This window comes from Thermobia domestica, chromosome 13 (assembly GCF_964235325.1).
Source record: "Thermobia domestica chromosome 13, izTheDome1.hap1.1, whole genome shotgun sequence".
Classification (NCBI taxonomy): domain Eukaryota; kingdom Metazoa; phylum Arthropoda; class Insecta; order Zygentoma; family Lepismatidae; genus Thermobia; species Thermobia domestica.
This window is the reverse complement of record NC_137466.1, coordinates 202,226,888-203,317,270: the sequence shown is the minus strand read 5'-3', so window position 1 is coordinate 203,317,270 and position 1,090,383 is coordinate 202,226,888. Positions and strand designations below refer to the sequence as shown.

General features: G+C 36.2%; 7 protein-coding genes across 10 annotated transcripts; 5 read left to right on the top strand and 2 right to left on the bottom strand.

Moving 5' to 3' along the window:
- Positions 1 to 6,371: 6,371 nt before the first annotated feature.
- Positions 6,372 to 7,860, bottom strand: Vhl (von Hippel-Lindau protein). Its single transcript, XM_081737254.1, has one exon. It carries the CDS (start codon positions 7,593 to 7,595, stop codon positions 7,056 to 7,058), a length of 540 nt encoding a protein of 179 aa, XP_081593380.1. The 5' UTR covers positions 7,596 to 7,860; the 3' UTR covers positions 6,372 to 7,055.
- Positions 7,861 to 45,330: 37,470 nt separating this feature from the next.
- Positions 45,331 to 94,188, top strand: LOC145668960 (DNA-directed RNA polymerase II subunit Rpb4-like). 2 transcript variants are annotated; one of them, XM_081737253.1, is made up of 4 exons: positions 45,331 to 45,478; positions 74,734 to 74,914; positions 87,286 to 87,381; positions 94,011 to 94,188. In XM_081737253.1, the coding sequence occupies exons 1-4, from the start codon at positions 45,418 to 45,420 to the stop codon at positions 94,087 to 94,089; spliced, it is 417 nt and encodes a 138-aa protein (XP_081593379.1). In that variant the 5' UTR covers positions 45,331 to 45,417; the 3' UTR covers positions 94,090 to 94,188. The 2 variants fall into 2 exon arrangements, with proteins under 2 accessions (XP_081593379.1, XP_081593378.1); XM_081737252.1 differs by lacking the exons at positions 74,734 to 74,914; positions 87,286 to 87,381; positions 94,011 to 94,188 and adding an exon at positions 61,472 to 63,027.
- Positions 94,189 to 147,920: 53,732 nt separating this feature from the next.
- On the top strand, positions 147,921 to 738,018 carry LOC145668959 (uncharacterized). Of its 2 annotated transcripts, none has more exons than XM_081737250.1 (12): positions 147,921 to 149,565; positions 443,575 to 443,724; positions 538,636 to 538,785; positions 558,947 to 558,995; positions 612,714 to 612,841; positions 618,304 to 618,454; positions 628,154 to 628,391; positions 651,086 to 651,208; positions 655,325 to 655,588; positions 699,019 to 699,108; positions 723,963 to 724,124; positions 734,838 to 738,018. In XM_081737250.1, the coding sequence occupies exons 2-12, from the start codon at positions 443,625 to 443,627 to the stop codon at positions 736,566 to 736,568; spliced, it is 3,186 nt and encodes a 1,061-aa protein (XP_081593376.1). In that variant the 5' UTR covers positions 147,921 to 149,565; positions 443,575 to 443,624; the 3' UTR covers positions 736,569 to 738,018. The 2 variants fall into 2 exon arrangements, with proteins under 2 accessions (XP_081593376.1, XP_081593377.1); XM_081737251.1 differs by having other exon boundaries at positions 147,925 to 149,565; positions 618,328 to 618,454.
- A 26,793-nt stretch (positions 738,019 to 764,811) lies between these two features.
- On the top strand, positions 764,812 to 790,248 carry LOC145668958 (proteasome subunit beta type-6-like). The gene is made up of 6 exons (XM_081737249.1): positions 764,812 to 765,029; positions 768,684 to 768,751; positions 776,630 to 776,761; positions 778,982 to 779,111; positions 783,448 to 783,592; positions 789,937 to 790,248. Exons 1-6 carry the CDS (start codon positions 764,952 to 764,954, stop codon positions 790,062 to 790,064), a joined length of 681 nt encoding a protein of 226 aa, XP_081593375.1. The 5' UTR covers positions 764,812 to 764,951; the 3' UTR covers positions 790,065 to 790,248.
- A 7,674-nt stretch (positions 790,249 to 797,922) lies between these two features.
- On the bottom strand, positions 797,923 to 822,232 carry LOC145668956 (xyloside xylosyltransferase 1-like). Of its 2 annotated transcripts, XR_014128120.1 has the most exons (3): positions 821,606 to 822,232; positions 803,806 to 812,331; positions 797,923 to 803,701 (listed from the first exon to the last, which is right to left on the bottom strand). XR_014128120.1 is itself a non-coding variant. In XM_081737247.1 (2 exons), the coding sequence occupies exons 1-2, from the start codon at positions 822,074 to 822,076 to the stop codon at positions 811,657 to 811,659; spliced, it is 1,146 nt and encodes a 381-aa protein (XP_081593373.1). In that variant the 5' UTR covers positions 822,077 to 822,232; the 3' UTR covers positions 797,923 to 811,656. The 2 variants fall into 2 exon arrangements, 1 of the variants encoding a protein (XP_081593373.1); XM_081737247.1 differs by having other exon boundaries at positions 797,923 to 812,331.
- Positions 822,233 to 833,755: 11,523 nt separating this feature from the next.
- Positions 833,756 to 885,442, top strand: LOC145668955 (cation-dependent mannose-6-phosphate receptor-like). Its single transcript, XM_081737246.1, has 6 exons — positions 833,756 to 834,101; positions 842,389 to 842,552; positions 859,505 to 859,614; positions 868,926 to 869,053; positions 871,712 to 871,838; positions 884,105 to 885,442. Exons 1-6 carry the CDS (start codon positions 833,938 to 833,940, stop codon positions 884,213 to 884,215), a joined length of 804 nt encoding a protein of 267 aa, XP_081593372.1. The 5' UTR covers positions 833,756 to 833,937; the 3' UTR covers positions 884,216 to 885,442.
- Positions 885,443 to 912,128: 26,686 nt separating this feature from the next.
- Positions 912,129 to 912,695, top strand: LOC145667940 (protein CFDP2-like). Its single transcript, XM_081735365.1, has one exon. It carries the CDS (start codon positions 912,129 to 912,131, stop codon positions 912,693 to 912,695), a length of 567 nt encoding a protein of 188 aa, XP_081591491.1.
- Positions 912,696 to 1,090,383: the final 177,688 nt, after the last annotated feature.

Here is a 1,090,383-nt window from a genome sequence, read left to right as displayed (position 1 = left end):
ATTGTCAACTCGAAGCCAACCAAGGCTTATTTTGGACTTACGCAGCATCCACAGTGTCACTTTTCATCTTTGCATATGAATTCGACACTATACAAATTTCGTTCGTATTTGACTACTTTTACATGTCACCTTCATCTCTTGGTAGGGATTTTTTCAGTATCTCGCCCCCACAACTATGGAGAAATTTCAACCAACTAAGTATAATTATAAATTATCATCTGAAACACAACAGTACGGGTGATCTTTTTCGCAGAGGAATTCGTTAACTACTGTTTCAATATCAATGTATTGGCTTTTTTTCCTGTCCATGCTGAAGATTGCCAAAGGGCTAAACTTCATCTGCACTATTGTGCAATGAATATAGGTTTTAGTGGTTTAATTTACTGAATACTCGCTTAGATGTTGCTCTCGTCACAGAAAAAGTGATATACAGTTATAAAAGAAAAATGAAATGAAATATCTAATTTTTACGTCCCACGTTATGCCGACTACGCTAATGGAGAGAAATAAATGAAATTGTTTAATGAAAAAAGTGGGAGGAAACGGGAGAAACCCGAGGACACTCATGCACACGGTGTTTGTCCATAATAAAGTTCATTCGGCGTGAGCTGGGATCGAACCAAGGACCCCATGCACCATAGGTAAAGTTATAAAAGAATAGGCGTCTAAACAAATACGGAACAGGTACCGATTGACGTTTGCATGCAATGTTAAGGTAGAGGACACACTTTTCATCCCCTGTCATTCTATCTAGAAATAGCCCAACAGGGAACGGGTGAAAAGGTAATTGCACAAGTCCACTCGCTGCTGCTTTTATTGAGGCGTTCACGCATGGGGTACTCATTTAACGAGTTTCGATACAGCCAAAGTCCTGCAGATGCCGATAAATGGTCCAATAAGACACATAGGGCCTTATGCAGAGTCGTTCTGACACGTGATTAGTGCCATACTAAAGGGGTTGGACTAACATGTGTTTCCTGTAGTACTCAGGCCTTTACTATGAAGCTAATCATACATTAAAACGACTCTGCATAAGGCCCATTGAGTTCGTTGGCCAGTTTTTCAACAGTTTGCATTAGATTTCGCTGCTCGCAGGGCATTGTTGTCCAAGCTGCACAAGTCTCCCTTCTCGTATCTTAACTGTAAGGCTGGTTTCCGCAGACTAGGATGTTGAAATTTTCTTCAGTCAAAAGATCTCTACCTTTTTTTTTTTTTTCCGTATAACTCACGATGAACCCGATGAAACAAAACAAAAACGAAATAAACCGTCTCTATAAATATACTTCAAAATTTGGAAATCTTGAAAATACAATATTTCAGTTTTAACATCTCATGTTTAATCGATACCGTAGACTTTTGATGTTTTTTTTCGAAAATTGATAATGGAAGAATTGGTGGAATGAGATGTAAGAGGAAAGGGGAGTACCCCGAGAAAACCCACAGAAACGATGTTGTCCACCACAAACTTACTTGGCCAGGGATCGAATTAGGAACCCTACTAACCAGAGGCAAATGCTCTACCACTGAGCAACCGTGGCCCCTTCAACACTTGGATTGAAACAATAACCTTAATGTGACTATACTACTTTCTTCAACCGTGTTCTCAGTACACGCTTCGTTTCGGAATTGGCTTAAAATATATTATTTATCAAGAGATCATCACCGGAACAGAATACCATTGAAAAAAAAAAAAAAAAATGTTCGAGAATCCTTTATAACGAATTTTATTTACGTTCGATCAAATTCGCTGTAACGGTGTTCAACTATAATCTGCAATTAAAAAAAAAGCAATGCGACTACGTTCCCTTTTGCTTTTGTCGTAGATACTCGCATATTAGTCTAAACAAATAACAAAGTATCTTTGTCCATGTGTCAATTAATTACAAATCAAAAACGCTTCACTTAAAAAAAGGAACTTACTAAAGCTATACCTCTTCGTCTTAACAGTATGGGCAATCAGATTGGGGAACTTCCGAATTCTTCTTGCATATCTGGTGGAGTATGTGGTACTCTTCAGGCAAGAGCATAAAAAAAAAAAAAACCTTAGTGGGTGGTACAGAAAATTGACTTATTAGCCTTCTCCTCCCACCACATGGTAGTGAAACAGATATTTTCTCCGAAATTCGATATTGCCAACAAAATTCGGACGGCAGCTCTCGGCGAAAATAGGGTGAGTAAAAGCTGATCTTCTCCGTCACATGAGTAAGAAATGGAATGTCTTAAATTTTTTGGCGAAAAAACAAAGTAGTCTGGAAACCGCGAGTGCTTCGTGTTGTTTTGTTATTTCACACTTTCAATCTGCTTTTAACAGAAAATTTCTTCTATTGAAAAGGAACGACCCATACAGGGTGGCCCAAAAGTAGGTATACAGAGAAGCATCGATCAAGTATGACATTTTAATTTATTAAGATAATGAACTTATTTGCTGTTTGTTCCGAGCTTAAGGTATAATTAAAAATAAATTAAGAAGAGATAAAGAAGAAACTAACTTAATATGATACCTGTATGGATAACAATAAATGATATAAACTGTCATGACCGATCAGTACGGGACTGTATACCTACTTTTGGGCCACTCTATCTATGCAGGCAAGTTGGTCAATGTTTCTTCATTTCTCCCATCTCCATATAGAAAGAACCCACATGTATAAGTCGTTAATCACAGTGTAACGGGGACCAAATCTATGGCAACGTCGTTGGACTCACATTAAGTTACAATGTCACTAGTAAGAGAATACGAACAGTTCCGATTACCACCCACTAAACTAAGGCTTTTAAGCTCTTGCCTAAAGAATATTGTATGTTACAAAAGCAAATTGGCAACTGGAAATATGAGAATTGAAAAAAAAAAACTTCAATATTTCAGTTCTCCCCGTCCCCCCCCCCAAAAAGCCTACTTTTTATTTTAAAATAGAACATTCATTCAATAAAACCGTTCATCATCTGTGGCTTCTGAACCTGATATATTACCTGAATCTGGCATGTTTCGACGAAAACTGAAAGAATCTTCGGTCACGACGACTGGCCCAGAGCTTTAAATCCTCACATGAGCGTATTTTACTCTATTCTATATTATATAGAATTACCCACCTCTTTGTTATTCTATAAAATTGTATGCTTTCTTATTTCTCGAAATCGAAATATAAGGGAGTGTCAATGGTGCAAAGTGTGCCCAACAAAACGCGGATGGCACTTCACGGATTTTCTTTGTGCGACTTTTTATCTTGTTACTTTTAACTTTAGTTCAATATCTTACGATCATGCATTAAGGCTAAGGACGACGGTGATATGATGATAATAATAATAGTGGGGTGACCACATTGGGAGGAAACAGAAGAATCCGAGAAAAACAATGTACACAGTGGGGGCTGAAATCGAACCAGTGGAACCCACTTGGGGAGCTGGAATCGAACCAGGGACCCCACGGGACAGAGATGAGCGTTTTATCTCAGCACTAAAGCACCGCGGCCTCAAAGAGAATTCCATAGGTTCATTGTGTACAATAGAACTTGACTGCTTAAATGATATTTCATAGCGCTTTCCAAATAATAAGTTACATGGCCTTGAGTGGACTGTCTACTTTCTCCAATTGCAGTTAAGAAGTGTTGTCAATTTCTAGCAGCTGACAGTATACAGTAATTTCTCGTATCACTGTGAATGTTGAGTTGAGTTGATCTTGATTTTAACGTCCCTTTCAGCAGCTAGGCTATATGAGACGTGGACCTACTGATTAACGTGGTATCCGAACCACATGAACACCCACCGGGAATCGAACCCGGGTCTCCCACGCCAAAGGCGCGTACGCTAACCGCTTAACCACGAAGGAGATCCACTGTGAATGTTGTCAATAACAGACGCTGTACCTAGGAATATTGTATATTATATTAATTGTTGTCATAAGCAAGGAGGAAAATGAATCAAGAACACAGACGTGCAAACGGCATGTTTCTATGTAACTGGTTGTCATGACACAAACCTTTATATGTTTCCACATCAAACAACTGTGAAAATCTTTAGAATACGTTGTCTCGTATAACTCCTAGTAGACTTTGATTCAAACTTTTGTTCAAGATTTTCCCTCTTATATGTTATCGAACCTGTATCTTATCATAGAACAGTACATAAAATAACTTACTAACACAACTTGGGCTTCGCCCTTAGAATGTGAAACGCCCCATATATAATTCCCATTTGGAAGCAAACAAGGCATCTAGTCAAAATGAATAAAAGAAATTGTCAAAAGTTTTCACGATGAAACATGTGGGTTAACTTTACATTACACGCTCCAGCTGGTATCTTTACACAAACACGAAAAGTAACTAGATTATACACGTTTCGAGACATTAGCTTCACAAATAGGGCATGCACGATGCAATTGTACAAAAAAACACCCACCAACTTGTGTTAGATGCTCAGTATTGCATTTAATTTATGCCACCACAAGAGAAAGTAGGATGGCTCATGAGGGGATGCATCCGTAGGAAGCAGGAGGTTACCAAAAGTGGGTTACGCACAAAAGAAGACATATTTGCTACAATATTTCATAGAGTGATTGCTTGCTCACATGGTTGAAAACCTATGGGGGGATCTGTGTTCTAGAACCTTCCCGTTTAACAGTTGGATTTCTACACACTCTCGTTTAACTGCCGCTGAACTTATTGACATGCTCCTGAGAATGAAATACAGAAGTCACGCAATATTTCTTGACGATTAATAACAGAGTATTTTGCACTAATTCGAAATGAGTGATGATATTATTGAGTTCACTCGAGCAGACGTTTCTACCAAATAGAAAATTTATAGGTAAAATGAGATGTGAAAGATTTATCGTGAAGGAATGAAAGTGTGAATATAAGTATCTACTGTCAATTCACAGCATATTAAATGAATTTCGAGTGATAACGAAAGTATTATATCTAGGGTTGACTGGTTTAAATTAGCTGGTTAAAAAAAAAAAAAAAAAAAAAAAAAAAAAAAAAAGCTTTAAACAAAAGTAAAAAGAACGAAAAATGCTTTAAATCGTGTGAACTTCATGGTGACGTTTCCACATATCAAACCATCCGCATTACGTTTATCTACTTTTCACCTTCTAATCAAGGGGTCCCGTATTCAATTCTCGGTCGAACCACAAACCATCTTTCAAGTGTAAACCAAGTAGCGATTCGAGGTGTCCCTCTAAGCGAAAATCTTCTCCGTGATAACCTTGGTATTTCATAAGGATGTTAAGCCTAAACATATGAAAAGAAACCAAATTATGTGCTTCTACTTGAATGAATGCTTGTTGTTTTATAAAGAAGCCAAGCTTTCCTCTTATTGATAGAAATTGGCAAAATTTATCATCTGCCTACGTAGCTTCCAACATCAGCTTGGATTTGACATGGTTTTTATTTTATTGAATGATATCTACATACCAAGTTTGTAATTTAATACCTCAGTTTTAGCGTAGTGATTATAATACGTCGACCTTAAAATTTTGCATACAAATACATTTAAAGTAATAACAGGATTTTCCCAATTGTTAAGGCGGGAGTTTCCCGATTTGTATATAATTCTGTATAATGTTTTTACTTGTGTAACTGTCTATCTTCTTGTCCTTCTGAAATGGCTATTGACAATTATACTAACAAGTAGGCCTATGTAAAGATCAGTACAACGTATTTTTATCAGGAGTCCTTCGAGAGTGAGTCGGCAATCTCATTTGTGACCAATTAGTCCCAGTTTCGTGCCCAAATGGACAACTTCTCTTGGATGTAGGCCGAGAAACGATTTGGATTCCGCTTTAAGCTTATGTGACCCCTTCCAGCATAACCTTGTTGCATAATAACACCACAGCGAAAATACATAGAGTAAATTATTTAAACAAAAAAAAAAAAAAATACTGTTTTTTTCAATAAAAACCATAGTTTTTGCCAACCCTGATTATGTATAAGTGTGCTCTTCAACTAACCTCTTTTATGCATATACCCACCGTCGCTGACTTGCCTGCTCCCTATAAACACGCCCCCTCGCTACTGCTCAGGCCTTCCTGCTGCGCTCCTGCCCTGACTCGGTCTGATAGCATTCATGTTTTTTAATGACCACCTTGCCCAAGCTGGTTCGTATTTTATGCACTGTAGTTTTTATGCCATACGTCCACAATGTATTTAACAGAACTCTCTTGAAGTTAATCTGCAAGTAGTAATGGAGCTCCTCATTTAATGCATGCTCTGCAAAAAGAAATACAGAGCTCTAACCTAACCTAAAAATGTAAGACATCCCAAAATTTTTATAAAATCGTCTCCTCGAGTAATGCCGTAATAAGTTCATTACGAATAGCAAAACTCGCCCTCCAATATTATCATTGATTGCAGACGCAGGAATTACACTTAAACTGAAGATTAATAATACATCTTATTTACCGTTCATTACCATACATATATATCAAAAGAATATAAATACAGTATTTGTAACATATCACAGTCAATTTTTATATACAAGGTCCGAGATTCTATACAAATCTATACACAGATGAGCAGGTACTTCCATATATTAATATAAACTCATATATTTTATAACAAACCGTATGGAAATATTAGTGTAAATGCTTCAAAATCAAACTTGTATATCATTAAATCAACAGCCAGTTACGTATCGTATAGAGATTAAATATACCTCCGGTACAAATCTCAAATGAAAAGCATAAGAGCTGAATATAGAGCAGCAATTCAAAATACACGAAATGCTTACTCATATAAAGATAACTTTTGCCTGAAAAATCACAAAATAAAACTTTTATATGGTTTCTTGACGTAAACCATAATTCAGATTTGATCTGATACTAAAATCTATCCAGTTTGCACCTTTGTTCATAATCACAACTGCTGATATTATTTTCGAACACATCATGCTTTATGAAATCATGACAAGTTATTCACAGACGTCAACTGTGAATAGAAAGAAGTGGAAAAACAATTCCGCAACAGTTACTCTATAAACATTCATTACTTTTAACGGGGCTTCCAATCGGAATGAAATCAGCTGGCATGGAATATCACACAGAAAAATGGTTCTGAACTTCACTCGCCGCGGTTTTTTATAACAAGTGTTCCGTAACGATTCCTTTCGGTCCACACCATATCGTCATGAATTTCTTTTTGAAGGCAACGAGGAATATCACCCAATAAAAAAGCGTCACTTGGTTCTTTTATGATCTTCATCACTGTGCGCATTGCTAGCTCTCTCAAACTAAGCATAGGGAACGTAATTGGAACTATGGGCCTCATAGGTTGGTACAAGGCAAAATTTGGATTTCTGAACACTGTACACGGTTCATCTGTCCACGGGCGAGCTGAGTACAAAAACGAACCACCAATCAACAACTGGCCTAGTGTGTTGGAATCACGAGCAATCCAAGGATGACCACTAAATGTATTGGCATCTACAAATTCACCTGGTCGCAACGTTCGAAAATACACAAGCCGTCCTTCAAAGTCCACCCATATCAGATCAACCAGATGTTCAGTTTTATTTACGAACTTTACGAAGGCACGATTTTGTGACTGCAGTGAACGAATTTTGCTGAAATCAATGGTCAAGTCTCCAGGAACAATTGCCATTATTTGATTTTATCACAGTACTTGGAACACTTATTAAACGATGGAGTTTGCATCAATTCCTGACTCTTTTATCATCAGTGTAACTTGTTGCTCACATAACAACGTAAACTTATGACCGTACCACTTGCCACAAGACTAGGGCTACTATTTATTTCCAGCAAACAATAATATCGTACTATCCTTCTCTTGAGAGATACGTGACAATCTTCACATAAACACGTACACAATTCCCATTTTTGACCCAGCTGATCTTATCAGTGTTGACAGATCAATTTATTTTGAAAACATTGAACTTTTCTTGGTAAAGTGAGGTACTCAAGTTTGAGGGAAATTTTTGGTGAAAATGTTCGTGTTGGAATAGGGAGTGAGAAACAAATAAACAAATTTCGTGCAAATTGAGAATACTTCAGCATACATATTATAATTACAAGTAGAGTGCATGAATACCTACAAAACTAGGTCCAAACGACTTAATAATTCATAATGTAATTGTTGCTTTCAATTTAAGCCGTGATCGAAAGACACAAGTGCGCATTCAAAGTACGCTTTGGAATAATTTAGTTTCCGGGAGTGGGGTATAATCAGCAACGAAACATATACAATCTATATATCAATCGATTCAGCTTGACAAAACAAATCGATCGATACCAAATTTAACTATTTCCGGTTAACCACTTCCGGTTTAATGAGCCTAATTTAGTTTCCGGGGGTGGGGTATAATCAGCAACAAAACATATACAATCTACATATCAATCGATTCACCTTGACAAAACAAATCGATTGATACCAAATTTTACTACTTCCGGTTAACCACTTCCGGTTTAATGAGCCTAATTTACTTTCCGGGGGTGGGGTATAATCAGAGACGAAACATCTATATATCAATCGATTCAGCTTGACAAAACAAATCGATCGATATCAAATTTAACTCCTTCCGGTTAACCACTTCCGGTTTAATGACCCTAATTTAGTTTCCGGGGGTGGGGTATAATCAGCAACGAAACATATACAATCTATATATCAATCGATTCAGCTTGACAAAACAAATCGATCGATATCAAATTTAACTACTTCCGGTTAACCACTTCCGGTTTAATGACCCTAATTTAGTTTCCGGGGGTGGGGTATAATCAGCAACGAAACATATACAATCTATATATCAATCGATTCAGCTTGACAAAACAAATCGATCGATATCAAATTTAACTCCTTTTGGTTAACCACTTCCGGTTTAATGACCCTAATTTAGTTTCCGGGGGTGGGGTATAATCAGCAACGATACATATACAATCTATATATCAATCGATTCAGCTTGACAAAACAAATCGATCGATACCAAATTTAACTACTTCCGGTTAACCACTTCCGGTTTACTGAGCCAAATTTAGTTTTTGGGAGTAGGGTATAATCAGCAACGAAACATATACAATCTATATATCAATCGATTCAGCTTGACAAAACAAATCGATCGATACCAAATTTAACTATTTCCGGTTAACCACTTCCGGTTTAATGAGCCTAATTTAGTTTCCGGGGGTGGGGTATAATCAGCAACAAAACATATACAATCTACATATCAATCGATTCACCTTGACAAAACAAATCGATCGATACCAAATTTTACTACTTCCGGTTAACCACTTCCGGTTTAATGAGCCTAATTTACTTTCCGGGGGTGGGGTATAATCAGAGACGAAACATATACAATCTATATATCAATCGATTCAGCTTGACAAAACAAATCGATCGATATCAAATTTAACTCCTTCCGGTTAACCACTTCCGGTTTAATGACCCTAATTTAGTTTCCGGGGCTGGGGTATAATCAGCAACGAAACATATACAATCTATATATCAATCGATTCAGCTTGACAAAACAAATCGATCGATATCAAATTTAACTACTTCCGGTTAACCACTTCCGGTTTAATGAGCCTAATTTACTTTCCGGGGGTGGGGTATAATCAGAGACGAAACATATACAATCTATATATCAATCGATTCAGCTTGACAAAACAAATCGATCGATATCAAATTTAACTCCTTTTGGTTAACCACTTCCGGTTTAATTACCCTAATTTAGTTTCCGGGGGTGGGGTATAATCAGCAACGATACATATACAATCTATATATCAATCGATTCAGCTTGACAAAACAAATCGATCGATACCAAATTTAACTACTTCCGGTTAACCACTTCCGGTTTACTGAGCCTAATTAGTTTCCGGGGGTGGGGTATAATCAGCAAGGAAACATATACAATCTATATATCAATCGATTCAGCTTGACAAAACAAATCGATCGATACCAAATTTAACTACTTCTGGTTAACCACTTCCGGTTTAATGAGCCTAATTTACTTTCCGGGGGTGGGGTATAATCAGCAACGAAACATATACAATCTATATATCAATTGATTCAGCTTGACAAAACAAATCGATCGATACCAAATTTAACTACTTCCGGTTATCCGCTTCCGGTTTACTGAGCCAAATTTAGTTTTTGGGAGTAGGGTATAATCAGCAACGAAACATACAATCTATATATCAATCGATTTAGCTTGAAAAAACAAATCCATCGATACCAAATTTAACTACTTACGGTTAACCACTTCCGGTTTACTGAGCCTAATTTAGTTTCCGGGAGTAGGGTATAATCATCAACGAAATATATACAATCTATGTATCAATCGATTCAGCTTGACAAAGAAAATCGATTGATACCAATTTTAACTACTTCCAGACAACCAACTCCGGTTTACTGAGTCTAATTTAGTTTCCGGGGCTGGGGTATAATCAGCAACGAACAATCTGTACATCAATTGACTCAGCTTGACCAAGCAAATCGATCAATACAGATTTATTTTATAGTCCTATCATATTCACTTTCAAATGATCGGCGCCAGTTGCCATCTAATAAAGTTGATGCGTTTGTTGCTTCTAGTACACAATCGCTTAGAAAAAGAAACAATAAATGCATCAAATGTGGGAGATGAATTTAGAACACCTAAATAACACATGTCTATCACATCTTGTGCTGTTAGAGTTTTTTTTTAGAAACATTACGTAAAACAATTGAAAACACATCGCGCGGTTTGCATTTTGAAATTTTGCGTATACCTGGATTTGTTTAAGTATTTCTTTCTATTGTGTTTGTCTGTAGCTTCAATTCATAAGCTTTTATAATTACATGCCCAACATATTTGGCAATCACGCAGAAAACAACACCGAAGATTCTACACTTGTGTTAATTTAACACACAGGCTGTGTGTCATTTCAACTACCGGCATTTGACACACAACTCCAAATGGAGAGTGAGTTATTCTAACCACTAGTTTGTGTTATATTTTAACACAATCGTGTTAACACATAGGCATGTCGTTGAAATAACACAACGATTTTTTACAGTGTGAAGTTTCATCACCCATTTCTTTTGTAAACACTTTATGTTTTTCGAAAACTGTTTTTTCTTCAAAATAATGAACAATCGCACATCAAACAATTGATTTTGGTTTTCAATCGAAATTTGTAAGTATAGGGACCTGGCTATATTTGGCCACATCTCAACTTTATTTTGTAAATATCTTCTTACTATTTTCGAAACAAGCTTTTTTTCCTTCAAATCAATTAATACGAAACAGAAAACAAATGATTGGCTTTACTTTTAAAGCAAAATTTGAAAGTATTGGAGAGGCCAGTGTGCAGTTGCCTCTGAACTCCCTCAATTATTGGATAAATATCTCATTACGTTTTTCGAAACAAACGATTTTTACTTCAAAACCATCAATAACAAACGAAAAACAAACTCTTGACTTCGTTTTCGAATCAAAATTTGAAAGTAAGAGGGGCCTGAGTGAAGTTGCTTCCCCAACTGTATTTTGTAACCCTTACGTTTTTTGTTTTTTAGAAACATTTTTCTTCTTCAAAACAATCAATATCAAACGAAACACAAATGATTGGCTTCGATTTCGAATCGATATTTGAAAGCACAGGACCAGTGTAAAGGTATCCTTCACCCTCAACTTTATTTTGTAAATATCTCTTTATTTCTTCGAAACAAACGAGTTTTTCTTTAAAACAATCAATAACAAAAGATTTTGGAATCGAATCGAAATTTGAATGCAAGGGATAACTTCACGTAGATGTAACTACATAACCTAAATAAAAACATCAAAATTCTTAATGTTCTCTGTTCATGTAATGCTTTTTCATGTTTCTGTTTTGTTCTTAAGCAAAAAAGCCTGCTAACTAACTCTATTGAATATAGAGGCTGAAAGTTGAATGCTGCATTCACAAAAACTCTCCATTCACTTCTCTCCTTAGGCAACAGGATCCAGTTTCTACTTTATACTACAATTTTGCGAGATCCGTCCTCCTATTGTCCTCTTATCTTCACCTAGGATCTACCTATTGGTCTTTCTCCAATTAGATTTCCAGTTAAAACTTTCAAACCACTCCTACATTCTTCCATTCTGGCTACATGACCTGCCCACTTGAGCTACCTAGATTTCATAACCTTAACAATGTTTGGTAAACAATATAAGTTATGCAGTTCCTCGTTATGAAATTTCCGCCATTTCCCATTCCTGTCGTTCTTGGGACCGAATATTCACCTAGAGATTTTATTCTCCAATACTCTCAGTCTGTGTTCTTCTCTCAGAGTAAGCGACCAGTTTCAAAACCATACAGTACAACAGGGATGATTATCGTTTTGTAGATGTTAAGCTTCAAAATCTACGACGGAATTCTTGAAGATAAAAGATTCTGATCTGAATAATCCCTGCTTTCAGTCGAGATCTTATTTCTTCGTAGATATCGTTTTGGTCTGTTAATATTGATCTTACCCTAACAGCACAATAATATAGCAGGCATATGCCTATCATGTTTCCTCAGGTACATGGAAATGTGGCCAGTATGTGCCTTATGTACCTGTGAGAGAGAAACCACATGGATGGCAAGTGATAATCACAGTCTATGTCCACCCCTAAGCACATGCCTCATACGTACCTGGGAAACTTACCTAGTATGTACCAAGTAGGTTCCCCTTTCCGCAAGCATCAATGAACCACATAATTATTCACCCAAAATATGTTAAATCGCCTATATGCGTAATATGTTTACATTAAGGTGAGTCTAAAAAACACTTTAACCAAGTAAAAAAAAATGTGCCTTAGGGTGGGCGTGAACCACCAACCATTTGATTACTAGGCGCATTCTCTTCCGACATGGCCACGAAGTCGAGGGCGAAAATGTTGCTTGTAGAGGGATAAATCCTTGAGGTCTTTTTAATTTGGCTGTTGTAACCCTGTATATTTGACAATAACCATTTGGGATCAGATAAAATCGGCTCGCCATGTAATTTTATAACAAAATGACGAGCTTCTCTTTACTTTATTTCATGGTTCTTCCATTTTCACTTTCAAATGATCGGCGACAATTGGCATCTAAAAAATACAATTCTTTATCCCTAACTACGTAAATAATTAACTGTTCACATATGTAGGAAAGATTCATCTTAATTTTTATTCAACAGTTATGTCATTTCTTTATTCTACATTTATCTCCCAAATTTCATGCACTTGTTGCTACTTTTTTCTAAGCGATTGTGTACTAGGACAGAAAGTGAAGCAAAAAGAGCGAGAAACCGTTGCATGTTACTGCGCATGACCAAATGCAAAGAGCTGACTGTCATTCCTGTGTCGCTGCAGATATCAATTATGTCATAAGTATCTGAAAAAGTATGCACCTAAAGTAAGTACCTCGAACATGAAAGATATATATCCCAGACGACATAAAAACAGTGCTAAACTGAACCAGGTATATAAATGCTATATTTGTGGTACATAGTCGCAAATATCAATTAGGTGTAACTAGCACCTAAAACTTTAGCTAGCTGACGTACATACTTAACACATGAATACCATATGTACCAAGTGTCGGGTACCTAAAAAGTAGCTGAGACACCTAAATGACACATGCCTTGCAAATTTTGTGCTGTTATGGTAGTTCTTTGAAAGTATCCACTTTATTGAAAGCATTCTTTAAATTTTGACATTTCCATAACCCAACCCCGGAAACTAAATTAGGCTTAGTAAACGGGAACTGGTTAGCCGGAAGTAATTAAAATTGGTATCGATCGATTTGTTTTGTCAAGCTGAATCGATTGATACATAGATTGTATATGTTTCGTTGCTGATTATATCCCACCACGGAAATTAAATTAGGCTCAGTAAACCGGAAGTAGTTAAAATTGGTATCCATCGATTTGTTTTGTCAAGCTGAATCGATTGATATATAGATTGTATATGTTTCATTGCTGATTATACCCCACCCCCGGAAACTAAATTAGGCTCATTAAACCGGAAGTGGTTAACCGGAAGTAGTTAAATTTGGTATCGATCGATTTGTTTTGTCAAGCTGAATCGATTGATATATAGATTGTATATGTTTCGTTGCTGATTACATCCCACCCCCGGAAACTAAATTATTCCGGTACGCTTACTTTCGGGAACAGACGTCATCTATAAGTGTGTGATAAAATCTCCAAGTTCATAAGCCTGCGACATATGAAAATTTGAACGCTACAACCCAACAGAATTATTTTGAAACAATTTTAAAACTTTTGAGATATATTTTACGTAATGGCGATTTCCATTTGACGTCAGGACAGCATCGCCACTTATTTTTTATTAACATTCTGATTATTGTAAGAAAAATTAGAAATCTCAGTAGCACAATCCACCAAACTAGTTAAACGTAATTGAAAATATATTTGGAGATATTTTGATTGGTGGTGATTTTCACTTAACTGTCGATTCATCATCGCCACTTTGTTTTAATTACTGTTTATTCCAGTTCATAGCTCAAACGAAAATCTCAACGGTGTATCAAGCGCAAACGATTCAGTCTGTTTTTGATAATGGTCATCGTTAGACTGGCTATTTTCACTTGACAGGTGTTCTTCACTTTAGTATCTCCGTCAAATGAAGTATACTTTCATTCTTTCCTCTGGAAAACAGGAAAACCGAAAGGTTTCGGGGTTCAATCAAGTAGTTGGAGACAAACTTCTACACCCGAAAGGAAGAATGTTAACGGTACTTTACGTAATAATGATGTTCTAACATGGTTCTTTAAGGCCCTTTTTAGACGTTATGATAAATCATCAAGGGTAGAGATTTTTTTATCATATGCAGGTGAGATATTTTCTATTTACACACAGCGATATTTTCCGTAGATATCTCTAGCACATGGTCAATAGGGTCTGACATCTTTCGGAGATTATGCGAACTACTTCAGAAACTTTGAGTGTCTCCTAGACAAACAAAAGATGACCACGCTGTTTGTGAGTGTGTGTGTGTGTATGTGTGAGCACCGTGTCAGTTAGAAAAGGACAATTCCTGTTTCTCGCTAATTTGTTCCCGCCGTAGTGAGATAAAGACCTTGGAATGGAAGACAGGGATGCTGCAACTTTCAGCTTTATCACGTCTGTGGCAATGGTATCATTGTATTTATGTTTAAAAAAGAAAAGAAATCGAAAAGTCTGGGTAAAAGATTGGATTAGAAGACGATACGGACATGGGATTCATGCTAACCTCGTACAGGTAATCAGGACTGAAGACAGTATAATGTACACGAACTATTTTAGAATGCCGGATAAATTATTTGAAGAATTACTTGAAATGATAAAGCCAAAAATTGAAAAGAGAAACACGGTTATAAGAACCATGTGTCCGTAGTATACGATTTCCTGACGTGCTTACAAGTGCAGTATACGAGTAAGCTACTGCGTGGAAAGCGGGATCATAAGTTATTGTGGAAGAAGTAGGGAAAATATATGCTTTTTTTATGAATAAAGAAAACATTATTGAAACTTAAAGGTCACCTATTACAATTTTAACTTTTAAAATATTACTTCTCATTAAGATTTTTTCGTTCGTGATACCCGCAGCATTTTCCATTGTCATTTTGTGTTCGAGTTGGTTTGCTGAAGTGGGCAGAAAATATACAGGTAACTTGTATGTGTGATTTTATGCTATAAAAAGAGTCCAATTTATTTTATAAAAACGCAAAAATCTTTGATTATATTCCGGTGATGACAAAACAACAAAGTTATATCCTCAATCTGGTACACTGACAGACGATATTCATTTACACTAGATTCAAGATTTAAAAAAAAAAATCAAAACATTCTTCTACAATAATGACAAATTCCACATTAATTGTAAAGCATATTTACCTTCTTCCCGTACGTCCCTGCGAAGAATATTTATCGTAAATTACATGAATTTTGAAAGGGTGGCTGTAGCCCAATATCAGTCACTGGTACATGCAAAAAGCATCGGAATATTAATTTTGTATCATTTGTGATTAATCTAACGCTTCCTGAAATTTCCAAAATAAAATTTGAAATTTTTATAAAGATCCACCAAATTATGCTTCGCCCCCTCTGCCCCCCTAAGATGGTGCGTTATCAAAATAACATTCCAGATTTCATAAACACATACTTTTTTGCTAAAATGCCGCCAAATTTTTGATTAATTAACAAAGAAATGCCTTCTTCTCGTATGTCCCTACTAAGGATATTTATGGTGATTTTTTATTTTTAAAGGGGGGCTATAGCCCCATATAAGGAGCATTGGAATATTAATTCTGTGACATTTGTGAATAATCTGACGCTTACTGGCATTTCCGGAACAAACTTTTGAATTGTTATAAAGATCCATCATCTGTTGATTCACCCCCTGTGCCCCCCTAAGACCTGCGAAGAATATTTATCGTAAATTACATGAATTTTGAAAGGGTGGCTGTAGCCCAATATCAGTCACTGGTACATGCAAAAAGCATCGGAATATTAATTTTGTATCATTTGTGATTAATCTAACGCTTCCTGAAATTTCCAAAATAAAATTTGAAATTTTTATAAAGATCCACCAAATTATGCTTCGCCCCCTCTGCCCCCCTAAGATGGTGCTTTACCAAAATATCATTCCAGATTTGAAAAACGCATACTCTTTTGCTACAGTGACGCCAAATTTCACATCAATTAACAAAAAATACCTTCTTGTTGTATGTCCCTACTAAGGATATTTATGGAGTTTTTTTTTATATTTTTGAGAGGGGGCTATAGCCCCATATAAGTCCCTGGCACATGCAAGGAGCATTGGAGCATTAATTATGTGTCATTCGTGATTAACCTGACGCTTACTGGCACACCGAAAATAAATTTTGGGATTTTGGTAACACATCACCCATTACCTTTTTACGCCCCTTGCCCCCAAAAGGGGGGCCTTCCCAAAATAATGTTTGAGACAGCTTTATTAACTTTGTTAATGAGTGTTTTTGCATTTTGTAACAAATACAATTCATTTGCCCCAAAATCTTTACGAATAATTATTGGAGAAAACTGCTTCCAAAATTTAACATTGAATCTCCCATAAGGAAAATGAACTTTTGTGTTTACACCCCCAAAAGGGGGGCTAAACAGAAATTTTCTCTTATTTCCTTTAGAAATTCAAAAATTTAAGATATTTCTCAATAAGAGTGCCAAATTTTACATTAATAGTGTGAAAACTTCATATTCTCCCAGTGCTGTAGAAAATTGCATGAATTATGGAACAGTATATTATATATATATATATATATATATATATATATATATATATATATATATATATATATATTGCAAAATTTTTTTCCCGACCTTAATTTTCAAGATACAGGATTGAAATATTGACACGTATTGTCTACATAACTACATTTAAAGAAAAGAAAAAACATATCCCTACCTGAACCCAAGCCCGGGCCAGAAGGACGCAATAATTTCGAAAAAATCGAAAAATCTCCCGGTTTTCCTCGATTTTTTACAGTTTCTGGTGTATAATACGAACAAATGAGTGGTACTGTTGAAAATGATGCTCTATCAGTGGCGGATCCAGGATATGATAAAGAAAGGGACTAAATCGTAGTTTGTAGCTTTATCCAGTGTAAATCAGAATTGAACCCCATTTTATCTAGTGTATACCTGAGCGTCAAGGCTGGGCTAGAGCCCCTATAGCTCCTCCTTCCAGTGTGCGAATTAAATAATCTATATTCGGGGGAGATAAAATTAGGCCAAAGGACATAGTCTGAAGGTTCAAATTTCAAAATGAGACAATAAATGCCCTACCCCCCATATATATATATATATATATATATATATATATATATATATATATATATATATATATATATATATATATATATCAGTGTGTGTGTGTGTGAGTGAGTGACATCTGTAATAAATAACAGATTTATTAATTTAATAAATCTACCGACAATAACAATGCACATATATATTGTCTGACATACACACACCCCACTAAACCTTTCTGAACGTGTTTTAATGTTGTACTCACTCTTGTCCCCGTAGCTCTCTAAGGTTTATTTAGTTAATAATTCGGCTCGAGCGATAGCCATGATCACAAGCATATGTTAATTTTTCCACTCATATTGAAAGCTTCCACTTTGCATTAATACATACAGGTTGCGAAAAGAAATCTACTTCAGTCTTGTGAAAACCACTAAAATTATCAGTTAAACCGGACATTTTTTTTTTAAGAAAATCTAGATATTAGCCTTTCAAATAAATGGATTGTTGCTGGTCCCGATTTCTCACATCAAGGTCAAATCGAAGGCCAAATATTTAAAATCTCTCAATTCAAATTTCGAGCTTGTGCTTCTACTTCCAGCTAAAGCTGTGCTCATCACGACTTTTTTTTTCCTCCAAATATCGATTCCGTGAGGGGCACAGAAAGTCAACACTTAAAAATTACTTTACTGTTAGGTTGAAGATGAGTTGATTCACTATGGGCTACGTTACTCAAATAAAGTAAAACATTGAAGTTTTTCAGATAACATTATTAGCGTGGACAGCAAAATGTACAGCGAAAAGATGGAAAAATGAAGGGTTAACTTTAAAAAAAAAAAAAAAACCCGCTCCAGTTGAAATGCTTATACAGACACGGACAATGACACGGAGAACCAGTCGTATTAACAAATGCTGAAACAAATCTTGAATTATTCGCTTATTCACCTAAAAATCACCTTCATTAACATGTCTGCTCACTACGAGCGTATCCCCCAGCGTGTACGTTAACATATACTTACGAGAGAATACCTATATCTCAGATTTTGAGTACAGTTTCAAAAGTTCATTTCCGTAAACTGTAAAAGCAGTGATTATTATGCTAATTATCACAAATTAAATGCAACTTTTGAGTTGCATACACACAACCTACTAGGGAATGAAGACCATGTGCTAACAAAGAGTACACTGGAAAATGAAATAACATGTTATAACAAAAATTAAAATAAGATGATAATCGATACAAATATAGAGGATGAATATGACATATCCGAACTTCGCCAAGTATGGTAGAAGAAGCTATTTGTTTACTTCTTCTTGGCCAACAGCTAAGAACATTTATAAATCTATATGTGGCTTTGTTATACGCAATTAGTACATTCAAATTCACAAACGATGACGAACTGAAGAGTACGAAGGTACATTTGCAACTAACAACCGTAGTCATAATAATATAGTTCAACTAAACAACATTGAAAATAGTGGGTAATTAGGTGGTAAGTAGAAATGACCAAAACTGAACAGTTTACATCGATCATTTCGAAATACAGCTAGAAGATTAAATTTACAAGAAATAACAAAAATCAGTGAAATTTGGAGTTATACTAAGCATAGTTTGAGGGGGAAAGCGAGCATCCCCGGTGGGGATACTTCAGCTGACTTCTTTGGGGGGGGGGACAAAATGTGATTGAGGGGGAAAATCCCCCTCACCCCCCGGTAATTCGCACCCTGCCTCCTTCGATCCGCCACTGTGCTGAAGAAAATGAAGTATAAACTATGATCCTACGATAAATAATCCCATGATCTTAACATATTTCAGATTCTATCGAGAATCAAATTCATGGTGTATATTTCAAGGCGAAGTTTCCCTGTCTGATCAAGAAACTGGTATTTCAGCATATAGGGGCAAACATTTTTGTTAACTTCATATCACCTGCATTTCATTGCAGTTTTATTTTATTATAAATTTTTGCTTAATTCCATTATAGAATTGTTCATAATATTTGTCTAATTATCTTCGACATTTTCAAGGATAAATGTACTTTTTTTTTCATTTCTTTATATAACGAAATGTAATGCCATAGTGACCTTTTGCACTATGCTCTCTGTTTCGTTCAGAGCTACAGGTGACTATTTTATTTCTAAACGAAAAATAAAATTAGTTATATTTAGTTCCAGAATTAAAGATGATGGATGCCAATGTGCGGACCACACACAAAACAACTTAAATCCATCTTCTTGACCATAGCTAATTATGGACTATAATTGAAGAGCATTCAATTTATTTTTGAGCTGTAAACTTATTAATAGTAAAATCTAGAACAGTTTTACGCTTGTAAAATTCTACTTCATTTTGTTCGCTTGACAATAAATATATAAATAAATACTAGCAGAATATCGAATCACACCTTTAACTGTAACAATATTTTCCTCTTTACTGGAGTCCTATCTGATCGATGAAAAAATAAAAATAAAAAAGTAGTAAAACGAAAACTCGAACACTGGTCGCGGGAATGAGAATTTGCACGGACCCAATGAGCTACGGAATAAGACACAAATCATACTATATATATGGCAATAACCCTAAGCTTCACGCTGTGAAAGAACGTTGTCACTTTTTTTTTTTTTTTTTTTGTAAAGAAGGAATTCAAACCTTATAAAACGTTATGACAAGTGCCTCAATTTGAATGGTGAATATGTTGAAAAGTAATGTAATGTGATATTTTTCCCATGTGTATAATAAACATTTTGTATCTGCGAGTGTGTGCCATTGATATCAAACGGCAGTCCTTTTCCGAATTGACCTCATAGTATTTAGTACATTGATCTTAATTTCAATGTGATTGATTACTCAAGCGACTCTCCAAAACCAGAACTGGAAGTCAAATTTATCTTGACATAAATTTGATTTCTGCAGCCACACAAACAAATGGCACAACCGAACAGTGGCGTCTAAAAGCTTGGGCTCTCCCGTAGACAGCGTGGAGTGGGATCCCTTCTCTACGTCCCACTTCACAATTTTGAGCTCCCTGATGGTGTGGGCCCCCCACAATGCGGGGTCCGCGAACCCCTTATTTACGCCCCTGCAACCGAATACTGGAGCTACGATAAGCGCATTAATTAGATTAATAATGCTGTGAGTTATAATGTAGATAGATATAGATATAATCTATTTAAAACAAAACATTTTACTTGATTTTTCATTTCCGAAGTTTAGAATTTTGCAGTATTAGTTTCTCAATGAATAACTGCAAATTAGAACATTAACTTTGAGCATAGAAATGAACTATGACTCTTCATTTCTATGAACTATGAACTATGTAAAGCTCTTCAAGCGTTGTGAGATAAAGTTGTAAAATAACCACCAGCAGTGTTTTGTCTAATTCTGTTAATTTTGAGGAGAATCTAACACTCTAGGGGATATTCATGACTTTTTAACTTTTGTTGCAGGTATTTTCAAAAATCTTTAGAGGAATTCTACAACTTGGGGGGGGGGGTCGTTTAGAAGACACTGCACTGTAATATATTTGCAAATTGGGTAGGCTATAAGCAATGGCAATAAATTTTTATTTATAAGTTATTTTATACTAGATGGAAAATCAATCTAACAACTCTGTTTAATTTGGATTATCTGTATTATCTGGGGAATCAAAAATATTATATAAAATCATGATAATTATTATTTACAACCGTTGTCAATCCAATGTTTGATAAAGATCTTTCAACATTTCTCCACAACATTCCATCTTGGGCAACCCTCTTTCAAATCATTCCTCAGTGCTTCTTAATTTGACCATACCATACGGTATCAGGGCCTCTTCTAGGTCACTTCTTATCATTTACACAGAAAATAACAGAAGAACATATTATTGAGAGTGGTCAAAAGAGCAGGAAATATTTCAGCCCAAATTAATGGAGGAAGTGGCCAGTGGACATCTTGACAGAGGACGAAATGGCAGGTGGATATAATGATGGTTTATAATTACAAGTACATTGTTATTTAATTGAATTTTACATTATAAAATTTCTAATTTACTGTATGCGCTCATTTAATCATTGTACATATATCTACATCTATATCTATCTATCTATCTATCTATCTATCTATCTATCTATCTATCTATATATATATATATATATATATATATATATATATATATATATATATATATATATATATTATGACATGAAATTGCATGAATTATGGAACAGTATATTATATAATGTTATTACATATAATCTTAGAAGTTCTAGGGAGAAGATTAACCCGACTAACATAATGGTTAACGCGGTGACTTTTGGTTCAAATATTTTAATACGATATTTAAAATAAAATACAATTTATATAGAAGTAAAGTAAGTATGAAATAACTATACATAAATTCAAAATTCGAAATTTTAATTATGAAGTATCTATATACAATTTTGGAATTCGAAATTGATTATAATAACATGAGATAAGCACTAAAGCGCTTGATTGACAAACCAGAGTAAGAACCGAAAATAAACAATATTGAATAGGTTTACAACAGGAGTGGCTAGGCTTTCTAAGGTTTGAGGGCTACTTCTCATTTCCGAATTCTCTAGTGATCTACTAATCAAAATATAGATTAATAATGAGGACGTGATGGACAGTAAAGAAGTAAATACGAACAATAAAATTAAGATTAAATATTTTTTTAGAAACCTAATTAATTCGTTTTTATTTTCTCAGAAACGTTCATTTGTTATCAGAAACTAGAAATCAGTCCATCGAGACTGATTGATACAGATAGTGTGACACAGACCACCGCGGGCTACCTCTCACGATTGCCAGTAGGCTAGAGACCATGGTTGATGTGTTGGCCATCTCTGGTTGGTTATAATGACTTGTTTCGAAGACATGAAAAGGGTTTCAATCAAGGACGTGTCGCTTCTGATGTATGTGGTCCAGGTTTCAATTCCCGGTGCTAGTCGGTCTTATCTCATTTTAAACTATGGATCTATCTTTGCTTTAGCCGAGGTTAAACTTCAGATATCAAAGCAAACCAAATTGAAGCGGTTAATTTGTTGTAGCTTTCGTAGTTTGGAAGTCTCCCCGCATTTCATAAACAGAAACCGGGGAAAAGATATTTCTTTCCTTTTTGTCAACAGAACAAACCACTGGACGACAGGTATAAGCAAATTCTTAACAAAACCTGTTTTTAACCAGATATTTCCCGCTTTCCTTCCAAGAAGCTGGCAGCCAAGGAGGGTTGGAAGCGGTGACCTATTCATTCCTTTGTTTCTCTACGGGGGGCTATACCTGGCTTGCATGCGATAAGTTGAACATGTCGAACTTATCGCATCGTATCATATGCAGGAGAGATATCATGAGATAAACTAATTTAGACGTAATGATTTCTGAAATTTATCTCTACCCTTGATGATTTATCATAACGTCTAAACGGCCTCTAATGGATGTTGCCAGAGGGGTGGCGTGTATGTCATTATGGGTTGATGACCTGCTTACGTGTATTGGAAAGTTGTTATATTTCTGTTTTTAGTTGTGCTGACATGGAAAGGTCATGTGGTCTTTTTTGAGTTTGTATGCGTGTCTCTCTATTCTGGGTATTTTTAATAATAATGGAAATTTGAATTAAATCTGTTGATACGTCATTTTGAGAGAATAAAAAGATTACACGAACAATATGTGAGAGAGAATAAAAGATTACACGAACAATATGTGAGAGAGAATAAAAGATTACACGAACAATATGTGGGAGAGAATAAAAAAAAAGATTACACGAACAATATGTGAGAGAGAATAAAAGATTACACGAACAATATGTGAGAGAGAATAAAAAGATATTTTCCTAATATATTTTATGGATTGATTTCTATTTTTATTGGTGGAAACCATTTTATTAGAAGGTGAGAACACTTATAATGTGTGATACGCACTGGGATCGAACCTGGGGCCCTTAGCACCAGAGATGAACAATGTATGATGGGAGGGAAATATTTATTCATGCGGGACTTTTTAATTTGTTGGATCGTATTTTTTATTCTCTTGTAATTATTACTCGAAAACTGTGAGCATACTCGGTGAGCGTGGTAAAACCTCGTGTACGGTATGATACACTATGATGGTACATATACAGAGCGTGGTTTCTGTACGTCTGTTGCTGATGAACTTAAGACATGAACTGAACTTTTCCCGCGCTTTTGGAAACCCGGTTGGGTAGGAGTGATGATGTGTGCTTGCTAAAACTTGAATTTTAATACAAAGGAAGATTGCTGACACGGTTGGTAAACATTACAGAATACCGCCAGACTGATAGAAATAACTTTGGCGCCGCGGTAGGTGAACAAAAGGAAGATTGCGGACGTGGGAGATAAGCATCACAAATTGGGGACAAACTAATAAAAATAACTTTAATGTTGGGAATGCCGAATACGTGATTACCTTGCGGTTATGAAAATACTTTAAATACAGGTTATAAGAGACAAAATATATAAAGATACATCATGCAGTCGTATGAGAAGAAGGATCTTTGCAATAGCAATATTGAAGCAATATCTGATGCTGAAACAGAAATATACGAATCATCGTCAGATGAAGAATTTGATTTTGATGCAATAGATTCACCAGCGCTAACAGTTTCACCAACACCGCCATCATCTCCAATTGTATTATCAAGAACATCACGATTTTGGGCTTTAGATTGTTCTTGTAATAGTGAAAAAGTGGATCGCGAATGTATAAAGAAGGCTATTGAAAAATGGAATTTTAATGAAACACTAATATGTGATGGGTGTACGACAGGATCTAATCATGATTTTGATCATGATTGTATGACGACGCGTCCAGAATTATTGGAAATCCGTGCTTGGAGTATTATAGCAAGTCCTAGTGTTGAAGATGATGTGTTTTATTTGTACGCAAACACACATATTATCGGAATATTAACAAGAGAAAAATTTTATGACGCCTATGTGGAATTATTAAGTGATACAGACTATTTACCGGAATTACTAGAGATCTTCATAAGAAAAGACAAACGGAAAGCGAATATTTCAGATTGAAAAAATGTATTCGAATAGTGCTAGTGTTTCATGTGTGTTATGTAATGGTGAAAACATTAATGTGAACTGTGTAATAAAAACTATAAAAGTATACTTACACAACAATAATCCAATGGAATGCGTGAAATGCAAGTTACATCTTCCTCATGAATGTAGACATTTTTATAATACTGGATCATTTGCAGTGAAGTATTTATCTCTTGACAAAACTCTTAGTGAACTCTTTGAAGTGTTTGAACAAGAACATAGTGAAATCTCATTTCGATGCTTTATGCAAAAAACTTGTGATCTTTTACAAAATACAGAATTTGTTGGACAGATAATTCCGTTTTTTATTTTTCATACAAATGAAATTTCATCATGTGTAAATCAGTATATTATCGATATTCAAGGTTTTAAAATGTCTGATAACGAATTTATTATTCGTGAGTTTTGTTTAACTGCATGCGATGATACAGTAAATTTCCATTGCTTGGTAAAATCACCAGTTGAATATAATTTATTATCACTAGGATGTCAAAAACAAATTGACTGGTTAACATTAAATTTGCATGGATTGAAATGGAATAGCAAAACTGGATATACTGTATCATGCATACGAAACCTTGTATATCAATTATGCGCAAAGAATTCAACCTTTTATTGTAAAGGTTTAGAGAAATCTCTTTGGATTAAAAGAATATTTGCATTAGATAATGTCATTGATTTAGAAACAAAACATTGTCCTTCATTAAATGAATTATGTGGAAATACATTTAATGAATATTGTTCTTTTCACACAAGTATTGTAAAGAAATCAGGATGTGCATATCGTAATGCACAACAGTTGAATTATTGGTGGAAATATGAAAGATCAACAGCATTAACTAATGCATTATCAAGATTGTAATGAGGAATTGTAAATAAAATGCATGGGTGTAAGTTTAAAAAAAAATTTTATTGTAAATTAAAAAGGTAAATTTAAAAAAAAATAAAAAAAATTTTAAAAAAAATTATTTGTGTTTTCTTTTTAAAAATTTGTTTACATGTTTATAAACAATAGTATCATTCTTTTTCAAAATTTTCTTGTTAAACAATTTTAAACACTTTTCAAATGATTGAGTGCGAATAATATGATGCAGAAAATATAAGACAAAATAACCACATAACACAGAATTATCATGTTGATATTGTTGAGTATTTGTAAAGTACATTTTAGTATTTTTCGACAAAAAGTTTTTTATTTCCTTGGGAATGTCCATAGCAAGACTATCAAAGTAGTACCCATGTTTTTTCTTATTGATGTACACTGCAACCCATTGGGAACCAGCAGAATCAGATGTATCAAGATTAATTACAAGTGCTGCAGGAGGTTTTACCGTTACAGGAAGTTTGTCAATAGGGTAAATTCCAGTAACACTTGCACCAGTCACTTTATCAGTTAGTAACACTTTTAATAATTCATCACTATACATGATAAAGATTATTTTTAATTGTAGTAGGTATGTAATTATCACTGTTATTCACATGTAACACATAATCATACACTTTCACATATTCACTATACAGTAATGCTTCATGAACAGTACATCTATATTGTCCGAAACGATGCTTATTATGTGCACACCGATGAACGTGAAAACTTAATGCAGTATACTTTGGACAGTTTATTTCTTCCAAATTTGTAACTTCTCTTTGAAGAATTTCTTGAAGAAAACACTTTCTATTTATTCCGTATGTGTATATGGTTGTAGTATTTGAACAATATGTTTGAAGAATTTCCTTAAGATGTGAATATTCTACATCCCCTTCGTGCCAGGTAATGCCATACACATTCTCACCTAGATATTTGTTTGTGCTTATGATTGGCTCAGATAAGTTATTTAAAGGAAATGGTGGTTTAAAAATCCAATTTTGAAAAAAGGGAACGTCAGGATTTACAATGGCTAGCTCTTTTATAATAAACTCATCTTCGTTATCATGATACGCCGAGAAGTGAACAACAACCCGCATTGTACTCAACTAAATAAATTAGAAGGTGTTATCAGTATAAATATTTCTGTCTTTGTCTATTTGTGCTAAAGAATCGAATTGTGCGTACACAATGCATGTAACAGGTTCAGTTAAAGTTTCTGAAAATGATACTTTTAAATTTACAGGGGAATCGCGTACTACATCCCACGTGTTATCATCTAAAGTTCCTGTTGGAGATAGAATAAATGCATACAGAGCATATCCGTTTGGATACTCATCAAGAGTAACAGTATGTGAATAATTTTGATAATATATACCAGTACCTGAAATCAAAGTATAGTAACTTAGAAGGTATAAATTATTATTAAAATCAGGTGTGAGGGGGTTGGGAGGAAATGATTTTGAACCGACTTGTAATTGCAGTTTGTTAACGTTAAAGTTTCGAAATTCAAAGGGATTAAGATGTAATTTCCCATTGAAGGCTGTGTTGGAGATGAAACCAATAATCAGGCCTTTAGGAACATTACCCAGGAAAAGATTATCAAGGCTGTAAGACTTTACTTGTGCAGATATAGTATAAGATCTTGTTTCCACTCTTGTCAGAGGTAACTTGGCTGTTTCCGAACCCATTCGTGTATTTAATTGCATAGCTAAATCTGCAGCTACATCAATACGACGTACATGAAGAATAATTTCCTCAAGTGCAACTTTATAACTTGTATTTTCAGCAGACATTAAGCAAAAATTATGTTTACTACGATGTAGTTTTACACGCAAACTTACTTTGTTAGGAAGCATACGATCTAAACTTACAATATCCGTATGAAGGCGTCCATACATTTCAAAAGATTTACTATTTTTCACCATATTAGCACGTTTTTGAAAACCAGCATTAGTATTATCTAATTTATTAAAATTTTTTGCAGTATCTTTATGCCACATGGCACATGCTAAATGTGTTTGAGAAGCATCATGAGAATAATTTAATAATGTTTCAATGTATGCACGATAAGGATAAGATCCTGATGAAGAACTAATTAATTTATCATTTAACGAAATATCAATTTGACTAAATAAAGAATGTAAGAAATTATTTACGGGTGCGACAACATCATCGTTAGCTAAAGTTGTACCATCAGCTTTAGTAATTTTACAACGTACATAAAGATACAGATATGCAGGATGAATAAATTCACCTGTTTCTCCCGGAATAACAAATTCAATAGGTCCTTCTGAGGTTAATGTGGAAATAGGACGATATTCAGCATTTGTAGTTGCTTCAATAGCTGTTTGTGTCATTGGTATAGAAAAGAAATCAAATTCATTGGTACAACACTCAAAACTATTTGAATTTAGGAACGCCATTATGAAAAGATGTCCTGTATATGTTTACGTTTTGTTGGTGGTCCAAACTTTACAATTGCAGGAGCTTTCCTCTTGCGTGACCGTCTCTTGCCGTTACCAGTTAGCAACTGCCCAACTTTATTAATTGCTTTTGTCTTTAAACTATTACCAGCTTCTTTTACACGTGCACGAACCGATTCTTTAAATGGTCGATTTTCTAATACATCACCCGCAACTTGCATACCGGTTTGTAATGCTTGACGTCCTACAGTTTTTGCACCTTGTTTAAGAAATGGTAAAGCAAAACGAAATAATCCTTTAAAGAAACTACCTATACCATGTCCCCTTTGATATACAGGTCCTGAAAAATATGGTATTCCGCGCCCACGATGATAAGTAACACGTCTTGCTCTCATTTTTATTATTATTATTATTATTATTATTTAGAAGATGCCGGAGAGCGTTTAAAATGTAGTGTTACGGTCAGTGTCCCAGAACGAAATGGCAAATTTCGCCCTGCATGATCTTTTAATAGTATTTCAATTGTATTAAAACAAAATTTTGCAAGTGGCATATAATGAATATCTTCAAATGTAATTGTTTGAACTTTTCCATATTTAATATCAGAGATTGTTGCTATACGTAATAATGGTGCTTTTGTATCACCTAAAAATTGATATTGTATAATATCTGTATAAATAAAAATTTGATGTGGATATCCGATATCTATGTATGGTTGTTTGAATCCATGAGATTCTTTTACAAGATCTGATTTTTCAGAAAAACCTAATTGTAAAGCTAATCTAGGCGACAATATAACTGATTCTACATGTTCATCACATTCAACATGTACAACATTTGAAAAACTAAATCTTATAAAACTCGATATTGCGTTTAATTCTTCTAGTAAATGATAAATGGATGGATAATATCCAACAAGAATTTTACTTTTCATAGGTTCTGCATTTTTAAATTTGTACCATATAACGTTTTCACCCGCGGTAACATTATAACATGTTAATGGAATATGTACTTCACTTAATCCTACATACCAATCGGATTCTGATAAACGAATATTATTTTTTAATTGATTAATAAAATGTGTTGGACTATTTGTAGGATATACATCAGCACTAGCATTTGAAACTAATGTAATGTAAAAACTATCATCAATACTTTCAGAAATCATTTTCGTTTAAAGTGAAGTGTTAGGTTTGAAGTTCCAAAACGAAATGGTAATTTTAACCCGTGTTCATCTTTTAAGTTTACTTCTATTGTATCAAAATATTTCTTTTCAACTTTAACATAATGTGGTGTGTGAAATACAAAAGATTTTACATGACCGTGTTGTACATTATATACACTAAGTTTTCGAACTAATGGACCTATATTTTGTTGTTGTTTTACAATATCAATGCAAACATTAATTGTATTGGGAATATTATAATCTAAATCACATGGAAATTTTCCACGTGCTAATATTAAATCAACATTTTTAACTTTTGTGTATATAACATTTTTAACATCAAGCGTATTTTCATTAATAAATCCAAAAATCTGTTGTAAAACCGGTGTAACACCAATCATACATTGATCTTCTAATTTTAAAGAATGTTTAATAACAACTTGATTTTTATTTTGTAAATAGTGTAACATACGAACATTTTCAGGAATTAATTGTAGAATTGATTCAATTGATGAATAATATCCCGGTGTTATTGGAACATGGTAGCGTTCAACTTTATCATCGATAACACTAGTAATTATAATTTCTTCATTTTCACCAACATTGTAAAAACTCCACGGAATATTAATTTGTGTTAATGCAACACCCCATTCCCCATCACTTAAATCAATAGGTTGTGCCAATTTAACTCGAAATGATGATGTAGTATTATTCTCAAAAAGATTGCTACTTGCATTTGAAGGAAGAGTAACGTAAAAGTCGTGTGTAAAGTTCGAATTCATTTTGCAGACTGAATAGAATCTGATCTAATCCACGAATTCATACTTGATGGATATCCTAACCATTTTACATACATCCACCCTTTTTTACGTTTTAATACTTTTTCAATGAGATATGTTTTCTTTGAATTTATAATTACTTTTTGTAATTCTTGTGCATAAAATATTCCTTTAATTTCTTCACCGTTCCAATCTTTTAATTTGTAAGTGACAGGATCTGACTTAATACATTTGTCAACAATAAATATTTCTTGTGACCATTTAGGTAAATATCCTTTTTCTAATACATGTTTATACTTACTAACACGTACATAATCACCCTCATTAAATTTACATGTTATATTCTTTTTATTATTTTTATTTCTGTATAATGTTTCCCACACTTGATTCACATTGGAATCATTTACTTGTGCAGGTGCCATTTTAATACTTGAATGGTATGAATGATTATAATTTTTTACAATTTGATCTAATACATTAATATAACGATAAGTATTCTTTGCAGTAAAATAACGATACAATCTTTCTTTTAATGTACGTATAAAACGTTCTGCTAACGCGCATTTAATTTCGGAATGAACACTATAATGATTAATTTCATATTCTTTAAACAATTGTTTTACATGACGATTATAAAATTCACCGCCTAAATCTGTTTGTACGTTAAACACGAGTAACTTGAAATTTTTAAAAATTTTTGTTATTGCTTTTACCATTTCAGGACCTTTCTTTGTTTTTAACGGAACACAATATGCGTAACGTGAAAAAATATCAATACAACATAATATATATTTATAATTATTATTATACTTTGCAATATTTTGCATATCTGCTAAATCCATTTGTAATGTTTCATTTGGTGCACTAACATAATACTTTTTACGTTCAAAAACTTTACGAGCTGGTGCATGTAATGTATAAGCATCTTGAGAAGCTAACCAATTTTTAATTTTCTTTTTAGATAACTTTGTTTTGCGTTGTAATGTTTGTATACTTGATAAAGAATCAGGATTTGAATAATCATAATATATTTTTGATAATTTTGTCATTTTTACATACTATATTCTTTCCACTGTTTAAATAAATTAGCAACTACTGCAGGACTAGTAGATTTTCTTACTTTACGAATACGTTGTCTACTACTACTACTACTACTACTATTCACTTTTGATGCTGGTGTGCTAATAGGTGTACCAATAAATTCTTTAGGAACATTAAGATCTTCTAATAAATTTTTAAATTCATGAATACCTAAAGGATTTCTTGAATATTTTCTTGTACGAACAACATCATTTACTAAATCTATAATATTTGAACCTGGTATTGTTTTTCCTTGAATACGTACAATGCCAGACTTATCCCACTGAATTTTATCAGAACTTGTCAACTGTTTTAATAATAGATCTGTTTTCCTACGAAGTGTTTTCGGTACTGATTGTAAAATGTCTGATACAAATGGTAAAATAGAAGTATTGCTATCTTGTTTGGAACTTGATGATAATTTTTCTTTTTCTTCTTCTTGAATGATAGGTAAAGTAATAGGCTTATGTGAAGAAGAAGAAGATGTATACTGTAAATAACGATGCAAAGCTTGTTGATATAATTTCCACTTTTGTTGTACACTAAGATCACGGCGTTTTAAGATATTATTCATTTCTTCATCTAAACGTGACTGATGTGAATCTATGGATTTAAGATTTGATTGAATTTCATGTACAGCATTTTCAGGAACTAAAATCATTTTACGTAACTCTGACATATTTAACGACTGAAAATACTACTTCCTACTGCTGCAAGAAGTGGTCCCAAGATTAACGGTAAAAGCGCACCACCTTTTTGTAATAACAACTTCTTCTTTTTATTCAATGCAGTACGCTGCTGAGATAGAGCACGTAAGATCTTTTTATGTCTACGTAAACGTTGCTTCTGACGAGAATTTAAAGGAATGTTTCCTTTTATTGTGTTTTTAGCTACTTGAGATATTGTTCTTATTAAATCCCCTGAAGCATTTTGTAAAATTTGTTTTCGTTTTGCATTTTTGCATTTGCACAGAGCACGGAGCGTGCTGTAGTGTTGTTTCACCTTCAACATCTTGATGCCGACTAAACAAAAATTTCTGTATGCATGTCTTTTACGTTAGCGTACACATGCATGATTTCATTCGGAAAAATATTTGTACGTATTCGCAATGCATCGTTTGTTTTTTGTGTCAAGTCAAATAATAAATAAGTGTGAGGCTCCCGTGTTACTTCTTCGAACACACTCACGACTTCTTTACTATACCGAGGCATAATTTGCCTTGCTAAATATTGTATTTGTAATTTATCACGTGGATTTTTAAATACTATAATATAATGTGCATTTAAACTAATATCACGTGCATGTTTTCCTTTTGGAAATAAATTTTGAATAATAAATATTACAGTTAACTTTTTATGATGTGCATACTTTGTAAATAAATTAGCAACATCGCCATTAGTTTCCGACATTAAATCATCAAGTATTAATAATGAATTTTCTTTAATTTCAAAATTATTCATGTCAGGTATTCCCTCTACAAAACGTATTTTTGCATTTGCATCTAATTTTGGTATTACTGCACCATAACACCAAACAATATCATTAAATTTTATACTAAACATTTGATCACATTCATTAAGTAAACGATTTACAAAACAAGTTTTACCAGCCCTTGAAGGACCAGCAATTAAAATAGTAGAGGGATGTTGAAACTTTAACATCTTGTAATCAAATGAATGCATACAATAGAGACTCTGCTTTATATACGAGCTCCTTCGTGGCTAAGCGGTTAGCGTACGCGTCTTTGGCGTGGGAGACCCGGGTTCGATTCCCGGCGGGAGCTCATGTGGTTCGGATTCCACGTTAATCAGTAGGTCCACGTCTCGTATAGCCTCGCTGCTCAAAGGGACGCTAAACTAAAATCAAATCAAAAAATCAAAATCTGCTTTATATACACACTCACACTCATACATTCACATATTTTCAAACATGTGAATTTTAATATTTTCACAATCGTTGATTGTTCGGAGTATACATACTAATGAAACGGATAAAAAATCTCTGGGATATAAGATTAAAGCTTGAATTTCAAAACGAAAATTTAAATAAAATCACAACGTAGCTGCTCTTACGACTTTCTATAAGAAAGGAGAATATAAAAAAAATAAGAAGCGTACCAACTAAAATTGCACAGCAAACGAATTATTTACAAGTTTACACCGTAGCTGCTCTGGCATACGAACCATTAAAAAAAATCACTGGGATATGAAATTTAAGCTTGAAATGAAAAAAAAATAAATTATGAATAAATTAAAATAAATTAGGAATAAATTAAAAATAAATATTTTTACAAGCGATTTTAAGAACGAGTATACGAGCCGGTTTAAAAAGAGACATTCATACAACTCACATTCATTCATTTGTGGGTCTATAACCGTAAGGTACACTTGCACGTTTTTGTACTGGTTCATCGTCAGTTACGTCAGGTTCGTCAATACGTTTTCGTTTTTTGTTGACCTCACGGTGTGTCTTTGTCTCCCTACAGCTAAAGATACGGAACCCCGGTCTACGAACGATACTGTTTGGGTTTTCTATTACTGTGGACTCTAATTGTCCAGACACTAATTTATAGAAACTCTCAAAGTTAATTTTTTGAGAGGTTCTATCGTTTAGTGTTATCCCCCTAATTTTGAATATATCGCGAACATCCCCTTGGGCATTTGTTAGCCGCATTGCGTAGTTTTTACAGCCAAGACCTATAAAGGTTGTAAACTCCCAACCTTCAGGAATTTCATTTGTAAGATCTCCCAAATAGTTTCCGAGCGGTAACAAGGGTTCCTCATCTTTTTTCTGTAGATACATGATACTGTCAGTGTCACAGTAAATTGCTCTGTCAGGTCCTACAGTCGTCAGTAGTTCGTAAAGTCTAAGTCTAGCCCACGAAGTAATAAATGCGGCTAGTATCACATTAGAAAACGCTAACGGAACGTTTTCGTTTTCAATGTCTCTGTATGTGACAATGAGATGGTCATCATCAATTGGTACGACACTTTGAATGTCATACCTCGCCGTAGTTAAATACCTAAGAAACGTGACCTCATCACTAACAATTATACTCTGTGACATATCTGTGCGCTGCCCCCACTTTCCATACAATGAATTGAGATATAGTTTCGCACATTGCCTCAATCCAGGGTTCGTCCTAATATTATCATAATTTAATCGTATGCCTTCATGGGCATAATATTCTTCGATATATTTATGTTTGTCTTCTTCAGTGGTACAGTAAGCAGGAAAACCAGAGGCTTCCTGCTTCATCTGAAGGAAGGAATTCACATAGCTCCCGAACAGTCCACCTGAATTCCCCTCTTCAGGATCTAAGAGTTCAAATTCCCATATCTCATGTATATCGATTATTTTGTAACCTTTTTTAAGAGCAAGGTGTAACTCTGGAGTGCAAACTGTTCCTGTGAGAGCACACTCAGCATCACTATGAGTACATTCATTAGTGTTTTCTTCTTCCATACATGTGCGGCAAAGGCCGAAAAGTAATCGACCTCCCGCAACGTATGGTAAGATCGGAAAATAGAGGTCCTTTGCAGGGACAATTGTGCATTTGACTACACCGTGAATACTTTCCACATCTGGAAAGTCCGGTCCCGTGTGAATCTTAGGTGATTTAACCGGCATAGGTTTACGCGCCATTACCCATGGGTAAAGGCTAGTTACATCGGCATAAGATATACGCTCATCACTCGTACAATTGACGTAAGAACGAAAGACCTCCGTGCGACCACCATTGTAACAGTTCTTAGGAATAAGAAAATCAGGTAGATTAGTACAACGTTCTTGAACAAACTTTTGCACTTCCTTGTCCGTCTTTATCTTATTATCCCAAGAACATTCCCATATTTCATATAGGTTTACACCTATACTTTTCAGGTACTTACGGCGGCGCATGGTTTGCTCATAGCGTTTTTCCATCGTACTGTACGAGTCTTGTGCATCGTGCAAAACCGCGTCACGGTTAAAGGGAAAACAATGGCGGCAGGCATGGAAAAAACATCCGTAATACTCGAAGGCAGCGTTGAGTCCTTCGTGCCATCCATCGACCTTGTACCTACCAATATACTTTTCCCCACCTCTCCTAGCATGCTGGATTTCTATCCCTAATTGGTCTTCCATATACATAAGCCATTGCATAGCTTTTGTACTATACTTGGTCTTATGATGAAATCCCAACGCGGGAATGATAGGAATAGTATTTTCCGGTAAGTGCAAGGTACGATATGTACGCATTGCAAGACTTGCAATGGTTGATGATGTTATGAAACATTGCAAACCCTCCGTTTTCTCTTCAATAATATCGCTAAATTTGATGACCGCTTCTGTTAGAATTCTAACATCATTTTTACAATAAGCCAACATATCCTTCTGCAGGTTAAACTCCTCGCCACTTTCCGCACGTTCTTGGTGCCAGGCTTCCAATTGTTTTCTTTCTTCTGTGCTTCGTCCCTCAGGGTCATAGTACTTAAGCGGAGGGTAGGGACCGACATAATTTTGATTTTCTTCAGTATTAAACAAATATGGGAAATCTCCCTTCTTTAAATTTTGACTAAGGCCTAACGTTTTCGGTAATTTGGATAATTTAGCACCAATATAGAGGAAAAAGTCGCGAAAAAAGATACGGTTACCTATGTTAATATTAAAAATCTTTTGACCCTGAATAAGAACACTAGGTACAATATGCTAGTCTTCTATTAGAGTTCTAAGACAGAAGAGACCATCATATCTGGATGCATTATGAGCGATCGCCAGGATTTTCTGAAAGACAGGACGTTCTACTAACACGTGGTTAATAAAATCCGTCATTGTCTTAAAAGAAAACGAACGATTTCCAATATTGTCACCGCACGTTTGACAAGGCTCATCGATACCTTTTCGTATACAGACGTGACATACATGATGACAACACACCAGTACAACTTCATGTTCCCTTTCACCGCGCTCATTCGGCGCCTTCAACATCGTCTCTACATCATAGGTGATGTACATAAACCTTTTCGTATGAACAGGTTGCTGTCTCTGAACAAAACATGTATGATTTGTATCAACATACGCGCGGCATGTTGAACAAAAATGTTCACCACACATGTGTTCAGATTTTCGCCCCCTCTTATCAAAGATGATACCACAATCGATGCAGAGCTTTACATTATCACATACGGATTTAGCCGCTTTATTATGTACCAGATGGCTGTCAAAACAAATACCCTCAGCAAACTCTCTATTGCATGCATTACATTTAATTCTGTTTGCAGTATCGTCCCGTTCGTGAGTATGTTCGCAAAAAGTACAACGAGTTTTACACTTGTGTGCACGATATCTTTCATCATAACCTTCCAAACAATAATAACAATACTTCCGTTTGCTAAGAAAACTTGTAATATTACGAATGGGTTCGAAATGACCAATAGTGTTACCTCTTTGATATAGGATAAAAATCTTATTTTCTGCGTGTTCTCCCGGGTAAAGTACTATATATTCCCGATTATTCTTTTCAACCTCCTCATAAACAACGATTTGATATTCCCCTTTCAAATATGCTTGAAAGAGATCCAAATCAGAGATGTCACAACCTTGCTTACTTTTAACGTTAACTCCTGCCATCTCGCAGAGAACTTCTGCTTTAAAAAAGCCACTTATTATAATCTTTTGTTTTTAAATTATATAAAACTTGACTACTTGCGGTATGTTTTGTTATTCCATATATTATGGCCATGGGGAGGCAGTACATATTCTTATTTTCAATGCGAATTAATCGCTTTTCCAAATAATCTTGGTATTTGCAGTATTTTTGGACAGCACTCATTGCATTAGGTCTTCCTTGTCCGTGCAAATTCTCTGCTATATGGAATCGAAACAATACTTCTTCCCCTAAAAGGAACACTTCATTCGAATTTAGTACTCGTTCGATTGAAGTGAGGACTGTTCTAGCAGTGAAATTGTCCTTTCTTCTAAACGGGACATACACTGGTTTGTTATTAGTACTATTACTACTTTCAACGTATAAACCAATGTAGTCCATGGGGCGTGCATTGGAGATCACATGTTCCAACGCAAAATCGATTAAACTCTCGATATAGGCCTCTGGGTTATTAATATTCCTTTCATCACCCACAGGTCTGACGACAATTTCATGGCCCGTAAGATGAAACTTACGAAACCTTTGTCTGCTTTGTCTTACAACTTCGAAATTACTATTGCTTTGATTATCCCCGCCATTATTATTATCACTACTACTACCACTTGTACTACCACTATTATGACTACCAGTAGTACTACTTGTACTATTCTTATTTATGTTGCCATGTCCAACCAATGGTGGGACACTAGCAGATGACGGTCCAGGCTGAGGAGAAATAATCAATTGGTTCCCATAGTCATGATTATCCTGTACACAATATTGAGTTGTATTGTATACAGGATTTTCTCCCTGGACCTGTTGCGTGGGTATAACCACAGCATTGTCCTCATTTTCAACCAATCTCCTCATTTCTTCTTCAATTGGTAATTCAACGGAATTTAAATTGCCAATCCCATCTGCTTTATCATTTAGGAAGGCTAAATCTTCATTTGATAACAAATATAAATTATTAGGACTCAAGTTATGAGTTTCTTGAGGGGTCATGACTATGGCATTATTATTATTTTCAGATGGGATTAAGCATGGTTCCAAAACAAATCGCGAGCCAAAATCAAAAAACTCAGATAACTCTGTATCATTTATCCTATCTACCTGACCTTCCCCACAAGCTAATAAATACATAACTTTATCTAGAGCCAATTCATATGATTCTTTACTACGGAAAAAACCGTACACAAACAAATCCAGTACGTCAGCACTGCTTACACAGTGCTGGAGAATTAGTGTATCATTACCTTCAAAGACACGAAGGGTCCGCAATAAGGCTTCACATCTCACCGATCCCCTATGGCCAAGTCTGCTTAATTCCATGATGGCTTTCCACGTACTAAAAACCCTAGGGTACTCGTTGAGACCGCGCAAAACCTCTTGCAGGTAGATCTCATCAATCATGTTAAATTCTTCAGTCGGACAGAAGAAATCCATCTAAAAAATAAAACAAAGAAAAACTATTTTGAGTAATCAACACCACTTTAATAAAAAAAAGATCAAATAAATACATCTTTTAAGCAACGCTCACATGATAATATCATATAAAAGAAAAAATTAATCACCTTTAGTTAATTAGTAATATGTAAATAGAAATCAATCAAGTTACTTTATGAAAAATCAGTAAATATATTCACCTATATTCAATTATAAACTATTCTATTAAAAATATCCACACACACACACACACACACACACACACAGAGAGAGAGAGAGAGAGAGAGAGAGAGAGAGACAGAGAGTCTCTCTTTGTTCATTAATATTGGTTAAATACAAATCAAGTACAATTAAAAACTATATAATTTCTTTCTTTTTTTTTAAATCATAATAATAACCATAAGAAATACATACCTTTCAAGGCTTAGTTCTCCGTTCACAATCCACAAAAAAAAGAAGAAATCTCAGCTGGGATAGTCGGTACTTTTAATTAATTGCTAGCACCACAACGCTTAGCACAGCTTCAATATCTGTAATAAAACAGGTCTTAATAAATATAGTGGTAATCCTGTATACTTTATTTAATACTATTAAAATAGGTTTAATAATCAGGAAACCTTTCTCTGTGATCTTTAACGCACGCCGACGTAAGAAAAAATGATAATCGTACACATCAAATACATGTTATATCATGTTCTATCAAGTGTTCTCCCCCTCCCACCACTAACAGTGACATCTGTCGGAGAACTTTTAAATTAACTTTAGTTTAGTTTAAGCCGTGCATCGTGTTGACGTATTTGTTATTAGTCCTAAATATATATTTATATTTTAAAAGGTAAAATATGATATATATTTCTTTTTAGCCATTAAATACTACTGATAGCATTAAATAAGTACCCTTCTCGCAGTTGTGTTCTGTTAATAAAACATAATTTGTGAGGGCATAATTGATTCTTCTTCTATCAGTAAACCACCAATCGTTCATTATATTACAAATCCCTAAGGGGGACCCACCAACACATATGGACCTTCAGTTGAACATAATTATCATCATTATGTTATTACCTATTCAGAAAAACCCGTAATTGTAAGAACTAACTAACTAATGGGGAACTTTAACACATGTCAATGTATATGGTAAAAACACATAATTCTCTTTTTTGCTATAATATAATACTGCTAAAATCTCGAGTCGCCTATAACTAATGGGCCCCGCCAGTTATAGCTACGTAATTTTCCTTTTGCTATAATGTAATATACTGTTAAAATCTAAGTAAGCCTGGGGGCCGCGGTGGCTCGGTGGTAAAGCGTTCACCTTTGGTGTTTGGGGATCCCGGGTTCACACCAAATATTTCAACATTTTCATGACAAACATTGTTTGGATTTTTTTTATAAATTGTGGTGGACAAATATCGTACATATGAAAATTTCTCGGGGTTCTCCCGTTTCCTCCCACTTCCTATATACTTTTAAGAGCTTATTTTAGCTCCCATATTTAGTTCAAACACCTTATTTTTAACAACGAGTTTGCACAGCAAACGATTTATTTTGCAAGTTCGCAATTTTTAAAATATTTTCGAAATTATTTGTAGGTTCACACTATAAGTGTTCGAGTAATTCATTACGAGAGGTTAAATTAATAGAAATCGATCCGTAAAATAAGTTGCTCCGACTAATTTATTAGGAGAATATCTTTTTATTCTCTCACATATTGTTCGAACATCTTATTTTTAACAAATAAAATAATCATCGTCTCCTTTAGCCTAGCCGGCATAACCGTGGGACTCAAAAATTTCTAAGTAATCCTGTGACTGGGACCCGCCAGTTATACTGCAAATAGGACTACATAATTTCCTTGTAATACAATACTGTTTAAATCTAGAGGAACCCATAACTAAGGGGGGACGGGCCCCCGTTACTTGTAAAAATATACTACAAATAGTCGTACGTAATTCTCTTTTGCTATAATACTGGTAAATTTAGGCAATCTATCTGACAGGCAAAAACCACTTAGTTGGAGGGATATAGTACAAATAGGACTACATAATTTCCTTGTAATACAATAGTGTTTAAATCTAGAGGAACCCATAACTAAGGGGGGACGGGCCCCCGTTACTTGTAAAAATATACTACAAATAGACGTACATAATTCTCTTTTTGCTATAAGATAATACTGTTAAAATCTAGAATCGCCTATAACTAATGGGCCCCGCCAGTTATAGCTACGTAATTTTCCTTTTGCTTTGCGGATATACAACAGGTTTTCAAGTCAAAAGACAGTGTTCAATAACCAATGTATTTAGGGGTTTGCGTAAAATTTTCTTTCTTAACATTAAAGCTATTGTATGGGTTATGTGGCTAACATTCAGTAATATTTACTATTAAAACACGATAATGTTGGGGGAAAAGCGCTCCCCCCCAAAACTAAAACATTTCTTTCTGCAAATACTAGTCTTAGTTCAAACATTTGCGTTCCTAAAAAGATTATCAGTTGTGTTACCAAAGCGTAGTAGTAGTATGTCATCTATTAGCAAATGAGCTTACTTAAACAGTTCAAGTCCCATCTGTACAACGTACATATATATATATTAGGTATAACTGATTTAAAGTGCTCGGTATAACAGTTAAAAAAAATCGTAACAAATGAATCAAACATATTGTAATTAAGCATCCTATAATTAAGCAAATAAAACTCTACAAGTAAATGGTCCGTCTTTTATTTGTAGGTTCACACTACAAGTGTTCTGAGCTTGTACACCAAGCGATCCGTAAAATAATCACACTGCAAGTGTTCTGAGCTTCTTATTTTAAAACGAGTGTTATTTTAAATAACACGAACCAATAAAATAAAATAACACAAACGAATAAAATAATCACAAATAAATTTGTTCAGAGTATAACATACGATCCGTAATAATAATAATAATAATAATAATAATAATAATAATAATAATAATAATAATAACTTTAGTAATCGAAAATCGCAATTACATTTCAAGCGTTTTCAGTATATCGCAAAGCTTATCCTCTTGCATGATTACAAAAAATGGTCGTAGGTTTATTTCCCGGATAATGTTTCTCAGAAGCAACTCGTGTAGTTTTTCAATAATTATTCAAAAAACTCATTATTATAATTAAGTGAATAATACATGGTATTTAAAAAGTTCTCACCTTAAAAAAAATCAGAGTTCGTTCTGTTAAATCACTCACAAAAAAGTTCAACACACAAAAAATCAACACACACACACACTATGAAACGGTGTAAAAACAATAATAACAAACTTTATTTCAATACTGTATATATATATAAGGATTTCATTATGTCCCTCCCCCAAGCATCATGTTTTCAACCCGATTTCATTAATTATAAATAAATAAATAAGGTCATCATATCCGCTAACATCGTTTATTCAGTGTTACGGTAAGACATCTAAAATTTCTTATTTTCAAGTTCGTCAACCGCTGGAGAAATCTCATTCAGACAGGGTATCGACATTCAGGACAGGCTATATACGGTTTTCATCTAATTAAGGAAAAATGCTTACATGTTCATCAGATATTAGATATTCTGCCAAAATCAGATATTGCCACAAAAATACATCTTCTAAAGGGGGAAGAAACATAAAATTTCTATCTGTCTTCTTCATCACTGCCGATAAGTATCGTAGTAACAATCATCGTTAATGGAAAAATATTTCAGTATGTCATCAGTCAAAGTTCCAACAAACAAGGGAGAAAGTGTCTAAGGTTATTCCAGTACAAGCGGAAATAAAATTAGAAAGTGCATTGACACTCTATACATGCGTGTCACAAGTCATAGTTCTAACGGAAACAAGGAAAAAGCGTGTAAGGCAACGACCCGGAAGTAATGACATTCTAAGCTAGTCTTCTGTAAGAGACGGAACAACAATCATTCGCTCCGTATTTCAAACTTGGCTGTAAACACGGAGTTAACTATAAGGAATAAAAAACGATGAATATTAAATAAATAAATAACCCATTCAAAAATCACACATCGTATTTTCCATATGTTTTTTTTCTCGCCAATTTACATGTGAGAATTGCAATAATTCTCAGTACGATACAGCGTTCACCTCTGGTGCTAAGGGCCACGGGTTCAATTCCAATACAATGCAACGTTCACCAATAATGTTAAGGGTCCCGGGTTTAATCCCCGTACAATGCAACGTTCACCTCTGGTGCTAAGGACCACTGGTTCAATTCCAGTACAATGCACCGTTCACCAATAATGTTAAGGGTAGCAGGTTCATTTTCAGTACAATACAACAATCACCTCTGGTGCTTGGGGGTCCCAAGTTCATTTTCAGTACAATACAACAATCACCTCTGGTGCTTGGGGGTCCCAAGTTCATTTTCAGTACAATGCAGCGTTCATCACTAGTGTTAAGGGTTCCGGGTTTAATCCCCGTACAATGCACCATTCACCTCTGGTGCTAAGGTTACCAGGGTCATTTTCAGTACAATGCAGCGTTCATCTCTGGTGCTTGGGGGTTCCAGGCTCATTCTCAATACAATGCATTGTTCACCTCTGTTGCTAAGGACCAGGGGTTCAATTCCAGTACAATACAGCATTCATCTCTGGTGCTAAGGGCCCGAGGTTCGATCCCAGTGCGTATCACACATTATAAGTGTTCTCACCTTCTAATAAAATGGTTTCCACCAATAAAAATAGAAATCAATCCATAAAATATATTAGGAAAATATCTTTTTATTCTCTCTCACATATTGTTCGTGTAATCTTTTATTCTCTCTCACATATTGTTCGTGTAATCTTTTTATTCTCTCTCACATATTGTTCGTGTAATCTTTTTATTCTCTCAAAATGACGTATCAACAGATTTAATTCAAATTTCCATTATTATTAAAAATACCCAGAATAGAGAGACACGCATACAAACTCAAAAAAGACCACATGACCTTTCCATGTCAGCACAACTAAAAACAGAAATATAACAACTTTCCAATACACGTAAGCAGGTCATCAACCCATAATGACATACACGCCACCCCTCTGGCAACATCCATTAAAGAACCATGTTAGAACATCATTATTACGTAAAGTACCGTTAACATTCTTCCTTTCGGGTGTAGAAGTTTGTCTCCAACTACTCAATCATCGTCAGTAACTATATATATATATATATATATATATATATATATATATATATATATATATATATATATATATATATGGATGATAGCCAGGAAAGTAGTAATAAATTCAATCCATATTTCCATTGTGTTGTGTCGTTGAATTTACAGAAATGTTTAAAAATAAATTCAAGACGTAAAGCGTGACTCTTCAAAAGACACTAACCCATTAATTTTATTATTGTCAAATGAAACCTGAGTGCGAGATCATGGATGTTTCTACCCCTTATCACTTTATAGCGTGAGGAATGAGAAAGGAGGGTCAGGATAGACGCAGTTCAAAACTGTGTCCGAAGTGGCACGTATTGTGTATATATATTGCTTCTCTTTTGGATGAGTGACTTCAAAGTATTTTCAAAGGTTCAAGGTATTTTCCTTCCTTTTCTTCGGAAGTTTGGTTCCTGAAAAAAAATAGTGAAAAAAATGTACTGCTTTTTTATTTTAAAACGGTAACATTTTGATAAGCATCTTGTCGTGACGTAGCAAACAAATCACTGGAGAAGAGAATAATTATGATTCCGAAACTAAAGCGTGAGGTATCTAAAGCTATGGTGATTGTAACAACAGTTCTCGCCGGTCATATTAAACATCGAAAATCACAAAGATGTATGTGGGCAAAGAGCAATCCCTACTCCAACTCGTTTTTCTTTACTACAATTCAATTTCTCACACAAACCCAAGAGCATGGATATTTGGCACAAGATCTTTCGCTTCCTTTTAACACGCCACGGCGCTGCAATCGGGCCAGAAATGCTGGGGAAAATGCTACGAAATAGAGCAAGCTCTATCGACAAGAAATGCCATAGGATATGCCATGGCACGGGGAATGCTATAGCATTTGCTACTTTACACGGTAGAACAGGCCCGTAACCAGCCGTAGAGGTTTGGCGAGGCCATGACTATGTTAGGGCGGGCAAGTCATCAAAAATTCTCTTACAAATAAATAAATTGTGTTTTTGAATTAATACAAGAATTAATAGAATATTGTATTGAGGTCTGAAGGGGTCATGAAAAGCTTAATGTCCAGGCCCCCTAGCCCCCTCTGGTTGCGGTCCTGCGGAAGGATATCGATTAATTTGATTTTTGCTATGATAAATGCTTCCGTCTAAAACTAGCCTTATACTATGGATCCGTGTAGTAAAACTGCACTTTCAGACTTCGTTTCGGGGGGGGAGGGGCAAGAGAACCATCGACATAGGACTTTCACGTTTTGTACTAGTATATTAGTAGACAATTGATTAAGGTATATATATTCCTCAAATTCTTGTGAGGGGCAATTGCCTTCTCCTGCTCCCCTAAATTTCGCCCCTGAAGATATTTCGGGTTGAGTTTAAAATTAATACCGAATAAACATTTGAAAATCTGACATAATTTGCAAAAATCTAGTGCTGTGTTTGGCATCATTGCGAATCACAGTCTGAGAACAGTGTTGTCAGATGGCGGGAAATTTCCCGCAAAACGGGAAATTCTTAGCATTGGTGGGAATACGGGAAATTCTGGTTGAAAATGGGAAATTCTGTCAACTTTACTTGCTTTACATATCGTCTCTTTTTCACCCATTATCTTCATCTCTTTGTACATGAAATAATACATGGATTGGAAGCTTCTTCGAAGGTCAAAAGAACCAGAACAGCAAGACAGGTTTATAAACCGAACCAAATGGAACTGATTGTTAATCGCGCCAATATATATATTTCTCCCTATACCAAATAAACTACAGATAGAAAATAGAAGGATAGCCCTACAATAGATTTGTCTTCCCGTAGGAAAATATGTACTTCTGACTGATTGTTCATAGTTATTTGATTTTAATTTCAAGTTATTAATATAATGATTAATTAATTAATCATTAATTAGTAATTAATTAATTAATTATTGATATTCCTTCTTCGCGGGAAATTTTGCAACCGATCGGGAAATTTCAGGGCTTTGAGCGGGAAGTCTGTTATTCTGAATCTGACAACACTGTCTGAGAAAAAAAGGAAGAAAAAGAAGAAGAAGAAGATTTTGTTCGTAGCCGTAGCGGTGCCCGTGATTGTTGATCTTGCTCCTGAAAGAGCAAGTAAAATGGCTTTGGTAGTAACTGATCAACCTGAAGAAGACGCAGCTGATTTACAATTTCCAAAAGGTATGAAGTATTTACTAACTAATATCTATAAATCGTTACGATTATGAATCTAGTTGCCACTAGGTTATAATGCATTACCGTAAATTCAGTTCATTGAGTTTTCTGCAAATGCATTGAAAACACTTTTGGTAATAGTATACATGAGAACCCCCTTATCTGCGTTTCTTCTGTGTTCTATTACCACTTCTACATGAAATACCATAAATTTTCTACGTAGTGCAATAGTAAGAAGTATCCATGTGCACAAGACATGCGATATGCGTTAAATTCCCCCCACACACATACTCATAGATAAAGTACAAGGGCACTACACATGCAGATATAAAGTACAGGTACGTTCTTTTTTATTTTCGTATTAGTCGATAAGTAAATAAAAGTCGCTTTGTTACCCCCTTTGTAAGTTCGTACATACTCAATGAATAATCCCTTAAAGTATGAGCGTCCTGCCCCTTCGGGAACTGATGCAGCTTCATGTATACTATATCCACACTTTTATACATTGCTTTTGCCTGCTTATCGTGTTTTTCTTAATGTACAATATATAGGAAGGCTTGTGTATAGCCCGCTCCCCCCAGTTCTTTGTCACCGGAACTTGGAGTCACAGATCGGAACATGCACTATATACCATTTCAACCACACCTGCTGCTGCTACTACTACTACTGCTACTGCTACTACTACTACTATTATTACTACTACTACTACTACTATTACTACTGCTACTGCTACTACTATTACTGCTACTGCTACTACTTATGTCGAAAACACAACCCAACCAACCTTGTGGGGCTTCTAACCCGTTCCTACTAGTACTACTACTTTGGTACTGCTACTACTACTACTACACCCAACCCCTGCGGGGCTTCTAACCCGTTCCTACGGGAAGGTTCTAGATTACTGGTCTCCCGTGTAGGTTAGTAGCTGGGTGATTTATTTCTGTACTAAAGTTTATACATTTAATTTTCACAGTATTGCCGAGCGAGCGTCAGCGAGTTAAGGCGTGTTAAGAGTCCCGCAGGGCACGTTGTTTTCTGTCTTTATTACTGCTCAATGGGAAGGGGGACCAGTAATCTAGAACCTTGCCCGTTCCTACTACTACTACGACTATCCAATTCATTATGAACTATTATGAATCGTTAGAATCACTATGATTCATTAAAAATCACTGGCGGGAGCGGGCTATACTCAATAGGGAAACGTAGAATGACAATAAATCGCATAAAAAGTATCACTCCTGGTCGTAGCTGGTCGTTTGTTTCGTGACTCACCGGGAAATGTAAGAAATGTGGAGCGGCGAAAGCGCGTGAATGCGCGCTATGCAATAATGGCTCATGTCAAAACCTATTCATTATATACTCCGGGTTAACTTTAGAAACATAACCCGAATTCGTGTGGGTTTACTTTTGGCACCCATTCGATATAATTGTTTTTAAAAAATGATTCTTTCTCTAATTTCCTTCACATCGTCTTCTAATGAATTGGGCAAATTTTTACTTTGACTCCAACTGTGACTTCAACCGATTCATGTGATCCGGTTCCCGGAACTGACTGCTGCCGGACTGATCATTCCTAAACTGCTCCCGGAACCGGATTACATGAATCGATTACAATTACTAACACAGTGAAAGTAATATACGATGTTAAGAATTATACTATAAGTACAAGGGCCACAATGTTACTATACGAAGATAAGAATTATACTATAAGTACAAGGGCCACAATGTTACTAAACATCAATTCAGGTGAAGCGGTGACTATGAATTTTGAGATCTAAATGGGGGGCTACCACCCCCCAAACCTCCCGCTCAAGTACCATAAAAACATCAAAAATAATAATAAATAATCACACCACTACTATAAAGCTAAGATAAGAAGGGAAAAATTAAAAAAAAAAAAACACTCGTCTCTAATCATAAATCAGTGCATGACAAATAAAAAAAAATTACATCTCAATAGGACAAGCAGCAGCAAACCAAATACTTTGCCTAATACTCAAATGCAAAACAAATCAAGAATAAAAATAATATGAATTAAAAAAAGAAAACACTCACCATTTCACCATAGAACAACACTCATGAATAATGAACTCATAACTGCTGATTCCACACACGAAAAAATAAGATACCAAGAACACATGCGCAATACTCAACATTACTGAAAAATGTTCCTTTCCGCACACACGTCGTTTTATTAAACCGAGCACACTTGCTATTATTACAAACAAGAAAAACCAATAAACGTCCACTTTTACCATACGTCGAAAATATCTTCAGCTTTAGACCACAACCATGATAGGTTTTCTCTAACTCAATTCAACCAATTCAATTACGCGCATCTCGCATGCCACAAACAGCAGTACACACATACATGCACACAGAACATGTGACATCACACTAACAAACTACCATATGACTACACCGACACCTAGTGGGAAAAATATGAACTAAGACCTCACACCAAAGGCACGAACAGTTCCAACAAGTGACTCACGCACAAACACTTGCAGGAAGTGACAACCTATAAGAACCGATTAAAGTCACAGTTGGAGTCAAAGTAAAGACTTGCCATGAATTGTACTGAGCAACATGAAAATTTCTCACTGGCCATGGATAAAATTCCAGGGGACTATCATAAATAATTGTTGAAAAATTACAGTTCTTCTACCATTTTCGTATAAATACGTCGTCCAAATGTATGGTTTAAAAAAAAAAAAAAAAAAAAAAGGCAAGAGTGCACTTTATGCCGAACATTCATTGGAACCGATTCCTCGGAACAGTTCAGAGATCAGTTCCTAATAATAATCTCATAAATCGAAGCAATCGAAAAGTAAATTCTGGACAAGCTTTGCAGACAACCTAATAAGTAATCGTAATCTAACTTCACACCAGCAAACTAAGATATATCATAACAATGATAATAGATTACGATTGCCAACCAAATGATCTACCACGCTCACCAAGAATTTACTCTTCAATTACTACGTACAAGGGCAATATCCTTGAGAACTGACGCTGAACTCTTCCAAGAAATCAATGCAGATGAAACAGTGACTATCAATTTTGAGATCTAAATGGGGGCTACCGCCCCCCAAATCCCCCGCTCAAGTACCAAAAAAACATCCGAAACAACAATAAATAATCAAACCACTACTATAAATCGGAGTATGTTTAGTACAAGGGGTCCAGAAGCACGTAAAAAACACAAAATTTACAGGAGAAATGAATGATGCAAGTACTTAGACGTAACATAACGTAACCAAATCTAACCTAACCTAACATAAACTAACCTGAACTAACCTAATATTAGTACAAATAAGCTGAATTATATCATTTTTTGAAAAATTAAGCTGGACCCCTACATTAATATAACATAAACTAAGCTAAGCTAACCTAACCTAAACTAAACTAACCTAACCTAACCTAAACTAAATGAATGTGAACAGAAATTACCAAAATTGTATCATTTTTTAAAAGCGCTGGACCCCTTCTGTTAACATAGGCCTATAAATCTAACGTAGTAAGGAAAAATATTACTGTAAAAAAATAAATTAACACTTTCCACTAATTATAAATCAAACCAGCATGCCAAAAAAAAAAATAAAAAATAAAAAAAATGAGGTACATTTCACCAACCAGCCGGAACAAGTACGGAATCGGTGTTTCTTGTTTCTCCTGATGTGAAAGTTGTTTTGGTGTTTTAGCGGTTGATGGCACTGATGTCTCCTGTTCCGTGGTTGGCTGGTTGTGTTGAAGTCGCTGATTGGTTGTTATGTAGGGGGCGCGGTGGCTCAGTGGTAGAGCGTTCACCTCCGATGCTTGGGGTCCCTGGTTCGATCCCAGCTCGCGCCGGTGTGGACTTTGTGGTGGACAAACACCGTGCTCGTGGGTTTTCTCGGGGTTCTCCCGTTTCCTCCCACTTTCTTCCTTCCACCATTTCACTCATTTCTCATTATCACCGTCTCCATTGGCATAGCCGTGGGACGTTAAACTTAAAGATTTCATTTCATTTTTGATTGTTATGTATTCCTGACTGATGATGCTCTATTTTCGAATGTACGTTGAACATGTCTCGCTTTGATGTCGTTTCGTTTGTGATATTGTGAAGTGAGTTTCGGTGTTCGGATATTAATTATTACTACTTTTTTATTTTATTTATTTATTTTTGTTCTAATAGGTTTGTGATACTGAAGTGAATTCTTATCGTTTCGCGACTTTGTGTCGATTGATTAATATTAAGAATTGTAGTAAGAGTTTAGGTGGACGAGAGTTTGTTCGGTAGACGCAAATTTAATGTCGGTCGAATGCGCCGCAGTCAAAAGTGAATACTCGGTGGTACGCAGTCTCTCGAGAATACGTGGTTGAATTTAAAAAGGAATTTAAATTTAACTTATCGTTGTGATAATTTGATGCTTCATTTCACTTATATAAAAGGAAGAGAAGGTTTGCTGCTGGTTGTTCCATTCTCTTGGTGAGATGTAATTTATTCTTCTTCGTTATGCTGCACTGATTTATAAGTGGTGATTTTTTTTTTTTTAAATTTTTTCCCTTCTTACGTTAGCTTTATATTAGTGGTTTGATTATTTATTTATTTATTTTTCGATTTTTTATGGTACCTGAGCGGGGGGTTTGGGAAAATTGGTAGTCACCGTTTCACCTGAATTGATTTCTCGGAAGGCTTTAGCGTCAGTTCTCAAGGATATTGCCCTTGTACGTAGCAATTGAAGAGTAAATTTTTGGTGACTCTGCGGGAAGATCATATACTGAAAGTATTTGAGAACAAGATCCTGAGACGAATATTCGGACCCAAGAGGAACGGGAATGGGGAATGGCGGAAACTTCATAACGAGGAACTACATAATTTATACGGTTTATTTAACATTGTTAGGGTCGTCAAGTCTAGGAAGCTTGGATGGGCAGGTCATGTAGCTAGAATGGAAGAAAGTAGAAACGCTTTCAAAGTCTTGACTGGAAGACCAATCGGAAAACGACCATTAGGAAGACCTAGGCGCAGATGGGAGGACAATATGAAGATGGATCTCGCAGAGATAGGAATACAAAGTAGAAACTGGATGCAGTTAGCTAAGGATAGAAGTCAGTGGAGAGCTTTTGTGAACGCGACATTGAACCTCCGGGTTCCATAGGCCATAGAGTTAGTTAGTTAGTTAGAGTGTGGTAGATCATTTGGTTAGTAATCGTAATTTATTATCATTGTCATGATATATATATCTTAGTTTGCTGGTGTGAAGTTAGGTTACCATTGCTTACTAGGTGGTCTGCAAAACATATTCAGAATTTACTTTTCGATGAATCGGTTCCAATGAATGTTCGGCATAAAGTGCACTCTTACCCCAGCAGCAAACTATCCACTTCTGACTACGGCGCATTTGACCCATATTAAACTTACGTCTACCGAACAAACTTTTGTCCACTTCAATTCCCATTCCAGGACCTCCGATAAGGTCACTAGAATTTTTAACGATTGTTTGAAGACACTTCTCCACAGAAACACAACCAATCCGAAACAGTGTGCCTACTACGTTTCGAGGAAATTCCAAAACATTCGCTGATAATGGAATCATAATTAGTAACATTACAAACAAAAAAATGTGGTAAAAATTTTTCTCAATGTTAATCAATCCACACAATATAATGAAACGATAGGAATTCACTTCAGTATCAGAAACAAAACGACATCCAAACTGATTTAACATCACACTTCACCAACGCAACACACACGTTCAACTGTACAACATTCGAACATCAGTTACGAATACATAACAACTAATCAGCGACTTCGCACAACCAACCAACCACAGCACAGGAGGCAACATCAGTGTCACCAACCGCTACAACACCGATTCTGTACCTGTTACAAATAACAGTGATTCCATTCCTCCAATGCCACAACCTGTGACAAAATCGGCATAAAGTGCATAAATTTGTTCGGCATAAAGTGCACTCTAGCTCCCCCCCCCCCCCAAAAAAAAAAGAAAACTACAGTGCAAAAAAATCACAAAACGAGGACTAGGTGGACGTCAAAAAATACGATTGTTATCTAACCGATTCTGGGCAGGGGAACTAGTTCGAAGGAAGCAGGCACGTCAGCGAGGGTAGTGAAAACAAGTAGGTTTTGACAATGATACGAGTTTCAGTAGCACTTGTTATTTCATGCTAGTAGCGTTCCACTTGTACGTAAGTATAAAATACAGCTTCTGTACACTTTGCAGAAATGTGATCTTTATGTCACCGTTAAGGTTTAGCCTAGCCGAAACTAATCTAATCGAACTACAACAAAACTAACTTAACCTATTCTATTCCAGGCTAACGTAAGCCTTAACAGGTTGGACCTACTCTGCGGTACAAAGACCCAAAATGTTTGTATTGAGCAACGGCAATGCGAGGCACTGGAAAAGGTGCTATCCAAGAGTAGGCACCCATACATTTTTAAAAGAATTAAGTTCCGTTAAGTCTCGCCACGATAACTGGACATTTGCACAAATTACTAGAAAGACTTTGTGAGTTTGATTATTATAGGGTATGATAGAAGAAAACAAGAGCAAAAATTGAGGTTTTTGTACGGGTGTTGGTGATAATGAAAACGTATTTATTTTGCTATGGCGGACGTTGCGGTGGAAGGTTATTCTATTGCGGAGGGAATGTGTGGAAGGAAGGTGAATATCTATGGTGCTGTGACTTAAGAATGTTTACTTATGTGCAGTTTTATACAAACTAAGAGAAACATGCTGAAATTACGGGAAAAATACGGATTCAATGTAACGGCATGTTGTTGGAAGTGTTGGAAAGATGTTAAGATAAGGGAGTTACAAGAAACGATTGTACACGGTGTCTTAGTCCAAATACCAGAAGTACATAAACCAAAGTACTAACATAATGGAAACCTAACCTATCAGCCAAAACAGACAATGCTTTCGGCGTACGAATCCTCTTGTATGGCATCCTAGTACAGGTAAACAGTGATTTCCTAGGCGATTTGTAATTTTTGGTCAGCTATTTCTGTTCATTAAAAGCTGGCTGGCAGGGCTTACCGAAATAAACGCTTTATAAAATTTAAATATCGAATAAAATATTGGGTGCTATTTAAAAAAAAAAATTAAAAATAAAGAATAAAGATATGTATAAGTAATTAAAATATATGAAAATCTTACCTCAGTCATTACTAGTACTGTTAAAAAACGTAATTCAAACTGTATGCTTTTAAGCACGTACGAGGGTCACTACGAAAGTTTTGAGATACATTGTTGTGGCACAGTATTTGAATTCCAACAATTGCATTCGGTAGTGGTATCCAGAGCAAAGAAGCGAAGCAAGTTTCAACTCGCCTCGCTTATCGGCGTGGCCGTGTCGCCTTCACTTGTTTGTTGATGTGAGCAGTATTCGGCTGTCTAGAATGGAGCTCGAAAGGGAACATTTTCGGGCAATGATCCTTTACGATTTCAAAGTCGTTTGAACGCGACACAAAGCCTTGACCTTTTGCAGGGGGCATTTGGGGACCTTGCTCCTTCCCGTGCTACAATTTTTCGGTGGTTTGGTGAGTTCAGGAGAGGCAGGACATCGCTTAAAGATGAAGAGAGAGCTGGACGTCCGGCAACAGCTGTGTCAGATGAAAACATTGCCGCTGTGGAACAAATGATTCGAGAAATTTTTCGAACGACTTTCAAGGACATTGAATCTACAGTGAACATTGGTTCACCAGCAGTAACAAAAATTCTTCATGATCATCTTCGGCTCAGGAAGGTTTCATCTCGTTCGATGCCTCACACTTTGACTGAACAGCAGAAGCGCATGCGTGTGGAATGGTGTGAATAAAAGCTTGCAAGATTTGATGGAGGCAATTCTCGACGCGTCTCTGACATTGTTACTGGTGATGAGACTTGGATCTATCAATATGACCCTGAAAATAAACGCCAGTCTAAAGTTTGGATCTTTGTAGACGAAAATCCACCCACGAAAGTGAAGCGACCGCGAAGTGTGGGGAAGAATATGGTCGCAACTTTCTTCTCCAAATCTGGCCATGTTGCAACTGTTCCACTTGAAGAACAAAGGACTGTTACTGCTCAGTAGTACACCACTGTTTGCCTAATAAAAGTGTTCCAGAAGCTTCGGGAACGGCGTCCAAGAACTGGATTGCGTGGGATCGTGCTTCATCATGACAACGCGTCCGCACACACGACCAACATTACAATTCAGTTTTTAGAATCTGCAGAGGTCAAACTTATGACTTATCCGCCATATAGCCCTGACCTGGCCCAGTGGGATTTTTTTCTGTTCCCCAGGATCAAAGATCGGATGCGTGGGAAGAGATTTTGCAGCCCTGAAGAAGCTGTAGTGACTTACGAGAATGAACTTTCAACACTTGAAGAAAAAGACTGGCAACACTGCTTCCAAAAGTGGTTTTCGAGGATGCAAAAGTGTGTACAGTGTAATGGTGGATACTTTGAGAAAATGTAAGTGTTATGTTAATTTTAAGTATGTAAGTTATTTCACATCTCAAAACTTTCGTAGTGACCCTCGTAATAGTTCGTAAAGAAACCATGGTGAACTGCTTCGTATGTCAGTGCAGTGTGTTAAGTCATGATCCGTACTATAAAGTTGTCTGACGCGTAAGGCATCTAGTAACATGATCATTTTTTTTTTTTTTTTTCTGTTCTTGCTCCGCACCGTCAATGATGCACCTGCGTCCTACGGAGGACGTATCAACGCGCTATTGCGCGGGCATATCACTTTCATACTGCTGTAACTCTGTTAACATTTGTGCTTTTTAGTAGCCTCCTGGCACAGGTTGATTCATGTTTTGGATTAAGTACCGCAGATGGCGGTCCCACTGTACAGGATTTACTGAAAGATTTGTAGAATCAGACGAGATGTAAACATTGAGCCAACAAGTTATATTTATTTCTTTTTTGCAAAAGCTGTCCAATAAGTCTATCATATTCAGGTAATATTTCTGTTTTCTATTATTACCGACCCCCAAGCCCATTTATCGCATTTAAGCAAATGGAAAAGATAATGTTAATTTTGAACTTAATTGACCAAGCCTCGTATATGAAAGAAAGATCCCGAAGCCTTCTCTCATCACTTTGGTATGTTTTTGTATATGTGTTTGTGTGCATAGCTCCAATCCTACGGCCATATATGGTTAAAAAAAAGCGGACCTTGATCACGTGATCACTGCATTTGTGGTGACTGTTTCTTTGTGTCTGATTTTCGGAACTCTCACCTTCTACCCACTCTGCGCTGTATCTAAAAAAAAGCCATAGTTAGCTAAGGGAATCTCCAGTGGTGTTTCTGCTCGCGTTGATGCACGATCCGTGTTGATCGTCGCTCTGTAGGCCGCCCCTGAACATAAATTGGGTGTGCCGTTCCAAGGTATTCGCGCGCTTGTGTTGCTTGAAGCCAGACCCTTGAACAGTCCGTGCTGTGGGAAAGTGCTTTCTTCGTAAGAGTGTATCAAACGGGCTCCCCTTGTTTGGGTCGAGCGTTAAAGTTGGAATATTGTCCGAGATTCAGCAGTGAAGTAATAAACAGAACATCATAGGAAGTGTGCTAATTGATATTTGTTGGCACCTCAATATTCATTTGCATTCTCAGTTTCGAGTGATAAAATTCGACTCAGTATCTTCACAAGCTGACTCCAGGTTGTCGAACGGAAGGTGTACTTGCGACAGTTCGGACGACCGTCAATCACTGCTAACGTAGTACTACAGTGGACCCTTGGGATCGTTCAACGTGGGACATTTGAGATTATTATGATCACAACAACCCTGGAGTTGACCGGTCGAAGATCATTGTGAGTAAATTATAACTTAATTTATTAATTACGCCACACAGCCACCTCCAGAGATAAATTAAAACGGCCGTAAATGTATGAAGTAGAACGTTTGTTTCTTTGTATGTAATCCTTTGATGTTATTTCTAATGTAATGTAAATTGTGTTTAATGTTATTACATTCTCCATACATTTTAGTCAGGTTTTGTGATTTGCTCCTAAAGTTAATTTTGACCTATCGTAATTTGTCTAGTTTAGTTGCATGCACATATTTTCATTTTTACTGTACTTGCAGTATATTCTTGTCCCCGGCCTCCCAGCTCCGGGTTCGACGTGGGTATAAGTATTGGTGAATCCGTACTTCGCCGTGACGCCGCTGGGATAAAAACGAGAGAGAGAGAAAAACGCAAACCATGTAGAGAGAAAGAATAAACAAAAATAAATGTTACGTCCATGTTCACGGGAACTTCTAAGCACAACTAAGACCACGGTATTACTATAGACGTTGGTATTCAACACTTCATCGTGTACAGGCACATGCACATATATGAGCTATTCTGTGGAAAGAAAATTGAGTTCTATTCTTTCCACTCTTCGATATTGCGTCTCGAAATCAAAAATATTCTATTTCTGAATCACTCAGGGTTTGTTGTTAATTGTTTGTAGCTTTAATAGCGAATGTTTCTGAATAGACGATACCCTGGACCAGGTCTATAATCCTCTCTGTTGCTTGAAGGCTATTCAGTATTTACATCCGTTGTTTGGCGCTCTCATTGTTCTTATTACGTGTTGACAGTATATTTCACACCAACAGGTGGGTACAGAACAATTTCTGCTACGGGTTGGACCAGTGTTTGAAAAATCAGGATATTTTTGAAAAAAAAAAAAACTTAGGCCCATGTGGGTTTTTTCGGGTATTTTCGGGTTTAATTAGGCTTTTTCAAAATATTTCATTGTCTTTGGAGTAAAAAATGTTAAAATATGAATTACATTTCAAGATTGTCATTGTCACAACTTGCAACAATTTTCTATTCACTGATGTTTTGAAAAAATGGCCGCAATTTGGAAATTTTATATTAGATTGTCTAAAACATCTATACGTCAAATTTAGAATGTCCTGTGCTTCTACCCTCAAAATTAAACTTAAAAAGTCCGAAATTGCACCCTGTAGCATGGATACCCACTATTTTTGAAAAATGACCGCCATTTTGAAATTTTATGCCGCCATAATGTATACAGTTAATTTAGTCTGTCTACATTTTAACTTGAAAGACCCAAAATTGCGATTTGTAGCGTGGATATCCGCTATTTTGAAAATAAAGAAAAAAGGGCGCCATTTTGTAATTTTACGTTGGTATACCGTCAAAATCTATACAGGAAATTTAGTGTGTCTCCGGCTTGTATTCTAAAAATTAATGTAGATCGAGTCATCCGAGGAGCCTCAGTGACATTCGCCAAATCTGAATACCAAATAGCTACATTAATTTAAACAAAGACATAATTCATCAAAATGTCTTGTATAAATATTTTTCAACGTAAAATAAATGGTTTTATTGTTGAAGTTTACTTTCGATGCTTTGTGCGTTCAGTTACGGAATTTCCGGAGCACTTGTTGCAAGACGGTTTTTTTACAAAATTACGAGTGATTTAAAACAGTTAGGACCTATAATTCATATTTTGTAAAATAAACTAGCTGAACCTGCGCTCTCTACACAGCGCATCATTCGCATATGAGCATAAATCTCCTTCTCATTCCTCACAACATATGTACACTCATGTCCAAAATGATTGTCGCATATCTATAACAGTCTTCTTGCAAGAATATAATTTGATAATGATTTTACAGGGCACTTTTAATACTGATACTAAGTGTATAATTGGGAAATGTATATTTGTGGTAAATTTCATAGGAAAAGAACTATAAATACGAAAATTAGAATGAGTAAAACAAAATGTTGCTAAATAGACAAGAAAGTTTTATTTTCGTTTTATTGTTCTTATTTACTGCTCTTTCAACATGAAATTTGCCATATACATGTCTTTGTCGATTATACACATACTAACATTATAAGAAATGCCGGGCGAATTCGGTATCAAATTATATTCCTACAACAACATATTTATAGACATGCTACTATAAATTTGGACATGAGTGTACATGTCGCTTTACAGACACAAGTGAAAGACGTCTTGATTAAAAAAAAAAAAAAATCGGCAAGGGGTATCATAAAGGGGAGATTTTTTCGATTATTTTTTCTTAATATCTCGCACCGTTTGCAAGATTTGAGCCTACTTCCGGATGGAGTTTCTAATTCATGTATGACCAGTGTTTTTTTTCTTCTTGCATGCAGTGTGTAATAAGCAAATACATCTCATATACAATTAATTATGTCAGTTATATATGGTGTTCATTGGGCAAAACACTCAAAAAATAAAGATTTATCTTAGACTCGAGAAATGCTTATCCTTTTTCATTATTATTTGGTCATGAAACATACGCCTGAGACATATACAAACCCAATATACAACAATGTGGTGTTGGAATGTAAAACGCGTAGGATATGATGCTTTAGTTAGTTAGTTTTTTTTTTTTTTTTTTTTTTTTTTATAAATTTCAACGCTTCCAGTATACCCTAAAAATGTAATAAAGAAATAATGTCCATGTCTTTTTTAAATATTCAATTAGAACTGGACAATCTACGCAAAATTTGCAATCGATCAGTGAAAACGTCATCTTTCTAGACGTAGTTTCCGAGATCTCATTGTCGAAAGGGTTGGCCACAAACATATAAATTTCCAGAAACATATAGTTTAAAAGAACTCCAAAGATGGCAGTATAGTTCATTTGCATTCATTTTGGAGAAGGCTTATTAAAATACAAAGGTTTTGAACACTAATTTCATATCATAAACTTTATGAAAAATATATAGTTGACTAATTTAGACTATTTAAAGTACAAATACTTAATCTGTTTGTCTCTGTTAAACGTGAAATCACACACAACCGTAAATGAAAGATTTGATAGCTAAAGTTATAGGTTGGAACTCGGGCACTTTTAGTTGCTATTGTAGCATTTTAATAAATAGATGTTTCAAAATGTCTTAAATGAAATTAAATATCTTCCAGCGTAAAATAAATAGTTTTATTGTTGAAGTATTCACTTCCGATACTTTGTGGGTTCAAATTGGGGGAATTTCCCGAACACTTCTTTCACGACGGGTTTTCCCTGAAAATGCAGCTTCCTTTACTGTACATCCAAACTTCCATTAGTACTAAAGTTTGAATTCAGCACTTAAAATAGTAAGCGTTACGTAGTCTTCGGCGCTCCGAGCATTAAGCTTCTTAAGTTTGACAAGAGTTTTTACGCTATTGCTGGTGTTGATTCTACAGAATGCTTATTTGAAGAGTAGCAACGAATGACTAAACTAAACTGTTGTTGTTGGAAAACCAAATTTTACTGAATACTTTTGTTACCATCAAAGGTATGAAATAATACTAATAGTTTTACTAATGTATTTACATATTTACTGTTAGTACTGGCACGTATGACTGATAAAGTCCATCCCTCGGCGGCGCCGAGTCAGTAAGCACACTATTCACTTGAAGTATTTTCTAAAATATAAAATTGCTTATTTTACTTCAAATAGGCTATAAGTATAATCCATACATTAACTTGTTCTATAATTATCTCAAGCTAAGGTGATTTTTTTTATTCATTCATTCAATGCATTCAGAACTTCGTAAAGGTCTTACGTTGAATGTTGTTCTATACCTTAACGTGAAAGCATATAATTCGCCCAAAGAAAGTTCAAAAACTGATAAAAATAACTTTCAATGTGATCACCTTAGTTGTACCAATAATATACTAGCAAAAAAAAAAAAAAAAAGTCAAAAACTCAGGTGGGTTTTTTCGGGCTGGGCCCACTTGGGCAAACCCTGGGTTGGACCAGGTTAGTTTATAAAAGTTTAAAATGAAAATTCTAAAGATGATTCCAGATGTGGTTAAGTGCATTTTTAATAATTGCTGGCTTCGAACTTAGGAACTTACCTGTCTTTTCCACTAATGATGTGTCAGAAACTTTTAAACTGTAGCTGTAGATTCTGTAGTTGTGCGCATTATCTTTTCCTCTCGTTTGTACAGTGGAATATCACATTGGTGAACCATCCACAGAATGCACTTGGATCAACGATCTAATGGTAAATTCTCGATGCACGCGTAATTCCAACATTTTTCCATTTTCGTTTCCACTACTTTTGATTTTATCGGAATTCCCCGTCCTGCATTAAGTAAAGGTAGCTAATGACGCAAGTGAAAGGATTTTGGAGTTTGGTTGCTCGTATCTTAGGTCCTGTGTTTTCATTGTTGTGTATTTTAATTCGCAAAGAGGTTTTATTTCGTAAGTGCTTATGAATTTACGAATACTCCTGATAAAATTGTACATCAGCATATGCATTCGGGCAATACTTAGTGAATAACTGGACTAATTTAATCGGACTCTTGATCTTTATATATGGGATACATCTATAGGTACCAAATTGTACTTTAAATGCAACATTTATTAATTGCTGTACATTTATAGGTACATATTTAGTAGTTTTCCATCAATAATTATACATTTGTAATTATATATTAAAGATGACGTGTCTCAAAGGTTTAATGAAAATATTGTTTATTCTCTTTTTGAAAATATTCTGATATAAAAAATAATTTTCTAACGCACATTATTATTATTAGTAGTAGTAATTCTGTATGTTAAGTCTATGCGTCTTCTCAATTAAAGAACCCTTCCAGGGAAGAATTGTGTATAGGAATCTATTGTTTAGTCTCGACTATCGCTGTGACTTAACACATTTCTTGTACCTAATTTGATACCGTAACGAGGGATGACTTTTCACAAAAATTGAGGAAATGTTAGGGTTCAATATTTGACGCAGATTAACCTGTTACAAGAAAACAAAAATTACTAGTGCACAGGGTTGGAAAAAACCATGTTTTTTTAAAAAAAACAAAAAAAATTTTTTTGGTTAAAACCAGTTCTTTTTTGGATTAAATAATTTGCTCTATGTATTTATATCACATATGGACAGAAATAAGTTTGTTTCACCTTGGTGTTATTATACAACAACGGGTTATGCTGGAAGGGGTCACATAAGCTTAAAGCGGAGTACAGACTGTTTCTCGACTTACATCCGAAGAAAATTGTCCTCCATTTCAACTCGAAACCGGACTAATTGGTCACAAATGCTATACGTCTGCCGACTCACTCACGAAGGACTCCTGATACGTTGTACTGATCTTTACATACTTTTAATATAATTACAAGAGTCATTTGAGAAGGACAAAAAGATAAACAGTTGCACAAGTGAAACCATTATACAGAATTACATATGAACAATTTCAAAATACTGCAGAGTACAGAAGGACTATTTAAGTCTAAGTTAGTTCACTACGATTTTTATTAGTCCAAGTTAAAGAAATACAACGACTTAATTTGCATATCAGTAAGAAAAGTGAATAGAGTCCACTTTCGCTCTGACCCATTTATACATAAATAGATACCAAAGATACTTCTGATTTCAGTAAATGCCTCGTACGGTATTTCAATGTATATTATCAATAGTAAACATTATTAAAACTAAACAATATTTAGAATTTTTCTTTGATTGCAATTGCTTAGCAATAATAAACTATAAAAAAATCACAGAAGAATGCTTTTGTAGTATAATCTCTTTGAGTAATGGATGGGGAATTTAGGTCTGAATATAATACGAATAATATGCAGGAGTGACATGAGGTAACTCACAAATGTGTATTCATGAGGATTTTACGAACATTTTTCGTATTTTGGTTTAAACCAGTTGGTTTAAAAAAACAGCCTGTTTAAACCACTTTGGTTTAAACTAGCCAACCCTGCTAGAGCATTTTGTGTTTAGTAAAAAATGCACCAGTAATTTTTCTTTTCTTGTAACAGGTTAATCTCTGTCAGATACTGAACCCTGACATTTTCTCAATTTTTGTTGAGTTGCCCCCTACTACGGTATTTGTGTACGACTCGATGTATGCCGCTCCGTCTGTTCTGACCATAAACAAGCAGTGTTAAACCATGTAGTTCAATATTTAGAAATTGTTTTTGATACTTTGAGAAAGTAATATTTTGAATCATGTAAGTAAAGTAGGAAATTGAGACAGATATTAATCTTCATTCCAGAGAACCTGACGGTAGTCGGAGAGACAGACGGAGCGGCATGTTCTGGGTGTGCGATGGTTTTACAAGAGCCGTACATCCGATGTGCTGAGTGCATCCCCACAATACATCTGTGTCTACCGTGCTTTGCGAGAGGCTTGGAATTTGGATGGCACGAAAACAGTCATAGCTACATAATCGTGAAGAACGATTTCCCGTTGTTGACAGACTCATGGCAAGCCCGGGAAGAGTTGGAATTAACTGACTCGATTTTGGAGTGTGGGTTCGGTAATTGGAGCGATATTGCAAGACGAATTCAGACTAAAACGGCCCAAGAATGTGAAACACATTATGTTCAAATGTACATTGAAAACCCGATTGCGGAATTCCCAAAGTTTCGAGAGAGTCCAAATGTATCCCGACCCCCACCGAATACATTTCAGTTAGGTATCGAAGATCCACCTCGTTTCTTACCTGATAGTTACGGATACAAGGCAATGGCTGGGTATAATGCTGCTAGATCAGATTTTGAAATTGAGTATGATAACAGTGCGGAACTGGAATTGGTTGATTTAGATCTAGATTTATGTGATAAAAATGACGAAGATTATGAACTTGTTACAGCGCTCCAAGTGGCGGTGGTGCAAAGTTATAACAGACGACTGAAAGAACGGGCTCGACGATACAAAATTTTGCGTGAACACGGGCTTATTTTTATGAGAAAAACGTTGTCGTGGCTTCATACTTATTATAGGACAATAACGAAACCAGTTTGTGATCGATTAATTCCGTTCATGCAGCTGATGAGCGGGATGGAGTTTGACATGCTAATGGAAAGCCTCCATTATGAAAACGAGTTGAAACATATTATTCTTCAGTTACAAGAATATAGAGAAAACGGTATTACTCATTTCCATAGTTGTAAATTGTATCATAAACTGAAACAACAACGGGAGGAACGAAGAAAGGACCGGAAGTCGTATTTTCTGCATCATGCTATGTCTTGGAGAAATTTACCGGTTGTGGTTACAGGGAAAGAAGGAGGCAGTGTCGTAACAACTACTTACAGAAGACCTGCACCTCCTTTAAAAATTATTGGTTTGCCGGGCTACGAAAAGTTAAATCCTCAAGAACGCGAACTGTGTTCCCTAGTGCGCCTTGTTCCCGAATCCTATTTAGAATTTAAATCCCTACTGATTAATGAGTGTAAGAAATGTGATGGCCTGAAGTTGGCACAGGCAAGACCATTGATCAAGATAGACGTCAACAAGACGCGCAAACTGTATGACTTTTTACTTAAAGAAGAGCTTATTTATCAGCCGTCTTAAAAAAAAAAAAAATGTGATCAAGTGTAGTATGAAAGACACGTTCGAACAAGTTTTGACTCGCCTCGTATTAAAAAGTTATTTTTTTAAGTTTTTTTGTGTAGTTGCCTTAAAACATAAAACTAAGTGAATTTATTTAACTATGGAAGCCGCATTTTGCTCAAAGAAAAATATATTTTAAGTTATCCAAAAGTCGTGAACTGGTTCCTAAAAACTTATTCAGTACTTTTTTATTTCCCTTAAAGTGGAAGTTTTGTTTGTGATAGTACTTAGCAAAGTTATTACTCTGTTCTCCGTTTGATGCAACGAAACATTCCCAGGACGTTGCAGAAATATTGCAGGTGAGTAGAAGAAGATAGGTAAAAAATAGTGCAGATTTGCTATTCGAATTCGTAGATTTGTAAAATTTACAAAAGAAATTTCTAATAATATTTTAATAGAGTAGTGTGTAAATAATGGAAATATGGTGAGCACTTACCTCTGAGATGCGTATTTACGTGGAAAATATAAAAAATGAGTCAAAGGTGGTGTCCATGTATTCTCTCATAAGGTAATTACAGATAAATGTGTGATTTGTGAAATGCTTATGATAAATTACAACTAATATTGCGTAAGATAAATTACAACTAATATTGCGTAAGATAAATTACAACTTTTAAGCAATCGAAGTAGTTTGTGGCTTTACGTCCGACACGGATTGCTACCTTAAAAAAAGTGAAAATGAAGTGTAACATTTTACGCAAACATTCACGCTCAGGCAGCCATTATGCACAGTGTATAAACTGATTGAAGGTGAATCAGAGTATACGAATGTGAAGAATTAAGAAGCGGGACCCTTGAAATCTTGGTGATGTAGTACGTTTACACTGGAAGATTATTAATTATGTCCATTTCCGGAATTGTGAGTAATGCCTTGATAAAAAAGAAAAGTGATGTATGCATAAGTATCTGTGCAGGGAAAAATCGAAACTTCGTGATATTGGGAGAGATGAAAGGTTGTCTAAATTGAGATAAAGGTAGGAAACAACCAAGTCCTGCTGGACTTCTAACTCCCATCGCTCGCTCGGCTATGTTTTGTGAAGGTGGCATTCGTGCTTTTTAGTGGCCACCTTGTTTTTGTGTAAATTGTGGTAAAGGTAGGAAAGAACGACCCCTGCAGGACTTCTAACTCTCCTTGCTCGCTTGATTATGTTTTGTTAAAATACCATTCGTGCTTTTAGTGGCCCCCTAGCACAGGTTCGTTCGTGTATTTGCAGAAGACCTCTTAAAGTGAATCTGCAGCAGAGAATGTAAGTGCATACCTCAAAAGTGATTCCTTAAGGTACAGAATGTAAATACAGAGAGAAGATGCATGTCTTTCATGCATTTGTGTGTGGATCCGTATAGTAAATCTGCACGAAAAAAATAAGAGTAATAAGGTAGTATATTTGAAAACATATAAAAGATTGTACCCTTGTCAATCATCCTAGGACGTCATGGTCTTAACAACTTATAAGCAGACGCGTTATGAATTTTGTTGTACATTACCTCATTAAAATAATAAAAATCAGAGATTGAAACTTGTATAACGATAATATTGGGCGCATATGGGTCAATCTGCATCAAGTGGTTCAACATTGGTCACTCGATTGTTAAAGTGACCTTAATATGTTAGTAGTTGAAAATGAACATTATTTAAATTTTATTACTTTTGTGTAATATTGTTTAGTCTATGATTTTTTTTTTTTTTTTTTTTTTTTTTTTTTTTTTTTAATGTATAAATTTTAAATGTAAGACATGTTTGCCATTTTGGATCGTGTATCTGAAATGTTTATTTACGAATAACAGGATAGTTTCTAATTTTAAAATGGTTTTAGGTTAAGAAAAGAAAGGCAAACTAGAAACAGAAAAAACAAACTAGTTCTGTCTTAGAAATCAAGAATGTAAAAGTGAAAGAAAGGGCCTATATAAGTTTTCAAATGAGGTATTGAAAAGAGGATTTTCGGAGATTTACGGCTGATTCATATTGACTGTTGGCTATGCTGCTCTTAGTTATAGTCTCGATTATTGTATTCAGAAGGGACAGGATGGCGAAGATACTCCTATTTTAAGTTTACCTTTCATTGTTGTCAGTAACATCTAACCCATCAAATAAAAATAAAAACTCACATCTAAACAGAATGGCAGGTTTCCTGCTAATTAACATTATTGAAATGATAAAATAGATTATATTATAAATTATTTCATGGCAAAGGTTATATATAGGCCTATTTGATTTTCAATAGCTTAATAAATCTCATTTTGGTGATGGAAGTCATACATTTTCATAAACGGCTCCCCTGAATTTGTACAAGAATTAAGAAAAGTAAAAGTAGTTCATGTAAAATATTACTTTAAATTATGGGACACACTATACTATCTTGGAATTCGTCTCCTTTCTACTTTTAAACAAGGACTGCATACATTCGAACAAAGAAATAGTTACTAAATTAATTAAGAGAAACAAATAACGTTTTTAAAGAAGGATATACATAAAATCTTTTAAGAGGGTTAAATCAATAAAATATTTTAAGAGGGACGAAACATCTGGTTCTCACACGGCAGCCATTTTTGTTTTACAGTGCACGCTGATTCTAGCATTTATAAGGGTTTGTGTTAACTTATATTACTCAGAATTGGATAACCATAGCTTAGTGAAACAAAAACCATTTTCTTCCAGAAAGAAACATCCTAAGTATTATGGCTAGTACAATTAATGAAATGGGAATCCTAAAGGGTCCTAAGATCAGTAAACATTTGACATCGAAAATGGCAAATTTTCAGTTGTGAAAGGCTTATCAAACCCAAGAAGGAATGAATCTCAAGTCTTAATTTTTTAAGGGTTTGTAGTTACCGAAATGTGCTTTATTGGAAACAGATTTCAACCCTGAGATTTGCTCGCTTCTCAAATTGCGGTTTTTGAAAAATTTAACATTCGATGCCAATTATTTTTTTCTGCATCACTTGAAATGAATTGATCCATATTAAATATCATGCAATTTGGGTTGGTGTTACTAAATTTTAGAATTTAAAAATAAGGAAGCATTTAATAATTCATTACAATCAGCTTTGAGCCAGACTTTCGCAGTCAACGTTTTCACTGACAACAAGGTTCAGTACTACACAATCACTATTTCATAGAAGCACATAGTCTTCAACTACGATAATGTATGTTAATAAAAAAGTTATTATTTAAGTTACAAGTTAGTATATTGCAATGTCATGGATTTTCAGTAAAATCAACCCAAAAATGGTGGAAACCACAGCGTATTGTGCTTTATTTAATCGTCGATCGTGTCGATGCCATACTGACATTTTTTTTTTCTTTCTTTCTTCTTCAGACGCACACCTTGAATTACTTGTTGAGTTGCTGGGATCGTACATTTTTGATCTTGTGTGTTTTCCTTTCGCACATACACACACAAGATCAAAAATGTAAGATTCAGCATCTCAACTAGTAGGATCAAATGGAAACCTTAAAAATGCTATCAAATGCCGTAAAGTTGCACGATTGCTTCGATATGTGTCAGTGGTATGCCTTGAGTTGCACTTAATGACCGACAGGTGGCAAAGTGTTGCTGAAGAAACGACGAAGGCGGCAACATCAATATCCAAATGGCTGCCCCAATGTCCACATGCACCGCGTTAGAAAAGCGTTCGATAATCCGGTTTTTGAGCAGTGAAAATGTGAAACCAAATTGAAACTCATCGTAGGATGGTAGCAAAGTATGGTGATTCATATTTGTTCCTGCTGCAAGTATACGAGTGATGTAGGAAGTTTAAAAGTGGCATAACATCTGTAGAGGATGCTTCTCGCCCGGGACAGGTTCACCGCGTAGTGACCGACGAAACCATTACGTTAGCGAAACAGCTTGTAAAGGAAAACAGGCGTGTTACGCTGAAAAAAATCACACTCATTAATATTAACTTTGGTTCAGCTCAACACATTGTGCATAGTATTCTGCATTTCAATAAGGTGTCTGCAAGATGGGTCCCACGTCAGTTGAGTGCTGAATTGAAAAGTCATCGCGTCGACGCCTGTGAGAACTTGCGTCGTTTCAACGCTGACGGTGATGTATTTCTGCGCAGGATTGATACAGGCAATGAGACCTGGGTTCAGCGTCATCAACCAGAAACAAAAAGGCAAGGAAGAAATGGAGGCATAGCTCTTCGCTGAAATTTAAAAAAAAAAAAAAAAAAAAAAAAAAAAAAAAAAAAAAAAAAAAAAAAAAAAACATTCATCCATCAGCAAGAAAGGTCATGCTCACTCTCTTCTGGGATGCGAAGGGAGTAATTTTGGAATAGTACATGGAAAAAGAAGTGACAGTAACCAGTGCCTCGTATTCAAACCTGCTGAAAAGTCAACTTCGCCTTGCAATCAGACGTAAACAACGAAGACTTGTCCTCATGTGTCCTCCTACTGCATACTGCCCGTTTGACCATTGAGACTATCGATGACATCAAATTTGAGTGTCCCATTCATCCATCCTATTCACCAGTTCCTTGCCCGCCAATGACACATGTATTTGGACCACTCAAAGAAGCAATGGGAGGCAAGCATTTCAGTAGTGATGAAGAGGTAAAAAATGCGGTGCACGAGTAGTTACAATCTGGATCAAAAGAATTCTTCCAGCGTGGTATCCATGCACTTCCGAAACGGTGGAATACTTCCATTCACCGCCAAGGGGACTACGTTCAAAAATAAGAGGTAAGATTTCCATTTTATTTGATCCTTCCTCGTAATTCAAGAGGCGCATCTGGATAAAAGGTGTTAGTATGGCATCGAAATGATCGACGATTAAGTAAAATACAAATACGCTAAAGTACGTGATTTTATTATTAGTACTTTACATAAATTAATATTACAGACTGTTTCGACGAATCCCCTTCATCAGCAGTGCGATATGAACAAATTTAGAAGCATTTCGCTTTCAACATTCTTGTGTTAATCTTAAAACAGATGGTTTCAAGGCTTCCTGAACCCTTTTTCAGTGACTAGTATTCCGCTACTCTGCAAAATTAATCGCACGGTGAATAGACTTTTCACTCGTTAGAATTGCATAACTCAAATAAAATGAAACATCCTACCATTACGTTGCTCAGTTCTAAGTTTTGTAGGACAAATTTGATTAAATTTTCAGCTTGAAAAGCCGAACAAATTAAAATATGCAGTTTCAATTAATTCGTTTATTTAAGAAGTTGAAAACATAAACTACAACGGTCAGTATCTTTCAACAGTAATGAAAGCAGGAATTCGCTGCTTTGTTTGTTTCTACAGCAGTCTATTGTGATATGAAAATAGAGAGAGAGAGAGAATGTAAATATACATTATTAATGTTACCGACTGCAGTGACCAAATTTTCTACCAGTGCTAGTTCCGTTTGTTTTACTAAATCGTGAACATAGTGTAGTATGCCGTTATTAGTAAGATAATCTCAGTTGTGGTTTGTGAAATACGAAGTTAAGAAGGAACACTTTCTCACAACGCATAGTGCTTCAAGAGCAGAAATCCTTTTCAACCCTTGCGCTTATCTGTACAATATTCTACAGAGGGAAGTTCACGATGTAATCTAATTAAGTAGCATAGTGTGCTCATATCACACCGCTGATGATAAAGGGTATTAATGTAAACCATATGAAGTACAGTGGCTTATTTCGTGGACTACCGGGCCTATCCGCGGTAGCCCTAGAATATTACAAAGTAAAGTTATTATAATATAAACAATTATATTGATAATTTTATGCTTTAGTGTCTTCTTTCAATGATACAAGATTCTGAGAACTTTATGTATTTAGAAACAGCCACTAACTTCTTTTTGTAGTCTGTCTCGCTTCCTTAAGATCTTCGATAAAATAACATAGAAGATACCACTTGTCAAGTGAGAATCGTGTAGTTATATGGGCATTCTCCTTCGCTCCACTCCATCCACAACATACGAACGGGTTGCCAGATAACACCAGTTTCCTCTAGAGTAATCAGTTTCTTGAGGAGCGAAGGTTAAAGGGAAATTACACGAGTAAAGACAGTGCGTTTTGGGGTCCCTGGGATTTGTCTCGGACATCTTGTGAGCCTCTTTATGTAGCGATTTGCGTCAACGCAACGAAAATTTGTGTTTTACAGTGTTTTTGGATAGTTGGCATACCTCTTATAAAAACTTGTTTCTTTATTATGTTGCGAAGGCTCTTACAAACTGAGGCTCCTTTTTTTTTTTTTTTTTTTTGGCTAATCGCCTATTTCCACTTCCTTTATTACTCGAACAGCTTCCATTTATTCTGGTGAGTGGGGTTACCACCTATCCAAAACAAAACGTATGGATACTTCATGTAGCAAATGAAGGTAGAAATTACGATCGTTTTTCCGTAATACTAATAAGACAGTGTAAGTCTTGCTAATGAAGAGAAAATATTTATTTACTTGAGAAAAGGAAGGTTTACATTATTAATTATAAAATCTGACATTGAATAAACATAGATTACAAATTAAATTTAGAAATTGAATAAGTTAAGTCTATCGAGGAGGAGAGACGTCCATGCATCATGAACTTCTTGTGTAATGTGTTTTCCATATAACTGATAAGTAGGGCTCGGAAGTTGAAGACCTAAAAATTCCCTAAAAAGGACCTATAAAAAGACCTAAAAATATCAATATAAAAAAAGGACCTAAAAATTGGGGGGGGGAAGGACGTAAAAATAAGACAGTTTAATCAGAATTACATATTTAATGAATATAATGCTCAAGAAATACAAGCTTCTGGTAGGTTAAGGTCTGTCCTTCTTCCACAAACTGAAGTGCAAACTAAAATAAGAAAACTTACCCCTCTCACCTCTCCCTTGCTGGAGGACATTCTTACGCCTCCTTATCTGACTTGAGATTGCAGACCTGGTCTTATCAGTCCAGTTGTTGAAGAATGTTTTATCTTTTAATTCTCTTTACTAAAGAAAAGATGTTTAAGAGGTGGTGGTGACTCGAGTTAATGGTCAGTAAATTTACTGTCGAAAGATAAAGTAAAAAAAAAAAAAAAAAAAAAAGACCAATAAACAAAACAAAACAAAAAAAAAACGCCGAAAAAGGCAAAAAAGGACAAATAAAATCCAGCATTTTCTGGCCTACAATCACCCAAAATGAACGTATATTATGTTAAGCCTTGTCTTGGGCACTCGTAAAAAAGATTTTTCCTCAACTTCCGGGACCTACTGATAAGTAAAGGTTTGACTTAGAGTACAAAAGATAAGGTGGTTGGTACGATGTTAACCATGATAACTTGGCACTTCTTGAATTAAAGATAGATAGACTAGCTATTCCTGTCGCTTCCGAAGATTAATCCAGTGTGACTGTTTACATTTTTGTCAGTTTATATATTTTCTAGTTCTTGTCCTTTCACCTGTATGTTTATCTATTTATTTCTACTTTGATGTTTTCACTTTCATATCCTGTCTTTCACTCTCTTGAAAGTGAATTTGTTTACTTTTCGGTCGACAAAGCCTCTTGCTTTATTTTTACAATAATCTAAAAGAAAATTGACATCTACAACGATATATCTAGGTACAACCATACATAACGCAGAGGAGGTCAAAGTTTTGAAGAAAACGTCATTAGCAGTTGGAAGAAACGTGTTCGAGTAATTTTACATAACATAACTCCCAGCGTTATATTTTGACCAAGGCAATCTCGATAAGAATTGAGATTTAGTGTATAAATAGATTCATTGAATTCTGTGACTTCAGATTGTAACACAATTTTCAGATACGTGTATAGGCAGAATTGTATTAGTTGATATAATGTGTCAGTGGGTTAAATAAAAAGGAAAAAAAAAAGAAAACAAATGAAGTTGTGTGAAACGCATGTTAAAGGTAACATCATAGATTATTTTATAAGGAGTGCGATTTAAGTTAAGATTACTGGCAAAAAGCATGCATAAAGCGAAAACGACTCATTCGATCTCAATGAAAGTTTCACCCTTTGCTTGTCATAGTATCTGACGAGTGTACATTAAGTGTAAGTGCATAAACATGAATGGGAAGCGAATCACAGCCGAACAGGCCAAGGTTGTCCGCGAGCGTCTTACCCAATTCTACAAGAACCAGTGCCCGCGTAACTTTAAACCTTTTAAGTGTGAATATCCTTATAGTACAGTGCATAGAATATTGGACAATTATGTGGAGACTGGTGAAGCATCAAGAAAGAAGAAATCTGGTCGCCTAATTTCAAAATATACAAAAATAAAATAAAATAAAAAATAAAAAAATAAAATAAAAAGGGCGATGGGACAATCAACGGTGACCGATATTTAGAGTACATTGAAAAGGTTTTGATTCTATGGATACAAAAGAATTCATCGGACATAACATTGTGTTTTGGTCCGATATGCCATCCTTGCATTATGTGAAAAAAGTGCGCGGCGCGCTTACTGACGCTGGTATGGAGTTTAGCAGCAAAAACGAGAAGGCGCCAAAAGTTCCTCTGGCTAGACCAATTGAGCATTTTTTGGGCTCTAGTTAAACGCGAAATGGCTAAGAACATACTTTCATCAAGAATATGCACAATATGCAAATAAAAGTAATCGGAAATATTAAAAGAAGTGGCAAAAAGTAGTGGACAAGCGCTTTTCCGGAAGTTCCGGTTCAAGCTTCGAGAAATCGTCCACAAGGGTACATATAGCATCAAATAGTAAACTACTTCTTTTTTCAGATATCATTTGTTTGTTATATTAAAATGTGTTGTGATTTGTCAAGAAATAAAAAAGTTATTACAAAAATTCGAAGTTCTCTTAACTTTTACATATAAATGCCATATAAAGTTTTAAATTAGTGTAGTGATCATCTGGATTTCAATAACTTGTTTTCTTGTGAAAAAGGGACTAAGTTGAATAAAAAGTAGAAATATATGTGTGTGAAGGTCTTCATTGTTGTTTGGCAGTCAAAGGCAACAGGTTAGGTTACCGAGAACCGTAGTAACGTAATAATACAATTGCTGCTCCCAGATCACATAGTAGGTGATTGTTAGTTAATAGTGTTCATGAGTTTCCTGGGAGTCTGTTTCCCCTCATTATCTTTGTGTCCCTATTTTCCTAATTCTTTCATTATCACTCCAGTTAATCATACATTTCCTTTAGCCAAATTAACATAAATGTGGGAAGTTAATGATTACAAGGTGTGATCAAGAAGTACGGTGAATTAATTGCACAGTGCCGTCTATCGATGTATCCAGTTCAACTAGTAAGCCCGGTAGTGTAAACCTTTGGTACAATCAGTGTCGATTTTGAACAAGTTGTGACATGTTAGTTGCCTTCCAGAGGTAGAAGAGTGAGGACGTGTTAAGAGTGTCGCGCGCCAACATTGTTTTGTTCTAAGCTGAAGAAAAAAAAAATGGCAAAGAAGCTGTGTCATTGAAGACTGTTTACAAGTTATATGAGCGATTCAAAAGCGGCAAGTAGTCGGTTGAAAACAAGCAACGATCAAGATGTCCTTTGACGTCAAAAACTTATGAAGACGTACAAAAAGTGGCAAAAATGATTTGTTCAAACAGACGAATGGCTATTCGAGAGCTTTCCGAAGAACTAAACAATCTCGTATGGGCCCGCGAAAAGCATTTTAACCACCGATTAAATGGGCAAAATGGGTTCCTTCTTCACCACGAAAAAGCGCCGTGCCACACCTTCCTTTTGATTTGCAAGTTTTGGGTGGAAAAAGTGTTCCACGCGTCTGTCCACATCCGCCTTACTCACTAGATTTAGTACCATGCGACTTCCTTCTCTTCCCAAAAATTAAAATCGTGCTTAAAGGAAAACGTTTTTACTCCATTCCTGACATTGAGAAGGCCACGACAGCAACTGAATGCCTTTCCAAAAGAAGCCTTGCAGTCATGAATTCAACGTTTAAGTTCATTTCTAGCCAAGGACAGTACTTTGAAGGAGATTAAATCAAATTCCATGTAAGCTTATTACTTTGTTTCTAATAAAATCCTTCACTGTATCCTTTGATCACACCTCGTATTATTAACTACTTGGACAATGACAGCGTCTGTTTAGTTTGTGTACTGCTTGCAAGTCACCGTAATGTATGCCAGTGTAAGTGTGATGATTTAATGTCCAATGAAACCAGGACTTCATGTAGCCTCATGGTTAGTATACTGCACCGCGTCCCATACTATTCACTATCATCCAACACAATATTAACACAAGACTGTCGCAGTGCATATACCTTGAGTATTACTAACTCGGATGTTACATAGTACATGGGAGTTTTAATTATTTTGATGACTGTAAATCAAAATATATGTACACGTCGTTTCTGTTCACTTCTTCTTTTTAGCGATTTTTTTTTTTTCTTGGAAAGAGTATTGGGCCCTTTTGGCGTATCGAGAATTTTCGAGATTATTTATTACTGACTAATTTGTCATCTATTCAATCGTGAGGTCAGCGGCTTATATAATTTTTCCCAATAATAATAATAATAATGAATGTTTACAATTGCACGCATATAAGCATGAGTCATAAATTTTGCAATATTGACGTAGTACATAGTTTACGTACTGTAATCATGCAATCAAAGCAATTTAAGCCGTCACACGCGCTCTTTAGCACGATATAGATAATAGTACCTTGTAACCTGAAAAGTTGTCTAGTGCTGCTTTCCGTGTGTAATTTGACATCTACAAGATCAATGTGCAACTAAAGTAAGATCTAATTCCGAAAATTTTGCCATACAAATTCCATCTGGACCGTAATGTCGCGATAGCAACCCAAAACAATTGTTGTGTGAAAGGTTAAGGGTGGTTGATCATATAGCAACCAGGTAGTTGAAGAAGTTCTCTGTGGTTTCAAGAACCTCGCTGATCAGCAAAGCTCAGATAGGCTGTAAACTATTGACTGCAATGTTTGCGAGATAGAATTTCGACAACTGGCACACGGAGGTTATGAGATTAAGTTAAGTATTATACAGTCCATGTGATTTGTCATCTTCACGACTCAGGGAAAAGCTTACGTAGGTGTCGAATTGATGTTCCTCACGAAATGACCACAGCTTGGGCACAGACCGAGTGACTTGCGTTTCCTGAAAATAACAATAACGTGTAAACAGAGTCAAGTAAAGGCCAGTTGACGGAATGTGTCGCCAATCACGACGTTTCGAACACGAAGTGATGCTTTGCGTCTGATGGAATTATTATTGTGTAATTCACTACAAGTTTGTTTCGGCCCGGTGGGGAGCACTCGGTCGAAAAAGTGTAAAAAGCTTTTTCAGACCAGCCATCCTGAATGGGGTTTTCCTCATTCACACCAAGCAAATGCCGGGATGGTACCTAATTTATAGGTCCCAGGCCGCTTCCTTCCTTACCCTTTCCCCGGATAGTGTGCTCACCGAAATCCCTAAGTTTGTTCCGTGTACTCGAACTGCCAGTGTAAACCTGTACTCCGAACAGTTGGAGTAAATTTATGCCATCGTGAATAAGAAACCGAAACCCTTAAGACCACATAAAACTTCTTATCTCTGGAACGACCCGGAATAAACCCCAGAAGCTTGAAGGAATTGAATTGATGCCACGCTCAGCATCCGTAGTTCGCATTATTACTTGTTCCAGTCCATGGCTCAAAGTGAGAATCAGAGTTCGGAGATCAGAAGAATGCAGATTTTACAAATTTGAACAGTACTGACGCTTGACACGATAGACCGGAGAGCAGGGTTTGACTTAGTCCAGTTACGTAGTTTTTACTACTTAAATATTTTCATAATGTTTTACACATTTTTCGCCCTTTAAATTATCTTAGCGCTACTGTTCATTCCAGATAATGTTCAGCTTCAAGAGCGATACAACGTTGTCTTAATTTATTATTATTATTATTAGTAACACCAGAAATCATAATTAAATTTATATGTTACATAGCAACTCGGATACAGCTTTTCCACTATTTGTTCTTAAAATATAAAATCCATTTACTTTTCCAGAGTTTGAGAATGCAGAAACTCTTCTTATCTCTGAAGTTCACATGTTGTTAGAGCACAGGAAGGCCCAAAATGAAAGTGCTGAAGAAGAACAGGAGTTGTCGGAAGTCTTCATGAAAACATTAACCTATACCAATCGATGCAGAAAGTTCAAAAACAGGGAAACCATAGCAGCTGTCAGAAGGTAAAAATCAGTAACGATTAATAGTAGTTCCTACTTTGAACCACAGTGCACATTTATTATTATTATTATTATTATTATTATTATTATTATTATTATTATTATTATTATTATTATTATTATTATTATTATTATTATTATTTGTAAATAATGGTCAGATATTGAAGTATTAAGGCAGTTGAAAACTTGCAACATCTTCCTTTCTGAGTCGATTGATTTCTGAGAAATCTTAGGAGTGCCTGTACTATCTTGGTTTCCAGTTCATTGATTTCTGAGAAGCAGAGCATGGGATACAAACCATTCATAAACTTCCTGCCATACTCAGGGCCTTGCTTACATCCAGTTAAAGGTGATTTAGGCCTCAGAACACGGGAGTATAATGTATTCCATGTGAATTGCGGCAAATCTATATTGGATAAATTATCCACACGATTGGAATTCACCGTAAAGAACACTCCAGTTATATTAAACGTCTCCAAGCAGAAAAATCGAGACTGGCAAAGCATAATATAGCAAAAATACGCAATGATGTGCTTGGTAATGATTCGGTGTAAAAGAAAGAAGATGGAAAAGATGGACATTTTGCTAGTCTGTAGCCAAAGTTGGCCTTTTTCAATATCCAAACGTAAATGTTACCCCGATGGAGCAAGCCTTTATGACTTATAAGCATACCGTGAAGAAAATGATAGGGGAACATTTCGTACTCCGGGTACAAATACTCAAGGCATAGTGAGCAATGAGACCTTTTTGGTGAATTGTGTAGATAATTTTGATAGTATTAGCTACGTCATTATTAGAGAACAACAGTTCTACGAAACCTCATGTAATGTTCCCGTAAATACTCGTAATGGTAATGATCTTATGAAACCTGTGGAACATTATTCAGGTATTAATTTAAACACCTATATTGATGTAATTAGAACCAATAATACTGTATATATAATCAGGCGTTTGGGAAATATTTCCTTCCTTCCGAGGGAAGCTTTATAACAAGTAAGTTAGTTCTACTAATAACAGTCTTTCTGGTTTTAGAAGTGGCAGAACAAATAAGTATGATCGTGTCCGTGCAGATCATAATCAAAGTGGCTTCCAAAATGTCCCAGGTAAATTACGTAACCGAATCACATAATCTGAATGATCGAATCACGGTCGAATATATTCATTTTGTGAGAGGTACCGGGATGGGTACCCGGCGCCTCTACCGTTTTTTGGTAGGGTAGAGGAAAATACAGTATACCTGGATTTGGACTTTAGCACCATCTTTTATTAAAAGTTCCTCTTTAATGCAAGTATTTTACAATAAGTAAAATTTTCTCTAAATATGTAGGTAAGGAAGTAAAAGGAACCCTATGACCAAGCATCTTAGGGCGTTTAGGTTTAGGTTACTCTCAATAACAGGCGTCTTAGAGAGGAAATGAGAATTTGTTGATTAGGTGCCTCTCAATGACTGGGCGTCTTAGGGAGGAAAAGGAGCTAAATGACCAGGCGTCTTAGAGCGTGTAGGAAAGGAACTTTCAATGACCAGGCGTCTTAGAGCGTGTAGGAAAGGTACTCTCAATGACCATTCGTCTTAGAGCGTGTAGGAAAGATACTCTCAATGACCAGGCGTCTTAGAGCGTGTAGGAAAGGCACTGTCAATGACCAAGCGTCTTAGAGCGTGTAGGAAAGGTACTATCAGTGACCAGGCGTCTTAGAGCGTGTAGGAAAGGTACTGTCAATGACCAGGCGTCTTAGAGCGTGTAGGAAAGGTACTGTCAATGACCAGGCGTCTTAGAGCGTGTAGGAAAGGTACTCTCAATGACCAGGCGTCTTAGAGAATGTAGGAAGGAACTTCTCAATGACCAGGCTTCTTAGAGAGTTGATAGTTCGATCAACCGGGCGAAATTGATACTTCCTAAGGTGTGCTCTCCTCTTTTATACCAAATGTTGCTGACAGCTGGCCACTGCGTCATTGTCGAATGTTGGCGATGATGGACAAGGTCCTCCTTGTTACTGTTGTGAAGACATGTGGGAATCTTACAATATGATATCTTTCAGTCTAGGACACACCTTGTTCAAAAGAGTTCACTTGTTGTCGTTCGACTGGGTTAACTCTCAAACCGAAAATTAACTTGATCGTGCTGTATTAGAAAGAAAAAAAAAAAAATTAACTCTAGACAGCAGTGGCACTAATTATAACAACCCAAATGTTTATTATAGCTCCAGGTGCACCATTTACACAATATATGAACGGTGCACTTAAGTCACATTTGATTGTTTAGAATCAAGTGAACTAAGAGCTATTGCAATAAATATAACTATAATGTCTATGTTTGTTCGAAGTGTTTATTAGGTTTTCTCATATCTTTTCTTCTAATTTTGAGTTTAAATATCTAATGTTGTTTGTTTTATGGAAGGTATATACTGGTTAGGTCTTTGATTGTTAATCTTAATAACTTTTGCTTTTACCGCCTTCAATACATTATTTCTTATAACTTTTATTAATTCTGTATGGTATTATAAATGGAAGTTCAGTAACCAATTCTAGATAAGGTTGCAATGTTTATTTTAACAGTACAGTTGCTCTAAGTTAAATATTCATTGTATTACCTTATATAATTTTTGGCAAATGTTGCTTCTAAGTATTCAGTAGTACTTATTTATTTTAACGAATTCAATGTTTTCTTTACTGATGTTATGTTTAATTCTTTTAACGTATGTGGTGTAGTGTTAAGTTTACAGTTTTGTGTTCTTTATTCATTCCTTTGAATAATTCTAAAATAGTGCGTCCGAATATTGCAGTTACCTTCCATTATCTTCCTTCTGTTACTGGCATCCAGAGATGTAAAAAAGCCGGCTTTTTTGAATCTATGTTGTTTTTTCATATAAAAAGCCGGCTTTTTTTTGGGAAAGAAACGAGAATTTTGGAAATTTTGGCTTTTTTCATTTTCATGATTTTTCTATCTAAATAGCTTTCTTATATTCTATAGTTAGATAAAAATTCCATGACCTAAATGCCATATTTCGCTCTAAAATTCACCATCAAGATGGATGGAGCACATGTTTTACGAATTAAAGCTAACATGAAGAATGTAGTATTTGAGGGCAATTTTAAAGGCTATTTAACTTTATTTTAACTTTTGAATTATCGACATTTTTTTCTTCTAGGGATCATTTCAGTTTGTCATCTGTGTTTCATTTATAAGAGCTTAATACTCTAGCTTCTAGCGCAAAAGTTAAACTTACGTTTTTCTATATATCCGTCAAAGCGTACGTTTTTCAATATATCCGTCTAACCGTACTTCCACATTTCTGTTATACTTTAGCTGTGCAACGATTTAGCAATAATTTCCAGAATACAACCTTGAATACTAATTTATACAAATAATCAGTAGCGGATTTAGAAACGTACTTTGGGACAGGTTTCTCTGATTGTTTCGTTTTCTAAAATGTCCTAATTTTATTTGGGAGGAGCTTGAAGCTTATGAGTACAGGCATAACTAATACTGTATTTCGTTTCGTTTATATATTTAGCGATAATCTTCCGGATACAACCGTGAAGATCATTTTATACTGAGAATCAGTGTCGGATTTAGAAAAGTATTTTGGGAGGGTTTTTTTCTGACTAATGTTTAGTTTTTCTAAACATTCGTAATTTTTATTTGACGGCAGCTTAAAGTTTATGAGTAAAGGCATAACTAATAGATATTTCGTTTGTTTTAGACATTCCGTAATTTTGGGGAACAGGCTTCAGTCCGAAAGACCGTCCCCCCTAACCCTCGCAAAACCGTCACTGCTGGTAATTAGTAATAATAACGATTTAAAAACAATAAGAAATGAAGTCAGCCAACTCACAGTACACGCACTATTTCTACTTCATAGATGGAATGAAGAAAAGTTTTGTCAGAATGGTCGAATGCTGAGTTGAATTCCGGACTTCTCGATAGAAGCGCAAAAGCTCCAGTCAATCATGTTTGTTGTGCAGTTGTATTTATCTTAACTTAAATATATTCCGTAGTCCTTTTTTTGTGTGTGTGTTGGTGGGGTGGGGAGAGTTCCATAATGATATGAAGGGTGTGAGCCAAGAACATGGTAACTAACAAATTTTCAATTGTTGAGTTACGCAGCATCAGATAGGCAGCAACGCATACCGCTTCGTTTAATCCCTCATGTATAGACTTATGTGAAAAATCAGCTTTCCGACTTTCAAAATGGATTGTGCAGCAGAAAATTTCTAATTTCTTAAAATAGTAAAATTATGGGTTACCATGTTCTTATCTCACATCCTTCATGTTCAATCCCTCTTGTTAAAAATACAGAAAACTTGAGGACTGAATAAACCGTGATGGTGCTTATATAAAACTGTAGAATTTCAAGAATATACAAAACCAAAAGCTCTAGGTGTGCAGCCTTTAAGTGTATCATATAAATCTAAGTATTTTTCTTATGTTTTATTTTAATTTTATTTTGTTCCAAAAAGAGGGTATGGAATATTTTGAAGTAAAAATACTACATAGAATTTTGCTACTTATTTGAGTATTTTTTTTAAAACTAGTATTTACTTTTAGGGTTGGCTGGTTTACACCAGCTGTTTTTCTTCTTTTTTTTAAATAAACAACTGGTTTAAACCGAAAAAAAAAAAATAAAAGGTACGAAAAATGCGAATCGTGTGAACTTCATGGTGACGTTTCCATACATCAAACCATCTGCATTAGTTTTATTTCCTCTTCACCTTTTAACCAAGGTGTCCCATGTTTAATTCTCGGTCGAACCACAACCCTTCTTTCATGCGTAAACCAAGTAGCGGTTCGGATGTAACTTTAAGCGAAAGTCTTCTCCTTGATAATCTCGGTATTACGTAAGGATGTTAAGCCTGAACATACGAAACGAAACTAAATTGTGTATTTCTGCATGCCTGAATGCCTGTTATTTTATAAAGAAGCCAAAGTTGCTTAAATATATTGATATAAATTGGCAAAATTTATTGATTGCCTACGTAGCTTCCAACATTAGCTTGGATTGCACTTTCAATGATATGTACGTACTAAATTTGTAATTTAATACCTCAGTTTTAGCGTACTGATTATGATACGTTGACCTTTAAATTTTACATGCAAAGCAATAACAGGATTTTTCCGTTATTGTTTTACATTTAGAGCAGTGACGGGATTTTCCCGATGGCTAGGGCGGGAGTTTCTCAATTTAAGAAATTTACTGACCGGACTTCTTTAAGCTTATGTGACCTCTTCCAACATAACTCCGTTGTTACATAATAACACCAAGGCGAAACAAACTTATTTCTATCAATATGTAATATAAATACATAAAACAAAATATATAAATCAAAAAAGCCTGGATTAAACCAAAAAAGCCTGGTTAAACATCCCCCCCAAAACTGGTTTTTGGCATTTTCAAAAACAACCATGGTTCTTGCCAACCCTGCTTACTTTTGTATGTAGGAAGTTAAAAAAAAATCTTATTATATACATTGGTTAATCCTTTGGAATTCATAATGTAAATATGTTGAGAAGTAAAACTGTTTGAAATATCTTTTCGAAATTCATGGTTTATTTTCGAGGTTTTATATTATTATCGGCATCAACCACTAATTAAATGACTTTTTGTGTTATAGAGAAGCGAAACAAAATCTGGTTTATCAATTTAAAGCAGAATTTTCAAAAAAGCCCAAAATTTCCCAAGCAAAAAAGCAAAGCAGAAAAAACCGAGTTTTTTTTTTCTTTCAAAAAAGCCGTTTTTTTTTCCGAGCCCTTGCATCTCTACTGGCATCCAAACAAAAGTTTTCAATCTTTTCAGGTGTATATCTTGATTCGGTCTATGGCTCCAAATTTTATTGTTTGCACCTGTGATCTTGATAAAATAATTCATGTATAGTTTATAAATAATATAGAAATAGCCCTACATTATTTTTGAATGTATATGTGAATCTTTTCACTTACACTTAAGATGCTTGTGAAAGTCGATAAAGAATATAATAAAATATGAAGAAATGGAATTCATAGTTATGTATTATGTTAATTAGTAAGAAAAAGCCAAGGAAAGGCAATTAAAAGAACCAGAACGAACATATCTTTTCAAGTATTATTTAATTACTAATTTTAAAGTGCCCTCAGAGAGAAACTACTTTCTCCTTATCACCTTGATTTCAACTGTCAAAGACATTCACGCGTATTAGATACGTTCGGTGACTGGAAATACATATTTGCAGTGCAGAGAGATGTGTAAATGAAAAGAACTTTCATTCTGGTGTTCACAATAGCTTTCTTGTATACACGCAGTAACCCATATATGTAGTTGGAACAAAGCAGGATTGGCAAACCCATGGTTTTTATTGAAAGAATTTTTTTTTTTTTTAAATAATAATTTGCTTTATGTATCCATATTACATGTGGACAGAAATAAGTTTTTTCGCCTTGGTGTTATTATGCAATAACAGGATTATGCTGGAAGGGGTCACATAAGCTTAAAGCGGAATCCAAACTGCTTCTCGGCTTACATTCAAGAGAAATTGTACTTCACTTGGACACAAAAACCGGGACTAATTAGCCACAAATGCGATGAGTCTGCCGACTCAACATATGCCTACTTGTTAATATAGTTGTCAAGAATCATTTCAGAATTAGAAAAAGATAAACAGTTACAAAGTAAAAATATTATACAGAATTGTAAATAAATCCGGAAACTCCCGCCTTAGCCATTGGGAAAATCCGGTTATTACTTTAAATGCATTTGCATGGACAATTTTAAGGTCAGCGTATCATAATCAGTACGCTAAAATTGAGGTATTACATTACAGATTTAGTATGTAGATATCATTAATAAAATTAAAACAAAGTCCAATCCAAGCTAATGTTGAAAGCTACGTAGACAATCGATAAATTTTGCCAATTTCTATCAATATCATTTAAGCAACCTTGGCTTATTTATAAAAGAAAAGGCATTCAAGCAAGCAGAATTACACAATTTGGTTTCGTTTCGTATGTTTAGGCTTAACGTCCTTATGAAATACCGAGGTTATCAAGAAGACTTTCGCTTAAAAGACATCCGAACCACTATTTGGTTTACACTTGAAAGAAGGAGTGTGGTTCGACCGAAAACTGAACACGGTATGCCTTGATTAAAAGGTGAAAAGGAGAATAAAACTAATGCAGATGGTTTGATATGTGGAAATGGCACCATGAAGTTCACACGATTTAAAGCTTTTTTTTTAATTACCAGTTTTTTTTTAAGCTGGTTTAAACCAAGGTTTAAGCCACCTTGGTTTAAATCAGCCAACCCAGGAACAAAGTAATAGAAAATGAATTACCTGTAAACAATCACGACACTAAATAAAGTACACTATAAGATCTTTCGCTAATATACTTCGTCAGGTAGAAAGGAAAAAAAAAAAACAGCAAAAGCTGACAGGCTTTCAGGTGGGTGCCGTGTTGGAATCCAAAATCATGTGATCACGTGATATTATCAGGCTGTAAGTAGATAAGAATTTAGTGGATGAATATATAACCATACCAATAGGACGAGAAAGTCGGTAGGAATGCAGGAGAGAGAAAGATTAAGAAATAGAAAAATAAATAAAAATTAATGAAGGAATTAACAACAAACAATAAGTAGATACATGGGTAACATACAAAGAGGGAAAAGGTTAATGACTGAACCGTGACTCGAACCCGGGATCTCCAGCATACAGTGCTAATCGCTACGTCACCCAATCCGCTCCTCATAGCAGCCATACATATTCCCGCGCTTGAAGTCGTTTTTTTTTCCCTCCTTTCATTAATAAATACGTGGGTAGTCCTAGAAGTATCCGACCTAACGTATAGATAGAGGTGGTTGTTTGAAAAACATTACTATAGTCGAAAGTACCAGTCTTATAAAGCTTAGGTTTGAAGTTTGAAAACGCTTCGTTGTTTAGTATTTGTTTTAGCAGTCATCAATAGTGAACGCTCTCAGTAAATTTGTAAACATGGATAAAAAATGGGTCATTGTTATGTAGTACAATACTTCCATTTGAAAGGTTTCAGTCCAACCAATATCAGCCTGAGGGGAATCTGCTCCTTCCGGTTACAACAGTAAAATATTGGCTGCCAGAGTTTAAACGAGACTGTACTAGCTACAAAGACGAACATCACAATGGTTTACCACAGCAAATATGCTGAAAAAAATCCATAGAATAGTATTGGGTGGCCGTCAACTGAAACTGCGCGAGCTAGCAGACATGATAGGTATTTTTAAAAAGTGCTGTACATCGCATATCGACTGAAAATTTGGACGTGAGAAAGGTATTCGCGAGATGGTGCCGCGTTTGCTCACAATAGAACAAAAACAGCGTCGTGAGGATGTTCCAATCGAGTGTTTGGCAATGCTTCAAAGCAGTAAAGCGGAGCTTTTGCGTCAATCATAACCATGGAGGAAAAAATGGATCTATCACTTCACACCTGAGACGAAGTAACAATTGAAACAATGGACTGGAAGGAAAGAATCGGCTCCAAAGAAGGCGAAGACAGTTCCATCTGCTGGCAAGGTTATTGCATGTTTTTTTTTGGGGGGGGGGGGGGATGCTCGTGGAATAATTTTCATTGCTTAATCATCAGAAAAGAAAGCAATCAACGGCGAGCATTTTGCAAGCTTATTGCAGCGTTTGAGTGATGAAATCAAGAAAAAAAGGCAGCATTTGCCGAAAAAGAAAGTGTTGTTTCATGAAATCAGTGCACCAGTTCACACATCCGTTATTACGATGGTCAAAATCAATGGGTTAAAGTTCGAATTGCTTCCTCACGCAGCCTATTCGCCAGCGGCTTCGAGTTATTTTCTTTCCAAACGTAAAAAATGGCTTAATGGTAAATAATTTGCCGACTATGAAGAAGTGTCGTAGCGAAAGTGCTCCTAGTATACATTTTTAATGTTACGATTATGTTTCCGCTATTTTCTAATTAATTCATTTTATATTTGACTTCACGGATACTTTATTCCAATCATATACAGGGTGTTTCAAAGCAACACCGACAACGTTTGAGAGGTCATTCCTGACACCATGATAAGACAAAAAGTATAGACCAACCTGGGTGCACAAATGCTTCCTTTCAGAGTTACAGGTCTCCGAAAACATGAAAAAATTAACTTTAAAGGTCAATAGCTCCAAAAATATGGGACCTACCTTAGTCGGGTCAAGACTTCACTTAGGAACTAGTATCTGCCCTATCCATATCCAAGTTTTACAATCCTGCGGTACTTCCACAACACTTTTTGTAGAGGTAGTTTGTGAGTACTTCAAATTATATGCCTGTAGCCAAACTTCCTCTTTAAAAATTGTTGCGTGAGTACCTGAGGATTCTGAATTATGAATTTTGGATAGCACACATATTAATTCCTAAGTGAAGTCCTGATCCAACTACAGTAGGTGCTATAGTTTTGGAGCTATTTACCTTCAAAGTTCAATTTTTCATGTTTTCGGCAGCCTATAACTCCGAAAAGAAGCATTTTTGCACCCAGATTGGTCTATACTTTTTGTCTTATCTTAATGTTAGGAATCACCTCTGAAACGTTTGTCGGTGTTGTGAAACAACCCTGTATACTGAATGTCTGGGGAGTGACACATCTACTGTTGTCAGCAGTAATGCGTCTGAAGTTTTAGGTGAGAAAGTGTCGTCAAATTTTACCTTTGCTGGGAAGGCTAGTCATGGCCCTTTTCGAGCTCATTTTTCGTATATACTCATAATGAAACAATGTCGAGAGAATGATTCCACATTTGTGGTGACTACTGCTGAAGTTATTGTGTCCCGTCACTGAAACTAGGAGCCCATGGCGAAATATTTTTCTACGAAACGACCAGGAAGGAGACTGTAAGAAAATGATACCCACAGTCCTATAGAGGATCCGTCGATTGGCGTGCTAGGAAAATCCACCCAACGTATGATGGACCAGCAATTCAATTTGTTACCTTCTAACGCGAATGCAACTATTCGTAAGCGTCTCCGGCTAAAATGCGCGTGCACCACCTGCTCCCGCCCACATTGCAGAACAAAAAATGACAACAGGAAAGTATATGAAAAGGACTTGGCATGGTCCAAATGGCAGACAGTCGTCATAATAGATAAAGTATACATCCATCTCACTGCTGAGGTCACATTTGGGCGCTGACATTCCTAGTCAGTGTTGCCAAGGACCTGCAGCTTCCTTAATTTGCGTTGGAAGTTACCTTTCTGGCTGAGCATAGTTGCGTAATTTTACTGCATTTATCCCTATTCTTCTTAACATGCATTAATGCAGATTGTAGGTATATATAATTTTAAAGTTTTATATATATAATGTATTTAGTCCATAATTATTGGGCAGAAAGCATTACTAATTAATGGAAGATAGAACTTCATTCTTCATGGTTGCTTGTTTCATACTAAACTTTGAAAATGCAGTAATGCGAGAGATTCAGCTTTCTTGAACACGAGCGAGGTGGCCAATAGATAGACATCGGAAACATCTTTTAGTCTTTGCAGAGCAGACTTTATCAGAATGTGATCTACATCTTTTACGAACATAAGAGTTGTATCAACGTTATGTTCTGTTCTAGTTTGGTTGGGCAGCAAAATTTTTCTTGCGTTTTACTTTGAAGTCAACAAGAGTGTTGATACTCGGAATATCATTCCAGAATTCTTTACCTGGCATTTGTGTTGAGAGACACAACATGTAGGTTTCGTCATCGATTATGATGAATTTTTGACCACCTGATTTCACTAGCTGCTTGTACGGCCATTTTTCAATGACGTTTTGCGCGTGTAGTCTGATCCTTTTCATACAATAGAACAGGTTGTTTAGTCTATTATGATGCCAAAACCTTTCTTTATGTGATATATACTAGTCTCTGGTACACGTAGTTTCTTTACAACCTCACGATTACTCAGTAGAGACCTGCACGGGCCGAATTTTTCGGCCCGAGCCCAATCCAGCCCTAACGTACCTAGGCCCAGCCCAGCCCGGGCCCGAAAAGTATTGGAGATTTTCGGCCCGAGCCCGGCCCGGCCCGATAAGTTTTTTAAAATTCTTAGCCCGGCCCGGGCCCGATAAATTTTAAAAGTTTTTGGCCCGACCCCGGCCCGATAATTTTTTTAAAGTACTAAATTAATTAATAGTACTAAATTTGACCTAACCTCAGAAACCTTTTCTAAACTCTGGTTTACAACCTGACGCTTGCCTTCGAATGGTACCATTGCCTCCTAGAACTTTGCCTGTCATCGAGAGAACAAAAACTTCATTCCCTGTAACAAAAATCTAACTTAATTGATTTTTAGCATAAAGTGAAGATGGCAATATTGTTTAGCGACAGGCAAAACATTCCTACCCCTTCTTTTTATATTTTGAGTTCAGTGAAGGTCAAGGTCAGAGCTCAATTTACCGCATAATGCCTGCAATCCTCTATAGTGAAAGTGGAGCTGCTAAGAAACACAAACTGTAAATAGTTATTCATTCTTTGTAACATTTTTCACGGACACACTTCTTCAACGTTTGGCTTTATTCCAATTATCGTTTAACGAAAGTCAATAATTATTAAAGAATTGCAATTGATCGGCCCGAGCCCAGCCCGACCTGAAGAGAAATCAGTGTCGGCCAGCCCAAGCCCGGCCCGGCCCAAAGAAATAACAGTGTCGGCCCGCCCAAGCCCGGCCCGGCCCAAAGAAATAACAGAGTTGGCCCGCCCAAGCCCGGCCCGCGGGCCGGGCTGGGCCCGTGCAGGTCTCTATTACTCAGTGACGGATTCTAAATGAGCAACCACTTCAACTTTGCCGCCCTTATGATTACTTTTACGTGGCGTCTTAAACCTCACGATATTGCTGCAACATTCTGTGGATGGTCTGAACATTCATTCCTTACTGTTAAAAATGATGAACAGTCAATTTAGTCATGCCCATTGGACAGGAAAAACTTAGTGATTTCCTGCTGTCTAGTTTGGTTTGCCACTGGTTTCAGTTTGGCAGAACACAAATACTTTGCTCACGTGCGATCGTTTTGGATGTTTCTTTACAAATACCCGAAAAACTACATCTGTACTAGCAGCTGCTTGACTTCCTGCGCACTCATTAGAGTACAAATTTTACTTAAGTGTGACCATAAATTTCGCTAACTCATATTTTGTAAGGCATTGGAATTAGTTGCTAATTGAACATGATTTACGTAGGTACTAATTTTTATAATTTTGACTGTCAGATTAGAATTACGAGTTTCCAAATTACAGTTTTGCTTCTAAGTGTAGTTTTATTTTATTTAATTTTTTATACTGTACTTAAGATATGGTTAAAGTTTGCTTTTTTGATGAGTGTAAATCTAAAAATTTTCCCATTACATAAAAGCGATCAAAATAATAACATTACGATTTTTATTGTTTACAGTTTACTGATGCAGAAGAAACTTCATAAGTTTGAACTGGCTTCTTTGGCTAATTTATGTCCGGAAACTCCAGAAGAGGCTAAATCTTTGATTCCAAGGTACGTGAAAATAAGTAAGTTAAATGTCTTGTGGCTGTGTGTTGGATGCTAAAGGAAATAGATATGCCCTAATGTGGCCTCGTAGTTAGCATGCGTGCTTTTCGTGCGTGTGGTTGAGGGTTCAGATCCCTTTCCTTTAGACAGTTGGTTGCTTCTCATTTAGTCTCAGGCAGAAAAGGGACACTACACACCAACTATTAAAGCTAAAGGAAACGCGTGATAAATTCAAGTCAATGATAATGGAAAAATAAGTGGAATCAGAAGGTGGGAGAAAGTGTTAAAAATACGATAAAACTCACCAACATAGTTGACTACTGCAAATCACAATCCCTGGAATCATGCTTACCTTCGTCCGTCAGGGCTCACCATCGACGCAATTAGGCTAGTTGTCGCACTGGGGCAAGAACCTGAATTAGCGCCTCACCTGACCAACCAAACCAAAACGCTCCCCGACACTACACCTGATATTGGCATCACACAGTAATTCTCCTATTCCATTTTTCTTCAAGTGGTAAAGTTTGATTTCAAAATTGCAGTACATAATTTAATTTTTAGTACAAGATAAAACACCCTTTCAAATTTCATTTCATTTCATTTATTTGCCTGCTTCATTAGCTTACAAAGCACGAGAAATTCTCATGTAAGCATTACAGTTGTCAAAAAAAAAAAAAAAAAAAAAAAAAAAAAAAAAAAAAAAAATCTGACAAGGGAGGGTCACGAAGTGGCTTCACTGAGATCCGAACGAGACAATTGTGTTTGCATTTGATATATTATAACTAAACGAATCCCAAATTTATACGTGCCACCGGGCGGAATAACGTGAGTTACAATATATTTTGTAATGTAAAAGCTACAAAGCTGGCAGAATAGTTTGAACCGAGTCATTTGTTCGGAAACGGTTGGGTAAATGAAAATCTCAGTGAACCTGTATCCCATCATTTTCAAGGACATACTTTTTGGGATAGAAACGTTTGCCTCAGGGTCCCAGATGGGATCCATCTCAAAATTTTCAAATGGCAAGGGGGGTTAAGTAGCACATCGTTTGAAAGCTGTTGCAAAATGAAAAAAAAAATGGAGCAAGTCTCGACTTTCTACGACAATCCTGTGCAAAATGGCAGCGGGTCAAAGTGTACACAAAAACTTAATTGAAAAGTCCGTGGGTACCCCTATAAATAGGAAACGGTGAGACAAATGTGACGACAGGGAAGGAAGTGTGACACTATTTTCATAGTACAACGATTTAAGCTAAAACATCTTGTCCCAGTTCCCGCACAGAGTTCCAGTCCCAGGTGAGGTCCAACTAAAAAGTTTCAAATGGCAAGAGGGGTTAACTAGCACATCGTTTGAAATCTGTTGTTAAATGAAAGAAGATGGAGCAAGTCTCGACTTTCTACGACAACCTTGTGCAAAATGGCGGCATGTCAAAGTGTAAGCACAAACTTAATCGAAAAGTATATGGCCACTTTGAATCCAAGATGGATAACCTATGTCATTCTATTGTGTATTTAGAAACAGTAGGAAGACTAAAGAACACTTGAATTTCGATTCACTTCAACTATTATTTCATTCCGTAACAACACACATATGTTTTGTTCCTAATGCACGTTCGTCACGGTTCTCTCGATATCATTTACGTAAATATAACGAATATGCGACGAACATACAACTCTGACTTCCTGTTCATACTACTAAACAAAAGTTGAATACCTTCGGGTAGTTTTCTAATTTTGTCATACGTAGTTCATACATAAAGGACTTGCTGCACCATACAGGGGGGGGGGGGGGGGGCTGTTGTAACGTATTCGTGATGGTTACATTTGTATGCCATTCGTTGGTTTGATCGCAATATTTCAAGAAATACCAAATATACAAAAAAGAAAAAAAATCATTTACAAGATTGGCAGCACTACCAAACCACGTGTAAATTATTTCAGTGCATCGAGCTGCACAAACGTTGTTGGTTTGTCATAATATTCCAAGAAATAGCATATTTATATACAAATTCATTTTTCACGCTGGCGGCCATATTGGATTGTAACTGATACTCTTTGATAATTTGTGAATATCTGCTATTAACCATAAACATTAATACCGCATTTTGCTTCTCCAACAGCAGTGGTTTTAGCTGGACATGCGTTCGATACATACTGCGGCATTTTGAACTCAAGATGTCGCGTTTTTGAACATTTCGCATCTTTTCGTCACCTGCTAATTAACATTCATGTCAAATTTGGCTTTCCTAGCTTCAGCAGTTTGGTATGCCTGTCCTTTCGATATAGGTTTTTAGCGGTCATCTTTTATTCAATGTGGCCATAGATTTTCAATTAAGCTTTTGTTTACATTTTGACCCGCCGCCATTTTGTACAATGTTGTTGTAGAAAGTCGAGACTTGCTTTATCTTCTTTCATTTAACAACAGTTTTCAAACGATGTTCTAGTTAACCCCTCTTGCCATTTGAAACTTTTTAGCTGGACCCCATCTGGGACCCTATAGGGGCACTGGGACAAGATGTTTTAACTTAAATCGTTGTACTTTGAAAATAATGCCACACTTTCTTTCCTGTTTTCACATTTATCTCACCGTTTCCGATTTATAGGGGTGGCCGTGGACTTTTCAATTAAGTTTTTTTACATTTTGACCCACCGCCATTTTGCACAGGGTTGTTGTAGAGAGTCGAGACTTGCTCCATTTTCTTTCATTTAACAACAGTTTTCAAACGATGTGCTAGTTAACCCCTCTTGCCATTTGAAACTTTTTAGTTGGACCTCACCTGGGACTGGAACTCTGTGCGGGAACTGGGACAAGATGTTTTAGCTTAAATCGTTGTACTATGAAAATAGTGTCACACTTCCTTCCCTGTCGTCACATTTGTCTCACCGTTTCCTATTTATAGGGGTACCCACGGACTTTTCAATTAAGTTTTTGTGTACACTTTGACCCGCTGCCATTTTGCACAGGATTGTCGTAGAAAGTCGAGACTTGCTCCATTTTTTTTTTTCATTTTGCAACAGCTTTCAAACGATGTGCTACTTAACCCCCCTTGAAAATATGTATGTACGTATGTTTGTTTTTGAAAATGATGGGATACGTGTTCGCCGAGTTTTCCATTTACTCAACCGTTTCCGAACAAATGAATCGGTTCAAACTATTCTGCCAGGTAATTTTTTGTAGCTTTTACATTACAAAATACGTTGTAACTCACGATATCCCGCCCGGTGGCATGTATAACTTTGGGATTCGTCTAGTTATAACATATCAAATGCAACCACAATTGTCTCGTTCGGATCTCAGCGGAGCAACTTCGTGACCCTCCCTTGCGAGAGTAGCATGCTTGACATATTCTTAGTCTTATCATAATAACTACAAATCACAATGTTTTGAAATTTTATCGGGATATTCATATGTGTAAATGAATCAACAGTCTGTTGCTTTAGAATAGAATATTTAATTATAACAGTCAAGCTGTTGTCTCGAGTATTATACTCGGACATTTTGCAGATCTCTTAAATCGATGTAAGTTAAATGAAAACACAATAAACCGGAACTAAAATTTAACTTTGCGGGCTCTTTTGGCTGCAAAGGTTTTTACAATGTCCTCGAAAAGATAGCTCAAGCTAACTTATGCTCTATGGATATGATCTTAAGGTTGGTGAGTCGTTGTTGTCCTGTTAAGTTTCTGAGATAATTTTGTATTGTGTGTAGTTTGCTAAAACTCCTTTCCTTGCTTTATAGCAAAAATAAATATTTAACCAGTTTTGCGCTCCCCAATCCGGTGCCCGGGGCACAAGCCCCCCTCCCTTTCCTCAGTTATGTCACTTGAACTCTCATTCCCGCAAATCTTCATGTCCATCGCATCAAAGAGGAGCTCTCTGCAATCGAGTCATTGTGCTCCTTCCAGTCTAAAATGGATGTCACATAACAAATATTTGAATATTACCAACGGAAAGAAGCATCAAAAGAAGAAGAAAAAGCGTTTATGAGTTACATCGAATAAAGTTAGAAAACAGTGAAACAAGAAATTGATCTCATTTCCATAAATAAACAATTAAATTGTTCTATGTTTAATCTTTCACATTTAAGGGGTGACCTGTTAAGGCGTTTTTCTTCTCATGACTTGCTTTAAATTTAAATATTTATAATAGCATTATAATTGTTTCACTAAAAAAAAGTTCATTTAATTTATATATATATAAGATAATTCTGCATGATTATATAAGAATTAAGCTCAAGCATAAAAACCGTTCGTATTTTTGCGAAATAGTAAAATTTTATTTGTCTCCCCAAGAAACTGTACGTTAACGTGTTAAGCTTATCTTTTAGCAGACTATAATATTTATGTATATATTGTACATGATGCTATTTCAGGGTTCTTATTGGTCAGGGAAAACGCAGGGTAAATGTTGCAGGTCAGGAAAACTCAGGGAAAAAGATTCGAAATTAGGGAAAGTCAGGGAAATTTATAAACATTCATTTTTCTAACATTACTTGTCCGCCAGTTTCAGCTTAGCCAGCCATAAATGATCACAGTATGGTACGTTGCTCAGATTTTTGTGGGAGGTAAGTGGAATGTACGTATGAGCAATTGCTTACTATTTGTCTCTATGGAATAAATGTTGTCCATTATTTATTCCTTATTTATATATCGTCATTCGACACCTGTCATTAAAGTCAGGGAATTTCTTGCCAAAGGTCAGGGAAGGTCAAGGAAAAGTCAGGGAAATAGATTTCTCCAGATCAATAGAAACCCTGTATTTAAGATATGGTGGGGATAAATGTTACAATTATGAAGTAAATACTAGTCAAAAAGAATGAAGATCATCTGGAAGAGTTTACAAGTATGGAAATTTTATACAAAATATATATGTTCTTGTTGGGACGCAGGGAAACAACAAAATTATGGATACCCTTTGTAACGGCTCTTTCAAAATAAAAAATATTCTATCTTTATGACTTTCGTAAAATCAGGATATGCTGTTCGCAAATCTATCGTTTAGGTAATCCCAAAGAAAAGTCCCAGGAATTTAGATAAGGCAACAGGGATGATCTTACTGTTCTTTTACCATGTATTTTAACGTAGCTAGTTGACAATAAACGTTTACATAAGTTTCCCCCCAGGTATTTCAGGACGACTTCACTATATTGTTAGTATCAATACAGATCTATGACTATGGGTATATCAAACAATTAGGGTATCCGGACATCTATCCTTGCGACGTTTCCATTTAAAAAAAAAAAAAAAAGTTTTAAAAGCTTCATATGCAGGCATCGCACACTAGTCATTTTTTCTCTGTATGTAATAGTTAACATCAGCAGCTTGTATTCTCGTAAGCCACATACTGCATTGTGATTGTTCAAATGTCCATCTAAATTGAAATACAATCATGAAACAATATTCTAAGTATGACATTGTTCTCCAGTACGGTACTGAATGTTTCCACTAAAACGCATCTGTTTCTTAGAGTTTGAGATAAGGTCGGCTGGGCTGAATTTTGTGTGAATAAGCCGATCATCATTCATTTCGGTGGATTTTCCTTACTCTACGTTACGACATGCCAGTCCTCTGTGACCGTTGGTGTAAAAATTTCTATCAACTTTGAAGCAGCACCGCGTTTCTTTCTTGCGTTCGCATTTATAGTCATCCACTATCTTACGTGCTCATGTGGTTTCGATTCCTCGTTATTACGTCTTATATAGCCTCGCTGCTGATCTAATCCATCCATCTACTATTTGGACCTGGGCACCCAGAATGTCAGTCCACTCAAAATCATCTCTCTTTGCCGCAGTAATGTTAACATACTAAAATCTTCTTTTACAATTACAGTTAATGACACAAATGAAAATACAGTTGAGTAGAAATGGACTGAGTTTTTTAAGTATTAAAATTCATTGCCTTCGGAACTTTATCACAAGGCTTGGTATACTGCCAACGTCATGACGAAGATACTACGTAAGAAAACAATTATGTGCCGCTAACAGAAATTTTCTGATTACATTCTTGAATTAGGCTATTTAAAGAAGATAACTGAAACTTTACGTTAGAGAACAGGACGTTCAAAAATAACTCATTGACCACTTAATAGACCCCCCCCCCCACTAAGCACTGGAAGTAAAGTGCTAAATATAAATTGCCTGTCGTGAAAGATATGGTGGGGATGAGATACGATTTATAGCACAGACAGTCGCCAAAATATAAATTGATATAGCTTCACACGTGATGTCTGCACACGTAAAATAATGTATTTGTCTGTATTAGCATTTCTGTAAGTCACAATGAATAGAATTAAAATCTACTTTAATATTTCCAGACGTGAAATAATATATTTGTTGTGATTAGTGTTTGTACAGTCAACGCCAAAAGTTCTTTCCGTTTGATGAAATAAGTTTCGTAAATAATTTCAGAACGTGCGGACAATTTGAGTACAGTTTTCAGTAAATTAAAAAGAATGTAACTGTCTATACGTTCCAGCCACACCATCGTTGTACGTACCAGCCCCACCACTGAAATATTCCCAAAATAAATTGTAGCAAACGGAAAGCACTTTTGACGCTGATTGTACAAATCATAAGGGATATGTGCTGTTAATTTGTATTAAATGTCCTAATAAGTTTGGTATTTTTTCTGTTTTTAGCTTGGAGGGTCGATTTGAGGATGAAGAACTAAGGCAAATTTTAGACGATATTCAGACCAAAAGAAGTCTCCAGTATTAAGGCGCTGTGTCTATATTCATTGATATTTTTTTTTAATTGTACCGGGATAACAGATGCATTTTTTTTCTTTTGTAAATAAAGTTTTGTATTGAAGTCTAAGTTTTAGGTCAGTTATTTAACACTATGCATCGTTTCAACTGACATTTTTGATGCAATAATAGAGAAGCTTTGCTAGAATTCAAATGGTAAGCAGTATATTAAGAGGATTGTTCAGAAACTAAAAGACGTTTTGAAATAATAATAATAATAATAATAATAATAATAATAATAATAATAATAATAATAATAATAAAAGTAACAGAATGAACAAACCAAATTGTATTACACTCTGTAAAGAAAAAATAGCGACACTTGCTCGGATATGGTTTTCGCAACATACTTTAATCAATATGATTTTTTACATGAATTCCTGATAATATTACAATGCATATTCCTAATGAGCAGTTCATTCTTAATACTTGCCCCAGAGTTTCAGGCTTTTGACATGAATTTAATGATTTTATATGCATATATAAGTAGCTGTGTGTGTTTTGAGCAAAATCGTTTATAGGATGAGTTATACATAAAACTGAAAAAGATCAACAACAACAGCAGAAAACAAGAAATGGAATTTCTTGAGGGTAAGACATATTATGTGCAAACATCGGGAAGTACCATACACCAAACTAGTATTTTGTATGTGCACCATGGGCTTTCTGCAGTGCAGCGAATCATCGGAGCCCTTTGGTAACAAGGCTATTGCAAAATGCAACCTCGATTTCACGGAATAACACCCGGATTATCTGTTCCTTGAATTCCGTTCTGTTTGAGATAGTTGTCTATTTAATCTTCTACTCATACTAATCCACAAATTTTCAACTGGATTCATGTCAGGTGAGTTTGTAGGCCACATGAGTTTCTAAATAGTCATATTCTTGAACCACGTATTAACGATTTTCGCTCGGCGACATGAAGCATTATCGTCCTGGAAAAGGAAGTAGTCCAAATTTTCTTCAGAAAAGTCGTCTTTAGCTGTTTTAAGAACTTTACGTACCAGAATTTGAAGATATTTTCGTGCATCAAACGATCCTTCACATATATCCGTTGTTCTGACGTCTTTAACGATGAACCAAGCCCATACTATCACTCAGTAACTGAATATTTGCATCTCTTAAACAAAATCCTTGTCAAGTTCCTTGCTTGTTCGTATCCACAACTTCACACCACCATCGTTTCCCTCTATTCTAAACTTCTTTTCAACGAAGAAAACGACGTGCTTCCAGTTGTCATAAGTCCAAGTTGCATATCAACTCACAACACTACATGTTGAAATCTTCTGTGTTTTCTCAGTTTGGACTTTCTACGCGGTTTCTTCTTTGTAATATCCTCTTCATACAGTCAAGACAATACAGTTGTACGAGTAACTGCAGTTCCAAAATCATGTCAAACTACAGAAGCGATTTTTGGGGAAATCACTCCTGAAATCGGCAGTGCTATTGATTTCATTTAGCAATCTGCTCTGGATGATGCTTTCTTTTTTCTTGCACACTGTTGACGAAGGGACGATTGTTATGCTGTTTCCACTTGTGGATTACTCTTCCTGCCGTAGAATCATGGATTTTCAGTATTCCATCTATTCCCTTAGAGATTTGCCTTAGCTGCGCAAAGCAAAAATTATGTCTTGTTCACATGGCAACAAGTCACATTTCTTACCCATCTTATTTGTTTACAGTCCACATGTAGCAACAATATCACATACAAGCAACGCTGCACAACAACAATTTTGTCACTTGACACTGTTCAAACAATGAGAAAGCAAAGAACAATCATAAAACGCTATTTACCTTAGCCTATACATCACAAATGAAATACAAAATTCTCACTACAATAATTTACGAGACGCACTCAGTGCCATCTAGCGAAAATATTACTGATACACAAACAATTGGCAAGCGGTGTCGAACACCACAGGTGTCACAAATAACGCAAATGAACTATCCCACACTTCATTTCCTTCTATTCCTCTTCTAACGGGCTGCAACTATTGTTTTCTGTGTAAGTTAGCTTGAGAATTGAGGTGTCGCTATTTTTTCTTTACAGAGTGTATATGCATTTGAAAGGTACACTGTTAGCTATTTTTCCTTATAATCGCCATACAAATTAAGGCATTTATCATATCGTGGCACAGGTTTTCAATATCGTTGCGGTAAAAATCTGCCGCTTGCGATTTTAAGCACTGGCTTACACCGGTTTGCAATTCGGCGTCAGTAACGAAGCGTTGTGTAGCGACCCATGTCTTCATCGCTGAGAAGAAGTGGTAGTCGCTCGCCGCCAAATCCGGGCTGTATGGTGAGTGATCGAACACATCCCATCCAAGAACTCTCGGGGTACGCTTGGCCGTGTGCACCATTTCCTCACTCGGCCGTCACTCATTATTCCATGCCCATACACTTCACTCAGTTGGCGATGGATTTCAATTGGCTTTTGGCTTTTTTGCCGACAAAAACCTAATCATAGAACGCACTTCACAAGAGGCGGGATTTTCTATTGCACAGGAAGCACAAGAGCGTCACAGTCCTCACGCTACTACAGCTGGATGCGCATTGAGTGTAGCAACGTTCTGACACTAAGATGATGACTATCACCGTCCACTGTTGCGATAGACTAAAACGTCTTTTACTTTCTGATCAGCCCTCGTATAACTTGCATCCATAGGACATGACAATTAGAATACAAGTATCTCCACTAAATGTAACGATAAGCATGAATATGCACTTCAGAATAGGTTTTCATATTTTCCTTGTAGTGAAACAATTCAGGTTAATATAATTTTCACTGTTATATAATAATAATAAGCATAAGGATTGTGACACCTACTGGTAAAATAGTTACTGTAAGTTAAGAAGCTTCTATACACTGCAGCCTGTCGTCGGGTGATTTTTCGTCTTGATACTAGAGATTGTCACACTTAACTCTTTTAGAAAATTGATCACTAAGAGATAGTCACACCTATCCCCTTTTAAAAAAATCCACTAAAAAATCCTAGCCAACACCTTAAAAAAAAAAAACAACCGAGAGATAGTCATGACTAATTTCTTCAGAAAATATCACAAAGATAATCATACCTCACTCTTTTTTTTTTTTTTTTTTTTTTTTCAATGTCGATTGAAAGATAGTCATACCAAAAACCTTCGAAAAGAATTTTCACTAACAGATAGTCGTACCTAACTCTTTAAAAAAGAAAAATGTCCACTACACACAATAGTTCCACGTTATTGCCTCCAGGGAGCATGGTGACTTAGTTGTAGTGTGTTTATCTCTAATGCTCACTATTCGGACAGTGCGAATTAACTAAAATACTTGAATCAACACTTTATTAACACGGCCTCGAAAACAAATCACGGTTAAGTAAGAAGTACGAAATTCATCTAATATATTCTTATAGTAGTTTCTTCTGGCAGAGAAGTAATATAAACATATAAACATAAAGAGTTAATAAAATATTTCGTGTGCTCCAGTCACATTAGATTTACTATCTTTTTAGTCTGTGTGCTTACTTTGATCAAAGCTATCGAAATGATTTTAAAAATATTAGCCGCTGTCTGTGGCTACGCAACGGGATCCCAGTCATCCGTGTTTTGTGATTTATTTAACTCTTGTACATTTACAGGGCTGTTATAAAGTCCTTGCTATAAAACAAATGCTTATAACTTTTTTTTAAAAAAAATACGATATTGTAGTAAAATACATTTTAAATTGTGCTATGATATGTAAATTTTTGAAACGCACGAAAGTGAATGTGTAGTGTTGTATATCAATGGACCACCTCATAGGCTCGTTTTTCTTCAACGAAAACACTGTGACAGGGCAGACATACTTTCAAATGCTTGCAAATTTCCTGATGCCCGAATTAGTTAGGTTGAGAATCAAGAATCGCATCCACTACTAGCGAGACGGAGCCCTCCCATATTTCGCACAAGTCTTCAGGGATTACCTTGACCATGAGCTATCTGGCAGGTGGATTGGGCGCAGAAGCCCCACCTCGTGGCTCCCCAGATCCTGACCCTGACAGTTTAACACCCTATGATTTTTGGCAATGGGGTCACTTTAAGACACAGGTGTATGCGAAGAAACCAAAGGACTTGCATGATCTGAAGGCTAAGATTAATGAAGTATGACATTTTTGACGACGCCAGACGGAATAGCATTCACGGATTTCGCCGGAGGTGACAAGAATATATGGATGTCAAGAGAGCTCAGCTGTAGGTATGGCGATGATGGCGGCGGTGTATCAATGGATGACACAAAATGTAAGTCTCAACAAAGATCTTAGCATTTATTTCACTGTAATATCATTATTTTAAAAAAGAAGTTATGAGCATTTGCTTTGTGGTGAGGACTTTATAACAGCCCTATATGTAAGTAAGCACATTAGTAGCTCAGAATCTGCTCAATTCAAACACTAACCATTAAGTTGCCTGGTGAAATAGAGTGTTTTATTTTATTTTTTTAAAATTTATTTTGAATTTTTTTATTAACAATGAAAAAAAATAGCTTCGACATTGAAATAGAAATGTATTGTTGTGAGCAAACGAAAAGAAAAACAGAGCTAAAGGAACAGAAAATGCTGAAGTCGGTGCTTGAGTTCATTATCACGCAAGGTTGTCAGTTATATTAGCGTCCTACGCTATAAAACTAGATACGCTGAAAAAAAAAAAAAAATCGTAGAGAATTTGTACATGCACTTTTCCACATTACGATACTCGTCCAAAAAGAAAACTGTTTGATCTAGAACATGCAAAACAAGTGAAATACGAAAAAAAAAAAGATTTATTGCACACTTCCTACAAACCTTGAACCTACTTTTTCAGATAGGTTTTATTTCCTACTTTCTCTATACAGTCGTACTCTTGTTCTCACCAAATATTCAACCAGCAGCAGATTCAACTGCTACTACTCAGTATGTACCAAGGGACGAAATGATGACCTTACTTTTGTTCTGGAGTTCTAATTAGCCTAATCGCCTAATCTCTCTATAACTTACACACCATGAAGCGGAAATACCAAGATTTCAGGACAGTGGTCGAAGTGAGACGGTATGCGGTGGTATGCCATACCGTCTCTGGTTTCTCAGTGATCAAAACATACCGTCACTGGAGAGTGTATGCTAAATACCCTTAATAAATCAATTTTTATACAAAGTAATTGACGAATAGCTTGCCAAATAAAAAGATTGTATTTCTTACGTAGAAATAATTTCTCAAGTTCACAGCACCAACCTTTCTGGTATCTTTTCCCTACCTTTTGCTTTTAAAATAAGATCTAGTTTATATTTTGATGTGCCATATTGAGTTGTTTTTTTCTTATGTATGTGTGTGTCTTCTTGCCTGAATACATATAAATGTCGTGTTTTGAGCATGGGCGGATTTAGGGGTTGTCTGCTAAGAGGGACGGATTTTCCGGGGATTTGGGATACCCCTCAGTCAAGTGAAGAGTCCGGGAGTTTTCCCGCAGAAAACTGTTAATATAAAAACTCGGTTTTTGAGCATTTTCGTGTATAATTCTCTATAATACAACATAAGGGGATTTTTTTTTTTCAGAAAGTTATTGGTGGGAAGTCCAAGTCTCTCCATGCTCTCCCTCCCCCCCCCCCCTACTCGTAACTACAGAGTCGCTCTCCAATAGTTTCCAGTCATTATGAAATAGAAATGCAATCTTTCAGGCAACATACCCTCACTGTATTTCAACATTTAGGTAGCCGGTATGTCGAGTCAAAATCGTAATAAAACATACCGCCTCTGCTTCTTTTCCACTTCGAAAACTGTTTCAGGAACATATTTTTCCTTTAGCCTTACAGAAATGTATTCGCTCCTGTAAAGTAAAATGAAAATTGTCTGTGGGGTGATCAACTTCCCCTAGTTTACTGATATTGCTATAATGTATGACTATAATGTAATGCTATAAATATGACTGTTCATACTTTGTATAAGGAAAAAGGTTTACATTCAAAAGAGAGGGAAAAGCCTTGTGTGTTAGTACAACTGAAGAAACGAGAACTTTGCATTTATAGATTTCCATATCCGACCTCTATTTCCTCCACCCACTCTATGAATTTAAGTCGTCGTGACATCAAATTCTGTGGATTTTTTTTTTTTTTTTTCACCGAGGATTTCATTCACTGGCCCAGAATTGGTAGGAAAATGAGTAAGTGTGCGTTTTTCGTGCATGAATGATTTCGTGGTTCGGGTGGAGACGTCGTTTGCGGGGATAATTTACGGTTCCGAAACCGCAGACAAGAGGGAAACTGTTACGCCCGTAACCACAAAAATCAGACTCACATACACATTCAACATTCAGGAAAGAGAAGATCTGTTAAATATGTATGTATGTGTGTGTGTTTATATGTATTTCTGATGTTTGGACCACACACATAGAATCTTATCTGAAGTACTAATTGTTCCCACACATGTATGTATAAAAAAAAGAAGTGGTTGAATTTGTACAATGCAATATTTACAACATGACATCACTGTTCTTAATGGGAAATATGAAATGTATGGAGCATACGAGTGTTTCAAGAAGGTCAAGAGAAACTTATTTTCTAAATTTAAAAATATTGTGTTACAATGCTACACTGCGGAAGAAATTTCTTTTGATGCTGGCAGTTTACCTTTCATGTGGTTAAGACAAGATGAAATATAACTTTAGTTTTATCCATATAAATATTTTTTGACTAGTGCAACAAGTGTGTTTCCGTTCCATAATTAAATGACATATACAGTATATACTTTGTTATTATGATTGTCATGGAACTATTAGTAACGAAGTATTAGTATTTAGTAACGAAGAGATTCCTCATCCAGTGTAGTAGTTTTGTGAAGTCTTTTAACAGCGTTTGATTCTCTATGGCAGCGTTTCCCAACCGGTGTGCCGCGGCACACTGGTGTGCCGCGAATGGGCCGCTGGTGTGCCGCGAGGAAATCGAAACAAATTATTAATTCTATAGGAATCAAATTGCAAGACATAGGGGAAAATGTATATTTGTATTTCACATTACTATGAACCTCTACTATAAATCTACAATTTTAAGTTTCATATTGTGTTACTTTTCTGTACGTTTTTAATGTTGGAAAACGTATTTATCATTGTCATGACCGTTATTGCTTCTTTATTGTTGCAGACTATTTCGTAACTTGAAATTTTAACCTATCATTCAATAAATTCAACAAAGCAAATATGCATACAAATTACCTACATTTGTGTTTTAAAAGTATAGGAAATTTGTTTATTTATTCGTTATTTAGTGATCTTCCCTTTTAGTTAAAGGTTAGATACAGTTTTCCAAAGAGAAAGTGTATTTTTAAAAACACGAGTCCTATATTTCATTGCAATTGTTTTCTATTTTAAAATTAAAATGAAAAATAAGCATAATGTTTTACCACGGGGGAAAATCAGTGATCGAGCTTTCTTCTCTGTAAGGAGATCAGTAATCGCTTAAAAATACCATGGTATTTTATATTTATGAATAATAATAGTAATTTTATATATATATATATATATATATATATATATATATATATATATATATATATATATATATATATATATATATATATAGGTGTGCCGCGAGAATTCAAGTTACACCTATAGTGTGCCGCAAGTTGGAAAAGGTTGGGAAACGCTGCTCTATGGGATCACGACATTTTTGGTGTTGGGGCACAGCCTCGTGAGGCAGTAAAAAAGTCTTAAACTAAAAGGCAGTGAACTCAATCTAAAAAGCCTAAAACTACGATAATGTGAACATACGTAATGCCCTCACAATACTCAATTAAAAGCCATTATATAGTGCAATTATGTGGTGGTGTTTTTTTTTTTTTAACTCAGGTTTGATTTCTATTTTTTATGTTATTTGTTTATTTATTTATTTTTATTTTTTATTTTTATTTTTATTTTTTTGAAGATGGACCCTAGTTTGTTGTTAGGTTTTAAAGCCAACATCTAATCTCATAAAGCAGCGTTTCTCAAACTTTTTTTCAAATGATGACCACTTTTATTAGTATGTTCTATGGACATAGCTTTTGTTCCCTTTTGAAAGCAATCGTCTAGGCCTATATTCGTATTAACAGAAGACATATGTTTAATTTATTATCAACAATATTTTATAGGGTGGATACGGAAATAAACTAGGGTGGTTGTGCCAGTCTTCGACCACCCCCTAGTTGCCGACCTCTTTTCACTTTAAAACCATATATTAGGCTTATTTTCCGATAAAAAAGCATGCTTTTCCGTTATAATTGAATTGCAGCTTATTCTGAAGAAATCACAAAGATACTGTCAAAATATATTACACATGCATTCGGTAATACCCAATCAAATGTGTGCCTACGGAAGACGCACTGAGTTTTCGACAACTTTAATCTGTTGCAAATGGGAACGACAGCGCCCTGTTTTTCGTGCTTTTCCATAGTTTTATCTCACCCGGTAAGAAATGCACATATTATTCTGTTACATGGAACTGTAGAGCACATTTTAGTAATTAAATTTTAGTGATAACTGTAAGGTACGAAGAATAAATCAATAAAATGTAGTGGTCGGACAATGACTTATGAAATATTCTTTGTTAACTAGTGTTCGACCACAGGGTGGTCGAGCACTGAAAAATTGCAGAAATATCAATAACGACTAACTTTCGATTCATCTGCATGAAATGAGTACCTAGTTACCAATTCTGAAGTTATAATGGAATACGAAAACATTTACTAGTGTTCGACCACTACTTTTCGTAATACATTTGTACTGGTCTAAGATTAGCTTTTCTTTTCTCAGTGTCCAACCATGCTTTGCGTTTGTATTTTCTCGCAGAATTTCTTGATTCAAACACTAATTCCGTGATCAATTTACATTTGTATAATCATCTGCTGAGTCTTACCGTTAATACATGAATATTCACCAAATGGCCGTGGCTCAGTGGTAATGGTGAAGAGGCAATCCACTGAGGGTTCGAATCCCTCTCAAGAGCAAGGTTATTTTTAATTGTCCTCGATATTTCTGTGTTCGTGTCCCTGTCAGGATTGGATTACCTCCAATTGGCTCGAGGAGCACTCAGGCTTAATGTCTCGGCTGAGACGAACTTTGAAAAAACAGTAAAGCGTTGGCTTAGCATTCGGAAGGTCCTCGGTTCGATCCCAGCGGTAGATTATCTTGACAGTTCTTTCGGGTTTTTCCTCAGTCACACCAGGCAAATGCTGGGATGGTATCTTCAAAATAGGCCCTGGCCGTCTAACTTCCAACATCCTCTTCCCCACCCTATCCCGGTCGGAATCGTAGATGCCTAAAGGCCATAAAATAAATTCAAATTCAAGTAACTGAATATTCATGTAGTTTCCCAACATTTTCAGGGAAAATTAACGGCACTGTTAGGATATGACATCGTGGTGGAATGCATTCAATATTGTTAGCGGAATAGCTACTATCAGCTTACGTCTGGAATACATCTGTTTTCCTTGCATGTCCTTAAGAATTTTTATTTCTTTCAGAGATAATGAGTGAGCAGGCCTAAGCTTAAACTGCCAGCTTATTCGAACGAGGATCTACAAAAAGCTCTGGAGGCTTGTTGAAAAAAAAGCGCTCCATACGAAAGGCATCAGTAATCTATGGAATTCCTCGGGTAACGCTGATGGATAAATTTCATGGTCACAGTCCCAAAAAACGAAAAATAGATCCAGAACCATACCTAATACAGAAAGAAGAAGAAGGATTAGCAAACTGGCTCCTTAATGTGAGCAAAAGGGCTTTCTACAGAAGAAATACGATCTTCTGAACAGTGTTAAAAAATTGTCGATTCAGAAAAACGCAAAACGCCGTTCAAAGACAATCAAGCTGGTGAAACCTGGCACTACACTTACTTGAGGAGAAACCCACACATTGTGTCCCTAAACTTTGAACAAGGCGCGGTACGCTCTAACCGAGGAAAACATTCGCTTGTGGTTTTAAGACCTTGAGAAATACTTGAAACAAACGGGACAATCTGATGTTCTAAATGATTCTGAGCGAATATTTAATGCTGAGTAATCCAGCTTTCAACTGTGTTACAAATCAGGAAAGGCGTTGGAGTCCAAAGCGTGGAAAAATATGTACGAGGTGAAGGGCAACGAGAAAGAAACATTAACACTGATTTGCACTTTTTCCGCAGCAGGAGAAATTGTATCCCCGATGGCCGTATATCTGTATATAAGACATCTTCAAAAGGACGTCATCAGTGCAGTTTCTTCATAGATTTTCATAGGCAGGTCAGGTCAGATAGCGGCTGGATGGGATGTGAAACACTACGAATGGATAGCAAACGGCTTCCTAAAATGGGTGAATAATCCCTCTATTAAGAAACCAGTCCTTCTGCTAATCGACGGCCACAAGACACTTGGCAATGGAAGTCAGCGAATTTTGTTCCAGCCATGCTATAGTACTCTACTGCCTTCCACCAAACAGCACACATATTCTTCAACCCTGCGACGTATCAGTGTTCAAATCGGTTTCGAGAGTTCTACATGGAAACTGAGTAAAATGTTACACGTGTCATTTCTGCACCACTAATTAAAAGAGTGATATACAAGGTAACAACACAATTAGTAATTAAAAACGAATTTAGAAGATGGGGTTTATACCCTTTCAACGCAGAGAAGACGAAGTATGTTTGGTGCTGCATTCCACTGAACCTTAAATGAATTTGGTGGTCCCTTTCTTGACAAAACTATCACATAATTAATTAATCTCAGCGACTACTGTGCGAAACTGCGAAGTCATACCTGAAAAACTAGTGATGTAACATCTACAGATGCTATTAGTTTGGTAAAGTTATGCTTTAGCCTTCATACTGTAATTAAAAACACATTAACCGAGTAGTGGTCGATGACTAAACAGTAGGCGGTCGAACATTAACGAAAAATGGTCGAACACTAAAAAAAATCAGTTACTGGTGTTTCTCCGACTAATATTACATAAATGGAATAAGTTATCTCAGTTTTTGATAAAGTATAGATAAAATATAGTTTTAGGAACACGTGTGAGCTACTTGCATCCTCCTCAGTTGTTCCATTGAGTGAAAAACGATTAAGGACCATAAGAAAATGAGTTAGGTGGTCGAGGACTGGCACATTTACCCTACATAAAGACGCTTATGTAAAGTCCAAATTCTGTTTAAGATTCTTAGCTATAATTCACGTGAATTTTTTTCTGTTCCTTTTCACTAACGTTCAATGTTAAGAAGAACGAAAGGGCAGACCTCGAGGACTACAGTTTGGGAAACACTGATGTAAGGCACGAATCGAGCTAAGATGTTACGAACGAAGAAGCTGTTCTATGCGGCCAACCAATCGCTTAATAATAATATGTATAATTACAGAACGTTTGATGCCAAATGAAAAGAATTTCTTGACATGGAAGTTTTGAGTTCTATTGGTAAGAGATAGCTCCGATATTCCTGAATAATGTCCAGTGACCATATCATTTGTTCCAATGATCCAAGACGAATCGTTCACAGTGGCAAAGCATATATTATTATTATTATTATTATTATTATTATTATTATTATTATTATTATTATTATTATTATTATTATTATTATTATTATTATTCAGCAAATATTTACATGAGGAAAACACGCAATATGCATTAATGGAATGCATTTAGATCCACTACAAACATTTTGAAGTGCAGTTCATATTTTCTTCTGTTTGGGATTTTTGGGGAACATAAGGAAATTTTCCTCCTTACTTGCTGTTTTCATTTCCTGCATATTTGAAAATGGAGGGAAAGAAAAAGAAAGTACATTCTTACTGTCTTCAGTTGTCAAATTTCTTGGACAAGCGTTTGTTACTTGCATTTCCCACTTTAAAGTACGTACAATATTGCATTTAATTAATGCATCACGTGATAATGACTTAACGTGATTGTTAATGCTTAGAAGTAACTTCATTTGAATCAACGCAAGATATTGTATTCTATGCAGTGACATATTTAAGGGAGTGGCTTCCAGGCTTAAGCACTCACCGAAATTTTATCGCAACTTTTTATTGTTTTATATATATTACAGAATTTTCAGGAATAAAGTTAGCAAAGCCAATCCCGAAACAAGCAACGTCCCCCAAAACAAAATCGTAAACACACCACTGATTCTATGAAACGGAAAACTCAACTAAAATTACACAGGAATATTATTTTATCCTTACGGTAGTGTTTGGTAAATTTATACGTATATATGTATAATGTATCAAACTTCTGTTCTACAAGCTATTATGGTTCAGGCCCCATGCAGGAAAAAAAGCTACTCTGAATAACTCCTGAGAGTATATACCTAAATTAAACAAATTATCACTAGTAGAAACATATAATTGTACACAGAAACTTCTTACTTTGTGTTAAGGAAATCATTTTATAACATATTAGCATTGAAAGATGCCTTCAACGCTAAAACTAAACTTCCAGAGGCGAGCCTTCGCACCTTCCCAACAATGCGTGCAATCCCAGCGATAATAGCTTCGCTCCCTGAGCAGCATAGCCCGTAAGCCTGTCTAGCAAGCTGGTGAGGCTCAAACGGAAGGGACTCCAAGTATTTCCAACCTACTATTTTGTTACCGAAAAAAAAACGAAATGTTGAAGTATTGACTTGATTTTATAAGAAACCAAACAGAAAGAGAATATATAGTAGAAAACAGGGTAGGCCCGGCCTCAGAGCCTCATAGTACGCTTCGCCACTGATCGTTCTCATCTGGCGTGTTCTCCAAAACAGTACTTGCTTTCAAACTGACACATAGGGCACGATGACCCAATGGTAGAGCGCTTACCTCTGGTGCATGACGTCTCTGGTCCGATCCCTGGCCAAGTAAGTTTGTGGTGGACAATATCGTGTCCGTGGGTTTTCTCGGGGTACTCCCGTTTACTCCCACATTGTGGTTCCACCAATTCTCCCGTCATAGTTCCCTTGCCTTAAACATCCGTCTCCCTTAGCTTAAAGGACATAAACGTGGGACGTTAAATTGCTAAACTGACTCAGTGGTAGTGATTATGACTTCAACAACTTCCCACTTTATGAGACATATTTTCTTGCCCTATTGATAAATATAAATGATTTGCAATTAGTATTTTTGTTTCTAATTTTAATTTTTAGGCTTTAATGAAATAAAAAATCCACGTAGAATGACAGCAGAAGTGAAAGATAAAGTCACAGACCTTTTGTTTAGTGTAGATGTAGTACAAAACTATTTTTATAAAAATAATATTTGTTTGTTAATGATGAATATTCGTAGTATCGGATTTGTGTACCGTAATACTTATCAGTATAGCATATCCTTTGTATTTTTTTAAAAAAGCTACGGTTTTATTACAGATTCCACAAGTAATAAATAAATAAATAAATAAATAAATAGCTTTGACATTGCCGCCTCAGTATCCATTCCTCCCCCCACTTTAAGAAATGGGGTTGGCTACGGGCCTGTTTCCACAACTCAGGAGCGGATCCAGGGGGAAAATCAGGGCGATCGCCCCCCCCCAGAAGAGGAAACTTTCTTATTATATATATTATAAATAAAACCCATCCTAAAGTTTGGAACCCTTAAAAGTAGCAGTATGATAACCCTCGGCCCCCCCTCAGAAGTCGGTCCTGGATCCGCCCCTGCCCCCACTGCCACTATGCTGGTCAAAGTAGACAGTGATTGACTTTTGTTATGTCACAAGGAGCGGAAATGAAACTAAATGTGACTCGACACTGGCTTGTATCCCCTCTCTCTCTTATCTACACCTTTGCATATAGCGGTCATAAAATTTTTAAATCATATTATTATTATTATTATTATTTTACGATTACAAGATTTTCTTTAATGTTGTCGCTTGAAAGTGAATCGAAAAAAAAAAAAGTCCGTAGTAAATCATTGGAGAAAAATATCCAAGATACCACTGATATAACTTACCCCAAGCAAGTACTTACTGATTTCACCGTTAGAGCGCGTATTTAGTTATATACTATTATAGACCAAAAGAGAATATCCACAGTCTGTAAATAGCTTCCATTGCATTTTCCTTTCTTTGTATTGTAAACAACTGGAAAGGTAACTGTTTATTTAACCTCACAGCCTTCATCCAAGTACAGATGCTCAAGCACACAAGATAAGATATTCCTTTTTTACGTAACACATCAAACACTACCGTTCACTCTATAGTCAGTCGCTGAAGAAATTTCTTAACGTCAGGCTGTTAAGTATTATGAGAAATGTCCTTAGTATTTTTCAATTATGACTGATAATAGTTCTATTTTATTCGCTAAATAATATACAGGGTGTTTCAAAACAATAACAACAACGTTTGGGAGACGATTTCTCATACCAAGGTAAGACAAAAAGTATAGACCAATCTGGGTGTACAAATGCTTCCTTTCGGAGTTATAGGCTGCCGAAAACATGAAAAAAATTAACTTTAAAGGTCCATAGCTCCAAAACTATGGGTCCTACCGTAGTTGGGTCAAGACTTCACTTAGGAACTAATATGTGCGCTGTCCAAAAATATATGTTTCAGAATCCTAAGGTACTCACGCAATAGTTTTTATAGAGGAAGTTTGGCTACGGGCATGCAATTTAAAGTACTCACCAACCTCTATAGAGATTGTTGCGGAAGTACCACAGGATTCTGAAACTTGCATATTTTGATAGAGCTTATACTAGTTCTTAAGTGGAGTCTTGACCCAACTACGGTAGGTCCCATAGTTTTGGAGCTATGGACCTTTAAAGTTCATGTTTTCGGCAGCCTATAACAACGAAAGGAAGCATTTGTGCACCCAGGTTGGTCTATACTTTTTGTCTTATCGTGGTGTCAGGAATCACTTCCCAAACGTAGGCATTGTGTTGAAACACCTTGTACACTTATTCTCAAAAGCAACCAAAATTTCCTAAGGAAAAGCATGGTCATATACTTTTTTAAAATACAACTTTATTTCAAATGCAACTTTAATCACTCTCAAAGTTCTCTAAATGTCCAAATAAAATCACGAGTTTTTTTTAAATTTTTATTTATTTTATTTTATTTATTCTTTACGAGGGAATTCAGGTGACTTCTATTGACTTGGCTGTTGTTTACTTTCGGGATCGTACTCATAGCACCATGAGTCGTCACCTGTGATGATTTTGTTGAAAAAATCTGGATCGTCTGTGACTACATCCTTCATTGCATGACAGGCTTCCATGTGACGAACCCTTTGCTCTTCGGTGAGAAGTCTGGGCACAAACTTAGCAGTCACTTGTCGTATTCCCAAGTCGTCGTGCAAAATGCGCTGAATGGAGCTCCAGGATAATCCCGATAAGTCATTGACCAACTTCGTAGATAAAATCGTCGATTGTTCTGCATCCATCTTCCTAATGAGATCACGGATTTTGGCGATGTTACCCTCGGTTCGTGCACAATGAAGGACCGGAACGGAGCTGATCTTCAATGATCATTTCCCTCCTTGTAAACCGAGTAAAGCATTCGGACGGTTACGTTTTACTGAGAGCGAGTTCTTTGTAAACTGTTTATCATCACAACAGTCTCTGCTGCGTTCTTGCCGAGTAAATACAGAATTTCACGTTACTCGTGAAAATCTGCCATTTCTTCGTGTCACTAATGCACTACACACACACACACAGAGAGAGAGAGAGAGAATTGCCAGAGAAACCACACGCGTCCTTGTCGGTTGACGCCACTTAGCATACCATACTGTCTCAGGAGAGGTATTCCCACAACACCCTAGTGCGTAACCTCGTACTACAAGTATATGATGTGCAGTAGTACGATTTACTATCCCGCTTATATTTGGGTCCCCCTCGTATATATATATATATATATATATATATATATATATATATATATATATATATATATATATATATATATATATATATATATATATATATATATATATATATATATATATATATATCGTAAGACGGGGTTACTTTGCACAAGATTTAAGTCATTTTAAAGAAAATCGCATGTAACTTACAAACGTAATGATTTAGAACACTGTATTTTAAACATATAATAGATATATAAGAAAAACATTATTGCAAGTTCATTAGTAAACATTCAGTATGACCGTAGTTATTGAAATATAAACTTTGGTGCAAAGTAACCCCATACCTGGGGTTACTTTGCACAACATACAAAAAAGTATGTTCAGGATACGAATATAACGTTTCTGTGCAATGTTTTCCCTTCAGTATTTATACATTTCACTTCCTACACAAAACTGTATGCAGTCTACAAATATTGATATTAGAATGATGGTACCGGTATCAGTACTTAGTTTGAATTATCGATATTTGTAAAGAAAATTATGCATTTTCTGTTACCGGCACAGGAGCCATTCTAATAGTTTAGCATATGTCCCACAAAAGTGCCAACTCAAGAACAGAAAAGTAATCCCCGTGAACTGATTTGCCTTGGTTATTCCTTATGTCCAAGAATATCATCCCAGCCGTAATTAGTGGAAGATTTACGGGATTTGAAACTTTCAGGCTGAAACTCACCCAAATTGCATGATTTCTTTCTTTCTTTTCTTTTTTTTTTAATCTAATGTTAGTCATTCCTATGCGTATAAGCTGCAACCCCCCTCCCAAAAAGGCTAGTAATTTCTAAAGAGAAAAAAACGAAGTCTTTTTCAGTGAAACCTCTCTCAAACTATTTTTCTGGATCCGCCACTGTTTATAATTTATTTTCCAACAAGAAATTCATTCCAACCTCTTCCTAAATAGGAAATTTACCTAAATTTAGAATGCAGGAGGTTCCAGTAATAATAATTTCCTAAGGGCTATTTTGAACCGGTGCAAAGTAACTCCGAGTAGAGGCTGAAAACGCCTACTCCCAGTTTTACTTTTTTATAACTTTAAAACGTTTCACATTTCAATTTTAATTATTGCATCAAAGTCCTATTATACACAGTAGTATCCTACGAAACTGACTTAACTTTGACAGAAAATCTTGTACCGTACGTGATATCTTTCAAATTTTGGTGGCCTTTACAGTGACTGCTTTCCATACCTCTACAACAATGAACCCTCCCGGTAATTAGAACTGATGTTAACCGCCAACATTATAGCCAAAATACAGTTAGACGTTCTATCTTACGATGCCAGTTGAAACTTCCTCTTTTCTGTTCATGGTTTTGCCGACAGAGGACTCTGTTTATTTCAAGAGTGAAATAACTCAAAACTCCTAATTATTTGGAAGAAGCATTTGAAAGTTATAAATGTGGTGAAAATAACTTGGCGCAAGAATGACACGAGTGCTCTCAAGCGTTCAGTTTTGGAAGCACATTGTGAAATTTTTGCTAGAGGTAGACATTAAGATTAGCTTTCATTTTCTGCCCATAAGTCGATAAGGGCGGTTTTTGAGTTATGTCACTCTTCAAATAAAAGGCAATACATACACACACACACACACTTATATATATATATATATATATATATATATATATATATATATATATATATATATATATATATATACCATTAAATAACTTCAGAAATCCTATTTTTGAAAGAGAAACGTCAATGTGTCACGATAATTCATAATAGTAAACATTTACGTTAACAGGTATCGTTGCCTGAAGCAATAGATGTCAGTAGTGCGCAGATAATTTGCAGATTTAAAAGTATTGTGAAGATTTAATTGCATTTTAAACTGTATTGTTTCAATTTAATTATTTGGAAATAGATAATAATGGTGCTGAACAGTGAACATAAACATTATTATCAACACAAGGATTGGGGTAACTATATGTAGATCTGGACTTTTTTTTAATGTAATTGCATGTTTATTTTTTGAGGAAATTAGAAAGAAAGTTAAGCGTAAAAAATTTGTAAGAATAAGTATACGTATTTATATGGATTGAGATTTGATTAACCCTCGTATGTATAGTGTGGATCTAATTTAACTCTAAGGCTCGTTTCAACTTTTTTTTTTTTTAATCGCTTTCACTAAGAGCTTCTGGAATTTTCTTTTTGTAAATATATTGCTTGAAGTTCCTTACCGGGAATAGAACCTGGGATATTGTGCACAAAAGACAGTCGCTCTAAGACCAAAGAATAACGTTGCCTGGAAAGAATCCTTAATATCAGAATATCATAGGTAAACACTAGCATTAATTCGAAGGATGTTATAAAATAGAGGATCTGCCCATAGTATCTTCATCCTATTAACACAATGAAGTCAAGAAAAAAAAAACCGAGCAGCTGCACGTCGGATTGGTTACTCTCGTTTCCGCCATTGTCTGATTGGCTACTTTCGTTCCCAACATGAATGTTGGTTCAAAACATTGCGTTCTTATTGGGTGGAGTGGGCAGAGTCAGGGTGGCGAAACTGTGCTGTATGGCTTCAAGATTTTGTCGTATAGGCACGTCATCTATTCTATAACATCCTTGATTGATCCGCACTCTTCCCCCAAAATGATTCCTATGGCATTAATCATTTGCTTTGGAAAGTAGAAGTGGAGATACCTGACTTGAAATCCCAAGAACAATAAAGACAATACTGTAAAACAGATTGGTCATCGTGAGTAGTAAATATTAGTTATCTTGGAAGAAAATAGAAACATAGTCATTGAGGTCTTGAGGATCTGTTTAGCCTTGAAATAGCAAATCTGTGAGCCAAGTAAGAAATTAAAACTTCACATTATAAGTAGCAGTGTGCTTTATTGGATTAGTTCACGGAGAAACATAGCTAGCGATAACTATCTCAATATTTATGAAAACAGAGAAATGGAAACACACTGTCAATCGCTCCAACGCAGGGGATAGGACACTGATGATATGCATGCACAAACGTACTATACGGTACAGGGTGAGTCAAAATGATGTTCCTGATTTCAAGAATTATATTTTTGCTTTCAATAACAGAGATACATTGTTATTAGTGTATGTATACAGAAATTACATCCACTAATTGATCAATTCAAAAACTTTTTGTCTAACATATTTTAAATGTTCAATATGCAATCCACGAGTTACACGACACACATCTAGTCTATAATCAAGTTCCTGCCAAATTCTTCCGAGCGTGTCAGGTTCGATATCGGCCATAGTTGCAGTGATGCGCTCACGCAATTCAACCATAGTTGTAGCAAGTGGCGGCACAAATGTGCGATCTTTGATTAAACCCTAGAGGAAGAAATCGCATAAGGTGAGGTCTGGGGATCTTCGTAGCCATTTCAAGCTCACTGAACGCTTTCTGCTCTCCTGTAGAAGCCATATTGCTCAATTCGACTAAACTGCCTCCTGGTTGACGTCTACGTAACTACGCCTATGCAACAGAAAGAGAAAAAACTTTTTGAGATTATAGTCCAGGAAAAATATGTTGGCAAGAAAAGCTCATTACTGTTCGAATAATAAATTAACGGAATCGAGAAAATCGTTTTCACTCACCCGATATACTCGTTGATTACGTAGATCATTACTTATAATAATGAAGGATCTTTATGTTGAAATCTCTATATCGATAGGAGTAAAGGATTGTGTGTATAGAGTTTATAGAGAGCATAACTCTTACTGCGGTATCTAAGAAAAATAATAACAGACTGCTGAAAAAAAATATGAAGAATAAAATATGTTACAAAGCAAAAGCATTGACAATTGGAACAAGTAAATTTACAAACTAAAAAATAGAGGAGAAATTGTAGAACTATTAGTGAAAATGAGATATCTTGACGAGAAGTGAAGGAATCACTGTAAAGAATTCTTTAGGAAGAAAGAAAAAAACGTGAATTTCGTGGATTCTTCTATTCTAATTAAACTATTCTAATTAAATTATTAACGTATAACGGAAAAGAAATAGAAAACATCGTCCAAATATTCGCCTCAAATTATTCAAATGTTCGTGCTTGGCTTAAAGCTTAGTCACTAAAAGCCTCCTTCAGCATTCAGTAAGTTTCAGCTTTAGTTTTCTTCAGTTTGAAACAAAACTTAATGCAGACCATTTTCTCTAACTGATTTGAAGTTCGCAACACAGCAGAATACGGTATATAATGAAACCAGCACAACAGTATGAACCAAACAGAAACTAGCAGGAGAAGTATATACAGCTATTGGTTTTAGCGAAATATTAAAGTTCCCTGGAATTTTGACCATCACCTCGTATATGTATAATTTCACTTGGTGTCCTCCATTCTTCTTCACGTACACATTTCGAAAGCTCTAAACGTTTTCCATTGCTTTCAAAAAATATCTATTTCTGCTGTAATATTGGTATCATATTGCTGTTTTTGATTCGAACTTTGTTTTTCAGAAACAGGTACTCTTGATAGCACACAAGCAAGCAATGACTAATTCTTATGTTATTTTTTGTACCTTCTTTTGTAGTGCTACTCTTAGTGCTTTTATGAACTACTGTCAGTCCTATGAATATATTCCTGGCGTAAGTACTTCCTCGTGGATATATGATTGACATTTGGCACGAGAGACTTACTACGATTCGTGGTGGATGGTCATGTGGTTCGAATTCTACGTTAAACTGTAGATCCTTGTCTCAATTACTCTCGCTGCTGAACGGTACGCTAAACTCAAATCCAACCCCAATACCAATTTCCAGTGTAATATTTTAACCCAATTTTAACGTGTTTCACCACAGTTGAGCTAATAGTATTGCTCAACTGCTGACGTCGTCGCACGAGCGTCCCCCATCCCTTTGTGGATTACATATAGACCTATTCACCAAAAAGAACCGGATTTAATGGTAAATCACTAAAATTGGCTCTTCCATTCAGATAAAAGAACTGACACCATAATGAAGAATGGCTCTGTATTTTAAATGGTGGAAATTCAAGTTTGGAAGACAAAATTCGTAAATCTTTCTTTTGTTATTACTATTATTATTGCTTTGTGTTTGTTTCTTTGTAGACACGGAGTCTCTCTCTCTCTCTCTCTTTGTGGGATAGCAACTTGATGCCTTCGATCCAGGGTTCATTCCCTCCTACATCAACATGACGAACGCATCCTTTTTCGGAAACGGTTATGGAAACCTGTTTCTTTCTTCTGTTTCATGAATAATGATATTACTTCATCTTCTGCGATCTTTTTGCTCTCTATATATACACACACATGCATATGAACTATATTCAAACAATACAAACATACATGTATATGTAAAATAAACGTTTACATAGCATAGCTGGGCACTTACAAGAAAAGGCAAATACCTAGGTATACTTTATTGGCCACTTGTTTGTCCCAGTGGCTGTCAATATTGAAGTTATTCTTAGAGATACTGTATTCTTCAAATAAAATTGTAACAGAGCCTGATGGTGTAGTATGGTCGCTAAGAACTCTGCCTACAAACTCCTTCCATCGGGTTCAATCTCCGGTGAGGGCGGGATTTATTCTCTTGTTCTACCCTAGTCTGTATACAATTTAGTTCATTCAGTTTCTGTGGTCTCTGCCAAAGGTGGACATTGTACCCAACCCATTATAGCCCTCACTTTAAGTTGTACTCTCGCCTACGCACTCACTCGCCCTCAAAATGTAATCTCGTCCTTAATATTATATAGTCACCCTCACCGTCACCCTCAAAAGATAACTACCCTGATCATAGCTTTCAATAACCCTCGTCCTCAAAATGTATACTAGCACTCATCCTCTCCCTAAAAATATGTATCCGCTCTCTCTCTCAATAGCCCTCAAAATGTGTTCATTCTCATCTTCAATATGTGCATCTGTTCGCCCTCATTAGCCTTCAAAATGTTTTACTCTCGCTCTCAAAATATGTGTCCGTCCTCATCGTCACTGGCCTTCAAAGTGTTTATACTCTCGCTCTCAAAATATGTGTCCGTCCTCGCCGTCACTGACCTTCAATTATACTCTCGCTCTCAAAATATGTGTCCGTCCTCGCCGTCACTAGTCTTCAAAATGTTTTTACTCTCGCTCTCAAAATATGTGTCCGTCCTCGCCGTCACTGGCCTTCAAAGTGTTTATACTCTCGCTCTCAAAATATGTGTCCGCCCTCGCCGTCACTAGTCTTCAAAATGTTTTCACTCTCGCTCTCAAAATATGTGTCCGTCCTCGCCGTCACTGGTCTTCAAACTGTTTATACTCTCGCTCTCAAAATATGCGTCCGTCCTCGCCGTCACTGGCTTTCAAAGTGTTTATACTCTCGCTCTCAAAATATATGCCCGCTCTCGCCGTCACTAGTCTTCAAAATGTTTTTACTCTCGCTCTCAAAATATGTGTCCGTCCTCGCCGTCACTAGTCTTCAAAATGTTTTTACTCTCGCTCTCAAAATATGTGTCCGCCCTCGCCGTCACTGGCCTTCAAAGTGTTTGTACTCTCGGTCTCAAAATATGTGTCCGCCCTCGCCGTCACTGGTCTTCAAAGTGTTTATACTCTCGCTCTCAAAATATGTGTCCGTCCTCGCCGTCACTGGCCTTCAAAGTGTTTATACTCTCGCTCTCAAAATATGTGTCCGCCCTCGCCGTCACTAGTCTTCAAAATGTTTTTACTCTCGCTCTCAAAATATGTGTCCGTCCTCGCCGTCACTGGTCTTCAAAGTGTTTATACTCTCGCTCACAAAATATGTGTCCGTCCTCGCCGTCACTGGCTTTCAAAGTGTTTATACTCTCGCTCTCAAAATATATGCCCGCTCTCGCCGTCACTAGTCTTCAAAATGTTTTTACTCTCGCTCTCAAAATATGTGTCCGTCCTCGCCGTCACTAGTCTTCAAAATGTTTTTACTCTCGCTCTCAAAATATGTGTCCGCCCTCGCCGTCACTGGCCTTCAAAGTGTTTGTACTCTCGGTCTCAAAATATGTGTCCGTCCTCGCCGTCACTAGTCTTCAAAATGTTTTTACTCTCGCTCTCAAAATATGTGTCCGTCCTCGCCGTCACTGGCCTTCAAAGTGTTTATACTCTCGCTCTCAAAATATGTGTCCGCCCTCGCCGTCACTAGTCTTCAAAATGTTTTTACTCTCGCTCTCAAAATATGTGTCCGTCCTCGCCGTCACTGGTCTTCAAAGTGTTTATACTCTCGCTCTCAAAATATGTGTCCGTCCTCGCCGTCACTGGCTTTTAAAGTGTTTATACTCTCGCTCTCAAAATATATGCCCGCTCTCGCCGTCACTAGTCTTCAAAATGTTTTTACTCTCGCTCTCAAAATATGTGTCCGCCCTCGCCGTCACTGGCCTTCAAAGTGTTTGTACTCTCGGTCTCAAAATATGTGTCCGTCCTCGCCGTCACTGGTCTTCAAACTGTTTATACTCTTGCTCTCAAAATATGTGTCCGCCCTCGTTGTCACCAGCCTTCAAAATGTTTTTACTCTCGCTCTCAAAATATGTGTCCGTCCTCGCCGTCACTGGCCTTCAAAATGTTTTTACTCCCGCTCTCAAAATATCTCTGCCCTCGCCGTCACTAGTCTTCAAAATGTTTTTACTCTCGCTCTCAAAATATGTGTCCGCCTTCGCCGTCACTAGCCTTCAAAATGTTTTTACTCTCGCTCTCAAAATGTGTCCAGCCTTACCATCATCCTCAAAATATGTATTTAAAGTTTAGTTCTAGATTCAATGATGTCTCACTGCTAGATCGCTCACATCTAGTGCGAGAGATCCCTAGTTCAATTCCCAGCCATGTAAGTTTATAATGAATCTCATCTTATCCATGAGTTTTCTGGGGTTTCTCTCATTTCCTTCCACCAATTATTTCTCGAACATTCGCTTTCATTAAGCGCCCATCTCCTTTAGCTTACAAGTTATAATCGTGGGACGTGAAACTCAAAGATTTCATTTCATTTCAAAATATGCATCCATCCTCGATCTATCACTCGCCCTCAAAATATGTGTCTCCCGTCACTCTTAAAATGTGTTTTCGTTCTCGGTCGCACTTACCCTTAAAATGCATTATCGCATTCGGCCTAATCTTCACTTACTAAATGAGAGGGAATGAGGCTAAGAACAGCCCTCATGAAGGCTTTCACTCATTTTTCATCATCACCGTCTCCTTTAGCCTATCCGGGATAAACGTGGGACGTAAAACTCAAAGAGTTCATTTCATTTTCCAAATGTTCCGGTGTCCGGTGTGTTAATAACATTTGTGCGATAATTGTTTTTAAAATTCCGCTGTTACTAGTCATAGATACTTGCCTGATAGGAATAATCTATTCTGTCACATTTGTGGTGGATGTTGACCTATTATACAGGGTGTTTCAAAACAACACCGACAACGCTTGAGAGGTGATTCCTGACACCAAAATAAGACGAAAAGTATAGACTAACCTGGGTGGAAAATGTTTTCTTTTGTAGTTATAGGCCGCCGAAAACATGAAAAAATAAAGTTTAAAGTTCCACAGCTCCAAAACTATGGAACCTAATGTAGTCGGGTCAAGACTTTATTTAGGAACTAGTATGTGCCCTATTCAAATATCCTTTTTTTCAGAATCCTGCGCAATAATTTTTATAGAGGTAGTTGATGAGTACTTCAAATTATATGGCCGTAGCCAAACTACCTCTATAAAAATTGTTGCGTGAGTACCTTAAAATTCTGAAATATGTATTTTTGGATAGTGCACATATTATACCCTGGCCGGTGAACGATGATTTCTGACAGCTTTGCACAAGGCCACGGCGAGCGAGCAGATGACAGCAGGTCAACCAACCTAAGGCTCAGAATCTGTCGCGTCTCCATGGTAACCACTGCACATTGCCAAACTTTCACTAACCCCTTCCCAACCTCAACGAGGAAGCAGACGATTCTCCCCTTGCGCAAGAAGCACATGGCAATACCGCACTCTCCAGTCGTCCTCGCGAGCTGAGCTGTCAGAAATCATCGTTCGTCGGCCAGGTTATAGTTCCTAAGTGAAGTCTAGACCCAACTACGGTAAGTCCCATAGTTTTGAAGCTATGAACCTTTAAAGTTCATCTTTTTTTCATGTTATTGACAGCCTATAACTCATAAATGAAGCATTTGTGTACCCAGGTTGGTCTATACTTTTTGTTTTTTCTTGGTGTCAGGAATCACCTTCCAAGCTTTGACGGTGTTGTTTTGAAACACCCTGTATATTTATTTATTTGACGTTTAAGCAAGAAGCAAATCTATATATATAAAAGAGAACGTACAAAATTTTGTCCGCTCATCACGCTAATACGGCTGAACCAATTTCTTTCATTTTTGGGGGGTTATTAGGATTTGGACCCTAGATGGTTTTTATCATATCACTTTAATTTTTAATTACCAGTGTCTTGAGATAATTGACCATTCAAGTGTCCATAACGTACAAATCCTTTGTTATTAGTTCATCATAGGTAAAAATAAACGTATTTATATGCAACCCGCATGACCGTGTCACTCGGCGGGTTAACATAAATGACAGGCGATATACAGCGGAAAATAGCTTGAATCTTCTGTTTAAAATTTTTTAATTGATTTGCTTATTTTTACAGACACTTTTACAATATGCCAGCACCGGGATGACCGCAGCGAAGCGGGGCGGGTTAACATAAATGACAGGCGATATAATGTTAAGATTTACTGCAATCTTCTATGGTTTTTATCATATCACTTGAAAGCGAAAAAGTAAAAATTATCTAAGTAACAAAGTTTATTGCGTTCCGGGGTGACCGCAGCGAAGCGGGGTGAACGCTGCTAGTACATAACTATACATTTTCGTAAACTATACATTTTTTTTTTTTTTTTGGTTCAGAAAGATGGGAGCCCTAGCCAGGTTGTATTTGCAAAATATTTGTCCATGAACTGATAATCGTTTTCAACTCGTTTTCTATAATGTTTAAATTTGAAAGCCTAACACTATGACGTCATAAACTGAGCATGATAGCCACGCTGCGTACGAAATTTCTAGTCTATAAGAGAAATTTGGAAAAAAGCAGTTATTATTTTTTTAAAGTTATTATTTGGTTTATTTGCTATTTTTTTAAAATAATCTTCATTGTCTTGAAGTATTATTTACTAAAATTCAAAAAAGGAGATGAGCTTAGACGTTCCAAAAAGATATGTTTTGAGAAAATAAAACATAATTTTGTTACGTACGTACCTTGGTATACTGAACTAAATTGTATTTTACGCCATAATTGGAGAAATGATTTAATAACACGATAAGTTGATTTTTTTTTCTTTGAAATCGTATAGATAATTTCAGTTTGAATGTTGAAAAAGTATTCTTCGAATGTTGAAAAAGTAGAAGAACTGTGCTCCGTTTAAAAGCCTAGTCAGTGAGTGATCTGATAAAGAGAATTACAGTATATGACGCATGCAAAGATTAATATCCTTGTTGGTAACTATAAAGTATTTGTTAGACCTTGAAACACATACAAAAGTATACGTCCTGCTATTGTGTAGGTCAATGTTCTATCAGAAGTATAGCGCTACATCAACGTTTATAATCTGTGACCAAGATAACAAGATGGATGTGAGCAAAAGGGGTTTTATTGCATTCAAAGACTTCTGTTTCTTCAGTTGTGTTTTTTTGTTCTCAAAGCAACAAACAATTTGCTGACGCTATTTCTGCACAAAAAAAAAAAAAACTTGGAAATCTTAACGGTATTTTTTGTTTTACTAATTCCCAAAGTAATTAAGTATTATTTACTCATATGCCTTTTTTCATTAAAAGTCACTCAATTCCCGTTATTACAATCATTAGTGTTCCCTAGGAGACGAGACATTTCTCGTCTCATTTTGAAAACGAGTCAAGAAATACGTTCTAAAATTCGAAACGAGATAAAATGAGATATTTCAGTTTGAGCTTCACAAAATTTCGTTACTGAGTAAAGTTCTCAAAAATAACTTCAGATTCGTATTTCTGATGAAATTCTAGCCTAAAATCATGTGTCACACGTTTCCTATCCCATTTGAAATATTTGGACCTGAATTCAAATGGCGGAGTTTAAGATGGCGGCCATGACGCTATATGGCACTATCTGGTGCACCCCCTCTTTGGTTACCCACATCCAAAGTTTCGTTATCTTTGCTCAAGCCATTTCACAAATAAAAGGGTGGTGCTAGACTTTTGCCACACCCTGTATTACCCACTGGAATAGAACGTATGTGACTTCTCTCCTCCTGCACACAGAAAAATCCGTTCTTCGAACAATGGTATATTGTACAAATATACGGTATTCTCTTGCTTACTATAGAAATCAGTACGGAGCATACGTTATCCGCATGCTACATTGGCACTGCCCTTAGGTATTACGTCATGCCGTTGCAGGATGTCTGACATCTGACAGTTTTTCCGTATATCACATGCATATACTTATGTTACCTTCGTCAGCTATATGTTATATACGTCCATTTCTATGTGAGATCCTGACCGCCTACATTGTTTCATACGGAAAGTACGTATAGATGGAACTCTTATACAGAAAATATTGTAAAACATGCGTTTTCAGTTATATGTCTGCTGTACGTTGTCCAAAAACTACAGGAATTACGCATGTAACCTATCTTTTTAAGTACACCACCTACATTTTTTTTCTCAGTCTGTGTCCAGGGACGTATGCAGGAATTTATTTCGAGAGGTTCAAAACATTTTGCGGGGTCCAAATTCGATATTACGATAAATTATATTAAAATTTGTAAAATTACCCCTAATATTTTTTTAAAGTTAGAAAAAAATCAGGATTTCGGGGGTCTGGGTCTCCAGGACCCAGCTTTTGCATACATTCGTGCCTACTTCAATACCCTATTGCAGTAGTTCTCAACCGATGTGTCGCGACACACTGGTGTGTCACGCAGTCCCCTAAGGTGTGTCGCGAAATTTTAGGATATAAAAATCATGAAGAATTTACTAACAATTAATTAAAATCGAGACAGTCTGTACCAATCAACACCTCTAGCGGTGGCAATAATGCTCAGTGTTATATAGATTTATTATAAAAACTAATTGGTTTCACTATTATAATTTATATTATTAATATTATTATTATTATTATTATTATTATTATTATTATTATTATTATTATTATTAAGAAGAAGAAGAAGAAGAAGAAGAAGAAGTGTGTCGCGACGTCTGACGTTCATAAAGTATGTCGTCAGTCAAAAAAGGTTGAGAACCACTGCCGTATTTGGTATTATAATAGAAACATAGTTTGTACGCAAATAAAATCAACTTTTCCCATCGAAAGTCAAGTTCTACGGGCAACATTGTTCAAGGGGAAAATATAGATCCCTGGTGGCAAAGGGCAGTTGGCTAACCTTCTGTAACGGAGGCAATATTTAACTCGTTGACTGTCCGCAAATGTCCGCTGATTCTCTTTCATCAGTTTTATTTTTAGACAAGAAAAGTTGATTTAGGTTGTAATTCCAAGCAACACAACAGTCTAAAGACTCTGTAATTTTAACATTCACAATAAATTACAAAGTTACAGAACAAAGCGCTACCTCATTTGGTGCCGCACTTATCGTCACACCAATGGTTCAATCTGCCAATGCCAGCCAATGGGCCGGACTCGGCCCGACAAAGCAAATATCACTTCGGGCTCGGGCTGTAAATTTTTAAATATACAACAATATTTCTCGGGTCTTTTCGGGCCTAACTTTCTAAATATATTGTACAACGATATACATATAGCACCGTTCTTTCTGGAGAACTTTTAAAGCACAGCTGCAAAATTAAATCTCTAATGGTTGTAAACAAAAATACAATTTTGCGTTAATTATTAAGTTTCCGGTATTCGAGCTTATTTCGGGCTCATTTGGTTATCACATGAGCTCGGGCCGGGCTCGGGCTTAAGTGCTAAAACATATTTCGGACTCGGGTCAGGCCTCACTTTGTAAACTTACGGGCCAGGCCTCGGCTAAAAATTCCGGCCCGTGCAGACCTCTAGCCAGTGGTCTAAATCAGTGCTATTCAACCTTTTTTCTCGTATACCCCTGGATACAGTTCGCTATCCAATTGTGTACCCCTGAAGCTGTTTAAAAGAAATTAAATCGAAATGAATTTATAAAACTTAATATACATGGTTTGTTTGTTAAAAGGGGGACAAATAGATATCCAACAAAAGGACAATCAGTGTGCCAATTAAAATACTATTTACAGGGGATAGACGGCACATCCGAAAAAATTAACGTGAGAAATTTCAAAATTTTCTTCAACTATGATCATTCAATAAATATTGGAAATAATGCTTATTTTAGGATTACGTACCCCCCAGAAACATCGCGTACCCCCGGTTGAATAGCACTGGTCTAAATCAGTCATCTCCCAACTGGTTAATGCATGACGTAGCAGCACACGCTTTACGATTGGGAGAGAGGCAGAGCGAACAGGTAGAGTAAGTGAGGGGGAAATAACAGGGTAGCGAGAGGGAATAAAGCAACCGTTGGCAGTGTACTAGTAGTTGTCCATCCACGAATAGCGTATCTAAAAAAAAAAAAAAAAAACATCGACGTCCTTGTTTGCTGGTCACCACATACCGTGTTTTACCAACCCCAGGTATTCTCTCTCTCTCTCTCTCTCTGCTCCTTGCTCTCTGTCTGTGGTTTGCTGAGAATAATTGCAGCAAATGGTGATATCTTAGAGAATCTAATTGGAAATGGCTGGACTAAGTGGAGTCGTAAGACCAGAAGTATCCTGGGAGAAGGTATCAGCGTTTCCAGACATCCAAGTTGGCTAAATTCATAATGATTGATGTAGGAACTTTAATATTAGTCCCAAGCACTGTCAGAGTGACTTTAACGCACGGCGAGAAACAACGGGAAACTACCACACTGTTTTACTTAGTTTGACAACAAAAAGAAGCAAACTCAATATATACACAGAATGGTCTTTGGTAGGTTAAAAAAATAGTTTAAAAGATAAAATACCCTCTCATTTGGACATCCGGGATGGAGGTGTCTAGGGAAATACTATCTCACAAGAGAGTTTCGATGTGGAGAAGGTAGGTGCAAAATTCATTCTCAATCGCTTCATTACAGACATTTTAGTAAGGTTTCTAGTTCTCATTACGCAGTAACAAAAAAAAAAATCTCAATTCAACACAACGGCTCTGTTAACCCGAGTTTTTTTTTTTTTTTTTTTTTTGACAGAAACCTATGCTATTTGCACTCCATCGTGGGGGTTAACTAAGATAGGAAAATACATTTTGTATTTTAGTCGTGACGTTAACAAATTACCATGTTGTCGACGTAATCTCGCCAATCAATCAATCAATCAATCAATCAATATTTTATTCAGATGATGGAGCAGCAGGTGTATCTTAATTATTTTCAGTTGTTTTGGAAATGTTTTGGTGATCTATTCCATGCCTCACTAATTAAGTGAAGGATATGATATTTGGCAGATCTCAAAGTCTTAAGAAATATTCTATATTATTTATGAGGGACAAATGTTTTAACTTCATTTCTGAGTTTTGTTTATAAATATAAAGGTAACCAAGAAAGTTCTGTCGCTTTTTGTGGAGGTCTGTGTTCATTCGCCCTCACACCGTGAGTTGAATGCGAATGGTGATAAGGCGAAGGTGAGTTGTTGGTGTGGGTACATCCAACATACTACTTGGTTGTGGCAGTTTAGTTACACTGTGAACTTGCGTAAGGACAGAGTGAACATGGGACCTCCACAGAGCGTCATAAGGGCATGTGTGCTGTACGAGCTCAAGCTGGTGTCAAATGCCGCTGCAGAGGGGCGGAAGATATGCCAGGTCTTTGGTGAGGGGTTGTAACTACGTGGACAGTGCAGTGATGGTTTAACAAGTTTAAGGACGGTGACGAAACACTCCAAGACACACTACGTGCCAGAAGGGCAACGCGAGCAAACACCTGTGTTTCTTTGTTGTCTCGTTTGAGGAAGGAGCCATTTCAGGATAGAGTGTTGACATGTAATGACAAGTGGATCCTGTAAGAAGCTCTACGGCGCCGTCATCATTGGTTAGCATCCCATTGTCGTGGCTAAAATTTCGACCAAACTTTTTGCGGTGTTTTTGCAAACACCCTGTACTCCACGACAAATTTCTCCCTTGTATAACCTATAAGAAATTGTGTAAATCAATTGTTATGTGAATATCGTCCAGATCTATTCCCAAACTTCTTCACTTACTAACCTAGAGGAACAACTTTATTTCTTAAAAACTCTTGTAAGCCGATAGGTATTCAGAGCTGTCTGTCGCATCTCCGCTCCAGACACCCTTCCCAATTCTAGCAACCAACTACGAGACGATAAGATTATTCTTTTTTTTTTCTCTCTCTCTCTTTTCCCCTTTAAAACAACTTCGCTGTTTTCCGGTGAATCATCAGTCTGATATTAATGTTACCAAACCCTCTTAGAGTCTTAGTTCTGATATGACTCCTTATTCTATATTTAGCGCTGACTTCATACTTTCGCAGCTGCTAGATTGACCCTTGAACCGATTATTAGTAAGGGACTTGTGTCACCCTTTCCTTGTATAATGTTGTGTAATTTTAACTGGTTTTAGTTGGAACCCATATCTGTATTTTTTTTCTTTTTTTTTGTGAAGGTGTGTGCGTTCTGGAAACTCTATACGATATCAGAAATGTCGCGCGCTTATCATAAGTAGTATGATATCACCTCTAGCCAATCAGAATTCACCAAGTGTTCCGAACCATTACATCATTTACATCCAACCAGATTCTAAAGAATTTTTTCTAAACGATTGCACAATCTGTCGTAACATTGAGTCATCCTAGATACACACATAAAACCTCGAGGATGATCTTTCGGTTGGTCAATTACCACCAAGCAGTCGAAGAGCACATAGTCCGTGCTTCTCTCTCTCTCCCCTCGTGGGGGGGGCCGTCCTCTGCACTCTTCGCAGAGAGAGACTGTCACTAATTTATTGGTAACCTAGTTTAATTTTCCTAGTGCAGTATAGTGAAATTCATTTCTAGTGAAGTTATAAAACGCCAACCAGTGCTGTGTTTAGTATCCGGCGTGATGACCGTTTCCACGCCAAGTCTTGTGAGTAAGTACTGTCTCTTTACTAGCTCTCCCAGAGAGCCATCGTACCCTTACTCCGTACTTAAATTCTTCTGTAGACTAAGTTAATTACTTCGCCCTAATTTCGTGGAATTGTTTCCTGGACGTAACACCTGTACCTCCTAATTATGGATCTTTGGAAACCTGTAACTGAATCTTGATTAGTAATTCATAGTGATCCTATTTACTGTTTGATATTAAGGTCTGTAAATAAACTGAACTCTTTAATAATAAATAACTCGCAACATAATCCTACTGCTTCCACATTATTATTACTATACAGACCTAATGACATTCCCAATCTCTCTCTCTTAACTATCGAGAGACGCCTCCGCTAAGATCACGCACTGCGATTAAGTGGTAAGTCACCTTACAGTGGATCGTCGTGAGAGTAAATCTACCAATATTCTAGATCCCTTTTCTGTCAGTTCTTGGGGACTCCTGTCCCCCTCTCAAGGGACTACCATTGGACCTGGTAAGTCAAGATCCTGTCTCGACAGAGATATCAGATGCCGACCTCCTCTCTGAAGCCATCCACAGGTAAGAGTAACATCTTTTCAGCCAATCCGCTCGGGCTATCAACTACCGCTACTAGTTTGCCAACTCCAAGAGATTAATGTAGTGAAGGAGTTAATTGCGTCATCTGTGATTAAATTGTGTAATCTGATTTGCAGTAGTGTTGTGTGTCGCCAGTGCATAGTGTAAGAGGGCTTTGGTAGGAAAGTGCCTCTTAGTGTAATTCATGTGTTCCTTACTCGTTTGTTCATCTCAACGAACCGACTTCCCATCCTTGCGGCTTTTCAATATGTTAATTGTAATGTATTAATTCATTTAACCAAGGGGAGTCGCTTCCTCAATCGGCTTAATATTTAGTATATAAATGAATATTCTTAAGCCCTAGTAAATTACTTGATTGAATTAAAATGATCTTTGGTTCTAGTCGTTTGGTCGTTCAACTAATCTAATTGCTGTAACTGCCCATTTGCTTGAACCCTGTCAATACTAACGAGGCGCACTTTTACTTTATGGTTTAGTCCGCCCCTCGTGATGTCATCACTGATATCGGGATGTGTTTGACCTCCCTCTCTCTTTTGATGTACAAACCTAGAAGTGTTTCTATTAGTCCCTTGTGTGCCCAATACTTAAATTATAGATATTATTATGTATTTCATTAACTATTAATGTGTCTAAGTAGACATCACGGCGGACAGTTCAATACTAAATATCTTTCTGTAAAATTGTAATATAACCCCTGCCGGGTTAATGAGTTATTGCGCCTCCCTCTCTCTGTTTGATGTACAAATCTGTAAGTGATTCTATTAGTCACTTGTGTTGCCAGACCTTAATTATAGATGTTCTTCTATGTATTTCATTAACTATTAATGTGACTAAGTAAACATCACGACGGACAGTTAAGTACTAAGTATCTTTTTTGTGATATTGTAATATAACCTCTGTCGGATTAATGATTTATTGTGCCACTCTTGGGTTGAACGACCCCTTCTCGTGCTGAGACCGTCGTCTCAGACTTAATATCACAAATCACACAGCTCCCTGTCCAGACCACTGCTATCGGTGTGATCCAGAGAACCATTATTTATTCGTATTAATCGTGTTTATTGCTTTGACACTGTTCCGGGAACCTCGTAAGATGTTGTGAAATTGAGGAAGCGACTATTTGACGAGCTTTTGTCTTTTCGCAAGGATAGGAGTAGCTTTATTAACATCAGAACTTTATCAGAAAAGTCCTACCGGTGGTTTCGCTTGAACTCGAACCCCTGACGAGTTCTCGCGGCACTACATAAATGGTGCTCAGCAGTGAGATTCGATTATTAGCTCGTCATCTAATAATGTGTTAATTGGTATTGTTTTATATAATCCTATGTTGCGTTTGTAAATGACAAAGCAGGAGTTATTTATATTATTACTTTCATTGTGTTATATTGTTTGCTTAAAGTCACATCTATATTCTAGATGAGTAACGTATAATTTAATGTTTAAATTGTGTTAATTGAAATGACAGGTTTCCTATTAAGTTGCTCGAAATTTAAATCTAAATGTAAACATTTTGTGTTGATGTGTTGCGTTGGGCAAATGCCCCCTTCTACCCTGAAAGTTTAGCTATCATTTTGCTTGTTCTAGAGAAGTCAATGAGGGAAGGAAAAAGAAACAGTCCATATATCAAAAGAATAGTTCGTTCCTTTTTCTTCAACACAGAGAGAAAACATCTGTTCTCTGTTAGTTTCCCCAGCTGGGCAAAACAAAAAAAATATATATATCTATATATTTTGTGAAAAGAAAAAGCGAGAAAAAGGAAATGTGTTGGTTAGCATTCCTCGGTTGTGTACTGCCTTAGTATTCAAAAAAAACTGTAGGGAAAAATATCAACACAATACCTTGAGAAGGTTTAAGGCGCCAAATACGGAACAGATACTTTCTTCTTCACCTATCGAGATGAAAGCTATTCCGTTCTGTATTCAAAGCTTCTCAACGTATTCTGAGTTCGATTCTTGCAATGGATTTTCGCGAGGTTCATTTCAAGAATCATCAGTCGTAAGGCTGGTGTAGGAACTCCAAGTATTCAAATTCTGCTTGTGTAATTAATGTACAAGTCAGTCAAAACAAACATCATTGAAATTTTGAAATTTATTTTGAAATTTTCATTCTGTGAGTCCTTATACTCACGCGTTGTTAGTTCTTTGATTGTGGGTAAATTCTTGATCTTTCCCCGACTGGCTTCTCAGCGTTAGTGGTAAATTAAATATTATGTTAGGTGCTAAAGAGATTCCTTACACGAACTATACGAACTAAAGCCTTAATATGTTTCGTTTCTCAGTAAAAGTTCATAATGAGATTCATTATTGTGATTTTGAAGTTTTCAAATTATTTTAAATTCTCTTGGAGGCCAATTTAATTTTATTGTTTATGAATGGACGCGCTTTTTGTTAATTATGAGAGGATTAAGTATACCAAGATTGAAAGTTTAAAAGGGCAATAAATTCAGTTAGTAATTTGTTTTAAGTAGAGACCATTCTTAATAAGTTGTTGTAATATTAATCCTAACTCGTTATTTTATTATTTTAAGTCGTGTTTGAATAAAGACAACACTAATGTGGGACACCCCTGAAGTATAGTACCCTGTATTCAAAAACCGCGAGATCCCTTGTATTTTGATTAAATGATAAGAGCGTAAAGTATTAGGATATGCGTTATTGCTTTTGAAGTCCCTGGCATCAAAGTTTTGTAATTTGAATAAAGCTCTTGTAAATTTTAATTGCCAGTGTAAGGCTGTTTTATTAAGGAAGAAATATGTGAACTTAATGTAGTAGAAAGATTAATCCTAATAATTCCGTTTGTGCTTAGCTATTGTTATTAATTAAGGAGACGTTTAAATAATTTATTAGTAGACATTATTAATCAATGAATCTTTTCTTATTCATTATGTTAGAAGTTGAATTATCTATAAATTTATCACTTTCCGGTCACGATAAATTCGACCGTAGTCATTGTGTTAATAATTTCATTTGTTCAGGACGTAAAACCGTGCTCTGTAGTATTGTTATTAATTTTGCTATTCCTTGCCGAGCGCTAATGCCTCGAGTTGTGTAATTATTTTGTAAATTTTAGCGAGCTATCTAATTTTGGAACGTGTCGTTGGGAGACACCCTGTCGGAAAATATTGAGACAGTGATCATACCTCTCCCTTGTTCCAGTAATAATTCATGGAGTATAGATTAGGTTAGGATGTGTCAATTCCCTTTCCTAAAAGGAGTACCAATTCCATCAAACGTGATAATTAACTATAATTATCAGCCCCAAAGCGTACATTGGTCGTCCAGAGAATTGCCGCCTGTTTCTATCGCTTGTATTAGCTGAGAACCGCGCAATCTCTGATGATTATACTCCGTTGAATCGATCTTATTGTACCAATTCCATCAAACGTGATAATTAACTATAATTATCAGCCCCAAAGCGTAAATTGGTCGTTTCAGAAAATTGCCGCTTGTTTCTATCGCTTGTATTAGCTGAGAATCGCGCAATCTCTGATGTGGATCCTCTGTTATATCGACCTTATTGTATAATGGTGCGTCCGCGTAATTGTAAGGATGTTAAGCCGGATCTTTGAGAAGGCTTACCCCCTTAAAGGTACGGGACCCTCCTATTACATCCCAGGTCGACATGGATCCCCTAGGTCCCGAAGCTGTTTATTATCGTTCTGTTTACTAACGAACGACCAGAGAATGTTTGGTTCTTTCGGAAGGAAGCCCAGTGTTTCGTTCGAAAGACACCCTATGGTGTTAAAGTTTTAATTATGTGCTTTTCGAGATGGTAATGATATGTATGGAAGCTAATGTTGTATTTAAATGGTCATAAATGTTCTTGCTCGCGAGTGCCTAATCTAATCAAAGGTGCGTTTGTGTAAGACCTAATCCTTTTGAGCACTCTTGCTCCCTAATGAGTCCAAGCACGAGTCCTTAAGAAAACCTAAGGTTGTCCGAAGAGATAATTAAATTCGCTTGTTCAATGTATCAAGTATTGTTATGTTTTCTAGCTTCCGAGTAAATTAGTGATGTTATAATATCATGAGTAAAAGAAATGCTTTTGCAAGTCCAGGAATCGAGTTATTTTCTAGAATGAAATCCTTATCGGGCCTAAATGTCAGATACAGCCGCCCTGTTTAGTAAATAAGTGCATTATTGATCATTTTGTAATTGTGTAATTGCATATAAACTCTTTCTTGTCTCCTATTTGAAATGATAAATCGTTCTTTTGTGCATCTAGATATCCCAAAAGGTCTCTAAAATGTAAATATGCGGTTAAATTCCTCAAAGTTAAAGTTATGAATAAATGCGAAGTAAATGTAAGTCCCAGGGTCATATGAGTTAATATTAGAAGATAGACTAAAAGTAATCCTTATTATACCTCTCTTGCCTCCTGCCGTCCGAGTGCCAACTTAATTTATATCTAAGAGTCGACATCATGTCTCCTGTAAGGAATTCTCGTTGAATTGTATTAATTGTTCTTAAATGTATTTACGTAATTATAGTCTATTCCCGTTCGATTGTATTTCTATAAGGTTGTGGCACATTCTATTTTTATCATTTGGATATATTGATTATTGTATTTACTAGGAATAGACATGTTAAGCTGTAATTCTAATAATATTCTAACGTGAATATACATTATAATAAATATGATAATGGCATTTGATATATTATGCGTTATAATACATATGATAATTGTATTTTGATATCTATTATATGTTATAATTAATATGAATTTTTGGTGAATATCCAGGTTGAAATTAAGACCTACCAATTGAATGATATCAATATTTTGCTGTAAAAGGTAGTTGTTATCATAGTAAGGCAACAAGATAATTGCCTGAAGTTATATTTAAATTCATTGTTAACTTCTAAACGTCAGTACTTCAGTTATATTGGTTCCTTTGTTAATAAAATGACGTAAAAGTGAAGTACCTCTGTGCGAACAGTACAATTAAATATATGTTGATTTAAAATTGTATATTGTAACTCTACCTCTCTTATCGATTAATTATTTGTAGCAGTTCATTTTATAAATTGAGACGATTTATTTGATTAAGTTTATTAAGCGTCTGTTCAACTGCGTTGATTAATTATTTGTGGTAGTTCATTCTATAAATTGAGATGATTTAATTGATTAAGTTTATTAAGCGTCTGTTCAACTGCGTGACAATAGTCACTAAACAATAATATTGAACCACGCATTAATTGGCATATTGCTAAATGAAAATGTTGAAAGTTTAGAGAATAATTGATCTTGTATATTGGTCGTTTGCGTCATATTGTAATTTAGGTATTTTTTAGACGTAACTGTAGAATTGCCGTCTAGTTTATGAACACCCTGTATTGAGTCGTGTTCCATATAAATGCTATTTAAAAAGGGTTCATTTCGAAACATTCATACGCTGTTCCGTACTGAATTCAAATTGTTTAAAAGGATGAATGTTATAAAGTGTTTAAAGAATATATATGTTCTAGCTTATCCCTTCCGCGCTAAAAGAAATCCGCCTTCATTTCATTCGAAAGCTTGCAGGAAAACATAGAAAGTCTTCTTTTGGCCGTTCTCTGTTTAAAGAAAAACCAGACCCTTACCAGACAGGGCTGTAGTATAATTTCTTTTTTTTTACACCACCCTGACCTCAGCGTGGAGTGTAGTAGTAGTAAAAAAAAAAAAAAAAGAAGGAGAAAACATCTGAGTGTCAACTCCCAACTACCCTCCGGTAGTGGATAACCTTCGACCTCAGGGAGTTCCAGTGACCCAATTTTGGTAAAGACTAGAAGAACATAAAAAACAAACTGGCTCCCTTTCTTATCGTATATTTAATGGTTTGTTTTGGCAATTTTAGAGCTTGTGATAATGTGTAAATTTTTAAATTAATGTATCCAAAAACAAAACGTAGAGCAAAGGAAAATTTACATATAATAATAATGGAAAAAAAAATGAATTAAATCCTTCATTAACTAATGTAGTTATCTTCTGTATACGGTAGTCTTGAGATTCTATGTAGTGATTATTATCTCTAGAAATTTTTATGTAATTGATTCTTGTACTTTTAATCATACAGAAGTCACTCAAATCTTTTGTGAAAATTTAGTAATTCTATATATACCTAGTGGAAATTCCGTTTAGGAAATGTGCAGTTCCTTGAATGTCCAGATAGGTTAAAAATACAACTATCGTGAATGATTGTAGAGTTAGTAAAAAAATATATACGTGTAAATATTTATTATCTATATATATTCCATATGTAGTTATAATTGAATTGTATAGCATAATCGCGTGTTCCTTGGGTTTAATATCTGATTATATTAATTTAGTATGGGTCATCCATTTTCTTTACATACATGTATATCATTTGTATATATAGGAACTCGTATCATAATAATAACTATAAAAACTGTGTAAAAAAAAACTATTTTTACATGTGTACTGTACAATTGAGGTCTTTTGTGTTATCCCTCGCTATAGTGTTGCAATAGGTATAATGTAGTTATATGAAATCATGTTGTATTGGCCTTGTTAATCTTTGTATATCTTTATAGACAAGGCTTAGTTTGTAAATATGTAGGAACAACTCGTACCAACTAGGGAATTCTTTGTATTATACGTATATAACCATTTGTAGAGCCATGTAGTAATTTCTCAAATTTGTGATTCCCTCACAATCGAGATTGTATATCTAAATAATTGTCGTAGATAGTGAGTGTATATAATAATAGTAACCGATATTAATCTTGTAAAATTGCTATATTAGTACTATATTATTGTAGTCAATTTTAATATATATATATATAATTGTCAATTGAGGTATTTACTAATGATAAATTTTACTGTGTATGTGTTTTGTAATTGATGGGTCCAACTACACGCATATATCTATATACATATAGTTTAAATTTTTGTTGATATTGATAATATGTGTATCGTCAGTGTGATATTATGAGTTCACTCTGACCCTTTTACATCTTTTACTTAGTATAAATTTGTATATAGACTTTAGCTTAGATAAGTGTTTTAAAAGTTATTCATATCATCATATCTATCTATGTATTAGTTACGTAAGTGTTTTACTCGAAGTTGTAATCATGATCTTAATTTTATGTAATTTTGTATTTAGCAGTGTTGCAAACCCCTTTCAACAATTTCTTACTATTTTTACATTACTGATTATTTCAAGGTAGTGTTGCCAACCCTGCAGATAGTTTAATAGTACTTACCAGTGTTTCCAACTCACTTAAAAAAATTTTTTTTCTTTTCCATTCCAATCCAAATATGACTCTGTAACGAAATTTTGTTAACTTCACTCTAACATTTAAGTACAAAATTTCTTTCCCAAGGGGCGTCGAATGTCGTGGCTAAAATTTCGACCAAACTTTTTGCGGTGTTTTTGCAAACACCCTGTACTCCACGACAAATTTCTCCCTTGTATAACCTATAAGAAATTGTGTAAATCAATTGTTATGTGAATATCGTCCAGATCTATTCCCAAACTTCTTCACTTACTAACCTAGAGGAACAACTTTATTTCTTAAAAACTCTTGTAAGCCGATAGGTATTCAGAGCTGTCTGTCGCATCTCCGCTCCAGACACCCTTCCCAATTCTAGCAACCAACTACGAGACGATAAGATTATTCTTTTTTTTTTCTCTCTCTCTCTTTTCCCCTTTAAAACAACTTCGCTGTTTTCCGGTGAATCATCAGTCTGATATTAATGTTACCAAACCCTCTTAGAGTCTTAGTTCTGATATGACTCCTTATTCTATATTTAGCGCTGACTTCATACTTTCGCAGCTGCTAGATTGACCCTTGAACCGATTATTAGTAAGGGACTTGTGTCACCCTTTCCTTGTATAATGTTGTGTAATTTTAACTGGTTTTAGTTGGAACCCATATCTGTATTTTTTTTCTTTTTTTTTGTGAAGGTGTGTGCGTTCTGGAAACTCTATACGATATCAGAAATGTCGCGCGCTTATCATAAGTAGTATGATATCACCTCTAGCCAATCAGAATTCACCAAGTGTTCCGAACCATTACATCATTTACATCCAACCAGATTCTAAAGAATTTTTTCTAAACGATTGCACAATCTGTCGTAACATTGAGTCATCCTAGATACACACATAAAACCTCGAGGATGATCTTTCGGTTGGTCAATTACCACCAAGCAGTCGAAGAGCACATAGTCCGTGCTTCTCTCTCTCTCCCCTCGTGGGGGGGGGCCGTCCTCTGCACTCTTCGCAGAGAGAGACTGTCACTAATTTATTGGTAACCTAGTTTAATTTTCCTAGTGCAGTATAGTGAAATTCATTTCTAGTGAAGTTATAAAACGCCAACCAGTGCTGTGTTTAGTATCCGGCGTGATGACCGTTTCCACGCCAAGTCTTGTGAGTAAGTACTGTCTCTTTACTAGCTCTCCCAGAGAGCCATCGTACCCTTACTCCGTACTTAAATTCTTCTGTAGACTAAGTTAATTACTTCGCCCTAATTTCGTGGAATTGTTTCCTGGACGTAACACCTGTACCTCCTAATTATGGATCTTTGGAAACCTGTAACTGAATCTTGATTAGTAATTCATAGTGATCCTATTTACTGTTTGATATTAAGGTCTGTAAATAAACTGAACTCTTTAATAATAAATAACTCGCAACATAATCCTACTGCTTCCACATTATTATTACTATACAGACCTAATGACATTCCCAATCTCTCTCTCTTAACTATCGAGAGACGCCTCCGCTAAGATCACGCACTGCGATTAAGTGGTAAGTCACCTTACAGTGGATCGTCGTGAGAGTAAATCTACCAATATTCTAGATCCCTTTTCTGTCAGTTCTTGGGGACTCCTGTCCCCCTCTCAAGGGACTACCATTGGACCTGGTAAGTCAAGATCCTGTCTCGACAGAGATATCAGATGCCGACCTCCTCTCTGAAGCCATCCACAGGTAAGAGTAACATCTTTTCAGCCAATCCGCTCGGGCTATCAACTACCGCTACTAGTTTGCCAACTCCAAGAGATTAATGTAGTGAAGGAGTTAATTGCGTCATCTGTGATTAAATTGTGTAATCTGATTTGCAGTAGTGTTGTGTGTCGCCAGTGCATAGTGTAAGAGGGCTTTGGTAGGAAAGTGCCTCTTAGTGTAATTCATGTGTTCCTTACTCGTTTGTTCATCTCAACGAACCGACTTCCCATCCTTGCGGCTTTTCAATATGTTAATTGTAATGTATTAATTCATTTAACCAAGGGGAGTCGCTTCCTCAATCGGCTTAATATTTAGTATATAAATGAATATTCTTAAGCCCTAGTAAATTACTTGATTGAATTAAAATGATCTTTGGTTCTAGTCGTTTGGTCGTTCAACTAATCTAATTGCTGTAACTGCCCATTTGCTTGAACCCTGTCAATACTAACGAGGCGCACTTTTACTTTATGGTTTAGTCCGCCCCTCGTGATGTCATCACTGATATCGGGATGTGTTTGACCTCCCTCTCTCTTTTGATGTACAAACCTAGAAGTGTTTCTATTAGTCCCTTGTGTGCCCAATACTTAAATTATAGATATTATTATGTATTTCATTAACTATTAATGTGTCTAAGTAGACATCACGGCGGACAGTTCAATACTAAATATCTTTCTGTAAAATTGTAATATAACCCCTGCCGGGTTAATGAGTTATTGCGCCTCCCTCTCTCTGTTTGATGTACAAATCTGTAAGTGATTCTATTAGTCACTTGTGTTGCCAGACCTTAATTATAGATGTTCTTCTATGTATTTCATTAACTATTAATGTGACTAAGTAAACATCACGACGGACAGTTAAGTACTAAGTATCTTTTTTGTGATATTGTAATATAACCTCTGTCGGATTAATGATTTATTGTGCCACTCTTGGGTTGAACGACCCCTTCTCGTGCTGAGACCGTCGTCTCAGACTTAATATCACAAATCACACAGCTCCCTGTCCAGACCACTGCTATCGGTGTGATCCAGAGAACCATTATTTATTCGTATTAATCGTGTTTATTGCTTTGACACTGTTCCGGGAACCTCGTAAGATGTTGTGAAATTGAGGAAGCGACTATTTGACGAGCTTTTGTCTTTTCGCAAGGATAGGAGTAGCTTTATTAACATCAGAACTTTATCAGAAAAGTCCTACCGGTGGTTTCGCTTGAACTCGAACCCCTGACGAGTTCTCGCGGCACTACACCATGAACCGGTTCCAAAACAGCCGAAACCAGCACTACACCAGAAGAAGGTCCTCCTCTGTGTTGAGTGGATTGCATCGTGCATCGTACATTGTCCCGCGGCATCGTGCATCGGGAACTGCTACCAGCTGGTCAGAGCATCAATGCAACTAACTGTGTACTGTCAGCAGTTGAACCGTGTTCAAGAAAAACTCAAAACTCTGGTGCCAGCACTTCTGAAAAGAAAGGAGTATTCTGTTATACGACAACACTATGCCTCACATGGCTAGGAGGACCCGGGAATCATTCTACGCCTTGGATGGGAAACACTATTGCATCCTCTATACTTCCCAGACATTGCACTGTCCGATTATCTCTTGTTCCATTCTTTGGACAATCACCTTAGAGGACACCAGTTCAAATACCTAGTATAGGTGCAAACTGCACTTGATACCTTCTTCGCTTCAAGGCCCACGGCCAAGTTCTACCGCGATGGAATCCGTGGCCTTCCAGAACGTTGGCAGAAGATCGTCGATGCTAATGGGGACTATTTTTGATTTTCCAGGTACGTCGTAGGTGGCATATCGGTGTTCGAAAGTGGTGAGTGGAAAAGCGACAGAACTTGGTTGCCTTCGTATATGTGGTGAATCTATCCTTCATTTACACAATCATGTTCGTATCGTAGCATATGGAATAAGAATGGGACACATGGTAGCTCAGTGGTAAAGCACTTACCTCTGAACCGTGAGGTCCCTGGTTCGATTCCCAGCCAAGTAAGTTTGTTGTGGACAACGTCGTGTCCATGGGTTTTCACGGGGTATTCTTGTTTCCTCCCACCTTCTCACTCCACCAATTCTTCTATCGTCGTTCACTTGCTTTAATCATCTTCCTTAGCCTAAAGGGCGTAATCATGGTTCTTTAAGCTGAAGTGGACTCCCTCGAACTTCAAAGAGCTTAAATGGGAGGGCAGTTGCGCCTCTGCCTCTCCCTCCCCCTCAAGTTACGGCATTGCATGATTCCTTGCGGATCCATTATTTTCTAACTTTTCTGTTAGAGGAGCTAAATAAATGCTTCGAATCGAGACGAGCTAAATATACGCCTCGAATCGAGAGGAGCTAAATAAACACCTTGAATCGAGAGGAGCTAAACAAACGCCTCGAAGTGAGAGAAGCTAAATAAACACCTCGAATCGAGAGGAGTTAAATAAACGCCTCGAATTGAGAGGAGCTAAATAAACACCTCGAATCGAGAGGAGCTAAATAAATACTTCGAATCGAGAGGAGCTAAATAAACGCCATGAATCAAGAGGCGCTAAATAAATACTTCGAATCGAGAGGAGCTAAATAAACACCATGAATCGAGAGACGCTAAATAAATACTTCGAATTGAGAGGAGCTAAATAAACGCCATGAATCGAGAGACGCTAAATAAATACTTCGAATCGGGAGGAGCTAATTAAACGCCTCAAATCGAGAGAAGCTAAATAAACGTCTCGAATTAAGAAGAGCTAATCAAACGCCTCGAATCGAGAGAACCTAAACAAACGCCTCGAGCCGAGAGGAGCTAAATAAACACCATGAATCGAGAGACGCTAAATAAATACTTCGAATCGAGAAGAGTTAAATAAACGCCTCGAATCGAGAGGAGCTAATTAAACGCCTCAAATCAAGAGAAGCTAAATAAACGTCTCAAATCGAGAGGAGCTAATTAAACACCTAAAATCAAGAGGAGCTAAATAAACGCCTCGAATCAAGAGGAGCTAATTAAACGCCTCAAATCGAGAGGAGCTAAATAAACACCCCGAATCGAGAGGAGCTAAATAAATACTTCGAATCGAGAGGAGCTAAATAAACGCCATGAATCAAGAGGCGCTAAATAAATACTTCGAATCAAGAGGAGCTAAATAAACGCGTGGAATTGAGAGGAGCTAAACAAACGCCTCGAATTGAGAAGAGCTAAATAAACATCTCGAATCGAGAGGAGCTAAATAAACGCCATGAATCGAGAGGCGCTAAATAAATATTTCGAATCGAGAGAAGTTAAATAAACGCCTGGAATCGAGAGGAGTTAAATAAACACCATGAATCGAGAGACGCTAAATAAATACTTCGAATTGAGAGGAGCTAAATAAACGCAATGAATCGAGAGAGCTAAATAAATACTTCGAATCGAGAGGAGCTAATTAAACGCCTCAAATCGAGAGGAGCTAATAAACGCCATGAATCAAGAGGCACTAAATAAATACTTCGAATCGAGAGGAGCTAAATAAACGCCATGAATCAAGAGGCACTAAATAAATACTTCGAATCGCGAGGAGTTAAATAAACGCGTGGAATTGAGAGGAGCTAAACAAACGCCTCGAATTGAGAAGAGCTAAATAAACATCTCGAATCGAGAGGAGCTAAATAAACGCCATGAATCGAGAGGCGCTAAATAAATATTTCGAATCGAGAGAAGTTAAATAAACGCCTGGAATCGAGAGGAGTTAAATAAACACCATGAATCGAGAGACGCTAAATAAATACTTCGAATTGAGAGGAGCTAAATAAACGCAATGAATCGAGAGAGCTAAATAAATACTTCGAATCGAGAGGAGCTAATTAAACGCCTCAAATCGAGAGGAGCTAAATAAACGTCTCGAATTAAGAAGAGCTAATCAAACGCCTCGAATCGAGAGAACCTAAACAAACGCCTCGAGCCGAGAGGAGCTAAATAAACACATCGAATCGAGAGGAGCTAAATAAACACCATGAATCGAGAGACGCTAAATAAATACTTCGAATCGAGAAGAGTTAAATAAACGTCTCGAATCGAGAGGAACTAATTAAATGCCTCAAATCAAGAGAAGCTAAATAAACGCCTCAAATCGAGAGGAGCTAATTAAACGCCTCAAATCAAGAGGAGCTAAATAAACGCCTCGAATCGAGAGGAGTTAATTAAAAGCCTCAAATCGAGCGGAGCTAAATAAACGTCTCTAATTAAGAAGAGCTAATCATACGCCTCGAATCGAGAGAACCTAAACAAACGCCTCGAATCGAGAGGAGCTAATCAAACGCCTCTAATTAACACTGAACTTCTTTGCCATCTATTGAACTAATGCTTAATTAACTGACCTTGCCTACGCATATACGCAAACTAAGTACATTTGTAACATTTTGAATTAACTTTTCAGTAAAACGATAAGCTAAAGAAAAAAACTTACACGAAAATACTTTATTGTCGTCGGAGTTTACTTATAAATCTGTATATCATTTCAGAGCTATACATACAGAGATATGCACGAAACAAAAATTGAGGCTGTCTCGTGTGGAAAATGTGTTGGCGAAAGTGATATTTCGTCTTGAAAAATGTACCTTTTCTTATTGTCTCGTCTCGAATCTCTTCAGTAAAATGCTGTTTCGTCTCGTGTCGTGGGCAACAATATCTTAATCTAATAGAGCGTGGAATTACGTTGCGAGATGTGACTCTAATAGACAAGGGCAAAAGTAACTTGTTTTTTAAAAAAAAAAGTATTAAATGGAGTAAACGTTGTGAAAACCCTTAATTTTGAAGACTAGTTTGGACGGCAACCGAATTAACGTTTGACCTGGGAAACTTACTTTCGCGTGAACAAACCAGAATTATAAATAAAGTAACCAACGCTGTGATGTCGAAGTCTGGTTAGGTAGGCACGTTTTTAGATGTTCTTATAGTTAGAATAGAGACTTATCAACACGGCTGAAAATTCGCCCAATTAAAGCTAATTTATCACTAGAAATTTGGCAACAGCGCATCATTGGTTCACGCTAGATATCAATTCAGCTATTGCACAGAAAAGTTGCATTGATATTATACCAGTTTGAGAGGGAAGTAGAAGCGGGGCTTCACTTGGAATTGTTTTTAGATGTCTCTAGATGTTTCTAGAATTGATGGTGTGTGGGTAGATGAATGGAACGAAAGCTGTGGGACGATGTTCTCATGTGGTCAGGTCAGATACATCTCATTCTCTGCTATAACAAAGTAGACAAAGACATCGCAACACCGCAGCCCCCTGATTTGCTAACAGAGTTTAAAGATAATTTGGGACTCCGCCTTCAAATACCATAAATATTGGTCCTTAGTATAGTTTTACCAAAGATTGAATGAGTCAGTGGGTCGTGGGTCAAGTAGGTCAACATTTGTAAGTGGGCCAGTGGATCGTTAGTCGACAGGACTGACCCACTGCGACCCAACAACTACCGTCACCCACTCTGACTCACTGACCCACTCTGCTCAGTGCATTGTAGACAGTAGGCCTGCATTTCTTCCTTTCTCAATTGTTTCTATTTACTTACCTGAGATGAGTATACGCGAGTGAAAAAAAAGAACTTCAAACACTTTTGAATATTGATATTTGTAACTGTAATAATAGCAATAGAACTTACTACTTGGCTTTCGAAACACAGTTTTGACTTTTACAGTTTTTTCCCACTTTACGTTGGTCTACTTTACCTTGATTTGAGTCTTCGAAATTTCATTCAATTTTCCACTGAAAAGTATCTGTAATTCAACAAGGAAATAATCATATATGATAATTAAATTGAAATTAATCGTAATATGGCCCATGTGACAAACACTTTAACTTTTTATATCGTAAAGGTCAGATCTACTGGTATTGTAACAGAGCGGTGCTTCAAATTGACCGTAGAAATTCAAATTCCGATTATTTATAATTTCACAGCTTTGTTTTATTACAAGTGTAAACCAGGGGCGTCATTTAGGGGGAGGCAGGGAGGGGCATTCCCCCCTGAGTTTGAGATATATATAGATTTTATCAATAGAATAGTAGTAAATCAGAGAAAAATGCAAAATTTTTACTTATATCAAGGGGTCTTGCCCCCCCCCCCCAAGCAAAATCTGAAATGACGCTCCTGGTGTAAACTTTTAGATCAGTGGAGAGAAGGGCGCGGATCATGGGTTAGAGTTGATGATGATGAGTTGTTGGTGGTAAGTGGGTCAGAGTGAGTAACGGTGGGTGCTGGGTCAGTAAGCCATGGATCAAGTTTTCGTTGACCCACGCCATCTTTGAGTGTTACGTCTTTAGTTTGGTATATGTAGGTATTATTATTAGTTTTTTAAGAAATAATACCTTCCCTCCTATCCTCGCAATAAGTACGAAAGTTATTTGCGATACTACTTATCTGAGGAGAAAATATTGAAATTTTAAAGTACCTTTCCCTCCCCCTCCTCCATAAAAAAAGGAAACAAAAATGTTACGACTCTCAATTCTAAAATGTTGATTGGTAAACAGATAAACTTATTCAGCCCGATTGCAGGTGGGAAGACGGTGGGTCAGTGGTAGAGCAGTTACCTCTGGTGCGTAGGGTCCCTGGTTTGATCCCCGAACTAGTAAGTTTGTGGTGGACAACATCGTGTTCGTAAGTTTTCTCGTTTCCTTCTACATTCTCATTCCACCAATTCTTCCATCATCATTCACTTGCCTTAATCATCATCTCCCTTAGCCTAACAGGTATAATTGTAGCACCTTAAACTGGAAGGTCTCATTTGATTTTTTTAGTGAAAGGGATGGCACTTTTTGTATTCCTATATGCATGGGCGCCGATCCTGAGGAGAATGGGGAAGGGGGCGAAGGGGGCCGTGGCCTTCCAAAGTTTTGCTTAGGGCTCCCAGGATCTAGATATGTTTGCTTGGTATAGTGGCATTAAAACACAAACACAAGTTATACAGAAATGAGCTTCCCTGAATGCATGGAAATCATTTCTATTCAGAGGGTAATTGCCTCGTTAGTCCTGGGGCCTATTTCTCAAAATTACTAGTCTTGTAGTAGGGCTAATACTATTGTAAAAAATTTTCAAAATAAAATATTTTGTGCAATTGTATATATATATATATATATATATATATATATATATATATATATATATATATATATATATATATAAAGATATAAAATTCATAACAAAGAATTTCAGCTTCACAATGTTTTACGATTTGCAAAAAAAAACATATTACGAAACTTGTTGCTTTCAGAAAAAAGTCTTCGAATCTTCGAGTTGAGGGTGGGGACTTGAAGCATGTTTGCAACGGCTTAAATCTCTCTAAAAAGGTCTGAAAACGATACTAGTTTGTATCTTTTACATCTAATCCGGAGTCTCTGATTAAACACAAGCGCTATTTTTTTAAGCAAACAATATGGACTACATCTGATGACAATTTCATACATAATTCAACGATATTATAGTTGTCGGGACACGTGACAGTATCCGATAATAGATCCAGATTTGGGCGTCCGCTGTGCTGATGCTGTGGTGCGTAGGTGAGAAGGGTACGACAAGAAAAACGTTGGTAAATCCTCTTTCGTTACCTGTCACGCTTCATTAGTTATTCATGTGTGCAGATGGCAACAATGAAGTGGTGCTTCGAACGAATAGTATGTGTCACGTGAATGTATGTTGTACGTCAGAACCGGCCGGCACCATGTTGGCGCCAAAGTCCATGAACGACCTCTAAACATACGCACAGCTGACGTCTCGAGGTCGTAGAGCGAAAGGGGCCTGCAACACTAGATTTTTTTTGTTATTATTATTATTTTCTTTCGTTTTTTTCTCCTTTTAAACTGTTCTTCGTTCGAAAGGCATACACAACAAACATCATTCCAGGAGCTAGTGGACTCCTAAAAAAAAAAAAAAAAAAAAAAATCAACGGCGCCCGCACGCTCTTACGTCTGGGCAAGTTTGAGAAGTGCCTCTGGAAGCTACTAAAAAAAAAAAAAAGGAAAAGAAAAAAGCTGCAAATCGGGAATTCTATCATGATTCATTTAGTTCAGATGGATAGAAGCAGTGTATTACATACCCAGAACAAAAAAAAAAAAAAAAAAAAAACGAAATTATGAGAGAGATGGTAACACTGAAACACGATATTATGTTGCCCAAAGGCATATGACTACAAAAGTATTTATTATCTTTCTCTAGAAATTCTTCTCTGGAATACAACAGTATATTCAAAAGGAGGAGGGATGGTTGAAATCTTATATATCTTACAAAGAGATATAATGCATAGTTTAGTTGGTACATTGTTGGTCGTAAATCAATTTTGTAGCCAGAAAACATTTCAAAATGTTTAGTTTTTGTTTATTTTTCCTTTTCTGTTTTAATTTATTTATTACCTCCCTGTAATACGCGGAAATAATTGTCCATTTCCGATTTCTTTATTACATATCTTTTAGAAATTGTTTGGGTCTCTGTGGATCGGATATATATATTTTTTTTATCTGTAACTTCGGAAATATTGTAACGGGATAAGCAAAATATATCACATTTTGATTTCATTTTTGGCAGTTTATTACAACAAAGCCTGTTAAATTGAGCCCCTTTCTATTATAACTTGACAGAGAGCCGCTCTCATGAGGGGTCACTAGGTCCAAACCCCCTCTCAAACTTCTTAAATTTATTATTTTAATACGTTTTTTTAAATAAAATTATACTTTTTATTAAAGAAATTGTTGATTTACGTAGTTTAAATATTTGATATTACACTTCATCTGTATTCATTCTTATAACAGCAATTTAGTTCTACTAGCTAAGCCTGCGTAGGAAGTACACAATTCTAATATGAGCGTGAATCTTCTTCCCACTTCTCACTATATCTGTGGAAGTCCCTTTACGAACACAAGTAAAGGACACGAAGATTCTCAAAGGGAGTGAATTGCTATAGAACATATATAAATGTGATATTTTAATAGATAGAATGTTGGGGGAAGTTTGTGGCAAACTTGGATAAGTAATACATTATACCAAATGCAATCCTTATAATTCCATATTCGAGTACGCCTCATTATGGGTCCACAAGCCTTCGAAGTTGCCAGCTTGTAATATGTTTTATCATTCAGATTTAAGCAAAGCGCCTGAAATTACGTCAACCCGCTACACTTAGCTGCTCTACTGGTTGCCTTTTACAAGGTATCAACCTTAAAACACTAGAAGGACCGGATGGGTCAAAATGACCCATCACCATATTTTAAAATTCCACTGTAAACGTACTTGAAATACTAAGTGAATAATATTTTATGAATTTGTTAAGGCCAATAGCATTAACAAATTCATAAAATATTATTCACTTAGTATTTGAAGTACGTTTACAGTGGAATATTAAAATATGGTGATGGGTCATTTTGACCCATCCGGTCCTTCTAGTGTTAACATCCTAGTGGCAATATTAAATGGGCCAACGCGACGCCTAAAATGTGGAATAGAGAACTAAAGACAAGTTTTCTTTTGAAAATTTGAATGAGAACTGGTAAATCTATACAAAATTTGGAATCGACCAGAGAAAACGCCACGTTTCTAGTACTTGTGGTTTTCGAGATCTCATTGTCGAAAGGATTGGCCACAAACAAACTTTTCAGATATAAAACTAGCATTTTAATATATAAACTAGCTGAACCTACGTTCTCTACACAGCGAATCATTCGCATATGAGCATGAATCTCCTTGTTATTCCTCACAACATCTGTATATGTCCCTTTACAAAAGTTAAAGACGTCGTGATAAAAATCGGCAAAGGATACTATAAAAGGGAGTTTTTTCGATTATTTTTTCAATATCTCGGACTGTTTGCAAGATTTGAGCCTACTTCGGGTTGAAGTTTCTAATTCATGTATGATCAGTGTTTTCTTTCTTCTTGCATGCAGTATGTAATAAGTAAATACATTACATACACAATTAATTATAATGTCAGTGATATATGGTGTCCATTGGGCAAAACACTCCAAACAAGAAAGATTCGCCTTAGACTGGAGAAATGTTTATCCTTCCTTTTTCATTATTATTTGGCTATGATACAAACGCCTGGGACATATACAACCCCAATATACAACTATGTGGTGTTGGAATGTATAATGCGTAGGATATGATGCTTTAGTTTTCTTTTTTTCTAATTTCAACACTTCCAATGTATCCGTAAAAATGTAATAAAGAAATAATGGCCGTGTTTTTTTTTAAATATTCAATTAGAGCTGGACAATCTACGCAAAATTTGCAATCGATCAGTGAACACGTCATCTTTGTAGAGCCTGTGGTTTCCGAGATTTCATTGTCGAAAGGATTGACCACAAACATATAAATGTCCACAACATATAGTCTAAAAAAGTCCAAAGATGGCAGCACAGTTCATTTGCATTGATTTTGGAGAAGGCTTATTAAAATACAAAGGCTTTGAACAATAATTTTAAAACATAAACTTTATGGAAAAGATGTATTTAAGTAATTTATTTGAAGTACACACACTTAAAATGTTTGTCTCTGTTAAACGTGAAATCACATATAACCGTAAATGAAAGATTTGAAAGCCGAAGTTATAGGTTGGAGCTGAGGCGCTTTTATTGTAATTATAGCATTTTAATAGATAGATCATTTTCTTCTGAGGATATAGGTGCCAGTACTTAACAATTACTTATCGATTTTTTTAGTGCAGAATAACCCCGGTTCAATATACATAAACATATATGAACACCTCAACAAAATTTGTACCCCTCCTAACAAAAATTTCTGGGTGCGTACCTGACTTGGAACTTGCTTAGTTTGGAAGCATTAGCTATAGAGCTATAGATATAAAACAATATCTCTGTCTCTCAGATCTCGAAAACCACAAGTGCTAGACACGTGTCGTTTTCGATGATCGATTCCAAATTTTGGGTAGATTTGCCAGTCATTCAAATTTTCAAAAAAAAAAAGTCTATATTTTTCTATTCCACATTTTAGGCCTCGTTTTGGCCCTATTAGTTTAAAATATTGTCACTAGGACGTTAAGGTTGATACCCTTGTGAAAGGCAACCAGTAGAGGAGCTACGTATAGCGGGTTGACGGACATTTCAGGCGCTGTGCTTTAATCTGAATAATAAAACATATTGCAAGCTGGCAACTTCAAAGCCTTGGGGACCCACAATGAGGCGTACTCGGATATGGAATTATGAGAAAAAGGTATTTGCATTTGGTATCGTTTATCACTTACCCAAGTTTGCCACAAACTCACCTCAACATTCTGCATATTAAAATACTGTACTATATTTATATGTTTGTCTATAGCAATTCACTCCCTTTGAGAGTCTTCCTGTCTTTTACGTGTGTTCGTAAAGGGACTTGCACAGATATAGTGAGAAGCGGGAAGGAGATTCACGCTCATATTAGAACTATGGGCTGCGAAAATAGCGCAGATTCAGCTAGTTGTTATGTTAATATAGTGTGCTCGCCGAGGGACATCATTCCTGAAGCGTGACAGGCTAAATTTCCTTAGATGCCGAAAGCCCAGAAATCTAAATCCTAAATCCCTTGTTTTAGGGTAAAAATAATGTATATGAGCATAGGTGGATAATATATCCATCATTTTGGATTTTTTAAATACAGGGAAACAGGGTTTTGTAATATATACTGTCAGTGGCGTATTTACGATTTTATTTTGGGAGGGGCTTTGCTAACTTTCGGGGGGGGCTTTGTCTGAAAATGTGAAAATTCTGCAAGATATTTCATATACTTTACTATAGTAAGTAAGATTTCGGGGGGGGGCTTAAGCCCGGAAGCCCCCCCCCTAAATACGCCACTGTATACTGTATATATATATAATTAGAGCTTGTAAGTGCATTAATGAAATCAGTTTTATAAAAAAATATGTTAGAGATAACACGTTATTTCCCGCTACATAGTGCTCCGTAAGTAATAACAGATCTTGCAAATATAGCTTCGCCTATAGTTTTCTTTGCAAATTATGTCCCGGTTCTGTTTCTGTTTAACATTTTTGAAGCGGTTAGAAAATAGCGTGGTGTTGAGTATGAGTATGTTGAAATATATATTTTTATATTATTTGCCCTACGTTATAATACATGTCTGGGGGAGGGTAGTCACTGCCCCCTTCCCTCTGAGATCGAAGCTGTTGCACATACAATATATAGAAACAAGATCTTCGTTAAGCTAGACAAACTTCGGGATAGAATCTTAATTCCTACGACACTCCGCTCCCACCAAGCGGAAGATAGGGTTATACACAGCTCACTATCTGACTGACTACGTACTATTTGTAATAGCAACATCCGACGGCCAGCCAGTCAGACTATAATAGCTCTCAAAGAGATTGCAGTACGCGACGCGAGAGCGGGAGCAAAGTTTGAGTCGAAATTTTTCATCCGATAGGTGCGGTGGCGTCTGACAGCAAGCAGCCTCCAACGAAACAGCCCGAACTAAACACTCTCTCGGCAAAGAGCAAGAAACGAGAGAGCGAGAAAGAGACTAATGTGTGTAGTGTTGTGAGTATGTGCGTCCGTATGTGTTTGTGTCTGAGGCAGGCAGAGAGCGCAGCAGAGAGTGTTTCCGACCAGTTTAACATCGGAGGCGAAACGGGAAACGTCAGGTCGGGTGGGCGCGCGCTTGGGCACCGAGACCGACCGGCAGTGTACATATCCACACACACTGTAATATCTTCTACAAGTCTTGCCGTGACGAATTCGTCCCTCCCCTCACCTCTGGCGCTGTGAATTCCACACCCCGGCACACCTACTTAGGCAATTGCCTGTTGCCACGTCTGGTTGTACTTTTTTTAAAAAAATATTTCTTTAAAAAAAATCTTATTCAGCATACTGTAATCTTCCCCCGTGTGTTTTTTAACCAATGAATCGGGTAGGGTTGAAACAAAGCACGTGCTTCGTTTTGTTCCAACATGTAAAGGGAGACTGAAGAAAGAAAAAAAAAAAAGTGGTTTTAGTGCCCTTTTAAGGAAGGAACTTACCACAAGATAGAAGACACTGAAAAAACAAAATGTATATACACACATGAGCTAATCTGTGTTATTTCGTTGAGAAGATTTTTAGACGACTAATATTCAGTGACAGAAGTGATAGTTCTAACATACTGTGTTCTACATTTAGATACTTTTCTTTTTTCTAAAAAAAAAAGAAAGAAAAAAAAATATAATTGCAACAGAACCAACTTCTATAAATTCGAAGAACATGTGTGAGTGACAAAAGAGAGTGTATTCTTATTCTTCTTCTTATTATTATTATTTGTTCCTTAAGTTTTGTTTTATTTTGCTTTTTTTTTTCAAGTGGAAAAAAACATTTTGTTTAAAAAACAACATTACGCCGGGTGGTCAGTGCTTTTAGAACGTCACAGCCTCGGAATTGCTTTATATCAAGAGTTCTTTTTCGTAATGAACTTTTTCTGAAATAAACAAATTTAAAGAATAATGTAAATTATTTTGGCATGTATAAACAGAAAGTATTCCTTAGCATTGTTCGTCATAGTTAAGCTGCTTTATTTAGCTGTGCATCAAGACCAAAACAAAACACTTCTGCCAGTCCAATAGCTATTTTATCACATGCTGTGTGGTTTGTGTTATCTTCACGAAGACGTGTTGATTGTATTTTCCCCTGGTAATTAATCGAAATTAAAATATACAACATATTGTGAAACTATTGTCAATATATTGACCGTATTTGGGGACTTGATGAGTGAATCTTGTAATAAATCATGCGACTGCATATAATCCTTAAGTGCGTTTGCATAACGAGTTCGACGCGGTCTTGTTTTATATAAATACATACAGATAATTTTTACTTTTAAATAAGAGTTGTGTAAGTTAAAGTACTAGTGCTGTATTTTGTAGTAAACATCGAGAAGTGTTTTTTTCCCCGTGTATTTTTTCTTGTGGATTGGCTTCGATAAGTTATTTGTGTTTTCGTGAAAGAAATAAAAGTTTGATTATAAGTTCATATTAAAATAAAAATCTTCTGGATTTTTCGTTTGAATTTGAAGATGGAAATATATTGGATTCTCCCTGAACGTAACGTGTCAAGCAGTGAAGCAACAGGCTGGTAAGTACAACTTTATTCTTCTTCTTCTTCTTCTTTTTTTTCATTTTCGCGTGTATCATCAAACAGCGGTTGAGTGATGTGCTGGTATCACCTGTTGAATGCTGTTAAATTTTGTATGACTTTCTGTTGTGTCGGTTTTTACTATTATTTATTTATTTATGTATTTATTGAGCGTAGGGGCTGCAGTGGCTCAGTGGAAGAGCATTCACCTCTGATGCGTCGGGTCCCTGGTTCGATCCCAAGTGAACTTTGTAATGAACAAACACCATGTGCGTGGGTTTTCGTTCTTCATTCATTTCTCATCATCACCGTCTCCTTTGGCCTAGCCGGCATAAACGTGGGACGTCCGACTGAAATATTTAATTCCATTTTATTGAGCGTAAAAATAAAAATACACGCCCATTTCAACTGAAATGAAATAATATTTCCAGTTTTCTCCAGGTTAACCCTAAAGGTTAAAGGAGACGAAGTAATTGGTTCATTGACAATATGGCAGGAAACGGAAGAAAATCAATAGACACGTTGTTGTATGTCACGAACTCACATTGCTTGGGATCGAACCAGGGACCCTTCAAACGAGAGGTAAACGCTCTACCACTGAGCCACCATGCATTATTTCACTCCTTCGAGAAATAACAATATAAAGAAAGTGTTAGTGAATTAAATAAATATATTTTGCTGGATAGAGTTTTTTATAAGTTTTATGATATCCTACGAACCCTGTCTACAGAAAAAAATAGTATTTATTTAAGTTTTAAACAAACTTCTAAATATAAAGTATACGACATTTCACACAACCTGCAAGTCTACAACAGTAACATAACAATGGGGGAAAAGTTAGCCAAGGTACCATGCCAGTATTTGTCTTGTCGCAGCTTTGTGGTATAGAGACTTGGGTTTGATTCCCAGTGGGGGCTTATGTGGTTCGAGTTGAGTTGATTTTGAGTTTAACGTCCTTTTCAGCAGTGAGGTTATATGAGACTGATTAACGTGGAATCCGAACCACATGAGCTCCCGCCGGGCATTGAACGCGGGTCTCCCATGCCAAAGACGCGTACGCTAACCGCTTAGCCACGAAGGAACTCTCTCATGTGGTTCGAATCGCACGATAAGCTGTGAGTTTGCGTCCCATTTAGCCTTGATGCTTAAAGGAACGCTAAATGCCAAACCAATCAATCAAGACTGGAGAAATTGAGGATTTTTTTAAAAAAGAAAATTAGTCTAGATGATCGGTCACCGTATTCGAACCCGGTACTTTCCGATCCCTAATCAAGAACATGAAGAGTCAGTTCATGCCCGCTCTGTTAGCATGTTAAAGAATATCTGGGAACAGCTAATACGAGACTATTTACCACACTGTAACTATTATCTATGTTAGATAAGAGGGCAACAGAAGTTGTACTATTTCATTATTTATCCAATAAGATTGAAGAAGTAAAAAAACTTGAGAGCTTGTAAACAGAAAGATCGACTACGGAATTCCAAATCAAATCTCTGTATTAGTCTTTTACCCTCAGTGGATTTCCTAGGAATTATCCCGTTTCTTGCTACTTTATCATGTCATCATTTATTTCTTAACCATTAATTTGCATTTATCATTCTTTGATAGTTCTGCAGAACATGAAACCCAGACGTTAAAGTAAATATTTGAACAAGATTCCACTCTTTTCTAAGTAACTATGACTTGGTATGAAATGTATCAGATTTTCTTTTCTTGTTGCCTTCACCTGAACAGTATATACAGTTTCTTCATTATTTTTCGTTTCTTACGTACTTTAAAATTAAGAAATAATATAGTGAACCCAAAGGGCAAGAAGTATACCATTCACGTGTACAGTGTGGCCAACTTCAGGTTTTAAAAACATCTATGTCTCTAGTTCTTTGTAATTCTTTCTGACATTGCTTTCTATGAAGGGCTATAGCATGATAAGCATGATACAGACACGTGTTCAACTAGATGTTGCGTTGTTAGCATCCAGTGTGGTCGGTCGTCTATAAGTGCCATTGCTTCTGGCTTTCTAGACCACAGTTCGATACCTCTTAATTAAGTAGGTCCCTAAGTGTTTTTCGATATTGGACAGTGGCGGATCTTGCCTGGGGTCGGTGGGGGCCTAACCTCCAGTTTTTGATTACATAATTTAAGTTATTATTTATATATTTTTGAAAGTTTATAATAAACTCATGATATGCCTATCTATCATAGTCTGGTTTTCGGTTGATCTCCCCAGTTTTTACCTTCTGGATTCGCCACTGATCCTGGCCAAAAACTTCAATTGAATTGAGGCATCTGGAAATCGAACTGGGAGGCACGTGCGCACAATTGTTCATTTGCATACGGTACTAGTGGCCATTAAATGAGAAAATTCTTGTCTCGTCTCTAAAACGAGATGAGAAGGACGTTCTTAAATTCGAGACGAGACAAGAAACACGACAAATCTCGTCTCGTTTTAGAGACTAGAATCGAGACGAGATGATAATTTTCTCGAGTCCCATGAATAACAGAACACTAGTTCACCCAAGTCTTAGATCTCCAAAACACTATTTTAGTATTGCATGATTCGTAGCTTAAACACTACGAATTTCACAAATTGATTACAGAAACACAATGATGAGCTTTTGTGTCCATTTAAAGATACCCAAGTCATTATACAATATATATACAGGGGCGAATCAAGGATATGATCAAGGGAGGGGCTAAACCATATTTTGCCGTTTTATCCAGTGTAAAGCAGGATTTTCCAGTGTACCATTTTCTTCAGCGTATACCTGAGCGTCAAAGGGGGGCTATAGCCCCTATAGCTCCCCCTTGGATCCGCCTATATATATATATAAATGAAAGTAACTGTAGTTGTGATTTAATAACTTTTGAACCCCCCGACCGATGTCGATCAAATTTTTAACATAGATGAGGTTCGCACCTGGGGTGGTTTTTATCATTTCACTTTGACGGTGCAACTTAGGAGAGGGGAAGGGGCAGATATATAAATATAGGCACGGATCCAAGGGACTATAGAGCCCCCCCCCACTTGACGCACAGGTATACACTGGATAAAATGAGTTTCAATATTGCTTTACACTGCATAAAGCTGCAGACCATAGTTTAGCCCCTCCCTTGATCATATCCTGGATCCGCCACTGTTCTCCGCCCAGCAACTTGGGGGAGGCGGAGATATTAAAAATAATCGGAAATGACCGATATCCGAGAACGCTTCAGTCATGCGTGCCGACTACGTGGGTGCTCCGGGGCTCCGGCACCCACAAGACTTCTAGTTTGGAGCCGGGTTTGAACCCGTTTCTCTAACGTTTAAATCAACCGTATTACCGACTGAGCTAGAGCAGCCCTAACTTATCTTTACAGTACCAGTATATTTTACTTTATCACAGCCTCTTATGACAGTGTTCATAAAAGATTTTAACTAAAAATAAATCAATCAAATTTCAAGACTTCCCTGAAAACATATAGGCTAACACATCCCGCCATTGATATGCACCCACATAAATTTTAGAAAGTCGGCGCCGTTGGCTTCAGTAAAAATAATAGTCAGTGACTGACTAACGAAACATTTTACTAATTTTTCTTCTTTTAACCCAGCGAAGCGAGTAATTGACGCTAGTTTTAAATCTGGATTAAATGTTGTTATATCACACACGCACACTCTTTGTGAAACTATTGTGACGCGGAAGGATTCTCACAACTTTCAGATTAAATTAAGAAAATAATCAGGTCATATAATTTTTTTTAAAGATAGTATTATAAAATGAGACGATAACATTTTCAAGAATCGAAACGAGACGAGAAAGAATTCTTTGAGAATCGAGACGAAACGAGACGAGAAAAATTCTTTGAAAATCGAGACGAGAAAGAATTCTTTGAGAATCGAGACAAAACGAGACGGGAAAGAATTCTTTGAAAATCGAGACGAGAAAGAATTCTTTGAGAATCGACACGAAAGGAGACGAGAAAAATTCTTTGGGAATCGAGACGAAATGAGACGAGAAAAAATCTTTCAAAATCGAGACGAGAAAGAATTCTTTGAGAATTGAGACAAAACGAGACGGGAGAGAATTCTTTGAGAGTCGAGACGAAACGAGACGAGAAAGAATTCTTTGAAAATCGAGACGAAACGTAACGAGAAAGTATTCTTTGAGAATCGAGACGAATGGAAACGAGAAAGAATTCTTTGAGAATCGAGACAAAAGGAGATGAGAAAGAATTCTTTGCAAATCGAGACGAAACGTAACGAGAAAGAATTCTTTGAGAATCGAGACGAAAGGAGATGAGAAAGAATTCTTTGAAAATCGAGACAAAATGTAACGAGAAAGAATTCTTTGAGAATCGAGACGAAAGGAGACGAGAAAGAATTCTTTGAGAATCGAGACAAAACGAGACGGGAAAGAATTCTTTGAGAATCTAGACGAGAAAGAATTCTTTGAGAATCGAAACGAAACGTGAAGAGAAAGAATTCTTTGAGAATCGAGACGAAAGGAGATGAGAAAGAATTCTTTGAAAATCGAGACGAAACATAACGAGAAAGAATTCTTTGAGAATCGAGACGAAAGGAGATGAGAAAGAATTCTTTGAAAATCGAGACAAAATGTAACGAGAAAGAATTCTTTGAGAATCGAGACGAAAGGAGACGAGAAATAATTCTTTGAGAATCGAGACAAAACGAGACGGGAAAGAATTCTTTGAGAATCTAGACGAGAAAGAATTCTTTGAGAATCGAGACGAGAAAGAATTCTTTGAGAATCTAGACGACAAAGAATTCTTTGAGAAACGAAACGAAACTTCTACAAAAATTTACAAGACGATACGTAAAAGCCTTTGTATCTCGACTTGTCTCTTCTCGTGAGCAATATTACACGCTACTGTTTCATACAATTTGTTATTACTATTAACAATAATACTACCATTATTATCACTATTTTGAAGTTATTTTCGTTCATTGTTTTCATACTAGTTGATTGAAGTTCAACATTGCCTTTCGGCGCCAGTGTGCGAGACGGAATCTACGTTTCTGGTGGAACATTAACCACTACTCGGGAATCAAATATCAGAAGCGTCGAATTTAAAAAATCAGTGTGGCTGTTCTTAAGTTTCAGTTTACAATCGTTGGGTCTGGGGATATGGATGAAATGCTTCCAAGATAACGGGGAGTTTGAAGTTCGTCCATAGGAAAATTTGAAAATTGTCGTTCCTAAAAATGTAGTTCTAGGTATCATTTAATGAAACGGTGGGATTTTTTTCTTCCTTTTTTTTTTGAGTCGGAGCATGGTAGCGTAATCGGGAAGGTTCGACTGTTCTAGTCCCTTATTTTAGTTCCCCTCACGCCAATCTAATTCTCCGCGAGGCAATTCCGTAATTTTATGTATTTTCACCCCTGATAAAGTATTTTCCCAAACTTAATATCCTCCTCTCTCCTCTCTATGAAAAAGTCAAGCCCTATTATCATTAAGAAATACGGCGAGGGATTAGAATTTCTATTCTTTCTTTTTGTATGGATGGTGGCACTCTCACAAAAATTTTCGGGGTGATCGTGCACCGGAGCACCTATACAATTACCGCCCCTGACGCGCGCTAGCCGCTTGACCGCAAAAAGGCACACACACGCACTTTTCTATAGTAGACTCATTTATACTTTACATGATGCCGATTTTGATCGTGGTGGCGTGGTTGCTAGGGCTTCTGCCTATCTAGTGAGAGGTCCGGTGGGGCCGGAATTTTTACTGTTTTACCGTTGTTCCAATGCAGTTGAGGACACAACATCTGTAAAATGTGTACCTGGGAAAACCTGAGAATAAAATGTTGTATAAAAGTAATGTCTGGTCTTGGAAAATGTATCTATCTCGTCTCGTCGTGGGCAATTCTAATTGAATGCAATATTAATAAATTCTGATAAAGATATTAAAAGAGGATCTCGCGTGAAACGTATATTTATGAACAAGTGGCCTTGCTTGTATATATATAAGGATTAGGAATGTATAAAGTTTTGCCTAGATATTTATGCAACCTGCAACTCCTTGGTGTTTGGAGGTTTGCCTATTAGCGTTACGCGAAACTAACTTCTATGAATGAATGGGATATGGATATCCACATTTAAAGTCACCGTTACCTTTGAACATGTTCACAGATTGACTCCATTAACGAACTAGACCGAAAGAATCGCTCTATCTGTCTATCGGAGAAAACAGAATTCAAAAATTAGTTTTTTTCGAGAGTTGGCATGTGGAATAACTGACGTACGTACATTACGATCTTATATGGCTCACTAGCGTGGTCTTAATAATGAGATTCCAGATATCGAAGAGGGGACATGACACTACGATCACATATAAATTACATGCGGTATGCATAACACTGTAGTCATTTAAGGGCGAGCAGGATGGTAAGTGCAATGGCGCCGATACGGGGGGCTAAGTGGGCCCGGGCCCCTCCACAGCTCATGTGGGCCCCCTTATTGTATTTAAGAATATACCATATTTGGCATAATTTGAATGCAATTTGTCGTAAAATCCTCATATATGCCTTCTGCATCTGAATGGGCCTCCCAAATTTACAGAGAAATCGGTGCCCTTGGGCAAGTGTCCCCCTTTTGTTTAATGTATATATATTGATTAGTAATTATACATGTTTATGGGCTTCCATCATCTATGACCATTTTAGCCCTTCATGTATCCTCCCTCAGCGATCACCCTATTCGGGGAAGGGGAGGGGAGAAGGAAGGAGAATGCGGAAGCGCCCTTGGACCTTTATGTTAGATAATATCCCAGCATTTGCCTAGTGGGAATGAGAAAAACTTTACTGGTTTCGCTGGTCTAGAAAGGCTTTTATACCCGAAACCGTTAGCGACTACACTACGCGAAGTCACAATATGTTTTAATGTATTATGTAGTAATATAACAATGCAAACGTACAGCTCTACTTATATTGGTGAACAATTTTGCTACCTCCCCCCCCCCAGTCTAAAAAAAAACCTGAGATGACTCTCCTAATGTGATGAACTTTAGTCGAGAAATTGTGTAAGAGATGAGTTTTAGGTTAAAATGGAATCGAATATTTCAGTGTAACGTCCCACGATTATGTTCTTGTGGGCTAAGGGGGGACGATGATAAAGGCAAGTGAATGATGATGGAAGTATTGGTGGAATAAGAGTGTGGGAGGAAACGGAAGTACCCCGAGAAAACCCACGGACACGATGTTGTCTACCACAAACTGACTTGGCCGGGGGATCGGACCAGGACCTCAAGTATTTAGGGAAGGTTAAAATTGGGATTATGCAAAGTGGGTTTCAAAGATTTTTAATCCTCATTTGAGTAGTGTATGCAAAAGTAATCATTTTGCATACTTTAAGATATATATGCAAACACTTGAAATTATATTAACTTGTGAGGCTGAACATCCCCCCTCCTTTCTTTATGAAATTCTGTGTACGCTACTGCCAGAGAGACTCTTCGAAAGGTTGATACTAATGCTGTCAAATTTTTGTAACATTTTCGGTTTTTGAGAAGACCGGTTTTCTAAAAACCGAAAACAGCAAATGCGGTTTTGGAAACCGAAACCGCAAAAACGGTTTTCAAAACCGAGACCGCAAATGCGGTTTTCAAAACCGAGACCGCGATAGCTGTTTTCAAAACCGACATTTCGGTTGTATGAAATTTTACTAAAAACCGGTTTTCGTTTTTTTTTTCAAAAACCGATTTCGACAGCACTAGTTGATATCAAAATTCATAATGGATTAATTTCTGATAGGATAGTACCGAAAACCAGTTTTCTCTATTCGGCGATAAAGTTTCAGGTTCCCTAACTCTTAGAATAAGTTAATATTTGATCTGATTTAGGTATATGCCGTATTAGAGTACCGAAAACTGGGTACTCGATAACCCGACAGTCCGGATAAGTCGGTCACACCCTGGCAGGGCGAAAAAAAAAACACGCGCAGAGACGTTCAAGGTCATTGCCCGCGTGCGTGCAAGAAAGTAGCTATAGTGCTACCAAAATGTCTTGATCCGCTGTAAAAAAATGCGAACTAAACTTACACCCTCGACACACCCACGCATTGAGCCAATAAAGGTTCAGATGTTGCTAAGCGAGCGAGCCTTGCAGCCATGGAAGTGGAATTCCATGAGCCGATAGCAGCGCTCAGAACGGAAGGCTAGGTGTCAAGTCAAGTCAATATGGTTTATCTATAGTTTTTGCAAAGTTGGCTAGTTAATTTTCATTATAGACAGCTTTATGCCTTCATAAATTATTTTTCTCAGGTCTGTCTTATCAGGTAAGTTACTGTAAAGTATGTATTCATTAATTTTCATTTTTATGTATAGTAAAGGCTCTATGCCTTCATGAAGTACGTACCTTTCCTTTGTTTAAGGGTAATTGGGTAGTTTATTCTCTGTTGTATTCTCAAGCTACCAATACATACAAGTACAGTACTGTATTTTTAGAGGAAACACTCGTACTTATTCTTTTTAAGCCCAATTCCCGATAACTGGGCACTTTCACTAACTTAGCCACCCTTCGGTCTACATTAGGCCGAGTTTTGGGGACTCTATTGTATTAGCCAATGATCACAGACTATGAAAATTCGAAATTTAACGGATTATCTCAATATCGAAAATAATTGGTGAAAAATAATTACAATGGGATTATATTATATAGCTATAACTATATAATCATCTAGTTTGAACAAAGTGTGATGAATCAGTGGTTACTGTGTGTTTTCAAAGCTTTTCTTATCACAAAGGCAGTTTGTACTTCCCGTTTAATGACATCATATAATTGACAGGAATATACATCACTCCAACGATAAAATAATATTATCTCAAGAAACAATAATCATAGCGGTTCATAGTATCCTGGAAGTAGTGGCGGATCTAGAAAGTAAAGACCGTGGGGGAAGGGGCAGTTAGAAGCCAGACTGTATGATAGGTATGTCTTGAGTTTACAATATTTCATAAGTCCTGCAGAAGTTTCCAACTTGACTTTCTCGTATTTCTCGTGAGATATTTTCTTTTTTCTTTTATTTTCTTTCTTTTTTCTTTCTTTTTTAAAGGAAGAACTAGTAAAAAAAAATGATGCAACCAGTGTCGGACAGACCAAGTTAGCGCCCTTGGCGCGGGTCCTTATAGGTCCCCCAGCCATATAATATATATATATAAACTTAACATGTCAGTTGCAAAACATGACAAGTGACAAAATCATATTTTCTGTATTGAATAAATATGTAGTACAAAACAGATTGCAGAAAAAAAATTACAATAATACTGAAACAATCACACGTAATCGTGAAGTTACTTCACTTATTTTGACAGTTTTTACGTAGTTCTTCACTTGATAAGGCAATCAAATTAATTACCTTTGTCTTTCTGTAAACATAAAAAAAGTAAAGGAGACAAATGGTTTTGAGTTATCGTAGATCTTAGTTTAGTTTTAATAATTTTCAATTTACACAATGTCCTCTCACATGTGGGAGGGTAAGAACAAATTTAAAAACAGTGTACAATTTATTAAACAAATCACTCTGTTGCAAAAGCTGGAACAGAAGAGAAAATGTACACTGATGTCCAAAATTATTGTCGCATATATATATAAATATGTTGTTGTAGGAATATAATTTGATAACGAATTCGCTCAGTATTTCTTACAATGTTAGCATGTATACAATCGGCAAAAGTATGTATTTGCCAAATTTCATGTCAAAAGAGCAGTAAATACGAACAATAAAACAAAAATAAAATTTTCTTGTCCACTTAGCAACATTTTGTTTTACTCATTCTAATTTTCGTATTTATAATTCATTTCCTATGAAATTTACCACAAATATACATTTCCCGATTATACATAAAGTATCAGTATTAATAGTATTCTGCAAAATCATTATCAAATTATATTCTTACAAGAAGACAGTTAAAGACATGCGACAATAATTTTGGACATGAGTGTACATGATAGACATACAAAGCACATTTGATTGTTCACATTTTCATTTTTTTTTTTTTCATACTCAGTTTGTGTGTCGGATTCATTTCCGTTTCCAGACTCAGGTTCGCTATCACTCTGGTTTTCCTTAGGTTTTGGCTTTGGTGAAATGCTCTCTTCACGTCATTTGGAAGTTATCATATTGAGTAGCAAACAGCTTCAATTCGAGAAGTAGATAATTCCCATCAATACCGACGAGTTCAATAATTTTTACAAAAAAAACATCACAAGGGATTTTAGCAACATCAATACTAGAAATTTCGCGGTATCTTTGGGGATCTATCCAAGAACAACCAAGAAATAAACCTTACGGACTAGACGGGACCTTTGCTAAGTACGAAGTTTTAGCCTGCTGACTCACGGGGCCGTACTGATATGAGCAAAGGGGCCTCGGAAGACTTCTTTCGGAAAAGCGAACTTAGATTTCCACAATCATTTTGGTAGGAAGACTCAAGAAAGCATTTGCGATCGCGAAAATTCGACCAAGGCCTACAAGTTCTGTGTCTCGTGATCCCTGCGGGTGGGGACTCTCGGGCCTCGGGCCCTTGACGATCGCCAAGTAGCCAACATGGCCAGTCCGGGACTGGATGCTAACCCCTTCCATATCATAATGTATGATAGTGGAACTAAACCACAGTGTTTCGCTATCATCATGATACTTTGACGTTCCGTTCGCCCTGTTGCTTGTGGCTATTTCAAATCATCACAACGTTACCTCATATTGATTTTCCTCATTTCTACGTGTTAGTCCTATAAACAATTTTATTTATTTGTTTCTTTTACATGGATAATTGTTAGATTCTAAACTATCCGTGATCACTTTCCTTGAGAAAAACAAACCAGTGGGAGAAAGCATTTTCTTTCCTTTCCTGATTTAAAAAAAAAAAATAAAAAAACTTTCTAGTAATTCTAAATAAACTGTCAAATTGGTTACATAATACAACAACAAATGTTAATTGCAAATTGATCTGCAATGTACATGTTTCAGGGAGTCACGGTGGCTGAGCGGTAGAGCATTCATCTCTGGTGCATGAAGTCCTTGGTTCAATCCCAGTTCGCACCAAGTAAACTTTGTGGTGGACAAGCACCGTGTGGCTGGGTTCTCGGGGTTCTCCCGTTTCATCCCACTTTCTTCATTCCATCATTTTCATTCATTTCTCACCATCACCGTCTCCTTTAGCCTAACTGGTATAACCGTAGGACGTAAAACTTAGATTTCATCATTTCATTATTTTTGTACATGTTTCACTTTAATACACTTTAGCGCATATATGCAGTACATTTATGTTCTTAGAGGTAAAATTGGTTCCATTTATGTCATGGGCTCCCGAAGGGGAGCAGGGACCCTCCCTCTGGCTCACGATAACAACTTAATTTTTTAAAGATTTTCTTAATACAAATGAAAAATACCAAACATAATATAGGAAACAGGGATATGCCCCCCAAGAAATTTTTTTTCGATCACCCATGATGTATGTTGTTTCTATGGATATTTATACTAATAAAATCCTTAAAAAAGAATCATAAAATTATTTCGTATAAAAATGTATATCGTACAGGGCAACCACATGAGCAGGACTAAAAATGCAACGAAGATGGGCCTTCAAAATAGTATTGAGGTCATTGAGGTCAATTGAGAGTACTGGCATTAGCTGCATGCAAGGGAGAAATCTTTGAGGAAGTGTTAAAATAATAGTTAAGAAAAGAACGATAGTATTGATAATTAAAGAAAGAAATTAAAGAAACACATTATGTAAATAAAAAAATAAAAGGAAACAAAGAAATAAAATAAATCTTCTATCTATATATTAAAATGCTAGGTTTATTTGTTTGTTTCCAAAAAAAAAAAAAAGTTTGTAACTTGTCGCAATCCTTTCCACAATGAGATCTCGAAAATCACAAGATCTAGAAATGTGCTGTTTTCGCTGCTCAACTCCAAATTTTATGTAGATTTGCCACTTCTAACACAAATTTTCAAAAATCTTGTCTCTATTTTTCTGTTCCACATTTTAGGAATCGTTTTTGACACTATTAGTTTAATATTGCCACTAGGATGTTAAGATTGATACCCTTGTGAAAAGAGGGGGCGCGGTGGCTCAATGGTAGAGCGTTCACCTCCGGTGCTTGGGGTCACTGGTTCGATCCCAGCTCGCGCCGTGTGGACTTTGTGGTGGACAAACACCGTGCTCGTGGGTTTTCTCGGGGTTCTCCCGTTTCCTCCCACTTTCTTCATTCCACCACTTCACTCATTTCTCATTATCACCGTCTCCTTTAGCCTAACCGGCATAACCGTGGGACGTTAAAGATTTCATTTCATTTCCTTGTGAAAAGCAACCAGTAGAGGAGCTACGTATAGCGGGTTGATGGATATTTCAGGCGCTTTGCTTTAATCTGAATGGCAAAATCTATTGCAAGCTGTAAATTTCGAAGACTTGCGAACCCACGATGAGACGTATTCGTTTATGGAATTAAGAAAAAAATATTTGCAATTTGTATAATCTATTACTTATCCAAGTTTGCTACAAACTCACTGCAACATTCTATAAATTAAAATATCACATTTATATATGTTCTATAGCAATTCACTCCCTTTGAGAGTCTTCCTGTCTTTTATTTGTGTCTGTAAATTTACTTCTAGAGATATAGTGAGAACCGCGACGGAGATTCACATTCGTATTAGAATGGTACGTTTTGTAAACAAAGCAGGTTCAGCTAGTACATATAAAAATGAAAGTGACTTCACAACTCTTGAACCACCCGACCGATCTCGATCAAATTTTCAACATAGATGAGGTTCGGACCTGGGATCGTTTTTATCATTTCAGTTTGACGGTACAACGTAGAGGAGGGGAAGGTGGATGTATATATAAAAAATGATCAAAAATACCGATATTAGTGTCGAATCCATAGTTCTCGGGGTCGCTGAGATGAACATTGACACTTCCGATGCCGTTTAATCCAAATTTATCTCCATTGTGAGTTCTAAAGGGGAATGATGACATGTAAAAATAATTTAATATGACCAATATTAGTGTCAAATTCATAGTTTTCGGGGTCGCTGAGATGAACATTGACACTTCCGATGCCGTTTAAATCCAAATTTATCCGCATTAGGAGTTCTAAAGGAGGATGGTGACATGTAAAAATAATTGAAAATAGCCAATATTAGTGTCTAATTCATAGTTTTTGGTGTTCCTAAGTTGATTTATGACAGTTTCGGTGTCCTTTATGTCCAAAATGACATGTATTCTCCTCGTATGAAGAACGATCATTCTGCTAGTAAGAAATAAATACAAGAAATAATAAATGAATAATTTCCAAAAAAATAATTAAATAAAGGAAACAAAACAAATAAAATAAATAAGACATAAATTAATTAAAGAAATAACAGGAAAGAAACAATTTAGGATAGTGTTTAAGAGCCCCATCACGGCGAGATTAAAATACAGCTAATTTTACAGTAATTATGTGATATATTCAAACAGATAAGAGATAATCAAAATGTGGAACAAGAGTTCACTAGACAATATTATTTTTTAGGAGATACCGTTATCACGACTCACTTATCTGCTTTCGATTTTCAGCCATTTAGAAAATCGGCATTTATTTTCGCGTTTCTAAATGGCTGCAAACGGAAATCTATTAGGTGACTCATGATAACGGTACCAAATAATATTGTCTAATACGCTCTTGTTCCACATTTCGATTATCTTTTACTGTATCTGTTTGAGGATATCACATAATTACTGTAAAATTAGCGGTATTTTAATTTCGCAGTTATTAGACCTCTGAGAAGCGTAGTAGAGGGTACGATAGGAGGAGAGTGAAGGATAGGAAGAAAACAAGGTTTAAGAGAGCAATCCTTAAGTCTAAACGAAGAGGCAAGACAATGACCTTAGTATAATGGAAGCTTCTATAGTTTATGACACGTGACCTTCCAGTAATGACAGAAAAGAATATGATAAAAACGATGATATTTTAAAATGTTAAGAAAATCCAGATGTAACTGAGGCCTTCAGCAAAATAGAACGTAAAGCTTACATTTTCCGAGTTTCAACATTTGTTTATTTAGTGAATTGGAAATTAAGAAAAGAAAAAAAAAATAGGTTCGCAATGATATTATTTTTAGACTTAAAAGACTGATGGAAAATTTCGGAGCATTCTACCCGAGTTATGCAAACACACATTTGGTTTTAAATACGGAACGATATATACATGTGAAGATTAAGAAAATGTTTTTCCGTCCACCCACTGTCTCAAAATATAGAAATCACGAGAACAGAAGGATTTAAAAAAGTCATTCAGAGTTTTCTTTTAAGATATCTTCGTCGCCACCTCATTTCAGATTGAGTGACAGTCTAGCTACATCGTATATCTCCCCTCAACTGTGTTTCTGGAGTGAAAATGTAGCCAAGTGAAACAGATATAACCTTAGCGCTGGCCATGAGATGACAGTTGGAGCATACATTGTTGCCAACTCTAGATTTTCTTTCACAGGACTTTGTTTTGCGTAATTTATATTTTGCAATAAATATTTCCTTCCTATATTCTTTCTTTTCCCTAATTTCTTCTTCAAAATCTTGCAAAATTTGAGAATGGTATTAACACGGTTATTATCTTGTTCCTTACAGAGTAGATATAATAGGTATTCAATTTACTCTATCCTTCGTCACTCTCACTCTCAGCTGCAGTCATTTTCCAACTTTTGTCAAGCCCTTAGCTTTCTCTCGCTTTTATAACCATACTCTCAACAGGTTTCTTATCTCATGCTTCAACTCCAAGCTAACCAGGGACCCTTTTCTTGTCCTTACATTCCAACTTGAAGCTAGCTCTCACCTTTACATTCCAATTCTGAGGAAACCCTCGCCTTCTACTCGATTTTACATTCCAACTTTAAGTTACTCCTAGCTTCCTACTCGCTTTTGCATTCCTGCTTCAAGCTAGCTCCCGCACTTTGTTCGCTCTTGCGTTCCAACTTGAAGTTAGCTCTCACACTTCGTTCGCCTTTGCATTCTAACTTGAAGCTAGCTCTTGCACTTCGTTCACCCTTGCATTCCAACTTGAAGCTAGCTCTCGTACTTCGTTCGCCCTTGCATTCCAACTTGAAGCTAGCTCCCGCACTTCGTTCGCCCTTGCGTTCCAACTTGAACCTATCTCTCACACTTCGTCCGCCTTTGCATTCCAACTTGAAGCTAGCTTTTGCACTTCGTTCGCCCTTACATTCTAACTTGAAGCTAGCTTTCGTACTTCGTTCGCCCTTGCATTCCAACTTGAAGCTAGCTCCCGCACTTCGTTTGCCTTTGCATTCCAACTTGAACCTAGCTCTCCCACTTCGTTCGCCTTTGCATTCCAACTTGATGCTAGCCTTTGCCCTTTTAGTACAGACCAAAGCTAGCCTTCGCCTTTGTATTCCAACTCTGAACTAACGCTTATCGTACACTCGTCCTTACATCTGTCGGTCTTCGTGAGCCCTTATTACAACTCTAAGTTATCTCTTTCCCTCCAATTCCCCTTACATTCCAACTCTAACCTTAGCTTTGTTTGCTTCGCGATAAAAAGGTCTCAACGCACTTATGTAAATTCACCAAACATACGTGTGTGGGCTCTATACTCTGAAAAGTCAGCGCCCGTCTATAACAAAAACGTTAAAAATAAGCTTTATCACAATTATGTCGTACTGGCAATGAGGACAAACTGTGGACTCCTCATGTGATATACACACTGATGCACTGGAAACTGTTTGTAAGGGGTAAAGTCAGAAACTAAAATAACGAAGTTTCCAGAATAAAATCCTCTCTTAGCGAATTTCCATTGCCCATGCGCTTAGAAAAATAAATCTATAACATCTATAGTATATACTCCCTATCAGCTTCTAAGTAGTTTTATATTTGTACATAGGTTGAAAGCAGGGACGTACGTAGGGGGTGGATCCTGGGGTCCTGACCCCCCGAAATTTTGGCTTGTGTGTAAATTTAGCTTAATTTTAGTTTTTTTTTCAGGAATTTTAATATAAAATACCCTCATATTAAGTTTGGACCCCCTCCCGAAATAAATTCCTGCGTATGCTACTGGTTGAAGGCTTTTTTTTTTTTTTAGTTACTTACGGAATGACATGTTTAAGGTATAAAAGAGAAAAACTTGCACAACGTTTCTTGTACAGCGTTTGTGTCCTAAAAACATTTATCTTCTTCATCTTTGTCATATTCTAATATATTATATATAGATATAGATACACATAGAGCAGAAAGTAGTGTTTCCATCTGTGATATAATATTTCAAAACAAAAGGATTTTTCCTTTTTTTCCTTGAATATATTTTATCTTCTGACTTATTCATTTAAAGTTTATGAAACTTTCCAGATGTATTGATCATCAAATAGAATATTTTTATAAGCTAATGTAAAATCCGTGGATACTGCGCTTTCAAAGCAAAAGGGAATTGAAATCCCCAAAAAGGGAATTTTGGTGGGAAATTTCACAAATTTCTCTCAATTTCTGCTAAACTAGATAACTTATTTAGAAAGTCAGTTGAAAGTTCCCTTGAGTCAAGTATAACAAATAAAACAAGGTAATATTCATTATAATTCCATAATCGTGATACCAAATAGATATAGTCAATTAGAGGGAAAATACATGCACTTTTCTGCAAGAAATTACTCAGTTTGAAATAAATTTTAGTGATTTACAACAAAATGATGGAATATTTTATGTTCACATTCGTCAGTACCGCATAAAATCAGAGATGGGAAATTAACCGGTTCTTCTGAAAACGCTCCGGACGGTTCCTGAACCGGTTCTGTGTTCTGACTGCTGTTCAGGAACCGTTTTGTGTTTTCAGGAAGTGGTTTTCAAACCAGTTGTGAGATGTTAATGACAGAGAAGAGCGGTTCTGGAACCGGTTCTGAGACATCCAGAAAATGAAGAACCGGTTTTGAAAGCGGTTCTTAAATGTAGGAGGTAGGTTGAACCGTTCTGGGAGCAGTTCTTAAAGTTCAGAAACCAAGGGAACTGGTTTCTAAAATTAACAAAAGAATAGAACCGGTTCTGAGAGCGGTTCTTAAATTCAACGAAACAATGACACCGGTTTTGGAACCGCTCCTAACTTTATCATGGGTTCTCGGTTCCTGAACCGGTTCTGGAACAAACACAGCGATTCTTTTTTCACCCCTGCATAAAATTGGTTAAATTCTGCCTATTTTTATCCTTACTTTGTTAACTAGTATAATTAAAAAAATTAAATTAATTAATTGCTGAATACAGTGTTGAGTGATATTTTTAAACTTTAGTTTGTGTTGTTGCATAGTATTGTGAGGAGTAGGTTTTTATTTAATTATTCATTAATATAATTACATACTCACCTTGACATGTTTCTGAGCGATCTTTCTTGTTGATTTTATGCAGATGCACGCGTCATTTCTATCGAGCTTCAACTAAAATGAATAATCGTCTCAGTTTAACACACGGAAATGTATCGTATGACGCATATCAATGCATCAAATCTTCATGCGAAGTACTTTGCGTTCTTTCTGTCTCTGTAACTGTGCATGTATGTGTGTTATGTAGTAGAAAGGACTGGCAACATTGTTTATGAGCCTTGAAGGGCGAAATGTATATTAAATTCGTGGTTAGTTGCCATCTGTGTGTGTTGCGACTTGTCAAAACATTGATTATCCGAGAGCATAGCATGCATTGAGTGAGCCAATGGGCAGTTCTACATATCATATATATATATATATATATATATATATATATATATATATATATATATATATATATATATATATATATATATATATATATATATATATATATATATATATATAAGCTGCACATATGGATATATATTGTTGTATTTCTTAGTTATCACAGTAAATTGAAAGTAAATATTATATAAATCCGAAGTACAGACGACATGGGTTTTCTTCCTCAGAAGTTAACGATCCGTCTACCGGATATATACATAGCCTATATTTGGAACATGGATCAACAGCTGGAAGTGGAATCCCAAATCACATGTACCAAGAATCAAATTATCTATCACATATATCAATATTTCGTGTTGTGCAACTTCGTACATTCATCTTTATTTGTACTTACAAGGGACGTATGCGAACTGTGACAGCTAGATATTTATGAAAATTGGTACCTTGACTAAGTGTGAATAGCTAATCATCGTAGTGATAGTCACTCGTTGCGAAAATGCCTTGTTTACCCGCTACATGTAATACATATACCAAGCAGTTACCCAATGCGACTGTGTCGAATTATACCCCAAAAATGTCGAAAAAAGGCAGAAAATGAAAAATGTATGCAGGTAACCTGATACCTACGGCTAGGGGACAAGTGACCAAGAACACTAGTACTGTCACACAAGCAGTGTTGCCATCTCAACACAAAATTATAGTTTTTCAAATAGACCGATATGGCATTAAAACAATTGGCAAGAAACGTGAAAGAAAATAAGAAAAGGTGGTTTATCAGTGTTGCTAAATAAGGGAGATATGAGACTCTAAAGTTGAGAAATTATGGGGTCCGTACAGAGAAACGAACAAATGTACAACAACAAGAAGACTGCAGAAGGAATAAATGTACAGTAGGAGTGAACCACAGTATGCTAATCATCCAGTGACTAAGGGGTTGATCGAGTCATATCGAGTGTGGGGCTAGGGCGAGAAATATAGTATTTTGCCATACTATTTATGTTTTTTGTATTAGTGTATTATGTTAAAATATTTTGCACCTGTATATTACTGGTAACCAGAATGCAGTTGTTTTATCTTCATCGTTGTCTCACATGCTAACGTTTCCTATATTTTCGACTGACACTTATCACAGATCATTAATCTTTGCGAATCGATTCTAACGTACTTTCTTGTCACAGATTTGTTACCTTTCATGCTACAGCTTTTCTGTACTCTTTTCAGGCGCTATACCGTTGTTTTTGTGGTTTGAAATGCATGCAGGATGTTATGTAGTGTTGCAACCCTAAAACAATTTATCTTCATAGCTCTCGGGAACAGTCTGAGATATCGATTCCACGCAAACGCCATTGGAATTCCTGCGTTACAGGAAAACTTGTTGTTCATATTTCCATATAATGTCATATGGAACTTCTTTCTACGGCTACTCTAACATATGCCTTGTTTTGGGTGAATCCTATATCAAGCCCATTAGCCACTGGATGATGTGTGTGCTGTAGTTTACTTCCTACTGTACATTTTTTTTCTGCAGTCTTGTTGTTCGTCTCTGTACGGACCCCATAACTTCTCTTTGGAGCCTCATATCTCCCTTATTTGGCAACACTGATAAACCACCTTTTGCTTATTTCCTTTCACGTTTTATGCCAATTGTTTTAATGCCATAAAATGGTATACGTTCTATTTGAAAAAAACTATAAGATTGTATTGGGATGGCAACACTGTTTGTGTGAAACTACTGCCGTGTTGTTGGCCACGTACCTCCCTCCCGTACGTATCACGTTGCCTGCATACATTTTCTGTCCTTTTCCCGCGTTTTTGAAATAAAACTCGTCACAGCCTTACGAGTCACTGATTGGTATATATATTATACATAGCGGGAAAACAAGCGATTTCCGCAACAAGTAACTATCACCACGATACTTAGCCATTCTCAGTTAGTCAGGGTACCAACTTTCACAAATTTCTAGTTGTCAAGGTAGTCCCTTGGTAGTGGCGGCTTTAGCGGGTAGGCCGGGTAGTCACGAGCCTAGCCCAAAATTTTGAAAAATATATAAATCCTAAAAGACACAATAAAGAGTAAATATATTTTCCATTATTTATAGTAATGGTAGGTAATTATTTAACAAATAGCATCAACCATTACTGCAAAAGTAATTTGCTACTGTCATTAGGATGTGTATATGTATCCATAAACGAGGGAGCGGGTCTACCCAAAATTAAAATCCTAAAGCCGCCCCTGCATGTACTTCTATTTATCCTTCGATACAGCATACATTCCGCACAAAAAAGCAGGATTATATTCACTTTTGATTTCTCCAATGTAGTGCCGATATGCATGTGGACCGCCATTGATCTACTTATCCCGAACCCGTTATCTCTTACAAATGGCGTCATTTTCGGCCTTCATTAAAATACAGAGCTATTATAAATTATTCATTTGTTTTTAAAAGACTAAATTTTCAAAAGTATTACACGTTACAAACACGAGAGATACAATATATGAAAATAACTGTAAAGTTACCCACCAAGTTTTCTGCACCCTCCACGAATGTTCTATATGTGTCCTTGCTATAACCTGTTTGCTATGAGACGAACATCTCGCACACTCTAACTCTTTTCTTGCTTTCCCTCCATTTTGAATTGGTATTAAACTCGTGCTGCCACCTGGTGCCACTTGGAATACACAATATAAACTTGATAAGTGTACGGTTATTTTCATATATCTCTAATGCTTGTATGTGTAAAACTTTTGAAAATAAACTAATCATTTATAGTAGCCAGTGGCGTATTTAGAATTTTGTTTCGGGGGGGGGGCTATGCACATTCTCCTGAGTGGGTGTATATATACTGGGTCTATGTAGGTAAACAGTTGTTATATATACTATATACAAATTTATTTATTTCGGAGGGGGGCTTGAGCCCGATAGCGACCCTTCTAAATACGCCACTGACAGTAGATATTCATGAAAACAATAATCCTCCTAAGGCAGCTGAGGAAAAAGTCTTGGATGACGTCAGGTCGGTGACAGGCAATCAGATTAACTGAAGATCTGATTGGACAAAAGGAATGGTAACAGTTAACTAGGCTTATTATTATTATTATTATTATTATTATTATTATTATTATTATTATTAATAATAATAATAATATTTATTGTCTATTACTTAATTGTAACATAAAGATTAATAAATTTCAAACTCGTGAATTCTTTTGATATGAAATTATTTCCATTGTCCTGTCTCTGTTGCTTCTTCTGTCTGTAGAATGAATCATCACTGTTGTTCCCTTGTATGGATGATTCTAAAGAATTCCAAGAAGAAGCAGGAAAGAAGGATAGAACCTTGGTCACTTGTTTAACAAAGAAAGGTTTTCATGTTGGATCATCTCTGTTAATGCGTTAGAAACATATCTTCTTCCTCTGATTTCTCAGAAAATGGCCTATAGTTCTCTTCTACCTGTAGCGAAGAGAAATATTTTACGCTGTTTTCCTTTTAAGAATGTTGTTCATTTGCTTTATTTCTTTTTTCTGAGGCATTGGGTTAAGTAGGCTCATGGACAAGTTAGGCTAATTTACTCATAGCTGACAATTATAGCCCACTACTTACGTAGCCAATTATTCGGATTTGACATACCAAAACTCCTTCATGTATTTACTGTCTGTCCGGCCGGAGACAAAAAATCTCAAAAACTAATTGATGGATTCACAATTAAGTTTGCCAGAATGCCTCGTCTCGAACTAAAAAAAAATACTCCTCGTCTCTGAAGGGCAACACCAGAATTGATATGAAAGTAAGATTACGAAAGTAGAAGAAAACGGGAGAATCTAGAGAAATCCACCACCACCACCACACGATGCTTACCACCACAAGGAACACCTGGCAGAAACTGGGATCGAATCACGAAGACCACGCGCCAAAGGTGAGAACTTTACCACTAAGGTACCATCGCCCCATACCTTTTTCTTGCCTGTCACTTTGAATTTAGGCAACCTGTAAATCAGGTATGATATGATTTATAAATTACAGGCACTGGATCCGGTGCTTAGCCAACCAAACTGACATCGTGGATATGCTGGGTTGCATAATTTAAACTTCCTGGCAACTGAAGAAATCCCAGTTTGAAAATAACCAACATAGGCAGCCCTTATGTTGTAAAGGCACTTTCTTTTATTGTAGAATCCACTACAGGAAAATAAAGGTGATACTTCATTAACACGGTAACAAAAAATCAAAAGTTTCCTGTCTTCCCCCGAAAATCCAGCTTTTGATGAGAAAGAGCCTTCATTCCAAAAAAGCCGGGTTTCTTGCGTCTCTATTTTGCGGATCTTTGAATAAAGGGTTTTAAAACTATTCATAAGAATAGCGTTGCGGACGAGACAATAAATGCCTTGTCTCTCCTTGTCTTGAAAACTGGACAAGAATCGAGAATTAGAGGTACATTTTCAAATTCAAGACGAGATAGCAAGAGAAGTTTCTGGAGTATCATGGACAACATTAGTTCATCCAGGTCTTATGTTAGATCTCAAATACACCTTCGGTGTTACATGATTCACAGTATACAATCTACAAATTGATAAAGTAATTGTACGAAAGTAATGAATAGCATTTATCAACGTTTAAAGATACGCATACAAATTGATAAAGTAATTGTACGATTTAAAGATACGCATACAAATTGATAAAGTAATTGTACGAAAGTAATGAATAGCATTTATCAACGTTTAATGATACACATACAAATTGATAAAGTAATTGTATGAAAGTAATGAATAGCATTTATCAACGTTTAAAGATACACATACAAATTGATAAAGAAATTGTACGAAAGTAATGAATAGCATTTATCAACGTTTAATGATACACATACAAATTGATAAAGTAATTGTATGAAAGTAATGAATAGCATTTATCAACGTTTAAAGATACGCATACAAATTGATAAAGTAATTGTACGAAAGTAATGAATAGCATTTATCAACGTTTAATGATACACATACAAATTGATAAAGTAATTGTATGAAAGTAATGAATAGCATTTATCAACGTTTAAAGATACGCATACAAATTGATAAAGTAACTGTACGAAAGTAATGAATAGCATTTATCAACGTTTAAAGATACGCATACAAGTTGATAAAGTAATTGTACGAAAGTAATGAATAGCATTTATCAACGTTTAATGATACACATACACAATATACTTCAATAATAAATAAACACGATTTAAATGTTATTATACCATACCTTTCATTGACCTCTCGTGACGCAGAAGGATTCTTGTTACTTCCAGATGAAATTAAGAAAAATATGAAGGTATACATTTTGTATATAAATTCACGAAACGAGACGAGACGAGAAAGAATTCTTTAAGAATCAAGAGAGACGAGACTTTTTTACAAAATTTACGAGACGAGCCAAGAAAACTTTTTATTTCTCATTCCTTGTCGTCTTGTAGGCATTCATAAGAGGAAGAGGTTCAAAAGCAACCCTCGTAGCTAAAGGAGTAGGAGAGGTCAGCGCTTTCGCGATGGTTATCTTCAACCTCTCTCAAACATTTACTTGTTTGTATACATAAACATGTGTTGAAGAAATGGAAATCAACATCGAAAAAATTGGTCATGAGAAAATCAACATCGAAAAAATTGGTCATGAGAATATCCCGTCGCAACACGCCCTTACGGTCAGAGTAGAACAAAGATAATAGTCCATGAGCCAGACCCCTAAAATTTGGTCAACGATACCATTCATATTTCAAAATGGCGGCAAAAATTGGAAAAGTTTTGATGTTAAAATGTAGGCTTGGAGTATATTCTTGACAATGGAAAAGTTTTGGTGTTAAAATGTAGGCTTGGAGTATATTCTCGACAATAAACCAAGAATTAAGTTTCTATCTTGAAGGATAGTGCAATTGTAATCGTTTAAAATTGCTATGGTGAAATCAGTAGGCAACTATATTGATGGCGTCATATTTTGCATAAAGCTATGCCGGACGGAAGTCCACCAAGGAGTTTTGAAGTCCTAGACCGCGTATCTGTTCAAAAAGTACTGGGGGATTTTAACCCCAGAATGGTCTCAAAATGTTGTCTGGCTTATGGACTATAACTTGAAGAAGTCGAAAATTTAAAATATCTGTTAAATATTTTTGACAAGAGACGCTTACAGCATCAAAAGAGATAAGGTCAAGAATTGTCGTAGCCAAAGAAGTATTCAACAAGAAAAGATCACTCTTAACTAGCAGGCTTAATATTGGACTAGGAAAAACTTTGGTCAGGTCCTATATATGGAGTATTGGGCTGTATGGCTCAGAATCTTGGACATAACGGAAGTTAGAGAAGAAATATTTAGAGAGCTTCAAAATGTGGTGTTGAAGGAAGATGGTAAAGATAAAATGGACAGAGACAGTAACAGAACCGAAGTTGTTTTAAAAGGGATAGGAGAGAAGAGGACACTTTTAGTCGGTATCCTTCGTAGGATGGTCAATTGGATTGGACACATCTTACAAAGAAATTGTCTTCTTCATACCGCCATAAAAGGAAAGATGGAAGGAAAGTGACGAATAGGAAGAACACAACTGATCGATGATTTGAAGAAAAGAAGGAAATATTGGGAGTTAAAAGAGGAAACTGAAGATCGAGAAACGTGGAAGAAACATTTCCAGGCCCAAATCTAAAATAATAATAATAATAATAATAATAATAATAATAATAATAATAATAATAATAATAATAATAATAATAATAATAATAATAATAATAATAATGTTGAAACAATATGCAGCTAAGAATTTGAGCTAAACTCTAGTTTGCTCCCATCAAGATCTTCCCCCTCTACACACACATACCTTTCTTAGTGTTCTTGCTACGGGACTTTGTGTCCGTAATATTAAAAAAGAGGCAGCAATATTAAAACAGAAATCTGATGCATCAAAAGAAAGGTATTACCATATTTTACATACTATAAGACGCATTTTTTTTCTTCGAAAAATTGTCTCCAAAATTCAGGTGCGTCTTATTAATATAATAAAATAAATATAAGTATGTCCAGTGTTTGATTTAAAATTCCCGCCAGTCTGAAAAAAATGGCCGTATATTCGATGCCGCTGGAAACCTATCTCTATCTGGCAACAGTGGATTGAACTTGCAGCAGCAGTGTACCGATGCGATGAGTTGCGGGGATCACAAGGTTGCTAACACTTGCTAATAAAAATGGTTAAAATGTTACAGTATTTTTTTTTAATTGCTTAAAAAGTAAGGTGAGTGTTATAGTCCGTAGCGTCTTATGGTCCGTAAAATACGGTAGGTCAGAACCGTGGTACCTCGAAACTTCTCAGTTTACCTGAATATTTATCATAATAATTAATATGTGTTCATTTGTTACAAAAAAAAATCTAGGTTTTAACCTATTTCTACAAACCTTGAAAGAAAACCACCTGATACGACCTAATTTCTTATGAACAACCTATACACTATAAAGTCTGCACTGTATGCGTTTCGTTTTTTCTTTTTTTTTTTCCTTTTTTTCAGTTTTCAACACGTTCTTTTAATACAGTCACTTGATAAATCTTTTGATTATAATGAAAATACGGTAAAAAAAAAAAAAGTAACAAAGATGTGTGATTTATTCGTTTCTACTTTCTAACTTAACTGTAACGAGTTCACTATATTCTGTTTCCATACTATGACTCACCTGTTGTTCTTATATGGAAACAGAAAGCAATCGCCCGTTAATAACATTGGTTTGTCGTATTTTTTAAAAAAAAATTGCAGTTGGAAAATGTATGTGTATTAGTTTAAAAAAAGTATTATCCATTTGTTTTATTTTTGTTTTATTTTAATTTTTAGTTTTTTTTGTTTGTTTTTATTTTATTTTACGTTTGGTTTGTTTTTATTTGGAAATATTTTTCTCATTGGCTGAAGGCAATGCAGGTTTTTAAAACCATCTGCATAAGGTCTCTTGTCTACTACAACTCTTTTAATCGCACGTTGACATTGCGGCACTTGTTCGTCTTTTGTTTTTTTTTATTTGTTCATGTTTCGTTTTTCGTTTTGTTTTATCTTATTGTATTTTAAAACTTAAGTGTTCTTGTTTTTCGTATTTTTCCTAAGCTATTCCACATGTTATGCACCATTCTTAGCAGGATTAGTATTTTACAAATGGAAGTTTTTGTTTTTGTTTTTGTTTTTGTTGCTGTGTTTACTCCTTTTGAAGGAATTCCGTAGAAAATTCCGATCATTTTAACAAATGTTTACACGTTTCATGACCCCTGCTGATGTGAAAAGTAGTTTTACAATATTCATGTGTCTGACCCTAAGTACCTTTGAATACTGTTGAAATATACTAAAACCAAATTAAGATCTTTTGAAATGAAATGAAATTGTTCAGTTTAACGTCCCACGATTATGCCCTTTTTTTAAAGCTAAGGGAGACGTTATTTAAGGCAAGATAATGATGATAGGAGAATTTGTGGAATTAGAATGTGGGAGGAAACGGGAATACTTACTTGGCCGAGAATCAAACCAAGAACCCCGTGCACCAGAGGTAAGCGATCTACCATCGTGCTTCCCCTCTTAAGATCTTGTGAGCTTCATCTATGCTTTTTATTCGGTTAGTGTTGCCCAATAGACGAGATGAGAAATATAATTTTCGTCTCATCTCGGAAATTGTGTAAGAGCAGTGGCGTATTTAGGGGGAGGAGCTTCCGGGCTTAAGCACCCCCCGAAATCTTACTTACTATAGTAAAGTATATGAAATATCTTGCTGAATTTTCACATTTTCAGGCAAAGCCCCCCCCCCCCTTGAAAGTTAGCAAAGCCCCCTCCCAAACAAAGTAGTAAATACGCCACTGTGTAAGGGTTTCGGATCAATCCCGAAGAATTATTTCTCACCTCATCTCAATTTTCAAAAGGCTTTTCCTGTCGCGTTTCACAATTTTCTAATATTATTTTGTAAATATGTGTCCTGTTTTTTATTATTATTATTATTTAATTTCATATTGAATTTATCAGAATAATTTCGCTTTACTAGAGGCCCATGAAGGGTGTGGTAGAACAACATTTAAACAGTATTTATTACTGCGGTATATTGTATAATGACTTCTGTATCTTTAAACGTAGATAAATACTATTCATTGTGTTCGTACATTTACTTTATCAATATATAGTTTTTATGCTACGAATCTTATAACACTAAAGCAGTGTTTTTGGATCTAAGACATGGGTGCATTGGTGTTATCCAGGAAATTCGAGAAATTTCACGTCTTGTCTCGAAAACGAGACGAGAATCTTGTCTCATCTCGAATTTTGAAAAAGATACTTGTCTCCTCTCGTGGGGACTAATAGATTGAAGTGCGGTTTAAAGGATGTAACATATTCATGACTTTTACTTTCTTGAATATGCTCACGGAAACCACGAACGCATTCTCTTCCGGTTAAAAACAGGAATTTCCGTATATTAAGTTTCAAATTATGACTTCGCTAAGTTGCCAATCCATGTTTTTCTGATCTATACTTGGAATCTAAGAAGCTTAGCGTACAGAAGTAAATCAGTTGCTTGCCCTGTAAGCATACTATTTCTATCATCTTCTTTCAGACTTGTATGACAAAAGCAAAAACTTAAAGAAACCGCATTAAAAAAAGAAGAAGAAGAAGAGTTCAGTGTTGTGACGCATTTCCTCACTATAATTCTGAATTGTTTCTTTGCGTAGGCATCCCAAATATTATTATTATTATTATTATTATTATTATTATTATTATTATTATTATTATTATTATTATTATTATTATTATTATTATTATTATTTAGAAACATAGTAATCAAACGAAGCGGTGGTTCAGTGGTAGAGCGTTCACCTCATGTGCTTGGGGTCCCGGGTTCAATCCCAGCCTCCGCCAAGTGAACTTTGTGGTGGACAAACACCGTGTGCGTGGGTTTCCTCGGGATTTTCCCGTTTCCTCCCACTTTCTTCATTCCACCATTTCATTAATGACTCATCATCACCGTCTCCTTTAGCCTAATCGGCATAACCGTGGAACTTAATACTCAGATTTCATTTCATTTCATAAAATGTCTGATTATAAATAATTATTTATTGCTCCCATGTTTTCTGCACCCACTCCATCTGTCATACTTTCACTACATCTCTGATACCATAACTAAATTTTTCATCACTGACAGAGAATCTTCCCCTTTCTGATAATTGTTCAAATGTCAATGTTATTAGCATCATTTGATTTGTGTTTTTTCATCCGTCACCACATTCGTCAACTTCATTTATTTCCTTTAAATCTTCCTGTACATCTTCTGTCTACAGTAGCACTACGATTTACAAGTGTCTCATCTTGCGAGTAACACAATTTCAAGTGAAGTATATTTGTTGTGCTCTAAATTTGCGAGCGAACACTCGAGTAACAACCAATAGAAGATTTCGTAATGAAGGCATTCAAACACTGGTACGCACCTAGAAGTGTGTATAGTATGAAACCGGTGTTATTTCCCCCTTTCCCCCCGAAAAGACGATAACTAATTCTTAAGTACTGTCACCTGTATTCTCAGAAGAAAAACAATATTGAACTAATGAAGCGTAAGATCAAATTCTAGGCTACATCAGCCATTTCTCTGCTAAACAGATAGAGAAAATAAAAATGTCCACGATTATGCCGACTAGGCTAAAGGAGAAGGTGCCGTTCTGTTATTAGCAGTGTAATTGATTGCTTCAGTTGCAAGAAAGCCATTTGATATTGTAACTGAAACCAACATAAAACAAACTTACTTCGATCTAATATCAAGTTATTTCACAACAAAATTTTATTCAGTTTTCCAATAGTTCATCTCCAACATGCTAAGGCTCTCAATATGTAAAAGGTGCCACAGTTCACATCCTCAAGACATGTTTGGCTATATATTAAATACCCAAAAAACAGCCTTTATTTTCTACATCACAACTCCTTTTTCGGCATCACCTGATCAGGTGATTTGTCTTTCATATAAGATTCTATACTACATACAATATGTCATATATACTTATATTGTCAATGTAAACACCAGCAATATCGTCAATATATAGCCAATACAATTTAAAACAAGATCTCTTCACTGTTCTAAATGTAAACAGTATACAACCCCATCTACGTAAGCCATCAAGTCTATTGCATCTAATGTCATCCTTCCACTTTCAAAAGTACCAAACTGAAACAAAATCTTATAAGTCCCTTTCCCTTCCCGATTATCTGACCTTTCTTCTTGATTAAAATTCTACAAAAACATACAAGTATTTCAATATGTGATATTGATATTTTGTATTGCTGCTTTTTACAGAAGACAAATCAGCTGATAAAGTGATGCCGAAAAATGAGTTGTGATGTGAGAATATCAAGACTCTTTCTTAAGGGCCGCCTTATGCATTCTCTTGCATTGTTTGTTTAATTAATATATGACCACATATATCTTGAGGATGTGAACTGTAGTACCTTTTGAATATTGCGAGCCTTAGCATACTGGAAATCCGAATGAATTTTCGTTGTGAAGTGACTTGATATTAAGATCGAAGTAAGTTTGTTTTGTGTTCGTTTCAGTTACAAGTTAAACGGCTTTCTTATAACTGAGTTTTCCGTTTCCCTGCAGGTACTAAAAAATACATTTATTTTTACAAAAGTAGGTGTGAATAACACTGCTAATAATAGAATTGTATCCTAGTCATCTTTCCGAGAAGAACAAGTAGAATAACATATAAATTTATGATGAAATTTCAAGCTATAGTTATCCTTCTTACACAATCTGTTAGAACTACTAAACAGATTATTAGGAATGCAGGACAAAATCCAAGTGGACAAAACCCAAAGAAAATTCTGACAAAATGGACAAAATTCGAGGGACAAAAACATAGGCTCAACTTAATAAAAGGATTATTAATTTTTTCTTCAATTGTCATGAATCTAAAATGTTATCTGTAATTTTTCACTTTATTGAAATAACATTTTTTTGTAAATAGTGAAAACCCAATAAACGTGTAAGACTGTTATAATAAGTATATATTTCACATTTTGATCTTTGCTAAAAAAAAAAAAAAAAAAGTCTTAATCAGTATTTCACAATTAAAATAAATAAATATAAATATAAAAACACTCAAAATAAAAGACTGCTATATGCTACCTCATAAGGATGAAAATTAAAAAAAAAAAATCCAATAACATCACAATTACTGTTCATAATTAAAATGAATGGTCTTACAGTAATGTGCTAAATGTATTAAAATATATTAAATGTATAATAAATAGGAGAACTCAGAACTTTTCATATTTGGGTGGGTGGGTGAAAGTAATTAAAGTCAAACTACACTTTTATTATAACAGTTTTTTTTTTCGTTTTTTATTGGGTTTTCAGTATTTAAAAATGAAAAAAGTTATTTCAGTAAATTGTAAAATTACAGATAACATTTTAGAATATATAACAATTGATGGAAAAAATAATCCTACAAGGTGGACACTGGTGCACATTCACTTATCCCTATGATTCGGTCCCTTGGATTTTTTTGTAGGAACTATCTCGTCAAAATTTTCGTTGGATTTTGGCCGTTTCGATTTCGTCCCCGCCTTCGTTATTATAGACATTATATGGATGAGTTCCGATCTGCATAAAAGCACGTTAGGAGTCAAGCATTTTCAGTGTTGCATTTTCCTTTTAAAAAAAAATCCCTCCCCGCATAAAATTTCCTGTCTCCAAAGATTAGTCAGAACGGGAATTCCCGTTCTGCCTAAAGATAAAATCATTGAAAATATTTTTTACAAAGTGCTGGAGGGCCTTTAGGCAGAACAGGAATGAATCCCGAAAATGCTCTGAAGATTCTATCAGTAAACAGAAAAAACAATCTATATGCTTTCTATAGCACGGCCAACAAGAGATGGTCTCTGTCGTTTCTTACCACATGCGGTGGGACATTGCAGCCCCTACTTTGATACCAGTGTTACCAACCACGATCACTCTGTTTTAAAGCATTAATTAAATAGCCACTACATTTGCACCGAAAAAAACTTGACACGCGAGTAGTGGCAATGTCACTGCGAGCTGTCAGTGACGTTCTCTTAATGGACGCACTATAACAGTGATTGATAGGAACTGCCCTAAATGTGTTCAAAATGTGTCTGAACTTCTGATAGGTTCAACGAGTACACAGGAACAGAAACAACTTTCAAACAGTGTTAGAACACTTTACACATTACTTTTAATGCTTCAAATGGATCAAATGATACATATTAATGCTTCAATGCATATTAGTGCTTCGATTTCACAACATCTTTGGTCTGTACCTCGTACAAAAGAAATTTATTTCTATTTAAATAGTAGTATTTTTAACGAAATCCTTTGCTTATTTTTATTTTTCATTTTTTTAAATTGTTGCTCATATACAAAAGATTTTGTGAAATCATCGGCTTGTTGAGTTTTTTTTTTTTCTTTTTACTCATCCTGCACAATACTCGCTTCGCACATTAGTGGTTTTAAATAATTAATGACAGTGGTCAGGAATTAATCATCTGTATTGTTAACTTCAAGTACAGAAGTGTAAAATGTAATAATGTATTAACCACCATGGTTTTCCTATGTGTGTGTTTCATGTTTTTATCACACCGCATGTCAGGTTTTTATCACACCGGGAAGAAGGTAGATACAGTTCATTAAATCGTTCAATAAATGTCTGTTGAAGATGCACGGCTTTCCAATTAATGTAAAACAACAATCAAGCTGACCACAACAAAGTTAACATCAGGGAACGAAAAATGTTGCTGTTGCGGTATTACGGGGGAGGTGCGTAATTAGGAACAACACTACAGTAAGCATTATTATTATTATTATTATTATTATTATTATTATTATTATTATTATTATTATTATTATTATTATTATTATTATTATTATTATGTTGGTTGATGGATTGAATTGGAATATAGCGGGGCTTTCGTCACCGAGGCTCTATGAGACATAGACCTACAATTTAGCGTAGGATCAGGCCCGTATCCAGGGGGGTCTAGGGGGCTGCCCCCTAAATTTTTGCTGTCCTCCTAGAATGTTCACGATAGGTTTGCAAATGAAGGATAATATGGTTGGATGTAGCCCCCCTAACTTCAGCCGGCCCACCCTACATTTTTGAGCTGGCTACCGGCCTTCGTAGGATCCGAACAAAAGCTCTCACTCAAAATAGATAATGCACTGAAAGTATCCCCTAACCATAGAGAGGGCATGGTGACTCAGTGGTAGAGCTGTTCTTCGAAAATTCTGACCACATGTCAAGAAAGCTGGAGACAATCTTGTTCAGATTCTAAACAGTGATCGCATTATCATCCTGTTGAAGGATAAATCCATTTTATCTTGGAAATTATTGTTGATCGGATTTGGCGCGTACATTTCGTCGTAGAAGCTTTTAGTTTAGGCTAAAAATTAAAGTATGCATCTGTTGTGTGGAAGACTGTAGCACATCTGAATAAGATATAACAGACACAAAAAGAGATTCATTGCATAGTTATTATGTCTTTAAAAATTGGACGATTTTTCTACTTTGAAACATGAATGAACAAAGGGCAATAATTTTAATAGTGAAAAATAGATGCGTGTTAAATGACCAAATACTGAAATTAAAAGTTTGTAACCAGCAAATTGTCCAACACATATCTACTTCACAACATTTGGCTTCTAGAGGTTTTCAGCTTCTGAACAAGACAATATGTCTATTAACTGTATTACTTATTACCTGTAGTTATTAACTGTAATACGTCTATTTCTATTCTACATAGGTTGTTAAGAAACTATGAATAAGAAAGAAGGAAAATAGACATAAAAACAAATTCATTAATTATTAGTAATAAAATTTTTAAAAAACTAATTTTAGTTATATTGAAGAATTTTTCCCTTCCCCTTATAAGCAAGAGAGCACGGTGGCTCAATGGCAGAGCGCTTACCTCTGGTGCATGGGATTCCTGGTTCAAGCCCCGGCCAAGTAAGTTTTTTTGTGAACAACATCGTGTCCGTGGGTTTTCTTAAAGTACTCCCGTTTCCTTTCACAATCTTAATCCACCAAGTCATCCATCGTGATTCACTTGTATAATCATCGTCTCCCTTAGCCTAAAGGATATATCGTGGGACTTTAAACTGAAATATTTCATTTTTCCCCTTACAAGGGAAATCTGAAATGACCCCTGATTACATCTTCAAATATTTTAATTCTACATGTTACTAGCAATTTAACGGGAGGAAACTGACCAAAAATGGGACATTGCCAATCAATATCTCATTCAGCTGAACAATATGTGATTATAATAAGGTTTCGATAAAATCGATGACGCAACAATTTATGTCGTTCATTGCCAATCTGAGGCATTTGATAGTTATCAATCTGAGGCAGTTGATAGTTGTCAATCTGAGGCATTTGATAGCTACAGATCTGAGGTAAATGAGGCAGTTGATAGTTACAAATATAAGGCAGTTGATAGTTGCCAATATGAGGTAGTTAATAAATGTCAATCTAAGACAGTTGATAGTTGCAAATCTGAAGCAGTGGATAGTTGTCAACTTAAGGCAGTTGATAGTTGCCAGTCTGAGGCAGTTGATAGTTGCCAATCTGAGGCATTTGATAGTTGCCAATCTGAGATAGTCTATACTTACCAATCTAAAGTAATTTAATGTTGCCAATCTGAGATAGATAATAGGTGCCAATCTGAAGCAGTTAATAGTTGTCAGTCTGAGGTAGTTGATAGTTACCAATCTGAAGCAGATGATAGGTGCCAATCTGAAGCAGTTCATAGTTGCCAATCTGAGGCAGTTAATAGTTGCCAATCTGATACAGTTGATAGTTGCCAATTTGAGGTAGCCATTTATCTATTTTTGTATTGTGTATGAAAAACATGTGCTATTAACTAGCGAATTGTAAAAAAAAAAAAAATGAAATGAAATCTTTAAGTTTACATCCCACGGATATACCGATTAGGCTAAAATAGACGGTGATGATGAGAGATGAGTGAAATGATGGAATGAAGAAAGTGGGAGGAAACGGGAGAACCCCGAGAAAACCCACGAGAACGGCGTTTGTCCACCACCAAGTCCAAAAGTCCAAACGGCGCGAGCTGGGATCGAACCAGGGACTCCAAGCAGCGGAGGTGAACGCTCTACCACTGAGCCACCGCGCTCTCTCAACTAGCGAATTATATCTGTTGTTATTTGATTTCCCCCACTAATGATGCGCATACTTCTTGTATAATATTCACTTTTTGACACACTGCATACCACCACTACGTTATAGTTAATTAATGATGTACGCACCGGTAGACTCAAAAAGCATATAGAAATATAGATATTGAACGTCTGAATTGGTCAGTTCAGGATCCGGGTCTCATTTCCTTTGACCTTCCTTAAAAGCAATCTAAGGTATCCTAGGGCGTCAGATTTTTGAAAATCAGTGGCGCGCTCTTAAAGTTCACGACCGGGGGATCTCAGGATATTTAATACCATTTAAGCCTAGTGGCGGGTCTGGGGGGCCCCTCCCCGAAAAAAAATTGAAAACTAACTTTCGTGAAAGTGCAATTAGGTATTTTCTGAATGAAAATGGATTTTTCTTATTTGCTTTCCACTTTCCTTTATTTCTCTTTCTTTTCGTTTCTATCTTTTTTCCATTCTTGAATGAGAGGTTCTAAGATTCTGACCCCTGATCTAAGTTTTTGTCACACGATTCTGAACGTCACGCCGATTATTTGTGATATAAGTGTGAAAAATTGTTAGCTGAAAATATTACGGAGAAACAAACACTTGTTCAATAATCGCATTTAAAAGATCCTCAGCCCTACAGTTTCGGAATTTTACGTGTTTTTATCCTTGGTAAAGTCTCTCCAAACTTTGTATTATTCTCTCTTTCCGCTATGATACTATCGAACCCTACCAGGCCCGTATACACGTGGGGGCAGCCCCCTAAATTTTTACTGGCCTCCTAAACTTTTCACGATAGGCTTGTAAACGAACTATAGTATGGTGATGAACTATAATATGGTTGGATCGGGTCCCCCTAACTTCTCTGCCTCCCATTACATTTTTGGGCTGGCTACAGGCTTGGACCCAACATCATTTAAGAAATGCTATGAAATATAATTTTGCCTCTTTTTTTTCTTTATTCTACTTTTTTTTCTTGGAGGGCATGCTGGGTGTGTGGTAGAGAGTTTATCTCTGTTTCTTTTCGATCTCCGGCCAAGTAAGTTTGTGCTGGACATCATGTCCGTGGGTTTTCTCGTGGTAGTCCTGTTTCCTCCCACTTTCTCATTCCACAGATCCTACCATCAAAATTCACTTGTTTAAATCATTGTCTCCCTTAGCCTAAAGGACATAAGCGTGCGACGTTAAACTGTGATATATATATATATATATATATATATATATATATATATATATATATATATATATATATATATATATATATATATATATATATATATATATATATACAGTGGCGGATCCAGGATATGATCAAGGGAGGGGCTAAACCTTTGCCGTTTTATAGAGTGTAAAGCCCATTTTATCCGGTGTATACCTGATCGTCAAGGGAAGTGGGGGTATATATTCTTTTATTCTTGTTTTCTGTTCTCTTTTTTTTATTTTTGTTTTCTCCTTTTTTGTATTGGTACTGAGCACCCACCCTCGAGCACCCCTGGAGTCGGCGCTCTTGAAAGTCATTTAAAAAAAAAAAAATAGAAATTATAATTCTTGCAACATACAGATTCCTTTAGACGAAGACATCTTCACTGCACACGAACTTCACAAAACCATCTTTAAAAAGTAAATTATCCTGGCGGATGGTATTTTCAGTGTATACAAACTGTTTGAAAGTTGTTAAAAGTATATCTGGGTTATATTTGAGATAGCTTATGTAAACAAGGCCTCTGAGGAAACGTTACCTCATGTATCGTAGATAAAGATAGAAGAAGTATGTGTACAACGTGTGTTCAAGTGATAGCGATAACTTGCTTTATGGGTACCGTGAACAAACACATAACAACAAGACGAAACTTAGTACTAATTAATTACAAAAAAGTTTCGTGTCACATGGTGAAACTACAGTAGATTTTACAAACTATGTAAATTGAATACCAAAACCGGATGTACTATATCTATGACTTCCGGTTGCAATAGAGGGAATTGGGACCGGCTCTTCAGACGCTCAGTTGGCAATAAATAAGTTGTTCTTGCTGCCTCTTAAAATCTATATAGGGGAAGCACGATGGCTCAATGGTAAAGCGCTTATCTCTGGTGCATGGGGTCCCTGGTTCGATCTCCGTCCAAGTAAGTTTGTGATGCACAACATCGTGCCCGTGGTTTTTCTCGGGGCACTCCTGTTTCCTCCCACATTGTCATTTCACAAATTCTTCCGTCATTCTTTTTTGCCTAAATTATAATGTCGTTTAGCCTAAAAAGGCATAATCGCTTAGCCTAAAAAGGCATAATCGTTTAGCCTAAAAAGGCATAATCGTTTAGCCTAAAAAGGCATAATCGTTTAGCCTAAAAAGGCATAATCGTTTAGCCTAAAAGGCATAATCGTTTACCCTAATAAGGCATAATCGTTTAGCCTAAAAAGGCATAATCGGTTAGCCTAAAAGGCATAATCGTTTACCCTAAAAAGGCATAATCGTTTAGCCTAAAAAGGCATAATCGTTTAGCCTAAAAAGGCATACTCCGTGGGACATTAAACGGAAACATTTCATCTCATTATATTTTCTGTTACAGTTTCAGCTCTGATACCTCCCGCCAGACTATAAACAGGGTGTTTCGAAACAACACCGAAAACGTTTGGGAGATGATTGCTGGCACCAAGATAAGATAAAAAGTATAGACTAACCAGGTTGCAAAAAAGCATCCTTTCGGAGTTATAGGCTGCCGAAAACATGAAAAAAAAAAGAAATTTAAAGGTCCATAGCTCCAAAACTATGGGACTAACCGCAGTCGGGTCAAGACTTCACTTAGGAACTAGCATGTACACTATCCAAACATCTCAGTTTCAGAATCCTGTGGTACTTCCGTAACAATTTTTGTAGAGGTAGTTGTTGAGAACTTCAAATTATATGCCCATAGCCAAACTCATTTTATAAAACTCGTTGCGTGAGTACCTTAGGATTCTGAAACATGTATTTTAGGATAGCGCACGTACCTAGTTCCTAAGTGAAGTCTTTACCCGACTACGATAGGTCCCATAGTTTTGAAGCTATGGACTTTTAAAATTCATTTTCTCATGTTTTCGGCAGCCTATAACTCCGAAAGAAATCATTTGTGCGCCCAGGTTGCTCTATACTTTTTGTGTTATCTTGGTGTCAGGAATCACCTCCCAAGAGTTGCCGGTGTTGTTTTGAAACACCCTATATATATAGACGATCTTTTCAGATTTCTCGTACTTGTGCACTGTAGTGTTTGGAAGCCTAAGAAACGAAAAGAAAAAACTCTTCTTGCATACGCATTTGTGTGCTAGTTTCATTGTGCAATCCGTTGCTCTGCTTTATATCTGTACGAATAACAAAACAATTGTGGTGCACTTCGACTACTATCGTATATATTGCGCACAACATTGCTTCACGGTTAATAACGTTTACAACAATGCTTCCTAAAACACGCTCATTGGCAAGGAATACAAACAGAGTGAACTACTGCACAAGGTCTTTGAGTATATTAAATGCATTGGTATCTGTCCACTTCCTATATGCCAGTTAATAACAGTCCTATAGCTTAAATTAACATGCAAGTGCAATGCCAAAGAAACAAAAACCCTAGAAGATACTGGTTTGTCCCAATTTAATGATTTTTCCCCAAATATATCTTCTCCTGGGCCTTTTCTTTCACAGATTTTCTCAGTAGATTTAGTCAGCTCAGGGGCACTCCACAGGGGAGTCCACCGGGTCCAGACCCCCTCCCCAAGGGGGCCCATCAGGGGGGAGCAAGGTGGGGCGCTCGCCCCCTAGAGGAAATTGTACTTCGGAACATCGAAAACCCAATATAATATTTAGAATAGTTACAATAGCAAAATTTGAAACTATATTTGAAATGTCGCTTTTTCTTGCCCCCCTTGGAAACCACAACATAGTCGCCCTTGCCCCTCCCCCCAAATTTCCTAACTCAACATACATTTCTACAGTTTCTCAATAAAACTGTACTTGTGTAATAGGTAAATGATTGATGTAGCATGAAAATTTGATCTTGCACTTTATCTGTACTCTTTCTCTTATTAAAAACAATCTAATTCTATGATATTTTTTTCCTTAAAATATAGGTGGAAGTATTTTACAATTACTTATAATCTTTTCGGTTGCAGAATAAGAGGTTCGGGACCCAAAGACAACGGGAATAGGGAATGGCGGAAATTTCATAACGAGGAACTTCATAATTTATACCGTTTACCAAACATTGTTAGGGTCATCAAGTCTGGAAGGCTCAGGTGAGTAAGTCATGTAGCCAGATCATGTGTCATATGGGCAGGTCAGAATGGAAGAAAGTAGGAACGCTTTCGAAGTCTTACCTGGAAGTCCAATCGGAAAACGACCATTAGGAAGACTTAGGGGCAGATGGGAGGACAATATTAAGATGGATCTCGCAGAAATAGGAATACAAAGTAGAAATTTGATCCAGTTGGCTAAGGACAGAAGTCAGTTGAGAGCTTTTGTGAACGCGGTATCGAACCTCCGGTTTCCATAAGCCATACAGTTAGTTAGTTAATAATAATAATAATAATAATAATAATAATAATAATAATAATAATAATAATAATAATAATAATAATAATAATAATAGTGATCGACGGAAGTTGAAAGTCAGCGAAGAACTAAAGAAGTGTACTACGATTGTTGCTACGCAAACTACAATCTATGTTGTTCTTCTAGTTTACTTTTTCATTATTATTATTATTTGTGGAAGACGGGTCTTACTCCGTGTACGTCAGTGTAATAAGACTGACTCTTGCATGTATCATATTCCGAGGCCTTGTAATTCCTTAGCAGGAGAAGCATTTTATATGAAGATGTCACTCTGTCCTGTTTTCTATCATATTTATTGCTCTTGTTCTTCTGTATAAGCTTCGTACCGCCTGCTGTGAAATATAGACTTCTGCTGGTATTCATCCTTTCCTGTATGCCAAAGATCTCTTACCCCCCCCCCCCAAAAAAAAAAAAACTTTCCATTCTACCTATGATCCAGTTTGGAAATCGTCCAAACGTACATACAATACAATCAGTTTTAATACATAACTATTCCTGTAAGCTACAGGGTGGCGCGAAAGTCACTTTGTTCAAGTTTAATTGCAAAAGTCAGTTTACCCACACACAAAATTCAAGTTTAATTGCAAAAACTAGTTTTCCCTCACACAAAATTCAAGTTTAATTGCAAAAACTAGTTTTCCCTCACACAAAATTCAAGTTTAATTGCAAAAACTAGTTTTCCCTCACACAAAATTCAAGATTAATTGCAAGAAATCAGTTTATCCACACTCAATATTCAAATTCAACTGCAAAAGTCATATGGCATTCTCCACACACTTCGACGGTTTATTTGAATAACTTTACTGCTTATCTTGTCGATTTTACGGAAGCCTTTTACAAATGCTTCGGCGTTTTTATTATCCATTTTCTTCCGTACAAACACTTCTTGGCCATCCAGATTCCGATGCACCTACAGCATTTTCCGGAGACTGAAATTTTCTTGTTCACTTTCCACAGCTGTTATCATGCTAAAGAAGGCACACTGGAAATTTTGATACGAAAACCTATCTGCACGTTAGTTGTATCTTTATATTGTTCCTAATACAATTGAGGCATATTTTTATATATATTACATGCAGTTATGTTGTGTACTTATGTGTCATTACAGTTTTAAACACGCCATAGAACAGGACTTGAACACAACCTACTCACCACACTTAAACAAAAAACCTCAAGTGGCGACAAAAGAATAACGAGTGCACTGTTGTCAAGGTCTCACAACAATATCACCAACCTTATACATAGCACTACTCATGAACTGTAATTATATACCGGTAATAATACATGTCATTTTGGGGGGTAAATTGACATTTGAGCCATCCTCTATATACTAATCGGCTATGCACTGAGAATGTTGCTGTCGATTTGTTACTTTCATATTTCAAAAACTATTTTTGAGGTTAAAAATATATGTGGTTGCATACAACCGTGAAACTTAAGGCAGCAGCCGCACCTGTATCTATAACAAAATATCTTAAGTAGCTATAAGCTCCTAATCACTGGCAGAAATGCAGGTTAGCATAAAGTTCTTAGCCCTGTCACTGATGTAATTAACTAAAGTGTATATTTTCATTGATTTCGAATAATAGGGAAACATAAACAACAACGTTTGTCTGAGCAGAAGATCGTTGGGTGGTTAAAAGTTGATTGGTTACTTTGGAATTTAATGTGTCTTTTCAACATTGGCGATATATGAAACGTGGATCTATAGCTTAGCGCAGAATCCGAACCATACGATCTCCCACCGGGAATTGAACTGGGCTCTGCTGTGACGAAGTTGTTATGCTGCTAACCATGTAGCCACAAGAAAACTCTTGGCAGTTGAAGATCTTCGTATGAAGAAACACGAATGGTTTGTGTCTAAGCGAAAAATCATGCTCTGCTCGTGATAAACTACATGTTATGCTTAATTAAAAGAAACTCGCATCTTCTTTCGGTCAAAGTTCCTTGTATTCTTGGCGGCTAAATAATCTTAATGTGTTGTTTGATTACCAGCCCCCGACGGCGCGGAAGCAAGTCCTTGAGGAGGTCTTTGGTCCCTCTGTTGACATTCCTGTCTAGCTTCTCATCTCCTTACTAGCGTTGCTTCGAAAGGGAAGCCAGCACTTTCTTTCTGCGAGATTAATATTAGAACCAATATGAAGTTTATTTCCTTACGTAGACTCCATCATACGTAAGTGATTAGCAAAACCTCATTAAGTGTGGATATCCGAATTCGATTCTCGATGGCAGTTTACGTGATTCGGATTCCACAGAGAGAGAAACGTTTCTTCAAAAAATGTTATTTCTCATTGCTCTCATTCAAGGTATTCAAATTTATTAGTAAAAACACTGTTTCATTAGCATTATTATTACCTCTGTTATATTAGTCTCTTATTATATGACAGGTTGGATGGTCAGGGGCAGTGGCGTATTTAGTGGGGGGGGGGAATCCGGGCTTAAGTCTTCCTCCGAAATTTTATTTACTATATTAACCAAAATGAAATATCTTGCAAAATTTTCATATTTTCAGGAATAAAGTTAGCAAAGCCTCTCCCGAAACAAAATCGTAAATACACCACTGGCCAGGGGTTTGGAATTTAACATTACTTTTATCATTGAGGGTATGAGTCTCGTCTGACCAGACTTAGAGAATTAAAAAAAAAAAAAAAAAAAAACAAAGAAAGAAAGAAAGAAAGAAAAAAAGAACGGAATACTGGCGTAAGTTGGCAATTCATCTAGGTATAGTCATTGCTATATTATTATTCATCACAGTGAAGAAGTCTACCTTTTCACAATACCCATGTTATATTTATTTATTTATTTACCAACGTTTGTTTTCATTGTTGAAAGTTTAATACTCTCTTATATCAAAACCTGCAAATCATAATAATTGTCATAGGTATCAGTGGCGTCTCGTGACATAATTTTTTGGTAGTTCACAGCCATTCGAAAATGCTAATCCTAGAATTCTTTCAGAATTCTAAATAAGAAAAACTATAAAAATCAATGAAAGTAGCTTTATATATATATATATATATATATATATATATATATATATATATATATATATATATATATATATATATATATATATATATATATATATACATATATACATAATATTCATTCATAATCAAATGCTCCATTTAATTCGTATGTGAAATCACTTCTGATGTTCTTCTGGGCAATGAAATTGTCAATAACTCTTCTGAAATTTAGTTTTTACAATTTTTTCTTTGTTGAAACTATAGTCTAATGCACTGACTATTTTGAGCACTCTTTTAAATGTTTTTATGTATTTAATAGGTAAAGACAACTTTCACTTTCTGATTATTTACTATGATTTTCATTAATTTTGTTGTATGCCATTCTCTTTCTACAAATTCACCGCCAATTTAATGACAATACTAAATGGAATCTCCATTAGACTGCAAACGTCTCCTATCTCGTATATTTGAATTGCCAGGCATGCTGTTTTGTGAACTGTTAACAGTATACATGAAACATGCAATGTATCAAATTATTATCATAGTTGCAGAGGCACCTTTAATTACAAACACTTTGTCCAAGTACTTTTGCGTTGTTGTCTCAAGACACTTCATGACTGTTTATTTCCAATTTACATTCTCTGTTTTGGGCTATATGAGATTAGCAGTTTAAAAAGGAGATTACTGTAATGTGTTTTATGGTCTCCCACCTGAAATTGAGCCCGGGGTCAGTCTACCAAAAACATACACTAGACCCTATAGAAATGAGGAAGACAGGACACTTCATGAAATCAACCAAACCACGGAAAACACAAGAGCTACTAAAATCTTCGGACTCCTAATGGAGACATACAGCGTATTCAAACACTCTAAAATCTGTCGCAATCAATCAAAAGTGGGCGAATGTGACTTCTTTTTCAACAAAATGTTATGAGTCTTAATACAAATGACCGTGTTAATATAGTCCTAATAGAAATCAATAAGTATACCACCACACAAAACGTTTTCACTTTTGCTACTTTGAGATACACTGAGAGAATAATGTTTCTGCGCATAAAGTACAATCTCCAAAGTAATCCCCCCCCCCCCCGAAGTAAGAAATAAAAAAAATCAGTTCCAAAATTTCCTTCAGGTTCCCACAATACAGAAACCATTGTAGCAATGTAGCATTGAGATTTTACCATTGTAGCAATGTTACCAAGTACAGTATGTTTTGATAAGCTATTCGCTTTTCTTGCAAACATTTAGTTTATTTAAGCAGGAAAAGCGTATCCTAAAGAAAAATCAGTGATTATACGTATTTGAAAAGAAGTCTTGAAACTAAATTATAATTAAAATTTAATTTGGTTCTGCGTTAACTTAAGAATCTCTGCGGAAGGGTCCTAAATCTCCCATTCCCCTCGGTATATCCTCAGAAAGCTGTAATTTTGTTCGTTACATTAGTTTTATTTTCATTACAAGAAATTATGATAAAAAGAAATGTAGATAACTGATTGAAAGAATGAGTTATTATATGCTACTATATTCTTTTATTTTAAATTGCAGTTCAGTCTTTGATTCTGTTTAAAGAGCCACAACACTGGAAATTGCTCAACAACAGCTGTCAACGCTATTCGTTGAAATCTTGATTTGCAAGGCAGGAGACCGCATTTCCTCCTCTTAGTTGACTGCGCTTCCTTTTGTACTACACACACACAGCAGTCTATCACGCTCTCTGCTCTGTTGCGAAAGTGGTGTGATGATGGAATGCATATTCCCAAGGAGTACGACAATATAATAATATTCTAAATATTATTAAATATCTTAAGGACCAACAAACAGCTCACAATATTTGATGGTTCACGTGCTCCCTCGAACTGCACAAGGCGACGCCACTGATAGGTATATTCCTATTATTGGTAGGTCATTTCCTACAACTGAGAAAGAAGCTTCAATGCTCCACGATCTTCCGTTAATTTCTTCGTCTTCATGTATGATTATTCTGTTTTGATATCGTCCATTAATTAAAGTCTTCTTCGCACTCTCCTTCTTTTTCCTGCCATTATACTCTAGAGCTCGTCCCTCGTGATACAGTTCCTCCTTAGCCAATGTCCCAACCAGTTTCCTTTCTTATTCTCAATAATATCTAAAATTGTCCTTTTTTCCCATACCATTTCTAATACGCCAATAATAAGAATAACTAGAGAACACAACCTAACTAACTAACTAACTAACTCTATGGCCTATGGAACCCGGAGGTTCAGTGCCGCGTTCACAAAAGCTCTCCACTGACTTCTATCCTTAGCTAATTGCATCCAGTTTCTACTTTGTATTCCTATCTCTGCGAGATCCATCTTAATATTGTCCTCCCATCTGCGCCTAGGTCTTCCTAATGGTCGTTTTCCTATGGGTCTACCAGTCAAGACTTTGAAAGCGTTTTTACTTTCTTCCATTCTGGCTACATGACCCGCCCACCTAAGCCTCCTAGACTTGACGACCCTAACAATGTTGGGTAAACCGTATAAACTATGTAGTTCCTCGTTATGAAGTTTCCGCAATTCCCCATTCTCGTTCCTCTTGGGTCCGAATATTCTTCTCAGGATCCTGTTCTCAAATACTTTCAGTCTATGTTCTTCCCTCAGAGTAAGCGACCATGTTTCACAACCATACAGAACAACAGGCATGATTATCGTTTTATATATTTTAAGCTTCAAATTCCTCGACAGAATTCGCGACGACAAGAGATTTTGAACCGAATAGTAACACGAATTCCCTGCTTTTAGTCGACATTTAATTTCTTCGTGAATATGATTTTCGTCTGTTAATATTGATCCTAAATATTTGAAAGTATCCACTCTTTCAAAAGCATTATTTAATATTTTAACGCCTCCACAATTTGCCGTATTACGGTCCCGACGAACACAACCTATTAGTAAGAAACTATTGTGAGGTCGATTTTACAATGAATATGGGACATTACATAACTATACTATAAGAATACATTAAAAAATAAAACAGTACTTTTGTAACTAATGATGTGTTATTAAATTGCAATGTGATCTGGACCATGCAAGTTTACAAATTTATAATTTACAAAACGAATACTAAAAAAATGTGAAGTGTTATATAAGAATAACTACAGTTTGCAGTTTATTCGTGCATTCATATATTATACCACTATAGCGAAACGATGTGTTTATTTTGCCTAAGTGTTTATTTTGCGATCCAAACTAAATGAGACCACAGGTAGTTCGGATTTTCAAATTGTTCGGATTTTCAAATTGTTCGGATTTTCGAAAATGACCAAGAAAATGCCATTTAGGCTTAAATATACTGTACGGTATGCTCTTTTATCGATACAGTGGTTATATAGTACATATAGTAATTACAATACCATACGTAAAGCTGCTTACATTTAATGTTTCTGAAAAACCTGCTCATACACTAAATTACACTGTTCTTGTAACTCACACTTAAAACTTAACTTATACAGGCCTAAGGGAAAATAAAAATAAAAATTTGTATGGCAAATAATTACATATGAATGAGCTTTTGTAAAAACACTGACTTCACACAATGCCGATGGACAATCCTATTGTTTGTTTATCGCTAGCGCTAAGACAAAATGTAAAAAGCTTCTAGGGACCACGTTCGGATTATCGACGTCTTACTGTACATGCTTCTTATTTTCATTTTCTTTCTGTTTTTTCTTTTGTAATGTCTGTTTTTCTTTCTTCTTTCTCTTTATTTATTGTATGACTGTGTATCATTAAGAATAATGTAAAATATACCTGTAATACCTATTGTAAAGGGAGCAATAATGTCTGTGATAGGCAATAATGATAAATAAATAATTCTAGATACAGTTGAAGCCCAGTTTACACTGGAATATAAAATAAATCTATGGGGTAATTTATTTAACTTTATTCCAGTTTTGCTTTTTACATTATCTTCTTCTTTAACATTTAAGAGAAACCATAATATTGGCCACCGATTGTCATTTGAATGTCTTATTGTTTTTTATGACTCAATTTCTTGTAGAAGGGTTGACCTTTCGTTTTTTAAAAAAGTCTTATGTCAAAGAAAATTAAGAACAATAGGTATTCATTACCTTAGACAAGTGAATGCAATAAGTGTTTCTATCTCAATATGTGTACTGTGTCTATGTTCACTCATAACTTCAACACAGGAGCACAGATTTTGTTTACTTAGTTTTTGTTTCAAAGGGTATGCTGTTGTGGTAGTTTAATATAAATTTTATTTGGATCTGATGAAATTCTGACTGATTTCTGACTTCTATTAACACGTTGACTTATCTAGTTTCTCTGTTTTTAGATTTTTTTAAATGACTTACACCACTGCAATTTTAATCCGTCCATATGTGTGAGCACTTGGTTATAATGGACGGATCCTCCCTATATTCGATCAAATATCTTCTTTTATATCATTTCCACAGAGACACTATCATTTGAGTCTTCGAAACCAATTATTTTATTAAGTATTTATGTGATGGAATTGGTTTGTGTCATTTACCCTTCCTTCCTAGTTTGCTACTTTATAAAGACTTTTTTTTCGCCTTATAAACCTCTCCTTTAACTCTAAACTTTCAATGTATTCAGAGCAATTCCGTAAAAAGCCTCTTTGGTTGTATGCTTTAAAAACTTGTTCCACTCAGAAGTTGAACACGTATCTTTTAGTATTTCCGATCGAAGGGTTTCCAATTCACCTGAGAGTAGACGGGAGTCCTTTATTTTTCCCTTTCGTTATTCGCTTTCCCGTAGAGGATCATTCCTCACTGTCGCCAAAAAGGAAATTACATATATTTGTTTTGGTCTTTCGCTTAGGGGTTATGTAAACCTATTTTCGTACTTAATACCTCAAAAAAGTCATGATTCCCAAACAGTTAATTCTTGGACTCTGAATGACGTCAAAATGAAAATTAATTTCTATAGTGTAAAAGTAATTATGCATAGTTGTCCAACATTTTTACATATTTTGTGTCAAAGCTTAACCACTGATATTTCTGCACAACAAACAGGATTTCCTACGAGAGGAGTGAAGACTTACAGTAACTCAAAAAAGTATTCGTACAGTCCCAAGTTTTGTATAAATTTCAATGGTACTATTCATATCAAGGATGTGAAGTGGGTGATAAAATTACGTGTGTTAGTGTATACATCTACAAATATATTAACGAAGTGATTTTCAAATAGAAAGCTATTTTCTCTCTATGAAAAAATAATATCAAAATAATTCTCTAAAATTGTACGTGGAAAAAAGTATTCTTACAGCTGACATATTCATGAAAATAATGGTAGGCATCAGTTTTCAATTGATTAATACTTTGTAGGGTTCCTTTTAGCAGCTGTAATTGTCTGAAGTCTTCTGTAAGAGAACGACTAAATTCGCTGTTTTTTTTTTTTTTTTTTTTTGTGAAATATTATCATATTCTTTTAATAAAGTATTTTATAGAACTACCTTATTAGAAATAACCATATATCTTACTTTTTGGTCAAAAACTTACCATAAATGCCCTATGGGATTGACGTCTGGTCACTATGTGTGTGTGAACTTTTTGAGTATATTATTAGTACCCACACCCTAGTATTATGTGTGGTATGTTTTGGATCCTTATCGTGCAAAAGTCATTATTGTTACCCATTTAAGCAGTTCTTTGCTATTTAACTTATTGATACAGTTCGTTTGGTTCCCGTTACTTCTACAAAACACAAATTCCCGACACTAACAGCATTCGTTGACCGCTAAACAAATATATATCCTCCAGCATGTTTCACTATCGGTGTATGATTTTTGGGATCGACCTCTTTTCTCTTCATTCTTCGCATAGCTTTTCTCTCATTTGACAAATACAAGTTATACTTAACTCTCGTCTATGAAAATAACTTTGTTTCAAATGTCAAAAGGTTTATTTACGCCCTTCAGAGCAAATTCTAAGTGCTTCTTGCGTAACTGTTAATGCCCCAAGTTTTGTTTCTTGAGATATGGCAATTATTAGCATGCTGTTTTCAACATACTCCTCACTGTACCCAATTGCATGTGTTGTATATACATATGATAGAGTCAGCCCTGGCAATCTTATAAATTTACTTCCAAGGATAGTTTGTTGGGCAACGACGCTTGTTATTTGGTGGAAGCTTATTGCTTATTTCTTTCATTTACTACTAATGCAGGAAGGAAGGACGGAGGAAGAAGTTCCTCCGGAAGTGGTTAGCCTGTGACACAGGTCTATCTGCAAAAATTCAGATAACTAAACAAAATTGCTAGTTTCTCGCACATGATAATGAAATAAATAAGTAAAGTAATGATAATCTTATATATGATTAATTCCATTAATGTGGTTTTATACAAAAATGGAGGATACTGAACTCACTTGTTCTGTAATATTGATTTACTGATTACTGGTATTTTATAATAAGACAGAGAATCATTTTGGATACCGCTTAAGCGAAGGAGATGCTGTTTTTTTGAAAACGCTATTCTTCTTTGGCAAAGCGATTCCCCTTTGGTCAAAAGAGATTTCTTCTTTTAGCATAGCCCATGCTTCTTATGACAAAGGCGAATGCTTTTGTGGAAAAGTGAGTCTTCTTTGCTCAAGAGCGGTTACTTCCTTGGCAAAGGCAATTATTTTTCTCTTCACAAAGGTGAGTACTCTTGTGGAAAAGCGATTCTTCTTTGCCCAAGAGCGATTACTTCCTTGGCAAAGGCAGTTATTTTTCTCTTAACAAAGGCGAGTGATCTTGTAGAAAAGTAATTCTTCTTTGCCCAAAAGCGGTTACTTATTTGGCAAAAACAGTTATTTTTCCCTTACAAAGTCGATTGCTCTTTTGGAAAAACGATTCTTTTTTGCCCGAGAGCGGTTACTTCTTGGCAAAAGCAGTTATTCTTCTCTTAACAAAGGCGAGTGATCTTGTAGAAAAGCGATTCTTCTTTGCCCGAGAGCGGTTACTTCTTGGCAAAAGCAGTTATTCTTCTCTTAACAAAGTCGAGTGATCTTGTAGAGAAGCGATTCTTCTTTGCCCAAGAACGGTTCCTTATTTGGCAAAGTCAGTTATTTGTCTCTTAACAAAGACGAGTATTCTTATGGAAAAGCGATTCTTCTTTGCTAAAAGCAGTTTTTTTTTTTTAAACAAAGGCGATCCTTCCTTTTGGCAAAGACGATTCTCCTCTTGCCAAAGACAGTCCGTTTGGCTGAAGGGGAGGGCCTAGTTTGAAAAAAACTGTTCTTATATATATATATATATATATATAAAAGCAATTGCTTATTTAGTAAACACAGTTCTTGTGACAAAACTAATTCTTCGTATGGTAAAGTTGATTCTTCTTTGGTCAAGAGCGATTCTTCTTTTTGACAAAGACGATTCGCCCTTGAGTAACAGTTGGAAACAGATGAAAATAAGACGACTTTGAAATATTTTCATTGTTATTTAAGTTGTAAACTAATCATAGAATAAGTAATTATTGCTATTCTTACCTGGGTGTGCTTTATTCCTTAAGATAAAATTTAAAAAAAAAATAAGTTATCTGCATTGTTGAACACGAAAAAAAAAAAACTGAAAGTGTATGTATGCTTGCAATAACTTCCAACTATAAGTTCTGGAATAATTTCCTATTCAGAAGGAGGTATGTATATCATAATCATCATCATCATAGGTATTCTGGTATTATTGACAGGTCACTTGCCGCAACTGAGAATCTTCCATGCTCCACTTTGTTCCGATAACCTCTTCGTCTTCACGTACAATTTTTCTGTTTTGATATTGTCCATTAATTGTGATCTCCTTCGCGTCCTCCCTCTCTTTCCTGCCACCAGACCCTCTAGCACTTTGCTCATGATACAGTTCCCTCTTAGCCAATGTCCCAACCAGTTTCTCTTGTTCTTAACACTATCTAAAATTGTTCTTTCTTCCCCCACAACTTTCCTATTCGTTTTCTGCTCGACCGAGCTAATTCTTTCAATTCTTCTCCACACCTACATTTCGAAAGCTTCCAGTAGTTTTTCATCATTTTTGCCTAATGCCCATGTTTCTGACCAATACAGTACAATACTTCACACGAAGCATTTTGAGATTCTTTTTCTCCTCTTTTTTTTTTTTTTTTTTTTAATCCCACAAAATAGTATTTTCTTTTTCTTGTCGAGAAAATACTGGAAAATTAGTATGTAATTCCTCAGTTGTTTGAGAATTCTATTTCAATATTTGCTTAAGCATAGCCAATAGCAATGTGAGGCAATGCTTCAACACCAATCTAGGGAGGTAAAGATTAAGGCTTGACGCAAATGAAATCTTCTGTCATTTTAATTAAGCAAAAGACACAATAAATTATTGTTTTTTTGCATATGTGATTACTCTGTCTACCTCCGAAAAGTTAATGCTTACGTTTTTTCTCTCTTTCTTTCTTTTGATCCATCAAACGTCGAGACGCCCAGTACTGCAGCCTATTCTTTTTTTGTTACGTAAATGACATACGCATGGGTACCTGATTTGTGGATGAGAAATGTCATGATGGGGAGAAATTTGTTGCCATGACAACGCATGGTCCCATTACAGGAGCAATTAAGGGTCCACAGGAACGTGTTTTCCTTCAACCGTTCTTGTTCAAACCCCTCAAAAACTAGTCTGCTTCGATACATTGTTTCCAACTACAGAATCATTTATCTAAGTTTTAAATATCTATTTTATTTTTCTTAAGATTACATTTTGTTTGTCAAGTAATTAATTGCCAACGCACTGAAGGCATAAAGTGTAAAGGAAAGATTTGTGGTTACGTTTACGTCGATGGTTCCAATCTTTTTCACCGACGATTCACTGTATTGAATAGTTACCATGTTTTCTTTTTCAATATTTTATTCTTCTTCTTTACTTCTAGTGCGTGAGGTGTCCCTGGTTCAATCCCCGGACAAGTAAGTTTGTGGTGGACAACATAGTGTCCGTGGATTTTCTCGGGGGTCCTCCCGTTTCCTCCCACTTTCTCATTCCACCAATTCTTCCATTATCATTCACTTGCCTTAATCATCGTCTCCCTTAGCCTAAAGGACATAATTGTGGGGCGTTAAACTGAAAGATTTCATTTCGATCTTCAGTTTTTAGCACATTAATTGTGTAATTTAAAATTTTACAGCAAGCCTACACAAATTTAACTTTTTTTTGCATAATTAAGTCCAAGTTACTTTTTATTTTTGATCACAAAGAAACGTTGCCTACGGAGCTTCAACTTGTTATCGACCAAATAACGAAAGTACACCTAAAAAAATGATGTCTGATAACGCCTTCAGTTATTAAGATGTGCTACACTTGCAGTTTTATTTTTCGTGTGTATGTTCAACAATACAGATAACTTATTATTTTTTTTTTAATATTTTATCTTAAAGAATAAAGCACATCCAGGTGTAACAGATACTGAAGTACCCTCATATTTCAACCTCTTTACTGTAACAAGGTAGGAAGACGACGACACATAGTATGATTGATGAGGTACAGAACAAAATCGTTCTTAACTCTCAAACAAAACTTTAATTTGTATTGAAACATAAATATGGTCCAAAGCTGAGATAGTCTAGAAGCAGCATATACCACGTACGTACCCAGGAATTTATTTCAGGAAACGTCCGAAGTTTTTTCGGAGGGGAGTCCAACTTCAATATGAGAATAAGCTATATTAAAAATTTGTTTTCAAAACATCCATAAAATTAGACTAAATATACAGAAAAATCACGGTTTCGGGGGGGGGGGGTAGTTCCCAGGACCCACCCCCTGTGTATGTTCCTGAATACAAGTACGTATCATATCAGTTAATATATCACATGGAGCAGAACAAAATTGTGTGCTTGGGGTTAGTGTTGTAAAGGGTCATGAGAACCACAACTGATGGATCTTCTACTTCCGGTTTCAATGTATGTTTCTTCCCCTTTCCTTTGTGAAACTTATGTGAAACAATGACTTACTTATTTTAAACACGAAACCGGGAACCAAAAGTAAGTAGTGATATCAGCAAACAGTTGTTTATCTTTCATGTTTATTATTTGTAAACACTATCTGTCAAAGTATGTATACTGTTAAGTCCTGATAATTTACTATGTTGCCAGATGGGCTGTATTTCAAAAATTGAAAAACAGTCTGTTGTTATTCCAAAACATTTCTCCTTTATCTTCCAACAATTTTGAGAGAAAAACGAACGTTTGTCTATTTGCGTTTCATTTTTCAGAATATCTACATCTTGAAAACTTTATAGCCTTTCATAATCGTGGTGCATGCAGTTTTTGCAATGGTACTATTGATTAATGACTTAATGCGCAATAATTTTGTACTAAAAAACAGTAATATCAACTGAAACAATATACTAGCTATATCTCAGATTTTTTGATTGTTCTGTGTTATTTAGTCAATAAATTAAAATTGATAACATTAATTATTACTTCAGTATTTCAGAACTTGATTAAAACGAAACATATTGTGGTTTTTACTAGTAATTCTGCTGATATATAGCAAAGAATTTGTTGATTAAACATTGAAACAAATTGTCATTAAAAGTTAATAACTACCATTTTATGCACTGTTTTTTTTTATTTTAATTATTACATTTTCAACATTTGAGTAATACTATTTACGTAGAAATACGTATATAATCATACACAATTCTCACTGTTGCAAGGTCAAAATCAATGTTACCAAATCAATGCTTAGTGAAGACAGGTAACTGAGCGTAAAAACACCATTAAATTAACATTATTCAAGCGTGTTTGGAAGAATCCAGAGTATGAAATCGGATAATTTCTGTTGTCATAAAATCCAGACAAACAACTTTACTTAGTTGGCGAGCAATTTAATTTTAACTGTGTCGACAAAAATCTTGCATCGCGTTAGAAATTTGTTTTATCAATTTATTTATTTATTTATTTATTTATTTGAAATACTTTTCTTCTGTACAATTACATCGCTTCTGTGCAACATACCTGTATATACTGTGTTTCTTTCTTTCTTTGATTTGACAATATGAACAACTCAATGCAAATTATTCGTAGGTACCAGGGCCGGATTAACCCATCTAGAAAGAATATGTGACCCCTGCTGACTTCGTCTTAGAGTCCACACAGGTTCGGGCAGGACCCGCTGGCTTAGGCCCAACCAGGGCCACGGGCCGGACTCGAGCCTACGAAGCACATATCACTTCGGGCCCGGGCCGTAAATATACAACCATATTTCTCGGGCCTTTTTGGGTCTAACTTTGTAAAATACTGTACAACGGTACATTGCCATTCTTTCTGGGCCGTTCTTTCTAGAGAACTTTCAAAGCACAACTGCAAAATTAAACCGCTAAGTGCTGTAAATAAAAATATAATGTTGCGTTAATGATTAAGTTTCTGTAATTCGGGCTTACTTCCGGCTCATTTGATTATCATATGAGCTCGGCCTAAATCCTAAAACATATTTTGGTCTCGGTCGGGCCTCACATTATAAACTCACGGGCCGAGCTAAAATCCGGCCCGTGCAGATCTCTACTTCGTCTAATACAGGGTTTGTATGATAAGTAATGAGACCAGGTCTGGAAACATTGTTTTATTGATCTGATCTGTACAGGGACTTAAAAGCTTTCGAAGTACTCTCCTCTTGCGTCGATGCACTTCTGCAATCGATGTTTCCACGCTGCAAACGCCCCCTGGAAGTCAGCAGCCGGCATGTCCTTTAGAAATGTGGTCACGGCTGCTTGGATGGCTGTGACGTCTGCAAAACGGGTTCCTTTCAAGCGTGGCTTCAGCTTCGGGAAGAGGAAGAAGTCGGCCGGGCTCACATCTGGGCTGTAGGGTGGTTGTGGAAGGACTTCCACCCCAATCCGGGTCAAAAAGGAGGTCACTAAGAAGGCGGTGTGGGCAGGGGCATTGTCGTGATGCAACTTCCACCGGCTAGCGATCGCCGGTCTTTTCCGCTTGACGCTCCTGTGCAGTCTCTCAAGGACTTGTTTGTAGAAGGCGGCGTTGACGGCTTGTCCTTGGGGTACAAACTCCTTGTGGACCACCCCCACATTGTCAAAAAAAAACAATCAACATTGTTTTCACCTTTGACTTCGACATTCTGGCCTTCTTGGGGCGCGGGGACGCAGGAGTGTGCCACTCCGCGCTTTGACGTTTCGTTTCAGGGTCGTACTGGAACACCCACGACTCGTCACCTGTTATGACGTCATCTTCAAAGTTAGGGTCACTGTTCATGAGGTTCAACAGTTCCTGACAACAATCAACACGTCGTTGCTTTTGTTCGTCAGTCAACACTCGCGGCACCAGTTTCGCACAGATTTTTCTCATTCCCAATTGTTCCGTCACAATCTTGTGCACTGTTGTGTGGTTCATATCGAGTTCATCAGCAATCAATCTCAACGATAATCGACGGTCTGAGTTCAGGAGATCCCTCACTTTTGCCACAGTTTCGTCCGTAGTCACTGTTGTCGGGCGTCCAGCCCTCTCCAGATCCTCAACGCTTTCCCGGCCGTTCCGGAACGCACTGTGCCAACGAAACACCTGGGCTTTGGATAGGGCTTCCTCTTTGTAGGCCTCCGTGATGAGAGAAAGCGTCTGAGTAGCCGTTTTCCCCAGGCGAACGCAAAATTTGATCGCATAACGCTGTTCGATGGAACCCTCCATGTTTGTTGATTTTCCGCCGTGACAAGAATGTTCACAAGGGCTTTGTCCAAGGCTTGTCCGCGCTCCACTAAGGCTCGGAGCCAACTGACGCGCGGTGCGTTGCTTTGCTCGGACCCCCCCCTACATCCTCCATCACCGACAAACCCGCTCCAGCGACACGCGCGCCGCGGCGCGGCGAGTCTCATTACTTATCATACAGACCTTGTACATTCCTGAGAAAGTACATTAGAAAACTTAAGAGAATACACGTAGTTTTACATCAACCATGCCATGCATTAGATTATATTAAACGTAATGGAACTTTCCAGATAAAAAAATCTTATTATGTTAATGTAATAAATAAAAATAAATGAGTACCTTAAATATTTCTTTTCCTACTTTTCGTCCTAGCGAAGTCGTCTATCACATCCTGGAAGTCAAGAGAACTAGTCGCTGCACAAATGTGTTTGAAGTATAAACCGCCTATTATTGTGGTCAAAAATTCTACACGACTTTACGCATACAGAGTTTATAAACAGATGGAACTTGTTGACATAAAAGGAACATAACCTATTGAAACATCTACGCAGTGACTTTAATTTTTCTGCCGGATTGGGACTGGATACTCTATAATTACATGAGACTGCAGAACAATTCTATTCAATTCGACAAAATATGAATCACGATTCTTATACACTATATTGGATCTTTTTAAAAATTGATTATTAAGACGGCGGATGTAACAAATGAATAAATTTGCTTCTTATTTTTGGTCATATTTTATCTTATGGTGATGATTGTATCTTGTTTGAATCTTTTTAGACAGCCAGTTAAGATTTTGATCACAGTAGAGGCCCTCGTCCAGCCGAAGACCCGGGTTCTACAGCTCCCTTAAGCCCCCCTTAATCCGGCTTTGGTAGTTACCATTAAATTTTACTGATATAAATTGGAGCAGTAATTAGGCTACAATATTTTTAAATTTTCCAGTTTCAAAATGTTAGTTAATACATTATTTTCGTTCAATAGGGGCTATAAGCATAAAAAACATATGAGTAGAAAATACTCCCTAAACGGCATACTTGGTTCTTTAGCTTCACTTAACCAATCTTGACATTAGTTCTTAGTTGATAGGTCCGAAGAGACTAATTTCATCTACGTATAATAATTTGCAAAGAGTTCGTATCCAATCAAGAAGATCATTACGCACCCTTGCTACAAAAGTGCCATAATTCAAAAATTGTCAATTTTAGGCTATGCATATATTCGGATTTGTGAGCCTGCCCATCTATTTGTATTTATTTTGTAATAAAGAGTACAAAATAAATATATTTTTTTTATTATCAGTAGAATTAAAATACAAATATTATTTAAAAGGTAATTAATAAGGTACACAGACAGTATGATAAGTCATCAATTGCCGTTAAGTTCATTTTTCTAGTCACTGCCATAACCTAGATTTTTGGGTAATTCAAATTCTGGTCACACTATAATTTCTATGGATGGCAATACTGAAAATTCTTCCGATTCGTATTTTCGGGTGTAGAGTAACATTATCTATTACTGAGGTAAGTTACATTTCATTATCTCTTTTCACTTACGAAAAACTGGCAAAAGAAAAATTGTTAGCTTTTGAAAAATATTTAGTAGTCTGCCCCCTTAATTATGAAGAATCTTTGAAGCCAAAATAAGGGTTCAGTTTATGGTAATGCTCAGGATTTATTAATCAACAAGGAGATTAAAAACAAGTTAAATCACTGATGAAATAAGGGGCGCTTTTTCACTTAAGATATTTTCCCACATTGTTTTATTTAATTGATTTTTCCAGCAAATTCAGTTCAATTGTTACTTTTTTGAGCTTTATTAATCTATAGTTCAGTTGCCAAACACACCTTACTTCTGATGAAATTAGCAAACGTGCTAAATATGTTCCAGAAAGGATCTTAAACACAACACTAGCTTCCATTTGCAATCACTATCAACGAACTAATCTCAACCCCAGACGTCCTTCAAATCAGGGGTTTACACTCCTATTTCCACGAGAACGTTTACATTTCAATATATGGAAATTTAAGCATATACAAGACTATGAACATAATCCGTCTATTTTTAATAATCATCGAATTTTCTGAGTGAATAATTTGGGGTGAAAAATCATCTGAAGTAGAGAAAACGAATATTTACAATACGAAATTACTGAAATTACACAAATTTATATCATTCAGAAGAATTTCCCTAAATATATGTGTTTGAATGAGTAATAACATTGATCATTACTATCCCTAGACCTATAAGCTAGTCAAATCAAAATATGACTATCTAATTGAAATAAACGAAAAATGGAAAAATTGAATAAACATTATTAATACACGAAATTTGCAACAAATTTTGACAATATTATAAAAAATTAACACTTGAGAAAAAAGTTTTAAAAATGAGGTTCATTCAGTCTTTATTGGACAATTTTTACCAGGTGCAATATTCTTCTTCTTTAGGTTTATCAAATAGAAAATCAATCATTTTCATTTTAGCGTTGTATTCCACGGACAGATTAATTTTTTGCATCCTGAGAATTATACTAACCCACTAATCTCAACAGCGCTGCAGGGTAGTGTATCAAGTAAGGAGAATATTCATAATTACGCCGATAGGAATACATACGGAACCGATTTCTGATTGCCCATATCTTGGGACCAACTGAATGGATCACTTCCATCAACTAAATCTACACTGAGAAAAAAATGTAGGTGGCATACTTAAAAACATAGGTTCATACGTAATTCCTGTAGGTTTGAACTTAACGTACAGCAGACGTATAACTGAAAACGCGTTGAGTTGAGTTGAGTTTTGGGTTTAACGTCCCGTTCAGCAGCTAGGCTATATGAGACGTGGACCTACTGATTAACGTGGAATCCGAACCACATGAGCTCCCGCCGGGAATCGAACCCGGGTTTCCCACGCCAAAGGCGCATACGCTAACCGCTTAGCAACGGAAAACGTGTGTTTTATAATACTTTCTGTATAAGTGTTCCATCTATACGTACTTTCTGTATGAAACAATGTAGGCGGTCAGGATCTCATATACAAATGGACGTATATAACATATAGCTGACGAAGGTAACATACGTATATGTATGTAATATACGGAAAACTGTTAGATGTCAAACACCCTGCAACGGCATGATGTAACATCTAAGGGCAGTGCCTATGTAGCATACGGATAATGTATGCTCCGTAATGATTTCTATAGTAAGCAAGAGGATACCGTATATTTGCATAATATACCGCTGCCCGGAGAACAGTTTTTTTTTCTGTGTATTCCTAACGTCTCACCCTCTACAATGTGGCTAAATTCATGATGATCCATTAAGTAGCTCTTGGAAATATTATTTCCCCAGCTGGACACACAGACAGACAGAAAAATATATAACTCGCTTCTGGGAAGCCGAACTCCCTGAAAAGACATCTCAAGAGTAAATTATTCCTTATGCGTAAGGTTAATTTATTTTACTTCAATAATAATAATAATAATAATAATAATAATAATAATAATAATAATAATAATAATAATAATAATAATAATAATAATAATAATAATAATAATAATAATAATTTTAATATCTATTTCAGTGCAGCAATCAGCTTGTTGGCAATAATACAGCACACTGTGTGATATCAGATATTTATAATCTTATTACTAATAATAATAATACTAATAGTAATAGTAATAATAATAAATAAGAAAACAATAAAAAGAGAAGCACTAATATAAAACACAATGTAGATACAAGCCAATTAAGCAGAAATAATTCTTTGTCAACGCTGTAAAACTTGTCAAGCTCTGTATCTATCTAAAACAATGAAAAGCTAAAAACAGCAGTCTTAAAATTACATTTCAGCTTAATGTTTCAAAACGTAATTGCTTTAAAATTATCAGTCAAATTTCAGAAAAAAAGTTTCACTTGCTTAATACAGTAATTAAGTCTAAATTTAAGTACTTAAAGAATCTGTCAATCTCTTTTAAAAATTTCAATTTAGAGGAACTTAAAATCGTGCCATTTCTCATGCTATGATTTCGTACTTTAAAACTTACAGTTTCGTAAACAGTATTCAGTGATGTATACATTATCTAGCATTTTTTTGCATGCATACTTTGTCAAAATCGTTTCTTCTATTCGTAAGACTCTTCAAACCCCAATAATCTTTCCAATATTGAGTTGAGTTGATTTTGAGTCTAACGTTCCCTTCAGCAGCGAGGCTATATGAGACGTGGACCTACTGATTAACGTGGAATCCGAACCACATGAGTTTCCGCCGGGAATCGAACCCGAATCTCCCACACCAAAGGTGTGTACGCTAACCGCTTAGCCACGGAGGAGCTCCATTCCAATATTCATAGTTAATGTGAATAGTAGCTCATTTTTATCTTAAAACATGGCAGTCGAATAATAATAATAACTAAACTAACTAACTAACTCTATGGCCTATGGAACCCGGAGGTTCAGTGCGGCGTTCACAAAAGCTCTCCACTGACTTCTATCCTTAGCTAATTGGATCCAGTTTCTACTTTGTATTCCTATCTCTGCGAATTCCATCTTAATATTATCCTCCTATCTGCGCCTAGGTCTTCCTAATGGTCGTTTTCCTATGGGTCTACCAGTCAAGACTTTGAAAGCGTTTCTACTTTCTTCCATTCTAGCTACATGACCTGCCCACATAAGCCTCCTAGACTTGACGACCCTAACAATGTTGGGTAAACCGTATAAACTATGTAGTTCCTCGTTATGAAGTTTCCGCCATTCCCCATTCTCGTTCCTCTTGGGTCCGAATATTCTTCTCAGAATCCTGTTCTCAAATACTTTCAGTCTATGTTCTTCCCTCAGAGTAAGCGACCATGTTTCGCAACCATACAGAACAACAGGCATAATTATCGTTTTATATATTTTAAGCTTCAAATTCCTCGACAGAATTCGCGACGACAAGAGATTTTGAACCGAATAATAATAATAATAATAATAATAATAATAATAATAATAATAATAATAATAATAATAATAATAATAATAATAATAATAATAATAATGTTATACTAATTTATCGTTTCCTTCAGCATCAGAGGCTCTGTGAGGTGCGTATCAAGTACTTAACACAGGATTAAGATCACATGACCTCCTGCCAGGAAAGAAATCATTATGTTGATAGGTCTGTTTTTTGCATTTCGATCGCGTCTTAATTTCTGATCTGAACATTTCTGAAGCTTTAGCTGCTTCCATTTTGAAAAGTGGTATTATATTGTACATTACACGTATTTATTATTATTATTATTATTATTATTATTATTATTATTATTATTATTATTATTATTATTATTATTATTATTATTATTATTATTATTATTATTATTATTATTAGTTCACATTCATCATTCTTTTGAAATTGAGTCAGAAAACGAATTTTAAACTTTTGCGTAAACAAAAACAGAACATTTTGCTGTTTAAACTCTGTTTTCTTCCCTCCACGTTTGATGGGTTAATTGAGGTTATGCTGGCAATTCAGTTCAATTTGTTTAGGACTGAATTAGGCTTCATGCCTTTCTTTCACTCGGTGTGAAGTAGCTCAAGTGGTAGAGCGTTGGCTTCGCATTCGGGAGGTCGTGGGTTCGAATCCCGCTGCCGACCATCCTGACTGAGGTTTTCCAGGGTTTCCCTCAGTCCTACCAGGCAAATGCCCTGATGGTACCTACTAAACAGGCCCTGGCCGATACCTTCCCAAATCCTTTCCATTGTTATTGTTGTTGTTGGATATCCAGTGTAAAATGGCCTCTGAGCTGTATCTGGTGATTGTTAAATAAATAAATAAATAAATAGTTACATCGTTTACCATAACAAACCAAAAAAAAAAAAAAAAAAAAAAAGAGGAGAAAATAATAATACCAAAGCAAGGGTAAAAGTGAGGGGAGCACGCCGTTATCCCAGTTCCAAAAAAATCTATGGCATCCCTCCACTTCCAAAAAAAATGCAATAGGCAAAGATAGCCACAGGGGACGGCGTGACGTCATATACCTTTTCAGATCGACTTTTACCCTTGTACAGATGTATGATAGAACATTGAAAATAAAATTCAAATTAAAGAACATATTAATAAGCGTAAAAAACCATGTCTTAAATAGAATGCATACTGAAATAAGCATTTATTTATTTAAGTGTAGAATTATTTGTTTCTTTTTCCTGGAGTAGACTGACTACATTTTACCATAAATGACATAATTTTAGAATAGAAAACAGGGTGCGGTAACTTTGTGAAGAATGTTGACTTTACGCACAACGCACACTAAAACAAATACGAAATTTATAACAACATGCGACGGGATTACCAGACACACTCACGTCAATCAATAATTATCTAGCTCCAACCATACTTACTTTTTGGTTCATGTCGACACTAACATCTGACAACATTGTAATCGTAATTGTGCTCGATTGGCTATCGTGAATATTCGTTTGAGTTTTGTGTTTAGCATACAGTAAGTAGTTTACATAAAAGCTAATGCGATGTTCAATTTTTACGTTGCCTGGTTAGTCAGAAATAAATTTATTCTGTCATTAGAAAGCGAATTTATGCCAAAAGACATTCGCTTTTTTTTTCTAATTGTCGCTTTTAGTGGCTAAAGGGAGCAAATTTCGATTAACACCGAATACGAGGGTTATTTCTTAAGTTAAGGCAACTGTGCTACAATTGTCAAGAAAGTTGCAGTGATGGAAACTCACTATATGCGTTTCAAGACCACAGGAAGTACTTTTCAATACAAACAGATGACGTGAATGTGGAGGATCCAATGGCAAGAACAATCGAAAGATACATACATACGACTTCATTCATTGATCATGTATGAATATGCAAAAATCAATACAAAAGTACAACGGTACTAAAGAAAAGTACTGTACGTATGTAGAAAACAGCACGCATTCCTCAAGTAATCTACCATAGCGAACACATATCTGTGCAAATGAGGAGGAACGCGTTGAATTTTGTCTGTACTATCCGTTAGTGTGTACTACCTGCCAAACCTTACCGTATTTTGCTTGTATCATTGTACTTTGTGTTCATTTGTACTGATTGTCCTCTGCTATTTTCTCCTCTACATGTACGTCATCTGTTGGTTGCGTTGAAAACGACCTTCCTGTGACCTTCAAACTCATACGTATATTCTCTATTCCAACTTACTTTTAAGTTACTATAAACAAAACCATGTCTAAGTAAAGCACGCTGATTTGTTGCTGCATTACTGATGCATGTACTCTAATGTAAAGTCATAACCATATGTGTGACGTAATTTATCCATCCCTGTGTAAGCGTGAGAGTATAGTATCGCTAGCCAATAAGATTTATAAACAGTAGAAGGTTACAAATAGCTTTGTTTACATCCGTTTAGAAGTAAGAGGGAACACAGAGTAGTGCATTTTTGTTTCTATTGCTTTTCTGTCAGGTGCAGTGCAGTTTCCATTACTTATGAAATTACCCTCGTATTATTAAAACATACATTCTATATGGTAAACATCGAACCTAGCATTTAGGTAACCAGAAAGGTTTCAAATAGTTAACGGTTGCAAAGAACTTTCCATATTTTTCTTTTTTTTTTTCCAAATAAAAGTTAATTTATAAAAGGTTTTCTAAACAGAAAAAAGGAAATAGTAATCAAACATCAATGATAAAGTTGGCAACACTGTTACCACAGGCTGTCACTTAGTAACAAGCTCTTCACAACTCAAATAAAGAAGAAGAAGAAGCAATGGACCTATGACGTCAAACTTTTATCAATTAATATTAGAAATAGAGCTGCTTGTAGTAGTGGTAAAAGAAGAAAATGAAAAAGACGCAGGAACCGAGACTTTGAGAACGGGAGCTCAAGAATCTATAAAAAGTGATGGATGTTCTGTTTGTCTTCCTCGAGTGCAACAATGCAAACAATAGGCTATTGAACTCTTTAACATTGTTCTTGTGACGTAGAGTTCCTTGTAAGAGGAATGCCTAAAAGTGATTCCAATTAAATGTTTAAATTAATTCATGGTACCCTCTGCATTCGTAAGGGTAACTTAAAGGTGTGGTTCCTTACATAAATTACACAAAGTACTTAGGGGAAAAAACACATATGTACGTGTTCAGCTGGACAATATGGAGTCCAGTGCATGATTAAGTTCAAATTTAGGTCTATTGTTTCTTTTACAGAAGTCGTCTCTTATTGCCTTAAAATGGCTCTCCTATTAGCGACTTCGCATTTTTGCTATCATGTAGGCACAAGTAAAGGATCTGGGCGCTATACTGTTTCTGTACTGTACACTTATTATCCCCTAATGTCCAACAAAATTTTCTTCGTGTCCAACTGAAAAGTGTGAGAGCTGGAGGGAACGGAGGCAATGTAGTAGCAGAAGACCAGGGCTCGGAAGGCGCAGGGACTGGAGCTACTTGTTGCCAGTACCACTTAAAATGCCTTGAGTAAAAGCACATATGGTATTGGAATTAGGATTTAGAATTTTAGATTTCTGGGCTTTCGGCATCTAAGGCCATTTAGCCCACACGTTTTTGAGAGATGACGTCCCTCGGCAAGCACATTATCCGGGGAAAGGGAAGGAAGAAAGGATTGGGAAAGGAAGGAAGCGGCCTGGGACCTATAAGTTAGGTACCACCCCAGCATTTGCCTGGTGTGAATGAGGAAAACCCAGGAAAACCTCATTCAGGGTGGCTGGCCTGGAAGAGCGTTGTACACTTTTTCAACCGAGTGGCCCCACCGGGAATCGAACCCGGGACATATGGTATTGGAGTGTGCACACTATGTGCAATGATTCCCTTACGGAGGTTTGCATGATCGTAAAGTATGAAAACTCGAAAGATCAGAGGCAGGAGAACAGCACAGGGTTAGGGCTCTGAACGCCCATCATCGGGCACTAGTTGCTTTCCTGTATATGAGATTTTTAAAGTGATAGTGACAGAAACTAGCTTATGTCCCTCTGCGTTCAAACTCGAACTCTGCTTTTGCACTCCTCAGTTTGTCACGAAGGGAGAGTGAAGACTTTGTTGCCACGAGACGAGACATTTCTCGTGTCCAGTCTCGTCTCGTCTCGTAAACGAGACGAGACAGAACCTTTTTAGACGAGACACGAGACGAGACAGACTACTTATCCCGTCTTGAAAACGAGACGAGACGGGACGTCTCGTGAAATGTCTCGTCTCGTCTCGTGTCTCGAAAATGAAAACGTTGGCGGGAATGGCCAAGATTGAAATTGCTAGTGGTCATATAGATTGCAAAAGGAAAATCCCCTTTGTGAGAAAACATGTTGAAAAGCCTTCATAGAAAAGTGTCCTCTGTCTATTGAATGAAACAATCGTGATACATGAGCTTCCAGACATATCATACAGCTACAAGGCTTTCCCCTTATTTACTAGAACCAAGGACATTATGCCTTAGATAAAGTTTCTGAATGAGCGAACTACGGAATTTTCATGGGAGAACTAAAGGAAGTTTCTAAACAGTGGAAAGATCAAGATTCATAAGATCTGTTTTGATCTATATTTTTCTGGTTTCTTTTGTCAGTTTGTAATTATTTTTATTTCAGGAGCGTGATTTGGTACTTCAAGGGAACAATTGTCCACCTCCCTGAGTTTGAATTAGGTATACTTTTTAATCATACTCTAATAATATATTAAGAGGTGGCTCTGTGGTAGAGCGTGAGGTCCCTGGTGGGTGGAGACATTGGTTCAATCCTCGCCCAAGTAAGTTTGTGGCGGAGAACATCGTATCCATAAGCTTTCTTTGGGTACTCCCGTTTCCTCCCTTATTCTCATTCCACCAGGTCTTCCGTCATCATTCGGCTTGTCTTAATCATCCTCTCCCTTAGGCTGAAGGCCTCAATCGTGGGACGTTAAAGTTAGGAATGCGCACGAGACAAGATTTGTGGCTGTCTCGTCTCGAAATTGTGCTGTAAAAGTGATATCTTGACTCTAAAAATGTATACTTTTCTATTGGAAGAGCCGTGTCTCGACTCGAAATTTGTCAGGAAAATCCTGTCTCTACTCGTCTCGTGCGCATCCCTAGTTAAAGTGAAAGATTTTCTAGTAATATACTAATGAAAAAACGTGAAGTTTTGGATTAGAGTCTTCCCCCGGCCCCCTTTCCTTCAGCCAAGCTTGACATGACACTTCGGCTTTTCTTGACGCTGAGTTTTCCTAGATGGCTCGAATTACCGTCTTCATATTTGGTGCTCATGGTTCTGGATTCAAATCTTGTTTGGAGACTTCCCCTTATTAGTCAAGAAGGCAATAAAATAAAATAGGACTTTAGGACTTCAGATTTCTGGGCTTTCGGTATCTATGGCCATTTAGCTCCTCACGTATGAGGAATGACGTCCCTCGGCGAGCACATTATCCGGGGAAAGGGAAGGAAGAAAGCGGCCTGGAACCCATAAGTTAGAGGACCATCCCGGTATTTGCCTGGTGTGAATGTGGAAAACCTCATCCAGGGTGGCTGGCCTGAAAAAAAAGCTTTTAAAACCTTTCTTGACCGAGTGCCTCCACCGGAAATCGAACCCGAGACCAATAAAATAAACAAGTGAACGAACAGCCATGTTGAATGATTGAAGGAAAAATCAATGAGAGGGCTATTACGTACTTTGATTTGATTGAGTTGATTTTGAGTTTAATGTCCCCTTCAGCAGCGAGGCTATATGAGACGTGGACCTACTGATTAACGTGGAATCCGAACCACATGAGCTCCCGCCGGGAATATTACATACTTTGTGGGTATGTAAAGCCGGTAGGTGAAGTTCTTGGGGAAACTCTTTTCTGCACTGCAACTGGTTTCGTGGAGTACATTTAGTTCTCGTGAATATTTACCAAACATGTTCTTGAAGGAAAACTTGTTTACAACTTCTCAGCTACGTTTCAAAGCATCATAATAAGAATAACGTGGCCTTTCTTGTTCGACAGAAACTCAATTCATATGCAGAATGATTATTCTAACGTGTGATTTTTACTAACCTACGGCACATTGTCTCACCTTGGTGTACACAACATAAGCAGATGCACGAACGTACTCTAATTCAGTTTCTCAACTCATCGATGAGCACCAAGTGACTGTCTTAGGCCGTCCTCGACTTTCAGTTGTGTAATGTGTGGTAAGCATGTCGCTTTACATCGCAGAAATTTCGTTCATTTTAAACTGCAACTGGTTCAATGCCGCCTTTGGTACACGTGGTTCCGGGAACGATTCCTGATGGAAGACTGTTGACCACCTTCTGTGGTTCGGATTCCAGCTTACATTGTTAAGTCCACCAAGGATGTTATAAAATAGAGGATCTGCCTATATAACAAAATCATGGTGCCATACGTCACGGTTTCGCCACTCCCACTCTGCACGCTCCGCCCACTTGAGCCAACATTAATGGCGGCAATGAAAGTAGCCAATTAGACGATAGCAGAAACGATTGCACCTCGCCATCTCTCAATGTAAAGTAGGACCAAATTGCTTCAGAAATATACCAACCAATTCAGTTAAGTTGAAATACGTGCACGGAAAACAGTATTGTTTTAGTGAAATATGAAATGAAATGAAATGAAATCTTTAAATTTTACGTCCCACGATTATGCCGGTTAGGCTAAAGGAGACGGCGATTATGAGAAATGAAGGAAAATGGTAAAATGAAAGTGGGAGGAAATGGGAGAAGCCCGCGAAAACCCACCCACTATAGTTGACTCCAACTATAGTTGACAGCAGCGCTGCTACGTTAAAGCGAATGTAAAGATTCTTCTATTCCAAATAGATGGCAGCACTTTTTTCCTATCTTTTCAATGTATTTTGTATGAAATGACAATATTCAAAAATAATTCAATCAACTCCAAGAGTGCAATATTCAATCTTCGGCTCAAAGCAAACTGAATAATTATATCAGACAATAATCCGTGCAGTTTTAAATATTTCGTTTTACTCGTGCTTAAAAGCACCTCATTTTCTCTTTAGAAAAATACAATAATGAGATTCTTTCTACAAAGAAAGGAAAAAAATATATAAAAAGTGCACAGAATATTCCCGTACTCCAGGGTTTCTCAACTTGGTGGTCGCGAAGATAAGCGGAAGAAATGAAACGAAATGAAATCTTTGAGTTTTACGTCCTACGTTTATGCCGGTTGGGCTAAAGGAGACGGTGATGATGAGAAATGAGTAAAATGGTGGAATGAAGAAAGTGGGAGGAAACGGGAGAACCCCGAGGAATCTCACGCACATGGTGTTTGTCCACAGTTTACTTGGCGCGAGCTGGAATCGAATCAGGTACTCCAAGCACCAGAGGTGAACGGTCTACCACTGAGCCACCGCGGCCCCAAATATTATTTTTTGATCTTTTTTTAATCTTTTAAAATCTTTTTTTTTTTTTTAATCATATGATCCAAAATTAAGAAAGTTGCGAAATTTTGAAATTTTCAAACGTCCTCCATTTTGAAACAGTATGACGGATCGGATTCGATATTTGTAATATGAATGAACTGACCAAATTTGGTTTCAATCCATTTGCTTTTAAGGAAGTTACTGTATCCACTACATACAAATAATGGATTTTACTGTGAAAGGTCTAAAGAGATAAATGGATATCATGAAATATCCGCAATAGGTCAGATAGGTGCAGGTAAATACGACATGTTAAGGGTATTGTATTTTTTATGGCCTTAATTTTCATGAAAAACAAAGAACAAGACGTGCTTTGCAGAGTAGACGTGGCAGTCTCAGCGCTGTCTCCCGGAGTATTAGTCAAATCGGACTTGTCCAAGACCATGGCACATATTGGAGGCGCATTTCAGCGGATTTTGTCGGAAACGTCCCAGCACGGAACACTTGGCGTATTTAGCTGCACTGGCGTATATACCTGCAGTTACCTTGCATTAAAAATCCGACACAAGCTTATTACAAACCAGAAATTACAAGAGGTCGCTAGTTAGAGGATGTGATAAAATGTTGGTCGTGATAATAATTAGGTTGAAATCCACTGGTTTAAATACTTCAACTATTTTTTCCTTGCCTCCTCCCCGCCCTCTAGAATGTTAATAACGCACATTGCATTATAAGACTTCCCTTTCGGGCATCCTTTCGCCAATCAATCAATTAATCAACTCTGGAAAGAAGGAATATGAAGGAATCATTGTTATGTTACATCATTTTTTTTTAAAGTAGCTTCTGAAGATATGCTGGAATTACTGAATATTAAATGTTAGAAGCTTAAGCTACTTCTCGATTCTTCTTCGCTTAAATCGTGAAGTCAAGCAAACAAAACGATGGAGAAGAAACCGACCAACATCCAATTGCAATTACACTATGCTGATGATGATACGTTACACTAGAGAAGCTCTCGGATCGCTGTTGCCAAAGCGAGTGAGAGAGAGATATATATACACAATGTTGCCAAACCTTACTATATAATAAGTTGAACGTGCGCGTGTGGTGAAACAAAACCAAAACAAACGGATAAGGGAAAAAAGAAAAGAAAAGACAAAAAACAAAACAAAAGAAAAGAGAGAAATGAAGTAAAACGAAGAAAAGAAGAGAAACTGGAAGTAACATTCCGCAACTAGTTCTTCCAAACCGTTATAATGAGTGGCGTTGTGAGACACTGTCGCCATAGATGCATTGAACGTATATCATTATATTCACATGTCTCTAACTTAAAGTTTGTCGTCTCGGCTCATTTAGTTCCAATTTTGGTTGTTTTTATTTCTTTTGTAATCTCTCTTCAAAGCAGAGTCATTCGAATGAAGACAATGTTTTATTTTTTTTTTTACCAAATATTTTTCGTAGGGGTGTCATCATCTTTCCCCCTTCCTTCCCTGTTGTTATTTTGCTATTAATCTTCTTCTATGTATATCTTACTAACGTCTTCAAAATTTTTCGCCACTACTGTCACGGGCGCCGATTTTGGGGGAACAAGGGACCCGTGTCACCAGAATCTTTGATAACTTTGCTGGACCTTTCTTCGACTAGCCTATGTGACAAAGTAATACATATACCTGAACGGGCCCCCGAAAGTTCTTAAAACATCAGCTAATTACTACTATTAGTAGTAGTAGTAGTAAAATTACTATTACTACTACTAGTAGCTAATATTACTACTACTACTACTACTATTACTAGTAATTTTACTATTATTAGTAATATTACTACTACTATTACTACTTTTATGAGTGATATCACTACTATTACTAGCAGGGGCGGATTCAGGATTTTCTGAGGGGGAGCACCAGCAACTACCAATCACACTGAGACTCTTCAAAGTGACATGTGACGATATTCTTTGCCCCTGACAACACTGGTACATAGAACGGGGGCAAGTATTTTAAAAAGGGCAAGTATTTTAAAATTTCCCCTTTTATCTTGATCCTTGTCTCGAAAACGAGACGAGAGGTACATTGTTAAAATAAAGATGAGTCGAGAAATCTGACAACTTTTTCGACTCGCGTGGGCAACACTATTTCACTCTTAGATCTCAAGCACAGTTTTAGAGATACCTAATTCATAGTATAAAAACTACAAATTGATAAAATGATTGCGTGAACATAATGAGCAGCATTTATTAACGTTTATCTTAAACGCCGAAGGACGTAACTGCTGCCTAGGTTTTAAACTTTAATAACTCTGCCCCTAATTATGTTATGAAAATAATTTTGGTATCAATGTGTTCCTGAAGGATGAAGCTTGCCGCCGATTGCATCTTATGTATGTAGGGGTACCACGGAAGAGAGGGGGAGGGTAAAGTTCGTGTTTTTTTTGCATCAGGTTTTTTGGGAACCATTCTCCCCCTTGAGAGTACAGTCATGAAAATTGGTATGTGAAGCAATGAAGTCGGCCTAGTCTACTACGAGCTGCAAAAATACTTGTTCCTTATATGGGGGAGTAGCGGAGGCGGAGGGGTAAAAGTGGCCAATTTCTTGAGTCTTAATTTTTGACGTACATTTATTTTTTGGACGGTTCCTTATAAGACGAGATATCTTTTCACTGGATTAGTCTAGAAGCGTAATTCTTGTTTCTCTATTTTCTACGGACAATAAGGAAAAAAAATGGTATGCATATAACGTGGTACTTGGAGAGGTCACCAGAGCCGACAATGTGAAGGTCTATAACAGCCCTTCAAAAATGATATATAGGGTGTTTTTTTGTAAGAATTTCGTTCTGAATTTTTATCTCACTTTGTATTGCAGCAATGGCCACCATTTTGTTATATTATTGTCATAGGTGTATTGTCTCCACATTAGCTTCATTTTTTAAGCTTAGAGTGACTATAAGGGTTACCAGGGCCCCAAATTCATGTTTTTTTTTAATTTATAGAATGATTTTCTTTCTTTCTTTCTTTCTTTCTTTCTTTCTTTCTTTCTTTCTTTCTTTCTTTCTTTCTTTCTTTCTTCTTGTATGGGCAAGCGAGAATTGCACAAATATTACCTCCTTAGAATCAGTATTCTATTAGTTTTCCAACGAGATATCAGTCATTACCTTGTGAGAATTAGAGGGCTCACCAGGGCCCCCAACGTGAGAGTCTATGATTTCGATCAAATCCCTGTCTGGTGTATAAAGGTTAAAGACACGCAAATTATTACACAATATAGGCCTACTCCAACAATAAATATGGTATATCAATTAAGGATGGACCAGGGCATAAATTTTCGTTATACACAAATTTACAAAAACGGAAGGAGGAAAAATTGAAACGAGAGAAGAAAAGTATTTGAGAACGGAAACGAAACGAGGTTTATACAAATTTTATACTAACTTCTTGTCTCGTCTCGTAAAGTTTATACAAAATTTAGGAGACGAGACGAGAAAACCTTATTTTTTGTCTCATAACACACAGCAACTTTAGAAAAAAAAAGAACTGAAACTATATTAAAGAAATCACGCGCCAAAGGACAACTTTATTACTTCAATTAGACATCCATCGCTTTCTACTTCTCGTTTTGACTTGACTTTTTTTCTTTTCTGCCATAACTTTTCAATAAGAGGCCTAATCACTGCGAAATTAAAATACAGCTAATTTTACAGTAATTATATGATATCTTCAAATAGATAAAAGATTATCGAAATATGGAACAAGAACGCGCTAGACAATATTATTTTGCATGAGGTACTGTCATCACGAGTCACCTAGTAGCTTTCCGTTTGCAGCCGCTTAGAAATGCGAAAATAAATGCCGATTTTCTAAATGGCTGGAAATCGAAAGCAGATAAGTGAGTCCTGATAACGGTATCTCATGTAAAATAATATTGTCTAGCGAGTTCTTGTTCCGCTTTTCGATTATATTTTATCTATTTGAAGATATCACATAATTACTGTAAAATTAGCGGAATTTTAATTTCGCACTGATAGGTCCTCTTAAAATTGCTTGGGTCCTATATGTCTCGTTTCAGAATGCAATATATATGTTACTTATTTTTTCTATGTCATTTAAATGATTTTCCAACACTACGCCTCGTTACAGATATAGTAGTTAATAATTAGAGTCTCGTTATAATTGCTTTCGAAAGCATTTTAATCATAAATTTTATTCTCAGGGTATTGGTACTACTGGTTTTAATTTTCACATTTAATAGCCTAAACGAAACCTTCAGTTTAAATATCATTATGCCTTTTTATAGACGTGTACTAATAAGATACTTTGGCTGTCGTAAGATCTGTGCGGGAGGTAATTAAAAAGAGAACAGAAAGCTTGTTAATCTCATTCCCAGATCTACTTCCAAACATAGCTAATGAGAGCGTACGATCTTCTACAGGTTTCTCATTTTTTTCCCCCGTTCATTTTCATTACAACATCAACATGAGATAAGCTACCGTTCATGCTGGTATCTACAGAGTCACAACAACAAAAAGTTGCATCATCGAATACTGTGAAAGGTGTCTGGTTCGATTCTAATTGAAGGCGTCTGAGAATTATTAATGTAACTATAAAACTACTATTGACATCATGCATAGAAATTAGGGATGCATGAAGCATACCGTCCTTTCACATATAAAATCTTACAACCAAAACTAATCTAGAGAGCTCCCTCGTGGCTAAGCGGTTAGCGTACGCGCCTTAGGCGTGGCAGACCCGGGTTCGATTCCCGGCGGGAGCTCATGTGGTTCGGATTCCACGTTAATCAGTAGGTCCACGTCTCACATAGCCTCGCTGCTGAACGGGACGCTAAACTAAAATCAACTCAACTCAACTAATCTAGAGAGAAGTTATTATACAACTTACTACTGTCAATCGTATAGACATTCCGTTTTCGTAAAATTACATCGATGCATGGAATACCGTTTTTCATGAGGTCAGTGGTCCGAGAAAAACGCGTGACCCTTCGTACTGACCAGACGATGTTGGCATTGAAGTATCGTGAGGACAATTGGGAGCTACTTGAAAGAAAGAAATGGCGAACTCTTATCTAGAACCCCCGCCAAGTGAACTTTGTGGTGGACAAACACCGTGTGTGTGGGTTTTCTCGGGGTTCTCCCGTTTTCTCCCACTTTCTTCATTCCAGCATTTCATTCATTTCTCATCACCGTCTCCTTTAGCCTAACTGGCACAACCGTGGGACGTAAAACTTAAAGATTTCATTTCTTATCTGCAAAGCCAGCATTAACATCGAGGGAAACCGATGTGTTGACCATACATACATCAGTCCAAATATACGAGTGCCACAAGCCGGCTGGTAGACCCAGGCTGTTGAGGAGGTTGGTTTTATGAAGAGTATGATCAGTGATACTAAGGTCAGAGCTCAGGGGGCAAATGCGGTCTCAGTATCCCTTAAACGATTTCCGGGAACCCCTAAGTTGAGTTTGATTGTTACATGTTTGTTATACTTGATTAACACTTACAGCAAATAATGCTTATAATAGATGTCATTTTTTGAAAATAATGCTTGTAATAGAATGTGAAATGGTCATGTTTTAAAAATAATTCTTGTAATAGAATGTGATATGATAATGTTTTAAAATCATGCTTATAATAGAATGTGAAATAATAATGTTTTAAAAATAATTCTTGTAATAGAATGTGAAATGATAATGTTTTAAAATCATGCTTATAATAGAATGTGAAATAATAATGTTTTAAAAATAATTCTTGTAATAGAATGTGAAATGATAATGTTTTAAAATCATGCTTATAATAGAATGTGAAATAATAATGTTTTAAAAATAGAATGTGAGATGATAATGTTTTAAAATAATGCTTATAATAGAATGTGGAAAAAATATTTTTTTTTAAAAAAAAATAAAGCAGATCAACATGCTAAAATGATTTACCCCTTACACTGAAATGACGAGTCTAGCTCGTCCTGTCTTGCCAGTGCCAAATCGCACAATGACGAGCTACACTCGTCATAAAACTTAAACTATTGTAACTTATACTTCAATTATCAGAATTCAGAAAATAAATCGTAGTGAAGGGGTTAAAACAATTGAAAAGAATAATTCGTTTTCTTATTCTCCTTTGCCTATTATACTATTTCGTAACAGTTTCTCAGTTTGATCTTATTTTTACTTCATCTGTTTTCCTTAATTCCATTTATACCCATATAAATAGGAAGTTAAAAAATGGATTTCCATAAGCAATTTTTGTTTCCTAATTAATAATTTATTGACACATTTATTTTCCTACAACTTGCGATTCTAACTTCACGCACTGTCAAAACTCATCTTTCAATAAAGTATCAAACTGAAAATAATAGTAAGAATGATAATAATAATTGGTTATTAATAATTATTATAATTATTATAATAATAATAATTATTATAATAATTATTATTATAATTATTATAATTATAATTTTATATCTGAAAGAAGGCTCTTGTAGTATGTAAGCTCTTTGCTTTTAGTATGTTAAAAGCCCAGCTGCTGAAAATATTATGACTCTGATAGAACAAATTGCTAACCACACCACTGAGTACCTTGTAATCATTATTTTCATATCACCCATATTGTTACATTGTGCTTCTAATTTTACTATGATAGTGACATCAGCTTTGACAATAATTCAATGTAATTTTACAGCGTAGATGATTTACAAATCTATAAAACATGAATGCAATGAATGAAGTGGTAAACTTGACAGTATAATAGCCACGTACAAAACTTTCCCCATTCTCTTTCTCAAATCGGTGCCACCCTATTGATTTCATCTATGATATTGTAATCACATGTTTTTTTTCTATTCTCCCCTCCCCTCCATTAACTTGTTTCTCCAGGCAATAAATTGATCGTTGTCTATTGGTGGCACGTGTAGTAATGGTAATAGTTCTCTCCGCTATTTTCTAAAACTAACGTCTAACCTTGCCAACTGGAAACTTTATGAGCGTATTTAGCAGTGTTGCCATTTGGTAACAAAATTTCTCGCCAGATCTGGGCTCAAAACCAGTAGCAGTGAAACTGGGTTTGGGGAGTCCTGCAGAAAACGGAAATATGGATCGAGTCTCCTGACTTGAGAGGGCTCCTAAGGTTTGTGGGGGAAGACCTCTTCTCTCGGCGCAGAGTCTGCGGGATCATTATCACCACCACAGATCAAAATCGATAGCAAGCGCATTTCGTGAAGATTCAGGCGTGTGTGTCATATTCTTGTTAAAAAGAAATAACCCGTTTATTTACAGCTTCATTCCTTTTTTTTTTTTTGTATTAGCATCACGCTGTGGGACTTATAAGATTGTACTGTCAGTAGATCTGTCCGTCCGTTACTCCACTAGATAAATCTTGAATGAAAGCGAATTTTTTGAATTCTACCTTTTAGAGTAGACAGTTCGCTAATAGAGTCAATCTGCTACCATTTTCACGGGTAACGATGGTTATCCATATCGCGCTAAAAAAAATGTTCGTTTCCTACTTTATATGCAACCCGCAGAGTAACAATGAAATGTTGGTTGCCTATGATAAAAGGATATGCAGAAAAGTTATTCATATCACGTTTACAATCTATACAATTCTCTAGCTTCTATGCAACCTGCACAGTAGCAAAGAAATGTTGGTTGCCTATGATAAAAGGATGTATCGAAAACTGGCTATACATTATCACGATTAATATCTATAGAATTCTCTAGCTTATATGCAACCTGCACACTAACAAAGAAATGTTGGTTGCTTATGATAAAGGGGATATGTAGAAAAGCGACCATCCATATCTCATATATGGGATCGCTTATCCTCTATGTAGTGTTTAACAAAGTTTATTCCAATTTATATTGAGATTATTTATCGGTGCTGGAATAATAATTCATTACTGTGATTGCCCAAAAGAAACGTAAGTAAAACCACTAGTTTCAGATAAGTAAAAACGTCTTCATACTGATTGTGCACAGTGTTTATTTCAGAGAAAATTTTCCGGGGGGGCACTCTTAGTATTTCGGGGTCCACACTGCTGGTACTGTCTTATTTATTATTATATTATAGAGGTATTACTTTGGTCTCCCCCAGGGGGCACTTTCAAAGCTCGAGGGGGAGGGGGCAGTACCCCTCCCAATAAAATATGTGTGGAAGAAACACTGATTTTGCATAGGATGAAAATAGCTACCGCCACGTATATTTTTTTAGCACAGAAAATTCCCCAACATGTTTGCTACTGCATTTTCCGCAGAGAAGATAAAAGTTTACACTGCATATTCCTTAAATGGATATGTACGTTCAACACTCACGGTTTTACTAGTTCAGAAGGAGCAAGGTACGTACGTGCTGCTGCGAAATGGAGAATAAAACAACACACATGATTGAAGAAAACTATTGTAGGGTAACAACAGGTAGTCAACCGGAGATAATTAGAAAAAAGAAAACAAAACAACATCATTTGCTCTTTTAACAAATGGGAAGATCATCAGCAAATTAAAGAAAGAAAAAAAAAAAGATGGAACGTGTCGACAAAGAAATCAAGACATTAGGAAAAGTAAAATAAAAAAAGCAGTATAATTTTATACTACTTACCTGAACAGTAAAAACAAATAAAAGTAGTACGAACTTAAAACAAAAAGAGAGACAGAGAAAGGAAGAAAAGAAAAAAAAAGCAGACATGAACAAACATAAACATTACAAGAAAACGCTCACAAAAATTAGTCCATATATGGTCATGGTAAGATACTCGTAATAAACACGATGAAAAATTTTACCTCTCCACGTGTTGGAACGGTAATAACGATCTCACATGTGCATCAAGTTAATAAGAGTTACAAAAAGAGTTTGTGAGGTATTGGAACAGTGGCGGCTTTAGCGGATAGCCCGGGTAGGCAAGGGATTACCCAAAAATTTTGACAAATGTATAAACGCTAAAAGATGCAAAAAAAAAAGAGTACATATGGCCTATTTTGCACTATTAATATTAATGGTAGACAATTATTTAACAAATAGCATCAACTATTACTTTTTAAAAGTAATTTCCTACTGTCATTAATCAATCAAATGTGTGTATGTATCTATAAGCGAGGGAGCGGGCCTAAACAAAATTAAAATCCTAAAGCCACCCCTGGTTGGAACGGTAAGGACGATTTTTTTTCAATATTATTAGATAAGCATCAAGTTAATTACAGCTGTAAAAAGAGTTTGTGAGACAAAGTTTGAGACTGTACACTTTAATTTGTTTGTTACGTCTACCTCACCGTAGGCCCGTATCCATATTCATATTCATATTCATATCGTCTTTATTGCAGAAACTTCAGAGGACATCCAAAGAATTACAATCGTCAGATCTTAAAGTTACAGATTAAAATGCATACAGAATATTTGCTAATATGGATATAGAAAACAAAGAAAGAATATATATATATATATATATATATATATATATATATATATATATATATATATATATATATATATATATATATATATATATATAAAGATATAACTGTAATACATAATCTAATATATATAAATTTTCGATTGTAATTCCAATACAATACGAAGAATAACGATTACAACACAATACAATAGATAACTACTTGTACTATACATGTCTATTCATTTTTCTCATAGTTCTTCAATGCTATGTTATTTTTCACTTTAACTGCTTTGTAATTTCGTAAAACTTTTCTATATCATATATTGGATTATCTAATAAGAGTGATTTGAGTTTACTTTTAAAAGTACCCACATCGGCATCTCTCAGTGCTTTCGGGAGAGAGTTGAATAATTTTGCGGACGTGCCAATAAACCTTTTTTGTGTTTTGATATAATTGTAATACACTGTCATTATATTATTTTTGTATCTTGTGTTATATGAATGATACCTGGAATGTTCAGGGAAGTTATCTCTATTCTCTTTTACATACATTAAACATTGAAAAACAAAAATAGCAGGAAGAGTCATTATTTTGAGTAGCTTAAAGCTAGGTTTGCAGTGACTGCGAGGAGAAAAACTACATAACAATCTGACAGCTTTCTTTTGTAGCTTTGAAAGCTTATAAGTGTTACTAGATCCACCCCAAAGAATAGTATCATATGATAGAAAGCTGTGGATTTGGGGAAAGTAAACAATTTTTAAAATTTTCAAACTAACGCAACTTCTTAATTTCCTCAACATGTATATACCCTTTGTTTCATTAGCTGCCGTGATTTCAATGTGATTATACCAGTTTAATTTTGAATCAAGTTCAAATCCCAAAAGTTTAACTTTAGAATCTTTTTCTGTGTAATCTAGATTGTTATATGTAACATTAAGACCTTGTATTTTACTCAAGTTTAAACACAAAATGTTTGCAGTACACCAATCCTCCATTAAAGTTGTTATATCTTGGGTTAATTATTCTCTTTCGACAATTGATTTAGAACTTACACAGACTCCAAAGTCATCAGCGAATAGTCAGGGGGTGGTCAGGGAGAGTTCAGCCCCTGCCTCGCGACATTCTTCAACCTCTCTGAATCTTTCAGCTGTTTGTTTAGTGGAAATATATGTTTAAACAAAAATTTTAGAAATAGTAAAAAATGGCAAAAGATTGCGATCTTAACCAAGAATTTTAGGAATGATCCAAAAAAATGCATCAAAAGATTGCGATCTTAACAAAGAATTTTAAGAATGATCCAAAAAAATGGCAAAAGATTGCGATCTTACCAAGAATTTTAGGAAAGGTCCAAAAAAATGGCAAAAGAATGCGATCTTACCAAGAATTTTAGGAATGATCCAAAAAATGGCAAAATATTGCGATCTTAACCAAGAATTTTAGGAATGATCAAAAAATGGCAAAAGATTGCGATCTTTACCAAGAATTTTAGGAATGATCAAAAATGGCAAAAGATTGCGATCTTACCAAGAATTTTAGGAATGATCCAAAAAAAATGGCAAAAGATTGCGATCTTAACCAAGAATTTTAGGAATGATCAAAAATGGCAAAATATTGCGATCTTAACCAAGAATTTTAGGAATGATCAAAAATGGCAAAATATTGCGATCTTAACCAAGAATTTTAGGATTGATCAAAAAAAAAAAAGGCAAAAGATTGCGATCTTAACCAACAATTTTAGGAATGATCCAAAAAAATGCATCAAAAGATTGCGATCTTGGCTAATAATTAGTTTTTGGATCAGTGGCCACAAAATTTTTGAACGATCCCTAAATAGAGTTTTGAATTATCTACGGAATAAGCACATCTTATTGAGTTAAATGATAATTTGGGTTTGGCTACATTATATATAGTTCTCCAGATACAAGGCAAGAAAATTTTTCATTGAAATATATTGGGTCTTAGATCAGGGGCCACAAAATTTTTGAATGGCCCGTAAATCGAGTTGTTGTATTTTCTACGAAATAAGCACATCATACTGAGTTAAGTGATAGTTTTGGGTTTGGCTACACTCTATGTAGCTCTCCAGATATAAGGCCTACAAAGAAAATTTTTGATTGAAATCTATTGGAACTTTTGATCTGATCCAAGAAAAAAAAAATATTCAGTCCAGAATATAAAGTGAACTCAGGTTAGTTCCACACTATCCTAAAATTCTATCGGCTCCTTGTGTGTTAGGAGGGATTAGGAATTAAATTTCTGAGCTTCCGGCAACTTTGGTCATGTTAGTTCGTCACACATAATTTGAGGGATGACACCCCTTAGCAAATCACACTGCCTGGGGAATTGGAGAGGAAGAAAGAAAGAGGAAGGAAGGAAGCGATCTGGGACTATTGTGTTAGGTATCATCTTGGCATTTACGTCACTCAGGATGACTGGCCTGAAAACGTCTGTTACACATTATCGACTGAGTGTCTCTACCAGGAATCGAGCCCAGGACCGCTCGCACCAAAAGCGAAAGCACTAGCGACTACGTTACGCGGAGTCACGGCTTCTTTGTGTTGTAATTATACAAGTCTGCCTCATTTCGTTCTTCATTACAAGGGAGCGTGCAAGCGACAGAAATTGTTAAAAGATGAAAAGTGATGTATGAAAATGAGGTGAGTGTACGAGAAAACGTTACAGGAATATGCACATCTCAGAATGCAATACACTCATCGCTCGGTTTTATGGACCTTGATTTAACGGATATCGGAAGGAACTGATAAGAACTGGAGTATCCGATTAAATTTGAAAGTTCAAATTTTAAACAAAAAAATATAGGATTTATTGTAAGAGCGGCTAAGCGGTTAACGTCCGCCCCTTTAGTGTGGGAGACCGAGGTTCGATTCCCGGTGGGAGCTCATGTGGTTCAGATTCCACGTTAATCAGTAGGTCCTGTCTCATATAGCCTCGCAGCTGAAAGGGACGTTAAAGTTAAAATCAACTCAACTCAGAATTTACTGTAATATAGTGTATATTTACAGTGTATTGATCAGAGATGACGTGCGTCAATGAAAACTTGACCCATAACTCACTGACCCACCACCTACCATGACCTACTCTGACCCAACACTCAGCAAAACCCATTCGTCATCAACTCTGGCCTATGATCCACGCCCTTCTCTCCACTGAATAAATAGTTTACACTTGTAATAAAACAAAGCTGTGAAATTATCACTAATCGAAGTTTGAATTTCTACGGTGAATCGCTCTGTTACAATACCGGTGGATCTGACTTTTACGATATAAAATGGTAAATTGTTTGTCATACGATGAATTTCAATTTAATTATCATAGGCCCTATATAATTATTTCCTTTTCGAATTACAGCTACTTCTCGGTGGAAAATAGGATAAATTTGAAAGTCTCAAATCAAGGTAAAGTAATCAAAGTAAAGGAAAATAAGTGTAAAATTCGACTGTGTCTCAAAAGCCAAGTAGTAAGTTATATTGCTATTATTACAATTACAAATATCAATAACCAAAAGTGTCTAATGTTCTTTTTTTCACTTAAATATATTCATATAGGAGCAAATGAAAAAGGAAGAAAAATCGGGGCCTTGAAAGTAAAACGTAGACAAATTCACTAGTGTTCAGAAGATGCTGTTTACAATGGACTGAGCACGGTGGGTGGTAGGTCGCAGTGGGTCACGTCCTGTTGACCCATTACCCAAGCACAATATCACCTTGATCAACTTGACCCGCGACCCACTACATCTTTGGTACTGGTATTTTGCACTGTCAGATTGCGTAGTGAATTAAATTAAAAGCGCAATACTATATCACTCCTCTTTCTTTCGTAAGGTGTGTAATTTTTAATTGTAGAGATTACCAATTGTAATTGCCGGTGGTGTAATTGTAGATATTACCAACTGTAAACTTACTGTCGGAATTTACGAAAAATCGATAATATCGAACCTCTATTGCCCCACCCTGTTTCAGTCTGGTAAAACGAGACATGACTGTAATTTGAACACTCGGGAAAACAACCTTGAAAAATAATTTGTTGTTGTCTAATTGAGAGATAATTAACCTTGTTTTTTTTCCTTCTTTCTTAAAATCATAAAATGTCAATAGTCTGTTGTGTATTTTGCAAAGAAGAGATAACGCGAATATAAAACATAGTCACACAGAATGCTTTTCTTCCTCCTTATCCCATAGACCCACTTGACCTTACAACTTAAGTAGAAATATAATGGGCTCTTCTTATCAGCAATATTAAATGGTTTTAATGATAATTTGTATCACAAATTAATCACGCATAGAAAAATACACAAAGATTTTACAGCGGAATTTTACATCATCAGTAGCAATAACAAACCTGTAAAAAGCACATAAAAAATAATGCAGAACATGAGAAAACAATGGAACATCAAAAATATTAAAATAGTTCCAATTGTACCTAGTCTTACCATAGATACTATCCCAGAGTTTTAAGTACAGTGACACAAACAGTTAGAGATATTTTAATATCATAATAACATGAGTTACATGGTTTACATTATGAACCAAAATCACAAATACAAATTATTCAAAATTGCCACCATTAGCATGCACACAGTCCTGAAGTCTTTGTGGTCACTCATCAATTGCATGACACAAAATATTAACTGGAAAATCTGCAGCTGCCTTCCTTAGAAACAGCTTTAAACTTTCAATATTATGATGTCTCTTCTTGCAAACCATCTGTTGAAGCTTAGACCACAATTTGTAGTCCAAAGGCTTTAGGTCCGGACTTGCAGAAGACCAATCTGAAGTGAAAAGGAAGTCCGGAACATTTGCCTCCAGCCATTTCTGGATTGTTCGTGCCTTATATGCTTGGGTTGAGTCCTACTGGAACCTCTAGTTCTGTCCATGGAAGAGGAATTGACTAGCCTCTCAAGCTCTGTCTCCAAGTACACTTTGGATGATTTTTTGGCTCCCTTTTTACTGAAATGGAGCGCCGTTGTGCCCCATAGCTTATACCCCACTATACCATGATGCTGAGGCAGAATGCTGACCCCTCTGGATCCTTGGAGCCTTTTCACCAACTTCTTTAGACGGTATGGCATATATATCCTATTTTTGGGGGCATTGAAAATCTCCTCAATACTGAAAATCTTCATCAGTGAAAAGGATACGACGGTACCCATTTGCTGCGTAACACTTAAGTAAAAACATGGCTTTTTAGGAGCATCTGGCGCTTCAATTCATTTGTTAGACGTCCTTTGCGTTGTCAGTAAACATGGGATCCCAGGACACTGTGTAACATGTGAGACCTAGACATTCTCGATATTTTTTAGCTCACGAGCTATAATTGACTGTTCCCTAACTGAATTTCGTCGGTTAAGCGCAGCCATTGCTTTCACAAGTTCCGGTATTCGTACTGTACGTGGTCTTCCTTGCCACGGGTGATCTTTCACAGTTCTAGTTTCAACAAAGCGCTGGCTAGTGCCGGTAAACGAATTTTCTTTACTAATTTGCGCAGCTTCTCCCTTGGTGATTTGTCCTGCTTTTGAAAATCTACCCTGATGATTTGCCAACCTTGTGCAACACCATCACGATCACACGATTTTCATACTCGTCCCATTCCATCACGAACACTAACGACTGATATTTTTACACTTCTTCAACTCATCCAGCAATCACTCACCATTTATGATACCGCTCTTGACGTCACTCGCTTGTGCTAGTGGAAATACAGCCACTCTCAGAAGTTGGGAGAGTATTTATGGTAAAACTAGATAATATCGAATACCGGGGCGGTCGACAAGGTGTTGGCAAAGACACTTGAAGCAATTAGAATTGAAGAGAAAAACATAAAAAGCGTAATAGTAGACACACATACAGAGGTGTAAGAAACTTTGCGCAACAAACCCTAGAATAAAGATAAAACATAGAAAAAGAAACATATATTTGGATAGTTCGATTGTTACTATATCAGAGAGAATTAGATAATAATAATAATAATAATAATAATAATAATAATAATAATAATAATAATAATAATAATAATAATAATAATAATAATAATAATAATAACGATGGCGCTGTTGCATACAATCAGAATATCCCGGGTTCGAATTATATTTTTCTCAGTTATACTATGGGAATATCGGGATGATACATTTACACATAAGTCCTTCGTTAACTTCGTACTTCTTTTTTGTCCATTGATATTGTTCTTTAAAGGCATCCAGAATAAGGTTTTCCTGGGTTTTCCTCATTCACACCTGGCAAATACCGGGGTGGTATCTAACTTACAGGCCCCAGGCCACTTGCTTCCTCCTCCTCCCCTTTCCTCAGATAGTGCGATCGCCGAGGGACTTCATCCCTCATACGTGGCAAGCTAAATTTCCATAGACGTTGAAAGTCAAGAAATCTAATTCCAACTTCCTAAAAAGATATTATTCTTTGACTGTCATTCAACCCAGTGTACATTAAGATGGGTTGCCACGTTAGAAGAACTTGTAGCTGTCATTAAAAAAAAAAAAAATCTTGAAACCCTACCATATTTCACCATGTAGGCCTACACGTAGTCTTGAAATGGTCATAAAACATTTTTTCCATCTTGCAAGGAGTTGAACAGTGTGCAACATTCTGGGACGTCTTGCTTGCTACCTGCTATCGCCCTCCCGCTGACATAAAAGGAAAAAACAGTTTCGTCGCTTCCGAAACAACGAATTCTTTTGGACAGGGAGGGGGTAGTGAGCCAAAACACACGTTTTTAATGAGGAGGTTCACTGTTTGTCCACTAGAGTGCAGTGCTGCATGTGTGGAGACACCTTTCTTGCTTTCAAGAAGTTGTAACATCTAAATAGTAAATAGATAGATCGGGTTGCAAGTTTTTTTTTTTTTTTTTTTATGACAGCTACAAGATTCATTTAACGTGACAATGTGGCCTTAACCTTCCAGGCTGCATCTGCAAGTTTGTTAAAAGATTTTTTTTTTTTAAAAAAAGCTTCCTTCCATTCCAGTTAACAAAACCAATGTCGAATCAAATAGTTTTTAGTCCAGGGTTGTGTGAAGAGTACATTGCTTCTTATTGCTGTTATTTCTGACTCTGCAGGCCCCAGTTATTAGAACCAAGGAAAAAGATTACTCACTGGACCGTATTACTTTCTTCTAATCATTGATGGTTCATGCTTTATGTTCTTGCTAGCACATTGTTTTGGTGCTGGCGCATTGGTGAAGGTGAGAAGTTGTTTCAAAATCACAACCCCACTGCAGACGTTCAGGGGAAGAAGCTCAACTCGGTGTGTGTTGATAGGAAGACTTCGTTCCAGATAGCGACTGAGTTCTATAGTCAGTTGTACCACTACAGTTCTTCATTTCCAGCGTCCATCCTTACAATAGGCCGATACCATCCTTAGCTTGTGCACTTGTTGCTCTCGATATATAGTCTTGTTCAAAAAAAAAAAAAAAAAAATCCTGGCCACTTATCTTGCTTTAAAAGATCATATTCTACATTCACACATAGAAGGTTATAATACTTTGGCTCTAAACAAAATCCTTAATTGCGCAAACAAAATCAATATTTGCTTGATTTAATTTCAAACTCGGTGGGTTAGAAAATGAAAATGAAATCTTTTAGTTTTACGTCTCACGCTTACGCCGGTTTGGCTAAAGGAGACGGTGATTATGAATAATGAATGAAATGGTGGAATGAAGAAAGTGGGAGGAAACGGAAGAACCCCGAGAAAACCCACGCACACGGTGTTTGTCCACCACAAAGTTCACTTGGCACAGTGGGTTAAAGTAGAGGGTTTTCTTTTTCAAAGAAAGGTAGGTATCTATTGTTAAAATAAAAACAAGATTGTACAGTCAGCGACAGAAGTTCTTTCCGTTTGGTAAAATGTATTTTGAAAATAACGATGCTACGATTGGAACGTTCAAGGTAATATGGCTGAAACGTACAGAAAATTGCATTTTTTTTAAAAAAAATTACTGAAATCTATACTCAAATTGTCCTTCCATTCTTATGTTATTTACGAAACTAATTTCATCAAACGGAAAGAACTTTTGTCGCTGACTGTATCTAACACACTGGTGATTTTTGATTAACTTGCCTTAACTAACTACACCTTTTCCATTATTGAAAATTGGAGAGATCTCTCACCATCAGTACAGTAGCTCAGAATAAAATTTTCTTTTTACGTTCCACAATTTACTTAAGAAAAAAAAGCATGAGCTATATAATATAAACTCTTAAGAGTCTTCATCCCGGCGAAATTAAAATACGGCTAATTTTACAGTAATTATGTGATATATTCAAATAGACAAAAGATAATTGAAATATGGAACAAGAGCGCCCTAGACAATATTATTTTGCGTGAGGTACCGTTATCACAAGGCACCTAGTGGCTTTCCGTTTTCCGCTGTTTAAAAACGCGAAAATAAATGCCGATTTTCAAAATGGCTCGAAATCGAAAGCAGATAAGTGAGTCTTGATAACGGTTTCTTATGTAAAATAATATTGTCTAGGGCGCTCTTGTTCCACATTTCGATTATCTTTTATCTATTTGAAGATATCACATAATTATTGTAAAATTAACGGTATTTTAATTTCGCCGGGATGAAGACTCTTAAGGTTGGACGGGGATATGAGCCCTCTTGTGCTTCCTGGCTATCTCCCGCTTCGTATTTTCGTGCATTACCATCAGTGGCGGATCTAGGCCAGGGCCGGGGGCCTAGGCCCCCAGTTCCTTCAATGACAAAATAATTTAAGCTATTATTTATATATTTTTGAAAGTTTATATATACCTATCATAGTCTGGGTACTAACTGCCCCCCCCCCTTAGTTTTTACCTTCTAGATCCACCACTGATTACCATTACACCAGAAACCTTTCATGTAAAGCTAACAAATTTAAACTGTTAATTAGAGAAGGTACGTTTCTGAATCATTTTTTTTAAAACTTTAAAGTATCTCGAAACATAGCTAATATTCCTACATGTGTTGATATAATTCAAGAAATTCAAAAAAATATCATATATGTTATGTTTCTCCTTCGAAAGTAGAAGTTACGCTGTGGGACGAACTTGAAAACCGGTGAGTCAGCCTCAACTTGAGGAAGTTTCGAGATATTTTCCTCATTGACAAAGGTCTGTCTATGTAACCTGTTTCTGACTTGAATGAAGAAATGAATAATTCACCGATTACCTCACTAAGGAATGTCTATTTATAAGGGTCTTACTGTCTCGTTAAAAAGAAAATATGAAACTAGCTAAGAGTTTTTGTGGAACATAAAGTGAATGACTGCGGTAGGTAAGTGGTTAGCACTGATTTTCCACTCAGAAAGCTCGGGTTCGAATTGCATAAGGTCCTAACTTTTTAACATGCTTGAATTTCAATTTGCTTCCATAGCTCCCTCGTGGCTAAGCGGTTAGCATTCGCACCTTTGGCGTGGGTTCAATTCCTGGTGGAGAGCACATGTGGTTCCGATCCTAAGTTAAGCTATAGGTCTACGTCTGATACAACGTCGTTGTTGAAAGGGACGCCACAATCAAATGAACTCAATTTGAAAATCCATTCTGAGTGTGATAAGCAAGATCTTTCTCCTATGAAGAAGAGAAGAGACAATCGAATAACGAGAATGAAAGGGAATTGGAATAAAACAATGAATTGGAGACAAACATTTACAAACTAATTTATTTTAATTGTTCTATATTTAATATTTTTAGTTTATTTCAGTGTTTTCCTTTCTTCTCATTTGCAGTATATAATGAAACAATATATTATAGACATAGCAGTTTATAAATGTCATCAATATATAGTATTCGTTGGAGAACACACTGAAAACAATAAAGATTCATCTTAGAACTGGTTAGTGCATCATCCCTCTACAGGAAAAGACCTTTGCAGAGTTACAAATTGCTTTCTTTACGGGTAACTGTTCCCGTATTTTGGGTTGCATATCTGTAAGGTTTGGAACAAAAATAAAATGGACGTTAGTTAATTAATGTAATTTACGCAATAAGGTTTTCATATAGTTCAAGAGTGGGTACTGGATAGTATTATCCTTTCATTCTTCATTTCGTATTCTTTATTCTGACATTCATTCTCATTCGCCTCTTTTTGCCTCAAGGACAGATCAGAGTAGGGTGTGAAACTCAAAAATAAATAAAGAAAATACAAGCAAACTACCCTAAGCTAAACCAATAAAGGGAATTTGCATAAAGCCGTTACAGTTTGCATTAAACTTCCCCCGAAGTATATGGTCACCCAGATTGTTTTCAGTTAAGTGATGTGTGGTGAAAGTTAGCATTCAATGAATATTGTGAGGACTATTGGAGAACATGGAAGAAAGAAGTTATGAACTCTGAACAAAAAAGCCAGCAACAACGGGGATTTAAAAAAAAAAATCACTTGGGCAATGTTACCCACGTGACAGGAAGAAATTAGAAATAAAGATTTTTCGATGGGTAAACGACCGTGCTGGCACGTCCAACCAGAGTCGTGAGTATTGTTAGGGAGCTACATGAAATAAACAATTAGCGAAGTCCGGTCTAGAAAGACAGTATTAACGGTGATGGGGTCCGATGTGCTGACCACACATTGACCTAAGAAATGAATGCCACAATCTGGCTAATAGGTCCTGACCCAAGAGGCAGATCCGCCGAGAGTTTCTTTTTAAAAGGAATACTTAATAGAAAATTAGCCAAATTATATTCGAATTTAGCTTTCAGATGCGCATTTTTTTTTCATTCAAGATCGTTGCGTGTTTATCAAAGATTGCGATATCTAATCTTTACTCGTGCTCTATCTACATACACACTTAACCTTACATGACCATTGAGATAATTAAGTTTGTAGATCTTGTTAATAAGGATGTTCAAATAATGAATCAATCGAGAAAATAAAAGTCGGAAAACCCAGTCGAATCAGGCTTAGTAAGCACTTGAAATGATGCAAGTCTCCTTCCTTCCTCCAGAAATTCCTTTCCTTTGATTTGTAATGCTCGTCGTCGGGACATTCCAGTGATTGTGCAGCGGCTGGAATCTAGCATCACAAGATTTAGCGATATCTGAACTTAATGTATGCAGTGTACTAGTGGTCTTCCTGTGAATAAACTGTGTGCAGGTGTTCAAAATGACACTTGTATAGGGAAGTGATCCTGAACTTTCAGTTTGTGAAAAAAAAAAAAAAAAAAACTGTTTTTCCCATTAGACTATAGAAAAAGAGATTAAAGATGGCCAAGATACCCGGATAACAAATTAGACGGTATCCGTTTTTGAAGAAACGGATAATATTCGGATAACGGATAATATTCGGATAACGAATAACATCCGGATGACAGAAACGGATAATATCCGAATAACAGATAACATCCGGATAACGCATGATATCCAGATGACGGATAACGGATAATAACCAGATAAAGGATAATGATCAGTTAATGGATATCCAAATAACGGATTAGGGTCTATATCCGGATGTCGGGTCTATTCGAAAAACGGATAATATCCAGGTGACAGATAACAAGTTATATCCAGATAACGAATTATATCTCAATTACAGATAACGGATAATATGCGCGTGACGAATAAGAGACAATATGTGGAAGATCGATACGAGACTATTTTCATGATTAGAAACGAGATGAGACATTGCTTTCTCAATGAAACTGATTAACTTTTCGAGCCGAGACATCATTTTCACAATACATTTTCAGAGACGAGACAGCCTTAAAAATATTTCTTTCATAGGCACCCACAGAAACGATGGAAAATAAATGAAGCTAACGAATTAAATGCTGAAAAAAACATTGATGCACTGAGCGAGATTCGAACCTGCAATAGTTGGTATTGTGCTGTGCTGATCTCAGAAGATTTTTTTCCTGGGGGACTTTCAATTTAAAATGTTGGAAGTAGCATTAAGATAATACTATGGTAAGTCATGTTGAAGAATATCGGAAATATGCTCCGGGAGGAATTTTGTAGCTCCAGAGGGGAGTCCACCCCTTAAAATCATCACTGGATGTTGGAATCGCGATTTTAATTGCTTATATTGCTATACTATGCCACGTGGTACATGGATCAGTGGTAGAGCGCTCACTTGCGGTGGACAACATCATGATGATGGGTTTTCTCGGGGCACTCCCGTTTCCTTCGACATTCTCATTCCACCAATTCTTGCATCATCATCATCATCATCATCATCTAACAGGCATAATCATGGGACGTTAAATTGAAACATTTCGACTATGACAGCTGGTGAAGAAGCCTACTGTATAATTCGAAGAGTGTAATCAAATTTATCTGTTGCCGCTTGAAGAACAAACTTACTGTAAAATTCTTACAAATCTACTACAGTGAAACATATGAATAACGAACACTTCATAGGACATTGTTATTTCCCCGTAAAAGAGAAGTGTCCGTTACAGAAAGTTTACACAAATTTAGATTACTCTCAACTCACGTGGTAATTCTATGCAGTAAATGTATTAGTTAAATGTTACTTCACCTCCATACAATATCACACTCCATATATATATATACTGTACTATATATCTTTATATATATATACTGTAAAATTATTTCCTTTAGGATAGAGCTAGAAATGATACACGGAAATATTGGATTTTCCCAATCACCTTCTATTACATAAAGTTTCTCTTATTTATTGTAATAAGTAATTAAACTACAAATATTAAGTTTCTGTTAGATATTTGATGGCTTGTTGGTGATATTTTAGAAACCCAGAGACCAAGCGTCCTACGGTGACAGGATTCAAGGATCTTATGGCCAAGAAGTGTGTATAATTATTCAATCCTTGATGTAATTAAAATTTCACCAACTATTTCTCTATTTAAAAGGAAATTAAAACGTCATTTTCTTGTGGAAACTATTAGTAATCAGTACCACTAAAATTACTCCGTTGCGTATTTTCTTCTCCATTTTTAAGATTTATCTTTTTTTATATACTGTTTATATTTTCTTTAGTTATAATGATCTATGTACTGTGTATATTGATTGTAATGTTCCATGTGTTTGTGTTTACAAACGCCTAACATGTGCTCGTATTTATGCACAACAAGTACATGCTCCTTATTATGGAGTACTGCAGTTACAGACGACGGAGACAACAGTCACACCACCAATCACATGACGATGAGTGAACAACAGCGCCACCACCTTACCTGGAGTGCCTTTATAACCGAGAGGTTTCCACGGACAGCTATCAGTCTCGGCTGGCCAATTCCTCCTTTAGCTTGCTTCGGAGCTCTAGGAGATACCGAACCCAAAGCCTCTAGTTTACTTCCGAACTCTAGGCTTTCCTTCTTTCTGCTTAGATTGTTTCGGAGCTCTGCCGGGATTCCTTACCTCAGTTACTTAACTTGCTTCGGAGTTCTCTGTCTTTTCAAACCCCCTCTCTGCTTGCTTTGGAGCATTGGGAAGTCCTAATCCACTTCACCTAGCTTGCTTCGGAGCTCTGTGAAAATCCTACCGTAGGTTGCTCAGGCCTTGGATCACCTTTCTCTACCTTGTTATTACAGAAATTACATCATTATAGTATTTTTGTAAAATACTGTTTATAGAGATTTTTTATATAATAAAAAGCGTTAGCGGGAGATGATTCCGGATTATAATCTACCAAGCTCTTCCTACCCTTACACGAAGAGAATTGTACAATATCTTGAGTTACATTTGGTATTCCCCATGGTTAAGTGTAAAGGAAAGCAAAGTCTCTTAATTGCCCATTGAAAATTAGAAAAAAAAGTTAATAAATAAACAATAAGAATGGATTATATTTCTGCCTCTCCCGTATTTAAACTGAAAGTAATCTGGATTCCTACAATTTGATACTTTATGCTAGTTTCGCAATGTGAAACAAAATTCCCTTGCTCCTTGCAATCTTTATTCTGACTACCTAAAATAATAATAATAATAATAATAATAATAATAATAATAATAATAATAATAATAATAATAATAATAATAATAATAATAATAGTCTTTCAAGACTCAAAATATGTTGAAATGCCTGGGGAAATAACGAAACAGCAAACTCTGAAATTTTGAGATTTGAAATCAGTCAACAGGGTCCGGCAAAATGACCTCCGGTATTTGGAGAGGTCGTTGTGTAAGTTGTGATTGTGATACGACAGCGGTGTAAATGCCATTTTCAGTAGTCGCAATGGTGTGACGCGGTGAGCATCAAGCGTTTGCTGCTGAGGAGTATATTCGTAATGTTGATTCTGTGATTACTACTCAGCGGACATTTCGCATTCGGTTCGGACTTGACCGACGTGACTCTGTTCCCGATAGAAAATCTATGCAAGTTTGGATATCAAACTGTAGAGCGACAGGTTCTGTACTGAGAAAAAAAAATCACCTGAACGACCTCGGACGGTAATAACGCCGTAAAATGTGGCGCGTGTGAGAGCGTCCATTCAGTAATCTTTGAAGCCGTCATAGCGCCCTCTCCAAATACGGGAGGTCTTTTTGCCGGTCCCTGTACATATAAGATGTGACCAGACCAAAATACCCGTACTGAAACAATTCGTATTCTCATGCTAGATCTCAAATTCTAAATTCATGGTACGTAGAGACCTCCATTTAAAGTGTTCTGTAGTAAGTAACATAGAGACGCATAAGTTAAAGGTTAGAAATAACTTTTCTATCCAGACCAAGTGATCTGAGGAATAAACTTGTAAGAGGATATTGCGTAACAATTTCCGCAGTAGCTGTTCTCGTAATGAGGAAGCACGTAGATAAAACGTTTTGCTGTTGACGTATTATTGTATAAACACTATATGTTGTCGTCTCAAGCTTTTCTTCTAACCAGCTTCCAGAATGCATAGTGCTAAAAACAAGAAAATTGTACTCTATGAGTGAATACTTCGGAAGTTTTAAATGTATTTGTATTTATAGCTCGAATTGTATATTTAGATATAGGTATTCAAATATATATATTAGTAAATTCATTTGTAATCTCTAGTGCGAGGTCTTAAATATTTTCTAAACAACGAGAAAGTTGCTTAACAGACAAGCAAAATATTTATCCAATAGCAAGAAAACATTTCAAAACTAAACAAAATAAATGTCGAAAAACAAGAAAAAGGTGGTTATTATCAAACTACAATATTTATTCAATCTAAGCAAAACACAGTAGAACTCCTCTAATCCGTCACCTTTGGGACTGGGGGGTATGGTCGGAACGAGAAAAAAAAGTCGGATTATCAGAAAATACAGAAAAATACGTATTTACAACAAAATAAACAATCTCTGAACTGAAAAATAACTGTATTGCTCTCTGCCGTAAAAACAAACAAACTGTAAACAGTAAAAACTGCACAGTACAGTACAGAAAACACACACATCGAAAGAAACGATACAAGAGATGAGGGATCACTTAAGCGGATATGCGGTAACAGCAAGTAAACAACAATGCCGCGATGGCAGTAAATGACAATGGGGCTCGTGAGTTACCGCTGAGTTGGGACGAGTTCGGCTCGTGCACGGTTGGATCAATCGGAGTGGCGAACCAGTCGAATGCGAACATCAGGGGTTCTACTGTACAGTATTTATTGAGAAACGAAAATAGTTGCTTAATACCCGAGCCTTGAATTTTGAACACGTTATAATAGTTCGGATTCAAGCTTAAACTATATGCCCATGTGTCATAGTGATGAGTGCAAGAGTCTTGGTCGTGCAGTTTTTGTAAGAGCCTTGCATGCAAGACCAAGACCAAGACCAAGACTGGGTGTGAAAGACCAAGACCAAGGGTTCCAGTGCAAGACCAAGACCAAGACTCGATGTGCAAGACCAAGACCAAGACCAAGACCACCCCGGTCTTGGTCTTGGTCTTGGTCTTGCATTTGCTCATCACTAATCTCATACGATGGCCTTGGTGTTGAAAGGAGCACTAAATTCCAATCCAATCAACCAATCATGTCAGTCAATCAATCAATGATCATAAATTTACATGACTTGGGGCCAGAGACCACTCACGGGAGAAGCCACACTGGTAAGAAATTAACACCTTATAGCTTGGAACTAAGTGAATAAAGAGTTATCTAATAGGGGAAAGTCGGACAAAACCGGGACTCAAAATGTTTTTGCTGGTTCCTCAGCATCTACATGGATAGTATAGCTTGAATTAGTTTTCAAATGCTAAATAGAGTTGTTATTGACATAAAAATGTTTATTTCAGTGGAAAAAAGCTGGTAAATTTCGAAAGCAAAAACATTTTTTAAAGGTTATGCAGAAACCCGGTTTTGTCCGAACAAGTCGGATAAAACCGGTTACCTATAAAATAATTATAAAAAAACTTTTCTTTTACAAGAAAAATATGTAATTGCTCCAAGAATTAGTACAGTAAGAATCAATAGAACCGAAAAAAATATGTGAGCTTAAAAAGTACGGAAAATATGCAGGGCCAAGGGTGGATCCAAGGGGGGGGGCTAACGGGCTATAGCCCCCCTTGACGCTCAGGTTTACACTGGATAAAATGGGCTTCAATTCTGCTTTACACTGTATAAAACGGCAAATTATGATTTAGCCCCTCCCTTGATCATATCCTGGATCCGCCACTGTGCAGGGCTATACTATATTAGACCAATAACATAGAAAAAACAACTTTAGGTCACGATTTTGTTAAATCTAAGAACAAAAATCACAAATAAAAGTTTCATCATATTCGCCCACATTGCTGCAAGCTTTGTGTGCCCATCCTTTACAGTTAAGACATTGTATCTAACCTTCTCAAATTTACATTGTACTACCGGGTTCCGTCCGACTGTTGATGTACCGGTTTCATCCTATTACGCCATTATTCAGTACTACAGGCCTAGCACCTCTCAAAGAGCACAAAACTCCTGATTCAAGACATGAAATAACAGTAGGGAGAGTTATTATTTTATGTTGTATACTTACATAAGTCAATCTTCCAGTGGTTAGGAACAGCAGTATATTATCTATGGGAGACAAATCAAAATATTTCTACACAAATTCTTCAACACATCGCCAACGACAAAGGAGCCACTTACTCAGCTTTCTCTTAAACTAAGAATGACATGGCAGCTCTTTGCAACTAATTCCATGCGTTGGCCGACAGATAGTGGCTCTAATATAGCCAGAAAACCCCGGTCCCGGTTTTATCCGACTTTCCCCTACATTGTATTAATTGTTGTATATAGTACGTTCACTCAACAGGTGTGTAGTTCGGCAAGTTTCTTTCAAATTCCTATGCTAATTTATACAACAACATTTCTTTCTCCCTCTATCCCTTCTTTTGGCCGCATTTGCGAGGTTGCAGTGTGTTAATACCCACTTTTCTTAATAATTTCTTCCCAATACTGTGGCTAATATGAAATAGATGTCAGGCAGTGTAAGAACAGGGAAGATAATCTTGAAAACACGAAATTAAGTATTATATATCAAAACTATGGCAACTTAGACTCCACATGGAGTTGATAATCGACTGTCAATTGCTTGAAATGAAGGTTCTGATTGGCTGTTTAGTTATCGGGGGTGTTTTCAAGAAGTTCCCTTTCGCTATGATCGGACGATGACTTACTTATGGCACGAGCTATCATACGTAGAAGGCAGTATTCTTTATCTACGGACTCCACTTCTTTTGAAGAAACGAATTGCGGAGAAGAAACTTATTTTAACTTGTGTCTTCCCTCATGAGGCGCTTCTGCTTTGGACCGAATCAGCGACTCATCGTTTCAGAAGTGAAGGTTGAGCCACTGAATCAACATGACCGCGTTATATGCTCCCCTGTTGAATATCATCTCACTTAACAACCATGTAACAATGCCATTGAATGTTACTATGTGTCAGTGGCGGATCTAGAATATAAAAAACTTGGGGGGGAATTCGAATCTACACCATGATAGGTAGCCTATATCATGAGTTTACTATGACTTATATATATATATATATATATATATATATATATATATATATATATATATATATATATATATATAAAAGAGAACGCACAAAATCCTTTGTCCGCTCATCACGCTAATACGGCTGAACCGATTTCTTTCATTTTTGGGGGGTTGTTAGGATTTGGACCCTAGATGGTTTTTATCATATCACTTTAATTTTCAATTACCAGTGTCTTGAGATAATTGACCAATCAGGTGTCAATACGTACAAAAAATCCTTTGTCCGCTCATCACGCTATTACGGCTGAACCGATTTCTTTCATTTTTGGGGGGTTGTTAGGATGTGGACCCTAGATGGTTTTTATCATATCACTTTAATTTTCAATTACCAGTGTCTTGAGATAATTGACCATTCAGGTGTCCATACGTACAAATCCTTTGTTATTAGTTCATCATAGGTATAAAAATAAACGTATTTATATGCAACCCGCATGACCCTGTGACTCGGCGGGTTAACATAACTGACAGGCGCTATAAATCACTTGAAAGCGAAAAAGTAAAAATTATCTAAGTAACAAAGTTTATTGCGTTCCGGGATGACCGCAGCGAAGCGGGGCGGGTTGGGGTGACCGCAGCGAAGCGGGGCGGGTTAACATAAATGACAGGCGATATAATGTTAACATTAGTGCAATCTTCTATGGTTTTTATCATATCACTTGAAAGCGAAAAAGTAAAAATTATCTAAGTAACAAAGTTTATTGCGTTCCGGGGTGACCGCAGCGAAGCGGGGTGAACGCTGCTAGTATATATATATATATGTACCGTGTTATGCAAAAGTGAACTAAGCGCCAAATTTTGAAAATCCACGTAAATGCGACGATTGGTTCCTGATAAGCATTAAAACGTTTTGCACAATCGAAAAGAGAGGAAACTGAACACCTTTCCAAGAAAAGAAACATAATTTCACTTTTGATTACGGCTACACTAATGCTGGACATCAACCTTTAAACGTAATTTTCTCAAAAGTATGAAAGTGGCGCTTAGTTCGCTTTCGCAGGACACGGTACACACATATATATATATATATATATATATATATATATATATATATATATATATATATATATATATTAGCTTCAATTATTTTTGTCACTCAAAAAATGAGGGAGGCGGGATAGATCCGCCACTGCTATGTTTTAACAAAAGAGACACTGACCAAAGCTTAAAACTTTACTTTCTTTTAAATTATAATTTGTAATGTCTGTATTTTCATTAATTTCGATCGTGTCTGAAGAAGGATATGCTAGATATCCGAAACAGTTACAAATTATAATTTAAAATAAAGTAAAGTTTTAAGCTTTGGTCAGTGTCTCTTTTGTTAAAACAATTAATCCAAAGCCATGAATAGTCTTACTATCACTGCTATGTGTTTGTAAAACTTTTTTTTTTTTTTTTTTTTTGCTTGGAAATACTGATTGGAAAGTATGATACGAAACAGTTCTGACATGAAGTTCTTTAATGATGTCTATGGAAGTTTAAAAATAAGAGTATTTTTTTTTAAAAAAAAAGAGAAAAAGCTAACGTTCTCTAATTAGGTTACTTGTTAGCAATAAATAAAAGACGGCAAAAACAAAAGAAAGACAGTAATTTGTCAGAAATTGAATTTCTGTAGATACTTGTCTAACTTCCTCTTGTCCGTCCTTTAAAATGTGACAAAATAATCAAACAAAACAATCATAGACCTTTTTAAGATATGTTTAATACTACTACTACTACTACTACTACTACTACTACTACTACTACTACTAATAATAATAATAATAATAATAATAATAATAATAATAATAATAATAACCCTATAATCATAGAATCATACATGCGTAGTTTCAGCGGGGGACGCTTCAGTAGTCCTAAACGGCAGAAGTCCTAAAAGGCACAAGACCTAAACGGCATTAGACCTAAAATGCACAAGTCCTAAAAATTATTTCGCGGCACAAGTCCTAAATGGCAGAAGTTCTAAAAGGCAGAAGTCCTAAAAGGCAGAAGTCCTAAAAATCTTTTGTGGCGCTACCATCGCGTCCGTAAGAAGAATACTGTCAATCTGTTAGTCAAAGTTTTAGATATACTGTTTCATATTACAGAGCCTTAGTTCTTACAAGTTATTTGTATAAATACATATTCTAGCGTTCTGAAATAATAAATAAATAAATAAATAAAGCCTATTGTCCTTTCTTGCTCTTATCATTATTAATAATAATTTTAGTGTTACTAATATAGTTGCAGGCACGTAGCCAGGATTTCGTGAAGGGGGGGGGGGTCCGTGACATGAAATACTGTGGTCATCACAAAAGGTGCTCGATCACTCTAAACTATTTTACTGAAACATATATTGGTTCGTTTAGCCAGGATTTCGTAACGGGGGGGGGGGGGCATGAAATTGTGAGGGCCCAGGAGCTCGATCAATCTAAACTACTTTACTATCAACATATATTGGTTTGTTAGGACAATAAAATGAGGATATGTTGGCAAGTATTTTAATAAACTATGAAGAAATTTCGAGCAAAATAATAAAAAAAGCATTGAAAAAGATTTTGCAATATTTACGTCCTTCTGTTTATTCAAATATAACAATTTTCCTTTCGTTATGACCTCAATTATTATAAAAAGTACATACTGAATACTGTCTTGTAAACTATCTTCTAATATAAATAAAATAAAGAGTTAGTTTGTGTGTTTGTCTGTCTGTCTGTGTGCGGCCTGGGGACCAGACGAGTGGACCGATAGTTACAAAATTTTGGTCACAGGTACCTTGGCCCAGGCCCCAGATCAAGACCAAGAGTTTTTTTTTAATTTCGAAAAAGTGGGGTCTCAGGGGGCGTTTACGGGAACCGGATTGGGAACCAGACAAATCGACAGAGAGTTACCAAATTTTAGTCAGGAATACCTTGGTCCAGGCTCCAGACCAGAGTTGTAGAAATTCGAACCAGGGGAGTCTCAAGGAGGGCGTTTACCGGGACATGTAATAGTAGTAGAAAATGACCGATATTTATTTGTTTAACAATCATCAGATACAGCTCAGAGGCCATTTTACATTGAATATCAAACAACATTAACAATGGAAAGGATTTGGGAAGGTATCGGCCAGGGCTGTTTAGTAGGTGCCATCCCGGCATTTGCCTGGTAGGACTGAGGGAAACCCTGGAAAACCTCAGTCAGGATGGTAGGCAGCGTGATTCGAAGCCACGACCTCCCGAATGCGAAGCCAACGCTCTACCACTTGAGCTATTAGTGTCGAATCCATATTTATGCGGTCGCTGAAATCAATGGTGACACTTCCATTAGCGATGACTTGCAAGAATGCGGGCCGGGAGTCAGCGGGGGGTGGATACCGAGCCATGTAAAAAATAGCCCAAAATGACCGGTATTAGTATCAAATCCATAGTTTTCGCGGTTGCTGAGATCAATGGTGATACTCCCACAGGCGTTGACTTCCAAATACAGCCCCTGTGCGAAGCATGTGTATATTCAACTAGTTTTACAATATATGCGTTCCTTTCTCTGTTGAATCAAATGCTAACAGAACTTTCTTTCAACATAATTTTTTGTTTTTATTATTCCGTCAACTACTGTCGGTTCCAAATGACAGGTTAAAGGAGCAACCGAAAATTGTCCTTGAAATAACATGTTTGATACTGCAAGGATGCGATGACGAAAAGTTATGATTTAAAATGTCCACGCTGTTACACAACGGCACTTATGCTTTCGAAAGCTTGAAATCTCCCTGACTAGTAGCAGGATTTCTAAGAATTCCATAACTTTTCTTGAAATTCCAAATTCCCTGACTCTTCCAGAATACCCGCTTACCTCGCCACCATATTGCAAGTAATACAATTCCGCATAAGAAAGAGTAAGCAAAAGCTTCATGTAGTTTTCTTTTTAATTTTTAATTCAGATCCTTCTTTTTGTCATTTCATTTTGTTTTATCCTTCCTTAATTTTTTTCATTTCTGGTCTCGAAGGGGGGGTCCGGACCCCCTGGACCCCCCGGACCCCTTCCTTGGCTACGTGCCTGATAGTTGTTACCGTTGGAATGAAATACGTTCATATTGGTATTGTGCAACTACTTACTACTGAAATGCTTTATCGAATATTTAAGTCTGTAGTTTGTAGCATGGTGGCCATAGAAGTTAATGGCTTATAGCCCATAGTACGTCACTGAAATTTTAGAGGATCTTCGAAAAGCAACTTAATTGAAATTAATGAGAAAGATATATTTAAAATAAATTTATTTAATACAAGAACATTACGTTTAATCAATTCCGCAACCATTGTTGAGGAAGAAATGTATTAAAGAACGAACCATTGAAATAGTGCAGAAGCAATAGCTGAGTTTTTTTATAAATATATATATAAATGAAAGTATACTAGAATGTAACTAACTAGACTAGAAATGAAAGAATGTAACTATATATATATAAATGAAAGTAACTATATTGTTAACTTAACAACACTTGAACCACCAGACTGATCTCGACAAAAACTTTCAACATAGATGAGGTTCGGGCCTGAAATGGTTTTATGATTTCACTTTGAAGGTGCAATTTGGAGGAAGGAAGTGCGGATATATATTAAAAATTATCGATCTTAGTGTCGAACCCATAGTTTTCGGGGCTGCTGAGATGAACACTGACATTTCCGATGAAGCTTAAATTCTAATTCAGCACTGCAGCTTGGGGGAAGGAGAGGAAGATGTATAAAATGATCGAAAATGACCGCTATAAGTGTCGAATCCATAGTTTTTGCGGTCGCTGAGATGAACAGTTACACTTTCGATGCCGTTTAAATTCAAATTTACTCCCGCAAATTGAGGGAGGTATATAAAAATGATGAAAAATAATCGATATTAGTAAGGATCCATAGTTTTCGAGGTCGCTAAGGTGAACAGTGACACTTTCGATACCGTTTAAAAAAATGTAAATTTATCCCCGCAAATTGAGGGAGGGGGAGGTATATTAAAATGATTCAAAATAATCGATATCAGTGCGAATCCATAGTTTTCAAAAATTCTTTCTTATTTCCAAAATACTTATTTCCAAAAATTCTTTTTTATGTCCTGCTTTCATAAGAAAATTATATTTTATAATTAAAATTTAACGACTCTACTTGTAGTAGTATGCTCAAAAAATCACTCATCTTTACTCTTTTATATAAGAGTACAGAAGATAAATACAGTCAAGCAAATGGACTTCCATGAACAGTTTCCGATTTCTTATAACTAACTTATTCATACATTTCCCACAAGCTGTGGTTTTAAATTTACACTCTGTCAAGGTCCAGGTTTCAAAGAGGAACTAACTGGAAATATAATAATATTATGTATTTATGTACATGTGTAATATGTATAAATTTATTGTCTTATTGAAGCTTTCGTAATCTGGAAATAAACTTTTGATTTGCTTTTAATATATAAAAAGCCTGCTCCCCTAGAAAAATTTGCAGGCCACACCCCTAAATGACTATGTAGTAATTTCTGCAAAAATGACACAGGACCTAAAATTTAGGTCTAGTGCCTATATTTTTAGAACTTGTGCCGTTTAGGACTTATGAATGTCACCCACTGTATTGCATAATAAATGTTCTTTGTTCAATTTTAAATTTACTGCGTTCATTATGTATACAGTTGGTATTTAATGTTCACTCGTGAAATGTCTAGTGAGCTTTTGTCCTAATTAAGTAAACTTTGGTGGATTTTTGACCTACTCTTAATAAAATACGGTCCGCATAGTATATATTGCAATTCTGAATGTTTGCTGGGCTTCAGAAGTCTGGTAAAATATGCTTTTTAAACATTTTTTATTTTTTATTTATTTATTTCTGTTTTAGGAATTTGTCTTGGGATTCTCGTATCTCCATTCGAAAGAAACTAATTTCTTAACTAATTATATAATTAATTCTTAGAATGGAATAGGTTGTATTATGTAACTCGTGTATAAGTGCAGAACAGATAGTGATAATAATCTTAGTAGTACAAATATAGCTGTTACTGTTGGAATTAGCTAGGTTCGTAACATTATTGCCAACTAGTTGCTGCATCGTCCCAATTTCGTGTGGTGGTGACGAATTTCAGAACTAAAGTAAGTGAATGAAAAAGGCACAAGTCCTAAACGGCACAAGTCCTAAAAGGCAGAAGTCCTAAACGCCAGAAGTCCTAAAAATCATATCGCGGCACAAGTCCTAAACGGCAGAAGTCCTAAACTGCAGAAGTCCTAAAATTTAGGTCTAGTGCCTATATTTTTAGGACTTCTGCCGTTTAGGACTTCTGCCTTTTAGGACTTCTGGATGTTACCCCATCTCAACTAGCAACTATTTTCAAAACCAAATAAAAAAAAAGAGTCCCTGATTTTCTAGGACTTTATCCTCTTGACACATAACGCAGTATGGTATCATGTGCAGGGTGATCAATAAGTCATGCAACCCATGAAGGTATTACAACAGTTGTTGAAAATACACTTGTGCTCTCCATTGGCGTCTCTGGCATGTAAAATTTTTGGGGGAGACATCAAAGGAAATGATCTAACTGCTAGTATCTCAGCGGAATTTTAGATTATGTCACTTCAAAAAATTGGAGGGACGCGTCCCCCCGTCTCCCCCGCCAGAGACGCCCATGGTGCTCTCTGCTGACAATGTTCCTGAACATCCATTTTAGCGTTGTGCGTGAAATGTTCTCTACAGTTCATTGAATGTTGATCTGCACTGCGGTTCTTCAAGAGTATACTTATGGTTTGTGTATACAGCAGACTTCAGAATTGCCATAAGTAAAACCCTGATGGAGTAAGGCCAGGAGACCGAGGTGGACCGGCATTACTATACAGTACACTATACTGCATTTTCCCTCTCTGAACCTGATCTCTCTACACAGCGCATCATTCACATATGAGCATGAATCTCCTTGTCATTAATCACAACATGTGTACATCTCTCTTTACAGACAGAAGTGAAATACGTCTTGGTAAAAATCGGAAAGGGATACCATAAAGTTATTTTTTTCGATTACTTTTTTCAATATCTCTCACCGTTCGCAAGATTTGAGCCTACTTCCGGTTGGAGTTTCTAATTCATGTGTGATAGTGTTTTTCTTTCTTCTTGCATGTAGTATGTAATATGCAAATGCATTATACACACAATTAATTATAATGTCAGTGATATATGGTGTTCATTGGGCAAAACACTCCAAACAAGAAAGATTCACCTTGGACTGGAAAAATAATTATTCTTCGTTTTTCGTTATCCATGAAATAAACACCTGAGAGATATGCAACTCCTATATATAAATATGTTGTGTTGGAATGTATAACTCAAAGGATATGATGTTTTTCTTTCCTAAAATTTCAGAACACTTCCAGTGTACCCCTAAAAATATGTAATAAAGAAATAACAGTCCTGTTTTTCTAATATTCAATTAGAACTGGACAATCTACACAAAATTTAGAATCGACCAGTGAAAACGGCACGTTTCTAGCAATTGTCGTTTTCGAGATCTCATTGTCGAAAAGATTTGAGACAAACATATAAACCTAGCATTTTAATATATGGATAATTTTACTGTATAACAACAATTTCACGTCAGAATAGTTGTCCGCAAGTCTTCGTAACTTAAAGATAATCTTACATAATTAGAAAGCTAACATTTTCGAGACATGGGAGAACAATTAATTGATAATATAAAATGATGGATGCAGGTGCCCTGTGAAAGAAAGTAACTACAGATTGTTTCTTTCTTCTTTCTCTTTTGAATGATCTTAAGCAGGAAACTGGAGGCAAGTGTTGGGAAGGGTTACGTTCAAACCTTCATTGATGTGTGAAATCTTAAGCAAGTTTTAAACACCCTTACCTACGTCACTTCCGTTTTTACGTCTTCTCATCACATGTCCAGATGGGATAGTGGTCGTTATATAACCACAGCTGGGTAGCAGATGTATACCGACCGACATGTTTGTTCTGATGTTAAAAAGATATATATTTGCCTTATCCTTCAACTCAAAGACATTGCCATTGCGAACGGGCTGCACTAAATTAAGATTGTGTTCATTGACTTATAATGGGAGAAAGGTTTAGAAGAACTCGTATGCAAATGCATCTGCGGTGCTTTCTCTTCTCAGGGTTGAAGTTCCTAAAAGATAAAAAAAAGTTCAGATTACATGGAGCAGTTCCTACACAATTTAACCAAAGAATTAACTCAGGTGTGCACCTAGAAATTTTTGTTGGGGGGGGGGTCCAAAGTTTGAGTGGGGATCCAATACCGCAAGACACTACATATACCGGGTGTTATTCTGCGCCCAAAAGGACGAATAGTAATTGTTATGAGCCTGACTTACTAAAAATAATACAAAATTTACCATATTTCTTTTGCTTGTTTGTCATAAGTGAAAGGAAATACTGAAACGAAACTTACCACACTCATAGATAATGGAATTCTACAACAGAAAATATGAATCTGAAGAATTTTCAGTGTTACCACCTATGGAAATTACAGTGTTACCAGAATACAATTCCCCCAAAATCTGAGTTAAGTCAACGACCAGAGGAACGAATTCAACGGTATTTGATTACGTATCCTGTTGTTTTGATATCCAGTGAACTACTTTTTAACTAACATTACTATTTAATTTTAATAGCTATGTGTTAAAACTATTTTGTTTGTTACAAACTAAATAAAACTATTATTTAAAATAGTAGTTTAGAGAATTCCAAGGCAATATGATATGTTAATCAAATGCAGCTGAGTTCGTTCCTCTAGTCGCTGCCTTAGTTTATAGTTTGGGGAAAATGTTATTGTGGTAACAGTATAATTTCTATGGATGGCAACACTGGAAATTATTCAGGTTTATATTTTCTGTTGTAGAATAACATTATCGATGATTGTGGTAAGTTGTATTTCATTATCTCCTTTCACTTATGAAAAACAAGCAAAAGAAAAATTCTAAATTTTGTATCATTTTTAGTATGAAATTAAGGTCAAATCTTTATGCTAAATCCATCATTCCTCTGCTAAACAAGTATAGTTTTGTTAAGGGTCTTCACTACAGCGAAATTAAATTACCGCTAATTTTAAAGTTGTTCTGTAATATCTTCAAAACAAATAGAAATGTTCAAAAAGTAGAAACGTAGTGAACTAGACAACACGATTTTGCATATGATACCGTTATTACAATTCATCTATCTGCTTTCGATTTGCAACCGTAGATAGATTTAGCACTTTTTTTTTTTTTTTTTTTTTTGCGGATTCTGTAAATAGCGGTAGGGATGCACGCGAGACACGAGAGGAGAGTGAAAATTTTATGCGAGACGCGAGACGAGACTAAACCATGCGAGACGAGACGCTAGACGAGAGTCGGTTAAGTCTCGCACGAGAAGTCTCGCGACACTTCTCGCAGTCTCGCAACATTTATGAATTACATTTTATTGTATATTTAGTGATTTTATATTTATTGAGTTTTCTAAGTTGAGCGTTAATGCCTCCGGGAACAAAAAAGTGATTGGGGCAATAGATATTTTATGAGATTTATTATTATTCAAGGTTGATTTTCAGAATTAAAGCCTTCTTTAGTTTCTAAAAAGAAAAGCTTTGTAAATTAAAAATTTATTATAGCATCGATTTAGGACTTTATTTTGCGACACAAACACATACACGCGGGCGCGCACGAATACATGAACTTCTGTTTTTGGTCTGAAAAGCGAATAAGACTCCCTATTGCTGCGAAATGTGATATTTCTGTTGTTTCTGTCTTTTTCACATTACTACTAGCGATTAATGTTGGGGGATGGCGGGGAAATCCCCTCTCGTCAAAGTTTATCCCCGGCCCGGCTCGCAGAAATAACATGATATTTTTACATGGAATATGCATTTTCTTTCTATATATTTATCAAAAGACATCCCCCTTTAGTTCGGAAGTTTAATTCAAACACTGGTTTGGTAGGATGGCCCTATAGGTTTGGTGGGAGATGGTAGGAATGGCCCTATATCTGTCAGTAATTTTATTTTCTAGATCTGGCAACACTATATAAGTTGAAAGCGAAAGTTGATAAAATGCGATAATGCAACATTGCTACAAGCACGATCGAACCGAAAGAATTTGGTCGTATTGGGTTGTGAGGAGTTCTTTTGTTGTCTACAAGCGCTTTTGGTGGTATAAAAACATCTTTATAATGGAAAATCACCCTTCAAGGAAACGACCAAAACGTGTAAATGTTGATAGTGGCGACGATATTTTAGAAGAGCCAAATATTGCTGGAGACCTCCAAGCTGGAAAACAATATTGGATCCAGGAACAATTTATGCTGGTTTTGCTGTAAAGTATGCTATTAATTTGATGAAAATTAATGGTCCAGCAATCAAATTCCAGCACAACCTTTCTTTCAATTTGGAGCGGAGGGAACACAAGTTCGGATACCACGTTGAACTCTAGGTTCCGTCTCCTTAGGATGTTATGAACATTCATTCCATGAAAAGCAATGGCAAACCACCATGGATTCACCTTGCCAAGGGACTCTTAGGTCAAATACCTGCCTTCGGATAGAATATCACATCATCATTCATTAACAGCCATAGAATAACACATTGCAAAATTTTAACCCAGAATATATGCGAGACCATGCGAGAAAGTCTCGCGCAAGACGCGTGATGAGACTCAAAATTTTATGCGAGACGCGAGACGAGACGAGACTTTTCCATTTCTCGTTTCGTCTCGTCTCGCGTGCATCCCTAAATAGCGGCATACCAAAAGCAGATAGGTGAATTGTGGTAAAGATATCACATGCGAAATTGTATTGTCTCGTGAGATACGTCAATCAATCCGAAGCTTAATGTGAGATTCGAACCACGTAAGCTCTTACCGAAAACGCGGTACAACCGCCATATTTAAAAATTCAATGATATAAGGTTGGGGTTTCTTGGGAGCAAGGAATGGGTCCTTGATATCAGATCTATTGATCTCCCAAACGAAAATCCAAACTATATGCAACAATACGAGCAAAGTGAGGAGATGCCCTATCGTGCTGGAAGATAATTTTCAAAGTAGGTGTTTCCATGATCTAGATGTGTGTATGTGTGTGTCGCGCTGCGAATGGTGCACACATAGAAATAGACGTTAACATTTTTTTCTTCTTTTTGGTCATAGTATAGTGGATTCTGGTACCACTGCGTTTCTTTTTGCAGTGAATAAAATATTTGAGTCACCAAACAAAATGGCACGTCATTCAATTTGCCATGCCAAAAACTTGTGTGATGCGTCATTCAGCTACGCAAGGTGCTTCACTTCTGTACAACAGTCCCACGAAAAAAAAAAGGCTTGCCAACCATACGATAATTTATCGTGATATACAGTGGTCGAAGTGAAACGGTATGCGGTGGTATGGCATACCGCCTCTTGTTTTTTAGTGATGAAGGCATAGCACCTCTGTTTTTTTTTCAGTGATCAAGACATACCGTCACTAAGAGTAGATGCTAAATACTTTCAATAAATCCTTTATATACGCAGTAATTGTCGAACATCTTTGCACGTCGAAAATTTTATTTCTTATGTAGAAATAATTTCTATGTAACAACACGGACCTTTTTGCTGTTTTTCCTACCTTTTCTTTTTAAAATGAGATGTATTCAAAGAAATTATATATATATATATATATATATATATATATATATATATATATATATATATATATATATATTGATGTGCTATATTGAATTTTCCTATGTGTGTGTGTCGTTTTGCCTTAATACATATATATATGTCGTGTTTTGATCATCGGCAGATTTAGAGGTTGTCTGCTTTGGGGGTGGGATCTTCCAAGGGTTTGGATTACCCCTCAGTCAACTGAGGGTCCGGATGTTTTCCGCAGGAAATTATTAATATAAAAACTCAGTTTTGAGCATTTTCGTGTATAATTTTTCTATAATGCAACATAAGGTGATATTGTTTTCAGTTGTTGGCGGGGTATCAAAGTCCTTCCTCGTAACTACAGAGAAGTTTTCCAATAGTTTTCAGTCATTACGTAAATAGGAATGCAATCTTTTAGGCAACATACCCTGACTGTATTTCAACATTTATGGGGCGTTTACACTTGGTCGATTTAGTCGCACGACTAAATCGATTTAGTCGCACGAGTAAATCGACTCGCTGTATTTGCCACTAAATCGAAGCAACTAGGCCGAATCAGATCGATGAATGTGTTCAATTATTTCAACCACAGAAAATAGAACGTCTTTCAATTCAGTTGCCAGTCGATTAGTCGCCTTCGATCAACAAGCGATTAAGTTGAAGTCCCGTTTACACGGTCGATTAAGTTGAAAGTGACGTCAATTCAACTGAATCGAACGCAAATCGACTAAGTGTAAACGCCCCATTAGATAGCTGGTATGTCGAGTCAAAATCGTAATAAAACATACCGCCTCTTTGTGTGTGTGTGTGTGTGTGTATGTATGTGTGTGTGTGTGTGTGTGTGTGTGTGTGTGTGTGTGTGTGTGTGTGTGTTTTTCAATTCCAACACTGGTTATATACGATAATCTAAGTCTTAATGCTATATGTGATAATACTCTTACGATAATAGGCGAATATATGATAATTTTAGAACGCATACTTTTTTCGTTTTTTTTCCCACTTTTTGAATGTGCAAATAAATTGTAGATGTGCATTAAATAATTATAAAACACACACACACACACACACACAGGTTTTAAACTGTAATTCCCGCTAAATAAATTAATAACGATTTTAAAATTGACAACTGGCAACCCTCCATTCGTTCTTTAAATTGAGTTACGTTTACGATGGGGTGGAATTATCGAAGATGAAATGAAATATTTCAGTTTTACGTCCCACGATTGTGCCGGCTAGGCAAAAGGAGACAGCCACGGTGAGAAAGAAATAGAATGGTGGAATGAATAAAGTGGAAGGAAATGGGAGAACCCCGAGAAAACCCACGCACACGGTGTTTGTCCACCACAAAGTTCACTTGGTGCGAGCTGTGATCGAACCAGGTACCCCACGCACGCACCAGAGGTGAACGTTCTACCACTGAGCCACCGCAGCCGTAAGGGATGGAAATATTGTTGTTGTTTAATAGTAGTGTTAACTAGAATTTTAAAACTGGTGAAGCCGATTTGGAATTCGAAACCGAAGAGCACTAGATAAATTTCTTATATATTATTGCTATTGTTTGTAGTATTATCCTTGTTTTCTACAATTATCATGTGCATAACGAATATACGAAACTTTTTTAAAGACAATAATCGATAATTTTATTCTCTGCAGTTGGCAACTCTGTACGAAACCCGTTCTTTCTCGAACACGCTGTGCTAATCCCTTGCATTTTGACGTGCTGTAGTGATTCTTTTTTATATTGAGTTGGCAACACTTGCTTATATATATATATATATATATATATATATATATATATATATATATATATATATATATATATATATATATATATATTCTTTAGAAAAAAAGAAAAATAAAAGAAAATTTTGTTATATAGATAAAAGAATGCAGAGCACCAGGGTCTATAGACAAACATTGAAGAAAGTAATTTTGTTTTGAAAAATGTAATTCATGGCGTCTCGTAGAAAAAAAAAAACAAACAAAAAACAAACGAATTCATAACCAAAACGTTGTTTGCCAGCAAAATGGAATCTCATCTGTAATACAAAAAGGTGCTGTCATTACCCTTTTATTGTAGAGGGAGGGATTCAAAATGGAATTCTGTCCTTTGGAAACCTGGCCGAGATGCTAATAGGAAAAAAAAAATCTCACCATGCTCAAGTTAACAGGAGAAGAAGAAAATTGCATGTGTTATTGGATGGCGATTATTGAACTTGAACTGGGACAGGGTGAGGCAAAAGTCAAGTTACACCGGGTTTCAAAACAACACCAACAACGTTTGGAAGGTGATTCCTGACACCAAATAGGACAGATCTACCTGGTTCCCCAAATGCTTCCTTTCGGAATTACAGGCCGCCGAAAATATGAAAAAATGAAGTTTAAAGAGGCCTATAGATCTAATACTATGGGATCCACTGTAGTCGGGTCACTTAGGATTTCACTTAGGAACTAGTATATGCCCTATCCAAATATTCAAGTTTCAGAATCCTCCGGTACTTCCGCAAGAATTTATATAGAGGTAGTTGGTGAGTACTTCATATTATATGCCGTAGCCAAACTTTCTCTATAAAAATTGTTGCGTGAGTACCACAGGATTCTAAAACATGGATATTTTAATAGAGCACATATTACTTCCTAAGTGAAGTCTTCACCCGAGTACGGTAGGTCCCATAGTTTTAGAACTATAGACCTTGAAAGTTCATTTTTTGATGTTTTCGGCAGCCTATAACTCCGAAAGGAAGCAGGTTGATCTATACTTTTTGTCTTACGATAGTGTCAGAGGAATCACCTCCCAAACGTTGTCGTTGTTGTTCTGAAACACCCTGTATATCTAATAAATAATAGTTAATATCGACATGAAGTGTGCCTTCTGTGTGAATACAAATTTCCGTTCAAGACTGTGCTTAGTTGTTCAAGATTAATGATAGGTAAAACATCGAAAAATATTTTTTTCTAACATCTTCGCGGGGAGGGGACAACGGTGGCTCAGTGATAGTGCGTTTACCTCTGGTGCGAGGAGTCCTCGGTTTGATTTCCGGCCAAGTAAGTTTGTTGTGGACAACATCGTGTTCATGAATTTTCTCTGGTACTGCGGTTTCCTCCTATATTCTCATTCTACCATCATTTTAAAACATTTTTGTCCTTATCGGTAATCTAAGAACTTCATAAATAATCCGTTGAAACTAGAGAGCGTCCGCCGATTTGTACCTTTTCTGTTCTATTCTATTGAATGACCGATTCTTTTTTATTCTTATTTTATTTTATTTTAGGATTTTCTCTTCAGAATAAAGTTTTTTTTCCTGTTATAATAGGAAAACCAACATGGAAAGTACTTTTATATATCCAATAATTTGACTATTTTGAAAAGCCCAAAATTTCTCAGCCCCCCCAAAAAAGCTGAAATTACTTCGTTTTTCTTAAAAAAAAAAACGTTTGTTTTTTCAAGCCTTTACGTCTCTGTTAGGCCTTGATTCAGGGGCGGATTCAGGTTGGGCTATCGGGGCGATCTACCCCCAAAAGAGGAAACTTTCTTATTTTATATATAAATAAAACCCATCCCAGAGTTTGGAGCTCTTAAAAGTAGCTCTAAGTAGCAGTATTACAACCCACCGCCCCCCCCCTTAGAAGTCCGTTATGGATCCGCCCCTGCCTTGACTCTAGTATCGCCCTAGCTCAATGTGTATAGCATCTTTCAGATCCTTAACTATTAGGGTTCATAAATGTCTTGGTTTTGGCGGGATTAACCAGGAATTATATATATCTTGTTCCGAAGGATTTTTTTTTTCACGCGGGCTGTTAAAATTCCGGAATTCTGTCCTTCATCTATCGAATAATAAATATACGGGTACGCTGGTTACAAAAATAAGTAAATAAATAAATAAAATGGAAGTTTGTAAATATCGCAGTCACAAGTCTCAGAGAAAATATCGATTTTAAAATTCAGCTGAGATGATGAAGAATGATTTTCATAGCTACAGTCGTTGTAAGTAAGAAAGATAATTTGTGTTCCTGTATTTTTCGTTTATGTTCATGGAGTTTCTTTCCTTCTTTCCACTGAAAAGCCTTTAAAAACAAGACATTCTAAATACTACTACTTGTACTACTACTACTACTACTACTACTACTACTACTACTACTACTACTAATAATAATAATAATAATAATAATAATAATATAATAATAATAATAATAATAATAATAATAATAATAATAATAATAATAATAATAAATTTTTAGAGGGACCAAAATTTTATTTTTGTGTTCTGTCCGAGTAACTACAACCCTGTACATTTTTGTAAAGTGGAATATGCCATAACTAAAAGCATTTTTTGTTTCTGTTATGATGATGACGATGATATTGTTTCGAACTTTAATTTTTTAATAAAATATTTGGCCCATTCACTTATGCTGTAAGAATGGATATCACAGACCTGGTAGTTACAAAAATATCAATAGCAATCATGCAATGATTAGAAATGTATTTTTATAATTTAGGTTCTGTGTGGCAATAGCTATGGCCTATTCCTAATTTTTTAACTTACTCCCAGATAAATGAGTATCCATAGACCTATCGTCAAGTACTTATCCCGGAATGAGTCCACTATATTTAGAACTTTATTAACCATGTCCAGCCTATGATTAAATGATTCAGTTTTCGAACCGAACAACAATAACTATCATATAAGTCCATTGAAGAAGCTGTCTACGCAATGTCATCACGCAGTGAAATGAGGAACTCTGGATACATTTCTCGTGAAACTGTCCTAGATTCATATGTGTACGCTATAATGTCTGCCGATCTATTAGAATTTTAGAGCTAAACTTGTCTGAAATTTCTCACCCCATCAGTGTGAGTTTCTTCCCAGGAACTGCTATATTGGCCCATCCTAAAACGGGTACGGAATCGGAACTACTTTGCAATCCAACTATCAGTTATTTTAACTACTAAGGATCTGTCCTAAGCTGACCTCCACCCCATTTTTTAAAAAATAGTGAACAACTTAAATACAATGGAAAATATGAAAATCGTAGGAAGTAAGGCAGATAGTATCAACAAAAGAAACAGAAAAGATAAGAAGATTTCAACTATAATTAATTCTAGGAAAGGAAAGAAAAAAGACGGACCAAAGGACGAGCCTTGTGGTACTCCAGCTGACAAACAGGAAGAAAATGTAACAACATGGTGCTGTAACGTAATGTATACTAACTCATGCTTCTTTTGTCGTATTTTAGCACAAACAAATACAATAAACGCGCTGACAGTTTATAGAGTCAGTTAGTTTACTCTTGTTTATTTTTGGCTGAGACCACATTAAGATTCATTGACGATAATGAAATGAGGACCCCATTGAAAACAAACGTGCCGGGTGCCAGCTACGCGTCAATGAGTGCAATGTGCGTGTGGATGGGAGATGATGACCATATATTTCTAGTACTTCCTTGGCGCCACGCTTATGCACGATCTTCAACTAAATTGGCATTCCACAGCCGGCTCCAAACGAATCGTGCCTCGAAAAACGCACACACATATATATCATATTTCATTTGCAAATACAGTAGTTACGTAATAATTGCATACGATAGAGAGAACTAACCGCCTGTTGAAATCCAAATATGGGGAACACAATAATGTGCTACAAGAGAAGTGTATTGTCTGTTAGAAGAGAGGACATTAAACTTAATTATGTATCAGGATAAGGAGGACTGGCTCAATAATGGAAATATGAGTTCTTGTTAACAAGAATGTAATTTTAATTTTGTAGTCTTGGAAATAAGCAGTACTGTGTCTGGATTCAAGTTTTGTTATTCGATGACCTGAGATAGAATCTCAGAACTAAATCGTGATGACCTCCTCTACTTCCTAGAGACATTTCCAACGCAATGCTCTGTCACGTCACAGCTCGGTTTCCAGAAAACTAGACAAACAGTCATAAGGAGCCAAGCGAGCAAATTAACAATCGACAAAGGCAGTGGTGATAGGCAAATAAGAACATCGATGGTTTTGCAGGTGCGCCACTCTTTAATTCATGATTACTCGTACACTGTCAATCTTTCTCCCTCGAGGTGAGTGTGGGATGACGAGCAGAGCTAAGAGTATCTCCATTTGGTTGTTCCTAAGATATACCTACGATTTACTATGATGGGTATCTTATATCATGTTACCCCAGCATCACTCATCCGAGGATAGAATGGATAATGAAGATATGCCTGATACTCACAAGACTGATGTTCTCCTATTAGTTAATAGTTGGTTGGTTAGAGTAAGTAATGAAGATATGCCTGATATGTTGTCCTGTATGGTTACGGAACATGGTCTGTTACTCTGAGGGAAGAACATAGACTGAAAGTATTTGAGAATAAAATCCTGAGGCAAATATTCGGACTTTTGAGGAAAGAGAATATGGGAAATGGCGGAAACTTCATAACGAGGAACTACATAAATTACACGATTTACCAAACATTGTTAGGGTAATCAAATCTAGGAGAGGCTCAGGTGGGCAGGTCATATAGCCAGAATGGAAGAAAGTAGGAACGCCTTCAAAGTTTTAACTAGAAATCCAATCGGAAAACTACCATTAGGAAGACCTAGGCGTAGATGGAAGAGCAATATTAAGATCGCGTGAAAATAGGAATACAAAGTAGAAACTAGATTCTGTTAGCTAACGACAGAAGTCAATGGAGAGCTTTTCGTGAACGTGGCATTGAACCTCCGGGTTTCACAAGCCATAGAAGTAGATAGTTAACAAATAAATAACGCGAAATAACTTATACTACTTTTTCCAATGTTCCTTGATATTGACGGTGTACATGTGGAGCACATCAATAAAGTATCAGTTTTGCCATTCGTTCACCTTTATATTTTTCGAAATTAAATAGCTGCAAAACGAAATCATATATTGGAGGATGAAAGATCGTACCTAAAATTATGGCTTATTCCTTGTTCAGTATTAACTAACTAACTCTATAGCCTATGGAACCCGGAGGTTCTACGCCGTTCACAAAACTCTCCATTGAGATTGACTTCTGTCCTTAACCAACTAAATCTATTTTCCATTTTGTACTCCTATTTCTTGGGAGATGCATCTTAATGTAATCCTCTAATTTGTTCCTAGATCTTACTAATAGTCGTTTTCCGGATCAATTTCTAGTAAAAACTTTGAAAGCATTCCTACTCTCTTCCATTCTGGCTACATGACCTGCCCACCTGAGCCTCCTAGACTTGATGATCCTAACAATTGTTTATTAAACGGTATAAATTACGCAGTTCCTCTTTATGAAGTTTACGCCATTCCCCATTCTCGTTTCTCTTGATTCAGAATGTTCTATCTTAGGATTTTTTATTCTCAAATACTTTCAGTTTACGTTTTTTTCTCAGAGCAAGCGACTATGTTTCGCAACCATACAGCAGAACAGGCATGATTATCGTTTTATATATTTTAAGCTTCAAATTCGTCGACAGAATTCGCGACGACAAAAGATTTCGAACTGAATAATAACATGAATTCCTTACTTTCAGTCGACATTTATTCAGTATTAGTGACCGATTCCGTCTGTTTCTTTTTTCATTTTTTTAAGACTAATAATAGTAACGTTACTGTATTCTAAAAATGTGCAAAATTATGTTCAGGAAGATGGAGGTAGGGGGCTACAACAAACGTTACCGTGTAAATAGAACAAACAGCGGAGTCTTTGACAAACGTTCTGAGAAGTACTTGGGTTGAAAATTTGCCGAAAGCACCAAAACAACCAGTGGCCTGTATTTCATCTTGATAACCTTCATACAAAAACAAGAAGTATTTCTTTCGAATGTGTTTCAACTTAAGAATAAACGCTTGAAAGATTGGTTAAAAGAAACCACGGGGGCTGTTTATTATTCTTGGACAGATATAGCAAACAACTTAAGTGATACCTCCTTTTGAGTATGTGTGTGTGTATGTGTATGTTGTATATATACACATATATGTGGAGAGTTCTTCTTGTAATGAAGATGTATTGACCACTGAGTGAATGGGTCCATAAAGATTATATCATTTGGAAAATCAGTACGCTATAGATTACTACAGGCTACTGAACGACGAGCTAGTAAGTATCTCTGTACGGTGGGAAAGAAAATCCTCTTTCCAGTACCCATACAGATCTAGAAGGTAAAAGAACTGTTGGGTAACCATAATCCAGACTGTGATAGGGTATATCGAGCGAAGTAGCTCAAGTGGTAGAGTGTTGGCTTCGCATTCGGGTGGTCGTGGGTTCGATTCCTGCTGTCGACCATCCTGACTGGTGTTTTCTAGGGTTTCCCCTCAGTTCTATCAGGCAAATGCCGGGATGGTATCTACTAAAACAGGCCCTGGACGATTACCTTCCCAAATCCTTTCCATTGTTCTTGTTGTTGTTAGATATCAAGTATAAAATGGCCTCTGAGCTGTATCTGGTGATTGTTAAATAAATAAATAAATAAATATTGTGAATTTATTATTTTTATGGGTTCTAAAAGTTTCCAACTTCACTGTCTCCTGATTTATATTATGGTTAGGTTGGACGTTGACTTTGTGTTCGTGAAGTGTTGCTTTACACATTGTATAACAGAAAAACTGCATCTGAAACCATATGTAATGTTTCAAAACTTTTTCCAATAAAGAATAAAATGCAACAGTTACAATAAACGTTCAAAAATATACAAATATCTTCAATTATTTTGTCATTTAAAAACTACAGGGGGGCTTAGGCTCCTTGGGCTTGGCCAAGAGCGCCCATGTTGTGGTTTCCAAGGAGGGGGGCAAGTATAAGCGACATTTCAAAAATATTTTCAAATTTTGCTGTAACTGATGTAAAAATTCTATTGGATTTTCGATATTCTGAAGTTCAATTTCCTCTAGGGAGGCGAGCGCCCCATCTTGCCCCCCTGATTGGCGCCCTTGGCCCTTTTCAGATCTCATACTGCCTATTTCATTGATTTTTAAGGAGTCTGATCTACCAACAACTCATTTATATATTATCCCGTGTGTCCTTGTGTTCGGGAGGTACATCTCAAGAATTACGTACTCGATGGATCACCATCAATTTTGTCCAGGGTGTACATGGTTAAAGTTATGAATCAATTTTTTCATGGATCTTAATATTCAGACCAGACGTGGTAGAAATCAAACATTCCTGGTTTTAACGTAAATAATTATAGAGCAAACAATGGTAATCACTGGCGTGTAAAATTTGGGGAGGAATAAAAAAAAAAGTGATTTAAATAGTACTATAAGTCCAACATGCGATTCATTTGTTACCTTTCTGCTTACCTTCACGGATCCCCTGAGGTATATCAAGAACTCTGTTATAATCGTTTCACAACCTGAACATTATATTCCAAATAAATATAATTATTATTATTTATATGTTATTCTGTCGTTGGTAAATAAATTCAATTAGAATAAAATATTGAATATTTTATATTTCAAAAATTTTTTTGGGCCCCATCGACCCTCCACAAGAGACACTCGTGACGGTAATACATAGCGAGGAACGGTTTCCTGTAATCGATTAAGCGTTCTTAGTTTCATCTCCAATCGTAACTCTCTACTAAAACCGGAAATGATAGAAGTCCCCTTAAACTTCCGGTTTCAATCTTGATCTACGTAGATCAAAAATAATAAGAGATAATAAGAAGTGATTTTAAAAATAGATTTATCGTTCTGAGAAAAGGAATTATCTTCTGTCTTAATTCTCTATTTAAACCAGAAGTGGAAGAAACCAACCGGTTCTAGTTTTAACGTTTATCGCTATAGAGTAGGCATGTCAAATTCGCGGCCCGCATGTGACCGTTGACTAATTTTTCCGCGGCCCTCTCTTCACGCAGAGAAAATAACAATATATATATATCTAAAAAAAAAATACAAAAGGAAAAAGATTACGAATTAGATTTCTGGGCTTTCGGTATATGTGGCCATGTTAGAGCATCACACATATATAAGTGATGACGTCCCTCGGCGACCAGACTGACCGGGAAACTGGGAAAGAAATGAAGCAGGCTAGAACTATTATGGTAGATACCATCCCAGTAGTTGCCTGGTGTAAATGAGGAAAACCCAGGAAATACCTCATTCAGGATGACTGGTCTGAAAAACCTTTAACACCTTTTCGACTGAGTGTCCTCCTTGGGAATCTAACCCGGGACCACTCGCAACCAAAGGGGAGGGCGTTACCTACTACGCTACGTAGGACCAGTACAAAAGGAAAATATATAATTATTACAAACTAGAATGTTAGGCTAAAATGATTCAAAGTCTTGACACACTTCTTAACTTGTGCTAAGTACAAAAGTTCAAATAACTCTATTTTGCACTACTAAACGTCTGTTGAGAAGCTTTAGCATCTGAAGACTGGATTCAAATAAAGGCTTTGCAATGGCAGATCTATGAGACATGAGTTCTCCATGTTTTTCCCCTGTTTATCAACCGATGTTGAGATAGTGCAGCCAAATTTAAAGATGGAATTAATAGGAACTTAATATTACTCACCTGTGAAGCAAACAAATATGGTGAAGTGGTTATTCCAAAACTTTACAAAATAAAATACTAGCGAGCGTGCATCTAAGAAACCCTAAAATTTACATCGTAAATGATTTCCATTTTCGATTGCAAGCACGGAATTTATTTATTTATGCGAAAGAATTGATTTCGGAATGAGGGGAGGGGCCCAAATTCAATACGAGGATAAATTATATTGAAATTTGTAAAAATCGCCCCTAAAATTAGATTAAATTTACAGAAAATCGGGATTTCCAGGAGGAGGTCCGGACTCCCAGGACCCATTCCGTGCGTACGTCTCTGCTCTGTAGTACATATCAGTGTGAACAGCGTTAAGCATTGTAGAACAAAAACGGTAATGGATAGCGAGAAGCGGTTTTCTGCAATAGATCAAACGCTTCAAGCATACATTTAATCTCTTATCCTTAGATCTCTACTAAAACCAGAAGTGGTAAAAAAAATCTTCTACCACTTCTGATTTCAATATTAATTTAAAAATATCACGGCAGAGAAACCAAACTCCTTCACGGGGTGTACATATGATCTTCTACTTCTTTAAGCAAGACTGTACATAAATTTCCATTTTTTTTTTCAAAGATGAAATTTAATCCCCGAAAAGTTGATCAGGTTTTAGAAGGTTATGCCGTATTTCTGGACAGCGATATGTAAGTATTAGAGGATATAATCGAAGATATAAGTATTAAAACATAGACGAGGTTCTTAGAGGTCAAAGACAGATGTAGTTATTCCGTATATAAAAACTTTATTAATGATCAGTTACTATTATATATAGGTACGTGTTCTATTAATTTATCCATAGAAATACGAAATCTTTCGTTTTTACATCCAACGGTTATGTTTATGTATGAATAAAGTGGAAGGAAACTGGAGAATCCCAAGAAAACTTAAGCGCACGATATTTGTCCAGCACAAAGGACACTTGGCGCGATCTGGGATCGAACCAGGAATACCACGCACCAGAGGTGAACGCTCTACCACTGAACCACCGTGCCCCCTAATTTATCATAGATCAGCAACTTATCATAAATTTCTGGAGATAGTGTATAACACTGCATTAAAATAAGCTTTGTCTGAAAGCACTAGTGTGTGTGTGATTGGATCTCCCTTGTTTTATTTATATTCTCCTATACAAATGACTGTCATTACACTCACCAGGCATCGAGGCTGATGCTGACGTCACGCCTTATTGATCATTAGGCGGTAGATCCCCCTCGTCCCCCTCCTTGTGGCCAATTTGTCAAAGAGTGTTTTCTTGTTCACTTTTTTTTTTAAAGGCATGCACGTTATTTAAGAATAAAAGAATAATTTGGGAGAGGGGTGAAATGAGGAATGTCTATTTTTATGCTAAGGGAACAATAAGTGTGTGTGGTACACACTTCCTGTGTTAATCTTGTCACAAGAATGAACTTTCATATATAATTATTTTTAAGTCCTTTTTTTTTTAAAAAAAAAAAAAACTTTTCATCTACTTGCTTTTAGCAGTGAATATAATGCTTTTATTATGATCTATTAGAGCTTTAATACCTTGAGAAGATTCCTTATTACAGTGGTTCTCAACGACACACATTACTGAACGCCCAAACTTGTTTAATATTTTCATTAATAATAATAATAATAATAATAATAATAATAATAATAATAATAATAATAATAATAATAATAATAATAATAATAATAATAATAATAATAATAATAGTGAAACCAATTAGTTCTTATAATAACTCTATAGAACACTGAGCATTATTGCTACCGCTGGAGATGCTGACTGGTACAGTCTGCCTCGATTTTAACTAATTATTATTAAATTCTACATGGCTTTTAAATTCTAAAATTTCGCGACACACCTTAGGGGACTGCGTGACACACCAGTGTTTCGCGTCACATCGGTTGAGAACCACTGCCTTAATATTATTGTGCATAACAGTACATTAGTGTATTTTGAAGTTGCTACGTGTTTCGCAACATTATCCTTATTGATATGCCACACGCAATATAAATACGTATTTGAAGTTGCCTACCAAAATTTTTGCTTTTGCCCACTAAAAAATTGCGTATTTAAAATTGCTCTTTGCTAGAATTTTAACTTGGTGTGATAACTTTTCGAGTAAAGTACGGGACAAAAATAAACGTCCAAAATCGCATTTAAATTTAATGACGATTTTGGTCGTTTATTTTTGTCCCGTACATTTTTTATTTATCAATTTATATTTATAAGGAAAACTTCAAGTTTTACGTCCCACTATTATGCCGTGGCTAAAGGAGACGATGAAGATAAGAAATGAATGAGATGTAGGAATGAAGAAAGTGGGAGGAAACGGAAGGATCCCGAGAAAATCCCACGCACACGATGTTTGTCCACCACAGATTGTATTTATTAGGATCACGAAAGTAAGACTTATAAGATCGTAATGTTAATACGTCTATCCGTCTATTACTCCACACAATAACAGAAGAGAAATATTTCGTTCTTTTCTTACAGTAGATAGCTAGAGCGATTATTTGAATCGAGTTCGTTATCAGGATAAATCCGTTAACATATTAACGGATAACGGTGACTTTAAGGGTGTGTATCCATAACTGATTTTCTTCTATTAAAACAAATGCTTATAATTCTAGAACGCTAGAAGTTACTCATTGCGCCGCTAGATGGAAGCAGGCATCCTCCACCGTCTGACATCTACCGGGTTAAATTGAAACTTCTACGGATGATCCTTTTTTACTGTCTTCCGCAAGCTTTATTTATTTTATCTTCAAATTTTCTCATACATCCAATGAAGATACCAATTTAGTGACTTCATGTTTTTTCCTGTCAAATTCACTGTTATTGCTACACTATAATCGCGGAACGTTCTATTTGTTTCACCCTTTTATGATTTCCGCGTTTTGAGATAAATTTTAGACTTTCAGTCAAATAGCTACAGCTTACTTTATATTTATCGTAGGATCATGGTTCATACCTCGTCTTTTTCAGAATAGAGTATATCCTTTCCAACGGTGTCACTTCCTTGTACCGGAAACGGATACCGGCAACGGAAAAATCAGGAAAACCGGGAGTTTTGTCGAAAAAAAATCAAAATTTTTGCGCCCCTCTGGTCTGGGTTTGGGTTCACTTATGGGTGTGAATTTAAAAAAATATATATTTAGTTATGTATACAATGCATGTGCAAAATTTCAATCTTGTATCTTGAGAACAAAGGGCGCAAAGAATTTTTGAATGTCTGAAAGTGACTCATTATATATATATATATATATATATATATATATATATATATATATATATATATATATATATATATATATATATATATATAATGAGTTGCAGATCCGGGATACCATCAAGGAAGGGGCTAACCATAGTTTGCGGCTTTATCCAGTGTAAAGCAGGATTGAAGCCCATTTTATTCAGTATAAGGCGCGCCCTTTCCAACGGTACCACTCACATGTCCGTATCATACACCTGAACCAGTAAATTCGGAAGAACTGGAAATTTTTCTGAAAAATCAACCCCTATGAATAATTGCGCCCCTCAGGCCCGGGCCCGGGTTCACGTGGGGATCTCAGAAAAAATGGAAAATACTCAAAAGTGCACACAATCCGTATGCAAAATTTCAATCGAATATCTTGAAAACTAAGGGCGTGGAATTTTTTTTTTCAAACTTGCCTTTAAAAAAACAAAATATCACTCCCTTCTGCCCCGGGATGTTCTTTGATCCATGTTTTACTTCACCAATAATAAATAAAAAAGGCCGGCTTAAATACCTGTTATAGGTCCTAAATAAGTGGTCAAAGACAACACTACGCCATGGTAAAAAAAAAAAAAGTTACCATAAATGCTAGAAGCGTTAATAACTGTACTAAAATAATAGCTATTTTTCGGACACTCTGTATAGTTCATAAGCGAGACGGAATGATTTCATGACGAAAGCATGTGGATGGTAAACTTGTCGGAAAAAGAAAACTGTCTGTGATTTGATATTGCGGCGACTTCAGTTTTTGTAGTGTTGACATGATGATTAAGCTGCCATTGTAGGATTTATGTTCACCTTGCATGACGTATTATGTTACAGTACCTACGTTACTAGAATAATCATTAAATGGATGTCACACACACACACACACACACACACATATATATATATATATATATATAACAGACAGAGAGAAAGTTCGGCATCTTATTTTCTCAACATATGAAAGGTGCGGCGAACAGTCTGCTTCGAAAAGTTTAATGGTCAACGTTTGATAATGTGAAGACTGTATTGAGAAAACTAAAGGTGTAAAATTTAGAAGTTAAAAAAAAATATTTCTTTGTATTTACTATATATATGCACATAATGGGTTTAATCCGTTCTGGAAGCTCATGTAATTCCATTTTCACATTAAGAGCTTGATATGCTAAAAATAATACAAAATTTTCCATTTTTCTTTTGCTTATTTCTTCATAAGTGAAAGAAGATAATGAAGTGCAACTAACCACAATCATAGATAATGTTATTTTACAACAGAAAATATGAACCTGAAGAATTTTTAATGTTACCACCCATGGATATAACAGTGTTGCCAGAATAATATTTCCCCCAAAATTTAAGTCAAGGCAGCGACTAGAGGAACGAACTCAACTGCATTTGAGGCTCAGTGGTGCCGGTGGGTGTAGTCGAGCGGTCTGAGGCGTTAGGTTGATGATCGCGAGGTGAAGCCCATTGGGGGTTTGAGTCCCTCTGTAGTAGCAAGGGTGGAATTTTAACTGTCCTCGATGTTTCTGTGTTCGTGTCCCTGTCGTGTCTAGTAGTCCTGAAAAGTGGTTGCAGTAGAAAATAAGTCAGGAAGTTTTAAAAAAAAGTGGTAGAGCGTTCACCTCTGGTGCTTGGGGTCCCGGGTTCGATCCCAGTCCCCGCCAAGTGAACTTTGTGGTGGACAAACACTGTGTGCGTGGGTTTCCTCCGGGTTCTCCCGTTTCCTCCCACTTTCTTCATTCCACCATTTCATTCATTACTCATCATCACCGTCTCCTTTAGCCTAACCGGCATAACCGTGGGACGTAAAACTCAAAGATTTCATTTCATTTTTCAACTGCATTTGATTAAGTATCATGTTGTTTTGGCGTCCTGTGAACTATTTTTAAATAACATTATTATTTATTTTTAGTAACTGCATGTTAAAAGTATTTTGTTTATTACAAACTAAATACAACTAATATTTAAAAATAGCTCACAGGATTTCAAGACAATATGATACGTAATCAAATGCAGTTCAGTTCGTTCCTACAGTCGTTGCCTTATCTTAGATTTTGGAGGAAATGCTATTCCGGCAACACTGTAATTTCTATGGATGACAACACTGAAAATTCTCCAGGTTCATTTTTTTTTTTTTTTTTTTTTTGTAGAATAACATTATCTATGATTGTGGTAAGTTGCATTTCACTATCTCCTTTCACTCATGAAAAACAAGCGAAAATTGGTATATTTTGTACTATTTTTAGTGTCAGGCTCTTAAAAAAATGCAATGAAATCTTTTGAGTTTTTACGTCCCACGGATATGCTGGCTAGGCTAAAGGAGACGGTGATTATAAGAAATGAATTAAATGGAAGGAAACGGGAGAACCCTGAGGAAACCCACACAGACGGTGTTTGTCCACCACCAAGTTCACTTGGCGGGGGCTGGGATCGAACCCGGAACCCCAAGCACCAGAGGTGAACGCTCTACTACTGAGCAACCGCGGCAACCTTTCAGGCTTTTAAGTTGTAGGTCCATGTTCCACATAGCCTCAGTGCTGAACGGGAAGTTAACTCCGATTCAAGCAGCCAGCAAAGGTTGGTCGTAGCAGAATTAAAGTCTCGCTATTGGATGTTGCTATCTGGCTCCTGAAAATCTTCCTATTACATTATCTTCCCATCGTCCTCTGGGTTTTCCCGTGGTACTCCCGTTTCCTCCCATATTATTCCACCAATTCTTGCAGCATCATTCACTTGCCTTAACCATCTTCTCCCTTAGCCTAAAGGACATAATCGTAGGACGTTAAACTGAAAGATATCATTTTGTTGTTGTTGTTGTTGTTGTTTCCCCAGATGCCTCTCTCTAAAAGATTTAAAGTGTTTCATAGTGGCCAAGTCACTGACGTGTATTCTTTCTGTGTGTATCGTTTCTGGTAGAGTATTTCGGATAAAAGTCCAACTAATGGTTCAGTTCTCATTTCATAAAACGTTGGTATACTGAAAAGGGACGCTGAACTTACTTCAATCAGTATATAACGAATCATCAGGAAGGAAAGTTGAATTCCGTAGCTTCAAAAATAAGATTGGTAGAAAGTTTTCTAAACGAATGAAGAATATTCTGCGAGTTTTTTTTTAAATGATGGCATTTGATAATTTAAGGTAACCAAGAAAGTTCTGTCGCTTTTTCACCAATCACTTTCGAACATTGGTATGTTACCTAAGACGTACCTGGAAGATCACAAATAGTCCCCATCAGCATCGACGACCTTCTGCCAACGTTCTGGAAGAACGTGGATTCCATCGCGGTAAAATTTCGTGGGACGTGAAGCGAAGAAGTTATCAATTGCATTTTGCAACTCTACTAGGGATTTGAACTGGCGTCCTCGAAGATGATTGTCCAAGAAATGGAACAAGTGTTAATTGCCCGGGGAATATGGCGGATGCAATAGTGTTTCCCATCGTAGGCGTAGAATGGTCTCCCGGGTCATCCTAGACACGTGGAGCTTAACGTTGTCCTGTAACAGGAGGACCACTTTGCGATTCAGAAGTCTGGCTCCAAAGTTTTCAGTTTTTCTTGAACGCGGCTCAAGTGCTGACAGTACACAGTTGTATTGATGCTGTGACCAGCTGCTAGCAGTTCCCTATGCACGATGCCGCGAGCAGTCCACCAAACATACAGGGGAACCTTCTTCTGGTGCAATGCTGGTTTCGTATGTTTTGGAACTGGTTCATGGGATGCTAACCAATGATGACGGTACCGTGGAACTTTGTACAGGACTTACTTCTCATCACATGTAAACACCCTGTTCAAAAACGGCTCCTTCCTAAAAAAAAAAAAAAAGTCTGATCATGTCTTCTGGCCCGGAGTCAAATCACGTGGTGCTTGTAGTGCTTCCTAACTTGATGGAGGTGCTGCCGAATGGTTTCTCCACTCACACTGAATGGTAGGCCTAGCTCCTCACATGTCTGGCCACTGTTCGCCTCGATTCATGCATGAAGATCTTTATTTTGTACATGTGTTGTTCTTCCGGCACGTGATGCGTCTTCGAGTGTTTCGTCACTGTCCTTAAACTTATTAAATCACCGCTACACTGTTCGCATAATCATGACACTCTCACCCAGGGCCTGGCATATCTTCCGACCCGCTGCAGAACAGTCTGACTCCAGTTTGAACTCGTATTTCACACACGCTCTTATAACGCTCTGTGGAGGTCCCATGTTCACTCTGTCCTTACGCAAATTCAAGGTGTAACTGAACTGCCACAACTAGGTAGTATGTTGGACATACACACACCAACAATTGACCTTCTCCTTATCTCCATTCGCATTCAACTTACGGTGTGAGAGCCAATGAAACACAGACCTTCCCAAAAAGCGACAAAGCTTTCTTGGTTACGTTTATAATTAGTTAACAAACTAGAATAAGGTTGAAGGTGTAGGTACAGTACTTCTCAAAGACCAGAAGTTCTAGAGAGGAGGATAAAACTTAAAGACTAGGCATCCTAGAAAAGGGGATAAAATTCAGAGACCAGGAGTCCTAGAGCGTGGTAAGGATAAGGAAGCTCTCAGAGACCAGGGATCCTAGGGAGTAGTCAGGATAAAGGAGCTTTCAGAGACCAGGTGTCCTAGAGAGTGGTAAGGATAAAGAAGCTCTCAGAGACCAGGGATCCTAGGGAGTAGTCAGGATAAAGGAGCTTTCAGAGACCAGGTGTCCTAGAGAGTGGTAAGGATAAAGAAGCTCTCAGAGACCAGGGATCCTAGGGAGTAGTCAGGATAAAGGAGCTTTCAGAGACCAGGTGTCCTAGAGAGTGGTAAGGATAAAGAAGCTCTCAGAGACCAGGGATCCTAGGGAGTAGTCAGGATAAAGGAGCTTACAGAGACCAGGTGTCCTAGAGAGTGGTAAGGATACAGAAGCTCTCAGAGACCAGGCATCCTAGAGAGTGGAAGTAATCAATCGGTGGAGATTGATGCCTTTTGCGGTATGGTGGATTCTTTTATCCAGAAATGTTACTGTCTTCAGTAATCTTCATTACTTGACGATCGTTGACAATGGTTGACGATGTCTTTTTCGTGGTTGTCTTCTGAAATTTGTTTACAGCCAGCACGTTTCGTTAGGAGCACGTGTAGAACCTTGCAATATATGCAGACTTTAAGAATTGAAACTTTTTTTTCTGGTTCTTAGACTGCTTTGTGCAAGTCTTACGTTCAGCCTCTTGCGTGGGTGGATTGGGTTAAGAGGTTTAGATAACGGGGGACACTTAAAACAATTGCATTCACTCAAAGGGGGGGATAGGGTCGAAAAGTTTGAGAACCACTAGTCTAACCAACGATAATTTAAAAATGAGAAAAACAAGTTTAAAATTTACCATTCTGTTCTGAAAATTATTTTACTGGGCTTATGTTTGGCAGGTAGCACAACTAACTTTTATGCTGCACTGTAGATTTGTATTAGAAGTAGGGATTTATTTTGAAATTTGTTTTTTATTTATGTTGTGGACTTAGAAATGTGAATGTTAGTTAGGGTACTATTGCTCCAAGGTCCACAATTATTATTATTAGTATTATTATTTTACCAATGTGAATTCCCTTAATAACACAGCTACAGCATTGTTGTGTAGTAGGAAAAGGATTAAAAGTGAAATTCTCTGACTGGGCGTCTCTGGTGAAATAATGTGTTTAAAATTAGAAAAAATCCTCATCATATCTAAGTAAATATTTAAAAAGAAAAACGTATGCATATGTAGAAAAATAAGTACTGACGCATTCATAACTCTATGGAAACGCGTACTACACCATCTCCACCGAATACGTGTATTAAAAGGGGTTAAAAAAAAATGCTTCTGTGCATAATACTTCTCGTCCACAAGGTAACAAACAGCATTCAGTTTCTATGAGTATTAGTATTATTATCTTGGTCGTAAAAGGCGGACAATGGACATCGTAATTAAATGCCGTAATTGAGAATTACAAGAGACAGAGGAATAGAAAAGGAAAGAGAGAGAGAAAGAGGGAAAAGGCAGAGAAATGTCAAAGGTAGTTTTGCGCTACAAACCAAAATAACAAGACAGTTAAGAGCAGGAAAATAATACAAATACGGAAAAACCAAGGAAACAGCTCTTTTGCTTTTAATTCAGAAAAAAAGGGCACAGAGAAAGATGATTTGTAAGGTAATTTCAGAAAGTATTTTTCTCTCATATATATATAATTATTAAGCCAAATGGCGATGAGGCAAATATGCTTGTAATTAAGAAGTTTGATTAGTTAGCAGGAGGTCTGTTTATTTAATTTTTCTTTTTAATGGCCACGCTTAGTGGCTAATAATAAATGTGGTGGCTCTTCAAGGAAGTCAGTCATATCGGTAAAACTCAAAATTCTATCGCGACACGCTGAGAGAAGAGGACTTATCTAATGTAGCAATTGTTGCATACAAAAATTTGTAGTAGGCGAATCCTCCTTCTTCAATCCGGAGAAGCAAAAATTCCAGTCTTTGTACTACAAAATTTGTTTTGGATGTACTGTACAATCCTTTAAAAAAAAAAAGTCTGGCTCCAACCATTTTTTAAAAAGCCTACTATCCAAAAGTGAAAATAAATTCATCATCATCATAATAATAGGTATTCTGGCAGTATTGGCAGGTCACGTGCTGTAATTGAGAAGCTTCCATGCTCCACACTCTTCCACTAACCTCTTCGTCTTCACGTATGATTTTTCTGTTTTGATATCATCCATTAATTGTAGTTTCCTTCGCCATCTCCCTCTCTTTCCTGCCACCGTAGCCTCTAGTACGTCTCTCATGATACAGTTCCTTCTTAGCCAATGTCCCAACCAGTTTCTTTTCCTCTTTTTAATAATATCTAAAGATGTTCTTTTATCCGCCACCATTTTTAACACCCTCTCTGTCACTTTGCGCTGGGGGCGCGGTGGCTAAGCGTTCTCCTGCGGTGCTTGGGGTCCCTGGTTCGATCTCAGCTCGCGCCATGTAGATTTTGTGGTGGACAAACACCGTGCTCGTGGGGGTTTTCTCGGGGTTCTCCCGTTTCCTCTTACTTTCTTCATTCCACCATTTCACTCATCTCTCATCATCACCGTCTCCTTTAGCCTAACCGGCATAACCGTGGGACGTAAAACTCAAAGATTTCATTTCCTTTTGTTTTGTTCCATTCTTTCCATTCTTCTCCACACTCACATTTCGAAAGCTTCCAGTCGTTTTTCGGCCAAATAAACCAAACCAAACCATAGGCACGTGAATTTCTTTTTACATTATTAAAATACGGTAGACTTCCGAACTGTGTGATGCAAATTCAATATGAAAAGAGAAAATAAAAGATCTATAATTTCCAGTTGGGATAGAGTGTTTTCTCAACTTGGGGGTCGGGACTTCTATTGGGGTCGTGAATGGAATACATGGTGGTCACGAGAGGAAGTGGGAAAGGTAAATGTAATTGAGATCTAGTACCGAATATGTATTTTTAAAGATTATTTTAAATTTCTTATTTTGATTAAGATACCTTTAATCCCATACTTACTGTCAAATATGGGATTAAGCTTTATGGCCTATGGAACCCGAAGGCTGTATGTCACGTTCACAAAAGCTTTCCATACACTTCTATCCTTAGCCAACTGGATCTAGTTTCTAGTGTGTATTTTTATTTCTGCGGGATCTAGCTTAATATAGTCCTCCCAATATAGTCCGATTGGTCTTCCAATCAAGACTTTGAAAGCGTTTCTACTTTATTCCAATCTATCTACAGGACCTGCCCACCTAAGCCCCATAGACTTGATGACCCTAACAATGTTTGGTAAACGGTTTAAATTACAGTATGTAGTTCCTCATTATGAAATTTTCGCTATTCCCTATTCTCTTTCCTCTTGGGTCTGAATATTCGTCTCAGGATCTTGCTCTCAAATACTTTCAGTCTACGTTCTTCCTTCCTAGTAAGCGACCATGTTTCGCAACCATACAAGCACAACAATCATGATTATGGTTTATATATATTTTAAGCTTATGCATCTCCATTTACGACAAGGACTTAAAGAACATGGAAATAAAGAAAAGCCTTCCCTTTGTTTTACCGTAGTTCTTTTCAAATGAATAAATTACTATACTTAAGCCCTTTTGGTATCTAACATATACACATCTCTATTAGATAATTAAAACTATTTTTTTTTTTAATTTAAATTTACCCTTTCCATATTTATCCTGTCAGACAAAAAATAAAACCTAAATCTTTCTCTTCGTATTGCAAAAGGCACATAGTTGATCCTATTAATGTCCAAATGTACGTTTGTTTTCGTAATATATTATTATATGTTATTAAAGTCAGACATTTGGCTTCAGTACAAGTAGGCCGGAAATCCGCTTAGGAATATCGTTTCTCTACTGACGCGATATCTTTCAGTATAGAGATTCCAGCTCCCAACCCCCTCCTTTTTTTTTTTATTTGGAAGCTGTCTTTTTTTCAATTAGAAATCTTTCCTTTTGGCAGTGAACCAATGAATAGCATCCAGAGTACTGGATGTCAATGCCAATATACATACATAAACACACACACAAACACACACACACACACACACACACACACACACACACACACACACACACACACAGTGGGCCCTCTTTGTTTTTGTTTCCATTCTAATACCATATCACTGTATAAATGAACGAGTAGTTTCATGAATCCTACACAGATTTTTTAAAGCACTGTCTTGAAGAGTAGTCATTACACGTTACCTCTGATACGTGAGGTTCCTAGTTCGATTCCCGCTCAAGTAAGCTTATGCTGGATAACATCGTGTCCGTGGATTTTCTTCGGGGGTACTCCCGTTTCCTTCCACATTCTCATTCCACCAATTCTTACATCATCATTCGCTTGCCTTAATTACCGTCTCTCTTACCCTAACGGGTATAATGGTTGAACGTTTAACCATTTCGCTTCTTTTTTTTTTTTTTTTTTACTAATTACACGTAAACTATGTTTCTTTCTTAATTTTCCGTGGTAGAGGGTTCATCTCTGATGTGTGGGGTCCGCGGTTCGATACTAGCTCGTGCCAAGTGGGTTTTATGGTGAACAAACACCATATGCGTGGGTTTTCTCGGGGTTCTCCCGTTTCCTCCCACTTTCCTCATTTTATCATTTCGCTTGCGCTAAGTGAGCTTTGTGGTAGAGAAACACCGTGCGTGTAGGTTTTTTCGCGGTTCTCCCGATTCCTCCCACTTTCTTCATTGTACCATTTCATTCAATCCTAATCATCACCGTCTCCTTTAGCCTAGCTGGTATAACCGTGGGACGTGAAACTTAAGATTTCATTTATTTGTTTCAATAGTAGAGGTCCCAACAGTCATGCGATATGTCCCAGACTGATTCCAATTTATGAAGACGTGTCATCTTCACAATCGTGTTAATGACTTTCCCTTGGTTCTTCCGTTTTAGCCCACTTTATTAATCCCATCGATTTTTTTAATCACCAAACTAAACTTGTGTTTAGTTCCTTACTGGTTGAAGTTTAACTTTTCCTTTTCAGCACCGAGGCTATAAGAGACATGGACCTCCAGTTTAAGGTGGAATCCGAAGCATATTAATACGTTGAATCCTCTCCTATCGGGAATCGAGTCCAGTACTACATGCAGCAAAGGCGTGCGCGCTACCCACTAGGCCAGCGGGCAGCAACTTGCATTTAAAAAATTGAAATTGAAGCATATATATATATATATATATATATATATATATATATATATATATATATATATATTATCAGAATAGAATAAATTATTAATACATGTATAATATCAATTACTAATAAATAAAGTATGTTAATCAGCGAATTTTGTCCATTTATGACATTTATAACTTTTATTTGAAGAATTAACTTAGAACAACTATTGTAAGTATTTTAACTAAAATTTTCAATCAAGAAAATCTAGTTTTATTATGAGCAAATGTACCTTAATAATAAATGAAATATTATTATTAAAATTATCCCTTGTATTAATAATTTTTAAATCTTTTCTTTCAGGTAAGTAATCCAGTGTGCTTTATTTGCATAATTGTAAGTAAAATTGTAGTTTTTTCCCTTTAAATTGAGTTTGTAAATAGATTTTTTCATAGTATTTCACTCTAATTCAAATATATATTTTATGTAACCTTACTCCTAATAAATATGCAGTCACAACTACATCGATGGATTGCTTGTGGTTTCAAAAAAGGAGAAAACTAGTTTCATTATTTAGTGTATTTGTAAAAAAAAAAAAAAAAGTAATTTCATTTATCGTGCTTACTAATCTACACATGGTTTTCATTGTTATCTCTGAGATCCTTTTGACTTTTCGACTCACGACATATATTGTAAATTTTCAACGTTGTAGGTAATTCTACGATTGATATCTTGAGGATTCTTTTTTTTCTCCCAGAGATTATGAATGTCATTCACAGATCATAGACAATACTTGAATCGCCGAAAGTAATGGAATTTGCTTCGTGGACGAGTTCGATTTTTGTTTGAGAGATGATAAATCAATGATTCACTTTCATAAATTAAATGTAATAACATAAGAAACCACTTGACTTAACAACCCTTTTTTGGGCCCCGTACCCCACCAACGCCATCTGTTAGTGATTGGCTGAACTACGTTTTAGCCTAGCGACGAACACATGGTAGATACGCTGCGTCGCCCTGTTCCTAACAGGCGTATCACGAGCTTTCTACACCAAGTGGTCGCCACGTCTTTTATTCACGTGACTCCCCAGTTCGCTACACGACGCTAGATGAAGGCCTAAAATTTAGAAGCACCGGCCGGGAATCAACCTGAGACAGTGTAGACGTGAGTCCAGCGCTCTAACCGTTAGACAACAACATAAGGAAAGGGAAGTTTAAAATACAGGGTCCACAATCAAGGGCGCCGATCCTGGGGGGACCGAGGGGGCTCGGGCTGCCCCAAAGTTCATGTGGGCCTTCTCATTGTATTTGTAAAGTTACAATATTAGGCATAATTTGGGTGCAATTTGTCTTAAAATCCTCATATATGCTTTCTGCATCTGAATGCCCCCCCCCCCACACACACACCAATTTACAGAGAAATCGGCGCCCTTGTCCACAATAAAATATGGATATGTTATTTGGTTTTGCTATAAAATAATGTGAATTTAGAGTTTACGGATATGAAAAAAAAAAAAAAAAAGGATTTACAAGTTCGTTAGGATCAAGTTAGGAGGTAGCAAATAACAATATTCATGAAATAGAAAGAATTTACACCTTTTAGGTGCTCGAAAGAGACTTAGCTTGACCCAGGGATGGATCCAGGACGGACTTCTGGGGGCGGGGGCGGTGAGTTGTAATACTGCTACTTAGAGCTACTTTTAAGAGCTCCAAACTCTGTGATGGGTTTTATTTATATGTAAAATAAGAAAGTTTCCTCTTCCGGGGGAAGGGGGGCGATCGCCCCCTGGATCCGCCCCTGGCTTAACCCCTATTTTGGGCAAAGTTGTATTTAAGATCAAATTCAGAGAACGCATTTTGGAGAAGGGGCTTTGTTTCCTAAAGATTTCCATTAAATGTGTTAATCTACTATTACCAAATTTCGATTTGCAACGAGGTCCCAACTTTGGGAAAAATTAATTTAGAAGTACATTCTGAATTGTTCGTTCCGAAAAGGGGGAGGTAAGGAGGTCTGATGGCCAACGATTTGGTCTAGTTCCAGATTGAAAATAAAATCCTGATTACAGGGTTTGTTCGGAAAGTAATGATACTAGCCATCGCGAACGACGGTCGGAATCCAGGAGATTTTTCACTTTGGCCAAATTTTTGTCCAAATCACTCGTTGAAGGGCGTCCAGATTGCTCCATGTCTTCAACGGTCTCACGTCTGTTCTTGAACCCATTGAATCACAGGAAAATTTGAGCTCTTGACAAAGCATCTTCTTTGTAAGCTTCCTTGATCAAGGCAAGTGTCTCTAAAACGGTTTCGTCCAGGTGAAAGTGAATCTTAATTTCGTACAGGTAGAGCTGTTTCATCAAACATTCCATTTCTCACGTCCTCTTGCTTGACAAAAATCCCGCCCTCACTGCATCAGAGATCGGACGCGACTGCCCAAGGTATATACACCCGATTGCCGCCCAGCGCGTTGCTTAGCTTAGACCATAGAGTACAAATATAGTATAAGAGGTTTCAGGTGCTCTTCCCGCTGAAACTGTGGAGGCTGTGGCGCCACCACTCAAGAAAGTTGGGAACTGCGAACTACTAAAAGTAAGAACGAATCAAACCATTCAGAGTGCGTGAGTCTGACAAAATTAGCCAATGATACACTTAGGTACTGACAGTAGCAGACGATGCATTTAGTTACAACTCTAGCCGGTAGGGTCACCGAGTCACTTTTGTTGCATTGTGGGAATGATTTGAATTTCCATTAGGAATATAGGGAGTAGTTCATCAGGGTAATCAGTGGCTTAGACCCCCCACCACAAGTGCCCCCGTGGAGGATCGCGCTGTTGGCGACTGGAGCGTGGCGCGGCGGCCAGTTTCATTACTTTCCGAACAAACCCTGTATTCTACTTCTAGTATAGTTGGCAGGACAGACTGAAATTTGAAATAAACAATTTGAACGGCTACGATAAGAAAATTAGAAATGAAACGTCTTGTGTAGCCCCGGAAAGAAAAGGGTTAAAATGTCGTGAAAATTTAAAATAGTAAATAAAGTAAAATCTATTCCATTAAAGGTGTAAATTCAAATTTAGGATTATTAAAAATGTTTGTATACTGGTCGAAAACCTTTTTTTTTTTTTTTTTTTTTTTTTACACCGAAACATGTAATATTAGTTGAATTTTGAGCATCTCTTACGATTATAACCTGTAAGCTAAGAGAGGTATGATGAACTAAAGTGAATGGTTATGAAAGATTTGGTAGAATGAGAATTTGGCAGGAAAGCAGGAAAAATTCCGACAAAACCATTATATGGTGTTTGTCTTCCACCACCACAAACTTTTTTCTGGGAGGGTGGGGAGGCACGGTGGGTCAGTGATAAAGCGCTTACCTCGGCTGCGTGGGGAACCTGGTGCGATACCCGCCCAAATAAGTTTGTGGTAGACAAGATTGTGTCTGTGGGTTTTCTCGGAGTACCCCTGTTTCCTCCCACATTCTCTTTCCACGATTTCTTTTATCATCATTAACTTGCCTTAATCACCGTCTCCCTTAGCCTAAAGGGATTAATCGTGGGACATTAAACTTAAAAAAAAGGAAAAAAAACCACAAACTATCATAGTCAAGGAAACTCTTACACCAGAAGTAAAGGATAATATGAATTAAAAATTAATATTTAATAGTTTATAGGGAAGAGAAATATAATTAAAATCTACCTTTTCCGTTATTTATTTGTCGAAACTACACACAGTCAGGACGAGTAACAAGTAACTTCTTAGCCCACCGCTCTGCTCTAACTTTTTTTTTTTTAATTAAATGACATATGCTGTGAACATAATTTTCATTACTGCTAGATTTGGTTTTCTAGACGGGAGAAGACTTGCTCTTAATTCTGGTATCATTTCCATCAGTTCATTGTGCTAAATTAATGCCGTAAATGCTGCGCCCTCTCTCTCTTTATCTAATGTGAAGTCACACTGAGAAAAAAAAATGTAGGTGGCGTACTTAAAAGGGTAGGTTACATGCGTAATTCCTATAGTTTTTGGACTTAACATACAGCAGACGTATAAATGAAAACGCATGTTTTATAATACTTTCTGTATAAGTGCTTCATCTATACGTACTTTCCTTATGAAACAATGTAGGCGGTCACGATCTCACATACAAATGAACGTATATAACATATAGCTGACGAAGGTAACATAAGTATATGCATGTGATACACGGAAAACTGTTAGATGTCAGACATCCTGCAACGTCATGATGTAACATCTAAGGGCAGTGCCTATGTAGCATACGGATAATGTATGCTTCATACTGATTTCTATAGTAAGCAAGAGGATACCGTATATTTCTACAATATACCGCTGTCCGGAGAACAGATTTTTCTCTGTGTACACACAGTCAGGACTAACAAGAAACTTCTTAGCCCACAGCTCTGCTTTAACTTTTTTTTTTTTTTTAATTAAATGACATGTGCTGTGAACATTAGTTTTCATTACTGTTAGATTTGGCTTTCTAGACGGGAGACGACTTGCTCTTAATTCTGGTAACATTTCCATCAGTTCATTGTGCGAATTTAATGCCGTAAATACTGTGTCCTCTATCTCTCTGTATCTAACGTGAAGTCACGTACACGACTAAGCTTCGGTTTCAATGTGCTTTCATTAAAGATTTGAGAAGGTATATGTATGATAATCTAAATCAGGTTTCTCAACCTGTTGCTCGCGATCCGTAGGGGTATCGCGAGAGGGTTTCATGAGTGTCGCGAAGAAAAGCGGAAGATGAATGAACTGACTATATTTGGTTTTAATTCATTCACTTTCAGGAAAGTTATTGTATTCATTGTATCCAAGAAATGGATTCTACTATTATAAGAAATAGATGGGTATTGTGAGACCTACGGAATAGGCATATTAAAAAATCCCACACAAGCGTATTACAAACCAGAAATTATAAAGGGATCGCTGGCAAGAGAATGTGATAAAATGGAGTTCGTGATAGGACATAGGTTGAGAACTACTGGTCTAAATTATATGTAAGATACTGTTTTTCTTTTTTTTTTTCAAATGTATGCACATCCACAAAAATAAAGGGTAGGAAGTTAACACTTTGTGATTAAGGTTGGTTTAAAGGGACAAGTTTTGCCGATAGATGGCACTACAGTCCGTATCTCTCCCATGTAGATTTTACCCTTCATGAAAATTTACAATTTCTCTTACACATTTCAACCTAGAGACTTGAAACTTTTAGAAAAGTAACTTCATAACCTATTAAAGAGAACCATCCGTGCCAATTTTTTATTTAGAATTTTCTTCATTGTTGAAATGGCTTGATTGTTGAAATGGATACCCAAACCTTTAACAATGGAACTCTTTCAACAGTGAAGAACATTCTAAATAAAAAATCGGCACAGTTTGTTCCCTTTAATAGGTTATGAAGTTTCTTCTCTAAAAATTTGAAGTCTCTAGGTTGAAAGTTATAAGAGAAATTGTAAATTTTCGGGAAAGGTAAAAAATGTATGAGAGAGATACGAAGACTGTAGCGACATCTATCGGCAAAACTTGTCCCTTTACATTAACCTTAAGGCCCTCGAGAGCTTATAGTTGCAGTATCGGCTTTGAGTTACAATAATTGTGGTTAGCATATCTGTTTCCAACGTCGTTATTTTAGGACTTTCGAGATCAGAGATCGATACCTTTTAATTCATAAATATCTCCAATTCTCTCACGATAGTAGGTGAACATCGAAAAGCCTGTACTTGTACTAAATAACTTACAGGTACAGAAAGATACGCACTTCAAGGTATACGCGTTCAACATTTCTCTTCTCGGGCGGGATGCGTTAAAAGAAGGATATGCTGAGAATGTATCACAGCAGATTGATAGTTCTACTTTGTTCTTTTCATTTTCTTGCTTCGGAACCTGTGTTACATAAAATTTTGTTGTATCATCATAAAAAATGTAATTCTGGTGATTTCTCAGTAGCCTTGCTTACGTTAACCGATACAAAACGACATGAAACGATCTTCCTGCTGCTCATTAAAGTGTTGCAAGGCCCAGACAGTTGAGCGTGGAATTAAAAGAAAGAAAGAAAAAAAAGTAGTGATGTTTGGATAATAAAAAAAGGTCTCATATAAGATAGACCCCATGCTTTCTCCAGACATGCATGTTTGTCTATTTTGGCGTGTACATACTGACCAAATCTCTCTTCCTGGCGCCTGTGTCTGGGTGGAGTTGTAACTTTCCAAGACGCGGTATGGGAGGGACGAGGGGGGTACCTGTACAGCAGGGAAGGGGGGGGGAAGAAAGAGAACGGAGGGGGCGAGGCATATCATCAGCACCTACCGAGGCAAGGCACCCGCCTTGGGTGCATCTTACCTGATATGGAAAGGAATCTAAGCGAGCAATCTTGCTTTTTTAATTAATTTCGTTGTCTCGATTGCTGTGTTCCTTTTGTAGCTGTTACTACGAGAAACAAAGCAAAAGAAAACATTAAAAAAAAAGAAATATGATGATTGTGTGTCGATCGTAGAAAATACAAGTAAGTTTACAAGATACTCACCATTACCAGTTCGTGACTTTAATTATATTGACTTTGCCAATATTGGCATAATGACCATGAAATTAAAGAAGGAAAAGAATAACAATTTATATTGAGAAATAATATTCAGTGGCGGGTAGTGGCATCCACGTATCATAGTGACTTTACGTCACTGCAAAATGTTTATGACTCGTGACTGATGGCTCAACAGAATCGGAAGTTTGGTAACAAGTGATTCACCCTACCGGTTGATACTCAAACAATCGCTGATGCGTCCAGATTTGGTAGCTAATCGTGATAAACATGGTGAACCTGACAAAAGAAGAAATATTGCCCACGTGAGATGAGATATAATGTTTTCTTATCTCGTCCTCGATTCTCGTAGAATTGTCTCGTCTCGATTTTCTCATCTCCTTTTGTAAATTTACATACACAATTTATGTCCTAATTTTCTTCTTAATTTCATGTACAGCGAGAAAAATCCGATATCTGGGCAGCGGTATATTGTACAAATATACGGAATCCGTATGTTCAATGCGGAAATCTGTACGGAGCGTACATTATCCACATGCTACATACGTATTGCCTTTTCCTGCTGCTTAGATGTTACAATTATGCAGTTTCAGAATGTCTTACATCTAAGTCTTACCTATATTACATACGTCAGCTATATGTTATATGCGTCCATCTGTATGTGAGGTCCTCCTGACCGCCTTATGCAGTTATTTCTTTCGCACGGAAAGTACGTACAGATGGAACACTTGTACGGAAAGTATTAAAAAAAACATATGTTTACAGTTATACTTTTGCTACTGGAGGTTACATATAGTCGTAGTTTAAGTCCAAAAACTACAGGGTTTACGCATGTAACCTACGTTTCTACGTACACCACATTCGTTTTTTCTCTCTGTGTAGAAATGATCAGAATTCTTTAACGTGGCAAGAGGCCCACGAAAGGTGTGAAGGTGTGTTATAACAACATTTAAACCATATTTATTATTGGACTTGCGTATCTTTAAACTTTGATATATATACCTCTTCATCAGATTAATACTATCATTTTTCAATTTATAGTTTTTTTTATAGTATTAATCATGTAAGACTAAAACCATGTTTAAGACGCAAGACTTGGATGAACTTACGTTGCCTACGAAATTCGAAAAACCTCTTGTCTCGTCTCGAATTTGTAACGAGGCACAGTAAGTTTGAAGTGGACAACAATGTGTGTATGGGTTTTTCTCGGGGAACTCCCGTTTCATATCACTTTCTCACTCTACCGATTATTTCATCAACTGGATGTGTTTGTGTGAAAAAAGAAGGGAAAAGTAAAAAAAAAAGAAGTAAATCAATAAAATAAATGTGGTTGGCACCAGAGTTGGCGTGGGTCAATGAAAACTTGACCCACAACCCACTGACCCACCACCCACAGTGACCCACTCTGACCCATCGTGACCCACCACCCACCATGCACCACCGTGACCCACCACCCACCATGAACCACTCATCCACTTTGACCTACTCTCACCAAAATCCATCATCATCAACTCTGAACACGATCCACGGCCTCTTCTGTACTGACTAAAGTGTTTACACTTGTAATAAAACAAGACTGAAATTTTCACTAATCGGAGTTTGAATTTCTAGTCAATCGCTCAAGCACCACTCTGTTAGAATAACGGTGGATCTGACCTTTATGATATAAAATGGTAAAGTGTTCGTCAGTGAGGAAATTGAAACAGTTCGAGGTGGGGGGAAATTAGTGTGTGACTAAAATATACTTGTACTAAGAGAGTATTCTTGCAAGTGTTAATTTCTGAACGCATTCCACAAGAAATTTCTATTCGCAGGAAAATACCCCTGTACAATATGGAAAAGGTTATGGTTTCTCAGTTCACAGTATTTTTCTCACAAAAGACAGGGTATAAAAGTGCTCGGGTACCCTCTGTGAGAGCATCTCCATAAAGTATGCTCATAATTGTAATTTGTGTAATCACTAAATCACCACGTTAAATTTAAGTTACAAATCTGCATAATTGCAATTATTATGAATATTTATTCAAAGTAGTTTATCTAAAGCAAAGAAGAGACTTACTAAAAAATAGGTACAAAGTTGAATAACACAAATAAGTCATTAGTAATACAAGTATACATTTTTTATAACTCGTAATTTTCCACCTTAAAACAAACCTGAAATCGGGTGTATTTCCTGTTGGTAACTTTTACGTGGTAAGTCATCCGCAGCGGAATGATGTCCATCCTTCAGCCAAGAAATAAATAGCTCGTCTACTTTGAGCTTGTCTAGCGGTGGGCCATTAACATTGATGAACAACAAGTTAGACAATGTTTGAGCACTTAGTCTACTTCTAATATCAGTAATCTGTAACTTCATAAGGGGAAATCCCCGTTCGCACTCTGTCATGGAAATTGATAATATTTCTACCCGATTTCTGCAACTCCTCATCGACAATCTGCTTGTTAGATTTAAGTCTGGTAACTATTTTTCTTGGTCAGTTTTGAAATACTCAGCAGAAGTATCATCTCTCTATCACCATACAACAACTTTTCCATATTACCATGTCAGTTGGCAATGTCGACTCATGGAGAACAGAAACTTCATCTACCACGCCTTCGATAGGGAATCTTGTGAATAAATTTCCAATTAAAGTCAGATAAACTGATGATTTCTTATTTTATATATATATATATATATATATATATATATATATATATATATATATATATATATATATATATATATATATATATATATATATATATATATATATATATATGTGTATATATATATATATATATATATATATATATAGATATATATATATATATATATATATATATATATATATATATATATATATATAAATTTAATTTTTTGTACTTACACATGAAGGTTTGACGCCATTACCAAGTTCCCTCCCCTGTCTAGAAAGCGAAAGGGAACGAGGTTCCTGGAAAGTGTTCAGAGGTGAATGGGAATTTCCCTCCTTCTTCCTCTTCAATTACCACACTGCTGTTTGCCATGGGCCAAATTACGATGAATTTAAATTATCATAGTATAGTTATTTCCTTGTTGAATTATCAATACTTTTCAGTGGAAAAAAGGATGAAATTTGAAAGTTCCAAATCAAGTTAAGTAGACCAACGTAAAAGGAAAAAAGTGTAAAATTTTCCATATAATTATGCGTACATTCCAAACTTAAAATTTCCGTGTAATTAAGCTTACAGTACAAATTTTATGCCTATTTTAGTCACAAGTTTTTGGGTTGATTGTCCTGTGCTGTAAGCGCTCCATATAATAAACATAAGCTTCAGCAATTATTATAGTAGAAAACAATGGATATATGAAGCCAAGCACTGTATTTTTTTGTTTCTGATTTTTTTCTTAAATAACATCGATCGTTTTCGATCATTTTTACAAACCAACTCACTACCAATTTTCCATATATAGAAAGTGCCCACCCCCCACATAAAGGAGAATTTAAAAAAATGCTAAGACACATTCTGTTTATTTTCAATAAAGAGTTAATACACTGAATTTCAGCTCCGTAAGTTTAACGGCTTGCGAGATACTCAATTTTTTCGCAAGAATTCGGATCCTCACTACCTCCTTAGGATATTATGTGTTATAATGAAAGCAATATAACATCCCAGTTTGGATTAAGGCCTAACTATATACCAAAAGTAATTTCATTTGACTTTGCAATTTGACCATGATGATCGGGAACACATAGTTACATTCAATTTTTATATAATAATTTATATATTACAGTGATCCAAAAATTTATTTTTTCCAGTAGTTAGCTCCTCTAAAAACTCTCAGGTCTCGAAAGCCAAGTAGTAGTATAAGTCCTATTGCTGTTATTACAATTAAAAATATCAATATCCAAAAGTGCGTGAAGTTCTTTTTTCACTTGGTTAGATATACTCACCTCAGGTAAGTAGAGAGAAACAAATGGAAAAGGAAGGGAAGTGAAGCTCTTGAAAGTAAAACGGAGACAAATTTACCAGTCCTCAGAAGATACTGTCTACAATACAGTGAGCAGAGAGGTCGGTAGATCATACTGCGTCGGTGGGTCGCAGTGGGTCTCGGTGGGTGGTGGGTCATAGTGGGTCACGGTGGCTGGTGGGTCACATGCTGTTGACCCACGACCCACTAACCCACTCAGAAAACTTGACCTACTTGATCCACTGACCCACTCTATCTCTGATTGGTACTCCCTTTAATATAGCTATATTAACCCTATGACGTAACTTCTGTAATAGGAATTGAACACACAACGAAGTACCGAAGATTTGATAAGAAAAGAAAGAAAACTTGTATCAATCGAGGGAAATTTTCTTAAAGAAATCTACAAACACTGCACTGGAGTTGAAGGGAAAAAATGATCTCAAAGTTGGGATATGAAAAGATTTAAGTATTCCAACTTTTTGAGGTTATTTTCTCATGATCTCACGGATAGATTTAGTTGAAAAGAAAAATACTTCTTTTGGTTTCAGCCTCCATAAATTAGTATAAAAAGCAAATTAAGAAAATTATCTGTGTGTGAACACTTTTCATCAGTAGCTTGAGCGTTTTACATGATTTGTTGTTGTTGGAAAGATAAGCTTATATTGACACTGTAAAAATCAGTTAATGGCAATGTACAGATTCTGAATGATATTCTGTGATATCTAAAATAAATACTCAATTTAATATATATATATATATATATATATATATATATATATATATATATATATATATATATGTGTGGATTATAGTCGTGTTTGAGGAAAAGCTTGTGACATCTCGATATCATTAAATTGATTTAGTTATGTGTACGGTAGATCTAAGATCTATTGTCATTTTGTAAGATTGATGATTAAGACCGAACTATGTGAATTAGATGTTTAGAAAAGATTCTCAAGGACAGAAATAATTAGTTATATTAATGTTTTCTGTCAAGCATAATAGAGCTGGACTTAGTTGCTAGATACAGTTAATGTTTTGCATTTCTCGAATAACAATTATCAGATTAATTGAACGTATTTTGTGAGAAGAGCTCGTAAATCTTACCCATTTCTGTCTGTACATTTTATATGATGGTCTTGAATTAGTTTCCTTAATAGCTCTTATGATCACGCTACAGTTACGTATCCTGTTACTTTAGGCAGCCAACAATTCTTCGCTGCTCTACAGGTTGCATAGATGCTTGGAAATAATCGATTTCAAACGATGCAGTACATTAAAGTCAAACCACTAACGAACTCGACCGCACGACAGTTACATATCCTTTTGTCTTAGGCAACCAACAATTCTTTGCTGCTATACAGGTTGCATAAATGCTACTGAATGTAATGTATTTTATATGATACATTACAGAAACTGGTTTGTAGAAAAACCGAAAGCTGACATTTCAGTTTTCTCCAAAACCGGTTAGATTTTTATGAAAACAGGTTTAACAGAAAACTGAAACCGGCTTCTAATACAAAACCAAAACTTTTTATTAAAAAAACCGGATTTTCAAAAGTTTTGCCAGAGATTATTGTGAAACCGGTTTCAGTTTTTCTTAACCGAAAACAAAAGTTTGTTGCGCCCACCAATCGTATATCGTACGCGACCCATATAACTCATCCGATTTTAACTAAACTTGAAATTGCAGGTAGATTTTGATTTACTTAACGCATGTAAAATATTTTCCTGTACAGATCCTTGATTCCCGAGTAATGGGACATAAAAGTTGGGATGTTTGGATTTAATCTAAATTTCGCAAAATAATTTTTACAACAAATTACGAGAAATGTATGTATAACTCTATGTATACGACTATGTATGTATAACTCCGAACACTTTTATTAACAGTGAACTATGACAGTAAATGACAATTTTTAGGTTGTTATACTTCATTAACCGATGTATGTTGTATACTGTTGTTTAGCTAATATCATCCTGAAAAATTTTAATATCAATTTCACTTTATTGCGTGGGTAAATGAAAACTTGACCCATGTCTTCACAACTCACCTCCATCCACAACCAAAGCCTTTCCAGCCTTAGAACAAACAAAGTAGATGTAAGTAAAGCGAAATGTGCAAGAGACGTGAACAGCAAGATCTTCTGCTAGCTTATTGTCGTCGCAAAGTGTAAGGCTCTGTTGGTTTGTATATAATAAACGCACTGACACTGACTACTCTTATGTTGGAAAGGCTTTGGTTACTTTGGTTACATATTTTCTTAAATCGTTATATAAACGAGATTGCCCCTGTTCCTGATATTCTCTTTTGTGTTTTATAACACGAGAGGAAGGTGGATTATTGTAACACTTTTTTGCCATGGAACTCTCTGCATTCTGTTATAATTTTAAATGAGTGGGGTCGGCGCGCGAACGCATACGCAAGCGCAGTAAATACTATATGTCCAAGGATAGGTGAGGTTGAAATAAAGCAACATCTGTTGTAAATTTTATATATATTGCGTTTATTATTACAAAATACAGGATAAATTCGGATATTTTCATTTGAAATTATTATTTTACTACGGATTATATTGCGGTAGGATATTAGTACAGTGAGACCAACAAGCAATCACTGTTTACATCCACTTTTTTCTAAGGCTGGAAAGATTAGTGTTCCCAGATCTTACGTTGTTCACGTAGGAATAAATCTTACGTTTTTTTTTTCTGGACGTTTTACCTTATACGTTTTTATTCCCCTGTAAAACGATTTCTTCCGTTTTTTCAGTAAATAAGATAAATCATAGTCCTGGTCATTTTAAAAAATGTTTTTGTACGATTTCTTTAGTGTGATTTTTTTAATGTATAGAATGAGAGGAAATGATCTTATACACACACTGTTAAGAGCACAAACCAACGATGTAACTTAATATTCAGAGGTAAAATACAAATTGCATTTTTACCCCCTATCTCGCCGCTACCTCAACCTTATGATTAAGAATATTTTTCTTTTTCTTTTTTAGCAATCCGGTTGTTCATTAGTAGTAAAGATTTTCTAAAATCAATAGAAAATAATTTTTCCGTAACAGAGAAATTCATTACTAGTAAAGGTTTACTAAAATCAATGGAGAATGATTTTGTCCGTAATCAGGAAACTAATTACGAGTAAAGATATGTTAAAATCAATGATTTTTTTTTCTTAATCAGAGAACTCATTCCTACAGTACTTAAAGAATTCAATAGATCAGCTTCCAAATTATATTGTTTGTTATTACCGAGTTATTTTTGGAGAGATAAGAAGAAGAAGCCAGGGACAGCATTAATGGACTGTAAGATTTATAGTTGCTTTTCTCATCTTGGATAAGGAGGCAACTAATGGCAATTTTCCCAATAGTTAGCTCCACTGTCGACTTCTATTTATAACTTACATAACGTAGTCTATATTTTGCGATATTCTAATTTTAAATTCATAACTGGTTGTTGTACACCGGCATGTTTGTTATTCGTCATTGGAAACTAATGCTAATTGTGTTATTACGTTTGAGGCTACACGGAAAATGCGAGCGATGTTAAAGTTGGCTGATAAACAACCCTTTGCAACTAAACAGTGTTGCGTCTTTAGCAGATCCGAATTGCTGTATGTCTTCCTCTTTGCGGAAGCTGAACAAATGTTTAGACACGTATTTAGTAACAAGATCTGCACTCCACCTTCTGAACAAAAGCATTTTTTAAAAAAAACTTGTTTAATACGAGGGTCATCCAGAAAGTAAAGACCGTTTATTATACAAAATGAAAAAACGCAATATTTATTGGGAAAAACAATTCTGTTGCATATCTGAAGTTTTCTTCACTTCTCTACATGATCACCTCCTACATTTGACGTATCTGGTCACGAGCTTTAGAATTCTCATCTGATACTCCCTCTGCTGCCAGTTCTTTAGCCCAGGTGCTCACTGCATTCCTCAATTCTTCATCAGTTCCAAGACGTTTATTGCCTAGAAACACTTTCAGCTTAGGGACACAGGTCGAAATCGTTAGGAGCAAGGTCCGGACTATAGAGTGAATGACCAAAATTTTCCCATCCAAATTGATCCAGCAATTCTTGAGTGAGCACCTAGCTTAAAGAACTGCTGGTAGAAGAGTAGAACATGGAAATGCTGGTGCTCGTGAACAGATGTGACAAACGTTTAAATCAGCGTTTCCCAACCTTTTTCAACTTGCGGTACACTACAGGTGTAACTTGAATTCTCGCGGCACACTCATGTAGATATTATTATTATTATTATTATTTGTAAATATAAAATACCGTGGTAATTTATTTCTGTGATTACTGATCTCACAGAAAAGAAAACTCGATGACTGGTTTTCGGTAAATTATTATGCTTATTTTTCATTCTAATTTAAAAACAGAAAACAATTGCAATGAGATATAAGACTCAGGTTTTTAAAAACACAGTTTCTTTTTCGAAAACTGTATCCAACCTTTCACTAAGAAGGAAAATCACTAAACAACGAATGAACAAACAAATCTCTCTTACTTTTAAAACACATTTGTATGCATGTTTGCTTTGTCGAAAAGATTGAATGATATTACGGAACAGTCTGCAACAATAATGAAGCAATAATGGTCATAACAATGATAGCAAATACTTTTTTTCAACATTAAAAATGTACAGAAAAGTAACCGAGTATGAAAATTAAAATTGTAGATTCATAGTTGAGGTTCATAGTAATGTGAAATACAAATACACATTTTCCCCTATGCTTTGCAATTTGATTGCCATGAATTAATAATTTTATTTCGATTTCCTCGCGGCACACCAGTTGGGAAACGCTGGTTTAAATGAATGTGGTAAGACGTGAGAAAAAATTCAGAAATGTAACAAAATTGTTTTTTTTTAATAGTAAATATTATGTTTTTCATTTTGTATAACTAAACGGTCTTTAATTTTTGGATGATCCTCATAGTAAGACAATAACAGGTAACAGTGTCATAATGTACAGCACGTAAAGGAGTTTGGTTTGTTTTTAACACATTTTAGTTTAATTTAGATTAAGATACTAACTAACTAACTAACTAACTCTATGGCCTATGGAACCCGGAGGTTCAATGCCGCGTTCACAAAAGCTCTCCACTGACTTCTATTCTTAGCTAACTGCATCCAGTTTCTACTTTGTATTCCAATCTCTGCGAGATCCATTTTAATATTGTCCTCCCATCTGCGCCTAGGTCTTCCTAATGGTCGTTTTCCGATTGGTCTTCCAGTCAAGGCTTTGAAAGCGTTTCTACTTTCTTCCATTCTAGCTACATGACCCGCCCACCTAAGCCTCCTAGACTTCACGACCCTAACAATGTTGGGTAAACCATATAAATTATGTAGTTCCTCGTTATGAAGTTTCCGCCATTCCCCATTCCCGTTCCTCTTGGGTCCGAATATTCTTCTCAGGATCTTGTTCTCAAATACTTTCAGTCTATGTTCTTCCCTCAGAGTAAGTGACCATGTTTCGCAGCCATACAAAACAACAGGCATGATTATCGTTTTGTATATTTTAAGCTTCAAATTCCTCGACAGAATTCGCGACGACAAGAGATTTTTAACCGAATAGTAACACGAATTCCCTGCTTTTAGTCGACATTTAATTTCTTCGTGAATATGATTTTCGTCTGTTAATATTGATCCTAGATGTTAATATAGATCCTAAGATTAAGATACTTTAAGATAAATTAATATTCGGAAATAAAATATTCAAGTTTTAACATTTGTTAATTAGAAAGTCCTTTAGTTTCATTCTAGCACTGCATTCCAAGGACAGATTAATATTTTGCATCCTGAGGATTATGCTGTACAAGTCTGCTATTCACAACAGCACTGCGGCTAGTCTATCAAGCAAGGATGATATGCATAATCACTCGACTCGAATAGGATTTTTGATTGTCCAAATTTTGGGATCGATTGACTGAATTACGTTCGTCAACGAACATGATTCCTGAACTTTTTAACAAGAATTTCAGGAATTATATATATATATATAAAAACGAATCAAAAGATTGCGATCTTGTGCAAAAAATTGCAGTAATGATAAAAGAATGCATCAAATGACTGTAATCTTGGCCAATAATTAGTTTTTTGATCAAGAGTTACAAAATTTTTGAACGGCCCCCAAATCGAGTTTTCGTATTTTGTACGGAATAAGCACATCATACTGACAAGTAAACCTTACGTTTGGGTGAATCGAGTTGCTGACTGAGACACATATGAGAAAGTAGTACTAAATGTGGTCAGTATTTCAGTGAAGTTTTAGGTGCGAAGCTCCAGGGGTTTAGGAGATACAGCTACCTGAACATCACATGGAAGTACAGAATAGTCTTCATACAGTTGGAGGTAAAAGCTCTGTAGGACCTCTTGGAACGACAAAAGATTAATAACAAATATATGGGTACATATTAGGACTAGGGGGAAGTCATATAGTAAGGGTATACCTGACGGCGGCCATCTTGAAATCCACCATTTTGAATTAAGGTTAAGTTTTTAAAATAGGAATAGGGTCATGTGATACATGATTTAAGGCGCAAATTTAATCAGAAGAACAATGGTGACGTTAATTTTGATTTACGCGCAATTGATAAAAAGTTACAGGGAAATTAAATATTGTTGCTGCATATGTATTAGTCCTTTACCCCATTTTGTAAATTTTGTGTTAATGATAATAATTAAATAAAAAGCAGATGGATAAATATTAGGTCTATGGCAAGAGTTGCCTTGATGGCGGCCATGTTCAAATCCGCCATTTTGAATCAGACAAAAGTTTTAAACACAACGCATGACAGTGACACCTTACTAATAGCAAATTTTACCATAAATCCAACGGTATAACCAGTTTTGCTTTATCATTAACCAGCACAAAATTAAATGGATCGCTCCTTACGACTACTGCTTTGACGGAATTGTTAACGACAAATGTGTCAAGTGTAACTCGATTGCCTTTGTCAGGTGTGCTCACTGTGAGCAGAGCATTTGTGCAAGTCATACACTCTTTTCTGAACTACATATTGATTGTACTAATTGAGGAATTTTCTGGAAGAAAGACCCAAGTTCAATTATGACTCAATTCCACTTTGGTCTTTTTTCCTTAAATTAGCAACTTGTTAATGCGATAACAAGTGCTGGTTAATGATAAAGTATAAATGATTATACCGTTGGATTTATGATAAAAATTCTATTAATAAGGTGTCACTGTCATGCGTTTTGTTTAAAACTTTTGTCTGATTCAAAATGGAGGATTTGAACATGGCCGCCATCAAGGCAACTCTTACCATAGACCTAATATTTATCCATCTGCTTTTTATTTAATTATTATCATTAAAACAAAATTTACAAGGTGGGGTAAAGGACTAATACATATGCAGCAACAATATTTAATTTCCCTGTAACTTTTTACCAATTGCGCGTAAATCAAAATTAACGTCACCATTGTTCTTCTGATTAAATTTGCGTCTTAAATCATGTATCACATGACCCTATTCCTATTTTAAAAACTTAACCTTAATTCAAAATGGCGGATTTCAAGATGGCCGCCGTCAGGTATACCCTTACTATATGACTTCCCCCTAGTCCTAATATGTGCCCATATATTTGTTATTCATCTTTTGTTGTTACAAGAGGTCTTATAGAGCGTTTACCTCCAACTGTATGAAGACTATTCTGTACTTCCATGTGATGTTCAGGTAGCTGTATCTCCTAAACCCCTGGAGCTTCGCACCTAAAACTTCACTGAAATATTGACCATATTTAGTACTACTTTCTCATATGAGTCTCAGTCAGCAACTCGATTCACCCAAACGTAAGGTTTACTTGTGAGTTAAGTTATAGTTCCTGGGTTTGGCTACACTATATTTAGTTCTCCAGATACAAATCGTACAAGAAAAATTTTGATTGTAATATGTTGGATCTTAGATCAGTGGCCACAAAAACCTTTAAGGGCCCGTAAATCGAGTTTTCGTTTTTTTTTTTTTTTCGGAATAAGTACATCATACTGAGTTAGGTGATAGTATTGGTTTTGGCTACACTATATGTAGTTCTCCAGATATAAAGCGTACAAGAAAATTTTTGATAGAAATATATTGGATCAAAAAGTACAAGCGTGGATAAAATTACTTTAAGTCATTAAATTTAAGTAGTTTTAATTAATTTGAACAGAAACACGAGAACATAACATTATGATACGTATACATATATATTCTCTCTGTGTGTCTATACGTAACTGAATAGGAAATTGGGACTTCCGTTCTGATAACAAGAGAATACATTATCTTCACGTTATGCTGGCGGAACCCAGTGATATAAAGGAGAACGAAATATAAGAATACTAAAAAAAAAAAAAAAAAAAAAAAAAAAAAAAAAAAAAAATTAAAAATAGCATTGAACTCAATAAAATGAACAGACCATTGTTGCTAAGCAACATAATGAAATCAATATTTAAAGAAAAAATAACAATGAAGAAGACAAAAAGAAATAGATACTTCAATTGAAAATTAGTTTATTTTTCGTCTCTTCAATTTTCCTCTTATTTGTTAGTTAACGGGATTGTTATTACTGTTAGTATCATTATTACTTTTACTTTGCCTAATGCCTCTCTCTCTCTCTGTCTCTCTCTCTCAGTCCTTCCTATTAACTTGCTGGTTTGTTTTCGTTAATTCATCTTAAATAGATTTTTTTTTTTTAAAAAAATCAAAGCTTTAACAACTCAAACTATACTCGCCCCCGTTCGCTTTCGTTGTTAACTGTTTGTTGTGTTTCCAATTAGTTGCTTAGGAGAGCTTCTTGTTGTAGCTGAACGTAGGAAGGATCATTTACATCCCACAAAAAACAAAGAAGCATCAAGAACCTGTTTCTTGTACACCGCAACCATATTCTTGAATGAAAGGTTATTTTGTTGCAGTTCAGCACTTATTTGGACACCTCGTTCAGGGTTTCTGAGGCAAAAATTTACATTAAGGTTAGTGTAAAGGGACAAGTTTTGCCGTTAGATGTCACTACAGTCTTCGTATTTCTCTCATGTATTTTTTACCTTTCACGAAAATTTACAATTTCTTTTACAAATTTCAACGTAGAGATTTCAAATTTTTAGAGAAGGAACTTCATAACCTATTAAAGGGAACAATTTTTTTATTTAGAATTTTCTTCATTGTTGAAACAGCTTCATTATTAAAGGTTTGGATATCCATTTCAACAATCAAGCCATTTCAACAATGAAGAAAATTCTAAATAAAAAAATCGGCACGGATTGTTCCCTTTAATAGGTTATGAAGTTACTTTTCTAAAAATTTGAAATCTCTACGTTGAAATTTGTAAAAGAAATCGTGAGTTTTCGTGAAGGGTAAAAAAAATACATGGAAGAGATACGAAGATTGTAGTGCCATCTATCGACAAAACTTGTCCCTTTAAACCAACCTTAAGTAAACAAGTAGATGTGTCACGTGTACATCACTTGAAGGAGTTCGGTTTAGAATGGTTTGCAACCATTCTGACGTGTAGGTAAAATCAGGTTGCATACTACAAAGGAGTCGTGTAGATACAATGGAAGAATCTATTTTTTTATTGTCCATATCTGGGCATTAAGTGGTTCGATCACTCTAGTCATCAAACTCGATTCCCGAACTTTTGATCCTGTACACCCTGGTCAAAAATTATGGTGAACCTCGAAAGTGGTTCTTGAGACTTTTTATCTTTCAAACGGGTATACAAACAGACAGACAGGGTAAATATATATATATGAAGAAGTTTTGGTACGTAAACCAAACTCCTTAAAAAATGAAATCAAATGAAATCTTCCCATTAGGCTAAGAGAGACGATGATTAAAGCAAGTGAATGATGATGGAAGAATTGGCGGAATGAGAAAGTGGGAGGAAACGGGAGAACTCGAGAAAACTTACGGACACGATGTTGTCTACCATAAATTTACTTGGCCGGGGATCGAGTCAGGGACCTCACTCACCAGAGATAAGAGCTGTACCACTGAGCCACAGTGCCCCTGAGCAAACTCCTTAAAAATTAAAAAAAAAATAATAATACCAGAAACAAAGAAAAAATGCAATAGAGTTGTTGCTGGGGATGGGATAATGGCAGAACGCACATCTCTAGTGCGAGAGATCAATGGCGGTATGCCAGGACATGTAAGGTTATGATGGGGAACATCGTGTCCGAGGTTGTATCGAATTTTTTATGTTTTCTTCCACATTCTCATTCCACCTTTCATATAAGTATATACTTTCGTTAATCAACTTCATCCGTTTCCTTTAGCCCAGGGGTGTGCAACTTGGAACAGTGGGCGGGCCAATCACAGAGCACCTAATGATTTCGCGGGCTTCACTGTAGGTATATCATTTTTTACGACAATTGAATAGTATAGTATTAAATGATGGAACATGTTCATCGTAATTTACGTCACAATAACACAAAACAACTGTTATACTGGTGACCAAAATATTTGCTCACTAAAGAGGAGCAGAATAATGTATTTAGAACTTTGTCGGTACATCTAGCAATCTTTATACCGAGGGAAATTTTCTCCAAGTACCTGCGCATGCCAAGTAGTTGTCTTCAGGGCGTTACCACGTTTATGCACTGTATGATCGATGGAAAATTTCCACTTCACTCTTAACAGGTTCTGTAAAAAAAGAAAAAAATATAATAATTATTGTTTTCAATAACTGACCAGCGGGCCGGAAGACAGGGTTAGGCGGGCCGCTTATGACCCGCAGGCAAGGGCGCCGATTTCTCTGTAAATTGGAGGGGGGGGCATTCAGATGCAGAAGGAATATATGAGGATTTTAAGACAAATTACATTCAAATTATGCCAAATATTATATATTCTTAAATACAATAAGGGGGGCCACATCAGCTTTGGACGGCCCGTGCCCCATCGCCCTTGCCCCCAGGATCGGCGCCCTTGCCCGCAGGCCGGCTGTTGCACAAGGTTGCTTTAGCCGAAAGTTACACAAATGTGGCACTCAAACTATAGATTTCATTTGCAATCTAGTGTATGTCGTAATTATTCATAAACTGGTATATTATCATGGCACTTCTTAGCGATCCAAGGACCATCATTTGACCATCACTGTTTTAAATAAATAAATTCTATATTTACCAAGTTTTATGGACATTATTTTCAATACCTGTAAATGAATTCTATCTTATCTGTTCTAAATAAATTCCACATGGACTATGTTTTAATAAATATACATTAGGTACTAACTTTTAATGAGTGTAGTTTACGAAAACTCCTTTATATACCGGGTGTTCCAAAATGATCTTTCCAAATTTGATCGCATATAAGCCAGACATGGGGATTGATACAAAGGTGTGGTTTGTGGTATAATGTTCACACATACACTCCTAAGGTTTTGTTCTATGTCAACTTCCAACACACCAATCTCTCTTCTCTCTCTCTCTCTCTTTTTTTTTTTTTTTTTTTTTTTTTTTTTATCATTGCAGTTGAGGCTGATCAAAGTTGGAAAGATCATTTTGGAACACTGTATTTTACTCTATCAGCATGCTGAATGTCTGGGGGACAAAAATCTCAGGAACCACTTGAAGGATCACCATTAATTTTCGCCAGAATGTAGAGAGTCAAGAGTTAGGAATCTAGTTGTTGAAGCTGGTATTCAAACCGGAAGTGATATAAATCAACCACTTCCGGTTTTAACGTCGATCCCTACAGAGTAAAAATTGTAATAGATAGCAGAAGTGGTTCACTGTAATCGATTGAGCGTCCCAAAAGGTACATTTAATCATAATCTTTAGCTCTTTACTAAAACCGGAAGTAGTAGAAGTTCACTACAACTTCCGGTTTCAATATTGATCGGCATAGAGCAAGAAATGATAAGCGATTGCGAGAAAGTTTTATTATTATTAAATCGATTTAGCGTTCTAAGAATACAAATCATCTTCTATCATAACCCTCTACTCAAACCGGAAATGGCAGAAATCAACCACTTCCGGTTTTAATGTTCATTGCTATAGCGTGAAATTGGTAATAGATAGCGAGCAGTGTCTTTTATTTTTGTAAATTATTAAGTGTTTACTCTGTAATCTCTGTGCTAAAACCAGAACTGGTAGTAATCTCTACCATTTCCGGTTTCGATATTGAAAAAATTCAGGATATACAAACCAAACTTCTTCACGTAGTGAACGCGTGACACACCTGCTTTTTACTAAATATAATCTCTATAAGCTATGTTTTGAACATAAACTGTGAGCTGTATTCGAATAAATAAATCCTACACAAGGCTATGTTTTTAATATATGTGTGTTACTAGCAGAATGCCCGTTCTTTGCACGGGGAGAATACGTTTCATTTTGAATCAACTTAGGGACACCGAAATTTATGTATTCGACACTTATATCGGTCATTTTCAATTTTATTTTTATATGTTACCATCCAACCTTATGAGTGCTAATAGGGGGCTGAATTTGGATTTAAACGACATCGGAAATGTCACTGCTCAATTGAACGACCCCGAAAACTATGGATTCGACACTATTATAGGTCATTTCGATCATTTTTATACATCTCTCCCGTCCCCTCCCCTAAGTTGCACCGTCAAAGTGAAATAAAGCCATCCCAGGTCCGAACCTCATCTATGTTGAAAATTTGATCGAAATCGGTGGAGTGGGTGAAGAGTTATTAAATCACAAACATAGTGACCTTCATATGCCGTGCAAATAAACCTGAAAGCTGACAGGCAGCATCTTTTATAATGTGATAAGTGAATTTTCAATCGTTTCGCCACAACAATGAAAAAATAATAGATTACGTACGTATTGATCCTCTATGTGCTTATAAAGGCGCAAAAGATAAACCGAGATGTGCTACGTAAACACAAAAATAGTAATATAATATTGTTGAAGCAAGCTACAGGAATGTCCAGTTCATAATATACGCAGAACCAATTTTTAAAAAATATTTTTCAAGTGTTTTCGTGTATATTTGGCAAAATTTTAAGATTGGAATGTTTTCTTGCTTCGCCTGAAAAGTTGTGGTTTTAACACATAGTGGTTCTTCTAGGCGCAGCGACGATATGTTCTATTTCAGCTATATTTTGAATATTAACTGGGACTGTATTGTAAATAAACAATTCGCATAATTTCAATAAATTTCTGTATATACAGTATATATATATATATATATAATTCTTATAATTCCTATATATAATTATATATATAAAATGTGTGTGAATGTGAGCACATGCTGTCCCTGGGACATGTTGAAAAAAGAAAAGAAAGCATAATATTGGAAGGCCAATCGTGCGAGGCAATAATCATCTTGGAATGCACAACAGAAGAAACGCTAAAATGGTTAACATGGCCAGGGTCGTTCAACAATGGAGCGCCTATTTGTTTTGAAGGTTACGACCTTGGAGGTCATCAACACACAAAACGAAAGCAATCCAACACATTTATCAAATAACAATAATATTGTTAGATCTTAAAGGGCTGTTTCGGAGTACTTTTCATTGACTGAAAGAGATTTTAGACTGATTTAGCCATTGAATTAATTCTCTCAATGATGTATTAAGGAGCACAAAATGTTTATCGTCGCAGAAACGGTTCAATATCCCTTTTCACCACCTAGGCTATATGAGATGGAACCTAAACATTGCTTGCCAACCAGGGGTAAAAGTGGATCTGAAAAGGTAGAGGGATGCATGACGTCACTCCGTCCTCCGTGCGTATCTTTGCCGATTGTATTTTTTTTGAAAGTGGAGGGACGCCATTGATATTTTTGGAAGTGGGGGAACGACGTCCACATGCGTTCCCCTCACTTTTACGCCTGTTGCCAACCATACGTAATTTACCATGATATACGATAATTTATGCCTTAATGCTATATGAAAAACGATAATACCCTTGCGGTAATAGGTAAACCTACGATAATTTTAGAGTGCACACTTTTTAAATGTGCAAATAAATTGTAAATAGGCCTATGTATTAAATAATTATAAAACACACATACTCAGTTTTTTTGTTATTCTCGTTAAAATAAATCAATAACGATTGGAGAAGTGACAAATTTTAACCTTGTATCTATTCTTTAAATTCAATTATTTGACGAGGGAATGGAAATCACTGAGCGAAGTAGCTCAAGTGGTAGAGCGTTGGCTTTACATTCGAGAGGTCGTGGGTTCGATTCCCGCTATCGACTATCCTGACTAAGGTTTTTATCAGTCCTACCAAGCAAATACCAGGACGGTACCTATCGATACCTTCCCAAATCCTTTCGATTGTTATTGTTGTTGTTAGATATCCAGTATAAAATGGCCTCTGAGCTGTATCTGGTGATTGTTAAATAAATAAATAAATATTGTTGTTTAGAATAGTCTTAATAAGGATTTTTTTTTAATTGTGAGGACAACCAGGCATATTTGGAGTTCGAAACTGAAAAGTTTCTACAATTATAACGTGCATAACAAATATTTTTTTTGTAATATCCGATAATTTTAAATACCAAATCCGATAATTTTGTTGTCTGAGGTTGACAACTCTGCTGCTCGACTTGGCATCCGAGGCACATATAGTATAAACGCTTTCATCATGTAGTATTGGTCACAAGACAAAAAATATGATTTTCTCGCCTCACGTCGGAAATTTTGTAAGCCTTGTCTCCTGTGGCGGATCTAGTCAGGGGCGGAGGGGCCTGGGTCCCCCAGTTTTTTGAGTGACAAAAATAATTGAAGCTATTATTTATATATTCTTGAAAGTTTATAGTAAGCTTATGATTTACGTACCATAGTCTGGAGTCCGGCTGCTTCCCCCCCCCAGTTTTCACCTTCTAGATCCGCCACTGCTTGTCTTTCCTTGTTTTGTAAAGTTATGTACCCAGGTACAAAATTTATGCCCTGGGTTCTTTTTTTAATCACGAGCAGGGGCGGATCCAGGACCGACTTTTTTGGGGGGGCCGGTGGGTTGTCATAATGCTACTTTTAAGGGCTCCAAACTGTTGGGTGGATTTTAATAAAGTTTTCTCTTCTGGGGGTGCGATCGCCCCGATCGCCCCCCCCTGGATCCGCCCCTGATCACGAGAGGCCCACGAAGGGTATAATCTAACAACGTTTAAATTTTAAAAAAGATATATATATATTGGAATATACAGTGAAACCTACCTATGTTGGCCACCATCGGTTCCATTGAAAAATGGCCAACTTAGGCAGGTAGTCAACTTACAGAAAATAAGTGTGATTGGTGTATTTTTAGAATAGGATTTCTAGTATTATTTGACTGTAAAATTTTAATAAGTAACGAACTACTGCCAGTGGCACATCTAGAGGGCAATAACTGGGGGGAGGGGGAACAACCAGAACCCAGACTATGTTAGGTATATCATGAGTTTACTATAAATTTTCAAAATTATATAAATAATAGCTTAAATTATTTTTGTCAGTCAAAAAACTGGAGGGCTAGGCCCTCGGCTTCAGGTTATATTCGCCACTGACTACTGCTACTACTTTTATATAAAGCATATAGAATAATCATAATATCAGTACTATAAAAAAAATACGTTTTTTATGATGGTTCATTCCAGTCGCATTTTTAAAATTCTTTTTGGCTCATATGCACATTCTAATTTTGTAGTGCTTGTATAGTACCGTCTACCTCTTGTTAATGAGCTACAAGTCTTTCCTTCAGACAGTGCTGTGCCGTGAGGGGGCACGCGGGGCAACGGCCCCGGGCACAAAATTCGAGAGGATGTGCATTTGTACATATATAAAATCGAAGGAAAAAGTAATAAAAAATGCTCAAAATCAAGGAAAAGCAGGATTTATTTTTGAAAAATTTTATTCGGCTTCGCGCCAACCATGGTGGCGCTTCGCGGCTGATCTGTCGACCTCACTCATATATATGGGAGCACAGTCGTATACTCTAGCCCCTGGCTCTGATTTTTCACGGCTCGGCTCTGCCCTCGGAGCAAAAGGTGTTTTGAGAAAATCGTAAGGGAATTCATATCTCAAAACCTCCACTACCTTTCGACAAGCCGTCAGGTGCCAATAGTTGGGTGGTTAGCTTTATCTTTGAGAATTTTCCGGAATTACTAAAGCTCCCAACTGATGAAAGGAGCGGATATACCTAATGGTTTTATCAAAACAGACAGGGGAAACCTTACGAGGTTCCTGAATTACTGTAAGTTGTTTTCCTTATTCACATATTCCTTTGCTACTGTTTTATCAGGGCAGTGTTCTGGCCATTGACCTTCAAGAACAAATCTTGCGAATCCATGCTTCTTTGTCTCCTGTCACATAACATCTGCCTCTCATATGAGAATACGAAAGAGTTAAGAAAAATAACAAAACGGTATTTTGCGTGGTCAAGATACACAATTAAATTTATCACTGTCATCATAGGGTAAACATTGCTTCAATGCGGCCAACTTCCAAGATATACAGGTGGCCAACTTACAGAGTAATAAGTAATGAATGTCTTATGGGAAAATGCAGGTTCAAGACGAAACAGGCCAAGATGAGCAGGTGGCCAACTAAGAGAGGTAGCCAAGGCCAAGATGAGCAGGTGGCCAACTTAGAGAGGTAGCCAAGGCCAAGATGTGCAGGTGGCCAACTTAGAGAGGTGGCCAAGGCCAAGATGAGCAGGTGGCCAACTTAGAGAGGTGGCCAAGTTGAAAGGTTTTATTATATTGTGAATGGCTTGCGAATCTTTCAACTTTGATAAATGCTTTTAATTGGATTGGTATAATTAGTTTATCAAATTATAATTTTTATACTATTAATCTTGTAACACTAAAACAATGTTTGAGGTCTAAAACATGGGTAAATTAGTGTTGCCCACTAGATTTTGAGAAATTTCTGTTCTCGGTTCTCCTTTCGAAGTCGACACTTGAATTGTCACACTTCTCCTCTCATTCGAATTGTATAATTAATCATACCTTGGACAACACTAGTTCCTATTATCACAGTTCTTCGAGTCTAAGATGAAAATCTTATGCCTTAGATCTTTCAAATCCCTAACTTTTGGGTGGTACTTAACGTAACTTTACACAAATAAATAAACAATAAAAGAATTAAAACCGGTGATTTTTGTCTTTGGGAACACCGTATCTTAGTGGTTAGAACCTTAGACTCACGTCCACGTGTCCTGAATTCGATTCCTGGCAGATACTTCCCAATTGTCAGCGTCGTGAGGCAAACTGGGGAATCGTGTGAACAAAAAAAAGTGAGATCTACTAAGTCTAGAAATCTGATACGTCTGTTAGAAACAGGACGACGCAACGCGCTGACCACTTGTTAGTAGCTAGAGTGGACATAATTTAGCGGGTCGCTAACAGATGGCGTTAGAGCGGCTCAGTCTTACAAAAGGCTGTCACACCAAGTAGCTTTGTTTCTTTTTTGTTGTTTATCTTGATTTCATCTCTATAAACTGTGTACCATCTTCTGATCCGTTTTGTTTCGGTACAACTTGCAGATCGTACATACAAATTAACAGAAACAAAACAGTTTTTAGACTTGCAGTTGTACGCAATAGAACGTTTACTACATTATTTTGTTTAAGTACTGTGGACACTCAAAGTTCAACCTAGATAATTTTGGAACACCCTGTATTTTTTCAAGTCTTTAAGCCAGTCATCTTTTTCAGCGTTAGAATGTCAAGAGAATTAATTTATTTCAAAAATGTCAAGGTATTATTGGGAAGTTTATGTCTCCTTATGTATCCAGCAAGCTTTTGTGTGAGAAAAAAAAATAGGTGAAAAGTAATGTGTTCGAAAGTGTTAACTTTAATGTTGTTTTAAAATTCGATTTGTCTTTTTTATTACTAGCTTTTGGTTTAAGTTTCAAATACTCCTCCGTGTTGCAATACAGACAAGAAAGACTGTAGAAAGCTCCTGACAAAGACACTAAAAGGAAAAGATTTTTTTAAAAGGTTATCTTCCTTCTCTGTTTGTTCTCATTTACATAGAAACGAGCCTGTAATTATCTTAAGAAGCGTTTTCTGTGCTCTCTTCGTCTGAAAGATAATGTTTCGTAAGCGAATGTAATTTATACTGGAGTGAAAGACAAAACAGACGCAGCAACCCAATGGCCCTTAAGGGATTAAATCCGTTTCCTTCAATTCCACTTTATAGTGTTCCAAATTAAGACTCTGCCACAATCATGATCGCTTACTTTTTCTTTAATTTTCCGCTGCGGTGGACATTACTAGATGCGGGAGAATCACGTAGACACTAGGAAATCATGATATAAATGTGTCTTTTAAGATTTACTTCATGTCTTCAGTCATATCTTTTATTACGAGGGTATGTAATATCTATATCTATATCTATAGCTATCTATATCTATATCTACCTATATCTATCTATCTATCTATCTATCTATCTATAGTCATTCATATTCAAGTATATTCAAGTATATTCAAGTACTCTTTGTCAGGAAAGTAACTGTACATCTCTTTTTTGAGTCTGGCATTCCTGCGCTCTAACCATGGAGAATATAAGAATTAAATCAATCAAATGTGTAGTAAAGGGTAAGGAATAAAGCCTAACCTGAATAAGACACTGAAAAGAGGCACTAACTGTGAATACGAATAGTGCATAGTGTAAATAAAGGACGACACCGAAAGAGAAATCCAGAAACAGCTGGTAAACGAAGAAAAAAAAGAGTAAAAATTGTCAAAGTGGGAACATAAAATACAAATGCGATCAAATATTCCGACAACTAAACACTTACCAAGCAGCAATCTTGGTGTAGTGGTTAAGACCCTAGATTATAAATCAGTTCGAATCCACTCCCAGGAGGGTTTTTTTTTTAATATTTGTTAATATTTGTTAATAATGCATACAGCACATGACAGGTGGTAAAAGAGAGCGTATTACCCGTTTAATATGTTAAGTGAAGCCGAGGCAAAAATTTCAGTGACATTTATTAGAGAAGTGAAATCATGAAAATGAGGAAGCACGTATATCTAATCAGGTGTATGTATCAGATGGCGGTGATCGGAAAAACGAAATTTTCTCGAATTTCGCACAGCAAATTTCTTCTTTATGGTTTGTTATAAAAGTTGTTTTGTTATTAAAACTTTCTTAATAAATAAAATGGGAAACGAACTCTCTTTAAAAAAAGAACAATGGTTTTCGGTCATAACCTTTCATAAGCTGCAGCTGGTTTGTTACCACAAGAGCAAGATTGACGTATTCGCTAACGCTCTCGCCTTTGGTGCGAGCGGTCCCGGGTACGATTCCCGGTGGGGGCACTCGGTCGAAAGAGTGTAAAACGCTTTTTCAGGCCAACTATTCTGAACGAGGTTTTTCCTCATTCACACCAGGCAAGTACCGGGGTGGTGCCTAACTGGTAGGTCCCAGGCCGATTCCTTCCTTTCCCAATCCCTTCTTCCTTCCCTTTCCCAGGATAGTGTGCTCGCCGAGGGACGTCATCCCTCAAATCGTGAAGGGCTAAATGGCCTTAGCTGCCGAAAGTCCAGAGATCTAAATCCTAAATCCTAAGAGCAAGATTGAGATTTTGTTATCGGCGTAGTTAACAAATATTTACGTACGTTGACTAACATTTGTCCTGGGACAATAACATAGACATTGTACCTGTGCTGTGGAGAAGGTTAAATACATTTTTTTAGACATATCGTACATGTGGGACTATTTTATAAAATATGTATGTTTCATTGTGTATATAGTTGTCTAATACGAACTATATTGGGTAAGGGACGGACGACTTGGAAGAGTTATACCCATGGCTTTTGTACGTTAGGCGTAAGCTCCGCTGAAGAGAAACAGAAAGCGAGATGATCCTTCTCATAACCAAAAGGGGAAGTTACAAAAGAAAAGAGAATGACACAGCTATGGTTATGGGCCATATTCTTGACAATAATGGAGAGACTTTCTTTGATTAAAAAGAAAGAGAAAAAAAAGCAAAGATGACGTCAAGCTCTACTGTTATCATAAACGCAGAACAGGGTCTTTTGACGCAAGTCCATTTTTATTATTATTATTATTATAAAGTCCATCCACCATCCTCCCTTCTTCCTCTTTGGTTCAAGTTGCTTGCGGAGGTTATATAGAAGTGTCTTTTGTTTCATCACGTGCTACAATCATTTTCTTTCTGTTTTGTTTCTTTTTCGCTTTTAATAATCGTACAAAAAGAAACTCTCACAAATGAAAAGCAGAAAAAAGAAATCATGAAATGATATCCAGAAACCTTCAGGCTGCTCGAAGAACCCTTCTGTCGCTGACTCCTTTGTTCTTCCTGGAAAGGTAACTTGCGTTCAATGTACTATTCGTGTACAATACGGATGCCAATTTGGTGTGGTTCGAACCAGGAGCTGTTGATTTAAATCGAGTTCTGGATATATTTTTTTTATTTGCTTAATTAAAATTAAGGAACAGCTCAGCTCGACTTAATTCCAATCAGCTATTAACTCGTTTCACTTTAGCTCCCGTAAATCAACGGCTTAAGCCGGATCTCTTCCAGTGAGTTACCGACTTGGTTTGGCTTAACATCATGAAACGACAATTTCAGGATCAAACGAGGGGGAACAAATGGGGCTTGTGCCCGGGCGCCGGATTGGGGGTTCGTAAAACTGGGCAAATATATATTTTCACTATAAGGCAAGGAAAAAAAGTTTTAACAAACTAAGCATCATAAAAGTTATCTCAGAAACTTAACAGAACAACAACGATTCATTAACCTTAGGATCGTATCCATAGATCGTAAGTTAGCTTCAAAGCTATCTTTTGAGGACATTGTGAAAACCTTTGCAGTCAAAACAACCCGCAAATTTAAATTTTAGTTTCATCTTTTTGTGTTTTCATTTAACTTACATCGATTTAAAAGATTTACAAAAATGTCCGAGTATAATACTCGAGACAATAGTTTGACTGTTTGTCATAATTAAATAATATATTCTAAAGCAATAGACTGTTGATTTATTCTACACATATGCCCATCCCAATATAATTCTAAAAACATGTGATCTGCAGCTATTATGGTAAGACTATAATAGTATGTCAAGTATGCTAGTCTCTGATTATTTGGTAATCAAATACTAATAAGTTTGGTTTTTATCTTGTACTAAAAATTAAATTATGTGCTGAAATTTTGAAAAAATGAAATAGCAGAATTACTATGTGATGCCAATATGAGGTATAGTCGGGGAGCGTTTCGATTGGTTGGTCTGGAAGGAAAGCTAAGGCGAGTTCTTGACCCGGCCAACTAGCCTAGTTGCGTCGCTGAGTCCAATTTCCATAAACCTGCGACTTAACTCGATTTAATTCTTAACTGTCCGCTTACTTCGGCTCAACCTCTATGGACTAATGCCTCATCTCAACGCAATTATTCTAAGCTACGGTTCAGTTCGTCTTTAGCCAATAACAGTTCGATTTTTACTGAATCTCGGCCAGTTTTAGCTCAGTTTGGCTCAAATTCCAAGAATCAATGGTTTAGTTTAGTTGACACAGTTAAAATTTAATTTATGTAAAAGTGCAAGTCAATTCAGCTTTCTTCTGGTTATCTATCGGCACAGTTAAGCTTAACCCCATGAAATAACAGTTTAGTTTGACTGAATTCCGGTATGTTTTTGGGTTGGTTCGAATCAATTTACCGGAGCCAGTGGCTCAACTAAATTCAACTCGTAACTATCCATCAGCTTGATTCATTCAAATTTTCATGAGTTAATGGTTCAGCTAAATTAAATTCGTAACTATCAGTTTAGTTCGGTCCAACTTCCATGCATAAACCGCTTAACTCGATTCAATTACTGTCTTCAGTTCAGTTCGTCTTTAGCCAACAAAGTAATAGTTCAATTTCACTAAATAATTTCAATCTTTTTTTTTTTTTAAGCTCACTTGATTGAACTTTCATGAACCAACTGCTCAGCTTGATTCAATTTTGGTCAACGCATAACTCGGTTCGGCTTAATTTTTGTGAACAGATCTCTCACTAGCTCAGTTCAGCACATTTCTCGTCATGTATTGGCACAGATCACCTTAATCACATGAAATACCAGTTCATGTATCAATTCCTGTCAGCTTCTTGCTAAGTTTGTTTCAAATTCCATGGATCAACGGCTATGCTCGAATCAATTCTTATCAGCTGTCAGCTTGATTAGACTCAATGTTCATGAACCAATTGCTCAGATCGAATCAATTTATGCAAATATTAGTTCAATTTGTCTTGAAGATCATGAACCGACAGTTTAATTTGATTTAATTCCAGGCAGCTGAGTTCGGCTTAACGGTTCAATTTCGGTCAACAATCGGCTCAGCTGAGTTCATTCCCGTGAACCCCGTCAGGTGAGTGATTGAATCGTAATATTAAACGTTGTCCGCTATAGTGTATAAGAAGGGAGGCGATGGTTCTACATCTGACAGATAATATTGTGGACAGGAGTTTCGGATTTCCACAATGTAAAAATTCAGTATGTGCAAATCCCATATTCGGACATTATTATATATAAATTAGGCATATACTTAAGTAATTGATTACTAGGTGTTAGAATATCTACAAGACAAAGTTCTGATTAAAGGTGATGAAGGACATTCTTTCCTCATAAAAATGTATCACTATGACTTATAATAGGAATAACGTTCCTACTAAGAAAACTATACATTAGTCGTCTTGTTGAGAGGAGCTCCTTCGAGGCTAAGCGGTTAGCCTACACGCCTTTGACGTGGGAAACCCGGGTTCGATTCCCGGAGGACCTCATGTGGTTCGGATTTCACGTTAATCAATATGTCCCGTCTTATATTGCTTCGCTGCTGAAAAGGACGTTAAACTCACAATCAACTTAACTCGTCTTGTTGAGAGGATTTTTCTCCGTCGATGCATAGTCAGTCATTGCTAGAACTCACAAAGATTTAATCAATATGTTTATACGGTGCCAATAAATAAATAAATAAATAAATAAAACTAAAAATAAAATGCGTAAAAGTACGGTAAGTAGAACGTATTTTAGAGGACAAATTTCTATTGAATTAACAATTAACAATTTAGCTGAGAGTTTAATTGTTAATTGCAATTAACAATTGAAGTAAGTAATGGTCAACTGTTAATTCCAGGTGGTTATTAATCAATGAGAATCAATTGCAATTAATCAATCGATTGAAAGTAATTGAAATTCAATTCATACATTTAATTACAGTTGAATGTAATTTACAATTAATTGCATAAATATCATAGTAATTACTTTCAATTGATCGATTAATTGCAATTCATTTTTAATTGGTTAATGTCTAACACTGTTGAGGGATTAATTTCTAGAAGTTTAATTCGATTTTAGACTAAATAAAGTTTTCGAACATTTTGAGTCCGAAGTGTAGTGCCTAATCATATCACAACCTGCAGAAAAGAACCAGTGTTACATCTATTGAAACAAGAACAATCAAAATTAAATTCAAGTTCTAGAATAGCATTAGCGTATAACAGAACGAGTAGCAGTGTCAAGTGCACACCCTATGAAGGAGTTTGTTTTGCATTGCGTGACATTTTCCTCAATTAATATTGAAACTGTAAGTAGTAGTAAATTTTCAATAGGTATGTATCACAATGCAGTAGATCCTCCAAACGATTTTGGTTTTTTAGAAAGCCAAACGGTCGGATATGTTTGTGTGGGAGGGGGGAGATTGGATTAGGTATAAGAGAGGCAAATGATAATCTAATTTAATGATTGTTGCACACTCATCTGCAAGGGCCGACCCTGGGTAATTTGCTGCCCCGTGCAATGACATCATTTGTCACCATCCCCTTTTCCAGAAAGAACAAATCTTAAAAGCCACGACTTTAAGTATGCTATACCATCATGAACAACAAAAGGGAAAGGAAAGAGCGCTCAGAAAGACCTAAGCACTACAAATATAATCTCGTTGTGTCTGTTTTTTTCTTTAAATAATAATCTATTTATGATAGAGAAAGATAAAGCAAACACACATGCAGAGGAAAGATGGTAATCCTTTTTACAGAATTCAATATCAAGCTTCAATCCCAATATATCAGTTTGCAATTCCAGTGTAACTAGCTCTTTTATCTTTATTTCTTGATTTTCCTTCTACATCTGTTAATAAAATAAAAGAAACTTGTTTCCACCTTCAATGATAAGAAACTTGTTTGTGACAAAAACAAGACTAGTTTTCATATCAAAACTGTGATTACTAACTAACTGGAACAGGTGTTCGCTATCCCATCATGAATAGAGTGAATAGAGTTCTTGTATTTGACAAGAATCAAGCAATTCATACTAGGACTTGTTTGACCATTTGCTTTAGCAGTGTCCATGTGACCTTACGGTAATGCGACCTAAAGGTGATTTATGAATGTAGTATTCAAATAGTAGGTCAGCTTAGTAAATTTATTCCATCGTCATGAAGTCTGTTTCCAACAAGAAATACCGTATTTATTTTAAATAATATAGTTATGAACAGATTTTGCCGACCCTCGAAACAAATGCACGTGTTGCACAGCCAGCCCTGCTTATCTGGCCTGATCACGAGCCGCCACTGATTTAGATACTGAAGAACTGTTTTACTTCTGCATGGACGATGATTTTGAACATTCATCAAAGCTTTTGGCCTTTTCCACGAAATATGATCCAATCATTGTCTTGTGTTTCTTGTAATTTGTAGTGATTTTATCTTCTGTTCATATGTATTAATTTTCATTTGCTTTTATAATAAATACTCTTATAAACTTGATTTTATATTAAGCAAGAGCAAGACATTCAACTTGGAGAATTAAAGAAACTGATTTTGTCTGTTCTTCAAGTAGTTCAATAAATGTATCAACAGATGGCGCCATGTTATATGATATTTGATACAAGAGCGTTATTGCTCGCTGCATTTATTGAAATGTTTGGTGGGAAGTAAACTGTGAGTATCATTCTTTTAATTGTTATATGATAGAAGTATGAAGAAAAAGTCAAACTTTGATGACGTGTAACTTGTAATCAGTGATGGTTTCAGATTTTCCTGTGTGGGGACGGGGGTGTCTTTTATCAAACGAGGAGTTAAATTACGAAAATACCGCTACCCGGGGGAAATTTCGTAGCTCTGGTGAGGGAAATTTGCAAACACCCTAAAATCATCACTGGTTGTAATGTGGGGTCGCAGTAGCTCAGTGGTCTTGGCGGTGATGAGCGTGTGTAAGCAGAAAAAAATCAGGAACTTTTAAGTTAATACCAGATTACTTAATTTGAAATCAGAAAACAGAAATGTAACTTTTCTACATCAACACCCGTAACTTAATGCAAATTTAATTATTTCCACACGTGATGTTGTTTCTAATAAAGTATCCAAGTCTCAGGAATGGTAATATTTCATGTGTACCCGATAACTTACAATAATAATAATAATAATAATAATAATAATAATAATAATAATAATAATAATAATAATAATAATAATAATAATAATAATAATAATAATAATAATAATAATAATAATAAATTTTGCCTTGAAAAAACAACGTCAAAAAAAAGGGAGGAAATGCTCCCTTAATGATTTTCAGTTTCTAAAGCACTCATATATGTACAATCCACCGAAAGAAATTATTGTGCATACACTGTTTTTCATTGTTAGGCAACGTATCTTAATCAACAGCTATCACTCATAATTATATACAATGGGACTTCGATAACTTGAATCTGAAAGAAGTAGACAAAAATTCGCGTTATCGCGTTTTTTCGGGTAATTAAGATTCGAGTTATCAAGGTGGCCTCAACAAAAATTTCAGATACCGAGGTTCTGTGTTCCTCATTAAAAGTATCTTTGTATATAACCTCTATAGCTCGAAATTTTTTTGTTCAACCTCTAGAACTCGAAGTTTTATTTGTTCAACCTCTAGAACCCGAAATTTTATTTGTTCAACCTCTAGAACTCTAAATTTTATTTGTTCAACCTCTAGAACTCGAAGTTTTATTTGTTCAACCTCTAGAACTCGAAGTCTTATTTGTTCAACCTCTATAACTCGGAAGTTTTATTTGTTCAACCTCTAAAACTCGAAGTTTTATTTGTTCAACCTCTAGAACTCGGAAGTTTTATTTGTTCAACCTCTAGAACTCGAAGTTTTATTTGTTCAACCTCTAGAACTCGAAGTTTTATTTGTTCAACTTCTAGAACTCGAAGTGTTATTTGTTCAACCTCTAGAACTCGAAGTTTTATTTGTTCAACCTCTAGAACTCGAAGTTTTATTTGTTCAACCTCTAGAACTCGAAGTTTTATTTGTTCAACTTCTAAAACTCGAAGTTTTATTTGTTCAACCTCTAGAACTCGAAGTTTTATTTGTTCAACCTCTACAACTCGAAGTTTTATTTGTTCAACCTCTAGAACTCGAAGTTTTATTTGTTCAACCTCTACAACTCGAATTTTTTGTAGAGGTTGAACAAATAAAACGAAATTAAATAAAATGACTAGTAAAAGTAAAATGCTAGACATGAATGGAACACAATTACAGTATATGTTAGCAACAATGACAATTACGTAAAAGCATAGAGCTATCGAGTTATCAAGAGAAATTCGACTTACAGAGGGAAAGCTTCGACTTGTAGAGGTTCGCAGATACGAAAGTTCGAATTATCGAGGTATTTAAATATGATTATGAAATCCTTAAAATTCGACTTACCGAGATTGTAATTTTTTAAACATTCTACTTATAGAGATTATTTTAACATCGAATATTATGGAGAATTGAAGGGAATACGAAAAAAAATTTGACTCATCAAGAAACTCGACTTATCGAGATTCAAGTTATATAACAACTCCCTCAAAACAACGAAAATTAGGTGTTCAAACTACGGTCCTCAAGAACAAAGATTAATGCCCTTCCACAATATGTAACTTTGGTTTTAAAAAATCTTAAAAGTATATTGCCGTCAACTTTTGTGTGTATCCTTATGAACAAATGTAGGCTAATCTTCCTGTGTTCCAGCCAGGCGTGTAAATGTTCCATTTGGTTGTCACTATGGCAATTTAGTATTAGACTACTCTCGCTTATAGGATTTTCAATTGATTTTATGATAACTATCTCGGAGAAAATATGTACTTTAATTATTCTAACTATCTCGGAGAAAATCTGAACTTCTAATTATTCTGGAAAATATAATATTCTTCTAACATATGATGCACCCAAATGATGTTGTAAATCAAGGTTGCCTATAATACGACTAACTTATTAAAAACCACAGCCTAAACTACCTAGGTGATGCACAAGAAAGTAATCCTTAATTTCTCCTGACAGAGGAATGGATGAAACTCCAAATGAAAAACTATATTAATTCCCTACTGTGTCGAAAGGTATACGTAGAAACTAATTACCCTATCAATTTTGAGATAATTCCAGAAATTGATGAATCATGTTAAAGGTTTAAAAAAAAATGAAGTGTAAACCAACTAATTGGGAATAATCTTTTTGTATACAGACAGCAATGTTACTAATAATACTAGTAATAAAAATAAAATCAATCTTTAAAACCAGACAAAATTTTATATTATAGGAGTTACAAGAGTACAAATACCAGGAGTGTTCAACAATTATTATCTGTGACATAGAAGATCTGACATTTTTCCACATAGTCCCTTCTCACTGTAATGCACTTCTTTCAGTGTCCTAGAGCACGAATGCCAGTTTCAGAAAAGAAAAAAGCTTGATGGCTGTGTTAGAAGCTATTCTCCGACGGGCAGCATAGCATGCTCATCGTTGGCAAACTTTGTCCCTCGCAGTAGCTGCTTAAGTTGTCCAACAGCAGGACAACTGAAGGCACTTGGGGCAAGATCTAGGGAGTAGGGAGGGTGTTCAAGTATTCCAGACCTGGCATCAGCAATATCAGCGGCGGTATGGTGACTTCTGTGAGCAGGAGTATTGTCCTGCAGCAGCATTACTTTCCTGTGTAGAATCCCTATGCATTTCTCCTTGATTGCCTTCCTAACTTTTGGAATCAATTGTGACTAATTGTCAACAGTAATTGTCTTTTGGCCCTGGAAATAATTAATGAACAGTACGCCCTTACTATCTCAAATATTCGTAGCCATAGGCTTGCCACCTGATGGCATTATCTTGAATTTCTTGGAGGGTGGAGAACCATGGTGACGCCACTGTATACTCTATTTCTTAGACTCTGGATCGTAAATTTTGTAGAATTCTCGTCTAGGTTCGGTCCGCAAAGAATTAATTTCTCACCTAATCTTAATTCTCGGAAAGATATTATTGTCTCGTCTCCTTTTATACATGTATGTATAAAATTTATGTCCTGATTAAAAAAAATAAAAAAAAAAATTAAAAAAAAACGTCTAGATGTTAGAATCTTTTCTCGACACGAGAGGTGTACGAAGGGTGTGGTGTAGCATCATTTAAACCACTGGAATTTATTTTAATAATGTTTCCCATATCTTTAAACGTTGATACATGCTTTTCATTGTGTTTTTAGAATCACTTTATCCATTTATAGTTTTTATAGTCTACAATGAGTCAAGTAACAGTAAAACAGTGTTTGATAATCTTTCAGCTAAACGTCTTACGATTATGTTCTTTATTCTAAGGGAGACGGAGATTAATGCAAAGAAATGCTATGGACACAATATTGTCAATCACAAACTTACTTGGTTGGGATTCGAGCCAGGGACTCCACGCACCAGAGGCAAATGCTCTACCACTGAGCCAACCCCAAACCAACACAGTGTTTGGGATCTAAGAGTTTGCTGAACTTCATTGCCCACTCGTTCGTCTCGTCTCTACTTTCATCTCCTAGACAACACTGTCGATATCTCCTGGTACTCATACACTGCCAAACTTTTTTGTGCATTTTCTCCATCCTAGTCTCTTTCTGTTTCTTTGCGCCGCTACTCCAATCGTAAAGGCATGTCCTGACGTCATGTAGGGATCATCCAGTAAAAAAAATGACTTCATTTAAGTTTGTTCAAGTAAAATACACCATTACACAAATAAAAAAAAAAAAAAAACTCTTATCTAGCTATAATACAGTATTATGATTTATAGAACCCAGAGATTTAACGCCACAGAAACAAAATTCCGATATTGGTTCTTATCCTGTACTGATTCAGTTTACTAAGAGTGTTGTTATACTTTAATTTAGCTTCTCATCTTTGTCTCAGATTACCCAAATCCCAATAGGATTTCCAGTCAACCAGGAGCGTCATTTCAGATTTTTTTTGGGGGGAGGCAAGATCCCTTAATATAAGTAAATTTACGCGTTTTTCACTGATTTACTACTATTATATTGATAAAAATCTACATAAATCTCAAACTCAGGGAGGGGCAATTGCCCCTCCTTGCTCCCCCTAAATGACGCCCCTGCAGTCAACATTACACATGACGCTTATTTCTACATTGAAATGTAATTACTTCCATTCTATTCCCTCAAGAAGAGTGACGACTCTTAAGGGCAGTGTTGTCAGTAAAAATAATAATTTTATCACAACTAGCTATTGGGAAAAACATAATTCGTAGTTCCTGTATATAGAAATTATGACATTAGATAAGTTTCCCCTTTAGCGTGTTGTGACAAAATTGTATTCTTTTACTGACGAGACTATCCTCAAGAACCGTCTCTGCTCAAGACTATTTTTCAAAAAATGCAGACCGATGTTTATCTCTATGAGTCAAGCCAGGTTGAGGTATCTGCACAGTGGTTAGCGTTCGTCCCTCGCAAGCAGGATGTAGTCTTTGAATTCGGTGAGCAGCCATCATGAAGTTATCTGAGGTTGTTTTCCTTATCTCCATTAGGTGAATACCTTTGGAGACAGGTCCTGCCTCCCTTTTTTTTTTTATTTATTTATATTGTAAGGATCCTCACCTTTCAGTGCAAGGACATGTTATTCATACAACACATGCTTTTTGTTTACAATTATCAGTACAGCATACATATAAAACCAGGAAGACCGAAGCCAGCACGACGGGAACCGGGGAGGAACGAGCCACCCAGAAATCGCCTATAAAAATGGACTCGAAGGGGACACAAGTATCAGTGGACCACTGATCACTTAACCTACACCTGCTCCTGAGGTCACCTTGGACAATGGAACACTACCTTGCCTAAATCCCTGAAGGCTGCCATGAGCTCCTAATTAAAACCTGAACCTCTGGATGCTGCCATGAGGTAAGGAGGTTACCAAAGTTCCGTATCCTGAGTCGTTGCAAGACGCCCTGGAGGCTACTATGAGCTAAAGGGTTCCCGTATAGAACATTTCCTTTCTTCACCTTACTTGTTATAAGGAAGACTCTGATACAGTGGCGTATTTAGAGGGGGGGCTTCCGGGCTTAAGCCCCCCCCGAAATCTTACTTACTATAGTAAAGTATATGAAATATCTTGCAGAATTTTCATATTTTGAGGCAAAGCCACCCCCCGAAAGTTAGCAAAGCCCTCCCCCCGAAACAAAATCGTAAATACGCCACTGCTCTGATATATTCTCTTTGTAGATACAAAGACTATTTTGTAATGTCTTTTATAAGTAAAATTAGGTGAAAGGCTAAAATCTCGGACTGGTTTTGTCCTTGTCACATAGATATTACAATATACATACTTCCTGTTATAACATGTTGCTTATTTTACACTGGGTGAATGTAACAACAGTAATAGCAACACAGAATATCAACAAAAGCGCTAACAAATATTTATTGAGCTGAGCGAAGCGAAGCTCTTATACTCGGGTTAGCCGTTTGGTTGTCCGCGAACTCCTCCTAGACCGTTTGGCCGATCTCAACCAAACTTAGCACGCTGATAGAGTATGTCGTGGTGAGTGACAACATAGGTCGAAATCAAAAATCCGATGTACCATGGAGGAATAATCACCGAAAAACGCTTCCTCCTAGACCGTTTGGCCGATCTCAACCAAACTTAGCACGCTGATAGAGTATGTCGTGGTGAGTGACAACATAGGTCAAAATCAAAAATCCGATGTACCATGGAGGAATAATCACCGAAAAACGCTTCCTCCTAGACCGTTTGGCCGATCTCAACCAAACTTAGCACGCTGATAGAGTATGTCGTGCTGAGTGAGAACATAGGTCGAAATCAAAAATCCGATGTACCATCGAGGAATAATCACCGAAAAACGCTTGCATAGACTTAACATGGGGAAAAAGTTTTCACGCGATTTTTTTGTCAACAATTAAAAATGGCATTTATTATTGCATAATGGCCAGGAATGATTACGTAGTTTAAGCTCGCTCAGCTCATTTCATTGCAATCGGGTACATCCATTGCATTCCTAGTATAAGTATTTATTACTTAATTGATAAGTATACATTTGTAGAGATATGTATATATTTTGATTAATAATATAATATAGTAAGGAAGAACGTGAAAATTTACATATGTCGGAAAATTCCCAAGCAAAAACTAAAGTGACACGGTTGTTTACCAAGAGTCCTATACTTTTCGTATACGGTTCATAAAAACAGTAAAAATAATCTACTCTAGCAGGAAAATTATTAACTGTATTAGTTTGACAACGAGCGGAATATTTTTTTTAAAACCATAAACAGAAGTAAAAGTGAGGAGCACGCCGTTTACCCACTTTCAGAAAATATCTATGGCATTTCTCCACTGTTTAAATAGTACAATGGACAGAGATGGGCACGGGAGACATCGTGACGTCATGCGTCCCCCCTTCCTTTTCAGATCCACCTTTACACTTGGCTATAATAATATGTTTTATCAGGATTGTCTCAAAAACTACACATGAGAATTTATTTGCAAACATCTTATTGTTTTTCGGCTTCATGTCGTCTATTGATTGATGTACGTCTTTGAAAAAATACTCTAATTAGACAAAAATTGAAGTTAAAGAGTTAATTATTATTTTAGTGTATATTATATTGACCATACTGTTATGTTACTAGCATAATTTATTAATGTATATTTCAGCATCAGTTTCATCTGAATACGTGCCCATGGGAATTGCACAGCATCAATTTTTATATTATTTACAAAAATTAAATTGGTTTGGTCGAAAACTACGCATGATGATTTAATCCACCCATACCACTTTGTTCAGTTCATTGAGGTTGGTTCATAGCTTATATTTACACCATTTTTATTTCCGTTAAATTGCTAACGGGTACCGGGCGGGACGAAGCGAAATAGAGGGCATATTCTTCAGACTTTCTCCAAGAATACTGTCCACACATAAATTGTATCAGAAACTGTTATTATTATATTTTCTTCTACGCCGTGTTATAGGGTACAATCCAATTGTACATCCATGTACTGTGGATTGCCTATACATCATAAGAGCACTCTAAATGCCAATGTTAATCAACTAGAGAAGTTTTGTAGCCACTATTTCTCAAGAACAAATAACTTTACTTCGTGTTTGGTCCCATAAAATGCACCTTGTTTGTGAGTGCATATTATAAAATAATTTCTACTTAAAAGCGTAATAATATGCGTTTCTATACGTCCATCTATAAAAGAGAAACAATATGGGGAAAAACATCTTACTTACTTGGATATTGTTGATAGATGTTATGCGTATGACAATTCTCTTTTGAAGAGTCACGTACGCTTAACGAGATAATTTTATACTATTCTTCTTTGTATTGTTCTGGAAAGACAAAAAGATTTCCCTTTAAAAACGAAATCATTCACTCAACGAAGAAGAAAAAAAAAGTATCTAACACCATAAAACTCAACTTAATGGGTTTAAGGAACGTGCGTATAGTGGCCACCATTTTCCTAACAAAACAACTAACCCTTAAGCCCCCGCTCTTTTTCTTCCTTTATTGCTGGAAGACGCCATTTTCAATCCCTTCCGTGTAAATACATAGAGTGACGAATGCCATTTTAATGTCGTAAAGGTGGTCTTAACATCAAAATCGAACAAAGAAGAAAATAAAAGCGAGATAAGCTTGTTTTTATGAGGAAAAACAGTGTAAAGACCTGGCAATATTGGTTTTGTGTATTAAAACTCCAAAATGTCTCCTAACTTCGTCTTTATACTAAGGTTTATCTCGTTTCTTACGTGTGAGGCAGAAAAGGAGGGGAAGTTATATCATTTTTTTAATGATTTATTTTCCTTTCTTGTTGCACTTTTAAGTGGTTTTATGGTTTGTTTTCTATTGAAGGCGCATTTTAATGCTCTGCTGCTACGTTTTAGAATCAGAGGCCTGTAAATCACGTTAGCGCCATTCGCTAAGTACATCTGATGTTTCATAACTGTTAGATCAAGAAATAAAGAAAAACTGTCGGATGAAGGAATAAAAATATAAAATAAAATATACTGTATGGGCAACACTTGAAAGATAATAGCGAGTAGAATGACTATATTGTTTTGTCCATTGAAATGTAGATTCCTATTTCTTTGTTACGAAACTCCTAATGAACTGAAGAACTTCAAAGAGGGCTGTACTGTACAAGATGAAATAAGTAGAGGGAATTATCCTCTAGAATTTCTCTTAGCGTCAAAATATTAACGCATATGGTGTCAGAACGTATGAAATTTCCACTATTCTGAATTATGCTTAATGTTTTGAGCGGTACTTTTTTGCAAAGTGTTTCGTAAAATTATTGATGATTTACGTGGCACTCTTTTAAGTGATTTAAACAAATCATCATAGTTGACTTTCAGCCGTGAAAATTTTGTAGAATGACTTGTTACTCTTTTAAAATGCTTTATAGTTCCACCTGACAGTTCCATTTGGGTTCAGGTTAATTTTAAAGACGCCAGAATTTGGAAATATTACAGATAATTTGAGTCCTTGGCATCGAAAAAGGGTTAAGTTCCAAAGTTGGGCGTCCGTTTCCAGCAAAATTTTTAAAATTTACAGGAAAGATATGAAGAATTTGATCGTTGGTGTGCTTGATAATATATAAGAGTCTCGAAAAATCTGTTTATTTGTTATATATAAGCGGTTATAAACATGGGACTATACGGTGAGCGGAGGGAACTACTTGGCGCAAGGTAACCGAACAGTTGCATTGTGGGAAAGAAACGAGCATTTATGTGATCAACATGGCGAATGTACAAGGACAATGAACTAACAGTTTTAACATTTGTGAAGCAATACGTTGATAACGAGCAAAATCTTTTAAAAGTTTGTGAAGAGTACTGATTAATGAACCTAATAACAAATTGCAGAAAGTGTGCAAAGGAGATAACAGCAAAAAAAACGTGGCGAAAGCGGACGCCCAACTTCGGAATAAATGCCAATTTTAACTAAAAATTTCTGGTTCCCCAAATCCAAAAATACGCCCCAGTGGTTTATTACCAACCTGGCAAATTATCCTGAACAACGGGAAGTCGATTACAGAGAACGAGTCATTGGGATATTTACTTATTTATTTATTGCGGTTGTTCCCTAGAACTTCACCTGTACCAAATGAATATAACGACAAGCTTGCATACTGCAATGCTTGAAAAACGAGTAAATATTAATTAATTCATTAAATAATGTTAAATTTTGAAGATCTACTCCAATGGACGCTGTCTGGTTTTTGTTATATCACGCAATTCTACGTTCCATATTGTCCTCAAATATTTAATTTTTTCTCTGTTGCCTACAGAAATTCGTTCCTTCGAGTTATGTATTTGGAACTAGCTATTTAACATTACTTATAAATTGTCCCAATTCTGACGTTCTTAAATTTCCCTGTACCTGAACAGGATCTGTGCAGAACATATAGAAAGCACTGTATGAACGTATACATTTCATGCAATTAGCAGATAAGTACTTACATTTCAACCCAATTAATACTAATAATTCTTGAAAAGATTCTCCAGAAGACAAACTTTTAAAACTCGAGAATGGTCTAAAGTAGCCTAGATACCATTAGAATATCTTTATTGACTCCGTCGGTTAAAAAAGTAATATTGTGTATCTTCTCAGAGTATCATACGGTCCGTCATAATCATGTTTTTCCGCTTATTTCCTGTTACAACATCCAACCAACCACGACGCCGGAAATATTACAATTAACCTTATGGCTATCACAGCAACGATAAATTCTAGATTTTCATACTTTATATAATTAACCACATATGTTTATTACTAATAAGACATTAGTTTTCGTAGTGAAAAGTAAGAGAAATTAGATTTGTAATTTTCTTTATTTTTCAGGTTAATTTTATTTATAAACTAATGCATATAATGTACAGTCCCAGTTTAGGTATATATACTTAGAATCACAATATATTCACTTCTTTCTTCAACACATTTACTCTTAGGTCGGCTATACACTATGAGATATATTCTAGGAAATACCTTGCGATTTTTCCTAGAGTCAAAATCTCAACGTGTATGATATCAGATCGCATGTCATTTCCTATGTTCTGAACGATCCTATAAGATTTCTCACATGTTTATAGCACACTCTATTTCGTAAGATTTCGATTTAAGCGACATCAGGTGAGAGAAAGTGAAAACAAAATTTGTTTTCTCCCCCGCCAGCAATAGATGCTATTTGCGCACTTATTAGTGCATACGAGGAGCAAACATTTTTATATCATACAAAGTTAACGCTCTATTACAACAGACATTCAAGGCAGAAGGCACTGGAAAACATTGCTGGCCGAGTATCCGTTGTAAGACCTCGCGCCTTTTCGGAGAGTGTGAAACAAGAAAAATCTTCACGTGTATGGCACAAAAGGGTAGGAGATTTCCTACGAGATATGTCGTAACATTTGTCCTAAGATATTTCCTAGAATTTATCTCATCGTCTAGGCCCTATAGCAGACCTTACTGTCTTACACAGTTTTTCTTAAGGCAGGATTTGTATTATCTGCTGCAGATTCACTTTAGGAAGGGCTATCCGTTATGGGTTCAAATACAGTGTGGTTACTACGCCATAAAAACTAAGTGCAAGAAACGCTAACCAACTTGTAATAGGTGGCCACTAAAAGCGAGAATGCTATCTAAATCATTCAGGGCAGAAGCGCAGCAGAGAGCACGGTAAAGCGGATATGCATCTGTAGGGAACAGACGCGTCAGCGATGATGATTAGATACATAAACGAAGATAGTGGGGAAACATATGACATAAAACACATGTCTTGCGAGTGACACTTCTATGATCAAACTTTTCGATATATTTAGAGTACTTTGACATTGATCTTCCAAAATAATATAAATATTTTTCCATAAATTTTACGAGTATAAATACAGCATGTGTACCTTCGTATAACATAGAAACAATTCTGAAAAAAAAAAACACTAACCAACTTGTCCTAGGTGGCCACTAAAAGCATTATTTAACCGAGTCAGGGCTGAATTACAGCAGGGTGCATCTAAAGGGGGCAGACACTTCAACGATGGTGAGTATGCGCGTAGGCAAGTATAGGAAATTACACTGTGTTTCTTATGTTACTAAGTATTTTACGTATCGGACAAAGTGCATCGTTTTAGACAATAACTTAACCCACTTTATTGTTATAAGAATTCAGTTCATCATGATTTCCTTGTGGATTGTTACATATAACAAGTATACACTTCGGATGCATATTTTAACATTACAACGGATGTCACAGGTAAAATTCTCATATACTTTTATTACTTATACAGTGCTCTTCTGAAATAAAATAACTAATTCCTATAGTCAATTTTCTAAATCTATGAATCCTAAAATAGGACTGCACTATGAGGCTAATATCAAAGGGATGTTAACTGACATACAAAAGTCAATCGATCGCACGACTAAATCGACTCGCTGCATTTGCCACTAAATCGAAGCAACTAGGCCGAATCAGATTGATGGATGTGTTCAATTATTTCAACCACAGAAAATAGAATGTCTTTTAATTCAGTTGCCCGTCGATTAGTCGCCTTCGATCAACAAGCGATTAAGTTGAAGTCCCGTTTACACGGTCGATTAAGTTGAAAGTGACGTCAATTCAACTGAATCGAACGCAAATCGACTAAGTGTAAACGCCCCATAATGAAGTCTCTTCTCTCCTTCCTTCAGCTCTTTAGGTTTTTTAGAAGAAGGAGAAACATCGGCCAAAACATAATAAAGTTATAATTAATATGTCCTTGTACACACAGTAACCCAATTATAATTATGGAAGATGACGAGATTCGTTTTTCATCATCGCTCTTCATTTTCATTAATTTTTACATTTAAATTATTTTGGGAGTACTCCGCTTGAGAAAAGTTACTAATATGACAATTAGTAATATAGGTAATTGGGACCTAGGTCTGCACCTGAAGATATAAAACCCCAATTGAGATTATGGGAGAAAATTAAATCCAAGGATGTTATAAATAGTGGATCTGCCCATATGTATCTTCATCCTATTAAATCGATGAAGCAAAAAAAAAAAAAAAAAAAAAAAAAAAAACAACCGAGTATAGACACGTCTGATTGGCTACTCTCGTTTCCGCCATGATTGTTAGCTAAAAAAAAATGCGATCCTATTGGGCGGAGTGGGCAGAGTAGGGGTGGTGAAACTGTGACATATGGCTTTCTAGATTTTGTTGTAAGGGCAGATCCTCTATTTTATAAGATTCTTGATTGAATCGGCATGTCTTCATTCTAGCTACATAATTCGTACAGATTAAGAATTTGGGTGCTACAATATAATGAATACATAGAGATTTCTCTCTTTCTCTCTGTCTGACTTTTTTTTTTTAAGTCTTCCCTAATGACTTCAGATGTCATATTCTATCCGCGTGTTTAGAATGACGGTAAAGTCTGACAATTACAGTTGAATGAAACCGAAGCTACAAACAACAATACTTGGGAACTTGGATCATACGAAAAGTTTGATTTCATAGAGTTTTACAAACACGATATAGCCTAGAACACATTAAGTCAAGTCAAGGGTGAGAGTCATTTTTCTATCGGGCTTAAGCGCCGCCCCTCCGCCTGAAATAAATTTGTTAGTTTCTCGCATTCCACGTACAGCAATAATCCTTCTTACCATTTCTAAGAATTTCATTGACTTTCCATTTTCTTATGCTCTTTGTTCAGAAATAATTCTGTATTTGTCAAATTTCATTCCATGCAAGAATTTCGTTCTTTTATTCTTTCTTTCGTCCATTCTACTTTTCTGTTTCTTTTTCTTAGTTGTTACTTTCTTTCGTTTCTCCTACAACACTTTCGACCGTTGTTAGTTGTGATTCAAGTCGACCGTCGTCAGTAACACCAAAACTAAGAGGAGCTCATAAGCGAAACTGGTGTTCCACACCAATTTGCGCGGACAGCAACATAACGGGACTTTAATTATTATAGCTAAGGAATATTTACATTGTTCAGTTATAAAGAAAGGTAAATGTTAGAATTAAAGAGAATCAAGAGGGGATAATTAGTAGTCCGGGAAATTAGGTAGGCCAAGAGGATGCTTCCTTTTTCTTCTATGAAAAGAATAAGAGGTTAGATTCACGGCTGAATTTTTGTGTGTATCATATCACATAAAATTTACAATTTTTGCTATTAAAACTTCAATTTATGCATAAATTAAAATATATTTAATTCTCAAACTCAGGTGGGCAATTGCCCTCCTGCTTCCCTATGTTGTGCATAGCTCCCCCGAAACAAAATCCTAAATACGTCACTGATAATGCATATAGTATAGATGCAATACATTTAATTTTATACAACGTATCGTTACATAATTTTTTGAGGTTTGGGTTTTTTACTTACTAAAAGCAAACCAAAAGTTTTTATTCAGAATATGAAAGAATTAATAACAAACCGAACATACAGTATTCCAGATCTAAGATTTGGGTGAAATATCTCCAAACAAGACTTGTGAAATGTCCCCTGTCGAATTTAAAAAGGTGTTTCTTGTCTCGTTTCTGAGACGAGACAAGACATTTCTCACCTTGTGGACAACACTAGACATCACATCACAGTCAAACAACCTCAAGTTCAAATCACTAGTCTGACATTACGTTTATTCAACGTTTCACTTATATCATTTCGACATCATGCACACATCATGATTTGCATTTCGTGTTCACTCAACCTCATGATTACGTCGTGAGATCGGGGTCGAGTGATCATATGTTTCGAGATCATAATCTCATGAGATTGGGCAGAATTTTTTTTTTTTTTTTTTTTTTTTTTTTTAAGGAAGAAACTTCCCAGCAAAGAAAGAATATATCAAAGGAATACTATCTAAACACCAGGATGAACGACCATTTGTTGACACTGGTTATCTTCAAAGGTTGGAGGAAAAAAATAATGCGTAATGTTCTCAGACACAACGGGATATAAAATGTATAATAGACTCATATAAAACGACCTGAATATTGTGGATTCATTTCTTTTTGTTTCCGAAAGACAGAAGATGTAGTTTCAGGCTTGAATTATAAACTATTTCCGAACAAATTGAAACATGGATCCACAATACGTGTCAGCCTTAAAGAGCATATGTTTGTTGCCATTTGGTATGCAGAGCTCTGGTTTGTTAAAACGCAGAGAAAACAAACAAATCAAAATGTCAGAAAGATTTTTCTCACTACATAGAATGAGAAGATTTTTCAACTTTTTAAAATTAAACCATTAATATTACGAAGTACTATTTGTAGTAGTTGTATTAGTGACATGTTACAACTACGTGTAAGCAAAACTTTCAATGTAGGTCAAATACGTAAAAGCAAATAAAAACATATCGTATTAGCCATTCACAGACGCAAACTATTTTCACCATAAAGAAGAGGTCTCAAACTAGAGTGCGCCTTCTACATCAGTAAACACATTCATTTTCACGTTAAGAAAGTTGCAGCATTAATTCTAATGAACACGGAATAAGAGAAACGGAAGATCCCCAAGAAAACTCACAGACATGATATTTGTCTACCACTGGCTCATATGGTGTGAAATCAAACAAGAACCCCTTATAGTAGAGATAAGCACTTCGCCATTGACACATCGAACCTTCCAGCTCGAATTTATTAAGCTTAGTTTTTAGTAAGTATGAAAGTTTTCTTATTATCTTCCTTCCAAGCATGGATTCGAATTAGGAATTACTACCAGAAATGGAGTGGGTCAACAGGTCGTGACCCACTGCGACTCACCACCTACCGTGGCCCATTCTGATTCACTCTAATCGACCATGACCCACCGAACTATTCTGATCCACTAAAATCTATCGACCCAGTACGCTAAGTGCATTGTAGACAGCATCTTCTGAACAATGATGAATTTGTCTAAGTTTTACTTTCAAGGACTCCATATTTCTTCCTTTTTCATTTGTTTTTATTACCTTAGATGAGTATAGCTAAGTGAAAAAAGAACTTCAGGCAGTTTTGGATATTCATGTTAATGCACTTTGTAATTGTAATAACAGCAATAGGACTTACTATTTGGCTTTCAAGACACAGTCAAATTTTACATATTTCTTTCCCTTCATGTTCGCCTACTTTACCTCGATTTGAGACTCAAATTTCATCCCATTTTCTACTGAAAAGTATCTTAATTCAAAAGAAAAATAATTATGGTAATTAATGGAAATAATATGGTAGTTAAATTGAAATTCATTGTAACATGACCCATGACAAACACTTTATTATTTTATATCGTAAAGATCAGATCTATCGTTATTGTAACAGAGCGGTGTTTGAGCGATTGACCGTAGAAATTCAAACTCCGATTCATGATAATTTCACAGCCATGATATATTACAAGTGTAAATTCTTTATTCAGTGGAGAGGAGGGCGTGACTCATGGGTCGGAGTTGATGACGATGCGTTTGGGTGGGTAGTGGGTCAGAGTGGGTCGTGGGTCATGAGTCATTGTCTAAGTTTTTATTGCCCCACGCCATCTCTGATTTAGTACCTGTACTTTTGCATCAACCAGAAAATAATCTGGGCAAATTAACCTGTTTCTAAATCTTTTACTGAAAAAAATAGATTTTGAAAAAAAAATGAAAAAGAAACCTCTTTGTTAATGTGTGATATTTCGCGTGGTTGTAAGTAGATGAAACATAAAACATGTCAAAGGAATTAAACAAGTCTGAACATGAGGGTGGCACCTGTTCTTTGAGTTGACCTCATTAGTAAGCGGAGACAAGAAAGTGAATAATACCTTTAATGATAATAATGATTACAAATACACTGTTCTGGCAACTATGTAATATCTAAGTATCGAGAGCAGTAGAGGAGCGGGTAAATACTGTGAGGGGAACAGTAAATTTAATGATATAGTAAAAGGTTAGAAGGTCGTCGTGATGTTGCCCGCATGTGTCAAACCAGGTGGATGCTGAGAGTTTGAGGGCATTACTCTCTCTCTCTCTCTCTCTTTCTCTCTCTCTCTCTACTCTGTATCAATTTGTTTCTCATGGAAAATATTCTCATGGCCTTAACACATGAAAACACCTGCACTCAATCACATGAGTTCTACGGACGTTGATATACAAGACACATACACACGAAAGCTAATTAGAAAAATTCAAGCAACAACAGCTGTTGATCATTAGGTTGTACGTAATATACCTTAATAAAGCTAATTTTCAGAAGGAACAATGTATTAACTTAATGTTTCAACTACGACTGTTACTATTAGCTTATGTTATAAAGTTGTAGGCTGATTTGTTTGTCTCATGTATTGCAAGTCCAACATCGTTAGCTTGACATACTTTTACATAACTATCAAGAAATAATCTTAGCCTATTAAGAAATGAAATATATATGAAATAATAGTTGAAACACAAGGTAGCCTGAATAATAGCAGTTGGGCTATGCATTGTCTAAAGAAAAACCTTTGATACGCTATAATATAATATGTTACTTTAAGAAAAACTAGAGATAATATGTTCTATAGTATAGTTGACTGTTATTTCTGGCTTAAATATCTATCAGATCAAGAGATTGTAAAATACGTTACGGTTACTGGAAAAGAAAGAAACGAAAAATATAATACGGCGTGCCTCAAGACTCCATATTGGAGCCATTATTATTTTTAATATGCATTAATAATGTCCATCTCCTCAAATTGAAACCAAAATAACATTTTTTGGTTATGACGGTGCAATATTCTATGAAGCAGTCAAAATTCAAAATTTTCTGCCTTACATAAGTCGTCCAATACTGCTCCCGGGATTGGTTGTGTGTCTTATAATATGTTACGCACCGTTCTCCGCCATTCTAAGATTATTATTATTATTATTATTATTATTATTATTATTATTATTATTATTATTATTATTATTATTATTAATAATAATAATAATAATATTATTGTTATTATTATTATTATTAGCTGAACCTGCGCTCTGTACACAGCGCATCATTCACATATGAGCATGAACCTCCTTGCCATTCCTCACATCTGTATATATCCCTTTACAGACACAAGTGAGGGACGTCTTGATAAAAATCAGCAAGGGGTATCATAAAGGGGATATTTTTTCGATTATTTTTTTTTAAATATCTCGTACCGTTTGCAAGATTTGAGCCTACTTCCGGTTGGAGTTTCTAATTCATGTATGATCAGTGTTTTCTTTCTTCTTGAATGCAATATGTAATAAGCAAATACCTTACACGCACATGTCAGTGATGTTCATTGACCAAAACACTCCAAACAATAAAGATTCATCTTAGACTGGAGAAATGGTTATTCTTCGTTTTTCATTATCATTTGACCATGATACAAACGCCGGAGAGATATGCTAACCCCGTATACAAGTATGGTGTTTTAACGTCTAACTCGTAGGATATTATGATTTACTAAAAATTTCAATACTTCCAGTATAAGCTTAAAGAAGTAATAAAGAAATAACGGCCATTTAAAAAAAACATTCAATTAGGACTGAACAATCTACATAAAATTTGCAATCGATCAATGAAAACAACATCTTTGTAGAGCTTGTGGTTTCCGAGATGTTGCCAAAACAATTGGCCACAACCATATAAACTTTTCTTGACCACAAATATTTAAACCTAGCATTTTAATACATACTAGATTACTATTATTATTATTATTATTATTATTATTATTATTATTATTATTATTATTATTATTATTATTATTATTATTATTATTATTATTATTATGAAAGTGCACCAAAGGATGCAATATTATTTCTAAAAGAAATAATAATAATAATAATAATAAATTCTTGTATTACCGTAAATGAACATTGTAAACATAGTGACGTAAATGACGAGATAGCATCTATTAGTAAACTAGGAAGAGTTATTTTAAAATATGTGTTCGTTTTTGTTTCCTGGGTGCAATAACCCTTTTCATGATGGACGGTGCATGAGACAAGGACTTACAGTTTAACGTAGAATTGTAACCACATTTATTCCTACCAGAAAACGAACCTAGGCATCCAGCATCAAAAGCACCAACACTTACACTGGTCTGCAAAAATAAAACAATGCTAAGCTGTTCCGGTTTAGTTAACTGATTCGTATGTGTTAGGCTGCGCTGAATCCAGGAATGACAACCGTTTTGTCCTGGGACGTCAGGGTTTCGAACAAACGGGTGGTCATTGTTGACAAATATATGAACATAAACATGCGATTTACAGAAACACCCTTAACAGTGTAACACAAATTAATGTACAGAAACACGCACACACGTGAAGACAAAAAAGTAATACCACCCTGAATCAGATTGCTTGTGAAATCGTCTCTTTTTAAAGGTCAAACCTCGTTTGGAGCTTGTCCTTTTGTAGGTGGCTGCCGGAAGATCCCTAAACAACATCCAACAGTAGTCTGCCATCATCGTAACACTCCAGTTCCCCATATACCTTCGTTCCATTTCTTTGATATCTTGATTGAAACGCTCCCTCTGCTCTTCAGTCACTGCTCCCATATATTCAGGAAAGTAGTCAAGGTGGGAGTTGAGAAAATGGACTTTTTAGCTCATGGAGCAACCAAGCTTTTGGAACGCGTGCAACATTTTTCCACCATTGCCTTGTACTGTGGGTCCTTTCGGTTTCCCGAAAACATTTGATGACCACGGTAAAGGCAACGCAAGCCTCTTTTTGAGTTGGGGTTATTGAACTCATGAAGTCTTGGTCGGATATGAGTTTTCTGATGTCCGGGCCAACAAAAACCCGCGTAGTCGTAGTATTTGAGCAACAAGCAGCGTAACCAGAACTACTTACCAACGTTTTACAAATCTAAGATGTAATCTTACTAAATTCGTTTTATGAACAGATTTATTGTTTTTGGTTTTTCTTTGTAATTTCGTACTCTCGTTCATGACACATTACGATATGTGTCAGTGATCCCCATCTGGACCAATATACAAGTCTTACAATGTTTCGGGGAGCACAAATACATTTAATCTTCCATGTTCATTTTTGTTTTCTTGTGATGCATTTGCAATTTAGTGATTTCCAGCTACCTGTTTGACCCCTTTACATTTCGATTGTGCAAAAACTTGACGTCCCAAGAAGAAACGGGCATCATTTTCGACTCCGGTGCACCCAGAAGCGTAAAAATAAGCTAGACTTATGCAAACAGCGTTTTGGTTGAGACCTGTGTTATCATTTATCCATAAGGACAAGGCTGACCCTATGCAATTTGCCGCCCTCCTTTCTCCAGATAGAACCAAAGCTACGATTTTAAGTATGCTACACCATCATGAACAACGAAGAGGACGGAAGAGCACTCGCACTCAGAAAGGCCTAAGCACTACAAATACAATCTCCTTGCGTCTGTTTTTTCTTTAAATAATAATCTATTATGTTAGTGAAAGATAAAGCAAACACACCTGCAGAGGAAAGGTGGTAATTGTTTTTATAGAATTCAATATCGAGCTTCAATCTCAATATAGCAGTTTGCAATTCCAGTGTAACTAGCTCTTTTGTCTTTATTTCTGGATTTTTCTATATCTGTTAAAAATTTAAACGAGATAAACTTGTTTCAACCTTCAATTATAAGGAACTTGTTTGTGACAAAGACAAGACTAGTTTTCATATCAAAATTGTGATAACTAACTAAATGGAGCAGATGTTCGCTCTTGTTCGAGAATTGAGTTCTTGTATTTGACAACAATCAAACAATTCATGCTGGGATTTGTTTGACCATTTGCTTTAAGCACTGCCCATATGATTTCAAACGAATGTAACGTAAACATGATTTATGAATGTAGTATTCAAATAGAAGTCAGCTTAGTAAATTTAACTATCATCATCATGAAGTCTGTTTACAACAAGAAATATTTATTTTAAATAAACATAGCTATGGCAGATTTTGACGCCCTGTCGCAGAGCCGGCCCTGCACAAGGAGTTCTAATCTTTGATTTGGTGCTCTTCAAGCACAAAACATATTGACCAGAAACATCTACTCGTGTGTCATAAAAAGGCATAGAATCATCCATTTAAACCTCTATACATTAAAAAAAATGGATTTGGTTATTTTATACGTCAGTTGGCAACACTGAAACGTCAAATAGCATTATTTCATCAGTTTGCATTTTAACTCATCTGTCCAGAAGGTGAAAACATTTTATTTTAAGAATAAGAAGAAAGGAAGAAAAAAAAGTTTGATGAAAGTGACATGGCATGTGTGTAAGAGAATGTGTCAGGGTGTGCGTGTGTGAATATTTGTGTGCAAGCAGTAAAAATAGCCACTGAAAAATCAACACTGATGTTCGTCACTTTACATTTTGATTCAATAGTTACATTTTTTTTAGTATTATTATTATTTCTAAGTCTTCAAGAATAGACATGCATGCATCTTTGCGTGACCACTTGAAGCCATTTTCTTTCAGCGGTCACTCCCACCTTCAGCGGGTTTGAAACAGCTGCTAGTACCATCGAACTACAAAACACAATGACACAAGTGTGGGAAATGTATACGTCAAACACAAGACATACTCCAGTAGAAACGCACAATGCATTCATTGTGTGTCATATTTTAACAATGTTGATGATCAATGTTCCTTACTAAACATGGTTATTACCTAATGTGGTGTAGGCTTTCTCTTCTAGTACATGTTTTAAGTTCTAATATATATATAATTAAGTTCTCCAGGAATATTCCCACCAGAAATCGAGCACATGAAGTACCACAACCGGGAATCGAATATATCATTAGTTCTATCTACCGCGTTCGTTGTTTTGAATAATGTTTAAGGTCTGTTTCAGCAGTGGCGGATCTAGAAGCTAAAGACTGGGGGGACCAGCTAGAACCAAGACTATGATAGGTATATCATGATGAGTTTACAATTCTTTATGAGTCCTGCAGAAGTTTTAAACTTAACTCTCTCCCGATGAAAATTATGGCTAGGTTGGTCGTTGACATTCTGGACCTAATATTGTTTTACACATTGCATAACAGTAAAACTGCAACTGAACTATATTTAATGTTTCAAAAATTTTATAATAAAGAATAAAAGACAATGCTTACTATAAAGTTGCAAAAATATATAAATAATCAGCATTAATTATTTTTGTCACTCAAGAAACTAGAGAGCCTAGGCCTAAGCCCCTGGACTAAATTTGCTACTGGATTTCAGCACCCAGTTTATATAAAACGTAAGGCTAGAGCTTAAAGGAGAATTGAACCACATGCGCTTCAATCGCGAATCGATTCCGGGTCAACGGGGTGGAACTAACATACAAGTGTAACCAGGAGGGAATTTTAGTTTTCTATGTACGATACCATATATACCACTCTCACAGTACACACTATCATGTTTTTCTATAAGTATCGTAGAAACAATGCAATACCAGACAGAACTGATAAAATGACGATTAGATTTATATAATCACTTTAGCTAGGGTTCCCCATGAAACAAGGTGAATCCCATTTATCGAAACGAGACAGAATTCTTTCAATAGAAACTGATACACTTTCCGAGACGTGACATCCCTAGTAGCAGAGACAACGGGAAAACCGCTTGCTGCAAGCTTGAATTGCAAGTCAGCCAAGCTTGCATCCAGCTTGATTGGTGAACCTGAAAGCATGCCGCAAGCTGGGTTCCAGTAATGAAATTACATGGGGGCAACCCTGTATTGTGTTCCACTCAAGCTTGACACAAGCGTTTTACAAGTCAAGTCAATAGCAAATGAACGGCCAGTGATGCTATGACGCTTTGCAAAAGGTCTAAAGCATTGCTTGCAAGTACAACAAAAGGCAGATTGTATGAAAGCATGCATTGAAAGTGCAAGCGTAGAAAGCCGAAAGCGAAGTAAGCGCCAACTGGCCGGAAGCTTTCTTGCTACTAAGGATGATTTACACACCTTTTTCAAGATGAGATAGTCTCAACGAGACTAATCACATTTATTGAAACGAGACAGAACTCTTTCAATAGAAACATATACAACATATACACTTTCCGAGACGGGACATGACTTACACAATACATTTTACGAAACGAGATAGCCTCAACGAGACGAATCACAATTATCGGGACGAACAGGACTCTTTCAATAGAACCAGATACACTTTCCGAGACAGAACATGACTTACACAACATGTTTTAGGAGACGAGATAATCTCAACGAGACGAATCACAATTATCGGAACAAATAGGACTCTTTCAATAGAAACAGATACTCTTTCCGAGACAGAACATGACTTACACATCTTTTAGGAGACGAGACAGTCTCAACGAGACTAGTCACATTTATCGGAACGAGACAGAACTCTTTCAACAGAAACAGATACCTTTCTGAGACGGGACAGACTTACACAACACATTTTTCGAGACGAGAAGAATCATATTTATCGGAATGAAGCAGAACTCTTTCAATAGAAACAAATAAACTTCCCGAGACGGGACATGACTTACACAATACCTTTTTCGAGACAAGATATGACTTACACAATACCATTTTCGAGCCGAGATAGCCTCAACGAGACGAATCACATTTACCGAAACAAGACAGAACTCTTTCAATGGAAACAGATACACTTTCAGAGACGGGACATGACTTACACAACAATTTTCCGCGACGAGACAGCATCAACTCTTGTCTGTTAGGTAACACTAGGCCTCCCCCGCTGGTCTTATGCCTAGTGTGTGTGTCTTTGTGCACGTGGTTCTGGCTTCGATTTCCGTCAGGAAAGCACAAAAATTTAATTTCACCATCGTTCACCCACATTATTCATCCGTCTCTCTTAGTCTAAAAGGCATAACCGTGGGACGTTAAACTTTAAAAAAATAATTTAATTTTCATAGGCAACACTAGTTAGCACAACATTTCTTATTTAGTTGAAAAATACATAAGCAAGGTGATTCATATGTATTGAGTAGATATAAGGCGGTGAATATATGTATAGCTTATTATCATCAGAAACAGATCACGCGCGATTCCATGCATGCGACATTCAGAGGATCTCCATTAAGAAAAGCTACAATACCCTTTTATTATAGGCAACCAACATTTCATTGCCAAGGTGCAGGTTGCATAGAAGCTAGGGAATGTTATAGAATGTTATTTAAACGAGATTTGGAGTCATCGTTATCATTAATCATACTAAGGAACTGACTCCATTAACGCTAGCTGTCCACAAAAAAAGAAAAGAAAAAAAGAAAGAAAAGAAAAAAATCAAAAATTAAATTCGCTTTCTTCAAGAGTTATCGTGTGGAATAACAGACAGACAGACTAAGGTACAGTCACGAACATTAATAAATGGAGGCTGAAGCCATTATATCTTATGGCTCCAATCTCCATTTATTAATGTTCGTGACTGTACAATCCTGTAGGTCCCACTGCGTGTTCCTGAGTAATCGAATGTGGATTTTCTGGCATGTTTCCTGTACTTAGCTTTCTCATACATACTATCCATACCACACTTACTGCTGTCTATTGTACGTACTTCTGGGGCATGGTAGCTTAGTGGTAGAGCTCTTGCCTCTAGTGCGTGGGATCCCTGGTTCGATACCCGGCCAAGCAACGTTCTCGTGAACAACATCCGTTTCTGTAAGTTTTCTAGGAGTATCCTCGTTTCCTCCCACACTCTCATTGCACCAATTCTTCGATCAACTTTAACTTGTCTTAATTATCCATATTGCTTAGCCTAAAGGGCGTAAACACGGAACTAAAATATTTCATTTCGTTTCAAGAACCTGATAATGGTATGGTGGACTTTAGTAACAGTTTCAGCTTAAAAGGTAGGGTGGTTCTCGTCCTACAGTATCAATTTTCAGGTGTACAAATAAATTCTTCATCCTAATGTTCTCGAAACTACACATGAGATTTTCCACACACACACACAACTTTGTTTATATTAATGAGATCTATTGACTAGTAGATGTCCCATATGTGGACATTTCCCCCCGTAAAATACTAATAATACTATACAATTTATTTATTTGTGGGGTAAAAATGAGAACATTTCCCCTGTTAAACGCTAATAATACTTTACGATTTATTTATTTATTTATTTGTAGAGTAAAATGAAGACATTTCCCCCCATTTAATGCTAACAATACTGTACAATTTATTTATTTATTTATTTGTGGGATAGAAATTAGGATATTTCATTTTGTTAAATGCTAATAATACTGTATAATTTATTTATTTATTTGTTTGTTGGGTAAAAACGAGAACGTTTTCCCCCGTTAAACGCTAATAATACTGCACGATTTATTTATTTATTTGTGGGGTAAAATGAGGACACTTTCCCCCGTTTAATGCTAACAATACTGTACAATTTCTTTATTTATTTGTGGAGTAGAGTGAGGACATTTCCCCCCGTTAAATCCTACCAATACTGTACAATTTATTTATTTATTTATTTATTTGTGGGGTAGAAATGAGGATATTTTACTTTGTTAAATGCTAATAATACTGTACAATTTATTTATGTATTTATTTGTGGGATAAAAATAGATATTTCACTCTGTTAAATGTCACTGGCGCAAAACCCGGGGGTATGAGGGGGACATATCCCTTCCAATCTAGGAACTGGAGGACTGTCCCCCCAATAATCCGATTTGAAATGTGTGTTTTGGGGGAAAATGTGGTGATTTGTGCCCGATTCCCACAAAGGAAAGTGAGATGAAATTGATGTTCCCCCAGAATAAGCCTCAAATATTCCCGCCTCCCAATGTTGAAGACAACTCTGCTCTCTGATCCTGCACAGGATTGTTGTTCAACTTCACAATTATTTTGAGCATCGCTTAACAAGAAAAAGAAAGAAAAAAGGAACGGTCTTACTTGTTCTCCCCAATGTTGAAGACAGATTTGCGCCGCTGTTAAACGCTAATAATACTGTACAATTTATTTATTTATTTATTTATTCGTGGGGTAGAAATGAGGATATTTCACTCTGTTAAATGCTAATTATACTGTTCAATTTATTTATTTATTTATTTATTTGAGGGGTAAACATGAGGAAATGTGATTAAAGCTAAAAGCATTGGCCGTAAGCTAACCAGTTCCCTAATATCCATAAAAACTTTCTCTCTCAAGAAAGCACGTGCGAAAGAATTTATTCCAGAATGTGGCCCAAAGCTTTTTTCGGGGGGTCCAAATTCAATATGAGGATAAATTATATTAAAATTTGTAAAATCAACCCCTAAGGTTATAATAAATTTACTGAGAAGTTGGGATTTGTGGGGGTAAGGAATCCGGACTACCAGGACCCACCCCGTGCGCACCTCCCTGCCTCAATTTGAGGAAGAGCGTCCAATGCATTTAAACTTCTTAAGTCCCATTTCGTCATTTTTACCGCATAAAAAATCTTTTTTAGCGCATTTCATAAAAGCATTATTTTCATTTTTTTGGAGGGGGGGTATGTCTTTGTGTTAGTATCGTAAATAACAATTAATAATCATTCTTCTGAATGGCTGAATTTTGAAACTGCACGTTTCCAAAAGTCATACTGGTAAATAAGAGAAAGTAAGTTTAAAATATCAATCCTTACCCGAAATATGAGTCATCCTCACACACTGACCACCACGAGAGACACCCTTTCATACTTCCCCTGCTTCACTTGTGAAATGCACCTCCATCACACCAACAAAACATTGAACAAATGAAAAAAGAAAATAACATAGCAAAAATATTCGCCAATGAACCAGACAACTGTTATTTCTTTCATCAGTGTTCAGGATTCGTGCGTGCTCCACACGGTAAGCATACCAAACACGCAATAAATTACGCGCTAACGCACGTCCCATACCAATTTGTAAGCAAACACTGTTTATTGAGCATTGAATTGCATCATGTATCTTAATAACGGTTGGTTAATAGCGCCAAAAGGAAGCCTAAATCGAAGACGAGCAGTGGGTGTTGGGAGAACTGAGCTCTCTCACCTGCATCCCAAGTGCCACATTCGATTCGTATTATTGAAATTTAAGTAGTTCGTTCAACGGCATCATGCATGTATTGTCGAAGACAATGGATCATAATGTTCGCAAGAGACACTGAGGTATAGCTATCACGTGAACATAGCGTTTATCTCTAAATATTTTTGAACCCCTCTTTCTCCTCACTTTTGGCTATTAAAACCTACACCTGTTTCTTTTAACCCTTCAATGGAACACCTGAATGTCACTCTAATGCGTCACTGTCATTGGCATTTCGTAGATTGATGTATTGATTGATTTTTGTCATTTATGGAACAGCAAGGTTATGAAGGACAAGGATTATTACTTCGATAGGATTTGAATCAAGCCGAGATTGGCAATCCGGTGCGGTTGCTGGACACACAAACATCCAGTGGCGTATTTGAGGGGGAATTCCGGGCTTAATCGCCCACCCAAAATTTTATTTACTGTATTAAAGTAAATGGAATATCTTGCAGAATTTTCACATTTTCTGGAATAAATTTAGTAAAGCACCCCTCGAAACAAAATTGTAAATACGCCACTGCATACATCCATGACCTACCACAAGACAGGTCCCACCACCACCACCACCACCACAATAAAGCTCTCGTCAACACGTGACCAAGAGACGTGAATATTCTCGTCTCGTCTCGAAAACGACATGAGAAATGTCTTTTTATATTCGAGTCGAGATGACAAACATGACAATCCTTGTGTCATTTTCGAGACGAGAAGGAATTTAATGAAATAATGGGTCTCTTAAGAACACTAATTCTCCCAAATCTTTAGATCTTAATTTAGGCTTTCGTGATTCATAGTACAACAAGAATTTTAGGAATGATTCAAACAAAGATCCAAAGATTGCGATATTGGCTAATAATTAGTTTTTGAATCAGGGGCCACAAAATTTTTGAACGACCCCAAAATCGAGTTTTCGTATTTTCTACGAAATAAGCACATCATACTGAGTTAAGTGATAGTTTGGGTTTAGCTACACTATATGTAGTTCTCCAAATATATGGCATAGAATAAAATTTTTGAATAAAATTTATTGGATTTTTTGCTCCAAAACTATCAATTGACAAAGTAATTGTACCACTATAATGAAAAGTATTTATCAATTTTCAAAGAACACAAGGCATTGCTTCAGTAATGAATATGGTTTTAAGTGTTATTATATCACAATCTTTGAGAACCTTTCGTAAAGCGAAAAAATTCTGATAAAGTCTAAATGAAATTAAGAAAAAAGTCACAGCATAACTTTTGAACATAAATTTACAAAAAAAGAGATGAAAAATCGAGAGGAGACAATAAAAACTCTTCAAGAAGCTCAGTGGTTGAGTGTTTACTTCTGGTGCATGAGGTCTCTGGTTCGATTCGATCCCCTGCCAAGTAAGTTTGTGGAGGACAACATCGTGTTTGTAGGTTTCTTAGGGTACTCCCGTTTCCTCCTACTTGCTCATTCCACTAATTCTTCAATCATTCATTCACTTGCCTTAATCATCCGTGTTCTTTAGCCTAAAGGTCATAACCTTGGGACGTTAAACTTATAAATTTCATTTCATTTTTTCAACAATTTCACACTTAGCCCTTTCGTCATTCGGGGTTTTTGGGGTATTTTTTAGACTTTCAGTCAAGCAGCTACTGCATCGTCACTATTTATCCTAGGATAATGGTTCATACCTCATTCTCTTCAAAATGGAGCTGGCTTTCAAATGGTACCACTTGCATGCTCATACCATATACCAGGAGAGGGAAAAGTGATGTCAAAGGGAAAATTTCGGGGGGGATATTTTTTCACACTGTGGGCCCCTCTGAAACGGCCCTGTGTGAACGTAGAGATCTCAAAAAATCTGATAAATAGTACTTGGTAGACTGAATGTGTGTGCCAAATTTCAAGATTCTATCTTGCATTCTAAGGGCAGGAGAAATTTTATCATCACCTCCTATGTCTCGACGCAGGAAGGTGTGAAACCATACGTAAGGTCTTCTACAATGCCTCTGGACTTGAAAAACAAAAACAAAAAAAACGGACGAAAAAGCTCAAATAGGAGAGTTATAACGCAATGTACCATGACACACCCGTATGGTACAAATTGTACCATCGTATGCCCAAAGGGTTAGTACTGTCTAATTTCTTGGATTTATTTGCATGCACAGTTTAACGATCGGTTAATATAATAAATAATACAAATAAAATGTTATTACTTACAAAATATTAACGGTAGTTTTTGCACCATATATTATGCTTTCAAAATTACGTTCATAGTAATTAACTAACTTTCAATAGAATCTTTACCTTATGATTAATTTGTTAAAGATGACATCAATCAATTTTGAAGAAACAACGCAAGAAATCATAATTATTTTGAACATCTCAATTTTTATATTGCTAACATACTTTTTCCCCTGGAAAACGATTTTCTTTCATCGTTACGCATGACTCAGGAAGATACATAAATCTTCCTGATACTTCTCGGCAAGGCATTGAAAAGATAGAACTTTAAAAATTGTCAATAGGTGGCAGCAGAGTTTCATTATAAAATGCATAGGAAGGTCGCAACATTGGGAGCAACCCAGAAAAAATGAAGAAGCACAAACGTTTTATTATTGACATTTTAAATCTTATTCTATTAGATGTGTATTTACCATCAATACTTAATTATAATTCTTCGTTGTTATTCCCTACAGGGTGCCTATAAAGTTAATGAATCCATGTGAATAAAAGCGCAGAAATGCTGATAAATTGGGGAGAGGAAGGGGAGTTATAAGTAAGAATTGAAGAAACTGGAACAAGATGTATGAATTTTGATTTTAAGTTTAACGTTCCTTTCAGCAGCGGGGCTATATGAGACGGGACCCACTGATTAACGTGGAATCGGAGCGACATGAACTCCGCCGGGAATCGAATGGCGCGTACGCTAACCACTTAGCCACGAAGGAGTTCCACGATGTATGGAGTGTGTACGCGTACCGCTTCATAACACCGTCTTTATACGATTTCGTTTTGCTATATAATGAACCTACCTTTAGATTTCCCCTCCCCCCATTCAACAATATACAGAATTTCTTTATAAAATGCACGGGAAACATTCAACAATACATAGTATAAAATGCCTTGTGTGGAGTATTGTATTACATGGGTCAGAAACACGGACATTACGCAAACATGATAAAAAACGACAGAAAGCTTTCGAAGGGCCACAGTGGCTCAGTGGTAGAGCGTTCACATCTAATGATTGGGGTTCCGGGTTCGATCCCAGCCCCCGCCTTGTGAACTTTGTGGTGGACAAACACCGTGTGCGTGGGTTTTCTCGGGGTTCTCCCGTTTCCTCCCACTTTCTTCATTCTACCATTTCACTCATTACTCATCATCACCGTCTCCTTTTGCCTAACCGGTATAACCGCGGGACGTAAAACTCAAAGATTTCAGATTTCAGAAAGCTTTCGAAATGTGGGTATGGAGAAGAATTTAGAGAATTAGCTGTGTGAAGTGGAAAACGAATGAGGAGGTGTTAGAAATGGTGCAGGAGAAAACAACAGTTTTAAATATTATTGAAAAGAGAAAGAGAAACCGGTTGGGACATTGGCTAAGAAGGAACTGTATCACGATGGATGTGGTAGAGGGTATGGTGGCAGGAAAGAGAGGGACGAGGCGAAGGAGACCACAATTAATAGACGATATCACAACAGAGAGGCCGCACGTGAGGACGAAAAGGTTAGCGGAAGACTGTGGAACATGTGAGCTTCTCAGCTGCAGAAAGTTATCTGCCAATTACGGCAGAATACTTACGATGATGACAATATACTGTTTGCAGTGTTTACATGCTTTACTGAGAGTTGACATTACATCAACATTTTGGTGTGGAAACTTCTACTTTCAGAAGGTGTCGCTCTTTTCAAAAATAGATATCTTCCTCAATTAGTGGGAGGTGTGTTTATTGTAAAATGCATTCATTATAGTTTAAAGATTATAGTATTATTTGAAGTAATACATTATCTTCAACTATTTTTCAAGCCGAATTTGAAGTGCAATTGGAAAAAAAATGTAACAGGACAAAACTACGACACAAGAACTTAGATCTTGAGAAGTTGAAAGATGGAGAAAGGAAAAAGAAATGTGATGAAAAGTATGTAAATTGAAGAGAAACGGACATAGGGACTAGTGAGTAGTACAAGAAATCTAAAGTTTGTGTCAAATAAGCTTGCGGAAGGAATATACCTAGGTAGGATCGGATTCAGAACAAACTCAGAAGACATAGATTATTGAAGAAATATAGCGAAGTAAAGAAATAAACAATCCGTTTGCAATCAGAAACAATCATGAAATATAGTGAAGTAAAGAAATAAACCACACGTTTCCAATCACAAAAAACATGAAATATAGTGAAGTGATGAAATAAACAATCCGTTTCCAGTCATAAACAATCATGAAATATAGTGAAGTGAAGAAATAAACCACCCGTTTCCAATCACAAACCATCATGAAATATAGTGAAGTGAGGAAATAAACTGCCCGTTTCCAATCAGAAACAATCATTAAGAAACAGTTGTCTGGTAGGCTATGCCTACGATAGAGACTTGCGACACAACGATTATAGTAGTTGGCAGATACAGTAAGTCGAGATCGTAGCATCAAACTGTAAAAGTTTACATTATGCATATTTAGACTAACTCCAGCAGATGATCCAAAAGAAGTCATAACTTATTGATAATCCTCTTGTGAACGATTAAATAAGGTAATATGATCTGTATAAGATCAGAACGTAAGTTTAGTGTCTCGTATGGGAATTCCAGTAAGCTTATACGAACGAATTCAGTAATAAAAGAAAGGAGATATATTGAACAACAGCGACAACAATGTGTCTCCTTGGCGTACCACTGAGCCACCGCAGCCCACACGAATACTCATCAATTGTCTACATCTCCAAAAAGACATTTCTCATATTTTCTAAAATCGCTACCGGACAATTTTAAGGGCCCGAAATAGGGGGCATGTCCGGGAAAAAGAGGTGGTTTAGAAATGGAATGAAATCTTTCAGTTTAACGTCCCACGATTATGCCCTTTAGGCTAAAGGAGACGATGATTAAGGCAAGTGAATGATTATGGAAGAATTGGTGGAATGAGAATGTGGAAGGAAACGGGAGTACCCCGAGAAAACCTACGGACACAAAGTTACTTGGCCGGGGATCGAACCAGGGATGCTGACGCAACAAAGGTAAGCGCTCTACCATTGAACCACCATGGTCCCAAGAGGACGTTTAGTAACCCTATACCTACATACTGTAGATGTTCGGCTAAAGAAATCATTCCACAAAATGTATGTTCTTATTTGTGAGTCATCCCATATGCCACTATTGAGTTCTGAGATATGACATTGTGTGGTAGCCAATCATTTTTCGTTATTATTATTACTTTTTTTTATCTACACCTACTGCTATAGAAGGATGATCCTTTTTTTTTTTTTTTCAAATGTGGACATAGGATATTTCAGATAAATTTCCCTTGAGAACACGAAAGTGAATAGATTTTCCCTTACCATTCAGCAAATAAGAAAGAAAAAAAAGTAATCGAGTTTTCTCACTATGCTTTGTCACGACATTGTATGCTTGCCTCAATAGGTCTACTTTTTTCTTTTTCTTTTGTTGTTTCTATTTTTTTAATGTTCGAGTTAATATACCAGTGATGCTATTGTTATTATTAAAAGAAAAAAGAAAGTTAAGACGTTAATGAACAAAACGTAACCTCCGTATAGTAAAAAAGAAACTTTTGATACCAACTCATCCATTTGTTCTTAAAAAATTAATATTGATTGCTAAAATGAAAAGTAAATCTATCTATATTTATATAAAAAATGAAAGTGACTATGTTTGTAACTTTAAAACTCTTGAACTACACGACTGATTTTGATAAAATTTTCAACATAGATGAGGTTCAAGTTTGGGATGGCTTTTATCATTTCACTTTGACGTGCAGCTTGGGGGAGAGGGAGTGGGGAGATGCATATAAAAATGATCGAAAATGACCGAATATTAGTGTCGAATCCATAGTTTTCAGGGTCTCTGAGATGAAGAGTGACACTTCCGATGCCGTTTAAATCCAAATTCAACTTGGAGAGGGATATATATAAATATATATATAGGGTGTTTCAAAATAACATCCACAACGTCTGGGAGGTGATTCCTGAAACCAAAATAAGACGAAAAGTATAGACCAACCTGGGTGCACAAATGCTTCCTTTTGAAGTTATAGACTGACTAAAATATGAAAAAAAAATGAAATTTGAAGGACCACAGTTCCAGTACTATGAAACCCACAGTAGTTGGATCAAGACTTCACTTAGGAACTAATATGTGCACTATCCAAAAAATACATGTTTCAGAATCCTAAGATAATGACGCAACAATTTTTAAAGAGGGTGTTTTTCTACGGTCATATAGCTTGAAGTACTCCTCAACTACCTCTATAAATATTGTTGCGGAAGTATCGCAGGATTCTGAAACATGTATTTTTAGATAGGGCACATACTAGTTCCTAAGTGAAGTCTTGATCCGACTACGGTAGGTTCCATAGTTTTAGAACTATAGACCTTTAAAGTTCATTTTTCTCATAATATGCAGCAAACACAATGATTTATGGATTTCATCTCTGATGCTAGGGGCCCTTACTTTGATCCCAGGGCTTATGAGTTTGTGCTAGAGAAGTTGTTTCCGTTGGTCTTCCCGGAAATTCTACCATTCGTTCCATGTTATCATTCCGCCTAGGTTCACATATATCCCGGAAAACCTGGATTGTCCCGGATTCATGAGAGGAAAAATTTTCCTGTAGATTCACTAAAAATTCTGAATCTTTTAAAATATTGTTTGGCCTGCAGCTTCATTAGTAATCCTGAATCTTTCAAAATGTTGTTTGGCCAGCAGATTCACTAGAAATCTTGAAACTTTTAAAACATTTTTGAATTAAATCTTCTCTAATCTGCCACGTTAGTTGAAACAAATGAACCCACACATCTGAAAGTCATAATGGTAATGTCAAAAGAATGTTTTCATTATGAAATGACCTATGGACTGACAAGAGAAACATATTTTTTCTCATCCATTAGGGTTATTATTGGCATTCAGTACAACATGGCTCATAGAAATTGGTCTGAACTTTACGAACTCAAGTGTACTGACAATTATTCAATATATTTTTACCAAGCCCTCTTTTCTTTTCCGAAAGCACAATATAGTTGGTATAAGAATCCTTAAACACATTTACCAAGTTAAACAAGGTATAGTTCCCAAATCCAAATAAGCTGAAATAATTAGCTTTTTTTTTTTTTTTTTTTTTTTTTTACATATACATGAAACGATATGAAATGCATATTCATTTAGGCACTTAGAATTTGGATTTAAACAGCATCGCAAGTATCCCTGTTCACCTCAGCGGCCCCGAAAACTATGGATTCGATACTAATATCGATCATTTTAATTCATCTCTCCCTCTCCTATGTTACGGTACACCATTAGAGTGAAATGATAAAAACTATCCCAGGCCCAAACCTCATCTATGTTGAAAATTTGAACGAGATTGCTCGGATTATTCAAGAGATTAAGAGTCACAAACATAGTTACTTTCAATTTCATAATATAGACTAGCTGAACCTGCGCTGTATACTCAGCGTATCCTCCTTTTATGACCATGAATCTCCTTCCCACTGTGCATGTCTCCTTACTCACACAAGTACAGGATAGGGGATTCACAAAGGAAGTGAATTGCTATGTATTGATGTTGGAGTGATTTTGTAGCAAATTTGTAGAAGTAACACGATATCAAGTGGAAATATGTTTTTCTAATAAATCCATATCCATCCGAGTACGCCTCATTGCGTCTCTTGAGGCCTTTGAAGTCCCCAGCATGCAATAGGTTTTGCCATTCATATTTAAGCAAAGCGCATGCAATGTCCGTCAACCCGCCATACGTAACTTCTCTACTGATTGCCTAACACTGTAGTTTCGGTCTGCAACAAAGTTAATCTTATGGGCTCAAAACGGCCATTAAAATGTTAAATAGAACAATAACGACATGGTTTTTGAAAATTTGAATGAGAACTGGACAATGTACACAAAATTTGGAAACGACCAGTGGAAACGGCACCTTTCTAGCAGTTGTGGTTATCGAGATCTCATTGTCGAAAGGATTGGGTACACACACATAAACCTAGCATTTTAATATACACTGTAGAAGATTACGTAATTTCGTTTAAAAACAATGGCTTTTCATAATAATAATAATATTAATTATCCCGAGCCCTCAATTTTATTCATTAAATTTTGCGTTAACTTTCACTATTGCATTGTAGTGTAGGAGGGGGCAGTGATGGAGCATTTATCTCTGCTGCGTGGGGTCCCTGGTTCGACCCTCGGCAAAGTAAGCTTATAGTGCACAAACATTGTGTCTGTGGGTTTTCTCGGAATACTCCCGTTTCCTCTCCACCGAGTTTTCCATTATCGATCATTTGCCTTACTCATCCATCTCCCTTAGCCTAAACATCTCCTTCGTGGCTAAGCGATTAGCGTACGCGCCTTCGGCGTGGGAGACTCGGGTTCGATTCCCGGCGGGAGCTCATGTGGTTCGGATTCCACGTTAATCAGTAGGTCCACGTCTCATATTGTCTCGCTGCTGAAAGGGACAGTAAACTAAAATCAATTCAACTCAACTCCCTTAGCCTAAAGAGCGAAAACTGAAAGATTTCATTACATTTTTATTTACATTGTGTTATTGTAAGTTGTCATCTTTAATTTTAGTTTTAATCAATTATTTTTATATACATAATCTTAACTGTTCCTCTTAATCTGTTAAAATTTTCATTAATCTTTCCAACTATAGTAATAACAGAAGTGAAACTGAAATATTACACTCGCTGCAAAAAGTGTAAAAGGTTTATCAGCCTAGCCATCCTGAGTGAGTTTTCTATGGGTTCTCCTCATTCACACCAGGTAAGTGCCGGCATGGTACCTAACATATAGATGCCAGGTCGCTTTCTTCCTTCCTCAATCCTTTCTTCCCTCACTTTCCTCCAGTAGTATGATCGCCAAGGAACGCCATACGTGACGGTCTAACATGGCCATAGATGCGGAAAGCCCAGAAATCTCATACCTAAATCCCTGAAATCCTTCTAAGTAAGGTATATACATCGGATCGAACGGTCGCACGGACATTCAGAAACCACTTTCTCGGCATGTAAGGGCCATGAAATGCACAAAAGCATTGAAATCTCAAATTTGATTTTTGTCACGATCACCATACTTTTCCCTCTGCTATCGCTGCTAGAAAGTGAAACAGAAAAGAAGAAAGGAAATGATGGCCACAGAATGACAATGTGTTTTTGTTTCTCGTTCGCCAATGTAATTAAAAATACGGTGACATTTCACTTGACAGTTTGCCCTCCACGTAATTACGTAAAAGACTTTCCTGTAATTCTGTAACATGGAAAGAAAAATCGACAAATCTCTTTCAACGTTTGACGTCACTGCTCTGTCGTTGTGTTAATGACCAATGCGGTTAAAGATACATAAAAATCTTTTAAAGTCATTGCTGGCTTGCTTGGCCGAATAGCTAAAATATTAAGCTAGCGATCGAGCGCGGGTTCAAATCTCACAGACAGCATGAGCACCATTATACATTATTCACTTCTAATTGTCACCTTTACTCTATAAAGGTCATAAGCGAGGGACAGAAAATTCAAAAATAATATGCAAATAAACAACAATAGAGCAATGCTCAACCTAGGGTATGCCTATCCTTCAACTATTCTTCAGTTCGAGAAATCTGTATTTGATTCTATGTAAGGAAATATTTATGTTGGCTTCCACCTCAAGGTGTTGATAATAGCTTCGGTGCAGAAGAAAAACTTGTGAGCACATACAAATAGAGTAGTTAACATTTTATGAAAATAGGATTGAGTGTAATAGCTTTCTTAAGGAAAGAAAATTTAGTTTAACGTCCCACAATTATGCTCCAAGGCTGAATTATAGTAATGATGGTAATGAATGAAATGGTAAAATAAAAGTAGTGGTGGAAACGTGAAAATACCGAGAAAATCCGCACATACGGTATTTGTCCACCGCAGAACTTAGTGCGTGATGACCGAACAGGGACCCCATATACCAGAAGTAAGCTCTCCACCATTGAGTCATCACGGCCCCAAGTAATATCAGGAATTGGCAACCTAAAGCACGCTTACCACTACTGCCTAAGAGTAGCGGAGGACGGACAAATCAAGCTACGATTTGAAAGGTTTTGCGTGGCATATTCAAGATAGTGTATTACATATTTTAAGTAACATATTGTAACATTTTATCTCAGATATAGGTCAAAAACTAGATGGGAATGTAAGAAATATAAATAAACACCTGTAGTAAGTAGGATTGTATAAAAAAAGTGACCCTGTGGATGATTATTTTAGAATTTAACGTCTCTTATTAACAAAAGGGCTATGTAAGATCCGAACCTAAAATCTAAAGTGAGAACCAAACTACATTAACTTCACCAGGAATCGAACTTAGGCCACCTAAACGGGAGGCGGTAACGTTAATAATTTTATTCAGAAGAGAGGCAATCTTGGTTGGGTTTGGAGCTAAATAAAATACGAAAGACAGGTATAACGAGAGATGATCGAAAAAAAAAAAGTTACAAAGAATAGAACTTTTAAGTTATTCACTGTAACTTAATGCAAATTTATTTGTAGACTAATAAAATGTCTGCCTTGGTGCAGGTTTGAAGACTTCGGATTCTGTTCATGTATACCCGAGAAACGGACATTGAAAATGATGACAAGTCTGAAAAATTTGTCAAGAGTAGTGAGGTCAGTGATGGTCAGTGAGGTAAGTGATGCGGTTTCTCTCGGTCAAAAGCACTACACCTACTGACATGTGTACGCGGACGGCTAAATTTCAAAACAACATGTAAGGAAGTGGTGTCGTGCCTTTAAAGAAAGACATACCATATTGTTAATGGCAAACCTGGATCCAGAGGTAGAGCCAGTATTTCAATACCTGACGTTATGCTTAGAACGACTAGAGCATACCATCTACATCCCTCCTCCAGTGACTTTCGCCTTTTCCCCGTTTTAAAGCAAAAAATGGCTGGCCACCATTATCTGGCATATGATTATGTCAAAACCACTGCCTCAAGGTAGCTACGGAAACCTGACGCAGATTTCTATGCAAATGGTATAGAAAACTTTATCTGCTGTTGTAATAAGCGGTTGAACAAAAACTGTGATTACATCGAAGACCATTGTTGAATGCCCTCTATTATCAGATGTGTTGATCTTCCAGCTATGTCTCACATCTAAGTCATAATAGACTTTGTAAACTTTCTTTCGATCATCCCTCGTATTTCTGTCGCGTTCAACCTGCAACTTCCTTATACCATAGAGCAGTAGCGTATTTACGATTTTGTTTCTGGGGGCTTTGCCTGAAAATGTGAAAATTCTGCAAGATATTTCATATACTTTACTATAGTAAGTAAGATTTCGCGGAGGGCCTTAAGCCCAGAAGTCCTTCTTAAAACTCCACTGCCATAGAGTTAATTAGAAAATATGTGTTCTTTAAAATACCAAATATAAACACCATTGTATTACGTGATTCACTGCTCGCCACCCATTCATTTCTATCTTTGATCTCGAGCTGTATGTCACAAGCTTCTTCTTTTTGTATTTTTCTTTCCTATTTTTCCTCACTTCGATTTTTTTACTTGATGTCTGGAAAGAGGATGAAAAGTGTAGAGATTAGGGATTTTGCCTGCAGCCATTAATTAGAACCTGGAAAGATGTCAGAAGACAGTGCAAATCAAGACCAGTATTGGAGAATTTTCTGGCCTTCCAGAAAATAGGAGAAAGAAAAAAAAACAGTTTCCTTGCACTAACTGAACACTTACTTACACTCAGCAATCTCCTTTTCCTCAGCGAATATTGAGAACTCACACACATATATATACACACTTACGCGATTAATTAACTCCGAGAGGATTTTTCTTTTTAACTTTTCGTGGTAGAAAAAGTCAGGAGTCAATTACTAATCTTTGGCTTCTAACGAAAAAAGAAAGTTCTTGGAACTTACATTACTTCTAATAGAGATTTTTTTTTTCATTTATTGATAGCCGATTTAACTTCTTAAAATTTACAGAAATCTATTTCCTGAAGAAAAATATATAGACCCTATATATTTTTATATTTCAGAAAATATATTTACGACTAAAGATATTTTACATTAATAAAAATCTCTTATTTATTGGGAATTTAATTAATGTAAAAATATTAATGATAAGTTGTCTGCATATCTTCTACTTCTTCTTCTTCTTGTTCACCTCAACGATAGGTTGGTGGGCAACACGGAAATTTTAAAACTTTACTCTCCCTTGGGAGAGCTGTTTTATACGTTGAGAAAGTCTCTTCGTAACTGTATCTAGATACTCTATCCTTGGTCTTCCTCTTCCTGGTTTTCCTTCCGCCTTTCCGCTTGTCAACACGGTGATCTAAACGGAGTGCCGAATAAGATGGCCAAGCATACTGTTATTTCTTTTACTATTATCTTCATTATCTGTCGTCCTTCATTAGCTTCCTTTAGTACGTCTTCATTCCTTTTCCTTTCGGTCCATGATATCGAAGGATTCTGCGCCACCACCACATTTCAAATGCTTCCAGCTTGAATATTTCAGGTTTTCTCAATGTCCACGTCTCTGATCCGTAAAGTGTCACGCTCCATACCAGGGTCTTAGTAAATCGTTTTCGAACATCCAAGGACACATTTCTTGATGTTAGTAGTCCTCTTTTCCTATTGAATGCTTGTTTAGCCTGCACTATTCTGGAACTTACATCTTTTTCACTTCTTCCGTCCGAGAATATTAGACTTCCTAAATAGAGGAACGTCTTCGATCTTCTCTCCCTCTAGTCATACGTTTGCCCCTTCCTGTACTGCTCTTGTGCACATTATCACTTTTGTTTTCTTATTTATCTATCTTATTAGAATTAAGAATTAGATTTCTGGGCTTTCCGCAGCTATGACCCTTTTAAGCCTGTCACGTATGAGGGATGACGTATCTCGCGATCATACTACTCGGAGAATCGGAGAGGGAGAAAGTGGTGGGAAAGGAAAGAAGCGGCCTACGACTAGAGGTACCACCCCGGCATTTGCCTGGGGTGAATGAGGAAAACTCAAGAAAAATCCTCATTTAGGACGGCTGGCCTGAAAGGTCTTTTACACCCTTCCGATCGAATGTCCCTACCGGGAATTGAACCCGGGATCGCTGGCACCAAAGGCGAGAGTGTTAGCGACACAAGCCACTTGTACTTTATTAAGGGTGTGTAAAGGAGGTAGGATTGTCAACAGATGTCATTATGGTTTCCCAATATTTTCAACTTATTTATTTATTTATGTACGAGTACGTATATTCAGAATAATTGTGTGAAATTCAAAAACTGAATGTTGAAACTTTCCTCAAAGACGAATTGAATCGACATTAATCACTAGTCGAATAATAATGCGTCCATTTTAAAATTATTCAATGGTGAGGACTTCAATATATTTCGATATTTGAAGCAAATCGATTTTCCATATCCGAACCTCGAGGACACACAACTCCATACATGTTTCGTTAATGAAGATGAGGGAAAACAGAGGGAACCTTGTATTTTAGAGAAAGCTGTGATGACTCTAACAAAATACTTTTCTCTTCATCGATAGACAGAATCCAATTTTTTTTCTGTCCACTTTTTTGTTGCACTACGAATGAGCACGTGTGATTTTCTGGCTTTTTTTTTGACTGGAATTAACATGGCTTGCTCGTTCCCATGGTGATAGTCATGGTTATACAGGGCGAGTCAAAATGATGGACCTGATTTCAGAAATTTGTTCTGTGAAACATGTGCTAAGTGATAAACTTGCTTCAAATATATCACAAGTGTTCTATGTGAGCACCTTGCGCAACACGGCACACATAGTTTATCTTCTCCCAAACTTTTTGTATCATGTTGCGGTCAATATCGACAATTTATTTCATGCTCGTTGCTGACTTTTAGCAATAGAAAGTGGAAACACTGCCTGGAGACAAAACTGTTCAATAGTCTATAAGGGAGTTATAAACTGACAAGGGACGTATGCGAATCGTAACAACTAGATACTTACGAAAATAGATACCTTGACTAATTATGGATCGCTAATCATCATGGTGATATTCATCCGGTGCGGAAATACCTTGTGTACCCGCTATGTATAATACATATACCAAGTGACCGGGTGAAGTTGTGCCGAGTTATACCCCAAAAACTCCGGAAAAAGGCAGAAAATGAAAAATGTGTGCAGGTAACCTGATACCTACGGGAGGAGACACGTGACCAAACACAAGACAGTGCTGTAGCACAAGCAGTGTTGCCACCCGAACACAACCTTATAGTTTATCAAATAGAAAATTTACCACTTTATGGCACAAAACGTGAAAGAAAGTAAGCAAATGCTGGGTTATCAGTGTTGCCCAATAAATGAGCTATGAGGCTCTAAAGTTGAAAAATTATGGGATCCGTACAATGAAACAAACAAATGTGCAACAACAACAAGACTGCAAAGGAACAAATGTACAATAGGGAGTAAACGCTAGGATGCACATTATCCATTGACTAACAGGCTCCGGTGATTAGCTAGCACATGAGCCTTTGATGCACAACGAACAAGGCTTGTTTCCCGGTGGGAGAGCATTCAACTCATTGCGGCGATTCGAATCCTACCTTAAACTGGACGTTCATGTCTCATATAGCTACAGTGTTGAAAAGGAGCAGTAAAACCTTTAATAAACAATCAGTCAAACAGGCATACATGAAAGAATGTATTATTGATATAGCCGCAGAAAAGAAACCACAAGACATTAGTTTATTCACGAAAAGGAGGAAAAAAGTTATATGAGAAATCCCTCTCACGAAGTTATCACACATATAGCTTTTCAATTCGAAGATAAAATATAGTATGAGAATACAGAAATGTGGGGAAGGATCTCGTTAAAGTACTTTATGCCTGGTTACGTCCCTAATTGATATGCTGAAGAAGGGAAGACAGAAAAGGCAAAGAAAGAATTTGAAAAGGCTCTCAAACAGTAAGACTATCCTTTTGAAATTTCTATAACAATCTTTAACAATACAATGAACTTAACGTTATTCTGTTATTCATTATATTTCATTGTTTTTCTGTTATTACAAGCGGAAATTTATTAACTTTTTTGTTTTCTCCCTATCGTATTTTCCTTGTTGTGTATATTTTGTATTCTAATTAGCGTCTTCAGTAAAACAATAGTGGCAGAAACAGATGTTTTTGATCTTTCTCTTACACGAGACAAATTCTAAGACACGTCTTTTGTTTACTGTTACCTTAAATTAGCTTCTTTAATGTTTTTTTTAAATAAATAATTTTCCTCATTTTCCTAGTAAAATCTTTCATATTGTGATTGGTACTCAGCGAGATAAACAAAACAATTGATCCTCATTCATGCAAATATCAAAATGTTCTTTCTTTGTGCTGTCTACATTTACTACCGAAGGATATAATTTACCCAAATGAAGTTCTTGCACTTCTTTGAGAAATGAATAATTAAGAAAGTAAGTTTGCAGAAGGAGGTGGGAAAACTCAGAGCTCGTTTGCGATTCGCCAGCCTTACAGCGACAGAAAGACAACGACTGTATCTCGAGAATAGAAACAGTTATCGTCAAAAACAGTTTAAAAATGGAGAATCTCTTTGAAAGAAATTTCTGGCGGCTCCACAGATAGACGGATTATAACAGTAGTCGTCAAATGTATGAAACTTCTGAGCTACCGTACCGTTTCTAAATCCTATTGTGTGCTACAAACCAAAAGAACTAGCAACTTTCTTTTTTTTAAACAAAATCTTACATTTGTTTATTATCTAAACTTACATTTCTAGTAAATATGAAATCAAACTATCCAAGCAAATGTCTAATATAGACACGAAAAACATAACGTTTAACAAATGTCTAATATACACACGAAAAACATAACGTTTAGCAATTGTCTAATATACACACGAAAAACATAACGTTTAGCAATTGTCTAATATACACACGAAAAACATAACGTTTATCAAATGTCTAATATACACACGAAAAACATAACGTTTAGCAAATGTCTAATATACACACGAAAAACATAAAGTTTAGCAAATGTCTAATATACACACGAAAAACATAACGTTTAGCAAATGTCTAATATACACACGAAAACATAACGTTTAGCAAATGTCTAATACACACACGAAAAACATAACCTTTAGCAAATGTCTAATATACACACGAAAAACATAACGTTTAGTAAATATCTAATATACACACGAAAAACATAACGTTTAGCAAATGTCTAATATACACACGAAAAACATAACGTTTAGCAAATGTCTAATATACACATTAAAAACATAACGTTTAGTAAATGTCTAATACACACACGAAAAACATAACGTTTAGTAAATGTCTAATACACACACGAAAAACATAACGTTTAGTAAATGTCTAATATACACACGAAAAACATAACGTTTAGCAAATGTCTAATATACACACGAAAAACATAACGTTTAGCAAATATCTAATATACACACGAAAAACATAACGTTAGCAAATGTCTAATGCACACACGAAACACATAACGTGTACAACCCCAAGAGTATTACAATCAACTCTGAGATGGGTCTAACAATGGCAGTTGCGTGCGAGAAACAGGCAGTTGGTGCGGACAGCACCGCCTGTCGTTGACATCAGCTCAGTGCAGGAATTAAGGTTAGCCAAGCGGAGCGTTAAAACAATCTACCGAAAATGTCCCCGCGAGCTACTATTAGCTCGCGATCATCTGTTTGGCGATCATTTGACTATAACATAAAAATAATGGTGTGCAGAGTCGTTTTGACGTATGATTAGCGTCATACTAAAAGCCTGACTACTGCAGGAAACATATGTTAGTCGAACTCTTTAGTATGGCACTAGTCACGCGTCAGAACGACTCTGCATAAGGCCCAATATGTTTAAGCAAGGTGCTTATTCCAATCCCAAGTCCGATTTTCAATAGCGCTTTTTGTTATCGAGATACAGTCCAAGCACTTGTCGATGCCTTGGATAGATAGGACATGATATCGTCAAGGAAACTGAATGTGATCTGAGGTGTGATATTCTATAGCACTTTGTGTTCTCCATACAAATATCAAAATCACAAAATAGGTTTGTGACGGAGTCACTGACAGATATGTCATGACCAGCTAGGTAAACGGAATGTTTCTCGAAAGCTTCTTTTTTTTCTCGAGATACAGTAGATTCCTAGCGAAACCACTGACACATAGGTCCAGAAATGACGTAGTTCCAAAAAACTTGACCCATGACCCACTGACTCATCACGCACTTACGCCAATTCTGACCCTTAATCCACTTTGTCTCACCACACCGCGACCCGTCAACCGTCGTGACTCACCACAGTCACCCACGATCCACGAATCCAACCACATCGACTAAAAATTACCATTTATGGTAAAAACAAATCCTGTGTAATGGATTATTGTTAAATGTTATTGTTATAAAACAAAGAAGAAAAGAAACCTGTTGAAGCTTACTGTTAATTACTCAAATGCCCTCTCTGTTGTAGTATTGAAGCATATAATCTTTACTATGATATGAACAGGGTGCAGTGATGCCATAGTCAACATTACGATAAATTTGAATTTACGAAGAGTGATCAAAAACTAAGGTTACAAAGCCTGCAGTGAAACGTGTAAATATTATTTCATACAACCAATACAGCCAACAGATAGTACATACATTAGGTTATTTTTCGACATAGTCTCCATATTGGTTGAGGCATTCATCGCATCGTAGAATGAGTTTGAAGATGCCTTCCTGGTAAAAATCCTGTCCTTGTGTGTTCAGCCATCTTGTCATGAAGTGTTTTATCTCCTCGTCGCGTGCACAATGTGACGAACGCTTCCGGAACGACATTCCCGATTTTTCCATCAGATACCGTAACGTGAACCCCCTGTTGTCGTGAATCAGCACCTCCACGCGAGCTGTGTTCAAATCTGTTGATGCCTTGCTGAATCGGCCATACTGCACTCCTTGTCGGCGATGTTTTCTCTACCAGCCGCAAAGTTTCGAAACCATTCTGCGACATGCTGACGAGATACAGTATTACAACCTCTGCGTAAACTTCTACCAAATGCCGGTGAATTTCAGCCGCGGTTACATGTTTCGCCCACAGAAATCGAATAAATGAGCGGACTTCTTCATGAGACCAGTTTTCCAAACGAGTTACCATCTGTGTTTACCTACAACTAGTACCGTAGGTGGAGGGTAACTGAAACTCTGCACAGTTGCCAACTTCATGTATTAAAATTACCGCACACTTCTCTTTCCTCTGTAACAGATGGAACTCCAGAAATATCGACCTTGTAACCTTAGTTTCTGATCTTCCCTCGTATAAAATTACAGAAATTGATTTAGCTGTATTGAGCCATATTCTACGTGTAACTGTACCGCGCATGCGCAATCCATTACCGTGTGATTGCCATGATGTATGCTAGAGGTATATTAGAGTATCGACAAAATAATCGGAAATTTGCTTTCTGTGTCCCATTAGATCAATTCACTTAAGAAATTTCGTCTTTGTTTTTGTTTACAAAATAACTGCAACTAATACTTCATTGTTTTCAAGTTTAACATATACTTTCAGGACCAAAGTTACATAAAACGTATTTAGGGTTGCCAACTCGGGAAAATAAAATTACCGGCACCCCCACAAAACACCCTATGGTATAGACTTAAGATTCAAGATTCAAACAAAAACGGAAAGGGAAATGAAATAAAAGTAAGCTCCAATCAGGCCGCTTGAACAGGCCCCATGATGGCGAAATTAAAATACCGGTAATTTTACAGTAATTATGTGATATCTTCAAGTAGATTAAAGATAATCGAAATGTGGAACAAGAGCTCGTTAGACAATATTATTTTACATGAGAAACCGTTATCACGACAATAGAACAAACTTTATACTAACGAGATGCCTAAAAGCTATTTCCCAACGATTGACGGACAATTTAAATTTATCGCTACAATTATGCCGCACAATTATGACAAATTAAACACCTCTATCTTTATTGTTGTAAAACAATATTTCACAATAAAATCTAATTGTTATCGAATTTCTTGTTAAATAAATGAAAAACTACCATACATTAAAAAAATATCGCTTAAGGGGCCTAATCACTTCGAAATTAAAATACCGCTAATTTTACAGTATTTTGTGATATCTTCAAATAGATAAAAGATAATCGAAATGTGGAACAAGAGCGAGCTAGACAATATTTTTTTTTTTTTTTGCCATGAGATACCGTTATCACGAGTCACCTAGTAGCTTTCTATTTGCAGCCATTTAAAAACGCGAAAATAAATGTCGATTTTCTAAATGTCTGGAAATCAAAAGCAGATAAGTGAGTCGAGATAACGGTATCTCATGTAAAATAATATTGTCCAGCGGGCTCTTGTTCCACTTCTCGATTCTCTATTATCTATTTGAAGATATCGCATAATTACTGTGACATTAGCGGTATTTTAATTTCGTCGTGATGGGGCCTCTTAATGTATAAAACAAAGGAAATTTGTATTTCTAAAGGCAGTGAATTTCGATGCTCGACATTTTATTCTGGATTATCTACAGCTTTCAAAATACCTATCATACAGGAACTGGTAAGAAGTTTGTACCGGTCACCGTCTTAATCAAAATAATAGCAATATTTCTGGTCAGGCCAATACAATATCGGCCAGTTGACAACCCTTACGTAGTCCTTCAACTTAATCTCGCAGCATCCGAATTACATGAGCTCTCATCGGAAAACGAACCCATGTCCCTCATATCAAAGGCGGTAACGTTAACTATGTATCAGCTAGGAGCTCAAATACAAAAAAAAAAAAAAAAAAAACTTATATTGATAAATGTTGACAGTGATGAAATATCTAATTAATAAATAAATGATTAAAAGGAATAGGAAGAAATATTTATGATGCATGGTCACGTTTTGAATATTTCTGTAGTAGCGTACTACAGCTGCAGAAGATCCGGCAGCAACCGAGTACATCGCTGCAACAATTTGGCACGGAAGGACGAACGTAGTTCCTTGTTTTTCTTTCTTGCTTTTTTTCAAGAAGAATTTATTGCAATGACGTCATTTTCACTGTGGGAAGACGGCTACTGGGCGTACACGACCTAGTCAATCTTCTTCCGAAAACAATCCGATCTTTGTCTAAAAAGACCTCAGGATAAGCAATAGCATTTTATATATTTTACATTTGCGTCATAATTTTTTTTATTTATTTTTCCTTTTTCTTCGGATGTTCTGATGACAGTCGAAAACAATCTGAATGACTTTTTTTTTTGTTTTTTTTTTGGCTTTTAAATAATGACCATGATTACGCATCAACTCTTGCCTCAAGAATTAGTAATTATTTTCAAGATATCGAGAAAACATTTATAATATGTTTAACTGTCTAAAGCAAAATAAGAAAATTAGGTGCTCAAACTTGATATATGTTAAAGATCCATTTTGATGCTTTTAGAAAATCTAGAACACCCACATTCATATAACGTTTGCTAACTGGACAGTATTTCAGTGGCCTGGCCAGAAATATGGCTGTTATTTTGATTAGGCTGGTGACCGGTACAAACTTCTTACCAGCCCCTTTATGGCCAGTATTTTGAACTCTGTAATCCAGAATACGTAAAATATCGAATATAGTAATTCTTCAACAGAGCCTTTACAAATACAAATTTCAGTTGTATTATACATTAAGCGATATTTTAAAAAAAAAAAAATCTATGGCAATTGTTTTCCATTTACTGACATAAGAAATTTGATGACAATTGTTAGATTTTATTGTGAAATATTGTTTTCAACAATAGAACCTGAAGTGTATAATTTGTCATAATTGTGCGGCATAAATATAGCGATAAAAATTTAAATTATCCAGCGATTGTTGGCAAATAGCTCTTAGGCATTTCGTTAGTTCAATGTCTGTTGCATTTTTTAGTTTCACGTTCTTAGCTTTTGCATGTGACAGTTTTCCTTAAACTTTCAACTTCCTTCCTTAGGACTTCTTAAAGCAATTTTCTGTAGTTCAAGTATAAGTTTATACAGGCTTTATACCAATTGTTCTATGTACTTTATTATTATACTCATTAAATAATCATATCATTTAAAAAAAAAAACCTTATAGAGTAAATTTCATTTTGTAAATCCAAAATTGTCACGTAAGGACTAATATACTTCTATACCTCTGTTTCGATAATTTTAAAGAACTGGTAGGTACAATAAATTGATCAATATCGACTGCAGTTTCTCATTTTTAGCACAATGTATCTATTAAGCTTATTATTGAATGTACTAAGGATACGCAGAATACAGGTGCTAATGCACTTTTGTCTGCGATAGTACATTTTCTTCCCATGGATGGGTACTTCACACATCATAGGGAATATTGAGGAGGTGCAGGTAATTTTATTTTCTAGAATTGGCAACCCTATATGCATACGAAAAACCACCCGCTTTTTGGATTGGAGAAAAATCTAAAAAGACTTTGTTCATAAAGTGTTGTTATATTCAATGTAAACCGCTACATCTCTGTGTCAATCTCAATCGCGATTGAGTTAAATTTAAGTCGCGATTGAGAATTACGGTGTCTTTAGCATTTTGTATAGAGTCATTGTTAATATTTTTTTTCTTTAAAAATGTTTATGCTGTATTTCATATATTGTGAAACAGTGGTAATTTAGTATGTTAGTACGATTTCAAGTAGCAATCTTTAAAAATGATTAGAAATTTTATAAGAGATGGACCAAGACTCCTAAATATGTTTTACCTTTGTTATGATAAAAATTTAGAAATTATTCTGTGTTTCTTAGAGAGAAAACCGTGTGAACAATATCTGCCATATATCGCTTTCCTATTTCTTTTCTTTTTTTCTTTTTTTTTTTGTGGGGGGCCAGGGGGGAACTTGCCTTACAGATATTATTATTAGAATTACAGATATCTTACTGTAATACTTACATTAAAATTCGAGACTCACATTTGTTGAACTTAATAAAACATTAAAGACAAAAACTAAATTTGCTTTACTTTAGTTTGTTAGAAAACTACTCGTACATTGGAAGTGTCACTTAACAAAGAAATCACTATAAAAAAGAAAAAAAGAAAAAAATTGTAAGAAGGATCCCAGGTGAACATTTGTAATACACAAGTTCACACCAGTATTTACCGTTTAGAATCCCGCGCTTTTCTAATTCTAAAATGTGGCAACCCTATAGATGCATTTCATAAGACATTTGGCATTACACTAAAACTTGTCATGACAATTGGAAATTTTTGTGGCAAATGACACATCTGGATATATATTTCTGCGGTATGGGCTAATGTGCTTAGTGTAACTGTGTCATTAGATTGATTTACATATTTTACCATGTAAACTATCACAATTGCTTGCGTCGTTCCTTGTTTTCCGTTTAGAACAATCCTATGTTGTAGTATAAGCAAAAAGACTCTTTTTACACCGCAATATACACCCTCATCGTTTAACATACCAAGTGCTTCAAATCTTCGTTTGGTGTGCTTTGTAGTCTGCATATGAATGATTTCAAAGCGTTTAGAAACTGAAAACCACTGGTTTCCAACAAATTCATTCTTTCGTATCAGGGGCGTCATTTAGGGGGGGGGCATGGAGGGGCATTTGCCCTCCCTCCCCCCGTGAGTTTGAGATTTATATAGATTTTATCAATAGAATAGTAGTAAGTCAGTGAAAAACGCGAAATTTTACTTATATCAAGAGGTCTTGCCCCTCCCAAGCCAAATCTGAAATGACGCTAATGTTTCGTATCTATATTCATAAAGGAGTTGTTGGTCTATGATGCCATACACAGTGGGGGGGGGGGTGCAAAGGTAGGTTTACAATTATAAGAATTCTTATTTTCTTGAAGACTTGTATTATCCTCTAATAACGCATGAAGTAATCTTGGCCGATACATTTTCATACCAAAACATTGCCTCAGACACTCCACAGTCAAACTCATGAAAAGCTCTCTTTGATTTGGGGGTGGGGGGTGGATAAATGCCTGCGCAACTAACATTTTATTGTCCTGGGTACTAACAGTGACCGATCGACTACTCTTTGGCACTTTATAGGTGGAGCCAGTTTCGTCAACTTTATTTGGTAATCTGTAAAGATGTTAGACGACTCGATGGAGGTGTTATCAAATTATGTAGCCTATTTCCGTTGAACCTTTTCAGCTATCTCTGTCTTCCAGTATTGTTTGATTATGCACATCCGTTGGTTGATTGTTAAATTAACAGCTACAATAAACTGTATACTTATTTTTGCACATCCTATATACAGAGCACTGTTCCCAAGTCAAAATAAACCAAAATAGTTTGGACACCTCCCGAAATAAATTCCTGCTTACGCTACTGCTTTCGGGTCCTTGTCTAGAGACACGAATTGCACTATGCGGCAACATCATAGATAAAGAACTACAGAGATCTACCAATCTATCAAATAGTTACATCGATTCTTTCCAGATGGCAAAGTCGGCACACGTTGACACTAGCACCATCTACAGCGCATCCAAGTTAATTTACGACGTTGCCACATAGTGAAATTTTGATTCTCTACAGAGGCTGAAGGAGGCCCTGGAGGGTATGTTATTATATAGGATCTTCGCTTTATTTTAACCTGAAGAATAGAATTCTGTTTTTCGTGGGGCAGTGGCGTATTTAGAGGGACTCACTCGGCTCGAGCACCCCCATTGAATGCAAAGTTGTTTTTTTTTTAATGTACTTGCAGCGATAAGAGAAAAACTCACGAAATTGTCACCTAACATCTCTTGTCGAAATGTAGAACAAAATGCATCAAATCTGCAACAGAATGACCCATCCCTCTTCACCTTCACACCCCCAACACACATACACACACCAAAAAACACTTGCGAATATGTTATTGCAGCGGAACGTTTTAAAGCCCCACTCCAATTTGGCTCTCTGTTCTTGGCACTTTTCTCCTGCACATGTTTGTCAATGTATAAATACTATATATATATATATATATATATATATATATATATATATATATATATATATATATATATATATAATGCTCGTGTGCAACAGCCATATTTGCATATCTGGATTCATGTTCAACACAAAATAGACCTATCTTGTCAGGGCCGGATTTAGCATTTTGGTGCCCCTAGGCCCAATAATTTTTCCGCCCCCTACTCTGGTTAAAGTTACTTTCCTAAAAACCTTTATTAAAAAAATTATATCAGGCCTATATGTTAATTGCTTAAACACCACTACACGACGCCATTTTGTCATTGCAAGTTTCTTGAGGAATTTACTTGGTTCTGGGCTTAACAAAATACCGATAATGTATTAACAAAAGATTGGTGAATAACTTTGGTTTTGTCCAACTTAGCCATTTGGGCAAATAAATAAAAAAAAACTCTGTAATACATTATAAAATAGTTTTAATTCAGAAACGCAGCTTATATGAAGTATTTTCATGACGTGACACAGAAACTTCAAAATCAGAATGCCTTATTAGCCTAATTTTATTAATCAATTCAAAAAACATGTTAAATTATGGCTATTTATTTTATTTCTAGATATTTTTTATTTTTTTTCTCTCTCGGCCGTGCGGCCCCTGGGAGCTGCCACCCTTAGGCCCGGGCCTATTGGAAAATCCGGCCCTGTATCTTGTATTCAATTTTGCCCCCAAATGTTCAGCCCCCCTCATTGAAAACTTCTGCATATGCGCCTGTTCCTGGGCGCCATTTTTAGACTATATATAGGTTCTGCGAGATATGTAGGCGTACTCGGAGCAAAAAAAAAAAAAAAACATTTCCTTTAACCTTGTCTCTCCAGGTAAATTTTTCATTTATTTATTTGTTTATTTATTATTTTTAAATTCGTTTCTTGTTTATTTTGTTTCATCTCTGTTGTATCTATTTCTGGTTTAGTTTTAGCTTCATTATTTCTTGCAGTTTCCTACGTAATGATTTTTTTTCTTCTTACTACCAGGAAAAAAATAAATACAGAATTCAGAAGAAAAACAATACAACGGAAAAGTGTCTTCTAAAATCAAATATTAAAAAATAATATTAAAGTCAAAGGGAAGAATATATATATATATATATGGGGGTATGAAAATCCTTATAAATATATCTACATAAAATAATGCTGTTATCTTCAAAATATTGTTTGGCATCGTATCTTTGTTCTGTCTTTCTTCTTTATCTTCCAGTTGCTTTATTATTTGTTTCGTCTTTCTTGTCTCTTCGGATCAAAATTTGAAGGTTGAAACTCCAGGGATAATGACATCGAAAGAGGGTTCGAATAAATGCAATTATGATATAATAATAAAAGAAAAGAAGAGGGGAGAACAAAAACGGAAAGTGACCTTTCTTCACTATATATATATATATACCGGTATATATATAGGGTGGCCTGAAAGTAGGTATACAGTACCGTACTGCATTTTCTATAATTTCTTATTGTTATCCATCAGGTAGACTTAGTTTCTTTATTATTTGTTCTTAATGTGTTTTTGCTTACATCTTAAGCTCGGAAGAGCCGAAGCAAATAAACCCATTATACTTGATCAATGCAGAGGTGTATACCTACTGTTGGGCCACCGTTGTAAACGCACCTGAATTCGACAGGTACCCGAACTAGACATACCTGTGCTTAAATGTTGTGAAATAAGTGTAAGAGGTCATCCCTGCAATCGCGCATAGAAGTGGCAACATTATGAGAGCGTGCTTTCTCGTGTCAAAAGCGCGGTTCCAGTAGATGAGTCATACGTATGAAGAAAAGAAATACATTGTTGTGTGTGTGTGACGCATTCTTCGAGAAAAAGCACATAATGTTAAGGAAATCATAAGACCGCACGGTATTTTCGTACGACTTTTATGAAAGTTACGTTTGCTTCAAGCAAATAGTGGTACTACAATGTTGTAAAGAAGATTCAATCAGTGCGTTTTGTTTTCTTCTTTGAGGACAAAGGTTGTGATGTAACATAAAAGGGAAAGGGGTGTCGAAAACACGAGCCTTTATTTGTAACGTGAACCGGATTTCGACAAAGTTGTCGAATTCATGTTTAGTAGTGCAAATATAATTTTAACTCAATATCTAAACGTATGTTCAAAGTCTTTCATAAAGCGATTTGCTGCATAATTCTCCGATACTTGTAACCTCAGTTTGACATGGGATGTCAAAATCAGCTTCCAGCATTGCGAATTGAGGATCATCGAAGTAACTACTCAGTTCAGAATATTTAAGTTCTGTTCCTTTGCCGGTCTGATAATTTCTGCATAATAATAAAACAATATTGAAGCTGAGAAGTGATTACTATTACTAATAATGCCTACTTAATGTTTTACATGGATATAATTGAATTGAAGATGTCGAATTTAAGTAATGTAACTGTCGAAACCAGGTGAATTGTATCGCATTCGAGTTTCTATGGCGAGTTCCAGTTTCATAAAAAAATTTAACATTAACATTTGAGCCTTAAAGTGACTTTTAGTATTAGTAGGACTGTACAGTTCAAGGAAAAAAACGGGCCAACACCGACCAATATTATGGACACAATAAGCGATTGATTTTTTAAAAAGTCCTTAACCTGTCGAAAGTCCTTAACCTGTCCATATATGAGGTGTTTTAAAAATAGCTCCCACGGACTACAGAGCATTGTTCTACAAGCAAAAATAAAGCGAAAAATACTGTATATATAACGTATACCTTTCGGGTCCTCTTCTGGAGACGCAAATTGCACTATGTGGCAACGTCGCAGATAAAGAACATAGAGTAGATCTACCAGTCCATCAAACAGATTCATTCATTCTTTCCAGATGGCATTTAAAAGCAATAAACATTGACACTAGCACCATCTATTAGTGCAACAATAGATGTGACTGTTTGATGGATTCAGAGAGCAATGCTAATGGTTCCAAATTCATCTGCGACGTTGCCACATAGTGAAACTTTTGGTTCTCCATAACGACTGAAAGAGGCCCCGGAGGGTATAACATTATATAGCATTTTCGCTTTATTCTGACCTGTATATCATAATTAAATGTACGTAGAAGCTGGACGGAAGACAAATATAATTTTAAGCTCGTTATATTCTTCTTGCGTTTTATATACTTTACTTTCCTATTGATAATCTATTTTCCCAATATTTGCTTTTCTACATACTTATAGTTATTACTTTTAGATGTATGCATAAGTTTCCAGCTTTCTTTTTATTGATAATAAAAATTACATGTTTAAGCAAAAGTATAATCTTAACCATCAAGACCTGGGTTCGATTCCCGGCGGGAGCTCATGTGGTTCGAATTCCATGTTAATCAGTAGGTCCACGTCTCATATAGCCTCGCTGCTGAACGGGACGTTAAACTCAAACTCAACAACAACAACAATCTTAACCATCAAAGTATTTACCTTGACTGTCAGTTTATTCAATAAATCAAGTAGCATGACTCTTCCCAAATCAAAGAAGGACTGCAGTTTAAAGGCGATAAAGGTATCAATGCAATTTTTGATATAATCGATGTTTCCAAAGCGCTGACCAGAAACTGTATATTGCAGGAGCCTGTAACTGTATACTGTACGGATGATAATATCAAAAGACGAGATTACCCGAATATGCCACGTATAAGTTAGAATAACTTCTCAACTCAGTTTGAAGATTGTTTATTATGTTGGCAAAGTGACATGTGGATGAGCATTGTCATACTTAGCGCGTTTTTTAGCCAGTAAAATGTCGTTTCTCCTCAATTTTTTTTTTCGCTCAAACGGAGCAACTTGAGATACTGAACCACTCTTCAGAAATATATTTGTTTCGGCCTAAAGCTCTGATAATTTGTCGGAATAGGAGGAAGACTATGTAGAATTCCAGAATATGTAGCATTATAGACTTTCTCAAATATGTAGCAGAGCATGTAGAATTTCTAGAATATGTAGCAGACCATGTAAAATTTCTAGAATACGTAGCAGAGCATGCAAAATTTATAGAATATGTAGCAGAGCATGTAGAATTTCTAGAATATGTAGCAGAGCATATAAAATTTCTAGAATATCTAGCAGAGCATGTAAAATTTCTAGAATATGTAGCAGAGCATGCAACATTTCTAGAATATGTAGCAGAACATGTAGAATTTCTAGAATATGTAGCAGAGCATGTAGAATTTCTAGAATATGTAGCAGAGCATGTAGAATTTCTAGAATATGTAGCAGAGCATTAGAAATTCTAGAATATGTAGAAGACTGTAAAATTTCCCGAATATGAAGACGATACTGTAGAATTTCTAAAATATGTAGGAGAGTAAGTAGAATTTCTAGAATATGTAGAATTTCTAAAATATGTTGAAAAGTTATGATTTCTAGAATATGTAAAAAAAAAAGTATGTAGAATTTCTAAAATAAATAGAAAATTATATAAAATTCCTAGAATATGTAGAAACGTATGTAGAATTTCCAGAAGATGTAAAATTTCTAAAATATGTAGAAGGGTATGTACAATTGTTACAATAACTATAAGAATATGCAGAAGAGTATTATAATTTCTGGAATAAGTAGAATTTCTAGAATACATAGAAAATAAATGGAATTTCAAGAATGTGTAGAAATATATGTAGAATTTCAAGAAAATTTAGAATTTCTAAAATATGTAAAATAATATGTAGAATTTCGAGAATAAATCGAATTTTTAGAATATGTAGAACAGGGAAGGAGGTATGCACTTTAACTGCTGACTGTATTCAATTCCCTATTACATTGTTGGTTTGAAGATTGGTGCTATAAGGTTAAACTTCCTTTGCACAACGCATAAAACTATTTTCGTTTCACAGAACTTGATGCGTTTAGAAAAAAGAAAAAAAGATATAGAGATAGTGGGAGGGGGAAACGAATATTGGCTTTGATATAAATCGTAGAGACGCATCACAGATGTGGTGCTTATTATTAGGATGATTCCTCTTATTTTTGGCCTGGCGTAAAACTGACCTGAGACAAGCTTTTCCGTCTCGTCTAATCATATACGGCAGTGGGTCATCTGTGAGGTAAACGCTGTGTTTACTCTTCATTCCCAACACGTTCATGTGAGTGACGATAGAAGAATTGCTGCACCAATATTAAAATTAAAAATTAAAAAAAAAAGTTGGATGTGGTTTTGCGACTTCATATAGAAGACATAATTATATATATATATATATATATATATATATATATATATATATATATATATATATATATATATATATATATATATATATATATATATATATATATATATATATATATATATATATATATATATATATATTGCAGCACTATACCTGAGAATCAAAGAAAATTATTAGTTTGGCTTCTTCGTCTTAACTATAATACATGACAAGTAGGGGTGTCACGTGTACACAACCCGAAGAAGTTTCGTTTGTATAGCTCTTTAAACACGGGGGAATCACAATTGTGCGGGTTGATTAAAATCGATGCAGAAGTGCCCCTTATTAATTTTGTGGTTCGAAACGGCGTGCAGTGATTGTGTAAGTTTCGTTCAACGATTTGCAGTTGTTTCGGTTTGTGATACGCCATTTTTGGCGCGCACAAGAAGAAAGAAAAATAGTGTTCTCAACGAAGCCATGACTGTCGTCGTGTTTAAAGAGATACAGTGATATCTTTTCACTTAATATTGAAAACGGAAGGTGTAGCAGATTTCTACCACCTCTGGTTTTAGTAGAGAGATTAGACTGGAGATGGAATATACGACGTGTGTAAGAAAAAAAAAAAGTATCGAACCTTTGATTGGCAAAAATTCATTTATTGATTTGGAAATCCAAAACATTAATCTCCTTCAAAGTAGTCTCCTTGGTCAGGCACACACTTCTCCTAGCGCTCCTGCCATTGTTAGCAGTTCTTAGAGTGGTGAACAACCGTGCCGTCGTATTCCTCATGATGTCTTCTCTTGGCTCAAATCGGGTCCATGTGAAGTATTATACTGTATGGGGCAGAAACATGGGTATTACGCAAACATGATGAAAAACGATTGGAATCTGTTGAAATGTAGGTGTGGAGAAGAATGCAGAGAATTGGGTCAAGCGGAAAACGAATGAAATGTAGAGGAGAAATTCTAGGGAAAGAAAGAACCGTTTTAGATATTATTGAGAAGAAGAAGAGAAGCTGGTTAGAACATTCACTAAGAAGGAACTGTATCATGAGGGACGTGCTAGAGGGTATGGTAAGCAGGAAAGAGAGGGAGAGGGCGAAGGAGACTACAATTGATGGATAATATCAAAACAGAAGAATCGTACGTAAGAGAAACAGGTTAACGGAAGACCGTGGAACATGGAAATTTCTCAGTAGCGGCAAGTAACCTGCCAATAATGGCACAATACCTACAATTATGATGCTGAACGGATGAACGGACAGTTAAACATATAAAGGAGTTTTGGTAAACCAAACTCGTTAAAAACTGGTACAAAGTGGAGGGTACAAGTGAAGGAATGTGATTTGTAGATGTCTGCCTTAATAGAAGCCAAATTAAACTTTACAAGACTAGTATTATATATAGGATATACGGTGTTTCGTTTAACATTACAACTTGAAATATTTGCGAAACAAAACAAGAGTTCGGAAATAAATTTACTGTCTTCTGTACATCTTCTCATTTTGTGAGTCCCTGATGTGGGTACATTCCTATGCAAATAGGTTTTCCATATATGATTACGTTTCGAAAATATTTTAGGCCCCAACGTTAGATAGATGAAAGACGGCGTAGTGTAGATCTGCGTATGGTATGAGGAGACATTTTAAGAATCATACGTAAACTTTAGTAAAAATTTGGATTATTTGCTTACTTATATTCAAATTCTATGTTAATACGGCTGTTAGAGTTAGTACCTTTTACGCTAAAGAATACGGTGCAAAATGAATAGCAAACGTAAAAGACAAGAAAGTGTGCTTCGAACGAGATTCGAACCTTGCTCGTTGGTTTTCTTCTTCTAACGATGAAATATACCCGCTAACAGTGACAAACATATATAACCAGTAGAGTCAATATGCCGGTTCGAATTGGTTTACCCAAACCGGTTGTTAAAATTGTCTCCTCACCTACTATCCAGTACTACTTAGAAAAGAAGATGAATTTTCTACTAGTATTTTTCAGAACCTATTTTTATTATTAATTTTAGCTGTTCTTGTTGTTTGTTCGTTTGTTCTCCTCTCTAGCTTTTAGATTATACATTTATTTATGAAATATAAACTAAACTGTTCGAGTAGTTTAGAGTAAGCGAACATGTTTCGCAACCATACAGTACATCATCATTTTAATTATTTTGAGTATCAGACTCTTCGACAGAATTCGCGACGACAAAAGATTTTGAACCGAATAATAACACGAATTTCCTGCTTTCCGTCGACATTTAACTTCTGTTAGTGAACATGATTTTGGTCTGTTAATATTGATCTTAGATATCTGACAGTATTCATTTCCTCGAAAGTATTATTTGATATTTTGATACATCCATAAGTTTCATTTACTTTTTTTTTTTTTTTTTTTTTTTTTTTTTAATGTTCACGTAGCAACGACTAAAAGGAGTCCAAACTCCTAATTAGTATTAGCCACATTGTGGAGCACTTAGTTGGCAACAGTGTGTAAAACAATGTCTCGGAGATTACAAAACAGATCAACAAGGGTGACGTCAGTTGTTCGAGTCCAGTTTTCCTTGACCGCATCTCCACTAGAAGTAAATGAACTCGTGTGTGTATGTGTATATATGTGTATGTGTGTATATAATACCCCGGCATCAGCAACCGTCGACGTCTATCACGACAGTTGGTAACCAAACGAAATAACAATGCTTCTGGAGAAGGGCGTGTTGTTTCCATAGCTACGGGGCAATTCGATACATCCACCGGCCACAATTACTATTCTTAGGGAACTCTGTGTTCAGCAGAAAGACAAAAGGGATGTGCATAAGATTTGAAGTCAAGGACATCAGAGAAAAAAGAAATAAGGGAGAATAATGTTTAGAAATTAAGGGAGAAGTGTTACCATGTACTCTTCTGTAATGTTTCTCATTAATTTCATAAATTTATCGTAACTATAAAAATGAAATCTTTGGTCTAACGTTTTACGACCACGTTATGCCTGATTAACAAAGGCGAATGCTTGTGGAACAATTAATGGAACGAGAATGTGTGAGGAAACGGAAGGAGGGGACGATGTAAGGTACCGAGGAACGTAAGGTACACGGGCACGATGTTGAACACTACAGGACTTAGACTTGATATTGAGCCAAGGATCCCTCCCACGAGAGGAAGCATTTTAGCCCTGAAAGTTGTACCCCGCAATTACATATATCTTCGATACACGTGCCTCAGGTTTCGATTAGCCTACGCGCCTTAGGCGTGGAAAACCCGGGTTCGATTCCTGGCGGCTCATGTAGTTCGGATTCCACGTTGAGCTGTAGGCCCACGTCTCATATAGCCTGCTGAAAGGGACGTTAATCTTTAAACGCCGAAGGACGCATTTGCTACGTCTTGGCTTTAAACTTTAATAGCTCAGCCCCTAATTAAGCTAAAAAGATAATTTGATATCAGTGTGTTCCTGAAGGACTTCGAAATGTATTTTGCGTGTGTGGAACGGTACTACGGTGGAGACGGGAGAGAATAAGTTTTTTTTTTTTTGCATCAAGTTTTTTGGGGGTACCATTCCCCTCTTGGGGGTACATTCATAAAAATTAGTATGTGAAGCAACGAAGTACTAGTCCACTACACTCTAACATCCTTCGAAAGTACTTGTTACTTATATGGGGAAATAGGGGAGGGGCAAATTTGAGCTGTTTTTTTTTTTTTTTTTTTTTACGTAGATTACATTTATTTTCAGGATGATCCCATAATTATAAGACAAGATATCTTTTCACTGAATTGGTTTAGAAGCCTGTTTCCTCGTTGGAATCTGTGTTCCATAAGCTTTCCAGCGACGTTTGAACCATGACTCTGTGATAATTAAAGAGGTCACCTTTGAAAAATGATATACAGGGCGATTTCATAGAAAATTTGTTCTGAATTTTTATCTCGCTTTGTATTGGAGCAATGGCTACTATTGTTATATTATTGTAACAAGTGTATTGCCTACAGACAGAGGCGTCATTTAGGGGGGCAGGGAGGGGAATTTGCCCCCCCCCTGAGTTTGAGATGTATATAAATTTTATCAATAGAATAGCAGTAAATCAGTGAAAAACGCGAAATTTTACTTATATCAAGAAGTCTTGTCCCTCCAAGCAAAATCTGAAATGACGCTCCTGCCTACAGAGTAGCTTCATTTTGTCAGCGTAGAGTGATTGTAAGAGTTGCCAAGTCCCAGCAAATACTGTTTTTTTTATGTATTTTAGTATTTTTTGTTTCTTCTTTTCCTTCTACGAATAGGGAGGAAATTGCACAAGTGTTACCTCGTTCGAGTTAGTGTTCCATAAGTTTTCCAATGAGGTATAAAACATTAGCCTGTGATAATTAGAGGAGTCACCAGGGCCCCGAACGTAAGAGTCTACGATATCGTCTAATTCCTTGCTCGGTGTATAGAAGTAAAACTAAGAATCAAACCAAATCAAACGAGCCCCTTGTCTGATTTTTCCTACACTCACAAAACTTCTAGCATTAATAAGTAGGGTTGTCACCAATGCTAGATTGTGGATCCATTGAATGGTGGGTTAACCACGAAACGAGATGAGATCAAATTTTCTAAGAGACGAGACTCATCTTCTGTGTTAGTCTAGTAGCTAGTGCGAATGCCTTTGATGAATAAGGTCCAGGGTTCGTTTCCTGGTGTGAGAGCATTACGGAGGTTCGAATTTCACTTTGAACTGTAAATCCACATCTTATATAGCCTCGACGCTGAAAAAGGTCGCTAACCTTCAATAAGCAAGCGAGACGAAACATTTTCACGATACTTTTTCGAGACGAGACAGTCTCAACTTTTTCTCTCGCAGGCAACCTATATTGACAATGACAAGAAACAACTACACCGAGAAAATCCGTTATATGGACAGCAGTATATTGTACAAATAGGGTCTATATGGAATCCTTATATTTACTACGGAAATCGGTACGGTGCATACATTATCCATATGCTACATATTTTTCCCGCTTAGATGTTACATCATGACGTTTCAGGATATCTGACATCTAACAGTCTTACGTGTATCACATATGTCAGCTATATGTTACATACGTCCATCTCTATGTGAGATCCTGACCACCTACATACAGTTCTTTCATTCATACGGAAAGTACGTTTATTCGAAACACGTATACGGAAAGCACGTATATCAGATATACTTTTTCAGTTGTGCGTTTCCTGTACGTTAAGTCCAAAAATAACAGGATTTACACATGTAATCTACGATTTTACGTACGCCACATATATTTTTTCTCTGTGTACATATTCCTCATTTGTCGTAACTACTTCGTCTCTTACACTTTAATGATAAACTGCAAAATATATTTCTCAAATCCTGAAGAACACCAAAGTCATAAATTGATGCTGTAGACGAAAGCAAAATAGACTCTTGAGTATGTAAGAAACTTACTACGAACGTTTATACTCAGGTAGTTTATGAAGACATTTATGTGTTTGGAGCGGCAAGTTCACTTCAAAAGTTGAAGCTAAAGTAATTTGTTTCAACTGCCTTGTTGTTCTGTTTTTTGTGGTAACAAACCATATGTTCCTTTCTTCTATGGATCTATTTGATTCGAATAGTGTTGAAGAAGACATCTGATATCTTACTGTAGTACAATTCTGAGATTTTATTTTCTCTCATAGTGTAACAAGGGAGACATCAGTTGATAGTTTTAAAGTGTTATGTATAGCTTACACGATGCAATAAAACTTGAGTAAGAGATATAAAAAAAAACGTAAATGTACACGATTCAGGAAAGATTGAATAAGGTCATTAAACATAAGCTTTAAGCTCCTTAGACACAGCTGTACTTTTTTCACCATACACTGTATGTAATTTTTCTTCTATCCAAGATTCATCTCTTCCCGTTGGTCTAGTGGCTAGTGCGTGTGTCTTTGACGTACGTTGTTTCGGGTTCGATACAGACCATAAAATTTCCAAACGTGAGGCATACACCAATACTGATATATCTCATTGTGCTCAACTAAATATATGTGTCAGTCTAAATACTCATGCGTTGTTTTTGAGCAGATCAACCAAAATCGAATTAAGTTTGTAGTCCTTAAAAAAAAAAAAGTGCAGCATGTGTTGTATGAATGAAGACTCGGAGCAAAGACTTTCTTTTTCTCTAAAACCCTAAGATCCGTCGGAGAAGGGTTGGTCTTGGAGTGAAGTAGGTGGCAGGTGCGGATCCATTGGGGGCTATTAGGGCTACAGCCCTCCCTTGACGCTCAGGTATACACTGATTAAAATGAGCTTCAATCCTGCTTTAAACTGGATAAAGCTGCAAACTATGGCTTAACCCTTCCCTTGATCATATAATACTAAATCCGCCACTGGTAGGTGGGGAAATTATATTCTAGCATGTCCAGCGGACGGATCTTCGTCTCGGTAACGTTTTTTCAGCTGAACCGAGTTTCGACTCCAGTCGGACTCAAACCACGGTAAGGCTGAATGTTATATAGAATAATGGCGCATCGAACAGGAACTCGTGTTATTTGAACAAGGTTGGTGTCACACCATGTGTCTCTATGTTTAACATTTTGTTTTGCTACATGCAGCTTGTCTATCAGTGAGGCACTCAAACATACTAAGTAATTGAGATAATACAGAAGCTTTCTTTTTCGAATCTTTATTATCACTATCCGAACTATCAAATATTTTGCATCCGCCAATACACCACTTAAAAAAAACTGAAAAACTTCGTTAGGTCAGTCATTTGGTCTTTTGCAATAGAATCTTTACACTCCCATTTTTTTGCTATTACGAGCCTGGCATAATAAAAATATTACAAAATTTACCAATTTTCTGTTGCTTCTTTTTCATAAGTGAAAGGAGATAATGAAATGCAACTTATCACAATCATACGTAATGTTATTCTACAACAGAAAATATGAACCTGAAGAATTTTCAGTGTTGCCATCCATAGAAATTACAGTGTTGCCAGATTAACAATTCCCCTAAAATCTAAGTTAGGCCAGCGACTAGAAGAACGAATTCAACTGCATTTGATTACGTATCAGGTTGTTTTTAAATAATAGTTGTATTTAGTTTGTAATAAACAAAATAGTTTTGACATACAGTTATTAAAATTAAATAATAATGTTATTTAAAATGTATATTATTTATTTAAAATTATATATATAATTTGAGTTTTTCACTACAATTTCTTTTAACTGACGTTGCCACAAAAGACACAAGTCAAAGTCTATGTAACTCACGTGTTATCATTTGAAACGTCGTACTTGATCAGACTTTACCAAACCCTCCATATTGAATATTAGCTAGACTGGAACAGAAACTTACCTGAAACAGAAAAGAAAAAAAAGATGATTTAGTTTTATTGAGTTCAAGTTACAGCGACGAATATATGATAAAAAATAAATAAAGCAAGGAATGAAATTCCTGATATCAGTAAAAACTAGTTTGATCAGTCAGCACTAGCAATCAGACAAGGGAAAATACTCTTACAACTATAGTTAAATGTCATATTTTCGTTATTTATGGACCAACTTTCTTCGCTAATAGCTCGTTTTAAAGCTAATTCAGTTTCCTACAAAAACTGTTATTTAAGTATTTTCCCTAAAATTAACAGTTTCCGAGTTATTTCTGATTATTTCATAAATAACTGCTCATTAATTCATAAAATTGTTAAATAACTCCTATAGGCCTACCTTTAGTTTTACAGGAAATGCTTATGTAACAGCTTTTACGGGAAATTTATTTAAAAAAAAAAAAGAGTTAGAAGAAATGAAAGTCACTCCATAAACAACTTGTTTCTTGAGTTGACCGCCAGTTTGATGACGTCATCATGTCTACACGCCACGCACCAATGAGTGACACCATCGAAATTATTCACGAGAAGGCTCCTCTAAATAATAATAATAATAATAATAATAATAATAATAATAATAATAATAATAATAATAATAATAATAATAATAATAATAATAATAGAACACCCTCTTATCTTCACGAAAGTTGCCACGGGATGGCATATGCCCCCCTACTAGTAGTACTAATTGAATGCAAAACACTTATGTTCTAAGTTTTACAGAAAGAATATATGCCGACAATGTTAGTGTGATAAGCGAAATGTGTTAGCTACATCTTTGGCTATGTTGAGGCGTTAAATTATGTACATATTCCTCATTTGTCGTAATCCCTTCGTCTCTTACACTTTAATAATAAATTGCAAAATATGTTTCTCAAATCCTGATGAACACCAAAGTCATAAATTGATGCTGTGGACGAAAGCAAAATAGACTCTTGACTATATAAGAAACTTACTACGAACGTTTATATACTCAGGTAGTTTATGAAGACATTTATGTGTTTGGAGCGGCAAGTTCACTTCAAAAGTTGAAGCTAAAGTAATTTGTTTTAACTGCCTTGTTGTTCTGTTTTTTGTGGTAACGAACCATATGTTTCTTTCTTCTATGAATCTATTTGATTTGAATAGTGCTGAAAGAGATATTATCTTACTAAGGTACAATTCTGGTTATTTTATTTCACTGGTATTGTAAGGGGGAGAGATATCAGATTGAAAGTTATAAGGTGTTATGAATACCTTACACGATGCAATAAAACTTGAATACGAGATAGAAAGACGTAAAAATACACAATTTAAGAAAGATTGAACAAAATCTTTAAACCAAATTCTTAATCTCTTAGAAAAGATCGTACTTTTTCATTCTGTACTGTATATAAATTTTCTCGTATCGAAATTTCAGCCCTTCCAGCTGCTCTTTGGTACACGTGGTTCCGGGTTCAATACTGACCACAAAAGGTTTAATTTCACTTCATTTACTTCGATTAACCATCTGTTTCCTTTAGCCTAAAGGACATTCATAATGGAATATTAAAGTTTAAAAAAACCGTTTGCATCGAAGTTTGTTCATATCAATCAAGTAGGTTTGGCAAGTGGACGGTATTTCATCGGCCAGCCTGGCTGGAAATGTTATTTTAATTAACCCTCCGTGGACACACTGGGGTCTGATAGACTCCAGAGAAATTACTTTTAATTCTAATTTCTTTCCTGTTGTTTTTTGAAAACTTTATCATCCATGTAAATTCGATTGACAACACTGCCTGTTATGGCTGGAACGCTGCGCCTATCACAGAATATTAAAAGCAAAAAAAAAAAAAAAAAAAAAAAAAGCAAAAAAGATATTTAAAACATTAAATAAGAAAAAAGTTTCTGGGGTCGAAGTATGATTTTCGTGCCACAAAAGAATAGCTGTGACGACCGAGGGTTAAGGCTGGTGACCGGTATAAATCTCTTGGCAGTCCCTTTATGATAAATATTTTTAAATCTGTAATCCAGAATAAAATATCGAACATCGAAATTCTTCAACGGTGCCTTTACAAATACAAATTTCCGTTGTATTATACTTTAAGCGATACACGTATATATATTAATCTATGACATTTTTTTTTCATTTTCATTTATTTAACATAAGTTTGATAACAATTAGATTTTATTGTGAAACTTTGTTTTCAACAATAGAGACAGAAGTGGATAGTTTGTCTTAATTGTGCGGCATAAATATAGCAATAAAAATTTAAATTGTCCAGCGATTGTTGGCAAATAGCCCTTAGGCATTTCGTTAGCACAATGTTTGTTGCATGGTTTAGTTTCACGTCCCTAGCCTTTGCATGTGTAACTTTCCTTAAACTTCCAACTTCCTTCCTTAGGACTTCTTACAGCAATTTCCTGTAGTTGAAGTATAAGTTTATAGAGTAAATTTCATTTTGTAAATCCAAAATTGTCATGTAAAGATTAATATACTTTTGTTCATCTGTTTCGATAATTTTACAGAAGTGGCAGTTACTAGTAAATACAATAAAACGATCAATGCCGAGTTCAGCTTCTCATTTTTATCACAATGTATCTGTTAAGCTTATTACTGAATGTACTTAGGATATACAAAATACAAATTCTAATGCACTTTTATCCAGGATAGTACATTTCCTTCCGATGGATGGATTGAACAGATATACTTCATACTTAGTAAGCCTATATCATAGGGAATTTTAGCGGGTGCCGGAAATTTTATTTCCAAAGTTGGCAACCCTACAATCAAATGAAACTTTTTTTTTTTTTTTTTTTAGACATTGGTAACGATCAAATACTAAAAATTAAACAGCGCAAATATTCTTAGTGTTTAACTGGAAAAATATCCAAACTTTAGTGTCGTAATAGGGAGGGAAATATACGATCCCACTCAATAGCGATTCATGTTAGAAAAACTTAGAAATATGTTATATAACAGAATTTAACAAGAGGCAAACCTGATTTAACATCTCGTTTTACCCCCTAGCACCGAAGTTATGAGACGTGTACCTGCATTTTAACGTGGATTAACAAAACAAGAGCTTCCAACAAAAATCAAAGCCGAGTCTTCAGTACCCAAGGCGAGAACATGAACTACTTTACCACGATAGAGCCTTCAATTCCTGTTGGAAAGCCTATGGGAAAGGGATCTTTGGGTTGGCCAGGAAGAAGATGGAAAGTAATACACACAGGACTTTAAGAGGGGTAATCACTGTGAAATTAAAATACCGCTAATTTTGCAATAATTATGTGATATCTTCAAATAGTTAAAAGATAATCGAAATGTGGAGCAAGACCGCGCTAGACAATATTATTTTGCATGAGGTACCGTTATCATGAGTCACCTAGTAGCTTTTTGTTTGCAGCCATTTAAAAACGCGAAAATAAATGCTAATTTTGTAAATGGCTGGAAATTGAAAGCAGATAAATGAGTCGTGATAACGGTATCTCATGTCTAGCGAGCTCTTGTTCCACTTTTCGATTATCTTTTATCTATTTGAAGATATCACATAATTATTGTAAAATTAGCTGTATTTTAATTTCGCTGTGATGAGGCATATTAAAGAAAGTAAGCATAATCTTTATTGTACTAGTTTTTCGATAGAATCAAATTCAAATATATTTTTATTGCGATGAAGCTGCTTCGGGTTTCTTTAAGCCACAGCGTTATTTAGCGATGATCTTCCTTAAATAGCTTTAATATTAAATTTCTGTCACTGCACCAGGACATATTCTGATTACCTCTTGCTTCAATTACAGCGAAACATGCATAGGTGACCATTATCCAAGTATAATAGCGGTTGCTCGGAGTCATGACTTGGCGGTTGGATACGTATTGGATACAAAATAACCTCCAGAACACAGGAGAGAGAGAGAGAGATTGGGCAGAGGCGTAGGAGGAAGCCATCCAATGAGGTAGCTGATGAGTTCCTGCTTAATTGTTCTCGATGCCATGTTCTGCGGTTACCTGCTCACTCACTGGTTTTAATGCAAAAGCACTTTAGGGCGCTGATTATCACTCTCTCTGCGCTTTGTTCTAATCAGCGTTGTTAATCGCTGCCGCGTCCGAACGCACCTGTTTCCAAAAGTTCACCCTTTCGTTCTTTTTCATTGTCTTTAATTTCTCACTCTCGCGGTTTCCATTATTCATCGCCCTGCGTACGTACGTACTCTTCAATCTCTGATGTTGTGTGTTTGGTCCCTTCCTTTCTGTACTATCCGCTCAGCGTTTGTATTTTCCTCTTTTGATGTTGTCAAACGCTGTTACACAAATGACCAACTAAACTGAAAGAAACAAAAGTTATCAACTACCTCTACAGTCAAAATTAATTATTTTTGTACGTAGGCCTATTTCTCGTTCAGTGACTTCCGGTCGTCCTTCAGTGACTTTCACCTTTCGGCATTTATTATATCAAATATGCTGAATCAATATGACACTGATTTGATTCTACGTCACAACAGCGAGTAGTTTATTTGACGCGCAAACTGTATGAGATGGTATTAACTATTAACGTATAAAGTTTGTGAACAATATTGTAAGGTGATGCAGTGGCGTCGCCTTATGCAGTTCACAAGAGCACGTGAACCACCAAATATTGTTGCTCCTAAAGATATTTAATAATATTTACAATCTATATATATAAAAGAGAACGTACAAAATTTTGTCCGCTCATCACGCTAATACGGCTGAACCAATTTCTTTCATTTTTGGGGGGTTATTAGGATTTGGACCCTAGATGGTTTTTATCATATCACTTTAATTTTTAATTACCAGTGTCTTGAGATAATTGACCATTCAAGTGTCCATAACGTACAAATCCTTTGTTATTAGTTCATCATAGGTAAAAATAAACGTATTTATATGCAACCCGCATGACCGTGTCACTCGGCGGGTTAACATAAATGACAGGCGATATACAGCGGAAAATAGCTTGAATCTTCTGTTTAAAATTTTTTAATTGATTTGCTTATTTTTACAGACACTTTTACAATATGCCAGCACCGGGATGACCGCAGCGAAGCGGGGCGGGTTAACATAAATGACAGGCGATATAATGTTAAGATTTACTGCAATCTTCTATGGTTTTTATCATATCACTTGAAAGCGAAAAAGTAAAAATTATCTAAGTAACAAAGTTTATTGCGTTCCGGGGTGACCGCAGCGAAGCGGGGTGAACGCTGCTAGTTTTATTATAATATAGTTTCGTTTCTTTCTTTTATTTCTTTAAATTTAAAATATTCTCCGCTTGCTTTACCCTTTGTGTATATGCATTCCATCGTCACACTACGTTCATATAAGGGCTGCGAGCGTAACAGGCTACTCTCTATGTAGTACAGAAGGGATGTGTGGGCAGCAGAGCTTAGGAATTGCGGTCTCCTGGCGTAAGATTTGAACGTACAGAGTTGACAGAGTTGATGACTAATTTCCATTAATGTAACACTTTAAATAGAATCAGATATTGAACTTCTGCAATTAAAAATACAAGAAATTAGTAGTGTGCAACTCATTCCTTCAATCGGTTATTTACGTTTCTTTTTATCTCAATTCCTTGTAATTAAAATAAATTAATGGAACAAACAAAATTACGGTTTTCCGAGGTTGTACTGAGAGGAATGGGAGGTTTAGAACCCTTCCCAAGATATTCTTAAGTTAACGCAGAACAAAATTAAACTTTAGTTTATTTCAAGACTTTTTTTAATGTATAATGATCTTATTTTTCTTCAGGGTATGGTTTTTCTGCTGAATAAACTGAGTTTTTGTAAGAAAAGTGAATATCTTATGAAAACATACTGTACTATGTAACATTACTAGTGTTGTAAAATTTCTGGAAATTTTGAACCTGTTGGTAAAAAACCGTTTTTTCCGGTTTCTTTCCGGAAAAATTGGGAAAATAACAAAAATCTTCGTATTAGGTTCATTTAACTAGTAATGGAACCATTTTTTTTTCTTTCGAAAGCGTGAAAAATGTAAGTTGAGACATTTCAATATTGCAAATATTTAAATAAGAAGCGCTCGAAAATAAAACTGTTGTAATTATTCTTGAAAATTAATCATCTGTTCTCATTTCCTTTATGTACTTTTTAGTCGTTTATTCGTGGTTGTGCATTAATTACAGAACTTTTACAGTTGCATACACATCTACTACCATCATAAAGCGTTTCTGTTGCAACAAATAGTGCTCTTGAATGAAACTGAGTTCTTAATGTGCTCTCTGATCTGGTGAAATTTTGTTAATTTTAACCAAATTACTTCTTAAAAGAAAGAGCAGTAGGCAAATTTCACTAATACTCATGCACTAAAACATTTCATTACTATTAATATTCTAATACAAAGCATAGACTTTTATATAAACTTTATATACAAAATTTTGTATATAGCGCGACAAATTATATATATATATATATATAGATAGATAGATAGATAGATAGATAGATAGATAGATAGATATAGATATAGATATAGATATAGATATAGATATAGATATAGATATAGATATAGATATAGATATAGATAGATAGATATATAAATGAAAGTGACTATCTTCGTAACTTAATAACTCTTGAGCCATATGACCGATGTTAGTGTCCAATCCATAGCTTTTGGGGTTGCTAAGATGAACAGTGACACTTCCGATGCCGCTTAAATCCAAATTGAGCACTCCAACTTAGGGGAAGTTATAGATATATAAAATGATCGAAAATGGCCAATATTAGTGTCGAATCCGTAGTTTTCTGGGTCGCTGAGATGAACAGTGACACTTCCGATCCCGTTTAAATCCAAATTCTGCCCCGATTAGTACTCCTGAAGGGGGAGGGTGACATGTAAACGTAATTGAAAATGACGGATACTAGTGTCGAATTCATAGTTCCTGGAGTTCCTACGTTCACTGGTGACAGTTTTGGTATCCTTTATATCCAAAATGAAACATATTTTCCCGATGTGAAGAATGTGTATACTACTAGTCTTTAATAATAATGAACGAAAGTTTCACATGTTAAATTCTTCAATATATTTCTCGCTGCTCAAATTTACGCACTTCTGCGGTGTATATGTGTATGTGTAAATAAGATCATCTCTCTTTTTGAGTTGTTCGAAAAATATACAAATAATAAAGAGGTTTTTTTTTACCAGATATCAGAAAACTAAAAAGTATAATTAAAACCTATTGCTTTAATTATTTTTCCTGCTAGTGAAATACATTTTGTATATGCTGCAGACACGTTACAGCAAATAAGATTAGCATCAGGCAAAGAAATAGATTTTAAATTATATTTTTCAGCTTTTGCCAATATTTCCGAACAAAATAGCCAAATTTTTTCTTCGTAAAATGACTTTGTCGAAAGAAAAAGACACTTTAGTAAATTATCCCTTTGCAGTATGCAACCAACGTGACATACATGTACAAATGGATTGCATACTGTAAAGGGGTCGTTTAGTTCTCTTTTTAATGTATGTGGAACTGATTTTTAATTGGCTATATCTTGGGATCAAGTGAACGGAGCTCTTCCATCTATGAAGTCAAGACCTAACATTTGACCTTATATATCCTGGTCAAAAAGTCATGGTGATCCCGTGAAGTAGTTCTGGAGATTATGAGTCTTCCGGACGGACGGACGGACACACGGACAGACAGGGACAGGATATAAAAGAGTTTTGATTGTAAACCACACCTCATAAAAATTAATAATACACAATTACCACCAACTTTTTTCACAGCCAGCAAAGGAAGACATGAAGAGCTAATTTTCAATACAAAGTTTCCCTGATATCTTTTCTGGCTTCAGAACGTAATCAATCAATATTCAAGGACAAGTTTCCTTGAAACATTACCAAAAAACCACCCTCCACCCTCCCAGCTTTATATACATCTATCCATCTTCTTCGCCTCTGAATCTCTCGAATATCTCCCACGTACCTTGGTCTGTCTTTCTGTCTGTCTCTTATTTTTCCACTAATTAAACAGGTGGTTAATTAGAGACGTAAAAGCATTGAATTTTAATCAAGATGCACACAAGCCCAGGTTCATTAGAGATATGATCTTTAATGAGCAAAGACTAGAAAAAGCAAACGGGGTGTTTTGCTTCTATGGAAACTGGAAATTTCTGTTGTAGAAAAATCTACATAAATTGATGGATCTAAAGAGAGAAATGCACATAAATTGCGCAAGAAGGATAGAACATATATGAACCCGGTGTAACGACGGTTACTAATAATAATATGAATGGTTCAACCTGTAAACAACGTACAAATCCTATTATAATAAACACTATCATGAATTCGAAATGCGAACTCTGCTAAAGCAAGATAATTATGTAATTAAAAGAACAATTGCATCACATACATAAGCCTAATAAATACATCACTGATGCTGTATATCAGTTAGTTTAATTAACTAAATATATATAATGTTAGCTTCCATAATAATTTTCTAATAAAGTACTAAATTCCTGCTACATAGAAAATTAGCAACAACCTAGCACTTTGTGTTCTTGCAATTAGTGTAAATTACAGAGTCAGACTAATTAAGTTTCCGCAGAATTAATGACAAATTACATTTATTGAAAAAAATGACAAATTATAACCAAACGTATTAGCAAGAACTCGTTGGTTAATTGGTTAACTTAAGTTTGGTTGGTTGATTTAAATTCAACTTCTCTCTCTTTCTGTTTCTCTCTCTCTTTCTCTCACTCTCACTCTTTTTTTTTTTTTTTTTTTTTTACTTTTGAGGATATATTTAATCGGACATGTTGTTTCAAGTGGGATCCGACCCCCTAGTTGAAATTGTATCTCATGCAAATACTTCTTTAAAAAATTGAAAAAATGAAATGAAATCTTTAAGCTTTACATTCCACGGTTCTGCCGGTTAGGCTAAAGGAGACTGTGATGATGAATGGGAAATGAATGAAATCGTGGAATGAAAAAAGTGGGAGGAAACGGTAGAAGCTCGAGAAAACCCACGCATATTGTGTTTGTCCACCACAAAGCTCACTTGGCGCAAGCTGGGGTCGAACCAAGGACCCCATGCATCAGAGGTGAACGCTTTACCACTTTAAAAAAACTTTCTGACTTATTTTCTACTTCAACCACTTTTCGAGACTACTAAACTAGACAGGGACACGAACACTGAAACATCGAGGACAGTTAAAATTCCACTCTTGCTACTACAGAGGAACTCGAACCCCCAATCCCTCACGATCATCACCCTAACGCCTCAGACCTCTTGGCTACACCCATCGGCATCCACTGAGTCACCGCAGCCCTTTTACAAGAAATTGAATCCAAGCCTATGTGCACCGAAGGCATGCGCGTTAATTGCTTTTTAGAATGGTTCAACCGTATCCTCAAATGTTGGAATTTTTCCCAGTGAGATATCATATGGTTCGGATCCCACATTAAGCTGTAAGTTTCATCAAGTATCATATCGTCCCGCTGTTGAACAGGACGCTCAACTCAACTCAAATCAAATCCAAAATTCATCTTTCAACTTAAACCATTTTCCGACGTCATACAATGGTGAAATTATGTACAGCGATATGAGTCGGGTAACACTACAATATTACCTTATTATTTTAATACATTTCTAAATATTAAAAAAAAAAAAAAAAAACATTTAGGAGGACACCGGAGTCCAATTCTTAGATCGTTGGATTCACATCTGCGTGTTCCGGGTTCGATTCCCGGCCGGTGCTTCCCAATTCTCGGCGTCCACCCAACGTCGTGAGGCAAGCTGGGGAGTTACGTGAATGAAAGACGTGGCGACCACTATGTCTATAGAGCTCCCGATACGCCAGTTCCGTGCTCCCGTGCTCGTCGCTAGGCTAGACGTAGTTCATCCAGTCACTGACAGATGGCGTTGGAGCAGCTCAGGACCTCAAACGGGCTGTTATGCCAAATGGTTTGGATTGATTTGGTATATAAATGGTTAAGTTTTAGATATCTTGTTTAGATATCTTTTAAAGACCGCGGTGGCTCGAGACTAGAACGTTCACTTTTGGTGTTTGAGGTCCCTGGTTTGATCCGAGCTCACACCAGGTGGGCTTTGTGGTGGACAAACGCCGTGTGTATGAGTTTTCTCGAGGTTCTCCCGATTTCTCTCACTTTTTTCATTCCACCATTTCATTCATTCTCATCATTACTGTCTTCTTTATCCTACAGAGGCATAACTGTCGGACGTAAAACTAATTTCATTTCTTGTTTCTAATTCTAAAGATCGATATCAGGGTTTCTTATGCAACCCGCTTTACTCTACAGTGAAGCGGGGTTATCTAGCATACAGGGGTTAATATTCAGAATAACAAATTCAAGACGAAGAGATCAAATATTTTATGTAAGACGAAGACATCATTGTTAAGAAATTAAATATTTAAGAGTTTATCAAATACATTCTTGTATTTGAGTAACGAAGTAAAATTAGGAAGGCGAGAATATTAACTTGACTTAGACCCTAATATAGTACAAGTGCTTGTTACTTCGAAGAGGATCGTACATTTACTATCATCCATTGATCAATCTTGTGAGTGACAGAATTCATTATTTTGATTGGTCACATCAACAGTGTGGTCTCGTGCTCTCTCATCAATCACACAAATTCTTCTTACCGTATTTTCACTTTTCAGACTAATAATAATAAGAAAGTAGTTCACTAGTCCTCAATCTCTCGAAATCGGGAACTGCATGTAAATCTGTAAGTGAAAAGGGTTTTTTCCTTTTTTCTTTTTTCTTTTATTTCTCTTTTTTCTTTTCTTTTCTTTTTTTGCAGTACTTCTCACAGGAAATAAAATCAAATTTATCCGACTAAAATCAAACTTAGCACTGTAATAGACCTTGAACTCCTATATAAATATCTGAAATACTAAGAGTGCGAAGGCTCTTGGTCCCAAGTTATGTATGGTCCATCAAATTTCGGATTTCACATTCTTCGACGACTTCAACCTAATTCATCCGAACTTAACCATGCTTGCCATGGTGATAAACTTTGACCTCCTATACAAACTTGTAAAATATTATGGTGTACAGTCAGTGACAAAAATTATTTCCGTTTGATGGAATTAGTTCCGTAAATAACTGCAGAATGGAAGGACAATTTGAGTACAGTTTTCAATAAATTAAAAAAAAATTGTATTTTTCTGTACGTTCCAGTTCTACCACTGGCGCAAATCCCGGGGGAATGAGGAGGAATTGTCCCCCTAATCTTGGAACTGGGGGACTGTCTCCCCAATAATCTGTTTTGAAATGTGTTTTATATTGGTAGGGGGGAGAAATGTGATGATTTGTGTCCGACTGCCACAAAAGAAAGTGAAATGAAATTGATGTCCTTTGCTGTATAATATACAACAGGGGTTCACCTCAGAAATAGGTTCATCTATCGTAATATGAGTTTCATCTCCCCCTCCCCAGAATAAGACTCAAATTTCCTCGGCTCCCAATGTTGAAGACAACTCTGCTTCCCTGCTCTTCCAAACCATTGTTTTTCAACTTCAAAAATATTTTGAATATTGCTTAAAAAAATATGGGAATGGTTTTATCCGTACCCCCTCCCCAATGTTGAAGACAGATTTGTGCCGATGAACCCTACCATCTTTATACCCAAAATAAATTTTACCAAACGGAAAGAACTTTTGTCATTAACTGTACAAGCTTTTGGTATACGAATTATGGAATATCAAATTTGGAGTTTGAACAGTGATTATTTTTTGCACAACAATTTTAATAAAAAGTTTTTCTTTTTTTTTAAAAAAAAATGACTACTTTTTTTTCCGCAATTGTAGAATATACTTATCTAAGTGGCTGATACTTTTCTATGAAATTAAAGAATTAAAAATTTACAAAACAAAAACAGAATCGTAACCTAATTCCATTCGTTAAAACAAGTATCGTTGACTACATTCATACGTATATTTCCTCTATTTTGTCTCTTGTCAAGTGCAACATGCTACCGCGCTTACAAAATAATTCATTGATCGTTCTTGTTGAATGATTTTTTTTTTTAAACCACAACACTCATCTTTATGATTTTCCCCCTCCGTTTCTTCAATTACCAAGGGCACATACATAGTCCATCGACATAATGGGAAAAACGAAACTCATATGCAAACCCAATGGGAAAAAGAATTTTCTGTTTGCTATTTGTTTCCTCTGTTTTTATTTTTTTTAATTCCGGCTTTATGAAATTAAAAAAGGTGATTCGGCATACGTACTTCCGTAGAAGGATGTATATATATTCAATTCGTTTGCCCTTCTGGTAAAATGATACTCTCACATTACATATAATGACTGGGTGGAGATACAAGTAAACATTGGGTATACGTACTACCCCCTCCCTTACCTCCTTCCCCCACCCGCGTTTCAACCGTGCTTCGTTACTCTTGTACTCTTGTATGAAACATTAAACTTTTCGATCCTATTTTTGTCCAGTAATAACACTTCATTTCGTCCATCTTAATGATGATGATGATGATGGTAGTGATAATTGTTTTTTTTTTTTTTTTTCTGTTTCCATCTAATTAATAACCTTGTTTCCAAGGTTAAAGTTCTCCTGGATGCTTATTTGTAGAGTATACGAGACAAATAAGTGAAAAATAAATTAAAATTGTGAGATTTGAACAAAAAACAAATCTCATTAATAGAAGAAAAAACTGAATAGCAACAAGTTCCAATTTAGTCCGAATCTTACATGAACTGATTTAGTACTCCTGCTTTCTGTGAGCGAATTTCCGGGTTCAATAACCGATGGCGTAATTTATATCAGTGATTCAGAACGTAGGCGTTAAATCCCTCCAGGGAGTGCTCTCGTTTCCAAAGGGGGCATTGAAACAAAAAAGGGGGGCGATAGATCATTTAGGGGGTGTCTGAGGTTTCATGATCTGTTAGATTTTATGTTATTATCGGACGAAAACCATTAGGCCTAAGCATTTTACAAAGGAATCTAGACTTCGACCAACCTTTTTGCAGTTGTGATGGACGAGCTTACAAAAGATATCAAAGACTTAGCACCTTGGAATATGCTATTTGCAGAAGACACCGTGCTGATGAGTGAGACCAAAGCAGCACTGCAAGAGAAATTAGATACCTGGAGAGGAGCATTGGAGAGCAAAGGGTTTAGAATTAGTAAAAGCCAGACAGAGTATTTACACTGCTTTCAGGAAAAAAAAATGTAACAGACAATACAAGAATATGACTGGACGAAGAAGAAGTTGTAGTGACGAGGAAATTCAAGTATTTGGATCAATACTGCATGAAATACAGAAATAGAAGTAGATGCAAACAGTAGAATTAGCAGAGGTTGGATAACATGGAGAGAAGCGGCAGGAGTATTGTGTGACCACAGAGTGCCAGTACACCTTAAGAGGCCTCATCCCGGCAAAATGAAAATACCGCTAATTTTACAGTAATTATGTGATATCTTCAAACAGATAAAAGATAATTGAAATGTGGAACAAGAGCGCCCTAGACAATATAATTTTGCTTGAGATAACGTTATCACAAGTCACCTAGTGGCTTTCTGTTTTCAGCTGTTTAGAAACGCGAAAATAAATGCCGATTTTCAAAATGGCTCGAAATCGAAAGCAGATAAGTGAGTCGTGATAACGGTATCTCATGTAAAATGATATTGTCTAGGGCGCTCTTGTTCCACATTTCGATTATCTTTTAGCTATTTGAAGATATCACATAATTACTGTAAAATTAGCGGTATTTTAATTTCGCCGGGATGAAACCTCTTAAAGGAAAAGTTCACAAAACAGAAGTGATACTTGACATATGATACGGAGCGGAATGTTGGACGACGAAGGAGAGAGAGGAACAGAAATAGAATGTTGCAGAGATGAAGATGCTGCTGTGGATGCGTGGAAGGACAAAATTAAGAATGAAGTGATCCGGAGAAGAGTAAAGGTGAGACTAGTGGTAGAAAAACAGCAATAGAGTAGATTGAGATGTTTTGGACATATAAGAAGAAGAACTTTGGAATACGTAGCTCACCGACTGGATGCTATAGAACTAAATGGAAAATGAGCCTGAGGCAGGCAAAAGAAGTGAGGAGATTGTGTTAAGGGTCTTCATTACAGCGAAATTAAACTACCGTTAATTTTAGAGTTTTTCTGTAATATCTTCAAAACAAACAAACAAACAAACAAAAAAATATTCGAAAAGCAAAAACGTAGTGCACTAGACAATATTATTTTGCATGTGATACCGTCATCACAACTCACTTATCTGGTTTCGATTTGCAGCTGTAGATAGATTTAGCATTATTTTGCGGGTTCTTTAAATATCGGCATACAAAAAGCACATAGGTAAATTGTAATAGAGGTATCACAACCAAAATCGCATTATCTAGTTCACTACGTTTCGGCTTTTCGAATATTTTTATTTGTTTTGAAGATATTACAGAAAAACTCTACAATTAGCGGTAGTTTAATTTCGCTGTAGTGAACGATATGGTGCAGTGTTGTGTCACAGTGGATATGACCTTCTTAGAAACAGGTGGAGGACAGTGATGCGAAAAGCCGACCCCAACTAACTGGGAAAAAGGCTTGTAAGAAGAAGAAGAAAGTTTAGAAATTATTGTCATTAATATTGTTATTTTCTAATCAGCAACTAAAGATTTAGTGACTAGAAGGAATAACCACTTAATAAAACCTAAATTTCTGATGTATTTACATCCTGAGATTTACATCAATTTTGTAATGATGAAAGATATGTATTTCTAACTGACAAAAAAAATCGGCTTTTCTAGCTTTAGAAATGTCAGTCAAAGAAATACTCGTTGGTCCTTTAGTTTTGGAAACTGAAGAGTATAAGCCTGTGTCAAAATAATAAATGAAAAAAAAAATGCATTTTTCGGGGAAAATATACGGAAAAAGGTTGATAAAGTAACGTAAATTATAGAAAGAAAATATCATCATCATAGGTATTCTGCCATTATTGGCAGATCACTTGCCGCAACTAAGAAGCTGCCATGCTCCGCGGTATTCAGCTAACCTCTTCGTCTTCACTTACGATTTATTTGCTTTGATATCGTCCATCAACTGTAGAATCCTTCGCTCTTTTCCTTTCTTTCTTACTACCATACCTTCTAGCACGCTCTTCATGATACAGTTCCTTCCTATCTTTTCCAACCTTCTTATCTTCTCTCCCTCTTCTTAATAATATCTAAAATTGTTATTTTCTCCTCCACCATTTCTACCACCCTTTCATTGGTTTTCCGCTCTACCCAATTAGTTTTACCATTCTTCCATACACTCGCATCTCGAAAACCTTCAGTCGTTTGCCATTATTTTTCTGTAGTCTATGTTTCTGTTCCATACAGTACATTAGCCCACACGAAGCATTTTATAAGTCTTTTCCTCGTCTTTATTCAAGGTCCCACAAAACGGACTTATATATCTTCTTTTAAGCCTCTTTAGACTGCTTCGTCCAAGTCTTAGGTTCAGTTTTGTGCATAAGTAGGGTGATCAGCACACTCAGTCGAAAATGTATAGAAGCTTTTTTCACGCCAGCCATCCTGAGCAAGGTTTTCCTGGATTTTCCTCATTCACACCAGGCAAAGGCTGGGATGGTACCTAACATATAGGTCCCAGGCCGCTTCCTTCCTTCCCCAATCCTTTCTTCTTTCCCTTTCCTCGGATAGCGTGCTCGCTGAGAGACGTTTTCCCTTATACGTGGCGGGCTAACATGGCCATAGATGCCGAAGGCCCAGAAATCTAATTCCTAATCCTAATCCTAGTGACGGGCTAACATGGCCATAGATGCCGAAAGCCCAGAAATCTAATTCCTAATCCTATTTCTAGTGACGGGTTAACATGGCCATAGATGCCGAAAGTCCAGAAATCTAATTCCTAATCCGAATCTTAGTGACGGGCTAACATGGCTATAGATGCCGAAAGTCCAGAAATCTAATTCCTAATCCTAATCTTAGTGACGGGCTAACATGGCCATAGATGCCGAATGCCCAGAAGTCTAAATCCTAATCTTAATCCTTTTATCAGTTGAGCTACACACACTTTTAGGTATTTAGTATTTAGGATTTAGATTTCTGGCCTTTCGGCATCTATGGCTATGTTAGCCCGCCACGGATGACGGATGCCGTCTCTCGGCGAGTACACTATCCGAGGAAAGGGAAAGAAGAAAGGATTGGGGAAGGAAAGAAGCGGCCTGAGACCATTGTATTAGGTACCACCCCGGCATTTGCCTGGTGTGAATGAGGAAAACCCAGGAAAACCTCATTCAGGATGGCTGGCCAGAAAAGGCTTTTCACACTTTTACGACCGAGTGTCAGGAATCGAACCCGGGACCGCTCGCACAGTAGTCGAGAGCGTTAGAGCCTTTCTATTTCAAGTGTTCCCTCGAAAAATATGTGAAACATACTTCGGGCCCACCCCCTTCGCCCATTTACGAAGGAAACCTTCAATTTGCTTTGGGGAAGACTTCGACAGTGTTGCCAATTTGTCATTCATTCATTTGGTCGTGGCAAGTGAAGATCGTAGGCTGTTTAGAATGGCTAACAAGACAGTAGACAGCAAAGCCTGTGAAGTAATTCAATGTGGTAACCCTGTCCGCATCCAACCATTGAAAGATCTCGGCCACGGCAACTTGTCCCTCCTCTTAAGGAGAAAGTGCGAAAAAAAACACACACACACATCGACAGCAGCACCAGCAGGGGTACAGTTGAAATAGAAAGACTCTAGCGACTACGCCCCGTGGAGTCAGTTTTAGGTATTCACAAGGGACATGAACTTACTGTATATAAACTAACTGAATGCAGAGGGAAAAAAGTTTGAATCAAGTACAGAAGACTTTTCTTTTCTTTTACGATTTTCCAACTTTCTGTGTAATCGTATTTTGAGCTATTATATCCGTGAACACTAGTGTGTGTGGGTGTTTCATAAGAGAGGATTTCTTAATATGACCTGACCTCAGTTCAAGCGAAAGAAACAAGGTGAAAAGAATAAAAAGAAGAGACGTGGAACAGAAAACTGAAAGCTGTAGCGTTAGACACAATGGAAATGGAGAATGATTGATAGGGCGTTTGGATAATGCAAGATCTTCACTCAAATTCTCATGGAAGGAAACTCTCCGTGGAAGGTAAGCTGCTACAGAGAAAGCACGATCAACTCAAAATCGCTGTAACTTTTCTTTTCTTTTTTTTCTTTTTTTTTAATTGTAGTTAACTGACGTGGAGAGGCACAAAGTATCTATCAACTATTTAGTTCGTCTTCACTAACCTTACTCAAATCGCGATGTCCGAATTATTGATTTCCTAAAAGCTTCCCTAGTTTTTTTTGTGTTTTTTTTACCTTAAACAAAAAAAGTAAGTTGAGCTTCTACTAAATTTATCATGTAGCCTTCGTTTTCAATTACTTTTGCGCGAATTAAGTAAAAATGTATTTTTAAGTCGTTAATTTCGTTTCCAATACTTTCCTCTCCTTAAATTTGATTTAAACTACTCATTGAGCGAGACAATACATTTATTGTTAAAAAATTATAGTAACATGTAACAGATCGCTTCATCAGACACCGTCATTCTTTCTTAGTTTTACGTCACACGATTATGCCCAGGAGACTCTCGATTCAGCCTTTCTGCTCTCATTTTTCCCAGAATACTTTGCGGTCGGTGACGTCACGTGGAGGTATCGCCAAGGATGTTAGAAAAATAGAGGATCTACTCATAGCACAAAATCGTGAAGCCATACGTATTCTATGATTGGTGACTTTCTTACCTGTGAGAGGTTATTTCGGATTATTTCTTCTCACTTATATTTGTATACTCATATGTGCAGCATGCAACAATTGTATCATATAAATCTGAAGACACAACTTAAATAAAAATAAACGACAGACACTCTACATATGAACATCGCAATGTTTTGAGCCAACATATATGGCGGTCATTGAGTTGCCTAATAGCATTAAGATACATATGGCAGATTCTCTATTGTATAACATCCTTGGGTATCGCGAGGTATGGTGCAAGAGAACAAGTGAAATATTGCACACGCAATTACACTAGTTGGTATGAGCAAAAGTTCCTCCACACGACGTCACGGACAGGGAGCCAATCAAAACGCTAAACGCGAACTGGGGCTACCTCCTACCTGTTATTTTATATAACTTGGGTTATGCCGGCTAGGCTAAAAAAGACACTGGTAATGAGAAATGAATGCAATGGTGGAATTAATAAAGTGGGAGGAAACGGGAAAACTCTGAGAAAACCTACACACACACATGGTGTTTGCCCACTACAAAGTCCACTTGGTGCGAGCTGGGATCGAACTAGGGACCCTACACATCACAGGTGAACACTCTACCACTGAGCCACCGCGGCCCCATTCATCGACTTTCCTGGGAAAGAAACACAAAAAAAATTAATGAAATGAAATCTTTCAGTTTAACGTCCCACGTTTACGCTCTTTAGGCTAAGGGAGACAATGATTAAAGCAAGTGAATGATAATGGAATTATTGGTGGAATGAGAATCTGGGAGGAAACGAGAGTATTACGAGAAAACCCATGATGAAGATGATCATCAAAAGGTTATTTGTGTGTGTGTGTGATTTTGAAAACATAGTTTAGCGACTTACAGGGTTATTCAAAAAGCGCGCTCGTTTTGAATCGTCTGGTAAATTTTTGTTTGTCAGTTGCCGACATTGTTTTGTATTGTTGCTCTACACACAAATATTCCGATTGTCGCCTTAGTCTGAATTTTTCGGATGTCTTCAGTCTGTGTCTAGCTATGGAGCAGTTTACTATAGCACAACGTGAGCTAATTGTGTTAACTTTTTTATCAGAATGGAGGAAGTTATGCAGCAACTGTCAGGCGACTTCGCGCGGTTCTAGATCGAAATGAACACCGAATGATCGAAATGAACACCGAATGATCGAAATGAACACCGAATGATCGAAATGAACACCGAATGATCGAAATGAACACCGAATAATCGAAATGAACACCGAATGATCCAACAGTTCGCAGACTTATGAAAAAGTTCATTGAAACGGGTTCTACAGTGAACATTAAAAGTCCTGGGCGGGGTCATAGTGGTCGTTCTTGCAAAACATTGCGGTGTCAGACAGTCATAGTGAATTTCACAGAGTTATTGCATGCCAGCGCAGTAGGGGAGCTTAATATTCTCTACATCATTCATCATACCTGAAATCGGGATCTGTGCTGAACAGTTTATGAATTTCATTAGTCTGTTTTGAAGAAATAGCTCATAATTTGATGTAACAAAACTGGAGCGATTTTTTAAATAACCCTATACTTAGAAATCTAGCATCTTTTGTGTTGCAAACAAACTTGTCCTTCTAACTATTTTGAGTTCGAAGCATTTTAAATATTTTTTATTTGTTCTTCTTGTTTTAGTCAGCGCAAGCAATGACGAATTTGGACAAATATATGACACAATATAATCCTACTTTGTTTTCTCTTATCCTTTACCCTCTAACAGAGAGCAATTTCAATCTTCAATATTCTTCAGTTTCCAGAGCTTCATTTAAGAGGCACAAATATTGATAGCAAGTCGATTGCTGTAGAAGTGCCAGTTAAACAGAAATAGATGTTAGATTTTTCTTTTGTGGGCTTTTAATTAATTTTTATAAGTTTTTTTTTAATCGTATAAAATAAATACTTTATAATTGTATCGAAGTATCATAATTTCAAAATACGAACGAAAATACTGAAAAGAATGGGAAATGATTCCCGAATTCAAGGACTAGTTGCGTCCTGTAAACAAAGACGTGACTAGAGCAGTAGTTCTCAACCGATGTGTCGCGACACACTGATGTGTCACACAGTCCCCTAAAGTGTGTCCCGAAATTTTAGTGTTTAAAAATTATGAAAAATTTAATAATAATAATTAGTTAAAATCGAGTCAGGCTGTACCAATCAACACCTCCAGTGGTAAGAATAATGCTCACTGCTATACGCAGTCATTATAAGAACTAATTGGTTTCACTATTATAATAGATGTTACAGTGCTGCCAAAATGTCTTGAGCCGTGGCAAAAATGTGAACTAAAGCTCACACCCACGCGTTGAGCCAATAAGGGTTCAGCTGTTGCTAAGCGAGATAGCCTTAGCGAAAGGGAGTGGAATTCCTTCAGCCGATAGTAGCGCTTGGAATGGAAGACTAGGTGTCAAATCAATGCAGTATATCCATAGTATTATTATTATTTGTAATAAAAGTATTAAACAAGTGTGTCGTTAGTCAAAAAAAGTTGAGAACCATTGGACTAAAACATGTTGTTTGAATGTATAAGTAATAATAGACTTTGACCTCGTTGAAAACATGATAAATTGTATAAATTACATCTGAAAGTGTAAAACGATACTTATATACATGGAAATTCACAAATAACTTTTAGCGATTTTCCTTTACCCAAGTTAGAATCATTTCAACTTTCGTTTAGCGACTTTACGTATCAACATTTTGGTAACACTAATTTTTACAGTGAAAATAATTGGAGATTGAATAGAAAATCCGTGCTAAGTGCCAAAAATGGGAAAATTCGGTTTAACGTCTGAATATTATCGACTACAACAGGAAGGTGTAACATGTGTAACAATCAATGCGAGAAGCATAAGAAATAAATTACACAAAATAGAGACAATATTGCATAGACTATCGCTAGTGGATTTTTTGGTAATTAGTGAAACATGGGTTGATAAATTGGAAATAGATTACTTTAATATAAGAGAATATGTATCAGTACATGTGAATAGAGATAGGACTGGAGGAGGTGTAGCAATATATATCCATAACTCTTGGCAATTTAATATCTTAAATAAAATTGAAAAAGAACACAGCATTTTAGGGATTGAAGTAAAAAAAGATAACATAAATATGATTGTAATATGTATATATAATCCCAGTAACAAAAGTAGTCCACTAATGATGGAAGATCTTGAAAAAATATTGTCACTATATTCTAATAGAAAAATAATATTAACCGGAGATTTAAACGTTAATATAATTAATTATGTAGATACTTATAGAGTACCTTTACTTGAGTTAATGATGTCCTATGGTTTGTTACTATGTAATACAAAGTACCCTACTAGATCTGGTAACACAAATGAGTCACTTTTAGATCATATGTATTCTAACAATTATGAATTACAGCATGTTGTATGTACCATTGAAAATGATATTAGTGATCATAGGGTATTAGTAACAATTATTAAAGGATGGAAAACTGAGCATAGAGGAAAACATGAAAAGTCAGAAGAGCGGGTTTCGCACCAGATTGACCATAATAAAGCTAAAAAATATTTTGAAACGCAAAACTTTAAAACTGATGATAATGATGTAAATAAGCATTACAACAATTTTATTTCATTCTTAAATAATGGAATAACAACTTCCACTTCGGTTAAAAAGAAAACAATCTCAAACACTAAACACTATACACCAGTAGCACCTTGGGTCAGTAAAGAATTACTTGAATTAATCAGTAGACGAGATATCCTCTTCTCAAAAACCAGGAGAAATCCTAGTAATGAAATATTAAAAGAAGAATATATCTTTTATAGAAATAAAGTAACAGAAGAAAAGAGAAAACTCAAAAACATATATTACCAAAATAAATTTAATAATTCATTAGATAATCCTAAAAAGTTTTGGAAAAACGTGAATGAAGTAATAAGAAATACAAACGATTTCCCTAACAAACAACATTTCACAATAAAAATCGAAGGTAAAATAGTTCCTCCGGAACATGTACCAGACATTTTTAATGATTTCTTTGTCACTGTTGGTTCAAATCTTGCTAAAAGTATTAACGATCCAAGTCCTATCAAATATATGAAAGAGCCAATAAATAACAATTCGTTTTTCCTAAGCCCAGTCACAGCCTACGAAATTCGGAAGATAATAGGAATGTTGAAACCAAAATATAGTGCAGCTAAAGACAAAATAAACAATAAATTTATGATTAATTACAAGGATCAATTAAGCACATACATTGCTTATCTTGTAAATCATTCATTCACAACGGGAACAATGCCCACTAATTGTAAAATAGCTAAAGTAATTCCAGTTCATAAAAACGGAAACGTTGAAGACCTAAATAACTATAGACCTATGTCAATTTTGCCTGTGCTCTCAAAAATAATTGAAAAATGCGTAAAATTTAGATTAGAAAATTACTTAAAATCTGTCAATTTCTTTTACGAACACCAGTATGGGTTTAGGGAAGCTTCCTCAACACAATCAGCAGTTTTAGACATTAGTGTTAAGATAGAAGAGGCTTTAGATAAAGGACAGGCATCAGCAGGTTTGTTTATTGACCTTCGCAAAGCCTTTGATACAGTTAAACATGACATTCTGCTTAACAAACTTAGTAAATTAGGAATTAGAGAACTTGTATTGCAATGGTTTAAAAGTTATTTAAATGGACGAAAACAATATGTTGAGGTAAACGATTTCACAAGTGCAGAACAGACAATTACATGTGGGGTACCACAAGGTTCCTGTTTGGGGCCTCTCCTATTTTTAATATATATAAATGATGTGGCAAATATCAAATTAAATGGTACGTTAGTATTATTCGCTGACGATATGTATGTATCATACACAGCGGAAAATAAAAATACACTAGAAAATATAATACAGCAGGATCTAAAACAACTGCAGGATTGGTTGAATTGCAATAAACTTTCACTAAATGTAGAAAAAACCGTATATATAAGTTTCCACAAGAAAACAGATATTCATGTAGACCATAATATAAATATTTATTTGCAAGGTCAACAAATAAGAAGAGTCACTGAAACTAAATACCTAGGAATAATAATTAATCAGCATCTTGAATGGGGACCACACATAAAACTTTTGTGTAGAAAAATCTTACCAATAATAGGAGTGCTTAATAGATTTAGAAATATATTATCGCCGAACCTTAAAAAAAATATCTACTATGCTTATGTACACTCTCATCTAACTTACATGAACATATTATGGGGACGTTCGAACAAAAGTGCACTGCATCCACTACAAATTTTGCAGAATAGGGCATTGCGTACCCTCTACAATCTACCACGCTTAAACCCAAATGTAAATACCTATAGCACGTCTAAAGTATTACCAATAGATTATTTAGCTAAAGAATCAACTATGTATTATATGTTTAATGTTATGAATAATAATATACATCATAATATAATAGTAAATAGAAATAGTCACTTTCTCAATTATGAGACAAGACATAAAGAACAAATACATGCGGAATCTTATTCTTCAAAAACATACGGAACAGGAGGGATTAAGAACTATCTCATAAAATCATTCAATGAAATTCCAACGGAACAGTTGAAATACAAACAGTTGAAATCAAAATCTTTATTCTAAAAACGGATAAGAGAGTTATTATGGCAAAAACTAAGAACATGAAGTGTAATTATATAAGGAACAGCATTTAAAAAAGTAGCAAGTAAATGGAAGGATAGACTCAATAGATATTGCATTACTTTTATTCTTGTTTATGTATATTATGTATCAGCCATTTAAATTTGTATATCAATATGTATAAGCAATGTAACTGCATTGCCCCTTAAAGTGAGTCCAAGACTCGTTGGGGCCTGTAGTCTGAAATTAAAAAAAAAAACAAAAAAAATACGCCAAGATGTGGCCTATGCGCCTAACACTGCTCAGTGAACAACGGGTTCTCTAGTATTCACTGTGGAAGTAGTTCAAATAATCGCCAGAAGAGTGCGCTTAGGTATATGGCTCACTAGTTCAGAAGTAAAATCTGGGCTTTTTTCTCAACATTTTCAGTTTGGCACTTAGCACGGATTTTATAGTCAGTCTACAATTAAAGAAACTTGGGAAGAAACTTGAAGAAACTTTGTACGACTGATTTGAAAACTCCTGAAAAGGTTCGAAACCAGAATTCTCAATTGTTGAAGGAAAACGCTATCTATTCGCCGTCAAAAAGTTGAAATAATTTCACTCTTAAACTATTAAATTATATTACTCGTATTATGTCTTAGACAGAAACATTGAACCGAGTAAGAGCTATAAAGGGTAATGAGTTCGCCCTCCCACGCTCTCTACATCTCATAAACATACGCGAAAATTATCCACATTGGAAGTCGACAGCAATATCAAAAGTTCTTCAAGTTAATCCAACTTGTAGAGCTTCTTTGCGTAGCAACTAGCAACAGATGCGCCAAACGAAAACGCTTGAAACCTTTCACTGCGACCTTCCTTCTCTAAAAACTAGTTTTAATATATTAAACATAATTATAAAAAAAAGAAACGTAAAAAAATCAAATTAACAAACTTTGAAGGTAATTGTTTTGTGCAAACACATAATTCCTTCGAAACCTTGTTAAAGAAACGCCAGGTCGACTGAAATTTCATATTTACGTTTTCTAGAAACAAACATTGCGGTGAGGAAATGACTGATTTCCAAATTGATGTAAATTAGAGGTTTGCTATAAAAATCATTATCGTTTTTGGAAATACGAGCTTAAGGGTAAGTAGCTTTTATATACAGGGTGTACCCTTGCTACGCGGCCCGATTCGAAATGAAAATCTACAAAGACCCATCTTGGTTTTTGAGTTAACTACTGACTACATTAACTGTTAAAAGTGGCCGCTATTGGTCTGAAGACAAGTTTTTACACGGCATTGTATGTTAACACAGGTGTTCGCCAGTTGTGCGGTAGTTACCAGCTCCATTTCGTGGAGAATATTTGTTTGCAGTGAGATATTCCGTCGTTTATTCCAGTACACGCTATACCTTTCCTCATGCCCCGCAGTATGAAATACAGGGGCGTCAGATTCACCGCATTGACCTTGAAGTCATATAAGTTGCGGGTTGGCACGTTCTGTATGCCATTCGCACCCGGAAAGACACAGACAACACGGACCTGCTTTACCATCATCATTGACAGCTCAAGGCCGATATCGAGACGGACACATTGATAAAGCAAGTATTATTTTGGTGCAAATGAAATGTCTGATCCCGGGTACGTCATTTCCAAAGGCCAAAAGGACTTAAAACTTCATTAATCGAAAAAGTCAGCGTCTGCAACCACACTCTTTGCCATCATTCAGCCAACGATTGGAATCATCCACTACACAAGTCTGGGCTCGTCCCTATGTTCTCTGAATGTTGACTGGAGGATGCGACAATTTCTGAACTTATTTTCGAATCTTAGGAAATAGACGCAATAACTCTTGAGTTTGTCTCAGAACCTTGACAGGTGGGCACAACTTCCAGGTTCCTGAACTGATGTTGTAGGTGGTTGAGCTCTTGGACTTAACTCTCGAGCTCATTTCTGGATCTATGGATGTATTAATAATTCTTAGGTTCCTTTCTACATCTGTAGGATGGGACCAAAGAGCACTTGAATTTGCTTTTGGATCTTACTTAATGAACAGAACAACAGAACCACACTCGGATTCCAGTCTGAACAGGTAAATGTTCCAGTCTGAACAGGTCTTTTGGTCTTCCCTATGAATCTTAAACATATGCGCGCATCAACTAGTCTCTGGAGCGCAATAATTTTTGGAAGTTACTCTGTACCTTGATAGAACGATTCCATCATTCTTTATACGGCTTGTTTTGGGATTTTAACAGGTAGAAGCAACAACTCTTGGATTTTCTTTCTTGTCAGGTTGGAGTAACAACTGTCTTATGTTTCCTTCTGAATATTTACAGCTAGACGCGACAAATTCCTAGAATCATTTTGTATACCTTAATACAGCCATGTGCAACAGCCGGCCCTCGGACTGGTTGTGGTCCACTGAACCCTTTTATCCGTCCTAATTCGTTATTGGAAATGTATTTCTTACGTGACCTCTTAACCTGAATTCATTTTTCTTTTTTTCTTTTTTTTAAATTGGATAACTGATATCCACCTTAAAAATATCCTTCGCGTTGGAACATCTAGTTAACCACTGAACACCGAGAGACTAGCTCAAAACATGCAGGATCGAGTTTCCCATTAAAATAGTAATTAAATAGACTAAAACAGTAATTTTTCTCTCTTTCTTTAGTAAGTAAAAATTTTGGTTACCGTTTTAGCGGTATGCCTGTTTCTGTGGCGTTACTGTACCATGAACAAGTTTGTCCGTTGAATATGTCTATTCAATTCTTGTAAAAAAAAAAAAAAAAAGTTATACATTGTCTCGTACGGCCTTGGACACCTTTTGTGAGTTCCTTGTGGTTGGTCCACCTGTTTTCTAACTTGCACAAAATGCCCGCCTTAACAGAAAGACATACACAATATTGGGCTTCCTTCAGAATCTTGCAGGTGAGCGGTGCATTCAACAACAGTTGGACTTCCCTCTGTTTCAATTCGGGTTCTCTTTTGGATCTGGATTCTTATCTGAACAGATGGCCGTATCAACACATGGCCTTTCCTAGAGACCTTGAAAGTAGACTCTTTATGTCCTAGTAAGAATAGATAAGGAAAATTAAGCAGCAAAAAAAAAAAAAAAAAAAGCCTAATGATTTAGGGGGAAAATACAAAAGAGAATAAACACATGTGTAATTCGTACATTAGAATAAAGCAACACTAAATATCGGTAAGATATTGTGCTGAAAAAATAATTGGCAATTATCTATTTCGATCACTGCACTACGCAGCCATTGTTAACAGTAATTTGTTCAAATAAGACAAGGAGAATATATGTATACCATTAAATACGAATTATAGCGACGTGGAACAAGATATCACACCTACAGAATCCCAAACGGTTCTTTACGGGAAATCGTTATAGATTTATGTAGGTAATTTTGTCTGAAACCACTTTTGCAGCACGACAGAGTAATAAACAATATTACATTACGTATGAGAAGAATAGGATGTACTAACTACGCCAGTTTGTTTCGGAAGCACGAACGCACAAAGGAGGTGAAATATGGTACTGAGAGAATATACATCGTATGATATTTATTGTGATGTGCAGGACATTATATTTTTACGCAGCAAAATAACAAGAGTACTCAATGTCAACAACATTCAATTTTGCATGTAACAATAAAATAAGGAAGAGCAAGTCATATATATGGTTAAATGAAGCATCATGGAAGAACATACTCTAACATTTACATATTCTATCTACGTACTATCAGTAGCTTCGGAATTAATTCACGAGTTTGAGAGTACCTTTCGATAAGTTTCAAAGGAATTGTTTTTCATCAAATTTCTCCATTTTGTAGACTTCCAAATACAAGTATGGGAAGGTTTATAGGCCTTCTATGTCTGTCTGTCTGTTGATAGAGATGAATTGGGTCAATGGTTTGTGGGTCAAGTGGGTCAAGATTTGTGAGTGGTCGTGGGTCAAGATTTGTGAGTGGTCGTGGGTCAACAGGACGTGATCCACTGGCACAACCCACCATGACCCACTCTGACCCATCGACTTACTCTGCCCAGTGCATTGTAGACAGCATCTTCTGAACAGGGATGAGTTTGTCTAGGTTTTACTTTCAAGGCCTCCATTTTTTCTTCCTTTTTCATTTGTCTCTATTTACAAGTACTTACCTGAGATGAGTGTATCTAACATAAATAAAAAAGAACTTCAGGCACTTTTGGATATTGATATTTGTAATTGTAATACCAGCAATAGGACTTACTACTTGGCTTTCGAGATAGTCGATTTTTTTTTTTTTAAACTTTACTTTACGTTGGCCTACTTTACCTGATTTGAGACTTTGAAATTTCATCCTATTTCCCACTGAAAAGTATCTGCAATTCAACAAGAAACTAATTATATGTGATAATTTAATTGAAATTCATCGTAATATAGCCCATGACAAACACTTTACCATTTTATATTGTAAAGGTCAGATCCACTCGTATTGCAATAGTGCGGTGCTTCAGCGATTGACCATAGAAATTCAAACTCCGATTAGTGGTAATTTCACAACCTTGTTTTATTACAAGTATAAACTCTTTATTCAGTGGAGAGGAGGGCTTGCATCATGAGCCAGAGATGATGATGAGATGGGTTTTGGTGGGTGGTGGGTCAGAGTGTGTCACGATGGGTGATGGGTCATGGTGGATGGTCGGTCAGAGTAGGTCACGGTGGATAATGGGTCAGTAGGTCATGGGTCAAATTTCCATTGACTTAACGCCATTTCTGTAAGTGATAGATATCAGAAAAAGGACAGTAACAAAGAGAAAAGATTACTTTTTGAGAAGGATTCAATTTCCCAAGGAGGGGTTTGACTTCCTTCCTTAACTCTCTATTCAAAATGGAAGTGGTAGAAATCATTTCCGGTTTCAACATTAATCACCATCGAACAAAAACTGTAATAGATAGCGACAAGTATTTTTTTCTTTTAATAGATGTCCCACAAATATATTCAACCTACAACCATATTTCTCTACTAAAACCCTAAGTAGAGCTTCCTCGTGGTAAAGCGGTTAGCGTACTCGTCTTTGGCGTGCGGTATCAGGCGCCAAAGATTGATTCCCGGCGGAAGCTCATATGGTTCGGATCCCTCGTTAAGCTATAGGTCCACGTCTCATATAACCTAGCAGGTGAAAGGAACGCTAACAAAGTGGAATAAAAACCGGAAGTAGTAGAAATCTACTATCATTTTTGTTTGTTTGTTTGTTTATTTGTTTGCTTGTTTATTTATTTATTTGTTTACTTGTTTTGTTTGTTTGTTGGTTTATTTATTTATTTATTTATTTATTTATTTGTTTGTTTGTTTGTTTTTGTTTATTTATTTATTTATTTATTTATTTATTTATTTATTTATTTATTTATTTGTTTGTTTGTTTGTTTGTTTGTTTGTTTGTTTGTTTGTTTGTTGGTTGGTTGGTTGGTTGGTTTTCGAACATAACGAAGAGCATTGCGACTGTACCAAAACAACGAGGAGCACTTATCAACGTTTAAAGTTACGCAATTCATTACACACTATACTCCAACAATAGATATTGTTTAAGTTTTGATATTGGGGTTTAAAAATTGAGCCAAATGACACCTTCTCTTTAAAGGCATATCTTTTTTATACAATTATCTGCAGATGACAAACTAAACAAGCAGAACAAATACACAAAGGATGAAAAACAAATAATCCCTTCCACTATGTCTAATATATTTAGCAATCTGAAACTTGTGAATAATAGTGAGAGGATTAAAAAAAAAAAGCGACAAGGAAAAATAATCTCCATAAAACACCATTGGCCCTAATGATTGATGAAGGTTGTAGTTGAGTTACATTCATCACTTTTGATAGCACCCATTAAGACCATGACAGACGCCGAACTTTGGCACTCTACATACATTTAACGACCATAATCCTCTGGGAGACATACGTCGTGTTTCTCTGTTCAATCACAACAAATAAGCTTGATATAAACCTCTACGCATCATACCATATCACCTACTAAAAAAAAAAACGCTAGTTATATATTCCTTTTTCTAACGCTCACTTCCAATGTCGAAGAAGAATCCACAGAAATAGATTAGGCACAAACAAAATTAATAAACATATAGTAAACATATAATAAACATATAATATTAGATTAAACAATTCCGTTTTGTTTCACAGTGTAAAACTACGGTAGACTTTCAAATTAAGCAAATTCATTACTAAAACGCAGGGCCGGCTTTAGGTAATTTGCCACACCATGCAGTGGCGTCATTCGCCATCCCCCCTATCTCCAGAAAGAACAAATCTTAAAAGAAGCGACTTTAAGAATGTTACCTCATTATGAACAACGAACAGGAGCGAAAGTGTACCCGCACTCAGAAAGGCCTAAACACAACAAATACAATCTCGTTTGTCTGTTTTTCTTTAAATAATAATCCATTATGTTAATGAAAGATAAAACAAACACACCTGCAGAGGAAAGATGGTAATTCTTTTTATATAATTTAATAGAGAAGCTTCAATCGCAATATATCAATTTTCAATCCCAGTGGAACAAGCTCTTTTATCTTTATTTCTAGATTTTCCTTCTACATCTGTTAAGGAAAGAAAAACTTGTTTCCACCTTCAATGATAAGGAACTTGTTCGTGACAAAGACAAGACTAGTTTTTATATAAAAACTGTGATAACTAACTAAATGGAACAAGTATTCACTACTGTTTAAGAATTGAGATTTTGTATTTGACAACAATCAAGCAATTCATGCTTGGGATTGATTTGACCATTTGCTTTAGCACTGTCTGTGTGACCTTAAACTAATGTGACTTAAACATGATTTATGAATATAGTATTTAAATACAAGGCATCGCTTAGTAAATTTAACTATTATCATTATTAAGTATGTTTCCAACAAAAAATATTTGTTTTAAAAAAATATTTGCTGCTCCGTGCAAATGAGAGCCGGTCCTGTGGTTACAGTAGGTTACAGTGGGTATGTAGCCTAACCTAATCTAACCTAACGTACTGTCCCCAAACAGAAAACAGCATAAAATGTCACTTTTTTGGAATGTAATGCTGAAGCAAATAAACATTGATAACTTAAACAGGGTATATCTGTCTTCACTGCCTCAACCACAATGATAATTTTTCACTGGTCACACATCACTAGGATCAATGTGTTAAACGACGTTTTGTGAATAAGCAAAGAAAATGACAACAAGAATTTCTCGGTGAGGTTTATTTCGAGAAATCTCCTAATGCTATACATATAACCTCCTTGTATTTGAGAACACCAAAGATAGGCATACAGTACTTTCAAAATGATGTATTCTCTTTGTTGCTGCATCTTTGCATACGCTCAAGGCCGGACAGAAATACATATGAAAAGACCAGATAAATATAACGAACTGAAAACATACACATAAACTGGAACAAGTCTGGGATAACTCACAAAGAACCAAACTAACAGGGAAAAAAAGCGGAAAATTGTGAACAGGTGCTCGAAGTCTATACGCATAACAAGGCATTTGAACTTGCTCAAGCACTATCGTTATCATTATCATCAGCCGCGTCATTTCAGGTTTTGCTTAGGGAAGGTTATCTTTACCGATAAAGAATTTTACGTTTTTTAGTAGTGTATTACTACATCATTGATTTAAATATACGTACAGTATGGAGTAAAATGAGGTCTCGTGACAAATTGACATATTTTATTAACTTCTTATAAGTAAAGGGGCCCATAGACGATCCACGGTTTGTGCAAACATCATGTTTGTGCAAACACTGTGTTTGCACAAACGCTCGGGCACACACGGTACAACTGTTTGCACAAACTTCAGTTTAATTTTGAGTTTGGTCGCGTAAACAGGTCCACTGAAGCAGCGTATCTAGTGATAGTTATTGCTTGTGCTTTGGAAGCGGGAAGACTTGCGAAACTAAAAAGCAAGAAGAGGGTGTAGATAAAAGAGTGGTTGAAGAAACGGTCTAAGTTTAGTCATCAAAATTTAATAGCCAAGATTCAGATAAGTTCGACTGTGGACTTTAAAAATTATTTACGAATCGATTCAACTATATTTGGTGAAATACTGGAAAATTGATACGATATTATTCAGATTCCTGTTTTTATAATCTTAACTCTTTACCTTCCACAGTTCAGGTAAATTTCGATAAAGTTCAATAAATTCTCGCCAGAATTCTTAATTCCTATTCATTGACGCCATAGCGCAAGAAATAAGCGCCTGTACACTATGCCTCCAACTCGGAAATAAACCTCGTGTTTGCACAAACATGCCCATACACGGTCCACGTGATTGCGCAAACATCATGTTCGTGTAAACAATTTTCGAACGAGTTCGATGTGGAAAATGTTTGCACAAACGTTTGCACAAACAGTTTATACAGCGCCACACACAGTCAAACTGTTTACACAAACAGACTTGTTTGCACAAACCGTGGACCGTGTATGGGCTCTATAATGCAAATAACATCGTGTTGTTTGAATCAAAACATATATTGATCATTAATGAACACAGGAAGCATGATTTAGTTAAACATATTAGAAAAGTTGAATATGCATGAAATTCAATGTGTAAAATGAATGTATGGTAATGTCGTGATGTGTCAGATAAACTAGTTGTGATTATCATAAGTAATTTACCGTATACAGGGTGTCTCAAAGATCCCCTGACATAGGGTAACTGTTATTATAAGAGCTACAACACGGGAAACCATCTCCAAATATGGTGTTTTCAATCTAAAGTGAATTTTTTTTTTTTAAATCGAACGAGCCGTTTGGCCTGGACCCACAACATAAGTGAATGAAGTTACTGTCTTTTACACTAACGTGTCGATGGCCAGTCCCCATTCACCATACTGCTACAAATTTTATGGTCCGGGTAAATGGCAACGTTGCATTTTCATTTAACATTGGGCCCATAAAGGGTTTACAGCCCAAACAGTTTGTCCGATTTAAGAAATTCCTTCACTTTAGATTGAAAACATCATATTCGGAGACGGTTTCCCCTCTTACATTTTGTTGTAACTGTGATAATAACAGAGGTACCCTATGTCAGGTATTTTTGAGATACTCTGTATACGTATATGTATGCATATATGTGTATGTATATATAAAGTCAAGGGGCAACTACTTTGCTCCCTTCTGGCCCCAAAATGCCGTAACTACTTGAAAAGCTTGCTAACACTACGGTCCTCGTTTCGACAAAGAAATTATCCGTTTCAATACTATCTATCAACTATAGTCTTCTTCTACCTCTTCATCGTTTTTTCTTCCACTATATCTAACTCTTACTTCAGAAAATAATTTTATCTCAATCAGTATAATTTACAGTTTTTTTTATCTGTTTAATTACCTCGAACCTATACCTAACATCTCCTTATTACTTTCCAAATGACCCAGCTAATTATCTCCATTTTTCTCCATATTCACATTTTAATCTTTTCTCATCGTTGTTTCATTATGTCCTTATTTTTATTCCGTTCAGTACAATGCTCTACATGGAACAATTGTGTATGCGTTTTTCTTTTTTACTCTTTTTTTTTTTTAATTATTATAACTTTTTACTCGACGACGTGTAAAATATGGTTTTCCTCTTCCTTCTTTCGCCATTCCTATCCTTACTTTTACTGTTCGTTCACATTTCAAATACAGTAGAGCGTCGATTATCCGAAGTAATTGGGGGACATGGGTGTTCGGAAAACTGGTTTGTTCGGATAATCGAACTGTACATGTTTATTTGCCATGCGCGGAGCGGCACGCCTCAACTCTAAGCTGGCGCAGCTGTTGCTGTGAACAGCTTTGATACTGCCGCTACTTCTACAGCCAGTGCCAAACCGACAGAAGTGTGCTGATTGTTGAAACACAGCGACTGGCGGCTTGGCCGGTCAGCAGCGCCTTATGAAGGCCCCATTAGAAGCAATGTTCCGCCAGCGGTGGCTCAGTGCGGCGACTACTGTGGGAAACTTGGTTTGGGAGTGAGGGGGATGATGGACGGTAGGGTGGGAGAGTAACAGGTGCGAGCGCGTACACAGTTCGGTTAAGCGGTCGTTCGGTTGACCGACGTTCGGATAATCGACGCTCTACTGTATTCATTATAGAGGCGGATCTAGAAAATAAAAATTGGGAGGGCAGCCAAAATTCAGACTATGGTAGGTATATCATGAGTCTACTATAAGCTTTCAAAAATATATAACTTAATTTATTTTTGTCACACAAAAAACTTCGGGGACCAGTCCCCGTCGGTACCGGGGTAGATCTGCCACTGCTTCACTACTATTATTATCTCATCATCATCACAATTATTCTCCCATTACTGACGAATCACTTGTCATTCAATAACGTGAGCCTTAGTTATTGTTGCCTTATGCTATGAGGAGACGTCAAAAAGTAAAGGGACTTGAGAAAAGGTACATTTATTCTAATGATAGAAAACTGAAACATACATTATTTTTCTATATAATCTCCCTGCACTTCAATGCACTTTTCCCAACTTTCAGAAGTTTTTTGATTCCATTGGAGAAAAAAAAAAGTTTTTCGGTTGCACTTGTAACAAAGTTTGCACCGCATCAGTGACTAGCTGGTGGTTGACGTTTAAATTTCTTAACTTCTGGTGATGGTGGGTGTTTCCAAACCATGCTCGCAGCCTTACTTTACGACTTTCAAATAGGGTTGCCAACTGGCCTGGCCGGAAATATTGCTACTATTTTGATTAAAGCCGGTGACCGGTACAAACTTCTTATAAGCTCCTTTATGGCCGGTTTCTTCAAATTTGTATCTAGTTCGAAGTATAGATTTAAAAAGTAACTTTCTTTCTGTAAATTCAAAACTGTCACCTTTCACCATCAATCAACGATTAATATATTTTGTTCATCTGTTTAGATAATTTACAAGAGATGACAGGAATTGTATCAGGAAATTTTTCAAATTTAGTTGTAAGGAATTTTATACATTTATTGAGAGTGAAAAAAGACTTCTTAAAGCAATTTCCTGTAGTTGAAGTAAAAGTTCAAAGAATAAATTTCATTTTCCAAATCCAAAATTGTCACGTAAAAATTAATATACTTTTGTTAATCTGTTTAGTTAATTTTAAAAAAAGTGGGAGTTACTGGTAAATACAATAAAATGATCAATGCCGATTTCTGTTTCTCATCTATAGCACAATGTGTCTATTAAATTTATTAGTGAATGTACTAAGGATATACAGAACACAGGTGCTAATGCACTTTTGTTCACGATAGTACATTTTCTTCCCACGGATGGGTCCAAACAGAGATACTTCACACTTAGATCTATATCATAGGGAATTTTGAGGGGGGTGCCGGTTTTTTAATTTTTCGAAGTTGGCAGCCCTACTTTCAAATTGTCCTCAGTTGTTGACGTCGATGGGCTGCCCGAGCTTTCCTCGTCAGATAAAAGAACTTCTTTCCTGTTTGAAACGCTCTATTTATTCGTAGATCTTGCTTCGCGATAAACAGCTGTCACCATACCGCGTTTGCATTCGACGAATAATTTCCGCGGGTTTTAATACCTTCCGCAAACAAAACACGAATCACTACCCTCATTTCCTCCTTGGTGCAGATCGACAATTGAGCTGCCATTTTAACGGTCTGCTACACTCTAACGACTAACGCGGGAATAAGAGTGACATGTTGCATAGAAGTGTTGCAGACGACACTAATTCAGCGCTGGATACTAGCAGTGTTACCAAACCCTAGTGCGAGAAATTGAAAAAGATCCCTTTACTTTTTGACTTCTCCTCGTATAATGACTATACTCTCCTCTATTACTTCTTCTAGAGATTAGCATTTTCCTTAACCTCAACTAATATTCACTCGGCCTGAACCTCAAATATTATTGATGCTCTCACCTTTACTCAACAGCCCTCCCCCTCAAACATTAATAATATCCTCATCTTCACTCACTCTCACCTCAATTAATATTGACGCCCTCGGGCAACCCTCACGAGGGCAAATGATTTACCTGGCTGCACTGGCGCCTAGTAATGTGAGTTGAGCACTGGCGCCTAGTCTCACAGACCCATTTGTTAAATTTTAAATAAGGTAATAAATCATGTGCAGAAGTATTCGTTGAAAAATAAAATTTTCAATTTGAACCCCAATCAAAACCAACGGCCAGCTACTGGTAATTGGCTACAACAATAGGTGGCACGGGTCTGTGAGACTTGGCGCCAGTGCCGCCAGGTTAAGGTAGATCTCTCTGATTTCTTCAAACCAAACGCTTGTTCATTGCCAGTGCTATAAGCACAACAAATATACATACCACTAAAACAATGTATTACTGTAAAGCATTGCCTGTTTATGTGGCGTCAGTTGTAATTAACATATATTTTAGAACAAAGAATATCAACACGAAAGGGGAGATAATGGTTTCCACTGTTCAGATAATCTCTTGGCTGCCATTAATACGGGCTCCTTGCAGTATTTTGTTTATTTTAGGAGAGAAAGGGAAAAAAAAAAGAAGCGAAACACTGTCAAATTTGAAAAGATAAGGGATGTAAAATTTGACAACTCAATTGCTGTGAGCAACCATCTGTCACATCTAGTTTATTGTTTTGACCATTGGCGCAAATCCGAGCGGGATGAGGGGGACTTGTCCCCTCCAATCTTGGAACTGGGGGGACTGTCCCCCCAATATTCCGATTTGAAATGTGCTTTTGGGGAGAAAATGTGATAGTGTCCAATTGCCACAAAGGAAAGCGAAATAAAATTCATGTCCCCCAGAATAAGCCTCAAAGCTGCCCGCCTCCCAATGTTGAAGACAACTCTGTTCCCCTGATCCTCCACAGCATTGTTTTCCAATTTCACAAATATTTTGAACATCGCAAAGAAAGGGGGGATGGTCTTGCCCGTCCCCCCCCCCCAATGTTGGAGACAGATTTGCGACGCTACTTTTGACAATTATTCTCACACAGAATGTTGATACTTTTGCTTATTTTCACACTCATTTCTACTCAAGGATTTTAGGTTGTTTCTTGAGCAAATTAATATAAAATAGAGAGTACAAAAATTTAGATTTGATTACAAAACTTGGCAAAGAATTTTCGAAGCAAGATTTACTTTTCATGGTTTATTTCGTAGGTTAAATAACATATCGAAAATAGAACTTGCCTTTCAAATGTGACATTGAAATTTGGAAACATGCATTCGTAGCTTCTGAAGATTACTTATGTTAAACAAACACTAAATTACCAAAAATATAACTGGGCTTTTCTTTAAAATAGATCATAATTATTACTTACCAAAAATACTAAAAATACAAAAAAAAAAAAAAAAAGATCGCGTTGGTTTGATAAACTTCAAATCTGACGTACCTCATTTAATAACTAGGAACTATTTTCTAACTCAGCTAACCAAAATAATATCTTGATGAAGTTCCGTATATGGCGAGTATGTTCTTCCTAAAATTTCAAAAAAATTGTAGAAAACTTTTTTGAGGACACGTCACTGATTTTTTGGTTAAAAAGAATTTGTTATACCCTTAGGTACAACATATATTTTTTTCGGGGCCTGAAAGTTATGGCAACATTGTCAAAAATAAATAAAACTGAAAACAAACGTGTTTTTCGCTCAGTTTTCTCACCATTTTAGGGCCCTCAAGGTGAATGCCCCTTCAAACAATCCTTTGCCAAAGTTCACAATTTTCATTTCTCTTGCATCCCTTCTGCTTCTATCGCCCTTCGGCTGCTTCGATTATGTCCATTTTGGAATAGAAACAGCACATTTATCACTGTAACAGTGCTTCTACTTCAACCGACTCTTACACAACGAAGTTACACACAGCTCGCGGTAGAGCTGTTTGGTGTTTCTATTCCGAAATGGACACAATCAAAGCAACCGATGGACGACAGAAGCGGAAGGAACGCAAGAGAAAGGAAAATTGTGAACTCTGGCAAAGGATTGTTTGATGGGGCCCTCACCTTTGAGCCCTAAAATGGTGGGAAAACTGTGCTTGTTTCAGTTTTATTTCTTTTTGACAATGTTGCCACCACTTCCAGGCTCCGAGAAAAAATATATGTTGTACCTAAGGGTATAACAAATTTTTTAACAAAAAAGCGACGTGTCCAACCAAAAAATTTTTCTACGATTTTTTGAAATTTTCAAAAAGCAAAAAAAAAAAAAATAAACAAAAAGACGCATCAATGGTTTTGAAAAATATTGCAAATTTACATGTAGATATTATCTACAATCTCTGAAACTTTCAAAATTTTTCGACCACCTCCACCAAAATTTTTAAAAAATATTCAATTTTGAGCACTATGGTATGATAATTCGGTAAGGGAAGGAGGTCAAAAAAATTTTTGGAGGTAGTTTTAGGTCAAGGCTAACCTTTTGGGTCATTAGTGACCCAATTTGGATCAAGGGCCGATTTCACTATCTTACTAGGAAAGACCCTTTGGACTCTACAGTTTTGTAAAGAATATTCCATTTGAATTGAGAACTGTTAAATCATATTCCCGAATAATTATATTTAAAAAAATAAATAAAATGAAGAGTTTTCAGAATTATGAATTTATGTTTTCAAATTTCTTAGCCTATGTTGTTCAAAGAAAAAAGTGACAATCACTATGACAACAAGAAGGGTGTACTGTTGCACTATTTCAGTCTATTGGTGCAGCGTCTTTCAGGAAGCTATTGCTGACTGTAGAAGGCCGAAGTCCTTCTCCTTCATCTGCATATCAAAATGCAGATGAGGGGCACATTTACATATCATTATGTAAATAGATTAATTTGTGATACAATTAATTGCTTGAAAATTAGTATGCATATTGAATATTATCTAGTTATTATGATTAAAAATGTTTAAACACCGAGCGTAGTACGGAAATATTAATACAATATTGTATTATATTGTATTTATTCATGTATGTTATTTCTTTTATAGACTAATGATATTTGATTTTATTTGCGTGCATCTCATTACTGGGTCATTGTATTATATATAGTATAAATGGGGATGAAGGAAGATAGTAATTATATTACTCTACATTGGATTAATTAAAGAAGAAATAAAAGCATATTCTATGGAATCATGCATTTAAGTTAGAACATTGGAAGACGGAGCTACGCTGACAGAGTTTTTTTTTCTCGCGACTCTTCGTCGCCTGGAATACAGTATGTGAGGTCCTTCACAACTCACAGTTTCAGGAAATCACTAAATGAGTGACATGAATAAGACTCATTTTACACCGGAAGGATCCTACTCACTTCCTTTAGTGAAGCAACGCTGATTTGGAAACATTGCCTACAGACGCTCAACTTCTATTGTTGAAAATGTTGTAAAAATTTTAGCGTCAACATGTGAGTTTTTGAATTTGTATAGGTGTGATTTTGTGAGCAGCGAGCTCGAAGCGTCTCTTCCGCCCCCCCTTCACTCATGGCCAGTATTGTCAGCGGACGGGCCTAGAATTTTTACCCAGGATGCACAGCAGTTTTAAAATATTTACTTTATTTTGATTCATTTTCTATGTTAAATATTAATATTAACGTATTACGCTCACTCGTTCTTGGAAATACCGTTCTAAATTCATAACTATTTTTGTCAACGTGTATCCCTTTTCGTACAAGACATTTGGCTCTTGTAACTGTCAAAATTAATAATAACTAAAGATGTTTTCCTCTCTCTCTCTCCTACAAACATGGATGCCGATTAGTAGCAGACAGTTTGAAAGGCAGCCGCAGGAAAATAGGCTTATTTCAAGTACTGAGAGAGATGACAGTTTATGACACCAATATAAATGTATTCTATGTATATTTTACTTTTATTCTGTATATAGTATCATGTATTTCTCTTATTCGTAGTATTAGTTACAAGTGAAAATAATCATGTTGTTTGAAAACTCCATAGATTTCTGTTGGGAGCAGAAGCTTCAAATGTTACCGCCATTTGAAGTGATAGCAGCACCTGTCAAAGGATGGCTGGAAGAAAATGCATCCAGAAGCAGGTTTCCGAGTTGGTATTTGCGGAAGACCTCCCAGTAGAATCGCCGGAGGCACAAAAACTTTTGTTGAAAGGCTCGAAAAGGAGCGAGTCCTTCCTTTTCTTGGTTTTGGTGCGATTAATATACTTGTTCAGCGGGAGAACAAGTAAGTTGATTCTTAGCTCTAGAGGAGAAAACGTCGTTTGATTGTTGAAGGAAGTCATCTATACTTCCTTACGTATCGGGCAGTTTTGACCCAGGAAAACGTGTGAGCATCGGTCTCCCAGGGATTTCCTGTTGAACATACATGAACCGACATGTATCGGGAAACCGTGTGTGTGGTGAACTTTGCTTTTACTCAGTGCCTTCTATTGTGAGATACATCAAAGCGTTGAACAGTGCTGATATTTGAAAGTTGTGAAAAACTACGTCATCCGTATCGACGACCATTTACCATGAAAAGTTACTTTTAACATATTTTTTTTCATCACAACACAGTGCTATCTGTACCTCATGAAGCAGAACTAAGTAGACAAATTTTTGTCTAAAAACCCCATCTTAGCACAGGGGTACATTTACCACTTCCAGTATGGAAGTGGAAACATAATTATATAATATCTCTAGTTGAGATATTATAGGCCTGTCACGTCATTTAAGGCAGTGCCTCCTTGGACTCTTGAACAAGGATCCAAGCAATAGGAAAATTGCTTGTTTTACGGACATATAATATGTCCACTTCAAGATAATTCGTCATCCAGCTTATTAATTTGAAGGAACATTGCAGCTTCTCCAGTAGAATGAGAATGTACCAACGAAGTGGTGACTTCAAGCTAGAACTGTGCGTGTGAGTGTTACTTCTGCTACTGGAACAGTGCGCCGAACATAGTAACATATTTGATCAGTTTATATTCTTTTAAATTTTATATTCATCAAAGTGTTGCATCAATATTAAAATATGTGTTATTGAATTCCTCCTCTCTGAGACAGTCAGAGACTTTGAACTCAAAAAAATGAGGAGCTAAAGAAATTTTGTATATAAAATTCCAATCGTTGTCTGAGATCAAACAGATCTCTAAAATTCAAGTTTCCACACATCCTCTTTTATTTTTTTATAACGAATAGGGAAAAGAAAAATGTGGTGTATATATATATAATTTTATAGTGTATGTGTTAGTAGTGCACTACTGAAGGAAAGTTCAAAGTTAATGTGTAAATGGAGTGTTAACGTATTATCAGCACTCATCCTATGTTCTACAAACACGGAAATAAACCGCCATCTTTACCCAGTATTTCCATTGGTCTGTTCTTGCTGCAGGGTGAGTACCTGTTACTAATTCAAAAATGTTTTGTTTCAGGAGTGTGAGACAAGGAAGCATTTTCCCTTGTTGTTTGTATATCTGACCAGCTCTCTGAATGTGGCCCAGAGAGTATTATGCCCATAGAACCAAAGCTTACAGTCATGAGTATAGTGAGTTTTAAAACAGGCTGCTACCTGTTAGTTTAAAGTAGATATTTTTTTAACCTATTTGTTATTTGCATAAACTCACTATAGTAGCTTCTAGGCCATGACTGTCATACAGAGTACCCTGAGATCTGTAGTTCTGGTTAACTAAATTTCATATGCTCTACCGAATTTATATGTGGCAGTGGTGGCTTCTACAGGATATTACCATTCACTCCAAGCAGGGAATTAAGTATGCAGATGACTGTAATTTGCATATTATGAAAATTTTTACCTTGTATTTGAATATTCCCAGCCACTCCACCTTATTTTATTAATTTTATTTGTGTTGGTGTTTCTTGGTATCCTTAGTTTCGGCTCTGGCTACCTGCACCTCACAACATTCGTGGCTACCCAGCTGCAGGGCTCGATATTCCACGCTCTTGCGCCAATAATCTTGGCGCCAACAGCGTTAAGGGCGATAGAGTATTCCTTATATACTCCTTGGTCAGTATACATTTGAAGTAAATTTTCGGTTTATGTTTTTGTCTATCCCTCTGAAAATTTCCAAGAACTGCGGTGTCTTGTATGTTGAATTTTTGTTTTGTGTTTTGAATTATTTGCGTGGTAACAGTGTATTAGAGAATTCAGGCCTATTGAAGTTAGGGGGGAAGAAAACCCTTGTAAATTTTTGTTTTAATGGTAGTTACGAGAGCACAGGCTCGTAAAGTGGAAAACATGGACCATCAGTTTGTTAACGAAGATTTCGCTCAGAGAGCTGACGAGCTCTCAGAGGAGAGTAGTGTTGACGCGCAGGGCACTAACGAGCGCACGGACAGCGTAGTGGGAAACGCTGATGTGGTGGAAACGGTTCCGCCAGCCACCGGTAGGGAACCGGAAGTGCCGTTGCGGGAGGAAAGGGACGAAACGACTGTAAATCCGGAACATATTGTTAGCCCAGCCGTGAACGAAGGTAGCACTTTGGAAAATATCAGTAGTCTAAATCTTGCGACCATATTAGGCGAGATATTGCAGGGCCAGCGGAAAATAGAGGAAAGTACAAGGAAATTAGAGGCTAAATTAGAATCAAAATTAGAAGAAAGCTCAAAGGGTTTAGAGAGAAGTCTAGAACAAGTACGTAACGAAACAAGACAGAATAGTGAAAGGTTAGAACAAAGAGTAGAGACCGGCCTGGAGCAAGTACATAGAGAGACGAAAGATATGTATAAACGTCTCGAACAGGCCATCGAGTCCAGTAATGCTCGTCTTGAACTCCAGTGAACGTGAGCTGACCGAGCGGCTAGAGATCACCACAGTAGAGCTTAGGGGGGAGATCGAAGGCGCTCGTGAAGACCTCAACTCACGTGTTACGGAAACGGCAAAGAAACTCGAAGAAAATTATACTGATCTCACAAAGAATATACAGCGGGTCTCGTCTCGTGTAGAACAGACCACCCAACAGTTAAACAATCAGGTCAGGAGAGTGGAAGTGAGCTTCGCTTCCCAACTAGCCAGGCTCAGGGGGGAAATCGAGGAGGAAACGCAGCTCGAGGAAATACGATCGGAGTGCAACGGTAGCATCCAGCAGATGCATGACACCGTTCAAGACGTATGCACTCAGTTGGAGAAGAAGATGGAGGAATGGAAAAACTCCATGCAGAAGGAGACGAGCGAGGTGATCGAGGGACGTCTCGCGAACATCTCCGTCTCCGCCACGCAAGAACGACCTCCATCGCCGAACAACACCTCGAGTCGCGACTTGCCCGGTTCTCAACCTGGGAACCTAGCTAAAGCCCACGAGACAGACCCTGTCCCGTCAACGTCTCGCTCATGCAATCATGAGACAAGACAGAATCTTGCCACAGCATTAGGTCTCATACACAGAGACGTTACTTTGCCTGTTTATAAGGGAACCGAGACAGAAACCGAGACATATAATTTTCTTCAAGACCTGGACCGATACTTCGAGGTTACTGGGGTACCAGACGAGATGAGATTGAGCTTCATCCCAAGGGCTGTGAGAAATACCTCGTATCAGTGGTTCCAAGTGAACCGGAGTAAGATCAGAACCTATGAAGATTTCGTGCATGAATTCAGGCAGTGCTACTTAAGTGAAGAACGTTTGGAAAATTTGAGGGCTAACATACTAACTTCACATTTCGATAGTCGTGTGCACAAATCCCCAGCAGAATATCTGCTGGATTTGCTGCACAAGAATAGCATCTTGGAGCCGCGCATGTCAGATGCTACATTGTTGAAAGTACTCCCACGGCACTTTCCAAACTGGTTATTTCGGGCTATTGTCTCGTCTCGCCCGAAAACCATTGCAGAATTACTTAATTTAGTTCAAGAACTGCAGTCTTCAATGACGAATCGAGACCAGTTCTACCAACAGAACCCTAGGAAAGGGGTCAACATGCTCCAGGCGAGCATTGACAGCGAGGAAAATAACCCCTCAGGCCTTAGCGGTAAGCAGCTGGCTCGTAAGCAAATAAATAGAACGCGAGATAACCAGCGTCCTTATCAGAGACGTAGACAACACACGAACCAAAACAACCAGCGCTCACCTCCATGTAATCAGAGCATCGGAAGTGGGTCGTCTGGTTGGTCACGTGGGGGGAACTCCCACACCCACCACAACAACAACAGTCGTGTAGTCCGCGGTAGGAGGGGAGAAACGCGCAATACGGATAGTCAGCGAGGGAATTCCTTCAGACGAGAGGAGGAAGAAATTCAATTGCTCGAACACTATGACCGTACGCCCCCTCCTCCAAGTCAGAATACAAATGTTACCAGGAGTAACCAATCCTCATCTCCTTCTTCAAGGGAATGAGGATTGTCCGCACATACTTGCGGCGGCGGTAGGATGGACACGGAGAGAACTTGTTCATCCGAGTTGACTAAATTACATCCCAAGTATGTGCGAAATTCAGAAACTAGTTTAGAGAAGGAAAATATTGATGACTCTTGCGAAACCGCAGTGAAAGAAATTTATGTATCAGAAAAAGAAAAAGAAGAAGAAAATTGCAATTTGTGTTTACAAATAAAAACTAAGAAGTATTTTGATGAAGGCATGTTAGAAAATAAATTAGTATTACTAAGTAGGAACGGAGAACATATAGACATTGATAGGGAAATTTATGAGGAAGCGAATGGCATTTTTAAGAACCTTTTTGACTCTAGTAATGAAGCATTACCTGCAAATAACGCCATCTCACTACCAGAGATAAATGTGTGTTTATTTGGAAAAGAAGTAAATTGTTTATTGGATACCGGGGCGACCTGCTCCGCAATTTCAAAAGAATGTTGGGACACCGTCTCAAATAGCCAACCCACACCCGCATTTTTGAGTGCGAAGAATATACGGGTAACGTCCGCTTTTGGTAGTAAATCAGCAACGCTAATTGGCCAAACTCTGTTAGTCATTGTGATACAAGGGAAGGAATATCATACTTTAGGTATAATAATTGCAGGCTTAAATAGGTCTTTGATACTAGGATCCAACTTTTTCACTGAATCTCGTGCCGTGTTAGACTATGACACCGGCCTTCTACATCTCAAACATCCTCATGATGTAGAAGTAGCGTTTAGATCTGTAGATTGCGAGACTGAAGATCTAGTAGTTCGATGTTTGGAGTTGAATGGAGAGTGCTTAAAACCATTTAGTTTAATGGATGAATTGGATAATGTTAATTGTAATTTTTCCCCGTCAGACGAAAGACGGAAGGCCATACGGGTTAGTGCACAAAATGAGTATAAGACCTCCAGAGAGCAGGCCACTCGTGCCCCAAACTTGGACGATGGAAGGTTCCCAAGTGCCCAAGAAATGGCAGTTCACGTATTCCCACCAGAAGAGTGGATGAAAGTGAAGACTCGCGCCTCCCATTCAGAGATAGAAGAGTTTGTATCGAACTACTCAGATCTCTCAGCCTCACAAAGAGATAGTTTGAAAGCTCTGCTACTCAAGCATCAAGCCCTTTTTGATGTCAAGCCAGGTTGCATAACTAACTACGTGCATGAGATTGGAGTAACGGACGAACGTCCAATCAAGACCAAAATCTATCCTTACCCTAAGAGATACAGGAACTTAGTATCCAATGAAATTTCGAGATGGCTAGCGTGGGGGGTGATCAAGAAACAGCCTACGGCGTATATCAACCCTCTGGTAGTGACACCTAAGAGTGATGGACGTATTCGAGTCTGTATCGATGGCCGAGCTCTGGCCAAAATATCTGGCGATCTATCTGACAGACCAATGCCACCCTTATCTGTTTTCCAGGACATATGTGATAATTCTTGGTTCAGCTGTGTAGATGCAACTGAAATGTTCCTACAGATAAAGGTTAAGGAAAGCGACCAAAAATATTTAGGATTCTTACATGAAGGCATATCCTATGTTTTTCAGAAACTACCGTTTGGGACTAAACAAAGCCTTGCTTCTTGTGTTAGAGCTTTAGATATGCTTATAGGAACTGAAGCGCGAGAGTACTGCGGCGCGTATATCGATGACCTGATTTTAGCCGACAGGAGCTTCAGTGATCATCTTGTACACCTCGACAGAGTGTTGGGTTTACTCACTGTGGGTGGCCTAACTCTCAGGCTGAAAAAGTGTAATTTCGCAAGGAAAAGTTTAAACATACTTGGTTTCCAACTTTCTCAATCCGGTATCGGTAAAGATCCGGAGAAAGTGAAGTCGGTGTTGGATTTCAGAACACCCCGGAACGTGAAGGAACTGCGTTCCTTCATTGGCTACTGCCAATATTACAGATGCTTCAGTAGGAAGTACTCGGAAGTTCTCCATCCGTTGTTCAACCTACTGAAGAAGAATGTGAGGTTCAAGTGGGAACCCGAACATCAGGCAGCGATGGAGAAGATCAAACAGATCTTCCGAGAAGAAGTTGTGTTGAAGACCGTCCTGCCTGATAAACAACTCATTTTAGAATCTGATGCGTGTGACATTGCGTGTTCATCTCTATTGTACCAGCGTGATGATAATGATGACATTAGGGTCATCGCTTTCACATCACGCGTGTTCAATGCTGCGCAGAAGAATTACTCTGTAACTGAAAAGGAGTTCTTTGAACTGATAGATGGGGTTGTTAAATTCAAACAATATTTAGTAGGAACTAAATTCATAATTCGCAGTGACCACCTTGCTCTTAAGTTTATTCTATACTGTAGGCTTACAAACCAGCGCATCACCCGGTGGACGATGCTGCTCTCCAATTTTAACTTTGAATTTCAGTTTGTAAAATCCAATGAAAATTTGAGTGATTATCACTCAAGGTACCCTCCTCACACAGAAGAAGACTTCAGTGTTGCACGGAAGCCTATCCTCCAGGAGTCGCTGATGTCCATCCTGACGGAAATTCCATGTGAGTTGAGGAAGATGATAGCCATACTACCGGAGATGCAGTCTTCAGATCCGGTCTACGGCAAGATCAAGAGAGAAGTAGAAGAGAAGACGGACTCACCAAGAGTGAATGGTGCTTGTCACCGTTTTGAAGTGTTGAACGGACGCTTGTGTAAGCGTGACCGGGAAGGAGTCCGAATATGCATCCCAGAAGTGTTAGTAATTCCACTGCTCGATTATTACCATTAGATCGGGGGCACATGTCGGCCAGCAAATTACTTCCACTTCTATCTGAATTCTTCGTATGGCCAAAGAGGCGAGCAAGCGTGAGGAAATTTTGTGCTTCCTGCGAATTATGTCAGAAAAGCAACCCTCCCCAATGTTATCGGTCGGGACCACTGAATCCCGTCGTCGTGGAGAAGCCAGGCTACTTGGTCTGTGCTGATTGGTTAGGACCCATAACCAAAGGAATTGGGGGAGTCCACTACATTCTAGTGTTCTACGATGCATTTTCTAAACTCATTGATTTATATGCTTGTAGGAAAGCAAACACTACCACTGCAATAAGAAAGCTTAAGGACTACTTAAAAGTAAACCCTAGTGTGGAAGTCGTCTTAACGGACAGAGGGTCACCTTTCCAGTCTGACCGCTGGAAGAATGAATTAGCAGACATTGGTATCAGGCACATTACTTCCACTCCATATTATCCCCAGGGAGAAATGGCGGAAGTCGCCGTGAAGGCGACCGTATGTTTACTGCGTAAATTGTGTCATGATAACCAAAGATTGTGGCCCAAATACTTAGAGAAAATAGAGAAGTGTTTGAATTCTGCGAAACACTTGACCACTGGCGTGTCAGCCTATGAATGTCATTTTGGACAGTCTATGTCTAGAGACATAGCCAGGCTCTTCGAGATCCCAGAAGTGGATCAGCGCCATGACGTGCAGTATTACATAGAGATTGCTAGGAAGAATCACAAAAAGAATGCTGCTGCACGAAAGAGAAATTTTGACAAGTCAAACCGTACAATAGAGTACAATGTGGGTGACCTTGTTTTATCTAGAGTTTTCCCGAAGTCGGATGCTCTAGCAGGTGTTTCGAAAAAACTCTTACTCTTATATTCAGGCCCGTGGAAAATTGTCGCTACTACGGGAAAGGATATGTACACACTAGCGGATCCTGCGACTGATGAGGTCAAGATGACCAGAAATGCCTTCCTCTTAAAACAGTATATTGCTAGAGAAGAAGCAAACCACAGTGGTACTGGTGCAATAGAGACGCAATAGTATCACACATGACGCATCGAACCCCGGACTGGACAACTAGTGTACATAGTGTAGTGCTATAGTGTTTATGTTTATGTAATAGTGTATTAGTGTTTATGTATTTATGGGGAACTTATGTATATTCAGGTTAAGTCAAGTTAGGGCTTCCTGAATTCTCTACATTTAGCTTTTGTTTATTGGTATTTCTGTTTATTGTGTTTACTTTGTGATTTACATTGTATGTTTTTTTTATAAACTTACGTATTTGTGATTATGTTTCAGGAACAAAAACGTGCCCTCTTTATGATCTATGTCCTGTACTAGCAAGTACAGCACCTAGAATCATAGGGGGGAAAAACTGTAAAAGGCCGAAGTCCTTCTCCTTCATCTGCACATCGAAATGCAGATGAGGGGCACATTTACATATCATTATGTAAATAGATTAATTTGTGATACAATTAATTGCTTGAAAATTAGTATGCATATTGAATATTATCTAGTTATTATGATTAAAAATGTTTAAACACCGAGCGTAGTACGGAAATATTAATACAATATTGTATTATATTGTATTTATTCATGTATGTTATTTCTTTTATAGACTAATGATATTTGATTTTATTTGCGTGCATCTCATTACTGGGTCATTGTATTATATATAGTATAAATGGGGATGAAGGAAGATAGTAATTATATTACTCTACATTGGATTAATTAAAGAAGAAATAAAAGCATATTCTATGGAATCATGCATTTAAGTTAGAACATTGGAAGACGGAGCTACGCTGACAGAGTTTTTTTTTCTCGCGACTCTTCGTCGCCTGGAATACAGTATGTGAGGTCCTTCACAACTCACAGTTTCAGGAAATCACTAAATGAGTGACATGAATAAGACTCATTTTACACCGGAAGGATCCTACTCACTTCCTTTAGTGAAGCAACGCTGATTTGGAAACATTGCCTACAGACGCTCAACTTCTATTGTTGAAAATGTTGTAAAAATTTTAGCGTCAACATGTGAGTTTTTGAATTTGTATAGGTGTGATTTTGTGAGCAGCGAGCTCGAAGCGTCTCTTCCGCCCCCCTTCACTCATGGCCAGTATCGTCAGCGGACGGGCCTAGAATTTTTACCCAGGATGCACAGCAGTTTTAAAATGTTTACTTTATTTTGATTCATTTTCTATGTTAAATATTAATATTAACGTATTACGCTCACTCGTTCTTGGAAATATCGTTCTAAATTCATGACTATTTTTGTCAACGTGTATCCCTTTTCGTACAAGACATTTGGCTCTTGTAACTGTCAAAATTAATAATAACTAAAGATGTTTTCCTCTCTCTCTCTCCTACAAACATGGATGCCGATTAGTAGCAGACAGTTTGAAAGGCAGCCGCAGGAAAATAGGCTTATTTCAAGTACTGAGAGAGATGACAGTTTATGACACCAATATAAATGTATTCTATGTATATTTTACTTTTATTCTGTATATAGTATCATGTATTTCTCTTATTCGTAGTATTAGTTACAAGTGAAAATAATCATGTTGTTTGAAAACTCCATAGATTTCTGTTGGGAGCAGAAGCTTCAAATGTTACCGCCATTTGAAGTGATAGCAGCACCTGTCAAAGGATGGCTGGAAGAAAATGCATCCAGAAGCAGGTTTCCGAGTTGGTATTTGCGGAAGACCTCCCAGTAGAATCGCCGGAGGCACAAAAACTTTTGTTGAAAGGCTCGAAAAGGAGCGAGTCCTTCCTTTTCTTGGTTTTGGTGCGATTAATATACTTGTTCAGCGGGAGAACAAGTAAGTTGATTCTTAGCTCTAGAGGAGAAAACGTCGTTTGATTGTTGAAGGAAGTCATCTATACTTCCTTACGTATCGGGCAGTTTTGACCCAGGAAAACGTGTGAGCATCGGTCTCCCAGGGATTTCCTGTTGAACATACATGAACCGACATGTATCGGGAAACCGTGTGTGTGGTGAACTTTGCTTTTACTCAGTGCCTTCTATTGTGAGATACATCAAAGCGTTGAACAGTGCTAATATTTGAAAGTTGTGAAAAACTACGTCATCCGTATCGACGACCATTTACCATGAAAAGTTACTTTTAACATAATTTTTTTTCATCACAACACAGTGCTATCTGTACCTCATGAAGCAGAACTAAGTAGACAAATTTTTGTCTAAAAACCCCATCTTAGCACAGGGGTACATTTACCACTTCCAGTATGGAAGTGGAAACATAATTATATAATATCTCTAGTTGAGATATTATAGGCCTGTCACGTCATTTAAGGCAGTGCCTCCTTGGACTCTTGAACAAGGATCCAAGCAATAGGAAAATCGCTTGTCTTACGGACATATAATATGTCCACTTCAAGATAATTCGTCATCCAGCTTATTAATTTGAAGGAACATTGCAGCTTCTCCAGTAGAATGAGAATGTACCAACGACGTGGTGACTTCAAGCTAGAACTGTGCGTGTGAGTGTTACTTCTGCTACTGGAACAGTGCGCCGAACATAGTAACATATTTGATCAGTTTATATTCTTTTAAATTTTATATTCATCAAAGTGTTGCATCAATATTAAAATATGTGTTATTGAATTCCTCCTCTCTGAGACAGTCAGAGACTTTGAACTCAAAAAAATGAGGAGCTAAAGAAATTTTGTATATAAAATTCCAATCGTTGTCTGAGATCAAACAGATCTCTAAAATTCAAGTTTCCACACATCCTCTTTTATTTTTTTATAACGAATAGGGAAAAGAAAAATGTGGTGTATATATATATAATTTTATAGTGTATGTGTTAGTAGTGCACTACTGAAGGAAAGTTCAAAGTTAATGTGTAAATGGAGTGTTAACGTATTATCAGCACTCATCCTATGTTCTACAAACACGGAAATAAACCGCCATCTTTACCCAGTATTTCCATTGGTCTGTTCTTGCTGCAGGGTGAGTACCTGTTACTAATTCAAAAATGTTTTGTTTCAGGAGTGTGAGACAAGGAAGCATTTTCCCTTGTTGTTTGTATATCTGACCAGCTCTCTGAATGTGGCCCAGAGAGTATTATGCCCATAGAACCAAAGCTTACAGTCATGAGTATAGTGAGTTTTAAAACAGGCTGCTACCTGTTAGTTTAAAGTAGATATTTTTTTTAACCTATTTGTTATTTGCATAAACTCACTATAGTAGCTTCTAGGCCATGACTGTCATACAGAGTACCCTGAGATCTGTAGTTCTGGTTAACTAAATTTCATATGCTCTACCGAATTTATATGTGGCAGTGGTGGCTTCTACAGGATATTACCATTCACTCCAAGCAGGGAATTAAGTATGCAGATGACTGTAATTTGCATATTATGAAAATTTTTACCTTGTATTTGAATATTCCCAGCCACTCCACCTTATTTTATTAATTTTATTTGTGTTGGTGTTTCTTGGTATCCTTAGTTTCGGCTCTGGCTACCTGCACCTCACATGACGGTTTTGATTACAAAGCTAGAAAAGCTTAACATGACATTAAAAAAAAAAACATGACATGACATGACATGACATGTTGCAATATCAACAATGACTAACAAAAATGTATATCTTTCTACCACTCTTTTTTTAATGACTTTGGAACGAATGGATCAATTTCCGTACAGATGATAACATTATTTCTTACTCCAGTAATGGACAAACCAAGACAGAGGAATGAGATGGGGGGCAAGTACTTGTAAACATACAAGAAATCGCAATTCAGAAGTTTATGTGCTATTTTCAATCATGGGCACCACCAAGGGTTCTCGAGTACACCAAAATTGTCTTGCGCTTCAGTATTTATATTAAAATACTTATTGTTTTCGTGTAGACGATATCTGACAACGTAACACATACTTGAATGGGCTCCCAAAATTATGCAGAAATCAGCGCCTTTGCATGCAATAATTTCATTTACGTGAAAAATTACTGTAATATCTGTTGCACTGTAGTTTGGTACCCCATCTGTACAACTACAATAACTGCACTGAAATTTATCATTCACTTTAATGCTACTAACAGGAGAGGTATGTACACTCATGTCCAAAATGATTGTCGCATATCTACAACTGTCTTCTTGTAAAAATATAATTTGATAATGATTTTGCAGGGTACATTTAATGCTGATACTATGTGTATAATCGGAAATTGTATATTTGTGGTAAATTTCATAGGAAAAGAATTGTAAATACGAAAATTAGAATGAATAAAACAAAATGTTGCTAAATGGACAAGAAAGTTTTATTTTCGTTTTATTGTTCTAATTTATTGCTCTTTTGACATGAAATTTGCCAGATACCTGTCTTTGCAGATTATACACATACTATCATTGTAAGAATTACCAGGTGAATTCGTTATCAAATTATATTTCTAGAACAAGATATATATATATATATATATATATATATATATATATATATATATATATATATATATATATATATATATATAGACATGCGACAATGATTTTGGACATGAGTGTATGTTCCTACCGACTGTAAAACAATGTGTATCCATTCGAGAACTTCCTTTGACAGTTACATGGTGAACCTTTCGAACGACCCTTGTATTTTATCGCTGACAATATTGCATATGTTACACTCACATTTGTGCGAGGTCTATTTATAAGTTTATCTCCAACCAAAACAAGAATAATTGTATTGCGCTCTGACAAAGAGATCAGTAATCGTTTGCTTTGCCCATTCAAGTGTTCCATAAATAACAAGAACGTATTTTTTTTCGCCATTGAGTTGTACAGTGAAAATGATAATCTTCGTGTTGATGTTAATTCAAATAAAAAATCAATGAAAGAAAAAAATCAAGTTACGTGACAAGCGACCGGAAGCGATCCTAACGTAATGTCAAATGGACAATAAAGTAATAATTGCTCTGTCACGTATCCCTGAACGAATAAACATCGCCGAAGAAAGTCAAGGACAAGAAGAAGCTCTTTCGTATATTTTACTCAATGGATGATTTTTTTTTCTTTCACTACAAATTTATGAAGTCAAAAACAACATGTAAGGTAAGTTAGCAACAGAATCTCTCATACTCAATTTGATTCGTTTGAATGTTATATAATATCAGTAAGTATGGGGTGCACCCACTTGTCATAAGGGTAGAGAATAATTTGTGGCCCTTACCTCGGTTGCACTCCACTCTTCTGCGTAGCCCTTATTGAGTTCATGTAAGTGCATGACAAATTCGTATCCTCTGTTGCGAAAGTCCCCGTAATAGGCTGTGTCTCGCCTTTCCGCTCAGCAGTTCAAAGAAAACTTCCCTTTGTGTCAAGCAGATGAAATTCGTGCAAATGAATTACATATTCGTATCGTTCATTATAACGCTCTGAAATATCATTTCGTGCGTTTAGATTTACCAGTTCAAATGAATTTTATTCGTGGAAGGAAATGATATATTGTATTCTATCCCTCACCCCATTTGTGCCGGTGATGTTTATTTTTTGCAGGTGAATTACAAATGTGTATTGCATATCATAACTTTTTCCTACATAATTTCGTACCTTTCAGGCCGGTAGTCTAAATGATCCTTCCTTCTGTGTCAGACATATGTAATTCGTGCAAATGAGTTAGAAACTCATATTGTTCACCATAACGTTCCCATATATAATTTCGTACATTTAGATATTGTCGTTTTAAATGAGTTTTCTTCCTGCGATAGGCATATTGAATCGTACATGGAGATTACATAGTTGTACGAGTACATATTATACCTACAACACATAGCAGTGCCACGTGTACACTATGCGAAGGTATTTGGTTTGTATGGCGTAACATTTTTTCGATTAATATTGAAATCGGAAATTGTAATGGATTTCTGTCATTTCAAATTTCAATCGAGATATTAGAAAATCAAATTAAATCTTTAAGATTTACGTCCCACAGTTATGCCGGTTAGGATAATGGAGACGGTGATGATGAGGAATGAATGAAATGGTGGAATGTGGGAGGAAACGGGAGAACCCCGAGAAAACCCACGAGCACGGTGTTTGTCCACCACAAAGTTCACACAGCGCGAGCTGTGATCGAACCAGGGACCCCAAGCACCGGAGGTGAACGTTCTACCACTGAGCCACCGCGCCCCCAATAGAGAGATTAGAGTGGAGATGGAAATATATTCTTGGGATACTCAATCGACTGCAGAAATCTACTTCTCACTAGCTATTACGGTTTTTATTCTATGACAATCGATGTCTCGTGAATATATTGTTCAATGTAAGATAGCCCCTGTAATAAAAAGTTCACAGTTTTCTGGGACACACCAAGTACATTCCTCTTAGATTTTCCTCACTGCGTCCTAGAAGATGTTTGTGATAAAACGTCTTTTTCGAGGCATTTATTCCGAAGTTGGGCGTCCGCTTTCGCCACGTTTTTTCGCTGTTATCTCCTTTCCACACTTTCTGCAATTTGTTATTAGGTTCATTAATCTGTGCTCTTCACAAACTTTTAAAAGATTTTGCTCGTTATTAACGTATTGCTTCACAAATGTCAAAACTGCAAGTTCATTGCCCTTGTACATTCGCCATGTTGATAACATAAATGCTCGTTTCTTTCCCACAATGCAACTGTTCGGTTACCTTGCGCCAAGTAGTTCCCTCCGCTCGCCGTATAGTCCCATGTTTATAACCTCTTATATATAACAAATAAACAGGTTTTTCGAGACTCTTATACATTATCAAGCACACAAACGATCAAATTATCCATATCTTTCCTGTAAATTTTAAAAATTTTGCTAGAAACGGACGCCCAACTTTGGAATTTAACCCGGTAAGTGCTCCACCACTGAGCCACCGTATCCCGTTTCCACTGTAAAGATTCATATATTTAAATTCACAGAAAATTTCAATAAAACATGCGCTAACCTTACACTCACAAGTCAGTCACTGTCGTGTTTTAAAAACACGATGTCCGGAATAGTTTTGGAACTGGGCGGCCAATAGAAAGTTAATCTAACCTAACAGAAAGTAACCTAATCTAATCTAATTTAATTTAATATAACCTAACCTAACATAACCTGAACCAACAAAAAATACAGAAAATATACCAAGTGTGTAAGAAATTTTAAGGGTTAAGTTCCAAAGTTGGGCGTCCGTTTCCAGCAAAATTTTTAAAATTTACAGGAAAGATATGAAGAATTTGATCGTTGGTGTGCTTGATAATATATAAGAGTCTCGAAAAATCTGTTTATTTGTTATATATAAGCGGTTATAAACATGGGACTATACGGTGAGCGGAGGGAACTACTTGGCGCAAGGTAACCGAACAGTTGCATTGTGGGAAAGAAACGAGCATTTATGTGATCAACATGGCGAATGTACAAGGACAATGAACTAACAGTTTTGACATTTGTGAAGCAATACGTTAATAACGAGCAAAATCTTTTAAAAGTTTGTGAAGAGCACAGATTAATGAACCTAATAACAAATTGCAGAAAGTGTGGAAAGGAGATAACAGCGAAAAAACGTGGCGAAAGCGGACGCCCAACTTCGGAATAAATGCCCACTTACCTATGGTACGTCGGGTCCCTGGTTCGATCCTGGGACAAGTAAGTTTGTGGTGGACAACATCGTGTCGGTGGGTTTTATTGGGGTCCTCCCGTTTCCTCCCACTTTCTTATTCCACCAATTCTTCCGTCATCATTCCGTGGGAGGGATTAAACTGAAGTATTTCATTTTCATTGACAGTGGTAAGAAACAAGACTTTGAGCAGCGACCCGCCACTGTAACCTTCAACGTCCACCTTATTTTCTGTTTATTCGTGGGTTACGAAGCAAATTTCACCGTACAAACATACCTACTAAAAAATGGAAATTGCTAATAAAACACGAATTATTTAGTGTTATGTGAGAATTTCGGCAAAAAAAAAAAAAAAGAAAAAGATTTATAGCCATGTTTGTGAAGACCTCTTCAACTTCATCTTTCTCCATGTCTATCGAAAATATGAAATCTCGTTAATTTATTCAGATTCTTCACAAAATACAAAACAAAAAGTAAAAACACTATATTTATAACAATGTTTGAAGTGTTTCCTTTGACTTCACTTGTACCTTCACCAAATATGTGTATTATCTAGTTTCTGATATTTTTGCCAAAGAGTAGAGGGAGAATTAGTGGAAGATAATTATTTTTTATTTGTGTCATTAAATTTAACTTGAACGTGAAATTGTTTCACAACTTGTATCTTATAAATTCACATTATGTAATGTCCACCTCAGAGAAGAATACAAGTTCGGGGTGAGGAAGCGGGGAACAGAGGGTGTAGTTGTTGCCTTCTGAAAACTTCTACGATAGTTTATTAGTCGTCTCCAAAAGCAAACATTTCTTCAGCGTTGCCAGGAATACGGTGAATGCCACGTTTGTGTGAAAATCCAAAGAAATGTTCCCTGCTGATCATTTGGAGGGAGGAGATGTTATAAATCAAGCTACCCAGCAGTTAAAAGAGCAGAGAAATTCCGTCTTAGTCTTTAAAATGAAGGACGAAATAAAAAAAAAGCGTTTGAAAAACTTATCAATGAATATATTGTATTTGAATTTATACAGTAGACTCTGATTATCCGTCCTAATGGAACGAAAGATCAGGCTGGATACCCAAAAAGCTGATAGGCCGGAGTTCTTTAAACTCATTTCTTTGTATACCCCAAAACAATTTACAAATCCAATCGTGTACGTACTGTACAGTTATAATCAGGAACAGCGGCAACCGTACTGTATTGAGGTTCATTACACACTGACGGACGAAACAATGAAGAATGAGCAGAACGCTGCTCTTTCCCTGTCACAACTTGTATTTTGCATACGAATAGGAGGATCGTAGCAGACGCCCCCTTCCAATGCTTTGGCAATGTTGCCAATGCAACACCTTGCCTTATAAAATAAAACTAGGCCGGATATTCCGGAGTCTACTGTATTTATTAAATACAATTTAAACTGGAATGAGACTAGATAGTTTTATACTGTATAATGCTTGTTGTTGATAACAGCTCTAAATAATTCAAAACTAGAAATTACGGAGTTGTGTAAATTAGATTATATTACACCAAGAGAAATAGTCTTTAAAGGAAAATTATTCTTTAAATGATTTTAGTATGCACTCATAAAATAAAACATGAAACCCATCTGGTAAAGTGAAGTTGAGAGGGCAGCCAGGTAGGCATACGGATATATAAATCAATTCTTTAGAAATAACAAAATTTCACTGTATGGTTTGTTTCTAATAACAACATCAGTTTAGGTTAGATAGCTTAGGTGATAAGGACACTCAAGGATCACCAACAAATTTGAGTGAATTTGTATAGCTAACCTAGTTTTGGTCAGATGAAACTTCAAGTTTCACGAGTATCTAGGAGTTGGCGCATTAGTCATGGATCATCTCAGGTTTTCTACCAAGGTCCCTTTCCGCAACTGAGAAGCTTCCATGCTCCACGGCCTGCACGTACGATTTTTCTGTTTTAATATTGTCCATCAATTGAAGCCTCTTTAGCCCCCTCCCTCTCTTTCTTTCCACCATAGTCTCTAGCACGTCCCTCATGATACAGTTCCTTCTTAGCCAGTTTCTCTTTCTGTTCTTAATAATATCTAAAATTGCTCTTTTCTCCCCCCACCATTCCTAACACACTCTCTTTCGTTATCCGCTTGACCTAGCTCATTCTCACCATTCTTCTCCACACCCACATTTCGAAAGCTTTTAGTCGTTTTGCAACACTTTTTGGTAATGTCCATGTTTCTGTCACGTAAAGGATTTTATGTAATACGAGCTTTTGCAACTGTTTTTTTTTTTTTCTGCTTTTACCTTCGTGGTCACTGGCAAGCGAAAGTCAGTTTCATGAGGGCTGGTTGCATATTTTATCTCTTCATGTCAATACGGAAATCAATTCAGTGTATGGACGTTTTACGGTGGCTGTCGTGATAAAAAATGCATAGTTATTTGGCGTATTCTTGGTTTAATGTCTGTTTTAAATTTCAATTCCTTTTTCAATCTGCGCTTTGGATCGTTGGAATATAATGATTGATCCGGTATATTACTATTGTGCTGCCAAAATGTCTTGAGCCGTGGCAAAAATACGAACTGAAGCTCACACCCTCACACACCCACGCGTTGAGCCAATAAGAGTTCAGCTGTTGCTAAGCGAGAGAAAGCGAGTGGAATTCCTTCAGCCGATAGCAGCGCTTGCAACGGAAGACTAGAGATCAAGTCAATATGGCATTAATAGATAATTTCTTGTAAATTTAGTTTTAAATTAGCACCAAGATATCTTGTTTTGAAAATAAACTATCTACAGAAATTTGCCCGAATATTGATGAAGAATACCGGTATTCAGTAGTCCTGTATATTTTGCAATTTTATTTCTCATTATTTCACTGGCAAAAAAGAATTTTAACATAACTTGTATTCAGAAGTCCACACAGGTTTTATATTTCTTTTCGGCCATAATTTCGATGTCGGGTTATTAAACTGCAATATAACAATTTGTTCTCCAATTTAACCCGCACTATTAGGATAAGAAACTGCACTAATGAATTGTTTATAGCGAATGTCTTTGATCGTGTATCATATACTAAATATTCAATATTCAGCGGTGAAATCTACGTATCCTTTATACACGTTTACAGATAACTACAAGATAATAACTCGTAACATTAGAACTCCACGTGTATCGTTGCAAAAATCCTGAAACTTTGTAGTTTTTACGACAAAGTTGATACCATGTAGATCAAACAATTACTACAGTAATTTCTGTCCATAATTTGCACCTCATGACAGTAGTTACGAACTGTTAAGCTAACTATTTTCAGAGGGTATTAATGCAGTTAGAAACTCCTATAATTATCATAAAATTAAACAGCAATTATTGTGGAATAAAACGTAAACGTAATCCAGTGTAACGAAACTAAAAAAAAAAAAAAAAATCTATTTAGTGAAAGTATTTTGATATTATATATATATGGTGTTACAAAAATGTTTCACACTGTTTTGGGAACAGATTCATCACATCAAAACAAGAAAAAAGTTCATATTTTTGGACCTGTGTTCAAAAGTGGATATTTTCGGAGTTATAAGGTGCCGAATACGTGAAACAAGTGAACTTTTAAAGATCATAGCTCAACTACTATGGGACCTATCGTAGTCGGGTCAAGACATCCCTGAGGAAGTGGTATGTGAACTATCCAACTATCCATGTTTAAGAATGCTTCAGTTCTTGCACACCAATTTTTAGAGAGGTAGGTGGGGAGTGATCAAGTACTCCCAAACAGCCTCTCTAAAAATGATTGTGCAAGCACCTGATGTGCTGAAAGATGGATATTTGGATAGTTCACATACCAATTCCTCAGTGATGCCTTGACCTGACTACGATCGGTCCTATAGAAGTGGAACTACGGATCATTGGATTTTTTGGCACACTATAATTATATTTATATATATATATATATATATATATATATATATATATATATATATATATATATATATATATATATATATATATATATATATATATATATATATGTGTGTGTGTGTGTGTGTGTTGACTTGATTTGACTTGACGATTTGGAGTTTAACGCCCCGTTCAGCAGCGAGGCTATATGAGACGTGGACCTACTGATTAACGTGGAATCCGAACCACATGAACTCCCGCCGGGAATCGAACCCGGGCCTCCCACGCCAAAGGCGCGTACGCTAACCGCTTAGCCACGGAAGAGCTCAATGTGTGTGTGTTATTTGCTTCACTTATTTATTAACAAGGCTCCAGATATGAATGCAAAACCGTTTTTCATATGTTATTCTAAAGGATATAAACGTGGTAGTTAAACTAATTACTTCATTTTATTTTAATTCGTTATTCAGGACTCCTCAAAACACATTTTTTTTCTTTCTGAAGATTTTCCTACTACTCTTACCTATGTTTTTATTTGTTGTTCATACCTCATTTGGTATACTTCTTGCGTACCAGAAACTTTGTCCCTCCTAAAAAATTACTTTAGTATGTACTGTTTTCTTGATTCTAATTGCCGAAATGTTATTTAAAAATAACTCTGAATATCACCGCTTTGAGTTTTTCCGATAACATGATATTTAAAAAAAATACTTGTAATGCCATTGTGATCGCAAAGAAAACATGGTTTTAAAAAAAGTAAAATTCGTCTCTTTGGACTTGGCAACTCTGTTTGAGTTCTCCAGCGTTAATCAGAACCACATGCAAGCATTGACAGCGCTCGTGGTTGTATCTCATTCACGCGTTCCTTGTTAACGCTAATTCGGCATTGCCAACATTTCTAGACATTTCGCTATAGCGCCTTGTTTGCTCCAAGGAAATATATGTACATACATGATACTTAATGCCAGATTAAATCTACGAGTTTTGTGTCATTGAAAGTGACTGAGGTTTTCAACGCTATTGTATTCGGAATCTTACATAACGACAGCAAGTTTTCATCTCATGTCCATTGTGTGTAATTACTTTCAACGTGTAAGTACGTCAAGTAAGTGTGTGGTTTACTTCTATATCGCTAATTCAATTTTGATACTACGAAGTTTCGCTATAGAAATGGTATAAACGTTTCGTTTGGTGATGTGATTTGCATTATTTTACATTTTTAAAAATGTATTAATTGTAATAATTATCGGAATCTTGCTTTCTCTCTCTCTTTATATATATATATCAGCGGTTTCTTTTTTAAAATTTTGACTTTTGTGTAACAAAATGCAACCGCAATTTGTAAGTTTTGTGCCGCACTCTCGGCAGCCAAGAAAGCCATTATTATTATTATTATTATTATTATTATTATTATTATTATTATTATTATTATTATTATTATTATTATTATTATTATTTTATAGAGTGAAATAGTAAACATTTTCTATACATCACAAAGAAGTATGATAATGAAAAGCAAAGTAAGGAAAAAGTAACAGCAATTATATTTTTATAAAGTTTTAATTTTTTTTATAAAGTTTTAAGTTTTAATTCTACAGATTGCTTAAGCTGGTAGATGTTTTCGGATGTGTCCATATATATATATTTAAATTTTGTTTGTTTGAATCTGTATTGACTTGAAGAAACGGGTAATTGGAATTATGCAGCACGATGTCAATTTCATTTTTTTTAACGACAAAACAAAGTAAGCTATTTCACACCAAGTTTAGTTCTATGTATCGAACTGCTATTCTTATCTAATTCGTTTTCCGTATTTTAAACATTTGATACCAAACACTACTTTTCCCCCGTAGCTTCAATGTAAATAAGCAAGCTTAGCAAAACAGATATATATATATTTCTAGGCCAATACTATGAAACAAATATGAAAAATAGGAGGGCAAAAAAGAGTCCTGCTAAGGTCCCATATTTTAGATAGTAATCTATTTTTTGAAAAGTAAGCTCGAGTCTTGGATTTGGAGAGTCGATTGAGCCACTTTCTTTACAGATAGAATAAAATATCAAAGAGAATATGATCTCTGACATCAGTTCTTAGAGCCTGTTTCCAATAATTTGGTTTGTAGTCAGCAATAGATTGTGTTCTTGAGAGCCAACAGACACCTAAAGGTAAACGTCGGGTTTCCAAGAAGAATAATCACTGACCTTTAACTGTATGTAAGATAGAAAGAGAACCATTCTGTCATAAAGGAAAGATTATGATAAACTGTTTTCTGTTGCAAACATAGCCTAGTTCGGTTATAAATTATGATCATAGATGCGTCGCATTTTGCGATACAATTTTTCGTTTTTACGCGTATCGCAAACTACGATGCGATACCGCTTCAAATAGGACCTATGTATTAAAGATGTTTCCAAAATGGTCTCTGCAAAGGAATTCCAGTTTGTTCTACATTAGTCTTCACTGGTTGATATGCATTTTACTTCCGAACAGTAGGATTCCTCTTAGTATTGTCCTTCCATCTGCGCTTAGGTCTTCCTAATGATGGTTTTCCGATTGGGTTTCCAGTTAAAATTTTGAAAGCGTTCCTGCTTTCTGCCGTTGTGGCTACATGGCCTGCCCACCTGACCCTCCTAGGTTTGATGACCCTAACAATGTTTGTAAACACTATAAATTATGTACAGTAGTTTCTCGTTATAAAGATTTCCCCATTCCTCACTACCGTTCCACCTGGGTCCGAATATTCGTCTCAGGATCTTGTAAAATAAAAGAATGAAAATGGTGCAAAACTGAATATTGCAATACAAAAAATATACAAATACAGTAGACCCACAATTATCTGCGGTCTTCCTGTTCTTTTTTGCTTCTTCCTTTGTCAAAGTACTGTTAAGAAACTTCAAATCGCAAATAAAGAAGAGGTGTTTTAACACACACAAAAAAAAATCAGTTGATTGATACTTTTTGTGAAGAGCCGCGGTGGCTCAGTAGTAAAGCGTTCACCTCTGGTGTGTGTGGTCTCTGGTTCGACCCCACCTCGGCCAGGTGGGCTTTGTGGTGGACAAACATCATGTGCATGGGTTTCCTCGGGGTTCTCCTCTTTCCTTCTCCTTTCTTCATTCTCATTATCATGCGTGGGACGTAAAACCCAAAGATTTCATTTCATTTTTAATTTTGCTAAAAAGTAAATAATGAAACTTGTAAATAAAGGAAATTAGTGTTTATTACGTCATAAACGTGCATGTGAGCCTCCAACTGTAAATAACTAAAAAGGAAAACATTCAGAAGTACTTTTGTGTTGATTTGTGTCCTTTTTCGGTCATTTTGCAGAATATCCGTTTTAGCTGCATCACCCAATTTTTCGGATAATCGGTAGTTCACTGTACAACAAAAACTGGATTTTAAAGTAAATTAAAAATGAAAGATATTGTGAAACTTGAGCCTTGTGTGATTTCACTAAGGCTCACAAGCGACGAGCAGAAATAATCAAAGAGCTTATTACATACCGGAAATTGCTTAAGGGGCGTCGCTGGGGAGAGAATGTAGTAAAAGAGTAGTCGTGATGTAAAATAGGTTGAGAAAGCCTGGCATAGTATGTTCGATTTTCTACCGCTGCCCATACAGTAGACCCCATAGACTTCATAGGCTGAATTATCGGTACAGTTGGAAATTTTCGAAATGAAGTTGAAACATATGTTGGCCCAACGAGTTTACGTTGGATATCCAACCATTTGTCGTCATTTATACAACACTTTATGTTGCCCAACCAACCATTTGCCGTCATTTGTCATTTATCTAACAGTTTACGTTGGCCAACCAACTATTTATCGTCATTTATCCGAAAGTTTATGTTGACCAACCAACCATTTGTCGTCATTTATCCAACAGTTTATGTTGGCCAACCAACCATTTGCCGTCATTTTCCACCAGTTTCGGTCTCTCCACTCTCAGTCGCAATTTTACTCATTTCGTAATATTCTCAATTTGTCTCTTTACTTCAGATCCTTATTTTAGGTTTGCCTTTCTTTCTTTCTTTTTAATCAGAGGGAAATGTAACAGGCCACTTTATTCATTTTCTACAAAGGTTTATCAGAAAGTTAGCTCAATTTTCGATATGCTGAAAAAAACGTGCAGAGATAAATATCTTAAGTGTATCATGTTTGACAAATGTATCACACTTAGATTCGACATAGGAACCATTGCGGTCCAGTTTCAACGTGACTCCAAACCGTCCATGCCCTTTGAGAAAAAAAAAAAAGCTCCAAATTCCCTAACCAGGTAACCGTAGCCTGTTGTGGCTTTTGCACTGTATCGAAGCGCTACCCACGCACTTGTTTATTTGGGGTCAAAATAAAAGGTAGTCGAAAGAGGCTAAATCGGGGCTATACGGAGGATAATGAAGAATTTCCAGTTGAACCTCATGATGGGTGTAAGGGTCCGTTGGGCTGCATGTTCGTGCGTTATCATACAAAAAAAAAAAAAAACTCTCGTAGTGTCCCTTTTCGTTTCTGACGTATGACTACTTTGTGCCTGTCTATAGTTTGGCAGTACTTGTTCGCAGTAATGCCTGTGCCTTCGTCATAAATTCAACATGAATAACACCCTGACGGTCCCAAAACACAGTAGCTATTGTTTTCTTGGCAGACGTTATGATCTTGAATTTATTGGCCATGGTGACAACGGATGTTTCGATGTCATGCTCTGGCATTTTGATTCAGATGTCCATAGTGGTATTGGGGTCTCATGATGCGATGCGATGAAGGAATGAATTTCCTTCGTGGACATATCGTGAAATGAGTAAGGGAATTCTTTTGGTTGTCATTCAGATGTTTTGGCACCCAGCGTACACACAGTTTCTTGAACCCAAGTTGGTCATGGACTGTACACCTCACTGAACCGTATGATATTTGCAGTGCGTCTGCACATTATAATGCAACCTCACTCTTCTGTCTTTATGTATCATCACATTGACGTCACACATTCGTGTCGGTGATGAACGTTTGCTGGTCTGTCACTTTTGTCATCATCTGTTACAGTCCCCCTACCACTTGCAAATGCGTTGCATCACACATACACTTGTTTCTGCGACATAACACTCTCTTCATAGACCTCAAACAATTTGCTATGAATGTCAGATGTCTTCTGTCTCTTGACCCATAAAAAACGAATAACACCCCGCGCCCCCTTCATGGAGAAATGTTCAAGCGGATGTGGTATCTTTAAATCGCTCTAGACACTAAATGGGTTGACGTCGGAGGCTGTAATTGCCGTTAGACTTGCTTCATCTTACTATCCAAAAAATTAATTAGCTACACAAAAAACTCTAGGTTTTAGATACTTTTTTAAAATTATTATTTTACATTTTTGTACTAAGCTTAGTGACTCCGCTTATTTACATTACGGAAAGTTGGCTACAATTTACTTGCGGGCAGAACACTCATACATACATACATACATAGATGTTAAGTTCTACATTGACAATTTAATCGGTTGGCAAATAGTGGGCCAAGTGGTTAATTACGACGTAGGGCCAATGTTGCCATTTGACTATAGTCTACCGTTTCACACTGTTAAGTTACTGTTTGTGCACTTAGAGTCGGAATTGAACCTGGAACCTCAGCAACGATGGAATTGTCTTAGTTTGCATATATCGAAAGAATAATGAATTATATGTATAAATAATGTACTTGGAAATATTAACATTAGTAAGTTCTGCTAAACACGTGAAAGAGGATCACGCGATTCCATGTATGGAATATGGATGGCCGTAATTAAAGTCTTATGAGGCCCACTAAGTTGATCTTAATAAAGTTTGATAAACATTTTATAGTAAGAAAAACTACATATACTTTTCATTATAGGCAATCAACATTTCTTTGCTACTGTGCATGTTGCATAAAACTACAGAATATTGTAGATTTTTAAACTTGATATCGATAGTCACCGTTAAATGTGAAGATATTAGCTCATTGACTCCGTTAACAAATTCTAGCTGTCAAAGTCCGGCTCAAACCTTTTGACGTCTGTCCAAAAAGCCAATAGTGAGCAGGTGCAACGTTGTCGGATTTCACTTCCTTTCCTGTATAGGCATAACGTGAAACAGATATTGAAAAACAGATTCGTTCTCACAAAATTTATTAACGCCATATTGATATTATATCATAAGAACGTACCTTTGAAATTGCTTTATCCTAATCCAGGTACAAAGCTATTAGATAATATCGTCCAACTTGCATTGGATATTGTGAAGAGAAGGACACGCCTTGAACGTCAGGAGGTTTGAGTCGCACTGTAGTTAGCCGAACGAAATAATAATAATAATAATAATAATAATAATAATAATAATAATAATAATAATAATAATAATAATAATAATAATAATAATAATAATAATAATAATAATGTTAGTAAAGTTTTAAAGCTGAGGAAAAAAACTTGCATGAGAATCTAGATAAGATGACCAATTGAAGGATTCAAATCAAAACCTTTTGATTACGGAGCGATGAAGTTAGCAGTTTACACTTACTCTCTGTTGGTACTACTTGCGGCAATATACACATCGAAATAATAATAATAATAATAAAAATACACTATATGAATAATATACGAAAGAGGTATATTCGACTCATTAAAACATTCATATTTTTAAAATTTCAAGCACACAAACATAATCTCTTCTCATATAATTGATAGTGGTAAAAATAATGCATTTGTAAAGTATAAATATAATGACCTATGCTTTCGAAACAACTTCTTCTAATCTGCTGATAAGGACTTCTTCCCATGTTTTAGTTCTCTTCAGATTATTACTACAAAGTAAGAAAATACATTTTACGGTCTGTGTTTAATGCCTCGTTTCTCCATGGAGCCTATAACTATATATTTGTAAAATAAATATTATGTATGTTTAATTTCAGTTTTGTTCGTAGGCATGGGAAAAAAACAACATATCCTTATCTCTAATTATATATTTTACATTCCACATTTATGGTTGATTGACAATTTATTAGTATTGTATTTTTAAGCTTCTCTGAAATTTAACTCACTAGTGTTAAGAGGGATTTTAGCTTGCCAGCCGACTTTTTTTTCCCTTGGATGGTGTGTGGTTAGCACTTCGGGTCACTTCAGTGCTAGTGTATGCTTTCTGCAAACTGTACTTCGCTATTTCTTAATTCTAGGTAGCTTCACAATATTGGTACCCTCAAGATACCTGTGGCCAATATATAAAAAAATATATTGTTTTCTCCTCTAAAACCACATAAGAAATCATTTTTTTCAACCTGGAGGCTGCATAAAATTTAGACGTGCAGTGGACACAACGGAATAAGCCGCAAATGGAACAAAGCGTTGGGATTTTCAGTACAATGTCGAAATTTAAGCTTTCTCTCTCGTGTTTCAGTAATTATTGTATGAAATGTAATGGAAAAACGGGAAACGTGCACAGTCCATCCACTGTGGGTGCAGCTTGAGTTAAAACTGAAATCTTCTGTTTGTGCGAAGTTGAGTAGAATAACATAATATGTGCACAGTTCATCCTGTGTGGGTGTTGCTTGAATTAAAACTGAAGCCTGTTTGTGCAAAATTGAGTGGAATAACATAACACGTGCCATCCTGTGTGCTGCATCCTGAGCTAAAACTGGAACTACTTTGTATGCGAAGTTGAGTGGAATAATACAACACGTGCACAGTCCATCCTATGTGGTTGCCGCTTGAGCTAAAAGTGTAATCTTTTTGTTTGTGCGAAGTTGAGTGGAATAACAAGACACGTGCACAGTCCAATCTATGTGGGTTTATCTTGAGCTAAAACTAGAACTTTTCTGTGTGCGAAGTTAAGTGGAACAACAGGACACGTGCACATTCCATTGTATGTGGGTACAGCTTGAGTTAAAACTGGAACTTTTCTCTTTGTGCAAAGTTGAGTGGGATAATAGGGCACCTGCACAATCATCCAATGTGGGCGAAGCGTGAGCTAAAACTGAAACCATTCTGTTTGTGCGAATTTGAGTTGAATAACGGGCAACGCGTACCGTCTGTCCTAAGTGGGTACAGCGTGAGCTGAACTCTTAAATTTCATTCCTGTACAAGTCGCTAGGTAGCGCTTATCCTGTTGTCCTCCGCACGCTTAAATGTGGCATTGAGTCCGAATCAACTGAACTTCCACCATGAATAATCAATCCCAGATTTCCCGCATTAAAACAATATATCGCGAACAGAGAATATCCTACGTCTAATTTGTAAGAATGTACTATAAATACTATTAAGATTGTACTTCGAGCTTTCAATTAAAAATAATACTGACAGTTAATTTTGTTTTTCTTTTATGCAGGAAGTTCCCGCCAAGTGTCGAGGTGACGCCCGGAAAATGAAGACACGCCTATGGATCAAGGATCACTCCGAGTCGTGTATTTCACGGTGGGCGGGGGCAAGGAAGAAAGAGCCGAGTTTCCTTCCGATATCCCCCCAGACGAACTCAAAGGTAAGTTTTTCCTCCATATTATATTGCTTCCATTTTCATATCGCCTTGTTCAACTTTTCTTCTCTTTTACCCTGTATCCCAACAATACGAGAACAAAAGACCAAATCATAAGATGAGCGAAACTCTATTTTGTGCTGGTGTACTTTTTTTTTTCATTCTTTCTGAGAAATGAAATTTAGACACGCATACGGTGTTTTTGTTGTTAGAAGATGAACATCTTTTATGCTTTGAGCGTGACGAAGAATTTCTATCGTTTCCCTCGGAATAGATTCATTATATTACTTTGATTCGTCTTACACATGAAAGAATTTAATTTACTTGTCTTTAAAATGTAGTCTCTGTAGAATGCTATCAGCTACGAAATAAATTGAAGCTTGTACAGAAGTAATCTTCATTGTAGAAGTCCGTAATGAGCCTGTAAAACTTTATAAATAACCTACACACATGCATAGTGGCGTATTTAGGATTTTGTTTCTGGGGGAGGTTATGCACAACACGAGGAAGCAGGGGAACAATTGGCTATCTGAGTTTGAGAATTAAAATATATTTTAATTTATGCATAAATTGGAGTTTTAATGGCAAGAATTGAAGACTGGTGAATCTTATGTGATATAATACACACAAAGACTTAACAGTGAATCTAACCCTTTATTATATTCATAGAAGAAACAGGAAGCATCCTCTTGGCCTACCTAATTTCTCGGGCTACTTTTTCCCCCTCTTGATTTTCTTTAATTCAAACATTTACCTTTCTTTATAACTAAACGATGTAAATATTCCTTTGCTATAATAATTAAAGTTCCGTTATGTTGATATCCGTGCAAGTTGTTGTGAATCACAAGTTTCGCTTATCAGCTCCTCTTAATTTTGGTGCCACTGACGACGGCCATCTTGAATCACAACTAACAACGGTTCAAAATATGACAGGAGAAACGAAAAAAAGTTACAACTAAGAAAAAGAAACAGAAGAGTAGAATGTATGAAAGAAAGAAAAAAGAACGCAGTTTTCACATGGAATGAAATTTGACAAATACAGTATTATTTTGTGAACAAGGAACATAAAAGAATGGAGTGTCAATGAAATTCTTAGAAGTGATAAGAAGGATTATTGTTGTACGTGGAATGCAAAAACTAATACATTTATTTCGTAGGGGACTTGAGCCCGATAGCTCCTCAATACCCCACTGCATATGCATATAAGTATATATGCATACGATGGCTATGTTACAAATCTCTGGAGGTGATCCAATGATCAAAAGAACTAGTATTGGAATCAAGGTATAATCCAATATTTCTGTTTTCTGCAATTTCTTCGCCGCATCTAAATTCGGCCAATTCTAAAGAAAGGGATTTATATCTTCCTCCCCCCTTCCTCTACAGTGACCACTATCAGCAGCGAATAACACACTTTCAGTTTCAATATTTTGTACATTCAAGAACAAAAGTTCTTTCCATTTGGTAAAATTTATTTTGGAAATAACGGTGGTGTGCGCGGAACGTACAGAAAATTCTATTCTTTTTAATTTAGTGAAAACTGTACTCAAATTGTCTTTCCATTCTGAAGTTATTTACGAAACTAATTTTATCAAACGGAAATAACTTCTGTCGCTGACTGTACAATTTATTACCTGGAAATCAGGGATAAATTGTACGCAACTCATTGTAAGCTTAAAAAAAAACTCTATCCCATAGAAGCGTTATGTCATTAAATAGTATCTTCTATGATGGCTCTGTGTGGTAGAGCGCTCACTTCTGATGCGTGAATCCCTGGTTCGATCCCAGCTCGTGTCAAGTGGGCTTTGCAGTGGAAAAGGGTTTTCTAGGGATTCTCATTCCTCCCACCCCACTTTCTTCATTTCATCATTGTCATTCAATGTCCTCGTCACCGTACCCCTTAGCATCGAGGCATAGTCCTGGAACGTAAACTAGCCAGATCAATGTCTTCCATGAGAGTTACATAAGTGAACATTTCATATTCGTTGCTATTAACTGACCCTTTTCCTCTCTTCACGGTAATTTTGCTCAAGTTTAACGTATAATTTGAGAAAAAAAGATTAATAAAAAATCTCCTTCTGAACACTCCTGATTATAAGGATAAAATCAGGTTGAAATTTATACTGTACGCCAGAAACATTGTACCCTACAAGAAACACTTAATTACCTCTGTAAAATGAGTAAGTTTAGAATAAATGTAGCTGGATCTGGGTTCGAACTGCATCACTTCTGTACGTGCCGATATGAAGAAAATGTAGAGAATTATCTCTACATTTTCAGCCAACTGGTTGCAACAAATCATAACTTATATTGGCTGAAGCATTTGGTTGTATTTATAATGTAATCAGTTGGCCAAGTTTCTGGAAATGCTTTCAGAATGGGGAAATTTGTTTCAAGAACTTGGCAGATTCGATATCATAACTTGGCTGAAGAATTTGACTGTATTGATAATGTAATCAGTTGGCCAAGTTTCTGGAAATGCTTTCAGAATGAGGAAATTTGTTTCAAGAACTTGACAGATTCCATATCATAACTTGGCTGAAGAATTTGACTGTATTGATAATGTAATCAGTTGGCCAAGTTTCTGGAAATGCTTTCAGAATGAGGAAATTTGTTTCAAGAACTTGGCAGATTCGATATCATAACTTGGCTGAAGAATTTGACTGTATTGATAATGTAATCAGTTGGCCAAGTTTCTGGAAATGCTTTCAGAATGAGGAAATTTGTTTCAAGAACTTGGCAGATTCGATATCATAACTTGGCTGAAGAATTTGACTGTATTGATAATGTAATCAGTTGTGGCTAAGTTCTGGAAATGCTTTCAGAGTGAGGAAATCTATTTGAACTTAATTGGTATCATAACTTACCGTGGCTATATTGATAACTTTTCCCTTTTGTACTCGTTTGGAACTTGACTTCTTGAATTTGGTATATTCTCATGCGCGTATATAAACTACTTAAGACACAAATACCCGTAACAGAGTAGCCTACGATTACTTTTTTAAATGAAATAATACAATACAGTACAGTACGCAACGAATGTCTTTTTCTTATGTCATATAATAGAACATTCTCTTTTCTCATTTTTAATCTGAAAACTCCTCGAAATGAGCCGCGTACAGGTTATGAAGTTATTTGGAAGGGATCTTTTACATTCTGAATATTCATACATTGCTTCAAGCCATCCACATTTAACGTTTACTTAACATTCTCATATATATTATTTGTTTCTTTTCTTTCTTTTTTCTTTTAATGCTATAGTCACAGTGCACGTTTCTGACAAAAGAAATTTATAGACACACTGATTGCTTTTAATTTTTATGGCTACGAAAATGAATGTTTATTAGAGCAATTAAAGCAAGCTTAACTCCATCCATCTTGCCTGATTAATAATTTTTCTTCTGTTAGTTTGTTGATGGTTTATATTGTTCAGGAAACAAGTGGAATAGGAGGATTATATATATATAAAAATTACAACATACAGTTTTAATGTTCTACAAGCATGTTTATTTATCACTGCACATCACGAAACTAAATGAAGTCAACTTTAGAGTATATATATATGTACGCTAATGGTCAATATCCTCAAGGTATTTCATTTTGTTGATCTTCACGCAAAAATATTCAAAAATTGAGTTCTTTTTTTAAGGGGTGTAAGTCTCCCATCATTTGCAACAGACAATAAATATTGGATAGAAGCTCGTAAGCAGTAGTTATACAACTTCTGTGTGTGCCCAGAAGCCAAAAGTTGACTTAATGCTGCACGAGTTCATTATGGCCAATTCTCCGAGACGTGCCAATAGTGGTATTCGCCTCAGAGGCTTTTTTTTGCTAGCCATGCATCTTGCTATCCAGCCAATCAGAAGGCTTAAAATAAGAGATTCAGAACTGAGGCACGCGAATGGTCTTTCTTTCCTCATGTTTTACAATTAACAAAGTAAAGGAAAAAAAAAAAAGGAACAAAGTTCAGTGTGTTTCGTCTCTAGCTAAACAACTGATAACGAAAATGCGTTTATGACGAATACCATAAAACGATTTGCCACTAATGGAGACAATTAAAGGACTCTATAAAATAAACTCTACTACTTTGTCTTGCATGTTACTTAGATCCTAAGGCCAACATGTTAATGACTCCGAAGATATGTTTGTTCTTTATTTTTTTTACAGCCACACTAGTGTAGTAAAGGAGTACTCAAGTCACGGAAAATTCTCGTTCAGCTACTAAATATAATTCCTAATAAAGCTTATATAATCGCTCCACCATTTTCCGGATAAGCAACTATGCACACAAAAATCCGGATAAGGCCAGGGTTTCCTGCTCGCTGATAAGAATGGGTGATATCTAGCATTTATCTGATAAGATTGATTATAAATGAGGGTACCAAGCATCGTTGGTACCCTCCTAAATTATCAACTTGCACATGATAAAATTTAGTTTTAATTCTTAGTAACAGAAGTTCTAACTTTCTTTTAGCCAATAGCTACAGGTCTGTGTGAATATGACATATTATATCCGCTTTCTGTACTGCTCCTGCAACATTTCTATCCACTGTTCTCCCTGTTGGACTAGTGGTTATTGTATGTGCCTCTGCTGTACGGGGTTCCGGGTTGGATTCCCGATGGGAAACCCTTGAAATTTGAACGCATTACGGTGGTTCGAATTCACGTAAAACTGTGGATTCACATCTCATATAATCTCAGTGCTGAAATGGGCGCTAAACTTCGACCAACGAATGAACAGTTATGTGTCCCAAAAGGTAAGCAATAACTAATGGTCCTTCAGTAAATAGTCAGGGAAATTGTTCTTTCACCTTCATCCGCAGAGAAAATAGAAATGTTTCAGCAAAACGTATATTGATGTGGATATATCCCTATATATCCACATCCGCACAAACCTCTCGTTAATGGGCCATCCCAATCTTTATTTCTTTTTATTTAAATTTATTACAAACTTGGGTGCTTGAGGTTTGAGTTCGGTTGTCCCTGGGATTTAGATCGGTCAGATCCTGTCTCATCGAGCTGAAAAATGGCATCAATGTATAATATTTTTCCCCTTTTGGTTATTTTTCGAAGTTACTGTTCCGTACTAACACCCTGGCTAATTAACTCTATGGAATCCGAAGGTTCAATACCGCATTCACAAAAGCTCTCCATTGACTTCTGTCCCCGGTCAACTGGATCCGGTTTCCACTTTTTAATCCTGTTTCTGCGAGATCCTTGTTAATGTTGAACTCCCATCTGTACCTAGGTCTTCTTATGTCCTTTCTTCGATTGAATTTCCAGTTAAAATTTTGAAACCGTTCCTACTTCCTTCCATTCTTGCTACATGACCTGCCCATCTGAGCCACGTAAACTTAATTACCTTACCAATATTAAGTAAACGGTATAAAATGTGCAGTTACTCGTTATGAAGTTTCCACCGTTCTCCATTCCCTTTCTTCTTGTGTCGGAATACTCGCCTCAGGGTTTTATTTTCAAATACTGTCAGCCTGCATTCTTCCCCTGAGTAAGCGTCTATGTTTTGCAACCATACAGCACAATAAGCATAATTAAACTCTATATTAGTGGTTCTCAAACTTGTTGTTACCGCGATCCATATTAAATACTAAAAAGTACTTTGTGGCCTACCTACTTTTATTCAAATACATATTGTCATTCTACGAAATGATGGTATTTCAAACCAATTAAATTTTGTAAATCATATTTGTAATTTTTTCATATAAAGGTAACACAGAGCTAACACTATTCTCAACGCAATGCGTTACCCCGTGATAGATTTTGACTCACCCATTCTCTTTCCATTCTAAGGCAGCATCTCTACTTATTGTACAACAGGGCAGGGCTCTAAGTACGCACTTACTCTTCACTTCATTAACAAACGCTTTCAATTTTTATTTTCTGAATGATACTTACTTTACAACATATGTTTCTGCGTTAAAATAAAATGTTCACAATTAAGAGGAAAAACTTCTCGCGACCCACCAAAGAAACAGCCCATGACCCACACTTTGAGAAACACTGCTCTATATCTTATAGGAGCCGGAGATTCAATACCGTATTCACAACAGCTCTCCACAGTAGCTTCTGTTCTTAGCCAATTGGATCCAGTTTCTACTTTGTATTTCTATTTCTGCGAAATTCGTCTTAATATTATCCTCCCATCTGCACCTAGGTCTTTCTAATAATTCTTTTCCTATTGGATTTTCCAGTGAAAATTTTGAAAGCGTTTCTACTTTATTCATTCAAGCTACATGTCATGCCCACCTGAGCCTCCTAGACTTAATAAACTTAACAATGTTACGTACAATGTATAAATTATGCAGTTCCTCGTTATGAAATTTCCGCCATCCCCCATTCCCGTCTGTTTTTGGATCGGAATATTCGCAGGATTTTATTTTCAGATACTTTTAGTCTACGTTCTCCCTTAAAGTGTACGATTATGTTTCGTAACCGTAGGTCTACAGTACAACAGGTATAATTATGATTTTATTATTTTAAGCGTCGATAGGATTCGCGAGGGCAAAAGTTTTTGGGTTGAATAATAATGCGAATTTCCTGCTTTCAGTCAACACTTAATTTCTTTGTAGGTAATGGATTTGATCTGTTAATGTCAATCTTAGATATTTGAAAGTATCCACTTTGTCGAAAGTATTATTTGTTATTTTAGCGCATTTCATAATTTGTCGTATTACGGTCACGGCGAACTTCCATGTGTTTAGTTTTCTATCCATTTACTTCTAAACTTATGACCCTACATGCATTTAATAAAATTTCTGCATTTCTTTCTATTGTCCTCATATCATCCCGTACAATTGGCATAATTACCGTTTTACTGTACGTGTATCTTATAAGCTTCAATCAACACACTATTACATAACCCTATAACACGTGAACTTACAAGGTATTGCGTGAAATTGCTTGGTTGTATTTATGTTTTTTGTCAGTAGAGGGGCTAAATGGAACGAGAACTACAGTTGAAAGCGAAATCTGAACCATTGTAGTTCATCCGATGTTTTCCCGTCCGAAATTGAACCCAGAACTTAGAGCAAGAAGTAATTGCGGGATAGCAATTAGCAGCAGGAAGAGGTGAACATGGAATCCAAACCATAGCGACTAATAATTATTGTTGTTAATAGATTTTAAATTTTGAAATAATAATAATTGTCCATTTAAAATTAGCAATAAATCAATGCTTAAAAGTATCATATTATATGTGGTTTGCATTAAACTAGTGCCGTAGCTAAGGAGGGGGACTTAGGAAGCTATAGTCTACGATTCAATATTATAAAAGTTCTTAAATATTAAATTATATTTTGACAGATAGAAATAAAGTTATTGTGTCACTTTCTTCCCCCAACAGACCCTAGTTGCGTACTGGTTCTTACGTTGTATACAGGAGATCTAGGTTCCATTTACAGAGCCATCCAATGTAGCGTCTTCTCATCATACTTTACTTACAAATGTCGAGTGATACCTTGAAATAGACTACTGTAACTGCAGACGACAGAGACAACACTGATACCACTGGTTGCAGGACAACGAGGTAACAGCAGTGCCAACGCCTCTCCTGGAGCACATATATATACGAGAAGATTCCAAGGAAAGACATCAGTCTGCGACTGGTCATTCCTCCTCTAGCTTGCTTTGGAGCTCTAGGAGATACTATCCCAAAACCTCTAGTTTACTTCGGAACTCTAGACTTTCCATCTGCCCTCTTAGCTTGCTTGGTGCTCTGTTGGGCATCCTCATTTTGTTCACTTAGCTTGCTTCGGAGCGCTGTGACTCTTAAGCCCCTCACTGCTTGCATGGAGCATTGGGGATCCAAAATCCAATCCACCTAGCTTGCTTCGGAGTTCTGTGGAGATCTTGCCCTAGACTGCTCGGATCTTGGGTCACCTCTATTTACCCAGTATTTGAGAAACAACAATATAGTAATATTTTTATAATATACTGTTTATTAGTAGATTTTGTAATAACAACCGATAGTGGGAGAAAACGATTCCGGATTGTAATTTGCTCTTATCTATACCTGCACAAGCAAAACTTTAGAATATGCTCTCCATTTGTTGTAATTTTGTTTAGTAAAATGCGTATAAACAAGTGTATGGAAAACATTCTAAAAATTGAACGGGATATGGAAACTGTTAATAATAGCTATGATACATTAGTAAATATTGACACTAGAGAGACCTTTCCAATGGGTTTCTTTTATTTCAATCGACAAATCCGTCATTTGTGGAGAGTACCGTTTTAAAAGGTAACTAAGTGGGACATCGGAAATTCGTTTTAGTGGATGTGGTTAAACTACGTATCTCTTTCTGTCTGTGTGTTTGTGTTCATATCTAGTGGGAAAATATTCTGGGAGAGCGTTTATATCTGTTGAAAAACCACTAATTCAAAAGCACCTGTCGTTTGATTTCCATTTGAGCCAGCTCGGAGCGTTAATAATAATAAAGCACCGAGCAATATTTAACATTTGCAAATACATAAACTAAATACAGCTTTAATGATTGAACATACTTTTTTTAAGCTGATTCATCTGGAGTAATGGTCAAAGGTCTGCATATGAACGAGATTAATTATGTATTTTATAGTACTCTTCAAATAGAATGGTAGAAAGTGGATGGATGGTAGTGATAGGAACTTAAGTGATTCAAAATAGAGGGTTATTGCACTGGTATATATAAATCTATAATGTACTACTGAGCATTCAGAATGAGATGTATTGGATAGATGCTAAATACGTTAGAAAACACACACACACACACACACACACACACACACACACACACACACATATATATATATATATATATATATATATATATATATATATATATATATATATATATATATATATATATATATATATATATATATATATATATATATTAACTGTGTAGCTCTTTTATATGAATATCTTTCGTGCTGTGCGTTTCATCATTAGTGAAATTAGCTTAACGTTTCGAATAAACAAGAAACTTCACAGACAAACTTGAGCAGCATGTTCACGATAGATGCACTGTTTCGGCGACAAATGTGTAGATGACAGAAGTAAAGGAAATCTTTTGGGTTTTACGTCCCACGTTTCTACTGTGGAGACTAAAGAGAGTTGATTTGAGTTGATTTTAACGTCCCCTTCAGCAGGGAGGCTATATGAGACGGGAACTACTGATTAACTTGGAATCCGAACCACATGAGCTTCCACTGGGAATCGAACGCGGGACTTCCACGCCAAAGGCGCGTACGCTAACCGCTTAGCCGTGAAGGAGCTCATGTGTAAGCTGAAGAGAATAAATAAAATGACAAAGAAAGTGAGAGGAAACGGGAGAACCCCAAAAAACTCATCCACATAATGTGTATCTATCACAAATTCCACGTGGCCTGAGGTGAATCGAACCAGGGACTCTACACGCCAGAGATGAACGCTGTACTACTGACCCACCGCGCCGCTCACATATTATAAGTAAACGTGCACACGCAATCTTTGTGACCCTTGCAACACTGGGCAGTAGTATGCTAACAGTCTGCAAGGTTGGAAATTGGCAACTGGAAAACTGAAGTTGAAAACTCCGTTGGCCCAACATAGTTGAAAGTGTATGTTGGCCAACCAACAATTTCCCGTCATTTATCCAACCGTTTCGAGCTCCTACTCCAAGTCGCAATTGAATTGGTTTGCAAATGCCAGGCAAAGTGGCCAATTCTACGAACATCCAACGATGACAGATTGTGTAACCGATTGTTTCCCATTGTTGGGCCTACTGTCTGTGCTGCCTGTGATCGTCATCTGTTTTCTTTATGCGCTTTACGACGGAACAGTGTGTTATCAATTTACATCACGGTGACTTTTTCGGTGCCTGCGCTATTCGGCGGTCCGTGACTATCAACCACAAAGACAGCAAATGAAAATCGTGTAAGGTTCAGTGCTGCCAACTTAATAGAACAAAAATGGCGGGCATTTCAAAAGTTGCATTCTTTATGGGATACCCTTTATATGCCAATTTGATACACCAAATAATTGTATACAGTAGTGCAAAAGCTGATGACACCTATTTGCGATATAATAGGCGTAGTCATTTCAAACTTATTTGCATAAAACAAACTGCCATTACTGTATTTGTAGCAACGTATGACTTGTGTATTCGAGACTTACGTGCTTGCCAGACCTAATCCACATTTTCCTCAAACTAGCTCAGTGGTAGAGCGTTCACCTCCGGTGCTTGGGGTCCCTGGTTCGATCCCAACTCGCGCCGTGTGGGCTTTGTGGTGGACAAACATCGTGCTCGTGGGTTTTCTCGGGGTTCTCCCGTTTCCTCCCACTTTCTTCATTCCACCATTTCACTCATCTCTCATCATCACCGTCTCCTTTAGCCTAACCGGCATAACCGTGGGACGTAAAACTTAAAGATTTCATTTCATTTTTTTCCCTCAAACTAGTTCAGATGTGAAATATTTAATAATATTGTAATAACTTTGTGTAAAACTTCGTGAAATTGTCTGAGGAACACAAACTTCTAACCAATCTTCGAAGTACTAAATAACCACGGAGGGAAACTTTAGGATTAATTTTTACCTTCGCAATATTTTGATCATAGCAACATTGCAAATGTAGTCCTTTAATGAAACATTGAGAATTTAGTGTATTTACAAATATTTTATAACGAAATTTCGAATTGGATTTTTCCTAACAAATCCGACTTTCTCCTCCTTTATGGTTACTCAACAGTAAAATTCAAAGTCCTGAATTTGTAATTGAATTTGAATCTGTATAAAATCATATCTAAGTTAGCTGTTATTAACTCACACGTATATAGCACAGATAACCGGATGGATAACAGTTGTTTAGTCAGTGTTATAACTAACTAACTAATTCTATGGCCTATGGAACCCGGTGGTTCAATGCCGCGTTCACAAAAGCTCTCCACTGACTTCTATCCTTAGCCAATTGGATCCAGTTTCTACTTTGTATTCCTATCTCTGCGAGATCCATCTTAATATTGTCCTCCCATCTGCATCTAGGTCTTCCTAATTGTCGTTTTCCGATTGGTCTTCCAGTCAAGACTTTGAAAGCGATTCTACTTTCTTCCATTCTAGCTACATAACCTGCCCACCTAAGCCTCCTAGATTTGACAACCCTAACAATGTTGGGGTTATACAAGGTTTAAATGTTTTATAAATTTGTCGCACTTGTTTTGTATTTTGATTTATTTTGGGAAATAGATACTTTTCGACCTACTCTTGGTGAATTTAGTGTCATTTCTCTATGCTGATCTTTCATTGGCTAATTATGATACTGGGTCGAAAAAGGCCCGGGGGACAAATACATAAGCTTTAGCAATAGCAAAATAGTAAGTGGATCATTTGCGACCCGGGGGGGGGCGTAAATCGGTTAATTGGGGTATACAGTGAAAAAGTATTTATTCTGGAAATTTTAAGTTGTTCCAATATGTTTAAAGCGTGATTATCAAGCGTAAAATGAAAACTTGTAATATCAGAGTGCACACCGCGTGAAGGAATTTGGTTAACCACAATGTGGTGAACACAACTTGAAAATTGTAATGTACTTTGAGAGGAGACTGCAGACAGTAGTACAAATATAGTCTCCAGTTTTCTCTCAGCAATGGTACCCTCTGTTCTTCATTCAAAAATTTTTAGTGTTGCTATGACAACAGATTTTTATTATATTTTACATTACTAATGTAATGACATTTTCTCAATTAATACTGAAATCGGAAGAGCTGGTAGTAGATGTATTTCACTTCCGGTTTTAGCACAGAGATCAAATATATTCTTGAGACGCTTAATTGATTGCACAAAACCGCTATTCGGAATGTATTAGCGCCTGTACTCTATAGTCATCAACCTTAAAGCCGGAAGTGATTGATTTCTACCATTTCTGGTTTGAATAGATGATTAAGAGAGAAGGTGGTACCTATTCTTAAAACACTAAATCGATTTTTGTAAAAAAAAACAAAAACGCTTATAGCTACTTCTGATTGTTTTTGCTCTATGTAGATCAATATTGAAACCGGAAGTTGTAGTGGGATTCTATCACTTCCGGTTTTAGTATAGAGTTAAGGTTGGGTGTAAAATGTATTCTTTTGTATTGATTGCAGAAAGCCGCTTTTCGCTATCTGTTACCGTTTTCGCTTTATAGTGCGGGTAACATTAAAACCGGAAATGGTTGATTTCTACCACTTCCGGTTTGAATATCAACGAATGCGATTCCTAACTCCTGACCTTCTACCAAAAATCCTGGCCTAAATTGATGGCGATTTATCAAGTAGTTCTTGAGAGCTTTTGTCTCGCCGACGGTACTTGAAGCTTGTGTAAGCATCTAGTTGGACATGGTAGACCCTATACTAAAAATGGAGTAAGCAAATTACTTAATCCACCTCAAGGAGGCTATACAGAAGGTTTCTTTTAGTCAAACTAGAATAATGGTTCTGATGTATACTAATCTAATCTCTCAGAACGATGCTTTTATAGAGTCTCGATCTCTTTCTGTAACTAATGAATAGCAGAAACCTTATGGTTCGTTAAGCTTCAGATAGAAATTGAATTTAATTTAAAATTCAGGACACAATGATGGCTATAATATGATCATCGTATGGTATCAAAATTATGAAGCGTGTAGAACACCAATACGCAGTGGCGTATTTACGATTTTCTTTTGGGGGGGCTTTGCTAACTTTCGGGGAGGGCTTTGCCTGAAAATGTGAAAATTCTGCAAGATATTTCATATACTTTACTATAGTAAGTAAGATTTCGGGGGGGGGGGCTTAAGCCCGGAAGCCCCCTTCCCTAAATACGCCACTGCCAATACGTGTTGTAAAAGAGCTTCTAGATAGAGCGAACAAGCTTAAAGCTATCTCGTGCCAATAACATATTAACATCGGAAGACAACTGGTCATCGAAACTCCTGCTATTGATAATTGTTCGTGCAGTCAAAATAGGCAGTTGCACAAAAAAAAAAAAAAAAAAAAAAAAAAACTTTCCAATTATATTTGCAATTAAAATAGGCTTTAGATACTCGTAAAGTGTTACACAATGGTAGATATATAGCTTACAATTGTGTGGAATAGAAAGAGAAAAAGATATCACTAAGTGTGCACAGAGGTGGATCTAGAAATTAAAAACTGGGGGACAGCCAGACCTCAAGCTTAAATTATTTTTGTAATTCAAAAAAGTGGTGGCTTAGGCCCCCCGACCCCGTGCTAGATCCGCCACTGTGTGTGCATGTGATAAATTACTAAATATGTATATAATACACGTTTTGACGAAGAAGAAGGTACTAGAACAGGTGACTAGTTTTAGGTACCTAGTTAGCATTATTAGTAAAAAAAAAAAAAAAATCTGAAATGTGAAGAGGGAATATGTAAAACTAACTATAGGAACGGTGATACAATCCTTGAGGAAGAAGATTGATAGGTTGATTCGAAGTTTAGCGTACCATAGGAACTTGGAGAACAGTCAAAGAGTTCCCACGGTCTTTTGTGGGTCTACAGTAGAACTCACAATGAATTACGCTTTGTAATTCGATGCCGAACACCCAGATTACTGTGCTAGGCTACTGTTCTCTCAAAGTAAAACCATAATCCAAACTGATTAAAAATTTTTAATAAGTAATATATTTTATTATCAAATGCAGGGACGAATCCAGGACGGATTTCTGGGGGAAGGGGGGTTGTAATACTGCTACTTAGAGCTACTCCAAACTCTGGGATGGATTTTAACATTATTTATATATAAAATAAAAAAGTTTCCTCTTCTGGGGAGGGGCGCGATCGCCCCGATCACCGCCCTGTATCGTTCCCTCGTCAAATGTTTATTTAATTATCATTGTTCTTAGCAGTACTCCATTATCTCTGTACACAACATCCATTAGTATTCAGTGTAATATGATAATCTTATCTAGTCAAGCCACGTTAATATGACATTTTCATTTATTTTTTGTTAGAAGCTGCCATAATTTTCACAGATTTATTTAGAATCATAATATTAGACACTGCACAGGTATGTAAATACCAAATGATTCTTTTAGAAAAGGCCGAATAGGTTTTTTCTTTCATGATTAAACAATTATTGGAAATTTAAAATTCGTATTTGTGTATTAGCTTTTAACCTTAACGAGTTTTCATTAACATTTGTTTACACACTTTTTTTTTATCTTGCCTATTGCGTTTGAAGAGTATTGTTTTCAGGTATTGTTCGTTGTGGTTATTTGTGTATTATCTGTCAGGAAAGTAAATGTACACCTATTTTTCGAGTCTGGCATTCCTGCGCTCCATCCGTGGAGAGTATGAGAATTAAATCAATCAAATATTTACTGAGGGGCAAAGAGAAAAGTTTAATCTGAATAAGACATTGCAGAGGGGCACAAGCTGTGAATACGAATAGTGCATCGTGTAAATAAAGAACGACACCGAAAGAGAAAGCCACAAACAGCTGTTAAACTTAGAAAAAAGACTAAAAATTGTCGAAGTGGGAACATAAAACACAAATACAACAAATACGCCGACAACTAAACGTTCACCATGCTACGATCTTGGTGTAGTGGTTAAGGTGCTGGCTTACAAATGCAAAGGTCACCAGTTCGAATCTTTGGTGAAGACATTCTTAAAATTTTTTGTTAATAATACATGCAGCTCATGAGAGATGGGAAAAGAGGTCGTATTTAGTTTTTCGTAGCAATTATTATTGGTAATGTTTAGTACTCATAATACTTTTTGTCTTTGCGTATTCCTTTTATTCTTTTCTTCATTTCAAAAGAGAAGAATATCCGAACAAATGCCACCAAAATTCCTCATATTTTGAATGTAAACGCCATTTGCAATTAGTAAAGAATAAAAATTGAACGTTCCGATGTAGCTGCAATAAGGAAAAAAGAAAAACATGGAAGTGGATCATACTCATGGTTATTAAAAATACAATTTCTACATGCCTTACACCTCCCTACCACGTTTCTACGTTAGCAAGTAAGAGGTTTGTGTTTAGGGTAGTCTGGTCAATACGTTTTGCAAAGAGGCCCGGTTTAGCTCTGACGCACAACAGGTGCGAGCAGGGAGCAAAACACTTTTCCTCTCTGCCTCTGTGAGTCTATTTATACATCTATCTGTATATATATATATATATAACGCTATTTGTGAATGCCATAACCACCCTAATTTTCAGCGGATTGAGACGAAACTTGGCACAAACATTAATTGTTAAAATATCTTTATGAGTTCGTTAACCAGAATAATCAGATGAAAATGTTCAAAATGGCGGCCCTTCAAACTCTTAAAAACTTCCAAGGGAACCAAATTTCTCCCATAAATAGGTGAAATATTGGACCCGATTAATCGCATAAAGAAGGTTCACGCCCTTTTGCTACGGTCAGCCTTTTTTTTTTTTTTTTTTTTTTTTTTTGCAGGAGGGGATTATTTTCGTATCGGAACAAGATGATTGTTAGTGATGGTATGAAATTACACATTGAAAGTGAAGTAACTTGTGAAACGTGTTTTTTGAAAGAATATTATAATAAATGTGCTTTCCCCTAACACAGAGAACTGTAAATCATGTATTTAGAGTTCGCGAGGGTGAATGACGAGGAGTGTTATTTGATTTGGTTTTTAGTAACACATTGCATTGCAAATAAAAGTAGGCAACATTAGTGGTAAGTAAAACAACAGCAATAATAATAATAATAATAATAATAATAATAATAATAATAATAATAATAATAATAATAATAATAATAATAATAATAGGTGATGTTTGTGGCAAGGCAATATCTTCCTCAATTCTTCTTCAAACGTAATGATTGTAACGCCATATCTCCCTTACAAACGAAATATTAGCAATTTATATCGAGAGAACGGGAAACTGTTGAGTGATGGGAACAACGTTGGACAGTATGCACTCATAGTACTCAGAAAAATAAGAGATTTCAATGCAAAATGAACGAAGAGTTTTTGTCATGGGTAGTCTTGGAGCCACGGCAGAGCCCTCTTTAGGCAAAATGTCGATAACTTATATCGAGAGAACAGGAGGTGATAGTGGGATGGGACCAACGTTGGACACCGTGGACCCATAAGGCGCATCGAAAAAATTAGGAAGGCGGACGCCAGCCAGCCTTACTTATTTCCACATAATAATATAAAATCATATTGTCGAAATACACACACGAGTTAGCTACTAATATTTCATATTATTATTATTATTATTATTATTATTATTATTATTATTATTATTATTATTATTATTATTATTATTATTATTATTATCGACAGCATCTTTTCATTACGTGTGCATGTTTGACATGAAGCCAAAGAAAAGATCCATCATTCGTAGAAAGAATAAGAATAGCCAGTCACTTTAATTGTGAACGACAGCGAAAAATACGAAAAGAGTGATTACCTGTAGCGAAAACAAACAATACTTTCTCTCAAATGGATAAAAAATCAAGCCGAAATAGATTCGCACTCGCATGGACGGCGTGAAAAGTCAGTGCTTTGTCCATTTTTTCTTAACTGACTCACCGAACGTGTTTTAGTTACTTACTTATTGCTAATTTTACTTGCTTCACTCGTTTAACTTGCTTTTTCTAATAACTTATAACAACAGGGACACGAACACAGAAACATCGAGGACAGTTAAAAATCATAGATGCTCTCCCGCCGGGAATAGAACCCGGGACACCAGACACCAAAGGCGCACGTGCTAGCCACTAGACCAGAGGGGAGAGCACCGCTCACTTCCTGTGTCGTTAGGGATTACGACCACTGTATTGCCAGCTATCACTTCTGTTGGTTGTATACTATGATCACATGTTTCTTCTTTGCTGGAAGAGTTAAACCTACATTCTATGTAATACATGAGGTATTTAGACCTACATGCTCTTCATATAATGTAATAAAAGGGCCATGCTGGGAATAAGAAAAACAACATTCCTTGGACAAAACGGAAACTATTGGCATCAGAAATATTTATCTACGAGGCATGCGCAGTAGTATATTTCAGAATAGTTACTGTTTAGTTCAGTAAACGAAGAAAGGGGTATAAAAAACAAATATGTCGCGTCAACGAGATCGACCAGAGTTGACAGGCGGAAGCAGATGTGTAGTAATACAAGAACTTGGTTAAATTGATAATTGGTTCTTTATTCTGTAGTAGATCGTATCACAACTTTACGGGAGAGCAGAGAAAGAGTTACTAACGCTGTCATATAATAAGGTTTAGTAACACGATCATATAGACACAAATGGATGTAACTGTGAGTACTACAACTTGGATTCAACGAAAGCCGTTTAGATATTCAGTGGTTTGCAGGGTTGTATAAGTCACAAAAAGATAAGACACAATACAATTCTTCATACCTCAGCTTCCAGTAACTAGATACATGCAATTTCTGGTTAGATACTGAAACTGCTGTCGGATTTTAATACATGACGTATTGCAGGATACAAAATGGTTTGCATTACTTGTTTGTTTGTAGACAGCTACTAGCTTATTGTTCTGAAAGGTTGTGTATAAACTAGGGATAGCCAATTCCGGAATTATTACTTTTCGGACTCCCGAAGGTAAAACCGGACAAATTCCGGAATTCGGAAAATTCCGCATTCCGGAATTCGGAAAATCCTATTTTTTCGAAATCCGGAGTTTTTCTCAATTCCGGAATTTTCTAAATTCCGGATTGTTTCCGAGTTCCGGAATTCTTCTGAATTCCGGAGTTTAACTGAATTCCATAATTTTCCGAAATCCGGAAAGTGAAAGTTCCGCTTCCGAAAAATGAATTTATTTTGGTTAATATGAATCGTGGCGGAAATAAGTCTTTGAGCAGGTAATGGCGACTGCTTTGAAAGAAATGGGGTGTATGAGAATTCAATCTGTCATATTTGTAGTTTCGTGTGAAGAAAAAACAAACTTGTGAACCAGTGGTTTAAGAAAAACTCAAGTTATTAATGTAAACTTTTCCGACTTCATAAAAGAATACGAAAGACATTTTGAATCGAAGAAATATAATATATAAGTTTGCAAGCGGAGACAAAAAAACCTAACATAACCAGACTAAAAACGAATCTTTTACCGCGTAGCGATCGCGGTTCAGTGCCCAAGGTGCTTGTGCGAATGCACATTGTAGTTTTTTTTTTTTACTTTAGGATTTTTGATGGCGATTGATTGGCGATAACATACGTTTTATTATATTCAGATATTTGAATAATAGGATGTTTCAATACTTGAACTATCAAATCTTCAGGAATAATAATAGTAATAATAATAAACTAATAATAATTATTATTATCTCGTAGAAGATTAAAAGCTAGGAGCTAATTATCGCTCAGGTCACACCATTACAAGCAGAAACGTGACATTTGGAAAGAATATTTCGGTTTGGTTTAATGTTGCTCACGAGAAGAGAAGTTTCTCATCTCGTTTTTAAAACAAATAAAATAACATGAGAATTAACATTTTACATTCGAGACGGGTCAAGGCTAACTCAAAATTTTCGTCTCTCTTTGGAGATGAGAATCGAGACGAGACGAAAAGTATCGTAAACATTTCCCGTCTTGTCTCGATTCTCGAAATAGTGTATGTCCATTCTTTAAGTAACAATTGCTCTGTAGACTGAATCTCACAGGCTATTTCGTTACATTATATTTCAGAGCTCATTAAATTATGCTCTGTGTAGGTATTTCGTAGCAAAGCTTTTATATTTACCTCTGCATATCCTAAAAATTAGTTTATTATATGCCTTACTGTTGCGTGATATTCAGTTATATTTATTACAGTTATTTTCCTTAATACATACAGTAGAATACTTTCTACATGAAACTTCAACGTAACATTGTAGTTTAAAATGTTGGTAGTTGCAGAGGTGTGTCTTGAAGGTACGGAACCCTTTCCCCGAAATCTCTACTTTTAAGTAAGTTTTGCCAAATTTCAACGGCAAGTTTAAAACTTTTATTATTATTATTATTATTATTATTATTATTATTATTATTATTATTATTATTATTATTATTATTATTATTATTATTATTATTATATCAACACCGTGTATAATCTTTAAAAGATATACGGTTTGTATCTGAATAGTAAAAGCTAGTTTACTGTCGATCTCGGTCGTCGAGAAGTCTTCAGGAGGGAAGGACATTGGTCACGTTCTGGGTTTGAGTTCCGAAGGGGCAAGTATTCGGGCTCGAGCCAAAAATTGTTAAAAGTTATAGGCTTCAGCCAAACATGTTCAAAACAGCTGGGACCGGGTTTAGGCTTCTCAACGGCTTGTGCGGCTCGGGTTACAGCTCATTCACTATCGAACCAAACCGAGAAGTGAGCCGAGCCAGCAGCTCACCCAACCGAGCCGATTTGAGCCATCGGCTTAGTTGAGCTGAATCGAAATGTGCCAATGGACTAGTTTCAACTTAGCTTTCTTGAACCGGTTCACATGAGCCGAGTAGGGGACCCATCCCAACCGAGAAAGTTCGAGCCATCGGCTCAATTCAGCTGAGTCGATGGCTCGTTCTAACTGAGCCGGCTCGGGTCATCGGCTCATCCCAACCGAGCCGACTCGAGCTGTTCGCTCAGTTGATACGAGCCGAGCCGGTTGATATCACTACCCGAGTTGGTCTTCTGCTTGGGCTCAAGAATTCGACAGTGCAGGTCTCAGCCTTGATTTTAAGAACTACAGTATATACTTATCGTGAGCAACTCTGTCGTGAGCAACACTAAAAGTATTCCACATTACTGCTTATATTTCTCATGGCTTTCGCTTTCCAGTCTAATCAGGCCATTATTTCAAAACGAGTTAAAACGAACTGAACGAGCGAGCGAGCCATTATCAAACTCGACTCAACTCGAAACTCGCCCTCGAAAACAGCTTGACCTTGATCGCTACGCGGTAAACGATTCGTTTTTAGTCTGGTTACGTTAGGTTTCTTGGTCTCCACTTGCAAACTTGTATATTATATTTCTTCGATTCAAAATGTCTTTCGTATTTCTTTTATGATGTCGTCAAAGTTTACATTAATAACTTGAGTTTTTCTTAAACCACTGGTTCACAAGTTTGTTTTTTCTCCACGCGAAACTACAAATATGACAGATTGAATTCTCATACTCTCTATTTCTTTCAAAGCAGTCCCAATTACCTAGTCAAAGACTTATTTCCGCCACGATTCATATTAACCAAAATAAATTCATTTTTCGGAAGCGGAACTTTCACTTTCCGGATTTCGGAAAATTATGGAATTAAGTTAAATTCCATAATTTAGAAAAATTCCGGAACTCGGGAAGAATCCGGAATTTAGAAAATTTCGGAATTGAAAAAACTCCGGATTTCGAAAAAATCCGGATTGTTCCGAATTCCGGAATGTTAACGAAATCAGAAATTTCTAAATTCCGGATTTTTCCGAATTCCGGAATTATTCCAAATCGGAATTTTCCGAATTCCGGAATTTATCCGGTTTTACCTTCGGGAGTCCGGAAAGTAACAATTCCTGAATTGGCTATTTCTAATTTATACACAACCTTTCAGAACAATAAGCTAGTAGCTGTCTACAAACAAACAAGTAATGCAAACCATTTTGTATCCTGCAATACGTCATGTATTAAAATCCGACAGCAGTTTCAGTATCTAACCAGAAATTGCATGTATCTAGTTACTGGAAGCTGAGGTATGAAGAATTGTATTGTGTCTTATCTTTTTGTGACTTATACAACCCTGCAAACCACTGAATATCTAAACGGCTTTCGTTGAATCCAAGTTGTAATACTCACAGTTACATCCATTTTTGTCTATATGATCGTATTACTAAAGCTTATTATATGACAGCGTTAGTAAGTTTTTTTCTGCTTTCTCGTAAAGTTTGTGATACGATCTACTACAGAATAAAGAACCAATTATCAATTTAACCAAGTTCTTGTATTACTACACATCTGCTTCCGCTCTGTCAACTCTGGTCGATCTCGTTGACGCGACATATTTGTTTTTTTATACCCCTTTCTTCGTTTACTGAACTAAACAGTAACTATTCTGAAATATACTACTGCGCATGCCTCGTAGATAAATATTTCTGATGCCAATAGTTTCCGTTTTGTCCAAGGAATGTTGTTTTTCTTATTCCCAGCATGGCCCTTTTATTACATTATATGAAGAGCATGTAGGTCTAAATACCTCATGTATTACATAGAATGTAGGTTTAACTCTTCCAGCAAAGAAGAAACATGTGATCATAGTATACAACCAACAGAAGTGATAGCTGGCAATACAGTGGTCGTAATCCCTAACGACACAGGAAGTGAGCAGTGCCCTCCCCTCTGGTCTAGTGGCTAGCACGTGCGCCTTTGGTGTCTGGTGTCCCGGGTTCGATTCCCGGCGGGAGAGCATCTATGATTTTTAACTGTCCTCGATGTTTCTGTGTTCGTGTCCCTGTTGTTATAAGTTATTAGAAAAAGCAAGTTAAACGAGTGAAGCAAGTAAAATTAACAATAAGTAAGTTACTAAAACACGTTCGGTGAGTCAGTTAAGAAAAAATGGACAAAGCACTGACTTTTCACGCCGTCCATGCGAGTGCGAATCTATTTCGGCTTGATTTTTTATCCATTTGAGAGAAAGTATTGTTTGTTTTCGCTACAGGTAATCGCTCTTTTCGTATTTTTCGCTGTCGTTCACAATTAAAGTGACTGGCTATTCTTATTCTTTCTACGAATGATGGATCTTTTCTTTGGCTTCGTGTGAAACATGCACACGTAATGAAAAGATGCTGTCGATAATAATAATAATAATAATAATAATAATAATAATAATAATAATAATAATAATAATAATAATAATAATAATAATAATAATAATAATAATAATATGAAATATTAGTAGCTAACTCGTGTGTGTATTTCGACAATATGATTTTATATTATTATGTGGAAATAAGTAAGGCTGGCTGGCGTCCGCCTTCCTAATTTTTTCGATGCGCCTTATGGGTCCACGGTGTCCAACGTTGGTCCCATCCCACTATCACCTCCTGTTCTCTCGATATAAGTTATCGACATTTTGCCTAAAGAGGGCTCTGCCGTGGCTCCAAGACTACCCATGACAAAAACTCTTCGTTCATTTTGCATTGAAATCTCTTATTTTTCTGAGTACTATGAGTGCATACTGTCCAACGTTGTTCCCATCACTCAACAGTTTCCCGTTCTCTCGATATAAATTGCTAATATTTTGTTTGTAAGGGAGATATGGCGTTACAATCATGACGTTTGAAGAAGAATTGAGGAAGATATTGCCTTGCCACAAACATCACCTATTATTATTATTATTATTATTATTGTTATTATTATTATTATTATTGTTGTTGTTATTATTATTATTATTATTATTATTATTATTATTATTATTATTATTATTATTATTATTATTATTATTATTATTATTGCTGTTGTTTTACTTACCACTAATGTTGCCTACTTTTATTTGCAATGCAATGTGTTACTAAAAACCAAATCAAATAACACTCCTCGTCATTCACCCTCGCGAACTCTAAATACATGATTTACAGTTCTCTGTGTTAGGGAAAAGCACATTTATTATAATATTCTTTCAAAAAACACGTTTCACAAGTTACTTCACTTTCAATGTGTAATTTCATATCATCACTAACAATCATCTTGTTCCGATACGAAAATAATCCACTCCTGCAAAAAAAAAAAAAAAAAAAAAAAAAGGCTGACCGTAGCAAAAGGGCGTGAACCTTCTTTATGCGATTAATCGGGTCCAATATTTCAATAAGTCCCTGCACACAAATATCTCAGTAAAAGAGGAGAAGTTATTCAAACTTTCTGAATACCTATTTATGGGAGAAATTTGGTTCCCTTGGAAGTTTTTAAGAGTTTGAAGGGCCGCCATTTTGAACATTTTCATCTGATTATTCTGGCTAACGAACTCAAGATATTTCAACAATTAATGTTTGTGCCAAGTTTCGTCTCAATCCGCTGAAAATTAGGGTGGTTATGGCATTCACAAATAGCGTTATATATATATATATATACAGATAGATGTATAAATAGACTCACAGAGGCAGAGAGGAAAAGTGTTTTGCTCCCTGCTCGCACCTGTTGTGCGTCAGAGCTAAACCGGGCCTCTTTGCAAAACGTATTGACCAGACTACCCTAAACACAAACCTCTTACTTGCTAACGTAGAAACGTGGTAGGGAGGTGTAAGGCATGTAGAAATTGTATTTTTAATAACCATGAGTATGATCCACTTCCATGTTTTTCTTTTTTCCTTATTGCAGCTACATCGGAACGTTCAATTTTTATTCTTTACTAATTGCAAATGGCGTTTACATTCAAAATATGAGGAATTTTGGTGGCATTTGTTCGGATATTCTTCTCTTTTGAAATGAAGAAAAGAATAAAAGGAATACGCAAGGACAAAAAGTATTATGAGTACTAAACATTACCAATAATAATTGCTACGAAAAACTAAATACGACCTCTTTTCCCATCTCTCATGAGCTGCATGTATTATTAACAAAAAAAATTTAAGAATGTCTTCACCGAAGTTTCGAACTGGTGACCTTTGCATTTGTAAGCCAGCACCTTAACCACTACACCATGATCATGGCATGGTGAACGTTTAGTTGTCGGCGTATTTGTTGTATTTGTGTTTTATGTTCCCACTTCGACAATTTTTAGTCTTTTTTCTAAGTTTAACAGCTGTTTGTGGCTTTCTCTTTCGGTGTCGTTCTTTATTTACACTATGCACTATTCGTATTCACAGCTTGTGCCCCTCTGCAATGTCTTATTCAAATTAAATTTTTCTTTTTGCCCCTCAGTAAACATTTGATTGATTTAATTCTCATACTCTCCACGGATGGAGCGCAGGAATGCCAGACTCGAAAAATAGGTGTACATTTACTTTCCTGACAGATAATACATACTTTCCGCGATGGTAGAGCAGCTATTGCCCCCTGGTGACAATTCTGGTGAATTTTACGCCAGAAGTAGTCTGTGAATATGTTGTTTTGCAAGCAGTGCTGAAAGCAGACAGAAAAGATAGTGAACCGTTAAGGTTTAAAAATAAATGTTAAATAGGCTTATACGTATATAACACTATACATGAAGGTATAAAATAATACTAGACAGTTAACTTGCCATTTTCAATAAAGAAAAATTAAAGACGAAGAAAGAAAAAAAATAAACTTTTGTAAGGAAATGGTATTCTGAGCTTTAGCAATACCCCATATAAAAGGTTAAATCTAATTTTAAAAGGGAAAGATGTCAATTTGTGCGTCGCACTATCCTAGAATGTTATACAACATTGCTTAAGATGTTGATTGCAGAAAGACAAGGAGCACAATGAGAATTTCTTATTATAAACGTCAAGCGTCTCAGTGTATCATCATGTTAATTGCTAAACAGTCACGCTAATAGATCTCGCTACTTGAGCTATCACTTGCATGCCTGACGTTAATAGATATTGGCACATGTGCTATCATTTTTATTGCCTGACGCCAATAGATGTCGCTACGTGCGCTATTATTTGCCTGTTTGACGCTAGTAGATGTTGCTACGTGAGCTATCACTTGCTTTTCTGACGCTAATAGATATCGACACTTGCGCTATCACTTGCATGCCTGATTCTAATAGATGTCGCTACCGGCTGACTGATTATGTATAAATGAAATCTTTGAGTAATTCCGTAAAACGTATGGTATGAAGTTTGAGGAGGTTGGTGGACAAAGTCAATAAATAAATAAATAAATAAATTTGTTAAGTGTAAAGAATTAGAACTTTTAATTAAGCACGATTTTAACATACTGTACAGTGGGCCGAAAGCTTATATTGGAGTCAGTGTTGAATTCAGACATTTTCACCCGGGGGGGGGGTATGTCAACTCCTCGGGAGGGAGAGTTGTTTTTCTGTATTTTTGAAAGAAAGCAGCATATTTAACAATTCCATTCACATGCACATCTTACTAATTGCTGATACATATTGAGACTAATTACATATTGAGACTAATTGCTGATAAATATTAATGCGAGATTACAATTTAAAAAAACAATCATTTAGTTTTATCTAAAACATTAAATAAAGACTGGCAAAAATATTTTACACTAAAGTTTAACTGCTATTTACAGTAGCTATTTTTGTTATTATTTCCTATATTCAGTAGTTACTGTTTGTTACTAATGTAGAAGTTTTTAAAAAGATTTAAATTGACTCAAATATTTTTTGTCCTAAAACAAACATACATAGGAATATCTTAACAAAAGGTTACCATTCTTTCTCACACTTCTGATTCTAAATCAAGCATATTAGTCTTGGTTTCTTCACTGCATACACATCAACAGTTTAGTTTACGAAATCTTCAGTAGGATTAGTACCCGTGTCATGGAAAATCAGCGCTTGGGGCGAGAGTATACGACGGCACCCCCGTACATATGACTGAGGTAAACAGACCAGCCGCGAAAGGTGAGAAAATTTTAAAAAGTAAACCCTGCTTTTCCTTGATTTTGAGCACTTTTCATTACTTTTTTCCTTTTATTTTATATATGTGCACATGTGTTTCATTCCTCTGTTTTTCTTTCCTTTTCTTTTCTTTTTCCCTCCCGAATTTTGCGCCCCTTACTTCGGCGCCCGAGGCCGTTGCTCCGCTTGCCCCTCCCCCCGCACGGCACTGAGCAGGATCTTCATCACCTTCAATAGCAATCTTTCACTTATATACTACTGTCATATTGACAAATTCTATATAAATCTCTAACCCAGGAGGGATAGCTGTTCCCCCCTCATCCCTCTAAATAACGCTCTCTGAATCTCACACTTTAACTGACTTATTTTTAATTAAAGACAGGTGTGTTTACTTTAACAAACGTAAATCACATTTACGTCTGTTACTTCCGATGCGAGAAATAGGATTTAGGTGTTCTATTTCAAATAATGCAAGAACTGTACATTTTCAAGAATTGAAGTCTGTTGACATCAGAGATCATATGGAATGATCGAAAGATCTTCCCTATCTTTCCTTTCCTATCTCAATCTGTGCTAGTGCTACCTACTAATATATAATATAGGGCGAGAATACCTATACAAGATATAGTACCTACTAAAATACAAACCTTTCTTCAACAGTTAACAATTTCATGTGCTGCCAAACTCGGTCATAGCGTTAAGAAATACGGGTTTTATTGACTATTCGGTATTCTATCTTAGATGTTACATGTTTAATATTTATATAAAATGGGTCTGCGTCATTTATATGTATATTGAGAGATCGGATTTCGTCTGCACGTGCACGGAAAGAAAAGCAAATAATTGGGTGAAGTAATTTCTACATTTTGTGACTGAAATATTTTGTTTCTCCGGGGGGGAATGAATTTTCTTCGGGGGGGACATTCCCCCCCGGGCTACCCCCTGAATTCAACCCTGATTGGAGTAAACCGAACTGGCAACTCTGACACAACTTGGTAATCGAACGAGAATGACGGAAGTTCACTGATTCCGGCAAAGAAAGACAGGTCTTTCTGTATAATGCAACTATTACTACGTAAATATAAGCGTCGGTCTAAATGACATGGTTGTACGAATGAAATATATTGTATTAGTTAGTTGTTATAATTACGTCATAATAAGATTTTACCTGTCTTGGTTATGTAAGAGTCAATGTTTCAATGTTTTGAAGGTCATGACACTTAACTTACATGTTATGGTTATATAATTATCATCGTGACGGGTTCTTGCGAAAGTCACTGTCCTCATCAAACACCGTTTGGTTAGTAGTTTATCTCAAGTGGATTTATTCAAGAGATATCTGCTTGGATTGAAGGACGAACACGAGAGGTTTCTTAAATACCTCTGCTATCCCGATGCTTCTACACTCTGATAATGAACAAGCAGCGAAGTGATTTTCCGTAAATACACATCTGTATATCTTGATAAACTCTGCTAGCCCTTTTGGGCTTTTTGGTAAGAATTTGTACCATAGAGTAGTGTTGTGTTTAAACGCTTATTAAGCTCATATTACACGTATTGAATCCGGTATTTTTACTAGCGAAGTCAAGCATGGACCTAAGAACATCCCAGATGCGTTTTGGAATCGGATGGTCAACTTGGCGGTTCCATGTGGGAGCGGAGGGGCGTGACTTTCTTTCTTAAGGCAATTTTTTTTTTTAAAAATTCCCGACCTTAGTTTTCAAGATAGATTGAAATTTTGCATGTGCATGTTTGGGTATTTTCAATTGTTTTAGATCTCTACGTGAACCCGAGCTCGGGCCCGAGGGGTGCTTTTTTTAAAAGAAAAATTCCGGCCTTTCCCGAATGTCCGAGTTCAGGTGTATGATATGAACATGTGAGTGGTACCGTTGGAAAGGGCGCGTAATACTGAAAAACATGGATCTACTCGTATATATATGGATCACCTTTAGACTTTCAAAAATTGTTCTGCCCTTTGTTTTCAAGATAAAAGATTGAAATTTTGCACATGCATTGTGTACATAACTACTTCCTTTTAAAGATACTTTCAGATCCCTACGTGAATCCAGCAGCGAGCCAGATGGGTGCAAAAATTTTGAAAAAGATTTTTTCGAAAAATCTCCCGGTTTTTCCCGACTTTCCCGTTTCTATGTATAATACGGACAAGCGAGTACCGTTGAAAAGGATGCTCCATTCTGAAAAAAAAAAAAAAAAACGCGGTATGAACTATGACCCTACGACAAATACTAAGAAAGCAGTAGCTCTTTGACTGAAAGTCTAAAATTTACCTCAAAAAGTGGAAATCCCAAAAGGGTTGCCATCAAATTTCTCGATGTGTAACTTCTAGCGTTATACACTTATACACTTTTGTTTCAACAGCAGAAAATGGGATATGCATAGTCATCATGAAAGGATTTAGGATTTAGATTTCTGGTCTTTCGGCATCTATGGCCACATTAACCCGTCACGTATAGGAAAAATGAAATTAAATCTTTGAGTGTTACGTCCCACTGTTATGCCGGTTACGCTAAAGGAGACGGTGATTATGAGAAATGAATGAAATGGTGGAATGAAGAAAGGGGTAGGAAACGGGAGACCCCCGAGGAAACCCACGCACACGGTGTTTCTCCACCACAAAGTTCACTTGGCGGGGTTTGAACCCGGGACCCCATACATGAGAGGTGAACGCTCTACCACTGAGCCCTTGCGGTCCCCCGTCACGTATAGGGATGATGTCCTTGGGAGATCACACTTTCCAGGGAATTGGATAGGACGAAAGGAATGGGGAAAAAAAGGAAGCGGTCTGGGAACATTCTGTAGGTCCAAAATGATTGTCGCATGTCCAAAATGATTGTCGCATATCTATAACTGTTTTCTTGTAAGAATATAATTTGATAATGATTTTGCAGGGTACTTTTAAGACTGATACTATGTGTATAATCGGAAAATGTATATTTGTGGTAAATTTCATAGGAAAAGAACTTAGAATGAATAAAACAAAATGTTGTTAAATGAACAAGGAAGTTTTATTTTCGTCTTATTGTTCTTATTTACTGCTCTTTTGACATGAAATTTGTCACATACGTGTCTTTGCCGATTATACAGATACTAACATTATAAGAAATACCGCGCGAATTTGTTATCAAATTATATTCCTACAAAAACATATTTATAGACATGTGACAATAATTTTGGACATGACTGTACAAAGGGCGTTCAATAAATTTTGCACAGATGAGTATAATATTGTTATTAGTTGCAATGTGAAGATGAAATTTTAGGTGAACATAGTTCGATTTCGTGGCTTCAAATTGTCATTTCTTATTCTTTATATGTAAATCACAATGAGCACTGAAGTAGACATCAGGAGCCCACAACGGTCAGTAATAGAATTCCTGTTCAAACCTTGGTGATGCATCAGCCATGTCAATTTATAGGAACTTGTTTCCGGTTTATGGGAATCACACATTGGACTGTGCTAGAGCCTTTTTATTTCAAGTATGCCCCTGCTGGCAAGGGCGCCCATTGGAGGGGACAAGGTGGGGCGATCGCCCCCCTTGAGGAAATTGTACTTCGGAAAACCCAATTGAATTTTTACAGTACAAATAGGAATGCGCACGAGACGAGTCGAGACATAATTTTTCTGACAAAATTCGAGTCGAGACACAGCTCTTCCAATAGAGAAGAGTACATTTTTTCGAGTCGAGACATCACTTTTACAGCACATTTTCGAGACGAGCCAGCCTTAATCTTGTCTCGTGCGCATCCCTAACAGCAAAATTTGAACCTACCGTATATTTGAAATGTCGCGTATACTTGCCGTCCCCCTTGGAAACCACAATATGGGCGCCCTTGCCTGCTGGCGCTAAGGTCGATGTATGTTTTCCCTCGAATAGGGGTGGGGACAAGTTGCTATAACCGAGAGGCTTCAATAGTAGGATGTGGACATGATTGCCATATTGAATTGCTTCATGGGCTTGAACCTACGATCTTCACTCACCAAGACCAAACGACTGAACGACAAATTGGCAACACAGCCGAAGTCATTCACTTCTTTCCTTAAAGCAAAGGGAAGGTTTCCTTCGTAAGAGGGCGTCGGTAGTGGGGCCGAAGTGTTTCACATTTTGTCCGAGGGCACACTTGAAATAGAAAAGCTCTAGTATCCAACGTTGCTTGCAGCGGTTTAAAAAACCGAGACTTTCCAGATCCGTCCAGAAAATAATGGTCTCCTTTTTCAGGAATCAGTGCGGTGTCATTTTCACAGACTTTTTAGAACATGGCTTCACAATTAACAAGGAACGTTATTGTTTGTCACTGGATAAGGTACGATTTGTTCTTCAGACCAGGAGGCCGGAGCCGCAATTTAAGGTCATCAAAGTCCATCATAACGATGCCAAGCCTCAGACATCCATGATGACACAGCAGAAAATCATGAGGTGCTGGAAAATAAAGTTAAATTCTTATCAGATAATCAAAAGACCATGTATTAGCTGTTGATGCTCTTAAGAGACTGTAAAGTCTGATCTATCAATCGGAAGAATATATATGCAGGGTGTTGGTGCGAAACAGGAAAGTACATGTATGGGATGGGATATCATCCTCTACTGTTGATAGTTTTGCCCTTTCTCAACTAGTAACATTTGCATCTTCTTGGTGCTCAGCTTTGAATTAGTTGTAGAAACTGTTTTCGAGTTTCCAACAATTTTCTTTTGCAGAGGAACTCAGTTGCTCTGTTAACAATTTGTTGTTTAATTCTGTGCCCGGGGAGTAAAAGTATTTTATTGGAGAAACCTGATTTCATTTTTTTCGTTCTGATGTTGTACTTGTGAGTTTGAGTTTACTCTGTGGGTTGTAAAGAGATAGAGAGAGAGAATTTTCCTACAAGAAGTGCAAGGTACAAACCTGGACACAATAGATGTTTACCAATGTAGAGAAAAAGAGACAGACGGGATGGTTGAATTGAAGAAAAGAAAAAAAAAATTGAATCTTCCGGATTTCGTGGACGCCATTGTCAATATTGTTAGGCTAGTTTAAACATAGCTCAGGAACATCTACAAATATTGATCTATGATATAGCTCTCTATACCTATATAGATTATAAAGAATTATTCTGTGTGCTTGTGTATATCTCTCTACTTCGTTTGCTTTCTGTGGTAGGAAATAAACGAAAAAAAAATAGTGGAATACAACACATATATATAAGCCAGTTCAAGAGGAAAAGTATTTTGAAAAAGGAAAGTAAGTATCAGTATTCTGTATAGACTTTTAATGTTTATATTTATCGATTTCGGATATGCATCATTAGAGTTTTGTTTAAAAGCGCTATCGCATCGCAGTTTGCTACTCAAAATTATAGAAATGCGGTGCAAATAGAAAATTGGAACGCAAAATGCGATTCATGATCACTAATTTATTACTATATATATATTGTGGCAGTACGCAACGGTATGGTATACCGGCACCTTTTTAAAAGAGAAGGGAATATCTCCCCTTTTAAACTGAACTGAACTGAACTAAACTGAAAGCCAATACGAAAATTCTATTGGAACTCCATCTCTATACTTTCTCCACATAAAAACCCTTACTCAGCTTCCATTTTAATGTATCCAATTATTTTTTTTTTATTCACTATTAGGAAGAGGATGAAGTGAAAACACCCTCTAGATTATTTTTTTTCGCAAAGCTTAACCATTAATTTAGTAGAGGTTTGTATAACATTTTGGTAGTATGACTATTACTCTCAAAAACATTCTGTATATATTTCCTTCGTTATTGTTACAACATACGACATTCTTTCCTTTATAGCAGAACGATTCTCTTTCGATGTCACGTGTATTCCAATTCAGAGATAAATATCCCATAAATTTTAGGTTCTCAATAACTTAAGCTTATCTATTGACTACGGATAACACACCATACTACTGGAGACTGGCCATAGAATTGGCATCCAAGATACAGTATTGTGCACACTTTGTCATTATATTGCAACTGCAAACAAAGGCCTGAAGTGACCTTTGATATGCAAGATCCAAACTTACTTTTCGGAGACTAGACACTAGTAAAAACACAAGACTTAAGCAATACCTTTTTTTCTTATGCCGGCCTATCTTTCTAAAATTGTTCCAAACTCTTGTAAGGAGTTCATAAACGACGCTCGTAGGTTGTATTATAGCACTTGACTAGAAATATATTTTTTTGCTAAACCGTCTTGTTTTTTCATTGAAAATAGAGAAATAAAACCAGTTGATAATGCTTCAAGAGCATTGCCAGAACGAACTTTAAAAACAATTAATTTTTCTTATTAATTTCTACAGGGTTTATACCAATGGTTCCATGTACTTTATTATTATACTTACTAAACAATTATCGTAATGCGTCTTTCCATTTATACTTTTCATGAGTACTACGTTTTTTTCATATGTTTTGTTTAAGAGTTCTGTTAAGACGTTCTATATGATGTTGTTTTACGAAAACACTTGCTCAAAATAGAGGAATTTAAATTGAAAATTTCGCAAAATATCATCTCTCTGACTGATGGTTCTCAAAATATGGCTCTTTAAATCTCCCGAAATCGTAACTTTTTTTTTTTTTGCCAATATCTCGGGAACGGTAAGAGTGACGCGAAAAATTCCATCACTTTCTGAGATAGTTTTTGATGGTCTATCGAATGGAGTGCTCAAAATTGGAAATATTCCCAAATAATAGACATACACACACAAAGACATAGAGAATTCAGTAACAATTTTTTAAAAGTTCGTTGACTAGTGTTCAATTTAATATTTTTTAGATAAACGAGAAAAAGAACTGGTGTAAATAGAATTTGGCTACAATTATGACTTAGGCCATTAATACGTATTTGTGTGAAATTAAGTTGGTTTTTGTCGTAAAAATGGAGACTTCACTACGTAAACTGTGTACAATTTTGCTTCATAAATCCAAAACCGCATTCCAATTGCAAGGTACACTAGCGAATATTTGCTGTGTTTCTTGAGGCGTGGCTGATATTATCCCGGATGAATTTAAACCAGTAAACATAGTCCCATAAATCTCCCATCCTTCATTGATCATTTGCCACAAACCGTATGAAAATCGGACTTCAGTTAGAAATTCTAGACCCAAATGAAATCCGTGAGTTTTAAAAGAATCACTCTGTACTTTCATGCTCACAAGAACTCGCAACAAGATTATTAATTTACTCCTAGCATCCACCGGCTCTTAATTATTGTCAAATATACAACAACAACAACAACAACAACAACAAAAAAAAAGTAAGAAAGATAGAAAAAAGTATTCCGACATAATACACTAGTCATTAATACATCAATACGAACTCATTTCAATCAACAAACATTCGAATGTTACGTGATTGAACTCTTTTAGTCTATGTTTCAACACTAACTACGTTTTTCTTGCTACTACTTCATATGGCACCAATTCCTATCGCGTTTTTCTCACCAAAAATTCTCTATTTTTCCTCTCTTTTTAACTATTCTTCTTGCCTTGTGTACTTCTTTTTCCTCGACTTTCTTTCCAGTAACTTCCTGTTTCACATCTGCTTGGTTTTTAACCAATCCATCTTCCACCTCCCATTCTTTCGGTTACAACTTCTTTCTCTTCGACTTTTTTTTTTTTTTACTTCTTCTACCTCGAGATTATTTGCACATTATATTTCCAATTATTGTCCTTTTCATTATCTTCGGTTATAACTTCTACTTTCTCTTAAATATCTTTTTATTCTGCTACCAATTCTAACTTAAGATACTCTCTGTTTGTCTTGTCCGTTGTACATAGTTTTTCATTTAACTTTTTTTTGTCTGTTGCAACTTCCTTTCACATATTAACTTATTCATCACCATTACTATGGACAGTTTCCAATTTGTTCTGATTTGTGATACACTGTACTAAATCATCTTAGTGGTAGAGCGTTCACCTCTGGTGCATGGGGTTCTTGGTTCGATTCCAGCTAGTGAACTTTGTGGTGGACAAACACCGTGTGCGTGGGTTTTCTCTTAGTTCTCTCGTTTTCTCCCACTTTCTTCATACCACCATTTCATTCACTCCTCATCATCACCGTTTCCTTTAGCCTGCAACAGTACTACTGTTGTTACTACAGTAAAGTATATTAAGTTGTATATTTCTAATCCGATCAATTATACGCACGCAGCGTAAAGGTGTCCTATGGACGTCTACGAGACGTTAGTCTCGGGATATCGAGATGTCCAGATATACAAGTGACGTGTAGGTTCTTCAACTTCTTAGTTTTTCACCCTTGACACCAATAAAAACGTAAAAACACATCGAAACTAAAACATTTTCTTGACTGCTTGGAGGTAAGATATTAATTAATTTATTTAATTAATATACATTCCAGCATTTCTTTGAGTAATCATCATGGGACGTAAAACTGAATAATAATAATAATAATAATAATAATAATAATAATAATAATAATAATAATAAAGGTTCACTTTAGCAAAGCGTTGCTCGACAGCAGAAATTGCTGTAAATTTGAAAGGCAGAGCTCTGTAGTTTCTTTAGTGCACATATGAGATAAGTTGAACAAAGCACTCCAGTGTAGTAATATGAACCACTAAAATGCTTTAACCTGTCTATCTCGTAGAACCTACCCTGGGAGGTCTACTGTTCCTTACATTCTGTTTTGTTTGACGTTTTAGCTTTACAAAAGGTAGAAATGCTCTTTCATCTTTCATGGTAGATGAAGAAATAGAACGCAAAAAAGAAGTACGTAGATTAAACCCCTGGCTTTATTATAAATGTATGAATGTGGACTGCTGTAGTCGGGATACAGATTTCTTTTTTGCTAATTCATATCCCGGGAAGTTTCACTTCTCATTTTCTTGCGGTCTAGTTTCACTTAATAAAGTTCTCTTATAGACTCAGGCAGCTCAGTATAAGGGAAACTGTCAGGGTATAACTGAAAGTTTCTCCAGTTTATATCACAAGAAGTTATCAACGAATGGAAGGTTACTGTCGAGACAGTACAAAGGTTGAAACGAATAACAAAATTGTTGCGTACACATATAAAAATATATGAAGACTCTTGTTTCTTTTTTTAAAAGTATAATTTCATTCACATCTGAAGATGGGCTGGCCGCAGAAGGTAACGCCTTCTTTTGGGCCATGAGTATTCTTTTATTTGTAGTTTTCATTTGGAAAAATCTTTTTAAGTTTAACGTCCCATGGTTATGCCGGTTAGGCTAAAGGAGACGCTGATAATGAGAGATGAGTGAAATGGTGGAATGATGAAAGTGGGAGGAAACGAGAGAACCCCGAGAAAATCCACGAGCACGGTGTTTGTCCACCACAAAGTCCACACGGCGCGAGCTGGGATCGAACCAGGGACCTCAAGCACCGGAGGTGAACCTCTACCACTGAGCCACCGCGCCCCCTAGTTTCATTTGGAGATAGGTAACAAGATTTATTTGTTTGTTTGTTGGTTGGTTGGTTCGATTCTTGTTTATTCATTCATTAACAAAGCTTCAGTGTCTACATGCAGTTACAGTGAGAATATTTTACACTCTAAGATAGTGATTCCCAACTGGTGTGTCGCTCGCTCTTATAGGGTGTCCCGTTATTTTTTAAAAATTAAAAAAAAAATCATGAAGCTTTTAATAATAAGCAATTAAAACCAATTTTGAGTCAGACTGCTACAATAATTTTGAGTCAGCGCCTCCGGTGGCACCAATAATGCTCAGTAATAGACAGAGTCACTACTTTGAAACTTACATTAGCACAAATTATATTATTACTAAGAGGCCTAATCACTGCGAAATTGAAATACCGCTAATTTTACAATAATTATGTGATATCTTCAAATAGATAAAAGATAATCGAAATGTGGAACAAGAGCGCACTAGACAATATTATTTTACATGAGGTACCGTTATCATGAGTCACCTAGTAGCTTTTCGTTTGCAGCCATTTAAAAACGCGAAAATAAATGCCGATTTTCTAAATGGCTGGAAATCGAAACCAGATAAGTGAGTTGTGATAACGGTATCTCATGTAAAATAATATTGTCTAGCGAGCTCTTGTTCCACTTTTCGATTGTCTTTTATCTATTTGAAGATATCACATAATTATTGTAAAATTAGCGGTATTTTAAGTTCGCTGTGATGGGGTCTCTTAATAATAAATGAAACAAGTTGTTATATATCACTGCTCGCAGTTATTACGCATTCGTGTTCTTTTAACTATCCATGTAAATACCTCCTATAAAATCATTTTATCCACCCTTTTGTAGAAAAAGGACAGTATAATAAATTTTATATCCCGACAAATATATGACGGTCAGTCAAATGAAAACCGAATACACACAAAAAAGTACCAATGGAATGATTTTATTCAAAAGTAATCGCCAGACGCGTTAATACATTTATCTGACTGGTAAACGAGATTATCAATTCCAGTCTTGTAGAAGGAGTTAGGTCGCTGAAGGATCTACAACTTCACCCACGATTGCACTTCCTCGTTCGACTGAAACCGACTTACACGAAAGTCTTTCTTCAGGTCACCAAAAATGTGAAAATCACAAGGGGAAAGATCTGGGCTATATGGAGGATGTTGAAGTGTTTCCCAATCAAAGCTCTGGAGCATATCCCTTACCGCATTGGAAGTATGAGAATGGGAACGGATATTATCATGCAAAATTTCGTCCGGTACCATTCCAGGTCACTTTGACCTTATGGCGCGTTTCAGTTTCTGCAAAGAGTCTTCATAATCCTTCGCATTTATTGTGCCCCACGCTCGAGGAAGTCAAGAACCAGAAGGTCCCTGAAGTCGAATGGCGGGTGAAAATTAGGGTGTTTCCATTGTTTGCTTTGCCGTTTGCTCTCGGGCTCAAAATGGTGGCACCATGTTACGCCCTATGTGACGATACGGGACACAACGCATACTCTTCCTTGTGGTGCCGCTGCAGACGCATCAGACTTCAAGCCATTCAGTCAGTCTTTTGTCCCTCTGTCAGTTGATGCGGAACCCACTTCGCACAAATCGGAACTGCAGGTATTCTTTGATAATGGCTTGCACGGAGCCATAACCAATTCCGATCTGAACACGAATTTCTTCCTCTATGATTTGTCGGTTTTCTCGGATACGACCATCAATCCACGCAATCACAACATCGGTAATGGCTCAATGGGCCTGTCCTGGGTGCGGATCGTCTTGCATTGATATGCGTCCTTCTCGGAATCTTTTATGCCACTCCTGCACACATGTCAATGACATGCAGTGTTTGCCATACATAGCAGACATGCGATGATGAGTTTCGCACGTTCCAACATTCTCAGCATCCAAAAAAGGAACCACACCTCAATGTTCTTCTTTGCTTGCCTCCATTACTAATGCTGAAGAAAACACTTTTCATTACGCTCACCTATAGAGCAATAAACAAACGACTGTGTGTACCTGTGAATCACTATGCATTTCTCCTCCCGAGAGATGGCAGCATAGATAAGTAATAGCAGTGTTGCTAACTTTTGCGAGGAGTGTGTTTTTATGGAGGGTGTTCGATTTTCATTTGACTGCAATATTGACCCAATTGCGACACCGTCCCATTAATGATTGAAGAGATATTTAATTCTTTGTTACGTCATCATCTGTGTTAAAAACCTACCTTAAGAGCAATACAAATTTAGCATTTAGCAAGGAAAAATATATATTGACGCTAAATCCAGAATGATAAACAAAAGGTAAATCTCTTTAAAGAATTACGCAAGCTCTCCAAACGTTTGACAGAAAAAAAATCCAGTATCAAAATTAAACAAGATACATACCTTCATGTGTTTAACTGCCACTTTTTGTGCTAAAGTAAATTGTTACGGAATTTTCACCTCAAAATTATTGAAAATTTCATCAGATAAACTCTTCTACGACTGCTCCAAATTCTCATATGTTAAAGAAAATTTGATATCAATGGTGGTGTTCAAAAACTCAGAATGGCAATGGAGGTTTAGAACACATTTTGCATTAAGCCGTGAGTGCTGCTCATGAGTTCTCTAAGTTACTTCAAAACTTTAAAAATACCCTATCTCCCTTATGACTAAGCGATTAACATAAGCGCCTTTGGCGTGGGCGAGCTGGGTTCAATTCCCTTTGGGGGTTCATGTGGTTTGGATCCCAAGTTAAGCCGTAGGTCCACATCTCATATAGCCTCGCTGCTAAAAGGGACACTAAACTCAAAATCTTCATCATCATTTAAAAATAGCCTATATGAATAGAAACCTATTTTAACATATATCTTGTAAAATTACTATTACTTGATGTCAAATTGGCTGTCACTCAATCATTATTAACATTCAGCGATTGGCTACACAAGAAATTCGCCGTAATTTTCATAGTAAATCTTACAGTACAGTACAATAATAGTTGTGTGCGTGTGTATATTTTTCAGAGCAATTATTACTGGCAATATTTCTCATCTGTATATCTTTGTATAACTTGAAATCAATATGGAGTTGTGTACTTGTAAGAGCAAACAAAATTCAACATGAGATTAGTGGAAGATTATATAGTGAAAGTGTATTGGATATTTTTAATACAGGAATTAATATCCTCTGTGAAAGAAAGAATGTTTTCATACATTCTCGTTAGTTTTTTCATCCTGATATACCTGCAACCCTCAAGCCTGTTTGGTTAGCAGGGATTGTAATCATTTCAGGATAATACACATATTTAAAAAAGACTCTTTTTTTTTTTAGAAATCATGCTTTTTTAAACTTTATAAACAAAATTCACTTTGCTGACATTGCATGTGTTTACCCGGAATTTGATCGACGATTTATGTGTGCGTGTTTGTCTTTGTGTGTATTTTCCGCCGGCGTGTGGGAGGATATGGGAAATCCGCAGTTCTATGCTTCCTCGCTTACAAGAGTCTTTTGAAGTCCTGATTTCAAAATAATTTTTTCCATGATAAAATGTAATGGATCTATTGAGTAATATAAATATTGAAACAGCTAACATAGATTAGTTTTCTATGCATTTTTTTTTTCACGAAAATCCTATGGAATCGTTTAATTACTTCTCTCGATTTGCTTCCTACGTGAAAAAGAAAATATCCCATGTTATTGTCGCCTTCGTACGATACAGTAATAAATGAGCTTATTCAGTAATTTTATTTCATACGTGCGGAAATGATTTTCTTAAAGCAATGTAAATTGATTTGTTATTAAGAAGTTCCGATAACATTGAATTTCAAGTAAGTTGTTTCGATGTTATGACCAGACTTTGACGCTGTTGCAAAATTCATCCTAGAACAATGATATCTTCTCTATGTCTTTGAGGATCTCTCTCGTCCTTTAGGTCTTTCAAAATATCTAGATCTCTCTAGGTCAAGGTTTTTCGTTTTTCTTTTTTTACTTTTTATACCAAAACTGATATTCTTCCATATAGATGACTATGACAGTCATTCAGCTATGACAGTCCACAATTCAGTCACTGACTGTGTTCTAGTTGTGTGACGACCAAAATTTTTGACGACTGTCTCACAGGACACCAGGCTCGAATCCAGCCACAGAGGGTTGTGGGAGGCATGAATATATTAGAGGGAGCCGTCATTAAAAATCCTACAAGTATCTAAATTGTGTTTTTGTATTAATAATATCATTTTGTATTGAGGTTTGGAGGGGCCACGAAAATATTAGGGGGGGGCAGTCTCACAGCCCTCCTCTGGTTGCTTGGCTACAGGATACTTTCCTCTGGACAAGATTTTTTTTGTATCTATGTCTGTAGAAGGTCGGCAATAATTTGACTATGTAATTGGACGCCTTATCGTAATGCAGTTCCATCTTGTTGGTATCCGCTCTGTACGTTGCAGGGCTTTCGTTGTAAATAACTGTTAAAACATGTTCCATTTCGATAATAGTAATTTTCACGTTGTTAGCTATGCAACGTAGCGTACTTTTTTTCTCTCTCGCAAGATCAAACCATAAAACGAAGTTGAAATCTAAAGATTGATAGATAGATAGATATAGATTTGTGTGTGTGTGTGTATGTACGTATGTGTATGTAACAGCTCTACACTCAGAACACTCTTGACAGGTGGGACCGAGATCATTTTAGAGGGCTGCCATGAGCCCACGTTAGATTCATATATATATATATATATATATATATATATATATATATATATATATATATATATATATCCTATATATATACAACAACTAGAAATTTCAGAGGAAAAGAAATGAAATGAAAACTTTGAGTTTTACGTCCCACGGTTATGCCGGTTAGACTAAAGGAGACGGTGAGGACAAATGAATAAAATGGTGGAATGAAGAAAGTGGGAGGAAACGGGAGAACCCTGAGATAAGCCACGAACACGATGTTTGTCCACCACAAAGTCTACACGGCGCGAGCTGGGATCGAACCAGGGACCCCAAGAACCGGAGGTGAACGCTTTACCACTGAGCCACCGCGCCTCCAAAAATTTTCAGAGGAATTAAGGGTAGTTGCAGGGAGGGGAGTCTTAGACCGCCGGCCACCCCAAACCACGGGCCTGACATCTACACGTCACTTACGGAAATTACAAACTTCCACTGATCGCCCAGTAGGTGGCGCTCATGCACGTTTCTGCAGTTGGTTTTCCGTTAGACGACATAGCTCACTCACTTTGAGCGCATGAATATTCGTATTATGCAGGGTGCGAATCACCAGGGAGGATGAGGGGGATTGTATGAATAGTATGGTGGATGATTGGTTATGATCATGTGCTATTCGACACTCCATGACTAATAACCACAAACACAACAGATGAAAGCTGTGTAACGTTCAGTGCTGCCAACTTACCAGAACAGAAATGGCGGACATTTGCGTTGTTTATGGGACACCCTTTATATACTCTAGAAGAGAGAGAGAACACGTTTTTTATTTTTTTATTTTCGTAATATTAGGTAGGCCTTACTTACAATCGAAGATAATGCCCAGTACCTTTCAAGTCTAGTAATGTTTACAGCTGTTGCCATTAAAAAGTTAATTGTACGTTATTTTGTTCCTTGTTTGTGTTTGTATATCATAGTTCCCGCCTTTTTGTCTTTCTTTCTTCTTTAGTTTCGATTTCTCATTTCTTGTGAACACATATTTGCTTTCTCGCAGTCGAGAGTGTTAAGTGTGAAGTGCTTGAAATGGGCAAAAAGACTCTCGCAAGGATTCCTGCCGAAATAAACCATTTAGAAGCTTTCGATGGCTCCACGGGGAGTCTGAAATGTTGATGACGAAAACATGTTCTCCATTCCTAATGATAGGGATCAATGATACACGAAATAATGCATAAGAGCCACTCTGCAAACCGATAGCTGCAGACGTAGTTGTCTCTTTTATGTAGTTCTTTGCCTGGATTGATCAAGCACTTGGAAAATGTTTCACTGAGAATTTGCAAGACTAAGCACAAACGTAGCTATAAAGTCAAGCTAATAGGAAAAGGTATATTGATTTTATTGGTGTTTACGTGCGTGATCACGAGTATGGGCACCAGAAGGGGAGGTTAGGGTGGGGCCCGGGCTCCCTTGTCTCACGAAAATGTAGCAAACCACGCAAACCAGAAATATCAGACGTAACATAAAAACCATGGTGATAGGTCTACCTAGAGAATTTTCTTCGGGCGCCCCTATGATCACTAACTAGCAGTGTTTCTTTCAGACATGTTTATTGGGGGGGGGCAATGCCCCTGGAACTCTGAGAGTGCCCCCCGGACGAGACCAAAATAATACTTATATAATAGAATAATAAATAAAATAATACCAGCAGTGCCCCACGGAATATTACGTGAGCTCCCCCCCACCGGAACACTTTTTCTGAAATACCGACTGCTAACGAGGGTATATAAGGATGAGATCGATACTTTAGAGTGGGATCCGAACCACTGTAGTGCATTCGAATCCAATCTGGGAGCTCACTAACCAAAGACACCCGCCCTAACAACTAGACCAGCGAGTAGTTATAAACCGAGTATATCGCCATTCTCAAGGTACTGGAGTATTGGTTCCCAGGGATGATGGAGGTCGTAGATTTTCACAGCGTATACGTTACATGCTAGCTTGTTGGCTTGTCGTAACCAGGGGAGCACCCAGGGGTGTCCAACGGGTCCAGACCTCTCAAAAATTACGTAGCTCGACATACATTTCTACTCTTTCTTAATAATTCTAGACTAAGAATTTGACCTTTCTCATCAGCTGTACTTTTCTAATAAAATAATCTAATCTTATCATTTTTGTGAAAATATAGGCGTCAGTACTTAAAAATTACTTATCGTCTTCTTTCGGCTACAGAATAACACCCTTTCGATACAACATAACCATAATGTATTGTATTATAGGACCTCCTCCCCACAAAAATTTCTAGTGCGCGCATGGCCTTAGCAATATTACTTTAATCATATTTGGTATCAATACTGTCCATGGCATATCTCAATAACATATGTTAACAATACCTCGCAGTAATACCAGTGGCATGTCATAATGATACTACCAAGTGATATTCGAAATGAACATCGTCCATGGCATATGATAACAATGTCGCCCAATGATTAAGTTGACAATATCGTACAGTGACATTCGATAACAGTAACAGTACCAAATGGTACCACTCGATAACAATACCGCCCAGTAGCAGAAAATAATACTACCGCTTAGTGGCATGTAATGACACTATTACCCAGTAGTGTTCGATATTAATATTCTCTACGGCATCGAATGATAAAAATATCTCACAATGGTATACGTTAACAATATCCCACAGTATCACTGGCATTATAATAACACTACCTAGGATATTCGAAACCAATACCGTTCATGGCATACTATAATAATGTTGCCCAAAGCATAGATTAACAATACCTCCATTCCATAACAATACTGCATATTAGCACTCAATCATGATGCCGCCCAGTAGCAGATATTAACAATACCGCCATTCCATAACAATACTGCATATTAGCACTCAATCATGATGCCGCCCAGTAGCAGATATTAACAATACCGCCACAGCATACAATAACAAATGTCGCCCAATAACAGCAAAACCAATACCATCCATAGGATGAAGCAATAATATCACTCAATGACATATTTTAACAACACCTTCTAGTCCCATTCTTTAATACTACCGTCTCGAGTCATACGATAACAATGTCACATAGTGGCATTCAATAATTGTATCGTAAGTATACGATAGCAACGTCACGTAGGAGCAAATTATAAGAATATCAATAACACGATATCGAGAAGCGATTTTTAATATGAATTCAGTGTCCTACGATTAGTTTTCTTTTATCCACGCTCGTGCTTTTATTAGGATCACTCTAGTGAGGCCTTAATATGATATTACTACGTCCATATGTTACTACACAAGATAACTCATGGACAAGAGCGAATTTTTGAATTCTGTTTTTTCTTTTTGCAATAGGTAGCCAGAGTGATAATCTTGGTAGACTTCGTTAATGGAGTTAATTCGTTAACATTTTCACTGGTAACATTGACTTTAATGTACCGTACTGTATCGTTTAAAATCCATTACATTCTTTAGCTTCTATGCAACCTGTATAGCACAAAGAATTGTTGGTTGCCTAAGATAGAAGGATATGTAACTTACGCGCTCAAGCTCGTTAATGGAGTTAATCCGTTAACATTTTCACTGGTAACATTGACTTTAATGTACTGTATCGTTTAAAATCCATTACATTCTTTAGCTTCTATGCAACCCGTATAGCACCAAAGAATTGTTGGTTGTCTAAGGTAAAAGGATATGTAACTGTTACGCGGTCGAGCTCGTTAATGGAGTTAATCCGTTAACATTTTCACTGGAAACATTGACTTTAATGTACTGTATCGTTTAAAATCCATTACATTCTTTAGCTTCTATGTAACCTGTATAGCATCAAAGAACTGTTTGTTGTCTAAGATAAAAGAATACGACTGTTACGCGGTCGAGTTTATTAATGGAGTTAATCGGTTACATTTTTCAGAGGTAACGGTGACCTTAATAGTGGATATCTGTGTCTCATTCATTCATAAATATACGATTCACGTCACGCTAATATATGTATCCTCAAACCATTTAAGAATTTACGGGCTGAATAAATATCTAGCCGAAAAAAGGATACATTCTTATTTTTATTAAAACGCAATCACATTGATGTGTAAATGTACGCTTGGCGTTGTCCTCTTTCCTGCGTTTAGTTGGGTTAGTTTACATTGGGAATGGTAGAAATAGTGGTCAATTTGCCAATGTTGATCCAGTAGAAAAAAAAAACAACAAGAAATCGTGAAAAACTGTTTTCGTTTTCTGATATGGATTCAGGGTCCAAGAATTGGGTTCCACCTCCACCTTTATTCCTCCATTGGAAACCGGAATTTGTTTATCTACCACATCCGGTTTCAATGTTGGCCTCCTATGATTTGACACTCTACTGTATTTTCACAAAGGGAAACGAAACTAACTTGTTGCTTTAATATAATCACTTTTGACATATTATGAATATTAAACGCACTGACCTAACTCTTCTTTAATTAGCTGCCTCCCCCCTAGCTCAGCAACTAAGGCAGTCGAGTCATGTATGATGCGAACTATCCTAGTTGGGTGAACATTCAGAGATCCACTGATGACGTCATTATCTTAGAGGTCACACACCAATTCTTAAGGTGTATATGCCAGAGAGAGGGGAGAACAGTAGCTCAGTGGAAAAGTACTTACCTCTAGTGCATAAGGTCCTTGGTTTGATTCCCGGTTAAGTAAGTTTGTAGTGAACACCGTCATATTTATGAATTTTCTCGGAATACTTCCGTTTCCTCCCACATTCTCATTTCAACCAATTCTTCCATCATCATTCACTTGCCTTAATCATCCGCCTCCCTTAGCCTAAAGGACATAATCGTGGGACGTTAAACTGAAAGATTTCTATGCCAGAGAATAAAAAAGAAGTTTAAACTCCAAAGAGGGTTATGCGATATGGAAAATTCACGTTGCGTAATGTGTAATGATGGACTCAGTACTATACTTCGAAATTTCTTTCCAAATATTCTTTCGTAACCACCGAAAGTTTTCGCCCTTCTCTCCCTATTCTCAGTCCTTTCTCCCTCCCCCCATCCCGCAATTCAGAATTTGCGGGGTTGTAAGTCACGCCACTGATATATATATATATATATATATTTTTTTTTTTTTTTTTAAAAAAAAAGAAAATTTAAATGCAAAATTATGGAAGACAAAGGAGAAAAAGAAAAAAAAAAAGAATGAAGAAAGAAATGCATTAAGATATAATAAAAGAACTTCTTTATAACAGAAGCAAAAAAAAAATTAACTTAAGAATTTGAATATTCGGTAGATGGAAATGATATATTTTCCGCTTCAATGTTTCGCGAAATTATCTATTCTCAAATCAACATCTTCCGTCCCCACCCCTCTCCTGTTACCAAAAGAATCAGATAACTGTTTTTGCTCTTTCACATCCAGGAAACCATCAATGGCGTACCATAATAATGTATGCCTTTGCACCACCGACTACATAAAAGCGGGTTGTTTAAGGTAGGTAGGTAACTCTGGAGGCACCCCTTTTATATAGCTCCCTTCCATGGTAACCAAACTGTCTCTGATGCTAGTAACCATGGCGACCAAGAAGTTCACCTTTTCTCCATAGAAATGTATTTGACCTTTTTTTAAAAAAAAATTAAAAAAAGTTTTCCTTGGTCCCGCAAAAGAGAATCACAAAACAAATAATAAAAAAAAAAGCTCTTATGTTTTGTAGCATTGACTTAAAAGAATTGTAAAGAGGTATGGTGAAAAATATTTTCCCCAAACGTGTGTATATATTCCTTTCTTATTTATCTTTGAAGAAGATGCAACAACGCGTTTCTGTTGCCGGTTTGTTTTTCTTTCAATTTCCTAAGAGGATATTGTTAGGTCTAACGTAAGAAGAACATAAGAGTACAAACATGTCTTCACATATTTTATAAAAGCACTTTTCCAATTTTTTTAATTCTTCTTTTCATAAATTGAAAAGAAGTAATTTGTTATTACTTAAGAAATACTATTTTAAGAGATTTAAATTCCCAGTTTGTTTCTTGAACTCCCACACACTGTTTATACAAAGACTGTTTTCTTAATATTGCGAGAATTCTTTGTTTGCTGTAGAGCTTATTTCCTTATCAACAGCATATAGCTATTTACCATCGTCATTATCATTATCATCATCATCGTAAGAATTAAGCCATCACTTGCCGCATAATAAGTGCAAGTTGTCTTACTGAGTTCTACAACTCCAAACTTCCATAGTTTTATCGGTATGGGATCCATCTTTTACCGGGAAAGTGGTAAGAGCTTATTGATAACGCTGGTGATTATACACAGTCCTAGGTGAGTCACATTTTGTGTTATTTGCACTTTCATATGCACCACGGGTAGAGCTAAAGAATGAAAGCTTCATATATTTTCAGAAAGCTATATGCAAGAATTAAAATGCTACGCAAGTTTTGTCCACTTACATTGTAGCGATATTTGTTTCTTTTTACCAATGTGACTTTTGTCAAATTTCGCCACTGGTAAAGACGAGGAAGGAAGTTTTCTTAGGTCTGTGATATCTAAAATCTTCTTAGTTTCGGGAAAGTGGCCGGTCAATAAGGGCAGAATACCTGTGATTATTAGATGGCGAGTATGCAGTATATTGTACAGTTATGTTTAGTTTCTTTTGTTAAGGGGCTAATCAGTGAGAAATTAAAATACTACCAATTTTACAGTAATTATGTGATGTCTCCAAATAGATAAAAGATAATCGAAATGTGGAACAAGAGCGCGCTAGACAATATTATTTTGCATGAGGTACCGTTATCACGAGTCACCTAGTAGCTTTACGTTTGCAGCCGTTTAGAAACGCGAAAATAATTGCCGATTCTTTAAATTGTTAGAAGTCGAAAGCAGATAAGTTAGTCGTGATAACGGTATCTCATATAAAGTAATATTATTTGGAAATATCTTGTTCCACTTTTCGATTATCTTTTATCTATTTGAAGATATCACATAATTACTATAAAATTAGCGGTATTTAATTTCGCCGTGATGGGACCTCTTAAGTGGCTTGCTTATATATTTTTTGCACCATATAAACTGTTTTCCTCAACTTGTACTTTCTAGAAACCATTAATTTGTTTTCATTCTTGAGTGATTTTGTCCAGTTACATAATTTATGCAATAATTAATATTTTTTCTTTTCATAGCCAGAGCTATGAATATTTCAATAAAATGCTGAAAACATATAAATTTATTTACATAAATGTCCCATTCTGTATTTACAGCAGATAATTTCTCCCTCATTCTGATTATAAGCCATGATTAATTAATTCTCTTTTGTCTTGCCTCTAAAACTCATTTTATGGCAAATAACTGGTAGCGAGTAATTCCTTTCAATAAATGATCATAAAAGTGCTCAGCAAATAATCTCTGAATCAATTATCCGAAAGCTAAAATGTATTTGCGATATAATGCAGAACACAATCTCTCTCTAGATATTTCAGCATTCACACATATTAACTGATTCGTTAGACAGTAATATTACTAAATATTTTTATAGGATAAAATTCATTGTTTCCGTGAACAAAGAAAAATTGGAACTAAATACAAATTAAATAACTGAAAATGAGTAATATTTTTAGGACTTCATGAGGCAGTATTGACAATCGTGATATTGTATTCATATACCTGCAGTACGATTAGCTTTTACTTATTAAACGACTTTTCCAGTGAATAAGTGTTTTGTGTATGGTTCAACCTCTTACTTGTTGATCGACTTTTCCAGCGAAAAGCATTTTGTATGGTTCAACCTTTTATTTGTTGAACGAGTTTTCCAGCGTATAAACATTTTGTATGGTTCAACCTTTTACTTGTTGAACGAGTTTTCCAGCGTATAAGCATTTTGTATGGTTCAACCTTTTACTTGTTGAACGAGTTTTCCAGCGTATAAGCATTTTGTATGGTTCAAGCTTTTACTTGTTGAACGACTTTTCCAGCAAAAAGCATTTTGAATGGTTCAACCTTTTACTTGTTGAACGAGTTTTCCAGCATATAAGCATTTTGTATGGTTCTAGCTTTTACTTGTTGATCGACTATTCCAGCAAAAAGCATTTTGAATGGTTCAACCTTTTACTTGTTGAACGAGTTTTCCAGCGTATAAGCATTTTGTATGGTTCAACCTTTTACTTGTTGAACGAGTTTTCCAGCGTATAAGCATTTTGTATGGTTCAACCTTTTACTTGTTGAACGAGTTTTCCAGCGTATAAGCATTTTGTATGGTTCAACCTTTTACTTGTTGAACGAGTTTTCCAGCGTATAAGCATTTTGTATGGTTCAACCTTTTACTTGTTGAACGAGTTTTCCAGCGTATAAGCATTTTGTATGGTTCAACCTTTTACTTGTTGAACGAGTTTTCCAGCGTATAAGCATTTTGTGCATAGTTCAATACAATCTTCTCACTTGTAATGCTAAAAGGTGTTTCTCTTTCGTTTCTAGACTTCCAAACTAAGCTATACCTACTGTAGGTACATATATAATGTCCGACTGCTCGTCCATCCGTCCATCTTTCGACAGGTATAAACAGAAACGGTAAGAGATCCCGAGAAATAGTTTACCGATATGGATTCAACATTTCATTTCAAGAAATAGAATCCATATCCATTCTTATTCCTCTATTCGAACCGAAAGTGATAGATTTATACCATTTCTGCTTTCAATGTTACTCGTAAGTGGCAAAAGATAGTGAGCAACGGTTTTGTTATATATACGAAACGAGAACACCCGTTCTTCACACAAGGAGAAAACATTTCATTTTAGACATAAAGTACCGTTACTAGTGGGAGGCGAATTTGGATTTAAACGGCATCTAAAGTGTCACTATTCATCTCCTCGACCCCGAAAACTATGGATTCGATACTAATATTGGTCATTTTCGATCATTTTAAATTTCTCTTCCCTCCTTCTCCCATAGGTTACACCTTCAAAGTGAAATAATAAGATCACTCCCAGATCCGAACCTCATTCTATGTTGAAAATTTGATTGAGATTGGTCGGATGGTTCCAGAGTTGTTAACTCGTATTTACTTTTTATATGTCTTCCTCCTCCCCTTCCCTTGTTGCACCATCAAAGTGAAATTATAACATCACTCCCAGGCTTGAGCCTCATCAATTTTGAAAATTTGATCGAGATCGATAAGATGGTTCAAAAGTTATTAAGTCATATAATTACTTTCATTTTTATATATATAGATTTAGCGTTCCATAAGTAAACTCTCTCTCTCTCTCTCTCTCTGTCTTTATCACCCGAAAACAAAAAACGGAAATCGTTGAAACCTACTGAACTTCTGGTTCAAATACTGATTCTCAGAGCAAGAGCGGCAATAATCTGAATATCAAGGTAGTTTTTTTGCTAAATATAAATTTTAGTGTTCCAAAAATTGATTCAGTCTCTTCTGAAATTCTTATAATGTAACCGGAAGTCGCAGCAAGAAACGCTTTCCTAAATGGATTCTGCATTTCAAGAACAGATACGATCTCTGTCCCAAAACTTCTTCTAAATCCAGAAGCGGTAGAAATTTGCTACAACTTCCGGTTTCGGTATTGATCGCTACAGAGGAAAATGAGAATAATAGAATATAAAGCCTTTTTCTGATAATCACTTAAATTTATCCGCAGACATGCTGTGTTTACTCATTCTTCTTCATAAAGAAAAAAACAAATTAATTTTTTTTGTTTGTTTAATTGATACTACCATTAATTTTAACACCAATGCGTGGTTGTAACGACGTACTTTTTCAAAAGAGGAAAAACAAAAATAGAGTTAATTTCCATCCACTTTTACAGCGTTCACGCGGGAAATTGGAAGCCATTCTGCTTTGGTTAATGCAACAGGTGCCTTGATTTTCCAATATGTCAAGTGTATTGTATTCGTGTTACTGCCATTGTCTGCTTGAGCGCATTGATTTATGGGAAAATTCAATGGCAGAATAACACAGGATGTCTAACAGCAAGGATAAAGAATCGACCAATTGTTTGTGTAGTGTAAAAACCTGTGATACATTAATTATCCTGTTTGTTCTCGAAACACATACGTAAACAAAATGTTAATAGCTATACAAAGTATTGTTACCTTTTACAGAGTACATTAATTATCAGTATTACTATTGCAGATTATACGCATAATTTAATGTTATTTAAAAGATTAGCAGGAATTGATATTTCCTGTGTTTAAACTCATGTTTTTCCTTCTTTCCTGGTATATTTACTTGAAACGTCGTATACGTACTAATGATTTTAATTATATTCTACGCAGTTCCATAATTAAGAATACTTTTATTCGGTTTATCATTTTATGGGCCCTGTCCTGAATAAGTTTAGATTTCCTCCAATTCGTGTGTTTCCTTCTACATCTCATTACACCCATTCTTTCATAATAATTTTAATTGATCACCTGTACCCTTAACTAATTACCATAGTCGTGGGACATTAAGTTAAAATATCGTTTTTAGACTAAAAGATCCAATATATTTCAGGCAAAAATTTTCTTGTAGGCCTTATATCCAGGGAAGTTTTTTGGATCATTCCTAAAATTCTTGGGCAAGATAGCAATTTTTTTATTCATTTTTTGATCATCCCTAAAATTCTTTTTTTCATAAGCCGTATGGTTAATTTATCTATAAAAATTTCAAAATTGTAATTGTAACTCAAAATTGAAAATTTCTGCATTCAGAGTATTCATTTGTTACTTTGACTATAAGCTTTTCTTTTTTCTTTCTTTAACATAATTTGAATCTACCGACCTTTAATATTTGAAAATGTTAACGTGCTTGAAATAAATGGGAGAAAATGCTGACATGACCCAATAGTGAAGTAACTTTCGATCGTTGCTTGACCCTGCATTATCCAAACTGAGTACGAATAACATGAATATGTATGGAAGATCCAAATTGAATGGCAATCCAGACGCTGTTGAAATTCCCGAACGGAAAGAAACCTGGTTTGCATCTTTGATCGTGTGCGGAGGCGTCGCTCATCTGCACTTTCTCTGAAAAGTTGCTATTTTTAAACCGTGATCACTCGGAACAATATCAAATCGATTTGGGTTCCATGCTGAGTGAGGAAGTTTACTGAACCATTTAAACAGTCATCACCGTCTGCGGTTGGTTCATCTCTACTTTTTTTTCAAAGCAATTAAAGCTTATTTAATTAGGAACTGCCTAATTGAAATTTTAATTATTTACGTATGGTTGCTTTTCGTTGTTATACTAATTGCATTATTTGTTGTTGACTTGTACGTCTCGTGAGCCTCTCCTTTAGGCTTAAAGCAAGAACCTAATATATGTATCTATTCTGAGCGGAATTCGAAGCGATGACAAATACAGCGTGACCCATAATTCTGTATATCATGTTTCAAAGACTGCAGAGAAGACTGGAAAGAAGCTAGCAACATAATTTGAACATAAAATTCAACATACACACACGTTTCCTTACAAGATTTTTAATCTCTGTTCTCTATGGCATAGTACACCAAACACACCTTCCAAATCGATACATGCCTAGAGACGAAGCCCTGGTAACAGAGACAACTTGCAAATCGCTTGCTGTAACCTTGAATTGCAAGTCGGCCAAGCTTGCATCCAGCTTGATTGGTAAACGTGCAAGCATTTCGCAAGCTGAATTCCAGTAACGAAGTTACATGAGAGCAACCTTGACATTCAGTGTTTCATTCAAGCTTGCCGCAAGCGTATTACAAGTCAAGTCAAGTCAATGGCCAATGAACGACCAGTGATGCTATGACGCTCTGCGAAGGGTCTAAAGTTTTGCTTGCAAGTACAACAAAATGGAGATTGTATGAATGCATGAAGCATGCGTTTCAAGTGCAAGCGTCTAAAGTCAAAAGCGTAGGAAGCACGCACCAACTGACCGAAAGCTTTCTTGGTACTAGGGAGGGTAACGTTATTACAAACAGCTTGACAGAACCGTACTGGTATCCTGTGGAACTCTTCTGTGATAACTTCCCGTAGTTCGGCCAAATTGCGTATATATGTCATGTTGATACAAATTTTCCTTTAAAACAACCCATATGATAAAAGTCAAGTGGGTTCAAATCGGGAGATCGAGCTGGCCAGTCAACTATCCAGCACACACTACGCATACACTGTTCCATTGACAACCGTTCTGCCATCCTGTCTGGCATACACTAACGTTTCTAAGTCCACTGACCGTTACCGCCATTCTCAGGCTACACAGTGTTGCCACATGTGAATCATGAACACTACAGACAGTCAAATATCATATACATAATTATGGGACATCCTATATAGTTATTGGGATCTCCAGTAGTAGTAGTTATTGGGATCTATCGAAACGGCTCCGCGTAAGGATGCCCACAAGGCGAGAAATGTTTGTCCTTTATCGATTCTCGTCTCAAAAACTAGATGAGAAGTACTTTTTTAAAAACTGTTTCAGCGTTACACAATTCATACTATAATTTACTCTAAATTATAAATTGAAATGAGAACACAAAGAGGAGCATTTTCAAGGTTTAAAGATACACAAGTAATTACAATATACTCCAAATAATTAATATAATTTGAATGTTGTTATATCACACTCTTTGTGGACCTCTTGTGACGTGGAAGGATTCTAGACTAAATTCTACAGTAGATTAAATTAATGTTAACAGTTGAATATCAGGGCATTCATTTTGTACGTAAATTTGCAAACCTGAGCGAGAGAAATTTCGTGATGAGACGAGAAAGAAATCTTTTAGAATCGAGACGAGACGAGAAATCCTTTTATTTCGTTTCGTGGGCAACCCTTGTTCTATCTTCTGACGAAAATTCTGATTAGTCATGTCTTGTCTCGTGAATACCATTATCTCCAGTCAAATGCTTTAAAACAGTCATTTCAAAGTGACCGATGTATGACGTAGGAGCGAAGTTTTATAATCTAAGAAAAGCATAGAGAAAAACAAGGAAGAAAAGGTGGAGGTAGTGAGATAGCAAAACAAATGTTGGCAGCGTAGTCATGCTTCTACGAGTAGTCCGACTCCGAAACCATCGGCTACGCAATCCACGTCCTTATTTGTATGTCTGTATGTCGCCACTATCTTTTACCGATGTCGTGTTACTTGCCAGCTACTACCTGTGTCACTGGGAAGGCGAGCAATCAAAATGTGACGTTTTAGAGCACTCCGTTGAACGTGACGTGCTCGACAATGCGGGCCAATCATTTTCTTCATCAAATCAAACATGAGAATAGAGAAAGTTGCACAGAATGATCCCCCCCCCCCCAATATGTGCTACCTGCTAAATATAGTGTGAGCAATTATATGGGAAACTTCTCTGAAAGTGGTCTTTGGATAGACTTGGAAAAGGGCGGGAGATTAATCTCAAGATGCTGCAAAGAAAGTCTGTAATAAAAATAATGAGATTTTATTTTATGGCTCCCTTTTAAAATTTTTAAACATTCAAATCCAATACGGCGACTTTCAAGGTGACCGCTACGGTCTTTATGTGCTCTCGTTGCTTTCTCCCCTCTCACACCAAAGCTACTGTATTATTATTATTAAGTATTCTGTCTTTTCCCAGCCTCTGGGACTAATGAGTTTTTTTCTTTTCTCCTTCTTAATATTCATTGAGCCTGGAAACGTTTCTCGATTTCCAGCTTCCTCTTTTAACTCCCAATATTTTCTTCTATTTTTCAAATCATCGATCACTTGTGAACTTCTTCCGATTCCTTGCTTCCCTTCCATCTTTCCTTCTATGGCACTATGATGAAGACAATTTCTTCGCAAGATGTGTCCAGTCCAATTGGCCTTTCTATGAAGATTGGCTAGAAGCGTCCTCTGCTCTTCTATTCGTTTTAAAACATCTTCGTTTGTTATTCTTTCTGTCCATGTTATCTTCTCCATCTTCCCTCAACACCACATTTCAAAGCTCTCTAAATATTTCTTCTCTAACTTAAGTAGTGTCCAAGTTTCTAAACCATACAGCCCAATACTCCATATATAGCACTTGACCAACTTCTTTCTTAATCTAATATTAAGCCTGCTAGTTGGGAAGGATCTTTTCTTGTTAAATGCTTCTTTGGCTATGACAATTCTCGACCTAATCTCTTTGGTGCAGTACGCGCCTTTCGTCAGAATACTTCCCAGATATTTGAAATGATCGACCTCTTCAAGTTCTATTTGTTCTACTCTGTAAGGGCGTGTTTCCATGGGATATTTCATGACTTTCGATTTTTCTATGTTGATTTCCATTCCATATAGTTTCCCAGTGTCAACTATTTTGTCAGTCATTGATATTTTCTGCTCCATTCTAACTTTATCTGGACGTTTGGACGTTTATATTTTGTAACATTGAGTTGGGTGGCATTTTGAAACTTCTATACTATTAATACAAGCATAAGTACCTGTTTCTCGCACAGAAAGAATAGCACTTCATAAAGCTATTTAAAAAAAGCAGGAAATTTGAATGTTATAGATAATTATTCTTGTACTCCCTTTTTGGAACGTAATTTTAGACAGTCTTTTAAGAGTATATATACCCGAATTTCACGCCTCTAACTTCACCAAATCCCCGCATTTGGCATTTTCTGGATAAATAATCGAAAATTTGTCTGAATAAATAATCGAAAATTTCAATTGAAATTGTTCTACTTTGACTCTTTAGGAGTGGAATTTTCGAAATCGCTGAAACGCTTTTCACTAATTTTTAATAGAGTGTTTATATACTCAGTTTGATCTCTAACTAAAGGGATTCGTGAGATCCTCAATTTATGACAAAAAAGATAACTTTTTGGGATACGTACCTGTATTTTTTTAAAATAATGCCATGAGAAAAGGAGTATTATGTCCAAAATCCATGTTTCTTCCTATAATAGTGCGGTCTGAGTTTTGAAAAATGAGTCATTTTTTTAGTTTCACTAACAAGTATGTCGACCATTTTTTTCAGTCTATATAGGGTGAACCTGAAGGATGTGCACAAACTCTGGGAGGTGATTTGTGACGTCAAAAGAAGACAAAAAGTCCTCATACATGTTGTCGAATTCCGCGTCGATCGTGTGCGAGTGACAGGGGTACCAACTTGGAATCGACAATGGAATCCTGACAATTGGAACGGAACAGAAAGATGTGCACATACTGCGGGAGGTGATTACACGACATCAAAAGAAGACAAAAAAGTCATCTTGTATGTTGTCGAATTCTGCTTCGTGTACGAGTGCACATCTTTCGTGTACTAGCGTCGAGTTTGTGCACATCTTTCAGGTTCACCCTGTGTATATAAATTCAGGGAATGATGACGTTAGTAATAAACAATAAACATCAACAAAAAAATTATAGACTACATAACGTGTGATAGAAATTCTAATTCTGTTTTAACGATGTTTCACCAACAGAAAGCAATACAACCAAATAGAAAAAAGGAGATGACAACTCGAAATTCAGTTCGTTATCCTGGTTGAAAATCGTATGAAGAGATTTTTCTTCTATCTCCTGCAATAACCTGTCCCAGTGACCATAAATAACACTCACAAATGGCAGGCCGTTAAAGTAAGACACTTGGGAACGTTAAGCCTGACGCGGTAAACGACTTTTGACGTACGTATGAACACTCATATCTTTTGAACACACATAGAGAGAGAGAGAGAGAGAGAGAGAGAGAGAGAGAGAGAGAGAGAGAGAGAGAGAGAGAGAGAGAGGAAACTCCGAAGGCGCGCGGGCAGTTGTTGTGTGAACTGAAATGTGACAGTTATATGTCAGAGGTAACCGCAAAACAATATTGGTCACCTTGTGTGGGGTTTATGACAGGAGAGATCTTTTACAACAACGTTTTTGTTCTTGATTTTCATTATAATAATTTTTATTTCTTTTTACTTTTCACTTTGCTCAGAAGATTGCAACTCCGATAATATATTGCTTTGTATCTTACCCAAGCAAGAAAAACAAAGATAATAATAGAACAGTTTTACTCCCGATATATTAAAAGTGATATATTTCCAGGGCCTACTATGCAAGGCAGTTTAACGAGATCCTCATCTTGTACACATTTACATGTTAAATTGCTCAATATGAAAGACATCTATTCAGACTAGACAATGTTATTAACTTTTATAGATTATTCTTTTGTATTATTATATTATGGTATCATATTGTAGTATTCTTTCCACATTGATTTCGAAATAAGTATTTTGAAATGCTGTTTCTGTTCTATTGTTGAATATCAGTGGCGTATTTACGATTTTGTTTCGGGAGGGGCTTTGCTAACTGTCAGGGGAGCTTTGCCTGAAAATGTGAAAATTCTGCAAGATATTTCATATACGTTACTATAGTAAGTAAGATTTCGGGAGGGGGGCTTAAGCCCGGAAGCCCCCCTAAATACGCCACTGTTCAATATATTTACAATGTTTACTCTGATACTAACTAGGTATGTTCAAAAAGTGTCGAACCTTTGATTGGCAAAAAATCATTTATTTATTTGGAAATCCGAAACACTAATCTCCTTCAAAGTAGTCTCCTTGGTAATGCACAGAATTCTCCCAGCGTTCCTGTCATTATTGGAAACAACACAATTTCTGGAATGGTGAGCAAAGCAACCGTACTGTCGCATTCCGCATGGTATCTTCTCTTGACTCAAATCGGGTCCCTTTTTTGGTTACCAACTCTGAGAAACAGAATTACCGGCCCCCGCTCACAGCCTCAAAACAGATTAAGAATAATTGTATTTTAAACATTGAAATATATAGTTGCGGCCTGTAAAAATTCCCGGTCTGCCGGTAAAATACCGGCTAGTTGGCAACCCTAGTCCCTTTTAATGGCATTTTCAGCTTGGGAAATAACCGAAAGTCATACGCAGCAATGTCGGGTAAGTAGGGAGTCTGACGACACGCAGGAATGTTGTGTTTGGAAAAAGAAAACCTGAATCAAATTTCGCGGGCACTTTCCTCATGCCCAAATTCTCGTTCAAAATTGAATGTACCGATCCGATTGAATGATTTCCGCCTGGGTGTCGCCAAGCTTTTGTCAAAATTTAATGCAAGTTTTTCTTTCGCTGCTCAAGTTTTTCTGTTATTTTACAAAAAAAAACTGAAATCCGAGATCGCTCACTACACGTTTTCATTTGTTGGCCGACTACCAGAGACTGAAACTTTCTGCGGGCGGGAAAAAAAATCACGACTGCGCATGAGTGTCCCCTCTACATCTATACTGAAGAAAGTCTCCCGCACTTCATTAGTTTACGGAGGCAAAATATGGTTCAGTACTTTTTGAACACGCCTCGTATATTTTTAATGTATCTGTTCAAATTTTTCTCGTACTCCGCAAAAACTTGTGTACGTGTCACAAAGCAGCTAATCAGCAAAAGGCACCATTGCCAAGATTATTGTCACGCGGCTCGATCGACACTTGGTGTGCCGAATTGAGGTTTTCCGTTTCCTACGCTATGTGTTTTTATTCATACTGCTTGGCAATATTGTAGTTCAGTTACATGAGCAGTGGCATATTTTTGGGGCTACCGGGCCTAGCGGTGATAGCCCTAGAATATTACAAAATAAAATTATTATAATATAAACTAAATTATATTGGTAATTTTATAATTTAGTATCTTCTTTAAATGATACACGTTTTTCTGAGAACTGTATGTATTTAGAAAGTACCACTAACTTCTTTGCACGCAGTCTGTCTTGCTAATTTAAGAGGTCTTCGATATGACAACGCAACAAAAACCACTCTCTAGCTACTACAGCAGGAATCGTATTAGCGTATTCCCCTTCGCTCCACTTCCGACCATGGCGTTCGAACGAGCTACCAGGCAATAGCAGTTGCCTCTAGAGAAATTGGTTTCTTGGGCGTGAGCGAAGAGTAAAGGGAATTATACGAGTAATGACAAGGCATTTTGGAGATCTCTGTATGTAGATTTTAAAATTGGTTTCACGTAGCACATCCTATATTTCTAAAAATCACTACTGTATTAGTGAATTACGTTCCAAAAATTATATATATATATTCCTTTCAAAATATATCTGACCCTTGATTCTGGTTTGTATTCATTTTATGGAAGTAATGTAAATTGAAGACAGAATTATGCTTATTGTATGGAAAGAGCAATTTTACAAAAGTAACAAATCTAGACGAAAACTCTTGAAACATTGTAGGTATCTATATCGTATTATTTTCTTCTCGAGACGTCTGTCAGGAAGGAATTTTTAAATGAGAAATCTTTCTAGATTGTTGTTCTTCCAGCCGACAGATGCTTTATTGATTTTGCTAAGATTTTCCAGGAATCTTATTTTCTTAAATAATGAAATGTGACAAGTTACTCCTGTACACATCGCAAGAGCAATTTTAGCTTGTCATGTTGAAGCATCTGTTATCGTAACTCATAGGGCAATATTGATGTTTTATTCTCCTGTTTTGTATGCACACAACGAAATTGCACTACGAGGATATCAATCTAGAAAAAAAAAAGTAATTTCAATCATTTTGCCATCATTTTCTTTTCTGATTTTTATGCTTTCGTGACTGTAGAAGTGAAACAGACACACAAAAACTCTAACCTTTGTTTTTTTTAAAAAAAAAAAAAATGTTTAGTTTAGAATTTCACGTCTTTTTTCAACACTGATACTTTGTAAGACAGAAGCTAATATCCTATAACATCCACCAGGCACAAAGAGAACAAACGGAGGTTACATGCGTAAATCCTGTACTTTTTGGACGACTATATGTAACATCGTGCAAGGAAACGCATAACAGACGTATGCCGTAAAATATTTTCGGTATAAGTGTTCCAACTATACATACTTCCCGTGTGAAACAAAAACCTGTACACAGGCGCTCAGGATCAAGCCGGTAGCCATCCCAAAAATGAAGGGAAGGGTAGAAGTTAGGAGGAGCCGATCCAACCATATTATAGTTTGTCACTATATTATAGTTCGTTGGCAAGCCTATTGTGAAAATTTTAGGGGCAGTAAAAATTTCGAGGGGGCCCGGCCCCCTTGGATCCCCCGTGGGTAGGGGCCTGGTCAAGATCTCACATACAGATGAACGTATAACATATAGCTGGCTTTTCTAACATACGTATACGTATGTAATATACGGAAGATTGTTAGATGTCAGATATCCTGCAGCGACATGATGTAATATCTGAGCGGGAAGAAGGCAGTACATGTGTAGTATTATGGATAACGTATGCTCCGTACACATTTCCATAGTAAATGTATGGATACCATATGTTTGTACAATATACCGGATTTTTCTCAGTGCAAAGAACTCAAAACCACGTACACAGAAAGTATAATTGCTAGCGACTTGCCTAGTTAAGAGCCTTAGACTAGCCGGCATAAATGTGGGACGTAAAACTCAAAAATTTCACTTCATTTCATTTCATATTTAAATAACTTATTCATTGTACTACCGTGTGTTCAAATAGTTAGCTGTGTTATTTGACGCGCGGTAGTGTTACAGAATTTTGAACCCACATCGTAAAGCAATTGAGTAAGCTAATTACTTAAGGTGTAGCAAAAGAAAGAGATAGATCTAATCAGAAAACCACAAACAATAGTCCACAAATAATGTATTGAGACCTGATACTTTATCACTCAATGAAAAATGCGTCATGTAGTCGTGTAGTCATGTAGTCACTCATGGCTCTGCACTGATTGATAGATTGTTTTGCATCATTATACAACAACGAGGTTCTAAGCAATGCTGGGCACATTGTCAATATAATATTACTATCCTATGGAGGAGACAATGCGCATTGATCTCGCGATTTTTGTTGTATTGCTCTAAAGTACCTAGAAAAGCACGATAAATAAACTTGACTTGAATCCACGACGATTGGTCGATGCACAGACCATGCTGAATCGGGTGCAATAGGCAGACGAATAGATTAACATAATACAATAAGTGAGCGGGTGCACTGACCATGCTGAATCTAGTAATAGGCGAATGTGGTGAGTGGGCGGATGCACAAACTATGCAAAATCTGGTGCAGCAGGCGAGAGCACAGACATTACTGAATCCAGTGTAATACTCGAATGCATAAGCTATCGAATGCACAAGCCATGCTGAATCTGGTGAAGTAAGCGAGTGCACAGACCATAGTGAATCCATTGCAGTAAGCAAATGTAGAGACAATGAGGAATCCGATGCAATAAAATGAGTCACAACGTATGTTGAATCTGGTGAAAAAGCTAGTGCGCATGCATACTATGTTGAATCCAGTGCAATAAATGAGTTCACAGATCATGCTGAATTCAATGTAATATGCAGGTGCACAAACCGTGCGGAATCTAGTAATAGGCGAGTGCGCACACCATGCTGAATCTGGTGAGTAAACGGGTGGACAAACTATGCTACAGTAGGCGAGCGCACAGGTATTGCTGAATCCAGTGTAATACTCAAATGCCCAAACCATGCTGAATCTGATGAAGTAAGTGAGTGCGTAGACCATGGTGAGTCCGTTACAGTAGGCAAATGCAGAGACAACGGTGAACCCGATGTAATAAGCGAGTCACAACCTATATTGAATCTGGTGATTAAGCGAGTATGCACACAGACTATGTTGAATCCGGCGAAATGAGCGAAATCACAGACCATACTGAATCCAATGTAATATGCAGGTGCACAAACCATGCTAAATTCGAGGCAGTAGGTGAGTATATAGGTCACGCTGAATTCAGTGAAGTAAGCATGTGCACAAGTCATGCTGAATGTCATGAGTGATAAGTGCACAGGCCACACTGAATCCGGCGCAGTAGAGGACGAACTGCACATTGAAGTATTGAACAGAACTTTCCAATCAGGCTATCTCGCCACCGAGAGGACTGGATTCCTGTACCACGCCACTCCCAGATCTTTGAGTTGTGGCCGTTCATGAGATGTAACAATAACAATAGAGAATTTGCTTAGCTTACATAAAAACAGAATCGGTATTTTGATATAGGGTCCACGTATATATTGTAAAGTTCTGCTTGTGCAGGTATATGGTGCAGAGCAAATTAGTCTGGAACCGTTTCCTGCTACCGACTTTTATTACAAAATCCTCTATAAACATTATATTACAAATATCACTTTAATGTAATTTCTCTAATACTGGGCTAAGAAAGGTGACCCAAGGCCGGATCAGTCTAGGGTAAGATCTCCACAGAGCTCCGAAGCAAGCTAGGTGGAGTAAATTTTAGGATCCCTAATGCTCCACGTAAGTAGTAAGAAGGTTAGGAGTCACAGAGCTCCGAAGCAAGCTAGGTGGAGTGGGTTTTAGGTTCCCCAATGTTCCATGTAGGTAGTGAGAAGGTTAGGAGTAAGAGAGCTCCGAAGCAAGCTAGGTGGAGTGGGTTTTAGGTTCCCCAATGTTCCATGTAGGTAGTGAGAAGGTTAGGAGTCAGAGAGCTCCGAAGCAAGCTAGATGGAGTGGGTTTTAGGATCCCCAATGTTCCATGTAGGTAGTGAGAAGGTTAGGAGTCACAGAGCTCCGAAGCAAGCTAGGTGGAGTGGGTTTTAGGATCCCCAATGTTCCATGTAGGTAGTGAGAAGGTTAGGAGTCACAGAGCTCCGAAGCAAGCTAGGTGGAGTGGGTTTTAGGATCCCCAGTGTTCCATGTAGGTAGTGAGAAGGTTAGGAGTCACAGAGCTCCGAAGCAAGCTAGGTGACTGGGGTTAGGAGTCCCAACAAAACTGGGAGTAAGTTGAGGGGTGAGAGGGGAAACCTAAAGTTATGAGTAAACTAGAGGCTTTAGATTAGGTGTTTCTGAGATCTCCGAAGCAAGTTAAAGGAGGAAGGTAACCATCTCTCGGTTATATAGGTGCTGCAGGTGAGGCGGTGGCGCTGTTGTCCCTTCGTCTGCAACTATAGTAATCCGTTGTAAGACGCACATGGTTGACTAACAGTGACAAACCATTTTTAACAGTGACATATAGCGCTAACAGTAACATAATACTGCTAACAGTGATACACATACTTCTAACGATGACACACATTGCTAACAGTAACATATATATTTCTAATACTGATACGTACTTCTAACAGTGATTTACATACTACTATCAGTGACACATATACTCCAAACAGTGACTCATATTCTAACAGTGACATACATACTTCTATCACTGACACGTACTCCTAACAGTGACATAAATACTCTGTAACAGTGACATACATTTCTTACTGTAAAACAATGAAAATATTTTTTCTTGTATCTCAGTCTCGTTCTTTTTTCTCTTAGCATAAAAGCCTGTAACGTTAAGAGGAAAAATTGTAGCTAATGCGATTCTTCTTTCCTTCTTTGCCTTGAGGAATAATTTGTTTTTCTTTTCTTTTTTTTTTAAAAAAAACAAAGACAAGAAAAGAAATAATGCAAGTAAAATAGCAGCTAAAACGAAAAGAGAACCCCGAAAAATGAAGTTAAAACACAGCGGAAAGGGATGAAAGAAAACACCAAAGATGGAGACTTAATCAGATTTATTCGGAAAGGTTTAGATCACAAGCAAGAAAGAGGTTTTAGTTTCTTATTTGGTAAATATAATAACTGCTATATAAAAGAAGGTCGAGAACTCAAACGAAAAAAGAGAACACAATTTAATTCTTTTAGTCGAAGGAAAGCTTCACGTCACCTTCTTTTGTATCCAGCACGGGCAAGTAGAACCAGATAGTTCGTGGTTTTATTTCCACTCAAATTATTTTTGCTTATTTTATTTATTTATTTTTTTTTCTTTTACTGATAACTAACTGGTTCATACTACACTGAGAAAAATCCGTTATCCGGACAGCGCACAGTGGTCCAGACTAGGAATGGCCAGAACCATTTCCTGGTGGAACCGGTTTTCGGGTCTGAACGGATCCGGTTCTAGATGATCAGGTTCCGGAACCGGTTTTCCGGATCCAGGGCTGGAACTGGTTCTTCGGATCCAGATCTGAAAGCGGTTCCCAAGATCCGGTTCTGGAACCGGTTTTTCGGATCCAGGTCTGGAACTGGTTCCTAAGATCCGGTTCTGGAACCGGGTTTTCGGATCAGGGTCTGGAACCGGTTCTGAAAATCGAATCTCCGAGAACCGGTTCCGCCGGAACCAGAACTTTGTGGCCATCCCTAGACCCTCCAAACCTGGACAAAACCTCAAATTGCGAAATTATCAGAAATGTGAAAGGTCTTACAGATTTAATAAGGAAAGACGTAAAGTGTGCAGTAATAGATAGGTTTTTGTGCAGGTCGTAAGGGTTGGGCCTATAGTTAATACCAATGTGAAAGATAAAAGCCTTGGAAGAAGGCCATGTGTCCACCTTGGTAGCGGACGCAAAGTTCCTGATGTGAAAACAAAATAATGTTTCATTGTTAGACGTCAATAATGATTGCGCAGAACATTGTTATACATTCGTGGTTTGTGCACATACGTAGAACTCTAATGTGCTTTCATGTACCAGTTAATATGTGGATAAATAAAGTTAGATCGAAAACCAGAATTGTTATACTTGATATTGAATTTCATGTAGAGCTTTATTTTGAGTCCAGCTCTATTGTGTGGATGTAATAGTAGCGGATGTTATCTGTTAGAGATAAAGACAGAGTGCTGCCCGTTTTTGCCCGATCCGATTTGAAAGGCATATTTATATGTAAGTCGGTTATGTTGCGAGTAGTATTAGGCTAATAGCTGTTCTTCCTTGTGATTCCAAAAATGTCATACGAAACGAATGACACTATTGAACGAATGGGGCTTCTACAAGTCCTGCGGAATGTAGAAGAAAACAAAGAGACCAAAACGTAACACGTGATTGGTTTCCTTAAGAAAGAAACGCCCACCGAATTGACTAGTACAATTGAATTGACTAATTAGTACAATTAGTCAATTCGGCGGACGTTTCTTTCTTAAGGAAACCGGTCTATTTTCTACTTTGCCGCCCTCAACATTTCTCCATGTCTTTTGCCTGTCATCAGAAACCAAAGGGAACTTTATTAGTTGTAAAATAAACAGGTAATATCATTTTGAAAGTAATTTGAACGGAGATTTTAGTTTTCATATTTGACCTACGGAAGTCAGTCAATTAAACACCATACTAGGTTATCTTTTCAAATATTACTAGTATGGGGAGCAAGGTAGCTTAATGGTAGAACGCTTAGCTCTGGTGCATGGGATCCTTGGGTCCATCCCCGTCCAAGTAAGTTTGTGGTGGAAACATCATGTCCGTGGGATTTCTTAGGGTCCTCCCAATTTCCCATTCCACCAATTCTTCCATTCACCAATTCCATTCATCATTCACTTGCATTAATCATCTGTCTCTCTTATCCTAAAGGGTATAACCGTGACGACGTTAAACTGAAAAAAATTTATTTCATTTTCAGTTCACATACTCGTACAATTATACAGGGTGGCCCATAATTACAGTATGTATATGACTGACTGTAACTGACTGTAGTATTTGTAATTCTGGACAAAAAGCTTCGATATGGCAACACTGTGTAGTTTGGAAGTGGGGTTAACGGTCACTGGACTTCGGACCGTTAGTGTATGTCAGACAGCATGGCGTGTACGTTGTGTGCTTTTGTATTTTTGCAACAAATAACTACGTGGAGGTGAGACGGGACTTGATCTCCGATTTGACACTACCTGACTTTTTCTCATGGGGTTATTTATTTTTTTTAAAGGACAAAGCGTATTAACATCACATACGCAATTTGGCCGAACTACGGGAAGCTATCATAGAAGAGTTCCACAGGATAACAGAGTCACAAGCAGCTTGTGACAACGTTGTTCTTCGTCTCCAGGCATGTATCGATTTCTATGGTGCATTGGTGGACCATGCCATGGAGAAGAGAGATCAAAATTCTTGTACGGAATGGTATGAGAGTAATGTATTTATGTTCAATTTTATGTTCATGTTATGTTGCTTGTTTCTTTACCGCAGTCTTTGAAACATCACATACATATTTATGAGCCATCCTGATTTAAAGTTGATTTCTACATGTTCGATGCAAGAAAAGAATTGAGTCTAGGTACTTCGAAAATAATTACTCTATCAATTCGTTTGATTTTGCAATTTGAATGAATACTCGCCGAGCTGATTACTCGCTGCGATATTAAAGACATGCAAACGCCGTCGCTAGTCAGGAAAACGAAAATTAAAAGTATTTTCAATTTGACCATTTGGTTCTGTTAGAAAAAAAAAAGAAAAGAAGAAAAAGATTGAAATCTCTCTATGAAAACTAGATGGATGTTCGTGCGTAGAATGATTTCCGTTTTTCGCTTGTCTTCTTCTTCTTCTTTTTTTTCAAGTAAAGGATTTTTTTCATTATCCGTCTAATTGGAAGCGACGCTGATGATGTCACTTGTTTCCTTGGGAACGCCTCTCAAAACAGAGAAAAACAAAGTTTTAAACAAGATTGCCAGGTGGTAAGCAATCGCCAAGGCTTCTTTCTTCATCAACAAAGGAACAAAAAGGATGTTGTCTCTCATTTTAGTTTTCAGTTTTTTTAATAGTAATTGAATTAAATCAATAGGGTCTAAATCTAAATATAATCAATTTGTCTCTCATCTCCATTTTATCACAATTTAAACAATTTTTCTTTTGCTAAATAATGCAAACACTTTAAAAACAATTTTTGAGAAGTACAAAACCATGCTCCTACTTGTGAATTATACGAAAAAAGGAGAATAATCTGATCCAGGTTGTACTTTATTAACTTTACAACCAATAGACTTCACACGGAATAGTTAAAAAAAAATACTAGTTAAATTATGCTGTGTTATGGTAAAAGGTGACAGAAGGTGGAAGGTAATTTTTGAAGGAAACAAGTACAAAAACTGAAGATAGGTAGGACGAGAATAATAAATTGAATATTACATTATTTGAGAAAAACTTGTCTCACTAGGGACGTGATAGAAGGTACGGTAAAAATTAGAGTAAGTGTTGGAAGAGGGAAGGACAATGCTGAAGATAGTTAGAAAGAGGAAAAAACTAGTTAGTACATTATTTGAGAAGAAATTGTGTTATTAGGGATATGATGGAAGGTATGGTAGAAGGTAAGAGTAAATGTTGGAGGCGAGAAGAGCAATGCTGAAAATATTTAGAAAGAGGAAAAGAAACTGGCTAGAACATTATTTGAGAAGGAATTGTCTTATTAGGGATGTGGTAGAATGTATGGGAGAAGGTAAGCGTAAATGTTGGAGGAGAAAAGAACAATGCTGGAGATTGTTAGAAAGAGGAAAAGAAACTGGTTAGAACATTATTTGAGAAGGAATTGTCTTATTAGGGATGTGGTAGAATGTATGGGAGAAGGTAGGAGTAAATGTTGGAGGAGAAAAGAACAATGCTGGAGATTGTTAGAAAGAGGAAAAGAAACTGGCTAGAACATTATTTGAGAAGGAATTGTCTTATTAGGGATGTGGTAGAATGTATGGGAGAAGGTAAGCGTAAATGTTGGAGGAGAAAAGAACAATGCTGGAGATTGTTAGAAAGAGGAAAAGAAACTGGTTAGAACATTATTTGAGAAGGAATTGTCTTATTAGGGATGTGGTAGAATGTATGGGAGAAGGTAGGAGTAAATGTTGGAGGAGAAAAGAACAATGCTGGAGATTGTTAGAAAGAGGAAAAGAAACTGGTTAGAACATTATTTGAGAAGGAATTGTCTTATTAGGGATGTGGTAGAATGTATGGGAGAAGGTAGGAGTAAATGTTGGAGGAGAAAAGAACAATGCTGGAGATTGTTAGAAAGAGGAAAAGAAACTGGTTAGAACATTATTTGAGAAGGAATTGTCTTATTAGGGATGTGGTAGAATGTATGGGAGAAGGTAGGAGTAAATGTTGGAGGAGAAAAGAACAATGCTGGAGATTGTTAGAAAGAGGAAAAGAAACTGGTTAGAACATTATTTGAGAAGGAATTGTCTTATTAGGGATGTGGTAGAATGTATGGGAGAAGGTAGGAGTAAATGTTGGAGGAGAAAAGAACAATGCTGGAGATTGTTAGAAAGAGGAAAAGAAGATGGTTAGAACATTATTTGAGAAGGAATTGTCTTATTAGGGATGTGGTAGAATGTATGGGAGAAGGTAAGCGTAAATGTTGGAGGAGAAAAGAACAATGCTGGAGATTGTTAGAAAGAGGAAAAGAAACTGGTTAGAACATTATTTGAGAAGGAATTGTCTTATTAGGGATGTGGTAGAATGTATGGGAGAAGGTAGGAGTAAATGTTGGAGGAGAAAAGAACAATGCTGGAGATTGTTAGAAAGAGGAAAAGAAACTGGTTAGAACATTATTTGAGAAGGAATTGTCTTATTAGGGATGTGGTAGAATGTATGGGAGAAGGTAAGCGTAAATGTTGGAGGAGAAAAGAACAATGCTGGAGATTGTTAGAAAGAGGAAAAGAAACTGGTTAGAACATTATTTGAGAAGGAATTGTCTTATTAGGGATGTGGTAGAATGTATGGGAGAAGGTAGGAGTAAATGTTGGAGGAGAAAAGAACAATGCTGGAGATTGTTAGAAAGAGGAAAAGAAACTGGTTAGAACATTATTTGAGAAGGAATTGTCTTATTAGGGATGTGGTAGAATGTATGGGAGAAGGTAGGAGTAAATGTTGGAGGAGAAAAGAACAATGCTGGAGTTAGTTAGAAAGAGGAAAAGAAGATGGTTAGAACATTATTTGAGAAGAAAATGTGTTATTAGGGATGTGATAGAATGTATGGTAGAAGATAAGAATAAATGTTGGAGAAGAGAAGAGGAATACTGGAGATAGAAAGAGGAAAAGGAACTGGTCAGAAATTGTTAAGAAGTAATTGTTATTAGGGATTTGTTAAAAGGTATGGTAGAAGGTAAGAGTAAGCGTTGAAGGAGAAAAGAACAATACTGGATATATGTGTTGCTTAGTATATATATTGTCATTTTCAAAATCTGGGTACATTACTGATTTTTCGGAATTTTCCAAACAAAATGCAAGTGTCCATACAAACCCCTGTTTTTGTTAGACTTGTTTGGAAAACTACCAAATTGATCACTAACGATACGAAAATACAATACACCATCCTTTTTCCATTGAGATAAATTTACTGAGGAAGTTTGCGTTCAGCGAAGGGCTGATCCTTAACCTTGATAAGAGCTTTACAAATTCCAAGCATCTATTTACTCAATTTGGCCAACTTTTGCGAAGCTGTGCGACTCGAACACCTTTGAGAAGCCTTCCAGAGATCTTCAAACTTCGTTGGTATGTGTTCACAAACTGTCATGTGAAGTTCATACCACAAGAGCTTCATGGGTGTGACAAATACTGGATATTCCAATTTTAAGAGAATTGAACCTGTTCTTTGTTTTGCAGATAATTATTGCATAACTTGGAAGAATGTTTGGGATCATTATCCTGTTGTAGTACAAAGTTACGCTCAAAATCCGCGTTCCTAATGGAATTGCGTGCTTCACTTAAATGTTGTGATATTCGTTTTATCTCTCTTATACTGTTGAGTTGAACTAAATCACTTACTGTAATCGTTACTGTAAAACGTATCCAGACAGTAACTCTACCTCTTCCATGTTGTACCATAGGTATTACACGTGGGGGTGAAAGCGCGTTTCGAAAGGGTGACGCACAAACATCTCGAACTGTAAACCGAAAAATTGAAACTTAGATTCGTTGGTGCAGAGTACACTCTTCTATTGGTCATCGGTCCAGTATTTATCTTTTTCAATATTTTCTGCTGGAAGAAGGAGTTTCTTTGCGGCAACTGGACCTCCAGAACCATAAATCTGCAGGCTTCAGACCACCGTCCTATGAGATACTGATGGGAACAGTAGTTTTCCTAGTTCTGTTGCCACTTTCGAAGAGGTTAAACGTCTATTCCGTTTGCATGTAGTTCTAGTGAACTTGCTCTTAGGAGAAGTTGCAATTTTTGGACGACCAGTTTGTTTCCGTGTGAAACGTAGCTGAGTATCTTACACATGCAATATTTACACCAGTTTGTGGCTGTCTTTCAAGAATCCAATGCATCGCCCCGATTGATGGCTGCAACCACTGAACGATTTTTTCGCACAGAATAGCTTTCTTCTCTGAAAATAATATCTTGAGTATGTTATTTGACAGTTAATTCAAAGTTTTCCTCCGGTATTTTATAGTACTTACACGTTTCTTTTATACTAATTTACTAATTCACGCGAACGAAACAGCACGATCGCATTGGTACCACTACTGCGTATAATTTAAGTTACAAAACCTGCCGTGTGCATTCGTTCGCTGGTCGAGATATACTAATTTGAATAATTATTCTGCAATTATTGTAATATAATTTTAATTTTTAGAGTGTTATAATTTTGTATTTCAATATTTTAGAATCATATGCGCTTAACTACCAACTACAATGTGATTCAAGTTTATAAAATTAACAGTTTTCTTAAATATTATTATTGTTTCCTTTCTCCTTACTTTTTATAGTAATAAAATATATCAAATTTCACTTAATTTTAAACTATTCTCTCTATTTAATGTGCTGTCGCGTAATTTTATTCCAATTGTTTCTCGTAATAACATTTATATCCATCAGTAGATCTACGCGCATTTATAACCAACGCATTTTTAAATAAAATTTTATGGTTTTCTTCTTGTGCATGTCCTGTTCTCAGATAAATGCATATTTGAACCTTATTTTAGCTCCACATTATATTTGGGCTTTAAGTTATATAAAAGCATATTCTTGGTTATATTTTAGACGAGTTTAACGTTGCTATTGTCAGTAATGGCAACGAGAAGAGGATCATTCAGCTTTTCTCTAGTGGGATTAGCAATGTGCCGTGGTCTATGCCTCAGAGTTTCAAAGCTTTATCCGTACTTTTCAGAATAAATTAACTTTGTAAACTTCTGGAAAAATTTCTATTCCTAGGAGCTTGATTTTTAGAAAAAATAAATTTAAATAATTTTTTATTAAGAATGTATTATTTATTCTGGGTCATTCTATCATAGTTTAGGTCATATTTTGCCATTTTTAGAGTATAAATATACATGCATATTTTCAAAAGTTCTTAGATCATAAAAATCAGCCCCTAGTCATGACATATAGATGATCTTTTGCAATCCTTGATTAGAATGCACTTTTCGACTTCTTCCTGCAGCACTGAATGTCATTTGCAATGAAATGTTTTCTTCTGTCTCTGTAATCAGAAAAATACTGATTATTCTTTAATTGCTGGAATATTTTAGAGCCAAGTGTTAATCATTTGAGAATAAATCTCCGTGAAATTGTGTCGAGTTTCATGGAGCTTTGTTTTAGTACAATGTTTTTAGGTTTTCTTTAGAAGAACAATAACCGTACAATCCTTTTAGGTTTTCTTTAGAAGAACCAATAACCGTACAATCCTTTTAGGTTTCCCTTAGAACAACTGATAACTGTACAATCCTTTTGGGTTTTCCTTAGGAGAACCAATAACCGTACAATCCTTTTAGGTTTCCTTAGAAAAACCAATAACCGTACAATCCTTTTAGGGTTTCCTTAGAAAAACCAATAAACGTAGAATCCTTTTGGGTTTTCCTTAGAAGACTTAATAACCATACAATCCTTTTAAGTTTTCCTTAGAAGAACCAATAACCGTACATTTTTTTTAAGTTTTCCGTAGAAGGGCCAATAACCGTACAAGCCTTTTAGGCTTTCCTTAGAAGAACCAATAATCATACAATCCTTTTAAGTTTTGCTTAGAACAACCAATAACCGTACACTTTTTAAAGTTTTCCCTGGAAGAGCCAATAAATGTACAATTGTTTTAGGTTTTCCTTTAAGAACCAATAACTGTAGAATCATTTTAGGTTTCCTTTTAGAACCAATAACCGTACATTTTTTAAGGTTTTCCTTAGGAGAACCAATAACCTCCTTAGGAGAACCAGTTTCTGGGTGCGCCTTTAATTCCATGACATTAAAGCATTTCAAACAAATTAAGGCAATCTTCAACGAGGAATTGAATTGGGAACCTACCGATAAGGAGACGAGAACCTTATTCCAATTTATGATTAAATTTTTGTCAATAACTCGTTTCTAAGAGAGTAGATTTTCGTACAATGATACTTAAACTGTGGTCCATGGCACCTAAAGTCATTGAGTGTGTAGCCGGTGCCCACAAGTTAAATTGAATTGTATTTAATTTCATTAGGAAAAATACGAGGGGGGACGCGGTAGCTCAGTGGTAGAGCTCTTATCTTTGGTGCTTGGTGACCCTGGTTCGATCTCCGGCTAAGTAAGCTTTTAGTTGCCAGGATCATGTGAGTGGGTTTTCTCGGCGTACTTCCGTTTCTTTCTATATACTCATTCCACCAATTATTCCTTCACCAATCACTTGCCTTAATCACCCGTCTTTTTTAGTCTAAAGAGCATAATTATGAGATGTTAGATTGAAAGATCTAATTTCATTTCGTGAAAAGTATGAGTATAATCGTCATGATGTTCAATATAATCATAATAACAATTTGTTATTAATAAAGCTGTCTTTGCAGTGTTTTTAGTGTAAACGTCATAATTGAAGCTCAGCAATTTGTATAGTGAAAGATAAATATATGGTATGAATGAAAATATTTTCCTGCCTTCTATTTAAAAAGAATCGATAGTGGTTCGACAAAATGCACATGATATTGAAGGTGTGCTGGAAATCAAAAAGTTTTAATAACTATTGCTCTAAACTACTAATGTAGAAGTGTTTTCGGATTTTTTAACGGTGTATTTCTGAAAGGCAATCTGGCTGGCAACCGTGTAAAGTAAGAAACGGAAAACAGAGGAATGTAATTGGTTCTTAGCAGGGGAAGAAAAAGAAGAAAAAGATTTCCTTCCAGCGTTTCCCAACAAATGAGAACGAGGACCTCTCTTTTTCTGAAAAAGTTTTCAAAATGGTTCTCCCGAAGATTTACTTACTTCAAGAGACCATCACTAAGAAAGGGATGAGGAAGAGGGGGAGAAATGGCTGTAATGAGTCTATGACGTCATCTAGTTAACTGGAAGAAAACATTTCTTCCGCTCTTTTACGTCTAGCGCGTTCCAGACAAGGCACAATTTCCATGCATTGTAATAATTACATAAGGATTTGATGATTTTTTTTTTTTTTTTTTGTTTCAAACGAGTTGTGTTCTGACCCCACTTGAGGCTCGGTTGTTCCGAGATTTCTAACCCTTAGAAAAAAAAAAAAAAAAAGAATTACAAAGTTTCATTCATATATTTTAGTCAAAAGGTAGATGTGATTTTATACCTCATGTCATGGCTTAGTTTCTTCTTACACTATTTCATAATGCTTCTTTTGGATTGTATGTGGCGGATTCACAGTGCAGTCATCACACCCACGATCAACATGGATCTCATAAAACATCGTTAGAGGCTACAACTTCTGAAAAGCTTTCTATATACAGGGTGTTTCAAAACAAGATCGACGTTTGTGATGTGATTCCTGACACTAAGTTAATTTTAAAAAAAAATAATTAGCCACCCACTAAATTAATTGTCAGCCATGCTCCCAACAGATTTCTCAGATATGACTTAATGGTGGGTCCAAAGTAGGGAAAACGTGAGACTTGTATTATTAGGCGCTCATGCGTGTAATAATAATAATAATAATAATAATAATAATAATAATAATAATAATAATAATAATAATAATAATAATAATAATAATAATAATAATACTGTACATGAAATATACCGTGGAACAATACATCCCAGCACACTTTATTCCGAACACAAGGAACCATGGTGTTGAGTTGAGTTGATTTTGAGTGTAACGTCCCTTTCAACAGCGAGGCTATATGAGACGTGGACCTACTGATTAACGTGGAATCCGAACCACATGACCTGCAGCCGGGAAAGGAAACCATGGAGTTGGCGTTGCCTAACATTTCAGACTTCTCGGTGATGCATTCCGTATTCACTGCTGTGAAGTCTTAACTTTTTCCTACTTTAGACTTCTCGGTGATGCATTCACTTATGGCAAGTCTTATCTTTTGCCTACTTCAGACTTTTCGTTGATGCATTCTGTATTCACTGCTGTGAAGTCTTCTCTTTTGCCTACTTCAGACTTCTCTGTGATGCATTCTGTATTCACTTGTGGCAAGTCTTCTCTTTTGCCTACTTCAGACTTCTCTGTGATGCATTCTGTATTCACTGCTGTGAAGTCTTATCTTTTACCTACTTCAGACTTCTCTGTGATGCATTCTGTATTCACTTGTGGCAAGTCTTCTCTTTTACCTACTTCAGACTTCTCTGTGATGCATTCTGTATTCACTTGTGGCAAGTCTTCTCTTTTGCCTACTTCAGACTTCTCTGTGATGCATTCTGTATTCACTGCTGTGAAGTCTTCTCTTTTGCCTACTTCAGACTTCTCTGTGATGCATTTTGTATTCACTTGTGGCAAGTCTTCTCTTTTGCCTACTTCAAACTTCTCTGTGATGCATTCTGTATTCACTGCTGTGAAGTCTTATCTTTTGCCTACTTCAGACTTCTCTGTGATGCATTCTGTATTCACTTGTGGCAAGTCTTCTCTTTTACCTACTTCAGACTTCTCTGTGATGCATTCTGTATTCACTTGTGGCAAGTCTTCTCTTTTGCCTACTTCAGACTTCTCTGTGATGCATTCTGTATTCACTTGTGGCAAGTCTTCTCTTTTACCTACTTCAGACTTCTCTGTAATGCATTCTGTATTCACTTGTGGCAAGTCTTCTCTTTTACCTACTTCAGACTTCTCTGTGATGCATTCTGTATTCACTGCTGTGAAGTCTTCTCTTTTGCCTACTTCAGACTTCTCTGTGATGCATTCTGTATTCACTTGTGGCAAGTCTTCTCTTTTACCTACTTCAGACTTCTCTGTAATGCATTCTGTATTCACTTGTGGCAAGTCTTCTCTTTTACCTACTTCAGACTTCTCTGTGATGCATTCTGTATTCACTGCTGTGAAGTCTTCTCTTTTGCCTACTTCAGACTTCTCTGTGATGCATTCTGTATTCACTGCTGTGAAGTCTTCTCTTTTGCCTACTTCAGACTTCTCTGTGATGCATTCTGTATTCACTTGTGGCAAGTCTTCTCTTTTACCTACTTCAGACTTCTCTGTGATGCATTCTGTATTCACTGCTGTGAAGTCTTCTCTTTTGCCTACTTCAGACTTCTCTGTGATGCATTTTGTATTCACTTGTGGCAAGTCTTCTCTTTTGCCTACTTCAAACTTCTCTGTGATGCATTCTGTATTCACTGCTGTGAAGTCTTATCTTTTGCCTACTTCAGACTTCTCTGTGATGCATTCTGTATTCACTTGTGGCAAGTCTTCTCTTTTACCTACTTCAGACTTCTCTGTGATGCATTCTGTATTCACTTGTGGCAAGTCTTCTCTTTTGCCTACTTCAGACTTCTCTGTGATGCATTCTGTATTCACTTGTGGCAAGTCTTCTCTTTTACCTACTTCAGACTTCTCTGTGATGCATTCTGTATTCACTTGTGGCAAGTCTTCTCTTTTGCCTACTTCAGACTTCTCTGTGATGCATTCTGTATTCACTTGTGGCAAGTCTTCTCTTTTACCTACTTCAGACTTCTCTGTGATGCATTCTGTATTCACTGCTGTGAAATCTTATGTTTTGCCTACTTCAGACTTTTCGTTGATGCATTCTGTATTCACTACTGTCAAGTCTTATCTTCTTCCTACTTTGGATCCACTTTTAAATCAGAGAATATGTGAGAGTTATGTAGGGTGCTTCTCTTTGAGTTATGCTTTGTATGGGAACATTTGTACACACGTTGCACATTATTGAAATATGCGTTTTTTGGTGAACAAAATTTTATATATATATATATATATATATATATATATATATATATATATATATATATATATATATATGTATATATATATATATATATATATATATATATATATTACTTCATAACTTTATTTTCAAATCATATCAAAATGCATCTGTACAAAGTGAAAATGGTTTTAGATATCGAGAACCGGTTTCCTAAAATAATTTAAGCGACACAAAAATGTATTCCGTTTACACTCTAATCCTCGTATAAAAACCGGAAATCATAGAAATCTACTACTACTTCCGGTTTCAATAATAATAATAATTAAGAAAATATTACGTCAAACAAATCAGATTCCTTTACGTTGTGTACACGTGAAACTGCTACTTATTTCTTGGTACGCCTCGTTCGTGTTGCTTTTGTTCGCAACAGAATTATCATGGTATACAAAAAAAGTCATCTATGCATCTTTCCGTTTTAATATTTCACAGCGTGGGAGAGCTTAAATAAAGGTAATGAAATTTAATTTTCTACATTGAATCAGGGGCGGATCCAGGACCGAGTTCTGGGGGGGGGCGATGGGTTGTCATACTGCTACTTTTAAGGGCTCCAAACTTTGGGATGGGTTTTATTTATAAGAGTTTCCTCTTCTGGGAGGACGATCGCCCCCATCCCCCCTGGATCCGCCCCTGCATTGAATATGTGGAAGTTGTCAAGCTCATTATTTATCTAACAAACGATGTACCTACATACTTTATATAAGTTAATCCACGAGATTTTCCTGCTTAATATGTATACGCGTATGCTTCAACCCACTGCGTATACGTTGATGTATTTTTTATTTTAAACTGCAACACTCATTGCTCATATATATATTCGTGTAAAAGATAATCATAATTACCTTAATTTACTACTGAAGCTTCGAATACGTAAATAAAATATCAGTTTCTATTAATTATGTGCAGTTTCTATTAATTATCTGACTTCTCAGTTTCCAGGTTGTAGTCGTGATAATTAAAAGCAACAACTGGATGAAATTATCTCGCATCCTTTGAGCGGGTTAAACTTTGTAGCTTCAGTGAAATCCTTGTAATTATATATTGTATATTATTATCTTATTAGTCTATTTAGTATTACTTGTTTTTACGAGAGCGCTTGTACACACTTCTGATCACAAAAACCGAAACTGCTTTCCAGAGACTAAGTAATAAAAAAAGACACTAGATCCTTACGTATTTTCTTAGGTCTTGTTTCACTGCCTTTTTTTTTTTCAAATAGGGTTGGAAATGGTACGAGAATTACTATCGTATTTATACCGTAATTTTGCAAGACGGGATAAGGATAAAAATCTCGCGGCTGAAACCTCGCTGCCCAAAACCTAGTGTGCCAAATTATCGCGTGGCGAAAACCTCGCCGCTCAAAACTTCGTGGGACAAAATCTCGCCAGGCCGAAACCACGCGTTGCCAAAACCTCGCCGCCAGAAACATAGCGGGCTAAAATCTCGCCGGGCCAAAACCTCGCTTGGACAAAACCTCGCCACCCAAAACCCCGTGAGCCAAAATCTCGCCTGGTCAAAACCTCGCCGTCCTAAACCTCGCGGACCAACATCTCGCTTGGCCAAAAATTTGCGGAATGAAACCTTTCCTTAATATTTACCCAATGAGTTTCTTAATGTGCAATTCCATATTACAAATAATAATAATAATAATAATATACAAAACATCGTGTGTGGGGGTTTTCTTGGGGTATTCCCGTTTTTCCCCACTTTCTTCATTCCATCATTTCCTTCATCCTCATCATGTACGTCTCCTTTAACCTACAGGACATAATCGAGGGACGTAAAAACTCACATATTATTTCATACTTTCATAAATATTATTCGATTTTGTTAGAATTTCCTAAGGTCACCATCAAAGTGAAATAAAAACCAGCTCAGGCTCAAACTCAATCTATATTGAAAATTTGATCGAGACAGGTCGGGTGGTTCAAGAGTTATTAAGTCACAAACGCAGCCAATTTAATTTTTTTGTATTTATGTACGTTTCCCCCTTTCCCTCCGTCTTCCCGTCAAAGTAAAATAATAAAAACCATCCCAGGCGGTAACCTGATCTGTCTGGCAAATTCGATCGAGATTGATCTCTTGGTTCAAGAGTTATCAAGTTTTATTTATTTTTATATATTTCCCCTTCCACTTCATTATGCCGTCAAAGTGAAATTACAAAAGACATCCCAGGCCCGAACCCCATCTATGTTGAAAATTTGATCGAGATCGGTCGGGTGGCTCAAGAGGTATGATGTCACAAACATAGTAATTTTCATTTTTATATATACAGATTTTCAAAGTACGCGTTAGAATATTTTGTTGTCATTATTTTAATGCAATTATGTGTTATTACAAAATATATACATATAGCATTATATAGAGCATTCTACATCGAAGAAATCATCATGACGAGGTTTTATACTGACATTTCTTCCCAGGCAAGATTACGTTCCGCGTAGTTTAGACCAGGCGAGATTCTGTGTCTAGAGATCAGGACCGCGAGGTTTTGAACGGCGAGGTTTTGGCCAGGCAAGGTTTCGGCCCGGCGAGATTTTGGGCCGCGAGGTTTTGGCCAGGCGAGGTTTTGGTTCGCGAAGTTGTCGCCGCGAGGTTTTGTACCCAAACACCTGCGGGATGTACGATGAAACCGTGCCTATACTGTACAGGAAATTACTGAAAACTTGAAGACGTAAGTTTAATACTTCAAAACCATAAACAATTATGAAGAATGCAACTTTTGAAATGCCAATCATTTCTGTTCTAGTAAGTTGGCAGCACTGAATGTTATTACACGATTTTCATCTGTTTTCTTTGTGGTTGGTTGGTAGTCACAGACCCCCAAATAGCGCATGATCGTCAAATGTTTTTTGGGGTCGGAACTGAATGCATTTGTTACGAAAGAAATTCCCTTCCTGGGATATTTCTCGCAATAGCAACGTATTGCATGAAGTCTTGTAAGTTTTTACGTCCCACGATTATGCCGGCTAGGCTAAGGGAGACGGTGATGATGAGAAAAAAAGACCATTTTTGAAAAATAAATCTTGAAACAGAATTTCTTGCGGTCTGAATCTGGGTTGTTATTTCTTACTTTCATTTTTCTTTTACAGAAAGATTGACTTCCGGTCTAGATATACCACTTCCGGCAGATTGTGAAAATTCAAAAAATGTCTTCATTAAATTTGGGCGATTTGATATGTCACCAAAAATAAAATTTCTTGATTTACGTTTCATGATTTTGCCCTGTAGGTTAGAAGAGACGCATGACTAGAAAAATTTTATGCAGTGAGAACGTGGAAATAAACGGGAAAACCACGAGAAAACCCATTAATATGATTGTGTCCATCTCGATCTGTGAGGTCAAGAATCATATTTGTGATCTCTTGCACAGTTCTACCATTTTGTTTTTATTTTTAAAAAATCCTGGCTCTTAATTTGCGCTTTCTTACACTTTTCAGGACTATAGGAGTCGACAGGGACACGAACACAGGAACATTGAGAACAGTAAAAAAAAAAAAAGTCCATGTTCTAAAGAGGGACTTCGGCACTAATGAGTTTCGCCTGACGGTCGCCACCCTCAGACCACTCGCCTATATCACCGTGTACTCCTTGATATGTCGCATTTTTGTTTCAAGACCGTGTGTTAGGCTCGGTAGAGCACGATAGATGGCTAGACCAATGAGACGTGACGTTGCCATATAGCTCAGCAGGACATACCACAGCGCTTGAGTTAGACACATGACGTTCTCTGCTTCAAGAAGGTAAATAAAGGCGTGGCAACACCGCAGACCTCTCATTTGCTAACAGCGCTTAAAGAGAGCCCTTACCTTCAAACGTCATAAACACCTTTCCTAAGCATAGAAGCATCACCCTTTCTGCGAAGTTTCTCATGAATTCGCCTAATAAAACAATATCCTATCCACATATATTTCAATGTATTCTTAGTATAAAACTGCGAAGTAACTAAATTGTGCCAACTTATTTACGGAAGAATTTCATTTAGATAGAAAGAAAAGCATAGTGACTGACGAAAGTGTTTCTTTCTTTCTCCGCAGTTGTTATTTCCCTCCGGAGTTGATTCAAAGATGTCACTTCAGAACAATGTTTGTCAGATCCCTTGTGGGTCGTTGGTTCGTATGCGGCGCGGCGTTGGACGGATGAAAAAAAATATACGGCATTGAAAAAAGTCTAGAACTTTGGGTTGCTACGGGCAACTCAACGTCAAGATCAACTTTCCAGTTTGTAGCAGTTTGTGTTCGCGTCCCTTCATTTGCCAACTTTTTCCCCTTTGTTTTTGTTTGTAAGTTGATGTGATTACCCCACTCGTGCTGCAGGATTTCTCGAGGAAATAGATCATCTGACTTTGAAGCGAACTCATGCAAACTTGATATGAATATGTATTCTATATAATATCACAGGAAATAGATTTGTGAGATCTTTATCGCCTTTTAAGCAACAAAAGCTTTCAATTCACAACTTCTAAGTTTAACCATGCCTACAAAATTCGTTTCCTTACTCCTTATATTTCATGCTCTTGTCTTATGGTGTGTGGTCAGCCTTGGAAACGAAGATTGTATGTTTTCTAACTCACATAGCTGTCTCAATGCTCCTCAACGTTTCGATAAGCATCTTCACAACACTCCTAGAATGTCAATAACTTAAGGACTAAAAGAATTTAGAGACAAATTTCAGATTATGAGTTGGATCAGAGAATTTCTTTTGTAGTGTTGCTCAGAAGATGAGAACTATATATATATATATATATATATATCGAGACAAGATGAGCATTTTCATGAGTCTTGTGCTGAAAAAATGTTATATATATATATATATATATATATATATATATATATAAATTTTGTGAAGATGCTCTTCAATACGTGTTTTTACAACTTAGAAACAGACAGTGGAAGGCGACGGAATAAAAACTATCAGGTAGAAACAAAGAGAACACAGAGAACCACGAAGAAAGCCGACAACCCCTCCACAGGTTCTCCCTTCAAAAGGATGGCTATAAAAGAGGACGACGGGACTAAGAAGTTATCAGCATCAGTGGTGATTGTTCACTAATCAAAACCTTCTCCCGAGGCCGTCATGAGCTACGAAGATTTCCTTTAATACCTACTCCCGGGGCTGCTATGGGCTACGGAGATTTCCTTTAATACCTGCTCCTGGGATACTATGAGGTACGGAGTATAATCCTCTAATACGTTCTCCCGAGGCCGCCATGGTCTACGGAGATTTCCTTTAATACCTACTCCCGGAGCTGCTATGGGCTACGGAGATTTCCTTTAATACCTACTCCCGGGGCTGCTATGGGTTACGGAGATTTCCTTTAATACCTACTCCCGGGGCTGCTATGGGCTACGGAGATTTCCTTTAATACCTACTCCCGGGGCTGCTATGGGTTACGGAGATTTCCTTTAATACCTACTCCCGGGGCTGCTATGGGCTACGGAGATTTCCTTTAATACCTACTCTCGGAGCTGCTATGGGCTACGACTCCCGGGACTGCTATGGTCTACGTAGTGTAACTGATCCCGTCTGAAGCCGTAGTGGGCTAAGACAAATATTCTTTATTTCCGAGGCCACATCGTGTGTCCAGAGACTTCGCACTTATTCTACACTGAAAACATTTAAAGACTTAGAGAAAAGACTTACAAGAACTTTGTAAAAGTTTTATAAGACTTTTTTTTTAATAAAAGGGCGAAGGGTTAAAATTCGCGTGTACATTATTTAGACTCTGCCTACAGAACATTGAAATATTGAAGACTCAGTAGCTTTTCAGTCCATAACCTCAATAAATGGCCGTTATTGGTTTGGTTTTATACTAGTGACATCTCTAGAACACTTCTATAAAATACTTGAAACTTGTGGCTCGCTGTTCAAATAGGCATTGTTCGTCTGGATTATTTGTGATTAAAGTTATATAAATAACGCTATGAAATCGTGCTTTTTTAAAATGTAAGACAAATTTTATGAGATTTTTGGATATGATTAAAATTCAGGTTATTAGTTTATCTTGAAAAGAAGAAAATTAAACCGAAGTCAAGATGAAAGGGCGTTGGAGTATATCAATTGAGAAGCATAATTGAAGAAAGAAAAAATGTAATAAGGCTTGAAAGAATATTCTAATTACGGTTCTCCGGCTCGTAGTATGATTTGCTTAGTAATAATAAGTGTTTGCTTTTAGATATGTTTTTTCCTTGAATGTGTTATGAGTTTTTGAAGTAGTAGCGAACAATAGAAGTGAATAGCGGAAAAAATTGATTATACATACATGAATAAGGAGATTTCTGTTTATTCAGTGCTAAAAATATTTTCTACGGTTTTTTAAATTAAATATTATCTTCCATTTATTTTCTTCTTTGTAGCTCATTGTCATAAAACATTATAATGAAAATATGATCAGAGTGTGACTGAGATTTTTAAAAAAATTCTATTTCATCTCTTATTCTAGTACCTTTTGATAAGGAAAAACTGAATAGTGAACAAATATGGCTTTTTTTTTTCAAGGTAGCAGTGTTTAGTTTTCAAAACCTTTTTTCTTTTTGCAGAAAAATAAAATACGTTAATTTTTTTTTTAATTCTTGTATTTATTCTTCTTGGAACCTGACTATCCTAAAATACTCTTTTATCAAAGCTATCTACCTGCGTTTTTCAATAATTTTGATGTAAATAACTGATTAAAAGATTAATTTTGTCTTGATTTTGAGTTTAGCGTTTCTTTCAGCAATGAGGCTATATGAGACGTGAATGTACAGCTTAATGATAGAACGTACAAACTTCTGTCCTGCCGGAAGGCTCTTCCGGAAGAACTTCTGTACACGAGCCACCGTCCTGCCGGCAGGACGCACCTCCTCATTGGAAAGAATGTTTGTCCTTCTGGAAGAACGGAAGCCTTCCAGCAGTACGCATTTTAAAATATACAATAGACAATATACTGTAAGAGTAGGTTTAGTGTTTTCTCAGTTATCACCGAAATTCGCTCTATTCCACACATTATTGCTGTTTGGTGGATCAAAATAGGTAGCGTAAATTTTCACACGATCACCTTTGGAAGACATCCCGCCATTATTGAATTAACAGTTGTATCAACATGCTTCTTTTTTTGGGCTAAAACTAGAGCTCATGTTCTTTCCACCGGGAGAACTTTCTCTGCTGCTAGAAGCCTACCATGTTTATCTACTCATTAGAGTACTTTGTGTACTCTAAAGTGTAGATAAACATGGTAAGCCTTTTAGGACGTTACGTCCTGCCGGAAGGATGTTACACGTTCTAAGATTAACGTGGAATCCGAACCACATGAGCTCCACGAACCTGGGGTCTTCCACGCGTAAGGCTCCTACGCTAAAGCTTAGCCACGTTTTAAAACGGTTTTATTTAGACAACAAACAAGAAGTAAGTAAATTCATTGATAATTTAAAAAATGAAGGAAAACATTTGAAAAGTATTTTAAAATTCATTTGGGGAAAGATTGATTGATTGATTGATTGATTTTGACTTTTACGTCCCGTTCAGCAGCGAGGCTATATGAGACGTGGACCTACTGATTAACGTGGAATCCGAACCACATGAGCTCCCGCCGGGAATCGAACTCATTTGGGGAAGACTAAAGAAAAGCAATGCATGAATACAATAGGCCATAGGGCAAAAATGTTTCCGTGTTATTATTATTTATTAAAGCTGAAGTTGCAATTGCAGAGGGAGTTTCAAAATGAATATCGGGGTGTTAAGGCTTTGCAGTATTTATTACAATTACTTACAATTGTATAGGATACATCAAATAAAAGAGCAACTCAAACAGTTTTGTATGCATGCAGGCACATGGACTGTTTCCTCTCTCTGGCGGTAGAAAGCGCTAGTAGCAAAGAGGGCGACTAGTGAGCAGGAAGCTTTTTGTTTTTTACATTCTGCAAAGACTGAATCTGTAGTTATGGTGTAACCGTCTGTGTAGAGAATTTTAAGGAGACGCTTACAGCCACGTTCTTAGACCCCGTTTGCAGTTGCTACAAGCTCTAAAGCCTACAGGCTACGGTTTACGTGCCAACTTTGCAAATGAAATGTTGCTGCATGTCGATGATTTTCTCGATCGTATCTCATCAGTGATGAATCGACATTTCACCTAAGTGGCGATGTAAACACTCATAATGTTCGTATCTGGGAGTTAGCAGATCCCCACGAGATGGTACAGTTGTTACCAGACGCCCCTAAATTGAATGTGTTTTGTGCATATCCCGGCAGAAAAGTTTATGGACCTTTCTCGCCTATCAACTTGATGTGTGATGTGCGACGAATGGTGCTCACATTGTACACTTGTAGCAAAAACTGTCTGAGTTGTTCTTTCATCTGATGTATTATTTATAATTGTACGTTAAATATAATAAATACTTCAGTCTTAAAACCCGATATTCATTTTAAATCACCCTGTATATTACATGTTAAATACGAGGGCTATCCAGAAAGTAGATTACGTTTTGGAATAAAAAATCAACAAAGTATAGGAAACAAATTTTATTATATACAGATGAAAGCCACACACAAATACTACTTTTCGACATAGTCACCATTCAAATTAAGGCATTTATCGTAGCGATGTACGAGCTTGGAAATTCCTTCGTCGAAAAATTCGGCCGCCTGCGACTTCAACCACTTCGTTATCTCTTCTTGCAGCTGTTCGTCGTCATCAAAACGCTGCATAGCCAGCCACTTCTTCATTGCTGGGAATAGGTGGAAGTCGCTCGGTGCCAGGTCGGGACTGTACGGCGGATGAGGAAACAACTCCCACTGAAAAGATTCAAGAACTTCACGCGTGACATTTGCCGTGTGGGGCCGGGCGTTGTCAACAAGATCTTAGAGCTCAACATTCCTCTGCGCTTGTTTTGAATTGCTCTTCTGAGGTTTTGCAGAGTTTGGCAATACCTTTGAGCGTTTATTGTAGTGCCTCTTTCCAGGAAGTCCACCAAAATCACACCTTTTCTGTCCCAAAAAACAGTCGCCATCATCTTCCTTGCCGACATTGTTTGCATGCATTTCTTGGGTTTTTGGGGAGAACCTGTGTGCCCCCACTGCATTGATTGCAATTTCGTTTCACAGTTCACGTGTTTCACCCATGTTTCGTCACCAGTAACGATGCGATCGAGTAAAGAGTCACCATCCTTATTGTAGGCGTCCAAAAAGTGCAACGCTGCAGCCATTCGCTGATTTTTGTGGTCCTCTGTCAAGATTTTTGGAATCCATCTTGCACAAACTTGTGGTAACCAAGCTTTTCGCTGATGATTTCGTGCAACAAACTTCGCGAAATTTGTGGAAAACTCAAAGAAAGTTCCGTTATTGTGAACTTTCGATTTTCACGGACTTTAACATCGACTTTTTCGACAAGTTCGGCAGTCACTTTGCTGGGTCTCCCACTTCGATCTTCGTCGTGAACATTGGTTCGGCCATTTTTAAATCTTATGACCCACTGTCGCACTCCACCTTCAGTGATAATGTTGTCCCCATACACTTCACACAGCTGCCGATAGATTTCTATCGGTTTACAGTTTTTTGCTGTCAGAAACCTTATTACTGCACGCACCTCGCAGCTCGCGGGATTTTCAATTAACGCAGACATTTCAAACCGTCACAGTATCTTAACGGAGCACAGCACGAACCTCTCACTAGCACGGCTAGATGCCGACTGAGCTGCGCAACGCTCTGACCCCAAGATGGCCGCGCTAGCCCCGCCCCTAGCGGACACAGACGAAAACGTAATCTACTTTCTGGATAGCCCTCGTATTTTTTTTTTAAATATATATTCCATGTGGTAGACAATTACTCTGTGAGAACAATTAAATAGCTGACAGAGTTTTCTTTTTCGTGCAGTAGAGATATAGTTGACCTGATATTTCAGATATTGTTTGTATAATTGTTGTAGCTTTCCATTCGATAAAGAGTAGGATTTTTTAAAAGAATTGAGGACATTTTTCAGGTAATGACGTAATTAGAGCACTAGTTTAGAGATTTTTCTTCAAATTTTGCAAGGAAATGTCCTAACATGTCGAAACATTTTCAGAATTTTGAAATACGTAATGTACATCGATAGAAATGCTAAATCCCTATGTGGTGTCTATTGAAACATTTTCTTCTGAAAATGTTCTCCTTTAGTATTTACTTTTAGCAAAAAACTAATCTTTTTTGTTGTAAAAGTAAATCGCCAATGTCAAAACCGGGTTGGTTTGCCAGTTCGCGTGAAGGGTCGCTCATAGTTATATATATGATTTTTCAAAGACTGTAGTAAAGAAACTAATAACATAAATTGAATATAAACACATTAGTCTTGTACCTTTCCGTACAAGAATTATAATCTCTGTTCTCCATGGCGTGGTCCACCAATCCACCATCCAAATCGATACATCCCTGGAGACGAAGAGCAACGTTGTCACAAGCTGCTTGTGACACTGGTATCCTGTGGAACTCTTCTGTGATAGCTTCCCGTAGTTCGGCCAAATTGCGTATGTGATGTTAGTACGCTTTGTACTTTAACATAGTGATGGCCAGAACCGGTTCCTGGTAGAACCAGTTTTCGGCTCTCAACGGATCCGGTTCCGGAACAGGTTTTTCGAATCCAGGTCTGGAACCGGTTCCTAAGATCTGGTTCCGGAACTGGGTTTTCAGATCCTTGTCTGAAACCGGTTTCTAAGATCTGGTTCTGGAACCAGGTTTTCGAATCCAGGTCTGGAACCGGTTGCGAACCCGGTTTAGAAAACCGGATCTCCAAGAACCGGTTTCTCGCGGAACCGGTTCCGCCGGAACCGGAACCTTGTGGTCATCCCTACATTAAAACACCTCATCAGAAAAAGGTTGTGCCAAATCAGGATATCGAGCTCCGTCTTACCTCCGCGTAATTGTTGCAGAATACTAACGCACTCAACGCACACGCTGTTCCAGGGACAACCGTTTCGCCATCTTGTCTGACATACACTAGCGGTTCTAAGACAAGTGACAGTTATCTCCACTCTAAGTCTAAACAGTGTTGCCATATCGAAACATTTTGTCCAGAATTAGAAATCCTACAGTCAGTCAAACATCATATACTTAATGTGGGCCACCCTGTATATCATATACGTAAGGAATATGTCTCTTCGGTACTTGGAAGAGAGACATTACCAAGACCATTACGCTCTGTTTCTAAATTTTTGTTTAAAGTTCAGGTTTTTATTTGACCCTCCCTCGTACTTATTTAGAATTTATATATAATGGGCCAGTCAATAAAGGATGATATAGGATCGAATAAGGAAAAAATGGTGGAAAACTGGAACAAATTTTATTTTCTTTATGTAAGTGTTCGTAACAACATACTAATTTTGCACCACCCTACCACGCCGGATTTGGCCGCCATCTTGGAAAAATGGCGCCAAAAATTAGTTTTTTTGTAAATATCTCGCATGGAAAGCATTTTAGAGCAAAACATGTCATTACAAAATATAATCTACATTAAATTCTCTACAAGAACTGTTCTCTTCATGTTTTCTCTAGGATGCACCGTTTAGATGTTATAGGCGTGGCAAATTACGCATTTTTCTTTCAGCATCGCTTTATAGCAGAACCCCAAAGAAAATTTTCTGATACTATTTTGTTTTAATGATTTTCTTATATAAAATATAAATTAATATATCTTTAATTCATTGCAGGTGTGACTAAGGATAAGTAATCATGTTTATTAGATCATCTATGTTCAAGATGTCAGCTAAACATTTTTTTATCTGTGAGAAACTTCTCGGTGATGGTGTTACATGTATAGTAAAATAACATTAGTAGACTACAGTATTAAAGTGAAAGATGGAAACGACTGTCAACTTAAGGCAATGAGAAGTGTTACACTTCATGAAAAGAATAGAAAAGTTTACACAAAAACAAGAAGTAGCAAAGCGTTGCTATTACTATGTACTTCATCCCCTACACCGATAACCCTTAGGTCAGAAGTACTAAGATTTAATTTTCAATTAACCATCAGCAGATAATCTTTGAATGACGGTGATTCATTCATTCCTGGAACCTTAAAATGTCTTCTCGATACTATTATCTTGAAAAACAAGACAGGGAATAGCACAAAATTGGGAGAAAAAAGTATAACAATTTCTCATGTCTTAATTGCAGCAGCTACACCAAAATATCTTTCAGCCTCGGTGCATCTTAATCAAAAGTAAGGTAGTAAGCATTTTCTTAATGTTCTCTCTTCGTTAGGACTGTGTGCACCATATTCTGAGGAAGCTCTCTTTCAAGTTTCGGCTCTTCTGCATCTTGCATTCTTTGTTTGTTGATATAAAAATATATTCTGAGTAATTTTCTTTCAGTTTAGTTCTTATTGCTTTTTCAGTTGGTAGTGTATCATTATATATCTTGAAAAATTTCACTAAATGAAAATTGGCACTCTTCTTTGTGAGCTTCAAGGTAGTTGAAAGCATAAGCCATGACATCTGAAGCAACATTATCTTTCGGACGACCACGTTTCATTCCAAAAAAAAATCTTGTAGAACTTTTTCATGCATAAGGAATGATATCTGACTTCAGCAGCAACTAAGTCATGAACATTGCCAATCCTAATACTAACTTCTTTGCCCTAGTCGTCATTTCTTCTGTCGGCTGCTTCCATAATAGAATCTTTAACTTGAATGGTTTCGACACGATGTACACTCTCACGCTCACTCACAAATTTTTTATCCTGTACCTTTAAAAATTCATCTGATTAACATTGCCTACAAAACAAACAGGCTTCTTGAAAATTAAATCTCAGTACTTCTGATCTAAGGGTTATCGGTGTAGGTGATGAAGTACGTAGTAATAGCAACGCTTTGCTACTTCTTGTTTTTGTGTAAACTTTTCTACTCTTTTCATGAAGTGTAACACTTTTCAGTGCCTTAAGTTGACAGTCGTTTCCATCTTTCACTTTAATACTGCAGTCTACTAATGTTATTTTACTATACATGTAACACCATCACCGAGAAGTTTCTCACAGATAAAAAAATGTTTAGCTGACATCTTGAACATAGATGATCTAATAAACATGATTACTTATCCTTAGTCACACCTGCAATGAATTAAAGATATATTAATTTATATTTTATATAAGAAAATCATTAAAACAAAATAGTATCAGAAAATTTTCTTTGGGGTTCTGCTATAAAGCGATGCTGAAAGAAAAATGCGTAATTTGCCACGCCTATAACATCTAAACGGTGCATCCTAGAGAAAACATGAAGAGAACAGTTCTTGTAGAGAATTTAATGTAGATTATATTTTGTAATGACATGTTTTGCTCTAAAATGCTTTCCATGCGAGATATTTACAAAAAAACTAATTTTTGGCGCCATTTTTCCAAGATGGCGGCCAAATCCGGCGTGGTAGGGTGGTGCAAAATTAGTATGTTGTTACGAACACTTACATAAAGACATAGCAACGCTTTGCTACTTCTTGTTTTTGTGTAAACTTTTCTACTCTTTTCATGAAGTGTAACACTTTTCAGTGCCTTAAGTTGACAGTCGTTTCCATCTTTCACTTTAATACTGCAGTCTACTAATGTTATTTTACTATACATGTAACACCATCACCGAGAAGTTTCTCACAGATAAAAAAATGTTTAGCTGACATCTTGAACATAGATGATATAATAGACCTGATTACTGATCCTTAGTCACACCTACAATGAATGAAAAATACATTAATTTATATTTTATATAAGAAAAATCATTAAAACAAAATAGTATCAGAAAATTTTCTTTGGGGTTCTGCTATAAAGCGATGCTGAAAGAAAAATGCGTAATTTGCCACGCCTATAACATATAAACGGTGCATCCTAGAGAAAACATGAAGAGAACAGTTCTTGTAGAGAATTTAATGTAGATTATATTTTGTAATAACATGTTTTGCTCTAAAATTCTTTCCATGCGAGATATTTACAAAAAAAAACTAATTTTTGGCGCCATTTTTCCAAGATGGCGGCCAAATCCGGGGTGGTAGAGTGGTGCAAATTAGTATGTTGTTACGGACACTTATATAAAGAAAATAAAATTTGTTCCAGTTTTCCACCATTTTTTCCTTATTCGACCCTTCATTGACGCCTATAATGGGCACAAAACGGAATTGAGGTGATCAATACAAGTTGACACGTATTTGTATAATGTTGCCAGTAAATGAAAGTTTCATGTAATTTAGCTGTTACACAACAATACACTTTTCTGTTCACATAAAATAGAACATAATATTAACATTTTTCTTTTGATAGAATTATTTATTATTAGTTTGTAGTTATTTATTACAAAAGTAACAAGTGGGAGAAATATATTCCAATCTGGCTTCTATATTAATTAGTTTTAGTTGTGATATTTGGGTTTTGTTTCAGATATTAATGGTGTTGATGGAAGGTTTTATGGACTGGTTTGTTCTTGTTTTACAGGAGCGTTCAAATGATTTACAGTTAATTGAGGAACGATATCGTTTACAATATAGTTGTGAGAGGGTATAATTATGTAATGAGTAATTATATATATATATATATATATATATATAGGGTGTCCATAAAGTCCGTTGTCACCCGTGTACCTTCGAATCGACTGCGAATATGAGAAAACGCAAAAACACGTCCATCATTATTTTAAGGGGCTTGAATTTTGAACTATACAAGGTCTACCCCATATAGGAGTACGTGGGGTCAACTTGAAAATTTTAAATGGCAAAAGGGGTCGAGTAACATATTGTTGGAAAGGACTTGACAAAAGAAATATTTCGCCGAAAATTTGAAGTCCCTATGTTCACCCCATCCAAAATGGTGGGGGTTAATATTTCATGTCCATTTCATATCATGTCTCTTCTATTCGCTATGGTGCACATATTGATTAATATCTTTAAATATTTTATTGCAAAACCCGAAAAAGAAGTGTATTTTTGGAGGATGTCGTATGCAAAACACACACATACACACACACACACACGCATATATATATATATATATATCGGGTGTTCTAAAAATGGCGCCCACGGACCACAGAGCATTATTCTACAAGGCAAAATAAAGCAAACCATTTATACATATTTGTATACCTTTCGAGTCATCGTCTGAAGAGACAAAAATGCACTATGTGGCAACGTCGCAAATAAAGAAACCATAGATTAAATGTACCGATTTCTCAAATAATTATATCGATTCTTTCCACATGGCAACTAAAGTTAATCTTGATTGATACTAGCATCATTTATTAGTGTAGCAATCGATTCAACTTGCTTTGTTGAATTCGTAGAGTAACGCTAATGGCTCCAAGTTAATATGGGACGTTGCCACATTGTGCAATTTTGATTCCCATAGCGGCTGAAGGAGGCCCCGGAGGGCATTCCATCATATGACATTTTCGTTTTATTTTGACGTGTAGAAGAGTGCTCTGTGGTCCGTGGGCGCCATTTTTAGAACACCCGATATATATATATATATATATATATATGTGTGTGTGTGTGTGTGTGTGTGTGTGTGTTTTGCATACGACATTCTTCAAAAATACACTTCTTTTTCGGGTTTTGCAATAAAATGTTTCAAGATACTAAGAGTGAGATTTACAACTTGTTAAGAAATATGTACCATATTTTCTTCAAACCATGTGTATAATATATTTTTAATTACTAAAGCCATTTGTTGAGAAAAACATGTAGCAAGGAAGTTCCTTCCTCATAATCACATAGTCCAAAATTTAGTGGTCGGTATTCTTTGGTAAACTATGAAAATACCTTAATAGATGCTTGTTTGGTTAACGCAAAGTAACATACTTATAGGCAACCATACATGCTTTAGGGTGTTTGTGGTTGCATAAAAGCTCAGGGGTCGTACTGTAAAGTTTCGAAACACTTACATACTACATCACACTGCCACTTATTTTTGTAATATTTTAAATAAGTGGGTTACCATATTCGACCCCACTTATTGAAGTCCGCTCTAACTCAGCGTTTTTCTACTTGTCTTTTGGCACACTAACTGTGTAACCAACTCTCATCCCGCCTACAAAAATTATCTTCTTTCTTTTCTTTTGCGTAGCTAATGCCAAGTACCTTTGTATTTTTAACGGACTTTCTGTTCTCAATCCCAGCTATTTATTGTATGTTCTGGGTGTGTTGACGCATAATTTCAACATAGGTATACCAATTTTGATTATTCTTTGTTGTTGTTGTTGTTTGTTTGAAAGAGTTTTAACTTTCCCGATGTTCTCATATAAATTTCGTTAGGATTTGATGGTAATCTTTAAAGGTAAACTATGAAAATACCTTAATAGATGCTTGTTTGGTTAACGCAAAGTAACATACTTATAGGCAACCATACATGCTTTAGGGTGTTTGTGGTTGCATAAAAGCTCAGGGGTCGTACTGTAAAGTTTCGAAACACTTACATACTACATCACACTGCCACTTATTTTTGTAATATTTTAAATAAGTGGGTTACCATATTCGACCCCACTTATTGAAGTCAGTTTAAAGAGATTATTTTTAAATATATAGTTATTGATAATAAAAAATAATATTATCTACGTAAGTAGAACTACCTGACTATCAAGTAATAAAAATGGCTATTATTACTGTCTTTAAATAACATAATAAACTTTTCCCATAAAGCGTTTATTATATTCAGTAATGTCCTAACTCACTTGCCACACCTGTTGTTTCGACACGGTATACCATTTGAAACTGGCTGCTCTAATTAACTAACTACCGGTAACTCGATGATTTATATAATTCATAGTTCTGCTTTATATTATTCTTCCATATTCTTCGTGGTCTATGTAAGGATTTATTTGCCCCTTCCTTACCTACTAAGACCCTATTCACCACGTAATGCTGCTTACGAGACAAGCGTTGAATGTGTCTCGTCTCAAAATGTATCGTGAAGGTAAGATTTCTCTTGGAAAATCATAATCTGTTTCTAATGGGAAAGCTCTATGTCGTGACGAAATTTTTGTCTCGCCTTCTCTGTCTGGGGACTCTAGCAACGTGTCCCGTCTGCCTTAGACGTTCAGACTGCATTACCCTTATTTTATTTGGTCACCTATAGGACTCTATACGCCCTGTACATATTACCCATACGAGGAACATGCCCTACCCATATTAGACCTCTCGACTTATTTTTTTGTATGATGTTTGCTTGTCTATAGATATATTATCTATACGAGAAATGGTTCTCGTACATCAAGAGTTCATTTGCTGCTTGATATTCGGTCACCTGTAGGACTCTATATGTCCTGCAGATATTATCCATACGAGCGGCATATCCCACCCATCTTAGACGTCTATACTTTGTTATTTGTACGATATGCATTCACCTGTAGCAGTCTATATGGTGTGCACATGTTATACATGCGAGAGACGTGTTCATCTTAGACGTCACGACTTTCTTTTTCTTTATCCCTATTATATTTGCTCATCCGTAGAACTCTATATCCCTACACATATTACATATACGAGCGACTTTTTCCACATGTCTGAGACGTCCGTACTTCATTATCCGTATGATATTCAGTCACATGTAGGACTATATTCACCTTGCACATATTATTCATCTGGTTCGGATTCCACGTTAATCAGTAGGCCCACGTCTCATATAGCGTCGCTGCTGAACAGGACGTTAAACTCAAAATCAACTCAACTCAACGAGCAGTATATTCCACCCATCTTAGACGTCTAAACTTTATTATCCGTATGATATTCGGTCATTTGCATGACTATATACACCTCGCACGTACTATTCATGCGAACAAGATCATCCGTCCATTTTAGATGTCTAGACTCCATTATCCGTGTTATATTTAGTCATCTGAATGACTCGATGCTCCCTGTACGTATTGTCCACACGAGTGACGCTCATCTTAAACATTTCGACTTCATCATACGTATGATATTCGGTCATTTGTATGGCTCTATACACCTTGCACGTCTTATTCATGCGAGCGGAGTTTCACACTCATCTTAGACGTAGACTTCAATACCTGTATGATATTCGTTCACCTGTAGAAATCTATACGCTCTGCAGATGTTACTTATACGAGCAGCATAATGGCACTCAGCTTAGATTTCCGGATATCATTATTCATATGATATTCAGTCACTTGTAGTATTGTAAACTTGAACGTTGTGTATCTTCCTAAATTCGCCCTTTTTGTTCATTTGCTTTCGCGCGAAATACTTTTCTTCGAATATCCAAACTCTATTCTTCTCTGCACTCAACGACCGACCTCCACAACTAGATACGAGGCGTATCCGGACAGTAAGGTTAGTATGACTACTATTTTTAAAATATATACTGTATATATATGTGTATTTGACAAAATTTCTACTACAACGTATTTAGTGAAACAGAAGTTATTTTCCGAAGTGATTACTGTTATTGTCCAAAAACTTATTAAGTCAGGGCACTAGCTTCTGTATCTCACAGTCATAGAATTCTAGTCCCTGCTGCTGGATCCACATTTCAACTTCGTTCTTGGTCTCTTCATCGTTGTGGAAGTGTTGTCCAGCAAGTTGCTTCTTTAGTTGAAGAAACACGTGGAAGTCGATAGGTACAAAATGAAGGAACGAATACTTTTTAAATATCCACTGCACACTTATCGTGTACTTGCGGGAAACGTATCACATAGTGCACTTCACATTTGGCAGGATTTTAAATTGGCAGTCATATCAAACACGTGCTACTCGCACTAGACTTCACGTAGGAATGAGGAACGGACAGCTGACAACGAAAGCCAGTATAGCAAACAGGGGCGGATCCAGGACGGACTTCTGGGGGGGCGGAGGGTTGTAATACTGCTACTTAGAGCTAATTTTAAGAGCTCCAAACTCTGTGATGGGTTATATATATATACTTCTATGGCCTATGGAACCCGGAGGTTCAATGCTGCGTTCACAAAAGCTCTCCACTGACTTCTATCCTTAGCTAACTGCATCCATGCATCCAGGTTTTACTTTGTATTCCTATCTCTGCGAGATCCATCTTAATATTGTCCTCCCATCTGCGCCTAGGTCTTCCTAATGGTCGTTTTCCGATCGGTCTTTCAGTCAAGACTTGAAAGCGTTTCTACTTTCTTCCATTCTAGCTACATGACCCGCCCACCTAAGCCTCCTAGACTTGACGACCTTAACAATGTTGGGTAGACCATATAAATTATGTAGTTCTTCGTTATGAAGTTTCCGCCGTTCCCCATTCCCGTTCCTCTTGGGTCCGAATATTCGTCTCAGGATCTTGTTCTCAAATACTTTGTCTTTGTTCTTCCCTCAGAGTAAGTGACCATGTTTCGCAGCCATACAGAAAAACAGGCATGATTATCGTTTTGTATATTTTAAGCTTCAAATTCCTCGACAGAATTCGCGACGACAAGAGATTTTGAACCGAATAGTAACACGAATTCCCTGCTTTCAGTCGACATTTAATTTCTTCGTGAATATGATTTTCCTCTGTTAATATTGATCCTAGATATTTGAAACTATCCACTTTATCAAAAGTATTATTTAATATTTTAACGCATCCATAATTTGCTGTATTCCGGTCCCGACGCACTTCCATGTATTTAGTTTTCTCTGCATTTACTTCTAAACCCATGTCCCTGCAAGCGTTTAATAAGATCTCTGCATTTCTTTCTATTGTTCTCCTATCATCCCCTACTAAATTTACATCATCAGCATATGCCATAACCTGGTGAATACCGTTCAACTGTAGGCCCTGGTTGCTATCTTTGATTTTCCTTATAGCGTATTCCAGAACGAAGTTAAATAATAATGGCGACAATGCATCTCCTTGCATCTATATATAAAATAAGAAAGTTTACCCTTCTGGGGGGCGATCGCCCCGATCGCCTTCCCCCCTGGATCCGCCACTGATAGCAAATTTAAGCACGAAAATTTTACTTCGCCGCCTATAGAAATTGTAATCTTACTTTTCGGATACGCTTTTAATATATAACAGACATAACTGCTGTCTAGCAAGATAGTGCTACGCGGTAATAATCAAGTACGGCTTACTTCATATGACGCTGTTCTACCAGGCCCGCAACTAGATGGGGGCCAGGGGAGCCTGGCCCCCCTAAACTTTTCATGTTCCCTCCAGACCTCAATAGAAAGTGCTATTATTAATACTAAAAATCACAATTTAGATATTTGTAAGAGAATTTTTAATGACTTGGCCCTCCCTATCTTATTCATAGCACCCCCAAACTTCTGTATCTGGTTGCGGGCCTGTGTTCTACTATGAAATGAAATTAGTTGAATTAAAATTAGGGACTGAATACTTACACATGGTATTGTGATAGAAGTATCCCGTATTATTTAAACCGAAAATATCCCATATGTATGAATGCGAATGTGCTGTTCTCATATATGCGTATGCATTTTTGGAATGAATAATGCGTTATAAATCTAATTTGAAAAGTGTGAATTTTAGAGCCTTTTCTAAAGGTCAGTGTTGTCTTAGAAGGTAAGTTTGTGTGTACTTAACTAGCTCATTGCCATGTTTTGTGAATATAAACTGAGAATCTAAATGTAGTCCAACATCAATTACTTCTTCAGTCTTACCACTACGAAACATTTGATAAACGTAAAATATTACAACTTGAATGTTCCGTAACGATTTCCAGAACTCATTTAATCATTCCATGTTTAATGATAATGTTGTTTTCCTTCTATTTTACAGATCTATTTCGCGCTGCTGCTGAGGCTGGTCCTCACGACATTTTAAAACTGTACACGCAGCGCGGCCATCTTGTGAACATCTCACCCCGTCTGGAACCGAACAGTCCCGAATCACGATACAGGCTGGAGGTCGTAGCAGCCCATTGTAACGGTAAGGTTTCAACTTTTTTTCCCCCTTTTTTGTAAATTGTTTAAGTTTTTTGGTTAATTCAATTTTAAAGCCTGTGACAAACATCTTGGCATTTCAGTTAAACGAATAAAACGCAAGCTCTGACGCCACGTTGCCAAGTGGTAAAGGGGTGCGACTATGAATTGGCTAAGCAGACGAACTACAGCGTGATCAGGTGGCAGGAAATAGACTGAAGTGAATGTGTACAAAATAAACATGGCAATACCGCAGGCCTCTGATTTGCTAGCAGCATTTAAAGGGAACTTGAAGCGCCGCCAAGATGTTTGATAATAATAGATTAATTTACGCCGTTTAATAATAGATTAATTACTTCAATTCAATAAAGATTTGTTCCTTTTGTGTATTATAAACAATGTAGACTGATCATTTTCTTTCTCAGAGGGTCAATTAATATGCTATCATCAGAGTCGTATCCAGGATTTTCTGAGGAGGGTGCCCCAATAAATACCAGTACATTTGAATTGAATTGGAGTTTTTTTTTTTTTTTATGTCGTTAAGTATCTGTAGTGCGAATGAGGAAATGCCCTGCAAATGCTAAGTGTCTGTTCTCGGTGAATCCTTTTCTTTCAAGTTTCAGAAAATTGATTTCAACTATCGATTTTGCAAAACTTCCCTTTGTTTTAAGCCCAAACGGAAGCATGAATATAAGCAGAAATTTTCGGAAAGTGTTGCTATTTTCACTGCTAGCTTCTGACTTTAGGTAGTGTATATTTAGAACGAGAGGGGTGCACTTGCACCTTTGCACGCCCCCCCCCTAAATCCGGCCCTGGCTGTCATATTTTATACTCAAATAATGCTGTTTGACTTGTGTTAACGAAGCTTGGTATTAAAAGTAAGTTTCTTTTGTAAACTGTCATGATCGTCCCAAGATGAAAATAGAGAACACCACAAGAAACTTGTTCCAGAAAAAAAATATGTATCCAGTAAAATGTCGCTGTAACAAAGCCAGTATAACGAAATGTTCAGAATTGGACATTATTTTTATACCCCTTCTCTTTTCCCTGTTTAATGTGTGTTAAAATATTTCATTTTAGGGAATTTCGAAGTTTTAGTCGTACGCGCCTTTGGCGTGGGAGACCCAGGTTCGATTCCCGGCGGGAGCTCATGTGGTTCGGATTCCACGTTAATCAGTAGGTCCACGTCTCATATAGCCTCGCTGCTGAAAGGGACGCTAAACTAAAATCAACTCAACTCAATCAACTCGAAGTTTTAGTATAATTTTAAAAAAATTCTTTAGACATCTTTTGCGTAATACGTGTTACGAAGATAAAGTGGTAGACTCAGGTAAGACTCATGTTATTACATATGATTGACTAGCTCACTTATTAAACTTACCTTATTATGAAATACAGTCATTGAAATGAAATGAAATGAAATCTTTAAGTTTTACGTCCCATGGTTATCCCGACGAGGCTAAAGGAGAGGTGATGATGTGAAATGAATGAAATGGTGGAATGAAGAAAGTGGGATGAAACGGGAGAACCCCGAAGAAACCCACGCACACGGTGTTTGTCCATCACAAAAGTGTTCACTTAGCGAGAGTTGGGATGAAACCAGAGACCCCATACACCAGAGGTGAACGCTCTGCCATTGAGCCACTGCGGCCCCAAATACAGTCATTGTCTCCTAATATATAGACACATACATATAGTCAATATTGTAAAATATTTCAAGTACGATCAGTTTGCGAGTGCGGTATATAGAGAAGTTGCAGAATCTAAACTTGCTCTACTAACAGAGATACGATTGAATTTTCTAAATTGTTTGAAAAAGTGCATATGTTAACAGTTGGTCAACAATTGTGAAAATATGCTAAGAAAATGGATTCGGCTGTGAAGGTCTGCAATCTGGCAGTAAAATGAAAAGCTGAAAATGTGTTACGTCTTCTTAAATGTATAGATCCTGCACTTGATGTAGTACAGAAGAATAACTACACTACAAAAGACTTAGTAAAAATCTGCAAAAAGCTTGAATTTCAATAGCAGGAGATCCCAAATTCAGATATCGGTACAATCTGATTATTTGTCAAGCTTATTTCCTGCTATTTTTGTTAGATCCCAAAACAAAAGCTTACAAGGCATTGATTTAGGGGTCTTAACTACAGCGAAATTAAACTATCGCTAATTTTAGAGTGTTTCTGCAATATTTTCAAAACAAACAAAAATATTCGAAAAGCAGAAACGTAGTGATTTTGCATGGGATACCTTTATCACAATTCACCTAACTGCTTTTGGTATGCCGTTAATTACAAAACCCGCAAAAAAAAAACAAAAAAAAAAACGCTAAATCTATCTACAGTTCCAAATCGAAAGCAGATAGATGAGTTGTGATAACGGTATCACATGCAAAATCGTATTGTCTAGTTCACTACATTTCTGCTTTTCGAATATCTTTATTTATTTTGAAGATATTGCAGAAAAACTCTAAAATTAGCGGTAGTTTAACTTCGCTGTAGTGAAGACCCTTAACAGATGAGGAAATTTTGCTAGACCCAGATATTCTCAAACGCTTGTTCCTTTGATTTTGAAGTTTGAAGATAAAAGAAAACTATTTAACGAGCTATAGTTTGATTCTACGGTAACAACACAAGTATAAGCATATGATTAGAGGGGAAGCCACAAATCTAGGGATGCGCACGAGACAAGATTTGAGACTGTCTCGGCTCGAAAATGTGCTGTAAAAGTGATGTCTCGACTCGAAAAATATATATTTTTCTATTGGAAGAGCTGTGTCTCGACTCGAATTTTGTCAGGAAAATTCTGTCTCGACTCGACTCGAACGCATCCCTACACAAATCTCAAATAGATAAATTGCAATTATTTAATTTCCGTTATCGAACAGTTACTAAATGTACGAATATTTATAGCAGGCGTTAATAGATTCTTCTCCCTAGTTTAGTTGTGTTCTAAACTCCAAATCAACTAATCTAAGTTCCTCTTATCTAATAAATATAAAGCTTTTTTAAGTCTTTGTTCTGAAAATTCATGTTTAATTAATATTGATCCTGTGGTGGATATGAGATTAAATTAGTTCTTGAGAATTGACTTACTTCAGTATAATAAAATTCGACGGTAGCTAATTAGTTTCGAGGGTCTCCAAAATTTTGTTATACTGATATTTACTGTATTTAAAATTTCGTTTGCAATTATCTATGCAAAACAAGACTCCCTACACAATAAAAAATGGTTGTGTTAATTCAACTCAATTTTAACACAGGGCAGTAGTTCCAGCGTGACTACCACTATGCGGTGTTAGTTCAACACATACTCCGCGGTGTTGGCGTTTAACACAGGGGGTGTGTTACGTCTTTAACACACAGTCAGTGTTGAGCCATGCCGTAAGCGTTAATGAACCACAAAATTACTCCCTCAAAATATGTTAAATCGCCTATATCCGTAATGTGTGTACATTATGTTGAGTCTAAAACAAAAACACTTTAAAAAAGTAAAAAAAAAAATGTGCCCTAGTAACACGAACCACCAACCTTTCAATTACTAGCAACGTGCTCTTCCGACTTGGCCACGGAGGCGATAAAGAAAACGTCGCTTGTAGAGGGATAAATTGTTGAGATCTTTTGAATTTGGCTAATCACAGTGCTCCTTTAAGCCGTGTATATTCGACGATAACCGTTCAGGATAAGATAAAATCTGCTCGCCATGTAAACCTAATTTTATAACAAAGTGACGACTGTCTATTTACTTTATTTTATAGTTCTTCCATATTCACTTTCAAATGATCGGCGCCAGTTGCCATCTAATAAAGCTGATGCGTTTGTTGCTTCTAGTACACAATCGCTTAGAAAATGAAGCAATAAATGCATCAAATGTGGGAGATGAATTTAGAACACCTAAATGGCACATGCCTAGCACATCTTGTGCTGTTAGGGTTTCTTCAGAAACATTATGTAAAACAATTGAAAACACGTCGCGCGGTTTGCATGTTGAAATTTTGGGTATATCTGGATTTGTTTAAGTATTTCTTTCTACTGTGTTTGTCTGTAGCTTCAATTCATAAGCCTTTATAATTAGATGCCCAACATATTTGGCAATCACGCAGAAAACAACACCGAAGATTCTACACTTGTGTTAATTTAACACACAGGCTGTGTGTCATTTCAACTACCGGCATTTGACACACAAATCCAAATGGAGAGTGAGTTGTTCTAACCACTTGCTTGTGTTATATTTTAACACAATCGTATTAATACATAGGCATGTCGTTGAAATAACACAACGATTTTTTACAGTGTAACGGTACACCTCACGAAGGATTACGACCTGTCGTATAACGTATGCATAGGTATATGATGCGTGGTTAGTCATTGACTCTCAATGCCTGATTTTTGATCTAGCAAAACACTTATTACCTGACAATACGGGTCGTTGCAGAAAAATCTGTTTTCTACGGGGATCGAATATTGAACTACGAGGATGGATCAAAAAGTAAAAAGAAATGTATTAATGAGCATATAACGGCAAAAGGTATTACAGGTCATAGCCTTAACCGTCCTTTACAGAAAAATACCTTCAACATACTCTCCATGATTTTGAACACATTTACGCCATCGTCGAACCCAGGCAACAGAACTATTTTGAAAAAAAAAAATCAGGAATTTGCTTCTTCACCCACGATTTTAAAGCTGTTATAACTTCATCCAAGTCATTAAATCTGTGACATTATAATATCCCAAGTCAACAATTATTCTTTAGGCAGAGCGATACGAGACGTTCAATGCATCAGTAACATTCTGATTTGCAATGCTCCTGTCTACTTGAATCAATTCATCAGCAAGTTCTTGATTTGCATCTGTGACTGATGTCGGCCGGCTGCTTCTCAGTGTATTTGCAATTTCTGTTTCTCTGTTCCCTCACTTCTTTACCTAACGCTACACATTGCTGATGCCCATTACATCGTCCCCACAAACAGTTTCCAAGCGATTATGGGTTTTCTTAGTGGACTACCTTCTCTTGAGTAATTTTCTTTTCTTCACCGACGGCTCTTTTTTTAGTTTCAGATCCATGGTTCTAAGCAGAATCTGAAAAAGAAACCATATTAGTAGTGTAAGGTTACCCCTATAAATGTATCATGCATAGATAATCCAGAAGCTGTAATAGAAAAATTATAGCATGAGGCATTGTTTTTAATTTACCCTCGCATATGCGCAAAAGACCCATGCGCCAACCATTTGACCAATAATGAAACTTTGTAACTCCGAGACCCAGATGATCTGGAAGCAGTCAGGCCCTGTCCGTATCTGACCATGTCACCAGGTGTTTCGGGTCAGACCGGATCTAAGAAGTGAGGCCTAGAACCACGTGTCTCAGACAAATTTGTGACCCAAGTGACCTATGACCCGTATCAATTCAATTTAACTAAACGGGAGCAGTGTCTTTGTGCAAAAGCAATAAAATTATATCTCAGTTTTTTTGAAAATAAGTCCTGTGTTACCAGTATCAGAAAGGAATATTTATTCGTAAATGTACTATCCAAGTACTATACAACTTTATCAGTTTATCACTTTAGATATTTATGTATAATTCTAATCTTTAAATTTAAAATTTCCCGGCGGGAGCTCACGTGGTTCGGATTCCACGTTAATCAGTAGGTCCCGTCTCATATAACCTCGCTGCTGAAACGGACGTTAAACTCAAATTCAACTCAACTCAATTTTAAATTTAAAATTGGTGTAAAATTTTCGTTCCTTATATTTCTTATCTATGCATTCATATAGCCCTATACGTGTGAGCAGAGTCGGATCTAGGATTTTCTGAAGGGGGTGCACCAATCACTACCAGTACATCTGAATTGAATTGGAATTTTTTAAACAAATTCCTTTAGACATCTATGCTGTGAATGAGGAAATGTCCTGGTAATGCTATATATCTGTTCATTGAATCTTTTTCTTTCAACTTTTAGAAAATTGACTTAAACTATCGATTTTGCAAAACTTCTCTCTGTTTTAAGCCCAAACGAAAACATGACAGCAGTAATTTTCGGAAAGTGTTGCTATTTTCACTGCTAGCTTCTCAATTTAGGTAGTGTATATTTACAACGAAGAAGGGGTGCACGTGCACCTTTGCACCCCTCCTAAATCCGGCCCTGCGTATGAGGTTCCTTTCTCTACCTATATATAGAGATAGAATTAATATTATTTTCAAGCTTAGAAGCGAAGTAAAAGGAATCTTTATTTTTTCAATTGTTTCTAAATTATGAAATTGAAGCCAACTGACAAAATTGTTAAAAGCTTTGAAATTCTAATTATATAGGCAGTATTGCTGTGTGTGTGTGTGTGTGTGTGTGTGTGTGTTATATAAATAGAATGGTTAAGATGTATTCTATGCTACTACCCATTGCAAGCATTAATAGTAATTTGTTCCTTTATTAGCTTCGTGAATTATTTATAGAGCCAATGTCGAAACTTCCAGATCGATATCTCCGTAAATAGCAAAGGGAACCACCGTTTCTTGACCCTTCAGGGTATGAAGTGCTCCTGGTGCACTAGAGAGAGAGACATAATTTAACCTGGAATAGCTATTTCTGCTTCTGGTGGTTTTATCTTATCACATATTCTGATCTTGTTCTTTATAAATATGGTAGAAACTATCCTAGTACTTCTGCAATCAGAAAGACAAGTATGAGTTTCGTGCGAAGTGCTGAAAGGATAATCTCTCTTTCCTTTTGTGAAGTATAAAATTTCATTTTCGTATTACTTTGTGTAATAAATAACGGAAATAATTTAAAATGATAATATTCACAAAATTAAAAAAAAAAGAAGATTGTTGAATCTCAGGTAGTTTGTATCCATGTCTGACTCAAATTAAAAAAAAAAAAAACATACTTTGGATGATCAGTTGAGAATATTTCGCAGGGCCGGATTAAGGGGGGGCTTGGGGGCTACAACCCGCGTCCTCCAGGTGGACAGGGCTTCCACTCTTATCAAAATCCTAACTGGGTATCTAAAAAGAATCACGAAGATACAATTATCATCATAACATAAAATATAACAAAAAATATCGAACATATTCCCTTAATTTTCTTACTGCACTTCACAGAAATGTATTAGGTGAAATCAGCAGAGGTCACATATTTTTTCTAGCTCCGGGCCTCCAGATGGGTTAATCCAGCCCTGGTCTTTTGATTGTGCAGGGAGTCCATTTCTACCGAAGTATCTTACCTCATGAAACAGAAAGATACACTCGTAAATTGAGCAGTAATTGAGACATTTCGTAACTGTATGAATCATATACAAGCCGTTAATTTCGATTGTTATACAAAATGTAAAGAACAAGGATTGAATCTGGTATGACTCTCTCTTTAACTACAGCCTGATTAAATGTCTATATCTTTGTGATTTTTCAACAGAGAGCAGGAGTCGAGAACCGGAGCTGTCAATAATACTGGTTTATCGGGCACATAACAGAACACTGCCGACGTAACGCTAGTAGTTACATGCTCCATAGCCTCAATAATCTTTTAGACTCAAGCATTCGCTTTTCGATCTGTCGAAAACTTATATATACACGTATAAGCGACGTTTCAAATATAGTTTCAAATTTTGCTGTAAACAATGTAAAAATTCTATTGGGTTTTCGATATTCTCAAGTACAATTTCCTCTTAGGGGGGGGGTCGAGCGCCTCACCTTGCCTCCCCTGATGGGCGCCCTTGGGAAGTTGTGATGCAGAGTCAAGATAGCAATGTCAGTGTGATGGATATTTTGATTGTACAGAGATCCAAAGGGGAGGAAATTTTAAGTTTCAGTAACTTATGCCTATTTGCAATATAGCTTCCAATAACGAATACTGAGTGTATTTTTTTTTTTTTTTAATACAGTTTGATAATGGGAGATTACAAATGAAAGGAGAAACTGTTGAAACGTGCAACATGCTGCATTTTTCATCAGGATAATAATTTGCAGGCGAGGTATACAAGAAGATACTGCGCTAATATATTTTATGTATGTTTTTCCCTGTTTTGCATGTGTATGTGTTTTTCGTGTATAGCTAATACAATGTATGGTGTTACGAGATGGCAATCGTGATGATACTGTGCTAGTGAATTTTAAGTTTTTGGACTTGTAAAAGAAGAAAGAAGTAATTTGTTGTTAGTAATTGCATTAAGAATAACTTCATTGTCCTAAGTATAAATAGTATTATTATTTATTAATTATATTGGGCCTATACTAGAGTTTGTATATTAGAGCTTGTAAAATAATTTACTTAGCGATAAAATGAAAAATTTTATATCTCAAAATGCGACAAAATACGAAATTTATAATTTCAAATGCGAAATGTTTAATTTCGAACTGCGAAAAACTCCTATCTATATCTATATCTATATATCTATATCTATATATCTATATCTATATCTATCTATCTATCTATCTATCTATCTATCTATATATATATATATATATATATATATATATATATATGCTACGATGCTAATTTACAAAATATTAATATCAAGTTAATAAAATATCATTTACCCTTTACCAATTAATTTCAGTCACATTACACTATTAATGATGGATGCCCTTGGTTTTATTTTAAGTTTTTCAAAGACCAAAGTTCAGCGTCCCTTTCAGAGCGAGGCTATATGAGACGTGGACCTACGGCTGAACGTAAGACCCGAGTCACATGAGCTTCCACTGGGAATCGAACCCGAATCTCCCACACCAAAGACGCGTAATCTAACCGCTAAGCCACGAGGGAGCTCTAGCCTGGCTGTTGACGAAAGACGTAAGTACAAAACAATGTATCGAGTAATATGTCGAAATATCCCCCCCCCAAGTTATTGTTCCTGTCCCCTTAACAATTTTCTTCAAATCATATTCATAATTGGCCCCCATACTTTTTAAAAAATCAAAAAGAGCACGGTTTGATTCCGCTAAACACGAAGTAAACTCGTGATATTCAATCTTGTCCGACTGATAAAGGAAAGCAATCTACTTGTAGCCGTATTATATATATATACATTAGAGATTTTCCTTTTTAATTCGCATTTGCTAAGACAAAAAGAATGCAAAATTATTAAATTAATCCTTTGAAATTGATTCTTTTACACTGACAAGATTTTTATTCTTTTGTTGTAAAAATTTTGTCGTCCCGCACATTTAGAAGACTATTTTTGTCTGGCGTAGGATGTCACAGCACAGAATGAGTAATAAACTACCTTCGACTCGCCTGGAAACTATATATTCTTTCTCGAAAAGTGTTCATAATATCTGTGTTAAGCGCTTTGCAGGACTCTTTTATGAGTGGTGTCTCCGCGATCTACTTGAAATGTCACTTATGGAAAGTTCCGTCAGGATGCTGCGCCGACAGCATCCTTCCCCCCTTGTTGCCCCCCTTCTCGAATGGCAGCAATAAATGACCCAGCCTTTTTCCTTAGGCTTTAGGTCATAATCCTCTGTCGCTGGTGAGATGACGGATCGCACAGATCGTAATCCCATTTCGGCTTTTTCCCGCCAACTCTCCCGTTTTTTTCTTCCTGTCTTTCTTTTCTTCTTCGCCTTTGGTCTTTGAAAAAGCAATATACCTCCTGGGAAGACAAGACCAAAGGCAAAAGACAGGATCTGGACGTTCCGCAAGGATTGCAAGCTTTCTGGAGAAAATTTCATTCCGAGCAGGTTTTCTCCATCCTTGGTTAGTAAGACAGGCCTACATCGAAATAATAAAATAATGCTGTTTGAACCTTGTGTAACGACCAAATCTACTAAATGAAACAGGAAACAGGGGACTAAGGCAAATAGTAATATTTATTTGGAACAACGAGAATACATATACAATATATATATATATATATATATATATATATATATATATATATATATATATATATATATATATATATATATATATATATATATATATAGATAGATAGATAGATAGATAGATAGATAGATAGATAGATAGATGTACTACAAGCCAGGTTCTAAATGTTCGTATCGCTCTTGATATGAACTCTCCACTGAGGACATATAACACACACACAGGTCGAGTAAGTTTCAGATCTTTATTAGGCTTCCATGGTTATCCAGAAAGTATCTTTAAATCGCATTAGCCTAATCCTCACAACAATTACTCTGATTATGTCTACATAAAGTAGTCAAACTAATATCACAAATCCTATAAACAGCATCCGTTAAATCTCATACAAAAATATAACTATTTACACAGTACATTCTCTGGCAATTGTATTGAACCGCATATGTGATTAAAAACCAGAACGCTTTTTTTAACGAATTACTAACTACATTCCCAACAGATATCCTAGTGGATAATGTTTGTGTGTAATGAGTAGAGTTTCATAAACTAATGGATAACGCATTGTGCGTAATGAATAATACGAGCGAGGGTAAGAAACTAAGGTTACAAGGCCGTAATTTGTGGAATTTCGTCTGTTATAGACGAATAAGGAGTGTGCGGTAATTTTACTACATAGAGTTGGCAACTGTGCAGAGTTTCAGCCTCCCGTCACCTACGGTGCTAGTCGTAGGTAAACACAAATGGCGACTCTTTTGGAAAACTGGTCTCGCGAAGAAGTACGCTCAGCTATTTGATTTGCGTAGGTAAAACATGTAACCGTGCTGAAATTTACCGGCAGCTGGTAGAGATTTACGACTAGGACTTCACACTGAGGGTGTTATCTTCCTTCAGGATAACGCGCGCCCACATACAGCCCAGAAGAACATGACGCTGTTTGAACAATTTTGCTAGGTCGTCATCAACCACTCTCCCTACAGTCGTGTTCACATCTGTACAGACATCATCGACCTCGCTCCAAACGATTTTCACCTGTTCCCGCACTTGAAGGAAGATACGCTACGAGGTCGTCGCTTTGTTTGAGACAAGGAGGTGAAATGTTTCTTGACAACGTAGCTGAACACACAAGGACAGGATTTTTTTTTTTTTTTTACCAGGAGGAAATCTTCAAACTCATCCCACGATCCAACAAGTGCCTCAACCAATATGGAGACTATGTCGAAATATAACCTAATAAATGTACTATCTCTTGGCTGTATACACGTTTCACTGCAGAATTTGTAAACTTACTCTCCGATCACTCCTCGCAATAACAGCCATAATAATTTGTGTTACCATTAGTGGCATTATTAACTGTCCCCGAAGGTTTTGTGTACGTTTCCTGTCGTAGAGAATGAAGTAGAATATTGATAAGATTGATAAGAAGAATCATGGAGACACCTCTCCCGGTTGAAGCGAATTAAAAACAAAAAAGTGACTAGTATGCGTGCCTTTGGTGTACAAGGGCACGGGTTCGATCCCCTGTGAGGGAGCAATAAAATTGGATGGTTCGGATCTTGTATCAAACTGTAAGTTCACATCTCATGTAGTCTCGGTGCTGAAGAGTATGCTAAACCGAAATCCAACCAACTAACGTTAACTACTACTACTACTAATAATAATAAATAATAATAATAATAATAATAATAATAATAATAATAATAATAATAATAATAATAATAATAATAATAATAGTCGTAGCGGGGTTCTTTCTGTGGACCTTCATTTGCCATTCCTCTGCTTGCCTTTTGTTACCTACAAGAAGGAAAATAATGGTTTGGTATAGAGAGCCAAAGCAAAGAAACAGAGATGATAACGAGGATACTTCGGAAAGCAAGAACTAGAACGTACAGGAAAGGATTAAGCAAAATAATTGAAGTAGTCAGAAAAACCAAGAGAAAAATAATAGTGGATAAAGAAAAAAACTGAAATGAAATCTTTAAGTTTTACGTCACATGGTTATGCCGGTTAGGCTAAAGGAGGCGGTGAAGAGAAATGAATGAAATGGAAGAATGAAGAAAGTGGAAGGAAACGGGAGACCCCGAGAAAATCCACGCACACGGTGTTTGTCCACCACAAAGCTCACTTGACGTCAACTGGGATCGAACTAAGGACCCCAAGGATTAGAGGTGAACGCTCTACCACTGAGCCACCGCGGCCCGCAATAGTGGATAAAGATCAAAGACGTTAATATATAGAGTAGAATGCGCAACCTAACAAAATTTACATAGGAGAAACAGAAAAGATGGAAGAATGGATAAAACAGAACAAAGATGATCAAAGATTAAAAAGGGACAACAACGCAAAGCATCAGAAAGAGACAAACAACAGAATATGGTGGAAAGGAGCAGAGGTCATAGAAGCAGAGAACAGAACATTGATGAGAAATTAAAAAAAAAAAAAAAAAAAAAGCATGGGAATTATGAAGGCAGGAGACAATGTGATGAACTGGAATGCAGAACTCGTGATAAACAAAGAATGGGAAAAGATTCTACTTAAAGAAAAGAAAGAAAAGAAGAAAGAAAGAGAACACATTAATAAGACAACATCAAGGATTATTAAAGGATAGAATGTATCTAGCAAAGTAGTAACCTTTTAATTGGACACGTGTGCAGCTATAAAGGTAACCAAGAAAGTTATATCGCTTTTTCACCCACCACCTTCCAACATCGATATGTCACCTAAGACGTACCTGGAAGATCAAAAATAGTCGCCATCAGCGTCGACAACTTTTGCCAACGTTCTGGAAGGTCACAGATTCCATCGCATTAGAACTTGGTGGTTCGTGAAGCGAAGAAGTACATTTTGCACCTCTACTAGGGATTTTAACTGGTGTCCTATAAGGTGAATGTCCAAGAAATGGAACAGATGATAATCAGAAGGTGCAGTGCACGGGGAGTATGGTGGATGCAATAGTGTTTCCCATCAAAGGCGTAGAATGGTGTCTCGGGTCGTGTTAGCCACATGGGGCTTATTGTTGTCCTGTAACAGGAGAACCACTTTGCGATTCAGAAGTTTTGGATCCAGAGTTTTGAGTTTTTCTTGAACACAGCTCAACTGCAGACAGTACACAGTTGCATTGATGCTCTGACCAGCTGGTAGTAGTTCCCTCTATACGATGCCGCGAACAGTCCACCAAACACATAGGAGAACTTTCTTCTGGTGCAGTGCTAGTTTCGCTGTTTTGAAACCGGTTCATGGGATACTTACCAATGATGATGGCGCACTGGTGCTTCGTATGGGACCCACTTCTCATCACATGTCGACACCCTGTCCAGAAATAGCTCCTTCCTCAGATGAATCAGCAAAGAAACACAGGTGTCTGCTCGCGTTGCCTTCTGGCTCGAAGTCAAATCATGTGGGACTCATCAACCCAACTTGTAGTGCTTCCCAAGTTGATGAAGGTGCTGTCGAATGGTTTCTCCACTTACACTGAATTGTAGTCCCAGTTTCTAACATGTCTGGCCACTGTTCGCTTCAATTCTTCCCTAAAGAGCTTCATTTTGTACATGTGTTGGTCTTCCGGCTCGTGGTATGTCTTCGAATGTTTCGTCACCGCCCTTAAGCTTGTTAAATTACCGCTGCACTGTTTGCATAGTCACGACACCCTCACCAAAGGTTTGGCATATCTTTCGCCTCGCTGGAGCGGCGTGTGACTTCAGTTTGAACTCGTATTTCACACACGCTCTTACGACGCTCTGTGGAGGTCCCATGTACACTCTGTCCTTACACAAGTTCACGGTGTAAATGAACTGCCAGAAGCAGGTAGTATGTTGAATATACCCAAACCAACAACTGATCTTCGCCTTATCTCCATTCGCACTGAACTCATAGTGTGAGGACCAATTGAACACAGACCTCTACAAAAGCGACAGAACTTTCTTGGTTAGCTTTACAAAAAATGAAAGTGAAAAATACAAGTGTTACTTTTTAATGAAGGGTCCGAGCCTAACTAAAAGTTGATCTCCGGGACGTATATAAGTTGTGACCAACTCTCAAGTAACCAGGAGTGGAAATCTGATGAAGACATGCTTATTGTGTAGAAATTGTTACGTAATTGATTTTTAAATATATATACTAGCTGAACTCGCGCTCTCTATACAGCGCATCATTTGCGTATGAGCATGAATCTCCTTGTCATTCCTCACTGCATATGTATGTGTCCCTTTACACATACAAGCGAGAGACGTCTTAATAAAAAATCGGCAAGGGGTACCAACAAGGGGAGATTTTTTTTCTATTATTTTTTCAATATCTCGCACCGTTTACAAGATTTGAGCCTACTTTCGGTTGAAGTTTTTAATTCATGTATGATCAATATTTTCTTTCTTCTCGCATGCAATATATAATAAGCAAATACATTACATACACAGTTAATTATAATGTCAGTGATAGATGGTATTGATTGGGTAAAACATTCCAAACAATAAAGATTCATCTTAAAGTGGAGAAAGTGTCATCCTTCGTTTCTCATTACTATTTGGCCATGAAACAAACGCCTGAGAGATATACAAACCCTGTATACAAATATTTGACGTTGGAACGTATAATTCGTAAAATTTCAATACTTTCAGTGTACCTCTAAAAAATATAATAAAGAAATAACGGCCATGTTTATATATATATAGAATTAGAACTAGACAATGTACACAAAATTTGCAATCGATCAGTGAAAACGGCATCTTTCTAGAGCCTACGGTTCCCCAGAACTTACTGTCGAAAGGATTAGCTGTAGACATATAAACGTCCACAAACATGTAAACTTTTGTAGTATTTTAATATATAGATTATCACATAACCTTGCTCAGTGTGTTGCATTTAGTAAGATATAACTGTAGAACATGAAAGTAAAAATTACATTTCGTGTTACCAAAAAAAATCTCGTCACATATCAAATCCCAAAGCTATTCAGATAATCATAGAATTGTACCATAACTTCATTGGCTTCGTAGAAGGGATTAGTGTAAGGAGGTGTAAAGAAAATGAAAAAAAAAATGAAAAGACGTAAGGGAAATCGGAACGTTCCATCAAGACAACCTTTGAAAGAGGTTTCCGTATAAAGTTCTTCCTGTCAAAACACCGTAAAAGTAGGTATGTTGAGAATGAATGTCTCACTTCTCAGTTAAAACCATGGACGTCCATGGTGTGGTGTGACTTTTGAACAAGAGATAAAAGACCCATTTTAGACTTCCTCGAGAAAGAGAGAGAGAGAGAGAGAGAAGGTGAGATTATTGGTTTAAGGAAAGATGAAGCCATCACTGTGTGCAATCTCAACAAAAGAACTTTTCGTCGATTGAAATGATCCAAAAATAGCGGAAACCATTTCCTCTGGAAAGAAAGTAGCCTATAAGCGAAAAATCATTTCTCTTTCTTTTACCTTCTTTTTTCCTATCACTCGAAACAAGGGCTGAGAAGTATCTGACTTCAAAGATGAAAGTGCTGAATATATATTTCTGATAGAAAATACTAATGTACTATGATATTGTAAGTTCAAGATAAATTGACGCGTATTTTAGATTTAATGAAACTATATTACAAGGATGTTATAAAATATAGGATCTGCCCATGTGTATCTTCATCCTATTTAACTCAACGAAACCAAAAAACAACCGAGCATCGACACGTCTCATTGGCTACTCTCGTTTCCACCACCGGCTGATTGGCTACTTTCGTTTCCGCCATGAATGTTGGCTCAAAACACTGCGATCTTAGTAGGCGGAGTGGGCAGAGTCGAAGTGTCGAAACCGTGATGTATGTCTTCAAGAGTTTGTTGCATGGGCAGATCCTCTATTTTATAATATCCTTGGTATATTGTCAATTACATTGAAATCTTTGTGACGAGTACAAATAGTTTCGGTAGTGACAATCCCATTAAACTCGTGGTAATTGATGACTGCAGAGAAACCTGTCTATTTTCATTGAAAAACGGCCAACTTAGGCTGAGCTCTACCTTACAGAAAGTATTCTTCTTTTTTCGAGCATAACTTGTTACAAATAATAAAATTCGTATTTATAATACAATGACTATAAAGATAACCAACGAAGTTCTTTCGCTTTTTGTGGAGGTCTGTGTTCAATTGGCCCTCACACCGTAGCTTGAGTGCGAATTGAGGTAAAAGGACGGTCGGTTATTGGTGTGGGTATATTCAACATACTACTTGTTTGTGGCAGTTCAGTTACACCGTGAACTTGCGTAAGGACAAAGTGAACATGCGACCTCCACAGAGCGTCATAAGAACGTGTATGCTGTACGAATTCAAACTGGGGTCAAACACCGTTCCAGCGAGGCGAAAGATATGCCGAACCTTTGGTGAGGGTGTCGTGACTACCCAAACAGTGCAGCGGTGGATTAACAAGTTCAAGGCGGTGACGAAACACTCGAAGACGCACAACGAGCCGGAAGACCAATACATATACAAAATGAAGATCTTCAGGTAGCAATGGCCAGACATGTGAGGAACTGGGACTACAATTCAGTGTGAGTGGAGAAACCATTCGGCAACACCTCCATCAACTTGGGAAGCACTACAAGTTAAGTCGATGAGTCCCACATAATTTGACTTCGGGCCAGAAGGCAACGCGAGCAGATACCTGTGTTTCTTTGTTGTTTCGTCTGAGGAAGAATCCATTTCTGAACAGGGTGTTAACATGCGATGGGAAGTGGATTCTATACGAAGTTCCACGGCGCCGTCATCATTGCTAAGCATCCCATGAATCAGTTCCAAAACAGCCGAAACCAGCACTGCACCAGAAAAAAATATGGTTCTTCTACATATTTGGTGTACTGTTCGCGGCATCGTGCATCTGGAACTGCTACCAGCTGGTCAGAGTCTCAATGCAACTGTGTACTGTCAGCAATTGAGCCGTGTTGAAGAAAAACTCAAAACTCTGAATCCAGCACTTCTGAATCGCAAAGGGGTCCTCCTGTTACAGGACAACACTAAGCCTCACGTGGGTAGGATGACCCGAGACACCATTCTACACTTTGGATGGGAAACACTATTTCATCCACCATACTCTTCGGTAAATGCACCGTCCGATAATCACCTATTCCATTCCTTGTACAATCGCTTTAGAAGACTCCAGTTAAAATTCCTAGTAGAGGTGCAAAATTGACTTGATACCTTCTTCGCTTCACAGCTCAGCAAGTTCTACCGCGATGGAATCCATGGCCTTCCAGAACGTTGGTAGATGGTCATCGATGCTGATGGGGACTATTTTTTTTTATCTTCCAGGTACGTCTTAGGTGACATATCGATATTCGAATGTGGTGGGTGAAAAAGGGACAGAACTTCGTTAGTTACCTTTATATTAGCGATATAATTTTGTTTGTATCAAATGAATATAACAATAAAGTAACGGAACCGGTCATAAACTTAGATCCGTAACCCGATCTGACCTGAAACATCGGTTATCAATTAATCTAATGTACCTATCTCTCCAAGCTGCACTCGGCGGTAGCGACTCCTCTATCTTTACCTCTGAGCAGCATCGGGCAAGAGGTATTCTAACCTATCTCCGCGCTGCATCGGGCTGGAGATATTACCCATTTCTGAGCTGCTTCGGGCAAGAAGTTCCTTACCCATCTCTGCGCTATATCGGGTAAGAGATATTAACGTACTCCTGAACTGCATCGGGCGAGACGTTCCTTTAGACCCAACTGCAACGGGCAGGGTCTTTCCCAACCAAGAAACCCTAAACCTCCGAGCTACTATGGGCAGGAGATCCAGCTTATATAGAAAAGATCTATTAGAGGAATTACTTATTTGTAATCTAGTGGATAAACTGTATAGAAACTTGTGTAATAAAAAAGGTGGAGGAAAAACCCTTATACCGTCACTCTACCAAAAATACAGTAATGATATGTACGAGTAAAATGGAACGAGAAGAAAAATGTTGGAAATGGGTGTTTTTTGAACCTAAAATTGTGGATTCTCTCCCAATCGCACCAACTATTTGAGTCCCACACTGGTAAGGCGCTCTATTTTAAATGAGAAAGGAAAGTTTCCAGTACAGCAGACTATTCGAATGAAACGTTAAGGGCATCCAAAAATGATACAGGGAATGTATACATTGTTATGTGAGGGACTTTAGAAAATCTCGAATCCTTCTCCGAACAATGTTGTATTGTTGGTATGGTGAAAAGCCTAAGGTACAACCTGCTGAACTGGCAACATTACTTTTTCGAACGAAGCCAACGAAGGAAAAATATAAAACAAAATAAATTGTGCAGTTTTGAAATTTGACACAGTTGGGGGGGAGTGCCCTAAAACGACACATCAAAATTCCCCTCGGGTTGGTGGGTCGGCGGACGGCGGAGGAGAAAGGGAAGTTTCGATTTAGGTACGATTTTCAAGTTTTAAGTACGATTTTCAAGTTTTTCTTAAATATTTCAAGAACAGTGACGTCTATCAAAAAACACAAATTAAACTACATTAAATTTCCTACGAAAATAGATAATCCTATACATTTTCTTCGTAGGATCAATAGTTTAAAACGGTAGTTCTCAACGTAATTCCTATCACGACCCTAATTTTATCACATCCTCTTGCCAGCGATCCCCTTATAATTTCTGGTTTTTAACAACTTTGTGTGGGGCTTTTAATATAACTATTGCGGAGATCCCACGATATCCATCTATTTCTATAATAATAGAATCCATTTCTTGTATATGGTGGATACAGTATCTTCCCTAAAAGCGAATGGATTAAAACCAATTTTGATCAGTTCATTCATATTACAAATATCGAATCCGATCCGTCATACTGTTTCAAAATGGAGGCCGTTTGAAAATTTTAAAACTTCATAACTCCCTTAATTTTTGATCATGTGATAAGAAAAATTTACCGCACTAGTAAAATCATACCATGATCAGGTATCTCATTAGCTTTCAATTTTAATTGTATTTCAATATGCAAGTTTTTGCTTTTGTTTTTGCACTTGTATTTTTCTGGTATTTCAATATGAAATTGTCATTAGTTTCATATCGTGCCTCTTTCATTTAAATTGATTTTTAAACAAGCCTGCACGTGTTGAAAATGTTTAGTAGGCCTATTTTATGTAGTTCTTAACAGTATGTATGAAAATAGAAATATGTCTATCACAACAAAATTCAAAATAATTTTAAAAAAATATTTTTCGGTATTATATTCTAATTATATTTATCTCTTCCGCTTATCGTCGCGATCTCCATAAAAAATTCTAGCGACCTCCACGTTGAGAAACACTGGTTTAGAAGATAGAGTGGGTACATATTTCAAATAAATCTTGAAAATAAGTGTGTTTAGGTAACTAAGCTTCAGAAAAAATCGCATGTCTATACAAAAATATACAAAGGCAATACTCAACTTCGTGCACAAAATATGTATACAATGGTATATATATAGGGTGTCTCAAAAGTTTCCTGACATAGGGTAACTCTTATTATCGGAGTTAGAACAAAATGTAAGAGGGAAATCCGTCTCCTCCAAATATGATGTTTTAAATGTAAAGTAAATAATTTTCTTTTTTAATCGGAGGACCCGTTTGAGCTGTACACTCTTTATGTGCTCAATGTTGAATGAGACAGCAAACGTTGCCATTTACCTGGACCCACAACAGAAGTGAATGAAGTCACTGTTTGAAATGGGAGCTGGCCATCGACACGTTAGCGTAAAAGACAGCAACTTCATTCACTTCTGTTGTGGGTCCAGGTAAATGGTAACGTTGCATTGTCTTTTAACATTGGGCGCATAAAGAGTGTACAGCCCAAATGGCTCGTGTGATTTCTTCCTTTTTCTTTTTTTTTTTAAAAAAACTTCACTTTATTCTGAAAACATCATGTTTGGAGACGGTTTCCCTTCTTACATTTTGTTGTAACTCTAATATATATATATATATATATATATATATATATATATATATATATATATATATATATATATATATATATATATATATATATATATATATATATATATATGTGTGTGTGTGTGTGTGTGTGTGTGTATGTATGTATGTGTGCCGTCTCCATAACGACTTCTCAAACATTCTAAACATCTGCTTTTGTTCTTTTTTCCGTAAAGGGGTCGAATTCAATTGTAAGTGGAGAAAAATTCCGAAAATTCCAGCCAAAGATGGAGTCTAAACAAGTGGCGAATTTGACGAAGAGAAAAAGAGCACTAGATTTATTGATAAAAGATACGTATTTTTTTTTTTTTAAAAAAAAAAAGTTCAAGGTCTGTCGAAGAGTGTCCTATTTCTAATTACTGTCCTTCTTCTATCCGTGTTAATAGCATTCTTTACATTTTATTTATTTTTTTCTTTTCTCTTTTCGCAGGCATGGTACTTGATCAGGTGGGCATCGATCTTCTGGCGTTGGAAGAAAGGTAAGTCCTTTTTCGATCTTTCTCCTGTTCCTTTCAAAGAAACCTCTTCTTTTTTTCCCCTTTTCTTTAGATTTTGACAATATTTGTTCTCATATCCCACCTGCAGGAGGTTGGTTCTTGACGTTGCTTGTGCTATTTATATCCCTCTTATAGAGCGGTGAAAAAACTCCCGAGGAGTTTAGACGTAACCTCAGCTTTCTAGGGTTCGACAACACAAAATGCTGCGCTGCCTTCGTTGAGAAGAGAACCGCAGGAAAGAAGGAACATTATAAGGAGAATATAGAAGGAAAAAAAAAAAAAACAGCTTCTTCTGGAGTTGAAAAGTGAATGAGCTTTTGCCTTGTATTAAAAAAAAAAAAAAATCTTGCTTCCACCAACTATGGATAACTTCATAACTTCTTAAATCTATATATATATATATATATATATATATATATATATATATATAGTTTTCAAAACCCACAACTTTGTGTGAATTAATACTTCGAGAGCAGATGTTTTGACAACATTTTCAATTTATTTATTTGCGTAAGTTCCTATTATCTGCCTGTTCCTGTGATATTTTCCTTTTTTTTAAAAATCTTTCTCTTTCTGCCTACATGCGTTCGTTCATGTTTTTTTTCTTTTTCTTTTTGTTTATTTGTTCTTGTCCGTTTTGTGCACCTGTCACCAACCCTTTTCCTTTCTTTGCGGTTGTATTCGCTTGTTCTGGATCTGAAAACTTTTTTTTTTTTTTTTGCTTGACGTCTTTTACCTTTTTATTAGCAAAGTCTATAAATTATCTGGAACTTTTTTTTGTCTCTGTCCTGATGCAAGCAAGACTTAATAGAAATTTAAACGCTGTGTTCAAGCAAACTTCAAAAACGAAAAACGAAAGTATTGTTGTTGTGTAATAGCTGTAGTTAACGGGTAAACTTCTGGAAGGTACTTAAGTCGCGAAACGTACAATCAGCACTTTCTCTAAAATACGAATGTTTAAACACATAGCATTAAGCTTTAAGTAACACTTTTGCCATACCGGTACCTACATATTTAACATTTGCTTTTAAGAAGGGCGATTAAAAATCAACAGATACGAACTACCTAGGTAGCATTGCCTATACTCAGTGCATGAAAAGTTTTCTTCTGACCTAGGAGTTAGTTCTGAAAATCAAGCGTCACAATCACTCAAATTCTTTTTAATACATAGGCCTAATGTTCCGGCCTTAAATTAGATGGGCATCAGCAAGGGCGCCGATTTCTTTGTAACTTTCGGGGGAGGGCATTCATAAAAAAATACATATGACAATACATATAACAAGAAAAAATTCAAATAAAAATACATATTCATAAAAATACAGGGGGCCCACATGAGCTTTGGGGGGGCCCGGGCCCCCCAGGATCGGTGCCCTTGGGTGACAGACTCGTCTTTCCAATCATCATAGCGACCTGAAAACAATAATCACGCCTGTTGTTCTCTATCGTTGCGAAACATGGTCGCTTACTCTCAGGAAAGAACGTAGGCTGAAAATATTTGAGAAAAAGATCCTGAGACGAATATTCGGATCTAAGATGAACGGAAATGGGGAATGACAGAAACTTCGTAACAGGGAAGCATATAATTTATAACGTTTATCAAACATTGTTAGGGTCATCAAATCTAGGAGAGACAGGTGGGCAGTCATGTAGCCAGAATGGATGAAAATAGGAACGCTTTCGAAGTCTTAACTGGAAGTTCAATCGGAAAACGACCATTAGGAAGACCAAGCGCAGATGGGAAGACAATATTAAGATGGATCTCGCAGAAATAGGAGTACAAAGTAGAAACTGGATCTGGTTGGCTAAGGATAGAAGTCAGTGGAGAGCTTTTGTGAACGCAGCATTGAACCTTCGGGTTCCATAATCTATAGAGTTAGTTACTTAGTTATGGCAACCTGACGCCCGGGAATTTTCGATCCCTGCCTATACTAATACAGTATAGAGCTTTATATAATAAAAGCCTAACGCAGTCAATTTTCTTTCCTTGTGTGTTGGGTATAAGAGCACCCTTATGATGTTCAATTCCCGGGAGAAGAACATCGAACAGAGTACAGTGGTTCAAATCCTGCTTTAAACTGTAGGTCACACCATTCACCACATAAATTTTATTGTTATTGTCTCAGGGTATTTTCATGGCAAAAGAGCCTACTGCCAGAAATACTTACTACTTATTACAGGGTATTTTCATGGCAAAAGAAGTTGTTGCCAGGAGCACTTGCCACTTATTCCATGAAAATATGTCATTCCTTTGAAGAAGCCACAGTTTCAAAGGCAATTAGCAAAGCATAAGATCAAACATTGAGAATCACCTGGTAAACAAAGAAAAATAATAAAAAAATAAAAACTTAAGTAATCTTTATTTTGAGGGATATCGAACTATTAATATTCCTATAAACTTTTCTGGTACCTTCAGTAGTATAATTTCATAAAAATTATGAAGAAAAGGGAGCTATTATTTTAATTATGAAAGTTGTAGATTACCCTGTTTGCTATCCTAATAGCTAGGGCGTATAGTTTCGCTCGTAAGAGCATTACGGTGGTTCGGATCCACCTTAAACTGTAGGTTCATATCTCATATAGGCTCTTTGCTGAAAAAAGAGGATAAACTTCAACAAACAACAACGAAGTTGACACAAAATAATCAACAGTGAATCATGGGAGGTAAGTTTTAAATAGAAGCCATCCAGAGTTAATATCCAAAGATATAACTTCAATGTTTGCTGTTAAAAAAAGAAAAAAAAACTGGGCAAAACTTCAATTAGGACATATGAACGGGATACGGACAAAATCTCGCGGCCGAAATATCGCCGCCCAAAATCTCGCCGGGCTAAAACCTCGCGTGGCCAAAACCTCGCCGCCCAAAACCTCGCGGGACAAAATCTCGCTGGGTCAAAACCTCGCGGGACAAAATCTCGCCGGGCCAAAACCTCGCGGGACAAAATCTCGCCGGGCCAAAACCTCGCCACCCAAAACATCGCAGCGAATGAAACTTTTCTTTAAAATTTACCCAATGAGTTTCTTAATGTGCCATTTCACATTACAAATAATAATAATAATAATAATAATAATAATAATAATAATAATAATAATAATAATAATAATAATAATAATAATAAGAAGAAGAAGAAGAAGAAGAAGAAGAAGAAGATACAAAACATCGTGTGCGTGGGCTTTCTCGGGTTATTCCCGTTTCCTCCCACTTTCTTTATTCGATCATTTCCTTCATCCTGGTCATCTGCGTCTCCTTTAACCTACAAGACATAATCACGGGACGTCGTAAAAACTCATATATTATTTCATACTTTCATAAATATTATTAGATTTTTGTTAAAATTTTAAGTTTCTGGATGTTCCAAAGTTCACGGAACTAACCCCGTTAGTTGTCATTACTTTCCTTATGCAGACTTTCTTTCCCTATAACCAGCTTAAAAACATCCTGTCGCCCTACCTTCACATTGAAATCCTCTAATACAGAAATAAAATTTTCATATAGTATCGCGGGACTTGGTCAAATACCCGTGATACTTCTTGTGAAACAGCGTCTTTTATACCGTCATCCTTATCATCTGTTGGAACATTTACATTTTGGTCAGGCGAGATTTTGGGTATGGCAATATTTTGGGGCGCGAGGTTTTGGCCCGGCGAGATTTTGGCCCGAGAGGTTTTGGGTGGAGAGGTTTTGGCCCCGCGAGATTTTGGCCCGCGACGTTTTGGGCGGCGATGTTTTGGCCAGGCGGGGTTTTGGCCAGGCGAGATTTTGTCCAGCGAGGTTTTGGGCGACGAGGTTTTGGCCAGGTGAGGTTTCGGCCTGGCGAGATTTTGGACCGCGAGGTTTTGGGAGGGGAGGTTTTGGCCAGGCGAGGTTTTGGTCCGCGAGGTTGTCGCCGCGAGGTTTATAACGACTTATCAATAAGATAGTCGTCAACCTGGTTCGGCTTATTAAGATATATAAGTCTCGAGTGGTAGTAATCTTTAATAATTATATACTATCGTTCTCACCTTTTTATATGAATAATAACGTCGATCAACAGTGCAACAAATAATGGTTTATTAGTTGATATATTTTTATAATATATTTTCCTAAACATTGACAAGCACCGAAACTTGCTGACACGGTATCCATAAACATGTACATAGCAACCACACTATCCCATAATAATATCTTACATATCTCAAAAACATTCTTCTTCTGTTATTATTAAATTAACATTCTATGAAGCATAGTGCATATGTATGAGCACTTTCTGCCCAAGGTACAGGTAAATATTAATCAATGCAAAGTATTTTGTTATATAAAATGTCGCCCGACAAATGGACTGAATATAAAAGTCATAAGCGAGTTTGGCTTTTATATTCAAGAACCACTGGTCCGATTACAATAGTGTTCTTACATGCATATGTCCATCACATTTTGATTGCACCTTAAATATCTCTTCATTATATTTCACATATACATTAAACAAATTTTTCATTTTATCAATATCTATCTTTAATTACATTAATTATATTTTATTTTATTATTATACAATATATTATTAATACATTTCCTTATTAAAATATCGTCGCTTATTTAATTAATCGTCGACGGGTGCGATTTCGAAAAAATGTAAAGGACAAACGTGTTACAAATAATATTAATCTTTACGGGCGCATTAAATAACAAATAAGTCGGATGTTGCATTTAAAGGTATACATAGTAGCACTAAGATGTTATAATAAAGAAGAATTTCTTTCAAGGTAGTCGTTGGATAATTGATTTTATAGAATAGAGCTTCTTTTTAACATAATCTTTGATAATTAAGTTTTCAACACAAATCAATCTAATATAATTAATCTTTGCTTTTAATTAATTATAAATCGAATTATAATTCCTCATATTAACAAGAAAGAATAAAAATCATTTGAAAATTAATTTTCCAGTCTACCTAAAACTCTATTTAAGCATTTCAAGTAATTTTAAGAATCGTTTTCATTATTGATATTAACACAAACTTAAAATGAAAATTTACAGAAATATACAACTAACATGAATTTAACCTAATTTCAGTAACGGTAATCAGGTTACATTCGAGCTTGCATACGGTTCTAATAAAGTACATTGTACAGCACAGTCATGATTACGACACGTATTACTGTTCTGTACATTACTTACTTCAATACCTGGATCTTGATGTGAAGTGTCATCTCTTGACCACCAATTACGTCTATTCATGTAATTTGTCGTATTTCTGGAATTTCGCCAAATGTTTCGTCTATTTTGCAACCTATTTCGATTAGGGGATCTGACATAATTATTGTTGTGTTTGGTTAGATTAGGTTGATTCCCTACATAGCTTTGCCTATATTGTTCGTTTTGACTGCTAGAATTTACTTGGCTTGGGTTGTATTCCGTACCGTTCACACTTCGGATATTTAGATTCCGAACAGGTACACGATGATCTGAATTATTCTTATTTTTACCCACTTCTGCTTGTTGATTCAAAGCATGGTATTGAGTTTCATAACATTGTACGAGCATTAACAAATGATTGAAACTCATACACTGTGTAGAAAACAATATCTGTTGTAACTTAAATGGGAGCAAATTTCGAATGGATGCTATTATTCTAGATTCTGATTGCAATGGATTTACAACTTTTAATTCGTTGTAGGTATTTACAACAAACTCGACAACAGATTTGTGCAAACGAGGATTGAAATGTTGATTTCTAAGGGTGGCATCTCTATTTGCCAGCAAAAAGTCATTTTCATAATTTGCGATCAATGCCGCTTTGAATTCCTCATATGTACTAATGTGATCACGTATTGCTTTAAACCATAAGGAACAAGGTGGGAGTAATACATGGGGTATTAATTTCATATATTGTGATCGATCGATAGACATTATATTACATTCGTCTTGGAATTTCTCTAAGAAAGAAGTAGCATTCTCATTACACTTACCACTGAATTTACTCATAGCTCGGATTTCACTCATCTTAACACTTAATTTTACCTTCTTTCTATCGTTCCGTGTACTTGTCGAGTGGTAATTTCTATCCATAACGTGCTGCGTCGACACACCATCTATGTTTCGCCCATCTGTACTCTTCGGATAATTTTCTTCTAATAGAATATCCTCATCAGACCCCGGCGAAGGCGAGTTCATCTCTGTTGAGTGAGGAAACTCCAAGCGCTCACAACCCGAGTTATTACGGTAAATGTTGTCTTTAGACTGTAACGTTCTAATCTCTTCCTGTATAGTAGCTAATAATTGCGTATTCGCACGTATGTTGTTAGAATTGTTGATGACCTGTATCTTTTGCTGTTTAACGGAAGATTCTATTACTTCTAAATCTTTTTTTACAGCACTGATTTCTTGGTTTTGGTGATTGTGCTTTTCCTGACAATCATCGGATATTCTTTTTAACTTTTCCTCAAACTGTGAGGATATATCATTCACCACCTGGACAATTGTCTGTTTCATTTCATCTGATTTCTGTTCTATCCGTTCTATCCGTCTACCTAATTCCTCATATTGTTTGTTATATTCGTCGAATTTCTGTTCCATGGTCTGGTTAGATTCGTTGAGCTTCTGTTCCATGGTCTGCTTTAATTCTTCATTTTGCTTGTTAGATTCGTTGAACTTCTGCTCCATGGTTTGGTTAGATTCGTTGAACTTCTGCTCCATGGTTTGGTTAGATTCGTTGAACTTCTGCTCCATAGTCTGCTTTAGCTCGGTAGACATCTGAATCAATTGTCGCTGTAGAGCGAACAAGATTCGGTCCTCCGATGACAATCCTGGTGTTATACTAGTTTCAACGTTGTCACTAATACTTGATTCACGCTGCATTGTTTCGTTGTCCATTTTTCTTATAATTACTTTACCACTTCGCAATAAGGTCAAATTCGTATTCATTCACTTGATTATAAAAGTAAATTCCCCCTTACTTTTGCTTCGGGACGTGAATTTACAGTCGATTCCCGGGTGAGGTAAACCAAAAATTTTTTATAACGATTTATCAAAAAGATAGTCGTCAACCTGGTTCGGCTTATTAAGATATATAAGTCTCGAGTGGTAGTAATCTTTAATAATTATATACTATCGTTCTCACCTTTTTATATGAATAATAACGTCGATCAACAGTGCAACAAATAATGGTTTATTAGTTGATATATTTTTATAATATATTTTCCTAAACATTGACAAGCACCGAAACTTGCTGACACGGTATCCATAAACATGTACATAGCAACCACACTATCCCATAATAATATCTTACATATCTCAAAAACATTCTTCTTCTGTTATTATTAAATTAACATTCTATGAAGCATAGTGCATATGTATGAGCACTTTCTGCCCAAGGTACAGGTAAATATTAATCAATGCAAAGTATTTTGTTATAGGTTCTGGCCGCGAGGTTTTGTACCCAAACCCATATGAACACTATCCTTATGATAGACAAGTTTTAGAGCACTTAACCGTTTACGTATTCCGTTTTCTAAATTAACCGCCATCTAATTGCAATTACTTAGGTTTGAAAGACATGTACATGACTACTAAACTAAGTGCTACTTTCCAAAAATTTAAAATATTAGTCTTCTACGTGTTTGCAATATTTCAGTGTCTTTTGATACTGTTTGACTTAACAGGTTTTGTAAGTGTGTCCATATAAATACCTCATGAACTCTACGTACACCAAGGTGGGTTTAAAATTTTCCACGCTTTTATTAGGATAAGAATTTTTATGGATGTTTCTTTAGTATCATGTCATGTTTGTGTCAAAAATAATATAAATTTTATTTTCCGTCATTCAATACTTTTAATTTCTAGAAAATAATTCAAAATTTAAAAACAAAGTTTTCGTAGTTGACATAAAATACCCTTTCTCCCTTAGTGTAACGTGTTACCATAATGTGCATGATGTTATTCCCAGTTAAAGATTCTGACACTAGGCGTCGCTACGGGTACAGCTGATGCAAACCGTCGTACACCTAAACGGAAAAAAGACCTGCTGGTGTGAGAGTGATATAAAAGTGTCAACCCTACCTACACGAAGTGGTTACGCGTAACCTCGCACACCAAGGAGGGTTTAAAAATGTCCACCATATAAATAATAATTTTCTATTCCAGATAATGTAATATTACAAACGTGTGCACATTATTAGACTAAATGTCCATTCTTCAAGATTTTCGATTATTTTTGGTTTTTTCTCCATTTGTATTGTGCACGGTTGATATCTTTTTACCTAAAGTATGTTCTGGACTTTATATATACCTTGTCAATAGAAAATAATGACCCTTTTTATTCCTTACTGTTAACAGTGTTAAGAAACTGGTCACAATGGTAAATAACTGCATCATTGTATACTTATATTAGCACATGTTGGTTCTTTCTTTATACGTCGTATTAAATTTGCTTTCAATGTTACTATGTTTTTAATATTCCAAATAATAGTTTAATGTGTATTAGGTGCAAAACACGTGCATTTTTGCTTTCTTAAGAGTTATTTTTAGCTGAAGATCTGTGGGGAAAAAAGTATTGAAATTTCTTTCGTTCTGTATTTTGAGCTTTAGAGAAAGTGACAATTATGGGCAAAACCAAAGACGTATGACCGCGTAAAATTGCATTAAATGAATGTATTGTGCAAGAAAAACGTTACACAAGCACGAAATAGATAGGAAATTGTCAATTTCACAAAACACAGTCAGTCGAATAAGTCGGGCATTGAAGCTCGGTGCATCATATACACAAAACCGTTCAGGTAAATGTTGACGTAAACCGAAAATCAGCCCTCGTGTTCAAAGGAAACTACTACAGATGGACAAATCGAATAGAAGAGCTACTAGTAAGAATTTGTCAAATCAGTAAAAGGCGTACGGATGTGACATATCTTCATCTACAGCGAGAAGACAATTATGTGCAGCGGGCTTACCAGCGCGAAGTCCCTGCACAAAGGCGAAGTTAACCCCAGCAATGGCAAAGAAGAGGTTGGAATGGACAAAGGAAATAAAAAATAGATTCAAGGATGACTGGAGCAAGGTAAAGTACCAAACTTTACATATTTGTCCTGTATATTTTGTCAATTGGAGCATCTTTAGGAGATTGTAGTACACTTGAATATTTTTTAACTTTATTGTGCAAGGATTTATGAGAGGAGTTGCTCCTCCGAAAATGATGTTTGGTTTATGATTGTAATAAAATTTAAAATCAATACACTGATATACAGTATAATATTTCCAGCCATGTTTCTCTGATGAATAAATATTTTCCATAAGTGAGGAAAGTGCCCAATATGCTCACAGGACGAAACATTTTTACCAAAGAGTGTTTCCCAAATAGTAAAGCACCCAACGTCAGTCATGGTCTGGAGCTGTATGTCAGTGTATGCTGCTGGTAGACTGTATCTCGTGAAAGGAATGAGGAATCAAAAAAATATCTAAAAGTGCTAGAACCACAAATGATGGAATGGTTTCCGGATGGGAACTTTATTTATATGCATGATGGAGCCCCATACCATAAAGGAATGACTGTAAATAATTTTCTGAGGGAAAATGGTGTTGAGGTTCTGCCATGGCCAGGAAATTGTCCCGACTTAAACCCTATCGAAAACTTGTGAGCTATTGTTAGGAAAAAAGTGAAGAGAGAAAGGATAACTACCAAGATTGATCTCATCGCAGCACTTATCAGAATATGGCATAGCGATGAGAAAGTAAAATATACTTGTGTAAAGTTAATGAAAAGTAGGCCAAAGTGTATAGAAATGGAATAAAATCTAAAAGAATGCGTAAAAAATACTAACAGGTTGTAACAAGATGAAAGAACGCAGCAATTCAGGATTTATTTAAAATTATGTTTAAGATTCTTCATATTTTCAACTTTAGTCTAATAATTTGCACACGTCTGTATTTTCTATTTCATGTTAACTAATAAACTATGACAAGTGAAGGCACAGTGGTGGACATTTTTTAATTCTTCCTTGGTATGCAGTGTTACGTGTAACAACTTGGTGTACGTAGGGTTAGTGAATTTTCAGATTTCCAGTCAATTTGTATTATTATTATTATTATTATTATTATTATTATTATTATTATTATTATTATTATTATTATTATTATTATTATTAGTATTAGTATTAGTATTATTATTATTATTTGTTGGATGTAGTTGCTGAAAGATTGTTGCTTCCTTGTTTTCATTATGATTCTTGCAAATGATATTAAAAATATAATAGAGAAATTTCCCCCCCGAGCTCTTTCACGACTATCACCTCAACAATCTTTGTCCACCACAGTTTGAGGGAAATTTCATAGGTAAATTTAGCAAAAAGGGAAAAAGGAAATGTTTTCGATGAAACGTGAAAATCCAGGGAAATTCCGGTGCTGACTGATTGATCAATATAAATGCTTAAATTTTTCTTTGTTCTTCAGAAATAAACTAATATAATAGCAATTGTGTGTGTGTGTGTGTGTGTCTGTTCAAAGTAGCATAATTTGAACCGATTATTACCTCAGTGTATTTTTTGTTAAAAAAAAACTGAAGGAAAAAGTATAAAAATGGGACCAAAAAACAAACAAAACAAGTGTGGTTGACACTTCCTTTAATGTAGCTAAATTAACCTTATCATAACTTCTGTCATAGGAATTGGACACTCAACAAACCGGGGAAAATTTTTATAATAAAAGGGAAATTTTTTGTGTCAGTCGAGGGAATTTCTTCTAAGGAAATCTACGAACACCGCGGATCATCGTTGTTTTATTTTACCTTGAATCGTATGCAAACTCGCTTCACAAAGAGCTTCGGTGTGTTGCATAACAAGTAGGGGTTGAGTTAGAAGCTATCGCTGAATCCACAAACTCGTGATTGGAAAAGGTACACGTGGATGTGACAACAACATGTGTTTACTCTGTGGAAATCAATCAATTTAGACTTGCCGACTCTCCTTCATAGTCTACGATATATATATACTAGAACTAGAAGAACGTCACGTATTGATAAACATCAATGCGCTTACCGAGGCAGCGTGGGTTGAGGGTAAGCGTTTTCAGCTAGCAATGGGAAAGTTCTGAATGCAAAAGTCCCAGTCCCCAGTCTCATCGACTAGCGAACCCCTCAAAACCCCACGTGTTTCTGTTAGTGTTGGTCTTCGACGAACTCCAGCTCTTTGCCACTCACCTTATATGTCCGGCTTAAAATTTAGCCAGTATATACTGTCCTTTCCCCGGAAAGAGCAAAATCTCTAGTTGTTCGTAAGCCACCTTCAGTTTTTTTTTTTTTTTTTTTTTTTTTTTTTTTTTTAATCTGACGTGGTAGAAGATGATCTGATTCATGCTGACTTACTGAGTGGACAGTACTTGTCCCATGTGGAAAAGTTCGCCTAAGACTTTGATTTCTGATGTTTTATTTCTTTTACTATTGTTATAGTTATTCATTTTCTTTATTGTTACTAATTACTATTTATTGCCATTGTTATTTATTTTTCTATTGTTACTATTATTACAAAACTACTTATCGTGATTGATATATATTATTGCTGTTGCTATATATTTGTTATTCTCATGTATTTATTATTTTCTCTCTTCATGTAGATTTTTTACTTCTGTTTTGCACTCTAGTGCATGAGGTCCTTGGTTCAATGCCAGCTCGCGCAGTTGAACTTCCTGGTGGACAAACACTGTATGCGAGGGTTTTCTCGAGGTTCTTCCGTTTCCTCCCACCTTCTTCATTCCGGCATTTCATTCATTTCTCATCATCACCGTTTCCTTTATCCTAGCAGGCATAGTCGTCCGGCGTTTCCGTGGGATACAAAACTTAAAGACTTCTATTTTGCAACTGTATTTTTTTAAAAATTTTGATTTGTTGGTTTTTAACTTTTATTTACCGCAGTCGTGTTGGTCGTGACGGGAACAAATAATTTCGATGATGACGTACCCATTAAACCTGAATCAATCAGTCAATCAATCAGTTTGAATCCAAAAATTCATTCAGAGAAGAATATACACTTTAGACACATCGACGATTTACTTTTCAACGTAAATCTGTTCCTTCCAAATTGAATCTAGTCTAGTTTGATTCATTAATGTTGTCATCCATGAACAGTGATGATTTCAGGGGGTGGCCCGGGGAATTCGCTCCAGGAGCTACAAAATCCCGCGGGGGCATATCTCCTATTGTCCTCAATGTGAATTACCAAGACTTTCACAGTACTACTTTTAACCTCCAGTATATTGAAATCCCCCGGGGAAAATTTTGTAATCATCACTGTGTCCAGGTAGATACAGTTTTAATTTCTAAATCCGTATTTTCAACTTCTATCCTAGACTTTCTTATGCAGGTATTCGATACTAATTTCATCATCCTCATATTTACTTTAAAACCCGACTTCCTTGTCTTCCAAATAAAGCTTTTGTACTGTATCTTAAAGTTCTGTGGTCGTGTGTCGGAAGAAAACAATATGATCAGCGAATCAAAGATGAGTATAAAATGTTTCGTGTTTATTTTTATCCCGGACTTCTTCCAGTTTTGATACCTAATCACATACTTATTATATGTGATTCAAAATGTGTTTCACTGGCTTATTGTAGATAGGCAACTTGTCACCGTCTCAGTTTCTCTCCGTACCAGTAACTTGGTGAAGAAAAGTTTAGAATGCCATAATTATTCGAAAAATGAAATGAAGTCTTTCAGTTTAACGTCCCACGATTATGCTCTTTCGGCGAAGAGAGACGGATGATTAAGGCAAGTGAATGATGATGGAATAATTGGTGGGATGAGAAAGTGGAAGGAAACGAGAATGTCCCGAGAAAACCCACGGACATGATGTTGTCCACCACAGACTTACATGGCTGGGAATTGAACCAGGGACCCCACACACCAGAGGCAAGCGCTCTACCCACTGTGCCTCCTCATATACCTTTAAATTGGTACCTACATCCGTCATAAGACTATTCTTCACTGTATTTGTGTATCACTTATCCATCTTCAATATAACTTCAACATAAAGGAAGATGTACAGAAGATCACAACTTCGGACGAACATGTACGCGCTAATTATAGCCAAAACCACACAAACATCATCGAAAGACAAAAGAAGGATATCCGCGTCATAATTCACGGTAGCGGAAGCTGAAGGAGGTGCACATGCATTTTTTGTTCTTTTTTTTTTTTTTGTTACATCTGATCAAAACATTTAGTCATAATTCAAGGCTAGTGGTGAACTAACACCATGAACGTGGGTTTTTTCCGGGTTCTTCCGTTTCCTCCCTCTATCTTCATTCCACCGTTACTATCTATCTCACCATCACCGCTTTCATTAGCCTTCGTACAGCCACCAGCAAAAGTATCTTCTCTCCTGAGTGCCCTGATTCCATTACTTGGTGTCCAGATAATTTGCAGTTTGTAAAACGCCTGGACAAATGGAATCCAACTCAGGGGGGAGATACTTTTGCTGGTGGCTGTACATAATCGTGAGATGTTAAAGAAAGAAAAATCAATCCTTACTTTATAGGCCATTCCCTACCTCACTAACTCGCCTTCAGAAGAGTTTGGTTACAAGACTCGATTTGACTAACGAAATAAATAAATTAAAAAAAAAAAAACAGCGTAAATAATCTTACATTATCCGTTCTCTGTTCTTTCTCTTTATCCTTTTGGAAACTGCTGCATACGGATGCAAGAAAAGACTTATGTTTCTAAGAAATTATGAATATTCGTTCTTCTTAACAACACGATACGCATTATAGAATCAATACATTGCATAACAAAAATGTACTGTACGTGTTACACATTTTCACTCTATTTCTACCACAATATGTTTTGTATGAGTAATATTTGAGGGGAGACCGAAGCAAGAAACAAATATTCCGGAAGAATGGACCATCTGGGAACCTGAACATCTGACTAATCGGAAATCGAACACGCGAACACATCACAAATATGGTTTTGGTTGAAGTAAATTGTTAACGTCTACAGTAGATATAACTTCAGTCATTTTTCATTTCGTGGTTTTCTCTTCCCGAGCAGCGTGAGTTTCGTGTATCCATCCACCCAAAAGTAAATCTCAGTCTTTATCAAGAGGAGGAACATTCGACAGTCACACGGAAGCTATGGGCTTTCTACATTCCACTTTGTTTGAGTAACGTCGTATATAGTACTAGCTTCTTACAAATAGCACAGGTGTCACTGTTAGTAGTATGCGTGTGACCCTTAAGAGGCCCCCATCACGGCGAAATTAAAATACCGCTAATTTTACAGTAATTAGGTGATATCTTCAAAGAGATAAAATATAATCAAAATGTGGAACAAGATCGCCCTAGACAATATTATTTTACATGAAATAACGTTATCATGACTCACTTATCTGCTTTCGATTTCTAGTCATTTAGAAAATCGGCATTTATTTTCGCGTTTCTCAATGCCTGCAAACGTAAAGGTATTAGGTGACTTGTGATAACGGTACCTTATGCAAAATAATATTGACTAGGGCGGTCTTGTTCCACATTTTGATTTTATTTTATCTATTTGAAAATATCAGATAATTACTGTAAAATTAGCGATAGTTTAATTTCGCGGTGATAAGGCCTCTTAAGAGAATAAACAATATCAACAACATACGACGGGTGATCAGAAAGTAATGTTACAAAACCTGCAGCAAAGTGTGTATATACGAGGTGTGTTCGAAAAGTATCGAACTTTTTGTTGGCAAAAATAATACATTTACTGATTTGGAAATCCGAAACACTAGTTTGCTTCAAAGTAGTCTCTTTGATAACGCACACACTTCTCCGAGTGCTCCCGCCATTGTTGGGAACACTTCTAGAACGCAGTGTTTGGAATGGAGAGGAACCGTGCCGTCGCATTCCGCATGATGTTTTCTCTTGACTCAAATCTGGTTCATTTTAATGGCATTTTCAGCTTGGGAAGTAAGCAAAAGTCACATGGAGTCACGTCGGGTAAATAGGAAACCTAAACGACACACAGAAATGTTGTGTTTGGCGATGAAAGCCTGAATCAAAATTTCGCGAACATTCTCCTCACGCCCAAATTCTCGTTTAAAATTGAACGGGTACCGATTCAATTCGATGGTTTCCACTTGGGTATCGCCAAGCTTTTGGCAAAATTTGATGCAATATCGCTGCACAAGCTTTTCTGTCATTTTACAAAAAAACTGGAATCGGACGACAGCTCAGTACACGTCTTCACTCGTTGACCGACTGGCAGCGACTGATGCTTTCTGCGGACGGGAAAAAAAATTCACGACTGCGCATGAGTGTCCCCTGTACATATGCACTGAAGAAAGTCTCCCTCCCTTCATTGGTTTACGAGAAAAAAATAAAAATCGATACTTTTTAAACACATCTTGTATGTTGTTCTTGTGCGGTGGGTTTTTCCTAAACTGTGCACGAAATTCACGCTGCACTGTAACCACAAATCTGGATATCTCAAACGGAGCACACAGAAATACTTTTCCTGTTGCGACGCCATCTAGGAAACTGACGTTGCGACCCTGCAGTAAGCATGACAAACTAACCAGTATGACAAGCAAACATTAGGTAGTGCATGAGAAACTTGGACAGTTGCCACTGCGTACGGGGTAGGTTTTACCCGTGTAAGGTAAGAAATAAATTTATTATTAATTTTTAAAACCGCGCCATTCATTTATAAACACGTAATCCTCAGCGTCCACCTGTAAACACGTCATCCTGTATATGCGCCATCCTCAGCCAAGACCAATTTCAATTATTATAATCTCCTATTTCAGTGTATATTTTTTTAACATGTACACTAAATCTACTTATTATATAGAAGCGGAAGTGATCTTGTTTGTGGGCGAATCACGGGAAAACGGATGAACGGATTGAAATTATTATTTTTTTTTTTAGATATAGTTATCACCTACCTCAAACTGGGATTTTATCAGGGGCGTACGCAGGAGGTGTACCCTGGGAGTTCATACACCCCTCCACCGAAATCTCCACTTTTTTGTAAATTTAGTCTAATTTTAGGTGTGCTCATTGAAATTTTAATATAATTTGTTCTCATGTTTAATTTCGATCCCAATCAAATACTTAGGACCACTTCCGAAACAATTCTTGCATACGTGCCTTGTTCTTATCACGTTACTTTTACTAAAGGGGGAAGTGAGGGATCATGATTTATGCGAACATTTGAATGCCTCACGAATCTCTTAAGCTAGAGATATGAACTTTGGTATATATACGATTCATTAAAAATAAATAGTTACGATCCGGGCGTTTTTGAAAGTTTTTATTTTAAGGATGGCAAGGATACATTTTATATTATATACAGGATGTTTCAAAACAACACTGACAAGGTTTGGGAGGTGATTCCTGACACCAAGGTAAGACAAAAAAGTATAGATCAACCTGGATGCACCAATGCTTCGTTTCGGAGTTATAGGTCGCCGAAAGCATGAAAAATGAACTTTAAAGGTCCATAGCTCCAAAACTATGGGACTTACCGTAGTCGGAGCTAGTATGTGCGCTATCCACATATCCAAGTTTCAGAATCCTAAGCTACTCACGCGACAATTTCTATAGAGGAAGTATGGCTGCAAGCCTTTAATTTGAAGTACTCAACACTACCTCTATAAAAATTGTTGCGAAAGTACTACAGGATTCTAAAACAGATATTTGGATAGGGCACATAGTAGTAGTGCCTAAGTGAAGTCTTGACCCGATTACGGCAGGTCCCATAGTTTTGGAATTATGGACCTTTAAAGTTCATTTTTTTCATGTTTTCGGCAGCCAATAACTCTGAAATTAAACATTTGTGTACCCAGGTTGATCTATACTTTTTGTCTTGTCTTGGTGTCAGGAATCATCTCCCAAACGTTGTCGGTGTTATTTGAAATACCCTGTATAAAATATGTGAGTATTCCAGCATAACTCGCAAACCTGGAGTAATTTCCTAACCTTGATGTATGGATATTCACCATCTGGAAACAAATACTCGTACTTAAATTCTTCTTATCGCTTGATGACGAAAGGAGTAAGGTACTGAAAACCACAGATTTAAAGAAAATCATCCACCCATTTCTTCCGTTTACGGCACCATTACTCGATTGATGCGCAGAATTAAGGTGTGCAGTGAAGTTTCCATAAATCCCTTGTTTGTAGCTTGTTTATAAGTAACAGTCATGTATTATTACTTCACCTACCTACTCTTTCGCAAGATTTCTCATAAAAGCATTCACACCACCCACGTGTGGTCTAAGGTGAAAAATAGGGTTGGTTTCAATTAGTTTATTGCTTTTACAGGAAAATAAATTCAACAACAATATCAAAGATATTAGCGATTTTCTTTATATAATTTTAACTTCATAATTAGTTTTTTTCTCTCTTTTACGACTATCCTAACTACATTAAATTAGACCTCTTCACTTCCATACCTATTATAATTTCTTTTTCAAATATGTGGTCTGTCTTTTGCGTACCTAAGTACATTGCATATTTTAACTTTTATTGAAAATATTCTATCGGTGGAGATATTGAATTATAATTTTAAATAGAAGCCTCCAAGACGGCATTTCGGTAGAATGATTAGGTGTATACGGTTTGCAGATGATATGGCGCTTGTTTGGGGAATCAGAAGAGAAAATCAATAAGATGTTAGAAAATTTTATGGATGGGCTGTGAAGGATATGGAATGAAAATAAATGTTAGAAAGACAAAAAGTCATGATGATTGGAAGGAAAGGGTGGGTGTTAAAATATGGAAGTATCATAACAGAGGAGAAAATAGAACAAATGACTAGTTTTCGATACCTGGGTAGTATTATTAGTGATGATTTGAAGTATGAACATAAAATGAAAGTAAGGATAGTGTAAGGATCCCCACATCACGACAGACGCACGTGTCAACTCAACACGTGCTATTGATTATAAACAACCTAGCAGACAAGAAACCGACACGAAGGACACCGAGGAACGCCGAAAGAAGACGGACCTCACGGAAGGACCCGAAGAGGATAAATAAAAGGAGGAACACCGAGGGACCCAGCATCAGTCGTCCAACTGATCAAATCACCTACACCGCCCTGAACTCGCACTGGACTAGGGATACACCTATCCTTCCCGAGGTCGCATTGGACTAGGGGTCCTTTCTATAACCAAGCCTCGCGAAGCTGCCTTGAGCTGAGGGGGATATCCTTCAAGACTCACCGGAACCGGCAGGTGCCTTGGAGACTGCCTTGAGAAAAGGGGCACCGTTCAAAACACCTATTCTTCTCTTACTTGGACGTTAACAAGATAGACACTATTATTGCTCTTTGTAAATCAAAGACATTTTATGTCAAATTTTATAATAAATTGGTGAAGGGGATAAATCTCGGTCCATTATTGGCTCTACAAAATCATTACAATAGGAATGGCGAAAGAAGCCTTTAGGATGACGAAAATCCTGTTTTGTGTAGGGATGTGCACAAGTCGAGCTAAAACTCAACTCGACTCGAAACGAAACGAATTCAAGTCGAGTTTCGAATCGAGTCAAAGGTAATATTCTCAAGTCGAGTTCCGAGCCACTGTTTTAATGTCGAGTTTCGAGTCGAATCGAATTTTATAAATGGCTCGCTCGTTTAGCTCGCTTTAACTTGTTTTGAAATCACTGCCTGATTTGACTGGAAAGTGAAAGCTATGAGAAATGTAAGCAATAATGTGGAATATTTTTAGTGTTGCTCAGGAGATGGGACATTGCTCACATCTCGTCTCGTCTTGTCTCGTCTCGATTAACAAGATGGGAATAGTTGTTTTTTTTTTTTTTTTTAAATAAAGAGAGAGCCTCAAATGTCGTGAGCACGAACTGAGACCTGCACAGTTTAAGTTTTGAGCCCAAGCAGAAGCCCGGTTCAACTGAACGAACAGCTCGAGCCGGCTTGGTTGAGATGAGGCACTGACTCGGCTCAGGTGAACCATCGGTTCGAGCCGGCTCGGTTGAATGAGCTGTTAGCTCAGCTTAATAGTGAATGAGCTGTGAGCCGAGCCACTCTTGTCGTTGACAATCCTAAAGCCGGGTCCAGCGGTTTTGAACATGTTTGGCCGGCGCCCTCTAACTTTTAACAATTTTTGGCTCTAGCCGGATACCCCTAGACTTCACGACTACCGAGGTCAGCAGTCAACTATTTTTTAGTATTCAGATACAAACCGCCTATCATTCATGTTTATACACGGTGGTGTTAATAATAATAATAATAATAATAATAATAATAATAATAATAATAATAATAATAATAATAATAATAATAATAATAATAATAATAATAATAATAATAATAATAATAATAATAAAGTTGCAGTATAAGTAAGTTTCACTGATAATAATTATATTGTCAATGTAGGATACTTGAAGAAAGTACTTGAAACTACACACAGAATTTAGCTCGATTTGACTCGTTTTGGCTCGACTCGATTCGAAACTCGAGTTGCGAGTCAAGCTGGAGGAAATTTTTCGAGCCGAATTCTCGAGTCGAAGATGTCTCAAAGATGTCTATTTCGAGTCGAGTCGAGTTTCAATGAAAACTTGCTCGAACTCGCTTGTGCCCATCCCTAGTTTCGTGGGACATTAGACAAATAGTGTGAAAAAGACTAATGTGGAGTATTATGCTGTCTGGGTCCGAAACATGAACATTACACAAAAAATCATGAAAAATGACTTGAAACTGTCGAAATGTGGGTGTGGAAAAGAATAGAGAGAACTATGTGGGTCGAGCGGAAAACGAATGAAAGGGTCTTAGAAATGATGGGAAGAAAAGAACAATTTTAGGTATTATTAAGAAAAGGCAGAGAAACTGGTTGGGCCATTGGCTAAGAAGGAACTGTATCGTGAGGGACATGTTAGAGGGTATGATGGCAGGAAAGAGATGGAGGTGCGAAGAAGACTACAATTAATGAACAACTTCAAGATAGAAAAATCGTACGTGAAGACGAATAGAATAGCGGAAGACCATGGAGCATGGAAACTTCTCAGTCGCGGCAATTGACCTGCCAATAATGGCAGCATGTCTATGATGATGATGATAACATATTAGTATTAATTACCTTTCATATTGCTGTTTTTATCTATCTATCTATCTATCTATCTATCTATCTATCTATCTATCTATCTATCTATCTATCTATCTATCTATCTATCTATCTATCTATCTATCTATCTATCTATCTATCTATCTATTTATCTATCTATCTAAATCTATAATATATATATAAAATTGAAAATCACTATGCTTGTGACTAAATCTCCTGAACTGCCCGACCGATCTCGATCAAATTTGTAACATGGATGAGGTTCGAAGCTGGGCTGGTTTTAGGCTATTCACTTTGATGGTAGAACTGAGGGATGGGAGAGGGCGAGGGGTATAAAAATAAATAAAACTTAATAACTCCTGAAGCACTCGACCGATCAAATTTTCAACATTGATGAAGTTGAACCCTGGGATGGTTTTTGTGATTTAAATTTGACGGAGCAACGTAGGGAAGAGAAGGAGGGGGAAATATATATATATATATATATATATATATATATATATATATATATATAGATAGATAGATAGATAGATAGATAGATAGATAGATAGATAGATAGATAGATACAGGGTGAGTCAAAAGTCCTTGGACACCTGCATAAATTTGAAAATCGACGGGAAAAGTAAAACGTGATGATGGGAACAGAGGTTTGATGAGGGGCCGCAACTTTTGGAGCGTATGTCATTCATGTTCGCCATCTTGAAATCCGCCATTTTGGATCCAAGTCATTTTTTAAAATGGGAAGGAGGTGTATGACACATTAAATAACATTAGATTGAGCTCAGGAATTTAGTGGTGTAGTTTTTATATATATATAAATATATATTGTACAGTTTAGAAGTTATTAATGTTCAAAGGTGGAAATTACATTGATACTGAATGCTACAACACATGTTCTACGTGTTGTCCATCCCGTTCAATGCATAACTGTAGTCGCCGCAACCACTCTGACTGCACACTGAGGAGAATGTCTCCTGAAATTTGGTCACAGGCTTGTTGGATTCGTTCCTCCAGGTGTCTCAAATCACGGATTGTCTCAGCATACACTATCTGCTTAAGATGCCCCCATAGATAAAAATCAAGGGCGTTAAGTCAGGGGATCTGGGCGGCCACTCCACGGGACCACGGCGACCAATCCACTTCCCTGGCAGTTGTTCATCCAACCATTCACGGACACCAAGTCCATAGTGTGGAGGGACTCAATCGTGCTGAAAATAAGATGGGAAAATGCCGTCAGCGTTCAGTGTAGCAGGGAACACAAGGTCCTGCAGCAGCATCAGATACTGTGGTGAAGTTAAGGTGTTGTAAATGAAAAATGGCCCAATAATGCGGGTGTCCCATATGCCACACCACGCCATCACCTTCGCTGGACTATGTTCTCGACTTGGGTCAACCCAGTTCGGATTTGCGTCCCACCAGTATCGACAATTATGTCGATTAACCTCCCCGTTCAAAGTGAAATACGCCTCGTCGCTGAACAGTATGCCCTTGGCAAACGCAGGATCCAGTTCGTGTTGTTCAGTAGCCCACATGCAGAACTCCAACCGGCGATCAGGGTCATCCTCGTTCAGTTTATGTTGCATGTGCAGCTTGTAAGGATGCCACTGATTGGCGTGCAATATCCTGACAACGGAGGATTGGCTTATTGCACATGCTAGGGACACACGACGGGTACTTCGTTTAGGACTTTACACAAACGACGCAACAACCGCCGTTGCAGTTTCTTCATTGGTGGCAGTGTTTGGTCGCCCAATACGCGCCCTATTTTGAACAGAGCTGGAATTTAGTGATCACGTTAGCCACTGTGCTGTGCGATACAGGTTCTCTGTCTGGGTGCCATCTGTTGTAGTCAGCTGCTATTGTTCGGTTGCTTCGTTCCCCTGATATAAGGATGATTTCGATCTTCTGTTCACGTGTCAGACCCATTTTAGATCACCTGGAACAAAGAGAGAACTGGGTCAGTATCAAGGTAATTTCCCACCTTTGAACATTAATAACTTCTAAACTGTACAAGATAGAAAAAAAAAAAAAACAAATTACACCACTAAATTCCTGAGCTCAAGCTAGTGTTATTTGATGTGTCATAGACCCCCCTTCCCATTTAAAAAAATGACTTGAATCCAAAATGGCGGATTTCAAGATGGTGAACATGAATGACATACACTCCAAAAGTTGCGGCCCCTCATCAAACCTCTGTTCCCATAATCACTTTTTACTTTCCCCGTCGATTTTCAAACTTATGCAGGTGCCCAAGGACTTTTGACTCACTATTATATATATATTACCGATATTAATGTTGAACCTATAGTTCGGTCGCCGAGATGAACAATGACATTTCTGATGCTGTTTAAATCCATTTTCAGACCCGACACTTGGGGGATGAGGAGGGGTGACATACATTAAAATGATCGAAAATGAGCAATATCAGTATGCATTTAAATTACTTATTTCAACTCAGGGAAGCGGGTAATATATGCTAGTAGTAAATATATCTTTGTCTCATTTTTTGGTAATGTTCGAATTAATGCACATGTTAACAGGTCTTTGATAAACCGATAATACACTCTATTTAATGAGCAGCTACTCCGAGTTATATGAAAAATAAATTTGATTTTCCTAAGTAACTTTGATATCCAAGTGAAACGTGCTTCTTGTGGCTTTAATTATATTAAGTCTCAGCGCTTGCGTCCAACTGTCCTTGACTATGTTTAGACTGTGACCTGGTCAATTTGTGTTCCTCATTTCCGGAACGAAATCTCAGAATAACCCCATTTAAGGCCTATCGGTTCCGAAACCGGTAACATTCCTGTATTTCAGGAGCTATTACTTGAATACTTGAAATTACTTGAATATTACATGTAAAGTTGATTGCAGATATAAATTTAGCCTCGCAACTCTTACTTTTGGGTGCCTAAATTTTTGAAGTGTTTTGTTTAGTAAAACTCCTTTATACATATATTTATACTCTCTGTCCGTGTGTCCATCCGTTCGGGACACAAAAAAATATCAAAAACTACTGGATAGACCACTGTCAATTCTGGTTATAATATAATATAAAGTGTCAAAAATTAGGAACCAAACTCCTTAACAGAGGTACTCAATCCACCGAAAGTGGTAGAAATCAACCATTTCCGGTTTTAATGGTGATCACTATAAAGTAAAAACAGTAATAAACGTGAAGAAGCGGTTCACTGCAATAGATTTAGCGTCCCAGGAATACATTTCATCTTCATTGTTAACTATCTACTAAAACCGGACGTGATAAAAATCCAGTATGACTTCCGGTTTCAGTATTGATCTATATATATTACTAGAGTAAAAACGATCAGAAATAGTAATAAATTGTTTTTTTTTTATCGACTTAACGTTCTAAGTATGGGTGTCATTTTCTTTCTTAATCCTCTATTTAAACCGGAAGTAGAAGAAATCAACCACTTGATTGCTATAGAACAGGGTTTCTCAACCCCGGGATCACGACCCCGAGCGGGGTCGCGATAGGGTTCATGCGGGTTGCGAAGATACTCGGAAGAGATAAATATAAATATAATCTAATACTGTACCAGAAAACATTTTGAATTGTGTTCTGATAGACATGTATTTATTTTTATACATACTGTTAAGAACAACAACAACAAAAAAAATGGGTCTACTAAACATTTTCAACAGGTGCAGAGTTGTTTAAAAATCAATTTAAATGAAAGAGGTATGATACGAAACTAATGTGAACGGCATATTGAAATATCAGAAAAATACAAATGTAAGAAAACTTGAATATTGAAATACAATTATAATTGAAAGCTAATTAGATACCTGAGAATGGTGTGATTTTACTAGTGCGGCAGGAATATCCGGTTCAGTCTTCGTGACGCACATTATCAAGTCATTTTTAACTGATAAGCGATTTCTTGTCTTTATTTTAATGTTTACTATGGAAGAAAAGCCACTTTCGCCCAGGTACAATGTAGCAAATGGAATTTATTACTTTTAAAGCAGCAGATACCAGACCAGGATATTCTTCTCTCGTCTTCTGCCAGAATTTGTCCAAGTCTTCGTTACAGAAAACCAGTTGCAAGGACTTGTCGCACGATAATTCTATTAGTTTCTGAAGAAGTTGTAGGCTTAGATCAGCTACTTTGACGGCCTCTTCAGTGAAGGGGTTTAATATACATCTTGAAGCAGCACTTTCTTCATAGGGAATATATTACTATTACTGTATCCACTATATATAAGAAATGAATTCTACTATTATAGAAATAGATGGATATCGTGAGATCTCCGCATCAGGTTTATTAAATATCCCACATAAGCTTATTACAAACCAGAAATTATAAAGGGGTCTCTGGCAAGAGGATGTGATAAAATGGGGATCGTGATAAGAATTTGGTTGAGAACCATGATAAGAATTTGGTTCAGAACCATTGCTATAGAATATAAAAAGGTAATACGTAGCGAGAACCAGTTTTCTGTAATAAATTAAGCATTCCGAGAATATATTCCGTCTTTACTCTCATTTCTCTCTACCAGTGGCGGATCTAGAAGCTAAATGCTGGGGAGGGGCAGGCAGAACCCAGACTTTGATAGGTCTATCATGAGTTTACTATAAACTTTCAAAAATATATAAATAATAGCTTAAATTATTTTTGTCACTCAAAAAACTGGGGGGCCTAGGCCCTCCCGGCCCCGGGCTAGATCCGCCACTGCTCTCTATAAAAGCCTGAAATAGTAGAAATCTACTACCATTTCCGGTTTCAATATTATTTGAGAAAATATCACGCCAAACGTACCAGACTTCTTCACGTGGTGTACACATTATACTAGTCCTTTTTGGTTTTACACTTATTTTGTATGCATGTGCAGTATGATATTTTCTGTTATTTTTAGTATAGTTTAGAAATAATCCAATAGATATGACGCGTAGACAAGCCGAGAAAAGGCAGAAAAATAAATAAATAAAGTGAAAAAACACGTAAGAAAAAAAGTACTACGCGTAGATTTTTAGCGGAACGTAACCGTATGACAAACAAAATTTGTTGCTTAGTCAAGGAAGCTTTAGATGGCGTAAAAATAAAACATTAAGAAGATGTATCGAGAAAGAAAACTTGTCACCTACGGAAAAGTGTATCTGCAATCAGGTTGCCAGGGTAACTCAATTTTATTCCTCCAGGAGCGCTGCTGTCAAGAAGCTGATTCCCTCTTGTGTCTTCCGGTACTGGAAACGAAATCTCGTCTTCTTGTGACGCACTTCCGGTTGTTGCAACCTTGGACGATCGGTTGGGGTTTCTAAAAGAACACGAGTTGAATTCTGGAAATTGTTTTCTTTTTGTGTGTGTGTGTGTTTAACTGAACGCGCGGGCGGGGTGAGGTGGGATGGGGGAGAAGATGCTGAGAAACAATGATGCGCTATTGGATGTAAGGTGTTACATAAAGTTCTTTTTATTTTTTTATTTTTCTAAATTGAAATTCAAAGACAAAAAAATTGCCCTGATTTGTGGATATCATGTTTTAATTGCTACATTACTACCCATACATGTAACAAAGAACCCCTGTGTCCCTAAACTGCCTTGTGACTGTATGGTTAACAGAAAATCCAAGTACGATTCCGGGTGTGAACTCATGTGGATCGGATTCCATATTAAGTTGTATGTGCACGTCTTATATACACGTGGTGCTGAAGGGTAGGATAAATCTTATAAATCAAATCAGATCGCAATTTTTCGTATTTGTGGATAACTAGCCAATTCATTTGCTTCCTGTACGCGTGGTTCTGAGTTCAATTCCTGCCCTAGTATCATAGACAACTTGTAAACCGCTTGCTGTAAGCTTGAATTGCAAGTCGGCCAAGCTTGCATCCAGCTTTATTGGAAAACGTGCTAAGACACCGCAATCTGGATTCCAGTAACAAAGTTACATGGGAAAACCTTGCACTTAGTGTCGCATTCAAGCTTGACACAAGCGTTTTACAAGTCAAGTCAACTCAATATCAAATGAACGGCCAGTGATGCTATAACGCTCTGCGAAGGGTCTAAAGCATTGCTTGCAAGTGCAACAAAAGGCAGATTGTATGAAAGCATGCGTTTTAAGTGCAAACGTAGAAAGTCAAAAGCCAGGCACGCGCCTACTGACCGAAATTTTTCTTGCTATTAGGGCGATTGGGTGATTGTATCGCATACAATCCCGAGTAGTGTTCCCGGTCCATATTTAAGCTACAGTTCTCTTCTAATATAGCCTCTGGTACTGAAACTGGATGCAAACTTCAGTCAACATGAGCATTAGATAGCTAAATATACATGGTGTTTCAAAATGAATATCTGGATTTTAAGGCTTTACATGAATTGAAAGAGCAACTCAAACTGTTTCGTAGACATGCATGCGCATGCATTGTTTCCTCTGTTTGCCTTTAGAAAGCGCTAGTAGCAAAGATGGCGACTAGTGAGCAGAAAGCTTTCTGTGTTTTACATTTTGCAAAGACTGAATCTGTAGTTAGAGTAAAAAGTCTTCATGTGGAGTGTTTTTAAGGAGACGCGTAGAACTATTCCTTATCGTTTGCAGTTGCTACAAGCTCTAAAGCCTACAGACTACGGCGTACGTGCCAACTTTGCAAATGAAATGTTGCTGCATGACAATGAAGATTTTCTGGATTGTGTCGTCTTTAGTGATGAATCGACATTTCACCTAAGTGGCGATGTGAACACTCATAATGTTCGTATCTGTGGGTCAGAAAATCCCCAGGAGATGGTACCGTTGCAACGAGATTTCCCTAAATTGGATGTGTTTTGTGCCATATCCCGGCGAAAAGTTTATGGGCATTTCTCGCCTATTGACTCAATGTGTGCCGTGTGACGAATAGTGCTCACATTGAACACTTGTAAAAAAAAAAAAAAAAAAAAAAAAAAAAAAAAAACCCTTTGCTTAGCTCTTTTATTTCATGTATTATTTATGATTGTACGTTAAATATAAGCCCCGATATTCATTTTGAAACACCTTGTGTATGACATAATATCAAACCAATCCTCGTAACGTTGTAGATGTGAGGTGAGTACCAAGATTTTAATCGCTGGGAATATTGCACATCCATGCCGCAACGGTTTTGCCGTAAATTTGACAACGAATAAATGAGCTTGAATTCAAGTACCGACCATAGCGTGAACTACTAGTTCTCGTTCTTGTTTTGAAATCGAGATATTCCTGGTTTGAATCTCCTACCCGGGCGTTAGGGAAGAGTAGTGAATATGTTATCGATAGAGGTACGAGTTTTTCGCAATGCGCAATAAAACGAAATACGTAAGAATTAAGTAATTTTCAGTTTCTTGACTTTTTATGATATTCTATGTGTGTTTTCATTGGTTTCTGTTGCGCGATAAAACGCGAAATTGACAGTTTTGCGCGAAATTTCTAACAATACGCGATATAACGCGAAATTTTAAAAATACGTTTTCATTACTTTAAAAATGCTACGTAGTTTTCCGCCGACGGTACGGTAGAACGTGGCATGAATGCTAGTTTTCCGCCGACGGAACGGTAGAACGTGGCATGAACGGTGCATTTTGGGTGATTCGGGCACGGATGCAGGGAACATGTTGCTTGAGCTATCACCATCGCAGCTGGATGGGGAGTTTAGAAGTGATGATTGATTGAAGTTTGTTGTAAATGCATTTACATATATGTGGCTTCCAACCAGCAATGCCAATTGTGAGAGTTTTTTTTTTTTTCAAGTATGCACTGATGATAAATGACAAACGTACAAAATGAAGGAATAAAATATGGAAACATATAAAATTCTTATATTTAATCCTTAAATGTAACTTGTGCGTATGTGTTTTCAGGAGAGAGCAAAACTTTCCTACTCATAGTAAGTTTAGTTACTGATTTTCCTTCAGTTTGATTTTTTTTAAAGTATAATTTTCTATAAGTGAAATTGACAATGTTAAGTGAAATATTCAGTGTATTTTGTTTTTAGGTAATGGTTTATTTTTATAGTGATCTATGACTAAAAGAAACAATTGTAAAAATGTCAGTGAATTCTTTTCCATAAGAGCTACAAAATACGAAACTTTATTTGAAAAATGCGACAAAAGGCGAAATATGAATATAAAACGCGATACTTTGAGATTCTTAATGCGAAAAACTCGTGCCCCTAGTTGTAGAAGGAAATTCCTCATGCCTTGAGTGATTATAACCCTTTGTTAGGGTTCCCACCTATCTTATATTTCATTAACCATACTATATTCTATCATATAGCTAGTGTCATAGTGAAAAGCGTAATGAGAATATCGTATTTCAATATCACTTTCAGGTCAATAAGTGATATAATTCTCGTACATCATTAATTTTGAAGTTCACGAATTAATTGATCTTTCTTCGTTTTTCGAAAACTACAAGAGTTTCTACATACTCGCAAAAACTACAAGAGTTTGTACGTTCCAGCGAAAACTACAAGAGTTTCTACATTCCGCGAAAACTACAAGAGTTCTACATGCCCGCGAAAACTACAAGAGTTTCTACATTCCCACGAAAACTACAATAGTTTCTACATTCCTACAAAAACTACAAGAGTTTCTATATGCCCGCGAAAACTACAAGATTTTCCACATTCCCACGAAGACTACAAGAGTTTCTGCATTCCCACAAAACTACAAGAATTTCTATTCTTACAAAAACTACAAGAGTTTCTACATGCCCACGAAAACTACAAGAGTTTGTACCACTCCTGCTAAAACTACAAGAGTTTCTACATTCCCACGAAAACTACAATAGTTTCTACATTCCAACAAAAACTACAAGAGTTTCTACATGCCCACGAAAACTACAAGAGTTTGTACCACTCCTGCGAAAACTACAAGAGTTTCCACATTCCCGCATAGTGATATCATATTCTTTATCTCAGTAATATCTATTGATGTGTATGTGGATAATCTTTGGACATTTTTCTTTCAAAAAAGGAGGGAATAACAATATTGTAGAATTATTTGTTTTATCAACTATATATTCTTGAAAACGTTCAGAGTGTACCTAACAAAAAATTCAGCATTACATCACTGGTTTTCGTTTGGCAAAAAGGTGGTTTAGAGCTTACCATAACTGTGCAAACGTTTTGTTTTGTTCTTCATAAGGAAAAAGAGTCTGTGTCAGGGTTTTTATTATGGGAGGATGGCCTGGTAAAAGTGGAAGGAGACTATATCTCTTCGCGTGGTTGAAACAAAGATGATGTGGTGTTAAGAGGTTTGTATACGAGCATAGAGAGGAAACGTGCTTTGTCTGCAATCTTCAGTACATTGTAGGATCAACTGCTCCTCCGGGTGATGTGCACTTCAAGTGCCTATATTAATAACAGAGAAAGGGGGAAATCGATATTCTAGTGGTAGAAGAACTTGAGGGGTTTTTCTTGCTGTATCAACACTTACTTACAACATGTATTAGCATTGGGAGAGATCGTCTTCGTGTACTATGATCTCATGGACTGATTATCAAACTTTTGAGCCACGTGCACCGAGAACTGTTCCACAACTCTTCGTAATGATGAAACTTTCTTAGGTGTTGCTGTGCACTACATTATTGTATACACACACCTCAAAAGGAGGTAGGGTGGGACAGTACTGTGCAGTCGGGCGGTGTGAGGAATTTAGCTGATAATCGTGAGAAGAAATCTGTAGTAAGTTTCTGTCCCACTTAAAAGTAAGGGCGTATTTAAGTATCCGCCGTGTATGACCCTGTCGAGTCGGGTACACTGAAAAAAATAATTCTTAATTTACGGGGAATTCTCGGATAACATGTTTTCTGGTGGGAACACCATGCCAAGACTGGAGTTCAGCGTTCTGGATCGGTAATCTCCGTCGTACCATAGGGTAAAACGTCTTTGTTTAATATTGTGACGCACATCGGCAGATGCTTCTTACTTTCTCCTGCTGACGTCGGCATTTAGGGTCAGTAATCCGGATCTACCATCAGGTGGAACATCTGCATTTCATATTGTGACATACGTCGATAGGTACTTGTTTATTTCACCTGCTGACAGTTTAAAAAGTAAACAGTTGTGCGCTCGTGATACATAAAATAACAGACTATCGAAAGAAGATAAATACTTATACACTAATACGAGCACATAAAATAATACAGTTTAAAAGAAATAAACAGTTGTGCGCTCATAAAACATAAAATAATAGACTGTCGAAAAAAGATACGCGTAAATAGTTGTACGCTAATACGAGTACTTAAAATAATAGACAGTTTAAAAGTAATATACAATTGTGAGCTCGTGTACATAAAAATAATAAATTGTCGAAAAATAATAAATAGTTGTACCCTCATACAACTACATAAAATAATACTTTAAAAGAAATAAACAATTTTGCACTCGTGATACATAAAATTATAAACTATCGAAAGAAGATAAATAGTTGTACATTAATATGCGTAGATAAAATAATAGATAGACAATTTAAAAGAAATAAACAGTTGTACGTTCGTGATACATAAAATAATAGACTATCCAAAGAAGATAAATAGTTGTACATCAATATGAGTAGATAAAATAATAGATAGAAAATTTGAAAGAAATAAACAGTTGTGCGCTCGTGATACATAAAATAATAGACTATCAAAAGAAGATAAATAGTTGTACGTCAATATGAGTAGATAAAATAATAGATAGAAAATTTGAAAGAAATAAACAGTTGTGCGCTCGTGATACATAAAATAATAGACTATCAAAAGAAGATAAATAGTTGTACATCAATACGAGTAGATAAAATAATAGATAGACAATTTAAAAGAAATAAACAGTTGTACGCTCGTGATAATTAAAATAATAGACTATCAAAAGAAGATAAATAGTTGTACGCAAATACGAGTAGATAAATAATAGACAGTTTAAAAGAAATTAACAGTTGTGCGCTCGTGGTACATAAAATAATAGACTATCGAAAGAAGATAAATAGATGTATGCTAATACGAGTATATAAAATAATAATTTAAAAGAAATAAACAGGTGTGTATTCGCAGTTTACTTTGTGATTTTTCGTTTCATTTGATGCAAAGGAACACTACTCGAAGTTTGTAATTTCATTGTTAGTTTGCTTTGCATATGAAACTTGGTGTAAGAAGGAATATTCGTCTCTATGATAAACAAATTACTTCTTCCATTTTTCTTCTTTTTATAAACTCGGAAAGGGTTCTTTGATGAGTTGTATTGTTTGACATGTCTACTTTCGTCACTTTGACAAGCGACAGTTGTTTGTTTCTGTCGTGTGTCTCTGTTGAAAGCGATCACAGAAAGTCGTGTTGTTTGGTACGAGATGTGACAGAGCAAAGTTTGGTAGCGAACGAAGGAGGTTCAGGTAGGAGTCACGCGGAAGATCCGAGGGAGGGGAGGGAGACATCTCTAAAATTGGCTGAACTTACAAAATGCATTATCCGTGGATGTGCGTAACCAGGACAGGTTATTCTAGAGATTCCAGTTTGAGAAGCTTTATCGATTACGCGGTTGCCATAACGACGATCTCTACTAGTAGCACTATTATTATGGTTCTATTATGGTTCAATCTCCTTTTCTTTCTTTCTCATATGTTTTATATATATTTTTGTACTAAAAAAATTGTTTATGTGTATACAATGACGAAGTATTGAATAATAGTAACTGGCGTATTTCCGTTTCAATAAATTTTTCTGGGTTCCATGGAGACGCATAATGCTATTGCCGCTTTTAGTCTGTGTGGCATTTTTATTGCTTTCCAGGAAGATATGAGTCTTTATACGGTAAAATCTGTTGACGATTTTTCCGGATTGTTGTTCTCACCGTAAAAATAACGCAGCAATTCATTGATTTTGAATTTGATAGTTAAAGTGTAAAAAGACTAAGGTAGCTATAACAGAGTAATCTTGTATCTTGTACTCTGTCTTTCCTCTATTTGTATGTAGATTAGATTTTCGATAGAGTTATGGCATAAGAGTATGTTATCAAGCTAAAGCAAGAGAAGTATAATTATTTTCTTGATAATCTTTTGCTCCGAGGTCAAATTTTTGAGGCTCGTGGTGTGGCAACGCATTTGGTCTAACATAAAATTCGTCCGTGAGATTAAATCCAAAGTACAATTCGTCCATAAGATATTTTGTCCGAAGTACAATTTGTCCATAAGACATTTTATCGAAAGTACAATTTTTTGCACAAACACTTGGTCCAAACAATGATTTGTCCAATGTACACTCATGTCCAAAATTATTGTCGCATTGTAGGAATATAATTTGATAACGAATTCACCCCGTATTTCTTATAATGTTAGTATGTGTATAATTGGCAAAGACAAGTGTGTGGCAAATTTCAAGTCAAAAGAGCAGTAAATAAGAACAATAAAATGAAAATAAAACTTTCTCGTCCATTTAGCAACATTTTGTTTTACTCATTCTAATTTTCGTATTTATAATTCTTTTCCTATGAAATTTGCAACAAATATACATTTCCCGATTATACACATATTATCAATATTAAAAATATCCTGCAGAATCATTATCAAATTATATTCTTACAAGAAGACAGTTATAGATATGCGACAATCATTTTGGACATGAGTGTACATTAAGGTGGAGCGTTTTGCACTTTTGTTGGAAATTGGATGACGGCTAGTGCGGAAAAGGTGCCATCAGTGGCATCGACCTTACTGATTTTTTTTGGACAACCCCTTACCCTGCCCCAATGGACTTAAGTTTTTTAAGTGTTTGGTTAGGCATCACGCACAACACCAATGACAGAAAAGCTACTTGTGGTCGTTTTTAGAGTGACCTGATGACTATAATACAATTATTTTATTAAAAGAAACTTGTAGCAATGCCAGTAAATAATTTTAAAATGTTTATGAGTCAAAGTACAGCCATATTAGCTCAGTTGTTGGAATTAATGTCCAGATTTTGTTTGGAATGCCACGTTAACGATGATTATAGGCATAGCCCTTGATATAACACGATTTTCTTTGTGCAACTTTCCGCTTATTTTGCTCTATACGCAAAATAACCCAGAACTCACCATGGGAAGGTGGTTGCACATCGAGTTCCGAAGTAAGCATTCGTTACATTTGACCTTAGGTCACTTAGTTCTTCTTGGTCTCGAAGCGGGGCATTCTTGTTCTAGACTTCAGTTTGGCTCTAACGTAGATATCTCTTGCGTTCTGGCCGCACTTTTTCGACGCTGCCTCGGACACCGGCTTCACTGTGCATTCCACAGCTTGACTATCGCAAGGGAATGTTGTTGTTAGAGTAGCTGAAGTTCGGATGTTTTCTTCAAGCTGCTGATCTGTTATGTTTCGTGTGATTGGCGGCTCTGTTAGACATTTAGGCCAATTAATCATGTCGTAGTAATTTTCAGCTGTAAAGTTTAATTTCTGAACAATGAAGTCACATGGGGGGCTTGATCTCGGAGTCTTCTGGCTGCGGCATTTTTTTATCCTTCTCCAGCTTAACGTTCGAATATGCGGATTTTCATCTGCTGTCATCGCTGTCAGCAGGTTTTCATGATGAACGTAGTATCCGTTTGTTTGTAGAACAGAATGAACTATGTGTTGTAGATTTTCTGGCAGAAAACTTAGCTTAACTATTCTAAACAGATTCATGGCGCCCATTTCGCACGAAGGATTTCGCCGCATTGAAAACCAGACGGGAGCGTATACTTTAACAATATACTGGCAAAGTAGACACAAACTTGAACTAGATTTATCAGTACTGATGTAATGGCGAAGCATCCTACAGGCCAATGTAAGCCATCGTGAATGTGATAATGGTCCTGGTTTTCTGTTTGCTAGATCGGTAGTACACATTCCTGTAGCAACAGCCTTACAAATTTCAAAGAGATAATTTTGGTCGCTGCTTAAGCCATCTGTTTTTTCCATTTCAGATACCCATTCAACGGGAATGGGTGTAAAGGAGACGATCGGTGAACGTTTACAATCCTTTAATTTCTCTCCGATGGGGCCGGAAAAAGCGTTGGGTCCGGTCGTTCCACCATCCAATTCGGTAACCAGGTGTCGAAATGGCAACTCGTTGGTATGAAGAAGGCAAATGAGATGCTGCAGTTCCTTTCCTAGGGATCTTTGTATCTGACTTATCACGTGGCTTCACTATCGCTGCCGACTGCCTCAAGACTTGACATGTCGTACTGATTCTTCTCTGAAAGCTCCAACACAGAGTCAGCAATATACTTGCCAGTGCCTGACTTAGGTGTGGCATGACCCAAGTATTCTGAACCGGGCTCCGATAGAACTGTGATATGCTTTTCTGTAACCTCTCGTCTTCGTAGTTTGCTGTTAATTTTTTCTTGCACAAGAGTTGTATCATTTCTTCTGTCGAAGTAGATACTTGTAATCGCCCGGCCTAGGTGAGCATTCTCTTTCTGGATCTTCTCACCCAGTTTATCTTTTCTTCTTCGTACCTTAGATTTGTCAACAACAAGATTTTTGTCCTCTGGCGTTATGAGTCTCGCGTCCTGAAATACGGCAGAAGCGATCAAAGCAACCTGTCTGTCTGAAGCTCTAGTTCCAAACGCTGCCTCTGCTGTATTTGGAAGATAGATACGCTTTAGGCTATGTTTCCTTCTTGGTCGCGTCTCGAAATCAGATCCCGGCGTGCTTCCCGATTCAACAGCTTCGCTGGATTTCCCTGACGACGCCAGTATCTTTAACCTATGTCTATGCCTAATCCCACTAGTTGATGGACTTGCTTCAACACTTCCAGCGTCTTTCTTGGTTGTCTGCACCCTAAATCTGCTCACTTTACGGGAAAACATCTTTGACAGAGATTTGCTTGTTCGGACGTCAATGTTACCAAATGTTATTTTCCAATATGCACAATTAATGAATCCATTAGCCGAAGTGGACAATTAATGAATCCATTATATTTCTCTCTACACAAAATACATGGCACATGCACCGGCAGATGCAAACAACATAACTTGTTGCTTTCACCTGTAGTTGTAAATCTGAAATAATGGTCCAACATAGTTACTTCTTATCCCGTCAGACGGAAATAACTTATTTGCTTGTGTTCACATTCTGAAAATATACTCATTATGTTCTGTACATATATCTTTTTTCTAAAAAAAAAATCCTTTGTTTAAAATATGGAGATCGTATTGGATTTGGAAACGTTTCGGATTCAGAAATATACGGTAACGCATTACATAATGAATAATACAAAATAATTAGAAAGTGTCACTGACTAGTTCTTCAAATTCGAATCTTCAATTATTCGTCTCTTGAATTTGATTAAATTATTTTGAATATTGTTTTTCCCTACAAAATACATTGGAAAGATAGAAGGCATATGGTGCCATCTAGTGATTGAATATTCGTCTTTTGAAACTGATTGAATTATTTTTGAATATTGTAGCTCCCCACAAAATACATTATAAAGATAGAATGCATAATAGAAGGCATGTGGTGCCATCTATTTGTTGAATACTCATCTCTTGAAGTTGATTGAATTATTTTCAATATTGTAGCTCCCTACAAAATATATTGGAAAAATAGAAGGTATATGGTGCCATCTATTGGTTGAATATTCATATCTTGAATTTGCTTGATTTATTTTGCATATTGTCCCCCCCTACAAAATACATTGGAAAGATAGAAGGTATATATGAAGCTTATAGTGGTTTAATATTCATCTCTTGAATTTGGTTGAATTATTTAGAATATTGTCGTTCCCCACAAAATGCATTGGAAATACTCGTATAGGAAGCTTATAGTGCCATCTCTTGGTTGAATATTCATCTCTTGAATTTGATTGAATTATTTTCAATATTGTCCCTAGCTACAAAATACATTGAAAAGATAGAAGGTATATAGTGCCATCTATTGGTTGAATATTCATCTTTTGAAACTGATTGAATTATTTTGAATATTCCGCACAAAATACATTGGAAAAATGAAAGGTATATGGTGCCATCTATTGGTTGAATATTCATCTCTTGAATTTGATTGAATTATTTTGAATATTATCTCTTGTTGTAGTAGTCCTGCTTTTTCTCACGTGTACGAAGGCCGGAGGGAATAGTTAATTTTGTTAAATTAGTCCTGATCTGTTTTTCGTATTAAAATTTCTTTAAATTCGGGGCTATATCTAGATTACAAGTTCGGAACTACGACAGTGTGACCCTCGGAAGAAGTGATCAATTGGATGTATTTGATAACTCTGATAGATACTGTGCACGTGGTTACGCTGAACTAAATACCAATAAAAAAGAAACTTGGATTTTCAGATGTGAGTAAATCTTACATCCAATGTATTTTCATACCACTAATGATACCTGCACGATTCCGGGAGGACATTTGTTTACATATACATAATTTTCCTCTTAAAACTTCCTTGCAACAAATCCCTTTCACCAAAATATAGAAAAACAGGAAAATAAATAATTGCAATTTATATTCTTAGGTGATTATTTTGATGTTTAAAATACACAAAATAATTTTCCAAAATTATTTGGTATTTACTTTTTGTTTGAAGACAACACACTATCTATTACAGTTTCCTTCTTTCTTCAATCTTGATTACAAAAATTCAAAGAGTATTTATATGTCAGAGAGACAATTTTACAACATTTACACATAAACACGAGGTAATTAACAAGCAATAAAACGAACATAAACAGCACAGATAGACATAATGTCCACATATTAGATTTAAAAAAATGAATAAGCATAAACCAAACAACATTGAAACACTGAAATAAAATTAACATTGCTGAAACGGTGCGTTACACCCTCCCTACAAAATACATGGAAAAGATAAGGAAAACGTTTTCTTATGTATTGGGCATAGTCAGACCTTTACATTCATCTGAAATAATTTCTGTCTTTCATGTTATTATTTTGTTTCCGGAAAGACTGAAACTCTCAACATTGTATTTTAAAATATTAAAGCGTGGTTAAATTTTCGTGTTTTTCAATGATTTACCTGGAAATTTCGAACTTCCGCGCGTATTGATTTCGTACACTGGGAAATCTCACATTCCATAACAGAGGTTTTCTCCGTCGTTGTTAATAAATCAACGTCTAAGATTCCATCAGACAGGTTTATTAGCAGCATATTTTCATTGCACACGCAGATTGTTTCTCCTATATATAATTCAAGGCAGTTGTATTCTGTGTGGGTTGATTGTCAAAGAATGTAAACTATTCCGCACGCAATCTCTGCGAATATATAATAGGTCAAAGTTGACACGAGGTAATTATTCTTGAGAGAAATCATTAGCTTCTACGAGGTTGCTCCATAACATGTTAAAATTTCTCAGAATGAATGTGCTTTACAAAAGCAATTTCACGGAAAGAATTTATATTAGTTTCCCTTAACAAGAACCTTAATTGGCAGTTATTGTACAATTTATTAACATTCGTAAATAAATGATCGAAAAAAATCTTGAACTTTCGTATTGAACACTTTTTTCTTTCTTTTTTTTCTATTTTTTTAAAACTGCATCGTCATGTTGGCGGTAACAGCGATATATACAAATTATGAATAGCCATTTCCGAAAAATTTTCCGTTTTCCGCTATTCCGGAAAATTTTCCGTTTCCACTTTTCCGGAAAATTTTTCGTCTTCGGTTTTTGCGAAAATTTTCCCTCTTCCGTTTTTCCGGAAATTTTCCTCTTTCTTTTTTACAGAAAACTTTCCGTATTCCGTTTCCAATTTTCCAGTTTCCTGGAAAAATTATTTTCCGTTTTCCCGGAAAATATGGACATCTCTGATAAACATAACCTTTTTGACACTTTGCAATCAAAGGTGGCATTGTGAACATATTGTAAACGTCCATTATACGAAGGATGATCAACAATTATCGTCCCTGAGGTAGAAGGAAATTTTATGTTTTCCACAAAGTCATCCATTACAGAAATGCACCTTGTCTATCAATGCTCTAGAGCTGTTACACCTTGTAAAAATAAGATGGTGGTTGGGAACGGCTGCATGATTTGAAACTTCTTGACGTGAACAGTGTTTTATCACTTGGTAAGAGAGATAAGTCATTGCCCAGAAAACTAATGATATGAGCGTACATCTTCCAACATTGCTAGGCCTTTTATCTTGACGTAGTTGACCACGACACGCACATAAGATTTCTCCATTTTCTCAATCCGGACGCTCTTGCTAGAGCCTTTTTATTTCAACTGTGCCCCTTCTGGCGCTGCTGTTGATGTGTGTTTTCCCGTATCTCCCTCGAAAGAGGAGGGAGAAATTCCTGTGGCCGAGATCTTTCAATTATTGGATGCGGAAACGTTACCACAATGAATTATTTCACGAAATTCGCTGTGCTCTGTCTTGTCCGCCATTCTAAGTAGGCTACGATCTTCATTCGTCAAGACCAAACGACTGAATGACATACCTTGTAAATTGGCAACACAGCTAAGGTTCCCTTCATTTTCCTAAGCAAAGGGAGGATTTCATTGGTCCGCGGCGGGGGTGGAGCCGAAGGTGTATTTCGCACATTTTCCGAGGACACACCTGAGGTAGACAGGCTCTCCCTACGAAAGAAAACCAGCTAGAAAGAATACTGTCCTACCTTTTACTTTGGCGCACATATTTCTAAAGCTTTAAAGTACAACATATAACTAGCAGAACATTTTTGTTCATTTCCTTCTAATATCAGGGACAGTGATTGTGTAATATTCTTGGTACATTTCATTAAAGAAATTGAACTTAAATTAAATGAAATGAAATATTTTAGTTTAACATCCCAAGATTGTGCTTTTTTTAAAGTTAAGGGAGACGATGATTAAGGCAAGTGAATGGTGAATGGAAGAATTGGTGGAATGAGAAAGTGGAAGGAAACGGGAATACCCCGAGAAAACTCACGAACACGTTTTTCTCCATCACAAATTTATTTGGCCGGTGATCGAACCAAAGACCCACACATCAGAGGTAAGCGCTCTACCACTGAGCCACTGTGCCCCATTAAGGAAATTAAGTTAAATTTCTGGTGTTCAGCGAGTTTCACTACGTTAGAATTTAATTGCAGACCAGAACTACAACAAAAGTGGCTGAATCCATCTTTTTACTTTAGTACTAAGCAACTTGCATTTCATACGCGAAGTCCTGCGTTCGATTCCAGGTCAAAGAGCGTCAAACGTACTATAGTACTTCAAATTATATTTTAAATCACAAGTTTCTTCCAATATAGGCTCAATGCTGAAATTGATAATCAAAAATAATCGTGAAAATTATAGTTAATTTATGGTGTATATACGAGGGCTGTTTTATAAATTAGTGTCCCATATTTGCTCTGGATCTAGGATAATTAATAGTAATAACAATAAGAATATTTTACACATTTTCCGTGGTTCTTGAAATAAATCTTTCAGTTTTACGTGCCACACTTATGCCAGTTAGGCTAAAGGCGACGGTGATGATGAGAAATGAATGGAATGGTGGAATAATTAAAGTGGGCGGAAACTGAAGAACCCCGAGAAAACCCACTCACATGGTGTTTGTCCCCCACAAAGGTCACTTAGCATGAACAAAGGTGGAACCAGGGACATCATGCACCAGAGTTGAATGCTCAACCGCTGAGCCACTGCAGCTCCATGGTTGCTGAAATAACGTGCCTACAGATATACTAACCTGACAATTCCTTTTCTGTAGAGAGCTTCCTCGTGCCTTAGCGGTTAGCTTACGCTCCTGCGGTGTAAAAGACCCGGGTTCAATTTCCGGTGGGAGCTTATGTGGTTTGGATTCCAAATTAACCTGTAGGTCCACATTTCCTATGGTGTCCGCTGTAAGAAACCCTAAAATAAATATCAGATCAAATCCTTTTCTGTAGAACTCTTCGGTTTAGCTCTGAAGCCATGAAGATAATGCAGTTTGGAGTAACTAGTAACTTGGATGTTTGAAGTAACTAGTAATAAAGTCGATAATATAAATTAATTTGTTTTGTCACACAACAACAACTGGGTAAACATCTGTGAAAATTAATTTACAAGTGCGTTGTTCCATTACGTTTAATTATCTCGTAAGCTGTAGTTTACAGAAAAGGTAAACATTGCAAATGCGTTAATTATTAATGGTGTTTTCATTATAGGTTTGATTATGTTATGCTCGCTTACATTATAATTTTGTGCTAACAACCGTATCTAGTACGTACTCATTTTCTTGCATTCGAAATGATGTATTAGGATCATGCTAGTGGATATTATGAGATTGAGATATTAGTACCTCCGTCCGTCCGTTACTCCACGCAATAACGCTTGAACGAAAGCGAATTTTTAAATTATATTTTTGCAATGGACAGCTAGAGCAACTATCTCGGCTGAGTTCATTAATGCAGTCAATCCGTTAACATCCTCACGGGTAACGGTAGCATTAATGGGTGAATATCCATATCCTGTTTAAACCTATAACATTTCCTGGCTCCTATGCAACCTGCACAGTAACAAAGATATGTTGATTGCCTATAATTCAGGGATATTAAGCTTTTCTCACTGTAATTATCTCTCCCAGTTCGTTAATAGAGCCCATCCGTTAACATCCTCATGGGTAACGGTGACATTAATGGTGACTATCCATATCCTGTTTAAACCTAAAACATTTCCTGGCTTCTATGCAACCTACACAGAAACAAAGAACTGTTGGTTGCCTATCATAAAAGGAATGCAAAATGCCTCTCTGAATGTTTCATACATGGAACCACGTGATTCTATTTACTATCTTCAGCAGAATTTATTAGTGCTTGTGGAGAATTGTACTATACTGAGTGTTGATTGAATGATGTTTAGGAGTTCCTTGATCGTACTAATGTTGTATGAGACAGGAATTTTACGTTATAAAGCAGATCGGAGCCCCACTCCAATTTGTATCCGATCTAAGTACCCCGACCAAAAATAGAACTCAGAACCACACGCACTGTGTCATCATGTTTAACCCCTTGCGTTCCAGATATCATTTTCCTATGTAAATGCTGTAATACCAGGTTTTCATGTACTATTAAAACATTGTCTATACCTTTATATAGAGTATAGTTTTGTCCAACTGCGAGGATAGCATTCACACTACTGATGAAAAAAATGTTTGCATTGTGGAACATTTGGACTCAAAAAGAAAAATTTTGATGTTCTGAAGGGATTTTATACTCCTTGAGGTTGACAACACTGACTGGAGATCAAAGACAAAGTTTTTTTCTTTCTTCTTTTTCCGATCTCGAAGTTGCCAATTGTTTATCGTCAAAACAAACGCATGGTTCTCTTAGGCCTGCCATCTACTGAGACAAAACTTCCTTTCTGTTAGTAAGGTGCTGCCACCTAAGGAGAAATAATAGAACTAACTTGTGCCCAGCACCACTAGAAAATTTCATCATCTCCATGATTAATACAACTCTTAATAAAGGATACGTTTTCATGACATCCCCATGAATGTCACTGGTATTTTGCAGCGGAATATTTTATGACATCCACGTGGATGTCACTGGAACGCAAGGGGCTAAAATTGTCCACGAGCAGAAATGGCCATCTTGAGATCAGAGCTCACTCAGGATCGTCGGGCTTAGGTTCACTACTCTCAATGTAGCTCGCGCTAATTAATCTCAATTAGGCTCACGATAACTCAGACTTGCCTTCGCATGAGCTGAAGTTCGCCATCTGCAACCAGACTTGCGCTTACTAAGGACTCGGACCAGCTATCTTAAGTGAGGCTTGTATTCACTCATGCGCGTGCTCATTGAGGCTAACATTCGCTTGCACTCTGCTGGCTCTGCCTTGTTTTGCAACTTATAGGGCTCGTGTCGAGATGCAAGACAAAATACGAGATACTTTAAGCCCGAGATCCATCCAGCGCTAGAGACGGGTTGCAGAGCTTGGACATCTTTGTCCACGAGACGAGATTAGGCATCATTCCAGTGACGAGATACGAGATGAGACAGCATACCACTGACGATGAAAAGAAACATCATTGTAGTGATGAGATACGTGATAGCTTCACTGGTGAAATACAAGATGAAATTGCATTTCAGTGACAATATACGAAATGAAAGAGCATTCCAGTGACGAAATCCAGTGATGAGATAAGAGATGAGACAACATTCCAGTGACGAGATACGAAATTAGACATCATTACAGTGACGAAATACGAGGTGACACAGCATTTCAGTGACGAGATACAAGATCAGACAGCATTCCAGTGACAAGATACGATATGAGTACTTCCAGTGACAAGATACGAGATAAGACAGCATTCTAGTGCCGAAATACAAGATCAAAGAGCATTCCAGTGACAAAATACGACATGAGAACTTCCAGTGACAAGATACGAGATGAGACAGCATTCTAGTGACGAAATACGAGATCAAATAGCATTCCAGTGATAAGATAGATGAAACAACATTCCAGTGGATAGATTCATGATGAGACATCATTCCAGTCACGAAATATGAGCTCAAATAGCATTCCAGTGACGAGATACGAGATGAGACAGCATTTCAGTGACGAAATACAAGATCAAACAGCATTCCAGTAACAAGAACGATGTGAGATAATTCCAGTGACGAAATAGGAGATAAGATAGCATTCTAGTGACAAGATACGAGATGAGACAGCATAGTGACGAAACACGAGATGAAACAGCATTCTAGTGACAAGATAGAGCTGAGACAGTAATCCAGTGACGAGATACGAAATGAGGCAGAGCTGTTTCAATGGAAGTAGATATACTTTTTCGGGACGAGACAGAATGCAAATCGTGTCGTGTAGGCAACTTCAACACAATAGAGCATCTGTGTGCTGAGCAAAAATGTTATACGAGATCTACTGCTGAGTTCCTGTCGTCCTTGAAACAATATTTGTCAGACTCCTATCTGCGAGAAGCGGAAAATTCCTCATCGCACGTCAGTAGTCAACTTTGATACCTCCGCTATATTTTCTTCTCTCCTGCCTGTTGCAATGAAATAAGAAACAAAATTTTCAGTCACGATTAAAGTGTGGTTACGTTACACGTAAGGAAGGTCTGTTTTTTGAGTATGTCCCAGGTGAATAAACACCAGGAAAGGCCAAATCAGTTCACGTGAACATAGAGTCACGTGGCTTACATCAATCTGGGTTGCAGATTCCATATAAAAATAACTAAAAATTTGAACGGCCATTACTCATTCGTATACATGAACAAATATCCATAATTGTTTGTGTGTGTGTTATTTTAAAATTATTTTTCTTCGTATTAATTAGGAAGGCGCGTGTCTCTTCTGAAAAACGCTATAGGGCCGCTCCTGTTCAAGATTGATTTTTCCTTATTTCAGTACTTAATAGTAAGCGTAACAAAGAATTTACCGTGAATTCGTTATTTGTGTTTCTTTAACCTTCACGATTGCTGTGATTTCTCTTTGAGGAATCATAAATATTGTAGAAATGCAATATAATAATATATGTTGTTTGGCTCATACATGTTTGTATCTCAAAAGATTTAGAGGAAACAAGTTTTTTTTTTTAAAAAAAAAACATTATTTAGAAAAAAAAATACTTGTCGTTTTAGAGTTTTGTATAGAATGCTTGTTACATGATGCTTTTTTATAATGCGTCAAAGCGACCAACATGGTAGTCCTCAATAGTATTACTACAATCTCAAGTGTAAATTCTTTCTTTAGTATTAAAAAAACAACGGAAAAGGATCTTTTGAGTGATGCTACTTGAAGAAAGCGTTCATGTGGTTAAACCATCTAATCTTTTTATTTCTTTATCTTTTTTCCGTCTCCGATTCCTGAACAAATTCTTTTGCGATGTCAACAATAAAGTGGAACAGATCTGTCCACAAAAGCCGTTGCTTAGCAACAGAATGATTTTTTTTTTCTAAAAAATAGAATCATTACAGTACCAGGTGGTCAGACCATTTCATCGTCCTCAATCTCTCGAGCACCGCTGTCTTCTCGAACGGAAAAAGAGAGACTGCCTTTGATGACAATAGTTTTTCCACTGAAAGTACATAAGAGTGTAAGAACATACTTTTAAAAAGACCGCTGAGAATACTTGAGAATCTGGGTTCCAAAAGAACTGAAAAGTTCAGATTCTCCTTTGTTATGAGTAGTATGAGTGTCACGATTAGGAAAAGACATACGAGGGCCACTCGGAAAGTAACATTCTATTTGTTTTTTAAAAAAAGAAGAAACGCCAAAGTAAATAAGAAGAATTTATTATATAATTATGAAAACTACTTCTTTGCTCTATTTTTCAACATAGTCTCCATAAACATTCAAACACTTGTCATATCTCTGTACTCGCTTAGAAATCCCATTAGCATAAAAAGAAGTCTCCCGCCTGTACCTTGAGCCAGCCTGTGATCGCATCTTTCAGCTCCTCATCATCATCAAAGTGCTGAGAGCCAAGCCACTTCTTCATATGAATGGAAATTTGTGGAAATTCATTGAAAAAGCTCCGAGATTGTGAAACGACGATTTCCACGAATTTTTCCATCAATTTTCTGAACAAACTCATCAGTGACCACTATTACCTGCCACTCCTGTCTTCGTCAGGAACGTTTGTTTGTCCACTTTTAAATGAACGAACAAACTCCGTCACTCATCACGCTTAGTCCATACACGGCACGTATAACAGCTCGCACCTTGCACTTGACGAAGTTTTCTATTCTAGTACACATTTTAAGATGCTACAAAAGTAGAACTAGTGACCAGACAACCTTCACCCTACCACGGCTGGATGCAGACTGATCTACCGCGCACGTCTGTGCTGCCCCCACTACTTCACGCACAGTGACTAATCGGAAATTACTTTTCGAACACACCACGTACAATGATAATTAACAATGTATTTTGCTACATACGCAGTAAATAAGTAAATAACAGCTTATTGCAGCAAAATAAAAACTATCAATTAATGACAACGAAACCATGTTCTTTTTTAGAGCCACAGAAGTTTTTTTTTTTCGATTTTCTCGTAAACTGCTCGTGAGAATTTACCCTGAAGTACGTTATTTTGTACAGGTTAATGTGATTTATTGACTGCTATATGTCTTATCTTTAAAAAATATTCTAGTAAATCAGAAATTAAGAGCTAATTATAGTTTTAGATTATGTCTCATTAATTTATACACTGTAAAAAAATGAGGTGTTGAAACAACACAAAATGACTACCACTTTAGCGTGTTACTTGTGGGTCAATTCAACACCAAGCACATCGCCTTCAGAGCATATCAGAAATACCTTCTTAGTGTCTGTAAGTATTTGCATTGTTTTTTATTGTTTGTTATGAGCAAAGCTTTGCGAAATATATTTCGCATTTATGGCAAGTAACTAATAACATTCTATGTTTTCTGTAATCGGTCATAATAATATTGTTGTAAACCTGTGAATCATCTGACAACAGTTACACAGATAACAGTGCTTCCAGAGCTCCTCCGTGGCTAAGCGGTTAGCGTACGCGCCTTTGGCGTGGAAGGCCCGGGTTCGATTCCCGGCGGGAGCTCATGTGGTTCGGATTCCACGTTAATCAGTAGGTCCACGTCTCATCTAGCCTCGCTGCTGAAAAGGGACGTTAAACTGAAAATCAACTCAACAGTGCTTCCATCTGTTTTGTTTCTCTGTTATTCTTGTGTCTTAACACGTATGAACAGAAGATGGTAGAAATGTTACCTGTGTAACTGTTGTCAGACGATTCACAGGTTTACAACAATATTATTGTGACTGATTACAAAAAACATAGAACATTATTCGTTACTTGGCATAAGTGCCAAATATAATTTGCAAAGCTTTGCTTATATTAAAAGATAAATATCAATGCAACTTTTCTCAGGTAGTAACGAGTTATTTCTGATATGCTCGGAAGGCGATGTGCTTAGTGCTGACCTCACCACATCTCTCACGCTCATTGCTATACTTGTACAGATCATGAATGCTATATCTAACCACTGCTATCATTTTGTTATAATTTATTTGTTTAAAATATACCGTATTCTTTTCTCCTTTGTGTTTATACCTACACCTAATGTTAAGGATAATATTCCTTAAGTCTCCACCTTCAAAATTATTTATTTATGTAAATGTTGCTGCTCATAAAGATTAAAATCACTTAGCCCATCCAACATACTCATTCCATTGTTAACCGCCAATCTCGTTCCTAAAAGAGGGCGTAACCCTCTGAAAGGCAGCTAGCCCTTCAGGCTAGCCTGTAAAAAGAAATGCTTGGTGCTGAATTAACACACAAGTAACACGCTAAAGTGCTAGTCAATTTGTGTTGTTTCAACACCTCATTTTTTGCTGTGTACTTTATACGAGGATGGATCAAAAAGTAAGGCTTCCTGTGGTGTAAAAAATGTAATAGAACGCGAGGGTGTGTCTCGGTCGTCAACCCGCAATCCATAAAATTTTGCCAATGTCGTCTCTCGCACTGTACGGAGAACATCTTCTGAGGGTACAGTGTTCTTGGATAGCCGCTAAGTGTCGTTTTGTTGTTATTATTATTGTTGTTTTATATTTTAGCTTTTTTATTGTTACCATTTAATTCGAATGATTGTTAGTATTAGTGTTATAATTTCTTAAGTGCTGTTTTTTTTTGTCGCTCGTTTGCCGTTTTTCTTTAAAGTTTGGCAACATTGTTGGTGCTGAATTAACACATAAGTAACACGCTAAAGTGCTAGTCAATTTGTGTTGTTTCAACACCTCATTTTTCTCAACTGTGCGTTCGGAAGGCAGCTCTACGAATCGTACCGAATTTTTTCGATGTATCACACGTGAAAGAAAGCAGTTCTATGATTCGCGTAGAGCCTAGGCTTCACGAATCGTTGCGATCACTATAATCTAGTCTACTTACATATTACATTAAAACCTGTCTATGTTGGCCATCGTCGGTTCCATTGAAGAGTGGCCAACTTAGACGGGTGGCCAACTTACACAAATTAAGTGTGATTGGTGTATTCTAGAATAGAGTTTCTAGTAGATTGTAAAATTTTAATAAGCAGTGGCACGATAGCTACCTTATGTAGAATAATCATAACAATATACAGTACTAGAAGAATTACTACAATATGTTTAATATATGTACGTGGTGGTATCTATTCATGGTGGTTCATTCTAGATGTATTTCTTTTATTCCTTTTGGCACATATGCACATTCTAATTTTGTAGTTAACTACCTCTTGTTAATAAGCTACGAGTGTTTCTCTTGGAGCAAAAGATGTTTTGAGGAAATCTTAAGGGAATTCATATCTCAAAACCTCCGCTACCTTTCGACAAGCCGTCAGGTGTCAACAGTTGACAACTGAGATGGTTAGCTTTAAACTTGGGAATTTTCCGGAATTACTAAAGCTTCCCATTGATTGAAGGAGTCGATATAGCTAATACAGGGATGCAAATAACCACTCACCCGATATTTTGCGTAAAAATAACAAAACGGTATTTTGCGTTGCCAGGTAAATTTATTATCATCATCATAGGGTAAACATTGCTTCAATGTGGCCAACTTCCAAGATAGGCAGGTGGCCAACTTACAGAGTAATAAGTAACGAATGTCTTATGGGAAAATGCAGGTTCAAGACGAACCAGGCCAAGATAAGTAGGTTCCCAACTTAGAGAGGTGGCCAAGTTGACAGGTTTTACTGTATAATGCTTTTAGTACCTCCAAACGAAACGCCGTAGATTCTGAGGCTAAAATTTAAGGCACTTTTTTTCAGTATTTTCCTCTGCTCCATTTATTAAAACCTCATTGCTGTATTCATCAGATCAAAGCCAAACAAAACAATCCACACTGTTTTACTGACAGTTTTCCCTTTCCCCTCTTCTATTGAAACTATATGGATATACTGTAATTGAAAGTGAAGACCGTATTTTTCTCTTAATTACTCAGCTATTAATAAGCTTAGATAATGTCTTCATTATGATACGGTAATTGCTACACTGTATCTGTGAGCTAAAAGGGACCGAAATTTTAATTAAGGTAAGATGGGTAATTTGCATGGCAGCCTTTGAACAAGATTCTCTGTTCTTTTTGTTTGGACGGCGCAGATGAGGTTAAAGGAAATTAAGTTATTGGAGACTGGAAAGAAGATTAAAGTTTGCTCTTGGTGCTCCCGTAACGAGAGAATACTACATTAGAATAGGAAAGGTGTAATTAATTCCTCTTATTTTACTCATTTTTAATATTTGTCCTTGCATTTTCTTTATTTTGTATCTATAATAGTTTTCTCCTCCCATTCCTTATTCCTTTCACAGGGTATTGCATCCTTTGCAGTGTTATTCTTCCTGTTTTGTAACGTAACTTTCTAGGTCTTTTTTTAAACTTTTCTTCTCTTTTAACGTAACTTTCCCGATGAATGTATCATTATCTCTTTCCTGAGAAGTAATGGTTTACGGCGCCCTCTATTGTGTGAGAGCTCTCTTATGTCTTATGGATAGCGTACGTGCCTGCTGTGCTGGAGACACAGTTCAATTACCACCAGAAGCTCATGTGATTCGGATCCGACGTTAACTTGTAAGTCCATGTCTCATGTAACGTCGCTGCTGACCATCCACTTCTTAGTTCATTCACAGAGATAGTGAATTCCTTGCAGTGTTATTTTTCCTGTTTTGTAACGTAACTTTCTGGGTCTTTTTTTTTTCTTTTCTTCTCTTTCAACGTAACTTTCTCGATGAAGTATTATTATCTCTTTCTTAAGAGATAACGGTTTATGATACCCTCTATCGTATATGTGTAAAGAGGTCTCTTTGTCTTTGTCTTATGTGGATAGCGTATGCGCATGCCCATGTTAAGTTGCAGGTCCATGTCTCATATAGCCTCGCTGTTGAAAGGGATGCTAAACTCATATATATATATATATATATATATATATATATATATATATATGTGTGTGTGTGTGTGTGTGTGTGTGTGTGTGTGTGTGTGTGTGTTTTCCTCTGCCAACTGTTAATTCATTATTAACAGGGATAGTTAATTCCTTGTAGTGCTATTTTTCCTATTTTGTAACGTAACTTTCTGGATTTTCCTTTTCTACAATGTAACTTACTCAGTGTTTTTTTCTTTTCCTACGAAATAACTTTTTAGGATTCGTTTCGATAGGATTCGATAGGTCTCTGAAGTCGTTATTTTTCTTCCTCTCCTACAACACAACCCTTTCTGGATATATATATTTTACTTCAATATGATGTGATATATTTCCAGGTGTGTATACATTTTTTCCTACTCTTTCTAGAAATATAGAAGAACGAATCATTCTCAAACCAAAACTACCACTATCATGGTGATTTTTCCTTGAGAAAGAAATAAAGAAAATGATTCTTACAAAGAGCATATAGTCGTCATCTGCCTTTGTAATTAACACGTCACATCCATGGGAGTCATTTGAGGCTCAAGGGAGAGGCAATTGACCCTTCCCATGAGTTTAATATTTGCAAATATTTTAGTCCATAAAATAATAGAAGAACGCCATAAAATAATAATATATCAATGAAAAACCTGAAAATCTACTGACATCTATGGTTTCTCTCCTCTCATCCTAAAGAAAAATCTGAAATGACGCTGGTGATAACTTGTTTTGCAATCATTTTGAATTTTTCTGGTAAATTTCAGGTTATTTTAGCTGGTTTTCTATACAGGTGTCGGACTTAAGCTTACCGGCAAAAAGCTCTCCGGACATAAGCTCACCTCCAGCTTTATGTTAGACGTGCGGACAAAAGCTCACCGAATTTTATATAAATTTTAAATAAATTACTTACAAATATTATTTTATATATAGCGTTATATATTTATTCAATTCTATTTTTTTTTCTTATTATTAAAATGGATATTTCTTTTCTCTTTCGTGATTATTTGCAGACATTCAATAATTCATTTCGCCCGGATCTTTTCAAAGAGGTATACGAAATTAGAGTTCTTATTCGAGACAGTGCTCTTACTTGTATGTATGCTCTGAGAAAAGTAGAGCCATTTATGACGAGATGCTACAGGAATTGTTAACCAAGGCGAGAGAGAAGTCCATATTTTTGGATTCTCGGGAGGTAATGATAGATTTTGAAGTTGCGTTTCTGCAAGCAGTGAAAATAGTTTTTTTCTGATAATGTTATTCTGCGTGGCTGCTACCTTCACTTAACTCAGTGCATATGAATTAAAATTCAAGCACTTGACTTTTGTAGTTATACAAAGAAAGTGAAGACATAAAACAATATTCTGAAATGTTAGACACTCTTGCTTTTCTACCACTACATTCGGTAGATGAAGGATTATCCTATTTAAAGCAATTTTTTCCAGAAATCTTGCAAGATATGTTGTTTTATTTTGATAGTACGTTCGTTAATGACACCTTAAAACGTGTTACATCTCATACCAACATGAGACTTGTTTCTAGATGCAGGAGATACCCTTCTCTCTTTCATAAATAAATGTGGAACGTCCACGAAGCTACGCTGGATGGGGAGAGAGGACAAATAGTTTAAGGGAAGGCTGGAATCGACGATTTTCCGATCTCATTAACGGAAGTTAACGATCCTTCTGGAATGCTTTGAGTAATATTAGAAAGGATGAACCTGTATCCAGAACAATCACTCTGCAGCATCAGTTAGGAACTTCTCCTGAAAACATCAGAGAGGGAACATAGAATACTAGGTCAAATTTTATTGGTTCTGTGTAGAGAAATCAGAGATGGTAAAAGGGATGTTCAGAGCTTCTGGCGAGCTATTGTTGATACTATAAGGTTTTTAATATCTGGAGTTGCAAAATTGTGTATTTTAACGTGTGTTCAACTTAAATTGTATGCGACAAAGCTATGCTGCAATTATGTATTTTAAATTATGTTTAATAGAAATAATGTATTAGATGTGAACTGTGTACAATACAAAATAATGTATTGTGGAGTATATATCATTACATAGTAAAAAGAAAAAAAAATACATTAGTGCCTTTGTTTAACATGTTGTTTTCTATGACATGCTGAGATTTTCCACTACGATAGTTATTTTAGGGGGCTTAGTCCCTCTGTAGCAACGTCGCTGATTAATTGTTATAACTTAGTTTGTTATAATATAATTGTATTATTTATGGTGAGATTATGTCCGGTTAGCTTTTGTCCGCTTTTGCATTAATATAGGTCAACTTTTTGCTGGTGAGCTTATGACCGCGACCGTTTAACTTGGATAGTTTTCGAAGGAAGTACAAAGGACTTATGCAGAGTCGTTCTGACGCGTAATTGGTCCCATACAAAAGAGTTCAACTAATATATGTTTCCTGCAGTAGTTAGGCCTTTAGTACGGCGTTGATCACACATCAAAACGAATCTGCATTAAGTCCCGAGTGTCTAATTTAGAAGGGTTTCACTGTTACCGTCGCTGCAAATATCTTCACGACTTTATTTCAAAGAATTATCGTCTTATTCGAGGTTCTTTAAAACTTCATCACCCCGCCCAAAAAATGTCAATTTCTTCTTGACTCTTGTGAGAGAATAAACTGGACATTAATTAGAACCTGTCTACTTCAGGTGTGCCCTCAGAAAATATGCGAAACATACTTCGGCCCCACCCTCGCCAACCTCTGACGGAAGAAACCCTCCCTTTGCTTATGGAAAAGAAGTGAATGACCTCAGCTGTGTTGCCAATTTGTCATTCAATCGTTTGGTCTTGGCGAGTGAAGATCGTAAGCTACTTAGAATGGCTAACAAGACAGAGCATAGCGAAGTCCGTGAAATAATTCATTGTGGCAACGCTTCCGCATCGAACAATTGAAAGATCTCAGCCGCAGCAACTTGTCCCCTCCTCTTTCGAGGAAGATATGGAAAAACACACATCGACAGCAGCGCCAGAAGGGACACATTTGAAATAGAAAGACTCTAGCTATCATTGGCACCCGCTGTCTTTAACATTATTTCTTTAAACTACGTGAATCCTATGAAAGTTCGACAACTGGAACTTGACGAGCGCGGCTATTATACAAAGTATGATTTTATCTTATCTACAATAACTCTTCGAGCGATATCTTTGCACGCCATCAAGAAAATTAAAATATTTTTCTGCATGTATGTCAATGTGCTAGCTGAATTAAATAAGAAAATATAATCATTTCTCGATCTTCAGTTCTGTAAACACCATTTCTAGTATAAGAGTTCAGTGATAATTTGATACACTTTCCAATTATTTTCTTGTTTGCCCCAGTCCTGTTTGCCATTAATATTGCATGGAAACTAACGCCGTTTCGTGCTATTCAGGTTGTTTTGCTTTTCATTTAAATTCGTAATATCGTTTCCAAGCTTCGTGTTTATTTAATATTGATATTCTCTGTCTCTCTCTCTCTCCATTTTCTTTATTTTTTTTATTTCTTTGGTCTACTTTTTTCCAGATTATGTGTCAGCGTCTGAACTTCTTGTATGCTTGGCCTGTTTTCAATATTCAAGCACATTTCATTTTAATATCCATGATACTTCCAGAAACTCGGAATTTTATTTTTTTTCCTTCAAGAACGAAAAAACTTGTCTAGCAAAGAGATGGATTCAAAATACTGTGCTTGACTTCAACGTGTTGCTTTTTTCAAATACAAGGAAATATGTTTTAGAAATGGCACTAGTTGTAAATGTGCAGATTTTTTTCTTTACCTGGAAACTGGTTTAAAGAAACTGACATCTGTTTAAGTAACAAAGACAAATGCTTTCTTGCAAAATGGAGGTATTTTTGATAGAATATCATTTACCGGGTACACAGCTTCTTCTTCTTCTTCTTCTTTTTTTTTTTTTTTAATTTTTTGCACATAGTGATACAATATACTGATACCTAACAAAAGGCTCGGGAGAGTAATGCTCCCGGAAGTACGTTTTTTTCGCGCGCTACTCTAGCCAGCTGTTTTACGCGCTATCCTAGCCAGTTGCTTTAAGTCGGTCACAAAATTTATATCATGGAGTACAAGAGGAACAAAACGAGCCCTGCGGGGCTTCTAACCCGTTCCTACTACTACTACTACTTATCTGCATAAAAGTAAGTAAATCACTTTTTGAGTATTATTTTCATATTATTTTAATTTAAAAAGTGTAAAAAAAAAATGTAAAAAAAAACTTTCCTCGGGCCGGATTTGAACTCACGCCAAAAGAGATTTGTATTACTAGCATATAACGCTATCCCATTTTTTTTTTTTAAAGTCAACTGACTCACCGAACGTGTTCCAGTAACTTACTTAAACTACTTATATCTAATTTTACTTGCTTTACTCATGTTTACTTGCTTTCTCACATTACCTAGAACGACAGGGACACGAACACAGAAATATCGAGGACAGTTAAAATCACAAAGGCTCTCCCACCGGGAATCGAACCCGGGACCCCGTACACCAAAGGCGCACGTGCTAGCCACTAGACCAGCAGGGAGGGCTAACCCATTCGGCCACGAAGACCGACAACAATAATCGTTTGATTTCTGCTCTCTCCTTTAGCCTAACCGGCATAACCGTGGGACGTTAAACTTAAAGATTTCATTTCATTTTTTGATTTCTGCTATTTGAATGCAACGTGGCAAGAAATGGATAACGCCAACCAATCAGAATTGTGTTTTTCGTTCCTACTTCCGGGAGCATTACTCTCCTGAGCTAGTCCTCAAAAGGCACTAGAAGATTAAATTATGTTCTTCTTTCAGATTTAACAAATGGTATTGTGCAAGTTACCAATGCTTCTTGTTTATGGAGTTGACATTTATAATTGCCATTTTCTAAATTATTGTCATTTTCTGATCGTATATTTGTTTGTTTATCATTCACAGAGTAGCAAAACTCGAGAAGAAGATCCGCGTGGACTTCGATGAGCTGCCCCCTGTCGTCCAAGAACTGAAGCAGCAGGTAGACAACTTCAGAACAAAATTGGAAACAACTGAGCATCTCAGCTGGCTGGGTGAGTCATGAACTCCATTCTCATTCTTTTCTACTTTCATTTGTTATCTGCTTCATACACTAACAAAGCCAATGAGAAAGTAGGAATGACAGTTTATCTGTGTGTGTGTATGTATATAATCAAAAAATGGAAACACCTGAACACTTAATAATTTTATAACACATAAAATGTATGAGGTAACAGTACGCTTGCCAACCATACAAATAATTTATCGCTATACACAATAATTGAAACATTATTGCTATATATGATAATGCTGTTGGGATAGTAGGTGAATATACAATAATTTAATACTCACACTTTTTTTTTTTTTTTGAATGTGCAAATAAATTGTAGATGTGCATTACATAATTATAAAACACACACACACACACTGAAGTTTTAAAGTCATTCCCGATAAAATAACCCAATAACGATTGAAGAATTGAAAAATGGCAACCCTGCATGCATTGTTTAGTGCTAATGAGGAGAAGAAAATGGTGAGGACAATGGAGTTCGAAACTCAAGATTACTAGATAAGAATTAAGAATATATGCTAATACTATTATTAGTAGTATTATACTTATTTCTAGAATTATCACATGCGTAACGAATATACGAAAATTTTAAAGACAAAAATTGATGATGTTGGCAACTCTGGTGTGTTATATAGACGCGGTAGAATTGAGGCGTATAGTTTCAAGCAACAAGACGTTGGTGATGCAAAATAGGATATATTTCCTCCCAATTCTCGCCAAATGTGCATTGTGATATACAAATCGTATTCGTGGGTTTATTCGGGGTTCTCTAGTTTCCTCCATCTTCGTCATTCCACCATTACTATCCATCTCATCATTACCATCTCCTTAGCCTGTGTAGATAATCATGGAGCGTTAGAAATCCCTATCAAAATAAGTAACATTTCCTAAAATGACTTAAGCAATTTCCAAACCTCTGATCAACATCAAGAACGCTTTAGTGCAGGGTTGCCAACCGGTGTGAGGCACAGTTTTGTGGGATGTGTCATTAAGTTTAGAATTTAAAAATCGTGAAGCATTTAGCAATTAGTATTTTGAGACAGACTGTGGCAATAAGTGCCTTCAGGGGCTGCAAGAATGTTCTGTACTACATAGAGTTTCCACTTTATAGAAACTTATATATACTACAGAAACGATGTGTAGTAAGGCGTATCGTCAATCACAAAAGGTTGTGAACGGCTGCTATACTGTGACGAAAATCGTACTGAGAACATGCAAAATGGATAACCGATTATTATTATTATTGTAAACGCATAATTTAGTACGATAAGTTTTCTTTCGTTTACTTGCAACAACACGCCGGTTTTATGTACGGTGGACGTCAAAACAAGCTTATGGTCCGACCTACCTCTTCTGTACTATAAAAGATGGTGGCAACACTCTCATCAGGGCAGGATTTCTAAATGGGCTGAAATACAAATTTGGACGACTGTAAGTACAAATTTGGTGCCTAGCTAATTTAAGTCCAACCATATAGATCTACGCATCAAATTGAATTTATATTATAGTGGCGTCTAGGTAAGAAGAAAATTTTTCGAGCAGTGATTAAGAGAAATATTTAAAAAAAAAAAAAAAACATACAATTTGTATCAAGGATGTCATAAAATAAAGGATTTGCCTATAGGTATCTTCATCCTATTAACTCAATAAAGAAAAAGAAAAAGCGAGCATCTATCTGAGCACCGAGTCTGATTGGCTACTCTTGTTTCCGCCATGAATGTTGGCTCAAAACATTGCTGTTAGCTCAAGCCGAAATATCAACAATTCTTTTATTTGAAGTACGTCAACTTATCCACACAGTAGACTACATAAACACATTACATTCTTATATCGGATATAGTACATTTATTCTTAATCTGTACGAGAACCACATATTCATAATATTATCATTAATAGATCCGTTAACACACATATTCATACTTATTTGTTATAGTACTTACAACAACCTCAAAATCTCGTCATACCAACCATGAATTATTATTATGTTATATATCTCTATGTTTGCACATATTCATAACCATTTTCAGCTTCAAAACAGCTAGTGTCACATTTATAAAACACTTTGTGCCAATTTGTACCATTCCAACAATTGCGATCTTATTGGATGGAGCGGACACACTGGGGTTGGCGAAACTGTGACGTACAGCTTCAAGATTTTGTTGTATCCTCTATTTTCTTATATCCTTGATTCGTATTTCCAGAAAAGGAAAGAAAATGGGAAGAATAGAAAATAAAAGAAAACAAAAAGAAAATTATTTTCTTTTTTTTACTAATATTCTTTTTACGAATGTTTTTTTTTAATTTATTATCTGTGTTTAGTATATTTATTTAGGAAATGCTTCGCTATACTTATATGTTTTAAAATTTAGAATTATGCTCTTAGCCAAAACTTTGTCAGCATTAAGAGAACTCTGCTTGATATTTCTCCCAACAGAATCTTAATTTAGGTGAGACTTACATCAATGGTGTGAATAAATGCTTCGTAGATTGGAATTTCTTGTTCTCTTAACGAGCGTCTCGAAATCATTTTTCGTCTGAAAATTAATTAGTTCTGGTCTCGGAAATTATTTAAAAGAACTGCATACGAAAGTGTCACTTGCAGAAGTGATGGCGGCTGAAGCAAATAGTTTCATACATCAGTAGGTGTATAAATGTCTTCCCTTTTTTTTTAATCATTTTTATTATTTTTTTCTTATTCTTTAATTGAAATTAGTTTGAGAAAGTTGAGCATTCTAAAACCGAATCATATTGTTTTGCAATTATTTCCATGTGAATTACCATACTCTGAGGTCGCAAAGGTGTAATTTCATAGTTTCATTATCCTGGTTTATTTATTTCACGTATTACAGCCTAAATTAAATTTATTTTTATTATCTTGGTGTCCTTTTTTTTAAAAAAAAAAAAACGCAAAGGAATTTATTGACTTTTTGTTCAACACAGCCTGTTCTGGAGAATCTTTTTAACATTTTCAGAGTTGATTCTTAGTTTTAAATTTAAAGAGCTTCATATAGCTGTCTTGATAAATAATCCAGTAATTGGTTGAAACGGAAATGCACAGAACAGATTTCAGCACGCCTCATAAAACATAAACTTATGCTTTATACAGGGTGGCTACAAAGTCCCGTACCCCTGGAATTAACTAACATAAACCACTAAACGTATGTAAGTAACTATACGGAAAGAACTGAGTGATATGAACAACAATGCTTTCGATAAGTGTTACTGAGATAGGTAACATTAAATGTCCAAAGGATCAGTCTGTCGACCGTCATTCTCTTGACAAAGGATAATACGCCGCCAAGGATTCCGGTGCGACATTTTGCGTAGCATTGCAGAGTGAAAGCTTGTTTCATACCTTCTGACAGTTCGGCAGTGGTTTCATATGCTTTTGCATCCGGAGTATATATACCCAGTTCCGCAGATCGCTTACGCGTCGACTTCTGCAGCGATCCCTACACGAACGGCGCGACGAAACGATATGTTTCTGCTCGTGTATACACGTATATATATATATAATCGGACGTTCTAAAAATAGTGCTCACGGACTACGTCAAGATAAAGTGGAATATATATATATATATATATCTTTTGGGAATTCGTTTGGAGACATGAATTGCACTATGTGGCAACGTTGCGGATAAACAACCATAGAGTAGATCTACCAATCTATCAAATAATTACGTCGGTTCTCTCCAGATGGAAGTTAAAGTCGGTACACGTTGACACTAGCACCATCTATTAGCGCAACAATCGATGTAGCTGCTTGATGAATTCCCAGAGCAATCCTATCAGTTTAAAGTTAATTTTCGACGTTGACACATAGTGAAATTTTTGATTATTCATAACAATTGAAGGAGACTCCGGAGCCTACTAAATCATTACATAGCAATTTCGCTTTATTTTGAGCTGTAGAATAGCGCTTTGTGGTCAGTGGGCGCCATTTTTAGAACATTCAATGTAACCCTATATATATATATATATATATATATATATATATATATATATATATATATATATATATATATATATATATATATATATATATTTATATATAGGGGTTGCACAAAAAAATCGAAAACGTTTGCAAAAGTGTGAAAATCATACCTAGTATGGTGTGGGGCCTCCTTTTGCGTCGAAGACAGCTTGTATCCGACGTGGAATGGACGTATACAGCTTCTGAATCATGGTGTGTGGAATTTTGTACCATTGTTCCTCCAAAACATGCTCCAGTTCCTTAAGGGATGCTGGTGGAGGGTAATGAGACCGAACACGCCTTTCTAACTCAGACCACAATGGCTCAATGATGTTCAGATCTGGTGATTGTGGGACCCAGAGAAGGTGTGATAGCTCCTGGACATGCTCCTCAAACCATGATTTCACCGTTTTTTGCAGCGTGACAGGGTGCCAAATCATCTTGGTAGATGCCATCACCACCAGAGAACAATATTTGGGCCATGGGTAGAACCTGGTCCCCCAAAATGGCCTCATACGCCTTAGCATTCATCATTCCATGCAGGGCTATGATGGGACCTGCAGAGAACCACGATGTCACTGCCCATACTGTAACAGAACCACCCCCATGCTTTACAGTTGGGAGCAGACAGTCTATATCCTAGGCCTGCGACGGTGTTGTCCATACTTAAACACGACCGGTTGTTGGAAACAAGGTGAAGGTCGATTCATCGAATCACATTACGTGTTTCCACTGCTCACGAGTCCACGCCTTATGGTCTTTGCACCATTGGATACGCCTCTTCGCATTTACTTCTGTGACCAGGGGTTTGGCGATAGCGGCCCTGCCATGAATTTTCATTTTATGAAGTTCCCGTCGCACTGTTTTCGATTAAACCGGGCTCTGTAGGCCGAAATTGAGTTTAGACGTAATTTTAATTGCAGTGGTCTTCTTTTTAGCTGCTACAATCCGTTTTAATGCCTTCCGGTCCCTACCTGACAGGATTGTCTTTCGACCACTGTTGTGCTTGCAAACGTCGTTTGCCCGTGAATTGTATGCCCTCGTGACATTGGACATAATGCCTTTCGATACCCCCACAATGTTTGCCACTGTTGCCACTGAAGCTCCAACCAGACGGGCTCCAACGATCATGCCTCTTTGGAAGTCTGTCAAATCGCCCATTTTACCGCACCACTTTCACACCACGACACTCACAGATGAACTGGTTACTGCTGACGGAAGAGGAAGGTCCACATGACAGATTGAAAACAAAAAACGATCGGCAACCGCAACACTTGTTGTACAGTGGATTGCCAAACTTACGTGTCCTGTATGAAGTGTTTTTAAATTTTTTGTCTATCCCTGTATATTTATATATATAGTATGTGAAAAGAAAGTTGCCTCAAGCATTTAATTTTAATCAAAGTGTGTAACATTTAAGAATTACAATAAGTATAGAAGTGTGTTACCAGTATTGTCTGACGTAAGAGTAGACCTTTGTCCGTTGTCTGTTACAGGATTCTATAAAGAGCTGCACCTTCCACCGACTACGGATTCCTGCCGTCCTTACTGGAACCGCATGCAGTACCGACGAAAGAGTGAAACAGAAAAGAAAAAAGTCTTTGAGAAGTTTACGAAGATATGGTAAGTAGATTAGGTGGGACAAATGTATCCCAACCCAACCTTTTAATCTCACCAAAATGTAATTAATTCAATGAAAAGAGAAGAAGGTGGATAGTTAACACAGTGCTTGATTTTATAAGAATTTATTGTGAAACAATCAATTAGAAACATTTACAGCCATACACACACACACACACACACACACACACACACACACAAATAAAATTCTGTGTACCGGACCTCAGGCTATGAATTCGATGTATTTTGTTACACAGAATTCAAATTTCGTAAACCCAGGAAGATGGATCGTGTCAATTTTTTGTCGTGGGCGAAAAACTTGAGAGCGATTTTGGATAGGGAAGATACATGTAATACACCTATAGAAAAAAAAAAAAGTTCTCTGCACCGGACTTCAGGATATGGGTTCGATGCACTTTGTTATGCCGAATCCAAATTTCGAAACCCCTGTACGATCAATCGTGTCTTTTTTCTTGTTTTTCATGGGCGAAAAACAAGCAACTTTGGATAGAAAGTATACACGTAACATAGCTATACAAAAAACAAAAATTCTGTTCAGCGGATCTCAGGGTACGGATTCCAGAATCCAAATTTCGAAACCCTAGGAAGACCGATCGTGTCAGTTTGTTGTTATGGGTAAAAAATGTGTGTCCTCTATCCAAAATCGCTCAAATTTTTCGCCCATAAGAAATTGACACGATCAATCGCCCTGGGATTTCGGAAGTTTGATTCTGTATAACAAAATACTGGGGTTGTTGTACAGCACTTTGTGTGTTTGTGTGTGTGTGTGGCTGTGTTATTGTAAACGTGGTCTTTACTCTGGAACATGGTTTTTCAACCTGTGGTACGCGCGCTAATGGTCATACATGAGCCATTATTCGTTGGTACTCATTTTCTTGCTTCAGACAAAAAAAAAAAAAAAAAAAAATGATGTATGGCCGAATTGAAGACGTAACCTAAGAACTTTCTTGACATCCTATTTCGCCCGGTAAAACCAAGAAGTGTGATGTTGAACCTAATTTAGACTAAACTTAAGCCAATTGAAACGACGTATTAAGAAGCTGAGTTAGGAAACTAGATACAACCGGCACACTGAAGAAAGAATATGAATATGAATGACAGTTTTGTATTTTTTTTTTTTTTTTTTTTTTTTAGATTTGTTAGTATTGTTCGAAATGTGGATATGGGGAAGGATAAAAATTGTTAGCTAGGTCGAGCGGAAAACGAATGGAAGGTGTTGGAAATGGTGGAGAGAGAAAAGAACAATTTTAGATATTATTAAGAAGAGGAAGAGAAACTTGTTAGAACTTTGGCTAAGAAGGACTGTATCATGAGGGACGTGCCATATGGTACGGTAGCAGGAAAGAGAGGGAGAAGGTGAAGAAGTGAGCTGCCAATAATAGCAGAATACCTATTATAATGATGACCTACCTTGACTAAGTTTATTTCAGAAGAACCACAGTACCATAATCAGTAATATGTCTGTTCACTTGACGTAAAGTTCTAGCACTTTCGGTTGCAATGGACGGATAATGATAGAGATGAAACCTATTCTTTGGACATTGAATCCATGTCAGAAAAGTTTATCGCTATCGCTCTATTCTTTGGACATTAAATCCATAGGATGGGTTCTTCAGGGAAACGTTTCTCGCTATCCCCCTATTCTTTGGACATTGAATCCATATCAGAAACTTTTCTCCTATCTCCCTATTCTTTGGACATTTAATCCATATCAGAAACGTTTTTCGCTATCTCCCTATTCTTTGGACATTGAATCCATATCAGAAATGTTTCCCGCTATCGCCCGAATCTTTGGACATTGAATCCATATCAGAAACGTTTTTCGCTATCTACCTATTCTTTGGACATTGAATCCATATCAGAAACGTTTCCCGCTATCTACCTATCCTTTGGAGATTGAATCCATATCAGAAACGTTTCTTGCTATCTACCTATCCTTTGGACATTCAATCCATATCAGAAACGTTTCTTGCTATCTACCTATCCTTTGGACATTAAATCCATATCAGAAACGTTTCTTGCTATCTACCTATCCTTTGGACATTGAATCCATATCAGAAACGTTTCTTGCTATCTACCTATCCTTTGGACATTGAATCCATATCAGAAACGTTTCGCGCTATCTCTTACCGTTATTGCCCTGATACCTGTCGCTAAACAGACGAACATAGACGTTCTGTAAGACTTTCGTTAATTGTATGCTTTGTTTTGAAAGTCTTAAGGAGATGCTTAAGAAAGTTTTCGGAGATACTTTGGAAGTCTTAAGAAAAACGGGAAAGAACACTGGAATAAGGCACTCAAAATATCATAATCTCTGTCACAACGAAAGTTACACGTGCATCGTTCAATATATAAGTTTCCTAAGCTGTAAAATAAGTATTTTTAAGAAACATTTGTAAAGTATACATACATATGTAGGTAAGTCTCTCCTCACTTCTCCACATAATCCCCATTGAGATTCAGGCATTTGTCTCACCGTTGCACCAATTTGTGTTAAAAAAAAAAATCAGTAATCTATTTAGCACTCCCATCATAGACCCGGTCGCTTATGTTAAATTGCGTTCTCCTGAAGAATGGTTCAGGTTTGACATAAGCGACCTGGTCTCCTGTCAACTATAGTGTTATTCTTCTTGACGATAACACCCTCCCCCACTCAGCACGCAAACAAGACACAACATTGAAGAATTGGGGTTGGAACGGCTGCCCCATTCTTCATACAGCCAGGCACGTAGCCAAGGGGGGTTCCAGGGGGTCCGGACCTTCCCCTTCGAGACCAGAAATGAAAAAAATTAAGAAAGGATAAAACAAAATGAAATGACAAAAAGAAGGATTAGCGTTAAAAATTGAAAAGAAAACTACAGGAAGCTGTTGCTTACTCTTTCTTATGAGGAGAATTGTATTACTTGCAATATGGTGGCGAGGTAAGCGAGGTATTCTGGAAGAGTCAGGGAATTTGAAAATTCAAGAAAAGTTATGGAATTCTCAGAATTCCTGCTACTAGTCAGGGAGATTTCCAGCTTTCGAAAGCATAAGTGCCGTTGTGTAACAGCGTGCACATTTTTAATCATAACTTTTCGTCATCGCATCCTTGCAGTATCAAACATATTATTTCAAGGACAACTTTCTGTTGCTCCTTTAACCTGTCATTTGGAACCGACAGTAGTTGACGGAATAATAAAAACAAAAAAAATATGTTGAAAGAAAGTTCTGTTAGCATTTGATTCAACAGAGAAAGGAACGCATATATTGTAAAACTAGTTGAATATACACATACTTCGCACAGGGGCTGTATTTGGAAGTCAACGCCTGTGGAAGTATCACCATTGATCTCAGTGACCGCGAAAACTATGGATTTGATACTAATATCAGTCATTTTGGGCTATTTTTTACATGTCTCGGTATCCACTCCCCGCTGACTCCCGGCCCGCATACTTGCAAGTCATCGCTAATGGAAGTGTCACCATTGATTTCAACGACCGCGAAAACTATGGATTTGACACTAATATCGGTCATTTTGGATTACTTTTATACGTCTTGGTATCTCACCCGACCCCCCTCCGGTGACCCCCGGCCCGAAGCCGAATAGAGTGAATTTGGAAGTTAATGCGACTGGAGTTTCACCATTGATTTCAAGTGATAGAGTGTTGGCTTCGCATTCGGGAAGTCGTGGCTTCGATTCCTGCTGCTTACCATCCTGACTGAGGTTTTCAAGGGTTTCCCTCAGTCCTACCAGGCAAATACCGGGATGGCACCTACTAAACAGGCCCTGGCCGATACCTTCCCAAATCCTTTCCATTGTTAATGTTGTTGGTGTTAAATAAATAAATAAATATCGGTCATTTTCTACTACTTTTACATGTCCCGGTAAATGCTCCCCTGAGACCACCCTGGTTCGAATTTCGACAAAAACGTTTAACTCTGGTCTGGAACCTGGACCAAGGTATTCGTGACTAAAATTTGGTAACTCTCGGTCAATTTGTCTGGTTCCCAAGCCGGTTCCGGTAAACGTCCCCCTGAGAACCCACTGTTTCGAAATTTAAAAAAAAAAACGCTTCGTCTCTATCTGAGGCCTGGGCCAGGTACCCCTGACCAAAATTTGGTAACTCTCGGTTCACTCGTCTGGTCCCCAGGCCGCACACAGACAGACAGACAGACAAACATACAAACAAACTCTTTATTTTATTTATATTAGAAGATAGTTTACAAGACAGTATTCAGTATGTACTTTTTTTAATAATTGAGGCCATAACGGAAGGAAAATTGTTATATTTGAATAAACAGGAGAAGAACGCAAATATTGCAAAATCTTTTTCAATACTTTTTTTTTATTATTTTGCTCGAAATTTCTTCATAGTTTATTAAAATACTTGCCAACATATCCTCATTTTATTGTCCTAACAAACCAATATATGTTGATAGTAAAGTAGTTTAGATTGATCGAGCTCCTGGGCCTTCAGAATTTCATGTCACTTCCCCCCCCCCCCCCCCGTTACGAAATCCTGGCTAAACGAACCAATATATGTTCCAGTAAAATAGTTTAGAGTGATCGAGCCCCTTTTGTGATGACCACAGTATTTCATGTCACGGACCCCCCCCTTCACGAAATCCTGGCTACGTGTCTGATACAGCCTCGATTTAACGCCGAGTGACTTCCATCATTTTCCGGTGTTAAAGTCTGCTTTGCCAAGTAAACGATTCGAAACAGATGAAGAAGTGAAGTGGAATGCTAAATAGCTAGAGTCCTGATTTTTTGCAAAAGGTTTGGACAAATTGGTGGCGTATTTAGAGGGGTGGCTTCCTGGCTTGAGCCCCCCCCCCGAAATCTTACTTACTATAGTAAATTAAATGAAATATCTTGCAGAATTTAGACATTTCCAGGCAAAGCCCCCCGAAAAAAAATCGTAAATACGCCAGTGATAAGACAAATACCAGAATCTCAATGGGGATTACATGAAGAGATGAGGAAGGACTCACCTACACACGTATGTATTGAGGAGCAATTTTTCAAAACTCGATAGTGCACAAAACATCCTTTTGACAGGAATTTCATTTTTGTTATTATTGTACATAACCTCTGTCAAGTTATGACAAAACTTTTATGATTTAGTATGCCATACACACGGCATGTATCGAGATTTGCCAATTCTGATTTCCCACCTTAATTGGTAGCATAAAAAGGATACATATCCCATATACACGTTTCTGTGTCTCAGTATTTGTGCTCTATCTAGTTTTCAAAAAACGTTCCTCAAATGTATCTTAAAAAATATTTTTTTACGTCTTAGAGAAGCTTACATATTGAACTACCCATACGTAGTAAAGCTGTACAAATCGTCTAGTTTCATATTTTGGTACAATCTCAATAAATAAATACAATAAATAAATAAAGTTTTACTTTCTTAGTACATAGATTTTCAAACACACTTGGTGGCCAGTTTTGTTTGTACTTCAATAGTGCGAGCACAAAAGCTATTACGGTTTAAGTTTCATAACATATCTGTACTAAACTAACTGCATCTGTCTCATTAGTTTTCTGACTCTCCTTGTATGCGGGGATGCCAACAAGTTTTCAAGAGTATGGAAGAAACCCTAGTCGCTGTTCCGTTTATTTGCCTTTCAACTAAAGGGATCTGATTTATCTCTTCCTTTAACGGCTCCGACAGGACTGAAGAATTCCTTACACAGGCATCATTTGCCTCAGACTCAGTGGTGTTTTGCCATCGCGGTGAGTTGCTTAGCAACTAAGCCTGGGTTTCATGATGTAGTCAACACTTGATTGTAATTGAAAATGCGGCTTACGAGTGGATTAAAGTCCGGAGCCACGAGCCTACTCGAGGAAATGCGACACGGAGCAGAAAGTTGGGAGGAGGAGGAGGAGGAGGAGAGTATTTTTAAAAGACAATTACTTTGATTAAGTTTGATTTAAAAAAAGAGGGAGGAAAAACTTGCTCCTTTGAGGTGAATCATGGAAATTCCCTTCGTAGTTCTGGCTCATCTTTCTGCGTTCCACAAATAGATTTCCAGTTCGTCTTATATTAAAGAACGTCTACACGGAAGGACTATCGATTTCTTTCCCTAATTAATCAACATTCTAATAAATTTTCTATGCTCCTACGTGCATTAAAAGTTATATACCAAAACAGTGTAATGATTTCAGATAACATAAAATAGAATCCTTAGTTCTTAATGTCGGTGGTTACATGGATTTTTAGTTAAGGAAATAACAACTTGCGTCAGCTCCAGCTACTTTCCAAAGAGCTAAAGCACATCTTTTGCTTCCATAGTTGGAAATTCTCTTTAATTTGTCTTAGCAACCACTGTGTCAATACTATATAGGTAAAAAAGTATTGATTTTTAATAGAATATAATTAATGCGTAATTTTCTTTAAAAACTACAAGCGTTGAGGCAAAAGAATAATTATGTTTAGAAAGAAACGAAAACATCTCTCTGTACCTTGTTCATCATATGGTTAAAGTGAGTTTAAAGGACCCGCTAATAACACAGCCAGACACAAAAAGTAAAAGTTCTGTGTAGGGGAGTTGAGTTGAGTTGATTTTGAGTTTAACGTCCCGTTCAGCAGCGAGGCTAGATGAGACGTGGACCTATTGATTAACGTGGAATCCGAACCACATGAGCTCCCGCCGGGAATCGAACCCAGGTCTTCCACGCCACAGGCACTCTGTGTAGGGGAATCCAGGGTATTGAGTCGATGTATTTTGTCAGACAGAATCCAAATTTCGGAACATCAAGAAGATTGACTGTGTCAATGTTTTGTTATGGGCGAAAAACTTCAGTTATTTTGGAAAGGAACGTAACAGTGCCATACAAAAGAAAAAAAAGTTATGTGTAGTGGATCCCAGAGTATGGATTCGATGTATTTTGTTAAACAGAATCCAAATTTCGAAACCCCTGGATGATTGGTTGTGTAATTTTTATGCGCGAAAAGGTGTGTTCTCCCTATCCAAAATCACTCAAGTTTTTCACCCATAAAATATTTCATTTTCTGTCTAAAGATGATCATTTATATTTATTCTGTGTCACGTACGTATATTGCAATTTTGTTCACAGAATTGTAAATTGTAAAATTATCAAAAGAAAGTTAAAGATGTGTGTAACTTTGTTGCTGGTGACTGTACCGTAAACAAAATTTAAACATTCAAATTTCACTTCGTCACGTGGATTGTTCGTTAATGTCGAGTTCAGTGTCCCTTTTCAGACCAATACGATACAAGTAATGAACCTTCTGTTTAACATTTGTTCCCCTTCTTCTAAACCTTTTTTTTTTTTCAGTTAGCTCGGGTCGATTTTTTGGATCGCTTTTACCCAAGACTGCTCTATATAGAGTAGTCTTGGCTTTTACCCACCTGTTTCTATCTTGTGTCATATCCTCTGTGACACTACACTGCACCATATTGTTATTAATACAATCTCTCCACTTCTTCTTTGGCCGGCCTTGGGCTCCTTTCCCATTCAGTACAATAACATCTACTCGGTGAGCTACGTTCCAAAGGTCTTCTCCTTATATGTCCAAACCATCTCAGTCTACTTTCTTGCAGTCTTTCTACTACTGGTCTCACCTTTACTGTTCCCTAGATCACTTCATTCTTAATTTTGTCGTTCCGCGTCACTCCACACATCCACCGCAGCATCTTCATCTCTGTAACATGCAACTTCTTTTCCTCTCGCTTCTTAATTGTCCAACATTTTACTCCGTATCCTATGGCAGGCCTTACTACTGTTTTGTAAACTTTTCCTTTAAGGCGTATTGGTACCCTACAGTAACACAACACTCCTGGCACTACTCTCCATTTTACCCAACCGTTGTTAATTCTGCCGTGTACACCTTATATTCCTGCATTTGCCTACAGAATTCATTCCAAGTACTTGAATTTCCTCGTCATTACCACTTCTTCTTCGTCCAGTTGAGCCTTGTATTCTCAGTTACATTTTTTCCTACAAGAACAATGTAAATATTATGTCTTGGTTTTACTAATTCTAAGCCCTTTGCTCTCCAATGCTCCTCTCCAGTCATCTAATTTCTCTTGCAGAGCGGCCTTGGTCTCACTCACAGGCACAATGTCATCTGCAAATATCATATTCCAAGGTGATAACTCTGGGATATCCTTTGTTAGCTCGTCCATCACAGTATGGGCTAAGACTGGATCGCCGATTAAATCGTACTTTAACTGTGAACTCTTCTGTTATTCTGCAAGCGCTCTTCACTTTTGTTCTACATCCATTATACACATCTTGAATACACAGATGTATGTATGCGTAACACACTTTTTCAGTGTCCACTAAATAAGCTCCCGTAGAATTCTATCATACGGTTTTTTTTTTTTTTTTTTTTTTTTTTTTTTTTTTTTTTTTTTTAGGTCGATGAGAACCATATGAATGTTCTAGTATTTTCTGTACTTTTTCGTTATCATCCTAAGTGCAAATATTGCATCCATTGTCGATCGTCCTGGATGCAATGAAATCAAATTGGTTCTCTGTTATTTCTGTCTCTTTTCTCAATCTTGCTTCTATCACACTCTTTCAAAGCTTCATTGGATGGCTTAAAAGTTTTATTCCTCTGTAGTTGCCACATTCTTGGACGACTTCTGTGTGTGTGTTTTTTTTTTTTTTAACTGGCACAATATAGCGGTTTCTCCATTCTTTTGACGTATTTCGAACCACATAAACTATCGGGTATGGAATCTAGGTCATCCAAACCAGGGATCAGATTGCTAATTATGAGCTATCAGGGAATCCTATTTTGTCGTTTGAGTAATCAGTAAAACGGAAAAGCAATTAGTTTTATTATTCCTAATAGTAGCAATACATGTTTAAAAGATGCCATGCGGGGTATTTCTTTCTACAAAAGACTATATGGGTTGGAAAGCAGTTCATAGCACTAGCATGCCCTTTTATTGGTATATAACAAATTGGTCGGATTGATTGGTGCGCCTTCCGCACGAGAGAGCCTGGTTGGATTCCCGCTATTAGCTCACATGGTTTGTATGCTAGTCCTTTTCAATTCGAAGTTGTATAACGTAATAATCTGCTTCTTCCATTTTCAGTAAACACAACAAAAGTATACGGAGCAGACAGAACAATCTCATGTTGTCGAAGCAGTGTTGGCAAATAGCGGATTTGATAGTCCTGCACTTATGGAATCATAACTTCTTGTATACTACCAACACTTCTTAACATTTCCCAATCGCCCTCCCCATCTCGTCCATGGATTTTACTGATTTTCCAGTTGCCTGCTCCGAGCAGAAAGATACGCTCTGACGTCATCCATCAGCCAGTCAAAAATGGTTGCTCTCGATCTATGTCTCATGTAGCCTTTGTGCTGAAAAGAGACGTTAAACTACAAGTCAACCATCAATAACTTGTACCACGAAAGAGGATTTAATTCTTTTCTGTGTTAGCTACATGTTCTGATATTAGTTCTACATAAATTGAAAGTAGCATTTCTTCTGAGCACCAAAAGTATAAGAGACCGCATAAATTAAACTTTTTTCACATGTACGTTATGTGAAATTACGCTATATTTGCTATTCTTAATCTTCTTTCGAGTAGCAAACAAGTCATTTAGTAAACCTAAATGAAAAGATTATATCCTAGATGTAGAATTAAGCTCTGTAATTAAGAAACGTGAACTGACTCTTTGTTTTATCTTGGTTTTTGTTTAGCGATGTGGCGGTATCAGAGGACGTGAGGCAATACCTGCGGATGCCAACTTTCGACAACTGGCAGTGGGAGGATGAAGAGATCTTACTTTTGCTGCAGCAAATGTATCTGGACCTCGATCTCACAACTAAGTTTGGCATTGAGATTCCTGTTCTACGTCAATTCCTTTACGAGGTCTATAAGAACTACAATGAAGTTCCGTTCCATAACTTTAGGCATTGCTTCTGCGTCGCTCAAATGGTAAGTAATTTTACTTTTATACCAATACCAGACTCAATATTTACAGAAATATGCACAACAGCCAATAGCTATCGTGAAGTTAAGGAAAGATGGCGTCCGACAGATATATTTCACGTGTTGTAAACAAAACAAAGGGGATTGGCTGTTCGCCAATCACTGCAGTATTCTTTACGGTGTTTCTAAAGTGCGATTGATATCACTTGTCCTTTCTGACAGCTCACTGTGCGCATGCGGTGCTCAATGCTGTGTTGCCAGATGTTGCGTCAAGTATTGAAACACGAAATTATTTACTGCAAGTAAATCTTAGTTTTATAAAATTAAATGACACGAAAGATAACTATAAAGAATGCTCTCAATAACCAGCAGATGTACTACTCAAGTTGACATTTCATTAAACTAAATGTGCATTTGTTTATATTCAAATTGGCAACGTTCGGAAAAGGTGGAATGTTTACCATTGTAGAACGAGAGAAATGAGCCACTATAATTGGCTGAACGTGCTGTTGCCATAAAAACAGTTCTTGCCTGATTGTTATGACCACGTGTAGGAAGAAAAGAAAACAGAAGAAAGCAACTGTCAGAAAGGACATGTTATATCAAATGGACTGTAGACAAACAAGGTTACTTATGATTTATTTTACCTGTAGTTGAATGTTCAACTTTCTGTCGAATATTGCGAACACTATTATTGTTGTTATTTAGAAATTTTACATTACAAATCGTCCTGTCATATTACTATGATTAAGGAATTAAGACTTGTTACACGTGGTAAGCTTGTGGCCAAATCTACCCGTCTCTATTGACGCAGAGACTTTGGCAACAACGCCTCTAACGTACCACACGTTTTATTTTATTACACTAGTTAACAAAGGTTTTGTTACATAAAAGGAAATACCTGTTCTTAAAGGAACTTTTTGCGCTGAATTCGAATATGCACTCGGTTTTTCTCCATCACGTACGATTTTCCCGTAACAGAGGGATTTTCGGGGAAATCCCTCAAAAATTTCCCTTTTCGTTTATTTTACACCCCAAGATCTTGTCCCCTTGCATATACTAACATAGAAATTATACCTAAGTATACTTTGATTCATATTTAACAAACCCTCCAAGTTTCGTAATAATCGCTTTATTGTTTCTAGAGAAATAAATATGTTTGTATGTATACTGTGTGTACTGTTTATTGCACCTTATAGTAATGCTTTCAGATCTCTTAAGTTGAGGTAAAACGTTTTGCTTTATTACCACAAACACATATATAAAATATAATACAATATAATTTACAAGTGTGACAATTTACAATAAACAATAATACAAATGTACCAAAAGGTCATGAAAAGACAATCAAAACTATCACAATATATGAAACTTCCATTGGGTTACAAAAACGTACATTACTTCCTTCTTTTGTAAGAAATGTTGCATTCTCTAACAAGACCCCAACAATAGTCCCCCATCATTGAAGGATCCCATCGTCCCTGGTACCTTTTCTCCATTGCCATTATATCTTGGTGGAATCTTTCCCCCTGTTCGTCGCTGAGAGCACCTAGGTTAGCAGGAAAGAAGCTGAGATGGGAGTGCAAAAAGTGGATTTTTAAAGACATCCTACAACCCAACTCTTTGTATTTCTGTATCATGTCCTGTACGATTTCTGTGTAACTCTCAGCTTTGTTATTGCCCAGAAAGTTGCGCACAACACACTTAAATGCTGTCCAGGCAGCTAGCTCAGCACTGTTTAACTTGCTGTCAAAGCTATCATCAAGCATTAATTTCCTAATTTGGGGACCAATAAACACTCCCGCTGAAATCTTAGCATCACTCAGGTTAGGGAACTTATCTCGCAAATACTTGAAACCTTCACCAGATGTGTCCATGGCTTTGACAAAGTTTTTCATAAGTCCTAACTTGATATGAAGTGGCGGTAGTAATATCTTATTAGGATCTACCAAAGGAGCGTATTTGACGTTGCATTCTCCAGGTACGTAATTCACTCTAGGTTCCCATTCCTTCACTTCATAATGTTTGTCATCAGCTCGGCTATCCCATAAACATAAAAAACATTGGTAGTTCGTGTAACCGCACTGCAGTCCTAATAAAATACCAACTACCTTGAGATCACAACATATTTGCCAACAATGGTCCTTGTAATTTATAAGATTTAGCAAAGTTGACATGGTGTCATAGGATTCCTTAATCTTCACTGAGTGTGCAAGTGGTATAGAAGGTTTTTTATTTCCATTATGTAAAAGGACAGCTTTAAAGCTGACCTTTGACGCGTCGATAAATAACCTCCATTCTTCTGGAACGTAAGGAATTCCTAGCTCCGCCATCAACCCATTTATATCCGTACATACGCACACATTATCTTGCATTGAGAAATAGCTTGAAAATTGAACATGCCTTTTCCTGTACACTGATATGTTCGTTTCTGCATCCAATAAGTTCCACTGCTGGAGCCTTGATCCCAGAAGTTCCGCCTCTTGTTTTGTCAGGTGCAAATCACGGACTAGGTCATTAAGTTCACATTGCCGGATGAAATGTGGCTCGCGAACACAGTCAGGGATGAACGTTGGATCCTTGGATGTACATGTTGATGTCGATGGTTCATCAAGGTCATGATCATCATCAGAGTCTTTTGGCCATATCTCTTCCCAGTTGGTAGGGGGCTCGGGAAGTGGAAGTTCATCCCCGTGCGGAATAGGTCTAGTTGCGGATTTAACGTTGGGATAACTTATTGTGTATTTGCTTTTTTTAGAATGTCCCTTAACTACTGTGAGACAAAAATAACAATCATCCAGATGGTTGGTGGGTTCTTTCCACACCATTGGTACAGCAAATTTCATGAACCTCCGTTTCCCTTTGGCCCATGCAAGTAAAGTGACGTAGCACGACGCACAAATTATGTTGGGTGCCCAAGTTTTGTCCTGATCTCCCACACGACATCCGAAATATATATAATATGCTAGTTTCACCGATTGCGTAATGGATCTACACTGTCCTTTAACTACAAACTGGCCACACACATAACAAAAACTATTTGGTGAGTTAACACACGAACGCCGTCCTCTTGACGCCATTGTACTGATCACAAACTAAACTTCTGGTCTTAGTTGGGTATAATGCCGTTAAGATCAAACATGAAAGCACTCTTAGCAGCAAAGACAACTTTGAAAGTGAAGTAGTGTTAAACCACACGTCAATATAAAAATGTACAAAACTCCCTCACCAGGTGTCAAGACACAAGAAAGAAAGAAATGCGCGGGGGGAGGGGGGAAACGATACCGTAGTGGAAAATTCAGACTGCATTAGTTCATTGTTGTCAACAATGAGTCTGTATTCCATTCTTTCTTTTGCATTCTGTTACATTTGATAACAAATATTGATAACCATTTCATGAACAAAACGAAAAAACTTGGAGAATTGTATATATATGTATTAAGATATACATATACTGTACGTTTAAAAAAAATATACGTTGGAAGTACATTCTATTTTTATACACGCTTCTAATTTACAGAGAGCAATACAAGTGTGTTGTTGACTATTGTAAATATTCATTTTATGTCTGTGTTTGTAGTAATAAAGCAAATCGTTTTTACCCCAACTCAGGAGATCTGAAAGCATTACTATCAGGTGCAATAAACAGTGCACACAGTATACATACAAATATATTTATTTCTCTAGAAAGAACAAAGCGATTTTTACGAAACTTTTAGGGTTTATTAAATATAAATCAAGGTATACTTAGGTATAATTTCTATGTTACTATATGTAAGGGGACAGGAGCTAGGGGAATAAAATATCTGAAAAAGGGAAATTTTTGAGGGAATTTCCCGAAAATCCCTCTGTTAGGGAAAACTGTACGTGATGGAGAGAAACCGAGTGCATATTCGAATTCAGCGCAAAAAGTTCCTTTAAGATCAGGTGATTTTTCTCATGTAACAAACAAAAAGTTTAAATTTGTTAACTAGTGTTATTAGATGCTAGCTTTCTTTAACCGTATATGAAGTTATTCTAAATTACCAAATTTGTCATGAGTTTGTCAAACATTCTAAATCCAGTCACAGAGCGGAATGAAAATTCATAGTCTGCAAGAACCTAGCAACATTGAGTAGGCAGTGTGAATGTAGCGGTTGTTCCGTACATTCTTTTACATTTTGTGTATTTGTTATAAATGAGTAATTCGTTAGTTATTTTGAAGAAGATAGTAGAGACAAGAGTATGGAAACAGGGGTATCGAAGATTGTTTAAACAGTTGTCCAGAAAGCTGAATGAAGGGAAACAGACAAAAACTAGTGAAACCATAAATGTAAAAGTGACAAGATAGAAGACTTAGAGAAAGTAGGAAAATTAAATGAACTGAAATAGTATGTAAGAAGAAAGGTTAAAAAATGTGATTAGTACAAAATAAAATTGAAAATAATAATAAGTAAGGGGAAAATAGAAAAATGGAATGAATATATCTCGTGTGTCTTTCAGAAAAAATGTTCTGGGGGGGGCACATTTATTATTCAGAAAGGCTCATATTATTTTCACACGGCACTATTTTATGTATTATATTATAGACGTATTATTTTGGTCTCCTCCGGGGGGGGCACTTTCAGAGCTCCGGGGACCAGTGCCTCCCCTAAAAGCATGTCTGGAAGAAACACTGAATATATCAAACCATTTTATGATACTAGGAACGGACTTCGTAGTCTAAATGTTGAGAATGAATAACAAATTAGGGAAGAGTGGCCCCGCGTAGCGTAGTTGCTAACGTTCTCGCTTTTGGGGCGAGGGCTCCCGGGTTCGATTCGCGCTGGTGGTACCCGAAAAAGTGTACAATCTTTTTCAAGCCAGCCACCCTGAATGAGGTTTTCCTGGATTTTCCTTATTCACACCAAGCAAATGCCGTTGTGATACCTAACTTATAAGTCCCAGGCCGCTTCCTTCCTTCCCCAAATTTTTCTTTCTCACCTTTCCCCGGATAGTGTGCTCGCCGAGGGACATCATCCTTCAAACGTGCTGAAAGCCCAGAATTCTAAATGAGTGAAGACGGCAAAGAATTAGCGATACCGAGAGATGAATTCGAATAACCAATTAGGGGCCTGAGGAACAAGATAACAACAACTAAATATTATCTGAGTGGAAGAGAAATGATGAACTATTATCAAGAAAAGAACAGCAATAATAGTAATAAAGAAAAAAAAACATCAAAACTTTAATTCAGAAGAAAATATCCTTGGTTGGTTGCGATAGAAGGTATAGTTTAAAGCGAAAGGGAATAGTGAAGATTAAAATTGATGGACAATGTTACAGAGGATAGGCTGGCCCTAGGTAATTTGCCGCCCTGTGCAATGGCATCATTTGCTGCCCCCCTTTCTCCAGAAAGAACAAATCATAATGGAGATGAAAAATGCACTCGCACTCAGAAAGACCTAAACACTACAAATACAATCTTATTGTGTCTGTTTTTTCTTTAAATAATAATCTATTATGTTAGTGAAAGATAAAGCAAACACACTTGTAGAGGAGATCTTTTTTATAGAATTAAATATCGAGCTTCAATCTCAATATATATAAGTTTATAATTCCAGTACAACAACCTCTTTTATCTTTATTTCTTGATTTTTCTTCTACATCTGTAAACAAAATTTAAAAAAAAATGTTTCTATTTTCAATGGTAAGGAACTTGTTTGTGATAAAGGCAAGACTAGTTTTCATATCAAAATTGTGACAATTTACTAAATGGAACAAGTATTCGCTATTGTTCGAGAATTGAGTTCTTGTATTTGACAACAATCAAGCAATTCATGCTGGGATCTGTTTGACCATTTGCTTTAGCACTGTCCATGTGACCTTAAACTAATGCGATCTAAACATGATTTATGAATGTAATATTCAAATAGAAGATCAGCTTAGTAAATGTAACTACCATCATCATGAAATCTGTTTCCAACAAGAAATATTTATTTTAAATAATTTAGTTAAGACATTTTGCCACCCCGTGCAAATGTACTTGTTGCACATATGGTAGAGCCGGCCCTGGTTATAGTTTAATGACTATTACAAAGGATAAATGCTATGTCAAAACAAAGATGTTATCTGAATATCCGTACATCGAAGCTTATATATATGTATGTATATATATATATGTACAATATATTTGCTGATGACGTTACTGATTTGCTGATTTGAATCACTTGTTATCACAAGATTAAAGACTACATTCTGATCATTATGTTTCTCTGGGGGAACAGCGTCATTTCAAGTTTTGGTTGAAAGGAAACGTTCTCCACCGACAAGAGTTTTGCGTTTTTTATTACTCTATTACAATATTATTCTTCAAAATGTATGTGTCAACTACCCCTCTGCCCACCCCATTCTAAACGAGAAATGTAATATTCCTTCCATGCTTTAAATGTTGAATATTGGACCAAAATATTTGGAAGACCTGAATTATTGGACAAACACATTTCCCCTGAATGCCTCTCTCAAACACAAGTCATTGAATAGTGTTCAGAATTCCTTTTAGGCAAAGATATAGTAATGATGCTTCCTTACTCTTTCAGCACCCAATTTTCCTACACACTAGTAGTTTCCAAATTGAGGAAAGAGTCATCAAAGACTAGAAAGGTGTAGCAAGCAAGACTATGTATCGTTAAAAGGGGAGCAACTGGATTGCGCACACTATAGATCCCGAATTGCGCACAAATCTCTGATGGCCTTTCTGAACACATATTTTTGCCCAACGTTGCCACAATGGTAGATTTAAAATCTGTGCGCAAAGAAGGTTTTCCTTCAGATTAGGATAGAAACAGAAATTAGAAAAAAAATCGTATTATATTGAGGATTAACTAAATATAATTTGGTCAGTAGATACAAGAAGTCATGATACCTCCAAATTTACAATCCAAATGTTAAAATTTTCTTGTCTCATAATCTGAATCCCTTTGGAGTTCTAGTACCTATTTTTAGGTACTAAAGTAGCGTCTTCATTATTCGATTAAAAAAGAACCAATAAAGCTTTTTACTTTTTTTCAAGTCTAGAGGCACTGTAGAACACGTTACGTATGGTTTCACGCCTTTCTGCGTCGAGACATAAGAGGTGATGACATCATAACTTTAAAAAAATATTTTTGTTAGGCTTATTTTCATTATTTTTTGGCGGGTTTCTTTCGCACCTAGAAGATTGAAATTTTGTACAAACATTCAGTCCACCGAGTGCTATTTACTAGATTTTTTCGGATCTCTGCGTTAGCACAAGGTGGATCCAGATAGGCAAAAAGGTAAATAAAAGGGATTTTGTGGTTTAAAAATCCCTTTTTTCGCGATTTTCCCGCCTGAGATACATGATGGAGACATGTTAAGGGTCCGTTTAAAAGGCAGTTTTATTCTGAAGATAATAAAGGGCGAACTATGATTTTAGGATAAATAGGGATATCTCAGGAAATGTTCTGCCTGAGATCAAGGTATTTTACAGTAATCTGGGGCATTGTGGGGATTATTGATATTTTTCCGCCCTGACTGTTCAAGATAAAAGCTTGAAATTTTGTACAGGCATTTAGTACACCCCTTAGTGTTTTTCAGTTGAGTTTTGGGTCTCTGCATTAACACAGTGGGGGTCCAGAGGGGCTCAAAATTTAAATAAAAAGAAATATTTTCAAAGAATTTCGCGGTTTCTCTCAAAATTTCCCGCCTCAGGATGTGAATGGTACCATTTGAAAGGTTGCCCTATTGTAAAAAGAAAACGAGATATAAACCATGATCCTATGATAAATAGGGATGATGCTGTAGCCGCTTGACTGAAAGCCTGTAATTTACCTTAAAAAGCCGGAATCTATAAGGGTTAAGCATTTCATACTGCTTCAATATAATGTTATGTTTCTTTAAATCTTCCTCTTTTTTTGTGTGTGTATTGGTATATCCTTTCGCAATTGATCTTAATTTCAGTTTTGTTTCTGATTGTATCTTCAATAAAGAAGGGATCACCTGATAAATATCTGGACCAAGTGAATAGAATTATTAATTGTAATGTTTGTGAAATGTTCCCGCCCTATTTTCGTTCGAGGAGCTATTGAGGGTTCTGAAGCCCATCTAGATGGAAACCTAAATAAAACAAAGCAAACATTTATGATGACATTCTTAATGTTAATAATAATAATAATAATAATAATAATAATAATAATAATAATAATAATAATAATAATAATAAAAATAATAATAATAGTATACATACTTCCCACTACTAGCCAAGTTTTATGGAAAAATTGAAAATTGAAAAAGTGAATAATTTTCTCCTTGTCGTAAGATTTTTTGCTTTGGTAAATTTATTAAGGTCTGTCGTTAACGTCTGGTCATATAATAGGATACCTGTTACAATAATATGTGCGATACAATAAACTTAAATTACAATATTATTAGTATAATAAAACGATGTGAGTAAACTACTTCCTCATACTAATTACCAGTACACTGCATTCCAATATAATCCTTGCAAAATTACACGATTTACTTATTAATAATATGGAATCTGTCAATATATATCTTAAATCACCTTCCTAAATCTAGTTAGAATATATAATTAGAAACAGTATTATGTAGTTACCTGCTAGTTGTATTACATACACTACGACTATGCACAGTAAATGTTATCATTGTTTGTACCTAATGTTACTCGCACAAGTTAGGACGATAATCTTAGCTTCTTCATTTATAAATAGAAACTTTTCTCCATCATAACTGAACTCAACTTCTCTTTCTATCATTTACTGAACTGCCTTTCTAATATTTCTCGGACGAACTGGTTTCGAATACAGTATATAGCTTCTCTGTCCTTATGTGTTAATTCCTTTGTATTTTCTAAATTAGCTCAGTCCTAGTAATTTTATTCGACCCTTGGTTCGGGTATTCCGCTGCTCTTTTCTTACAGATTTACATAACAGAAGAGAAAATATTTTCCATCTGACAACAGTGCTTAATTTTTCTGTGCGCAACCCTGTACATAATGACAACTTGTCAATGACTTATCAGATAAAACTGATAAAACTGGAAAAGTGTGCGCAATCTCATTGCAGCCGGGTAAAAGGAGCTGCTTAGAATTATTTATTCACTGTGTCACCATCTGAAATCAAATCTGAGATTATATAATGTGTCTATGCACTATCATGGTATCCAAGACACGCAGACACTTTCTACGTGACACCTCTAAAGTCACTGCAATTATTTTATTTTTGAAAAGTAAATACTTGGATGAGTAGTAGGATGAAAAGTAGGCATATAAACATTAAAATACCTACTCATTATGGTTACAGTTGCTTACACTCTACACCATGATAGTTTCCTGGAACAGTGAGACACAGCTCTCAGCGCTCTTGTCAATTTCGGAAAGATCTGTAGAGCTCCCGTTCTTTGGGCACCTTCTGCGTTTCGCAATGAATTTTCCCCACTTTGACTTTTAAGGGGCCAACCTCTTCGGGAAGAGAGACAAGCCATAGCAGCATGCCTCAGCTTCAATTTCATCTTCGCTAAGAGAGGTAAGCCCTCAGAAGGACGTGCTCCAGCTTGAATTTCATCTTCGGGGAAAGAAATAAACCTCAAGAGGACGCATTTAAATCTTATTATAATAATGCCCTCGAAAAACTTAAGTGTTTCAGATGTTATGCCAGCAGGTGCTTTGTGGTGATGGAGAGTCAGGCTTTAGGAAGCTGGTTCGTTCAGTTGGTTTTTTTACAGCATCAAAAATTGGCGTTATAACCCTCCGTTTCCTAAGCAGTTCTTAGGCATGAACATTTGGTACAGCAATCACTAAGGGCGTTAAGGAAATTTACAACCTTACACGTGTAAAAATAAAAGAGCCAATTCTTCTGCTTTTAGGAGGCTGCTGAAAATTTTAGCAAATATATTAGTAGTCGTAAAGAAGTAAAACAAATGAAAAAATAACATAAAACGCAGTCATTTTAGCTTTAACATCTAATGGAGGATCGAGCCCTGGGTCGGCCTCAGTTTTTTGAGTCATAAAAGTAATTTAAGCTATTATTTACATGTTTTTGAAAGTTTATAGTAAACTCATGATAAGTCTAGTTCTGGGTTCTGGCTGCTTCCTCCCCCCCCCCAGTTTTACTTTCTAGATCCGCCACTGGAAAGGTCGGATCTGGGATCTGCACTTGATGAAATAAGTTGGATTGTATCACATGAAAATGTTAGTTGAAACTTATTTCATCCAGAATACTTACAATGTTTGTTTTGAATTAAAATAAACACATTCATATATTATTTTACTATCTTTTTAAAGTAATAATTCCATTGTAAGTATTGCATATTTTAATATTTCGTTCTTATTGCCTGACATGGACCAGTCGTTAGTATTTAAAAAAAAAATCGGAAGTAATAATCTATATACGGTATTAATAGCGGTGTCTGTGAACAAAACACTTAAGATCCAAATTGAAAGTGACTATGTTTGTGACTCTTAATCTCTTGAACCACCCGACCGATCTCGATCAAAGTTTCAACATACACGGTGTAAATGACGTTCGAACCTGGAAAGTTTCTTTCTCTAATATTTTCACTTTGACGGTAGAACCTAGGGGAGCGGGAAAGGAAGGGAAGATTAATATAAAAAAATAAATAGAACTTAACTCTTGAACCACCCAACCGATCTCGATCAAATTTTCAATATACATGACATTCGGGCCTGGGATAACTTTTATCATACCGTGCCCCGCAACATGGGGAGGGAAGAAGAATGTATGAAAATAACCGAAAATGACCAATATCAAAGAGCGCTTTAGTAATAGTAAAAACTAAATATATTACTATTTTTCCTTAATTTAACCCAGCTAAATCGGGATGCGTCTTACATTCGAGGACATCTTAAATTCAAGGAATTATCTAGAAATTCTTAATTAAAGACATTATTAACGTGTTATTGAAACTACTTTGCTAGCCATAAATATTTTTAATTTTGTATCATATTTAACCATTCAGACAACAATAGTGTCCTGCACTTGCACAGGACGTGCGTGTTTGCTAGTTACAAATTAATAGCTAACCTCTATAGCGAAGAACATGCATTATCTAGTCAAAATATATTTTTCCATTTCAATGACTAGTTCTTCATTCGACAAAGGACACAATTTTATTGGTTTGGGAAAAAAAGAAAAAAAGCCTATAGAATGTTACCGCTGAACAGAACTGTACGACGAAGTTCGTTAAATAAACAAATGGAATTCACAAAACCAGGATATACCAGACGCAACAACGTCAATGAAAACGTTGATATTATTTATTATTAAAGACACTTCCGTCTCGGATGTATAACTTGAGTCTTAAAACTGCCTTTGTAGTTTAGACCTGCGCCTTTTCTTGGGAACAATGTCCCAACCCATTTAGTCACTCGGGAATTGTCGCGGGAGAATTGCTTCAAAACTTTGGCCAAACTTTTCGTAGAAGGCTAAACGTAACAAACGGGCGGGAGATCAAGGAGAGAGACGATAACGCAAAAACAGAAGGAAGAATGTTCAACGGCGTAGAAACACTGCTAGATTAAAGTCTTCAGTTCACCAAAGCAGAAAGAACAATTTGATGCGGATCAAAGAAACGCTTGTCTCTGTTACTTTAGAGTACTATATTATAGTGTGGTTAAGAAAAGCTGATATCTGACATGGGGACGGTTAAAATCACAGTGGTGTAAGTCACTTAAAAAAAAAGGTTAGATAAAGAAACCATAGGCGTCTCTGGCATGTTAAAATTAGAAGGGGGGCGGGGACCGCTAGAATGTAGCAGATTCCAACTAAAGTTAGGTCAAAATTATGAGTAAACTGGAATCTACTTTACTAATGACATCTGCTCTTTCTACCTTTAGCAACACAATTATTCATCATAATTTTCTTCCATCACTGGTAGACTACTTGCTGAAAAAAAAAAAAAAAGAAAAATAAGTTCATATATAATATGGTTCTTAGGTAATTTCTTCACCTTGACATTCTTATCGGTGAATTCCTGCTCACTGTTCTTAAAAGCATTTGCAGCAGTGTAGTTTTATAGTCCTCATATATTTCGATTTTTTAGCTTAAAAAAAAAACAACTCTCTGAAAGAAGTCTTACGATGACACTTGATTTGATTGCGAATTTCGAATTTTTGATTTTCATTCTTCTTCTGTATTCTTAATAAACTCGAAAGGTATATTATTTACCTTTTTGTTCTTCATTTCGCTGTATGTTTTTGAACTTGTCCAATGAACCATCCTCGTTTACTTCGTTTTCCGTTTTAATGTCTAAAATGTACAGTTTATTCTTGCTGTCATCTAGCTCCCCAATGTACTCTTTCCATTTTCCTCAAACTCAATTCGCTCATTAAACACTCATTTCTATCTTTAGTTTCTATATTGTCATTGTAATTGTCCCTTGCTGCCCTTCTAGAGTATTCGCATGAAATTTGCTCTCATATATAATATTCAAATTTCTCTATCTTTTTAAATTCCTCATGTCACCTTCTCTTCTATTATACATTTCCCTGTCTTTGTAAATTTCCCTTCTTAATTCGCATCTCTTCTTAATTCGATACACTTTCTATACATCCTTTCTTTCCCCTCTACAGTCTCCCTTCGTCATGGAAACCAATTGTTACTGGTTAAGCAATGAAAACAATGTGTGTCTGCAGCCGAGACTACTTTGACTAACCAAGAAGCGCGTAACTTTAAAATAATAATAATAATAATAATCTTCCTTTGAAAGTGGCACACGTCAGGTGGACATTCTAATCGCATTAACCTCTTGTTTAAGAACAGACATAACTTTAATTTGTTCTGTCTCTCTTTCTACTTTCTTCCATATAGATCTAAATACTTTCAGCATTGATCCATTTATCTCGTACTCAAAATATTGGGGGGACACGTCCCCCTGTCCCCCCGCCAGAGACGCCCGTGAAAGAAACCACATCTAGATAAGTCAATGTGTTAACGTAAAACATAATTCAGAGCTTTATTCAACTTCCAACAGATGGTAGTGGAAGTTCTAGTGACAAAAAACTTCGTTCCCGGATTTATTACAGTATCTTTAGTGTTAATTTCTGGAAAATGAACAAGAACGTAGCTTTAACCCGTCCATACAGCTGCACGTGCTGTAAACAAAACGAAGATAAATGCTATTAACCAATCACTGCAGTATTCTTTCACACTGCTGTACGCAGCCCAGGTCACACTGACTGCACTGTTTACGGTAGTTGAATAGTGAATTTTCCCTCAAATATTCCAAGCATTATTATTTTTGTCATTTGGAAATCATACATTACAAGTCATCCTGTCCTATTACGATTATAGAATTATGACTTGTAAAACATTCTAAACTTGTCGACAGAACTGCAATCTCTATTGTTGTTGAGTCTTTGGCAACAACGCTTCAAACGCAGCACATGTTCTGTCGAACTGTCAGACACTACTCTTCTTTAATCGCACAGTAGGCATAGCCACTGTTTGCATGATTCTCCCCAACATATTGATATTTATTATCATTAATAATAATAGTGCTAAGTATTGAATTCAATAAGTGATTTACACAACTGCATTAATTTTTTATTGAGAACTCCAAATAATCTCTGACAATTGGTACAATATTGAAAAAATATTCTGCTAAGGCAGATTTGGTAGAGACAATAATGGTATAGGGAATTGGACATATTTCCAAAACCCTTTTATTACTATAAAACGTCACTAACTAACTAACTAACTCTATGGCCTATGGAGCCCGAAGGTTCAATGCTGCGTTCACAAAAGCTCTCCACTGACTTCTATCCTTAGTTAACTGCATCCAGTTTCTACTTTGTATTCTTATCTCTGCGAGATCCATCTTAATATTGTCCTCCCATCTGCGCCTAGGTCTTCCTAATGGTCGTTTTCCGATTGGTCTTCCATTTAAGACTTTGAAAGCGTTCCTACTTTCTTCCATCCTGGCTATATGTCCTGCAAACTTGAGCCTCCTAGACTTGACGACCCTAACAATGTTGGGTAAACCGTATAAATTATGTTACTAATGAAGTCGTTATGAAGTTTCCGCCATTCCCCATTCCCGTTCCTCTTGGGTCCGAATATTCGTCTCAGGATTTTGTTCTCAAATACTTTCAATCTATGTTCTTCCCTCAGTGTACTACGTTGCATTATGACACAGAAAGTGGTCCGAAAACCAAATAGAGTCTCTTAAATTTGTTGGTTGGTTATTAAGGATGTCCCAGAGCCAATTCACAACTAAGAGATGGATGTATGGTGTTTCGCAGGGCCCAGGCGCAGCCAAGAGAGTGGTAGAAATTTTCAGGGTCTAGACGCAGCCAAGAAATTATGGTAAGGAGCTCTCAAGCCCCAGACACAGGCAAGAGAGGCTAAAGTAGTTCGCAAGGCCCAGCGCAGCCGAGAGAAGGTAGGCAAGGTGACCAATCCCAGAGCAGACTGATGTCTTCAAAGGTGTTGCGGCTCTTTATATATTCTACCCTCCTGGGTCCTCGTAAAACTTCGGGATGATTATGACGTTCGCCCTTTTCCGGATCACGTGATACCTGTCGTTACTTGTAAAGAATCACGTGGTTTTATTGATAAATATGTTGCAAGTATAGGATATAACAATATGTTAGCAGCCCTTCTTATTGTAGATCAAGGTATATAGTATAGAGGGAATTAACATCTAATTTTGACCAGCTGTGAGATTGTTCTGATTTGATTAGAGAGAGGGTAACAGTTTGACACAGTACAGCAACCCTTATTCTTATGTTTTAAGGATGCAATGAAGCTCTGTATTTCGACTGTTACTAATGGGCATATATCTTTAATTAAAAAAAAACACTACCCTAGCAGCATAGTTGGCTAGTGGATGGCACGGTTGAAAGTACGATACCCCAACGTAGTTATAACTGTATGTTGCCCAATCAACAATTTGCCATTATTTAATCAACAACTTCGACCTTGTTGCTTTACTTCTTTCGTAGGATGCTACGGTACCTTAGTAATTGAATTGATTGAAAAGTGCTCCACAAAATAGCCAGCTATAACGTAAGCACAAAGTTCTAAGTTGGCCAGCCTATCGTTTTCCATTATTGGGCCCGGGGCCGCGGTGGCTCAGTGGTAGAGCGTTCACCTCTGGTGCTTGGGGTCCCGGGTTCGATCCCAGCCCCCGCCATGTGAACTTTGTGGTGGACAAACACCGTGTGCGTGGGTTTTCTCGGGGTTCTCCCGTTTCCTCCCACTTTATTCATTCCACCATTTCATTCATTACTCATTATCACCGTCTCCTTTAGCCTGACCGGCATAACCGTGGGACGTAAAACTCAAAGATTTCATTTCATTTCATTTTTCATTATTGGGCCCACTGTCTTTCCCTTACTTTTATGCTCAATGGCATTAAGTATGGTTGTAGCGTTCATGCAACATTAGGTGTAAAGTGCTCTCTTTCTTTCCGTTTTTAAATAAAAATTATTCAAAGATGTACCGAAGTTGTTTTGAGCCGAAGTCGTATTATTTTTGTCAAACAATATTTGTAACATGTAATGAAATCTTTCAGGCTAACTTTCTACGATTATGCCAATTAGGCTAAGGGAGACGATGATTAAGGCAAGTGAATGATTATGGAAGAATGGATGGAAAGAGAATGTGGGAGGAAAGGGGAGTACCCCGAGAAAACCCATGGACACAATATTGGCCACCACAAACTTACTTGGCCGGGAATCGAACCCCACGCACTAAAGGTATGCACTCTATCACTGATCCATCGTGATCTCCAAACAATATTTTTAGTTAGTCCCTTTTTTCTAATGGCACATAATGGTACGCAGTATCAGCACTTTTTTGAAGTTTTTTAAAAAGAAATTGTGATTCCTCTAGCCCAGTGGTTCTCAAACTTTCCGATAACGCGGAACCCCTGTTCATTTGGTAAATGATCTGTGGACCCCCTTACAATGCTATCTCAAATTTCATATGCTACTTAAAAAATATACTAATTAGAATTATGGCTGACAAGAAAAAGATCAAGAAAAATAATGCAAGAAGTAATTTATTCTAAAGATACATGATTGTTTCCTAGTGAACGAAATTTTAATTGAAAATACAGTAACTTTCAAGACTAAAAATCCTTTTTCTTTTTCTCTTTTCTCTCTCTCTCTCTCTCTCTCTCTCCCTCTCTTTTTTTAAAGGAAATCCACTTGATAAATAATATTTTCGAATGTTGGGTCACTAATGTGAAGAATGAAATTCTTTGTGTTTTTCCATAATTGCACTGAAATCTGGAATAAGTTTTATCACCGTCAATGTTAGCTCCGATTCCACATTAAGACGATTTCGCTTTAAGGTTGTAATACTGCAAAGAGCACAAGAGGTCTGCTCACATTAGTAAGTGGTAGAGAAAGGCATCAAATGTTGCAATGCCTTAACCGTTGTATAGAATTTTTTAGACAACTCCTATATAACGGTCCACAGAGCAGAAATTTAGAAATACTTGGGGATAGAAATTTAGTAAAGTAGGAGAACATTTAAATGTACGAATGTAGGTATAATTTCTAATTGTTTCATTTTTAGTAGGATGATAGGAGAACAATAGAAAGAAATGCAGAGATCTTATTAAACGCTTGCAGGGACATGGATTTAGAAGTAAATGCAGAGAAAACTAAATACATGGAAGTGTATCGGGACCGTAATACGGCAAATTCTTGATACATTAAAATATTAAATAATACTTTTGATAAATTGGATACTTTCAAATATTTAGGATCGATATTAACAGACGAAAATCATATTCACGAAGAAATTAAATGTCGACTAAAAGCAGGAAATTCGTGTTACTATTCGGTTCAAAATCTCTTGTCGCGAATTCTGTCAGGGAATTTAAAGCTTAAAATATATAAAACGATAATCATGCCTGTTGTTCTGTATGGTTGCGAAACATGGTCGCTTACTCTGAGGGAAAAATATAGACTGAAAGTATTTGAGAACAAGATCCTGAGAAGAATATTCGGACCCAAGAGGAACGGGAATGGGGAATGGCGGAAACTTCATAACGAGGAACCACATAATTTATACGGTTTACCCAACATTGTTAGGGTCGTCAAGTCTAGGAGGTTAAGGTGGGCAGGTCATGTAGCTAGAATGGAAGAAAGTAAAAACGCTTTCAAAGTCTTGACTGGAAGACCAGCCGGAAAACGACCATTAGGAAGACGTAGGCGCAGATGGGAGGACAATATTAAGATGGATCTCTCAGGAATAGGAATACAAAGTAGAAACTGGATCCAATTAGCTAAGGATAGAAGTCAGTGGAGAGCTTTTGTGAACGCGGCATTGAACCTCCGGGTTCCATAGGCCATAGAGCTAGTTAGTTAGTTTATTTTTAGTAACTAAAAAACTTTTTTCATAATAGCTGTATGTTCCATTTTATTACAATACATTTCAAGTTTTAGGTTCGCGGACCCTCTGACTAGGTCCCACGGACCCCACTTTGAGAACTACTGCTCTAGCCATTTTCATATCGTATATAAAATAAAAGTGGACGCAAATATGTTCTAGCATAAGTCTCAAATCACTGAGGCAACTTCAATCAAACTTGATATACTTCCTACACAATCTTGGTTTCATTGAAATGTGTATCTCACAAGGAAAAGGGATACCAATAATTTTGCACAAATCTGTTCTCCTAGTGCGAAAAACAGGCATTTCAGACAAGGACTATGCCTAAGGCTTGCTCGTCGTAATTTATGGTATTCGTCTCTTTGTTTTCAAACATTTTGTATAACCATTATTCTTCTCTGGGAAGGAAGGACATTTTACCTAATTGTATACATATTTTATATTCTGCAAATGAGTACATTAACAATATTGCAAATAAAATTAGAAATGAGGATAAGTCGCAGGACATGTTCAAAATGCGGAAGTAGAATAGATTCATAATGAATATCAGCACTTTTTCCCTCAGCGCTTTTGTCAGCACTTTTAACATATTACAAAAATGTTTTAGGAAGTGTAAATGTATGTAGTTTGACAGCCATGCAATCTAAGGCAGTGGCAAAAGTGAAACACATACGGAGATAATAAGAAGCCATGTTAATTGTAAATTGAGAAGCTATACAAATTGTGGAAAGTATTTCAGCGTTTTAAAACAGAATTAAAATGATTTCCGGATACCACAATACCAGAATGTGAACTAACGTAATTTCAATGTATGTGCTTCACTTCGGCAGTACTAGAAAGACAGGCAACGGCCTACATATTTATAGGTAAGTTCTTATGATTCATGTAGTCCCGCGTAGCATACTTGCTAACTCTATCGCCTTTGGTACGAATGGTCCCGGGTTCGGTTTCCGGTGGGAACACTGGGTGGAAAAGTATTTTCAAGCCAGTCATCGTGAGTCAGGATTTCCAGGGTTTTCCCTCGTTCACACCAGGCAAATGCCGAGATGGAACCTAACATAGAGGACTCAGGCCGCTTCCTTCCTATGCCAATCTTTTGTTCCTTCACTTTCCTCACATAGTGTGATCGTCGAGGTACATCATCTCTCATACATGACAGGCTAAGATGCCGGGATATCTAATCCTAATCTTATGATCCATCCTTACAGAATGCAGAGTAGACTCATGTTATAGTATGTTTTGATGTGTTGAAATCTTTGGAGTACTAGTCAAATAAAAGACTGTCCAGATTTTTGAATTTTGTACAATTTCTTATTCCTTGGTTAATACGTAGTATTTTTTATTATTATTGATTGAGAGGGAAGGTCAGTTTACTAATGTTTCTCATTATCTATTAATAATTAGCCTTGAACAGATTATTGATCGTGATGTGTGTATGGGAGGCCTAGGTAGGTAGTCGCAGCCGCAACATATGAGTTTTATGATGAGCTGCTAACGTCAACTGCGTCCTTCATTCTTAATGACTGGGCAGCGGCTGTAATTAATGTGTTCCTGGTTCCGGTGTTGTTTAATCAGCGCTTCATTTAACCCTATTGTCATATTGCTTTCATCCGTAGCCGGTATCAAAGCTCACATCATATCGCTAATACATTGCATTATAGGTCAAATGGTTAAATGACAAGAAATTCAACCTTTTGTATACATGCAATGTTCATAAGAACTATCACATATCAACGTTAATAAGGCTCATCAGTGTTATTGGCAATGGAGATCATGTTTTCAATTGCCTGCCTTACCGTCATAGATGTTCCAATTAGTCAAATCTAAGCTCGCAGGGCATTTGATAATAGTCTAACAACTGCTTTAAATGCTCTTTTATTTACATTTTAAATTTAATTGTTTTTCCTGTTGGGTGTTGAAGGTTCAAACTCTGAGATATCTTTGTGATACCGATCTGCCAGTAAATCAGTAGTAGTCTAGTGCGTTTAGACAGATTTTGAGCCAAACCTGATCAAAAATAATAACAAAGAGAAACCCCTTGGATTATGTTCAATATGCTGTCCAGAACATACCCTGAAAATTCCCACCTTCTCCCACTTTGGGAAAATCAGCCATCTTGGATTCAATCTGGTGACCAGACCGATATATCGACTTACATTTAAATGACAATATCTACTCACAGAATTAAGCTCAGTTTCAAGATGATACGGTAACATATATTAAGGAATGCAAGTTTGCATGCTTCTTTGTATTGACGCCAAACTGAAAAATGGCGCGGCTAAGCAGTTTGCGTACGCGCCTTTGGCATGGGAGACTCGGATTTGATTCCCAGCGGGAGCTCATGTTGTTCGGATTCCACGTTAATCAGTGGGTCCCGTCTCATATAGCCTCGATGCTGAAAAGGACGTTAAACTCAAAATAAACTCAACTCAACTGAAAAATGGCGGCCATTATGTAAAAAAATATATAATTATTATCATTTTTCATTAATGTTGTATTGACATATGGCTCAGAAACTAACCGAGATATGAAAAAAATACCTTGAAATAAACGTGATAGAGCATAATCGTAGCTTTCAAATGACGCCACTTCTGTTGTCTATCTTGAAAAGTAAAGGAGCTAGTGAAGTTTATGTAACACCGGGTGTGCAATTTTCGATAAGATGACAATTATTCTCAGATGCCTGCTATAGTGGTTTTTTGTGCACTCACATCTCTTCTCTATTTGACTTGTGATACTTACTTCAGGTTCTTAAAGTATAAAAATATTTAGTCAGATGACCTGAATGTGGTCGATAAGTCTGCCATTTTGGATTCAATATGGCGTCCAGATGAAGAGACCGATGGCCGATGTCTATTCATATCTCGGTTAATTTCTGAGTTAAATATCAATAAAACATTATTATAAAATGATTTTTTTTTACATATTGACCGCCATTTTTCAGTATGTCTGCAATACATAAAAGCATGCAAACTTGCATTCCTAAATCTATGCTATTATCTTAAAACTGACATAAGATCGAAGTTTCCAGCTTAATTCTGTGAGTAGATATTGTCATTTAAATGCAAGTAGATGTCTCGGTCTGATCACCATATTCAATTCAAGATAGCGGATTTTCCCAAAATGGGAGAAGGTGTGAATTTTCAGTATATGTTCTGGACAGCACACTGAACACAACTCATGGAGTTTTGCTTTATTATTATTTTTGCCCAGGTTGGAGACTAAATGCACTGAACTATACGGAGAAGTGTGGAAGATAGTAAACAATCCGAGCCGAGCCAAGTCTGTTTCTGTCCGAGCTCGGCTACCAAACCTAGCGAGCTTTATTTCTTAGGCGATGAGCTACTTGCTCACCAGGATTCGTTCTGATCCGGTTAGTAGTTACCGAGAAATAAGGTACCACACACACACACACACAAATACACAATTACGCGTTCATACACACACCTGAAGTAACACTATAAGTTCTCTTATGCTTACGAGCTAATAACCCAGGAAATCAAATAGTAATCCTTCTGGTTTGATTTCTGTTAATTGCTTAAGGTGGATCGCCACCCGGAAGTCAGTACATATTTTAGCTCATTGCCTTAACTACTGTGCAATGAAACGTTACATATTATAGATATTGTGCTATAAGATAGAGTAATGTTTCAGCTACAACACAAGACACTGATTCATTTGGTTGTGTATTGTGATATCGAAAAAAGGTAACAAATAAAAGAAAATATTTGATTCCTTTTTACAATGAGCACACAAGATGGCACTTACTGTAAGATCTTACTAGAACTGCTCAATTTTATGAAATGTTCATTTGTATGTGTAAAGTATTTTAAAGTAACGATCTCATTATGAAACAGATATATTGTTTGACCGTTTTTCGTGTTATGTTTCACATTTTATTTGAGTATTAATCTATATTTAAGGAAATAGATTTTGAGAAGAGCTTGCACAGAACGCCATAATGCGTCGTTGCCAAATTTGTACGTTCACTGTAGTAGTCACAATAAGAAAATTATTGGATTATAGCGTTGCAGTTCAAGAAGCACAATTGCGGTAAGGGTCGAAAACTGATTTCTCTAGTAAGTATCCAAGCAGATTTCCATGATTACTTCCTTTATTATCTGGCATCAGTAAACACTCGACACTATCTGGCAACGCCACTCTATTTAAGCAGCGTTTAGCATAGCACTGGGAACACCTAGTGATCCACCTTAATTTAGAGTAAAGCTTTGATGAACAAGACTGTTGAGCTTTAATGAACTTAATAACGATGCTGTTTGTTTATCTTACTTTTGGTTCTCAATTTCCATTAATATTTTCAAATGCCTTTCCAATATACGATAATCCATTTCCAAGGGATGAATAGATATTTAAATAATTATCTATAAAAACTATGGAATAAGTTCACGCTTCTAGTTCTCGCTTCTAAACCGTTTAAAAGTCAGTTTCCTTATCTTTTTTGCTTGGTCGCTAGCACAGCCTTTGAAGAAAGTGACCTAAGATTCGTTTTCCAATCGGCACAAGTCATTTTTAACGTTATCGCGGATTTTCATGCAAGTGTTCGTTGCGTTCGTTGCTTGCAATTTCTATGTATACCCAAAATTCAATTCATGTGAAATAGTTTATTAGCCTAGTTCAGAAAAGGTCCTTAGTTCAACGTTCTGGGTATGTGTTATGCATAGCTTCGAAATAGGCGCAGAGAACTGATCACTTCTTATTTGTTTGAAAAAGTATACCTTCCCGGTGGTTTCATATAAATTTCTTTAGGATCTGGTGGTAATCTTTGGAGCTAGACTGTGAAACACCCAAAGTAACATAATTAGGCAACCATACTTTCTTTGGCGTGAATGTGGTTGCATAACAGCTCAGGGGTTATATTGCAAAGTTTCGGGACGCTTTTATGCTACATTATACTGTCTGTGTGCGAACGGTCCCGGGTTCGATTCCCGGTGGGGTCACTCGGTCGAAAAAGTGTGACACGCTTTTTCAGGCCAGCCACCCTGAATGAGGTTTTCCTGGGTTTTCCTCATTCACACCAAGCATTCCTGGGTGGTACCTTAGGTCCAAGGCCGCATCGTTCCTTTCCCAATCCTTTCTTCCTTCCCTTTCCCCGGATTGTGTGCTCGCCGAGGGACGTCATCCCTCAAATCGCGACGGGCTAAATGGCCTTAGATGCCGGAAACCAAGAAATCTAAATCCTAAATCCCTAATTATACTGTCTGTGTTGTTTGTAACATTTTAAACAAGTGGATTACGTAGGTGAAGACCGTTAAATTATGTTCACAAAATTTATTTAATTATTATTAGATATATAATTTTATATTTTCTTTCTTCCAGATGTATGGCATTGCCTGGTACGTTGATCTTCCAGGAAAAATAGGAGATCTTGAAACACTTATACTCATAACTTCTTGTATTTGCCATGACTTGGATCACCCAGGATACAACAATATTTATCAGGTAAGCGAAAGTACGATAATTTGAATCTTTCAAGTATTAATGTAATATGCAAACTAATTTGATTGTGAATAGTTCCACTATTCAATAAATAAAACAGGTAATAATCGAATAGTTACGTTTTCTTCTTCGTCCCTTTTACAAGATTTTTGGACTAGGGGCAGACTCCAGGTACATAACCCAGATATCCAGACGTTATTTGGACAGTTCCAGTGTTATTTGGGCAATGTTCGGTTTCCATGTACTTGATGGAATTATTGAACAGATGGCGCTATTGGGTAAAATTAGCTATGCTTCTCAACTTGTATTAATTTGAGAACCTTATATCTTTAGATTTTGTTTATATGTTGTTTTTCTTTAAAATATTAAAATAGTTACATTTGTGAAATTAAATAAATCTTTCAATCCATAGCCTCAAATAATAGCCGTTGTTATTTTACTTTTATACTAATGCCACCTGCAGGGCAACTGTATCAACTACTTGAAGTCTGTAACTAACTGTACCAAGATTCGTTGTTCATCTAGTTTATTCATATCGACTATATCTTTATACTCACATGGGGCGCTCAGTGCATAAAGAATTCAAGTCCAGTTTTGGTCCTTATTTGATTCTTGTTTGAATGCTTAAAAGATTCGACTCCAGGCATTGTACCTTAAATAACTCTTATATTTGAAAAACAGTATTCAATTTTTCATGTATTTAAACGGAGCTTACAAAATCTATGTCTCATTTACTCACAATTTCGGTAATTGAACTTTAATGAATTGTGCTCTGAACACCCCATATCCTACATCTTATGTCCTTATACTTATATACTACATCCTGATATCCTTATCGTTTCACTTATATTTATTTATTTATTTTATTTGGATTTATAAGATTATACTGTCAGTAAGTCAAGGGTCAAACGTTAAGAATCGGGTTCGTTGATGAAGGAGATATTCAAACCGGAAGTGGTGGAGGTCAAGCATTTCTGGTTTAAACGTTGATCGCTATAGAGAAGAAAAACGGTAATAAATGGTGAGAAGCGGTTTCTTGCAATTGATTAAAGCGTCCCAAGAATGCACTTCATCTCTCCCCGTAACGCTCTACTAAAACCGGAAGTGAGAGAAATCCATTACAACTTCCGGTTTCAATTTTGAGGAAGATGAAGCAAAACTGATAAGAGATAGCGAAAAGCTTGTTTAAAAAATCGATTTAGCGCTCTGTGAATAGATTCCATCTTCTTTCTTAACCCTTTTTTCAAATTGGAAGTGGAAGAAATCAACTCCTTCCGTTTTTAACGTTGATCGCTATAGACTAAAACGGTAATAGATAGCAAGAATCGGTTTTCTGCAATGAATGAAGGGTTTTAAGCTTATATTCCATCTTCACTCTGATCTCTGTACTAAAATCGGAGGAGATAAAAATCTACAACCGCTTCCCACTTCTAGTTTTAATAATAGTGGAGAAAATATCAGACGATTCAAATCAAACTCCTTCAGATGTACACTCATGTCCAAAATTATTGTCGCATATCTATAATTGTCTTCTTGTAAGAACATAATTTGATAATAATTTTGCAGAGTACTTTTAATACTGATACTGTGTGTATAATCAAGAAATGTATATTTGTGGTAAATTTCGTAGGAAAAGAATTATAAATACGAAAATCATAATGAGTAAAATAAAATGTAATTAAATGGACAATAAAATTTTATTTTCCTTTCATTGTTCTTATTTACTGCTCTTTTGACATGAAATTTACCATATACTTGTCTTTGCCGATTATACACATACTAACATTATAAGAAATACCGGGCGAATTCGTTATCAAATTATATTACTAGAACAACATACTTATAGTCATGCGACAATAATTTTGGACATGAGTGTACATGTGACACTGTTACTTGTTTTTAAATGCAATTCTTGCTAATAGTGATAATATTTAATTGTTCACATTTTGTACTTCTATTAATGTAATTTCAAAACAACTACAGTACTTCAATGGACGGTAACGTTTTACCATCGGTTGCTATGCAACGCCAACGGATTAAACCTCCCACTTTGTCTACGCTGTTCAACTTATTAAACACTTTTATGGCTTCCGAATAGCTTTATAATCCATATCAGTAACTAATTATATTTGTGCTCCCACATTACAACAGTGTATTATTGAATTATCATGCCCTCAGGTAAACATCGCCAAGTGCAATTGTTGAACTCTAATGTGATCAATAAAGCAAAACACAAATGTAATTCCATAATAGAGTATGTGGAAAATTATGAAACATTTTTCGTTAACATATTTTTCAGCTTTTTTTTAAATAGTGGAATTGAAAAGAGGAAGACAAACTGGTTGAAATGCTGACTAAGAAGAAACTGTATCATGAGGGACATTCTAAAGGGTATAGGGGCAGGGAAGAGAAGGAGGGGATGAAGGAGTTGGAATATTAGGTAAGATAAAAAAAAAAAAGAGGAACTAGTTGGAACTTTGGCTGAGGCGGAGCCGCATCATGAGGGACATAATAATGGGTAAAAAGGAGAAAACAAGAGGGAGTGGAAAATAAATTACAATTGATGGATGGTATTAAAACGGATAGTTGGTACGTTAAAAGGAAGTGATCAGCTGAGGATCGTATTACATGAAAATTACCTATTTGTAGGGAGGCGGGCGCACGAGACAAGAGTTGAAACGGGAAAATGATGTCACGCTTCCAGAAACGTATCTTTCGGAAGAGCTCAGTCTCATCTAGAATACGTAACAACAATCCTATCTCGCCTAGTCTTTTGTGAAACTCCACCCATTTCACAAAAAGTCTATTTTGCCTAGTCTTGTGTGAAACCCTACCCGTTTCGCAAAACGTCTATCTCGCTTATCTTGTATGAAACCCTACACATTTCACAAAAGTATCTCTCCTAGTCTTGTGTGAAACCCTAACCATTTCACAAAACCTCTATCTCGCCTAATCTTGTATGAAACCCTACCTATTTCACAAAAAGTCTATCTCACCTAGTTTTGTGTGAAACCCAACCCATTTTGCAAAAAGTCTATTCCGCCTACTCTTATGTGATATCCTACCCATTTACTGTAAGGGAACGCGGTGGCTCAATTGGTAGAGCGTTCACCTCCGGTGCTTGGGGTTCCTGGTTCGATCCCTGCTCGCGCCGTGTGGACTTTGTGGTGGACAAACACCGTGCTCGTGGGCTTTCTCGGGTCTCTCCCGTTTCCTCACACTTTTTTCATTCCACCATTTCATTCATTTCTCCTCATCACCGTCTCCTTTAGCCTAACCGGCATAACCGTGGGACGTAAAACTCAAAGATGTCATTTCCATTTACTGTAAGTGACATGGAGCCCGGTTAGAAATCTAGATGAGGGATTAACTCAGGTTTCCACATTGTAGATTTAAGCAGAAGGTTCATCCAGGCCAGGACTCTAGTAAAGCCCAACAAATGCTTAACTTAGCATCTTTAGCTGAGATAGCGTCTGTCCGGATTAATCTAAGAACCACTCACCTCCCACAACGAACAGAGGCAACGTGCCATCTTCCCGTCTCTTCTTTTACCTTCTACCTTTCCTCGTCTTTCATTTTATTTAGCATTGGGTTTAATATTACCTCGATCCTGTACCTAAGAACCCTGAAAGTCAACATGTGAGGAATGCTAATTAACAACTCCAGAATCCTCGTATTTAAGAGCTAAAGGATGTTCCATAAAGAAAGCAAGTTTTGAAATCCCCGCCATTTCTGTACTAGTAAGTTGGCAGCGCTGAACGTTACCGATTTTCATTTGTTGTGGTTAGTAGTCACGCAGCGCCAAATAGAGCTTTTTGTACGGGTAGGAATGAAACGCATCACGACGGAACAGCGTGTTGTCATAGTGAAACTTTATTGCAGTACAAATGTGGTGAATATTGTGAATTCCTACCCGTACAGAAAATAGATGACAATCACGCGCTACTTGGCGGTTTGTGACTAACAAAGATAAAAATCATGTAACGTTCAGTGCTGCCAACTTGCTAGAACAGAAATGACAGTATTTCAAATATTGGCTTCTTTATGAGTCACCCTTACTTTGTGAAGACTTTCCTTTGCAAAGAATTACATCTAGCATTTTTTTTTCTTTCGTTGCAGATAAACGCTAAGACAGAGCTGGCTCTGCGATACAATGACATATCGCCGTTGGAAAATCATCATTGTTCGGTTGCATTCAGGGTGCTGGAAAACCCGGATTGTAACATATTTCGTAATTTATCTCCTGAGAATTACAAGAAGGTTCGAGAAGGGATGATTCGCTGCATTTTAGCCACTGACATGGCTCGTCATAATGAAATACTCAACCAGTTTAAAGAGATTATCCCGGACTTTGACTTCAGCAACAAGGCACATACGAATCTGGTAAGGTTAACGTTTCTTTCTATTCTTCTAATTGTTAATAAATACCGTATTTCTTCAAATATAAAGCGCATCTTTTTGGCAGCTTTTACACGTCCAAAATTCAGGTGCGCCTTAGATTCGATGGCGTCTTGGATTCGATGTGTATATACTACAATATACATATTTATTCATTGCACGTATGTTACAACATAGAATCTACTGCAGTCTTTGATACTGGTAGTTACAAGTAATTTGCTTAAAATTGATTGCATTACAGCAATGACAGACTGCACAAAGATGGTAATCGCTCATGAACAATGAACATTTCGTTTTACTGATATTAAAATACTTGTCGAAATAGGAATGTATTTGTACATTATTTCTGCGCCTTATATTCGAAGCTTTTTTAAAAATAGGTTTAAATGAGGTGAAGTTTCAGGTGTATCTTAGATTCGATGGCGCCTTATATTCGAATAAATACGGACATATTTACGATTTTACTTCCTTAAACTTCAATGAACCATCAGAAGACTTATCTGTAAGATACGGGTTTTTCTAGATGTACGCGACCACAGAATTGTCAAGGAGAATAAGCAAAACGGACAGCTAAGAAAACAAATCAGTGTAATTTGACAAATTCGGCAAGCAGCAACCAAACATTTCCTCAGTGTGAGAAAAGTTTGAGCTTTTCCCGCCAATAGCAAACATACGACGTAGGTATATCATTGCCGTAATGCATGAAAAAAGTGACCATCGTTCTGAAAAATCAGCATTCTCAAGTTTTATTGTATGACGATTCCTTTGAGCTGCTTGCCGCAACAAGTTAACTTTGACAGTCCTGCACTTTCGTACGTGCATGAAGTTGGCCGAATCATTTTCTCCGAATCGAAATATTCTGGGGGGACATCAATTTCATTTCACTTTCCTTCGTGGCAATCGGATACAAATCATCACATTTTTTTCTCAAAAAACACATTTCAAATCGGATTGTCGCGGGACAATCCCCCCAGTTCCAAGATTGGAAGGGACATGTCCCCCTCATCAGGCCCGTGCTGGCCCACCGGGACACCAGGACATGTCCCGATGCGCCCTCCGAAACATCACATTATAAATAAAGGTACGAGTTTTATGTATAATAAATTCTTACAGTTGTTATTGGTAAAGAACCTGTGATAAGTACACTGCGCCCTTTATATAAGCCGCCCTTGCGAAACCACATCAAATATAAACGGTTTCATTTATTCTTCTGTATGGCCCAGTTCTATACAATGAATATATACTTTTACTGTTGGTAAAGAACCTGTGAAGGGTAGGTACACTGCGCCCTTTATATAAGGCGCCCTTGCGAAACCACATCAAAGATAAACGGTTTAATTTATTCTTCTGTATGGTACAGTTCTGTACAATGAATACATACTTTTACTGTTGGTAAAGAACCTGTGAAGGGTACACTGCGCCCTTTATGTAAGGCACCCTTGCGAAACCACATCAAATATAAACAGTTTTATTTATTCTTCTGTATGGCACAGTTCTGTACAATGAATACATACTTTTAGTGTTGATTAAGACTAATTCAAAGGACACAAATGCGAAATATCACTTTATATATTAGTGGCTTTAGTTGTTCTGTAGCATACCATTTCAGTATAGTAAATTCATATAGTGACTGTTGGTAAAGAACCTACGAAAAGTATAGGCCTAGTTTGCCCTTATAAAAGACGGCCTGCGAAATATCATATTACAAATATTTTTTAAAAATTCTTCTGTGTACTAGTTTTGTATCATGCATTCATACAGTTGCTATTGAGGGAGAGCAGTTAAAGAATACAATCACTTTTCAAATTATGTATAAAGCCAGTAAAGCAATTAACATGCAGGTCTATTTGATAAGATAATATAGGAGTTTTTCGTGCTGCTACTAATTTATTGGCAAAAAAAAAAAAAAGTTTCAGAAGTTAAGCGTAATTGATATAGCGCAGTTTAAATAATTCAAGTTTATCTATTTTAAGCTTTTTATTTACAAATTTGATTGTTCCTGTGTGTTTTAAAGCAATGTTCGAACAATCGGTGCCAATTGTATTTCTAAAATATAACTATATTCATTTATTAATATGTATTTAGCTTCATTTTGTAGGATATCATTTTTGTAAAGTAATAATAATGTTTCTCTAATAAAGACGTTTTCATAGTTTAGCTATTTATGTTACTAAATGAATTGGGTGAAGTTAATACATAAAATGGAGCCCTATATACACAGGGTGTAACTTAATTATTATAACAAATCTCGGGCGGTGATTCTTGACACCGAGATAAAACGAAACATATGAACCAAGCTGGGTGTAAAAATGCCTTCTTTCGGCACCTTGGTCATCCAAAAATTTGTCGAAAAATGTAAAAACAACCATAACTCAAGAACAAAACGTCGGATCAAAGTCAGATAAATAGAATGTCCATTAATTTTAGGTTCAGTTAGCGTACAATGGGATATAGTGCAATGGAGACGCAAGGGTGATTCCCAAAGAAAGTGGAGTATTCCTTTAACGTTGAGAAGGGAAATGAACAAAAAGTCAAATTCAAGATTTCATCAATCAGAAATAATAGGGAGCAACTGGATTGCGCACAGTCTAGATCCCAAATTGCGCACAAATCTCTGTTGGTCTTTTTGAACAGATTTTTGTTCAACATTGCCGCAATGATAGCTTTAAAATCTGTGCGTAAACAGGGTTTTCCTTCAGACTAGGATAGAAACAAAAATTAGAAATAAAATGCAAATTATACTGAGGCTTAATTAAATATAATTTGATCAGTAAATACACGTTAAGATATCTCCAAAACCCATTTTTTATATTTATAATCCACATGCTAAAATTTTCCTGGTTGCAATTTTAAGCCTACAATTTTTAGAAATTTAATTTTCCTTGTCTGATACTCTAAATATGTATCACCTTTAAATATCTGATACAGTTTCAATATTAAGTTATGTCTCTTCAAATCTTCCTTTCTTTATGTAAATGGTCTTAATTTCAATTTTGTTTCTGATTGTATCTTCACCAAAGATGAAATCACTTAATAAATATTTGGACCCGGTGAATAGACTTGTTCATTGTAATGCTTATGAAATGCTTTGGCCCCATTCATCGATCGAAGAGCTACTGAGGGTTATGAAGCCCATATTCTAGGTGGAAACCTAAATAAAACGAAGCAAACCATTACGATGACATTATCAAAATTATTATTAATAATAATAATATAGACGGCATACTTCCCACTACTAGCCAAGGACGGTAATCTTAGCTTCTTCATTTGCAAATAGAAGCTAAGATTACAACTTTTTATCCATAATGACTTAACTCGTCTTCTCTTTCAACCGTTTGCTCAACAGCCTCTGTAATATTTCTTGGACGAACTGGTGTTTTTTTTTTTCCAATACAGTACATAACTTCTCTGCACTTCATCATATGCTTATGTGTTAATTCCTCTGTATTTTCAAAATTACACTTGTCAATAAAGTCACACACATATACAAACATGACAAAAGAGAAAATATTGTCCATCTGACAACGTTGCTTAATATTTTTGTGCGCAATCTTGTACATTATGACAGCTTGTCAACGGTTATCAGATAAAACTGATAAAACCGGAAAAGTGTGAGCAATTTCATTGCAGCCGAAATAATAGTATATTGTTCAAGTTATAAGAATACTTATAATTCGAAAGGAAGAGAGATAGACATGTGTAATTGATATATTTTGCCTCAGCACGAAACAAACTCTCGGAAGAAAAATTTAAATGAAACGAAATCTTTAACGTATCATAGTTATGTCTTCTAGGCTACTGGTGATGGATGATAAATGAACAGCTTCCTGTCCAAGTTACGAGTATGTGAAAATGAAAAAAATAACTTTGATTAAGATTAGGTTTAAAACGACTGTGCATAGGACAGTCAGGTGGCATGTAAATAAACATAACATGTAGTATCCAAAATGCAAAGATCATAAGCGATGAACGAATGTACAATGGATTCTCCACATAACACAAGGATTCCCAAATATTTCCTGAATATATATTTGTCAAAAGTAAGCTGGATTAAAGGGTTTCCTCCTCGTAATACGTAATTCCGTGGTATATATTATTTCTGTAAACAACAAAAATAGACGAAACAGGAAATATACACGTTACATATCGATACGAAGAAATGAACTGGGACAGTATACTTGATTTATCCATTAGGTGAATATTCTTCCAGGGATACTTTCGAGAGGCTTTTCACCTCCCTTGGAGTTGGCAAATCGCCCCTTACCCATGAGGTACGAAAAACTTCATTGCTATTGTGAATATATCAAAATCGCGTCCCAGTGTAGCTCACTTACATTCTGATTTTGTCACTGATGTAGAAAATTTCTAGAAGAAAGCTCGTTGGAATTACATCCAAAAAAGGGAGAAAGTCTTTTTTCTCCATTCTAATGTATCCTCGTCGCCATAAGTGCCTTTACATCGCAGTGACGGGTATGTGACCGCGCAGTACTCCAAGGAAGGGATGGTTGTATAAGAATTTGTGATTAATTTTGAAGAGTTTTTATTTTGACTAGGGAATTAACATAGGTGAAGGGAGTAAAGACACAGATTTGAAGCATCAGTTCACTGTTATTGAAGCATCAGTGCACGAAAAGATTCGTATTCTCAGTTTTTCTATTTATTGTTTTATATGTTAAGTTAAACGCCACAATATGTATCACTGATATCGCAGATCGTATTATTTTTTACAATCGTGTTTGTAACCTATTGTCAAAACATTCATCTCCAGACATGATGTAGAGAGAAGAGAAAGAGATACGACATCTGTAATATATGTATATGTGATTCACTAAGTAACTGTAGAAATTAGTTAAAGGACAGATAAGAGAGCGAAAAGAAGCTCTAGAAGTCGGAACTTTTTAGAAACGTCCTAGATAGGTGAAAATATAGTTAAAAATTGCAAAAGGTATCATGTAATTTACCTCTCTTTTCTTATATTCTAGTATACTTTTTCTTTCACATCCAAACATCTCTATTCAGAATTACGAGATAAAGGTGGAGAGAGAAACATTTCCATTTCAAGTATTATATCATGAAAAAAATCTTTTGACTTAGACTAGATTCGAACTCGCAACCCTTGAATCCATGGCTCAGCGCTCTACCGATTGAGCTAACAACTACTGTCGGAAAAGTCAGATTTCTACAACTACCGGTTGCTGAATGGTGTGTATTAACCAAGTTTGCCGCGACAATTGCTTCATATAGCTATAATAATAACAATAATAATAATAATAATAATAATAATAATAATAATAATAATAATAATAATAATAATAATAATAATAATAATAATAAAGTAGAAGAAGAACAGAATCTAAAAAGTCACATATGTTAAAAGTTTGACGTGCAGAGTAAGTCCTAATATGAGATTTTATTAATTATATATAATAAATGTAAGCGTGGTTTATTCGTGCGTGCTACTCAAACTGCGCAACTCACTACCTAGTCCCATAAGGGTTGTACGCGTATGGTACAGTAGCCTTGCGTCCTTCAACCGTGAAGAATGTTTCTGTTTGAACCTATGCGTGTCCTAAGAGGAAGGAGGAGATTGAAAGAAAGAAAAGTGGTTTAGAAATTATGCAAACGTAGAATATGTCACGAGGCGAGGTGATATAGAGTTCAGCGTGTCTTTCAGCTACTACTCTATACAAGACGTGCATCTATGACTTAACGTGGAACCCGAACCACACGACTCCTGACGGGAATCGAAACCCGTATCACCTCTAGTTCTATCATGGGAGACACAGGAACATGTAAAAATAATCGAAAATGAACGATATTAATGTTAAATCTATAGCTTTTGAGTGCATGAATTATGTATGATACCCTCTATATCGTTCACATCAAATTTTAGCATTATCTGCATGGAGGTTTAATAGGAGGGGTGAAAATTAAAAATTCCTAATTGAAATATATGAGTGTCTATTCAATAGCTTTCGGGGTCACTGAAATGCATAATTACACTCCCGATACTATTAAAGCCCAAAGCTTTACTCTTTCGTTACCAGGAAGTTTATTCATTTACTTAACTCAGGACACTTTAAAGTTAAGGATATGAAACTCAATGCATATATTTCTAATTCAAAATTATTAGATACGTATTGTAGCTTAGACTTCTAAGGAGGGGAAGGGACAATTTACGCAATGATTTCCTTCACATTCGAATAAGATACTGCCTCATTATATTGCAAAAACTCATTTCGAGTGGTGTCATTGCTAATAGTTTTCCGTATTTGTTTATATCCCTACTCATTTATAACAGTATCTCACTTTTCCTGTGACGGGAGCAACACCTAAGCGAGCATTCAGTAAACTAAATGCCATTAAAATCTATATTCATAGCACAGTGGTGAAAATAAAGTTGAGCTCTTTCGCAATCTTTAGCATGGGAAGCGAATAAAGCCACCACATTGGAAAAGCAGCTAATGAATTCCTCTCCGAAAAAGATCACCCGCACATTTATTTTACAGGTGGTGTTTTATAGTTATACTTAAGTTTGTTGCAATTGCTCCAGTGAGGCGAGACACTGAAGTCATTCGTAATAAGGGGAAAGGGACATGTAAAAGTAGTCAAATATGAACAATATTAGTATCGAAATCATAGTTTTCGTGGTCGAAGATGAATAGTGACGCTGTCGATGTTGCTTAGGTAAAAGTTAAGCCTTGGTAGGCATGGAGGTCAGAGTGGGAGGGTGACAGGCAAAAAATAAATAAAATAAAATCGAAACATCCTATATTTGTGTCGAATATATATTTTTCGGTATCTCTGACATAAATAGTAATATTCCAGATGTGGTATATGACCAAGGTCGGCCCCATTCGCATGTGGTTTCAGAGGAGAGAATCGGTGAAGATTTCAGAACAGTTCCTTTGACTTAAGTTTCAGTACACTGAGAGGGAAGAGTGGTAACACACAAATACTGGTGTCACATCCGGACCTATCAGAGGTATGATTTCTGGGGAACTGTCGTTGCTCCAGGGAGGCATTACCCCCTGATCAGTCCCTAACATTCTTACTGCTTTACAGGGGCGTAGGCAGGAATTTATTTCAGTGATCGAAAGCATTTTTAGGGGTAAATTGTGCACCCTCCAAGAGCCCATGTAGCATCGTACGTTCAACAGTACTTTTTCTGAGTCAAAACTTTCTCTCTCTCTCTCTCTCTCTCTCTCTCTCCCTCTCTCTCTCTCTCTCTCTCTCTCTCTCTCTCTCTCTCTATATATATATATATATATATATATATATATATATATATGTGTGTATGTATATATAGATAGATAGATAACAGTAACAGGGGCGATTGTAGACATTTCGTAACTGTAAGCAAATAATATTTAGGCGCCCCGCCTATATGATAATAAAAGAATTGAATGCTGTAATGGACAAAAATTCTGCAGATAATTGTTACAATTACAAATTTCTTCAATATATAATAATTCAGTCTTCCAGTGAGTATTAAAGGAAAATGGCAAAATTAAACCTAATTAACTGTGGATGAATCATGACCAAAGTTCCAGTTTTAATAATTTATATCTTTTATTATTATTATTATTATTATTATTAAATAAGCACAGGAAACAACTAAAATGTATACCTAAGATGTATTTTGACAAATACAGTTGAAACATAAAAGTCGAAATAGAATAAAACTAATGAGCTTCAAGTCTAACATTATCACAGGTTTGATTTTGACAAAGAGATAAGCTCTTACACTTCATTAAAAGCATATTTAAATAGTGTTTTCTAGTGATACAAATATGGTAATTAGCTTAATTTCTCGTTTTCTTTGTTACTGTAAAGTTCATGTTATAAAGACACTTTTCTGGCTTTCAATTTGGCAAAATCTCTTATTATTGCATCCATATCAATTTCATTCAGAATGTCATCTTCAATGGCCATCAAAGCTAGTCCATTTAATCGTTCTTGAGATATACTTGATTTCAAATAATTCTTTATTAATTTTAGTTAAACTAGTTCAATAAACAACAAATGACAAAAGTGTGTCTTAATTTATATGTAATTTGTCCCCGATCAGTGGCAGAACTTTAAAAGCATGTTTCTCCGCAAAAATTCTTTTCAGGGCCCCTTATACCTATAGAACAATTCAATTCTTTCATGTTTCTTTCCAACATAGACGTTCGAAATCAGGCAGTAACACAATGTAAACACAAGTAATGATGCACCCATTGAGGTCCGAAGATTTTTTCGGAATAGCCTACAAAATGCAAATAATTTTGTGTATTTGCCCCCTGAAATTATGCTAATTGGGGGATCCAGACTCTCAGACTGCCTGTTCAGTGTTTCGTCCACACATATTTTAGGGGGCCACTCCCCCCGGGAGGAGATCAAAATAATACGTCTATAATATAATAATAAATAAAAGAGTACCAGCAGTGGCCCTACTAAGTGTGCCCCCCGGAAGATGTTTTCTGAATAGAAAACTGCACCTATTAGGGATGCGCACGATACGAGATTTGTGGCTGTCTCGTCTCGAAAATGTGCTGTAAAAGTGATGGCTCGACTCGAAAAATGTATATTTCTCTATTGGAAGAGCCGTGTCTCGACTCGAATTTTGTCTGGAAAATTCTGTCTCGACCTGGCCCCTTGCGCATCCGTAGCACCTATTTCGTTACATCCCTGAACACAGTAACTAATAATCAAAACTCTACTTTGCATTAGAATTATTACTAATTTAAAATATCGCTCCATCTAAATTTATTAGCAGAGAATGGATTAATAATTATTGTTATCTGTCATAATAAAACGAGCATCTGTATACGCTGCTGTGATTGAAAGTGAGAGTACTGAAAAAAAAAATACTTGTCATCCAAATGACCTTTCGTCGCTTTCGATTATATCCTTTCAAGTTCTATACTTATATGCCACGTGAAAACTAATTGTATTCAAACAAATTTTGAAATACATGAAATTTAATTCAGACCCGTAACCGAAATGACCGTATCGTTCCATTTTAATTCAACAATTAAATTACTGCAATCAGGTTAAAATAAATTTGTGAGCTTGAAAAGAATGTCGACCTGCAAATGCTTCGTTAACATTGACTGATATTGACAACTCCCCACCTCAATATTTGTCTAATTTTGTCCAGCACTCGAAAGAAACTTTTTAGAGCCTTCAGTTGCCTCTTATCTTCTTTCACGTTTTGTAGCTTTCTTTTCCGATAAAATGCTCACTTGGTTTTATATCGTTGGTCATTATTATTACATGAAAAACAAAGTACTATTAAAAAGTGAAAGCACACATCATTATAAATTAAAAATATAAACAAAAGCGAAATGACTTAGGATAGAAATGAAAATGTTGACGAATGACAAATGACTAATAGATATTAACAAAGTGAGCATTAAGCACTGGACAGCGATTGTGAGTCATTAGGAACTTAAGTTAAAATTTCCCTCAGAAATGATTTTTAAAGAACCCATTTGTACCGCCCGTCTTTTCTTAGTATTCGCTCCACTCCCTGGACGAATGGACAAGAAAGCCTACTTGCTTGCATGGGGGCCCGAAGAATGTTTTTAGGGTGGTCATCTCCCTCGTTACTATATTACGTTTGGTATTTTTATTTGTATTAAGAAAATCTTAAGAAATTATACATATACATTATACTTGTCGTAAGCCAGGTGGGACCTGGCCCTTTCGTCCCCTTTTGGGTGCCCATGCTTGCTTCAACTTTGATAATGTGCATTTCATTTACGGTGATCTTTCTCAACCCTTAACTGTTGAGAAAGGAATGAAGAGTCTGTTATATTTGTATTTTGTGCATATGGTGGGATTGTGGAAAGAATACCAGTCTTTAGCTCTACGGTCATAGTGCTTAATACAACATCTATTGGAAAGCTAAATTTACATTGATTTAATCTCATATTCGTAAAATATCCCTTTTCCCTCTTTAAAAGATCTATCCTGTGCCATGGAAATTTTCCTCAAACTAGCATCACTTGTGAGTGTGGCATTGACATCAATTTCTAGAGGATATCAGGCTTAGCGCCTATTTTGAATTCTCCCTGTATGTTGTTATTGTTCTTCAAACAAGAAATTGTAATAATTAAGTAATAAAGAAGAGACTTCCCTATGTTGTCACCTCATCCCAATACAAATTCATGCTTACCATTCTCTTCCTAGTTTCCGTAACTTCATCAAAACAAGCTCAGCCACGCCGTTTCAGCAATTAACAAACTTCCCTATTGACCAAGATAATTGTGATGAGCTAGTCATCCACGTGCGGAGCACCAGGAAGAAGCGAAAGCAAAGAAGTAGAACAAAACCAGGGGACATGGGACCCTCGAGGTGAGAAGTGTGACAGAAGCCGCCAGAAACACACTTTGGACCCCTATTCAGAGGAGTCGTCGTAGGAGCAATTGAAAGACGGTCGGCACGCCTGGGCCCTCACCAACCATTGCATGACAGAGGTGTCATTCTGAAGAGGCTAGGACATCTGGGAGCTGTTGCCCTGAGGTCGAGAGGTTCTTCACTCTCGAACGTGAGGTCCGGGATCGATACCAGACGGAAACACTCAACGAATTGGAGGATAAGGCTTCACCCGATATTTGAAGAGGCTCATCATATCGAAATGGCTGAGGTACAGTAAAACCCTTTCCTTTCCTAACCTTTGTGTCTCTGTGATTTCTTCTATTAGAAAACATGCAATTCATTTCATTCATCACCAATTAATTACTTCAGCGCTGTACTGCTCAGATCCCCACGTACTTTCTCTCTTGCCATGCAAAGTGCTATCCCCACATTCTTTCAGTAAAGAACTGATAATTGAGCAAATAACTGTGGTTGTAACTCCACAGTACAGTACAGCAAGAAATTGATGTGCGAGTCCATTTCATTTGTAAAGGGGTGTTTTACAGCCAACCAAGCGAAGATTCGACTTTATTGTCCTTTTGATGTATTTTATCTGTATCTCAGTCTGTACAATATTTATTCGAAGCTATATGAGGAAAATTTTTCATCATAATATTTTTAAAATGAATATTTACATTTAAAACAAAATTCATTTTTCTAATTTGGTGCCCTGTTCACCTGGCGCCTCCTGCGAACGCGTAGTTCGCAGGATTCAAAATCCGGTCCTGCAGTAACAATGGAATTCTGTATTACCGCCCGACTATCGTTGTTGTGAAAACATTCATCATAATATGACGTAGGAAAATGAGGTACATTAAGGTCTAAGATCTAATATCAAAGTTGAAACATCGCAAGTAAAACAAAAACATATAATAGCAAAAAGTTTTGAAAATAGTTTCAGTTTAAACTAGCTGCGACTACATTTAATTCAAAATTGAACTTCTGGAGCGCAACATATGAGCGTAACTAAAAGAAAAAATCAATAAGAACAGTCGGGATTTGAACCTAAAGAAAACAAGTAGGAGACCCTTATACTAACCATTCATCTACTATATTTTGTTTACTAAAAATATTTTCCATGCAGCAAAATGCCATTTCACACTGAAACATTAACAACATAAGAACAAAGTTTTCAAGAAAATTTGCCAAAGCTTATGTATTAAAAGTATCCCGGTATTCGCCCAGTGGTACTGCAAAATCACTAGTCAGGATGCCTCGTATCGAAATTTGAACCTGGAGACTTCCAATTACAAAGGTCAACGCTAACCAGTAACCTATGTTCGCTCAGTAAATGTCATGAAATTACTTTTCTGTAATTATTTTTGGAAAATGTTTATTATTTTCATGAAGCAAAGGGTGCATCTTCTACTTGGGTTGAGAACTATATACTATACTTCTAAGAGTCAACTAATAGTTGATGTTTATTATTTCCGTCGATTTTCTACGTTTGCTAAGTTATTTCATTTTTTTAAAAGTTTTCCCTTCCGGTTATGACAATGATTAGAAATGAAGAGTCCTCTTCTTATACAATTCTTGATCATTGTAACATTTTTTAGTCTAAATTCTGAATTATTGAAAATATTTAAATTAGTTAGAATGAAGAGGATAATACTAAGAAACATGATTAGAAGAAAAAAGGAACATTGTTGTTTAACGAATTGATGGAATCAAGCTTTTTCAAAACATAAAAAATACTGTATGGTATGGGATGATCATGGAAAAAGTAAAAATAGCCATCGAGGACACACTAACCAACCACTGTACGCAGGTAAGTCAAGGTTCGTTAACTTGAAAATGAAATGAAATGAAATCTTTGAGTTTTACGTCCCGCGGTTATGCCGGTTAGGCTAAAGGAGACGGTGATGATGAATAATGAATGAAATGGTGGAATGAAGAAAGTGGAAGGAAACGGAAGAACTCCGAGAAAACCCATGCACACGGTGTTTATCCACTACAAAGTTCACTTGGCGGGGACTGGGATCGAACCCGTGACCCCAAGCACCAGAGGTGAACGTTCTATCACAGATTCGTTAACTTGGTTATATGAAGAAATCACGAACAGAAAATAGCTGATAGCTTTACGCCTAACCATCTCAGCGACCTCGAAACTATGAACTCTATATGAACATCGGTTGTCGTTTTCGATCATTTTACATGTTAGTTCCTTCCAAGGTCGCAATGTGTCTTGCCCTTTATCCTAATGCATGAAAAGTAAATAATATTTTCGCCAGCTAGGGGCAGGGAAGGAAGAAAGCACACAACTCGCTGTATAGCTTTAGGGCAAATACCTAAAGGCACAAGCAATAAACCACTTGACCAAGAGCAATGTTGCGAAACATAAGGCAGGGTAAGCCCACGCTCAGCCTGTTCGACACAAAATCACTGACCCTTCGAACAAGATAACATTATTGCGCTCTCAGAGTCAGGTTTTAAATGCATTTGTGTTGAAGTACGTTTTCTTTGATTTTTAAACATTTGATGAATTTCTTACACACTGTTGTGTATGATATTTTCTATGTGGAATATTATTGAATATTTTCTACTCTACACATTGTGTAAATAGAACTCATCTGTATTTCTTACATTGACTTTGAAAACTTTAGCAATGCCCTCATGCGCTGTGTACGGCTTTAAAATGAACACACGAAATAGAAAAGTTGGTGAAGCGAATGTCAAGTTCCGTTCATTTCCAAAGCAGGGAGATTTACAGCAATTGTAAAGCAATAGGGGTGTAATTTTGTCATCTGTGGTTGGACCCAAAAAGCCGTAGGTCCACGCTGCTTATGCCCTTAGCAGAGCTGAGCTGATTTTGAGTTTAACATCCCGTTCAGCAGCGAGGCTATATGATATGTAGACCTACTGGTTAACGTGGAATCCGAATCTCATGAGCTCCCACCGGGAATCGAACCTGGGTCTCCCACGCCAAACGCGCGTACGCTAAGCTTGTGCCCTTAGTTTTATGAATTTTACCAAATGAATGAATATCTACATATTTTAACACAGTATATGAGTTCTTTGCTATATTGCTTTTCTAGTAATATTTTTGTCATTAATTTGCTTATTATGTATCTTTCTATATAAAATAACAAGTTCTGGCTGGCTGATTGATCAACGCTAGGCCAAACCGCTTAAGCTAGAAACTTGAAGTTTAGAAAGGGCATATGATTTGTAATGTAAGGTCCCACTAAAAGAAGAATATTTGGAAATTTGAAGGGAAAAGGGAGAAAGAGGAGTGGCAATTATCTTAAAATGCCCATACCTTGGAATCTTTGAGTGTTAACGACATGAAATTTGGTATATGGACTTCTCATTTAAAATAATTAGATATGTATGTAAGCGTTTTTATGATATTTGCCCTAGAAAGGAAGAAAATAGGGTAAAGTTACAATTGTTATAATTGGATGGTCATAACTCGAAAATCGTTAAGGTTATTGACGTGAAAATTGGTTGAGTTGATTTTGAGTTTAACGTCCCATTCAGTAGCGAAGCTATATGAAACGTTAACCTACTGATTAACGTGGAATTCGAAATACATGAGCTCCCGCCGGGAATGAAAATTGGTGTTTAGGTTTTGCAAGTAAAACAATTAAAGACATGTTTCTGCGTTTTTTCATTTTTCCTTAGAAAAAAAAGGTTTAAATTGTAATTGGTAAAATAGAATGGCCATATTCCAAAATCCCTTAAGAGTAGAAACATCTTGATTAAAGATGTATTTCAGCGTGTTATATATATATATATATATATATATATATATATATATATATTACGGTTAGAAGAAAAACAGCAGGAAGTCAAAGTTGCGAGTTGAAATTGTTACAATAAGATAGCCATATCTCGACACCACTTAAGATCAGAGGTCTTAGGTATATGAGAAGTAAGAGGTCGGAGAAAGAGCAAATGCAAGCGTCTGGGGGCGGATTCCCCGAAAGCAAGTTATGCAATAACAAAATTTGCATCAGTTAGACTTTACACGGCGGTTTCTGGGTGTTGGTTTTTGAAGCTCCAAGTTAATCACATAACTTCAATTTACATGTCTTTATTTTCTGAAATTCAGCAGTTGTTTATAAGTGGGTATTTTGGACTCAAATTTTACATTTAAATTCATATGTTTTTTCGTTATTTATATCTGGTATCAACTTTGTTTTATTTATCAGAAAGATAGAAGAAATTTTCGATTATTTTTACATGTTCCTGTGTCTCCCATGATAGAACTAGAGGTGATACGGGTTTCGATTCCCGTCAGGAGTCGTGTGGTTCGGGTTCCACGTTAAGTCGTAGATGCACGTCTTCAGGGGCGTGATTTAGGGAGGGCAGGAGGGGTCAATTGCCCCCCCAAAGTTTGAGGTTTACATATACTTTAATCGATTGCCTACTAATGTATTAGTACAAAATGTGAAAGTCTTACGTCAGTGGTGCTCTTGCCCCCCTCAAGCGAAGTCTGAAATGACGCCCCTGCACGTCTTGTATAGAGTAGTAGCTGAAAGACACGCTGAATTCTATATCACCTCACCTCGTGACATATTCTACGTTTGCATAATTTCTAAACCACTTTTCTTTCTTTCAATCTCCTCCTTCCTCTTAGGACACGCATAGGTTCAAACAGAAACATTCTTCACGGTTGGAGGACGCAAGGCTACTGTACACTCATGTCCAAAATGATTGTCGCATATATATAACTATTTTCTTGTAAAAATACAATTTGATAATGATTTTGCATTATACTTTTACTACTGATACTATGTTTATAGTCGAGAAATACATATTTGTGGTAAATATCATAGGAAAAGAATTATAAATACTAAAATTAAAATGAGTAAATCAAAATGTTGCTAAATGGGTAAGAAAGTTTTAATTTCGTTTTATTGTTCTTATTTACTGATCTTTTGAGATGAAATTTGCCACATACATGTCTTTGCCAATTATACACATACTAACATTTTAAGAAATACCGAGCGAATTCGTTATCAAATTATATTCCTACAACAACATATTTATAGACATGCGACAATAATTTCGGACATGAGTGGAGCATACGCGTACAACCCTTATTTTATTTTATTTATTTTTTATTTTAGTTCAAGCACAACACAACAGGCTCTAGGCCCAATTATTGTGTTGTCTTTGACAACGAAATACATATTAATACAAAACAATGAGATATACAAATAATTAAAAGAAATACACATTACAAAATAGACAATTTAAAATAAAAAGAACACACATTCATATTGTCCTTATATGCCGTTTTCAAAACATGCCTGTTTAATTGTTCTTTTGTACACACTTTCCGACATGCTAAATATATCAATATTGAAGTCTTTTTCGACCTCATTGTGGAGAGTGCTTATCCTCCATATAGGAGATTTCCGAAGGATATTTGTTCTTGCCTTTCTTTGATAAAACGTAGATGTGTTTCCTATCCTCGTTCTGGTTGATGGGACTTGGAAACAAAGCAACGAACGCAGCTCAATAGAGTCAATCTTATCATGTATTAATTTATATAAAAATATTAGATCATTATATCTTCTTCTTTCGTATAAAGTGGGTAATTGATAATTTTCCAGTAACTCTCTGTAAGATTCATATTTCGGGTAAAGCCCAGTTTTCCTGTACGTTAGAAGTCTTAGGAATTTTTTCTGTATTCCCTCAATCATATCATAGTATTTTTGCATATTTGGTGTCCACACTACAGTAGCATATTCTAACTTTGACCGAACGTAAGTGAAATACAATTTCATTAAAGTTAAATCATTACGAAACTCTTTACCTAGCCTCATGATAAAACCAAGGTTTCTATAAGCCTCGCTTGTTACTGTTTCCATATGATGCTTAAATGTTAAATTTTGATCAAAGAAAATTCCAAGATCTTTGATATACTTGGGAGAGCTTAATTTTGTCCCGTCAATCGAATAAGTATAGTCTACATAACTATTCTTACGTGTAAAACGTAGGAAGTTACATTTATTTACATTCATTTTAAATTTATTTTTATTACACCATTCCATAATATTAGTTAAGTCTTGTTGTACTTTCTCGCAATCATCAATTGAATCTACCTTAATATATATTTTGAGGTCGTCTGCAAATAGAAGACAGTTAGCATGTTTAATTCTAGTCGGCAAATCATTCACTGCTAAGAGAAACAAAAGCGGTCCGAGATTTGAGCCCTGGGGAACTCCTGACAAAGCATTGAACTTTTCAGAGATGCACCCTTTATAAACAACTGATTGCCTACGGTTACTTAAGTAGGAAGCTATTAACTGTTTGTACTCTTGAGAAAAGTGGAAAGAGTTTAGTTTGGCTAGTAAAATGTCATGATCCACTAGGTCGAAAGCTTTAGAAAAGTCAGTATAGATTACATCCACCTGATTACCTTTATCTATCTCCGTTGAGATGTAGTTAGTAATGATGGCCAGGTTCGTGGATGTTGATCTATCTCGTACAAAGCCGTGTTGATAGGTCGATAGCACGGGTTTCACATGATTTAGAACACGTTGATAAATAATCTGTTCAAATACCTTTGAAAATGGTGACAATACTGATATGGGTCTAAATTTATCTATATCTCTAGTTCCGTTGGCCTTCGGTATCGGACAGATTATGGTTTCTTTCCACTTTTCTGGAAAAATTCTTGTCTTTACTGATATATTCGCTATAATATGTATGGGATATTTAAGAATGTCCATACAACCTTTTAGTATATAAGATGGTATGCCATCTGAACCACAGTTGCGCAGTTTGAGTAGCACGCACGAATAAACCATGCTTACATTTATTATATATAATCAATAACATCTCATATTAGGACTTACTCTGCACGTCAAACTTTTAACATATGGGACTTTTTAGATTCTGTTCTTCTTCTGCTTTATTATTATTATTATTATTATTATTATTATTATTATTATTATTATTATTATTATTATTATTATTATTATACCTATATGAAGCAATTGTCGCGGCAAACTTGGTTAATACACACCATTCAGCAACCGGTAGTTGTAGAAATCTGGCTTTTCCGACAGTAGTTGTTAGCTCAATCGGTAGAGCGCTGAGGCATGAATTCAAGGGTTGCGAGTTCGAATCTAGTCTAAGTCAAAAAAATTTTTTCCTGATATAATTCTTGAAATGGAAATGTTTCTCTCTTCGCCTTTATCTCGTAATTCAGAATAGAGATGTTTGGATGTGAAAGAAAAAGTATACTAGAATATAAGAAAAGAGAGGTAATTTACATGATTCCTTTCGCAATTTTTAAATATATTTTCACCCATCTAGGACGTTTCTAAAAAGTTCCGACTTCTAGAGCTCCTTTTCGCTCTCTTATGTGTCGTTTAATTAATTTCTACAGTTACTTAGTGAATCACATATACATATATTACAGATGTCGTATCTCTTTCTCTTCTCTCTACATCATGTCTGGAGATGAATGTTTTGACAATAGGTTACAAACACGATTTTAAAAAAATAATACGATCTGCGATATCAGTGATACATATTGTGGTGTTTAAATTAATATATAAAACAATAAATAGAAAAACTGAGAATACGAATCTTTTCGTGCACTGATGCTTCAATAACAGTGAACTGATGCTTCAAATCTGTGTCTTTACTCCCTTCACTTATGTTAATTCCCTAGTCAAAATAAAAACTGTTCAAAATTAATCACAAATTCTTATACAACCATCCCTTCCTTGGAGTACTGCGCGGTCACATACCCGTCACTGCGATGTAAAGGCACTTATGGCGACGAGGATACCTTGTAGCTTAATGGAATGCCTACATGGAAGAAAGAGATTGTGGCACTTTTCCTTACATGTAGCAGTACATACGTAGCTTATAATACTTTCACTAAGGGCACAATACTTTGGTTGCACACTACGGAACTATCGTCCCTTGTGTGTCAATTGCGAGTGACTAGCAGAAGACTGTCTTGCAGTTTTGTTGTGGAATAGCGTCAGTTAGCGCGGCTATGTTATAGTAGGCATCTACGCAACTTGAGTGATATACATAGTCCGATGGAATTGCTTATAACAGAATAAGAAGTGATGCGTTCAACGTTAGAGGGTTGTGTCTAGGTATTCACGGTCGATTAAAAGTGTAGACGTTGGTGTTTAAGTAAAATTGGTTGTGTTAATTTGTATGTACCAGCGCAATGGTAGATTACCCCATCCATGAGCTGGCAGATATGCACCTCATTTATGGAGAGGCAAAAGAAATAGCCCAGAGGCGATTCGTTTATATCGTGACCACACCATGTGGGCAGTTGAATTTGAAGACAGCGAACTTGGCATGATCAGAAACGGTCCTGAAACTAGCAGTAGCCAAGTAGTCCAGCATAACAGAGTACCTGCACATTTTAACAAAAATATGCAGACCTACCTAAATGAAACATTCCAGATCTTTGGACTGGGGAGAAGGACCTGTGTTATGACGACCTCGTTCATCCTACCTCACGCTCCTTTGATTCCTTTCCTAAGGGGGTGATTGAAACGCATTTTGTATGCAACACCAGCCACGACAGTCGAAGAACTTGTTGCTCGAATTAATATAGCTGCGTCAGTCATCTCTGAAATTTCAGGTGTGGTTCGCCGCATGCGGAAAAATTTTCTTCGCCGATATCATCTTTGCAATACGGTCAATGGTCAACAATATCAGACTGTGAACTCTTATTATTCACATCTGTCTCGTGTACACAAACTGCATTGCACAAATACTGTACAAGTTACCTCTGAGTATTTCATAGTTATCCTACTTTGTACGAAAGAATAAATCAGTAGTTTGAAACTGTATTTCTTTGTATTATTGTGCAACACATGCAACAGCTTGTGTTTCGTCAAGTTTCATTGCTTCTGTGCTCAAAATTATTATGTTCCACTGAATTACGTATTACGAGGAGGAAATCGTTTAATTCAGCTTACTTTCGCCCGAATTGTGTTGACATAATTTGTGACAATCACTGTTGTGATGTGAAGAATCCCTTGTACTATCGTTCATCATACATGATCTTTGCTGCCTGACTGTCTTATGCACAGTCGTTATAATTAAAAATCTAATCTGGATCAAAGTTATTTTTTCAATTTTCTCACACTCTTACTTTAGACAGGAAGCAGTTAATTTGTCATCCGTTACAATTAGCCTAGAAAATATAACTGCGATGCGTTAAAGACTTCTTTTCATTTAAACTCTTCTTCCGAGATTTTATTTTGTGCTGAGACAAAATAGATCAATCACACAGTGCATTTCTCTTTCGAATTCTAAGTGTTCTAATTTAAACTCTGTACTATTACTTTTGATTGTTGTACATTTCCTCATTCAACGTTTGCTAAAATACTCGAAGGTATTCTCCAGTTTCTTTGGGAATTGCCCTTTCACCACCATTGCACTACACATGATTGTACACTAATGGAATCTAGAATTAAATATAATGTACATTCTCTTTTGCTCAGTTTCGATCCGACATTTTGTTCTCGAGTATGGCTGTTTTTGCATTTTTCCGAAAACTTTCGGGTGTTCATAGCTCCGATGCATCTCTACACCCAGGTTGGTCTATACTTTCCGTTTTATCTCGGAAACAGGAAATATCTCCGGATGTTTAAGACATTAATTAAGTTATAACATACACACGCGCGCGTTTGTATGGGCGCCCTTTTGGTAGACTTGTCCACCGCCCTCGTTAGTATCCCAGCACGGCCCTGCCCCTCATCCTCCCTGGGATTTGCGCCAATGCTTGCAGCAACCGACCCTTCAAAGAAAAGTTTCTTGAAATCTGCCCTCACCAAACGACTTTCTAAATCCGAGCCGCTTGAATGCCGTTTTGCTACATTTTGCTACGGACAACCTTGTGAAATCTAAACATCTCTCCATTTTTTATAGTCTGTCATACGTATGATGATCCTATTATTGTCTCTCTCAGATTATAAGATATATCGGATTATGGAAACCCAAATTGTCAGAATTCTTCAGTATTATTCTTAGTAGTAGTATTTTAAAAGTGACAATCAATATCTTAAAATTAGGCGAACAAAGCACATTAAAATAGAAGTAGAGTTCAATAAGAATAAAAGAAAAAAAAAGTAGAGCAAAGTGTTTTGAATATAAAATAATGTGAATCTTTTATGTGACGTCCTATCATGTCTTTTACGCTAAGAAAATGGATGCTAATCGCAAGTGAATGATAGTGAATGACAAATACGATATGATATTCTTGTGACGTTATATTGGCTTGGCAACACTGTTTTCTGTGACAGCTGATATTACCGCGTTCTAGGTTGTTTTGAGATTACTTTGGTTTGGCAATTCATCATGAGTCGACTCACGCAGGAGCAACGTTTGCAAACTGTGCAAATTGATTTTGAAAACCATGGTTCAATTCGACAGACTCATCGGGAATGACGTGCATTTTACGGTGCTCATTATCGTCCATCAGAGAGATTAATTCGAGAAACTATGGATCTTTTCGCAATACGTTTACGCTATAAACGATAATACGCATCCCGTAAAACGTCGTACAGCGCGGACACAAAAAGCGATTTATACCTTTATGAAGGACGCTGGTCAGAACGTTACAGTCAACAGTGAGCGATACAGAGACATGGGGCTGTATGTAGAGTGGTTCTGACACGTGATTAGTGTCATACTAAAGAGTTCGACTAGCATGTGTTTCCTGCAGTAGTCAGGCCTTTAGCATGACGCTAATCATACGTCAAAAAGACTCTGCATAAGGCGGATGATTACTAACTTTTTCGTGCCTCAATTGACAGACATTGTTATTGCAGACATGTGGTTTCAGGAAGGTGGCAGCACATGCCACACAGCGCGTGCCACAATTAATTTACTGAAACAAACATTTGACGAACGATTAATTTCACGAAATGGATCTGTTAATTGGCCACCTCGTTCGTGCGATTTGACGCCATTGTATTATTTTCTCTGGGGATATGTAAAATCGCATGTCTACGCCGAGAAACCAGAAACAATTGAGCGCTTGGAAGCTAACATTCGACCCGTTGTTGCCGAAATACAGCCTGATTTACTGCGACGAGTGTGTGAAAATTGGGCCTCCAGATTACACCTCATACTCGCCAGCCGCGGTTGCTACATGCCCTTAGTGCCATAAAATGATCTGTTAAATAAATCCGATTTCATGTCTATTAAAAACATTTTGTGTATGTGTGTTTTTTATTTCAACATAAAGTTCTCCGCCTCTTTAAAAAAAACCTTTACTACAGTTATTTTGGAAACGAAAATGGCAGACATTTTTAAAAATACCTCAATCTTGTTTAAGATCCTATCTTTGAGCTTTGATATTAAAAACGCGTTCCCTTTAACGCTCGCTAGCGGCAAGCTGATATAAATTTAACTGCAAGCAATTAAATGGGATACGAAATCGATATCCCGTTGGCTACCACAGAAAATGCATTATTCAATTACGAAGCTGTCTTCCGTATTAAGCAGCACGCTTTCGTTGAGGCGAGACCCAGCTTCCCACAATCTATAACTCTCTCGATTGAATAGTGCAACATTATAGAGATATTGGTTTCTCTCCCTCTCCACCTCATGCTTTTATATGTTGTTAAAAATAAGAAATAAAAAAAAAAAAACTATGCAATTTTGGGTTCCATCAACAGAAATTGTGCATTCCATTAAACTACCTAACTTAGACCTACCATGAACTATTACAGCTATTAAGCCTCAAACTGAAACAAGATCATTGTCTAAGCATGGTAGCCACGCTCATAACATTCCCAGTAGGTGAATTGGGAAGCTTTTATCACTCTCATTGTCACATTTTTCAAAATATTGCTCCTTCCTACCTCATTGAAAGGCATACCGTTGTAAGAAGAATATGTAATTGTAACTTCTAACCACGATGTGTGCTAGTAAACTTCAAACTTGGAATTTTAACCAGGACGTGTGCTAGCAGACTTCTAATCAGAACGTGTGCTAGTAGACTTCTAACCAAGACGTGTGCTAGTAAACATCTAACCAAGACGTGTGCTACTAGACTTCTAACCAGGATATGAGTTAATAGACTTTAAATTAGGATGTGTGCTAGTAGACTTCTCACCAAGACATGTGCTAGTAGATTTCTAACCAGGACATGTGCTAGTAACTTCTAACCAGGACATGTGCTAGTAGACTTCTAACCAGGACGTATGGTAGTAGACTTCTAATCACGACGTGTGCTAGTAACTTCTAACCAGGACATGTAATAACAGAATTCTAACCAAGAGGTGTGCTACTAAACTTCTAACCAGTAGGTGTGTTAGTAGACTTTCAATTAGGACGTGTTTTAGAAGACTTCTAACCAGGACGTGTGCTAGTACACTTCTAATCAGAACGTGTTCTAGCATACTTCTAACCAGGATGTGTGCTAGCAGACTTCTAATCAGAACGTGTGTTAGTAGACTCTTAACCAAGACATGTGCTAGTAGACTTCTAACCAAGACATGTAATAAGAGACTTCTAACCAGGATGTGTGCTAGTAGACTTCTAACCAAGACATGTAATAAGAGACTTCTAACCAGGATGTGTGCTAGTAGACTTCTAACCACGACGTGTGCTAGCAGACTTCTAATCAGAACTGTGCTAGTAGACTTCTAACCAAAACGTGTGCTAGTAGACATCTAACCAAGACATGTGACACTAGACTTCTAACCAGGATATGAGTTAATAGACTTTCAATTAGGACGTGTGCTAGTAGACTTCTCACCAAGACATGTGCTAGTAGACCTCTAACCAGGATGGTGCTAGTAACTTCTAACCAGGACATGTGCTAGTAGACTTCTAACCAGGATCTATGGTAGTAGACTTCTAACCAGGATATGAGTTAATAGACTTTCAATTAGGACGTGTGCTAGTAGACATCTAACCAAGACGTGTGCTACTAGACTTCCAACCAGGATATGAGTTAATAGACTTTCAATTAGGACGTGTGCTAGTAGACTTCTCACCAAAACATGTGTTAGTAGACCTCTAACCAGGACGTGTGCTAGTAACTTCTAACCAGGATATGTGCTAGTAGACTTCTAACCAGGACGTATGGTAGTAAACTTCTAATCAGGACGTGTGCTAGTAGACTTCTAACCAGGACATGTAATAACAGACTTCTAACCAGGATGTGTGCTAGTAGAATTCTAACCAGAACTTGATCTAGCAGACTTCTAACTAGACGTGTCCTAGTGCACTTCTAACCAGAACGTGTTCTAGCAGACTTCTAACCAGAACGTGTGTTAGTAGACATTTAACCAGGACATGTGCTAGTAACTTCTAACGAGGAATATGCTAGTAAACTTCCAAACTTTGAAATTCATCAACTTTCAACACTATTATAGTTAGAAGTAAAAGAAAAACACCATATAAATGTACTAGCCGAGCTGTTATTGTTCCTAATCAGCAAGTTGAGATGCTCACCATTCTCGTTCTTACATTTTTCAAAATATTGCCCCTTCCCCGCTTTGTTCTCTTGCATTTCGTTCGAAAAAGAATGTGCAGTTGGGACTCCTCATCAGGACTGTGTATTCTAGTAAGCTAGGTACCCGAAGTAAGCCATCAACTAGTCTCGTTCTCATACAGGGGTGCCCACAAAAGGGGGTATGACGCAAACTGCGTCATTGAAATATTGGGGGGGGTAAAAATCTATATAAATAAGTTTGAGAGGGTCTAAAAATTAATCGAAAAGATTTTTTTTTTCAAGGAAGAACACCTACGGATAGGCAATTGAGGGGGGGGGTGCGTCATGGACATGAGGGGGGGCACCACTGGCTCATATAAATATATTTGAAATATTGCGGGAATCGAAGAAAAATCCTAAAATTATTTAGAACCTTTTGGTAAAGTAGTATGTATTCTCGATATGTTTCCCGTTGAAAATACAAAGTATGGCAATTAGGAAATGAGACTTTGTTTTTTGCTGCGAAGTTAGTTTCGGGACAGAAGGTTTCCATACGTATGATCTTCGGAAAACGTGCGGAAATTTCAGCTCGGCCAGTCGCAAGTGTAGCGTGTGATTCGACTGTCGCAAGTGTAGCGCGTGATTCGACTGGTGCTGTGATACCTAGTCACAGTTTCAACAATGAAGCAAAGAGTGAATATCATATTCTGTTTGCACTTAGGAAAAACCCCAATGGAAACATTTGAGATGTAAAAAGTTTATGGGTACAGTTGCCTTTCTTATTGTCGTGTGTTCGAATAATATGAGATGTTCTGTACTGGTATGGAGTCTGTAAAAGACGAGGAGCACTATAAGCGTTGCTGCGGGGTATGCCTTTGCACACCTTAATAAAACTTCGTCAAAGTCAATTAAATTTTAACCATTTCCCCATATATTTTTCTTAAACTGCTTGATTTTTCCCCCTCAATTCCTCAATTATCATGCATTCATTGAAATAACATTTTATCTGATTTTTATTACACTTAAAACCCAATAAAATAAGTACGTAAGAATGTTGTATTGTGAGGGTGGGTTGGGTTTTATTACTTTTGTGTATATCCATATGAAATGTTCTCGCTACACCTATGCGAGCACTCAGGTCCAAGCAGGTCTATCAGAAGAACTGAAATGATCGACGCAGTTCGAGGTATCATTTTGAATTATGAAAATTCAAATCTGAGGGTACTATCACATGTCATAAGGATGATTAAGGACGCCAAATAATGACGATGGATTTGAAGAAACAGAAGCTGTGGATACTTGTAGTTTTCCACAGACTTCCTGTCAGCACTGAACCTAACATGCCATTCAAAACACACGGCAATGAGAGAGGCATTTGTAATCATAAGATTTTTTAACAACTCAAATCGTCTTGAGTATGGGTTCTCCTTCTCCTTCTACCTTTTCATTCTACCATTTCGTTCAATATTATCATCATCGGCTCCCTTATCCTTGAAACGTAATCATGAGATCTTACACTTAAAAATAAAATCAAATATTTCCGTTAGAGTTTTTCCCAAGTGCAAACAGATCTTTTCGATGTTCACTCTTTGTTTCACTGTTGAAACGTTGATGACGTTATCACAACACTAGTTTGTACTTAGGTGCGTCACACGCCATATGGGCAATCAATGCATGTGTTCCCAAGGCTTGTGCAAGATTTATCTGTACGAAAAATTTCTGTACCAAAATTAATTTTGCAGGGGGGGGGAATCAGTCTCGTTTCCTAATTGCCGCACCGTGTGTATTGCTAGTACTTCTTTCTGTGGTGTTTGTTTCGTGTGATTGCGTTTAAGCACAACGTGTTCAGTGCAGTATGAAATGGTTGTCCCTTTACAGTTTTTTTTTCCCTCCACAATAATCGTGTTTAAATTGGACTGTCAGAATCCATTTAGAGACCGGTACTTACTTCGTGTTTGACTTATATTGCAGTTGAAGTCTTTTTATTATTTTTCTACGAGAAATAATGTGTCTTTGTCGGTTGATTTCGAAGCCTGTAATCCACTGATACTTGATGGAGTATCCAGCAGCGCTGGGAGAAAACGATGATCTGTTGTAGCTTCCAGAGCAATTGCAGAGATCAAACGTATTTGCCGTACCTTGAGCTCTTCACACAAAGATAGTTCCATCATTTCGTTGGACTTTGACATGCTTTTGTAGTCTATTACTGACAGGGCCTGGGTTTACAATCCTTGTCTGACTCTTTTAGTGGTTTGAAATAAAAGCAAAAGTGTGCTGTGTTATGTAGCCCCTTTGAAGCATTTTATTTGCTCCCTGTTTCGGCATTGAAAGCTCAAACGAGGCAGGTAAAAAGTGAACAGACAGAAGAGAAATTGATTACACAATGTGCTTTCTCCGACATAGTTGCCAAACTATGTTAAATGTTTCCCATTCGATGTAAAAAAATATATATCTATAAAAATAAATAAAATGAAAGTTTTAGTTTTATATTCCATACTTATGCCCCTTACCCTAAGGGGACGGATGATGAATGAAATTATGAACTAATTGGTTCAATCATACGGTAGGAAAGGAAAGAACCCCGAGAAATCCACGCACATGATGTTTTCTACCACAAATTCGTTTGGACACGGATCAGAGGTAAGGGTTTTTCGCAATGTACGAAATCTGTCAATAAAGTAACGAGACAAGTTCGAGTACGAGCAGTTTCTAACGAACTGATATATGATCGCCTTTCCAGTAGTCCTCTTGTGCCTATACATAGCTACTTAGTAGTCCTCTTGTGCCTATACACAATACTCACTAGTCCTCTTGTGCCTATACATACCTACTCACTAGTCCTCTTGTGCCTGTACATACCTACTCACTAGTCCTCTTGTGCCTATACATACCTACTCACTAGTCCTCTTGTGCTTGTACACCTTGTCTCAAAAAGGTTGAGCGCATTCTTTATTGGTATTTTGAGGCAAAAATTTTCTAAGTCCAGCTTCGGGTATCTTCGGGAAAAAGTAAGCCAGGTTCGAACCTCCAAGCCAGCCTTTGCAATCGGGAAAAAGTTTGCAGATGTGTTTTTCTTCTTTCATATATAATAAGACTTGTTACCAAGTGTTTAAAAAAGCAACATTGATTGAAATACTTAATGATACAATATTTCGAAACCTTTTATTAATGTGAGCACATGCTTGTTTGTCATTTAGCTCTCTATACGTAATGGAACATTTAAATACGTTAAAGAATCTTTCCATATGTAAAAGAATGCTCAAAATTAAGAAATAGAACATAATTATCGCCTGAGTACTAAAATAAAAGTTAAAGTAGAACAGAAACAGCGTTTGTAATGGATATGAATGTCATAATTATCTTGAGATCCGTTATACATCGCTAGAAGCTTAGTTCTAGAAGTCCTTGTGTTAGCTCATTGGTAAGCTGTCGGATTTCAAATCATAAGGTTGTGAGTTCGATTCCCATCTGGGTCAATACTTTTTTAAAATTATATTTTCCGCAATGCATGAAAAATTATATAAAATAATTACATTAAAATACATAAGTTGTTTATATATAACATAATAGTTGCAGAACATAGTAATTATTATGTTTAAAATATAACATCTGAGATAATTTTCACAGTAGGTCGGTATTATATATGAGGATGTAAATACAAGTTAAGAAACTCGTTCAATAGCAATAAATAAATCATGTAGTGTATTTATTTGCAGCTATTTGTCATATAGAGAGTAATTCTCAATATTCATAATACAGAATGTCATTTATGTTCTTGAAAAGTTATTCGATGCATAAACAGAGGGTATAAACAGAGAATCCAAAGTCGGAACGCTCGCAAAAAAATTCATGAACCCCAAAGGTCACGTGAGCAGACTGGAATTGTCCTTATGAAGCATGCCACAGCAGAAAGTCTTTACATAGATTTTCAATTCAATTCCTGATATATGCTTTTACAATGTGGAAGTGGTGATGCCTTGAGTCGCCCTCTCTCGCTCGCTCGCTCGTTCACTCTCTATTTATACAGAATATAAAAGTGGATTTATGTGTGTGTTTCAACATAATTCTGATATATCTAGAGCAATTTTAACTATATTTCTTACAGTCTGGAAAAAGAGTACTGTCGGGATACATATCAAAAATGCTAGAAACCGTTCGATATTAGTATCGAATCCATAGTTTCGTGGTCGCTTAGGTGAATAGCTCTACTTTCAATTCAAGTCCAATTAAGCTCCCATTAGCACCCAGGGTGGTTACGTAGCGACATAAAGATATCGAAATCAACCGATATTAGAATCGAATCGTAAGTTTTCAGCGCCGCTAACAGTGCAGCATTTCCCATTAGTCCACATTAGTCCCATTGCCTAGAGAGCAACATATTTGCAGAGTGCAAATTTTAAAACTTGAATAATATTTTAATTTTTTCCGTATGAAAAAGTTAAAAATCATGAGCAAATATACTATTTCACGAACAATCCTCTTTTACTATTCTAATATGTTTAATAATAGCGTAAGAAATGTAATAGTAATTCAGAACATGTTTCACAGTTGTTATTTTTTGTTACATAGTTGTAGCTGTAGCATGTAGTGAGTGGAATTTAACTGTAATAAATTCACTAATTAACCATATTCGAATTAAGTTTTATTTTTAAGTTCGGAATGAAGGGGCGGAGAAATATGTAGTTATTGGGGGCACCGAGCTATTCTACATTTTACTTTCAAGATCTCCATTTTTCTTTTGTCATTTGTTCCTAATGAAAAAAGTTCAGTCACTTTTGGATTGTCATAGGATAGTAGGAGTTGGATTTTGGGATGCAGCCTGTGAGATTCTAGAGGAGCTAACTGCTTGAAAAAATATTTTTGAATCATCTGTAACATATGAAATAAGGATATGTATCATAAAAAATTGAAAGTAACTATGTCTGCGTAATCATCACGGTCAAATTGCAAAGTCAAATGAATTGACGTTTGGTATATAATCAGGCTCCAATCCCAACTGGGAAGTTATCATACGCGTGTCACTTTCATTATAATACATATCCTTAGGGGGAGTAGAAGTCCGAATTTTTGCGAAAAATTTAGTATCTCACAAGCCGTTCAACTGAGAGCTGAAATTCAGCATATAACTCTTTATTAAAAATAAGGAGAATATGCCCTGGCATTTTTTAAAATTGTCTTTTATGAGCGGGGGGACGGGGGTGCATTTTCTATATATTGGAAATTGGTAGTGGGTTGATTTGTAAAAATAATCGAAAACGATTGATATTAGTTGAGAAAAAAAATGAGTAATGCAAACTAAAGTTCTTTTTAAATTTTATACCCACTGCTTTCTATTTATAATTGCTGAAGCTGGTGTTTAATATATGGAGCGTTCCGAGAAAAATGGCCATAAAATTTGTATTCTAAACTTAATTACATGGGCATTTTCAATTAGTACGGCATGCTTAATTATATAGAAAATTAGTTTATCTTTTTTTTTTTTTTACGTTGGTCTACTTTTCCTTGATTCGAAACTTTTAAATTTCACCCTATTTTCTGCTGAAATGTGTCTGTAAGGCAACAAAGAAATAATTACATATGATAAATTTAAATTCATTTTAATTCGAAAGATGAAAAACACTTTGCCATTATATATCGTAAAGGTCAGACCCACCAGTATTGTAACAAAGAGGTGCTTGAGCCAATGACGGTAGAAATTCAAACTCCAATAAGTGATAATTTCACAGTCTTGTTTTATTACAAGTGTAATCTCTTTAGGCAATGGAGAGGAGGACGTGGGTCATCGGTCAGAGTTGATGTCGATGGGTTTTGGTGGGTCGGAGTTGGTCGCAATGGTTCAGAGTGGTTCATAGTTGGTGGTGGGTCAGAGTGGATCACGATGGTTGATGGGTCAGAGTGGGCCAATGGGTCATTTGGGTGATGGGTGATAGTGGGTCATGGTGGGTCGTGGATCAAATTTTCATTGACCCACACCATCTCTGGTTAAAATTGTACTAAAGATAAGAGGCACCAAAGATGCATGTCGGCTATTATGCTCAAATTTTGCGCATGGATAGTACTCCACCAGAAAGCAATAAATCTGAAACGGTTCACGGTATCACCTCCTAGAACTCGAGATGTAGGGGTTTGTCTGATTGGCTAAATTAAGACGTCAATGATTTATCCTTCAACAACCAAGCTTTTTATGATCGTTTCCGTGGGGAAGTCAGAAGAACACGTGCCTAGTAATCGTAATATTGATAGTTCGCGTCCACCCCGGGGTATTTGTTTTGTGTTTTTTTGATTCACCTAAATATAAACAAATCACACATATAGGCATTTTAACATATTTTGGGAGAGTAATTTTGTGGTTCGTTGGCGTTTCATCGCGTCTCTGCCGCTGGTAGTAAAGTTTTCAAAATCGAGCTGGGGCCACCACGGATCGTCGCTGCGGGGCCACCAATTTCTGGCGAGAGGTCAATAGTTGACCATCTGTAGTCCACCGACGCTTACAGCTTAGGGTAATGAACGATGTCCTTGCCTTGTAGACTTCATGACTACCGACGTCGGCAGTCAACTAGCTTTTAGTATTCCTTTACTAACCATATATCGTTTATGTTTGTACACAGTGGTGTCATAATAATAATAATAATAATAATAATAATAATAATAATAATAATAATAATAATAATAATAATAATAATAATAATAATAATTATTATTATTATTATTATTATTATTATTATTATTATTATTATTATTATTATTATTATTATTATTATTTGTAGTAACAGTAGTATAATTGATGATAGAATAATTATTGTCTATGTATTGTCTAGGTAGGACTACACACAGGATTTGGTTCGTTTTGGTTCGACTTGACTCTAATCCGAGTCGAGTTGAAAGATATTTTTCGCGCCAAGTCCAAGAGTAGACCTCAAAGATGTCTGTTTCGAGTCGAGTCGAGTTTCAAAGAAAAGTCGTTCGTGCCCATCCCTACTAATGAGAGCTTAATCGGAGTTAAGCGAAATTGAAAGTCTCACTATTTATCTAAGCGACCCCGAAAACTATGAATCTAATATCGATCATTTTCTAGCAATCTTTTATATGTATCCCCCTCCCATTCACCATAGGTAACCTGACAACACTCTTTTTGAAACTATAAGAAATGTGATTAAAATTACTCTAGGCCAGTGGTTCTCAATCTAATTCCTATCACGATCCCCTTTTATCACACGCTCTTGCCCGCGACCCTTTTATAATTTGTTTTATAATAAGCTTGTGTGGGATTTTTAACATACCTATTTCTATAATAGTAGAATCCATTTTTTTTGTTTATAGTGAACAGTGCCATGGAAAATCATTACCCGGGGCGAGAGTATAGTACGATGTCACCGTATATATGAGTGACGTCGACAGACTAGCTACGAAGCGCCACCATGATTGGCACGAAGCTCAATAACATTTTCAAAATAAACCCTACCTTTCCTTAATTTTGAGCACATTTTATTACGTTTTTCCTTCTATTTTACACATGTGCACATGCACTTTCCTAACATGAGTAACACACTTCCTCCGAAATGTGTGGCCCCTTTTTTCGGCGCCCGGCACTGACAGTGGATACAGTAACTGTGATATCTATATTCCCAACGACGAAGATGCTGGTTCAAGATGGATGTTAAACTCCTTCATTGAAGACGTCATTAACGTATCTGATTCCACAACTTCTTGACCAAATAATAGAATGATCATGCGACAAGTCTTTGCAACTGGTTTTCTGTTACGAAGACTTGGACAAGTTCTGCCTGATGAGGAGAGAAGAATATCCTGGTCTAGTGATTGCTGCTTTAAAAGTAATAATTCAATTTGCTATATCGTACTTGTGCGAAAGTGTGATTTTTTATGGTAAACATTAAAACAAAGATAAGAAATCGCTTATCAGTTGAAAATGGCTTGATAATGTTTGTCATGAAGATTGAACCGGGCATTGCTGCACTAGTGAAATTACACCATGCTTAGGTATCTCATTAGGTTTTAATTTTAATTGTATTTCAATGTGCAGGTTTTGTTTCATGTGTATTTTTCTAGTTTTCTATATACAGTTCTCATTAGTTTTATATAATATCTCTTTGATTTAAATTCATTTTTAAACAACTCTACTAACCAACTCTATGGTCTATGGAACCCGGAGGTTCAATGCCGCGTTCACAAAAACTCTACACTGACTTCTATCCTTAGCCAATTGGATCCAGTTTCTACTTTGTATTCTTATCTCAGCGAGATCCATCTTAAAATTGTCCTCCCATCTGCGCCTAGGTCTTCCTAATGGTCGTTTTCCGTTTGGTCTTCCAGTCAAGACTTTGAAAGCGTTTCTACTTTCTTCCATTCTAGCTACATGACCTGCCCACCTAAGCCTCCTAGACTTGACGACCCTAACAATGTTGGGTAACCGTATAAATTATGTAGTTCCTCGTTATGAAGTTTCCGCCATTCCCCATTCCCGTTCCTCTTGGGTCCGAATATTCGTCTAAGGATCTTGTTCTCAAATACTTTCAGTCTATGTTCTTCCCTCAGAGTAAGTGACCATGTTTCGCAACCATACAGAACAACAGGCATGATTATCGTTTTGAATATTTTAAGCTTCAAATTTCTCGACAGAATTCGCGACGACAAGAGACTTTGAACCGAATAGTAACACGAATTCTACACCCTTTGAAAATGTTCAGTAGACTTATTTTTTATTGTTCTTTACAGTGTGTATAAAAAATAAAAGTATGCCTATCAGAACAAAATTAAAAATAATATTTAAAAATAATTTCTGGTATTAGATTCTAACTATATTTATCTCTTCCGCCTATCTTCGCGATCCCCTAGGGGCCGCGACTCCCAGGTTGAGAAACCCTGCTCTAGGCATACATGAGTTATGATGGAACATCCATACATACACTTTTATATGTATAAATGCAGATAAGAGAGAGTTGAGAGAGAGCGATTAAGGAATTACCGCTCTCAATCTCTTCACTTTACTTTTGCGATTCGTGAATTTCTTACGTGACAGTTTGGGGCTAGCTAGTTTTTTTTGACTTGAACCACGATCCGATTTTCGATATGCTCTACCTAAATGCTGTAATGCGAATATTGAGAAGTTATCTGCGATGAAAGTAGCTGCAAATAAATACATTACATAACTTATTTATTGCTATTACACGATTTTTTAAATTTGTATTCAATATTCACACATAACACACCGACGTTCTGTGAATACCTCAGATGTTATATTTTAAAGATAAGAATTACTTACGTCGTGAAATGATATGAATATATATATTCAACTGATATATACAACTGATGATATGAAAATATATATACAACTGATGAATTGTAATGTAACTATTTTATGCATTGAGGAAAGTAGAATATCATAAAAGAATGTCACCTGAATGGGTATCAAACTCACGATTTAAACGCTCGGTGGTGTACCACTGAGCTAACATGACCGCTTTTCGGAAGCTGCTTCTGAAATATAACTGAGCTCATACGTAAATGCTCTTTTCCGTATGGAAATCACAATGACGAAACGAGAGTGTGAATACATAGTCTCGAAATATTGTATCATTAAGTATTTCAATCAATGTTACTTTTTTCTACACTTAATACCATTTCAACGGAAAAACATATCTGTACATCTTTTCCCGATTACTAAGGTTGGCTTTGGAGGTTCGAACCAGCAGCTTTAGTTTACTGTTTTCCGAAGATACCCGAAGTTGGACTTCGAAAGTGTTCGTCTCAAAACAGCTATCATCATATCGCTCAATCTGTTTGGTATATGGTATATGTTTTTATACGTGTAAAGTCAGTATAACAATTCATTCTTTAAACAGCTTTTCGTATGTATTAATATTCCTTTATAAAAACTGTTTTTAATATTATTATTACGGCGCACCATTTTCAGATTTCTTTCGTGAGTCGTTGACCAAGTCGTTCGCCACCAGCGTTGCCAGACTCACAGCTCGGAATTATTCCACACCCTGATCGAACTTATGCTAGATTCGGTCAAATTATGCTAGATCCTCATAATTACTAATTCAGGAGTTAAGAAAAACGAAGTTGAGATACGATAACGTAACTTAAAATACACAGAGAGCAAGAATGCATGGATAGAACTCAATACTTCACGCACCAAAATTTTAACTCAACTAAACTACTGCAGTCGTTGCCAGACTCAATGGCGTATATATCGTATAAATGAATGCAAAGTTTTTGTTTACATATTTTGAAAGAAAATTACTTCGCAGCATAAGCGGAGTTGGGAATCGTGTGCTGGGGGCGGCAGATTTTTGGTCGGTCTCGGAGCTGTCATTTCAGGAATAAATATGATCATGAAGTCAGAAATAAAGATGGTGAAGTTGTCAAAAAGTTGGGGGGAGAATGGCCCCCATAGCTCCGCCCATGCCTTGGAGTTAAAGGATTAGAAAACCCTGGGTGGAGCCACAAAAAAAAAGAAAGCCCAAAGCCGTTCCGAACTTACTTCGGAAAATAAGACTGCCTGTATGGTTTACCGAGTGTATGAATCAATGGAAGAGGATACATTTCTGCCGTTCTTTTTCTTCCCACGACCAACTTCTTTCTCATCTCCAGGTTTTACGGCTTTTTGATAACTTGCTGGAATTGTGCTAGATTTGGGCAGGATGCTAAAAGCAAGATGCTAGATGCTAGAGACATGCAAATTATGCTAGATCTGGCAACGCTGTTCCCCACAATAGGCGTGTCGTGCAAGTAACCAATCACACGCCAGGTACTAGCTTTTACCTATTGCTTCCTTCTCACAGCTCAGAACATTGGTAACTATGGATAGACGTACAGCAGTAATTACTTTATGGGAGTTGGAAGGTTATTCTGCAACTGCAGCTAGCAGGCGAGTAGGTGTCCCGGCCTCTACAGGAAGGCGATGGATTCGGAAATATGGTGCTACAGGTCAGACTGGTAATTACGATCTCCTGGTCGTCCGCATGTGTCAACCGAAGCCCAAGATGCGAGATTAGTAAACGAAGCCCGGTTAGACCCACTAAGGACGTCTAGACAGCTAAGGGAAGCTTCTCTCTTTCCTGGTAGTAAGCATACAGCTCTGCGAAGGCTTCGTCATGCTGGGTTACGTGGCCGTGTTGCTGCCGTGAAGGAAAAACTCTCAGACGACCACAAAATTTACCGTCTCGCGTTTGCACAGGCGAATGTGGGTCTCAATTGGGAAAACGTAGTTTTCTCAGATGAATTCATATTCACAACATCAAAGGAGGGACGCCGTTTTGTGTATCGTCCGAGAGGCACCCGATATGACCATGGATATGTGGCTGCTTGCAATCGCAGTGGCCATGTATCTATTTTATGTTGGGGTTGGATTTCCAGTCGCGGAGCAGGACAGCTTCATAGAATTGAAGGACATCTGAACAATGCTCAGTACTTAGACATTATCAGTAATATCATGGTGCCATCTGTACGAGTATTTCAGCCTGAGGGTGTAATTCAGTTCCAGCAATACCAGTCGCCAATACATACTTCCCGTGTGGTTCAGGAATGGTTCGCAGGGTACCCTGAGATTTATTTAATCGACTGGCCGCCTTGTGGAGCAGACCTCAATCTCATGGAAAATATGTGGGCAGAAGTGAAGCGTACTCTAAGGGAAAGTTGGCCTGAGGCAGATCCACCAAGAACTCAGGATGACCTATGGCATCTTGTTTCCGAAGCATGGCTGGAGGTAGGGGAAGGAGATAGATTTGTCACCCATGTAATAGATTCCATGCCCAGAAGAATGGAGCGTGTAATAAATTCAGAAGGGTCTTGGACACAATATTAATGTCCCCGCCTAAACTCCCGAAAACAGCCCTTTTCAGGGCTACCTAAACGCTTCTGAAAATATTTCTAGAAGTAAACCACGCCTTGTATCCGATTTCTGTGCAATCCTACTAACAAAAGACAGGGGCGGATCCAGGGGGGCGATCGGGGCGATTTCCCCCCCCAGAAGAGGAAACTTTCTTATTTTATATATATATAAATAAAACACATCCCAAAGTTTGGAGCCCTTAAAAGTAGCAGTGACAACCCACCGCCCCCCCCAGCAGTCGGTCCTGGATCCGCCCCTGCAAAAGAATGATAATTAGCTGTAGGCTTTGAACTCAAGACCTCTTCAGTGGCAAGTCCGTACTCTACCAGTGAGCTAACATGAACACGCAAACCCAACCTGAAGAAACACGACTTTCAATTTCTGGTATTCGATGACAATGATGCTCATATACTTTGCAAATGTTGTATTCAACTTGGGATATTCCGCAACACACACACACACATAAACAAAGCGAGAGAGAGAGAGAGAGAGAGATGAATACACAAAAGCATATTCAACCTATTCGAATGAGACTCTAAGTAACGACATTCCGTTCTAAAGAGAATTTGTGTTTCTTCCCGTGACGTTAAGGGGATCGGGAAAAGTTATGTGTTTTGAAGCAGGATACGACTTTGGATACTCTGTTTATACACTTTCTATATCCGTAGGAATATACTGTATTTGACGAATATAAATAACATACTGTAATGAGAATATTCAGAAGTTAAATCTGTATGACAAATAGCTGCAAATAAATACACTACGTAACTTATTTATTGCTATTAAACGATTTTCCTAACTTGTATTTAACATTCTCATATATAATACCGACCTACTGTGAAAATTATCTGAGATGTTATATTTTAAACATAATATTTACTATGTTCTGCAATTATTATGTTATATATAAACAACTTATGTATTTTAATGTAATTATTTTATATAATGTTTCATGCATTGCGGAAAATATAATTTTAAAAAAAGTATTGACGCAGATGAGAATCGAACTCACAACCTTATGATTTGAAATCCGACAGCTTACCGATGAGCTAACACAAGGACTTCTAGAATTAAGCTTCTAGCGATGTATAACGGATCTCAAGATAATTATGACATTCATATCCATTACAAACGCTGTTTCTGTTCTACTTTGACTTTTATTTTAGTACTCAGGCGATAATTATGTTCTATTTCTTAATTTTGAGCATTCTTTTACATATGGAAAGATTCTTTAACGTATTTAAATGTTCCATTACGTATAGAGAGCTAAATGACAAACAAGCATGTGCTCACATTAATAAAAGGTTTCGAAATATTGTATCATTAAGTATTTCAATCAATGTTGCTTTTTTAAACACTTGGTAACAAGTCTTATTATATTTAAAAGAAGAAAAACACATCTGCAAACTTTTTCCCGATTGCAAAGGCTGGCTTGGAGGTTCGAACCTGGCTTACTTTTTCCCGAAGATACCCGAAGCTGGACTTAGAAAATTTTTGCCTCAAAACACCAATAAAGAATGCGCTCAACCTTTTTGAGACAAGGTGTACATACCTACTCACTAGTCCTCTTGTGCCTATACATAACTACTCACTAGTCCTCTTGTGCCTGTACATACCTACTCACTAGTCCTCTTGCGCCTGTACATACCTACTCACTAATCCTCTTGTGCCTATACATACCTACTCACTAGTCCTCTTGTGCCTGTACATACCTACTCACTGGTCCTCTTGTGCCTATACATAACTACTCACTAGTCCTCTTGTGCCTGTACATACTTACTCACTAGTCCTCTTGTCCCTATACATACCTACTCACTGGTCCTCTTGCGCCTGTACATACCTACTCACTAGTCCTCTTGTGCCTATACATAACTACTCACTAATCCTCTTGTGCCTATACATACCTACTCACTAGTCCTCTTGTGCCTGTACATACCTACTCACTGGTCCTCTTGTGCCTATACATAACTACTCACTAGTTCTCTTGCGCCTGTACATACCTACTCACTAGTCCTCTTGTGCCTATACATAACTACTCACTAGTCCTCTTGCGCCTGTACATACCTACTCACTAGTCCTCTTGTGCCTATACATACCTACTCACTAGTCCTCTTGTGCCTGTACATACCTACTCACTAGTCCTCTTGTCCCTATACATACCTACTCACTAGTCCTCTTGTGCCTATACATACCTACTCACAAGCCCTCTTGCGCCTGTACATACCTACTCACTAGTCCTCTTGTGCCTATACATAACTACTCACTAGTCCTCTTGCGCCTGTACATACCTACTCACTAGTCCTCTTGTGCCTATACATACCTACTCACTAGTCCTCTTGTGCCTGTACATACCTACTCACTAGTCCTCTTGTCCCTATACATACCTACTCACTAGTCCTCTTGTGCCTATACATACCTACTCACAAGCCCTCTTGCGCCTGTACATACCTACTCACTAGTCCTCTTGTACCTATACAACCTACTCACTAGTCCTCTTGTGCCTATACATACTTACTCACTAGTCCTCTTGTGCCTGTACATAACTACTTCAACGGTGACATCATTGCTGGTAGCAAGACTGGAACTAATTTTCCGAAATGCCACGGAAGAACTGTCTTATAGGTTTCTGGAACTATTCTGTTCTTTCAGAATGGTCTTTTTGTGAAGTATTATGTGTCTAGGTACCTTACAACTAAATTCATTAGTCCTTGGAGATTCAAGCTATTGAACTCAATCGAGTACCAAGTAAGGTACAAAATAAACTCCAAGCCAGTTTTTATATTTTACTTATACGGGATGTTAATGGAGTAGATTAACAAACTGTATGAAGTATAATTCTTCACATTGAAATAAGGCAAAAAAAAAATCATTCGGGTATTTATTGAAAAGTACATAGTTTCGCAGATAGGATCGTCCATTAGGGCGGCCTAATGTGCAGGTCTTCAGTTCTTCTAGTGACCAATACACGTATGTTGGAAAGTGGATAATTTAATATTTATAAAACACTGTCAACTTGGCCTATCAAGTTGCTTCTAAGACTTGATATCGTGCAGAAATTTGAGTAGTGACAATGCCTTCAAAATTTATGCACCCAAATCTCCAGCTTACAAGAAATTACTTTTTAAATTTTTTTTAGTTAGTACATACTACAAGGTTCGTTTTCTAAAATGTTATATTCTTTATTGTCTAAGGTATTCACATTTTTTAAATTGTGAGTAGTGTAGTGAAAGCCCTGAAATATTGAAACCAGTTTTTCCTGTTGATGCATATAATAATAATACAGTAGGAAGTCGAAAATCCGAACTGATTGGGACCACAGGTAGTTCGGATTTTCGAAAATGACCAAGAAAATGCCGTTTAGGCTTACATATACTGTACGGTATGCTCTTCTATCGATATAGTGGTTATTCAGTACATACAGTAATTACAATACCGTACGTAAGGCTACTTACATTTAATGTTTCTGAAGAACCTGCTCGTACACTAAATTACACTGATCTTGTAGTCACATAAAACTTATAGGCCTAAGAGAAAATAAAAATAAAAATATGTATGACAAACAATTCCATATTAATGAACTTCTGTAAAAACACTGACTTCACACAATGTCGACGGACACACTACTGTTTGTTTATCGCTAGCGTTAAGTCAAAATGTAAAAAGCTTCTAGGGACCGCGTTGGGATTTTTTACGTTCGGATTTTTGACGTTCGGATTATCGACGTCCTATTGTAATTAAAAAATATGACAGACGGAAGCATTTAAAATTAGTTTTATCTATAAATGTTGAGATATCAAAACGTGACAAACTAAAGTACGAAAACAAATTTTACACATAAACGGAAACAGATGTAAACGCTGGGCCGTAACTTGTGGGGGGCAGGGAGCAACTTCCCCACGGAAGCTTCCCGCCGTTCGAGGGGGCCAATTTTAAGACAAAATTTTCTTACTCCATATATGAACGTGAAATTATAAATGAAACATCAAACAGATTCACTACATTACATAAACAAAACAGCATTAAAAAAGGTAAATAAAACAAAAATGTATAGTGGGCCCATTGCAGTAAAGAATGTCTAGTACGAGGGGTCCTAGAAATAATATTTATTCGTAGGGCTTTGAGATTTGTCAATATTACCCCTTAATTAATTTGTCATGTATGGAACGGGCCCAGGAGCGTGCGGGAAGGCTCACAGGCTCCGGGAGCTCACAAAGAGTAAGAGAAATATGGAAAGTAGGAGCCTATTTTCAAATTTTGCGAGAGGATCGAAAATAACTTTTTCCAGGGGCCCAAATATTAATGCTTGCCCCCCAGGAAAAATTTAAGTCACGGCGCTGTGTATACGTAACAGACTGAAGCATTGTAATCAACTTTATGGATAAATGGAAATAGGATAAAACGTAATAGATTGAAATACTAAACCAGTTTACCTATAAATGAAATAGAACAAAATATAATGTAGTGAAACATTAAAACGTTTTACCTATAAGTACAAATAGAATAAAACATAACAAACTGAAGCATTGAAGATCAGCAAACAGTTTTACCTATAAATGTAAACATAGTAAAATACATCAAGCTGAAGCATTAAAACCAGTTTTACCTATAAATGTAAACAGAATGAAACACATCAAACTGAAGCATTAAAACCAGTTTTATCTATAAATGTAAACAGAATAAAACACATTAAACTGAAGCATTAAAACCAGTTTTATCTATAAATGTAAACAGAATGAAACACATCAAACTGAAGCATTAAAACTAGTTTTATCTATAAATGTAAACAGAATAAAGCACGTCAAATTGAAGCATTGAAAACCACTTCTATTTATACGATAAATGTTAGAATAAAATTTGACAGATTGAAATATTAAAACGTTTTACCTATAAATGTAAATAGAATAAAATGTGTCAGAGAGAAGCAGTGATGTCAGTTTTGCTTACAATGGAAATAATATGGAACAAAACAAAAGACTTTTAATTTATAATTAATTAATTAAAACAATCTTGGTTATTGCAAATAATACTTGTATTCTTCTGATATTTATTTAGTTTATTTGAATGTAAAATTGAACTTAACAGTAAGTTGCTGACGCTGATTATTAGCAACTCCTATAAACACATATCCACACGAATGGAATTCCAATTGGGTTTCAAACAGCTTTAAGTTTTCTAGTCTTCGTTCATCTTTCATCACCTTCCATCTTATTTGATGGGAAGAGGAAACTGAAAGCGAAATTGAGCTGTTATCTGCCTATGAATCATCTAACAAAGCGAGAGTGGTTAACGAAGAACAAAAGATGGTCTTTCAAATTTTTATACTTCGCAAAATGAGCTTGTTACTTAACACAAACAAAACGTTTCCACATCATCGTTATTTTCTTGTAGGTTTATGTTGTAAAACGCGGAGACTTTGATGTGTGCTTGTAGCAGAAGGAGATGAAGAGGAGGAAGAGAAGGAGAAAAATGAGTAAGGAAACGAGACAATGACCTATTTCGTGAGATGCTTCTCCATTTGTTTGATGCTATTCTGGTTCTCCGTTAAACCAGTGTTTCTCAACTGGAGGCTCTTAAACTTTTGAATGCCTTTTTTTTTTTTTTTTTTTTTTTTGTAAACCTAAAAATTGGTGCTGTTCTTAATTCAGAATTAGGATTAGGAATTAGATTTCTGGGCTTTCGCTATCTATGGCCATGTTAGCCCATCACTAAGATTAGGATTAGGAATTAGATTTCTGGGCTTTCGGCATCTATAGCCATGTTAGCCCGTCATAGGATTAGGATTAGGATTTAGATTTCTGGGCTTTCGGCATCTATGGCCATGTTAGCCCATCACTAGGATTAGGATTAGGAATTAGGTTTTCGGGCTTTCGGCATCTATGGCCATGTTAGCCCGTCACTAGGATTAGGATTAGGAATTAGATTTCTAAACTTTCGGCATCTATGGCCATGTTAGCCCGTCACTAGGATTAGGATTAGGAATTAGATTTCTGAACTTTCGGCATCTATGGCCACGTTAGCCCGTCACTATAATTAGGAATTAGATTTCTGGGTTTTCGGGATCTATGGCCATGTTAGCCCGTCACGTATGACATCCCTCAGTGCTCACACTGTCCGAGGAATGGGAGAGGAAGCGGTCTGAGACCATTCTGTGAGATATCATCGAGTGACGGATTTAGCTCGGGGCCAGGGGGCCTACGCTCCCCCAGTTTGTTTAGTGACAAGCAAGGGAGCCCATGTTGTGGTTTCCAGGGGGGGTAAATATAGGCGAGGTTTCAAATATAGTTTCAAATTTTGCTATAACTAATGTAAAAATTCTATTGGGCTTTCGATATTCCCAAGTACGATTTCCTCTTAGGGTTGCGAGCGCCCCACCTTGCCTCCCCTGATGGTCGCCCTTGGTGACAAGAATAATTTAAGCTATTTTATATATATTTTTTTGAAAGTTTATAGTAAACTCATGATATACCTATCATAGTCTGGTTTCTGGCTGCCCCCAGTTTTTACCTTGTAGATCCGCCACTGATATCCCAGTATTTGCTTGGTGTGAATGAAAAAAAAACAAAAAAAAAACAAGAAAACTTCACGCAGAATGACTGGCCTGAAAAGCTTTTACAATTTTTCGACCGAGTATTCCCACCAATGCTGTACTTGAACTACACTATCAATTAATATGAAATTGAAAAATGCCTCCATAAAGCTCTTCATTATGGCATCATTAAGTCATTACATAATAATAAGGTTAATGAGATATAACCTAAATTTATGATTAACTTCTAAATTTTAATTTCTGTTTAATTAGAGTTATCAAAAGATGAGACAAATCAACTGATAGATCATAACCAAATTGAGCAAAATTACATGCTTGAAGGCAGAAATGATCGTATATATAGGGGCGCACCCGTGAGGGAGGGTCCACTGGGTGTGGACCCCCCAAAAACTACGTAAGCGTAAGTCGACATACCTTTGTACAGTTTCTCAATAAAACTATGTTTGTTTAACAGGGAAATGATTGATTAGCATGAAAATTTGATCTCACACTTCATTTGTACTCTTAAAAACAATCTAGTTCTATCATTTTTTCTCCTTAAAATACAGGTGAAAGTTTTTACAGTTACTTACCGTTTCTTCAGGTGCAGAATAATATCCGTTCAATCCTACATAGAAGTTCGATCCCTCTCAACAAAAATTTCCGAGTGCACGCCTGTTTATCAGCATCTGTTTTATTGTATTTTTTTTATAAAATCATGTACACTCATGTCCAAAATTATTGTCGCATGTGTATAAATATGTTGTTGTAGGAATATAATTTGATAACGAATTCGGCCGGTATTTCTTATAATGTTAGTAAGTATATAATCGGCAAAGACATTTATGTGGAAAATTTCATGTCAAAAGAGCAGTAAATAAGAACAATAAAATGAAAATAAAACTTTCTTGTCCATTTAGCAACATTTTGTTTTACTCATTCTAATTTTCGTATTTATAATTCTTTTCCTATGAAATTTACCACAAATATACATTTCCCGATTATACGCATACTATCAGTATTAAAAGTACCCTGCAAAATCATTATCAAATTATATTCTTACAAGAAGATAGTTATAGACATGCGACAATCATTTTGGACATGAGTGTACACAAAGTCAAAGTGTGAATTGATATAGAAAATGTTTTATTTTGGATATATGATTAGTAAAGAACACTGGTGAACAATTGTTTTGCATCCAGCTTTATTTATTTATTTATTTATTGTTTTAGCTGTCGATGGTGCTAATTAAAGTAGCAGACATATCCAACGAAGCAAGGCCAATGGATGTTGCTGAACCTTGGCTCGACTGTCTTCTACAGGTGCGTATTCTTCAGCGTTCAATTAATTTCGTCCTGCGTATAGATTATGTGTTTATGATTATTTTATTTTTCATTTTATTTCCATGTTTCCCTAGCAGCACAAACAGTCGATCCAACAGTGAGAATGAAGCAGTAGATTATCTAATTCCCAATGTTAGCACTACGTTGTGATTGGATCGCTTTGACAAGCATTTGGCAACCAACTCAATTGTCAACGTAACCCCCACAAAAGAAGTAAAACTGCAATTGAAAGTACGAAGTCGAAACTGTTGGATAAATGACGGCAAGTTGTTGGTTGGCCAACGTACGCTGTAAACTACGTTGGGCCAACATATATTTTTTTTACTTTATTTATCGTACTTCCCAACGAGGCCGACTATTCGCCTACGTTAGGCTTACTAAATTATTTTCACTTATTATCTTTCTCATTACAAATAGCAAGACCTACTAGGTTACTTTCGCCTACTTCCTTCCTTGCTACAAATAGCATGATAGTACCATATATTGCAATGTTCGTGATATTTTAAGGTAGAGTGCAGTTCCATAATCTAAAAGCAATTTGGTGCCAAGGATGCTGTTTTCTCTGTAATTTTTTTTGGGGGGGGGGGCATTCAGATGCAGAAGGCGTATATGAGGATTGTAAGACAAATTGCATTCAAATTATGCCAAATACGATATTCTTAAATACATGAGCTTTGGGGAGGCCCGGGCCACCTCGCCCCCCCCCCAGGATCGGCACCCATGTTTGGTGCCCTTTTCCATTTTCTCTTCCATTACTTTCTTTCCACTCACTTTCAGTATTATCATGTTAATGTAATAATACTACTGAAAATCGCGTCATTATCCTATAGGACGTTCCGTAAAACTAATCAAATCAAAATTAAATTGGAAGTATAGCATAATCCTTTTTTTTTTCTTTCTTACAGGGCCGCGGTGGCTCAGTGGTAGAGTGTTCACCTCTAGTACATGGGGTCCTTAGTTCGATTCCAGCTCGCGCCAAGTGAGCTTTGTGGTGGACAAACATCGTGTGCGTGGGTTTTCTTGGGGTTCTCTCGTTTCCTTCCACTTTCTTCATTTCATCCATTTTTCATCATCACCGTGCCCTTTAGTCTAGGCGGCATTTACGTGGGACGTCAAACTTTATGATTTTATTTTCGTTTCATTTTTTTTTTCTTATGATTAAGTTGTAATTGAAAGCGATCAGTATGACGGACATCTCTATCTGGCTAATTAACACCAAAAGCCAAGACAGACCTTTGTCACCTCTTGGCCTAAATAGAGAAACTACATATGCATCTATTATCTTAAAGTCTCTACAAATCCTTATCATGAAAGCAAGGCCCTCAGTGTGTCAAGCACAATTTTAATAGTCCAATCGTGCTACTAGTTGTCACTAGCTGTGCTGCCTTCTATTTGATGCCAGGATATGTCGCTAGCGTGGAGGCAATGTACAGACGAGCAGAAAGCTTGGGGAGAAAACAGCTACTTTCCTTAAATGTTGGATTTTATAAAATTATATTTTTTTAATGTTTTCATCTTGGTTTACTCCCGTTTTATTGCTATTTTGCTGCATGTGCGTTAACTTGGAAAGTTCTTCCATGATTAGCGATAGAAGACAACTCAGATGCACAACGACCATTAGAGCAGTATTGTGCTGTTTTCAAGTATTTCGTAGAATGGACGTATAGATGGCAGTAGTGTAATACTACTTTCTCAAATAATATAGCTCTGAAAAATTGCTGTAATACTAGATTTCGTAAACTTACTGTTAAATTTGAAGAATAAATCATTCCAGCTATAGGTCAATTCTATAAAATATTTGAAGCCGTAGAGTCGTGCAAACAGCCTATGATCACCTTAGTTATCTGTTACATGTGATAACTGGCGTAAGATGGGAATAGTAACTAGGAAGTCTTTTGGTCTTATTTGACTACGATTTATAATATGTATGTTGATTGATGTGCAGTAGTTGATTAAAGCATTTTAATTTAAGAAAAATGTTCGTATTATTTTTAAGAATCAAAGACAAATCTTTCAACTGAAATAAGTCAGATTTATTTCATTAAAAATTAAATATATTTCCACAGGACACAGTCGTTCCACCTACGTGTAAAATCGCCCCTTCTCTAAAGACATCATTTGTCTGTATTAATTTAATTTCATTTTAAATCCATTTTGTATTAAGGTCAACCTGCATACATACAATTGTCATCAGGTGTTATGGATAGCGTTATTGTATGTAATGTGAAACGTTTAAGTAAAAAATATATTTTTTTATTTAATCTGTTATGTTGTATCCTTCCCTCTTGAAACGTAATAATGTTTGTGTTGTGTCCATTCAAGTGGGCATTTGTTCTCCTTCAGTGGACAGAATTAATTGACACAGAGTCACACTTAGTCCTTCGTGCGTGTTGCTAAGCGACATCAGTTCTTCAAGGGCTTCCCAGCCATCTAGTGGTGATTTTCCGAAACTCAACTAACAATGGAACAGTTCAAGGAGAACGAAGCTAAAGTACAAGATAACTAAATAGTTCCCATGATCTTGTCAATCTTACTATTTTATATATGCGACTATAAAAATAAACCTTATTTTTTTGAAAATGTTGGACCAAAATTGAGCAACTTAAATGCAGTTATACAGAGTGGCCCAAAAGTAGGTATACAGTCCCGTACTGATCGGTCATGACATTTTATATCATTTACTTGTTATTCATACAGGTATTGAGTTAGTTCCTTCTTTATCTGTTCTTAATGTGTTTTAACTTATACCTTAAGCTCGGAACAAATCAAAGCCAATAAATTCATTATCTTAATAAATTAAAATGTCATACTTGATTGATGCTGGTCTGTATACCTACTTTTGGGCCACCCTGCATAAGTTGGTACATAAATCTAGCTGTAAATACACTGAACTCTTGATTTATTCACGAAATTGGATGGCGCTGTAACCGTAGATAATATGCAAAATGGCCAGAAAGTAACACAAATCAACACGAAAATACTTTTGAACAGTTTTTGTTTACAATACGAGGCCTAAACACACAATTATTTACTTAATAAACAATAGTTTTCTGTACTTACAAGTTTCTTGTTTTTTCTCTCTCTCTCTTTCTTCACAAAAAGATCGATGAATTGTTTGTGTTTTCCTGTGTTATAACACCTAGTTTTTTTTATTAGTGATCGATTTTTTTTCCTTAGCAACATTTTACCACAATTGTATACTTTCGTTGTAAATTTTCTTTTAATAAATCATCGTTTTTCAACTGTGGGGATGTGTCTTATTATACAAATGTACACTCATGTTCAAAATTATTGCCGCATATCTATAAATATGTTGTTGTAGGAATATAATTTGATAACGAATTCGGCCGGTATTTCTTATAATGTTAGTATTATATAATCGGCAAAGACATGTATGTGCAAATTTCATGTGAAAAGAGTAGTAAATAAGGACAATAGAACGAAAATAAAACTTTCTTGTCCATTTAGCAACATTTTGTTTTACTCATTATAATTTCCGTATTTATAATTATTTCTCTATGAAATTTACCACAAATATACATTTCCCGATTACACACATAGTGTCAGTATTAAAAGTACCCTGCAAAATCATTATCAAATTATATTCTTACAAGAAGACAGTGTTGTATATATGCGACAATAATTTTGGACATGAGTGTACATAGTAGTATATAGATAGTTATCGCGTCTGAAACAAATACGATAATTAATGAAAAGTATATTTACCTTAAAAATTTAAGCACTTCACATGCCTCTTTATATATATATTTGGGACGTTCAAGTCAAACCTGGACTTTCCAGGTTATAAAATAAAAGAACAAACTTCAAGAGTGGAAACTACGTGTATTTTTCGATACATCCTGTGCTACACATATCTTCTAACTAATGTCTCGAAAGCTTTAGCGTAGAAAGATTCATCACATCACCACCACACCTGAACCATTTTAGGAACAGCCTGCTCCACTTCATCAATGCTACGAGTAAAATGCTGTCTCCGAAGGACTCTTTTAAAGGCGCAAATAGGATCACTTGGACCAGGCGTTCCATGCGTAGGCGCAAATAGGATCACTTGGACCAGGCGTTCCATGCGTAGGCGCAAATAGGGTCACTTGGACCAGGCGTTCCATGCGTTTCATGTTCGCAAGAATTACTGCTGTGAAATAGGAACCATTACAGTTGGGATTTTGTCACTGACGAATGTATGAATACTTTGGAACAATTTTACACTGTTCAAATGCCTTTCTGAGGTGAACGTCTCGTTACAATTCTGTACGTAATGTCTTCTGTAGAAATTCATGGGTTTTACGCCGTGTTCACAACAAACTTCAACTTCACACACTGTCTCATGCAGTGTACTAAAGTGACTGCGACGACTCGTAAAGCCTGGGCTCTACATAAATCATAGAACTGGTGTCCCTCACGTGTGATACATTGGAAGAATTCGGTACAATTCGTGGAGCTGCCTTCCGAACGCACACTTGAGAAAAAGCGAAACAGCAGAAGTGCACCAAGAACGTTGCTAAATTTAGAGGACATGGCGAAAGAAAAAGTACTTACAGAACTACATTACGAAGACTAACAGTTAGTTATTCAAATTAAAGGATAACAGTAATAATGGCAAAAATGTAAAACAACAACAATAACAACAAAAATAAACAAAACAAAACTTAACGGCAATCCGACAACACTATACTCTCAGGAGATGTTCTCCGTATAGTGCGAGAGATGACACTGGCAAAATTTAATGGATTGGAGTTAACGACCGGGAAACACCCTCGCGTTCTATTGAGTGGTGAAATTGATGTATCTAGGTCAAGCTTCACGACTCCTTGCGATCACTATAATTGAGGGAGTTGCTAAGGTTTTCCTCTGACAGATTTATCCCCCTGGAGAAGAGAATTTTCATCAGTGGCAGAGACAACATTTTCCCCACTAGATTTTTTTTTCAAATAGTCATGAAGATACAATCAGAAAATAACTTTTATATTGCAGCCAAGCTAATAAAACGTACGGCCACCGCACAAAACTTTCTCGCTCTAATTCGTTAGCCAAGCTAATAAAACATACGGCCAGCGCACAAAACTTTCTCGTTTTAATTCGTTAGCCAAGCTAATAAAACGTACGGCCACCGCACAAAACTTTCTCGCTTTAATTCGTTAGCCAAGCTAATAAAATGTACGGCCACCGCGCAAAACTTTCTCGCTTTAATTCGTTAGCCAAGCTAATAAAACGTACGGCCACCGCACAAAACTTTCTCGCTTTAATTCGTTAGCCAAGCTAATAAAACGTACGGCCACCGCACAAAACTTTCTCGCTTTAATTCGTTAGCCAAGCTAATAAAATGCACGGCCACCGCACAAAACTTTCTTGCTCTAATTCATTAAACTAAATCATGTTGTGCTATATATAGATTTTCATCTCCTCAACTTGGAGTCTTGTGTAGAGAATAACATTTATCGTCCTAGGCAACGATGCTCGAGTGATAAGCAGCTTGTGATTGTGCTCCTGAAATTATGTTATTTAAGTGGGTTTCCAGCAAAGTGTGTGCATGAAATGTGGCATATTACAACCACGTAAGTACTAATATTAAATAGAATAATAAGTATTCAGTATCTATACAAAATTAACTAAAATAATGCAATTAACTCGTGTCTGGAATTCGCGAGGAATGTAAACAAACAAACGACAGTCGAAATCAGCGTTGCAAACCCCAAGTTAAGAATTATTGGAGCACAATCGAGAAATCGAAACTATCGTAGTTTTATAAAAATGAGTGTCTGTGGAAAATGTACAAAATCCGTCTCCAGGTTGGACAAAGATATGAAAGTGAGGTGTACTTCCTGTAATAATCTGTTTCATTCTAAATGCTCAAATTTGAAAGAGGATGATGTTAAATCAATACGTAATTCTGATAATCCGTGGCGATGTGATACATGTGTAAATATTCGGAGGAAAAGTGGTGGTGTTGATTCTTCTGCATCGCCCAAAAATTCATGTCCTACATTATTAGAGGTGTATCAACTTTTATTGTCAATACAGGAGGAAATTAAGACAATAAAAAAGGAGAATAAGACAGTGGAAGTGGAACTCGGAAAATCGATTGAATTTATTCATGAGAAAATAGAAGAAAATAACAACATGCTAAGACAATACAATAGTGACCTTAAAAAGTGTGTTGAGCAAGTAGAACAAGTGAAAAGTGAAACTGTTAATTTAGTTAAGCAACTTGATGTGCTGGAGTCAAGAATTGAGGAGTTGGACCAATATGGTCGTAGGAATACACTGAAAGTGCATGGTATTCCAGTTGCGAATAACGAAAATGTTACCCAAATAATAAAAGATGTAGGTAATGCGCTTGATTGTAAGTTGGACACTTCTATGATAGATACTTGTCATAGATTAAGTTCTACAGCAGGTAACTCCATTCCAGGCATAATTGTAAAGTTTGTGCGGAGACAAGATAGGGACGCATTCCTTCAAAAACGAAAGGTAAAACGTAATATTTCCTGTCGTGATATTGGATTGAAGGTTAATAAGACTATCTATGTCAATCCGAACCTTACTAGTTACAGGCGAAACTTGTTCAAGGAAGCAAGGAAGGTGAAGCTTGAAAATAATTATGAGTTTGTGTGGATAGACTGGGCTTGTAAGATTAAGCTTAGAAAATCAGCCAATGACAGACGCGTATATACATTAAATTCGATGGCAGATATACAAGCTCTCTCGCATAAGTAGACATGTTTAGTGAGTATGATTTATCTGTTTATTATCAAAATATGCGTAGTATTAATAACAAATCATGTGACTTGTATTTGAGAGTCTTGGCGGAGAATTATGATTTAATAGCTATTACAGAAACTTGGCTTACCAGTAATGTTTATGACAATGAAATATTAGATAACAGATATATAATCTATAGACAGGATAGGTTGGGGACTAGAGGAGGAGGTGTAATCTTAGCCATTAAAGACAAATATGATAGTTATTCTATTGATACTAGTATCGATGGCATTCAAATTGTTTGTACACGAATTGTAATACGAGCTGTTAGGATAATGGTTGTGCTTTATATACCTCCTGGTACAAGTATTGATATTTATCGAGAGTTGTATTCAAAAATAGAGTATTTATTTGTCAAATATAATGATAAATTATTAATTATAGGTGACTTTAACATACCATCACTTATCGGTGCTGCAACAAATTGGAATGCAAATGATATTTTCATCACAGAAATTAATAATTTTATATCATTGTTAGGATTAACGAATGTGAATAATGTCTTAAATGTTAATCACAGAACACTTGATTTGGTTTTATGCGGCCGTGATGATGTAATTAAAGTCGAGTTATGTACCTCACCTCTGGTATCAGTTGACGTACATCACCCACCGTTGGTATTTAATATTCCATGTAATTATAAGGATACCCGAAAGAGATGTGACGTCTCTTCTTATTATAATTATCGTAAGGCAGATTTTTGTGGTATCTATAGAGACTTAAAGAATGAAACATGGAATGACTTAAGAAACGTTCGGAATATAAATGACGCTTTAGATATTTTCTATGATACAGTACATAAAATTATTGAAGCACACGTACCCAAGTTTAACAATAGAAATAGAAGAAAATTTCCACATTGGTTCGATAATGAAATAATTAATGTTCTAAAAAGAAAAGAGTATCATAGGAGACGCCGAAAAACTTCAAATTATCATGACGAACAATATAATGAATTTCGTAGCCATTCGAAAAAATTGATAAAAACTGCGTATAATAACTACATTAAATCTTATGAAGAAATAATCAAACACGACCCTTAAAAATTTTGGAATTTATTGAATAGTAAAAGAAAAAGAAAATCTAATATTTCTGTAATGCAATACAGGGATGATTCATTAAATTCACCTCAAGAAATTGCAAATGGATTCGCTAAGTATTTTGGCAGTGTTTATGATCCTAGTCCACCTACATATACTCTGAATGAAAATTATGAATCAGTTATAAGAATATTCGGACCCAAGAGGAACGGGAATGGGGAATGGCGGAAACTTCATAACAAGGAACTACATAATTTATATGGTTTACCCAACATTGTTAGGGTCGTCAAGTCTAGGAGGCTTAGATGGGCGGGTCATGTAGCTAGAATGGAAGAAAGTAGAGACGCTTTCAAAGTCTTGACTGGAAGACCAATCGGAAAACGACCATTAGGAAGACCTAGGCGCAGATGGGAGGACAATATTAAGATGGATCTCGCAGAGATTGGAATACAGAGTAGAAACTGGATGCAGTTAGCTAAGGATAGAAGTCAGCGGAGAGCTTTTGTGAACGCGGCATTGAACCTCCGGGTTCCATAGGCCATAGAGTTAGTTAGTTAGTTATAAGCTATAGTTTAGCAGTAACACATATTTCTAAAAATAAAATTCACCAATCAATAAAGCAATTAAAATCTAGCAGAAGTAGTGGCCCAGATGAACTTCCCACATATTTATTTAAAGGTTGTGCTGAACCTTTATTAGTTCCACTGAAAGAAAACGAAAAAAAAAAAAAATAATAATAATAATAAAGTGCAATGTACTGGAGAGAAGTCGCTAAAATTAATTTTCTTTGAACGAGGACGATTACGAAACATCACCTACTGATTGAAATCCGGATTATTTTCCAATAAAGTAAATTCCAATAAACTTTCTTGTTATTGTTGATTATTCCATGTCGGACTCCCGAAGAAAACTCATCTAAACAACTTATTGACCGTGCCAATAGCGACTACTCTCAATCATGACTCCGTTTTCTTTCATTTAGAAATAGAAAAGAAATAGAAGAAAGTAGAAGGGTAAAAGAAGGAGGTAGGAAAAGAAGAAAGAAAAGAAATAGGGTATTTTAATAAAACAGATTACTGGATAATTCCGGAAATATAGTAAAAGGTCGGGAAAGTCGTTGAAAGATGAATCATTCTAAATGTTATTAACGACTAATCAATTTTGGAATGCTTCGGAATAGACACATGTTCCCTCATACCACCCAGACCTAGCTCCAGGCACCACGACCGTGGGATTGCCCAGACCTAGACCTGGAAACGAGAAAGGTGAAATCATTCTTTGTACTGTTATTCCGACCGGTGATTGATAACCATCCAGCCTCTGAACTCTGTTCCCTAGGATCGACCACACATATGAATTAGCCAAGAGAAAAAAAATAATCAGACTTATAAACTCAATATGAATTTATGTATCGCATCAATAAGAATTTCAACTTCCTGGAAGAAAGATGTCGTATTTGGGCTCATCCTGCTATTTTTGTTTCACTCCTAGAGCCGATTTAAACCATTAGTAGCGGTCCTTCATGACCTAGGTTATTTACCTTAACACATATATTAAAACACGACACATATATTATAGATGTTAATACAACAAATGATATCACTAAAATTACTTATATTAAATCTATCATGCATTCACACGCTCACTCACTCAGGACAGTGTATATATGGTTAAAGGAAACCAACTAACTACAAAAATACAAATAATTTATTACATCCATAGTGAAAAGAAAAGATAATTACAAAGAAAATCTTAAAAGCACAAGTTCTTGGTTATATATTAATAGAATACATAGAGTTATGTTCTAGTAAATTTGTATATATTCAATCATCTTGACAAATAAAAAAAAAATAATTACATGTATTATATCTTAGGCATGCTAAAGCAAAATTATGATTTGCGACATACGCAGACACTTATTTCACTTTTTTAAAAAAAATTGGACAAAGAGGAAAGAAAGAAAAAAAAAACTTTTAGGTGCATTAAAACTTGTATGAGTCTCTACCTCACATTGAGAAATGAAATATCAATAATTTTGAGCGTTCAAATCACAAATCACGCACTACTCGTAGTGTCCAGAACATTTCGCTCCATTTAACTTAGTTTGTGTATATATATATATATATATATATCTATATATGTATATATATAAACTATTGGTTTACAAAAAACCAATCATCGACTATATTTAGTTTGTAACTCTTCGCAGTTTATATCTGCACTCGCACACTGCGATGTTTATACCCATTCAGGAATTTTGAAAATCACTTTCGCCAGAGGATGTTTCTCCTCTTAGACAGTCCATTCACGAATTTATTAACTGAGTAATTTCAAGTTACTTATTTGTTCAACACTGGGACACGTCATGAGACCTTTCCTTTAGATCACTTTTGGATATATGTATACATGGTTCGGATTTAAAAAAAAAAAAAAACAATCTTCCACAGGTGTACAGAGTATAAAGGTTCAAATTGAGGATAAAAAAAAAACTGGTCAAGTCACAGGATACATATGAAGGTGAGAAGGATTCACGGTGCACTTTCCACAATGGTTTTAGGTTAGTTGTTCAGGGATAATATTCGTTATGATGTGGGTTACGTTTAGACCTGCCGTTACTTTTCAATACATGCCATTACATAATTACAGAGGTTATCATGTACATCAATTCAGAAGAAAAGGAAAATTACTTGAGTGCACGGCGGTATTCTTGACAAAATCTACATTCTTAAATTCGTCGTAGAACTCACTGGTAAACTATAGCAACCAATACACGTTTAGGGGGACAGACACGAGCGCTCTTACATATATTCATAATACATTTAATATCATACTTTTACTTTAAAATCATATTCACATACTACTTACATATACATTTCGACGTATTCATTTCTCTCTCTCTATATATATATATATTTATTATAAATGCGCACACATTTAAATTAATCACCCCAGCAATAATTTTTGAAAAGGTTGCAAGTATAAGAAAACAAATGACTTCCGACATTACATATGAAAAAGAAAATTGATTTTTACTTGATACCGCGCATCTATAAATTTTTCACTCTTATATAATCAATTCGTGTTTAAATCATGAAGGAAAAAAAAACTTTGGAAGGCAGGCACGTAACACAGAGCATTCCTAAAGATATAACTAGATAAACCAAAGTACAATTTCTGGGCCCAGGTCAACTACAAGGTAAACAAAAACCAAAACGGAAGGAAAGTGACCAATGGATTAAAAAATAACTTAAGAGGACGACGGTGACAGAACGTAATCGAAGTGTCGTCAACTACGAAGTCTTTGTTCATTTCGGCGATAGGTCAAAATGTGATGGAGGACCCAATCACTATCTACTCTATCCATGAATTGTGTCTTGCAATGTCTCAGCCGGTAATTTCAGATCAGAGTTGTACGTTAAATAAATTGTAAGCGACAAGTTCAAAATCGGGGGGGGGAAGGTTGAAAATTAAAAAAAAATCTCGAAGTAAGAAGGAAGAAAGAGACAAGAGAGAGAAAGCGGCGCCAACGAAAGGAGAAAGATTAAAGTACTACTCACTACACAGAAGAGTGATCGAATTTAAATATATAACAACTCATAGCCAAAAATATTCACATATGCCGAAAAAGGGTGGTTTACTTAAATACGTAAACTAAGAGGGAGTCCCTGCTGCCAAGGATGCAAGTTCTGTGTCCATCAGATCCCAATCCCACAAGAATTTGCTTGTAAGATTGAAATCCGATCCCCGTATCCGGCCCAGACCAGCAGGATAAAAGGAGAAGGGGAAGGGACCTGGTGACTGCGTCCCCAATTTTGAAATCTCTAAGTAAGAAAAAAAACATTCGACCCCTGAGAAGAACTAAGGAGGTTCTAGGACAGTAATGAAACTAGAGTAAAAGTATTAGCTACGATATCCCTAACTAATGATTTGCCGAAAATAAAATAAAAATTAAATAAACTGAATTTTGGATCGGTGATTTCAATTACCAAAACATCACCGATAGCTACCCTGCGCAGACACGCCACAGTCTGGGATGTCGCTAATTTCCCTCGTCTAATTAAACTAAGAAAAGAAATGAAAATACTTAAAGGGACTAGGGGTCGACATCCGGGTACGCGATAATAAATTTCAATAATTAATTGTTTTGATTCTGTAACCCTGTCAGAGCTGTCGCCTCCATGAACATTGTAAGCTAGCCCGAGTAGGTAACGTGAAGGAAAAAAAAATCTCACGGAGCAGGATATTCTATTTTAAAACTGACCAGAAAATATAATTCACTACAGCCCTGTTGTATAACTACTATTGTCTTTTCATAATTTATTATTCAATATGTCTAGTCAGCGGTTATATGATGCTACCTATTCTATCAGATGGTATTACTATGGTTGATTATTATTATAACATATAAAACTACAAAGTATTACCATAGTCCGACTATATATCGCCCTCCGGTCCGCGTGATATTATGGTGCAGGGGTCAGAACCTGAGATGTTTGTAGCTACACGTATCTATTCAATATCTATATATCAACACGCGGCGAAGTATTCACTGGGCTACTATATATTTAACTATATGGGTGTCCTATATTCTATATTCATTTACTACAATATTCATACACTTTATATTCATATTCACATTAATATTCATTTGCCACGACGCTATATTCTACAAACACCCTGTTTCTTCTATCTACGCCCAGCCTATATACACATTTCATCATAACACTTTAAAATCTATAATGACTACAAACATTTCCCATTCCGATCACCGCACGACAACCTCACTCGAACTCAAGACTTTCACCACACACACACAAAACTATGTAATACCTGGTAGCTTTATTAAGAACGGAAAAAAAATCCTACGTATGTTCACTGAAAATAGAATTATCCGCGATAATATTTAATGTTTGCGAAATTTCTGCAGCAACAATGAAATTCTGCAGCCACGAAGAAAACACGAACATTTAATATAATTTCAAAGCGAAGAACTAGCATCATATCGCCCGACTTCTGTTAAAAATTTACGTATTGTTTATTTATTTAAATATTTCGATTTCTAGACTAGGCAGAATGTTGAAATTTTCAGAATATATTAATTTTGGGTCACTTGACCTAACTGTACATTCATATGGGCTGTGAATTATACCTTCTAGGTTTTATTTCGGAAAGAAAGGTTAATTTCATGAAAACTAAATCACTAAGTACCTCGACAGAAGAATGACGGTTAGTACTGACTTTCGACACTAGAGGCTAGCGATGATATAATCAACCCTTGAACAACTGAATGTGACCTTGTACACGGAATTATTATACTATATTACGTTCACTATTAAATATTGTGTATGAGTTCACGTAATGACGGAATAATGGAAATTTATCGCATAGTAAATACTACACTGTCCCTATTCCATAATTTCACACACTCTTACATCACTTAACTACAATTGCTAATGATACTACATTACAAACACATACATGCCACGTCCATACTACACACTACATTAATACATGTTATACTAATAAATATACACAAAAAACATTCATATTTTACTATGTTAAATCGGCTCTATGAAAGGTAACGAAAGGAAAGAAATGAACAGGGCCAACTGGCCCTTATATTCACCGGTTCACATTCTTTAAACTGTTTAGTCAATGCCCCGAGGGGACATATCAAAGTATTAGCTAACAATAGGACCCCTGCCCTGAAGGGGCAGAAACCCGGAAACAAACTACATGTTCAACTCATCCCGCTGGAAGCCGTACTCCCAATTTGGGAGTCTGATAGGAGCCCTTACTGTAAATTTACACGTGCATTATTCTACCTATCTTAACTACAACGAAATTAAATACCGCCATATATGAAAAAAAAATCACTCGCTACCTACATAAACAAATCTATATATGGACAGGTCTTATAACCCTCAAGTAGCAGGAAAATTGGAGGTGAAAATATCAGGGGAAACACTAATCTTCAGAACCGGTTTTAGGAGAGAAAAACGGAAATCACACTACTTCTGAATCCTGTCCATAGCGATCAGTAGATGAAGTCATGGCGTCACTAAATTGCACTTCTTATTTCAGCTTTTTTAGTCCAGTTTTTTACTATGAATTTAACAAATTTATGGCTCCTTAGCTTCCTGCTTGGTAGTTATTCAACTATTATATTATTTTACCTTTTACTGCAGCTTTCCTAGCTCCCTTTTTGACTTTTTTGAGCTGGGACGATCTTAGTCCGGCGTCTTCAGTGAAAATCTTGGCATGGAAAGGAATAATTGCGCCCTAATATCATAGCGTGGGTTTATCAGCCAATCAAAACTAAGCATTTTGGCGGTGGGGCTTTGAAACGAATAAAATTTGGTAAAATCTGGATTAAACTAGATTTTAGAAGGACCTAGGTATCTAAAAGAGAGGTGAAGGGTGGTCCTGAAAATTCTGTCGAATTTTAGATTGGTTATTTGATCTGGAAAGTTCCGTCCAATAGTGGATCTATATTTTCGGATAGCACTGACACCGTAAGAATTGTAATAATCCATTTACACATCCATATACAAGACTTATAACTAATTTAAAATATAAATAAAGATATTGATTCCCAAAACTATAATCCGTAATGAATTTTTTTTTCAGTTTCCCATGTTAATTTGAAATAGAATAACGAACAAAATTACGAATTATATGAACAGCCAGAAATTTTTTGTTAAACGTCAAGTACAGTCGGTGCAAAAAATTTCGGGCACCCTCCTATTAAAAACATAATCTCATTAGACTGTAATGGCACATTACAGTTCCCCGGCGTCGTTAAAAAAAAAAATTGTTTGAATAACAAAATTTTGTTGAATAGAATTAACATGTATTAATACTAATAAGCTAACTACTCACTCATACTCTCATGCACTCAAATGAGACAGTGTAACATTCACTTTGGGTATTGAGATAGAAGTTCCCGTTTTTTGTCCTCGGTACAGTTGAAAAGCTTAAGATTTTGGAAATTGTGAGTTCACCTTTTAGGTAGCAGGAAAACACAAGGTAACCAGTTCGCAATGTTCCCATCAAACGTGGGAAAACGTTCAATATCCCTCAGCGAAACCTTGGAACCCATACTAACATAAGCAGATAGTTACTGGGAATTAACATATTATCCTGCACAATCGGAGTCGTCACCGGATTTACCACCGACGACGTCGTAGCGGTGTTATAATTACCCATGTAATTAAAAGGGATTCTGTTGGTCGTATTGAATATGTTGGGCTCCATCCCCGGACCAATCGCACCCGTGAACAACGACTCAGAATGGTATCCATCTCCTCTTCCGGCAACACGCTATGTGATTGTATACCTCCATGTAAGGAGGGAGCACTCACGCTAGTGACCGTAGTCGTCACAACACTCGACTGATTCGGCACACTATTGGAATTAAACCATGACTTTGGTTCTGACTGATGCATGGGGTAGTGCGTCGCAATATCCCGTGCATCAACTGACGTTAAATTTTCTTTTCCTGCGCCACGGGTAGTTGTTATAGCAGGTAATATTTCTGAGGAATCGTTACCGGGGAAAGGATAGGTTACCTCTGATTTTTCGCGACTAGGTTTCGTTATTTCTTTTTGAATCTTTACTATTTCGTTCTGAATTTTCGAGATTTTTTGGTCAGTTACTTCCAGTTTGGTTTCCAATGATAAGTCTGACAAGGTTGACTTTAAACTATCAATTTCGGCCTGCTGTGTTTCTAATTTATTGTTGATTTTATGCAATTTGGTATCCATTTGTTCAATTTCAGAATTTACATGATCTAATTTATCCTCAGTCTCCTGCTGAAGCTGCTTTAGAGATTGCTGAGCCTCGCATCTGACCAAATCAATTTCAGTAGACGTTTGCTCTCTCAATGTAGTTATTGAGGAAGCAAAGTCCGAACATATGTTGTCGATTTTCTGGGTTAGTACCTCGAATCGAGATTCGGTTTCTCGTTTCGAGGTATCAAATTTCTCATTTATTTCACGTCTCATCTTCAGACTATTTTCATTTATTTCGCGTCTCATCTCCCGGCTATTTTTATCTATTTTCTCATCTATTTTTTGTAGCATTTGTTGCAATGAAAGGAGAAGAGCGTCATTATTAGATGACACAGTCTTCCTTTGCTCTTCTTTGGTTTTATCACCAATTGAATCCCCATTTCTTTCATCATCATCGAGGTCAGATATATCCACTGGAGATATTTGGCCTCGGTTCTTCGGGGTACTATACCCTCGCTCACCGTCCGAATCGGGATGTTCATTTTCTTTTTCAGAGGATAAACTCATGGGTTCACGCGACTGGTGGAGCTTCCCCTCACATTCTTTGCAGTATTTAACTATTTCACCAGCCCGGACCTTTTCTGCATTTTCAGCAGTATCCTCTAAATTAATACAACTGAAATGGATCCATTTCAGCCCACATTCGTAACACCTCACTAGCCTACGAGAGACGCGAGCTCTTTTCTCACTACTTTCTAAAGTACATTGTGTACATGAGACTTCCGCGTTCTCGTGTGATACTACTTCCCTATTGGTTGCCATAGTTTCCATATAAAAAGACACAATATAAACACATGCAATTATATCCTTATAAACTAACAATACTTATTAATCAGGTACTATTCATAAATTAAGGGACTCCTATCTAATTCCCTCCTTGGGTCAACTTCCAGCATTTTCAAATTTTAGAAGTCACTTTAGCAAATTCCTTCATTTCCCCCTTTCTACAGAGAGAGACAAAGATAGCAGAACAGCCAATGACTATAATTATTTAATCTCACTGTAACTTTTTAATTATGCACCTTTTGTGGCCAAGTCAATATGTGCTCGATCCTAAACAGTGTTTAATAAATAATTTCAGATTCGTTACCAGGGAAAACAATTGTTTCCATGGTAACTGTCCTGTCACGGTCGCCAATATTGAAAGAAAACGAAAAAATAATAATAATAATAATAAAGTGCAATGTACTGGAGAGAAGTCGCTAAAATTAATTTTCTTTGAACGAGGACGATTACGAAACATCACCTACTGATTGAAATCCGGATTATTTTCCAATAAAGTAAATTCCAATAAACTTTCTTGTTATTGTTGATTATTCCATGTCGGACTCCCGAAGAAAACTCATCTAAACAACTTATTGACCGTGCCAATAGCGACTACTCTCAATCATGACTCCGTTTTCTTTCATTTAGAAATAGAAAAGAAATAGAAGAAAGTAGAAGGGTAAAAGAAGGAGGTAGGAGAAGAAGAAAGAAAAGAAATAGGGTATTTTAATAAAACAGATTACTGGATAATTCCGGAAATATAGTAAAAGGTCGGGAAAGTCGTTGAAAGATGAATCATTCTAAATGTTATTAACGACTAATCAATTTTGGAATGCTTCGGAATAGACACATGTTCCCTCATACCACCCAGACCTAGCTCCAGGCACCACGACCGTGGGATTGCCCAGACCTAGACCTGGAAACGAGAAAGGTGAAATCATTCTTTGTACTGTTATTCCGACCGGTGATTGATAACCATCCAGCCTCTGAACTCTGTTCCCTAGGATCGACCACACATATGAATTAGCCAAGAGAAAAAAAATAATCAGACTTATAAACTCAATATGAATTTATGTATCGCATCAATAAGAATTTCAACTTCCTGGAAGAAAGATGTCGTATTTGGGCTCATCCTGCTATTTTTGTTTCACTCCTAGAGCCGATTTAAACCATTAGTAGCGGTCCTTCATGACCTAGGTTATTTACCTTAACACATATATTAAAACACGACACATATATTATAGATGTTAATACAACAAATGATATCACTAAAATTACTTATATTAAATCTATCATGCATTCACACGCTCACTCACTCAGGACAGTGTATATATGGTTAAAGGAAACCAACTAACTACAAAAATACAAATAATTTATTACATCCATAGTGAAAAGAAAAGATAATTACAAAGAAAATCTTAAAAGCACAAGTTCTTGGTTATATATTAATAGAATACATAGAGTTATGTTCTAGTAAATTTGTATATATTCAATCATCTTGACAAATAAAAAAAAATAATTACATGTATTATATCTTAGGCATGCTAAAGCAAAATTATGATTTGCGACATACGCAAAGAGACACTTATTTCACTTTTTTTTAAAAAATTGGACAAAGAGGAAAGAAAGAAAAAAAAACTTTTAGGTGCATTAAAACTTGTATGAGTCTCTACCTCACATTGAGAAATGAAATATCAATAATTTTGAGCGTTCAAATCACAAATCACGCACTACTCGTAGTGTCCAGAACATTTCGCTCCATTTAACTTAGTTTGTGTATATATATATATATATATATATATATATATATATATATATATATATATATATATATATATATATATAAACTATTGGTTTACAAAAAACCAATCATCGACTATATTTAGTTTGTAACTCTTCGCAGTTTATATCTGCACTCGCACACTGCAATGTTTATACCCATTCAGGAATTTTGAAAATCACTTTCGCCAGAGGATGTTTCTCCTCTTAGACAGTCCATTCACGAATTTATTAACTGAGTAATTTCAAGTTACTTATTTGTTCAACACTGGGACACGTCATGAGACCTTTCCTTTAGATCACTTTTGGATATGTGTATACATGGTTCGGATTTAAAAAAAAAAAACAATCTTCCACAGGTGTACAGAGTATAAAGGTTCAAATTGAGGATAAAAAAAAACTGGTCAAGTCACAGGATACATATGAAGGTGAGAAGGATTCACGGTGCACTTTCCACAATGGTTTTAGGTTAGTTGTTCAGGGATAATATTCGTTATGATGTGGGTTACGTTTAGACCTGCCGTTACTTTTCAATACATGCCATTACATAATTACAGAGGTTATCATGTACATCAATTCAGAAGAAAAGGAAAATTACTTGAGTGCACGGCGGTATTCTTGACAAAATCTACATTCTTAAATTCGTCGTAGAACTCACTGGTAAACTATAGCAACCAATACACGTTTAGGGGGACAGACACGAGCGCTCTTACATATATTCATAATACATTTAATATCATACTTTTACTTATTCACATACTACTTACATATACATTTCGACGTATTCATTTCTCTCTCTCTCTCTCTCTCTCTCTCTCTCTCTCTCTCTATATATATATATATATATATATATATATATATATATATATATATATATATATATATATATTATAAATGCGCACACATTTAAATTAATCACCCCAGCAATAATTTTTGAAAAGGTTGCAAGTATAAGAAAACAAATGACTTCCGACATTACATATGAAAAAGAAAATTGATTTTTACTTGATACCGCGAATCTATAAATTTTTCACTCTTATATAATCAATTCGTGTTTAAATCATGAAGGAAAAAAAAAACTTTGGAAGGCAGGCACGTAACACAGAGCATTCCTAAAGATATAACTAGATAAACCAAAGTACAATTTCTGGGCCCAGGTCAACTACAAGGTAAACAAAAACCAAAACGGAAGGAAAGTGACCAATGGATTAAAAAATAACTTAAGAGGACGACGGTGACAGAACGTAATCGAAGTGTCGTCAACTACGAAGTCTTTGTTCATTTCGGCGATAGGTCAAAATGTGATGGAGGACCCAATCACTATCTACTCTATCCATGAATTGTGTCTTGCAATGTCTCAGCCGGTAATTTCAGATCAGAGTTGTACGTTAAATAAATTGTAAGCGACAAGTTCAAAATCGGGGGGGAGGTTGAAAATTAAAAAAAAATCTCGAAGTAAGAAGGAAGAAAGAGACAAGAGAGAGAAAGCGGCGCCAACGAAAGGAGAAAGATTAAAGTACTACTCACTACACAGAAGAGTGATCGAATTTAAATATATAACAACTCATAGCCAAAAATATTCACATATGCCGAAAAAGGGTGGTTTACTTAAATACGTAAACTAAGAGGGAGTCCCTGCTGCCAAGGATGCAAGTTCTGTGTCCATCAGATCCCAATCCCACAAGAATTTGCTTGTAAGATTGAAATCCGATCCCCGTATCCGGCCCAGACCAGCAGGATAAAAGGAGAAGGGGAAGGGACCTGGTGACTGCGTCCCCAATTTTGAAATCTCTAAGTAAGAAAAAAAAACATTCGACCCCTGAGAAGAACTAAGGAGGTTCTAGGACAGTAATGAAACTAGAGTAAAAGTATTAGCTACGATATCCCTAACTAATGATTTGCCGAAAATAAAAAAAAATTAAATAAACTGAATTTTGGATCGGTGATTTCAATTACCAAAACATCACCGATAGCTACCCTGCGCAGACACGCCACAGTCTGGGATGTCGCTAATTTCCCTCGTCTAATTAAACTAAGAAAAGAAATGAAAATACTTAAAGGGACTAGGGGTCGACATCCGGGTACGCGATAATAAATTTCAATAATTAATTGTTTTGATTCTGTAACCCTGTCAGAGCTGTCGCCTCCATGAACATTGTAAGCTAGCCCGAGTAGGTAACGTGAAGGAAAAAAAAATCTCACGGAGCAGGATATTCTATTTTAAAACTGACCAGAAAATATAATTCACTACAGCCCTGTTGTATAACTACTATTGTCTTTTCATAATTTATTATTCAATATGTCTAGTCAGCGGTTATATGATGCTACCTATTCTATCAGATGGTATTACTATGGTTGATTATTATTATAACATATAAAACTACAAAGTATTACCATAGTCCGACTATATATCGCCCTCCGGTCCGCGTGATATTATGGTGCAGGGGTCAGAACCTGAGATGTTTGTAGCTACACGTATCTATTCAATATCTATATATCAACACGCGGCGAAGTATTCACTGGGCTACTATATATTTAACTATATGGGTTTCCTATATTCTATATTCATTTACTACAATATTCATACACTTTATATTCATATTCACATTAATATTCATTTGCCACGACGCTATATTCTACAAACACCCTGTTTCTTCTATCTACGCCCAGCCTATATACACATTTCATCATAACACTTTAAAATCTATAATGACTACAAACATTTCCCATTCCGATCACCGCACGACAACCTCACTCGAACTCAAGACTTTCACCACACACACACAAAACTATGTAATACCTGGTAGCTTTATTAAGAACGGAAAAAAAAATCCTACGTATGTTCACTGAAAATAGAATTATCCGCGATAATATTTAATGTTTGCGAAATTTCTGCAGCAACAATGAAATTCTGCAGCCACGAAGAAAACACGAACATTTAATATAATTTCAAAGCGAAGAACTAGCATCATATCGCCCGACTTCTGTTAAAAATTTACGTATTGTTTATTTATTTAAATATTTCGATTTCTAGACTAGGCAGAATGTTGAAATTTTCAGAATATATTAATTTTGGGTCACTTGACCTAACTGTACATTCATATGGGCTGTGAATTATACCTTCTAGGTTTTATTTCGGAAAGAAAGGTCAATTTCATGAAAACTAAATCACTAAGTACCTCGACAGAAGAATGACGGTTAGTACTGACTTTCGACACTAGAGGCTAGCGATGATATAATCAACCCTTGAACAACTGAATGTGACCTTGTACACGGAATTATTATACTATATTACGTTCACTATTAAATATTGTGTATGAGTTCACGTAATGACGGAATAATGGAAATTTATCGCATAGTAAATACTACACTGTCCCTATTCCATAATTTCACACACTCTTACATCACTTAACTACAATTGCTAATGATACTACATTACAAACACATACATGCCACGTCCATACTACACACTACATTAATACATGTTATACTAATAAATATACACAAAAAACATTCATATTTTACTATGTTAAATCGGCTCTATGAAAGGTAACGAAAGGAAAGAAATGAACAGGGCCAACTGGCCCTTATATTCACCGGTTCACATTCTTTAAACTGTTTAGTCAATGCCCCGAGGGGACATATCAAAGTATTAGCTAACAATAGGACCCCTGCCCTGAAGGGGCAGAAACCCGGAAACAAACTACATGTTCAACTCATCCCGCTGGAAGCCGTACTCCCAATTTGGGAGTATGATAGGAGCCCTTACTGTAAATTTACACGTGCATTATTCTACCTATTTTAACTACAACGAAATTAAATACCGCCATATATGAAAAAAAAATCACTCGCTACCTACATAAACAAATCTATATATGGACAGGTCTTATAACCCTCAAGTAGCAGGAAAATTGGAGGTGAAAATATCAGGGGAAACACTAATCTTCAGAACCGGTTTTAGGAGAGAAAAACGGAAATCACACTACTTCTGAATCCTGTCCATAGCGATCAGTAGATGAAATCATGGCGTCACTAAATTGCACTTCTTATTTCAGCTTTTTTAGTCCAGTTTTTTACTATGAATTTAACAAATTTATGGCTCCTTAGCTTCCTGCTTGGTAGTTATTCAACTATTATATTATTTTACCTTTTACTGCAGCTTTCCTAGCTCCCTTTTTGACTTTTTTGAGCTGGAACGATCTTAGTCCGGCGTCTTCAGTGAAAATCTTGGCATGGAAAGGAATAATTGCGCCCTAATATCATAGCGTGGGTTTATCAGCCAATCAAAACTAAGCATTTTGGCGGTGGGGCTTTGAAACGAATAAAATTTGGTAAAATCTGGATTAAACTAGATTTTAGAAGGACCTAGGTATCTAAAAGAGAGGTGAAGGGTGGTCCTGAAAATTCTGTCGAATTTTAGATTGGTTATTTGATCTGGAAAGTTCCGTCCAATAGTGGATCTATATTTTCGGATAGCACTGACACCGTAAGAATTGTAATAATCCATTTACACATCCATATACAAGACTTATAACTAATTTAAAATATAAATAAAGATATTGATTCCCAAAACTATAATCCGTAATGAATTTTTTTTTTTTCAGTTTCCCATGTTAATTTGAAATAGAATAACGAACAAAATTACGAATTATATGAACAGCCAGAAATTTTTTGTTAAACGTCAAGTACAGTCGGTGCAAAAAATTTCGGGCACCCTCCTATTAAAAACATAATCTCATTAGACTGTAATGGCACATTACCCCACTATGTTTGATATTCAATTTAATTTTGAAAACTCAATCCTTTCCGGATAAATGGAAGCTGAGTAAAATAACACCGATATTAAAAACAGGAAACTCTAAGAATATTGAAAATTATAGACCTATTGCCCTAATTTCAGTCCCTTCAAAAATTTTCGAACAAATTTTATTTAACAGAATTTTCTCGCATGTCAAATCCTATATTTCACCTTTTCAGCATGGTTTTTGCCCAGGACGCTCAACTTTGACCAACTTAACTTCTTTTTCTCAATTTATTGCAAGTTCTATAAATGATGGATATTACGTTGATGTAATTTATACGGATTTTCAAAAAGCATTTGATAAATTAAATCACACGGTTTTAATAAATAAGCTTCTGGCTATGGGATTTTCAACCTCTTTGATAAATATTATGATCTCTTATTTGCGAGGTAGAACATATTTTGTCAATTATAATTTTGTAAAATCTTTTATTTACGTAGCTAATTCAGGTATACCACAAGGTTCAAATTTGGGCCCACTTCTATTTTCCTTATTCATTAATGATTTACCAAATGTTGTAAAATATAGTAATTGTTTATTATACGCCGACGACATGAAAATATTTAAAGCTATAAAAGTGAATAATGATCGACATGAACTACAAAGAGATATTAATAGTTGTCTGCAATGGTGTATCAGAAACAAATTATATTTTAACATAAAAAATGTAATGTTATAACGTTTTCAAATAAAATTAATTGTCCATCTTTTGAGTATAAGATTAATAGTGAAAAGTTAAAAAGAGTATATTCTGTTAATGACTTAGGTGTATTACTAGATCATAAGTTTACACTTAAATGTCACATAAAAAAATTATTGCAGAGTCGTACAGGGCACTAGGGTTTTTAATAAGGAGTACAAGAGACCTATATAATATCCAAGCTTTAAAACACCTCTTTATAGCGATGATTAGAAGTAAGTTGGAATACTGTTGTGCTCTTTTTGGGATCCTATTCACAAATTACAAGCAAATAACATAGAACGAGTCCAATTTAAATTTTTGAAACATCTTTATTTCAAATTGTATCATATATCAGCAACTAAAAATAAGATCTCTTATTCTTCTCTTTTACTTAAATTTGATATGCATTCTCTTTACAGTAGACGTTTCCTTATTCAGCAAACATATTTGTACAAGACAGTAAACTCAGTAACAGATAATTGTAATTTGCTCCAATATATTAATTTCAATATACCAAAACGACCATTGCGTAAGAATTTAATATTTAACATAACGAGATCTCATATTACAATTCACCAGGACTCATTCATAGTTAGAGCTTGTAAGAATTTCAAACAGCTGGTTTCATCAGACCAGCTTGGATCTTGACTTCTCTTATCCTACCGCTATATATTTGCGTATACTCAAAAATAATATTTTGAAACGACATTATGTATGGATTAATTAAATAATTAAGAAATGTTGCCTCTATGACTTATCTCTATGAGTTGAACCTATGCCTGAGACTTTTTTATTTTCCATATTATTCATTTTTTCATATTTTTCATTTTTTTCATATTTTTCATTTTTTCGTATTTTTCATTTTCTTTTAAATTTATACTATTAATATTTTAATTTGTTTTTATTATTTAACTTGTATTTTTCCTTGTTTACATGTATTTTTTTATTTCTTTCAGTATATAGATATATATGTATTTCATATGTAATTATGTACATATGTTCCTCTGTAAATGGAGTTTGGCTCTGTAGAGGACTATTATAAATAAATAAATAAATAAATAAATAAATGCACTTTTGCTCAAATATTATGATTATGTATGGATGTAACTTTTAAAAAATTCCTAATCTTTACGGTATAAAGGTAAAATCAGTTCAAGATCATGAGTCTTAAGAGTATATATTTTTGTTGCAGGAATTTTTCACTCAAAGCGACGCAGAGAAGGCTGAAGGTCTCCCAGTAACTCCTTTTATGGATCGTGAGAAGGTGACCAAACCCTCTTCTCAGTGCAGCTTCATAGGCTACGTCTTACTTCCTTTGTTTGAGGCCCTGGGAGAACTTTTGCCAGAACTACAGGTAAGAAGCTAGAGTTACGCACTACAAGGGACCAGGGGCGGATCCAGGATGGACTTCTGGGGAGGCGGTGGGTTGTAATACTGCTACTTAGAGCCACTTTTAAGAGCTCCAAACTCTGGGATGAGTTTTATTTATATAGAAAAAAGAAAGTTTCCTCTTCTGGGGGGAAAAATCGCCGTGATCCCCCCTGGATCCGCCCCTGAAAGGTACCAATTACCAAACTGATTCCACATATAGGTTGTTTCATTTACTTTCGATCCCTGATTTTCGCTTACAAAAATCAAACTATTGGTCATAATATAATTAAATTTGCTATGTACATACATTAACGTACGACAACCATAGTAATGTCATTAGAAGTGGAATACTCTGTTACTGGTGTACAACAATTGCAACACTGTTGTTAGTTACAGTAGTTTATCAATACCTATCCAGCAATCTTTGACAACGCGTGGTTTTTCGGCTATGGGATATTGAAACATCTAACATTGTACACGAATAGTTCTTAATGTTGAGAAAGTTCGAGAATAGTGCGCTTATGAGGGAACCGTACGGTTGCTTCCATTATTTTCAACACAACAGTGAATACAGAAGTCTGTGGGAGAATTTTTCATATTTTTTCCCCATAAATAAGTAAGATCAGACGTCTGTAATGGCTATTTTCAGTATGATGGACCACTTGCTCGTATCATGTCGGTCACCCAGATCGTCTGATCTTACGTAATCGGATTCGGATTTCTTCCTATATGATATGCTGAAACGAAAGATCTACTGTATCTCAAGAAGCCACAAACTATCGTGGAACTGAAGACAGCATTCGAAATTGACTGTCACTTCTGATATGTTAGTGGTTACTATACTCCGCGTCACCCGAATTGACGTATGGTGTCAGTCAATAATCTCACAATGCGCTGTTACCAGGCCTTCAATGATGAATCTAACCATTCACAATTGTCCACAAATACAAACAAAATCAATTATGAATGATTATATTCCTCCCTGAAGGTTTAATAAAGCGCACTGCGAGCTTATTGGCTGATGCCATATGTCAATTCGGGTGACGCGGAATATAGCAACATACCCGTTCTTAACACGGGGACAATAGAGCCATTTTGGACATAAAGGACTAGATTTGGATTTAAACTGCATCGTAAGTGTCACTATTCACTTCAGCGATCCCGAAAACTATGGATTTGACATTAATATCGGTCGTTTTCTATCATTTATATATATACAGAGTGTTTCATAAAACATAGACAACGTTTGGGAGGTGATTCTTGACACCAAGATAAGACAAAAAGCATAGACTAACCTGGGTGTACAAATGCTTCCTTTTGGAGTTATAGGCTACCGAAAACATAAAAAAAATGAACTTAAAGGGTCCATTTCTCCAAAACTATGGGACCTACCGTAGTCGGATCAAGACTTCACTTAGGAACTAGTTTGTGCCCTATCCAAATACCTAAGTTTCAGAATCCTGCGATGCTTCTACAACAATTTTTATAGAGGTAGTTAGTGAGTACTTCAGATTATATGCCCGTAGCCAAACTCCTTCTATAAAAATTGTTGCGTGAATACCTTAGAATTTTGAAACATGTATTTTTGGATAGTGCACATATTAGCTCCTAAGTGAAGCCTTGACCCGATACGGTAGGTCCCATAGTTTTGGAGCTATGGACCTTTAAAATTAATTTTTTTCATGTTTTCAGCACCCTATAACTTCCAAATGAAGCATTTGTGCACTCAGGTTGGTCTACACTTTTTGTCTTATCTTGGTGTCAGGAATCTCCTCCCAAACGTTGTCGGTATTGTTTTGAAACACCCCATATATATATATATATATATATATATATATATATTTCTTCCCCAAATTGCGCTGCTGAATTTGGATTTAAACGGTATCAGAAGTGTCACTGTTAATCTCAACGACCCCGAAAACTATGGATTCGACGCTAATATCGGTCATTTTTGATCATTTTAAAGTATATCCCCCTCCCTTAAGTTCCACCATCGAAGTGAAATGGTAAAAATCATCCCAGGCTCGAACCTCATCTATGTGGCAAATTTGATCGAAATTGATCTCGTGGTTCAAGAGTTATTAAGTTTTATTTATTTGTATATATTTCCCGCTCACCTCTCCTACGTTGTACCGTCAAAGTCAAATAATAATAATAATAATAATAATAATAATAATAATAATAATAATAATAATAATAATAAATCTCAGTCCCGAACCTTATCCATGTTGAAAATTTGATCGAGTTTGGTCGAGTCGATCTAAGAGGTATGAAATCACAAACATAGTCGCTTTCATTTTTATATAGAGAGATTAGTGGCTACCTTCTGAAACCATCACAAAGACTCTTATGCAAACATGCATTGATATTGATGGTGACTGTTTCCAGCATTTACTGGATGTTACCATGCTTCTCACACACATGGTACACGGTAGCAAATTTCATTATAATATGATCAATAGTTTGATTGTTATAAGCGAAAATCAAGGACGGAGTGCGAGTGAAACACCTTTATAGCGATGTAGTGGAACATTTGAATCATTCTACTTGAACATATGGAAGAGAAAATGAAATGAAATGAAATCTTTGAGTTTTACGTCCCACGATTATGCCGGTTAAGCTAAAGGAAACGGTGATTATGAGAAATGAATGAAATGGTGGAATGAAGAAAGTGGGAGGAAACGGGAGAACCCCGAGCAAACACACGCACACGGTGTTTGTCCACCACAAAATTCACTTGGCGGGCAGGGTTTGAACCCGGGGCCCCATGCACCAGAGGGGTCTACCACTGAGCCACCGCGGCCCCATATGGAAGAGAGCCCTGAGAAAATTTTTCGTAGCAACCTGCAGTATATCCGTAACGACCAACTTAGGACGCAACAAGGTTGAAATATGTTGTCCGCCAATTTGTCATAACAGGTAGCAATCTACCGTATTTTTGTGTACACTCATGTCCAAAATTATTGTCGCATGTCTATAAATATGTTGTTGTAGGAATATAATTTGATAACGAATTAGCGCGGTATTTCTTATAATGTTAGTAAGTGTATAATCGGCAAAAATGTGTCAAATTTCATGTCAAAAGAGCAGTAAATAAGACACATAAAACGAAAATAAAACTTTCTTGTCCATTTAGCAACATTTTGTTTTACTCATTCTAATTTTCGTATTTATAATTCTTTTCCTATGAAATTTACCACAAATATACATTTCCCGATTATACACATAGTATCAGTATTAAAAGTATCCTGCAAAATGATTATCAAATTATATTCTTACAAGAAGACAGTTATAGATATGTGACAATCATTTTGGACATGAGTGTACATAAATAGCATCATTAATCTTTGCTTACAATTTCAGGGAAGGTAAATTGTGTGTGTATAAGTTGTTACTAAATAGCCTTTATAAAGTCCTTTTAAGCCTTAGCTAAGTGAAAAAAGTTAATTAGCAGAAACAAATTCTCCTTAAAATGACCAACAACCGTTTAACTCTTCCCCTTAATTGAATGACAAGACATTAATACGACAACAATAATGACTCATGGTTGAGGTACACATGCACCAACTAAATGCTGCTGTATTTCATTATGTACGTTTTTTTTTTTTTTTTTAATCATTTACGTGCATCAGCCGCGGCGTGAATTTTTAATTATATTTTTTAGACAAAAGTGTGCAGCTTATACAGAAAGAACACAATATATAGCTTGCAGTAGATTCAAATAGTGTTAAATAATCGAACGATATTGCTTGTAGAATATTTAATCAAAATATCTAAATAATTTGTGCGTGCATGCACAGGGTGTTCGAAAAGTCCCCTTACATATAAGTTTGAGTATCACAGACAGCAACGTCAGTGTGATTTTAGTTTATTTACTTAGTACATATTATAGTTGAGTACTTACATATACAAACTATGTATTCAGTGGATCCGTATGTGCTCCTTGTGCTGTAAACACACAGATGTACGCGCCTCCATGGCCTCTTTCCCATTGTTGCGGAACAACTGAGAAGTTTTCGTTCGAAAGGCTCTTATCTACACAGTTTTGCGCAATTCTTCATCTGTCCTGTACTGACGATAAAACTTGATTATTCCTCACAATGAGTTGTCTGGTTTTGTAAGGTACTGAGTACCATTTCAATGGGGATACAGATATTGGTGAACCACACCTCATCCAGTGGCCTGAAAAATGTTCACAACTGCAATTCTCCCTTATGTTCATAAGAATTTTTATTTCATTTTCTGCTAGGAATCACTTTCTCAACTTTCTTTTTGTGTACTCTGTAACGTGTATAAATATTTCTCATTTGTATTTTGTATACGAATATGAATATTATGTTTGATGCAAAATATCTCAACTATATTAGCTGATTATATATATAATAAAAATGTTTCTACCAGGTTCATGTTATTTTTTAGATACCTGTAATCCTCACGAGGTATATTCCTGAAATATTTTTTTTTTAAAAAATGTTATTATAAATATTATTAAAACATCGACTCATTCGAATGTTCATGTAAAGCAAAAATAGTATTAAAGAAGTGATACTTTCTTTTATGCCAATAATTTTGATTTAAGTACTAGCACTGATCCCCTTTTGAACCAGACGTAAAATTTATTTCAAGTGAGAAAGTACTATTAAATTGACTTAGAGGAACATATTAGTATATATGAATATATGATGGAAATTCTTTACTCTTTCCAGTCACTCTAGGAATGTTCGAGAATTTTAGGGAATATTATTTGTTGTCTAAGTATGTGATATTTGCTTTTGAGATAAGCCAGTGTTCGCCACTGGTACCGTACCGTTTTTAAATCCTACTGTGAGCTACCAACCAAAAGAACTCCCAACATTTTTTTAACTTACATTTGTTTATTGCCTATAAACTTACATTTCTAGTAAATATGAAATCAATCTATCCATGTTAGCAAATGTTTAGTATACACACGAAAAACATAACGTTTAGTAAATGTCTAATATACACACGAAAAACATAACGTTTAGTAAATGTCTAATATACACACGAAAAACATAACGTTTAGTAAATGTCTAATATATACACGAAAAACATAACGTTTAGTAAATGTCTAATATATACACGAAAAACATAACGTTTAGTAAATATCTAATATACACACGAAAAACATAACGTTTAGTAAATGTCTAATATACACACGAAAAACATAACGTTTAGTAAATGTCTAATATACACACGAAAAACATAACGTTTAGTAAATGTCTAATATACACACGAAAAACATAACGTTTAGTAAATGTCTAATATACACACGAAAAACATAACGTTTAGTAAATGTCTAATATACACACGAAAAACGTAACGTTTAGTAAATGTCTAATATACACACGAAACTCTTAATGTGCACAACTCCACGCGTATACAATCAACTGTGAGATGAGGCTGACAATGGCAGTTGCGCGGGAAAAACAAGCAGTTCGTGTGGTCAGCGCCTCCTGTCGTTAGCGTCAGCTCAGTGTAGGAATCAAGGTTAGCCAATCGAAGCGACATTGGCTTCATGGTTAACATGATCTACCAAAAATGTTCCCGCGAGCTACTAGTAGCATGCGATCAACGGTTTGGCGATCACTGCTATAGACTGAGCTTACGATTTCATTTTATTTCTTTTTACAGAATTTAATGACATTTCCAATGTGTATACTCTGCTTCTCTTTTCTATTTTTAAAAATTACTTTTTTTAAAATCTAATCTACATTTTATTTAGCACACACTAAACTAGTTTAAATTCTTAATTTAAGTATATGTGTGACCTATTACACACACTTTTCACCATAAGTAAAGTGTAAAATGGTTGATTGGTTGGATTAAAATTTAGCGTTCCTTTCAGCAACGAGGCGATATGAGACGTAGAGACCTACATTTGGGCGTGGAATCCAAACCACATGAGCTCCCATGGGGATTCGAACACTGGTCTCCCGCGTTCAACGACGAGTACACTAATCATATTGCCTCAAGGGAGCTCACAGTATAAAAGGAAAGCGTCCGGTTTACTTTAGTTATGTAGCTGGAAAACACTCAACGAAAGTTTAGTTCCTAAAAGTTAGATTAGGTTAAGTATTTTGAGTACCTGGATCATCTAGGTTTTTCAGCCTATTGATTTATCTGGGGATTATTATGTGAGTATGTTTTATTATTTTAATATACAGTAGGGCGTCGAAAATCCGAACTAATTGGGACCACAGGTAGTTCGGATTTTCAAATTGTTTGGGTTTTCGAAAATGACCAGGAAAATGCCATTTAGGCATAAATATACTGTACGGTACGATCTTTTATCGATACAGTGGTTATACAGTGCATACAGTAATTACAATACCGTACGTAAGACTATTTACATTTAATGTTTCTGAAGAATCTGCTCGTGCACTAAATTACACTGTTTTTGTAACTCTGACTTAAAACTTAACTTTTATAGGCCTAAGGGAAAATAAAAATATGTATGACAAATAATTACATATAAATGAGCTTTTGTAAAAACATTGACTTCACACAAAGAAAACTCAATTAGTGTACTGTCACTAGCTTCTAGGGACCGCGTTCGAATTTTTGACGTCCGGATTATCGACGTCCTACTATATATAACTTTAAAAATAAAAAAATTCAATTAGTAGACATGTTCATCCATTGCGGTGTCTACGTTTGTTATGAGTCTTCTCTATAAAGCCCTGTCCTGCAATTTTTTTCCTATTGGGCCTTTTGTCCTGTAGTAAATCTAAACCATATTCATCCATTTCCATCTTGATCTCCCTCTATTTTTCTTTTCATCCACTTTTATTGCTATTACTCTTCTGACCACATGGTCGTTTGTTCTTCTCGTTAGCTTGCCATACAACTCTAGTCTTCTTTCTTAGATATATTTTCAACCTTGGTTGTTCCTGTTACTCTCTCATTCCTCTCTTTGTTTCATCTTGTTATCCCACACATCCATCTTGTTATCCCTCAGCATTCTCATTTCAGTAACATTCATTTTATTTATTTATTTATTTATTTATTGCACACGATTTCATTATTGGTCATAATTCTGCTCCATAAATCATTGCTGGCCAACCAATGTTTCGTAAATCCTTTCTTTATTCTTTGCCGTGATTCTGCCGTCACACAGAATACCACATACTATCTTCCAATTTTGCCATCCCTCTTGCATTCCGTGTGTTATTTCCCCGCCCAAGTCGCCATTCTGGGCGACATATGAGTCTAAATATTTTAAAAGAAATCACTTCATTTAATCGTTCTTGTAGCCTTACTTACCCCATTTCTTTGTCCTTACTTACCCATTTTCTTCTCCGTTGAACTCGAGAAATTCTATTTTCTTTCTACTAATTTTTAGGCCTCTATCTTCCAAAGATTCCCTCCAACTTTGTTCTTTCCTTTCAATTTCTTCCCTATTTGGAAAAAGAATTGAATTTTTCCTGGCGACGCGATTTTAGTAACATATCGGGCTATCAGCCAGGTAAAGGTATTGACATCCAATGTTTCGAATGCAGACATCGCATTCATCTTCAGGTATTGTAATGAAGAGACCGGAGACGTAAGCATAGTAGCCAAGTGCAGTAATTTTTGAGACAGAACAATAAAGGAAACCATAGCTATCTCACGGGAAAGGAACAGTCTCAATAGAGACAATGGGTTCCAACTCAGTCCTATATGGCCGACTCCTTTCAGGAACAAAAACAGACATTCAACAAAGCCATTTCTCGTAGCCACAATAACAACCAATCAGGTGCCAGCATCCCTCAGCCAATCAGAAGTCAGCATTTTTCTCAGCTAATCACAAGATCCCATTCATAGCTCTGCCTCTAAATAGTCACTATATATACATATACATGTTCTCGTATCCGGTCTCTTCATTACGATACCTAAAGATGAATGCGATATATGCATTGGAAATGTCGGATGTCAATACCTTCACCTGACCCGAGAAGAGTTACAAAAATTCTTCTTTGTTTGTATAGCATGGTCATCGTAAAACGTCATATACCAAGAGGTTTCATCATTAGTAGTTGTATTAAATGTTTATAAGTGAATGTACTTGGTTGCAAAGGAGTCAGGTGCCAAATGTAAAAATTTCGGGTATTAAAAATAAATGCTTATATTCACCATATGATCATATAGTAAACGCTATCTTTGATCGTTGCTATAAACTACAAAGAAACAGATTGGCACTTAGATTATTTACGTACGAATTCCTGTTTTCACATAGAAATAACAATTCAACAAAAGTCTATTTACCTTAGAAAAACTAAATGCATTCACATAATACAAATTCATTCTCACAAAGTAAGAATGGCACTTGGAAAAGAAGTCAGGGAAATCACATCATTAAAGTTTCAGCTTACTTCAGAGAAAAAAATACTAATACTTCTTCATATAAATGCATGAGCTAAAAATACAAAGATGGTACAGGTTAAACTCAACATCCCAAAATATAGTTAATTCTAGCAGTTTAAGAGCCTGACGCACTATAAAAATAATACAAAATTTACCATTTTTCTTTTGCTTGTTTATTCATAAGTGAAAGGAGATAATTAAATGCAACTTACCACAATCATAGATAATGTTTTTCTCCAACAGAAAATATGAACCTGAAGAATGTTCAGTGTTGCCATCCATAGAAATTACAGTGTTGCCAAAATAACAATTCCTCGAAAATCTAAGTTAAGGCAACGACTAGAGGAACGAACTCAACATAATTTGATTACCTGTTATGTTGTCTTGGAACCCTGTGAAATACTTTTAAATAATAGTTGTATTTAGTTTGTAATTAACAAAATAGTTTTAACATACAGTTATTAAAATTAATTAATAATGTTACTTAAAAAGTTGTTCACAGAATACCAAAACAACCGTTATCACCGTAATCAAATGCAGTTGAATGTGTTTCTCTAGTCGCTGCATTAACTTAGATTTTGGGTGAAATGTTATTCTGGCAACATTGTAATTTGTAAGGATTGCAACATTGAAAATTCTTCAGGTTCATATTTTCTGTTGGAGAATAACATTATCTATGATTGTGGTAAGTTACATTTCATTATCTCCTTTCACTTATGAATAAACAAGCAAAAGAAAATTGTAAATTTTGTACTATTTTTAGTATGTCAGGCTCTTAACCCAGCAACTTCTCAATGATAGCAAGAGGTAAAATATTGCTACTGAAACTGGATGAGATCTTCATTCATTGTGTGATATTTAACTGTCTCCATTTTTGTAGAGGAAACTCAAAAGTACAGGGTGTCCGAGAAGTCCTTCCCTGATTGCAGAAATTGATAACTCAGGCTAGAAATAAGATAGAAATATGAAACTGGTGTTGAATTGTTTACAAACTATAAAAGTTTTTGTCTGTGTTAGGTTTGTTCTGTTTTACCAAGTCTCAATTTTTTTGTTTTAGGTTTGTAGTACGTAAGTAAGAAGCCCAAGAAGCCATGCCAACCAACCAGGAGAAGGCACAGTGTGTCCTGTGGTACCATGAGACACGATCACCAACCACGGTGCAGAGACAGTTCCAGACAACATTTGGGAGGACTCCACCTGATGTCAAGAGCATTAAAGCCTGGTATGAGAAGTTCAAGAACACAGGGTCGGTTGCTGACCTTCCGAGGTCTGGTCGACCAAGAACCTCAGCAGACACGGTGGAAGCTGTGCGGCAGTCTTTTCTGAGAAGTCCTAAGAAATCGGTGCGCAGGGCCTCACGTGAATTACAGATGCCAAAAGGTCTACCGAACACGTGTACCAGATCTTGAAACCCTGCAGCAACGAATAACCACAGTCGTTGCATCGATCCCTCCAGTGATGTTGGCTAATGTGTGGATGGAAATTGAATATCGCCTAGATATGCTACGTGCTACCAAGGGTGCTCATGTGGAAGTGTACTGATGTGACCAAAACTTTTATAGTTTGTAAACAATTCAACACCAGTTTCATATTTCTATCTTATTTCTAGCCTGAGTTATCAATTTCTGTAATCAGGGAAGGACTTCTCGGACACCCTAAAGTTAAGTTGGTGAAATCGAAAACATGAAATTAGAGAACTCCTGGAACATGTCAGAAGAATATTCAGGGTACCACGGGGACAAATTTTCCTTGGGGATGTGTGATAATCTTACCATTAAGAGGCCTAATCACTGCGAAATTAAAATACCGCTAATTTTACAGTAATTATGTAATATCTTCAAATAGATAAAAGATAATCGAAATGTGGAACAAGAACGCCCTAGATAATATTATTTTGCATAAGGTACCGTTATCACGAGTCACGTAGTAGCTTTCCATTTGCAGTCATTTATAAATGCGAAAAAAATGTCGATTTTCTAAATGGCTGGAAGTTGAAAGCAGATAAATGAGTTGTAATAACGGTATCTCGTGTAAAATAATATTGTCTAGCGAGCTCTTGTTCCACTTTTCGATTATCTTTTACATAATTACTGTAAAATTAGCAGTATTTTAATTTCGCCGTGCTGGGGCCTCTTAAAGAAATATCCTCCCATCTGTTGTAGTCTAACCAAAAAATAAAGTAAACATCATTGAGGGAAAAGCATGTCATTTTTGTTTATAGACTAGTAATACTTGTGATTGTGTTTATTCATATGATATTAAGAACATTCACATATTCACATTTTACGTTGTGTGAGATGCTGATTTGACATTGCTTTTCTTATATTTGCAGGATCTTATAATTAAACCAGTTCGTGATGCTCTGGACTATTATCGCAAACTTAACGAAGCCGCCAAAGACGAAAAGCATCGCAAGAGCGTAGATGTTTCAGATAAGGAAATGAGACTGAAGATGGGCGTAGAGGACAGCGAAAATGCGGAAGAAGGTGGCGGTGATATTCATGGCGGTTTAGAACGAAGAGGCAGTGCAGCGTCTCCACGAGCATCGATGGTAAAATCTGGAAGTATCCACAGCATGAAGTCGAGGAGGAACATTCTTTCACGCACGCGCTCACGATCCAAATCATGTGAAGAGGAAGAAGGCCAAGGAGCAGTCAAAAGGGATGACGAAGATGAAGTACCTGAAAATGAAGATTTTGAGGAAGACATCAATGAAGGGAAGGAAACTGAAGACGACGATGAAGATGAAGAATTGGAAACTATTACTGAAGTTGACGTCAGTGAGAAAACTCTCAAATTTAAGATTTCAACGGAAGCTGTGTCGCATGACAAAGATATGAATGTGTTCGCTAGTAGGAAAGGTAGGTACGGAAGTAGAAAAGGTAGTCAGGATAAATCGGCGTTTTTATCAGTGTGCCAAGAAGAAAACAAAGTGATTCAAAAAGAGAATACAGTAGAGGACTCGTCGAAAGTGAAGCCTAGTTCTGATTATGAGGATAATTCCCTCAGCAGTATGGCTGAAAACAGAGAGTTATGTGACAATGATGTCGAAGCTTCTGGAAAACCTGGTAAGGATACTTCCATCTTATCACGTTTACGAAGTTTAACTGAAAAGCTCTCCTTCAACATCGACAAGGATAGTGATAGTACCGGTACATCTTCATCTAAGAGTGGACTTCAACAGAGACATGTAAGAAATTCTGGTAGTGCTTCTACCTCTGCGCCGTCATCTCATGCCAAAGGATTTTCTCAGGGATTTGCTTTTCTTAAAAAGACAAATGCTACAGCCAAAGGTGTCAGCATTCAGAAACTCGAGAACAATCATCAAAATCCTAAAGTGAGCAAACATTGGAAGAGTCGTGTAGGTAAAAACAGTGGAGGTGATAATTGTGTATCAAATACTATTGAGGGAACCAAGACTTTATCAGAGAAGCCGAAAGTTAAAATTGTTGATCCTGTTTTTGTTTCGGAAGGTGAAAACACGTTTGTAAATGAATGCCAACAGAAGTTCTCTATTCAACAGGAAAATTCATCTAATTACAAAGGCATATCTCTCCTTGATCCTACAATTAAAGAGACTGAAGCAGGCTCCAGTAGTCATCTTCCAAACTTAGCGTCACAGGAGGACCTTGAAAATGGTTCTGCCACGTCGAAAACGCTATCTTCCAACACTCCAATAAAACTTCCACAGCATAAGAATCAAGAACAAACCTGGTCAGGAAGTCTGGACAGTGTACTTCAAAACAAGCGTATGCTGAGGAAAAAAGGTAGTCTTAGTCCAGATTCCAAACGAAGTTTCTTCTCTAAATTACGAGGAAGCGAGAAACCGCATAGTCAAGAGGCATTGCCTACTAAAACAGCAACATCCACGTCATCTATGGGAAAAGCGCAAAGTAGAATGTCATCTATAGTTGGAAGTTTCCGTAAAAGGTATCATCAGCATCACCATCACCATCATCAGCAGCATGGGAAGGAAGAAGTGTTGCAACCTCAAAGTTCACTGAACACAGTTCCAAGTGTTGCTGTCGGTAAACCGTCCATTGAGCAGCGAGATATTAAGTGACAGAGTGCTGATACCACAGTTTCTGTAGAAACCACTGGGAGCAACGTTCGAGAGTCTACATTGCCACTTCTTTGTGCATGTTGGCCTTCTTTTCGTTCACAGTCCACAAAATAACTGCTGCGTTCTCAAGTTTCAAATACAACTTTGACACAAACACTCAGAGACATTAAGGCATAAGATTTAATACCTTACCGTAACCTTATCATTAACGTCTTACACATCAAAGATGAAGAGACGATATCATTATTGTTAAGATGTTGACGTTCTTTTGTTTAAAACAAAAATCAGAAAAATTATTCTTCAAATGACAATTTCAGTTCATTTATTCTTGTGTTGTGTGAACAAAAAAAAAAATTGAATGAAGTATTATCAAATATGTTAACAGATATATATTTGTATGTGCATTAAAAATACATATATCTGTTTCGAAATGCATTGTTACTGTTAGTACGTTACAAAAAACGAGGTTCAGTGTTTCATATGAAAAATATATACGGTATATATTTATATATGATAACAAAAAGAGTTTTGATAAGAGTTGAATGGAATAAACATTTGGCAAAAAAAAGTGGCACGATTATAATGATCAAAATATAAACGTTTCGTTGTAAAAAAAAATACATATATATATAACATAGATATTCATTTAATGATAGTGTAATTTTTATGTACCAGTTGTAAAAAAAAATTGTTTTGTTTGTTCTTACATATATATATATATATATATAAAGAAACAAAATGACTTGTTAAACAAGGATAAACTTTTGTTTCTTTGTGATGTACAGAAGTACAAAATGTGCTAAAAGAACTTACTTGTGAAAGAAAGACTGTGGTGCTTCCGAAGTTTTTTTTTTTAAATTAAAATTGTGTTAAAATATTTTTGATTAAAAAAAAATTAACTCTCTTTTGGTTTAAATGAGAATTAAAAATTTGTATTGATGTGTGTTATTGTGCAGCTCTCAAATTAAGATCTGCTTAATTTTTGAAACTTACTTTTCAAAAAACGAAAGAAACTTGTCTATATATATATAAGATTTTGAAGCACTCTTTATATATACATACATACGGGGACATGTACAATTGAAAAAAATATACATATGAGCTAATTTATCAACCGACAGTAACCGAAGCTAGTCTCTCTGAACCACCTCAAGTGTTTTTTTCTATCTGGAAGAAGAATGTGAAAAATATATATCAAGGGACATATGTATAAATCAGTAAAAGAATTTTAAGAAAAAGAAGTTTTGTGTATAGTACAATAGATATTTTTTTTGTTTCTGCATTATGTTCAGATATATACATATATAGGATATCAGAAATCACCGTGGTATGATATTTCGTGTGCCAAAACTGCAACAGAAAAAAAAAAAGATATTTTTAAAAGATCATTATTTTAAGATTGGTAAGAGCGTTGTAAAAAAAAAAATAAAGCCCATTTTTTGGGATGATATATTTTTGCCAACTATACTATACTCTCTGTCTGTGTCATAGTAAATGAAGAAACTATATTCTTTGTAATTCTGATATTCCCAAATCTAGCTAGTGTATATGTTTATTTAAAAAAAAAAAAAGAAGCAAAAGCTCAGTTAAATGGAGTTGTGACCAGCAAAGTGTGATTATTCTTTTTCCGCTGAATGAAAGAGAGAAACAGACATATATATATATATAGTATATACAAAGAAACATATTTTCTGTGTGCAACATACTATTTATAAAGAATGAGTGAGTGCAGTATAAACAGATATATATCTATCTATATATATATTCAATATACATCACCTGTCCAATTTTTTTTTTTTTTTTTTTTTTTGTCCTTAAAATTTCAGTATTAACCTTCAGTAAGTGAGGAAATAAAAGAAAATATATTTCCCGTATGTTTTAAAATATAATGTATTTATTTTCAGAATTGTGATGCAAATGAAAAAGAAACTCATACAAATGCAATGTTAATTAAGTCATTTTTCTATTTCTAAACCTAAATGAATTTACGTTTTAAATCCTTTTTCTTAAAACTATACCGTAAACTAGAAACTCATAATGATCAACTAATAGATATATTTTTTATTTTATTTTATTTTTTGTTGTTCATTTAGTAATTGTTTCTGGTAGATTACAGTGATACTTTGTAACAGAAGAATTCTTTTGAAAGTTGAAACTTATGGGAGGGGAGTTGGCGTGCATATTAAGAGGTAGCCAGAGTAATTAGTCCTTATGTGACCTACATGTGACCTCATACACTTATCATTATATATGATTTTTTTTTTGAAGAAAGAAAAAAAGACAAAATCACACAATAGCCAAATGTAAATGATGTATCGATGAAACCTTCATGGTACATATTAAAATTGTAATTTATTGTATTAATAATTGATTTCCTTATGGCCTTTTGTTATTTTGGCTTTTTAATATATTAAATTATAACTTTAGTATGCCCAATGAAGCTTCCATCGGTACAGCTGCATTATAGTATCGAAACTTCCATAAGGAAATCAATTATTAATATGATAAATAATAAGTTTAATATTTTCCTGAAGTTTCCATCGGTACAACAGGATTATAATATCGAAACTTCCGTAAGGAAATCAATTATTAATATAATAAATGACAACTTTAATATATCCCTGAAGTTCCATCGGTACAGTTGCACTATAATATCAAAACCCATGAGGAAATCATTTATTAATATGATAAATAATAACTAGTATATCCCTGAATCTTCCATCGGTACATTTACATTATAATATATAAACTTCCATAAGGTAATCAATTATTAGTATGATGAGTATTAACTTTAATATATCCCTGAAGCTTTCATCGGTACAGCTGGATTATAGTATCGAAACCTCCATAAGGAAATTATTTATTAATACGATAAATAACTTTAATATATCCCTGAAGCTTCCATCGGTACAGTTGCATTATAATATCGGAATTTCCATAAGGAAATCAATTATTAATATGATAAATAATAACTTTAGTATATCCCTGAAGCTTCCATCGGTAGTTTCGTTATAATATCGAACTTTCACAAGGAAATCAATTATTAATATGATAAATAATAAATGATGTATCGATGAAACCTTCATGGTACATATTAAAATTGTAATTTATTGTATTAATAATTGATTTCCTTATGATCTTTTGTTATTTTGGCTTTTTAGTATATTAAATTGTAACTTTAGTATGCCCCATGAAGCTTCCATCGGTACAACTGCATTATAATATATAAACTTCTATAAGGAAATCAATTATTAATATGATAAGTAATTACCTTAATATATCTCTGAAGCTTCCATCGGTACACTTGCATTATAATATCGAAACTTCCATAAGGAAATAAATTATTAATGTGATAAATAACAAGTTTAGTATACCTCATGAAGTTTCCATCAGTACAGCTGCATGAACGTTCGTATTGGTTGTTATAATTCCACTATTGTGTCTTTTTTTTTTTTTTAAAAAAAAAAAAAAAGCTTCATATACATGATATGCGTTTATAACACGTGTTAAGTCGAAGCTTTTACTCCATACTAGCTGCATTAACCCCTGCTTCCTTTTAAGGTAGCACCGCTGCAATAAGATAGTGAGACTGAAAAACAAAATTGAAAACCCCAATGAGAATGTACGCCTCAAGACTTACCGATTTTGGGAACGTTAACCTCATCTACAGCCGCTGCATAACGTCTTTCGTTTACGGTGTCGTTTTATTAAATACGTAATATGATATATATATATATATATATATATATATATATATATATATATATATATATATATATATAAGCACCTTTAATATTGGTGACTTTTAGCAGATATAAATATTGAAACTTAGAAGAACTTTAAGGAAATGAATAAATGAATGATTTACAATATATAAGTCACTTCGTCTAACGTTGCGACCTCAAATGTTTTCGAAAAGAAATAAAACATGGAAAACTCACTTGTCAGAATTGCATTCTGACACACAATCATAGTGACAACCCAGCTCACTTCGTGCCTAATTTGGGGTTGCAAATTGAGTGTAGCTGAGCGCCTTCCACTCACCATCTAGAATGAGTGGGCAAGTTCTCAAATTTATATGCGAGAGGTTTATTAATTTTACACATACCAATTGGGGATTGAGTTCAAGTAATAAAACATTGACTTCAGTGACTAGATAACAATTGTATTTCTATTTAGTAAAATGTGATGAATGTAAGTGTTGTGAATAAGATTACGGATATTTGGAAACTTTGCCAGTCGAGTATCGCCTATCAAGCATTGAGCATTTGAATCCTGAATAGGAGAAACACATACCTTTTCTCTTCCAGTTGACGTTCCCTGATGACCTCGGTGTTGAATCCAGTATCGCCAAGTTGATACTTCTTATGGACAGGTGTTGTCGATAAGCATTGAGTCTGGCTCACTCCCAAATGCTCTTGATGGATCGTAAACTTCTTTAATAGAATACTGGAGCTTCTCGAAAAATTGAAGCTTCCATTCGAATCGCAATGACTTCTCCTTCAATAGAACTCTCTCTCTGTCGAACTCCCGGTTCTCCGTCTCTCCTGACTCTCCTGAAGACCTCCTGTCTCCTGGTTTTGTTCAACTCCTTCGTTCTGGAATTCTCCTGTCGTCTGCTGTTCGGCACGTGTGACCTCCTTTCACTTGGAAAAACAAATTCTTTCCTCGTGTCAAGACTCAAAAACTGCAACACTCGACACACTCCGATTTCCCGATTCTAAGCAATTTCCTCATATTCGTGAATGTGTGAAATGTTCACAAAAGCTTACAATTTCTTTTCATGATTTACAGAATTTCGTTTATGTAGGAGTTAACGCATTACATGCATTGTCTTCCTGCATTCGCAGACTCTCAATAGAGAATTTTATTTACAGAATCTTGCTGACCATTAAATAATACATTTGCCTCAGCTTGCGTTAATCTCAACTCTTAACTGTTATTTACCTTCACCTCATTATTTTATAAAAACCCGATATCCGTAAAATAAATAAAAATTGATCAATAAAATAAAATTATTATACATGAAATTATGATTAAAATCGAATACTGCCACTTTACGTCTTATTATTACGTCTCTAAATTATACGTCTTTACAATCAAATAAGAAAAATAAACACATTACTGAACAAGACTGCACTTATTTAATATAAAAACACATTTACACGTGACGTTTCGATTTTCTAGCCAAGATCCTCATCAGACGTACACCAAGATTCTCATGAGAGTGTACGTCTGATAAGGAAGGATCTTGGCTAGAAAATCGAAACGTCACGTGTAAATGTGTTTTTATATTAAATAAGTGCAGTCTTGTTCAGCAGTGTGTTTATTTTTCAGAATTGCATTCACATCAAGATCTAATAAAATTATATGCACAACCCAATAAACCCAGAAGTATCACCTTCAACGCAGAGTTTTTTCTTCTAATGGAATTGTAATGGAATGTGGATGAGATAGCAAAACACGTGTAAGTATGCGAATAAAAATACAAAATTATCTCAGTAAGATTTCAGTGTACATGGAACTTTCAATTTCATCAATAAGGCAACACTAGTACAGTAGAAGCTCTTTAATCCGGCATTGCACAGCAGTTTGGAACATTCTGTAATCCGGGACCGATCTAGCCGCTCGCCTTTTTCTTCCAGGTGGATTCGGGTATTTGTTTACTTTGACCACCAGTCGCGCCATAGTGGAGCCCGATTTTTTTTTTTTTTAGTTCGCTCAATGTTTAGAAAGAACTGCGAGTTTTAATTTTAGTACAGTATTTCCTGTTTTCTAGCGGGTTACATATCACGTTTGTATTTCTATCTAAGAGTGATTTAACTTTCGTATTCCCGTTAAAATTATATTGGTGTTCGATTAGTCAGAGGAAAACGTTAATCTAGTACTTTATGGTCTCGAATGCGAGGGATAAAGAGCGCCTACTGTGCCGGATTAAAGAGCTACATGAAACTTCCAATCTCATCAATAAAGCTCTTTTTAAACTGAAAAAGTACAAACAAACAACCTAATACGGTAGCTCTTTAATTGGTACATGCATCAACAAGGAACATTATATATACTAAGGTTATGAAAGATGGATGAAGATGAAAAATATAGTTAACATAATCTGGAAGCAAATTAAAACCATATAGTAACCTAACGAACAGAATGAACATGCCTTTTAAATATACAGTAAAACCTGTCTTTAGCGGAATCGAACGGGACTCACAAAAATTTCCGTTAAAGATAGTTTTCTTGTTAACGAAGGTAGACCTATACAAAAAAAAAAAGTGCATGCATATAATAGACATACTGCGATAAAATAAGATGCTGTACGTACTTCAATCAATTTACAGTATTTATTTTTACTACGAATTAATACAAGCAAAACTTTCAATAAACAGAAAAAGTACTGTACACACGTTAACTTAATTTTTCCAATAATAAAGGAGGATTTTCTGTATAGACCGCTGCTTGTCTGCTTAACTTTCCGCAGAGATTTTAACTTGAGAAACCATACTAAGCATATCACTAAGTATGCTTACATACATTTCTAGACATAAAATTCCAACGAATATCACTTAACCGATGTAACCGTTTCTGAATCCAAAACTGCGGTTCTCTGTATTCTGCCAGAAAAAATGTGCAAATACCTTGCAAATTAGCAAAGAAAACTTACATTTCTATTTATGGAAGTATCTTTGCTCATAACTGATGGAATATGAGAATGGTGGTACAGTACAAACTGCTTAAGAATGTGACACTGACTGTTACTAGGTAAAATGAGAGATAACCTGTGCAAATAGAATGCATATTAGACACAGTTTTGAAGATGGTTTGATCTTGTGATTCAAGATTACTCAGAAGATTATAAATGTTAGAAATACGATAAATATTGCTAAGATAATTCATTTATGAATGATGTAGAGTTGAGAGATTCAGAACATAGTCAAGGTATAGATTGAAAATAAAGAGATTTAATAAGATATTGTCTTTTGTGGTTATCGAAGAGTTCTGGTAGTGTCACGATAGTCATACACTTTTTGTAACGCAAAAGAACATAGAACTGATCTTCCTGTCTCTTTGTTTGGATAGAATTAAATAGATTAACATGGGCGCAGTCGTTTTGAAGAAATCTACGTTCCAAGAATGTCAACAATTCCAAATTTTCCACCCTTTAACATTGAAACAGATCGTCTACAATCCTACTTAGATCGGTTTGAGCATTTATGCATAGCAGGACAAATACCTGAGGAGAGAAAAGTGTCAACTTTGTTTACAGTGATGGGTACAGAAGCATATGAACAGCTGTGCAATATCTGTTGGCCAGTTTCACCTGCAGAAAAATCGTACACTGAAATCAAGGAAACAATGAAAGGATATTATGCCACTAAAGTAAATGTGATATCGGAACGTTATCAATTTCACACGATGAAGCAAAAACCGTACCAATCAATAACTAGTTTTGTTTTAGACCTGAAAAAGCAATCCTCGTACTGTGAATATACATGTTTGGAAGAGAATTTACGAGATCAGTTTGTGTTTGGTGTGGCAGATGAAGGGATAAGGCGTAAACTATTAAACACCAGAGATTTGACTTTTCATAAAGATACTGAAATTGCACTAACGATGGAAAGCACAGAACAGCAATTGCGGTTATTCAAGCCTGGTACTGACCATAAAGTGAATACAATTCAAACCGTGAAAAGTCGCTTTTCAAACTTCACAGATAAACCGGCATCCAGTTCCAGCTCATCATCACCTAGAGCATCTCCGAAGCCCAGGTCAAGTTGTAACTATTGCAGATTAACACATAAGAAAGGAGCTTGTCCTGCTTGGGGAAAGACTTGTCTCAAATGCGGAAGAAAAAAACATTTTGCATTAGAATGCCAGTACGACAGTTTTGTGACACAAGAAGTTAAACAGCAAACTCTTACTATAGATGAAATGTCGTCACAGAATAATAACGACAGTCAACCAAAACAGAAAGAGTTGATCAATTTGGCTAGATTAATGCATTTAGACACCTTATCTTGTGGAAAGGAAGAAGAGATATTATTATCCGATACGGGTACAGACAATGGTTTAGCTGACATTTTATTTTATGATCAAAGTGAAAAGAAATGACAAAGTGCAAGGGAGACACAGACGAGTCAAACGTTGGATGTGAGCAATTGTCTACTTCTGATTCCATGGGAGAAAAACAAGCAAGTAACACATTCATGGGAACAATCGAAACTCCTCAAGTTACATCACCAAAACGATTTCAACAGGTATTCACAAAGTGGTTTGTCAACCGAAGAAGAAGAAGAAGTGAACGAGGGAATACTAAGAGTGGTACTTGGCCGAAGCAGGTCGGTGAGAATAGATATTATACAGCGCCGAAGACTATCACAGTGCCTGAACACTTGCAAGATCGAGAGCAGGGGGATAAGAGATGGCGCTGTAAACCATAAGTATTGGAAAGCTTTGCTCTCATTTTTTATTCAATTTATCTCTTTACAATTCATTACTTTGGACAATATTTTTATTTGTTACAATTTTAATATATTACATACATTTTCATTATGTTAGTGCGCCGCTTATCCTTCTGTATTATTACATTAATAGTGTGATAAACAATTTCATTTAAAACAGGCAATTCGGCCATCTTGGCTCGTGCCATTTTAGTATATTTACTTATTTGAAACAATTTATAATTAAAACAAATATAGTGACATAGTCCCCAAGGCCCTAATGGCTGGGACTTCCTTTATAAATCTCCCGTAAGGGAGGTGACTGAAAGAAAAGAAAGAAGATCGAGAGCAAATTATTTCACAGCTTATAGAGAACCAAAATGCAATGCAAGTGCAGATCAATTTTTTGATGGCCAGATTGAATCAGCAGAAGAAAAGAAAGAAGTTCGTAGATTGGTCGTATAGTGAGTCTAGTTCTGGTTGATCTAACGTAAATATTAAAAATGTGTGGTTTCATTTATTTTGTTATAGCTTTGATTTTGTAAAGGGGGTAGAATGTTGGATATTGAGAGTGGCACAAAGTGCTTTTAAATGCTACACATACTGTTGAGAAGTTGAAGATAGAATATAGCATGTGAAAACAGAAAGATAAATGGGTGTTTCAGACAAGAGTCATGGAAGAGTTCAACAGTGGCCGTTACGGCGAGCACATCGTGTTTTGTTGTGCTCTGTGAGGAAGAGAGTTTCGTGGGCCTCTCTCTACACCTACGCTACACTAACACTCTTTTTCCCTTTACACGTACATACATTCCTTCTCTCTTACATCTTATTTTCCTACATTTTACACTTCCCACTTTTCTCTTATTTTTACCCCGTCTTCCTGGGCCTTCTGCCCTCACACTGGTTGAACTTCTCTCCCGATTTTGACCTCATCCCGACTTTGACATTCCTTTTCCTGGTTTTGGCTTTTTCTTTTACCCGTTTCTTACACAAATCCTCCTTTGTGGGGTGTACACAAGACAATTTTATTATTACAATTATTCATTCGGAATCAGGCAATTCGGTTCTTCCGTGCCAACCTTTTGCAGTTTACTGCACATAATTCATCAATTTCCATTCGTAATCAACTTTTACACAAAACAATTTTAGTGATTTGGCCTACTTGACCCTATGGTTGAGGCCTAAGTGTTATATGATTCTTCGTGAGTCTTTTGTGAAGTGAAGTGAAGTGAGTCATGGAAAATTATAAAAGTTAATTAAGAAGATTAAGATTAGTTTTTTGAGATACGATGAAGACTCGAGATTATGGAAACGGCTCAGATATGGAATAAAGATGTCAATAACGATATTGTGTTTTTAGTAATAGAGTAATTCTGGACATAACAGTAATAGTCACACACTTTATGTAACATTGGATATCTAACAATAACCAAATTATTTTTATGAGGAAAACAATGTATATATTCGGCATTAGGAAAGGTTTCTTTAATTATTCCTTAACCCTCCTCCTCCTCCTCCAGAAAAACAAGATTTGACAGAAGCTCCGTCATAGGTTTGTGTAATTAATTTTCGTGAATTTTCATGATGATTTAACTTTTGATTTTTCAATTCTGCAAGTAAATAAGAAACTAATGTTTTAACATCGTGCTTTGGTGGTGAAATAAAATTCCAAAACCATTCTACTTGTTTGCCCTTTACTACATACTGAAAAACAATAATTCTTGAGATGTCACTTGTTTCTTCGGTTATAATAGCCAGGAAATCAACTTAATTACTTTCATATGTTATTTTTTCCTGACAAACCTTAAGTGTTACTTGCAGAGCTATATCTGAATAGTTTTCAACGTTCCTTTAAACATAGTAGCTTTTTCCAAATGGCTTATCAAAATAACCTCTAATTCTGAGCTGAAATCTATTAATGCTCTAAATACTCCCTGCTTGGAGGATGTGTCAGTTTCATCGTGTCTCCTGAAAGCTAGCTCAAAAGCGCCACAAAAAAATCGAACACAGACGTACATGTTTTTATTTTCATTTTTTCATTGTATTCTTCAAGTTTTCTCCTATAAACACTGTCCAACTGCGAAGAAATATTTACTTTTCCGAAAGGTGTGAATTTTAAAACACTTTTCAAATATAAAGCCAAAGATTCGTTTTTTTAATGTCTAACCATAAGTGATTTAAATCTGTTATCGCTGATTTTGACACGTGTCCAAATAACAGGATGGAAAGCAATACTGCATTCTTTACTTCGGACCCACACAATCATTCATTATTTTTGTATATAATTTTTTGAATACTCTACTGAATTGCCTTTTGCCTGTTTCGATGCTTTGCATAATATTGAAGTTTGGCAATGGCTATCCAAATTCTTTAATTGCAAGTTTTTCCTTACCAGAGAGCTGAGAAAATGGTTTCTTTTTGTAAGTTATTTACAGAATTAGAACACTCATACGGCAAATAAATGTATCAACTAAAAACCAAAACATCTGATTCAAAACATATTCGTGACGTACATGACTCACGAATGCCACATATTCACCCATATACATGTGCGTAAGAGAAAACTTACGTTCGAAATCATTGGTCTTGGTTGTAAGCACTACGCTATGAATACAATATACTTCTACATGAGGCGAAGTAATGCTTATCAATGTCATACTTTCTGGCAAGCAAATTATGAAACCCATCAAATGTAGAATTAGCATGTAATAGGAGCCAAGAGTGAAAGTACGCTAAAGTAAACAACATTGCTAACCAATCCCAAATGCGTTGTAGCATTTCCCACCTCACAGTTTTATATGGAAAGTTATCAGAAGTATAAAATATACTTATTTTATAAAAGGTATACGCATACACTAAAGTACCATCCGCAGAAGGGGAGATCCTTTACAATTTTTAACATAAATGTCTGTTGGGATAATGTTTTGGAAAGCAGAAATATGATTCTTCAATAGATCAATTCAGGTTTTAAGGCTTAACCGATTTTCTTCTTGATTGTCATTTGTCAGAAACAAAAGCACGCATGGTTGCTAGTTCAACGAATTTCGCTATGTTCGGAAATTAAGGAATCATATAAGTAATTCTTGATATATGATTCTATATACTGACTTAAGTTCATAAATTACTGTAAAAGAAGCCTTCATTATTTATATAAGCTAATCATTAACTTCTAAATGCGTGTTTATTTGCATTTGTTTTCTACTCTGCAACGTATTTTCCTCTTTATTTTGTAATTCTGCGATAACATTTTTTCAAATTATATCATTATATTGGTTTCGTTCAGTCCAATCCCGTAATTTAAATATATGAATGCATAAAAATGAATTCCATTTGTTAATTGGTAGTGAAATAACATCCAGAAATCTTTTCTAGTGCGAAAAGCCTTCTTGTTCACTGGAAACCATGCTGCGTTGTACGAGCACTGCAATAACCAGTCTTTAATTTCGGAGATAGGGGAAAAGAGAAGTAACGTTCTCTCCAATTATCCGTGCAGTAAAAATCTGTTCATTGTATGCTCGTTACAACGTAATACAAATTAGATACTCTGTGGTGGATTGTTTTCTCGTTTTTTAGAAAACAAATTAATGGATTTTACTTATGGAAGTAAAAAGAATGTTATTCAAGGTATATATGGGAATAGTAGAAACTAAAATTCTTGATTCTTTACTACTACTACTACTACTACTACTATTGCTAAGAATAATTTTTCTTGTGAAGCAATGGTCGTTGTGCAACGCTTTAACACTAGCATTAGCTGCCACTGCCTTATACAGAAAATAGTGTTAAGATAAAACTGTAGTAAGTGAGTTGCTTGGATCTGCTGAGGAAGATATCAGGAAATACTGAAACGCTACAGTAAATAGTATATTAATTATTAGACACAGTAAATAAAAGTACGTTTACAAATTATCATCTAATAAGTATAGGAACGACCATGTCCGTCTATCAGTCTGTCTGTCGACAGATATTAGATCAAAACCGGTAAGAAAGAGCAAGAAGCGGTTTTATAATATGAATTCAGCGCCCGAAAATAGGTTCCAGCTTTGTGCTTATCCCTTTATTCCAACCACAAGTGAAAGAAATACGCCATTTTCGGTTTCAAAGTTAATCGTAATAGAGTAAAAACAGTAAAAGACAGCGGAAAAATTGCTTTCTGAAATTGATCCAACTTCTCAAGAACAGATTCCTTCTTTGCTTCTATCACTCTAGTAAAACCGGAAATGGTTTAAATCCACTGTAACTTCCGATTTTAATATTTCGTAGAGAGAAAGCAGTTTTAAAAAACAGCCAAAAGAGTTTTTTTTTTTTAAATACGAATTTAGGATCCAAAGAATAGGTCCCATCCCCATCTTTATTCCTCTATTGACAGGCACGATGGCTTAGGGTTAGAGTTCTTACCTCTGATGCTTGGGGGGTGTCTGGTTCCATCCCCGGCCAAGTAAGTTTGGTGGTGGACATCATGTCCGTGAGTTTTCTTAGTGTACTCCCGTTTCCTCTCACTTTCTCATTCCACCAATTTTTTCATCATCATTCACTTGCCTTAATCACCCGTCTCCCTTAGCCTAACAGCCTCTCCTGTCTCCCTCAGCCTTAATCGTGGGACGTTAAACTGAAATACTTCATAGGGCCAGTTCTACAATATCCTGATATACTTTCTGATTACTATCAGGCAGAATTAGATCTCAGGAAGTTGTCAGCTACTTAACCCGTAGATCGTTCTACAATGTACTGTGCCTGATATATGCTCTGTTAGATAATTAACCCGAAGCAAGGTTATAACGGACCATTTGATTGGTTGGTTTTCTGTTGCTCATACTGAAAACAATTGAAACGTCAAGTGTGTTTTCAGTGTGCTTGTTTAAATTGAAGGAGATGGAGAAAAGACTATTACTGAAATGGTCTCGCTGTGTGTTTGCGGGTTAATTATCCTATTGAAAACATGGGAAACAAAAATAAGTACCGTAGTTTTTGTTATGCACGTTATAGTCTAGGAGCACACTATCGTAAAGACAAACACAAACTTAAGTAATAAACACTTCTTAGGTTACACTTACATATGCATTGGTACCATATACATAGAAATGGTTCATCCTTACAACATAAGAACCAATACTAAAATTGGCATATATTCGAACTAAAACTTACCTATCAGTTTGAGTTCTTATCTCGTCAGCAATTTCCTAATGCAGCTGACGACAACTGTCTTTTGTCAATCGAAATCGAACAAAAAACTTTTCTTCAGTCCATTTATCAAAATGATCGATTCGTTGTCTGATGATTTTTGGTGTTCTAGGCCTCGCTATATATTGAACAATCTCCTCATCGTCATCTGACAGCATCAACAATTCTTCGATTTCGTCCATGACTCACTACACGACAACTAACAAGTAGCTGATAGCTGTTAACAGGCAATTGAACTTTCTGTCAAGATAACAACTAGCTGATAGGGTTTATCAGCTACCTGATTGTTATCAGGACATTGTAGAACACTTATCGGAAAGATGTCAGGAGGATATTTATATCAGACAGATATCAGAAGATGGTAGGATTGGCCCATACTATTCCAACCGGCAGCGTTAGCAATCTGTTTCATTACGGTTTTAATGTATAATAGTTAAAGAACGAAACTGTTGTTGATATGCATTCAACACCGTAAAACTACAATCTTCTCTGACCTATAATACTATACTAAAACCGGAAATCCACTGCAACGTTTGGTTTCAATATTGATCCTCATAGAGAAAAAGTGGTAACAAATGATGACAAATGGTTTCTTGATATGAATTCAATATCCCCCAAAATAGATTCAATCTCTGGCCTATTCCCTCTATATTATATCGAAAGTGACGGTTCGGGATTTCAATCAGAAAAACAAGCTCCAATCTAGCCATTTATTTGACAGGTTGAGATGGTGTTTGAGTATGTACATGTATTTCTTCATGTATTGACTAAAGTATTGTGATGGACAGAAATCTTTCTCATTCACCTTAATTTACGAGATAAACTGGGTAAACTTTACAATACAGGCTCCAACTACGCATCGATAAATAGGGCTGCCTTAAAAGGGTATCGTAGAGTAGGGTAGGATAGAGTAGAGTAAGATTGGGATAATTAGGGTAGGGGTAGGAACGGATTAGCTTAAGGTTAGGGAAGTTTTGATCCATTTTCATAAAATTAATAGTGTGTAATTTCTCGTTTCTGAGTGAGTATACCAGCTGAAGCGGACATTGTAAAGTTAACCCGATAAACTAGTCTCCTTTATGGTTAGTTAGGATATCCACAAGAAGGTTTGGTTCCACTCCCAATTAATTTATAACTTGATGATGTTTCTGATGATGTAAATCGTTTGACATCTTCTCAGGGATAAAATTTAGTTCACAGTCTGTTTTAATGTCACTTAGCATATTCTTGATATAGCAAGTTCAACTAGCACTACATTGCGGACTTGTAAAGATCGAAGTATAAGGAGATAACTATCAGTACGACTAACATTGTGTATATGATTTTATTGTCACAATGATCTGATACTAAATCATTCTCAAAGTGTTACTAGTCCTTTCTACTCTCTCTGATCGCCATTTTGAGACTTCAGTAATATTTAATAGTGGTTGATTGTGTTAGTGTTCAAGTAACTATTAAGTTGATGTTGATTCACGTGGAACCTAAGTATTTTCCGAGATTCTGGAAAACATATCCAGAGAGAAATTTGATGATGGAAAGAAATTTGGTCAGTCATTTTAAACGTAATGAAATTGTTTCATTACACAAGTACATATTTAGGAGTCAGTATTACACAAATCTTTACGAGTTTTTCGTGTGGAACAAATTCACGACATGCATTCACGACATGATTCAAATTCCATTACAGATTCTTATTGATACGCGTTTTTGCCACTTTCCTTTTAATCTTTAACAAAGAGAAAAGAGAAAATAATAAATTGACTTCCTCCCACGTCCGAATTTTTCATAATTGGTCTACATGATAGAGAGATACATATTCAGTATGACTTCCAAATTATAACACTATTAAATTCTAGGGACACATTATTTACGTCGTTCAATGTACTGATATTAATACAATTGGTATTTCTACAAAACAGTCCACTACAGACATACATATTCTTGATGAATATCAGATGATAACAATTATTTCATAAAGACATATTTTTTACAGATAAAAACAAAACAATGTTTTCTACAAAATATTACATTAGAAGCATACATATTCAACATATTCATCAGATGTTAACATACTTAATCTACAATCTATAGAGACATATTCTTTCCTGATAACGATAAAGCAAATAATGTTTTCTAAAATAATATTCTAATGGACACGTATATATTTAACAAGTCTATTAGATTATGATATCATTAATCTATAGAGACACCTGATTTTTTGACAACAATAAAACAAAGAAGATTTTCTATAAAATATTAGACTGGAGACATATTCAACACTACTATCAGATGATGATTTGATTAACATTATTTACTAATACTAAAATAAATAATACAGTGAAGCCACAATTATCTGCGAGTGCCGCGAAAAAAATTTTTAACACTGGTACAGTTGCGCCTAATTATTTTTCGTAAGTAGTCGCTGCAGACTGACACGCCACATGCAAATAAGTACTCTATGTTTTAAAACATAAAATAAATTTCATTGTAAAAATCAATCTTTCCAACAATAGTGTACGTTTCCAGGGGTATCGTTTCAGACTTCGCTTTAGGGGGCAAGAGCACTACGGACATAAGACTTTCACGTTTACTACTAGTATATTAATAGATAATCGATTAATGTGTATGTATTACTCAAACTCTTGCGGTGGGCAATTGCGCTTCTAAATGGCGCTACTGTACGTTTCGAAGTGCATCTCTATTTTGATAATCAGAAGAAGATTGCTGTAAGGCATGAAAAACGAAAATTGGGAAGAGTTATACACTATTAATCGTTCACTGTTCAGAGTCCGCGGGCGACCACAGAAGGGTTATTTACGAACCTAAAAATAATAATAATAATAATCCAAGTCAACAACCAGGAAAATACAGTAGGCCTTCTCGGAATTTGAGTATGAGTGGATAGGTTCTTTGTCTTTTGTTTTCGTCATAACTTTCACATTATCTGATCACTGACCTCGACGATCCGAGCAATACAAACAATAAAACATTGTTTTTATGCTGAAATACTATATTTTTTTCTTGTTTGCACCTCATTTTTAGTCTTTTTGGGTTATCCGCGATTTTCGTTACCCGTGGTGCCCTTGCCACCCAATTTCGCAGATAATCGGGACTTTACTATATTTTCTATAAAATGTTACAATAGAAACATGGGGGAGCTTGCCTCAGTACCAGACTGTTCCCAGTGCCTAACAGTAGTAGTTTTAGCATTCCAGTGCTAGAGAGTTGTATTCTACATGCATCTATAGCACTTATCAACAGGGGTAAGTATTCGGCGCCACTTGTCTGTCGTGTGCGCCAGTATCAAGTAAATCGCTGAAAATTGATCCTGGCTGCTGTCTTGAATTACGCATATAACTTTTAGAGAAGATTTTCACCCTCTTCAGGTAAATGAAGTAAATTTATTTTACTTTCTTAATATTTTTTAATAATTAAAGAAGCGTACAGTGTGAAAGTATTAACTAAGATTTCCATAGACTTTAGTTGGTAATATTTTTTCTAATAGATCGTGTGGTTCCAGTACCGGACATTCCGTATGTTCCCAGTACTGGACAGAAAAAAAAATATATACTTAGTCTTAGTTGAGAAGATATTTAGAGTGGAATTTATTTTCAGAGACTTGATACAAGGATTAATACATATAAGAAAGGGAAATGGAATGAAACAAGTATGAAGAAACCTGTGGATAGTGTGTTAGCGGGAAACTGTAGTGTTCGGAGGGCTGCTGGACAATGTGAACTGAAAGTACTAATGTAGCTCATCCTATCAGCTAACATTGTAAAAACTGGATAATGTAATACCTATAAACATAGCAAATAAATTGCATTTGACAACTACAAGATAACATTTGCTTGCATATTCACAACCACTCCTCGGTTTGATATTTATAGTAATCTGTTCGGTACTGGGAACAGTTTTTTGACCAACGCCATTTTGAGCATTTTAGAAAATCGAAAAATTTCATGTTCAAATCTTATAATAAAATATTTTTGTGATACTATATTATTATCAATACTGTGATTATTGTCAGTGCGTTTTCTTGTATCGATTTGTTGATTGGTTTTTAAGCAAATAAAAAAATGCTTAGGGGTACAGTACTGGGGCAAGCTCTCCTATATTCAAAATGTCTATGAGATGATAATCTATTGAGACACACTGTTTATTGATAATTAACCTTTGGAGACACGTTCATTACCTTTAACAATAAAACAATGAATATTTTCTACAAAATGTTATACTATAGAAGTCCCAGTAAAGACATGTATACTTAACATGCCTATTAGATGATAATAGTTAATCTCTAGAGACACATCATTTACTTTTAACAATAAAAGAAATATTTTCTACAACCTGTTATATTATATATATATTCAATATTTTCTTCCCATGATAATATCGTTAATCTCTAGAAACAATATTTTCTAATAACAATAAAACAAAGCCTGTTTTCTTCAGAAGGTTCCAGTAAAAACACACATGACTGCTATTAGATGATAACAGTTAATCTCTAGAGATATATCATTTACTTTTAACACATTGAACGCCATGCGCGTGCATAGCATAAGCACGGTATTTTGGCCAAGCTGGCCATGCACGTGCTATGGACGTGCAAGCAAATGTTATTATATAGGATTCCTTATTGCATGCCAGAGACGTGCAAGATGATTTTGCAGAATCTGTAGGGTTACTTCTGCATGCTACTACACCCTGGTAGGGAAAAAATGAAGTCCGTTGTAGGCAGGAAGGGAGAACAATAAGGTGATATGGTGTTTCGGCGTAAAGATCATCTTTTATGCGTGAAATGAAAAGACACAAGGGATGTCTTGATGCTTTCAACTAAACATCAAGCTACATCCACTGAAGTTACCGTGAAATCAAATAACGGACCTGTAGGGAAGATAAAACCGAACGTAGTGTTAGACTACAATATAAACAAAGTTGGTGTGGACAAAAGTAATCAATTAGTGGCGTATTACCCCTTCAATCAGAAGCAACAGAAGTGCTGGAAGAAACTATTCTTCCACTTGCTCAATATGTCAGGAGCAAATGCATGGATACTATACAAGAAAACTAGAAGTAGACAAGAGAAAAACAATGTGCATTTAGCAGACTTTCTGCAGAAAATGGGGGAAGCTTTGAGTGAAAAAGCATGTGTCGAAGCTCAACAAGTTCCTCAAACCTCAATTGGAACCAACAGATTGACCGGGAGACATTTTGCAAAGAAGGTTCCCGCTACGGAAAAAAAAGAGAGACCTACTAGATATTGTAAGGTCTGTTCTGATGTAGGAAAGGTATATGATGGCAAACGGAAGCAAAAGAACACAACGTGGGTGTGCCCTGATTGTGATGTGGGTCTCTGCATGCCAGAATGTTTCCCTGTTTATCATACCAAGGCTAGGTAAGGACTTTTTCCTATATCGAAAATCATATTCAAGATAAACCATTATAGCTAGCCTTATGATGCGTGTATGCTTGTAATGTTTGTTTGTGAATGTAGAGGAAGCACTAACCTTTCATGTGGTGTAATTAGCACACATATTAACCTGTAGAATATTTTTTAATTCTTTATTGAAAAATACCAAAAATGGCTGGTTTTCTGAGTACTTTTTAAAACAAACACGCCGGCTTTCAAAGTGTTAACAATAAAAGAAATAATATTTTCTACAAAATGTTATACTATATATATCGGGTGCACCATTTATAATGTCCCACCTTTATAACAGAGGAACTAAGAGAGAGAGAGAAGCGAAACTTTGCACAAAGAAACTACAGGAAGGGGGACATGTATCAGTGTATTGGGTAACATCACTAGGTGAACAGTGTTACGAAAGAGATGACACTCGCAGATCAGTGTTGCATACTTTTTGAGAAATATTGTAAAACATATGTCAAATTTAAATGCCTTTAACACTCACAAGGAATGAAGTAGTAACTATTTGTGCACATTAAATTAAATACTGGGAAGAACTCTTTAAAATGACTTCAAGTTTAGAAGGATCAGTTAAACAGTGTTGCCACAACAGAAGAGAGAAAAATTGAGTTTGGAAATAGTGCAATAACTTGCAAAAGGTCCCTAGTACAGTATGGTTTTAAATGCATAGAGGAAATCAGTATGTCATAAGGAGCATTGTCACGTTTATTTGAGATCGATAAGTCAAGTACTTACCAAGTTATTCGGTACTCTGTAAAAGCTGAGAATTTTGTGCTGTACAAGATGGTAACGCTGTTTCAAACTTCCCTTTTTTTCCCTCTGCGTTGGAGAAATATCAAAGTACTAATCTGTGACACAAGTTATATTCTGTGACATGCTGAATTAAAGCAAATTTATTTAAAATAAGGAAACAGAATATGTTTTCTGTTTCATGAATTTTGTAATGTATGTTACAAATAATTGTTTCTGATCACCATAAACATATATTTCTTAAATTTAATTTCTTTCTCCTGAATATATGTTGGAAAAGACAATAAAACGTAGATATTAATAGTTGTAAAATTTGAATTGAAAATACATAGGCTAAGTTCTGTTAAATGGTAGCAAAATTTTTCAGATCATCCAATATTTATACGTACTGACCAATTTTAGGGGACCATACACAACTTATTTTGTATTTCATTCAACACGAAATTAACTATAAATAATGTATAAATTGTTTTTAAGAAGTGAGTTGCATTTATGGATTCATAGGTGCCGATTCCCTTATGAGGACCCAAACGTTATGAGTAAAAGTACAGCACCTAGAAATATGCCATAAAAGCTATAGTAGAACAAACACCAAACAGCCCCTGTTAGATGTCCATTAAAAACAAGAAATGTATCTGATCGGAAACGGAAAACCTGGTGGGTCCATGAACGGTTGGATCCGTAGTGAGTTGACGAGTAAACGAATAGAATGTTAAAAAAAAAAAAAAAAATCAAATCTATGCTGGATGACCACAAAAAACAAGGAAGTATTTAACCAAGCCAGGGCAGGGCCAAATTAGTGGAAAATCAAGATGTCTATAGGGACTAGGCGTGTTAGCAAAAGTGGGTATGCTTGTAAACAAACTGTGTAAAGAATATTCCATAGTTCTTCTGCAAATTATATACGACATCGTATTCCTTAGCGCAGCGTAACTTTCTGTATAACGTCCCACGTTTATGCCATTTAGGCTACGGGGGACATTAATACAATGATTAAGGCAAGTGACTGATGATAGAAGAATTAATGGGATGAGAATGTGAGAGAAAGCGAGAGTACCCGACAACCCCATGGACATGATGTTATCCACCGCAAACTTACTGGATTGGAAATCGTATCAGGGACCCCACGCACCAGAGGTAAGTGCTCTACCACTGAGCAACCGTGCCCTTGCAGTTTAACTTTAAGAAGGCTTAACCACAGAATTTTCCTATTATAATTCAATCAAAGTCTTTTGTTTTTTGTACAATGGTTCACAATAATTGAATACAGATTTATGATATACTGCAAAATGATATGTCTGAAAAGCGATTATTCTCGGAAAAATACGTACAAACCTTTGTATGGTGGTCACTAGAAACTATCATTTCATCTATTTGAACTGAACGAAGTTGCAAACTCACACGGGCTTTTGTTCGTATGGAGGAGGTATTTCAGCGACAATGTATATGCGCGTAAAGGAAGACAAGGGAGAGAGACAAGCACCATCCTGTGCTACGTGGTCATTATGATGTAACATATTTTGGAGTTCAGGATAAGCAAACGTGGAACTGTGTCCGTAGAAAACAAACACGTCACCACGTGAAAGTAAAACCGAAATGCTTATTTTCGCTTTGTGTTGACGCAAACCATTACGTAATGAGAGGGTCCAGGTATAAATACGAGGGTCATTTCAAGTCTTGCACACAGCCTATGCACGACCGTTTGAGTCACTTTTAGGTTTGCTGTGGGTCAGAGTTTGGGCTTGACGATTGTTTCTGTGTTTTCTGGTGTGCTTAGCTGTGTCGTGAGAAATTCAGTAGTGAACCTGACTGAGGTTGGGTTACACATGATGATAAGCGTTCCTATATCAACATCGAAACTCTATGTGGAAAGAATCCAATTGAAATTTACAATGTTTGCGGAAGGATTGTCGAAATAGTGTAGTGGATCATAGCACTGTATTTCGGTGCTCAGTTCGTTTCCGTGAAGGTCGTGTAATCATTGCGGACACACCAAGATGTGAAAGACCATTAATTGCAACAGACTACACTCCTGAGATTATTGTGAATGATATTTCGAGAGAGGGTCGACGAAAAGATGTAAGAAAATTGCATATGAGACCAAAATATCTGTCACTTCACTTTACAGAATTATTACTGAAAAGCTGAAAATGAAGACGCATGATCTTACTAAAGAGCAGAAAGCATGTTGCAAAACAATCGCAGAAAAATTGCTTCAACGTTATCAAACAGAAAGAGATCAGTTTTTCCAAACGACTGTTGCAATTGATGAAACCTGGATACGAGAGTTTGAACCAGAACTGAAGTTTCAGTCGTCACATTAAAACAGTTCAGACTCTTCACGTCCGAAGAAATTCTGCTAGCAACAGTCAAACGTTTAACTCACGATGATCTTCGCGTATGATACGAATGGAGAGATGGCTACAATAGAGTGACAGGGGACGTCTATACCAAGCGTATATTACAAGCTGTTTTTGCAAAATGCTTTGCGCCCGAAAATTATTGAAAGAAATCTCGACATGCTTGCAGCTGGTGTATTCTGAACGATAATGCAAGGCCCCATACTGCTCTACAAGTAAGAGTGACACTTAACAAGTATGGATGGGAAATACTTTCCTTCTCAATATAGTCCTGATTTGAGCCCACCAGACTGAATTGTTTCCTAAATTAAAAGAACCACTCTGTGGAAAACGTTTTGATTCGATTGACGAAACTTTCAGTGAGGTGACCCGAGTGATCAGACACCTCAACAATGAAGGTGCCCGATCCAGAATACAGAATTTGCCAAATGCTGGGAAGCTGTCATAAACAAGTATGAAGATTGTATTGAACGCCTGTAAAGATATTTTGTACAATAAATTATTAGCTTGCATAACATCTTTCAGTGTGCAGAACTTTCGAAGTGACTGTCATACAATATATTGCAAAAAATTTTCCGAACAGTTGCTAGGACATAATGTACGTAGCGGTACATCTAAATACTAATTGAAAACATTAGAAGCTATTGGTACCATAACAAATAACAGTCTATGTGCAACGCTAAATAACAGTATATTAGTCTAATTTCGTAATGATGTTCGCAAAATTTGCGAATTACAAACGAACGCAGAAACAATGCAATAATAATTATAATTGCATACCGATAATCGAAAAAAAGCCATATTTTACATTTCGTTAACACAATCCACTGCAGAATGAAGCCGTATAAAACATTTTAAGACATTCAGTAATTACGACCTAGCAATTGTGTATGTAAGAGAAAACTTGAACCAATGATTTTTGTGATATTAATGCAAAATCCACAAATTTTTACGTTTGCTGCAGTATCATAGAAGGAGTTTACAAAATGTATACTAAACTAAGCTAACCAAAGCCAACCTACGTATCCTAACTCATATTTTATGTTCAAGGACAAAAGGAAAGAAAAAACACCTAAGTAAAATTTTAGTGAATCCCATCAGCACTATATTACAAACATAACACGCATTGTTGTGCGTGAGCTAGTGTATAGCACATTACGTCAGTCTTATTACTTGCTAGTACTTGCATTTGATCAATTTATTTACCTTTGAATTTATAGTAAATATGGTGCTTTTTTACTTTTGACGCAACAAATTTTGAAAGATTTACAGGTAAAATTCCGTACTTCGCATGAAAAGACATAAAGAACAATTTTCTGCAAGCGATAGAGTTAAATACAAAGTAATAGCTACACCCGTATTTTATGTTTACAAGTGTAGGTTACTATAGTTCGCGTCCCTCGAATTGGCGTGTGGCATCAGCCAACAAGATCGCAGTGCGCTGTTACTATACCTTCAGGGAGGAACCTATTCATTCATAATTGTCCACAAATACGAACAAAATTAATTATGAATGATTTGATTCCTCCCTGAAAGATTAGTAACAGAGCACTGTGAGTTTATTGGTTGATGCCACACGCCAATTCGGGTGGCGTGGAGTATAGTGTAAAATTCTTAGGAGTACTTTACTACGGATAAAATAAGTGAGTGCATATAAATGATGGTTGTATTAGAAACTATTTTCCACCGGTGCTGTATTTGTGCACAGTGTACAGAAGTTGTATTTTATGTTTACAAGTGGAACGCTACAAGTATGAAACCGTGACAAGTATTATTGAAACTCATATCATTACAAAAATCCACTTATTTCACTATCCTTATTTTTGCATATAGCAACCTTCGTTGACGCACCTGCTCCCTTCGGACGCACCCGCTCTCTAGAGATCGTGCCCTTCAGTTTCGCCCTGCCGTGACTCGGTTAGATAGCATTCGTGCTTTTTAGTGGCCTACTAGCACAGGTTCTTTCTTGTTTTTTGCATTACAGCTTTTATGCATACATCCGGACGCCGTATTTACACGCAAATCCTAGAAGAATTTTAATTTTTCAACAATTGATTATGATGGCCCCTTGAAATTTAACTATTCCATTTGACATGTTTCCATGTCGGCCAGCGCAAATCATTTAGTAAACAATAAGAAGGAAATTGTGAAAGAATTGTAATTTTTGAACAATTATTTCGAGTTGTGTGGCAAAAGTAAAGCTGCACGAGAAATATTCCTAAAAATGAACTTAAAACATTATGTCGAGCTTCACATGGAAGGCAGTAGCGCGTTTCAAACTTATTCGATGATATGTAACTATACATTCAATAAATGAGCTGACAAATACAAAACATAACGTGCAGTTTGAAAAGTTGGCGGCAAAGTAGAAATTTAAAATATACATGAATTTTATGGTACATATAATTAGGTATTTCCAGAAAAATGCCTATTTCATTGGTGCATATAGGCTACAAGTCATACAGCTAACCTTTGTAGAGATTTATAATATGGTAGCAAAATAATAATACATAAAAAAATACTCAGGGCCAATGATTTTAAAATTTAAGTTCCTAAGTGAGAGTTCATCTGTACAAAGTATACCACACAAAGAAATTTGTTTCGTGACCTGATGGGTAATGCCAAAGACTTGGGGAACTATTCCGATATGGATTACGTCAACGCAAAGCAATATTTAACATTTTGTTAGTGATCATCGGCATAGCAGTTATAATGACTTCTTGCATTTCTTGTATGAACAATTTCTTGAACAATACTTCCGAATGATCCCCTTAGACGTGCAAATGAAGAAAGTGAGTAATTATCTTGATTACACCACTTGGCTACACCCAACAGCTACAATACAGCCAAAGAAATTGTGCTCTCAAACCATCCTTTGTATTGCTTCAATTGAAACACACTAACTTATTTCATTCATTCGTGTTTAAAAAAGAAATAGTAACAAGTCAGTAATATTTACAGATAATATTGAATTGTTTCGATATTACTCCCCTAAAGTTGCACGATAATAAGTATATTCACTGCACGAAATAGCTAGTAGGTAGGTCTCGTAAATGTATTTCTACCATCTTGTTAAAATTTGAATTGGCATTACTAACTCAAGAACAATTTATATCCACATTACGTTTAATTAGTCCCTTCAAGAACTCAAATGGGTTTCATTTCATTTTATGTCCATTGATTAATGTTTTATTTCATTTTAATCATTTCTTCACGATTTCTCCAACGCTTAGGGGAAAAAGGGAATTTTGAAACAGCGTTACCATCTTGTACAGCACAAAATTCTCAGCTTTTACAGAGTACCGAATAACTTGGTAAGTACTTGACTTATCGATCTCAAATAAACGTGACAATGCTCCTTATGACATACTGATTTCCTCTATGCATTTAAAACTATACTGTACTAGGGACCTTTTCCAAGTTATTACACTATTTCCAAACTCAAATTTTCTCTCTTCTGTTGTGGCAACACTGTTTAACTGATCCTTCTAAACTTGAAGTCATTTTAAAGAGTTCTTCCCAGTATTTAATTTAATGTGCACAGATAGTTACTACTTCATTCCTTGTGTGTGTTAAAGGCGTTTAAATTTGACATATGTTTTACAATATTTCTCAAAAAGTATGCAACACTGATCTGCGAGTGTCATCTCTTTCGTCTTTGTTTCCATTGCTGATTCGAAATATGGTATTAAATTTAGGCCATTCCATTTAAAAAATCATAACTTTATATTGGGTTGGCAACACTGTTCACCTAGTGATGTTACCCAATACACTGATACATGTCCCCCTTCCTGTAGTTGCTTTGTGCAAAGTTTCGCTTCTCTCTCTCTCTCTTAGTTCCTCTGTTATAAAGGTGGGACATTATAAATGATGCACCCGGTATATATATATATATATATATATATATATATATATATATATATATATATATATATATATATTCAATATTTTCTAATAGCAATAAAACAAAGCTTGTTTTCTTCAGAAGGTTCCAGTAAAAACACACATGACTGCTGTTAGATGATAACAGTTAATCTCTAGATATATCATTTACTTTTAACAATAAAAGAAATGATATTTTCTACAAAATATTACACTAGAAACATACGTATTCAACATGTCTATGAAGTGACAACATACATAATTTAGAATGATACATTCTTTACTGGTAATAATAAAGCAAAGAATATTTTCTATAAAATGTTACACTAGAAACATACATATTCAACATGACTATCAGATGATAATTAATTTATAAGGACACAATCTTTACTGATGACAGTGAAATAAAGAAGTATTGTCAAGAAGATGTTACATGAGAAATATACATATTCAACATGTCTACCTGATAATATTAGCCGTCTCTAGGGACATGCTATTCATTAATAATAATAAAACAAAGAATATTTCCCAAAAATGTTTCAATACAGGCATACAGTTTCAACACGACTACTAGATAGTAACATTATTAATCTGTAAAGACATGTTATTTATTGATAACAATAAAGGAAAGAATATTCAACTTGAAAATGAAATGAAATCTTTAAGTTTTACGTCTCACGATTATGCCGGTTAGGCTAAAGGAGACGGTGACGATGAGAAATGAGTGAAATGAAGAAAGTGGGAGGAAACGGGAGTACCCCAAGAAAACCCACGAGCACGGTACTTGTCCACCACAAACTCCACACGGCACAAGCTGGGATTCTGTTCTACACTGCATACCTGGTATCGACATGCTAGTGGTAAAAAAAAATCTACAACCATGGGCTTCATTCCGTACCAGTCTCCGCAAAATTTGTGAGACGTAACGTAAAGGCTAGAACAAGAAAATATAAGTGCTATACTAGTGTTGTTAAAACCAAATAATACATTATTCGAAAAATGGATTCTTCGATTGTTCGTCATTTGAAAATTCAAACAAAATTAATTATTTGAATATTTGTTCGGTTAATTATTCTAACAGTTAATTATCGGATAAACATATTATTGAAACATATTGAATATTATTGAAACATATTGAATATTATTGAAACAATAGTTCGAATAATAAACAAAAAATATTTAGTTATACAAATAACAGAAGAAAAGTAATGGGAATAAGGAATATTCCCATCAATACTATACTGCTTATCACCAACCAAGGAAGACACAAATTTTCCTTGGCTTTCACACAAACTCATGTATAATGAGGTATCGTCATCTCTATATATGTTTGATTCATGCTAGTCTTTATTAAGACAAAGAAATTCATAAGAAATTTTTACTTCATTTTTTTTTTAATTCTGCGGCAATCCTGTATTCAACAAATACAGCATGAGCTTTCGTCATTAAATGCAGCCACTCCGTAACAGTTTACCTCAACGCAACGCATATTTCGCGTTTTGGTTGGCAAAAATAGAGCAATGACTTCAGAAGAATAGGGGAATAATACTTTTCTCCGATTGGGGAGGGAATTTTAATACACCAGAGATGAAAAGTGCTAATATAAAGATATATGGGATATACGTTGAAAACACAGGATATATGTTCCTTGGGGAATTTCGTGAATCCTGCAGAAAAATTCAATCCAGGCCACCCCCTAAAAGCATCACTGAAAATAAGTACGTCTCGCAGTTTTTACGATGGTTGGTCCAGAACTAGATTCCATGAGCCTTATGCAGAGTCGTTTTGACGATTGATTAGTGTCATACTAAAGGCCGGACTACTGTAGGAGACATATGTTAGTCGAAATCTTTAGTACGACACTAATCATGCGTCAGAACGACTGTGCTTAAGGCCCCATATATATGTTTCTTCAACAAAAATGAATCGATGAGTCGATGATTACACAATAAAGACAACACTCCTTTAATTGTATGTACGAACACTATGCGTGTCATTCCGTACTTGCCCCGCAAAATTTGCAGAGGGAACGCAAAAAAAAAAAAAAAAACAATACAGTAGCTAATCAATTATCACTGCCAAGCCGATGATCGCAAACTTAAACGCAAAGTTTGATTGGTTGACTCAAAGTGGTACAGATAGTGTCCCATGATTTGACAGTTCTTTGCGGAAGTTACACCTGTACAATTTTATCAACAGATGTCTCTGCAGACTAACTTGCTGAAACTATCCACAAGCTGTCCACCGTTAATGCTGAATAACAATTGGGAAACAGTTTGAAGAGAAACTGAAATATCGAACGTGAAGATATTTTTTGATTAAATTGTATTTAACTAGCAAAATGTGTGACGTTATATTTCCTGATGTATATGGTGATGCTCTGTATCCAGACTGGTTAAGGGAAAAACATACTACCGGGGTAAGTATAACAATAATTTTAAGTAAAATCTTGACAAGAAAAGAACTTGTCATTGTAATTGCATTATTTAATTTTGAGTTTAATGTCCCGTTCAGCAACGGGGCTATATGAGACGTGGACCTACTGAGTAACGTGGAATCCGAACCACATGAGCTCCCGCCGGGAATCGAACCCGGGTCTCCTATTTAATTTTGGTTAGGATATCCACATAACTTCGATGATGCTTATTGAATAACAGTAAAAGACATTATTATTTATGCATTGTTAAGAATGCCAGATGGAGAAGGAATAATCTTAAATAATTCATACCGGCAAAGGCTTGTGTATAGCCCGCTCCCCCCAGTTCTTTGTTACCGGAACTGGAAGAGTCACTACTACTATTACTAATAGTAATACTACTAGTACTAGTACTTATATCGAGAACAGAACCCACCAATCCCTGCGAGGCTTCTAACCCGTTCCTATTACTATTACTATTCCTACTGTTGCTACTAATTACCCCTACTACTATTGCTACTACTACTACTGCTGCTACTACTACTACTACTACTTATATCGAGAACAGAACCCAACCAACCCCTGCGGGGCTCCTAACCCGTTTAGTACAATTACTACTATTGCTACTAACTACCACTATTACTACTGCTACTACTACTTATACTGAAACTTCCTTACCACAAGATTTACACCTTAAATCTTTATAACATACGATTCCGATTCATTATGAACTAATACGAATCGTTAGAATCACTATGATTCGTTAAAACTCACTGGGGGGAGCGGGCTATACTCAATCCCCGGCAAAAATTCCGAAGGCGATTCTTCGCCTAAAGGAGGGTTACATTTCATTCTAAGTCGCAGTTTTCTTTGTAAGCCCATAAATCACGTATTATTTCGACGATTCATTCAACAATTATATTTAGGGGTCCATGTTTCGTTAAGGGTGTCCAAAACTAACCTAGGTAATAGTATACATGAGAACCCCCTGATCTGCGTTTCTTCTGTGTTCTATTACCTCTTCTACATGAAATACCATAAATTTTCTACGTAGTGCAATAGTAAGAAGTATCCATGTGCACAAGACATGCGATATGCGTTAAATTCCCCCCCCCCACACACACACATAGTCATAGATAAAGTACAAGGGCACTACACATGCAAATATAAAGTACAGGTGCGTTTTTTTTGTTTTCGTATCAGTCGATAAGTAAATAAAAGTCGCTTTGTTACCCCCTTTGTAAGTTCTAAAATATGAGCATCCTGCTCCTTCGGGAACTGATGCAGCTTCATGTATACTATATCCATAACGTTATTTTATGTAGTCAAGCGAAAATCAAAGTGGAGAAATTGCAAATTTCGTGTGGAAGAAATTACTGGACTCCCTTAACGGAACATTGGCCCTCTGATGACATTTCGAGTGATTATGTTCATTTCTCCGTACATTTTGGATTTTCGGGCCCCCAACTCCACCAGTTAACCCGGCGAAAGGAAATAACATGTAGTTAACGACTGGTGATCTTTACGGACCCGTATAGCGTCCGAACCCGGGATAAGGTATAACTAATGCTTCTGTATTTCGGCTCGAATCCCGGGACTAGTTCAATATTGATTTTACCCTTTATTAAAAGTAAATGTGGGGCTTAGGTTAGCTTGGTCTGTGTCTACCTTCTTTGGTTAAAGTTATGCGTATTTTCTTCATTTCCAATATGATCTAATAGTATGGGGAAGTTATTAGTATGTCCGGGATTCGAGCCGAAGGGTTAAGTTTAGAGTTACCCCTCCGCTTTTTATAAAAATCAGGAAAATTTACAAGAGAAATGAGGTAAGAAATGATAATTTGAAGTTTTTATTTGATGTTTAGGAATGTAAGTTCGGCAGGATAGTTATGTTTAATACGAGAAAAGATATGTGGAAGTTAGTACTATTTGCCGGAAGCGGAAGCATTCGCGGAAGGTTTCAGCAGTATGGTACTTGTAAAATATGGCGAATATGGCGAACATGTGTAACGGATGCGCAAGAATAATGAAGAAAACCTTTTAAATTTTTGTGAAGCCCACGGAGTACTGAAGTCAAGTGAAATGTAAATTTTTTTAATACTTTGAGCACTGTTTTTTGTATGTTGCAAAGTCCAAGGGCACCTTCAGACTGGAGGGGCAACTCCAAACTTAAGCCGAGCCGAAATTCAGAAGCAGTAGTTACACCGTATCCCGGGTTCGTACGCTATACAAGTCCGTAAAGATCACTAGTCGTTAACTACATGTTATTTCCTTTCGCCGGTGGAGATGGCGGCCCGAAAATACAAAATGTACGGAGAAATGAACATAATCACTCGAAATGTCATCATGAGAGTAACAAGAAAGGTAATAACGGTAATCAGTGTATTGTGATTAATTAGGGCAAAAAACGAAGTTCAAACCTGGACTGTGTGAGTTCGCGTATTGATATAATAGGTAAACAGGCAACAGAGCATAGCCTAATATGGCAGTGTTTCAAACCCATTGTCTTAATAACTACACTAAAACGTGTACCGAAATAATGAAGGGAAATACAGAAATGTAGAGCGAAAACTAATAAGAGGGGAGTTGTATCTGAATCAAATATGGAGAAATGGGGCAAAATTTTGGGAGTTATTCCATTTTATAGAAAGTTGAGAACCTCTATTCTGCGTGAATCCTTTGTACGCGAAAAGCTTATAACAGACACATGATTACATTATTATTATTATTATTATTATTATTATTATTATTATTATTATTATTATTATTATTAAAGCTGTATTTCACAGATAGAAATAATTTGGTTTGGGTATTTCAGTGATACGTACAAACCATATTTTAACCAATTAACGAACCTAAAAAGTAATTGTAAGAAATAAAAGGCATATTTTTAGAACTGGGGGGGGGGGAGAATATTTTGCTTAAGTTTCGTGCTTTCTTGCTATATTTTCTGTGTTTTTGATTGTTTGGTTTAGGTTATGTTAGTACTTAATAATTACACCTACTTAGCATCAAATCATTTCTCCTGTAAACATGGTAATTTTACCTGATTTCGCCTCCCCGGTTCCAAAATTATCCCCAAAATGATGAAACTCCGTATTTGCTAATGGACGCTATAGGGTACAGGATTAAATAACAGGTATATACACCTTGTATACAAAAAGATTTAATTATTCTTTACGTAATATCGACTTTGAAGGGGGGAGTGGGTTAGATTTACCTTTATTTGTTAATCTTTCGTACGTATTCTACCTTGAAAAGAGTTTTCCTGAAATATTTGAAGAGCACAGGATCATCACAAAACCTTTTGAATTTGTAGTATCGTTATACCTAGTGTTACCGGTAGGTTTTTTTTTTTTTTTAATTAATTTAAGAGACTTTTTCAATTTATCGAGGTGAGATACTTACATTAACAGTGTTCCAGTACTTTTAGCTTTTTTTTTTTTTTTTTTTTTTTTTTTTGTGGGGGGGGGAGCCTGAATGCTCTAGCCAAATCTAATTAATTAGATTCTTACAGAAGTATTAAGCGGTAGCTGGTTTACATTTCAATTGTGAAACAATTCTGTTGTATGAACTCTGTAGTTTAGAAAGGAATGAATGAGACTATTATTATTATTATTATTATTATTATTATCTCATATTCATATTTTGTTTACAGACATCTATAATGGCAGTAGAGTTTAATGATGGGGTGGTAATAGGAGCTGATTCTAGAACTACTACAGGGTGAGTTATATGTTTGTTCCTTTAATTGTATTGAAAACTTTCATTTGCTTATCATTGTTAGCTAGAGTAAGGGTAAGAAATTTTTTTCTTCCATATGTTTTTAGGTTATTACAGTGTGTCTGGGTGAAAATATAGCAATAAGGGATTTGAATAATTCGAGAACCAGTAGTGATAGAATCATCCAGTTTTTCGGTAACAGGAAAGAATGGAATTTTATATCCAGCACAAAAAAATCACACAGCTCATCTCAGTACACCACCACATATGCACCTTTTGTTGCTCTGCAAAATCAACCTTCCTCCAGGTATTGCGTAATCTTTCAGGTATCACGGATCCACAAGTATCGATAATTGTCTTATCTTAGGTCTCGAACTTGAAGTTGGGTCTCGTACATAAAAATCTTAACATACTCCCCCTTCCAGAAAAAAGTCCAGGGTTTCAGTCGGACAATCTTGGAGACCATTGAATAGGACCATCCCTTCCATTCCAATTGTTCTAAAAATAGTTATCTAGAAATTCTCTCACGCAACGGGCATAATGAAAAGGAGCCCCATCTCGTTGGAACATGTATCCGTATAGTATGCGAGGTACAGCATAATTTTCCAGTATTGCCAGGTACGTTGGTCCTGTAGTTGTAGCCTCTTCAAAGAAGAATGGGCTTATGACGGAATTTTTACTCGACGCACATCACACGTCATTCTGTTGCATTCATGTTCCACAAACTGATGTAGATTTTCCTCATCCCATATCATGCAGTTGTTCTTATGCACCTTACGCTACGTATGGAAGTTGGCTTCGTCACAAAAAGCTACCCTTTTAAGGAAATCATTGTCCTCATCAAAGTCCGATAACATTTCAACAACGAATTCACATTGCAAGGGTTGTCATTAGACAGAAGTTTTTGAACAAGCTGAAGCTTTGTAGGCTCTGAGACGTAACCTTTTATGCACGGTATCATGCACAGTTGAACGCGGAATTCGTAGTTGTGTACTCACACGTCTTATCAATTTTTGTGGACTTCGCTGAAAGTGTTCCTAACCGTCTCCACTTCTTCATTCATTTTTTTTTCTTTCTTTTCTTTTTCTTCCTCAATATAGACCCAGTTTTCAGCAATTGTTCGTGACATCTAGTAATGCAGTCACGGTCTGGTGGTTCCTATCCGTGTTCTTGTTTCAGTTTTCTCTGTACGGTTACAGGGGACTTCAGTTCTGCTAACAAAAACAGCACTTCACTTTCTGGCAAACAATAAAGGACGCCATTTTGCTCTCGAGTAACGCGCATGCGTGAAGTCTTGTTCGTTCAATTTGTCTGCTTGTCAGAAAATGGTATTCTTTCCTCTTTCTGAAAAACAAAATCAGACGATTCTATCACTATTGGTGTTAGTTTGTAATTAGCAACATGTTAGTGATATGTCAAAAACTGCACAATGTCCACTTCTTAACTGAAGAATGGAGAACTAGCACTTAACTTGGCTGACTTATTAGTAGATTTTAGGCTGTTTTGATATCCTGGTAATATTGTTTTCAATCCAAATGGATGCAAAGTAATTGTTTTGTATGTGTTTACCCTTGAGTGTTTACCTTCAATGAACTATTGGAAGAACTATGTAATATTATCGATACTAAAGAATCTCAACATATAGAGTGAACCATTTATCATGGTACGCCTCTGTAACGTTTAAATTAATCGGTAAAAAATCTTCGAAATTTTGTACCATACAAATATCGACAGGGGACATTGTTGACATACTCTTCAATACAACCAGGTTAACAATGGTACCAGCCCGTACGAGCTAGATTAGAATATACAGTATCACAGACATCCAAATTTGGGAGGCCTTTACAACAATAATAATGCAAGCGAGACGGACGGTGTAATGTACGTACATTCAAAATATCTTGGTGTCTAATACCATGATCATAATATTGCTGGGTAAGTCTTTACTTTGGCCTTTTCATTCATTTTTTCGATTCAGTTATTTGATCTTTCAGTTCCGGTTTTGAGAGCTTATCTGTTAGCCCATATATATATATATAAGTTACTAGCTGAGTTGGTTTCTTTCTGTACCAAAGTTTAATATTTAATTCACACAGTATTGCCGAGCAAGCGTTAGCGAGTGGAGACAGGTTAGAGCCCTCAGGGCATATTGTTTCCTGTCGTCGTTACGAATCGGTTCTTTGAACAATTCATTGAAAGTAAAGACTTGCCTTATTGCTGTATTTGGAAAACCGCTCAGCTAAGTACCATATTTAATCACTTAGGTAGTGTCCAAAAGATATAAAGATCATAGTGCCATTTACAGCAATTTGATATCTTAACCTGTTCCGAAGATATGGCAAACATTGGTAAAGTTCCCAATACTGGTTAAAATAATGTAATTCCGTGGACTTGTAATTAAACTCACTTGTGCTATTGATTTTGTAGAAGCCTTCAATGTGTGATTGCTTTTCAATGGTCGTGATACTGTGGTGTCCTTATTTTGTAACTGATATTGTAGTAAGTTCAACATGTGAATTTGAAATGTCTAATAATCTCACGTGCTGGCATTTGAGAAAAGGTAGCTTGATAATGGGTTAGTAACATTGTTAATCTGGTTGTATTGCAGAGTTTCAAACAATCTTCTCATGTTGATATTTACAGAGTATGATATTTCACCGTTTTGTGTCTGTTAGTTTAAAAGTTAAGTTCGTTAAAAAAAAAAAAAAAAATTGGAAAGACGTAAGAGACCTTTGCAGTTGTTTGGATTGCAAATAACATCAGCAGGATATCGAAGTCGTCACCATTGTAAATAATAATTCGGCACAGTGGTAAGTACTAATTTTTCATTTGTTAACATGCTCGTGGTTTTGTTTGGTTCTTCCGTTTCCTTACATATGCATATTTTATCAGTTCTTTCACCATCATTTTCATTAGTGGCTTGGAGTCTTAAAGATAATCGTGAGACAGTATGATAAAGATTGCACTCCATAATACCTAAGGTATGCATTTCAGTGCGCTGTTTTCTGTTAAATTTCAAACTTTGGCTTCCTGTCTGGTGTGTCGCAATGTTTGAAAAAACGACTGCGATATTTGACAGGCATTTATTTCTGTCAACATTGACGATTATGTTGTTGTTTGCAAAATAGGGGGCACGGTAGCTCAGTGGTAAAGCGCTTACCTCTGGCGCTTGGGGTCCCTGGTTCGATCTCCGCCCAAGTAAGTTTCTGGTGGACAACATGTTGTTCGTGGGTTTTTTCGGGGTTCTCCCGTTTCCTCCCACTTTCTCATTTCAGCAACTTGCTTTAATAATCTCCCTCCCTTAGCCTAAAACGTAAGCGTGGGACGTTAAACAGAAAGATTTCTTTTTTCATTTCATTTGCAGAATAAACAAAGATGGTAGCTACTTTGTGTACCAGTGTATAGTGTTTTGTAGTTATCCCATTTCAGAAATAGATAGGCTTATAAAGCTATTAATTTTTACTTTGATGAAGATATAATTTTCTGCACACTAGAAGATACGACGGTGGACCCAAAAGAAATAGGACTTTTGTTCTAAAAAATAATTTATTATTATTATTATTATTATTATTATTATTATTTTATTTATTTTTTTTTAAATACAAAATACTTTCAGTCTCCTACAAAGTAATCTCCATTAGATGCGGTTCAATTCTCCAGTCTTATTTTTCACTGTTTGAAGGATCTCTGGAACTCTTCAACTTTGATATCGTCCATTGCTCTCTGCTAAGCTCTTTTTACACACTTTACATTATCAAAACGTCTGCCTTTTAGATACTTTTCATTCTCGGGAATAGAAAAAAAAAAAGTCTCACGGGGCTAGGCCTGGCAAATATGGAGGGTAGGGGACGATAGCCTACTCGTGAGAGCCCAAATTCTGTGTGAGCAGGCGAGGAATAATCTTAGCGGAAACGTGTCTCTTTCGCAAATCCTCATTGAAAATCCGGTGCCACGAGCTCGAACTCACTCCTGTCTGTTCTGGAATTTCATCGATTCTAAAACAACGATCCTTGTTGATTTTTTGGCGGATTTTTCAATGTTTTCGTCGTTTTGAGATAATGAAGAGCGCCCAGAACGAGCATGACCTTCAACATTGATTTCATCATTTTAAACCGCTCAAACTACTGGAAAACTTGTGTTCGCTCATAGCATCCTTCTTGAAAGCCTGTTAAAGCATTTGGTAAGCTTCCGTTGCAGGTAAGAAGCAACTTTTCTAACATAGTTTACAACGGTATGTTGTATGTGTTGTACTGTTGTATTATTATTTACTTGTACCGGTCTTAGAAAGACGATCAGAGGTGCGACAACGGAGCATATTTTGTAAAGAAAAAGAAAAAGGAAATTGTAAAGATTATTATTGCTCCTTAGTTACAGTATTGCAAATATAAATAAGAGAGGTTGTTAAGTGAGAGATTAGGAAGTTTTCAGAGGAATTGATGTTCAAGAAATTAATGGTTTGTAATAGAAATATTAAAAGAAAGTATAAATAAATAATATTTACGTTTCAATGTTCTGTTATAGATATTGTGGCTCAAGAGATATTTATTAAAAACCAGCAGTTACATAATTAAATGGTGCCTTCATACCGGGAGTTTGTGTATCGTTCTGAAGTAGAGTAACAACGAGCACAATTGAGCCCAATATTTTATGTCACTATACTAAGAAGTGGTAAACGAATAAACCGAGGTATGTCGGAAACTGAAGGTATCCAAGACCGACCTATGCAAAGTGGTAGTCCTGCTCCTGATACCGTGACAGATCTTTTAAAGCAGATATCATGTCAAATGAACAAACTTCAACAGAATCAACAGGAGTTCCAACATAAAATGGACCAACTTCAACAGAATCAACAGGAGTTCCAACAAAAAATGGTTACTCAACAACAGTTTGAGGAATTTCAGAATGTAACGCATCAACAATTGGAGGACTCCTTAAAGCAATTGCAACATAAAATTGAGGAACAAGTGGAAGATAAAATGGATCAATTGCAATGTAAAATAGAAGGTCAATTGGAGGAACAAATGTCGACGAGATTTAAGCAGTACGACCAAAAGATGGAACGAGTATCTCAAAGTTATACTGAGATGCAGGATGTGGTTAAAGCCATGGAATCGGTAATTAACGAACACACCTTTCACATCCGAGAACTTCGAGAGGATATGAATTGTTTGCAAGAGTGGTACCATGCTACTAAGGAAGAGCACGATGGTGGTCATAGACATCAGTCTCACAGTGGACATAGAAATCAGGCTGCATATAATGGATTAGAATCAGTAATCTCTCATGATGGTGGGTATAGAAATCAGTCTCCTTTTAAGGAACCAGAACCAGTAACACCTCATCGAGTTTTGGAGGATAGTGAGTCTTCGGGATATAGTGAAGGTAGTACCGAAGTTGGAAGAAGAAAGAAATATTCATCCTGTAGGAAGTCAAAATGTTACGGTAAATATTCAAAATCACATAATAATGACAAACCTTTGCGATTTAGCGAGGTAAAATCATGACCAAATTTAGCGGTGGACCTGATGATATTCCTGCACGGGTATTTATGGAGAAGTTTGAGGATGAATGCGACTTAATAGGCATCAAAGAGTCGAAATTCTTGAAGATACTTCCACACGTCCTACAACCTCCATGTTTAACATGGTTCTAAGCCATTCGAGAAAATCTCCATGCTTATTCAGATTTTAAAGCTGCCCTACCATCTAATTATGAAAACGACTTTATGCTTGCTAACAGGGATGCTTTATTGCGTACCAAAGTTTTCGATCCCCGAAGCCACAAGAATTTTACGGAATTTGTAGTATCGACATATAATGAATTAAAAGCTCTAAATCCTAATCATCCTGAATCGCGTATAATTGCTTCAATTCGCATCCTATTGCCGTTCCGATTGCAACAAATGTTAATGTCTGCACAATTATGCTCAGGTTCGCAATATAAGTGTACAGAATGGAAATAGCTCCCACACACAAGGAAATGGCAATCGTCGTTTTAATGAACGAGCGTGTAATCTAAATAGTACCGGTAATTCAACTCAACCTAATGGTAGAAATAGTAATAGGAATTTCAGGAATAATCACCGAAATTATAATCGAAGTAACAACAATTACCGTAATTTTGCACAAAATAGTTTTGCAAATGGCAGGAATTTCGTAAATAGGAATCAAAATATGGTAACATCCTGTGAAAGACAAAGAAGTACTATAGATTGTGCTATCCAATGCTGCTTAAATGCGCCCTTTAAACGAACCATTAAAAAGGCGTCCGACAGATTTGTATTAGATCGACCTTTGCTTACGTCTATGGTTAATGTGTTCTTTATTCAATTTATTATTAAAATGTACGTTAAAAACATATGTAATTTGTGAAATATTACGAAATGTCGATGAAATAAAAGTTATGGCAGCCTACTGAAAATACTAGAAAGAAATGGATGGACTTAGTCAAAAATGTAGTCCCTCCTGAGATCATAAGTAAAATTAATATAAATAATGTATGATAGAGGGAACTCAATCTCAAAACGAGATAAACACAGTATTTTATAGTTGTATAATTTAGTTATTGTATTTCTCCTCATGTTATTTTATTTTCAACTATTTTTCTAGTGTAACAATTATTTTCTTCAATGTTAATATATGCTATATTGTTTTATTGCGTTCACAACACTATAATTACTCCATAATCACTTTGTGTTTTATATGTATATTCGTGTAGTATGTTTATTCCGTGTTTACATCCTAATGATGTTAAAGGAATTAAAAGAAAAAATGGATTAATTTTAATAGAAAATATATTTATATTTAACTCTTCGCAGTTATGCTAAATTTCATGAATTAAACTATATACATTATATTAAATATATCCCAATGAATGTACAAATAATTGTGGACCGTATTATTATAGTTATTTTTCTGTTGATGCACCTTGTTATTTATATTATAATGTGAGGACAAAGAATATGCTTAATTATGCGATTAATACATGATATTGATATAAAATGTAATCTTATATGTATACAAGGGTTGTTCAAAATGTGTATTCTTGTACGGTCCAGGAATCTTTTCATTTATTGTTAATAAATAAATGAAATCCATGTTCATGACGCCAGATACAACGGTATGTTGTATGTGTTGTACTGTTGTACTATTATTTACTTGTACCGGTCTTAGAAAGACGATCAGAGGTGCGACAACGGAGCATATTTTGTAAAGAAAAAGAAAAAGGAAATTGTAAAGATTATTATTGCTCCTTAGTTACAGTATTGCAAATATAAATAAGAGAGGTTGTTAAGTGAGAGATCAGGAAGTTTTCAGAGGAATTGATGTTCAAGAAATTAATGGTTTGTAATAGAAATATTAAAAGAAGGTATAAATAAATAATATTTACGTTTCAATGTTCTGTTATAGATATTGTGGCTCAAGAGATATTTATTAAGAACCAGCAGTTACAAGTTTTTGTTCCTTTAACTCTCATAACTATTTCGCGGACGGCAAGCAAGAACAGTTAAAAAAAAAAAAAAAAAAAAAAAAAAAAAAAAAAACCCTACAATCAAACATCAACCTCCTACGGAGACGCCGCTTAGGCAACTGATTTGAGAAGGTCTCTATGAGACCTACCTAGCGGAAGAATTCTCTACTACGTGTAGGAACGGCCGCGCGCTTTCAGTCTTTTTGAGGGGGGTCCTCCCTCGCAAGTAAGCGTCAAAAAATGTAGCAGTTCAAGGAATAATAGCGAGGTCGTCATTGTTAAAATAAAATCAACGAAATATTGCACTTTTTTCCGAACTCACGACACACCACTGAGGTAAACGTTTAATATTTGCTTTTATAATTTAAAAATAAATAAATACATAAATAAACTGTTTTCTTTGTTGTGTAGGGCCTATATTGCTAATCGAGTGACAAACAAGCTTACGAGAGTGACTGATCATATCTATTGCTGTCGCTCAGGATCTGCAGCCGATACTCAAGCCATTGCAGACATCGTGGCTTATCATTTGGCTTTTCATCAGTAAGTATATTCAGAGGATTTTAAGTTGTGTTACATCAACAGCTACCATTCCTTGCGTTTTTTTTTTTTTTTTTAAATAAAGTATGTTATCTGGTGTTTACAAATTGTTATTAAATAATGTCAAGTTATTTAATATAGAAAGAGGTGCGAGATAACAATGAGATATGTATATGTATAATTCAAATGAAATGCATAGTTCGAATAAATACAAATGGTAGCAATTAGCATTTGGTAGAGCTAGGAAAGCAATTTAATTTCAGAACAGTCTCACCAAAGTAGATGTTGTTTCATGTTCCTCCCACTCTGGTAGTTGGCGATGTGCGTTGTTTTATAAGTCCTGAAGCCCCGAAGAACAGGGCGTCTCTAAAATTCCATTGGAAAAGACCTAATCGTCAATCGACGATGGCGTCGAATGACCAAAAGTCACCAAATGATCAAAGGTGAAATTACTGGAGCAAAAGAGACAAAGTAATGACCGAATTCAGAATGCCCAAGATCATGATCTCTCAATTGCTTTTGATCTTACTGTCTCTCTGACGTCATGAGCGTAAAGACGGAAGGAACACCCACGTGTAGACCGAGGTCACACGGAGGTGGTCAATCACTCCAAATTGACACGAACAAAGTCCATAGACCTCTTACAGCTGATCAAACACAAAGCAGCTTCTGTCGCATTCCAGAATCCAGGGAGACGAACTTATGGAGGTCAAAGTACTTACTTACAATAACCAATACTTCCTTGTTGCTGCGTCGTGAGACAGGTAAACGGTCAAAGAGGACAATGTCTCGGTGATGGCATATGACTGCGAAGGCCAGTATGATACAATGATGGAACATGTTAGACTTGACAAAGCAAACCAGAAGGTGAAGACAGGAGTAAAGGTTCGGAAAACTGCTATCACAGTTTATTATAAAAGCTGTACAAGTACAGTCCGCAGAAAAATAACCTGCAACATGAGCATGTAAGTTTTGTGAAACGACGAAGTCTTTTGCTCCAAAATAAGTGTGCAGGAGAAGACGCCAAGGTTTCTCCTGACGTGATTCGTGCCACTTAGACGTTATGTTGATTTCCTGGGCTGTTAGGCGTAGTTTCACAATAAACTTACATGCTTATGTTGCAGATTTTTTTGCTGCGGACTCCCTTGTAGACAGCAAAAGAATAAGTAGGAAATAAACGCATTTCGTTGATGTTAAAATATAGCTGTCAGCTTGACGATGTTCGGGTGAATCAAAAATAACTTAATAAATATCAAGTTAAACCAGATCATAAAGTTTGATCGAAACGATACAGAATTAAAAAGATATTCGTCGCGGTACGAAGGTAGCTTCACTGATATTTAATTACAATGCTGTTTATTACCTGAAAAGATTAAGAGCTACATTTTCTTGGAAAATTTAAAGGTCATTCCATATGAAATCAACAAATCAAGGTGGCTCGTATGTTTTAGATTTTCTTCAAATTTTGTACAAATGAAACCGCTAGATCTGTTATGTTGAAACTATTTGAAAGTGATTTACACTAAAACTCTTAGAATTTGTAACATTTAAAATATTGTAGCAATGATGTGTCCAAATAGTGTTAACCATATGAATTTCACCAGTCAATTTTGGCAATTATTTCTGAAAGAGGCCCATCCAACATCAACCTCAAATTTTCAAAGTAAGTAGCTCTAGTATTCCCCTTTAACATCTAAAAGAATTAGGAGAGTGTTCTTTTAGTATTTTCAAGAAAAAAAAAATTACACAATTCAAGTCGAGGGCGGACGTAGCTGCTTTTTGCACAAAATTCCCAAATGTCGAATGGCTCCTACAAGGGCCTCCTTTAAAGTGGAGCTGTGAAATTGTAGAGGTTTGTTATGTTTGGGTAGCACAACATTTGTGTAAAATTTGACGATAATTTGAAACGTATGAGCCACATTTTAGTTTCAAATTTGGTGATTTCATATGGAAGGGCTCGTAAGAAATATAAAAATGAACTAGCTGCTTTTGTAGAATATTTTCACGTAGTACGCTTTGGGTAGAAGTAATGGTTAACAATCTTTAATTTTTTATTATTATTATTATTATTATTATTGAAAGGAATTATTTATTGAATTCTAGGGGAGTAGTTGTTCTCAATGGGAAGGGTTTGAAATGTCTTTAGTCATACATGATGTATTTTATCATGCATACTTATTAATATAATTATTATTTTGTTTCTTTTTTCTCGTCTCCGTAAAGGATCGAAATGGGAGAACCTCCATTGGTGGAAACGGCAGCGAATATCTTTAGAGAACTTTGCTACAACTACAGGGATCAGGTGGTTGCTGGTATGATCGTTGCTGGCTGGGACAAAAGAAAGAAGGGACAGGTACTTAACTTTAATGAAATTTCGAATTGTTTATTTATAAGATGGGAAAATTCATAACATAAAAATATAATACTCATACGCTGTTGTGTCATTTTTGATGGGTGCATTATCTAGCGTGTCAGGGTTATTCAAGTATGATGGTAGGACACATTATGAAATAGATAATAAAAGCTATTTCTAATATTTTCTTACAATAAAGTGATGTGTTAGGGTGATGTTTCTTTTGTTGGTGTTTTATTTAGGGAAAGGAAACTGCCAAAATAAGTTTTTGGATGAAAAGATCCAATAAACTTCAATCAGAAATCTTTTGTAGCCCTTATATCTGGAGAACTACATATAGTGTAGCCAAACCCAAACTATCACTTAGCTCAGTATGATGTGTTTATTCCGTAGACAATTCGAAAACTCGATTTAGAGGCCGTTCAAAAGTTTTGTGGCCCCTGATCCAAAAATTAATTATTGGCCAAGGTCGCGTCTTATGATCCATATTTTCCCCCTAAAATTCTAGTTTAATTGCTTATTAACAATATTTTCAGTAATGTCTATATAAGCCAAGTTACGTCAAAGCACTCAACTTCGGGGGAATAATTAAAATTTTCCGATTCCCCCTCAGAAATATTCTAATAAATATAAAGATCCCTAATGCCGTTTACAGCAATTAGCCTTAAACCGTTCCAGAAATGTGGCAAACATTGGTAAACTTCGCAACACTGCTTAATAATATGTAATTCCGAGAATTGCTTGAATCCAGTCTCAGGGGAATACCTCCCTTCCTTTTCTTCATGCCTGTGAAATAAATGTTTCTTCAATTCGAGTAGCCTATTGAAAACCATTTAAGGTTAGTGTAAAGGGACAAGGTTTGGCGATAGATGTCACTACAGTCTTCCTATCTTTCCCATGTATTTTTTACCTTTTATGAAAATTTACAATTTCTTTTATAAATTTCAAACTAGGGACTTCAAATTTTTAGAGAAGGAACTTCATAACCTATTAAAGGGAACAAACTGTGCCGATTTTTTATTTAGAATTTTCTTCATTGTTGAAACAGCTTCATCGTTAAAGATTTGGATATCCATTTCAACAATGAAGAAAATTCTAAATAAAAAAAACGGCACGGTTTGTTCCCTTTAATAGGTTATGAAGTTCCTTCTCTAAAAATTTGAAGTCTCTAGGTTGAAATTTATAAAAGAAATTGTAAATTTTCATAAAAGATAAAAAATACGTGGGAGAGATAGGAAGACTGTAGTGACATCTATCGGCAAAATTTGTCCCTTTAAACCAACCTTAAGTCCTTAAGTATTATACTTATCTCAACACCTTTTTCGTTACAAAGTCGTTTCAAAAAAGTCGAAATTTCAGTTGTAACTTTGTTTCTATTCATTTGATATGTGCCGTATCGTGGTCATAGTATTCGGCACTGAGCATTTTAGGTGTGATTACCCCATCCGTCTTAGTTGTATTATTTTTGCCGTTGTGGTCTTTAAAATTTAGATATTTTTGGTGCTCTAACGTCCCTAGTTTTTAAGACTAAATAAAAAAAATGTGTAAGTTCATAACGTGTAGATTTTAAATATGTAATAACCTGGCGTAGCACTATTTTAAAATATATAACTATGTTGGTTTGGTAACACTTTTAAACTGGTAGTATTGGCAGGTATGTTAAACAGTGTACCCATATTGATATTTACATGGTACGGAATTTCTTTATACAGATTGATTCTTTATAGGGTTTACAGTTTCAGTCAGTTATAATTCTTTATTCGAACCACATACAGACTTGGTTTATATGCCATTATACTGCAAAATACTTCAAGTTTGACTCACGTAGTGAGTAGTTGCGTAGTTGACCATATGCGGTGACACCGGTCAGTCGTTGAAAGTGGAAACTCTCACTAGTGCGGAAAGAGCTAAGTGCGTGTTTTAGTTTGAAGAAACAAAATCAACAACGAGTGTACAGCGTAAGTTTTGCACACAATACGGCAAGGAACCACCCAGCAGCCCAACAGTGTACAAATAGCACCAGACTCTTGTTGAAACAGGTTGTTCTGTGCGACACACAAACGCTCCAGGGCGCTCACCCGTGACTGCCGATGTGGTGGAAGCAGTTAGGGAGAGTCTTTTCCGCAGTGCATCACAAGAAACTGGTATACCTCAGACTACTGTTTGGCATGTATTGCGTAGACGTTTGTCCATGAAACCATACAGGCTGTCCTTGATTCAAGCACTGAGTGAAGCGGATAAACATACTCGACATGAATTCTGTGTTACAATGTTGGATCGAATTATTGGTGACGAGTCATTCTTGAAGAATGTGGTATTCAGTGAGAATCAACTTTTCACCTTTCCGCCGAGTCAACACACATAATTGTCCTATTTAAGGCACGGAAAATCCACATTCGCACGTGGAGCTGGTTCGTGACAGCCCCAAAGTGAACGTGTTTTGCGCTGTTTCCAGAGCAAAGGTGCTTGTATCATTCTTCTTTGCTGAGATCACCATCACCAGCATCGCCTATCTTGATATGCTCCAGAACTTCCTTATTCCATAGTTAGATGAAGATGACCACGATGGCCGCTTATAGTGATAACATGATGGCGCTCTGCCGCACTATTTGATAGATGTAAGGGAATTTCTTGATCAGCGTTTCCCAGATAAGTGGATAGGTCGTGGTGGACCAATTGCCTGGCCGCTATGATCTCCAGATTACACGCCACTTGACTTCTTTCTGTGAGAGTTTGTGAAAGATAAGGTGTACACACCTCCCCTACCTGATAATATTAATGAACTGAAACATCGCATCACAATAGCCATCGCGGACGTTAGCCCCGAAGTGCTGGCTACTGTTTGGCAGGAAATCGGCTTTCGTTGGGATGTATCCAGGATGACCGCAGGTGCACACATTAAGCCATAATGGATTTGTCACAAAAGACTTGAGATGTTTTGCAGTATAATGACATATGAACCAAGTCTGTATGTGGTACCAATAAAGAATTATAACATTGAAATTGTAAACCGTATAAAGAATCACCCTGTATTGGGGTTGGCTGGTTTAAACCAGCAGGTTAAAAAAAAAAAAAAAAAAAAAAAACTGGTTTAAACAAACAAACAAACAAACAAACAAAAAAAAAAAAAAAACGAAAAATGCTTTAAATCGTGTGAACTTTATGGTGACGTTTCCACATATCAAACCATCCGCATTACGTTTATCTACTTTTCACCTTTTAATCAAGGGGTCCCGTGTTCAATTCTCGGTCGAACCACAACCCATCTTTCAAGTGTAAACCAAGTAGCGATTCGAGGTGTCCCTTTAAGCGAAAGTCTTCTCCGTGATAACCTTGGTATTTCATAAGGATGTTAAGCCTAAATATACGAAATGAAACCAAATTATGTATTTCTACTTGAATGAATGCCTGTTGTTTTATAAAGAAGCCAATCTTGCCTCTTATTGATAGAAATTGGCAAAATTTATCAACTGCCTATGTAGCTTCCAACATCAACTTGGATTTAACTTTGTTTTAATTTTATTGAATGATATCTACATACCAAATTTGTAATTTAATACCTTAGTTTTAGCGTAGTGATTATGATATGTTGACTTTAAAATTTTACATACAAATAAATTTAAAGTAATAACAGGATTTTCCCAATGGCTAAGGCGGGAGTTTCCCGATTTATATATAATTCTACTTGTGTAACTTTATCTTTTTGTCCTTTTGAAATGACTCTTGACAGTTATATTAACAAGTACGTCTATGTAAAGATCAGTACAACGTATTTTTATCAGGAGTCCTTCATGAGTGAGTCGGCAATCGCATTGACCAATTAGTCCCGGTTTCGTGTCCAAATGGACAATTTCTCTTGGATGTAAGTCGAGAAGCGGTTTAGATTCCTCTTTAAGCTTATGTGACCCCTTCCAACATAACCTTGTTGTTGCATAATAACACCAAGGCGAAACAAACTAATTTCTGTCCATATCTAATATAAATACATAGAGTAAATTATTTAAACCAAAAAAAAACCTGTCAACCCTGCCCTATATATATATATATATATATATATATATATGATCCAATTATAAGTTAGAAGGGCGTATCGAGATAAATGGCCCACCCTGAATATATAATTCCTAGTCTTTTTGTACCTGAACCTATCCGAAAGGACGTTCCTCATTCTTGGCTAGATAGCTCGGAAGAAATGAGAGTCTGCTCTCAACACCGAAAATTGAACAGCCGTAGCATATAGCATCTTGGTATCAGGACGCTTGCAATAAAGTAATTCACGCAATTAGGTACTGGCAAATTTGATGGAAGTTGCACTGAAGAATGAATTCTTTTACAGGTGTATACTGTTCCAATTGGTGGAATGACTCTGAGGCAGGGAGTAGCAATTGGTGGTTCCGGAAGCACTTATGTGTATGGTTATGTAGATGCTAACTTTAAGCCTGGCATGACGGAAGAAGAATGTATCGAATTCGTTAAGAACAGTAAGTATTTTTATATTATGAGTAGTGATAACATTAGCAAAATATATAAGCAAAAGGATAGAACTCAGCGCAAAAAAACAAACCAAACCACACCTCTAGGAAGAACTTTCGGAAAACTGTACTCCATCTTCAGCCTCGACACAGTTTGAGGAGGATTAAATCAACCTTTTAACTGCCACAGTGTATTAGCAAAAACTATATCCCTGGAGCCAAAACTAAATTGTGATTTTTCTCATTTTATTTGGACCGATTCTGCATACTGCGTGTGTATAATCTTCGAAACCAAAAAAAGTGTGAGGCATTCATCAAGTGCCACGCAGCACAAATTTATAAAAACAGTGAGGCATAGCGTTGATGCTTCATGGCGGTTAAAGGGTTAAAACATGGGGGAGAAATGTGGATAGGTAAAAAAGAATGGTGAAAAAGTATTTTAGAAATGCGAAGCCGAAATGAGTGACCATTAATATTAGTTCATTTCCGACAGAAGATTTGTGCTTCGCATTTTTTTAAAATCCTTTTAATCATTTTTTACCTATCCACATTTCTCCCCCATGTTTTAAAATCATCCTCGAACTGTGTCGAGGCTGAAGATGGAATAGTTTTCCGAAAGCGCTTCCTAATATAACACTTTGATTTATTGCGGTGAGTAATAGCCTTTTGCTTATATTTCTTGTTAGTAAGTATTTTTATTTATTTATTTTTAAGCAACGTTCATTAGTTCCTTATTCGTTCTTTGACATTTCTCAAATCCTTTACATTATGCATTTCCTTGAAAATAAATAATAATAGCAATAATAAAACAAGCGTAAAATTTGAGCTGTGTAATATTTACGATGAATTTACTTTATCAGTTAATATGTGGTATTAGAAATATGATATACACTTACCTGTAACTGACATTACTATGCAGGAATCGCAATAACTTGCAAACCGAGATAGATATTAAGATAGGTCCAGTGCATTAACCTCTGACAGTGAAAGGATTATGGAACAGGTTGAATAGCATAGACGTTAACGCACCGGCACGGTAAGGCGAAGATTTGGGTTTGATTCATGGTCAACTCATTACATTATTGAATCGTATTTCCACTTTTTGAGAATTCAAACATGATCACTAACGTTACAGTTACAATATTACACCTACACTTCAGCATCGCCATTTATTAGGGTTTTGTATTCTGGCGGTGTTTTCTTCAACCTCTACAGATTATCTGTCTGTTGGCAATTTGCAGAAGCAACTTAGTGCGGTGGATATTCGAGTAGACAGTTTACATTATGAAAATAGTAAAACCAGACAAAAATTTCATTTAACCTTCTTCTGAATGTAACAGGTTATCAAAAGAATAGAAACGTGTGCTGAGTCTTCCCAACAGAACTCTCCACGTGACGTACACACAGTCACCCGAGTGACGTCACATGACAGACTGGCAACGCTGCTATCCAGTCGACGAGTTAACCAGGCAGCTTTAATCTGCTAGTAGCAGGAGCGAGTCGTTCATTTTGAACTCGGCGATAGTAGGAGCAGGTAGTGGACTCCCAACATGAAGAAAGAAGTAGGAAAAACATGTGCTTCACTACTTTATGTCGTTATTTTGAAAGAACAGTGGATGAATACTGTATTACTGTAATACTGTATTAATACTCAATCTTTATACTGTAATATACTTTGTACGTATAAATGAGTATTGGGCCTCAGCTTAATAAATTTGTGATTTTTAATTCAATGGTTTTGGTTCATCACTTAGTTTATTGTCGCATGCCGTTAGTTGTTAACTTTCCTTGCAGGCGGTTTATCTGTTTCTGAGTGAGTTACGAGGAAGCGCTGTCCTGCTATTTGCTACCTTGGCTAGCAACGGGTGAAAATTTCTCTTGTTGTGAGAGTTTGCTGGTCCCCGGATCATTTAATTTCGAATGTTAGTTTGTGATCCAGTTAATTAAATGAGCCGTCGTCGTCAGATGTTTGGGTTGGCAACGATCAGGCAGCCACCGCAGCACTAGGCTGTTCGTGGTGGTGTGTTAAAAGGAACTCCATAGTATGTGAGGAGCAGTAGAAAGGCAGTGTGTAGTGAACCAAGCGCATCGTGATGATATAAAATGGTCAACCTCTCTGATTTTGAAACAGGGCAAATGACGCTCGGTTATATGGTGCAAGAGTGTCGATAGTGGCAAATGTGTTGTGTATGTCGCGAGGGACAGTATTCAAAGTAACTATGGGCTACAAAACCACATCTCCGAAGGGGGACAGTAGTCGGAAGAAAATAGGTCCTGTCAAACATTAAAGCGGGTTGTCACTCAGAGCTGTCTGCGACTGCTGTGACAAAGGAATTCAAGCAGCACAGCCCTTCCCACAGCTTGTGTCTACAGTCATAGTCTGCCTGCCACGAGTTACATGGTTTGGGTGTACGGGTAAAACCGTTGATAAGGGACCATAACGCTTTTAGCACGATACCAGTGATCCCACGAACATGCAACATGGACCGGTGATGACTGGAAACATGTAATATAGTCGAATTATTTATCGTTTACTTCCTTTCAAACACGGACTTGTTTTATGTGGCGAATTACCAAATAAGCGTATGACTCATAGTGTCTCCGCCCAACTGTGAAACATTGCGGCAGGTTTGTGGTGCTGTTGGTAGCAATTTCCTGATTTTCAGTGGCTCCTGCATCGTGTCACTGCTCGTAAATATTGTCGTGAGGACTTTGTACATGCAATGATTCAGATCACCTTTCCTGGCCCGCCAAATCCCCATACTAGCACATTGAACATCGGTACCAACGCAGATTTCCGCCATGTCTTCTCTTACGAAACTCATTGCACGCGGTTCTATTCACGACTCGATGACTCCATTCCACGTCTCATCAAAGCTGTTATGAGGACGAAAGGCGATCCAACGCCATATTAATCTGGTAAATTGCACTTTTTGGAGTGATCCTGTTCTTATGATAACCATCTGATAGATAACACAGATCATTTTCTCACAATCCAAGTTACGTTTACTGTTCGATTCATTTTTATTAAAAATTAAATAATAATAATAGTAATAATAAAGTGGAAAAATGGTGTGAAATTTTTTTTTCTTGCACTGGTGAAAGTTATTCTTTTATATTAGGTTGATTCAGTTCATTGAAGTTCAGAACTAATTTCATGTAACAAAGTTATACAATGATCTTGAAAATAGAAGAAAAACCTTTCCTGCTTAATTTGCTAAGTACTAGTTATTCTGCTTCATTACTGGCCTATCCCAAATGATGTGGTATACTAGTTTTCCGCTGTGATAGTTCGATGTTGTCCAGATTTGACAGTTAGTTTAGGTAAGTTGTCATGCTTTTAATAATTTTACGTATTGATAGTACGCATTTTTACGTAAATATGTAGTAAATTATTTAAATTAGCAAATAAAGAAGCCCACGATTTTTAAGACACCAATTCCTCTATAGGCCTGTATCATTGACTTCGCATCTATAGAGGAATTGATGTGTTAAAAGTCGGTTGTTCCTCTCGATTCGTTAATGGAATGATAATACAGTCGTCAAAGTTGTTCTAAAGGTGGACATAGAATTTTGTGTGATCGCCATATATTCGTTTTTATGTATGCCTTCATTGTACGTCCCTGGAAAATGTCTTCCTTTTACAGGCGATCAATCTAACACCCACTAACAAAGACCATACCACCTCATATATCTTACGGGTAGCAAAGTGCGAGGGTCAGTCAGAAAGATAGTTGCACAGCTTCGTAAAAACTCGTCGTACAAGGCAATATTGTGTCAAGCTATCGCAAAGTGGTGCAGTATATTTGAGAACGAATGTATGAATATTGATCTGGGCAAATTTTAGAGGAAAGTGTGGTACCACTCCTCTTGAACCTTCTGATTTTCATATATTTTCGGTCCAATGAAAGAACTCGAACGATGAGGTGAAAGCTGCAACCTAACAAAGGTTGTTGAACGTTGTAAGGGAATTCTTCCCCGTGGAAAACCTGTGTCATGCTTTGACACATGTTTAAATAAACAAAATGATTACGTCGAAAAGTAACTTTTGTGTACAAGTAAAAGTATTGTGAAAGTGTGATCCTGTTTTTCTCAAGCACTACAATTAACTTTTTGACTGATCCTCGTACATGTATTCTATTATTTGTATAACTATCTGTATGTATATAAAAATGAAATGCAAACAAGTTAGACAAATACACCAACACGAGAACAAAATCACATAAGCTATCTGCACTTTATATAGTCCGAGTTGGCAAAATACGTAATATCGAAATATTTCACTGCAGAAGAGACGACGTGGCCGGCTGTAGAAAGCGTTTTTTTTAAATAAAGGTAAAGGAGTGCGTTCCATTTGGACAGGCTAAGTAGCTCACGAGCTCGTTATCTACGCTTTTGCCACGCAACTTTGTGGTACCCATTTGTCAGAGGATAAATACTTAGACGTAATGATAATAATTAAATAAAAATAAAATCCACAATGAAATAAAAATAACATTAGTAGCGGGAAATGCATGTTACTATTTTGTGCATAAATATTTTAGTATCAGCTAACATCGAAGAAATTTATAACCTGTCAAGGTATTTTTTCCCGTTGTATATACAAGTTTCTGCTTTTCTAGAGCAGTGATAAACAAAAAGCAATACAGTGGACGGTACGTGCTTTTAGGTTTCGAAGTAGTCTCCATCAACATCCAACACATTTAGCAACGTTTCTGCAGCTGCACAATGCCTTGGTGATAACTCGGCAGTCATGGAAGCAAGAAGTCCGTGAGTACGTTCCGCATGTCTCCCTCATTTGCGAATAATCTTTCACGGAGATCATTGTCGAGAGAATGAAACGGGTGGTAATCTGTTAGCGCAAAGTCCAGTGATATGATGCATGGCAGAGTCTCCCAGTCAGGTTGCTGGAGGACCACCCGGGGTCTTCTTTGCCACATACGGCTTGACAGTCTTGCAGGAACAGCACACCGTGCAATTCACCAATGCCGGCTGTCTTTGCCGCAATGCACGGTGCACTCTTTGCAACTGCTAAGATTAAATATCAGCAATGATGGTGTGACCAAGTGGAAAGAGCTCCTAATGCACCACTCGGGCCACCAGTTCCACCTACCTAGCATAATGCAGTGGTAGTGTTGAAGTGTAAGGAACAGGGTCACATGGCGACAACCAATGCCTGGTACTCTTGGGAGTGTCATAGAGAACAGCTACTTTTCGTCACCAGTGAGCAAGCGATCGAAAACCGCCGATCAGTGTTCAGGTGCCGAATGAGCAAGGACAAATCGGCTGTCAATCGTTCCTTGCTGGTTGCCGACAATGTGTGAGATACCTATTTGTTTAACTTGTACGACTTCCCTATCCCACGTAGGTACAGTCTGATAGTTTCAGCGGAAACATGAAACGTTTCTGCAAATTCATCACACGCTAGACCACTGTCCTCCACGATGTCTGCTTTAAGGGCCTCGTCATCCAACACATGTGACCTTTCACTGAGAGGTGCGGAGGCTTACATCTCCGGAACGTAATTTCTGGAACCAATGCCTGGTAGTGCGTTTGGTCACGGCATTGTCTCTCAAATGCCTGGCGTATGCCAATTTAAAGTTATACAATAGATACACGCGAACAAGCTACTTGCAATACTTTCATTTGTCTTCTATGCTGGGCGAGCTATATGACTGCTGTGTGCGTAAAGCGTGCCTCGATTACTGAATGTCGATGATCAGATTCACTCCCGATCACTTGGCAGGCACGTGCGTCACTTCGTTTCCTCTCTGTGAGCGTATGATAAATGGGACATAAAAACGGCAAGGACTTGTTTTTATTATGTTGTATTATATAAATGTGAAAGTTGGTCGTTAGTCCGCAGAGAACTAAGAATGAAGATTTTTTGAAGCGGGACGGTGCTGTAGGAAGAAAAATAAATATGTAAAATGAAACGAACAAATTAAAGAAGTAAGGTACACAATGCAGAATTATTGTAACTAACGTCAGATTGGGACATCTAAGTTGGACTGGACATTAAATTTCCATGCACAAGGTGTATGTTGTTTTAAAATTGGAAACCTACGCAAAGAGACAGTCGGGAGAAAAAAAAAAAAAAAAAATATGGGAGGTTTTGGGTGAGTAACAATAATCCCGAATGGATTAGATTGGTTTCCTGCAAGATAGGGCTACATATTTTTCTCTGGTGGTGAACTATGAACGTATGTTCCTTAAGCTGTACAATGAAAGTTTCTATAATGCTCACAGAAGTCACGTAAAATGACAAGTGGCATCTCTGTAGGTGTTTATTTAACTGCAAAATAACTTTTACTAACTTGTACACAATAATACATGATTGCTATCTTTTTCAGCTCTTTCTCTGGCTATGGCACGAGACGGTTCCAGTGGAGGCGTTGTGAGGTACGGAGTTCTTAACGAACAAGGAATCAGAAGAGGAGTAGTGCTTGGAAACGAATTACCAAGATTTTATGAAGGATAATTCAAGACTCCATACTGTGATGCATTAACTTAACTTTCACGTTTTTGTGCATTGTTAACAGTGGAAGCTCATTAAAAAAGATGTTGAAATATAATTTTCTTTTGCATTGTTTTATTAAATGAAGAAATGTGTGGTGTATTAATGCATTCTTTCTAAATACAGTTAAAAATATTGAGTTTCTAAACTTTTTGTGATTTATTCATAATTTTTTCAATCCATTTTCCACGTATAACGTAAACTGGAGTTACTTGGAAACTTTTTTTCTTTCTTTTTCATACTACTTCTTGTTATTTATTGCAATTAATTTTTCTTCTTCTTGTGACGTTTCTAGAGCTTGTTTCATGTTACCTTTTCCTGCAGTCATTAGCAAAATTTTCCCAGCAGCCAGAATGGGCTGGAAACTGAAGCCTCCCAGTAGCCAGAATGTGCTGTTTCCAAGTAGCCCCGCTTTTGGGGTTACTTGGAAAATATACGTCTTTTCACAGTAGTAAGAACTGTGTGAAAGGGGTATTTGGAAAGAACCATTTACAAGATCACACTTTCCTGAGAAGATTGATATGCAACATGCCTGTGTTTCTTTCATAGTAATGTGTTCGTAAGCCGTTTTAAATAAATAAAAAAAAAAGACTTTTTGCACCCTTTTAGTTAAATACAATAAGTTGTTGAATCAATCTAAACTACAGTGGTAAGCTTGTCTTCCTGAAGGCCTACAGAACCAGTAAAAAAAGTTTTTTTGCAATATGCTTTTATAAACGTGGTAGTTATATATAAAACCCTATGCAAGGGAAATTTTGGCAAATGCCAATACATGATAAGCTCTTGAGACTTCTTAAAGACATTACAACATGTCCTACATAAGTTTATGAACTTTATGTATGTATCAGATCAGTAATTGCCTCAGATTTGTTTACAAAATTACCTGGTACCATTTTTACAAGTGTACATTTACGTTAACTCTTTGCAAAAATATCATATGGTACTGTTATAATAATAATGTAACACAGTACGATAAGGACTAAATAAATAAATAAATAAATAAATAAATAAATAAATAAATAAATAAATGTCAAGCTAGGCCCTACTGGTAGAAATTTACATTGAAATTCTTTGCTGCAAAGTCATATGGAAAAGCAACGTGTTCTGCAAAACATCAATAATGTCGTCGTTGTCTAACCCTGATCAATATCATTTGTAGTAGAAAAACGGAACGAAAAAAAAAATGGGCACAGATTCATTATGGAAACACAGGGACAATTTACAGAAAATTGAAAAAAAAAAAAAAAAAACACACACACACACACACACACACAAAAAAAAAAAGTATTAATTGCTGTGAGAATTTTTATACCAGTCTATAAATAAGACACAGCACATGTGACTACATATTCCCTCTTAGGTATACCTACTTTTCATTGGTCTAAAAGAAAATGACATATCTGTTATGGTTTTCTCACTATTATACATGTAACGAAAACAAATATCAGTTTTTCAAATAGCCCCAGATTCTCTCCAAGTAACCCTAGTTTACGGTAGCTTTTTATTTGTTGATCAATTATGTACGGAACAAAAGGCGAGAACTTCACAATACTTTCCCCATTTAATTAGGCTTCATCATTTCACTAAAAGATAAAAGATAACAAAGTGGGGGGGGGGACTAGTATGTCAATATCAACGATGGAAAAACGGAAAAAGTAACAATACGAGTGCATGGTGTCTATCGGTCACGAAAGTCATGAAATCAGAAAACAGTCATGAAAAAGTCACGAAATTTAGCTTTTGGGTCACGATTTTTTTATCTGTACAAATATAAGTGCAGACCGGAAAATTTTGTTCTATAAGACGTCAAAATTCACCATTAAAAATGTCTATGGTCGGCTTTAGACGCTACCAAAGTATGCTTCTATCGCATGTATGAAAATTTGGCCCAATTCGCACCTGAGAATGTTACGAAATTTTATGGTTTGGTAAAGAAAGGGGCACGAAAAAGTCACAAAATTTCATTTTGAAATTTTAGTAGACACCCTGGAGTGGTGCCTACCTTTCTCGTAATTTTGAAGTAATATCAGGGTGTCTATCAGTCATGAAATCGGGTAACGGTCGTGAAAGTCGAGAAAAAGTCTCAAAATTAGCTTTTGGATTACGATTTATTTTTTTTTTTTTTTAATCTGTACAAATATAGCTAAAGATTGGAAACTTTTGTTCTATAAAACGTTGAAATTCACCGCCAAAAATGTCTATGGTCGACTTTAGACGCTACCAAATCACAAGCAAAGCACGGTTCGGTCGTAGGCATGAAAATTCGCTCTTGAGATTGTTCTTCAGCTGGCATTGAGCAGTGGCGATGCAAATCGCATCGCATCGCATTGCTGAAACAATATACACACCTAACCAGTTGTGTCAAATGTGAGAAGATAAGTGCTAAAGAATATAGGTACTGTTATTAGTTTTTGAATGTTACGAAATTTCGTGGTTTGGTAAAGAAAAAGTCACGAAATTTCATTTTGAAATTTTAGTAGACACCCTGAATATTTTTTCCTGCACTATAAATTACTTCAGTTATATTAAAGGAATTTTTACAATCATGTCACTCAGGTCTGACTGGAATTAAAATTAAAATTAGAGGGGCAGTGATTAGAAAAAATGAAATGAAATATTTAAGTTTTACGTCCCACGGTTATGCCGGCAAGGCTAAAGGAGACGGTGATTATGAGAAATGAATGAAATGGTGAAATGAAGAAAGTGGGAGGAAACGGGAGAACCCCGAGAAAACCCACGCACACGGTGTTTGTCCACCACAAAGTTCACTTGGCGTGGGCTGGGATCGAACCCAGGACCCCAAGCACCAGAGGTGAACGCTCTACCACTGAGCCACCGCGGCCCCCTACAGTGATTAGAAATTCATAATTTCCAGTTTTTAATTTTGTTCAGGTTTCGTTAAAGCTGTAATGGAATAAGAATTGAGTATACAAACGTTTCGATACCGTAACAAGTAGCCTTAAAACAAATAAATGTATTTATAGAATATTGTTTTATTAATATCACACCGTTAAGAGTGCTACTGCCGTCTAGAGAATGATCCTAGAACGACGCGTCTGTTGTGAACAGCAGTGTATCTGAAGTTCTAGGTGGTGGTTGTAATGGGGCTTAAATTAAACCTTTACTGGGAAGGGTATATCGTGGCCCTTTCCCATGTTCGTTTTTCCTGTTTACGCGGGAGAATGAGTTCATATTGAAGATGATTACTGCGAAAGCTATTGTGGCAGGGTTTGAAAAAACTAGTTTCTTTTTTTAAAAAGCCCAACCCACCTGGGCCCATGTTTTTTTTTTCCGAAATATTTCAGTTTTTGGGGTAAAAGTGTTAAAATGTGATTTATATTTCAAGATTATCATTGTCACAACTATCACAATAATTTTCATTTTCACTGCAGTTTTGAAAAAAAAAAATAAGAAAAAAAATAAAAAAAACGGCCACCATTTTGAAATTTTACGATGGATCGCTACCAAAGTATATACAGCTTTAGAGTGTCTCGTTCTTCTACTCTGAACATGTCAACTTAAAAGACCAAAAATTGCACTTTGTAACGTCGATATTCGCTATTTTGAAAAAAGAATGGCCGCCAAAATCTGTACAGGAAATTTAGTGTGTCTCGTTCTTGTACGCTGAAAATTCAAAATTAAAAGACCAAAAGTGATACCCTGTAGTATGTGTGGTACAGGCAGACGAACGAACAAATGTAGATCGAGGGGATTTAGGATTTAGATTTCTGGGCTTTCGGCATCGAAGGCCATTTAGCCCGTCACGATTTGAGGGATGACGTCCCTCGGCGAGCACACAATCCGGGGAAAGGGAAGGAAGAAAGGATTGGGGAGGGAAGGAGGCGGCCTGGGACCTATAAGTTAGGTACCACCCCGGCATTTGCCTGGTGTGAATGAGGAAAACCTCATTCAGGGTGGCTGGCAAAGCGTTACACTTTTTCGACCGAGTGACCCCACCGGGAATCGAACCCGGGACCGCTCGCACCGAAGGCGAGAGCGTTAGCGACTACGCTACGCGGGGCCACTAAAAAAATGTAGATCGAATCATCCCAAGAGGCTCAATGACGTTCGCTAAATATGAACACCAAATATATTAATTTAAAACAAAGATATATAATTAGTGTTTTATAAAATAAATGTTTCAAAATGTCTTATACGACATAAATATTTTCCAGTGTAAAATAAATAAGTTTTATTGTTGGAGTTCACTTTCGATACTTTGTGCGTTCAATTATGGGAATTTCCCGAGCAGTTGTTGCAAAACGGCTCTTTCCAGAAAATTAATTTAAAACAATTAACACAGACATAATTCATATTTTATAAAGTAAATGTTTCAAAATATCTTAAATGAAATTCAATATCTTCCAGCATAAAATAAATATGTTATTGATGAATTATTCAATTGCGACGCTTTGTGCGTTGAATTGCGGGAATTTCCCGAGCACTTCTTTCGCGACTTTTTTTTTTTTTTTTTTTTTCGAAAATGCAGCTTTTTCTTGGTGTACATTGAAACTTCGACTTGTAAGGAAGTTTGAATTCAGCATTTGAAATAGTACGAGTTACGTAATCTTCGGAACTCCGAGCATTAAGCTTCTTAAATTTGACAAGAATTTTTATGCTTTTACTGGTGTTGATTCTGCAGAATGCTTATTTGAAGAGTAGCAACAAATAACAACTAAACTGTTGTTGTTGGAAAACCAAATTTTACTGAAGAATACTTGTGTTACCATCAAAGGTAATAAAACAATAATACTAATAGTTTGACTAATGCACTACATATTTACTGGTAGTACCGGTACCTATGGCCTTAAACCCGATGAGGGATAAACGTCCCTCGGCGACAGCGAGCACACTTTTCACGGAAAGTATTTTCTAAAGTATAAAATTGCATATCTTACTTCAAACAGGCTATAAGCATAATCTATGCATTAATTTGTTGTATAATTACCTCAGCTAAGGTTTTATTTATTTATTTATTTATTTATTCAGTGCATTCAGAAGTTTATAAAAGTCTTATGTTGTTGTATACCTTAACGTGAAAGCATCTAATTCGCCCAGGAAAGTCCAAAATCTAATAAAAATCACTTTCAATGTAATCGCCTTAGTTGTACCCATTGGCGGCAGTTGGACGTTAAAAGTGGGGGGGCAAGACATGATCTGAACAATTGTATATCAATGTTAGATTTCCTGAGTGTTTCTAACACTGTTTGATGAAAGGTTGTATAACTAATAGGGTACTATCTTTTTCACTTAAAATACCGCATATCGTATTTCTATTTTATTAAGTAAATTCATAACAGCAATAGTAGTAGGTATTAACAATTTATGCTCTTAAACAACGAAAGTGTAAGAAGAGATTTGAGTTATTGCTCATGAACATCTTAAATTAAAATTCTGTCTGGAAAATTGTGTGATTAGAATAAATTTGCAAAACAAATAAATAGAAGGAACAATATTAATCATAGTAATGAATGATGACGCTTGTTTTGCAGAAGCTATATTGAAACTAGGAATTAATGAACAACTTACACTTTTAATTCCACACATGCCATTAAATGAATGTTTTTACTCTTAGAAAATGAAATACAGTAAGTACTGCAAGCATATGCTACAACATTTAAAGAAATATGCAATTGCAATATTAATTGCTTTGAATTGCAATTAAAACGCAATTTCCACGCGAAGACAAATAACCAATACGTACTCACGCAACGGCAAATATATGGCACCATTTTTTCTATGAAACTAATACATACAAAACCTTTACCAGGATCCACATTCTGGAAAATAAGTGAAAGTCAGGGAAAGGTCAGGAAGTAAAAATGTATCAGGTGCAGTCAGGGAAATGACAGATTGGTCAGGAAAAGTCAGGGAAAATCGATTTAGGTCCATTGTTCAATTACGGAATTTATGAAATAGGGTTGATTTCTTTACTGTTAATGGATGCAAAATGTGGTGTTCTCAATTATGATATTCAGGGAGTCAGTGTTCTCTGAGATAGTTGTTGAAACTAATTTTCTGCGAGAAACACATCTAACTGCATCCTGGCATATTTGCTCAAAAGGGTAGACGCTGTTCTAGAAGAATTGTATGGTGCCAAGAGGATTATCTGGACAAGTGGCTAAGAACGCGAAGAAATAGTATCTCCAGCTCACAGAATTTAAGGAACACTCGAATGAATTCATAGCCAATGACAGAGATTGTATTGGACTTAATGAGTTCTTTACTTAGTCTTAGGAAATGGGAAGAACTTCGTTGACTTATGGTCAGTTTTGAAATTGTGTTTTATCTTCTTTTACGGAAACGCATTTTTTGAAAGTGGTTTCACAATAAATAGAATTCTCATTGTTGAGAACTTACAAGAAGAATCTCTGGTGGCTCAACGGATCATATATGATTCTGTGATGAGAATAGGTTGACCATCAGGATTAATAATTACAAGAGGTATGATAAATTCAGTGAAAAGTTCAATGAGACAATATCAGGTGTATTTGGAAAACAAAAGAGAAATAAATGCTGGAGACGAGAAGAGGAGGGAGAAACGGAAGATTCAGCAACAACTAAAGGTGTTGGAGGAAGAAGAAAAGAAAATTAAACTGCGGAAACAAGAAGGATATTCAGATCAATGAGAAGAAAACTATGCGAGAAAGAATGAAAACCAATTTCTAAATGGGTTTCATTTAACAATTGCATCAGCAAAAGTATGTGTTGCATAATGTGTGTATATGTGTTTTCTTTTAATAATCAGTAAAATCATGTATGAACTGTTTATTACTATAGGCAATATTATAATTGGTATTATAATGTGTATTTTTTCCATATCTTAAGTACTCTGTATACTGCACACTTTCGTTTGTAACAATTTGTGTAATATGTAGACCTAATAAATATCGGCCTAATGCACATGTTTGTAAATTTACATTCGTTTGGAAAGAAAATTGAAAAAAGAAAAGCGGAAGAGAACAAGGCCAACTATGGGAGTGTAGAGGGTGGGGTTTCTTTCTTTTTTCTATATTTTAAAGTTATTCAGGGGTCAGAGAAACCTGGAACTTTCGTCATGGAAAGTCAGAGTTTTTCTTTATCCAAATTATGTGAACACCCTGTTTACATTTCCAAATAAAACTATATAAATCAGGGCGTCACTTCAAAAAAGTGAGGGAGCAACTGCCCCCTCTTGCTTCCCCCCTAATCGCCGCCCATGGTTGTACCAACAATATATCAACAAAAAGCTCAAAAACCCAGGTGGGTCCAACCCGAAAAAACCCGGTGGGTTTTTTCGGGCTGGGCCCACTTGGGCAAACCCTGTATTGTGGCCTATTTTACAAACCAGGAGTCCATGAAGAAGAGGGCTCCAAGGAGCACTTACAGCCAGTTGTAATCTGCTCTGGGTGAGGTGTGCCTGTAAGGTCTGCGTACACCTCTTGGTTCCTCGCCACATTGTAGAACGAAAAATGAACTGCAGAAAACTATGAAAAGCATCTGATGGGGTCCAAATGGCAGACAGTCATCGTTATGGATGAAGCACTCTTCATGGTTAGTTTCACCCGTCTACGGTAGGCCCCATAGTATTGGAGCTATGAATCTGTAAAATTCATTTTTTCATGTTTTCGGCAGCCTTAACTCCGAAAGGAAGCATTTGTGCATCCAGGTTCGTCTATACTTTTTGTCTTATCCTGGTGTCAGGAATCACCTCCTAAACATTGTCGCTGTTGCTTTGAAACATCTTGTACAATGAAAGGTCAATTTTTTTTTTTTTTAACGTAGTATTGTATGAAAGTAATGCGAGGTTCAAATTGTAGGTTTAGAAATAAAAGTCCATATCTGTCTTGTAGTTATATTTTATTTATAGCAATATATATATATCAATATAATGTATATAAACTCTTCAATATTATTTATAATGGCACCTTAACAATATAATTCATATTAATCTTGTACAAGGGAAGAATTTTATGTTAAATGGCACTTTGAAGTGCAGAAACACACATTGGCACCCGTAGCAGAGCTAAATATGTCACATAGCCATAGTTTGTATATTTAAGAAGTTGTACAATTAAGACCAAAAGTGCATTTGCCCCAATTAACTTTTTTTTCGATAATTAACACAGAATTTGGTACAGTTTTCTAAGAATTATTTCGAGAAAAATTCACTATATATATACCAAGTATGTTATAAAATAGGGGATCTGTCCATATGTATGTTCATCCTATTAATTCAATGAAGCAAAGAAACAACCGAGCATCGGTACGTCTGATTGGCTACCTTCGTTTCCACCATAAATCTTGGCTCAAAACATTGCGATCTTATTGGGCAAAGTGGGAGTGGCAGATCCTCTATTTTATAACATCCTTGATAAATACATTTTCTCTCTCTCTAATATCTATTACGCAAACAATTTAAATCTAGAAAAAACATCATACTGGCATATGAAATATATAATAAAGTGTCTGGGGCAAATAGTTTTCTGATAAGAAACACGTAATGATAATGAAATAACACTAATACGTAGTCATGGTATATAATCGGCAGTCATTTTATGAAGTTCAAAAAATAGCAATACATCAAAGAGAACAAAAGCAGAAGAGATTCCATTATTTATTTATTTCTCTTTTGAATGAAAATAAACACAATATTTTCTACTACTTGATCAAATTGAAGCGTATATATTATAGTATATATTAATTCAATGTATATATTATAGTTTTCAATAAAATGCAGATGTTTTATTTCAAATTTGAAAGTCCTGGACAAAATAAGCATTGATTTTTTATATATATATATTAAAGGAGCAGATTGAGAATACTGTTATCAACAGAAAATTATTACATATACCCTGATATTAGATAAAATCGACTCAGAAAATGGTATAAGCGACATTCCATTCTTCGGTATAGGGGGGCATAATTATTATGATTATAAATACAGCGTTTTATGGAGAAAATTTCGACCCAAACTATGTCCCACTTTTACTACAACGCTTACACGACGGGATTTTTCTGACCTAACGAAAACTGCAGGAGCTTGAGATGGCGAAGACGGGTCAGTATACATGGTTGTTTGATTTCAGACATTGCCATGAAACTGGGCAAGGAAAGTTACTTTATCAGGAAACAAATAGTAAAATGTGTAACATGTTTGTTAATACAATAGAATTAATAAGTTATATGAAATGCTACGTTGAACGCACTGCCCATTCCTGAAACTTTTCTCTCCAAACTAACTTTTGTGGTGGAAGCATCGTGTCCGTGGATTTCACGGGGTTCTTCCGTTTCCTTTCACACTCTCACTTATCAATCATTTTATAATCAATCACTCATTAATTTACCTGTCTCTTTTAACCTAAAGGACATAGACGTGGGACCTAACTAGAAATTACCATTTCCATTTTTTTTTTTTTTTTTTTTTTCTTCTTCAGCACCAGAAGCCATGTTATGGTTTACAGTACGAATAAACATTATAAACGTTTCTTTGTATAACTCAAAACCTTTGTATCCCCAACTACCATTCGTCTTTAAGTCTTCATCCTACATTATATTTCAGTTCTCACTTTAACCACTGTCAAGCGCTGGTACGTCGCAATCTATACTTACATTACTGTGCAATTAGAAAAAAAATTGCACCGAGTATTCAGTGATACCTTTCGGTCAAATCGATTCACCACCTCGTGAGTTTCAACGCAAACAAACCTATTACCCTAACTTCTTTGACTACTTCCTTATGCCCAATCGCTGTTGGTTGATTAAACTAGTTTTAGGGCTTGCAAAATTGTGCAAGTCCTAAACAGGTTTGACAAATGTGTCACTGAATGCTCGGTGTAGATTTCTTTCCTAATAGATACACTGTAAGTCGGTAGAAATATTTTATATTTCTTGCTACAACCTGTTTTGCATATTAGTTTTACAAAGAATAAAACGATCTTCGTAAATATCCTTTTTTAGTTTAAGTATGTGATTTCCTTTAAATTCAACCAAATATTACTTATATTGGCGCATTCACTCCGATGCTTCTCAATTCCAATATTATATATCTATATACGAGAAGGAGTCCGAAAATAAGATTCCCCTCTCGCTTTCCCTCAGGATAGCGAACAGCAATGAGGGTAAACAAGATAATGGCTGCATGAGCGCAACACACCCAGACACAAGTGGGTATCGTTCGCCTGTAGATGGCGCAGTCGCAAAACGGAGACGAGTCTCTCAGTCTGAGCCTGGTAGCTATGGAGAGAGGGCGCGTTTTGACGTTGTGATCGAAGGAGGAAGTGCGAGCGGTTGTCCAGACGATTCGAAACAAACAACCTGACCTTCTCACATCTGGTGTTGAATGACAATGCGAGACCACACTCAGCGACGGCAACGCAAAATCATATTGTACCTCTTGAATGGGAGCACCTTGCCCATCCGTCATACAGTCCTGATCTCGCGCTCAGTGACTTCCATCTGTTTCCGACTTTCAAGAAGACTCTCGGTGGCAGGCACTTTGGGAGGGACGCTGAAGTCAAAGAAGCTGTTTGACGCTTCTTCCGTATGCAGAGCCCTGAATTTTTCCTGGAAGGGTGTTTGAAGCTTATAGACCGGTATGACAAATGTCTCAATATACGTGGTACTTATGTGAAAAGGTACGTCTGATCTGTAATGTCACTTGCTGCTATTTTTGATCTTGCATTCCCATCTCTGTTCACAGTTGCCCCTTTAACTCATTTTCGGAGTCCCCCTCGTATATTTAATGTTCAAAAGCGCTGTTCAATATGCTTCCTTGTACACCTGCGTTCAAAATACATTTCAATTCATGTTTCAATTCTTATTAGGAGAAAACTATTATATATTTGATAACAATTCCTTAAAATTCCAGAAACTTTTAAAATTTAAAATTCTTCGGAAATAAAATTAACCAAGAGTTCATTTTCGAAAGAAAATTCTACAATTCAACATATATTACCAAAAGGTAGTACTATATGTGTGTCTTTCAAAGTACCTTCCATTAACAAACTTTAGAGTCAATAAGAACATGGTTATGCTTTGTTCAAATCTTACCAATTATCCCTATTTCTAGGGGTTCAAATGGATCAAAGATATAGGAACTAAAATCAACCCCACCTTGGGAATCTGCGTCTACAACCAGTCACACAAAATCCTTTACTCCCCTTTACCGGGCTCGGTATCGCTAATTATTCTAATTAATTTTACTGAGGGGAAGTTTGAGAGTTTCAATGGAAAAATCTGACATTCCCAGACCATACTGCGTAAATACTCGACATTGATTATCACTTACATAACATAAAATATATGCACACAAGCAGAAGTTACTGTTATGAAAATCCTGCCATTACCTTTGCTATAATATACAATTTTAAAACAAACTTCAGTGTACCACACTATGCAATTATATAGTTCAAGGGTTATGCTACAAGAATAGTACAGAATGCAAGTACTATTGTACTATAGGAATATAAAATGTCATGTTATACAAGTGTAATACTATTAAATATCTTATATACATATTTTTAGGAATAATAATACTTATGAGTACTTATTATTAAAAACAATGGAATGTTTTATATAAAATAATCTGTATATATATATAGTTATATGCATGTGTATATATAATACCTGAGGTATTGATTTCTGTTATATATAGATATATCTAAAATTTAATTTGTAAATACACATATTTCACTATTACAAATATGACCAAATTATGAAAGCACACGTTACATGACATGACAAAATTTGCAAGCATACTGAATAATGGCACTCATACACACATAAAATACATACAGGTACAATTTCTGGAAAAGTGCAAAATTCATAAGTGTGAAATTTCTTCAAGTTGTGCGTGTACAACATGCATACATAGAACGGTAATTTTTCATTCTATTTCATGTTTATTACATTCAATCAGACGAACAAAAAATAAAAAATAATTAAACAAAAATGTCCGAAAATTTATTGTGCACTGATAGTATGACTTCTATTAATGTAATTACACAGTATTCAGCATGTTCAGACATGTTTCAACGTTTGTGGGGCCCTCGAAGACCCCAATGCAGTCCTATTTTAGGGGATCATAGATTTGTAAAATTTACAGAAGAGATATCTAATGTTACTTCGAAAGAATTAATAATAAGTATCAACATATATGGAGATGTTACGTGTGACATGTGTAATGTTAAAAAACACGTAATCCACAGTGTATCCTTCAAACCACGTAATAGTCAATAAGAAAGCCATGATGTTTTATTATTATTATTATTATTATTATTATTATTATTATTATTATTATTATAGTTGAGTTGATTTTGAGTTTAACATCCCGTTCAGCAGAGAGGCTATGACGTAGACCTACTGATTAACGTGGAATCCCAACCACACGAGCTCCCGCGGAATCGAACCCTGGTCTTGCACGAAAGGCGCGTATGCTAACCGCAAAGTCATGATCCGCAACGATAATGCTTTTCGACAGGTAAGGCATCTAGTAACATCAGGTACACAGTGTGTTCTCACTACCTCGCTTACGCGCAAACCCATCTTTGCTGACAGGTATGTTCCCTACGGACGAAATATCGCGCGAACTCACCAGCTTCGCCATGGCCTTACTACTTCTTGCTTCTAGAAGGCACCTAGCACACGTTGGTTTGTGTTTCTGCACTGTCATTTATGTGGCGTATGTCTGGATGGTGTGTTTATACTCATACTGGTTAAACCCTTCTAAAGCGAATCTGCACCGAGGAATGCAACTCTTCTTACAAGAAATAATGTATAGGTACTAGGAGGGCATTTCATGATAAAAAGAACCAAATAACTCATAAATTCATATATAGTCCCCTAAACTAGGACTGCATGAAAACCCTTTGTAGCATCTATGTTAGGATTCTTATTGATTGCTAGAAGTGGCCTCTCATTTTCTGATATATACAAGTTGCAGCCTTCTATTCTACTTCCATAATATGTCTGATGAAGGTACTTATATAATGCTCAAACTGTAACACATAATAAGTATTTCCTTAGCTCAGATTTTATTAAGTAGTAACTAGATAAAGGTAGTAAAACGTGTAGCGCTTTCAGTGCACAAAAACATTTTGGACATCCTGTATGTAAATTTAACTACAACCGGAAAAATTAAATTCTTTCAATGTAATTAAAATTGTACATCTTTTAAACAGAAAATAAAGAAATAATATTATTATTATAAACTTTGACAACAAAAAATAGCAATAGATTTTAAAAAAGAAACAATAAAAACAGTCATGGCACACAAAAATAGGACACGGTGATTCTTGGCACAGATCTTGTAGGAGACGTATCATTTGATTTCATATACTTCTACATTAATTTTCCGTAATTTCCGATTACCTGGTACATTTTACTGTTTAGTATGTATTATCAAGTTATAAAGAAATCAATTATATTTACAATGTAGTTTCTCAATAAGACAAATTATTGGTAAAAAATACTATCCCACAATACACTGTTTAGGAAAAACAGCCACTCTTTATGTAGAATTACATTACATCGGAAGTTCTAAACTTTCTCTAGAAACTTTATCATATGTCTTTAAGCATTTGGTACAATGATTTACTTTCGCTAAAAACTTCATCATATGCCTTTAAGCATTTTGCCCAATGTTTTATTTTCTCTATAAAATTCATCACATGCCTTTGGGTATTTTATCCAATGTTTTATTTTCTCTAAAAACTTTATCATAAGCCTTTAAGCATTACATACCAACCCAATTTTCGGCAGCCGGGAATACTACTTACGGCCGGATTTGTAGCTTAGGTAATTATTACGTTAGGACAAGAAGAAAGTTTATTTAGTTACGTATATCCTGAATATTGGAAGCTTACAACTGTTGAAATACAATGAGCTTAGGGCCGGATTAAAAAACGCAGAGGCTCTAAGCACTTAAAAGAGTCTGGTGCCCTCCATATATAGGGGATATGTAATTCAAAATATCAACAGTAATAAAACATAAAATAAAATTTTACACATTGAAATTAAACAAAACTCACAATAAGATGAAAAATAACGTTTATTTTTGTATACTTCCACTTTATTTATTTTTTACTTTTCTTTAAAAAATTTGCAAAGTCTTTAATCGGATCCTCAATCATTGCTATTATTAATCATTTCTCCTATCATTACTATTTCTTTTACTTTCGGCAAAGATGTTATGTTTTTTGAAATAAAATGAAATCTCTCAGTTTTACGTCCCATGGTTATGTCGGTTAGGCTAAAGGGGACGGTGATGATGAGAAATGAATGAAATGGTGGAATGAAGAAAGTAGGAGGAAACGGGAGAACCCATACACACATGCGGTGTTTGTCCAGCACAAAGCTCACTTGGCACGAGCTGGGTTCGAACCAAGGATTCCATGCACCAGAGGCAAACGCTCTACCACTGAGCCCCCACGATTCCAGGTTAGGTTTTGACGAAGTATGTGTGTTTTTATTATTATTGACGTTGTACAGAAAATATACAAATTTCAAAGACTATCTCCCTTGCTTTTATTTAGGCTATGTAGAGATTCCTTCCTCCCCCCTTCGATTTCATGACCCTTATTATTGTGTAAACTTTCTCACAGTTCCGACGTATTTTCGTACGCCGTGTTTATCTGGCAGCACGAATAACAGGTTTCAGTCTTGAGCCAACGGCGGGAGATAGGGCCGGCCCTAAAATCAATATTACAGTGCTGGTCCCATGGGACCAACGTGGTACAGTGAGAAAGTTTGCTGTTCGGCCCATCGGTAGTCAACGTATAATGGTTAATTCACCCCTAGATGAACTTGTTTGTTTTAGCCACTTATATACTTCATTCATTTCTAAATGCGCTGTTCCAGGTCTTATGTAGTATCAAATGTAAAGCTAGGAATCACTGAATGAGAAATGCATGAAGATATGATCGATAAATGAAAATGTTTGACAGCTATGTTAACAAATTAATATTAGACTGAAAAATGTGTATTTTGCTGGAATGTATTACATAAAAGTACCTAGAATTTTATCCAGTTCAGATTACTTTTTAATAAATTCTAACTAAATGGGCTTCTTTTTCGTTTGCCGGGGGAAGCAGTAGTTTCACCTGCCGAAAATTACGCTGGTACGCCAAAACAAGACATATTCGAAAGGTTGCTAATATGTAATATTGTTAGTATGAAAGAAAAAAAAATCTATACAATACATATTTACATAGTTATCATGATACATTATGTCCTGAAGTCTTTACAAATATTTTAGAAAAGAAAAGTGATATATATTTATAGAAGAAACAGAAAGAGAAGTATTATGATTGTTATTGTACACTTGTGACGTCACCATATCTAAGGTAGTTTAATATAAGGAACATACCACACCTTTTAAACAAAGTATTACTTATTACTCCATGGTAAATGTAAAGGGGTTATGAAATTTTCTAAAAATCCTGTAATTAGTGAAAATATGCAAGCCGCACCGGAAAGAGTAATACTCAGTTCTTTTAACAAAACATTTCTACATGGACTTTAAATATACATGGTACAGCTTCAGAACTACTTCAAATAATAATAATTACGTACATCTCACATTTTCACAAATACTGAAGTATGACAACTGCACAGTATTCGACAATTCAAAAGAAATATTGTTTCTGTCTTTAGATACTCTATACACTAAGTCCAAACACACGAGTAATTACTAATATTTAAAAATGTGTCAATCGTAACATAAAAACAACAATGTGAACAACAATAATTCATGTGCGTTTCAATTGTTTGTGTTGTACTCTGGCGAAGAAGAATTATGACCTTACTTTACATAAAAGATCACTCATACAATAAAGAATTGCGTAGTGTCAGAGATAACCCAAGTATATGGTAGTTATTTCGAAAGTAATGCACAAGATTTAAGTATTAATGTAACAGAAGGTGCAGTATTATGGCTACTAAATCTCCATTTTGGGACGGTGAAAAAAAAAAAAAAAAAAAAAAAACTTAATTGTTCCACTATTTTTAATAGTATGTTTACAAATCTTAATTTGAAACAAGTAGAAAACGTTATTTAGAACTACAGTGGCACCCTTATCTTACGGGGAATTCATACCAGGAAATTGCATTATGAAAATCTCGTATTCCAAACCGAATTTTCCCCACAGAAAATAATGGAAGTTCCATTATTTTGTTACATATCCAAAAGATAAAAATCAATTAACACAATATTTTACGCAAATAATAATGGTTAATACGGCACAACACAAATCAATGAAACACAGTTAAAAACCAACGTAATATTAGTCCATACGTATTCTCATTTAAAAAGATAAATATAAGAAATTAAAGGAAAAGCAGCATTTATCATTGTTTTATGCTTAGAGCATATATAGATACTATTAATACTTGTTTTTTTTTTTACTATTGATTGTAACACTATTGATCAAAATCCACTTAATTTTATATCAGATTAATAAATTTAATAAAATGCCAGGCCTGGGAGAAATAATGACAGACGCATTCTTATATGATTTTCTAAATTATGTTTCAGATTCTCAACTTATGTGTGACACCGCGATCTTCGAAATGAAATTGTTCAGTTTAACGTCCCACGATTTTGTCCTTTAGGCTAAGGGTGACGATGATTAAGGCACGTGAATGATGATGGAAAAATTGTGAAATGAGAATGTGGGTGGAAACTAAAGTACCCCGAGAAAACCCACGAGCACGTTCTTCACCACAAACTTACTTGGTCAGAGATCGAACCACGAGCTCCACGCACCACAGGTAAGCACTCTACCACAGAGCCACCGTGCTCCCCGTAATACGGAATCAATTTATCACATTTCCCCCATCTTTTGGGACTAATCTAAGAGCATGGGACTTTCAGGACGAATTGTGGTCCACGAACCGTAGATTGAGAAACACTGACAGAGCATTATAGCGACAGAAAGTATTAGCGTGCTTCAATTTAAAAGAAAAGAATTAATACACGTAAAAAATAAAACAAGTCATTATTGTGAGGCTTTTGGACAAAGATAACATACAATAAACGTTCTTACACAGAAATTTCACTACACGTCAGTAGAATATTCGCTCGTAATTGAAGAATTTCAGCGACTACCTTTTCTCTTGAAACTCGCAAGGGTGAACATTCGTAGGTCTAAAACAAGATGACAGAGTTTCACTGTATATGAAAATCACTAACCTCTTCAGAAAAGCATTGTGAAAGAATCTAAAGTACACGAAACTGGTGGAAAGAAATTTTTGTTAACCTAAATTTACAAAATAAGGAAAAGAAAAAGAAAGTTTAGGTGAAAAGGAAAAGAAAGTTAAGGTGAAAAGAAGAAATAGAAACAAAAAGACAAGAAAGAAGCACAGAAGTAATATATTATTTGCCTGATAATACTTTTTTAACACAATATTTGATAGACAGTACGAAAGATATTACACAGAAACAAATTAAATTTATGGAAAGCAGAGGAAGGAAACGATATTCATGAAGCTCGTAAAAAAAATGGCGGGCTTGTCATTACTTACTACTTTTTACACTAGCGACATGTATGACAATTATACCATTACTTGATGCATGCGCATCACTAGCCAAATAACTACCACATATTTGGGTTTTAAGTGGTTGCCTACTTGATACAAGGAATGTAAAGGTCATGTTGTATATTACAGAATTAAGATGCAACGGTTTGAAAAGTTATTCGATATATACTAAATATAATGTTCTTACTTGTATCTGCAATTCGATGACTTTTTTTTATTATTTAAATAACTTCAATATATCCTGCCACTTTCATCAGTATGTTTGTGACTTAATAACTATTGAACCGCCCGACCAATCTCAATCAAATTTTCATAATAGACAGGTTCAGGCCTAGTATAGTTTTTTATCATTTCACTTTGATGGCACAACTAGGGGGAGTGGGAGATACATAAACATGATCGAAAATTACCAATATTAGTGCTGAATCCATAGTTTTCGGGATTGCTGAGATGAACAGTGACACTTCCGATGCTCTTTAAATCCAAATTCAGTCCCGCAATAAGCGTTACGTCCCATGATTATGCCGGCTAGGTTAAAGGAGACGGTTGTATTGAGAAAAGAATGAAATGGTGGAAATGAAGAAAGTGGGAGAACTCCGACAAAACCCACGACATGGTGCTTGTCTACCACAAAGTACACTTGGCGCAAGTTGGGATCAAACAAAGGACCCCATGCACCAGAGATGAACGCTCTACCACTAAGCCACCGTGCCCTCCCCAGCAACTTGAGGGGGGAGGGTGATATATAAAAATGATCGATATCAGAGCGCTTCAGTAATAATAAACAGTGACTGACTAACGAAACATATTACTACTTTTTCTTATTTTGATCCAGTGAAGCAGGTAATTGACGCTAGTTTCTTATAATCCTCTAACTGGATACGTAACGATCTTCATTCCTTAGGATAGTTCCATAGGAAGGAAGATCCCTGCAATGTGTCCAGTTTAACAATTTTAGAAAACTACTGATGAAAGTAGCAGAGAACACTGAAATGATTTTAAAAAACATACGTCCTCTCACTGGAGACTGAAGGTACGAAAATTATATAAGTTTGAACAACTACTTCGAAGCGAGATTTCACATTTCACAGACTATTACATATGTGTTATAATTTTGTACAGAACATCAACTATTTATAATATTACCCTGTTGCATTTGTTAAATAAATTTCATCGTGTATCTAAAAGCTATGGATGAGTCAACAAACGAAGTTACTTCCAGTGTAAAGGAAAGTGAAAGGATTCAAATCAATATGCCTGCTAGCTTAAGAAAGCATAAACTAATCTAATGTTACACATTTGTTTTGATGTAGATAGGCGAAATATGCAGTTACTGTAAATTCTATATGTAGCACTTGATTTAGAACCCACCGGATTCTGGAAGTATGTTAGAAACCCATCCACAGTAGATACAATGTATCTCCAGACTATGTCAATTATACATTGTAAATTGTTAACGATATTTAAAAACGTTATCAATACACTTAACTAAAATTACCTCGTAGTCTTATTGTATCACTAAATATCTCTTAGGCCTAAGAAATGATTTTGGAATGCCATAAAGATCATAATCACTGCGAAAAGTAAAGTAAGTGCAATCCATTTAATTCACTTTGTCTATGTTGTATGTAGGCTATAAATTTTATTCATTCAAAAATGAAAGAAAATTTGGCACTGAGTTCCATTTGTTACGATTTTTTCAAGAAAGAAAAAACTTAAAATTACTACCAGTTTGTGAGAATAAATTCATATTACCTATGATACATATTATAATTAACATGCAAAATTGTATAAGTTACAATACTGGAATATTGTACGTAATACGTGGAATATTTCTTGTATGAATAAAACCCTTCAATAGGTGTACATAGTTTAAAAAGATCAAAATTTAAAAATATAAACACCGGTAATTAAAATATGAAATATTTTCAAATGTTTCAAAACGTACAAAATGATAATTAATACTGGACTCTTACTAAGATTATTAATACATTTAGTTGTTTCTTAAGTTCCTGAGATTACTTTTACAATCTCTCCATCTTATGCATATTCAAATATACAACAACTACCAAATACAGGATAACAGTCTATCAAGGAACACGTTGCTTTCTTTGAAAATTTTCTGTCCTAATAGTTTTTATTATATACCAAAAGTTACCTGTATGTCCTTTGAATAAAGTACGAAGGCAAATTACAATATTTGTACAAATAATTTTTTTCAAAAACTATCACCGAAATGTTTTATTTGACATCAGCGTTTCAGCTGTAATGTATTAAATTAGAGTATGCATTCGTTAGAGACACACTATCAACTTAAAACTAAATTTTGTTCTTACTAACAATAACGATTTTGTTGTTCTTTAACCCTTTTAGGATTTCCACTGTAACTAATCGGTTAAAGACAACACTAAGCTATAGTAACTCTTGTTAACATAAATCCTAAAAGAGATAAAAAAAAAAAAAAAAAATCGCTTTCCGATTATACAGATTTCCGACTCATATTTACGTACCAAAAACATTTTGTTCTGGTTTCTTTCTCATATGGCTGGTATAATTTTAATTGTACTAAGCTGTCACTTAATATTGTCACGAAAAACATAAAAAGTTAACACAAACAGTCCATTGTGTCTTCTACAAAACTCAATGACAAACAGTAAAGAAGATAGTAAAACAACGATAAGAATCTCAGTCAAAAATTTTGAAGTTTCAAACTATAAATGCTGTAAATTCAAAACATACAAGAATGGTCATGGAAATAATAGTACTGTGCAACAACAAATAATTGTTTAAGACTTAAAATAATCATGCGTATGAATCCGACAGAGACAAACAAAATTTCAATACAAACATTATACATATTAACATAAATGCTAGTAGTTATTAAGGGTAAAGAAGACAGGATTAATAAGGATGTTCTTAATTCACAACTCAACTCTTGCCAAAGAAATACAATTTTCACAAAATAATAATACTGCTAGACATTACTTTTATTTTAAAATTATGACATTAATCATACAGTATATTGAAACTTGCAAAAATAATAAGTTTCTTATAAGTTTTTGAGTCATAAGTTGAAAATTAATGAAGGAACCATTTCTAAATTCATAAATGCTCTCATCGTAGCTCAAGGTTAAGCATTTGCAAACTTAACTGTTTCCTTTACAAAACAAGTTCACTTCTATAAATCTATCAAGAGAATGCAGTTCACATCAGAGAAACATAAAAAGGTATTATTAAATTCATTTAAAAATATATATATACACGGTAGCAGGTAACTCCACCGACAAACTATGGGAGACGATTCCTTATACGAAATGGGAGGCAATTCCTTATACGAACGCACCACTAGTACTTAAAGAAGTATTCCTATACTTCAACTTCCTTTTTACAGTTCCTTTTACCGATAACGGAGGATGGTAAAACATGGATATTTAGATAGAGAGAACATACTAGTTCCTGTGTAATTCTTTAAACCGCTTGGGATAGGTCCTATAGTTGCTAAGTTAGGGAGTTTTGAAAAATGATTTTTCGAATTTTCAATGGATCATAACTCTGAAAGGAGGCATTTTTCGGTCCATGTTTATTAGGTTTTTTTTTTTTTTTATTTATTTATTTATTTATTTTTTTTTATTATTATTTCGTATAAGGAATCGCCTCCCAAAGTTTGTCGGAGTTAGCTACCACCCTGTATAATCAGGAATTTCTCTACTAATTAATGTTTCGAAGTCTAAATCATTAAAAATTAAAATGCCTAGTGCTTGATTAGCATAATCAGTACAATAGCAAAATCATTAAAATCATCCACTATTTCGGCATACGGCAGAATACAATGGATCAAGCTTTAATACTTCTGTATATACATGTAGACTATATCGCTCAAAATAGGAATATAGTATCAAAATCAAAAGTGACAATTTTCTTTTAAAAATTTCTACATAGAATAAAAAATTATAAACTATATAAAAATAACAAATTTGTTAAAACAATCCAAGATCTCTTATTAAGCAACAAAAAGAGTGGGAAGACAACCGATAACATATCAATCAGTCGGTATTGGAGTGTTACAATTTCCGTGGTACAACTTAATAGTATCATTACAAGCGAAATATTCATCAAATACATCTTGATAACCGTGATCTCTCCACCATTTACAAAGCTGCCGATTCCACCCACAAGGTAAAACATAAACCAATTCGGGATACTCCATTTTAATTAACGTATAAAAGTCTTGATCGCCCAAATGACCTTTGAATTCATATTTTTTAACTAGCTTATCAAGATTTTCTTGTATTAACAGCTGCTGATATTTCTCTGACTTTCTCATCCGATCTAAATTTAAAAGAATCAAACCACTATTGACACCTGGGAAACCCTTCCCAACTGGCTCCCCAAGAGACGTATTTGGGTGTTTGTTTCTATAAAGATACAAAACGTGCCTATACACAGGCGACAATTCTGGAGCCAAACCAACAACAGCTTCGTCTCCAAAGTTTTCGAAATGCATATACAATTCTCTTATATTTCCTTTAATTTTAGTATCTGCGTCAATCATGACAATTTTGCTCATATCTCGAAGTTCACGGAACAGGCCGACGGATAGAGAGAATAAAGGATCACCATAGTAAGACCCAGCTTTGGGACTAAAATATTGCTGCATCAATGTTACCACAGGTTTCAGGTTCCCAGCAAATCTGCCAACATTATGAAATCTCACCTAGAATTAAAAAAAAATAATAATAATAATAATAATAATGAACGTTTATTAATTTGTCAGTTAATTTTGGCTCACAAAAATAAGACCACAAATACTAAGAATCAATAAAACCACTTACTTACTAAAATTGTACTTACCGAGACCTTTTCATTTATTCAATTGTGTAGTAACAGCAAATATTTATTGCCAACGGTAATACGTTCTTCTCAGCAGCGAGGCTATATCACACATGGACCTACAATTTTACGTAAGATACGAATCATTTAAGCTCCCACCGGGAATCGAACCCGGGCTTCGCACGCCAAAGGCGTGTATGCTAACCATTTAGCCACGAAGGAACTCAGGTAAACAATGTTAATGTCGTTCCTTAAGCAACAGCGGGTTTCTGAAAGAACCTGTACTGAGTATGGGAATAAACATACACAGTTCAGTAAATGAAGGGATGATCTTGATACGTAAAATTTTAATAAGTATTTAATACATTCTATTAAATCAAGTATCACTAGTTGCTCACTAATATAACTGAGGCTCAACTCTTAAAATGCCCTTAATGTGAAGACAAATAAATAAATAAATAAAAAATAAAAAAATCTGTTTTGACTAGCGCCCAGTGCATGTTATTTCTAGATACTATTTATCCATGTGATAAAACAATGAATAATTTTGACAATTTAATTGGAATTTTAGTTACACCACTTGAGTAGACGTCAACCAATCACTCGATGGAAAAGTATTTATTCAATTACATTTGCATACCAACTGTCTCATTTCGTATAACGGGATGTTTTTATTTATTTATGGGTACTATTAATTTTAGAACTAGTTATTTTATTCGCTATCACGATCACTATTCAAGGGTCACTAGTAAATTTTACGGTTAAAATGCAAGAAACTCAGGTATCTCAGAAATATATCCTGTACTACGACCTATCTCATAAAACAAGCAGAATACACAAACAGTAACCTTGTACATACACTCTACATAAACTGTCATAATGGACGCACTACACAGATTACGCGGCATTTCGAATAGTATTGAATTTTCCCAAAGCTACCTCCATAAATGTACGCTTCTATACTGTGCAGGTCGGGTTGTAGGAATTTACAACAAAGAACTGAATTCTATTCAACTCTGCTCTGAGTGATCAGTAAATTAGAAGTAACATCTGATTAGCTTCAAGCATTCTCAACTTGTGCGCTACTCGCCTGCCTTCACTACCACATGACCCCTATCTCTCCACTAAAGAAGGTGCGTAATCCCTTTCACCAACATATCTAAGGTGTTGCAATGCAGTAGGAAACAACTGTTGCAAAAAATAAATAAATAAATAAATAAATAAAAAAAATAAATTAAAAAAAAAAAAGCCACTGAAGGATCGATAGTAAATCTGCACGTATTCTAAGTTTCACGTATGAAGAGGTTTGTATTACTCCTTTAAAAAAGCCCTGTGTACTCTTTCCGAGAAAACAATTTAGCACAGATTAAGAAAATAGAGTCTTTCTTTCTGTAAATCATCTCTGAATGCAGAATGCAGTATCAGTTCTGGTCATCGTTCAGTTTCTTTACCCAGTTGATAGCACAGCTGGACTGAGCAGCAAAACTGGAAGTGAATGTATAGGCCCCTTATAATTATTAGGGTACGAGCAGGAGCTTATTTTATTTATTTTTCGTTTTTAAATTTCTCAACTGAATACGATATAGTCTAAATTACTTTTTACCTTCGTATAACTACTAAGCGTATTGCAATGAAATTTTACAGATGTATAGTCTAGAGCACGTTGCAATTTTAGAACTATACTTCGTACTGATACGTACAGCTGAAATATCGATAAGGGCGCCAAATGTATAAGGGCATATTTTGAAAAAATCGCGGAATTTGTCCTCTTTCCAATTATACAGCAGAAAATAAGAAATTTATAGAGTAAAAGAAAGGCTGACCAAAATATATATATATATATCCGTTGCTTTAGATCAAATACAAAGAATTGACGCAAAAACTGTAGATACAGTGAAAATATGGAAGATTATTTGCATGTGCTTGAAAATAAAGAGAAAATCATCAAGAAATACACAAGCAGATACAACAAACACGCTTTGCTGGATCCAAGAAAGTACAGTTTTACCGTAAAAGAGTACAGCCTTAATATAACAAAGTATACTTCCGCTATGGATTTTGCTGTGTAGTCGTATAGGGTACAAGAAACTACCAACTCTCTTAAGAATGCATGATACATAGTCAATCATGCTTTTAAAACACTTGGAAACATTAAAGAATAATCACCTAGAATTTGAACTATTTTAAGCATAAGCTTTGTGTAATAATACATTTTCCATTCCAGCAAATATTGTAAATAAATCCAAATTACAATACAATTTCAATAAAATTGTAAATGTAAATTCACTATTTTTAGAAAATAAATGAATGAAGAGATTCCTGCCTTACGTGAGAACAGGTCATGATTGACTAGCAAAAAAAATTGCATGTGTAAGAGCAAAGCTTTTAAAATCATAAAAAAAAAAAAAAGTGCCCTTTTCAAAATATTCCACTTAGCGTACAACTCAGTATTTTAGAACAACCTATAACTAACACTTTTAGATTTTTCTCTGGCCACGTATAGATACTTCCTGGCTAAATTAATATTTTTCTTGATTTCTTCCATAATGACGTAAATTCATAAAATTATTTATCAACATTGATTGATAAACAAAATATAATTTATTTACTATTTCTAAAAAATGCTCTTTCTCTGCGCGATAAAAAAAAGAAATGAAATCTTTAAGTTTTACGTCCCACGTTATGCCGGCTAGGCTAAAGGAGACAGTGATGATGAAAAATGAAGCCTAAACCGCTGGAAATCGAGAACACATATCTCAAGCGGTTTCGTATTTCTATTTCTTTATACGTACTGTTGATGGAGCAAGGTTCTACAACACAGGCTCACGACCCATAGGCCAAGTTAGGTGACCACGACAAAGTAAACTATTTCAAACTATCAACTAACTAAAATACCACTTGCATGAAAGGATTTCTTCCTACATTATAAAATAACGTATATTATTGTAGAATATACGTTATTACAAAAATCCTTCAATGCAAGTGAAATTTTGGTTAATTAATAATTTCGAATAATTTATTTTGTCGTAGTTCACCCACTTTCCCTAAAAAAAACGAAACTAACCAGGAACAACAATAATATCAGACAATGCAAAACAAAATACCCATTGTGAAGAAATGAATTTCAAAGAACATTGTATACCACAAAAAACATTTTGTAAATCCACAAACACATATACAAACACAATAGAATCAAGACAGAACACTACAAGAAACTATAAAATGTCTACAGAATACACGAGGTATCAAGCAATATATCGCAATATATAAATACCTCCACAGATCCATATAATACAATCACATACCACGTCTATCGACAATGAAGAATTCAACATCGACTCCGAAAACGAAACTGAATGGAATTTCCAAAAAACAAAAGCAAACTAAAATAAAATTTATGCAGGTAAAATCAAAGAAAAACACTTCATCTATCTAAGATTATAATTAATTAAAACACTATTATTACTTTATATAAAAAATAATCAGGGTTTGAAAAAACCCGGGTATTTTTGAAAAAACCCAACCCACCTGGGCCCATGTGGGTTTTTTCGGGTATTTTCGGGTTTTATTGGTTTTTTTCGGGTTTAATTGGGTTTTTTCGAAATATTTCAATCTCTTTGGGGTAAAAATGTTAAAATATGATTTACATTTTATGAGTATCATTGTCACAACTTGCAACAACTTTCTATTCATTGCTGTTTTGAAAAAATTGCCGCCATTTTGAAATTTTATATTGGATCTCCGAAAAAATCTATACAGCAACTTTAGAAGGTCTTGAGCTTCTACCCTCAAAATATCAACCTAAAAAGTCTGAAAATTGCACCCTGTAGCATGGATACCCGCTATTTTGAAATTTTATGCCGCCAAAATATATACAGCTAATTTAGTCTCTCGTGCTTCTTCTTTGAAAATTTCAACTCGAAAGACCTAAAATTGCGCTTTGTAGCGTGGATATCAGCAGCGGCGCAAATTTGTCTGCAACATTGGGGGGACGGGTAAGACGGTGTGTATATATATATATATATATATATATATATATATATAGATAGATAGATAGATAGATAGATAGATAGATAGATAGATAGATAGATAGATAGATATAGATATATATACATATATATGCGATGTACAAAATATTTATGAAGGAGAAAAACAATGCTGGGGAGGATTACCCATGTCGGTCCCGGCGTCCTCCACAGGGAACATAAAATACGACGACATTATTATTGCTTTATAACTTTAAAATCCGACTGGCAACATTGAAAACTGTTTACAAGGGATGATCCAAATATGATCATTCCCTGTAAACAGTTTTCAATGTTGCCAGTCTGATTTTAAAGTTGTAAAGTAATAATAATATCGTAATATTTTATGTCCCCTGTGTGGGACTCAGGGACAACATGGGTAGGGGAGCAGAGTTGTCTTCAACATTGGGAGGCGGTCACATTTGAGGCTTATTCTGGGAGGTATCAATTTCATCTCACTTTCCTTTGTGACAGTTGGACACAAATCATCACATTTCTTCCTAAAAGACACATTTCCAATCGGATTATTGAGGGGGACAGTTCCAAGATTGTAAGAGATATGTCCCCATTATCCCCCCGGGATTTTCGCCAGTGGATAACAGCTATTTTTTTTAAAAAAAAAAAAAAAAAAAGCGCGCCATTTTGTAATTTTACGTTGGTATGCTGCCAAAATCTAAACAGAAAATTTATAGTGTCTCTGGTTTGTATCCTGAAAATTTAAAAGACCGAAAGTTGAACTGTGTGGTAAAGGCAGACAAACGAACAAATGTAGATCGAGTCAGTGTTCGCCAAATATGAATACCAAATAGCTATATTAATTTAAAACGAAGACATAATTCATCAAAAAGTCTTAAATATTTTTCAACGTAAAATAAATGGTCTTATTGTTGAAGTTCACTTTCGATGCTTTGTGCATTCAATTACGGGAATTACCCGAGCACTTGTTGCAAGACCGTTCTTTTCCGAAAATTAATTTAAAACAATTAACAAAGATAGGCCTATAATTCATATTTTATAAAGTAAATGTTTCAAAATGTCTAAAATGAAATGAAATATTCTCCAGCGTAAAATAAATAGTTTTATTGTTGAAGTATTCATTTTCGATGCTTTGTGGGTTCAATTGCGGGAATTTCGCGAATACTTTTTCCACGACGGGTTTTCCCTCAAAATGCAGCTTGCTTTACTGTACATCGAAACTTCCATTAATACTGAAGTTTGAATGCAGCACTTAAAATAGTAAGCGTTACGTAGTCTTCGGAGCTGCGAGCATTAAGCTTCTTAATTTTGACAAGAATTTTTACGTTATTGCTAGTGTTGATTCTACAGAATGCTTATTTGAAGGCTAGCAACAAATGACTGAACTTAACTGTTGTTGTTGGAAAACAAAATTTTACTGAATACTTTTGTTACCATCAAAGGTAAGAAACAATACTAATAGTTTTACTAATGTATTTACATATATACTGTTAGTACCGGCACCTATGACCTTAAACCCGTCAACGTATGAGGGATAAGTCCCTCGGCGGTGCCGAGTCAGGAAACATACTATTCATGGAAAGTATTTTCTAAAATATACAATCGCTTACTTTACTTCAAATAGGCTATAAGCATAATCCACACATTAATTTGTTCTACAATTATCTCAAGCTAAGGTGAGGGTTTTATTTATTTATTTATTCATTCATTCAGTGCATTTAGAGCTTTATAAAGGTCTTATGTTGAATATTGTTGTCTATCTTAACATGAAAGCATATAATTCGCCCAAAGAAAGTTTAAAACCTGATAAAAATAACTTTTAATGTGATCACCTTAGTTGTACCAATAATACACTAACAAAAAAGTCAAAAACCCAGGTGGGTTTTAAGATGGGTTTTTTCAGGTGGGTCCAACCCGAAAAAACCCGGTGGGTTTTTTCGGGCTGGGCCCACTTGGGCAAACCCTGAAAATAATAGACCTACATATAAGTCCTGTGGTTAAGTAAACAAACATCGTAATGGATTGTTGAAAGATTTAAGTTCAGTGTTCTTAGTTTCGGTAATAACATATTTCGATGATAAAAACTTTAAAAACTGGAAGAAAAGAACACAGAAAAGAAACCAAAACAAGGTATGTAAGATATATTTCATTAGTTGTATAAAGAGGGACTTGTGTTTTAGCACCTTCCCCGTTGATGGTGGAACTAATTCCTAAGAAAATACCCCTACGTGGGCCCTTCAGCTTCGTCCTGCAATGAACCAAAACAGATGCAATGGCACCTTGCAGTGACTATCTAGCATCGGTTGATGCTTGTTCTTTTCAAGAATAATCGTTTTAATGGCACATATGTGCCACTTCCATGTTACGTAAGTTTACACGTATATTATAAGCTTCTGTAGAGGTGGTGGGCACACGCCATAAAAATATAGATTTAGAAAATATGAAAGAATTATAAGGTCTGAAAAACTGTTTCTTGTTTATTGGAATTTAGCGTCTCTTGTTAGCATCGAGGCTACACAGTGTGTTTCAAAATAACATAGACAACGTTTGGGAGGTGATTTCTGACGCTAAGATAATACAGAAAGTATAGACCAACCTAAATGCATAAATGCTTCCTTATAGGCTGCCGAGAACATGGAAAAATCAACTTTAGAGGTCTATAGTTCCAAAACTATGGGAACTACCGTAGTCAAGTTAAGACTCTACTTAGGAAGTGATATGCGTGCAGGTTTACTTTTGGCGCACCACTCGAAATTGTTGAAAGACTATAACTCTTTCACTAACTTCCTTCTTATTGTCTCCTAAAGGATTTGGGCTGAGCGACATGAAAATACCTTACTTAACATACATAAAATTCAAGGCAGCCACCAGAAGTAATTATTGAAAAATTACAATTATTTTCCGATTTGGTTACAAATATAGCTTCCGGATGTATGGCATAAGAACTAGTGCAAAAACACAAACTAACTAGTGCTAGGTGATCACTAAGAAAAAGCATGAATGCTATCTAACTGATTCAGGCAGGGTGAATCTGATGGGCCCGCGCAGAAGACACAGGGGTGAGTCCGAAGAGAGAAGGCGTGTCAGCAATGGTGACTATACTCGTAAGCGAGGATAGCGAAAAGAAGTGGGTTTTGTTAAAGACACGAGTTTCAATAGCACTTGTCATGGTTTCATACTATCAACGTTCCGCTTATGCCCGCAGCCAAACTCAGTCTTTTATAGTTGTGTGAGTACCTTAGGATTCTTAAACATGAATTTTTAGAGCACATATTAGTTCCTAAGTGAAGTCTTGACCCGACTACGGTTGTTCCCATAGTTTTGGAGCTATAGACCTTTAAAGTTGAATTTTTCATGTTTTCGGCAGCCTATAAGGAAGCATGCCCCGAAAGGAAGCATTTATGCACCCAAGTTGGTCTATACTTTCTATCTTATCTCATCGTCAAAAATCACCTCCCAAATGTCGGTGTTTTGAAACACCCTGTGTATCCTCGATGCTAACAAGGGACGCTAAATTCCAATAAACAAGAAACAGACCTTTAAAGTTAATTTTTTCATGTTCTCGGCAGCCTATAAGGAAGCACTTATGCATCTAGGTTGGTCTTTACTTTTTGTCTTATCCAGACGTCAGGAATCACCTCCCGTTCTTTTGAAACATCCTGTATAAGACATTAACCCCCAGTTTAAAGTCTAATCCGAACCACTATAACTAGTACAATCTTCTGCCACCGGGAATAAAACCTGTACTTAGCCACCAAAAGCGCGTGGGTCGAACTGCTACACAAGACAGCAGGGAGATAATTATTTCTGGTGAAGTCTTTTAAGTTCAGGTGTTCCACGCAGTGTTAGCATTCATCAACAAAATAAATGTGTTGAAGACATGCTGATACTATCACATTTTCCCTAAGAAATGTGAATTTCACTGTAATTTAAATTTGACTGTGTATTTACAATCAGTACTAATATTTCTTAGCTATGCTGCATATAACATTGTATTTCATTATTCACATGTGATATTGTTCTATTTTAAATTAAATGGCTTATAGTTAAGGAGCCGTACTTCCCATTTAGGGAAGGACGAGAAACGCCATACTTTCAGGAATTATTCATTGACTATCTAGGATGTTAAAAAGTAGGTAATAGACTGAGTTCTTGCCCTTGTACTTAGGGTGTTTAGGTAGTGCAACAGTAAGATGTATTCTCGTGCACGGGAGATGAGAAGTAGCTGTTCTTAACTATTACCATTAAATGAAGTAAGATTCAATGCTTAATCGTGTAAATAATACAGCGAATGCACTGCCACTTATTGATGATATATATAATGAAGTTAGGCTTATTCTTTGACAGCTTTACTAGGTATAAGTGATTCATGAGGAGTATTTTATTTTTTCGCACAGGTCAAGTTTGGGTACGTCATTGGGAAAATTATTGAAAAATTATAATTCCTTCACTAGCCTGACGTTCCAAATGGGTTGCGTTAGGTTAGTTTAGACTACATTAAATTAGGTCTGATTTCGCTTGTTCATCTTGGTACATTGGTTTGGCGTGGCGGGGCTTATTGGAACTTAGCCCGAGTCCGGACATGTGCCATTAAAACCACCGTGCGATACACAAACCAACCTGTGGTGCCACAATTAGGACACGAATGCTATCTAACAAATCGGGACAGGGCGAATCTGGTGGGTCCATAGGAAGAAGGTGCATCAGCGACGGTGAGCCTGCTCATAAATAAGGATAGTAAAAACACGTGAGTTTTCGCAGTAATCGTTTATCACTAGTAATGCTACACTTGTAAACATAAGATACAAGCCTTTCTCTTTTAATAACGTGTCTTTCCATGCAGACTATTGCATTTTGCATGTTGATTTTGCAAAATGTGGTTTTAATCTTAACTGCGTGTAGTTGTATTTTACCGACCCATAGTATAAGCAGTACTAGTTATAGTAGTGGTAGTAGGAATGGATTAGAAGGCTCGCAGGGGTTGGCCCAATTTTGTCCTTGACATGAAATGGACAAATTAAAAACTTCTCCAAATTTTTCTGTACAATTTACAATCTATGAATCCGTGTAGTAAAACTGCACCCTTAACTATTCTGAAATTGAACAATTTCTTTGTACTTCTTGCTGTTAAATACGTATGAACTTCATATAACTTACCGTAATGCTTTTCTTTAGTTTTCTCTCCATATCTTGTATAATTTCTGTAGCTATACTTTCACTATCTGCATCTGTAATCATATGGACCTGCATATCGGTTGATGACTGTTCTAATAGTGACTGAAAAAATATTTGAAACTTATATTTCATATTGGCATTTCCCTGCACTTTCGTAAATATGCACCAAATGTAAATGGGATCTTCCCTCTCATTGTTTACGTTAACAGGTGTTTCAGTTGTGACAGCGAGACTGTTTGTCCGACTTTCGGTTGTTATGGTGGCTGTTCGTCCTTGCGTTGTTTGTGTGGTTTCTGATAGCGATTCATTGTAAACAGACCAGCTTTCTACTATGCCAATGTAACTATTGTCTTCAACATTAAAACTGTATAAAAGGAGCACGAAAGATGTTACAACAATTAAATGCAACAAAATTTTATAAAACGGACGCATGAAGACACTTCTCAGGAACATAAGTCACAAATTACATCACAACAAACCTACATTCTACATCCTGTTCCAAACACTGACTGATTTTCAGGAAGGGGAAAAGCAAAACTGATAAATTATCCTCGCTGACTTTGTCATTTCACGAATCACGACTATGCCTTCAAGCATAGTAGCCATCAATGTTGCCAGCGTTTGCAAATGCAACAAGGCAAGCGCTCACAAGATAGATAATTTGCATCGTATCCTTCGACACAAATTTCTTCATGAAGCAGCTTAATTCCTTGTTGACCGTGCCAGGACTTTACATTTTGGTTCCTTATGTTTATTTTAGATGTTAACGTTGCTACCGATTTTTTTACAAACAGCAGTTGCATCATTTAACAATGTTTTTCATCGCAATTTTGATCAATTGTTCTTTATGTTTTTCACTCGTTGCATGTTGAATTCATACTGACGGCTACATGAATAAAATTATGAAATCATAAGGGCTGAACTAGGACATATGGCTCATGCATCTGCTGTGCTACGATCGTGTCATCGGCCTCGTCATACTGCACTATACGACCGTCCATTGGCGTCTCTGGCATATAAAATTTGGGGGGGACATCAAAGGAAATAATCTAACTGGTAGTGAGTATCTAAATAAATTAAATTAAAATAAAATATTGAATATTTCGTTTTACAAAATATTGGGGGGACGCGTCCCCCCGCCAGAGACGCCCATGCGACCGTCACAGGACAGTGTTCAATGGGGGGGGGTTTAGGGGGGACGGCCCCCCTAAAATTTTTACGGAAAGATTGCAAATGAACTATCATATAGTGATGAAATATATATTTGTATGGGCCCTCCCTAACTTCTACCGTCCCCCTACATTTTTGAGCTGGCTACCAGCCTGGACCGTCATCGGTCTGTCTATTATATCTCTCTATTTCTCTCTCTCTCTCTCTCTCTCTCTCTCTCTCTCTCACACACACACACACACACACACACACAAAGAAAACAAATTTGGTAAAACCAGTTTAAGCACAGGAAAACCCGAGTTTTCAATAGAAACAGGATGCTTGTCGAGGAGAGGAGCTCAAGAAGGGTCCATGGTCCATGAAATGGTCTGCAGAGCAATCCCAATCGGTGCTAAACAATTATGGAAGGCACACTACCTAGGGCATATTGAAAGGAAGTCACTTACACACAATCCAAAAATGCATGTTTCATTAATGTTCAATGGGTGAACAGAGTATTCTATGAAGGGTGAAATTCCCAGACATACCATAAATCAAATTTTTTGAGATATGCTTTATGATTGGTCCGAAGTAGGCAAACGATAAAGTCTTGATAGCAGTGAACATGGAATCCTTTGGCGCGGTGTCGGAAATGTTAAGGATCGTAAACAGCACGGTCTCTCGTACTCGGGAAAAAGCATGCTGCGATGTTTTCTTTCGCTCTTATAAGTGAAGAAAACGTGAAGTATACCGTAACGAAATACATCGCATCACATTTTATTCCGAACACACACACACACAAATGGAGCTACTTGTTCCTAACACTTTCGACTTCCCTCGGAAGCACTGAATGTTGATTGTTATCAAGGCTTACCTCCTGCCTACTTTGCACCCTCCTTGAAATCAGGGTATATCTGGAAACACTATTGAGAGATAGTTGAGAATTATACGCTGTACAGAATACCCTGCACACCCATTGCAAATTGATGGAATATACAGTTTTGGATTGTGTATGTGTGGCTTCCTTTACGCTGATAAGGACCATCATCCACAGTTTCTGGAATTCAAATAGGTCCTCTTGAAATTTCGCTTTTTCGCGATTTTGGACAGCCCTAGCTCTGAAACTATGCACTTTTCGCAATAAGTCCATATGAACTTTTTCTCCTATTTTGATGTGAGGAATCACATCTTACATTTAGTCGATGTAGTTCATTAACACCCTATATATATATATATATATATATATATATATATATATATATATATATATATATATATATATATATATATATATATATATATTACTAGGAACGAGCTTATCGTCAAGATACTATAATGCAAATGATATTCCGCGAGTAATTTTAGCGACTTTCCACGCAAGATTGGAGTTATTTTATTTCCCATTTAGCGACTGTTTGTGTCAAATTTTTGGCAACACGGATAACTACACACTGGACCTTATGCAGAGTCGTTTTGACATATGATTAGCGTCGTACTGAAGACCTGACTACTGCCTGAAGTCAAAAGTTCTTGGACACCTGCATAAGTTTGAAAATCGACGGGAAAAGTAAAAAGTGATGATGGGAACAGAGGTTTGATGAGGGGCCGCAACTTTTGGAGTGTATGTCATTCATGGCCGCCATCTTGAAATCCGCCATTTTGGATTCAAGTCTTTTTTTAAATGAGAAGGGGATTGTATGACACATCAAATAAGACTAGCTTGAGCTCAGGAATTTAGTGGTGTAATTTTTTTTTCTATCTTGTACAGTTTAGAAGTTATTAATGTTCAAAGGTGGGAAACTACCTTGATACTGACCCAGTTCTCTCTTTGTTCCAGGTGATCTAAAATGGGTCTGACACGTGAACAGAAGATCGAAATCATCCTTATATCAGGGAAACGCAGCTACCGAACAATAGCAACTGACTACAACAGACGGCACACAGACAGAGAACCGGTATCGCACAGCACAGTGGCTCACGTAATCACCAAGTTCCGGGAAACGGGCTCTATTCAAGATAGGGCACGTAGTGGGCGACCAAAGACTGCCACCAATGAAGAAACTGCAACGGCGGTTGTTGCGTCGTTTGTGTAAAGTCCTAAACGAAGTACCCGTCGTGTGTCCCTAGCATGTGCAATAAACCAATCCTCCGTTGTCCGGATATTGCACGCCAATCAGTGGCATCCTTACAAGCTGCACATGCAACATAAACTGAACGAGGATGACCCTGATCGCCGGTTGGAGTTCTGCATGTGGCTACTGAACAACACAAACTGGATCCTGCGTTTGCCAAGGGTATACTGTTCAGCGACGAGGCGTATCTCACTTTGAACGGGCAGGTTAATCGACATAATTGTCGATACTGGTGTGACGCAAATCCGAACTGGGTTGACCCGAGTCGAGAACATAGTCCAGCGAAGGTGATGGTGTGGTGTGGTAGAGACCTGCACGGGCCGAATTTTTCGGCCCGAGCCCAATCCAGCCCGAACGTACTTAGGCCCGGCCCAGCCCGGGACCGAAAAGTTTTCGAGATTTTCGGCCCGAACCCGGCCCGCCCCGATAAGTTTTTCAAAATTCTTGGCCCAAGCCCGGCCCGGGCCCGATAAAGGTTAAAAGTTTTTGGCCCGACTCCGGCCCGATAAATTTTTAAAAAGATTAGCTCGAGCCCAAATCTTTCTCAAAATTTAGTACTAAATTTGACCTAACCCTCAGAAACTTTTTCTAACTCAGTTCACAACCTGACGCTTGCCTCCCGAATGGTACCATTGCCTCCTAGAACTCTGCCTGTCATCGAGAGAACAAAAACTTCATTCCCTGTAACAAAAATCTAACTTAATTGATTTTTAGCATTTAGTTTTAGCGACAGGCAAAACATTCCCAGCCCTTCTTTTTATATTTTGAGTTCAGTGAAGGTCAAGGTCAGAGCTCAATTTACTGCATAATGCCTGCAATCCTCTATAGTGAAAGTGGAGTCGCTAAGCAACACAAACTGTAAATAGCTATTGCATTCTTTGTAATATTTTTCACGGACAAACTTCTTCAACGTTTGGCTTTATTCCAATTATCATTTAACGAAAGTCAATAATTATTAAAGAATTGCAATTGATCGGCCCCAGCCTGGCCCGACCTGAAGAGAAATCAGTGTCGGCCAGCCCAAGCCCGGCCCGGCCCAAAGAAATAATAGAGTCGGCCCGCCTAAGCCCGGCCCGTGCAGGTCTCTATGGTGTGGCATATGGGACACCCGCATTATTGGGCCATTTTTCATTTACAACACCTTAACTGCACCACAGTATCTGATGCTGCTGCAGAACCTTGTGTTCCCTGCCACACTGAACGCTGACTGAATTTTCCCATCTTATTTTCAGCACGATGGAGCCCCTTTACACTATGGACTTGGTGTCCGTGAATGGTTGGATGAACAACTGTCAGGGAAGTAGATTGGTCGTCGTGGTCCCGTGGAGTGGCCGCCCAGATTCCCTGGCTTAACGCCCCTTGATTTTTATCTATGGGGGCATCTTAAGCAGATAGTGTATGCTGAGACAATCCGTGATTTGAGACACCTGCACGAACACATCCAACAACCCTGTGACCAAATTTCAGGAGACATTCTCCTCCATGTGCAGTCAAAGTGGTTGCGGCGTCTACAGTTGTGCATTGCACGGGATGGACAACACGTAGAACATGTGTTATAGCATTCAATATCAAGGTAATTTCCAACCTTTGAACATTAATAACTTCTAAACTCTACAAGATAGAAAAAAAATTACACCACTAAATTTCTGAGCTCAAGCTAGTGTTTTTTGATGTGTCATACACCCCCTTCCCATTTAAAAAATGACTTGAATCCAAAATGGCGGATTTCAAGATGGCGGCCATGAATGACATACACTCCAAAAATTGCGACCCCTCATCAAACCTCTGTTCCCATCATCACTTTTTACTTTTCCCGTCGATTTTCAAACTTATGCAGGTGTCCAAGGACTTTTGACTCACCCTTAATGTTAGTCGAACTCTTTAGTACGGTACTAATCACACGTTAGAACGACTCTGCTTAAGGCTCAATATATCTCTCGTACAAATCCAACCCAACTCATCTAATCAAGATCAATTAGCATTGTAGTAGACCTTGACCTGCTATAGGAGTGTAAATGTGTAAATTATTATGTTGTGCAATTGGACTAGGCGTCCATCCGGAAATTTTTGTTGGAAGAGCTCAAAGCTTGAAGAGCGGTCCAAATACTTCTTTCTTTCATTCATTCGCTCATCCGCGTAACTCTCAGCCTGTGCTTTGAGTATTCAAAACCGGCGAGATATCATATTGTGAATGTATTTTTATTTTTATTTTTTTTTTCGTATCTTTTATTTCTTAAGCAAATGAAAAGGGAGAGGAAAAAGCAGAAGGAAGGGAAGGTCTTGGGCAACCACAGTTAAGGGATTGATAAACAAAACAAAACAAACGAAAAACAAAACAACTAAAACGTAATGATGCCTTGACTTTAGTTTTAGGATGTTACTATGTACTATGTTGTATTATGTGTGTTTTGTATCTTGTTATTCTATGTGTGTTTATGTGGTTTTACCTGTGGTCATCTTCTTTTCTTCTTCCTTCATTTTCCACTCTGTATGACTATTAGGTTTCTCTCCGTTTGTTTTCCTATTTGTTGTTTCACCTCATTTACTTAATCACTTCATTCACTTGGTTATTCACCTGTAGTCACTAACCCTAACACTTATGTACTAATACTGTCATATTCACTAACATTAGCACTTTTTCATATTTCTCTCTTGTGTATTATTTCTATTCCATATTTCATTTCATCCACATATATAATCTATATAATTTATGTCTATATAATCTATATAATCTATCTATATAATTTAAATCCCATGCAACACTTCACTTATCCCATGCACCATTAATTTTCTGTAATCTTATTAGGGTTTGTTCCTTGAGTGTTCTATATGGTGGTTCTGATGGTTTGGGTCCGGGGCCCACTCGGAGCACTTAGTGTGGACCCTGATCCGTTGTATCCCATTCCATCATCGCCAGCCTTTCATGCACCCGATACTAGAACAATCCTTCTACCATTTACCCCTGCGTATTAGTGTATACACTTCTCTCATGGTGCAGAGTCACTTTTGTACCATCTAATTATTCCAAATTATAGTTTTACTACTAATGTTTTCTCCTATATATTCTATTGTTCCTTTTCCTTGCTCTACGCTACATTACTACAACTATTTGACTACATAATTCCTTCCCTTCCACCAGTCAACCGGACCACACACACCGGTCCAAGTACTACAAGATATTATCTGTATTACTTCCAGGCATACTTTCGGCGGACAAAGGACAGTGCCGGAATGGCCACGTTGGCTACTTGGCAATCGCCAAGGGGCCCCGCAGAGATCACGAGACGCAGGACCTGTAGGTCTTGGTTAGGGATGCGCACGAGACGAGTCGAGACAGAATTTTCCTGACAAAATTCGAGTCGAGTCACAGCTCTTCCAATAGAGAAAGATACATTTTTCGAGTCGAGACATCACTTTTACAGCACATTTTCGAGACGAGACAGCCTCAAATCTTGTCTCGTGCGCATCCCTAACCTTGGTCGAATTTTCGCGATCGCAAATGCTTTCCTACAAAAAATGTTGCGGAAACCAAAGTTCTTCTTTCCGAAAGAAGTCTTCCCGGCCCCCTTGCTCATTTCAGTACGGCCCCGTGAGCCAGTAAAACTTCGTACTTAGCGAAGGCCCCTCTGGTCCGTAACGGCCCCTTACGATTATTCGCTTTCACCTCTTGTCTCAGTTGTATTGTTACTTTTTTTTTTTTTTAATGTTTTGTACTTCATATTTATTCAATACAGAATATGTAATTTTGTCACTTAGCATGTTGTGCAACTGGCATGTTAAGTTTAACGTCAGTTGAAAAACATGTTAAGTGACAAAATCACTATATAGGGGGGGGGCTTTAGGGACCCGAGCCAAGGGCCCTCAACTTGGCCAGTCCAACACTGACAAAGCCCTCTCCCGAGCTTAGAGAAATTAAACGACTGTTGCAAACGAATCAAAATAGCCTTTGGCGTGGGAGACCCGGGTTCGACTCCCGGCGGGAGCTCATGTGGTTCGGATTTCACGTTAATCAGTAGGTCCACGTCTCATATAGCCTCGCTGCTGAAAGGGACGCTAAACTAAAATCAACTCAACTCAACGAATCAAAATAGTGACCCAATGTAGCCCTCTCACATTTTGATATTGCCTCCAGGATAAAATTTTCTGGAAGAAAACCTGGACACTGTGTCTATAAACCGGCAGGGATGTAATGGGGCGTATACGAGAGTATACGGTGTATATCTACCTGAATTTTTTATAACTCAGCGTATACTAACCTTAAATTTACGAAAGAGTGAGCGCACATTGGGTGCGTATACGCCAAGTAGTCTTGCGCATACGCTATACTGTTTTAAACGATCGAGCGTATACCCACCAAACGTTCTAGCATTACACCACTGTAAACCGGTGCTATTCTGAACCCGAAAAGACGCTAAACAATTGCTAGATATTGTCATCAGGGAAGAAAAATTATAGAAAATAAAGCTTACAGACAGTGGCGGCTAATGTTAGTATTGCAGCGTTGCGCAACGACCAATGTATTTCAAGAAAAAAAATATTATTAGCAATAGTAGTAAAGAACAAAAAAAAATACTTTCTAATACTCCCATATATACTTTAAATAACACACACACACACACACACACACACACACACACACATATATATATATATATATATATATATATATATATATATATATATATATATATATATATATATATATATATATTACTTCTGTAACTGTCCGTTTCGTTAATCCGTTTTAAAAAGCGAAAAATAATCCGTCACAGTGTCTCTAATTTGTATTGTGTTGCAGCGAGCATACAACGACCAGATTCCTTCAGCGCGGGAATTGGAGCGAATGTTAAGTCTCCTTTCCCCTCTCTCAGAAGTTAAAGGGTCTGGTCGTTGCAGTGCTTCTGCAACACAGCACGGTTTCCAGTGAAGGAGAAAGTTTTTCGCGCTAAATAAGCTTTCTGAAGTTTATTTCACTAGCAATTAACAAATGGAATTTGTTTTTATGCATTCATATTGTTAAATTACAGTACTTATACTGAAGCAAATCAATATAATGACAATTAAAAAAAAGTCACAGCAGAATTACAAAATAAGAAAGAAAATATGTAGTAGAACAGAAATCAAATGAAAGTAGATCCGCATTTACAAGTTAATTCTTAGCTTATATAGATAATGAAGGTTTCTTCTACAGTAATTTGTGAACCAAATATTAATAAGTCAATATGCAGAATCCCCCCCCCCTCTGTGGATAGTATTTTAGTATATACATATTTTTTTTTATAAAATAAGTATGTTTTATACTCTTGATAAAACTATATGGTGAGGAACGCCACATTGAATTTGGGACTAGTTAGCAATTCTCAGAGGCGTAGCCACGAGGGAGTCCACCGGGTCCGGACCGCCCCAAAATTTCGAAACTTGACTAACATTTGTAGACTTTCCTAACGAACTATAGTTGTTTAACAGAGAAATGATTGATGTACGCTAAATATTTTATTTTACGCATCATCATGTACTCTTTCTTTTCTTATGGAAATAATCGTTCTATCATTTCTTCTAAAAATATAGGTGACAGTAATTAAGAATTACTTATCTTTTCGGGTGCAGTATAAGACAAGTTCGTTATTACGTAGACGTATTGGACCTTCCTCAAATACTTTAGACCCCTCCCATCTAACGTGTTGTTCCTATATCTGGCAGGTTTCAAGATTGTTTTCTAGAACATATGACATTGATAAACATTGTTTCGCCTCATGTGGAAGTATATTATGTTCATCGTACATTGCGTAACAACCAAGACGGATGATTTGGAATGTAGTTTTTCTTCTTTTACGCACATGTGTGTATGTGTGTGTGTTGATGTATGAATAGGGTTGCCAACTCTGTAAAAAAAAAAAAAAGACACTTCCTCAAAATTCTCTATGATATAGGTCTCAGCGTGAAGTATCTCTGTTCGGACCTATCCATGGAAAGGAAATGTACTATCGTGAACAAAAGTGCATTAACACAAATATTCTATATGTCCTTAGAACATTTACTAATAAGCTTAATAGATACATTGTGAGAAACTGAAATTGATCAATCGGCATTGGTCAATTTATTGTATTTACCACAAATTACCATTTCTTTAAAATTATCGAAACAGATGAACAAAAGTATAATAATCTTTACGTGACAATTTTGGATTTGGAAAATGAAATTCACTCTTTAAACATATAATCTCGACTTCAACTATAGGAAATTGCTTTAAGAAGTCCTTTTTCATTCTTAATAAACGTATAAAATTCCTTGAAAGTAAATTTCAAATTTTCCCTGACACAGTCCCTGTCATATCTCTAAAATTTTCTAAACAGGTGAACAAAATATATTAATCGTTGATAGATTGTGAAAGGTAACACTTTTGAGTTTACAGAATGACAGCTACTTTTCAAAATCTATACTTCGAACTAGATACAAATTATAAAAAAACTATTATAAAGGGGCTGGTGAAAAGTTTGTACCCGTGACCGGCTTTAATTAAAATAACAGCAAGTTTTCCAGCCAGGCCAATGAAAAGCCGGCCAGTTAACAGCCCTATGTATGAATATGTGACATTCGCAATTCATATACCAGTATCTCTTTTGTATCAGCTATTTTGGTTATTAGTTATTAGATTTAATTTTATTGTGTGCGCTTTAATTCTGTACATAACCTACAAATTCTGAATGAATTGCATACCATGACTTCTGAAAAATGACTTACAAAAAAAAAAAAATGTCCAGCTTTCAACTGAGGAAAAACTTACTATTAAGACTTAGACAAAACAATCAGAGCAATTCAGGAGTGTTAAAACAAACAAACAAACAAACAAAAAAAAAAAAAACAAGGTTTAAATTTACAGGACATCTTATGGCAGTAATGTTGTATGCACTAGACACACTTCCACAATTTATTTTAAATTTTCCTAGATAAATTGTGAATCAAGCGTGTTCAATGTACATTTTTTATAACATTAATCTCTGCTATGAACTCTCTTCAGTCTACAATGAAGAGGAATTCGGATCACTGTCAGGGACTGAGTTTACTAGAATGAATTGTTCACAATAATCTAGAAAAAATATTTAGTGAATCTACAAAGTTTCTGAAATTAATATTAATTGTACCTATGGCGTCAGTAAAAGAAGAAGTTTTTTTTTCACATAAAAAAAAGAATTGACATTTTCAAGAAATTGAGTGTCCCAAGAAAGGTTATCACCATTGGTTATGCTTCCATCGAAAAAGACCTGACAATAAGAATACTAGAGTTCAATCAGCATGTATTAGGCAGATTTGTTCCAATCAAAGAGAGAAGAATGAACTTACTGATTAATCGGATTAAATGTTCTGCATTTTTTATTTTTTAAAAACAGAATGTTATTTAATTTAACATGTCACATAGCATTTGCATCTAAATTTATGCTGATTAGTAATGAGTCCACTTTATATCTTCTGTCTCTTATCGCTCGTACTGCAACACCCGAAACCACAATCCACTGGCCGCCACTGCTTACAGATGAAGTGTAAGATCACATCTTTAAGCTACAGAAATCATTTCTCTGGTAAAAAAAAAATAAAAAAAAATAGTTTTATTTATAAAGTGTAAAAATGTATGTCGAGTTACGAAGGTTCGGGGGGCCAAATGGACTCTCCTCGTGAGTGCTCTCTTGATAGGGACCAAATTTGGCAAGGCAGTAGATAATGATCTACCATATTTTCGTGCAGGCTTCTGTTTCCTGAATTATGCACAAAGTTCTACATCAATTCATTGTAATAATCAAGTTCGAAAGAAATCTATATTATGAAATTGAAAGTGACTATGTTACTATGTTTGTGACTCTTAATCTCTTGAACCACCCGACCGATCTCAATCGAATTTTCAACGTATAGATCTATGCAGTGGCGTAGCACACTTTTGCGCCCCCCCGCAAAGTATAGAGAAGGGGCCCTAGTTGTTAAGCCGATAGAAGTAAGATTGAAGTTCTACTTCTTTAGCAAGACTTCGGGGCCCCCGCACTGCTGGGGTAGCGGGGGCAGCTTTTACGCCACTGGATCTATGAGGTTCGGACTTGGGATGGTTTTTATCATATTACTTTGACTGTGCAACTTAAGGGATGGTAGGTGGAGAGATATTCAAAAGTGATCGAAAATGACCGACATTAGTGTCGAGTTTATAATTTTCCGTCGCTGAGATGAACAGTGACATTTCCGATCCCGTTTAAATCCAAATTCAGCCTCGAAACTTCAGGAAGGGAATAGATATTCAAAAAATATCGAAAATGACCAATATTAGTTTCAAATCCATAGTTTTCGGGGTCGCTACAGTGACACTTCCCATCCCGTTTTACTCCAAATTCAGCACCACAATTTGAGGGCCGGGGGGGGGAGATATATATAAAAATGATCGAAAAAGACCAATATCAGTGTCGACTCCATAGTTGTCGGAGTCGTTGAGATGAATAGTGACACTTCTAATGCCATGATCTACGGAGAGATATATAAATAATAGAAGATGACCGATATTTGTGCCGAATCAATAGTTTTGGGGTCTTTGTTATGAACAGTGACCCTTCCGATGCCGTTTAAATCTAAATTCAGCCACGCAATAAGAGGGAGGATGAGGGGAAAGAAATACAACATGATGGAAAATGAAATATATCAGAGAGCGCTTTAGTAATTGTAAAAAGTGACTAACTAATGGAACATATTACTTTTTTAAAATTTAACCCAGCGAAGCGAGTACAGATCAGACTTGGACAGAAGAATACATACAAAAAATAATAAAACTTTTTTTTTTTTTTTTTTTTGTAGTACTCATTTGTTCATAGAGTAGCAGAAGACTTGCCAACATTGACAATACCAGCTGCAAGTTTTACAACACAAAATCGTGGAAGTTGCTAGCATAAAAGTCAAGGAAACAGAAATATTTAGGAAAGTATTTGAGGGAGATATCTCTTAGTTATTTGTGAACTGTGCAAAACCATGCTGTGAGAATTTAGTTTTACAGGAATATATATAATGTTTGTACATAGAATCGAATTAGTGTTGTTGATTGTAATCAACGCAGTTTGGTACACCAGTGCAGAGGTGACACAAGGATGTGCATTTTACAATAAAACAAATGTACTTGACAAACAGAAGGAAGAACTACTGAAGAGGCTTAAACCTTTGTTTGGGAAAAGGTAAATTGACAACATACTTTCAAAGATCAATTGCGTTAATATCATTTTCACCAGTTCATTGTATATGCAGTGCGTATTCAAGCCTAAATTGTTCGGAAATAGAATTCATTTTTAAAAGATACATATTAGAATATAAGATTAGATCCACATACTTGAACCGCAACCAATTTATTGGAAATGCAGTAAATAATTTCTACATTGTTATGAGATGTCTAGCTAAAACAGTATTTTCCATGATTTCTTGCTGAAAATGATAATACATTGTGCACAATTTTTTGTTGCATGCCAAAATAGTTGCGCTCAGATTAATAATATGATGCAAACTGATATGTTATAAAACTATTATTCATTCGAGGAACTCACTAACTTGGTCTAGGTAGTTACTACAAGCTAGACTTGGGCTTAAGTGTAGAGGTGCCCCTCAAGTTTCAAACTTACAAAAAGCATTTAAAACATTAAAAGTTGTTAGGTTAGATTAGGTAATGTTACCTGGTAAGACTTAGTTATACTAGAACAGTGACTGGAACCGGTTCTAATAGAAGCGTGAATTATCACTTAAATTCAGTAATCTGTGGTTCTCATAAAATTGAATAAATTTACTTCATTATTCTGATATAATTCTGTAAAACTCAATGCGGAAATATCAATTCAACGCACCGATTCGTCATCCTATACGACTACCATGCTTCTGAATCATCGAAATCTTCCGAATTTTACAAATAGTATCCACTTCTATATATCTTTTCTCGTATTAAACATAACTTTACTGCGAAACTTACCCACCTAAACATAACATAAGAACTTCAGATCATCGTTTCTCCTATCAATTTTCTAACTTTTATGAAAAACGGAGGGGCATCTCTAAGCCACGTATTGTATCTACTCCGGTTCAGAGCACAGCAAAGTTAATAAGTCTGTAGGAAGGAGGCGCGAAGCGACGGTGAGTATGTGCAAAAAAGATTATTCCATCAACAGACACGCACCAACCTGTACTAGGTGCTCCTGCAAACAAGAATCTTGTGCCGATTTAGTGGTGAATTACCATTTCTTTCTTCGAACAGGATTGACCAATTTCAAGGTTGCGAGACATATACGAGTAGTTTTGACACTGTATTGTGTATCACTGATGTAAAGCAGGGTTGCCAGCGATGTGGAAATGTCAGGGAATTTTTATACTGATTATATGCATTTCTTTTTGGAGGAATAATTACCTCTTTTTGAGTGGATAAATGTTCTCTGTTTTACATTGGTTTGGAAGCAGTTCTCAGCGATGACTTGTGGATACCTTGTCTTTAGGTACCAGGCATAAGCTGAGGAAATTTGCTGCTCTGAAGTTATTTTTGCGAATTGTACGGTATTAACCTTTACAGTAAGTGGACACTTCATTCAGTTCGTGTAGTGAATTACCTTCAATGTACAAAGCTATATTTTCCGACAGCAATATTACTAAACAGTTTTCGTTTGGAAAAATCAAAGCATCATATGTTGTTGTATTTGGTTTAGCACCTTATATGAAAGTGAAATTGCTGGACATGCTAAAGATGGTACGATATTTTGTATACTGCTTTGATGAATCTTTAAATAATGTTATGCACAAAAAACAGGTGGGTTTGATAGGTTTTGGGATAAAAACTTGAAACAAGCATCAACCAGATACATTAATGCAATATTTCTTGGATACTCATCAGGATTTACCCACGAAATTTAAGGAAGGTTTGTGTGGGTTGGCATTATCAAAAATCATACAGATATCAATGGACAGTCCCAATGTGAATTGGAAATTTTTAGTGGAGCTGATTTGCGAGGTGGACTTCATGTCATTCACGGAGCATTTCATACTTGTTATCTACAAACTAAGAAGAATTGGAATAGGCTTCTGAAAGATTTGTACAAACTCTTCAAAGACATTCCTGCACGTCGAGTTGATTTTTCTACATGTACTGGAAAACAAATTTTTACTAAGAAGATTTGTCAGATTAGATGGACTGAAAATGCTATGGTTGCAAAGTGTGCAATTGATATATTTATTTTCTAATATTAAGAAATATATGAAACAGTGCAAAACCCTCTTAACGCTAGCTAAGTTAGCATTTTTTGTTTCCCTTGCAAAAGATATATATATAAAAGCAGACTCTGTTTTGAAATTACTTTGAGTGGATGTGAATCATGTGGGTTAGTTGGTGGTTTGTTCCAAGATCGACGTTGTTTTTGCTGCAAAGAAATTTTTAGAACATAGTAAAGTCAATGAGCGTTATAAACTGGAGTTTTTGCTTGAATGTAGAAACTTTGTCAGGAACAACTTCAAAAATTATTGAAAAAAAGAAAAAATGCCCATTAAAAAACAAAATAGTGCGAAATCTATCATGTCTTATTCCAAATAAATCGTACTAAGCAAAGTGTGAGCGAAGGGAAGATGTATAATGTTCTTGAGGGCAAGTTCATAACAAAAACATAATTGTAGCTGCCAAAGCGGATGATCTCGAATCATTTGATGTATAAGTAGATAGGTTTAGATGTCTTCTATTGCTTAATAATAGGATACACTTAATAATAGTGTATTTGTTGATTTGTGGGACATAATTAAAATGTTACTTGTCTTTCCTGTGGAAATACTTCCATTGAGAAAGGTTTCTCAGTTGAGGGGGTAGACTGCTAAATATTTTTCAAAAGCTTAACAATTTTTCTTTTGCCAGTTTTTCGTAAGTGAAAAGAGATAATGAAATGTAACTTGCCTCAGTAATAGATAATGTTATTCTACACCCGAAAGTACGAATCGGAAGAATTTTCAGTGTTGTCATCCATAGAAATTACAGTGTAACCAGAATTTGAATTACCCCAAAATCTAGGATATGGTAGCGACTAGAAAAATGAACTCAACGGCAGTTGATGACTTATCATATTGTCTGTGTTTCTTGTTAACTACTTTTTAAATACTATTTTGTAATAAAGAGTACAAAGTAAATAATTTTTAATTATCAGTAGAATTAAAATACAAATATTTTACTCGCTTTTTCTAATTACATTATTATATTATTATACCTACAGAAGTTATGGTAACAGATTTGTTTACGTAAAAACTCAAGTGTTGATACAAAGTACAGGAGTATACCACGGAATACTCAGCGCCAATTTTTGTATTTACATGTTTTCTGATTAAAGAAAAATAATAATTTAGTTATGTTTTGTAATTAAAAAAAAAAAAAAAATCTGGCTTGCATCACGCGTTTATTTAAAGATCATTCCAGAGAGAATTGTGGTGTAAAACATTGTCCTAAACACGAGTGATCATAGGGATACAAGTTAAGATTTTGAATCATCTTGTATCTTGGTACTGAGCAGATGAAGAACGGGGTTAACAGAATTCGGTTGTAGGTTAAAAATTATTCTTTCAAACTTCTGATGTATGCTGTGAATGCTTGTAAGTAATTTGAAACGAAAATTTCATTTCCCTATAATCTTGTGAAATCGGAGCTGCGTAAAACACTCACTTAGTTGCTTGGAGAATAATGCTCGCTATACACTTGACTATGAGATAGAAAATATTTTAGGATTTATCTTACGAAAAATTTTACGACATATGTCGTAGGAAATCCATACACGTGAAGATTTTTCCTGTTTCACATCCTCCGAAGAGGTGCAAGGTCTCACAACGCATAATCGGCCAGCAATCTTTTCCAGTGCCTTCTGCCTTGAATGCCTGTTGTGATAGAGCGTTAACTTTGTATGATATAAAAATGTATGCTCCTCGTATGCACTAATAAGTGCGCAAATAGCATTTATTGCTGGCGGAGAGAAAATAAATTTGTTTTCACTTTCTCTCACCTGATGTCGCTTAAAGCGAAATCTTACGAATTTTCCTTCCGAAATAGAGTGTGCTCTAAACAACAGAAATCCCATAGGGTCGTTCAGAACATAGGAAATGACATGCGTTATGATGCCATACACGTTGAGATTTTGACTCTAGGAAAGATCGTAAGATATTACGTAGGATTTACCTCATAGTGTATAGCAGGACTATGGAAGAGACCAAATATAAAAAGCATGGAAGAAAGAATAGGAGACCTAAACACAAATGAAGAACAGAAGAAAGCCGATTTAAAGAAGTTCTGGACACAGCTAAGGAGAAATGGATACAACGAAGAGGATAAGATCACAAGAGACATAGCAAGACAGGGAAAGAAAGAGGAAGAAGACAAGAACAAAAAAATGGTTTGGAATAGAAAGCCTAGGCAAAGAAACAGAGAAGATAAAGAAAATGCTTCGGAAAGCAGGAATTAGGACATACAGGAAAGGAGGAAGCAGAATAATTGAATTAGTAAGAAGAACCAAGAGAAAAGCAGTAGCGGACAAAGATCAAAGGGGAGTAATATACAGAGTAGAATGCGCGGAGTGTAACAAAATTTACATAGGAGAAACAAAAAAGAAAATGCAAGAAAGGATTAAACAGCACCAGGATGATGTAAGATTGAAAAGGGACAACAATGCGATATACAAGCATCACAAAGAGACAAACCACAGGATAGGGTGGGAAGGAGCAGAGGTCATAGAAGTAGAGAACAGAACTTTGGTGAGAAAATGGAAGGAAGCTAGGGAGATTATGAAAGCAGGAGACAAGGTGATGAATTGGAATGCAGGATTCTCGATAAATAAAGAGTGGGAGAAGGTTCTGCTTAAAGAAGAAATGAAAAGGAAGAAAGAAAGAGGAAAAATTAATAAGAAAAATAAGGATAATTAGAGGACAGAAGGTATCCAACGAAAAAAGTAGATTTTTAATTTGACACGTGTGCAGCTAAAAAGTGAAAGTGAAAGCCACACAAGTGTTACTTTTTAATGAAGGGGCGGAGCCTAATTAAAAGTTGATCTCCGGAGACTATATAAGTGATGACCAACTCCCAAGCAGCCAGAAGGAGTGGAAGTCTGATGAAGACACAGTTATTATGTTGAAACTGTTACGTGATACTGTTTTTTTGCATATTATCACATAGCCTTGCTCAGTGTGTTATTGTGTATTAGTACAAAATGGAAACAAGGCCTGATAGAATAGTTATAGTTATTTTTGTGACACGTTTGTATATAATTCTTCCTTTTCAAGAACATTCATGCTTATCACATGCAATCAGAAATACAACTTGAGTACGCTCTAAAGAAATTAAACTAATATTTATTTTACAGATTGACCTAGATACCGGTACACCAAAAGAAGTCTATAAAAATTCCTATTGTTATTTAGGACAGCTATTGTGCAGCACTTACAGGGGCTAGGAACATAGTCTGATTAATTCAATCAATAGAATAGTAACAGGGATTATTTATAACTTGCAACACCCTGTTTTTGTTATATTAAAAAGAAAAACAGTTGCATAAAGAATATTATTATCTTTGGCCAAAGATTAAATTAATTATTATTATCTTATAATATTTAGTTGTGTTTTTATCTTGTATTTATTTATGTTGATTAGTTAGCATAGCTAACATGTAACTTCTTTCGTTCTTTTTCTGTCCACAGGAGCAACAAAAGTCAAATATTCTATGTAAATGTCACCAGGTGTCTCGCCGATCGCTCAACCCTTTCTGCTAGATGATATTTTCTTAATTTCCTCCCACTCAGCGGCGACACTATCGCGATCAGGCTTTCTGCTTTCCTCCCCTTTATAAGGGAAGCGGTAGCCCCATCTCATCAGAGCTTAAACTGAACTCTCTGGTTACGGTGCTCTCGAGCTGCCTTAGCAGCACTTCTACGCCTTCCGCTGGCTTAAGTGATAGCCGGGTAGGTGATTCTGCGGGATCGACAAGAATGGTTGTCTCCCCAGAACTTTTCTAATAGTTAGTGACAGTCGAAGTGACGACTGAAGCCTGAATGATGGCTAAGATAGTTTTTTCTCTTTCTTATTAAGAGTAGTGACAGTCGAAGTAACGGCTGAAGCCTGAATGATGGCTAAGATAGTTTTTTCTCTTTCTTATTAAGAGTAGTGACAGTCGAAGTGACGGCTGAAGCCTGAATGAAGGCTAAGATAGTTTTTTTTTTTAAATAAAAGTTAGAGACAGCTAGAATGATAGCTTGGCTAGAATGATAGCCAGATATTGAAACCTTTAGTTAGTGACTTCCAGAGTGGTGGAAGAAGTCTTAGCAGAATAAGTTGTTTTTAAATATTTAACTATCAATGCACCGAGGTATTATAAACCAGATATTCGTAAGAGAGAGTTATTGGAGATCGTTAAAGATTCCCACTTAGTTTTTTTTTTTTTGTCCCCCTGGTGGCATCTCATATTTACTCGTTGCTTCTGAACTCTTCAAATATTTTTCCGTCTTTTAGAACACTAGTTCTACGTAGTATATTTATAGAATAAACTCCCTGTTTATTTCCTGTTACGTACAGAATTGTTTTTTTCAATCAAAACTATAAATATTTACCTTATTAAATATAATTTTTGTTTTAGCAATATGTAGATCGGATTTATTAGAAAATATACCCCTAGACTTTAATTCTTCTTCGAGCCAATTAGCAGCAAGCAAAAGCGTATATATATATATATATATATATATATATATATATATATATATATATATATATATATATATATATATATATATATATATATATATATATACATATATATATATATATAGATAAAGAATCTCATACCACATAAAAATAGAACGCAAATTTTAATAATAATATTTTTTTTTTTAAATTTTTTTTTTCGACTACAAACTAAGAACTCATTAATGAAATATAAAGGAAGACATGTTGAATTTTAGCTTATTTTTGTTTTCTATCCTTACGCAATACCGAGGTTAAAGACTGCATCTATTATTAACGTGAGCTCCGAACCATGATCGGGGCGAATAGGCCATCATGTAAGACATCAAGTTTCACAGTATAGGCTGTTTTCCACCACATTATCTCGCTCTATAATATTTCGTCTCCAAGAGACATGGAAATCTCGCTGGTCTAATGGCTAACGTGTGCACCTTTGACATAAGGGTCCCGGATTTGATTCTCTGTGGAAGTGATTTAAAATTTTAACTCATTAGAATGTTTCGGATTCCATCTTAATCTGTAGATCCACGTCTCTTATAGCCTAGGTGTTGAAAGGGACGCGAAAGTCCAACCCAACCATACCAATCGAAGATGGCAACACCACACGACCGTCTGGCACTGGCTGGAAGCATAAGTGATAACTGAAACAGGATTAATTAAGATTAATCACGAACTGTAAAATGAACGAATGGAGTCGTGTTTACCATAACTTACGAAAGAGCGCCGAGTTCGATGTGGCGTAGTAATTAATGCTCCTGATTGGAAAACCGGAGTCGTTCGATTCCTACTCAACCGTGCATTTTCATTCTTTGAAGTTCAACCGCAAGATCTTTTTTTTATATTTTGCTTCTGGCATGGATTAGAATCAGAAAATCAATTTGTATAGATGTCCTTGAGGGATGCTGTAAATTGTAAACATGTAGGAGATAACCGATGTTGGTTTACAGAGCTCAAAGTGAATGATTTTTAAAGAAGGTATACTTGAGCTCGCGAAAGAAGCAAACTGCTTGAATTTGAAATTCCAAGCTTTTGTTAACTTAGTGACTCGAGTTTCTGTCCATTTTAGCCACATGCGCAGATCATACTTGAATGGAAAGGGGGCAAACGACGAAAGTAAAGAACATGAACACGTTGTCAGTATTTGAAATAATTTGCAGTTAGGGCATAGTATGTCATCTATTTTCATCAAAATGCTGAAGAAAATCCATTCAGCAGTTCTTGTACAATTTCTCTGATTTAGATAATATCTGTAGATATTCTGCTAGGAGTAAGGAAAGTAAATCCATCAAACATATCGTGAAGTGTTGAGACATTCAAATGATAAAACTCTTCATTGTCCTTACAGCGGCAGATGAACGCTTTACGGGCAGAGGTAGCTTTCTAAAATGTCTCGATAAACATTTCTCGTATTATTTTCTAATGTTTTTTTGCACGCAATTGCATTGTTTTACCTTTTAAAATTTGATGATACCAGTAAATGTGTATGTTAATCACTAACTTCACTGTATTATTATATATTTTGTACAACTCTATAAACTGAACAGTTTTCAAAGGAATCCTATAGTTTTACTGTATACAAAATGAACAATAGTAATAAATGTATAATTACTTACTTCAAGTGTTAAGATGAGCACTTTTATACTTTTAATACATGAGTTTATGGTATCACACATCATAACAGTACTATTAATTTTTATAAATACTGTCCAGTAAACCTGTTTACATTACTGTTATTATCTCCGTAGTTTTTTGGTTAAAGAAGAACACGTCGCATCGTCATCCCACAGCTACAAAATAGGGTTCTGTACTGACGTTGGTTCCGATGGGAATGCTAGTGTAATTCAGGATGACGAGAGCAAACCGCCGAAAGTGCTTGGACGGAGAAATGAGACTGATGTTATAGGTTCAGGTATGTATGTATGTAAGAGTATTATTGTTATTGCTAGACCTATGTTATAGGTTAAGGTATGTATGTAAGAGCATTATTATTAGACTGTATTACAATTAATTTTAAAACTAATTTGTGGAGTGTGAAAGATATCGAGCAAAGATCACACATACCAGGGTTGGCAAAAACCATGGTTTCTATTGAAGAATTTTTTTTTTTTTTTTAGACCAGTTTTTTTGCTTTGCTTTAAATTGCTCTAAGTATTTATATCTCATATGGACAGAAATAAGTTTGTTTCGCCTTGATGTTCTTATGCAACAACCGGGTTATGCTGGAAGGGGTCACATAAACTTAAAGCGGAATCCAAACTGCTTCTCGGCTTACATCCGAAAGAAAATTGTCATTCATTTGAACTGGAAACGGTAACCAGTTGGCCACAAATGTGATACGTCTGCCGATTCATCTATGAAGGACTCCTGATAAAAATACGTTATACTGATCTTTACGTAGGCCTACTTGTTAATATAATTGTCAAGAGTCATTTCAGAAGGAACAAAAAATGAACAGTTGCATAAGTGAAACCATTATACAGAATTACATATGGGCAATTTCAAAATACTGCAGAGTACAGAAGAACTAATTTAGTCCAAGTTAGTTCACTATGACTTTTATTAGTCCAAGTTAAAGAAATACAACGACTTAATTTGCATATCAGTAAGAAAAGTGAATAAAGATACGAATTATTTGAGTCCACTTTGACTCTGACCCATTTATACATAAATAGATACCAAAGGTACTTCTGATTTCAATAAATGCCTCTCGTGGAGTTTGTATGATCTCCCCGCCAAAAAGTACGGCATTTCGATCAGGGTTTGCCCAAGTGGGCCCAGCCCGAAAAAACCCACCGGGTTTTTTCGGGTTGGACCCACCTGAAAAAACCCACCTTAAAACCCACCTGGGTTTTTGAGCTTTTTGTTAATATATTATTGCTACAACTAAGTTGATCACATTGAAAGTGATTTTTATCAAATTTTGGACATTCCTCGGGCGAATTAAATGCTTTCACGTTAAGGTATACAACAACATTCTACATAAGCCCTTTATAAAGTTCTGAATGCACTGAATAAATGAAAAAAAAACTTACCTTAGCTTGAGATAATTATATAACAAATTAATGTATTGATTATGCTTATAGCCTATTTGAAAAAAATGCAATTTTATATTTTAGAAAATACTTTCCGTAAATAGTGTGCTCGCCGACTCGGCTATGCCGAGGGACGTTATCCCTCATAGGGGAGACCGGGTCACATTGTCACAATTTTCACCTTTTATTTTCTTGTGATGCTTGTGTAAGGCCGAGAAGTATAATTTTTAGTATACACATACTTTGTTATCTTGTGCATAGCATATATATTTCTCTGTCCAATGTAACTCGCTCTGAACTGGACTTATGTACTATGTTTTATGATCAATACAGTTGTGACAATGTACCCCATATGCGGTGTAAGTTGTCACAATATATGGAGCAAATTGTCACATGTTATTCTTGTGGCACTTTCCAGAAATTGGTAGATATTATTAATGCCACTATTACTAATGCAAAAAGACTATAAATGTTACCAGCATTAAATACTTAGCGTCTGAAAGAGAATCAAAACATAATTAAATGAAAGGGGAAACTATATTAGTTAAATAGGAAAGAAAGTAGGGGAACCTGTAGCTTATATTTTCTCAACCTAAAAGATTTATTGTTACATCAAGCTTTGTAGGAAAACCAAAACTGCCATGAAAACAGAACTAACTCATAACTAAGGAATCAAAACTACAAACTGAAAGGTCATAACAAAATGACGAAATTTTCAAATCATATCCTACGTCTCCAATAGGCCGACACAAAATTAGCCAATTGCATTTAAGTTGCTTCTGACTGTAGTTTATGAATTGCAAAGAATTCCTCTGATAAGACAACTGTATAGCTAGGAGAGGAGTAAATATTATTACGAAGTTTAGTTGCGTTTTATGAGTACGCACCGCAAACTAGTTTGAAAATGTTTATCCTTTTGCTTCTACACCTGGAGGTCATCGTCAGAGCCACAGTTAATACACACGTAAAATAAGTTCTGCTTCCCTCAGTTTTCGTAGGCCGATTCCTTACATCGAATACACTGAATTTACTTCTCGCTACATGTACTCGCACTGTATGGATCGCCATAAACTAAACACAGTGTATCGTCGTCCTCTGAGAAAGAATCGTAATCTTCTCTGGACCTTGTTTATAGGTGCAAAACTATTTGCTTGGGGAGTTCTTATAGCAAGAGCACCATGTCTTTTCAGAAATACCGGATACCAGTCTGGGCCAGCAATGGCCTTTCCATTCCACAACTCTGGGCATTTCAATCCTAGCGCTTTTGCATAGTTGTAAGCCAAATCGCGAACCTCTTTTGTAGTGAGTCCAAATTATATGTGCGAAGCTTGTTTTGGTATGATACTAGTAATTCTTCCTAGTATTATGAAGAGTAACCTAATGTAAATGAGCATTGGCCGAACTGTAGTTCGCCATCTGTAACACGTGCACAAAATCTTGCCAATGTTCTGTAGTGGACATGAAATTCTTTAGCAGCTTTAGGCCTACGTATTGATATGGGGTGATTTCTGACAACATGCCTCGTCTTATGCCGGGGCTCTAGGCCCCGACAACATGCCCCGTCACAGTGACAACATGCCCCGTCTTATTTGTGACAACTTGTCCCACGCGTCGCCGTTACTCTTTTTTACAAAATATTTATACCAAACGACAAGATTAGGCGCATTCAAAGTAGCACATTATGAAGCTCTATTTGTAACCTACATAACCACAGAAAGATATTTGCTGCTACAGACAAATGGCACTGAAAACAGACAAAGTTCAACTGACGCAGCACCGTTGTTTCCGCGCATCTCCAAACGAGTACAGTTAGTTGTGACATCTAGTAAGTAAACAAGAAAGCAGCACCTAATGTTTTCGCTTTTTTTCAGAATTGCTACTGTGACAACGTACCCCGGTCTCCCCTACGTTTGACGAGTTTAAAGCCATATGTGCCGGTACTACCAGTAAATACGTAGTGCATTAGTAAAACTATTAATATTATTTCTTACCTTTGATGGTAGCACAAGTATTCTTTAGTAAAATTTAGTTTTCCAACAATAACAGTTTAGTTCAGTTATTTGTTGGTACTCTTCAAATAAGCATTCTTTAGAATCAACACCAACAATAGCGTAAAAATTATTGTCAAATTTAAGAAGCTTAATGCTCAGAGTTCCGAAAACTACGTAACACTTACTACTTCAAGTGCTGAATTCAAACTTCCTTACTAGTGGAAGTTTCGATGTACAGTAAAGAAAGCTGCATTTTCGAGGGGAAAAAAAGGTCGCGAAAGAAATGCTCGGGAAATCCCTGCAACTGAACGCACAAAGCATCGGAACTAAATACTTCAACAATAAAACTATTTATTTTACGCTGGAAGATATTTAATTTCATTTAAGACATTTTGAAACATTTACTTTATAGAATATGAATTATATCTGTTAATTGTTTTAAATTAACTTTCTGGAAAGAAACGTCTTGCAACAAATGCTCGGGAATTTCACCTAATTGAACGCACAAAATATCGAAAGTGACCTTCAAATAAAACCATTTATTTTACGCTGTTAAATTAATATATTTGGTGCTCGTATTTGGCAAACGTCACTGAGGCTTCTGGGATGATTCGATCTACATTTGTTCGTCGTCTGCCTGTACCACACATACTACAGGGTACCACCTTCGATGTTTTAAGTTTAAATTTTCAGGATACAAACACGAGACACACTATATTTCCCGTATAGATTCAAAATGATGGCTTAAAAAAATAGCGGGTATCCACGCTACAAAGTGCAATTTTCGGTCTTTTAAGTTGAAATTTTAAGAATATAAGCACGAGACACACTAAATTAGCTGTATATATTTTGGCGGCGATCTAACGTAAAATTTCAAAATGGCGGCCATTTTTTCAAAACAGCAGTGAATAGAAAATTGTTGCAAGTTGTGACAATGATAATCTTGAAATATAAATCACATTTTAACACTTTTACCCCAAAGACATTGAAATATTTCGAAAAAACCCAATTAAACCCGAAAAAACCCGATTAAACCCGAAAATACCCGAAAAAACCCACATGGGCCCAGGTGGGTTGGGCTTTTTAAAAGAAACTCGGGTTTTTTTCAAACCCTGATTTCGATGTATTTCATCAATAGTAAATATAATTAAAACGAAACAATATTCAGAATTTTTCTTTGTTGCAATTGCGTAACAATAATGACAAACTATAAAGAAAATCACAAAAGAAACGTTCATAAACTTACGAGGGGGGAACCAAAAGAAACCGGATTGAAAGAGCGCTGCCGTTGCTAGGTGGGTCTAGTAGAGACCTTCCCAGATCAGGTTAACGTTTGATCGTATTATTGTTTTTCTCGACTGTTCTCGTTTGCCGCCTGCGAAATCGTTATGGCAGATTCAAAGGAACAAGGAGTGTGTTTGCTTCCTACATGGAAAATCGGAAACGAAAACTTACCAAATGCTTCAACAGGCTTTCAAGAAGGATACTATGAACCGCACACAAATTTTTGAGTGGTTTGGGCGCTTTAAGTGTGGTGAGATTAGTGTTGTAGATCGTGCTCGTTCTGGGCGCTCTTCATCAATTCGAAACGACGAAAACATCGAACAAATCTGCCCCAAAATCAGCGAGAATCGTCGTTTCATGATCGATGATATTTCAAAACAGGCAGGAGTGGGTTGGAGCTCGTGCCAGCGTGAGGTTTTGCAAACGAGACATGTTGCCGCTAAGTTTGTTTCTCGCCTGCTTACGCAGGATCAAATCATTCGTCTGAATTTGAGCCAGGACTTGAAAAATCAGATTGAAAGTGATCCAAACTTTTTGACCAACATGATGACATTTTCCGAGAATTAAACAAAATCTAAAAGGAAAATATTTTGATAGTGTAGAGGCTGTAAAAAGAACTTCGCAGAGCGCATTGGACGATATAAAAGTTCCAGAGTTCCAGAGGTGCTTCAAACAGTGGGAAAGAAGATGGGAGAAATGAATCGTATTTAATGAAGGGTACTTTGAAGGAGACCGAAAGAATTTTGTAAAAAATGTAATAAATTTTTTTTTAGAACGAAAGTCCGGTTTCTTTTGGGTCCTCCCTCGTATAAAAAAAGAAAAGCAAAAGTTGCTTTTGTGGTATAATTTCTTTGAGTAATGAATGGGGAATTTAGGTCTGGATATAATACGAATAAATAGATAGAAGTGAAAGATGATAACCCACAAACGAGTGGTCATCAAGATTTTACGAACATTTTTCGTTTTTTGGTTTAAACCAGTTGGTTTTTTGAAAAAAGAAAAAGAAAGCGGTTTAAACCAAGGTTTAAAATATGGTTTAAACCACCTCGTTTTAAACCAGACAACCCTGACACGTACCATTAAATTTACTCATGGATTGTATGTAATATTTGAAAAGTCAACTTCATCTTACGTTATATGCTTGTAATAAATTGCATACACATACAGTTTTAAGAGTTCTCTTGCCTCATCCTCAATGTAGCCTTTACATCCACGCTGGTCGACTTATGATATAAGAATTATTCATTCTGGAGGAACTCCTTACTCGAATGAAATACCTTTTAAGATGAGCACCTATAAAAGTTTATTCCACACTTCCGTGTTATGATTGACAAAATTTGCTAAAATGTTCCTCTTATAAACCGTTACATGAAAAAACGAATCATAAATGTTTGATGTACTGGAAATATGTTCAAATTATACTTGTAGTTATAAAATGTTGTTATAGTGGATTATTAAGGGTGACTAGTATTCGATACCTGGTAGTATTATTGGTACGATGTGAAGTGCGAAGGTAATATAAAAGCAAAAATAGGAATGGCGAAATAAGCCTTTAGGAGAAAGAAAGGTCTGTTTTGTGGGATCTTGAATAAAGAGTTGAGAAAACAGGGTATCTATCGGTCACGAAATCAGAAAACGGCCATGAAAGTAACGAAAAAGTCACGAAATTTAGCTTTTGGGTCACGATTTTTTTTTTAACTGTACAAATGTAAGTATAGATTGAAAAATTTCGTTCTATAAAACGTCAAAATTCACCACCAGAAATGTCCGTGGTCGGCTTTAGACGCTACCAAATCGCAAGCAAAATACGTTTCTATCGCATGGATGAAAATTCGGCCTAATTTGCACCCAAATTTGCTCTTGAGAATGTTAGGAAATTTTATGATTTGATGAAGAAAAGGTCACGAAATTTCGTTTTGGAATTTTAGTAGGTACCCTGGAAAATGACTCATAAAATGTTTCGTGTGGAATATTGTACTGTATGGGATAGAAACATAAACATTACGCAAAAATGATAAAAAGCGATTGGAAGCTTTCGAAATGTGGGTATGGAGAAGAATGAAGAATTAGCTAGGTCGAGCGGAAAATGAAAATAAAGTGTGTTTGAAATGGTTGCGGAGAAAAGAACAATTCTAGATATTATTAAGAAGAGGAAGAGAAACTTGTTGGGACATTTGCTAAGATGGAACTGTATCATGAGGAAGATGCTAGAGGGTATGGTGGCAAGAAAGAGAGAGGGAGGGGTCGAGGGAGACACAATTAATGGACGATATCAAGACAGAATAATCGTATGTGAAGACGATTAGTGGAAGACGGTGGAACATGGAAGCTTCTCAGTTGCACCAAGTGACCTGCCAATAATGACAGAATACTTATTATTAGGGCAACCCAAAAGCATAAAAAGCACAATAGCAATTTAAGCATATGGTTGGTACATTGAAAATGGTTGTGGTTGTCTAAGGGTTCAGGAGAAACTAATTTTAAAAGCATAATATAGCATAATTTTAGAAAATAAAGCATAAAGCATAATTTAAAATATATAGCACAATTCTTGGAAAATTCTATTAGAAAAAATCTTGGAAAATTCTGTTTAACTGTGAGTATAACATACTGCATTAATATTTTTTTTAAAACCAATATTTACAATGCAAAATCCATGAGAACATAACAATGCAACAATGTAAAGCTTATTTTTATTTCTGTAAACTTTTTGGTGTAATCCTTTGTTTATGTGGAGAAAAGGAAAAAAGGAAAATAAGAAGAAAACTTTCTGCCAACAATGAATAGTACACAGGAACTCCATACTATATTGTTTTGTGTTACCTTTTGAACTTGAGCACTTTCTGTACTTTTTGGTGGTATCTTTTACTTTCCCTTTCTGTGTATATATGCACCTTAGAGGTGCATACAAGTGATAGAGAAAACTGACTCGAGTAAAGCATATCTCTTTACAGTGCACTAAGTAGAAAATTCATTAAATATGAAAGAAACTGGTTGCATAAAATATTAATAAAAAAATAGATATTTAGAATATTTAATATATAGTAAATATTATATGTACATTATTAATGTAAAACAATGATTGAAATTATCAATAAAGCATAATTTGGAAAAAATAAAGCATAATGTGGGTTGCTCTACTTATTATATTATTATTATTATTATTATTATAAAATGTCTTAATGAGACAGTTTGGTCTCAAAGTAGCAAATGCATATTATATTAGAAAAATATTTCATTCGAGTTTCTTTATTTTCCAGAATGAAACATTCCACCGCATTTCAAAGTTTAGCAGCGAAACAGAAAAACTTATATTGTAAATTAAGCTTGGGAAATCTTAAAACTGCATGCGTTATGATTTATTACAAGGATATAAGATAATCCTGGCGGGAGCTCACGTGGTTCGGGTCCGACGTTAAGCTGTAGGTTCACTTTTTATATAGCCTTGTTTCTAAACGGGGCGCTAAGCTTCAGCAGATGTTATACCTCTTCACTTAGGTTTCTAACTCTCCATTTGATAACACGTAAATTTTGATATGGTGCTTTCTAACAAAGTATTGCAGGTAATGACCTGAAATTTTAAATAGGAATAGACAAGACCCATATAAATCCAACCACGGTCTCCAATTTACGCTACCTGTGTGAGGTTAATTGCAATAGGCTCTTCAGTAAATTTGGCAACAGAGAATAAAATGTATGCTGTAAAGGGGAAAGGGGCAAGTCAACATCTGTTTTCTCGTTAGTAGCTTTTAACCCTTTATTGGGCAGTGTTGCTCTCAAGCAACATCGCATTCTATTGCGTTATCCGCACGAATTATGACTTCAGTGATAATTTAATTGGCGTTATTGCTTTCATACAATATTCATATACATGATTTGCGGGTCGCTTCTTTAGATACATCTAATCTTCGTCAACAGGGGACAGTCAAATTTAGTATTGTACAAGCTTTATCTCCTACTTTCCGCGGAAGTTCATTTTTTATTTTTTTTATTTGTGGTTTCTTGTTCTGTAGGAAAATATTTCATCGAAACTGTTGGTAATTACTAAGAGTTCTTATGATATTTGACCATAATTGGGCAATGTTGCTCAGTAGCTACACATAAGACCTATTTTATGACAATGTTGCTATGAAATAAATACCCTGTATTTTGTAACCAAAGTTCAAAAATACTTTAAAAATTACAATCAGGAAGACATGGTTCAACTGTAAAAGCGACTAAATATTTTAATGGTAATGCTATCAATGCTTGCCCATTAAAGGGTTAAAAAAGACGATCTTGCCAGAAAAATTGTATTATTTTTCAGTGGATGGTCTGGAAGAGGCCAAAACCAAAATAACTTCTTTCTTCCTTTCACGATTTTATTTATTTCTTCCACCCCCTGCGGTCACAAGCAGGAAACTGTTTGGGTAAGAATTTTGAATTAGTAGCAAAAAGCAAAAAATAAAGATCAGAGTGATACTGCTGACGGATTAAAGGGAGGGCGGTCACTCCCACCGAGGACATTTCAATACTTTGAATAATCGGAGTAAGAAACGAGAAATTGCGTAATCTAATTAGAAAAGTTCGTTGAAGTGAAGATTTAGACGCATTTCAAGTTTCACAGCATTGTACTTCCTTCCCTTCTCAAACCCCTTCTGAAGGAGCTCTCTTCTCTTTTCGTCTGTTTCTCTTTTGAAATGCCCGTGCACCCGTACACATTTCTTCCTTATCCAGGAAATCTCTCCTTCCGCATCGTCAGTAATTGTGAATTTGTTGCTCATGCATTTGCTTATTATTGTAAGAGAAATTCAAGCCAGAACACTAAAATTTGTTTGTTCTGGGGCAATGCGAGTAATGCGAATTAAGAAATATAAGCGTAATATACATGTGTCAGAAAAACTCGAATCAATTTGAATGGAACTTTTACGTAATGTTTATTTTACAAATGATAAACTTATACAAATATTGCGAGGCATCTGAAACTTAATGTTAAATAGTGGTGAGTGAGCCAGAAGGGGTGTGCACTATTCAGTTAGTCAAAGAACTCATATATGTATCTTCAAAACTACTACTATTTATAGAAATATTTCAATTAGATCAATTTGTAAAAATTTGTAAAAAATAAGATAACCATAGTTGGAAATACTGTGTGTATTTTTATAGGAGGAAACTCGGAATGACATCCTCGGTGGTCATGATCATGATAATAATAATAATAATAATTGAGTAGAGCTGATTTTGAGTTTAATGACCCTTTCAGCAGCGAGGCTATATGCGACGGGACCTACTGATTAACGTGGAATCCGAAACCCCATGAGCTCCTGCTGGGGATAGAATCCGGGTCTCCCACGCCAAATAATAATAATAATAATAATAATAATAATAATAATAATAATAATAATAATAATAATAATAATTTTCTCACCTCAACCATATGTTGGATGGAAATTTTAAAACTTTTCTCTCCTTTGGGAGAGCTGTTTTATAAATTGATAAGGTCTCTTCTTCGTAACTGCATCTAGATACTCTATCATTGGTCTTCCTCTTCTTGGTTTTTCCTTCTACCTTTCTCTCTATAACACGGTGATCAGCATGCTGTTTCTTCTTTTTCGTATTATTTTCATGATCCGTCGTCCTTCATTATCTTCCGTTAGTACGTCCTCATTCCTTTATTATTATTATTATTATTATTATTATTATTATTATTATTATTATTATTATTATTTTATTATATTAATCTTTCCACGCGTACATTTTCTCGAAAGTATCCGCTCCCCCTTAAGAGGTGATCAACAATCAATTCCTGAATGGTACTCAGCTTCTTTTTCTACTAATGACTATTTAGGAGTTTTTCCTTAGCTGACTAGATATATTGTGTCTCCGTTGTACGTAGAATAGGATTCGATTTCCGGTGTAAGCTCCCAATTTCCGATGTTGAGACAGCATCATGAAAGAAGTGGAGAACTAACTGAATAAAGTGGTAGCAATCTGTGGTCAAGAAAGATGAAGGATGTGTTTGATGTCATTGCACTGATCACGATCTTCCAGATTGTGAATGTTTATCAGCTGGTATGTCCAGGCCCCTAGGGACTGTGATGCTAAGTTTAGTTTTTAGACTAATAAACAGCTGTCTTTAGAAAATAACCTTGTAACACAAATATAATAGTCATGGATTCCAATCCATACTATCTAGTGGTATAAACCTCACTTGGGTGTGGTAAAGTTTGATGTTAGACCTTCGTGGGAATCAGCTGCTCTGTTACAATGTTTCAATTTTCTAACGTTGTTATCCCTAATTGTTATTATCACCATATAGTTTCTCGAATAATTCAATGCACTTCAGGATTTTAGACTTCTAATGCTAATTTGAAAATACCTCAATTTTATTTTTTTTTAAATTTATTTTACGAATGTATCATTTCGTTTCATTTGATAGAGAACGAGATGAAACAAAACATATTTTGGGACAAAGAAACGAGATAAAGCTTCAAGTCTTGTCGTAGTTTTGGTATTGATCGCCAAGAGTGCTGGGACTAATACTGTAAACTTCTATATTCTGACAAATGGGCGCTGTTGTGGCAAGATTCTCTCATTGTAAGGTTTTAAATTTTCGCTCTTGATTATAAAAATACATTATACATTACAAAAAGTCGTATACAAAGAAGTGTATACATCCTAGAAACAGTATACACACATCCTACCATTATAAAAATAGTATACATCTTACAAAAAGAACTTATCAACGAAATAACTTACTACTGTCAAACAACATTTGTACTGAGTATACATTTATATCAATTATATAGACTGTCACGTCGATTAATCACGTAGCTTCCCAGCTTGCCTCGTGACGATGGACAGACGCCAATAATTTTGAGTATTTCAGCAAGGAATCGAACCCAGAACCATGCGAACAGGAGTCGAATACTCTAACCATTGGACTATGGAACCCCTTAGTATGACTATATGCTTAAAATTCAAATGATTCTACAAAAAAAGCAATTATTAACGAAATATTTCAATACATTTCTAACACTAATTACATTTATACTGTGCTTACGTTTATATTAATTGCATTATGAAAAAAAGTTGAATGACTATATGCCTAAAATTAAAATGATCCTACAAAGTTTTTTTTTTTTTTTTTTCTCAACGAAATACCTTACTGTTATCAAACAACATTTGTACTCTGTGTACACATTTATATTAATTACATTGTAGAAAGGAACAGAATAGTAATATGTCTGAAGTTAATATCTTAATATTATACACTGATTACATGTATAGTACATTTTATATATTACTGATACACTAATTTCTGAAAATTGAATAAAAATATTGTATGCATAAAATAATAAATTGACTCGACAAAACCAATTCTTGCCAAATCTAACACCATCTTTCAAAGACATTATTTTTAGTTTTATTACAGAGTAGAGCATTTATAGCATCTTATATGAGAAAAATATAGAATTTCTTACAATGATAAAGTGCTTTTAACACAAATACGTTATTTAGATACAATATTTTTTCTTCGTTCTAATTTGTTAATCCTAACTACTGCTGCTGTTTGTTGTCTTTTTTTTTTTTTTTTTTTTTTTTTTTTTTTTTACATCGACTGTGTCTTCGGGTTTTTTATTTTTGTTTCTCGATTCTAACGTTCTTTGAGGTTCCTGGAGAGGAAGTGACCTTTCCAACCGAAAATCAACAATTTCTATAGAGACAGCCGACAAAACTAAGGACAAAGCTGTCTAAAACAAGTGTTTGAAAAAAAAAAAATGAAAGGAACAGAGACAACATTGTTTTTTTTAGCCAGGAGCGCTCATAAATCACTACCATGTGTTGCGAAGACTAGTAGGGGCTAGAGATTTAGAGGGCTCTTAATTCCTGGAAAAAGATGTATCCATATTCTGTACGTTGCCAAGCGTAAAAAGAAGTATATTATTATAATTGATCTAAATTGAAAAATAAAATGAAATCTTTCAGTTTTATGTCCCACTGTTATGCCGTTTAGGCTAAAGGAGACGGTGATTATGAGAAATGAATAAAATGGTGGAACCCCGAGAAAGCCCACGAGCACGGTGTTTGTCCACCACAAAGACCACACGGCGCGAGCTGGGATCGAACCAGGGACCCCAAGCATCGGAGATTTGCTCTAAATTGATTTGGGCTATTAAATCAAATATAGAAACCGTGAACTTATAGATATTGCTCATGGAAAATGTCAGAAAATTTTTAGTCGGTAAGTGCGATATCTTGTTAGAGATGTTGATTTTGTATTATATTTTATCTTTTGTTGTTTCTTAGTGTTGTGGTTTAGTCCAATTTTCCTATCCCTCGTTCTTGTCCGCCCTTGTCCAAATGAAAAAGCAAATGAATGATGAAAAATAATAAAGTAAAGAAGATTACAATTTTATTTACTTTTTTTTACTTATATGTTCTAATTTTTTTTCCTGGTACACTTAACGCTGACATCATCTAAGTAGGAAGGGAGTAGGCTTTTGGATAATATTAGGTAATACAAAGATTAAAAAGAAAGGAAGAAAAAATGGACAACTGGACCGAGAATCGAATCAAGATCTCCATTTACGTAACTGGGGAAACCTGGTTTCATTCCCGGTCCACTCGCATGTAACAAAGTGTCTTCCCCCCTCCCCCCCCAAAAAAAATACATGTACTCAAATTTTAACTGGTTATTACACGTATATTTAAATTTGGTTATGGTTTTCATTGACATATTTTCAGGTTATATCTTCCAGTAGCACTCTAAAACACATTTTCTTTGCTCAAACGTTAATTCTGAGTTCAGCATTCTTGAATAATATTTTCATTTGTAACAAAAATAAATAAATAAATAAATAAAAATAAAAGTATGTGAGTGATGGGTCGTTGGAGACTGATTACATTTAAATGGAGCACTCTGTAATTTTTCACTCATTGTGTATAGTTGCATTAGCACTTATAGAGAAATTTGTGTGATATAAAATCGGTTATTTCTCATTCTGTTTTTCATATTTATAATAAAGGATAAGTTGTAAACTGTATAAACAACTTAATTCTTAAACATGATCGTTGTTTTTTTTTTTTTTTTTTTTTTTTTTTTTGGTTCTATGTAGTTAATTATAGCGATAGTATTTAGTTGCATTAGCACTTATAGAGAAATTTGTGTGATATAAAATCGGTTATTTCTCATTCTGTTTTTCATATTTATAATAAAGGATAAGTTGTAAACTGTATAAACAACTTAATTCTTAAACATGATCGTTGTTGTTTTTTGGTTCTATGTAGTTAATTATAGCGATAGTATTTGGTAACTGTAATAGCAACAAGTTCTTACAATTATGTAATTTTAAGAAGTATTGCAAGCTTTACCGATGTTTATCATATCTCCGGAATGATTTGCGATATCAAATTGTTGTAAACGGTATTTTGATGGTTTTTCTATTAGAAAGTATATCATTTCTTAGACATGATACTGATCTAAGCACTTTTTCGAAAGAATGCGTTTTCTAAAAAGCGAAATTTCCTATTTTCTGTAACTTTGTTCTTATTTATGCGAAATATAGGGGCCACGGTGGATCAGTGGTACAGCTTTCACCTCTGATGCATGGGGTCTCTAGTTCGATCTCAGCTCGCACCAAGTGAACTTTGTGGTGGACAAACACCGTGTGTGGGAGTTTCTCTTTATTTCCTCCCACTTTCTTCATTCCACCATTTCATTCATTTCTCATCATCACCGTCTCCTATAGGCTACCGAACATAACCGTGGGACTTTTTTTTTTTTTTTTAAATTCGAAATGCAACATTCATGGTCATAGTATCCGACAGGAAGTTACTTTTGTGTTCATTGGCCTGTTCATCTCAGTGCATTATTGTTGTAGAGTGCTGAAAGTTTTTCAGTGGTGTACGCAGAATTTTAAGGGATGGAAATACTCAATCTCATGTCCTTTCAAGACAAACATGATTTTTATATATTGTGGTGTACTTTTCTTTTGAGGTGAGATATTTAATTTTGTTAGCCATAACGTCATTAGCAAATGTAATTGAAATATCTTGTTAAGAGCATTGACTAACCAAAATGCCTGTCACTGCTAAATAAGATACACCTTTAATTATAATGGAAACAAATTTAAATGATGTTAAAAGGGTTGCTAGTACATTTAAAATGATTTATTGAAATATAATGACAAATTAAATGTAGTTACAAAATTAATAACTAATTAAAAAGTGAAAGCTAGTTAATTAAATATTTATGAATTAGATGGGAGACATTTCCTATTACATGGTAAGAATTTTGAACATTTCCTATTGAAAATTACAATTCAACATTTATCCAAATTATGGGATAAGTAGAAGGATAGTCACTTACAATATTATTCGGCAGAAGAGACCAGAAGATCCAACCTTTGATGGGCAGGAGAGATCCATCTCTATGTTCCGAACGATGGGGACTTCTTCAAAACAACTGCCTTGCTTCTCCACTGTACCAACTGAACCCCCGAAGCAAATTTACGGCAGTCTTTTATATGAATCGTGTAACTGTGGTTAAATTCCTCTTAACCTATTTCTGTTGTGACCCACTCACCTACAGAAGTCACGTAGCATAGAACAATTTTTAGAATTTTACTGTTAGGTGGAGACTTCTGGTCTCTTCTAACTTAATGAGCATAGAGAAATAAATCAATCTCTGGTTTTTCCACCTGTATGAAAAATATTTAAAATATATCACTTTTTTTTCGACTGTGATTTTTTTACCACAATATATACTAGCTGAACCTGCGCTCTCTACACAGCGCATCATTCACATATGAGCGTGAATCTCTTTGTTATTCCTCACATCTCTACATGTCCCTTTACAAACACCAGTGAAAGACGTCTGATAAAAATTGGCAAGAGATACCATAAAGGGAGATTTTTTTCGATTACTTTTTCAATATCTCACATCGTTTGCAAGATTTGAGGCTACTTCCGGTTGGAGTTTTTAATTCATGTATGATCAGTGTTTTCTTTTTCTTGCATGTGGTATGTAATAAGCAAATACATTACACACACACAATTAATTATAATGTCAATGATATATGGTGTTCATTGGGCAAAATACTTCAAACAATAAAGATTCAACATACGAGTGGAGAAATGGTTATCCTTGGTTTTTCATTATCATTCGGCCATGAAACAAACGCCCAAGAGGTATGCAACCCCGTATACTTTTATGTTGTGTTGGAATGTATAATGCGTAGGATATGATGCTTTAGTTTTTTATTCTAATTTCAACACTTCCAGTGTACTCGTAAAAATGTAATAAAGAAATAATGGCCATGTTTTTTTAAATATTCAATTAGAACTGGACAATCTACATAAAGTTTGCAATCGATCAGTGAAAACGTCATCTTTCTAGAGCCTGTAGTTTCCGAGATCTCATTGTCGAAAGGATTGGCCACAAACATATAAACGTCCACAAATGTATAGTTTAAAAGAACTCCAAAGATGGCAGCACAATTCATTTGCATTGATTTTGGAAAAGGCGTATTAAAATAGAATGGCTTTGAACAATAATTAAAAAAAATAAACTTTATGAAAAACGGGTCTATTTAAATAATTTATTTAAAGTACAGATACTTTAAAATATTTGTCTTCGTTAAACGTGAAATCACAAATAACCGTTAATCAAAGGTTTGAAATCCAAAGTTATAGGTTGGAGTTCAGGCGCTTTTGTTGCTATTGTAGCATTTTAATATATAGATATTATAATGTTCATTTTTGTCTTAATACCTTGCTCAGTGGAGAGGGAAAGTTAAACCCCGAATGCCCCTTGGGTACGCCACTGGTCTTTGTAAATATTAAAGTTCATGTATCTTAACTACTGTATTTGCGCGAATATAGGCCGCACCTAGACTTCTGACATGAGATTATCGAAAAAAGTAAATCTTGAATATAGGCCGCACTACTAGATTTACGAGAAAGTTAAATTAGACAGTACTTTGAGTTGCATCTGTCTCCCTCCCCTTCTTTGACTTCTGCATAACTTAGGATGACTCATCACCAACAGAAAAGGTTTTGCGTATTGGAAGGTCTGGTGACGTGACTAATTTAAGCGACAGTGTAAGGAGGTGCAAAGTTGATTTGTTCGAGAAAAGTTGATCATTTGGTTTCTGAGTGACAATGGGGAAGGAGCGTACTAGTTTACACAGCGAAATTTAAACACGAAGTTATCAGCTATGGAAAGGAACACGTAAAGCGGGAAGCTGGACGCAAATTTGGTGTTGATGATGAAAAAAAACTTCGTTGGTGATGTGCAAGTCAAGAGAAACTCTTAAATAGTTTGAAAAGTTGGTGTTCATTTCGAGGGCGAAAGTGCACATATCCAGATATGGAAAAAGAATTGCTTGATTTTGTTGTCGTTACAACTGAAATGATTTCAAATTGAAAGTTGCAAAATAATAGGTATACATGTCATTTTGAAACTGACAATTTATGATCTGAGGGACAACATGTAGGGAAAAAGTACGGCCTATATTCGCGCAAATACGGTATTATTCTTTTTATTATGGAGTTACTCTCTATCATTTCAGATCAGTGGATCCTGTTGACTTACGGTAGTTGCGATATGTATATAGGAAATACCTGCAACCGTACCGTGAAAACTCGACTTATGATACATTGTGATACGTCAGTTATTGAGGTAAGATTTATTTGTGTGTTTCATTGAAATTGTTGTATCTCACCTATTCAAACTTTTAGAAATAATAGGAAAACTGTCGTAGTGTTGTAATATTACTTATACAGTAGACTCCTCAGTATCTGACCTAGTTTTCTTTTATTGTAATTAAATGAGGAAGGCATGGCGTTGCATTGGCAACATTGCCAACGTATGGGAATCGACATGCTACGATCCTCCTACGTGTTGTGTGCAAAATACGACTTGTGACAGGAAAAGAGCAGCCTTCTGCTCTTTGTTCATTATTTCGTCAGTGTGTAACAGTACAGAGTACGCTGTTCCTGATTATAACTGTACAGTACATCCTGTAATGTATTTGTAAATTGTTCTTGGTGTATGCTTAATGTATTTTTAAGTATACTACAGTGAAGATTTAAAAATGGGTGATAAACGAAAAAAAAAAAAAAAAAAGTTGCAGTGACTATGGACATAGAACTCCGGCCTGTCCGGCATTTTTGTTATCCGGCCTGCCCCTCCGCCACTGCCGGCTACTCAGGAGTCTACTGTTTTTTACTTTATAGCTTTTTAATTTTTCATTTGGAATGATTTAAAGGGAAAAATGTGAGATTAACTAGTTAACATGACGAATTTTTGAATACTTTCGAACAATTACTGTTGGAATTCAGTTTTTTTTTGGTGAAAATTACTTAAATATTTTTTCATGTCAAGCTTACAGAAAATTAAAGATAAGCTAGAATAATCAGCCTAGATCAGATTAGTTGTTGCTGAATCTGTTTTTCAAGTTATTTTATCGTATATATTTAAATCAAATAAATATAATATTAACTTGAGATTCTGCTGCTGCTCTGCTGTGTAAGTTAGCCTCAATGTATATTATAATACGAGACTATGGACTGATAACTCCTATTTAAGTTATAAAAGTGGTTTAAAATCTAATGGAATTTTTTATTAAATTCGCAAAGAAAGCAAAGTCACTTCACGGGACAATTTATTTTTGCTTTGAGTGGCCCACTTCCATCACAGATGCCAAAAAGAAGGTATTTTCATTTGAAAGAAAATATTATATGACTATATATAATTACAGTATCTCTAACTGGATCAGGATACTCAAGGACTGTGCTTTATGTAAGTTTTACATGGGCAGTTCGTTTCCTTTTTCTCTTGTGCTAACCTGCTTGAAGAGCTAGTTTATGAATTAACTCATATTTGCTGAAAGGTAAAAGGTATTTTCTTGCGCAGGAAAATATCTTTTATTCAAAGTTAGTCTTCAAAAGCACGGAATATTTGTGACGCAGTTTGCCCTTGTGCAAGAAACCGGCCACCATCATGAACCTGTTGGGAACTCTTCTGCACACTGGCGGAAGAGCCGTAGCTAGAGATTTCGGCGCCCGGGACGAAGTGGAATCTGGCACACCCCTACACTTACCATACGACCAATTCCATTTCAAATCGTCCAGGCAAACCACACTTGGTTCCCATCATAGTCTCAGGTTTCATTTATTTTTTTATATGGGATCTACATGCAATATTATTAGATCTATATTTTTTATTTTTGCTGAAAAAAAAAATTTTCCTTCGATATACACCCTTTCAAAATGGCTGCCTTCCTCTCGGATTGCTCGAAAAACTGAAAAATATGTCAAATTAAAAGTTTTGTTGTAGAGAAACGAGTGTACTTAGTAACGTAATTGCAATAGCAGGAAGAGGATAAAGTATGTTTCGGTGGAGGGCTCAAATTCGTCTATTGGTTCAATAGAAACCGCGCAATTCACTCGCAATGCTGCCAACTTTGGTGAAATTTTTGCTAACTTCAAACATTTTTTGTGTCCTCACGAGCAATATCAACCATCTGCTTCTAGCATCGAAACCTACTCCATAAGGTCTCTTGAAAATGTAAAGGACTTACGTTTCTGATTATTACATCCCACGTTATAGCATGATGAAAAGCTGAAAATTTCATTAAGACCATGTTTGGACACTATTTTCTCAAAAACCCCACCTTTTAAAAATCTGAATTTTTTACATGTATTGGAGAGGTACCTAAGTATTTAATATCCGTTAACCGTTCATGCGGCTGCAGCCTCTAACATTCGCAATTAATTATTGAAATTTCGATTTTTGTACTTGCAATGTAAATATTTCCTTTGGGCACTTAGGTCCTATACACAAGGCGATTTGAAAGGGAGTATGAAAATTTTGAGAGATGAATCCTGACATCAAATCCAGTAGAAAAGTTCCTATAAACATGAGTCGAATTCCGCTTCGTTTTCGAGTTACAGGGTTTCCAACTCGGGAACAAAATCTGCTCGCGACAATGGAAAATAAAATATAAATTTGGTGTTAAATCAGAAACTATATGCTAAAGTTATGATGAAGTTCAGAAAGTTGATTTGTATCAATATGATAATTTTTACGTGCGTTGCAATTCGGTTGGCAGAGTTTTGACCAATTGCTAGAATTTTTGTTTGTTTCCAAATGACACTACGTGGTTTTTATTTGATATTTGGTTTCAGCAAAAAGAAAAAAAATATGGGTCTAATAATTTTGTATGTAGTTTCTTATTTTAAAAAATAAGCTAAATCTGAGACAGTCGTGTGGACCTCCCTGGACGATTTGAAATGGAATCACTCATACCAAACTTTTGCCTCCTGCCTTGTTTTTTGTTTGCAGATAAAAGAAGCAGCTTTTGTTGTTATGCTACGCTGAATTTTTATCAAGCTGTTTGGACAGACCATTGCGATAGCCAAAAACGATCATTATGTGCATTCTTTTACAAATAAGAGCTGTTTTCAAAAGACTTTTTTTGGACTTCCTGTTAACCTTCACAAAAGTACCTTTGATTGTATACAAATCCACTTGAAGAACAGTTAAGAAAATTTACAGATATTTACGTTTCATACTATCGATAAGAAATGAAATTTCAATACATTAAAAACTATGTGCTTGTAAAATGTTCGAAATAAGTGAGAGCATTAATTTCCAGTAATAATTGTAAACTTTTGTAATTTTATTCTGTATATGACCACACAAATAGCATTTTAATTTCGATTCGTTTAATACCAGCAATTAAACGGGTTGAATTTATTAATAATAGACTTTCTTGTATTACTCTTGAGGGTCGGTGGTGCGATATAAATGTTTTAAATGTGCATGCCCCAACAGAAGATAAGGATGACGATTAGGGTGGCCGAATTTCAACTTTTTTCGGAAATCGGTTCGGCGCGGTGGTTAAAGGGTGTCTTTTAGTGGGCAAAGTGGGCCAAATTTTTTTTTTTTCAGAATTTTTAGTCTGCACCTTCATGTGCCGCATCGAGGTTTTATGGAAAATATATGCAACCCTCATTACACGGTACCAAAAACATAAAGCGCAACCTTCTTGCCTTAAACGTTGAAATTTGACCAATTTATGAGAAGAACTGCACGTAAGTGGGCCTTAGGAAGGTGAATTACGTATAGTTCAAGCTGCTCCTATGGCTGAATCTTTAATAATAATAATAATAATAATAATAATCATAATAATAAACGAGAATATATGTGTTTTACACAGCCAAAAACGTGAAATATGGTACCGTGTAGTGAGAGCTGCATACATTTTCCATAAAATCTCGATGCGGCACATGAAGGCGTTGACTAAAAATTCTGAAAAAAGTCTGGCCCTCTTTGCCCACTAAAAGACACCCTTTATCCGCTTCGCCGAACTGATTTTCGAAAAAAGTTTAAATTCGGCCCACCCTAATGACGATATAAGGGACAGTTTTTACACAGAAGAAGTAGAACAGGTTTTTGGCCAACTCTCGCGATACCATATGAACATTCTATTAGGGGATTTCAGTGCAAACGTAGGACGAGAGGATATTTTCAAACTGATTATAGGGAATAAAAGTGTGCATAACGAAAGTATGACTGCGCTAGACTCATGAATTTTGCAACATCCAAAAACCTTATCGTAAAGAGTACAAAATTCCCACATCACGAGGTTCATAAATACACATGGACCTTGCCAGATGGAAGAACACACAATCAAATTGATCACGTTTTAGTAGATAGAAAAAGACAATCTAGCATAATTGATGTTCGGTCGTTCAGAGGACCTGACTGTGATACTGATCACTAACTGGTAGCAGCGATAATAAGAGAGAGATTATCGTTGAATAAAGGGAATATTTAACATCTAAACACAAAGAGTTTTGTTTAAAGAAATTACAGGAGAGCCAGACTAGAGGGGAATACCAGATTGAAGTGTCGAATAGATTCTCGGTTTTAGAATATTTTGAAAGCATTGGTATTGAGGATACTTGGGTTCAAATTAGGGATAGCATTAAAATTCAGTAAGAAAAAAATGAGGCACGCGGAAATACGTAGGAACAAACCATGGTTTGACCAGGAATGCACCAAACTAGCGGAGAAGGGAAAACAGGCGAAACTGGGTTGGCTACAAAATCCGAACGATATAACTACACAAAATTTCGTTGACATTAGGTGGGAAACTTCCAAAATGTGTAGAACAAAGAGACTGGATTTTTGGAAAACTAAAATTAATGAACTTGAAGATAATAGTAAAAAATCGAGACACGTGTAAGGGCATCAACGAATTTAAGAAAGAGTATCAACCTCGTGCGTATAATTTAAAGAGAGATGATGGAAGAATTTTCACTGACCAGATGCCATCTTGAATAGATGGAAAGATTTCTTTGACGATTTCTTAACAGCCAAAAACTAATGTTCGTGGGGAAAGGGAAATGCACATAGCAGAGCTATATATTCTAGAGCCTAGCCAAACAGAAATCGCTAACGAACACAAATCTTCTGGTATAGACAAAATTCCGGCTGAGTTAATTGTAGCTGGAGGACAAAAGTTTGGAATAAGATGCACAAACTCATTCTCTTTATCTTGAACAAGGAGGGATTACCACAAGAATAAATCATTGTTCCAATTCACAAGAAAGGCGACAAAGCAGATTGTAAAAATTATCGACGCATTTCTCTTCTGTCAACATCCTATAAAATCCTCTCAAACATTTTATTAGCAAGATTGATCCCGTGCGCAGATGAAATTATTGGTGTGAATTTAGACGAAATCAATCAACTATCGACCAAATATCTACCATTTGACAATTCGAAAAGAAATGGGAACACAATACCCCGGTACATCAATTATTTATTGATTTTAAAAAGGCTTACAATTCTATTAGAAGAGAAACATTGTACAGTATTTTTGCAGAATTTGGAATATCGAAAAAGCTAATCAGAGTAATTAAGATATATTTAAATGAATCCCAAAGTAGAGTCCGAATAGGAAAATTCTTGTCCACGAGCTTCCACGTCGAGAATATCCTGAAAAAGGGAGATAGCAACCAAGGCCTAGAGCTAAATGGTATTCACCAGGTTATGGCGTATGCTGATGATGTAAATCTGATAGGAGATGATAGGAAAACATTAGAAACAAATGCAGAGGCCTTATTAACGCTTGCAGGTTTAGAAGTAAATGCAGGAAAAAACTAAATACATGAAAGTTCACTGGGGTCGTAATACTGTAATTTATGGATGTGTCAAAATATCAAATAATACTTTCGATAAAGTGGATATTTTCAAGTATGTAGGATCAACATTAACAGACCAAAATCATATTCACGAAGAAATTAAATGTCAATGGAAAGCAGGGAATTCGTGTTATTGCTCAGTTCAAACTCTCTTGTTGTTGCGAATTCTGTCGAGGAATTTGAAGCTTAAAATATGTAAAACGATAATCATGTCTGTTCTATATGGTTTCGAAACATGGTCACTTACTTTAGAAGAAGAATGCAAACTGAAATATTTGAGAATAAAATCCTAAGACGAATATTTTGACCCAAAAGGAACGAGCAATAGCGGAAACTTCATAACGAGAAACTGCATAATTTATACCCTTTACCAAACACTGCTAGTCATCAAATGTAGGAGGCTTGGGTGACAGATAATGTAGCGAGAATGGAAGAAAATAGGAACGCTTTCAAAGTTTTAACTGGAAATCCAATCGGAAAACGTCCATTAGGAAGACCTAGGCTCAAATGGGAGGACACTATTAAGATGGATCTCGGAGAAATGGGAATATAAAGTAGAAACTATCTAGTTGGGTAAGGATAAAAGTCATTGGAGAGGCTGTACAAACGCTGCATTGAACCCCCGGGTTTCATAGGCCATAGGGTTCTTTCTTATACGGTGAAAAAAGAAATATTTTGTGAAGTATAACGGAAATTCAGTAGAATCCTGCTTTGTGAATAATTGATGGAGCTGAAGAATATGTTCGTATTTAAAATCCAAAATATAGTTTGATTACTACATATATTTAAAATTATAGTCATTACTTAATTTCTTAATGAATGAATGTTCTGAATTTAATATTACATATTATTAATTAACATGTTAAAAGTACACTAACACAGACTTTTCCTTCACACACACACACACACACACACACACACACACACACACACACACACACATATATATATATATATATATATATATATATATATATATATATATATATATATATATATATATATATATATATATATATATATATATATATATATATATATATATATATATAATGTACAGGATGTTTCAAAACAACACCGACAACGTTTAAGAGATGATTCCTGACACCAAGATAAGACAAAAAGTATAGGCAAACCTGGGCACACAAATGCTTCCTTTCAGAGTTATAGGCTGCCGAAAATAATGAAAAAATGAGCTTTAAAGGTCCGTAGCTCCAAAACTGCGGGACCAACCGCAGTCGGTCAAGATTTCACTTAGGAATTAATATGTGTGGTATCCAAAAATGCGTGTTTCAGAATCCTAAGGTACTTCCACAACAATTTTTATAGATATAGTTGGTGACACTTGAAATTATATACCTGTAGCCAAATTTCCTCCACATATTAGTTCCTAAGTGAAGTCTTGACCTGAGTACGGTGGGTCCCATAGTTTTGGAGCTATAGACCTTTAAGACCTTTAAAGTTGGAGCTTTAGACCAACATTTTCGGCAGCCTACAACTCGGAAAGGAAGCATTTGTGCGCCCAGGTTTGTCTATACCTTTAGTCATATCTTGGTATCAGGAATCACCTCCCAAACGTTGTCGGTGTTGTTTTGAAACACGCTGCATATATTTTGCATGGATGTAGATAAAACAAAACACAACTAGATACGTATGCACAGAAAAAATATCCGGGCGATACAAGCAGTTGATGGAGAAATGATCCCAATAAATTCCTTCAAATTGGAAGCATTCCATATGTCAATGGAATAAAGAAAAATTACTCGTAGTGATCAGTGTTAGAAAAAGACGAAATTCGTTGAGTTAAGTTGTGACTCCTTAAGCCCCTATTCTGCAAGTTCGAAAATGTTATCATTACCCTTGTTTACGTTCATTTTTAGTATTCCCGCGCGAAGAGCAGCTTGCGTATGTCTCTACCAAAGATGTTATAAAATAGAGGATCTGCCCATACAACAAAATCTTGAAGCTATGCGTCACAGTTTCACCATCCCCACTCTGCCCACTCCGCCCAATAATATCGCAATGTTTTGAGCAAACATTAATGGCGGAAACGAAAGTAGCCAATCAGACGATAGCAGAAACGAGAGTAGCCAATCAGACGTGCCGATGCTCTGTTGTTTTGTGGCTTCATTGAGTTAATAGGATGAAGATACATATGGGCAGATCCTCTATTTTATAATATCCTTGGTCTCTACACTCCTCTAATTTTCGTACCTTCATTCTCACCATCGTGATTAATCCGATTGGGTAGAAAAGCGGGATTAACTAACCAAACTCATCCCAATCACAACGCCAAACACGTATTTCAGACTTTGACCGTTTCCGAGTTTGAAACCGCTCCTGCTTACACTATAAATCATTACTCGGCACCTTGTATATCACATTGACAAACAAATCGAAGTAATAAATAAAAACTTGTTGTGACTCTTATTGAAACGTGTGAGTTGCGAGCGGATCGGGCTAGAAAATTTGTAACAAATTGATTTCTTTGCAAATCGACACCAATATTGATTTAATAAGGCGCCAATACTTAAACGAGGCGCCGCGTCGTTTGCTCTTTTCCAACACTTTTCTTTCCTCTTGCTCGTTCGGCGTCCTCTTGCTATCAGCGACCACCCCGCTCGCCCCCCTCCCCCTAGCTACGGTTCTGACTAGCGGAAGAACGTGCTTCAGCTCATAGCGTCAACAGGTCTCTAATGCTACAAATTTTACCAGTATTTGAGGTAAAACCACGTGTCCCCAAGGGCAACAACAAGCTTCTGCCGATCACGTACAAGATGACATTCATTAAACCTCCTGCAATACCTTTTTTTTTATTCAGCCATATCCCATGGTTTCAGGACGTGAACACTAATCTTGCGAACGACCGTGAGACATAAATCATTGTGAATGACGCTGTTAGTTGTATGTATGTCTGTATTTTCTTGACATCACTCGCTGTGTGTGGAGATTTTCGGAGATTACCATACGTCGAACCACACGCAATAGCGGCGAGGTCCTATACACGGAAAACCGGTTTCTAGCTGCTTGCGTCGGTGTGACGGGTCCAGGACTCTGTGCCGCATATTTACTTATAATAGGATTCACAAAGATACGACCTACACATTTCTATGATGCGCAACGCCGTGAACTTAGCGTCGGAAAGTGCCATAGTGAACCCATTCCAGAATCTATTCAATTTCGACATCAGACTACGCTTGACCATACCAGCTTGTCTCGTGACAATCTCACGGCGATGAGTTGCGCATGTGCGGTGCAGTTGCACATTGACTTCGGCTCAATATAAATGAATCAACCTCTGTATTTACAACAAAACTCGACATAAATCATAATCGCAAATTGAGAGAAACTCAAGTGTTTTTTGATTAGAAACGATAATCTAACATTCAGCACTGATCAATATTCAATTTAAATATATTTTGTTAAAACCATTATAGAACCCTCATCTCTGGTCTAATGGCTAGCACATGAGCCTTTGGTAGGTTCCTTCCTTCAAAGAACCATTGCCGGTTCGGTTCCCGGTGAGAGAGCACAAAAATTTGAACACATTACAGTTCAGATTTCATGCTGAAAAGAGACGCTAACTGCAACAAATAAACCATTATAGAAAACTTCAATGGAAGTATAATAGAAAGTTTTAATCTAAGCTTCCTACTGTATGTTTCTTGATTAAAGTGAAAGTTTGATAGTTTCTGTACATTAGAAACCAACTTTTAGAATAAACTATTGTTTTTCTATTGATAAGTGAATATTGTCTCTTGATTCTATTTCTAGACCAAAGTGACTTTCCTTGAAGAAAACCAAAATTGGGAGAATGAGCACTTTTATATGTTTGAAGTCTTAACGCCGCATGTTTGTTACGCAAACGAAGGACTGAGCAATGGTTCTATTTTTTGTATCATGTGAGTATTAAGTTATAGGATGGGTTTGAATAATCATATTTATTTATTTTTTGGTAAATGCTTTATGTTAAGTGTAAATAAACTTACAATTATGTAACTCTTATTGTAGGAAAATAAGAATTATAAGATAAATGTAACTACTTAAAAATTGACTTTTTAAAAATTTTGTTCAGTAAATAGTTCTTTCAATATGGTTAGTAGCTTATTTGTAACATTCTCATCTTTACTAAGATAATGTATTGTAATATATATATTATATCGTCGTATGAGAACCAGAGAAATGGAACTCTTAAGAATGGGATTTTCTTCTTCTTGGATGTATGTATGTACACTTATGTCCAAAATGATTGTCGCATATCTATAACTGTCTTCTTGTAAGAATATAATTTGATAATGATTTTACAGGGTACGTTTAATACTGATACTATGTGTATAATTAAAAAATGTATATTTGCGGTAAATTTCATAAAAAAGAATTATAAATATGAAAATTAGAATGAGTAAAACAAATTGTTGCTTTAAATGGTCAAGAAAGTTTTATTTTCGTTTTATTGTTATTATTTACTGCTCTTTTGACATGAAATTTGCCACATACATATTTTTACCGATTATACACATACTAACATTGTAAGAAATACCGGGCGAATTCATTACCAAGTTATATTCCTACAACAACATATTTATAGACATGCGACAATAATTTTGGACATGAGTGTACATAATTCTGAAAGCCCCACTTAGTGTCATTTGAGGGTTATTGAACCTACTTTGCCATGCCTTGACTGCTATTCAATAGTGTTTTTACCATCTTATTTTTTTTTAAAAAATCTTAGAATACATAGTAGGGTGTTTCAAAACAACACTGACAACGTTTAAGAGGTGATTCCTGATACCAGGATAAGACAAAAAGTATAGACCAACCTTGGTGCACATATGCTTCCTTTCGGAGCTATAGGCTGCCGAAAACATGGAAAAATGAATTTTAAAGATCCATAGTTCCAAAACTATGGGATCCATCGTAGTCGGGTCAAGACTTCAGTTAGGAACTAATATGTGCCCTATCCAAAAATACAGGTTTCAGAATCCAGCGGTACTTTAGCAGCAATTTTTATAGAGATATTTGGTGAGTGCTTCAAATTATATGCCCATAGCCAAACTCCCTCTATAAAAATTGTTGCATGAGTACCTTAGAGTTCTTAAATAATATTTTTGGATAGCTCAGATGTTGGTTCCTAAGTGAAGTCTTGACCCGATTACGGTAGGTTCCATAGTTTTGGAGATGTGGACCTTTAAAATTAATTTTTTATGTTTTCGGCAGCCTATAACTTGGAAATTAAGCATTTTTGGACCAAAATTGGTCTCTACTTTTTGTCTTATCTTCGAGTCAGGAATCACGTTCTAAACATTGTCCGTGTTGTTTTGAAACATCCTATATATATATATATATATATATATGTGTGGTGTAAAGAAAGGTTGTTTACAACGCTTGGGAGGTGATTCTACAGATGAAAACAAGTAAAAATGTCTATGTAACACAATGTCCATCTCGGCCTCCTAACCGAGTTACGGACGTCTAAAAGGTTGGAAAAATAAACTTTGAAGACTAATTCTGGCAAAACGACAAGAGATGGAAGGGCTGTGTTAGGCGGCCTACACAGACTCTCAACATGGACTATCCAAAGATACTAAGATTAGATGTGTACAAGGCGAGCGCGCAAGGGATTCCCCAAAGGATGCGAAGCATGCCGCGGACGTTATGAGGGCAAAGTGAGGCGCCCAAGCGTTGTAAACAACCTTTCTTTACACCCTGTATTATATATATATATATATATATATATATATATATATATATATATATAAAATATGTTACTCTAGTTCTCATACGACGACATGACAGTTATAATTCATGAATGGCGGATGTGGCAGTAATTGGTGGCTGAAGCTTTGCACAACATTCATAGTTTTCTGGGCATTTTAGGCGGGAGCGTTGGCCACTAAGAGACGAATATCTTTGGTGAGCTTCCACGGCGCTTTATCTTCAGAATATCACTACGAACTTTTTCCACTCACACTATTCCCATTGGCTAAGTAATTTGTAAGAATAACGCCCTCACAATCTTAGAAATTGCAGAACAAAGTGTGTTATCTCTCAGTTCGTCCTCGAAACTCAAGCGTCCACATTTCAGCTGTCCCTTCGATATTTTAATAGTGCTTAAGGATGAGGACATGTCACCATAAACACTTTTCAACTCGTCATAGATCTTTGGTTCGTCTCCTTCAGATATAGGAACTTTATGACTGCTCGATATTTCACTTTTGACAGTTCGACACTTTTACTACTTCCAGATGCCATATCTTGAACAGTTTTGAACCTAGAATCATAAAAGTTCATAATTAGTTTCATGAGACATTGGGTCATTTCATACATATAAATAGCTAGTTTATTTCTATATGAGGGCAAGAACATATTGACTGACCCTCGTATTTTCCACAGAATTTACAATAGACATATTGCCTTTCTAATAAAATTTTGAGATGCCGAATGAATTCATATCTTTTTAATGAGGAATGTATATTTTGCATTTAAAAAAGTTACAAATAGAAAGTTTTTTTTTTTTTTTAATCTTTACTCACCAATTACTTATTTCCTAATTTCAGCTTCTTTACTACCGTTGGCGTATACTTGTTAGTAGGAATAGCTTATCGAAGACTTGTGATGGGAGCCAAAGGATTTGAGCAGATCCCTAATCATGAAATGTGGAGAGAATTGGGAAATCTTCAAGCTGTAAGTACGGTTTTTAACACGCAAAATATTGTGTTTCTATTGTGGTTATTAATAGCATTTTTTTCTAAAGCCACTATAATCCGTCATTATTCCAGAATAGTGTGATATCTCATGAAGAGATTTATAATATATATATATATATATATATATATATATATATATATATATATATATATATATATATATATATATATATATATACTAGGTGTGTTAGAAAAGTAATGAGACTGATTTTGTACTAACTAAAGTTTTCATGTTTTTCAAACAACAATGTTATCCCCTTCAAAGTAGTTCCTTTGGGCAGCTATACACCGGCGGAGTCGTTGTTCCCACTCTTGGTAGCAGCGCTGGAAGTTTTCAACTGGTATGGCTTTTAACTGGTCGGTCACAGTCTTTTGAATGTTCTTCAGAGTTCCAAAATGACGTCCTTGTAGGATATGTTTCAATTTTGGAAAAAGGAAAAAGTCACAGGGACTTAAATCAGGTGAATAGGGGGGTTGAAGAACAACAGTAATGCGTTTTGAGGTCAAAAATTCACTCAACGCACACGCTTTTTCGATTGTCCTTCTGTTCAGTTGTGAGGTTTTTCGGCACCATTTTGGCACAAATCTTTCGCATGTTCAAATCGTCTGTCAAAATTTGATGTACGGTGAAAGTGCTTAAATTTAACTATTCACTCATCATCCTTATTATTAAACGACGGTCTGATCTCACAAGAGCCTTCACACGTTCAACGTTTTCGTCAGTTTTTGAAGTTGAAGGTCTCCCTGAGCGAGGTTCATCTTTAACGTGTTCTCAGCCTTCTAAAAATTATTTGTGCCAGTGGAAAACTTCTGCTCTTGATAAGCCATGTTCCTCATATTCCTGTTTCAACTTTTCAAAAGTCACACTCGCGGATTCACCAAGTTTAACACAAAACTTTATTGCAGAACGTTGCTCTAAATTCCGATACTCCATTTCTGTAACACACAACAAAAATACACCTTCACTGATTGCGCTGTCAAAAATAATGTGTTAGCTGTACGGAGCTGTAACTCGGACTGAGGAAGTTGAAGGACTAAAGAAACCGGTCTAGCACAGGTCGGTAGACACAACGTTGCCAGATCGCCCGCAGTGTTGCTAGTCTCATTATTTTCTTACACACCTTGTATATATATATATACTAGCTGAACTTGCGCTCTCTACACAGCGCATCTGTCACATATAAGCATGAATCTCCTTGTCATTCCTCATAACATTTGTACATGTCTCTTTACACGCACAAGTGAAAGAAGTCTTGATAAAAATCGGCAAGAGATACCTAAATGGGAGATTTTTTCGATTACCTTTTACATATCTCGCACCGTTTGCAAGATTTGAGCCTACTTCCGGTTGGAGCTTTTAATTCATGCATGATCAGTGTTTTCTTTCTTCTTGCATGCAGTATGTAATAAGTAAATACATTACACACACAATTAATTAATGCCAGTGATATATTGTGTTCATTGAGCAAAACATTCCAAACAATAAAGATTCAACTTAGAGTGGAGAAATGGTTATCTTTCGTATTTCATTATAATTTGGCCATGAAATACACCTGAGAGATATGCAATCCATATATAGAATCATGTGGTGTTGGAATGTATAGTGCGTAGGATATGACGCTTTAGTTTTTTTTTTTTTTTTTTTTAATTTCAACACTTACAGTGTACCCGTAAAAATGTAATAAAGAGATAATGGCCATGTTTTTTAAAATATTCAGTTAGAACTGGACAATCTACGCAAAATTTGCAATAGATCAGTGAAAGCTTCATCGTTCTAGATCCTGTCTAGATCTAGAAGCTTCCGAGATCTCATTGTCGAAAAGTTTGGCCACAAACATATAAACGATTACTAACGTATAGTTTAAAAGAACTCCAGAGATGGCAGCACAATTCATTTGCATTGATTTTGGAGAAAACTTATTAAAATACAAAGGTTTTGAACAATAATTTTAAATGGTGAAGTTTATGAAAAAGATCTATTTAAATTATTTATTTAAAGGACACATATTTTAAAATATTTGTCGTCGTTAAACGTGAAATCACAAATAACTGTAAATCAAAGGTCTGAAATTAAACGTTAGAAGTTGGAGCTGTGGCGCTTTTATTGTCTTTGTAGCATTTTAATAGATAGATAATATGGTTATAGTGTCACCAAAGAGACCAAAAAATAACTAGTTAAAAGTAGGGTTCCTACAATCAGAGGATTCTTTGGTAGTCAGGGAAATTGAGCAACTGTTTTGGAAATAAAAAATGGAAAATACTTTTAGCGAGATTGTTGTTGTAGGAAGGTTGCCAGTGATCTATTTATAAAGTGTAAGCTGGCCTTTAGTAGGCTACTTTCCGAAGAGAGCTAGCCCTTTCTCCAAAAGTTCCCGCAGTAAAGCCGATGGCTCCTTATCTTCTTGACGGTATTCATCAGGTTCTGAGAGATCTTAGGATCTGCTGTGAGAAATCAGATGTAATGAAAAGTGGAAGCACATCATTCCATTGTATTGATAACTGGCAAATCGGAAACCTGATAGCAAGCAAGAATATTATATAGGATTTGCAGTAAATCGTCTATTGCGGGCTTTGACATCGAAGAACAAGGAGAAATTTCTGGACAAGTGTCATAATGTTTTATGTTCAGTGTTAAGAAAACTGCAAGAAAGAAGTCCTCTAAAGCAAAGGCCACAAGAGCTTTGTCATTATTTGAGTCCTGACATTATCCAGTGATCTCCTTTGACTGAACGATAGATTTTCCCTATTCCTCCAAGGGATGCACAATGTGCATCCTTGAGATGCGATAGCTGAAAATGCCAAGAAACAGTAATCTTTATTCTGAAATCTGGGAGTAAAGAAGCTTGAGGAAATCTTTCAGTCTGGTGGAGAAGAAGGACTGGATACTTCCTTCAGGAAGTTTCTCATGGACAAGATGGATTTTAAACAGTTATGGTATGTTGTAAAGATCTCCATGATTTTCTGTCACGGCAACGTAACTGTCGAAGGTCGAAGATGGTTTTTCTATAAATAAATCTTTGTTAGTAGAGAACATGCTGGAGAAAACAGTTGTGGCACAGTGCCAAGTGTACGACAGTATTCTAAAGATATACCACATTGACTTGACACCTAGTCTTCCGTTCCAGGCGCTGCTATCGGCTGAAGGAATTCCACTCTCTTTCGCTAAGGCTCTCTCGTTTAGCAACAGCTGAACCCTTATTGGCTCAACGCATGGGTGTGTCGAGGGTGTGAACTTTAGTTCACATTTTTGCCACGGCTCAAGACATTTTGGCAGCACTATAGAAGTAGGTGGAGTCCAGAATGTCGAGATCTCAAGGAAGATGCTGGGTTATGTTTCAAATGCACAGAAACGCTATCAAGAATATCTGGACCAGAGAAAGAAACGAACAAGAACAGAACAAAGCTACGAAGAGGGCGCTGGATGCAAGGTTCGAGGAATTAGAAGAAGAAAGCAAACGTGTATATCAAGAGAATAAGGTGTAATTGATGCAGAAAAATTAAAAGAGCAGAAGGAAAAAAGCTTCACATTTATTCTTTCTTGTATAGTTATGATGTTGTGATATTTGGATATTTGTTGCCGTTCGTATTATAATCAAAATATAGGGCTTGAAAATCTTATTTGCAAGTACTAGCCAGCCAAAAAATCTACTAGCCAGACCATTTTGCAGTCACAGTGTTTATACTCGCCAAATGTAAAAAGTACTCGCCATTGCCGCTAGTGGATCTTTCAATCCCCATATATATAATAGTAATCAATCATTATATCAAAAGCAACAGTCGGCTGTAGGGAGAGGAGAAGGCTGATTCTATAGAAACTTCCTGTAGTTAGGAATTTCTATAGAGAGTCATTAAAAGTCGGGAAATCTCAAAATACTGTAGGAACCCTGTAGAAACGAGGGTCACTGTAACTGAAATGTATAATATGACACCAGGCTATCAACCATCCATAGAAGAAAGGGAGGGTGTGATTAAGTATTTGACCACTCGATCAAACCTATATTACACATAGTACTTTAAAAACAAGAGGAATATATATTGAATTATATACCATTACAAAATCGTTGATAACTGACCAACGCTCGTTGCCATGGTAGCAATAGCAATAATACATTGAGAGGCCGAAACGAAGTCAAAGTTAGCAAGAATGGAAATTAACAGAAATTCCTGTACGTAATAATGCACATAATACCAGGAAACCATGCATATAATAATAGGATGCTAAGCGGTGAACCAACAACATTTCCGCTCTTCCCAATTTCGTATCACAGACAAATATGAATGCCAAACAATAGAAGGAGCTCATTCTATAATTCCATCCTTAAAAACTGATATATATATATATATATATATATATATATATATATATATATATATATATATATATATTACATTTTACTTGAACTGCAACAGATACTATGGATTATGAGAAAGGTTAGGAATGGACTGATACTCTGAACTTCCCAAGAACAATCAGTAGAGAACCAGAGACATATAATTTGAAATCTAAGAACGGCAATCAGAGATATGTATTCTAGAAGGAATGTGGCTCTACAGTTTTTCAGCACCCTTCACTCTCATGCAGATGTGTAGTAACTTCCAATTTGCTAGTTGCTGACAGGGCGTGTAATTCACTGTAGAAAAAGCCACCACATGAGTTTAATGTCTTTGTGAATGTCGTACTAAGCATGATATTTAAAAAAAAAAAAAAAAAAAAAGTTTCTTTTCAGTATATGAGACGTAGACATGCAGCTTAAGGTGGCAGACTACTAAATATTTTTCAAAAGCTAACAATATTTCTTTTGGCAGTTTTTCGTAAATGAAAAGAGATAATGAAATGTAACTTACCTCAATAATAGATAATGTTATTCTACACCCGAAAATAGGAATCGGAAGAATTTTCAGTGTTGACATCCATAGAAATTACAGTGTGATGAGAATTTGAATTACCCAAAAATATAAGTTAAGGCAACGACTAGAAAAATGAACTCAACGGTAATTGATGACTTATCACGCTGTCTGTGTTTCTTGTTAACTACGTTTTAAATAATATTTGTATTTATTCTGTAGTAACTTACATACGTTATTACCAAATAAATAAGTTATTACAAAATAAATAAAATAAAAACCGCATATATTGAAAGTAGTAAGTTTGCTATTTTCATGATGTAGTCCTGGATCCACAGTACATGCCCGTAAAAATGTGTGGGTGCACGGAGTTTTATTGTTGCATCGTGTTCTTCGACCTATCGTTGTCTACTTTTTCTTGGGTAGACATCTCAATTATGGTCGCTTATCTCCACAGACGCCATTTTCCAATATGGCCGCTAAATAAGCAACCAACATGCATAACTAAGAAACTAAGTCACCTAGAAAAGTGATTTTGGTGTCGAATCATAGGTTTTAGAGGTCAAGGAAGTGAAATATTACCATAAAATTGCTATATATTGAAGAATTCTATATATTACAGACAAAAGATACACTATGTATATAGAGGTGGACCATTTTAATTCATCCACGGGAATATCTCGAAAACCACAAACCGAATCAAAAGAAGTTTTCAATTATATTTGTTCACCACAGAGAGAGACACATTTTGGCGTACTCTTCAATACCAACATATTGACAGTGTTGCAAATCCATCACAAAGTTGTATTTTTTAAAAAGTCACTACGTCAGGTTATTACAAATTTCAAATCTACATTTAAAAACAAACAATACCACACTTATTTTTCAGTGTTGTAAACTAACGACGCTACAATATCATAAATATTAAAAACAACCAAACATTGAAGGCTTCTGAAATAATAATTACGCAAATGAGACGTACGGGACAAGACATATCGAATGCACCTTAGTGTCTAATACTATTATCATGATTTGACTATTTCGAATAGATTTGAACAAAATTATAAGAAATTAATAATTTGTCTTTTTGAAAAGGCTTTATTTCGGAAACAAAGTTAATATACAAAATGGCTTTTCGCTTACAATATATGTAAAAGCAGTAAATCAAATATTGTGCTATTAGTACCACTATGAATTAACATTTGTTAATGGTCCAAAATATCATTAATATAAACAAATTGAACCATTAGAAAAGATGCTGATGTGGCTAAACAACTGAGTATTCTTACAATACTTCCCACATATAAACAACATTTTAGTAACCACAATATTTACAGTCTAGTATTATTTTGTCATGTTTAATATATGCTATTTTTTGTGTCAAAATATAAAATATCAATATCAACACACAAAACCAAGTGGTTTCATAAAGAGCACTGCGTTACCCTTTTACAATTTAAGTCTTTCCCGCACATATCTTATACCTCACATTTGAGCAACCTTATTATTTAAAGCACTAAAAGTAGTTTATTTTTGCAAATAAAGATTAAAGATTACCTAATATGCGTCCAAATTTATAAGTCTGAAACAAAATACATGTGACTTACAGCTGAGAATTTTCACAGCGCTTGTAACAAAGACAATACATTGTACACAACAGTTGAAACTTCTTACATATATATTGTTTACAATTGTTTGTTTTGCAAGAACACACTCGCAATACAGCATCTGGTAAAGATCGGAAACACTTTTTCGGTCTCAGGAAACCGTCTACTTCCTCCCATCCAAATTTCCAGGTCTTTCAGTAATATGTTCCTTTTCTAATGACAACAGAGATTCTCCGATGACCAAGTACGCACGTTTATTGGGACCTCGAATAGTAGATAAAGTGAATTGCAGCTCTGATGGGTTTAGGGATCAGTCGACAAATTTCATAGCATAAACCATCAAAAAGTTTCTACTTTAGTCGATTTCGCCCAAACTTTCGTAAAATATGTTTCTGCATTTCTCATGTCTTCAGCTGAGAGACTGCTTGTTTCAGCAAAATGAAGAAGATAATTTGTTGGTTGTGCATTCAGTGCTGCATTGTTTGTACCCACTTTACTTACAATGCCCTTGCCAGTGAGAATGTGAGCCTTGAGGCCGACGCTACTCATTTTGTGTCTAAGTGTATCATATAAGTGGTGAATAGGAATGAAACGATTCTTTTCTCCCACCTCAAACGTTACCTACAATTGCTTCAGCCCTTTACTACTCAAGGTTGCAAAATATCTTAGTAACAAAATAGCCACATTAGTATCATTGGACACCTCGCTGCGCGCCGCGTTCAAGTGCCCAGTATGTGTGAGGTACAATTCTTTGGTCAGCTTCTTCAATCTTTGATGTGAGCATTTCAGTATTAGTTACGTTTCCTTTTAAGCATATTGTAGCAGGAAGACACTGTCGTTTATTACCATTCCACCTGTAACAAGAATTAAGTCTGTTGAAGGTTTTTCAAATATCACTTTTTTGTGTGTTAATGCTTGCAGTTTTATTTTATTTTGAACGGTATTCCAGAATTTCAGTTTGGATTGGTATATGAGTCTGAGACTGAAGGCAAGCAAGATGAATAGATCCGGTAGTGCCTGATTGACGTACTCTCTTACTTTCTTTGAGTGAATTGTCACAATAACTGTCAAAAATAAAGTGTATTTCTTTGGCTGGACATACTTTAGTGGTTCGTTCAGTAACATCGTTTATTGCTTCTCCAAAGTTATTAAATACTGACATTTTCAACATTCTTATCTGCGACAAGAAATCAACAACTACAGTAGTCCGTGTTTGAAATTCTGAATGAAATGAGGTACTCTTGTCGACTTTTTCCCCAAATGCGATACTTGCACATACTATGTTGGTCTCAAAGGTGCATCACCTTCAAACAACTAACTTGAATTTACGAGATCGTGAGATAGTATTTCTTTCATTGTCAAACCTCTTTCATTTGCAATGTGATTTTCTTCCGAATCTGTGCAAAATCCCTTGATTTGATTATGGCAGGTGTCACAGTTACGTTGTTTGTGGTAAGAGTTTCGAAGGTGGGGACATAGACTTTTTCAATTCTGTTCGTCAGTTTCCTTTCTTTGGTAAAGAAGAGCTCTTTCCTAAATTTCTCATTGTTACTCCTTGTATCTCTTAATACACCTAAAATTTTCGCCCTCACATCCTCAGAAACAATTTGCTTTGTCACAATGTTGTATAAAATAAAAGAACCATCAAATTTGAATGGATTACCTTCTGCAATTATGAACTGAAGCAAACGATTGGCTTTGCTTCCCTGTTAATTCATGATAAACTGTTTCTGTGTGACTCACTATCTGTGCATTTATAAGATTGTTCCAAACATTGGCAATTGCGAGAACTTCCTGATAGGTCAGTTGCCATTCAGTGACGTACTGACTTTTACGTGTTTGTCCAATGATTCCTCTCGTACTTTTTAGAGTTCGTTGAATTGTTTCGTATCTGGGCCCACTGCGTGTAATGGTGCCGGCTTTCCAGAAACTACAAACTGACCATTCAAGAACTTTTCATGGAAGTAAGGACAATCTATTCCAAGGCGCTTCATTAATTCCAAGTATCATGATTCATAACGTAAATAATTCAGGTAATTGAATTGCTGAAATATAGGGATTAATGACTCAACGCTTTCAACATGCAAATTCCAGTTTCTTCGCGATCAGACGTTACAAAGATTTTGATGAGTCCTTCAATGTTAAGGAAATTGTTGAGGTAACTGCAAAGTTCTGATTTCTCGTTACATTCATTCACAAATCTTAAATAGCAGTCTCTTAGTTGTTGACTTGAAACTAACAGTTGAGTATGGAGGAATTTACATTTTTCTTCTTTATTTTGCAAGGCCAGTTGAAATTGATTTACTTCTTTAAGCAAATTGTTGTATGCTTCCTTTTTGTTACTACTCCAGAGAGCATCCCAAATCATTTTCTCGAGTACTTCAGAGACAATTAACATTCCTTGAAACGCCCGAACATAATATTTTCCATTTAGTACATTCTTAACTAAATTCACTCTGAAGATCTCTGTTTCAACCAGAGCATCATCGAAACCGCTACCAAGGAGGTACTTCCCACCACACCGTAGAGCCACTTTTGTGGAATGAAACATTTTAAGCATTGGCAATATGTCATAAAATTCCTTTGGGTTACTTAGAACTATATACGCAACTGTACAGAATACTCCTTCGTCGCAGAAGACCGGAAGGTTGGGTTGTCTCAATAGTTGTCTCACAGATTCAAAGATTTTAAGGGCAGTACACACAGTAGCGTAATCGGTAACTGGGGAAGAAATAACTGGCAGAAACCCAACTTGTTTAATTGGTACAACTTTGGATGAAATTAAACAGTGTATATTTCTCCACGTTGGTGATACGTGCTGAGTGTCGCCTGAAAACGCACCACATTGAGTAAGAGAAATAAGAAACTCTGTTTTTAGAGCACATTTGGATGCCTCATCAGATGAATGAATGCCAACATCTTCAGCTACTTTAAAGTTGTTCGAAAGAGCAGGGTTGGTTGTACTCTTCCTTCGATTTAGTATTTTTTTTTTTTTTTTTCAACACGGTAGCTCACACAAAAGTTTACAAGTTCTATTCATCAGTGCAGTTTGTGAAATCTTTTTTTCTGTGGATCTCTTCCGATGTTTTATGTTGAAAAAGAACCTCGGCAGTACGATGGCTCTCAAATGTACATGAGAGCAGTGAATATACTCAAAGTCGAACTTGTCAAGAGCTCCTATTGTAAAGTCTCTAAAGTTGAAATGACTTGGTATCGGTGTGTCAGCTTTGGACCTCCTCCGAAAAAATTCCTCCGTACGCCCCTGGCTATATTATATACAAGACTTCAATATATCGCAAATGTAAGATAATATTTGGATTCATTGACCCCGAAAACCTATAGTTCGACACCAAGATTACTTTCCTAGATGACTTAGTTCCTTAGTTATGTATGGTGATTGCTTATTTGGCGGCCATATTGGAAAATGGCGTCTGTGGAGGTAAGCGACCATAATTGAGATGTCTACCCAAGAAAAAATAGAAAGCGATAGGTCGAAGAACACGATGCAACAATAAAACTCCGTGCACCCACAAATTTTTACGGGCATATAATGTGGATCCCGGACTAATGTAATTTAAATGTAATTTCAGTGTGCTAATCGCTATGCCACATTCTTTAACGATTTGCCTATGGCGATAGATCTAGATAAAGATAATCAGTTCAAGGAAATGCTCAAAACATTCCGCTTTAAGAAGCAGAACACTCAAACGGCCATTTTTTTTCTTTCAATTTGGAACATGAATCCAAATCATCATCCATTTGAGTGAATGTTGTGATATTGGCATTACACACAAAGATGCTTCCACAGAAATTCCAGACCTAAACATTTTGTGACCTTTCCACCTCCTTCGAGCCTCTTTAGTTTGCTGCTTGCAAATTAATGTCTTTTCCGCATGAATAAAGAAATATTGCAAGAAATAAGTCTGTGATTCTAACGATTACAGGGTGTCTACTGATACTGGAAATACTTGAATTATACTGGAATTTAATTTTGATACTGGAAATACTGGAATTTTGACATGAAACTAGTAATTTGTCAACAATACTTTTTTGTAATTGTTTTAATCGTCTTAGAAACAATTTTGTATTCATTCAGATTGTAAATTTTTCTACTGCAAGAGTTGTATACATTTTGTAATTAGACATTTAAAGCAATGGGTAAAGTGAAAGGCTGTGAGAGTAGATGGGAGGCCCTTAAATGTAAAAAAATCATTGTATTTCAAAAGATCAAGGATAACTAAATTTATTAAAAATAAAATATTCCTTTAATGGTGAAACAATTACAAGCCTAAAATCATCAAGAGTGTGATTATTCCTAAAGAACTTTTAAAAAATCATTGTATTAGATGCTGGAATTTTGCTGATAGTTATACTGAATATACTGGAAATATATTGGAATTTTGAAAATGACACTCAGTAGACACCCTGGATTACAAAATGGTTGAGATGCGAGATGTTGGATAAACTGTTTTAAGTCAAATAAAAGTCCTTTTTTTATAATTTATCTATACAATATAAAATTTATTTCTGTTTCTATCTTCGTTACCAAAAAAATCCTAGAAGGGGGGGGGGAGTCATCCCTGTTGGGGATGAAAATGATCGCTGCACAATCTCTCATAATCCACAAAGATTATTAGCCAGACCAGGGTCTAAGAGGCAAGCCTCTCAGCAACATCCCAGAAGTGTTCAAGGGATTGAGATCGGAACTTGCAATCATCTTCACATCCATGGAGTGCTCATCGAATCAGTCAACCACAGTTCGGGATTGAGAAGCTGGAGCATTATCGTGCTGTAGGTAGCTACAAGTTGCTTGCATAATGATGGAGGAGAATAAAGAGGTGAACACAATCTATAAGCAAGTTCCTGTAACATTTGCCAGTTAGGGGCGTTGCCAGATGTACCAGGAGTCCCATTTCATCCCACGTGAACAGTCCTTGAACGCCAATCTGAATTGTATCCTGCTGGCAAGAGAGATCCATTGGCTCATGTGATTGACGACGGACTAGTATCCCGCCATCAACATGTACCAACTTGTACTTCGACTCATTTATCCAGGCGTCCTATTCCCATGCTTCGAGCGTCCAATGACTGTGTTCTTTTATTCATGTTAGTCAGTGTGCCTTGTGAGGATGTTGAGGAGAGGACCCTCGCGGGACGCGTGCTTGTGTACCTCATGGCAAGATGAAAATTTTGAATGTTATGGCTGCATAGGTCGTCGTTGATAAGTAACATGCTGCACTTTAACCTGTCTGTCTCCATCCGACGGCGATCCCTGTCATCAGTGCGTCGTGCTTTACGACAGATGACCATAGTGGTGATAGTTTTGCTTGGTTCCACGTACTCACGGTGCACTCCTTATACGGTTATTCTTAAAAAGCCCTGTGCCTGGACGACTTCAGAAGTGGAGTGGACTATATGTCTGACCTCGGCAATCTAGCCGGCATCAAATGCTCTGAGGTCTCGTGTCTTACTCATCCTGTCAACTGTTACACAGTTCGTACGAGGTCTGACTGTTACGCTGTTACATGCCACGCTCTCCTATTCGCAGGGCCAAGCACACCGCCATTCCCCAAAACGGCAGCTATCTCTAATTTAATTGCTCACCACTGTATTACGAAATTCTGTAAGCGTCATTTGTTGTCGACGGAATGTGTGCATTAGATACGAAAATAACCACAAGATTTGTCACCATTTTTGGTGTGATGTCACTTGCTTGTCTTCACAACATAGCGATCTCAGAGACCGGTCCATGATTTTAAATTTTAAATTGTTTATTTTTTATCTCTTTCAGGATGGTTGTAACTATATATGTCGTAAATCTGATCGAAGGACTGAGTGGAGTCATTTAACCAACAACTTCAATGAACCAGAAGACAGAGACGACGCGCTGTTGAGGCCTTAAACGTTAACGCTTCTGTGATAACAATGTTGTGATAATATCCTGTTTGTATGATCTGTGTGTGTATGTGTACACTCAACGTTATTTAAATATAATCAGAAAGGTGTATAAGAGTCACCACCTTACTGATTCGTACTCTCAGGAAGTTTGTTGTTAAAACAAAGGAAATGCTAATATATAAATATGTATTTTTTTTTTCTGGTACTGTGCTGTGTTACGTGCACTCTTGATAATGGATTTTTTTAAGTATATAATAATGAAATGATGTTAGTTAAAAAGCATTACAGCTGATTACAGGTACAGACCTGTTAAAATTTGAGTTCATTCATGAAAATGCCTATTTATTGTAAGAAATTTTGATTATGTATGTAAATGATCTGATGAAGTACAGGAGATTGTACAAATTTACTCGTAACAATTCACATTGTATGATAATTTCAAATAATACTCATACAATTTATGTAGTTAGCTTGGAAATGACCAAAGTTACACTTCAGTATTGCCAGTTGTGTTAAGGATACTCACCAACAAATATTTTATTTTTTTGAGTAAAAATTATTCAGTACTAGATTTTATGTTGTTGAAAGTTTGCCATTTTTTTTTTCTGTATTAAATATCACTGCAAGTGTACACATAAAATGAGTTGATATTCTATGAAGATTCATTAAGTTCACTTTCCCAAGTAATCTCAGGAAAGATGTAAAATTTTGTTTCTGAATGTACGTATCACAGTTTATACCCTTGGTATAAGACTGGAGAGTACAGTTTATACCCTGGTATAAGACTGGAGAGTACAGTTTATACCCTCGTATAAGATTTGAGAGTATATTCTTGTAGTATTATCAATTTTTTATGAGAAAAGTAAATTGCTTGGTAACGAAAATAACAATGAAAAACATTAAGGTAGTTTAAACTACATTTGGGATATTTATATGATACGTTTAATTGGTGCCTTGAATTGATTAAAAGTTAAAAATTCCATTCCGACGTGGGAAATCATATTCAAGACAATAAATATGTAACAATCGTAGATGTATTGCACAGACTGTATACCTTTGAAAAGTTGTCGTGTTTGTTTCTATCATTTTCTTGTGTGTTTTCATTTGCTGACGATGTGCTCTCAAAACTGCTTGATTGTGCACAATTTTTTCTTTTCTTTTTCTGTATGTAACATTGATTTTCTTTTTAAACGTTCCATTCATGCTTCAAAATAAAGTGAACATAAAAACAGTAGAAGTTATGAATTGAAGTTCCTATAATTCATACGATCACAATATCTATTTTATTTTTAGGTTTTTATATTTAAACACACTGGTGATTTCTTGGTTTCAATCAACAAAGAATGCTCCGAATCCCCAGGTTTGCAGAAGGTTTATATCAGACCGATTTGACTGCTTCTGTTACCTAAGTAATTTCGCCATGTGCCAGTATTGGGAAGGATAATAGTGGTTCTTTATTTATCTTTTAGACTCAGTTTTGTACTGGCGAATAGGAGGGGGAAACGTTTCTTCACCATAGGGGTGATCACATATATCGTAAACAAAAATGGGGCCCGTGCAGGAGCATTCGACAATAAAAGAGGCATATTCGAGATTATCACCGAAGTGTCCCCCTGAGGTGGTTCGTATAATTCGTTGACTGACATGCCAGAAGAATCCACCACGTCAACGTGACATGCCCTAATAAGATTAAATCTGACACCGTACAGTCATCCACAATCTTCTCAGGTGCCATATTGCTAACGTAAGAGAAACTATCTCAAACTATAGGGAAGACACCGGAGAGGGGTGAACATGACAGTTGCTACATTGGATGATGCCTACATTTATCTTACTTATTATTATGGTAGCACTCGATCAATTACGTACGTACCACGAGACCTCTCCTAGGAGACGTACCAAGTTTTATCGCCAATGCAGAGAAAGTTTATCGCAGGGGATCATGAATGTCCCCGGATACGGTTATGAGTGCAAGGTGGAGGACCCCATAAGAATAACTGAAATATGAAGATGAATGCTACCTACTTCCAACAATCCATCATTACCTCAATCTTATCGAAAAGATATGCATCGTTTGTACAGAAGCATGCGCGGATCCATATGAACAAAGCATCTACCTATCCCCTCGGCTTTATTGTAACATGAAGCGGAAAACATGAATCATGGCATTCATGTCAAAAGCTCTGACACCAGCTCAATTGATTTCAGCTTGTTTTGACTGTTAAAATGACGCCCAGCGTCGTCCAAACTGTATATGGGATGAATGGATGAACTTTTGTTTGCCTGTGCTCCAACGAAGTTTGTTGCAGTAGAAATTGCGATGCCGGAGTGTAGGCCACAGTACTAGGGATCCAATAGAATACCGTCGGTGGTGGCGACGAGCTTTCCCTAAACCAACCAACCTTCTGTACGCTTATACTGTGCCTTAAGTAAATTAATACATCTACAAACGCTAACTTAAAATGGACTGAAATATATAAGGAAAAGTACATTGCTATCATGTAACAGACCGATTAACGGTTGTTTACATTCTATTTAAGTTGGCTCCCGGATTGTAATGTTTACCCGTATTGTAATGTGTACCGCAGCGTTCAAGTTGATTCGTGTATTGTAATTCTGCACCCGAGTGCCTCCAAAGATTCGTTTTTTTTTATGTTAATTTGTTTCACTGCCAATGAAATAAATGGCACAAAAGAGTTTCTAGTTTTATATGCGATATGTAAACACATATGAGATACGCAAACACACCAATAATTCACCGCAAAATTGTTTTACGTTACGGTAATAATTCCACTCATTTACGGCTTAATATAGTGAAAATTTAATTTACACTCTTATTCTACTTAAATTTACTTTACCTTATCCGAATATCAATCTAAAACAAGTCTTGGGGTACAGAAAATTTAACTGCTCGTGTTAGTTTGCTGTTTTCGTTGTTCATCTGTTATGAACGTAGCGATTATTTCTGGTTACTACCGCAAGAGGGCATTCGGATCACTATTAGAGAAAACGAAATGTTAGAATTCTCAATATGGCGATTTCGTTGTGAGTTGATCCCGCCGTCTCTAAGGAGATTCACAAACAACGGCCAGACAAAATCAAAGGAACATTTAAAATTTTAGTAAACATGGTTATCGGTAAGTTAGAAATTGGAAAATTATATAGATATTCGTGATCTCTAAGGTTAGATTCTTGTATCGATATGTATTTATGGTAAAATTGTGTTAATTACAGTCGAACATATAATATTGAAAACCGCGTTTATTAAGGTCTGGTAACGCGAAGATGATGACGCAGTGAAACGCCGTTTTACAATATAGAAAGAACGATGGCTTAAGTCGGTTCCTTAAAAATAGAAATTCTGTAATCAAAAGTGTAAATTTTGGACGTTAATCTATTATAAATTATTTATTGGAAAACCTAACTTAGTTTGGGAGGAAAAGAAACACTGAGGAACCGACAGAAATGAAAATTTATTGAAACAATTTTTGGCCAAAGCCATCGAATATCACTTCCGCCATTACAAGTAATATAAAGTAATGGGGCAGGAAGTGTAGCAGTTGGAGTTCATCTCGTCGGGTAAAGGGACCAAGTCCCATATTCAATAGGACGTGGAACGATTATCCGAAGAGATAGATTGCGACGTGTAATAAATAGGTTTGGTAACCTATTCCGTCCCGTGAAGCCAAGGATCCAGGTGACAAGGACTGAGAGGAATATCTTGTAGGAACCCCCATCGATTTGGTAATCTCTATCCATTTTATCTTATTTCTTCTTGTTCCGATCATAAACAGATTCATTAACTCATCAAATGGAGTGCTTTGAAATAAATATGTGTAGTTAAAGTGAAGGGCGTTACGCGTTTAGACAGCTCATCTCGTTACCACTCAATAGAATGATATTATAAGAATATGTGATCAACATCAAAAATTGTTGGTGAACTTTACTTTAAGCGCACCGCTTGATATTAATCTTTTCCATGTGAGAATTGATACGTTTTCCTTTATTGTTAGATTAAGTAATGTTTTGCTCTGAGATGTCATTTTAACGTGTGCCTTGCTAAATAATGTATTTAGGTAAAACTTAAATTTAACGTGTCCCATAATATACACTTCAATTGCTTGTTTAGGTTAGTTAGATTGAACTTATGTGCTGACGGTTAAATTTAACGTGTCCCATAATATACACTTCAATTGCTTGTTTAGGTTAGTTAGATTGAACTTATGTGCTGACGGTTGAATAATGTACTATTATTTTGTCTTGTGATATATTTCGGAGAAAATATATCTAAATTACTTGTTTAGGTTAGTTAGATTGAACTTATGTGCTGACGGTTGAATAATGTGCTATTATTTTGTCTTGTGATATATTTCGGAGAAAATATATCTAAATTACTTGTTTAGGTTAGTTAGATTGAACTTATGTGCTGACGGTTGAATAATGTGCTATTATTTTGTCTTGTGATATATTTCGGAGAAAATATATCTAAATTACTTGTTTAGGTTAATTAGATTGAACTTGTGTGCTGACGGTTGAATAATGTGCTATTATTTTGTCTCGTGACATATATCTTGGGGGAATACATATTTTGATTGCTTGCTTAGGTTACGTAAATTGAACTCGTGTGTTTACGGTAAAAATAATGTCCTGTTATTTTGTTTCGCGATATTTTTTTTTTATTTTTTTTTTTAGAACATGTATTTCCAATTTCGTAGGTTAGGGATTTGTGTAGGTTAAGAAATTATATTTTGAAAATGATTTCGTCCAGATGACTCGGGTCTTAAATGTGAAAAGGATTTTGGTAAATTTAGGATAGTAAATATATCGGTTTGTCATTGCTGTTGTCTCATGATATGTAAGTGCATACTCGATCTATGCAGATTTCAGCTAACCTTCAGTTGTGTTTCTTTTATTGGTTTATATTTAAAATCTTGTTAAAAATACGTGTCCGTACGAGACTCTGTCTTGGGAACATATTTAGTTTAAGGGTGCCATTCACGCGTCATGGAATTTCTTATATATTTGCCTCTATGCAGATTTCAGCTAACCTTCAGTTGTGTTTTCTTTTTATTGGTTTATACTTAAAAATCTTGTTAAAACACGTGTCCGTACAAGACTCTGTCTTGGGAACATATTTAGTTTAAGGGTGCCATTCACGCGTCATGGAATTTCTTATATATTTGCCTCATCGGAAGTCAGCGTAGCTAACTGATGCTCGACTTTACTGATAAACATATATGTATTTATACTTAGTTAATTTGTCGTTCTTAAACACAATCTAAACTTATCAGGTGTCCATTGCTCTTGAAAATTTATGACATTATAGTGTGAAGTTAAAAATGATAATAATGTTGATAATGACGTTCTAATCTCTCATAAAATATGTAAACCCTGGCGTAGAGAAGTAGAAGTAGAGCATTTTTTTTTTCTTTCATTTGTAAATACATCATCTCATTAATAGTAGATTTTTTTTTTGTAGATGTATTAGGTACGATTGATACATGCTACTGACTTGTGCTAGAGTGCAACGATAATGTAGTAGCAGTCATGTAGGCTTATGTTGTTGCCTAATTTCAATAATATGGACAGGGTTATGAATGATGATCGTCTACTTAGCAGTAATTTTAATAATGGTAATGTCATTTCGTTAAATGGATACTTAGAGCATATGGACTGTCGATCTCGAGTGATCGCGAACTGAATATATTGTAAAGACACTGAAGTGTGAGAATGGATACGACTCTGATGTTAAGTCAATGTATTAAGATAATATCGTAATTGTTTGAAAGTACTGCGATGTAGGCAAATATTTAACCAACTTCATTCTATTGTTCTTGATAATTACAATGTAACTGTTGACTAATTGGCACAAATAAACATCACGACCAAAATTTCAATTTTATAATTTCGAGTACTGCTCATAGAGTTAAGCATATGTGAGTTTGATTTTTTTTTTATTCAATTTCAGTTGACGACGTTGAGTGTTTCATCCCGATTAGCCACTTAACAAGAATTTGGAATCTTTTGATAAATTTGTTGCGCATGTTTGAATTGATTTTTTTTTCCTTCTTTCTTCAACTACCGTAATATTTGGGCTGTTATATTTGGCGAAAGCTAACATAACTTAAACATTAAGTTTACATGGTTTATTATAAATTGGTTTACTCTTGAGATTTTCTCATCCCTGAAAAAAAAAAGACTATTATTGATCGGCGACCCTTTGCTATAATATTTGAAACCAAGTGTTATAAATTGGCGATCCAATCCAGGATTTGCCTGATATGTATTCATTTCTTTTATGACCGTAAAGTCGGTGTGTTTTAAATTGGCGACCCTTAGCCAAGGATAATTATTAACTTCGCTATAATATGTAAGGCTGAAGTCTGTTATAAATTGGCGACTTCAGCTTTAGCATATTTGCTTACTTGGTAAAGTATTCTGTTTTGTGTGCTAACCGAGATGAAAGGTAAATAATGAGTGGATATAACGATGATGAGTTGTTGAACGCGTGACTCCTATTTTAATGTAAATAGATGATGTTAAGTGATTCTGTCAGTGACGATCAGGAATTTCAAGTTTGTGTTTATTGTAAAGAAAACCTAGATCGAAGTAACGTAAAAACGATGGCATGTGTGAATTGTAGCAAAGAAGTTCACTTTGAATGTTTGAAACTATCACAGCCCGGAGTTGAACAAAGTATTAAAGTAGACTCATGCTGGGTTTGTGTTCCATGCCAACAGCGCATAGTCAGTACTATGGATGAGTTATTCGGTGAAGTAATTTCTGAGGTGAAAGCTCTTAAGCATGAATATTCATATGAGATGAAAGTGCTGAAAAACGAATTATCGTCTAATATGTTAGTTTTTCGAACAGAAATGTCACCAGTATCAACGGTTAAGAATGATGAAGTAATGGAACTCGCTACTACTAAACTAGAAATCAGAGCTATGGGGTTACGTGAACCTGATAGTGTTGAAGGCACAGATTTACAATTAGCACATAATAATTGTTATGATGTCTTAGATAAGATAAATAATAATTCACAAAATGATATGGCTGCATTAGAAGCGCCTGAACTTAGTTCTCATTTCAATGTTATTAATGATGATGTAACTAATGAGACTGAGGATTATGATGAAGTAGATGTAGACGTAGATTTAGATTTAGTATTTAGTAGTAGGTATAGGATATGTGCCAATAAATATTTGTTATGTGAGCCCCAGATAATACATGATAAGGCTAATGATAGCTCTTTCGGGTATGTTTATTGTGAAAGAAAGAAGTATGATAGGATAGCGAATGGTAGTCGAGTGAAGAATATAAAGCTTCATATGCTAAGTAGTGACAATGTTGATACTCCTTTTGATATTGATGACGAAAGAATGGATAGATTTCGAAAAGGGAGAAAAGATATAAGAAACCTTAATGGGATACCTAGCGCAGATGCTAATGTAAACAGATCAAAGCTGTTTAGGTGGTTAATAGGGAATTGCTCTAGCCAGGGGCGGAGACATACGTTAATCGGAAAACACTGTTGCAAGTGGGTAGAAGCACTCCGTAGGATAAGACAGGCAAAGATATCACCGCCTGTATTAGCTCCTCCTACAACTGAATTTGTAACCCTGCCTTTTGTTTTCTTTTCCTTTTGTTGTGTTTCTAGTAGTTTAATTTGTGTTCATGATGTTTTTGTGAATAATGTAGGAGGTAAAAGATTATATAGATATTCGATAACAAAATGGTAGTCAATTTAGAATCTTGATCTAGAAACTTCTCTTTTAGTGGGTTCATTGAACCTAAGAACTGAAATTGTGTAAAAGAACGGCAAATTGAGTCAAATTCGCTTAGTCAGTGGGAGTGATAATTTCAGCTTTAAAAAAAAAAAAAAAAAAAAAAGTTGCGGAAAAGGATATTTCTTTTTGAAAAGGGGTTATTAGGACTAACTTTGAATATTCAGGATTTGTTTACGTATCAATATAGTATGCAGTATCAGAAATGTATAATCTAACAGTATAACCTACCTGTCAATTAATTCCTTTTGGGTCCAGTGATTCCTCTGTCTTTTCAAACGTACTAGTAGGGACTACGATCACATCTTCGTTATATCGCCGTATTCTTTTGTTGCAGCGAAGCTGGTTAGTAACAATAATAATAACGATAAAGTTTCCCATTTCTTTAGCTATTTTGGTCTTAATGCGGGAAAACAGATTGAGCAGTTGTCATTAAAGGAAAGCGATGAGTGCTCGACTGAACTTCTCTCCTCGAAATAATATTTTGAAATTAAGATGCATTCATTCCGAGACGAAGTGATTTTGTACTGCCTTGTTTAAAATTTATCGACGTACTTTGTTCTGAAGGAAGTACCGCGAATCGAAATATAAATAAAATGTATCCTGAACACAAGAGCTGAACTGAATCTCTTTATTTATAATATTTGGGATTTTTTTTTTAAATACTTTTCGTGCGGCTAAGCTCGACTTGTGTCCAGTGTACATTTAAAGTATACCGGTAATTATAGCTAAAAAAAAAAATGAAGGCTGAACTATTAATAGGTTCACTTCTCTTTACGATTTGTGATGTGCTTTAGTTCTAAGTTGGACGAACGCGTTATTCATTTGGAACAACTTTTGAAAATTTTTAACCTTTGGGAAGTTTGCACTAAATTTAAAAAAAAAAAAAAAAAAAAAACTTAGGTCCTTCTTAGGCATTCTTTCCTGGCGAAGAAAATTCATTCCTCAGTTTGCCGCTCTAACAGCGCCATTTTTCGATTTGTTAAAGAAAGACAAGAAATATTGTCTAACTGAGGAATTGCTGAATAGATTCCAACAATTGAGGGAATTGTTGAGTGAGCCTCCAGCGCTCAGTCAACCTAATTTCGATCGACCCTTTCACTTATTTTCAGATGCGTCACTAGAGAATTTGGCCGGCTATCTGGCTCAGTATGATGATACTGGAGAACTCCTCGTTATCGGATATGCAAGTAGAAAATTAAAGTTATATGAAGTTTCCTATTCGATCTTCCAACTGGAGTTGCTGGCAGTGTTGTTTCTGTGCGAGCATTTCTCGTATTATATTTTAGGAAGAAAAGTCACGGTCCATTGTGACAACAGCGCAGTGACATACGCTTTTACGTTACAGAACTTAGATCCCCGAACCACAAAAATTTTATTAAAGTTACAGAGGTTCGATCTTCGGTTCGAGCACATTAAGGGAGTGGACAATAAAATAGCCGACATATTAAGTCGCAATACTCCGGAACTCCCAGCCGAACCTGAAGAATACCATGTTAATTTTGTCTGTTATGATGAGAGTACGTGGTTCACTGTCAATGAGTTAATGCAAATGCAAGCGGGTGATAAGTACTGTAACGAATTAAGAGCGAAAATGTCAGACAGTACCGATTCTCGGATTCGTCTAGTAAACAATTTGGTCTATATTCAAAATTTAAAAACGAAACATTGGCTGCTGGTAATCCCGGAGTCATTAGTTGAGAGAACGATTAGGAAAGTTCATGAAACGGGGCACTTTGGTGTTAGTAAATGTTTGAAATTAGTCCAAGAATTGTTTTTCTGGAAAGGACAAAAACGTACGTTTCAAAATTTCATTAATAATTGTGAGTTGTGTGCCCGAACGAAGTTCTCCAATAGAATCATCGCTCGTGAGGATCTGCATATTGAGGCAGATAAGCCACATTCCAAATTATGCATCGATCTCGTGGGGAAATTGCCATGTAGCTATGGATTCTATTATATCCTCTCAATTGTTGATGTCTATTCACGGTTTCTGTGCTATTTACCGTTAAGGACGGCCACAACTGCTGAGATTGTTCGGACGTTAGAAAAGGAATATTTTTACCTTTTCCCTTATCCAAATTTTATTATATCCGACCAGGGCCCACAGTTCCTCTCGAACACGTGGAAGACTTACTGTAATGATCACCAAATTCAGCACATTTTGGTCTCGCCATACAACCCTTCTGGGAATGGCATAGTGGAACGTTCGCATCGAGAACTCAATCGAATTATTCGATTATTGTGCAGCCATAACCACACTAAGTGGAAAACAGTGCTAAAGCTGGCACAAGACTTACTAAACTATTCTTACAATAGTACCATTGGATGTACGCCTGCTGAGGTGTTCATTTCTTTTTCGGCTGCTGATAGATTCAGAGAAAAATTTCCATGGCCTTCTGAATTGAAAACAGTAGAAAATTCTAAACGGCATATTCAGGTGGAACCCCGTTTATTATCCAAACGGAAACGGAAGTCGCAAAATAATGTGATTGAAATTAATGAAATGGACTTGGTGATGGTAAAAACGCATTTTCAATCGGATGCATTTAAGAAGGTCACACACAAGTACATGCCTGTATTCACGGGACCTTTTGTTGTGATTCGAGTGCATCACAACTCTGTTTCTTTAAAAGATTTGGAGGGGAGAGAAGTACCGACTCAAAATTTATCAAATGTAAAGTTGTTCAATTGCTCTCCAGAAAAGAGAAGAATTGTTAAAAGACTTTAAATAGTCATATAAAAAAAAAAATAAAAATAAAAAAAAATGAAAGAAAAAAAATGTTAAAAAAAAAATTTTAAAAATGTTAATGTTTAAGTTAATTTTTTTTTCTTAAAGCCGCCGGGAAAAATGTAACAGACCGATTAACGGTTGTTTACATTCTATTTAAGTTGGCTCCCGGATTGTAATGTTTACCCGTATTGTAATGTGTACCGCAGCGTTCAAGTTGATTCGTGTATTGTAATTCTGCACCCGAGTGCCTCCAAAGATTCGTTTTTTTTTATGTTAATTTGTTTCACTGCCAATGAAATAAATGGCACAAAAGAGTTTCTAGTTTTATATGCGATATGTAAACACATATGAGATACGCAAACACACCAATAATTCACCGCAAAATTGTTTTACGTTACGGTAATAATTCCACTCATTTACGGCTTAATATAGTGAAAATTTAATTTACACTCTTATTCTACTTAAATTTACTTTACCTTATCCGAATATCAATCTAAAACAAGTCTTGGGGTACAGAAAATTTAACTGCTCGTGTTAGTTTGCTGTTTTCGTTGTTCATCTGTTATGAACGTAGCGATTATTTCTGGTTACTACCGCAAGAGGGCATTCGGATCACTATTAGAGAAAACGAAATGTTAGAATTCTCAATATGGCGATTTCGTTGTGAGTTGATCCCGCCGTCTCTAAGGAGATTCACAAACAACGGCCAGACAAAATCAAAGGAACATTTAAAATTTTAGTAAACATGGTTATCGGTAAGTTAGAAATTGGAAAATTATATAGATATTCGTGATCTCTAAGGTTAGATTCTTGTATCGATATGTATTTATGGTAAAATTGTGTTAATTACAGTCGAACATATAATATTGAAAACCGCGTTTATTAAGGTCTGGTAATGCGAAGATGATGACGCAGTGAAACGCCGTTTTACAATATAGAAAGAACGATGGCTTAAGTCGGTTCCTTAAAAATAGAAATTCTGTAATCAAAAGTGTAAATTTTGGACGTTAATCTATTATAAATTACTAGCAGCGTTCACCCGCTTCGCTGCGGTCACCCCGGAACGCAATAAACTTTGTTACTTAGATAATTTTTACTTTTTCGCTTTCAAGTGATATGATAAAAACCATAGAAGATTGCATTAAATGTTAACATTATATCGCCTGTCATTTATGTTAACCCGCCCGCTTCGCTGCGGTCACCCCGGAAGTTTTCGCTTTCAAGTGATATGATAAAAACCATAGTAGATTGCAGTAAATGTTAACATTATATCGCCTGTCATTTATGTTAACCCGCCGAGTTACACGGTCATGCGGGTTGCATATAAATACGTTTATTTTTACCTATGATGAGCTAACAAAGGAATGGACACTTGAATGGTCAATTATCTCAAGACACTGGTAATTAAAAATTAAAGTGATATGATAAAAACCATCTAGGGTCCAAATCCTAATAACCCCCCAAAATAAAGAAATTGGTTCAGCCGTATTAGCGTGATGAGGTAACAAAGGATTTGTGCGTTCTCTCCCGGTGCTGGCATATTGTAAAAGTGTCTGTAAAAATAAGCAAATCTTTTAAAAAATTTTAAACAGAAGATTCAAGCTATTTTCCGCTGTATATCGCCTGTCATTTATGTTAACCCGCCGAGTTCCATGGTCATGCGGGTTGCATATAAATACGTTTATTTTTACCTATGATGAATAACTAACAAAGGATTTGTACGGTATGGACACTTGAATGGTCAATTATCTCAAGACACTACTGGTAATTAAAAATTAAAGTGATATGATAAAAACCATCTAGGGTCCAAATCCTAATAACCCCCCAAAAATAAAAGAAATTGGTTCAGCCGTATTAGCGTGATGAGGTAACAAAGGATTTTGTACGTTCTCTTTTATATAATAGATTTATTGGAAAACCTAACTTAGTTTGGGAGGAAAAGAAACACTGAGGAACCGACAGAAATGAAAATTTATTGAAACAATTTTTGGCCAAAGCCATCGAATATCACTTCCGCCATTACAAGTAATATAAAGTAATGGGGCAGGAAGTGTAGCAGTTGGAGTTCATCTCGTCGGGTAAAGGGACCAAGTCCCATATTCAATAGGACGTGGAACGATTATCCGAAGAGATAGATTGCGACGTGTAATAAATAGGTTTGGTAACCTATTCCGTCCCGTGAAGCCAAGGATCCAGGTGACAAGGACTGAGAGGAATATCTTGTAGGAACCCCCATCGATTTGGTAATCTCTATCCATTTTATCTTATTTCTTCTTGTTCCGATCATAAACAGATTCATTAACTCATCAAATGGAGTGCTTTGAAATAAATATGTGTAGTTAAAGTGAAGGGCGTTACGCGTTTAGACAGCTCATCTCGTTACCACTCAATAGAATGATATTATAAGAATATGTGATCAACATCAAAAATTGTTGGTGAACTTTACTTTAAGCGCACCGCTTGATATTAATCTTTTCCATGTGAGAATTGATACGTTTTCCTTTATTGTTAGATTAAGTAATGTTTTGCTCTGAGATGTCATTTTAACGTGTGCCTTGCTAAATAATGTATTTAGGTAAAACTTAAATTTAACGTGTCCCATAATATACACTTCAATTGCTTGTTTAGGTTAGTTAGATTGAACTTATGTGCTGACGGTTAAATTTAACGTGTCCCATAATATACACTTCAATTGCTTGTTTAGGTTAGTTAGATTGAACTTATGTGCTGACGGTTGAATAATGTACTATTATTTTGTCTTGTGATATATTTCGGAGAAAATATATCTAAATTACTTGTTTAGGTTAGTTAGATTGAACTTATGTGCTGACGGTTGAATAATGTGCTATTATTTTGTCTTGTGATATATTTCGGAGAAAATATATCTAAATTACTTGTTTAGGTTAGTTAGATTGAACTTATGTGCTGACGGTTGAATAATGTGCTATTATTTTGTCTTGTGATATATTTCGGAGAAAATATATCTAAATTACTTGTTTAGGTTAATTAGATTGAACTTGTGTGCTGACGGTTGAATAATGTGCTATTATTTTGTCTCGTGACATATATCTTGGGGGAATACATATTTTGATTGCTTGCTTAGGTTACGTAAATTGAACTCGTGTGTTTACGGTAAAAATAATGTCCTGTTATTTTGTTTCGCGATATTTTTTTTTTATTTTTTTTTTTTAGAACATGTATTTCCAATTTCGTAGGTTAGGGATTTGTGTAGGTTAAGAAATTATATTTTGAAAATGATTTCGTCCAGATGACTCGGGTCTTAAATGTGAAAAGGATTTTGGTAAATTTAGGATAGTAAATATATCGGTTTGTCATTGCTGTTGTCTCATGATATGTAAGTGCATACTCGATCTATGCAGATTTCAGCTAACCTTCAGTTGTGTTTCTTTTATTGGTTTATATTTAAAATCTTGTTAAAAATACGTGTCCGTACGAGACTCTGTCTTGGGAACATATTTAGTTTAAGGGTGCCATTCACGCGTCATGGAATTTCTTATATATTTGCCTCTATGCAGATTTCAGCTAACCTTCAGTTGTGTTTTCTTTTTATTGGTTTATACTTAAAAATCTTGTTAAAACACGTGTCCGTACAAGACTCTGTCTTGGGAACATATTTAGTTTAAGGGTGCCATTCACGCGTCATGGAATTTCTTATATATTTGCCTCATCGGAAGTCAGCGTAGCTAACTGATGCTCGACTTTACTGATAAACATATATGTATTTATACTTAGTTAATTTGTCGTTCTTAAACACAATCTAAACTTATCAGGTGTCCATTGCTCTTGAAAATTTATGACATTATAGTGTGAAGTTAAAAATGATAATAATGTTGATAATGACGTTCTAATCTCTCATAAAATATGTAAACCCTGGCGTAGAGAAGTAGAAGTAGAGCATTTTTTTTTCTTTCATTTGTAAATACATCATCTCATTAATAGTAGATTTTTTTTTTGTAGATGTATTAGGTACGATTGATACATGCTACTGACTTGTGCTAGAGTGCAACGATAATGTAGTAGCAGTCATGTAGGCTTATGTTGTTGCCTAATTTCAATAATATGGACAGGGTTATGAATGATGATCGTCTACTTAGCAGTAATTTTAATAATGGTAATGTCATTTCGTTAAATGGATACTTAGAGCATATGGACTGTCGATCTCGAGTGATCGCGAACTGAATATATTGTAAAGACACTGAAGTGTGAGAATGGATACGACTCTGATGTTAAGTCAATGTATTAAGATAATATCGTAATTGTTTGAAAGTACTGCGATGTAGGCAAATATTTAACCAACTTCATTCTATTGTTCTTGATAATTACAATGTAACTGTTGACTAATTGGCACAAATAAACATCACGACCAAAATTTCAATTTTATAATTTCGAGTACTGCTCATAGAGTTAAGCATATGTGAGTTTGATTTTTTTTTTATTCAATTTCAGTTGACGACGTTGAGTGTTTCATCCCGATTAGCCACTTAACAAGAATTTGGAATCTTTTGATAAATTTGTTGCGCATGTTTGAATTGATTTTTTTTTCCTTCTTTCTTCAACTACCGTAATATTTGGGCTGTTATATTTGGCGAAAGCTAACATAACTTAAACATTAAGTTTACATGGTTTATTATAAATTGGTTTACTCTTGAGATTTTCTCATCCCTGAAAAAAAAAAGACTATTATTGATCGGCGACCCTTTGCTATAATATTTGAAACCAAGTGTTATAAATTGGCGATCCAATCCAGGATTTGCCTGATATGTATTCATTTCTTTTATGACCGTAAAGTCGGTGTGTTTTAAATTGGCGACCCTTAGCCAAGGATAATTATTAACTTCGCTATAATATGTAAGGCTGAAGTCTGTTATAAATTGGCGACTTCAGCTTTAGGATATTTGCTTACTTGGTAAAGTATTCTGTTTTGTGTGCTAACCGAGATGAAAGGTAAATAATGAGTGGATATAACGATGATGAGTTGTTGAACGCGTGACTCCTATTTTAATGTAAATAGATGATGTTAAGTGATTCTGTCAGTGACGATCAGGAATTTCAAGTTTGTGTTTATTGTAAAGAAAACCTAGATCGAAGTAACGTAAAAACGATGGCATGTGTGAATTGTAGCAAAGAAGTTCACTTTGAATGTTTGAAACTATCACAGCCCGGAGTTGAACAAAGTATTAAAGTAGACTCATGCTGGGTTTGTGTTCCATGCCAACAGCGCATAGTCAGTACTATGGATGAGTTATTCGGTGAAGTAATTTCTGAGGTGAAAGCTCTTAAGCATGAATATTCATATGAGATGAAAGTGCTGAAAAACGAATTATCGTCTAATATGTTAGTTTTTCGAACAGAAATGTCACCAGTATCAACGGTTAAGAATGATGAAGTAATGGAACTCGCTACTACTAAACTAGAAATCAGAGCTATGGGGTTACGTGAACCTGATAGTGTTGAAGGCACAGATTTACAATTAGCACATAATAATTGTTATGATGTCTTAGATAAGATAAATAATAATTCACAAAATGATATGGCTGCATTAGAAGCGCCTGAACTTAGTTCTCATTTCAATGTTATTAATGATGATGTAACTAATGAGACTGAGGATTATGATGAAGTAGATGTAGACGTAGATTTAGATTTAGTATTTAGTAGTAGGTATAGGATATGTGCCAATAAATATTTGTTATGTGAGCCCCAGATAATACATGATAAGGCTAATGATAGCTCTTTCGGGTATGTTTATTGTGAAAGAAAGAAGTATGATAGGATAGCGAATGGTAGTCGAGTGAAGAATATAAAGCTTCATATGCTAAGTAGTGACAATGTTGATACTCCTTTTGATATTGATGACGAAAGAATGGATAGATTTCGAAAAGGGAGAAAAGATATAAGAAACCTTAATGGGATACCTAGCGCAGATGCTAATGTAAACAGATCAAAGCTGTTTAGGTGGTTAATAGGGAATTGCTCTAGCCAGGGGCGGAGACATACGTTAATCGGAAAACACTGTTGCAAGTGGGTAGAAGCACTCCGTAGGATAAGACAGGCAAAGATATCACCGCCTGTATTAGCTCCTACTACAACTGAATTTGTAACCCTGCCTTTTGTTTTCTTTTCCTTTTGTTGTGTTTCTAGTAGTTTAATTTGTGTTCATGATGTTTTTGTGAATAATGTAGGAGGTAAAAGATTATATAGATATTCGATAACAAAATGGTAGTCAATTTAGAATCTTGATCTAGAAACTTCTCTTTTAGTGGGTTCATTGAACCTAAGAACTGAAATTGTGTAAAAGAACGGCAAATTGAGTCAAATTCGCTTAGTCAGTGGGAATGATAATTTCAGCTTTAAAAAAAAAAAAAAGTTAAACTCGCGGAAAAGGATATTTCTTTTTGAAAAGGGGTTATTAGGACTAACTTTGAATATTCAGGATTTGTTTACGTATCAATATAGTATGCAGTATCAGAAATGTATAATCTAACAGTATAACCTACCTGTCAATTAATTCCTTTTGGGTCCAGTGATTCCTCTGTCTTTTCAAACGTACTAGTAGGGACTACGATCACATCTTCGTTATATCGCCGTATTCTTTTGTTGCAGCGAAGCTGGTTAGTAACAATAATAATAACGATAAAGTTTCCCATTTCTTTAGCTATTTTGGTCTTAATGCGGGAAAACAGATTGAGCAGTTGTCATTAAAGGAAAGCGATGAGTGCTCGACTGAACTTCTCTCCTCGAAATAATATTTTGAAATTAAGATGCATTCATTCCGAGACGAAGTGATTTTGTACTGCCTTGTTTAAAATTTATCGACGTACTTTGTTCTGAAGGAAGTACCGCGAATCGAAATATAAATAAAATGTATCCTGAACACAAGAGCTGAACTGAATCTCTTTATTTATAATATTTGGGATTTTTTTTTAAATACTTTTCGTGCGGCTAAGCTCGACTTGTGTCCAGTGTACATTTAAAGTATACCGGTAATTATAGCTAAAAAAAAAATGAAGGCTGAACTATTAATAGGTTCACTTCTCTTTACGATTTGTGATGTGCTTTAGTTCTAAGTTGGACGAACGCGTTATTCATTTGGAACAACTTTTGAAAATTTTTAACCTTTGGGAAGTTTGCACTAAATTTAAAAAAAAAAAAAAAAAACTTAGGTCCTTCTTAGGCATTCTTTCCTGGCGAAGAAAATTCATTCCTCAGTTTGCCGCTCTAACAGCGCCATTTTTCGATTTGTTAAAGAAAGACAAGAAATATTGTCTAACTGAGGAATTGCTGAATAGATTCCAACAATTGAGGGAATTGTTGAGTGAGCCTCCAGCGCTCAGTCAACCTAATTTCGATCGACCCTTTCACTTATTTTCAGATGCGTCACTAGAGAATTTGGCCGGCTATCTGGCTCAGTATGATGATACTGGAGAACTCCTCGTTATCGGATATGCAAGTAGAAAATTAAAGTTATATGAAGTTTCCTATTCGATCTTCCAACTGGAGTTGCTGGCAGTGTTGTTTCTGTGCGAGCATTTCTCGTATTATATTTTAGGAAGAAAAGTCACGGTCCATTGTGACAACAGCGCAGTGACATACGCTTTTACGTTACAGAACTTAGATCCCCGAACCACAAAAATTTTATTAAAGTTACAGAGGTTCGATCTTCGGTTCGAGCACATTAAGGGAGTGGACAATAAAATAGCCGACATATTAAGTCGCAATACTCCGGAACTCCCAGCCGAACCTGAAGAATACCATGTTAATTTTGTCTGTTATGATGAGAGTACGTGGTTCACTGTCAATGAGTTAATGCAAATGCAAGCGGGTGATAAGTACTGTAACGAATTAAGAGCGAAAATGTCAGACAGTACCGATTCTCGGATTCGTCTAGTAAACAATTTGGTCTATATTCAAAATTTAAAAACGAAACATTGGCTGCTGGTAATCCCGGAGTCATTAGTTGAGAGAACGATTAGGAAAGTTCATGAAACGGGGCACTTTGGTGTTAGTAAATGTTTGAAATTAGTCCAAGAATTGTTTTTCTGGAAAGGACAAAAACGTACGTTTCAAAATTTCATTAATAATTGTGAGTTGTGTGCCCGAACGAAGTTCTCCAATAGAATCATCGCTCGTGAGGATCTGCATATTGAGGCAGATAAGCCACATTCCAAATTATGCATCGATCTCGTGGGGAAATTGCCATGTAGCTATGGATTCTATTATATCCTCTCAATTGTTGATGTCTATTCACGGTTTCTGTGCTATTTACCGTTAAGGACGGCCACAACTGCTGAGATTGTTCGGACGTTAGAAAAGGAATATTTTTACCTTTTCCCTTATCCAAATTTTATTATATCCGACCAGGGCCCACAGTTCCTCTCGAACACGTGGAAGACTTACTGTAATGATCACCAAATTCAGCACATTTTGGTCTCGCCATACAACCCTTCTGGGAATGGCATAGTGGAACGTTCGCATCGAGAACTCAATCGAATTATTCGATTATTGTGCAGCCATAACCACACTAAGTGGAAAACAGTGCTAAAGCTGGCACAAGACTTACTAAACTATTCTTACAATAGTACCATTGGATGTACGCCTGCTGAGGTGTTCATTTCTTTTTCGGCTGCTGATAGATTCAGAGAAAAATTTCCATGGCCTTCTGAATTGAAAACAGTAGAAAATTCTAAACGGCATATTCAGGTGGAACCCCGTTTATTATCCAAACGGAAACGGAAGTCGCAAAATAATGTGATTGAAATTAATGAAATGGACTTGGTGATGGTAAAAACGCATTTTCAATCGGATGCATTTAAGAAGGTCACACACAAGTACATGCCTGTATTCACGGGACCTTTTGTTGTGATTCGAGTGCATCACAACTCTGTTTCTTTAAAAGATTTGGAGGGGAGAGAAGTACCGACTCAAAATTTATCAAATGTAAAGTTGTTCAATTGCTCTCCAGAAAAGAGAAGAATTGTTAAAAGACTTTAAATAGTCATATAAAAAAAATAAAAATAAAAAAAATGAAAGAAAAAAAATGTTAAAAAAAAATTTTAAAAATGTTAATGTTTAAGTTGTTAATTTTTTTTTCTTAAAGCCGCCGGGAAAAATGTAACAGACCGATTAACGGTTGTTTACATTCTATTTAAGTTGGCTCCCGGATTGTAATGTTTACCCGTATTGTAATGTGTACCGCAGCGTTCAAGTTGATTCGTGTATTGTAATTCTGCACCCGAGTGCCTCCAAAGATTCGTTTTTTTTATGTTAATTTGTTTCACTGCCAATGAAATAAATGGCACAAAAGAGTTTCTAGTTTTATATGCGATATGTAAACACATATGAGATACGCAAACACACCAATAATTCACCGCAAAATTGTTTTACGTTACGGTAATAATTCCACTCATTTACGGCTTAATATAGTGAAAATTTAATTTACACTCTTATTCTACTTAAATTTACTTTACCTTATCCGAATATCAATCTAAAACAAGTCTTGGGGTACAGAAAATTTAACTGCTCGTGTTAGTTTGCTGTTTTCGTTGTTCATCTGTTATGAACGTAGCGATTATTTCTGGTTACTACCGCAAGAGGGCATTCGGATCACTATTAGAGAAAACGAAATGTTAGAATTCTCAATATGGCGATTTCGTTGTGAGTTGATCCCGCCGTCTCTAAGGAGATTCACAAACAACGGCCAGACAAAATCAAAGGAACATTTAAAATTTTAGTAAACATGGTTATCGGTAAGTTAGAAATTGGAAAATTATATAGATATTCGTGATCTCTAAGGTTAGATTCTTGTATCGATATGTATTTATGGTAAAATTGTGTTAATTACAGTCGAACATATAATATTGAAAACCGCGTTTATTAAGGTCTGGTAACGCGAAGATGATGACGCAGTGAAACGCCGTTTTACAATATAGAAAGAACGATGGCTTAAGTCGGTTCCTTAAAAATAGAAATTCTGTAATCAAAAGTGTAAATTTTGGACGTTAATCTATTATAAATTATTTATTGGAAAACCTAACTTAGTTTGGGAGGAAAAGAAACACTGAGGAACCGACAGAAATGAAAATTTATTGAAACAATTTTTGGCCAAAGCCATCGAATATCACTTCCGCCATTACAAGTAATATAAAGTAATGGGGCAGGAAGTGTAGCAGTTGGAGTTCATCTCGTCGGGTAAAGGGACCAAGTCCCATATTCAATAGGACGTGGAACGATTATCCGAAGAGATAGATTGCGACGTGTAATAAATAGGTTTGGTAACCTATTCCGTCCCGTGAAGCCAAGGATCCAGGTGACAAGGACTGAGAGGAATATCTTGTAGGAACCCCCATCGATTTGGTAATCTCTATCCATTTTATCTTATTTCTTCTTGTTCCGATCATAAACAGATTCATTAACTCATCAAATGGAGTGCTTTGAAATAAATATGTGTAGTTAAAGTGAAGGGCGTTACGCGTTTAGACAGCTCATCTCGTTACCACTCAATAGAATGATATTATAAGAATATGTGATCAACATCAAAAATTGTTGGTGAACTTTACTTTAAGCGCACCGCTTGATATTAATCTTTTCCATGTGAGAATTGATACGTTTTCCTTTATTGTTAGATTAAGTAATGTTTTGCTCTGAGATGTCATTTTAACGTGTGCCTTGCTAAATAATGTATTTAGGTAAAACTTAAATTTAACGTGTCCCATAATATACACTTCAATTGCTTGTTTAGGTTAGTTAGATTGAACTTATGTGCTGACGGTTAAATTTAACGTGTCCCATAATATACACTTCAATTGCTTGTTTAGGTTAGTTAGATTGAACTTATGTGCTGACGGTTGAATAATGTACTATTATTTTGTCTTGTGATATATTTCGGAGAAAATATATCTAAATTACTTGTTTAGGTTAGTTAGATTGAACTTATGTGCTGACGGTTGAATAATGTGCTATTATTTTGTCTTGTGATATATTTCGGAGAAAATATATCTAAATTACTTGTTTAGGTTAGTTAGATTGAACTTATGTGCTGACGGTTGAATAATGTGCTATTATTTTGTCTTGTGATATATTTCGGAGAAAATATATCTAAATTACTTGTTTAGGTTAATTAGATTGAACTTGTGTGCTGACGGTTGAATAATGTGCTATTATTTTGTCTCGTGACATATATCTTGGGGGAATACATATTTTGATTGCTTGCTTAGGTTATGTAAATTGAACTCGTGTGTTTACGGTAAAAATAATGTCCTGTTATTTTGTTTCGCGATATTTTTTTTTTATTTTTTTTTTTAGAACATGTATTTCCAATTTCGTAGGTTAGGGATTTGTGTAGGTTAAGAAATTATATTTTGAAAATGATTTCGTCCAGATGACTCGGGTCTTAAATGTGAAAAGGATTTTGGTAAATTTAGGATAGTAAATATATCGGTTTGTCATTGCTGTTGTCTCATGATATGTAAGTGCATACTCGATCTATGCAGATTTCAGCTAACCTTCAGTTGTGTTTCTTTTATTGGTTTATATTTAAAATCTTGTTAAAAATACGTGTCCGTACGAGACTCTGTCTTGGGAACATATTTAGTTTAAGGGTGCCATTCACGCGTCATGGAATTTCTTATATATTTGCCTCTATGCAGATTTCAGCTAACCTTCAGTTGTGTTTTCTTTTTATTGGTTTATACTTAAAAATCTTGTTAAAACACGTGTCCGTACAAGACTCTGTCTTGGGAACATATTTAGTTTAAGGGTGCCATTCACGCGTCATGGAATTTCTTATATATTTGCCTCATCGGAAGTCAGCGTAGCTAACTGATGCTCGACTTTACTGATAAACATATATGTATTTATACTTAGTTAATTTGTCGTTCTTAAACACAATCTAAACTTATCAGGTGTCCATTGCTCTTGAAAATTTATGACATTATAGTGTGAAGTTAAAAATGATAATAATGTTGATAATGACGTTCTAATCTCTCATAAAATATGTAAACCCTGGCGTAGAGAAGTAGAAGTAGAGCATTTTTTTTTCTTTCATTTGTAAATACATCATCTCATTAATAGTAGATTTTTTTTTTGTAGATGTATTAGGTACGATTGATACATGCTACTGACTTGTGCTAGAGTGCAACGATAATGTAGTAGCAGTCATGTAGGCTTATGTTGTTGCCTAATTTCAATAATATGGACAGGGTTATGAATGATGATCGTCTACTTAGCAGTAATTTTAATAATGGTAATGTCATTTCGTTAAATGGATACTTAGAGCATATGGACTGTCGATCTCGAGTGATCGCGAACTGAATATATTGTAAAGACACTGAAGTGTGAGAATGGATACGACTCTGATGTTAAGTCAATGTATTAAGATAATATCGTAATTGTTTGAAAGTACTGCGATGTAGGCAAATATTTAACCAACTTCATTCTATTGTTCTTGATAATTACAATGTAACTGTTGACTAATTGGCACAAATAAACATCACGACCAAAATTTCAATTTTATAATTTCGAGTACTGCTCATAGAGTTAAGCATATGTGAGTTTGATTTTTTTTTATTCAATTTCAGTTGACGACGTTGAGTGTTTCATCCCGATTAGCCACTTAACAAGAATTTGGAATCTTTTGATAAATTTGTTGCGCATGTTTGAATTGATTTTTTTTCCTTCTTTCTTCAACTACCGTAATATTTGGGCTGTTATATTTGGCGAAAGCTAACATAACTTAAACATTAAGTTTACATGGTTTATTATAAATTGGTTTACTCTTGAGATTTTCTCATCCCTGAAAAAAAAAAGACTATTATTGATCGGCGACCCTTTGCTATAATATTTGAAACCAAGTGTTATAAATTGGCGATCCAATCCAGGATTTGCCTGATATGTATTCATTTCTTTTATGACCGTAAAGTCGGTGTGTTTTAATCATCGTTTCCTGTGCGAGGCCAACTAAACAGAAATTATTTTGAAGGAGAAAAATATAGATTGTAAAATGCATATTTCTAACGCAGTAATTATTCCATAGTAATTTGTGTTATTAGTAAATAAAATCATTTTTGCACTATAAGAACATTGCATGTAGTAAATATCGTAGTTTACTGTTTGCATACTATGATTTAGGCATTGAAATTCCAACGTGCTAATTACTGCAAAACACTGAGCTATTTCCATTATTCTTTTCTGTCTTTCCATGCAAATAATTACAGATATGTGGTCAGTTTAGAAACATTCGAAACATTCATTCCGTCTCATTCCTCTAAGAAGCAATACATCGAAACAGAGTCTCAATTCTGGATTTACGAATAACTACCTTCATCCTGCCATTCGGCTTTGACCATCAAGCAATAGGAAGTACTTGTCGTTATAATTTTCTTTCTTTCATATGCTTTACAAAATGAATCCGATCATCATTTGTTATAGGTTTCATGCAGCTCGTCTCCAGAAGGAAAGTCTTCGAAAGCGTAACAAAAACAAATAGTATCTGTAGGTTAATAAAGTCGTCTCAACTGGACTACCAAGTGTCTTCTAGTGTAAAATATAATGGAAAGACTTATTGGTGCCGATCTGTTCACACACTCTCCATATAAGAAGCAATGGTTTACTATAGGCTGGTAGATGCCGTTCATGAGCCATTCTCCAAACCCACACAACATGGTATATCAGGATTCATCACTTCAAACGTCTCTCTATACAGGGTATAACAAAAGTACCTTGCTATATCCCAACTTTATGATGCACATACGAAAGAATGTAAAGAGAGCAAAGCTACTGGAAACGATGTATTAGAATCTTTCAAATCTGAACCAAACCTGCTCCGGTTCATTACCAAAATTACAAAATATTGAAGTAACAAACACATATTAAACTTATATGTAGTGAAATGTACGCAGACGTATGTAACTAATATAAACAAAAGTTAGTTCATTCAATCCTATGGTTATGTCATTACGAGAAACTATATGCTGAGGAAGTTACGCATACTGTCGCAGCAGCATTTTTTTATAATTGTCTAATCGAGTTAGTGAAGCCTTTCTATTCTGCACGCTCATTATATTAAACAATGGTAAGAGAATATAATATCCTCAAAGATTACGTGTACTTACCTTCGTGAAATACAGCTACAAGTTGTTACAAACATACTAAGAACAATAATATATGTACATCCATAGCCACGCTAACTGCATACTACCTATATAACAGAAACCTCAATTACATCCTACATATATAATAGAAACCTCTGTTACAAGGCAACCAAAAAGGTTCTTGCCATTTTAGAGGAGTCATAAACAAAGAGCAATACAGTGGAGGGTACGTACCTTTAGGTTTCGAAGTAATCTCCATCAGCATCCGACATGTTTTGCCAACGTTCCTCCAGCTGCACAACACCGTGGTGATAAAACTCGGCTGTCGTAAATACAAAGTCCATGAGAGCGTTCCGCTGGTCTCCATAATTTGAGAAAGATCTCCCACTGAAGTAGTTTTCGAGAGAACGGAAGAAGTGGTAATCTATTACTGCAATTTCGGGTGAATATGGGTATGGCACAGTGTCTTCCAGACGAGTTACTGAAGGATCTCCTTTGCCACAAGTGGTTTAGTATTGTCGTGTAGGAAGAGCATACCCTTGTGACTCACAATGCCGGCTCCTTCTGCCCTAATACACGGTGCACCCTTTCCAACTAGAGGTCAGCAGTTATGGTCTGACCAGATAGAAGCAGCTTGTAATGCACCACTGGCCGAAAATTCCACTATGCAGAGAGCATAACCTTTCGTGGGTGCAGAGGTGGTGTGAGGAACAGGATCAAGTGGCGACAATCAATGTCTGGCACGCTTGGAAGTGTCATAGAAGACCCAGTTCTCGTCATCAGCGAGCAAACGATCAAAGGTGAGTGTGTTCAGGTGCCGACTGAGCAAGGAGAAACAGTCATTCGTTGTTCCTTGTTGGCTCCGACAATGTGTAGGATACCCACTTGCTCAACTTAATGACTTCCCTATCCCATGCAGATGCAGTCTGACTGTTTCAGCGAGAACATGGAACCTTTCTGCAAGTTCATCCTACCTTAGACTACAGTCCTCGATAGCTTCTTTCAGGGCCTAGGCATCCAATATCCGTTGTCGTCCATTGAGAGGTTCATTCGAGAAGTTCACATCTTCCGAACGGAATTTCTGCAACCGCTGCCTGACGGTTCATTTTGACGTCCTTCTCTTCAAATGCCTGGTATATGCGTCGACTTGATGCGGCAGCTGGCAGACTTACTTTAAAGCCATACAAGAAACATACACGAACAAGCTACTTCGATATCTCCGTTTCTCTTCGATGCCTGTATTACTAAGGGTCGATGGTCAGAGTTACTTTCGATCACTTGCCAAATACATGCGTCATTTCATTTCCTGTCGGTGAGCGTATGATTAATGGGACTTGAAAAACTGCAAGAACCTTTTGGTTACATTGTACGTGCATCCTACATATATGACACCTATTACATGCTATGTACATAACTATCGTCTACATATAGGTCTACAGTCTATAAATATTGCTACATCCTATATCTAAGATCTACAATCTACCACTAAAACTAAAGTCAAGTCTACATAAAAATCTATATCTAAAACTAAATTGGAATTAGAATGCTCACTTGTAAGGACTTCTTCATATCCACTGGGAAAAGTTTGGAATCTTAATGAATGTCTGTAAAGAGTAGGAAAATTGTAAGTTATTAAATTAACTGTCATGAATGTACTAATTATCATTTGTTACAGGTACTTCATTTTAAGGATAGTTACTTTTTTATTCACCTTGTGTTAATTTGTGATTCTGTATTCTGATGCTCTTGTTAAACTTGCAACATATGTTGTTTAATCATGCATTTCTCTTTCAGCTTATTTTCAGAAATAATATTGTTATTAGAATTGTAATTTGTTGAGATCCTTGTAATCAAATTGTACAACAGTCATTTGGTGATTTCCTCTTTCTGTCGGAAACGAAGTTAACCCGTATTTTCCGAGTTAGTCAAACACATACTGCGACTCAAAAAGTTATTTACATCACTCCACCGTAAACGGATCTGGCGGTCCGGGAAGTACATTTTGCGGTCTACAACATAACAACAATGGGGACCTGTTCTGCGAAGGGAAGCAGGATAAGATGGCTGCCTTCACTGTTCCTGAGTGCCTTTTGCCTGCTTGCTTTCTTTGGTTTGAAGAATCGAAGTCTGTGGCAATTGGGCTACGGAATTTCTATACCGAGTATGGCAAAGGTTCTCCCTCTAGGTCTCTGGTTTATGAATGACTTAAGTGTTGCACTAGCTTCTCCCACTGAGCTCAGAGCAAGAATCTACGCCGCAGTTCATGAAGTTACGCCCAACAGGCTTTTGCGGGAACTCCAAAACCAGCTCTGTAAGTAGTCTGAATAAATTTCTATAAATTTACAAAGTTGTATAATCCTTTTTGAAGCACCCTGTATATAGATATATCATTTAAATAAAATTTGGTTATTAAATATCATACAAAAAATAATTTTCACGAAATAAGGAACATTTAAATAATTTTGAAGAAGAAACTCCAGTTCATTTCGAAGAACACAGAAAAGTAATTTCCCATATAAACAATTGAGTTTCGTTTCAGAGTTTGAAACTACAGTAGACTACAAAACTACGGGAATTCAATACTCAAGCTTGAAGTAATAGGTACATACAGTGGCGAAAGGTGGTAAGAGGCCCTGAGGCCCGGCCTACCCATTTACTTTCAGAAATCATAATTTATAATTAATCCATTTTCTTTGCACAGAATGATGATAATTTCTAAATAGAAAAAATGTTCGATAAAGAAATCATGGTTGGCACCACTGCTGGGAGGCTCACCGAGCAGTGTCTCAGGTGACAGTAGAACTACCGCCAAGCTACTCAGAAAATCCCGCGAGAGAACGTCTTGGAAATGACGTTTTCTTCACCAGCGTATAACCTGCGAAAGAGACCGGCCTCAGCGCTTATCGACTTTCGTTTCTACCTACTAGTTTCTCTCGAGACCTGGGGGAGAAGCTGAACTCCCACCAGGCGCCTCCCCAGGTGGCGGATAGGGGAAGGCCTCCTAGATATAGCAGGTACCGAAAAATTCGGGGCGGACCAAATCAGCCCTGTTGCCTTGCAGTTGGTAGGAGGACTTACAAAGGCTAAGGGAAGACGACCCTGACAGAAAACTCCTGGTCCTCCAGGTTGGGGGTTGGGCGCAGGGCTAACAACCTTGTCTCGAAAAAACAAGATGTTCAGAAAACTACACCATTGCCTCGGATAGGACAGAAGAATGGAGACGACGGGAGAAAGAAAACGGACCTGATACTGGCAACCTGGAATGTACAAACAATGTTACTACCTGGAAAAATGGAAGAAATAGCAAACGAAGTCACAGAGCACAAAATAGACATAACCGCAATTCAAGAGATAAGGTGGCACAACCATGGGAGAATAGATAAGAAGAACTTCACAGTCTACTTCAGTGGCACACCCACAAGAACAGGACAATATGGTACAGGCTTCATAATATGGAAAGAAATAAGAAAAAGCGTATTGCAATTCAATCCAGTAAATGAACGCATATGCACATTAAGGATCAAAGGAAAATTCAGAAATATAACCTTAATATCAGTACACGCTCCAACAGAAGAAAAAGGTGAAAAAGAAAAAGAAGAATTTTATGATTTACTGGAGAGAACATGTGACAAGATAGCCAAATACGATATGATGATAATTCTAGGAGACCTCAATGCGAAAATAGGAAATAAAGACACGGTTGACAAAGTTACTGGAAAATATTCACTCCACGATGAAAGTAACCAAAATGGAAACCTACTAAAAGAATTTGCAATACGAAACAAAATGACCATTAAAAAAAAACACCTATTTCCCGCACAAGAGAATACACCTTGGAACATGGAAATCGCCAGATAACAACACTATAAACCAGATAGATCACGTCATCACCTACCAAAGACATGCTACATCGATAACGGACGTAAGATCACACAGAGGATATAACTGCGACTCTGATTACTTTCTAGTTAAAGTCAAACTCAAAGAAAAAATAAGCAAGATGCAAAACACTCAAAAGAAAGTAAGAAAAAAAGTGGAACGTAGATAAATTTGAAACAAAAGAGAACATACAAGCTTATGAAAAAGAAATAAACAAAATAGTGCAAAATTGGGAAACAAACGAGAGAACAACAATAGAAGAAAAATGTGAAAGGGTAGAGTCGGCGCTGAAAGAAGCAGCAGATAATACAATCGGACAGAAACACAAGGAAGAGACTAGAGACTGGTACGACGAAGAATGTAAGGATATAATAGACAGAAAGAATAAAGCAAGACAAAAACTGCTACAGAGAGAAACACGAGGCAACTATGAAAGGTACAGAGAGAGCTAAGAAAAGAAGCTAATAAAATGTGCAGAAGAAAGAAGAGGGAAAAAATGAAACGTGAAATACAAGAAATAGAAGAATTGAGCACACAAAATGAAGCAAGAAAGTGCTATGCAGCAATAAAGAGAATAAACAAAGACTACTTACCAAGAAACATAGGATTCAGGGATAAAAGTGGAGAACTGATAGGAGATGAACAGAAGATACTACAGAGATGGGTAGAATATTTCCAAACACAATATGGTGAAATTGATGAACAGAACAGCTCCAGTGAGGAAAGAACTCAGCAAGAGACAGATAATACAGACAGTGATGACAATGAGAATAAACCTGCAAAAGAAGAGGTGGATAAAGCCATCAGAAAACTACGAAACAACAGATCAGCAGGTGAAGACGAAATAGTAGCGGAAATGCTAAAACACTCCGGAACCCGAATGAAAGAAGAAATACATAGACTGATAGAACAAATATGGGAAGAAGAAAGGATACCAGAAAAATGGAAAACAGGAATAATCATACCATTACACAAAAAAGGAAATAAAACTGAATGCTCCAATTACAGAGGAATCGTGCTGTTAAACACAACTTATAAAGTTCTGACAGGGATACACTGGCTTACAGTGGTTTTGGTGCCGGGTGTTTCTTAGCTGATTTGAAGTAGAATTGGGACGCTGAATCCAAATATGGCGTTAGTTTTCCCCTAACAGCTTTAGTTTTTGAGATATAGGAATTGCAAGACTGACCTGCTACAACGTTGAAAATTGCATAGGTGCTGTTTTACTGTAAGTGAAAAGAAAACTATGACATTTAAATCTGTTATTTGGAACACTTTGAAAATAATGAAAACCATATAAACACAAACATCAAGTACATAATAACTCTGTAACTACATTTTATAATAGTTTTTATGAATAAAAACTCAAATAATTTGTTCAAAACGATCTATTCAACACTTCGGAAGTTTCGTTTTCGTGACATCCTTGAATGTTTCTTTGCACAGTCTCTTTTTAGGTTCCAGCAGTAATCTGCCATCATATGGGCATCCCATCTTCCTTGGTAGCGGTCCTCCATTGTTTTAATATCTTGGTGAAATCTTTCACCTTGTTCTTCACTCAGACTGCCTACGTTGTCTGGGAAACGGTCCAAATGGCTGTGCAGGTAATGAATTTTGATACTCATATTACATCCAAGTTTTTGGAATGCATTAAGCATCTGGGTCACTAGCTCAACATAGTTATCAGCTTTATTATTGCCAAGGAAATTCTTGATAACTTCTACAAATGAGGTCCAAGCTCTACGTTCAGTCTCATTCATGGACTCCACGAAAGCCGGATCTTTCATGAGTTGTCTTATTTGGGGACCATCAAATATTCCAGCTTTTAATTTTTCTGTGCTGATCTGAGGTAGCTTGTTTCCCATGTAAGCAAAGCACGGCCCGTCCTTATTTAGCGCCTTTACAAACTGCTTCATCAAACCGAGCTTGAGATGTAGAGGTGGCAAAATGATTTTGTCACACTCAACAATAGGCATGTTAATAATATTTTTCTTACCAACAACCATGTCGTCTCTCTGCGGCCACTCTTTTTTTGACCAATGGTTTGCTTTGTCTCTGCTATCCCACAGACATAGAAAACAAGGATATTTTGTGTAGCCACTTTGCTGTCCAAGAAGAAAGTTCACCATCTTTAAATCCACACAAATCACCCACTGATGGTCCTGATATTTAATTTTTTCCATAACCAAAGCAATTGCTTCATATTCTTCTTTCAGTCGTGTTGAATGAGCGATTGGAATTGAGCCATATTTATTGCCATTGTGTAGAAGGACGCATTTTAAACTTCGCTTGGAGCTATCAATAAACAGGCGCCAATCATCTGGATTGTATTCTGGAAGACCCATGTGTTCTAGGAGACCTCTAACATCGTGACAGAATACGAGATTTGTGTCTTCAGTGAAAAATGGTAAAAACTCCTTTTCCCTTGTTCGGTAGAATGTGATTTTAGTTCCTTGTTCTAGTACGTTTTTCTCCTTCAATCTGGAAGCAAGTAATTCAGACGATTCTTTTGAAAGATTAAGGTCCCTAACTAGATCATTTAGCTCATCTTGATTAAACTGTTGAGGAATTGTTGACATTCCCTCATAATCACTGTCACTTCCATCATCCATGTCACAAGAATGTTCACTACGTTCGTTTTCAGTCTCACAAAGCTCTGGCAAGTGGTGAAACGTTGGGATTGGTATATCATCGGAATGAACAACTGGACGTCTTGCTGAAGGCAGATCAGGATATGTCCACTTGTTCCGGTTATTTCTATTCATACCCGTAACATTTACCAGGCAGAAATAACAATCATCAACATGGTTTGTGGGTTCCCTCCAAACCATTGGAACACCAAACTTAAGACTTTTTCTTTTTCCAGTTGTCCACTGTCGCAAGTGTTCAGTACACATTTTACACACAATATGTGGAGCCCACGTTTTATCTTGGTCCCCTAGGCGTACACCAAAATATGCATGATATGCTTTTTTTACAAAGTCACTGATATGTTTTCTATTGTCTTTAAATGTGTACTCACCACATATGTAGCAAAACACATCAGGATGGTTAACACAACTTCTTCGACTTGAACTCATTTTATGTTCAGGCCACTAACACGGATGTTAAATATAAAGTCTTAGTATACGCGATACAAGTTATGATTTCAGAACAAAACTCACATGTTCCAACATGTCACTCCACCTGCAAGACAACAACTACGATCCACTAGCCAAGTAGAATACCAATGCAATCTAGTGGACGTTCCTGGAACTACTATATGACTAGTTTCCGTTTAGTACCGACAGATAGCAGCACTAATGAGAAAAGAGCGCCGTTCTTCCAAATAGAAATCTCTATAGAGCACAGTAGGATTTATTTGAGTTGCAGAGTTTATAAGATCATATTCAAACTTGTTATTACGAGAATATTTGTATTTCTTTTGCTTATTTTGTATACTATTGCAAGAAGCATGCAGAAATAGTGGTTACATCATTTATAATTTACATATTTATTTTGGATTGTAATATTTCTTCCACATACATTGTAACGTAAATAACACTACTGGTACAGTAGCCTGTATCTACCAAAGTAGAGCTGATAGAAAAAAACTGCTTACATTATTGGATTCAGCGCCCCACACATAGTTAAAATCAGCTCTAAAATTTTAGGCACCAAGAAAAATTTTTTTTTCTGTAGGCCTGTGTAATCAATGAAAGAATAAAGAAACACACTGAGAAGATACTAGGAGAATATCAATGCGGGTTTAGACCTAATAAAAGCACAACAGACCAATTATTCACATTGCAGCAGATCATTGAAAAACACTATGAACACGGAGTAAAATTGCATATCCTATTTGTAGATTATGAGAAAGCACTTGACAGCGTGAACAGAAAGCAACTAATAAAAGCCATGAAGGAATTCAAGATACCTGGGAAACTGATAAAACTCACACACATGACATTAGAGGAAACCTCAGCAAAAGTAAAAATAGAAGACAGTCTAAGCGAAGAATTCAAGTACTATAAAGGAGTGAAACAGGGTGACAGCTTTTCCACAACATTGTTCATAATAACACTGCACGCCGCGATCTGCAACATATATAAAGGAGGAACAATATTCACGAAAACCACACAAATATGCGCCTATGCCGATGATATAGCCATAGTAACACGCACAGAGAGAGACATGAGGAAAACATACACACAGCTAGAGAAAGAGGTTAACAAAATAGGACTGCGAACTAATATAAAGAAAACAAAGTACATGGTAATAACAGCGTACGCAACAGAAAGAAATCAAAAATCAATCATAATAGAAGGTAAAGAATTTGAAAAAGTAGACAAGTTTAAATATTTAGGCCTAACAATCACAGATAAAAGCTCCATAAAAGATACAGTAAAGGAAAGAATACAACTAGGCAACAAAGCATATTGCGCAAACATGAAGTTACTAAAAAGTAAAAACACAAGTAGGGGAACAAAAATGAGAATATACAAAACGTTAATAAGACCAGTAGTAACATAGGCTCCGAAACATGGCCACTGACAAAAGAAATCGAGAAAAAACTCAGAACTTTCGAAAGGAGAATAGTAAGTCAAATTTACGGACCAATTAAAGAACAAGAAACCTGGCGAATCAGAACTAACGAAGAGATCAACGACATAATAGAGAATCAGGATATAGTCAGGTTCATAAAATCGAATCGACTAAGGTGGCTAGGACATGTAATAAGAATGGACAGCGACAGGATGCCATACAAAATCATGAAAGAAAGACTCCAGCAAAAGGAAAGGAAGACCAAAAACCAGGTGGCTGGACGGGGTGGAAAGTGATTTGGAAAAATTGAAGGTTCGAGGATGGAAAGAAAAATGCAAAGATCGGGAAGAGTGGAGGCAAATAGTGGAAGAGGCCAAAGCCCACCCAGGGCTGTAGCGCCAAGTGGTAAGGTAAGGTAAGTTTCTCTCGAGACCTTCGATTTCGATTCGATATATCAAACAAATAAAGAACAAGGTAACGTGGGCACCATTCCGTTCCAACTTTGCTTAATCTAACGCAACGCAAAAACTGGAACAAGAAATTCTAAAGGCGCTACGCCTATTAACGCAAACTAATGCCTCTTTATTCCCTTGCGTTGGCGCAAACCTGTACGAAATCAGACTCGTTGAGTTCATTAGAAAGAGTGTATGTTTTTTAGATATTGTGACAGATATTTTTTCTTACATTTGCAAAAGTGAATGAGAAAAAATGTCAGTAAGTGGAGAATATGAATGTACGTAATATAATTCCTATTAAAGAACCTTCTATGTCAGTGGTCTTTTGAAAATTAATGTGTTATTAAGGAACGAAAACTAACGATTGTGTTGAAAATAGAACAGAGGGCAAGAGAGTTCTGCATGCATTGGTACAAATATCTATCTATCTATATATATATATATATATATATATATATATATATATATATATATATATATATATATATATATATATATATATATATATATATATATATATATATATTTGTAGTTGTTGAAATAATGAGCAGCTATAAAATATTTAAGTCTGATTCAGTTTTTAAAGGGGAATTAAGTGACACACAAAATATCTTGATTGAATGCTTGTCATATATTTTGAACAATATCATTAAAGACAAAATTTTACAAGCAGATTTTGTTTCAGTACATGTAGACTAAACAACATATGTTACTTGTGAAGCGCAGATAATGTGGTAGTCCATCTTCCCCACCCGATCACGCCAATTAAAACAATTAAATTGCATTATGGTGAATTAAGATCATCTATGAGTCACATACGTCAACTTCATTATGAAAATTGAGATCCGGATCGAATAAGTGCTGTCGATGAACTACAATTGCATTAAATTTATGTGAATTCGTCTTCTTGTATTTCTGTAGTAAAACTGTATTTATGTCTAATCTGTTTCATTTATTATTATTATTATTATTATTATTATTATTATTATTATTATTATTATTATTATCGTTATTATTATTAGTAATAGTAGTAGAACATTGGGCCTACCCTCTTGAAACTATCACTCTTCGCCACTGGGTACATATATAAACTACTGGGTGCAATAGATTAATAAGATCAAAGGTAGAATATGCCTGAATCCATATGAAAAAGCCGTTACTAGCTATGTCTTACTGTTTTTGTTTAATGGCGATAAAGGTTGAAACCGGAAATCGTTAATTTGAACCGTTTCCGGATTGAATAGATGGTTAAGGGAAAAGATAGAACCTAGTTTTAGGAAGCTGAATCGATTGCCAAAAATTGCACCTCGATATCTTTTTTACCGTTTTTGCTCTATGGACACCAATATTGAAACCAGAAGTAGTTGTAAATATCAACCACTTCCGGTTTTTGGTAGCGTGTTGCAAGTTGTGATGGTATGTTCTCATGACACTTTGAATGGATTGCAGAAAATAGCTTGTCACTATATATTATCATTTTCTGTTCTATGCTAATAAATGTTGAAGTCTTAAATCATTAATTTGGATAACTGACTAACTCTATGGCATATGGAACCCAGAGGTTGAGTACCGCGTGCACAAAAGTTTTCCATTGACTTCTATCCTTAACCAACTGGATCCAGTTTCTACTTTGTATTCCTATTCCTGCAAGATCCGTCTTAATATTATCTTCTCATCTGCACCTAAATATTCCTAACTAGCAGCGTTCACCCCGCTTCGCTGCGGTCACCCCGGAACGCAATAAACTTTGTTACTTAGATAATTTTTACTTTTTCGCTTTCAAGTGATATGATAAAAACCATAGAAGATTGCAGTAAATCTTAACATTATATCGCCTGTCATTTATGTTAACCCGCCCCGCTTCGCTGCGGTCATCCCGGTGCTCAATAAGCAAATCAATTAAAAAATTTTAAACAGAAGATTCAAGCTATTTTCCGCTGTATATCGCCTGTCATTTATGTTAACCCGCCGAGTGACACGGTCATGCGGGTTGCATATAAATACGTTTATTTTTACCTATGATGAACTAACAAAGGATTTGTGGACACCTGAATGGTCAATTATCTCAAGACACTGGTAATTAAAAATTAAAGTGATATGATAAAAACCATCTAGGGTCCAAATCCTAATAACCCCCCAAAAATGAAAGAAATTGGTTCAGCCGTATTAGCGTGATGAGCGGACAAAGAATTGTACGTTCTCTTTTATATATATAGATTCTATTTCCGATTGATCTTCCAGTTAAGTCTTTGAAAGCGTTCCTTCTTTATTCCATCTGGTTTGAAAAGAGGGTTAATGGAGAATTCGGAATCTATTCTTGGGAAACTTGAATCAATTCCAAAGAAATTTTTATATTTTTTTACTGTTTTTCTATATGGAAATCAATATTCAAACCGAAAACGGTAGTAAATTTCAACCACTTCCGGTTTTGGTAGAGTATGATAGGTTGTGATGGTATGTTCGCTTGAGACCCTAAATCGTTTGCAGAAAACCGCTTGTCTCTATCTTTTGTTCTATGGCGATAAATGTTGATACCCGAATTGGTTAATTTCAACCACCTCTGCTTTGAATAGAGTGTTAATAGAGGAGATGGAACCTATTCTTACGACGCTGAATCGATAGCAAAAAACATCTTTTACCGTTTTTGCTCTGACATCCGTTTTATAAGCTAAGCCGTTTTATAAGACTTCCGACATTTATGAATAGCATAGTTTGGAAGTCTGGGCTAAAAACAAAGTTGAACATTGCTAAAGTTGAGTTGATTTTAGTTTAGCGTCCCTTTCAGCAGCGAGGCTATAGTAGACGTGAATATACTTTTAACATCGCTGTATTATCTGTAAAACAGCGAATACTATAGCATTTTCGATAATATAACACAATTTTGTTTCTGTTACACTCCCTAGTGGTTATATGGTTAGCGTAGTTCTCTATGGCGAGTAAGACATTGGTTTGATTCTCGGTAGGAGCTCAATTCTGATTCCACGTTAAGGTGTAGGTCCACGTCTTATATAGCTACGGTGTTGAAAGGAGCGCTAAATTCTAATTCAAACAATCATATTATAATGCAAAGACTATCAACTACACTTAGACGTTACTGCGAACCTTTCTATTTTATTTATTTATTTTTACAATTAATATATATTCGTGCATATACTTAATAATCTGCAGCATTCCTATGTATGAAGGTAGTTCAGAGAGTAATGTCTTCAAGCCCACTACTTGGCCAATAGTATTGCAAATATTCTGAACTGTTTATCATTAATGCACCGATGTTTAAGCTATAGAACGTCACTTGTTTCATCTTCCTATCTCTTTTCGTACCAAAGTCAAGGACCAATCAATGGGATCCAGTGGTGACGTCCGGGTGAAACAGCGTGCTGTCATTGAATTTCTAACTGGGAAACTTGTGCACCCAGGATACACCATTACGACCCGAAAACAAAGCGTCAGTTGATGGAGTACCACCACGCGTCCTTTCCCCTGCCAAGCAATTCCATGTTGTCTCGTCTACTGGTAAAGTGTTGTTGACATTCTGCCTCGTCCTGCCTATAGTCCGGATCTTGCGCCCTGTGGCTTTTGACTCTTCCCCAAACTTAAGGATTACCTTAAAGGCCAACACTACAGTTGGGACGCGGAGGTGGAAGCAGCAGTTCGGCACGGCAATGGTTTCGCCAGCAGCCACGCCAATTCTTCGTCGACGGGATGAAAAATCTTGTTTTGCGTTGGCGCAAGTGTGTTGCCCGCAATGGGGACTATGTTGAAAAATAATGCTGACATTGCAAGTTTACCAATGGTACCTGTACCGGTGCTATCTGATAAAACGCAATAAAGGTATCACATTTTAAGGCATTACTTTTTGAATCACCCTCGTATTTTATGGTTGATAAGTGGACAATCATGACATAAAGAAGAAGTGAGAATCCAATTATTACGGTTGAACAGTAAGTGATTTTTAGTTCATATTAGTTACAACTCACATAGTCATGAGAGCACTAATATACTGCCATGGAAATATTTAGCTATGTGAACATGTTACCACATGTTACATATTTATTATTATTATTATTATTATTATTATTATTATTATTATTATTATTATTATTAGTAGTAGTAGTAGTAGTAGTAGCAACGAACAATATAAAGGGTTTCGCGCCATAAAAATTAGTTTTTTTCTCGAAAACTACGCATAAGAATTTACCGTCGAGTTTCTCATGTTATTGATTTCAAAGTGATCAATCGATCGATGTACTATACGTCTCATCTGTGGATATTATTGTTTTACGCTAAACACTAATAAATAATTGATTTTTTTCTATTAATATATATACTTGTCGCGAAATACTTGATTCATAATTATAAAGCGTAAGTATTTTGTGAAGAGGCGGATTTAGAAGTTAAAAACTGGGGGCAGTCAGAACCCAGACTTTGATAGGCATATCATGAGTTTACTGCAAACTTTCAAGAATATATAAATAATAGCTTAAATTATTTTGTCACTCAAAGAACTGACGGGCCTAGGCCCCTCGGTCCCGGGTTATATCCGCCACTGATTTTGTGTGTGTGTGTGTGTGTGTTTTTATTGCATAAACCGTATAATGCAGTCACCAGAATTTCAGTCTCCCCTGGCTTTTCTAAAAATGAAATTAACATTACGAAGAAGAAGAAGAAGAAAGAAAAGATGGATTTGTGTATATCCATGGCTGAATGCATGCTTAAACATAATCTTGTCTGGATGTCAAGGCCACAAAGATATCATAATGCAATTTTCTTCGAAGGTTAAAAAAAAAACGAAGGGAAAGAAATAAGTAGTTCCCAAGTTTAGCAATGCATGATTACATGTTATTCATCCAGTGTCACGTAAGTTCTTCGTTATAGAAAAAAAAAAAAAATCTCAACTTGATTGTCTCTCTGTGGATTAGTGATTTGTGATCTTTAAATAGATCCCCCTACTCCAGAAACTAGTTTGGGCTTGTTTCATGATCACTGTGCCGTTTTATATTTAGATACTTCTTATGCTTTAACACTTGAAATAATGGTTATAATAGCCTTTAATCTTTTCACTAGATTATCAGTTGGATATCAATGTTTATTGATTTCGCCTTCTTGAATTGGGTCTTAAGTTCTCAGTTGAAGTCTTAAGTTTGATTTCCGATGGGAATGCGTGTAGTTTCAATTCCATTGTCGTCTAAAAATATAAAAAAAGACAACTTTATTATATTATAATATGATAATGATTGTAATACTCAAACTTTATAAATGTAAAAAAGCTAATTTCCATCTTTTATTGCATCATTCACAGTATTTTATTATGCATTTATAATACTGCAATTTACGTATACACTAAGTTGATACGTTAAATCGTTATAGTAAATCTGTACCATACCTTTTATAGCAGATAAAAATGAAATGAAATCTTTCAGTTTAACGTTCCACGATTATGTTTTTAAGGCTAAGGGAGTTGGATGATTAAAGCAAGTGTGGGCCGTGGTGGCTCAGTGGTAGAGCGTTCACATCTGGTGCATGGAGTCCTTGGTTCGATCCCAGCTTGCGCCAACCCACATAGCACACGACGTCCCTAGGACGTTCCATTTTGATCCCAATTATCCCATATAGATCCCGGAATGATCGAGACAATGATTATACATCCCATGGACGTCCTGCATAGACATCCTAAAGGATTTCCACATAGGATGTCCACAGGACGTCCTGTATGGGACAGGAGATCCTAGGGAAATCAAATTCCGAACATATCTAGGACTACATTATACCACGATTTACCAGTGAACATCCCTTTGAGGTCCCGTTGAATATCCCGTTTTTCAAGATATTAGCGGACATCTGGATATCCCGCGGAGGTGCTATGGATGTTCCGGGAGCAAATTCGGATGATCCTGTGATGCCCCGTTGTCCATTGCGGATCAGTCTAGAACGTCCCTTGGACGTCTGTGTGCTATGTGGGAAGTCAATTTTGTGGTGGACAAATACCATGTGCGTGGGTTTTCTTCGGGTTATCTCGTTTCCTCCCACTTTCTTCATTCCACCATTTTATTCATTTCTCATCATCACTATCTCCTTTAGCCTAGTCGGCATAACCATGGAATGCATAAGCGGAGTTAGGAGTTGTCTGCAGGGGGGGGGGGAGCAGACCTTTTCGTCAGTATCGGACTTTCATTTTAGGAATAAAGATGGTCATGAAGTCAGGAATAAAGATAGTGAAGTTGTCGAAAAGTTGGGGGCAATGCTCCCCATGCCCCTCCAGAGCTCTGCCCATGATGGGACGTAAAATTTTATGATTTCATATGGTTAAAGCACGTGCATGATAATGGAACAGTCTGTGCAATGAGAATTTGGGTGTGGTTTATTTCTGACACATCTTTCCAATAGAGAGATTAGAGTCAAGATGAAATATATTTTTGGGAAGTTTAACCAATTCAAAAAAAAAAAAAAAAAAACACTTCTCGCTGTGTATTACCGTTTTTGCGCTATGTAAATCAATATTAAAGCGGAAGTTGTAGTGGATTCGTATCACTTCTGGTTTTAGTAGAGATAAGAGTAGAGATTTAATATATTCTTGGGACGCTTAACCAATTGCAGAAAACAATATCTTTTCTATTACGATTCTTGTTCTACAGTGATCAACGTTAAAACTGGAAATTGTTAATTTCTACCATTTCTGGTTTGAGTAGGCTCCATAATAGCACTCAGTTCCCTCTACATTTTCATGAAATTTGGTGATGATTGGTCAAATGGCTCTTGAGATTTTCTCTCTCCCGTACATCAGGCCGGTAGCCAGCCCAAAAATGTAGGGGGGGGGCGATCCAACCATATTATAGTTCATCACTATATTATAATTCATTTACAAGCCTACCGTGAAAATTTTAAGGGGCCAGCAAACATTTAGGCCACCCCCTAGACCCCCTGGATACGGGCCTGCCGAGCATACAGACAGAGTAAATATAGACCCTACATTGTATAAAGAAGTTTTGGTAAACCAAACTCCTTAAGAATTGATACTGACATATAACTCGTCATTTACCTCTTCATTATGATACTAGCAAGGTGACAGTACATAGTTAATTAGATCATCATCATCATCATAGTTATTCTATTATTGGCAGGTCACTTACTGCAACTGACAGTGAGAAGCTTCCATGCTCTACGGTCTTCAACTATCCCTTCGTCTTCAGGTACGATTTTTTCTGTTTTGATATCATCCATTAATTGTAGTCTCCTTCTCTCCCTCCCTCTGTTTCCTGCCACCATACCCTCTAGCATGTCCCTCATGATACAGTTCCTTCTTAGCCAGTGTCCCAACCAGTTTCTCTTCCTCTTCTTAATAATATCTAAGTTTTTTCTTTTCTCCTCCACCATTTCTAACACCCTCTCATTCGCTTTGCGTTCTACCCAGCTAATTCCCTCCATTTTTCCAGTTCATCATTTCTGCCCTATACAGTACCATTTTCCACATGAAACATTTTATGAGTCTTTTTCTCAATTTTTTATTCAAGGTCCCACAAAACAGACTTTTTTCTTCCCAGAGGCTACTTTCACCATTCCTATCTTTGCTTTTATTTCACGTTCGCACTACGTATCATCACCATTAATACTATCCAGTATCGAAAACTAGTCACATGTTCTATTTACTTCCCTTCTACTTCTTCATTTAACACCGACCGCTTTGTTCCAATCACCATGACTTGTCTTTATAACATTTATTTTCATCCCATATCCTTCACAACGCTCTCTCAAGTTTTCTAACATCTTGTTGCTTTTCTTTTCAGTTCCGCCACAAGCACCAAATCATCTGCAAATCATATTAGAGACAAAAGACGGCAACCAATCAGAGTCAAATTTACAAATTGACCGAAGTTTATTTAAACGAGATGTACTGAACTTCGACTTTCAACGGTGCAACAAAAGTCGCGTTTAAACTTGAACCTGGAACCGCGTTTAAACTTGAAAGTTTAATGTTGAACGCGTTTGAGTGATCAACGCTCGTTTAAACGTCGTTGCTGCACACGACTTTAAATGCCACACAAACCTCTTTCATTTCTCTATAAACCTTTCACCGAACACCGTTAATAACCCAATTGCATCTCTTGTGCCCTTACCCCTTCTGAACCTGAACTGTTGTTTCTCAATTTTTTTCACTTGTTCCTCTATACAATGTTCTGTTCAGAATTCGAAGCAAAATTATTGCTGTATGCGATATTAGACTAATAGTTGTATAATTCTCACATCTCTTTGGGTTCGATTTCTTAGCCATCAGTATCTTGATTGTCTTCAAGGAGTATTTTGACCATTCTCTTGTTTCATATATTTCATTGCAGAGTGGAAACAATTTTTTCTTTCCCTTGTCTCCCATATTTTTAATGAATTCGATTGATATATTATCTATCCCGGTTGCCTTTCTATTCCTAATCTCGGATATAGCTTTTTCAAACTCATTCCGAAGAATACTAAATCCTTTATCATTCTCGCCTATTCAGGCACGTAACCAGGATTTCGTGAACGGGAAGGAGGGGGGGGGGGGTCCGTGACATGAAATACTGTGGTCACCACACGAGGGGCTCGACCATTCTAAACTATTTTACTGGAACATATATTGGTTCTTTTAGCCAGGATTTCGTAACGGGGGAGGGGAGTGACATTAAATTCTGAAGGCCCAGGAGGTCGATCAATCTAAATACTTTACTATCAACATATATTGGTTTGTTAGGACAATAAAATGAGGATATGTTGGTAAGTATTTTAATAACAAACTATAAAGAAATCTCCAGTGAAAGAATAAATAAATAAATAAAAAAAAAAACGTATTGAAGAAGATTTTACAATATTTAAGTTGTTCCTCTGTTCATTCAAATATAACAATTTTTCTTTCATTATGACCTCAACTATTATGAAAAGTACATACTCAATGTCTTGTAAAATATTTTAAAATATCCGCGTTCCTTTCTGTGTTGAATCAAACGTTAACAGAACTTTCTTTCCACATTTTTTTTTGTTTTTATTATTCCGTCAACTACTGTCTGTTCCAAATGACAGGTTAATAAAGGAGCAATACAAAATTGTTTTTGAAATAATATGTTTAAGGGGGCAGACTACTAAATATTTTTCAAAAGCTAACAATTTTTCTTTTGCCAGTTTTTCGTAAGTGAAAAGAGATAATGAAATGTAACTTACCTTAGTAACATATAAAGCTATTCTACACCCGAAAGTACGAATCGGAAGAATTTTCAGTGTTGTCATCCATAGAAATTACCGTGTGACCAGAATTTGAATTACCCAAATATCTAGGTTATGGCAGCGACTGGAAAAATAAACTCAACGGCAATTGATGATTTATCATACTGTCTGTGTTTCTTGTTAACTACTTTTTAAATAATATTTTGTAATAAAGAGTACAAAATAAATAATTTTTAATTATCAGTAGAATTAAAATACAAATAGTATTTAAAAAGTAATTAACAAGGAACACAGACAGCATGATAAGTCATCAATTGCCGTTCAGTTCATTTTTCTAGTCGCTGTCATAACCTAAATTTTTGGGTAATTCAAATTCTTGTCACACTGTAACTTGTATGGATGACAACGCTGAAAATTCTTCCGATTTGTAGTTTCGGGTGTAGAATAGCATTATGTATTACCGAGATAAGTTACATTTCATTATTTCTTTTCACTTACGAAAAACTAGCAAAAGAAAAAATGTTAGCTTTTGAAAAATATTTAGTAGTCTGCCCCCTTAATACTGCAAGGATATGGTGACGAAAAATTATGATAAAAAATGTCCACGCTGTTACACAACGACACTATGCTTTCGGAAGCTTGAAATCTCCCTCACTAGTAGTAGAAATTCTGAGAATTCCGCAACTTTTCAAGACATTTCAAATTCCCTGACTTTTCCAGGATATCTCGCTCACCTCGCCACCATGTATTTCAAATAATACAAATCGCCTCATAAGAAAGAATAACCAATAGCTTCCTGTATTTTTTTTTTTAAAAAAATAACGTTGATCTTCCTTTTTCTTATTTCATTTTGTTTCATCCTTCCTTAATTTTTTTCATTTCTGGTCTCGAAGGGGGGTGGTCCGGACCCCCCGGACCCTTCCCCTTGGCTACGTGCCTGGCCTACTTCATTTTCTACTTCAACATTTAGGCCACACGGTCTATCCCTACTTTTATATAAGTCCTCAACATATTCTTTCCATCTTCCTAACATTTCATTTCTCGATAATTAGCTTCTCATTGTTATTTTCTACTGGCCTTGTGAAATCCCCTCGTTTTTTCCGAAGTTGGTAACAATGATTACCTATCAGATCTCAAACCCAAAATTTGATGTTAAAGATCAACCAATCAGATTTCAACAAAGATAACTCTTCACCAATGACCTTTGACTATGTCCTGTACTCATTCATTGATTATAAGTTATAATAACGTCTCTCATGTTAGATGCGGTCAAAATTCCTAAAATTTAAATTTTGACACATGTTTTACAAATGGAATGAATCGACATGAATCATCCAAATTTACAGAAGTATATACGCAATTCCTGGAGAACACTTATCAATTTTTATATATTTCTTTCAGAATTCATAAATTTGAGGATGGGCCAATGTACTCCTACCAGGCACGTAGCCAGGATTTCGTAAAGGGGGGGGGTCACTGACGTGAAATACTGTGGTCATCACACCAGGGGCTCGATCATTCTAACTATTTTACTGAAACGTATATTGGTTCGTTTAGCCAGGATTTCGTAACGGGGGGGGGGGGGGGGGCGTGACATGAAATTCTGAAGGCCCAGGAGCTTGATCAATCTGAACTAGTTTACTATCAACATATATTGGTTTGTTAGGGCAATAAAATGAGGATATGTTGGCAAGTATTTTAATAACAAACTATGAAGAAATCTCGAGTAAAATAATAATAATAATAATAATAATAATAATAATAATAATAATAATAATAATAAAACGTATTGAAGATTTTATAATATTTACGTCCTTCCTCAGTTTATTCAAATATAACAATTTTCCTTTCATTATGACCTAAACTATTATAAAAAGTACATATTCACTATTGTAAAAACTATACTCAATAATGTATTGTAAACTACAGGGTGAGGCACGTAAAACCGGCCCGTCGTAATATTCTGGTATATTGTGTTTTTGGCAACACTTAAATAATCTACCTTCCTACCAAGAGATGGCGTGTCGAGGTCGGGTCGACTTACGTGACCTGCAGCAGTCACGTGCAGCCGCAGCCAGTGAAACTTGTCGAAACTAGTTGAGAAAAAGGCCTCGTTGTGTTAAGCCGCGTGAGTGTCAGTGTGTGATAATGCCGTATTCGATACCCGAGCGTGTTGCCATTGTTGAAGGGTTCATTCTCACTGGATCTTTTGTGAAAACAAAGAATTTGTTTCGGGAGAAATTTCCAGGACGTTCTGTGCCAGCAAAAAGCACCATTTAGGAATTGATTGAAAAGTGGCGGCGTACAGGATCGGTTCAAAATGCTCCCAGGAACAGACGACCATCTGTCTGCACACCTGAATTAAAGATGCAGGTGGAGGAGATAATGACAAGAAGTTCTCGAAAGTCAACCAGGAGATTGAGTCAACAGGTTCATTCGAGTGAGAGAAGTTGCAGACGTGTTTTAAGGGAACTGAAGTTAAAACCGTACCGGATAAGTGTTGTGCAATTGGATCCACTAATGCTCATCATGAGTGACGAGGCGTGGTTCCACCTGTCTGGGTACGTAAATTCCCAAAACAACCGGTATTGGTCGACAGAAAATCCACACGCAATCCACCAGGTACCCTTGCATGATGAGAAGATTGGTGTTTGGTGTGCCATTTCCGCCACACGCGTTATTCGGCCCATATTCTTTGAGACGACAGTGAACAGTGACGTGTATATGGGAATCCTGGAGGAGTTTTATACACACTTGACCGAAGAGGAGCGTCAGTTATGTTACTTTCAGCAAGACGGTGCAACATGCCATACATCAGCTGCATCATTGTCCCTTGTGCATGAGATGTTTACACCAGAGAGGACAATCAGCAAAGGCTTGTGGCCTCCTCGGTAACCAGACTTGTCCACGTGTGACTTTTACTTGTCCACGTGTGGGGACTGTTAAAGGGAAGAGTATACGAAACAAATCCACACACAATTGTAGAACTCAAGACCAGGATCCAGGATGTCACCAATAGCATTACAACACAAGAACTGACAAGGGTATATATGAATCTCCTCAATCGTGCTCACATGTGTGTTGAAGTGGGCGGAGGACACTTTCAGCACCTGCTGTGAAGGCTGCTGTGAAGGTGAGTAGTCATATTCAATACATTACATTTCATTTATGTGTTGTAGTTAATCATATTCAATACATTACATTTCATTTTATGTGTTCACTTTACGGGCCGGTTTTACGTGCCGCACCCTGTATTTTACAATATCTGCGTTCCTTTCTCTGTTGAATCAAATGCTAACAGAACTTTCCATACAAATTTTTGTTTTTATTATTCCGCCAACTACTGTCGGTTCCAAATGACAGATTAAAGGCGCAGTAGAAAACTTTTATTTAAATAACATGTTTATTGAAATAACATGCGCAATGACGAAAAAGTATGATAAAAAAAATGTCCACGCTGTTACTCAACGGCACTATGCTTTCGGAAGCTTGAAATCTCCCTGACTAATAGCAGAAATTCTGAGAATTCTGTAACTTTTCTAGAAATTTCAAATTCCCTAACTCTTCCAGGATATCTCACTTAAATTGCCATCATGTATTGCAAGTAATACAAATCTCCTCATAAGAAAGAGTAACCAAAAGCTTCCTGTAGTTTTTTTTTTATTTTAACGTTGATCCTTCTTTTTCTCATTTCATTTTGTTTAATCCTTCCTTATTTTTTTTCATTTCTGGTCTCGAAGAAGGGGGGTTAGGACCCCCGGACCCACCGTTGGCTACGTGTCTGCTCCTACCGAAATTTTAGAAAGATTCATTAATGTACTCATGTTGTACAAAAGACAATTAATCTCTGTATTCAACTATATAGACAGGTAATAAACTCTAATCAAAGTAGGTAAATTGTCAAAACTTCTGAATTTTTAATATTTTGATTTTTTTTTTTTTTTACCCATCAAAGTAGATGAGATGAACTACGAAAACTCATAGAGGTAAATACCATGTCCTACGTATGCTACAATACCAAATTTTTAGTTTCGGCAATTTTCAAAATTTAAGAAGTGGTTCCATGTACCCGTCCGAAAATTTGGGAATGTACCAAGGTACTCTTGCCATAATCAAGAAGGCATACCACTTGATCAGGTCGCGTGACCTCTCTCAGTTAATCATAGAATAATGTTCGCAACTGGCATCTATACTACTAAATCTGGTTTTTGGACATTTACAGTGAAACCTTTCAACTTGTCCACCTCTCTAAGTTGGCCACCTGCTTATCTTGGCCTAGTTCGTCTTGAACCTGCATTTTCCCATAAGACATTCGTTACTTACTTCTCTATAAGTTGGCCACCTGTCTATCTTGGAAGTTGGCCACACTGAAGCAATGTTTACCCTATGATGATAATGATGAATTTACCTGTGTATCTTGGCCACGAAAAATACAGTTTTGTATTTTTCTTAACTCTTTCGAATTCCCGTATGAGAGCCAGATGTTCTGTATTTGTGACTGGACACAAAGAAGCATAGATTCGCACGATTTGTTCTTGGAGGTCAATGGCCAGAACACTACCCTCATAAAAGGATGGTGAAGGAAGATGTGAATAAGAAAAATCACGTACAGGAATTCAGGAAATGGTTGTACGTATTTGTTTACCCTGTCTGTTTTGGTAAAACCATTAGCTATATCGGCTCCTTTCATCAGTGGAAAGCTTTAGTAATTTCGGAAAATTCTCAAGGGTAAAGCTCAATTATCACCTAAGTGCACCTGACTGCATGTCCAAAGGTAGCGGAGGTTTTGAGATACGAATTCCCTCAAGATTTTCTCAAAACATCTTTTGCTCCGTGGGAAACACTTGTAGCTCATTAACAAGAGGTATTTAACTACAATATTAGAATGTGCATATCTGCCAAAAAGAATAAAACAAATACGTCTAGAATGAACCACCATTCAGTAACAACTGAAAAGAAGTCATATGAATTGCATAAGAATTTCTCAATTTATAACTTAGCTTTTCTTGTTTTCAATCTGAATAACTCAGTGTGCTATAATATCAATTTCAATAAACTGCGTACATACGCTTTTTTTTCATGGTTGTTTGTGTTATTGTGTTTTCAATCCGAATAATCCAATGTACCAGACTAGTTTTCAGGAAGAGAAAGGTATGCACATATATGAAACATACTATAGTAATATTTTCTAGTACTGGATACTTTTATGATTACTCTATATACATTATTTATAAGTAGCTGTAGTGCCACTGCTTATTAAAATTTTACAATCAAGTAATACTAGAAATCCTATTCTAAAAATACACAAATCACACTTATTTTCTGTAAGTTGGCCACCTGTCTAAGTTGGCCACTTTTCGCTGGAACCGATGGTGGCCAACATAGACAGGTTTCACTGTATTTTCAGTTAAACACAAATAACATCAGAGAAATTAACTCTTATGAAAAACATACACTGTTTAACAGCTGATTTTGTCTATGATTGTTTGATCTCTTCTAAACAGTGACACACCATTTTAATAGTGACACACATAATTTTAATAGTGACACACAGTTTTAACAGTGACGCAATTTTACTAGTGATATAATTTTAAAAGCGACACAAAATTTTACCAGTGATATACATAATTTTAACAATGACACATAATTTTAACAGTGACACACACAATTTAAATAGTGACACAATAAAAATAGCAGTTACATACATATTTCTAACAATAACACACACATACTATTACTGGTGAAGTTCATTAGACAGATGAAACTTTAAAATTTTGTTTTGATTACACTCCTAAGTATAGTGGTGACTTCAGAAGATTTCATTGGGGGTGTTTTGTAAATGCACGAGGGGTGAACGTAGTACTTTAAAAATAATAGTAATTCACATTCAGCACGATAGATGATATGGGCCGTTCAGAGCACAAGGGGATCAAGTCAGAGCCGTACTGGCCAGGCGGGAAACTGGGAAATTTACCAGTGGGCCCTGGACGGTGAATTTTTTTAGTGCTCTGCCCCGCCCTGTCTCGTAAGTAGCGGTGCACACGTCACACACTTCTCGCACACGGGAGTAACGGAACGGAAGACAATACAGAGTACGGGCAATACAGTCAGCTAATCCCAAACCAATATTGTTGCTCCATGAGCCTTTCACATTTTTTTGTAATTCAACCCTTAAAAGGTTACTGATTTCCCAGCCTGTTTTATAGTTTTGCTAATATTGAAGTATTCAGCTAAATTGGAAGCTCAAATGATGCCATAACTTAAAAGTAAATAATAATTTACACTTTATAGCACCGTTGTTTTACGCAGAGAAAATATACAGGACCGGATTAAGACGAACGGGGGCCCTGGAGCGGGAAAATACAAGGGGACCCCATCTAAAAGTTTTATGATGGGCCCTGTCTCAAATTGTTCAAAAGGGACCATGTTTTATATACGAGTGATTCATGTCGTATTTTTAAACTTTTATGGTGAAAATGTTTTCAGTAATTTTTAAGATTTGTGTTCCCCCTTGGTCATGTAGTCCTGGACAAAAAATGAAAACTCAACTCGATTTTTTTTAAAAAAGAGGAAAATATTTATATGTTTAGATGAAAATCACAGAAGCAATCACTGTTGCAGGTAAGTAGCTTTTTAAACGATGTACAGTGTGTCCGTAAAGTTGTGGTGCACTTTTGACCGGTCACAAGAAAAACAAAGAAATGTGAAATCTTCACCAAATAAAAGGAAAACTCTCCCGGTTTCCGTAGTATGATGTGTAAACATGTGCACACACATACACACGGGTGATGACGTAACACCACGAACTGCGTACTAGCCCACGCCAACACCAGTCGAGATGTGTGGCGACTCTGTAGAGGCTATACGGGATAGCTACCTAAAAAGCTCTAAAAAGTCTGTGCGTGCGTGTGCTCGATAATTACACCTAACGAGGGACATCACCCAATTGTCCGGCTCCGATTTCAATAAAATTTTTCTAGCTGATAGAGGACATATATGTATTACTTGTGATGACAGAAATTTTTGCCATCGTGCATGTTTTCTATTTTTTATAATTTTTAAGAGTTGTGATGTGGTTATTAGAGATTACTGCAGAAGTCCCTTACTAACCTTTGTAAACGTAGCGTTAATGAAAGAACAACCATGTAGATACATATAAGGCCTAGGGAGAAGTTGTATGGTAGGTATGACCTTGGCCACAGCCATCTTGAAATCCGCCATTTTGAATTAAGGTCAAGTTTTTTTAAATGGGAATAGGGTAATATGATACATAATTTCGGGATAGAATTTAATCAGGAAGACAATGGTGAAGCTAGTTTTGAGATACACCTATTTGGGGAAAAGTTACATGCATTTAATTGTTCACATACTACGTGCGAAAGTCCCTTACCTTCGCTTCTAACCCGCGTATTAATGATAATAAGTGGATAAACGCTTCGGTAATACATATTATGCCTAGAGGGTAGTGATATGGTAAGGGTATCCTTGACGGCAGCCATGTTGAAATCCGCTATTTTGAATTAAAGTGAAGTTTGAAAAATGAAAACCATAGAATGTGACACCTCATTTTAATAGCAAATTTCCCCCAAAAGCCAATGGTATGCTTATTTTTGTTCTATAATTAACCAGTGTGAATTTAGGACTGCTTCTAATGAGCACCAAACGTTCATTATTCGATCTTTCAAATTAGCAACACTCCTAATTTTCACAACATGTTTAAGATTCCAACTGGCACTTTGCAGTTGTTGCCATTGCTCGTGTTTTCTAAATTTATCACATTTTTTAAGAGTTGTGATTTGTCAGTTCATGAATAGTGGTGGGATAAGCATCCAGCAATCTTTCTGAATTTAGAAGACTTGCCATGTAATTATTTATTTCCTATACCTGCCCTTCAAAAAATCGTTATTGACATGAGTCATCGCATAATGAAACAACTCCAACTTTGCATTCAGGTAATACCGAAGACGTAGCTTATAATGGGTAGTAGATGAGACGAAAAATCAATTGAAAATTCACTTCAAAAAGGAAAACGAAATTTGATTGTTATGTAAATCAAGGGAATTTTGTTTTGTTTTACATTTATTTCCTTATTGTACATTATTTATTTATTTATTTATTTTCTATGGCAATTTTTTAGCTAGTTAGACAACAAAGTCATTCGTTTTCTAGCGATTGTTGTCGATGATTCATGATTGTAAAATTTATAACCAGTATTGATCGGACACTCAATTAAATTACACCTATTTATAAACAAGTTACCTGTTTTCATATTATGTTCATGGTACAAACGATGTTGTGGGAACAGTCATATAATACCTCTTTGATATTTTCGCGCATTGCTGCTGTTTCTTAAATGCTGTATTTAATAAAAATATTTTATTGTTTGTCGATTGCGCAACATGTAGGCTACATTTCCCGATAATTTTGTGTTCCTATAACACCAATTTGTTATAATTTCATTTATATTTCTTTACGTCACATAGGTCCATAGTTTCTTCATGTATTCTCGTTTAAAATAAATAATTACATTGCAAGTCTTCAAAATTCAAAAAGATTGCTGGATGCTTACCCCAACACTATTCATGAACTGACAAATCGCAACTTAAAAAAATGTAATAAATTTAGAAAATATGAAGCATGGCAACAATTGCAGAGTGCCAGTTGGAATCTTAATACATGCGTTGAAAATTAGGAGTGTTGCCAATTTGAAAGATCCAATAATGGACGTTTGGTGCTCATTAGAAGCAGTCCTAAATTCACACTGGTTAATTATAGAAAAAAAATAAGCATACCATTGGCTTTTTGGGAAAATTTGTTATTAAAATGAGGTGTCACATTCTATGGTTTTCATTTTTCAAACTTCACTTTAATTCAAAATAGCGGATTTCAACATGGCTGCCGTCAAGGATACCCTTACCGTATCACTACCCTCTAGGCATAATATGTATTACCGAAGCGTTTATCCACCTATTATCATTAATACGCGGATTAGAAGCGAAGGTAAGGGACTCGTACGTAGTATGTGAACAATTAAATGCCTGTAACTTTTCCCCAAATAGGTGTATCTCAAAACTAGCTTCACCATTGTCTTCCTGATTAAATTCTATCCCGAAATTATGTATCATATTACCCTATTCCCATTTAAAAAAACTTGACCTTAATTCAAAATGGCGGATTTCAAGATGGCTGTGGCCAAGGTCATACCTACCATACAACTTCTCCCTAGGCCTTATATGTATCTACATGGTTGTTCTTTCATTAACGCTACGTTTACAAAGGTTAGTAAGGGACTTCTCAGTAATCTCTAATAACAACATCACAACTCTTAAAAATTATAAAAAATAGAAAACATGCACGATGGCAAAAATTTCTGTCATCACAGGTAGTACATATATGTCCTCTATCAGCTAGAAAAATTTCATTGAAATCGGAGCCGGACAATTGGGTTATGTCCCTTGTAAGCAAGACTTCAGTTCATTAAGTGTTCAAGAAACGGCCTACGTTTTTCGCTTTACAAAGTGCAGCTGTTGCACGCTATCAAATCAGCGGATACATCCAAACGATCTACATTTGCTACAGATATGATTCGTGAGATCGACAACGATGAATGGTTTCTGCAGAAGATTGTATTTAGCGATGAAGCGATATTTCATGTCTGTGGACATGTTTATCACCATAATGTCCGAATACAGACTGCTGAAAATCCTCGTGCTGACGTTGAGTACAAACGTAACACCCCTAAAGTGAACGTGTGGTGTTACCTAATGTATGAGAAAGTGATAGGCCCATTTTTCTTTGTGGAGGCGACTGTAACGGCAAACTACCTTGAAATGTTATGCCGCAATTTCCAGAACGTGTTATCTTTCAACGTGACGGCGCTTCTCCACACTGCACTGACATTGTTCATGACTTTCTGGATACAACATTCTTCCAGCGGTGGATAGGCAGGGGTTCTGTCCAGCCATGGCCACCACGATGCCCGGATCTGACTTTTTCAATTTGGTTATGTGAAACAACATGTGCACAGCGAAAGTATCAACGATATTAATAGTTTAAAACAGAGATTCAAAACATTATTCACTCTGTTACACCAGACCGTGTGTCGGAAGAACTTGAATATCATTTAGATGTTTGTAGGTCAACAAATGGAAGCCACATCGAACTGCACTGCCTACGTATTGATGAAGATTTGACATTTCCGTCTTGTTTAATTGATTTCCTGTGACCGGTCAAAAATACACCGACTTTACGGACGCAACGTATTTTAAAAAAGCATGTTAAGGGCATCGTAAAGTGCTTTGTGCAGATGCAAATTTAAGTCGGCTTTGTTTCCGTTCCTCCAGAAATGTTTACAGAAAATAAATGAAATTCATTCGTTCAAACCTTACTTTAGAATGATCTACCGACGCATGGCTTTTCCTAAAGACTGTGATTCAGTCTGAAATAAGTCCTTTGTGGGTCCATGGTCTTGGCTTGTGCGAAATAAGTACAGTACTATATATTTGCTTTGAATTGTGCTTACTGTCAATATCAGAATTTTGTAGGTCCGCTTTTCATACCTGTGTTAAATGGGCCTCTCGTACGTGTATTTCATTAATGTTATTATGCGAATGTATAAGTTAAATGTTAATATAGTACAGAAAAAAGTGGGTTAAATCATAGATGTGTATAAACAGTTGCTGTAAAGTAAATTATAGAGAAGAACATATTTAACCAAAAAAAAAAAAACTGAGAAATATACATTTTGATGTCACTGATGATATAAAATTTTTTCAGTAATAATTTATTTTAATATTTTGATAATTTGTAGACAGGAGATGAATGGAGGTGCCTTTGGTAAGATTTGTGATAGCAGCAATTCCATCTCGCTTATATGAAAGTGGGGAGCGAGACATATCCTCTGCAAGGATTCATACTGTGTGCACACATTCAGGTTGTGTTACTTCTGGGGATGATAGAAGAACATCAGAATATCATTCGTTCTATCATTTTTATAAGGTCTGGAACCTACTGTTAATACAGAACAATGGAGAAGTAAAATTACATACTACTTCTGATGCTTCATATATATATATATATATATATTTGTTTGTATATGCACCAGTGGCGCCTATGAGGGTTTCATGGCACAGGTTCGCCATTGTTTCTTTTACGGGAAATGTGAAGTAATGGGGATTATGCAGATTATTGTACAGTTGCAGACAAGAATGAGGGATTAAGCATTACATCAGATCAATCAGTGTCAGGGGAGAAATTACTGTCTAAGGAAAAAAAAAATTAAATCTGCATTTTAACACAGGTTTAGAAGTAAATGCAGAGAAAACTAAATACATGGAAGTGCGTCGGGACCGTAATACGGCAAATTGTGGAGGCGTTAAAATATTAAATAATGCTTTTTATAAAGTGGATACTTTCAAATATTTAGGATCAATATTAACAGACGAAAATCATATTCACGAAGAAATTAAATATCGACTAAAAGCAGGGAATTCGTGTTACTATTCGGTTCAAAATCTCTTGTCGTCGCGAATTCTGTCGAAGAATTTCAAGCTTAAAATATATAAAACGATAATCATGCCTGTTGTTCTGTATGGTTGTGAAACATGGTCGCTTACTCTGAGGGAAGAACATAGACTGAAAGTATTTGAGAACAGGATCCTGAGAAGAATATTCGGACCCAAGAGGAATGAGAATGGGGAATGGCGGAAACTTCATAACGAGGAACTACATAGTTTATACGGTTTACCCAACATTGTTAGGGTCGTCAAGTCTAGGAGGCTTAGGTGGGCAGGTCATGTAGCTAGAATGGAAGAAAGTAGAAACGCAGTAGAAGTCTTGACTGGTAGACCCATAGGAAAACGACCATTAGGAAGACCTAGGCGCAGATGGGAGGACAATATTAAGATGGATCTCGCCGAGATAGGAATACAAAGTAGAAACTGGATCCAATTAGCTAAGGATAGAAGTCAGTGGAGAGCTTTTGTGAACGCGGCACTGAACCTCCGGGTTCCATAGGCCATATCATTAGTTAGTTAGCATTTTATCACTTTTCAGCATACATGATTCGAGTGACACTCCCGAACTTCGTTTTATTGTCGGGGGAGGGGGGCAGTACGTACATGTCAGTGAGCCATCTAGAAAGTATCTTCCCGGTGGACCCCTGGGTTGCAGCACGGCCTGGATCAAATCCAATTACCAAGGTTGGAAGAAAAATAGATAAAATTTATATGGTACGCTTAAGTACATGGAAAAAGTGAACACCGTTTTTTCTTTTTCTTTCTTTCTTTCTTTTTTCTTTATTTTTTTACATTATAGGAGTTCACATTGTGTCTGGATATTAATATGTAAAGCCCTGAAAGGAGTTTAAAATGAAAATCTTAAATACGAAATATATATAAAAATATACCAAAAGTGGATTCAAGTTCTTTGTGCACTGAACGCGCCATATTATGGCTCTAGGGAAGATTTCATAGCTGTGAGGGTGCAAGTCGCAACTCGGGCCACCACCTGAAGTTACCACAACCTGTGTAAGATGATCACGTATGTGTGCATTTAATCAGAAGCCAATTGTCTTTTGGGTACACTAACGCACCCCCTAAAATCTCAGGAGGGGTACATTAGGCCAGTCTTAAATTTGAGAACTGTCGAGAAACAAAATTTGGTAAAGGTTCTCTAGAAATCGAATATATAGTTTGGTTGGTCCACTTTTCATTTGAAAACGGCCTACGTATCGTGGTGCATTCCTATTCAAATTTTGGGAGGGGTACATTGAACCATCCTTTAAATTTGGGAATTGTCGAAAACAGAATTTGGAAAACGTTATTTTTAGGATTTAAATACAAATCTTGTAGCATCAATTACGTAACAGGCGCAATCTATGTTATGATTTATCGAGATGAGATCTGATCTTGTGTCTTGTGCGAAGAAAGTTCTAAACATTGCAAGATTCCAAGAATATTAGGACATTATGTGTTATCCAGTTGAAGGTCTGACGATGAACTCAACCGCATCAAACTTAGAATTTCAAGTTTCGTTCTTGTCACTAACTTTCTTTCACATAGCTTTAGAATTACAGGGCTTTAGATTTCTGCAGCACGTTGCAGGCATTCTGTAATGTTTTACGGTTGTGTTTTTGAATCAAAAGATGCAATATATTTCAATCAAAAATTTTGTTGCAGGTCTTATATCTGGAGAACTACATACAGTGTAGCCAAACCCCAACTATCACTCAATTCAGTATGATGTACTTATTCCGCAGTTAATACGAAAACTCGATTTAGGGGCCGTTCAAAAATTTTGTGGCCCCTGGTGCAAAGATGCATCAAAAGACCCAATATATTTGAATCAAAAATTTTCTTGTATGCCTTATATCTGGAGAACTACATATAGGGATGCGCACGAGACAAGATTTGAGACTGTTTCGTCTCGAAAATGTGCTGTAAAAGTGATGTCTCGACTCGAAAAATATATATTTTTCTATTGGAAGAGCTGTGTCTCGACTCGAATTTTGTCAGGAAAATTCTGTCTCGACCCGACTCGAGCGCATCCCTAACTACATACATTGTAGCCAAATTCAAAGTATTACTTATTTCAATACGATGTGCTTATTCCGTAAAAAATACGAAAACTCGATTTAGGAGCCGTTAAAAAATTTTGTGACCCCTGATCCAAAAACTAATTATTGGACAAGATCGCAATCTTTTGACCCATTTTTGAATCTTTCCTAAAATTTTTGGCCAACAACGCAATCTTTTGATTAATTTTTTTTTTTTTTGGATCATTCCTAAAATTCTTGTTAAAATTATTTAAAAAAATACTCATATTTGATATTTAACAACATTTCTAAACATCTTCTGAAAGTAGATCGAGTTGTTTTTGAGTTTACACGTCCCTTGCAGCAGAGAGGCTATATTGGACATGAATTTAAAGCTCAACGTGGGATCCAAATCACATGAGCTCCGGGACTCCCACACAAAGGCGCGCATGCTAACCGCTTAACCACGAGGAAACTCTCACAATAGATCGAGAATAAATAAACATATGATTATAAATAATATACTTGGATGGAACATGTGTTTTTCGTGCGCAGAACTTTGTTGGGCAGTATTTCCCTTATGAACAGTCATTTAAAGAAAATGGCCATCTACGTTTTTACTTGAATTACTTTAAATTAGTAGGTTGAACATCAGTGTTCTTCCGTCAGTTTTTATTGATAAAATTGAAATTTTTTAGTGATGTAGCTTCTCTCAGGAGCTATCTCTTTAAAAAGTTCTTTAAAAGAACAAAAAAAATCATTTTTATGTTATTGTAATGCATATTTTCTATCAGTATTATTCTTTACCTCTATATAAAGTTTCTCAACCATTTTTTTTTCACATTTCTAAGTTAAGAGGCCTGATCACTGCGAAATTAAAATACCGTTAATTTTACAGTAATTATGTGATATCTTCAAATGGATAAAAGATAATCGAAAAGTGGAACAAAAGCGCCCTAAACAATATTATTTTGCATGAGGTATTGTTATCACGAGTCACCTAGTAGCTTTCCATTTGCAGCCATTTAGAAACGTGAAAATAAATGCCGATTTTCTAAATAGCTGGAAATCGAAAGCAGATAAGTGAGTTGGGATAACGGTATCTCATGTAAAATAATATTGTGTAGCGAGCTCTTGTTCCACTTTTCGATTATCTTTTATCTATGTGAAGATACTAACATAATTACTGTAAAATTAGCGGTATTTTAATTTCACCGTGATGGAGCTTCTTAAGGAAAGGATGAAAGAAGGAAAGAGAGAGAGAGAGAGGGGGAGAGAGAGAGAGAGAGAGAGAGAGAGAGAGAGAGAGAGAGAGAGAAATTCAGTCTTCGTACGTTGAATATAAACAAAAAAAGAAAATAAACATTAATTATCTCAGCATAAATTATATTGTAGGAATAAAATTGCACAATAGAAAGAGTTAAATTCTAAAATGGGAAGCTCTAATCTAATTCATTAGTGACCAAGAAATGTTTCCTTTCATAATTTTATTAAAATTGCATTAATGTAATTAAATTCCTTTTTTTGTCCACTCCTTACGAGTAGGATACTTATATTTTGTCGCGTATCCAGTGGCAATTTATTTCATTTTACAATTAAACAGTTTAATCTTACATATTACATACACAAAAAAGAATCCTACAATTAATTCCTCCACGTGTCAAATGCGCTGAACACGCCACAGTTTTACCATTAAGATTAAGTTCTGTCAGCTCAGTTCTACAAAATTGATGAGAGCACGTCCCATATGGAGCACGAAGTGTATTGTGCTACCATCTGGTGTTCCAATTGGAAGCTTTTAAACCACCTGTGGCTTTCGCGGGTGCAAATGCTGTTTCTGCTTGTCGGCTCCGAGTTTGTTTACGTTTGTGATAATTTGCAAAACTGGTTGTTTCTGTTTTTTTTCTTTTCTTTTTTATTTATGCTGCTGTTTTGCAGACTGGCATTGCATTTTGTATGAAAATAACTTTCCAGGGATGATATGAAAACATAAACATTTCATTAGCAGGTGAGTGATTTTTACGAATACTTATTGTTTTATAAATTTCATTCATTTCTAACATTGTTATGGTTGAACAGCAGCCAACATCTTTTTTTCTTTATGAAATGTATTTCGCGTTGCTTATATAATGTTTAGGTTATGTATTTAATTAGCATATACTAGTACTATACTATACCGCATTTTATTAAAACTTCTGAAATAAAATGAAATGAAATTTTTCAGTTTTACGTCCCACGATTATGCCGACTAGGCTAAATGAGACGGTGATGATGAGAACTGAATCAAATGGTGGAATATAGAAAGTGGGAGAACCCCGAGAAAACCCACGCACTCGGTGTTTGTCCATCACAAAGTCCACTTGGCGCGAGATGGGATCGAACCAAGGACCCCATTCACCAGAGACGAACGCTGTACCACTGAGCCACCGCGGTCCCCAACTTCACGCAAAGAATGTGCGACTTTATTATTTGACTTTATTTGTGACTTGCTAATATAATCCTGTATGTATTTTGTAACATTTCTTTCTTCAAACTATTGGAAATATAGCGTAGTTCATAATCACTTAAGATAAATAATGCTAATTCCTAGTAATTAGTATGGGCGGAGTTACGGGGGAGTATGGGGGCTTTGCCCCCTAATATTTTGCAAAGAAATTTAAAAAAAGAATTAATCCCCCTTATTAAGTATTATACCGAATAATAATAATGGAAAATAGGAACAACATTAGGAATTATAACTTGCATATAAAACAAAATAACATTACATTGTAAAATGCATATCTTTTTACGTCGAGTTATATGTTTCTTCATTTGCGGTGTTTGAAATTTTCTGTGTGGGTGTTACGAGCCATATTACGATTTTCTGTTTAAAATGGTCCTACCGTAGAAATATACATGCTACAATGAAAGTTTGATTTGGTGGTGTGGATTATCCTTCCGCTCAATACTTCATTGTAAACAATCAACAGTCAGTCACACGTCAAATCTTTTAACCTTAATCCACGTAGAAGCACGCAACTGTAAATGTAATTTTGTTTTCTTATATGCAGGGGCGCCTGAAGAAAATTTTCTAGGGAAAGCATCTCCATGGTTGTTGTATTACGTCAGGTATTTCTGGTATATTACGTGGTTTGCTACATTACGTATACATTTTCGAGAGCCAGTGGGGCTCGGGCCCCATTACGCCCTCCCTTTCGGGCGCCCATGCTTATATGCGTGCTCCTTAAATCTCTGTACCAATCTTGCCACTACGTTGTGAATAATGGGCGTTTTGTGTCGATGTCTGCTGTTACATCTCTGTAACTTGGACAGTCAGCCAGGAATATCACCTCCTTTCTTCTGACTTTTACCGTAGGTCAGCATCTACCTTCACCTACATAGTAATTTTTTGAAGCGAGGAAAGGAAAGTTTCATGTGTAAAGTCACTTTGATTTATCCTGTATATTATTATAGCATTAAAAAAAAAAAAAAAAAAAAACTATTTGTCAGCTGAAACCTGGAATCGTACCAAACACTTTGAGGTCGACGCAAAGGAGACTGGTGTGGTAGAATGGCAGCTACCAATACTGTTCTGTTGTGATCCAGGTTTACTATGTTGGGACTAGTAATCTGGTGGTGACTGTATTTCTTATGATCTTGTAGTAAATTCCTTCTCTCTCCAGGTTACAAATTATAGTCAGAGATATCATTTATACAAGAATTGCGTGAATAGGACTTCGTTACACAGCTACTTACTTATTTATATTTATTGATATTCTTGGTAAAGCACTTTGATTTTGTACAGTCTCAAGGAGTTCGAGCCTTCACAGAGAGCCTTGTATATTAGCATTTCCTTTCTGCTGTTGTTACAATAGGGCCTGCCATACTAAAAATAATACAAAATTATTTACCGGTTTCTTTTGCTTGTTTTTCATAAGTGAAAGGACATAATGAAAGACAGTAAACATGAACCTGAAGGATTTTCAATGTTACCATCCATAGATATTACAGTGTTGCCACAACAACATTTCCCCCAATCTCTAAGTTAAGACAGCGACTAGAGAACGAACTCAACTGCATTTGATTACGTACTGTATTGTGTTGGAATCCTCTGCACTACTTTTAAATAATTGTCGTATTTAGTTCGTAATAAGGAAAATAGTTTCAACATACAGTTATTAAAATTAATTAATAATGGCATTTAAAAAGTAGTTCACATGAATCCAACACAACATGATACGCAGTGACGTATTTAGGGGGGGCTTCCGGGCTTAAGCCCCCCGAAATCTTACTTACTATAGTAAAGTATATGAAATATCTTGCAGAATTTTCACATTTTCAGGCAAGCCCCCTCCCCCGAAAGTTAGCAAAGCCCCTCCCGAAACAAAATAGTAAATACGCCACTGATGATACGTAATCAAATACAGTTGAGTTCGTTTCTCTAGTCGTTGCCCTAACTTAGATATTGGGGGGAAGTGTTATTCTGCCAACACTGTAATTTCTAGGGTTGGCAACAGTGAAAAATCTTCAGATTAATATTTTCTGTTGCAGAATAACATTATCTATGATTGTGGTAGGTTGTATTTCATTATCTTCTTTCACTTATGAAAAACAAGCAAAAAAAAAAAAAAAATGGTAAATTTTGTATTATTTTTTGGTATGGCATGCTCTAACGAGTAACTGAGTTTGGATACGGACCACACAAAAATAAACAAATTCCACATAGTCATTAACTATCTAATAAGAACGAAAGTGGTTAAAAATAAAAAGCCTATCACGTTTGGTTTCAATACTGACGTTCATGGATTTATAATAAATATACACAGACGACAAGACTGCGTGGGCAAAGAAAAACAAGAAACAATGAAAATTCTCAAGAGGGATCTTAAGTCGAGTACAATCCGTGCACCCTATATATATATATATATATATATATATATATATATATATTATATATATATATATATATATATTATATATATATATATATATATATATATATATATATATATATATATAAAACATGAACTTTAGATCAACAACTAATTTTCAATGCCACTTTTTTCCGAAGAAAAAAGGTTTGTCCTTTATGTGGTTTTTATTTTCTCTCCCCTTTCCTCTTTTTAAATGAAAATAAATTACAAGAATTAAAAAAATGAAAAACGAAATGAAATCTTTAAGTTTTACGTCCCACGGTTATGCTGGCTAGCTAAAGGAGAGGTGATGATGGAAAATGAATGAAATGGTGGAATGAAGAAAATGGAGGGAAACGGGAGAACCCTGAGAGAACCCACGCGCATGGTGTTTGTGCACAACAAAGTTCACTTGGCGCTACCTGGTATCGAACCAAGGACCCCATGCATTAGAGGTGAACGCTCTACTACTGAGCCACCACGGCCCAATTACAAGAATATTATGGGAACAATATGTATTCGGAAACAATATCAACAATGTCTGGGATTTTATAGAACTAAAATTGCGTTTAACAGAAAAAAAAAAATGTTGAAAGATGGGACACATACTAATTACGAGATCTTATTTAGCTGAAGAAAAAAAGGCTAAAACCCCATTAACAATTCTCGAGAAAATAATTTTAAAAAATCTTTGTAAACGTAAGAATCAATGCTGTATACGAGAATAAATGCTGCTTATTCAGGTGAAACTGACAATGCAACACTCCCTCAATAAGCCCTTTATTATGATAGAAGCAAGACGACAGTTACATAGTACAGTTAATGAGGTATAGACTAAAATATCATTTTTCTGTTTAGTTAAAATATTGACCAATGACAAACGTCATGAGGCAAACGCGGGAGTCACGTGAATAATAGACATGACGGTCACTACGTACAGAAAACTTCTGATTCGTCTGTTAGTGGCCACTTGTTACTCGTTAGGTTGCACATAGTTCAGCCGGTCACTAACAGATGGCGTTGAAGAGAGGCTCAGTCCCATAGAGCTGTTATACCAAATCATTTAATTTGATTTCTTAATCCCTAAATTCTCACGTGTAGTTTTTGAGAAAATCGATAGAAGCAGACTTTTGTGGCGCGAAAAATACTGGGTTCCATAGTGTTAGTTACTTTGTATTACTTTCTTATTTTAGAACTAGTTGAATATACCCATGCTTCGCACGGGGGCTGTATTTGGAAGTCAACTCCTGTGGGAGTATCACCATTGATCTCAGCGACCGCGAAAACTATGGATTTGACACTAATGTCGATCATTTTTGATTATTTTTATATGTCTCGGTATCCGCTCCCCCCCCCCCCCCCCCGGTGACCCCCGGCCCGGAGCCGAATAGCGTGAATTTGAAAGTTAATGTGATTGGCGTTTCACAATTGATTTCAGCTACCGCGAAAACTATGAATTCGACACTAATATCGGTCATTTTCTACTACTTTTACATGTCCCGGTAAACGCCCCCTGAGACCCCCTGGTTCGAATTTTGACAAAAACGTTTAACTCTGGTCTGGAGCTTGGACCAAGGTATTCGTGACTAAACTTTGGTAACTCTCGGTCAATTTGTCTGGTTCCCAAGCCGGTTCCGGTAAACGCCCCCTCCCCTGAGACCCCCTGGTTCGAAATTTGAAAAAAGAGCTTCGTCTTGATCTGGGGCCTGGGCCAAGGTACTCCTGACCAAAATTTGGTAACTCTCGATCTACTCGTCTGGTCCCCAGGTCGCACACAGACAGACAAACACACAAACAAACTCTTTATTTTATTTATATTAGATGGATGGAAAATAAGTTCAAAATATAATTTATGTTTCCACTAAAGTCGAATCACTAGCATATTTCTTTCGACATGTTCTTGGATTCTCGGCGCAACAATCTTTCCTATCGCAGAATCTAGCTTATTAACATTGTATCAGCCATAATGCTGGAGTAATGCTAATGAATATCTGCATAATCATGTCATGGTTACAACGATACTTGTATTTTTTAAAACATCTTTATTTGTATTTATGGGCAAAATGTACTTTTAAAATATGCACAAGCTGTTCAAGAAAGGAAGAAGAAGAATACGAAAAGAGAAATAGAAGTAATTTCTTTTCTGTTGTTATGCGATGATATTTTACGATGATAGTTTCTTTTTGACGATATGAGTTTAGTTGTCATAGCAACAAAAGTAAATAATACAGAAATGAAGGATCCATCTCGCGGAAACTGTATGTACAATTTCTAGAAGTGTGTAAATGTTTAACTATTACGTATTACAATAAAAAGGTAATATCATAATGCAGTGTTTAGATGTATTTTGATAAAATCAGTAACCTTGGTTATATAAATATACAAACTACGGACTTTACGTTACAAATTGGCGTTATCTGTACCACGATTTCGTCATATGGTTATAATTCTCCTCTAATTCAATCTCCAATACTAATCCAATATATCTCAATCTATTCCTTCAATCCGGACCTATAGCATTAAGATTTTGAATTTGTTTTTGAAAGAAACTGACCATTCAACACTTACAGCCCTATAAATAGTTAGAAAGTTCCGGTCCGGTAAACAATAATATGTAGTTTATTTATTCTGTTGCTTAAATAAACTAAGAATAACAATTGGCCAGAACATTCATAAAAGGTGTACGAGAGGGAATAGGCACCTGTTACGCATTCCATAAAAAATAACGGTTATTTTAATTCTACTACTGAGAACCATATCCTGCAAGTATAGGCAACCCAAAAGTCATAATTGTAATATTGGTTGCCTATACTCCAGGTATTATTACTGTGCTGTTATGTCGCTTTTCAACATCAATGTTACGTGACACGAGACTCTACTGATTCAAGTGGCATTTGTACTCTACTCACATTTGTATCCGGGGTACTTACCACCACCGGGAATCGAATTTATTTTCTTTTCTTTTCTTTTTTTTTTTTGTGGCCGTCGTTCGTTACTAATAATAAGTGTCAATTTGTAGTATTTTGCTGGAAGAATTGTTATTTATTTACATATTACATAAAACATACACTGCTACATAATTACATTCTATCTATTGTTTCTCTTTCCCTAACGTGTCCCAGATACTGTTTTATGCATACACTATAGTGCTGTGCAAAACATAAGTACAATATATCCAAAGTAACATAACATATTGCGTAGTCGGTAGAAATGATTGATAGCTCGGCAGCACGTTGCCAGAGTTATCTCACACGTGCGCAGGAAGCAAGACATTGTATGAGGTGATGTTCCTCCAAAACGACAAACTTGAATGAAAGGGACAAAACAATGTGTGCCACTAAGAGAGCTGTTTAGGTACATTGTGCTGATGTTATTCACAATTTTTTCACTTCATGGCAAGCATTACGAACTACAGGCAATGCTGTAGGAAGAAGAAGTGGTGGACGATCACGGTCAACTAAGCAGAAAACGACCGTTACAGTGTGAAACAGACAAGAAGGGACCGACGTCAAGCAAAGGGTGAAAATGCAAACACATCTAAGAGGACTCGAACTCGCCGAATATCAAACTCTGCAATGGCACGTCGACTGGATGGATTGATCTATTTGCCTGAAAGCCATTATGTTGTATTAGTTTGTCAACCCACATTAGCGGCACCGTTTGCGATGGTGGTAAGAACATCAGCACTGCACATACGAGGAAAGGGTTACGTTCTCTTCTCATGTGAGAGCAGATTCAGCCTTAGCAGTGATTCTGGATGTACAGTCATCTGGCGTTAACTGGAAATACACAATGAACACAGGAACATAGTACAACATGATCATTTCGGTCGTGCGTCTTTTCAAAGGTGCAGTCGGCCCCGAGTTCATGCATGATAATGCGCGACCGCATCGAACTGAGCAGTTGGCGGAGCTCTTTGAACTACAAGATATTCGGCGAATGGACTGGCGTGCATGTTCGCCTTATGGAGAGACAAGTTGCAGCACGTCCAATTGCACCAACGACCATTCAGCAGTTGTCAACAGCGCTTGTGGAGGAATGAAACTCCATACCACAACAACTCATTACCAACCTTGTGAGCAGCATGGGAGCACGTTGCAGAGCATTCATCGCTGTCCGTGGTAAACACACTTTTCTAAGGACTACCCCACTCCTTTCGTAATGTGAAGGTTGATCATAAGTAGCCATGACTTCAGTACAAGTTATGCTTCTGAACAAAACTACCACTTTTGTTCTAATTACCTGTTTCTTTTTGTTTCATACTATGCCACTACTTTCCATAATGATTTAAGTTTCACCAATTTATGTCGGTTGGAAATGATACAGTATGCCAAACTTACTTTTGTCGTTTAGTTTTGCACACTAGGTTATACAGGGTGTTTCAAAACAACACCGACAACGTTTGGGAGGTGATTCCTGACACCAAGATAAGACAAAAAGGAAAGACCAACCTGGGTGCATAAATTCGTCATTTCGGAATTATTGGCTACCGAAAACATAAAAATATTAATTTTAAAAATACATAGCTCCAAAACTATGGAACCTACTGTAGTCGGGTCAAGGCTTTACATAGGAACTAGTATATGCCCTATCCAAATATCCATATTTCAGAATCCTGCGATACTTCCGCAAAAATATTTATAAGAGGTATTGGTGAGTACTTCAAATTATATGCCCGTAGCCAAACTCCCTCTGTAGAAATTGTTGCGCGAGTACCTTAGGAATCTGAAACATGTATTTTCGGATAGCGCACATACTAATTCCTACACTGAGAAAGATCCGTTCTCCGGTATATTGTATAAATATACGGAATACTCTTGCTTACTACTGAAATCAGTACGGAGCATACGTTATCCGTATCCTACATAGACACTGCCCTTAGATGTTACATCATGCCGTTGCAGGATGTCTGATATCTAACACATACATATATGTATGTTACATTCGTCAGCTATAGGTTATATACGTCCATTTGTATGTGAGATCCTGACCGCCTATATTGTTTCATACGGAAAGTACGTACAGATGGAACACTTATACAGAAAATACTATAAAATACGCGTTTTCAGTCATACGTTTGTTGTAAATGTAACATACGATTGTAAGTACGCCACATATCTTTTTTCTAAGTATAAGTGAAGTCTTGATCCGACTACGATAGATCCCATAATTTGGTGCCATGAACGTTTAAAATTATTTTTTTTTTCCTGTTTTTGGCAGACTATAACTCTGAAATGACACATTTCTGCATCCAGGTTGGTCTATACTTTTTGTCTTATCTTGGTGTCAGGAATCACCTTCAAAACGTTGTCAGTGTTGTTTTGAAAGGGCCTGTATATACAGTAGATTTAAGAACATTATATCTTAGCAGTTTTCCCAGAAACATACCAATTGAAAAATTAATTTGGTCTACAAAAAATATGGTAACGGATACTTTATTTCGTGTTTTCACAATGCTTAAATAAAACAATCTTGATTTTACTCATTATCTGGTAACAAAAGAATAACAGGTTCTCTTAAGTAGAAAACCACGGTAAAATCTCTGAACTGGCAATCCTGACGGATAATGCAGAAAATCATACAAGTCTGCAATTTGAACTCCCCGCTTACTTCGTTCACTCCGTCTTATTATAATAGCAGGAACTTGTGTTTCGTATTTTCTTTAACTATAACTCTTAAATGTAAGCTATTTTAGAATTTTTAGGCTGTAAGTAAATATAACAATGTATTACTTTTCCACTTGAAGAAACCTACACACTTTTTTATTTAACAAAACAAAGGACATTCTTTTCTAAAAAGGATAGAAGTCAATGGATAACTCTTGTGAATAGGGCATTGAAGCTTCGGATTCCATAGACTACAACGGTACGTTGCAAGGTTCGTATATACACTACAGGTTGCGCCAGCCCAATCGTTGGATGTGTGACGTCACCGGGTAAGCAGACACGAGTATTTTCTTGGCTCAGTGATGCCAGTCTTTTAACAGCAAAATTCCCGTCCAAAGTCACAAAATTTCCCGATGTGATGCAAAATTTCCCGCTAACCTAAATAGATATAGTTTTCATCTAGTAGTAAACAATTTTAAAAAATACCGCTTTAGACTGACTATGATGTACAATGGAATTCATTCTCGTAGTATAAAAAGGTATTATTTATAGTTATGCATGATAAGGTAAAAAACAAATTTTTAAAAAATACTTTGTACACTTTTTTGTAACGAACACTATGTCGTTCTTTATGGTTTGGAAGAGAATGCTATGTTCAGGAAAATCAGAATTAACTCAGTTGTTTTGACCTAATGATTTTTGTGTTGCAGCACATTGCCTGTTCCGTCACCAAAAAAGCAGCGAAAAGCAGGGTATTTTGGAATTGCTTTACATTAACTTGATTCTTCAAGTCTTTTTGTATTTTTGAGGTTCATTTGTATCACAAAAGAGCTCAGTGTTAAGGGTCTTACACCTAAAGCCTATTATACATCGTGAAACTTTTCCATCAAATATTGTATTAAACTTTTCTTTGACGATAGTTTGGTCAAATAAGATGGGTAAAACTTTCGCATCCATTATAAACGATCAAATATAAAGGTGAATATCATTGCTCAGTTGTTTATATTTCTTGACTCAGTTGTTAGGTCACATGAACGTATATGTGAGTTTTATGGTGGCACCTGCTGGTGTAACTATAATGAATAAAGTTGTAGAAAAGAATGGAATGATTATTCACAGTTACTTCTGTTTCATTTCCGTCCTTTATTGCTATTCCCAAATAAATCTTATTTTCATGGTTCCTTTCTTGTTCAGTAAATACGTATGAATCTACATTCTATTTATTAGTCCGATGCTTAAATTTCTTCTAATTCAGTTAATTTTCGAGTAACTTTTGTAACTTTGGTTCACTGATTAAGAATAAATAGTCCGTCATAAAAATGTTTGGCTATTGTTTAGCTTTGGGGGGCCAGGTTTTTTAACTGACTGTTTTTTGCGATTTTCTATTAACATTCGGTTAGATTAGCTTAATAACATTTAAATCACACAGTATTGCCGAGCGAGCGTTAGCGAGTAAAGGCGGATTAGAGTCTCGCAGGGCACATTGTTTTCAGTCTTCGATAGTGTTGGCCCCCCATTACTAAACAGTTACCAAATGTTAGGTTTTACAGTTAAAATGAGAGAGTACATATTAACGAGGGTTCTGTAGGATATTAAATTCCCGAGGAATTTTTCAGTGTAGGAAACTTCTAATTTATATTTAGAAATGCGAAAATATTACGCACTCTAACCTATTTTGATTTTATGCAACATCAAGTGTTTTTCGCTGCCCTCATTTTGGCTCTCACCTTCAGCTATTGATGCCTGTGCCTATTGCAAACAAAACCCTGTGCTAACTTGTGGGTCCCATGCTGTGCTTCTGCTCTGAATCGGTTAAATATCATCCTCGCTTTTAATGGCCACCTATCGTAAGATGCTTTTCCTGCAGTCTCTTTTAAAATGACATTCGTTCGATGCGTAGTTACACCTTAGAGGTCTTCACTACTGCGTAATTAAACTACCGCTAATTTTAGAGTTTTTCTGTAATATCCTCAAAATAAATAAAAATACCCGAAAAGTAGAAACGTAGTAAACTAAACAATACGATTTTGTGTGTGATACCGTTATCTGCTTGTGTGATACCGTGACTCATCTATCTGCTTTCAATTTGCAACTGTAGATAGATTTAACAGTTTTTGTGGGTTATATAAATAGCGGCATACCAAAAACAGATAAGGAATTGTAGTAAAAGTATCACATGCACAATTGTATTGTCTAGTTCACTACGTTTCTGCTTTTCGAATATTTTTATTAGTTTTGAAGATATAGAAAAACTAAAATTAGCGGTAGTTTAATTTCGCTGAAGTGAAGACCCTTAAAGAAAGTCCTCGTAAAGTGAATCTGCACTCATGAATGCAACTCCTACAATGAGAAACAATTTTTAAGGCATTACGAATTAATTTCGTGAAGAAATAACTACATATAACAAGATAGCACATGATCGTTCCATACACATCATATACAGGCATATTATCAATCTGTACGCAATAATCTGAGCATGCACCAAAGTAATAACATGCCAGAACGTCTTAACAAAATCTTTTAAATCAAGAAAAGTGAAAAAAAAAGTTTGCTTCTTTTTTTAAAAAAAGTCACGGAATATTCTCAAACTACGCCAATTTTGGGAAGTCGCCTGTGGTACTTAGCCCTAATATTCTTTAATTTTATAGTTATACAAAACAGATTACTGCTAGTATGCATCAAAATAATGTCAATTGCTTTCCGTGTCCACATACTCAATTTTAGTGACACGGCATAGCGATTTTCGTTTGTTTTCTTTGATATAATGTTGGATAGAAATAGAACAAGTTTTAATTTAGAGCAGTTGTCAAATGTTGTAATCAACCCAAAAGTTGCATACAACTTGGTATCATAAATGTTCAAATTCCACTTTGATGAAATATTTGATACAATATATGATGGAATATTTGTTCGTCTATAGTGTATTTTAAAAAGTTGAGAATGTCTCCGTTTCCCGTTTCCAGCCTATTTTAAAGAAAAATTCCCGCATTTCCGCCAGTGCTCAGAATTTCGCATTTTACGGGAAATTTTCCACAATCTGGCATTACTGGCTTGGCTGTGCTTACCTCACTACGTCACACGGTGTTCGGCATAGTTCGTAATCTCAGTTTGCGGCGCCCCCCTGGTACGTTGTATATTTTTATATATATTTGTAACTAACTTCTTCTTCATAACCTGGGTTAGTACATATAAAAGAAATGCTTATTGCCCAAAATAATATACGGTCAGTTTTTGAAGAATAGTAAAAAACGAGCAAGATTGAGCCAGACATTAATTATATTTGTCTAAGAAGTGGCCGAATTATATATCGGAACAAAATGATTCATATGTTAAATAATGAGTTTGTCAATATCTGGTTGGCAGGCAACCAGATAAATAATAAATAAATAATATATAAATAAATGGAATCAAATAGAAACGAAGTGTGAGTGTTATTTTAATGTGGCTCAACTTTAATTAGTAAAAAGGAACCAGTTGTTTACATCGTTGTAAGACGTAGAGTTAGTTACTTTGTATTGCTTTCCGTTTTTAGAGTGGAGAATAAATTCAAAATATAGTTTATGTTTCCGCTAGAGTCGAATCACTAGTATGTTTCTTTCGGTATGGTCTCGAATTCTCAGCGCAACAATCTCTTCTCTCGCAGAATCTGGCTTTTTGGCATTACATCAACCATAATATTGGAATAATGCTAATGAATAACTGCATAATCATGTCATGGTTAGAATTCTTATCTAATCCTAACCCAAATTCTCAACCTTGTCCTTCAATCCAGACCTATAACATTAAGATTTCGAATTTCTTTTTGAAAGAAACTCATCATTCAACACTTACAGTCCTAGTTAATAGGTTCCAACCGGAAAATAAACAATAATTTCTAGTTTATTTATTCCCTTACATAAACTAGAAATTATCTAGATGCCATTCACAAAAGCTGTACCTAGGGGATGGGCATCTGCTAGCCATTCCATGAACACTCTTATCTCTGGTGTACTGCAGAGAATCATATCCTGCAAGTTTAGGCAACCCAAATGACAAAACTGTAATGTTGGTTGCCTGTACTTCAGGTATTATTACTGTAACGTCGTTTTTCAACATCAAGACTACATGGCATGAAACCTTACTGCTTCAAGTGGCATCTACTACTATTCACGCTTGTATCCGAGACAACTACCATCACCGAGAATTGAATTTATTGTCTTTTGCCGGCGCTCAGCGGTACGTCATACAATCGCTTTTCTGAGATTTACTCTATCTATTGCATAGATTTTTTTTCTAATTTTAAATGGTATTCTCTATGAAGTCCATATTTTTTAACGTCGCACGATTATTTTTCGAGGCTAAGGAAGACAGTAATGAAATGATGGTGTAAACAAAGTGGGAGAAAACGGAAGAACCCCAGGTAAAGGCACGTGTTTTTCCCACAACAAAACCCACTTGGCGAGAGCTTTGATCAAATGAAGGACCCCACACATCAGAGGTGAGAGCTGTACCACTAAGACACCATGGCCCCAACATTAATACTGTCCGAGGAAAAGTAAATTTCATGGTCGACATTATTTTTCGGTATTTCTCTATTTAATTTAAATTTCCTTAAGGCAGCAATGCAACCCTCAAAATTCTCTCTCTCTCTCTGTATCTCCGCATGATTAAGGGTTAAGTACAAATTTCTTGTCTTAATAGGTTTTATCTGGTTCAATCCTTGTAAACACAAAAGAAGAAAGAGACAAACAGAACTATTCATCGCTTAACAAGAACTTCGCAAAGGAAGATGGTTAACCATAGATTTTGTTTGCAACTGTACTTGTCACAAATATGCTAAGGGGGAAGCAACCGTGAAACGTATGATCCATTCATATAAAGATTAAACATTTGTTTGTATGATTGTTTGAACAGATGGGCATCATCTACTCTAATGAACTGCGTAAGTAGACAGCGAAGAGAGGGAAAAAAAATCCACAGTTTACAGTAATGATTAGCAAGTGCTTCGATGGAGATTCTATTCTTCCTCCAAAGATGACAGAAGCAATGTTTACACTTTTTTCTTTGATTGTGTTGGTTTTCCTCTACAATAGAAGAGGCTTGATACACAATAAATGCCACTTTGTGTAAAGGATTATCTTAACCAAGGCTACTGAACATTACTGTATACATGTCAGAAGTATACGCAAAAGATAAGATAAAAAGGGTTTGAACATTTATAAAAAGTTAGATACTGCTTTCCTAGTATCGTAGTATAGTATTGAATTATTATTTTTTTTTGTTTGTTTGTTTTATTAAGGAGTTTGGATTACCAAAATTCCTTTCTATATTTCCTCTGTTCGCGTGTCCGTCCGCCCGAGAGAAATAAATTCAAGAAATATTTGATGGATTACCATCCATTTTGGTCATGATAGAAGGTTTAAAGTTAGCGATCGAGATAGTTAATGGATATCCATTGAAACTAATATTGAAACCGGAATTGGTAGATCGGATGATCGGATTGATCATCGAAGCAAATTTTGTCTTCAACATTGGAGGGGGGGGGGCAAGGTAAGAAAGTTTCCATATATTTTTTAAAGCGATGTTCAAAATATTTATGAAGTTGAAAAACAATGCTATGGAGAATCAGGGAAGCAGAGTTGTCTTTAACATTGGGGGGCGTGCAGATTTGAGTCTTATCCTGTGAGAGGGGTGACGGGATTCAAATTACGATAGATGAGTCTGAATTCGGAGGTGAACCTGTTGTATATTAGATAGCAAGAGACATCAATTTCATCTCAATGTCCTTTGTGGCAATAGGACACAAATTACATTTCTCCCCACACCCCATAAAAAAAAAAAAAAACAGATTTCAAATCGTATTATTGAAGGGGACAGTCTGCCGAGTACCAAGATTGGGAGGACATATCCCCCTCAATCCCTCCGGGATTTGCGAAAATGGTAGAAATAATTCATTTCCGGTTTCAACGGTGATAGATCACTATAGACGGCGTAAAAAACGGCCCTGGATAACGAGAGGTGGTTTCTGAACCGAAAATAACTTTCATCTCCATTCTTACTTCTTTACTAGAACCGGAAGAGGTAGAAATCCACTGTAATTTCCAATTTCAATATTGCTCTACGATAAGACATAACGAGAAGCATGCTTTTAAAATCGATTTTGCATTCTGAGAATAGCTACCATCTTCTCTTTTAACTTTCTATTCAAAATGGAAGTGGCAGAAATCAACCACTTCCGGTTTAAATTTTGATCGCTATATAATTAAAAAGACGGTAATAGATAGCGAAAAGTTTTCTGCAAAATCAATTAAACGTCCCAATAATATATTACATATCCACTTTATTGTCTCAACTAAAACCAAAAATGGTAGAAATCTACTACCACTTCCGGTTTCGATATTAATTGAGAAAATCTCTCACCATACAAACCAAACTTCTCCACGTGATGTACACGTAACATAAGTACTTGTTTGTTTAAAATAAAAATGATCAAATACTAAAGTATCGAAAGTAAATGAAATATTCGTAAAAGTAATAAATAAATAAATAAATAAATAAATAAATAAATAAATAAATAAATAAATAAATAAATAAATAATAAATAATAAAATATACATTTAGTTATAAGTAATAAATGGGTCTCTGTTAGGAATATATGTATACATGTCACTGCTAAGGATATTACTATATTATTGCTAGGAGTGCGTAATAATTTGTTCAAGGTGTAAAACAACTTTATTATTATTATTATTATTATTATTATTATTATTATTATTATTATTATTATTATTATTATTATTATTATTATTATTATTATTATTATTATTATTAACGAACGACGTGTAAATTAACTTTCTCGAAAACTATGCATGGTAACTTACTCCCAAGCATGTCATGTTATTCAGGTTGATGTGATTTATCCATTTATATCTATCTCTACCGATATCTATTTCTCTCCTCACATCAAATAAGAAAAAAGTTCATATGCACCTGTGCTCAAAAATGGATATTTTCGGAGTTATAAGGTGCCGAAAACGTGAAACAAGTAAACTTTAAAAGTTCATAGCTCCACTACTATGGATCCTATCGTAGTCGGATTAAGACATCACTGAGAAACTATTATGTGAACTATCCTAATATCCATGTTTAAGAATGCTTCAGTACTTGCGTACTAATTTTTAGAGAGGTAAGTAGAGAGTGATCAAGCACTCCCAAATAGCATGTCAAAAAATGATTGTGCAAGTACTTGAGGTGCAGAAAGATGGATATTTGGATAGTTCACATACCAGACCCTCAGTAATGTCTTGACTCGACTATGATAGGTCCCATAGTAGTGAAGCTATGAACATTTGAAGTTCATTTGTTTCACGTTTTCGGCACCCTATAGCTACGAAACTAAGCACTTCCGACCACAGGTCGATATAAACCTTTTTTTCTTATTTTGATGTGAAGAATCTAGTCTCAAAATATTGTGACAAATTTTTGAAACACCCTATATATATATATATATATATATATATATATATATATATATATATATATATATATAAATAATATTACTGTTACCGAATAAGAGATTTTCCTATCACAGATGTAAGAAATTTTCATTCATTTCTACCAGTTTCAAAGGTTGTTTCTGCAAAAAGGTCTTTCGTAAGGCTTCTTTCGCAAAATGAGTGATGTGAACTTTTGTGAATAGTCCACCGTAGTTCAAAATTCTGAGAAAGTTCTTGGAAAGACTTGTTGCTACAAGAAGTTAAGAAAAGTAGTTCTTCGGATATCTTCTAAAACACTTTTTTTTTTTTTTAAATAAAAATCTAAAACCTTCATGACGTCATCATTTTCTTTTCTCCAGTTCTCATTATTCCAAACAAACAGAGATAAGGAGCCAACCGAGCAATTTGACTTGGAAGACTCTGCTAACAACCAAACAAGAACATAATGAGCGATTGAACCAGTGGCGTATTTACGATTTTGTTTCAGGAGAGGCTTTGCTAACTTTCGGGGGGAGGGGGCTTTGCCTGAAAATGTGACAATTCTGCAAGATATTTCATATACTTTACTATAGTAAGATTTCGGGGGGGGGGGCTTAAGCCCGGAAGCCCCCCCTTAATACGCCACTAGATTGAACGTTTCTCAGGTATACCATTCTTGGATTTATAACTTGTCGTGTAGTGTCAATCATCTAGACCTTTCTTCGGCCTCGCCTTTCTTACTATTAATATGGTGCTATCGAATCGTACATCGGGAAGTTAGAAATGGATGTGATTTTATTTCTAATCGAAATTGTCTTTTATCATTTGAAAATACTGAGTCTGTCTCTGTTGGCTCCGGAAAGACAAATTCTTTCTGAAAGAGTTACATGTCACCAGACGCGAGTCCAGGATATCGTTAGGTGAGAGGTGCGTGATTCCAAAGTATGATTCCAAAGTATGATCAAGTGCCTAAAGTACAATTTTATCCTGAATTAAAGAGCGGATTAAAAGTCCCATAGTCCCTCTTGGATCCGCCACTTCACGTCACAAACACCTCAAACATTTTGTTATTTTCAGTAGCTCATATTTCGCAGATTTAGAAGCTTCCATGCTCTACAGTGTTACGAAGGAGTCAAACCATGTGCAACTTTATGGGTCGTCTTGCTTGCTACTTGCTATCGCCCTCCCACTGACATAAAAAAAAAAAAAAAAAAAACAGTTTCGCCGCTTCCGAAACGACTAATTCTTTTAGACGGAGAGGAGAAGCGCGCCAAAATACATGTTTTTAATTAGGAGATTCACTATTTGTCCGCTAGATTGCAGTACTGCATGGGTGGATATATCTTTCTTGCTTTCAGAAAGCTGTACTACGTAAATAGTAAATAGAAAAATGGGGTTGCAAGATTTTGTAATGACAGCTACAAGATTCTTGCAGCATGGCAATCTAGCTTTAGATAATATGGTGGGAGGAAAAATAAGGAAAGGGGGAAGACGTTATTAAACCAGAAAATTGCTACATGAGAACGAAGAGGTTATCTAAGAACAGTGGCACGTGCGACCTTCCCAGTTCGCAGCAAGTTACCCCCCCCCAATAATGGCAGAATACCTATGGTGATAGTTATGTTGATGACATTGAAAATAGTGCTCAGTCACTAAGAAGTATCAAATCAATTCCGTTTAGCCCTATAACTATGTTGACTAGAACATTTAATCTTTAAACGTCTATTGACACAACTGCTACGTAGGAGCTATGAACTTCAATTGCTCAGCCCCTAATTAAGATAGGAAGATGATTTTAGTACCAATGTATTCCTGAAAGATGCAGTTTTCCGCCAGTATGCGGGGATATCATGGTAGCGTGGGAGAGGGTAAAGGTCGTGTTTTGTTTTTTCAGTAGTTTTTTGGGGGCCTATTCCAGTCCTTCCTGGGGGTACGCTCATAAAAATTGGTATGTGAAGCAATGAAGTAGGTCACTTTATGGTAATATCCTGTATTTATACTTTTTGCTAATATGGGGAAGTAGGGAGGGGGCCAATTTTTGAAATTTCATTTTTTTTTAACGTAAATTACATTTATTTTTATGACAAACATCAATAGCTTAGCCATAACAAAGCTAGAAAGATGATTTGGTGCTAACGTATTCCTGAGTAATGAAACTTTTTGCCAGTATGCATTTTATGTATGTGGGGTGTACCACAGCGGAAGGGAAGAGATGGAATTCGTTTTTTTTTTTTTAATTTTTACATTACATTTTTTAAAATCAGGTTTATTGGGGCCATTCCTCCTTCTTCGTGGTACAACCATAAAAATTGCAGCAATAACTATCATTTTTTCAATATATTATTGTCACAAGTATCTGGCCTACACATTAGCATCATTTTGTCAGCGTAGGGTTACTGCAAGGGTTGCCGGGGCCCCGCAGAGTATCTTTTTTTCATATTTTTAATGATTTTTCTCATTCTTCTTCTTCTCCTACGAATATGGCGGGAAAAGCAGGAATGTTAGCTCATTAAAATCTGTTGTCTATAAGCTTTCCAAGGGTGTATGAATCATGACTCTGGGATAATTAGGGTGGGCCACCAGAGCCCCCAACGTGAGAGTCTACGATTTTGTTAAAATTCCTGACGGGCGTCTAAAGGTTAATTCTACTGTATATGCTATGCTTCTTTTTTCTCATCTCAAAGAACGAGTAAAGTGTTGTTAATGCGGATTTTGGAGAACTTGGCAAATGCAAAATATTTATTTTTATTTATTTATTTTATTTTATTTTTTTTACCTCTTTTTATCTTTAATGCACCGCATTCAGCAAGCAAGAGAAAATATATTACTAATTTATTTCATACCTACTTTTTCTTTCTTCTTCTGCATCGGAAGCTGACGAATTGAGCTTCTTCCCGTGCGTATAGAGAGCGAATCAGCGAACCGGATCTAAATAATTGGCCTGAGTCCCTGTTGCTTCCAACTCGATGGAGAGAAAGAAAAAAAATTAATTGACGTGGTTCAGAAACTCAGGTGGAAATACTATGTTGGCTGTGTGACGTAAACATGTTATAAAATTGAGAGAGAGAGAGAGAGAGAGAGAGAGAGAAAGAGAGAGAGAGAGAGAAAGAGAAAGAGAGAAGGTAAATAGTTTACCTCATCCTCTCAGCTACCTACATTATTGACAATCTAATAAATATAACTTTTTTTTCTTCTATCTGAATTTGTAACATGTGTCAGACGCATTTAGCAGATTGTTTGCTAAATAGGGCAACCAGGTCGTACGTCTAATTGCTTTTAATATTTAATAATCAGATCTACATGTGACTACAGAAATGACATCAGTTTTTAAAATAATAAAAATAATCCTTGCTGTTTTGAGTTATATATAGGAGAGTTTGTTTTCTCCTTAAATCGTATATAAATCAGAATTAAAATTATCTCTTTTTAATTTAAGTTGTTCTCCAAATTGACTCATGATCCTGGAAAATCAGCGCCCGGGGTGAGAGTATACGACGGCGCCCTCATACGTATGAGTGAGGTCGACAGACCAGAAGCTAAGCGCCATCATAGTTGGCGCAAAGCGGTCCCAAATTTTCAAAAATATGCCCTGTTTTTCCTTGATTTTGAGCACTTTTTATTACTTTTTCCCTTCCATTTTAGAATTGTGCACATGCATTTTCCAAGTATTTCAGGTAATGTTTACTCTTTGTTTTTCTTTCCTTCTCTTCTTTCTTTTTCTTCCCGAATTTTGCGCCCCCTTACTTTGGCGTCCGGGGCTGTTGTCCCTATCCCTGCCCCGACGGCACGGTACTGATCAGCAACAAAATGACTTCAAACAATTTATCAAACATCGAGGATAAATTGTTAACAAAGTTTACTTAAATATATGGGACGGGAAAATCATTTGTTTAATTTAATTTTTAATATCCTGCTAGCATTTACGCCGATCCCAAGAGTTTCAGTATTCGCGCGCTACCCTAGCCAGCTGTTTGAAGTTGGTCATGTAAAATGAACAGAAAAATTTGTTCAAGAGAACAGAACCTAACCAACCCCTGCGGGGCTTCTAACCCGTTCCAACTACTACTCCTACTCCTACTACTACTACTACTACTACTACTATTATTATTATTATTATTATTATTATTATTATTATTATTATTATTATTATTATTATTATTATTATTATTATTATTATTATTATTATTATTATTATTATTACTACCACTACTTTTACTACGGATCCGTATAGTAAAACTACAAGCTTATTTTAATGAAAAAAGTATTATGAACATTTAAAAAAATAATCGATAAATCACTTCATTGAGTATTATTTTCAATGGCCTATGTTTAGCAGAAGGGGTCCAGCTCTTCTCTCTAAAAAATGTTACAATATTGGTCATTTCTGTTCACATTCGGTTAGTTTAGAGTACGTTAGGTTAGTTTAGGCTAGCTTACGTTAGTTTAGTTTAGTTTAGGTTAAGTTAGTTTATGTTAAATTAGTGTAGGGGTCCCGCATAATTTTCCAAAAAACGATAGAATTTCGCTTATTTCTATTAATATTAGGTGAGTTAAGGTTAGCTTAAGTTAGTTTATGGTAGGTTAGATTAAATTTGGTTACGTTATATTACGTCGAAGTACTTGTATCATTCATTTCTCCTGTAAATTTTGTGTTTTTTACGTGCTTCTGGACCCCTTGTACTAAACATACTCCTTTTCAATCCTATTTTAATGAAAAAAGTGTTATGAAAATTTTAAAAATATAAAATTCCTTGGGCAGGGTTTGAACCCCACACACACACAAAAAAAATCATTACTAGCATGTTACGCTAGCACGTTTGGCTACTAGGGCTGACAGCAGTTGGTCTTTACTTTCCGCTATATGTAGGTCATGATTCTTGATGTCGTATCTGTATCAGCCAATAATATCAGAGGATTTCTGAAACTCCTGGGATTCGCGAAAATGCATCCTGGTAAAAAAAATCTAATAATTGAACAATAAACCGGATATTCTTTTTTCGACAGCTTAATTAGACAAGCTTAGAATTATGGAACGAGAGTGGTAAAAACAGCTAGAGAAAAATTCTCGTGTAAGCCTTTACAAAAATCTGGTTTATAAATACACTACTACAATATCCGTTCTTCGCACGGGGAGAATGTTTCATTTTCATTTCAAACGAATGTATAAATTAGGAAAGGTGATTTGATGAATGGTCGAGACAAATGGTCGCTTTCTCATTTCCACATAGCACGTAAACTATCAGTTATTTTCCCTCTCTCTACATATGTAATATTGGTAATACTATGCTATGCAAGCGACCATCTTGTCATCATCATCGTCATCATAGACATTCTGCCATTTTTGGCAGATTATTTGCTGCAAACTTAAAAGTTTCCGTTCTGCACTTTCCTCAACTAACCTTTACATCCTAACGTTGCAACTTTTCTGTTTTAATACCGTTCGTCAAGTACAGTTTCTTTCACCTCTCCCTCTTTTCTCTTCCACAGTACTTTCTAACAGCGACCACAACATCACAAACACTTTCTTATTGTTCTCAACTGATTCAGACAATTTTGGTCAAACACGACATTTCTGTGGTTGTAAAGACTCTTTAGCTGAGATAGACAATTTTCCCTAAATTTTACTCATTGTCATCCTCAAATTAATATTCTCCTCACCCTGACTCTCACGTATCTCCAAAACCCTCACTTAATCTCAAGCAATATTATTACACTCACTCTTACTTCCACCGATTTTCAAATAATATCGATGTTATTAGCCCTCACTCATCCTCTCATTTAAATCAATGTTTCTGACAGGCTCTACCTTCACTCTTTCACACCCTCAAATAATTTACGTCTTCACTGTTGCTCCATCCACTCCAATAATATTTATACCATAACCCTTACTCTTATAAAGGTAACCAAGAAAGTTCTGTCGCTTCCTTCGAATATCGATATCTTACCTAAGACGTATCTGGGAAATCAATAATAGTCCTCACCAGCATCGACGGCCTTCTGCCAACGTTCTGGAAGGCCATGGATTCCTTCGCTGTAGCCGTGGGCTTCGCGGTGGGCCGTGAAGCCAAGAAGGTATCAAGTGCATTTTGCACCTCTACTAAGGATTTGAACTGGCGTCCTCTAAGGTTGTTGTCCAGGGAATGGAGCAGATGATAATCAGATGGTGCAATGTTCGGAAAGTATTATGAATGCAATAGCGTTTCCCATCCACGTGCGCCTTAGCGTTGTCCTGTAACAGGAGGACCCCTTTGCGATTGAGAACTGCTGGATCTAGAGTTTTGAGTTTTTCTTGAACACAGCTCAACTGCTCACAGTACACATTTGCATTGATGCTCTGACCAGTTGGTAGCAGTTTCTGATGCACGATGCCGCGAGCAGGTCACCAAAAACACAGGGGGACCTTCTTCTGGTGCAGTGCTGGTTTCGGCTCTTTTGGAACCGGTTCATGAGATGCTAACCAATTATGACGGCGCCGTGGAGCTTCGTACAGGACCCATTTCCCATCATATGTGCAGAAATGGCTCCTTCTTCAGACGAGACAGCAAAGAAACACAGGTATCTGCTCGCTTTGCCTTCTGGCCCGGAGTCAAATCATGTGGAACTAATCGACCCAATTTGTAGTGTTTCCCAAGTTGATGGAGATGCTGCCGAATAGCTTCTCCACTCACATTGAATTGTAGTCCCAGTTCCTCACATGTCTGGCCACTGTTTGCCTCAATTGTTGTCTAAAGATCTTTATTTTGTTCGTGTGTTGGTCTTCCGGCACGTGGTGCGTCTTCGAGTGTTTCGTCACCATCCTTAAACTTGTTAAACCACTGCTGCATTGTCCGGGTAGTCACGACACCCTCACCAAAAGTCTGGAATACCTTCCGCCCCACTGCAGAGGCATTTAACCCCAGTTTGAACTGGTACAGCATACACGCTCTTATGACGCTCTGTGGAGGTCCCATTGTTCACTCTGACCTTACGCAAATTCACGGTGTAACTGAAGTGCTACAACCAGAGGGTATGTTGGATATACCCATACCAACAACTGACCTTCTCCTTATCTTCATTCGCATTCAACTCTCGGTGTGAGGACCAATTGAACACAGACCTCCACACAAAAAAGCGACAGAACTTTCGAGGTTATCTTTATGAATAGAAGTATCGCTTCCATTCCTAGTCACCCTCATGTACTAATATGCAGATGAGGACGACTTTCAGGAAGACATAACAAGTAGAGGTGTCTATCTCTGCTCGTTAGTTCCTTCTGATTTTTGTCTATCTACAAGGGGCATCCAATAAGTTATCTACCTAGACAGGAAGGAATGCAGATATTCTCACCTGGTCATCACTATTTTCCGATGTATTCCCCATGGAGGTCTATGCACGGTCGCCACTTTGTGGACAGCGAAAAAGTCTCAAAGAAAAAATAGTATTTGTCATGAACTGCAAACCACTGGGAAGCAGCCTGTTGGACCTCCTTGGGAGACTTGGATGGACTCCTGCTTACTTCCAGGATCCCAATTGTGGATCAAGGTTTCGTTCCCTGTCACCAGGTGAGCCAGGAAAGTGTGCTGGTCCTCCTCAAAGGAGTCCAACACGTCTTGGGACTGCTGCATCCGGCAAAATTCGCTACGAGGCGTAACACAAACACTCTGTTCACGGCTGCTGCGTTTCTATGACTAATCTCAAATTGTGGAGTGGGGTTCTCGACAGTGGCCTTGGCGTGGGTGTCGGGTAGAGACCTGCACGGGCCGAATATTTCGGCCCGAGCCCAATCCAGCCCGAACGTACCAAGGCCCGGCCCAGCCCGGGCCCGAAAAGTTTTGGAAATTTTCGGCCCGAGCCCGGCCCGGCCCGATAACTTTTTAAAAATTCTTGGCCCAAGCCCGGCCCGGGCCCGATAAATTTTAAAAGTTTTTGGCCCGACCCCGGCCCGATATTTTTTTAAAATTAGCTCGAGCCCCAATCTTTCTCAAAATTTAATACTATATTTGACCTAACCCTCAGAAACATTTTCTAAACTCTGGTTCACAACCTGACGCTTGCCTCCCGAATGGTACCATTGCCTCCTAGAACTTTGCCTGTCATCGAGAGAACAAAAACTCCATTCCCTGTAACAAAAATCTAACTTAATTCATTTTTAGCATAAAATGAAGATGGCAATATTGTTTAGCGACAGGCGAAATATTCCCACCCCTACTTGTTATATTTTGAGTTCAGTGAAGGTCAAGGTCAGAGCTCAATTTACCGCATAATGCCTGCAATCCTCTGTAGTAAAAGTGGAGCTGCTAAGCAACACAAACTGTAAATAGCTACTGCATTCTTTGTAACGTTTTTCACAGACACACTTCTTCAACGTTTGGCTTTATTCCAATTATCGTTTAACGAAAGTCAATAATTATTAAAGAATTGCAATTGATCGGTCCCAGCCCGGCCAGACCTGAAGAGAAATCAGTGTCGGTCAGCCCAAGCCCGGCCCGGCCCAAAGAAATAGCAGAGTCGGCCCGCCCAAGCCCGGCCCGTGCAGGTCTCTAGTGTCGGGGTCATTATGCTTCGCCCCTTCCTTCATATCTAGATAGATTACTTATTGGACGCCCCTCGTATATTCCCCATGCCGAAACGCCGCTGAAAGGAATTTTGATTTGGGTCACAGAAACACACTACGCATGGAAGGAAGCAACACCCAACTCAATTCACTAAAATCTACATAACTTTCCGTAACTGGAACAAGCGTTTCCAATTCAACGGAGGTTCCTTCGTAGAGGATTATGTTTCCAGATTTCCAGCTGAGTAATTGTATGTTTCTCCTCCATCGAAACTCTTTGCAGTGACCTCATGCAAATTACCCACTGCTTGCGTGCGATTAGATTTTTCCGTATTTGACCGTGGCTACAGTTATGGATGTCATGTATTTATCACTGCCTACACACTTCTTTGAATGTAATTAATATTGACATTTTGGTTATTCTCTTCCCCCTCCCGCCAGAAAGATAACTCCCTCTCGAAGATACTGTCACAACTCTATACTAAAATCTCCATCAAGATTTTTTTTTGTCATCCTTGCTTCTCACATGGTAGGCCTATGCGGTAACGTTATCGTTAAAAAAAAAGTAAATTTATAAAATATAGAGTGCAACAGCCACAAACTGTATCTGTCTGTTGCAATAATATTAAGATATATACTCAGCAGTCTCAAAGAGAAAACAGCTTTTGACATTTCTAGCTTCTGTTCATTTTCTTGATGTTCAGAAGGTCTGCTATGCTTTAAATCTTCAGCTTTTTGCTACGTCATACAGCCTTTCCAATTACGGGTACACCTACATCTAATTCCCCACGGGAACATCTTCTTCCATCTCTTTATCCACCGGACATTCATTTTTCTTTTTTTACTTTTTATGAGGTATGCGCTGCGGAACTTTTCTATTTCTTTTCTAAAAAAGAATGACTACCTGTTCTAGCATTTTTGTGATATCCTTGTCATGTATATAAATGGAAATATCCAGTAGCGTAAGTACAATTTCTGTAACGGAGTGTTCAAGTTTCCAATTTCGTATTATTTCAAGCGTTTGTATAAATATTTAAATATAGTAGACTCTAAATGTTTTTATTTTTGTAAAATATGTTACATAAGGGAGGTTAAAATGCAGAAACACTCACTTGCATACGCCGGTGAAAAAATCTATCTACACACTGTGTAAGATGTAGTCCGACATTAATTTCACTGTTCTACAACCAAATAAAATCCCATTTCTGTAGAAAAAAAGTTGTATGCTTTTTTTTTTATAGACATATTTGTTAGGTGAATTCAAACACGTGTTTACAGAGCCGATGTGACTCAATGGTAGAGTGTTCACCTCTGGTGCTTGGGATCCTTGGTTCGAGCTCAGCTCACGCCAAGTGAACTTTGTGGTGGACAAACACTGTATGCGTTGGTTTTCTCGGAGTTCTTCGGTTTCCTCCCACTTTCTTCATCCCACCATTTCATTCATTTCTCATGATTACCGTCTCTTTTAGTCTGGCCGGCATAAATGTGGGACATAAAACTTGTAGATTTCATTTCATTTCATATTCCTGGAGAAAAAAAAATTGATTAGTACTACAGACATATTTGTGAACTGAATTGGGACACGTGTTTAGTTTTTCTGTATTAGGGATAGTTTAATAGTAGAGATTTCTAATATATGTAAATGTCTTCATATAATTCAACAGATTGTGTTCAGAAATGAAATGTAATATTTCACATTAACGTCCCATGTTTATGTCGTTTCTAAGCTAGGGAATCCGATGATTAAAGCAAGTGAATGACGATGGAAGAATTGGTGGAATGAGAAAGTGGGAGGGAACGAGAGTATTCCGAGAAAACCCACGGACACGATGTTGTCCACCACCAACTTACTTGCGCGGGGATCGAATAAGGAACCTCACGCTTTATAGATAAGCGCTCTACCATTGAACCACCGTGTCCCCTTCTATATTTTATTCATGTGGTGATAAATATAACTAACTAACTAACTAACTCTATGGCCTATGGAACCCGGAGGTTCAGTGCCGCGTTCACAAAAGCTCTCCACTAACTTCTATCCTTAGCTAATTGCATCCAGTTTCTACTTTGTATTCCTATTTCTGCGAGATCCATCTTAATATTGTCCTCCCATCTGCGCCTAGGTCTTCCTAATGGTCGTTTTCCTATGGGTCTACCAGTCAAGACTTTGAAAGCGTTTCTACTTTCTTCCATTCTAGCTACATGACCTGCCCACCTAAGCCTCCTAGACTTGACGACCCTAACAATGTTGGGTAAACCGTATAAACTATGTAGTTCCTCGTTATGAAGCTTCCGCCATTCCCCATTCTCGTTCCTCTTGGGTCCGAATATTCTTCTCAGGATCCTGTTCTCAAATACTTTCAGTCTATGTTCTTCCCTCAGAGTAAGCGACCATGTTTCACACCCATACAGAACAACAGGCATGATTATTGTTTTATATATTTTAAGCTTCAAATTCCTCGACAGAATTCGCGACGACAAGAGATTTTGAACCGAATAGTAACACGAATTCCCTGCTTTTAGTCGACATTTAATTTCTTCGTGAATATGATTTTCGTCTGTTAATATTGATCCTAAATATTTGAAACTATCCACTTTATCAAAAGCATTATTAAATATTTTAACGCCTCCACAATTTGCCGTATTACGGTCCCGACGCACTTCCATGTATTTAGTTTTCTCTGCATTTACTTCGAAACCCATGTCCCTGCAAGCGTTTAATAATATCTCTGCATTTATTTCTACTGTTCTCCTATCATCCCCTATTAAATTTACATCATCAGCATATGCCATAACCTGGTGAATGCCGTTCAACTCTAGGCCCTGGTTACTATCTTTGATTTTCCTTATGGCGTATTCCAGCACAAAGTTAAATAATAATGGCGACAACGCATCTCCTTGTTTCAGGCCATTTTCGACGTGGAAGCTCGTGGACAAAAATTTTCCTACCCGGACTTTACTTTGGGATTCACTTAAACATATCTTAATTAATCTAATTAGCTTTCTCGGTATTCCAAGTTCTGTAAGAACGTTGTATAATGTTTCTCTCCTAACCGAGTCGTAAGCCTTTCTAAAATCAATAAATAGTTGATGTACCGGGGTATTGTATTCCCACTTCTTTTCGAGTATTTGGCGAATGGTAAATATTTGGTCGATAGTTGATCGATTTCGTCTAAATCCGCACTGATAATCTCCAATAATTTCATCTGCGTATGGGGTCAATCTTGCTAACAGAATATTTGAAAGGATTTTATAGGATGTTGACAGAAGAGAAATGCCTCGATAATTATTACAGTCAGTTTTGTCGCCTTTCTTGTGAATTGGAACAATGATTGATTCTTTCCACTCTTGTGGCAATTCTTCCTTGTTCCAGATAAGGAGAATGAGTTTGTGTATCTTGTTCCACAATTTTTCGCCTCCAGCTAAAATTAACTCAGCCGGAATTTCATCTACACCCGGAGATTTGTGTTTCTTCAATTTCTTTATAGCGGCTTCCACTTCTATTCGATTGGGTTCTGGAATATACGGTTCTGCGGTGTGTATCTCCTTTTCTCCATGCACATTTGTTTTTGGCTGCGTGTTCAGCAAATCGTCAAAGAAATCTTTCCATCTATTTAAGATATCTTTCCATTATTTAAGGTGATAAATATGCTGATTGATATTCTAGAAATAGTCTATAACTTTTAGAGAGTAACAAAAGGTCATTTTTGACTGGGTTCACGCATGAATTCAGTTTTTAGCAGGTATCCTAAAGGAATATTTACAAAGAATAGACAAAATTTTCAACAGAATGCCTTATTTCTTACTTTCGTACTGAGAATACTTTGTATCATGAATTATAGTCCAGCAATAGTCTGCTAACATTACGAGCATCAATTTCCCTACGTAGCCTTTCTCTATGCTAGCTATGACTTCACGAAATCTTTCCCTCTGATCATCCGATTCATCACTGTAACTTTCTTAAAAAGAAGTCCAGATTTGAATTTTCGAAATATACTTTGAAGAACATCATAAATCTTCGTAAGTTTTGACCAGTTGATTTACATATTCCTTGTATTTGGAGTCTCTTCTACTTTCTCCAACTTTTCTGTTCCTTTATTGAAACATAACTATACTCACTTTTCTGTGTCTGCTTAGTATCCTTCAAACCTTCGATGTTGTTGCAGTTGTCGAATTTGAGGATCATCTAGTACATCACCTTTAATTTTTAGCATCGATCCTTACATACAAAGCCAAAGGATTAAAGTATGTTAAGCTAAAATGTCATAATCATATTGCAAGTAATAAAAATATTATACCCATCTGTGCAAAATTCCTTTGTACCTAACTTAATGGTCTCAGGTCACTTCCTTCATTTCCCATTCCCCTTTTCCGTTTCTGCTTCATTTTCGAAGAAAAATATATACTTTATTCTGGTGATGTAGTAGCTTAAGCATTTCAGATTATTTTAACTTCTTTTGGACATGGTTTGGTAGATCCATCCCCTGCTTCTCAAGTTAAGTTGAAGAGATGATACTTGACAAAACTTAAAGAGTTAAGAAAGATACAGTAAAAACTGTCAACATGGCCACTTCTCTAAGTTGGCCATATGCTCATATTGGCCTAGTTCGGCTTGAACCTGCATTTTCTCATAAGACATTCGTTACTTATTACTCTGTAAGTTGGCCACCTGTCTATCTTAGAAGTTGGCCGCATTGAAGCAATGTTTACCCCATGATGATAGTGATAAATTTAATTGCGTATCTTGCCTACGCAATAAACCGTTTTGTTATTTTCCTTAACTCTTTTGTATTCCCATATGAGAGGCATATATTCTGTATTTGTGGGTGGAAACAAAGAAGCATGGATTCCCACGATTTTTTCTTGGACGCCAATGGCCAGAACACTACCCTGATGAAGGAATGGTGAAGGAAGATGTGAATAAGAAAAAGCACGTACAGGAATTCAGGAAATGATTCTACGTATTTGTTCACCCTGTCTGTTTTGGTAAAACTATTAGCTATATCGGCTTCTTTCATCAGTGGCGAGCTTTAGTAATTCTGAAAAATTCTCAATATTAAAGCTAACCATCTCAATTGTCAACTATTGGCACCTTGTTGAAAAGTAGCAGAGGTTTCGAGATATGAAGATTTTTTCAAACACTTTTTGTTCGGAGGGAAACACTTGGGAAAAAGTCATATTAACTGCATATAAATTGTTCAATTTATAACTTTGCTTTTCTTGTTTTCATTCTGAATAACTCTGTGTGATACAATATCGATTTTAATAAACTGCGCACACGTGTTTCGATTTTATGGTTGTTTGTGTTGTGTTTTCAATCCGGATAATTCAATGTAGCCTACCAGACTAATTTCCATTAAGACTAGATAGATAAGCCATATTGAACATACTGTAGTAATTTTTCTAGTACTGTATATTGTGGGGGGCGCGGTGGCTAAGTGCTAGAGCGTTCACCTCCGGTGGTTGGGGTCCGTGGCTCGATCCCAGCTCGCGCCATGTGGACTTTGTGGTGGACAAACACCGTGCTCGTGGGTTTTCTCGGGGTTCTCCCGTTTCCTCCCACTTTCTTCATTCCACCAATTCACTCATCTCTCTTCATCACCGTCTCCTTTAGCCTAACCGGCATAAACCTGGGACGTAAAACTTAAAGATTTCATTTCATTTTTTACTGTATATTATGATTATTCTATATACATTATTTAAAAGTGGTTTTCATGCCACTGCTTATTAAAATTTTACAACCAAGTACTACTAGAAATCCTATTCTGAAAATACATCAATCATACTTATTTTCTATAAGTTGGCCACTTTTCAGTGGAACCAATGGTGGCCAACATAATAGTAGGTTTCACTGTATTCCACTAATTTCTAGTTGACCTCATAGTAGACATTTTTCTGAAATAGACCCAGATCCTTAAGAAAAAAAAAGTGTTGATGTTATTATGTGCTTCATTTATATATATGTTGGTATCATATCATATGAAATTATAAAGTTTTGTGTTGAAGTGCCTTTCATCGAACGGCTTAAATGAAATGAAATGAAATCTTTGAGTTTTACGTCCCACGGTTATGCCGGTTAGGCTAAAGGAGACGGTGATGATGAAAGATGAGTGAAATGGTGGAATGAAGAAAGTGGGAGGAAACGGGAGAACCCCGAGAAAACCCACGAGCACGGTGTTTGTCCACCACAAAGTTCACTTGGCGGGGGCTGGGATCGAACCCGGGACCCCAAGCACCAGAGGTGAACGCTCTACCACTGAGCCACCGCGCCCCCCCGAACGGCTTAAATGTGGAGCAGTTTCGTACATAATTATTCATTGTTACTACAGTAGGGTAATTTCAGGTTTGACTTCGTTAGGGGACGTGACAAGTCTCTTTGCATAAGCAAAGGTTCACGTTTTTCATTGGTACTTTATTATACCCAATATAGATTTACCCCAAATTCTGGGAGGGGAAGATTGATTTTCCATGCAGCCCCAATAGATGCCCTTCTGTTGTTAGAAAGTACAACGACATGACCGAATTTAAAGACGTGCTGCAATCGGAGTTCGCACTCGTGATCAGTTAGATTATATACGTGGCTCGGATTCAATCGAACGTCGAGTTACCGATGCTCTACTGCAGTGGTTCTCAACCTAATTGCTATCGCGACCCTCCATTTTATCACTTCCTCTTGCCAGCGACCCCCTTATAATTTCTAGTTTGTAATAAGCTTGTGTGGGATCTTTAATGTAAAATGTCTGACGATATCCATCTATTTCTATAATAGTAGAAAGCATTTCTTGTATTATATAGTGGATACAGTAACTTTCCTAAAGTCCGATTCCTCATTCTGTTTCAAAATGGAAGCCGATTGAAAATTTTAAAACTTTATAACTCCCTCAATTTTGGGTCACTTTCTTTTTTTTTTAAAAAATAAAGTGATTTCTAACTTTCGGTTATTTTTTTTTATGTTATTGAGTTTTTTAATATTAGTAAGGCCGCCATTTTGAGTTACCTCATATTGTTGTGAATTTGGTTGATTGTTGTGTACGTATTGAGTATCACCAAACAACTGTTAAAAGAAACTCGATTACATTTAAAATTTAGGAAACAAAACCGGACATTGCCGCACAAGTGAAATCATACCACACTCAGGTATCTCATTAGCTTTCAATTTTAATTGTATTTCAATTTGCAGATTTTGTTGCATTTGTATTCTTCTGGTATTTCAATATGCAGTTCTCATTAGTTTCATATCGTATCTCTTTCATTGAAATTGATTTTTAGACAACTCTGGATCTGTTGAAAATATTTAGTAGATTTATCTTTTGTTGTTCTTAACAGTGTGTATAAAAATAAAAATATACCTATCAGAACAAAATTCAAAATAAGATTTAAAAATATTTTTCGGTATTATATTTATCTCTTCCGCTTATCTTCGTAACCCGCCGAAACCCTCTCGCGACCATCGTGTAGTTGCGACCCCCAGGTTGAGAAACCTGCTTCACTGTATATAGAAACGTGTGTGTACGTTATGTCTATGTGTTAAAAAGCTCTTCTTCTATTCACGGAAACTTTTACTTGTTTCTGGATTAATATTGCCTTCTTTTAGTCGAATAGGTCACATTAGCTAACCATTCTGTTTCAAACGTGTTCTTATTTTAGGTTAATTTGGAGCTAGTTGTTCAAAAAGCCGTGTATTTTGCAGATTTTCACTTGCAAGTTTATTAACTTCATCCTCAGCGGCTGTTCTCTCTATGGGTAGTAGTCCAATGTATGATAATAATTCGTTTCATCCATTAGACCCTGCCAGGATATCCACGAATTCTCTTTTCCTGCTGGTTGCTATCGGCCCCCTGTTATTCTCTTTATGTAGTGAACTGTCCATGGTAGCTTCATAAAATTATGATGAGGAGAGAGAGCCAGAGGATTTTTTTGAAGTGGATTTGTGTTATCATATTGGCTTCCTACGTGGCGCCGATAGCTGTTGTCAAGGTAACCCAACGTTCCGTCGGCCAACCTCGCCTCGACTACCATTCATATTGAGTTTCCTCAATGCATTCTAATCATTCCTCTATAAAATTGGAAAAGGCAAAAGGTAAAGCCAAATAAATAACAAACAATATGTACACACACACAAAGTAAAGGAAAAAAGACCAAAGAGAAACTTAATGCAGTAAGTCGACTGCTATGTGTTCACAAATAACTTGATTTCGTCCTTGGAGAAGATAGCTAGAATAGAAATTGCTGAAATGGTACGTACTTGGTTGACCATAGACCTGTAACCAGGCGGAGGTTAAATGACTGATGATTCAGCAGCTCACCATGTGTGTGTGTGTGATGTACTTGATTCGATCCTATCTTTCATCAAAGGAGCTTTGTGGTGGACAAATACCGTGTGTGTGTGTGTTTCCTTGGGCTTCTCTTGATTTTTCTCACTTCCTTCATCCCACCATAATTATGCACCTCAACATTCCGTCTCCCTTAGCCTTGGTCCCTAATTGTAAGACGATAAACTAAAAAAAAAAAAAAAAAAAAAAAACAGCTGGGGCTAAGGGGTTTATCCATAAAAAATTCTGGTATTGCTTTCTGAGGTTGGGGAGACTATTTACTGTACTTTCTGGTTTTCAGGCACATATGGTAGATTTCCATTTTAAACGAATCTTGTAGCTGTCATGAAAAAACCTTGCAACTCAATCTTTCTATTTATTGTTTACATACTACAACTTCTTGAAAGCAAGAAAGTTATCTCCATCCCTGCAGCACTACACTCTAGTGGACAAATAGTGAACCTCCTCATTAAAAAACGTGTATTTTGGCGCACTCCCCCTACCTGTCCAAAAGAATCCCTTGTTTCGGAAGCGGCGAAACTGTTTTTTTTTTCCTTTATGTCAGCGGGAGGGTGATAGCAGGTAGCAAGCAAGACGACTCAGAAAGTTGCACATGGTTCAACTCCTTGCAAGATGGAAAGAAATGTTGTATGACCCTTTCAAGACTATGTTTACTCGGATAAATATGGTAAGGTTTCAAGATATTTTTTTAATGACAGCTACAAGATTCATGTAGCGTGGCAATAATGGGGAGTAAATTCCTGGGAGGTCCAAAGCTTTTTGGAAGGGGTGTAATGACGTCATGAGTGTTTACCTTATGTTCAAAACTGTAACTAAAACTAACCAAAAAGACGTTAAGTGGCAATTCATAAGCAAAAATATTTCACTGTGTTACCACATAAATTCTAGATCGTTAAAATATATTTAATAAAGTTTTACTGAAACACAACAAATTTGAACGTACAGCCTAAGCCAAAACGCGTCTTGTTTATTTTCTCGAAAGGATGTGAAATGGAGATAAGGCCTTTTCGCTTAGCAGGGCAGTTTTGGATCACACTTCTCTACCTGTTTCTATTTCTATCTTGTATCATATTCGCTGTGACACCACATTGCACTATATCATTCTTAACAAAATCTCCCCACTTCTTTTTTGGCCAGTTTTGGGGTCGTTTTCCATTCAGTTCTATAGCATCCACTGGGTGAGCTACGCATTCCAAAGGTATTCTTCTTACACGTACAAACCATCTCAGTATACTTTGTTACAGGTTTTCTACTAGTGTCTTACTTTTACTTTTCCTTTCTTTCATCCTTTCATTCTTAATTTTGTCATTCCGCGCCATTCCACACATCCACCGCAGCATCCTCATCTCTGCAACACGCAACTTCTGTTCCTCTCTCTTCTTGATCGTTCAACATTCAGCTCCGTATAATATGGCAGGTCTCACTAATGTTTTGTAACTTCTTCCTTTAAGGCGCAAATGGGATGACAATATTAAGATAATGTGTTCCAAATTCAATATGAGGAAATATTGAAATTTGTGAAATCACTCCTGAAATTAGACAGAATTAACAGAAAAGTTGGGATTTTGTGGGAAGTGCGTCCGAACCGACAGGACCACCCGCTTCATACGTCCCTGCTTCTTTTCCATTTGTATATTACTGTGCTAACTAATTCTATGGTCTATAGAACACAACGGTTCAATGCTTCATTCGTAAAAGATCTCTGACTTACGTCCTTAGCCAACTGAAAAAAAAATGAAATAAAATCTTTGAGTTTTACGTCCCACGGCTATGCCGGTTAGGCTAAAGGAGACGGTGATGATGAATAATGAATGAAATGGTGGAATGAAGAAAGTGGGTGGAAACGGGAGAAACCTGAGGAAACCCACGCACTTCACTTGGCGGGGGCTGGGATCGAACCCGGGACCCCAAGCACCAGAGGTGAACGCTCTACTACTGAGCCACCGCGGCCCCTCTTAGTCAACTGGATCTAGTTTCTACTTTTCTTTCCTATTATTGCGAGATGCACCTTAACATTGTCCTTCAATTTGCACCTAGATCTTACTACGGTTAAAATTTTGAAAGTGTTCCTACCTTCTTTCTTCAATTCTCGCTACATGACCTGTCCACCTTAGCCTCCTACACTTCGTGAGCTTATATTAGGTAAGTGGTATAAACTATGTAATTCCTCGTTATGAAGTTCCCACCACTCCTCATTCCCCTCTCTGGGTCCGAATTATCATCTCACGATTTTATTGTCAGATACTTTGAGTTTGCGTTTTTCCTTCAAAATAAGCGACCATGTTACGCAACCATACAGTACAACAGGTATAAATATCGTTTTTATATATGTTTAGCTTAAAAAATCACTGGCAACTCCCCCACTTCAGATCCTAAACTCCTTAAATAACCCTCTGGGCTCAACAGTCCTAGTCCTGAAGATTTTCTTAACTTCTTGAATTTGGGGAAGCACAGTGACTCTGTGGCAGAGCGCTTACTTCTGGTGCATGGGATCCTTGGTTCGATATCCGTCTAAGAAAGTGTGCGGTGGACACTATCGTGTCAGTGGGTTTTCTCGGGAGTACTCCCACTTTCTTATTCCACCAAGTCTTCCATTATCATTCACTTGCCTTAATCATCGTCTCCCTTAGCTTAAAGGACACAAACGTGGACGTTAAACTAAAATATTTCATTTTGAAATTATAATTTAAATATTAAATTTTGAACAACATTTCCTCATGCTTATTTGTAGATGTCTGTGAGAATTCGGGTGTATCTTTTTAATTTTCTTTCTGCAAGACGGATAAAATTGCAGACTTTCATGAAAAAGACAAGAATTTTCGTGATCATTCGTTGAACCATTATGAACTTAACAATTAATAACTCGTAGTATTAAAGTGCGATTACTGTCTTGAGATTTAAAAAAAAAACATCGGAACAAAATTGATTTGTAAACCGTTGTTCAGAGATTTGAAACAGAATTTGATACAGAAGCACCACATTGGCGTATCTTTAGGTGGTGTGAAATAGTGGGAGGAGACAGGCTACTTGTGTCAAAGAAAAAAGTGGAAACAAGTATGGATGCGGTAAGAACTAGATTATCGTTTATATATTTGTCCTCTCACGAAAAATGCACACCAGACAACATCCTGAGTGTGAACATCCGAAAAATAAAATAAAACTTGGAGAGTTCTTTTCCTGTTACATTGAAATTTAAACTATAAATTCATTACAGCAATCACACATTAAATTTTTTGTATCATTGATTTTGAATTACCCTGTATTGGGAAGGTCCCTTTCCTTTCATTGTTATCCATCAACGAGACGAGATGAGACGAGAAATAATCCTTCGAGAATAGAAGCAAGACGAGGCGGGAAAATTTCTAGAGCAATTTTGTAAATTTATATTAAAAATTTATTCCCTGATCTTTTCTTAATTTCATCTAGAAGTTACCAGAATCCGTGTGTCACGAAAGGTCTACGAAAGGTATGATACAACATTTAAACCATTATTATTGGAATATATTGTAATATTGTGTATGGTTTGTGTTTACGAATACCCGATATGTGCTTCTATTTACAAACATCAACCATGTGCATCTTACTACGAACTACTATGCCTGCAGGCAACAGGGACAGCAGTAACACCATTGGCCATGTGACGACGTTGGAACATCGGCACCACCTCACCTAGAGCACCTATAAAACCGAGATGATTTCAACGGGAGACATCGGTCTGCGACTGGTCATCTCTCCTTTAGCTTGCTCTGGAGCTGTAGGAGATACCTAATTCAAAGCTTCTAGTTTGCCCGGAACTCCAGGTTTCCTCTTAGCTTGCTCGGAGCTCTGTTCATTCTCCTAACCTCAGTCACCTAGCTTGCTTCGGATCTCTGTGTTAACCCTCTCACTGCATGTTTGCACGAGAAATTTGTCCTCTCGTAGGTAACATTATGCCTTCTGTAGTAACTAAAACGTGTGCTTTTCTTGCACGAGGCCCTGTGTTCGATTTCCGGTGAGAGAGCGTCGAATGCACTAAATTGATTTATATCACACATTAAACTGTAGGTCTAATCGTATATGGCCTCTCTGTTGATAAATCAATCAACCAATCGAAATATAGCAATATATATAAATCTTTCAGTTTAACGTCCCACGATTATGCCAATGAGGCTAATGCACTTTTCATATGCGGCCACGCAGTTGCGCCACTGTTTGTGAAGCATTGCTATAAATGGAAGCTTTCGTACTGGGACACTGCAGTTGCCGCAACTGCACAAAGTTGTCAATGTATCTTTCGTAAGAAAACATATAAACTTGAATTACTGATCAGAGACGAAAAATGCAGATTTATCATTTAAACTTTATCTTATTTTCCACCATATTCCGTTGGAGTTCTGGACTGTCTTAAAACAAATATAGACTATTCCCATATTCTATGTATATTACAATGTGGTATCATCCCTGTGATAAACGTATAAGATACCAGGAACAAATTGTCGCATGCTTCTTTATATTACTACCATCTGTTCAAAATACTTTTATAATCTTAATCTTTCTGTAACTTACAACGTACCCATAGGAGCTAACTAGCTGTCTGTTATGTTTTATTCTTTGTATACTAATCAGATACAGGGTAGCTCAAAAGTAAGTATACATCTCTTCATTGATTAAGTATAATATTCTTGTTTATCGGCTTATTTGCTTCGACTCTTCCGAGCTTAAGATGTAAGTAAAAGAAATATTAAGAACAAATAATAAAGAAACTAAGTCTACCTGATGGATAACAATAAGAAATGATATAAAATGCAATGATCTGATCAGTATGGTACTGTATACCTACTTTTGGGCCACCCTGTATATTAATCATCCGATTTCCAGCCACCCCTATTTGCCAAATGAAGCATTCTGGATGCATATTCTTATAACATTATATTATTATTATTATTATTATTATTATTATTATTATTATTATTATTATTATTATTATTATTATTATTATTATTATTATTATTATTATTATTATTATTATACCACTAACGAAAGAAATAAAGGAGGGAAATATGTTGTTGACAAAACCAAACATACATCGATGAGATTCCTCTTGACTAAGTGGTTAGAATTTCGCTGCCTATGCAGGAGGCCGGATTTGATTCTCGGCGGTAAGTACTATGGTTTGAAAAATGAAATAAAATCTTTCAGTTTAACGTCTCACGTTTTTGCTCATTAGGCTAAGGGAGACGGAAGACTATGGTAAGTGAATGATAATGGGAGAATTTGTGGAATGAGAAAGTGGGAGGAAACGGGAGTATTCCTAGAAAACCCACGGACACGATGTTGTCCACCACAAACTTACTTAGCCGGGAATCGAGCTAGGGACCTCTCGCAGTAGAAGTAAGCACTCTACCACTAGATCACCGTGCTCTGCAAAATATAGGAACATGCACATATAAAATAAAATCCAACTGAAACGTAACTGTTACTAGAGGCTAGAACTATTTGTGTTTCTTTGTAATCTAAGAATTTAATCAAGATAAAAAAAAAATATTTACAGAAAGAAAATGGCTGAAAAAGTAGTTTTCTTTTGTTGGTATTGGATTTTGAAACCAATTACCTACGTTTGATAAAGAAAAAAAAAAGATCGTGTGCAAAGATTTTTGTTCACGAAGTTACTTTAATAATTTTGTTGGACATGACATTGGTAGCCAGGTCTGCGTTGTTAACAAAATTTACTTTTTTTTCTACTTAAAAAAAAAACAAGAAAAATAAAAAAGAAAAAACACTATCATCCATAGTAACGGTTGTGTTTTTTCTGTCTTCTCCCCCCCCCTTTCCAACCCAATATGTCTATTTTTAAGCTTCCATCATTCGTGTTTCAAGGTCGCATCCGATACAGCACTCTTTTGCTATGACATGAGCTACCGTCATTTTCCTTCTCTTTCATTCCATACTAAAGGAAAAGAATAATGGGTTAAAGGGAGACAGAGGTGAAGAGGGGAAGATAATAAACCGAGGCAAATAAAGCCGGAAGTAGAAACTGATGGTGGTTGGTGTACTGAGTTACGTAATTGCCAACAGGTACACTCAATATAAGCAAACACTTTTTTTTTTATTTATTTATACGTACAATATAAAAGAAACGAGATCTTGTACACTGGGAAAATGCTTAACTTTAAAAATGGTTGGTGATCTTTTAAAAGGTGATTTTCGATACGTGTCCAAATGCGAGCCCGCTGAGAGCTCTATCGTAGTTATTTGTAGTGTTGGGCACGAGACTAGAAGAGACGAGAGGTTTTAGTCTCGTCTCGCAAATTTTTGAAGAAGTCTCGTCTCGATTATAAAAGAATCCTTTTCAGTCTCGTCTCGAGTTTTGGAACTAAAATTCTAGTCTCCCTTCGTTGTAAATTTATGTGTTGATTATGAAATTTAGGATTTTCTCACAGTTGTAGAATACATTAAACAACACGATAATACCAAACAAAACGAATGGAATAATGTACAGCCAGATGGAGATATAAGAAGTGATAGCTCTTTCCTCCATCAGAATTATTTCACTGTACGCCTGATAGTTGGACAACCAACACGACAGTAAAGACATGCTCCAAAGCATGACATTCCAGGATATTTCTCCATTTGGAGCAAGAAAGAATTCGTAGTTCAGCGTCATTTAGAGAAAGAACCATGAGATAAATAGGCACAAATTCCATTCACGTTAAGTTCTAAGAGATTGAAATTAATGCGAAGAAAACGAAAATGTTAATATGTATCATGTAGAGACCGAAAAAGCAAAACATAAAACAAAATAAGAAAAGAAAATGAAAAGCGAAAGAAAATGAGAAAAAGAAGGAGAGAAAGAAAAAAGCAGAAGGCATGGGAATAAATGAAATTTTAACGCTTAAGGTTAGTCTTCGTTTTTCTCCTTGTCTCGGGTTTTTCTATCTTTATGGGACAAATCTCTTTCAGTAGCAATCGCGAACATCATTTACAATGGGTAATTCCATGAGAAAAAGTAACCGTAAATCCAGGGTGAGAATCAAACAAAACTAATGGAAAAATGTACAGCCAGAAACAATATTAAGTATAGGTTGGAGATATAAGAAGTGATAGTTCTTTCCTCCATAAGAATTATTGCACTGTACGCCTGATAGTTGGACAACCAACATGACAGTAAAGACATGCTCCGAAGCATGACATTCCAGGATATTTCTCCATTTGGAGCAAGAAAGAATTCTAGAATTTTAGAATGGTAGTCTCAGACGCTGTCCATTTTATTGCACAGGTGTGTTGTCAAATCACCCATTCTACTGAAACTGTCAGCGAGTTCCCCGCGGTTACATTTGAAGTTTGAGTATTATTTACGGCCTTTAGGTATCTATGGATCAACCTCTTCTATTTTTATAAAAGTAATTTTATCTGTAGATAAAGATTAAGCAAGAATTCATTCACAATATGGAGAACTTATTGTTGCACCAACATACAGTATATCTCGGATTAATCGAAGATTAAAAGAGTGATTCCGTAAATCTACGAAACGAAGCCTAGTTCTTGCAGTAGATATCTGCACCAGTAATCCAAAGTGCGAACCTCTCTCGTAGTGTTGTTACGTAACACACGTGCAGTATAAGTAAAGCTTGGAAAAGGCGGTTTGCAAGCTCGGACATGGACAAGTCGGTAAGGTGCCAGTTTGTTGTGTGAAACAACCTGCGTTGAAATATCGGCTAGTACTTGATTTTCATTTCAAAATACACTTCTATATGTTTATATTTGTTATTAATAATTGTTTTCTGGCATTTTTCGTAGATTAACTTAAATTAGTAACTAGAGATTGGTGGAAGTTAGGTAAGGTGAGGTGCAGTCGTATATCTTTACAATTTGTTTCTTTATTTCGATCATGTGAATTAAGCTACTGTCCTGAGCTCCGAAATGTTTTTGAAGAGATTCTGCTATGTATAACAAGAAGATTTTTTTTTACAGCTAATTGACTGACTCCGACGCCATATTGTTCCAATTTTGCTTGTTCACACTGTAAATACAACAGATAAACCAACATTTATAAGGTTAGCTTGCTGGGCTGGTAGTTAGTGCTTCGGCGTGTGGAGTCAAAAGGCCGGGATTCAAGTTCTGGTAGAGGGAAAGTAGGAAAGAAAAAGAAGCTAACATAATGATGAAAACTTTGCTTATTACAAAACTTAGCTTATTTTTAGATCAACTTACTTAATGAACTAAAATTTGAATATGAAGATTTTAAAATTCTTGTACATACATCTCCAATGTATAAAAAAGCATACCTAAAATTATTACATGTTGCTACTCCTATTATCAACAAAGAAGGTACGGCTGTGAGAAACAGCATATTTCTGTACGAAAGTGTGTTAGTGAATTTGAGATTTCTTAAAATCGGAAGCAATTATGAATACCTGAAATGGAGTACGCACACATACAGAGACGCAACATACTGTATCACTCGGGCCCAGGTAGAAATAATTTTGTGATTTTACTACGGTTGCAGCACAGATTCGAAAAACTGCTCTGACCTGTTCACATACACACGCTCCGGTCAACCTGTACATGTACACCTGCCTAGTTAGATCTCTCCGGTAAACAACAATGAGCATAGCCTGCCTTAGGCATTGTTGGTGCTCAGAACCCAGGCTCAACTTAATAAATATGTCCAAAGAGTGGTTGCCTTTACATAAGGCACACCGGAAAACCGTCACGAGTCCCTCACTTCAGAGTTATATACTTGTTTTTTCAACACAGTTATGAAATTCGATACCGGGTTCGATTCCCGGCGGGAGCTCATGTGGTTCGGATTCCACGTTAATCAGTAGGTCCACGTCTCATATAGTCTCGCTGTTGAACGGGACGTAAAACTCAAAATCAATCAATCAATCAATGAAATTCGAAAAATACTTAAGTTTATAAACTCCGAGGATATGTGCAGTCAATTACAACTGTATAAGTGAATCAGGAGAATACCAACATATGTATCATCAAAACAAAATAATCCCTTCACCCCTTTCGTCTAAATGTTCAGCGTATTAGAGTGAATCACTTGCCCTTGAATTTTATACTGTAGCATCCCTTAAGGGTCTTCACTACAGCGAAATTAAACTACCGCTAATTTTAGAGTTTTTCTGTAATATCTTCAAAATAAATAAAAATATTCGAAAAGCAGAAACGTAGTGAACTAGACAATACTATTTTCCATATGATACGTTTACCACTATTCACCTATCTGCTTTTGATATGCCGCTATTGACAGAACCTGCAAAAAAAATGCTAAATCTATCTACAGTTGCAAATCGAAAGCAGATAGATGAGATGTATCACATGCATAATCATGTTGTCTAGTTCATTACGTTTTTACTTTTCGAATACTTTTATTTGTTTTGAAGATATTACAGAAAAACTCTAAAATTAGCGGTAGTTTAATTTTGCTGTAGTAGTGAAGACCCTTAACTAGCAAACAAATAACTTCGTTTTGTAAGTTATTCACAACACTATTATCTAACAGTCTATTTGCCTGCAATATAGTTACTTTCTTTTGTCCCCATAAACATATTTCAAAAATAGACGCTAATAATGATTGAGAATCGTTTTTGAGAAAAAAGAAAAGGAGGGAGAGAGAGGGGGACATATTAAAAAAAAAAAACACTTTTGAAAATAGTTTATGACATATGAGATATGAAAACAAACACCTTGTAACCGACCGATTACCGGTTACATCTCTGTTTAAGCTGGTTTCCGTATTTTAATGTTTACCGGTGGTTTACGTAGTGTTAAAGTTGGTTATGGTATTGTAATACTGCGCCCTAATGTTTCTAAAAGATTGTTTTGACGTTAATTTGTTTTGTTGCTAATGAAATAAATGGTGCAAAGGGTGATTAGTCTTATATGAAAGAGGCAAGCACACCAATAATTTAACACTAAATTTCAAACTGCCTTTTCTACAATTGCTCGTGTTACTGCACTAATTCTATTCATATGCTTGTATAGTAACATTTAATTTATACTTTACTTTACCTTATATAATTCTGTCAGTTGTTCAGTTGTCATGCTGCCTATTATCAATTTAACGTGTAAATCAGTGTAGTTGTTCAGTTGTCATACTGCCCATCATTCATTTGTTGTTTATTCTGATGTTCATTTGGTATTCCTTCCGGCTATCATCACAAGAGGGCACTCGAATCGCTGTCAAGTAATCGTTGTTGATTAAGATGGCGGACGAGCTCATAGATGAATCGACTTAGTGCCATGACAACCGAGTCAATAAAACCGGGCAAATATAGGTGAGTTAAGATTTTTATCATATTTAAAACCTATAGGATCCGGATACTAAGTACCATGTATAAATCAGTTTGTTTTGAAGGCTAAGTGTCGGTATTGACATGTAATGGTTATAAATATTATTTAAATCGTGGTCACATATCTAGTATCGAAAACACGTTTATAAAGGTCTGGTATTGTGAAAAGGATGACGCAGTTCAACGCCATGAGATAAAGGATACAGACGGCGGTCTGAGTTAGGCTCCTTTAAATTTCGGAAAATTCGATAGCTAAAACAGTTTTGGAAGTAAACCCTGTCTAAATTTTTAATATCTTGGTCAACCTGAATAAGTAGAAAAAAAGGGAAAAGAAAATCGAGGAGCCTGACTTCAAAATTAACTTAAACCTAGTTAGGCCTAAGGCCGCCAAATACCATCTCCGCCATCCCTGGTAATGTATAGTGATGGAAAGGGGGATGTAATTCTTCAAAGTTGACGACAGTGGGCCACACGGACGGTCTCCTACGACTGTAGGGTATCGAACTGGTGATCCAGTGGTATCAATTCTTTTGAAGTTTAAGAAGTGGGTATACGAAATCTGCTCATTGGACGGAAAGATTGGACTTACATAGACGGTGGAACTTCCTAAATGGTAATATCTTTTCTTTGGTTTTCCTTTGTTCAATCATGAAGTACTTCAAGATTACTATGCGTAGTTAAATCGAAAAGCGTTACGCGTCTTTCAAGCTCATTATCATAGTCCACTCATATACAAATGATTGCATGCCATAAGCATGTACGATCAAAGTATGAAATCTTATGTACTTGATACGTGAACCTGAAAATCTTGTGTATTGATACGGTAAACTTTTACTTTGCATGCACTCTTCCATAGTAATGTACTTTAAGATCTTTGAATGTTTAGGTTAGGTAAGCTCAGTTAAACGTATGTCTATTGATGATGTTTTATTCTGTGGAATATTTGCTGTAGGTTAGGTTAGGTCAAACTTAAGGGTGCGTACTAGAATATTTATGTCGACTAGGTTAGGAAATTAAATTTTGTCTGTGCTTTCGAATCTAATATGTGCCTTTACTTTGCCGGGGTGAACTTCACTTAAAACGTACCTGTGATAACTTGACGGTTTATGTTGGAATACTAAATGCTGCGTAATGTATGTCATTGGTAAATGTCAACGATGATGAAATTCCTTTGAGAATGTCTTCATATATATATATATATATTACTGTGTTTTTTTTTTTTTTTTCCTTTTAAAATACATTTGTGTGTAGGTTAGGGAAAAGTATATCGTAAGTGTAGAGCCGGTAATAATTGTACTTTGAACGTGTTTTCCGTATTCTGCCGTATATCCTTTTGACATTATTTCATAATATAGTGTGTATGTGCGCTTTCCATATGTCATTGTGTGCTCTTCAATATTGATTTTAATACATTTTTTTTTTCATGCGCAATATGTGTGAAATTGGGAAAATTGTATTCTGAACGTGTTTACTATTTACTGATGTGCCATTTTCATAGTATCTCGTAATATGCTCGTAATTTAAAATTCTCTTTCGTGTGTCTTGTCATATTGTTTGCGTGATATATATTTAGTATTGTAGGTTAGGAAAATCTGAAGGAAAATTTACGTATTCTTTGATGTTGATATCGCTTTGTGCTGATCCGGTGAAATCTTATTCGGACATACAATATCATTGTTTCTAGAACTATCACTTCGTGCAACGTTTTTTTTTTTTCTTTTTTTTTTCTCTGTTCCTTTCGTAGGCAGATGTTTATTTTGAGTGTGTCATGGTTATATTTATGTGCCCATCCAATCCATTAAACATATATTTTGCCTCGTCGAAACTAGTAACGTTGGAATATGTCTCAACTTGCTTCCCCAATTAGAATATGATTTCTTACGCGTATCCATCCCTCTTCAAGTTTAACTAATTATGAACAGAAGCAATAATAAGTTAAAATAATAATAGTTGGAAAGGCGTTCTAATATTTGAACCTGTCGAGTAGATTTTTTTTTTTCTTTCACTCACTATACATTTGTAAATATTTCATTCTTCATTGATAGCAGTGGTTTTCACGTTATATGTATTATGAAAATGACTAATGGGCTAATGTGAAGTAATAATACTACTTATGCACGTTAAGTTAAAAGAATGACGTTGTGGTAGTAATGATGTGGCCTATGTTTGTAGTTCAGTTGATATATGACAGGGATACCATAAAGAATGAACGCTCAATTAAGATGTTTATTTATAAATATAGAAGTAGAGAGGATGGATCGCAAATTTTGTGTTAGTATTAAGAGTTTCCTGTATTTATTAAAGTTGAGAATCATGTCTGATAACCTGAATATGTTAATCCATTATGATGACATAATTTCACAGTATCTTTGAGATACCACGATGGAGGCAAATGTTAATTTTTAATTTTTTTTTTAACCTATTATATTGTAATTAACGATTGGCACGAATAAATAGACATACAAATTCAGCTCTATAATTTCAAATATAATCTATACAATTAGTATTCATGAAAATTTCAAATTTTTTTTTTTTTAAAAAAAAAAAGAGTACTAATTAAGCTGAACAATGTTAACTCTTATTCTTGGTTGGCCACAAAACAAGAATCTGGAAACTTCTGATGATAAATAATAACTTGTCTTTCTTTCTTGGGCTAAAGCTAACGCGACCTGAACACTGAGTCTAATATAATTTTTTTTTTTTCAATAACCAGAGAAATCGATTTGTTTCAATTGGCTACAACAGCCAGGATACTATTTACTTTAGCGTTAAAACATAATGAATGACCGCAAAGTCGGTGTGTTTCAATTGGCGACCTCAGCTTTAGGATTTTTTTTTTTTGTTTATTTGATAATTTGTGTTAATTATAAGAGCTAGGCTGAAGGGTCTGTTATAATTGGTAACCCTTAGCCAGAATATTAGCTAACTTTGCTATATGTGAAGCTGAAGTGTTATAATTGGCGACTTCAGCTTTAGGATATTTGTCTAGTTGACAATTTGTATTAGGATATGCATTAATATTTTTATAATTGTTGTTTTGTGTGCCAAACTGAGATAAGTATGTGAAGTAATGAGTGGATTGATGATAATGAGCTATTAGACGCGTGACCCAGTTCATGAAAATGAGTGAAGAAAGTCTTAGTGTAGATGGTTCTACCGAACACTTTAAATGTTGTGAAAACAAGTACAATTCTAGTGACAGTGTATCCATACGCTGCGAAACATGTGACCAATGGTTCCATATCCGTTGCCTCCATATTCCCGAGGAAGAACAGGAAATGTTACGTACCCCGGATAGTAATTGGGTTTGTTTTGACTGTAAGTTAGATAAGGTGTTAGCTACAGAAATTGAGCAAACCATTGAGGAACCTGAAACTGAAATGGATGGAGAACCATTGCTTAAAATGTTGATTGACATCATTAAGGATTTGAGAACTGAAATGTCAGTTATGAGCGGTGATCTGAGAACTGAAATATCAATTATGAGTAATAAAATAGATGCTAATAATAATGACTTAAGGGTAGACATTGGTACAATTAAAGAGTCTCTCTCCAGTGTGCAGTTGGATTTATCCACTGTCAAACGAGAATTAGAATGTAAAGTAGCATCTGAATTGTCATCTGTAACGTCATCAGCATTGACTTCTGAAAAAGAAGTTAAAACTGTAACCGCTACTGATAAACTAGACATAAGAGCTAGGGGTTTATGTACAAACAGTAATATTGAAGACACGGATACACTTTTAGTAAATAATTTGTGTGGCGTATCAGATAAAATAAGTAATAGTTTAAATGATATGGCTGCGTTAGGAGCGCCTGAACTTAAGTCTCACATAGATGTGATTAAGGATAATTTAAATGATGAGACTGATGATTATTATGATGATGTAAATGTAGATTTAGCTTTAGATTTAGTATGTAGTAGTAGATTTAAAGTACGTGTCAGTAAACATTTGATAAACGAAACCCCAGTAATGCATGATGATGTAAATGATAGCTCTCTTATGTATGTCGGTTATGAAAGAAAGCAGTATGACAGGGTAGCGATGTCTAGTATAGTCGATACGATAAAGATTCACATACTGAGTGGTGATGACATTGATGATTTCCTCGATACTGATGACAAAAGAATGAGTAGATCTCGAAAACGGAGAAAGGAGATAGGAAAACCTGACTTGATATTGTTCATTAATGTTAATATAAGTAGACTGAAACTGTTCAGATGGTTAGTCGGAAATTGCTCTAGCCAGGGGCGGAGACATAAAATAATTGGAAAATATTGCTGGAAGTGGCTAGAAGCACTTCATAGGATAGGACAGGCAAAAATCTCACCGCCTGTATTAGCTCCTCCTACAACGGAACTTGTAACCTTGAACTTTGTTTTCCTTTTCTTTTGTTGTGCTTTTATTGGTTGAAGTTATGCTTTATGATGTTCTATAAATAACGTAGGAGGTAAAATATTATAAAATAGATATTCAATAACAAAATGGGATTTAGAATCTTGATCTAGAAACTTCTCTTTTAGTGGTTTTATTTAACTGAAGAACTGAAATTTTGTAAAGGAGTGGCAAGTTGAGTCATGTTCTTTCGATTAGTGGGCATAATTTCAACTTCCGGTTCGGCTAAACCCGCGGAATAATTTCTGTTGAAAAGGAATTGTTAGGACTAATTCAGAATATTTAGAAGTTGTTTACGTACCAGTATAGTATGCGGTACCGGAAAGGTATAGTTTAACAGTATAAACCTACCTGTTACTTAATTCTGTTCGGGTCCAATGATGATTCTTCTGTCTTCTTCAAACGTACCACTTCGTTGTATCGTCGCGTTCTTTTGTCGTAGTAGAATTGTTTGATACTAATAACAATAATAACAATAAAGTTTCCCATTTTGTTAGCCATTTCGATCTTAATTCGTGAAAACAGATTGAGCAGTTGTCATAAAAGGGAAGTGATGGTTGCTCAATTGGAACTTCTCTCCTCAAAACAATATTTTAAATGTAAAGTGACTTCGTTTCAAGATGAAGTAAGTTTGTACTGCCTTCCTTCCTTTAAAAAAAAAAAAAAAATTTGGTGTATTTTGTTCTGAAGGAAGAAGGAGGAAGTACAGCGAATTGAAATATAAGTAAAATATATTTTGAACACAGGAGTCGAGCTGAACTTTTAAAATTATAATATTTGGCCAACCTTTTCAAAAAAAAAAAAAATTCTTTTCGTTCGGTTAAGATCGACCTGTGCTTAGTAATTATATTTAAAATGCGATTTCGGGAAAAAGATAGTCTTCCTCTAGTACACCAGTATTTATAGTTAAGAATATGAAGGCTGGATTGATAGGTTTACTTTTCTTTACGATTTGTGAGGTGCTTTGGTTCTAAGCTGAACGAACACTCTATTCATTTAGAACAACTTCTTGAAAATTTTTAATCTTTGGGAAATTTTGTACCGAAAACCAAGAAAAAAACTTAGATCCTTCTTGGGCGTTTTTTTCTTGGCGGAGAAAATTCGTTCCTCAGTTCGCTGCTCTAACAGCGCCGTTTTTCGATTTGTTAAAGAAAGACAAGAAATATTGTCTAACTGAGGAATTGCTGAATAGATTCCAACAATTGAGAGAATTGTTGAGTGAGCCTCCAGCGCTCAGTCAACCTAATTTCGATCGACCCTTTCACTTATTTTCAGATGCGTCTCTAGAGAATTTGGCCGGCTATCTGGCTCAGTATGATGATACTGGAGAACTTCTCGTTATCGGATACGCAAGTAGAAAATTAAAGTTATATGAAGTTTCCTATTCGATCTTCCAACTGAAGTTGCTAGCGGTACTGTTTCTGTGCGAGCATTTCTCGTATTATATTTTAGGTAGAAAAGTTACAGTCCATTGTGACAATAGCGCAGTGACATACGCTTTTACGTTACAGAACTTAGATCCCCGAACCACAAAAATTTTGTTGAAGTTACAGAGGTTCGATCTTCGGTTCGAGCACATTAAAGGGGTGGACAATAAAATAGCTGACATTTTAAGTCGCAATACTCCGGAACTCCCTGCCGAACCTGAAGAATACCATGTTAATTCTGTTAATTTTGTAAATTTTATTTGTTATGATGAAAGTGAGTGGTTCACTGTAAATGAGTTGATGCAAATGCAAGCGGGTGATAAGTACTGTACCGAATTAAAAGCGAAAATGTCAGACAGTGCCGATTCTCGAATTCGTATAGTAAATAATTTGGTCTATATTCAAAATTCGAAAACGAAACGTTGGCTGCTAGTAATCCCGGAGTCATTAGTTGAGAGGACGATTAGGAAGGTTCATGAAACGGGGCATTTTGGTGTTAGTAAATGTTTGAAATTAGTCCAAGAATTGTTTTTCTGGAAAGGACAAAAACGTACATTTCGAAACTTTATCAATAATTGTGAATTGTGTGCCCGAACGAAGTTCTCCAATAGAATTATTGCTCGGGAGGATCTGCATATTGAGGCAGATAAGCCACATTCGAAATTCTGCATCGATCTCGTGGGAAAATTACCATGTAGCTATGGATTCTACTATATTCTTTCAATTGTTGATGTCTATTCACGGTTTCTGTGTTATTTGCCGTTGAGGACTGCCACAGCTGCTGAGATTGTTCGGACGCAAAACAATGTGATTGAAATTAAGGAAATGGATTTGGTTATGGTCAAAACACATTTTCAATCTGACGCATTTAAGAAGGTCACACACAAATACATGCCTGTATTCACGGGACCTTTTGTTGTGACTCGAGTGCATCACAACTCTGTTTCTTTAAAAGATTTGGAGGGGAGAGAAGTGCCGACTCAAAATTTATCGAACGTAAAATTGTTCAACTGTTCTCCAGAAAAGAGAGGAGAATTATTAAAAGATTTTAAATAGTCATATAAAAAAAAAAAAATTTTTTTTTATAATTTGTTGAAGTGTTTTAAGTAGTTAAAATTTTTTTTTTCTTAAAGCCGCCGGGAAAAATGTAACCGACCGATTACCGGTTACATCTCTGTTTAAGCTGGTTTCCGTATTTTAATGTTTACCGGTGGTTTACGTAGTGTTAAAGTTGGTTATGGTATTGTAATACTGCGCCCTAATGTTTCTAAAAGATTGTTTTGACGTTAATTTGTTTTGTTGCTAATGAAATAAATGGTGCAAAGGGTGATTAGTCTTATATGAAAGAGGCAAGCACACCAATAATTTAACACTAAATTTCAAACTGCCTTTTCTACAATTGCTCGTGTTACTGCACTAATTCTATTCATATGCTTGTATAGTAACATTTAATTTATACTTTACTTTACCTTATATAATTCTGTCAGTTGTTCAGTTGTCATGCTGCCTATTATCAATTTAACGTGTAAATCAGTGTAGTTGTTCAGTTGTCATACTGCCCATCATTCATTTGTTGTTTATTCTGATGTTCATTTGGTATTCCTTCCGGCTATCATCACAAGAGGGCACTCGAATCGCTGTCAAGTAATCGTTGTTGATTAAGATGGCGGACGAGCTCATAGATGAATCGACTTAGTGCCATGACAACCGAGTCAATAAAACCGGGCAAATATAGGTGAGTTAAGATTTTTATCATATTTAAAACCTATAGGATCCGGATACTAAGTACCATGTATAAATCAGTTTGTTTTGAAGGCTAAGTGTCGGTATTGACATGTAATGGTTATAAATATTATTTAAATCGTGGTCACATATCTAGTATCGAAAACACGTTTATAAAGGTCTGGTATTGTGAAAAGGATGACGCAGTTCAACGCCATGAGATAAAGGATACAGACGGCGGTCTGAGTTAGGCTCCTTTAAATTTCGGAAAATTCGATAGCTAAAACAGTTTTGGAAGTAAACCCTGTCTAAATTTTTAATATCTTGGTCAACCTGAATAAGTAGAAAAAAAGGGAAAAGAAAATCGAGGAGCCTGACTTCAAAATTAACTTAAACCTAGTTAGGCCTAAGGCCGCCAAATACCATCTCCGCCATCCCTGGTAATGTATAGTGATGGAAAGGGGGATGTAATTCTTCAAAGTTGACGACAGTGGGCCACACGGACGGTCTCCTACGACTGTAGGGTATCGAACTGGTGATCCAGTGGTATCAATTCTTTTGAAGTTTAAGAAGTGGGTATACGAAATCTGCTCATTGGACGGAAAGATTGGACTTACATAGACGGTGGAACTTCCTAAATGGTAATATCTTTTCTTTGGTTTTCCTTTGTTCAATCATGAAGTACTTCAAGATTACTATGCGTAGTTAAATCGAAAAGCGTTACGCGTCTTTCAAGCTCATTATCATAGTCCACTCATATACAAATGATTGCATGCCATAAGCATGTACGATCAAAGTATGAAATCTTATGTACTTGATACGTGAACCTGAAAATCTTGTGTATTGATACGGTAAACTTTTACTTTGCATGCACTCTTCCATAGTAATGTACTTTAAGATCTTTGAATGTTTAGGTTAGGTAAGCTCAGTTAAACGTATGTCTATTGATGATGTTTTATTCTGTGGAATATTTGCTGTAGGTTAGGTTAGGTCAAACTTAAGGGTGCGTACTAGAATATTTATGTCGACTAGGTTAGGAAATTAAATTTTGTCTGTGCTTTCGAATCTAATATGTGCCTTTACTTTGCCGGGGTGAACTTCACTTAAAACGTACCTGTGATAACTTGACGGTTTATGTTGGAATACTAAATGCTGCGTAATGTATGTCATTGGTAAATGTCAACGATGATGAAATTCCTTTGAGAATGTCTTCATATATATATATATATATTACTGTGTTTTTTTTTTTTTCCTTTTAAAATACATTTGTGTGTAGGTTAGGGAAAAGTATATCGTAAGTGTAGAGCCGGTAATAATTGTACTTTGAACGTGTTTTCCGTATTCTGCCGTATATCCTTTTGACATTATTTCATAATATAGTGTGTATGTGCGCTTTCCATATGTCATTGTGTGCTCTTCAATATTGATTTTAATACATTTTTTTTTTCATGCGCAATATGTGTGAAATTGGGAAAATTGTATTCTGAACGTGTTTACTATTTACTGATGTGCCATTTTCATAGTATCTCGTAATATGCTCGTAATTTAAAATTCTCTTTCGTGTGTCTTGTCATATTGTTTGCGTGATATATATTTAGTATTGTAGGTTAGGAAAATCTGAAGGAAAATTTACGTATTCTTTGATGTTGATATCGCTTTGTGCTGATCCGGTGAAATCTTATTCGGACATACAATATCATTGTTTCTAGAACTATCACTTCGTGCAACGTTTTTTTTTCTTTTTTTTTTTCTCTGTTCCTTTCGTAGGCAGATGTTTATTTTGAGTGTGTCATGGTTATATTTATGTGCCCATCCAATCCATTAAACATATATTTTGCCTCGTCGAAACTAGTAACGTTGGAATATGTCTCAACTTGCTTCCCCAATTAGAATATGATTTCTTACGCGTATCCATCCCTCTTCAAGTTTAACTAATTATGAACAGAAGCAATAATAAGTTAAAATAATAATAGTTGGAAAGGCGTTCTAATATTTGAACCTGTCGAGTAGATTTTTTTTTTCTTTCACTCACTATACATTTGTAAATATTTCATTCTTCATTGATAGCAGTGGTTTTCACGTTATATGTATTATGAAAATGACTAATGGGCTAATGTGAAGTAATAATACTACTTATGCACGTTAAGTTAAAAGAATGACGTTGTGGTAGTAATGATGTGGCCTATGTTTGTAGTTCAGTTGATATATGACAGGGATACCATAAAGAATGAACGCTCAATTAAGATGTTTATTTATAAATATAGAAGTAGAGAGGATGGATCGCAAATTTTGTGTTAGTATTAAGAGTTTCCTGTATTTATTAAAGTTGAGAATCATGTCTGATAACCTGAATATGTTAATCCATTATGATGACATAATTTCACAGTATCTTTGAGATACCACGATGGAGGCAAATGTTAATTTTTAATTTTTTTTTTAACCTATTATATTGTAATTAACGATTGGCACGAATAAATAGACATACAAATTCAGCTCTATAATTTCAAATATAATCTATACAATTAGTATTCATGAAAATTTCAAATTTTTTTTTTTAAAAAAAAAAAAGAGTACTAATTAAGCTGAACAATGTTAACTCTTATTCTTGGTTGGCCACAAAACAAGAATCTGGAAACTTCTGATGATAAATAATAACTTGTCTTTCTTTCTTGGGCTAAAGCTAACGCGACCTGAACACTGAGTCTAATATAATTTTTTTTTTTTTCAATAACCAGAGAAATCGATTTGTTTCAATTGGCTACAACAGCCAGGATACTATTTACTTTAGCGTTAAAACATAATGAATGACCGCAAAGTCGGTGTGTTTCAACCTAATTTGACTAAATTGAAAACTTCCAGAGAAAGTGACTTATACGTACGGTATATTGTTAGCCTGAATAACAATATTATATTACTTATTGAATACGAAAACCAAAGTAAAATAATAATAATAATAATAATAATAATAATAATAATAATAATAATAATAATAATAATAATAATAATAATAATGTGTGGCACTTCCTTGTCTATCCCAAATACTATCAAATATCTAGAAGTTATACAGGGTGTTTCGAAATAACATCGACAACGTTTGGGAGGGGATTCCTGACATCAAGATGAGACAAAAAGTGCAGACCAACCTGGATGCACAAATGCTCCCTTTCGGAGTTATAGGCTGCCGAAAACATGAAAAAATTAACTTTAAAGGTCCATAGCTCCAAAACTATGTGACTTACCGTAGTCGGGTCAAGACTTTACTTAGGAACTAGTATGTACCTTATACAAATATGCATGTTTCAGAATTCTGCGGTACTTCCGCAACTATTTTTATAGAGGTAGTTGGTGAGTACTTCAAATTATATGCCCGTAGACAAACTCCCTCAATAAAATATGTTGCGTGAGTACCCTAGGATTCTGAAACATGGATTTTTGGATAGGGCACATATTAGTTCCTAATTGAAGTCTTGATCCGACGACGGTAGGTCACGTAGTTTTGGAGCTATGTACATTTAAAGTTCATTTTTTTCATGTTTTCGGCAGCCTATAACTCCGAAAGGAAGCATTTGTGCACCCAGTTTGGTCTATACTTTTTGCCTTATCTTGGTGTCAGGAATTACATCCCAAACGTTGTCAGTATTGTTTTGAAACACCCTGTATTTGATAGAAAATTAACCTTTGCTCAACACGTTGACGCAATAACGAGTAGTGCATATAGAAACCGGTTTGGGTACAAAACCTCGCGGCGACAACCTCGCGGACCAAAACCTCGCCTGGTCAAAATCTCGCCTCCCAAAACCTCGCGGTCCAAAACCTCGCCGGGCCAAAACCACGCCGCCCAAAACCTCGCGGGACAAAATCTCGCCTGGCCAAAACCTCGCCGCCCAAAACGTCGCGGGACAAAATCTCGCGGGGCCAAAATCTCGCGGGCCAAAACCTCGCCTTGCCAAAACCTCGCGCCCCAAAATATCGCCATACCCAAAAACTCGCCTGACCAAAATCTCGTTGTAATGATCTCGCGACACAGAATCTCGCCTGGTCTAAATTAAGCGAGACGTAGTGTCGCCTGGGAAGAAATGTCGTCACGATAAAACTTCTTCATGACGATTTCTTCAATGTAGAATGTTCTATATATTACTATATGTATATATTTAGTAATAACACATAATTACATTAAAATAATGACAAGAAAAATTCTAATGCATGCTTTGGAAATCTATATATATAAAAATTAAATGACTATGTTTGTTACATTATACCTCTTGAGCCATACTACCGATCTCAATCAAATTTTCAACATAGATGAGGTTCGAGCCTAGGATGTCTTTTATAATTTCACTTTTTCGGCACAACAAAAGGGAGTGGGATATATATATACAGAGGTTTTGGTCCGGCGACATTTTGTCCCGCGAGGTTTTGGTCCGGCGAGATTTTGTCCTGCGAGGTTTTGGGCGGCGAGGTTTTGGCCGGCGAGATTTTGGGCGGCGATGTTTCGGCCGCGAGGTTTTGTCCGTATCCCATAGAAACCTAGGTTTAATTTATAGAATCGGACACGATTTCTAGAAAGAATTAACATTTATAAGGTTATATTTTTCGTATGTGAGGTCAAAATTAGTATACTGTTGTACTGTTTGGACACTAAATGTCACTAAATATTCTGATGCAATAGAAAATATACAGTTTAAAGTTTTAAAAATGTTTGCATACAAGAAAACCGGTTTCTTCCCAAAGTATGTCCCCTATTAAGAATTTGAGTTTTAAAACATTAGAAAAAAGTATATGGATGTTTGATCTGTTGTTCTTACATAAATTATTAAACAGTAAAACTGATTGTCCAGAATTAGTTTGAGAAGTGTTATTGCGTGTCCTAATAGGTAAGACTAGAACAGCAAACATTGGAATATTCTGGGAGGCGCGGTGGCTCAGTGGTAGAGCGTTCACCTCCGGTGCTTGGGGTCCCTGGTTCGATCCCAGCTCGCGCCGTGTGGACTTTGTGGTGGGCAAACACCGTACTCGTGGGTTTTCCCGGGGTTCTCCCGTTTCCTCCCACTTTCATCATTCCACCATTGCACTCATCTCTCATCATCACCGTCTCCTTTAGCCTAACCGCCATAAACGTGAGACGTAAAACTTAAAGATTTCAATTCATTTTAGGGGGGCGCGGTGGCTCAGTGGTAGAGCGTTCACCTCCGGTGCTTGGGGTCCCTGGTTCGATCCCAGCTCGCGCCGTGTGGACTTTGTGGTGGACAAACACCGTGCTCGCGGGTTTTCTCGAGGTTCTCCCATTTCCTCCCACTTTCATCATTCCACCATTTCACTCATTTCTCATTATCGCCGTCTCCTTTCGCCTAACCGGCATAACCGTGGGACGTTAAACTTAAAGATTTCATTTCATTTCATAGGGATATTTTATTGTAGAAAAGCAGGAACCAACATATTACATAACGCTCTTCTGTGGAGAATGTATTCTTCATATAACGAAATGATTAGATTTCATGTAGTAGATGTGATTAGTATGTCCAGTGGCGGCGATTGGACGTTAAAAGTGGGGGGGCAAGACATGATCTGAATATTTTTATATCAATGTTAATATACAAATTTCCCTGGTTGAAACTACATACATTAATAGGCCAATGCAGAAAAGTGGGGGGGGCAACTGCCCCCCGTTGCCCCCCCTAATCGCCGCCCATGAGTATGTCCGAAAACAAGTTCAAAACAATTGTTAGGCAATAACTTCTGCATAATTAAACGACGTATATTTGTGTATTTATACTAATGTACGTTAAATAATTATGTATACAACACTATAATTGGGCATTAAGCGTGTTGTGCTGTCCTTATGAAATAAATAAATAAATATTAATTTGTCATACGTACTGTACATTTATCTGTAGAATCATGTTCATCGTCTGTTGCAGCTTCATAGAAACCATAATTATGATATTGGAATTAAAAAAAAATATATAGTTCACAATTCATTCTCGTATGTTTTGACCAACATCTATAATTCCGTTTTTGTAGCTTATCGCAAAGGATATGACAGCATTATGGTGCTATATCTGGTTATAACTTACGACAAAAAGCTTTTTTATTTACAATACTTATTTACATAACTACATTTAAACTGATTAACACAGAAGGAAAAATTTGAAGAAAAGTTTTCAAAGCTATGAATACTTCTCTCTTCGTTAATATAAATGAATAGTCTGAAACGTCCGAAAATGACCAAATGTTTAGTAAGGTACGAAATTATTCATCCGTTTAAAAAAGCACTTACATAGCGAAAGGCATATTACAAAATGAGACCGAAATTCAACATCAACAACCTACATATCAGGAAGCAAATATACACATGTAAATATTGGTGCGATTGAAATGTCCGAGGCAGAACCTAAATTTTGTTATTTTTTTGCATCCAAGTATAGATTTATTTAAAAAGCGCGCCAGTTTTGGATCATCTGGCAAATTTTTGTTTCTCGGTTGCCGACGTTGTTTTGTATTGTTGCTCTATCCACAAATATTCCGATTGTCGCCTTAGTCTGAATTTCTCGCATTTCCTCAGTCCGTGTCTAGCCATGAAGCCGTTTACTATAGTGCAATGTGCTCTAACTGGGAAAACTTTTTCATCAGAACGGAGAAAGTGCTGACCTGGGTAGTGTCAGAACAATCACTACAACGACTACCAGGATTTTTTATGTTCTGATAAAAAGTTTTCACAATTAGTACCGTTGCGCTATAGTAAACTGCTCCATTGCTAGACACAGACTGAAGAAATGAAAAAAAAAAAAAATCAGACTAAGGCGACGATCGGAATGTTTGTGAACAGCCCTTTTAATTAATTTTTTAAAGGTAATTTTTAAGCTTTCAGTCAAGCAGCTACAGTACCAACACTATTGATGCTAGGATCATGGTTCGTACCTCGTTTTTTTGTAATTAAGCAGAGTTTCCAACTGCATCAGTGAAATTTCCCTTTTACGTACCAAATGCGAGAAATTCCCGCTCAAGATGGAAAAAGTTTTTTTTAAAAAAAAATCCTTTTTATCGCGAATTTCTCCGCTCAGGTATATGATACGCACATGCGAATGTTACCAAAAAACTTTACTTCATTGTGAAAATAATGAGGAACGAAGAAAGTACGAGGGAAAATAATCTTGACGCTATAGCCGATTTACCAATTTTCACTCGATAATACATTTTCAGTCAATTTTTATCCAATCCGCTTCAGCAAAGACTAATCATTGTAGGAACATGTATCGTATCTCGTCTTGTTCGGTTTGAATCGGCCTTTTGAACGGTATAACTTGAATGTCCCTATCGTGCACCTGAGGGGAGAAAATTCCCCTAAAAGGGAAATTTTTGTAAAAAATCCCTTTTTTCGATTTGGGCTGGACTTTCCCACTTCTGGTACATAATAGGGAAATTTGAGTGCTACATTTGAAAACTCTGCTTTATAACGAAACCAACGAGGTACAAACTATGTTTCTAAGATTAATAAGGATGCGTCACGAATTTTTTTTTAAAAAAAAGCTCTAAAATTTACCCTTTTTTAAAAGTCGCCTTCGTTGTTTGTGACGTTACTGCCCCCAGGTATCGCACACGTGACTGCAAAATGCCCATAAAACATGTTCTTTTATGCTTCCATATTTGAATAAATGCAAAAAACTCGGTATGAAAAGCTTTACTAGAGATTTATAAAGGAAATTCCAAAGGTCGACGCCATGTCCTGTATACAGGCCAAAGAATTTAGAAGGGATAGAGCAACAATACAAAACAATATCGGCAACCGAGAAACAAAAATTTGCCAGACGATCCAAAACTTATGCCTTTCGAATAATCCTTTAAGTACGACCCTGATTTTTTTCCTGTTTGAATGGAATATAGCATAACTAAAAGTGTTTATTTTTTTATTTGTGATGGTCATGATAATCATGGTAATAAAATTATCATAAAAGTATAACCAAAACAATAAAAGTGTATGTGTAATGTTTAGAAGTTCAGTTTTGTAATGTACTAGCTGAAATAGCCATTCTTCGCATGAGTCAGATAAAATATCTATGTAAACAAACTGAACAACGAAGTTGAAAAAAAAAATCGGTCATTTTCTACTATTTTTACATATCCTGGTAAACGCCCCCTAAGACACCCTGGTTCGAATTTTAAAAAAATGACTCTGTCCCCCAGCCGATGGGAGCTGTTTTTGGAAGTCAACGCCTGTAGGAGTATCACCATTCATCGCAGTGACCTCGAAAACTGATTTGACACTAATATCCGCCATTTTGGATAATTTTTACATGTGTCGGTAATTTCCCCTGCAAGTGACCACGGTTCGCACGCAATGATAGCTAAATTTGAAAGTCATTGCTAATGGAATTGCCACCATTGATCTCAGTGACCGCGAAAACTATGGATTTGACAATAATATCGGTCATTTTCTACTACTTTTATATGTCCCGGTAAACCTCTCCCCTAAGACCCCCTTATTCGATTTTTTTAAACGCCTTGTCTTGGTCTGGGGCCTGGATCAAAATTGGTAATTCCGTGACTAAAATTTGGTAATTCTCGGTCCGCTTGTCCAGTCCTCAGGTCGCACACAGACACACAAATACAGCCCACAGATACGCAAACAAACTATTTTTTTATATCACATTATAATGTATATTTTTCTTTTTTCCTTGTTTTTACAACTCCGTCTGGCAAGAAATGTGTTGCCCGATTCTTAAATCACTCCCAGATGAACGAGTATGTACAGGTCTAATAGACCTATGTATTTTATTCTGTGGATGCACCGATTTCTTTGCGCAAATAAACTGAGGAACGCAACAGAAGCAGCTTATCTTCTAAATGACCTTCGTATTATTTTATTTTTTAAAAGTACAAAAGAAACAAGACTATTTTTAGAGTAAGAAAGAATTCTATTGATTTTCTCTTAGGATAATAACAAATATATATATTTTTCTTCAGTTGATCGATTTTTAGAGAGAGAAAACTAGGAATAAAAACAGAAAAGAAGATATTGTTTATTTAGAGTTGGCTGCAGTTTGCAACTAATCTCTGCCTGCCTCAATTCCCATCTTGTTATTTGCTTGGGTTATTTTTAAAATAGCTTTTCCCATTAACTGCTGCATCCCTTGGGAGAATATAGTAATATAATGACCTCCTCATGCGAGGAAACTAATGCTTACGGAGGTAGATATATACATACACAACACACAATGTTTGGAGCTGCAGAAATCATAACAGAAAACAAAATACGTTAAAAATCACTGACATAAATCGTAGTAGGCAGGGATTTCCATATGCACGGTACGATACGGAAATTCTCCGTTGCTGACAGATTTTAAATTAGTATTATTCTATCGCACTTAAACAATATAATTTAACTATGCGTAGAACACATTTGAGCTGCAATATTCACTTCTTTTCCCGTTTTGACTATATGTATATATATATACATAAACGTAATACAGGGTCCGACAAAAAGACCTCTCGTATTTAGAGAGGGCACTGTGTGAGTTGTGGTGAAGATAAGGCGTCGGAAAGAGTGTCGAACAAAGCCCTAACAAAGCTTTGAAAATTGCTGGATGGACGCTCTCACACGTGCCACATTTTCCAGCGTTGTTACAGCCCGAGTTCGGCAAGGCGATGGTTCCCTCAGAGCAGAACCTGTCCTATTAAAGTTTGATATTCAAATTTGAGATTTTTTTTTCTATCCGGAACAGTATAATATCGGGTAAATCCGAACGGAATACGGAATGTCCGCTGAGTAATAATTAGAGAACCTCCACAACAAACGCATCTTGCTTACCTCGTCACGCCATTGCAACTACTGAAAAAGGCACGTATACCCCTATCGATCCACCACTGTATCCTCATCACAACACAGACAGCGCTTTCTCCAAACATGGGAGGTCTTTTTGACGGACCCTGTACTTTCCAATTATATTTAACAAATTTATAGATAGATATATCAAAATTATGGAAACACTCGTAATCTCTGTCAGTTTGCAGAACTCAACACTCGTGTAATGTGATTGTATTGTATTAGTGCTGTGTTCGGTGCAGGCCCGTATCCAAAGGGATCTGGGGGGGGGGGGCGGTGTCCCCTAAATTTTTGCTGACCCCCCTAAAATTTTCACGGCAGGCTTGCAAATGAACTGTAATATGGTGATGAACTATAATATGGTTGAATCGGGTCCTCCCTAACTTCTGCAGTGCCCCTATACGTTTTTGGGCTGGCTACCGGCCTGGTTCGGTGACAATAGTATGCGAGGTGGTGTCGTACAGATTCCTATGTGCAAACAGGCCATACATTGGTGACGTAAAATGGGATATCTCTGGCTTTTAAAGAGAACAATTGTGGGTGCGCTATTAGGTGAAGCTAATGTGACAAAGGTTTCCAGCGTGTCAGGTGTGTCACGATAAACAGTATCGAAGATAATGACGGCATGCAGGACCCGTGATAGGACATCATGAGACAAGTGGGATAGTGGATGGTAAGCAAGTTTAAGCGAGATGGATCGGAGAATTATCGAATATTGAAGACGATAGTCATAAAAAACCATAGAGCTTATGCAGCACAACTAATTGCAGTACTTAACTAACGAAATGGAAATGCTTCTACAATCAAAGTCCGCTGGAAAACCTGGAACAACAGCTGGGAAACCTCAATACTTGGGGTAAAATTTGATATTTCGGAACCTCTAATTACCGTGATATTTCATGTAGCACTTTATTCATGTAGTACATTTACATATTCCAATTTTTTTCTATTGTAGTGTATTCTTTCTTTGCTTTGTCCACATTGTAGGTAGTAGAACTGAGTGGAAAGAATTTAAATGTGTGAGATCATACTCACATACTTCTAAAAGTTGGGAATTTAATAATTATATTTTTGGGCTTTCAACATCTAAGGCCGTATTAGTCCGTCAGGTATGAAGGATGATATCGCTTGGCAATTACACTATCCGAGAAAAGGCAAGGAAGAAAGGATTGAGGAGGGAAGGAAGTGGACTGGGACCTGTATGTTAGGTACTATCCCGGCATTTGCCAGATGTGAATGTGGAGAACCCCAGGAAAATCTCACTTAGGATAGCTGGTCTGAAAACGCTTTTACACTTTTTCAACGGACTGTCCCCACTGGGAATCGAAAACAGGACCACTAACACCAAAGACAAGAGCAATACCGACTACGCTACGCGGAGCCATCTTCTGAACGTTGGCATATGAGATTGTGCAAAGGTATAAAGATTTATAACGTTTTTGTGTGATCGGTATTTCCGAAATAAAGTAAATGTGATGTTTCATGGGGAGGTTATCAGTTAAACTTGTTGTAAATGAAGATTAGTGGTTGGGGTGTGAGTGCTCAGATATACTGAATTATGTGTCGCTGTAGCCATAATAAATGATAAACAGAAGTCATGTTGGTTATGTAACACTGGCCGAATTAGCATCTGTATTTAGCCTGTCTACTTGTAACACTTTCTCCTACAGTTGTTGGTGTCTGCTTGGCTTAATACAGATAGAACCCACTTAGAGAATACCACAAATAATCTGAGTTGTTATGCAAGAAATGTAATTGAAGTGGTGCTACAGCTAACTACAAATTAAACTAAAATAATTATGTTAAAAATTGTACAGTTTGCAACACTGCTTAAAATGAAGAATTTGCGTTGAATGTTTAAAATGATCGTTGCTTTCTTTTGCATTAACTTATAACATTACAGTGATAGAATTTGCTAATTGTAATTACAATAATTTTAAACAGTGTTGTAAATCTTATCTATGTTTTGCAAGGAAAAAATATTTAAAAAAATAGATGGTATTATAATAATAATAATTACTGACCGTAACTCACTCGGGAGATGGTAATTATGTTAGGCAACCCGCCTTACCAACAATCTCAATTAATCAACTCAAAATCTCAAGAATAACTGCTCCAAAACCCTTGCATATATTTAAAAGGTGTATAATGAAGATATTATACAAGTTCTAATATCCTATTAACCCAGAGGATATCAGTTTCTGGCTGTGTCTAGGGGTATAAAATTTGATCTAATGAAAATTATATACGGGAACATATCCTGTTAATAAAAGCCTTAAATTCTTTCCTCTCTATGCTTTATTTATAAAAGAAAAATCTTTGGGCTTAACTTTGAATCAATCTAATTCCCAAAAGAGTAATCGAGTCCGCAAGTTGGCTCTCGGAAACTATATTACAAACTATAGCCCGTATTCGAGATATAGCTCCTACTCTGCTATCTCTTTAAGAACGTTAAATGAAACCTTAATTCAACTAAAGTTTCTCTAAATCTTTGGGCCTGCGGACTCAACTTCTTTGCATTCACTTACACGCCTTCCAGTGAGCCCTTAATTTTCAAAGGTACCTTCGGCACTCGTTCAGAAACCTGGCCTAACACCTACTCGTAGTAAAACCTGTCAGAGGCAGTACTACTAAATAAAGGATTCTAATCTAATCAGTTTACAAGGAGTGGGTAAGGTTAAAGGTAAGGCAATATTTCCTCAAGTAGGAAATAATTATGTCCCTCACTTCGGAACAGGGTAAATTGTTGAATGTTTAACAAAACGATATAGGCCCATAATCTCTATCGTTTAAAATTAAGACCTATAAACTCTATCCAGCAGGCCGATCACGACACCTGCCTTCATAAGGGGAATCGAACCCAAAACCATAGGATCCGTAAATACCAATTTGGCCTGCTGCTGGCCCTCAAGTAGAAACCAGACTTAACTGAGAACTTACAAAGCCTCAGAAAAACTCTAAGAAAAATCCAATTTCCAAAATAGGAGTAGGATTAAAATCACATATATTAACTTAATAACTTCTAACTAAATCTTTATAATTCAGAAAAGAAAGAAGTTCCTAACCAGGGATTGCCCTACCAAACCTATCTTACCCAGGAGTACAGCCTCTCATTTGAAAAGCTGTGAAACTTCCTGTCTCAGAATCACTCATCTGAGTCTCGAAAAGTGCTAAACTTCTGAGGAACCTATAATAACCTATAATGCCATCACTAAGGCAAAAAAGCCAGCATAAGCTGAAAAAATGATCTTCGAGGCGTCGAGCGTAAAGTCTAGCCTAAAATGAAGATGAGGAGGCAGTGTTGGGTAAGTTACTTGTAAAAATGTAACGCGTTACAAGTTACTTTACTTTCTCTTAAAATGTAACGCGTTACTTGCCCCAAAAAACTAACTGTTACTTTACTTCAAAAGTAACGCGTTACTAACGCGTTACTTTTAGGTCCAAAACTTGAAAAATGTGAAAAAAATTATGACTTCAATTTTCCGCACTACTATTACTACCGCTATTATTATTATTATTATTATTATTATTATTATTATTATTATTATTATTATTATTATTATTATTATTATTATTATTATTATTATTATTATTGCACGTTCTGAATCGCTTGATGTAAATGCAAGGACAAATTTTTAATTGATATATGAACATTTCAATATAATGTAACATTGATAAAATGCCATACTGCGTTACTCGTAGGGATGGACACGTTCGAGTTCGAGCGAGTTTTCTTTGAAACTCGATTCGACTAGAAACAGACATCTTTGAGTTCGAACCGAGAACTAGGCTCGAAAAATTTCCTCCAACTCGACTCGAATTGGGGTCGAGTTTCGAGTCGACGCGAGCCAAATCCGGTGTGTAGTTTCGAGTACTTCTTCAAGTATATTACATAGACAGTACAATTATTATCAATGACTACTACTACTACAACTATTATTATTATTATTAATTATAACAACACTGTATATAAAAATGAAAGATGGGCAGTTTGTATTTGAAAACTAAAAAACTAGTTGATTACCAACCTTCGTAGTCGTGAAGTCTAGGGGTCAAGGACATTGTTCACGAGCTTCTGAATATGTGTTGAGGGTCTAGGTTGAGTATTCGGGCCAAACAATGTTAAACGTTATAGGGCACTGGCCAAATATCTTCAAAACTGCTCGGTCCGAGTTTAGAATTGTCAACGACTCGAGCAACTCGGTTCACACCTCATTCACTATCGACCCGAACCGAGAAGTGAGCCGAGCCAACAGCTCACCCAACCGACTCGGCTAGAGCCCTCGACTCAGTTGAGCCGAACCGAGCAAATGGCTCATCCCTACCAAGCCAGCTCGAGCCGATGGTTCACCCCAAGTGAGCCGGCTCGAGCCATCTTCTCAGTTGAGTCGAGCCGTGCTGAGCTTGTTTTAAAAAATCTCTTGTGGTCTCGCTATCGAGACGAGACGAGATAACTCGTGCTTATCCCTATGCGTTAGAAAAAATGGTTGCTTATTATTATTCTGCTAAACTAATTATATAATAATAACAATGTTATGTAAAAATAAAAATACAGAATATAGAGAAGCATTACACTATTCTATAATCAACGGGACTCTAGGATAAGCAAACTAATCTGAAAGAACTCCAATATTACATACCATCAGCAAGCTATTTTCTAGTAATAATGTAGGCCTGCTCATCAGAGCACAGTTTATTCATATTAACCCCTTACAGTAAATCGTTAATTATGGCACCCTAGTTATTAATAAATATTTTCCGCCGGGGTACTTCAGACACTTTATTTTTAAATTCTGTCCATCATCATCCTCAGCTCTTAAGAGAGAGTATTCTTTCAAATGTTTGAACAGTAAAATATTTTTGTTCTCCATCTTTATAAAAACAACACAAATCAAAGTAGAATAGACTACCGGTATCATTGCACTCCTAGTTCACTCACTGAATGTATTGATTTGGAGCTGTCAAAATCTACGACAAAATGTTCCAGGTGCTTGCAATCAGTACACGTGATTTCCCTAAGGCTGTCCTCATCTTCAAAAAACAGTAAGTGGCACTACGAACTTATCTGTTTCTCTGTGTGTCTGTGACAGTCGGTCACTGACATACGTAGTTCATGCTCGATTGTTTCATTCTGAGAAATTTACTTACAGGAAAGAAACATTTATTTCAAAAAAAAATATACATATATTGTAGTTACTCATCCGAAATGTAACGCGGAAAAAGTAACGCAAACTAGGTACGTTACTTAAAAATTTGTAACGCGTTACCGTTACAGTTACTTTGGAAAAGATGTAACGCGTTACCAGGAAACGTTACTTAAAAAGTAACGCGTTACAAGTAACGCGTTACTTGCGTTACGTTACTTCCCAACACTGTGAGGAGGACAGGGAACTACCCAAAAGGGACGCTTTGACCTCCCGTACAAACAATCCATTGATACTCCGAGAGAAAGCGGTCTCCCCCCTCTCGAAAAGCTGGCTGGCTAAATCCAGAAATAAACTGGTTTCTAAAACTAGCAATAGGAAAGAAAGATTTTTGTCAATAATTTTAAGAATCTCTAAGGGAAAGAAAAATACATGGAATATACAAACATATATACAATAATAATATTGATAATAATTCTTACAGACTAATCAGAATATATGAATTAAATGCTACCCAGGCCTTGGATCCCCGTCTTATATTATAATTAAACATATAATAATACTAATAATATATATGTATACCCACGATATTAAAATTTTAAATATATACAAGCAAGAGGCATAAAGTGACTCTTGCAGTTTATCATATCTCAGGAACTATGATATATCAAATTGCTGTAAACAGCATTATGATTATTTTGTCTGTTGAAAACCAGCTAACTCCTTAGATACGATACTTATCTTAGCACTTTTTCGAAATAAAGCCCATAATTATAAAAATAATAAATTTTCATTTTCTTATGACTTTGTTCCTATTTGTCCGAAATGTGTCATTTCATAGTCGTAGTATGGAACACTAAGTTACTTTAGATATGCATCGCATCGTTCATGTCGTTGCTTTATTACTGTTGTAGAGTCCTCTGAAATTGGGATATTTGTGGTACTGAAGCATCCTTAGTTGGTAACACTGAATAAAAAGTATGGTATTTTAATATTTCGTGTTACATGTAGATTTGAATTATGTAATAACCTGACTTAGTGCCATTTGAGAAAATAAAACTTTATATTGAGATGGCAACATTGATAACCTGCTGACTATGTGTGTCAAACTATTTTCTTCTTTTTCCTAGGACTTTCCTATCTATGTATCTGGATCTAAATGTATGAGTGTTGCACACTTATCTATCTAAGTCATGAGCCGCCACTGAATTTACTTGCACCCTGAATAATAAAAAAAAACTTTTCGTTAAATATTTTGTAAATATCCTCCTAGTTCCATGAAGCTACGAATAAGTTAAATCGGTAAAGGATAAGGTGTTAAAAATCCCCAATACAACAACAACAACAACAACTACTACTACTACTACTACTACTACTACTACTACTACTACTACTACTACTACTAATAATAATAATAATAATAATAATAATAATAATAATAATAATAATAATAATAATAATAATAATAATAATAATAATAATAATAATAATAAACTTTTGTTCGTTCCTACAATCCACAAAACACTACTACTACTTCGGATTCTTAGAAATGTTGTTTTGAATGTCACAACTCGTGTAATGGTTTGACATGTTCAATTTTCTTCCCTCAATAACAACGCTGCCTCTAACGAATTTTTTTATGATGAAAACTTTATTTTTCCGTTTTAATGTTTTTGGCAGGTCGTGTTTTTCTTTTTTCTTTTTTCTTAAATACTTCTAAACATTTATACAACTGCAGTCTCATTATTTCTTTTTCGTTTAATATGTCCATATTCTGTTGGAGAAAATCTAAATAGATAACATACTGAAAAAAAATCTCTACCAGTGGAAACATTATACATATCTAACTTGGTATTGTGACAGGTATATTTTGTCACCTGTTTCTGACATGTAGTTTACAAGACAGGGTGGTCATAAAGTTCCGAAGCAAAATGAAATAACTGGCAGACAAATAGCATCTTATTTCAAGAGGAAAGTCGCCCACTGGAATTGTGTTCTGCACTGTTGTTACATTTCTCTTGAATTTATATAACATCGTCAAAACGTCTTCCTTTGAGAGCAGATTTTAGCTTAGGGAAGAGCATAAAGTCTGCTGGGGCCAACACAGACGAATATAAGAGTGTTCAAGTGATCCTCCTTTTGGACAGAAAACTGACAAGAAAAGCGACCATTCTTACACTTTGCTTTAACGATTTTCCTAGGGCGTCCCACAGCCCCTACGACGGTTCCAATAGAAGATTTTCCTAGGGCGTTTCAAAGCCTCTACGACCCCTCCCAGTGTACGACTTTCCCAGGGCATTCCAAAGCCTCTACGACTGGTTTCAGTGAACGACTTTCCAAGGGCGTTTCAAAGCCTCTACAACTAATTCCAGTGGATGACTTTCCCAGGGTGTTCCAAAGCCTCTACGACCGGTTTCATTGGACAACTTTCCTAGGGCGTTTCAAAGCCTCTTTGACCCCTTCCAGTGGACGACTTTCCTAGGGCGTTCCAAAGCCTGTACGACCGGTTCCAGTGGACGACTTTCCTAGGGCTCTTCAAAGCCTCTACAACCAATTCCAGTGGATGACTTTTCCAGTGTGTTCCAAAGCCTCTACGACCGGTTCCAGTGGGCGACTTTCCCAGGACATTCCAAAGCCTCTACGACCGGTTTCATTGGACAACTTTCCTAGGGCGTTTCAAAGCCTCTTTGACCCCTTCCAGTGGACGACTTTCCTAGGGCGTTCCAAAGCCTGTACGACCGGTTCCAGTGGACGACTTTTCTAGGGCTCTTCAAAGCCTCTACAACCAATTCCAGTGGATGACTTTCCCAGTGTGTTCCAAAGCCTCTACGACCGGTTCCAGTGGGCGACTTTCCCAGGACATTCCAAAGCCTCTACGACCGGTTTCATTGGACAACTTTCCTAGGGCGTTTCAAAGCCTCTTTGACCCCTTCCAGTGGACGACTTTCCTAGGGCGTTCCAAAGCCTGTACGACCGGTTCCAGTGGACGACTTTCCTAGGGCTCTTCAAAGCCTCTACAACCAATTCCAGTGGATGACTTTCCCAGTGTGTTCCAAAGCCTCTACGACCGGTTCCAGTGGGCGACTTTCCCAGGACATTCCAAAGCCTCTACGACCGGTTTCATTGGACAACTTTCCTAGGGCGTTTCAAAGCCTCTTTGACCCCTTCCAGTAGACGACTTTCCTAGGGCGTTTCAAAGCCTGTACGACCGGTTCCAGTGGACGACTTTCCTAGGGCTCTTCAAAGCCTCTACGACCAATTCCCGTGGATCACTTTCCCAGGGTGTTCCAAAGAATCTACAACCGGTTCCAGTGGACGACTTTCCCAAAGTTTTCCAAAGCCTCTACCATCGGTCCATTGAGTAGGTGGCGCGGCTAAGGACGTAGGTAGAAAACTAACGTGGTAGTAAATTGTTCTGGCATCGCTATTTTATTTCGAGATAGGTTCGGAATTTATTGAACGTACTGAGTATACCAACAATGATACGTAATTATATATATTAAAAAAATGATCCACAGTATACCAACATGAGTAACTAATTTCTTCTTCTAAACTAAACCATATTTAGCATATCAATAAGAATACTAATGTGATCGATTCTCAACAGATAGCAAAGAATCACTTTCTCCTAAAATATTTTCAGTATTTTTTATTTTTTTTCAGGAAAACAGACAATGGAGTAACTGTGTTGGTAAAAGAAGTTTTAAAACCTCTTTTATTTATATATCTACATTTAATTTATTATTAATGAAGTGCTTACATTAGGTGACACCGTAGTCTATAGGATGGAACTCACGTTTGCGTGGTCCCGGGTTTAATTCCCGGCTAGCGCTTCCCAATTTTCGGAATCCACCTAGCGTCTTGAGGAAAATCTGGGAAATCACGTGAATAAAAGACAAGACGGCCATTAGAGCCTTTCTATTTCAAGTGTGTCCCCCGCTGGTGCTGCTGTCAATGTATGGTTTCCAGTACCTCCCTCGAAAGCTGCTGTGACCGAGATTTTTCAATAGATGGATGCAAACAAGGTTGCCACAATGAATTATTTCATTTATTTCCGTGTGCCACTGTCTTGTTAGCCACTCTAAGTAGTATATGATTTTCACTCGCCAAGACCAAACGATGGGATGACAAAATTGACAACACAGCAGAGGTTATTTACTTCTTTCCCCAAAAGTACAGGGAAGGTTTCGTCCGTAAGAGGGCTCTGATGGGGTGGGGCTGAAGTATGTTTCACATATTTTCCGAGGGCACACTTGAAATAGAAAGACTCTAGGTCTAGGGGTGTTCGTCTCTAGGCTGGACATGTTTCACTCAGTCAGTAATAAATGGCGTTGGAGCGGCTCAGGCCCACAAAAGGCTGTTACGCCAAGTGGTCTGATTTAAGTGTTTACATATCACACACCACAAGTAATATTAAGAACAATGTTGCCTATGTACTGTATGTTGCAATATATATATCCAAGTATGGTGTACAGTGGCAGATCCAAGGGGGGGCTATAGGAGCTATAGCCCCCCTTGACGCTCAGGTATACACTGGATAAAATGGACTTCAATCCTGCTTTACACTGCATAAAACGGCAAAATTTGGTTTAGCTCCTACCTTGATCATATCCTGGATCCGCCCCTATATATATATATATATATATATATATATATATATATATATATATATATATATATATATATATACTGAAAACTGTTCAGGGTAATAAGAATAAATTAAGGTAATTTACGCAAACAAAACGTAACTTGGAGAAGTGTCTCGTAAGCAGATGTTGCCGTGCGTTGTTTGGTTAGAATTTCAATATCCCTTTGTCAGCACTCAGGTTATATTGGACGTGGTTGATCTACATATTTAACGTACAATCCAAACCACCGGTATGCTTTCAAATTTCAAGGTTCTACCACTGGAAATAGAACCTGGGATCCTGTGCATCAAAGTGACGCACGCTAGCAACTATACCAGCTGGGAAGGCAATGTTGTGGTTGAAGATAATAATAGAGTTATATTGCCTTAATAGCTGTAATAAACTGCCTTAAAATTAATTATATCAGGTAATATGAAATTCTCAGTTAGGAGACGTGAATTTTTGGGTTTGTCTTATTTATACATTTATTCCTCATATATTGAGAAAAATCCGTTCTCCGGATAGCGGTATATTGTACAAATATACGGAATCCATACGTTTACTTCGGAAAACTGTAGGGAGCGTGCGTCATCCATATGCTACCTACGTACTGCTTTTTTTCCCCGCTTAGAAGTTACATCATTCCGCTGCAGTGTATCTGACATTTAACAGTCTTTCGTATATTACATACGTCAGCTATATGCTACATACGCCCATTTGTATGTGAGATTCTGACCGTGTATGTACAGTTCCTTGTTTCATACGGAAAGTGCGTATAGATGGAACACTTACACAGAAAGTATTATAAAACATTCGTTTTCAGTTGCTACAGGGACCTGGGAAACCTTGGTTTGATTTCTGGCTGGGGCTCATGTACTCTGAATTCCACGTTAATCAGTAGGTCCCGTCTCATATAGCCTCGCTGCTGAAAGGGATATTGAACTCAAAATCAACTCTACTCAACTCAACGTTTGCTCAATATTGTCGTACGTTAAGTCCTAAAACTGCAAGATTTACGCATGTATCCTACGTTTTACGTACACTACACACGTTTTTCTTCTCTGTGTATATACTGTAATTATATCGTGAAAGACATTTCTAACTGTATTCAAATTGTACTCTCCTAGTCCAAGCAACTTTCGAAGATTGCAATTGAATATTTTCTTCACCAAGGTATATTTTTTTTCTTTAAGACAAGAAATATATATGTATATAACAATACAACAATAAAATTGGAGTTTTTTTTAAAAAAAACAACCTTGAAAACGAAAGAGAAGTTTTCTTTTTGGAAGAAAATAAAACAGAAAAAACAATCTTGTTCCATCTTGCAAGTGATGGAAACAAGCATTTCTCTGCCTTTTTGGAAGCAACCAATCGTGTGCAGACAAGAGTATTCCCTTCAACACGTCAAACCGTAATCAAGATTGATTGAAAGGCAAGTTTTAAAGAGGAACAGTTCTGCAGGTGCTTTCTTTCTTTCCTCCAACACTCTGCACGATGTGTGGGTTTTCCACAACACACTAGTATTTTTCCGCAGCCCTTTAATATACATCGTACTATTCTGCTATCAATTTGACGTCTTCTTATATAGTTTTTGACATACTCAATTTTGACCTTATATTTATTTATTATTTTTTTTTTCAGCTTAGAAAGGAAAGCAACAGGCCGGTATAGTGTCCTTTGGTGTTATTGTTACGAAGTGGAAGGGGGTTTCTATTTTAAAGATGAATTGCATTCTTTTCTTTCCTAATATATTGCGCAGGAAACTCGATCGATCCAGTCCCTTATAGGTTACGATGATAGACTAAGGTTGGCTTCAGTGTCGCCTTTATGGAACAGGAAATCCATTTTGTTCCGTTAAAGGTCATAAGATGTCCCTCCGTTTTAACATCTAATACCAAAAAGCCACTTTCCCTCCAAAAGAAAGGAAGATCGCGATATCAACACTTTTATTCATCCGTTCTGTATTTCCCCACACGCAGGCGCTTAAGAGGCCTTATTAATGCGAAATTAAAATATCGCTAATTTTACAGTAATTATGTGATATCTTCAAATAAGAAAAAGACAATCAAAATGTGGAACAAGATCGCCCTAGACAATATTATTTTACATAAGTTACCGTTGTTAAGAATCACCTAGTAGCTTTCCGCTTGCGGCCACTTAGAAACGCGAAAATAAATGCCGAATTTCTAAAGGGCTGGAAATGGAAAGCAGATACCGGTAAGTGAGTTATGATAATTGTATTTCATGTAAAATAATATTGCCTACGGAGGTCTTGTTCTAGTTTTCGATTATCTTTTATCTATTTGAAGATATCACATAATTACTGTAAAATTAGCGGTATTTTAATTTCGCCGTGATGGGGCCTCTTAACAGGACACTTACTCTATTTATGTTATATTAGCGCCAATTACTTGCTTCGCTGGGTTAAAATTTTTTAAAAAAATGGTAATATGTTCCGTTAGTAAGTCACTTTTTTACTATTACTGAAGGCTCTCAAATCGATAGAAACAAAGAAAATTTAACAAAACATCAGAAAATAATAAGTAGTCTTAATAATTAAACTTAAATATTACTATTGTGGACTGAATTTGGAATTAAAAGGTATCGGAAGCGTCATTGTCCATCTCAGCGTCCCCGAAAACTATGGTTTCGACAGTAATATCGGTTTTTCAATCATATATATATATATATATATATATATATATATATATATATATATATATATATATATATATATATATATATATATATATATATATCCCTCCCCTCCAAAACTTGTGGGGCTGAATTTGGATTTAAACGACACCGGAAGTATCACTGTTTATTTCAACGACTCTGAAAATTATGGATTCGACACTAATATCGGTCATTTTCAATCATTTTTATATATACACCTCTCCTTCAAGTTGTATTTCTGAATTTGGATTAAAATGGCATCGGAAGTGTCACTATTCATTGCAGCGACCTCAAAAATATAGGTTCAGCACGAATATCGGTCATATTTATATATCTCGCTCCTCCTCCCCCTCCAAGTTGCACTGAACAATTAAATGATGAAAACCACCCCAGTTTCGAATCTCATCTATGCTAAAAATTTGATAGAGATTGGTTGGATGATTCAAGAGTAATCAAGTCACAAAAATACTCACTTTTATTTTTATAATGTATAGATTTACTCAAGTCTATTAACATATGGCAATTCTTCAATATTAACAGCCTATAACGAACAAATGGAGGAAGATGGAACATCACCATTCAATAGATCTTATTGGACTCAACATAATGATACGAGTGAGAGTAAATCCTTATGCGAAGTTTTTGAAAACAACGTTTTTTTTTTGTTAACCTAAAAGAAATTAATGCTCTACAATAACCTGGTCATTTCTTAACATGAAATTGATACTGACGAAAACCCTAATTAAGATTTTCATCATATCACTACTACGATAGTATACAGTAAGGTTAAATGAGATAGAGCCTAAATTTTATTATAAACTTTTAAAACTTCAATTCGTGCTCCCTTGTGACTAAGCGGTTAGCGTACGCGCCTTTGGCGTGGGTAACCTGGGTTCGATTTCCATCGGGAGCTCATGAGGTTTTAAGGTGTTGGTCCACGTCTCACATGAAAATGAGAAAACCCCGAGAAAACAAAGTGATATGATATTCAATATCATAAACTCACATAACTTGGAATCGAACTAGAGACTTTCCAAAGATGAACGCTTTACCATTGTTCTCCTACATTGTTTCAGAAACGCTAAACAGAAGAAAAGGTAGACAATTCTTAGAAGTACGGTGTTATGTTTAAAAAGCGCGCGATTGTCTTGATATTTGGCAACAATGGTAGAGTAGAGACAAATACATCATCCACGGTTGCCACATGCACTTCGATTAGTAAAAGAGAGCGATGCACAACCAGTGGCGGATCCAGAGAGGGGCGATCGGGGCAATCGCCCACCCCAGAAGAGGAAACTTTTTTTATTTTATATATAAATAAAACCCATCCCAGAGTTTGGAGCTCTTAAAAGTAGCTCTAAGTAGCAGTATTACAACCCACCGCCCCCCCAGAAGTGCGTCCTGGATCCGCCCCTGTGCACAACAGAGCTACACCTATAATGACTAACTTTTGACCTGGGCTCATATAGCAAATTCCAGCTTCCTGGCAGTTTAGTGTATTTTTGAAATATGTGTATTAGGTCGTAGAAAAAAGAAAAGTAGGCATGCCAAATTTTTAAACATATTGACAATTTTTTGTGTGAAATTGCAATAATATTACTGAGTTAGACTCGGGTGTTGTCCGCTTGCATTAGTAAGTTACTCCGAATTCTGGCTATACTTAAGGTCGACAGTGTTACGTTACGAAACGAGTTAAGGTTCTCGAGAGTGGGTCAAATTTCTATTGCGACAACGGGTGTGCGAACATAGAACAAGTGTAGAATGCTGGTAGTTTCGTTGGGAAATTAACACCTCTTTCAACACTGCGACAATATCAGACGTGGACATACAGCTTAACGTAAAATCCCAGTTACATTAATTCTATCAGTAACTGAACCGGAGCGAGTACGTTAACCATATAGTCACAAAGAAGGTTCAGAAGGCATCGCGATGAGAGTGAATGTAGTTTCGGTGTCGTAGCACAGATTCATAATGACTTTGCTATCTTAAATAACTTGCACTAAAAATACAAATTGCTGAGCAAAACAACGTTTATTTTTAAAATAATGAATGTGTAACAGTTTCGCCAATTAACTGAACATGTTGGCTTCATCAGACACTGTAACCTGATGAAGTCAATATGTTCAGTTAGTTGGCGAAACTGTTACACATTTAATATTTTAAAAATAAACGTTCCTTTGCTCAGCGATTTGTATTTTTAGGGTAAGTTATATTGTGTACCAGTGATAACGGCAGCTTTAACTTTTGGGGGCAAATAGAGGGGCCAAAATTTTTTGGAGGGCAGATATGTATCGGTTACTGAACAGGATAGTTTTATATTATAATATACAGGGAGTAGACAAAAAAATCTAAAAACACTTTATACAGGACATGTAAGTTTGGCCCTCCACTGTACAACATGTGTTGCGGTTGCCGATCGTTTTTGTTTTCAAGTGTCATGTGGACCTTCCTCTTCCGTCAGCAGTAACCAGTTCACCTGTGAGTGTCGTGGTGTGAAAGTGGTGCGGCAAACTGGGCAACCTGACAGACTTCCAAAGAGGCATGATTGTTCATGCCCGTCTGGTTGGAGCTTCAGTGGCAACAGTGGCGAACATTGTGGGTGTATCAAAAGGCACTGTGTCCAATGTCACGAGGGCATACACAATTCATGGGCAAACGACGTCTGCAAAGCACAACAGTGGTCGAAAGACAATCCTGTCAGATATGGACCGGAGGGCATTAAAACGGATTGTAGCAGCTAAAAAGAAGACCACTACAATGAAAATTACGTCTGAACTCAATTCCGGCCTACAGAACCCGGTTTCATCGAAAACAGTGCGACGGGAACTTCATAAAATGAAAATTCACGGCAGGGCCGCTATCACCAAATCCCTGGTCACAGCAGCAAATGCGAAGAGGCGTATCCAGTGGTGCAAGGACCACAAGGCATGGACTCATGAGCAAACATGTAGTGTGGTCCAATGAATCGACCTTCACCTTATTTCCAACAACCGGTCATGTTTACGTATGGAGAACACCGTCGCAGGCCTGTGATACAGACTGTCTGCTCCCAACTATAAAGCATGGGGGTAGTTCTGTTACAGTATGGGGTGATATCGTGATTTTCTGCAGATCCCATTATAGCCCTGCATGGAATGATGAATGCTAAGGCGTATGAGGCGATTTTGGGGGACCAGGTTCTACCCATGGCCCAAATATTATTCCCTGATGGTGAAGACATCTACCAAGATGATTTGGCACCCTGTCACGCTGCAAAAACGGTGAAATCATGGTTTGAGGAGCATGACCAGGAGCTATCACACCTCCCATGGGTTCCACAATCACTAGCTTCTTACATCATTGAGCCGTTGTGGTCTGAATTAGAAAGGCGTGTTCGGTCTCATTACCCTCTACCAAGCATCCCTTAAGGAACTGGAGCATATTTTGGAGGAACAATGGTACAAAATTCCACACACCACGATTCAGGAGCTGTATACGTCCATTCCACGCTAGATCCAAGCTGTTTTGGACGCAAAAGGAGGCCCCATACCATACTAGGTATGATTTTCACACTTTTGAAAACGTTTTAGATTTTTTTTTGTCTAACCCTTGTATGTCTGAGGAGCAGGTATAGAAACTGCGTCGTGAGCGCTTCTATCCCTTTCTTTCCTCTGACGTCGTCATTCCTGCATGGAAACTATAAGGTAACATTTTGTATGAAAAATTACAACGTTCTGTTACTAGAAACACCTATTTTTAAAAAGTTGATGAAGCACTGTCCTAGCGTTAGAACCAAGTATTTCTTTTTCTATGGTGTCAAATAGAGTTAGTTAGTAATGCCTGCATGACCTTTTCAATAATACTGTCCAAAAAAAAAAAAATAAAATAAAAAAAAATAAAAAAAAATAACGGTAGTAAATTTCCACCAAACTAGCTTGTGTGTGTTTACCTGACTTGTGTATATTCTCTCTCTCTCTCTCTTTCTTTTTTCTTTTTGCTATTCTTTGTGCTTTATTCGCGAAAATTAGCATTTTAGAGGCTTTTTTCCTCTTTTTTTAAAAGTAAATTCAATATTTGAGTCGTGGACTGCGCAAACTTGATTTTGCATTGGTAGTTTGACTTCCCCCTACCACTGCACGCTTGTGAACATGAGTTTCGATTACCTCAGAGAGGTCTCTTGGGATTTATTTTAAAAGGATGTTTGTGGTGAGCGAACCATTTTTAACTCAACTGGTATTCTAACCTTTTTCTCTGTGGCAATTTGGGATTAGTTTGTTTTTAAACTTTCACTAAATATTCATTGTAGTTTTTTCTAACATTAGTTTCTTCCTCAAATACCGTTGTCCCTTGCTGTTAGATGCTCTTCCATGTAGCTGACAGATTTTGGATATCTATATCACAGTTTGACTTCACAATGTCTCTTTACATTACGTTGTCCGGGTTGCAGTACGTGTTTGAACGTTAAATTTAGAATACCATGTTTCATGTCATTGTAGTCACAAAAGACAGGAGAAAGGTGATATTGCATGAATCCAAAATGCTAAAGCATATATTGATACTATTTCCAATTGTGACGTATAATACTTGGGCCACTATTGTTTCTTGTCCATTGATTCCTATGGGAAGAATTATTAGTTTTGTATTTTTCCTAACGAACTGGTGTTTTGTGGTTTGCTTTCACTTATTTCTTTCTCAAATCAAGTTAAACGCAGAGCCATGTCTAGAGTTGCGTAAGCAGAATATGTGCTCTAATCGTCAGTGAAGGAGGGGCGCAAAATGCCATGATGTGCCAAAAAAAAGTATCTGCTAGACTTCACATCAGTACCTTCATGCTTGTTAATATGGTGAGTGTCAACACTTACACAATTGTCTGGTTCTCCTGTAAAATCCTTTACATGATTACATTCGATTGAACTTAGTTCCTCCTGTGACGCATTTGAATTTGGCAGCGTTGATAATTGCTGATATCAATCTGTAGTCCATAATAACGCCTAAATGTACATAGAGACTCTGCATCCAAATAATATACAGAGACATCGCGCCCAAATAGTAAAAAGAGACTCCGCATTCTAATAGTACACAGAGACTCCGAGCCTAAATAGTACATAAAGACTCCACACTCAAATAGTACACAAGGACTCCGCGCCCAAGTAATACAAAGAGATTCCGAGCCCAAATAGTACACAGCGATTCCGTATGCAAATAGTACACAGAAACTCCGCGCCCAAATAGTACACAGAAACTCCGCGCCCAAATAGAACACAGAAACTCCGCGCCCAAATAGTACACAGAGACTCCGCATCCAAATAGTACACAGAAACTCCGCGCCCAAATAGTACACAGCGACTTCGTGTGGAAATAGTGCACAGAGACTCCGCGCGCCGTGCTTATTTCACTGTTTGTTTAATCTTGCATTAATTGGGATAATGATAGATTTTTAAAGGCACCCTGTTTTCTTTATTACCTATTATTTATTTCTTTTTACGTTTCCTTTCTTCCCCTTACTCTCTATCTCTGTTTCTATCTACTTTTATTTAATTCCTTTTCATAGTTTTCTTTCTTCCCTTTACTCTCTATCTCTGTTCCTTTCTACTTTTATTTAATTTCTTTTAATATTTTCCTTTCTTCCCTTTACTCCTTTTTGCTCTCTCTCTCTCTCTCTCTCTCTCGCTCTCTCTCTGTGTGTGTGTGTCTCTTTCTTTCTACTTTTATCTGAAATGTAAAAAACCCGTTCTTCCTATTCCTGAAACTGTGTCGACATATGGAGGGACGTACGCTGGAGATGCGTCCTGGGGTCCAGACCCGCCGAAATACCGCCTTTGCTGTGGTCTAATTTTAGGGATAATTTTACAAATTTTCATATAATTTATCCTTATATTGAATTTGGACTCCCTAAAGAGTTTTGCACCTCCCGAAATGAATTCCTGCATACGACCCTGGGTGTGTGCAACAAAAAGCGGCATTTCCTTTTCAACTCAATTGTCGCCTATAGAACTTTTCCGATAATATTCGTACTCAGAACTGTCAGCACGGACGTCTCTGTGTTAGTGCTTTTGTTTTCAAAAACTTTGCTTTGATGATGTAAGATTTGTTCATAGTAACATAACAAAGTAAGTCTTCTTTAATTTGAAAACCTCCATATATTAGAACCAAATGTTTGAAAAATAAGTAACTTCGGTTATTCTAACGATTTCGGACAGATGGACAAAAGTATGTTTTTTTAAAAAAAATTTGTAATCGTATAGTCTTTAGAAAACGCAGAGGTGTAAAAGTTTGTGGAAGTTATGCAAAATTTTTATTTTAAATTTGAAAGTTTGTGTAAAGTTATGGAATATGATGCTGCAGGATGGAAATTAGAAGCAGACGAAGCTGGAAAATCCAACAGTTCTTTCAAAGTTTCTTTAAAGAATCTGAAGCAAGGACTTCCAGAAGCTCGACTTTCCCGATGTCCGATGCATGTCTCATCCTGTCGCGTTAGATAGTGTTGCGTGATAAATACAAGGTTTCTCCAGAAAGAAATGAAACTGGTCGAGACGCGGCGCTCCAATAGCCAGTAGCACGTTTCTCGGGGGGATTGTGGTGTGGGTTCCAAGCTAAGCAAGGCACTGGGGGGCAGTCACGTCCGAGCACTGACGCAGTGAGGATCACGCGTGGCGCGAAAGCTGTCTTTGAGTTTTTGTCACGGCAGAGAACATGCGAAATGAGGCGTATTCGTTGGAGCACCGTTAAGCGATGAAATCTTTCTCTGAACGCTCTTCAATGAGTAGTTTGGTAAAAAACGGGGTCAAAGTGACAAATCTCCTGGACTCCGACCATCGTTCGCTTCATGTCTTCAACGGTCTCCCGGTCCTTCTTGAACTCACTGAACCACTGGAAAACTTAGGCCTTTCGGAAAGGTAAAAGGAAAATTTAATCGCGCAGCCCTGCCCCAGCGAACACTTTCTTTCTCACATTCTCTGCCGTGACAAAAACTCAAAAAAAAAAAAAAAAAAAAAAAGCTTTTGCGCCACGCCTGATACTGACTGCGTCAGCGCTCGGACGCAACTGCTACCCAGTGCTTTGCTTAGTTTGGACCCCGCACCACAATCCCCCCGGGGAGCGTGCTACTGGCGACTGGAGCACCGCGCGGCGGCCAGGTTCATTACTTTCTGAACAAACCTTGTAGTGCTGCCTATGATACAAGAAATAATGTTTTCTCGTCTCGTCTCTCTCGATTCTCGAAATTTTTTTCTTCGCTTGTTTTCTAAATTTATGTAGAAAATTTATACCATGACCTTTTTTCTTAATTTCATCTAGAAGTTATCGGAATCCTTCATATCATGGGAGGTCCATCAAGAGTGGAATATGACCAGTGGCGTCTCGTGACATAATTTTTCGGCTGTTCGCAGCCGTTAGATAAATAAAAAAACTTTAAGTTGAAATGCAATTTTATTCTACATTAACTTAAGAGTCACCGGGAAAAAGTTCTAAACTTCCAATCCCATTCCGTACGACCTCAGAAAGCCCTAATTTTGTTTGTTCCAGTAACTTATTTTCATTATAAGAATTTGAGACAAAACGAAATGCAGATAACTGATTGAGAGAATCTACTACTATATTCTTTATTTTCAATTGCAAAAGTTTATTTTTTGGTTTTGTTTAAAGCGTCATATTAGTTCATGGGTCAACATGGGTTAACATGGGTCAACATGGTTTAAAGCGTCATAAGTCAACAATAGCTAACACTGCACGTTCAAATCTTGTATTGAACGTCGGGAGAAGGCAGTTCCTCGGCTCCGCTGGGCTCACTTTCCCTTCTATACAACAAACAATGAAGCCCATCGCGCTTGCAGCCCTGTTGTGAACGTAGTATGATGCTGGAATGCATATACGCAAGAGGGAAATCAAGTGGTGACTGCAGTGTTAGAGGAAAGAAAATAAAAGAAAGAAACGACACGATAATATAATATTCTGAATATTATTAAACATATTAAGGAGTAATGAACAATGCATAATGTTAGGTGGTTCACGTGCTCTTGTGAACTGCATAACGAGACGCCGCTGAATATAACAACATTTAAACCATACTATTATTGGAGTATATTGTGCATTTTTAAACGTTGATAAATGCTCTTCATTGTGTTTGTGAAAACACTTTATCAACTAATAGTTTTCAAGCTATGGATCATGCATCACTAAAGCAGTGTTTTGAGGTGTGAGAAACCAGCGTTGGTCGTGAAATTTTTCATCCCGTCTCGACTCCTTTTCATTAACCAGACGAGATATTTCTTGTCCTGTGGGCAACACTAGCGACAAATGTGGCCAGCCTAGACAAGTGGTTCTCAACCTAATTCCTAACACGACCCTTATTTTATCACATCCTCTTTCCAGCAACCCCTTTATAATTTCTGGTTTGTAATAATCATGTGTGGAAGTTTTAATATACCTATTGCGGAGATCTCGTGAGATCCATCTATTTCTGTAATAGTAGAATCCATTTCTTGTATATAGTCGATACAGTAATTACCCAAGAAACGAATGGATTAGCACCAACTTTGATCAGTTCATTCGTATTACAAATATCGAATTCGATCCGTCATAATCTTTTCAAATGGAGGCCATTTGAAAATTTTAAAACTTCACAACACCCTCAATTTTGGGTCATATGGTAAAAAAAAGTTTTCTAATTTTGGTTAAAAAAACTTTGACAGTTGCTAAAAAAAACGTTATTGAATATTTTAAACGACTTGGTAATGTGCTTCACGAAGATTGAACCGAGTATTGCTGCACTAGTGAAATCACACCATGCTCAGGTATCTTATTAGCTTTCAATTTTAATTGTACTGCAGGTCTTGTTGCATTTGTATTTTTCTGGTATTTCAATATGAAGTTCTCATTCGTTTCATACCGTACTTCTTTCATTTAAATTGATTTTTAAACAACTCTGCACCTGTTGAAAAGTTTTGTAAACCAATTTTTTTTGTTATTCCTAAGAGTATGTATAAAAATAAAAATACGTCTATCAGAACAAAATTCAAAATAATATTTAAAAATATTGTCCGTCTTTAGATTCTAATTATATCTATCTCTTCCGCTTATCTTCGCGACCTCCATGAAACACTCTCGCAAACCCCTAGGGACCGCAACCCCTAGGTTGAGAAACTCTGGCATAGGCAAATATTAATATTTTTGCTATGAATAGATTCTTCAAAACGGATAAGTAATTTTTTTAGTGCTTGTCCTTTCGTGAATGTACCCAGTAAACCTTTGTTGAAGTCTTTTTCCTATTCTAAGATTGACCTCGTCTTCTTCTTTTTCCTTTTCCGAAATAACAAAAGAAAAAAAAACTAATCTGTGTCGTTGGTTGCACGTAAAACTTGTATTTTGCTTCTTGTGTACACGCACCACGCAACAGGTGGCTGCCTGCCTTCTATTTCCTTTATTCCCCTCCCCCTCTTACTTTGTTTGTAATTTACCCACTAGATGTCTCTCCCGTTGTGCTCTATTCGCTTTCCAATCTTTCCAAATTCAACTTGGTTTATTTTTTTGCACGATCGATGCGCTAAGAAAGAGAAAATTACGTTATTTGTCGTCATGTCTGTTCCTCAAACACCAAACTGTTTACATTGCTTTTGTCAGACTTCAAAATACACACTTCTTTCAATTTCTAGAACAGTTTTCAATTATGAAGTAGTATATATATATATATATATATACATATATATATATATATATATATTAGTTATTCATAAGCGATGCAATTTACATTGAATAGTATCTTTTTAAATGTATACGTAGTTCATGATGTCATAAATCAATTGTATTGACAAACATAATAGATAATCGACGAGGGGATATCAAAAACTTTTGAGGTTGAAATTTCTAGATTTGTGACCCGCCGTTATGCCCTATATGCTAAAGAAGATGAAAGATTTCTGGATATTTATGAGTTGTCAGCATCTACGGACATTTTCGACTGTGGGGGATCATACTACCCGTGAATAAAAATGAAATGAATTCTTTGAGTTTTACGTCCCACATATATGCCGGTGATGATGAGAAATGAATGAAATGCTGGAATGAAGAAAGTTGGAGGCAACGGGAGAACCCCGAGGAAACCCACGAACACGGTGTTTGTCTAACACAAATTTCACTTGGCGGAGGCTGGGATCGAACCCGACACCCCAAGCACCAGAGGTGAACGCTTTACTACTGAGCCACCCCGACCCACTACCCGTGAAAGTGAGAAAGAAAGAAAGGAAGTAGCCCGGGACCTTTATGTTAGATACCATAACGACATTTGCTTTGTGTGAGTGAGGAAATTGTACAAAAAAAGACTTACTCAGGAAGGCTTCCCTAAGAAGGCTTCTGTACCTTTTAGACCAAATATCCCCACCGGGAATCAAACCCACGACATTTTGTACCAAATGCAAGAACGTTAATGTCTATGCTATGCGAGGCCACTGTCACTTTAATATTTCAAGAATCCATACTTCTTCACATACTATAAGCCACATGTCTACACTATAAACACGTGTTTTTACGATTATAAATAAATAGTGGCATCCCCAGAAGAAAGGAAGAAACTGCATCTTTCAGGAAGAAATGAAAAGGACACGGAAAGTCACGAAGAAATCCGACAACCCCTCCACAGATCTCTCCTCCAAACGGACGGGTATATAAGCGAGCGACGGGACCAAGAAGTTATGAGTGTCAGTGCTGATCATTCACCTACATAACCTAATCGAGAGGCCGCTATGGGCCCGGAGATATTCTTTAATACCTGCTCCCGGGGCTGCTACGAGCTACGCAGTAAAATCTATCCCGTTCGAGGCTGCTGTGAACAAAGACAATCATCCCTTCTACCCGAAGACAACATCGTATGCCGAAGAGGAATATTAATAACGAACACTAAGGGCATTTTAGAGAGATCAAACACTTAGAGAAAAATTCCTAAAACATTTTATACACGCGAACAAAAGTGCATTAACACGTCCAATTTGCATATCCTGCAATGTTAGACAACCAACAATACTGTTAAGGTTCACTGGTTGAAAACCACATAAGGCGTTCTACAAGTGCAATAGTTTGTTCGAAACATGTCAGTGTAGCAAAACTTCAAAAAAATAGAAAAAAGATCCATACTTCTGCGACGAATGAAAAATCGGTTAGAAGATACCGTCTAGTATTTATAGTGCGACTGATATCACGAGAAAGTTACAGAAAAATTTTATTTAACCTTAGATATACCAAGGAAAAATTAATGTTAGTCAAATATTCATTTCATTTCACAGGTTAAAGCATTATGTAAAATCTCCGAATGTTTTACATTATTCGTTTCAACGTTGCCTTCAGTTTTGTTAGTTATCACTTTTAGTTTCTCTACTAAAACTTTATGAAAAAAATATCAGGTCGAGGTATTTTGACTTCCATCTTTGTTTTGTGAGAATATTTTTTTTAGCAGCATAACCATCCTAGCTTTTATTTTTTAAAAATATATTATTTCTCTGTACAATCTTTTCCATTTCTTCGTCATAGTGAGCGAATTTGACTGCAATTTGCTGGTTCTTCTGATTTAACTGTCGTTGTATTTGGTCCCATTTGGCATCGTTACATTGCTGCAATTGCTCTAACTTTTCGTCAAAATGTTGTGCTTGTAGATTCACCCTTTTATCTAACTGTTCAAACTGTTGAGCTTGATACCGAGCTTGATCCTCACTTCGTCGAGCTTGTTCCTTAATTTTTTCCGATATTCCCTTTAAAAGATACATCATGTTTTCTGGAAAATTCATATCAGTATGTATAGTTTGGCTATCCGTAGCACTCATGATATTTCGAGATATTATCTTGCCACTTCTTAAGATGGTACAATTAATATCAGGCTCAATGTTGCTCATTTTTACTTTACTTCTAAACGACACAACGTATTCTCGGTGCTTCGGCACCAGTTTAGAACGGTTCTTTTAAATTATTGATCCATTAAAATGCCAACTCCGTTGAATAAATCCATTTATTTATTTATATTGTTGTTCTGACAACGACATTCCAAAATCCTATTATTTAAAACATATATAAAACATATGAGTATCTTTTTATATCGGTATTATAATTAACATATTTCTTTTTCTTTCTCTTCTTCGAATTACATAATCAGCCTAGTACATATTTTAAAATATCTTACGCCCTAATAAAATAAGGATTTACAAGTAGTAAAAATATACAAATATACAACGTACTGTTGTAAGCCTTCATTCGGCAAACCGAAAGTTTCTGTTTATTTCTGTCATTATTTTGTAAATCAAAGTTTTGTTTCCGTTCTTTCTCCTTCCGACCATTATTTCATGAGAGAACTCTCAAGTTGGGAGACTTCGGCAGTAGTGAAATTGTAGTCGAGGTGTTATAGGCACTAAGTTAGAAATCCGGGGGTCATGGGTTCACGTCTACTCAAAGTCAACTTAATACTTTTAAATTTAATTTGTTCTTGCAGGTGTATGATGACTTCTCTTTGCTCGAAGTTCTCCATCTATAGATGAGATGCAAGAATCATGCACATGTTAATCGAAAGGAAAAGAGAGTGAAGATACCTTCAATTGAAATATTATTCTAAACTTCGTCGATATTCATATTTGATGATGTTTTAGTTCATTTTTATTTATTCTTCTTTACGAAATTACAGTTCTCGATTATTTAGAATATAGCAAGAGATAGTGAAGGATATATTACGGCATATAACAATAAGGAACTTGTATTATTTTGATATCGTATATGCTTCTAATAAAAACATACTTGTATTATTAATTGGGGATGAAATTACAGAAATTCATGTTATGTGCACACATAATATGGCTATTTGTCATATTTTAGAAATATGACATGTTTTCTACTGATGCAATGGTTTTCACAAATTGAACTGACACTCACTGTACATCTTGTTTTTACTTTCTTATTTTTGTCTTTCTTTTTTCATTTTCTTTTCCGTTGTATTTCTTTTTCGTTTTTCTTTTTTGTTTCATTTTCCGAACACACTGGAAACCTGTAATATAACTCCAGAAAATATTCTTGTTGGGTTTATTGTGTAAATTAATAATAATAATAATAATAATAATAATAATAATAATACATTTAAAAAAATAAAATCTACGATGGTTTTGCTGATAAAAAATGTTCTCGCAAAGCAAAGTTGGGAGTTAAGTCGTCTCGATCTGATATTTTTTCATAAAGTTTTAGTAGAGATATTAAAACTGAAAACTAACAAAAGTAAAGGTAACGTTGAAACGAATAATGTAAAGCATTTAGAGATTTTAGAAAATACGTTAACCTGTGAAATAAAGTGAATGTTTGACCAACATTGATTTTTTTTTGGTATATCTAAGGTTAAATAAAATTTCTCTGTAACTCTCTTATCATATCAATCGCTCTGTGGATACCAAACGGTGTCTTCTAACTGATTTTTTTCGTCACAGATGCATTTATACTTTTTTTCTGTTTTTTGAAGTTTGCTTCACTGATATTTTCCAAACAAACTATTGCACTTGTAGAACTGCTTGTGTAGTTCTCAACCAACAAAGCTTAGGAGTATTGTTGGTTGTCTAGCATTGCAGGATATGAGAATTGGAAGTGTGCATGCACTTTTGCTCTTGTACATACAATGGTTTATATAAGGCATTTTTATAATAAAGGGGCGAAAGATTAAATTCCTGTATGCATAATTTTGACTCTACCTACAGAACACTGGATGGTGGTTAGGTGTGATTTCAGTATTAAATATTATATTATAAACAAGTGAACGAGCTGAACCTTTGTTTTCTACTCAGGACAGCATTCACACATTGTATGAGCATGAATCTCGTTGTTATTCCTCACAACATCTGTATATGTCCCTTTATAGACATAAGTGAAAGACGTCTAGATAAAAATCGGCGAAGGATATTACTATAAAGGGGAGATTTTTTTTCAATATCTCGCACCATTTGCAAGATTGAGCCTACTTCCTGTTGGAGTTTGTAATTCATGTATGATCAGTGTTTTCTTTCTTCTTGCATGATGTATGTAATAAGCAAATACATTACACACTAATTAATTATAATGTCAGAAACATATGGTGTTCTTTGGGGAAAACACTCCTAACAATGAAGATTCATCTTAGAGTGGAGAAATTGTTATCTTTCGGTTTTAGTTATCATTTGGTCACGAAACAAACGCCTGAGAGATATACAGCACTTATATACAACTGTGTGGTGTTGGAATGTATTACTCGTAGGATATGATGCTTTACTTTTTTAAAATGTCTAGTGTACTCCTAAAAAATGCAGTAAAGAAATAACGTCCATGCTTTTTTAAATTTCCAATTAGGTCTGGACAATCTACACAAAATTCGGAATCGACCAGTGAAAACGACACTTTCTTGTACTTGTGGTTTTCGAGATCTCATTGTCGAAAGATTGGAGACAAACATATAAACTTTTCTTTGGAGACAAACATATAAACCTACCATTTTAATATATAGATTCTGAATTTTTCCTTTAAAGATTCTTGAATTGAAAGGTTGGAAATAAATAAAAGGAAGATAAGGATGGGAATCTGAGAAGAAGGATTTGTTCCGGAACAACGAACACAACAAAAACAGAACTGACAAAACACAAACGATAGCATAGCGGGAGGAAGAGAAATGATATCGACAAAGAAAATGAAAAAGCTTCCATCTTTCTTTGATGCTACGCTCATGTTTAGCGACACAGTAATTGAGTGCGTTTTACGTATGAAGAGGTTTCACATGTGAGGAACGTTTTTGAAGAGGCAAAAGCTTCTTATCAATCCACAAGAGGGTCTGTGTTTTCTTTCTCTTGCACGCATTCTAGATTTCAAAACGTTCTATTTTATATTTTCTTTTCTTTTATTTCGAAAAATAATTTGATACCTTTTTACTCTTTGACACGACATGAGTGTTGAAGAGGTTAGGAACAGATTGATTTAAGCTTAATTTTATCTTGAGTAAATGTAGAATGTAGGAAACAGAGTTAAATGGGGTATATTCGGAATGTGGAGTATCATCTATCTGTTGTAAATACAATCCTTGCGTGTTTATGCAATTGTTCCATTTAATTTATACTTCGCATACAAAAAATCTTTAAACAACTAGGAATGGGCGCGACTCGAGTCAAAGATAATTTCTTCGAGTCGAGTTACGAGCCGAGTCACTGTTTTTGAGGTCGAGTTTCAAGTCGAGTCGAGTTTGATAAATGGCTCGCTCGTTCAGCTCGTTTTAACTCGTTTTGAAATCATGGGCTGATTAAACTGGTTAGCGAAAGCCATGAGAAATGTAAGCAGTAATGTGGAATACTTTTAGTGTTGCTCACGAGAGAGGACACTACTTGCATCTCGTCTCGTCTCGATAACGAGACGATAATAAATTTTTATAACGAGACAGTCTCAAATGTCGTGAGCACCAATATAAGTATTAATACATACTGTAGTTCTTACCATCAAGGTTGAGACCTGCACGGTCAAATTTTTGAGCCTAAGCAGAAGCCCAGCGCAGTTAGTGATGTCAACCGGCTCGGCTCGGTTTAACTGAGAAAACAACTTGAGCCTTGGGATGAGCCATCGACTCGTCTCGAGCCGTGTCGGTTAAGGTCATCCATCAGCTCGGTTGAGTTGAGCCATCGGCTGGAGCCGACTCGGATGGGATCAGCCAACGACCTAATTCGGCTCACCCGGGCCAAGAAGTTTTGAACATTTTTGGCCCGCGCACTAAAACTTTTAACAATTTTTGGCTCGAGACCGAATATTTGCTCCTACGGAACTAAAACCAGAACCTCGTGAGTAATGCTCTTTCCTCCTAGACTTTACGATTACCGAAGTCGCAGTCAACTAGTTTTTACTATTCAGATACAAACCGCCTATCTTTTATGTTTGTAATAATAATAATAATAATAATAATAATAATAATAATAATAATAATAATAATAATAATAATAATAATAATAATAATAAGTTATAGTAGTATCAATGATAATCATTATATTGTCTATGTAGGATACTTGAATAAAGTATTTGAAACTACACACAGGATTTGGCTCAATTTGATACGTTTTTGCTCGACTCGACTTCAAACTCAAACCCGAAGTCGAGTCGAATTGGAGGAAATTTTTCGCACAGAGTTCTCAAGTCGAGCTCAAAGATGTCTGTTTCGAGTCGAGCCATCCCTATAAACAACGTTTGGCCGATGGGAAAATATTTTTTCCACTTCTTGCCAACGTTCACTAAATCATCATTTTTACCAATTTGTCTATGGAGATGAATAATTGGAGCTACAACTGTAAACATTTAAGAGGAAAAATCATAACATCATTTCTTCTAAACTATCATTATGCAATAACAGTATACATGAAACAATGTTTTGAATATTATCCAAAGAAGAACTCTTGCGATATCTTAATATCCAGACCCCGGGAGTACCCACAAATATCTTTGACATAAAATTTCTTAATAAGGTAATTAACGGGAACTTAAGATCGGAAATCCTATTTCAAGAACTATTCTTATCGTGTCCCTTCCTGCAAAACCTGGAAAACCCACCGATGACATTTTGCCCGCATTGGGGGACACGGTGTGGTTGAATGGTAGAGCGCTTACCTCTGGTGCGTGGGGACTTTGGTTCGAACCCCAGCCAAGTAAGTTTTTGGTAGACAACATCGTGTCCGTGGGCTTTCTCGTGGTCCTCCCACTTTCTCATTCCATTAATTTTTCCATCATTATTCACTTGCTTTAATCATAGTCTCCCTTAGTCTGAAGGGCATAATCGTGGGATGTTAAACTGAAACCCATTTTACCCACCCCACGTTGGCAATTATACAAAAGTCTACTTTTTCACAGAATAATCATCTAACAACTGAGATTGACATTTTCTTTTCAGCTACCCAGTGTTTGACAGAATAATTTAACGAGTTTTGGCCAAATAGTATTACTTTTACACTCTTTGTTGATACTGCTGTTATTATTGTTATTTCTATTTCTTTTCTTTTTCTGTTAACATTTCCCTGCGTTAAATGGCAGAATTACGTTTATCTAAACATTGTTCGGCGTAAGTTCTAAACTGCGATAAACAAAGCCACGTGAAACTAAATCTCGCTGATTTGCTGTTGTCCTACCGACGCTTGTACTCCTCCGCAAAATAGTTCATGTGATTGTATTATTACTTTTGCTATGAAGCTTCATATAAAACTGCTATATTATTATAAATGACAAAAATATAATACTGATTATCTAATAATAGTGTAATCGAGTGTGGCTAATGAAACAATAGCAATAAACACTTAGCATGCGCAATAATTATGGCGCCAACTCAACTGTGGACGGGTGTTCTGCTTTAAAGGTCTGAAAGATGGCTAGCATGAATCCCGGTTCCGCGAGTGTTGCGGTGAAACACCAACAAGGCAAACCTTTACTCACTAAGCAACAATTGTTTACGATCGAAATTCAAATACTTCTTTTTAATCTTTCGAGTTTTTTTTTCTTTTCTGCTGCTGCTGTAAGTATCTGGACAACACGACACAGTATTGCCAAAATGCAAGCGTATAATTTGCTTCTCCCCGTGGGGAGTCGGAGTGATACATCATTAGCCAATCGTATTTGTGAAAAGCGGAAGGATACAAATATGTTGTTTATCGGAGTTTAGAGCTTACGCTGAACAGGGAATAGGAATTTATTCAATAAATAAATGAGGAAAACATTTGACTCCAACTCGGAACTCTAGCATTGTAGATGGGCCCCCTATCGTTTTATCTATCAGTCACGCATATATAGCCATAACTAAATAGAAATATATATATTTTTTTTTAAATAATCCGGATATTTCAAATAAAACGGCCAATTGAGGCACCTAGTATCAAAATCCGCCACATCCATTTCGCTTAGTTTCGAGTAATCTCAAAAAACGTGCAGTCAAGCTCCATATACACGCGTATAATACAAAGTCCCATATTTGAACCAGATGTTTAGTATGAAATATTAAGCTTTCAAACAAAATTGTTTCCATGGAATTCCTTTAGATCGAACATATAACAAATGATTAGAGATATGTAACTCAATCTCCGTTAAAAGTGGATTTGGCGTCTTTTGATACTAGGTGACTCAATTCTTATAAATCACAAACGGCTAGAGTTAAAAAAAAATGAAATACATAGAATGGAAGTAGGAAAATCTTAGAGAGTGTATAAAGCGAAGCGTCTTTTCTTCCGCAGAATCCTCTTTCATGATACCCTTGGGTCACTCGAAACTTTTAAATCGCGAAGAATATAAGAAAGAGTATGTCTGTATATATTCTTACTTATGCAAATAATAGAACTCGAATTTCTGTTGAGAATATAAGAGGAACGGAGAGGACATATATTTCTGAATATGTCATATCTGGTTACAATTTGCTGCTGCCTATGCAACGCATAGAACGCGAATTTCTACAGAGAACATAGGAAATAGTATGCCTTATCTGTGATTACACCTTGCTATTACTTATGCAATTAATAGAACTCGAATTTCCACAGAGAACATAGGAGATAGTATGCCTTATCTGTGATTACACCTTGCTATTGCTTATGCAATTAATAGAACTCGAATTTCCACAGAGAACATAGAAAAAAGTATGTCTTATCTGTGATTACACCTTGCTATTACTTATGCAATTAATAGAACTCGAATTTCCACAGAGAACATAGGAGATAGTATGCCTTATCTGTGATTACATCTTGCTATTACTTATGCAATTAATAGAACTCGAATTTCCACAGAGAACATAGGAGATAGTATGCCTTATCTGTGAACACACCTTGCTATTACTTATGCAATTAATAGAACTCGAATTTCCACAGAGAACATAGGAAATAGTATGCCTTATCTGTGATTACACCTTGCTATTACTTATGCAATTAATAGAACTCGAATTTCCACAGAGAACATAGGAAATAGTATGCCTTATCTGTGATTACACCTTGCTATTGCTTATGCAATTAATAGAACTCGAATTTCCACAGAGAACATAGGAAATAGTATGCCTTATCTGTGATTACACCTTGCTATTACTTATGCAATTAATAGAACTCGATTTTCCACAGAGAAAATAGAAAAAAGTATGTCTTATCTGTGATTACACCTTGCTATTACTTATGCAATTAATAGAACTCGAATTTCCACAGAGAACATAGGAGATAGTATGCCTTATCTGTGATTACATCTTGCTATTACTTATGCAATTAATAGAACTCGAATTTCCACAGAGAACATAGGAGATAGTATGCCTTATCTGTGAACACACCTTGCTATTACTTATGCAATTAATAGAACTCGAATTTCCACAGAGAACATAGGAAATAGTATGCCTTATCTGTGATTACACCTTGCTATTACTTATGCAATTAATAGAACTCGAATTTCCACAGAGAACATAGGAGATAGTATGCCTTATCTGTGAACACACCTTGCTATTGCTTATGCAATTAATAGAACTCGAATTTCCACAGAGAACATAGGAAATAGTATGCCTTATCTGTGATTACACCTTGCTATTACTTATGCAATTAATAGAACTCGAATTTCCACAGAGAACATAGGAGATAGTATGCCTTATCTGTGATTACACCTTGCTATTGCTTATGCAATTAATAGAACTCGAATTTCCACAGAGAACATAGAAAAAAGTATGTCTTATCTGTGATTACACCTTGCTATTACTTATGCAATTAATAGAACTCGAATTTCCACAGAGAACATAGGAGATAGTATGCCTTATCTGTGATTACATCTTGCTATTACTTATGCAATTAATAGAACTCGAATTTCCACAGAGAACATAGGAGATAGTATGCCTTATCTGTGATTACACCTTGCTATTGCTTATGCAATTAATAGAACTCGAATTTCCACAGAGAACATAGGAAATAGTATGCCTTATCTGTGATTACACCTTGCTATTACTTATGCAATTAATAGAACTCGATTTTCCACAGAGAACATAGAAAAAAGTATGTCTTATCTGTGATTACACCTTGCTACTGCTTATGCAATTAATAGAACTCGAATTTCCACAGAGAACATAGGAGATAGTATGCCTTATCTGTGATTACACCTTCCTATTACTTATGCAATTAATAGAACTCGAATTTCCACAGAGAACATAGGAGATAGTATGCCTTATCTGTGAACACACCTTGCTCTTACTTATGCAATTAATAGAACTCGAATTTCCACAGAGAACATAGGAAATAGTATGCCTTATCTGTGATTACACCTTGCTATTACTTATGCAATTAATAGAACTCGAATTTCCACAGAGAACATAGGAGATAGTATGCCTTATCTGTGATTACATCTTGCTATTACTTATGCAATTAATAGAACTCGAATTTCCACAGAGAACATAGGAGATAGTATGCCTTATCTGTGAACACACCTTGCTATTACTTATGCAATTAATAGAACTCGAATTTCCACAGAGAACATAGGAAATAGTATGCCTTATCTGTGATTACACCTTGCTATTGCTTATGCAATTAATAGAACTCGAATTTCCACAGAGAACATAGGAAATAGTATGCCTTATCTGTGATTACACCTTGCTATTACTTATGCAATTAATAGAACTCGATTTTCCACAGAGAACATAGAAAAAAGTATGCCTTATCTGTGAACACACCTTGCTATTACTTATGCAATTAATAGAACTCGAATTTCCAAAGAGAACATAGGAGATAGTATGCCTTATCTGTGAACACACCTTGCTCTTACTTATGCAATTAATAGAACTCGAATTTCCACAGAGAACATAGGAAATAGTATGCCTTATCTGTGATTACACCTTGCTCTTACTTATGCAATTAATAGAACTCGAATTTCCACAGAGAACATAGGAAATAGTATGCCTTATCTGTGATTACACCTTGCTATTACTTATGCAATTAATAGAACTCGAATTTCCACAGAGAACATAGGAGATAGTATGCCTTATCTGTGAACACACCTTGCTATTACTTATGCAATTAATAGAACTCGAATTTCCACAGAGAACATAGGAAATAGTATGCCTTATCTGTGATTACACCTTGCTATTGCTTATGCAATTAATAGAACTCGAATTTCCACAGAGAACATAGGAAATAGTATGCCTTATCTGTGATTACACCTTGCTATTACTTATGCAATTAATAGAACTCGAATTTCCACAGAGAACATAGGAGATAGTATGCCTTATCTGTGATTACATCTTGCTATTACTTATGCAATTAATAGAACTCGAATTTCCACAGAGAACATAGAAAAAAGTATGCCTTATCTGTGATTACATCTTGCTATTACTTATGCAATTAATAGAACTCGAATTTCCACAGAGAACATAGAAAAAAGTATGCCTTATCTGTGAACACACCTTGCTATTACTTATGCAATTAATAGAACTCGAATTTCCACAGAGAACATAGGAAATAGTATGCCTTATCTGTGATTACACCTTGCTATTACTTATGCAATTAATAGAACTCGAATTTCCACAGAGAACATAGGAGATAGTATGCCTTATCTGTGATTACACCTTGCTATTGCTTATGCAATTAATAGAACTCGAATTTCCACAGAGAACATAGAAAAAAGTATGTCTTATCTGTGATTACACCTTGCTATTACTTATGCAATTAATAGAACTCGAATTTCCACAGAGAACATAGGAGATAGTATGCCTTATCTGTGATTACATCTTGCTATTACTTATGCAATTAATAGAACTCGAATTTCCACAGAGAACATAGGAGATAGTATGCCTTATCTGTGAACACACCTTGCTATTACTTATGCAATTAATAGAACTCGAATTTCCACAGAGAACATAAGAAATAGTATGCCTTATCTGTGATTACACCTTGCTATTGCTTATGCAATTAATAGAACTCGAATTTCCACAGAGAACATAGGAAATAGTATGCCTTATCTGTGATTACACCTTGCTATTACTTATGCAATTAATAGAACTCGATTTTCCACAGAGAACATAGAAAAAAGTATGCCTTATCTGTGAACACACCTTGCTATTACTTATGCAATTAATAGAACTCGAATTTCCACAGAGAACATAGGAGATAGTATGCCTTATCTGTGAACACACCTTGCTCTTACTTATGCAATTAATAGAACTCGAATTTCCACAGAGAACATAGGAAATAGTATGCCTTATCTGTGATTACACCTTGCTATTACTTATGCAATTAATAGAACTCGAATTTCCACAGAGAACATAGGAGATAGTATGCCTTATCTGTGAACACACCTTGCTCTTACTTATGCAATTAATAGAACTCGAATTTCCACAGAGAACATAGGAAATAGTATGCCTTATCTGTGATTACACCTTGCTATTACTTATGCAATTAATAGAACTCGAATTTCCACAGAGAACATAGGAGATAGTATGCCTTATCTGTGATTACATCTTGCTATTACTTATGCAATTAATAGAACTCGAATTTCCACAGAGAACATAGGAGATAGTATGCCTTATCTGTGAACACACCTTGCTATTACTTATGCAATTAATAGAACTCGAATTTCCACAGAGAACATAGGAAATAGTATGCCTTATCTGTGATTACACCTTGCTATTGCTTATGCAATTAATAGAACTCGAATTTCCACAGAGAACATAGGAAATAGTATGCCTTATCTGTGATTACACCTTGCTATTACTTATGCAATTAATAGAACTCGATTTTCCACAGAGAACATAGGAGATAGTATGCCTTATCTGTGATTACACCTTGCTATTACTTATACAATCAATAGAACTCAAATTTCCATCTGTATAAGTCTTAATTCTGGATACACCTTATTGTTACTTATGCAACCCATATCAACAGAGAATATACGAAAAAATACTTCTACACATTTCCTGTCTGTAGCTACACTTTTTGTTTTGCCATCAATTTTATAATGATCAGGAGGCTTTGAAAGATTCTTTAAGGTTAAGCCAGCTCATCACGTTCCAGTAGTGACTTTAGTATATGATCTCTTAAAAGAAGTGTCTAAATTTCCTCTGTGTTGCTGCAACTATAGTAGGATCCAGAGTTATTTAACTTCGAAGTTAGAATCTTTTTTTTTTTTTAAGACTACACAGTACACTAAATGTTCATAATAGTATATATATAACGTAAAATTCAATGTTTTCCTAATTAAGTGAGATTTCGTACTTGAGGTAAAAAATAGGTTAGTAAATATAAAAAAAGAACACTACTACCATCTCTTGCTTCTAAAATCAATAAACCAATTAACGAGATAAACTTAGTGAATCAGTAATTACTCTGTTTTTCAGAAGAAAACAGAAATATAGGGGATGGCAATGGATGTTGCAAATCCAATTAGATTTACTTCTAATAAATAAATGCCAAAAGGAGAAAGAAAAAAAAGATTCCTGTGGATAGATTGATTTCTTAATTAATCCAAAAATAAATACATTTTTACTTAAGAGAAGAAAAAAGATTACCAACACTAATCTATCGCTTGGAATAATCATGATCGTATCTTAGAATATGTATCGAAGTGGAAGAATTGCAGACATAGAAGATTCTACTTTACGTCTTAATGAACCATACTGTATTCTGTTTTTGCTCTCCTTCTCTCTATAATTTATCAAGCTCTTTTCTCAATCTCAAAATTATCACGCTTCCTTTCATTTCTTCGTACCTTTCACGTCTCCATAGTTACGTGCGTGCGTAGGCCTTATGCGAGCGGGGGGAGAAGCGGAAGGGCAGCGCTTTTGTCTGTTCAAAGGAGAATGCCTTTTGTATTAGGATTCAGTACAAGATGCAGATTTATTGCATGCATAATAATAATAATAATAATAATAATAATAATAATAATAATAATAATAATAATAATAATAATAATAATAATAATAATAATAATAATAATAACGATAATAATAATAATAATAATAATAATAATAATAATAATTAATAATAATAATAATAATAAATAAGCTGCAGAAAGATTACCTTTATTGAAAGCTTTTAAGCTTCTTGGAATTCGAATATCAGATACCTTGAATATCGGATCTTGGAATCGATTTATATATCGCTAAATAGGTTTCTTCTTGCATTGAAATAAATAACGTATTCAACGTATATATTTTAATCACGCTCGACGCTGGCCATAGGAGCTAAATATACGATTCTGATTGGTTGAAGTTATCCGTTTCTCGCCACGTAGCATACCTATAACACAAATCAAACGTTAGATGCTATTGGTCCTCGTGGCCGAGCATTCTCCCCCCCCCCCCCGCGCTGGTCTAGTGGCTAGCATGTGCGCCTTTGGTGTACGGGGTTCCGGGTTCAATACCCGGTGGGAAAGCTTTTGGAATTTCAACTGCCCTTGATGTTTCTGTAATCGTGTCCCTGTCGTTCTAGGTTACTGCTAAAATAAGTTAAAACAAGTAAAATTGAGTAGAAACTAGTAATAAGCTGATAAGCAAGTTAATGAGGCACGTTCGGTGAATTACTTAATTAAAAAAAAGCATGCTAGCTCACGGGCTAACATTTAAAATCGCCTTTGGCGTGGATTCAAACCCGGGCCAAGAAAAGTACCATATTTTATATATTTTTAAAAATTTTCATAACTTTATCATTAAAATAAAATAAATATAATACTCATTTGCACTTGTGCGTAATATACAATGCATAAAAAGTTATTTTCTTACGTTAAGAAACAGCTAAGTGAGCGTCAGCGAACGAGTGGGGTTAGAAGCCCTGCAGGGCTCGTTTTGTTCTACCTTGACCCCTATGATAATATCATCTGACATTACGTCACACTCGGGTGGTGCAACTTCGATGTAAATCTAACCTCACCCGCTTCCTCGTGACCAACTTAAAACAGTTTGCTAGGGTAGAGCGTAAAAATACGCGGTTTCCATTGGCTAGGATAACGCGTGAAAAATGCGTAGTTTCCATTGGCTAGGGTAGCGCGTGAAAAGGTAATTCCATTGGCTAGGGTAGTGCGTGAAAAATACGTAATTGTTTCCATTGGCTAGGGTAGCGCGTAAAAATATGCGTAATTAACGGTTTCCATTAGATTCTGATAGGCAGTTATTTATTTGCGTAGTACTTTTTATCTTTTAATGATTCAACATTTTTTCTCTTTTTTTTACATAATTATCCAAATTATAATTTGCAAAGCATCTTCTTAGAAATAAATGTACATTGTGTAGATTGTTGTTTTCAATATTTTTGACGATCTACCATACCAAAGCACCTAGGCATAAGTGTTTACTAAGTAGATCAGCCAATCCCCAACGTTTCTGACGATGTATAACATCAGAACACTTAAAAGGAAAATATGTGTTTACTTTGATGGCCAAGCATTTCCAATACTTCCGACTTCCAACGCCAGAGCAAGTGCAAATAGGTGCTCACCCTGGAGACAAGCCATAACTGTGTATGCCACCATAGCACTTGCAATAGACTGTGTAGACTAACAATCTCCAATATTACCAACGATGTATAATATTAGAGCCTTTGGAAATAGACATTCATTGTGTAAGCCAGCCATTTCCAATATTTATTACTTTGTATGACACCAGAGCACTTGTAATAGAAGCTTACTGTGTAGACTAAACATCTCCAATATTGCCGACGATGTATGAAGTTAGAACCTTTGGGAATAGATGTTCATTGTGTAGACCAGCGAACTTCAACATTTATCACTTTGTATGGCACCAGAGCACTTCGGAATAGAGTTCGCTGTAGATAACCGTATCCAACATGTCCTACCATATATGACACTAGAACACTTGCGAGTAGATGTTCACTGTGTAGACTTGCCATTTCGGACGATGTATGACACAAGAGAACTTGCAAATAGATGATCACTCTGGAGACCAGCCATGTCCAATTCTTCTGACCCCGTTTGATAAATGGGAAAACTCTAAAATTATGTATACATACGCAGGCCGGTAGTCAGCCCAAAAATGTACGGGGGCGGCGATCCAATCATATTATGGTTCATCATCATATTACAGTTCATTTACAAGCCTATTGTGAAAATTTTAGGGCGCCAGCAAAAATTTAGGGAGGGCCCGTTAACCTAGACCCCCGTGGATACGGGCCTGTACATACGTAAGACCGATGACAATATAATATCTTCAGGTAATTTTCGCTCTGGCTTATCGTTTTATTTTAAAATTAATAAAAATAAATATTCAAAAATAATTATCGAGCACTTGCAGTTAATACAACAAAATATTCATAGAAGTTTGGCTGGTTGCAGACGATTTTGCATTTTGTTAGCCGTATTAACAAGTTTGAACATGCTCCTTTTCATAATAAGGGGCAAAATTCTATTGTCTTCCACATGCAAACAAAAATATTGAATAAAGACTAAAAGGTAAAAAAGACTATTAATCGTTTAAAAAACCTGAAAACAACGTTCCTGTAAAATGAACTAAACAGTAGAATATATGTGTATATTCGTAGAATAAATCGACGAAATGTGATTAAGACTAAAACCACTTCCTAATACCTATAAAAAACTATATACCTTAATCGTAGGAAAAGTGCTTAATGCTTTATGTCTTAGCTATACTTCGTCATGTTACCAGCGTCCAATGCGTTTTGTTTTAGTTATATTTCGTCATGCTACCAGCACCCAATGCTTTTAGTCTTAGGCATATTTTGTCATGTTACCAGCACCCAATGCTTTTAGTCATAGGCAAATTTTGTCATGTTACTAGCATCCAATGCTTTTTGTCTTAATCATATCTTGTCATTGTACCGGCACCCAATGCTTTTAGTCTTAGTCATATTTCGTCATGTTACCTGCGTCCAATGCTTTTAGTCGTAGTAGTCATATTTCGTCATGTTATCAGCGTCCAATGCTTTTCGACTTAGTCATGTTTCGTCATGTTACCAGCACCCAATGCTAGTCATATTTCGTCATTTTACCAGCGCCCAATGCTTTTAGTCTTAGTCATATTTCGTCATGTTACCAGCGCCCAATGCTTTTAGTCTTAGTCATATTTCGTCATATTACCAGCACCCAATGCTTTTAGTCTTAGTCATATTTTGTCATGTTACCAGCACCCAATGCTTTTAGTCTTAATCATATTTCGTCATGTTACCAGCACCCAATGCTAGTCATATTTCGTCATTTTACCAGCGCACAATGCTTTTACTCTGGCTCAAAAACAACAACTTCTTTCTATACGTATATACTCTGTTTGTCCGTGTGTCCGTCCGGCAGTGAAAAAATCTCAAGAAGTACTTAATAGATGGCAGAAAATTTTGGCCAGGGTGTAGAGAATGAAAATTTATGAATATAGTTAGTTGATGGAGATAATCCATCCATGGAATTTGAGAGAAATCAAACAATTTCTGGTTTTAACATTGATCACTACGAGCAAACTCGATTAAGCGCTCCAAGAAGACGTTTCAATTACATCCTTATCTCTCTACTGAAACGAGAAGTAATTGAAATTCACCCTAACTTCTGGCTTCAATATTGATCTACAGGGTGGCCCAAAAGTAGGTATACACCCCTGCATTGATAAAGTATAACATTCTAGTATATGGGTTTATTTGCTTCGGCTTTTCCTAACTTTAGATATAAGTAAAAACACATTAAGAACAAATAATAAAGAAACTAAGTCTACCTGATGGATAACAATAAGAAATGATTTAAAATACGAGCTGATCAGTATGAAACTGTATACTTATTTTGGGCCACCCTGTATATAGAACATAAACTATCATAGACAGGGAGAAACGAATTTTGGATGCCGGATGTGGTGTTCTAAGAATAGGTACTATATTTTCTTTTATCGCTCTATCGAAACCGGAAGTGGCCTCAGTAAACTAGTTCCTGTTTCAGAGTCGATAACTATGGAGTAAAAACGGCGAATTTCTGCGAACAATTAAAAATTCCAAGAATATATATATATTTCCATCTCCCTTGTAATACGTATTTTATGTAAAATCAAAAGTAGCTATGCTTGTGATCTCATCACTCTTGAACCACCGGACCGATTTTGATCAAATTTTCAACCTGGGATGGTTCTTATTATTTCACTTTGATGATGCAACGTAGGGGAGGGGAAGGTGATATATATATAGTGTTCGAAGTGGAAAAAAGCAGAGGCGGTATGTTTTATTATGATTTTGACTCAACATACCGGCTATTGTAATATTGTATTGATCACTAATAAAAACAGAGACGGTATGTCCTCATTACAGAAAAACCAGAGACGATATGGCATACCACCGCATACCGTCTAACTTCGACCACTGTATAATGAAAATGACTATCTTTATGAGTTAATGAATCTTGAACCATCCGACCGATCTCAATCAAATTTTCAACATAGATTAGGTTCGAGCCTGGGATGGTTCTTATCATCTCACCATGACGCTACAATTTAGAAGAGGGGAGAAGGAAATATTTAAAAATCATCGAAAATGACAGATATTAGTGTAGAATCCATAGTTGTTTATTGGGGTTGCTGAAACGAACAGTGACATTTCCGATGCCGTTTAAATCCACACTTAGCCCTCATTGTTCTTTTTGTCCAAAATAAAACGTATTTTCCTCGTGCGAAGAACGGGAAATCTGCTGATGTCTACTAAAACCGAAAATGGTAGAAATCTATTATTAACTGAGGAATGTATTAGTCGTGTAAACCAAACTCCTTCACGTGGTATACACGTGACACTATTTGTTAAATTTGAAATCGAACGACAAGAAGAGAGGAAGATTTGTCTCCGCGCCATTCGAGTCCGTTAACACCTGTGATGACGCACAGGCATTTTGTTCTGCGAACTGAGGACAGAGGAAAAGGTAATTCAATTTCCTTCATTATTATGTTGTACGCCTGTGCTGTGTAAAAGATAAAATAAGAACTTAAAAAAAAAAAGTAGCTATGACGCACGCTCATGTATATTCCGGCAAGTGGTGAGTTTTATCTACGCAATCAAAACTTTGAACTATTCAACTGTAATAGGTCAAAATATTAAAATTATGTTTAGGCGGGCGAAAATTTAAGCTGTGAAATAGACCCTTCGCCTTCCTATAATACAAAACGGTAAAGTAAATGGTTTACAAACTGGATGTCGTGGAAAACTTAACGAGGACATAGCTACTGAAATGTTCATCGTATTGACTAAAGGATATGAGAAATTCAGTGCATCATGCCTTGAAATCGAAGCCAGATTTACATGCATTAATCGAATCCGTTCCAGTTGCGGACTTCCCAGTTGCGGACGCTGCTCTTATCTGTTAAAATCATTCCCAGTTGCGGACGCACAGGTGTTGTTTGGAATTTCCATGCCTCGACTACGATGCAACCAGACTTGTTAGTCCCAATTGCGGACGTGTGCAGGAGAAGAGGTAAGATCTATTGATAACAAGCAGCAACGTTGCCACATTTTTCATTTCATTACATTTATTACCCTGCCTCGATATAAAGAATTCAAATCTGTGAGTATACGAGCATCTATAATTATAAAGCTATGTAATATTAGAGATACTGCTAACCACTAGTTTATCCATTAATTACATATGAAATACATGTAAATTACATCAGAATTCCTGTACTTATTTTGCAGATTTGTGCATTATTTAATTTCATTTATCCCAGTAAATTTTTAGTGAGGGAAGTTTTCGTAGATGCTAGCCCAAAATAACACTTCCATTGTTATTCCTCCTGTCGAAAGAGAAGTTATTTAAATTTATTAGTTTTGCATAATAATTTACTTAATTACTTGTTTTGAAATTACTTAATTCCTTTTTTTAGAAGTCATTAACAAAAGCTTATAGTTTGCAGAATATTAGTTGATTAAATATTTAATCATAATCAACGAAAATTTCTTGAGCCTATAATTGAAGTTATTACATTGTGTGTTGTTGAGTTTTTCATGGAAATGAACCTTTCCACTAAATTTCATTTTATTACTCTCCTTTTATTATTCATCATAAGATTTTAGGCTAGGAGTTTGCATGCAATTACGTTGAGAAATGGATCTTCTTAATGAATCTTTGTAAGAAATTTTCCTCGGACGCTAAATATTCCTCGTCGATGAGCGTGTGCGAAACAGTCGATTATGATTAAATATTTAATCAACTAATATTCCGCAAACTACAAGCTTTTGTTAATGACTTCTAAAACAAGGAATTAAGTAGTTTCAAAACAAGTAATTCACTAAATTATCATGCAAAACTAATAAATTTAAATAACTTCTCTTTCGACAGGAGGAATAAAAATGGAAGTGTTACTTGGACTTGCATCTACGACAAATCCAAAAGTTGCAAAGGGCGAATGTCAACGAAAGACAATGTTGTGCTATGGGTTTCACAACATTCGTGTCTACCGGACGTTGCAGTAGCTGAAGTAAAGAAGAAAATATCCAGCGCAAAGAAGCGAGTCCGAGAAGAAGATCAACCTATTTGAAAAATATATAAAGAAGAGTTCGCTGATTTATAAGACCAGGGTTATGATTTGGTGGCTAACGTGCCGCAGTATTCTTCTGTCTTTACCGCTGCAGGGTTCAATCAGGAAACACATCGTGGAAAACAGCTCAGGATATTGAACTTTCTTCTGATATTCTTCATTTTCGAGATGGATTCAATTTTCTTTTTTAGATGATGCAGGCGAAGACAGGATACTGGCATTTGCTAGGAGAAATGGAAGAAATATTCTTGCAAGTTGTAAAGTGTTTATTATGGATGGAACATTCAAAATGTGCAGCAAACAGTTTGCCCAGCTTTACACAGTGCATGTTGACATTGGTAGCAGCGGTGAAGAAACCAATATTGTTCTGATTATGTTTGCTCTTCCGCCAAGCAAAAGACAGCAAATATACGAGAGAATTTTCACAGGAATTAAGGGACAAGTCCCTGAGTGGTAACCGGAATGGATAATGGTTGACTTCGAAGAGTCATCCATAAACGCATTGCGGTATGTATTTCCAAAAGCGCAGGTTAAAGGATGCAATTTTCATTTCAACCAGTGCCTATGGAGAAAAGGGCAAGAAGTAGGGCTTGTACAAGAATACACAAATGATGATGAGGTTAGGTTATGCATTAGAATGTGTGCTGCTTTGGCACACTTGCCAATAGATAAAGTCGTTGATGGTTGGCTGTGTATTCAAGAAGACACACCATGCAATAGTAAATTGCATCAACGTTATGATTATTTCGTCGTCCAATGGTTGGAGAACTCGACTTTTACTACAGAGAATTGGAACTACCATAACACAAGGCACAGGACGAACAACGCACTCGAAGGCTGGCACAACATAGTGCGTTCTATTACAAACAAAGCACACACAAATGTCTCAGAGTTAGTCCGAGTTCTCAAGGATGAAGCTCGGCACAGCAACTTTCTGTACGATCGTTTGGATTTAAAAACTGGCGGGAAAAGAAGAAAGAAATCGGCAATACTATTAGACAAAAGAAAATATAGAATTCTTGCGGAATTTCAGGATACTGGTAACATCAAGAAGTGTTTGCGATTCATAGCATATGTTCAGAGACGTGAGTAGCTTTGTGTAAATACTGTATATAAGTGGTTTGTGTAAATATTGTATATAATTCACTACTTGACAAAGGAGAACTGCAAGCTTATAACCGCTACCAGGTTATAGAAGTATTTTTTGTGGACACCCTGTATATTTCGTGGAGACAGTGATTATTATTTTCGATTTATACTTTATTCTGCAACGCACATAAGTTCTTTCTTTGGTGGGAATTGCTTCTTTCCCACACAATTGGACAAAGAAGTCTTTCATCGTTTTCTCATATATATATTTAAAACATTGCTTTTGCTGAGAACATTTCAGTTAGTGACTAACCATTTAAGTGTTTCTCCCTGACTCATTATATACACAGTATATATTCTGCAGTTATTGGGAACTGAATTAAGTGCTTTCTTTAATCACTCATGGAAACATTACAATAGATTAGAGAAATACGGGCTGACCAGATGTCCCAGTAGCCAAACTGGCACCAGCCTCACGGTTTCTGCAGTCCGTTATCTGTACTTTCTCACGCCAGTGTTATCGCCGTGTCTAGTGCATTATGGGCAGTTGACTAAAATTTAACATAAATTGTTTTCTATATTCTGTTTGTATGTGCATACAGGTGAGTTAACTGAGTGATTTTTGAAATGAACTGCCAACACTTTTCCGTTGACCATTGCAACCCGTAGCTTGAGCTTGGATGCTCGAGGTGTTCGACTCCGGTGTTGTATTCAGCCACCACGCACCTTGCGTTGGTTAAGTTTTGTGAAGGGGCACAAGCTATTTAGCCGGTGAAGGACGATTTCTTACGGCTAGCCCAAACTAGTGAAATCCCAGGTCCGCAGACCTTGTGCGTTTAAAAAGTTATATACGCGCCCTCCAATATCAGTATTCAGCTGTGGGGACCTTCTTTTCGTTTATTTACCAAAGATTTACCTTTACGCTGCAGGACTGTTCAGCGTAACAACTGGATTCATCGTGGGACGATCCAGACAACTTTTCCCCAGTGCTAACCCCCCAAGCGTGTCAATGGTGTGTGAGAAGCATTTGTAGTGATATCTGAATTATAATCATATATATATATATATATATATAAAGGGCTATATTGCCCGAAAGGGCAAAGCGTGATTTCAGCGACTAAAATTGTTATACATCCTCAGTGTTCAGTGTTGTGTCCATTCCTCTTTGCTATTTTTTTTTTTTTTTTTTTTTTACAAAATAGTGTTCTAATAAATAAGTATAGTGTTATTTAATCCAGTGTGCTTTCGTTGTTTGTATGAGTGATGTTTGTGTGCGTTATGGTCTGGATGACCGTCTGATCGTCCGTGAGGTTTTCGAGACGAGACACCCGAACCTCTCGGCGCCTAATGCTCATCTCATTATTGAGACCGACGAGCAATTTGGAAACAGTTTGTAACCTTTTCTTGGAGAGGTCCTTCATTGTCCTGTCCAGGTAAGTTAAAGTATCAGGAGTATAACTTATTGGTAGTACCACGAGCCACGGACAGCGAACAGAATACAGAGTGGTTACAAATAAATGTTCGCTCGAACAGTCACTCGAACTCAGGACGGTTACAAGCTCATTCTCATATAGGCATAATATTCGACAGTGGCTATTCTCCTGCAACTTGTAAACGACACTGCCAGTCCTAAGCCTGGTTAAGTGTGAAGGAAAGTTGCATAGAGGGTACGAAATCCTTGTGGGGGGGGGGCGGTTCCCATCTTATTTTTTGAAATCAAATTCTCCTCACTAAAAATTTGTGAGTAGAACTTTATTTCGACATTGTGAAAAGGCTAAGGTCCCTGAAAAAGTCATGCCCCTATAAGAACTTACTAGCTACACCCCTGAATGAATCTTTTTTCAGCAAGTTGCATTCTTACAGCAAAAAGTCCTCGTTGCTGAGGGCAGAGTAGTAAATGTAATGAAATGTAAAATGTGGCAACGTTGCTGCTTGTTATCAATAGATCTTACCTCTTTTCCCGCACGCGTCCGCAATTGAGACTAACAATTCTGGTTGCTTCGTAATCGAGTCATGGAAATTCCAAACAACACCTGTGCGTCCGCAACTGGGAAAGATTTTGACAGATAAGAGCAGCGTCCGCAACTGGAAAGAACCCGCATTAATCATGCTTCATCACTACTTCAACGAAAGAATAGATTAAACATTGTTTAAAGATTATTTCGGCACGTACACCATGTGAGAAGAGAACTACAGCTTAAAGTAATATGCACTTTGATAGTGATTAAATAATTGAAAGTTATTACAAGCTGTATGCATATCACTGTTAGGGGCGTGTCACTGTTTGAAGTGTTGTGTCACTGTTAGGAGTATTTTGCCATTATTAGAAGCATTGCGTCGTTGTTAGAAGTATATGCATCACTGTTAGGAGCATGTACGTCACTGTTAGAATTTCATCCCTGTTAGGAGTATGTACATCACTGCTAAGAGTATTGCGTCACTAAGTGCATCACTGTTAGGAGTATTGCGTCACTGCTAGAAGTATGTGTCACTTTTAGAAGTGTTATGTCACTCTTAGGAGAATTGCGTCACTACTAGGAGCATGTGTCACTTTTAGAAGTGTTATGTCACTGTTAGGAGAACTGCTTCACTGCTAGGAGCATGTGTCGCTTTTAGAAGTGTTATGTCACTGTAAGGAGAATTGCGTCACTGCTAGGAGTACGTGTCACTTTTAGAAGTGTTATGTCACTGTTTGGAGTATTGCGTCACTGCTAGTAGTATGTGTCACTTTTACGAGTGATCTGTCATTGTTAGGGGTATTGTCTGACTGTCGGGAGTATCCGGACGAATATATAAAGACAGATAGGGTTCATGTACGTATAAAGGAGTTTACTTTTAGAAGTGTTATGTCACTGTTAGGAGTATTATGTCACTGCTAGAAGTATGTGTCACTTTTAGAAGTGTTATGTCACTGTTAGGAGAATTGCGTCACTGCTAGTAGTATGTGTCACTTTTACGAGTGATCTGTCATTGTTAGGGGTATTGTCTGACTGTCGGGAGTATCCGGACGAATATATAAAGACAGATAGGGTTCATGTACGTATAAAGGAGTTTACTTTTAGAAGTGTTATGTCACTGTTAGGAGTATTATGTCACTGCTAGAAGTATGTGTCACTTTTAGAAGTGTTATGTCACTGTTTGGAGTATTGCGTCACTGCTAGTAGTATGTGTCACTTCTACGAGTGATCTGTCATTGTTAGGGGTATTGTCTGACTGTCGGGAGTATCCGGACGAATATATAAAGACAGATAGGGTTCATGTACGTATAAAGGAGTTTACTTTTAGAAGTGTTATGTCACTGTTAGGAGTATTATGTCACTGCTAGAAGTATGTGTCACTTTTAGAAGTATTGTACCACTGTTAGGAGTATTGCGTTACTGCTAGGAGTATGTGTCACTTTTAGAAGTGTTATGTCACTGTTAGGAGAATTGCGTCACTGCTAGAAGTATGTGTCACTTTTAGAAGTGTTATGTCACTGTTAGGAGAATTGCGTCACTGCTAGGAGTATGTGCCACTTTTAGAAGTGTTATGTCACTGTTAGGAGAATTGCGTAACTGCTAGGAGCATATGTCACTTTTAGAAGTGTTATGTCACTGTTAGGAGAATTGCGTCACTGCTAGGAGCATGTGTCACTTTTAGAAGTGTTATGTCACTGTTAGGAGAATTGCGTCACTGCTAGGAGTACGTGTCACTTTTAGAAGTGTTATGTCACTGTTAGAAGAATTGCGTCACTGCTTGGAGTATGTGTCACTTTTACGAGTGTTGTGTCATTGTTAGGGGTATTGTCTGACTGTCGGGAGTATCCGGACGAATATATAAAGACAGATAAGGCTCATGTACGTATAAAGAAGTTTACTGTCCGGATTTTTGTGGACACGGTCTTGCAGAGTTAATGTACATTAAAAGGAGTTTACTGTCCGGATTTTTGTGGACACGGTCAGATAGGATTAATATATGTATTCCGGATTTTCGTGTCACGAACAAACGAGTTAATATACGTTAAAAAATGTATAACTGACCAAATTTTTGTGGACATGAACAGATAGGGTTAATGTACGTAAAAAGTAGTTTACTGTCCGGATTCTTGTAGACACGGATAGACAGAGTTAATGTACGTGTAAAGGAGTTTAGGTAAACCAAACTCCTGAAAAATACAGCAAAAACTAAAACTCAGAAAAATAAAATAACTGTATAAGGCTCAGAAAAGTTAAAATCACATGTCTGTAACTGAGAATTGTATCTTTTTTCCGTTAGAAAAGGGCAGTTTTGTACTAACCTCACAATATGTGATATTTATGTTATATGAAGTAAGTTGTTCATTACAAGTTTTCTGCGTTAACATATGCAATCACCAAAAGTTCACAAACTTCTTTTCACTCCCAACTTTTAACTTATTTCTTTGTTTCTCTTTTTCTTTCTTTCCCTTTTCCTCGCGTCTTGAGTACTTTAGTTGGTCCTTTGCGTAGTCCCACCGCACCAATAGTATCTTGTAGGGCTTCCTTCTGAAGATTAACTCGGGATTTTTTTAACTTGTGGATTACGTTTATATTCTTTAGGGACGGATTTTAATTTTAGAACTCATTTTCTTTCATAATACCCCAAGCTGTCCCTCTGAGCATTCATTTCTTATTTTTTTTTCTTTTCTATGCTTATATGCGTGTATCGTGTCTTTATATAGAACATTGACGTTAATTGGTTTATACGTATTATACAATCAGTAGAAACACGTATTATAGATACATACCGTAAAGCTCGTAATGTATTTGTTAAGCCTTTGGTGACATTATGTTAACTGAAGCGATGGAAGTATGTCTTCATTCTTCATCTGCTCTTTGAAATTAGTAGTGCAGGAAACATATTTTGCACGGTTTAATTAATTCTGACGAATTTTGTTCGATAATAGTGACTACTACTAGCAAGAAAACAGTATGGTTAGATTTTGCATGACCCATGCAGTAATAATCACCGGAAAACTCTTCTTCCTATGGACTTCAAAATGAATCAATCAGTCGTGATAAAATTTTGCGTGGTGATAGTGAGCACTGACGGGAAGGACATGGTGTTGTTAGATTCTAGATTGCGCAACTCGAGGAGGAATAATCACCGAAAACCCTTTTCTTTTATTCAGTTTAAAGTACTTAATTAATCCTGAACAAATTTTGTATGCCGATAGTGAGCACAGATGAAAAGGACTTATCGTCGTTACATCTGGAATTGCACGACTCATGGAGAAATAAATCACTGAATTACCTTCTCTCCATAGAGCTCAAACGGTTAAATCAATAATCTTCACATTTTGTATGGGACTAATAAGCAGTAATGGGGAGAACATAGAATGGTCATACAAGTGTTACCGGGGAGTACTAGTTATGTTCAAAAACAAACCCAACTTTTGCTACAACATCTTTATTACTCATTGTACAAAATTGTGAGCATTGCCCCTTAAAAGCAGTTCCCTCTACTGGCAATACACCATTTCCAACGTTTATTTCATGTTTAAAAAGCCTCCTGCAACGCACTTTCTGCGATGGTGCACAGGTCTCTTATCGCATTGTCCTGAATCTCCCCTGTGGTTTGAAAACAATGTCCTTTCAAAGTGATCTTAAGTTTGGGAAACAGGAAGAAGTCTGGTGGAGCTAGCTCCGGAGAATAGGGTGGATGTGGCACAATATAGTCAAGTCTTGGTTACCCACAAATTAGATCTCTCTCTGCGCACAATATCTCTCAAGCGCGCTAGAATGTCATGGTACAACTGTTTGTTTACCATTTGACCACCTGATACAAATTCGTGATGGACAATGACTTCCCAATAATAATACTAATAATAATAATAAAAAACACACAACCATCACTTTGATCCTTGACTGATTCATGCGTACTTTTTTGTTTGCCTAGGAGACCCTGAATGAATTGAAATATCTCTGTAGGGGTATAAATGTTTTACAAAGTTTGTAGAAAAATTTCACATACGCTCTTTGTTCTCCAAGCGTTTTCATTGTGACCGTATCATTAATCCGACGAACACCTTTCGCAAGTGCTCACTTCAGCAGCTGTAGCTCTCTGACTAACAGTCATAACGAAAGGAGGTAAATGGCAGTTTGTTGTCTAAACCTGCCGCTAGGTGCGATCAGTACCGGTAGGGCCCTCCGTCTGTCAGTTGGCTCGCTATTTTGAAAGTTCGATTTCTTTTTGAACACACCTCGTAATAATAGCCAAAAGATCACTTACTCCCACAGAGTTCAAACTATTCAATCAATCATGACTAAATTTTGTATGATGATAGTAACTGTTGACGGAAGGGTCATAAGAGAATGAAATCCAGAGTTACATGCACCACAGATGAACAATCATCAAAAGAAATACTCTGTTCCATACAGATTGAAAAAGTAAAAAAAAAGATTCCAAATTACGTCGTACAACTATGTTAACAGCGGAATACCGGTTCCGAAACGTAGTAAATAAGAGAAAATTCAATCCGATTTATAACGACTTATCAAAAAGATAGTCGTCAACCTGGTTCGGCTTAGTAAGATATATAAGTCTCGAGTGGTAGTAGTCTTTAATAATTATATACTATCGTTCTCACCTTTTATATGAATAATAACGTCGATAAACAGTGCCACAAAGAATGGTTTATTAGTTGATATATTTTTATAATATATTTTCCTTAACATTGACAAGCACCGAAACTTGCTGACACGGTATCCATACACATGTACATAGCAACAACTATCCCATAATAATATCTTACATATCTCAAAAACATTCTTCTTCTGTTATTATTAAATTAACATTCTATGAAGCATAGTGCATATGTATGAGCACTTTCTGCCCAAGGTACAGGTAAATATTAATCAATCCAAAGTATTTTGTTATAGATTTTTTCTGTGCACTTATATTCTTTCTTTAGTGTGACACTGGCAGCTACTCCTAACTGGAAATAGTTCACCTACACATGTTTCATGTGGTTATAGTCTGTCAAGTGTAGTACGCCAAATCAATCAACATAAGAGAAGTTAGCATGTTTTCTCCTCTATCTGAATTGCAAGTATTGTTTCGAACCAATGACAAGCCCTTTATTCATTAGCCATCATGTAGTGGGTGACGTGCATTTTCTCACGGTGCAATCTCGCACGGTGCTCATTATCGAGCAATTTCACACGGCCCTGGTTATCGCATTAATCAGTCAGCAGGTGTGGTGCATTTTCACACGGTCCATCTGCAATCACGTGATTCACCCTGAAACTTCTTTCACTACAAGGGGAGGGGGGACAGAACAAGTATGAACTAAGTAAGAACAGAGAAAGAGCAAATACAAGTTAAATACGAACAATTGCAATTAATATTAGAGAAGGAGAGCTTAGAAAATGTTTCACTTTCACAAAAAGAATAATGAAGAAAGTAAGCAGAAATTAAAATAACAAAGAACAAGATAGAACAAAGAAATCAGCAAATAAAAACAATAGTAAAGAAGAAGAGAAAAATAGCATATACAATAAGAAATTGAAATAAATGAAAAAAATAACAGAAACTATCGGAAATTGATATTAATACATAAAGAACAGCAAATGAAAATAAGAACAAATAAAGAATAATCAAAAATTAAAATAATTAGGGACAGAAGATAGAATAATCACATATTAAAATAAATAAAGAATAAAAAAGCAGCACATCAGATAATTCAGACAGGTAGTTCAACAATCGAAGAAAAATGTGCCCGCCCTAGAGCATAGAAAAACGTTGTGATTTGTAAAACACACAATATTAGCTCCATACTCCAAGGCGGTTCTAAGAAGAACCTTGTCATCTTGTTATTTTCCGAGTGAACAGCACGTCGTTAAGATGGAACCTTCTACTTTTGTACGTCGTCAACCCATTTTTACAGTTCATAGCCCATTATCTTAGCTTTTGGAGATAGCTCAAGCTTCTCAAGCAATTTTTAAGGTCTGCGCCATTTTCTAGCTTCTCCAGGACTAATTGCAATCGTTCGTCAAGACGGATGTAAGTGAATTTTCTACGCTTCTCCGAATTGCAGTCTAAGCCCTGTCTCGTGAAAGCATGAAAACTAGCTGTCGCATCTGCTTTTAATACACTCACAAGCTCAAAGATATGTGGTGTACTCTTAGATATGGTGCGATTTAACTTATTGTGCCAACCCGCCACTGGGTTGTTTGTTCTGTGCCTTTGACCGTTGCAGTTCCATATTTCTCTTGGAACATTTGGATTATCCATCCATTGTTCAATGAAATAATCGTTAAACATTTCGATTTTCTGGCCAGATGGACAGTCCTCCATGACGGTGAGCCAACCTTCATCGATCCTGCTTGTTGGTATTAATGCCAATGCACTACACATGCGAACATGATGGCGTACATCTTCATTGTGGAGGTATTCTTCGACGAGACCTATACTCTGAATCTTCCGCCAGATACTCTGGTTGAAATGGTAATGGCAGCCGGAAACCTGTGAATTGGGAAACTCTGCACGCAACGCATTGATTGCAGCAAGTTCAAAATCTATTTTTAACATTCGAGGTTTGTTCTGGCCAGACCACGTTTTAAGAAATGTAAACAGTTGTTCGTATGTTCGCTCTGTTTTATCTGGCAACAATGCATACAAGACCGGTACAACCAGTGTCTTATCATGTGTGCTTCCTATGTCTGCATGTATGGTGTGTAACTGGGAAAAATACTTACAGGAACTCTTGAACGTTCCGTCAAAAAACCATTGTTCGCTTTCCTTCAGTGCTGGTTTCAAACCCTCGTAACCAAAACACAGAATTCGTCCGTCTCCTTCCAGTGCGTCGTACTGTAAAAACGAGGTACCATCTTCAAACCGAATCATATAATCGGGAAAGCAGATATTTCTAGGAGTCGGTGCACCTTGATGTATGCTGAGTGATTTCCTTCTAACACCATTTAAACCCCCTTTCTTCTGATTATACGATGGTATGGAGGTTACTAGGTCCAGACCTTGATTAATTGGAACAGCCTTAATTAATTGGATTGATTAATTGGATTCTTTGAAGATAACAGACACTGGTGTAAGGATCTCGTCTCTTGCTCTCTTCTTGCAATTTGAAAGTCGCTTTCGTATCTCGCAAACTGCAACATCAGGTACACACTGATGATCTCTTTCCACAACTGCTATTTTATCTTCTGTCTTTTGCAGATTGAGCCTGCCATGGCAATTTACCTTCTGTCTGTTGATGCATAGCTAAAATAATAATAATAAAAAAAAAACATCAGCTTCTGAAATAAACAATTGAAATGTGTTTTCGCATATACGTACACACACATAAAAAAGCGTTTGCTTGGTTACAAATGTACAAAATAAATTATTATTCATAAGTATCTTTTGTTTAAAAAATGAAACATAAAAACATGCTAATTTGTGTTATTACTTCCTTTTACGCAATTATATATGTGTAGATATTTGTTTAGGCAAAATATCACATGAAAGAAAGTTAATTTTTAAACACAGTAAAGCTCCGATTATCCGCGAGTACTTTTTTTTTAAGCCCTGCTGCAGCCGCCTACTATTATTTTTCATAAGTACTCGAGTCGCTGCGGGATGACAATCCGTACGCAGATATGTACTGTATGTTCTAATACATAAAAATAAATTGCATTGTAAAAATCAATATTTCCAATTTTCTGCTGTATTGTACATATTTTAAAAGTTTTATTATGTCTTGTTCGTACAATAAAACAGTGTTTATGCTGAAATATTTTTGGGTTATCGGAGATTTTCGCCATCTCTGGTGCCCTTGCTACCAAATTCCGCGGATAATTGGGGCTTTACTATATTAGAAGTACTAAAACAACGTGAAAAAAAATTTATGCTTTAGAGAAGCAAGTATACTGTCCTCTCAGATAAAGATTAAAAGTAATACAGATACTGTTCTTGTAATTCAGATAAAGATTAAAAGTTACGAAATTTTCAAAATACCATCATACATGTAAGATATCATAAAGTAAGATATCATACATTATTGCATATTTTCGAGTGCCTTAGACGATCGGTGCCCAGTTTATGAAAACAACCACCAAGAAAACTAAGAATGTATTAAATCCACAATATAAGCCAACCTACTTCATTAAAAGAAACTAACATGTATTACGAGAACATGTCATGTCTAGACATCGGATTTTTATGCACTTAAAATTTATGAAATATGCATACAACTTCAGGGACTTCTTTTTAGAATTTACTTTTATAATAGTTATAGGTTACATACTCTTAACGTTTTAAAACACACACAAATAATGGAATTAAGTTATATGAGAACACGATCTCTTGTTTTCTTGACATTTGTACACTCTGTAAAGAAAAAATAGCGACACCTCAATTCTTAAACTAACTTACACAGAAAACCATAGTTGCAGCCCGTTAGAAGAGAAATAGAAGGAAATGAAGAGTGGGATAGTTCATTTGCGTTATCTGTGACACCTGTGGTGTAGGACATCGCTTGTCAATTGTTTGTGTATCACTAGTATTTTCGATAGATGGCACTGAGTGCGTCTCGTAAATTATTGTAGTAAGAATTCTGCATTGCATTTGTAATGTGTAGGCTGAGGTAAATAGCATTTTATGATTGTTCTTTGCTTTCTCATTGTTTGGACAGTGTGTCAAGTGGCAAAATTTTTGTTGTGCAGTGTTGTTTGTGTGTGATATTGTTGCTACATGTGAGCTGTAAACAAATAAGATGGGTAAGAAATGTGAGTTGTGGCAAATCTCTAAAAGAATAGATGGAATTCTGAAAATCCATCATTCTACGGCAGGAAGAGTAATTCACAAGTGCAAACAGCATAACAAATCGTCCCTTCGTTAACAGTGTCAAAGAAAAAAGAAAGCATCACCCAGAGCAGATTGCTAAATGAAATCAATAGCACCGCAGATTTAATGAGTGATTTCCCAAAAAATCGCTTTTGTAGTTTGACATGATCTTGGAACTGCTGTTACTTGTATAACTGTATTTTCTTGACTGTATGAAGAGGATATTACAAAGAAAAAACCGCGTAGAAAGTCGAAACTGACAAAACACAGAGGACTTCAACATGTAGTTTTGTGAGTCGATATACAACTTGGACTTATGACAACTGTAAGCATGTCGTTTTCTTCATTGAAAAGAAGTTTAGAATAGTGGGAAACGATAGTGGTGTGAAGTTGTGGATACGAACAAGCAAGGAACTTGACAAGGATTTTGTTTAAGAGATTCAAATATTCAGTTACTGAGTGATGATATGGGCATGGTTCACCGTTAAAGACGTCAGAACGACGGATATATGTGAAGGATCGTTTGATGCACGAAAATATCATCAAATTCTGGCACGTAAAGTTCTTACAACAGCTAAAGATGACTTTTCTGAAGAAGATGTGGACTACTTCCTTTCCCAGGACGATAATGCTTCATGTCACCGAGCCAAAATTGTTAATACGTGTTTCAAGAATATGACTATTTAGAGACTCGTGTGGCCTACAAACTCACCCGACATGAATCCAGTTGAAAATTTGTGGATCAATATGAGTAGAAATTTCAATAGACAACTATCTCAAATAGAATGGAATTCAAGGAACAGATAATCCAGGTGTTATTCCGTGATATCGAGGTTGCATTTTGCAATAGCTTTGTTACCAATGCGGGAAGCCCATGGTGCACATACAAAATACTAGTTTGGTGTATCGTACTTCTCGATGTTTGCACACAATATGTCTTACCCTAAAGAAATTCCATTTCTTGTTTTCTGCTATTGTTGTTGATCTTTTTCAGTTTTATGAATTACTCTTCCTACAAACGATTTTGCTCAAAACACACATAGCTACTTATATATGCATATAAATTCACCAAATTCATGTCAAAAGCCTGAAACTCTGGCGCAAGTATTAAGAATGAACTGCTCATTAGGAATATGCCTTGTAATATTATCAGGAATTCATGTAAAAATTCATATTGATTAATGTATGTTGAGAAAACCATATTAGAGCAAGTGTCGCTATTTTTTCTTTACAGAGTGTATTTTACAGTGGATTCAATTAACACGAAATAATACGAGTTGAGTTGATTTTGAGTTTAACGTTCCGTTCAGCATCGAGTCTATATGAGACGTGGGCCTACTTATTAACGTGGAATTCGAACCACATGAGCTCCCGCCGGGACGAAATAATACGAGTCTACACGTTTCCATTGTACAAATAATAATAATAATAATAATAATAATAATAATAATAATAATAATAATAATAATAATAATAATAATAATAATAATAATAATAATCGTTTTCAAGGGTTTACTCTTCCCGCAATTAGCCTTACAGTGTATCACAAGATGCTTCTCTTCATTTTTTGGTATCCGTTTATGACATTTGTAGCCAGAAAATGAACTATTAACATCAATAGATGTTACTATACAATATTTACGCAGAGGAGCAAGTGTAGTATATACATATATTCTGGCAAATTGAAATTTAACCCTTGGAGATATTTTCCCATGGCTTCAATTATTTTTTGTTGGAGTTTCTCCCAATAAGATCCGTCATTTTTTTTCAAAGAGTGCCCGAATTTACCAGAAAATGACCGGAGCTCGTGTCGAACTTCACCAACTAGAGCTAAGCATTCACTGAGTAGCAATACTCGTATCTCTTGTTTCTGAATTGATGTCGACACGATATTACAATGTCATTATTATTATCAGATTTCTCTTAACGTTTTGGTAATTGTGGGCATTTCTGCTCTGGTGATCGGTTTCTAAAATTATTGGTCGTCTATAAATTAGGAATTCTTCCATCTTCTCATGCAAAAAGCCCTTCCGTTGCATAGGCATGTAAATGTATTGAAAATATAAACTAAAACTGGATTTATTCCATGTTGTAAGCATACATCTGAAATAAAAACTTATAAAATGTGCTGAATATGCTCTTGAGTACTAATATATGCTCTAACCTTTGAAATATGCATTTATATGCACTACAAAGCTTCAAATTCGGACTATATTATTATTTCTAGAAACCCTTACCAAATTTAACAGAGATGCATACGAGCAAACAATGCATTTGCATAAAAATCCGATGTCTAGTCATATTATATGAAGCCTTCGCGCCCCCCCCCCCCAAAAAGAAAAGAAATTAAGAACATAAAAAAAGGAAACATGAATTTTTACAGAAAATCCTAATTCTATTAATACGATACTTACCCATACTGTATGATCCCTGTTTTCTCTCTGCATGTAGTACTGGAACCCTGTATGAACTAAGAGACGATTACCTCTGCTAGTTGTTATAAACTCCATTTCTACGTTGAATCACTATGTTCACCCAACAACGAAAACACTAAAATTAAGGAATTAGACATCAAGGGCGATTCTTTTATACCCTATTTATCCCCCACCCTCCAATGACATGATTCACAGGTGTACCATGGCCATACGCACCTGCAGAGATAACTAAGCAGTAACAGGAAAAGAATAATCACAAAATAAAAGTTTATTTAACTCATCTTTCTATTTTTAAACAATGGGTTCCGACTTCATTAACAAAGTGCTTATTTTATTCTTTGCTGTGGAGAATGACTTTATTGTCCATACATTATTTCCGAAAATAGAGATCTTGATCAACTTAGCAGCAGAATGCCTTGAAAGTCGACCTGCAGAGACGATATCAATTTGGAGTGGAAACCAGTAACACATTTTAGTCTGTTTTCGCAAGATTATTTGTTTTTCTGAATTTTTATTTTCATGTACTTTAATTTGCTATTATTTTCGTTATTACTTTTATTTTATTTTTGTAATTATTTTCCTCTTCTTTATTATAACGTGTGTTTGTTAATTTTTCTTTTTTCTAGCTTCTCTAGTATTAATTGCAATTGTTCATATTTAACTTGTATTTGCTCTTTCTCTGTTCTTACTTAGTTCATACTTGTTCTGTCCTCCCTCCCCTTGTAGTGAAAGGAGTTTCAGGGTGAATCATGTGATTGCAGATGGACCGTGTGAAAATGCACCACACGTGCTGACTGATTAATGCGATAACCAGGACCGTGTGAAATTGTTCGATAATGAGCACCGTGCGAGATTGCACCGTGTGAAAATGCACGGAATCATGTAGTGTATGAATATGATAAAATCATTATTTCCTGCAAGTTCTGGTTTTTCCAACCATATCTACTACACTATATGACAACCGACTTGATATTTGGCACGAACCAATAAAAGCTCACCACGCGCTATTGCCAAACTTCCGGTGAGAAGATTGCTTTAGAAGGGCGAATATTGCCAACTGACGACAAAGTTTCTCACATTTAAAACATACAACATCTTATTTTTACGAATAATTGGATTCCCTGACCAATGCGTAGGTAAGTCACTGGAAGCGGATTGGTCGACATGAGAGCAGCGATTAACTCCAAAGTTGCCCAGCATGTAATAGTTATCGTACTGATTGTGAGATGCATTGTGATATTATCTTGACAATAGAGAATCTAACAAGGAATGTTGAATGACAGGGTTATATAATTATGTATATTAATTTATATTGTAACGTTCTCCCTGTATAAGGGTGGGTAGACCTTAGGTAGAGCATATTATAGTCGGGGATCGTTTCTCACTATCGGTTTTATTATAAGAATCCTCTATAAAGAGTATTTTACAGAAATACTACAATAATGTAACTTCTCTAATATTAAGTAGGAATAAGTATCCCCTCGATCTGGCGGTCTCGGGAAGGATTCCTTAGTAACGAACTACATGAGGGCGTGTAGGACACTCGCTGCTCCACTGCGAAGAGGGGTTAGGTTCCCGACAAGACTCCACTGCAAGCCAAGGCCCGGTTGTGATTAGGAATCTCTTGCTGCTTCGCTGCAAGCATAAATAGAGGTAAAGTTTCCCACAAGGCTCCACTGCAAGCGGAAACAGAAGGAAGCGTTAGCTTTACTGCAAGCTAAGGTTTTCGGTTTGGGTGAGATACTTCGTAGGCTTCACTGCAGGTCAAGAAAGGGGATTTGACCAGTCGAAACTGATGACTGTCCATGGGAACCTATCGGTTATATAGGCTCTCCAGGTGAGGTAGTGGCGCTGCTGTTCCTCCGTCATCATGTGACTGGTGGTATCGCTGTAGTATCCGTCGTCTTCAGCTAAGGGCGACCATGTTGTGGTTTTCAAGGGGGGCAAATATAATCGAGGTTTCAAATTTTGCTGTAACTAATGTAAAAATTCTATTGGGCTTTCGATATTACCAAATACGATTTCCTCTTAGAAGGGAGGGGGTGATTGCCCCACCTTGCCCCCCCTTTATGGGTGCCCTTGTCTGCAGCTGTAGTACGTCGTAGTAAGATGCACGTGGTTGTTGTCCATAAATAAGGACACATGTAGGATATTTGTAAGCACAAGGATATGTTTATTTATTTATAATAGATTTCAGATACAGCACTAAGCCATTTTACAGTAAAACATTTTTAACATTCTGATAACATAAAAATTGAATAACAATTGGAGCTCAAGATGGTACAGCACAACAGCAACATTACAAAAATAGTTTATTTATAGAGGATCTGAAAGTGTACTCATTTGAGAAAAAAACACTACAGTTTCTGGTAACTGATTATAAGTACTGACAATTCGGTTCAGAAGAGACCTATGGACAATATTTAACCTCGCCGCTTCAGTGTAAAAGAGATCACTAGACCGTGTTGTTCTAGCGGGTAACGCGGTAATTGATCTGACTTAATAACTGTTCACATGATATATGGCCATTTACAATTTTACGCAGAAATATTAGGTCAGAAAGCTTGTTTCTCACTAGGGAAAGTCTCGTATTGAGGGAATTTAGAACGTCAGTTTTTGGAAGTGTTCGGAAGTGAGGTACTCGGTAGTATACAATGGCTAAAAAGAAATTAATTACAGAATATAATTTGTTTAAGTGAGTAGGGCGGCCATAGACCAAATAGAAGAACTACTCAATAGTGGGAGCAACATATGACTTGTAGAACAGACTCAAGGAATTAGGATTTTTTATGTCAGAGAAGTGATAAAGGAGTCCCAGTTTTCTCATAGCAGTACAAGATATTGTGCTTATATGATCCGCAAAAGTAAGCTTACTGTCAATGATAACACCAAGGTCTCAGAAAGAGATGACAGGATTTACGTTCTTACGACCAATTTTGTAGATGTGGTTTATAGTTTCTTTTCTTTTTTCTTTCTTTCTTTCTTTTTTTCTTTTCTTTTTTCTTTTTTTTAGAGAAATCGTAAGAGAAGCACATTTTTCGATGTTTAAGCAAAGTTTCGAAGAGTTACACCAGTTGAGAAGAATTGAAGCATAAGGTTGAAGAGCAAGAGCGTCGTACTCGGATTGAACTTGTCTGTAGAGTTTGCAATCATCAGCAAATAGAAGAATATTGGCAGAGCTGTTTGTGAACAAAGAAGGCAGATCGTCCATGTATAATACGAATAGAAGTGGGCCCAGAACACTGCCTTGAGGAACTCCAGAAATTTAGTTGGAACTCCAAAATGTTGCGTGTTTTTAAACACAAGCACGTGGTACATTACAATATTCATGTTTCAGTAACATTTTGAAGATGTCACAATGTAATATGAGAAACATATATGTTGTGTTACTTTCTTTATCATTGTTGCTTTCTTTTATTTCATTAGGCATATCTCTGGGATCTTAAACAAATTACAAGCAACATGTAGCACATTCAGTGAACAACGAAATCAGGCCCACTTTTCTTCCCAGTCATTTTGGATCTATTTCATATTTAAGATCTCTATTTGAAGTTCTTTCAGAGCTTAAATGACTCATGTCTAGATATTGTAAACTTTTTTTAATGTAAAGAACAGTATTACATTTTCAATATACTGGAGCTTAGCTTACAAGCTTGCTGTGTTTTTTTTTTCTAATAGCTTCGGTAATATGACTTGATTCTCTTGTGCTCTGTTAGAAGTGTGTGTCACAGTGGCAGAAGACAAATCACAATATATAAAAATTTGCTATTTAATAGTGTAATTATTTTCATATTCTGTGCAAAAATAAATAATGCATTTCAGAAGAATAGAAACTATCAATTATATTACTGACAACAAATAACACATTTTTTAGGTAACATAAAAATTTCAAAATAAATTGTCTCGAAAACTATGCGTGAAAATTATCTTCAACAATGTCATATTCTTGAACTTGATATCACCTTTCGATCGATTTATATATAATCTTTGTTTAATACAGGGGTGTCCCAAAAATGACTCGCTCATTACTTCCTGCAAGATGGGACTTCTCCGCACTTCCATCGTGGTGTTAGGTGCTATTTCCATGCTGTACTTTTTCAAAGATGGATTACTATCACAGGCACGTAGCCAAGGGAGGGTGCGGGGGGTTCGGACCCCCCTTCGAGACCCGAAATAAAAATTTTAAGGAAGGATGAAAAAAGAAAGAAGAAAAAGAAGAATCAGCGTTAAAAGTAAAAAAGCTACACCAAGCATTTGGTAACTTTTTCTTATGAGAAGCTTTGTGTTGAGGAAACGGGCGGGATGGAATGCTACTTTTGCTTTCTTTCTTTCTTTCTTTTTTTTTTTTTTTTTTTACGGACAGAATGAGAAAATTATTGACGTGCGTTTTACTGTCTGTTCTAAATGACAAGTTAATTAAGCAGTAGCTAATGATACGCAAACTTGAACACAGCGTTGTCGGTATGTGCCCTTCTAATTGTTTCCTCTCCACCCCCGTCTTATGAGGAACACATTACCCTAATAACTGGCAATACATGGTGGGGAGTGAGCGGGATATCCTGGGAAAATCAGGGAATTTGAAATTTCTAGAAAAGTTACGGAATTCTCAGAATTTCTGCTATTAGTCAGGGAAATATCAAGCTTTCGAAACCATGGTATCGTTGTGTAATAGTGTGGGCATTTTTATCATAATTTTTCGTTATCGCTTCTCTGCAGTATCAAACATGTTATATCAAAACAGTTTTCTACTGCTCTTTTAACTTGTCATTTGAAACAGACAGTATTTGACGGAACAATAAAAACAAACAAGAAAAAGTTACGGGAAGAAAGTTATGTTAACATTTGATTCAACAAAGAAAGGAACGCAGATATTGTAAAGTATTTTACAAGACATTATTGGATATGTATCTTTTATAACAGTGGATATATATTTTTAATTATAGTTGTGGTCATGATGAAAGGAAAATTGTTATATTTGAATGAACAGAGGAAGGAACGTAGATATTGTAAAATTTTTTCCAATATTTTTTAAATATTCTTTTTCTCGAGATTTTTTGTTATTAAAATAGTAACATATCCTCCTTTAATTGTCCTAATAAACCAATGTATGTTGCCAGTAAACTAGTTTAGATTGATTTAGTCCTTAGTCTGATAACCACAGTAGTTCATGTCACGCCCTCCCCCCGCATTATGAAATCCTGGCTACGTGCCTGACTCTCAGGAGATTCTGTTGAAATCCTGTTGATCCCCGGAATCCCCCCCCCCATGGACAATTGAAAAATAAGTATCTTAATTATGAGTAAGTACATTTTTAAAAGGAAAATTAAAGTTTAACATTAACAAGGAGATAGACAGCTTTAAATGTAGGGGAAAGGAACTTCACACCTGCCTGTCGGGATAATAATAGCCGAGTCAGAAATACCGAAAGCCGGGTCAGAAATAAATAAAAATCATCGGCTTGACATGTTGAATGCATGTACAAATGCTTAACATAAGTGTGAAGGGATTCACCGTAGATCGTCAGGATTCCCAGAATGATTTTCCGGTACAGGCAATGCAACTGTGCAATGAAGATGGACAAAATATAGTACGAAGTTGTTGTTATCCACAAATGATAACAAAATGGCGGTGAAAGCAAAGTGCACCTAACATGGCTGTACTAACCTCAGAGACTGTGGGAATTAAAGGATATTATACAGTGAAGATAAAGTGCATATCCGAGAAAATTAACATGGGGAAATTCAAAACTTACGGAAAACATATTTCTATAGAAAACATATTTATCTTATTGTGTTGTGTGGTAGTGTTGTGTAAGTGTTAGTGAAGTGTAATTGTATCAATGAGTTTTAAGAATACATTGAACTACTGCAGGAAGACCGCAGTCGTAAATGAAAAAAAAAAAAAATGAAAAAATATACGAAAAAATAAAAATGAAATAATATATATATATATATATATATATATATATATATATATATATATATATATATATATATATATATATATATATTGTCATAATGGTGAACAACAACCATACAGGGGAGAGACCAATAGTAAAATAAAAAAAATAGTAATATTATTTTACAAAGGTGAGAAACCATAATATTTTAGAATAATACTTTTATTATTTTATTCAATTAAAACTCATTGATTATGTGTATTATTGTATTGTTATGTGTCTTTTATGTATTTATGTATTGATGTATGTATATTGTTTTAATAATTATTATTCTTAATTTTTCAGATCAAGAAATAAAAGAGGAAACAAGGCCTGATTTAATAATAAGGTATCAGGCAAAGAATCTGACAAAGAATCTGACATCTGCCCCACACCCAGCTTCTGGAGTAGTTTAAAAACGAAAAGAGAGATGAGATGAAATACTAGAGAGAGATTAAAAAGAATTAGGGGCAGATGCGTCTGCCAATAAGACCGTATGAACACGGCAAAGGCAGGGGTAGTGGAGGACTTAATAAAAAAAATCTATAGAGGAGGATTTCCCTCTCATTCCCCCGATTTTTGTGTATTTCTCAATACCCTTCCTAGCTTCTATAATTATTCCGGTAGGCAGCTCCGCCCCTATCAACTTCCGGACTATATGTCATATAAACTTTTTTCCTTGTTTTGGTGCCAGAAATCTGTAGTTTCATTACTTTTGGGACACTCTGTATAGATAAGATGGCGTAGTTATCGTACTGCAATAATTTTTAGGTTAACGAGATTTTTATTTTCGCTACGCATGAGTATTTATAGTCCCCAATGTCATACTGTTTAGCTCACTCAGCTCTATCAGCTCGTATATGTCTTTGGGCATTTTTGCTCGTTAAAAGTATTGTAGAAGTTATTCTTTCATTTGCACCAGCCTGAGTTTTCGATTTTATAAATAAATTTATAGGTTTGTAAAATACAGTACAAGCCCCTCCCATTCGAGTTATATGGCCGTTAGATGGGGGACAGCGAAGGGGGGGAGAGGGGAGGAGAAAGTAGAACACAGAATGTTTGTGCTATCAATTAACAGCTTTAATTAATCAACAAAACCTTGTTTCAACAGCAACTAAAAACACAGAATGAGAAAAACAAACATCTACGAAATACATAAAATGGCATGTTAAAATATGTATACTACATCTATGGTTTTATTTTTCCTTATTTTATGTAAAAGTATTATTACAGGAAGACAAATGAATGCAGAGGTGTTAATTTGCAAGGAAAAGTTTTTAATTACCCTGGACGAGAAACAGACCTCTAACAAGAAACATCAAAGTGTTAGGGGTAAAAATCGCTGTTGTGCTTCTCAGAGTGGTCATATATACTGTACAGTATATATATATATATATAGGGTGAATCTGAAAGATGTGTACAAATTCCGGGAGGTGATTCGTGACATTAAAAGAAGACAAAAAGTTCTCTTGCATGTTGTCGAATTTCGCTTCGTGTACGAGTAACAGGGTTGTCAACTTGAAATCGACAATCGAATCCTGACAATTGGAACGGAACAGAAAGATGTCCACAAACTATCTTTCTCTGCGCAACTATCTAATGTACCATTTTGCTGATGTTTATAGCCACATTTAACTAGTTTTGAGTTCACGAATCACCTCCCGAAGTATGTGCACATCTTTCTGTTCCGTTCCAATTGTCACGATTGGAGTTTCGATTCCTAGTTGGCAACTCTGTCACTTTTACACGACGTGGAATTCGACAATATGCAAGAGAACCTTTTGTCTTCTTCTGATGCCAGGAAGACCTCCTGTAATTTCTGCACATCTTTCAGGTTCACCCTATATATATATGGATAACAATAAGTAAATGATATAAAATGTCATGACCGATCAGTACGGGACTGTATACCTACTTTTGGACCACTCTGTAAACGGCTTTGCCGCTATATATCTTACGACTCTAGAGCTATGGTTTACTTAGAATTATACATTTAGTGTTTGTAGAACAGTACTTATACTTTGATCTTACCCTTCAGTAGAAAACATATGATAAAGACTCGTTTAATCTCCTTTTAGAGGAAATTTTCTAAATTTTCCATCCAGACCTATTTACCAGGTGTTCCAGTTAACATGTCCATTGATTATATATTGCAATATTCTATTCGGTAGAGTCTTAAATAATGTACTCGGGATTTGAACCCATCATCTTTTATTATAAAAATAAAGTCTTGTAGAAGTTTCTGCAAAGCTCTTGTAAGTCTCTAAGTGTTTTCAGAGTTCAATAAAGATCCTTAGCACACGAAAGTGGGATCAGAATAAAGGTTCAATTGCCTTTAACTTGTAATGACCGTAGACAAATATTGTGGATAACTCCCTCGCTCATGGCAGCCTCAAGAGTAGGTGACTATATGATATCACCTTTACTCAGAGCCTCAGGAGATAGGTTTTAAGGCGTCCATTGGAGATAGGTTTTCTCCATTGCGGCCCCCGGAGAAGGCGTCGAGAGATGAGTGATCAGCTATAAACTGGTAAGTCTCCCTTGTCATCGGCTTATTTTATATGCGTCTTCTTGGAGGGGAGACCATGTAAGGGCAGTCGGACTATTTCGGAATTTTTCCGATTCCTCTTCGTGCCTTCCTGGTGGTTTTCTTCCGTCCTCTGCTGTTGTTTGTGTTATGAACGTAAGGACACGTGTTCGTTGTAAAAATATATGATTGCTGTGTGGTGAGGGTATGGAATCTTACAATATTAACTGTGGAGATAAAAGGGCAAGGCGCTTCATGTGAAGCATCCTGCTTGTCCCACAAGTCCTCTAGCGTGGAAAAGGCCAGTGCCACAAATTTAGTAAGAAACAGCTATTCCTGTGAGGTACCTCTCTCCAATTAACATTTTCAGGTGATCTTCTAGGGCACTGTAGGACAAGCAGAATACTCACTTCGGTGCTTTCCTTGATATTTTGCCATCTTAACTTTTATTTTATTCTTTGATACCTGGCCATTTCTGATTTATAAGCTTTGGATGTGCAAGAACTATGTTAAATGATAGTTATTTCGTAAATGGTGCTTCAAACGAATCCTTCAAAACTTCACTTTGTGATCGTTTCAGTGAGGTCCGACGGCATACTCTTCCATTTAAAAATTTCGGGTGACCTCACAGTAGAGACCTGCACAGGCCGGGCTTGGGCGAGCCGACTCTGTTATTTGTTTGGGCCGGGCCGGGCTTGGGCGGGCCGACACTGATTTCTCTTCAGGTCGGGCCGGGCTGGGGCCGATTAATTGCAATTCTTTAAGAATTATCGACTTTCATCAAACGATAATTGGAATAAAGCCAAACGTTGAAGAAGTGTGCCCGTGAAAAATGTTACAAAGAATGCAATAGCTATTTACAGTTTGTGTTGCTTAGCGGCACCACTTTCACTATAGAGGATTGCAGGCATTGCGCGGTAAATTGAGCTCTGACCTTGACCTTCACTGAACCCAAAATATGACAAGAAGGGATGGGAAAGTTTTGCCTGTCGCTAAACAATATTGCCATCTTCACTTTATGCTAAAAATCAATTAAGTTAGATTTTTGTTACAGGAACTGGAGTTTTTGTTCTCTCGATGACAGGCAACGTTCTAGGAGGCAATGGTACCATTCGAGAGGCAAGCGTCAGGTTGTAAACCAGAGTTTAGAAAATGTTTCTGAGGGTTAGGTCAAGTTTAATACTAAATTTTGAGAAAGATTGGGGCTCGAGCTAATTTTTTAAAAAAATTATCGGGCCGGAGTCGGGCCAAAAACTTTTAAAATTTATCGGGCCCGGGCCGGGTTTGGGCCAAGAATTTTAAAAAACATATCGGGCCGGGCCGGGTCGGGCTCGGGCCGAAAATCCCCAAAACTTTTCGGGCCCGGGCTGGATTGGGTTCGGCCCGAAAAATTCGGCCCGTGCAGGTCTCTACCTCACAGGGCCCTTTATTATGTTGAAAATAACTTTTGAAGGATTTTTTTTCCGTATGGTGCTCCATTTACGAAATGACCATGAGTAATTTAAACGTGAGTTTTTATTCACAATCAAATAAAACGTCTAATGTTTATAAATCAAGAGAGTTTGGAGATAAAAGTATGTAACAAGGAATAAGAAGGGAAAGTGTCAGAGGGCACATCGAATGGAGCGTTCTACTAGTTAACACTTCCCGTACAAAGTGAGGAACAAGTCCTTAGCAACTTCGGCTAAGAAAATAACAACAACTAGCATTCCTTGGCGCTGCAGTGATATCTGACTGGTTATACTTTAGAAGCAATGTCAAAGAATGTGGCATCTCTCCTGATGTGGCATCTTTTCCGTATTTAGTCCAACACAAGGCAGAATTATGTCTTGCAAAATTCTGGTACACGACACACCTCTATTTATTACAGTACAAATAAAAAGATTAACATTCAAAGTTTAGCCCCTCGTGTTGGAATAGTTGCAGCCACCTTCTGGCTAGATCCTCGATTCCAAGTCCATGTCACGTTTTGTCCTTACGGGCAGAGAAGTCGGTCGTTGCTGTTTGCATCTCCTGCTGATTGGTGATTTCAGGGAGCATGCAATTGATTGAAACAGGTAGTGGTCCGAAGGGAAAAGGTCAGTACCATATGCTGGGTGTAACGCCATTTCGATGTCATAAGTTTCCTACATTTTTGTTGCAATTTTAGAGCTGAGTGTGGGTTTGCGTTATTCTGTTGCAGCGCAGAGGGCTTTCGGTTTACCAAATTATTTGCATAGTGTAGCATAATCCATACCATTGTGCAGAATAAAGTCCGGCGTTGATAGTATGACCCGTAAGAACGAAGTTGAAGTGAATCACCTCTTCTTGGTTCTTCCACACGCAAAACATGACTTTATACTTGAAACGGCCCTATTTTACGGCCTGTTCTGAAAGCTTTCTCTTACGCAATCACTCTGTTTGCACAGTCATACTTCGGAGAAACACCCATTTTTCGTCACATATGACAATCCGGTTTAGAAAACGCACATCACGATGATTTTGCAGCAACTGTCGACACGCACCCAATCTCCTCTGGGCCTGAGCTGAGGTCAACTCATGTGGCACAATGCGACCAGCTCTTGCTGGTTTTTTCGAGTTCATGCAGATGACGCACGACAGTAGAGTGGGAGATCCCGAATTCATGAAGGACATACTTCAGAATCTGTTACCCAAAGATGACCGGACGTTGACCGATTTTGGACATTCTTACAACTTGCATAAATTTTGTGGAACCAATAAGTTGCTGTGTTGTGGTTCACTGCATCTTCCCCTGTCACCTGACAAAACTTTAAAGTTGTTTCCGTAGCGTTATGCTCGAGTGCGAACTCATACAGTTACAGTTCACGTATGAGACGTTGTTGAGAAATCATCATCACTTCCCCTAAAAACTGACTGAAGACACTGACAGGATGGCGTCTCCGTGTTAAATAGTTCACTTGCCACACTACTTCTTGAGCCAGTTTGACCTTGTGCTAACGATCGATCACGGCGTATACACGCGAATACTATTTGGATAGATGAAATATTGCAAAATTTTTGACTCAACCTTGTATTATTAGAATTCCCTTAAATTGCACTACTGTTTACTAGTATCTTATTCAAATACATCAATTCCTTTTCTGATTGATATAAATTGCAAAATACACGTAGTGCATCATCATATTTCACAGCACTGGATTTGAAATGAAATGAAATCTTTAAGTTTTACGTCCCACATTATGCCGGTTAGGCTAAAGGAGACGGTGATGATGAGAAATGAATGAAATGGTGGAATGAAGAAAGTGGGAGGAAACGGGAGAGCCCTGAGAAAACCACCTAGCACGATGTTTGTCCACCACAAAGTCCACACAGCGCGAGCTGGGATCGAACCAGAGACCCCAAGCACCGGAGGTGAACGCTCTACCACTAAGCTACCGCGCCCCCTGCAGCACTGTATTTGTTGTCAGTTTCTGTGCGTGAGGAAAGCCGGTAAGTACGCAAGTATCTATACAAGAAATTAGTACACTAGGCAAGATTACTTCCCTTAGCGTGTAGCGATAAAATTGAAACTAACTAATGTAACTTCTTTCTTCGTGCTGGGGATTATGAGAAGGAAACACTGTATATACTCAAAATCTTATGGGAGCCATAGGCGCACACACTTGCATGAAGGATTTGTTTCTTTATGCATGTTGGAAGAATTTTTTTACCCACACACATACTAACTTGTTGTCCAACTTAACGACCTTAGCATTACGGAAGAAAGAGTCACGTGATTTCCTCCACTATCGTGATTGGCGTATCTAAATATAAAACAACCAACTTGCATGAATGAAGCAATACACGATAAACTTACATGAAGAACGACAAAGCCATCATGTAAATCTACAGAAGATTTCGAAAACTTTCAACATGCATCAACGAGGCCACACATGATCTACTTGCCTGTGGTTTTATCATTTTTCATGCAAGTTGGACGGTTTTCATGCATGTGTATGCGTATATGGGTCCCTTAAGACGAGCTTTTTCTGCTAAAATTTCAGATATAAAATGGGAGATGCGTGTTGGAATCACATACAAAATCGCTCTGGCAATATGGTTGACTAAAGTGTGTGCTGGAGCCGATTTACGTTTAGGCAGTTAAAGTGCTAAAGCAAGATATCCTCTGTACACACTGTAAGTAAGATTGTAAGATAGTATTGTTGTTCTTTTTCTAATCTGGACGTTTAAATGTTTGAACAAATAAGCCCGTATGATTTAATTTGTACTGTCAAATTCTGAGTTGCTTCATTGAATATCCAGGATGCATCTTAGAGTTGAATACAAAAAATTTAGAGTTGAATAAGTTTAGAAACAAAGGCGCATCTTCGATTCGAGTATGTAAACCTTCCCGCTTGGCACCATGTTTGCCGGATTTGCCACAATGTGATTTGCTTCTGCCTTGGAGGTTCAGTTAAAGATAAAGTTTACGTCTCAACATTAATCTCTCTGCCAAGAAGTTTTGTTGCAAGATAACGAAGGTGTTCCATATAATAACATATTTTATCGCGTATAACAAGAATTTGACTGTCCTGTTATTGTGTGCTACATAAGCAACTGTCTGTAAAACATATGATTAACATATTTCGAACATGGACAGCTGTTATTCCGACAAATGACTACCCATATAACGTAGTAAGCAGCTTATTTATTGACTTTAACTGAAATTCTACCACTAATTTCTAAACACCCTGTATGTAATGATGCAATATAATTCCTAAAATCGATAAATACAATATTTCATTACTGCGACTTTTTAAAACGCCTTTTTCATTTTCTGAAGGCATTTTGAAACACTTTTTTAATAAAAATTTAATAACTTATATATGCATATTGCCTCTTATTCTTCCTGTTCAGAAGGGTAGAAAAATTAATTTTTCGCTTTATCAACGAAAGGAACGGAGTGTCAGAGCCACTATATTCGCTTGTCAACTTGATGAGAAGTAGCTCCTCGGGGAGCAGAGGCGCTCAAGAGCTCCTCAACGGGGAGTCTTAAGAAGTAAAACCATGGGAGACTGGATAAATGGAACAACAAGTTTGCATCACTCAATTACGTATATCCATGCTCTCGCGAATGCACTTTTTTTTTAAACTGTTATGTAGGGAATTTATTACGTAGTAACGTTCTAGAAATTCTAGCCGTTTAGACTATACCTTTTTCAAGTATATGTGGTGTTGCCTTCTATTTCAAACTCAGCACCTACAGCTTTCATAGAACTTAACTAGAGAGGGCTAGGCCCACTCGTAGAACACCCTATTTGCTCCCTTACAATACCATTAGACTACAGGTCAGAACTGTAATAATAATAATAATAATAATAATAATAATAATAATAATAATAATAATAATAATAATAATAATAATAATAATAATAATAATAATAATAATAATGGGTGATTTAACAACACATCTGTTATTGGCTGTTACCTAAGTGTACAGGATGAGACTCTCACTTTAAAGGTCCATGGTTCGGCTCCCAGCCTGAATTTGCAGTTACTTTTTAAAAAAAAAAAAAAAAAAAAGGAATTAAGCATTGTAAATAATGTTCGCGATTGCTCCCATAAAGGAAGAAAAAACAAACAAAGAGAGAGAGAGAGAGATATGGCAAGGGGAAAAGGCAGACTATATTTATCCTTAAGTGTTAAAATTTCATTTATTCCCATGTTTTTCGCTTTTTCTTTCCTTTTTTCGTTCTTTTCCCCTTTTGTTTCTGTTTCCTTGCTTTCTCTGTTTCTGCAATGCGTATTATTATTTTCGTTTATCTCTTAGTACTTAACGTGGATGGAATTTCTACCTATCTATCTCGTGTTTCTCTAAGTGATGCTGAACTACTCCAAATGGAGGAATATCCTTGCATGTCATGTTTTGGGGGATGTTTGTACTGTTATGTTGGTTGTCCAACTATCAGGCGTACAGTAAAATTATTCTGAAAGAATTATTCTGGAGGAAAAGCTATCATTTTCAACGAACTTAAAAAGTTCATTACTGAATTCTCTATGTTTGTTTGTTTGTTTGTGTTATTTGCGATTTTTTCATTTTTGAGGCCTCCATTCGATATAGCATCAAAACAATCTCAGAAAGTGAAGGAATTTTCTGTGTCACTCTTACCGTTCAAGAGAAATTGGCCAAAAAATTGCCGATTTCCGGAGGTATAGGGAGCCATTTCTCGGGAACCGCAAGTTATAAGAGAGATTATATTGGTGTTCATTAGTACCTAAGAGGATGGTGAACATTTTGGCACTAAACAGTAAACCGGTGGCCACCAGTTAATATCGATACCAAAATATTTATCATCCTGTTAGGTATTGATTAACACCAATATCATCTCTCTATGAGTTACCGTTCCCGAGATATTGGCCAAAAAGTAGTTCGATTTCTGAAGATCTAAAGAGCCATATCTCGGGAATTGTAGGGAGATCATATTAATACCTAAGAGGATGGTGAACATTTTGATACTAAATAGTAACCGATTGGATTTCCAGTTAAAACTTTGAAAGTGTTCTTAATTTCTTCCATCCTGGCTACATGACCTGCCCATCTAATCCTCCCAGATTTGATGACCCTAACAATGTTGGGTAAACCGTATAAATTATGTTACTAATGAAGTCGTTATGAAGTTTCCGCCATTCCCCATTCTCGTTCCTCTTGGGTCTGAATATTCGTCTCAGGATTTTATTCTCAAACATTTTCAGTCTACGTTCTTCCCTCAGAGTAAGCGACCATGTTTCGCAACCATACAGAACAACAGGCATGATTATCATTTTATATATTTGAAACTTCAATTTCTTCGACAGAATTTGCGACGACAAGAGATTATGAACTAAATAATGATACAAATTCCCTGCTTTTACTCGACATTTAATTTCTTTGTGAATATGGTTTTGGTCTGTTAATATTGATTCTAGTTATTTGAAAGTATCCACTTTATCAAAAGTATTATTTGATATTTTAACGCATCCATAATTTGCCGTATTACGATTCCGACGAACATCCATGTATTTAGTTTTGTCTGCATTCATTTCTAAGCCCATGTCTCTGCTAGTGTTTAATAAGACCTCTGCATTTCTTTTTTATTGTTCTCCTATTAAATTTATATCATCAGCATACGCCATGACCTGGTGAATACCATTCAGCTTAAGTCCTGGTTGCTATCTTTGAGTTTCCATATAGCGTATCCAGGATAAAGTTGAATAATAATGGCGATAATGCGTCTCCTTGTTTCAGACCATCCTCAAAAAGAATGGTCGTGGACGAGAATTTTCCTATACGGACTTTACTTTGGGATTCATGTAAACATATCTTAATTAACCTAACTAGATTTTTCGGTATTCCAAATTCGGTGAGAATGTTGTACAATCCATCTCTCCTGAGTTATAAGCCTTTCGTCTTGTATCTTGTGACGCAAATTCTTTTTCGACTCGTATTGTGGGCAACGCTAGAATCGATCCCAGTATTGCGTGCACTAAAGGTGCGCAAGCTTAGCTACTAGACCAGCGGGAAGGGCTATTAATATCAGAGATGGCGTGGTCAATAAACTTGATCGACGACCCACTGCCCCACCATGATCGACGACCCGCTGACCCACCATGACCCATTTCGATCCACGATCAACCATGACTCACTACCCACCGTGACCCACTCGTGAGATACTAAATTTTTCGCAAAAATTCGGACCCCTACTACCTCCTTAGGGTATATATTATAATGAAAGTGAGATGGTACAGTCCACAGCAAATAACCTGCAACATGAGCATGTAAGTTTATTGTGAAACGACAAAGAATTTTGCTTCAAAATAAGTGTGCAGAGGAGGACACCTAGGTTTCTCCTGGCGTGATTCGTGCCACTTAGAAGTTATGTTGATTTCCTGCTCTGTTAGGCGTAGTTTCACAATAAACTTACATGCCCATGTTGCAGGTTTTTTGCTGTGGGTTGTACCATTCCAGTTGGGATTGGAGCTTAACTATATACTAAAAGTAATTTCATTTGGCTTTGATATTTGGAAGTGATGATCACAAACACCCATAGTTAATCATTTTTTTAAATATAATATTTCATATACTTAGCGGTAATTCAAAAGTATATATTTTCCAGTACTTAAGTCATCAATAAAACGCATGGGCTGTGTCTCGAAAGCAAAGTTGTAAGTCCTATTGCTATAATTACAATTACAAATATCAATATCCCAAAGTGCCTGAAGTTCTTTTTTTTACTTTGATATACTGATCTCAGGTAAGTAAATAGAAACAAATGAAAAGAGAAGAAACATGGAGGCCTAGAAAGTAAAACGTAGACAAATTCAGCAGTTCAGAAGATACTGTCTACAATGCACTGAGTAGAGTGGGTCGATGGATCGTAGTGAGTTGATGGGTCAAAGTATCTCGGTGGGTCGTACTGAGTTGATGGGTCAAAGTGGCTCGGTGGGTCGTAGTGAGTCAGTGGGTCAGAATGGATCGGTGGGTCGTAGTGAGTCAGAGTGGGTCAGCAGTTCAGAAGATACTGTCTACAATGCATTGAGTAGAGTGGATCGTGGGTCGCAGTGGGTTATGTCCTATTGACCCACAACCTACTGACCCACTCACAAATCTTGACCCACTTGACCCACGAACCACTTATCATATCTGATTAATATAGTTTTGAGTTGCAAAAGCTTCAGTTAATAGCTAACTTGAAAAAGTCACTCAGAGAACAGATTTAGGAACACAAACACATACACACACAGACAGAATCCATTATTTTATAACACATTGAAATAAATGACATGGAAATCAATAAGTAATAAGAGATGCTTTCCTTTAACATAGCAATTGTGTCACCTTGTTAGCTGGTCGTTTCGAGAGAGCTGTATTATGTATCCACATATGTTGAACACCACGCCTACCCAACTATTACCAAACTGTCAGTCTGCGCAAACGGAAGTGTCAAGCGAAAAAGCCTGCTTTGTACAACATCACGAACGAACTGTACAGCTTTTTTTTTTTTGTTTTTGTTTCTTTCTTATTCCGTTCTTTTTTTTCTTTCCTTCTCTCTATCCTATCCTCACATGCTTGGTAACCATGACAACGCATGAGGAGCGTCGCAGCGCCAGATGGAGCCACCGTATAAAAGCTATACGTTGTTGCTCTCGTGTGGTTCTAACCACTGTGCAAAGCAGTCCCACAGATAATCAGTACATCGTACGACGTGAACCGAGAACAAACCATCGACAAGTTTTCTTTCTGTTACGATTTTTTTTTAAGAACAAATTTGGTGTCAAATCGTGGGGAAAAAAGGGCTCAAAATATCGGAGAAACAAAGTTCAAACTTAACCTGAAGAAGTGTATTGTTCTTGTGAACAGAATGTGCTGGATTTTTTTTTTAAATTTTTAATTAAATAATCTAGCACCTGAATTTACTTATTTACGTTCTCTATGTGTTGCATATACAAATATAATATTTCTTGAAACGCAGGGTATTTTTACGAAAAGAAATATACGCAATACGAAAATTGTGATTCTCTATGTTATTTATTTTTTTTCACTCTTATACATCATAACTAATACCGCACATTCAACATGGACAATTATTTTGTGTACAAGGGAGTTTATTTTGTGTAGACTACTACAAGACTCAGCAAACAACAGTGAGGTTTGAATTTTGTGGTAAAGAACTTATTAAATATAGTACACTCCTATTTTGCGAAGAATCATCAAGGGCGTGGAATTCCTACTATTCTCATTGTAAGTAGATATTTAAAAATTTTCTTAAATATGCTATTATTTTAGGTATTATTTTTTATGTTTATTGATATGCAAAGAACAATAATGTTTCTGGGCGGCACGGTGGCTCAGTGGTAGAGAGTACATTTTCCGCACCAGGCCTGTATGGCTCAGCCTGAGGCCATGTGAATTTATGGAAGACAATATCCTGTCTCTGGATGCTTTAGAGCAGTGGTTCTCAAACTTCCCGATAACGCAGACCCTCTGTGCATTCGGAAGTGATCCTCGGACTCCCTGTTCATTCGGAAAGTAATCCGTGGACCCCTTTGCAATGCTATCTGAAATTTCACATGGTATTAAAAACTATATTGATTAGAATTACTACTGACAAGAAACAGATCAAGAAAAAATATTACAGTAAGCAATTTATTCTAAAGATACATGATTGTTTCCTACTGAACGAAATATACTGAAAATCAATGTGCTTTTTTTTTTAAAAAAAAAAAGAAAAAAAAGAGGAAATTCACTTGATAAACAATGTTCTCAAATGTGAGATCACTAATATGAGGAATGAAATTATTTCTGTTTTTCCATACTTGCACTGAAATCCGGAATAAGTTTTATCACCATTAATCTTAAGTCCAATTCCACATTAAGACTATTTCGCATTCAGGTTTTAATACTACAAAAAGCAGAAAAGAATTGTTCACATAAGTAAGTGGTAAGGAAAGACATCAAATGTTGCAATGCCTTTTTAGACAACTCTTCACACTCACAGGTCAGAAAATTTAGTAAAGTAGGAAAACATTCAAATTCAGAAACGTAAGTATAATTTCGAATTGCTTCCGTTTTAGAAACCGAAAAAAAATACTTCTTGTATAACAGCTGTGAGTTCCATTTTATTATTACATCAATTTTTAGGCGTCGCGGACCCCCTGGCTACGTCCCACGGACCCCCAGGGGTCCGCGTACCCCACTTTGAGAAACACTGCTTTAGATGTTTTTTTCACGCTCTCATTTCAATAACTCCTACACGATGGCGCAGTGGTAGAGCGTTTACCTCTGGTGCGTGGGGTTCCGTGGTTCGATCCCCGGTCACGTAAGTCTGTTGTGGACCAATCGTGTCCGTGGGTTTTCTCAGGGTACTCAGGTTTCCTCCCACTTTCTCATTCCACCAATTCTTCCATCACCATTCACTTGCTTTAATCATCCGTTTCTTTTAGCCTAAAGGAAATAACTATACGATGTAAAACTGCAGACATCATTTCACTTCACTAATGCTCCTGGTTCATTTCTTATTTGTATTGGAACACATGAGAAAGAAACAGCCAAATTAACATTAGTGTGAGGAGCAACGCAATTAGGCTAGTAGTCGCCCTGCGCAAGAATTCGTTTTAGCCCCCCCCCCCCTGACCAACCAAATCAAAACGCTCCCCAACTACACCTGATATTGGCATCACACAATAATTCTCCTATTCCACTTTCTCTTCAAGTGGTAAAACTTGATTTAAAAATTGCAGTATATTATTTAATTTTTAGTACAAGATAAATCATCAAACTAATTAGTATTTGATTGCCAAATAATCTGAGAGTAGCATGCTTGACATATTCTTATAGTCTTCTCATAATATCTGTAAATCTCATTATATATATATATATATATATATATATATATATATATATATATATATATATATATATATATATATATATATATATATATATATATATATATCGGGATGTGCATATGTGTAGAATGAATCAATAGTTTGTTCCTTTAGAATAGAATACTTAATTATGACAAACAGTCAAGCTGTTTTCTCGGGTGTTATGTACTCGAGCATGTTGCAAATCTTTTAAATCGATGTAAGTTAAATGAAAACACAAAAATCTGGAACTAAATTTTTAATTTTGCGGCCTCTTTTGGCTGCAAAGGTTTTTACAATGTCCTCAAAAGATAGCTTTGAAGCTAATTTATGCTCTATGGATATATGAGCCTAAGGTTGGTAAGTCATTGTTGTCCTGTTAAGTTTCTGAGGTAATTTTATATTATATTTAGTTTTATAAGACTCCTTTGCTTGTCTTATAGTGAAAATAAATATTTGCCTAGTTTAGCGCCCCCCAATCCAGCGCCCGGAACACTAACCCCGTTTGCTGCCCTTAGTTATGTCACTGAGTGTGAGAATGAAGAGATTTTTTGAAAAGGAAATGGAAAAAATGAAATGAAATCTTTGAGTTTTCAGTAGCGTAGCGTGATATTCCGAAAGGGGGATGCCAAAGTTAGTCATTTGTGCGATATAGTACTACTGCAAGCAGCAATACATAGCTATTCCGAATGGAAATATAGGGTTTTACAAAATTTAGGAGGAAGCCTCCCTAATTGGAGGTCTAGTGGGGCATAGAGAAGCGAATGTCTGGATTACGTTAGAATTTAATAACCAATTGTCTTAGCTCCTTCTTGCCACTACCGTTGTGACGAGAAAACTAGGCCCCACTTTTGTATGAACATTGTTTCCAGTATCGTTCCCTTCATTTCTTTCTCGTGGGCGGCTTTTTTCTCCACATACCACACGTCAATCTCGTTCTTTCAACAAAAAAAAAAAAAAAAAAAAAAAAAAAAAAAAAAAAATCGCCCCTAGAAATTTGTCATCTTGGGTCCGGAACTCAGACGTCCGTTCGTGAATATGGGCCTGAGTGTATATATAATTTGAAGATGTAAATACAAAGCACTTAAACCAACTCTGGGGGCCTGTTTCTGTATCCAGATACTGAAGTCAAGGGCGCAAATCTGTCTTCAACGTTCGTGGGATGAGTAAGACTGTTCCCATAATCCTCAGGGCCGGATTTCCCAATAGGCCCGGTAGGCCCGGGCCTATGGGCGCAAGCTCCCAGGGGGCGCACGGCCGAGAGAAAAAAAATTAAAAAATATCTAGAAATAAAAATAAATAGCCATAACTTAACATATTTTTTGAATTGATTTTAAAATATCAGGCTAATAAAGCATTCTGATTTTGAAGTTCATTGGAACAAATAATTGTTGGTAAAGTTAAACTATTTGCATCGTGGAGTGGTGTCTAAGCAATTAACATATAGACCTGATATAATTTTTTAATAAAGGTTTTAAGGAAAGTAACTTTAACCAGACTAGGGGGCGGAAAAAAATTATTGGACCTAGGGGCACCAAAATGTTAAATCCGGCCCTGATAATCCTTTCCTTTTTTAACGATGTTCAAAATATTTATGAAGTTGAAAAAATGCTGTGGAGGATTAGGGGAGCAGAGTTGTCTATAACATCGACAGGAGGGCACATTTTAAGGCTTATTGTGGGGGGAAGGAACAAGAAACTCATATTACAGTAGATGAATCAGATTTCTGAGGTAAACCTGTTGTACTCGTATATTATATACCGAATGATGTAGATGAAATAGTGGTACATATCATTATTACAACTCAGTGCCGTGAGTACATTCTGAAATTTGAATATATGCATAATAATAATTGACATGTTTCTACTTACGCATCCACAATGATCCACATTAAAATTTTAGGACATTTGTTTTATAACAATACAAATAATGACTTCCCCAAAACTATGAAAGAAAATCAATCAGGCCTATATTTGGCGCAACAATACTCTTATCTGAGCAAAATTATGATTACCACAATAGCATTATAGGAATTGTTACAGGAATTAAACAAATAGTTGAAAATAGACTACTAATAATTAATGACAATGAAATATTAAAGAATACGATTCTTTTTTAAAAATGAAATAAGTCAAAGGACATCAGTTTCCTTTGTGGCAGTCGGATAGAAATCATCATCATCACAATCTCAAATCGGATTATTGGGGGTGGTGGACAAGATTGTAGGGAACATGTTCCCCTTATGTCCCCGAGATTTGTGCCAATTACTGAAGGGCTCTGGCACAATCTTTGCGAGTGACGGGGAGTGGTGGCTCTCTTGTCCTACCAGATCGGTGACCGTAATTCTACAGAATGCTTTAAATTTATGCCTGTGTCTGTGAGCTCCTTTACGATGAAGATTACAATTACGATGTATTTAGTTACGATTAAGGCATAACTATTTTAATACTATTATTTACATAACCGGCATGCTTCAAAAATGCGTTGAACTAACCATTTCCGTTTTGTTCTATATCGTTTATATTAGGGCTCGTACGTTCTGTTCAGAAACTATAGCTTAGTTCAAAATATATACTGTTGGAAATACTTGAATATGCCAGCGTATATCTAAAGCAAATGAAGGGTTGCAAGGGATGAGGAGGAGTGAGAAGGGAAGTATTGCGCATGCGCATTCAACAGAAAGCAGACGAAAACCCCGATGCTTTCAGTAGGCCTGGAAAGCGGTGGAAGCCCGAGGAAAATAGCATACGACAGGAGGAAAGACAGAAAATGTGCATCTGAGCGACGCGCATGCGTAGGTTCCTCTTGTCAAAGTAAGTCGAGGGAGCGCGCCAGAAGATTGCAGTGGAAATAATTGTGATAATTACAAGCAAACATTTTATATATAATGAAATACGTACTTTTTCTTATTAACAGGGGATGCCGGGCATACCGGCGTTCCCTTACGCTACGCCGCTGTGAGTTTTACGTCCCACGGTTATGCCGGTTAGGCTAAAGGAGGCGGTGATGATGAGTAATGAATGAAATTGTGGAATGAAGAAAGTGGGAGGAAACGGGAGAACCCGAGGAAACTCACGCACACGGTGTTTGTCCACCACAAAGTTTACTTGGCGAGGCTGAGATCGAACCCGGGACCCCAAACACCAGAGGTGAACTCTCTACCGCTGAGCTACCGCGTCCCCAGGGGAAGGAATGGAATCTACCTAAGAACGAAATAGCAAGATGTGCAATATATATAGAATTGCTCTATATACTGAACACGTGTTTACTTATTACAATGCGGGTATATAATGTCTCTAGTTGCGGAGTTTATTTCTCTTTTTATCTCCCTGATAAATCACCTGCTGATCTCACCTAAAGATACTAGTCAATAGAAATGGACAGGATTTGAGTTTAGTGTCCCGTCCATCAGCAAGGCTATATGCAACGCGGACCCATAACTTAACTGTGATCCGAACATGAATTCCCACCGGAAAGAAAATACTATTTAACATTACGTGATAAGACAAACCGAAAACTCTCAAATGTCCATGGTTGGAAATTGAACTGACTAAATAAGATGTTTGCTAGTTGGATGGAAAATCAAGGTTCAACCTTTGGACAAAGCATGTGTTGCTCAAACTCAGGGGTAACATTTTGCCAATTGCCAAATGACATTACTTTTTTAAACCCCGAAACGCTCCTTGCGAAAGCCACTGGCGTTGATTCTGAAAAGATTGGTTAAACTCACAACAATGAAAATAGAAAGACTGTATTGAATATATATTACGATTGATACTAATGATAATTTTTAATTGGGGATTTTAAAAGTTAAAATCATGTTCTATTGTAGGAAACGACGGTCAATATTAAATCGCTCATTGGCCACAATGATACATTTGCGTAACATTTATTTCTACTGAAGTATAAGACGTCGCAGAAGTTACTCTATTGAGAGATTCTCCTTTTTGTTTTTATGTTTCAACTGTTTTGTTTCTTTTCATTAACGAAGCTATAAGAGATATAAACCCATGGTTGAACAAGAGATATGTATAAACCCATAGTTGAACAAGATATAAACCCATGGTTAAACAAGAGATATAAACTCATGGTTGAACAAGAGATATAAATCTATAGTTGAACAAGAGATATAAACCCATAGTTGAACAAGAGATATAAATCATGGTTGAACAAGAGATATAAACCATAGTTGAACAAGATTTATATAAACCCATGGTTAAACAAGAGATATAAACTCAAGGTTGAACAAGAGATATAAATCTATAGTTGAACAAGAGATATAAACCCATAGTTGAACAAGAGATATAAATCATGATTGAACAAGAGATATAAACCATAGTTGAACAAGATTTATATAAACCCATGGTTAAACAAGAGATATAGACTCATGGTTGAACAAGAGATATAAATCATGGTTGAACAAGAGATATAAACCATAGTTAAACATGTCCGATTAGGGTTGCCTACGAAACGAAATAAGATGGAAGTTTCATGACAACACACTAAGCGAGCTGGAGCTATTTCCCATCTCGTCTCGAAAACACAATTGTGGAGACCACAAGTACATTTTCAAATTCGATACGAGGCATGAAATTTCTCGAGTCTGCACTAGTTCATCTAATTGTTTGATCCCAAACGCTGTTTTATTGTTATACGATTCATAGTATGAAATCTATACATAGATGAAGTAATTGTACGAACATAGTGAAGAGCATTTATTTACGTAAGATATGCAACTCATTACACAATAATTAATACGGTTTAAATATTGTTATATCATTCCTTTGTAGGCCTCCCATGAAGAGACATACACAGGGTCCTGAGAGTCTGGATTCCCCGAAATAACGACCTTTCTGTAAATTTAATCTAATTTTTTGGGGTGATTTTAATTAACTAACTAACTCTATGGCCTATGGAACCCGGAGGTTTAAAGCCGTGTTCACAAAAGCTCTCCATTGACTTCTACACTTAGCCAACTAGATTCAGTTTCTACTCTGTATTCCTATCTCTGCGAGATCCATCTTAAGTTAATATTGTCCTCCCATCTGTGCCTAGGTCTTCCTAATGGTCGTTTTCCGATTAGTCTTTCAGTCAAGATCTTGGAAGCGTACAAAGTTAGAGTGATTTTACAATTTTTAACAAAATTCATTGTCATATTGAATTTGGACTTTCCCGGAAAGCTTTGGATCCCCCGAAATAAATTTCTGCGTACGTGCCTGCTCTCTCATGACACGTAAGGACTCTAATAACTTCTAGATTAAAGAAAGAAAAAATCTGCATTTATCTACACATATTTTGCAGATAAATGTAGAAAACAAGACGATTTGAGTGAAGCTTTCCGATAAGCTAAATGAGACGAGAAAGAATTGTACGAAAATCGAGACGAGACGCAAAAACTTTATTTTTTGTCTCATGAATAACAATGGTGTACAACGAGATACTTTGTATAAATTGATAATTACTTGTATTTTTGGGCAGAAAGTGCTTCTACATAAGCACTATACCAGATATAATGTTAATTTAAAAATAACATAAGAAGAATGTTTTTAATATAGAAGAAATAGACATTATTATATAGTTGGTTGCTATGTTGTTGTTGATAGATACCTAAGTAACATGTACGATTGTAATACAGTCTATGTGCATATTCGTTCAACAAGAATCAACGAATAAAATTGTTTAAAACGTATCATCGTTTTGTAATTTCAATATAAAAGGTGAGAATACTAGTAAATGTAATCACGGAAGATATTTTAATGTGTAAACAAATAATACCATTCAAGAGTTACTGATATTATTAGCCGAACCAGGGTTGACGACTACCTTTGGTGAGTCGTTGTAAAATTTTTGGTTTACCTCACCCGGGATCTTGTAAATTCATATCCCGAAGTAAAGTAAGGGTGAATTTACTTCTGTAATAAGGTTAATGATTACGAACTTGATAAGACTTAGAAGTGGTAGAATAATCACACGAAAAATGAACGGTGAGGCCATGGAGAAAGAAACCAGTGATTGTGATAACGGTGAACAAAGTGCAGCACCAGGAATGACATTAGAAGACCGAATTTTGCTAGCCTTACAGCGGCAAGAACAATGTCGAAAGAATGATTCGGAAGCCATGAAGCGATTAGAACAAAATTTGGTTCAGATGTCCAAGGAATCCAACAGACAATATGAAGAATTAAAGCAGACGATGGAGCAGAAGTCCGAGGAATCCAACAGACAATATGAAGAATTAAAGCAAGAATTAAAGCAGACGATGGAGCAGAAGTCCGAGGAATCCAACAGACAATATGAAGAATTAAAGCAAGAATTAAAGCAGACGATGGAGCAGAAGTCCGAGGAATCCAACAGACGATTGGAGCAGAAGTCAGAAGAGACGAAACAATTTATTATACAGGCGATGAATGACATCACCGCGCAGTTTGATGAAAAGTTAAAAAGAATATCTGAGGATTGCCAGGATAATCAAAATCATCTAATCCAAGAAGTCAGTGGTGTAAAAAGGGATTTGGAAGTAATAGAATCTACTGTACAGCAACAAAAGATTCAGGTCACGGATAACTCCAACCAGATACGCGCGAATACTCAGTTGATAGCTACCTTACAAGAGAAAATCAGGACACTACAGATCAAGGACAACACATACTGTAACAGCATGGTTGACGATCGTGTAGAATTCCCTTGTTCACAAGAGATGACTTCGCCTTCACCCGTATCTGATGAGGACATTATTTTGGAAGAAATTCATCCAAGGAGTACCGATGTGCAGAAAAGAGATGGTGCAACTACACATCACGCCATAGGTAAGAATTATCACTCAACAAGAACACGGAATGATAAAAGGAAGGTAAAGTTAAGCGTAAAGATGAGTGAAATACGTGCTATGAGTAAGTTCAGTGGTAAATGTAATGAGAATGCTACTTCTTTCCTAGAAAAATTTCAGGATGAGTGCAATATAATGTGTATAGATAAATCACAATATATGAAATTAATCCCTCATTTATTACTCCCACCATGTTCTTTATGGTTTAAAGCAGTGCGAGATCACGTCAATACGTATGACGAGTTCAAAGCAGCGCTAATCGCAAATTACGAAAATGACTTTTTGCTCGCAAATAGAGATGCCACGATTAGAAATCAACATTTCAATCCTCGTTTGCACAAATCTGTTGTCGAGTTTGTTGTAAATACATACAATGAATTAAAAGTCGTAAATCCATTGCAATCAGAATCTAGAATCATAGCATCAATTCGAAATTTGCTACCGTTTAAGTTACAACAGATCCTGTTTTCTACCCAATGTATGAGTTTTAACCATTTATTAATGCTTGTTCAATGCTATGAAACTCAATACCATGCTCTGAATCAACAAGCTGGAGTAGGTAAAAATAAAAATAATTCCGATCATTTTGTACCTGTTCGGAATCTAAATATCCGTAGTGTGAACGATACGGAACACAACCTAAACCGAGTGAATTCAAGCCATCAGAATGAGCAAAATAGGCAAAGCTATGTTGGGAATCCGCCTAACCTAACCAATCGTGACAACAATTATGTCCGATCACTCAACCGAAGTAGGCATAAAAGCAATCGAAATACATGGCAAAATTCTAGAAACGCTACAAATTCTATGTATAGACATAATCGTTGTTCAAGAGATGGCACTTCATATCAAAATCAGAATCACGACGCAATACATGTACAAAATATTGCGGAACCTAATCATGATAGTGCAGTACAATGTACTCTATTAGAATCATATGCTAGTACAAATTTAAACTGACTCTAGTTAATGAAGAAAGGGATAAACCCATACCAACTATAGATCCTTGTGAATATTTATTTTTAAGTTTATGTGTTAATATCAATAATGAAAACAATTTTTATGACTTCGATATACAAGCACTATACTTGATAGGATTAGTTAATGAACTCATAAATATTTTATCACATTTGTTTCAACAAATGATAATTTTCAAATGATTTTAATTCTTTCTTGTTAATATGAAAGAGTTATAGTTCGATTCATTAAAAGCAAAGATTATTTTAAGTATATGATTCATTCTATTAAGCTAATTATTCGACGACTGTCTTCATGTACCATCTTATATGTTACTTGAATAAGATTCTTCTATATTCTGACGCCTAATTGATACAATGCATACTGTTGAATATCATCTAAAGTAATTAATATATAATACGCCCTTGATCATGATGACTTATGTTTTAAATGTAATTGTTTCTTACTATTTTGAATTCGTACCCTTCGTTAATTATATAAATAAGCGACGACGTTTTAATAATAAAATATATATATTATTGTAATAAAAGATAAATGATAATGAAATGAAAGATTTATTATAAATATATTTATATGAATGAAAATAAATAATGTTATATATACAAACGAGGGTCGATCAAAATGTATAGAATATAATTAATGGAATATTGTTCTTATAAACGGACCAGTGGTTCTTAAATATAAAAACCAAGCTCCCTTGTAACTTTTATATTCAGTCCCATCGTCGGGCGACATTTTTATACAACGAGATACTTTGTATAAATTGATAATTACTTGTATTTTTGGGCAGAAAGTGCTTCTACATAAGCACTATACCAGATATAATGTTAATTTAAAAATAACATAAGAAGAATGTTTTTAATATAGAAGAAATAGACATTATTATATAGTTGGTTGCTATGTTGTTGTTGATAGATACCTAAGTAACATGTACGATTGTAATACAGTCTATGTGCATATTCGTTCAACAAGAATCAACGAATAAAATTGTTTAAAACGTATCATCGTTTTGTAATTTCAATATAAAAGGTGAGAATACTAGTAAATGTAATCACGGAAGATATTTTAATGTGTAAACAAATAATACCATTCAAGAGTTACTGATATTATTAGCCGAACCAGGGTTGACGACTACCTTTGGTGAGTCGTTGTAGGTGCAAGGTGGAATATCGCTTTTACACCTTTTCGAGACTACATACTCTTAACCACTCTTTGGCTCGTAGATAGCTCAACAACTGGTTTGGATCTCATGTTCAAACATGAGTTTAATATATCTTGTTGAATCATGAGTTTATATCTCTTGTTCAACCATGGGTTTATATCTCTTGTTCACCATGGGTTTATATCTTTTGTTCAATCATGGGTTTATATCTCTTGTTCAATTATGGGTTTATGTTGTTCAACTATGGATTTATATATCTTTTGTTCAACCATGCGTTTATATCTCTTGTCTAACCATGGGTTTATATCTCTTGTTCAACCATGGGTTTATATCTCTTGTTCAACCATGGGTTTATATAAATCTTGTTCAACCATGGGTTTATATTTCTAGTTCAACCATGGGTTTATATAAATCTTGTTCAACCATGGGTTTATATTTCTAGTTCAACCATGGGTTTATATCTCTTGTAGCTTCGTTAATGAAAAGAAACAAAACAGTTCAAACATAAAAATAAAAAGAAGAATCTCTCAATAGAGTAACTTTTGCGACGTCATATACTTCGGTAGAAATAAATGTTGCGCAAATGTATCATTGTGGCCAATGAGCGATTTAATATTGACAGTCGTTTCCTGTAATACAATATGATTTTAACTTTTAGGATCCCCAATTAAAAATTCTCATTAGTATCAATCGTAATATATATTCAATACAGTCTTTTTATTTTCATTGTTGAGAGTTCAACAAATCTTTTCAGTATCGACGCCAGTTGCTTTCGTAAGAAGCGTTTCGAGGTTTAGAAAGGGATATCATTTGGCAATTGGCAAAATGTTCCCCCTGAGTTTGAGCAACACATGCATTTTTAATAAACTGTTTATTAATATACTTATTTTAAAAAACGTGAAATTCATATGGCGGTGGACAACTTGGCCCCCTTCCCGACAAAATCTGAAATGACATTACTGGTTTAAATCCTTCCTTGATCAAGATTTTTATGAAGAAATAAAAATTTCCTATATTAAATACATAAATACATATATACAAAAATCACATTGTTCTAAACTAAAACCGAAAAGCTTTGTTCACTTTTTAATGCATTCGAAAGTAGTATTTATATATTTTAAATTTAACTTCAGGGATACGTCAGACAATATCTTATAAAATCCTCTCAAATACTCAATTAGCAAGATTGATTCCACATAAGAATGAAATTATTGGAGATTATGAGTGCGGATTTAGACGAAATCGATAAACTATCGACCAGATATTTACCATTGGACAAATACTAGAAAAGAAATGGGAATACAATACCCTAGTACTTCAATTATTTATTGATTTTACAAAGGCCTACGACTCAGTTAGAAGGGAAACATCGTAATACAACAATCTTACAAAATTTGGAATACCAAAAAAGCTAGTTTTGATTAATTAAGATGTGTGTAAATGAAAACCAAAGTAAAGTTCGAGTAGGAAAATCCTTCTAATAATAATATGCCGTATATATATTTGGAGAGCTTCGAAATGTGGTGTTGGAGGAAGAAGCATAAGATAAAATGGA

Bases quoted from the DNA above. Each gene is read 5' to 3' on its own strand.
- Vhl (XM_081737254.1), bottom strand. From the start codon at position 7,595: ATGGCAATTGTTCCTGGAGACTTGACCATTGATTTCAGCAAAATTCGT.
- LOC145668960 (XM_081737252.1), top strand. From the start codon at position 45,418: ATGGCTTTGGTAGTAACTGATCAACCTGAAGAAGACGCAGCTGATTTA. The intron at 45,479-61,471 runs GTATGAAGTATT...TCTTCATTCCAG, and splicing joins TGATTTACAATTTCCAAAAG to AGAACCTGACGGTAGTCGGA.
- LOC145668959 (XM_081737250.1), top strand. From the start codon at position 443,625: ATGGATCAAGGATCACTCCGAGTCGTGTATTTCACGGTGGGCGGGGGC. The intron at 612,842-618,303 runs GTGAGTCATGAA...ACGTAAGAGTAG, and splicing joins TGAGCATCTCAGCTGGCTGG to ACCTTTGTCCGTTGTCTGTT. The intron at 699,109-723,962 runs GTGCGTATTCTT...TTTTTGTTGCAG, and splicing joins GGCTCGACTGTCTTCTACAG to GAATTTTTCACTCAAAGCGA.
- LOC145668958 (XM_081737249.1), top strand. From the start codon at position 764,952: ATGTGTGACGTTATATTTCCTGATGTATATGGTGATGCTCTGTATCCA. The intron at 779,112-783,447 runs GTACTTAACTTT...ATTCTTTTACAG, and splicing joins ACAAAAGAAAGAAGGGACAG to GTGTATACTGTTCCAATTGG. The intron at 783,593-789,936 runs GTAAGTATTTTT...TATCTTTTTCAG, and splicing joins TATCGAATTCGTTAAGAACA to CTCTTTCTCTGGCTATGGCA.
- LOC145668956 (XM_081737247.1), bottom strand. From the start codon at position 822,076: ATGTTCCTGAGAAGTGTCTTCATGCGTCCGTTTTATAAAATTTTGTTG. The intron at 812,332-821,605 runs GTAAGTTATATG...TTTTAATTCTAG, and splicing joins AACTAAAGAAAAGCATTACG to GTGAGATTTCATAATGTTGG.
- LOC145668955 (XM_081737246.1), top strand. From the start codon at position 833,938: ATGTTTGTACATAGAATCGAATTAGTGTTGTTGATTGTAATCAACGCA. The intron at 834,102-842,388 runs GTAAATTGACAA...TTATCTCCGTAG, and splicing joins AAACCTTTGTTTGGGAAAAG to TTTTTTGGTTAAAGAAGAAC. The intron at 869,054-871,711 runs GTGAGTATTAAG...TCCTAATTTCAG, and splicing joins GGTTCTATTTTTTGTATCAT to CTTCTTTACTACCGTTGGCG.
- LOC145667940 (XM_081735365.1), top strand. From the start codon at position 912,129: ATGGAAGAAATAGCAAACGAAGTCACAGAGCACAAAATAGACATAACC.